General features: G+C 43.4%; 12 protein-coding genes and 4 long non-coding RNA genes across 62 annotated transcripts; 7 read left to right on the top strand and 9 right to left on the bottom strand.

The window, feature by feature from the left end:
* Positions 1-28,065: 28,065 nt before the first annotated feature.
* Positions 28,066-35,914, top strand: LOC309353473. The gene is made up of 3 exons (XR_014161888.1): positions 28,066-28,558; positions 32,888-32,982; positions 35,593-35,914. It is a non-coding gene; the product is annotated as an uncharacterized lncRNA (long non-coding RNA).
* A 28,455-nt stretch (positions 35,915-64,369) lies between these two features.
* Positions 64,370-182,656, bottom strand: GPR158 (G protein-coupled receptor 158). The gene is made up of 11 exons (XM_081931523.1): positions 181,509-182,656; positions 165,685-165,790; positions 122,443-122,545; positions 115,749-115,966; positions 105,947-106,015; positions 98,088-98,197; positions 85,449-85,687; positions 71,162-71,300; positions 68,926-69,031; positions 67,914-68,060; positions 64,370-67,133 (listed from the first exon to the last, which is right to left on the bottom strand). The coding sequence occupies exons 1-11, from the start codon at positions 182,390-182,392 to the stop codon at positions 65,706-65,708; spliced, it is 3,549 nt and encodes a 1,182-aa protein (XP_081787649.1). The 5' UTR covers positions 182,393-182,656; the 3' UTR covers positions 64,370-65,705.
* Positions 182,657-213,215: 30,559 nt separating this feature from the next.
* On the bottom strand, positions 213,216-221,327 carry THNSL1 (threonine synthase like 1). 4 transcript variants are annotated; one of them, XM_081882843.1, is made up of 3 exons: positions 221,209-221,327; positions 216,458-216,602; positions 213,216-215,579 (listed from the first exon to the last, which is right to left on the bottom strand). In XM_081882843.1, exon 3 carries the CDS (start codon positions 215,534-215,536, stop codon positions 213,323-213,325), a length of 2,214 nt encoding a protein of 737 aa, XP_081738969.1. In that variant the 5' UTR covers positions 215,537-215,579; positions 216,458-216,602; positions 221,209-221,327; the 3' UTR covers positions 213,216-213,322. The 4 variants fall into 4 exon arrangements, with proteins under 4 accessions (XP_081738969.1, XP_081738971.1, XP_081738972.1 ...); XM_081882845.1 differs by lacking the exon at positions 221,209-221,327 and adding an exon at positions 218,311-218,742; XM_081882846.1 differs by lacking the exon at positions 221,209-221,327 and adding an exon at positions 218,373-218,742.
* Positions 221,328-221,409: 82 nt separating this feature from the next.
* ENKUR (enkurin, TRPC channel interacting protein) lies at positions 221,410-230,516 on the top strand. Its single transcript, XM_081882847.1, has 6 exons — positions 221,410-221,567; positions 223,084-223,232; positions 224,705-224,850; positions 227,024-227,247; positions 228,774-228,920; positions 230,138-230,516. The coding sequence occupies exons 2-6, from the start codon at positions 223,156-223,158 to the stop codon at positions 230,309-230,311; spliced, it is 768 nt and encodes a 255-aa protein (XP_081738973.1). The 5' UTR covers positions 221,410-221,567; positions 223,084-223,155; the 3' UTR covers positions 230,312-230,516.
* A 5,424-nt stretch (positions 230,517-235,940) lies between these two features.
* On the top strand, positions 235,941-288,351 carry PRTFDC1 (phosphoribosyl transferase domain containing 1). Of its 2 annotated transcripts, none has more exons than XM_081882730.1 (9): positions 235,941-236,069; positions 240,681-240,787; positions 246,440-246,623; positions 266,921-266,986; positions 279,650-279,667; positions 280,495-280,577; positions 281,433-281,479; positions 282,417-282,493; positions 288,156-288,351. In XM_081882730.1, the coding sequence occupies exons 1-9, from the start codon at positions 236,004-236,006 to the stop codon at positions 288,210-288,212; spliced, it is 705 nt and encodes a 234-aa protein (XP_081738856.1). In that variant the 5' UTR covers positions 235,941-236,003; the 3' UTR covers positions 288,213-288,351. The 2 variants fall into 2 exon arrangements, with proteins under 2 accessions (XP_081738856.1, XP_081738855.1); XM_081882729.1 differs by lacking the exon at positions 288,156-288,351 and adding an exon at positions 283,478-283,669.
* Positions 288,352-316,278: 27,927 nt separating this feature from the next.
* Positions 316,279-422,612, top strand: ARHGAP21 (Rho GTPase activating protein 21). 6 transcript variants are annotated; one of them, XM_081931411.1, is made up of 25 exons: positions 316,279-316,843; positions 364,507-364,689; positions 366,473-366,497; positions 379,019-379,111; positions 379,859-379,937; positions 381,595-381,649; positions 389,596-389,625; positions 391,104-393,063; positions 403,102-403,257; positions 403,364-403,463; positions 403,565-403,601; positions 404,854-404,979; positions 406,164-406,448; positions 409,198-409,262; positions 409,349-409,497; positions 410,850-410,983; positions 411,130-411,285; positions 411,373-411,451; positions 414,539-414,612; positions 414,702-414,791; positions 416,183-416,308; positions 416,500-416,541; positions 416,923-417,028; positions 418,898-418,929; positions 420,001-422,612. In XM_081931411.1, exons 1-25 carry the CDS (start codon positions 316,763-316,765, stop codon positions 421,720-421,722), a joined length of 5,985 nt encoding a protein of 1,994 aa, XP_081787537.1. In that variant the 5' UTR covers positions 316,279-316,762; the 3' UTR covers positions 421,723-422,612. The 6 variants fall into 6 exon arrangements, with proteins under 6 accessions (XP_081787537.1, XP_081787538.1, XP_081787539.1 ...); XM_081931413.1 differs by having other exon boundaries at positions 316,280-316,573; XM_081931410.1 differs by lacking the exon at positions 316,279-316,843 and adding an exon at positions 343,216-343,331.
* Positions 375,054-385,592, bottom strand: LOC309353393. Of its 3 annotated transcripts, XR_014161791.1 has the most exons (5): positions 385,477-385,592; positions 379,336-379,470; positions 377,424-377,586; positions 376,489-376,569; positions 375,054-375,154 (listed from the first exon to the last, which is right to left on the bottom strand). It is a non-coding gene; the product is annotated as an uncharacterized lncRNA (long non-coding RNA). The 3 variants fall into 3 exon arrangements; XR_014161789.1 differs by lacking the exon at positions 379,336-379,470 and having other exon boundaries at positions 385,426-385,592; XR_014161790.1 differs by lacking the exons at positions 376,489-376,569; positions 379,336-379,470 and having other exon boundaries at positions 385,426-385,592.
* Positions 422,613-427,377: 4,765 nt separating the features above from the next.
* KIAA1217 lies at positions 427,378-786,148 on the bottom strand. Of its 25 annotated transcripts, none has more exons than XM_081931416.1 (22): positions 786,049-786,148; positions 762,783-762,905; positions 600,965-601,242; positions 528,139-528,219; positions 516,885-517,077; positions 503,848-504,046; positions 501,552-501,645; positions 464,296-465,110; positions 458,615-458,719; positions 457,759-457,808; positions 454,251-454,414; positions 448,611-448,786; positions 441,882-442,012; positions 441,525-441,672; positions 439,501-439,990; positions 439,027-439,207; positions 438,057-438,208; positions 437,267-437,407; positions 435,769-435,888; positions 430,435-431,982; positions 429,796-429,921; positions 427,386-429,066 (listed from the first exon to the last, which is right to left on the bottom strand). In XM_081931416.1, exons 1-22 carry the CDS (start codon positions 786,122-786,124, stop codon positions 428,542-428,544), a joined length of 5,916 nt encoding a protein of 1,971 aa, XP_081787542.1. In that variant the 5' UTR covers positions 786,125-786,148; the 3' UTR covers positions 427,386-428,541. The 25 variants fall into 25 exon arrangements, 23 of the variants coding, with proteins under 23 accessions (XP_081787556.1, XP_081787563.1, XP_081787555.1 ...); XM_081931434.1 differs by lacking the exon at positions 786,049-786,148 and adding an exon at positions 769,752-769,915; XM_081931433.1 differs by lacking the exon at positions 458,615-458,719.
* On the top strand, positions 509,972-521,253 carry LOC309353487. The gene is made up of 3 exons (XR_014161901.1): positions 509,972-510,067; positions 520,201-520,339; positions 521,196-521,253. It is a non-coding gene; the product is annotated as an uncharacterized lncRNA (long non-coding RNA).
* Positions 786,149-793,926: 7,778 nt separating the features above from the next.
* Positions 793,927-797,528, bottom strand: LOC309353490. The gene is made up of 2 exons (XR_014161904.1): positions 797,418-797,528; positions 793,927-794,028 (listed from the first exon to the last, which is right to left on the bottom strand). It is a non-coding gene; the product is annotated as an uncharacterized lncRNA (long non-coding RNA).
* A 45,668-nt stretch (positions 797,529-843,196) lies between these two features.
* On the bottom strand, positions 843,197-845,743 carry OTUD1 (OTU deubiquitinase 1). Its single transcript, XM_081882575.1, has one exon. The coding sequence runs from the start codon at positions 845,632-845,634 to the stop codon at positions 844,285-844,287; it is 1,350 nt and encodes a 449-aa protein (XP_081738701.1). The 5' UTR covers positions 845,635-845,743; the 3' UTR covers positions 843,197-844,284.
* A 16,486-nt stretch (positions 845,744-862,229) lies between these two features.
* On the top strand, positions 862,230-910,640 carry LOC309353195 (uncharacterized protein C10orf67 homolog, mitochondrial). The gene is made up of 16 exons (XM_081882460.1): positions 862,230-862,484; positions 865,303-865,423; positions 866,558-866,701; positions 868,097-868,171; positions 869,053-869,202; positions 878,878-879,019; positions 880,852-880,910; positions 882,608-882,679; positions 886,167-886,238; positions 893,918-894,070; positions 895,059-895,138; positions 895,251-895,316; positions 897,015-897,099; positions 897,556-897,639; positions 900,126-900,231; positions 910,286-910,640. Exons 1-16 carry the CDS (start codon positions 862,315-862,317, stop codon positions 910,348-910,350), a joined length of 1,644 nt encoding a protein of 547 aa, XP_081738586.1. The 5' UTR covers positions 862,230-862,314; the 3' UTR covers positions 910,351-910,640.
* A 13,513-nt stretch (positions 910,641-924,153) lies between these two features.
* Positions 924,154-926,453, bottom strand: PTF1A (pancreas associated transcription factor 1a; the record flags this gene model as incomplete). Its single annotated transcript, XM_081882835.1, has 2 exons — positions 924,154-924,543; positions 925,778-926,453. The coding sequence occupies 2 exons, from the start codon at positions 926,451-926,453 to the stop codon at positions 924,341-924,343; spliced, it is 879 nt and encodes a 292-aa protein (XP_081738961.1). The 3' UTR covers positions 924,154-924,340.
* Positions 926,454-935,648: 9,195 nt separating this feature from the next.
* On the top strand, positions 935,649-1,126,130 carry PIP4K2A (phosphatidylinositol-5-phosphate 4-kinase type 2 alpha). Of its 3 annotated transcripts, XM_081882620.1 has the most exons (12): positions 935,649-936,208; positions 937,178-937,530; positions 962,075-962,244; positions 1,078,577-1,078,674; positions 1,080,678-1,080,774; positions 1,093,856-1,094,008; positions 1,113,288-1,113,434; positions 1,115,206-1,115,244; positions 1,117,499-1,117,612; positions 1,120,365-1,120,605; positions 1,121,569-1,121,672; positions 1,122,777-1,126,130. In XM_081882620.1, exons 4-12 carry the CDS (start codon positions 1,078,610-1,078,612, stop codon positions 1,122,855-1,122,857), a joined length of 1,041 nt encoding a protein of 346 aa, XP_081738746.1. In that variant the 5' UTR covers positions 935,649-936,208; positions 937,178-937,530; positions 962,075-962,244; positions 1,078,577-1,078,609; the 3' UTR covers positions 1,122,858-1,126,130. The 3 variants fall into 3 exon arrangements, with proteins under 3 accessions (XP_081738746.1, XP_081738745.1, XP_081738744.1); XM_081882619.1 differs by lacking the exons at positions 935,649-936,208; positions 937,178-937,530 and adding an exon at positions 958,519-958,917; XM_081882618.1 differs by lacking the exons at positions 935,649-936,208; positions 937,178-937,530; positions 962,075-962,244 and adding an exon at positions 1,058,748-1,059,186.
* Positions 946,787-958,507, bottom strand: MSRB2 (methionine sulfoxide reductase B2). The gene is made up of 5 exons (XM_081882747.1): positions 958,137-958,507; positions 954,415-954,527; positions 953,400-953,476; positions 949,689-949,836; positions 946,787-948,477 (listed from the first exon to the last, which is right to left on the bottom strand). Exons 1-5 carry the CDS (start codon positions 958,264-958,266, stop codon positions 948,370-948,372), a joined length of 576 nt encoding a protein of 191 aa, XP_081738873.1. The 5' UTR covers positions 958,267-958,507; the 3' UTR covers positions 946,787-948,369.
* ARMC3 (armadillo repeat containing 3) lies at positions 966,536-1,027,790 on the bottom strand. Of its 10 annotated transcripts, XM_081931624.1 has the most exons (22): positions 1,027,566-1,027,788; positions 1,026,160-1,026,360; positions 1,021,537-1,021,625; positions 1,019,446-1,019,494; positions 1,018,708-1,018,745; positions 1,010,392-1,010,509; positions 1,007,425-1,007,550; positions 1,005,968-1,006,036; positions 1,005,558-1,005,733; positions 1,003,461-1,003,655; positions 1,001,904-1,002,087; positions 996,600-996,752; positions 996,376-996,481; positions 978,811-979,060; positions 978,100-978,236; positions 977,224-977,392; positions 976,500-976,600; positions 974,862-974,978; positions 973,013-973,096; positions 970,059-970,259; positions 969,042-969,204; positions 966,536-967,391 (listed from the first exon to the last, which is right to left on the bottom strand). In XM_081931624.1, the coding sequence occupies exons 6-22, from the start codon at positions 1,010,459-1,010,461 to the stop codon at positions 967,182-967,184; spliced, it is 2,511 nt and encodes an 836-aa protein (XP_081787750.1). In that variant the 5' UTR covers positions 1,010,462-1,010,509; positions 1,018,708-1,018,745; positions 1,019,446-1,019,494; positions 1,021,537-1,021,625; positions 1,026,160-1,026,360; positions 1,027,566-1,027,788; the 3' UTR covers positions 966,536-967,181. The 10 variants fall into 10 exon arrangements, with proteins under 10 accessions (XP_081787750.1, XP_081787755.1, XP_081787749.1 ...); XM_081931629.1 differs by lacking the exon at positions 1,018,708-1,018,745 and having other exon boundaries at positions 1,005,558-1,005,730; positions 1,027,566-1,027,789; XM_081931623.1 differs by lacking the exon at positions 1,018,708-1,018,745.
* Positions 1,126,131-1,126,340: the final 210 nt, after the last annotated feature.

Raw genomic sequence — 1,126,340 nt, 5'->3', positions numbered from 1 at the left:
GCTGCTGCTGCTGTCTGCAGCCGGGCTAAAGAAGGATGCCCATATATTTTGATAACCCGAAGCAGAAAGCCAGGACTCTGGGAAGGGGCTCTGCAGGCTGAAACCCTAAGCAAACAATTTCTTCATATCCTACCTTCACTCTGGAAAGCTGCAGACGGCGCACACCTGCATGCCATGGTTTGTCCTCCCAACAAACCCTGAGGAAGGTTAGCTTGAGAGACGGCCACTGCCCCAGGGTCACCCACTGTGCTTCAGGGCAATACAGGGATTCTAACTCTGATCTTCTTAGTCAGGTATTCTAACCACTACACACTGAGTGGCCTAGGAAACAGAGAAGGGGCGAGGAATATTTTTGGCCCGGCCCAGCCACACCCCACATTCTTGGGCCAACTTTGAGAGGTGGTAGGTGGGGGGGGTCACTCACCTGATGTCACTATAGGTGAGTGATCCTGCCCACCTGTCAAAGTTGACCCACAGAGGTGGGGGAAAGTGTCTGCTTCAGTGGCGTAGTGTGGGTTGTCAGCACCCGGGGCAAGGCAAGTAATTTGCGCCCCCTACCCGTGGATTTGCACCCCCTAACCCATGGATTTGCGCCCCCTAACCCCCAGATGTTGCGCCCGGTGCGGCCGGCCCCCCTGCACCCGCCCACGCTACGCCACTGGTCTGCTTCACTGGCACAAGGAAAGGGCTGGCAAAGCCGTGCCCAGGAGAACTGAACCCCGCCCATCAGCTGATGTCACCCAGTGATGACAGCTGTTCGACAGGTCAGTGTGGTTTGGGGAAAATGGCCTCTGGGCCAAATTGGACTCTCTGGCAGGCCAATTGGTCCCTCAGATCATACCATAGAGTAGGTTCCCATTAACTCACTTTACAGACATTACACCAGTGCTGAAAAACCCGCGCTCGCTGCCTATTAGCTACTCAGTCAAGTTCAAGGTTTTGTTGTTGACATTTAAAGCCCTTAAACAAATTGGGAGCGGCACACCTAGAAGATATATCTGCTGGCATATTTTCCATGGTACAGACCAAGCTGATGATTGATATCTTCTGATGAGACCCTGCTGGGGTCATTTCAACAGCACCCATCCTCTGGAATGCTCTCTCTCAGATAATTCATGAGAGGGAGACAGTGGGGATTTCCAGACATCTCTTAAAAACTTACATGTTTACCCAGGTTTTGCTAGATTCTGGCTCCTAATTTTTTAAAATTTTCTGTTCTGTACACTTTCAGTTTTATGTGATGTATAGTTCACTTTTGTTTTTAGGAAATGTTATTGAAATATTGTCACACTGTTATTGATTTTATTTATTTAGAAATGTTTGGAAACCAGTTCATTTTTTAAAAAACCTAAGCTGTAGTACAAAAACAGTATAAGTTATTTTCAATAAAAACACAGGTAAAATCTGCAAAAACTTAAAAGCAAATGTACACAATTAAATAAGTGGGCTTACTGAAATAAATGTTTTCAGCGAACATAACATGCAAGATATTTGGGGCACCTGTTTTATATTTAAAAGGAAGGGAACTTTATGTAAACTGCTGAGAGGAATTATCATTGTTATTAATATTATAAGCTAGGAAGCTAATTTTGACAGGTGGGTTATTCCACCCACCTGTCAAAATTAGCTAAAGGGGTAGGGAAATAGCAACCAAGCAGGACTGAACTCCCTCCCCCCCCACACACATCAGCTGATGTGCAAGAGGTTTAATCCTGCTTTCAGCAGGGCAGCCACATCTTTGCTTGCCTCACACCTGATGTCAGGTGTGCAGCTGGTGAGTGAGTTTTGCATCATGGGTCAAATGTGGTCTGCAGGCAGGCCAGAGCTTTCCCACCCCTGTACTAAATGGTATACATTTTTAGCAAATAAAAGCATGATGCCACCTCCTCTGTTTTTAACTCTACCTGCAGATTAGTCACAGGTGTTCTAGTTGAGTGACAAATAAATTATGTACATGGAAGACAACTAATAAATAAATTCTGCCTTCTGTAAAGTTGTTAAAAATACAGGAGCCCTCTCCTCTTTTGCATTTGGCCTGCTATAGCAGTCTCTACTCTTGAAAAAACATCAAGCAAGAGTAGAATTCAACTTATGGATCTGGATCTGCCAAAATCTTAACCACAGATGACCGAAGAAACACTTGTGTGGTCTGTATAAACCCATTTTAAAAGGCAGCATGTTAATAGGACACATAGTCTTTCGTATCTAGGGCATGCCGCTCAACTCCTTCCAAAATGGAGCTATTCTTCAGCACCCAACAGAAGACAGGCTTACTGAACGGCTGGTGAATAGTTGCCCTCAAGTCTTTCTGCGCAGAAATGCATTGAATTAAAATGGACCAGACAACTAGTAAGACCACCTAGGGGTGGTCAGGTTTTGTTTTGTGTTTTGTTTTGAAGGAGCACATGCACGTTTCAGAATCTCGTGAAATATTTTTCTGTGGATTTCCCTCTTCTCTGGGGTTATTAAAGGTGCAGTAGCCCCCTGTTGCCTTTTTCACCAGGCCACTCTAGATAGTGAGAAACAGAGGAATTCAGCCCCGAGGAGAAATAAAAATGGCTGTCAGTCCAGAACAAGCATGAACTCTTGTGTTTAACGCTGGATGTTGGTTTCAGCTTGCTTCGAAGATCAACAAACCGAGGAACATAATTAGGAGGGAGAGTGTGTATGATGCCTGAGTATTGCTGTCCGATGTGCTCCACATACCAAAATAGGCTGCCCTGAGCACCTAAATGGATTTCCCTCTGACAGCAGACTAAGAGGTGGTTCCTATGGAAACTTGGCTCTAAACCATAGACGCCTTAACGGGTCACACAAGCTACAACTGGAAACTAACAGGAAACTATGCTGACTTTGCAGTGCAGGTGTCTCACGTTCCCTGAAAGTTTGGAAACATTACTTTAGGGCGCTTTTGTGTGGAAGAACAGACAGACAATTTTGACAGCTGAATTTCTTTTTGTCATGGCAGGTGTTGAAAGGCAGAGGTGTTCCTGCATGCAAGTGAAAAAGCTAGCAACGTATAAGTTCTGTTCACGCTAACAATTATAGTGGACTCACTTCCGGGTCGGCGCCATCGCCGAATGGCGGGCTCCCTCCGAGCTCTGGAGGGAGCCTGCTCGGCAGGGGCTGGGTCCTACCGCACCGGCGATGCGGGGACCCTTAAAAACCACGGCCACGGAGGCCGTGGACATGGAGACTCGGCTGGCACCGTCAGCGCCCTCTCGATTCGTGAAGGAGCCTTTTTAAAGGCTACGGATCGGGTGCCGGGGAGGAGCGTGGTGCTTTGAGTCCTCTGCTATCCCTGCCGAGCGCAGCCGCATGCCATCCGGCGGAGAGCGCTGACTTCTTCTATTGAAAATTTGGACCCAAAAGAAGAACCCGTGAGTAATTGGAATATGGACTAAAAAGAGGGATAAATTTTTAGAATTTGGAGCGAACGGGGGAGGTGGAAAAAAGGAAGTCAGCCCCCCCCCGAATTGTAGAAGAGCCAAAACAAAGGACTGGATAACTAAGATCGAGAAGAACCTTATCTTGCCGAACTAGCAACTTCGCGAGGGAAATTTATAAGATTGAGCTGGAGGAGAAAAGTGGAATTTGTATTAAAAAGTAACCCCCCCGGAATCCCTGGAGCGATTCGTGAAAATGCCTGGAGAAGAACAACGGAGGTTTTGACAGCTGTCAAAGAGCTGTCAAAACGGAAGAATGAAATTGAGACTTTGTTATGAGGACTTTGCCGGCTACATTTGTTATAAATTGGAGATAAATTGTTTCAAATAAGGATTTATAAGTTATTTGGACTGGCGGATGTGATCTGGAAGGGAACTTTGTTATTGTAATCCACCTAGAGGAGCTGAGGGACATTGCATGTGTTTTCGACGGGAAACTTGAACAGTTGGATAGAACTTTTAATCTCCTGGGAAACTGCAGAAATGGAACATTATTTTGTCTACAGAGGCCTACACTTTACTGGAAACAATGGATTAATCTGTTGAAAAATGAAAGGAACATGATGTAATGTTTTGCTCCTGAATAACAAGCCTCTGTAGAGACACTAGAAGCCTTTGGAAAAAGAACATTTCTGTGAGGGAACAGGGAAGTAAAAAGGAGGAGAGTGATTGACAAGAACAAGGAAACAACAAGAACTGGACAGAATGTGGGAACATTTGGGATATCCAGATTTGACAAGCTTATGGATATAAAATTGGAGTTTATACTCCTGGATATAAAAATCTGGATAGAAGAAATGGGCCCCCTTTGATAGACACCTTCTATGATTGGACATCTGTAATTTTAAAAATGCCAGAAGTTTAATATATGCCATTTTAAAAAAAAAAAAGACCGGTAAAGAACCAGAGGGATGTGGGTTTAGTGAAAGGTGGGTTCATCAGGAAGATACTAGAAGTGGAGGGATAGGGGGAACGCAACAGGGAAAGAGGGGAGGGAAATTTGGAATCCAAAGGTTGTAAAATTATTGTTTGTTTTTATTCTATTTTCATCTGTATTATATCTGAAAGGGGGGAACTCGTGGAAGGGAATAGGTCGACCTTAGGGGATGGAAATTTGGATAAATTGAGTTATTGATGATGAGTGTATTTTGGGAATAAGAATTTGTTGAATATCATTGCTTTTTTGGAAGATTTGGAACACAAGAGGGGGTGGGGAGGGGAAGTCCTGGATATTGGAAAAAGTTTATGAATTGGATTTTATTTGTTTTAATTTGGAAAACCTTAATAAAAATTATTTAAAAAAAAAAACAATTATAGTGGACTCAATTATGATTAACTGCACAATGGAGTAGGTTTCCATGTTGCCATCCTGCCATCTCACAAATCCGATGCTTTTAGCTGCCAGTCTATAGGTTCATCCATAAATATTCCTAGGTCTTTCACTAATCTCTAGGGGATGTTCCAAAGATAGCCATCTGGAGATTTGGATTTGTCATCTTTTCTATCCAATTAGGGAGAGCAGCAAACAGTGGCACAAACAACTTTATATTTTCTGGAGGATGCTAGGCCTAAAAGGATAACTGTGACAAGAGAGTAAAAGTTTTGTCGGCTCTGCCAGCTTGTTTTGCTAACCAGTCCTTTCATAGCTCATTCCTAAGGTTGCCAGATCCAGGCACTGAGAGTGCAACTTTAAGATACAGATGAGGAATCTTTTTCAATCCAAGGGCCAAATTTCCTCATCAAACTTCTAGACATCCCATGCCATTGGTGAACGGGAGTCCCCCCCTGACAGGGCCTTTTCTGTAGTGGCTCCTCTTAACCCAGGCATTTGGTGGCTTTTCCTGGCAACCCAAACATCACTGGGTACAATAATGTTTACATCTTTAACTGCTTTTAATTACATTTGTTTTTAGAACATCTTAACTGCTCTAGAATGTTTTTGCTTCTTAAAATTTGTGTATCTGTTTACCACAGTGGGATCCTAGGGGTGGAAAGTTAGTATATAAATTAAACAACAAAAATGATTTCCTACCCAACTTTTAAGGCTGCAGGACTCCTATTCTTTTTTGCATCTGTTCATCCTAAATGGAACAAGTTTAAGTGGAGAGGAAAGAATCTTCTGTACTCTGGAAACAAAATAACAGTTTAGAAAATTGGAATCCTCAAGATTTCCTTAATGCAGTACTTTAGCAGCAATGGGCTTGATGCAAAGTCTTGTTCTGTTTGTATCAATGCATCTTGGGAAACTGGAAGTAAACTAATGGATGACTGTTTCTTAAAACATTTATTAGTGTAATGGCAAAGTGGGTGCTGTATCATGGTGCCCTTTTGGTTTCAGAGGGTAACCTTTTAAAAGAAAAGAAAGCAAGTAGCTTCCCAATACATTAGTGTTAGTAATTTCTCTGACATTTTGCTGTTGAAAGGTGATGTGTGCTTGTTTGTTTGTCAGACTAGCAACAGGGATATACATGGAGCTTAACAGAGCATCAGTAGAACCCAAACCTTTCCCCCTCCCAAAACTGAACACACGGAAGGCAATGGATGGAGAGTATGAAGATGGAGGTGAAGCTAAGTGGCCCATCAGATATTGATGGACTCCAACTCCCATCAGCCCCAGGCAGCATGACCAGTGATCCAGAATGATGGGGATTGTAGTCCAAAAAATGTCTGGAGGGCCACAGGTTCCCTATCCCTGTGCATAAGCCATTTCCTATTTCAAACAAAATCCCACTTACTTAAAAGCATGTCAAGGAGAAATAACTCTTCGGTTGCAGGCATGACTAATGAGCTTTGATTACAGTACTAATACGTCTGCTTAATTAGTTGAAGTGAGGCATATGTACACTTGTACCATCTTGTGCATTGTTTGTGGATCAGAAGCCACAGTGTTTTTGCATTTCTTGGGCCTAGCCTTGGTCCATGCGAACACAGGAGAAAACTTCTATTCACGGCAAAAAGGTCCTCCCCTATAAATGCACATTTATTTCATGGGGGAAACATAATATGGAAGGCCCTGGCAGAAGCAGGATCACAGGGTGGGGCAGAGCCACTAGACTAGCTTGCCAGCTGGTGGGTCACAATTGCTTAGATAGAGAAGGAGGGGGCAAGGCAACAGGGAGGTTTTTGTGGTGCCAATTCAGGCAGCTGAAGTGCCGGATTGGTTCAGTTCATGCGTTGACACTGTAGCATGTAGCTGTTTCTCTAAGCGACCTTAGGAATACCAGATCTGTGCTCTTGTAGGGATTGAAGGCCTCCCATATCATGATAAAAGTTAAGGGACCCCTGACCATTAGGTCCAGTTGTGACCGACTCTGGGGTTGCGGCGCTCATCTCGCTTTATTGGCCAAGGAAGCCGGCGTACAGCATGACTAAGCCGCTTCTGATGAACCTGAGCAGCACACGGAAATGCCGTTTACCTTCCTGCCGGAGCGGTACCTATTTATCTACTTACACTTTGACATGCTTTCGAACTGCTAGGTTGGCAGGAGCAGGGACCGAGCAATGGGAGTTCACCCCATCACAGGGATTCGAACCGCCAACCTTCTGATTGGTTTAACCGACAGCGCCACCCGCGTCCCTTCATATCATGATAAAGGTAAAGGTAAAGGTACCCCTGCCCGTATGGGCCAGTCTTGACAGACTCTGGGGTTGTGCGCCCATCTCACTTAAGAGGCCAGGGGCCAGCGCTGTCCGGAGACACTTCCGGGTCACGTGGCCAGCGTGACAAAGCTGCATCTGGCGAACCAGAGCCGCACACGGAAACGCCGTTTACCTTCCCGCTGGTAAGCGGTCCCTATTTATCTACTTGCACCCAGAGGTGCTTTCGAACTGCTAGGTTGGCAGGCGCTGGGACCGAGCAGCGGGAGCGCACCCCGCCGCAGGGATTCGAACCGCCAACCTTTTGATCGGCAAGTCCTAGGTGCTGAGGCTTTAACCCACAGCGCCACCTGCGTCCCATATCATGATACACCATCATAATAAGAGCATTCATATTTCTATATTCTTTGTATTTATTCCCTCCATTTCTTCCCCACCTTCCGGTACACCTCTAACCAATCTATAAAACAATCATATTTTATTCAAACAGTTAAGGGGAACAAAACAAATAAATGCCTAAAAACCAATTAAGGAAGAAGTATACTGAAAGCACCACTGAAATGATTTAGGTTTCAACTGGGCCTATATTACAGTCGTACCTTGGATCTCGAATGACTTTCAAGACAAACGTTTTGGGTCCTGAACGTCGCAAACCCAGAAGTGATTGTTCTGGTTTGCGAACGTTCTTTGGAACCCAAACGTCTGCGGCTTCCAATTAGCTGCAGGAGCTTCCTGCAGCCCATCGGAAGCCACACCTTGGTTTCTGAACCATTTTGGAAGTCGAACGGACTTCCGGAACAGATTCCGTTTAACTTCCAATGTAGCACTGTCATTCTCCTCAGAATTTGTCAGACTACAACTCCCATCATCCTCAGGCAATGTGCCCAATGCTCAAGGATGATAGGAGTTGCTAAAGGTTCTGGAAGGCTTAGGTTCCACATGCCTGAATTCAGTAATTTTGGACTCTGGACTTAATGGTGGGGCCCTTTAGATAGCAATGAGTATCATATCACTTACTTCAAAAAGTATTAAGCCATCTTTGTTGCAACAAACAGCCCTTTTGTCAGGGCCCCTGGACATCTGTCCCTAGAGTCCTATCCTTCCCCACAAAGTCCCTTTCTCTCCCCCTGCTCTGCCTTGCCCACCTACTGAATGGGCATCTGATAGTAGGACAAGAGGCAAAGGCCCCAGGAGTGGGATTTTAGAACTTATTCTAAAGACAGACAGCTAAGCAATTGCCTGCCACTATCATGGAGGCAGTGAGAGATTTTACTTTCTTGGGCTCCATGATCACTGCAGATGGTGACAGCAGCCACAAAATTAAAAGACACCTGCTTCTTGGGAGAAAAGCAATGACAAACCTAGACAGCATCTTAAAAAGCAGAGACATCACCTTGCCGACAAAGGTCCGTATAGTAGAAGCTATGGTTTTCCCAGTAGTGATGTATGGAACTGAGAGCTGGACCATAAAGAAGGCTGATCAGCGAATAATTGATGCTTTTGAATTATGGTGCTGGAGGAGACTCTTGAGAGTCCATGGACTGCAAGAAGATCAAACCTCTCCATTTTTAAGGAAATCAGCCCTGAGTGCTCATTGGAAGGACAGATCCTGAAGCTGAGGCTCCAATACTTTGGCCACCTCATGAGAAGAGAAGACCCTGATGTTGGGAAAGATGGAGGGCACAAGGAGAAAGGGACAACAGAGGACGAGATGGTTGGATAGCGTTCTCGAAGCTACTAGCATGAGTTTGACCAAACTGCGGGAGGCAGTGGAAGACAGGAGTGCCTGGCGTGCTCTGGTCCATGGGGTCACGAAGAGCCGGACACGACTAAACGACTAAACAAAAACAATCTTCTATCTGGTCAAGAGGATTAGGGCAGAAATGTGTTTTGCACCTACTGTGCAAGAGAGAGCCATTTGCCAGTTAATTTGTGAGGTATTAATAGGGACATGATAACATGTCTTGGATTCCTTTCTTTTAATTTATGGAACAATGGTTGCCGAGGGAGTCTAAAAATAACTTCACCAGCATGCAGGCTGATATTTTAAAAATCCACAGAGCTTCCACTGCCTAGATAAACTGCCATGAAGAATTGCTTCTGAGCACCAAAGTAAAGGTAACACAAACTTTCCAGCAGGCACGGGGGCGGGGGAAAAGATTCCCAGGAGTGGGATTTCAGAGATTTTTAACGTCGCTGTTCATATCTGCCGTTCACTCTAAACTGCCACATTTTGAGTCATTTTCACACTTTCCGCAAATTCCAGCCCTCTTGGTCCATTGCTATAAAAAAGTGCAACTTCACTTTCACAATAGTTATCCTAAAACAACACAAAGCTGCAACAGAAGGAGAGATGGGGAGCAGGGTCATTCCATCTGCTCTGCTGAGATTCAGTGACCAGCCCGTTGGCCTCCTCCCTCAACGGTTACCTGGCAACAACCTGAGCCATTGCACTAGTTTACAACAGAGGGAGAGATGGGACGCTGCTCCATTGGCTCTCCTGAGAAAGACGAGATTCCACTGGTTCTTGGGCCTTGTCCAAACTTCCACTTGTCCCATGCCTAGAAAATACAGGTCCAAGCAGTTTTCTGCTTGCCCCATGCTGTCTAGGCACAGGTCGAGGGATCTTCCCTTTGCCATGCTACGCTCCCATGGAAAACCCACTCTTTAGCACAAAATTGGAACAAATGGCAATCCGTGAAAAACCTGATTGACATTGGTTCTGATTCAGCTCTAAGCCACAGGTTTCCCCAGGGAAAAGCGGTGGGGAAACCAGAAGTATGGATGAGCCCTTATCTCTCTGAACTGTTTCTGGTTCAGCTGGTCAATATTAGAACAACTATTCAACTTCAAGGCTGCCTGAGGTTTTTTTTTGGGGGGTGGGAGTTTTTTTCTGTTCCCCCCTTGTTTTATTTGTGTTTTCTTTTTCAAATTGTAAGCTAAAGAGCAGGGTAGAAATGCTATAAATAAACATACAATGGGATCAAAGTGACAAGCTGAAAAGCCTTTGTTCTGCCATGGTCTCTGGCACCACACCAGAGACATACATTTATTTATCTATCAGTCAGTCAGTCAATCAATCAATCAATCAATCAAGTTAGTATACCACCCTTTATCTGACTACAGGGTGGTTCGCAACATAAAAATACAAAATGAATATATGTCCTGTGGTGCTCGAGAGAGAGAATCTTATACCCCCCCCCATAAGGAATTAGGCTCAGTAGTTCCAAGAAGGATGTACACACTTTGCTTATTTATGGGAGGAGTGGGAAACCTCCAATGCGCAGATCAACCTCGACTCACCAGGGAGTGTAAGTTGGCCCATGAGACCATTTCCCCACTCGGGACATAAGCTAATGGATGGAAGGGTGAGGTTAAATCCTGCATTGGCTGTGACCACCTGTTCCCAACAAAGAACAGGGGAGTGCAGCCAAATTGAGCAGGATTCCATGCAGACCCCTTCCTGATACAGGAAGGAGTTTGCATTGAAATCCCTTGCTAAAATGGAAGTGAAACACTTTATTTTAGTGGGGGATTCCATTGCAAAGCCCTTCATACAGAGTGGGTGGCAGAAATCACTTCATTTTTGCAAGGTGCTTTGAAGGCCAGCCTTTGGGACTTCAAAGCTCTTTGTGCCTGGCTCCATTGGGATGTCAAGTGATTGGTGAGCAACACCACCCACCTATCAAATTTGGTCCCTGAGGCCAATCCTGATAAGGACCTGCCCTACAGAGCCAAAAAATGGTTCCCTCCTCACCCCTGACTTATGGGAAGACATTGACCCGAATGACTTCAAAGAGCTTTTTGTAACTTGATGTTGAACTTCCTGTGCCTATTGTAGCATCATTAATAATAAGTGTAGGAACAGGTAACACACTGGCAAGTCTTTGTATGCCATGGCTAACACTTGGGAACTTCTCAGTTTCACAGTAATAAATAAGTCAAGCATTCCTTATTCATGAAGATGGAAAGGTCACATTTCTATTCCCGCTGTGTAACTAAAACAAATGCAGCTCACCGGACTTGCAAATCCAGGCAAACTCCTGACTTGCTCAGTGCACCATCTAGTGAGAATCCCATCTCAGGTCTTCTTACATGCTCTGGGTTAGTGATGACAGAGATCAAGACCCAGTAGCAGTTTGAAGGAGAGAGAGGGAGGGTGGGCACATACAGATTGCAAATCAACAACAACGAAAACAAAACCAAGAGAGGATAAAAGAAAGCCCAGGTTTTCAAAGAAAAATTTAAACATGCATATTTGTTCATATGTATAGATGCAAATTTAGAAACTCTGGGGTTGTGGCACTCATCTCACTTTATTGGCCAAGGGAGCCGGCGTACAGCTTCCAGGTCATGTGGCCAGCATGACTAAGCCGCTTCTGGCGAACCAGAGCAGCGCATGGAAATGCTGTTTACCTTCCTGCCGCAGTGGTACCTATTTATCTACTTGCACTTTGACATGCTTTTGAACTGCTAGGTGGGCAGGAGCAGGGACCATGCAACAGGAGCTCACCCTGTCGTGGGGATTAAAACCGCCGACCTTCTGATTGGCAAGTCCTAGGCTCTGTGGTTTAACCCACAGTGCCACCCACGTCCCAAATTTAGAAATGTACTAAAATTTAAATAGAAATACAAAACATCTCACCGTAGTAGGGAAGGTCACTGTGTGCCTGGCTCTTCTCTGCCAGTGGTTCATGGGCCTGAACTTAGACAGTATAGCCCTCCAAACAGAGGATGTTTGGAACTGAAAGCCAGTCCTGAACCTTCGCCATCTACAGCAGGAGGCTTCAGGGTGAAAGGAAGGTGTTGCTTTTCTCTTCCCCTCTCTTAAATCCCGCCCCCAATATGGCTCTCTGAAAAGAGGCATTCTTCTTATGGGATAGGGGCATAGACTGCAACATTTTGTTGAAGTCTCCCCCTCTGTGTTTCCTTTCTAATAATATTTGAGCCTCTATATTTGCATTGGAAGTAGAGTCCATGAGCCTACATCAAAGAAGATGCAGATACTTCCATTCCCATGGGGGAAAAAATGCAGAGGGTATGTTTTAAGAACCGTGTTAAAATATTTACCCCTTTCTTGCATCATATTTCTACCCTCATAATCGAAAGGACTAAAGCAAGAAATAAGTAAGACAGATATCATGTTTTCTGGTAGTAATACAACCAGTTAAGGAAATTGTTTCCCTGAGTTCTTTCCCTTTTATCATCAGGGACAGTCAATATGGTGCCAACTAGGTGTTGACGCTCCAGTATACCTGAAGAAGCGTCTCCACCCCCATCGTTCTGCCCGGACACTGAGGTCCAGTGCCGAGGGCCTTCTGGTGGTTCCCTCACTGTGAGAAGCAAAGTTACAGGGAACCAGGCAGAGGGCCTTCTCGGTGGTGGCATCTGCCCTGTGGAATGCCCTCCCATCAGATGTCAAAGAAATAAACAACCATATGACATTTAGAAGACATCTGAGGGCAGCCCTAATATTTAGCAGGAAGCCGCCCAGAGTGGCTGGGGAAACCCAGCCAGATTTGCGGGGTATATAAAATATATTATTATGATTATGATTATTATTATTATTATTAAGCTCCCATCAGTCCATGCCAGCATGGCCAATGGTCAGGAATTATAGGGTTGTAGTAGTAGTATTAATAATTTATTTGTACCCCACCATCTGAATGGGTTGCCCCAGCCCACGCTTCCTCAGCCCTCCAGATGTTTTTGGCCTACAATTTCCATGATCCCTAACTAGCAGGACCAGTGATCAGGGATGATGGGAATTGTAGTCTCAAAACATCTGGAGGGCCAAGGTTGAGGAAGCCTGCCCCAGCCACTCTGGGCAGCTTCCAGCATATATATAAAACCAACATGATAGATTAGATAGAGATAGATAGATGATAGATGATGATAGATAGATAGATAGATAGATAGATAGATAGATAGATAGATAGATAGATAGATAGATAGATGATATAGATAGATAGATGATATAGATAGATGATAGATAGATAGATGATAGATAGATAGATAGATAGATAGATAGATAGATAGATATAGATAGATAGATAGATAGATGATAGATAGATAGATGATAGATAGATAGATGATAGATAGATATAGATAGATGATAGATAGATGATAGATAGATAGATAGATAGATAGATAGATGATATAGATAGATGATAGATATAGATAGAATAGATAGATAGATGATAGATAGATAGATGATAGATAGATAGATAGATAGATAGATGATAGATAGATAGATGATAGATAGATAGATGATAGATAGATATAGATAGATGATAGATAGATGATAGATAGATAAAGATAGATAGATGATAGATAGATGATATAGTTGAAAAACAACTGGAAGGCAGCACATTGGCTACCACTGATACACATGACTTTGGGGTGAAGTCACACATAAAATATTGGCCCTTTTTGAGTGTGTGGAACTCTTCAGAGTGATACCCATCTGAAATGGTTAAAAATGCCCATTTCCTGACATACACACCAGCAAAAAACAGCTGCACCTGGAAACTGAGCAAGATTGGACTAGATGATTCTATGCCTGCACATTTATGCACACCTGGGTTGTGCCTGCCTGTACAGAGGCAGTACCACATGGGAAGAAATCAAACTGAATTTAGCACAAGCCACCCCATTCTTAGCCAAAGCTCACTGAAGCTAATGTTCATTTGTACTGATTGGTTCTTGTCCCTCAGGCCCAATAGAATCACTGCGCTTTGTCACATGAGGGTGAATGACATCGCTGATGAATGGTCCATAGCATACCAGCCATTTAAAGAGCTATTGTTGCATTAATACCCGAGGGATTTCTGCATGTGTGGCAGATCATGATTGTTAAGAGGTGGACGCGGGGGGGTTTCCCCCCCCCCATAAATCTCGGAGACATTCAAGGGTAAGAACTTATCACATGGTAAGTGCTTCTACCCATGACTGCTAAAACTAAAAATCATGCCGTGTGTGTGATATAAAATCTACACTCGTCACCTTCCTATCCATTAACTGCCTGGCAGAAGTCGTTCTTACGTTTTTCAACTAATACTTGCAAGTTTAAAAATTCAAAGCAATTTAGTGATTTGCAAATGTAAAGATTTGGGACATTTATAACAAGAATACAGAGCAAGTCTTGGGGTTTTTTTTTTGTTTACCCTGAACAGGAAAAATAATTTAAAAAAGAGTTTTTGTTGTTGTGAGATGTAAAATGCCTTTGTGAATATTCAGTGTGGGGAAGCAGGTAAACAAATCCTCGCATTTCAGGAAGCTTATGCAGTATGTGCTACTAATTGGAACTATAATTGTCACTTTCTCTTTTGGAAAAATGCAGACTGTTGTGTGCTTTCAACATGCAGAATCGCAAGCAAAGTCTATGCCATTCTTGTTATTGGTATTCCAGCACTTGTGCTCTTGGTATGTCTGTTTAATTTCTTGCTCCACTGATTTACAAATGGTAGAAGTAGCAGGGGATCATCACAGTGCTAGGCTGAGAGAAAGACCCTAATCTCTTAACAGCTAGCAGGCAGAAGGCCAGAGAGCACTGTTATCTGAAACAGCAGAGTGACAATTGAAAACACAGATGATGGGCGATAATGGGAAATCTGGAAAGCTAGAGGAAAACGGCAGGTTATTGGTGCTTAAATGATTCGCATCATTCTTTGCAGAGGGAAAGCTTTATATTTGGATTAGGGCAGTTGGGGGAAATTATCACACAGGAAGCCTGAAATCTTGATCAGGGAAGGTTCCTAGCCCAACCAAACCCACAGAACAGGAGACACAATGAATCTTGCAAGTAAAATGGTTCAGATATTAAATAGCTGAGAATAATGCATACACAACTCAAGCTATGCACAGCTCCAGGTCCCAGTTGGAGGATTTCAAAAGAAACAGGGAGTAAGCTCCATTGAATTCAACAGGACTTACTTCTGAGTAGGCATGGTTAGGATTGTGTCTTTTAAGACACCTCCTTTGGGTGACAAGGATTCCTTTCTGGTCTATGGCTTGCATCAAGCCTTTATTGGCAGCCATCATCCATAACCAACATTGTTAAATGAATACATAAGAAGCCTAACAGTAAGTAACTGAAACCTTTCCCACAAAGAAATAGGTCAGGGAGGATGTCAAAATATTTTTCGATAAGAGTGCAATATCTCTGTTTTGTTAGACTGTAATATACAGTCATACCTCAGGTTAAAGTTGCTTCAGGTTGAGCGCTTTTGCGTTGTGCTCCGCGGCAACCCGGAAGTAACGGAACACATTACTTCTGGGTTTCGCCGCTCGCGCATGTGCAGACGGTCAAAATGACATCACGTGCATGCGCGGAAGCGGCGAATCGCAACCCATGCACGCACAGACGCGAGTTGCATTTGCTTCTGGATGCGAACGGGGCTCCAGAACAGATCCCATTCGTATCCAGAGGTACCACTATACTATCTCTCTATTACTACTGGAAGAAGTCGATGGTGGCATCTTGCTGCCATGAGGCAAAGATTGTGAATAAGTAGCACCTGCCACCTGTAAAGAATGCAGAGAAGTAGAGCAGAGCAGAACAACACAGCATGCCAGCCAGTTCTTTTAAAAACCCTCATATTAAGTAGGGTTGCTGAGTTAGGAACCTCCCAGACCCTGAGGTGTTGAGCCAAAACCTGATACCTAGAGGCAGTCCCTGGTGATGTCATGGGGCAGGCTCTGGAGATGGAAGTTCATTGGGAGGAGGGTAGCCCCGTCCCCACACCCTGAGTTTCTATGCTATAATTTCGAGCTGGCTCCTGCCAGACTGAAGCTTGCAAGCTCCCTGAAAAGTATCCAAGTGTGCAGCAATCAAAGGTAAAGAAATCTAGTGAAGAAGATGACTGTGCCAGAGCTGATGCGATTCATGTGAATTATGAATTTTGGTGTCTAACCTCAACCACCAGTTGCCCCAGGAGTTCAGAACCGAAGGGAAGCACACTTTGGCCTGCACCACTGGCCAGGGTACCAAAAGACGCTGGGAAGCTGCACCTCCTGTCTCCCAGGAAGATCATCTGCACCTCCTGTCTCCCAGGAAGATCATCAGTGCTCTGCTGAAACTGCCAGTTACTTGGGACCGCAAAGCTGAAGATCCACACTCTGGCTTTTGCCACCAGTCAGGTGACCTCATGTCACTGGGAGGCTGCTTCCTCCTGCCTTCCAAGGAGAACATCACAACCAGGTGACCTGGGCCCATCCATTGACTACTGAAAGAGCAGCTGCTCCTGTGCTTGCTTTCCTCTTTCCTCTTCCCTCCTGGTTCATTTTTCTTTTGTACTGTGTCATATAAGTACAGTGCTTAGCAAATCCTTAGGTGCTTTTGAAAGTTTTAAATAAAATTGAAAATCCCAAATACAATAACCATCATCATCACCATCTCAATGTAAGATGAGTTCAGTTTTACTGTCCATAATAATTTTGGCCCAGTAGGGGGCAATCCTGCCAAAGGGCTTAGTTGTAAATGCACCATTCACTGAGATCTCTCCCCCTGCAAAGTCCTCTGAAAAATGCATTTCTGAAACCAACAGAACAGCTTGTGGGTTTATAAGTGCAGACCTTCATTCAGGAGGCTGAAGAACTGGACTAAACCAGGAAAGGTTCCTCCTTTCAGGACTCTGGAGCTCAGACAGGTCTCTAGCTACTGTAGAGAGATTGCGGCCATACTCCTGCCATCTCTAACCATCATTAAGGCTGGCTTTGAGCTCACAACTCACTGACTCTGCTAAGTTTGAGAAGCAGTGACAACAGCTTGTGGGAAGAGAGTTGCGAGTTAAGAAGATGGAAGAAGAACTGCCTGGTAAGAGTATCTAAGTCTTTTGCTTACCTCAGCAAATCTCACCAAGCTTTTCCTGCCGCAAGCATTTTTTGCCACTCAGGGGAAGGAATGTAGCTCAGAGGGAGAGCCCCTGTTTTGGTCCAAGGTTAAGTCCCCAGCATCTCTGGATAGGGCTGGGAAAAACTCTCTCAAACCTTGGAGAGCTGCTTCCGGTCAGTGTAGATGGACCAGCTAGATGGACCAGTGATCTGAATCGGCATAAAGTCCCTAAACTTTATATCTGGAAACAAAAACAATCGCTTACTCCAACGGAAAGAAATGACCCGCTTCTGAAGTCTCCACTGCACAAATTGTTCTGTACTTTCAGATGACCAGTCGTAATGATCTATTTTGTCTTCTTAGGATTCCCTGGAGCAGCTAACAATAATAACCAGATATAGACCAGTTGGGGTAACTAAATTATACACAAGCAGACATCATTTATTTTGTCTTCAATCACAGGCAGCCTACACCTAAAGACTTCAAAAAGAGCTAAAATAATTCCATAGCAGTGGCAGGCTGAAGACTTGTGACTGGCAGACCTACTAGTATCCCAAAGTCCCCCAGCTAAAGCCAGGTGCCAAAGAGTCATTGGGTTTATAGTACTGTAGTGCCAGATGCAAAATTGAGACTCAGGAGGCAGAGTTGATGACCTGTTGCATCCCATGAACCATGTACTGAGATAACCTACATATATGAGTGCAAATCTAAGTCTGAACAACTAAAGACCAGAGATTCTAAAATAGCATAATTAGATCTGGCAGAGGTCCAAATTTGATCTATGAGACCATTTTCTCCACCTGTCACACACACACACACACACACACACACGCAAACACACCCAACATGTGAAATCATGAGTAGGGCAGGTAAAAACATGACTGCAAAGGAACAAATGGGAGCTTGAAGCACATTTCTAGTTTTCCCTTGGCTGATTGGCACTGATAGCAAGCCCTTTGCAGGTGTGGTTTGGATTTAAACCACACCTGCAAATAGACATTTCTGCTCAGACTAGGTTTGCTGGTCTGTGGAGGAAAAAATGTTCAGAGGTCCAAACTGCTTGCAAATGGACAAAGCAAGGCTCTGTGTCAGAGCTGACAGCTAACTCCTTTGAAGTCACATGACAGCTTTGTGGCCCCACCCACCTGCCAAAGCAGCACATGGGGGCTGGGGAAGGTCAGGATCCAGTCTTTCCACCTGTAAAGGTTCCCTTCCCCTGTTCTAAAACAAACCTCTAAAACTAGTCAGCAGGGCTTCATAGAAACCTAGTCAAAAAGCAGCCATCCTTGTATTTTAAAGGTGAAGATCACCAAGGGTGCCAGATAATTGTTGAGAACAAAGCTAGGCATGGCAGAGATATTTCCCCCCTCGCAATATTATTTGCTGTTACAGTGGTACCTCAGGTTACATACGCTTCAGGTTACAGACTCCGCTAACCCAGAAATAATGCTTCAGGTTAAGAACTTTGCTTCAGGATGAGAACAGATATCATGCTCCGGCGGTGCAGCGGCAGCAGGAGGCCACATTAGCTAAAGTGGTGCTTCAGGTTAAGAACAGTTTCAGGTTAAGTAAGGACCTCCGGAATGAATTAAGTACTTAACCCGAGGTACCACTGTATTAAACTACTGAGATACAGGAAGCTTTGCTAACCTACTACAAATCACTCATAGATCTATGAAAAGATGCAAAGCTATTGTTTCTATTGAAAATGTTTCAAATTGGAATTAAAAGAGCACTGTATAGCATGAACAGCAACAGCAAAAGATTTTAGCCATACCTACAGCCTGTGGAAAAGCTTACACGTCTCCTCGACAGCAGATCAGAAATATTCGAAAGTGAATATTATTACGGCAGCCAAGCTACTTTAGCTAAGAATGGTTGCATTGTTTTGGCCAGCCAAACACGGGATTTAACACAGGTTTTCAAGATTTATGGTTTGATTCTTTGCATTTAATAGGGTTCTTTGATTTATTTCAAGGCGTTTGTATCCTACTTTGCTTTTCTACCTAGTAAGATTTAAGTTTTGGGCTTCTGGATAACTGTAATAACTTAAAATGTCATCGTTATTTTGTATTGCAACATGCTGCTAGGCTGTATCTGACATGCTGCTATATAAAACCTTGTAACTAACTAACATCTTCCTGGATGTCATGACTTCCCCTTATCCCCTCCCAATATGAAACCAGTAGGGTAAAAACTATGAATTGGTCTTACTGGGCAAGTAGACAGAAGGCAGGGCAAACAGACTGTTTGATGTGGCAGATTATTATTATTTGCCTCTATTTTTTTTTAAATTAGCATACTGACAATGTTGAATGAACCTAAATGACACTTCCCATGGTTCAAGGGCCAATTTGAACCCCTGCTGTATGTTCTCCCACCAAGAGAGGCTAAGAGGGTAAGGGGCATGGGACATGACCTTTTCTGTGGCTGCACCATCTCATTAGGGAAGTTAGAGTGGCTTCATCTTTGTTTTCAGACAGGCCTTTAAAATATTGTTTGTTCTGCATAACTTTTGAGGGAGTTTAAATGTAATTAATTCTGCTACACACACACACACACACACACACACACAAACAAACAAACAAACACACAAACACTCACATACACACACTGATCAGTCTTGATCTTGCTCAGTTTGTTATGATCTTGTCTTCAAGTTAACAGTCTTTAAATTGCTGGGGGGCGGCGGCGTTTGAAGGCTGAAAGGTGACTCATAAAAAACTGTATTTATAAATACATGCTTGCTGAGCTACAAGGGTCTCAGATTTCCCTCCAGTGAATAAAGTTCCTGATTTCTTCACAGAAGAATACAACAGTTATTACAGGCAGACAGCTTCACAGACTCTCCTGAACTTTCATTTTTTATTCTCTGTCTTCTTCTGAGATCTTTGACACAATGCTTTTCTGCAGCCATCTTTGACCTTCTGCATCCATTTCTGAATGACTGTACAATTTGCCTCTAACAGTCTGACACATGTATAAGATTTTTCCCTAGTGAACAAATAAAGTGCAATTTAGAATGGGGGAAGAATATATATATATATAATTTTCTTCCTGCACTGCAATAGGTTAGGCCATGGGTCATATAACCTCTTGACGCTACATGCAGAATCGTGAACTGTTAGGGCAGCCAAGAGTCATTCCCAGACTCACATTTGGACAATCCCACTCCTGACTCACGATCGGACCAGTCTTGAGGCTATCGTTAAACACCAGCAAACTAATAGCTTAGATGGACAAGGACATTTTATACAAAATTGGTTTTTCATTTAAGCCACAGGCTTTGAAACAGTTCTTGCCAAATGAAAAGGGCGGTGGAGGGAGATTTTTCAGCCTGCCACACACTCCTTTTGCCTTTATTTCTGAAGTCAAAGCGGGCAGAAATAAAAGAAACAGCTTGTTCTTTCTTGGTCATGCTATGACCCCGGATGTCATTGACTAGGTGTGGCATGAAGGCGTCTAACTTTAATAGTTAGACTCAAAATGTCAAATGGTCCATATAGCACAGAAGAATGTCCTCTGTAAAGGAGGATGACCTGGTGACCTTCCTGTAGGTAGAGGGTCTTGGGGCTATTAGATCAGACTACTCATTCCAAGTTAGATCAAACTAATTTGCTAGCTGCACATACAAAGTTGGTAGTGATGGTCAGATGGAGAGGCATTGGTGACCTAAGCTGGCTTTGCTCTCTGCAAAAGTGGATGTTGCTCTGTCAGTGGTCTCGCTTGTTTGTCTTAACAGCAAAGCTGCCCTTGGGTGAGCTTTACCTTGCCACTCATTGGCTAATAAATGCACCATATAATACAACTCAAGTCTGTGCAAATGTCCTCAAGGAGGTAAAACAATAACAACACTCACTACTATTCATTGGCTAGTTGCGAGTGCTGTTTCATCCTGGTCACTGTCTCTTCGAGCTCCTGCCGACGGGACGGAGATACAGGACGATGAAGACAAAAACGAGCCGTCTTAAGAACAGCTTCTTCTCCAGAGCGATCTTGGCCCTGAATGGGAAGCCTGGACTTTGAAAGTCATCTAATCTTCCTTGCTGTATTATACTATTGTTTTAATTAGTGTTTTTATAGTTGTTTTGATTTTGTGTGGAGTGCCCTACCTGGGTGGATGGAGCAGCCAAGTAATTTCATTGTCCCTGAGAGGGGGCAATGACAATAAAGATATTATTATTATATTATTATTATTATTAAGGCAAGACTTTCTCTTCCTGGTCTGCAGATGTTTTTGACTACAACTTTCATAATCCCATTTCTAGAAAATTATTATTTTAGGGAAGCTTTTAATGTTTAACTGACCACTGTATTTTAATATTTTGTTGGAAGCTGCCCAGAGTGGCTTGGGAAACCCAGCCAGATGGGTGGGGTATAAATAAAGTATTATTATTATTATTATTATTATTATTATTATTATTATTATTAACAGAGGAAAATAATTAAGGAAGAGAGAATAATAACAGTAGCAGCAGCAATTTGATAATACTAACAGTGGACTACTGTCAATTCACATTGTAGATACAGTGCCCACCAGTGCACAAATATTAAATAAAACATGTAACTTAATATAAGCCCCCGCCCCAGATATACAAATTGATATCCACACAAAATGGATGCTCATATGAAATATGTTTGAGTGCAGCCAGGGCAGTGAGGTCCTCAGACCACAGTGTAACAGACAGTGGATATTTATCCTTCCAGGCTGAAGGTAGAAGTCCCTGAGCCTCTATAATGGCTCTCAAAATCCACTTTGGTTGTCTATTCATTAATCACCCTGCTGCTTCCATAATCCATAATTCCATAATATGTGAAGGGCACCAGGTTGGGAAACGCTGCTTTATTGCAACTTGCCTGCCCCTTCCATTTAACCCTGATAATTATAACCAGAAATCAACTTCACGCTCATGGGAATAGAGCAACAAGACAGAACCTCAAAGAATGAACAAATAGCAAAGCCTAAAAAAAGGGGGGGGCTGGGAAAATATGTTGATGTCAATGAAATAAACCCAGAAGATGCCCGACTTTGACAAGCTTTATCACACCAGACAGTGTGCATCATATAATATGAAAATAATGGGGAAATAAAACAGTCAAACACAAGTCTCCGTGAATCATTTATCAATGATAAGAGACCAAAAATTGCAAGATAAATCTGAAAGACCACAATAATGATTTAGTACTTCTTTATCAATGTCACCCTGGGCGTATCATAAAAAATAAAATAAATGTCGCAAGTATAAAAATTGAGTTTGGATGTCATGAAATGTGGACGGTGTGGACTGGGAGTAGCCCTGGTGCCAGAAATGAAGTGGGGGCTGTTTTAAGCAGCAGGGATATCCCTAGATAAGTGTGTTGCAGATATTAATATCATGCAGCCTGAAGCAACTGGATGCATAAAAACGGACTCCTCTTGGAATAAAACATTGTCCAGACCCATAAGTATTAATCAAAGCTTTACTAGGCAGAACTTCTTGAAAAACAGGTAGAAAACAATCAAAGATACACCCAAATAATTCCATAAGACAGATGCCTGTCCAAGGCATAACATACTGTAGCTTATAATTAGAGCTGACAAACAGAGCGCTCTCTCTCTCTCTCTCTCTCTCTCTCTCTCTCACACACACACACACACACACACACACAGTGTCCATTAGCCTGCATTTCAGCCCAAGGCTGTTGAGCACCTTGGAGTGAGTCATATACACAACTTTGTCCAATCTAGCTCTCCTCTAGCATTCCCTTGCACCTTCTAGTGCGCTTTAGTGCTCTCTAGCTCTCTCTGTTATATGCTGTGGCTTCAAGAGACCTAGAAACAGTGGTGAAATGTTTATTAGAAATGTGCATCACGAAGTTCTCAGCTTTCAAGATTACTAACTAAATACCACATAATGCACCATTTTGCTCTGTCTTTGAAGCAAGCCTACCTTGAATGAGATCCTATGAGCGTTTGTGGGATTACAGTGCGCTAGATCACCATCTGCCGAAGAATTGATGCTTTTGAATTATGGTGCTGGAGGAGACTCTTGAGAGTCCCATGGACTGCAAGAAGATGAAACCTCTCAATTCTTAAGGAAATCAGCCCTGAGTGCTCACTGGAAGGACAGATTGTGAAGCTGAGGGTCCAATACTTTGGCCACCTCATGAGAAGAGAAGACTCCCTGGAAAAGACCCTGATGTTGGGAAAGATGGAGGGCACAAGGAGAAGGGGACGACAGAGGACGAGATGGTTGGACAGTGTTCTCGAAGCTTCCAGCATGAGTTTGATTAAACTGCGGGAGGCAGTGGAAGACAGGAGTGCCTGGTGTGCTCTGGTCCATGGGGTCACGAAGAGTCGGACACGACTAAACGACTAAACAACAACAACAAGATCACCATCTCCTGAAATTTACATAAATATTTACAGGGACGCGGACTTATAAAAAATATTGGGGGGGCCCGGGAAAGCTCATGAATAATAAATAAGCTCATGAATATGCAAATAAAGTGGCGCCGCCTCCTCGTGAGCGAATAGGGGAGAGCGTGCTGCGCCTATTAATCAGCTCCAAAGGAAATTGGGTGGAGCTTTTGCTCGGGAGGGAGGGCAGGAGGCATGCAGCCCGCCCCTCCCTGTGCATTTTGGGCTGGGGGAGGGGCGGCGATGGCGCTCTGCTGGAGGGGCGCCGGAGATTATTGGGGGGGCGGAGCCCCCCCAAACGAATTTTTGAGGGGGCTCGGGCCCCCTCAAGCCCCATGGAGTCGGCGCCTATGAATATTTAGCTACACACACACACATACGCACACACTGCAGGATGGGGTGCAAAGAAGGCTAGACCACAAAGAAATTATGAAACCAAATCTGTAGCAAACTAGGAGGGGCTCAAAGCGCATGAAAGCTGAACGAACAGGCACGCTCTATCAAATTACATCTCTAGTGCTGAATCATTAGAATCCATTGCCCTTTCATGGTAATCAATGCTATCCAGACTGATGCCAAGGCATTGCTGCCCTCTAGCCTTTTATGAACATTATAAGCAAGCCACGTTTGTTGAATGGCATTGAAAGTATCCCAATTAACGAAACTGGCCAGTTGGTTTTCCTCTTTCTCCCCCCCACCCCACCCCCGGGCATGGCTAATGCAACTGTAACTGCCAAACATTTCATGCCTATTGGTTTTGTACAAAATTAGCACTGTAGGTTTTAATTGTGGTTTTGGACGTTTCATGCCTGTTGATTTTACCAGCAATCAAGCCTATGCAATTTAATGTAACTCGTTACTAAGCATGGCAATAATCCTACGCGTTTTTCTTTAATGGAGTTCCGGCAGCTTCCCCTTTCAAAGGCTGCTCCCAGACTGATTGACTGGCAGACAGCTTCCTACATGGAAGTCATTTTGCCAGATTTACTTCTCGGCCAACTGTATGCTACTGTGTCGCACCAGCTAAGCATGACGTGGCCGGCTGTGCCCTTGGAAGGAAAGTGAGGGTGAATGATCTAGATTCTAGAAGAACGTGGAGAGCCCTTCAACTAGCTGACATCGTTCAGCATCTGAAGGAAAAGGAGGGATATTTTTTAAAAACAGAATAGGCCCTCAAAATGACAGGCTGTTCATTTTAACATGTCGCAGGCCAGAAGGCTCCCTGAGGTTCATCAGGCAATCTTTTCAAAACCCTGCTACTTTACAATAATTTATAATAAAAAATAAATTATTATTTATACCCCGCCCATCTGGCTGGGTTTCCCCAGCCAGTCTGGGCGGCTCCCAACAGAATATTAAGAACACGATAAAACATCAAACATTAAAAACTTCCCTAAACAGGGCTGCCTTCAGATTTCTTCTAAATGTCAGGTAGTTGTTTATTTCCTTGAAATCTGATGGGAGGGCATTCCACAGGGCAGGTGCCACTACCGAGAAGGTCCTCTGCCTGGTTCCCTGTAGCTTCACTTCTCACAGTGAGGGAACCGCCAGAAGGCCATCAGCTCTGGATCTCAGTGTCTAGGCTGAACGATGGGGGTGGAGACGCTCCTTCAGGTATACTGGGCCAAGGCCATTTAGGGCTTTAAAGGTCAGCATCAACACTTGTGCTCGGATTGTGCTTGGAAACGTACTGGGAGCCAATGTGGGACTTTCAGGACCAGTGTTATATGGCTTATTGGCAGAAACATTTTAATTTGTACTGCACTTACACTTTATTACAATTGGAATAATTGTTCTCTGTAGCTTTATTACAATGGACATCCCTCCTCTTCGATCCAAGCCTCTAAAATTAAATGGAATATTAAGCAGTAACACCACTGTCCTATGCCTGTTTACACATAAGGAAGCCCCAGTCCACTGCATTTTATGGGGTTTACCTCCTAGAAAGTGTACTCAGGATTGTGTCCCAGTGGCGTAGCGTGGTTTGCTATGGCCCAAGGTGGGTGGGCGCCTGGGGTGGGGGCAAAGTACAGAGGGTGAACCGAGCCCACCAGCCCAGCCCTCAACACTGTTGGAGTAGCCCACTGCCACCAGACCCAAGCGGGGCCACACTGTGCCACCTGCCTACTCACCTGTGCAGGCAGGAACCTGGCCGGCCAGCACAGTCCCTGGGTTATACCAGTCTCCCAAAGAGGCTCGAGGCTGGCAGGGCGGCATGAGAAAGATGCAACAGCCATGCACCCTTTGATCCTAGCCTTGAAGGCATATCACAGCCTTGCAAACTATTTCTGGGTTAGCAGAGTCTGTAACCTGAAGCGTACGTAACCTGAAGCGTATGTAACCCGAGGTACCATTGTAGTGGTATATAATTTGTTGAAATAAATAAAGGAAATAAATATGTCCAAAATGGGACTATTCAGTCTGCCTCCCAAGTTCTTACACTTATGTCTGAATTATCTCTTATTATAGCTGTTCCATAAAGGGAAGGCATGTCTTTACTTTAGAAATGCTTTGTCTCTAATATTTAGAAACCTCCATGTTTGATTCTGCGCTGTTCCAAGGCTAGAACTTGGCTCATTTCAGCCAAGAAATTGCAGCCATGATTTAGGACACCAGTCTGTTGCCATGGCAATCATTGTGTCATTACGGTTTTAGTGGAACAGACCCTCTGCAGGTAATAAAAATGAAGAAAATGGGCTGGGAAATAGAAATGCCTTGCTTTCGAATGATAAGTGATCATGAAGGAAAAATGACAAGAAAAAGCCATGGGAAAATGCATAGGATCTGATGGGAAAACACGACAAAGGAATTCGTGCTTCATAAAACAGATTAGTGCTTTTAGCCAGATTAGCAGCATTTGGTTTCTGTTTCCAACACTCCAAGTTAGGCTATACTGTAAAATTCTGTCAAAAGGCAACTAATTGTGAATCAGGAAGATGAGGATTCACAATATTATCCAGAATGGCCAATAAATGAGTATTGGGCTTGGGTGAGTTGGCAAAGTTAGCATGCTTAATTAGAGGAAAAATCATTGTCAACATTTATTCAGGACTGGAAATTTCTTATGCACTTTTTGCATGAAAGAGAAAACAAACTTGTAACATTGGAATTTGGTTGGATTTTAATGACTGAATAGCTGTAGAGCAGAGAATTGGAAGTCTTTTTATCATTCTTTATCTTTCTTTAATCTCTTATCTCGCCTTTTCTTTTGCTTTCTCTATCTTTCGGTCTCTCTTTTTCTGTTCTTTGTTCTTTTTTAGATCAAGTAGCTGTTTTATTTCAGTTTATTATAAAAATATACTTTGTAATGGGTATGGACTATTGTATATTTTTGAATAGGTATCAATAAATGAATTTCTAAAGAAGAATGGGCAATAAATAAGGATGCAAAGGTGCCTTTGGCTTGCCCCCCTAAATCACTCTCCCCCATACCTAGTGCCCAGCTGATGTTGCTGTGGACTACAGCTCCTGCCATCCTTTACCATTGACCAGGCAGCATGGGGGCTGATGGAATCAAAGTTCTGGAGGGTACCAGAGTGGAGAAAGCTGCCCGTTTTTTTTAATGAAGGAATTCTCAGTGACAAAATTAAGGGAGTGGTGTATCATTGCATCATATAGCAAATCTTAAGCAAATCAACCTGTGTGTGATGAGTAAAACAAGGTGTTTGTGGTTTTAAAAATTGTTTGAAAGGAAGTGCAGACCTTTTATACAATTTGAGAATGCAAGATGCAAGACATTCCCAATCTCATAAATTTCTGGTTGCTTTTTTGATTTTCTTGAGGCTTTTCAATATGTGTTAAATGTATTTTTCTTTACATACGCAACCTACCAGAGAAATTTTACTAATTGTATTGAACCCCTTTTGCCTTCCTGAGTTAACTTCTCATATATCTCACCAAGCAAGGAAAGCCTAAATTCACTTTTCGTTTTACTTTAGGTGATTCTCTATGATTCTGTGTTTCTGTAGTAATCCTACAGATGGCTGTCATGCTATACAGCTGGAGACAAATTCCTAGGGAAGGAAGGATCAAGGTAACTCAACCTGTTATCCCCTCTTCCTCCTTTACTGCCTTTTTTCAGCAGAGTGCCTACAGCAGGAACAACAGCCCACTTGGTGCTGACCAGATTTGTAAAAACAAAAAAAAAATCCTTCCAGTAGCACCTTAAAGACCAACTAAGTCAGTTCTTGGTATGAGCTTTCGTGTCTGAAGAAGTGTGCATGCACACGAAAGCTCATACCAAGAACTAACTTAGTTGGTCTTTAAGGTGCTACTGAAAGGAATTTTTTTTGTTTTGACTATGGCAGACCAACACGGCTACCTATCTGTAACCAGATTTGTAAACTGCAACTTCCATAATCCCTGGCTATGTCTTGTGACATGGAGTCTGTCACAAGGAGGAGGAGAATGAAATGCCCCCATTTGTTAGCAGAAGCAACCTTGCGCTTCAAAGCCAAGTCTATGTTGATGCTGCCTTGTAAAATGAACATCAGCCTTTTGTGTGTGTGTGTGTGTGTGTGTGTGTGTGTTGTTGTTGTTCTCAGATTACTGAAACGGATTTTTACAATTTCCCTCAAACGGATATGAAGGAACGAGTCAACATCTGTAGAATGACGTGTGTCTGTACGAAATAAATAATATATGTCAAAATCCTTAAAAGGCTGCTCCTATCAGAACTGGCACCCTGTTTCCCTGGGAGACAGCTCAACCATTTATCTAAATTATCTTGGTAATATGACAGAGTGATTGCTCACTAATGGCCAGTAACAGTTTTCTTTGTCATTTTCCTAGTCATTACCTCCTCTGAATGAACTCCCGAATAAGCTTCTGAGGCATCGTGACTGGAATATCAAGTGAGACTATTCCGATTCAAACCGCTGTACCTAGATAACTGGCCTTTCCTCTCTCACACCATTTTCATTTATGAAAAATAATACTCTTCTATTACAGAGCCCGATGAGTTTAGGAGATATTTTACTCTTAAACAGATTAGAAGCAATATTTATTTTTCACAGCTGCCTTCTGTTTTGCTGCCGACACATAATACACAGTAGCTCCGCTCTCCGCGGCTGTTGACGGTATTTATTGGGGTTTCTCTGCCTAGATGGCTGCAATTTTTTCCTTTTGTTTGGTTTGGATGTTTAAGTCCATTTGCCCTTTTTGCCGGCTGTGGAGAATTGCTGATTACACAAGGCCGCCTGAATCTAATTTTCCCTGCTGAGTGTTTGAAAAACCTTTAGCTGAAAGCTGACACGTGGGCAGCCTCCAACTTCTCAAAAGGTTAGTGATCTTCCAGATCTTCAGATCTGGCACATATTTTCCAAGGTTTATTTATATTGATTGATTTGACATATTTATAGGCCATCTTTCTGGCTTTCAAATCCTCTCAGGGTGGTTTCCAATATGTCAACAGTGGCAAAAAATGTAGCAACAAAGCTATTTGGGTCTCATTTTATGATTTCAAGACTTGGAAGTGCCCCCACATTTGTTGATTTTTAAAGGTGCAACTATATTTCATATCTGAATAATAACTTTGGCCCAAATTACCTTAAGGACTGTTTGATCTCTTCTGCTGCACCTCATAATCTGGAGCTGACAGTAACATTAAAGCACTTTTGTTCATCTGCAAATATGGAAACTGACACACAGTTCATTCTGTGTAGGGGAATTTGAAGTGAACTCTGGATAAGAAGCGGATTAACCATTCAGAAGGGGTCCTAGTCTATTGCACACTTAACTTCTTGATTAATCCTACTCTGACACCATGGACCTCAAGTTTAATATTGCAACGATCCAGTTCTCATATCGTGCCTGTTTTGTGTGCCTCAGTCTTTCAGAGAGAGAGAGAGAGAGAGAGAGAGAGAGAGAGATGCTTTCATCTTGGCATAGTGCATAGTTCTGGAAAAGTTCTGGTTTGTTGTTGCCTGTCTCTTCTGCTCAAAGTAAAACTTTAGTTAAAAGTGTGGAGGAGAATAGCTCATGGTTAGGGTTGTGCACCAACCACAACATTCAGCTTGGACCCCACAGTTAGCTGTTCTGGAAAATAGCCTGTTTTGGCCTGAAGAGCTGTGGAAGCTGCCTGATACAGCTCACATCGGAATCTCAATTCATAAAAAAATGAAGTTTTGCACTTTCAGCAAGTTCTATTATGGAGAAATTAAAAATAGCTATACTGTTTGTTGTTTTGGACAGATTTTGATTAAATCCTTCTGACTGGATACAGCCTGCTAAATTAAGTACAAATGTGTGTGCTGGGCATCTTGGAAGTTTTATTTTTATTTTTTTAAATGAAACAGCTGTACTGTTGTTTGTGCGGGTTTGGGGTTGTTGTTTTTTGTGCAGAATTGGATGAAATTTGCAGGCTTGTTAGCTCTGAGCCTCCATGATGGGGGCTTGGGGCTTGGCAGGGTTGGCAAGCAAGGGGCTGCAACCCCTAGCATTTAAAATTGTTGTAAACCTGCCCTGATGGGACACAGGTGGCGCTGTGGGTTAAAGCCTCAGCGCCTAGGACTTGCTGATTGAAAGGTCGGCGGTTCGAATCCCTGCTGCGGGGTGCGCTCCCGCTGCTCGGTCCCAGCGCCTGCCAACCTAGCAGTTCGAAAGCACCTCCGGGTGCAAGTAGATAAATAGGGACCGCTTACCAGCGGGAAGGTAAACGGCGTTTCCGTGTGCAGCTCTGGCTCACCAGAGCAGCGATGTCACACTGGCCATGTGACCCGGAAGTGTCTCCGGACAGCGCTGGCCCCTGGCCTCTTAAGTGAGATGGGCGCACAACCCCAGAGTCTGTCAAGACTGGCCCGTACGGGCAGGGGTACCTTTACCTTTACCTTAAACCTGCCCTGGGACCTTAGGATGAAGGGTGGAAGATAATTTCTTTAAAATGTTAATACTACTACTAATAAGTACTATTCACCTTATTTCTATGATTTTAAGTTTTTTTAAATCTATTTTTAAATATTGTGTTTAATGTTGCAACTCAACTTGGGACCTTGGGGTGAAGGACAGGCAATTAATTACTAATAATATGGGGTAGGACGGGAATGCTCACCTGACCTTTGGCCACCAACATTGCCACGTTTACAGGGAGGGGGGGAGTGGTGGCAGGGAGGTCAGTGTAGGGCAGCTGCATTGGCAGAGTCAGTCCAGTGTGCCTGCCAATGCACTTACACCATGCTGACCTCACCTCTCTCCTCTGCTTCCTTATAAGTGCAATGTCTTCGGTGACAGGACATCAAGTATGTGCCGCAGCGCCCCACATGGACCACTACTGGTGTTGTCTACAGGGACTGATGGAGACTCTCTAGAGTTTTAGTCAAGAATCTCACCCAGCCTTCCTGGAGATGCTAGGGATATAACTTGGGACCTTCTGTCTGCAAGGCAGGTGTTCTACAACTGAGCTATGGCCCTTCTGAACAGTGAACTGCCTACCAGCTTCTCCAGTTCCTCGTGCCATGTTTATAGGGTCAGTTATTCAATGATGAATAACTAGGGCAAGCAGGGTGTTCCCTTTCTTTTGGTTCTCGGAACTGCCTGCTACTGAAGTTATTTAAGGAGCCCCTCACAGCGACTGCCATCTGGATTGTAGCCACATTCCCTGTTGATCTGGGACTAATTCATCTTCCTGAGAGTGTTGTATTAAGGGAGAGCAACTGCTACCGCTGCCAAGTCTTGAGGAAAGTGACTACTCGCTCCCCTTTGTTAAAAAAAGCCTAATTTGCAAGTAAAACAAGTTTTAAAATGACACCGGCCTGCCAAAAGAGCGACAGCAGAGCCATAGATAAGTATCTCATCAGTGCTGTAGGCTGCTTGACCTGAGTTCAAACATTTCAGAGGAAAACATAAACATCGCCACAAATGGGCAATAAATATGTCACCAGGCCCTGCTAAAAACCAGCGACAAGGCCCCATTGCTGATAAAGGTTTCCCTCTGTCCCTCCCAAATATATGACATTTGGCCTTTTCAGTGCATGTGAAGATAAAAGGAGAGCTATGTCTAGCTGAGTTTTGGAGAGAGAGAGGAGGAACACAGAAATATGAGTATCTGATAGGACGGTTGACCCCGGCCAGCGACTCCAATCTCTGGAAATTTAACAGCATGCATTAAATGTTGTGTAGGTGGCCATAGAGGAGCTCCTTTTGTGCAAGCTGTTCACCATGTCGTTTCAGCCAGTCAAATGGAGAATGAGCACACCAGTTGAATGCAGCAAATGGACTGGCAAAATGGCTGCATTTCACTGTGTTCCTATAGAGACTTGCATGGGGTGGGGGTGGGGAGAAGAGTGTCCTAGTGAATGGACTTTTAAAAGAAGCCATTGACTAACATGGCCCTTGGCACCAGATACACACACACAGAGAGAGAGAGAGAGACACAGTGCTTTTGGGGGTAAAAAAATAGGGTGCTAGTACTCATCAATAATCTATTTCATCATTAATCTGTTGATAAAAGTGCTGTGGGGGCCAGCACAAAACGGCTGCCATGTTGTTTTGTTGGCATCCGTCTGTCTCAGGAGACAATGGAGGAGTGCTCCTTGGGGGTGAAGTCAAACAGTTGGCAGGTTGTTGCAGGCAGCGCCTGCTGTGGCTGTAGAGGCCAATATGGGAGAGACATGTTTTCTTGCAGCTGGGGCAGATGAAGGCGTTTGGTTGTGCTGCTGCAGATGTACCATGGCGTTTCTTCTCTCTGCGCTCCTCCTCCTCTGGTTACCGCCAGCAAAAAAAAAAAAAGATGTTGGTACTCTGTATGGGTGAGCATTGTCACATAAAAGCCATCTATCTATATAAGGGTGCCAACTTAGATTGGGGGGGGCCAAGTATGCCCTGCCCTGCATAATTGATCATATGAGGTGGTGCATGGACAATTTGAATGGCAATGCCCATCAACTTGCCCACCCCAATGTTTTATGGGGGGGAGGTTGAAGACCTCTTGCCCCCTAAGAGTTGGTTTCTATCTATCATCTATATCTATCTATCTACCTACCTATCTATCATCTATCTATATCTATATCTATCATCTATCTATATCTATCTATCTATCTATCTATCTATCTATCTATCTATCTATCTATCTATCATCTATCTATCTATCTATCTATCATCTATATCTATCTATCTATCTATCTATCTATCTATCTATCTATCTATCTATCTATCTATCTATCTATCTATCTATCTCTATCATCTATCTATCTATCATCTATCTATCTCTATCATCTATCTATCTATCTATCTATCTATCTATCTATCTATCTATCTATCTATCTATCTATCTATCATCTATCTATCTATATCTATCTATCTATCTATCTATCTATCTATCTATCTATCTATCATCTATCTATCTATATCTATCTATCTATCTATCATCTATCTATCTATCTATCATCTATCTATCTAATCTATCTATCTACCTACCTATCTACCAACCTACCTACCTATCTATCTATCTATCTATCTATCTATCTATCTATCTGTCTATCTATCTATCTTCCACAAATTTGCCCTCTCCAACCTATATCTGAGAAATATCATCAACTGCCATCCAAAGCATTGCTAGCAAAATTAAACTACAATATCATTACTAATTAGTATTTTTCTTGTGCTACATTGTAGGAAACAGTCCAGAATTCCACAGCCAAGCCTATTTGAATTCAGAGGGCATATGATTTACAGAGGCATCTTAATCCCTCTGTAAGCATCAAAGAATGGTAAGAAAGAAACAGAATGCCTTTGACTATGCTTGACAGAAATAATGTGACCATCAGTCAGAGACAGACATTTTTAGGATGATGTATTTGCATAACATGCAATGTTACATCCTGGGCTGTGTCAGCTAATGCCTGTAAACATATCACAGTTCCTCACTATTGGTGGGGGCGGGGGGGGGCTCCTTTTGGTGTCGTTGCAAGAATTAATCACAAATTCAGACTGCCATATCCAGTCTCTTTTTGTTTTGTTTTGATTTGATTTAAGGAAAATTCTACAAATGTTTACTGCTGAGGGCTGTAACCTTCCAGTGCAGTCCTATACTCAGAAATAAGCCCTACTGAATCCAGTGGGGCTTACACCAAGGTAAATAAGCATAGAATCGAATCCTTATTCACTTGCAAATCCTAAACAAATTTGTTCCTGTCTTTTGGGCAGTGGGAGGAGTGCATTTCAGACTTCCACTTCCATTGGCTGACTACCAGTTCAGTCGTACGCGGTGCATGAGCTTCTAGGTTAATAACACACCACCTTCCCTTCAGCTCCAGTTGCCTAATCAGCCTGAAAATGGAGTCCTTGAATAACCTGAGGCAATGCTCACAAAGGCCCATTGTTCCTGTCAGCAGCCATGGCAGTTTCTTAAAGCAAACAAAATTCCAGGATGAAAGCACCAATGTCACATGGAAGCCGAGCCTTCTAATTACAGATGTGTGTGGGCCTGCTCAGCCCTGAGTGCTCACTGGAAGGTCCTGAAGCTGACCAACCCTGAAGCTGAGGCTCCAATACTTTGGCCACCTCATGAGAAGAGAAGACTCCCTGGTAAAGACCCTGATGTTGGGAAAGATAGAGGGCACAAGGAGAAGGGGACGAGAGAGGACGAGATGGTTGGACAGTGTTCTCGAAGCTACCAGCATGAGTTTGACCAAACTGTGGGAGGCAGTGGAAGACAGGAGTGCCTGGCGTGCTCTGGTCCATGGGGTCACGAAGAGTCAGACATAACTAAACAACAACAAGTGGGCCTGCTCAGTCTACACAGCAGTGACAGAAAATAATACTCAACACATGTTCAGAGTCACTCTTTGCTGTAACTTCACATGATAAAAATCCCATTCAGAATAAATTCTGATCTTACTCAAAGGATTTCTAATGGACTTCCTGTGCGGTAACCAGCATAGAAGGGTTAATGCCATAGAGTAAGCTGTCCTGCCAGGCTTAGCCAGGTCACTCCCCTTCACCTTGGGAGGAAGGTAATCAAGCCTATTGTTGTACTTCAGTCTGTCTGAAGAAGCTTAACCTGTGAGGTCTGAGCTGGTTGCCCCACGTTCAGACCACATTTCTCTAACAAACTTTGCTTTGCTTCCATTGGGCTGGGCTGATTTACAAGAGAAGATATCAGTGTGGAGAGAGGAGTTATTCTAGCTTGTACTTCAAGAGGCAGAGGGCTGCTGCTTTCCATAGGGTTGTTTTGCTCCCCTTTTACCCCTCTGCTTTCCACTAACTCTTCTGTTTCATTAGACTTGGCTTCCAGCCATTTTGAACATGTAATCAGAAAGAAATGCTCAGAGACCCACAGAATTGTAGAGTTGGAATGGACTCTGAGGATCATCTAACCCAACCCCCTGCAATGCAGGAATCTCAGCTTAAGCATCCATGACAAATGTGGCCATCCAATCTCTCCTTAAAAACCTCCAAGGAAGGGGAGTCCATCACCTTCCAAGGGAGTCCATTTCACTGTCAAACAGCTCTTACTGTCAGAAAATTCTTCCTGATGTTTAGCTGGAATCTCCTTTATTGTAACTGGAATCTATTGGTTCAGGTTCTACCCTCCAGAGCAGGAGAAAACTTGTTCCATCTTCCATGTGACAGCCCTTTAGATATTTGAAGATGGCTATCATATCTCCTCTCAGTCTGCCCTCAATCTGTCTCAGAGCCAGGGGATTAGTGGTCAGACAAAGATGAGTCATCTGAGGGAGAAGAGGGAGCAGACTGAGAGAAGGAGATGTTGGAAGCTGAAGAGGCAACAGGGTTTAGTGAGCAGGAGGAGGCTGTGACAGAGAGCAGTTTGGAGGCAGGAGAGGAGGGGGGCCAGGGGCCAGAGATGAGGCAGGTTGCTGAATAATCCAGGAAGTCTCCTCCTGCTGCTGCAACCAGCTCTCCTCCCCTGTGGTCTCCCAAAACACTCAGAGAAATGAAAAGGTTGGAGCAACGAGAGATAAGGCAATGGAGTCATAGACTGCTGATAAAGGAATTGGAGGAGGAGCCTTAGAGTGTGGTTGGAAGGCAGGGACTTTCAGTATGGAAAGACCTACTGGGAATAATTTCTGCGATCACTAGGCCTGCACTGTTTTGTTTCTTTGAATAATAACTTCACTTCACTGACACCAGTGCTTTTTATTGCTGGCCTATTCCTGACATCTGCTAAGATCATCTTGAATCCCAATTCTGTCTTCAGTGGCATGGGCTACCCCTCCCGGGTTGGTGTCATCTGCAAGTCTGATGAGTGTTCCCTCAGTTCCTTCAACCAAGTGGTTTATAAAGATGTTGGACAGCAACAGGCCCAGGACAGAATCCTGTGGCACCCCATTTGTCTTTTTTTTTTTTCTTTCTCCCAGAGTGATGATGAACCATTAGTGAACATTCTTTGGGTTTGGTCAGTCAACCAGCTACAAATCAACCTAACAATTACCTGAATTTTATCTTTACTGCTAAGGACAATGCACGACTGTAAGTAAAGTGTATTTTAAACTTACCTCACTGTGTAGTCTGTTTCTCTGAAGGACGGGTAACGGAGGCCAACTGCCTCAAGCAGCTGGAATGGAATGGAGAAGAAGGCTTAGAAGCCTATTCCTATGCATCACTAAATCTGCCTGATGGGGTTTAAACTCTGTTACTGGGGCTGCTCATGTGCAGGCCCTGTGTTTTTAAAAACAGGCACCAGCCATTTTTCTTTTGTTTGCTAACCCACACAAGTGTGTCTGTGGAGGATTAAATATAATTAATATAGTCTCTTACCAGTACCCATCAATGTTAACATTCCCTTTTAAACCAAAAATGTTGCAAAAATGTCTTCCCTTCACAAAATATACCCAGCACAATAAATAGAATCCTCTCCCAAAAATAAATGACGTTGGCTGTGTCATCTATGTACTTCTGTATTTATTTTTCATTTACTGTACTTTCTTATCACCACAATCTTCTGCTTCAGCATATTTTTTTTCCTCAGCAGAGGGGGAAAAAATCAATGTCAGAATCATTACCTCAACCGTCAGATGATGAAAGAAACCCTGTTCCAAGACAATTTTAAAAACCAATAGACCCAAGGAGTCTTCTAAGAAGATATTGTTGTTTTTTGAACTATGAAGTACAGTTTGTCTTGCTGTCTAATTCACCATACTAATTGCATTTGACCTTGAAATGTGGGTCCTGGTCATTATTATATTTCTCAAGGACTATGAGAGACATCAGAGCTGTTGTGATGTCAGCCAGTATTTACTAATTGTCAGTGGTACCATTTGGGATACTGGTGATTTAAACAAATAATGATAATGATAGTCAATCCAAATCAGTGAGAGCTCCATCAGTAGAGCATGAGACTCTTAATCTCAGGATCAGAGGTTTGAGCCCCACGTTGGGCAAACAATTCCTGCATTGCAAAGGGTTGGACTGGATGACCCTTGGGGTCCCACCCAATTCTACAATTCTATGATTCAATCCCTGGCAGCTAAGGAATCCCTGACAGATGGCCATCCAACCTCTGTTTAAGGAGAGTTCACCACCTTCCCAAGTAGTCTTCTTCCATTGTCGAACAGTTCTTACCACCAGAACATTATGTTTAACAGTATGCTTGGCTTCCATTACCGGTTGCCCAAGGGCTACAGAGCAGAATGGAAGCACGCTCTGCTTCTGCCACCAGCCAGGGCACCATGAGTAACTAGAAGGTCACATCTATGGCCTCCCATAATGACATCATCAAAAGGAGGAGGGAATGAGCAGCATGGATCCATTCACTGGCCAGAGGAGGAGGAATTCTGTGGAGCTTGCTCCCTCATCCACCAGAAGGAGCATTCTCTGCCAAGTCAGGTCCTTCAGACTGCAGAACCAAAAGGAAACACAGTGCTCTGGCCCCATCTATCTGCCAAGTGATTAAGGGCTGTTGGTCTTTGTGTGTACATATAAGCATGACTTTTGAGTATTCCCCCTGCTCCCGGCCTGCCAGTATTATCGCTATCTCTTGTAATCTGCCCTGAGAACTGGCCATTTGAAAGGTGGAGTGCAAGTCTTCAAAATAAATAAATGTTTAATTGCAACAACTAGTTTCATTTTTTGAAACACCCGTTTCCTATCCTAAAAACCCATTTGACGCAGCAGTGTGTTTATTTGTACTCAGGTGCATGTTTGACATGCTCAGTAAGGAAAGCAGACCATGTCAATTTGGAAAGTGGAATGGCAGATGTGGCTTAATCATTCAGACGATTCCCTTACAGCTGCAGCTGCTGCTGATGTTGTTTCTCTCTCTCATCAAATTTTAAATCCGATGCCAAATAAAATGTTTCCAAGACTCAACCATTAGGCTATAGGGGAGCACTGGAGTTTCCTGCCTATGAGATTGCTATGAAGTTGTAGGCCTGAGGCCCTTCTAATTCCCAGAAATAATAAAAATAATAACAATAGCAATAGCAACAACAACAACAACAACAACAACAACAACAACAACAACAACAACAAATTTATTATTTATACCCCGCCTATCTGGCTGGGTTTCCCCAGCCACTCTGGGTGGCTTCCAACAGAATATTAAAATACAATAGTCTATTAAACATTAAAAGCTTCCCTAAACAGGGCTGCCTTCAGATGTCTTCTAAAAGTCTGGTAGTTGTTTATCTCTTTGACATCTGATGGGAGGACGTTCCACAGGTCGGGCGCCACTACTGAGAAGGCCCTCTGTCTGGTTCCCTGTAACTTGGCTTCTCGCAGCGAGGGAACCACCAGAAGGCCCTCAGCACTGAACCTTGGTGTCCGTGTTGAACGATGGGGGTGGAGATGCTCCTTCAGGTATACTGGACTGAGGCCGTTTAGGGCTTTAAAGGTCCAAGAAGGATCCAATTGCTAGAATAACCAGACAAATTTATTGGCAAATCTGTGTGAAGTTGGGAGTTAGGAGGAGCAGAGATCAGCTGTGATTCTTCTTTCACCATCCAGGATACACTTAAAGCACCACTGGATGTCACTGTTGCACCATTCCTTGGAACCTGCTGTGTCAGGCTGCCAAGCACACAACCTGCTTTCTAGCTAAAGACCTAATTCTAGGCTTGCCACCTCCCCATTCTGCTGTGACTGTGCACTGACAACTCTTCATTAGTGGCTGGTGTTTTTTTCCACACACCTCATTTGGGTATCTTTCCATTAGCTATCAGATAAAAGAGTGCCAAGGGATAGGGGCAGAATTTGATTCAGCTCCCATTTTAAAGGCTAACTTAACTATCAAGAAGAGAATGGGCTGAGATTTATTTTTTTTCAGAAGGACAAGTAGTCATCATTTTAATCGTCCACCCATTTATTTACTTATCTGCCCACAATATATATTTATTTACATCTTTATATCCGTATAAAAGTTCACGTTATTTTTTTTATAACTGTGTTGTACTTTGGTTTACATATGTATCCCACATATATTTCACATATCAAACACATAGATTAACATTTGTCGTGTAAAGTATGCTGCATAATGAATATTCGTAAATAAAATAAAACAAAACAAAAACTAATCGGCACTATTTTGCTTCTAAACCCTCTCTTCTTTGCATTTCCAATCTCATTATGAAGACAAAATCTGCTCCACTGCAACCTAAATAAGACCGGGGGGCACTGCAGCTGCCTTTCCCCTCGTATTTTATTTATTTTCTTTGAATCTTTTGTGCAATGAGTCATCATCGCCTCCCTTGTCCCCCCCCCAAGGGTTTTCTTTTTAGCATCTCACTTTTTCTTTTAAAAATTGCTGCGCAATTAATTCTTCGGTTTCCGTACGAAACCAACAGGTGTAGAATGACTGACACGCCTCTGATAGGCTCCATCTGGTTGCAGCTGATAACGTAGCCCTAGAGGATGCTGGGTAATATCTCTGCACGCTTAAAAGGCAGTGGCCTAATCTATTTGCAAGGGGTGGAGGGAAGAAAGAAAAGAAAAGCGAGCCTGAGCTGAACAGCAGGGCAGAGACAACGCTTGTATAGGCACAGCAGGGGAGCTTTTAGAAAACCTCCTTTGAATGATGAGTCACTAAATATGTAGTCTTTTCTTTTTTTACTTCTTGGAAAAATAAAGGAGGATTGAAGAGGGAGCTATTCACTGAACATGACTATGTTCTTAATGCATACAGTAGACTAATGACAGCTCCCCCAACCCCCAGCCAGTATATTTTCTATACCAGCCTTGGCCAACCTGGTGCCCTCTAGTCGTCATTGGACACGGCTGGTGTTGGCTGGGACTGATGAGAGTTATATAGTTCAACATCTGGAGGGCACCAACTTGGCAAAGGCTGTGTATGCAGTTTAATTCCTTGTCCCTAGAAAGGAAAATCCTAGCATTGGTAGTAGGGTGCCTCAGCATGGTAGCACAGCCTGGATAGCTCAGTTGGCTAGAGTGTGGTGCTGATAATGCCAAGGTTGCAGGTTCAAACCCCGTATGGGGCAGCTACATATCCCCACATGGCAGGACTTTGGCCTAGATGATCCTCAGCTTGATGATTCTATGAAAATACAGGTATTTATTTATTTTATTTAATCCACTTTCTTCCCAAAGGAACCCAGGTCTGCAAACAGATGGATCAGGTTCCAAACATCTGAACATAACTAGAATGATGGATCTTATTTGATTCCCTCTGTATAACTAACAGGAGTGGCTCTGGTTATGTCCTCAGCCCATTTTGCTGCTTTGTTTATGCCAGTGTTCCCAAAGTAGTAGTAGTAGTAGTAGTAGTAATAATAATAATAATAATAATAATAATAATAATAATAATAATTTATACCCTGCCCATCTGTCTGGGATTCCCCAGTCACTCTGGGTGGCTCCCAACAGAATATTAAAAATACAATAAAACATCAAACATTAAAAACTTCCCTAAACAGGGCTGCCTTCAGATTTCTTCCAAAAGTCAGATAGTTGTTTATTTCCTTAACATCTGGTGGGAGGGTGTTCCAAAGGGAAGGGCAGGCGCCACCACTGAGAAGACCCTCTACCTGGTTCCCTGTAACGTCACTTCTTGCAGTGAGGGAACCACCAGAAGGTCCTCGGAGATGGACCCTCGGTGTCCAGGCTGAAACTGTGATATGTGTACCCGTAGGGGTATGTGAATGGGTTTCACAGAAGAATTTATTGATTTCTATAATTCAAAAATAGACATTTCTTGCATTCTTCTTTGTATTTTGAAGGAAGGAACAATCGCTAGCAAAACATGCAGCAAAAAGTTGAAGCTCCAGCCAGCCATTCAACCCCATAAATAAAACGAACCCCTTCTTTCCAAGAGAAGTTTTGTTTTCGTTTTGCTGCTCATCTGTTTTTTGGCTTTCCATTCAGGCACAGCGCCATCTTCTGGAAAGATGAATAAATCAATCTGCAGTTAAGAAAAGCATTTCCTCAAGCCCTTCATCTCCTTTGCTCTTTGGGAAACAAGGCAAATGGTGACTGAGCAGAGAAAGCGGCATCTCATTATTTTATTCATTATATCTGAACATCGCGTTTTGCCTAACGTCTCAAAGAGACTTACAAAATACTAAACTACAGAAGAAGTAAAATCCACAGCGCAGAACAACAACAACAATTTATTATTTATACCCCACCCATCTGGCTGGGCTTCTCCAGCCACTCTGGGCAGCTTCCAAAAAAATACTAAAATAACGTAATACATCAAACATTAAAAGCTTCCCTAATAAAAGAATAATACAAGTGTTTATCCATCAGAAATAAAGCGTATAGTGATACCTCTGGTTACAAACATCTCAGGTTACAAAGACTTTGGGTTACAGACTCCTCTAACCTGGAAGTAGTACCTCGGGTTAAGAACTTTACCTCAGGATGAGAACAGAAATCGCGCGGCAGCAGCAGGAGGCCCCATTAGCTAAAGTGGTGCTTCAGGTTAAGAACAGTTTCAGGTTAAGAATGGACCTCCAGAACGAATTAAGTTCGCAACCAGAGGTACCACTGTATTTCATTTCTGCAGACTACTGCAAAAATGGACCATTGCTGAAAGATGGAGATCCCTGGATATGAACTTGACAAAAAACTTGAGTGAAAAGGTTTGGCAGTCTGCCCTCATGGAGAAAGTAGCATGGCAATTTAGAAACAGAAGAACTCGACATGCATCTAAGGAGTGTGGGGTTTTTTAAAATAATAATAATGATAATGATAATGATAATAATAATAATAATAATAATAATAATAATAATAATAATAATAATTTATTTGTACCCCACCCATCTCTGGGCGGCTTCCACAGAGACCAAAAATACACTAAAATGTCACACACTAAAAACTTCCCTGAACAGGGCTGCCTTAAGATGTCTTCTGAATGTCAGGTAGTTGTTTATTGCTTTGACATCTGGTGGGAGGGCGTTCCACAGGGCGGGTGCTACTACCGAGAAGCCCCTCTGCCTGGTTCCCTGTAGCTTTGCTTCTCGCAATGAGGGAACTGCCAGAAGGCCCTCGGCGCTGGACCTCAGCGTCCGGGCAGAACGATGGGGGTGGAGACACTCCTTCAGGTATGAAACATGGTTTATTTTTACACAATATGCAGTGGCTCTTGAACATGAATTTCACCCTTCTTTGACCACCTCCTAACAACACTCAGCATCCTTAGCAAACTACAATTCCCAGGATTCATCGGGGGAAGCCAGGACTGTTGAACGTGGTCTAAGAGTACTTTAACTGCATGTTGCAGATGTGGCCTTGGTGATTACGTACTTGTAAAGTGTCAGCCATGTTTAACAACCACTTTCAGCTCAAGACTTGCTAATTTAAACTTCACTAATTGTCCTCACGATTTTGGCATCGCCTTGTCCTCGTGTGCTATCTTTGAACAAAGTGCGTGCCTTATCTTTGTAATTAACCATTCAGCATAGCAACAAATCGTCTATTAGATGTGAGTCATTCAGTTGGTAAATCAAGCGCCATGTCTCCGAAACAAAATTGATTTCCTCCTGACCTCAAGTCAATGACAATAAAAAGAGGTACACAGCTATACTTAAATTTTCCCTGTTGTAATTTGCAGGTGCCTTCTGGGCCCATAATTGGAGGCTGTGGTTTTGGAAGGGAAGAATAAAACACTTAATCCAGTTTGCTGTTATTATTTTCCATCCTGTGGCAACCTGCATTTAAGGTTAGGGCATATAAATAAACAAGAAGAGGGTATGGGTTTAACAGTTAGAGGAGACTTTCCTAGAAATTGTAAAGTTCAAGCAGATTTGACCTTTATAAAGATGAGAGACGGGTGGGGGGGGGTTTTTGGGGGGGGGGTTTGAGATTTAAAAAATGGAATATAGGGGATGGGGGGACTTGACACTGAATAAATGAATGACGCTCTCTTCTAGGGATGGGGCAGAAAATTGATTACATTTGCATTAAGAAATTATCTAATTCACACTCCTCAAACAAATATGTGAACTGAAACACAGGTATCATCTCAAATTTGCACTTTCCTGAATTTTGCAATGCCGTTCTCCAACCAATGTGTACAGGGATATATTTATTAGGGGTAAGTTTGCATTAAAAATATTATTATTATTATTATTATTATTATTATTATTATTATTATTACTATTCCCATCTTCTTTCTTCTTCTTCTTTCTCCTTTCTGAGATTGAGGATAAAGTTTTTGTCCATTATTGGGTACCATTTTGAATCAAGATGGCAGACTAAACCTTTCAAAACTACACTGATTCAGAACCTCTTAAGATGCCACCACCAACATTCACATTTCATGGGGAGACTCCAGTCTGAAATTTCTGAGTTAGAGTCAAAATTGCTGATAAATCCTATGGATTTAACCAGGACTATAGGTTTGTTTCTCACTATGCATATTAGATTGATAATGAGCAGCTTGAAAGACAGTAATGTCATAGTGACTGATGTTGTGAATTGGTCATTATGTTCCTGGCTTATATACATTTGGGCTCTGCATGGAAAAATTGCTCTTGCATTTCATGACTTTCTACTTACAACTCCCACCCCCTTTTTTTACATCGGTCTACCCATATCTCTGTGGATTGAGGATAATACTATGCATATGACAAGGTAGGTTCTAGTCGAAGAAATCATATTCCACAATAAAATGGCTATAAAGCAGCCAAATGGCTGTTCTTATAATAAAAGAGAATCTTAATAAAATTTATTTTTTCTGGCCAACAGCTATTCCTGTCTACAAGGGGGCGGGGAGGATGTAAAATTCTCACTTGGAGTGAATTTCTTTATTAACTGCTGCCATTTAATCATTTTTAAAGTTATCCCAAGATCCCAATATTCATCAAGAAATGCATTAAGACTGTTTAACATTCAAATGAGACATCTGCTACCTCTCAGATTTTGTTCAAAGTATGCCAATAATTGCCTAATATTTGCATCTCAGAGGGACTGAAATATATACAAATAAAAAAGAGTAAAATATGCATTATGAGTCAAGTCAATCATATTTACTTTACACTTGCTATACAGACTTTTTCAATACTTCTGCTGCTTTTCAACACATCCCAAATGAATGGGGATTATCAGAATTCAGTATTTTAAGATATTGGAGAGGGAGGAAATTCCACTGATTTCTTCTTCTTCTTTGGCAATCCCTCAAAGCCAAGTAAAATTGTCTTCCATGAACAGTCTTAACAGCGTGTCCGTAAATGATTGTGGAGGCCAATTCTGGATCCACACGTCCTTCCACAGTGGGGACATAGGTTTCTGGATGGGAGTTGATCATGCTGAGGGCTTGCCCAACATTCCTTCCTCTTAGCATGTCCCCGTTTCCCAGGGACAGTCCCCAGATTTGCAAATAAGTCCCCGGACAAATTCCATCCCCAGAATATCCCCGGATTTCATCTAATGTCCCCGGGAAACACAGCAGCAGCAGTCTCAGCAGCCCAGAACAGTTGGCTCTGGCTGGCTTCAGGAGCTGCTCAGAAGTCCCCGTATGATGGTGGTGCGGGGGCTCTAAGATGCAGCTTCTGGGCTGCCTCCGCCTTCCCTGACCCCAGCAACTAAGCTGTGAAGGGAGGCTTCATGCTGCCTATCGGAGCAGCATCCCAACTCCTACTTGCGTGCAAGCAGGAGCGGGGCGGGGATCTCTCAGCTGTGAAGGGAGGCTTCACGCTGCCTATCAGAGCTTGTGTGCAAGCAGGAGGGGGCAGGGATCTCTCAGTTAAGCAACAGGAAGCCTCCCTTCCCAGCTGAGGGATCCCCGCCCCCTCCTGCTTGCACACAATAGGAATAGGATTGGGGCTGCTCCGATGGGAAGGGAGGCATCGCGCTGCCCGAGCCTCGCTGCCACTGCTGCTCTTGGCCCTCCGCCTTCCATGCCTGACCCACTGCACACCGCTTCCCCACCACCACCACCACCGAAGAACCAACAACTCAGGGGCTGCCTAGGCTAATGGAGAAAGGAGATAGAAGCCTCAGAGGAAAAGGAAACGTGGTGGTTGAGGTCAAGGCGGTGGCCGCCCCTCTGCCACCGCCATCGCTGCAGCATCAACATCCCGAACGTGTAGTAATTAATTAATTAACTAACTAACCCCTGGATGCATTGGGAAAAATCTGGTAACCTTATCTTAGCATGGTTCTCCCTTTTGTCCTGAGTTTGAACGTCTTCAAAGTCCATGACACTTTTGGTAAGGGCTGTTCTCCAACTGGAGCGCTCGCAGGCCAGTATTTGCCAATTATGTGTGTTCATACTACATTTTTTGTAGCTTCCAGCATCTCTGTAACACTCTCGCTTTACAGTGCAATTCTATACCTGTAGACTGAGATGTAAGCCACCTCCATATGTACTCACTTACCTGGGAGTAAGGCCCTTTAATGTGATTATGACAATGACTTGTGAGGGTAATATGGGGATAAAATGAGGATAGCCTGCATTAGTGTTCCAGCTGCAATGCTTCTAAAATGCAGCATTGACATTAGAGGAAGGAAAATACAACCCAGTTTGATCAAGGCCTGGGTCCAGACCCACCTGTTTAAAAATAATTTGGTGTGCAACTCCCTTGGCACTCTAGGGAGACTAAGGAAAGAATTTGTTTTTATGACATAGCTATTAACAGTAAGGTGTTCTGCTCCAGACAACTCCCCATGTGGGGTTCAAGCTTAAACAGGTTTATTATGGGGTTGCCTTAAGCCTTGGCCCAGAAGCTTCAGCTAGCGCAGAATGCTGTGGCTAGACTGGGGGCAGGAACAGACTCTTGCCAGCCCATGACAGTGGTGTTAAAACTGAGAGTGGAGAGTCAAGGGGAAATGGGAACTTTTCCTTCATGCATGCAGAAGTATGGTGCACTGTGACATCAGAGCAACTCAGCCAATGGCAACAAATCAGCAAAAGGCATCAGAGCAATCCAGCAGTCACTGCTTGATGTTTCACCACCCTCAGCACTGCTGCTAAATCATTCAGGACACGGAAATACAAATGATACATTTCCACAGCCACCCTTTAAGCCTCCCTAAAAGTACAACAAACACAGCAGCTCTGCTTTGAATCATAGCACGGATCTGGACGCCTTTAGAAAGTCCAATTTTCTTTGCGAACAGAGGAGCTGAGAAAGCAAGGACACACAATCCCAGCCGCTAAGAATCCTGGCAGGAAGCAATCTTTTTTCTGCTGGGGTATTTTCTCTCTCTTCTATATTTGTTTCTTATTGCTTACTCAGCCAGCCAGACATCATCAAATATAAGTAGCATCAGACTTGTTCGTTGGGCTTCAAGTTGACCAGGTATAACAAAGTTGGCTAGATGTTGGCTAATGAATGCCGTAATATTTTTTGCTAGGGAGAACTGTAGCCCTGAAGTGATAGGGTGGAATTCAGATGTGGCTGCAGGCTTCCATTGCAAACAATAGAGTTGTAACCATGGATTTAAATGTGCAGTATCAGATTTCCCTATTCAGAATAAATTGGTCACATATATGCTGGATTTGGAGCAGTAAACAAAAATAGCACAGGGGTCCTTTATTCATCAGTTCTGCCAGCAAAATCTAACACTCTAGAGGGGAAGGAGTTGCATGTAGACACTGGTGGGTTTTCTTAGACAACAGGAAAACGGGGCAGGCCTGATAGTCACTGACTGAAGGCTATTGGGCAGCTGCTGGCCCTTAATAATAATAATAATAATAATAATAATAATAATAATAATTTATTTATTATTTATACCCCGCCCATCTGGCTGGGTTTCCCCAGCCACTCTGGGCAGCTTCCAACAAAACACTAAAATACAATAACCTATTAAACATTAAAAGCTTCCCTAAACAGGGCTGCCTTCAGATGTCTTCTAAAAGTTTGGTAGTTATTTTTCTCTTTGACATCTGGTGGGAGGGCGTTCCACAGGGCGGGTGCCACTACCGAGAAGGCCCTCTGTCTGGTTCCCTGTAATTTAGCTTCTCGTAGTGAGGGAACTGCCAGAAGGCCCTCAGCTCTGGACCTCAGTGTCCGGGCAGAACGATGGGGGTGGAGACGCTCCTTCAGGTATACTGAACCGAGGCCGTTTAGGGCTTTAAAGGTTAGCACCAACACTTTGAATTGTGCTCGGAAACGTACTGGGAGCCAATTTAGGTCTTTCAAGACCGGTGTTATATGGTCTCGGCGGCAGCTCCCAGTCACCAGTCTAGCTGCCGCATTCCGGATTAGTTGTAGTTTCCGAGTCACCTTCAAAGGTAGCCCCACAAAGAGCGCATTGCAGTAGTCCAAGCGAGAGCTAACCAGAGCATGAACCACTCTGGTGAGACAGTCTGCAGGCAGGTAGGGTCTCAGCCTATGTACCAGATGGAGCTGGTAAACAGCTGCCCTAGACACAGAATTGACCTGTGCCTCCATGGACAGCTGTGAGTCCAGAAGAACTCCCAGACTGCGCATCTGGTCCTTCAGGGGCACAGTTACCCTATTCAGGACCAGGGAGTCCTCCACACCTGCCCGCCTCCTGTCCCCCAAAAACAGTACTTCTGTCTTGTCAACCTCAATCTGTTAGCCGCCATCCATCCTCCAACCGCCTCCAGACACTCACACAGGACCTTCACCGCCTTCACTGGTTCCGATTTGAAATAGAGGTAGAGCTGGGTATCATCCGCATACTGATGAACACCCAGCCCAAACCCCCTGATGATCTCTCCCAGTGGCTGCGTGTAGATGTTGAAAAGCATGGGGGAGAGGACAGAACCCTGAGGCACCCCACAAGTGAGAGCCCAGTGGTCTGAACACTCATCCACCCCATCACCACTTTCTGAACAGGGCCCAGGAGGAAGCAGCGGAACCACTGTATAACAGTGCCGCCAGCTCCCAGCCCCTCTAGACGGTCCAGAAGGATGTTATGGTCGATGGTGTCTAAAGCTGCTGAGAGATCCAGCAGAACTAGGAAACAGCTCTCACCTTTGTTCCTAGCCCGCCGGAGATCATCGACCAGTGCGACCAAGGCAGTTTCAGTCCCATGATGAGGCCTGAATCCCGACTGGAAGGGATCCAAATGGTCCGCTTCTTCCAGGCGTGCCTGGAGTTGTTCAGCAACCACTCACTCAATCACCTCAAATGAGGATGTCCACCTCGCCACCATACCTGTTGTCTGAATTCTCCCTTTATCCCATGCAAAAGATTTTGCTCCCTCTCTACAAATTACATATGGTTTTAGACATCTTTATGCTTTCGTTGCACAAGGAATGGCACCCATGCTGTCTGTGCCTATTTTAATCTTTCCCACTTGGGAAGAAGAGGATTGCAGTAGCAACAAAACTAGTTCAAGCAGTTTCTTTTCTTAAGCAATTCAAGATCATTATTATTTTTTAAGTGGCATTTAGGGATGAAATGGACAAGCCTTGAAGGTGTTTGCAGACCAATCTCTGTTGGATGGTGCAAAGTGGCTGAAACTCAGGCTTACAAAAACAGGACACCCCCCCCCTTCAACAAGCTTCTATGCCAGGAACAGCTAACCTGTGGTTCTCCAGATGCTGCTGGCCATGCTGGAGTTCAGCAACATCTGGAGGACACAGTATTGGCTGCCTCTGTGCATTACATTTGTTCACTCTCAAGACAGGGCTTTTCCATAGCAGCATTAAGGAGGGGCATTTCCCTATTGCTCTTCGGGTGCCATCATTGGCACACAGCAGCTGGATAAGCAGGAAACTTACAAGAGATTGCCATCTTGTGGATGGCATGTGGCAGATCACAGCTGGCAATACAGCAGTGCTTAAGGAATTGATATGGAAACCCATGATAACTGGTAGCTTCAGGTCTGTTGGATGAAATATTGAGGGTGGTAAGGAAAGTCAGCAGTGGAAATGCATGGTGCAAAAAAGACCCTCTCTTCCTTAAACCTCACTGGGCGATCTTACGTTTGAGTAGCAGAAGAGATGATTCAGATGGGAATCCCTATCCATCTCCACACTACACACAATTTTATAAGCCTCTACCAGGTGCCCTAGCCACTCTTTTAAACTTCTAAACTAAAAGTCATGGCATGTTTCAAATTGTAAATCTGCAGGCAGGACCTGTGTGCTTCAGTGCACATTCAGTGTCCATTGGTTTGGGTCCTGGCCTCTGGAGGAAAAAAAGCAGGAGAAAACAGGCTTGCTCCATCTTCCATGTAACAGGCCTTTAGATATTTAAAGATGGCTCTTTATCTTCTCTCAGTCTCCTCTTTTCCAGGCTAAACCTATTGGGCTCCTTCAACCATTCCTCATAAGGCTTGGTTTCCAGACACTTGATCATCTTGGTTACCCTCCTCTGGTACCCTGAACTGAACACAGTACTCCATGTGTGTTCTGACCAAGGAAGAACAAGTTTGACTATGACGTCTCTTGATCAAGACATTCTACTACTGTTGATGCAGCCTAGAATAACATTAGCATTTTGTTGTTGCTGCTGCATCACACTGTTGACTCGTGTTAAGCTTGTGGTCTACTAAGACCCCGAGGTCCTTTTCACATGAGCTACTATCTTCTATTTCTTCTATTTCTGCAGCTAGTTCTTCCGGACTAAGTGCAGAACCTGACATTTGTCCCTACTGAAATTCATTTTGTTAGTTTTGTCTGTTAAGGTCATCTTGAATCCCGATTCTGTCTTCTGTGGCATTGGGTATCCCTCCCAGTTTGGTGCCATCTGCAAATTGGATGGGCGTCCCCTCAATGCCTGTTGCTCTGGTTGACAAATGTGTGGCCATCAGCAGTTGATTTCACAGCACTGGAGCAGGCTGCATTGCATTACCTGACTGTGTTATCCTCTGGCATCTCCAGGGAGGCATGTAAAAGACTTGAAAACCAGAACACCTGCCGCCAGTCAATGTTGCACAATTACCTAACTTGGTATGGCACAGCTTCCTTGGTTCCTATACAAACTGTCCCATTGCCCACCCCATTCTTTTCTGGGTTTTAGCTCATATTTCAGGATGCCACCTTGCATAACTTCCTTGTCCATTCAAGGTTAAAAATCACCCGCACTAACTATCAAGATTTTTTTAAAAAAGCACTTCCTCCCTCTTTTGCACAGTTCCCCCCTTTGAACACTGGGGGGCGCAGTAGTACCAGATTTGAACCAACATTTGTTAAAGCAGAATCAAAAACCAATGATGTAATTTTCTCCACTCTCTATATTTCCATTACAAGGAGTGTTTTGCTTTTCCTTGCAGACAACAGTTATATCTATTTATAACCGTCTTGTTTCTAAGCAGCAAAACACCTATTCTGGTTACCTGCTGAAACAAGCCATGTGAAATAAACATATTATTATTATTATTATTATTATTATTATTATTATTATTATTATTATTATGCCACCCATCTGACGAGGTTGCCCCAGCCATTCAGGGTGGCTCCCAACAAAAAATAGTAGAAGCACAATGCAATATGGGGTGTGGGTACAACAACAAAAAATACAGAGTAGAAGCCAATTTTCTTCCAGATATACTGGCAACCTTTTTGTCTGATCCCATCTTAGAAATGTATTTATATCTTTGTCACGCCCTGTTTGCCTTCATTTCCTCTTAACATTTTCTTTGCATTTGAATACTAGCAGTGCAAACTGCTCGTGTCAGCTCAGAAGTGAGACCCATTGAGCTCAATGGGGCTCACTTCCCAGTAAGCGGGTAGAGGATTTCAGCTTGTGTGCCAGGAGCTGCCCTGTCCTCCTAGCAGGGAAACTGTTTCCACCTCTGCCCCTGGATCTGATCTGGGGAGGAAGAGGGCTTCTGGGGAGATGCCTTTATTAAAACCCAGAAAACCAGAACCGTCACCGAACACGGCTGCAACTGGAAGACCTTATGCCTGCTCTTTCTTTCCCCTCCTCCCTCCCATTCATTTTTCCTCACGTGCCTTCTGAGCTGGAACGCAGAGCCCATCTAAGAACTGGTTTTTGCAAGCCGTTCTGAGTGTTTTGGGGGCTACAAAGCAGGATATTGATGCTGTAAACAAACAGGCAAAACTCAGATGTTGTCATTATCTTAGTTCACAGATTTGGGGGGAGATGCTTTCGAGAGTGACTCCTCTTTGCCCCCAGCTAGAGCCAAGACCATCACAGACCAAGGAGGACAACAACTGGATTAAATTCCTTCCTGTGAGGATTCTGGTAAGAACCATCCAACCAGTTGCTAAAGAATGGTGTGGTCAGCACAATTTTATCCTCCTGATGGAGACATTTTTATCTGTTTGGATCCTGGCTTTGGTATACTTTCAGCATCCTCAGGCAGTTGCCCGGGATGCGGGTGGCACTGTGGTCTAAACCACTGAGCCTCTTCGGCTTGCCGATCAGAGGGTCGGTGGTTCAGATTCCCGTGACGAGGTGAGCTCCCTTTGCTCTGTCCCAGCTTCTGCCAACCTGGCAGTTCGAAAGCACACCAGTGCAAGTAGATAAATGGGTACTGCTGTGGCAGGAAGGTAAACAGTGTTTCTGTGCGCTCTGACTTCCGTCATACTGTTCCATTGCACCAGAAGTGGTTTAGTCCTGCTGGCCACATGACCCGGAAAGCTGTCTGTGGACAAATGCCAGCTTCCTCATCCTGAAAGTGAGATGAGCGCCGCAACCCCATAGTCGCCTTTGACTGGACTTAACCATCCAGGAGTCCTTTACCTTTTTACCTTGAGAGGGTTCACCGCCACCTGCCCTGAGATGCCTTTGGTTCTCTTTTTTCGTCTTTCTGGCTATCAGTGCTCCAATCAATGCTGGACATGCATTGTAGGAAATTAAAACAGCCATTGCCACCATGATTTTTTTGACTCAGCTTTAACAAGGGCCGATTGCAGAAACCGAATGACATCAAGAAGTGGGGAGGAGAACAAATCAACTCTTGTATGTTCTGCTTTGACACTGTACCTTGCAATTTGTACAATTACACACCAGGTGGCACTCTCCCTCTCTCCCACTTCTTAACGCTCCCTCCCTCCCGCCTGCATTTATAGATCTCCTTTCCTTTCACCCAGGTTTTTAATGTTTTAAATTCTTAATACTATATAGTTGGTGTCCACATCTTTCATGCTGTTGGATAATGTCCTCTATTCTAGGGCCTGTAGCGCAGTGCTAAGGTAAAGGTAAACGGACCCCTGACCATTAGGTCCAGGCATGACCGACTCTGGGGTTGCGGAGCTCATCTCGCTTTATTGGCCGAGGGAGCCGGCGTACAGCTTCTGGGTCATGTGGCCAGCATGACTAAGCCACTTCTGGCAAACCAGAGCAGCACACAGAAACGCCGTTTACCTTCCCGCCGGAGCAGTACCTATTTATCTACTTGCACTTTGACATGCTTTCAAACTGCTAGGTGGGCAGGAGCAGGGACCGAGCAACGGAAGCTCACCCCGTTGTGGGGATTCGAACTGCCAACCTTCTGATCAACAAGTCCTAGGCTCTGTGGTTTTAGACCACAACGCCACCCGTAGCACAGTGCTAGGGTGGCCCAAAACACACGAAACATCATATAATCAGAATAGTTTTCCGTAATGGAATAGCATACACTTCTTTTCATATTCCATTAACCTTCTTTATACTTCTGTTGCCTTTCCCAACCCCGCTGTTGATTGTAAGTGCATTGAGGGCAGAGACCTATATGGGTTGTAGTTGTTGTTTTTACTTATACACTATTGGCGCTGGTGCTTTTTTGTGTCTGCTTAATTGGAGAAAGGATCAACAAGAGACCCAAAATGACTGTGGTCAATATTCTGACACACACACCCTTTTTTGCTGTGCTGCTAAATGTGAGCAGTTTTAGCTGTCCAAGGGGCACAGCTGCCTGCCTCTGATAGAGCAGGAGGCCAAAAAGGCTAGACGGAAATGTTGTGAAGACATTTCCTGAAATTTCAGATTGAGAGAGACAGCTGAGAGCACAGCTCGGGGACTCTGAAGCTGGTGCTGTCAGGAAGGAGAAAAGGAGAAAAAGAGAAAGAGAAAAAGAGAGAGAGAGGGCGCATAAGACGAAAAGTAGAAGACAAGTGTTTGTCACTGAGTGAAGGCCAGCTTTAAAACAGATCTGGGGATGCTCTGGCCTTCCAGATGATGCTGAACTGTTGTTGCTGTTGTTGTTGTTTACACACACACACACACACACACACACACACACACACACACTCCACCTTCTCCCCACACAGGGACTCAACTCCCATCATCCCTGGTGATTGGCTATGCTTGCTGAGGCTGATGGGAGCTGTAGTTCAGTAACATCTGGAGGGCCCAAGATTTTCTCATACCTGCCTTAGAATAGCAGCACAATCCTATAACAAAGGGGTGAGGAGCCTTTTTCAGACCAAGGGTCATGTTCCCTGGTGGGGAATCTTCGGGGGGGGGGTTATATGCCAGTGAGGGGTGGGGTCAGAGGTAAAAGAGGCAAAAAGCCAATGGATGTACAGTAGACTACCAGGCAATGAGTGGTTTTTAAAACCAAGAAGCAAAGCACAACACCCTTACACAGCACCCCAGGCACCACTTCTTATCTTCAGTGCCTTTGAGTCAAATAACATGTCTGTGAGCGCACGTGGGAAGCGCACGTGGGAAGTAGAATGCTCTCCCCAGGGAAGTTCGCCTGGCGCCTTCATTATACACCTTTAGGCGCCAGGCAAAAATGTTCCTTTTCAACCGGGCCTTTGGTTGATCTGATTTACATCCTATGCCCTTTTAAAATGTGTTTTTTGGGGGAAGGGGCTATTGGGTTGTTATTATTGTTTTTAATGTATTTTGTGGTTTTTATCTTGATTTTATTCTGTGAGGAGCCCTGCGACCCCCGGGTATAGGGTGGTATATACCGTATTTTTCGCTCTATAAGACGCACCAGACCACAAGACGCACCTAGTTTTTGGAGGAGGAACGAGGGATCGCTGCGCAGTGAAAGCAGCAATCCCTCTTGCTGTTCTGGCTTCTGGGATAGCTGTGCAGCCTGCATTTGCTCCATAAGACACACACACTTTTCCCCTTACTTTTTAGGAGGGAGAAAGTGAGTCTTATAGATACGGTAATTTCTAACAAGAAGAAGAAGTAAACTATGAGTTTCACTCCTGCCAGAGGCAGTGATGGCCACCAACTTAGATGGCTTTACAAGAAGATAAGACAAATTCATGGACGAGGCTGCTTTCAGGGACCGATAGCCATACTCTGCCTCCACAGTCCAGAGGCCACAATGCTTCTGCATAGCAGTCACTGGAAACCACTGGAGAGCAGTCACAAGGAGAGTAGAGAGCAATTGTGCTCAAGGCCCACTTGTGGGCTTCCCACAGGTATCTGGTTAGCCACTGTGAGAACAGGATGCTGGGCTAGGAGGGCCAAGGGCCATTGGCCATTGACCCTTCCTATAGTTGGAAGGTCATCTAGAAACAAGAAACTTTGCTCCAACGTTGGCCTGAACCCCTCAACCCTGAGAGTAAGAATCTTGCGTTCTGCCAACTAAGCTATCCCTCTTCTCATGCAAAACCGTATTTAGAAAGGTGTTTTAGTTCAAGATGATGGGACTGGTTGTTTAAGAGGACTGAAAATGTAACATCTAGGGGCCCCGGACAATTCTTTCTCTCCCCACCATCCATCAGAAATAGCAGAAGCTATTTTGGGGTTTGATGTGTGATCGAGGAGGTGTGCATGTATATGTCTTCGCTGGAACCCCAAATTCCTTTCAATTGGTCTGCTAACACGTTTCCAGATTTCATCAGCAAATAAATACACAGTGGGACACACTTGCAGATGCAAAGCAACAGAGAGAAAACCCTTATTGCATTAACCAAACACAGCATACTTTGTGGGGTTGCTGTCACTTTATAAAGCCGCTGGGAATCTGAATGCAATGGCAGTTCCTTACATTTTGATTATTTTACAGTGACCCACAGAAAGCTTGGCATGCTAGCAAGCAGCACAAACCCATTTTTACACTTTTGCTTTATTTTTAGCACCAGGAGAATGAATTTAACTGTCTTCTGCATAATTAATGGCCAGTCTTTTCATGTTCTGGAGAATTTACAGTGGATTCCCGCTCTCCTTAACTCTGTTCTGGGGGAGGGGGCAGAATCTGCAGTCTTGCATAGAGGGTTTGTCTTATAAACATCAAATTGGAAACTGGAGACAAGCAGACGTTGACCTATTTGGTATCATATGGTACAAAGTGTAATGGATTGACAGCTTTCATTTTAGATGATATTAGATATGATGAAGTGATACTTCACCAGAAATATTAGGGCTCCCGTATGTCAAAGGCAGAATTGAAATCAGGGGGGGATTTCCAGAAGGAAGATGACACTTTATCCAACAACTTTCGGGGTGTCCTTTACTTTTTGAAATATGGCAACCCTAGCAAATAGCCTTTCCCACCCAACACAGCATTCCAAGTAGCAGGAAAGTTCTTCAATGCAATGTCCATACTTGTTTGGCTCCAAAGATACTGTGAGTCCAGTTCCACACATGAAATCCAGAACCATGTAAGAACTTAAAAACCAGTTGAATCAGGCCAAAGGCCCATCTAGTCCAGCATTCTTCTATCTCTTAATGGCCAACCAGATGCCCACAACACACCACACTGGAGAAAGCGGGGGAGATGATTTCTCCTTCCTGCAGAGGGCACGTGATTGAAGGAAATGAGGTGTGTCTGTCTGCCAGTCATTCCCCAGCTTTATAAAACAGAGTTATTGGCTAACAAACCATAGTTCATTAAAGCAGAAACATTACCTCCCAACTGTTGCCAGCCAGATGGGGGCTTAAGATTGTAAACAGGTCATTGAGAGATCACAAACAGTTTGTCAGCAACAGTTTTTGTTGTTTGTCGGCAACAGTTTTTGTCGTTGTTTGCCTTATTGGATTTCCCCAAGGAAGAGTTAAGCAGGATTAAATTGGGGAGGGGAAAAGATATATGGGCTATTTGATAATAACTATCTTGTGTGTATGTTGCAAAAACCAACCTTGCAGGCATAGGAGCACTGGTTCCAAAACAAACACCTGGAAGCACCCACATTTTCACTCACCCAGTCACAATTCAGATCCAGATATATGGTAGCCTGAAGCATCCTCTAGTGCTCAATGCATCGTAATGTGCTTTATTCTGATCCAGAATGCAGGGGCCAGATTGTTAAGTATTCAGTGGTCTGTGTCTGCCTGAGTTTGAGCCTGGACTAAGGATTCTGAGCTCCTGTGTTCTGATTCGATACATGATATCCAATCACAAAACATTTCAGGATTTGGGCCTCTGCCATTGGCCCTTAAACTCTGAGTCATGATTCACAGCCAAGGCCTTCAGAAATATATATAAGCAGTTGCTTTGTCCTTGTTGTTCGGTTCTGTTAGTTCAATAAAGGTTCTTGCTGTTATCACTGTGTCTTTCCTCATGGGAACCCACCTACACGTCACAGACTGCTCACAGCAACAGGCTTCTGGTAACACATTACACCCCTGTTGAGAGAGCTGCAGTGGTTGCCAGTTAGTTGCCATGCCAGGTTCAAGTTTCTTGTGTTCATTCACAAAGCCCTGGAGAACCTGGACTCAAAATGGACCACCTGATTCCTTATGCTCCACTTTGATCACTGAAATCATCTGGTGGGGCACTTCTGATACCTCCCAATGCCCCTGGGGTTTGGTTGGCCTTAACTAGAGACCCACCCCTATGGACCTCCCTCTACTGGAAGCTAAGCAGAAGTCATCCCTGCCTACTTTTAGACATCTTTTGAAAACTCTGCTATTCAGAAAGACTTTTGAAACGTGAGGTTCCCCCCTCAAACCCCCCCCCCCCAGATTTTATGTTTTTACTGGTGCTTTCACTGGTATTTTTATCCCCGCTACTATAACTTTCCATTTTGTATAGCACCTTGCTGTCTCTTTATGAAATGTATGGCCTATAAATATGTAAATAAATAAGAAATAAGAACCAGATGGGGCAGCAAGTGGAATACAGGGGACAGCAGTATATACCAGGCCAGCTTGCAGCAAATGGAAAAAGAATTCCACTCACAAGCAATCACACTTTTCTTTCCAATTACAGAACACTGATTTCCACCATTAGGAGATAGTTTCTTATATAATTGCTATTTGCCCAGCTGGGGTGTGTGACTGTTTTTTTCTTCTTCTAAAGCATTTTTTTAAAAAAGAATAGGGGGGAAAGAGGAACAGGGTCTGGCAATGTTTGGCTTGCATTCGGCTCCTTTTCATTTCCAGCAGGAATGAAAGATGCTAAAATTAAACAGTCGCAACACTTTCATTCACAAACCCTGCAGGGCCAAATACCCAAAGATATCCCAATGACATTTGCGTGGTATTTGAAGGATTCTGGATGAGGGAAGGGCATTATGTAATCAGTGAGCTACAAAAGCACACAAAGGAAACCACAGTGTTCTTTTTGGGAAACAAATGTTTTACAACAGGCAGGGGTTTTTTGTGTGCCTTGTCCAATTTCGACAAGCAAAGGATATTTTGCAAAGGAAAACCTCTCCATTCTTTGGTAATGACTGAAAGATTGCTGTTATTGGCAAATATTGTTGTCAGTATTTTGTGGGAGGGATTCGAGAACATTCCAGGAAATTTAGGTTGGCTGAATTAAAGTTAATGAAAGTACTATTGAGTGCTTCTAGGTTACCTGTTCATTAAGCATTCATTCTGATTTGTTTGCAAGGAGATTAGATGTTGATTGTTTAATGAGTATTTATTCAGATTTGCTCACAGGTCAGATGACTTTGTGTCAATGCAAGTGTTAATGCCTGCATTTGTACCCTCACTTTCCTTATCACAAAAAGTCCAATCTTTTGGGAAAGAGGCTTTGCTGCACAAGACTTTTCAATCAGCTATAATTGGGCAACCTGAATTTGCCAGTATGTGACTGAACCCCACCCGAAAACAGCAACAGTCTGGAAGCACTCTCTGTCGCTCTAGAGAAATTGAGTGTTTGCTGTTGGGAAAGTGACAGGGAAAGTGCGCTGAAAAGTATGGAATGAATAAACAACTGGTGAGAAGATGTATAAACATCTCGCAAGCAAGACTGGTTAAACGTTGTTTTACAACCTTCCTGCAAACAAATCAGAACAAATGCTTAATAAGGTCTAGATATAATCAAACCTGTGTGTAAGGGTATCAGGGGGTTGCTCAAGAGCAATCAGGCAAATGCCTCCCTGGTCGGCTATAAAGCCTTGTTATTGGTGCCAAAAAAACCTTCACCATGCAGAGCGCCACTATTCCGTGGCTCCCTCATTCAATGGCAGAATCTGAGAGTGGGCAGTCCTTAAACCTTCCCCAGCAGAGTAGTTTCTTGATGCCCAGTCTGCGCTTCCCCTCGATGCGTGGAAGCCTACTGCGCAAGGAGGGCGTGGGTAACGGAGGACCTCTCTCCTCCCTGCTTTGCCCAGGCAAGGTGTCCTGGCACCGCCTTGCCTCCCCCGAGCCCTGCAGCTCCTCTCCGCTGGAGGCGTGGTTACTCTCCTCCGCTGAAGAGGTGCGTGTTCCAACGATCTTTGGGGGCTCTCTGTAATCCATCAGGCTTTCCCCCTCTCGCCCCTGAGCCAATGGCAGTTCCCTGACACTGTGCTTAGGCTTTGTTCAAGCAAAACAGGGTAAATGTTCAATAAAAAGGTCATCTAAAGGAGCTCAATGTGTACAATCTCTAAGGTGCAGTAGCATAATATTGTATTACCATACCATACAGGTAACAGCTCATCTAGGGAGGACACCCATGCACCACCAAAAAACAACAAATGCACCCCACAATCCCTCAGGAAAGAAAGAACTAGGACAAGAGCCCCATAACAGTTCAAGCTTCAGGGGCCCCAAAATGTAGGTCTGCCACTGGGAGGTGGGAGAGGTTTTTTTTTTAGAAGTTCAGTTGTTCACCTACAGAAAGCAACTCCTTTCATAATGGCAACACAAAAAGGCTATCACATTTTTTTCATATAAATGTGTTTTATTGCAGAGAAGTTATATTATTTACATGCTGCGATACATTACAACATAAATCTATCAAACAGTTCATGGTGGATGCTGTTGGTTGCCAGATAATTTTTTTCCCCCTTAAAGAACCACAGACTAAAGTGAACAGACGTACAGCTTCATTTATTCTACAACTCTGGTTAGTAGCTAAAATGTTCAAAGTCAAAAGGCAGTGTTTTCTCAGGCCTACCTGTCATCATATGCATGCAATAACCTAAGGAGTGCAGCAAATATAAAATCATTATCTGTTTTTTTCAGATCCATAATGCCACCAAAGCTGACAATGGGTAAATAACTTTTTAAAAATATTTTTAAAGCATGTACTTCTTGCATAAAATATACAGGTCTAATATGGTTTGGTATAAATCTATTACTTTTTTTTTATAAACCATGTCTTCAAAACAAAGGAGAGATGCAGCCTGCTCATGCATTTTGAAAAAGACAACGTAGCAAATGTTTGTGAGCATAAGCAAATTATGACCTGCCTTCTACACAGATCTGCTAAAAACACTGTGACTCTAGGGTTGCACTTCTCTTGGCAGAGGGACATCAATGGAACTCCAGAATAAGGACGAGCTAATAGATGCTGGTGGAGAAGAATGTATGAAACATGGAACATCAATTAGGCTAACTCGGGTTTGTCAGGATATAGCAATGCTTCTAACAGGTTCATAATGTTGTACAATATTAATAAGTCCAGTAACGTTTGGTTTTTCCTTTGTTCTCTAAGGTGCTGAAGAAACAAGTACTAACAGTTGCATCACAAATGTTCATAACCGCATGAGCGTGGGAAAGAGTACTTCAATTTACAAACGGATCTGAGTTTCTAAACAGGCTTACAGTACAGTACACGGCTTGAGTGAGCCTATGAAACATTTTGTTTAAAGTGACACAAGGAACATTCAAGGTGTCAGGAAACAAACACACATGTCAAGGCCTAAGCCTTGGCTACTGTGAATGAGCGTGCCTGGACTCATCTTAGTGTAGCTAGACCAAGCTGAAACCGCTGAAAAGTTTGCCCGATTTCATTTCAAGGGGTTAAATGCCAATATGCTGAGCTTCCTGCAGACATCTAAAGTTAGTTGGTGGTTTCAGAATGGTTCCCTATCTTCAGTTCCAAGCACAGAAATTATATGAATTTTGGCAGACCTTTGGACAAAAAACTGTTCCCACAAAGAATGTCATTTCCCCCAAATTATCTGGAAGCAGGCTCCACGTCTATGTATCTTTTTGAATCGCCATCCTTCATTGACAGGTCAGGAGACTGGGCTAAGATTGGATTTCAGGCTTTGAATCAACCTCTGAATAACTGGTTGAATCCAAGTGAAGTTAGCAATTAACAGTGCAACCCTATATATGTATTCTCAGAAGCAGGCCACACTTGAATACGCTAGGACTTACTCGCAGTCTTGAAGAGGGCCTGCATCAAGATTCTTTTTTCCCTCTGGAGTTGCCAATGTGTGTTTTTACTTTTGTGCCACCAGAAAAAGCAAACCTGATGTAATCGTGCACAGATTAGAGTTGCTAGACCCCCAGGGCTAAGTTGGACTCTCCTGGTTTGCCTACTTGCCACCCCCAAGGTGGAGGGTTTAAATATTCAGGTGAGCAAAAACACCTTTAATTAGTTTTTTAAAGATGACAGGAAAGGAAATTAAATGCATATAGGCTGGCAACTGCAGCATAAACACTGGCTGTTGACAAGAGCAGTTCACAACAATCATAGGAACAACCCTCTTTAGCTAAGGTTTGAGCTAGTGACCCAACTCATTTGTTAGGTTTCATTTTTTTATTATTTGAGTGACTGAAGTAAATACTTAACCCATCATGCTTAATGATATCACTGGGGGCTGCTTTGAGCCCTGAAATCTTAGGGTCTGGGATCTCCTGACCTGGCAACACTAGCAGATACAGATGAGCCAAGCATTGTGTGTGTGTGATTATTATTTTTTCCTACGGAGGAGAAACACATGTATACATTACATGGCCCTAAAGAAACCTTGATACAATTATAGATATATAATCAAGGTATTTTCACCCACCCACTTTGCAGCTTTTTATCAGCGCACACTTGCAATGGCCCCAAGAACTTTTGCTGTTTGAGGCAGCAAACACACAGAGAGAGACACATGCAAACACACACACACACACACACACACACACGGTCAAAGTGTATCCAAGGCTGGCCAAACTTTTGTGGCACCTGAGGCAGAAAATCCCACAAGTGCCTCTCCTGCTTCCTGGCAGTAAAACAATAAATTACATAGCCAACCATTTGCTGCTGTTCCACGACACCCCAAATCAGCCACCTGAGGCAACAGCCTCACTCTTTCTAATGATAGGGCCAGCCCTGAAAGCACCGTGTGAACATTGGTAATGGAAAGGAGCGGGATGGGTAGGGGAAAGAAACCGAAATAAAGGTTGCCAAAGTTGAAGCAAAACTGCTCATCCTCCAATCCTAGAATTTGAGAAATTATCCTAGTTAAACCAGGACTCGGGAGAATTTGAACACAAGATTCAATGAGCAGAAGAGCACCAAGGGAATGGAATGGAGGAAGTCCTCTCCTTTAAAGGGACAAAGAGAATGGTGTTCGATATTATGTGCCTCTTGCTTTTTACCACCATGCCTAGCCTGTTTCAGTGCACCCAAAGGGGCAGGTCAGCAAAAGGTCTTGCAGGAAGAGGTTGTGAACTCTCAAATGGCTTTTCACAATAGGTCCCACACTGAGAAAGTGCCTCTTTGCCTTCCATGGTGGAGAGGGTCTCTGCTTTCCATTACCAAGCTGAAAAAGGGAACAAAAGAACCATTTCCCTTCCTCCCCAACCCCCCCCCCATCGTTCTGCTTAAGTTCTCTACTAAAGAAAGCCATTTTGTGATAATTAAAGGCATACACGTACATACATGTAAGGGCATATCCGAGTTTGAAGCTTAGATTGAGTATTATGGGGTGGAGAAGGATAATGCCAACCTGTACAACTTTATTTTCTTTCTTTGTCCCCACACCTTCCCTATACCAGTAAGTTACACCAGAGCTTTCCTCTTTCTCAGTCTGAATCTTTCTTAGGGGAGTCGAAATTCTTTACTTCTACAGCTTTAACTTTTCTGAATGATTAAATATTTTTATACAATATATTGTAAATATATTATATCTATTTTCTGGATTTAAGAAAAATACATTTGTTTTTGCTTTTTAGAAAACGGTTCCTGACAGACTTTGGAAAGACAAAATATACAGACTTCTGAAGGCAGCTCAATTGCATCCCCATTGTTGTTAAATTCTCCCCCCCCCCCCCGGCCCAACATTTCCTTCTTCAGATACGTGCTGTGGTCCAATGGGCTGCCTTAGGCTCCCAATGGGATCCTTGGCTGCTGTCCCACATAAAAACCTGCCAAGGATTTGAATATAGATGGGGAGGGCAGTTCCAGGTGTTTTCCTCCTTTGATGTACCTTGGCAGTAAAAGACATTAACTACACTGGGAGTGGGAAGCCTGTGGTCCTCCAGATGTTGGACTCCAATGTCCATTGTCTCTGATCCCCAGCCATCCTGATGGGAGTTGGAGTCCAGCAAATTCAGGAGGAACAAAGGTTCCCCACCCCAGCACTACATGCAGATAAAGCATCCTAACCACCTCCACCACCCCCCGATGTGGATGCAGATCACTTGTGGCTGGTTGCCTATCCTGTCTGACACCGTCCCCATCATCCTTACATAGTGCAGAAGAAGATACTGCATATAGCCTTACATAGTACAGAGCTCATCTCAGTGAGATGAATTGTCTTCATATGCTATCTGGGATTCTAAAGTGGTGTGCCCACCACTGTAGTCAGAAGATTCAATATGGTGGGAGTTAGGAGTCGCCACCATGTCTTCATGCATGCATGAAGTTATCCAGGCCAGAATGGGGTCTCCATTCATTTCAATAAAGGGGGTTGATCTGCGTTCACATGCCTTTATATGAAAGACAGCTTCATTTAAAGGGGATATATTGAGACCTCTGTGCATGCAAGAGATCCATGTGTTCATTTGAGAACATACATGGTGCACACACCAGGAGGCAGGCACCCAATAAATTAAACTCATGGGGCATTTTGGTACCTAGGTGGAGATGTAGACTATAACCTAGGGCTATATTTAAGAGGCTGAACTGCTACTGTTTAGTCTTCAGCCTCTGTGTTATCCAAAATTCCATGACATCCTTAACAAAGATTTATTCATTTTTGCCCATCAAAGACACCATTGGCTTCAGCTGGGGCTGTTATAGACGCAGCCTTAAGCAATTGTCCATATCTTGGCTGGACTAGTGCATAGTTCATCCTTGGGATCCCTTGAAACTAGGTTCAAATTTTTGCTCAGCTAGAAATGAATGATAGCTTTAGGTGAATGACTATCTCTCAACCATCACTGGTAGAAGGGAGATTAAAAAGTGCTTGCTTAAAAAAATAATAATTATGCACTGCTCTTCATCCAAAGCTCAGAGTGTCCTACAAGTGGTTATCTCCCATCCAGGTAGCTTCCATGACCAGACCTGTTTAGCTTCAGCAGTAGAACTGCATCATATGCTTTCAGATCACACTCTCAGCTTACAAAAATGCCACCAACTTCACCTGGTGTACTGAAGATGAATGAGATACGGCTTAAAAGCCAGCATTGGCTAGTGCATAGATTTCTCTCTCTATATATATATATATCAATATTTGGTATGTTATGAGAAGGGTAGCCATCTCTTGACTCAGATATCGCGGTGGTTGCTTCAACTGCTCCAAGTTAGACATCAACTCAAATAGACAAGATGAGAGACTCAGAGTTGACCATCATTACTCTTGGTCACTTTCCACCCCTTCCTCATAATGACGCAATATGTGATGCATGACACTGTGAATTGCTTCATTCCTGGCTCACATCACTGAGTCTTGGATATACGGGGCTGGGCAGTGTCCAAGAGCCACAATGTCATGTGCAATGCAAGGAATCTTGCAAGGAAGTAGCAGCAAAGTGATGGGGAGTGGTGGCAGCACTGCTGCCTGAGCTGTCTTTTCTTGGGCAGAAAGCTCTTTAATGAAAGCCCAGCATTATATTTCCCACATCCCATCAAAGAGAGCTAATAGTTAGGACACATTGTCCTGATAGGTGAGGAATTCCCTCATGCTGGGTGGGGCCAGTGGCAGCTGAGAGCCCAATTCCATCCAGAGAGAAACAGGTCCCGCCCCCTTGCTACAGACAGTGATTAGGAGCAGGGACTTGCATACATCTCAGTGCTCAGCCCTCCACTCAACTAATTCCCCTACATGCTCTAGTCTAAGGCAAAATTGGAGTCCTGCTTGCATCAGGAGCAAAAGACAAGGAACTGGACCATTGCACTGTTGGGGTGGAGGTACCCTTCCCAAATGCTGTTTTACTGAGCTGGAGTCACTAAAGCAACCATCGCGGTCTCCAGGACAGGAGCTGGCAACCGTGGTCAGTAGGTGGGTGGGTCACGGAGAGAAATTATATCATAACCTAATTTGGAAAAAGTGCTATAGAACAAAAACACCTTGCAGATTAAGGCTGCAATCCATAATCTGCACATTTACCTAGAAAGTAAGCCCCACTGAACTCAGCATTGCTTATTTCTGAGTAAACATGCATAGGATCTGGCTGTACAAGTGCTTTGCAAGAGATTAACAAATGGGGGCTAACTGTTTTCTTTGTCCTGTCATTCACTTAATAGGTGCAGGGCAGGAAGGTTCCTCACTTTCTGATTCTCTCAAGTTTAACAGTATGATGAACAAGGCCTTTCAAACCTAATTCCTCTCCTGAAACATGAATTCAGACAGCAGAAGACATATTCTACATTTCCCCGTTTTCTTTCAACTGGCTCAATGTGAAGTACAGAGCAAGATACCAATGAAGAATTATTAAAGTAGTGTTTCTGGAATGATAAATAACATTTTGCCAGTTTCCTAAGAAACATTGTCCTCAGATTTATTTTTAAACAGTGCTTGCTTTCTAAGCGCTACAGAAACAATAAATATCATTACGATTATTTACCAAGCTGTGCAACTCCCTAAGGTGACGGCTTCCGCTAGTAAAGATCATCAACGGACAAGTGCAAGAGACGGAACGTACCTCGTATAAAAACCCTGAATCGTACAGCATCAAATCATAATCGGAAATAACAGAGAGAAACAACAAGCCCACAATATAAACCACAACCAAATAAAAAAAAGAGAGAACAGCCAAATAAAATCCCCAGTGTGTTTTCTTACAGCTTCAACGAGCCTGTGGGAGCTTTGCCGTAAGTCCTAGAAATCAACCAATTTCTAGAGCAAGTTTTGCTTTCAAAATTGCACACATTCGATTTTACCTGCAGATTGCATAAATGTGTTGTGTCACATAATCATATCAAAGTTATTTGCAAACATTATACAAACTGGAATGCTTAAATATGAGACACAGAGTACATACATTTATAAGAAAAATGAGAGCAATCATATAAAAATATAATTGGGGAGGGGGATGCGTTAAGTTAGCAGTGCTATCAAGGGCAGAGATAAGGAGGGGGTTGGGTTCCAACTCTGCAATTCTATGATCCCATGAAAGTGAAAAGTCATGGTTTTCTTTGTTTCGTTTTCGTTTCTGGAGTTGCTCCCACAGCACACAATTTTTATCTCTGCATCCATTTGCTTCGAGTCTCGGTGGTATCCTACATCTGATCCGAGGCCTTTCAGAACAACTCCATTAGATTTTATGACGTTTAATGAATTTGTAACCCACGTTATGCCACCACAGGGCCTTTAGGAATAATTACATTTGATCTTCATTACTTTGATGACGCTTACTTACCAACCCCACACATTATTACCAAAAAAAATAAATTATTTCTAAAGGCATGTTTTCGCTCATTTGGAATGTAAACTCTTTTTGGGGGGACAGGGAAGGGCCACAGTTCCTCATATTCTGGATCGCACTGATAACCCCGTTGGCACTCAACAATAAACAAACAAACAAGAGACAATTCACTTTGCCTAGTTCCTACGTATTCAAGGTGCTCGTCGCCTGCTTAAGTGATGCTCCTTTCGAATTTCCAGATCCTCGGGGCCTTTCCCCCCTCCCTCTTTTCAGCCCTTTCTCATTCAGGTGTTCGCTTCTCTTCCCAACAGTCTAAGAAGCCCTCTTTATTTCGTTTTATTCGAGCTTAAACTGGTAGCGTTCGATAAAGCTATACTTTTCTCCCCTTTGGGTAACTCTGGCGCCTCGTACTCCCAAGGGCAGATTTCCATACGCGACCTTAAAGGTTGCTGTGAGTTACTAGCTGCCGGCTTGGCAGAATCAGAGGGAAGCGCATTCCCCACTGGAGAGGAGGAGGCATTTTTTGCCTGGCCTCCCAGTTTATTGGTATCCATGGTTTGTGCTGTTGTCTTTTGGAGCAGTTCCTTGGGCTCTCCAGCAGAAACGCTGGGGGCACACTGTTTATTAGCATTCTCGCCCTTTATCCCGGGAACATCCCGCTGAGCCTTCATACTCGGCAGTTGTTCTTCTTGGGTCTCCCAAGGGCACACTTCACATCTATCTGTGCTCTTTTGATTGGGGAGCTGATTGCCTTCCGCAGTCTTGTGGGGCGTTTTGCCCTTGGCCTGGGAAGAGGCTTGCTTCTCTGATTCAGAGGAAGCAATGGAGACGTGCTTTTGAGCTTTAGAATCAGAAAGCCCAGACCCCGGGCTCTGGTCATAGATTTCCCAAGGGCAAACCTCTCCTATGTCAACTTTGCCCTTTGGCAGGGTCTTATCTGCTACTGCTGCCGCCTCAGGGTTCCCAGCTGCCTGAGTGGACTTTTGTTGCTTCATTATCCCAGATTTATGGGTCTTCTTCGCCTCGTCTGAATGGGCAGAGTTTTTCCGGTGCGAATCCTTATGCTCGCTTTTATCGGCGCCCGAGTGCTTCTTGCTCCCCTCTTTGCCCTTCTGTTGAGACTTGTGCGACTTCCCGCCCTCTTCGCTTTGCATCTTCCCGGCCAGCCCCAACGTTTTCTCCTTGGCACTGGCAATAACACTGAGCGATTTCTGCAACACTGACGTTCTGGGGTGAAGGGGTTTCTTATCTGCGCTTAAATTGTGAGCGCTCACGGATTTGCACACCAAAGGGACGTTTTCAGTGGACGTTGCTTCAGTTTTGTCTGCGGTCTTTTTCCCCGGGGCAGAATCCAGCAAGGAATTCTCAGTAGCTGTGATGACCTCCACGCTTTCTGTTGTTAAGCTGTTAGGCTCTGCGGCTGGCTCCCGGACGTGGTCGTAAGTGCTGTGAGACTTCTTCAACGAGAAGACTCGGTTCCTCAAGGATTCTTCCTTCGGTTTGATGTGTCCCCCAGAATCCAGTGGGTTCTTCTTTGTCGCAGGAGTATTCTTCGAAACCCCATGCTCCAGAAAGTCCTTTTCCTCCCGGGAGCACTGCCTGGTGACTGTCTCAGGGATCTCCGTAATTCTTCGCATGATTGAACGACCCAAACCCTTTTTGGAGCACCTCTTCTTCTGGAGGTGTGGGTTGTTGGTGATCATCTTTTTCCTCTTATAAATCTCCAGCTGAGCATACAGCTTCTTCAATTCATCCTGTAAATCAGACAACAATACTAGTCAGGAAGGTATATATTGAGTCAAAATAAATGTAGTGTAGCTTTTCTTAACCTGAAGGGCCTAGGGATCAGATATCTGGGTCTTGGTTCCCTATCCCTGCAATAGAAGGAAACACATGGACCAACATGGACCAGGTGTACATTTCCCTGAGTTGAAACCTGATGAAGTAGCTGAGCTTGCATGAAGATCCAATCAGACTGGGTCAAATTCAGCAAATCGTCTGCTGTCAGACAGCATAAAAAGGAGGACTGAATCCAGCCCTCTATTCTCAACTCCTTCTTCCTCAACAGATGATCAGCAGAATTGAAGGAGGCCGGGGGGGGGGGAAGGGTACAGAGCCCTTTCCCCACTTGCACAAAGAGTTCCAACTGGACTGAGTTATACATGCAGAAGACAACCAAAGAGCAGCACAAAATGGCCATCATTTCAGTTATATTTCAATGAGTTTAACATACGACAATATGAGAAACCCAGGTGAGAGTAACCTGAAGTCATTGGAAGAATTGGAAGAATCTATTTGGGCAAGAAACTAAGTTGTCCTTGTATTGGATTCTTCAGTCTAAACAGTCTGCAGTAACCCTCCAGCAATCAGAGAGGCTACTTATGTCAGACTGAATTTACCATGCCAAAGATTTTATTAGGACTGAGCAGGCCATCATTTTCATCATTTATTTATTTCATCTTATTACTGAAGATTTCCCACCTGGCTTTTAAAAAAACACCCACAGAGAGAAAATTCACAAGGTTGGCATGTACCCTAATATCGTCCGGATCCAAGCTATGCTCGCTCCAAGCTGAATTGATACTGCTGTTCAGGTAAGATCCAGATCTTCCCATGTCCAGTTCATCTTCATAAGCCTCAGTAGCTATGTCATCTCTTGGGTTATTGCTTGAACGGGAAAACTGAAAACATACGTGAGATGTTAAATTGAATGCCCTGGTCAATATAACAAGTAAGATCAAAGAACATGCCCTTGTTCTTTAGTTCGACATTCCTGGATACTACAACTGGCTCTTCCATTGTGGCTGTCATGCACGCCTCCCCCTGAATATTCAACCTTTTTTTGCTGTTCTTTTAAAGTATGTGCATAGCCTTCATATGTGCATAGAAACCTTTGCCCTGCTAGCTTCATATAGAACAGGGTTGGGGAACCTGTGGTCCTCCAGCTGTTGCTGGACTCTAGTTTCTATTATCCCTGCTCATCATCCCCCCAACATCATCCCTGGCTGGGACTGATGAGGAGTTGGAGTCCACCAGCATTTGAAGGACCACTGGTTCACCATCCCTGGTATGGAAAGATACTTACCGGGAGCAACTGCATGATACTTTGCAGTTCTAGAGAGAACTATATCTTTAGGTGTCTCCTCAAAACATGAGATTTCTCAGGCTATTTCCTAATTCAACAAACAACAGTTCCCACCAAGTTATATTGATCTATCAGAGGGCTAAGATGCATGTTAGGCAGAAGAACTGTGATGAGAACTCCTGATGTTTCTAAAGCTGCCTTGAGGTATCCAAATTAGGTCAGGGCAGTGGCACTGAGGGGGTGCCTCTCTCTTACACCCAGCCATGGAGCTCAGAGCAGCAATTTAGATTGTGGAAACAGGAGAGAGGACAGGTCGACATTACAATCTAATTTGGAACCCTCTGCAAAATCTAAAAAAACAAGCAAACCCCAAACGTGAAGAGACCCAGTAAGAGATCTCCTGCACAACTGTGCATTTGTTCCTGAGCTCTGACATGGGGAAAAGAGTAGAGAAAGAATACCTTTGGGATCAGAAGTAACCCAACGGTGACTGTCACAGTCAAGTGTGTGTGCGCAAAGAACAACATCAGCATCCAATCAGACTGAAGTCTTGAGGCAAGACTGAACCTAAAAATAGAATCCACAGGGTTGGCAAATGCATCTTCCTCCATTTTCCTCCCCTCACATTAAATGCTAGATCCTTAATATTCCTGACGACTCTTACAGAGCAAAAACCTGAATATAACAATGCACTCTGTGATTGAATATGGCATTGTTGCCTGTCTCTCCCTCAGCACACATCCTCTGATCCACAGCCTCCTTGTGTGCACATCAGAGCACCAATGCGCATGCAGGGTTCATGCACACGAGCCCCATTGTATGTGGAAAGCCACCCCAATGTTCCATTTGCAATAAAGTGAAAACTTGCAGGGATGGCTCTAAGTGGGAGGATTCTTGACAAAGCACACTGTGGTGGAATCCCTCTGGCATTGGTGGGGCTACCATTGGAGGACCGCAGCACTACTAATACCCTCTTGCAGTGGGTGGATGTGAACTACCCACTCACCTATCCATTGTTCATTTCCTTACATAATTATATCCTGCCCTATATTATGGGACCCACAGGGGGTGTACATGTGGCTGCCAGATAGTCATCCATCCAGGGTGCTAGCCAGCTTCACCAAAGTGGTGCTCTCATATGCCTTCAGACCATGCACTGGAATCTAGAGTCCCTTGTGGGGCATTGTGGGCAATTTAAAATGGTGGTGGCCTCCTACCTGCCTGCTACTGCTTTGTAAGCCAGAGCCTTGGAGATCTGTGACTGGAGCATCGTAGAGGGTGCAGAGCACCTGACATCGATGCCAGAGGGTGCTGGTCATTATGACACATGTCTTGGTCACATAGCCAGACCAAATTATTGCAAAGCATTCTTCAAGGGCACTTCCCTTGAAGAGTAAGCAGAAGCTGCAGCTGGAGCAAAAAGCACCAGGCAAAATACTTAACAGGCACTTATCTTTTGGATCATATCACACTAATCCAATTTCAATTGCCCTGGCTTCCATTTTGTTTCTGAGTCCAGTTTATAATCACTTAAATGGCTTGGGACCAGGATTGCTGGAAGAAAACTGCTTCCTCCATCACCACCACCACCACCACCAGCATTATTTAAATTTCTGTACCACCCTTCCCCTGAAGATCATGGGGTGGTTTACAATATACAAACACAAAAATACGTACCATAATAACAAACGAAACCAATAGCCCTCTACACACAGTCTGAAAGGCTATAAAACCTGCCCATCAAATCTTGGGAGGCCTTAATCTGTGTCCTGACACCAACAGAGGTATGGCTGATGGGGAGGCGGGCCAGTGCCTTCTCGGTGGTGCCCCCCCCCCCCAGTTATGGAACTCTTCCTGAGGAAGGTCAGCCTGAAGCAGGTAGGTAAGATGCTTTTGAAATTATTATTCTGCTAGGCTTTTGACCGATTTCAATTCTGCCTCTGTAGGGATTTTGTAAGGCTGCATGACTACTTCCCTGGTTTCTTTTCAACGTTGATGGCTAGGCTTAGATTTCTATGCATGATTTCAAATGGGGCTAACAGCAAGAGGAGACTGGTCCATTAGGGCAGATGGGGCACTGCCCTGCCACCCTCAGTCTGCTCTCAGTCAACTGCCTCCCGCTACCCGTCTACCTTAAAGGGAGTGGCACTTGCTGTTCCCTTCCTCCTCTTTAGTCTCAGTTTTGCCTTTGCAGAACTCAGCAGGAGAATGAGGACAAAGCTATAAAGAGTTGGCTCTACCTATCACCGGCTCTAGCGCCACCTACTGTTGGCCTCCCAGGATTCTGCCCTACCAATCCCAAAGGGGACAATGGTAGCTAGACATTTTCATGTCCCACTGCCTGCTGCCTGATAGTTTTCTTGGTTATTTTAAACCCTGGATTTTAAGGGTCATTTTAAAGCTTCTTGAATTAAGATTTATATAGTTGTGCACAGTTTTGGGAAATAATAAATGCATAAAATGCTATTGAGAGACCATTTCTTTTGATGCATGTACTGAAAACCCTGCCTGCCTAATTAATAGATAGGAAGCTCATCTCTTCAGCCATCTAAGAGAATGTCTTTAAAGAATTCTGTGCTTTGCAGGAGGAACACTTTCATTTGGGGGCTTTCTGATGTGCATCTTAGCCTGATGACCCATTTCAAATTGTGCCATGTTGGAAGTAAACAGTTAAGAACCAAGCTACAGCTCACTTGCCTAATTGCATGGAATATAGCAGAGATAATGAGCTCAATGTGAACCGCAACAGCCAAATAACGTGGCTCGTGAAACGCCGAGGGCACGGTCCGCACTGCATAGCAGAGATAAACGCCCCACAAGAGGAATAAAAATTCAGCTGCAAGAGAAACAACGTAAGAAACACATTAGTATTTATACATTAAAAATGAGAGAGCAAACTTGAAATTATCAGTTCGGATCTTGGTGTGAATATATACAGTCGTACCTCGGGTTAAGTACTTAATTCGTTCCAGAGGTCCGTTCTTAACCTGAAGCACCACTTTAGCTAATGGGGCCTACTGCTGCTGCTGTGCCGCTGGAGCCCGATTTCTGTTCTTATCCTGAAGCAAAGTTCTTAACCTGAAGCACTATTTCTGGGTTAGCGGAGTGTGTAACCTGAAGCGTATGTAACCTGAAGGGTATGTAACCTGAGGTACCACTGTATACAAATTCAACGACTGGAATTTATGCATTTGCCAATATGCTTTCAGATAACAGAATGGTAGATACATCACCTAATGTCCCCGCAAGCCTGCATGTGTTAGCTCCCCCATCCAATGGAATCAATGTACACTACTGTATCTGTTTTGTAAATAAGGCCGGAAAAGTTGCTCATCTCCAATGAGCTCAAGATGGTGCACATGGATCTCTCCTCCACCCCATCTCAAATAATAATAATAATAATAATAATAATAATAATATATTATTTATACCCCGCCCATCTGGCTGAGTTTCCCCAGCCACTCTGGGCGGCTCCCAATCAGTGTTAAAAACAGTACAGCATTACATATTAAAAACTTCCCTGAACAGGGCTGCCTTAAGATGTCTTCTGAATGTCAGGTAATTCTTTATCTTTATGTGTATGTAGAAAAGGGTCCCTCTGCAATGAATTTCTTCTAACCCATGGTGCCCAGTTGAGTTGTTAACTATCAGGCTGATCTATTCATTTCATTTAATATTCATTCATATATTTTTACTTTTCTGCTTTAAAAGCAACAGCTAACAATTAAAAACAATCACCAACGGAGAGCGAGAGAGAAGTTTAAAAAGGAAACGACACCGGTGAAACTATAATGATTTATTAAATACATTTAAAACAAGACTGAAACCCTAACAAAATAGCTACTCATGGTAAAGACCCATTTATCAGTCAGAACAAAAAGGTCTTCAATTATTTCCAGAAAGTGCAAATATTGGGTGCCTGCTGTACCTCGACCCAGAGAGCAGGGGCAGCCGCACTAAGAGGCCTACTCTGAGTTATTACAGAGTGGGCTTCTAAGAGAAACTCTCCTGTAGACTGCAACTATCTACTGGTAAGAAGCATACTTAGACTTCATCCCAACAGGTGTATTCTGATATGAGCTTTCATAAGCAATTCTATCACATCCATTTCATGGGTTAGTAAAGTTATTCTCCAGGGAGAAGGCAAAGGGTGTTTTTCTGTTGGCAGCTATTTTTCATTACAAATCTGTTAGCATAAAAGCGCAGTTTCCCTGGCATTGGCCATATCTTAGGTGAGCAAGCTGGTGACCTAAATATGTAGCATTTTGGAAGGAATTGGGCTTGTTGGCAGCAAGCAGTCCTTGAAGTCTAAAAGCTCCAGGCTGGAATTCCCCGAAGAATCCTTTCAAGCTGTGACCCCAAATATACTTTGCAGTCTGATCCTTTGACTCACTGGTTCAGCAAATGAAAGTGTAGCACAAACACGGCCTGCCAGCACATCACCACAGCATGAGTCCCTGCACTGCTGACTGACCCCAGCCAACCCAGATGTTGACCCAGAACAGCAACACTTGCTGATGCCAACATTAGACGCAGGTGCACAAAATCATTACTTCACACACAAACACAACAGATGGAGAAGTGCAGGGTGATTAATCTGGAAAAGACTGAGTTAATGCACCATCTTCAAGGGCTTTTTTGCCCATCGTGCAGTCAGCCTACCTATGCAGGATCTGACAAAACATGGAGATGTGTTAAAAGACTAGCACAGCTGATAAGCAGATATTTTTGCAAACACTTCTTTATGTACATTGGCCTGGGGCAAGGATGAGTAGTGGCATCTGATCAGTGCTATTTTTATGGGGAAATAGGTGCCAGAACTCACCAAGAACTACTTCTCCCTTGTTCTCTTAGAATGGCAATGGCGCCCATCTGAGAGGTGAGCTCTGGCTGGGGGAAAATAGCCCTGCATCTAATGGATCTTGCCCCAGTCAGAATTTTGCTAACGGTTTCTTGTTATCGCTGAGAGAAAAAAATACTTGCATCTTCTCCTCCTGTTCACAGATCAGAAACTTTACAGTTTACAATATCATCACATTCCCCTCCTCACAATATGGAACTATCTATACGTTAGCTTACCTGAGCTCCATTATCTTAACGTCTGCAATCACATCTGATGTTAAATTAACTTGGGCCCAATTGTGGGAGGAAGGGAACATTTTCAGACCCCCCCCCCCAAGTGTCCCTATTTTCTAGGGACAGACCTGGATTTACAGAAGCCATCCCTGTTTCTGATTTGATCCCAGAATGTCCTGCTTTTCCTTAGGATGTCCCTGTTTTCATTGGAGAAATGTTGGAGGGTATGGAGTTAAGCGACCCCCCGAGCCAAGGAGATAAGTAAATCTTTAGAAGACATCTGAAGGCAGCCCTGTATAGGGAAGTTTTTAATGTTTACTGTTGTATTATGTTTTTATATATATTGAGAGCGACCCAGAGTGGCTGAGGCACCCCAGTCAGATGGGTGGGGTATAAATTTTGTGGTTGTTGTTGTTGAATAAAAGGTAAAGGTAAAGGTACCCCTGCCCGTACGGTCCAGTCTTGACAGACTCTGGGGTTGTGCGCCCATCTCACTTAAGAGGCCAGGGGCCAGCGCTGTCCGGAGACACTTCCGGGTCACGTGGCCAGCGTGACATCGCTGCTCTGGCGAGCCAGAGCCGCACACGGAAACACCGTTTACCTTCCCGCTGGTAAGCGGTCCCTATTTATCTACTTGCACCCGGAGGTGCTTTCGAACTGCTAGGTTGGCAGGCGCTGGGACCGAGCAGCGGGAGCGCACCCCGCAGCAGGGATTCGAACTGCCAACCTTTCGATCGGCAAGTCCTAGGCGCTGAGGCTTTAACCCACAGCGCCACCTGCGTCCCGTTGTTGTTGAATAGGATATCTCTATTTTTATTGGGAAAGTGTTGGAGGGTATGCACTTTGCTAGGGTTCTAGGGAACTGGGGGGGGGCAGGAGCCCAGGCTGCAAGCTAATTACTATGAGGGGGGCAATGTATCTATGAGAAAGAGTCATAATTCAGTGGTAGAGCACGTGCTTTGTATTCAGAATGTCCCAGTCCTAATCCCTGGCAGTTCCATGTAGGGTTAGGAGATGCCCTGGCTAAAAACCTGGAGAGACACTGATTGGTTGGTAAAAGGCTGCTTCCTATATCTATCCCTTAAACTACACAGAGTGTATAGATCTTTCTCCTAAGATCTCCTAAGTGTTGGAACAGATCAAGCAGCATTCCGGCTCAGCCCCTTCTTTTGGAGAGAGAGTGCTTGTACAAAAAACCCTGGAGTTTGCAGGAGAGAGAAAGGCACACAACTGCACGTGGCATGCTCTCTCCAGAGTTCCCTGAGTCCTGTGGGCATTTCTTGTGCCACACAGGAGCACATAGGAGGGAAGGTCAAGCCCCATAACAATCATCGGCACCAAGTGTTCAGGGAACCAATGCTGTTGATGGGATTTACAGCTCCATCACAAATGTAGATACTCCCTCTAATTTTGTGTTCTGCTGTTCCCCAACCCCCACATAACAGCCATGTTGTGAAGTGCCATGCCCCCATGGCAGCCATTTTGTGACTGGTGCTGACAGCACTTTCTCAAAATTCAAAATGGGCCTGCTAACCCTAGATCCCAGGGGCAAGAAACAGGGTCTAAAGTGCCTCTGTCACCGTTAGGAATTCATATACATACATTAGTCAGGCTATAAAGGCCAATCACAGATCTGTAGAGTTGGAAGGGAGCACACCATACAATGCAGGAATCTTTCACTCAATATGAAATATAAGGAGCAAAAGCAAATATGCCTAAAGGCTAAAGGACACTAATCAATTTTCTTGTTTTTTGAAACAGGTGAATTGGGGCCACGCGGTGTGGAAATTGAGCCCATGCTACAAATTTGTTCTGGAGCCAGAGAAATAATACTTGGGAATTCAACCTGTTAGTGGGTGGAAGACTTGCTAAATTTTGATTTCCTGCATAACAAATTTTAGCTTGTCACACACGGAGTCTGTTGTCAAAAACTGTTACATGGCAGAACAGACAAGATACTGGCAGCATTTAAGTTTCAGCCTCATGAATAATCTCTCCAAAAGGTTAAGATGAGGATGTTGAGTTCAGCATTTTGTTTTCATCAGTATGCAAAATAAGAATCTGGTTTGATAGTGAAGAAATGTTTGTCTGTCCTGAACCACAGGAGAGTTTGTGTGCTGTTTTAATCATTAGGTTCCCCAAGACAATATATGTGGCAAATATTATGTCACTGAATTTGTTTTTCCACTTGTTCTTCTCTTTTTATTTCCTCCCTTTTTATTTCACCCTCTTTCTGCCTTTCTTCATGTCTCTCATAGCAGATGTCCAGGCCTCCTATGTGACGCCCACACCACACTTTGAGAACAACGACTTCAGGGCAATCTTGCAGTAAAAACAGCCAAACAAAAAATATAACCATTTTTTATTTAAAAAACGGAGCCTACCCCTCATGTTCTCTCCTCTTTATATGCAAATCACACTGGAGAAAATACCAGTATCTCCTCTCTGTGTTCTAGGAGGTAGGGCTTGTACTAGCATGTGGAAAAATGAAAACTTCTGTTGTAAACATGCCTCTATTCAAGAACCCTCGGGAAAATTAAGCTTTTGTTTTCTCTGGTACAGTGGTAGCTGACCTGTGACCCTCCAGATGTGGGTGGACTACAGTTCCCAGCATCCCCAACCATTGGCCATGTTCAATATCATGTGTAGGGCCACAGATTGCCCCCCCCCCCCAGGGACAAATCCCTTAATAAGGCAATCAATCCTTAGAAATGGCAGGGTCTGTGAGATATTTTCCTCTCTTTCTTTCTTTCTGTCTTTCTGTCTTTCTGTCTTGTCTTTGATTTGTTAACTGTCCTTCATCAGTTAAGATTGGGGGGCATTATTCAACAATATAGTTAAAACAACAAATTCAATAAACCTATTAAAAACCCTAATCAATACTTCAATGATAACCCGACCATCAACTTCATGCAACCAAACCAGAACCTTTCTGAATATGCACAGGCTCTTGTCTATTTCCTTGCTTTACTCTTTCCTTTGTGCCACTAGCTCTAAATTTAACATAACTATTTTACATAAATTAAACAATTAGTTGTTGCAGCCCGAGGTTGCAAGACAAAACATCTGCAGGAGTTCGGCTTAACAACACTTCCTCCTTCATATCTCTCTCTGAATCCCATTTCTTCAGTAAAATTGAGCTGCAGAATTATCGACTTCCTGCAACCTACAAATGTTTTCCTTCTTCAAAGACCACCCACAAAAAAACTTGTTCGTCTTAATATTTGTTCTGCCAGTGGAAGTGACAGTGTTACATGTGAACTGGCTGGGTTCACATGTAAAGTTCAACAACCGTTTAGTGTTGCATGCTTGAATTGCAGGCTCATGTGCTTCTCCTATGCCCTCTCCTCCTCTAGTGCAGCCACAAACAAGAAACTGGAAACTTCTTGTTTCTTGCTATATCCAAACCTGAAATCTGTTTTGCTTCTTACATGCCCCCACCCCTGGTTCTGCTTAATATCTGTTCTGTGTCTACCACTATTCCAATCTGCCACTGTTCAGCCTCTGTATTGGCTACGTTCAAATGTAATGCTAAACCATAGTTCAATATGATATACGCAAACAGCACTCATGTGGCTTCTTCCATGTCCTCTACTCCTCTCAAATGGCTGACTGGAGGATATTTGGAACTTCTGAGTTCCTTGTTATGTCATTAGTGAGACAACTGTAGTTGATTATCTTGCTAGTTACACCAAACCATAGGTAACGCTATCCACAATACCCAGCTCAAGCATAACAAGAAGAAGAAGAAGAAGAGGAGTTTGGATTTGATATCCCGCTTTATCACTACCCTAAGGAGTCTCAAAGTGGCTAACATCCTCCTTTCCCTTCCTCCCCCACAGCAAACACTCTGTGAGGTGAGTGAGGCTAAGAGACTTCAGAGAAGTGTGAGTGTGACTAGCCCAAGGTCACCCAGCAGCTGCATGTGGAGGAGTGGGGAATCGAACCCGGTTCACCAGATTACGAGTCCACCACTCTAACCACTACACCACACTGGCTCTCCAACCACAGCTGGTTGAAAACAGAGGTAAAAGATCCTTGTGCCTGTACTGGAGGAGATGGGAGTCTGAGGAGCACAAGAATGTTATCTTCACATAACAATAAACTATAGTTTAGCATTATGTGTGAACTGAGCTATTCTGTACAAGCCATCTACTAATTCGGTCTAAATAAATGTTAAATAGTGGCTGTTTAACCTTCATTGTCACAACGTTGTAGAATCTCCACAAACGTGCCAGTCAGCAAATGTTGCTGAAACCACAGTCTGAAACTGAACTGTGTTTCAGCATATTTGTAAAATTCTGACCCCACAACAGTAAATCTATGCCAAATATATTAATATTTGTAATCACAAAGTTTTTGAGATAGCCCTTAGTGCCATGATCCCATGCTCTATGCTTATACAGTGGAACTCAGGTAAGGTTTATAACAGTTTATAGTTCAAAGGTAGAGATGTTTTAGCTGAAGGAAACCAATTAGCATTACATCTTGAATCCTACAAAAATGGAATTATTTCGCAATGCAAGGAAGATTACGATAATACATCTCCCAGCTACGCCTAACATTAAAATTATTTAATTAGCAATAACAAATATATCATTCGGCTTGGAAAACAATTTATTACCCAAAGCACCAATTACACAGTTTAAATGTATCATGCAGAATTGTGCTGGAGGGTTGGGGGGGGGGGGGAATCAGGTTCATATAATTAACTCTAGACTAATGCCACAATTGGCATAGAGGAATCTGCAGATGTTACCAAAATTTACTGCACTTTTAAATGTGGGAGCTGCATTCCGCAATTCTGATTACACAATAAGAACATGGGCATTTAAAGATAACAGTTATCCTGATGAAACTAGAAAGCAGTATGTTTAAAGATCAATGGGGAAGAATCTTTTGCATGCTAATGCCACAATATTTACAAACACTCCTTCCAAATACATTTTGGCACTAATACAAAAGAGCTTGTGTTTGCCCAGTGGAACGTTTGACTTTTCCTTCCACCTTTGAACAACTGGCCCCTGTGCCAAAATTTCAAATAGCTTCTGAAACAGCCATTGCTTGCAAAAGCAGTTTTCCATGAAGTATGTGACTCAGTGGGAATTAAAAAAAGGGGAAAAAAACTAATTAGGCTCCTGGAAGTTTCACAAGTTTATGGAACCCAACTAATATGTCCCAAATATTCCAGTTGCCTATGCTGCCACTTTTTAAAAAATGAAGTCATTGTTCTCCCAATGCTACTCTTCCATGACCAATGTATCTGAAAACAGGATATGGACAGATCTGACACAGGATACAGTTTCTATGGCAATATACGCTGCTGGCTGCCAGAAAACTGTGTGTGAAAACTTTGCCCCTCCACATGATGCTGAACTACAAGTCCCATCATCCCTGGACACTGTCCATGCTTGCCAGGACTGGTTTATTCTGTGACATCTGGAGGGCCAAAGGTTCTACACACCTGGAGCAGGGGTGGGGTAGAAATTTGGTTTTCTTTGTATTTTAATATAAACCTACGTAATTTTCAATTTCCCAAATGATATGCAAAAGGAAATGCTGCTATTGTTCGGAATGTGCACTTTTCCAAACGTTGAGCAGTTACTGTTCTTCTACCAAATTTCATGTACAGAAATGTGTGTGTGGATAAAAATGCACATATTAGCGAAAATAACATTAGGGGAAAAGAACACTTTGAAAAAATGTGTGTATCTGGGAAAATTGCACACAAAAATGTGTCTATATTAGGATAGTTTTTCACTAAAGACTTAAAAGGGGGGAGCAAACTGATGCAGAAATGAAGAGAATTGAACTTAAGATTGGAACAATGGAAATGAAATGGAGAGATTTGTCCATCCCTACCCCTGAAAAGGGACACGGGTGGCGCTGTGGGTAAAACCTCAGTGCCTAGGACTTGCTGATCGTAAGGTCGGCGGTTCGAATCCCCGCGGCGGGGTGAGCTCCAGTCGCTCGGTCCCAGCTCCTGCCCACCTAGCAGTTCGAAAGCACCCCTAAGTGCAAGTAGATAAATAGGTACCGCTTTATAGCGGGAAGGTAAACGGCGTTTCCGTGTGTGGCACTGGTGCTGGCTCGCCAGTTGCAGCTTCGTCACGCTGGCCACGTGACCCGGAAGTGTCTTCAGACGGCGCCGGCTCCCGGCCTCTTGAGCGAGATGAGCGCGCAACCCTAGAGTCGGTCACGACTGGCCCGTACGGGCAGGGGTACCTTTACCTTTACCTTTTACCCCTGAAAACAATGAATTTGGTTGTGTATGAAGTGGTCTATGCAGGGAGCACACAGAAATCCAAGTCCTATAAGGAGTGTGCCCCTGGCCCTATACAGGTTGACTGGACCCTTGAATCAGCTGGGGAGGTCCTGAACCCTGTTCTGCTGATGGATGTTGCCTATTGTGTGGTGAAATGGGGTCATGACGTGGTACCCAGATTGTGGAACCCCCCCCCCCCACAAGGCATGGATACATTACTGGGCTTCGAGTGCCAGGTAAAAACTCACCTCTTAACTCAGACATTTGGATGTTCAAGGTCTTTGTGCAAGTCTTATCAATGCAAACTTATAAATGCGTGACAGTTTTCCTTCTAAAATTTCGCCAGCTGTTGTATTGCTCTTAGTTTATTTCTATTGTGTCGCTGTTTGGTCACGGTAATGCTCTCAGTTTAAAATATCATTTAAGGAATGATATTTAAGGAATGGGGGAATCTTAAATAACATAAAATATGCTTCAATGCTTGTAGCATCTCTTTTCCATTTACTCACCCACAAACCCACCTTACAAGCTAGAACATGAACAACGCAAAGGTGCTGTGTGTGCGTGTGTGTTGGCTCTGCAGTCAGAAAATTCCGAAAAGCAGCAGGTCACTTTGTATGAACCACCATTCGAAGCATGCCGCACAAATGTCGCCATCAGGAGATGGGAAGCTTGCAGAAGCATAGCCAAGCTTTGCTTCCGATGCAATTAATCATAGCTGCAACCTTTGGGTAACAATGCAAACTGCAAGGCAGGAAATGAAGGTTTCCGCTTGTCTCTTGCAAAAAGAAAAAAGGATGACCTTATGAAGGAAAGTGCATGTAAAAGCAAGAGAGGCGTCAGGCAGGCAAGCTGCCAGAATGGGGAAGATACACTTTGCAGCGAGAAACAACAGAATCATTCCAACCTAGAATTATAGAATCATAGAGTTGGAAGAGACCACAAGGGCCATCGAATCCAACCCCCTGCCAAGCAGGAAACACCATCAGAGCACTCCTGACATATAGTTGTCAAGCCTCTGCTTAAAGACCTCCAAAGAAGGAGACTCCACCACACTCCTTGGCAGCAAATTCCACTGTCAAACAGCTCTTACTGTCAGGAAGTTCTTCCTAATGTTTAGGTGGAATCTTCTTTCTTGTAGTTTGGATCCATTGCTCCATGTCCGCTTCTCTGGAGCAGCAGAAAACAACCTTTCTCCCTCCTCTATGTGACATCCTTTTATATATTTGAACATGGCTATCATATCACCCCTTAACCTCCTCTTCTCCAGGCTAAACATGCCCAGCTCCCTTAGCCGTTCCTCATAAGGCATGGTTTCCAGGCCTTTGACCATTTTGGTTGCCCTCCTCTGGACACGTTCCAGTTTGTCAGTGTCCTTCTTGGACTGTGGTGCCCAGAACTGGACACAGTACTCCAGGTGAGGTCTGACCAGAGCAGAATACAGTGGCACTATTACTTCCCTTGATCTAGAGGCTATACTCCTATTGATGCAACCTCTCATGGTGTAAGCTCCTGCTAATACAAGGGTAGCTAAAGCAGTGCTCTACAGATGTTGCCACAACTCCCGCCATCCTTGAACACTGGCCATGCTGGTTGGGTACCCTGTACCTTTAATAGTTGCATAGCTGTAGGGCTCCTGTACCTTTAACAGTGCTACAAGGCACTGTCTCAGTATTATGATCCAATTGCCAAATGAGAAAACGGGGTGTATCTGCTGAAACTCCCTGTTTTCTTTTCAGTCTGGTCATTCTGTTTGGATTCCCCAGGGCGTGATGATTCCCTACATTACACATTGAAGCCAGATCTCCAATCCCAGGTCAATGTTTAAGCGGTCCTGTCTTTTAAAGCACCTTTTGGCAGCACTCCAAGCACTGGCCTGAAAAGGAGGCTGATAGGGAAGAAAACAGTGCTGATTCTGGGCAGAGATAAATGAATAGATGGGGAGGAGAATGGGACATAGCCATGGCAGAAGCTCCTCCTCCTTGAGAGTTTCTGGGGCTTTCAGAAGGCAGAGAGAGGTTAGGGCCGGGGAAGAAATTCGTTGCCTCTTGCTTTTTAATGAGAAGCTATCTGATGTACACTTCTTGAACCAAAGTGAACCCGAAATTCACCTTTACTGAGTGAACGACTTGGGGCCATGGACTGTGGGGGAGGAATCTGCTTCAGTTAGCATTCAAAGCTGAAGCTATCAAATTCACACTTTCTGAAACCAAACAGCAGCTTGAAATTCACCCTTTTCTGATTTTTCTAATGCAGCTCTCCAGTCAAATAATGTGCACAAAAATGCATTTATGAGGTGAAAGTGCCTGAAAATGCAAATATTAGTTTAAAATTTAAAAATGCATTATGTTTGGGATAATTGTAAGCAAAAGTGTGCATTTTAGTCAAAACGCCATAAAAATGTGTATATTGGGAGAAATTTAACCTGAACTGCTGATGAATTATCTAGAGTGTGGTTCTTTTTTTGGGGGGGGATGCAAATTGTTCATGATATGTGGAGAACTGAATTGAAGATACGGAAGAAAATGAGAGAACCAAAACAGAGATTTGCCCATCCTACACTTGACAAAGTCTTGTCCTCTGGAATCTTTGCAAATATATAAATTTAAAAGATTAATTGTCTTAGATATTCACATAAATGCTTGTTTAGGATACCAGAGGACTGCTACAACAACATATTTATTGGAACAGGGTGTGAAATTCAGTAGCTAAGCAAATTGTATTACATTAGCTCTGGCCTGGCTGAGATTCTTCCTGCCCGGTCAGGCAGATAAGTATTTTGGCTTCCAATATGAAGTTGAACATTAAACTGTAATTAAATTGGCATAAATGGATGTATTTAACATCTCTCTCCTTCCCCACAATTTCTACTTCGGCTGTATGTGTCATGGAAAGCCCAACTCCTTCTTACACCAGTATGCATAAACACACACTTAAAAACACCATCCTAGAATCTCTTGCTGGGCATTTCTACAGTAAGGAACACAATTAAATGTTCAGTTTGAGCACAGATTTGGAAGACATATTAGTCTAAGGAGGAGGAATTGGCTCATGGGACATACGAAATCTGTGAATCATAAATGTTGGTTCCTTTATAAATCATCAACAACATGCACATTAAAAAAAAATACATCGTGTAAGCTACTGCTTTTATCTCTGTTACAATCTTATTATTATTTTATGGCTATTATTTATTAAATTTATTACCAGCCCTTCACAATCTGCTCCCACAGTGGGTTACAGCAATATAAAATTGAGTATTAGGAACAGTTGAAAGCAAATTACAGTCAAAGGATAAAGGTGGGTCCTGAAGACATATATCGCAGCAGTTGCAGCCCAGGGGAAAGATGCGTGTCTTCAGCATTCAACAAAAATGAAATAATAAAGGTGCCATTTAACACGCACACCAAATCTCACAGCTGTTTTCCAGAGCTGCCTTTCCAAATGACTTTATATTTCAGCTTGGCTTTTTAAAGCAGTTTGGTTTTCTGCCACTCACAGAGATTGCGTCAATCTAATTATGAAGTTCACCAGTTTATTGATTAACTGGCCAAACTGAAATTCAGCATGGCGGAATGGCAATGCAAACTGCCCATTATCACTCCTTCCTTCCCTTTCTGCCATTCTTAGATACATTCTTTGGATATTTAAACTGAAATTTACGTATCTGTAGGTTCCTTTGAGACTTTTTCCTTTTTTGGTAGAAAGTGATGAATGACTGCAATCAGTAGCACCCTTACTACTCATAATAATTTGCGGTGCAATTTTGCAGATCCTAAGTGTGTGCTTTATTTAGTTATTTAATTCATTTCACAATATTTTACATATGGCAGAACTGTAAAGAAATCCTCCAAGCGGTTGGCAAAGGTGTCAACACACAGAAAGGGGGTGTGGGGAGGAGAAAGGTGAAACCCGACCCTTTCCGCGGCGTTACCTCGCTGTGTTTAAGATGCCTGCAATTGCTGCGTGTTTAGAATTTGGGGATTTGCCATTGCTTTTCATTTCAAAATTCGTGCAGCCTTATAGGCATCCTTATACTCCAGAGGACCACCTTCTCTCCATCAACAGGCTGCCTCCAAAAGAAGTCTCTCTGCTGAAGGAAGGAATGTAGGAGGCTGCCTTATAATAAATCAGACCATTGGTCCATCTAGCTCAGTACTGTTTATACAGCGGTACCTCGGGTTACATACGCTTCAGGTTACAGACTCCGCTAACCCAGAAATAGTGCTTCAGGTTAAGAACTTTGCTTCAGGATGAGAACAGAAATCGAGCAGTGGCGGCGAGGCAGCAGCAGAAGGCCCCATTAGCTAAAGTGGTGCTTCAGGTTAAGAATGATTTCAGGTTAAGAAGGGACCTCCGGAACTAATTAAGTAGTTAACCAGAGGTACCACTGTACTGACCAAAAGAAGCTCTCCAGAGTTTCAGGCAGGGGACATTCCTAGCCTTCCTGTGAGATGCCCAGGATTGAACCTGGAACCTTCTGAGGGTGAGGCAGATGCTCTACCACTGAGCTAAAGCCCTTCCCTCAAATATTCAGTGGGGGTCCTTCCCTCATCTCCTGACTGAAGCCTTTGCTGGACCAAAGAGCCTTCTGTCAACAAGGGATGCTGACATGAGATGCAATCAAATAAGAACACCGCCTTTAGCTTGCTAACTCTAGACCCACCCATCCTGCAGGAACAATCCTGATGACCTTCTTCCCCTCAATGGATCCTTGCAGCAGTTGAAAGGCTAACCCAGGCTGCAACTGGACTCAGGCATGCCCCAGTGGTGGTAGGGAACAGAACTCAGCTGGATCCTGCTAATTAATCAGAGATGCATTTTCAGTTGACTCTCAAGCCAGTAATTGGATAATTGCACCAATTAATTGATTAATGCTTTCGGCTCTACTACTAAGCCACTGGAGCAAACCCTAAATTTACATGGCAATTACAGAACATATGTAATGTTTGCAAAACATGCTGAGCGGGGAGAGGCTGGAACTGCAGAGTTACAACTCAGGTCACCTTTATTCCAGTCAGTTGACCCCAATGCCAGATTGCACTGCTAATTAAATCTAACACATAGCCTGCCTAGAGAGCTCGTTTCTGAATTGTTAGCTGAAACTTTTCAGTAGTTTTCTGTTTGAAAGCTGACTTCAAGCCTTTTTGCAGCTATTAACTGAGCCATAGGTCTGGAAAACTGGCTATTTGCTCCATTCCACTGCTTGAGCTGACATCTGGTAGCCAATAGACCATAGGGTGTTTTTTTTTTTAAAAAAATAAAAAATTACAAATTGTTGTATACTCAGTGTCAGGGACTGGCTGGACACTGAGGAGTGAGCATTGGGAAAAGGTGGGGTTGGAAGAAAGGATCTGGAAGAGCCTGGAAAAGCCAGGAGATGAGAGACAAAGACAGAGAAACTGTAGGATTGGAGAGTGAAGAACAAATGCAGGAGGAATTTGTTTTAATTTGCTGAACAGCTTCTATGGACGTAGTACTGTTATTGTTTGCAGTGTATTGCTTTTGTAACTGATATATTTAAATTGTCAGGTTGTGACGTGATTTTATCATTATGCTTTTTATAAGGAAAGGTGTGTTATAAATGTCTTAATCAAGCAAAATAATGACCAAAGCAGAACAACAGCAGCAAAGGCAACTTACCAATAGCCATCATATAATCCCACCGGTCTATCAGGCACATGCTGAAAATCAGGTGATCTGAGGTTTGTCCTTGGCCAACGAGAGAAATGTTTCGCTCCAGGTTTTGGCAGACGGCAGCAGTCCAGCCTATTAGGAACCAAAGCACCACCAGGAATATCACAGCCAGCATCTTCATCACGCGCCCGCCTGTCATGTATGGCATTCGCTGAACAGTCCGTGACAGGAACACTTTCAAAACCCTGTGCAATCAAATAGACACAACATCACAATACAATCGCCGGCTCAGATTCAAGGTGCTTGCCATAATTTACAAGGCACTTGGCAACTTGGGTCCAGAACAGCTTAAGGATCACCCGATCCCTTATACCCCTGCCCGATCACTGAGATCTTCATGTGCCGTACCATCAAGCTATGTTGGACTCCAGAGCTTTGATGAACTCCATGCTCATCACCAAGGCAAGGTCAATAGTTTGGGACAATGGGAGCTGTGATCCATTAATCTCTGGAGGGCCACAGATTAGCCACTCCTGCTACGCAGCTTCCTTAAAAAAATGTCTTCTTCTTATTTTTAAAAATATTGCAATAATAATAATAATATTATAATTTTTTTTATTTATACCCCACCCATCTGGGCTGTGATGCCCCAGCCACTCTGGATGGCCTCCAACACATATAAAAACATAATAAAACATCAAACATTAATAGCAACAATCTGATCCAATATTTAAAAAGTCACAATAGCTTTAAAATAAATGATTTGTATCAAATAAAGCCATTTTCAATAATCCATTAAAATCTAATAGTAATCAGTAAAATTAAACACCTGCAAACAAATAAATTACAATAAAGAATTACTAATCTAATCAGTAAAAAAATAACAGCAGCTCACAATACATAAAATACCACAAAACATACAAAACCATGTAAAAGGATCAAATTGAGAAACAAGGACATAGAGGTCCAACTTATAAAATGATATATATATATTTTAATTGCCCTGAACTCCTCTCTTCCCAGCAGCTTCTGCTGGCAAGCAGCAATGTGCACCAAGTCAAGCACAATGAAATCAAGGCAGCCAAAGAAATGTATTTCAAGCCACCATTCTAGTGAACTGGCTCTTTAAATTAAAGAGCCTTCCCCGCTTCTCAGTACTTAAGAGGGCTAGGGCTGGCTCTACCATTAGGCAGGGTGAGGTGAACGCTTCAGGCGGTAGACTCTGAGGGTCAGGGAGAGAACAGAACTCTGTGTGCCTGCTCTAGACTCCCTAAGCCAGTCTGCTGCCCTCAAATGTTGTGGAAGACACTGTCCATTTGCCAGTGATGAATAGTCAACTCCTGTTTTTTAGGACATGGGTTTGGAGTGTGTGTAAACCGTTTTGTCTGTTGCCTCAGGCGGCAAAATGTCTTGGACCTGCCCTGCCAATAGCACATAAATGTGTGTTTGGGGAAGAGCAGAGCGCTGCATGATTGGTAAAAACCCCAGTTACCCCACCATAGCACTGAATTATTTCTGCTACCTACATGCACCAGAGAAAACAAACATACCATAAAAGCCAAGGGCATCTTTACAGAATTCTGTATCTCTAAAGTGTGCAGTATGTAAGGATCAAATAAATATCAGTTACACCAATTATTTTTAGAACACCGGGGTGTCCTGTTTCTTACCCATGTCATCAACAAAAGAGCCTGGGAGAATTGAGATAAAAATCTAGCGAACCGCTGAGCCGGAAGAAAAGTCGCACCTACTATTTACAACAATGTAAATTATTCACTCCCACAAATTTCCCCCCCTCCCCTGCCGCAATACATTCTGCATTTTGTGGACTACATGGAACTGGCGGAAATGACTGGCAGAATCCGAGACCAGGGAGAAGAGTCGGTAGAAGAAGACTGGAAGAAATTTAAAGACTATTTATAGAAACACTGTAAAATTAAGGAATGTTAGAGGGATATTGGAATGAAGCTATGTGGTTTTAGCAATAATGTTATTAAGGGGTATGTAAAAATGGATTGTTAACAGGTGAAAATGTAAAGTTACAATATATTAAGATAAAATATTAAGATAAAAGCAAAAAGGGTAAGGACTTGCTGAAACAACTATAGAACTAGAATACAAAAAAGGGAGGTGTGAGGAAGTCAGGGAAATAAGCAAATGAAAGACAAGACATGGAAAGACTGATTAATTTTTAATTGTTTTCTCTTTTATTTTTTATTTTTCATTTTTCTTTATTTTGTATCCTTTGCTTTTTTCTTCTCTTTTTTTCCTCATTTTTTCTTTCTCATTTTTGTAACCTTTTTGAAACTTTAATAAATATTATTTTAAAAAAATACATTCTGCATTTTGGATCTTTCTTCTGGCTTTTGGATGTTGTCATCATCGCTACCCCCTTATATAACCCTGACCTTACTGCTTACTTGTTTCTATGGTGGGCAGGAGGTGAGCCCCATGCGATCTGGGAAGCTAGGCAGGGCTGCGTCTGACTGGTACCTGAATAAGCAGACAGACGGTGAAGTCTGAGTGCTGCAAGCAAGGCTTGACACCTTTCCATTCCAGCCAGGTGGTGGGGCAGGAAAAGGAAACTGCCAGGAGAGTAAGGCTTTGAATGGCTCCTAGCCCCAATGGATGTCATAACTATAACTTTAAGAACTGGTACCAGAGCTTGCTTTCCCCCTCCTCTATCCCCATCTCTTTTTCTTTCTGTGCCACATCTTTTAGATTCTCTTTTTTCAGTCTTAACTTCATAATGAAAATTCACCAGCATTTCAGTGCAAATTTCTCCAAATATACACTTTTTTGTGCGTGCAATCTTGCCCAGCGGAAACAATTTTGCAAAGCAAAATCTTCCCTAACACACCTTTTTCTCTGTTATTTACACACACACAATGTGCACACTTTAATATATGTGTTTTTTTAAACACATTACTTGACTAGAGAACTTCTTTGCAAAATTCGGAGAAGTTCAAAGGATGGTTGTATTTTGGTTCGCACCTTGTTTTGGAAGGTGCGGGTTGGGTACATTCACCTTTATATGGGAACTAAGTCATATTTCTCCCCCATCACTAGAAAGGGCCGTGGCAGCTTGGCAGTGCATTCCCTTCTCCTCCCTGTTATTTGTCTCCCTTCCCAGTGGGGCTTGTTCGCGTGCTGCTTAGCTGTGCTTGGCAGTCTGAAGGAGGAGAGAGAGAGAAAGATGGCTCAGGAAAGAGGGGAACAGATTGGCCAGGGCAGTGTTTTCCCTTCTCCTCCTCCTCCTTTTCTGCTGTTACTTGGCTTCCTAACAGGCTGTGCTCACACACTGCTCTGACTGGGGGCCTTGGCTTGCAGTCAGAGAGAAAATGATGAACTGCACCAGCCTGAACTTTGGGCGAGTCAAGGAAAGAGCAGAGGAGTTGAAAATTACACAGCCCAAATCAATTTGCTCCCTTGCCCAGCTAGGCCCAAAAATCTCCAGTGCCAACAGCAGGATTTATTTTATTTTATTTATCTTATTTATTTATATGTGTTCGTTGTTGTTGGCATCTGTCTGCGTTGAGAGAGTTCACTTCCGGGGAATGAAGTCAAACCGCTGTGTTAATCAATCAATCAGTTTATTACAGTCATAGACCAGCAGTCAGAGAATAGAATATTAAGTGGATAAAAAAAACAACCTGATAATTAAAACAGATAAAAACTAAAAACAAATAAAAACATTCAGTTAAAACAACTGTAAGAGTGTAAGAACTAGAAGACTCGCAGTTAAAACAACTGTAAGAGGCTGCAGAGTAGAAGCCTCTGAAATAGAGGACACTCACAGTATTAGAAACTGATGTGCAAATATGGTTAAAACAGACAATTAAAACAATGTACAACAATAAATTTAGACACACTGTGCAACAATAAACTATCCCAGGGAGTTGACTCAGAGTCACCTATGGAACCGGGTTTGGGGATTTTTGGTGCTGTGTTGTCTAAACCACTGAGCCTAGGGCTTGCCGAACGGAAGGTCGGCGGTTCAAATCCCTGCGATGGGGTGAGCTCCCATTGCTCAGTCCCAGCTCCTGTCAACCTAGCAGTTCGAAAGCACATCAAAGTGCAAATAGATAAATAGGTACCGCTCCGGCGGGAAAGTAAACGGCGTTTCCGTGCACTGCTCTGGTTTCGCCAGAAGCGACTTAAGTCATGCTGGCCACATGACCCAGAAAAACTGCAGACAAATGCCGGCTCCCTTGGCCAGTAAAGCGAGATCATAGAATCATAGAATCATATAGTTGGAAGAGACCACAAGGGCCATCGAGTCCAACCCCCTGCCAAGCAGGAAACACCATCAGAGCACTCCTGACATATGGTTGTCAAGCCTCTGCTTAAAGACCTCCAAAGAAGGAGACTCCACCACACTCCTTGGCAGCAAATTCCACTGTCGAACAGCTCTTACTGTCAGGAATTTCTTCCTGATGTTTAGGTGGAATCTTCTTTCTTGTAGTTTGGATCCATTGCCCCATGTCTGCTTCTCTGGAGCAGCAGAAAACAACCTTTCTCCCTCCTCTATGTGACATCCTTTTATATATTTGAACATGGCTATCATATCACCCCTTAACCTCCTCTTCTCCAGGCTAAACATGCCCAGCTCCCTTAGCCGTTCCTCATAAGGCATCGTTTCCAGGCCTTTGACCATTTTGGTTGGCCTCCTCTGGACACCTTCCAGTTTGTCAGTGTCCTTCTTGAGATGAGCACCGTAACCCCACAGCATTCGCGACTGGACTTAACTGTCAGGGGTCCTTTACCTTTACCTTACTGATGGATGATGCACTGCAGGTGGCAGGATAAGAACCTAAGAAGGTGGCTAAACTTGTGGCCCTACAGTGCCCACCAGCTCCAGCCAGCATGACCAATGGTCAGAGATGACAGGGGTTGTAGCTCAGCAACATCTGGAGGAAAACTGGTTAGTCCCCACTGCTTTAGGTATATGCCTCTTTTCTACCACCTGATTGTGAACCTGTCTGCCTGTCCGCCCAGGGTTTTTTAAGAGAGCTGGACAGACTTGCTAAGTGTCATTTGCTTTCCATAGTTCCAAGTGTGCTCCAAGACCAGCTGACGCTGATTTGCAACCCATCTACACAGCAGATGGGGCTGACGGGAGAGCCAGCACATTTTTATTCTTTGCCAGATTAGGTAACGTCCCTTGCTTTGTATAAATGTGCTGGACAGGAAGCCAAAGCTCTCACGCATATGTGCCCTGAGGGAATCTATAGAAAACTGTTTTCTTGGCTAGGAAAAACAAAGTCTCAGGAACCAAAGTGACAATGAAATGATGCCAAAAAGAATGATTATTTGAAGCTGAACAACTATGCATGTAAGCAAATGTGGGTATATGTGCATCAAATGCAAAACTACAAATTACAGTTATAAACTCTGCAAGCTATAGCAGCTATACAAAAAACAAAGAAGTCTTCCAGACAATACAAATAATAACTGATGATATCTCCAGGATTAGATCTAGCTTCATGCTTCATCAGAATCAAATGGAAGAATTATTTGGGGGAGGGGGCAGCCATTAATCCCTGCCACCCATCAATTATTCAACATACACTATCTGAATTGTTTGCAAAACAACATTATAAGGCTTATTAGGTGGATACGGAGGTGCTGCTGTTGCTAAGGGCACTTGGCATCTTCCCTGCTGCGGAGATTCACTCTCTTCCAACAGGAGCATCTTACAGCAATAAACGTAGGTCCAGGAACACAGTAAATGATGCACTGTGCCTTTAACAGTTGTGTGTCTGGCACAAATTAAACAGGGTAAGCCTTTTCTAGTATGGAAACACTATCATAGGGAAAGCTTCACCTGTGGACATTCCGTCTGTCAGACATCTTATTACTTGTGTGTGGCCCCCTTATTTGCTTTCGGACCCCATATTTTAGCACAGCAGCTTGTAACATTAAGAATGCTGATTTATTTTATTTTTATATTTGCTAAGGACAAACTTCTTAACAAACTAAAATCTCCATTTGGAGGAACTTGAACTTAACTAGTTAATTCTGTAAAAGGACATACTGAAATTAGTTCCATTTTGGACAGGATAGACTAGAACTAGAACATGTTGCTTTTAAAAATGAGCTTGTCAGGCACTGCCTGTGGCCCCCAGAAAGTTGTCTAATGAGCAATGTGGCCCTTGGGATGTTATGGGGCTGTGACAGAGCTGAACTCAGCAGGGCCTTCAAAACAATCGCAGACAAAGTCCACCCGGACAGGAGCTTGTGCAGGTCACATCTTGTGGGATGCCTTCAAAGTGTACATCTAAATATTAAGACACCCTACATTACAGATGGGTCGCTGTCTTTGTCACAGTGTTCTTCTTAAACAATTATAAAATCCTTCATATTGTATTGGTGCTGGGGCAAGCTAATTATTTGCTTCTAAAAAGCACTGAGAGATCACTATCTCACCCATCAGCCATTTGCCTACTTTTTCCCTTATCAAAGTTTTCCAGAACAAGGAGTACAAAAGATTTCAAGGTCAATATTTATCAGGAAGCTTGCACATGAAAATAGATCTGAGTCATGGTCTCTAGTAATCCTCTCCTGCACAATGCATTCAAAACTTCCTTTAAAACCACCGGGTCCAAATTGGAGTCAACTGTTTCAGCTGAATTTGCACCTCTTATAACAAAACCTTGTGGAACCAAGCAACCTGCCAGTTCAGACTAGGCTTGAGAGAACAAAGCTATTAGATGTGGCACTGTTCAAAATTCAGGCAGTGCTTGCTCCCTAGATAACTTCTTTTGCTGTTTAAAAACCAACAGGAGTTTCATGACAAATTTTTTCACATGCAGGAAATATATTTTTATACTGACTCTCTTTTAAAAAACAAAAACACAGATATGTTTTAAAAATGTATCAGAGCCGAAAAATAAAATTCACCTTCTTAGCTGTGCATGTTTAGTCAGTAGTATAGTTGTGCATAGCGAAGGCTCCTAATAATCTCCAAAACTAATAAACGATTTAGAAAAAGGGATCGTGAACCTTTTTGAACAAAGTGGGCACATCTTGAATTTTGAGAAAATGTTGTGGGCACCCAACACAAAAGGCTGCTGGGGGGTACCATGCATGCAACACAAAATAAATTTAAAAATATTTCCTATTTTTGTTCTTATTGGCTGCCAATTTATTCACTTTTTCTGCTTTGATATGGAAGGGTTTTCTCTAGTAAATGAAAGCCATTGCTTCAAGAAAGTCCCCCCCCCCAATCCTCTCTGATTTAGTAGGCACTTTGAGAAGTCGTCGGGACGCGGGTGGCGCTGTGGGTAAAACCTCAGTGCCTAGGACTTGCCGATCGTATGGTCGGTGGTTCGAATCCCCGCGGCGGGGTGAGCTCCCATCTTTCTGTCCCAGCTCCTGCCCACCTAGCAGTTCGAAAGCACCCCTAAGTGCAAGTAAATAAATAGGTACCGCTTTATAGCGGGAAGGTAAACGGCGTTTCCGTGTGCTGCGCTGGTGCTGGCTCGCCAGAGCAGCTCTGTCACGCTGGCCACATGAACCGGAAGTGTCTTCGGACAGTGCTGGCTCCCGGCCACTTAAGTGAGATGAGCGCACAACCCTAGAGTCGGACACGACTGGCCCGTACGGGCAGGGGTACCTTCGAGAAGTCATGCTGGAAGAATACTAACAGTGCCATTTAATATGACACTATGCAATTCTTCTAGTGGGTTTTCCAAGTAAATTAATTAGATAATATCCACTTATTACTAAAGCCAAGCTTTTCACCACAAAAAGACCAATGGGCTTTCATGAGCCTGGTGAAAAGTTGGTCTCAATATAACAACAAAGCTAACTTCTATGCATGTCCTGTTGCATGAAAAGTCTTGTAAGACATTTTGGAACACTGCAATCCTGCGGCACGTTTACACCGAAGCGGTCCAAGTATGTTCAGTGAGACTTACTGCTGAGAAAGACTGGCAGCTAAAGGAATATTCCTATGGGATGGAGATGGAAATGACCCATTTCTTTCAAAAAGGCAAAAAACAAAGGTAAATTGATAGGAAAATAATATGTACTGCCAACCTCTGAAAAGCTATGGCAGAAGGAAAGATTCTTTCTGCTCTGATTAAGCTCACTTTGGCAAGAGGCTCTGCAAGCAAAAAGGTACCCAGCTGTGGAGTTGCTCCTGCATGAGACCAGACTTTACCTCTGCATATATTATGCATGCTATTGATTATTGTCACTTAAACAGATCGATTAACTTCAAGCTCTAGTGGAGATGAGTTCCTTTAATTATACTCTGTGCTTCAAATAGAAGTGCATATCCTTTTTCTATTGGATAAGGGAGATTTACAATTTCCCGAATACTACCCTCGTTCACCTTTTTTATTCCAAAGGGAGAGGCTTCATTTCAAAAAGTGTATATGTAAGTTTCTGAACTTAAGCAGGAATAAACAGATGCACAAATATAGGATTTTTTAAGGGGAGGGGCATCTGACTTGACAGCAGTACAAGCAGAAAGGATCTAGGGGTCTTGATAGACCGCAAGCTTTAATAGAAGACAACAGTGTGATGCAGCAGCAAAAAAAGCCATAGCATTAGCTTCAAATATCTAAAGCATGGATAGGCAAACTAAGGTCTGGGGGCTGGATCCGGCCCAATCACCTTCTAAATCCAGCCCATGGACAGTCCGGGAATCAGCGTGTTTTTACATGAGTAGAATGTGTCCTTTTATTTTAAAATGCATCTCTGGGTTATTTGTGGGGCCAGTGGCGGAGCTTCATGCTCCAGCACCGGGGGCGGAGAGCAGGCGGGGGCGGGGTGCACCGCCCGCAGGGGCAGGGAGTGCGTCCTGGGGGCAGGGCGCCCAGTGGGGGGGCAGCCGCAATGGTGCCGTGGGGATCATGCTGCCGGGGGCAGTGGGCTCCCCCCGCACTCCTCTTCCTCTGCCAGTGTGTGGGGCCTGGTGTTTTTACATCTCTGGCTTATTTGTGAGGCAGAGGAATCGTTCATTCCCCCCCCCCCAAAAAAAATATAGTCCGGCCTCAATAAGGTCTGAGGGACAGTGGACCGGCCCCCTTCTGAAAAAGTTTGCTGACCCCTGAAAAGAGCTGTCACATGGAACACAGAGCAAACTTGTTTTCCACTGCTTCTAAGGGCTAAGACCCAAACCACTGGATTCAAATTACAAGAAAGGAGATTCTGACTAAACATCAGGAAGAACTTTATTTCCATGAACTTCCTTATCTTCACTTATCTAGCTGTGCAATCCTACAGATATCTACTCAAAAGTAGCTCCCTAGCATTTACATCTAAGTTTGTGCATTACAGGACTGCAGCCTTAGGAGCCAAGCCCATCAAAGAGACAACAAAAATACAACTCGCCTGTGTGTTGCTATGATCTGTAAACAAGTAAAACAATCAACAGACTAGAAGTTATTGGCAGGGCACATGTTTTGCATCAGTGAAGCCCTCAGGTTGTTCCTGAGAATCTCCAGGTAAAAAAGGAGCAGGGTTGAAGAAAATCTCTCCTGAGAGATTGAACAGCTGCTGCAGCTTCCAGTCAGAATCAACAACCCTGAGCTAAATGGACGAGTGCCCTGAATTCCACAGTAGATGTGACTGGCCTTTGGCTGTTCATCTTGAGTTTCGCATCCATTCTGGATCAAGACCATGATGTGGGTGGAGACAAGCATTTAATCCTTTGACTCCACCATGATCTTGATCTGGACAGACAAACACACACTGGGCAGGCAGCAGCTGCTGTTTGCCCCAAGGGGATCATTGTCATTAGCACTAATAGCAAACAGTGGCTGTGGTGGATCCTGGGACAAATAGGTGGTACAGGGGGCCCTGATGCAGATCAGGATTGCACCAGGGGAAAGGGGTTACATTTCCCCTCCCCACATGCTATGGAATCAAGTTGCTCCCTTGCCCAACCGCAATTTAAGAATAGCAGCAACAAAAGAGGACGCACGCGCGCACACACAAATCATGCAAAGTCCAATCAGGTCCTCAATGTCTGGCCCCAATCCAGCATCAAGCCACTTCATATGTCTGCCCAAAGCAGAGCTCCGTTGTCATTTCCCAGGCTCCCACAAAAAGCCTCCAAGCCTTCAGCTGCTGCTTCTGTAGCATAACCAGTGACCTCAAGCTGTGCAGTGATACATCCCATTAACACTTCTGTAAACCGTTTAGTCTTGCTTTGAAGCCTGATGTAAGCCTGGCAGCTCTCTTTGCTTGGAATGCTACAAGTGATATAGCAGCAAAGATCATAGCGTGGCAAGTATAGGCATTACTACCAAAGTAAACATAATTTGTGTAGTTCTGTTTTCAAATGCACAAATGGAACGAGAGGGCAACAGTACAACTCCAAGCTGCGCACAAATAATCCACAGTGGAAATGATGGGATTTATTTATTTTTTTACACAGTGTGGTTTGGGCACGGGGTCAAGCTGCAGCTAAGGATGGATGAAGCTGCCCGTTTCAATGCCTCTTGGTTTATTATTTCTCCAGTCTTAAATTCAGTTCTCCCCATTCCCACATCAGTTTGCAATTAAAAGAAGTATTCAGGAAAATCCGGACTGAAAGAACATACTGAAATACTATCAAAATAAGACAGGGACACTGTTTGTGAGTTGCTCCTCTGTCCAGAAGTGTGGGATATATCCTGTTTTGGATAGGATTATTCTCCCCATGAAGGAGCAGGTGCCCAGCCTACAGACGCTGTTGGAGACAACACTGCCATTGAAGGCACAAGCGCTCTCGGCGGCACAAGGTGCCTTCTGCTAGATAGCTACAGTTGGTAGCTCAAAGATGGTAGCACTTTCTGGACAGGGGTAGCCTGGCTTTGGCTGTCTATGCTCTAGTAACCTGTAGTTTGGACTACTGCAATGTGTTGTAATAACATCAGAGGAGCCCTGCTGGATCCACCTCAAGGACCACCTCTTTCCATATGAACCTGAGGTCATCTTCTGAGGCCTCCTCCATGAGAGGAGGGTGGCAACATGAGAATGGGCCTTTTCTGCAGTGGCTCCCTGTTTGTGGAATACTCTCCCAGGAATGTTTGCCTGGCACCTTCATTATACACTTTTAGGTGCCAGGCAAAAGCATTCCTCTTTAACCAGGCCGTTGGCTGATTGACATCCAATGCCCTTTTAAAATGTTTGTGAGGGTATTGGGTTGGTTTTTCTTTTTCTTATGATTGTGTATTTTGTGCTTTTATATTGCGCTTTTATCTTGTGAACCACTCTGAGCCCTGCGGGTATAGGGCGGTATACAAATTTAGTAAATAAAATAAATCTGGCCAATCGCCCATCCAGTCCAGCATCATGTTCTCACAGTGGCCAACCAGATGTCTCTGCTAGAAGGACCTGAGTACAACAATATTTGCCCTACCTCTGATTCTCAGCCACTGGCTCTCAGGGACATCTGGCCGCCTACAGTGGAGGAAGAGCACAACCATCATGGCTGGTAGCCATTGGCAGATATATTCTCCATGAATTTGCCCCTGCCTTAGAGGGCAAATTTTCCAGCTGTGGGGAGAGGGCTGTTACATCTCCCTGCAGCTGGAAGATTCAAAACCAAGGCTGGCCCCATTCCACAACACAGAAAGGTAAGCGGTATTCCAAAAGCCCATAGAAGAGGCCAGCTTTTGTGAAACATTCAAATGAGATTGACATGGTTATGCTCAAATGGGACCTTGATAGCATCATCATCATTATTATTATTGCCTTATTAGGCAACCATTTCTAGATAAAGCTTTAATCGCCGATCACATCTTACCAGGGAATTTATTGACAGCAGCCAGGTGGATTAATGCAAAGTTGACTCCCAGTGGATTAGGCACTGTTACTGCTCCTGAAATTTCCACATCACTGCAGAACGTACAGTATTAAAGGATTTCCTCCAAGGGCAACTTTTCCAATAGTTTCGTCCAGTGTATAATTAAATATCTCTCATAAACAAACATTCTTGTGGAGCAATTCAGTTCCTGCCCAAGATGGATCAAACTGCAGGCACAGGCAAACTCGGCCCTTCAGATGTTTTGGGACTACAACTCCCATCATCCCTGACCACATCCTGTTAGCTAGGGATGATGGGAGTTGTAGTCCCAAAACATCTGGAGGGCCGAGTTTGCCTATGTCTGGATCAAAGGATCCACGGTTACATCAAAAGCACTGCTGCCTGCAGCAGCCAGATGAGGAGGGGGAGGCATTATTTTTTACACAGTTGTTTCTCCTGCACCATTCCAGGGCAGTACAAAGGAGAAACCCAAGGATTAGACCCCTACTCAGGAGATCTGAAGGGCTTCGGAACCTGTGGATATAAAACCTCCAGCATCCCCACCCAATCCCAAAATGCCCCCTAAATGCTTTATGAGTTTCTGCTGGTGGGAAAACTGGTGACAGCAAGCTGGAGTTTCTCTTAGGGCAGAGTCCACCGCAGCCAAAGCACTCCCCTCCATCGCTAAGATTGTGCTATTGGTTTCTAGACTACTGGGGAAATTAAGCATAGGCTTCCGAAGGCAGATGAAAACTTTGAAGTCTGTTTTCCATGCCCCCCCCCAAAAAATATAAAAATCACAGATCATCACTGCAATCTCCTCTGTACATGCGCGCGCGCACACACGCAAAACGAAATTACACTTCACCCAGAAACAAGAATGATAACATATGTAGTACCTGTGCAGCTTGAGTGTAGCAGTTCCGTAAACAGTAGTAAATCCCAAAAGGCGAACCCATCGTAGGAGAACACAGCGAAATGTGCTTGGCTCAAAGTACAAAATGATAACCTATAAAGCAAAACAAAAGACATACAGAAGATATGTAGCAACTTCAGGTGAATCACATAAGCCCTTCCTGGTTCATAAACAGAACGAGGGTTGGACACTGGGAGCTGCACTTTTTCCAGTGTTCCTGAGTGATTTCTGAGTTTGCTGCTTACTTATCTTTCGCAGCCTAAATTGAAGGAGTGTAAAGAGCAGTCTAGCCCATTCAGTTGCAGCTGACTATACGGTAACATTTAATGAAGAAATAAAAGCCCACTATTTATAACGTGAAATAAGCACCCATGCTGATGTGTAGATAATAGCAATAAACAAACTTGCTGCCAGAGTGGTTCAATTAAGTGGTATGTGCCTGCTTAACTAAAAATGAATGTTTTAATAAAGTGTCTTGAAGGAAAAGTTATAGCATAGCATCTCCCCTCCTTGATAATTTTTAATCATCGCTTTTTGGCTTTCAGACTACACATCACTTTCCTTTCATTTCCCCTACGGAGCATGATGCTGCGCTGTTAGTGAATTTGCCTCTGAATGGAACAATAAAGAACAAAAGCTCTTAGTACAAAGAGTCTTACTTGGGATTTTTGATTTGCTTAGGCCGGAAGCTCTCCAGCAAGGTGGCAAGGTGAAGGAAAAGTCAGGACTCCTGCACCTTTCAAAGCTGCAGAGATGAATTTCAGCACGTGCAGCTTGTCATGCAATTACGCCTGCCAAAATCCCCTGTTCTGTACAACTGCAGAAGGTTCAGGAGTCCTGTCCTCTTTTTCACCTGGTCATTCTACTTCGCCAGGAGCACCCGAATCCAAGCTTTGGAGCTTCTCAGATTTCTCAGATCTGACTGCTTAACCACAGCCAAGCATGACTCTCTTTCCTTTTGCTGGGGAAAGCCTGCTGCAGCCATGTGTTAAGAGGCCCCACCAGGGATCTGTACAGACCCAGCTAACAACTCTGTTAAGTTACCAATGTCTCAGCGGAGGCTGAATTCAGTAAGGAAGGGTTTGAGAGACAATGCAAGGCAGAGCAATGCAAGACAGGCAAGGCAGAGGGAAAGCTTCTCAAGTTGTTGGCATCTGTCTGTCTTGAGGGATAACAGAGCGTGCCTCCAGGGGTAACTCAAACCAATGAGCTAGCAGAACCAAAGTGACTTCCTCGGGGCGCAAGCCGGAGCAGTAAGTATGGAGGCCCTGACAAGACCCTTGGCCTCACTGATGTCACCCAGAGTAAAGCAGAGCAATGTGTTTGGAACCAGCTTAGCTTCAGAAGGAGGCATAAAAGGCCATCTAACCATTTTAGGGTCTCCGCTCCAGATTTGTGTAGGGTTTACTCCTCAAACAAGCCAATAACTTGGGCTGAAAGAACCAATCAACCAAACCAGAACTCAGCTTGCATAAGTGTGCTGGATACAGCTCCCATCATCCCTGACCATTGCCCATGCTGGCTAGGAAAGACGGGAGTTGGAGTACAGCAACACCTGGAGAACCACAGGTTCCCCACACCTGAGCTGCACTCACCTCTTCATACTCAAGAGTTGTATTTTTCTAACAAAGGTATTTCACTTTTTAAAAAAATTAAAACCGGTGTCCATATTTTGATGGACTAGCTCAGGCTTCCTCAAACTCGGCCCTCCAGATGATTTTGGCCAATAATAATAATAATAATAATTTATTTATACCCCGCCCATCTGGCTGAGTTTCCCCAGCCACTCTGGGCGGCTCCCAATCAAGTGTTAAAAACAGTACAGCGTTACATATTAAAAACTTCCCTGAACAGGGCTGCCTTAAGATGTCTTCTGAATGTCAGGTAATTGTTTATCTCTTTGACATCTGATGGGAGAGCGTTCCACAGGGCGGGCGCCACTACCGAGAAGGCCCTCTGTCTGGTTCCCTGTAGCCTCACTTCTCACAATGAGGGAACCGCCAGAAGGCCCTCAGTGCTGGATCTCAGTGTCCAGGCTGAACGATGGGGGTGGAGACGCTCCTTCAGGTATACAGGACCGAGGCCGTTTAGGGCTTTAAAGGTCAGCACCAACACTTTGAATCGTGCTCAGAAACATACTGGGAGCCGATGCAGATCTCTCAGAACCGGTGTTATGTGGTCCGGCGGCAGCTCCCAGTCACCAGTCTAGCTGCCGCATTCTGGATTAATTGCAGTTTCCGGGTCACCTTCAAAGGTAGCCCCACGTAGAGCGCGTTGCAGTAGTCCAAGCATGAGATAACTAGAGCATGCACCACTCTGGCGAGACAGTTCGCGGGCAGGTAGGGTCTTAGCCTGCGTACCAGGTGGAGCTGGTAGACAGCTGCCCTGGACACAGATTTGACCTGTGCCTCCATGGACAGCTGTGAGTCCAAAATGACTCCCAGGCTGTGCACCTGGTCCTTCAGGGGCACGTTACCGCATTCAAGACCAGGGAATCCCCCACACCCACCCGCCTCCTGTCCCCCAAAAACAGTACTTCTGTCTTGTCAGGATTCAACCTCAATCTGTTAGCCGCCATCTATCCTCCAACCACCTCCAGGCACTCACACAGGACCTTCACCGCCTTCACTGGTTCTGATTTAAAGGAGAGGTAGAGCTGGGTGTCATCTGCATACTGATGAACACCCAGTCCAAACCCCCTGATGATCTCTCCCAGTGGCTTCATATAGGTATTAAAAAGCATGGGGGAGAGGACGAAACCCTGAGGCACCCCACAAGTGAGAGCCCAGGGGTCTGAACACTCATCCCCCACCACCACTTTCTGGACACGGCCCAGGAGAAAGGAGCGGAACCACTGTATAACAGTGCCCCAGCTCCCAGCCCCTCTAGACGGTCCAGAAGGATGTTATGGTCGATGGTGTCAAAGGCCGCTGAGAGATCCAGCAGAACTAGGAAACAGCTCTCACCTTTGTCCCTAGCCCGCCGGAGATAATCAACCAGCGCGACCAAGGCAGTTTCAGTCCCATGGTGAGGGACTGATCCTTAGCTAGCATGATCCTTAGCTAGCAGAGCCAGTGGTCATTGATGATGGGAACTGTAGTCTCAAAACATCTGGAGGCCAAGTTTGAGGAAGCCTGGGCTAGCTATATTGGTCCTGACCAATAGATCACTCTAGCAGTAGCTGTTTTATGGGCCAAAGTAGATTATACATTCCAAGTATGATTGTATTATGTAAAAGTAAGAGTTAAAGATGTAGAGCAAGGTTTATTTATTTTTTAGAATGCAAGACTAGGACCTGGGAGAGCAGGATTCAAATCCCCATATAGCCCATCAACTGATGGACTATATGCAACTGGCGGAGATGACTGGCAGAATCCGAGACCTGGGAGAAGAAAGGATTGAAGAAGATTGGAAGAAATTCAAGATTTACCTGCAGAAACATTGTGATTTAGTGGAATGTTAAGAAGGATGCTTGGTTATAAATAATTGGCCATCATTAAAATAGATTAAGAATTGATATTTAAGCATGTGGTCATAGATTTGGAAATAAGATGATAATTTGCTTGACAAAAATTATTAAAGATGCAAATGGGAGCGGGAGGCGTGAGGAAGCTTAAGAATATTATGAAACTTTGTTAAAACAAAGCAATAATGTTCATTATTATTGTATTTTCTTATTAAAAAACCTTAATAAATATTTATATTAAAAAAAAAAAATCCCCATATAGCCTCCTGGGTGAGTTTGGGGCAGACACTGCCTCTCTCAGCCTGACCCACCGCACAGGGATAAAATGTGACAAGGAAAAATTGTGAATGCCACAACTTGAGCTCTTTGAAGACAAGGTGGGATATAAATGTAAGCAGAATTTGTTTTCTGGGGGTTTTTATTGTGGGGGGATTGGAAGGTTGTCTATACAAGTGGATATAACAAGTATATAACATATCAAGGGGATAGATGAATCAACACAGCTACAATATGCCAAAAGGAGAATAACAATAAGCACTTCCAATTTAGTCTCTCTACAACAGGCATAGGCAAACTCCGGCCCTTCAGATTTTTGAGACTACAATTCTCATTATTCCTGACCACTGGTCCTGCTAGCTAGGGATGATGGGAATTGTAGTTCCAAAACATCTGGAGGGCCGGAGTTTGCCTATGCCTGCTCTACAATAAGAGAGTTGGATAACGTTAAGACATTTTCTGGTGTTCAAATAAGCTTCTAGTTACTTCAGATGTATAAAGTTAATTACAGGAGAATAAACTGTGGGAGGGGAGGGGAAATCAAAGTGTGCAACTCTAATTACTTTTCTAGCTGTTCTGTGGAGCAGGTATTAAAGGGAAACGGGTGTTCTTAAATGTCATCCCTCAGCTAATAAGTATCATAATAATTAATGGCTCTCTGAGCAAAGTTGCTTAAGGTCAGTTCTTTTAAATTCTAAATAAAGCCACTAAATGAAATTTTCAAAAGCATCCTGGTGACATGCCAAGTGGCATTCGCTTTAATTAGGGCCAATGTGCTTTATGTTCTCCACACACTCATCCTAAACAAGTGACGAGGAAGGAAGTCTCATAGACTTGGGATAGCTAAGTGCTGTGGGTTCTAGTCCCACATTGGGCAAAAAGATTCCTGCATTGATGGAGGCTGGGCTGGGTGGCCCTTACAACTTTACAATTCTATGTTTCTATTACTTCAGTGGAATTTCCTTCCATGTGCTTGAACAGCAATGCACACAAGAAACTAGTTCCATTCAGGGATGGATGGATGGATGCAATGAACAAGTAAAGTTGAAGTCAATTTTAATCTGTAAATTTAGCTTATAATGTATATTTTTAAATGTCGCTTTTATTCGTGTTTCAATTTTATTTTTCTACTTTGATTTTTACTGACACTTACAATGTATATTTTTTACATTCTCTGTAAAGCACTTGGAGGTTTTTGTTTACAATCAAGTGCCATGTGAATTTTGTTAAATGCAATGAAATGTGCTGTTTTGTTTTATTAAAAGAAGTAATGCAGCCCTAGGAGATGAGTCCTGAAACCCAAGAGGGCTTATTGCACTAAAATGTTTATCCGTGGGGCTTTGGTTCACTTTTGGAAAGACCAGATAAGAAGCTTTATTGGCCGTGTGTGCATGCAGTATGCAAAATGGAGAGTCCCCATTCACACATATATACAGCAGGGGTGGGGAACCTGTTGACCTTCCAGGTGTTGCTGGACTACAGCTCCTGATATCCCAGATTATTTGCCATGCTGGATTGAGCCAATGGAAGCTGGAGTTGAACAACATCTGGAAGGCCACAGTTCCCACCCCAATATACTCATGTACAGCTTGCACACACATAGGCCCCATCTACACTATACATTCCAAGCAGCATCATAACAATGCAAGCTCTCATGGCTCTGCCCCCCCCCACCAAGTATATTTTGTTATGGGTGCTGAGAGTTGTTAGGGGACCCCATTCCTCTCACAGAGCTACCCCTTCCCAAGTGGTTTAACAAAGAATCCCTCTTCCAAACAAGCGGAGGGGTCCTCACCCCTGCCTTGCAGGAACAGTAATTGAGGGAGGAGGGAAGGCAGAAGGAAGTTTGCACAGTGTCCCCAAGGAGACTTCAATGATGAGAAGCATCCTAAGCCTCTTAGACTAGGAGCCATAGACCTCCACCCCCCAAGATCTCTCTGAAGGAAAGACAAGGCTTTGGGGGCTCTGAGAGAACTCCTGAGTTGGGTGCTCTCATCTGGGGGAGATTTCAGAACAAGAACCATAACACGGGGCAATAGTGTGCTCTGTTTCCAGTCATCTTAACAGAGCTATGGTATTAGGAGAGTACAGGGGGTTACTTTTGGAATTTTGGTTTCCTTTCTTTTTTTAGCAAAAAACAACAACACAACAGACTTCACAGGGATGCATTGGGCACTAGAAGTGGTAGTTATTATGCAAACTGAAACAACTGGCAACAGACGGGCGGAGAGAAAAAGCATCAAAAGATAATAAAGGGGTGACAGAAACTAAATACAAGAAGCTTTTCATCTAGGCCTCATTATTGGCTTTATACACAAAGCTCCACAAGCTGCGGCATAAATCTTGGATGGCAAGATCAAATGTTTATTTCAATCAAGGAGATGAAAACAGAGTTATCTAACAGAAAAGTGTCGCCTCAGCATGTTTCCACATGAACAAACTCGAGAAGAACTGTACAACTATCCTTAGTTTTCCTTCTTCCCATACTTTTCCTAACATATATACTGTGAGTGGCCTGGGTCAAACATAAACGAAACCATGGCTTAGTGTTATGTAAGAACCATGCACAGCAGTTTAACTATAGTTACAGCTTTGTCTACAGCCAGCAAACCAAGATCTGAAGCCATGGTTTGTTGTTTGCTTACAAACCTTGATTTGTTTTAACTATTGCTTGGCATTACATGTGAATCCAGTACCTTCTCCTTAACCATGGTTACTCTGAACACCTTAGCCAAGACATTCCACAGACTACAAAGGCACAAGGCAAGAGCAGTTGGAAAAAAGAAACCAAACTTTGTAGAAACCGTGGTTTGCTTGATTACTGTGGATGGTTTACTCATGGTTTGTTAAACAAACTATGTGTCTTTATTCCTCTTCCTGTTTTTCTATGCCACTTTTCTCATCTCAGAAATGTAAGAGGCTAGAAATAGGCGAAGGTATTTAGCATCTTTCCTTTACATGTTCTATAATGGCCATCTGTTCCCTAAGGTAGGTGTTCTAAACAAAACAAATCAGTGTCTTTCTTTTTTTGTATTGTTCCACAGTGTACCCACGTACAACAAAAATAGCAGTATGTTTTCTGAAAAACCCAGTGTCTATATATGTTGCTTGATTCCGGATTGGGGAGGGGGGAATTGAGTCAATTTCCCTGTTTTATAACAAATGCCAGAAGGGCAACAGATTATTTGGGTTTCCCTTCTATATACAAGACATATTGAAAGAACAGTAGACAGATTTTGTAGCTTAGTTTAGGCATCAATAGCTTTGTTTAAAGGGGAGGGGAGAGAGGAGGTGCATAAAGTCCGCAAGCTATTTTTCACAACCTGTTGGCTAATAAATAAGACTGGGAGCCACGGAAGCGCAGTATTTTCCTAAGTGTGCCCCTGTGTTGCTTTCCTTTGATATAGCTCTGCTGTGATCCAGCTCCTGTTTATGAGGTGCTGCTGGTGTACAATGGTTCTGGGTACATCGTGTAACACCCTTAAGTTAAAAAGAAGAAAAGGAAATGGTTGTGGCGACTCCACAATTCTTCAGAGGATGGCGTAGGGCAGGCTGTTGCAGCGTAAATTGCTACTGTGAGCAGCCCACGTATAAGAGATTTTAGGAATGTGTAAAGGGGAGGCAGTGGTGCCATGAGAGAAGGACTTCGGACTCTACTTAGCAGGAATGAGCTGCAGCGGACCCCAAACTTGGCAGGGCTATCTTATCATACTTTAAAGTGGGTGGAGTAAATAAGCACTACCATCTAAAGCAGGAATGGGAAACCTGCGGCCTTCCAGGTGCATTGGGCTGCAAATCCCATCTTCCCTGGCCGTTGGGCTGATGGGAACTGGAGTCCAACAGTACCTGGAGGATCACAGGTTCCTCAGCCCTGGTCTAAAGATCTCTGCCTAACCTCCAATGAGACTTTTTAAGTCCAGAGTCTCAAATTACCTAAGCGCACCTCTAAGATGAGGGCCCTTCAGGCAATGATCGTTCATGTGAGGACAGGGATGTGTGAAGATGCTCATCTGAGAAACATCGAAGGGAAGCACTGCATCTGATGCACAGCTCACGGCCTCGTCTTTTATACTCCTTAAGAACAAAACAGTGTAACTCACCGGGAAGTAAAGAAGCAGTGACCCAAACAGGATAGTCTCCAAGAGAACGAGACCAGATGCCTTAATGCTCTAGAAACGAAAACAAACAGGTACAAGAAATTAGACTGACACAGCCATTGCATTATTCGTTTCACATTATCTTTAAAATATTTATAGCAGAAACATTAAGAGGCTTGCAGATGAAATGTCATATTGGTGGGTTATAATCAAGATGAATAAATGTTACCGATTTTAGCACAAGACAGAGAAGACTGACCACCTAACAACCAGATTGGTAAATTAATTAACCCAAACACAGAATACCGGTGTTTAAACTGCTTTCAATACCTGTTAATATGTTTGCTTGTAAGCAGGTTCCCCTCATCAGGATTTACTTCCTAGCAAATAAGGTTGCAACATTAGCTCTATTGATATCAATATAATACAAGTCAGTGTAAACTGAAGCAGTCCATTTTAAATAGTTTAGTACAGATGCTTGGAGGCATAATCACATCCATTTCTCCTATATGATTTAAACAGATGGCAAATGTTCACATGGGCTGGGCATTTTCTGTAGCTTCACTTTCCTAGAGGGAAACACCATTTCCCTCACCCCAAACTGTTTTTTTTTTACTGGTTGATTGAATTTATATCCCACCCTTTCTCCCCCACCCCCACCCCCAGCCAGCAAGCACACCCACAATAATAAACACACACACACACACAAATTATAAAACAGCTACAGTTAAAAATATTATTTCATCCAGTGATCTCAGGATTGCCAGGAACATATTCTTCAGCCACCAAACATCTGACGTTTCAAATTTCTCCTGAAAGCTAATAATGTTGGAGACAGATGCACCTCACTGGAGAGGGCTTTGTGACATATAAATGAACCTAACCAGACTCTTAGATCATTATCTGAACTTAAAGGGGAATTTACTGTAATTATGATATATACATATCGAGGCTGAGAGATGGATACCAAAAATGACTGTAATGTACATGATATATGATTTTAGAGCTATTCTAATCAGTTGTGTATGTTTGCTTTTTACAGTCAGCTCTGCTACTGCTATCAAGTAAGTCCAAGGGCTTCTTGAGACAAGGCCCAGTATCAGGTAGAAGCAGTCCACCACAGCTGAAAATCTAGGGAACTGAAACCCTTTCCAAGGGGGAAAGCCTTACTTTTTTAAATGCCCCCAAACTCTCTTCTGGGGAGCAAAACTGCTTGCTGCTTTACGGTGGCCTGATTATCTCTTTGGCACTGCCTTTAATATTTCAACTATTTTGGCTTGCAGAATCAGAGTACATGCAATTCATGGCTACTGGCATTTTGGAATGTACATAATATTCAGAAGGTAAATTGGAAGGCTATTCGTTCCCATTGCTTCTTTTCTCTTGCCTCTTCTCCTATACCACCAGGGCCATCAGAACAGCCTTCAGCAATGCATAAAGCAGTGGTCAAGGGAAAAGAGAACCTGGAGGAGTTTAGGCATTCCCCAATGAGTAATACACTCTTGCTGCCATTCAATCATTTCTGCTGGGACCATTCAACTGCTCATTATGCTAGGAGGGAATCTGTTGTTCCTCCACCCTAGAGAATCATTAAATATCTCTTTGCCAAAATGATGCAGCTGTCTTTGGGCATTGCCGTTTCCCACAGGCCGACAAACCAGGCAGCTTCTTTGGCATAATGAAGGTTGTCATCAAATGTCAAAACATTTCCATGCTGCCCTCTGCAGTGGCTACACTTTGGCTAGCAAACTGGCATTAATGACTGCACATGTAGTGTACATATAGGAAAATGACCAGGGAAACACCAGCATAATTTCCTTTAACAGCTCAAGCTAATGTGCCAGAGCACCAGATATCAAAATCCTGCTCTAGGAACTTTCAGTTGGTGTAGAATATTAATTTCTACAATGGATGATGGTCGGCTGATAGATGAATCTAAACGCATCCTAAGCAGTAGTGCCTGGTGATGGTTATGCAATGGCTGTGTGCCTCCCAAAAGTCACTGTGATGTTTGTAAAGATGGAACAGAAGGAGGAGGAAGGAGAGAGAGGTATGAAAGTGTCCTGCTCAGTAGCAGATCGTATGGTGAGGGAGCGGTACTCCTGACCTCCCAACAGCTGAGTCAGCTGCTGCTTATCAGGAAAGAGATGGGAAAAGTGGAAGAGCGGTCAGCACAGTGCAAGCACACCAGCCAAGCCAATATGGCATTCCTGCCAGTGCCTTTGCACTCTGCTGACCTCCCTGCCTCCTCACTCCATCACAGCAGCAACTCAACTGCGGGGAGGCCAAGTGAGCACCACTGTCCCACCACACCATCAGCTACTGGACCTTCTTTTATAAACTCTAGCTTGCCTGTATGGTTAGTGTTTAATGCCTATCCATGGACTGTTCATGCATACACAGGGGGAATAAGCTATTTAAGACCCAGTGATAAGTGTATTCTTTTGGAAGTACATTACATTGATTTCAGTACAAGTGAATATCTTTAAGACTGCAGTCTATGTAGAACAGATATAGCACTATAGAAGGTGCTGGCAGAGGCTCTTTGGCTGTCACTCTTTGGGGATGGAGGAGGATTTCATTTAGTCCACATTTTTTAATGAACCAGCCTAATTCGCACACACACCCCAGGGATGGATCATAATGCATGGATCATAACATAATTATTCTTTGGATTGCACACTTCCCTGAATTTCGGAGTCCTCGACTAAAAAGAATAATAATAAAAATGCAAAAATGCAAATTTTAGAATAAAGTATTTTTTAGAAATATGCAAGATAATATATGCAATGATATAAGTGTTGTGTGACAAAATAGGCATTTAAATGCATGTTAAAATATGAATTTCCATATGGATCACAGAATATGGCAAACATAAGACAGAACAGACTTACGAATGAGCACATGTGAAATAGATGCAGAATGGAAATAGAATAATCCTACCATTCCTACTCAATCGATAAGAGAAAATATCAAGCACAAAAATGCCAATATTTCAGCATTTACATTCCTGAGTTTTGACTTGTCTCAGATTAAAGGAAATGTGGTGGCAGTTCTCCGTACATTACCCTTCGGGATCTTGAAACTCTCCCTTTTTTCTTTTCCAACTGGATGCATCCCATTTTGAGTGGGCCTTGGGGGTGTGGCAGAACACTAAAATGGCTGTCAGACACAAGAAGAGCTTTAAGAGGCAGGACCACAAAATGGCGCAGGCGAGCCTCTCCATCAGTGAAAAGAATGGCACCTGTCACCCACCAGGATGCTCACTCACAGAGCAAAAACATCTCTTCTGTTCAGAACAGAAGGGTGGGTGGGTGACCGGTCCCAAATGAAATATGGGCATGCTTAAGGGGATGTGCCAGTACAAATAGGGAGTGGGCAGGAAGAGCAAACCATCTTTCATACAATGTGGATTTTTAAAAGGAGACCTTTCACAAGTGCTCAGAGGCATGGACAACATGTTGATGACCCACTTACATGACTGGGGCAGTTATGCATTTAAATAAATGAAGGCCATCTTTAATGATGCACTCAATATAGTCACTTCACCACAATGCAAAAGGAAATGCTTTCATACAAAACACAAGACATACAATAGCAAGAAGAGAAAAAGGACTATGTGCAACACAGAGAGGATGAGGCACAACTGCACAAAGGTCCAATTGCCCAAGTTTAAGAGTTGGTGACAATATGTGCTCATGCCTCTCTCCTGCAGTATGTATTTTTGTAGGCAGTTGCCTTTTTGGGTGCATGTTGCACATAAAAAAAATGCACGCACCACCCTCGAGCTGGCATGCTCTGGGGGGAGATTATTACACAACCTAAAGAAGGGTAAAACTATAAAATAACAATCAAGATAAAGCAAGCATAGCAATGCAGCAAAATTCAGCAATGGAAACCAGCAGAGAGCAATAAAATCATCAGAGTAAAAACCAGCCGACTGATTTGCTGGAGGGAAGTAGAAAAAGAGGGAGGAGAAGGAGAAGGAGAAGAAAGACAGGCAAGCCTCACTGGGAAAGGCATTTCAGAAAAAGAATTCCATACAGGTAGAATAAGGGTGGGTGAGGTTTTTCGATTGAGGGCCATATTGACCCATTGGCAACTCTCTGGGGGCCACATGGTAAAGTAGGTGTGGCGGATGTGGAAAAGTAGGTGTGACCAAGATGGGAACATGGACATGGTAGAATCAGTAAATGAACATTTCCCAAGTGAATCTCCCTCTCCCACCCACTCAATTCATTTAATTAACTTTTCCCTCCTTTCTCCCAAAGTCATTCCTTTTGTCTTCCAACCAACTGCATTCCATCTTCCCTCTCTGCCACCAAACCAAACCAACACACCATTTGCACACCCATGCTTTTATTATGAAGCAATAAAGTGTTGCTGCTGGCTACTCTGCTTGTCCCATTTTGATGCACGTGGGCAGCACTTGGGACAGATTGCCGGTGACTGATGAGTCTTTAGCCACTGACAGCATTGCAAGCAGCTACTGAGCGGGGCTATTAATAGGACTACAATAAATTAACTCTCTAGGACTGCTATAACAACAAGGAATCAAAAACAAGGAAAGACTGGGCTGTTTGGGGAGCTGCAGAAGTGGAACATGGCTGATTTAAACTGGAAAGTGCTTGGATAAGCTCTGAGGATGTTTTTTTAAAAAAACATGAAAAGGGACAGGGGAAATAGGGATCTTTATTTAATTTATTTGCATTGTTTTAAGCCTTCGGTTTTGCTGCAGTTAAATGCCAGGGGGTCCACGCAGGTTGCAATAAACTTTTGAGGGCCATGTATGGTCCATAGGCTATGGACTGCCCACCCATGAGCCAAAGGAAAACTCCCATGTATTCTCTTTGAAGGTGTAAACTGAGCCTTCAAAATCAACTTCAAGCATTTGGAGTGTGCATACTCAGGAGTAACAACTTTGCTAGAATTTCTACCACACACACAGAGAGAGAGAGAGAACTCTGGGAGCCTTGTAGTGCTTTTGCAATTCCTCGTAGATATATAAGGCTCTGCAAGCTCATTTTTCTTTTTAATTGGGAAAGTATGCTTCATTATCTCCAAGCCATATATTTGTCAAAAATGCTTATGCCAAAGGCCAGCTAGACTGTGGATACCACTTTAAAACTGAGGGGTGTGTGTGTGTGTGTGTGTGTGTATGTTTGTGTTTGTTTGTTTGTGTGTGTGTGTGTGTGTGTTTTCCTTGAAAAGGCAGAAGAGGAAGGAAAGAAGAAGTCATCAATCACAAATGAATCGCATCCAGGAGGAAAGAGTATTAGTGTTTCCCAAGCAATTCTTCAGTTCACCCACCTCCTGATCTTTTTCTCTAACACAAGAAATGTAAATCTGTCAAGGTATGTTATGATGAAGATAAGTTGCTCTGTGTCTTCTGGTATAGAGACTCTGTTCCGCACCATATACATGATCCTTCGAAGGCTTGAGGTCTAAAAATACAACACTGCAGGCTGATACGGAAGGAATCCTGCAGCCAAGGTGGCAGAGTACATATTCTTTAAGATCCGCCTTCCCAAATGGGTGCATTCCAGATGTTTCAGCATGGCCAACAGCCAGGAGTTGTAGCCCCAAACACCTGGAGGGCATTAGGTTGTGGAAAGCTGCTTAAAACCGTCCTCTAACTAGGGTTTGCTAATGCAGATGTGGAATTCTCTGTTTCCTTTGTGTTTGCTCACTGGTCAGACATCCCTCCATGCAGACGCTGGCGGTATTTGCTGACACCAGATTTTGTTGCTGCTGTTAACCAACAACCTGTGGATTGTATGTAATTAAATCGTTTAAATGACGTAGTTCTGTGGAGTGTTTTGTGTTTTGTGTTTTGTCTTCAACCAGAACCTTCGGTGGAGGAACACAGAATTGTAGAGTTGGGAGGGAACTTAGTGGTTAAGAGTGGTGGACTCGTAATCTGGGGAACCGGGTTCGCGTCTCCACTCCTCCACATGCAGCTGCTGGGTGACCTTGGGCCAGTCACACTTCTCTGAAGTCTCTCAGCCTCACTCACCTCACAGAGTGTTTGTTGTGGGGGAGGAAGGGAAAGGAGAATGTGAGCCGCTTTGAGACTCCTTAGGGTAGTGATAAAGCAGGATTTTAACTACTACTACTCTTCTTCTTCTTCTTCTTCTTCTTCTTCTTCTTCTTCTTCTTGTCCAACCCCCTGCAATGCAGGAATCATTTGCCCAATGTGGGGCTTGAACCCAGAACCTTGAGATTAAGAGTCCCATGCTCTACTGACTGGGCTATCCAGGAGCTGTCCAATGTGCTTAATCTAGTTATGAAGGAAGAAAACGTAAATATGAAGAAAGCAGCTTTTAGACATAGAGACCGCAAGGACCTTCCACTGCGCTATGAAAGGTGCTCAGGGACGAAGGGTCCCTGAGAATTCAACAGAATCCTCTCCCTACCCAGTGCACAGATACATAGGTGTGACTCCCACAATGCCATCCAGCCTCGAATGCAAGTCGCTTATCCTTCAGACGCAAGCAACACAAAGAAGGCTCGAGCAAGATCAGTGGCTTCCAGACCTTTTCAGGCCTTTGCCCCCTTGGTTCCATAAACTCATCCCCAGCGCCCCCTACCCTACCATGTAAAAACCATTATTCAGAATAGTGGTTTGCACAACCCACTAAGGAAGACAACAACACAATTCAAACCGGTAACAATTCATTGCACATTTATTCAAAAGCCAAATAAAACTATTTTGTTTAATTAATTCAACAAAAGGGTTGAATTTGATGCAGTGATACCAGGTTTTCTAAGTTGGATGGTCATTCACTGTAACTCCAGTGCCCCCTACTTTGCCTCTTAAGTAATCCCTTTGCCCCACTTTGGGGACCTCTGGACTAGTTGGGGGATATGGGAGTTACATGCAGCCTCTCCTATAGTTGCTGTGTGCCTCTGGGCTTTGTGTGAGCATAGGTGTAGAAGCAAGGTTCTCCTGCACTTACGGGAATTGTCTTTGCCTGGGTGCCACATCCACAGATATCTGGCTTGCGGCTGGCCCTGTTCTGTGGAACAGCATTCCTATAGAGGTGCCAGCTATCGGCACCTTCCAGAAACAACTGAAGACTTTTTTTTTGTTCTGTCAAGCTTTCCAAGCTAGATGAATAGGTCTCTGCCACAGAGGCCTCCGCTGAATAGTTTGCTAAATTCATTTGCCACTATTATTTGTGCTGTTTTATAACTCCTTTTAGCTATTTTTTATGATATTATGTACATCACCTTGAAAGAGAGATGCAGAAGGTGATTGAGAATATAATAACCATAACCCCCGTCTCAAAGTTACCAGTGCGTGCACCGCCACAAGACAATTACCTTATTGACATATCAGGATCATTTAAAATGTCAACTGACACTCATCTCATTTGTGTATGCTTATGTATATATACATAATACAACAGAATATTACGTATGTTCACAGACATGCATATTCATTGATCAAAGGCCAACGCAAAGCTATGTTCCCTGAATTAAAAGCGTTCTGCCTTTGTTTTTCCACTGAACACTTGGGAGGCTAATTTCCATTCATGATGCATGTCTCCTTAACAGTATCGGTTATTTAAGACAGCCATTAAAAGCCTATGATATTACCATAATGAAGCAAAACTTTAGAGAGTTAGAACAGAGCTCTTCAGATAAGTTACCACCAGGCTGTTAAACAGATGCCTTTTCTCTGTAATGGGATTACAGGACTGATGTACAGGCAACTCTCTCTGTAACATAAATCACAATTGTAGCAAACACATGTCTCATGATCACGGCAAACACAAAGGATTTGCCATGGAAAGAAATAAATAAAGCGGGGGGGTGGAAACAAAGCAGGGAGGCAGCAAAATTGTTGAAGCCAGTTCTGAGGTTTCCTGCCAGGCATTTAATTGGGGGAACTGACAGGAAGTTATCCAATACAGAATCTGTTAGATAGATGCAGTTGCTTCTGCAATGATTGCTTAGGAAAGCTAAATAGAAATGCCTGTCTATTTATAGAAAGAGGTGATTGCAGCTATTAATTTGAGCAGTAGGATTCAAGTATTTTATGTGCATTTGATTTCGCTGGTTTCTGAGTAAACTGGAAGGCTATTTTAAGGCTGAATCGTTCTGCACAGAGCTGTCACAGCATTTTCTTCTTTATTAGAGATTTTCTTGGTTTACAAAAGTACATGCCTTGTCTCTTCTTTCAGCTTGTACAGTCTTTCTTACAAATCAGTTACATTTGTTGTGAGACATTAGTGTTGAGTACAGTAGAAGGTTGGGGGAGAGGAAGGGTGGAGTGGTGAGGCTTATATTACTTTTATATAGTGTACGTGTGTGGTTTCGTGTCAGCGTCAACTGAGTAGGTTCTCTTTCTATTAGTTTATTACATCTCCTTGGTAGTGAGAGGTATTGGGGGGCCAGGGTGTGGCTGGTTGTCTGTGGTTGACTGCAGTGGAGTTTGTTTGCATTTGTTGAGGGCTTGTTGGGTCAGGTAAGCCAGACTGATCTGTATGATGTCGGCCGATTCTTGTTGCTGTGCTGTTAGGCTGCGTATGTGATAAATGGAAGCCATACTGGGGTGAAGGCGTCTTTTTCTATTTGTCCCCATGTCCGTTTCAGTTTATTGGTTAGTGGTACCTCAGGTTACAGGCGCTTCAGGTTACAGACTCCACTAACCCAGAAATAGTACCTCGGGCTAAGAACTTTGCTTCAGGATGAGAACAGAAATCATGCGGCGGCAGCGGGATGCCCCATTAGCTAAAGTGGTACCTCAGGTTAAGAACAGCTTCAGGTTAAGAACAGACCTCTAGAACAAATTAAGTTCTTAACCCGAGGTACCACTGTAAGGCTGTTTCCCATACTATTTGATACCACTGGTCCATGTTTATTCCTGACAGGTCTCTCCAATGTCTGGCTAGGAGGCTTCTGACTGCTGAGAGCAGGTGGGTTATAAGCTCTGTATAATGTGAATGGTCATTATGATCTTGGAAGATGCTCAGTAGGGCCAGTTCTGAGGTGACTTCTAATACCTGTGTAGTTATTTTTGCATATTTTATTTATTTATTTCAAGAAGTCTGAGGCTGCAATCCAAATCCTTCAAAGTCAATGGCTGGGGAAGCGGGTAGGAGGAAGACACACAGAGCAGGTTCGGATGGCCTTTAGAGGACTGTGATTGCTAGTTTGGGCGGCTCCACTGTGCCATAGACCTCAAGCAGGTAGTAGGGGTTCAAATCCACCCAGTTAGGGTCATAGTGACATGCCTAACACAGTCCTTCCTGCAACTAGCTTGGAAGTCAGCACTTTGCAGATCTGGGCAATTAACTTCTGACTAGAGATGGACCAGGGTTGGATAGACCAGCCTGTTTCCATTTTGTGTCATTTTCACATACACCCAATCATAGGTCCATTCCATTCAGTGGGGAGGGAGTTGCATGAAAAACCCCCACACATATAAATTGTACTAATTCCATATGCATTCTATATGCATTCTTCCTCTAAAATAAGCATGTTTGTAGGCTTTTCAGTTTCCCCCTAAAACACAAACTTTGTGAACATTTTTGAACCAGAACCGCATTGCAAAATCCAACCAAGTGCATAACCCAATCAATAGCTACAATCTGATTGGCATCTAAGTCCAGGAATGAAAAATTAGGTTGGTTTGCTTCAAAACGTGGACCAAATGAATTTCTCCTATGCCTTTACACCAGAGCCTTCGATTTTGACTGTGACAAATTTGGGTCACTCCCTTATGGGCAAAGCACACTTACGACACGTAAGAAAACAGGCAGGAAGATTAGAAGGAGGGAAATGTTTCCAAGTTTACCTTTGCTTTGCGAAACCGGTAGACCACCAGCATGCTTATGAAGTCCAGCAGCATACAGAGAGTTTGGAATGAGATGATAGCAAGCCGTAAATACTTGTCCTCCTGTGCATAGCAGGGAGTATCATCTGTGCAGTAAGAACATCCTTCCCTGCAGGGTAAGCAGCTGTAGATTTTCTCAGACATCTCGCCTCCAGAAAAATGGCTCTCTGCAACCTTTCCTAAAAGTATCAGATATAGGGAGGGCAGGAGAGAGAGAGAGATAAAATGGGGGTATTTGGAGGGGCCATTTGCTTGCCTTCCCAGTGACCCATGTTCCACCCTCCCATTTTTCTTAACCATATAAAGCTTTGAGACAAAGCTTTGGAGGTAGTAGCAGAAGACCATCCTACTCTCGAGTAGGACCCTGGCAGAGACACATGCCTGACTGGCATGTTCCCTCCCTCCTGGTCGATCGTTTGGGAGCTTCAAAAGCTTTCTTCTGCCCGAACATCACAGTGACCAATGCCAACAGACATCGGCACACTTAGGGATCTGCAGAGTCTTTGCAGCTTGCGTAACGGACCTCAGCAACTCAGCATTTTGGCTAATCTATTTTATTTACTTATAAACACACACGGAGCACTGCAACATGGCTCCTTCTCTCTCTAGCATCAGACAGCAAAGAGAGAGAACAGAGGACAATAGTCCGACTTCACGGAACACAGTAACACAAACATCCTGTCTCTGTCACTTCCCACTCTGTGGAGTCAAAACATACACCGTCATGTGGTAGACAACAATCCCATGACTGCAATCACGGAGCAGGAATTCTAACATCAGATACCTGTGGGAAACCGACAAGAAATGCCCAAGCACAAGAGGGCTATCCTACCTTGTGGTTTGCAGCAACTTATATTCAGAAGCATGCTGCTTTCAACAGTGGAGGAAGAGCATAGCCTTCCTGTCTAGTAGCCATTGATAGCCATATCCTCCATGAATTTGTCTCAGCATTTCTCAAAGTATGAGGTCCCAAGGCTCATTATGGAAATGTGCCAGCCCAGTTTGTGTGTGCCTGCCTAGACTGGCTGTCAGGGCTGGAGTCAGAGGCAGGTCAGCACAAAGAAGCAGAGTTAGCTGTCAGTGACTGTTAGCTCTTTATTTGAGAAAATGACATACAAACTCAGCTACACTTCCCAGTAACTCTTGCCCCTATAGAGAAGTTGCCCAGACTAAAGGGGCTTTCCAACCTTTAGTGTATTTTTGGTCTTTGTTGTAAGCCGCCCAGACTGGCTGGGGAAACCCAGCCGGGTGGGCGGGTTACAAATAATAAATTAATTGTTGTTGTTGTTGTTGTTGTTGTTGTTGTTGTTGTTCTGAGGCTCCCTCTCTTCTGGATGTCTCCCAAGCAGTCTCAAACTGCATCTGTCCACCTCTGGTCTCTGTTCTGCTCTCCCCACTATCCTGCATGTTCTTGGAGACAAAGGGGGAGCTTGTCACAGCAGGAGAGGTGGACTCCCTGGATTCTTCAGCAGCCTCTTGACACACACACACACACACACACACACACACACACACACACGGCTTCAGCCTCAAAGTCTGAACTGCTCCCTGTCACAGGGTCCTCCTGCTCACTAAACCCTGTCCCTCCAGTATCCAGTACCTCCTCCCAATCTTTCCCTTCTGGCATCTCATCGGTGTCCCACCATAATCCCTGGGCTCAGGGCCTTCCTCCTCTGGGATTTCCCTTGGGGGTTCCACGGCTGGCACCTTCCACCACTCCTGGCACTGGCCAACTACAGGCTGGATTAGCATGATCACTGGCTTTAAGATTGCGATTTCCTAAATATTTGCCCTTCGCTTCCAATTCCTCACTCCTGTAGGAAATGCCTGACCCTACTGCCTACCTTCTGATGTCCATCTAGGCTGCGAGTGTCCTTTCAAGACCCTGATTAAATTGGGCAGCGAGTTCCCTCTGCAGGCCTTGGCCTTGAACAGGACCATTTTCCTCTCCCTGCCCTCAGCTGGAGTCAGTTCTCCTACTGAGCCTTCTCTGGTCCTTCAAAAAGGAATGAACTGGGCTGTTTTTCTGGTGTTTGCATTAGGAGCAGAACCCCAAATGGAAATCCATCTGCCCTGCTATCTCAGCAACCCACTTCAGCCTCCCAGTTCTGTCTTGACCTACAACTGTGCAGCCTCACCGAAAGCAGAAGGATGGCAAAGTTTTCAGTGGGAAAAGCATCTGGCCGGCAAAATCTTGATTATTAATGATGGTGAGCAAGCAAGAACACAGCTTGACTTTCAGGTTCCTTGCTGGGTTTGCAGAGCTGGCAGTTTAGATAAACAATCTTTTTAAAACTAATGTGCTGAGGAAATTTCACAGAGCATCAGAGGCTGCTCAAACAAAAAAATCTCCACAAATTTCGCTCAGGCAACATTGCCTTCTAAAGTAGAAATGAAAAATGTGTGCATATATAAAGGTAACAGCACTTCTGGCCCCCTCTAACCCAGTTTTTTCCACTGAATCGCTGCTCCCCATCTAGGGAGCAACCGTATAACTGTAGTAATTAAGCAAAATTCTGCTCAGTTAGCAGATAGCTAAGGTAAAACATGACCCACAGAGGCTGCAATCCAAAACATGCTTACCAGGCAGGAAGTCCTATTGAAACAGTGGTGCTGACATCTGAGATACACACACTTATAAATGGACCTTATTTAATTTATTCATTTATTTGAAATGCAACAAGGCAGTGTATAATATTAAAAAAACAGAATACTACGATGGCATAATTTTTTTAAAAAAAAAACCACTAATAAAGACTGGTTGGTAAAATAATTATAAAATCATATTCCATATTCCAAAGGCCTGTCAATGAAATACAGCTTTTAAAAGATGTCCATAAGAAGGCAGGGCCTGCCACACTCAAGACCTGGTCCCTAATAAAGGCTGGCCAAACCTTCACCAAAACTGCCCCATCAGAAGATCTCAGTGATTGAGGTGGAGCATAAGGAATCACGAAGTCCTTGCAGTACTTTGGGCCCAAGTTGTTAAGACAAATTAATCCTGCGCAAGCTTCTGCATTGCTCCGAGCTTAATACATTTTGCCCTTATTTTGAATCTATAGTCCCGCCATCCCTCCTCACAGCTGCGTTTTCTTGCTCCAGGAACATTTTACATTCTAATACTTCTGTCCAGAGTCATCTCTCTCTTCTTGTCAGACTTCAGCCAAAAAGAAAAAAGAAAACCCTCCCCAAAAGCTATGCAAACAGACCTCCAGGTCATGCTGTTTCTTTTGCAGCAACCATCAGCCTCCACCAGTTCCTCATCGTGCATTCATTTCCACAAAATCACCTCTTGGATTCCCAGAGTAACAGCCCTTTTTATGTTGCAGTGGAGGCGACAGGCTACATTTTACATTTTGAATTAGTAGCTTTTCTTTCATCGTTTGACAACCTTCACCACTCTTGACACTAGCTGTCTCGCCCTTTGGTTTTGATAAGACACATATATTCCGTCTGGCAGGCTGAGAGTCACATCAAACAGCTACATCTCCAAGGATGAAGGGAATTTCTGGATGTGTCACATTATGCCAAAGAGGGTTTTGCTATTTAAAAAAAAAGTCCTCAAATTTACTTGCACGTAAGTACTATTTAATCAATAGTATTTTGCTTAATTTAATTTTTTGTTTTTGGTGTGTGGGCCATTTGTTTTCAGGTGAGAAAACCCTGAAAGGTTTTTTTTAGAAAAATTCATTATTTGTTTACTAAATTTATATGCCAGCCCTCCTTCAAAGAGTGGCAAATATGTCAATATGTACTAAAACAGTAAAATTTAAACTTCAAAAAGAGTTAAGAACTCCTGAAAGGAACCACCTACCCTCAAACTAATAATATTAGGGTTGCCAGGCATTGGACTTTCAGGCATCAAATGCCTAGGTAAATGGTTTGCACCAGACCTTTAAATCTAGTAAAGGTAAAGGTAAAGGGACCCTTGACCATTAGGTCCAGTCGTGATCGACTCTGGGGTTGCGGCACTCATCTCGCTTTATTGGCCAAGGGAATTGGCATACAGCTTCCAGGTCATGTGGCCAGCATGACTAAGCCGCTTCTGGCGAACCAGAGCAGCGCACGGAAACGCCGTTTACCTTCCTGCTGGAGTGGTACCTATTTATCTACTTGCACTCTGACGTGCTTTCGAACTGCTAGGTTGGCAGGAGCAGGGACCGAGCAACGGGAGCTCACTCCATTACGGGGATTCGAACCGCCAACCTTCTGATTGGCAAGTCCTAGGCTCTGTGGTTTAACCCACAGCGCCACCCGCGTCCCTTTTAAATCTAGTAGCAAATGCTAATAAAGTTTATATCTATCTAAATCAAAGGAACCTCTAGTAAGCTAGAGCCATGATACGGAATGCCATGTGTGAGAGAAAGCCTATGTGAATGACTGGCAATGCCATTTCCCCCTTGCCTGTAGGCTGGAACTACATATTACATTTATAAACATGGGGTCCCAAGCAGGTAATACAAACGTGGAAATGGAGGAAGCATTTGCAGCAGAGAACCGGAAGGAAGGAACACCTCCTGCGCCTATTGATTCTTCCCTGGGTTTACTTCTGTTCCTGGAGCCCAGCTGGGTAACACAGAAAACATGGGATGGCTCAGAACCCCATGTCTTCATTGTAACATATGGTTCTGCCTTTAATCATTGCAAGAGAATAGCAGTCATTGTGATACCTTCTGTCCATGGCAAAAAAGTCAATGGGGAAAGAACTGCATGTTGTCAGCTCTCTCAAAGTAATGTAGTTTCCCCTTCATCTTGCCATTTTTCCAGCTGCAAGAGTCAGGGGTCTGCACAGAAACTCAGAAATAGCAGAAAGCACTAGAAGCACAGGAAATGTCTTTGAGCATTCATTAACAGATGATCATCAATCTCCTCCACCAGACTGCCCAAACTCAATGCTGTTCACTTACCTACGGACTGACTCTACCCTAGCTAGTGGAACTGTAGCTAGACTAACCCATCAACATCTCCCTGCTAGAGGTCACTATGGTCTGCGCTAACTATGGCATGCCAAGATTTCAAAAACTGGGTTCCAGGTCTGGGAATCCTGAGATAACCCGCACCAAAATTTTTCAGAGATTTACCACACTAGATCACATGGTAGACTTGAGCAGCCTTTCGATGTATAAAGCAGGCTTCCTCAACCTCGGCCCTCCAGATGTTTTGAGACTACAATTGCCAGCATCCCTGACCACTGGTCCTGCTAGCTTGGGATCATGGGAGTTATAGGCCAAAAACCTCTGGAGGGCCGAGGTTGAGGAAGCCTGGTACAAAGGAAGGATAAAAACTGAACCCTGCATACCCCTCAAGACATAATTCTAACCCAACTTTTGTGATCATCAAAAATATTTGGCTAAGACACAGCAAGGACAGAATGATGCTCTTGTACATTGGTCTGTGGGGCTAGAATTCCTTATCCCCAAACTTCCTTAGAAGCCAGAATTTCCTTTGATGTCCACAAGTCTGATTTATGTTAAATGCAATAGGTAAAGGTAAAGGTACCCCTGCCCGTACGGGCCAGTCTTGACAGACTCTGGGGTTGTGCGCCCATCTCACTTAAGAAGCCAGGGGCCAGCGCTGTCCGGAGACACTTCCGGGTCACGTGGCCAGCGTGACATCGCTGCTCTGGCGAGCCAGAGCCACACATGGAAACGCCGTTTACCTTCCCGCTGGTAAGCGGTCCCTATTTATCTACTTGCACCTGGAGGTGCTTTCGAACTGCTAGGTTGGCAGGCGCTGGGACCGAGCAGCGGGAGCGCACCCCGCTGCAGGGATTCGAACCGCCGACCTTTCGATCGGCAAGTCCTAGGCGCTGAGGCTTTAACCCACAGCGCCACCTGCGTCCCGATAGTTAAATGCAATAGCGGGAGGTAATTGGCTGATCAAATTAAACTAATCATTGTACTAGCCATGATGGCTATGTTCTGCTTCCACTATTGGAGGCGATATGCTTCTGACTACCAGTTGCTGGAAACCACATGTGAACAGAATGCTGTTGCACTCAGGTCCTGTCTGCTGGCTTCCCAGGGACATGTGGTTGGCCACTGTGAGAATAGGATAGTGGACTTGATGAGCCTCTGGCATGATACAGCAGGGTTCCTCTTATGTACTAGAAATGGGGAGTATAAACACCCTCTTCCAGGAAATGATGCAAAGTGAGAAGGGCTTAAACCGAATGCAGAGCCAAAAAAAAACCTCAATTGCCCAGAGCCTCCATTTGTTGCCTCCTGAAGTTCTGTACACTGGGAAAACCAGCAGCTGGTTTATACAGATGTATAATAGGACAATGAAATTTCAAAAGGGAAATCAGCAAAACTAAAGCGCTTATAAATGGGAACGCAACACACTTCTGCTCTAATGCTGATACCACAAATTGCTGTTGCCCAGCAGCAAAGGGGTTTTAAAGGAGGGGTGGGAATTATATTTATTTACAAATCAAATACACTTAAAAGTAGGTATGTTTTACAGGATTCTCCAGAGTATCACAGATGACAAACCACAGGGCTAAAATTCCTTAAGTGATTATATAATCCCTCCGTTGCAGGCCATTGGGAATATACTGTATAGCCCTGACAAGGATAAAAAGGAACCCTGCATTATTAATACGCTCTCTCTCTCTCTCCCCATCTCTCTTTCAAACCAAAGCAAAGGCACTTACTGTGAAAGCCGTTCATTGAAAACATTTTGGGACGATAGAATCCAGCCTTACAAATGCACTTGTAGGCTCCGAGTACAAATCCATGGCCCTTCACTGGCACACACTGGAAGGAAAGAAGGAGAAAGGGAGAAGATGAAAGAGGTGCCCACTCACTTGCCCAGAGATGTTGAACATCTTCACCTTGAGCCTGACAATACAGCAGGGGGCTTTCCTTTACACAAAGCAAAACAGGGTTTTTTCTTTGTTTTTTAAGGCTCAAACAACAATTGTAATTTGTTTTAACTGTTTTTCATTCTGAATTTTAAAGTATTGCAACCCAAGCTGGAACCTGCTAGTGAACGATAAGATACCGTATTTTTCACTCTATAAGACGCACCAGACCACAAGACGCACCTAGTTTTTGGAGGAGGAAAACAAGAATAAAAATATTCTGAATCTCAGAAGCCAGAACAGCAAGAGGGATCGCTGTGCAGTGAAAGCAGCAATCCCTCTTGCTGTTCTGGCTTCTGAGATAGCTGCGCAGCCTGCATTCGCTCCATAGGACGCACACACATTTCCTCTTACTTTTTAGGAGGGAAAAAGTGAGTCTTATAGAGCAAAAAATACGGCAATTAATGTAGCTGTGGCAGTGATCGTAGCAGTGACAAAAATAGCAGCTATCCAGCAGTGGGACTGAATGCCTTGGGCTCGCCTTCACTGGAGGTATTCAAAGCAGAAGCTGGACAGTCAGGGGGGAGATTGTAAATCCCTGCACTGAGGGAAGTGGAGGCGACCTCCAAACATCCCTTCCAACTCCCATGTTCTGTGATTCTAGGCCAGGGCATCTTCACTGCACGAATACTTTGTATTAACATGGCACAGCTGAACTGCCTCAAAACAACAACATATGTAGGCTGGCATAAAAATGAAATTATTGAAAGTAAAAAACCAGGCTATTCCCGTCATTTAGATTTATCAGTATTAGCAGACCAATGTTACAATAAGCATCACAGCAGGCTCTAATTAGCATGCAGGCCATGAATATTTAACTGGAACAACATATCTATGCATATATATCTACTTGTGAAGTCACAGCCACCTGTGGATAATAGCTTTATGACACTTTCTGTGGTCGCAGAGACAAAAATGAGGTAGCGAATCCCAGCACAGAAAATGGAGATTTGCAGTAAAATGTTGAGTTGGACAACCGATCTCCAGTTTCAGATAAACATGACCAAAAGGGAGCAATCTGAGGGCAGTCTAACTTTATACGTAATGGTAAAATGAAACAATATAATGGGATAACCCACATTCACTGGTGTTCCACATTGATAAGTGATATACAACATCATCATCATCAATGAATTGCTTCCCATGCTGCACCTCAAAATGATTTACAGTGGGGAAAAAGCATCTACAAAACAGTTACATACACAGTATTGGTCCGAATATAAACCGCACCCGAATATAAGCCGCACCTTAAAATTGAAGGGGGGGGGAGAAAAAAAGGAAAAATATCCGAATCTAAGCCACTCCCTCCCTTGCTGCTCCTGGCTGCAGGGGGGGGGGGAGCCGTGCTGCGTTGCCGGCAGCCTTTCCCCTTCCTTGCTCTCTCCCTTCCCGGCCTTGGGGGAGAGGAAGGGGGACTATGCATGTGGTGGGCACCGCTTTGCAGCGCTCCTGGCACTGTTTGCCCCATGCTCCTGGCTGCATACCGCAAGGTTGTGAATATAAGCCACACTTTAACTTTCCACAGTCGGAATTTGGGGGGAAAGTGAGGCTTACATTCAGGCCAATATGGTATTAAAAAGGTCAAAGAATTGCATATATTAAAAACACACAGAGAGACTAATTAAAACAGCCACAGCACATACATGAAATAAACTCAAATCCAATATAGACACCACTGTGATAAAGATCCCCCTTTGGGAGGCTTGTTGAAAGAGGAATGCATTTAGCAATTGATGGAAAGGTGATATACGATGGGAGGGAGCTCCAAAGGTACATCATTGTCCCTACTCTCTCCTTATTTTGCATTTTGAAGATATTTTAAGGTTGATTTTTAAACATTTAGTTAGTTTGAGCTGTGAGAATTATTAGTTTCTGTTATCACTGTGCAGCTGTGTGGAGTCACAGGACTCTGTTTACATTCCAGGCCTTCCAGACTGTTGGCAGTCTCACGGGAAAGGAGACGGGATGTATCCTCCCCAAGTTTTCTACCAAAGCCGGAGCAAACTTTAAAGCTGTCAAAAGTAACCTTACAGTAACTCTTCCTCCTCCCCAAAACCCCCTCCCAATTTCACAGCATATGCATAAATACTTATCCAAGCCTATTGGAAAAGCGATGAGGCATTTGCTGTGAGTAGATGGTATAACAAAATATGCAATTGCCACTTGCTGATAAACTCACTCAACAATGCAGACTCACCAGGGATGCAATCAAACATGACACCATTCTGGACTAGCGGATACCTTTTATTTCATTCCAGCCAAAATTTTCAAATCCTAGAAGCAATTTTGCATCTGTTGTGTGACTATAATGCTAGTCAGAAATTTTACTGAGCTCTGAACATAGTGCAATTGTAGATGGATGAATTGTGTCCTATATTCTTGTATAAAATAAGAATCAAAATGGCCTCTAGGAAATTGTGAAGTGCACATCCTCTATAGTATACACCAAGGAGAGATGGGCTGATGTGCTTTGGGTGAAAAAGCAATATATAGATACCCTATATACCATTTAGAAGTAGCCAGGGTTTTTTCCCTCCTCATTTATTTATTTACATTTATATATACTACCCATGTGAGCATCATAGGGTGGCCTTCTACAGAACCACAAAAATACATAACACAATAACAAACACAACACACAGCCAGCCACCACTTTTCCATGTATGTTTTGAAGCAAATATTTTTCATTATCATAAACCAGTGCGTATCATATCATAAACCAGGGCTCTTCACCTGTTCCCTATTCCCGAGCCTGCTCTTCTCTGGTTCCACTTGCGACCTGGCACTTGCGCCCATTCCTAGAACCTGACTGATCCTTCCCTGAGGGCAGTTTTCTTTCCCCCTTTTCGAGGAGAGAGAGAGGAGACCTGGGGTTCCTTCGCAGCCTTCACCTGCCACGGCTGCGCTGGGCCTCAAATCTCTTTAACTCCAGGCGGATTGGCTCACCTCCAGGCTGCGCGCTGGAAACACGGGACTGCCATGCTCTAGACCACGAAGCAGAGATGCCTTCAAGGGCCCAATAGCAATGAGGCAGGCTCTTAATCAAAAAGCTTGCTGCTGTGTTGTTGGGTTGGTCTAAACACGTTGCAGTTTCACAGCTTAAGGATCTCAGGCTGCCCAGATTTCACACATACACCCTATCAAGTCACCTCCTTATAAAAGAAAGGTCACACATGAAGACAAGCCTACAGATAGATTGTTGGTGGTTCAGCTTGGTTAACTTTAATCAATGTGATTCATCACTGCAAAGAGAGAAGAAAATGAATAATGGAATGCCAGGCATTCTGGGCAGGCTATTTTGTATTGTTAAAATTAATCAGCTTTCTGGCTACATATTCAAAGTACATACATGAGCTTGAAGGAAACAAATTATCAACTCATGGACCAATGATTAGTGATTAAATTATTTGGGGCAAGAAGCCTGACAATGCCGTCTATGCATCCAGTGCTTCAAAAATCATATTTCCCTATTAACCTCAGCTGCAAGATTCTTCGACTGACATATTCAATTTAAAGCTCAGTTAAAAAGTTAAGGGGCATCCATCCAAACAGCCAGAGTAAGCCTGCCAATTGCAACTTAACATCAGTAGTTTTCATGCAAACACATCTACTGTGCTAGTTTCAGCCTCCCCAACTGCCTGGGCTACCTCAGGAATATAAATTGAATCTATCCAGAGAGGCAGCCTTGCTAATCCATTTCAGAAACAGTGAAGAATCTTATGACACCTTAAAAGCTAAGAGACAGCAGTGTCCTGGACCACAGCAGGAGTTAGAACTCAAATAACACCAGCGCCCCTACAGGCAGTTCCTCCTTAGACTGAACAACCTGGAGAATGAAGTTCCATCATGCAAGACACCAATTGCTCACCAATACCTGCTCATTGGTGCAGATGACATACCAGGCAGGAAGAAAAGGAAAAGCACCCAATTTCTGGGCTATGGGTCAGAGGGCTTTCCTTTTAATGATATTCATTCCTCAGCAATGGTGGGTGGAGCATAGGAAGGATGGTCAAGGCCTGGGAGAAGAGGAATTAATTAGAGCAGGGGTCTGCAAGGTTTACCTCGCCTGGGCCAGTTCAATCCAGCAGAGATCCCTCTGTGGGCCAGATCATGTGTGTGCATGAGCGCGCATGATTTCTGGCGTTGGCATCTGCGCAGAGACGATTTCCGGCGTCGCGGACGTGAGTTCCTGTGCTACGCAGGTTTAGTGCAACAGACGGGGACTCACTGAGCGGGCAGCTCAGTTTGGGGGCGGCTCGTGGGCTGGTTAAATGACCCCCGTGGGCCACTTGTGGCCCATGGCCTTAGGTTGACGACCCCTGAATTAGAGCAACCTTCAACCAGTGGATGACCTCCAGTGTTTTCAATTGCAACAGCCAGCAGCAGGCACAGCAAATGCACCCAGTGATCTGTCCATGGTACTGAAAGTCTTGTCTCTGGCCTTCTTGACCATAGACACCTACCCATCTCTGCTTGCAGATACAAACTGAGTTCCTCATTTTCTCAAATTTTCATTACTATCCCAGAGAGTGCTGGCTGGACCCCTCTGCCTTCCAGGTCATCCACTTGAGCTCCACTGGCTCAAAACAGACAAGTGGAGAAAACAAAAACAAGCCCATGAAATAACAGCAAGTCTGTAACATTTCTGCACAGAACCCAAGGTAGAGGTAACAAGAGAATGATCCATTCATAACAGCAGTCACTGTGGTAGCCCTGACTTATTGGCTGTGCGGTCCTAATTTAACATATGTGATGGGAAAGAAACCCAGAGTCACAACCCAGAGTCACAATTAAGTAAGAACTAAGCAGAAGCAAATCTATTGCTAAATTCTAATTCAGCAATTTCATATTATAGCTTCCTTTTGAAGCCTTTTCGTTGAAATATGTTGGCTTTGAAGTCAGCAGCAGTATGTCCTGATTTATGGATGCTGGCACTTTTTATGACAGATTTGCGTCCATTTATTCTCTTACAGAGCTATTACTGGATCCAGTGTTATCAGCTATTTGTAATTAAATAAACCCCTGCTCATTCTCTAAAGTGGTATATGTCATCCCTTGCCAGCAATGCCCTTTTGCAGCCTGCACAAGGGAAGCAGGTCGGTCTCCACACATGAGTATAAATGGACACAAACTGGGAATCGAAAATGACAACATTCTCATACACAAAACAGTGCCATCATCAGGAATTACAACAAATACAGTCAGTAAAATGATCTAAGGAAGAGGCAGAATTGCATTGGTTCAAACTTAATCATTTCAATCCTGCCACTGCATCTCTAAATAATGAGGAGTTGTTCTGAAAGCCTCCTTCTAGATTAACAGCACTTTAAATGCATAATCATGTAATCATGTAGTTCAAGTGAGTTTCAACTTGGAACACACACACAAAAGAAATCCTGAATAAAAATCAATACAGTAAGGTTTTCTTCCCTTACTTCTAACTTACATCAGATAAATAGCATCATTCTCAAAGCTAAATACAATGTAAGGCAAAATATAGGCATAGAAACTGTCGCAGGTGTGCAGCTGCTATGGCTGGACCAGAATGGGCCTGGAAACCTGCCTCAGTTGTGTTCAGTGGAGAAGGAGGAGGTGGAATGCAGGAATATGAATGTGAAGGTGGCCAGCGGAACAGGAATGGATGTGTATGGAACAAGGGATCAAATGATATGCTGGGAAGTTAACAACAGATTAAAACAATACAGCAAGAACTGAATGCAAAGCAAATTAGCCAGTTGAAATCAGATGCAGAAAAGCATTTTTTTCCCCATTAAAAGACCAAGCAAATAAAGTAGCATTTGTCTGGTGCCTAAATTTAAGTAGCTGCTGGGCAAACATGCTTCAGGAAGTTGTTCTGTAGCTGGGGGAGGGCATCATAAAAGGGCACTGTCCTTGGGTCACCAAACCTCTGAAGGCAGAGTAGCCTTGTGCCTTGCTTTACAGAATTCAATCCTCTACTGGAAGGGCCCCAGCCTGCATGGTCCAAGTCTGATTTTAAGGTAAAGAACAATAAGAAGGAAGAGAGGACGAGGTCTTGCGGTAGCCCATCCACAGCACCTAGGCAGTGAGCCATGGTTTGGCTAAGTACAGCGGTACCTCAGGTTACAGCTGCTTCAGCTTACAGACTCTGCTAACCCAGAAATTGTACCTCGGGTTAAGAACTTTGCTTCAGGATGAGAACAGAAATTGTGTGGCAGTGGCACAGTGGCAGTGGGAGGCTCCATTAGGTAAAGTGGTACCTCAGGTTAAGAACAGTTTCAGGTTAAGAACGGACCTCCAGAACGAATTAAGTTCTTAACCCGAGGTACCACTGTATTGTGTGCTTATGAGGGCAGAAATTACAGGTGGCCTTTTAAAAGACAAGTCTGAAGGCACATGAGAATAGTCATTCTGGTGGGAGAGAAGAGCAAGCAGAGACGAAACACTCCATACATTTTTCTGTTCCAAGAATTCTTGCTTCCTCACAATAACCTAGAAACCTAGTTTCCCCTATTATAAATGCTGATTTATTTTAGCCGTGCTACATAGCTTTGGCATTTGATATGCAGGCCTATTTTCTATGTCACCACAATAAAAAGCAGCCACAGGGGAGTTGGGCTGTGTGGACCAGCTTATCTAAGTTGGCTACCCCTCCAGGAAATGGTTGTTAGAGTCAACAAATGACAGTCCCTATTCCCATGGCCCTTATGCTAAGGATGTGTTTAGATTTAAGGAGGATAAGGAACCCAGGGGGGAAGATTCTGACATCTCTCACAAAACTCTAATTCTGTCCCTCTTTAAATAGCATTGGCTGCCAGTGGCTGGATCCATGCAAGGCTAGCTGGAGTGGGCAGCAGGGCTAGCTCCAGGTAGGGGTGTTCTCTGGTGGACCCTCTCTTAAGAGAGGGCTCCTTAATGTTGGAAGAAGCCCCAGCTTTGATGAGCTTACCTGGTAAGAGCAACAATGGGAAACAGCTGTGTTCCGATTGGAACAAGCTGAGCCTGGAGACAACCATTTAAATTTCCCACAATGCTCCAGGGAACAGTGCTTTGAAACACGCCTGGTTGTGAACTAGAGCCAGGTATCAAAAGCATGTCACCCCGTTGCTAGCACACCTGCACTGTTTTTTATTGGGAGATTTTTTTATTGCTTTAATTCTTGGAGAGGTTAATTACTTTTTAATTACTTTCTGTTAGCTTCCATCTGTTTATCCTCTTCATATCTACAATAATGCTGGAGAATGCTGATATCTAGATTTATTTATTTTTTAAATTTCACAGCTTGGAATTACATTTGTCCACTTCACCTTGAGGTTAACCACTTCACCTCTAAGATAAGAAAATTTCCTGAATGCCTGAAAACCATATATGAACAGAATCTAGGGTCTTACATTTTGAATTTAGCTCACTGGAGAGAGAGAGAGAGAGAGAGAGAGAGAGAGAGAGAGAGAGAGAGAGAGAGAGAGAGATCTAGAAGAGCTTCCACACTGAATGATCAAGTTGTGAACTGAACATAAATCATTATTCTACCCTTGAGTTAGCTAAACACTAGAGCAATGATTTTCAAACTTTCAGCCATCTGTGTTATTTTGCGGAGATTTGAGCCTTGGAATGGACACACTCCAGTGAAGTTTCTACCAGGCAGCCCAAACCAGAAATCAGGAACATAGCTCTTCACGCAAAGATGCATCTTGATGCAAAGTTCTTGACCCAATAGGAAACTGAAGCAAGCTGAACCCTTATGAAGGCAAGCAAAGCCTGTTCTGCATTAGGTTCCACCTCCTTGAAGGAAGTGCCTATATCCTTGTTTGATTCTGTATCCTTCTGTGAGGTATAAGATGGGATAACTATCTATCTCATAGCTCTCTATATTTTGCTGGATTATCCCTGGACATTGCCCATCCTGGCTGGGGATGAAAGTCAACAACAGCTGGAGAGCCACAGGTTGACCATTCATGGTCTAAAGATGGAGGAATTGCTGAGGACTCACCCTTTGAATCTGAGGGTAGTGGTAGGGGGCTTGGGGGGCACAGAAGAAGGTACTCTGGGGGGGGCGTATAGCCTGAATCTTATCCTCTTCTTTCTCAAAGCACTATGTGATCTGAAGGTCAGTGCCTATGCACTGTCAATAGCACTTCCATGTGGATTGATTTGTGTGCTAAAAAATACTAACATGTTGCAGGGAATTCTGGGGTATACTTTAAGCTGGAACCTAGAGTTCTTGCAAGTTGCCATCCATTCTTCTTCAGTATTTCCTTTGTCCTGTGAAATTTGAGACTGGACCCTAGAACATAGGCATCACTACTCTGCAGCAGCAAATTGCAAAAAATATATATCAGTAACTCAGGCCAATCTGCTTATTAAGGACATTTGTGTCTGCTCTGTCCCAGCTCCCCTTCTTGTTTCTCTCACCCCTAGGAATACAGTATGAAAACCACTGGTCTAGGCAGAGTAAAATATAAGCTAGGCTATATTGTAGCTATCCAAAAAAGTGATTCACAATCTTTTTATAATAAGCTAAAGTACACATTATCCACCTGTGCCTGGGCCGTGTGTGAACAACCTCCACTTGGATTATTCCCAACGGTTCAAAAGAAGGAACATCTCTCCCATTCTTTAAATAGGAACCAACAATACTAGTGATTTATTATTTTGATTCCAGCTCAGCTCTGGACTTTGGGGATGTCATTAACTCAGGGATCAGACAAAAACTCCTTTAAAACCATGAATCCCTTGTGGTGATAGCAACAGAACTTACCTGCTTTTTTATTCTCTGTGATGAAAACAAGCTACCATCTCCTCTAGCTACCTATCAAAAAGATGCTTCAATTCACTCATCACCTAGTGCCATTCTGTTCTATCTTAAGTGTCTTCACTTTGAATTTGATTGTGTGCTGCAGCCATTGCGAGGTGGAACCCATTCAGATGAAGAAACCCACTCCAGCTAAAGACTAGGAGGAGTCTACAGCACCCAAAGGCATTCTGAAGAGCCCTGTATCATGGATGCTTCACCTGCCACAAATATGCGTATTTTCTGGGAAATGATTTATAATGAATTGAAAAAAAAATGTTGAAAATAACTTTTGTTAAGAAACCAGAAGCTTTTATTTTAGGAATACTGGGAGAAGAGGTGCCAAAAGGCCAGAAAAAAACTATTCATGTATGCAACCACAGCTGCTTGAATGATATATGCCCAAAATTGGAAAGAGAAACTGGCTCCAAAAAAAAGAGACAATTGGCAATTAAAACCGATGGAATATGCAGAGATGGCGAAACTCACTGGAAGTTTAAAAGATCAAAACGAGAGCCATTTTTTACTAGAATGGGGGAAATTATTGAATACATGAAAACAAATTGTAAACAATTAAACACGTTAGCAGGATTGACATAAACACGAGCAGTAAGGAATTAAAAGGCCACCCATATGCCCATGGGAATCCCACAAGCGTAATCTGTGGGCAAACAGTGCTTTCTTGTGATTCCCACCAACAGATAACCAGCATACTGGCTCTGACAGTGGAGGCAGAACCTAGCCATCATGGCTTGCAGTCGTTGATAGTCCACTTTTCCATGAATTTGTGTAATCCAATTTTAACGCCATCAAAGATGGTAGTCGTCACTGCCTCCTGTGTGAGCGATTCCATCGCTCCTGAACTGTATGAAGAAGTACTTTCTTTTGTCTGTCCTAGATCTTCTATCATTCAGAGAGTTTACAACGTTCAGATGCATTGCCACGTGCTTCATAATAGATTTATTCCTTCCCTCAAGGAAGATACTCAAAAGGATTTCTAAGGTTCAACCAGGAAACCACCTCACAAGGGGATAAGTGATGCATTCGCAAACCTCTTGATAAAATCTACAGTAGGAGAACAGATGAGAGAATGTTTCAAACTCTAAAGTGGTTCCAAGCACAGCACCTCTCCCTAAGGGAGCTCTGACAAATCTCCCATCCAGGATATTAGAATCTGCTGGATTCTGCTTTGGGGGGCATTATATATATAGCACTTCTCAATCCCTCATTGTTGTCCCTCTGTCAGTTCCTAGTTTGTCAGCTTTAATCATTAATCATTAATTCCACTGAGGCTGAGATTTTGTACTGCTTTATATTTTGTACTTTGCTTTGTTTATTTAACTAAATGCATATACTGATTGATTGTAAGAAAACCTCTTACAAAACAGAAGTTTAATGGTGAGCTGTCTCTAATAATCATTTGATTGATTGATTGATTGATTGATTGACTCATTGTTGTAGCCTGTCCTGGGAACACAGCTGATGCAAGGTAGGCCAGAAATGGAAAAAATAAAATAAAAATAAATTGTATGGGGAAAGCTCCCATTGGCACCAAAGGGAGCTTCTTCCCCCCACCCCTGGCAAGGCTAATTATAGCACAGGATCACAGCTGGAGAAGGAAAGATTAAACCTGCCATCCCTATATATGCTGCAGTCCTGATTAAAATAGCACACACACATACACAGAATGCTTAGTATTCCCAGTTGATGGACTGCAACCCCAAACTCACAGGCCATTAAATAGGTTAATTGCAGTAGATGCCAGTTCATCTCCATAGACAAATTCAGGTCTCTTGGAATGCAAACAGTGCAGGCTGCTTGGCAAAAGTAAAACCCATATCCAAAATAATGTATGTTTCTACACTTAACATATAGATCTGTTCTCAATCCCCATGTCTTCAACTCACAGATCCAAACGCATTGCATTCAGAGAAGAAAAACTGCCCACTAATGCATTATTTTTACTATAAGCACGAACACTGCTCTCTGGAGGCTGGAGTTGGAAAGTTTAGCTCCTTGGAAAGTCTCGGCAGCATTTCTGAACTCTGTGCAAAGTGCTATTAGGGCTTGTTCAAATATTAATCATGCCAACATTTGACGGAGAGGGTGCCATTAGTGAATCATGATTTTCTGCCAAAAGGAGACTAAAACAGTATTAAGCACAGCAAAAAAAAATTAAAAGTTACTTTGGAATGAAAAGATCCTAGATATATGGTGCTTTAATTAATCTACCTCTCTCTACCCTAAGCTCTCAGAGAGCAAATAGTAACCTGTAATACCCATTCACAGCAGGGAAATATTCCCTCTATTTCCAATGTTCAGGGTGAGAGGGCCATTGCAGCAACAATGGCTAGAAGCACCCATGCACAACAGGGAGTTATCAATAGGCTCAAGGAAACTCCAAGGTTTGCGGAAGTAAAAGAAAATCTTTAGGGGGAAAACCCCCTAAGGGGACACTCTCAAACTAGCCTGATAATGAGAAGCCATTGACTACTTAGGAACTGTTGGAGGAGAGTGGCTAGTATCCTGAACAGTAGAAATCTATACTACCATGTTTAAAGACTTATCTCATCAGTGAGAAGTTCCATGTCAGCACCTTTGCCTGTTTGACTTCCATGGGATGAGAAATTACTAGAGACTAAAGACATTGCTGTAATATCTGGGCTTATTTCCAGCTATCCAAAGATGAAATTATTTAATTTCTATCCCTTTTTTCCCCCTCAAAGGACTCCTCACAACAACCCTGTGAGGTAGGTTAGGTTGAGAGGCAATGACTGGCCCAAGGTCAGTGAGTTTCATGGCAGAGTGGGGATCTGAACCCAATTCTCCCAGGTCTACCACTATATCACACTGTAGCGGTTTATCCAACCGCACAAAACTCATATATTTTTGCAGACACACACACACACACACACACACACAAAGATGAGGTCCATGGGGGACTTGTTTCTCATAGTTCAAGGTCAAATTCCAACCACAAACGGGCGCTTAGGGGGAAGGGGACAAAGTAGGGCCAGGGAGTGGGTGATGCCTTGGAAGAATCCAAATGGCCAGACAGAGAGGGCTGGAAGTCTTCATTTGGCCCCCAGACCTGAATTAAGAAAAACTGAATATGGATTCCACTCTTATTTGGTGTGTCCTTCCACCACCCACCCCCGCTGAAAGGTTTCCACTGAAGTCATCAAGAAATGCATCCTCTGCTAGGACATCTAGGCCATTATTCCTGGCATTGATAGCAACAGTGATCAAAAGCTGGCATGGCTCATCAAAAATAGCTCCTGTGCTTCATTGCTCTCCTTCGGCATTCAATAATCATAAATCCCAACTTCCCCTTTTGAAATCCTTACCAGGCTGCTGATACAGAAAGCTCCATTTATCAGGTAATAAGGTGAAATCACTCCATGAGAGAAAGCGGAGGGGGGGAAGGGGGGGAGGGGGAGAGCCAGTCTGACTGTGCTGTATTTCATTCAACGCCCCCCTTGGTGAGCAGAATCCATAGCCAGGGTGGAGCTGACAACTGGAATTGTTGCTTTGTGTAACACTTTATTATCCATTTGCTCAGGCAAAGCTGTAGAAAAGAGTTAAAAGGCCACAGAGGACATTATATATACAGTGGTACCTCAGGTTAAGTACTTAATTTGTTCCAGAGGTCCGTTCTTAACCTGAAGCACCACTTTAGCTAATGGGGCCTCCTGCTGCTGCTGCGCCGCTGGAGCCCAATTTCTGTTCTTATCCTGAAGCAAAGTTCTTAACCTGAAGCACTATTTCTGGGTTAGTGGAGTCTGTAACCTAAAGCGTATGTAACCTGAAGCGTATGTAACCCGAGGTACCACTGTGTGTGTGTGTGTGTGTGTGTGTGTGTGTGTATATTCCAAAGAAATGCAGTGAAGGACCTCAAGCAGCCATGAATCAAGAGGGATGCGGTGACCTGGAAACTACAACTAACCCAGAATGCAGCAGCTAGACTGGGAGTGGCCGCCAAGACCATATAACACTGGTCTTGAAAGACCTTCATTGGCTTCCAGTATGTTTCCAAGCACAATTCAAAGTGTTGGTGCTGACTTTTAATGCCCAAAACAACGTCAGTCCACTATACCTGAAGAAGCGTCTTCACCCCCCATCGTTCAGCCCGGACACTGACATAGAACTTTCAGAAGAAGCTGAGGGTTTCAATGACTGTTATTTTCCATTCAAATTGTGAGCAAGGGACAAGGTTGCCCCGCTATTTCCTTCAAAACATGCAAAGAAATATATCAGGTAAAAAGAGAGATCACAGAATCATAGAATTGTAGACCTGGAAGGGATCGTGAGGGTCATCTAGTCCAACCTTCTGCAATGCAGGAATTTTTTGCCCAATGTGGGCAATCTTTTGCTCAAACTCATGACACTGAGATTACGAGTCTCAGGCTCTGTCTACTGAGCTATCCCAGAAATAGCTCAACCTTCTTAAGCCTTCCCTGGGTAAATTTTTCTGCCAGGCAATAAATAATAGCGTAGTGCTGGAAACACTCTTGCTCTCCAGAAATGATGAACTATTTGGATGACTTAGGCAGTGGGCCATCCAAGTAATAACAAACTGATACCAGAAGATTAAGTCCCCTCTCTACAAAAAGCAGAACAGGAGTGGCAGGGAGCACATCAGCTCCAAGAAACATATGAGGTGGTTGATTTGCTGCTCCTACAGCTCTGTTTTAACAACAGTTTTAAACTGGAAGAATTCACAAGTGTGGAAGTAGTTCCTTTGTCTCATGGGGAGTCCTTTATCCAAGGTATCCAGTGAAAATAGTGGGAGTAGTGACAGCTGCTGGTTGTCTCCAAGTTGGCAGTATTGATACTGAATTTCACCACCAGGTCAATCAAGAGGGGGGAAAGAAGGCATGGCTGATTTCTAATACAAGTAAATGGGGCAAGCATATAAATGAGGGCATTTGGACCACCCTGGTTCCAACTGGGTTTTACCTACACAACTTTCCCTAGGTTGTGCCTTTCCCTAGGTTGGGTCTACCACCTACTAGCCATATCAGTCATTATCTAATAAAAGTTAAGGAAACCCACAGAGTATTTTCCTTTTGAGATCTCATGCGCACTGAATTACATGCGGAAGAGAACCACAATTCCTCCTGATCTTCCTTTTCACATAAATGAGCCTCCAAGAGGCAAACTGAGACCTAAGTCATGCATTATAAAAGGGATGCAGAACCTTTTCCAGCTGGAGGGCTACATTCCCTTCTAGGAAATCTTCCAAGGGCCATGTGCTAGTGGGTGGGGTCAAAGGCAAAAGTGGGTGGAGCAACAAATATGAAATTTTATGACTAGTAGCCTTTTTCTCCATGAATCTGTATAATCTTTTTTTGAAAAGCATCCAAGTTCGTGACCGACACTGCCTCCTGTGAGAATGTATCCTATAGTTGAACATATATGTTGACATATGTGTAACATATATTTATTTCTTGCTTTTCTACCCAAGAGTTCAATGTTGCTTATGTTTTCCTCCTCTTCCCAAGAACTACACTATCCACAAACCATATACCAGGCCTGTTCTTGCCAATAGAAGAGTGTTGAACTGGGAGCATTCCAATCACCACTGGGTGACCTTGGGCCTGTCACTGTCTCTCAGCCTAACCTACATCACAAGGTTATTATGAGGACAGACCAAGCAGAGGAAGAACCACATGCTCCTTGGAGCAAGCTAAAAATTGAACAAATACAGGACTGCCTGTGTTACTCAAACTGTGGTTCTGCTCTGAATCTGTCTCAGATAATCTGCATTTGATAAGCCCAGAGATCTTGCTTCTTCACCCACACCTGCCCCCCACGGTCCCCTCCCCTAGAGGATCAAGCTAACTGCCTTGTCACTCACTCGTGGATCACCATCTCCTTCCCTCTTATTAGCTATTTCAGTTGCTCTTCCTACAACTATATGGCTCAGAACATTTTCTCAATCTACTGGAGATAAAGCAGTAAGAGATAGCAGGGCAATCTTATTGCCCAAAAAACTTGGGACTGACTCATCTCCATGAAAAGCAAGCTGCGTGAATCACACAGTCAGCGTGATGACTCAGAAGCAGAGCAAAGAGGTATCTGGCTGGAAATATAAAGGGTTGTGGGGTGTTTTTTTTTAAAGTGCCCTACTGACAGCCAAGGATACTGATTTAAAGAGGGGGTTTTCCACTTCTTAAAAAAGAAGACGACGACGACAATGGTTAAATAAATAAATAAACACGGAGATGTGGTTTGGGCTTTAACAGGGCAGAAGAAAAGCCCGATTAAACTGTGACTCACTGCACATCGCCCCTTAGTGGCCCAATTTGCTGGATTCAACGGAGCTAGCCCTCCTTTTGTTCTCTCATAAGTGAAATCACGGTGGGTTATTTTTATTCTAAAAGCTTGACTGTACAAGTGTAATGAACAGCCCGTGGCTGTTCATTATCTGCAGCCATCGCTGATGGAAAGAAAGAACAAAAGCAATTCCAGGTTGCTATTTCTGAGTGCACAGAGCTCGCCTGCCCTACCGTTAGACAAATGGGACACTTGGTCTGAGTGACAATCCTGGAGCTGAAGTCTGAGAGGGGGTACCTGTGGTGACAGCAGTAGAAGGGGTGGCAAGGATGTCATCTCTCAGCCTTATGTGGTGCAAAAGCAAAGGAGAGAGTGTGTGTCCACGGAAGAGACCCATCTCAACCTCCCCTCCTGCACAACGCTACCTCACTGCCAAGTCTTCACGGCTGCCTCCAGACTGTTGCTATTTTGTGGGAGGGGTTCAAGATGCTCTTCAGGCAAAACTGTAAAGGGCTGTAAAATTGCATATGCAAAAGGGAGGGAAGAGAAGCGGGAGCCCCCCGCCCCCCCGACTGTCACTGTTTTGCAGCAGGGATTCAAATTCATACTACATATTTAGGTCTGCACAATAAAACCAGTGGTGCAGGAAAACCACTTTTTATTTGTTGTTTTAAATAACAAAGAGGGAGGGAGAGAAAAACTGAGAAAGATAAAGGAAGTGTGACAGATGGGGGAACAGTGCTTTGGGGGGTTGGTTGGTCCTGAAGTACCATCACATTTTTTTCAGATGTTAAAAGTGTGGCACTGTGAGGGAACTCACTTTTTTAAAATACCGACTATTCGAAGTTTGGAAAGCAATGGGGAAATGCATTGAAAAGAGTGAGAGGCATCTGAACATTCTGTGGTCAATAGCTGAGATTCCAGAATTGCAAGGGGTTAGACTAGAGTCCCTTCCAACTCTGTGGTTCTTCAGCTTTTTATTGGGAATTTCCCCCAATAAACACATTTTTGTATGCAGATTACACATTTTTGCAAGCAATTTCTACTAATATAGCACTGCATTTTTTGGTATGTTATTTTCCTTATCATGCTCCTTTTGATATACACTTTCTCCTAATATATACATTTTTGTAAGTATTGTTTTGCTGGAGAACTGCACCACAAAATTCTTAAGTGTGAATTTTGAAGGACCGCTGTGTTTTGGTTCTCATATTGTTTCCTGGAAGTGAGAATTTGATAGATTTGAGCTGTATCAAATTTCTCCCCAGCCCTATCCAAACTCCATGGCCCCAAGTAGCTCACTCAGCAAAGATGAATCTGCTAAGCTTTTTTTTTTTAAAAAAAACACAACTGTGTTTGGAAGCAAACTGCCAAATTACACCACTAAGCTGTATCAGAAACACATAGCATTCAAAGATCAAGCACAGGGGGTGTATTCTGCATAAGAGCCACTGCCATCTGGCATGGACACATACACACACTAGGGATATAACCTATGTTTGCATCCCGGTTTCTCTAGCATTGCTTTTACACCAGGATTCGGTTGTGTGACAAGCCATTCTGCAAACTTCATCAGCTGCAGTGCATGGCATTGCCATGCCTGCGAATGAACTTTATTTCAAAATTCTAGCTGATACAATATGTAGTGTTATCTAGCTTCTAATTATGCATCTATTTATAGCCTACTCAATAAGAGGATAAAGCTAAGCCCCTTCTGGTCAGCTCTGGTTGTTGACCAAGTGGGAGACAGAAATGCCATGGCACACATCAGTAGAGCTGCCCCTAGTTTTCTAACCAAATACAGCGATTCAAGTTGAGGAAAGGGCACAAGAATTGGCTTCATACCAAATCAGACCATTGGTACACCCCACCCAGTAGATCTCTAGGATCTCGGAGAAGGGTATTTCCCAGCCCTACCTGAAGAGGATGAGGACTGAAACCGTGACAGTCTGAACACACTAAAGCCCAGCGATGATTGAAGTTGCAGTCCAACAGCATATGGAGGACGACACCTTCGCTGTCTCCACTTTAAACCATAGAACTCATGCATCAGATTGTGAAGGGCATTATCAACAGCTTCCCCGTTACTGAAGAAACACCTACTATCTACTGTTGGAAAACTGCCGAAATATACAACTCAGATGAAGCTTGGGGAAATTCTCAGAATTTGTTTTGTGTGTGCGTTTCAAACTGAGCGATGATATACTTCCATTTTTATTATTGTTAATATAAGGTTACCAGACGCCTTCATTTCCCAGGGACAGTCCCTGGATTTACAAATCAGTCCAATGACAAAATCCATCTATTTAGTAGGAAGTTGAAAAGTCTCCTTGGATTCACTGAAAAAAATCTGGTAATCTTATGTTAATATTATACTGGGGGAGGGGAAATCCCAAATACAGATTTTGTGCTTTGAGCTCTCCCGGCTCTGTCAATCCAAGAGAGGGAATGGGCTCAAGAGTTGCTCTGGGAACAAAATATGCTGAGAGTCTTCCTCCTAGATGGGGAATCTCCAGGTGTTTCTGGACTACAACTCTCATCTGCCCTGCCATCTGCTGGCTAGGCCTGATGGGAGTTATTGTTCAACAGCAGGGGAGGGGGGGGCACAGGTTCACTATCCATATCCTTGATAAATCCAATGAACGTGCGAAAGGAGTCAATGGAAAACTCATGCACAAAGAGAACTACATGGACAGTTCTTCTCATCTCTTCTGAGCTTCCAAAAATAATTGGAAATGATGATAAGTTGTGCAGTTGTTTCCAGATTTGGGAAGGTTCACTGGACTTTTTTTCTAGAGCTGCAGCTAAATGCGCTGGCTCCTCTCCACTTCATCCAAGCATGCTTGTGCCTCAGCTTAGGACACCATTAGAAATTGAGGGTGATGGCATCTGGTGTGGGCTTGGTGCATTCTCAACCTTCTAGAAGAAGGGAGTACTCACGTCTATTTTTCCCTTGGCAACCACAGTGTCAATGGCCAGGCTTTGCTAGGTCAAAGACTGGTGTACTGATAACATCATTGGCCAACTTTATCATAGAATCACAGAATTGTAGAGTCGGAAGGGACCCCAATAGTCATCTAAGTCCAAACCCCTGCAATGCAGGAGTCTAAAATAAAGCATCCGTGAAAGATGGCCACCCAACCTCTGCGTAAAAACCTCCAAGGAAGGAGAGTCCACAACCTCCCAAGGGAGTCCATTCCACTGTCAAACAACTCTAACCGTCAGAAAGTTTTTCCTGGTGTTTAGTTTGAACCTCCTTTCTTGAAACCTGAAGCCATTGGTTTGAGCAGGAGAAAACAAGCTTGTTCTGTCTTCCATGTGACAGCTCTTGAGATATCTGAAGGTGGCTATCATAGCCGTAATGGGAGAGGCCAGTTCTGGTCAGCAAATATTACAAGATCTTACAACGGCTTCTCCACATAATCCATCACGCCCAAAATATTTTCAGACTGCGTGTTGGAGTTTATCCTCCCCCTCTGTTAATTTCATGGACCAGCGTGATCCTGTTTGCTGTTCAACCATCCAATACAGTCCCAAGATTACAAATGAGCAGCAGATCAAAACAGCAATGCTGAAAGCTTTAAAAAGCCTCTGACTCATTTATCTGGGGAAAAATGTGTCCCCCCCCCAACATGCTATTTTTGAAGTATAATATTTCTGAGTTAAGTCACACGCAACAATAAAAGTGTCATAACAGCCTGGGTCTACTTGGGATGGAATATCATTATGGGTGGTATCCCAATCAGCACTTCTATGACACAGAAGCCTGGGAGGGTTAGGCAATCGTTTTCCTTCAATCCAAAATCAGTTCCGGGATGTGTGTGTGTAAGTGAGCTACAGAATGTGGGCTCCTGGTCGTCAACCAGATTGGCCAATCTAGTCCCAGGCAATGGGTCAGAGCACACACACTGATTAACACCCAACTCCAAGGTCTCACCTTTAGGAAAGGAGAAGAACATGCTGTTATTGCTACTACCTTTTGGTTGGGGAGACCAAATATGTGTAACTTTCCAGCTGGCAGAGCTGATGGATTAACCTAGATAGAAGAGCAAACTGGGCACCACAGTCATAATCACAAACATGCTTCTGTTGCTGTTGAATCTTGATTCAAAGTGGCCGAAGTGCCCTACCAAGAGCAAGCTAGTTGACTTCCATGGAATGAATTCTATGGATTTATATCAAAGCATTTTTCCATCTCTGCCATATTAAGCAGTTGGTCCCTTACCTTTCGCGCCCTGATCTGGCCACAGTGATCCATGCAACAGTCACCTCCAAGCTTGATTATTGTAACTCACTCTACACAGGGCTGCCCTTGAAGCTGACCCAGAAACTCCAGTGGGTGCAGAATGCCACGGCGAGGCTCCTTACAGGGTCCTTGCCACGGGATCACATTCATCCAGTGCTTTACCAACTACACTGGCTCCCAGTGGAGCCAGGTCAGGTTTAAGGTGCTGGTTTTGAACTTTAAAGCCCTATGTGGCCTAGGACCCACGTAACTATGGGACCGCCTCTCCAGTATGCCCAACAAAGGAACTTACGGTCCACAAATGACAACACTTTGGAGGTCCCAAGTCGCAAGGTGGTTAGATTGGTCTCAACTAGGGCCAGGACCTTTTCAGTACTGGCCCCGACTTGGTGGAACGCTCTGTCACAAGAGACTAGGGCCCTGCGGGACTTGACATCTTTCCGCAGGGCCTGCAAGACAGAGCTGTTCCGCCTGGCCTTTGGTTTGGACTCAATCTGACCCTTATGTTTCTCTCCCCTTATGGTTTTGAACTATGGGCTACTATTAAAATAAGGCTGCATTTCAAATTGTATTTTAACCCATATTTTAAATTGGTGTGTTTCCCCCCCCCCCCATTATGTTTTATTGTGATTTTACTGGTGTTAGCCACCCTGAGCCCGACAGGCAGGGTATAAATAAAAATTTATTGTTATTATTATTATTGGTGCATAATACATTTTGGCTTCTGGCAATCATTGGGAGGGTCAAGAAGATATGGAGACCACTGGAGACCATGGAAATCTTATTCAGCAACTCCTCTTCTTGTGAAGAGAAAGGCTGGGGATTTGTGTCCCAAGTTTAACCCACAGCATCTCCCATTGAAAAGAATGAGGTAGCAAGTGATGTGAAAGACCCTCTACCTAAGACCCTGGAGTGTCACTGCCAGCAAGGCTAGGATATAACCTTCTAGAAGGTTTAGAAAAATATAAAATAAAACATAAACATCATCAGTTAAAAACAAGCATATAAAAGCATTCAAAAGATGAATCAAAATCAACAATAGCTAAAAAGAGATAAAACACACGTTAACTTTTACATGTCTAGATATGCTTTCCCTAAACAAAAATGTTCTAAGCATGTGCTGAAAAGAATACAGAAAAGGCACCTGCCTGGTGTCAATAGGCTGCTAGTTCCCAAGTGTAGGTGCTGCCATACTAAAATATCAACTTCTTACACAAGAGGATGTCCACTCCTGAGGGGACACAGTGATTGGTTGAGTATGCAGGGGATGACAGAATCTTTCAGGTGTCCTGGTCCCAAGGTGTTTAAAGTTTAGATTCCCAATAAATGCTGCACCCCACTTTCCATATTCTGCGGAATCGGAGAATATCCACAGCCCTGCTTGGTGGTCCCCATCATCGGAACAACGGAGAGTAGGGAAGCAATCTATTGACCATTTGGAGCTGGTAAACCCATTGACCGCAGTAATAGTGCAGCAATGTGAGCGAGCACTGAATTGCCCCTCCCCTCCCCCCTCCAAAATATTTCTGGACTAAGTGGCTTCCATTGATCTTATATGAACTTCCCCCACATGCCTCCATCTACCAAACTTAATTAGCATAGCAACAGTAATTCAAGCTGGAAATCATTTCCCAGCAGGAAAAACAAAAACAAGCAGACAGAGGGAAGAAACAGAACAGAAATTAGAGAGTGTTTAGACAGAAACAGGCTAAAAATAGTAATTATCACATTCCTGGTATATAATTGAATCATTTTCATGGGAAACATGCCACATTCTTTGGGTAGAAATGAGGTTTTTTTTTCCTTGTTCATAGCTATAGCTCATTAAGGGTGATGGGTTGCCATGGATACAGAGAGAACTATGGTCTGCTGCACAAGGCAAAAAACTGGGTATGATGGGCCACAAGGGTTGCTGTACTAGTGCAACACCCAAAGTCATCATGTTGCATGAGTGCAGCGACTCAGGATGGGACGACTGCATTGTATGAGGCCCTGCAAGGGTTAGATGTGGGTGGATAAGGAGATGGCGAGAAGGCGATCCTATCTAAATCAACAGGACTAGAAATCATCATTGTACAGTGAGAAACACAAATTCACTCAAAATTAATTCACTCAAAACACAGCCACCAAATTGCAAAATCCTGTCGCCTTTTCGGAGCACAAACAGGAGCATAAACTGCCGTGCTAGACAGATCACTGCAAATGAATTGAAACATTTTGCGGGAACTTGCTCTGAGTTGAGGAAAGAGGTAAGGCAAATCTCATTCAAGGAAAGCTCCTTGGCCACCTCACTGAAATCCTTAAGTAATCCCAGACTCTGCTGTCTGCGGTGCAGAAGAACTGAGGTGAATTTGATAGCAGAGTTGCATTGGTTTGAGACTGCATGAGTATGAGGGGTTGGGATAAATGCCTGCTGGGCCGTTTCTAGCCATAGAGTCTGAAAGGCTAAAACGTTTTATAAATAATCTATACGTACAACATTAGTAGGATGGCTGCCCTTCAGATTTGGATAAGAGAAATCGTCCTTTCAGATTGCTATGTTATCATGAGCCAAACTGAGGGGAGGGGTGGAAGTGTTCCAAGAATGACTCAACATTTTATGATCAATCACTCTTTATTTCTGTTTATTGGAAAGGGTAATTGGTTTTACTGCAAAGATCCCAGAAATATGATCCTTCATATTGTAATCTTGCACATTTATAGCCCGCCTTTTTCTCCAAGGAGCTCAAGGTGGAATACACCCCCATTTCATCTACAACAACCCTGTGAGGTAGGCTAGACTGAGAGGCAGTGATTGGCCAGAGGCCACCCAGTGAACTTCATGGCCAAGGGCTCGGGGTCGAACCCTGGTCTCCCTGGTCCTAGTTGGAAGCAGCATCCTGAGTCAATGATTTGCCTATGGAAAGCCCAGCTAGCATGACCTGAGTGCAACTGCAGTCTCTCCTTTCTGTGGTTTCTGGCAACTGGAATTCAGAAACATTGTGCCTCCAGCAGTGGAGGTCAAGCATAGTCGTCAAGGTTAGGAGCCACTGATGGCCTTATCCCTCCATGAATTCATCTAAACCTCTTTTAAAGCCATCCAAGTCGGGGGCCATGGGCACCACTATGTCTTGTGGGAATGAAGTGCACAGTTTAACTACGCTCTGCATGAATAAATACTTTCTTTTCTCTGTTCTTAATATTCCAATGTTGAGCTTAATGGGATGTCCCAGGGTTCTGGTGTTATGAACGACAACTGTCCTCCACTCACTTTCTCCAGACTGTGGATAATTTTATACAGAAAAGGAGACTGACAGCTTTGCCACTAATTATTAAGGGGCATCTGCAGACATTTTGGCCTCATTAACCTTTTCCTGTCCAAACCTTCCAAACATATAACGATACAAACACAACCTTCCAAACATAAAACAATATATACACAATATGTAGGTTGGCTGCAAACAGAACTTGCTCCCAGTGGGAGGGGGAAAGCAGTTGTGTGGATAGAACCTCACCCAAGCTATTTTACAGGGTCAACACCTGCATTTCATTCTTTTCCCTTCCTCCCCATTTAGAATTTTTTCCCAATCCTTAACTGCATTCATTGCTACTTAATTTTATTCCCCAGATCTGTGCATCCTATATTGCTTCTCCTCTCAGAACAAGTTGACTCTACAGCTTTAACAGGAAGTTCAGCTGCCACTAAAGGAAGCAGATGTGATTCCAATAGAAACTGTTGAGCAAGATGCTGTTATTTTTGTATATTCCTTTTGAAGAGCAGAGTGGTTTTAAAGTGGCATTGCATTGTCCCAGGCACTGTCTGCATAGAGAATGAAGGCAGCAAGCATATGAAGTAAGTGAAGCAGGCAACAGGCATTTAGGGGGAAAATAATAATTCAATTCTCACACGACTCTTTTCTTCTGCATAAATTACATTGAAAATTCCAGCATAATTTAATACAAATATATGAAACCTCTGTTCATAAGGAATAGCCCTTTGAAAGGGAGGGGAGGGACACTTAGAAATTGCATAAGCCCAAGTCAAAGAATGCAGAAAAAGAGCAGGGAGCTGTCCACAATTCATGGTTCTGAAGTCAGTCTCGATCAAATAACTTGTTAACTTGGCTGACGCAGAAGGACTCTAGAATCCAAGTCCAGGTATGAGATAGTTGGAGAAGTCTACAGTCAGGATGCTAAATCTCCAAACAATTGTGATGAATGGGAAATGCAGGTGCCTTCCTTACACTCATAAGTGTACACCCATCATTCCTTACACTCACTGAAGAATGGGTGTTGGCAAGTGATCTGTGTATTGTCATTGGTCAGTACAACAAATTTTGATTGTTTCCATTTACCAAATGAGTTTCAAAATTATGTTGACTAAAGAACACATTCCAATTGTCTATATCTCCCCTCCAAGCCACTTTACATATTTTAAAATAAAACATAGCAACGTTATTCTGTTCCTCTTTGGGTGTTGCAGTTGGTCATGTCTATAACTATATTGCTCATATAGCTATTGCAGCCAAAAAAAAAACTTTCAGTATGGCTCTTCTGCTTAGACTTGTTATAGGTAGGGAAGTTGATGGTTTTAGGAACATTCTATGAAGTCAGACCAGTTGGTCTATCTAGCTCAATGCTGTCAACACGGACTGGCAGCAGCTTTCCAGGATTTCAGTTGAAATTTTTCCTGGCCCTAACTGGAGATGCTGGGGGTTAAACTTGGAACCTCCTGCATGCAAATCATATGTTCTACCTCTGAGCTATGGCCCTTTTCTAGATGTTGAGTTGAACCTGCCAGATCAGGCTAATGGCTCATCTAGTCCAGCATCACAGTGATCAACAAGGTGCCTACACAGGTACTGATAGCAGCAAGGTGGCGAGAGCATGCAATGCTATTGCTGTAGCAGCTCCGCTGTCTATTTCCAAGCCCAATTAAAAAGTGCTGGTTTTAACCTTTAACGTCTTAAATTGTTTGGGTCCAAGTTATTTGGAGGATTGCCTGCATTCACATCAACCTGTCCACACGTTAAGACTGACAGCAGAGACTCTTCACACTTGTCCATCTTTATGAGCAGCGCAATTGCCAAGCAGGAGGGAGAGTCCATTCTCCATGGAGGTCCCACAACTCTGGGCTTCCTTACCAGACAACCTCCATAAAACAACCACACCACACTATTTCTGGTGGCCTATCCATGATGTAGCATGTATACTGTCACTGTGCTCCCCTTGGAGCTGATGGACTGCTGAAGTTAAGTTTTACTGAAGGCCGGGGATTTATGAATCATTGCCACCTTTACTGTCTGTTTTATGATTATTTATTTCACTGTGTTGATATTGTTCTATTTGTATTTAATGCACTATCTTGTTAGCCACCCTGAATGGTCTGACTCATATCTGCATCCTATTAGGTGCTTTAAAATAAATGAATAAATTGGAAATTACAGAGAAATAGCATCACCAAGGGAATCTGGCTTCATTTACTCAGGTCATCTCCAGGACTAAACTAAATCCCTAGACAAATGTTTGCACCTGTTTCTACCCCTAAAAAGAGGATCACAAACCATCCATTACATACACTTTTTGAATTTTTCCATTAGTTGTCAAAGAGAGATGGATGATTTAAGGCCAATGGAAAGTCAAGGAAGGTTATGTGTCTCCTCATACCCATATTAAAATAGTGTCATTTGTCTTAATTTTAATAGAGGCATTAGGTTCCATGGTATCTTTTTCTTTAGAGTCATGTAGGAGAAGAACATTATTGGACTGGAGAGGGGAAGTGTTAGCAGCGATCTCCCATGTACCTTGTTTCTGTAGAAGTACGTAACCAGCTGTGCAACCTATACAATGCAACACACAAAAGAAGTTGTGCATGATTCAAAACAGTTAGCTATTCCATAGAACAAGGATTGGGAGCCTGTGGCCCTCCAGGTTTTGTTGGGCTCCAACTCCCATCAGTCCCAGCCAGGGGCCAAAGATGATGGAAGCTGTAGTTTAGAAGCATCTGAAGGATGACAATAACTCAATTCATTCAACAGAATATTGCTTAACCATTTGAGCCTATGCATGCTTACTGAAAGCTAAAGCCCCATGAGTTAAATGGGGCATGTGTGGATAAGAATTGCAGTCTAAAATAAACTGCACACTTCACACAAATCTTTAAAAGGAACAAGCCTCAGTTTGAAGACTTTACAACCTAAATATCTATAAGATACAGTAAGAGGAGGGGTGGGGAAGAAGGAATAGGAAATAAGAATTTGCAAAATATGTAACTTATAAAGCATGGGAATTTTGGGGAAAGAGAAACCAAGTCATTGGGAGATGGAGGATTGGGTCTAAACCAAGGAGTTTTAGTTCGATGGACTAAAACTCCCATGAGCACCCATCAGCAAATAGTCGGGGATGATAGGAACTATAGTTCCACAACTTCTGGAGGGCCAAGATTCCCCATCCCTGGTCAAAATCAAGAAGGGTTGCTCTTAAGTGAAAATCAAATCAGGGAGCCACCCATAATCTCCAAGGCATATTAAAAATAAATAAATGCTTGAGCCAGGTTGATTGCCTCACTGGTGAATCAGATTTGTTAGGACACTTCCTCAATGGATAGAAACCTGCCAAGCACACACACACACACACAGTCCAAGGATGGGGAATATTGTCAAAGAAGCAAGAAAGAGCTGAGGAAGGCAGAAGGGAAAAGAGAAGCCTAGTCACCAGGAGAAGCAAGAGAGGAGGGGAAGAGGAGAGTGAAAGCAAGCAAATACAAGTAAACAGAGCAGAGAGATGAGCTTGTAATTGGGCACACCCTAGAGACCCTTATACTTCAAGGAAGTTTCCACTTTGCTGTTCTAAAGCAGCACTGCACCTGGTACAAACCACAATTTTGTATGAGCACATAAAACTGCTAGCACAGCTCACTCGCTCCCTTTAAGGCCATCCAGTTATGAGCAATAAGCTGGCAAGCTGAAAAGTGCTTGGTCTTTAATTTCACCTCCTGCTGTGTATTGGCCTTGTATCCCACATGTGGGACCCACAACCAAGCATGGAGCGCTTCTCTGCAAGAGTTCCAGCATCTCCATTACACACACACACACACACACACAATTTATTCACTCGGTCTTTTAGCCTTCGCCCTCTCCAGTGTATTTTTCTTTTTAAAATTAGGTGGTATTTCTCTCTCTCTCAACACACACACACACACACACACACATATACAGCCATGCACATAAAGCTGAATGCACACAAGTTCAATGTGTTTAAGCTGCAGGCTTATTGTATAGGATTGTGTTTTTAGTTGTGTTCCTTCATTGCAATGGGTCCACCCCAAATGAAACTTAGCTGAATACTGCCCAATACTTCTGCCAACCTTGGGATTTCCTTGAGCCGGTCCAAATCTGCCTTTCCTGTGCGGATGGCGCCATTTGGGTTACATAAGAACCAGCATTCAGAAAAATCAAGTTCACGAAATATATATAACTCTTCTTTTGAAAGCTCAAAGCCGTTTACTCTTGCTCATTTTTCCATTTGCATAGCTTCAAAAATAATTCATAATTGGGTGCTCCGAGATTATCTTCTGATCCGGTGTAACCTGGCAGCCTGAATTAATTTTATTACTTAAATATACCAAGTACTGCTCTCAATTTTCCCAGCAGATGAGGCTGATCCATGGAAATACCTAGATGCCACATGCTAAGGAAATAATAGCACATTTTGAAAATACGGTTGATGTAACAAGCGGAGGATTAAAAAAGAAAGAAGAAGAAGAACACATTGTCAAGCACTTGCAGCAGTGGGAATTCTGACAAATAAGGGGAATTGATGGATCTTATTATTGGACACATTTTTTTCCTTGTAGTTAATATTCTGAGAGAGAGAGAGAGAGAGAGAGAGAGAGAGGGGGAGAAATAAATAGGTATTTTCTTTTCCTCAGACTATACAAAGCTGTGTTTCAAAAGGTTAGAATCTATACCTTCGCATAAACTCATTTGACCTCCACTATCTGGACCGCATCCATAAAGCCACTTTATAAAAATGTGCTGCTTGCACAGTACAATAAATTGAACAAAGAGCTCAGGAGGACAGGATCAATGAAAGTGATAAAGGAAGATTGATCTGCTGAATGGGAAGCCTATTAGCCATTGTTGAGAAAGATGAGCACATCCCATTTGTCTCTTCCTCCAAAATTTAAATTACAGCATTACCGAGGGGGCCTTCTAACGATGGCACCACCAAGGGCCTTGAGGTTCGGCGTGATGACAGCTACACATTCTGACACAGAACCCGGCTTCCCCTCCGTGGGGCTAAGTGAGCAGGAGAGAAATGTCATAAAGGGAACCGGCTGAATACACACGAATAAGCGCTGGTGAAATTGCAAAGCAAAACCCCTAAGGGTAGAAACACATTTATGGAAAAGAACTGAGAGCCGACTCATATATAAATAACCATTTTATGGGCTGGTTTTTACAATGAAATCGAAGTTGATACCAATTGACTTGGGGAAGGGGCAGGGGAGATGAAGATAGTGGCATCACAAGGGCGACCTATGGCGGAAACCTTTTGGGAGTCCCACCTAAAAATGAAGCAAAGTCTAGGCACATACTATTGTATTTGCTCCATTATTATTCCTGGCCTGCTTTTTCCTTGTCAACTTTTGAAATTCAGATGGTAGGGGCAGGGGCAGAATTAGGCTTTATTTCACCCAGGTCAAAGACTCAGTTTGGCACACACTTCCCCACATACATTTGCATACACACACACACACACACACACACACAGGCTGAGAGCTTCAATGGCACCCTTCTGGAGTCTTCACTGGGAGCAAAACACCTGGCTAGGCCCCCACCCCCATAGCTACAGCTCTGCTTAGAGCAGTCTATCCTTTGCTTCTGCTCTTTTAAAGTACCTTGTGTGCACAGTCCATAGTCCACTTGTGTGAACTGATGATGCTCAACTCTGAGCTATCCTCACCAATGTTAATGAATATGCATTGGTGCTGAGCTATTCCCCTTTGAAATGTAAAATGTGCAAATTTTGGTTGCATCTGTGTGCAATAAACAATATCCCAATTTTAAAGACTTGTGTGGGCATATGTTACTGGGTAATTCTGCCAAGACAGATTATTTATTTATTATTATTAATTGAATTTCTAGACTGCCCTATACCTGCAGGTCTCAGGGCAGTTCACGGGATAAAACTGGAATACAAAACCATTTTGCCACTGTCTAAGGCCAAACGTGGGACTCAAACCCACAGCCCTGAGATTAAGAGTCTCATGCTCTACCAACTGAGCTATCTTGATCCATGAATCTGTCTAATCCTCTTTTAAAGCCATCCAAAATGGTGGCCATCGCTATTTCTTATAGGAGCACATTCCATATTTTAACTATGCACCATGTGAAGAAATACTTTCTTTTCTCTGTCCAGAAACTTCCAACATTCAACATTCAATGAAAGTCTCTTGTGCAGGAGCCTAGATCCTCACTGTTCAACCTTTGTGACTGTGCTAATTTGGCATCAACATGTGGCTAGTCCATCAGGAGATGCCAGTTCTCACAACACCCATTAGCGACTCCATGCACTCTTTATTGGGTTGCAAGCCCAAGAGTAGCTTTATATACTGCTCCCTTTCAGCAGGTGCACTGGAGCTATGAAAAGTATGAACTAGGCCATATTGTTAATTGTTTATTATTTTTAAAGAGTGGTGGTGGCGGCTGAAGAGCTGTAGCTAAGCAACCCACTTTTCCTTTATGTTGAAAAACGTATTTTGCAAAGCTCCACTTTTCACTGAGAGCTTTGACAACCCTGTGTCTTTCTTTATATATAACTATATATAGGTGGCCTAAACACCACCAAGTTGCTCTCCTATATGGGCTTTTCCTATAAAGAACAATGATGCAAATCTTCTTCATTTGAGAAGCTTTCAGCAATTGATAAAATGCACCTGTTTTTAGTTTTTTAAAAAAGGAGTTCTCTTACGTTTTTAAAGAGACAGTCATGGACTGAAACATAGCTTTTTGTTGTTGTTTTTTAAGAAAGCTAAATGGCTATCATGGGATTGCCATCATCATTCAGTGCCAAGTACAGTCCTGTTCACTGCATTAAAACTGCGCACATCTCCAGGCACCTGGTGCTTTCTCAACAAATGAACATTTCTCGAGGAAAAACCTATCGGTTTTGCCAACCCTGGTGTAAAAAGCCAGAACGAAACAAGCCAAGACAAAAAGACATTTGATAAATGAAATTGTTGCAACCCACACAGAGACAGAGAATTGACACTGAGAAACATTTTAGAAATTAGAGCCTTGAGATAGTGAAGTGTTTATTTTCACAAGGAAGCCAAAGCATTTTACTTATTTCATTTATTTCATAAAATGCATATATACCGCTTGAGAAAGAAAGAAAGAAAGAAAGAAAGAAAGAAAGAAAGAAAGAAAGAAAGAAAGAAAGAAAGAAAGTTCAAAGTGGTTTATGGGGATGATTGATTGAACCTCCTCCTTCTCAAAATCCCCTGTGCATTTGCCCTGAACACCTGAAGAAGAATTTGGGGGGGACCTCTGAGGTTCTGATTTCTCAGTAACTCCCAACCTTAGTGTCAGGGACTGGCAGGGCTCTGGCAACTGGGGGGGGGGCAGAGGCTGACCCAGGAGAGGGGGCCAGCAATTTATAGGGTTTAGTGCCACCTGCAAGGCAGGAGAAGGGAAGGGTCTTAGCAGTCAGAGGCAGAGGAGGGGGCACAAGAAATGTTGGAAGTGGGGAAAGAAGCTGTTCAGGCAAGGGGCAGGCCAGTCAAATCTCCCCCCCATCCCCTGCCCTGCTGTCTCCTAGAACCAGGAGGCGACAATAAAGCAAAGTGGTCCCACGCTCTGTTCTAGGCAAACAGCCCTGCAAACGCCAAATGGCAACCCAAACAAGCCCAGAGAATGTCAACGGTGGAAGGCTCTCGTTTCCACAGTATTTTTCACAAGTGTCTCTAACACATCCCACTGGCTTTTGCAGCAATGTTATTTATAAAATGAGGGGTTTTTATCATTACTGTTTATTTGTACACCTCTTTTCGACTCCAAGGGGTCCCCGAGCGAACAGCATATTACATTTTTAAAAAACCAGACACAAACAAGAAAAACAAATCAAAACAAGACAATAAAATCACTGCTTCCAGACAGTTTCTCTATGTCTACTTTTTTTACATCTTTGTCTCATTTCCTAAGCACTCGGAAAGACTCCTTCTGGGGGACAGACTACAGAACTCTAAAGGGACTACTAAAGACTTCCAAAGAACAAGCCATGTCAGCAACAGCCGTTATTAGGACGCAAAATATGTGCCGTCACAGTGTGCTATTGCGCATCACTCTGCCCCTTCTTCCAGGATTTATTGCAAATATTTTTATGCTGCTCTTCATAACTCCCAGGGTGGCTTACAGCAGAACGATAGACACATAAACATGAAACCAGAAGGATAACCACAACTGGGCCATAGAGAGCGAAAAGGAAGAGCAGTTTTAAGAAGCCAAGCATCACATTCAGCAGAAAGGATACAGAGGCAGCACATGACACAGCTATCCAGGCAAATTTAAAATAAATAAATAAATCTTCAGCTGGTTTCAAAATGTCATCAAGTTCAATACCTGATAAGCCTCCCTGTGGAGAGTATTTGGTAGGTAGAGAGGCACGGACAAGCCTTACACCAAGTTAGACCACTGACCATCTAGTATTTCCTACACTGACCGGCAGCGGCTCTCCAGGGTTTCAGGCACGGAATCTTTCCCAGGTCCACCTGGAGATGCTGGGAACTGAGCCTGGGACCTTCTGCATGCAAAAGCCATGTGATTCTATGATTCCATCTTTGATTCTACGTGTAGCTGACTTTAGCATCCACCAAGCGCCTATCCTACCTAGAGGAAATGTCCTCCGTCAAAGGGAGGTGTCTACTAGTAGCATAGAACAATGTGTGTCCCATTTCTTCCCCAGCATCGCCTAACTACCTCCTGGCAATCAAAGAAAGCGACTCATTGTTAGCAAATTCTGGATGGCTTTACTAAAGCTATCAGCAAGCCTCCTGTTTGCCAGCCTCCAAATCTATGTGAACTGTTAGTGGGAGCTGCACCATCTATCCGCGAGCCTGGATCTCATCCTTATAATTCCAGATGTCTGTCTGTCTGTCTGTCTGTCTGTCTCATGCAGACAGCTACCTTCAAGAGCACCAGGGCTGAAAGCACATTACATCTAACAGGACACACACCCCTTGCTCACTCTCTCCAACCCCCTTTCTCTCTCTATTTCTCTCTCAACACGCCCTTTCGTATCTTCCCCCTTCCTTGTCATCTACATGAACTCAAGCTAAGCAACACAAACTGCCCCTCCCACTGGATTAGAATTTACTTTTTTAGCATATCTAATGATCAACCCTGTAGCTTACAAAAGACACACACAACTACCTCCTTTCCTATACTGTTTGTACGAATGGAGGAAATCTTCCTGGAGACTGAACTCGTCCTTTTTTCCTTTCCTTTTCCAAATTGGCTTAATGCAGACCTACTCAAGACACCTACTCAAGACACCTGAGATCATTTCCATGTAGCACTTCTTGGGGGGTAAAGCGAATTGCTGGCCAAGTGTATGACTGCATAGGAAAAGGGACAGAACAGGAGCATCGTTTGACAGTGTGCAATTATGCGCCCAATATAGAAGAATAGTTCTGCTACGGAGAGGTGGTACTCACAATTCATATCCTAAGATCAGGTTGTATGCCACTACAACTCTTCTTTTTAAGGCATGTGGTATGGAAAAAATAGTATTTTGATAGTATAGCTAGAGATCAAACCCTATATTGCTTGCAGAGAATCTCCCAGGAGACTCAACTTACTTTCTTTCTTTTCTCTCTCTAATGACATCTCGCATAAAATTCTGATATTACAGTTTGAGATGAAACACTGGCAATAAGTCAGCACCATCAGAAGTTAAGAGTAAAAGGATTGCATTAATACACACACACACACACACACACACACACACACACAGGCCAAAAGCAACAAAATATTCATTTGGCTAGCCTTTGTATTTCTTCTGCTTCCCAAGGGTTGGTGGCATTTCAAGATGGATATTGCACTCCTGGGACCTAATTTAAGCTGTCAGGTTTCCTAAGAGAACTCATTTTTCTTACTATCCTATTACTCATAATGACGTAGGCATCAGGTGCATGAATTCTTCTTAGCCCTTAGAGGGTGTATTGCCACATCATACATTTTGTTCAACTTGAGACTCGCCCATAGTAGAAGATGTTCATCCATTTGTGTGCAAAAAGGGAATGTCACAGCTTTTTAATATACAGAATTTCACTGCCCAAATTAAGAAAGAACAGAAGGTGGCGCGCAGTTCTATTTATTTATTTCACGTCACAACACCTATATTTTCCACCTGCATTCTTGTGCTCTCACAAATAACTTAAGGCTCAAACTTTAATGAGTCACTATCACACTTGCTAAGTATAGCTTATCATCTGGGGTGCTTCGCCAACAACCTGAGACAAAGAGCCATGCGCAATTCAAAACGGTGCAATGAGACAATTAAAAAGGACAGATCCAAACTGCTCTTTAAGATTGGACACAGTGGGCTGGAGATGTGGTGTAGTGGTTAGAGTGTCGGACTAGGACCTGGAAGACCAGGGTTCAAATCCCCATTCTGCCATGAAGCTCACTGGGCAGCCTTGGGCCAGTCACTACCTTACAGCCTATCTCACAGTGTGGTTGTGGACAGCTCATTGGAGAAAAAGGAGGGTTAGAAATTGAATAAATATACTATTGTTAGCTAGACAGCATCTTAAAAAGTAGAGACATCACCTTGCCAACAAAGGTCCGTATAGTAAAAGCTATGGTTTTCCCAGTAGTGATGTATGGAAGTGGAAGCTGGACCATAAAGAAGGCTGATCGCCGAAGAATTGATGCTTTTGAATTATGGTGCTGGAGGAAACTCTTGAGAGAGCCATGGACTGCAAGAAGATCAAACGTATCCATTCTTAAGGAAATCAGCCCTGAGTGCTCACTGGAAGGACAGATCCTGAAGCTGAGGCTTCAATACTTTGGCCACCTCATGAGAAGAGAAGACTCCCCGGAAAAGACCCTGATGTTGGGAAAGATGGAGGGCACAAGGAGAAGGGGATGACAGAGGACGAGATGGTTGGATAGTGTTCTCAAAGCTACCAGCATGTGTTTGACCAAACTGCGGGAGGCAGTGGAAGACAGAAGTGCCTGGCGTGCTCTGGTCCATGGGGTCACGAAGAGTCAGACACGACTAAAGGACTAAGCAACAACAACTATTGTTAGGCGGAATCCATTTGGTGCATTGACAGAAGAGCTTTGAATCCAGTAGCTATCTCAAGCAAAACTAACAGAAGGGAGCCATTTTATTTTATTTTTTGCCAATTTGCTATTCCCTCTGGAGTCTCCTGTCACCCCCTGCATGCCGCCTTCTAATCTATCATTATCATTTCGGCAATTTATATAAAGCTTAAGGTCTGTGACATACAGAAGCTCAGTACAAGGAAGATAAAAATTAATTTAAACTATAAAAATCAGAATTCAGCTAAAGCCCCTACTGAAATCATAAAAGGTAAAGGTACCCCTGCCCGTACGGGCCAGTCTTGACTGACTCTGGGGTTGTGCGCCCATCTCACTTAAGAGGCCAGGGGCAAGCGCTGTCCGGAGACACTTCCGGGTCACGTGGCCAGCGTGACATCGCTGCTCTGGCGAGCCAGAGCCGCACACGGAAACGGCGTTTACCTTCCCGTTGGTAAGCGGTCCCTATTTATCTACTTGCACCCGGAGGTGCTTTCGAACTGCTAGGTTGGCAGGCGCTGGGACCGAGCAGCGGGAGCGCACCCCGCCGCAGGGATTCGAACCGCCGACCTTTCGATCAGCAAGTCCTAGGTGCTGAGGCTTTAACCCACAGCGCCACCTGCGTCCCTTTTTACTGAAATCATAACAAAACCCAAAAAAGAAAAAGAAAAAGTCTTGAGCAGGTGCTAGAAGTTCAACTATGAGGGAGCCCATCTGACCTCAACTGAAAGGAAACTCCATAAAATTTGGCCCACAATACTGAATGCTCAGCTTATGGTAGATACAAGCCACACATTCAAACCATAGGGAGCCACTAACAATGACTTTGTACCCATTAATTGGCTGGAAAACAGCACAGCAAAATGCAGAGACGTGAATTTTGAAGGACAGGTGTGTTTCAGCTTGCGTATTGTTTCAAAAGTGCCACCTACCGAGGTTCATCTTTAAATGCAAGCTGAATCTATTAGATGAATATGAGTATAGGGAAATGTTTATACGGAGCTTTAGGACTTGAGCCGAGACCTCCCTGATCTGAGCCCAGAACTCCATTCGTTGCAGTACACCAGCTCTCAGAGCCAAATCAGGTGTGAAACCATTTATTCTCAACTGTTGGGTGTGTGATTGCGTGGGTTCATGCGTGCTTCTGTTTAAGTAAATCTGCTGAGGTAGCCCCAGTTTGGTCAGGGACCTGGTGAAGATACAGAGGTTTAACCCTTTGCCTCCCACTGTGGTCCCAATCCAGATCTGTATCGTTGTCCCCCACCCCAGTTCTTTGTGTCTGCTATTTGCACGGGAAGGAAAGCTCCCATTGGCACCAATGGCAGCTTTCCTTCTGGCACAAATAACAGGTAGAATCCCCTAATGGGGGGTCCCACTGGGGTCACAATCCAGATCATGTACACTGTATCTGCTATTAGTGCTGGGAAATAGGCTTCTGCAGGTGCAAATGGGAGTTTGCCTTCCAGTGCAAATAGCAGGTGTGGTGGGCAAAAGATGTAACACTCCTTTCTGCCCTACCTCATCAAAGTCCAAGTTTAGATCAGCCCCCCCCATGCTTGCTATTTGCATATTTAAAAATCATCCACGCACTTGCTAATTGTGTGAATTGCTCCATGTCTAGCTTGGCACTTGGACTGAGAGTTGTGCATGGTTTGAAAGGGTCCTGTCACTACTGCTCATCAATTCCTGTGGATGAGCCAAACTTCAAATGTTTTGCAAGAAATAACTTGTCTCTACTTAATCCCTCCATGCCATTTGGTAAATCTCTACCGTACCTTTAAAGTAATCATTCCTTCTAAATGCAAAAAAAAAAAGCCCTAATGTACACTGTTCTTCTTGTGTGAAATGCTCCATCCCTCTTTATCAGTCGAGCTGCCCTTCTCTCTTCAGCATGCAGTACATTCTCCAGAGCTGCAACACACAAAATCTTCCCGTCACCATGACCTACTTATTCTCGCTTTGCTCTTTCTGAAAAGAGTGTAAATAGAAACCTGGCCCCTTGGCACCCTCGATCTGCCTTTCATAAGGCAGTCCCAAATGTGAGCAGAATACTGGCTACACCACCATTCATTAAGCAAGCTAAATGTCAAATCCTTGCTGTTTCCAGTACGTTTTTCATGCCATTATTCCTATTTACTCGTGTCCTTTCATTTTAGAAAGCTGGTAGCTGCCCAGGCTTAAGCAATGTCAAGTTTCTGTTAAGCAGTTAAAAGGAGCCTGCTCCAACCTGCTGCCCTCCAGATGCTTTGGACTACAATTCCCATCACCCCCCCCCCCAAGTCATTCGAGTCCAAAACATGTGGAGAGCACCACCAGGCCAATGAAAACTGTGGGGAACCTTGGGCCTTCCAGATGTTGCTGAACTACAACAATCATCAGCCCCAGCAACCATGACCACTGGCAAGGGATGATGGGAGTTGTAGTTCAGCAGCTTCTGAAGGGCCAAAGCTTCCTCACACCTGGTTAAAGGCTACTTCCAGGTGAAACATCCATTCCTAAGGTACCAATGCAAGATTCCTATTGAGAGTTCCTCTAGAATTTGCAGCAACCCAGTTCCTAAATAATGGAAGAAAGGAAGCACTACTTTGTTGTTGTTTTTCTTAATTCCATTTATATACCACCATTTATCCAAAGACCCCAGGGCGGTGTACAACATTAAGAACATAGTCTATGCAGCATAATAATAAAAACATAATACAAGGCATAATAGCAAAATAATCATAATAACTGCATTTTAACTACTGGAAAAGAGGAGAGTGAGAGGAGATATGATAGCCATCTTCAGATATCTCAAGGGCTGTCGTACGGAAGATGGAACAAGCTTGTTTTCTCCTCTTGTGGAGGGTAGGACTTAAACCAATGGCTTCAAGTTACAAGAAAGGAGATTCCAGCTAAACACCAGGAAAAACTTTTTGAGAGAGTTGTTTGACAGTGGAACGGACTCCTTTTGGAGGTGGAGGACTCTCCTTCCTTGGAGGCTTTGAAGCAGAGGTTGGATGGCCATCTGTCATGGATGCTTTAACTGAGATTTCTGTATTGCAGGCGTTTGAACTAGATGACCATTTGGGTCCCTTCCAAATCTACAATTCTGCGATTCTATTATTCTACTGTAGGTGGACCCTTTGAGGGCTAAACACTTTGAGCTCACAACCTTAAGATAAAGGCAGAAGAAAAGGTGAGAGAGGGTGGGAAATGTTCTGGATCCAGCCTCACCAATGAAGCAAGAATTCTCTGTTTTGTTTTATTTTTAATTCCGAGCCCCTCTCATCGTTAACCCAATCTGTAAGAGGGAGTTGCCTAGATCTCCTCCTCCAATAGAAGCAATAGGGAGCCTGTGACACACACACACATACACCTGGAGGCTGCTAAGCTTCAACTCCCATCAGCTCCAGACAGCAGGGCTGATGCTCAGGGATAAACGTGAGCTGTAGTCCATCATCATCTGGAGGGCTACAGCCCCAGCCCCAAGTGGCTGCTCTTTACTTTGAAAACCATTCATGCCATGGCAAATTGCTTGAGTGGTGCCATGCCTGGTTTGGCTGCAAGAGAAGTTAAACTGATCCTTATTCCCCAAGTTCCCCCACCCAGCAGTGCAAACTGACCTGGGTCCCAGCTTTTGCTATGCTTCAGATAGATCCTACCTCATTAAAGTAACAGTAAAGGGACCCCTGACCATTAGGTCCAGTCGTGGCCGACTCTGGGGTTGTGGCGCTCATCTGGTTTTATTGGCCGAGGGAGCTGGTGTACAGCTTCCAGGTCATGTAGCCAGCATGACTAAGCCGCTTCTGGCGAACCAGAGCAGCGCACGGAAACGCCGTTTACCTTCCCGCCAGACCGGTACCTATTTATCTACTTGCACTTTGACGTGCTTTCAAACTGCTAGGTGGGCAGGAGCAGGGACAAGTAACGGGAGCTCACCCCGTCGCGGGGATTCGAACTGCCGACTTTCTGATCGGCAAGTCCTAGGCTCTGTGGTTTAACCCACAGCGCCACCCGCATCCCTTCCTACCTCATTAAAGGTGTTTTAATCTGTTTTACAACATCCACTGGTCACACCATTCAAGTATGCAAAAAAGCACCTTTTTTTAAAAAAAAATGGCAACTGCAGTCTAGCTTGGCCTGGAGAAATAAACAAAGCTGAGTTCTAGTTTTAAGGGTGAAATGCTCAGGAACTGCAGACATCCTTATGCATCATTCATGATCTCCTGCTTTCTTACATCCTGTCATGCTTTCCATCATGCTCCTGAGATCTAAAAACAACTCAAGCAGCAGACCTGCACTGGAATTTATTCTGCATGCAAAACAATTAAGAGCCAACAGCAGATTCACTCTTCAGATGCTCCCGAATGGAATTCCAGGCACAAATCTAAATGTCAGCTCCAGGAAAGGGATTTCATTTTGGCATCGCATTTTTAAAGTTCACCACCTCTTATCTTTTCCCCTGGCAAAGGCATCCCCTGACAGAGGCCAACTCTAGGGAAATGAGAAATTCAAAAGAAACCCTTTTCTGCAGCTCGTGAAAGGGATTGACTATTCTATGGTCTTTTAAATATATTTGTGGGGGGAGGGGAGTTATTGGTTTGTTTTCATTTTATTGTGTATTTTGTGTTCCCATTTTGTATTTTTATGTCGTGACCCAACCTGTGATATTTGGATAAAGGTATACAAATTTAATAACAAATAAAAATTAATAATAATAATATTTTCACAGTGTCATTGCAAACTCCCTGCTTCCAAGCATTGAGAATGCCCTTGGGAATGGCAACAATCCAAGTACGGAGGAAAAGCTTGGAAGGACTTAGTAAGACTCACAAGCTCCAACTGCCTGATTCCCCTCAACTGTATACAAATCACGCCTCCCGTACCCCCCTAAAAAACGTATTTAAGGAGACCACTATAAAATGTATTGGGTCTGGAGGGCCCTGGCCCCCCACCACAAAGCTGAGTACTAGACAATGTCACCTAGATTCTGACCGGTGTAAATCACCAGAGACTTATGGAATTTTTTTGCAATATTCACTATATTTACAAATACAATGGAACCTTGGGTTACATACGCTTCAGGTTACACACTCCGCTAACCCAGAAATAGTGCTTCAGGTTAAGAACTTTGCTTCAGGATGATAACAGAAATCGTGCTCTGGCGGCGCGGTGGCAGCAGCGGGAGGCCCCATTAGCTAAAGTGGTGCTTCAGGTTAAGAACAGTTTCAGGTTAAGTACAGACCTCCGGAACGAATTAAGTACTTAACCCGAGGTACCACTGTATGCAGGATGAGAAGGGCAAACGGTGGCCATGACCAGGATGACAGGGTTGATTTGTTTCTGCTATAATTAATTGTGTTTCTTATGTTCTCCATCACTCAGGCTGTATGCGGAAGATAATTACAGCTATTTATAGCGTTCAGATCGTTCACAAGTAACAGGCTTTTGCTTAGTTGTTGTTTTTCTTAAAACCAAAATAGGAGGCAGGATCTTGGAAGTCTCTGAAAGATGCTGATCCTTACGTGAACCCAACTCCTTCATGTGCAGCTAGCCAAAGCAAAGAGTTACAACAAATGGTTGATAAGTGACTGATCAGGGTCAAAGAGCATAGGAAGCTGCCTTATACTGAGTTGGCTTGATAGCAGGGGATTGACTACACTGGGAGAATCTCCCCAGGATTTCAGGAAGGGTCCCTCCCGGCCCTACCTGGAGATGCTAGGGATTGAACCTGGGACCTTCTGGTGCAAAGCAGATGCTAAGGACCTTCCCCACAGAATTTGCCTTGCTGTTCTTTCGTCATTCTGCTACGTTATGGACACCTGCCTCCTGGTCTTTCTTTTCTACAGCTGAAATACCGAATTTTTGCTCCATAAGACGCACCTGACCATAAGACGCACGTAGTTTTTAGAGGAGGGAAGGGGGGAAGCCCCATTTTTTTGAGGATCAGCTCAAAGTTGTGCAGCTTCTTTTGCAAAGGGGAAAAATCCTGTTTTTATGGGGTTCAACTCACAGTTCTACAGTTTCAAGACAGATAATCTAATCAGCCAGTCACATGTCACTGGGGAAACAAACAGTCTGAGTCTGGAGAACATTCAACAATGGAGGCCTGGGCAAGGGGGTGGGACTGGAAAGGGAGCCAGTGATTGACCACACATTTGCTCCATAAGACGCACAGACATTTCCCCTTACTTTTTAGGAGGAAAAAAGTTCATCTTATGGAGCGAAAAATATGGTACTCTCAGTGGCGGCTGATCCATTTGAGCAAATGAGGCACTGCCCTCAGCCAGCCCTCACTTTCCTGCCTTCTTACTTAACAGCAAGTTCAGAGCGTGGCCCTGGCTGTCAGCTTCATCCTCATCACTCTCTGTGTTGCCATTGTAGAACCTGGTAGGGAGGAGGATGGGGACAACCCTAGAATTTGTTGGCTCTGCCTGTCACTGGCTCTAGCGCCACCTACTGTCGATCTCCCTGTCTTCCACCCTACCAGTCCAAATAGGCTGAATACCACTGAATATGCTACACTCCTGCTTAGGAGGGGAGTACTCTTGAACACAATGTCTACTTCCAAGTAAGCAGAATCAGGCCACACACTACAAGCATACTTCTGAAAACCAGTCAGACACCCAAAGTCGTAACTTAAATACATGCCTCCTACATTCAAGGTCCAACCCAGGCACATGGTTAGAATCCCGCAGATCAGGAGGAGTCAACAAGGTACCACCCCAGATGTTGTCTAAATACATCTCCCAGCAGCCTACGCCTGGTAGTAAATGGTCAGGGATGATGGAGGTTGCAGTCCATCAACATCTGGAGGTACCATGTTGGCCCCAGGGGAGAAAATCTCATTGAATGAGGGTTTAGTTCTGATCCAATATGCATATAATCATGCTATTAAATGCACTGCTACCAGGAGCTAAACCATGGTTTGTCTCAGCATTACATGCAAATCTGAGCTCATGGTTTGTCTCCCCCAACAAACCACGACCAGTAAGCCAAGAACAAACCTCGATTACGAGGTTTGCTTAAAACAACACAAGCCTGGGTTCACACATAACACTAAGCCAAATCATGACTTAGCTCCTGATAGAGCATCAGCAAGAGTATGCGAGGAGCAAAGTACAGTGGTGCCTCGCAAGACGAAATTAATTCGTTCCACGAGTTTTTTCTTCTTGCGAGTTTTTCTTCTTGCGAAGCACGGTTTCCCATAGGAATGCATTGAAAATCAATTAATGCGTTCCTAGGGAAACCGCCTTCAGACCAGGTCCGGGGACAGTCTGTCCCCCGACCTCTTCTGAAGGCTGGGTGGGGGGGACAAGGGCTTTTCTTCCCACCGCCAGCCTTCAGTAGGCTGTTCTGAAGGCTGGGGGTAGGAAGAAAAGCCCTTCTCCCCCCCACCGGACTTCAAAAGAGCTGCGGGAAGTCCGGAGGGGGTCCAAGGGATTCCCTCACTGCCGCCTGCGTTTAAAAGGACTCTGGGGAAAGCAGCGAAGCGCGCTGCTTTCCCCGAGCGCTTCTAAAGGTGGGCGGCGGTGAGGGAATCCCTTGGACCCCCGCCGGACTTCCCGAAGCTCTTTTGAAGTCCGGCGAGGGTCCAAGGGATTCCCCCCCCAGCCGCCCGCGTTTAAAAGCACTCCGGGGAAAGCAACAAAGCGCGCCGCGCTTTGCTGCTTTCCCCGAGCGCTTCTAAAGGTGGGCGGCGGTGAGGGAATCCCTTGGACCCCCGCCGGACTTCCCGAAGCTCTTTTGAAGTCCGGCAAGGGTCCAAGGGATTCCCCCCCCCCAGCCGCCCGCGTTTAAAAGCACTCCGGGGAAAGCAACAAAGCGCGCCGCGCTTTGCTGCTTTCCCCGAGCGCTTCTAAAGGTGGGCGTTGGGGAGGGAATCCCTTGGACCCCCCGGACTTCCCGCAGCTCTTTTGAAGTCCGGCGAGGGTCCTAGGGATTCCCCCCCCCCAGCCGCCCGCGTTTAAAAGCACTCCGGGGAAAGCAACAAAGCGCGCCGCGCTTTGCTGCTTTCCCCGGAGTGCTTTTAAAGGCGGGGGCTGGGAGGGAATCCCAAGGACCCCCGCCGGACTTCCCGCAGCTCTTTTGAAGTCCGGCGAGGGTCCAAGGGATTCCCCCCCCCAGCCGCCCGCGTTTAAAAGCACTCCGGGGAAAGCAACAAAGCGCGCCGCGCTTTGCTGCTTTCCCTGAGCGCTTCTAAAGGTGGGCGGTGGGGAGGGAATCCCTTGGACCCCCCGGACTTCCCGCAGCTCTTTTGAAGTCCGGCGAGGGTCCTAGGGATTCCCCCCCCCCAGCCGCCCGCGTTTAAAAGCACTCCGGGGAAAGCAACAAAGCGCGCCGCGCTTTGCTGCTTTCCCCGGAGTGCTTTTAAAGGCGGGGGCTGGGAGGGAATCCCAAGGACCCCCGCCGGACTTCCCGATGCTCGGGGAAAGCAGCGCGCTTCGCTGCTTTCCCCAGAGTGCTTTTAAACGCCGGCGGCGGTGACCATGCCCCGCCTCGTCCCCGCCGCCCGGCATCGGGGCATGGTCCCGATGGCGGGGGCGGGGGGAGGCGTTCCCGTCCGCCCCCCGGCATCGGGGCATGGTCCCGATGGCGGGCGGCGGGGGGAGGCGTTCCCGCCCGCCCCCGGCATCGGGGCATGGTCCCGATGGCGGGCGGCGGGGGGAGGCGTTCCCGCCCGCCGCCCGGCATTGGGGCATCGTTCCGAAGCCCGGCGGCGGCGGGAGGAGCTGTCCCCGCCCCGCCGCCAGCCTTCGGAGGAGGTCCGAGGACAGCGGGGAAGACGCGCTGCGCTTCCCCGCTGTCCCGGAGATTTCCCTATGGGCTGTCGTCTTGCGAAGCAAGCCCATAGGGAAATTCGTTTTGCGAAGCGCCTCCAAAACGGAAAACCCTTTCGTCTAGCGGGTTTTCCGTCTTGCGAGGCGTTCGTCTTGCGAGGTACCACTGTAGCCACAATTTTCCCAATGTGTACCAGTGCACTTGCTTGTTCTCACTAAGCCGTAGTTTGGCTTAGCGTTACATTCAAACCAAGCTATTATTTTCCTACGCATGTTGTTGGGGGTTTTTCATGTGCATTTCCTTGTATGTTTAGCACTGAAATAAAGGACCACAAGTCTGGCTGTACATGAATCGTGTGGGTGGGTGTGCATGCACATATATTTGTGCCCATGCATTTAAAAGTGATTACTAGACATAAGCCCCAAATAGAAACTTCAGCCCATTTATTACAAGAGCCTTCTATGGCTTGGATGAAGGAACAGCAGTTGCCAACCACAAAGTTACCTTGTTCTACAGTTCGCAGCCATTGAAAGCTTGTACGGTCCATCGTGTGGGAAGCTTATTCCCATTTAAAAAGCAGGAAAATAAGGTTAAGTCTTGCAATGTGGAAATCAAAGCGAAACATGGTAGAATACATCATTCATTGAGATTAAGGTACGTTTCCTTACCTCGGAGCTATTTAAGTGGCATGTGTGAGTTCCTGAAAACCAGCCCTCATTTGAACATTGGTCAATGTCCACTTTTTGTAAGTTTATGTCCACTTTCACAACACCCCTGGAAGAAGAATAAGAAATGCCATTAATTCACATAGATTCAACACAACATTTTCCTTTCACTGTTAAAAATGGTGGGAATGTAGTGCTGAATCTTAATTGTATTTATGAAAAGCTATGGTTATTTGATTTGATGTACTGTATTTCTAGGATACTAACAAACAGTAAATAACAGCAGAACATCATAAATACAGCATAAATCATATAAGATAATTAACAAAGCATGAATAAAACAACTGCAATCTATAAAACACTAGTAACAAAACAGCAATCAGAAAATAAGCTAAACAAGACATTTACAGCATGGGTCATATAATATGATTAACAAATCAATATAGCATTTCTATAAAGCGATGTTAACAACATTAACAAAATAGCACCTAAAAAGAAATTCAGCTAAGCACTGTTAAATCCATACACACCAATCATCTCACTAAGTTGGTTCTGATAACGAGTGCCAAACTCGCTCTGGTTATTAGTACCATGAGTAAAAAGGATACCTTTTTAGTGGGCTGTTACACATTGGTGGATAGCTGCAAATGCTTTATGTTTTGTGCAATTCTTCATTTCAAAAGCTTGTGTACTCCTACCCATCCCACAGATGTTGGCCCAGTCTAACCTATTCAGTCTCTCCATTACAGTCTGAAAACAACATCACAACAAGCTCCCAGTCGACTCTTAAGCCTTCTCTGAATCATCATCAGCTCATGTGTTGCTCGACATGAGATGTTAAGCTGGAAGAGAGCCATTCGTTTTGTTTCCTCCGTTGTCAATAGCTGCCAGTATCACATAAAGAATTGCATCAAGCAGATTTCACAATTTTCACAGTACTCTAATAGGAGTTGTATTCAGCTAAGATCTCCTCTGAACAGACCCATTGAAATCAATGGACTTTGGTTAGTCATAGAATCATAGAACTGTAGAGTTGGAAGGGACCACGGGGGTGATCTGGTACAACCCCCTGCAATGTAGGAATCTTTTGCCCAATGTTGGGCTCAAACCCACAACCCTGAGATTACGAATCTCATGCTTTACCAACTGAGCTGTCCACAGGACTCCTCGTACCCATTGATTTCAGTGGGCCTACCTACTCTGCGTATGACAAACACTGGATGCAATCCAATATTAGTCAATTAGATTTATGAGCCATTTGTGGAATTGGCTCCCTTTGCAGAATGTTCTTGATTGAATCGGAAGGCTTAGAATTACTTAACCAACTACAGGTACAGAGCCTAAGAGTCCTGCTTGACCTGCTTTTCAATAAACAGGTTTGCTGTGGGGGCCAGAAGTGCTTTTTATCTTCTGTGTCTATTGTGTAGACTCATCCCTTCTTCAATAGAGAGGATTTTTCAGTGCTGACTCATGCTTTCATAACTCCCTGCTCAATACAGGGCTGCCCTTGAATACAACTCAGATACTTCCGGCATCTGAATTTTGGACCAATGTTTTCGGAGAAATATTTTTAAAAATGTTAAATGTCCCATCCAAGCGTCCCCGCAGGTTGCCCTTTTGAACTTGTGGGATGATCCAACAGCAATTTTACCAAACTAAGGAACTTTTGACATGGATGCTGGCTGCAACGAGAATTTCTTTGGCCCAGAAATGGAGGACACTACAGGGCTTAAACATAACATAACATAACCCACAAATTACACATTTCTAAGATCAGGAAGACCAGGGACATTTTCATGCAGTTAGGTAGAATTTCATTTGTGAACTGCCCTGAGATGAAGGGGAGGGGAGGTTATTTGTGGGGGGGGGTTTTGTTTTATTAAATATTTTATGTCCTGGTTTTGTATATATTTTTTTCCTGTTGTGAACCTGGGATCTTTGGGTGAAGGGTGATATACAAATTTAATAAATAAAAATATCAAGAATGATTTGAGGCTTCTCATGGTAAGAAACGTTTGGTAATATCTGCAGTTCAAGTTGCGACTGTGAAGGCACAGGACCAGGAGCCAAGAAATGATGGCAAATCTGAGGAACAGGTGTGGAGAATTTCAGCTGCTCCAGGTGACTCCTGAAAGTGGGCCACTAAACCCCCGGCTCAATGCTGGAAATCCATCAGTAGAGCATTGCTGGCAGGTGGCTGAAAACCTCCAGTAAGGAAGGGCCGGGCACCCCTCTAGGTCAGGGATAGCCAACATGGGGCTCTCCAACCGGGCTACAACTCTCACCATACCTGACTATTGGCCATTTTTGCTGAGGCTGATGGGAACTATAGTACAACATCAACTGGAACAGCACCATGTTGGCTACCCCTGCTCTAGGTAATTGACTCCATTGTCGAATTAGTAATAGCATATTTCTCCTATTCTCCTGTATATGAAGCCGATTTAATCAATCCCTAGCCTTCTGAAGGAACAGAGTAAGGCTGTCTACACACTCCCATTTACTCTACATCTAGTGCTCTCCCCACCACTGGGTTGGGAAGCCGTGTGCACGTGACAACAACCCCAATCCACATCCACCCTGTTGTTTCTTGTGAAATACTGCATTCTGATGCACCAAACCAGTTTTGATCCCAATCGAGACCTGCTCATTGGCTGAATACATCCCTGCTTCCTGGTGTGGACATACAGCAGGCAGCTTAAGATACACAGAAAACCGTGCTGATCTGTACAACCATGTACAAACACAGTTTTGAAACGCAGCCAAAAGAAAAGAACAACCTTACTGCGTTTTAAGCCAGTAACGCATACACGGCCAAAAAAGCCTGTTCACGTATTTGAAGATTACTTCCTTCAGTGTATTTAAAGGGGGTGGGAATTGAGGAGCTTAAATTAGAGAGGGAGGATCAGGAACAAGGTAGAGAGACAGTAGCATCAGAAACAAACAGAGGGGTACCACTTTAGTACATGAAGGAGGCTGGGTATTCAACAGAATATTGGATGTAAAACACAGTGGGCAGAAGTAGCCAAAGGAGGTGAAATAGGAAAATATTTAGTGGCGGATGCAGTTTGCCCAGGATGGGTAGTGGATTTATTTGAGTTTATATTGAGATTTTTACCTTGCACTGTTATTCTTTTTTTACTTTTCAGAGAAGAAATAATAATAATAATGCATCACAGCTTATCTTGAAACCTCCATGACCAAATAGAATTAAAAACCTAAAAATGAATTATCTATTAACCTACTAAGCAGGCGCCGTATTAACTGTGCTGTCCAGATGTTTGATCAGGACATAAGACGTTAAATGCACGATAAGTACAATTTGGCTTGTCAGCAGCATTAGATCAGCCTGATATTCACTGAGACTGGCAGTGGCGCTTTTCAGAATTCGGTATTCAAAACGAACCAACGAAGGTAATTGAAGACCATCTGACATTCGTATAGCACATTTTGCCCACAGAAAGCTAGCTCCCCAATGTCTATCATCATCATTGTTTTTATTATTTACAATGCTAGCATGAAGTACTACAAACTTAGTAGTTTGAAAGCCCATCAACAGATATGTTGCAGCTATGCACACTGATCACAGAATCGTAGAATTCTGAGTTGAAAGGGACCACAAGGGTCATGCAGTCCAACCCCCTGCAATGCACATATCTTTTGCCCAACGTGGGGCTTGAACCCCTGGCCTTAAGATTAAGAGTCTGGGGCTCTACCAGCTGAGCTATCCCAGGCTGAGAATAAACTATAGCATGTTCAAGTGTCTAGAGCAATTCAAATTCATTAAACCAGAGCAATCCATACAAGAGGACAGAAAGACAAGCCTGTTATTACAAACCCCGTGTTGCAGGGCAGGTTGCATCATTTGGGAAAAAGGTGAGACAGAGGAGCAGGTGCTAAATGAAACACAGGGGGAAGGACCATAGCTCAAGGAAGGAGCAGCCCCCTTAGAGACAGAAGGTCCCAAGTTCAATCCCTGGAATCTCCAGGTAGGGGTGGGAGAGACATCTGCCTAAAACCCTGGAAAGACACTGCCAGTCAGTGTAGGAAATATTGAGCAAAATATACCTATGGTCTGATACAGCATAAGGCAGTTCCCTTTGTTCCTTCAGCGGTTGTTAAAACCTGGAGGTTAATTTTAAGTGGTGTGGGATTCAAAGACTCCCAAACTCTGGTCCATGGGCCACTAGTGGTCTGCAAGCTTCATTCATGTGGTCCGCAGCATGTGCACATTAAATGTTCGTTCTGATTTCTAATTATATTATATTGCTTTATTTCCTTTTTTGCTCCTTATATTGTATTTTATTGCATTGCAATCTAAAATCTGTAGCATGCAACTTGCAACGCTATGGAATACAATATAAGAAATAAAAGAAGCAATAAAAATACAATTAAAAATAGTTTAGCATGTAGCACAGCGCATCACAATTGCTACAACAGGCAGAACAATCATTAAGAGGTCCACCGAGACCCTCAGCAATTTTCAAGTCATCTGTGAGGGAAAATAAGTTTGGGAACCACTGACCTATTGTATTATTAGTTATTTTTTTATATTACATTATTTATATATGACATACATCTCCTCCACATTTTATACTCACAACAACCCCATGAGGCATACCTTTCAACATTTCTCCGATGAAAATAGGGACGTCCTAAGGAAAAGAGGGACATTCTGGGATTAAATCAGAAACCGGGACAGCTTCTGTAAATCCAGGACTGTTCTTGGAAAATAGCAACACTTGGAAGGTCTGCATGAGGTAGTTTAAGCTGAGAGTGAGCGATTGGCTCAAGGTAACCCAGTGAGCTTTGTGGCTGAAGTGGGGATTTGAACCCTGGCCTTCCAGGTCCTAGTCCAGCACTCTAACCACTACACCAGCCCGGGGACTATGCCACACTGATGGTTGGAGAGCATGAAACACTTGCAGAATGCAAAAATCTCTCAGTGGAAATTCATCTTTCTCCTTGCTGTAGATTCCATCTAGAACAGCTAGATTCAGCTAGAAGCACAACAGCAGTAATTGGCTGCTTGGCAATACAATAAGGTTGCTCAGCAGAGCTAGGAAGATTGTGTTACCTCCAATTACGGCTGTTGTGTATGGCCGCCATGCTAATCTTGTGCACATTTGAGCTTTGCACAGATATGTCATAAAGGCTAGAGTGCTTACATTTCATTTGGCCTCGCTATTCACACTGTCTCTCTCTCTTTATCCATGTGCCTGTATGTATATATGTCAACCCACTGAGACAAACACTTCATGCATCCAGGTCTAAACCACGAAAGCTCCTGCCAGAATTAATCTATTTGTCCTTAAGAGGATTTCTTGCTGTGTTTGCTGCAAAAGACTCACACAGCTAACCCCTCTACAACCATGACAGGGGAGGAAGTCTATAAATGTCAGGAGTCGCTCTTTGATTGAAAAGGCACTCAAAGGGAAGTTGGGGCCCTCCTCTCACAGCACCCAGTGCTGCAAGTTTACTAACACTTTACTAGGAAGAAATCTCGCTGGAGCCAATGAGACCTACTTTTAGGTATCCACGGTTAGAATTAGGCCACCTAAACTCAATGGAGCATGCCTCCAGGGGTGAAGTCAAACCGCTGTGATAGCAGCACCAAGGTGGCCTCCTTGGGGTGCAAACCTGGGCAGTGTGTATGGGGGTCCTGGGCTGCCCAGACAACAAAAAACCCCTCTCAGCCTCACTGATGTGGTCAAAAGGAAAGGAAAGCAATACATTTGGCACCAGCTTGGTTGTACGAGTTGCCAGAAAGAGGCATACATGGCGCCATCCAACCATCTTAGGATCAGAGTTTTCCTTGTCCCTCACTTCCATGCCATCCAACTACAGTGGTAACTCAGGTTACAGACTCTTCAGGTTACAGACTCCACTAACTCAGAAATAGTACCTTGTGTTGAGAACTTTGCTTCAGGATGAGAACAGAAATTGCGCAGCAGCAGCGCGGCGGCAACAGGAAGCCCCATTAGCTAAAGTGGTACCTCAGGTTAAGTACAGTTTCAGGTTAAGAATGGACCCCCAGAACGAATTAAGTTCTTAACCCAAGGTACCACCGTATTTCCAATGTAAAACTGGGACACATGTCTTCCAGGGTGTGCTCCTGGGCGAGACACATAGCCAGCCTCGCTCTTGCCAAGCCCCCCCCCCCCAGCACTTTCTCGGGGCGAGAGCACACAAGATCACAGCACCAAAAATGGCCACCGAGATATTGCACAAAGAAACAGGATGTCCTGTTTTTCACAGGGCATCTGGAAGGTATGCACTTCCTTCTACCACAGCATGAGAAGAAATTCTTTTAAGGGCCTGTTAAAAACATTTTTTTGTTTAGGCAAGCCTACTGACATATGCAGAATGCTGGCATGTACTTTAATCTGGTTTTGGGTTTGTTTTTGCTTATTAGTTTTATTTATTTATTTATGGGTGTTTTAAACAGTTGTTTTGGATGCCATAAGAAATCTGAAACATTTGTTTTATTGTATCGCAGAAACGAAGATCCTCTTAGGAGTATGGTGCAAGATGAAGGAAAACTATGATTTAATTCAGAGGTATAGCATACTGCAGCGCAGAAGAACATAAGCAGAAAAATTCCATACCCACGCCATGTAAATTATGACACACAACTTTCTCTCTACCAATAAGAAGCAGGGATTTCTCCTGTCCCAAGTAAAGTGGTTGTGTGCTTCAGAAACAGCCCTGTATGTGCAAATCAGTGGTTTAGTAAAGACTGGGGACTTGCTGGGCTGAGATGTGGACAACTAGGGTTCAAATCCCCATTCAGCCACTGTGTGACCTTGGACCAGCCATACACACTCTCTTACAACCTAAGCTACCTCACAGGGTTGTTTTGTGGATAAAACGAGAGGGGAGAGAACCAAACACACCACCTCAAATTCATTGCAGGAAAGGTGGGATCTAAATATTAAGCATTTGAGAAAGAAAGAAAAGACTTGGGAATGCATGTGTGAACGCATGCTCTAAGTCAACGCCAGTGCAGAAATCCGAACTCCAATCGGCAAATGTTTTCCCATGCAACGCACTATGATCTGGTCCACGTCTGCATGAAGACTAGATCAAGTCACATTATGGATGGGATAGCTCAGTCGGTAGAGACTATTAATCTCAGGATTTTGGGTTTCAGCCCCATGTTAGGGCAAAATATCCATCCACTGCAGGGGGTGGGAATAGATGACACTTGTGGTCCCTTCCACCTCTACAGTTCTATGATTCTATGTAATCCCCTCCCTATGGTTCATCTTTCATAAATGCGGGCAGCTTTCTCTCCCAGAACTGAGCAGATGTACTACTACCATATTTTTTCCCCTCCGGCGTGCATTTTGAAGAGGACAGCAGCCTTCACTAAAAATAAATTTAATCAGAAAACTGGGCACAGCAATGTGGGCATATGAATTAGATCCACCTGCAAAGGGAAATCCCTCTGGACCATTTGGAGCAGTTTGCAAGAGTCAGATCTGAAATCTATCTTGTCAATGAGATTATGGCAGTTTCTAATGCGCCTTCAGATATATGGCATAGATCACGGCATATCTGGGGAGTTCCCGGTAATTTAATCAAAAGAGCTCGTTAAATAGTCTTTTCTCGCTTCAATTACTGCTTGGCTGAATTCTGCCAGCAGAGGAAACACAGCACAGGATGAAGCTTTCTATATGCAAAAACGTAATGTTTAGAAGGAAGGGAGGACAGAGAGGGAGTCTGATTCTCCCCACCTCCGCACCAAAAAACAACCCCCCTGAATCATTGCAGGAGCTGACCATTAGGTCCAGTCGTGCCCAACTCTGGGTTTGCAGCGCTCATCTCGCTTTATTGGCCGAGGGAGCCGGCATACAACTTCCGGGTCATGTGGCCACCATGACTAAGCCACTTCTGGCGAACCAGAGCAGCGCATAGAAACACCATTTACCTTCCTGCCGGAGCAGTACCTATTTATCTACTTGTACTCTGACGTGCTTTCGAACTGCTAGGTTGGCAGAAGCAGGGACCAAGCAATGGGAGCTCACCCTGTCGCGGGGATTCGAACCGCCGACCTTCTGACCAGCAAGTCCTAGGCTCTGTGGTTTAACCCACAGCACCACATGGCAGGACAGAATTCCCAACAAATATGTGCTCTCCCAGCCCTGTCTCAGCAATATCTATGCTGGATTGGTTGTGGCCAAAGAATGGAAGATGGCAGGATCCCCAAGGACGTGGTCGAAAGGGAGTGGGCTTCAGGCACCAGGCCCGTTGGCAGACCAACTCTGTGCTACAAAGATGTCTGCAAACGTTACATGAAGGCTAACAACATCCCACATTGCCATGTGGGAATCCCTTGCGCACAACCGCAGCGCATGTAGACAGGCAGTCAAGTCCATATCAGCGACCAGAGGAGGAATGACCACTGGGAGGAGAGCGGAGAGGGGGGAAATGCCATGGTGCATCTGCAGCAGCACAACTGGATGCCCTCATCTGCCCCAGCTGCAATAAAACCTGTCTCTCCCACATCGGTCTCTACAGCCACAGCAGGAGCTGCAAACTGCCAACAGCTTGACTTCACCCCCAAAGGCGCGTTCCTCCATGGCTTCCCAAGATAGACAGGTACCAACACCAGCTCCTGTGAGCTCTAGCAACTAATGCACTCGCTGCCTGAACATTACAAACAGAGGGAATTAAACATCCTTCCCCTATTCAGAGATGGTGAGCACACTTATTCTCACTTACCTGGGAATGTGCCCCACTGAACTTAAAGGAGTTGCTTCTGAACAGACATGCATAGGATTGCAAGTATTAATTTGCAGAGATCAGAAGCGGGGGTGAGGAACAAATGTTCAAAACTGGTTTGAGGAACCGTTGGCTCTCCAGATGTTGCAGAACTACAACTCCCACCAGCCCCCAGCAAGCACAGGCAAAGGTATGGTGGGAGTTATAGTTCAGCAACAGTTGGAGGACCAAAGGTTCCCCACACCCAGTTGAAAACAAGGCATTCTCAAAAAGCAATAAATAAATAAATCTAGGGATAAAGGAGAGACAGTGATTTACCAAGGGCTGGTTCTAGAAAATAGGAACATTTGAAGAATATGAAATAAATACAATCCATTTCCTAAATGGGAAGAATGCCTGTCCTTTAAAAAAAAAAATCTGTGTAGCACATTTTGCTTTGAGTGTTGCAGCCCCAAGATAAGCTGGAAAGGATATCAAATGTTGAAGGCTTGTCTGGTGAGAAAATGTACTGAAAGGTTATTTCTCTCATTCCAAGCGGTGAAATGGGAAGGAGCAGGCAAACCAGAACATTAATATGTCCCTAACAGATGGCTCACAAGAGGCATTTTGCTGGGGGAAGACTCAGTGCAGCATTTTAAGGAGAGAAAGATGAATATTTCATCCTTTTACTCTTAAGGGACTCAACAAGAGGAGTTTGGAATTTTTAAAAGCCTCATTATCACTCAATGACACAGAGAAAGGGAAATTTAAAAGCCTATTTTGAGAGGCATGTGTGGTGATTAATCGTAATGATATAATGACACAGGTATAATTTTTCCCACTTTTTTTTAACATTTCAGATTGTGAATGGATTTAAATGAAAATTATGTTTCAGTTGTATGATTTGCTAACACACACATGGAAAAGGTGCTTAGAACAAGAATTTCGTGATTTTGCTGTTTTGTGTTGCTTTGATCCATTCATTGTACCTTAGTTGCATGTTTCTTTTGTACTAGGAAGTGCTGTTTTTATTTGTTAATTCTTTGCTATTGTAGAAAGCCACCTTGAGCTCAGCTTGGTTGCTGGAAAAGCAGTTTAGAAATATTATATTTAATCAAATCAAGTACAGCCAAACATCATTCTCCAGGCAGTTCTGTCCCTCCAGTCACTAAACAGGCAACCAGATAAGTGGTTCAACTCTCCAATAAAGCATGCAGGTATTGCCTCAACTAGAAATATGGGTGTGTATTCAACTAAGTCCTAATCAAAAATAAGTTAACCCTGCCCATTAGCTTCATTGGGTCTACTCTGAGAAGGACTGGCATGGAATACTGCCCATGAACTCCATAGGTGTGAGGAGATAATATTAGGCTGTGGATTGGAGAACTCCTAGTGCTTCTTGGCCTTCCTGTACGTGAGGCAGCAACTAAATAAAATTTATTTAGAAAACGATTTATATTCCACTGTATCACAGAAAGCAGTTGAAAACAGAAAACAAAACAAAAGCATACCAAGTAAAAAACAAAGACGAGTAAACCATGGTGGAGGCGTTTAAAAGTTGGCACAGAAAACGCCTACTGAACCTCTATTGGGGGAGAGTTCCACAGGACTGGGCCTATGACACTAAAGGCTCACGTAAACTCCATGTTTTTCCTTACACAAATGTTCATGCTTTTTTTAAAAAAACCACACCTTGTTTAAAATTTCATAGAGCCACTGAAGTCAAATGAATTAGCTTCTGGGAAGCTGGGATCTGACAATATTCTAGCCTTGCAAAGCCACCCGGGGAGGGCTGCGTGAAAACAGCGTTAGAAACTTTGGTATATAAGCTAGGCGCCAAATCTTGAATCTAGCTTGCGGTCACCACAACGGAATGTCTATTCGCTAGGGGGTTGGACTAAATGACCCTCACAGGGCCTTCCAACGCAACAATTCGGCAATTATTATCTCAGCTACATTGCTTGCCTATAGCTTGCTCTTACAATTTACTTGCCCCAGTGCAAGAAGGAGGAACACACGTAGTTGCAACTGGACCCACGCCAGTAGCAAGATGCACCTGCCCCCTGGCTAATTTTGAGCAGGACGTCATGGACCCTCCGATCCAGCCTCACCCTCAAGGAGCTGGGATCGAACAGTGCATGGTTGTTGCGTCCTTCTCATGCTGCCCTCCCTGAGCTCCTTTGCAAAGACTCTGATCAGATCCCAACCTTGCAAAGTGCTGCAGGGCTGGCTCTGGGAGGGCGGCATGAGCAACACCTTCCCCCCAAAAAGGGATCTAGTCCATTACAAGGCCCAGGTTCATAGAAAGAAGAAGAGTTTGGATTTGATATCCCGCTACCCAAAGGAGTCTCAAAGTGGCTAACATTCTCCTTTCCCTTCCCTCCCCCATAACAAACACTCTGTGAGGTAAGTGGGGCTGAGAGACTTCAGAGAAGCGGGACTAGCCCAAGGTCACCCAGCAGCTGCATTTGGAGGAACGGAGACGCGAACCCGGTTCCCCAGATTACGAATCTGCCGCTCTTAACCACTGCACCACACTGGCTCTCATAGAAAATGAAGTCTATAACATGGTATGAAAATATTCAGCACAGATGTGATGTGATAAGGCGAACCTAAGAAGGGCCTTGCTGAATCAGACCAATGGCTTACTTAGTCCAGCATCCTGTTTTCCACAACAGCAAACCGTATGCTTATGGAATATCTAAAAGTAGGGCATGAAGGCAACAACCTTCTCCTGATGTTCCCCAGCAACTGGCATTCAGTGGCCTGGTGTCTCGGGTCCTGGAGGCAGCACATAGCTTCCATAGAGAGCCTTTTTCCTCCACGAATTTGTCTAATCCCTTTTTACAGCCATCTAAGTTGGTGGTTGTGAATGGAGGTGGAAAAGATCTACTGAATGCCAACTTTCCCATGAGGCAAAAACCGACTTAAACCTATGACTTGTTGGGATGTTCCATTCCACCTTAAGGAACAGGCATGATTGTTGTGTGTCACATGCCTGTTTACACTCTAGCACAGCTTGCTGGGAACTTCCGTTTGTGCATAGCTTTTGCTTATGCTGTTTGCTTTGGACACGAAGGAGATCAGACATGTTTCCTTTTGTCCTGATGTACGCTGAATAAACTGCTTGTAAATATGCTCACACAGCCTCTCCTGCTACTTCTGTTGCACAGCGTTTACTCCGCTGAGTAGCGTGCCCTAGCTTCTGAAGCTCGGGTCGCAGATTCATGCTGCACCAAGAACTGGAGTTTGCTTGGAGCCAGCTGGGGTCCGGCCAATTGCCCCCGTTTTCTTGGCTGAATGCCAAAATGACTATCCCTCCAGTACACCTGAGTGGGATAAATGCAAGAGGGGAAACGGCTGCAGGACTTGACATCTTTCCGCAGGGCCTGCAAGACAGAGCTGTTCTGCCTGGCCTTTGGTTTGGACTCAGTCTGACCCTTATGTTTCCCTCCCCTTATGGTTGTGATCTATGGGCTATTATTAAAATGAGGCTGAATTTTAAATTGTACAGTGGTACCTCGGGTTAAGTACTTAATTCATTCCGGAGGTCCGTTCTTAACCTGAAACTGTTCTTAACCTGAAGCACCACTTTAGCTAATGGGGCCTCCTGCTGCTGCCGCGCCACCGATTTCTGTTCTTATCCTGAAGCAAAGTTCTTAACCTGAAGCACTATTTCTGAGTTAGCAGAGTCTGTAACCTGAAGCGTATGTAACCTGAAGCGTATGTAACCCGAGGTACCACTGTATTTTAAACCTGTATTTTTAATTGTTTTCCCCCCTATTATGTTTTTATTGTAATTTTACTGGTGTTAGCCGCCCTGAGCCCGGCTCTGGCCAGGGAGGGCGGGGTATAAATAAAAAAATATTTATTATTTATATTTACTGGCAGTAGGTACAGAAAGTGTCATGGTACTATTGGAGCTACCTAATCTTTGCAGGTTTGTGGAAGATATATGTTAAATACGTGTGCAATGACCAGCGTTAGTCTTTGTAGGTAGGAAAGTATAGTTTAACTGCTACCATGATGACCTCTACTGGACATTTTATGTGGTAAGTATCACCTGTAACAGAGACCTGGGCCCTTTTCTGTCCAGGGCTAGGCTGGATGGCATCTGATAATATCATTAAATTCTGCAACAGTGTCGCCCCATTGACCAGGAGCAATTTTCTTACAAGTTAGTTTTAACTTTACATAATGAAACATGATGCTTCACAGCACAGAGAGAAGCTAACATGAACTGCAACAGTGCATGCTCCAAGCAGAGTATTCTTGTGTGAATAAAGTTTGCACTTATTGGAAGAGATTTTAAAGAGCTGCAGCCAGTTTCTTGGAAACCTATTCCTTTGTTACCATTGAGACTGACCCAGTTGACTTCTGATTGTCTGGAAAAACTCAAGCGAACACCCCTCCACTCACACACACACACACCCCCCTCTCTCTCTCTCTCTCTCTCTCACACACACACACACACACACACACACAAAATCAGCTTTACAGCTGGGCTTATTTCCTTTCTAATCCAACTGGGAAGCTCAGAGGTTGGTCAAGTACTCTGGCAATCCCAGATTCCCACCAGCCAATTGCATAACCAGACAGGAACCTCAGTGGAATAAGCCAAGGGAGTCCCTAGTTTACTTGGGGAGTCAACCAAAAGGGCATTTAGTAGCTAGAGGGAGATGTGGGTTAACCCAGATTAGAAGGAGACAGGCAAGGAGCAGCCTCAATGGACAAGGGGGAAAGGCTAGCACATTGTTTGAAGTGTTGGAACCATACCTCTCTAGAGAGTCCAATGGCCTGCCAGTAAAGTCAAAGATATAGTCACCAGTCGTATTTATTCATTTTCAAAAGGTCGCTTTACAAAAGGAATTCCACAACACTACTACCAAAGGCAGACAGAAAACCAAGGGTGGATTCCCAGGGTGGCTATGATACCGTACAACCAAAGTTTGCCAGCAGCACTTAATAAAAAAATATAATTCTTAGGACATCCATCAGGAAGTGCTTGATCTTGTAATGTGCTTCTACATATATATATATATATATATATATATATATATATATATATATTTAAATGACAATTCAATCTAACAATGCACAGCAATTTGAAAAGTCCACCTTCAGCCTTTTTTAAAAAAAATAGTATTTGTTTCAATAGTTCTCAGAGTAAAAATGCAGGAAACCATCGTTTGAATTGGCCTTGAGTTGCACTCTGTGTGTGTGTGTGTGTGTGTGTGTGTGTGTGTGTGTGTGTGTGTGTTAATGCTGCCAACAATAAATTATTTAAGCAAATCTTTCTCTGTTATGTTCTCTGGGCTTACAAGCTTCTTCTCAAATCAGAAGTGGCAGAAAGCAGGAATCAATTAGTATACTTCCTCCCCCCAAAAAATCAACCCAGACACCTGCTTTGGCAACCAAAGGAAACTGCACACATTTTCTCAAAGTAACCGTTACTTGGCTCAACCAGACACTGTGCAACTGAAACACTCATCTAGCAGGAGAGCCTGAAAAGCACTGGACCAACAAGCAGACAGAAATGTGGATGAAGGAACAAGGAATGGACCCGAAACAGATGGAGAATCAGGATTGCCAGATCCCAGCTCAAGCACAAACAAAAGGATAACACTTGTAGTCCAAATTCTCCCATTCATATGCCAAGAGCAGCAAGTTACTTCCCATAGCTGAACTGTCTCAGCAGTCTGAGGCTTTGGAATATGTTGAATAGTACATTTTCCTGCAAAAAAATCTTGAGAACTGAAGTTTCTTTAAGGGTGCTTAGGAACTACAGCTCTCTGAAGGGTAAACTACCTGTGAAGGACCCCCAGGATTCTTTGGGGAGGGGGGATGTGCTTCAAATGTATGATGTGCACACATTCCTCAGGCTGGAAAAGTCTATCATTAGCACTGCTGTGTACATAAGGATAACTGTGCATGATCTGTAACTATTAGAGCTGAATCCATCATTCGCCGCTCTGCCTCCGGTTCTATTGCTCTACTGCTATAATGTGGTAGGTACAAGAAACTATTTTTATTATGCACATACACACTAATGCTGAAAGAGATCTGCAACTGTTAAGACACACACACCCAGATTAAGTAAGGTGACCCTATTTAATAGGGTCCAATCCTGCAGAAGTTAGCCCCAAAGGAGGCTGAAATTCCAAACACACTTAATAGATGCATCTGCCACTCAACACAGCAGGGCTGGCTTTCGAATAAACCTGTGCAGGTTTGCACTGTCTGCCCCATTGAAACCAGTCATGTAAACTAGTTCAGATTAATTTTAAAAATCCATTGCTTTTGATCATAGTTAGGCATAACTTACTTTAGCTGGAACAAAGTCACGGTGTTCTGTTGATCCTAGCAACAGTACCAAACTACCAACTTTGCAGTCTCACTGGAGCTGGAAGTTTTCACAAGGGGCAATCCATCTCATCAGGAATGTGATTCCCTCACACACACACCCCCACACACACTTTAGCTCTCAAGTCAAATGGCTAAAGGAAACCTTTTCACAGAATTCTGCCTCCTTTTAGAGGAGGCATGCTAATCTCAGCCCAGATGGTTTTGAAAAAGAAAAAAGAAAAAGCCCTTCTCATAAGGGTTTCCTTCTTGCAGCTGCTGCTTTATATTAAGGTGCTGGTGCTATGAAATTGGAAATAAGGGTGTCTGAACACAGAAGGACTTACTTCTAAATAAATATACATAGGACTGGGCTGCAAACAGATGTTCCTATGGCCCTACTCATGCTTCAAATATCTTTCTCTCTTTTAAATAAAAATAAAACATCTCTAACTTCCCTATCAGGTTGGAGAACAGCATTCCAGTTTTATAGGATGCAAAACAAAAACAAAAAGCTGCAATCTCATGCAAACTTACATGGGAGGAAACCCCACTGAATTCAGTGTGGAGACTAACTTCTCAGGCTGTGCTGAAGTTAAAGGGCTTAACTAATATTATTGGGAAGTGTGTGCAAGGAGCTAGAGGGATTCCAATGTTCTATGCAAGTATATTCTCACTCGCCACTCACAAAGCTTTGGCTTCTTAAAAGCAAAGAATCCCTTGTTCACATTTTGCTATAAAAAAGAATCAAGAGACTCGTCAAACTTCAGATCTCCTACCTGAATTCAGGAAGAAGGTTTGGCTGAAGCCCATAAAAAGCTGCAGAGAGGGTGACCAGCCAGGCCGGCTTGTAATTCCCATTCTCACACTCCAGGTAGGGAGAGGACCATTTGATGTGGCTCCTCTCGGAGGCCACCGGGTGCCCATCCCTCCTCTTCAGGCTGCCCTCCAAAGCCTTGGCACCGGGAGGACTCAAGCCCTTGCGGTGCTGGTGGGGCCTCCCCTTGCGCTTCCAGGCGTGGAACCACTCGGTCTCGCTGGAGGCGTTGGCCAGGTGGTGAGCCCCGGAAGACAAGTCCTGCAGGAGGATGTGGCTGTCCTGCCGGATGGCCTGGAGGAAGACCTGCGGGGCGGAGGACCAGGGCTCCAGGTTGAAGGTGATGGCCGCCCGGGAGATGTTGGGGTCCCCTTCCAGCAGGCTCTTGATGAGGATCTGGTACCACTCCAGGTCCTCCTGCAAGTTCTGCTCGCGGCTCCGGTTGCTCTGCAGGATGGTGTTGAGGAAGTTGGTGGCGTGCAGGAGCGTGTCGAGGGCGCCGTGCAGCGACGGGGGCGAGGCGGCCAGGCGGGACTTCCCGGCCCAGGGGGGAGCCAGCTCGTACCTCCCGGAGCAGTTGGCGTGCCGCAGCTCCCGAGGGTCGCCCGTGTGGAGGAACGAGGCCACCTTGGCGGGCACCTCCGGGGGCAGCCTCTGGGCCAGGACGGGGCTCTTCTCCGGGGAAGCGCTCCAGGGAGGAGCCGCCGCGCTCTTGGGGTAAACCGCCTGCTTCTCTCTGGCCGCTCTCCCTTTGCCCGGCGCCGCCTGCCCCGGGCTGCCCTCGGCGGCCGAGCCCAGGTGAGCCGAGAGCAGGAGCGCGAGGAGGAGACGCCAAGGCAGCCCCATGTCCTCCGAGCGCGGGGTGGGATGCTGTGCAGAACCCGAGTCACCTGTAGCCACGCCGCTCCTCGCCCGGGAATGGCGCAGGCTGCCCGCCTCTCGCCCAGGTTGCCTCCCTCCCGGCTCCGGGGAGATGCTATAGTTAGCCTGCTTACGTCTGCCTTCTTCCCCCGTCCGCCGCTGGCAGCGCTGGCAGGCAGGCAGGCAGGGCGGGATCCGGGCAGCGCTGCCTACGAGGCGGCGGCGTCCTCCTCCTCCAGGTGCGGCCGCCGCGGCGCCTCCATCGCGCGCTCGGTCCGCGCGGCTGCCATCCCCGCCCGAGGCGCCCGGCGAGCGGGAGGCGGGGCGAGGGAGAGACGCGCAGCAGGGAGGGGCCGCGAGATGCTTCCCCTCCGGCAGGCGCCCGCCGACTGGGGCGCTCGGCTTCCCCGGCTCCGCAGCAGCAGCCCCGCCTGCCAGCCTGAAGGAGGCGGCTGCGCTCTCCCGACTGCTGCGCCCACGGCCAGCCCCCTTTGGGATGCGGCCCTGCTCATAGGTGCGCTCAGGACGCCTTCGCAGCTCCGGGTGGCCGCGGCGCGCGTCAATCACCAGGTTGCCGGGCGGTGGGCAGGGCGCCGGCGGGGAGGTGGGGGGGGGGTGCAGAGCGCGGGCGCTCCCCGGGAGAGGCGGGCCCGCCGGGCGCCTGCAGAGGCCGCCTTTGCAAGGACCCTCCGCCGCCTCCTCGGGTCGGGCCCAGCGGCGGGGAGGGAGGCAGCCCCGATGGGCTGGGATGCATTGCTTATCCTTGCACTTGTTTAAAGGTGGTAAGAGAGGCCTGGAGGGCAGGGCTGGGTGTGAATGCCTGCCCCGAAAGGAGATTAGGTTCGGTATCTTTATATATACTGTATATATATTTAATGGTATTAATGAATGGATTAATAACGGAACTAGGCGGAGATGATCGGAGATCAGGGAAATGGAGACACCTACTGGCTGAAGTTTTTAAAACTTCGCTCGGAAAGATATTAAAAGCTGAGCGGGAGGCGGGAAGACAGGAATAGCAGATGAGCAAATGTGTTCAGCACCGGGGAAGAACCCTAGGTTGTCCTGGCTTTTCGTTGGGATGCATGGAAATGTGGGTGTGCTTGTGTGTAAGTGCATGGGAGATTTCCACATCACAGTAGAAATATCCCTGGGCGAGCAGCAGATTCAGTGGAAATCCACTTCACAAAGCTTCACAAGGTTTGAAGCAAATTTGCAGTCTTTTTGTTAAACTCTGAAGCCCATAGCAATTATATCTATCTATCTATCTATCTATCTATCTATCTATCTATCTATCTATCTATCTCTACATCTCTTCATAGAATAAATATTTGATGTCTCCGTAATGATTGTGGTTATTCATTATAATCCTTATTATGTGTTTTGGCCTCGATCCAAGGTGCAGTTATGCATACTTTTATGTCCCATTGTTGATGATGGAAATAAAACAACCAAACAGTGTTCAGTTATAGCCTTTGTTTGATAACATGTGTGTGATGCTATGTAGATCATAGGGGGGCAGTGATCTTGGTCTGGCTCATTGAGACCAATACACATTTTTCCATGGATGGCACCTAGAAAAAATGGACTAGCATTTGTTTAATTGGCTGGTAAATATAACTGTGCTAATAATGCAGTATAAGCCAAAGAGTCATATTGTGGCTAAGCGACAGTGAGTGTGAGTGAAATTCCTTGCCGCTACTACAATCACCGTCTCTGTCTAGTCTCTGTCTACTCGGCTGATCTGCTCTCTAATGGCGCAATGCCTCTTGGCCGTGCAGATTCTTAATGGGCCTTCTGCTGCTATTGGCTTACTTGCTCTGACATCATAAAGTGACTTGCCAGTCATGACTAGAGACAACTAAAAGCGCTTCCAGACTGTCTCCATTTTCAGGTGGGATTCCATCACACACAAGTAAACTCAGGTTACAAATTCAGGTTAATGGGGGAGAATTTGCACAACCAACTCGCTTCCCTCAAACGATCAGACTTTTTGTGTTAAGGAAAGTGACCAGAAAATGCACTGAAACATTTGTGATAACACTTGCTTTGACTCACTGTTGTCTAACCTCTCCACAATTAATTTGGAATGAATGCTTAGGAAACAGGTTTTCTGGAAGCAACCTTGAGTGCTCAGGCAAGCTTTCCAGATATTTCCCTGAACCAAGTCCCTGAGTAACCCACATAAAACTGAACCCAATTTACCATGTCACTACTCGGTGTGCTTTAGAAAAAGCAGCTCATTTCCATGCAAACATTGGACTGTTATTCCATATGCAGCCTGCAGAGAGCAAAAGTGGAAGGACACTGCCTTAATTACTTACCATCTAAATTAGCATCTTCTACTTCTTCCATATCGGGACGCAGGTGGCGCTGTGGGTTAAAGCCTCAGTGCCTAGGACTAGCCGATCGAAAGGTCGGCGGTTCGAATCCCTGTGGCGGGGTGCGCTCCCGCTGCTCGGTCCCAGCGCCTGCCAACCTAGCAGTTCGAAAGCACCTCCGGGTGCAAGTAGATAAATAGGGACCGCTTACCAGCGGGAAGGTAAACGGCGTTTCCGTGTGCGGCTCTGGCTCGCCAGAGCAGCGATGTCACGCTGGCCACGTGACCCGGAAGTGTCTCCGGACAGCGCTGGCCCCTGGCCTCTTAAGTGAGATGGGCGCACAACCCCAGAGTCTGTCAAGACTGGCCCGTACGGGCAGGGGTACCTTTACCTTTACCTTTACTTCTTCCATAATGGCATCTAACTGATACATTATCAGTGTCGAAATAATCGTTAACTCTATACTGGGGAATAGCAACAAATGATACTTCCATGAAGGGAAAAGAAAACCCAGCAATGTAACATTTTTGGTACTCTCTATTTGCAATGGTATCCTGAAAAGCACAGGAACGTTTCCAGTTATCCTCTCCATTGCTAGATCAGACTAAAGGCCCTTCTAGTCCAGCATCCTATTCTCATGATGGTGAAACAGGTCCCCTGGGAAGTCCGCAAGCAGAACATAAGCACACCAGCACTGAAAATTCAATTTATTGTCCTTCCTATGAAATTCTCAAAATCAGAAATTCTTGTGAATTGGATGCTGGTGTCAACAAAAGTGAAAGCGAATGAGTTTGTTTAGCTACTCAATAGGAGTAGCAAAATGTACAAATTCACCAATATTTATACTAGATGCTCCCCATTTGCACCCATTGTGGCAACTTGCTGTGGTGAGTTCTACAGTTTAACTCTGCACTGTGGGGAGGTGTCTTTCCTTTTGTCTGAGCCGGATTCTGCCCCCCCCCCCACCTTTCTGCTTCAAGGGATGAACAAAATCTATCCAGCAACCACCAAGCCTCTTGGGCTTGCTGAATGTAAGCTTGGCAGTTCAAATCCATGTGATGGGGTGAGCTCCCAGTGCTCTGTCCCAGCTTCTGCCAACCTAGCAGTTTGAAAGCATGCCAGTGCAAGTAGATAAATAGGTACCGCTGCAGTGGGAAGGTAAACAGCATTTCTGTGTTCTCTGGCTTCCGTTGCGCCAGAAGCTGTTTAGTCATGCTTGAAAGCTGTCTGTGGCCAAACGCCAGCTCCCTCGGCCTGAAAGTAAGATGAGCGCCACAACCCCATAGTCAAATTCAACTGGACTTAACCATCCAGAAGTCCTTTACCTTTACCTTTTTACCTTTACCATCATCACAAAGGGAACATCCACCTAAAGCAAGAAACCAGACAAAAATAGTCATGACGCTAACTGATGTGTTAATTTCTTCTACTGAACTAGGTGACTCAAACAATTGGTCAACACTAATCTTTCACTGATTCTTTAACATTCACTATCATCCCAAATGAGATGTTTTTCATTCCCAACCTAAGATGACTCAAAGGACAACAGCTATGGGCTCCAGCACATTTCATTTTTATTAAGCAGTAAAGAACGAAAGAACTTCCTTGTGGGGGGGGAAGGGAAGGATCAACTTAAGGGAATAATATATCCCCTCTGTAATAGAACACATAGCAAATAAGGTTTTCAAAGGCACGCATGCACGAAGGACAAAGAAGAGAGGATCAAGCTCTGCTATTACGTAACTGCCATTCATCATCAGGACTTCTATGAAAGATGAATGCTTACCTTCACAAGACAGTCAGCACATGCTAGTGGACCAGAAAATAGCAGATGCTAGACATTGCTTAATGCAGTAAAAGATAGAAAATCGGCTGGTGGTTAAGCAAGTTGGAGGCAGTAATGTTTCTGAATAGAAACCACAGAAGGGGAGAGTACTTGTGGGTCCCTGCTTGTGGGTTTTCCACAGGCATCTGGCTGGCTGCTGTGAGAACAGGATGAAGAACTACATGGGCCATTGGCCTGACCCAGCAGGGTCTTCTTATCTCCTTATGTCTGCATCCGGCTTCACCACCAGCCAATGTTTTGTTCCTGCCCCCTTTGCTTTAAGAGCTCAGGAGGACCTGAAAATGCGTGTGCCATTTTGTAGCATTTGGGTTGTAGAGAAAAGCAAAGGTGGAGGCTCCATCTTGTTTTTAGGAACCCAGAGGTGCACCTCTGTGAAGGAGCCCAAATAGCATGTTGGGTGGCCCTGCGACAAATGCTTAACTGCTGTGCTATGTGAACTGACAAACGGTGCTTATTTATGCCTCTTCCCCGGCCACCCTCAGAAAATAAGGAACTAAGAGCCCTGAGCTCAAGTAACACTGGGAGCCCAGAGGTCTTCTGGTTGGGAAAGACTAGTAATAGCTCCGTTGGTAGAGCATGAGGCTCTTAATCTCAGGGGCATGGGCCTGGGCCTCATGTTGGGTGAAAGGTCCCTGCATTACAGGGCGTTGGACTGGATAGCCCTCATGGTCCCTTCCAAATGTGCAATTCTCTTCTCACTTTCCTTGTGAAGACCGAAGAGCTGCTTGAGTGCTTAGCAAACCCTCTGGTGCAAGCCATAGACTCATAGAATCATAGAATCATAGAGTTGGAAGAGACCACAGGGGCCATCGAGTCCAACCCCCTGCCAAGCAGGAAACACCATCAGAGCACTCCTGACATATGGTTGTCAAGCCTCTGCTTAAAGACCTCCAAAGAAGGAGACTCCGCCACACTCCTTGGCAGCAAATTCCACTGTTGAACTGCTCTTACTGTCAGGAAGTTCTTCCTAATGTTTAGGTGGAATCTTCTTTCTTGTAGTTTGGATCCATTGCTCCGTGTCCGCTTCTCTGGAGCAGCAGAAAACAACCTTTCTCCCTCCTCTATGTGACATCCTTTTATATATTTGAACATGGCTATCATATCACCCCTTAACCTCCTCTTCTCCAGGCTAAACATGCCCAGCTCCCTTAGCCGTTCCTCATAAGGCATCGTTTCCAGGCCTTTGACCATTTTGGTTGCCCTCCTCTGGACACCTTCCAGTTTGTCAGTGTCCTTCTTGAACTGTGGTACCCAGAACTGGACACAATTCACCAGGTGAGGTCTGACCAGAGCAGAATACAGTGGCACTATTACTTCCCTAGATCTAGATGCTATACTCCTATTGATGCAGCCCAGAATTACATTGGCTTTTTTAGCTGCCGCGTCACACTGTTGGCTCATGTCAAGCCCTACCCACTGAAATTACAAAAAGTAGATTGCTTTAGAATTATAATGCTTTTGAATTCTGGTGCTGGAGAGTCCTTGAGTCTTGAGAGTCCCATGGATTGCAAGAAGAACAAACCTCTCCATTCTTAAGGAAATCAGCCCTGAGTGCTCACTGGAAGGACAGATCCTGAAGCTGAGGCTCCAATGCTTTGGTCACCTCATGAGAAGAGAAGACTCCCTGGAAAAGACCCTGATATTGGGAAAGATGGAGGGCACAAGGAGAAGGGGACGACAGAGGACGAGATGGTTGGACAATGTTCTCGAAGCTACCAGCATGAGTTTGACCAAACTGCGGGAGGCAGTGGAAAACAGGAGTGCCTGGTGTGCTCTGGTCCATGGGGTCACGAAGAGTCGGATACGACTAAATGACTAAACAACAGATTCGCCCTTCTTGTTTGAAATCGCTCCTAGAAGAGGATGTTTGCCGGCCACGCTAGCAGTTGGGATCTTGTTGATGCTTCCAGTTTGTTGATGCCAAAGAGACCAGAAGCAGCAACTGGAGCCTCTTTGCGCCACCTGCTGGTTGGTATACAAATTTGTTGCTGGCTGGCTAGCAGCCGTCGGCTGAAGTCTTTGCCAAAGATGTGCAGACGTGTGGTATTTTCCCTGTTGAATATATTTTGGTGGGATATCTCAATATGCTTTTGTTGGATGGGGGTATTTTGTCAGCAGTTGTTTGTTTTGCAGGGATGTTTCGCCTGCCTTTTTGTGGTTCTCTTGGAAGGGCTGTCTGTCCCAGATGTTGTTTAGGAGATGGGTTTCTGCAGCACCCATAAGTAGCTGCTCCCTCTTCCTACCGACACTGAAAGCATTGGATTCAATTTCCACCCCTCATTATAGCCCATCCTGCATTCAAACACTAGACTAGGATGCATCCGCACAGTGCAAAAAAACAGCAGATGGACAAACTGACTGACTGTACACAGAGGGGAAGAGATGTGTTGCTTAGGTTGCCGGTTTCAAAACCCTCGTAAAATATGCTTCCAGAAAAAAACATGCTGTTGATGATCTGAAAAAGTTGCAGATGTGAAACTCAAGAAATGAAGTTACAAAGAACAGAAGGGGAGTGGAGAAGATGACAGTGCACTTATTTAAGGCAATTAAACTTAATTGAGGGAGAAATGGCCATTTCAAAATACCTTTTTATTTTTATTTTTTTCCCCAAGCGCAGTTTTATTTTGAGCGACTAAGAAGTGGGGTGGGGCTGGGGGGAAATAGCAACTGTCTCTAGATAACAGCATCTGCCTTCCTATATCCAGCCCATTTTAACTACCTGGTAAGTAACAGAAGCTAATGATTATACACCTTGAAGACGGCAGTGATGCTTTTCTGCCAGATGCAGCAAATTAAACTGTTTCTCTGAGATGTTGTGCTTTGGATTTGTCTCTTCCCTGTCACCGTTCTCTCCTTTTCAAACAGCAGCTAAATTTGTGAACTGCTAATTAAAGAAAGGGGCCTTCTCTCTCTCTCTCTCTCTCTCTCTCTCTCTCTCCACACACACACACACACACACACACACACACACACATATAAGGGAGTTGAAAGGAAGCAGCATCAAAGAACTCTCTCGCTGCAGCTCATAAAGGGAAGAAGCAAAAATGTGGAGACACTCAAGAGAGAGAGAAAGAGCAAGGAATTCTGTTTCACAACATTCCCCCAGAACAGAACCCATATGAGGGCCAGGAAATATGTCAGAAGTCAGCACTGTAGAACCTGAGCTCGTGTGATCAAGGCAGATCCTTCTGAGGACGGGTGACCAAAATATATAAATGAATTCACATCTTTCCTTTCCATTAAAATAGCAATAAAAGTAACTGAGCATTCAGGTGCCACCCTTAGTAGCCTTTTCAGCATGCAAGCATGTATCCAACTAAGCCCTACTCGGAGTAGACCACCTGGCATGAATGCAGCTAAGTTAGTCATGTTCATTCATTTCAGTGGGTCCACGCTGAGTCTGCCATTGGATACAACGTAAACTGCTTTACTGTCAGATCTGCACAGAAGTCCTAGGAAGGAAGAGCGTGAGCATCTATTGGATTCTCCATATATGCACAGCTGGAGCTCCTGCATAATAGAGCTTCCCATGCAGTCTGTTAGAGAGTGAAATTCTCCTATACACACACACACACACACACACACACACGGCAGTCTTCTCCACCGAATGGGAGAGGCATCCCAAACAACCCAGAGAGCCAGCAAGGTGTAGTGTATAGAGTGCTGGACCTGGAAGGTGGCGGTTCAAATCCCCATTCAGTCATAAAGCTCACTGGCTGGCCTAGTCACGTTCTCTCAGCCTAACCTACCTCACAGGGTTGTTGAAGTGATAAAACGGGGATGGGACAGAACTAGGTAAAGACAGTCCTGTGTAAATCCACCACTAATGCATTATGATTATGTCAATGACATGTTGCAGAATACTCCCCACCCACCCAAAAAAAGAACCCCCCGCCACCAGTGCTGGGAACTGCCATTTACCCCTCACAGAGCTACAATTCCCAAACTTGGATTCTTTTGAAGAAGCCATGTGCTTTAAATGTACATGGGTGACACCAACGATCCTGTTTGATTTATTCAAACCAATAAAATGAAACTTCTGAAACCAGAACAAACAGAGATCACAGATTCTATTCAGTGATTTCACACTATCATTAATCAGTCCCTTCACTGCAAAAAGATAACAGGGATTCTGCGTGGCTTCTTCCTACAGCATGGCAATGTACTGGAATAGTCCATTATGGTTACCAAATTTTGTTCCAGGACTTCAGCCATAAAATTCTAAGAGGCCTCCAGTGACTCTCCCAAACACATGGCTCCCTGGCCACAGGCTGCACAGCTCTCCAGCAGTACTACAAGAGCTAAGCCATAAGTAACCTCACCCTTCTGTGATTTCAGAGCAAAATAATCCAATGGCAGGAGGGGAAGTGAGGCAGGCAAAGAGGCGAAGGAGAGCAGGACCATCTAGAAGGGTTTGGCTGCTCCAGGCTCCAAGCTGGTGTGTTATATTGCGAGCATGTTCTGCAACATGTTATTGACATACTAATGGGGCATTCATGGTAGATTTATTCTGCTTTAGTTTGTTCTGCAGTGCTTCCCCACTGCTACTACATCATTGCTCTCTAGAGGGGCTACCATGCAACAGGCTAAAAATATACTAGAACATTTGTCATATAAAAGGTCACCGTGTCTATGCGCTGACTGGAAACGAAGATGAATGGCTGCCCCAAATTTTTGCAGGTGCAAAGGGTATTGCAAGCAGGATCATACTTAAATGCCCCAACAGCACCATGAGCACAAATCATCACAAAAATGCAATAAGAAGGATGTCTGGAGGGGCCCAAACAGCCCATCAAAGGAATCGTCTTTTGGCATACCTTCAGCATATTAGAATTTAATATTTTTGTGCATTTTTTTTTCTTACTTGCAACATTTTTTTAAAAAAAATATCTCAGCTGCTTCTCAGCCTTATTGCCATTTTCCACCAGGATAAATTTCCACTTCAGATGGAGATTATTACTTCATAAAAGAGGCTGCCAAGTTTAATTTTCATAATCATCGCATTATTTTATTAACTGCTAGGAGGGTTATTTGCTCTTCATAGGAAGCTAAGGAAAGAAAAATTGCCTTCTCTCTCCCTTCTCCCTCTTGAATATGTACCTAAAGAGGTGTTACTCTTTAGGTTAGTAACAACTAACTGTCAAGAAAATGATATCAGGTTCTTCAGTTAAAAGCATACCTGGTTCAGCAGCAGAGCACATTTTGTACACCTATTTTCCCCTGGTTTATTCCTGGATCCATTTCTCCTATTGGCAACTTTTCCCCTCTTGAATATCACACACTCTGATAACATAATGAAAATGCTTGTTCCCCATACCTTATCCATGGGTGTACCCAGGATTTATGTTAGGGTGGCAGGACTCTTGGGGGGGCAGAACCGAGCTATCTGTGATGCAATTGGCCAGTTAATTAAGTATTCTTCTTTATTTACTAGATTTGGGGGGCAGTTTCCCCCTGCACCCCCCCTGGCTACACCCATGCCTTATCTAAACCCTGCTTTAGATTATCAGGAACAAGGTGCAGTGAGCCTTGGGCCTGCATGCTCCCTTTCCTCTGTGGTGCACCTGAGGAGAGTGGAGGCCTCTGCATTTGCATTCCAGCAAACCACAGTTCTGCATTACTGATGAACTCAGGACACTGCGGTTTGTTCTAACCAAAGTCTTTGAACAAACTGCAGTTCAATTGCAGCCTTCCCCCATTATTCTCTGCCCCCTTTATGGTGACACCTATGGCAGCTCTTTTCAGTGCCAGAAGCAACTCTCAACATCAGTGGAACTGTTAGGGGAAGATTGGCGAAGAAGACTGGAGTTGCCCGCTCAACTGAGTGAGCAGGAAGTCCCGCCTCCCAAGGCAGACACTGTCTTACGTACTTCAACAGCCCTGGAGGAAGAGCACACAGGAATGGAGAATCGGGATCTCCATTGTTAGGAGAGTAGCCAGGCCACTGCTCTATGCCCATACACCCCACTGTCCCCTGACACAAGTGGTCCTCATTCCTCCATCTCTGGGCCAATTTGAGTGGCTGGCAGGGAACTGGGAACAAGTTGGGTGGCAAGGAAAGGGTGTGGTGAATCACAAGCTACGCAAGCCTCGCATGCCGCATGGAATCAGCAATAGCTTCCTATGTAGGGGGATTTTTTGCAATCATTCCACTTCCAGTTTGGCTAGGTCACCATGGCTACAATGCACTCTGAGAGTTAAGGTACAAAATCACAACATTACGAAAATTCAGAGGGGAGGGAGGGTTCATACATACTCACTTAACTGGGGTATGACAACTTTTTTTCCTGGAAAAGCAACTTGTCCTTTAACGCCTGCCTATCAGGCAGAAATTCAGCGGGCGAAGTTTTCCTCATCCTGTTGGCAAAAGGTTCAGCATCTGAATTTCTTCGTATCTTAAGCTTCTGTGAAAAGGATGCCTGCCAGAAGGCAAAAGTGGAAAGATTCCTCCCAAGCAGATTATATTAATAACATGGAGGATCAGAATAGCAAAACTGGATTTCCCACACAGCGTCCCATATCATTCTTATACCCTTTCATTACTTTCTGTCATTAATTACACCACCGTAATCAAAGTAATATCAAGCAGCCAATTGGAAGAAGAAGTAGATGAGCTCAATTTCATACTCTGGGCTCACATTCTCTTTCTTCCATTTATCTTCATTAGCAGCAGCAGCAGCATCTCACTGGAGTTTTCAGAAATGAAAGATTATGCATTTTTAAAAGGGGGGAGGTTAAAAATTTCTCTCTGGGAAGGGAAGAAAGAAAATAGGAGAATTGCATAGCAGTCACAGAGAATAATGCCCAGGGTGTGAAAAGATCAGGTTTGTGAATAGATAAAGGTAAAGGACCCCTACAGGGTTAAGTCCAGTCAAAGGCGACTATGGGGTTGCGGTGCTCATCTCGCTTTCAGGCCAAGGGAGATGGCATTTCTACACAGACAGCTTTCCGGATCATGTGGCCAGCATGACTAAACTGCTTCTGGCGCAACGGAACACCGTGACAGAAACCAGAGCACACGGAAACACCATTTCCCTTCCTGCCACAGCAGTACCTATTTATCTACTTGCACTGTTGTGCTCTCGAACTGCTAGGTTGGCAGGAGCTGCGACAGAGCAATGGGAGCTCACCCCGCCATGGGGATTCGAACCGCCGACCTTCTGATCGAGAAGCCCAAGAGGCTCAGTGGTTTAGACCACAGCGCCACGAGCGTCCCTTGGTTTGTGAATTTCAGCAACCGGGGTACCCTTTCCTGCGTTCCATGAATAGTGGAATTGCTGTTAAGCCAGTTTCTTAGCCTCATCTTGACATAGTCACATGATACTGTTCAGACATTGCTAGACTACAGCTCCCAACATGTCAGGAAGACCAGAGATACTCACCTGGCTACCCTATGTAGCCACGCTAGCTAAGTTAGCTAGCATGTTCATTATAAGGCCAAAAAGATCCCACCCTGATCTCTTTAAGGTGACACATTCAAATAACAGATTTGGCAATCAAAAATAAAATATTCGTCTTTCCTTCCAGCCCCTCAATCAGCTTCCAGTTCGCCAGCTATCCCTTCCTGAATCAGATAGTTTGGCATTGATTTTTTTGTAGACAGTGGCACTTAATTGGATTCATTATAGCAGCGCTGGCCCGTGCTTAGCATCGCCATTGGTACAGAACATACATGCATTTCCCCATTCTCATTTTCAACAAGATGTCAGTCAGCCACCTACGAGTTTGGCAGAGAGAATTCCACTGGCAAAGAGAAGATATTCCCTCCCGCCGCGCTGCTGTCATATCCTTGACAAACCTTATTGTATCAGGCAGATGGCTTATCTTTCTGTCAAGCAGCTCTTTTGTCATTAGAGTGGGAAATCTCCCTTGTAATGCATTTGCATGTAGAAGAAGATGCTTTGCAGGAGAACCTCAGAGTTATAAATAACGTTGGAAATTGAACTTCTCATCTAATAGATGATTGCCTCACTGAATGTCCCTCCTTTGCCCACACTCCAAATTCACGGCACCCCTGTGGCTTGTTTTTAGACACCAACACTGACACACACAAACACATGTATACAAATATTTATCTATTTCTTCTTTATTAGGGTGGATAATTGTGCATCACCCCAAAGAGGGGGCCAAAGTTGATACCAATTTGCACAACTGGGCAGCCCTTCAGCAAGAGGACTGCCTTCTGTAAAGGTGGACAAATGGCCACCCTATTCCTTCCAGAGGCCTTCCCATATTTTTCCCCCATTCATTTATTTCATTTCATAAAATTTATACACCATTTTGATTGTTTAAAATACACACACATCCCAAAGTGGTTGCAAAATACCTAGACTTTCTCTGCAAAAAGAAGAAGGCAAACACGATAAATAAATATAATACTCAAAGCAAACCAGAACAGATGCGCGAGTAGAAGATTATACAAAAGTGTTTTGTTATACAAAAGGGGATGTTTGAAAAGAGGCAGTTGAGGGGTCAGGATTGTAGAAGCAGCTAGTTTCTTTCTTTCTTTCTTTGAATAGCCTCTGCCTCTTTGCAGAGAAGCTACAGTACTTCATCCTTGCAACTTGGAGACTTCGTTGATCATGAAGCTCTGAGGCTCTCTAGAGAGCAGTAATTGACATCTGCACAAGCAGTGTGGCTGATGAGCCTGTGATTTCATCCCAAGGTGCTGTGGAGACTTTGTACTTCGCGACAAGTACCTCTGCGATAAAAGCCAAGAGGGCTCTGTTTTCAGCCTCCTAATGGAACAAAAACTGTGGCAGGAGAGAGGGGGAGAAGGCTGTAAGATCCTGTCAAATTACTGCCAGAGCAAAAGCTGGCTGTCATTTCCCAAACAATGTTGCTTTATTAGTTGTACACTCTCATAGGGTACATGACGTGGTGCAGGCACAAGATGGACAGACTGGCAGGAATTCTGTTCCTTTGGGCAGGCAAAATCCTGCCATGTGATCCCCAGGGCACCTTTGTTTGCTAATTGGTGGAGGGGATGGAAGAGAACTGAGAGGAAATTGGTAGACAAATACTTAACATTAGCTGCTGGGGATTTATATGTACAAAACACTGAAGTTGTAAGCTATCCAGGGTTCTGAGACCAGTAGACAGCATGGCAGACCAGGACCCAAGAAACCGGGTTCAAAGGGGGCAGCTGATTTCACTCTGGAGTCTGTTTCTGCCACCGCAATGGTTGGGAGTCAGATAATATGGGTCTGTGTAGACATATTTGTCACTCTGGCTGGATTCCAATCCTTTGCTAGCTCTCCTATGGACTGTATGGGCTTTAGAATGGGATTGCGTGGCAGGTGGCAAGAGCTTTGACAATTCAGTGCGAAATAACTGTTAAACAAAATTAATATTTATTCATCACAATTTCAGGCATATCAAAAGGAACATAAAATAGGGGTGAATGCAGATTCTGGTTCCTATATTTTAAAAATGCAGAGTCATGTTTATCTGGATTAGAGAGCAGAAAGGTAACTCGGCCACTTAGGGGGAATGCAGGGAAGCTGGCTAGTCTGTGGCAATGAACGAACACCCACTGCATCAAGCAGACTTTTATCATGTTAAAAGGACAAGAAGAAGAAGAGGAGAAGAGGAGGTTAAGGGGTGATATGATAGCCATGTTCAAATATATAAAAGGATGTCACATAGAGGAGGGAGAAAGGTTGTTTTCTGCTGCTCCAGAGAAGCGGACACGGAACAATGGATCCAAACTACAAGAAAGAACATTAGGAAGAACTTCCTGACAGTAAGAGCTGTTCGACAGTGGAATTTGCTGCCAAGGAGTGTGGTGGAGTCTCCTTCTTTGGAGGTCTTTAAGCAGAGGCTTGACAACCATATGTCAGGAGTGCTCTGATGGTGTTTCCTGCTTGGCAGGGGGTTGGACTCAATGGCCCTTGTGGTCTCTTCCAACTCTATGATTCTATGATTCTATGACAAAACTGACTCCAGATACTTTGATATTTGGTCTAAATACACTAAATACTTAGGTCCTCCCAAGCAGTAGAAATTAAAAGCAGTATTTTGTTAACATAGCCAGCCATCTGCTCTCAATCCAGGTGATTCTGGAGGCAAATGCAGCTTGTGTTCAAAGGGAAGGCAAAGAATCTTTTCAAAACAAATTCAGGGACGACCTATGTAAACTGCATGCTCAAGAAAGGTTGCAAAAATTAGTTTTAAGAACCCATTTGAGACATTTACCTTCTTTGATTTTTTAGCAGCTCTCCTCTGAGACTATGCAGGAAGGAACAAAATGTGATTTCGCCCTTTTTTGGACTGAGGTATTCTGATTCACCTTGAATGAACATTTAGCAAAATCCAGATAAGCTTGTGATTATTATTTTATGTTACCAATTATTCTATTTTTGCCACAAAAAAGCAAAAATTAAGCCTTGGCAGAACTAGCGTTATATTTTTTTAGACTGGTCTCTGCTGAAGCTAACCAGAGCAAAAAAAAATCAGCAGAGATTTGGTCACCCCCATGCTTTACAGTTCAGAGAAACCAAATGGAGATGGTGAGTTTTTAAACAGGCATCAATAAATGCTCTTCAGACGTGTGGTGGCTGTACAGTAAAATGTCAAAGATTCCATCCCATCGTGCCAATGGTTGTTTTCAAATGTCGGAGGTAAAGCTCATTCATCTGCTCTAAGGGCCAGCAAGCAGCAAGGACTCAACATCCTGGATTCAGTGGCAAAGAGGGCCATTCTCTTTTCTTTTAATAGCTGCTGAAAGCACCAGCCACAGGTATCTTTATTTTTATAGATGGTAGGGTGGGTGGTGGGGACGGAATGAAGACACTGTGAAAAAGAAGACTATGGAGAAATGCGGATTTGCTGTGCAGAGTCTTCAAAAGAAAGCAGCAGGAGATGTTTCTCTCTGCATGCAGCCTCTCTTTCTCTCTCTCCACACCCCCCCTTCAAAACCTCTTCTCTGGAGCCAGGCAGAAAGAATACAATGAGAAACCCGACATAAAGGACTCCAAAGAGAACAGATTCACAAATAACAACAATAGGGCTTTGCTCCAAATGCTTTTCTCTGGAAAGACTGTCATTTATTGATCCGGGGAATTTGCAAACCCACAGGCAGCTGGGCCCTGAAATGTTGCTTTTTCACCTGGTGAAGCAAACTGTGTCGAAGGTATTGTTGGGCTATCCATGGAACGTATGCAATGTTATTGGCTCAACAGCTCCTCACCTTCTTTGTCTGGCTGTTTTTAGGAGGAAGGTCTGAGATAACACTTTTCTAAGACATGGGAGGTTGATACATGAAGATGAAGGGGTGTTGCCCAACCAACCAGGCCTATGTATGGGAGGCAGGCGGGTACACTTGCCCTGGGCCTCAGAGAGCTAAACTGGCCAGGGGGCCCCGCCAGGGACTGGCTGCTTTGTTTGAGTTTATAACTTTATTCTAACAAGACTTCCGCCCTGGGCTTCAGGCAAGCTCTGCATGGGCCTGCCACCAGTCTTGCCCTGACCTCAGCTAGTCCCCACTTGTCTACCTGCTTGCCTGCTTTCAACCCGTCCAGGGGGTGGCGCTGTTGGTCAGCTTTTTAAGGGCTGCCATATTCCAAAAAGTAAAAACCAAGGCACCCCAAAAGTGGTTGAGCTCTTTTTAGGAAGAACTCCCCCCCCCAAAAAAAATGAGCTTTTTAAAGGAAAACCCCAAAGTCAATTCGACCTTTGAAATCCTGGTAATCTCCGGGAAAATCCTGATGTATGGCAGCCCCATAAGCGTAGACAATGTGATTGGTCAATTAGTTAAGTATTTATACAGTGGTACCTTGAGTTACAAATGCCTCAGGTTACAAACGCTTCAGGTTACAAATTCCGCTAACCTGGAAGAGTTACCTTGAGTTGAGAACTTTGTCCCAGGATGAGAACGGAAATCGTGTGCCGGCGGCGCAGCGGCAGCAAGAGGCCCCATTAGCGAAAGCACGCCTCGAGTTAAGAACGGTTTCAGGTTAAGAACGGATTTCTGGAACGAATTAAGTTCGTAACTAGAGGTACCACTGTATTGTCTTATTTGATCAGGGAGGGGGCAGCTGCCCTCTATGCCCCCCCCCCCGGCCCTAGCTTTTTCCACCTCCTATGGCTGCGTGCACATCATACATTTAAAGCACATTCCCCCTGCCACCCCATGAATCCTGGAAACTGTAGTTTACCCCTCACAGAGTTACAAGTCTCAGCACCCACAACAAACTGCAGTTCCCAGGTTTCTTGGGGTGGTGCGTGTGTGCTCTAAATGTTTGGTTAAAAAAAAAAAAGACCTACTCTTGGGCTTCCCTGCCTTCTGTCCCACCAGTTCCAGAGGGCCCCAGACACCGCTGGTGTCGGATTAGTTCCCTGATTGACATGTCCCTGCGCATACATGTTGGTGGGCTGCAGGCATTTGGTTGTGTGGGGAGATTCTGTGCATTTGCATGCCAAAGAGGGGCCATTGCTAGGTGGTGCAGAGTGCAGGCAAAGCACACAGAAGGTCCCAAATTCAATCCTTGGCCTTTCCAGTGATTAAAGGATCAGAGAGAAGGTAGAGGGAGGACTGCTGCCTTAGACCCTGGAGCTCTGCTGCCCATCAGAGAAGACATTGCTGGGCTGGACAGACCAAAGGTTTGACTTGGTATAAGGTAATTTCATTAAGAGATGGTTTGATGGCTTGTGAGGCAGAAGAAGGGGAGGACAAAGTTCAAACGTTTGACAGACACTGCTCTATACGCCTGTGAATCCTGCAGTTGCATGTTCAGACAAGTGCACTGACTGAAAGACAAAGGAGGGAATGAGCTAAAGTTGAGCTCAACCTCTTCCAAGCTGGTCGCCATGTATTTACTTTTGCAAAAGTGATATCCTATAACACACCATTTTGCTTTACAATGTTTTAATTGGACCGTGATGGAAAAATGTTGCAGCAATAGGTAACAATATGTGGCCCTGTGTTAAATTTACAATTGTGTGTTTTTACGCTTTTATTTTATTTTAATTTGTAAGGTTTTATTCTTTAATTTTGAAAAATCACATAGAATGTGAATCATCCTCATCATTGCAGTAGTTTATTCTGGAGGGTATCAGAATCAATTTCAGGAAGGAGTTACAATTGCAACATCAGCCTCAGTTGGTAGAATGTGTCCCAAGCAACTGAAGTTATCTGGGTTTCAGAGACAAGTTTAGATCGGTGAAGACCCCTGTTAAGTGCGTAATAACACCCTCCAGCTGACTCTATTAGCCTTTCTCCTTTCTCTTCCGGTGTGTGGATGATTTTGTCTCGTGGAATGTGATCCCGAACAACTTGGAGGATTAACCTTCGTTTTGCTCACATGCTGAAGAGCCCCCTCAATTCACTCAAGGACATTCTTTAAATTCCTTTCCTGCAGCACATTGTTTGAAAAGCCATAAATAGCAGCTCTTCAAACACAATGCTGAAAGCTGAAACTAATAACAAAAAAGGAGGAAAGGAAGAAACCACACAATTTCAGTCTAAAGCACTGATTGTATGCTGTTGTTTTAAAAAAGGACCAAATTCCTCTGGCTTGTCCAAGGCCACCTAGTGTGCTTGGTAGATGAGCAGGGTCCTGAAACACATTTTGCCTCATTTTGCTTCTAGCCCCAGTAGCATCCTGGCTCAAAATGCACGCACCAGTTTTGAAACAGATTCACAGAAAGTGTGGGGTGCAGGAGGACTAGTGTAGAATGCTAGGGCATCTGTGTTTCTTGGAAACCCCATCTCTCTTACTACAGATGGGGGGATTTGAGGCATGGATGTTCACAATGACATCCTCCATAGATAGATAGATAGATAGATAGATAGATAGATAGATAGATAGATAGATAGATAGATAGATGATATATAGATCTGATGTGGAAATGTAGAATACCAACTGGAAAAAATGAGAAAAATGAGACCCACAAATGTCTTCTCTAGTGTCTCCCCTCCCCACTGAAATTAGACTGGAAATAAGCATCCTTTCATAGCCAATAGAACATGTTATGGTGCCTGTGTGATGCCCACAAGAGTGTCTGTTTTGCACATATGCTTACATGGACTATTATTATTATTATTATTATTATTATTATTATTATTATTATTATTTTATACCCCGCCCATCTGGCTGGGTTTCCCCAGCCACTCTGGGCAGCTTAGAACAGAATATTAAAATACAATAGTCTAGTAAACATTAAAAGCTTCCCTAAACAGGGCTGCCTTCAGATGTCTTCTAAAAGTCTGGTAGTTGTTTTTCTCTTTGACATCTGGTGGGAGGGCATTCCACTGGGTGGGTGCCACTACCAAGAAGGCCCTCTGCCTGGTTCCCTGTAACTTGGCTTCTCACAGCAAGGGAACTGCCAGAAGGCCCTCAGCGCTGGACCTCAGCGTCCGGGCAGAATGATGGGGGTGGAGACGCTTCTTCAGGTATACTAGACCGAGGCCATTTCGGGCTTTAAAGGATAGCATCAACACTTTGAATTGTGCTCAGAAATGTACTAGGAGCCAGTGTAGGTCTTTCAAGACCGGTGTTATGTGGTCTCGGCGGCCGCTCCCAGTCACCAGTCTAGCTGCCACATTCTGGATTAGTTGTATTTTCCAGGTCACATTCAAAGGTAGCCCCACATAGAGCGCATTGCAGTAGTCCAAGCGGGAGATAACTAGAGCATGCACCACTCTGGACTATCCCTGAGTCCTTGTGGATAGGTTGATTTGCCAGCCTCAATAAATAACTAAACCTCAATTGCACTTTTCCCTTCTTTTCTCCCTAATTGGTAGTGAAAGTCAGCGAGCTGCTTTCCCATGGGAAAGCTAAAGGATTAACTATAACTCGCATGTACCAGCATACTTGTACTTATTAAAAAGGCATATTTACAGTGTGGGTGGCCGGATGAGGGGGTTGTGAATTGTAACATTTGCAATAACATGGTAGAAAGCAAAAGGAGAGGTTTGCTTTAGCAGTCTTTTTGCTTAGAAAACAAAACCCTAAATTCTTTTTCAAACTAAAGTTACAGCCTGGAAACAAAGAAGAGCTTCCCTCACTGTAGTGGATGGTTTCCGACAAGGCAAAATCATGTCAGTCTTGCAATTAAAGCTGAACTGCATCTGCTCTCTTTAGGCAAGCAGAATAGGAACTGGGACACTGTCAAAAGCCACTCTGAAGGGACAGATAAGGTGGGGGAGATTTTTATCCAAGAGAAAAAAGAGGACACTGGAAGGGTTTATCTTAAAATGGTTGATGGGGAGAGAAAAAAAGAGAGAGCAAGCTGCTTTTCCCGGATATTAATAAGCTCATTTTCAGGTTCCTCCCCCGCCCCAAAGCTACACACTTCAAAGGTTTAGGGAATGGGAGATTTTCCTCCCAGCAAAGTATTAATCTCAATTAATTTAACTGTAACGAAGATTAATGAGCCAAAGAAGGAAACCAAGGTAGATACAATCTGCAGGGGCATTTCTTACTGGTCAGCATGGGGAAGAGGTTTGAAACTGGGAAGCATCACAGAGGAATTGGGGCAATGGCTTCCAAACCAGTATCCATGTGTGGCAAAGGGGGCTCCTGTTTAAACAAATCACATCAAAACAGTAGACAGGGCTTGGCCATGAGATATGGAGAGCCCAGACTGTCACTATTTTGTGGGAGGGGTTCAAATGTACACCAAAAATTAAAGTTTACACAATCAAAGTGGATTGAAGTGCTCTGTCACCCTAGCAGAACAAACCACTTTTTGTGGTTACAGAAGCAATAGGTAAAGTCATTGAAAAGTGTGGGGTGAACCAATGGTCAATAAGAAAATGTGCAAACATCTCACAAGGAAATCAGGATGAATGCTCAATGTTTTATAACCACCCTATAAAAAATCAGAACCCATGCTCGATAAAGGCCAGACATCGTCCAACCACTGTTTTAAGTTTTGGGTGAGGAAATCAGGATGAATGCTAAATAAACAGGTCATCTTGAGGAACCCGTGGCATTCCTCATTAAAGGAAGATCCCTCTCACACCAGGTATTATTTATAATTCAGGAAGGAGGAGTTGGAACTCACAAAACTGACCCCCCAAAAATACTCCCTCTGATTTTCAAGGCTTAGGTCCTAGGGGATAGCTGTAGCCAATATCAGGAACGGGTAGTGCTGTGGTCTAAACCACAGAGCCTCTTGGGCTTGCTGATCGGAAGGTTGGTGGTTTGAATCCGTGCAACGGGGTGAGCTCCCATTGCTCTGTCCCAGTTCCAGCCAAACTAGCAGTTCAAAAGCATACAAGTGCAAGTAGATAAATAGGTACCACTGTGGCTGGAAAGTAAACGGTGTTTCCGTGTGCTCTGGCATTTGTCACGGTGTCCCACTGCACCAGAAGCGGTTACGTCATGTTGGCCACAATACCTGGAAAGCTGTCTGTGGACGAATGCTGGCTCCCTCGGCCTGAAAGTGAGATGAGTGCTATACCCCGTAGTCGCCTTTGACTGGACTTAACCATTCAGGGGTCCTTTATCTTTACCTTACCTGTAGTCAATAACCAAAAGGAGGTAGATGAAGTGAAGTAAACTGAATGTGGTAGAGAAGGCAGCAGATGGTCTCATACACATTAGGCAATGTAAGACATTCTCTATGAGTAGATTCCTATGGTTGGAGTCCAATGATCCATTCATATGGTGGTGAGCATATGAATGACTGAATATAACAAGCACTCAGGTTGAAAAATAAGTCCTGGAAGCACCATGGTGTTTTTATTAAATGTGAAGGATCACAGCAAACAGAACGCTGAAACTGGCACGTTTTGCCCAATATGCAGCAGCAGTCATGGCTTTTCCATTTAATGGTACGTTCAACAGGGAGCTGAAGACAATCGAACCTCTCAGAGAAGTGTGCCTCTATGATACACATTATAAAGTAGATGTTTGCCATATTCACAGTCCAATTTTTGAAATATCTTAGTGGTTGAAGCAGCCCAGAGCTTCATGGGAAATGAATGGACCTCAGTACTAGGGAAACACAGCTTTGCCTCCTCCTTCAGAATAATGACCGTAAGGACGACTGTGGAATCGAGCAACCAAGGCATTCTCTTGCTAAATAATATTGTAGTGACAACCAACACAACTTGTATGGCTTTAATAAAAGAAGATTAGACAAATTCATGGAGGGGAAAGCCATCAGTGGCTACTAGCCACGATGTCTCTGTTCTACCTCCACTGTCAGAGGCAATATAGTCCTGAAGACCAGCTTCTGGGAATCACAAGTGTACAGCTGGGGAACTGAGGCTGACTGGTAGCTGTTATCTCACTCATGGCTCTCATTAGGTAAAGGTAAAGGGACCCCTGACCATTAGGTCCAGTCGTGGCCGACTCTGGGGTTGCAGCGCTCATCTCGCTTTATTGGCCGAGGGAGCTGGCATACAGCTTCCGGGTCATGTGGCCAACATAACTAAGCCGCTTTTGGCGAACCACAGCAGCGCACGGAAACGCCGTTTACCTTCCTGCTGGAGCAGTACCTGTTTATCTACTTGCACTTTGACGTGCTCTTGAACTGCCAGGTTGGCAGGAGCAGGGACTGAGCAACGGGAGCTCACCCCGTCGCGGGGATTCGAACCGCCGACCTTCTGATCGGCAGGTCATAGGCTCTGTGGTTTAACCCACAGCACCACCCGCGTCCCATAGCTCTCATTACATGCCCTCAATTATTCTCATTACATGGACTCCTTCTCTTCAAATAAGGCATCTCCTCTTTTCCAGTCTTTCTAAGTTCATATAGGCATTTTTTCCTTATTATTTTATTTTTTTTCTATTCTGACTTTCCTCCCAAAAGGAGCCCAAGACGGTAAACAACAAAACAGCAAGACAATGAGATTTTAAAACATTTAAGCCCTTTTTTTTTACAGACCTGTTTACAAGAACACTTGAAACTATTTTAAGCAATCAAAATCACTCCGGCAGGAGGGGAGAACATCGTGCTGACAATAAGGCTGCTTGTGTTCAGGAGGCATTTTGAACTGATATCCTCCTGTAAAGGAATATGATCCATCCTTTGAAAGAAAATATTATCCATCTCCATTAGCATGAAACAGAGTCAAAGCAATGTAATATCCAAAGGGACTTGAGACTGTTCCCTCAAGGAGATCATGTAAACACAAGAGAGCAAATGAACAAAACAGCCATTAGGCATGAGAGTGCTCAGTCACCTTTTTGTACATATATATATGTGCAATATAATATCATTTCTGAGCAAACGACTCAGACACTTCCTCCTGGGAAACATTATACCCTCAACAGAAGAGCCACAGGCAGCTGACAGATGGCTACAGGGGAATGACATAATGCCTGGAAAACGCAGGATGAGAGAGACACGATGGGGGAACCAAGTTGCTGATATTTTGACGCAAAGAATGTGAACGGAATCATGGCTGGCCTACAGGAGTCCACAGAGACCGAAACATTTCAGAGGCAAGTGTGTGCCTGTGCTTGCGTCTTCAGATTTCCCAAAGGAACAGAAGACGACTCCGTTAGGTGGTGATGAACAGGCAGGTACAGCCGCTGACAATCCACATTCTATTCCTTTTAGTATTAGGAAACTGTAGCAAAGGCATCTTCAAGAGGAGCCTCCTGACCAACCAGAGGACCTATATTCTTGCTGGCCTCCCTCAATTCAGAAAAGGAGCCTGCATGGTGGAGCTCCCAGCAGATGCGTTGCTGCCGCTTACTGGGAGAGGAAGGGCAAAGCAGTGGTCAAGTCAGCAAGTGCAAGCACACTAGCACAGCCAATTTAACATTCCTGTCGGTGGGTCTGCACAGGGCTGTTCTCCCTCCCACCGCACCCTTCCCAGTAATAATAATAATAATAATAATAATAATATAATTTTATTATTTGTACCCTACCCATTTCACTGGGTAGCCCTAGCCACTCTGGGTGGTTTCCAGCAAATATAAAGGCCTAATAAAACATCAAACATTAAAAACTTCCCCATACAAGACTGCCTTCAGGTGCCTTCTAAAAGTTGTATAGTTATTTGTCTCCTTGACATCTGATGGGAGAGCGTTCCACAGGGTGGTCTCCACTACCAAGAAGGTTCTCTGCCTGGTTCCCTGTAGTTTCACTTGCCTCCGCAGTCTTCAGGAGCCTAAAGCTGAAGAATTGCATGAGGTTCTCTGGGAGGTGGGGTTTACTGAACTATGGTCTATATAAGGATTCAGTTGGACCTAGACACTAGCAGAGTTAACACCTCGCAGAGCCATCGTAGTAGGACCATGTGATAGAGGCACCAAAAGGACACCCTTTGGATTCCACTGTTTTTTATACAGTTCTCTCTTTTCTTGACCGTCCAGGTTAGGGTGTTAAGGATTCCATTCATACTCCAATAATAGACAAGATCTTTGCTGCTTACATGCTGCTTTGTGATTAGAACCGCCGCCGCACAGAACAGCCATGCAGGTCATCACCCTGTGGCTCCTCTGCTGCACTCATAAATCAAGTCACAACTGCTCTGTGACGAAAATACATACATTGTTTGCCACCTCTCCACACTTTAATCCACGCTCAAGGCGGCTAACAACAGGGAAGGAGTCCCCGCCTTGTGGCAGTGGCGGCAGAAGGTGGAGGAGCCACCCAGCATTAAAGCCATGCTGCTGCCGCCACATTCCTGGCTCCTTTGACCTGGTGCGACATCCGGACATCGTCTCACGGGCAACATCATAACATCACATGCATGATGGTTCCCTCTCACTTTGTTCACAAGTTGGCGCCTCTGAGCCACAGCGAGCAATCATCTGGCCGAGTGTGAGGTGCAAACCAGGACAGAGTAGAGACTTAAGAAAGCACAGCATTTCAGCTATGGAGGGAATTATAACGACATGTCACCAAAGAGCTGGAAAGATTAATTTCGTTATGAAGCTGTTGAATGTCATTTAACTTACCCTACTATATTGTTGTTGTTTGTTTAAAAGGTCCATATCTCTCACTTACACAGCAGGCTGATCGTTTTCCATTATATTTTAACTGGCTTCTTTCATATATATATATGTGTGTGTGTGTGTGTGTGTATTTATATTTATATTTCTAAGAAACCCCAGCAAATTTATCACAAGCCAGGAGCCTGTGTGCCATATGGTGCTCATTCCGAGATAATGAAATACCTGCTAAAACACATAATGGCTCTCTTTTGTCAGTGAATGCAAATCCTTTTTGTTATTCATGGGTCTGCTTTCCAATATTTCCCAGGCTGATACTACCAGAGTATGGCTGCTCTGCCCTCCCCCCCAAGTTGGCAGTGCTCCTCTCCACCAGTGGAGGCCAGCAGAGAGACAGCTACATGCCATTCAACAGCCCTTGCCCCCTCGGACACTGCCCCACTTGCATGGGGGAACGGGGGGGGCGGGTTTAGGACTGCACTGTCAGTCTTCATTGTATACATATTGCTCTGGTTACTGTGTAATATTAAAAACACATTCCCCCAAAATGCTCTAAAGATAAACAATGTTTTAGCAATTTAACTTTTAGTATATCCAATAATGGTCTTCACATCTTTTGGGGAGTCACGCTACCCTCCACTTAAACTGTATTCAAGGTACCAGAAGAAAACTTCAATTATTTATTTATTATACCTTTCCTCACCTTCCCCACAATTGACAAATCAGGTGTTCTTAACCAGGGATCCATGTGTGGGCTTTATGGAATCTGTGATCTGGGTAAGGTTGTTTTTAACAATGCAACAAAATAAACTGCATGCATAATTGTGTGTATATATCTTGGTGTACATTTTTTCTGGGGAGGAGGTCCATAGCTTTCACCACACTCTTAAAGAGGTAGACGACCCCCCCCCCAGAAAAAGTTTAAGAATCACTGCCATAGATCCATTTCCTATGTAATCACTTATAAGCTATTGCCAAAAGCAAAACAAATTTGAATAAAATGATCACCTCATCGTTCATATGTTTTGCAAGTTGTACTTATAATGATGTGTGCATGCCCCGGTGTGTGTGTGTCCAGTTGTTAAGAGAATCCTCTAGGACTGTGTTGTTAGGCCACGGTGTTTGCAGTCTCCAGGGCACAATAAACAAGTCTTTGCAACCCTGAGCTGCTTTACATTAAGCGCAGCTGAGATCTGACAGCCAGACAGGAGGCATTCCTGTGACAACTGATATGCCATGTAAACTATTGCAAGCCTCTTCCCAAGGAAAGTCAGCACAGTCAGTCTTCCGGTGGTTGGTTATGGTTTCCACAATCAGAAAAGAAAGAGAAATGTTTTGTAATATACAATGAAACTTTAGTACCCTCTTAATCCTTTCACTTCTCACAGTATCATCACATGCAAACCAAACGTTTTTGAGTGTTGGGCCCAGACCAGGAGCAAGTCTGGTGAGAAGTAAGTTTACATATCATTGGAAAGGCATATTCAAGCAAATGTCTTTCTTTCCATATCTGCAAACACAGAGTTATTTATTGTGCAGCTCCCCAATGCATTTGTGAGATGCTGCATCTATTGCTTTGTAACTACAGGAAGTACAAATTAAAGCCACAATCCTCAAAAAGTGCCAGGAACTGAGCTCTCGCCAGTTTGGAAAAGGTTGGCTTTTGGCTGAGCATTCAATGCAGCAGGGGGGGGGGTCGTCCCCACCCCCATTTATTTCCCCAAGTAGGAAAAGCTTGTGGGGACGCGGGTGGCGCTGTGGGTTAAAGCCTCAGCGCCTAGGACTTGCCGATCGAAAGGTCGGCGGTTCGAATCCCCGCGGCGGGGTGCGCTCCCGTTGCTCGGTCCCAGCGCCTGCCAACCTAGCAGTTCGAAAGCACCTCCGGGTGCAAGTAGATAAATAGGGACCGCTTACCAGCGGGAAGGTAAACGGCGTTTCCATGTGCGGCTCTGGCTCGCCAGAGCAGCGATGTCACGCTGGCCACGTGACCCGGAAGTGTCTCCGGACAGCGCTGGCCCCTGGCCTCTTAAGTGAGATGGGCGCACAACCCCAGAGTCTGTCAAGACTGGCCCGTACGGGCAGGGGTACCTTTACCTTTACCTTTTAGGAAAAGCTATGTCATAGGGTGATAGACAATATTAGTCATACTCAAGAATAGACCAACTGAAATCAACAGAGTATCTTAAGTCCATTGATTTCTGTGCCATTGGCCCACTCTAAGTATGAGTTAATTGGATATCACTCCTATGTTAAAACCAAAACAAATTGGAGGGGAAAGCATGCTGAAAATTCAGTAATGTTCTGCCCATCACGAAACTGTACTCCTGGGGGATTCATTTATTTGTCCTTTTGATTCTGTATTCTTAAACCACACACACCATTTTGAAAACCTTTTTAAAAATTCATTAAGGAACCCTGGAACATCTTTGAAGTGTTTAGACTGTAGCACCACAAATATTTATTTTATTACAGTTAAATCCCCATTTCTCCCCATTATGGAGCCCAAAATGAACATACAGTTTGCAGGCAATCATCCATTCAGGCACTGAGCAGACCCCAAATCTTAGCTCCAACAAGGTGGTAGCCTTAGTGCCCTTCAGACCACACACCCTGGCACCACGGGAGTTTTGGGACCAGCTGTTTAATGGGAATTCGTGCCGATACGTTTGCATAACTTGCTTAGAGGTTACATGACATCACCTGTTTATTGAGCATCTCCCCCTAATACATTTCACATACATGTCACCCTAACCACTCCCTCTCAAGGTGGTTGCTTTGCCAATGCACACAGGTAATGCCATAGTAAGAGGCCTTCATACCATAGTAAGAGGCAAAGATCGTCCCACCTTCCTGTGAGGAATTGCTTTTCCTGCCTACAAGCTGAAATATGGGTAGTTCATGTTATGCCAGTTAAGCGAGCCAAAAGATAAAATAAAAACCCACTCTCCCAAATCCTAGTCTACACACAATTAACCTGAAAGGAACTTAATGCATTAACCCCAAAGCTCCTATTAATTTCCATTTTTTAAAGTTTATTATTCTAACTCTTCGAATTAATATGGCACTAAATTTACCCTACAAAGGATGGTTTTACATTCCTTTGTAGGAGGAGCAGACTAGAGTGAATTAAAAATGGTTCTGCTAAAATGACTTTATGATAATACGTGACAGTGAAAGATTTGAGCGTATTACCCAGACAGCTGCTCTGCAAACAGAAAAAAATACCAAGGTGGTTTCAATGACACTCCAAACATTTAAGTTATGAGAATGCTTTTTCCCCCTGTTTAACCATCTCTCCACTGAGAAAAGAAGTGTGCATAGATATAGATATATACATACACATACAAAATCAACTTAAACTAAACATATAACTGCTGTTTCTAAGAACGGGGGGGGGGGGGAATAAATGTGAAGTGGTATAGAAAACATTTTAAGGAGAGAAGGGAAGCCATGTGGGAATTGAAAGAAATGAAAATGCCAACCCATAGCTATAACCAACGGACTTCAGAGGCAAGGAATGAGGCTTCACATAGACGTTAGACTCAAAGGAAGTGAGGCCCAATTGCCAGCATACAAGCAAGAACTTTTCCATGCTGTTACCTAGTATGAGCATTAAAACTTTACTGCTGTATCCAATGTTGCTCCTAGTCAGATCAGACCCAGTGAAGATAACAGACATGACTGACCTAGACCCATTAATTTCAATAGACCCAGTGGCGTAGCGTGGGTTGTCAGCACCCGGGCCAAGGCAAGTAATTTGCGCCCCCTAACCCATGGATTTGTGCCCCCTAACCCTAACCCCCAGATGTTGCACCCGGTCCCCCCCGCACCCCCCACGCTACGCCACTGAATAGACCTCACCCACACTATACATTTAAAATAACATCATACTACTAAATAGTTTTGGCTTCCCCCAAAGAATCATGAGAACCATAGTTTGCTAAGAGTGCAAAGAGTTGTTAGGACGCTCCCATTTGCTTCACAGAGCTCCATTTCCCAGAATGGCTTAACAATCAATCCCTGTTCCCAGGGAACCCTGGGAACTGTAGTTCTGTGAGGGGAATAGGGGTACCCTAACAACGCTCAGCACCCATAACAAGCTACAGTTCCCAAGATTCTTTGGGGAAAGCCATGACTATTTGAAGTGTTATGATACTGCTTCAAACCTATAGCAGATACAACCCCCAGTTCTTTAAAGGTAAAGGGACCCTTGACCATGAGGTCCAGTCGTGGCTGACTCTGGGGTTGTGGTGCTCATCTTGCTTTATTGGCCGAGGGAGCCGGCGTACAGCTTCCGGGTCATGTGGCCAGCATGACTAAGCCGCTTCTGGCGAACCAGAGCAGCGCACGGAAACGCTGTTTGCCTTCCCGCTGGAGCGGTACCTAGTTATCTATTTGCACTTTTGATGTGCTTCCGAACTGCTAGGTTGGCAGGAGCTGGGACCAAGCAACGGGAGCTCATCCCATCGTGGGGATTCAAACCGCCGACCTTCTGATCGGCAAGCCCTAGGCTCTGTGGTTTAACCCACAGCGCCACCCGAGTCCAGTTCTTTAGTAGCAACCAATTGCTTCCCCTCTTTTCCCCCCTCTGGCTGGACTTAATCAACTATTTATGTACCAAATGCTTCATGTCTGTTGACTGATTAACAAGGCAAAGAGAGGAATAGACTGAGCAATAGACGAGAATCTCCCTACTGTATTTACAATCCATCTACCAAACCCCGATTGAAATAGTTCTCTAGCAAGTTTTAAAATCCCTCCCTATCTCTTTAGATGCCACTAATCGCCGAAAGCGATCCTAACAGCTTAAAAGGCCTACATTTTGAGCTCGGGTGATCCAAGGAGATCAGAGCTCTGCGGCTCCATGTATGTGTCAGCACATCCGTCACTCCTGCTGCCACCTTGGCACTGGGAAGCTGGCAGGGAGATTGGAACTGACAGGCCTCCTGCTCTCTCAAGCAAGAGCAAAAAAAACCTCATCCATTTCCTTGCTCCCTGGACTCCTAAGAGCAGGCACAGCCCAAGCAGACAGGGCAGGGGAGGAGCATAATATGCTACCCATGCTTATCTGAATAAAGCAAAGCATGACGGCTGCTTAGGTGGCTTCTTCTTGCATCGCAATATTTTCTAACATTTCACTAAGACCGCAGCGGCAATGCAGACATTTGGAAGAGACTGTCTCCCCCAGGCAGCTGCTCCGATGTGTGTGCCCATGGTGTAATGCAGAGGGGAACACAAGGGAATGCTGCTTTAGGACTTTGTTCAGAGCAAAAGAAATGGCATCGTCTGTAGGAGCACCGCACAATTGGATGAGGCGATAATGAGGCCTTCAAGCTCATTTCATAACACGGAGGAAGTTAGAGAATGAGGACAGCTAACTATTCTATGGTTGTCAGCTGATGCTAAATTGGGTATTATGCTATGTTGTGGGCAGCCCGCGGAAGCGGTAGTCATGGCAGAGGTCGGGCACCCATGGGCACCCACTGAAAAAATGTTGTGGATGCCCGGGTCGCTGGGAGATGGCACCAGTGACTCAGACCCCACTATAATGGCATAACACCCCATCTATGAGAGACCTTCCTCTGTTTTGAGGAAGAGCTTGTCAGTGTTAAAGCTGGCCCAAAGGATTTTGCCCAACAATATTTTATGTGTGTGGTGCTCCTCTGCATCTCTTTTTCCAACCTTTTAAGGAACTGGGATGAATTCCCCCACCCCACCGCCGTTTTATAAATTTTTAACTATTATGGATAACTCAAAGAGTCCCTTGATGCAAGTCCAAACTTTGAAATGTTATTAGTAGGCTTGCCATACGTCAGGAGAATTCCTGACATGTCCTGGTTTCCAGTTGTAAAAATTGTGTAGGGGGTAATTTTGCCAAATTGGCAAAATGTCAGGGAAAAACCTGGATGTAATGTATGGCAATGTGATGTAAAAAGCAGGGAAAACACTATTTTGGGGGGAGGTTTCCCCATAAAAGCTAAACAACTTTGAAATATGGCAACTCTATTATTAGTAAACTATTGTTAGCAAACTGTTAAGGATGCCATCTTGTGGCTAACGGCTAAATAGTGTTGCATAAAGTAGGTCCCCAAAACTATTTGTTATTCCTTCCCGGGCCAACCAGAAACATCTGATGAAGGGCTGTAGCTCAGTGGTAAAGGGACCCCTGACCATTAGATCCAGTCGTGACCGACTCTGGGGTTGCGGCGCTCATCTCACTTTACTGGCCGAGGGAGCCGGGATACAGCTTCCGGGTCATGTGGCCAGCAGGACTAAACCGCTTCTGGCGAACAAGAGCAGCGCACGGAAATGCCGTTTACCTTCCCACCAGAGCGGTACCTACTTATCTGCTTGAACTTTAACATGCTTTCAAACATCTCATTTGCATGCAGAAGGTCGCAGGTTCTTCTTCTTCCTCTCATTAGCTCAGTCAGTATAGCATGAGACTCTTAATCCCAGGGTCATGGTTCAAGCCCCACGTTGGGTGAAAGATTCCTGCATTGCAAGGACCCTCGTGACCCCTTCCAACCCTACGATTCTACGGCAGGGAGAAACCCAGGAGAATTGCTGCAGGACCGTGTGGGCAGTACTGAGCATCCAAAACAGGACTTCCCTGGGAACCATATGCTAACCTTGTCTATTTCTCTTCCAAACAATGATCTCACCTTTGGGAATATGACATTATTATTTTTCAACAATGCATGTTTTGTTTCTTACACTGCATTCAGTGCTCATGCATGTAAATATCTGGCAGTATATAGTCACTAAAAGGCAGCTACTGTGTTTACTAAGCATTTATTAAAACATGCTTTTGGGTGAATGTGTGAGGAGGAGGAGGGGAAATATTCAAAGCGCCATAGGAGGCAAATGTCAAATAAGCCTACAGTTAGAAAACCTTCATGAAGTGTTTTTGTATTAAGGATTCAACGTGTTCCATGAGGACGTTCACGTCAGCAGCACAGACCTGGTACTGCTGCTTCTCGTTCTTTTTCAGAGTCTCTAATAGGCCCCTGTGGACCGGAGGCAAAGGGTTATAAGAGTTTAACAAGTGAAGCTGACTTAATGGAGTCTGCTTGATTTCTCCAATCCTCAATGCCTGTAGGACAGCAGGTGCAAATTTGGAATAATGAGCCGTAGAAGAAATGATCACCGGGCAAGTTTTATCTTGCAGTCGATCGGCAACCACCTTTGCGAGAGCTGTGTGCGTGTCTAAAATGTAGCCTGTGGTATCGAACACAGAGCGAATGGCACCCAGGCAGTCGTCCTCAGAGCACCAATCAGCCACCAAATCCTGCTGAAGCCTGTCCAGGAAGTGCTCCTGCAACTGGAAGCAGTGCTGATTCTCCAGACTGCTAAACAGTTGCGTCACCAGCTGCCCGTCCCCATTAGCAATCAAGTGCAGATGTCGTTCAAGGTTGGAAGACTTCAAAATGTCCACTGCCGGTGACAGACTTTGCATTAATCGCCTCTCCTTTATATTGTACAGGCCTGTTTTTATGAATTCCGTCAAGACGTTGTTTTGATTGGAAGCACAGATGCATTTCCGTATAGGGATCCCCATCATTTGCGCATACTTAGCGGCTAGTATGTTGCCAAAGTTGCCTGTGGGAATACAGACATCGACAGGGTTCCCAAAGGAAATGATGCCTTGCTCAACAAGGTCAAGGTAGGCAGAGGCATGATAGACCACCTGGGGAAGCAAGCGAGCCCAGTTTATAGAATTTGCTGCACTTAACGCTGTCCCGTATTCCACAGTGAGAAAGCCAGTAAAATCTGAATCGGTAAACATCTGCTTGATGGCAGACTGGCAAAAATCAAAGTCTGATCTGACACCTATTACTTTTGTGTTTGCTTCCTGGTAGCCCACCATCTGTGATTTCTGAATCTGGCTAACTCCATCCTGGGGAAAGAGGGTGACCATGGCAATCCTTTGTTTATCCGTCTCCTTAAGCCGACTAAAACCATCTAGGACGGCACTTCCTGTGTCGCCAGAAGTAGCTACCAAGATCAGATAGTTACAGCTTTGGGGGATGCAATAGGCAAACAGGTGGGGCATCAACTGCAACGCCAAATCCTTAAAGGAAGCCGTTGGTCCATGAAACAGCTCCAGAAGAAACTGATTGCCTGCCAGGTGCCTAACGGGGGCAATTTTAGAACAGGTAAAATTTTGTCCATAGGCAGCCTGAACTATTTCCCATAACTTGGAAGCAGGCACATCAGCAGGATGTATGCACCTTTCCAGTATAACCTGAGCTCTTTCAGCATAGCTTGCCCCTAGTAGATGTTGCCATTCTCCTGCAGTGAATGTTGGAAGCCCCATCTCAGGAACAAAAAGCCCACCGTCAGGCGCCAGTCCCTTAACAAGAACATCGCTGAAATATTTCACAGAGCCTTTAGGCTCAACCTTCTTATTGCATCTTAGACTCCTGGTGGAAATGAAGCCATCTGAGTCTTGGTACCGCTTCACCGCATGAAGCACTTTCTCTGCAACGGCGTCGGCAGTAATTCCGTTCTCACAAAGCACACGGACATCATACCACTTCTTATAAAACTGCTTCCGAAACTGGAGGATGTCTCTCAGTGAGGTTCCCGGCCCCTGCCCCACAATACGGTCTACTTTCATCAACTGCAACCGATCCATGATGCTTTGTGTCGGTACGTCCAGATAGACCACAACTCCATTTTTCTTCACGTGCTCCATGCTGGCAGCATTCATTGGGTTGGAGCCAGTAAGGGAAACGACACTTCCGGATGCTGAAAGATTTAACAAGGCTTTTCCTTCCTCTTCTAAAAATTGCTCGTTGCCAACATCCTTCAATTTTTCTGCCACACTCATGTTCCAGGTTGTTTCAAGGACATCGTCGTCAACATCTATGAAGCAGGAGCCTAGTTTCTGCCCTACTATTTTCCCCACTGTCGTTTTACCGGCACCAGGGGGTCCCATCAGGACAATATTCTTGTCCCCGACAAGAGAATGCCTAGACATCCATGGTGTCTGTGCAAGGGCAAAGCTTCTTGAAAAAATCAACTTTAAATACACATCAGAAACCATGATGCGACTCATTAGCTTTAGATGCCGATTCCAGACCACTTGAAACATCTTCTTCTTTTCTCTAGGGCCAATTTCACAAGGAAAGGAAACGCTTTAAAAGAAGAGGAGGGGAAAATCCAGTGAGCCAGAAATACTTTAAACCTTAGCCACTTGACATTTAAAATAATTACTAGAATGTGAAGACACTTCTGACTGCTCCATTCCCATCTTAGGGAGCACATTTTGGGGGTTTTTTTAACAGCTCACCCATTCTGTGACCTGATCATGACAAATAAATGGGTGAGGATTTTATAGAATTCCACCTTCTGTGAAATCTGTGCAGAGGGAAAAGGTTTTCCCTTTAAAGTATGCATGTTTGTTGTGAAATTTCTACTCTGAAAAGAAGCCACATGCTTAAAAAAATAAGCCTCTGTGCTTTCCTGCATAAAATCCTTACACTTAGTTCATTTTCTGTGCGTAGGATAGCTTAACTGTTTCCTTGGCTAAGAGCCACAGAACCACCTCTAACACCACAGAGCTACAATGAATACTCAATAGAGGCACTGACTGTAGGCAGGTAATGTTCTCAGAATCAATAAAAAATCCTCAATGGAGCTCCCGAAACTAGCTGCTAGAAACACCAGTATGTACTCCATTTCTTAGACATATTGTACCACCCCTGCCCTCCCCTTGCCTTTATTTGCACATGTAAGGAAATATTTGGGGCACATTAACACTAACTACCAGAGGATGGCAAACCTGTAGAAGGTGACAGCTGATTACAATGAATACTTTAACTTTTTATTTAAAACGCACAAACAAAAGCACCCATGAGTGCAATTCAACTCCCACTGGAATGTCAAGACTTCCCCAGTCATTTAAATGGAGCCAGAGTGCACTTTATGCATTCATATAAAATCCTTTCTTAGCATCCAAATATGTTTTCTTCCTTTGAAACCAACCAACCAATCGTTTTGTTACATAACTTACGGTTGCAAGAGTAGCTCACTTCTGTCCCGTTATCGTCTGAGCAGGCATTGCTAAAAAATAATAACAAGCCCCACCAAATGGCATCTGTGCCGTGCTCCTGTGCAGCAACCACGTACGGCTTTCTTTCCTTGTTTTAACCCTCAGTCTAGATGGAGCAGAATAAAAGAGAAAGATCAGAGTGAAGCAAATGCCGCACAAGCAATTGCTCTCCAGAGGCAACAGAAGAACAACCACCGGGCAAAGAGGACTCTCTCCAGCCCCAGAACATGAACACGTTGCCAAGAGTAGATTCATTTTGTTTGCTCAGGGAAATCAACAGCGACGTCAACACGTACCGCAAAACAAACAGTGCACACACTTCAAGTCAGGAGGCTAGGAAAACCTCGTATGCTTTGCCTTTTCAAAATTAAAACAAATTGGCCCTGAAAACATTATAATCCTGCATTCTGTTATTGCTAGTTGCTTAGCTCTTGCAAGTAAAATATTTTTGGTGAAAGCACAGATTAATGTAGCCTTGCTCATCTGGTACCTTCCAGATGCTTTGGGAAACTCCCATCATCCCTAATCATTGGCCTTGTTGGCTGGGGCTGATGGGAGTTGGGGCTCAACATCTGGAGCAGGACAAGTTTCCCACCTGTTTTGACAAACAAAGCTTCCTTCACTTGCTGAGCTACTTTAATAGTGTCTGACGAACCATTCTCTTTTTTTTTAAAAAAAAAGATATTTATTGGGATTTTCCATCTTAATACATTAAAAAATCAAAAAAGAAAAAACCAAAAAAGTTAAAAACACATAAAGTTTACAATCCTTATTTTCAATAACATATTTCCCTGACTTCCCCACACCTCCCCTTCTTGTATTCCAATTCTGACGAACCATTCTCATTCACCATCTCATACTGTTCATTTTTGCCCCTTGGCATCTTTTGACATGTTTATTCCATAATAAGAAGTACAGTGGTACCTCGGTTTACGAACTTAATCCGTTCTGGAAGTCCATTTTTACACCAAAACCATTATTAAACCGAGGCTCGCTTTCCCTAATGAGGCCTTCCGCCACTGGTGTCCTTCCACCATTCAGATTCCGTTCTTAGACCGAGGTAAAGTTCTCAAACCAAGACACTCTTTCTGGTTTTGTGGAGTTTGTAAACCAAATCGTTCTTTAACCAGACTGTTCTTAAACCGAGGTACCACTGTATGCAGCCTGTAAGACAAGAGGGCATAAATGTCCTGAAGGGACTCCCCCATTCTAGTCAGAGCACAGGGGCAGGGATATCTGTGGTCCTCCAGAGGTTGTTGGACTACAACTATCACTTGCAGCCAGCAGCGCCAATGGTTAAGGAGTTGTAGGCCAACAGCATCTGCAGGGGTGGAAGTCTGCTCTGTCACAGTGTTATAGTCAACTAGCATGACAAACAGAGAAGTACAACATTCACACAGGAACAGTTTTCCATACTCCATGCTCCCACTTTTTCTGTGCTATTCAAGTCTTCTGGGGCTTGGAGCAGGAACCTTCTCCCCAACTCTATTCCATCATCCAGCTAAAGCTTTTTAAAAAAATAAAATTAAAAATTCAGGTGCATTTCCTGCTGGATAACTAATTGCAGTGAGTCCCAGGCTATGCTTTGAAGGCAAATGAAACAATTTGCTGAAGCTAAGCAGGGCTGGGCTGGTCACTACTTGGATGAAAGAAAGGTGGGGTATAAAGGCATAAAAACATATTTTTAAATTACATTTCCGTGGTGACCTTTACATAGACATTTAAAATTTGTGGTGATTTTGTTTGTTCTACTGCATTACTAGAATACCTCCAATGCGCTTTAACTGTAACTTTATTCTTTTTAAGTTGCTTACTTTCTTTTATTTAGAAAATTTAGCTGATGTATACAAATGAATGCAGGTCACAGAGCTTATACTTCTCCAGCAGCAGCTTGTCTCTCTACAGAAATATGCGCTGATTACTTTGGGAAACCTAGATTTACATGCGACAAACAGATGAAAGGTGGTGACTGGGCCAGAAATCAGCAGAGTACTTCGGCGTTGTGGGGCCGTGACTGTAATTGTGCCAGTGCAAATATTTAACTCACAGTTCTTTGCCCTTCCCTGGCTGAAAAACATGGCTGCAATTCACCATCTATGTAGAACACTGGCCTTCTGGGACATGGCTGGTTTTCTGAACTACTGTACACTAAAAGTATTATATTTTATACAGTTATTGTCACACACCCAATGTGGCCCCGCTGAAAGAGATCCAGGCTGAAATTTGATGAATACTAACATGGGCATAGCCAGGATTTGGAGGAGCAAGCCTTTTGTTGGGGGGGGCAACCTCAGTTTGCTATGTACTTTTATTGATTGGGGGGCAGCTGCTCCCCCTTGGCTACGCCCATGAATACTAATGTAGGTACACATAAAGCTCCCATAAAGGCATTGCTACCCCTCTTCCAGAAAGCAATGAATTGAATAATATTTCTACAGCTCTGATTCCAAAACATTCAAATCTATCCCAAAGATTTGCCCTTAAATTACCATAGATCTGAGTGATGTCCCCTTGGAAACCCCAAACTGTTTTTCCCCATTACATTCATTGAAACAAAACTGTTGAAGCAAAACTGTTGTTATCTGTCTCAGGTCAGACATAGGCCCTCCTAATTAAACTGGCAAATAACATCCAAAAATAAGATTGCCATGAGCAATTCAATACATATTTCAGCCATGCAGCATAGATTACAATAACTATAATGCAACATGGAGGCAGTAAGTTGGCATTTCTAATACTTCTTTGTGCCATTAGGTAAAGGTAAAGAGGACCCCTGACCATTAGGTCCAGTCGTGGCCGACTCTGGGGTTGTGGCGCTCATCTCGCTTTATTGGCCGAGGGAGCCGGCGTACAGCTTCTGGGTCGTGTGGCCAGCAGGACTAAGCTGCTTCTGGCAAACCAGAGCAGTGCACGGAAAGGCTGTTTACCCCCCCACTGGAGCGGTACCTATTTATCTACTTGCACTTTGACATGCTTTCAAACTGCTAGGTTGGCAGGAGCAGGGACCAAGCTCACCCCGTTGTGGGGATTCGAACCGCCGACCTTCTGATCAGCAAATCCTAGGCTTTGTGGTTTAACCCACAGCACCACCCGCATCCCATCTTTGTGCCATTAGCACAATATAAAAGAGAAAATAGAATTTGTGGATAAGCTTAAATAGCACTTGTTTATGATTTTTTTAAAAAAAATCCAGTGATTTGAGAATTGCCTTGCAATTCTCTTCCTCTTCTTGTGCAGGCATCAGTTACTACATTAAACAATCAGAATGCAATTGCAAAGCATTTTCTATAATTTGCACCTAGCAATGACCCCCAATTCAAAGCAGAAATCTTAGAATCCTTCTAAGGCTAAGAACAGGAGTATGGCAAGAATGAAGTGAAGGGTCAATGTATTCATTCTAATGTGATCATAACCAATATGAATTGTCTTAGTTATCACTGCTTCTCATCCAGCAGTGGCCAGCTTTCTTCCATAGGCAACATGTGTGAAACTTCTCAAATGTTGTTTTAGTTATTATTACATTTACATCCCACACTTCTGCAAAGGACATCAAGGAGCGTAAGAAGAGTCTGCTGGATCAGACCAACGACCTAGTCCAATACAGTGGTACCTCGGGTTAAGTACTTAATTCGTTCCGGAGGTCCGTACTTAACCTGAAACTGTTCTTAACCTGAAGCACCACTTTAGCTAATGGGGCCTCCTGCTGCTGCCACGCCACCGGAGCACGATTTCTGTTCTCATCCTGAAGCAAAGTTCTTAACCTGAAGCACTATTTCTGGGTTAGCAGAGTCTGTAGCCTGAAGTGTATGTAACCTGAAGCGTATGTAAGCAGAGGTACCACTGTACAGTATTCTCATACTGATCAACCAGATACCTAGGGGAAGCCTACAAGCAGAATTCGAGCACAAATGGTATTCAGAGGCCTATTGTCTCCAACATCCCCAGCACCAAATATTAAAAGTGTGGCACTTACTTCAAGAACTGCATACCAGATCCTTTTTGATTCTTAAAAAAAAAAAAAGCACTGGGATCTGCCTAGCTCTGCTGAACAAATTTATTGTATTGCCAATTTACTGGGCTACAATTGTAAATGCATTCATGTATACATCTGAGTTCTGCGTAAGAAAGCCACGGGTTGCGCCTCTTGCACTTTACTGCTTTGGGGTTCTGCTGCTTCCCCCCTCCTTTCTCCCCATGTGTGCAACTGTCAGCCTACTCGCGTGGTGCATCTGACGCCGGCGGGCCCACCAGACCTCATGCATGCCACAATTTTAACACCCTTTAAACTTCATTCAGCGACCCGTGACTTTTCTCTCTGCTGAGACAGAAACAAAGCAACGAAGAGTACCCCTTCTCCTTCAAGATATGGGGCGGGCCCCCAGTCTCGTCAGTGGGGGGGGGGGAGGGAGGCTCCTGCTCCAACGCACCGCCTCGAGCAGGATGGGGACCGAGTCTCTCCCTTCAGGGCAACCAGAGAGCGACCCACCCGTTCCCCCCATTCCCTGCCAAGGCTGCCAAGAGCAGAGGGGAGGCTGCTCCTCGTGAGCAGGGAAAGGATCCATGCACGCAGCATGGCTTCGAAAAGGAAGGAAGGAATCCGTTTCAAGGCACGCAAAAAAAAAATTAAATTAAAAGCCCTGCCCTCCCATAAAGCGCCTCTCCTCCATTGCTCAACCCAGCCCCTCTGTCTAACCACATGCAGGCCGACCTACCTGCTACTACGCGTGCGCGAACTCCCACGCCGGCGGCGTCCTCCTTACTATCTCTGTGCTGTATCTCTACGGCGGCGTCCTCCCTCCCTCCCTGCCCCCGCTGCGCCTGCGCGCCATTCCTTTCCTCTCCGGACTCCCCCCCCCCCGGCTTCGCTCATTGTTCACGGCACAGTCCCGGAAATGGCGTCACAAAGCCACTCTCCCGTTCCATACACACACACACACACAAACACGCGGGCGCGTTGCTAAGCGGTGGTTTCCAAGGGCGACCAAACAGTGCCGCTGGTTCTAATCCGCGGCAGCCGAGGAGGCTTCGAACGGGAGCGGAAAAGGGCTCGGAGGAGAGAAAGGAGAGCGGGGTAAGGCGAAGAGAGGGAGGCGGGGAAGGAATGGGAAGGGCGGGCAGGGAGCAGGGAAAGCAAGAGGGACTCTGAGCGGGTGCAGACGGCGCGCGTGGGAAGGCGAGGCAGGCAGGTCGTTCGCCCTGGACTCCTTGCGTGTTGGTAAATTGATACACCGCCTTCTCTCATAAGGAGCTCAGAGCGCTGCACGTGTTTCTCTCACACACTTTTTTTGGTGTCCAAATCTCACATTTTTAACTTCACAACAGCCTTGCGAGGTAGGTCAACTTGAGAGAGTGGCTGGCCCGAAGTCACCCAGTGAGCTTCTTGGCGAAGTGGGGTTTTGTAGTCCAACAACATCTAAAAGGCTAAGATATCATCATCATCATCATCATCATCATCCATAGCTGTCAACTTTCAGATTTGAAAATAAGGGATCAGCAGCCTTGAAAATAAGGGATCAGCAGCCTCACCTGTCCCGATGGACAGTCTATGGAATATCTAACAATCCAAGGTAGCATTGGGAAGCAGCGCTGGAATAAGGGAATTTCCTGCAAAAAAAAGGGAATGTTGACAGCTATGTCATCATCTCATCTCTGCACTATTCTTCTGCCTGTTCAGATAAGCAGCAGTAGCAGCAGCTCCCCAAAGTCTCACCTTTCCCAGCTCTGTCACCTTGACAGCCTTTTAACTGGAGGTTTTTTTTAAACCCAGACCCTGAACGAAAAGCATTTGTGTATTTTTGGGAACCATGACCCGTAATAAAAAACAATTGTATGCGCTTTGGCATTGCATTATAGCATTTCTAGAGCCTATTTCGATAGCTGCTTTTATCTTGTGCACGTATGACAGCTGACGTGTGGCAAAGCACATCGCCCGATCACTTGGCAGGATGGTGTTAAAATTATCCAAGCTACCGCAGGGTGAGGTTTAACATGACTCTGGGGAAGTCATACATGGGTTTCCTCAGCCAAGTGCAGAAGTACAATAAGACCTTCCTCACCCACTTGGCAGGACAATTCAGGTGTTAGGTTGTAGAGACTCGGCATGTGATGTTGTTACTTGGAAAAATGAGTGAGAAACCTGTGGTGCTGCAGATGTGGTTGGACGATTCTCTACGGCCCTGATTACTGGTCGTGCTGGTGGGGGCTGTCCCAACAACTTCTGGCCCAGGGTCAACTCTGTGCAGACCTAGAGAGGAGGCTGGGAGTGATAATGTGAGCGATGTTAGGGCAAACCGTGGAACTGGGATGGTTGAAATGTTGAGGTCAAAGAGTAGTGGTGACCAGCCAAAGAGGAATGTGCAAACGAGAAGAATATAGAGTGTAAAAGAAGGAAGGGAAGGGAAAGCAGTATGTGCCTGGGGGACGGGATGCGCGGAGAATAACCGAAAGGAGAGGTGGAATGGTGTTTATGAGACAAAATGTGACAGAGAGTTCACTTTTAAAAAGGTTTTTTTCTTAATTTAAAAAAATATATTCAAAAGTTACAATACAGTTACAATACATTTTCAATCAATGTATCCCCTCCACAGACACAGATATTTTAAGACAGTTCACTTTAGAAGTCTGGCAATTTAAATTATCTGCAGACTATCACTGTGAAGATGGCAGCAATGTGCATGGAGGAGAGCATTTACAACCTTCTACCTTACAATCTGGATAAGACTTGCAAGGCACCTAGGTATGTGGGTAAGGACACTTGGGACTCATTCTGACAAACCTTTTATACTTGTCAATCAGTGATGTACCTGTTCCTATGGAAAAATGTTACAATAATTTCTCTGTTAAAATGAATTTTGTGTCTCCTATCGTACTACAGCCTTGGAAGTGAGAGGGGACCTTTGGGTTCACTCACATGGCAGTTTATTCTGTTTTCACGACAGAATACTTCTGGAACTATAGTGGAATATAGTGCAAGTTTATTATTCATTTCTATGTTATTTACTTCCAGAAAAAAACTGTTAGCAAATAATATGGAAATGAGTGTGAAACTTGCATTATATTCCACTATAGTTTCACTGTAAACCACTATAGTTCTGGAAGTGACTTTTACATTGTGTGAAAGCTCAAATATAATTTTGAGATTTTGCCTTTTTCTTTTTTGCTTCCTAGTATTTAATGCCGTTCTCCTTTCTTTTCCATCTTTTTAATTTTTCAAGATATGCTTCGTATCTTCTCACAGCATAGTAGTGTGGCTGATATATAAGGGAATTGCTGCAAATTGCAGTCAAAGAGAACACTCCCCAGCTCTGCCTTATGTGGTTAGGATTTTTATTGCGTGAACCACTAATGGCAGAATTATACAATGGACGCGTCTTTTTGAATATACGGCAATCAATAACTGAAATTTAATTTCACAAGCTCAGGCAAATGTTATGCCTTTCTCATTCATGTGACCCAAACCACTTGAAGTCACGGCAGACCAAGAGAGAAATTCAATATAATCACTATAAAGTGATAAAATAAATGAGAAACAGTGTTTTCAAACCCAGTAAAGAGAATCACTTTGGAACAGCAATTCCCTATTTTTGCTGACTTTTATTCCACTGTTGATTTAACTCTGGATAGGTGTGCAGTGTATAATACCAAGCTATGGCTTAATGGGACCATGTGAAGGTGTCACAGTCACTTATTTCCTCCCCAGTCTTTATTACTCCCACACTATGCTCAACTAAGCCCAGCTTTAACTTCACATGTCACCTGAACCTGGGCTTGTAGTAATAAACTCTCCTTAGCTGTGATTCCTGCATTGTGGGGAGTTGGACCAGGTGACACTTGGGGTTCCTTCCAGTTGTACAATTCTATGATTCCTTGCTACAGCCAAGAACAAACTTTGCACAGGAGTTGGGAAGACTGGGGCAGAGCAATGTGACTACAACCTCCTCTCAAGGCTGCCCATTTGCATGGTCCTGGTGAGTCATAGTTTGGCTTACTGTGTCATGTGAACCAGGTCAATGGGTGTTGCTGATTTCAGGCACAAATGAGATCAGAACAATATTATATCTTTTCAAATAGTTCATTTTTTACTTTGATAGACTACAGTCATTAAGGGACAGTGCTCAAGAAGACAGTGGTCTGGGGGTGGGGTGGGGAATAGCCTGTAGCTTCTCTTTCAGTTCTAATTATTGTGTGTATATTTTCTCTTCACTAAAGATATGTATCGACATTGAAAACGTATGTAAAAAATACAATACAGCAAAGTAAAGCACCGTGGAAAACCATAGGACCACCAAAAGTCCAGGTGCCAAATCCAAAAGACTTCCTTCAGAAACATTCAAAGGAACCAAAGTTACCACAGAGTAGGTTTCATTAATTTGTATATGTATACCATTTGTATGTCTCTTTTGCCAGTGCATAGAATCATAGAATCATAGTCCCAGCTCCCTGCAGTGCAGGAATCTAAACAAAAGCATCCATGACAAATGGCCATCCAATGCCTGCTTAAAAACCTCCAATGAAGGAGCGTCCACAACCTCCCAAAGGAGACCGCTCCACTGCTGAACAGCTCTTACTGTCAGAAAGTTCTTCCTGATGTTTAGCTGTAATCTCCTTTCTTGTAACTTGAAGCTATTGGTTCAAGTTCTACCTTCCAAACCAGGAGAAAACAAGCTTGTTCCATCTTCCACGTGACAGCCCTTAAGATATTTGAAGGTGGCTATCATATTTCCTCTCAGTCTCCTCTTTTCCAGGCTAAACATACCCAGTACCTTCAGCCTCTCCTCATATGGCTTGGTACAAAGCAAAAGAACAAATCATGTAAAAATATCTGTAAATGCAAGATAAAAACTGAGCAGCCAAACAAAACCTCCAAGAACAGAAATCAGCCATTCCAATTCATTCTCAGAAGAAATCTCCAAACCTGGTGAGAAAGGATGTGTGATATTAACTTCCTTTCTCACCAGGAAGTTTCCACCAATAGGCAAAAGTATTCAGTTGTAGAGTGAGATCATCCCACAGACTTGGGGCCACTGCTATAAAAGCCCTACTTCTAGCAGCAGATATAAGGATTGCCTGCAGAGATGGTAACTGCTGAATGCAGGGAGCAGGGAGCTGATATAACGAAAGCCTACCAAACCTAAGCCTAGATATTTACCGTATTTCATTTTTATCTCATCCTTTATCTGAGGAGCGCTCAGCATTGTTCTCCCCCCCCCCAGATTTTATTCTAATAGCTACCCCAGAAGATATAAAGACTTACCCTAAGTCAGTACCATTGCTAAGTAGTTATTTGTATCCCAGTCTCCCTAAGCCTAGTGTAATATTCTGACTATACCACATTGATGAGTATCCCAGGCCACAGAAAATATCACTACAATTTTACCCAGGTTAACATCCAGTAATATCTTCTGTATTCTCTTGGACACATGGGCAATTCTGTTCTAGTGATTTTAAGGACCATATGTTAGTTGGCTGGTTGTTTAGTTTTTGCCTCTGATCTGGATGTGCAAGGCTAGACACCAAGGCTTTTGTTAATTGTGCCAAGTCTGCATATTTTAAGCAAGACTTAAGTTGGCCAATCCACACCATGCTTGGGAAAGCTCAGCTATTTAATAGAGATCTCCACTGAAGTCCCCTTATAGTGCTTAAAATGGAAGTGTTTGCTTATAAATGTATATATTGTCAGAAAGAGTGGTTATAGAATGTGACATTTTGTTTTCACAAATGAATTTTGGGAATTGTGACAAATCCAGGAGCATTACAGTTGGACCCCAAGTAATCAGGAGCCTCAGTGTTACTGACTCCAAATGTTTTTCTAATATTATTATTTGTCAGATAGCTACTACAAAAAAAGTTTCAGTGTGACATTTAATATGAAAAATAGGGTTGGGGGGGGGACCCAAAAAATTAACAAGAACAAGAAACACTTAAAATGTTCATAGACTAATTATAAAAGCAGCAGACAAGAACTCACCTCCCTCCATCTACACACGACACAAAAAAATGTATGAAACTTTTCAAAATAATGAGTGTGGGTATTTTCCTGAAGCACAATATAGTTTGGTTATTTAATGTACATTTAGTTAGCTTTTTAGGCCTTTATGGCAATATGTCATCAAGCTGTTTTGTTTCTTTCCGCAGCTATTTTGAAATGTATCTTTTGCCCTTCACTGGGATGTCTTGGCAATGGCTTAAATATTGTTGATCTTGATAGTTTACAGCAGTTACTTTATTCATTTATCATCCAGGACATGACAAGTCCCTCTCTACCCAGTCCTTTGTGAGCTGTCACCTCTCCCTTCTTACACATCACTTCTTATACTTGCTGCTCCCCAAAATAATCCTCCTTATGATGCAAAGTTTCATAAGGAAACGAGCTGTCTAGGGCTGGAAGATCAGAATCCGGAAAATTGAGGGCAAGGGTGAATGTTGAATTAAAGGCATAGACTTAGCAGAATCCTGTGCCACGTAGATGAACATTTTAAAAAATGTAATTCATTTTGTGGCTTTTTATTTTATTTTTTTAAAAAACAGGAAATAAACATCAAGGAGGTAAGAAAGCGAAACCAGGTGTGCCTAAATTGTCAGATCACCCACTCATGGGAATTCAGAGTTCAAAGAATTTCATAAGCACAAATGCAGCTAATGTCATCATGGGAGTGCCTAAGAAACCTCTACCAGCTTGTGTTGACCGGCGACAAGGCGACAAATACGTCCTTGAAACTTCAGGACTTGTTCCAAAATATCTCAAGAAAAAGGTATGCCTTATCAAAATGATGTGGTGCATTTACTAAGAGTGAAATCCTATACATGCCTCCTTAGAAATAAGTCCTGTTGAGTTAAATGGGGCTTACTCCCAGACAACAACAACCCATTTGCCTTGTGGGAATCCCTTGTGGATGACCGCAGTGCTTGGAGACGGGCAGTCAAGTCGTGTATCCATAGCAGTGACCAAAAGAGAAAAGACTGCCTGAAGAAGCACAGAGAGAAGAAACGCCGTGGTACATCTGCAGCAGCACAACTGGACGCCTTCATCTGCAACAAGACCTGTCTCTCCCACATTGTTCTCTACAGCTACAGCAGGTGCTGCAACCTTTCAACAGCTTGACCTCACCCCAAAGGCGCACTCCTCCATTGTCTCCCAAGGCAGACAGGTGCCAATACCAACTCCCAAGCATAGGACTGCAACATAGGGCTCACTTATTTGCAATACTGAGTGAGCCAGATGAGCCATTGGTGTGATCCAGAAGGCTCCTCTTATGTTCTTAGGGCACGGGCAAAATTTTTAGAAACCAGAAGTGCCTGACCCTGAATATCTTTGTTGGGAATCTTAGTATTTTTAGCCAAAGTGAAGTAGTGGACATTAATGAGAAGTAGGGATATTTTTGAGTATTTTATAAAAGGTGTTAGATGTTTAATATCATAACTGAAGTCACATGTATTTAAAAGCAACAACAGATCAACTGGAGAATCCCATCCATCTGCAGATCAGTCCCTTTGCCCACAAGGGTACCAGCTACATCCCCCTTCTGCATGCTTTATTATTCATAGGAAATGGAATAATTTTTCTGCTAAGGCTGCAATCCGGTATCTACTTACCTGGGAATTAGCAGCATTGAATTATGTGGGGCTTACGTCTGAGTTGGTATGTATAGGAGGACTGCACTGTGAATCTATAGTTCTGAAGTCTAAAGGTCCCTAGCCAACATTTCCATAAATTTTATAGGCTCAGTGTGTGTTTCTCCATTATTTTTGTATTTATTGTCTAGAGGTTTTTTGGTACTTTTGCAAAACCTCATGCCAGTTGATATGTCCCACTTGCATGTAGATGCTGCTGTTGGCTACATAAGGATTCATACCCAAATGAATGAGTGCACTACAGTGGTACCTTGGGTTAAGTACTTAATTCATTCCGGAGGTCCGTACTTAACCTGAAACTATTCTTAACATGAAGCACCACTTTAGCTAATGAGGCCTCCTGCTGCCGCCGCACCACCGGAGCCCGATTTCTGTTCTTATCCTGAAGCAAAGTTCTTAACCTGAAGCACTATTTCTGGGTTAGCAGAGTCTGTAACCTGAAGCGTATGTAACCTGAAGCGTATGTAACCCGAGGTACCACTGGTATTAGTATATGCTAGGATTAATTAGGAAAAGTTCTAAAGTAGTCTTTTTCTTTCTTAAAAAAAAGAAAAGCAAAAATAGTTATATTACATAAGGGTCTTTGTTGTTGATGACGACAACAACAAAAATATATGAATATCTGGAAGGTGCATTTTTCTTGTAGGATTACGGCATTACTCCGAAATATGTAACTAAGCGAAATGAAGAAGTAAAGAGAGCTCAGGAAGAATATGATGCCTATGTCAAGGAAACTCTCAGACAAAAAGCCATGAAACGGCTCTCTGATGAAGACAGGGACAGTCTTCTTGAGGTATGTGGGTTGACTTGAATTAGACAGACTGAGGCATAAAAGATACATTTGTACAGGCACGAATGGGAAAGGCTTTATGAATAGCATTGCAACTAAGAAGGGTAGATTTTCACTAGATGGAGCTCTAGAATAGTTATCTGCAGGATTGAGCAAGTTGGATGGGACAGAAATGTTTACAAAGTCTTTTCTGGAAGCTAGATTCCATATCATCACACACTTCATTGCATCAGCAGTAGTGGACCACTGTGGAGCCCAACTGCAGTTAAAGGCATGTCAAAAGGTTTTGTCCCACTTTAAAGAATAATCAGTAGCCAACATCTTCAGTTTTTTTCGGTACGTTACAGTGTGCAGAAAATACAGTTGTGCAAGCCAATCTGTGCATGTTTAATATGAAGTAAATCCCATGGTGTTCAGTGCACCTCACTCCCAGGAAAATGTATATAGGACTACACTTGAAGTGTGAGCCTATAAATGTTTACTCAGAGGAAAGCCTTACTGAGTTCAGTGGAGCTTAGCTTACACTCAGCTGAGTATAGCAGCCTTTCTCAAACTTGTGACCTCCAGCTGTTTCTGGAGTCTCAACAATCATGGCCAGTGGATAGGGATAATACGAGATGTCCAAAACATCTGGAGGTCTCCAAGTTGGAGTATAGGATTGCAGTCCTACATATATATGTGTCTACTCAGAAGAAAATTGCATGGAGATCAATGGGGCTTATTCCAGTGTAAGTATGCATTGCAGGGTGGTGAACTGCTGCCCTGCAGGCTAAACCATTAAGCAATTGTTATTTTTTTGCCCCTCCAACATTACCAATGTACCAATTTTTGCCTGCATCAGTAGCAGAATCTGCATCAAGTAACAACACAGCATTGGGCTGGGCAGAGAGATAAGCCCAGCCTCTTAATGGGAAGGGAAGCACCAACTTCCCCACTCTTCAGATCAATAGCCTGAAGAGGCGGAGGGGGCACAATTCCCCCACCCCTCTGTGATGCTAAATTGGGCAGCAAGGTCCCTAGTATGTGTCTTCTAGCCATATATGTATCTGCATGTGTATGTGTGCTCTGATGTATGTACCTGTATGCGTGTATATATGGTGTGTGAATGCATGTATGAATATAGGGTGGCTTCCCAGAGGGCTTGTATAAGATTGCAGCCTTGTTGTGTTACTGTATAATGCTGCCGTATACTAATTCGTCTCTTTGCATACCCCAAATAGGGTCTCAAGAAGAATTGGGAAGACGTGCACCACCAATTCCAAAGCCTTTCCGTTGAAATAGACACACTACCAAAGAAACTTCACAAAGAAAGGCTGGAAGCAGAGATGAAACAGCTGGAACATGACATTCAGACAATTGAGAAACACAAAATTATTTATATTGCAAACAAATGATCAGGGCATCCTTGTGGGGGGGGGGGAATCCTCTGAGATGAAAACAAATATTGCTTTCACTGTAGAAGCACAAAATACCCATATAGTCATCTGTAGGTTAATACTTAGGTTTTGACAAGTTAGGCAGAACTTTAGCTATATATTATTTTTGAAAGTTTTAAAATATCTATTTTTTTCCAAATAAATATATCTATTTATTTATTTCCTGATTGTTCAGTGACCTATACTTTATTTTTAAAAAAACACCCCGAAAGTTTCATTGTTCATGTAACATGAGGTACAGCAATAATTCAAATAAGATGATAAATTAAGAGAGTATGGGAAATATATGTATAATAAAGAGTTGCTAACCAAAGCTCCGAGTTCCTTCTATTTATGGTTTGGATTCTACATTACCCAACAGCCAGGAAACAGTGTAATCTTCCTTTAAAGGTGAAAATAGGGGCAGTAAATGGAATGTGATGCTCACCAAAGCAGCTCTATAAATCCAAAGCACTTGATGTTTAAGGCATGCTCAAAGAACAGGTATATTCCAGGATTAAAGTATTACAAGATTTAGTGAACAAGACAAAGTTAGACCCATTGCAGCTCCTACATCTTGCCAAATTGTCTAGCTTTACAGCACTTCCAAACCACATTTGCATTTAAGGTCATGGGAATGTGAGCAAGCTTTGTCATCACAAGTCCAAAACATTAAGATTTTTTGTGGGTTACAACTGAGGCATGAACTCTGCTTCACACATTAACTGCACTGTATACAACGCAAATGGCTGTGCGTTTTCCAGACTTGCAGAGCATTCTAAATTTCCCTTCTGCCAGGGTTGGATTGAATTACGGTATCCTTCCACTCAGCTCTGCCTTCTGAACCAGCCTCCCAGTGGCTTCTCTGAATGTGTGGACGAGTGGAAAGCCTGCTTGTGGTAAGGGCTAGCAGAAAGCCCCCAAACAGTGAGGGGCTGAGACAGTCTGGGATCCATTGCATCCCAAGCTAATCCCACTGCCATCATGTAACAGCATCAATCCTGATCAGATCCAGTTGCTGAGAGAGCCTGGAGCTGGAGCAGCAATTGGGCTCAGTCCTCTCCCACCATCCACTGCAACTACCATGAGCAGCTGGGCTGTGGAAATGACAGCTGTTCCACCCCCCTGCGAAGCCCTGCCAATGGTGTTTGGATTGTGTCCTAAATCACATACAGGACATCCTCCTCACCAAACTTCACAGAAAGTCCCTGGAATTGCAAATAATCCTGTTAATTGCCTGGTTCATATACACCAGCAGGGTAGTTTAACAAATCACACAACTTGTACCGCAAATGATTAAGCAAACCATGGTTTATTTCTCAAAAGGTTCCCCCCCCCAGCTGTTTTGGTCTCCTGCTTTTGTCTCTTAGTGAGCTCCTGGTGTGGGGTGGTCAAACAAACCACGGTTAAAGAAGCAATACAGCATAATGTCAAGCTATACTTAAAACAAGTGAAGATTTGTAATCCTGGCTTCAGATCATGGTGTTGGCAGTAAAACCATAGGTAAGCTGCTGGGCAGGGCTCAGGCATAGCGCTAAGCCATGGTTCAACAAACCATAGTTATGCCATAGTTTAGTGTTGCATGTGTCTCAGCAGCTTGGGACAAGGCAGATTGTTCCTACTTTCACTTCAGGGTGGGAATTGGGCAGTGAATAAGAGTCAATGCCTTGTTAAATAATTCTCTGTCATTTATCAGAATACTGTAATGGATTTTAAAAAAGTAATTTGATATAGGTCAATTCATCCCACGGGCTGTTTGTATCCTTAAAGGTAAAGGGTAAAGGGACCCCTGACCATTAGGTCCAGTTGTGACCGACTCTGGGGTTGCGGCACTCATCTCGCTTTTGGCCGAGGGAGCCGGCGTACAGCTCATGTGGCCAGCATGACTAAGCCGTTTACCTTCCGGCCGGAGCGGTACGTATTTATCTACTTGTACTTTGACGTGCTTTCGAACTGCTAAGTTGGCAGGAGCAGGGACCGAGCAACGTGAGCTCACCCCGTCGCGGGGATTCGAAACGCCAACCTTCTGATCAGTAAGTCCTAGGCTCTGTGGTTTAACCCACAGCACCACCTGCGTCCCATTTATACTTCACCAAAAATCCAACCTGAATAAAAATGACTTGCAGTGCTACTGCCGAAAGATGCATAGAATACATTCAGCTATAACACTGACCATTAACCAAGGCTAGGCAAATTAATTTGTGCATGAGCTATGTGCCATTGTATTTAGCCCACACACTCCCACCTTTCTCTCAGTGAGGAAGCAAACAATGAAAAGCCTGGCTTAGTGTTACATCCAAAGCAAATTGTGATTGGCGAGCTTGTCCTAGTCTTCACTGCCATGGTTTGTGAGCAACCACAAGCTGCTGGTTCGGAAATAATGCTAGGACAGCTGCTCTATGGTCTGTTTCCCCCTCATTCTGCACCCAAGTGTCAATGGCGCTCCTCTTTCCCTCTTCTTACGCTGCCAGTGTTGTGCCCTGCCAGTCTTTGAACGCCGCAATGGAACAGGATGCTCTTTGCTACTTGATGCACATGGAAGCATCTATCAAGTCAACATATGGAACGGACATATCTCTTTCCATTTAAAACAGATGTGTACTTTTCATAAAGGTCATCAGCATGGCTGATTACCGGGGGTGGGGGGAATTGCTGTAATGAAAAACATTCAAGCTACAGACACATGGAAAACATTCTTATTCAATTCTCTCTCTCTCCAGGAAGTTTGACAAAATACATTTAGAGAATCCTAGGAATGTTGTTCTATCTTTATGTATATGTAAAAGAACTGCCAGTGATGGGATTGGCAGCGTTTTTCAATTGGCTCGTGTGCCCTTGCCAGTATAGCAAAAGGAACAAAGGTGAATAAACACAATTGAGATTTCATTAGAATTCTTTCTTTCATTAGAATACTAAGAAGAAATGTCAAGTTGTTTTTATAGGACAATCTGTTCTCATTGCTGTTTGGTGTATCTTGACATGCACCAATTATGAACATATGAAGCTGCCTGAGATCCTTGTTCTCTCTAACCTGTGTCAGTCTCCCAATATTTCAGGCCCAAAGCTACCTGAGCTCTTTAGAATCTGGGACCTTCTACATGTAATCTATGGCCCAGTTTGTATGTCACAGTAAACCATAATTTAGTAGTGCATAATCTCAGTGTTAATGGTGTGTTGGGTAGCAGCAAAGGGGATATTTCACCCCCACAAACCACATTCTGTTGTGAAGATTTGATCTTGGCTTACTGATTGTGGTTTCTATGGGTGAAATAAACTGTGGCCCCTGGTTCAGACATAATACTCACCCAGGCATAATGATTTGTTTCCTCCTTATGCTAGCAGGGAGGAGCTAGAGCAGCCGTATTGGTTTGTTCACAGTAAACCACTATTATATATTGGCATGATGTGTTAAGGGACACGGGTGGCGCTGTGGGTTAAACCACAGAGCCTAGGGCTTGGTTGACGGTTCGAATCCCAGCAAAGGTGTGAGCTCCCGTTGCTCGGTCCCTGCTCCTGCCAACCTAGCTGTTCGAAAGCAGGCAGTGCAAGTAGATAAATAGGTACCGCTCCGGCGGGAAGATAAACAGAGTTTCCGTGAGCTGCTCTGGTTCGCCAGAAGCAGTTTAGTCATGCTGGCCACATGACCCGGAAGCTGTACGCCCACTCCCTTGGCCAGTAAAGCGAGATGAGTGCCGCAACCCCAGAGTCATCCGCTAATGGTCAGGGGTCCCTTTAACTTTTACCTATGATGTGTTAACTGAGCCAATGGCAGACCTTATTCACTCTGAAAGGGTAAACCTGGGGTCAAGGGCCAAGCTACATGTTACATTCAATGCACAACTATTGTTTGTTTCAAAATTGCCATGGGCAGCACACAGGGAAAGGCTTAATTCCTTTCCCTTGGCTTTAGTTCTTCCATCCCAAAACACTGTTTGCTTTTAACCGATAAGCAGAAAGTGGTGTAATGCTAAAATTAAAACCAGTGTGGTGCAGTGGTTAGGGCATCTGGGAAGCCCAGGTTCAAATGCCCACCCAGCCAATAAAATCAATGGGTGATCGAGGGCAAATCACTGCCTCTCAGGAAGATCTGGTCACTAGGCTTTTAGGAAGCAGCTAATTTCCATCCCAGCTGTTATGTATAAAAAAGTTGTAACATTAAGAATTTGTTTGTTTTCGTCTTTTCTCCCCAAACCTCTCTCTCATTCCCAGTTTTGCGTCCCATCTTTTCAGATTGTAAACCTGAGGGCAGCAGATGTGCTGTTTTCATTTATCAGTAAGCCACTCCAGAAGCCTTTCTGGCTGAAGAGTGGAGTATAAATGCTTCAAATAAATAAATACTACCACATTTGATTTGGCATAAGCGTCTGCGGACAAGAGATTATTTCATCAAGTGCATGGAAGGCTGTCTTCAGTTGCCATCAGTACATTATGTAGGTGATGAAGTGGTCGTTGGTCCATGGAGGTTTATCCTACAATATATGCTAGCCTTTAGGGTACCACGGGGTCTCTCCCACTCCCTCCCTGGTTTATGTTTTACAACTCATCTGAAATCTATGGGCTGGATACAGACAAAGGCAGCAACCTGGGAGAAAGTGCTGTTAAACCCAATGAGTTCTAAGCAGACATTAATATTATTACTTGAACTAAGGGGTCACAAAGAGTTGGACATGACTAAACGACTAAACAACAACAACAACAAGGTCCCAATATATTTATTGGGACAAATTAGTCATGACTTAAGTCCCACCAATGTCAGTGGGAACTATCTGCACACACAATTCTGCGTCTGCTCAGAAGCCCCATTAAGTACAATAAAACTTATTCCTGTTAAATCAGCCTGGATCCAACCTCATATGTTTAAGATTGCAGACTCAGAGACACCTTTAAGTCCCAGTAAAATCAATGCCCAATAAGAATGCATCTAAGAGGTTATGCACTGTGATAAGCCACTGTTCAAGGACAAATTCCAGACAGGCAAAAACACTCAGGGCTGGGCTGCTGAGATGTGTGGCTGAGGTGTAGCCAGCTGAGAGGGATTTGGAGGGCCACATGGGCATAACTAGGTTAACGTGTAAGAGTATCATATTACGTACTCATTTCCTTACATTTATACCCCACTTTTCTTCCTTTCAACCTAGAATCAAGGCAGCGGTCTCCCAGGCTTTAGGCTTCCTAAGACCCAGGTTCAAATGCTGCGCTCCCACAGAGAAGTCCCTCCTCTCTCAGCCTACTACCCTAACGCGAAGATTTTACCCTAATGTAGCAAATATTAAGCGGAGAGGGAGCCACTATATCCTTGACGGAGAGGCTCCTTAACAGGCTCGAGCGCGGGCATTAGGGGAAAAAAAGGTTCCGGGGCTGAATCCGGGGACAGGCAGCTCTTTTGGTCCGTCGAGGTAAAAGCAAGCGCTGCCCAAAGGCAGGTGGTTTGAGAGACATCATCCCCTCTCTGCGCCAGCTGGACGAAACCCCCCTAAGGGCGGGTGGGGATGTTTGGGCGCAGTTCTGCAGAAGCCACGACGGCGCGGGCCACGTCTAGCAGAGGCTGCGGAGGCTCAACCTCTCGCGGCAGCGGCCGGAGGCTCCTTTTCTTTCCCGAGCGAGGCGCCGCCTCTTTTCCCTCCCCCTCCTCCTCCGTCTCTCAAGGATCTCGCCAGCCTCCTTTCGGAAGATGGCCGGGCTAAACAGCAAGACCCACGCAGCGGAGGCGCCGAGAAGCAGCGGCCGAGGGGTCGTGGTAAATGCAAAAAATAAAAATAAAAATCCCTTCTCCCCCTCCTCTGCTCCCGCATCCTAAACTTTGCTGCCTTCCTTCTGCAGCTAAAGCATCCGCTTCCGTCAGCTAACCCCTTTCCCTCCCTTTCATCTATCCAATCCCTGCCCTTTATGGCGGTTCTTCCCCCCTCCTGTTATGAAACGCTCCCCGCCCGCCCCCCAAAAAGAATATTTGAATTGCAAGCGGGTTAGTCATTCATTGCACTCGATGGGGCTCGCTCCCTGTCTGCTGTGCTGAGCCCGCTTATCTGGGAGAATACCGCCCCCCTCCTTGAACCCAGTTAGGGTTTACATCCGAGTCAACGTGCATAGATAGGAACTGGGCTGCGCGAGTATGCATTCCGGTACATTGAAATATGATGCATGTTGTTTACCACTGTTTTCCATTGGGATTTCCCCAGGGTAAGTATGTGTAGGAAAGCAGCCTTATTGCTAGCACACACACACAAATATTTTGGATGCGATTTCGTTGGGGCTTCTGATACGTGTTTTGCTTAGAGGAGAGTTGTTCCCTCTAGATTAATTGTCACGTTAAGAGTGTGAAATGCCGCAGCTGCAACTTCGTAATTTCATCTAAATAGCCTTGGCTTTGTACTGGGGTAGAAATCCATTCAGTGCAGCCACCGCCACCCAAAAAACAGCAACGTGTCGTCCTAGCACAGCAAGTAAAGCTTCTGTGGGAGAAAAGCACAACAATACTCTTAATTTTCCTCACTAGGTGCTGTATATGAAAATGTGCATTTTTGTGCGTAGCAATCCCTAACTGCAGCCATCAGAATGTATTACCTCACCTGCAGCCATAATTACGGCATGGGGGGGGGGAGGTTTTGGTATTGCTTAGCCTCCCGGATTAGCAGGTTCACAACAGGTGTGCTTGAAAGAATGTTAAGATACAGCTAGGCAATCTTAAGGTGTGCATTCTTATCAAACATTAACTGTTTTCTATTCCTATGCACTCTTAAGGGTGCAGGTAACAAGTACAGCTGTCTTCTGAATAAATAAATCGTAAAGCCCAGTCCTAGGCATGTTTACTCTGAAGTAAAAGTGTTACTTTGGATGATGTTTCTTACTCCCAAGCACATATGCATAGGATTTTACTGTTACTCATGTCTCCAGTTTACTGGTCATTAAGAGCTTAAGACAGTCTTGACCCCAAGCACCCACCTGGCAGACCTAGACAAAAAGGAGTTGCATGTACGTGAGGGACTGTGCCCTTCTTCTGCACCTGGTATAGATACCAATTATTATAGGAAAACAAAAATAGGCCTTTGTTCTGATCCAGCAAGCCTGCTCTTACATGCTTTCTCTGCCTTTCTCTGAAGGGCTTCCCTTGAACCCCTGTCTCCTGTGTTTGCCTTGTCTTAGATTGACAGAAGTAAAAACAAAAAAAAAATTCCTTCCAGTAGCACCTTAAAGAACAACTAAGTTAGTTCTTGGTATGAGCTTTCGTGTGCATGCACACTTCTTCAGATATTTCTTGGTATCTGAAGAAGTGTGCATGCACACGAAAGCTCATACCAAGAAATAACTTAGTTGGTCTTTAAGGTGCTACTGGAAGGAATTTTTTTTGTTTTTACTATGGCAGACCAACACGGCTACCTATCTGTAATTGACAGAAGTGTTTGGGTCACAGAAGGAGGAAGCAAACCTCTGCTTTGGCAGTATTATATACATGCTCACAGCATTTTATGACACTTCTGTTCATTTCCTTAAACCAGGGCTAGCCAGTGTTGTTCCTTCCAGATGTTATTAGACTGGAGCTCCCAGCAGACCTCATCATATGCTGTGGTGGCTGGAGCTAATGAGTTTGGAAGCCTGGCAACATCTGGAGGGCACCATGTTGGCTACCCTTGCTTTAAACTGTCCGAGAGTCCTGGGGTTTGGGCACATATAGCAAAGTTCTTACGGTACTTGATACAGAATGGAAGATTTGTGTTAGGGGAATGAGGTGTATTTCCCCACAAGAGCTGCCTAGAGTGCAAGGATATGTTTCTCCTTTCCACATGTCTTGGCACATTGTAGAAAACTCTGTTATGGCGAATATGTTACCATTCCAAAAAAAAAGAATACAGTGGGTACCTCAAGTTACAGATGCTTCAGGTTACATACGCTACAGGTTACAGACTCTGCTAACCCAGAAATAGTACCTCAGATTAAGAACTTTGCTTCAGGATGAGAACAGAAATCGTGCTCCAGCGGCGCGGCAGCAGCAGGAGGCCCTGTTAGCTAAAGTGGTGCTTCAGGTTAAGAACAGTTTCAGGTTAAGAATGGACCTCCGGAACGAATTAAGTACTTAACCCGAGGTACCACTGTAATGTTTGTGTTTTTTTTACTGCATTTCATTTACCAGACAAATGTCAATCTTTTATTTATGCATTGTACAAAATGCAATAAAAACAGTTTTAAACAATATAGAAAATAGCAGCAAAGTAAAACACACACACACACACACACACACACACACAAAGAACAAATAGACACCTGTGGCAAAGATCCTTTCATCCTGCTGGGAAGGCTTGTCAGAACAAAAAAGTATTCACTTGTTTCCGGAAAGGGCAGAATGTGGGACGCCCTGTCACATTTGGGCAAGAATGCTGTTTGCACAGAACATGGGCAGCCACACTAAAAGCTCTCCTGTGAGTTGCTGCAGACTGGGCTTCTGAGATCTTTGGAACATGTGGAAAGAAGAAGCTTTCCTACAAGGAAAGAGCCTTAATGAAGTCGCAGCATTTCCTACTAAGTTCTTGTTCTATGGGTGTAGCCTCACGTACTTTTGATGCAGACCTCCTGTGCTCTCTTCGCCAGCACATATATTCTAAAACTGGAACGATACAGAGAAGAGGAATGCAGAACTACCATGCAAATTTCTACATGAATTGAGTTTGTTGCTGTGTCGCTTGTATGCTAATAATCTCTTGCAGAAGGTTTCTAGTCTAGATTTTTGACTTGCTCACTCTAAAACGAGGACGAGCAATAAGGGACTAACCCATAGACTTTTGCAGGGTTGTTTTCCGCAGTCATGCAGTTACGGACAAAATGACATTTTAACTTTGAACTTTTGCCCAGATGAACCGTGAAATGATCCTTTCCAGTATCCTCTTGTGAAAGCTGTCCAAGGGAAACTCAGCCAAGGCTGGATGTTCCAGCACTAGTTCAGAATGCATTCAGAACAGAGCACATACTGATGCTTGGAGGCCAGAAGTAGTCTTCCCTGTTCTTGCTGGAATACTAAAAAGGCCCAAGAAGCACCATGTGATCCCCATGTGATCTTCTGGTTCACTCGCTACCATCTGTCTGAGGTGAAGAAGAATGTTTGAGCGAGCCAAAGGCCCTCTTCCAAGCACAACCCAAGTAGATTCCTGCAGAGAGATAGATTGTCGCTGCATGCCCAAAGACTAATTTGCTAGGACTTGAAGCCAGAGAGAACTTTTCACTCTCGTTTTTTTTTTAGAAGAGGGGTTGCAGAAACAACAAAGAGTTTTATGGTTCCGTCAAGACCAAACACGTTTGCTATGGCATAATTTTTTGTGGGCTACAGCCCATTTCAAGAGGTGAATCAGGTTGCATCTGATGGGAGAGGGCTATCGTCCACAAAAGCTTAAGCCGTAAGAAATGTGTTTAGCCCTGAGAATGCCACAAAACGCCACTATTTATTGCTGTCTCTTTTGTTCTAGGTTAACCCACTTAGATCATTTCTTAGAAACAAGGCTTCCTATTAAAACAAGGCAGAGGAACCTCCCCCCCCAAACCCAGCAATATGCTGGCAGTAGGTTGGAGGAGGGACAGGGATGAGCAAGGCCACACCCTTTCTCCTCGTTCACTCCCTGCCCACCCCACACTTCAAATCTTCTTTGTTCTCTTTGCCCAGCAAACCAACAGGAGAGCAGCAAATTAGTCTTGCCGGAAATGTGAATCAATTGCTTGCATAAAAAAAAGGTAAAGGGACCCCTGACAGTTAAGTCTAGTCACAGACGACTCTGGGGTTGTGGCGCTCATCTCACTTTACAGGCTGAGGGAGCCAGCGTTTGTCTGCAGACAGTTTTTCTGGGTCATGTGGCCAGCATGACTAAGCCACTTCTGGCGCAACAGAACACTGAAAACAGAGCAGCGCACGGAAATGCCGTTTACCTTCCCGCTGGAGCAGTACCTATTTATCTACTTGCACTTTTTGGGATGCTTTTGAACTGCTAGGTTGGCAGGAGCTGGGACTGAGCAACAGGAGCTCACCCTGTTGCGGGGATTCAAACCGCTGACCTTCTGATCGGCAAGCCCAAGAGGCTCAGTGGTTTAGAACACAGCGCCACCCGCGTCCCTAATCACTTGCATAGGGGTTCCATTAGTTTCAGCGTTTTTCGTTTCTCCCCGCTTTCTGGGCTCCCCCCCCCCCAACATGAAATTAAGATGATGGCTGCAAGTTCCCCACCTCTGTGCTGAAGGATCAAGCCATGCTAAGGTTTACATGACTCTGCTTCTGCTAAACCGATTGCCAAGTGGTGTTTAAACACAGATGATGCAATCAATTTGTAGTGCACACAAAATTAGGTTTCTAATGAACATTTTATCTCTTTTACAGATTTCAGATGATTGGCCTGGGTATAGTTTGGAACTGTTTACATATCCACAACACTACTATGGAGATCTTGACTATGTGCTCATACCACATGGGATCATTGTGGACAGGTGAGGGTCTGAGAGTATGACGTTTATGAAAGCTACATGTCCAGTCCCTCCCAAGGTGGGAACATAACGCTTGCTAAAATATTTACACCCCAATTTAAGTTGTAATGCTTATTGTAACAGGAAGCCTAAAAGCTCGCTCTCTTCCTAGCCTGGGACCAGGAATAAGTTCCCATCTCTCTCTCAGCTGGACTATGCTGTTATCAGCTCTGCTTTCCCCTCTGACCTTGAGGCAAGGTCTGCAAGATTCAGGACAAACAAAGAGAAATACCTTTTCACACCGGATGTAGTTAAATTGTGGAATTCTCTCCCACAAGAGATTGTGGTGGCCAGCATCTTGGGTGGCTTTAAAAGAGGACTGGACGAATTCACAGAGGGTGGGGCCATCCATGGCTGCTAGCCACAACGGCTGTGTTCCACAGTCAAGGAATTGTTGTTGTTTAATCGTGTCCGACTCTTCGTTACCCCATGCACCAGAGCACGCCAGGCACTCCTGTCTTCCACTGCCTCCCGCAGTTTGGTCAGACTCATGCTGGTAGAACACTTCAAGAACACTGTCCAACCATCTCGTCCTCTGTCGTCCCCTTCTCCTTGTGCCCTCCATCTTTCCCAACATCAGGGTCTTTTCCAGGGAGTCTTCTCTTCTCATGAGGTGGCCAAAGTATTGGAGCCTCAGCTTCAGGATCTGTCCTTCCAGTGAGCACTCAGGGCTGATTTCCTTAAGAATGGAGAGGTTTGATCTTCTTGCAGTCCATGGGACTCTCAAGAGTCTCCTTCAGCACCATAATTCAAAAGCATCAATTCTTCGGTGATCAGCCTTCTTTATGGTCCAGCTCTCACTTCCATACATCACTACTAGGAAAACCATAGCTTTTACTTTACGGACCTTTGTTGGCAAGGTGATGTCTCTGCTTTTTTAGGGTGCTGTCTAGACAGTCAAGGAAGCACACTCCTAAATACCAGTTGCTGGAAGTTGCAGGTGGGGAGAGGACATCTGATTAGCCACTGTGAGAACAGAGTGCTAGACTAGATGGGCCTTGGGCCTGATCCAGCATGCTCTTCTTTATGTTGTTATGAGTATGAAGATGAGGGAGCATCCAACCCCACACCTGCCCCTAAGGGAGCAGTGCCTTCTTGCTTTCCTCCAATTCCCCCTCAGCGTGAATGAGCAGCGTGAAATGAAAGACATCTAGGTATGGTGCAGTCGCAAATGCACATCGCCCCCTGGCAGCTAATTTTAAGAGGATTTATTAAAAACCAGGCTTAAGGGAGCCAAAAGGAGAAAGCAGAAGGGCGTATGGAATACGCTGAAGAAACATTCCATGTTTGTGTAACCCAATGCAACTATTTACAAACAAGCTTCTGGTCTCCTCATGAGTAGTATCATGGCTGGTCAGGAGGACAGTGAGAGACAACGGACTAAGGCCAACATTCAAACATTGCCAGATTTTGCCTGCGAGATGACAGGCTTCCTTCAGCTTGTGTATCGTGGGCTTGGCCAGAGTTACCTGGTCTGCCAGCTGCTAGGAAATGGAAGCTGAGCGACCTGGAAGTGTTTAAACAGACAGGCTGGGGGTAGGCCACAACTGCACCATGGTTACCGCAGTTACTGGTATGTAAGCTCAGTTGAAATTGGGGAGATGTGTTTCCACATAACTATTTAGGGTGGAGATGCTGAATACCCATTCAAGAAGGTGGACTCAGTGACACATTTATGCAGCTCTGGTAAAGACAGGGTACTTTCCTGGTATTGCATGGATGGGTACAGATTTTTAAGTCTTGGTTCTTTGATTATACATCTTGTTTTATTTATATACTACTTAATGCCAAAAGTAGGCTCCCAAGCTTTTCTCCTTTCCTGTGCTCAATAATTACAAGTTGTGACTTGTTTAAACTAGATACCTGTAACCAGTGCTTTTTTTCTAGAAAAATAGGTGCTGGTACTCACCATGATGTTGTTACAGTAAGTGTCACATTTTTTAACCAAAAGAGAGAAAGGTGCTGGTACTATGTACCCTTGAGTACCCCTTGAGAAAAAAAATCTAACCCTTCTTAATGAGACGGTTGCTATTCTGCATTAAGCTAACATTCAGGTGTTATGGCTATTTTTATGTGGCCTGTGCTAACCATGGTTGGAGCTTCCAGATGTACAACAGGCAAACAGTGGTGCCTCGCAAGACGAAATTAATTCGTTCCGCAAGTCTCTTCGTCTTGCGAGTTTTTCGTCTTGCGATGCACGGTTTTCCATAGGAATGCATTGAAAATCAATTAATGCGTTCCTATGGAAACCGCCTTCCCCCGACCTCTTCTGGCGGGCGGCATTTTAAAATCGCCCGGGACAGCGGAGGACTTCTCCGCTGTCCGGGGCGATTTAAAAGCCCCTGGGAAGGCAGGCAGGGGGGACAAAGACTTTTGCCCCCCCCCCCCCCGCCTGCCTTCAGAAAAGGTCCAGGACAGGCGCGGACCTCTCCGCAAGCAGCGCGCTCCTTGCGGAGAGTTGCAAGCGCGCCCAGGCTTTCCCGCCCCGCCGCCGGGCTTCGGGACATGGTTCCGATGCCAGGCGGCAGGGGGAGGCTTTTTCGCCCCGTCGCCCGGCATCGGGACATGGTTCCGATGCCGGGCGGCGGGGGGAGGCTTTCTCGCCCCGTCGCCCGGCATCGGGACGATGCCCCGAAGCCGGGCGGCGGGGGGAGGCTTTCCCGCCCCGCCGCCAGGCTTCGGGACATGGTTCCGATGCCAGGCGGCGGGGGGAGGCTTTCTCGCCCCGTCGCCCGGCATCGGGACATGGTTCCGATGCCAGGCGGCGGGGGGAGGCTTTCCCGCCCCGCCGCCGGGCTTCGGGACATGGTTCCGATGCCGGGCGGCGGGGGGAGGCTTTCTCGCCCCGTCGCCCGGCATCGGGACGATGCCCCGAAGCCGGGCGGCGGGGGGAGGCGTTCCTGCCCGGCCGCCCGGCATCGGGACGATGCCCCGAAGCCAGGCGGCGGGGGGAGGCTTTCCCGCCCCGCCGCCGGGCTTCGGGACATGGTTCCGATGCCAGGCGGCGGGGGGAGGCTTTCTCGCCCCGTCGCCCGGCATCGGGACATGGTTCCGATGCCAGGCGGCGGGGGGAGGCTTTCCCGCCCCGCCGCCCGGCATCGGGATATGGTTCCGATGCCGGGCGGCGGGGGGAGGCTTTCTCGCCCCGTCGCCCGGCATCGGGACGATGCCCCGAAGCCGGGCGGCGGGGGGAGGCGTTCCTGCCCGGCCGCCCGGCATCGGGACGATGCCCCGAAGCCGGGCGGCGGGGAGAGGCTTTCCCGCCCCGCCGCCGGGCTTCGGGACATGGTTCCGATGCCAGGCGGCGGGGGGAGGCTTCAAAAGCCGTCCGGGGGCTTTTAAATCGCCCCGGACAGTCCCGGGGCGATTTAAAAGCCCCCGGTTAGGCAGGCAGGGGGGGCAAAGACTTTTGCCCCCCGCCCGCCTTGGGAAGAGGTCCAGGACCTCTTCCCAAGGCGGGCGGGGGGGCAAAAGTCTTTGCCCCCCCTGCCTGCCTTCAAAAGCCGTCCGGGATAGCGGGAAGCGCTTCCCTGCTATCCCGGACCGCTTTTAAAATGCTGGCGGTGGGGAGCAAAGCCTTTCGCCCCCGCTGGCCTTCCTGGACCTCTTCTGAAGTCCGGAGGGGGGGAAAAGGCTTTGCTCCCCACCGCCAGCATTTAAAAAAAGGTCCCCGAGATTTCCCTATGGGCTTTCGTCTTGCGATGCAAGCCCATAGGGAAAATCGTCTAGCGAAGCGTCGCAAAACCCGAAAAACCCTTTCGTCTTGCGGGTTTTTCGTCTTGCGAGGCATTCGTCTTGCGGGGCACCACTGAACTATGGTTTAGAGTGGCTTGCCCACTTTCATTTTTCATCCTTTCAGCACTCAGCTTGATAAGTTCTTAAGTTCTTAACTGAGAAAGTTGGTTTAGGGGACAGAATGTAGGACTAGGGACCGGAAGACATTCAGCCATTCAGTACACTGAATGACACATCACCAGTCACTGTCTCTAAGCTGGATTGTTGTGAGGATAAAATGTTGGGGTGCAGTGGGGGCATATATGCTGCCTTGAGCTCCTTGGAGGAAATGTGGCATACAAAATAAATAAATAAATTTATATAATTTAATCTGTATTTTCTTCTTTGTCCAAGGAAGAACAGCAATTATACCCATGCAACAGCCCTGTGAAGTAGGCTGTTCAGAGAGACTATTATATTCCAAAGGCATATAGCTGAGTTTTATAGCTGAATATGGATTTGTACCTGCATTTTCCGCTTCCATACCCAACACTCTAGCCAGCTACCTTTAAATATAAATACGAGCTTTAATGAGAAGCTCTGGCAAATTATATCTTTGTTATTCGTAGCTGGGGATTGTTAACTGCTAAGCTGTCACCTAGAATAAAGTTTAAATACTTAATTTCCGGGATGTTTTGAATGCTAAAGCTGAAATAGCTTCAGGGCTAGAATGTCACTGGAAATCATTCAAGGTGCACATTGTAGTCCTCAGAATAGCAAAAGGGTTAGGAAAATGAGGAGATCTTAAAAGACAATTCAGCACCTCCTTCTGCATAAAAATAACAGCAACCAGAGGTCACTAATCCCCTTACTGGGTAATCAACATATTTTAAATGCCTGAATTAGCAGGTGTGGAAAAAGAACTTCAACTGTGAGTGAGCAATTGTAATTTCCGCAGCAAAAAAAATAATTAACAAGCTGCCAAGAAATCGCCACACACCCTCCATGAAATGACTGCCTGTGTGGGAAATATGTGTGAGCATTCTACTGAGTTCTGGATTTTTTGGATGAGGAAACTGGAAGGATAGCCTTCACCTGGGTTATGTCTACCTGGACCTTCAGATCCTCTGTAGAGACCCTCCTCTATGTGCTGAGTGGGGTTTGCAACTAGAGAGAAGGACGTATTTGTGGTGCCACCCCTATCATGAAATAGTTACCCCAGAGAGGCTCACCTGATGTCATCCCTATGTTCTCCTTTTGGTGCCCAAGTGCAGACCTCTTCATTCACCCAGGTCTTTTTGAAGCAACTTGCGTTTAAAGAGAGTGTTGTAAACCTGGTCTTCCAGTAGTTGGGTTGAGTTGGGTTCTATTTTCTATTCCGAACTGGTTGGTTTCGAAGGAAAGTGTTGTGCTACATTCTATGGTTTCCAGTATATTTCAATTATTTTAATTTTAATTATTTTCTCTCTGTGTGTGTTTATTCTGTTGCTTATGCAGCAGTAAATAAAATAAGTACAGAAGTTCCAAGGAACTTTGTGGCTAGGCTTTCTGGCTATTTTGCTTGTCCTGCACATATGGAACCTGGCTTTCTTCTTACATGTGCCTTGATATGCTGTTAATATTTGTGCATAAAAATGAGTTATGTGTGACCAGTTGCACCAGAATTTGGGTGGCGATGCTCATTTGCATACAGATGTAGTCTATCTGCACCAAATTACTTTAAATGGGATGCACATTCAGACGCCCATCTCCACCCACATTCTGGTGCAACTTATCCTGAAGTTGAATCCTGAAGTTGAAATGAGACCTTGAACTTTGCTGTTTTTGTATTGCACCATAGAATGTACCTGCATTGAAAAATCCCAAGTCTTACCATATATTTATCCTTAATTTTTGCTTTAGGACAGAATGTTTGGCCAAAGATATCATGCAAGACATTGGATACAATGACATTGTAGTTCTCTGTGTACTTAAAGGTGGCTACAAATTCTGTGCTGACCTTGTGGAGCATATTAAGAATCTCAGTAGAAATTCAGAAAGGTTCATCTCCATGAAAGTTGACTTTGTCAGACTGAAAAGTTACCTGGTAAGTAACAATTTTGCTTACTTAAAGAAAAAGGGGGGGGACCCTCGTGGGTTGAATGTAGTCTGATTACAGTTTGTATACATGGATTTTAATTTTTTTTTTAAGGCAGAGTGGCTGGGGAAACTCAGCCAGATGGGCGGGGTATAAATAATAAATTATTATTATTATTATTATTATCAAAGTCCAACCTTCCCAGTTTTTGCTGTTGCAGGCTTCAATGAATAAACTGATGTAATGTAACGAATTAACTTTTCTCCTTTCGTGAACAGAACAGGAATTTGGGAGATGACACACTCAACTTGAGATCTGGTTGATTTTTTAAGGATCCTAAATGATTTACTCCATTACAGCTTTATTGCATCCGTTGTTCCTTCTCGCTCAGTGAAACTGAACCGGTCAACACAAAGTTCTATTTTTAATAATAATAATAATAATAATAATAATAATAATAATAATAATAATATATGTATACCCTAGCCACTCTGGGCGGCTTCCAACAAAACATTAGAATACAATAGTGTGTCAAACATTAAAAGCTTCCCTAAACAGGGCTGCCTTCAGATGTCTTCTACAAGTCTGGTAGTTGTTTTTCTCTTTGACATCTGGTGGGAGGGCATTCCACAAGGCAGGTGCCACTACTGAGAAGGCCCTCTGTCTGGTTCCCTGTAACTTGGCTTCTCACACTCAGGGAACTGCCAGAAGGCCCTCGGCGCTGGACCTCAGTGTCTGGGCAGAATGATGGGGGGGGAGATGCTCCTTCAGGTATACTGGACCGAGGTCATTTAGGGTTTTAAAGGTCACCACCAACACTTTGAATTGTGCTCGGAAATGTACTGGGAGCCAATGTTTAAGCCTATTTAAGATCACAGCATAGATGTGCCTTAGGTTTGAAGCAAGACTCAAGCCAGAATCCAAAGAAAGTCCCAGGTGGTGGAGGTGGGACTGAGATCTGGCACTTCTTTCTCTTACACAGCACCATCCACACATTCAGTAGCAAATGGCTAAGGAACAGGGAGGGGTCTATAAAGCAGTTTGTGATATGACATGTTGTTCCACAGATGTTTGGAGAAACAATGCGAACAATTCTACCGTGTTAGCACAAGCCCCTTGGGCAAACCGGAGCAGCACTTTTGGATCTTTGCCATTTTTTACAGCGAGCTATTTGTTTTTGTCGTGAATCCTTATAATAGAAGGAACAGGAAGGTAGAAGCATCCCACCCACAGGGCTGGCCCCAGACCAAATGCAGGGAACATCCCCACCAGCCCCCTCTCTGTCTTCAGGTTTTTGGATGTCTTGATTTTTATTGGATTCATAGTCCATTTCATGACTTGGCACAATTTGCAATCATGCAATTTGCATCCACAGTTCTTGTGGATCAGGAACTACAGTAGTTAAGTTAGCAGGGAGCAAAGAGTAGGATGGAGCTCAGAAAATGAAGTGTTTCCTCCCTTCCCCCAAGGATCTGTATTCATCATCATCATCATCAAACCTTTACAGTGGTACCTCGGGTTACATACGCTTCAGGTTACATACACTTCAGGTTACAGACTCCGCTAACCCAGAAATATTACCTCGGGTTAAGAACTTTGCTTCAGGATGAGAACAGAAATCGTGCTCCGGCAGCGTGGCAGCAGCAGGAATCCCCATTAGCTAAAGTGGTGCTTCAGGTTAAGAACAGTTTCAGGTTAAGAATGGACCTCCGGAACGAATTAAGTACGTAACCAGAGGTACCACTGTATTGGCATCACATACAAACATTCAGAATAAATAGGCCAGTGCGATCTTGTCACAATTTCAACAGTACAGTGGTACCTCGGGTTAAATACTTAATTCGTTCCGGAGGTCCGTTCTTAACCTGAAGCACCACTTTAGCTAATGGGGCCTCCTGCTGCCATCGCTCCGCCGGAGCCCGATTTCTGTTCTTATCCTGAAGCAAAGTTCTTAACCTGAAGCACTATTTCTAGGTTAGCGGAGTGTGTAACCTGAAGCGTATGTAACCCGAGGTACCACTGTACAGTCATTTGCCAAAGGGAAGAAGAGGTGAGCAAGATCTGTATTCGGACCTGCACTTTTTAAGCAGTGATGTGAACAAGTTTGCTGACGATACTAAGTTGTTCAGGGTTGTTCATGAGGTGTTAACTGGCAGCGATTGACTAGGAGTAAGACTTTGGAGCTGTAGCAAATAGGTCAGTGGAGATGTCAGTGCACCATGCAGTAGCTGTAAAAAAAGGGCAGATTCTATGCTGAGGGATCATATTGAAAGGAACTGAGAATAAAATTCCTGACATCATTAATGCTGTTATGGGGTGCAGCCACATTTGGAGTGCTGTGTACCATTCTGGCTGCCTCACCTCATAAAAAGAGAAATGGGAAAGTTGGGAAAGGTTCAGAAGAGGGTAACCCAAATGATCAAGAGGATGGAGCAAGTCCTCTAGGAGGAAAGGTTGCGGCATTTGGACCTTTTTTAGTTTAGGGGAAAGGCAAATAAGGGGTGACATGATAGAAGAGCGTAAAATTACGCACGATGGAGAGAAAGTGGCTGGAGAAAATTTGTTCTCTCTCTCATAACATTGGAACGCGTGGACACCCAATGGAAGCTGAATGTCGAGAGAACAGGCAAAAAAAAAAGTACTTTTACTCACCCAGTGCATAGTTAAACTATGGGATTCGCTCCTACAGGAGATATTAACAGAATATTAAAAACACGATAAAACATCAGATATTAAAAGCTTCCCTAAACAGGGCTGCCTTCAGATGTCTTCTACAAGTCAGATAGTTGTTTATTTCCTTGACATCTGATGGGAGGGCGTTCCACAGGGCGGGTGCCACCACCAAGAAGGCCCTGTGCCTGGTTCCCTGCAACCTCACTTCTCTCAGTGAGGGAACCGCCAGAAGACCCTCGGCGCTGGACCTCAGTGTCTGGGTTGAATGATGGGGGTGGAGACTCTCCTTCAGGTATACTGGGCTGATGCCATTTAGGGTTTTAAAGGTCAGCACCAACACTTTGAATTGTGTTCAGAAACGTACTGGGAGCCAATGTAGGTCTTTCAGTTCACATCTAACGCCAAGCCAAACCATGGCTAAGTGTGAAGGAGGAACTTGCTGTCAAAATCATGTCCGTTCCTCCCCTGGTGCTGCTGCACTGCAGAGTGCTATATCACAGTTTGGCTTAGTGTTGCATTCAAAATCCAGGCTCATGGTTTGTATGGTTAAGGAGACAACTGGTTAACTAAATAGCTGGAGATAGATTCTTCCCCTCGTCTCCTCAGGAGTCACCTGGGTCACCTCATAAATCCAGCCCTGTACCCCAACACTGGGCACCCCAGGAATCCATCCCATTCTGCTGCCAACCCCAGGGTGGTGGAGGGCTGTGTTCAGTTTCTACACCAATGTTTGTATGGACACATTTATGATCAACCAGAACCAATGCTGGTATCAGCCTGGTTATGAATATCCCTTTCAGTTGCTTTTCATTATTTTTCTGTGTGGGATCAAACCTCCTTGCTTTCCTTGCTCTGTTTTTCCATTGCATTTTAATATCTCAGTTTTATTTTTATCTAATTCGCTTTCCGTGGCCAGATAGTGGTTTTCCTTGAACGCATTTACTCCCCAACCCCGCCATTCTCTTCCAGCTTCCCCCTTACTAACCATTTCCTGTTTCTCTCTCTCTTTCTCTCTCTCTCTTTTCCTTAAGGGAGTCCTGCTGCTTTCTGTTCCCTTTCCATGCAGCTGTGCGCTCTTCTGTCTCCAACTGTTTGTCTCGGAGAGCCATGTCCAAGTCTTGTAAACACTGGTGGGATTCTGATGTCTTTTCTTGCTCCACGTTCAGCATTCATGGCTAACAGGTTAGTTCATCGTAGACAATGGTAAATGGAAGCGGGGTGGGGGAGATAATCTGGATTTAACTGCTTAGGAAATACGCTACAAAGTTTTAGTGCAGCCCCCCCCCCGCCTTCTTTTTTCTTCCTGTGTGCAAGGAGAGGTTTTTTGGCAACTGCCAACGCTTGCTACCTTACCAACACAGCCTGACAGAAAGCCTTGGCTGCAACCCACAGCAAGCAAACACATCAGAACAACGCAACTCGGCCAGGCTTTCTCCTGCTTTCTCAATACCGGACACAAAGGCAAGCGCTGGACAGTTTCAAAAGCCGTGCAGGGGGGCAGGCGGTTTGAATATAATGTCTTTGTGCGCATGCAAATGGAGTCTTTTTGGATGGCAGGTAACGCCTGAGCCAATGGAGGTTCCATCTGCCTTCACAAGTATATAAAAATTCCAGCTAGAGCCAAAACTGCTCATGGATGGTGGTTGTTTTTGCAAAGGATTTCAGTTGAAAAACACCCCCTCCCAAAGCCCATAACCCTTGAAAAGATTTTCAGCACTCCTTTTTTTTTAGGTTCATTTGTGAAACCCTCCACTTTCTCCGCCTATTTTTTTTAATTGATTTTTGAAAATATGATCAGATGAACCATATATTCTCCTGCCTTTCTTCACCCCCACCTTTCAGTGAGAAGACGAGGGAAGGGGGCGATCATTATATGTATCTATTTGACCTAGCTCTGTATTGTGATGCTATGGCTCCGGTGCCAGGCTTGTATTGTTTTTATCTCAAGTGCCTTCACTTGCCCTCAGCGACATCTTTATATAGCTCAATCTGATTGGTTACGTAGATTGTGACATTTTCCTCATTCAATGTGTGATCCCTGATGGGCTAGAATCGCCCGGGAACGAGGAAGAACCACAGAATATACGATATAAAGGTTTTGAGAGAAAATGTCTACACAACTAGTACTGCAAGTGAAAACTAGAAATCAAAACTGGGAAATACTCACTGCAGTTCCATCCTCACGCATCAACGTGGATTTCTCGCTCATTTATACTCAGGCACTTGGTGAAACCAGGGCTTTCTTTGCAACTTCCAGTCAGCTGCAACTTCCTCGCAAGCGCCATTGAATTGAATGGGAGTTTGCACAAGAACTCACTACAGCTATTGTGCAGCTCCCGTTTGGCAGCTAACCCCAATGGCTATGTTCTGCCTCCACTGTAATATAATAATAATAATAATAATAATAATAATAATAATAATAATAATAATAATGTTTATACATACATACCGGTACATACCTGTGGCTGCCCAGATGTTGTTGGACTACAACTCCTATCATCCCTGACCATTTGCTATCCTGGCTGGGGCTGATGGGAGTTAGAGTTTAAGAAGATCTGGAGGGCTACAGGTCCCTCATTGTTACATATTTAAAAAAAATATTAGAGAAGCCCTCATCTAAAAGTTGCTAAATGTGACTGGTATTTTAAATAAATTTTCACTGTACAGTGGTACCTCAGATTACATACGCTTCAGGTTACATACGCTTCAGGTTACACACTCCACTAACCCAGAAATAGTGCTTCAGGTTAAGAACTTTGCTTCAGGATAAGAACAGAAATCGTGCTCCGGTGGCGGGGCGGCAGCAGGAGGCCCCATTAGCTAAAGTGGTGCTTCAGGTTAAGAACGGACCTCCGGAACGAATTAAGTACTTAACTCGAGGTACCACTGTATTTCTACAGAAGGGATGCAGGCAATTTGAAAAAAAAAGTTATATGGTCTCCTAGAAGAATATTTTTAGTAGTGACTGTTGAATATGTGTTTCAGCTTTGAAAATGGCATTTTCAACTTCTGTTATCAATAAAGTAACTCTTTGTTCATTCCTGTGTTTATAGGAAATCTTCAAAAGAAAGTTGTTTTGCTGATGTCTAAATCATGTGGTAGAGAGTGTAGGAGATATGTGGTTTGAGCTAGCTTGCTTAATCCTTTGAAACTCATCACAATTATTTATGGTATCCAGAACATAACTAATTTTTAAAATGTGACCTCCCTACTGAATAACAACCAAGATACACAATGGGTGCATTGATACGTGCACACAACCAAATACATTGATATTATATGTTTGGGTTTTTTCCTGCATTCCATTATTTGCAATTTATTTTACAGTTTTCCATTCTCGGTGGTATGTTGTCTCAGACAGAAGGATCCATGCCTGAAAACACTTGAGAAAAACATACAACAATACGGGCTTTGTGCTTGAACCTTTTAGGGAGTCTGATTACACTCATCTAATAGTTCAGGTTTTAGTAAACTGAGATCGGGGTAGCCAAGGTCGTGGTTTCCAGATGTGGCTGGACTGCAGCACCCGTCATCCATGAGCATTGGCTGATGGGAGTTGCAGTTTGACAACATCTGGAGGGCACCATGTTGGCTCTCCCTGCTGTAGACTTATAAGACACTCGGCCATTTTTAAAGTTCGAATAAATTTGTGGGCTACACTAGAACTCTGCAGATCAAGTTTTCTTTTTCAAAAGTGATGAGCTCAAGTCAATATATGTAATCCTGCCCTTCCTCTGAGCTCCCTCTCTGGCTCTCAGTCACCAAACCTACAAAGGTCCTTTGTCTCCACACTTCTTGCCAATGGTACACAGCCCTCCTGTCCCTTGGTCTTGCCTGTGTTGTGTCTACCCTCCCCCACCACCAGTCCCCATGCTCCACTTTCCCCATTTCCAACTCTTTCTTTAATACGCTTCTCTGTTCTGTTTGGAATTCCCTTTTTGTTATTCACTTCTCACCCTGCTTACCACCCTTTGGCCCTTATTTTGGCCGCTCTGGCTCTAGGGTCCTTGTCCACCCAGCATCCCCACCTACTTTGGAATAAATATTTATAGGCTCAGGCTGCTGGGGTTTGTTGCTGTGCTTGGTTTTGGTTGTTGGTTATTGTTGTTTTTGTACTTTTGGCATTATGAGGAATCAGATGCTGCAGCTATGAATGAAGTAATGACTTCCTACCAGGAGACCATCCATTGTGGTTTCCTGGCACGGAAGCACAATCCAAGGGGACACTTGATTACTGCTAGATGTTCCACTGCTAATTTAGACGAGTTTCAGTGTTTCATTTATAATGGGGGTAAGTGTGTGCTCTTTTCAGGCTGAAGGACGTTTCCCAAGCGAAATAACCACACTAAAAGCAGATCGGCAGCAAATTTTCTAAAATGCAGCCTGTGGAAACTTCACTTAATTCATGGCCAGTAGGAAAAAGAAAAACTTAAAAGGCTTGCTAACCTTTAGTGGCATTCAGTCAGTATGCTCAGTGCATTTTGCCAGTTATCTATACCTAATTGGCATGGAAAATGGAACTCATGACTCTCCTTGTAGGAAAACGCACACATGGGTGTGTGTTTTTTTCACCCTGCTCTGTGGGTTACAGGAGAATCTCCACTATTTCAGTTGGTTAAATGCTTTTCCTTGGAAGAAGCCGAGGTCAAGCATTCTGTTCCCTGTGCTTTCATATCTGCGGTCAAAGTGGTGATTTGTATTGTCTTCATTCACAGTATGCGGTCGTGGATTAATTACATATTGGCGCCTGCCTGGTGGAGTGAATTCCCATCACCCCTGAAGCCAATGTTTGCACTAATTTAAGATGAGTTTTTTTAAAATGGGTGGGAGGGCCAAGTATAAGAAGCCAGTTAGCACAGAATTTGGCCCTGCAGTACAAGCCTTGGCAAGGGGTTCTTGGCAAGGAATCCTTCCTTTTCTCAGTTTTGGTAGGAGCTGCTTCAGCATTAGTAAGAAGAGCCAAACAAGACTATTATTATAACATATTGGGAATTTTTGAATTGGGCAAAATTACTGTTAGTGATGGGGAAGAACTGAGGGGTGCCCTGCGGTTTGAGGGAAAGGCATGGATTTGATCTTTTTTTTAGTGGAGGGGAGGATGGCGAGCAAACTGCACTTGTTATTCATGTGTGTGGTTTTTTTTCTTTTCTTTTTAACCACTGCTTGCAACCTTGGTTTGTTGGGTGTGCTTAAACCACAGTTTTCTAGTTTGGGTGCTATGGCAAACTGTGGTTTAACAAATCAGGAAATCTTCAGTGAAGTCAGGTCCATGGGATAAACACAAGCACTTGTTCATTCCTGATCATGCCTTGTTGGGCTGGGAATGTGATGTTTAAACCATTGGCACAGGTGCTTTTGGAGGCAAGCTCCCTTGGGAGGAAGAGAAAGGCAGACAAGCTCACTTAGGTCTTCAGCCAGTGAATCTACATCCACAGGTGGATCAGGAATATACGCCAAGTGGTTCTTGTCCAAGTTGTTACTGCCATGTTGGATTTCAGCTACAGCTGGCTAGACCAAAATACGCAATGGGCATGGTTTTCTAATTAGACTCTCAGTTTATCAATTTCCACAAGTGCTGCAATATGGCAGGAGAAAGGCATGAGCCATTCTAAGCCCATAATTCTGTATTTCGGGCTGTGTGTATTACGTATTAGGCAAAGAGCATTCAGCATTCTGAGATTCTTAGTTTTCCATTTTAAAACATGACGTTACTAAGCCTGAGGTAACCCAACATGATGCTCTTCTGAAGTTGTTGGAATACAAGTCCCATCATCCCTGACCATTACCCGTGTTGGCTAGGGCTGATGGAAGTTGGAGTCCCAACAACATCTGGTGTGCACTAATGTTTGCATAACCCCACACTAAGCTGCAAAAGTGTGCTTGAATGTTTGTGGGAGTGTTCCTACAGGTTTCATTGGAGAGTGAGAATTCAGCATAAAGTCCCTCCCCCATCTTAGAAGAATCAGAATAAATATGCTTAATACCTTTCAGTGTATATGTAGACCAGGCCTTCATTCTAGTACCCTTTCAAATGGGGTGGTTGGCTCACAGGCCATAGGATCCCGTTTTTCTTTATAGTTTGTTCCCATGGTACAAGTTCCTTTTGCCACCCTGTGGGAGGATGAGCAGGATATACATTCAAACAATAAGAATAAAGTCCCCTTGGTGTAGATGCTCTAATTTTAACACGCGTAACCCTGCCTATAGCCTATAGCTATCTCACTGAAGGAATAGCAGCAATCCCTTTGGGAATGCAAGACCCAGAGGACATTTCAGAGGATCCCAATATGTTCATTCAGCCGTAAATATTAACTAGTGAAAGTGTTGCTTGGGAATTCTAAGAAGGAGGAGGGAAAAAATCAAGGTAGTTCTGAAACCAGTGGTTTAAATCACTGCAGTTTTAGAAGGTTCAAGCTGCCGTCTTGATTCAAAATGGCATCCACTTGTATCCAAATATAGTCAGATACCTGCTTCTTGATCTCAGCATCCATCATGCAAATGAATTAGGACAATGGGCCAATCTAGTCCAGCATTCTGCTCTCGGAGTGGCCAACCAGAGGCCTTTGGGAAACCTGCAAGCAGGACCTGAAAACAAGGGTATTCTCCCCTCCTGTCGTTTCCAGCAACTGGTATATCTTAAGGATCCAAATGCTCAGAGAACAGACTAAGAAAAGAAACAGTTTTCCAAAGTATATAGTGGTTGTTTGTTTGGTTTTGTTCCTATATGAATGACAATGCTTAGAGAGCATTTCCTTTCATTTAGCTCTGGAAAAGGAACATTGTTAATTGGAGCAAGCCCAGAAGCATTATAATTTCTCCCAAGGAATTTTATGACATCCTCTGCTGGCATCTCTCAGGCCTTGTTATTTAAAATAGATCAGATGGGGACCCCGCCTTGCAAGGCATAAGCCAGAAAGAGCCTATTCAGTCTAGTTCAAGAATGTGGCAATAGCAAGGAGGCATATTTCAGCACGACATATCCAATTCCATGTTATTTCATGTGCCTCATCCATAAGTGGTTCTTGTGATTAAACACTGAGCTAGTTTGAGTTGGGATAGCAGAGCCTTCAGATGTCCAGGAGCTGAAAGAGACCTTGAACAGTGTGGTCGGAAGGCAGAGAGCCTCATGCTTTCAGAGAACAAATGCACTTTGTAGTATTCATGTCTGCATCTGCTGACTGTCCCCATGGTTCTGGTTCCATTATTTTGGAGTTTAGGTCTCCTCTCCAGTCCATGGCCCATTCTTCACAAACCTAGATCTCAAGCATTACTTGCTCCTTGAACCCAGGGTATGGGTTGCAACTGACCCAGGGTATGGTCTGAAGCTAAGCAGATGTGGGTCTGGCCAACACCTTGATGGGGTATCATCTGGGAACCACATAAACACTGCTTTGGGTTGTAGGGCAGGATATAAATGTAAAATTGCTAACTTGCAGTATCAGCTTGTTCTTGGTACCAACATTTTAAACTTTTTATTGAAAAGATGCTATTACATATTTATTGATTCAGTGGGTATGTGGATGATGCATGGCCTATATGATGGTGATGCACCTCCTCCACCTGTCCAGTTGACCTGTGGTAAACTAGACGGTCTTTCTGCTCAGGTATCTTAATTGCTGTCCACCACCATTTGTCATTCCCCTGAGACAGTTTATGCCAGGATTAGATTCAGTACCTGACCCCACTTCAATCCTCGAATGGTTCCAGTTCCTGAATTCCCCAAGTAGGATGTTTGTTTATTTCCAAACTCACCCAAGGCTCATTCATATCTGTATATTTATAAGTGGTGATAATTAAATGCCTTATTCAGGGGCAGCAGGCCACTGAATACCAGTTTCTGTGTTAGAAAGCTTTTCCTGCAGGCCCTGTTTTTGTGGACTTCCTAGAGACACCTGCTTGGCTCCTGTTAGAAGCTTGATCCAACAGAGCTGTTCTTACGATTTCTAAAAGAATTACTGTATTTATAAGCAACCTTAGAGTTAGCATTTTCAGTAACCAAAAAAAAATAAAAAAATTTTTTTGCCTTGCATCTTATGTGACATTAGCAATACAGTTCTCTACATTTCTCCTCAGAAGCTGCAGTCATTTACATGCTTACCTGGGATTAAGCCTCACTGGTCTCATTGGGACTTATTTTTGAGTAAATATGCATAGAATTGCACTGTAAAATGTAGGTTTGTGTCTCTGCAAAGGGGCTTTGAGGTCAAGCTGAAAGTGGTGATACTGTTGGTGGGTGGGTATGACAGAATATAACTGTGTGCTTACTTTGTTTTTCCACTAGCTCCCCCCCCCCAAGAAGTTATTTGTGGGATTAAAATAACCCCCATCTGTTGTCTGCAGTATATGAATTTCCAGAAAGGGGAAGCCATGAACTTAATGATTTCAGTCTTCCGGCAAAATAATTTCAAGTATGCTAATGTTCGCAGAGTGTGAATTTTAAACAATATATATTCATTTTCATTAGTACACAATTCTCCTACTATTCTCTACAGATGCTTCTGTTCCTATGTGGGGGGGGAGGAGCATATTCACAACAGGAACTATGGTACCTTCTGCTTTCTGCTGTGACAGAAGTATTCCCTGCTCATAAAAAAAAGTGATGCCTTGACAATCACCCAGATTTGCATGTTTGTTAATGGATGTTTATCCTGGAGGGAAACCTGCTATCCATTTGCCCTAGGAGGCAAATGGTCTGTATCTGAATATTTTGCCCTATCCTGTAGGTTGGGGTTGAGGAACGTTGAGCCCGCAGACTAAATGTGGCCCTCCGAGCCTCTCTGTACGGCCCTCAGAACTCTTCCCAGGTCATGCTCCCAAGGCCATGCCTGTCACCAGCCTTGCTCTGCACCTTCTTCCAATTGCATGGAGTGCGTCCTTGAACTGCGATCGTACCTCTTGCTTGCTAGGCCAGACAGTGACATGAGTCTGGTGACACCCCCACCTCTGCTGTGTAGCCCAAAGAAGATCGCACTTGGGCTGAAGAAGTTTCTCCAACCCTGTGGCACTCCAGCTGTTGCTGAGTTGCCATTGCCTCTGACCACTGGCCATGTTGGCAGGGCTGATGGGAGTCAGAGTCCAACAACTTCTGAAGGGCCACAGGTTTCCTACTCCTGCCTTAGGCACTCCTTGTGCTAAATAATAATAATAATAATAATAATAATAATAATAATAATAATAATAATAATTTTATTATTTATACCCTGCCCATCTGGCTGGGTTTCCCCAGCCACTCTGGGCAGCTTCCAACAGAATATTAAAATACAACAACCTATTAAACATTAAAAGCTTCCCTAAACAGGGCTGCCTTCAGATGTCTTCTACAAGTCTAGTAGTAGTTTTTCTCTTTGATATCTGGTGGGAGGGCGTTCCACAGGGCGGGTGCCACTACCGAGAAGGCCCTCCACCTGGTTCCCTGTAACTTGGCTTCTTACAGCGAGGGAACCACCAGAAGGCCCTCGGCACTGGACCTCTGTGTTACTGTCCAACCTCTTATGCTGTCGCGAACATCATTTTGTACAAACCTCCCAGACCTAACAGAAGAAAAAATAACTGATCTGGCCAACCCATATCAATAGAGCTGTCATCAAGTGGAAAGGCATGTTCAGCTGCAAATTAAGAAGCAGGGGGGGCTCTCTCTCAATCCCCCCCCATTCGAGACAGATGTTTTTATTCGTAGACATCTGAGAAAACTGTACTTTTCAGGGAGTTTGGATTTATCAGATGTGCATGGTTCACGGCACAGGGTTACTGAGCTGCTCTAGCTGGCAGATAATCCTGCTCATCCTCCTTTTCATTCATGTAATTAAATTTGGAGGTTAAATCTTCCCTGCTAGTGGTGGAACAGCATTTTAAAAACTGTCTTTCTTCTGTCTCCTTCCCCACTCCGGCTGAAACTGCTCACGCAGTGACGCCATTGGGTGGAAGGTTAATCTACAGCAGAGTGGAGAAACACAATATATCACATTGTTTCTGTGCTCTGAAAGAACTCATCATTAGAAAACATCTCACTTTGTTGCGGTTGCACTGGCCCAGTCGCCTTGTGCAGCCTTACGGCCGGCCATCTGCAAGCGCCATTCAGCTGTAGTCACCCAGAATCAAGGATGGAAATAATTTCTGCTTGCGATTGAAAAGCCGCACAAGACCAGCCAGGCCTTCCTTCTGCAAATCTGCTATTAACACTCTTCCCATCTATGCATAGCTGGGCAGTAAGTTGGATTGCCACTGGCATGAGCATTTTGATAAGAGTGCAGTATTAGCCAATAGAGTAGACTGGCACCAACAGTACTGTTATTGTTGTTGTTGTTACTACTACTACTGTTAGATTTAATGAATCACATTTTTTTGCTGTGACTTACACCGCAAAAATAAAAATCAGATATAAAGGACAGGATACAAAAACAGGGTCACCCTAACCTATAATTTGGCTATTTCAAGGCTGAGCAGAACCAAGTGTGCATAGTTATTTGTGCTCTCCCTGCTCTGGGGTCCACCCCCATTTGATAAACTAGCCCTTATGACAGTTGTTTGTAACACTTGCCAATAAAAAGGAGAAGCTTCACATCTTTAGCGGAGGGGGGCTTTTACTGAAAAGAAACTTCTAGCTGTATCATAGCTTGTATTTCCCCTCCATGCATTGAGTGCATTATGCACTTTGAAACATTCAGTTTAAAGACCCACACTTGCAGTCCCCCCCCCTTAGACAATCTTCTGTGCTTAACCAGAACAATTAAAAAAATCAAATCACTTAGCTATTGATAACTTTGGAGGCTATCATGAAATCAGCAACACAAACCAAATTGAAATGCACCCTGCTGCTTGATTCCTTTATTTATTTCAAGTGTTGAAGAACAGATAAGGCCATCAAAATGTCACAGCTCAGACAAAACAGCTCTGGAGTTCTGTTAAAATTAGGATGCCACCAGGGCATTCTGGGAGCTGCACTTTCATTGTTGTGTTCTCAGTCGTCCAACAAAAAAATTCCAGGGGAAAAAGGGCTGCATCCTTTACGAACGCCTATTAATCATGGCACATTGTCCATTACGCCAGATCTTTTCTTGGGGTCCGGTTCAAGGGAAAGAGATTTCCTGTTTGAAGCCTGATGAGTATACAAATTCCATTTTCATGAAATGTTTCATCCGGAATTTGCTGTAAATGCTTCCCAACATGCTAAAAATAAAGGAAGGTGTGTACACGCTTAGGGACACTTAAGACTTTTCTGCAAGGAGCAACCAAAAGTCTGGGCACATTGTTGTCATTCTTCCAGCATTGACTGGAGGCTAATATGTGAGTCACAACTAGTGGCGCTGGAGAAATTCATTCGGCCCATGCTTTTAAGCAAACTAGCCTTAACACATGCTCTCCAGCAGAATACAGTCGTACCTTGGAAGTCAAACGGAATCTGTTCCAGAAGTCCGTTTGACTTCCAAAATGTTCGGAAACCAAAGCGCAGCTTCTCATTGGCTGCATGAAGCTCTTGCAGCCAATCGGAAGCCGCAGAAGCACCGTCTGATGTTTGGGTTCCAAAGAATGTTCGCAAACTGGAACAGTCACTTCCCAGGTTTGTGGCGTTTGGGAGCCAAAACATCCGAGTACCAAGGCGTTCAGGGTCCAAGGTACAACTTTATGTGGAGTGGACACAGTTATCCTTTGGATTGTGCAAAGAAGCTTTTAATACAATTAAAAACAAAAAAAAAACAACCCTAGGTTTAAAAAATATAATTAAAGACAAGAGCAAAATAGGATCACAACAACAGTAACTTAGCCTGAACCAATTTTTAATGGTGAAAATGTTAAAAGGCTTTTCAGCTTGCCTTTTAAAGGGAGGGGAGCAATCAAATCTCTTTAGGGAGAGAGTTCCATGACATGGGTGCAGCAGCTGATAAGGCCCTGCCCCATGTCCCATCCAGCCACAACTCTGAAGGCAAGAAGGCATGGATGCAAGAAGGCAGTGCTGAATACAAGGTTCACAAGGTTCTAATTTAGGCCTTGTCCAAGAGTATCTGACAGCTTCTGTGCTTTGGACTGATTGTGATGCAATGAAGATGAATAAAACCTGGTCTATAAAAATCTATATTGTTGACACATCCCAAACCTGATGTACCGGTACTTTAAAAAAAAACAACAACACACTTTTTTGCACTTTCTAGGAGCACCATATCAATAGGTTTCTTCTGAGGGAGGAAGGGGGTGAGTATAACAGCTCGGATGATAGGCAACTAGGGATGTAGTAAAGGGCCCATCCATAGTTTTAACGAGGCGGAGTGCTGGAAATTTATTGCAGCCGCATTTGTGCCATTATTAAGTTAGCCTTTGTTCTGCCAGAACAGTTTTTAAAAGATTCCATTTTCTGCTCAGCTACTGCAAGCCGGCAGATGTGTGCTGCTTTGTGCAACTTTCACATCGGCAGCCCTGTTTGTGGGACTCCTCTCTTTCCTGAGACCACCCAATTCATTGCACATGTAGCTTCAGATGGATTCAAGATCCCTCTGGCCTCCAGAAAAGAAAAGGAAGACTGTAATAATAGACTAACCCACCCAGTTCAAAAGACATGATCTAATACTGGAAGAATTGGCAACCTAAAAGTCGCTGCTGTTATGGAAGCTTTGAGAAGGTGGCTCAAGAAACGTATTATGCTGGGATTTTCTCTCTACGGCACTTAAAGGAGCATATACAGAAAGCTTTAAACAGTGCTTTTTGGGTTTGTTCTTCGAAATTCCATTTATCTGGGATGTTTATAAAGTACAGGATAAGGGGATAAGGCTGCAATCCAGCTTCTGGTGATGTTTCTCATGATTGCAGCTGGAGAGGCAATGCATTTATCCCTGCCACAGGTCTCTGCCATGGATGCATTCCTGCAGAATACAGTCATAACTTAGAAGTCGAACAGAATCCATTCCGGAAGTCCGTTCGACTTCCAAAACCTTCGGGAACCAACACGTGGCTTCTGATTGGCTGTAGGAAGCTTCTGCAACCAATCGGAAGCCATGGAATCCCCACCGGATGTTCTGCTTCCAAAAATAATTCACAAACTGGAACAGTCACTTCTGGGTTTGCGATGTTCGGGAGCCAAAACATTCTACTAGCAAGGCGTTCGACTTCCAAATTACAACTGTGAGGCCTCAGCTAAGTTCACAGACAGGGTGCAGTTGGGGATCCCAGGCAGGCAGGCTTAAGGTTCAGAGGCAGAGGGTGTGGTCTATGATGAATCAGGCTGTAGAGCACGAAGGCATGGAAAATCAGAGGGATGGAGCAAGTCCACTTAGCATCATCTGCCAAGGACCAACTGAGCACATGACTTGGGATATTGCTGTTTTATTAAGTCTTGTAGCGTCTTGATTGGTTTGAAGGGTCAATGGACAGTATCCATGTGGGTATTGAAATCTAGAGGATATAACTGAGCCACAGAGTTTAATTTGCTGATGAACCAGAGTGTTGATGATATAGATGATAAGGCACAGGAGACTTGCTGCTGGAAACTTGAATTCAAGCTCACTACATTTTCCCAGCCAGCTTGCTGTGGTGGCTACATTTGCATGATGAAATGTCAGTTGAGTAAGCCAAGACATGCATGAGCTTCACAGCCACTTTGTTTTTGTAAGCCACGAAGCTACGGAAGCTGCCTGGAGGCGGTTGGAGGTTGGATGGCGGCTAACAGATTGAGGTTGAATCCTGACAAGACAGAAGTACTGTTTTGGGGGGACAGGAGGCGGGCAGGTGTGGAGGATTCCCTGGTCCTGAATGGGGTAACTATGCCCCTGAAGGACCAGGTGCGCAGCCTGGGAGTCATTTTGGACTCACAGCTGTCCATGGAGGCGCAGGTTAACTCTGTGTCCAGGGCAGCTGTCTACCAGCTCCACCTGGTACGCAGGCTAAGACCCTACCTCCCCGCGGACTGTCTCGCCAGAGTGGTGCATGCTCTAGTTATCTCACGCTTGGACTACTGCAACGCACTCTACGTGGGGCTACCTTTGAAGGTGACCCCGAAACTGCAATTAATCCAGAATGCGGCAGCTAGACTGGTGACTGGGAGTGGCTGCCGGGACCACATAACACCGGTTCTGAGAGATCTGCACTGGCTCCTAGTACGTTTCCGAGCACGATTCAAAGTGTTGGTGCTGACCTTTAAAGCCCTAAACGGCCTCGGTCCTGTATACCTGAAGAAGCGTCTCCACCCCCATCGTTCTGCCCGGACACTGAGATCCAGCGCCGAGGGCCTTCTGGCGGTTCCCTCATTGCGAGAAGTGAGGCTACAGGGAACCAGACAGAGGGCCTTCTTGGTAGTGGCGCCCGCCCTGTGGAACGCCCTCCCATCAGATGTCAAAGAGATAAAGAATTACCTGACATTCAGAAGACATCTTAAGGCAGCCCTGTTCAGGGAAGTTTTTAATATGTAATGCTGTACTGTTTTTAACACTGATTGGGAGCCGCCCAGAGTGGCTGGGGAAACTCAGCCAGATGGGTGGGGTATAAATAATAAATTATTATTATTATTATTATTATTACGGGTAACCATAGCTTCCTATGAAGTTTGAATCAGGAAACCAAGGTTAACAGATAAAATATGGCTTCCAGATCCTGGCTTCTTGGGAAGCTATTTACCCTAGTTGCCAGTTCACACATAACGGGAAGCTGAAGTAGCTTAAGCTTCCTGGTTCGTATACTTGCTTGTGCAAAGGGAGCATGTAGGTTCTGTGTATCACAGTTTATAAGCCAGGATTTGATGGTGCAAATGCATCCACCGTCTTCAGAGGGAAGCCTGAAGTCACCCACGGCGCCTTCAGATATTCCTGAGTTCTGGCAACGTCAGAGAGCATAGATGAAGGTTTGCTCAGATAAAGATTAAGGTGTTCTTGATGCCTTTCCCACCTCTCCATCGCCTGGGTTCCACTCATCTTCATAGGCCAGCCATTGTTAGATGTCTGCCCTCTATAAAGTTTTCAGAACAGATTTAACAGATGTTTCCTGATGGCAATTTCTTCAATTTGTCACAGGGAGCTGTGATGAATTGTGGAGCAAAATACTGTGAAGTGGCTTGAAAGCAGTACATAATGATTCAAGGCAATATGTTGAATTTAACTGGAATACAAAATTGGTGATAAGAACTGCTTTATTTCAATATTGTCTTTAAAGTTCTGAAAAAGCATGGGAATGAACCATCTAGATCAGAGGGAAGCCAGCGCGGTGCTCTCCCAATCAGTGTTGGACTATTGTTCATGCTGATGGGAGCTGGAGTCCAGGGACATCAGGGAGGCAGTAAATTGAATCTCCTTCGCTGATACCATTAGAAGACAGTTGTGAGTCCAAGTTGACCTTTAAATATGATGGAATAAAATCCCAATTTTAGGTTGCTAAACTTTTTATTTTTTGTATTTTTAGCCCTCCAAGGCAGTTTACATAATACAATATAAAATGCATTTGAAATCACCAAACAACATCCATACAGTGCCTGGAAGATGAAAATGCGGTTCATTTAACTATCACTGGTGATAAGATGACTTAACTTTATTGTATCCGTGTAATCTGTCCAAGGGCTTTTTAGTTTCTACTGAGATTGTTTTATTTTTGTTTATATATTTAATAAATTTTGTTTGTATTTGTTGCATCAGTAACAATAAAAATGTGGGAGGCTCGGCAAAAGTTTTTTTGAATCTGAGTTAAAGCACAAGCAGAAATAGTTCAAAAACATAGCATAAGACAACTGTAAATGAAATTAGCAGTTTCAAATTTAAAACATTTAAGGGGAAACCAATTTGGAACACTTTAAGGTATGCTTAAAGCTTTGCTTAGAAGAGGCGTGGTTCAGTTCACTGAGGAGGGAATTCTTTAACTAGCGGGTCACCACTGAAAAGAGGGGGGGAAATATTAATATAGAGAGTGGAATTCAGTGTTGCTACTTTTGATCCAGTAGAGGTGCCCACTAACATGTGAGAAAGGGAGACATTCCCCAATCCCACCCCCAATTCTTGCTGCAGCCCTCTCAGCTCTATGAAAATCTGCTCCAGAGGGTTGGGGGCTTCAGGGGAGAACATGGAAGGTAGGGTGGGGGCTTCAGGAGAGAGAGGGAATTGCAGAAAACTACCTCTTTCTCTTATTCATACACCTCCACTGGATTATAAGACAAGCAGAACAGCAACATTGGATTTCACCCATGGAAATCACACAAGAAAAGAGTATCAAGCAGCGCTGATGGACTTAAGGATGATATGCAACAACATATTAAAGCTACTCATATAATGTCACTTATGAAAGGCAGCTAATGCAATACACAGGCATTTGCTTTGATTTCATTTGCACATCTGTTCCTTCCATTGTGGCGAAATATTCTTCTGCTTTGGCAGGAATTGCAAATATGGTCACAAGAATTACATAGCAGTTTCCCCAGTAGCTGCCAGTTCGCAGCTATACAATCCTTAACTTCTCTTATTGGATAGTATAATCCTGCGCTTTGAAAGACTCTTGGATTCACTTTTGCAGTTCTTTGCCAGCACCTGAGTTCTTGCCGCAGCCAAGAGTGTTAAAATGCAAAGGAAGTATACTTCAAAGTCTTTGAAAGGGATTTTATCATTTTATTTTTTTAAAGTAAACAAAAGACCCTTTGCTTGTTTGTTTATTGCAACTATTAATTACTCTGTAGGTCTAGAAGACTCTTGTTTCCAAAACAGATGTCTTATTGGTGGTTTTACCTGGACACACACACACACACACACACACACTTTTCCTAGTTTGGAAATGTTAGAGAAAAGACATCTTTTTCTGCAGCTGTAGGGTGTTCTGTTTTCCTCACTCTTATTAATTTCAGTTATAGACCTCTGTTCAATAAAACTTATAGGGTAGTTTACATAATACAGTAATCAATAGTCCAATAGGAACCTGAAAACTCCCCCCCCCCAAAAAAAGTTTCCCTGAGATTAGACCATCCACTACAGTCATAGTATTTAGGTGCCTCCTTTAAATATATATATATATATTGCCAGGCATTTGGTGATTAATTGCACACTGCTACTGAGAGTATATTGCTGGTATGGATTTATTGTAACCTTTATTTCTATTTCATGGTTTTGTATATTTATCTGGTCTTAAGGATAGTTGTTGGGATGCAGGTGGCGCTGTGGGTTAATTCACAGAGCCTAGGACTTCCCAATCAGAAGGTCGCGGTTCGAATCCCTGCGACGGGGTGAGCTCCCGTTGCTCGGTCCTTGCTCCTGCCAACCTAGCAGTTTGAAAGCACATCAAAGTGCAAGTAGATAAATATGTACTGCTCCGGCAGGAAGGTAAACGGCGTTTCCGTGAGCTGCTCTGGTTCACCAGAAGTGGCTTAGTCATGCTGGCCACATGACCTGGAAGCTGTAGGCCGGCTCCCTCGGCCAATAAAGCGAGATGAGCGCCGCAACCCCAGAGTCAGCTGCGATTGGACCCAATGGTCAGGGGTCCCTTTACCTTTAAGGATATTTGTTAGTTGCCCTGAGTGATATATAATAACAGACAATAAATGAATCAGTTCTATAGAAATAGGTTTCACTGAGATTGTTCTGTGGGCCCTTTTTGGGTACTAGCTCACAGTCAACACATAAGGGATGAAGATATTTGTCAAAGTTAAGAGTGCAAGTAAAATGTGATCTACTTTTATTTTTCAGAATGACCAGTCTATGCAAGATACACAGATCATAGGGGGAGATGACTTCTCAAAGCTGGCTGGAAAGGTTTGTAAGATTTTTAAATAAAACGAGGCCATTATGACACCCGGATCGGACTAATACCGAGATTCAAAGATAACATGATTAGGGCAATAACAAAACCTAGAGAGAAGCAAAAGAAGGAAGATGCTAATAATTACCTTCTCCGAGAAAGTCAGGGCAAAGAGAAACATTCACCTTGGTTTCAGCATGACCAAGGGTGCAGAATCGCAGCTGGGTCCACAACTACTATCAGAGCTAAATACATACTCTTTAGTAACTGGATATTATTGACAGTGAACATGTGAGCTACTGATAAATATCCCGAAAAGGATTCTAGCCCCGCATCCTGGAGGAAAAGAAATTGTCCACACAAAATAGTAAATTGTCATTTGCACTACATGCCTGAAGTGGACTTGCACAGCCAGGTGGAAAAATTTGGTAACGTTTAGTTTTGCTTTCAGAGAATCCTGGCTCGTCATCGCATACTAACCAGAGATAACAGCTTACCACAAGATCTCATGACCTTCTACACAAGCCAGTTCCAAGCCATGGGTTATGGGGTTTGTGATCAACCACAATCTCTGGTTTGTATATCACAGCAAGCCAGGATTCTGCAGAAGCGAAACTGAAGTGCTAACCCAGGGTTGGCTAGTCTGTGGCCCTCCAGATACTGTTGGACTGCACCTCCCATGATTCCTGACAGCTGGCTTTGCAGGTTGGTGATGATGGGAGTTGAAGTCCAACAAAATCTGGAGGACTACAGGTTCCTCACCTGCCACACAGTGTTCACAGCTCAGTCTAAGTGTCTAAGTGCCATTGCATTCTGTAGTGCTCACACCCAGGTAAGTTGGAGCATTCTTCCCTGCCACCCCAACAGACCTTCCTGCACGTGTTAAATAATTATGTGCCTTGCTTCAACATAAGCCAGCATGAACATTGTCATAAACTGTCACTAGATAACTGAGAAGCTGCTTTTGAAAAGTAAATGTTTGATTCAACGCATGCAGTCAGTCTGCATAAAGGCCATTTCAGCCAGTTCTTTCAAGTACTGTACTTATGTCCACTTAATTTAATTTAAACAGCAGCCATTTTTCTTTCTTTCTTTGCTTTTCTCAAGCTGGCAAAATAGCTGCTTCTAGCAAAGGGGCAGCTAGAAATATTGTTTTGCCTAGATATAATCCTGTGTTTCAGAGGGCCAAAAAAAAGACAATACTGTATGTGAAATGCATGATTGCATTTAATATGCCTAGAGCCCCCCCCCCCCCCCCGCGCCTTCTATTAGCTATAATAGCCACAGAGTGGTATGAGCAGGATTCAGACTGCAGGACGGGAGGTTAACCCTTTCCAACCATCCTGCAGTCATGCTATTCTCCCCATGAGTAAATCTACCATCAATTGCAGCTTTTCACCCAGCACAAATGGCAACATGGGATGGGTCATTTTTAGGAGACTACAGCATAGAAGCGAAGGGTTAAACCCCCCCCCCCCAAAAAAATACATCATCATCAATATCCTGCTCCTGCTCTCCCACAGCTTCTGTTTTCAAAGGCGAAGGCAAATTGAATGCAATTGTCTTGTTTTGGCACTGAATATTTTAATAGCACCTTGGTTTTGACAATGGTAAATCTTGGGATTTGTCAATGATTTGAATCTTTTTATGTGCTGGAAGGCTGATAAGCAATTTATTTTCATTTACCCCCAATCTGCATGCACATACTGATGTTTAAAAAAAGGGAAAATAAAATATTTTTGTTCAAGGACAAGACTCTTTTAATCCAGGCCTTGTTATACGCTGAATCACTTGAGGAGGAAGGATGACTTTATTTGATTAGGCAGATGGTCTGTGTGGGAAAGTGATCAAAACGGCAAGCCTCAGGATGAATTTGGGCAGGAAACCACTAAAATTAATTTACACTGCAAGTGAAATTACTCTTGTGTTAATAGTAGGACTGGTAACTGATTAAAGACTTTTAGTTAATTAATCACCTGGCTTTTAACAGATTAATCAATTACATTTTAATAAATTGTCCTATTACCAAAATCTCAGTGTCTTTTTCTCTTATTGAAGGAACTGCGTGATAACTTCATGATTTATTTAACAAAAGCTATCTACCATCCATTGTCGCCAGTACTGTCTAAAATAGCAAAATGCAACTCAAACTGATTTTCTTTTATATGTTGCCGGGTGGTATAAGAAATGGTTTGTGAGAATTATTGCGCATCTGTATTATGTCAGTTGTTACATGATTAGTATGTTAGTACCAGAACCAGTGTTTAGGTTTGCAGTGTTGAGTGTTAAAAGAGGCAAGCCTTCCTGGATCTAAAAGAGGGAATTTCAGCAGCTGTAGCTTGTTATGCAATCTACACCCGCAGCAATTCTCTCCATTTGGCCCAGGGGTGGCTAACCTGTGGTCTCCAGATGTTGATGGATTCCCATCATCCTCAGCCAGTGTAGCCAGTAGTCAAGGATTGACATTTGGAGGGCCACAAGTGAACCACCACCCCCTCCCCCATTTTATAAACCTGCTTCATATTTTCATTAGCAGTGCTGGCGAACAGAGCATAGGTTGCAATTTCTTGCAAGGCTGAATTAGCAGGTTCTCACCAGTCCCCCATCACATCTGCCTACCAGTCTTACTAAGGACATTACGTGTGTTCCTTACAAAGATTATGTAAATGTACCAGGTTTATTATAAATATCCTCGTTGTTCAACATTAAGCAACCTTTGAAAATCTGTCACAAACAGAACGCGGTTCATAAACTCGACGTGTTTATTTTCATCCTTGCTTACAGATGACTTGAATAATGCCAGCTGACAGGATTAGATAAAGCTTTATATCCTTTTTCAGAAAACCTTTCCCTTTTTCCCCATTTTCTAAAAAGAGGCTTTAAGCCAACTTCTGAGATATATTAAGGAATCAAAAGCTGCATGGAGCTAAATATTAACTACCTGTATGGTGTTTTGTGCCTGAAAGGTTAATTTTGAAGATCTACTTGCTACAAAAAAAAGAACCCTGCTGGGTTTTGTTGTCAGCAGTTAGCAAGAAAGCTTCGGTGTCAACAAGACTTCAAAAGTATACTGCCAGTGTGTGGAGAAAGAGACCCCCTGGGGCATTCCTAGTGTGCCAGCCAAATGCCCTTGAAAACAGTGGATATACAAATACGAAAGAGAGGGATGGACTGCAGTTCCCATGGTCCCTGACCACTGACCATGCTGGGTGGCGTTGATTGAAGTTGGAGTCTGACAACATCCAAAAGGCCACAGGTTCACCTATAACTGCCTGCCCAAGCTGGGGGTCAAACTACAGTTAGGTTAGTAGTGTGTTTCAGCTACCACACTTAGGAGATTGCACATTTTTTAACAAAAGCATCCCCTGGGATCTGCTTTAGTTATTTCCTCCCATGCCATTTACTTGCATTAAATTGTCTCCCCAACGCTGTTATTTGTCCCTGAAGGTGTTATTTGCTGAGTCAGCCTCCCAACCCCTTTGTGGCTATATTTGATGAAGGAAAAACATGTCCTGTGTAGAGCACAGTCATAGAAACACACTTTTTATGTGTGTAAAACTACTTGACATGTAGATTTAGCATTACTAAAGTCTCAGCAAGAAATAGTCTCAGCAAGAGTGGCGGTGGGAAAGCTGTGGCCTTCCAGATGTTGCTAAACTACAACTCCCATCATCCATGACTGCTGGCCATGCTGGCTGGGACTGATGGGAATTGGGAGTCCAGCACCCTGTGAACCTTAGGGCAGCCACAGGGATTTTTTGGCCCTCCAGCAATTTCTGGCCCTCTAGAAATAGTTGGACTCTTAATTCACAACCCTAGCCAGGGATTGGTTAGGGATTAGATTTGGAACCCAACAACATCTGGAAGGCCACAGGTTCCCCACCCCTGCCTTAGAACTGCAACTTGCAAAGCTTTTAGCTTGAGCTCCTGGCCTCCTGTGCCAGATCTGCAGCCATCATTTATATACAATACCCCCTCCAAAGGTTAGTCAATGACTCAAGCTATCCTGGATCCTAGTTCCTCCCAGCCAGTTCCTGACCAGATAGCCAGTTATCTGCTTTCCCAATATTTGATATGAACCCAGGGATTCAGACTCCTTTTGAGAATGCCACTTAGGGAGTGTGAACCTTTAAACTACGAAAACCACCTATACATTTTAGTTGTCTGGAGTGAGCCAGCAGTAAATCACACTGTGCAAGCTGGAGTTAACTCTTCATTAGCAGAATCAGGAGTGTCAGGCCTAATGAGCCCAGCAACTCATCTCTGGTAGGTCTTGCTCGCATGAAGCAGTTGCTGAGACTGAAGGTCTTCACCTCCCTGCAGCTGCCTAAGTGCTGCTCCTCACCAGCAATCTATTGCTTTTTTCCAAGCAACCAGAGACTGCGTCTCCATGTCACCAACCTCTCCTCTGCCCTTTTCATGCCTCTTCTGATTCTGGGAGACAAGCAGGGAGGGGAGCTTGTTGCAGTAGGAGAGGGAGACACCCGTGACTCTTCACCAACCTGACTCATCTCTGCCTCTTGGCCTCTCTCCTCCCACCCTCCTGCTTCAGCTTCTGATGCTGATTCTGGACTGCTCTCTGCCACAGACTCTGCCAGCTCACTGAGCCCTGTTCCCTCCTCATCTTCTGACACCTCCTCTTCCCACTCTTCTCCCTCTGACCACTCATTGTTCTCCCACCACTCCTCCCCGGGATCTGAGCCTGCTTCCCTTGGTGGTTGCCCAGCTGGTTCCTCCTACCATTCCTCTGTGTCCAACCAGTCCATGACAATAGTGCCTGCAAACATGGTTCTTATTTGGGGAGAAAAGAGCCCAGTCTGTGCCCAAACAAAGAGCACGAGAAGGACACCATTAGGCATGTCAGATTTTAGGAAGGGTCTGTAAAAAAATAAATAAATAAAGTTGGCAGCTTCATCTGGCTGCTCTGATTGCAGGGAATCTGTTTCCTGACGGAATTCCTTCCACCTCTCGAAAGCCCACCTTGCCTGGCTCTCTTCTTGTCATGCAGCTGACAACTACCTGCCTACCTTCAGCAGATATAATTAGCATTGTTACATTTTCTGCAGCAAATGAGATGACTCAACACCTTCTGAAGCAGAACCAAAAAAAGAAAAAAAGAAAGGGATGCTACTGGGGAAAGGGAGAATCAATTTGAGGCATAGCCAGCAGGACCCACATGTATCATCTTTCATCATGGAGCATCTGCCTTCTGTTCATCATTAGCAGCATGAAGGTTACTGGTCTTATTGGAGCTGTCACAATGGAGCTGGATGTTCTGATTCAGATTTCTTTTCTCTATCTCTTTTTTAATCCTTCTTACCAATCTAGGCTGCACAGACATATGTTCTTGAATTAGGAGATAAATATAGGGATGGTGTGTGTGTGGGGGGGGGGGTTCCTTGCAAATTGAACTCTGCCATACCTAAGAGAGTGGCATGGGGGGGACCCTTAACCAGATATTTACTACACACCATTAAAGCAGCACTAGCAGGACCCTTAGCTCACAGTTGTAGAACATACAGAATACATGAGTGCTGTTCTTTGTGTGAAGGGTTGTGGCTTAGCAGCCAAGCATGGCCAAGTCCTCGGGTTCAATCCTGGCATTGCCGGGTAGAACTGCGAGAGTACCCAGTGTGAAATTATTGAGAGCCGCTGCCAATCGATGCAGACAGTACTGATCTGCATGGACCCAATGGCCTGACTCTGTATAAGGCATCTTCCAATGTTCCTTTGTTTACTTAGAAGTCGCCTGTATTCAACGGAGCTTACTCTTTGATATGCGTCTGCAGGATTGCAGCCTCACAGTGCAACCTTAGCCACGTCTACTCTGAAGTAACTCCCATTGAGTCCAATAGGGCTTGCCCCAGGCAAATGGGTGTATAGTACTGTGCAGCAAATCTCCCGTTCTTTTATATTTATTTGAAACCGTTATCTCCCATCTGTGCTCGCTCAAGGCAGCTCAAAGCTCACACCATAAATTAGCAAGCTGAAAACATCAAAACGCTAAGACAACAGTAAAAAAACAAAACACTAGCAGCAGCAAAGATTGTTTAAAAAGAAAAAAAGCAGATGCACATAAAAACTAATATACTGTATTTTTCGCCCTATAGGATGCACTTTCCCCCCTCCAAAAATGAAGGGGAAATGTGTGTGCGTCCTATGGGGCGAATGCACAGGATTTCGCTGAAGCCTGGAGAGCGAGAGGCGTCGGTGCGCACCAACCCCTCTCGCTCTCCAGGCTTCAGGAAGCTATCCGCAAGCCTTGCGAGCCCAGCGGGAGTTCCTGCGGGCTCGCAAGACTTGCGGGCAGCAGCCTGCAGCCCGAAACACGGGGCGCACTCCGGAGGGCGCCCCGTGCTTCGCGCAGGTGTCCGCAGGCCTTGCAAGCCCGGCGGGAGTTGCCGCCAGGCTCGCAAGGCTTGTGGATAGCAGCCTGTTCTGGGGTTGGGGGAAGCTCGGGCTTCCCCCACCCCAGCCCTGCGGCTGGGGGGGGGATATATATTTTTTATTCATTTCCCCCCCAAAAAACGAGGGGCGTCCGATGGGCCGTTGCGCCCTATAGGGCAAAAAATACAGTACCTTACAAACCAAAAGGAAGCTTTTACTAGCTTTTGGAAGCCATTTAAGGAGAGAGCAAAGCACACCTACTTGGGGAGAGAGGTCAGCAGCCTAGGAGCGGCCACAGAAAAGGACCTGTCACTGCTCCCGATGAAGTGTATTTCAGGGGGGTGCTGGGATACAAAAGAGGGCCTCTGAAGATGATCTCAGAAAAAGGGTAGAATTGTAGGGGAGTTGAAGTCAGGCCTTCAGATATCCCAGTCCCAAAAGATATTCAGTTGCCTCTCAGGTGAAGCCCAAGACATTCTGCCACCCGAGGCCAAAGGCAAGGTGACCATCCACACATACAGGGAAGCCAAAGAAACAGGCAGCTGAATTTTAGTTCAATATTGGTGACGGGACAGATCCACCACTGCACCTGCTAGCTTGCGGGGAAAGGCCAGGCCAGCTCTCGGAATCTGCCACCTGAAGCAATTGCCCCATTCTGCCTAAGGGTAGGATGAGGTAGGGAACCCTCCAGATGTTATTGGACTGCAACTCCCAGCAGCCCAGCCAGCATTGTCAAGGATGGCAGGAATTGGGGTCCAGCCACATCTGTAGGACCTGCAGGCGATGCAGAGTAGCTCTTTGTTCCAATGCTCCACCTACTATTAGGAACTCCCCACCCCACTAAAACCTTTTCAGAACAGCAATTTATGAAGATACGATCAAGTGAATTCTTCTGATTTATATAACTAGCCATATCTGATGTGAGTTTTGCTGTGTGTTTGACTGTATCATCCCACTCTGTTGATTCATCTGCTGACTCATTTTCGTTTATTAGTAGAACTGCGGTGCTAGGATGAGCTGTGAGTGAGGAGGTGGCATGGCTTGCACCTGGTGCCTTGATTCTGTAATTAAAAAAAACCAGCCACCTCCCAACACAACATGGTGCACAGATTTTTGGAAAATGAACATGGAATTATCTGAATGGCTCCGGAATGATTAAACAAAATGCATGGCTTAAACATGAGCAGCAAAAATAAAATGCAGGGGCAAGACAAGAAACAGTAAAGACACCCCACACAATTGTAAATGAAATCCATTTGGCAAAAACAATTTTGGTTGTATTCAGTAAGCTGGTTGTATTGCTCATTACCAGACTCATAGTTCCAAAGCTTTATTTTGAGCCTGGTTTTTGGTACACGGCTGATTACACAAAAGCTATCAAATCTCAAACGTTATCCAGCTATTCACTGCCCTTTTATCTGTGTTCAGTTTCAGACTATTCTGCTGATGTTCACTGATAAGGTGCTGCTGCATGAAACCTTATTGGTGATACGCTTTCAGTGTTATTAAAGTCAATATAATGAAGATTTAGGTGTACGTTGCAGCTTAAATATTATATTGATAACCTCCACAACCATTTCCCCAAAACATACTGCTGTCACATCACAGATTAATTTATGTATATAAAATTGGCTTTGAGAGCCTATGGTTGAACATGTTTACTTTTGTACATGTTATGATCAATCCTGACTTAAGTTAGTCACACTTGGCTCCTACTGAAGTTTGCAGATAGATTTCATTTGGAAAAGTGCAACTAACTTCGGCTGGAGCAAAGCCAGTATATTTTTCCATGGTGCCACATACCACTCTTGATTACTTTATAAACATATATATATTAATCTTATTGAAAGTATATCCTCCATTAAATGGTTATGGCTGAACTGCCTGATCCCTGGCCTCAGTTTGGATGTCGGGACCTGCAACAACTCCAGTTCCATTTCCTTGATATTGTATTATGAATAAGTCAGTTCTGCTCCTTCAGTGTCCTTACAGAAAGGGAAATGTTCTCATTTTGCTAGCCCCTAGCTTCAACATCACAGCCTTCTTGGATATATCTTATAGCCTCAATGACATAGCCTTCTCAGATATAGGTGGGACTGCCACTTTTTGCCCACCAGCACCCTGTACATTTAACAGTTTAATGGTAGATAAAAATTCAATGGGTGCATCTTTTCCGAGGGTAGAGATGCCACAGTAGAAAAGAGATTTCTGTCTATTGTGCAAATTTTGAATGCTTTTTTTGGGGGGGGGGGAGTTGCAACCAGTTACATTTAACAGGCACAAATCTAGCACAAGTAGATTTGCTGTTCATGAAGCAGTATTAGAGTAACACCCCCTAGGTAAATGCAAAACCAGATTTGTGAGAGTCAGAGCCTGGCACAATTAACACCATATAATGATTAACACAGAGATGGTTGGTGTTCACTCTTCATGATTACAAAGCCTGGTCTCCTCAAGGGTTGGTTTGCAGCTACTAAGAAGGCCCTTTCTCGAGTTCCCACCAAACATGCATCAGAAGTTGTTGGGACAGAGAAAAGGGCCTCTGCAGAATAATTCAATTTGCACTGCCCTGACCTCTCTGGTGCCTCGCCCTTCTCTTCCTCCTGGTAAGCATCAGGGATCCACTTTCTGGAGAACCAGCGGTACAACTGCCCGTTCCCCACAAGCTTTTGCTTCTCAACATCCAAGAAGGCTTGTATGGAAGAAGGCAGTCCTTCATGTTACAAGTTGCAGCCAGAGGCTTTACCTTGCACTTCTTGTTCTTGCTGTAACAAACCATGGTTTGTTGTTATGTCTGAATCAGACCATCTTCCTGTGCTCCAGCAAGGAACTGCTTGTAAGTTTGGCCAAGAGCAGGACCTTCCAGCCTCCTTTTTCAAGGATTTTTGGCATTTGGAGCCCAAGGAGTTTCAACAAGTGGTGCCTAAGCCTGGCATCAGGGTGGAGTTGAGAAGAGGACTTTGGATATAATTCTTTCACCAAAGGCAACAGCAGCGATCTGCTGTAAAACTTGTTAAGGCAGGCGAGTTAAGATTGTGTAACTTTACAGCGTGGACGCGCCATGTTATTAAATTTATTAGAGGACTACCGAAATAGAGTTCTAGTTTATCAACATGGCAGAAGAATTATCACCAGCTGCACATGAGCCTGTCATTGGCTGCAGGTTGATTTCCTGTGGAAAGAAGCTTGAAACGAATAGAAAATATATGTCTGGCCATCTGGAAGACAGAAAACCACTTCTGAAGTATTCACTGCTATGTATTAATGTCTCTACCCTTGTGGTCCTTTCCAACTCTACAATTTTATGTTTCTCTTTAGAAATATTTCATTAGCTAATCCTACCCCATTTGCTAATATTGCAGTATTATTATCTCATGGCTTGAGTATTTGCAGCTAATTACAGGTCACATTTCACCGTGTAAGTCACATCAGTAGCATGTAAACAGGTTTGGAAGGTAATGATCTAATTCAGATGATCCTATCTCAGTTTAACGAGCCAAGATACTGAATTGAATAAACTTGTACGTATGATCACAGACCCTTCTGCCTTTCCTGGGATGCTGCAGTTAAACCAGGGAGTTGTTAGCCATAGTTTCCCATTTTATCCAAGACAGGATTATCAGGTTTAAAACAAACTAGGATCTAAATAACATCAGAATGAACATCTGGTTTGTTGTGGAGCTGGAAACCATATTGTCTTGCTTGAGATGAAGCTGTAGTTAATTGAAGACTTCCATATGGCATGATAGATAAGATGATGATCCACCAAAATAACCCTTGGGCTGATGGTTCTTGGCTGTTAGCGATGGAAAGTTGGACTGTGCCATTCCAAGGTCACAATTTACTTTAACTGATGCCATACACTGCAAGTGTGTGCTGGTTTCATTGGGACTGTTCATGATGTGAGGTCCTCCTTTTCAGGGATGTCTCATACTACGTGGCCTTGAGAAGCTTAGGGGCTTGCACCATTTGAAGAATGCATTGACGAGCCATTCTTAAACCCCCACCAGTAATATTGAGATGGTATTGCTGGCTTACGTTATAGGGCTGTTGAATTTGAGATATAGAGTGGGTCAAGCAGGGGTGGGTAACCTGGAGCCTCCAGATGTTGGGCACCAACTCCCATCAGCCAGCAGAGCCAGTGGTCAGGGGCAGTTGAGGTTGTCATCCCAACATCTGGAGAGCCACAGAATTAAAACAGGAAGGATTTAGAAAACTGCAAACATTGGGATGAAGATGGTTCACCTAAGAATTTGCAATAGCAAAGACTTAACTTTCCCCACTCATCCAAGGCAGTTCAATAAAAGTAATGCATTTAAATATTTATTCAATATTGTTTAAGTAGTATTTGGGAGATCTCAAGTACACAGTAAGGTTCTGAAGCTAGTTGCTTGGAGACATTCTAGCAAGACTAATACAAGCCTATTGTCAATCAGAGTACATCAGGATCTTGAGGATTTTGTATAGTCTCTTTTCAGTTGCCCAGTTCTCATATCAAATAAGAAACAAAATTCTTCCCCAGCTGCTGTCAAGTAAGGAAATAGTGGCCAGACCTTCAAAAGATAGATTTTTTGGGGGGTTAGCAAACAGATGTCAAGAATATTACTCTGCTCAGCAACTTATGCCTTAGCATTATCTAAATCTCGTAATGCTATTTTGAGTTGGCTTGCCTCTTGTCCATTGTAAAACACTTGCAAGATAACAGGTTCCGTTATTAATTGTTCAATGTATTGTATTTTTGCATTCCTGCTATGGCCTTTGGCAAATAGGGAAATAAAACTGAACTGTTGTAGATGAGGCATTTCCTTTAAGAGAGGTTAGGTGTGCAAAGATAGATCAGAAGTCCAGGCATACATACATACATACATACATACATAATTTTATTTGTATGCAACCTTTCCATAGTTCAAGCTTGCTTACAACAAGAAAAAACGTACATCATTACAAGCATAACAAAAGTAGTATTAAGCAATAAATGATACCTCAAAAAGTTCACAACCAAATTGAACAATTTCCACATAAATCATAATAAGATTAAAATAAAGGTATCAAAAAAATAATATCAATAACAGCACCTCCTCCCCCAATCCTCTAAACAATCCCTCAACCCAAGAGTCTGTTCAGCAGTCTCAGCTTCTGCAGCTGGAGTCAGTCAGGGCCCCACCCTCCTAAGCCAGATGGGAAAAGCATGCAAGGCCGGGAGCAGGTCTTCCAGGACTCACTGCCAAGATTGCATGAGAGAGGGGCTGAGAAGATGGAAGAGGCAAATGGAGACTCAACATAACAGCAGGTTCAGCAATACTTGTGTTCTGGCATCCTGAAAATTATGGAGAACTTTCCGAGGGAAGTGAAAGATCTCAGGTGGACCTCATTGGGAAAGGCCCGTCAGTCCAAAAATACAACATGCAAGAACCTGGTAGCTTACATTGGAGCAGGAACGTAGACAGAGTCTAGAAGAATTTGGCGGTTCAGGGAACAGAGCCCTGCCTAGAAGCTGTGTATCTTCCTGCTGGCAGAGATGATGGACCTGTGGCCCTCCTGATGCTGTTGAACTCCAGTTCCCATCGGCCCCAGTCAGCATGGCCAACGGCCAGGAAGGATGGGAGTTGGAGTCCAACAATATCTGGTTGGCCACATGTTTCTCACCACCTGCCAATCCCTGTAAATATAACACACACACACACACACACACACACACACACACACAAAGTTGCCAGGCCATCGTTCTTAATGCTTGCCAGTTGGAGGACCTATGTATGAAACAGTTATACTGAACTGAGCTATTGGTCTACCTAGCCCTATGTGTTGGCTGCTCTTTCATGACACAGCTCTAAGCAGTGGCGCTTTCCCAGCCATGTTCTTTCTTAGCTGGAGAGGCCAGGGGTTGGGCCTTCAAAGTTCTGCATACAGAGTGTGTGTGCTGTGCTGGTGGGAATGAAACTATTTCCGTTTTCTTCCCTCTCTCCTTCCCTGGTATGGTAGGAGACCAAGTCACCTCTCACTGCAAGAAAGAAAGAATTGGGTCAGAGCTGCAGGTATAGGGCAAAAGCAGGGAGAGTCCCCTTGCTGTCTGCCAGGGACAGAGACTCTCCTTGCTCCCAGTACTTGGTTGGTTGGCTTAGCCGGGGCCACCTTGCAGCTCTCCATCATCAGATCTCCCTTTTCCACCTCATCCTGGAGAAGACCCAGAGAACATGGACTCCCGTTCTGCTAGTGGTTTGCTGTCGATTCACTTTGTTCTCCTGCCTAACCAAATTTCTTTTTCTCCCCCTTGTTTGTTTGTGTTTCAGAACGTATTAATTGTGGAGGTAAGTTCATCTATTTGGATTGGCTAAAATGGGTGGTGGGCCTTTTGAGTACAGTATGTCTTGTAATACTTAATGTATGTAGGTGCAGATATACAAAGAATCCCGTGAAGTCAACAAAAACCTTGCTAGTGCTTTTCGAAAGCCGTTTAGCTAAAGGCTGTGACACCTTTTATTTTGGACTATGAAAAAGACCCAAAAGAGGCTAATTCTTCCCCTCCTCCTCCCAGAAATTAAAATAATAAAATGGTGTTGATGTTGCAGAACTTTCCAGCTATTAGCTAACCAGGTCAGTTTCAAGGCTCTTGTGTTAATATACGAAGCCCTGAACAACTTGGGTCCAGGATGCCTTAAGGCTCACACAAGCCCTTATATCCCAGCTTGATCGCTGAGATCATTCGGAGGAAGACTTTAAGTTGTCCCCCATCTTACAAAGGCTCAGCTGGTTTAAACTTCCTTCCTTCTTACTGCACTTTCAACTTCCTGTGGAAATTATTTTGCATTGTCTTTAATGGTGTTTTATTGTACTTGCACATATTGTTGTGTACCACTGTGATATTTTATATGAGTAGACAGCATATAAATACTTTTATAAATAAATAAATGCCCCAACTCCACACACACACACACACACACACACTGGCCTCCTTTTCCCTTTCGTGCTCCTGTGGTGCAATGGGTCTGTGCGTCTGGCTGTTAACCAGAAGGATGGTGGTTCAAGCCCACTCAGGGACTGTGGGCAGGATTCCTTCATTTGCAGGGGGTTAGACTAGATGACTCTTGGGGGTCCCTTCCAACTCTACAGCTCTATGCTTCTATGCTTTGCAAAGGATATCATTGGAACCGGAAGAACGATGAGAGCTCTCCTCAGCAAAATTGAAAAATGCAAGCCCAAGATGGTCAAGGTGGCAAGGTAAGTGTAGTATTTGGGAGGGACCACATCTCAATGGGTGGAGCAGCCTTCGATAGTGTGATGCCCTCCAGATGTTTTGGACTACTAGTCCCATCAGCCTACAGCCAGCACAGTCAATGGTCGGGAATGATGGGAATGGTAGTCCAACAACATGTAGAGGCTACTGTGCAGGCTACTGCTCAGAAGCTTGTCTCTTTCTCTATGGGAGGATGGCAGAGGCAGCTGAGTCAGCTGATAAGGGAAAGAGAAAGGAAATCCTTTTGGGTTTGCCCTTGATGAGTCTTCAGACATCTCCGATGGAGGGGAAGTGCACTCATTTACTCTTCTGCTGAAATTGGGGTGAGGTGGGGAGTTTGCCAAGCTAAACAGACCTCACCAGCCGTGCATGGTTACCCATCAGAGGCTCAATGTATCTCTGGTTTTTGCTACCTGTCTTTGGAGTGTCAAAACGGGGAATGGGGTTGGTTCTCAAGCAAGGACCATAATCAAAATAGTGGATAATATTGAGCTTGATGTACAATTATCTGACCAGGGAGGCCATAATATATGGCTGTTGGGCTGTGGATCAGCTGAACGTTAGGACATGGTACCCTCCAGATGTTGTTAGACTACAACTCCCATCATCCTTGTCCATTGGCCAAGCTGACTATGGCTGTTGGGAGTTGGTGTCCAACAACATTTAGAGGGGCACCAGGCTTAGCAGGTTGCAAGTTGTACAGGCTTTTAGGAAATGAGAGATGGGGACAGAAGAATACATCCAACCAAGCCAAAATGTTCAGGAGTTATGTGAACAAACCCAGCTTTTTAAAATGTTTACAATAAAAAAACACATTTTTGTTATTTATTTAATGATAGTTTGCTGGTGAAAAGAACATCTCAGCCTAATGGATACAGACCGGACTGTAAGTGCTCTCCTGTGGATTTTCTTTGCTTCCTGATTGTGAAGTAGCTAAAATGTTCCATTGTTCCTGTTTTCATTAAATAGGCAAGACGTAATACACCCGGTCCTTGGGGTGTTGTTCAAAAGTGATGCTAGGAATAGCCTCTAAACAATGGAAGTGCCACCTTGATCAGAACTATCAATTGGGGGGGGCAGCTTCCCCTCCACTATCCCTATTTCATTATAGACATGTATGAGAGACGTCGTGGGAAATGACCACCTTTTAAAACCGATTTCAGAGTTGTGCCACTGTCAAGAATCACAAGCTTGACCTTGCAACCTTCACAATGCTTCTGTTTCCAAGAGTGTTTGGGGTTAAATTGTGGCACTTTAACACCAGCTTCAGATAAGTTTAAAAGTTGCCCAGTAGGTGTTCCTTGCAACACCCTGCATTTTATTCTGAGATCTGAGATCTTATAATGAAGGACAGTATATAAATCTCATTTTTAACAAATGCCCTTAGCATGTCCGTTGGCCAAGATACAACACACTGTGGCTTCAAAGTCGTACATTGTCCAACTGTATTCCAGCAGCAGACAACTGCTGATTGTTCCTTGAAGCTGTCAGAAAAATCATTTGGGAGTTAACTTCCCTGGGGACATATCTCTGTTTGGGTAAGAGCTGTAGTTAGCAAGCTCTATATTTCTCCCCCCCCCCTCAATATTAGCTAACAGGATTCCTTTTAGACAGAATTGTGGTCCTTTATATGGCCTAATTGGGTACATCTAGACAGCTCTGCTTCAGCTTCAGTAAAGTGTTCCCATCTCAGAGCCTCAAACTCACAGACACTGAGATTTGGCTCTTGTATACAATTTCCAGGTCAGTGAACTATTATATAAAGGAAGTGTCAGAGTTTGTATTTTTAACAATACAGACATTTTGCCCTCTCTCTTTTCCAGATTATGGATTTGAAATTCCAAATTTATTTGTGGTGGGCTATGCTTTAGACTACAATGAGTACTTCAGAGATCTAAATGTAAGTGTCTCCCACTCTTTGCCTCCTGAAAAAAACACACACTTTTATAAACTATGACTTTGAAACCCAGCCAGTCTAGAACTGGGTTTCCTCTTCTGTGGCTAACAGTAAAAAAAATGTACCCTACTTCTGCAGCGCATGGTATTTTTAAATCCTTATCCTGCCTGCCTTCATGTACAATGGTTTGCTTCCTGAATAATGCTAAACCATAGCTTAGCTGCGGGAAGCCTTGGGCTCATGCTCTGCTCTCCACGCAGCTCTGAGGAGAATGGAAATATCCGTTACATAAGATAAACACCTTTTCCAGCACTCATACTTGCAGCGTTATTTCTGTCAGTGGGAGAATGTGATTTATTTCTGTCACTCGACACAGCACACTGGAGCGATCAGAGTGCAGACTGTGGCTCCTCCATAATAATAATAATAATAATAATAATAATAATAATAATAATAATTTATTATTTGTACCCCGCCCATCTGGCTGGGTTTCCCCAGCCACTCTGGGCGGCTTCCAACAGAAATGAAAAATACACTAAAATGTCACATATTAAAAACTTCCCTGAACAGGGCTGCCTTCAGATGTCTTCTGAATGTCAGGTAGTTGTCCATCGCCTTGACATCCGGTGGGAGGGCATTCCACAGGGCGGGTGCCACCACCGAGAAGGCCCTCTGCCTGGTTCCCTGCAACTTGGCCTCTCGCAGGGAGGGAACCGCCAGAAGGCCCTCGGAGCTGGACCTCAGTGTCCGGGCAGAACGATGGGGGAGGAGACGCTCCTTCAGATATACTGGACCGAGGCCATTTAGGGCTTTAAAGGTCAGCACCAACACTTTGAATTGTGCTCGGAAACGTACTGGGAGCCAATGTAGGTCTTTCAAGACCGGTGTTATATGGTCTCGGCGGCCGCTCCCAGTCACCAGTCTAGCTGCCGCATAAACGCTGTTGGTTGACTTTGTGGGTTGTGATGTTAAAACTTTTCGTTTCAGCACATATGTGTTATCAATAACCATGGCAAAGCCAAATACAGAGTCTAAGGAATAACCGGCTGGTCTGAACTGGAAAACTGACAGTCCCCTTGAAGCATCTCCTGAAGAACAATTGAACTGACATCCGTCCCATTCAGCCTGGACTAAAAAGTGGCCCCTTCTTTCTAAGGGGGGCAAAGAGACTTTGCTGCAGTCAGCCACCCTCATCTCCTTTGTAGCAGAACTTGGACAAGGCAAAGACCGAGAAGTCATGATCTCTCTCTATATATATAATTTAGTGTTATAAGTTAGCAACTAATTAGTTAATTCATTATAATTAGTTATGACTATAATTAGTTACTATGAGATAGTAAGTGAGATGGCATTTATTTGTTGGCTTGCTTATCCCTTACCTTGCTCCAATCTTCTTTGTGAAGATAGTGAGGGCAGCTGCGCTATTCACAAAGCCATTCTGCAAGGATCCGTAGCTTTGTGCCTCCCAATGGTGCATCTTGTTGCTTCCAGTTCTTCTGAGCCCTTCTTTTAAAGCTTTCTTGAAGAAGCTCAGTGTACATCAGAGGTGGGGAACTGCAGGCCCTGGGACCAGTCGTAGCCCCAGACACCTTTGTCGGCTCCTTGGAACTTTCTGCAAGCAACACCCTCTTTCCGCAGTTCACCCCCCTCACTAGCTCTTAGAATCATAGAATTATAGAGTTGGAAGGTACCCCGAGGGTCATCTAGTCCCACCCCATGCAACACAGGAATCTCAACACGTGGTCTCCCATCCAGTTTGGAGCCATGCCTGACCCTGCTTAGCTTTGCAAATGTATTAGCAGTTCTTTGCACGCAAGTGTTTTCGCCTGCCTGGAATGTGCCCTTGAACTCTGATAATGCTTCATTTTTGCCTGGATGGAAAACAAGGGGGGAGTGTGAGTATGGATAAAGAACTAGTCTGCTCTACAGAGGTAAAATGCACATTGTTGCTCCGTTCAGTTTGGCTTCTGGCTCCACCCATCACAAGCATGTGGCCCTTGGAAGGTTCCCCAAAAAGGGAATAAGGCCCCTAGTAGGCTGGAAAATGTTCCCCATTATCCTCACAAGAACCTTGTGAAGTAGCTTAGGCTGAGGGAGAATGTACTAGCCTCAGACTCACCCAGCGAACTTTGAGGCTGAGTGGGGATTTGAACCCTGGTCTCCTAGGTCCTAGGACAACACTCTAACCACTATGCCACACTGGCTTTCAGGGGGCTTACAGTGGCACGCAAAAGTGCAGACTATATAATAATCATGCTCTAAATTAATCTGTCTGTTCATCATGGCCACACTCAGTTGCCCTGGGCAAACCTTTAAAAGGTAGCTTGGCTCATTTCCTGTATCTTGAGTTTTGTTGTCAGTAAGGTTCTGTTTTGCGGGATAACAAGATTCTTGAATCATACATCACATTCAAGAAACATCAAATATACATTATGTTAACGGTGTGCTGGTTCTCCCAGGAGTACACATTGATTGATCCCTGATCAGTTGACATCCCCAAAGCTGGTGTTGCCAGTGGAGCAAGAACTAATGTAAATGGTTTTCCTCTACTTCCATTAATCCCCACAGTGACCCTGTGAGGTAGACTAGGCTGAACAATATAGACTACCCCTAAGTCACCTAGGACTAGGGCGATATCTGGTTTTCAACATCATGATATATCACCAGCAAAACATTGCAATATATCGATATATCACAATGTCTGAAATAAGAAATAAGGATCAAGTTGTGTAGAGTCACTCATATGTGATTCATTGTTCTAGGGCTACAGTCCTAAGCACAAATTGCTAGGGAGTAAATTTCATTGCACATGGAAGGACTTATTTTTTTGAGTAAGCATGCTTTAAGCCATTTGTATTTCGTAGGAAGGTAACTGGTTTTAATTCATATCTAGTCCCACACTGCAGAGTCACCAAGGTATGTGAATCTATAAAGTCCCCAGTGGGTCGGTTTCAGTAAATGTATTTATGGGTGTGTTTCTGATGAGCCTTTGTTACCCATCCATCCAAAATCATATGGAGCTCCAGTATAATAACATTGAATCTTAATGAATCTTTGCGAGACACTTTTGATTTGACCTTTCAAGGGGAGATGATGGTGTGTCATGAATGCATGGATGTACTCAACTGTGTTTAATACACTGAATTTTAATTGGAACCAAACAATAGCAGCCAAGCTTGGGTTCCCAAACGGCATCCTTTGTGTACAACATAGGAAAGTCATAGATTAGACAAAAAAACCAAGACCCACTATGAGTGCACATTTCCATAACCGAAACTAATCATGTACAAAGGGTTGCTTAGATGGCGTATATTCTTTCTCAAATGTTTTTTCTCTCTCTTAATTATCCTATTTTTTCACAAGCAATTAACCTATCTATGAATATGAATATGGGGGTGTTGATACAGGGGTGGGGAAACAGTCTTTTCGGAAGATAGGAAACATTTCATGTCGCAAAACTCAAATCCATATTAAAAGCATCTTCAGCTTTCCGGGCTTTTGAGGTTTCCCATTTCCTTTGCCATCATCTGCAAAATATATTTTTCTCATTTACCTGTTGCACTCATTGGAAGAAGGCCATTATGTGCTATATACAAACTGCTCTCAATAACTTCCTAAAGGAAGCCAGTGCAAAAATATAAAAATTGAATGCAAGCAGCTTTGTTCAGAACAGCATGGGGCCTATTGTTGTTAGACTGCAGTTTCCTTTACAGTAATAAACAGTAAGGGCGCTTTGCTATATTAGAGATTGCTTTCAATTTCCCATCGCCTCTTCTTCAGCACAGATTTGCACACCCCACAGAAGCCTTTACAATGTACACAAGTGCTTTGGGGAAAACCAATGTAAACATTTCCTGTGTACCTCTGCTGTGGCCTGTACATTTTTCCTAGCTGAATAAAATGAACTGAAGTAACTACGGGATTTCCACCATTGTGTAATTAATTGCTCTCACTGCCCCATGTTTATGCATATGCAGATGGGGAGGGGGAGGTTGAGGATAGATTTTTCTGCATGTTTCTTTTGTGAGAGAAAACAATCTCCACTCAGCTATCTGTCGAAGACAGGCATCCCCAAACTCGGCCCTCCAGCTGTTTTTGGGACTACAACTCCCATCATCCCTACCTAACATGACCAGTGGTCAGGGATGATGGGAATTGTAGTCCCAAAACAACTGGAGGGCTGAATTTGGTGATGCCTAGTCTAAGAGAGCAATCCTAAACTCCCTAGAAGGAGTGGCATTGGGTTCACTGGATCCTACAGATCTCCCTCACATAGGAGAAGCATGTAAGTTCAGGCCAATGGTCCAGCAAGTCCAGCTTCCTATTCTCACAGATACCCAGATGCCTATGGGAAACCTGCAAGCAGGACACGAGCACAAGAGCCCTCTCCCCTCTTGGGATTCCTGCAACTGGTATTCAAGAAGCATTCCTGCCTCCAACTGTGGAGGCAGAGGATAACCATCATAGCCAGTAAGCATGGATAGCCATCTCCTCCATGAATGAGCAGAGGGAGATCTCTGTGCAAAGGAGGAATGTCAGGAATGCCCTGGTGTGGTGGCAGCAAGCTCCACTGCTGTTCTGCAGGTAGAAGTATGGCCCATGATGGAACCTGAAATGGTGTGCTCCAAGGGCACGTTGGGGAAGAAGAAGAAGAAGAAGAAGAAGAAGAGTTTGGATTTGATATCCCGCCTTTCACTCCCTTTAAGGAGTCTCAAAGCGGCTAACATTCTCCTTTCCCTTCCTCCCCCACAACAAACACTCTGTGAGGTGAGTGGGGCTGAGAGACTTCACAGAAGTGTGACTGGCCCAAGGTCACCCAGCAGCTGCATGTGGAGGAGCGGAGACGCGAACCCGGTTCCCCAGATTAGGAGTCTACCGCTCTTAACCACTACACCACACTGGAAGGCGATGACTCACAGAAATCTACGCATCCTTGTTCCCCTGACCAACTGCAAAAGCTACCCCAGCCCTGGAGCTGGCATAGTTTATTTCCCCCCTGTAGCATTTAGTGAGAGGGACCTGTTTTTGAAAACCTGACTGCAGCAAGAAAAAGGAATAAATGCTACTCACCTCGCAGGGTGGCAGTTTCTTCACCATGCAGAAACCCTCAGGTTTTAAAAATAATTCAAATTTATTTTACCACAAAATTTTAAAAAATTGCATTATTGGTTCCTAAAAGCCTAAGAAAAGTGATGTTTTTGCCTGGCAGCTAAATGATGGTACAGATAATACTGATTCAGGAATCTATCTTTGCTTTGTTTGTATATATATATTTATTTTCTTCTTTGCATTTTAGTCTGATGTACTGCATACAATTATTTTAATGGTTGTTTTAGAAATTATGGGGGGAAATAAAGTGAAGTGGGGGAGATCACAACTGTTTATACATTTTATTCCTAGTCCCCGTGAAATCTTTGAGTCGCTTGTATCCAGTGACCTACCAAATGCTGTCATCATCAGAGCCAAGTGATCTTTTTCAATCATGGTCACATCTCTTGACTCATGAACTAGTCGGAGGGTGTTTATTCTTCCAATCAATTTAACAACATCTGGCAGATTATATAAGGCGAGAGGATGTTCTTTATAAACCGTCATGGACAACATGTTTCTCTGTTTTTTGCAGCCATCCAGTTTTCTCTGATTTCCCTCTCTTGCTCTCTAATAGCTGACATCCTTCCACACCCTGCCCCCAAAGATAAAAGCAGGATTGTTGCATCTATGAAAGTGACATCAGCATTTTGGAGTGCTCCCTTTCGACAATTAATTCAACTCATTCATCCTTCAGTTGGCTGGATCCCAAAGCTATCCGGGAGAAAATTACGGAGGATGACAAAACAAACACTATCCAAAACAGCTATATTTTTAACCAGTTTAAGGGCTATAAGGGAAACTTCAATCTACAAAGCAGTCCAGATCTATTGTTGTATGTTGTGTCCTAAGTATCCTTTCCCCATGATTCTGCCTTGTAATTCTGATTAAAAAAAAATACTTTGTTTGGTGTCTTTCATAAACGAGGATAACATGCTCCTCAACATGCAACAGGCTTGCATGCAAATCATGCACATGATGGAATCTTCTGGGGTGAAGGGTGCTCTAAAAAGAAAAATAGTAAATAAATAAATAACTGCAAACACAATAGGATACATGCAGCTTTTGCAATAAGAACATATAGGCACCGCAAGTCTTGCATAAATACACACTGGTGACTCGTGTCCACAATGCTGAGAGATGCACAGCTCCGCGTGCACATGCATGTTGCCAACCCAGACAGCATGCATGATGAAAACATGCATGGCAAAAGCAATTAAGTTCTGCTCCTCTCCATGCCATCAACGCTGCCTAACATAGGCATTTGGCCAGCACAGTCTGCTGTCAGTGCTACTGTTATCACTACATTGGCACGGTGTAAAGTTTCTGTTCCTGCACCACACAGGCCTTTTGCCTGCATCCCCATCACAGCCAGGAACTGTAACTCAACCACAGGATTGCTCTGCTAGTGAACCTTATTCATGGGTCTGCCGCAGCTCTGAAGGCAGAGTAGGGAACTCCATGATGGCAGGTGCCCCACAGAAGGGAGAACATGAATGAGAAACTTGGCAAATGGAAGCACTTCCCTTTGGCTATGCTGTTTCCTTTCTTGATTCCTCCTCCTCCTCGGCTGTTACATCCTAGTACGGGGGTGTTTGCAGCCGAAGGAAAGTAACACCAATTGGAGTCTTGGAAGGAGCCTCCCCACCCCGACACACAAATGCTCTTGTACCAGTTCCCACTGTGCGAATAACAAGGCAGAAGAGCACATACGGCATGTGTGAAGAAGATGAAACTCTGAATTCAAGCCACTGCTGTTATTAGAGCACTGCAAGGTACTCTGGGGAAATTGCATCATTTTTCTTTGGTGTGCAAACGGTAGCATGCAATTTATTAATTATTATTATTACCATCGTTGTTATCAACAAGAACATCAATAGCAGCAGCAGAAATTACTGTAGCCAGCATTAATAATAGTAGTAGCGGTAATAATAATAATAATAATAATAATAATAATAATAATAATAATAAGGCTTTAAAATGGGGTTAGACAAATCCATGGAGATGACTACCAACGGCTGCGAGTCATGATGGCTATATGTTGCATCCAGTGTCAAAGCAAGGATACCTCTGAATGTCAGTTGTGGGGCTCATGAGTGGGTGAGTGCTGTTGCACTCCTACCCTGCCTGTGAGCTTCTGATAGGCATCTGTCAGAGCAGGATGCTTGATAGGCCTTTGCTCTGATTCATCAGGGCTTCCTAGGTTCTTATGTTCCCCAAAGGGCTCTAGCATAAAAGCAACCTCAGTGACCTTGGACCAGTCAGTATCTAACTATCTAGTCCAGAGCTGTTATAAGAATAAAAAAGGGGCAATCATTTAGGAGGAGAAAATTGGTCTAAGAGGAGGATGCCTTGGAGTCTGATGAGTGGACAACCCTTACTGGTAATGGCAGCATAGGAGGGGGACTGGTGGCTGTTAGTCCCTCCCTGCCAAGTTATCTTCCCTGACATCTGCACCACACACTTAAAAGCACACAACTTTCCCCAAAGAATCCAGTGAACATAGGAAGCTGCCTTAAGTCAGGTGATTGGTTCATCCAGCACAGTACTGTCTACACCAGGCTTTCTCAACCTGTGGGTCCCCAGATGTTGTTGAACTACAACTCCCATCACCCCTAGCTAGCAAGGCCAGAGCTCAGGGATGATGGGAGTTGTAGTCCAACAACATCTGGGGACCCACAGGTTGAGGACCGCTGGTCTACACTGATAGGCCAAGGATGTCCAGGATTCCAGACGGGGTTCTCTCCCTGCCCTCCTTGGAGATGCCAGGATTGAAAATTGGAACCTTTTGCACGCCAAGCCGATGCTTTGCCACTGAGCTACAGCCTTTCCCTGAACTCTATGGGAACTGTAGTTTGTTAAGGGTGCTGGTAGATTTAGCTTTGTGGGGGGGACAGGACATTCCCAGGTAGTCACCATGTGCTTTAAATGTGCATTGGGTGTGCTATCGAATGTGTGGTGTGGATCCACCCTTACACAGTTATCAGCTCTCTTACCTACTTTACAGACTGAAAGAAGCAGAGAAAGCAGATGGAAATTTAATTTTCATTATTTTAAAAGAGGCTTCTGGTTTGTGTCCAGCTTGATCAGAGTGGAAAGGCTTGCTGGCATGCTGAGCGCTCAGCAAGGGACTCTTTGTACCCACCAGCGTGCCCAAACGCTTTGTTCCCAAAGCTGAGACAACAGATCTGCTATGAAATAGAGCCTTCGGTTGGAAAGCCTTCCCTGGCTATTGGACACGCAGATGAGCCATGCTATCAGCATCAAGCACATGTCTTGATCCAGTAGCCCAGTGCATTCTTGACATGAGAGGGAATGGCTTCTTGACCTAAGCAGAGTCCACTTGGGACATCCAAGCACAGAATATTAGCCCAATCCTAATATAACGGACACCTGGCTCCACATCCAAAAAGGAGACGAGCCAAAGTCTCAAATTGGTGGGTGTTTACTTCTATTTATGTAAACGGAACCAGAAGTAAGAACATGTTTCCTGCACAGAAAGGGAGAAGGAAGTCCGGATACATTTGTGGAGCTGCCGCCGCAAAATAGCCCAAGCTGTCTCTCTCCAGAGAGATGCAGAAATATTCAATGAGTTCACTCTCTGGCACTGCCTAGACTCCCGTGGCGGCTCTCCAACCTTGTCCTGAGGCAAGGTGAAGTCACTCTTTCTGGCAGGGAGTTTTATGGCCAGAAAACTCCGGTCAAAGTTTGTCCCAAAGATGTTGCCTCGTAACCATAGCTCAGTGTTATGCAGAATGTCCCAGGTTCAAAACCTGATATTTCCAGGTAGGGCCAGGACTGTCCCCTGCCTGAAACCCTGGAAAGCTGCTGCCAGTCAGTGAAAGCTATACTGAGATATCTGGGACAATGGTCTATCTCAGAATAAGGCAGCTGCCTATGGACCTGTCCCCAGGGGTGGGTGTCAGGTGTGCATGCAGGAACCAGGCCCTGTGACCAATAGGACTTTGCAGGACTGGGGCCTTCCTAAGTTTGTTCTGAAGAGGCAAGGTGTGGCCTCACAGGTGAGGCCAATTGGTGGTAACTCACAGCACCTGGTGGCAAGAGCTGGGAAGGGATATAAGGTCAGCATTTCCCTTCGGCTCTTTGCCACAGCAACACGCTTCCTGTCTTTAGCTTCTCGCTTCATGATCTTTGAACCTTGGCTTCTTGATCCTTGGATCCTTGACTTCGTGACTCCTTGCTTCCTGACCCTCGGACCCTTGGCTTCTTGACTCCCGGCTCTCTGACCCTCAGACTCTTGGCTTCCTGATTCCTGGCTTCTGGACCCCCGTTCGTGCTCCCACCCCGCCATCTTGCCCCTGGTCTTGATGTCCCCTGCCAGAACCTCGATCACCCGTGAACCGGACCATGGCAGTGGTGGGTGGCAGCAGCAGTGTCAGAGAGAGAAGGGTTTCCTAGCAAATGCAATCTTTCCAGATAGGAGAACAAGCAGACCTAGGAGAAATATAGTGTGGGATGATCACAGACGCACTTTCAACTTCAGGGCCACTACTGCAAGGATTCTGTTTCTTTGTTGATTTAAAGCCGCAAGAGCATATGCTAATCTATCACTAAAAAGGCACTGACTGCAAATATCTCCAAAACAGTGTTGGTCTGGAGCAGCTTTTTCTTGGTGACAATTGCCATATTGGGCAAATAAAAGCCGCTCTGGAAAACGAGCCACTCTAGGATCCGTGCGCAGTGCCATCTGCAAGGTATTCTCTCTAAACCTTGCAAGCTGTTACCAGAGAAATTGGCAGCCAGCGAGGCCGGCATGCCACATGAGTAGGCAAGAGGGTAAAGGCAGCTGAATTAAGGCATCTCTTCAAGCACGAACAACAATATTAGTCTGCTTGGTATTTCTACGCTATCTTTCATCCAAATTGATTTCATGGTGGTTTACAACAAGATCAAAGAACAAGCACAAAGTAAAAATGGAACACGCTAGGGGTCTTGCTTACCAAACACAGTGTGTTCCCTGGAAATTGTTCCGTCAGGCAAGCGTTCACATAAAGAGTCTAGGATTTTCATTGATTTCTATGGGGACATTTTCAATCCGGGATTTTTCTGATCTATCACCCCACTTTTTCAATGGTTTCTTCCTGAAACAGTGACAGCCAACTAGCCAAGGAGAGACAAAGGAAAAACCTGATTTGTCTGATGTCTCCTGCTCTGTGATTTGTCCAATCTCTCCTGCCCTCTGATTCTTCTGATCTTGCTTCCTCCCTCCTTGCCTGGTTTCTGCCCCCAAATGGCTGCCACCAACCGGCGAAGCACAAACAAACAAGAATTAAAGAGGTAAGTGAAACGCAGGCTGTTCAGACACCTGTAGAATGTATAGTGAGGTTTGGGCATAATTCTTTGTTTGGATAAGTGAATTTTCACATAACAAGCAGGTAGATATCAGGACCTGCATGTACTCGCCAATTATGAACCCCCACACCTCCTATAGTGAACTCTAAATACATAAGGCAGTTCCTGCATAGCCCTTGGGAAGCTCTCATATTTGTATATTTTGTATTTTGTATTATGAAGCAAATATGAAGCTCTCATATTTGTGTATTTTGTATCTCGGGTTCCACAGTAACATGATGACTCTATAATCAACTTTTGAGAAATGCAGGGACTCTTGGGTCTTCATACAACTAACCCCCACTTTATGTGTCATGATCACATAATAAACATTTTCCCTTCTGCTGGTAGAAATTAACTATTTTATGAATGTAGCATTCCAGGTTAGATTAGAAAAATGCATGCCCATGCAAAATATTGAGGAAGCACTGATAATGCACTGGTCTGAGGCACAGCCTAGGCTATGAATCCATCTTCCTCTACTTCAGGAAGGACGGGGGAAAGTTCATGGCCATGGCTTCCCATAATCTACCATCTAAGAGTCCACCAGGTTGATAGAAAACCTGCTAATGCAGGGAAGGGCAACCTGATATTGTTGGTCTCCAACTCCCATCATCCTGACCGGTGGTCACTGGTTCCTCATCCCTGGTCTAATCCTTTTTGAAGAAAGGTGGTACATACGGCAAATTTGAGGTTGGAATGAGTATATACAGTACTGTGAGTTCCCTTTAACATACATTTCTTTCTCTGATTTTCAGTAAAGAGATAGGAAGTTAAAAAGTTATCCCAGAAAATGCACCCTCCCTCTCTCATATTATATGGGTGCGCCACATGTGAAAATCGTGGAAAGTGTAAATTGGGAACTGCTGGGATAGTTCTATCTAGAAGGGAAAATAAACCAAATGTGGATTGAAGAAATGAAAGAGTTTCACAATAGTGAAAGGATGGTCTTTAAACCCAGAGATTGGCTGGGGGATTATGAAGGCATCTGGGGGCAATTTATAGAAGATTATGTACATGACACATAGTGGCACAGTGACAGGAGAATGGAAGGCGAGGGAAATAACCCCTGGTGCTTTCACAATCCCTGGCTGAGCCCCTTCTGTCCTCTGTGCACTCACATGCTTCAGATCCATTCTACTACCATCCCTTCCCGAACAGAATCAGCCTTGGCATTTGCACCTCTGATCAGTCTACAGCTGATGGCCAGCAAAGAACGTCTGTTACGGAGCCTGAGAGGATAATGAAAACTCTGCCTCAGATGATAAGATTCTGACCTGTTCAAATTCACACAAACAAGCCATGCTCTGTCAGCAAGGGCCAAGTGCATGTGAAACCTGACAGGGCTATCTTTTATCTTCCTCAGATACTGACATTTATAATTTGATATTTATAAACTGATTAAAACTCATGTGGAAGATTTCTTCACCCAAGGCCCCATCTGCACACTTTTATATGTTTAAATCAGCATCACACCACTTGAAACAGCCATGGCTTCCCTGCAAAGAATACTGCGAACTGTAGTCTGTTCAGGATCCTGCGTGTTGTGAGGGCTCCCCCTCACAGAGTTACGATTACCAGAGTGGTGCAACAATTAATACCTCTTTCTAGGGAACTCTGGTAATTGTGGTTCTGAGAGGGGGGTTGGGGGGAGGCTCTTAGCAACTCTCAGCCCCCTTAATAAACTCCCAGGATTATTTAGGGAAAGCCATGACTGTTTAAAAGTGGTATGATGATGCTTTAGATTTATAGTGCAGATAGGGCCTAGGTGAAAGGTACAGGAAACAGCATCCAATTGCGGGAGTACTCAGGAAGCAACTACAGGGGAGGGCTCAAATAGTGGGACAGCTGCCCAGATATCCTCTATAATCACTCTGGAGGTGGCAAGTGGTGACATTTGCCCATTTAAGTGGGCCTGGAATTAAAGACTGAACAATCGTAAGATTTCCCCTTTCCCATTAGTGGCTCAGACTAGGAAATATTTCCAGACAAAGGACCCAGCTATCCTATATGATTGTCCCCCCCCCCCTGTGTCACTTCTTCACGTAAATGGTAAGAATGATAAATAAACACCAAAGCTGGCAGGTTTTTATGAAGAGCAAGTGAATGGAGGAGCTATAAAGGAGAGAGACAGGAATGGTCGAGGATACAGTACCAGGAGGATTCAGCAGAAATAATGAGCTGAATATGGACAAAGGAAAAATGTGTTGGGAGGCCAAATATCTGGAAGAAAGAAAGAAAAAATCCTGACAGTGAGGACTACTAGACTGTGAACTAATTTCCCGAGGGAAATAGTGGGGGATCCATAGCCCGAGTCATTTCAACTGGATGAGACAAAGAATGGGAGAATTAAGAAAGTGGAGGGCAGTTTTGAAGTGATTGGACCTGGGGAGGTCATGGCGGGGGAGCGAGCAGGGAGCATGCGAGCTCGACTGCTTGATGATGTAAAAGCTCCTTTCAGTCGCAATTTCCTTTATTCTGAAATGAAATAATATGCCTCATTCAAGGGCCAGTTGAGAACGGGCTGCCAAACCTGCAGCTGCAAAAGTGCTCATCCCTCCAGGGACAGGTTGAAATGCTAATCTGATGCTTACTGATCAAGCCCCAGTATTGTGTGTTCTGCAATAGGGTCTTCTGCTTCACACTGATTGATAGCAGCCTCAGTGGAAATAAATGCAAACCTGCTCCAGAAATCAGGAGATTGTCCCGTGTTTTCAAAGCATGCTGTGGAGCCCAGCAGGTGAGTCTGGAATTAGGAGAAGGAAGGAGCTGGGACCTTCCTAGACACCCACGACACCTCCCCCAAAATTGCAATTGTCAAGTGCCAGAAAATAAATGAATTAGGAAATTGCCCCTCTTGCTTAGTCTAGGACAGCTATGAGGCAGTCATGCCATAGTGGAAGTTTGTGTGATATATTATATAAGATTTGGCTGCCTAGCATTGAGAAGAAAGAAACCAGCAAGTCTAGGATTTTAATGAAGCAGCATACAGCATTGAGTGAAAATGTCATCTTGGGGCCCAACAACATAGGAGAACTGCAGGGCCGGGCTTCTAAATGTGAGAAAGCATGAATCACCTGGAAAATGGTTGCTGGATAATGTAAAATAAGCAGCAGCAACTACAAGGCATGTGGGAAGTCAATTCCTCCCTCTGCCTGTCACTTTACCCTGTGCTTTTGTCCTCAACCACCCCCTCCCACATGTTTTTCTTCCAGCTCTGCTCACTTTTGGTATCTGTTAAGTTCTTCTTTAATATAAGGCAGGGTTACTCACTTTTGTAGGCTCAGAAGAAGAGGCCATTTATCCTCAAATAGGTTAACTTACAACTGTATTGGAAAGTGAATGTAGCCATAATAACAAGCTAAAGCGTGGAGTCCTCGCTCTAACCGATAATAACTGGAGACAAAGCTTAACTTAGCCGCCCAGAGTGGCTGGAGAAGCCCAGTCAGATGGGTGGGGTATAAATAATAAATTATTATTATTAAATTATTATTATTACTCTACCATGACCCATTAATATAGTATTAGAGCCTGGCTGAGGAGAAATTGCATTGAGTGACAGACTGCAAAGGGAAGTATGGCAAAGGAGGTAACAATGGGATAAGGGATCATCATCCCCAAGAATGGCCCTACTGTTAGGCAGAGTGAAGTGACTGCCTCATGCGGCAAGTGCTGGAACAGATAAGAGCAAGCAGTACTGAAGTAAGATTCAACTGCAGATCCCAGCAGCATTTCAGTCAGTGGCATATACAAGTCAACAGTGTTTTCCACAGTCAAGTGATGAATATGTATGTGCACATTGCCCCATAATAAAATGTCAGGCTACACAGGTGCAACATTAGGTGCTGTTTGTTGTCTCTGACATAGGGCCAGTTCCATCATAATGCCTAATCATGATCTGCAAAGGCCAACCACAGTTTGTCATGATATCCAGATTGATAAACCATGGTTTGCAATCAGGCACCAAACCCGGATCTGAAACTATGGATTAAAACTGGTCTTGAGTTGTTTGGGTGCGCATGTTTCGCCAACCTAGATTTAATATGTGGAAAGGGAAGCCGTTATCTGACCACCATGCCAGGTGCGCAGGGCCTCATTTACTAAGCTAGGATCAGATTGTGGAAGAAGCGAAGGAATGAAAAGGAATAATAGGAGCCCTTTATGTTTTGTCTCAAGACTCAAGCTGGCAGTCAGCAGCAACTGCCTTCTGTTCCTTGTGTGGTATTGGTTTACCTTATCTTGGCACTCTGGCCTGAATGCTGCCTTCCTTGCAGAAAGAGCTTCTTTTTTTAAAGGGAGAAACCGCTTTGGACACTGTCAAAGTAGTGTCCACCCTAAAGCAAAAAATTGTTTCTGAATTGTTCAACAGATCTGCTCTACTAGTTTTTAGATGTTCCTGTTTTTCAGTGTTAGAGGAGAGTGCAAAATATGGTCTGAAGCTCAACATCAAAAAAACTAAGATCACGGCCACTGGTCCCATCACATCCTGGCAAAAAGAAGGGGAAGGAATGGAGGCAATGAGAGATTTTGCCTTCTTGGGCTCCATGATCACTGCAGATCATGATTACAGCAGTCATGAAATTAAAAGACGCCTGCTTCTTGGAAGAAAAGCAATGACAAACCTAGAAAGCATCTTAAAAAGCAGAGACATTACCTTGCCGACAAATATCTGTAAAGTTAAAGCTATGGTTTTCCCAGTAGTGATGTATGGAAGTGAGAGCTGGATCATAAAGAAGGCTGATCGCCAAAGAATTGATGCTTTTGAATTATGGTGCTGGAAGAGACTCTTGAGAGTCCCATGGACTGCAAGAAGATCAAACCTATCCATTCTTAAGAAAATCAGCCCTGAGTGCTCACTGGAAGGACAGATCGTGAAGCTGAGGCTCCAATACTTTGGCCACCTCATGAGAAGAAATGACTCAGTGGAAAATACCCTGATGTTGGGAAAGATTGAGGGCACAAGGAGAAGGGGACGACAGAGGACGAGATGGTTGGACAATGTTCTCGAAACTACCAACATGAATGTGACGAAACTGCGGGAAGCAGTGGAAGACAGGAGTGCCTGGCGTGCTCTGGCCCATGGGGTCACAAAGAGTCAGACACGACTAAATGACTAAACAACTAAACAACAACAAGCATTACTTTTACTACTTGGTTTGGTGTAGTGGTTAAGAGCAGTAGTCTTGTAATCTGGGAAACCGGGTTCGCGTCTCCGCTCCTCCACCTGCAGCTGCTGGGTGACCTTGGGCCAGTCACACTTCTTGAAGTCTCTCAGCCCCACTCACCTCACAGAGTGTTTGTTGTGGGGGAGGAAGGGAAAGGAGATTGTTAGCCGCTTTGAGACTCCTTAAAGGGAGTGAAAGGCGGGATATCAAATCCAAACTCTTCTTCTTCTTCTTCTTGTTGCTCTGATCTCTTTTGGGAGGAAGGGCATGGTGTAAATTCAAGTAACACTTGAATTTGAATGCAGAAGTTCCTAGGGTCAATCCCCAGCATCTCCAGGTGAGACCAGGAGAGAACCTTGCCTGAAACCTTGAAGAGCTGGGCAAGCCAAAGCAGACAAGTGCTGAGCTACATGGACCAGTGGTCTGACTTAGTATATGTCCATACCTGTGCTGTTCATCTTCATGTCAGCATTTTGCAGACTATGGTTTGTTACACCGCTGCCCTCCTCCTGAATTTTTGCCTCAAGTTGTTCCTTCCTAGTGGCCTCTGTTCTGCTTTTGGTGCTCCTGCAGTCCAGTTTCAAGGCCTCTGAAATATTCACATTGCAAAACCTCTGTCGCATTAAAATCAACAATCAGCTGGAAGTCATCCTTCTTTCATTATATTTGGCAATCGAATCTGGAGCGTCTAAAAAGGCCTCCACCCTGCAGCTGTATCTCATCAGTGATCCTGCTTAAATGCAAGGAGTTGGCCGGGACAGCAAATGTTCCCCAACTGCAACCTGTTTCCAAGTGACATCTCAGAAGCACTTTTAGAAACAACTTTCTGTGTCGCTCCGCAGCAGGGGTGTCTGGAAAATGTGCTGCTTTGATTCTGAAGTACATCTGATGTGCTTCCCCAGCTGATTAAATGGACTGGGTCATGCACACATGTGATTCTCGAGTCGCAACACACTACTGTGTTACTGAGTTTCAACATTTGCATGTAAGAATCATCACAGAGCAAACACAACACAGGCAGAACATTTCCATAGGCTCACATACACAGCTGAGTTCATGTATTTAACTTTGCACATTGTTCACTGCCATTATAGTGGCACAGAAGTACTTTTATAAATAAATGAAAGAGCTAGGTAAAGGTAAAGGGACCCCTGACCATTAGGTCCAGTTGTGACCGACTCTGGGGTTGTGGCGCTCATCTCGCTTTATTGGCCGAGGGAGCTGGCATACAGCTTCCGGGTCATGTGGCCAGCATGACTAAGCTGCTTAGGCGAACCAGAGCAGTGCACGGAAACACCATTTACCTTCCTGCCAGAGCAGTACCTATTTATTTGTGCTTTCAAACTGCTAGGTTGGCAGGAGCAGGGACCGAGCAACGGGAGCTCACCCCGTCACGGGGATTCGAACTGCTCACCTTCTGATCAGCAAGTCCTACGCTCTGTGGTTTAACCCACAGCGCCACCCGCGTCCCTAATGAAAGAGCTATGTCAGCATAAAACCTGGTATTTGTAGTCTTCTCCCATTGGCTCTAATGGGAGAGAACAAGGAAGGAGATAGCTCCTCCAGCTCCACTTTTTGTGTGTGTTTGGCCCCCTTCCCTTCCTGAATTCTAGGTGGCTTGCTGCTGCAGAGCAATTGCCAGCAGACCAGAGGCATAGCTCTGTGCCCGCACATCCCCAGCCACAAGATTGTTCTGCAAGCAATCAAGTAATATATGTATTTGTGCGGGGTGGCATGAACTGAGCACTGAATAAATAATCGACTTTCATAACACCTCAGACAGTGCTTTTCAAGGACGTCGGCTCACACATTCAATTATGAATCATCAAGTGTAGGATAATCAGTTAAGAAGAAGAAAAAAGTGTGAATATGCACTTGTGAGCCAAGCCTGATGATTATGTCACCGAGTAATGAGAAACCGAACAGTGTATAATCCCTGCTCTGGGATAAATATTAAGGGTAGGAGAGAAATACCATACATACTATTTGTGGGGAGGGTTTAAATCAACCTCCATCTCAATGTGGAACAACGGTGAATGTACAAAGCGTTCCTTGCCATTTGTTAATGAAGGTGAAACTGAGTAGGAATATCAAGCAGGCATTAATTGGCACAATGTCAATGTTGCTAATTAACCTCAACAAAGGAATGACTCAGTATGTATGTCAGTTTATCATATAATGTTCATTACAACACATGCAGACGTGCAAGACTCAGTACTTCCTTTTGTCTGAATCGTCCACCATTCAGCTTCATTGAGTTACAGCTTCAAGCATTACGTATATGTGTCTTGCACCATGCAGCAGATACATGTACAGTGGTCCCTTGATTCTCAAATGCCTTGGTACTCAAACAACTTGGAACCCAAACACTGCAAACCGGTTTGCGAACTTTTTTCAGAAGCCAAACGTGATCCGTTTTGAATGTTACGCTTCCGATTTGAGTGCCACACTTTCGTTTTGAGTGTTACACTGAGGTCTTTTTGTTTTTGCTGTTTATTTTGCGTTTTTGTTTTTGCGACTCTCTTTTTTTATGACTGTGTGGAACCCAGTTCAGCTACTGATTGTACATTGTTTATTACTTTTATTTTATGGATCAATGGCCTTGTCAAACAGTAAAGTTCATGTTAAATTGCTGTTTTAGAGGTTGTTTTTAAAAGTCTGGAAAATATTAATCCATTTTGCATTACTTTCTATGGGAAAGCGTGCCTTGGTTTTGGAACAGACTTCCGGAATGGATTAGTTTTGAGAACCAAGGTGCCATTATACACCTTTGTCGTGTCCCTTTAAACAAAAAGCACCTTAAGAAGACAAAATGGAAGTGGCAGATACTGTGATTGTAATGTGAGAGTGCCCTTGTGACACTTATAGAAGAATCACAGCGCCCTGGAAGAAGCAGAAGCAGTAGAAGGAGATACTAGGTGAAATCCGCATAACGTGACAATTCTGGTTTTTGGTTCTGTGGGGCTCTGGGGCAAACTGTCCTTAGTGAACTCTGCTTTTTCTCGCTGTTTTTACAACAGCCAATTCACTTGCCTTCTCCTTGAGCACATTTATCACAGCTGCCCAGAGGGGAGGTAAAAAGGTAAAGGACCTCTGACAGTTAAGTCCAGTTGCAAGCAACTCCGGGGTTGCAGCGCTCATCTCGCTTTACTGGCCGAGGGAGCTGACGTTTGTCTGCAGACAGTTTTTCTGGGTCATGTGTCCAGCATGACTAAGCCACTTCTGGAGAAACCAGAGCAGCGCATGGAAATGCTGTTTTTTTTTAAAAAAAATATTTTTTTTATTAAAGTTTCCACAAATTTATAACATTCCAACACAACACAATAACCAACAAATGAAAAAATAAAAAAATAAAAAAGACATTATAAAAAATACAAACATAAAACACATATAAATTCAAATTTTTCTTTCTTATAACTTACTTTCCCGACTTCCTCATACCTCCTTCTGTATTCTAATTTCTGATTAATTTGTCAGCAAATCCTTCCCTTACTTTTAACTTAATTTTAATATTATTTATTTTCTTTAAATTATCCCTTGCCGCTATTAACTCCTTATTTTATAATCCAGAGTCATTCTACCATTCATTAATTTTACAGTGTTTCTTTAGATATTCTTTAAATTTTTTCCAATCCTCTTCCGCCGTATCTCTTCCCTGGTCTCGGATTCTGCTCGTCATCTCTGCCAGTCCCATATAGTCTATCACCTTCATCTGCCATTCTTCCACGGTGGGTAGATCTTGCGTCTTCCAGTACTTTGCGATGAGTATTCTTGCTGCTGTTGTGGCATACATAAAAAATGTTCTATACTTCTTTGGCACCAATTGGCCAACTATGCCCAGGAGAAAATGCTGTTTACCTTCCTGCCGGAGCGGTACCTATTTATCTACTTGCACTTTGACATGCTTTTGAACTGCTAGGTTGGCAGGAGCAGGGACTGAGCAACAGGAGCTCACCCCATCACGGGGATCGAACCACCGACTTTCCGATTGGCAAGCCCAGTGGTTTAGACCACAGCGCCACCTGCGTTCTGGGAAAGGACAAGCCAATTGGAGGAAAATGGCCCCCTCTCCACTCTTGCCACTGCCACTGCCCACTTGTTTAGGCTGAAGCCGTGAACAGGAAAGGACAGTGAGGAAGAGGAGGAGCTCCAGGTATTGGCCCTGGTCACTGAGGGATAAGGGGTAGGGTGCATGCATTGGTAGTGTGCTCTTTTCTGGTAGAAGCAAATGCTCAATTTAAAGCTGACCTCAAATGCCAGCACCCTGCCTTGCAAGTGTGGATTCATATTCACAAGAAGTAATTGCGAGGCGTTGCCATAGGAAACAAGTGCCTTTAATAAGAAAAGTGTAGGCAGTTGTAGACTTTGGCAGGCTAGAGCGAGTAGGAGGCCGTTTGGCTTTCTGGAATACACAATCATATTTGGTCAATAAGGGATGATAATGCGTTTCTTCACCCCCTGGGCCCCTGCCAAGGGACTTCATGCTTCCGCAAAGATGGAAAGATCCTTTGGTTCCCCATCTTGCTCATCCCCATTTTGCCTTTTCAAACCTCCTGCATCCGATGGTATTAAACAGGCACAGAATCCCAAGAGAATTAGTGTGGCGGCTGCAATTATCTCCATTGCATAATTAAAAGCATTGCTGTCCTTGATCACAGGCCACTATGACCCAGAAACAGGGAAGAATATGGTGGCCCTGGTTGCATTGTCTTGGCGGCAGCCTGGATGGCGGACTGGGTGGCAGGAGAAGTTGGGTGGCTAAGATAAATGACAGGGTTTGGTAAGGAGTGAGGAGGAATGCTTGCTACCCTTCAGCCCAGCCTGGGTCTCCATTTTCCTTATCCTTTCACTTGCCTGGAAGAAACTGTTCACAAAGATAAGCTGAGCCACTTTTATGGAAAGCCCTCTTCTTTCAATTTGGGCTAAAGGTCTTTCTCACCCATGTGTGCATGTGGGGAGACAACAGAAAGGAATCAAAACAGCGATCAAAACTGCCCCTGGTTCAGGGATGATACAAAGTAGAAAATCTACAAGTAGGACCTGATGCAAAGGCCATGTTTGCACCATAAAAATTGCCCTAGTTGCCATACGTTTGGGTTTTCCTGGGCATTTTGCCAATTCCCGGGGAAACCTGGATGTATGGCAGCCCTACATTGAAAGCACTAATAATAGCACTTTAAATAGCGACATCTTCCTCCAACGAATTCTGGAAACTGACATTTGTTAAGTGCGTTGAAAATTTCTTGGGAGACACCTGTTTCCTTCCAAAAAGCAACAATTATCAGAGTGATTTAGCAGTCAATTCCGCTTCCCAGGCAACTCTGAGAATTGGAGCTCTGCAACTGGCTGGGTATATCGCTAGTTAAAGGTATTGTCTATCATAATTTCACTAGTATATCTACAAGTGACTGACTGAAACTGCTAAGAAAATGAAGCAAACTTCCTATGACAAATGAGCCGGTTGCTTGTGGACGTAATGTGCTTTCCTGCTCTTGAGCTGTGCCAATGCGACTGGGGGAAGAATGAGAGAAAGAGGGGGGAACGAGAGAGAGAAAAGGAGGAGGCAAAATGTGTGTGTGTTTGTGTGTGCACATGAGGGATCAATGATATGCAGGCATGTGCATAGGCGCCGACTCCATGGGGCTTGAGGGGGCCCGAGCCCCCTCAAAAATTCGTTTGGGGGGGCTCCGCCCCCCCAATAATCTCCGGCGCCCCTCCAGCAGAGCGCCATCGCCGCCCCTCCCCCAGCCCAAAATGCACAGGGAGGGGCGGGCTGCATGCCTCCTGCCCTCCCTCCCGAGCAAAAGCTCCACCCAATTTCCTTTGGAGCTGATTAATAGGCGCAGCACGCTCTCCCCTATTCGCTCACGAGGAGGCGGCGCCACTTTATTTGCATATTCATGAGCTTATTTATTATTCATGAGCTTTCCCAGGCCCCCCCAATATTTTTTATAAGTCCGCGTCCCTGGGCATGTGCATGTGTGAATGGAAGGATGGGGGTATGTGAGAAAGGGGAGAACAATTAGATGAATGGGGTGCCTGCTTGTGTATGTCTGAGTAAATGGTTGGATGGTGTGTGTGATTAAAAGAGAAAGCATGTGGGGTGGTTCTGGCCCCTCCTACCATCTGCTCCAACCCATGCCCCTCCTGAACATGTGACCCTCTACAGATCACCGCCAAGAGAATGCAGCCCCATAGCGGGGGAATATTCCCTATCCCTGAGACAGATGAAGTGACTCAGTTTAATAAAATCCTTAAAATAAAATAAAAAAGGGGATTCCATCGTAAGACAGTTACTACAAATCAACTGGCTTTAAACAGCAAGTAGTTGAATTGTGACTGCAGCGGAGGCCAGAGAAAGGGAAAGTATTACTTACAGCTACCCAGGCTTCACGAACAAACAGGCCTCTGATGCTTCAGGGGGGAAAAGAGAACATTGATTGTCAGCACAACATCATTAATCATGATGCTAAATTGCCTTATTGTGGAATATAGTATATCGGAAGCAGCTGTCAGAGGAGCACATCCAAATGCTCCTGATGCACTTATATTGATTTTCAGCGTATTGTCTGTTCCAAATGTAAGATGTAATTAGATAACTGCTGGGTGAAATCCTGGCTGCATTTAAGTCACTGGGAGATTTGTAATCGATTGGCCCGAGATTCTACTCATAGATATCAGTAACTTTCAGCCACAGCCTCATTGACACTAGTCTTGTTGAATAAATGCTTGCCCACTCATATCCTATGCATGCAAGTTAGCCTTATACTGTGCTCAGTGGGCTTCCTCTCAGGTAAGCATGCATAGGATTGTGGCTTTTACCCTTCTTTTGCCTCCTGTGAAGATTAAGTTGTATTTTGTTTTTTTAATAAGGCTGACAGCTGAAGGAAGGAGGAATTAAGAGCAAAGGGATCTTGAGTATATGTTTACTCAGAGCCCAACAAATAGGAGCTCTGTGAGCCCTGGAAAATTTGCTCCCTGCCTTGTAGGCCTTTCCCCATCTGACTTGATCTAATTGTGTTTTATGTGGACATTGTTTAATTTGGTTGTGTATTTTTGACGTTTATTGTTTATGACTACTTTTGTTACAGGATGCGGGTGGCACTGTGGTCTAAACCACAGAGCCTAGGGCTTGCCGATCAGAAGGTTGGCGGTTCGAATCCCTGCAACAGGGTGAGCTCCCGTTGTTTGGTCCCAGCTCCTGCCCACCTAGCAGTTCGAAAGCACATCAAAGTGCAAGTAGATAAATAAGCTCCAGCGGGAAGGTAAACGGTGTTTCCATGTACTGCTCTGGTTTGCCATAAGCGGCTTAGTAATGTTGGCCACATGACCCGGAAGCTGTCTGTGGACAAACGCCGGCCCCCTCGGCCAGTAAAACCAGATGAGCGCCACAACCCCAGAGTCGTCCGTGACTGGACTTAACAGTCAGGGGTCTCTTTACGTTTGTTACGTTGCAATTCTGCAATTTTTTTCATTCTGTAAGCTGCATTGAGCATGGTTTGAACTATGGAAAGGCAGCATACAAATAACAGGTATGTAAGATAGGAAGAAGCTGCTTATATTGAGCCAAGCCATTGATCCATCTAGCTTGGGGTTGCCTGCACAGGCTGGCAGCAGCTCCCCAGGGTTTCAAACAGAGGACATTTCCACTCCTGACTGAAGATGCTGGGGACTGAACCTGGGACCTCTGATGTTGTCTCACTGAGCTGTGTTCGTTCCATCCTGAGGCTCCGTGCCATCGCTCTGATTGGGAAAGGGAAAGCGGCCGAGCAGCTGGATGCTAAGAAGCTGAGCAGGGAAAGGTCCCAGGCAGGCAGAGAGCCAAAGGAGGAACCTGAGAGGGCGCGTGAAGGAAACACAGAACTAAGAAAACAAGAGGCCTAAAAGAAGGGGCTGATGGGAAAGCCTCTGCAGAGCAGCCTGGGCAGGGACCAAGCGGGCTGGAGAAGCTCGGAGGGCTGGATATTGCGTTTGAAAAGAGCCAAGGTTCAACAAAGCTGCACAAGCAATGGCAGTGGGGAAGGCTAAAATCCTCTGCTCACTTACATGGGAGCATGTATCACTGAATTTAATGGGGCTTCTGAGTAGCCATGCAGAGAACTGCACTCTTATGGGTGGAATTTAACTAGCCAAATATTTGGTTGCATGTTGTTGTTTTTAAAGTCTTTTCCAAATGCGAAGATGCTATGTTTTTCTTCTATTTACTTCTAGATAATTTTATTTATTTCATTGCTATTTATTTAGATATTTATATTCTGCCTTCAACAAATTGGCAGGGACGCACTGTCGAAAATAAATACGGCTTGTATAAACTTTTTTTGTAACTGTGCATTAGCACACTTTTTATATACGTATCTTCCCTGGTCCCACCCCCCTTTTTCTAAAAAAGAAAATAAAGAAAAAAGCTGCCATGCTGAATGAAATGTATCACAAATGATAGCTAGCAACACTAATATTTACTTATTTGCTAATTATTTATCAAGATTTCTGTGCTGTTTATGATCTCACTCCAGAGAGGAAGTGGTGACTGCCAAAATAATTCAAAGGAAATCAAAATTAATCCCTTCTGGTCCTGCAGATGGCAGAGTACAATATGAAGTTACCGTAACTTTCTGTGTTAGCAAACAAAAAAGGAATGCAGAGGTGAACAAAGTAGAGGTTATAATAACCCCAATCATTTATAAAACATTAATGAGAGAATTTCCTACTTTCATTTTCAAGAAAAGTGAAATTTCTAGCCATCATGGTGAAATATAACTTGAAATATAACAAAAATAAGCTCAGAAGAAAATATGTGGCTCTACAAGTGCTGACAATTACAAATCTGTTTTGTCAATAGCCATAATCTTTAAAGTGCATGGATTTTTTGATTTTTTGTTTAGCCTTGTGTACATCATGCAAAAACAATGTGAAAATACACCTTGGGCAAGTAGGGCCAACTGACTACCTGCCATATGCATGTACATCAAAAGATACAATTTTAGTTGCCGTATAACAGCAATGTGCACTTATCAAAACTGTACCTTGTAAAAAACATCCATAAACTATGTCTTCCAGATTAACATGGTCATCTGTGTCATCACTGTTGTTCTCAATAAGTTGTCACGACTGAGGAGGACAAAGAAGAATGGCTAATATAAAAACCCACAATAACAAAACTATGCATTGTGAGTTTAATGCAGCTGAGCACAATATAAATAAGAGACTTCCAGGTATCTTTCTTGCTGATACAGAGAAGGGAGAGGAAGGGCCAGCACAGAGGTGTTCACAACTTGGAAAGCATCTGATGAAACAAACACATAAGATCGCTTTCGTTAACACCAAAGGAGGGTCAGCACTCCAACAGCAATAGCAACTAGCCCATCATATGGGACAGAAATAATTATTGTCTCCTAATTTGGATAATTCCAGGTTGTAGAACACAGCGGGCATATTATGAGAGCCAGTTTCTAGTACCACCGTCTACATCTGGCACGGAGAACCTATGACCCTCCAAAGGTTGTTAGACTCCAGCCCCAGCAAGCATGGCCGGTAGTCAGAGAGGGTGAGAGTTGTAGCCCAGTGACATCTGGGGGTCTGAAGGTTCCTCTGTTGCTGTTCTGTATGTCGTGGTTTTGGAACCCTGGTCTGTTACTGAGCGGTTTCCTGATGTCTCAGAGACCTCGTCCGTTTTATCACTGGACACACTGGTGAGAGTCTGCTGTATAAGATAAGTGCACCATAGTTCACTTTATTGATTTCAAATCGTTTGTGCCTTGTTCTTCCTCCATAAGGAGATCAGAGCAACGTGCAATAAAGTGAACAGTAAAGCAGTATAAAACAGCAGACAAAACTTGCATCAGCCAAAATACTGAGGAGCGCTCAAAAATGTTAACTGTCTTCCTAAATGCAGACATTGGAGGAGCCATGAAGGGCTGGCATCTAGTCCCAGTAATCATAAGCAGCAAGGCCTTGGTGATGATGATAATAATAATAATAATAATAATAATAATAATAATAATAATAATAATAAACATTTTATTAGACAGCACAGGAATTTTAGACACACTACCCAAATATGAAATTTTGAAAAAAATTGAAAATTTGACAAATATGAAAATTTCAAATAATAATGACCCCAACTCTAAAATAACATGGTGCACAAACACTTTTTTACGTATGTCCCATTGATAGCAACAAGTAGGATTGCCAGTGTTTTTACTGCCAGGCTATTAACATATAATACCAACTTTGCACTCAGAGACAACACGGTGTTTACAATTTAACAGTCTAAGAGAGGGGCAGGTGGTGGTGGCTGAACCATTTTCAGCCTAGGGGCCACATTACCTTGCAGACAAACTTCTGGAGGGCTGGGGCAAAGGCAAAAGTGGCTATAGCTAGAGGCAAAAGTAGGTAGAGCAACAGATGCAACTTTTACAGTGGTGCCCCGCAAGACCAATGCATCGCAAAACGAAAAACGCGCAAGACAAAAGGGTTTTTCGGTTTTTGCGTCGCTTCGCAAGACGAATTTCCCTATGGGCTTGCTTCGCAAGACGAAAACGTCTTGCGAGTTGTTCGCTTTTTTCCTAAAGCCGCTTGAAGAGGCGCAGTTGCGACAGACTGTGCTTCGCAAGGCGAAAAACATCGCAAGACGAAAAGACTTGCGGAACGAATTAATTTCGTCTTGTGAGGCACCACTGTACTACCTTAGTGGAAGAGGCTGCCTTCCAGCCATGCCGAAGTAAGAGATTTGTTTCTGCACACTTCTACCTGCACCTTTCATCTGACAAGCAGGAGACGTTACTACCAATGATACTGATCTTCAGCTGCTGGGACCACTGTTGCATTTACAACTGACTTAGGCTGGGTCAGAACAGCAGCATCCTTATGTTGTTATTATTTTGAAGTGGGTCCCTAAGTGCTTCTCTTTTCGGTGGGGTTTATTCCCTCATAAGCATGTTCAGAACTGCAGCCTTAAGCTGCTTTAAAGAATGCTGAGCACTATTAGGTGTCAATAATTCATCAGCGCTGCCAACATCTGAATGTGCCTTGTTTCAGCAGGCAGGGAGTTGTGCTGAAAACATTATATTAACTCGCCTTTTAGTTCACTGGTGTCACTTGAGAGGCCTAGTCATTGTGTGATTGCTGATTGCACTTCTGGTGCGCAGCTTGCGGCTTTTTAATTCAAAGCCTGTAGCATATTGACATAGAACTGGTGCAGAGTGGTAATTAATCATTAATATATTCCTTGTATGAATACCACACATTATGCCTGGTTCTTTAATCTGTGCCACTTAAAAACACACATTTAATCTTTGTACATTGCAATCTGCATAGCCAAACAATGCTGGTGCAAGGATGGCAAGCCCAACATGAAGGCCCATTTCTGTTCATTAAATACACTAATCCACACAGCTGGGCACTTTATTCTTCGACAGACAGATGAGTCACTCAGACATGCTGAACAATGTTTGCTGCTGCCTCACTCTCAACCTGCAAAATATCCATCAGGGTGGAGGACCTCTCACACTCTGGATGTGGTTGGGCTGTAACAACTGGAAAACAGGTTCCCTATCTCTGTTCCCCATAAGTTGCACACATGCCAAAGATTTAAAACCTGTGACTCCCCACCCCGCCCAAAGAATAGTTTTTTAAATAATAATTTATTATTTCTACCCTGCCCATCTGGCTGGGTTTCCCCAGCCACTCTGGGTGGCTTTCAACAGAACATTAAAAACAGAATAAAACTTCAAACATTTAAAAACTTCCCCAAACAGGGCTGCCTTCAGATGTCTTCTAAAAGTCAGATAGTTGTTTATTCTCTTGACATCTGATGGGAGGGCGTTCCACAGGCTGGGCACCACTACCAAGAAGGCCCTCTGCCTGTTAAGGGTGCTGGAAATTGCCGTCCTGTGATGGGTAAACTACAGTTCCCGGGATTCAATGTGGGGGAAACATATGGTGTGTACATAGTCTTATATGACTCAACTTAGAAGCTGAGCAAAAACTTAGAGTTAAGGACATTGCTGTTAACAATGTAAACTTGATCAGGAGGTGAGAGCAGAAAGAATGGCCAGAATGGAACCAGTAAGTTTACACCATCCTTTTTTAAAAAAAAATACATGATCAGTAGATGCTGCTGCAGTAACTTCTCCTACCTGCAGGCAAAGGTTGCCTCTGTTGAATTTCTGTCTGTCACACAGCAGAACTTCTGCAACAGGAACTTGGGGAGAAATGTAAATTGGAATAGGTTGCTTATGCTGGAGGCTTCCTACAAACTCGAAAGGGGCAATCAGTAGTCAGTGCAATTTGGTGTATGATTTAATAGGCTCAGGGTCCAGATGCAATCAAATCATAGCTGAAAGCTATAAATAAGCAGGATGCTGGAGGAAATCGTTAGCAACAGGTTCATTTTCAATAGACTATATTTTCATCTGAATGTGATTTTCTAGAAGGGACATGCTCTAAGGCTTTTTACCTGGCCACTCTGAAGTAAATATGGAGTTCGTGAAATTTGCTGATGTTAATGACTAGCCCCTCGTACCTCTGGAGATAGGATTTGGCTTCTCAAAGCAGGGGTGATCAAATATAACATATGTTAATGTCCCTATGAAAACTTCAGAATCAGAAACAGGGATGTTGACAAAGCACTACTTCTGTATGTGTGAATGTATCCATGTTGAGCCAAGGGTCCCTAAAGGTAAAGGTACCCCTGCCCGTACGGGCCAGTCTTGACAGACTCTGGGGTTGTGCGCCCATCTCACTTAAGAGGCCAGGGGCCAGCGCTGTCCGGAGACACTTCCGGGTCACGTGGCCAGCGTGACATCGCTGCTCTGGCGAGCCAGAGCTGCACACGGAAACGCTGTTTACCTTCCCGCTGGTAAGCGGTCCCTATTTATCTACTTGCACCGGGAGGTGCTTTCGAACTACAGGCTTTTTGCTTAACTCTGTACTGACTATAACACTGGTCTTCAACTGGTGGATTGGGACCCACAAATCAGCCATGCCCTACTCTTAGGTGAGTGCCACGGCTAAGTTGTTTGTTGTCATTGTTTTTTAACGGTTTTTTGTTTTTTTTACAAGAAGAAAAATGGAAATAATTATTGCCAGGGTTAGTGAAAGGACCCAGGATTATTCAATTACAAGCTCTGCTTTCCAAAGTATTTCTATAACTGGTTTCCTTTTGCAACAGTTTACCTTGGAAGAAGAAAGATGGACAGTGGCAGGGCAAAATCAAGCAGGTTGGACGTTGCAAGGCTGAACTGAAATGGGCTCTAGCTTCAAAAAGACTATAGGGCTGTTTGGCAGATGGTAGCATTTCTTAGAATGTCTCATGAGTCCTGAACACAAATATGAATGCTAGATGGCTGGAGAGGGTTGCTTTGCTTTGCTTCTGTTGTTGCCTTAATCAGAAGTGGTTTGCAGTATCCCAGGGGGCAGTTCTGGTGGTGAATCCCTGCAGCAAAATGTTGAGGAATTACCTGTTCCTATTTGTCTGGTGCCTCTCTCAGATAATGCTGGACTGCAATTCCCATCAGTCCCATCAGCTAGCGTGACCTCTGGGTCAGGATTGGAATCTGACAACACCTGGAGGGTCATGGGTTAGCCATCTCTGGTCTAGGGGAATTGTGGGCTGCTTCCTTCTGGCAAGGATGCTGGGGAGCTAGAGCTGCAAAAGCTAGGCTTGTTTTCTGTTTGCAAGAAACCAATGAACAGAGACCTCCAAGCCTCATTAATGAGAGGGATATCAGATTTACCTGAAAATTGCAGGTGCCTGAGGCGAAAGGGAAGAATCTCTTGAGGAATGTGGCACCTGCGTTCTTCCAAAATACTTTTCTGAGGTGAATTGGCTTACGTTGCTGCTGTGAAAGAGAGAAAGGAGTGTGCGTGGAAAAAGTGGTTTAATTTAATCCCTTCCTTTTGCCTGAGGATTTGGAAGTTGTTGTAGGATTCCGGATTGATAATTGGGCAACAGATAGAAGGGAAAGACCTTTGGGGGCTACAGACAGAGAATGTGTAGGTCTTATGTTGCTTTGTATAGCCAAACTCTGACAGGATCAGGAATTCAAGGCCAGGGAGGAAGAGGTGAGGCTTAAATTCACTACTGTAGAAGAACCGTGTGATCCTGAGCAGTTACTAGGGGGATAAGTGCCCCAGGAACAGCTTCGACTAGATGGCTGAACCAGGCGAGGGTAGCTGATGGATCCTAAACCCTCTGAGTTAGAGACTTCCCTTGCATGCAATGACAGGCTCCGGCAGACTGAGTGGGCGAGACCCATAGTAGTTCCAACGGCCAAGAAGGCAGTTTCTGCATGTGCTGTAGAGGGAAATTATGGGGCAGATGGGGCTCATCAACCTGGGAAGGTAGCTCTTCTAGGAGAAGAAAAACTCTGATCCTAAGCCTCCACTGCTTTGTGGGATATCTTCAGAAGAAAAGGCTACACAGATCTGGAACGGAATACCTAAGACGGTTTGATGGCGCCTTGTACACCTCTTTCTGGCAACCCCTGTAGCTAAGCTGGTGGCAAACGTATTTCTCTGTTTTCCTTTGGGCCATATCAGCGAGGCTGAGGGGCAGGGGTCTTGTCATCTTGGCAGCCCAGGACCTCCATACATGCTGCCTGGGCTTGCTACCCAGAGAGGCACTTCAGTGCTGCTAAAAGAGTGGTTTGACTTCACCTCCAGAAGTGCACTCCATTGTCTCTTGAGGCAGACAGATGCCAGCAATTAATCTATTGCAGCAAAAAGGCATGCTAAATCTATGGTGTTGCAAACTTTTGTGGGCTAGTCCATCATATGTATCCTCTATGCATGGGCCTTGAACATGGGTGGGGAATCTCTGGCCTGCCAGGCTGTTTTCCCCAAACCATGTCCACATGCCCTCCACCAGACCTCACTTCCTTGGAAGGATGTCTATATTCAAAGTAAATCATCCCTGCTCCCCCACCCCCCCACCCCAACAGCCAGGGCTTGCCAGCAGGCAAAAGATAGTCTGACAATTCCATTGGAGGTGAAACATAAGCAAAATAAGCAGTGACCATTCATAATACCAGTAATTGGTGACCACAATATCTTATAATAGCTGAGTAAATGTAAACACTTGTAGTAAGACAGGAAACCATTGTCTGTACTCGGGCCCAAAATAATAGCTTATTTAGTTACTAGTTCCATTACAACTATTTCATGCTGGAATCTATTTTGAATTTCCTCTGAATAGCAATTTCCAGGTCAGCAGCAGAGTATGTAGACTGAAATGTTCCTCTACTGGTTCCTGGATGCTGACACCCTTTCTGATATCAGCTCCCTAACCTAACAGGTTTTTGTCCTTACATCTAACCTCGCCTTGAACAATTTTATTTTCTTGTACACATGTGTGTGGAGGAGGAGGATAACACTCCATACATCTGATGAAGGGGACCACAAAAGCTTGTGCTGAAAGGCTCCTTTTGCTGATCTCCGCAGTCCTTCTACATCTGAAAAGGGGTTGGAAAGATCGTGGAAGTCCACACATGTATCAACTATGCACAGTGCTGTGTGTAGAGTTCTGGCCTCCTGTGACACATATACCCATCCAATTTTCATCATATGAAATGGTGGAAGTCTTCCCTCTGGTCCACTTTACCCCATGACCTCCATAATCAGAATTGCATGGACTGGCCTTGAGACAGGGTGGCTACTTAACATCCCGTCCCCCATATTGGGACACTGATTTTCATTTTTTTTAATTGCCTGCAGACTTAGATACACATGTATGTACTTATATATGCACATTTAGAAATTATTTTTTTCTAATTAAAATAGAAATACATCTCCCCAAAGTAGGCCGGACTGTGGCCAGGAGACGTGTGTGCCTGCTCAGTTTTGCTCCTAGGTGCTGTTGGACTTGAAGGCCCCATCCTCCCTTTTCTTTCTTAGGGATCTTTTTCTTTAAACATGGTCTTTAAGACTTGGCCTGGGTGGGCAGCCTTTCAAACAAAGGGCCATCCTCTGTCAAATAAAGACACACACCTTCTCCACCTTGAGAGTACAGCGGTACCTCGGTTTACGAACTTAATCTGTTCCTGAAGTCCGTTCTTAAACTGAGGAGTGCTTTCCCTAATGAGGCCTCTCGCCGCCGGTGCCCTTCCACCGTTCAGATTCCGTTCTTAGACCGAGGTAAAGTTCGCAAACCGGGACACTACTTCCGGTTTTGCGGTGTTTGTAAACCGAATCTTTCGTAAACAGGACTGTTCTTAAACCGAGGTACTATTGTACAGTGGTATCTCGGGTTACATATGCTTCAGGTTACAGACTCCACTAACCCAGAAATAGTACCTTGGGTTAAGAACTTTGCTTCAGAATGAGAACAGAAATAGTGCAGCGGCAGCAGGAGGCCCCATTAGCTAAAGTGGTGCTTCAGGTTAAGAACAGACCTCCGGAAGGAATTAAGTACTTAACCGGAGGTACCACTGTATATGAAAGCACCTCAGGAGCTTGTTCAAGTGAAGCTGGTGTGCACATGGTCTGGAGTCATTAATCCAAAGCAAAAAAATAAAATAAACATCTATACACTTGGCCCCGGGGGAATTGTGCAGATTTTCCGAGTGTCAAGATGCAAGGAGGGTCTGGCCTTATACAGCCTCTGGAGAAATTTGTTTTTGTAGCCGGGAGTGAGGAGGGAACCCAGAGGCGAGGCTGCTGTGCCAATAATGTCCTGTGCCAGCCGTTTGCCTGCGGGGACTTTGGGCGGCAACCGCGTCCCAGTGGACCATCCCTGCTGTTTTCCTAGCGCGGAGGCGCAGGAACTGCGTGCAGAGGCTGCAAGTGGAGAGAGGAGAGCAGGAACTTCGCTCTTCCTCCGCTGTGTGGTGGTGCCTAGCCAAGCTCGGGTTGGGAGGGGAGAGAGTCCTATTGGTTAGTTTAATTCCGGGGAGTTTGCACAAGCCGCGCCTGGGCTGTCTCGGCCTGGAAACAGATTGACTAGAGACCATGCGTGGTGTGCAGCAAACAATGGGAGGGTGTGTGCTTGCGGCTTTGCTTTATTATTATTATTATATATAAAAAAACTTCCAGCATTCCCCCCTCCCGCATCCCAGGAAGGCCAACGGCTTGGGAAACTCAGGCATTGTGCTGGCAGAAGGCAGCAAAACCGTCCTCTCTGCTCTTTCCCCGCACCCAAAAGCAGCATGAAGGGAACACAGCGCCCAGCTGGCAGCCAGACATGGGTGCAGCTGGCACCACCGCGATTGCCTGAGGCGGTGGGACACTGTAATAGAGTCCTTTAAAAAAAAGTGCATTGGGGCGAGGGGAGGGGGGTGTTCTTCATTCTTCCTCACGGAAAATAAACCAATTTGCTAGCGTCGTAGGTGTCTTAGAACGACCAGCGCCAGCTTTTCCAACGATTGTAGAGGTGTGTGGACAACCTCCAGAAGCGCGCGCTTTGCTTCCGTTTGAAAAAAAAAGGATATTATTAGGCGCTGCGATGCCGCCAGAGCTGGTTCTGGAGAGCGAGGGCTTATTCCAGGATACGATTTCCTAGGAAGATGTCTGCATTCAAAATAAATGGTCCCTGTTTCAACCCTGCAACGCCAGGCGCGCCCTCCGCCGAAAAGCAGCCCCAAAGGAACAGTTCTAGAAAGTAAAAGCACGCGCGGCATGTGGGAAGCAAGCCTGGGAAGGGAGAGAGCAGCTTGCACCGGGAGGAAAGACAGGTTTTCTTCTTCGCACCTCGATTTGTCCTGGAAAGCCCAAATGCCTGGGCTCTTTTCCTCCTTGGCGCCTCAGGTTGCTGGCTGGGCTCGACCGACTCAAATGCCTGCAAATCGTATGCACACAAGGCAGACTTCCGTGTCACATGCATCGTAGGATCGGGCAGAAAAAAAGTTCTGCAATTCCCGAGGCTTGTTTATAAGCGATCATCCGGTCCCCTTGACAGCATCCACTGGATCCTGTTTTCTCTCTCGGTGGCTGGAAGGAAAAACCGCCGCTGTAGGGAGGGGACAGGGATCTTTCGCCCGCCCCGCTTCGTTTTCCCGGCCAACTTTCTCCCTCTCTTCACTTTTCCTGTGTGTGTGTGTGTCTATACCGAGGAGGCGGAGGCGGCCAGCGCTTCCCTTCTCCTCCGCCCTCTCCTCCCTTGTGTCTGGGGCTTTGGATAGGAGGAAGAGGAAGATGACGAGCCAGTGCAATTAGCCTAACAAGGGGCGGGTGGCGGCGGCGGCAGCAGCAGCAGGAGGCGCGGCGGCGGCGGCGGCGGCTTTTTCCCGGGCCACTGACACATCTTCCTCTTCTCCTTGCCGGGGCGATGAAGGGGGACTTTTCGGAGTTAAGCTGGAAAAGTCCGGCGGGATCTTCTCCCCCCGCCTCCCTCGCAGCTCCTTGAAAAGTGGGAGGAATCCCTTTCCTCCCTCCCCAAAGACCCCACCGTGGAGACGGGGCTTGGCTGGGATCTGTGTACACATTCCTCTTTTTTTGTTGCCGTTCCCCCACCAAGAGGCGGATATATCTATACTTCTATATGGTTGGTGTTTTTTTTTGCTCGTCTTAAAAGGGAGAGGCTTTGCTCTCTTCGGTGCATGTGGAAACTGTTCCCCGCTCTTTTCTCCGCGCTCCCCATAGTTATTTTTTAAATTTTATTCTGATGCGTCGTCCCCCCTCCAATGTGGACTCCGGCGGATCTGTGCTTCCTTTGTAATTGGGAAATGAAATAATGGCGACCCGTCGGGCAGCGGGGCCACCCGGGGGAGATGGAGACACCCAGCCGCCCGAAGTCGCCAGGAGCTGCAGCCAGGTAGGCAGGGGGCGAAGAAGGAGAAGCCGGGGGGGGGGGGGAAGCAAGGGCGGGTCCCGAGTCCGGCCCGAGCGGCGTTGGCTGGGTCGGGGGGCGGCGGAGGGAGAGGCGAGAGGGGGCGAGCGAGTGAGCGAGCGCTGCTCCCGTGTTTATGAGCTGGAGCAGCCAGCCAGGGGCGGTAGCCGCCGCGCGCGGGGAATGGCTTGGATTGGAGCGGCTTTAATGGCCGCCCCATCCCTGTTGCCTGCCTGCCGCCCTCCCTCTTCCCTTCCTGCCCGCCCGTCCCGGAGTTGCCGGGAGTTGGACGCTAGGAGTTGGCGGCCGCCCCCGACCTTCGAGCGAAGGAAGGGAGCGAAGGGAAGGGAAGAGGGGGGAGCAGGGAAGGGGGCGGGAAAAAGAGAAAGTTTGGAGCTGCCGCCTCTCCCCCCTTCCCGCACAATGTTTAGGGTGGGATTTGTTCCCGCGTCTTCCATCGCCCCCAACCTGGCCGTGGTGTGAAGAGAAAGAAGCCCTCTTTTCTTCCTTTCTCTTCCTCTCCCCCCCCCACAGCCCGTCCCCATTTACGACTTTGGGGAGTCTCCCTCGCCGCACCTCACTGAAAAGACTCTTGTTTTCCATAGAGAGCCAATTGCTCGAGATCTTTGCTGTCTTTTGAAAAATCCCTTTGGAAACAACAGCCCTTAATCTTTCCCTACTTCTCCCCCCCCTTCCCTTTGTCCCATTGATCTGAGGGGGGGGGGAGAGGGCGGCGCAGTCTTCGTGTGTATGCATATATGTGTGTGTGTATTTTAAGACCCTGAATGACACTCTTCCATTTCCCCCTCCTGGTGTGTGTGTGTACATATTTCGCTTTTACAGGCCAGCTCCAGCAGATTCCAGTGTGTAGGGTGTTCCTCATCTCTGCTCCTCTGTCCAGAGTTGTTCCTGGGATATTCTTATGTGCATCTTTAATTTGGAAAGTTGTATATTTTTAATTCCTTAACGGTGGCACTGCACGTTTGAGACTAATAGCGTGTCCTTAGAAAGGCCCCTGTTTCAACCCTTCATCCCAGGCTCCATATTAATAGTACTAATAGCATTAAATCTCCGCCAGCGCTGTGTTTGTTCTGCACTACACATCAAAGGTGACTCCTCTTATTCAAATTTTTATGAGGGTTTCCGATGGACTGAGGCATGCTGGAGTATCGTGCTGTGTCTGTGTTTATATGGAGCATATGGTATGTGAAAGTTTCATGCCCCATGCGTGTAAGTCCTTGTGAGGTGGAAGTGTCCTCTGTGTCATTTTCTTATGTTATATATACCCTTGCTTAATATATAAGTGAATTGTAGCTGCATTGTTGTCAATACCCTTTTTGAGAAATGGAATTTGACACTTTTTAAAAATAGTGTTTATTTAAGAGGGGAGCCTTTAATCTACTGTTCTGTCCTTGGCTTACCCGAGTGCTTTGATATAACAGTGCCACGTGGTATTGTAAGATCAATCCTCTGTTAAGTGTGCCTTCTAATATATCTGTACAGCTGGATAAGTTCTGAGTAGAAAAACGTGGTGGAGAACTGTAACAGGTTATTGTTTGTGGCTTAGCATTGGGTGATCTTTGCAAATGATAGCAAGAGATAGATTCTACCCCTCTCCCCTAATCGTTTGTGTGTGTGTGTGTGTGTGAGAGAGAGAGAGAGAGAGAGAGAACACATTAAAGCAGAGCAGTGAATGAAGAGAAACAGCTACGATTGATAATTATTTCTCAGTAGTTCGTGCACTGTATAGAAGATGTGGCATCCTGGGCTCTCTGAGACCATTCCTATAATCTGCCTATCATTAGCATGGTAAACCATAATGAATCCCTTCGAGTTGAGGCATATAAAATAGGTAAGATGATACCTTTTCATTGAACTAGCTCCTGTTTATGAGTGTATACAAGCGGTACAGTTCATAGAGACACTTTAGGTTGTTGAGAGCAGTATGGCTGTCTTTCCACCCTGGCAGAGTTTCTATAGCCTAAATAAAGATTGCATTTCATTAACAAAAACAGCATTTCCTGTTCTGTGTACCTCATTCTATGGCACCAATAGAGCAGTACATCTTTCTGCCAAACTCAGTTGGAGCTGGACCCTCACAGTGGAGCTGGCTATTTAGTTGGTTCTTCAAAATGAGCAATTCCAAGGTGGACTTACTGGACTTTTTTATTTTCATATTGGGGGGGGGTATCAATTTTAATGCAGCTTTCTTTAGCAGTACCTTGGTTTAAAACTGGAATCGCTTACTGTAGGGTGGGTTTAACCGGAGAACACTGGGAATGGTGTATAGTTTTCAACAGATATGGAGACTTCTTTCAGTGTTTTTATGGTCAAGTTTAACATGGTGTTTGAATTGATCTTTGAAGTCATATTTTATGGCATAGGTGACAGCACAGTTTTTGGAACACAGTTTGGATGAATGAACCTTAGCACCTCTGTACGCTGAACAGTCATGACATTTACAGAGTAGGCATACAATATACTTCTGTTGAATTGCAACTCTACTGGAATATTTTCTTATTTAAGTAAAATTTAATCATGCTTTCTGGTGGCCAGACATAGGCTTGCACACTCCTCCTTCCCTTCCCCCTTCTCTTTGGGGTTAATGCTAACTATGGTTAAGCATTGTGTCTGAACCTCCATAAATCTGGTTACTGTTAAGCATAGTTTGAAACTAGCTTCTAATTCTTGTTTCAGTCCCTTAATTTAGAGGTCAACTGCTTTTGCTGGTTCTGTCATGTAATAACTGAACCACTGGTAATACTAACCGAAATAGGAAGAGTGGAAAATTTCTGGCGAAGGATGGCTGTGAGCCAAAGGGGGGTGCTCCTGATTGCCCCGCCATGGTTTGGTGATTAGGCATCATGATGCGTGAACTAGTCCAGCGCTGACAATAATACATTTTGGCAAATACTATAGTTTGTTGCTGTTGCATCTTAGAGTTTCTTGTCAGATATGAGAACAGAAGACAGGTATATTGTGTGCATCTGCTTTTCACTATATGCCACTCTCGAGTTTATATGCACTTGTCCATGTTCCTCTCTGTGCAGGGCAAGGGATCTTCTCTTCATTTTGTTTCATCCCACAGTGAGTGGGAGAAAGGAAAAGGGACCAAGTCTGAGGTCTTCTGAAATCTCTTCTAACAAATTTCCCAGGAACAGTGAATCAGACCAGGGCTTGACAGACTTAATAAAAGTGGGAGTCTGAATACACTGTCCTGCTTTGCAGGGCATGCTAAGCCAAACCAATTTAAGCAAGACCATGCACACACGCAGACTCCTAGAGAGGAGCTTGCCGCCACTTCGACTATCCCCGTTCTGTTTAGCCGTTGTGCTGTGCCAAGCCACAATTTGCTTGAGTGTGTGTTGTCCAAACTGGGACACATGATTAAACTCAACCCTCACTAAGCATGAGCTGTAGCTAAGGACTTAGTTTTGCATGCACGGTGTCCACAAGGGCCAAGAAGGAGCAGAGTGACTACAAGTTCCTCTGAGAGGCCATACATTGTGTGGTCTCACTAAGGCAAGGTTTGGCTTAGTGTGTAGTGCAAACCAGCTCACTCTCTCCTCATGGGTGCCTTTCACATGTTCCTCTTGAGCATGTATTTGTCTGGCATGGTGTGTGTTTTTTTCTGGATAGCTGAGGAGAATTCTGGGATGTCCTCACATTTTATCATTGGATGTTATATTTGCATGTGTATGAATCAGATGTGAAAACAATCTAGAACAACTTCAGAACAGTCCCACATACTGTGCAATGTTTTGGCGTTATATAATGCAATTCCATTCACAATGTGGTAATCTCTAACATACTATGGAGCAACAGATGGAGTTTCATTTATGAATATAATTAGCCATGCAGTCGAAAGTATATGGATAACTACTATAATGTATGTGTTATACTTGTCTTTACACTCAGTTTCATGGCTTTATTGCTGGTGATGTGATGACAGGAGACGTTAATAGTCTTTAAAAATGGATGCTGTGGCTCATTCAAACTCAGGAGGTGTTTACATTAAATTCTTAATTACAGGAGGACTAATTAGTACTGAAACTATTCATGTACCAACTTCAGCACCATTTCATTTCTGTGTAGCTCACTATTCATGCAGACCTAATTGGTCTTGGTTTTCCATTCCCTCCCATCCCAAACACCACTGAGTGATGGAGAGTTAATCCATATCTCTTCCTCCACAATACAGCTGAGATAAAATTCTAGCCATATACCTGCACCTTGGCTGGTGGAATTGATTAGTTCTCTTACTGCTGGGCTTTTTTTGGGGGGGGAGGACTTCTTTAAGAACTGCTGTTGGATAGTGTAGAATGTTTTTGCAAAGGTTGACTGATTCACATGGCTACTTTTGTGGTGGTGGTGTGGTGCTAACACGTCATGTGATAAAAATCACAAGTTGTCTGGACCTTAGGAATGCACATTGTTGGTTTTTAAATACACATCCTCTGAAACTAGGAACAGCTTCTGTTTCAGTGTATCTGAAGAAGTGTGCATGCACACGAAAGCTCATACCAAGAACTAACTTAGTTGGTCTTTAAGGTGCTACTGGAAGGATTTTTTTTATTTTGTTCTGAAACTAGGAGTTTGCAAATGCAAATTGATTCTTTGCAGGTTTATTCAGAAGCAAGTCCCATTGACTTCAGTGGGATGTATTCATGAGTTAATGCATGTAGGACTGCAAGCTTTCATCCAGGGCTAGTGTCTTTGTTTGAATGCACCCTCTAACATTTTTCAGAAAATAATGATAGGCAAGTCTTGTTTTCTGTTTACCTGCCTGCCTTGTATGAAGAATGGGATGAAGATGGGTTGGAACTCAACAACAGAAGTTTCCAGTCATTGTCTGAAACTTCCTGTAACATGTTGGTAATTAGTTGCTCCTGGGGGTGATCATCTATAATGGTAGATTGTGTGGCTGTAACGGTATTGAGTTCAGCTGCATTTCAGGCATTGTGGTCCAACTTGGACAATTGTGTTGGATCACTCATGTGCTTCCTCCTCCCCATTCCTCTTCTCCTTTGGCTGCGAAGAGCAGATCAGAAGCACCCACTTCTAAACTAATCTGTTTCTCTGGGTTCATATGTAACGGGGTGCTCTAGGACACGGGTGGCATTGTGATCTAAACCACAGAGCTATTCGGGCTTGCTGGTCAGAAGGTCGGCAGTTCGAATCCACACAACGGAGCGAGCTCCCGTTGCTCTGTCCCAGCTCCTGCCAACCTAGCAGTTCGAAAGCACACCAGTGCAAGTAGATATATAGGTGTGGCGGGAAGGTAAACGGCATTTCTGTGCACTCTGGTTTCTGTCACAGTGTTCCTTTGTGCCATAAGCGGTTAAGTCCTGCTGGCCACATGACCCAGAAAACTCTCTGTGGACAAACTCTGGCTCCCTTAGCCTGAAAGTGAGATGAGTACCGCAACCCCATATTCGCCTTTGACTGGACTTAACCGTCCAGGGTTCCTTTACCTTTTTACCTTCTAGTTAGTTTAGAAGTGGAAGCAAAAGTTTTCAGGCTCCTTGAGGCCACCACAGAGGAGGGAGAGGGAAAGGAGGTGGCAGGAAGATGAAAGCTTGATCCTTGGATATGCTATGCTAAATATTAGTTCAGTGTTAGATTCAAAAAGGCCTAGTCCTGTGATAAATGGCTCTTTCTTGGTTTCATTTTCCTAGTTGCAAAATTAGACAGTGTACTTTGTACATATTCAGTAATATGCTAGTACTGTAGGATCTTACATTAAAATATATAATACTAATACAATATCTAAAATTAGGTAGTTTTTATGCATGCAAGCGGTTTACGTAGACAGGTGTGTCCAAGGACTGTCACAATGACTATCAGGAGAAAAGTAGCTTGTCGTGAAAGGGCTTCATAACACTTATGTGACACTGAAATAGCACCTTGGCAATGGGGGAAGGACCACTGAGCTTTCTATATGTTTACCTCTCCTCAATCTTCCCCACAGAGTCGACACTAATCTAGTAAATGGAATTGCTATGTCACTTCAGGTCAGCCTGCTACATGGGGGGGGGGGGACCCTTAGTGTTTTGGACACTGACAAGGATTTCCTTTGAGAATGGAGAATCTGTGTTGCCAGCTAAGTCTTCATTTGCATTTAAATGCTGTACTGCTGTAATATTAGTGCATTTATTTGTATGTTTCTGTATAGCAACTATGTGGAAATTAAATGGTGCTTTGGCAAAAGATGCCAGTTTTAAAAACTGCTAGCATTACTTTCGCAAAAAAAAGTGACAAACGCCATCTTTATCAGTTTCTTTTTAAAAATAAATATTTTATTTACAAAGAATAATATAGAAAAATGCAAGTATAAATTGCCACTTCCTATAAAAAACCCTCAAGAATAAACAAAATACTTAAGTAACTAAACCAGTGTTAAAACTTTGATTTTTTCCTGTTTACTTTGTCCTTTCCTATTAAAAAAAAAGAAAGATAAATGGATGTTATCACTTGACTAGAATTCCCCTCCGGAATATGTTTTCATGCAGTTTGGATTATTCATAAACTTTGTGTGCCATGATTTTCTCATGCTCTTCTCCAAAGCTGACAATTTATTCTGTGTTTACCTTTTCAATAGTGATATTTTGCACTTAGAAGAAGCTGTAGCAAATTATGTACACAAATGCAGCTACTCTAAAATTACAGTTTTAAATGTTTGTTGCTGTGAAGAGTTTGCTTACTTGGACATTTTCCTAAGTAGTCACTGAAAGTATAAGCTAGAAATAGGAGAGAATATGCATAACACTCCAAAGGATTTATGCTGCATATATCATGGGGACAGGGGACCCTTTGGTCCTCAGATGTTACCACTCTCCAGCATGCATCAGCCTCAGCCCTTCAAGGTCCATGATTGAGGATAATGGGAAATGTAGTCCAGCAGCATTTGTAGGACCACATCCTTGACTTAGAATGCTGTATACAAAACTGACTTCTTTCCTAATGTCAGCAAAGGTCTTGACTTGCTAAGTACACTGAGCAAATACCTCTGGGACTTCATATCAAACCATCAATTTCAGCTAGAATATTTTCTTTTGAGCTGATTTAACCCCAGCGAAGCCAGTGGAACTAAACAAACTGAAATCCTGGCAGGATTTGAGGTAAAGCAGCAATGCTATCAGGACATTTTAGTGATAATAAGTGGTTTAATACCTTCTTCTCTTCCCTACCCCTTATGTTACTCTGTGCTCACTTTGTTTCTTGATCACGCTGGGAAACACTTGATACTAATTAAAACTACAAGCTGTTTTAGACTCTATGAAACAGAGCAACATAAAAAAAAACAATTATGTATTGGCCAATGACCTTCATCTATCATGAAAATTGCTAGCAATTTTGTACATTCAACAAAAGCCTTGTATAGTTCTGTTCTAAGCGCAATTACGTCTTGAGCACTTCAGGGATAGAACCATCTCCCAACTCTTGCAGAAATGTTTCTCTGCTTAAAAACAGTCTACTAAGGAGATTCTCTTATATATTTCAATGGATGAATGGCTATTCTGACTCTAGCTATTGTTAGTGTTGGAACACCCGGAGGTTATCAGGACCACACCCGTATCATATCAGGCTGTGAAGAGGCCCTTTCACCTTCAACATAAAGAGTAACGTGATGACTCAAATGTATTTGCACTAGAATAGATAAAATACAGTACCCACGAGTAAGCAAGAGGCTTACTCAAGATGTGCACTTTCGTTCCTTGAGTTGGATCATACGTCCAACCTTAGTATAGTCTAAGGTTAGTTTTGCATGCCTTTATTCCGAATGGGCCTAATCATAGGCTCAATCATGGACTCAGTCCTATTTGTTTAATAACTTCCTACCCAATGAATTGGGACGTGGGTGGCGCTGTGGGTTAAACCACAGAGCCTAGGACTTGCTGATCAGAAGGTTGGCGGTTCGAATCCCCGTGACGGGGTGAGCTCCTTTTGCTCGGTCCCTGCTCCTGCCAACCTAGCAGTTCAAAAGCACGTCAAAGTGCAAGTAGATAAATAGGTAACGCTCCGGCGGAAAGGTAAATGGCGTTTCCGTGCGCTGCTCTGGTTCGCCAGAAGCGGCTTAGTCATGCTGGCCACATGACCCGGAAGCTGTACGCCGGTTCCCTTGGCCAATAAAGCGAGATGAGCACCGCAACCCCAGAGTCGATCACGACTGGACCTAATGGTCAGGGGTCCCTTTACCTTACCCAATGAATTATGTAGGGGCAATGTTGAACAATTTTGCAATTAAAACTCCCAGTCCAGTACAGAATAGAATATCATCTTCTAGAGGCCAGGTAGTGTCAGAAGTATTGCACAGACACACCTTGTTAAATGCCATGTCTTAAATTGCTGGTCTTTCACAAGTAGACTGTGAATGAAATGGCAGAATTAGCCCTAGCAGCTATTGTATAGATAGGAGATTTAAACTTTCCAGAGTGACTGTGTCCGTTTTCCTTGACGCTGTAGGCAGTGGTGGAGCTTCCTTGCTCATACCATTGACTTCAGTTTCATGGAGGAATCATTCTGTTATCATAGTCATTCTTTTCTCCCTGCTAGGGAACATTCAATTTGCAGTAGATGCAAGAGGCAAATCCAGTACTGCGGTGAGTAAACCACTTTGGACAGTAAGTCCTGCACAGTATCTGAATCTTGCTAGCTGTCCCAAGTTTACATCCATTAATATAATAATATTGCTTATGATTTCTTTATTCTGTTTTCCCAGCCACTGTTGCTTGTGACGGTAAATGATATTCCAGTTCCAACTACAAGTACTCGAGGAACTATGCCTCTAGAACCTAAACCAAATAATATTTTCATTTGTGGTTAAAACATTACCTGTGTGATCTTACCGTTGGTTTGAAAAGGAGGAATTGTGCAATGACTTTAAATAGTTTCAGTAATAAGTCTTCCAAAAACCAAGTAAAAGTCTTGGCTCTACTTCTAAACTAGCCTTGCATTGTACATTCCTCACTTGGATTTGCTGAAAGAGGGCTGTACCCCTGTGGTGCTGATTATATTTCTGGATTGCAGGTTTCAAGTAGATCTTGGCAATTTAAAGTCTGTGCCTGTTTACTCAGAAGTAAGTCCTACTGGGTTTAGTGGGACATATTCTCAAGGCAATGCACATAGGAGTGCAGCCCTAGTGCATGCTCATTTATTTAAGACCTTATGAAAGGTGGTTGATATGCAAGAGAATGGCAAAGGGTCTTAGTTTAGTTTGTACTTCCAGTCAGATGGAGTCTTTGAGTGGTGCATTTACTCCTTGATAATTTTTGCATTGTTTTGGTCAAGGGGTTATACGGTAATATAAGTCTGTACACATTTTGATATTAAAGGACAGTTCACTAGCATAATTAGTTAAGTATTGCCTAATGTATATATCAAGCTCTTCTGGAACCTGATTTGTGGGATGTTGGCATGCTGTTTGAAGTAATATATCCTCCTTCCTATATTTTAAAGAGAAGCTGTGATGCACCCACTGATAAAATCATCTTTAGACATCGTTAGATGAGCTAGCCAGCTTTAGGGCTGTTTTTGAATCTTCCACTGTCTTAGAGAAGGAAGTTGAACATATGGTGGTCGAGTAACTCCACTTCTGGATAACACTTTTCTAGAACCCATTTCCGTCAGGCCCTGGTAGATCTGCATCTGGAAGCTGATGGAGAAAATTCTTCATCCTGATAATTTGGATTTCTTAACTATGCAAATTGATTCAACCCCCACCTTGAACATCTAAGAGAACCAATGGGTCTGGCTCTTGAGTAGTTCTCTTGGCATGTACTCCAGCAGGCCTTCACTGACGGATAGTTTGGACCATTGGGGATTGATTGTATTCTGCAAGGTGTGTGTGTGTGTGTATGCATGTGTGTGTGTGTGTATCTATATCTATATATCACCAGGGCTGTTTAGCATCAGTCTGAAGCTGCTGGGACAGAAGATCTGGACTGGAGCCTTGTTGTAGGGTGTTTTCACTGTACTAGTGACTCTCACCTCTACATTGTGTTATCAAAGCATTCAGGGACATTCTCTGTTCTGAATTATTGTCTCATGACTGTGCTTGATAGGCTGAAATCAAACAAGCTGAAATAGAGTCTGCAGAAGACGGAGGTAATTGCAGTGTTCACCCCAAATTCCGACTGTGAAAAGTTAAATATAAGCCACACTTTTTTCGAAATTCCGACTGTGAAAAGTTAAAGTGCGGCTTAAACCTTACAAAAATTGGCTTTTACGATAGCACTCCCATCCTGTCCCGCCTGCACCTTATATTTGGGCCAATACGGTGATAAAAAAATGTCCAAGGACCATAGCTCTTTGTTAATTGACTAGCTTGACAGGTGCTAGGAATGAAATTGTCACTTGTTAAACAGGCTGGATTCAGACCTTGGGTTGTATCCAGCTAAATAATTATGTATGTGGAACAACTACCAGGAGCGCAATAGATTTCTCCCTTCCTATGTGGCACCCCCCCCCCCATATGCTCTGGGGTTTGCCACAATTTTTCTGGAGCAGTTTCAGGGTCAGTGTGGGAAGAGGAGAGGGAGAGGAAGTTTTGTTGTGCTCTTGGAAGTTGTTCATGTGAACAGTCTTGGGGGTCTCCATCGCATGTGTTTCAGAAAATTTGGATTGACTCTCTGTTCTGGAAGTTAACTTCCTGTGTCAGAAAGAAATGAATTACAAAAATGTTCCATATGCTGGTGGCACTCACCATAGCCTCCATTCTATGACAGCTATGGTACTTTCTGCTTTGCCAACAGCAGAGAGTTAATCAGAATTCCTGATCTGGTTCCAGAGCTCCTGTAGCTGATCCTCTCTTGGGTATGTTAGCATGCAGATAGCTTGTTGTTGCATTTATTGCTGCTGTAATTTTGTGCTTTTTTACATTTTGCCTGTATTTCCCTCCTTCGTACATACATTCAAGATTTGATTTAAATTTGTGTAGTGCTCAGGAAAATGCTTTTGCATTAACTTTCGTGTGGACATGCTAATGCTTAGATGGAAGTTATCTGCAGTAAAGTGTGTTTGTCCAACATCTCAGCTAAATGCGGCAAGTAGATATTGTATTGTCTGTCTGTCTGTCTGTCTGTCTGTTTGTTTGTTTGTTTGTTTATTTGCAAGATTTTTATCCAGCTCTTCATCCAATCTCCATAGTAGTTTACAATGATTAACAGAACAATAATGTTAAAAACATAATAGAACTGAAAATGGCAGCGACCAAAACGTGACACTGAGCAGTTGTTAATTCCCAAAGGACACAGCTGAAACAGCAGAGTTTTTACTTGTTTGCAGAAAGTACGGAAGAAACTGTTCAAATTTTCCTAGGGAGTCTTATTAATTTGGGGGCAGCTTCAAAAGAGGTTGGGTATACCTGGTTGGGAGTTAACAGGTGAGCTGTAGAAATTCACATGGTGTACTGTAACCTGAATTTATGAACAGAGACGTAAGAAAAATTGGTTGGCTGGCATTTACTGTTTTATACAGAGACTGAGTGATACACTGTGGACTGTATCCAGCAAAGTAGTTCCATTAGGACAAGGATTCCCATTTGCACAGCAGCACTTTTGTTTGGTCTCCTCTCCCCACACACCTGTGCACACTCTGTCCAAGGGCTTGGTGGAACTCCCAGAACAGATAGGAGGAATGTGTGGAGAGAGGAAAGGGAGGAAGAATTCTGTTGCACAGACAAGAATTCGTATGCTCATGGAATTACTTCATTGGATACTGCCTCCTGACTATATTTCTAGAATCTTTCTGTGATGGGTATCTGCACGTGGGAAGACGAACAAATGCGAATATAGAATTGGGAGTCAAGATTCTGCCAGCACACTTCTGTATGCAAAACATTGACTCCCAATTCCACATTTGCATTAAAGGATTGCACTCCAAAGGACTGCTGCTCCTGCCTGTGTGTGTGTGTGTGTATATATATATATATATATATATATATATATATATACCGTATTTTTCGCTCAATAAGACGCACCACACCATAAGACGCACATAGTTTTTGGAGAAGGAAAACAAGAAAAAAAATATTCTGAATCCCAGAAGCCAGAACAGCAAGAGGGATCGCTGCGCAGTGAAAGCAGCGATCCCGCTTGCTGTTCTGGCTTCTAGGATAGCTGTGCAGCCTGCATTCGCTCCATAAGACGCACACACATTTCCCCTTACTTTTTAGGAGTGAAAAAGTGAGTCTTATAGAGCAAAAAATACGGTATATCCTACAAAAATAGGTGTGAGTAGGTGGTAGTGGCATGAAACATGTTTTAAGCAAGTAATTTCTGCCATCAGAATGTATGGTTTAAAATGAGCAGCAGATTCAGGAGAGGACATTGCTCCATAACATGTAGCCTGATGTTTGCAGCCTAAGTTTTAAATAAATCCCAGCAAGGAAAAGTAGTGATTGGGATCCAGGTTTACTTAGTTACCCATTCGTTTCCCATTGAAATGAATGTGAAAATCCAGCCATCGTTATGTCAAGTCCCACGGAGTTCAATGGAATTCAGCTTAATCTGGATCCAAACCAGTATTGACAGGTAGTGGAGTAGCACTGTCCTTGTCTGGAAACTTGTGTTTGTATGGTAGGTTTGGACACAGGTTTTGCCGGCTGCAATTCTGAAGAAAACAAGTGCTAGCCACTATTATGCAGAAATTGTACAGTATTGCTGTTTGAAATGTAAATATTTTGGAGTTCAGAAAAGCTTGTTTAAGTGTGGACAGGCCTTGAAGCTGCACATTGGCAGAGTGATGACACTGTCTAGATTTTCATTACTCTTTGTGCAAAGGTAATGTATGTACTTCTGTTTCTACAGTACTGTACTAGATACCTTTTGCAGTCCTGCTGCACTATTGTTTGAGTGCAGCATCTCATATAAAGAAACAACTAAGGAGTTAGGAAAGCATATTGTGGTGGTAGATTCTCCTGAATTCCAGCAAAAGTACATATAGACCCTATATTTTGTGTCCCTTTGGTGTAGTGGTTAGAGTCTTGTACTATAAGACCTGGAAGACAATGAAGATGAATAGGTGACATAGGGCCAGTCACTGTCTCTCAGCTTAACCTTCCTCACAGGGTTGCTGTGAGGATAACATGAGGAGAAAGAGAACCATGTATGTCACCTTGAGCTCCTTGGAAAAAAGGCGGAAGATAAATGTAATAAATAGATAACTTTTACCCCTTTAAAATGTGGTGTTTTCAAATGCAGATATCATAAGCTCCTGTGAAAGTAGAAAGGCGAGGAAAATAATATTATCAAATGTTGTTTTCCTTCTGATCAAGGGCATGTTACCCGTTCTAGTAAACTAGGGATGAGAAATCTCTGCTTTGTTGGGCTCCAACTCCCATCAGCCACAGCCATGCTCAGTGCTGATGGGGATTAGAGTCCAACAGCTGGAGGGACACAGGTTCTCCACCCCTGTTTTAAATAATATATAATTCAGGAGAAGGGTATTGATTGCTGACCTCAATGTGTGGCCTGGCTAGTATGGAAGGCAGTGCTTCTTCAAATACTTGGGCTCCAAGCCATTTAGGGCTTTAAAGGCGAGCAGAAGCACTTTGAATTGGGTCCAGAAGTGAAAGAGACAGCTTGTGATTCCTAGGCACTTTGCCAGTCAAAACTCCAGATACTCGCATTCTGTACAGAAGTTTCCAAACCATTTTCAAAGGCAGATCTGTTTACAATACATTGCAATAATCCAAATGGGATGTTATCATTGCATGGGTAACCATGGCTAGGTTATCTCTGCCCAGGAGAGGCTGCAGTTGGTATAAAGCTTAAGTGATGCTGATCTGCATAATTAGCCACTTACCTTTCTTTGTTCAAGACTTTAAGCAAATGCTGTGAAATACACGTCCTTTTAACAAACCTACTAATCTTCATATATTTGTAACCTGTTTCTAATACTGGTGGCAAATTGCAGAAATAAACTGTGGGGGAGTTTATTACATTGTGTACACTTCATTAATAGGAGGCTAAAACCACTGCTCAGGAAAAGTATCCTGAAGTGTTGCTACCTTGATGTTGCTTGCATTATTTGGTAAAAGGCAAAACAAAGGCTAACCATTAAGTTTGGCGTTTTTTATCTTTACCTAAAGAATAGAAAAAGAATGAGTAAAAGGTCTACAAGTATTGAATAATAGAATCATAGAGTTGGAAGGGACCATGAGGGTCATCTCGTCCAACCCTTGCAGTGCAAGAATCTTTTGTCCATGGGCTCAAAACCACAACCCTGAGATTAAGAGTCTCATGTTCTATCAACTGAACTATATTGTATGGGATGCAGGTGGCACTGTGGTTTAAACCATTGAGCCTCTTGTGCTTGCTGATCAGAAGGTCGGCGGTTCGAATCCCCGTGACGGGGTGAGCTCCCTTTGCTCTGTCCCAGCTCCTGCCAACCTAGCAGTTCAAAACCATGCCAGTGCAAGTAGGTAAATAGGTACCACTGCGATGGGAAGGTAAACTGTGTTTCCGTGTGCTCTGGTTTCCGTCACAGTGTTCTATTGCACCAGAAGCAGTTTAGTCATGCTGGTCCAGAAAGCTGTCTGTGGACAAATGCCGGCTCCTTCGGCCTGAAAGTGAGATGAGCGCCACAACCCCATAGTCGCCTTTGACTGGACTTAACCGTTGAGGGGCCCTTTACCCTTTTACCTTTACCTATTGTATTACCTTGAAGATTCAACACTTTGTTGCATGCCAATTTGATAGTGGATTTCTTCCTCTTATTTACCTCCCCGCTTTGCAGGATCTCTTTGAAAAACTCAATTTGCTTTACAGAAGAGATGTTGAGGAAGGTCATGCTCCCACAATTAGTGCAGTCAGTTTCACTGGGATGACAGTGGCTGCTTCCTCGGTTCTCAAATCTTCATTGGCTTTTGTAAATAGGCTTCCTTAGTTGCTGTGGTAATAGGAACCCCTCCCTTTCTTTAATTTCAGGACCTCAAGTGGATTTTTAGTAGCCTTCGTAACCTAGGGTAGCAGACAGCAGCAGGAGTTAATTCTAGAAGGTCCAAACTTCTGAGGAGAAATTAATCCCCATAGGTTCTTCATTAGATCATGTTTTTTTTTATAGAAGGATCTTTGGGGCTTAGGTAAAGGTAAAGGGACCCCTGACCATTAGGTCCAGTCGTGGCCGACTCTGGGGTTGCGACGCTCATCTCGCTTTATTGGCCGAGGGAGCTGGCGTACAGTTGCTGGCGTACAGTTTCTGGGGTCATGTGGCCAGCATGACTAAGCAGCTTCTGGCGAACCAGAGCAGCGCACGGAAACGCCGTTTACCTTTCCGCCGGAGCGGTACCTATTTATCTACTTGCACTTTGATGAGCTTTCGAACTGCTAGGTTGGCAGGAGCAGGGACCGAGCAATGGGAGCTCACCCCTTTGCGGTGATTCGAACTGCTGACCTTCTGATCAGCAAGTCCTAGGCTCTGTGGTTTAACCTATAGCACCACCCACGTCCTTTGGGGCTTATGGAAGACCAAATATAATTCCCATTATGCATTCTTTCAAAACTAAAGCTGTTTCTCCTCCAAAATCTAAACAAAGAGCCTCTTTGGCGGAATGAAGCAAGATTCCTATGAAGTGTAAACAAGTCAGTAAGAAAAAGATGCCAAGCAAGGACTAGGGTGAATAAATGCAGAGTTTTGGCTAGCATGTACCTTTGGGTTCAGTGAGGCTATGATGGAAATCAAGGTGGGCAGCTCTAGCTAAGCTTGCATAGCTAAGCTTGTCCCCAGATGCACTGCCTGAGGAATATGATTTGATGTTTGCTGAAAGCTTCTACTCGCATTTAAAGAAGCAGCAATACCAAGTGGGAATATAAAAACAGGATCTAGAAAAGCACATTGCTCAGCTATAGCTGCTGCAAGTTATAAACCCCTCTGTAAGGAATAAAACCCCAATGTTTTTTCTCCACTAGCAGAAATTTAGCCTCTTCCTCCCCACTTTCAGCTATTTGCATACTAAAATTCGCAGGATGGAAGCCATAATTTATACATAATTGGATGCAAGTTTGGGGGCAGTTTTATGTTACAAGATTCCTAAAAGGAAAGCCTACCCCAACCTTGCAAATAAGCCCAGAAATGTTTCTAGCCCATTAAATGTTTGTGAAATCATTGCAATTGAGAAAGCAGTGTTCTCGGTACGTGCACTTGCTACATGTAGCTATAGGCAGATGAGTCATGTAGAAAATTCATTAAGTTTCGGACTCAGAGGCAAGAAATTTACCTGGTTCATGTCACTGAGTCACAAACTTTCTACAGTTGCAGACTTCCAAGCACCTTTTAATCAGTGCCGTGGCTACAGGGGAGCTAGCCAGGTTTTTTTGCCCCGGGCAAAGCCTCCAGAGGGGTGCCATTAAAGCTCCCAGCCTGTGTGTGTCTGTGTGTACACAAATGCATGTGTGGGGTACCAAACTGGGTCTCTGACCTGGGTGAAAGAAAGCCTAGTTTTGCCCTTGCTTTAACAGAAATTAAGGGAAAGTATGTGTGTATTTTGTGTTTCTCCATAGTGCAGTGTGTGTGTGTGTGTGTGTGTGTGTGTGTGTGAGAGTATATGGAGGGAGGGAAGCTTGGGTGTACAAAAAACAAGATACCCCCAAATGCTATGATTAGAGAAGTCTGAAGAACACATTTTTGGTTCTATAAAACTTGGCTCTTGGGCGCAGATCATGATGAGACATAATGCTGGGTTGTGGGATTTTCCCCTTCATACACTTTTAAACTGCTTCCTGTTGGGCAGGGGAATAAATTCCAGTGACAGCCAAGGTCTTAAATTTGCTTTCAAAATGCAAGCTATATTTCCTACTCATTGAACTGAGATGTTTGTCACAAAACACATATCTTAAATTACTCTAGCCGCATTTGAAGTCAAAAAACATTGGGCAGGTGATTAGAGGAGAAAGGGTTGTAAAGAGTTTCAAAAGTTCACTTCTGACATATGATTAGTGGCTTGAATTCCAGTGTCTTTCTTTTAAAAAAATATGTGAATGGTAGAAAATACGCATGCAAAGGATTTAAAAACTGGTTGTCTAAAAACTGCAGCAGACTTTACCTCTTTCCCTCAAGCTCTTGTTGCCTTGTCTGAGAGGCAAAGATTTGCAGCTTACTCGGTGGTAAGACCTCTGGACCTCACTGGGGCTTACCTCCTAGTAAGAATGTAGCCTTATTCATGAAAAAGTCTTGGGGGAAAAGAGATTCCTAAACACTTTTGGGTTGTCAAGTCCAGACCCTCCTACACTGTTAAGGATTGTATAAATGCAGAGTTTATCAAGATGTGGCTTTTCCAATCAGTGGACCATTCATGTAAAACTTAACACTAAACTAGAGCTCTGGTTTGTTTCCTCTCCGCTGCGTGATTTTAGCAACAGGGACCAGCATGTTTGCTCATTCAAGGTAAGCCATCCTTTGGTTTACTGTGATGTGTGAACCAGACAGGTGAGGATATTTGATGAACACCAATGGGTGTTCTATAATGGCTCTATCCAGTTTTAAAGAGAAGTAGTGCATTGGTAGTTGGCTTTATTGAAACAAGGTAGACTTCCTACTCTATCTGCATATATGTATATGTGTGCTTCTTATGAAACATCCCAAAGCAATTTAAGATTAAAAAACAGTGTTCAAGTCTAATACAGACCAGCATATGTAAAATAAGTGAGATGTTAGTATTCTATTTAATAAAATAAAAATACCCAGAAATTGAAATAAAAAGATGTGAGATTAAAACAGTGCATAAAGTACTTTTTTTTTTGCAGTAAGTTAAGCAAAAACTGCAGTAAAAAAAAAAATCACACACCAGTCACGGGAATAATGATTTTAACTAGTAATTTGCTGGAAAGCTTGGTTGGAACAGCAAGGCCCTTTCCAGTTATCAATAACACATGAGAACATTCCTTTCCCCTGAAATCTTTTGTTACGTTCCTTTAGTCCCTTTATCCTGCTGCAATTAATCCTTAAGTAAGTGCCATTGAAAAATAATACTACTTCTTCTCCTCCTTTTACACCCCCCTTTGTTCTGGCTGGTGTGATGGACATTCCCTTGCCCACAAGGACTTACAATGTTTGCCCTTTTGTATTTTGTAAAGTGTCGTGCATCATCATCCTCATAATATTCAGGCAGGCCTCCTTAGGCAATGCTGTCTTTAGCTGTGAGACCACCGTAAGGAAGGCCTTGCTGGGGGCACTTGCAGGTTAAACTTTGCATAGGTCTGGGATCCTCAGCAAAGCCTATAACTAGATTTGTTATACAGTCGTACCTTGGAAGTAAAGCGGAATCCGTTCCGGAAGTCCGCTTGACTTCCAAAACGTTCGAAAACCAAATCCCGGCTTCTGATTGGCTGCAGGAATAATGCTTGCAAACTGGAACAATCACTTCCGGGTTTGCAGCGTTTGGGAGCTGTAATGTCCGAGTTCCAGGGTGTTCGGGGCCCAAGGTACAACTGTAGTCACTTAAAGAACAACAACTCTCAATACCAGAAATATAGATGCTCCTCTGAACGGAGTGTTCGCATTTGGAACCAATTAAAGCCATATAGACCATAGTTCTAATTGCCAAGTCTGAATAAAATAAAGCAGTTGAGATTCACTTACCTTTGAATTCCAGGCTTTGTCAATGTTACCTACCCTCTGTGGGCTTCTGTAATGCTTTGTTCCTGTAGGCTTCAACTGATCCCTTACTGCTTTCAACCTACTTCCCTGCCACAACCAGCTCCCTCCTCCCGCAAGTTCCACAGCTGCAAATAGGTGAATCATTTCACATATGGAATGCACATAGTTTTAAAAGGTCTCTGAAACAAAGCTAGTCAGCTTTGATGTTGGGGCATTCTGAAGATGGGAGGGCAGGGAGAAGAAGAGAGGGAAGCTTCCTGCTCAAACAGTGGCAAAGCAATTGGGTAAGTTAATTGACATGATTGCCATCAATTTGCGGACAAGTCAACTGATGTCTCTTTCAATAAAAGGCTCCTGCAGGCTCCCTTCAGATCTTTCCCTCTCATGCTTTGTAGATTATGTATTGCAGTTCATTGTTTGGGTCCTTCCCTCCCCCCCCCCCCCCGCCACTCCATGCTTATTATCTGCTGGATTTCTTGCCATGTTTTTGTAGATTGGACTGTAATGTTCGCATTCCCTAGGTAGCACAAACAAAGACACCAGGGAGCTTATGTTTACTTCGGAGCTTAGCTGCTTAATGCCAAGCTTGCTAAGGACTAGAAACTGAACCAAAGATGGATTGGAAAAGTAGTTTTTCATAATATTAGGAGAGAGAATCCAGTTCAGTCCTATCTTTCTTTAACCTAGTAGTCTTTGCGATGCTTTGCTTTAGCGGTGTTAGACCTGCGTTCAAGATTTAATACGAGCTGCGGGATATTAATAGTTGTTGGTTCACACATTGACTTTAGAACGTTTTGTAGTACAGTGGTACCTCGGGTTACATACACTTCAGGTTACATATGCTTCAGGTTACACACTCCACTAAGCCAGAAATAGTCAGGTTAAGAACTTTGCTTCAGGATAAGAACAGAAACCAGGCTCCGGCGGCGTGGCGGCAGCAGGAGGCCCCATTAGCTAAAGTGGTGCTTCAGGTTAAGAACAGTTTCAGGTTAAGAATGGACCTCCAGAACGAATTAACCCGAGGTACCACTGTATGCAGGTGGCGCTGTGGGTTAAAACCTCAGCGCCTAGGACTTGCCGATCGAAAGGTCGGCGGTTCGAATCCCTGCGGCGGGGTGCGCTCCCGCTGCTCGGTCCCAGCGTCTGCCAACCTAGCAGTTCGAAAGCACCTCCGGGTGCAAGTAGATAAATAGGGACCGCTTACTGGCGGGAAGGTAAATGGTGTTTCCGTGTGCGGCTCTGGCTCGCCAGAGCAGCGATGTCACGCTGGCCATGTGACCCGGAAGTGTCTTCGGACAGCGCTGCCCCCCGGCCTCTTAAGTGAGATGGGCGCACAACCCCAGAGTCTGTCAAGACTGGCCCGCATGGGCAGGGGTACCTTTACCTTTACCTTTTACCACTGTATGCCATTAAGAAAGCATTTGTCCATTGCTTCCTTCCCTTTGAGTCTCTTCCTTAAAAACTCATGTTTTCTACATGGCCTCTTGCTTATGCTATCTACCGTATCTCTATCACTCTATCTTACAGGATTTCTTTTACCTACCCTTCACCATAAATTCCCAGAGAGGGTTAGAAAAATATAAAAACACAACGTTAAAATGCATTGAACTGGAGATTGTGGTTTACACCAAGTATGCTTAGTTTAAGCCAGTCACCTTCATAAATCATGGTTTTATGTGGACTTGTTTTGAAACACCAGAATTACTAAAAAACAAAAAACCTCATGGTCATTAATTCCAATGCAACAACAAACTGAGTTTAAGGGAAACTGAGAATAAAGATTGCTACAACTTGTCTACCTAGCTGTGCATGAAGAGTGTTGTGGGAGGAGCTCATTAACCTAAGGGTTCGCCAGGTGTGTTCAACTCATGCAAACTGTCCCAAACCTTGGATTGCTGGGTCCAGGGACTAGTTAGTGATCTCGGACACAAGAGTCTATGTTATTTATTCTGTATATTGTCAGGATCATCAGTGGAGGTCTGTATGGGTAAACTTTTATCTGAACATTATAATGTGCTTAGTTCTTAAATAATGAATATTTATGGCTGCTGACCAAACAACACGGATACCTACTTTTCATATCATTGATTTGTCCAGTAAATTCCAGCTCTTGTTTGTGGAAATTCTGGACACTTAAAGCTTGATCCTAGGTATCTTTACTTTAAGCCAGCAACTTAAGTGGGTGTTACTTTCTGGGGATTGGGTCTAAAGCCAAAATTGTGTATAGTCAAAACCTACTGGATTAAATGGCGGGTGGTATTGCCAAAGTAATTTCCCCCAGATCCCTACCCCTTTTCTGCTCCTTTAATATATATTTTTTGCCACACGCTTAAAGCTGAATGAGCACAAATTAAATGTGCGTAAGTTGTGGGCAAGCATAGAAATTTCAGCATCATTCAAGTAACTGATCATGTTAAATTAAGATTCTTGAATATGTACATTACCAAACAAATCTGTTTCTTGTCTCTAAACTGGATGTGACTAATGGGTGTTATACTTCAAACATATGAGGTCACGAGTTTGACGTAGGCTACTCTTAACAAACTAATTCTGCAGTGCAAATGGCGCACAGGCTACGGGACTAAAAGTTTCAGAAATGCTTTATTTAGCTACAGAATAATATACTTTAGTTATTACTTAGAATAGGATTGTATTCAACTAAGTTCTATTTAGAAAAGACAAGTTGAAATTATAGACCTAACCTAGTCACATCTATTAATTTCCATGGGTTGACTAACATTGAATACAATGCCTACAATTCAAAATGGGAAACTTTATTTTAAACTGATCCACTGTGACTCCTGTAAAGAAGGATAATCCTAGTGCCACCGTTGCTCGTGTTTGTGGCTTGTTGCTAAAGTTGGAAAAGACTTGCTGGAAAAGTTTCCCTATAGCAAATATAATGTGTAATGAAATGCCAGTAATGTTCAAGACCAGCTTCTCTTTGTTCAGAAGGTAAACACCAAAATCACGAAGTCCTTATCAGGCTCCAGTGCAGAACAATCCAAATAGAGAATATAAAACACAACCCCAGTGTTTTTTAACAAGGCAGTGCCTTTTTGATCTCTCCCTGGTGGTAGAATGGCTCGAGGAGGATGTCCTGCATTCCTGGGAGTCTTGTGTGCCTGTAAAATTCAATTAGTAGTGAGAGCTCAAATCTACTGATTTTTAGAGCTGTTTGCATCAGTGGTATCTGTTATTTTACAGATTATGCATACTTTGAATTAATAGTTTGTAGCTGCAGTTGCCACATTTACATTCTTGGTTTGATGGCAGTATCTGGCATTTTATACAATAAATGTAGTTCTTGGATCTTTTTCAAGGACATCACTGGAAAAGGGTTGAATATACTATATAGTCTTTGGTTTTCAAGACCATCAAGCACTTCTTAACGCTCTCTCCCCATTGTTGTCCTTCTCAGAAAGGTATATTTTTTCTTATGTGCTGTGAAAATAGAAGAACACTCATACATTCTTGCCAAGCCTTCCTTTTGCATATGCAAGGTAGTATTTTCTCTAAAGAAGGATCCCTATGTAAGAACATAACGTGGCAAATGTTAAACCAGTATTCAAAATTAATATGTATTTCCCCCCCCCAATAAGGCACTCTAGTCACCTTCTGGTATCTATTAAAAATATTTCTTTCATAATTCACATTATTATTATTATTATTATTATTATTATTATTATTATTTTAATTCTAACTACTTTCTGTCTACCTGCCGCTGTGTAAACACATGCCCTTTAAATATGTACACGTTATTCTTATTTTGCAAGTCTTTGCAAAACGGAATAGTTTCAAAAGCACCCCCTGGGGGATCTTTTAGGTTGGAACTGGCATCCATGGTGACAGCTTTAAGCAGAGACAAGCAGTCTGTTGTGCAGACCGTTATCCCATAGTGTCTCTTGGTGTTGACAGTTGGGGCACTTGTGGGTGTCACAGCCAACACTCTCGTGTGAAAGCTGTGCCGAAGATGGTTTACTAATCCCAGCACAATTGCCAAGGCGAAAGAAGCACTGTTGCCAGCATCTGTCAATGAAACCTACACCATAAGGTGAATATTCAGATTGCCACACTTGTTCATTCATTTCTTACACATGTATTCTGCCTTTACTCCAAAGTGGCTTAGGGTTCTCAGTGAGTTTAGAATGTGACAGACATGCCTCATTTCAGAAGGCTCTTTCAGATCTCCTTTTGTCTGTTAACATAACCGAATATTCAATATCCTGAGATTTTAAAAAAAAACACCGTTGTTCACTGGTCATTCACAAACACTTCTTTCAATTTTTCCTTTTGGTTAATATGGTTCATTTCTCCAGTTGCTTTATGAGTTTCAGTTATTCAGTCTGTTTTGTTTCTGGGTGCTGGTGAAGATCAGATGAAACCAGTACGCTCTTCTAGCAAAACCTGACTTCATTAGAGCATCCAGAGGTCTTAAGTTTAAACGGAGTTGATCTGTTACACTGAGGATAGTGTTGCAGGCTGTGCTATAGATAACTGGTAGAGATAGCTTGTGGTAACATTTGCATTTTGTTTGAGGCTGGAGTAGTTAGCACAGTAAACATTGCAAAAGGACTCAGCAGAAAGACATTGGCCAGAAGTGCAGAGGCGTAAATGTCTCAGTCAATGAGACAAGGCAGTTCTAATTTCCCATCAACTGTCTCTACAAAGTCCGGGTCCAAGATAATAGCATGGCAAGGGACAATCAGACAATTCAGAAACAATCCTGGAAGTAGTGTCCCGTGTACTTAGGAAGGTCTAAGCAGCTTGGCTTTCCCTGGGTTTTTAAATTTTGGAATGCAGTCTCATCATCATGTGAAAGCACGACAACCACAGATAATAGTTTTACATTGTCCAGTTTACCAAATTTGCTTTGCAAAGTGATAAGGCCCTGACATTTTCAGTCTGCATTCTTTGACCTCCAACTCATGTATGTTTATCTTAAAATTTTATACTACACCCCAATGTTATTATTATTTTCTTTAAATATTGTGAAGCAGTTGAAAACAATAAAAAAACTTAGCAAACAGTAAGAGCAGCTTAACAGTAAAAATCACAGCAGCCAAATAAAAGTTGGCTCAACCATTCTAGAATGCCTCTAGTGCTGAAAAGACACACGAGTTAGATACCAGGTGAACCTCATCAAAGAGAGCTTTCCTGAGGAATGACCTTAAATGCATGGTCAGGTTTGCATGGGAGGAGGTAACGCGTGATTTAGTAATGTGTGAAGATCATTGGTACAGTGGTGCCAATAAGTGCAACAAAACAACAAGATCTCACATTGCAGAGCTTTGGTGGTAGCGTGGGGAGTGGGCTTCAATTTGCATCTTCAAAATGGTCCTCTTTGTTTCATGGAACCTTTATTGACAGTGAAAATTGTGGGGTTGGTGGCTCCCCTTGCAGTTTGGCCCTTAGAGCCAATAATTCTCCAGAATCGTTATGATGGTCCAACTGCATATAGTACTCTTCTGAATATGGATCCAGCAATCATCTCCTCCCTAGCACAGCCGTCTAGCATGTACCACACCCCTGGCACACTCCACAACTGGATTTTTACAATTAGCATGAGAGAGTGATTCATGTTTAAAAAGTATGTCACCAACCTGAAAAGTTTGGAAAACTCTATAAGTGGCCCATAATGGCACTTGTATCTGGTCGCACAGATTGTTGCTTACAGTACTGTAAAGTTCACAAGTGGTAGTGGCACTGGAAGACATTTGCCTGTTTCCCTTTCTATTCATTGGCAGGCAGTAATGTAAAAACTGTTTACTCTGCGTTTCTGTAGAAGAAAATTACCTAGAAAGAGTTTGGCAGGCATATAAGAGCATTCGCTCTCTTTTCCCCTCCCCTCTAGTTTCTGCAGTGTGGCAGTGACCTTGGTATGAAATGACTGATGTGCTGTTTCTGTGTGAGCATGGGTTTCCTGTTCCTAAAGGAAAAGGCAATTCTCTGTTCTTTGCAGTCAATAACAAATATGATTATATATTTGTAGGTAGGCCCTACCCCACCCCAATTTGTCTGCCAGGAAATCAAGCTAAAGCAACTCCAAATTAATATTGGGTAGTATTGGCCTGTAGTGTGCAGAAACCTTGGCTAGAGTTTGTTGCCCTCCACTAAGGCCAGGGGTCAGCAAGCTTTTCCAGCCGTGGGCCGGTCCACCATCCCTCAGACCATGTGGGGTGCCGGACTATATTTTTTTTGGGGGGGAATGAATGAATTCCTGTGCCCCACAAATAACCCAGATATGCATTTTAAATAAAAGCACACATTCTACTCATGTAAAAACACGCTCACTCCCGGACCATCCGCAGGCCAGATTTAGAAGGCGGTTGGGCCGGATCCGGTTTAGGTTGCCTACCCCTGACTAAGGCTGTGAGTCAACAAAAAGCTATTTTAAAAACATCTCTTCGGAGTTCTCTGTTCCCCTCCCCCCCCCCCCGCAATGGCCAATAATTGTACTTGCTTTAACAAAAGCGTCTTATCGTTTTTAAAGAATTAAATAGGACATATTCTCTTTTTAATTGGTTATTTTTTGTAGCATTGGATTTGTCCCACATACCACGTTAAAATTATTTTTAAAACTACATGGAAAGAGGAGGAGGGATTTCATTGTACATAAGGCTTCTATCCTAATGGTGAAAATGGTCCTGGGCGCTCAGATAGGTTCCCCATTTGTGCTTTGGCATATTTATTTCTGTGTCTTATGATGGTTTAACCATACCCAGAACCAATACTACCGGTGCTGATAAGTTCTGCTGGACCTCGTTATAGAGTCAAAATGCCATGACTTGTATTTCCCAGGTCAGATCATATTTATTCCTAACTTTGTGGTCGTGAAGGGAAACCAGAATAGGCAGGCAACAAGTCCAGTGTTGGCTTTACGGTTCTCGAGGCATTATTCATTACTAGATAACCAGAACTGTCTTTCCTATAAGATCCTTGAGGAAAATCACATGTTTTCAGTTTATGTAGGTATTTTTTTTTGAGGGGGGGGGAAATTGCACTGAAACATGGTCCCAGTTGAACTTCCCTTTAGTCTTTCTCTTGCCTCATCCACAATGTCTTTCCCTTCTCACATTTTCTCTCTTGCAGTTTTCACTTTCATACTATTAGTGACTGGGAAGAGTAACATTATGATAACCCTTCAAAAGGTTCATCTCTCCTTCTGTATATGCCGTCTAACTGGAGGTTTTTGCATGGGTGTTTGCAGAACTACTGGGGATATAATAATAATAATAATAATAATAATAATAATAATAATAATAATAATAATAATAGCATTTACATAGTGCTTTCGACTGGAGTGTTGTTTTGAGTCCCAATAGTTTGAGAATTCAGAATTTACGAAAGCAGCCTACAGTTGATTTGATTTAAAATACACAGCATGATCTTAGGTGGTGTTTGTTTGAGATTGCCTCACTTGAGTTGAATGGAATTTTATATCCAAGTTAAGTTTGCATGAAATTGCAGCTTTAACATTGCATTGCGTTCTGATGTAATTTCCTTAATTTGCAGCAAAGAACACAGGGAGTAGCACGCTGTATGGAATACATGCTGTAGCAAATGATCCTAAAATATTCAGGGATTTCCCATTCTCCCTTTCCCAATTTGGCACCACCTACCTGCATTTTTAAGCGCTCTCTGCAGTCAGCTGTCTTGCTGACTAGGCAAGATGCGGGAGGGAGAGAAAGGTCCTCTTTCCTGAATCTCTTCACTGCATAGCTCACAGATCTAGTACTACACGGGCAAAAGCTGAGTCAGAGAAGAGATGCAGTCTGCGCTATAGGCTTTCATGGCCCAGTTCAGGCTTTTAGACTGCATGATCAACCACAACTGGAGCTTGATATGTAACCTGTATTGCGCTTGGAGTGGTCAGGTTTGTCCATTATATTTAGTTGTTTATGAAGAGGGGGGAAATACTGTGCAAAAGGCACAAACGAAACCCCTTGTCCCTTTTCCCCCTCCCCCTTCCATCTCCTATGCTGTATAATATGCCATAATATTTAGTGAAGGACAGTCAGCTGTGTCCTATGTAAAAGGGTTGCTTTACTGCTGTAGTTAACTTAGTTTAACTGCTGAATTGGTTACTGGGAACTGCTTTTGCAAAGAATTAACAGGACAGATTGCAGTAAAGGATACAGCAAAGTGAGAGGCAGTTCAGTTCAAGAAGGGATTAGAGATGCTGAAGGAATAGACTGATTTAAAAGCATGCATTTGCATAGAACTATAGTTGTTACATAGCTGTCTTTCAGGGATATATATTAACATTATTCAGGAATAGATATCAACATTATTATATATTCCTTTTTGTACAGGGAAAGACTTTAATCATACAGATGTTTGGGTATAGGAGTTTGACATTGCTTAGAAAGTAAATAACCTAAAATGTAATGTGTTTTCAGACTAGTTTTTAACATAAGCAAGGTAAACTTGTTTATGTGAGTTCGAGGTAGTAGCTGGAACTAGCACAATTTTGGTTTCAAGAACACTGCAGTTTTCCCTATTTTTAGGCTCTGAAATTCTGTATTGGGAAACTTGACTTTGCTTCTGTCTTAGAATAAAGGACAAATTACTGGAAGGAAGAACTCTGCATCTTAAAGGGGGAGACAGGACCCTGAGAAAGGACATGGAAGGGCTGAAAGTCATGAAAGGAAGAAGGAGTGTTATGTGCTGGGAATAGGGGTGTGTGTGTGTGTGTGTGTGAATGAGAGAGAGAGAGAGGGATGATGGGTGGGAATTGCAGTTATCTGTCCCATGTGAAGTAGTATGAGAGTAGGTGGAATCAGGTGTTCCAGGTTGATCCTGGCAAGGTTGGCAGTGTGCCCTAAAGAGTGGCTCCCTTTATCCTAGCTAGGAACTGAATTATGTGCTTCTGGGGACTGGAGTACGGTATTACCAACTTTAGTGAAGATTTACTTACTTATACCAAAAGAAAAGTCCTTGAAGCATGTATTGTTTTCTGTTTTTTTTCTTAAAAATTATAATCATCATCATCACCTGCCCCTCCTCTCCAAACCCTTTCCAATTGTTCAACAGTGGGGAGTAGGAAGGACTGATTCTTCAGCCCCAACATTTCCCCCTTTACTCAACTTCCAGGATAACCACTCTGCCCTTGGTTTTACACATCTTGGGTTAGCAATGTACCCCATGGACACAGTGTCAGCCTTGAGGGCTTCCTGTGGTGTCCACAAAGCATCTGAGGTCCCTACTCCTGCCATCATGAAGTGGAGAAGGTGACTTTTCTTTTTCCTGCTCTTGAAAAATATGCGGAAATGAAGTGGGAGGTGCTGCTCTCTCCCACTTCCTGTTTCAGTTTTTATGGGTTTTCAAGGCTCAGATTGGAACTTGAGCATCTGTACATAAACTGGAGTGACAGAGAGGGCAGAAGGGAAAGAAGGGGAGGGGAGGAGAGAATAGAGGACAAAGTGGGGTGCAAGAGAAAGGAGAGAGAAAGAGAATGGAGCCCGGGGAGAAGGTGTGTGTGTACGCATGTGTATTAGTTGGATCCAGTAAAGCAGATCCTCCTGAAATGGCACAATCTTTTCACCGGATCCTTCTACCCCATCTACCATCAGCTAGTGGATCACATATCTATGTTGACCCCATTGATCTGGTTCAAGAACTCGAATCTGAGACATGGATATTTATGGAGCCTCATAATTTTTAAAAGGGATACTTGCAAAAGCACCATCAAATCATAAGTCATCTCTGCATCCACAGAGGTATTCTGTGATTTGTAGCTGGTTTTGCTGGAACAAGGATCTGTATCATGGATCAATATTTATTTGGCAAGCATGGAATCTTCTTACTATACAGCCTACCAATGTAAGCTTTAGCATGATGGTGGGTTTGGCTGTGTAGAAGCATGCAAGTTCAAAAGGATCAGATTTAGTTCAACTGGATCTGACTTAGTAATGACCTAGTAAACACAGGACCTAAGTATGTGTGTGGATGTGTATACTTTCTGTCTGTGGGGTGGGAGGGGAGTGACCCTGGGGTGGCTCTCTCAAAATTCCAGATGTACTTATGAGCTCAAAGAGTTTGGTGACCCCAGCTGCCATTTTAGAAATAATGGAAAGGACTCTTCTTGCTAGTGTATTTGGGGGGCTAAGCAAGTGGGCGTTCTTATTTCAGTGTGGCCATCGCAACTTAAGCATCCTTTGCATTCGCTGTGAGATTCCCTTGAAGTTGGAGTGGGTGGGGAACAGTAGCTACTCAAGGCGGGCCCAACCAAGTCATCCCAGCCACAGCTTGCTTTGACAAGCTTCAGTGGCAAGACCTTCAGTAGCTTGACTTGTTTGTGCAAGGAACAATTCCTCCTTGCCCATGGCAAGTAATCAGAGTCATCAGAAGGACTTTAGAAGAGCTATGCTGAATCACACCAAAAGTCTGCCTGGACCAGTATACTGCTTCCCACTGTGGCCAGCCAGAAGCTTTCAGGAAGCCTGTAAAGGAAGGCATGAAGGAAACAACTTTTCTTTGCTTGTTTTCTTTGCATCAGATGCTATGCAGAAGATACCTCCTTTGAACACAGAGGTCCCATTTTAGCTTTCATGATGGTATCCAAGCATGAATTGAGTGCTGCACTTCTCATTTTTAAAACTAAGCGGTTTTTTGCAACTAATATATTGGACTAGATCCTTATATTACAGTAGTTGGTTGACTTACGGTAGTTAGTTGGACTTGGTTTCCATTGAAATTAGAACTTCTACCATTGATTCCCATGGGTCCTAAGCTCAATTAACCTAGAGGCTACAATTCTATATCAGGTATACCCAGTGCTATTTTTCTAGAAGAAGAGGTGCTGGAACTCACCACGAACGCCTCCGATGTTCTCTTATAATGGCAATGGCGCCCACTTGAGAAGTCCTGGAATTGAGTTCTGGCAGGTTCCCGCTGAAAAACAGCCTTGGGTATACCTACATTCCTAGGAATAACTTTCGGGTAGAGGATTTTACTGCTAGTCTAGATCCACAACATGTTTACTAGGTCATTACTAATTTTTTCTAAGGTGGTATAAATTAGGTCTCTTTGAGGCTTGTAAATATTCACATCAAACAATTATCTGGCTGATAATGAGGTGTTGGTGGGGAGAGGTCCAATAGCTGAGTGTAAAAAAGGAAAGTGCCTTTTAAAATTTAGAACAAAGTGCTGATTTTCCTTTCTTTTTGTCTTTTAAGGAGGACAGTTCAGCTAAGCTTTTAGACACTTGAGTTTTCTTAGACAGCAGACTTCCTGTAATGAATGAAGGGGAACTTCATTCTACAGTTCATGTCTTTGAGCCCGCCACAAAGTAGTTTATGTTCAAGCAGAAATGGAATGTGAGTGCTGAAAGGTCCAGTGCTGATCTTTGTATGTATGAAATGTGTAATCCTAGTTCAAACCAGCCATGGAAAATAGGGCCTCTAGGAATTTCAGATGTGACAGTCTTCTGGGTTTCTCTGTTTACTTGAGTCTTCCTTCAGTTCTCAGTCCTTTGGGTCACTTATGGAAAGCATTCACCTGCATAATAAATGCACCACCAGGAGTGGGAGAGACCAGCAATCCACACGCCCAAGAGGGAAGGGCGGACCTGGGTCATATGGTTAAATGAAACGTCTTGGGTGGATCTTGGCATGTATAAACTCTGGGGCTGTGGTTTATATGACTGGGCAAGCGGTAGAGGTAAACATAAAAAAATCCAGTCATATAGGTGTGACTTCATAAAAGACTCAAATCGAGATTACATTGCAGTCCAAGTCATCATACAGCATATTTTCTAAAGAGATTTCTGCACAATAAGCTGGAGGTGATAAATCCTTCATGAAGTTAAAGAGCACTGTAATATAGGTGTTCCTTGTTTTTATTGTGTGTGTCTTTTGGGTTGCTGCTTCACTGTTTTGGTTCTATCCGTGGTTTTGTTTCTTACATTTTATATCCCACACCCTTCCTCTAAAGAAGTTCAGGATGGTGTAGGCTACATAGGGATTATTCTCACTTTGAAGAGGCCAACTCAGAAGTAGTTGTTGTTTAGTCGTTTAGTTGTGTCCGACTCTTCGTGACCCCATGGACCAGAGCACGCCAGGCACTCCTGTCTCCACTGCCTTCCGCAGTTTGGTCAAACTCATGCTGGTAGCTTTGAGAACACTGTCCAACCATCTCGTCCTCTGTCGTCCCCTTCTCTTTGTGCCCTCCATCTTTCCCAACATCAGGGTCTTTTCCAGGGAGTCTTCTCTTTCCATGAGGTGGCCGAAGTATTGGAGCCTCAGCTTCAGGATCTGTCCTTCCAGTGAGCACTCGGAGCTGATTTCCTTAATAATGGATAGGTTTGATCTTCTCGCAGTCCATGGGACTCTCAAGAGTCTCCTCCAGCACCATAATTCAAAAGCATCAATTCTTCGGCGATCAGCCTTCCTTTATGGTCCAGCTCTCACTTCCATACATCACTACTGGGAAAACCATAGCTTTAATTATACAGACCTTTGTCGGCAAGGTGATGTCTCTTTTTAAGATGCTGTCTAGGTTTGTCATTTCTTTTCTCCCAAGAAGCAGGCGTCTTTTAATTTTGTGACTGCTGTCACCATCTGCAGTGATCAGAAGTAGGGTTAGAGGTAATTAGTGGCCCAGAGTCACCTAGCGGTCGTCAGTGGTGATAATTATTGATTTTAATTTAATATTAATTTAATTTAATTCAAAGTGAAGTTCCTGGTTCTCTTTCCATCGTTTCACCTTCACTACAATCCTGCAAGGTTGGTTAGTGTCATACGTAGGGACTTGTCCAATATCATCCAGTGAGAACTTCATAGGTTAGTGGGAAATTTGAATCTGGGCCCCCTCAGCTCCATCTTACACTCTAGACAAAACACTTTGCTGAACTAGGGTCTCGGTTGAATTACGGCAGGACAGCTTTCTCTTTTCTCTTTTGACTTGGATCCAGTTCATGCATTAACTGAGGGCTGGAACCCTCCTTACCTGATGAAGTGAGCCAGCCCTCCTCCCTTCCACCATTCAGATAACATCTTTTGTAAACCAGGTAATCCATGCAATCTAACTCTGACAGAAAAGAATCACATGAACTGAATCCTATGATCAGCCTACTGGCCTTAGAAGTTGAGAATAAATAAGTTGTGGAGTGAGGATGTTCTTAAACCTTCATGTAAAAATGGAAGGTCAAAGGCATATTTATATTGAAGGCCATTGCTGTTCCTCCACCAAACTCCAGTTTTTATTGGAAGGCAATTTCAATGTTGAAATACTATGATTTCTGTACTTTTTAACCCTCTGTTTCAGGGTGTGCCATTTTGTATACATGGTTTACTCAGATTTTTAGTGCTGCATTTTAAATCACCAGTGTTTTATTTATAGTAATGAACATCTGGCTCCTGGCCCCTGTATATTTTGTAGTAGTCATAGTGACAGAGGAACAGGACTTAGGACCTTGGAATGTGAAATACATCTGTGCTCCAGTACCATCTTATTTCTTGGCCTTAGTAGGCACTTGCCTCAGACTTTGAAACTTTAGCAGCAGTAAGAGCTAGAAACCGGATCTTCAAAGAGTTGTTGGGTTGTGGGTTTTTTGGGGGGTGGTATCCTTTCACAATTCCACATGCACTCTTTAAGGCATTCATATTTGCTTGATGCTGGGTAAAGTTCTGGTGTAGGCACTTGATTGCTGCTGAGGCCAACGCATTGCTGCCTATCCTGCCTGGTCCCTGCCGCTTCTGCTCCCTGTAGCACTGCAGCTGCCAGGCAAACACCCACCCCTAACATGGATGTCTGGTGGCACCAACACTGTTGGAATGGAAGCTGAGTGGTCCCAGGTAGCTCCACCTGATAGAACACCTGGTCCACTGTGGACCAGCCTGTATGTTAAGATCAGCCAGGGAGGCTGTCTTGGTGGTGGTGACTTTCACTGAGGTGGACTGGCAGCAAGGGCTTTCTTGGTGGTGGCACCCTAGCTTTGGAACTTCCTGCCCTCAGATACAATTGGTGCCAATGCTTATGAATTTCTAGCTCAAGTTAAACACCTGTTTCCAGTTTTTTTGAGGGGGGAAGTTTGAACGGGGGTGATGGTGGCAGAGCGGTGGACTCACATGAGAAGATGAAATGAGCATGCAGGATCAGGCCAATGACCCATTTATTCCAACATCCAGTTCTCACAGTGACCAGCCAGTTCTCCCTCAATTTCCCCCCCTGGGCCTTCACATTTCTAATGAGCCAAAATTGAAGCATTATTAGGTTGCAGTTTGTTTTGAACTTTCTTATGTTGTTACTTAGAAGTAAGTGTGCTCTGCTTATAGATCACTTAGTTCCCTAGAATCGCAGTAAATGGACATTGCTAGGTATCTGTCTCTTTATGTGTATGCGTGAGCTCACACACAAACATAATTTAAAAGGCTTTTAAGATACTAGATTTTACTTGTGGTATGTGGAGATGTGACAGTGTGGCCCCATGGACAGTATTTGGACTTTTCTTCCATAGCCTGATAATTCACGAAATCTCAGAATGACTTTTAGCAACTTCCATTCTCTGAGCCACATTTCCATATCTATGTAAAAATAAATAAATCCATATAATACTTTGCAAATGTGGGAATATGGAACATAAATTATGTACCACACATTGCAAATATGTTGAATAATAAAGATAAGCTTCATGCCCTGAAATTGTTCTTTTTATTGATTGTTTTATTTGTTACAAACAACTCAGTTTCAATTTAAGAACAACTCAGCTACAATATCACTTCAGCATTGTTGTATATATTGTGCATGATAAATATTTCTTATTTTTTATTTAGTGGTTTTGTCCTGAAATGTTCCATCATATCTACATATTTTATTGGAGCCTGGTTCTGGTTGGCAATTCAGCAAGGCCTGCAGCCCAAAATTTCACTGTTAGAGAATTAGGTGGGAGTCATTCTCTTAAGAGCAAGTACCATTGCTAGCTGAAGAAGCTGGTAGCAGATTGTTGTTGTTCTTAAGTGGGGAAAAATGGCAATGGCAGTTGCTTTATACGTATCTGTTTGTCTTACACTGCTGAGAAGCACAAACAGTAGGGTGGTTGGAATGTGGCCAAAAGTGCTCATATTATAGAATAAATTATTGATCTCATCCATCTGGCAAGTACTGTCAACTTCTTTTAACAATCAATATATTTATTAGGATTTCCATTAGACAGGTATTAAACTGACCCCTCTCTCCCTCTTTGTTTTTAATGCTTCTTTCCACTAGTGGAGAGTCTTCAACATGCATAGTTATGCAGATTAGCATATTCAAACGATATGCTGGAGGACATTGCAGCTGCCTTTAAAACCTGAAGATACAAGTTTCATACCACCAGTATAGATCTTCTCTTGTCCTCTGTCACTTTTTCCTTCTGCAATTCTTTGGAAGTGCTTTTTCACTGTGGCGCCTCAGTTTGTCATGTTAGTTAACATTTTTTTGCACTGTGCATGTGGTAACCATGCAAACAAACTAGCCTCCAGTCAAAAACGCTTCTTGGGTTGGGGCCCACAAACATCCTGGACACGGTTTCTTTGTCATCACAGGAGTGTTAACTCCAACACTCAGCCTTATGTATTATTTTCCATCTTGGATGTCCAGATAGTTTTCATTCTGAAGTTTTTTTTCCAGGCCAGGTCTCTGGCTTTTTATCCTTTCCATGGCCAAATCGACCCTTTCTAGATATTTCCGTGACCCTTTTAATAAGCTGACACAAGTTTTTAATGTCCAGCTTTACTATACCAGCGCAGTAGTTTTACTTGTTTAAACAGCCATCACATCATGAACTTGATACCAGGGAGTCAGAGGTACCAAACTATGTTTACAGTCGCTAAGCCTCCCAGTTTACCCGTACCATATTTCTCAACTGCAAAATGGCCGCATCCCCTTTTTCAGACCCCAAAATTGGTCCCAGAGCATTCCCTGCATAATAGTCACAGGGGTAATTCTGAGGTGAGCTGTGGGTTGGTGTGGGGGGCTCCTGAGGCGGCAAGGGCCAGAGTCTGGGCCTCATTGGCTTAGTCCTGAGCTGAGGTAACTGGAGAGGCGAGGTGAGACGAAGAAAGGCCCAGGTTGCTGCTGCTTGTTGTCGCTGCTGCCGCTCGACTTAAGCTCCCTTAGGGCACCCCAGCCAAGAAGGGGAATTGGTAGGCAAGTGACCTCCCCTGCCTCCTGTCCGCAACTCTTTCCTCCACTTCTGTCCCATAATTCACCGCATAGTGGTTGCACACCCCTTTTTGGAAAGGAAAATAATGCGACCCTTGCGTGTTGAAATAAGGTAAGTGTGCATTGCAAGTGCATTATGCTGGATAAAGTAATTTTGTGGAGTAATTCTGAACTTGTATCTGTAATTTGAGTATTTCCTTTTCTAGTGTGTTACCTGTAGGTTAGCATTATTTGGACAGACTGACAAGGTTGGTGTTCATGAAGGACATCACTGTGTCTTAAAAGAAGTTTCAAAAAACAGCCACTTAAAAGCCTCCCCATGGAGGTGTTATTAGGTGGTGACATCCACCCAACTTTTCTGGAGCTCCGTCCATGTTCAGGACCTGAATGTAGGATCCTACACATAAGCCTGTTTTGGAAGTATTTCAGTCTTCATATGATACTTCCATGTGTTAGCACTGTCACTGTGTCATTTACAAGTCTCTGTGTGAACACAGAACATTATGTCGCAAACAGGCTGGAGTCTGCCAATTTGGGACTGTACAAATTTGAAAGAAATTGTGAGTGGGCAAAAGTGGACTAAGTGAGATATAGAAAGCTACAAACATCTGTCATCAGTAGACCTGCCACCTTTTTCCATTTCAGGGTAGTTTATTATGGGGCTAGATAGGCAAAGAGAGTTTAATTTCTAGCTAATATTTTAGTATTAGGCAAGGAGGCAGAGGCCCTGTGCCTCCTTTAGAGCTGTCACCTGCTATTAAATTGGGGTGGGGGGAGAAGTCCCTCTGGGGGGCAGCTCCTCACTTCACCCCAATTGTCAAAGGTGGGAGGCACAGGGGTTTTCTGTTACAGAACTTCAGAGCTGTTTTGAGATGTCAGTGGCTCAACATCTGAGATGAAAGTAGCTCAACATTACAGGCCAGATGCGTTAGGCGCCTTTGAATGTCCAGATTGTGGGTGACTTATGCCCTGATTCAGATTGCTCATTTCATTTAAAGCAGATAACATTGAATGATTGCTGTGCAGTCTTACAGGGGACTCCCTTTTGAAGTCACCAGTTCAGAAGCTCCTTCAATCGGTCCAGAATGTGACTGCCAGAATGCTTACTGGATCTGGTAGAGCGAAGCACATAACTGATACTAAATCATCTGCATCGGTTCCCAGTTTGTGTTTGTACACGTATACCCTGCTCTGTATACAAAGAGCAGTATTGTGTCCATTGTTGTACAGTATTTCATTTCTAGTAGCAGGGATTCTTTTACATATTTAAATTAGTCTTCCATTTCAATTAGTTTTCACTCTGTGTTTTTTGTTTTAACCTGCAAATATACATCTTGCACCTTATTAAAAGAAAAGATAAACTGAGAAAGGATCATTTTTGATAGTTGCCAATACAGGAACTATTTTACTCCTTAATATTACTATATAACACATTGGAATTAGCTTTAATTGCATTTTATTGTCTCTGGCAAACAGGAGTTGTACTCCATTGCTTCAACCTAAAGGCCTTTATTTCACTTTCTAATAAGGATTTCTTAAGAGAGCTTTTCCTTTGAATGTGCTAGACTCCCCCTTCCAAGCTTTGACAGCATTAAAGGGTCTGCCAGCAGAGTGACAGATGCTCAGATCTAAAGGGTCTTCTACTGGACTTGGCACTTTTGAGGCTGCAATGAATGGTGGTCTGGAGGGTTTATGGCTGCTTGCTGAAGTGGCATGTAGCTGAACTGAATTGCCTGGGGGGGGGGGGAAAGTGGGCCTCCAGATATTAAAAAATAAATAAATACTATTTCCCGGAAGGTACCTTATTGGCCTGAATATAAGCCTCTCTCCCCCCCCCCCCCAATTCCAACCGTGAAATGTTAAAGTGCGGCTTATATTCGTGACCTTACGGTATGCAGCCAGGAGCACAGGGCAAACAACACCCAGGAGCATGGCAAAGTGGTGCCATGGAGCGAGGAAGGGGAAAGGCTGCTGGCAAAGCAGCGCCGCCCTCCCCCCGCCCAGTATGCAGCCAGGAGCAGCAAGGAATGGAGCGGCTTATATTTGGTTTTTTCCCCCCTTTTTTATGCCCCCCCCAAATTTTAAAGGTGCGGCTTATATTTAGATGCGGCTTATATTCGGGCCATTACGGTATTTAAGGGATAGTGGTGCTCTATAAAAATGATGGTTCTTTCTTTATAAAATGTATTCATTTATGAAAAATACCAAGGTGATGTGAGTGCAGTGTATCTTTAAGCAGAAACAACGGCAATTTCTGCTTTTAAAAAATTTCCCCTAGATGACACATAACAATATTATAGATGTATAACTTCATGTTCCAAATAATGAAGATGTAAAATAATAGAATAGACAGTTGAAATTAATAGGGGAAAGGAGAGAATGAGAAAAAAAATTGCTTCTATGAATATCACAAAGGGAGCAGGGACAACATTGCTGCTTCAGGTTTTTCAGGATGAGGTCCCTGGAAAGGCGGGAAACTGACATTTCCTTTGTTATAATAGGACGTAACATACAGTAGCGGAGCACTTCATGATGTAAGCCTCTATTCATTGTGTTATCCATGTGCAAGGGATAAGGTAACAGGGGCAGCATGACTGTGTCCCCAGCTTTCCAGTGCTTCCCCCTGACAGCTGTGCATTGTGCATGGTTGTCTACAGCAATACAGTGGTACCTCCGGTTGCGGACAGGATCCGTCCTGGAGCTCTGGTCGGATCCCAAGGTTTCCGCAACCAAAGGGACCGCCTCTGCGCATGTGTGCGCCGTGGTAGAGCGCTTCTGCGCATGTGCGCATGGCGAAACACTTCCGGGTTTGCCGCTTTCACAACCCGAAGTTTATGTTACCCGAGGGTAACATAATCCGAGGTGCTACTGTACATGTGTGGACTTAGATGCAATCTAGAACCCTGGTTGCATAGGGTTCCGATATCCCTTACAGTTCTACGTGCGTAGACTTTCCTTCCAACTTGCACACCCAAGCAAATGTGGAGGGTTGGGGCTAGTATCACAGACTCACTTCTGGGGCTGTGGCACTAATGGGTTGATGGACAGGCATGTGTGCATCACATGAAAGGGGTTAATATTGGTAATATTAACACACGAAATTATAATTATAAAGGTTTTTTTTTCCTCCATGATTATGTACGTGCTCAGATGCAGTCAAATGGCTCTGGTGGTATCTGACTCTGTGTACAGTATTTACCACGCGGAATACGTCAGGATTATTTTTAACAGTGCCTATCAGCTTATGTTTATGAGTGTATTCAACAAAGTATGCCACAGTAATGCCATTCAGAGGTTGCATGCAGACATTTCATGCAGAGGTTGTGTTCAGAGGTCGCATGCATGTCAAGCAGAATTTATTTACAGTGGGAGCACCCTGTGGTTGTAAATAACTCTTAAGATCTCATCAATTGTTATTGGCAGTATATGTCTATAATGGTCACCACTGGAATCTGTATACAACTCATTAACCTGGAGGTTTATTCACCTGTCAAGTAACATTCCAAAGCTACAAATGCATGTTTAAATATGTGTGCTCAATACTTTATTTATACTGTACACTGCTTGATTGTAAGAAACCTCAAAGCGGTTTACAAAAGATAAAACAGTAAAATCAAGAAAAATCCGCAACCATAGTTTTAAAGCATTCCAAAATTAAAATACTAAAACAGGTTAAAATAAATAAATAAATAAATAAAGTAAAGTAAAATAGCCTCAACTTTCTAAGCAACTGGGTGGGCTTGTCTAAACAAGAATGCTTTTAGCAGGCGCCAAAATGAGCACAGCGAAGTTGCCTGCTTGATTTCAATTGGCAGGGAGTTCCAAAGTGCCACACTAAATGACTGAGTTCTTACAAATGTTGAGCGGGTCTGATGTGGCACGTACTACTTCTTAAAATCATGTTGGTTTGGCTTTTCTAAAGCATCCCTCATACTGTTGTGCACTATTCAAAATATATTTGAATGGTTTTGCACATTTCTTGCAGGTGTTCTTTTTAAAACCATTGAGCAGCAGTAATGCCTGTTTGTTGACGGCCTTTACAGAGGTATTCTCATACCCTTCAGTTTTTGTAGGAGGCGGGAAGCATTCTTAACACAAAATCTTTGCCATTGAAAGTTTAATTGCCATGACAGTGACCACTAGGGGTTACTTAGGCTCATTAGGGAACATTTTAGTTAGGGTTTCTTTTTGAGTCCCTGTGTCTTTAAATGGGAGGGAAAGATGTGAATAGCAGTTCTGTACACTTTGGCATATTTTCCATTGCAGTTCAAGGTGCATCCTGCCAAGTGCAAATACCTGAGAGGTTTGGAAGCTTGCCATATTCCGTTCTAATTTCTCTTCTACTTCCTCCTCCAGCCCTGTATGTCCCAAGCTAGACAGAAGAGTCCAGACTGCATCTATGTCCGGGTAGATTCCCAGGTTTTGTTATCAAAATGCCGGGGGCTGTTTTTCACTCTGATTCTTAGCTTCAGCATGCAACCAAGTTGCCTTAGTTAGGTCACTCCATGTTCCTAGGTTTCACAGCCAGCCTTGGACTACTTTATTAGAACCATTCTCTTCTCCCCCTTGAGCTGCAGATGGAGTTCCCATGAATTCTACTGCAGCCTTGATGGAGCCCTGCAGCTGTGTGGAACTATTTTTCACACGGAGTGCAGTGCATAGAGTAAATAGTTTCGCAGGCAACTGAGGAAGCCAGAGTGGTCAGCAAATTCTGGCGGCTAAAGGAAACGGCAGGAAAATATAGTGCATGCAACTTTCCCAGGGATTCGTGGACTCTTACCTTTGTACTCCAGATTGCATTCCAGACACGTTAACAGCCAGAATTTCTACAACACACTTCCCCCTTATTTCCACCCAGGTATACAACAGGCATTATTTCAGTTCAATAATACATTCCAGGCAGGTGAAAGTACTAGAGGAGAGCATGGAGCAGGGCCAATGAGAGGCATGGCCTCAGTAAAGCCACATTACGTCTGTGGGTTTGACCTCTCCGTTCCTGGCCTATATTGTTTGGAAGCTGAACAACCCTTGGTGCAGTGAGCATCCAAAAGATATATTTCCTTATTAGACCTGGGTCTGGAGCTGATCAAACCCTGGGTTGAGTCTAGGGGAGTAGCTAATGTAGTACCTGCCAGATAGGGACGCGGGTGGCTCTGTGGTCTAAACCACTGAGCCTCTTGGGCTTGCTGATCGAAAGGTCAGCAGATCGAATCCTCATGACGGAGTGAGCTCCCGTTGCTCTGTCCCAGCTCCTGCCAACTTAGCAGTTCAAAAGCATGCCAGTGCAAGTAGATAAATAGGTACCACTGCAGCGGAAAGGTAAACAGCATTTTCGTGCACTCTGGTTTCCGTCACGGTGTTCCGTTGCACCAGAAGCGGTTTAGTTATGCTGGCCACATGACTCAGAAAACTGTTTGTGGACAAACGCCGGCTCCCTTGGCCTGAAAGCGAGATGAGTGTTGCAACTACATAGTTGCCTTTGACTGGACTTAACCGTCCAGGGATCATTTACCTTTACAGTGGTGCCTGGCAAGACAAAATTAATCCGTTCCGTGAGGCTCTTCGTCTAGCGGTTTTTTCGTCTTGCGAAGCAAGCCCATTGACAGCTTAGCGGATTAGCGCTACAGCTGTCAAGCGGCTTCCAGCAATCAGCTGTTAAGCGGCTTATCAGCGGAACAGCTGATAAGCGGCTTAGCGGCTTAAGAAAAGGGCGAAAAAAGCGAAAAAAACCCGCAGGGGGATGCAAGATTTTTTTCGTCTTGCGAAGCAACCCCATAGGGGAATTCGTTTTGCGAAGCGCCTCCAAAACGGAAAACCCTTTCGTCTAGCGGGTTTTTCGTCTTGCGAGGCGTTCGTCTTGCGGGGCACCACTGTACCTTTTTATTTACCTTCCAGATGCCGACAGATCACAACTCCCATCTGCTGTGGTCTTGCAGGCTGGGGCCGATGGGAGTTTTATGGTCTGACAGCATCTGGAGGACACCATGTTGGTGTTCCCTGGCCTGGAAACACCGTTGACTTGGCTGGAAAAGTTAGCTACACAACTAGTAGTCCTGCCACTTCTGACACCAAGAAAAGCGGCAGGTGTCATCTCGAGTAATTATTGTTTGTTCTACATCTACTGACTATTACTTTGAGTGGGTTTCAATGTAAAAAAAAAAGTATGCTCACAGCAATCCACTAGAATTTAACCCAAGTAAGTTTGCTTTGAGTGCCTGGCCAGCCAAATGTTAACTCTGCATGTTTAGAATATCATTTAACATTCTGAGCCAGAGAAGAAAAAAACACTCAATTCAAAATACATCCAGGCAAATCCATTTCCTGAATCAGGTTATTGCAGATTGCAAAATAATCGCTTATGAGGGCATAAGTAGTAGAAGCATGAGTTGCTTGCGCTCCCCCCTTGCTTCTGTGTAACACACAAATTACCTGTGACAGAGAATTCCTTTGGTTTTAAAATTAATGTGAGGCATGCTTTATAAAATAAATATATTTTTCCAGAGTTGTTTTATTGTGCAGCTGTGTTGCTTGTCCCAGGAGTAAGGCAAATGAAGCTTCACTCTGATGGGAGAGCACCTTTCTGAAATGACACATTGATTCATGAATAGCTTTGACATGGTTATCGTTCTTCTTCAGTTCACAAGCAAGAGCGTGCAGAAACTCTGTTCCCAGCAAGTCATTCTTGTCTGTACAAATCAGAATCTTCTTGTGTGTACTCTTCCTCCCTCCTCCCTCCCGTCCTCCTGCTCCTCCTCCCCCATTGCATTTTATAGCATTATGGTATGAACTGGGCTACTTTCCTTTTCCCCAAGAAGTTCTGGTGGAAGAGATCATGGAGCAGATAAACCGCTGTGAAAACAGCTTTGCTGACCTGATGTTCTATAGCACCGGATCTTATTCTGATCACAGGACTGGGTGAAGATTCCTCTTTGGATGTTGTCCAGAGGATAAACTCTTTTTGGTTTGTTCGGTGGTTGATGTTCTTGTTTTGCAATGGCCATCCTGTTGTCGTTACGGCTGGTCTCTTCCACACCACTGATGGCAGTTCACGCTCAGGCAGTGTGGGACGAATCCCAATGGGTATGGAGCAATTGTTTAACTTTTATATGTTGTGTCCTTGCGTGGGAGGCAGCATGATAAGCTTAAGTGTCAGTTTGGCACTTCTGTGAGTAGCAGCAGTTCACACAGAAATGTAATACAATTGGTCTAAAGCTTTGCCAGTCAGTTAAATTACCTATTTGTAAAACCAAAGTTTTCAGTTCTGTAAGGGAATACATTGTAAGTAATGCATGTACATTTTGATATCAGATTTCAGCATCAGGAGTTGAGCTTTTAATGATCAGAGGTACTGCATCCTATATCTTCTAGCTGATCGTGTTCAGATTAAAAGAGGTGTAAATTAAATGGGTCGCTGCAGAGGCTTTTAAAAAGAAGTTGGTAAAATCAACCATGCGAGCCATGTGATTGTTTAGCTTTCAAAACTGGAATTTTACACTTCGATGTTGATTAACTCACAGGTTTTGATGAAAATAAAGGGCCAGTTCTCATTTTACTTCTTGTACTCAGGTTTCCATAACTGTGATTTTATCTAACGGGGAACCTTTTGGCTGAATGGTGTTATTACAAATGTAGCAAGTAAAAATAAGTAAAATTACCGGGAAGCCAAATTCATATGATCAGTGTTTAAATGAGAAGTCTGCTTTCGTGTTTTTCTTTTCAGTGTCTGTCCCTTTAAAATACACATAGGCAGATGTCAATTGGAACCTACTTATGTGTATTTTAAAGGGGCACATGTAAAATGTTTGTTTGTGTATATACACACACACAAACACATCATACAAGAGCTTTGGTTGTGACTTACTAGGTGCAGTTTTGCACTGAGCCCAGTTTATATATAATTTAGCACTACTACTTTTCATCTTGTTGCATATGAAATAATAATAAACAATGAACAAGGTCATCTGTTGAAATACCTGCAAGAAATGTTCTTTTGCAACAAAACAAATTTGGAATGGTTGCCCCGATTTCTTTAAGAACAATACTGTATCAAATTGTAAATACACTTGGGTCCTGCTATCGACCCACACACTATATGAATTCACTTATATAAAGGTAAATAACTATGCCCAAACATTGCTATACACTCTGTGGATTCAGATAGCCAGATATCTGGAGTTTGCGTAATGCCTTAATTCCTTGCTTGTTTGTGCTCTACTGGTTGGCGGCAGATATTTTGGGGCAGAAACTATGCATGGAGGTAGGTAGGGAACAAGATTGGACAAATCAGTTTTTCTTTTGCTTCTCTTTTGCTGTTTGGCTGCACCAATTTCTGGAAAGAAACCATTGAAAAAGTGGGGAGATAGATTGGGAAAATCCCAGATTAGAAATATTCCCATAGGAATCAATGGAAATTGCGGACTCGTTATGCAAACACTTGCCTAATGAATGATTTCCAGGAAGCACTTGTTTGGTAAGCGGGACCTGTGTGTACAGTGTTGAAAGTAACAGTTTGAGAATTGTCTGGTACATCGGTTGAAATACCCTCTTCTCCAAAGGAAAGGAGGTCAGGTGTTGGGCCTTCTCATTGTCAGGTGTGGGGAACCTATGTGCTTTTGGTCCATAGCCAGTAATTGTACCCTGATAGAAGTAGAAGTAGAACATTTTCAGAATAACTAGGGTTTAGAAATATGAGTGCTTGAGAACTGCAGTTTTACTGTATTTGCAGAGTGTTCAGGGTATTCAAGCCCTAATCTGCTATTTTAAAGGGAGTGCCCATTTGGACTTGGTAAAATTCCAGGTGATTTCAGTTGTTGTTGGATTGAGTCCACAGTCTGCAGAATTTTTGCATTCAGCTGCTCTCAGATTCAGCCTCAGGTTAATTGTAAAGTGAGTGTGATCATTCATGCCACTTGAGCAAAGTTGTTCATGTGGAAACCTTTATTCTAAATGGGCTGTTTCCTTTTTGCTTACTGATATAAATAGTTTCTGAACTCTGGCTATATTGTGTATTGGGGTTGACCCTGGATAATCCAAAACTAAATTTTATAGTGAGATTTTGCCATCTAAACTTTATTCATCAAACTGCAGCTCTGTTTTATATAGCATCTGAGGACTACTTCACACTCAGCTCTTTTTTCCTATACAGTAATATTTGTGCAGGGAAAGAAGACATGTTGCAGTATAATGTGTGAAGTATATGATGTTCAGGTGATGCACGCAGTGGCTTCTAATCAACTGTATTCATGGCAAAATAAATACTTGTTCCATGTGGCACACACTGTATTCATTCATAGTATATTTTGAATCCGCCTTTCTAGGTCAAGTGAACTTTTCAGAAGGGTTAGCCTGAAGGTTTCAGAAGCTGATGAAGGGTTTTGAGCAGGAACTGATTTAATACACTCAGATTCTTGAGATAACCTGGTCCTATTAGGGGGCTGGCTTAAAGCAGGCATGTCCAACTCACAAGAGACTGCGATCTACTCCTAGTATAATGAAACTGGCAGTGATCTACCCATTGTCATTGGAGGGAGGAGGAGCGTGCATGGGATGGGTGGATTGCCCAGAGTTCTTGAGCTTTTTGGGGGGAGGATTGCACAGTTGTTTAGCTTTCCCCCATAACCTTTTGTACATGGTAAGGATCCCTGAATCTACCAGGATCAGCCGGGAATCTGCCGGTAGATCATGATCTACTGGTTGGACACCCCTGGCTTAAAGGCTGAAAGTTCACAGTACTTGCTTCTGAATTTGCATATCATAGGAGGTTTTTTAATGGGTGTATGCTCTTAGTATTGATGTAAAAAAGACATGACAGTGGTTTGGGAAATTGCTGGTTGATGTTCATTTTGTTAATGATTATGCTAAGTTTGTTACTGATTATGATGAAGATATAAAATCAAGGGGAAAGCACTGACTGATAGCTGCCTTCTAAATTCTATATGCTAGGCTGGCAGCATTTTATAAAATGTGGATTAGGAAATAAAATTCTTCACACTAGCTGTGCTTTGGTTCTTCACAAAGCTGCGCTTTGGTTTCTGAACATTTTCGAAGTTGAACGGACTTCCGGAATGGATTCCGTTTGACTTCCAAGGTACGACTGTATACTGGGCCGCTGAGGTCCACCATTTGGAAGCAGGTGCAAAATAGTAGCCAGGGAGGGGTAGGGGAAGGAATGTACCTTTAGAATTAATGAACAAAATGCCTCCGAACTCATGCTGAGTCCTCAGATTTGTTTTTAGTACCAGAGCTGAGCTCATGGTCCTGTTTCACCCCCTTCCAAGATTCCTTCAACTTTAATCTAATTCAGAATTTAGGAGCCCTTTTGTGGCTGCTATCAAATAATAGTGTAGCTCCTTGCTTCAAATCACTAAGCTCTTTCAGTAAAGACCTGCCTTATCTTCTGCCTGTCCCTAGCATAACTAACTAAATGGTGCTGTAAGATGTGGTGATATCTCTCTGATAGTACTAAAAAAATATATGGATTAGATAGCTTTGAGGAAGGCTGTGGCAGTTATTAGCCGTGACTGCAGTGGAACCCCCATGTTAATTCCCTCCCATCAGCTGTAATGGCTACCATCAACTTGGGTGTCTTTAAAAGTTCAGACAGATGAATGCAACCAATCAAGATGGCAATGCAGATGATAATGCAATCAATGGTTTTGTTGTTCTTTAGTCATTTAGTCGTGTCCGACTCTTCGTGACCCCATGGACCAGAGCACACCAGGCACTCCTGTCTTTCACTGCCTCCTGCAGTTTGGTCAGACTCATGCTGGTAGCTTTGAGAACACCATCCAACCATCTCGTCCTCTTGTCGTCCCCTTCTCCTTCCCAACATCAGGGTCTTCTCTTCTCATGAGGTGGCCAAAGTATTGGAGCCTCAGCTTCATGATCTGTCCTTCCAGTGAGCACTCAGGGCTGATTTCCTTAAGAATGGATAGGTTTGATCTTCTTGCAGTCCATGGGACTCTCAAGAGTCTCCTCCAGCACCATAATTCAAAAGCATCAATTCTTCAGCGATCAGCCTTCTTGATGGTCCAGCTCTTACTTCCATACATCACTACTGGGAAAACCATAGGTTTAAATTTACAGATTTTTGTCAGCAAGATGATGTCTCTCCTTTTTAGGATGCTGTCTAGGTTTGTCATTGCTTTTCTCCCAAGAAGCAGGCGTCTTTTAATTTCGTGGCTGCTGTCACCATCTGCAGTGATCATGGAGCCCAAGAAAGTAAAATCTCTCACTGCCTCTATTTCTTCCCCTTCTATTTGTCAGGAGGTGATGGGACCAGTGGCCATGATCTTAGATTTTTTGATGTTGAGCTTCAGACCATATTTTGCGCTCTCCTCTTTCACCCTCATTAAAAGGTTCTTTAATTCCTCCTCGCTTTCTGCCATCAAGGTTGTGTCATCTGCATATCTGAGGTTGTTGATATTTCTTCCCACAGTCTTAATTCCGGCTTGGGATTCATCCAGCCCAGCCTTTCGCATGATGAATTCTGCATGTAAGTTAATAAGCAGGGAGACAATATACAGCCTTGTCGTACTCCTTTCCCAATCAATGGTTACTAGCCACAATGCCTATCTTCTCTGAATACCAGTAGCTGGGAATTTCATGTGAGGAGATCAGAGCACTGTTGTATTCAGGCTCTGCTGGTGGGCTTCTCATAGGCATCTAGTTGGCCACTGTGATGGCAGGATGGAATTCCTATGTTGTTATGCCACTGAATTCCATATGCTACTGAAAACAGTAGAGAAATGGCCTGCTTGTGCTCTTCCTGAAGATACTGGATTAGCTACTGTTGGAAACAATACGTTAGCTTGAAACTGGCTCTGATCTTATAGGATTGCTCTTTGGCCCGTTCATATATTTTTTTATGGAAGTACTGAAATGTATGATAAATTCTGACAAGAAGTTGCAGTGACGAGCCAAAATTAGAAGTGGGAAATTTCCCTAGGAATAAACTCAGTACAGAGACCAACCAGCTCAGTGTCATTTTCAATAAATAACAAATGGTTAATCTCACAAATCCGGATGAAATTACTTTCCCCACCACCTTAATTCTGTTTTGCTGCTTTAAATAATTTTTTTTTAAAAAAAATAGTATTCTTATTTAGGGTTCTGCTTTCTATTTGTATTTTTGTATCGTTTCCAGTGACAGAATGTGTTGTTTGTGAGTCACTTGGTGAATAGGCCTTTCATTGCATCTTTGCCAGATTCCTGAAGGGAAGGGAGTTGGCAGGAGAGGAAAAAGCAAAAGAGAGGTTACAAGGTAAAAAGTAAAAATAAAAATCTGGTGGAGCAGCTGCCCTTCAAATGACCGTTGATTGCAGAGCAGAACATATGAATCTTAAGTGTGGAGACAGAATGGTCTTCTGTGCAATATATATATATACATTTGGTGATACAAATTTTTGACAAGAAATTCCAAAAGTAGTGTAAAGAGCTTTCTCCCTGGAGGATGGTGATCCATCGGATGGGTTATACTGCCATCTAGCTCCAGGAAGCAACCCAGAGCCTTGCTTGTTTTGATGTCTGAACCTAAGCTTGTGGCTTGTTTCTTTCTTGAAAGGTTTGTTCTTGACTTGCTGCTTGTAGTTTATTCCGCGGACATCCACAACAAGCCAAACACTGGCTTGTTTCTGCTGGTGGGGCAGCAGCAGCAGGACCCAGAGAGAGAACTCTTCAGCGGTGTGTCCCAGCACACAATGAGTTCACATTGAACCATACTTTCAAACAACAGCAAATGTGATTTTAACGTGTTGTGCAAACTGGGCCAGAGAGGTGAAAATCTGCAAGCTTCTTTTGCAGAAACCAGTCTTTGCAAATGAATTTACTTCCAATAACATGGTGAAAAAAGCATGTAACTTGAAAAGTCAGAGGTTGAACTTCCAATTCTTTTTCCTTATTATTAGGTGTCCAAAAATAAAGATGGAAAAGAACAAAGTGAAGCTGTATCCCTGTCAGAGGATGAAGAAACGTTTTCCTGGCCTGGTCCCAAAACGGTAGTTTTGCAAAGAACATCACAGGGTTTTGGCTTCACCTTAAGACATTTCATTGTTTACCCCCCAGAGTCTGCTGTTCAGTTTACATTTAAGGTGAGTAAAATGAATATTCAACAAGTAACTCATTGGTTATAGTGATACATGTGAACTGTAATGAAAATATTTTTTCCAATACAGTACTGCAAAATAGTAGCCTTATAGATATCTAGCCATCCATTTCAGTTTAGCAGTGGATCCACACTAAACCTCCTTTTCATTTTCATTTTTGCTTGTTGCAACCTAAGTTCTATTTAATGCTGTGGGTCTTGTATCTGAGTAAACATGCATAGGTTAGAGCAGTTGGGTTGTTGTTTTGTGAAGAGTTGAATTCTCTCGCCAACTAGAGTTTTAAGTTCCCTTTCCATTGGACTAATTTGTGGTGCTGTTGCATTTATTTCTACCCCTGCTTCACCAGAAGGTTCCGGGTGGGGGGTGGGTTATAGCAAAAATACAGCATTAAAACAAATTACAGTTACGATGGGTCCTAAAAATATTTATGTTAAGTAAGACCAAGGTAAAAAGGTGCGTCTTCAGCATATGACAAAAGCTGTACAATGAATGTGCCTGGCACATCTCTGTGGGGACAGAATTCCACAACATAGGGACTGCCACAGAGAATACATCTCCTCTCAAACCTCTTGAGGGTGGTGGAACTACCAAGAGCTTGCAGATCTTAACACCCAAGAGGGTCTGTAGGTAAGGAGGTGGTCTTTTAGACATTTGGGACATAAACCATTTAGGGCTTTAAGCACTAGCATGAGCACCTCAGATTAGGCTCAGAAATGAACTGGCAACCAGGGGGTGTTTATTATGGGAACCTCAGCCAGTAATCTTGTAACTGCATTTTGGACCAGTTGATGTTTCTGAGTCATCTTCAAGGGTAGCCCCACATCGAGCGCATTGCAGTAATCCAAGCTGGATGTTACCAGAGCATGGATTATAGAGGCCAGATCATCTCTGTCCAAAAGGGGCTGCAACTGGCAAACCAGTCAGAGCTGGAAAAAGACACTCCTAGCTACTGAGGCAGCTTGAGCCTTCTGTGAGTCGCTTTGGTAGTTTATGGTTTGCTGAAAGTTCACATACTTTAAAATAGTATACCAAACCTCCCAAATGACAAGCAGATTCATGCAACCATTACGCAGATCATCATCATTTAGCACCCATTTGAAAGTACTAAGTAAACTGATAGCAATGGTAGAAAATGTGAATGGAGGAAAACCTGTTCTGGAGCGTAAATTTTACATGCCAAAGGTCACAGGTTTAATTTCTGGTATCTCAACATGAGGCTGGCAAAGTCTTTGGAACTAAATGGACCAAGGTTCTGACTAATGAGGTTCTGAATAAAGATTGTGTGCAAAATTAAGTTCATATTGCACGAGGAATGCTTTATCTATAAACTACGATAAGACGCATGTCATTGTATTTGGGAAGCGTTCTAAAAAGCATGTTTGGCACCTGGATGAACACATCATAAACCAAGTAAATACATTTAAATATCTGGGACTAATGATTGTGAAGCAGCTTCCTTTGCTCCTTCTTAACATTTCTACAAATAGAGAACTTCAGCATGAAGGACTGCAATAAAAAGCTATATTTAGAATAGCTTTCTCTTAACTTACTTTTATCTGCTAGTTGTCTCATTATTAAACATTGATTTGATGGCTACTCATTTGGAAGGCTTGTCTGGTTTTTCAAAATTTGGGCAATTAGGTGCTCCCTTAGCAGCTGTAGAACAGTTCTGAAATAAATAGTTTTGAAAAGCCTGGATGCAAATGTTTTGAAGAGCTCTTTCTGCTTTAATACAAGGACTTTGAATTTTTATGATTTTCTTTTGCAGGATGAAGAGAATGGAAATAAAACGGGTACGTTTTCTCTTTGATTCTTTTATGTTGTAATCAAATAGTCTAAAATCCATAATTCCTGATATAGTTGTACCTTGGAAGTTGAACAGAATACGTTCCGGAAGTCGGTTCAACTTCCAAAACGTTCAGAAACCAAGGTGCGGCTTCCGATTGGTTTCCGATTGCGCAGGTGCACCGGAAACAATACCAGATGTTGCGCCGGATGTTCGGCTTCCAAAAAAAGTTCGGAAACCAGAACACTCACTTCCGGTTTTCAATCGTTTGGGAGCCAGAACGTTCAACTCCCAAGGCGTTTGGGAGCTGAGGTTACGACTGTATAACCAATGAAACAAGCCTGTTATTTAATTAATGAACATTTTACCAAATGTGTCTTAAATATTGGGTGTACTAATTTAGTGATGTATTTTACATGAAATTTGTAGTTTCGCTTTTCCATGCCAGTTGCACAGGAAGGCAGAATTATATGAATATGTAAACAAGTATATTGTAAAATATAACTACATCTACTACTGAATTTAGTGGTTCTTTACCTTTCAGCAGGTACAAAAATTGTAGCACAGACAAGGTACGGCTTTCTATCTACACCCTGGCATGTAACATCCCCAAACCCCTTAAACTTAAAAAAAAATTAAAAGGGGAAAAATTGCTTCATGAATGAACAAGCTGATTCTCCTCAAAGGTCATATAATCTTGGGGACAATTACGTTCCTGTTGAAAAGAGGTAAATGAGGTGGCTTTCAAATATCTTCCTGGATAATGCTAATTTATTTATATGCCAACCATAAAATGGTGTGTGAAAGTAGGATTTGGCATAACCTTTCTCTGAATAATGCTTGAGATCCCTACATGGGTCTTCAGGGAAAATTAAATTTCCTAGGTTCCCTGGCACTATGGCAGCATTCCTTGGAGAGCAAGGGGAGTTCTTTGCGTTGGATTACAGTCAGTGCTGAGAAAAAAATATGTTGTCATATTGCTAGCCTCGGGCTGATTGCAAGAATTATGAGTTGTGGAGATTTGTATTTAAAACCATAAAATAACAACCTTTAGAAACGTCATTAGGCAGGATTGGATAGCCTGGGGTAAGAAAAATAGGAGGTGACGTGGGAGATAGAGAGTTGTCGATAGAGAGTTGTCGGGGGGGGGGTGGGGACCTTTGTGAAATGCATACTGTGCTCTTGTTACCTGGCGGAAATGCCATTGTCCCATAAAGACCCTGGATATTAGGAGTTTTGAAAAAATAATAGCAACATTTTAGCTTTGTCCATACGTTTGTAGGAGTTGGGAATATTTAACTTTCATATGCTGGTATTACCTCGGTGGACTCTGAGGTACATAAGAGCATGGAAATATTGGCAGGTGAATGTGAAGTAAGCCTGTGTACTCTGGGGATTAAGAATAATTCAGCCAGATGAGAGTGGAGGAAATAAATGTTAGGATGAATCACATTTCAACTATTGGTAGAATTACCTTTAAAATGAGAAAGCGGAACAAAGGAACGTGAGAAGTATAAAGTGGAAATCCATGCCCAGCCACAAAGACGACATTAACTCTTATGGAAGCTAGGTGGACGAACATTGAATGGGCCAAAGAATCTTGTGATTTGGGATGTGTAGACTTAGGGAATTAAGTGAAGGTCAATAAAAGTAGTGTTTGTTTGATTACATTGTGTTGGATCCAGATTTAGTCACACCTACAGTAGACCCATCGGAACAAAAGTTTGCCATGATTTTTATGGTCTAGTCCAGGCACGTCCAACTCCCAAGAGACTGTGATCTACACCCAGTATTAAAAAAAACCTGGCAGTGATCTACCCGTTGTCATTGAGGATTGTTAGAGCTTTTTTGGGGGAGAGCAGAGTTGTTGAGTTTTTTGGGGGGGAGGAGAGGTGTTGAGCTTTTTTAAAGGGGAAATAATATCCCTGGTCTATTCCAGGCATGACTAAGTCTGAATCCAATCAATTTTTTTTTTAAAAAAAGCCCACAGCTTTTTCCAAAGAAGCAATATTAATTCTCAGGAGACAGCCATATACTTTGATTAATATTTCTGTTGCAGCCATTTCCAATGCCAGACAGTTTAAACCGAAGAGTAGCATGTCTTTAGAGCAGCAGGACATGCTGTGGGAGAAACAGGGGACAAATGCCCAGCTACATACACCGTTTCCCCTGAATACACGGCAGTGATAACTTTTGGGGTTGTGACCCATGTCCTAAATACGTTTTTGTGCTGTCTGGCCTTTGCAGCTCTTTATTCTTAAAAAAAATAATTAAAAAAGCTTATTCATTTTTAAATGTTTTGTTTTACCAGTGTTCACTGTCTTTAAATTTTATACTACAGTATATAAATGTTGTTGTCTCGAATACTTTATATACAGTATATGTAGATCACCTATTTCTATATTAAGACAATTAACAACTCCTAAACGAAGGATAGTGCAGTGGTACCTCTACTTACGTTCACCTCTGGTTACTTATCCTTCGGGATACGTGCGTGGCAAACCCGGAATTATTTTTCTGGGTTTTGCCACATGAACAGAAGCGCTAAACCACGCCATGTGCATTCTCAGAAGCAGCACCTCCGGATACACACACCTCGGGATCCCACTTGAGCTCCGGAAAGGATCCTGTGCGCAACCGGAGGTATCCCTGTATTTATTATTTCCATATTAACACAAAATAAATACTATCCTTCGTTTTGGAGTTGTCAATTATAGAAGCATGGACATCTCAAGAAACCCTTTTAAGGTGGAAGAACAGATTGGCGTAGCTCAGAAAGTAGAAAAGGCCTTTTATCTGAGCACCATAAATAGCTATTTTGTGATGCGGAAGTAGCTAGCCGGGTGCTAATGATCAGTGTGTGCCATTCTTGAATAGCTTAGCTAAGAGGGCAAGCAATTCACATATCAAACTAATTTGCATTTATTCCTGCAGTGCCTTTCATACATTATAGGTGTTAGTGTACAGAGTTAGTGTGAATAATATATGAGCCATAGTGGATAGGATCGCAGAGCTTTCTTATCTGTGAAACTGCTGGTATGGTTCTGTTTAAATTATATGCAAAGGAGCCATCTAGTGCCAACCTCTTTAATGCAAATCTAAGCTGAAATTCTTTAATAAAAGTTGAGGCTGTACAGCAGTTTTGACAATGACTGGAGCTATACTGGGTTGGATCTGGAGCAAGCTAGCTGCTTTTCATTCCCATTGAAATCTGTGGGACTTAAGTTAAATGGGTTCCTTAAATCTGATCCTTATATTATTCCAATGGGAGACAGTCAGCTGATCAAAGTAAGTATTGAATATATACCGTATTTTTCGCCCTATAGGACGAACTTTTTCCCCTCCAAAAATGAAGGGGAAATGTGAGTGCGTCCTATGGGGCGAATGCAGGCTTTCGCTGAAGCCTGGAGAGCGAGAGGGGTCGGTGCGCATTGACCCCTCTCGCTCTCCAGGCTTCAGGAGAGCCCCACCGCCAGCCCCAGAAGCTCGGGGGACAGCGGGGAGGCGGAACGCCGCCATCCCGCTGTCTCCCAACGTCCTTTGGAGGCTGGCAGAGGGGAGAAGCCTGCCTCTCCCCCCCCCCACCAGCCCCACAAGCTCGGGGGACAGCGGGAAGGCGCTGCACGCCATCCCGCTGTCTCCCGACATCCTTTGGAGGCTGGCAGCGGGGAGAAGCCTGCCTCTCCCCCCCGCCAGCCCCGCAAGCTCGGGGACAGCGGGGAGGCACAACGCGCCCAGGCTTAGCTTCAGCCGTGGGAGCCCGGCACTGGGCTCCCACGGCTTGCGGAGAGCTGCTTGGGGGCTGGGGGGGGGAGTAATTCCCCCCCTCTATCCCCCCCCCCCCGAAATTAGGTGCGTCCTATGGTCTGGTGCGTCCCATAGGGCGAAAAATACAGTACTTTCTCCTTTCCATTTTGGCAAGTTATTCATTTGTCCAAAGGTCAAAGTACAGGTTTTGAGAAGCACACACTTAAAAGTGCATGCTTACAATTAACAACCAGAGGAACCTCTGTTACAATTTCCCCCATATAAAATATACCCTTGTATTTGTCTCCAAAGTGCTGTTTGTTGCATCAAATCACCCAGTGTTGTTGGTTTTGATCCATGACAGGGCCTTTTCAGTGGCAGTTCCCCATTTGTGGAATGCCCTCTGTGGTGAGGTCTGTCTGTATTCCTTATCATTGACTTTAAGATAAATTTAGAAACATTCCTGTTTATGCAGGCATTTGATGGCTGAAGAACACTGTTCTTCAATCCTTCAGCAATCCTGAGAACATTGTTTTAACAATGTTTTAACTGTTTTTAGATTGGGTTTTAACTGTTTTAGAATGCTTAAAAAATTATTCCTGTGCTGGCCGTCCTGGGCTCCTTTGGGAGGAAGGGCAGAATGTAAATTGAACAAACAAACAATAAAGAGCAGTCTTGACAGCTGATTTTCAGTGGGAAAATGCCATCGGATTCAGATCAGAGACCCTACTACAGTCTCTGCTTATGAAAGAAAGAGAGCTGCTTATTGTAAGCACATAGTTTGACCCTAACAATGCTTTGACACATTGCAGCCAGCCACTTGGGTGCAGATAATCACCCTAATGTACTAGGAATGTGGGTGGCACTGTGCTCTAAAGCACAGAGCCTGGGGCTTGCCGATCAGAAGGTCGGCAGTTTGAATCCCCGTGACGGAGTGAGCTCCTGCTGCTTGGTCCCTGCTCCTGCCAACCTAGCAGTTCAAAAGCACGTCAAAGTCCAAGTAGATAAATAGGTACCACTCCGGCGGGAAGGTAAACGGCGTTTCCGTGGGCTGCTCTGGTTCGCCAGAAGCGGCTTAGTCATGCTGGCCACATGACCTGGAAGCTGTATGCCGGCTCCCTCGGCCAATAAAGAGAGATGAGCACCACAACCCCAGAGTCGTCCGCGACTGGACCTAACGGTCAGGGGTCCCTTTACCTTTACTAGGGAGATACAGAGATTGCATAAATAACCTTCTCTCCTTACCCCTCCTCCCCCTCCCATGTGTAGGTCTTGACTTTCCTGGGTGTGGGGTGGGATTGTGAAAACGGTCTGATTGCATACTCTTCAATTTAATGTTTCAATTGATGAAGCTGTTGGCATAGAAAATTCAGTTTCTCTGGAGATGTACCAGTTGACTCCCAAGTGTGTGCATGTCCACCATCAGCCTTAACATGATCATAACGTGTCAGTCGAAGAGCCGATCTAGTCCAGTATTGTGTTTCCCACAATGGCCCATGATAGACTTAGGGAAAGTCGACAAGCACAACAGCCCTTACCTGCTGTTGCTCCCCAGTGACTGGTATTTTAGAGGTGTGCTGCTCATTGATTGAGGAAGTAGTATGCAGCCACTGTGCCATGAGTCCCGCAGCACTATCAGGATCAGGCTCGGGTTTGCAGCTCCTGATCCAGGAATAGGAGGAGGAGGAGGTAGAAGCAGGAGGGGCGCTGATTTGTGGGAACTGAAGTTGGGGGAGGGGGGGCTTTCCCCATTGCGTCTCGACTTCAGCTGCCTCTTACGGTTGAAGAGGGATCCTCTTCTGGTCACTTTCTCCATGTATAATTTTTACAGGGGGGGACTACGTCAGCCATTTTGCTGCCCATGTCCCCAATCTGGAGGTACCCTTTCGAAACTCTTTGCAATCCTTTTCTTTACCATGTCCTGAATAATTGATGCCACCAGCAAACCAGGCCGCGTCACGGACAAGTTATTTTTATTAGAACCACAGAATTGGAAGGGACCTCGGGGAGCATCTAGTCCAGCCCTCTGCAGTGCAGAAATATGCAGCTTTCCCATACGAGGATTGAACCTGCAACCCTGGCGTGATCATCGCCACCATTCTCTAACCAGCTGAGCTAATCAGGCTTAAAAGCACTGTACCCAATACAGACTTATTTGTCTTGGGTTCCTCTTTTTATTGGTCCCCATCCATTCAGTTATCGATTCTAGACATTCCCTCACCTTTCCCGAATCAGAGGTAAAAGAGGTTATTAAGTTGGCCTCTGCTGCTCTGTGGCTAAAGGGCACAATGCTGGACAAAGAGATCCTTGGCTCTAGTGCCGCCATTTCAGGGCATTTTGTAAAACTGGCTTTGTCCACATAGCATTGCTTTCCTGTAATAATTTTAATCTTTACCTGCTTTCCTGTAATAATTTCACTGCTGTGTTGATCCGAAACCTCTCACAGTTAACGTCAGTCGGAAGATTTTATCTGATGGTCCTGATGTCACTGTCTTGGCAGTTGTTTTATTGAAAGAAATTTAATAATGTGGAATAAGTATTTTGAAGGCATTAGTTCTGATATTTAATTTCCTGCCTGTCTGCAAAGAAGCAGTCGCTGCTTAAGGCGGGTCAGTTTTTCTTTTCTTTTCTTAAATGTATGTATGTCAGAACAACTATAGTAACAATTTAATATGACTGGTGGGAAAGCACACATGTGGTAAGGAAACACAGCTAGAGGCTTTGATGATCTATTTCATTTTAGTTGTTGCAGTAATGTACAAATGCAGCTCTCCTGAATTCAAGCTGTGCCTGGAATAACTGAGGGCTGCGCTTACCCTGAATGACATTTAAGTCAATGGGGAAGCAAATACTTATGTATATATTTTTGTTAAAAAAGAAAAAACCTTCCTCAAAGATTTAACATATCACAAAATTGTACAAGGTATATGATAATGGTTTCATTCCATTTCAAATTATTATCCGTTAATTTTTAGTACATTATTTTAAAAATGCTTTTCTGGGATTGTTGTAAACTTTGTAGCTAGGTATTAAGTTGCATAGGTTAGATGAAGCATCCTCTTTTATGATATTAAGGAGTGAATCAATTGTGGGGTTTTTTGTCTAAAATTTAAGAAGGCAGATCCATTAGATCACACATTTTAATCATAATGAAGGCTAATAACAATGTGTTAAAATAAACTTCTATTCAAATCCTCAGAGATGGATACATTTCATTTATTTATGATGAACTGAGTTATAGTTTTGCTCTAGTCTTAACAGATAAATGGTTCGTGTACAAGTTACTGTGGCTTAATCATTTTGAGAACCTAAGAAATACATAGTTTTTCCACTTAAGCAGAAGAGATTCATCTTACCTAGTAGTGTGTTAACTGTAGATAATCCCCGCAAGATATTTTTGGCACTTATCGCTCAGTGTTCTGATACTCTTGTTCCTTCCAATTTGCCTTCTGATTTTTGTGTGGCGGTATCCATAGCAACTACCATCATTTCAATTTCCTCTTTTCCCCTCTATTGGTGAACACTACTCATGCCATGTGAACTGCTAAGTCTCATCTTTGCTGCTGCTCTAGTCAATCTGTGGTTTTTTTTTACAGAATACATTGGAGCTGCTCCATTTTCTTGAAGAGCAAACCATTAAATTAACTGTCTAATTGCAATTTTTTTCCTGCACAAGGAAGCACCTGGGTATACCATATTGTAGATGCCCTAGAGTTTGTATGAAAGGTTGTACATGCTATTTTTTTTATTCTGTCCAGACTAGGATTAAGTTTCTTTTATGTCCACTTACTAATCTTTAGCTGGTGTAACAGTGTATATTTCCAGTAAATCCATAGGCTGAATGCCTATTTATTTCAGATATACCAGACGGGAGGAGCTTCGGCTAGTATCATGTCATATGAAAGGCAGAAGCTGCTCTCCTCTGGCATATTCTGCTCATTTTCTTCCTTTAGAATTTCCCCCCCTAAAGTCGTTGTTCCAGAAATACTTGAAGGGAATACTTAAAGAGAGACAGACAGACAGACATCATATCATTGATATGCATTACCATTTCAAAAATTAACACTATAAAAGTACAATATATGTTGGAAATCAAGCCTTTATTGGGAGATACTGGCAACTCTCCCAGGCACCCGGCTTGGTCTCCTGTTGACCTCCCTGGCTGCATTCCCCAGCAAGATCCAGGCTAGGTCACGATAGGCGATTCTTCCCAAACGTGGGAAGAACACCCCCCCTCCCTCCTGCTCCCCCGGCAGGGAAAAGGAGATAGACAGAAATGTATTTACATGCCATTATTTCTGTCTTTGCAGCATTACAGTAAACATGTCTGTACTCTTCAAACTCCAGTAGTCAAGTGACAAAAACATCCTGTACTTCCTGTACAAGAGCAAGAGGAAGAGCTCATATTACACTCTGAGCTAATTCCGGTGCATTGCCCTGTGAATTGACTGTCCCTCTGTTTCCCACGGAACAGTCCCAACATTCCATCATGTGATGTTTTCAAGCTAGCAGTTTGCAGCTGCATTGCATCCATATCATAACAATATAGACATGTTTAACGAAGGGGTGTTTCTGGCATCACATACGGGGCCTTCTCACCTGACAGATTTGGGGGTATCTATCAGTTCGAAAGCACGTCAAAGTGGAAGTAAATAAATAGGTACCACTCCGGTGGGAAGGTAAACGGCGTTTCCGTGTGCTGCTCTGATTAGAGCAGCGGCTTAGTCATGCTGGCCACATGACCCGGCCAATAAAGCGAGATGAACGCCGTAACCCTAGAGTCGGTCGCGACTGGACCAAATGGTCAGGGGTTCCTTTGAACACATTGGAAGGCATACACACACCCGAGAGGCCCACTGTGGATCTTCCAGGGACCCCCAGACGACCACTTCCATCTTGCTATTGCTGCTTATTCACCTGCAAGCGATGACAAGAGCAACGTGAGAAGGCGCATCGGTTTCCACTCTTCTAGCTCTCTTGATGGTTCTGCATTTGCAGCAAATTAGTGTATGGCACAATATGACCCAGCAGCTGTGGTACCTTCCCTCTGGGTAGCTATGTGGCTTTTTTTCAAGAGACGGGAAGACAAGCAAACAGGCAACAGTAACGTCAAGTAAGAGGTCCAACTGAAAACATGTTTTCCAGTGCCCCCCAAATCTGGAACTGACACAGGTTGCTATAACTCTTAACTTGATGCACGTGGGGCTTTTTGACTTGTTTATATACCATACCCTGCAAATATTTGTTTATTTCTTTATGGAATGTCTAAACCACCCTGCATCAAAATAGATTCCAGGGTGGTGTGCAATTAGTTGAAAACAAATATCATAATGTGGAGTTTCAGAAATGTCATCACTGACTCCCTTCCTTTGCAGTAAAAGTCTTTCATGTTGAGGTCTTTCTAAACAGTCTGGAATCATTTTCATTTTCTGCATGCTTTCCACCCTATTACTTCATAGCTATAATTACACATGCAAACACACAAACACAAACACACAGAGGGAGGGAGGGAGGGAGAGAGATCTGTTGAATAAAGTACCAAATCAGTGTCATTCAAGGACTGGGACCAGGGATGCGCTCCTGTTTTCTCTCCCTGTTTCTTTTTTCATAAATAACAGTTAAGCTGTTAGATGTAAGCTTTGTGAAATACTGGCCCCCGGCTTTCTAGATTGAAGGACATAACAATTGCTGGAAGTCAGTAGACCCAGTAGAGCAGATACTCCTTCATCAAACATTTGGCAGAAAAGTTATTCTTGTTGATGCTTCTCTCTTTCAGTAATGGTAACTAATCAGGGAGATTTCTGCTGCCTCAGTTGCATTAATGACTTCCTTTCAGTGCTGGTGCTACCTGTGCAGAGTGAAGCTTCTTGTCTCAGGCAGCAGACACGGGGGACAGTGGCGGCAGCTCCTCAGCTATTCCTCCGGAGCCCCCTGGCCATACCCTTCTGTTGCAAAGCTGCATGTGCCATGGTGCTTGCCTGCCTTCTCCATAACCAACCTACAGTTCTCAAGTGTAGTGGAGAACCCTACCCCTTGCTTGAATTATGTGTTTGCTTTATAAATAAAAGTGGATCTTTATTTTAATGAAGTCCACTGAAAAAGGAAATTTTCAGAATGTTAAGCCAACACGGTCTTATTAACTGAGTGTTATTGCATGGCTCTTCAGGAAAAGAGGTCATTATTTCAAACCTTTGTAGATGCTCCTACGTATCTTGCATAAGCTTGGTTGTAAATAAACAAGTCTGAATTACCGATATTTAAACTTCTCCAGATCCTTCTCTTGAGTTAATTCCTCTAGTTACATTGTTCTTCCTTGTTCTGCTCTTCATATCCTGTGCTCAAAAACAACATCCAGAAACGAAACATTGATGTTCACAACAACAGAAAATCCCTTTTAACAAGCAGTTGTTAAACTCTTATCTTTGCTAGTTGCGTACTTCACCACCTGAGATGATCTTCATAGTTTCCCACTGGTACATCACTACTTAGAACAGGGTGTGGAGAAAGTGGATACACATAAGTTTTATAACTCAGCTCGTAATTCTTTAATTTGGAGTCATCTTATGAAATTGATTGACGTAGTTAGGACTGGTAGGAGAAAGCGCTTCATGCAAGACATAATTGAGTTATTTGATTGACTGCCCATGTTATGATGGGTGTTGACTAGCTTAGGTGGCTTTTGAAGTGATTAGACAAATTCCTGAGGATAACTCAGTCACAATAATGATTAGCCATGATCTCAGGCTCAGAGACCATTTGCCACTGAATGCCGGGGCCTTCATTCTGTTTCTAAGCTTCCCAGAAGCAACTGGTGGACTGTTGTAGAGAGCAGGATAGTCTGATCTAGCTGGACTCTTACTTTCTTAAATCATATTCACTTGGGTCAGCTTCCCCAGACTACATGGATACTGTGACTTTTTATTTACTCGTATTTCTCCCATAGAACACCTCAAAAGATCTACCTTGCCATTCCATTCTGTTGTTCTATTGTGCATTGTTCTTTCTTAGCGGTTTTGGTTGGTGTGGTTTTTTTAAGTGCAAGGAAGATAAACAGCAGGATTTGATATAATTTTGGAATTCATCTTGCTGTTCAGCAGGTTCCATCAGAAAATGTTAACCTTTTCATAGAAAATATGAATAAATAAACTCAGCCTGGTGTACTTCAGTAATATTAAATAATACTTACCATTTCTTTAGCACTTTCATAGTGTTCAAAGCATTTCTCATGTGTCAGGAAAATTTACAACAGCACTGAAAAACAGGCCAGTAGCATCATCTCCATGCTGTAGATGAGGAGTTGGGTGGAAAGGCAGCATAGTGAGTTTGAGGCAAAGGACTCAGCTATACAGCTGCAAAGAAAACGTTTTAAATGTGTTGTAAAGTGCAGTATACAAATGTGGCATTAGATGGCGACAGTGAGCTATGCCAAATTCAACGTATTTTTCAAAACATTTTTTGGGTGGCCACTGTAGCAACAGGAACAGATGGACCTTTGGCCTGATCCAACAGGACTCTTCTTACAGTCTTATGGACACTTTTCCACATTGGCCCTGTGGGCTTTAATGTGCAAAGAGTTTGAACCTCTTCAAATTAGTTTTGCCAAAAATATTACATATAAACATCATAATGTAATTGGCTCTTGATTCCATTGGCTCTTGAGTCTGCAAAGTTTTGGCAGTTTTCGGAATATTGGCTATTATGTTTGCAATTATGATTTGACTATGTATACAGTGGTGCCTCACAAGACGAAATTAATTCGTTCCTCAAGTTTTTTCGTCTTGCGAGTTTTTCGTCTTGTGAAGCACAGTTTCCCATAGGAATGCATTGAAAATCAATCAATGCGTTCCTATGGAAACCGCCTTCAGACCAGGTCCGGGGACAGTCTGTCCCCCGACCTCTTCTGAAGGCTGGGGGGGGGGAACAAGGGCTTTTCTTCCCACCCCCAGCATTTTAAAAAACCCTGGGACAGCTTTTGAAGGCAGGTGGGGGGGAGCAAAGACTTTCGCCCCCCGCCGGCCTTCAGAAGAGGCCTGCCTTCCCGGGGGCTTTAAAATCGGCCCGGGGGTTTTTTAAATGCTGGCAGGCGGCAGCGAAGGCTGGCGGGCAGCGAAGGCTGGCGGGGGGCAAAAGTCTTTGCTCCCCCCCCCGCCTGCCTTCAAAAGCCATCCGGGATAGTGGGAAGCGCTTCCCTGCTATCCCGGACTGCTTTTAAAATGCTGGCGGTGGGGAGCAAAGTCTTTCGGCCCCCGCGAAGCAAGCCCATAGGGAAATTCGTTTTGCGAAGCGCCTCCAAAACGGAAAACCCTTTCGTCTTGCGGGTTTTTCGTCTTGCGAGGCGTTCGTCTTGCGGGGCACCACTGTAGTCACAAGATCCCATTAGAATAGATGAGGTATGAATGGCGATGAAAGATAGTACACACAATACAGTTGTGAAAAATAAAGTTTCTTGTGCTACAGCTATTTCCAGAGCTACTTTTCTAGAAAAAGAGGTGCCCAAACTCACCTCCCCCCTCTCTTATAATGGCAGTAGCACCCTCCTGAGTTCTGGCTAGAAAAAAAAAGCCCTAACTCTATGAATGGTTTTTACAAAGACGGCTCAAATATTTTCCATGTATCTGTAAAACATGTCATGTTCTCTTGCTTTAAACAGAGCAGATGCTAATTCTCTGATTGTCAGATGAATTAAAATTATTTGAATTATATTATTTAATATAAAGAAGAATGAGGTATAATTAATCTTTCCAATCTCTAGTAATGACTGTCTTTGTAATTTTCTTTTAGGGAAGCCACGAAACAGATTGGAGCCGATGGACACCATATTTGTTAAGCAGGTTAAAGAAGGAGGGCCTGCTTTTGAAGCGGGATTATGCACAGGTAACCGTTACCTTACCTATCCATATCTGATTGGCTGGGCTGGTGTGATGTCATGTCATGAGTGTTCCAGCTTCCAAGGTAGTTGTCAGGGTGTGTCTTTATGTAAGGAAACAAAATTTTAAATTAGTTGGGAGTTTCAACCCATTCAGCTCTTACTGAAAGGTTTGGGATTCGGTTGTCATTATGGAAGGAAGATGTTATGTGCTGGATCCAAACCTGATTACCTGTGGGTGGGACTCCATCCGTGGGATGCTCTGCTGAAGGCAGTAGGATGGTGTGATTTTTGCTGATCCTCTCTGCAGTCCCCTGTAAGGTTGCTCCAGAGCACCAGGGGCCAGTGTGGGAGGTGACACTGTGGTCTGTAGGGGGAATAGGAAATCAATAAGAATCACTCCTCCCGTGGGAACCTCTGCTGAATCTCAGCCCCTTCCAAAGATAAGTTTGGCTCCAACCTGTAGGGTTTAGAAAGTCATAAATGGTTCACATAGAAAGAGATGGAAAGAGTGTCATTTGTTTGTGCTTTCCCTGCTCCTCTTATAACATGTGAAGTAGGGCTTATGAATGCATGAAGTTCCTAATTAAACTTGTGGATTTCATTCTTGGGGATTATTTGTAAGTCACACATCTGAAATATTTCTGCTTTGTTTTTCTTTGTAATACTTGAACGGGTTCTCAGCTTCCGTTAATGAAGAAAACAGTGGCCTGGATATATCTCCTTTTTTTCCTGTGTATTTTTTTTCTCTGCAGGTGACAGAATTATAAAAGTGAATGGGGAAAGTGTTATAGGGAAGACATATTCTCAAGTAATTGCTTTAATTCAAAACACGTAAGTATGGGTGCCTGTAATCTGCATAATTTTAAATTCCATGTAGTTTGTTTTGAGAAAGGTGATTGGTGTGCGGTTTGTCTGTTTTTACCAAGATAATCAGAATGATAGAATGAGTAAATCCAGTTCAACTCATTCTGCAGTGCAGGACTGGCCAGCCCTTGACACATCCAGCAGGGCCCTTCCATCAGCTGCACAAGGACTGAGGTGATCTCTGATGATTTTCCATCCCCTTGTAGCTCCTGCACCCCCAAAACTTAAGTGGCACATTGTGGGAGGTGGCACAGAAACTGCATGGAAGAGGGAGACTCTCAGAAGTTCACCACAATCCGTGTTCTACTGACCAAAGCTTCCTGGTATCAAACACCTTCCATCGGCAGAGGGACACCAATTGGATACAACCCACTGAAAGTGTAGGGATGTGCTGTGGATAATGTCATTGTGAAGTTTTTTTTATACTTTTGACACCTAGCCAACTTTGACTGAGCAGCAGATGTAAAAGTAAAAGCAAGTTATGTGTTTGATCAGTGCTCTACATAGCAATTAATTCATAGGGCTACACCTCATATTATGTTCAATGTTTCATATCCATTCTGTGGGTGACATTTCATATGACCATACTGCAGGAAGATAAAGCTTGTTAAGAAAATGGCTTATAAAATTTCCATAAAGGCTTGACGTTTGTTGGTATTATTCCATGAGCAGTTTAGAATGTTTAACAATTATTTAGGAAAAGTTATTTTATTAGCAGCTTTTTGATGGCGATGGGAAATTGGATCTAATACCGTATTTGTTTCTGAGAATGTTTTGCTGATAAATATCTGTACCTGACATACACAGGGGCTGTGTCTGAAAATCACACTAAACCAGTGAGATGAGAACAAGCTGCAGCAAGCCTTGGGCTTGTACGCTTCCCCGTAACCACTGATGAAGAGCAGTTTGGAGGTTTTTGCTTCCGTTTTCTGTTAACCACAGTTTATCATGAATCTGGACAAACTATGGATTACAAAACATGCCAACTTCAAACCATGGATTATGAAAATAGCTTGTTTAACTGGAACCTTAGTTGACGTTAACCATATTTTGGATTCAGATGGCACACTAAACTGCGGTTAACCAAAATTGGAAGCAAAAGTTCCCAGTTTCCTCCTTGCAGCCATACCAGCAACATCTGGAGGACCAATGTTAGCTCCTTGCCCCATATGTAAAAAATAATCTACATGGATAATCAGTCTCCATGTAGGATAAAAGGGTCCGTATTGTTAAGGGTGCAAGTGTATATTCTCATAGTGAGTACATGGATAAGACAGGCTCTGTGCATATCAGCTACTTGGATCTGTGTGCTTTTGATTCTAAAAACACCTGTACCGCACATTATAAGTGGCAACCAGCGTATTTTTTTCTGCATAGAAAATTTTAATTTTCTTAAAGGGAAGCAGTCATGAATTTGAGGCATGATTTGAAGGAGAATAACAATCCATGGGAGTAAAGAGGAAAATGAGCATTATATTCAGTGCTGGTTGTTGAGAAAGAGTGACTACTGAGATAATCAATGCAACTTTTTATATGTTAGCCAGCAATTAAATTTCCTATCAATTGCTTAGTGCAGTATTTTATTTTTTATTAATACACCAATATGTTTCCTCCTCTCTCACAGTGACAGCATGCTAGAACTTAGTGTGATGCCAAAAGATGAAGACATCCTTCAGCTGGTAAGTTATACTTCTGAAAGAGAAACTAAAGTAAGATGGCCGTGAGCACCCCAGAAAACTTTTGGCTCTTTAACCAGGCTCTTGAGCAAACTGAATTGCTGAATAATGCTACTACTATAGTTGTAATGTCCACTTCTTCTTTTCTTAATTTGTTGTTTCATTAGTTCTAGAAACACACAGGGTAAAGAATAAGCATACAGTCGTACATTGGTTCTTGAACAGAATCTGTTCCGGAAGTCCGTTCAATTTCCGAAAACATTCGAAAACCAAGGCACGGCTTCCAATTGGCTGCAGGAGCTTCCTGCACTTGATTGGAAGCCGTGGAAGCAGCGTTGTATCTTCAGGTTCCAAAGAATGTTTGCAAACTGGAACACTTACTTCCGGGTTTGCGGCATTCAGGAGACAAAACGTACGAGTACCAAGGCGTTCGACAACCAAGGTACAACTGTATATGAAATGGAAATGCTTGAATGCTTGAAGGAACATATACAACGAACCACTGAAATGCAGTACATGTCAACGAATAAAATCTAAAGCCACGCTCTGATCTGAGTTGAAGGTGGAAATACCTGTGATGATAATCTTCAGCAAAAATGGGTGCACAAAGTTCAGTAGTGAATGAGCTGTTATTCAAGCAATAAATTGAAACTCATTTTAAAAGTTGGACTGAAGGAACCCATTCAGGTCCCTCTTTACTCTGTAAAAAACATAATTTTGTTTTTGTTTTGTTTTGTTTTGTTTTCTGTCAGGTAAGCATCCACTTGGAACTTAGATACAAGTTCCATTGCTTTCACTGGGACTTTGTTACAAGTAAGGACCAATTGTCATTCTCTTAATGGAGAATGTGTGCATTCAACCCCACCTCTCTCTGATTGGCTTCAATTTTTCAGGAGTTCATACAAGCAGAGGTACATAGAGACCTCTTCCTTCATTGCATGTTCCTATCAAGGAGAGAGCTAATTGCAGCCACTCTTCCTTGCCTTTGCAGCAGCATGAATTCATTTTGGGTTAAAGTGCTAGCTCTATTTGTGCTAGCTCTATTTCTTGTTAATTCGAACTAAAATTATTATCGCCTTTTCACTGAAGCAGGACTTCAATATACTGTGTTAACTGGTTTCAACCACAGAGAACAAGTGCAATGGGGAGGGGGAGAGAAATGAGATTACCTTGGCTCTTAAATTAGGAGAAGGCATCATATGCATTAAATTTGAATGCTTTAAATGTTGACCCAAAGAGCTAGAACTGGACCAAATTATAGGCAGTAAACATCAGGTTTTACTGCAGAAATGTTTGGTTTGTGTATTAAATTTCTTATATAACCTTTTTCTAAAACAAGACTCTTACAACAGGTTCAGATATACCATATTTTCCCATGTATAAGACAACCCCTATTTTTGGGGACTCCAAATTAAGAAAACACCCCTCAGCACTACTCGTGTATAAGACGAGCCCCAATTTTAAACCCAATTTTTGGGTTTAAAAAAAAACAACCCTAGTCTTATACACGGAAAAATACGGTACTTTGAAATTAAAGACAAAAGCAATACAACAAAGGAAATAAAGGTTACCTCATAATGCAAGAGGACTCTTATCCAAATATAGGATAGATGTTGGGACATTTTAAGTGGACTTTTTTCATAGCGTAGCATTTCAAGCATAAAATCTTGCAGAAAGTCTGTTTTAACAGAACACATGAAACATTTACAGTAAACCCAAACTGAGCATTTAAAAGGGAGGAGAGGGGCTAATAACGCTTCTCCTTAATTATCAAACTGCAAGTAAATGGCCTGTATAGGGCCCAGCCATACAGTTAGACAGCTGCCAGGAAAAACCGCAGTAGTTCTTTTCCTTGTTAAGGCATCCGTTACTCAGAAGCAATCCCTCCTCTTTATTAAATGCTAGTGAAAATGGATGTTAATATGATTTAGTTGAGGCTCTTATTGTGTGTCTCGTGTACATCTGGTAACATGCATTTCCCTTTATACGCTTTAATAGCTCTACACTTAGGCTTGCTACCCGAAGTGTAAATCAATCCTCAAAGTGAATCTATATTTTATCTGTAATAATGGGGATGATTTATTTATTTATAGAACTATTACATTTTGTTTAGTAACTTTGTTAGATGCCTCTTCTAAACGAGGCTCAAGGTGTCCTACAGCCCACTGTAGAAAAGAATGTGGAAGAACTCTGGGTATATTTTAAGACATGGTGGTGAAATAGAGAGCAAGGTGTACATGTACAAAAATATTTAATAGACAGGAAAGAAATTATACATTTTAAACTGTTTTAAAAAGTTAATAACCATTCAGGTTTGTTGAAGAACACTTGTTGCCTGCAAAACTGATAGATGCTTTCACATCACCTTGCTGAAAGTGATATTGTTTTGATTTAAGGTTTCATTTCAGCAAATTAAAGGCACATCTTAGCATTTGTGGTTTTAAAATAAAGTGCTGAAAACATGACCCTAAGGGCCATTTCCAATATACAGTGGCACCAGTCTGGTCTCTTTGAGTAACATAGGTATTCTTGTGGGGATTTTCAAAACCAATGGAAATTACTCTACTTTTAAAGATGACTCTGCTCAGCTTTTATGTGTCTTACCAAGACTAAAGTCATTCTGAAAACAGTAGAAAAACTGTGTCTTATCTTTTGCTGAAATAAACTGTTGCAACAAAATGAAGAAAGGGGAAACTGTTTGTTTAATGCATTCTTCTATGTCACTGTCATTACTCTTTTATTGACTTTAAAGAATATGAATTGGAAGGAAAGGATTTCCCCCTTGCTAGACACATTATGGTTGTGCCCATTATTAAATGAATGGATGCTCATTTCTCAATTAGGTTACTTGGTTTTCCTAGATCGCAGAGGAACATCTATGCTACATTCCTATTCCTTTAAAATATATATTGCAGACTGTGCTGGAAGAGAATTGTACCTTTGGCAGATAATAGGCGTTCTGGGTTGAGAGACCAATTCATATGTTAAAGGTGTGGCATTTCTGCCAATTCACTGATTGCTTTGGGGAAGAATACTCCATCATTCCATGAATTCATTCTGTATTCACATGTAATGCTAAATCATGGTTTAAATCGAAGACAAGCTGCAACAATCCTCAAGCTCATAATCCTCCAGACGCCACTTCCTCTTCTCCTGTGTGACCAAGAGAGACCAAAAACTTCTATTTTTAACTAACCACAGTTCAGTGTTGTGTTTTAATTATAACCTGTGGTTAATCTTAGCTTTTTTTTTACAGTTATAATTTGAAGTTGCCTTGTTTCAGTAAGCTGTAGTTGGCACTAACCGAAGTTTGTCTGAGTTCAGACATCACAACAAGCAAGCTATAGTTAGTTAGGGTTGCCATATCTTGAAGAGAAAAAAAGAAAGAAAGGACGGCCCAAGCCTCTTTCCTCACTCCCGAAAAACCTCAGACATTTCCTTTAAAATTTAAAAATCCCCCCGGATGGGCATGTTGGCCCCCCCTAAAAGAGGAATTTCTGGAATTTCCCAGACATATGGTAATGCTATAGTTAGTCCAAAGCTCCACAGAGGGAGAGGGGAAAGCACATGAGCCAGAGACATGTCGTCTAAACACTCATGGTTTAATTAGTGTTATGTGCAAACAAGACTATAGTAAGAAATAGTTCCCTAGAAGACGATCTCCCTAGCTCTTATGCCCTTCCGAAGCTCTCTGTGCAAGCTTTGGATCATTTAAAGTGGATGGCATGTATTAATCAAGAGGTTTTCATTTATAAAGTCTTAGCACAGGATCACAGTACCTCAAGGACTGCCTCTCCGAAATGAGCCAAACCAGACCTTGCAATAATAACCTGTTGAATCTCTTCATCCAGATTAGGTGGTCTTCTCACCTCCATCTTGTCTGGATTTCATTTTAGTTTGTTCACCTTCGTTTGTACCGAACTGCCTGCAGACACTTGTGCAAGATTTCCACTGCTTCCTTGAAATAAGCAGATGGAAATGTGAGATAGAGTTGTGTGTCATCTGCCTGCAGATGTCAGTAACCCAAATCTCTGGATGATTCCTCATCCGCCAGCAGTTTCCTGTTGTTGTTTTTCAAATGGGGAATAGAATAGAACCTTGGGGCAACTGTATAAACCAAAGCTCAAAAGCCAGGAAAAAACCTGAGTCTCTCCCAATCTAGCAAGACATCTCAGAAGAAAACCATAGTTAATGGTACTGTAAGCCGCTGAGAGGTCCACAAGAATCAATAGGGTCTCAATCTCCTTATCCATTCCCCAGTGTAAATAATCCACCAGGGCGATCTTGTGTGGAGACAGAATACTTTTCGAGAAGAGATTCCGATTAACTTCCAGGCATCTCTTGAAGACCCTTTATACTAGCTGGCCTATTCAGTTTAATTTTTCTGTGGATTAGGCAGTAATTTTAATGATTGTTTTGTATATTTTTCGTGGTGCTTTTATGTTTTGTTTCATTTGTATACATTGTTGCATACGGCTTTGGTGTTTTACATGAGATGGGGGTATATCAATGCTTTTATAAATAAATAAAAGCCAGATTAGAAACAAACCTATATCATCTGTTTCCTCCGGCGCTCCTTAAGGCCATTTACTACTCTATCATCCTACTAAAACAATTAAATTAAATTAAAATGATGCATTGGGTACTGTGTGATAACTATCAAGGATGGTTGGAAGTGCAAATTTGATTTCTTCAGTAAAGGCCTTCGAACTGCCTTTTTTTTTGAGACAGTATGAACTTGTCCTTCCCATCGGTAAAGCATTCACTACTTATGAGGTTCGGGGTGGCAAGTCCATTACTGCCAGTCAAGAAGGGCAAGGATCCTGAGAGCAAGCAGTAGGCCTCAAACCTTCAGATTGCACAAATGGAAAGGCCTACTAGGTCTATAACCCATGTACAATATTTCTTTCCGTTACCAGTGTTTGGAGGCTGGGTGCCTTGTAAGGGACACACCCTACATGGGTTTCCCCCACCAGTTACTTTGATTTTTATTTATTTATTCCCTAGTTACTTTGAGGCCTTTCCCCTCTGAGGGTGCGGCCTCCTCAGTTGTGTGTGTTTTAATTGGATCTTGGCTAGAAGCTTAATTTCCGCAGCTTGTTGCTATGGGGACATGCTGCCACAACTGCTCTTAGAAATCTCCAGGTTTTCTTCTATCAGGCCTGCTCAGAATTTCCTAGCGTCCATTACAATAAACCAAAGCAGTTGTGACAGTGAATGGCTGTGTGTCTGTTTGTGGATAGGCTTGCGGCCTTCTGTGGTCTGTGAGGATACTTTTGGTCTAAACAGTTATGGGACCATCTACGTTTTTTGTGCTTTGATTTGTGAAGTCATGCTGAATAACTTCAGTAGCATATTAGTGTCCATGAAAACCTCATGGCATATTGGGGCAGTGCGTCTGGCTGTAATCTAGAAGGTTGGTGGTTCGAGCCCACCCAAGGGTGGCTGTGGGCAGGATTCCTTCATTGCAGGGGGTTGGACTAGATGACTAGATGGGGTCTCTTCCAGCTCTACAGTTCTACATATCATTTGGCAGGTCCAGAAGTTAGGACGTAGCTGGTTGATTTAAAGGTGCATAAGGCCCGTATCTTTTTACAGCCTCTGTGGCATGATGTGCTTCCCTTGTGCTCCAGATATGAAAATAAATACAGTATTTTTCGCCCTATAGGACGCACTTTCCCCCCTCCAAAAATGAAGGGGAAATGTGTGTGCGTCCTATGGGGCGAATGCAGGCTTTCGCTGAAGCCTGGAGAGCGAGAGGGGTTGGTGTGCACCGACCCCTCTCGCTCTCCAGGCTTCAGGAGAGCCGCAGCGCCAGCCCCACAAGGTCGGGGGACAGCGGGGAGGCGGAACGCCGCCATCCCGCTGTCTCCCGATGTGGTTTGGAGGCTGACGGCGGGGAGACGCGTGCTTCTCCCTGCCGCCAGCCCCGCAAGCTCCGGGGATAGCGGGGAGGCGCAGCGCATCTTCCCGCTGTCCCCGGACCTGGTCTGCAGGCGGGCAGCAGGGAGAAGAGCGCTTCTCCCCGCTGCTGGCCCCACAAGTACCTGGGGGGGGGATAATTTTTTTTCTTTACTTCCCCCCCAAAAAACTTGGTGCGTCCTATGGGCCGGTGCGTCCTATGGGGCGAAAAATACGGTAAATCACAGGTTAGCCTATAGGCACTAGTGACATCGGAGGGAGGCAGTACCAGTGGAATGGAGATGTGTAGAATAAGTAAAGGGACACATTTAATCCCCCCCTTTTATTTGTTTTAAATTACCATACATGTGTGGTAAGAGGGTAAGCCCACCTCCAGCCTGACCAGCATGAAGCCAGCAGGGCTTTTGCTCTGACAAAGGGGGTTCCTTCCCCAGTGATGTATTCTGAGTGTGGTTGCTCATGCTGCTGCCTCTCATTCCTGTTTTTAAATATAAATTCCTGTTTTAAATAATTAGAAGCATAAGAAAAGCAGCGGCAGGTCAGGTCCTTTCCTGAGCCACCTCACTTAGAATGTCTCATTCTGAGGAGTGAATCCCTTCCACAGTGAGGAAGCATAGGCATGCTGCCACATTGGCAGCAAAACATATCAAAAGTGAGGGGGAGAGAAGAAGAGAGGAGGGCAGGAAGCGGCTTTCCCAGGAGGTACTATGCCTTGCACCGGCTTTGGGAAGACTTTACCCTGTGCACCACAGAGGTGGGAAACCTAAAGCTCTCCCAAGATTGCTGGACTACAGAATCCCCTCAGTCCATGCTGGCTGAGGAGGCTGATGGGAATTGTAGTCCACAGGCTCCCCACCCATGCTGTATATGGTATCCTTGTGGATTTATTTTATATTAAACAGCTTTGAATTTGAAATTGTAAATGGAATATTTCTTTTTTTAAAAAAAATGCTCTTCATTGACTTTAAAAATAATGAAAATATATGCTAAAAGAATTATCTAGAAGAACTATGCTATATTCTGATATATTTTTGAATTTTCTTTCCCTTCATTAATACAAAACTGGTTCATTTCCTATAATTTATCATTTTAGTCATTCCCAGATTATATATATATATTCAGGCAGAGCTAATGTGGTGCATTTTTTGTGGTTTTTAAGTAGGGTATCTTGCAAACCTGCAGATTTGGGCTGAGTATATATGCTTAAATTGGACTAGGGAGGCAGTATTGGCATATTTCAGAGTGTGAGCGGATGTGTTGTTTCCTTAGACTGTACCACAGCTTGCTTTTTCATGCGTCTATGTCTGCTTTCCTATTTTCCCCTCCTAATCTGAAAAGTACACGAATGCAGAGTCCCCATTTTCCGTCATGAGAGAGCATGCAAAAATCAGACAGCTGTATTAGCATGCACCTTGCAATTGGAAGCACAGCCTGTCTCTGAAGAAACGCCAAAGATATACAAAATGAAAACGATCACATGGGGAGGCTGTTTTTCTCTGAGGATTATTCTGAAATCATCCTTCTAATGTCAGACGTAGAGTATGAAAGCAGCTGCAGTCAGCTGACAGCTTGTGGTTCTGTTCCGATGCATGTGGGGAAGGGGTGCATGGATTTTAAATGCATAATGAAACCCTTGTTTCGTCATCTGGAAGCAGGGATGGTAGCAGCTCAGGGGAGATGAAAGACCGTTATGTTGCTCTAGTAGAAGGGACGCCTTGTAGCACAACCAGAGGGCTCCGTTTGCAGCAGAAAAGATGCACTGAAGCAACACAGCACAACTGTCTTTTCTTTTTCTGGAAGGCTAGGGAATAAATGCAAGAAGCAGGTAAAAGCCTGAGACAGACATGCTCACAAGGAGGCTGAAGTTATTGTTTATGCTCCACTGCCCTTTACCTCTATTGGTATCTTCCAGAGAAATCGGTGTAGATGTATTTTTAGCTTGCTGTGTATCCCGCTTCAACATGACCACATAATTCTGTCTTTACACCCATAAGCAGCTTTTACTATGTTTTCCTGTTTTCTGCCAGCTGCAGTTTTCAAAGGATGTCACAGCACTGGTAAGAAATGTACTGTAGCCATTTCTCTGATTTTTGTAAGGCATGTGTTTCTTGGTAGATCTGCAAGATGCTGGACTGTTAAAGCCTGCAAGTTGCTGAAAGCGAGCTAGATCTGCTGGTTAGCTGAATCTCAGTTGTAATATTGATTCTGTTACCTTTTAATGTGTGCCTGTGTTTCTGTTAGTTACTTGGTTTATTTCTTGCCAGTTTGCTTTTAATATTTTGTTTGCACTTAACTAATGCTGCCAGTGATATTTATTGCAGCCGTGTGTTTTAAGTACCTCGCCCTTCTCATCCTCAGCACTTTGCTCTTAGTCTAATGTTTATGGCTGCATTTGGGCTTTTTACAACCTGTCTAATGCTAAGGCAGGGCATGTTGATTTGGCTGAATGGAGCATGTTATGATTTAAGCAGGAAACGCTGTAATATGATACCACACCTAAGCTGTGTTAAAAAAAAATGTTTGGGAAAGATTTGTGCATTGGCAAGCTGTGTGCTGTCAGCTCTTTTGATTTCATATTGCCACTAAAGGAAGTGATGGCAAAGTCTAAAATAATAGCATTTGTATGTTCCGGAGGCAGATCTTGCATCGTTAGTTGTATGATGGTTTCAGAAATGTCTTGATGCAAGGGAAACATGCAATATGTAAAGCAAATGGTTTCCTTAGGCGTCGGGTTCTTAAAAGGTAAGGTGGAAATTGTGAAACACCTAAAGAATATATGGCTTGTGATAGTCTGCATTCCACTCTAAGGAAGTGCTTATAAATAGCTGCCTGAGCATGTATGTTGGTGGTGTATTTGGGTTAAAAAATGGCACTGCTGTGAGTAGTATGGAATTCATGGAATAAGTAACATGTAAGATTATTTGGAAGGAGGGTGGGCGTTGGCTGCCAACAAAGACATTGCCACTGTCTACTCCCATTAGATATAGTAATTGTACCTTTTAGAAAAGCAATCAGTATTGAATGCAATAGTATTTACATAGGCTACATGTTTTCTCTATGTGGCAAAGAGCTGCACGTTTTCTGAGGCTAACAGAATTCCTTATTTAACCTGTCGATTGCTGCATAATTTTAGCTTCCAGCATAAAAAAAGATCAAAAGGAGGAATTTGTGAAGCTGGGTTTGAGGATGTGTATGAACAGAAATACTTGGTTTGGGTTTATGCTTACAAATCTCTGTGTTCCCTTAATCAGCTGCCATTAGTTGCTGGGATTTGCTGTTTGACTTATATAAAACATGCTTAATACTTTGTGGAGACTTTCCATTGTATATTTTCATACCCAGGGAGTAATAACGAAGGCATTTGACACTTCTTGTTCTTTGAACAGATACCTGTAGCAAAGAGCTGTTTCATATGAGAAGTCCTTGCCCTTCAAGGGATTTAGCTGTCTACTGGATTCATCTCCCTGTAACATGGTGATGATTTCACATTCACATTTTTAGTAATTTCATTTCTTTTTGAATCCTCTTTGTATAGGCATATTCCCAAGATGCCTACCTGAAAGGCAATGAAGCTTACAGTGGTAATGCCCGCAACATACCTGAACCACCACCAATATGTTATCCTCGGTTAGCATCTCCACCTTCTGTCAAGGCACAAGATACTGAGAAAGCACCTCCTGACTCTTCACTTGGTAAGCAGCCAGCTAGTAGACCTGTACGGACATCAGCACAACCAGAAAAGGCCTACAGAATGGAAATACAAGTGCCTCCATCCCCAACAGATATTGCAAAATCTAACACAGCTGTCTGTGTTTGCAACAACGAGACTGTAAGAACTGTTGTTGTGCCTTCCGAGAAGGCTGTAGACTTGTCATCCTGTAGAATAAATCATACTGGTCCATCACACCGGATAGAGGAAGTAAGATATGGTCTTAAGGAACAAACCACTATAAAAACAAAAGCGCGAACCACATCACCACCTTCTCCAATGCCCACTGCCATTGTACTTCCTCAGACGCCACTCACAAGGCCAGTAGATCCCAATGGAATAGCTAGCAAGTCTGGAAGCTATGGAGGGCATCCAGAAGGGATCTCAAATACTAGATCTCCTACTCAAAGTGCAGGTTCTCCCTCTGTCACTACCAATCACTACACTTCTCCAAATGCCCACCAAACCATAGACTGGAAAAATTACAAAACCTACAAAGAGTACATTGATAATAGACGTTTGCACATGTATGGCTGCAGAACCATACAGGAAAGGTTAGATAGTTTAAGAGCAGCATCTCAGAACACAACAGATTATAATCAAGTGGTACCAAATCGCAGTGTTTCACAGGTACGACGCAGAAGCACCTCTCATGATAGGGTCCCACAGTCCATTCAGATACGGCAAAGGAGTGTGTCCCAGGAAAGACTTGAAGATCCTATATTGTTGAAGGAGTGGCCAAGGAGTGCCTCTCAAGATGCTCTAACCTCACCATCTATCAGCCCCCGGAATCACAGGACACAGTCTTGGGACTATTTAGGAAAGCAGGGCGAAACATTAGAAAATTTTCACACTGAGAATCTTGTTGCAGATTCAAACAGAGACAGAAAAAAGACTAACAAGTGGACTGGCTTTACTGAGCAAGATGATCGGCGAGGTATTTATGAGAGACCCCGGCAGCATGCATTTCACTTGTCTCTCCGAGGCTCAAATTTTTCTGTGGCTCCGGGTGCTTATGGCTCAGATGGTAGACGAATAAACAGCAGAGCCTTAGGGTCAACCCCACAGTTCCAGAAGGCTCCACCTGATGTAAAATCACAGCAGCCTGCCAGAGATTTGCCAACCTCTGGTGGAACTTCAAAGCCTACAACCGTTTTTCAGGAAAGATCATCTCACTCAATAGCTAGAAGCACAAGAAGCAACTCATTGAAGACTTCTGTACCCTATGCAGCAAAACCGTCGCTTTCCCTTAATCAGAGCCTGGATAGTGTTACTACCGCAGACCAAAGAGAACTAAACCATGTGTACAACAGTGGTTTGTTGAATCAACAATCAAGGATACAAGCAAAAAGTGTGCCAGGTCACAAAACGGAAATAGACACGAGTACTCTATCCCCTACTACCTGTTTAGCTTCTGCCAAATTTGTCCCACAGATGAGTGAGCATTTAACTACCTCTGTTAACTTGGATGTCTCTATTAGACAGAAGGTTCAAGAGTTTGAAAAGGAAAATATAAAAGAATCCGAGAGCCATCCAAGGGATGTTGTAGATGAGGATACAGAAGCAGTTGTCTTGCGAGAAAAGTCTCCTTCTGGCCATCAGACACCACAGCCTTTGCGGCATCAGTCCTACATCTTAGCGGTAAATGATCAAGAGCCAGCCCCGGAGACTACTTGTTGGTTGCCCAATGATGCACGTCGAGAGGTCCATATAAAAATAATAGAAGAAAGGAAAGCTTCCAGTGCCAGCACACCTGGTGATTCCTTGGCATGCATTCCATTCATAGGTGAGCTAAACCATTGGTTTTCATCTCTTTGCTTCTAATACATGGCTTTGGATCTGCTACTTGGTTTTATTATTATATATATTTTAAATTATTATGCATCATTCTGGTTAATTTATTTGAGTTTCATAATTTTTGCAGGTATAATCTAGAAAATACAATGTTCAGCTCCAGTATTTCTAGGCCCGTTTCACAGGTACATGTGTGGGAGCTGTTTTCCTGTAATGTTTTCCAGTGTGACTACAGTGTATGTATGATTATTGCAACTACTTGACTGGGGAAAGATTTTCTCCTGATTAGCACTGCCCCTCCTAGGGATGTGAGCAACCTGTGCTATTAGACCTTTTCCTGGTTCTGGTATCCACAGACACATCACAGTTGTATGCAGAAATTCCATGGGGAAACTGCTCCCATGCAACTTGGTGTAAGTGATGGGGTCTTAATCCCACTGATGTTAACAGAACATAAACATGCTTAACTTTCTGTGTTGCATCTAATATGTATTTACCTATAAAAACAGTAGCAGGCATTTTTGTGACATGATAAATGCTTAAGAAGTTAATATTTAATTTAAAAAGTTTTGCTATACACCCTCACTGCTACAAGTGATTTTAAAGGTTTATTCTGCAATAATGTGAATGAATCTGTATTGCCATGTGTGGCTCTTACTTATTTAGCTCAGTCATTGCCGTCAATCTTTTGCAAAGCTTTGTAAAACAGAAACAATTGAATTTGTATATGTGCACATATCTTTAAAACCCTAGAGTAAATATATAAGGTAATTTGTAAGGAGAAAAAGCAGAAATGGGAAAGCCAGACAGTATATTAAGAACATAGAGGTCAAGAAGATATTGAAGAATTGTGGTGTGGGAGTAGTGTGCTTGTCGGTTTGCAGCCTTGGAAGCAAGGAAAAGAAGATTGTGCTTGTTATGTAATAAAAGAGGCCCCCATGGAGGAACTGGCAAGTGAAGGTCATAGCAATATGCTGAATAAATTTGAAAGTGGGATTGGTAGGGGTGGGGGTGAAGTACAAGTTGTTGTTGTTGTTACGCACTTGATGTACTGTTAACATTAATCAGGCTTTCAGATACTTACATATGTGCTTTCTGAGGCTGTGGTTGTGACAGTTATACTTTAACTCAAGTTGTAAGTTGGTTTTCTGAGAATATCTCAATGCACAGGTGTGCTGCAGCATAGGTGCACAGAGAGCTGACAGTAGCTGCTGATACATGTGAAGGTCAGTTAAGTCATGACATTGCTGGAGAGATTAAGAAGAGCAAAGTAGATGGCAATAATTTATATTAGGGCTGCAGTATTGAATCTATTGATTGGTTAACCTTTCAGTTGTTTAAACAGCTGCCCTAATTAACATTCTTATTCTATTTAATGCAGATGTTTGTAAAACAACAGATGCTAATTAGCCTTAAGAGGCATCCCCCCTTCTTTCACATACAAAGCAGGGAATGCCTCTTCTAAGATAATGTCTTATATGATATTCATGCATTGTCTAATAATGCAGTAAGTATACTTATGGCTTCAGAATTATTGGTTTTCCTCACATACATATTTATGAACATTTTTGGGGGTTGATAAAAAACTAAGACCTAAGTCAGTTGATTTCAGTAGGTCTGCCTATGACTTAACACTGGTTATAACCCATTTTATAAATTAATAGTAAAATATTTTAAACTTTACTTTAATCACAGTGCAATACCAGGGCAAGGTATAATAGTATAAATTAAAACCAGTCGTCAAACCAGTCGTAAAGTGAAACCAACTACCCTACCCAACAAAGGCCTGGTAAAAATAGATGGGTTTTCAATTTAATCAATTAATCCATAAATTAATTCACTTAAACTCACATTGCTAATTGACTAACAGTTCTTTAATTGGTTGACAGACATAATTCATATGCTGTTCTTCCGCTGAAGTTCATGGGAGCAATTTTGTCTAAAATACTCAAGTTTCATTGTCAGGTTTTAGTTGCCGCACAGCACCCATGTCCAGCAAGCAGCAGTGAGGGAAATTGTGCAATTTCCCAAATAGACTTAGAAAGCCTGTATAATGTTTTGGACCTCCTTGTGGTATATTAATGGCACGAAAGAGGGAACAACCTATCAAAATGGCAAGACCTTCCTAGCCTGCATTACACAGAGGTCATTCTTTCTTGTGGTAGGTGAATAGGTAAGTGGACATTTTCAGATCAGACATAATTTATTTGTTTTTACTGGGAAGGCTTGCCCCATGAACCTTCTAGATATTTTTGGACTCCAGATTGCATTGGCCCAACCAGCATGACCCAATGGTCAGGGACGATGGGAGTTGTGGTCCAGCAGTATATGAGGGTGACATGTTAGCCATCCCTGCTTAAGACTGTAGGAGAGGTTATACTGAAAACAGTAGATGGCTGGAATAGCAGTGTGCAGGCATTCAGCTGCTAGATGGCCAGTTCCACCCAGTGCATGCTTTCCCCTCAGAGGCAGTAGCCTCTGACTAACATCTATCCCCTCCTCACCAGGTGCACCTTATGTCAGCATTATTAATTTCTGCAAAATCTTAGATATGCAAAGAATTAAATATACAGTAAGGACACAGTACTACATGTCACTGCTGACCTGATTCCTACTACTAACCCAAACCCTTTTAAGACCTTGCTGTGATGTATTTTATTTCTAGGAGGCCTTAATGGTTTTTTTTTAAAAAAAACCTATTTAAAGAATTTTAATAGTTTTCTATAAGTGCTAGTTTAACTTGGCCTATTTAGTTTGGTTTGGATCCAGGGAGCTACTTAGATGTGCTAAGCCCTTAGACATCCTCAATGGGATTTTAAAACAAGTTTTCCTTTGAAAAGTAGTTCCCATGCCATAAACTGCTTTTGAGCTTTAGTTGTGATGTGTTTTGTGGCACTGGGGGTAGAGGTGGGCAGGCATATAAATTTAAGAAAGAGAAGCCCAAAGACTCAGGAGTGCATGGAATAAGGAATATGGTTCATTGAATCACAGTCACTTAGTATATAATTGAGACTATCACCTAATTAGGGACGTGGGTGGCACTGTGGGTTAAACCACAGAGCCTAGGACTTGCCAATCAGAAGGTCGGCGGTTCGAATCCCCGCAACGGGTTGAGCTCCCGTTGCTTGGTCCCTGCTCCTGCCAACCTAGCAATTTGAAAGCATGTCAAAGTGCAAGTAGATAAATAGGTCCCACTATGACGGGAAGGTAAACGGCGTTTCCGTGCGCTGCTCTGGTTCGCCAGAAGCAGCTTAGTCGTGCTGCCCACATGACCCAGAAGCTGTCTGCGGACAAACACCGGCTCCCTCGGCCAATAAAGCGGGATGAGTGCCGCAACCCCAGAGTTGGCCACGACTGGACCTAATGGTCAGGGGTCCCTTTACCTTTGTTGTTGTTTAGTCATTTAATCGTGTCCGACTCTTTGTGACCCCATGGACCAGAGCACGCCAGACCCTTCTATCTTCCACTGCCTCCCGCAGTTTGGTCAAACCTTTACCTTTACTATCACCTAATTAAATAAATCATAGTTGTTTTAATTGATTATTATTTTTATTAAATTTACATACCACCTTTAATCCAAATATGACAGGGTGATATACACAAGAATACATAGCATAATAACAAGCAAAACAATAATGCCCCATCTACATATGTATGTACATGAGAAAAAGCAATAGTTCTAAAGAGAAAAAAGTTTATTTTCTTTGTTGTCAGGTGATGCATGAATGGTCACTTCCCATTCTCTCAGATAGAGGAGAAAGTGTAGAAGATGGTGCTTGCCACCTGCAGTTTTCATAAGATAAGCACCATTAAAGAATCTCATTTAAAACATCTGCTGACCCAAATATTTTAATTGATTCATTTGGCCAATGGATTGACTAAATGTTGTAGCCAAACTAATAAGAATATGAATAGCAGCTTCTGCATGTACAAAACAAATTGCAAAAATGAACTCAGTAGTGGTTACAGTGCAACAAACAAATTTTGATTGATTAAAAAGTTACAAAATTAGTCCTGATAAATTTCTCAGCACATTTAATTGAAAAAGGTAAAAATCTTTCAGAATTACAGATTCTGTACTGAAAGTGAGAAAAGGTCTGTTGCCTAAGCCCACATTCATGGCAGATGTGATAATTTGATTCAGGCATTCTGTCATTGCATCTCAGCTCAGCTTTTTAACCACTGTACTGCTGTTAGTGTGTGTGTGTGTGTGTGTGTGTGTGTGTGTGTGTGTGTGTGTGTGTCTGTCTGTCTGTCTTACTTACTAGGGATTTCTGAAAAGATGTCAACAACATATTTAAATGGCTAGTAAGCCAAAAGACAAACCATAGTTTTACCACAAAGTTTGTGGCCTCTTAAGGGGGAAAATGCAATCCCTGTAGCTGAGAGGTAAAATAGGAAATAAGGACTGAAAGATTTAATGTTCTCTTCAAGAGGACCGCTAGTCTAACTAGTACAGTGGTACCTCGGGTTAAGTACTTAATTCGTTCCGGAGGTCCCTTCTTAACCTGAAACTGTTCTTAACCTGAAGCACCACTTTAGCTAATGGGGCCTCTTGCTGCCGCTGCACCGCCGCTGCGCGATTTCTGTTCTCATCCTGAAGCAAAGTTCTTAACCCGAGGTACTATTTCTGGGTTAGCGGAGTCTGTAACTTGAAGCGTATGTAACCTGAAGCGTATGTAACCCAAGGTACCACTGTATGCCCTTTGGAAAGGTGGCAGCAGCTTGGCATTGTGGTTTCATTGTACAAATGTGAATCTCTTTTACTTCCAATTAGTAATATCACTGCAGATCCAAATTGGGGAATCAACTTGACTCCTTTATGAGGCAAACTGCAAACTTCATTTAGATTTTGGGTTTGGCTCGTAATGGATTAAACAAATGTTAAAGAGTTCTGTTGGCAGCACCATTCTCTTTTCTTTCCCTAAAAATCTAGTGGCTAGTTGTAGGCACTCCCATCAGATCCTCACAACATCCTTGGTGCCGGGATTCATGGGGAGAAGTAGTTCCCATGGATTTTTAAAATATTCCAAGAACAGCTGCAGTAAAAATTCCTGATATCATATAGCATCTTTGGGAAGCAAGGTTTTGAAATTTGGGTGGCTGAAGTTTTTAGCCCAGAAGAAACCCCAAAGTGGCTTTGGGGTGAGAGATCAGCAGGGGTTGCTCATTCCCCTCCCTATAAGTCCAAATCCAACTGGAACTCTAGAGTGCCTTAAACAACTGGAACTCTAGAGTGCCTTAGAATCAGGTGGTAAACACAGCTTGCCCCTGCCATACGAGACATGTCTCCATGATGTCGTCAGCGCTGAAGGGTCTGAAGATGCAAATTTGCCACGCACCCATTGCAAGTGAAGAAGTACTGAGGAGTATTGACGCCACGTGCTAATAGACACAGTTTATGAAACAATACATTTCAATAAAACCATTCCAATAACCCATAAACCAGTGGTGTAGCGTGGGTTGTCAGCACCCGGGGCAAGGCAAGTAATTTGCGCCCCCTAACCCGTGGATTTGCGCCCCCTAACCCCCAGATGTTGCGCCCGGTGCGGCCGGCCCCCCCTGCACCCCCCACGCTACGCCACTGCCATAAACAAACCTAGTAGAAAAGTAACAAAAGCTTCAGCCGCAAGAACATTCCATCCAATAGGCCATCAACCAGCTTGCCATAATCTGTCAAATGCCTGGTATGTTGATTTTTAATGGAATTGGCTTGTGCCCAAGATTCTTCTCTCCTCCTTTTTAATATGATGAAAATAGTACTTGAATGAGTTTTAGTTGGCTACCATTTTTAGTCTTTTCAGCTGCTTAGCTCCTGCTAAAATTAGCTCCTGCTAATTTTAAATCAATTGTTTGTTTCTAATATCAGTAACAACTTTTTGATACATTTGCTTCTTGCGTTTTCAGCAAGAATATTTCCAAATACAATATGATCCTGCTATATTAAAAAGGGTTCAATAATAATAAAACAAATGTTCAAAGTTTGTGTGTAAACTAATTCCCATGAATCATTCACATTTCTGCGATGTTTAATAATGAATATAAGGTTGCATTTCTGAACATACTTACTTTGGAGTAACTCCCGTTCAGCTCAGCTAAACTGACTTCCAAGTAAACAGGTATTGATTGGGCCTGTTATTGTTGGCTGTTCGCTTCCATCTGTCTCGGGTGACAACGGAGTGTCCCTCTGGTGTGAGATAAAAAACATCTCCTATTGCTGAACCAGGTTTCATTCATTTCTCTATATTAAATTCCTCCTGAATGAACTGTAAGATGCCAGTGGTATTGTGAGACTTTGTGGTTGATTGTAACACTGAATCACAGTTGTCCATGCATTGGTAACCTCAAGGTTGGATTAATGCAGTGTGCTCTTTGTGGGGCTACCCTTGAGGCTGCATCTAATACTGAGTATGATGGACAGGCTGCCTATGGTAGCAGACAGTCATCAGCATATAACACATGATTTGCCGGCTTTGCATTGCCTGCCTGCTATTGGGCCATGTTACAGGTTTTGATACTAACATATAAGACCCTATACAGCTTGAGACCAAGTTACTTGAGAGACTGCCATACCCCTTACAGTGGTATGATCTTATGGCCATTTCTTACATTACCTCTGACTGATGCTTTCACCTTGGGAGGTTTTTAAGCAGAGGATGGTCATCTGTCATGTATGATTTAGTTGAGATTCCTGCATTGCTGGGGGTTGGACTAGAATTCGGTGTTTCCCAACCTTGTGCCTCTAGCTGTTTTTGAACTACAACTCCCATCATCCCTGACTAGCAAGACCAGTGGCAAGGGATGATGGGAATTGTAGTCCAAAAACAGCTGGAGGCACAAGGTTGGGAAACACTGGACTAGATGACCCTTGGGATCCCTTCAAACTCTACTATTCCATGATTCTGTATTCAAAGGTTGTAGCAATGTCTTCATGTTCAAAATTATATAGTCTAGGCTCATAGGGCTCAAAAATTCTGACGCCCCCTCCCCTTTCAAATTCAGGATTCTGTGCCATATTGCAAACTGCTTTGAAAACTCCTTAAAGTGACATGAATGGTTTGTCAATACTGTATGAATGGCTGCTATTCATGAACCTGCAGATCAAAGGCCCTTGGGTGTTCAGAACTAGTTACACAGTTCTTTGGATCCTGGCCATAATGTTGAACTCTAAAACACATATCTGGCAGGAAGTTCACATTGGCATTTGGTGCTCTACACAGAGTTGAGGCTTAGCTATGAATGGATGTTAAACTGAAGGCAGTAGTATGAAAGATTACTACTCCACAATATATGAAAGTTTGTTTTTGATGTTTGTGTCTTTGCTTTGTTGATATCGCTGCAGACTGTCTGAAATAGCTGTTTGCTGCTGTGTATGATGTAGCTTAATGGCATATTACTCAAGTACCAAAGCGAAATTGATTCTGGCATCCTATTTTACTGCATTAAGATACATCAAGCAAAATTTAGTGTGATTCAATTAGAAGACTATGCCTAGGCAAATTTGTCATTTTTACTATTAGGCAGTTTTGAGGATTCCATGAAAATAACAGAAGCATACTTATCTTTCTAAACTGTATTCTGATTTCAATTCCTCTATTGTGACTTGACATCCTTCACACTACCTTACAGACTGGCCACAGTGAAGCTCTTTGCAGGAGTCGTGCTATGTACATCCTGAACAAATGGGCAGTGTTTTCTGTCAAGATTGTGCATATCAGCTGACTGCACCATATGCTGTCCTGCCTGACAGTGCAAATGGATGATTTTGTGAACACTGTTAATCTTTTCCTTCCTATTAAAAAGTAGAGGGGAGAGGTTGTATGTGTGTGATTTTACAATTGTCTGACTAGTAACAGCATGTAAAAAAATGCACTGAAGTTGTTTATAGGAAGTTGGCTCAGTGTAAAATGAATGCTTGATATTTTAATAGCATGACATTTATTCAAGCTTGATATAACCGCTCCAAATTCTTCAGGGATTCACAAGCTCTTTTTTGTAGGATAAATGTCATGTACAGTACTCTGGGAAATCATGTTGTTTCTTAGACACACATTACCTTAATTCTTGGGTACGAGAGGAAATGGTTTTTACTCTGGTTGGAGTTTGAGGCACCCAAACAACTGCAAATACAGCTCTTTCAAATGCTTTTTTTTTTAAAGAGCAGCTAATGAGGAGAATGTGTTTACTTGGATAATAATAAAATTATTATTATTATCAGATGTCAAGGAAATAAACAACTATTTTAACTTTTGGAAGACATGTGAAGGCAGCCCTGTATAGGGAAGTTAATAATTTATGTCTACTTGTGTTTTTAATACTTTGTTGGGAGCCGCTCAGAGTGGCTGGGACAACAAGATAGGCAGATTATTATTATTATTATTATTATTATTATTATTATTATTATTATCATCATCATCATCATCAGTAGAAGTAGAAGTAGGAGTAGTATGGATGTATGCTACAATGCATTTTGTTTTCAAGACCTGCTTTTAAGAATTATTCAGAAATAAAATCATTGTTAATAAGTGACAGTTGTATGAATGCCAGCTAATTATTTAGCTTCTTTTAAAGTGTCTAGTTTTCTAATCATTAGGAAGAATATTCATATTTAGCTGTGAAGTGTTTATGTGTGTTTAGTCTGGATTGTCACGCCTTGCTCCCATCTATAAGCTCTTGCTGCAATGTCTCAGTGTTTTAAAGGGGGAGATGTCAGAGAATTAGCTAAGTCCTTCTATTCTTGAAAATGTTGTCATTATTATTTTGAAGAAGTCTGTGTGCTTGTATGTGCATGTACTACCAAACTTGGATGCTACAGGCACTGCCTCCTTAAAGCAGAGCCATCAATTACGCTTTGAAAACACAATGCAGTACGTGCTGATGTGTTCATTCAAAGAAAAGAATAAACCTCTGTTTGTGAAGGCTTGCATATTTCAATGGGCCTTTCAGAAGCACAGCATATTAAAATGCATAGCACCTAGAATCAATACATATTAATGATCAGAGTGCAACATGCTCATGCTCTGGATTGCTGTACAGTTTTGTCCTGTACATTGAAAGTTTAAGAAAACAGCTTATTCTGTTATTTTTAGAATTTCATAGATCAGGCTTAATATTATCTTCTAGAAGACGTGCCTGGTCTGCATCTTTGCAAATCTGGGAATCTCAAGATCTTTAGGCTTTCTTGACTGTTGCAGGATGACTCTTGTGGCACTAGAAACTACGAGGTGCTGGATATGTACAGATTGTGATAACTTATATCAGCAATTACTGGAAGTGATAATTGGTATGTAGCAGTAGCAACTTTTGACATACTAGAACTTGCACTGTGAATCTGAACTGATTATTTTAACAGGATCATTGGGTGTGCTTGTGCTAGTGCATATGTGCTAGTGGCATAGGCTTTCTGTGAAAATAACAAAAATTTCCCTTCTTTGCCTGGTGATTAATTATAATGTGTGTTTTGATTATTTATGCGTAACTTTCAAGTAGTTTGTTTTGCTTATTTCCAGCTTATTTTAATTGAAGTCTCACTTAAATGACAGCAGTCAGACACTTGATAGATTTTTTTAAAAAAGATTTGTTTTATTGACAAATGTATATGTAGTTAGATTTATATACAATCTTGTGAAAAATGTATTTTATGAAGAAAGTGAACACTGCAATAGTACATTTTTTGTTCAGTTTAACATTTCTTCTTTTTTTCCAGCTGTGTTGTAAATGTAACAATCTTATCTTTGCTTTTCATTCAATTATCTCATTAATAATGTGAATTAGATTGTATGTATTCTTTAATTAATTTGTTTTTCTTCACATGAATTTTTTCCCCCTCTTCAAAAGTGCAGCAAACTATTTTTAATCATTTTTCTCCTATCTCTCCTGGAATGGCATTGGAATGTCTGTGCCACAGAGGTGTTGTGTTGGTGTGTCTAGTAAGGGCACAGGGGCACCATACCACACCTAATTATCCCAGGTTGGGCCAATTAATTGACACTTTTTAAGGTTTAGTAATTCGCTGTGTATTGCCTTGTAGATGAGCCAGCTAGTCCCAGTACTGACCATGATATCGCCCACATTCCGGCTTCTGCTGTTATTTCAGCATCTGCCTCACGCGCTCCCACCATTGCTACAGTTCCTCCTAGCCCTACCTCTCTTGTCCCTTTTCGGCGCCAACTATCCCATGACCATGGTAAGTCACAGCTGTCAAGGCTTCTTTAGCTAATCCATTGATGAAATGTGGTGGTTGTATTTATTTGTTTTTTAAATAAATGGGTACGCATTTGTTTCGACTGCAGAATCAATCAGGACTAGTGTTCTGGATGGTCAGTTCCCTGCAAAAAGTGAAAGGTCCAAATCTTATGATGAAGGACTGGATGACTATCGAGAAGGAAAAATGTAAGTACTGAATGAAAATATCTAAGTGCGTCTGTGAATATATGCTATATCCAAGTGTGCATTCAGATATGTTGACACTAATATCTACTCTCCATCTATAGGTCCATAAAGCATGTATCTAGCTTAAAGGGAATTAAGGTCAGTAACTCTTTATTCAAGATAATTGTTATCAGCTGTGAACATTGTTATCAGCTGTGAAAATAAGAGTACCCAGTGATGGTGGTGCATGTTTAAACATTATGGTGAACAAAAGTATGTGAGCATATAGGCTTTATTAATGGAATTGCTTTACTACATTGAATTTTTGGATACTGATACCTTGCAGAGACCTTCTATTGGGGGCAGAGCCAATGCATCACATGCATAAAGTATCCAGGTTTCATCACTGTTATTGCAAGTTATAAGGATCAGGTGGTAGTTGATGGAAAACTCTTTTGTCTTCCTGTAATTCTGGAGTGCTGTAGACAATACTGTACCAGATGAATAAATATTCTGACCTAAGTTTAAAGCAATTTCCCATGTTCCTATATATCTGGATGATATGTTGTGCAATGACACAGTATCCAAATCATGTGCGCAGCCAGCTTAAGCACTGCAGCCACCTATATGTATGATACAAGTGAGCTAGGATTGGTCTAGGGTAGCGCATGGGTAGGCAAACTAAGGCCTGTGGGCCAGATCAGGCCCAATTGCCTTCTGGATCCGGCCCGCGAACAGTCGATCCAGGAATCGTCACGTGGATCACCAGCGAGCAGGTTCTTTCCCTCTCCTTCACACGGTGGTGGTGCTGCCACCTTCTCCCTCCCTCCTCCTGGCTTCTCCCCGCCCTGCCTAGAGGAGGAAGGGGGTTGGGCTTTGTTGGTGCCAGCAGTAGCAGCGCTCGAGCGGCTGCCATTTTAAGCAGCCTCTCTCCGGAGCCCTTTCGTGCGCCACTCATCACCCCGCCGTCGCCGCCAGCCCCTGCCGCTCGCAAGACGCAGGTAAGCAGCAACCGGGGCTCGTGGTGCTCTTGCATCACACCCCCCAAAAAAATATAGTCCGGCCCCCCCCACAAGGTCTGAGGGACAGTGGACTGGCCACCTGCTGAATAAGTTTGCTGACCCCTGTTCTAGGGACACAGTGGGGCTTTTCAGTGACTGGTTATGCTTTGCCCCCATCTGTCCCTCTTGAAGATAGGCAAAATGGGGGCATGCAGAGACTAGCAGCAACAAGCTGCTGAATAATTGTACTGTGCAGCTGATGTTAGCTACCTGTCCCTGCTTTCTCCTTGTATCCACCTTCATGCCCCCCAAAATAAAGAAGAGGTATTGTATATTAGTGAGCACGGAGGTGGTTGATCATACCATGTTTCTTTAATTACAAAGTTGATTCAGTATGGTGTTTTCTTTAGGCCCCAGGCAGCCAAACATCTTCAGAAAACTCAGGGTCCAGAAAAGCTTCATCTTCAGAGGTCATCGGTGATGTCTCCAAGGAAGGATGCCTTCATTTTCGACAGCTAGGCACAGAGAAGGGAAAGGTACTGCTTCCTCCTAACATACAGCTAATAGTAAATACAAATTGTGTAGCTCATTATTTAGATGCCTTCTTGTCCGTATGGTTTTTTTTTACTAGAAACTACTCATGTGTTTGCAGGTTTTTCATTGCAAGCTGAGAGGGCTAGATACTTGTTTGCTTTTCTTTCAACAGCTCTTGAAACATTCCCAGCAGCTATCAGGATGTATTTGAGACTGTATTTCCAAATATGATTGAAGCATGCAGACTTGATACACTTGCAGCAGTGTTCTGTTTCTCTGGCAATTAGAGTGAACCTAGGGAACATTAATGAAATTAGGGGAATCCTTTTGCATGTCAGGTTCTCTATGCTCCATAGTAAGAACAAATTGCTGATTCTCCAGGCTGCCAGCAGTCCTGAATTAGCCAGAAAGAGTTTAAGCCCAGAAATGAAATGTATGGAAGTGGTGTCAGTAAAAGTACTGCTTGTATATTTTGCACTCCTTCATACGTCTGCAAGGAAACTGCCATGTTTGGCTGGGGAAGTATTTAAGCAGCAGCCAATCAGTCCATCTGTCAGAAAATAGTGTTGTTGCATAAATGTCTACTTATTTATTTTTGCACATTTTACAGTATTCTGTACGACAGGGGTACTCAAACTTTGGTCTGTGGACCACCAGTGGCCTGTGAGTTTCATTCAGGTGGTCCACCACATGTCAACTTTAAATATCCATATTGATTTTTATACATATTTTAATGGTTTTTAAATTCTTATACTATATTTTATTGTATTACCTTAAAGTTCTATGACATTTGAATTGCAGCCCAATAAAATACAGTATAAGAAATAAAAGAACCATTAAAAATACGATTAAAATCATACAGCACCTCGCACAGCCCATTACAATTTCTAAAGGGGCAGAAAAATCATTAAGTGGTTTGCCAAGACCCTCAGCAATTTTCAAGTGGTCGGGGGGTAGGAAGTTTGGGAATCACTGCTGTATAACATCAGTCATTTGTTTCAGAATAGCTTTTCAAAAGTTAATGCCTAGGAGGCTAGTCAGAGGTTGCTGCTTCTTCTCTTCTCTCTCCTACTGTTGAATTTGGATCTAAAGTTCTTCAGACTAAAGACTCGTCGTTGTTTTCTGTAAAGCATCTTGTCTGTCCATTTTACTGTATTCAATAATAATGCTGGTTCATATTTTCCAGAGAGTTAGTGGGAGCATCCGGCCGTGGAAGCAGATGCATGTGGTCCTGAAAGGTTGCTCTTTATTCTTGTACAAGGATAAAAAAGATCAAACTCTGTCCTCTGAGGAGGTGCAGCCCATCAGCATCAATGCTTGTTTGATAGACATTTCGTACAGCGATACAAAAAGGAAGCATGTATTTCGACTCACCACGTCAGATTGCGAATACCTATTTCAAGCTGAAGACAGAGATGACATGTTAGCATGGATTAAGGCTATACAAGAAAATGGCAACTTAAATGATGAGGTGGTGTGCTTGTTAAGTCTTTATTTCTCCCCTCTGATGTCTGTTATATACTTAGTCAAAGGGCACACAACTAGTCCCAATGAGTATGGTGACATTCTAGTGAACTGAAAGAAGCTGGTGTTTGCTGAAGTATAATTAAAGTTTGACGGCATGCATAGGTTTCTTCATCTTAATGCTATGCACTTTCTCTTTCAATGATGGGCAGTAGCCCAACTGTTTTGCATGTAGCTGAATTGAATATATTATTATTTATTTCTTTTTAGATTTGTATACCGCCTTTCATCTGAATATCCCAGGGTGGTTGACAAATACAACTGCATTATGAAAAGCAGCTTAACTAGTTTTATTAGTGGTTAGTAGGTAGACTAACAATGATTATTATTTTAATAATCATTGTTAGTCTACTATTATTTTAATCCCCTATGGAGAACAGTCCTGTTATTTAAATAATTATGTGTTAACACACTGTAAACTCAGTATAAAAATACCAAGGGGAAAAAATTGAATCAGTCAGTAAGAGAAATAGGGATGGAGATCTGTGTCCATCTGGATGTTTGTTGGGCTACATCATTGGCATTGCTGTCTGTTGACAATGCTTTCTGGAGCTGATGGAGTCCATTGACATATGGAACACCACATGTTCCTTGTCCTTGACTTACAGATAAGCACCAGGGTCAGAGGCTTAATTAGAATATTTTGAAAGAGCAAGTAGAGAAAACTATTGAACTTTCTTTTTTAACTACTACTGAAAATTTGCATGTTATTCAAGTAAGATAACTGTCTTAAGGAAAAAGTTCTGTGCACATTTATCAGGAAGTAAACACAATGAGACTTACTTTTGAGTGAAAGTGCATAGAGTTGTGCTGTGTGGTTCCTAACTCGGCTGAGAAGCTCTGGGTAACTTTGGGCCAGTCAACACCTCTCAGCCTACCTTGCCTCACAAAGTTGTTGTGAGGATAATATGGAGAGTGTATGATGTATTCCTCCACCTTGAAATCCTTTGAGGGAAGGTGGGATATAAATAAATAAGCTGTAGTAAACTGTTTTGTTTGCCCTCTTTAACAACAACATCATTTGCCAAGGGCAGTGGTTAAAATTATTTAACTTCTTTAGGCTGGTTAAAAAGTAGGCTCAGTTACTTTTACTGAAGCTTAGCTAATTGTTAATTAAAACTGCTTTTTCGGTTGTACTTAAACTGCTTTTACAGTGCAAGTCTATGAATATCTACTCAGAAGTAAGTCCCACTGAATTCAGTGATACTTACTCCAAGATATGTATGTATAGATTGCAGTTTTTTATGAATTTTTGCTAATTAGTGCTTTTCCTTCCTGTTCTTATTAATCATTTTCGGTGTATGTAACTTTTAATGGTGAATGATTAAATCATAGATGGTCTGAATTTCCATTTAATGATGTAATGTTCCATATGAAGTACTCTGTTGCTATGAAACCCAAATTTAATTGGCTATCGCCCACACCTTCTGCACATCTGAAAATCCCATCCAATACTGAGATTTAAATATTTTAAAATTGTAGCAGGGATCAGGGTGCAGAGTCCTAACATAACTTCTCTCGGACTTTGTACATTTACCTGTAAGTAATTCCCATTAAACTTAACCAGGCTTTACTTCTGAGTAGACTTGTATAGGATTGCACTGTTGTGCACCCATTACTCATGGACATTGAGGCTACTTCTGACACTCAGTTGTTAATAGCAGCCAGGAAGAATGTCTGGTAAAAGTAGACCTCATTGAATGTGAATCTGCAGATAATGTGTTTGATGTGGAGTAGATTTATAAGAATAGTGCGCTTAAGATACACACACACACACACACACACACACACACACACACACACGTGTGGGCAGATGTAAATATGAATAGTTGGAGATCTTTTACACAGGTATTAGTCATAGTTCCGAGCTGCTCTGTTTCTTGGAATACTATGATTGTTCCCGGAGAGGATTTGTCATAAGAGCATGACAAGAAGGTGTTGCTGTTTTCCACAGCTGTTGCAATGCCTGTGTAGATTGGTAGGCAGATAAGTGTGCAGTTAGTTGTGATTTTTAAGAACCATTAGTCACATGAAGTTAATTGAAGATAAATGCAGTTCAGGATAAGGGTATACTGTTTACAAATTTTTGTCCTCAGTTCTTTGGCTTGTAAAATTATTTCTACCTTCTTTCAGATGTTTTCAACTATGTCTGCAATTCAGCGTGTAATAGCAATGCATGCTCAAGGCAGGGGTAGCCAAGCTGGTGCCCTCCATGTTGTGGACTGCAATTCCCATTGGCAATGCTAGCTGGGGTGATAGGCATTATGGTTCACAGCATCTGGTGGGCACCCTGGTTTGAGACGCACAGCATCTTATACACTGAATTCTGCCCTTCCTGTGTCTCCCCTGCTCGCTTTTCTTTTTCCTTTTTTAAAGTGTTACACATATCAACTATATATGCATGACCAAATCCTGGCTAAAGCCAGAATTCAGAAGTCAGGTTTAAACCATGGTTATCTATCATAGTTTCTTTGGAAGCCAATAACTGTAGTTTCTGAGTCTGGATGTAGCTGAGCTTCCTGGTGTGTTTCCTTGCTTGCAAGAAGTGTGTGGATACATGAAGCTTGCACATATCTGAGCTTATAGTTATACGTACTACTTTGTCTTTCTTATGGTTTACTGTCTCCTGAATATGGCTAGATAATCTCAGTTATTTAAAGCATGGTCTGAACAATATTTCTCAATTCATTTTACAGAATGCAGGGGTCACAAGCGGGGACCTAATTAGGGGGAGAATTAAAGAATACAACACAATGATGAGGTAAGCAGCCATGTTGCAGTCTAGTAGCTCATTTGATCTGAAACATTGGCCCTTTGCTTATGAATAATATAATTTTATTTTTTCAGTGCTTCGAGCGGCAAAACAGAGCCATCTCCCAAAACACCTCGTCAGACCCTGAGTATAAGGCAGACACTTCTTGGTTCTAAAACTGAGCAAAGAACTCAGAGTCCTCATTCTCCCAAGGAAGAATCGGAAAGGAAATGCCTTGCTAAAGGTTAGTGTATATCAATACCATTACTAGTTTCAGCTCTTCCAGATTTACACCAGAAGAAAGGATGGTAGCACATAGGAAATGACTTTTAGTCATTGGGCGCTTGTAGGAGTTTCATGGACTCTTAAAACATGAGTATCCAAAGCACTCCCTCCATATAGCCAATAATAAGGAAGCCCCTCCTGTGATGCAAACTTTTCTTGCTCACCAGTAATAGGGAATCTTGGTTAGGTAAACAACCTGAGGGGCTGGATAGCACAGTACAAAAAAACCATGCATGTTTATTTTCAGGAATCTTTGAGTTTCACAAATGGTTTAGAATTACTGGTTTCAGTCTTCTTAAAAATATACTTTATTGTGTACCCCTTCACCCTCAATAGTGTGTTATATTTTATTTTTCTCAGTTACTTTCTTTGTTGGGGGATTTGGGTTTTGCTATAGAATAATGAAGAAGCTTTAGCACTCTTGTTGTTGAAAAAAAAAGCTTTGTTATTCATCGCAGTCAAGTATTGTTGCAGACCTTGTTAAGAGAAGACTTTGCTGCCATTATGATTTTTAAAATTAACCGCTCCCTTTCCTCATTTACATAAAATGTAATATGTCAGTGCTCAAGTGCAGAGTATGTATGTGAGTTCTGGCAGTGAAAGTATTGAATAAATTTTACAATAATAAGATCAATTACCCTTAATTACTATTGAAGGTTTTCTGCATTGCTTCAAATCAGCAGGTAAAGTTTTTAAAATTGGTGAGCATATGTAACCAGCATGGATCAAAGCTGTTTTTCTACATTTGCCTCATGCAACTTTAGATAGTAACCATTAAAATGTATTCAACAAAACTAGACCATTCCAAAGTGTAGGCATGCTTTTACACAAGGACCATGACATCACCAAAGATGGCCAGAAGTATTCATTTGCTTTAGTCCAAGGTCATTTTCCCCCTAATCTTTTTCACAAAGATTTTCTCAAGTAATTGTGTTTGATGGTATAATGTATTTAACTGGTTGGTGAAGTAATGGAAGCTTTTTCTGAATATTTTTTAGGGAGGGCTACTTACAAATGAATTTCTTGATGTGTTGGAAACTTGCTTCTTGTTATTAATTGGGAAATGTTGGGAGGTGGTTTGGAAGCCAGAAGTGGCTTGTCAATAAGAAAATACAAGTAACACATTAATGATAATGTTTATGGTGGTTGCTGGATCGGTGTAGGTTTCCTGTGTATATGGTCTTACTGCTTATTCTGATAGTTTTACCAAGAAAGAACTTATTTGGAGTCATCTTCAATTAGATCATGGAATGTTTTTTTTAAATTAAAAAAAACTGTTTTCTGTGTTGCTTTTGTTTCTTTACGAAAAAGGTGAGACGAGCCCACCAAAAGGTACATGGCGAAACATTCCCAGCATCATGAGAAAAACCTTTGAGAAGAAGCCATCTGCTGCTGGGACTTTTGGGGTCAGGCTAGATGACTGTCCCCCTGCTCAGAGCAACAAGGTCTGAGTTAAAAACCACGCATTTACATTTTGCTTTGAAAATGTGTCTTCACAAAACATTATGGGGAAGAAGTAGTAAATCTCAATCTCTCTCTCTCTCTCTCTCTCTCTCTCTCTCTCTCTCTCTCTCTCTCTCTGATTTTTCAGTATATTCCACTAATAGTTGATATATGCTGCAAACTTGTTGAAGAAAGAGGCCTTGAGTATACCGGTATTTATAGGGTTCCTGGGAATAATGCTGCCATCTCAAGCATGCAAGAGGAGCTCAACAAAGGGATGACTGACATCGACGTTCAAGATGATGTGAGTGATGCCATATGTATTTCTGCCTCTATAAAGTTTTCTGTTAACTATAGGCTAACAAGAATGCTCTTGTTTCTCAATTCTTAGAAATGGAGAGACTTGAATGTCATAAGTAGTTTACTGAAATCCTTCTTCAGAAAACTTCCAGAACCCCTCTTCACTAATGGTGAGTTTTCTCTTCCAATCAAAATGGCCTTTTTAAAATAAAAGCCGTGTTGTAAATTCCTTATGGTAGATTAAACCAAATAACTGTTGTGATAATTTCTAAAGAGTGTCTAGTTTACTCCCAGTCCTTCTGCCTGTTACACTACTGAATATATAGTCTTGTTGCTTGATGAACTATTTTTCTTCCTTCCTTTTCCACTTATCCCAAGGCATGAATTCAGTCATTAAACATTGCTCTCATTCATTTCAGTGTTCCTTAACCCCAACCACCTTCATTTACCAGTTTCTAGAAGGGATTTAAGACAGGGAATGGGACCAATAACTCAGCTTTGGATACAGAAGGTCCCGGGGTCAATCCTGACACCTGCAGCAAAAAGGAGCAGGTAGAAGGCGATGGGAAAGTCTTTCCTCTGCCTGAGAATCCTGAAGAGCTGCTGCCAGACAGAGTAGACAGTGCTGAGTTAGATGGAACTGTGGTATAAGGTAGCTGTCTTTGGACTGGCTGCACAAATTGTGGCCCAACTCCACCAGTCGTATATTGTAGGGTGTCAGGTGTTTGGCTTTATAAGCAGGAGCTTTCGTGAAGCCCCTGTGAGCTGCCATTCATGGTTGTTGAGTTGTATTTGGGTGGGCTGGTCACAAGGAGTCATGCAGGCCTACTTGTAGGCAGGTCACAAGTTGTTGCTCACAAATAACGTGCTCAGAACTTGTTGCTGTTTCTGCAGTTGTTGCCTTTTAGAAGCCTCCTGTGCCTTTTGAGAGCAGCTTGAGATAGAAATTGAGCCAAGGCTTCACCACCTGCAGTTTGTGTGTGCCAGGTTCCACGAAAAAGGTGGTTAAAGTAGCTGTTAAAGGTGGAGTTATAGAGCTCTTGGACGTTATGGTTTATATTAGATAATTAGATCCATTTCAGTCCAGTTTCAGTCCTGGTTTTGGGACAGAGACGGCTCTGGTTGTCCTAACAGATGATCTCCGTAGACAACTGGATCGAGGCGGGTCAGGACTGCTGATCCTTTTAGATTTGTCAGCAGCCTTTGACATGGTCGATCATGATCTTCTGGACCACCACCTCGCAGACGTGGGGATACAGGGCATAGCCCGTAACTGGTTGTGCTCTTTTAACTCTGGTCGGGGACAGAGGGTGGCACTAGGGAGGGAAATGTCGTCGCGCCACTTCTTGGTGTGTGGAGTGCCGCAGGGCGCAATTCTCTCCCCGATGCTTTTTAACATCTTTATGCGCCCCCTTGCCCAGATTATCCGGAGCTTTGGGCTGGGCTGTCACCAATATGCTGATGACACTCAGCTCTATCTGCTGATGGATGGCCACGCCGACTCGGCCCCGAACATACTGACCAGATGCTTGGAAGCTGTGGCTGGATAGTTTCGTGGGAGCCGATTGAAACTAAATCCTTCGAAGACAGAGGTCCTATGGCTAGGTCGGGATGGCATGGGGATGAGGGACCAACTCCCTTCTCTTGCGGGGGCCCAATTAGTGCCATTGCCTTCCGTTAAGAGTTTGGGTGTAATCCTTGACGCCTCCCTTTCCATGGAGGCACAAGTTACAGCAACAGCCAAGGCGACATTTTTCCACCTTCGCCGCATCAAGCAGTTGGTCCCTTACCTTTCCTGCCCCGACCTGGCCACAGTGATCCATGCGACGGTCATCTCCAGGCTTGACTACTGTCATTCGCTCTATGCGGGGCTGCCCTTGAAGCTGTCCCAGAAACTCCAGCGGGTACAGAATGCTGCAGCGAGGCTCCTCACGGGGTCTCTGCCATGGGAGCATATTCACCCAGTGCTTTTCAAGCTGCACTGGCTCCTGGTGGAGTACAGGGTCAGATTTAAGGTGCTGCTTTTGACCTTTAAAGCCCTTCACGGCCTAGGACCCTCATACCTACGGGACCGCCTCTCCTGGTATGCCCCACGGAGAGCCTCAAGGTCCATAAATAACAACACCCTAGTGGTCCCAGGCCCTAAGGAAGTTAGATTGGCTTCAACCAGAGCCAGGGCCTTTTCAACTCTGGCTCCAGCCTGGTGGAACGCTCTGCCTCATGAGACCAGGGCCCTGCAGGATCTGATTTCTTTCCGCAGGGACTGTAAAACAGAGTAGTTCTGCCTGGCCTTTGGCTTGGAGCCAATTTGATTCCCTCTCTCCCTCTCTTTCTTTTTTCTTTTCCTTCTCCTCCTGCGGTGAGGCTACATTTTAATATTTTAATGTTCCATTATTTTAATGTTGTATTTTATTTTTGTTTTTAAGTTGTAATCATTCATCTTGTTTTTATTATTGCTTGTAAGCCGCTCTGAGCCCGGCCTTGGCTGGGGAGGGCGGGGTATAAAAAAAATATTATTATTATTATTGTTGTTGTATTAATATATAGTCTTTTGCAAAAAAAATGTGCATGTTTGAGAAAAATCTAAATTTGAGTTGCTAGTTGCCTGACCTTGGTCAATGAATCACTTAAGTAAAATCTATATTTTGATTTCAGTTTGGGAAACTCTTGTATTTTACTTTTTTCAAAAAGAAAGAGGGGAGATTGAAATCAACAAATGCTGGAATAAGTTTGGACTTGGTTGTTTAAGAACAACCCCCCCTATACAAATCTTTCCTTATTTGAAAGTGGATAGTTGCAATACAATTAACCAGTAGTATCTAGATGATCTGAAATTTATCCTAACATTGTCAGATGTAGTTTTATTCAGTCAGACTCTGTACATTCATTATGGTTTTGTCCAAATGGAATAGTTTCAGATAAAGTACAAATGAATGACAGGGTATAATTTTAAGCCTCACTTAATCACTGTTTGATAGAAGTGAGGTGTGATTTTTTTACAATTAAAATTCACATCATGTTATTAGAACCTCTTATGGAGTTAATTTATAGCCTATATAATATGTTTTTGTTGAATTTCTAGTAGACAGGATACAGGGACTCAGGCAGGCTGAATCATCTGCTTGCTTTATGATGAATTTATAATGTGTATTCCACTCCTTTGCTTAAGTCATGTTGCATTCCTTTTCTTTTCCTAATAAAAAATCTGTTAGATTGTATATGATGTCCTGCAATAAAATAAAATTTTCTCTCTTCAGACAAATATGCAGATTTCATAGATGCCAATAGAAAAGTAGATCCTGTGGAACGACTAAAAACACTAAAAAGGCTGGTATGCTGATTTTATATACTCACTTAGGCAAATTATTTGTGGTTATGTATGAATTTTTTAAAGCTGTGTGATATAATCATGTGTTTCAGATCCGTGATTTACCTGAACACCATTATGAAACACTCAAATTTCTCTCTGCACATTTGAAAACGGTGGCAGAAAACTCGGAGAAGAACAAGGTAGCTGGATTATGTGTTCAGAGGGTTTATATTCAGGATTATTGGGTTTCAGGGGTTTTGTTTTGTTTATCAAGTCATAATGACAGCACTCTGGTTTTCATGATATTCAACATAGTCCAGACCATTTGGGCCCTCGCTTCTTTTTGAACCTGTTTTCAATTTTTCCACTTGGCGAGTTTTAAGCCATGGTGTGAGTGTGGAGAAAACCTGTGAAAAGCAGCTGAAGAAGCATAAAGGGACTTTGAAAAACTCATGAGCTGCTGTAAAATAGTGGCCAGCCCAACTCTTAGTGAGCTGCTTTCCAGTTGAAGTTTGGGGGAGAAGAAGGCAATTCCAAGCCTGAGATGAGGGGGGTGGGGAAGTGTTGTGTTGAACCAGAGATGTTTTGCTTTCTTTCTCCAAAGTGGTGAACTCAGGTCCACAGCAGTGTTTCTTTCCCTCCAGCTAAACTGCATCTAGAGCTAATGGGCAGAGGATGGATGGGAAGCCCCCAGGTGGAGTTGTTGCTGCATGGTGTGCTGGCTAGGAAACCCCTAGGAATGAGCAGAGGGCTGCAAGATTAAGACCTTTTCCAGGAGAAATGTACCTTTTAGATTCAGTCGGGAGCAGCTACAACTCACTGGTTAGCTTGCGGAACAGAAGCTGCCTAGGAATGTTGTGTGTGCAGCATTGGCTTAGAGCCTCAGAACTTCTTAGGGGAGCAACGCTGAGCTCTGCATCTTTTGCTTGGGAGGCCGCTGAGAAGGAAGGGTAGGAATTATTTGCTAACATTTGCGGTTCTTCACATCCTGAAGAATCATAGAATTGTGGAGTTTCAAGAGACCCCGAGGGGTCATCTAGCTCAACCCCCTGCAATACAGGAATCTCAACTCAAGGTGGCCACCCAACCTCTGCTTACACCCAGTATGATTAGAAAATGGTGTGCTAAATGGAGCCATGTTTTGGACACTTCTCAGCATTGGGTTTGGAGGGCGGGAGGTTGCCAAGGGTTGCTATGCCATTCTTTCATCTGCAGAGTGAACAGCTAGAAATCACTAGTAAAATCTGCCTTTTTGTCAGAAAAAAAACATAAACGGGGCCCTGCTGGATTAAACAAAGTATTTGCCTATCCCAGCATCCTTTTCCCCACAGTGACTCACCAGACCAGATGCCTTTGGGAAGCCGACAGCAATGCATGCAGTAGCGCTCTCCTGCTCAGGTTTCCCAGGAACTCTTCTATAGAGGCACATTGCTTCTTATACTGGAGATAATACCATGCCTATTAGCCATCAATAGCCCTATCCTCTATAAATTCATCTAAAGTCAGTCTTTGCTTTTATAGAGGATGTGAAAGTATGGAACTGCATTCCCTTCTGCAAACGAGTAAATCACATTTGTTTCCTTATTGTCAGATGGAACCAAGAAACCTGGCGATCGTATTTGGTCCAACTCTTGTGAGATCATCTGAAGACAACATGACACACATGGTTACCCATATGCCAGATCAATACAAAATTGTAGAAACACTTATCCAAAAAGTAAGTGAGTTTATTTTGCTGTCCCAGGAAAAATTATGCAGGCAGAGCTGCTCGCTTTAGCTAGACTGGGTTTGATTCTGATTCTTCTTTTTTGATCTGCTCAATCCTCCTTTTCTTGTATTTCGGCGTTGTCCACATTTTCGTGATTTCACTTTTGTGGGATTTTTCACTTCTTTTATTTTAAATTGTAGCATGACTGGTTTTTCGCAGAAGATGATGCTGAAGAGCCCCTTGTAAGTACTGAGCCTTAACTATTTGGATTCTGCCTCTCTTAATTTAGGCCCAACAGTAAAGTATCTCTGCAACGAGCACAGACTCTCCATATGTGTGAAACTTGCTCATCACAAGCAACTTTCTACCCCTCTACTACCGTGCAGTAATGAAAATAGCAGATAATGTGCCACTGACTGTGAAGTTGTCTCAAATAGAATAGTTCCCCCTCTCCATTTCCCTCTGTTTTGGGGGCGTGCCCCCTTAAAGTTTTACGGAAATGTTAGATTTATTGAGGAATTGGTTCTTAGGTGAATAATTGCAGTTTACTAAATACTGTTGAATCGTGATGAAGCCTCTAACTTTGACACAATGATGAAGAGATCTTTGTTTATTAACTGTAGACAGCAGTTCAGGAGGAAAACACAGTAGAATCTCAGCCAGTGCCAAACATAGATCATTTACTCACCAACATTGGAAGGACGGGAGTATCTCCTGGAGACGTATCAGGTAACTCTTGCCTGGACAGTGTTAGTCTGTAGGCTAGAAAACTCTCTTCTAATGATTTGTTATAATCTTCTATTTCCTTTTATTTGCTAATCACTTGATTCCCCCCCCCCCAAACTAAATGATTGAAAGTGTTTTGTTTAAAGGAGAACAATGGTTAGGCATGTTGCATGCATGTTCTATGTTCGGGATGCATTCTTGGACAACCGAATTGTAATTCTTAGACCATGAGAACTATGCATGCTCACGATTGTGTCATTAACCATGGTTTTTCGTGTAATTCTTACCACGAGGTGAACAGGATTCCTGCTAGTGTGTAAGTGGTCGATGGTATGGCAGAAAGCTTTAGCTTTCACGTTCTGTTCAAATTGCACTGATTTGCAAAGTCAGGAAGGCTTAAAGTTCATTTTGTTTGAAAACTAACCACAATTTTTCCCTAAGTATTTTGTAATAGGGTATGTTTCATATTTTGCTAAACAAGTTGCTTCTATTTAATGACTGCCACCTTATTATTCTGCTAAGTACTACTACTGTTGCAAAACTTTTACTCTCTTGGTGACATTTTCCCACACTGCCACCATAACTGTTTCACTAACCAAGCATGTTGTTGATCACAAATGTTATCCCTTTGTTTCTAGTTTGTGTTTTAGTCCGTAGAAGACTTTTTTCAGCATTTTATTGAAACAGTCCCTCTATCCTGATGTTGAAACAGGAGAAGTGGGAGGAGTCTATCACACGGTGATGTCACTAGTGGACTCTGTGATGTCACTTATGGACAGCTGGAACTGTAGGAAGAAGGAGGACTGTTGCCCACATTGTAGCTGCCTTGTCTGCAGAAACCCCCGTTTCTTGTAAATGCACAAAGAATTAGTTGATCTGTACTGTAAATTTTTTTCTTTTAAAGAGTATTTGAACAGATCAGTGCTACTTTTTAAAAGTGTTTCTGCTGTTTCTTGTTATTTCTGAAGCAGACCCTGAGGAGAAATAGCATGGTATGGTCCACCAGTCTTTCTAGTCATTAGCCATGTGTCAGAAGGGGCATGGCATGGGGCTCAGCTCATTAATTCTGAGGTTGGGGTGGGGACCCCCTGAGAGTTTGGAGAATGGCAAAGTCAAACATCGTTTGGTCACTGTGCTAGCCCCTCCTTATCCCCTTTATAGCTGTTTAACCTCTGTCCTCGTTTTCTGCCAGACAGTAAAATTATGGTGTCCATTTTTCCATTTCATAATAGCGCTTCTTTTTTGAGACGAGTACAAAACTGATAGCTGTGGAAATCTAGCTAGCGACAATTTGAAATTTCCTTAATGTGTAGCTCAGAGGAGCACCTGAAAATGAAACTGGGGCATCTTCACATGTAAACCCCAGTGCAAACAGTTTGGCAGCATACAAACATGACTTGCCAAAAATAACATTTGAGAATTGTTTCAGAAGGTAGCCAAAGGCTCTTGAAAAAAAAATAAAAAATAAAATTGTGCATGTTATTTACAGGAGCGTACAGAGTACAATCCTGAAAAGGTCTCTCAGCTGCGGTTTTGCAGGGCTGTGTATTAGGACATTGAATAAATATTAGTATTTCTGTTCTGCTTTATTTAGAAGAACTTGGCTCCTTTGCCATTTCTGTCATTTGAGCTGATTCTGCCTACAACTCACGGCATCCTTTCATGGCGGTGGCTTTCTGTGGTGCAGCTTGCATCTTTGTGAGCTCTTCTTATCCACTTTGTTCTGATTATTTATTTATTTTGTTACTTGTTTGCTCTCACATTTTGTTCTGTGCTTGTCTTCTTTCATATGTCCAGCATTGTCTATAGAGTGAGATCAAGCTCTGTGCGGTGATGACTAAAGTGCTCTCTTTTGACTTTCTCTCTCAACAGATTCAGCTACTAGTGACTCTGCAAAATCTAAGGTAAATCATTGCACTTTTAAATTTTCTTCTAGCTAAATATTTATCTGCTGTGTTACTTGCATACAGATGTGGGGAAGTCGACCAATGCCACACTCCTGGTATTTTACTGCTATTCAGTGGAATCCTAACAATGTCTATTCAGACGCAAGTCTGATTAAATTCAGTGGGTCTTTCTCCCAGGTGAGTAGGGTGAAGATTTGCAGTTATAATCTTCTAAAGGTCAAATCCACAAAAGGATTGAAAGTCTTTCATTGTAAATATAGATTATATTGCAAAAGGCACCGGCAGCACCACTGGTGCAAGAAGAATAGTATAATAAACGGAGCACTATACTGTACTGAAATTAAAGGGTGTTGAGTACATTCAGGAAACTGTATGTAATATAGTTAATGATAAGGTCTCTGCCATGGGTGTCCATTTTCTGTTTTTTTAAATATTATCATTATTATTATTTTGTTTTTCATGTGTTTTTAGCATATTTTGTACATCACCCTGAACTATATATGGAAGGATAATAATAAATAACGACAGTAATAATAAAATATTTTGAAATTGCAGTCGTGAAATAGCATTAGAAGATAGTGTTACTGTTTGGATATTGCATACATAATATCTTGACTTTCAAAATACATTTTAATGATCATCTTTATCTATTCTGACAACTTTTGGGGAGGGAAATATCATCAACTGAGCAGATCCTAGTTGAACTCAGTAGGAGAAGGCTCTTCGGCCCACACTTCCTTCCTTCTGATATTCTTCCTTATGTTCTCTCTGGGTAGTTTATTCCTAAGACAAAGGGAGCCATTTCAGACCAGGTGACTGTAGATCTGTGCTTATTATGTAATTGGTGAATTTATTAAAGAAGTCATCTGACCCATTCCCATTCAGTGACAATGGTCGAGCTTTCTCACCTTACCCATTTAAAGTAAGAGTCCAAAAATGCTTCTTTAGGTGACACACATTTTAAATGTAAGTTTTTATTGTGTCAAACAAAACATGGGTTTCTGTTTTCTAACCTCTGACAACAATTATGATGGTATTATGTTTTGTTTACTTGTCTGCCCCATATAGGGTTCTTGGGGATCTGGAAAGGATCAGTATAGCAGAGAACTGCTTAAGTCCTCCATCTTTGCAGCAGCCAGTCGCAAGCGGAAAAAAACAAAAGAGAAACCGCAACCCAGCAGCTCCGAAGATGAGTTAGATAATGTGTTTTTCAAGAGGGAGCAAGGGGAGCACTTTTGCGGCAGCTCGGCAAAAGATAACCCACCTAAAGAGGAACCGGAGAAGGAAATGGCAGGGAGAAACGCGAGAACGGTAGCTCCAAAGGAAAAAGAGAGCAGTGTTAAGAAGCCTTCTGTGGCAGCCAAGGGGGAGGCTGCGTTGCCAAGGAAAGAGTGTGGGCCCTCGGAAGACCCTACAACACCTTACCACCAAAATTACATGAGATCGCCAAATCTCAGCTTCCGGCTAAGTACCCAGAGAGATTGTGCAAAACCACCTGTTTGTCAAGCCTCTTCTCAACTGGAAGAAACCGTCTCTGACTCAGGCACGATGCTTAGCACTTCTTCACAGGCTTCTCTGCACAGATTCTCCTGCAAAAAGTTGGCCAACCCTAGTGAGTTTTTAGCAGCTGATGTTAGCTCCATCACTTCTGATTACTCCACAACTTCATCTACCACGTACCTAGCTGGTTTGGATTCCACCATGCTAAGCCCCGAGGTGCAGTCCGTTGCGGAGAGTAAAGGAGAGGAGGCTGACGATGAGAGAAGTGAGCTGATCAGTGAAGGTCGCCCTGTGGAATCGGATAGCGAGAGCGACTTCCCCGTTTTTGCCACGAGCTCTGCAGTGGAAAGGCTGTTCAGGGGGAAGGCGCAAGACGTGGCAAAGGGCAGCCGGAGGAACTCTGAAGAAAGCGAAGTCAGTTGCACAGAGGGAAGTTCAACGCCCAAGCTGGACAACCGCAGACTGTTTAGCTCACACAAACTTATCGAATGTGATACGCTATCCCGGAAGAAATCAGCCCGGCACAAGACGGACAGTGAAGGCTCCGGAGATGCCACGTGTGAGAAGGAATCGCCGGCGGTGTCCAAAATGTTTGACATCATGAAGAAAGGAAAGTCAACCAGCAGCTTAGCTGCGTCGGCTAGAAGTGAGCCTGAAAAGCAGGAGCCCACATGGAGACTCAAGATCACAGACAGGTTAAAACTGCGGCTCAAGTCGTCCGCAGATGATATGTTTGGAGTAGGCAGTCAGAAATCGAACTCTGCAGAGACCGCCAAGAGAAAGAACATCAGGCGAAGGCACACTTTGGGAGGCCAGAGAGATTTTGCTGAAATAAGTGTTCTGAATTCTTGGAAAGTCCAAGAGAAAAATCCCAACAGGGAGAAAGATGCTTCAGCCGTGAACCGGCTGAAGCCCAAATGCCCAGCACAGGACCTCTCCATTTCAGACTGGCTTGCACGAGAGCGTCTACGCACTAGCACAACCGACCTTAGCGTGGGGGAAAGCGGAGAGCCCAAGCGGGAGAACACTAGCAGAGTAGCAGATTCATCAAAGACAGACCTCTCTTCGTCTGCAGAGATGTGGGCAGAGGAAGGTGACTCTTCTTCTAGCAGTAGTTTGACTCTGGTTCCTCGAACACCAGTGTCAGGATCGCTGCAGCCACTAGACCATGTTAATGGAGAAAGCTACCAGAATATGAACAAAAGCAACTTCAGCCCAGCAGTTGATGCCCACCCTCATAAATTATCTGGGACCCAGGTGGTTAGATCTCGATTCTACCAGTATCTTTGAAATGGAGAGAGAAATTCAGATGTCCACTACAGCAATTCAATTAGCAGCTTCTCTTTTAACACTTTCCCAGTTTTTCTGTATGTGTTTATTTCCCCCTGTATGATGTTACTTTGCAGCTCTCAAAGCAGGTTTGTTTCATCCATATGCGCTGTGGAAAAGGTCTTTATGGTGCATTAATACAGCCACAATACTATTGGGTGGGAGGGTAGAGTCTAAAATATATATAAATAAATAAATATATATAAATATATAAAAATAAATTTATTTTAAATAAAAGTATATTTGATTGCTGCATACACATGTGGAACAAAGCATCTAATGCAACATGTTATGTAATGTGTACATGTTTTTTATGACTGACAACTGGCATTAGTATGCAGGAAGAAAATGTTCTTTTGGCTTTAGTCACTAACAAGTGCCTCATCAAAAAAAAAGTTCATTTGGTTTGTTAGGGTGCCATAATAATTGTTAAATTAGAGAATGTTAATATAAACAACAAATGAATACATTTTACTGGTAAGAAGTTTCATGACATTTTACAAATTTTAACACAGGTGGGTACAGAGCTTCCATTCCTTAGGCATTCCAGTTGGATTTCTGAGTTTTATATTCCAGTTTTAATACAGTTTTTGAGTTTTATGTGACTTGAATTTTTAATCTTTCTGTAAAATAAGTAACTTAAATGTATATACTCCATCTGTATCTTTTCCTCAGATACCAGATTTGATATAAATGTTGTAACATAGGCGTGTAGATAGTGGATCCTGGATGGAACTGGTTTCTTTTATTGAGAATATAATTCTGCATGAAGACTTTAATGAATCCAAATCTGTATCATGCCTGTGTGCATACCCGCTTAAAACACTGGAAATAAAATTGTTTTGATGGTTCTTTGCATGGACTGACTTTCCTTAAAGGGGGAAGAATGAAAAATGTCAAGTTCATATCATCTAGGTTCACTGACTATACCCACCCAGTATGAGAAAATGAAAAGTGTTGCCAAAAAGGTCCATGATGTAGGAAATGGTTATTAAAATAACAGATGAATGCTTTGAACAGGGCTTGTTTGTGAATTTTATTTAGGGATGGGGCTGATGGTTTAACATGGATTAATTGTTTTGCAGCCCACTCTTATTGTCATATTGTTCTTGCAAACAGAAGCCTCTACTGAGAATCGCTTTGGATATATCAAAGACCTTGTGCAGGTTTAATGAGCGTCTGTTTTGTTTTGTTGGGATTGTAAGGACTTCCAAGCTCTGCCGCATGTTACTTTGGGGATTTTGGGTGAGGTATGCCCTACTGTGAGGGTGGATGGTGTTGGAGGAGATAATGTCAAAAGTGCCACAGGGCAGGTGGAATCAGGGCAGGTTCCCATGTTGAAATGATAAACATGTTTGCAAGACAGAGGATGGTGTTTCTTGCAGTCTTATGGTCTGGGGTCTCGAGTCTTAAAGGCCTTACCATAGATTCTCTTCTGTGGCTCTGAACTGAGGTGTTAGTCTCAAACTTTGAGGCATCTCAGACCCCCCTCCCCAAGTCACTAATCAGGTAACAGGGGTATAGCATGGTGAACATTTATTCTGGATTAATTAACACAGCACAAAGGCTGTAAGATATGAAAGTAAACCCCTTGGTCACCTCACTGTTCAAACCTCCATGGAAATTTCAGTTCCATTAGTAGGAAGCCATTGCAAGGACATTTTTCTTCACCGCACTTCCTCCAGTACAGAGTACTGCAAGAAAATAAGGACTGGTTCACGTATGCATTCAGTTTTCACCTTGAGGTTGCTGTGGTGTAAAAAATGCCAACTTGCATGAGCAGCAACTTGACATAAATTCGTTGCTACATGCTATAAGGCTGTATTTTCAAGCATCCATGATAAACACTGTGCTATTAGTTTTCAGGGACAGGATCCCGATTCATTCAAGAGCTGTGGAGTGGATGAGGTGGTTATTTATGTATGTATATGTATGTAGAAATTTATACCTTCAGAGCAGCTGGTTGACAGAAGATGGGGACACTCATGGACAAGTGCCACAAGTGTTTTTGGCAGCTGCAGACCAACACCATTGTGTTGCATATTGGGGCCAATTCACACAATGATAGCAGGGTGCTTCGTTTCTATGTAAGCTGATGGAACTTGTGGAAAAGAGCTAATAGAAGTAGTTTCAGTAGCCTGCAGTTCAACACATTTTAGAGCTGTTTGCAATGAGTCATAATGTGCGCCCATACAACTTTGATCTACGGGCTGTGCTCTCCTGACTGTACCATGACCGATTGAAATGTGCTAGGCCAGGGTTTAAAAGAGTTTGTTCCCATTTTGTGGATTGAGTTCCCTATGGAGATCAGTCAGGTACTGATGATGAGGTGCTTTCATAGACAGTTAAAAGACCTTTCTGCTTACCTTGGTGTTTGCTGACTGTATGCAGTTCTCTTTTGGTTCTTGAAGCTGTAGTTGTTGAAATTATGACTCTCTTGATATTTGGAATGCTGGTTTTAATGATTTTATGTATATTGTGAGTTGCATTGCGATTCATAAATGTATAAGTGGAAAGCAGTATATAAATAAGCTTCTTTGTACAAACTTGCTTGTATTCAGATTGGAGTGAGGGTGTGGGATGTGGAGAGAAACAGTCCACTGTACCCCTAAGAGTTTTGTTAATGAACCCTCATTTTAATTTCGTTACAAAGTGATACAGCTTCAGACTTTTATCTCTGATGCTTTATACACCATGTCCCACCCAAAGTCCCACTTTATCATACAGTTGAGCAGATAGAAAGGCTTCTTTTTGTCTTTGATTCTTCTGTCTCTTTGTTCCCTGTGTTCCATCCTTTGTCAAGTCCTCTTGCGTCCACCATTTCAACACTGCAAAAATATGGCCTTTATTCTCTGCCCCTTTGGTGGAAACCCTGGTTTGAGTCTGTTGCCTCTTGCAACCTTTTCCACCTCGGAACGGCCCATGTCTCTCTTATCCAAACCACTGCTTCCAAAATGAATTGCCCCCCTTTTCCTTTGATCACGAGACTGGCTTCCTGTCTGCTCCTAGAACCAATTCAAGCACTTAGTTCTTCCGTTTGATGTCTTCCATGGTCGCTTCCCTGTCCCTGCCCTCTTCTCCATTTGCCATAGAGGACTATGGTCCACTATAGGCACAAGCATCCCTGCCTGTAAAGCCTTCATTCTTACCACCTTCCTCCACTATCTGAAAAGATATTGCTTCCTCTACCCTTTTGGCCTTTAGTGCACAATGCTAGTTGTCTCCCTTGTTAAGAGGCCTCACTGGCCTTTTGTGTCGCTGGTCTCATGCTGTAGAAGACACTCTTGAGGATTCGGCACGCAGCATTACCTTCAGGCTTCTCTTGAAGAGCAATTTATGCCAATAGGCCTATGCAGTTGTCTAAGGTGTTCTTGATTGCTCAGCCATTTTAATGATTCTTTTGTGGTGTTTTAAATCATGTCTTATGTTTTGCTGTGTACATGTTATTTTGTGCCACCCTGATACTTTATGATATGGCAGCATATATACTTTACAGTATTTCAAACCACTCAACGTCTGCCGTCTCCGTGTAAGCCTTTGGAACACCCCCTGCCCCAGATCTCATGCCCTACTGTCACTGAGTATATGTGACGGAAACACATAGTTTGCCTCTTCATGCCTCTCATGTGCCAAATTTAAGATTGTCAGGTTCTTAAGGGATAAGCCCTCTTAGATTGTAAAGTGTCACACATGCTGATGGCAATTGTTATTAACAATATACCCTGAAATCTGAAAATTCAGGTGCTTATCAGAAGTTTGTATTGGTATTTGCTGTGGCGTTTGGATTTATGCCTACTTTACCCAGAACCCAGCATTTCCAGGTTCACCAAGATTGGTCAAAAGATGGGACACCAGCAATCAGTGCTTTTTTAAAAAAAGAGGCACTGGCATTCTTAAAAATGAAGAGTAAGCCTGAATGTCACCACCATTGCTGGGGGGGGGGGCTCTGCCCCTCTCTTAAATCAGAGTTCTCCGAGTTATCCCTGCTCTAGGCCTTCAGCAAATGCGTAAAATGTTTTGTTCAAGGGAGATTTTTGCCCAAGGCTGCTTGATTTGTGGGTTGATTGTGCTGTTGTGCTGGCTCTGCTGGCAGAAACATAATTTTGTTTTGTAGCTTTGTGTGTGGACTTTTTAAATGATGCTGAGAGCTGCCTCAAGCATTTGAAGAGGGTAGATATAAATAATGTTAGTAACACTCTGGAGCAATGAGTGGTTGTAATGCTGAACAACTGGTAATGGTGGAAGTTTCCTAAACTTCTTCCCCCAAATGGTATATGAACTGCCTACTATTCCCCTTTCCATTTTTCTGGTAGCCTTTGTCTACAAGGAGTAATATCAGCTAGTTGGAGATGGGGCTCTCAGAACCTTAAAAAAAAAAAGGAACTTTCACATGCTGCATCAGCACCTAAGAATCCATCTTCCAAGTGAGCAGAAACTTTTCCTGTAAACTGAAACTGTTTTTCAATCTTACTTTATTCCTATATAGATAATAGATATGGATATTTATTTATTTATGCATGCAGGGGCAAATGTGGCCCATCCACTGGGTGGACTGATATGCAAGAACTTTATGTTTGTGACTTGCTCGTATCAGAGTGTTGTTTTACTTGCTTATGCAGTATGCAGTTGCTAGAGGTGTGTGCTACAAGTATCAACTATATAATTTGGAAAATTTGTTTTTTCACTATATATTTGGACACTTCTTAAGATATTGTAATCAGATTTTGCATGATGGTTCCTGAGATCAAGGAGAAGGTTTTCTTTTATGTCTCAAAGTCAGCTGGCTGCCATTTTGGATTCAGATGGGAGACCGTCCCTTTGAAAACTGCACTAATTTAAAAACTACTGGCTCCTTGAAATTCCTGAACAAGGTCACGTAAGAGGCTTCTGTTCACTTACATTTTTGCAGATTGCAGTATTGGGCCAGCACGATAATCTGCCGCACGTTATTATAAAACAAGCAAGACAAGCAGGATGTTGCCTCTATGTTAGTGGCAGCCACCAGTTGGGGATTCTAGGTTGTGGTCAAGCTGCACATGATGTAAAAAATTTAAGCTAATAAGGGAAAATACTGTGGTGTGTGTGTAACACAAAAAATTTGAGACAGGAAGCTGCATTGGACTTTAGCTTCCCATCATGATTTCCTGCAGCAAAATGGCCACTTGTAGACAAGACAAGCTGCCCTGCTGGATCAAGCCATTGGCCCATCTAGTCCAGCATCCTATTCCACCCTCCAACCAGAGGCCTATGGGAAACCCACAGGTAAGACCTGAGTGGAACAACACTCCCCACATGTGATTCACAGCAGCAGGCATTCAATGGCATCCTGCCACAGGCAGTGTATAGCCTAGTAGCCATTTACGCACTGTCCTCTGTGCATGGCTGGTGCTGGCCCTACCATTAGGCGGGTTGAGACAGCTGCCACTGACAAAACGTAACCTGCACATGTAAAACTAGTGCATTTTGGTCAATGCATGAAGTTGCTCACCTTCGTATGTATTTATAGCAAACAGCAGACACAAACCACCATGACTTGAAAGTGCTTATGCCCTTTTCATTCAGTGGGCTAGTATGAAAACTATGAAATAATTGATTAGTGACAAAATCATACCACAACATAAGCATGCAGCCCTTTATTTTTGCAAAGGATTTTTTTTTTTTTGCTTCTGTATATTATAGAGTTGTACAAATAAGATATTTACAAAAAGAACCACTCGCCTTGCCACACAGGTTGCTTTTTGAAACCCATCCCTGCCCACCCACCCCACCCCCCCTTAGCAACTCCCAATTGTCCCTCACTGACCTTTTCCCAAAGTGTACTTGAGAACCATGCATAAAATGGACCTTTGGTGTCGAAAACTACTCTTGTCTGTGCCCAGCCGCATACTGTACTTATATTTTATATTTATATATTTATATTTATATATTTATATATATTATAATATGTACAGAGGTTTTTCCATTATACAGAACAGTACAGAAGTATACACTTTTAAAAAATAATCCACATGGTAGTACTACATGATTTACCCAGGTCTCAGTAAAATGAAAAATGAAGGAAGCAAAAGGGAATCAGCAAATGCCTAAATGTAAAAACAATTTTTTTCCTTGGCATCGCAAATTATTATTAAATATAATCTGAATGGCAGTGCAATAGGTAAAGTTGCCTCCTACCACGTCAGTCTCAGTCTTAACTCTTGTCGCTTGTGCAGAGGAAGGTGTTCAGCATAACTATCAAAATGTACGTTATAGTAGTATCAAATGTTTTGGCAAAAAAGATTTCTGAAAGTAACCATGAAGGGTTTTTTTGTTTTTTGACAAAAATAGAAATCTGTAACAAATTTGGATAACACTAAAATAAAAGAAAAATATCTTAGTTTCAGTTTTATAATTTTGCATCATCACACGATGTTTAGTTCTCATACTTAAAAATAGCTTTATACAAAATAACTCGCTTTAATACACTTTATTTTCATGCTCGATCCATTTCTGTGCACTCATACTTCTAGTTTCATTCATACTCCCATTGTACTTTTTGTAACAGTTTCTGGCTGAAGGGAACCCAACCACCCCCACCCTTGCCCTCCCCCCTCTGGCATTTTGACAGCAGCGAATGCATACAAAACTACTTTTTGTCTCTCACTTGTAATAACCCAGTATTTAGCACAAGTTTCACATTTCAGCCTGAAACTCTACAGTACGCGCTCCTCAGCTGCAATACCAGTGGGCAATGTCGACATCAGCAACTGAGAAGATTTTGTCTGCAACTTGCACTGGCTTTTAAGTTGATTCCTTGGTGACGGAGGAAGATTGGGCGGGTTTGCTGACACTTCCGTTCTGGGACTTGTAGCTGGTGAAGCTGGGTGTGTGGATCGAGCGGATGCTCTTCGAACCTTGACTCAGTGATGGGGGAGAGGAGGAGGAGGAGGAGGAGGGAGAGGAGAAGGAGGACGAGGAAAAGGGAGCTGGAGGAAGAGGGGGTGGCCGGCCATTTTGAGTCTGTATTGAGAATGAAAGAGGATGGTGACCTTTACCTGTGTGAGCGGGACTCTGGAACTTCAAGGAGCCATTGGAGACAGAGGGGATTAGGGAAGCGGAATGAGGAGGGCGACCTGTTGGAGGACTGAGAGGGTTAGAAGAAGGGGCAGAGGCTTTAGTAGGGGGGCTCAGAAGGTTAGTGCTATCACCACTAGAAACAGAGCTACTTTTCCCAGAGGTGGAAGGAAAGGCTGGGATTTTTGAAGCAGACAGGTTAGGGGAAGTGGCCTTACAGTCCCCACCAGCTCTCTTAGCACTTCCATTAGCCTGTAAATAAATAAAGATGGTGGGAGACAATTTAAGTCAACATACACAATAAACAAAAAAAAGGAGCTGTATGGGAAAATAGGCTTGCAGAAAGGAAGAATGGATACAGAGTCTCTGAAGCTGGCACTAAATCTTGTACCTATGGGCTGGACCTGGGAGGCCTCCCTCCCTCCTTCCTTCCCACCACCCCTCCCTCAGCTACGGGACAGAAGATGGACAGAGTGGGGGAGAAGTTAACAGGAGAAGAGGGTGGGAAAAGGAGGGCGCCACAAAAACTGGGCTGTTCACCACATTGGCCATGCTTGTAGGGTTGTTAGGTGAGGGTGGAAACGTTTTGGTGGGTGGTTAATAGGCTCTCACTGCGGTCTGTTAAACAGGGAGTTAGTATCGACAGTGTCATCTGAAATGCTTCAAACGGCATCTGTTCCCGTCGCTGACATTTAGGAAACTGCAGCCGAGTACTGGAACAAAACTCAAAAAAGCAGGAGATGGTTTACTGCAGACATGCGCAAGCATGAGGGAGGGAGGGAGAGAGAGAGACAATGCTACCATTAAATATTTTCATGCCCCCCCCCCCAATTCCCTGGATTTCCAATTCCAGATTTCAGCGGGAAGACAAAAGTCCATTATTTGGTATCATCCAAGTCGGTCACTTGACTTACACATTTACCAAACACACACAATCCGCTTTCAAGTCCAACCCAAGCTTTGGGTTTAGGGTAAAACTACCTGTCTGTACTGGCGTTGATCCTGTAGCTTGTGCGGTTTGCTTGTTTTGTCTGTGTTGCTTTGCTGTCTACTTTTTGCGGCTGCAGGGATTGGCATCCTGCTGGTCTGTGAAGTGCTGGTTGAACCCTGTGAGGAAGGTTGGGGTGCCAAGGGGAAGGGGAGAGAGATAAGGGAAAGGTGGGATGAGCATCAGTGCATGGGCAAGGCGGAGGCTCACACACCATGGCCAAAGCTGCTTTAAGTGAGAAGGCAAAGCCCCCAAGACATGCACGGGAAGCACCAAAAGGATCCACACCACAAGGCACACCACTGGTGTTAATTCCAGGAATCAAAAATGGAGGTCAAAGGCTCAACTACAGATCAACCTACGATTAACTGGCAGTCCCAGGTATTTTGATTCGCCCACAGCTGACCAAGCTTCCTTTGATTGCCCATCACCAATCAGCAGGAGAGATTTTATTTTATTTAAAATAAAACCACACACAAATCTATTAGCTGTTAGACACCTAATGGATGCACCAAACAAGCCACCCGAAAGGAAGCAAACCAATCAGAAGACACCTCTTGCTTAATGGTGATTATTACGGCAGATTTTGTTTTAGAAAGCAGCTGGAGTTGTGATTTCTCATACTAAAGTACCTTACGTGAAGTTGACGGTATTGAGGAAGGGGGTTCAACATCAGCAATAGTCTCTTCCAGCGCTAGGGATTCTTTTGGTGAGAAAAAGCCCGGGACAGAAGTTCCCTCCGATCGGGCTGGAGCTTCAGAAACTGATTTTGGGCTCATCTCACTAATAGTGCTCTCCAGTTGCTTAATAGTCTGCTCCAGGCTGTCCAGAGTCCTGTACGTGTTCTTTCTAATTTCTTCAGTCCTAGAATTCTGTACAGTTAGGTTTGGCTCCTCCTTCCCTGAAGCGTCATCGGGCCGACTGCTCGGGATTTCAAACCTTTTTGCCTCTTTGTGCTGTTTCACAGTGCCGTCTTCCTCCTCCTCTTCATACACAACCACTTGCAAAGTTTTCTTGCCGGTTTTAGTCCCTGTGCGGATTGCCTGCGTAAGAGCAGCCAGCTGCTTTTTAGGGAATTTAAACTTGAATTTCTTCTTTGTATCGGGAGTGTCCAGCTTTGACTCTGGATGTGGCGCATAAATGTAAGGAGGCTTCCTGAAATCCATCTCATCTGTTTCCTGCCCTTCAAGGAGTTTGGCTTGAGTTGCTGAATTAGACAGATAGCGTTGTCTGAAGTCTTGCTCAAATCTGCCGCTTGTTGCGTCATCAGCCCCATGACTCCTATGACTGTCTGCACTGGTAACTCCTATGTTACGGGCACCACGTGTCTCAGGTTCTTGGTCTTCTTCCTCCTCCTCTTCTTCCTCTATCTTCTCTTCTGTCATCATTTTTTCCAGCTCTTCATCACATTCCTCAAATATCGTTGAAAGTCTTTTATAAGCTGATCGGATGTCCATTGGCTCATCAAAAATAATGATTACCGGTTTTTTGTCCATGCAGACCACGGGCTCTTCACTTTCACGGTTCTCTAGCGTCCCTTGTTGGGATGTTGCTTCCTTTCTGGAATCAATGTTCACAGTCTGCACATCTTCTCCCTGCCTGTTGACTATATCGTGGACCTCTCCACTGGACAGAAACTGGACTGCCGTTTTGGTAATCATGAAAGCAATGTTCTCCGATGGTGGGCTTTCATCACTTGGAGAGCTAGTTGGCGACTCTACCTCATCCATACTATTTAAGGTAACATTTCTAGGTGCCTTATGCCTCAGCACAACTTGATTATAGGCCCCAGCAGACATTTCTTGTTCCTCTGGAGACTTAGAAGAAGCCTCCTGAGTGTATGAGTCTGTTTGACTGACAGGAGGTGCCCCTGCACCACTGAGAGGCTCATTCTGGGGCAAACCATGACCAGTCTCTCTAAGTGCAACATTGGTTGACCTTTGTCTTCCAGTTTCAACTGCGGGACACTGTGCTTCTTCAGGCCCCGCCTTCCTTTCATTGTCTAACACAATGGAGCAGTTTGTTTTCAGCTTAAGAGAATTTGTTTGTGCATACTCCTTATTCTCCAAAAGCAAATCTTTGCTGAAGGCAGAGTTTTCAGCAATGCTGGGAGCATCCGAGACCATCTCTTCTGTCTGGTGCTTGGGATGGTCACTATCTTTTGTTGCCTCCCCATACACCTAGGGGGAAGAGTTGCATTACTTAGTTACTGAGGGATACAACTTTTTTTTTTAAGGCTGGGACTATTTCCCCCCAATTATTTAGCACATCATCAGATAAAGTACAGATAATGTGAACGGGCCACTTTCTACATCAATGCAGAGCCATTTCCATGGTCTTCAGCGGATTTTTGCACCTCTTCCAGGGGTTTACTCCAAATCTGGTAGAACTTTGTATTACACACAAAACTATGCAGGCAGACAACACAGGTTCTAGAATGAGTCCTTTAAGCAACCCCTCCATAGACTTTACATCCTGTACAACATTTGTGCCATCTTGATAATATTCCTCCCTTTCAACGATTGTTTTGTATGAAACAGAAATCTTTCATTTAGGCTGTTGGACTAAACTTTGTTAGGAAACAATGACCACACCATTAGGACTAGAATGCTGACTGCTAACACTGAAGCCAGTTCTCCAAGCTGGCGAGCTCAGAAAGGCCTCTTCCTCTGATATAACCATTACATTTGATTAGCGGGTGGGGTTTTTGTTTTTCTCCAGCTGGAGGGCTGCATTCTCCAGTGAGCAACCTTTCAGGGGTCACATCTAAGTGGAATGTGGGGCAACGGAAGTGACTCTCTTATCTTGGTACAGTAGGTTATGGTCCAGCCACACAAAAGCCAGAGGTTTTTATGTGCACACATGGGCATGGTTAGAGTTCAAGGACACATGTCAGCCAGGCAGAAGAATTGGAGGAGGCTGTGGAGCAGGGGCAAAGAGGGGCATGGCCTAGGGAGAGCCCCTAGGGCAAGGCAGAGAGGCCCAGCAAGGCATCCCTATGGTAAATAGATTTCAGAGCTTGTTTATTTAGAAGAGCTACATTTTTCTTTGTAACCCAAGAGGCTCTCAAGAGTGGCTTGCAAAGAAGTCTTGCAAAACAATCACATTCAAACCTGGTATTAGATTAGATCGTGGCAAGAATATTGCTGGTGGCGTTTCCTACCCCTCATCCTCAGTCTCTCCTGATGTTGACCTTAGTACTGAATGTCGCAACTGATACAAAAGTGGATTTTTATGTGCACAGTCAATACCTTGTTTTATAGGAATGGAGAAAAGCAAGAGGTCAAAATACCGGGTGTGGTTGAAGAGGCAGCACCCTGGGAAAAGAAGCAGCAGCTCCCACTGCAAGGTACAACGGTGTCTGTTTCTGCTGAAAATGGATTAAGTAGGTCTGCTGGCACACAGCCTATGCATTTTGGCAGCAGGAACTGCTGCAAGGGCCCTTTTCCCCTGCGCACACACACACACCCTGGCTAGCTCCAGCATCTACTTGCAACACTACAACGGTCCTCAGCACTCGTGTGTATTGAGGTGGATTTATGACTCCTGGTTTGCAAAAACGATTCCAAAAGTGACTGGCTGCGGGGAAGATCAGGACATCTTGCCTTTGCATTTCAAATGCATTCCTGCTAGTTCAGTAAAAAAGGGCTCCCAACTTGTTACTCTGACCAGCAGGGCTACAAAAGGATGTGCAACGATGGGATACAGAGTCAAAAGAGTAAGTCTGGAAACGGCTGCTTCCCTTGGTAGACTACAGTTTTAGCCTGTTCGTAACAGAAACAACTTCAAGCAAAATTGTTGCTGGACCACAACGAAAAAGGTATAGTCACATAATTTGAGAATATAGGATTGTCCATCCACATTAGATAACAATCCTAGTCCATTGGCAGCATCTGCTGCAGGTTTTGGAGTGCTCTTGGGCAAGGCAGCCTCCAGGCTCTGCCCCCCAATAAGTAAGTGTAGCAGATCCATGGGGCTCTCTTCAGGAGGCCCCCAGCAAATCCTCAACCTTGCTGGGCCTCCATGTCCCAGCCCTGTCCATTGATACACCAACTGTATCAATCTCCAGAATCAGAATTACTATGCTGTTAAAGCCATCACAAGGGCAGGTTAACTACTTGTTTTTCAACACAGGTGTCTTGATTTTAAAAACACAGCACAGTACAAGAGTCTGGAAGACAACTATCATTGTACAAGAGGCAACTTAAAACTTGCTCCCACCCCATGCATATGTAGTTTGTTAGCACATCAAGGAAACCATAACCCCTCCTAAGGATCCAGGAGAAAAGGTGAAAAAGGTTTCATGCAAACCAAGCAGAAGTCAAAAAGAGCCAAAGATGTAGGTGGCATTACATGGACAATTGGCATGAAGTGTTTCATGTGTTGTCGGGAATATTCTGGCTTCTAGGGTCAAAAGGCTATTCAGTATTATTATTTAAAGCTAGCAAAGCGCTACATGCTGTTCAGGGCACATGAGAGAGATGGCTCACTGCGTGTTTCATCTCACCAGTTGCAGGAAATCGGGAAGCCAACATCGAATGCTGCCTTGAGTATGCCAAGTTAGAGGTGTTGAGTATACATATACAAAGCTACCCTGCAGCATAGCTCAGTCAGTAGAGCATGAGACTCTTAATCTCAGGGTTGCAGGTTCAAACTACACTTTGGGCCAAAGGTACTCTATGGTCTGTATTGTGTTTATCTTTGCTAGGGAAGGAAAATATGGCCTTGTTCCCTGGAACAGGGAGTTGAACCATGGAGTTACATTTTTATTCCGGTGCAGCATCTTAATTCCACCTGATTCTACTTCAGTTATAGCTGAACAAAATTCCTAAGCGGGTATTAATACCACCCCAAAAGTCCCCTAACTATGAATGCAAAAATTAGAAAGGAATCTGCTTTGTGTAACAATTTGCCTGGAGCTTTAGAGCTATTGCGTTGAAAGTAATATTGAAACTTGCAATTGCTTTCCCCAGTTGATGTTATCATATGCATTCTAGCTACTGCTCCTCTTATTATAAAGCAAACTTTCAAAGCAATACTGTGTTTACTCAGGAACTGTCCCACTGTGGTCAATGCAGCTTACTCTCCGGTAAGTGTACGTAGGGTTGCAGTTTGTCACTGGTCTGCAGCAAAATGGGCACTACTTTATTTCAATTTTCTTAGCTTAGTATTCTCAGAGCCAAATTCAAACACTGTGTCTTACAGACACTCAGATCACTACAGTGGAACCTTGAGTTGCGGACGTAATCTGTCCTGGAGGCACGCCCACAACGCAAAGCGTTCGCATCCAGAAGCGCCGCGTCTGTGCATGCGCGGGACGCGATTTAGCAGCGAAACCTGGAAGTAACCATTCCAGTACTTCCGGGCTTGCCGCGGGACACAACTTGAAAAGATGTAACCTGAAGCAGACGCAACATGAGGTATGACTGTATGTTTGAACACTGTATCCTTTCTTTGGTCTCAAGAAGAGAACCTTAGGTGATGTCTGTGTTGGAATGGTTAAAATTTATTTCAGATTTACATTAGAATTTTGTTTGCACAGTTGGTTGGTTTTGGGGATTGATACCTGTTTTCTATTCTGCTACAGATTTGTTAGCCACCTTGAGTTCCCCCGGAAAATTAGGTGTGATAGAAAATTTAAAAATAAAAATGCCTAAGCTTCAGATCTTAAGAGCATTTGTACCCCTCTGTACAACAGAGGTAATCCTAAGATCTGTGTTGAGTCGCTTAAACATTTCCTCATTCACCACATAGTAATTCTGTTTTCCTAAAGGCTAGTAGCATCTTGAGAACCTTGGTGCTAAGACGGGTCACAAATCTAGATACATGAAAACACAGCCAACACAGCACAAAGAGAGAGAGAGAAAGAGAGAGAGTAAACAATGCACAAGGCACAGGGTTAGTTTGGAAGCAAGGGAAGAAGGTGAGGCCAAGAGGATGTGGCAGAACTCAAATGCCACTGTTACCTTCTTCTCCTTGGGATGTATTAAGGCCACAGGCCTTGCATCTTTTGTGTGAGTGTCATTTCTGGACTGTTCAACATGACTGTTTGAGTTTACATCCATGTAAGAGCACTTCTGGAAAGCCTAGAGAGTTAAAACATGGCATGTTATCGGAAGACCTTTTCCAACCGAGAGCCAAGTCACTTCCTGGAGCCATTCCAGTCAAGAGTTTGCTTGCTTACTTTTTTCCTCTGAGCTTCTTCAGGACAAACTCTGATCAAACAAGGCCGTATTATGTCTAGGCTGAAAAGCTAAGGGTTAGTTCCTACTGGCCAGCTGTGAAACCCTGTCTCAAAATGATAGCACAGCAATACTATATGAACTGGCTGATGAAACTACATGCCTCATGTCATGTGGGTTTATTTAAAACAAACCTTTAACCTGACAGTCATGGCACAGCTATTGTTACCCGGAGATCTTTATGTGGCATACAAAGTTATAAATTCAATAATGGTTTCTCTCTCTTCCAGTCCAACTAATTGTTCAAAATGTTACAGGCTGCAAAAAAGTTACTGAAAGAGAATCAAGCTCCACACTCCACTCCCCCAGCTTTGTTTTAGAGCTGGAATCTATAGCTGCTAGTTCTTTATAACATGAATTCTACACCTTTTGACTAAGAGCAAGTTGTGACCAACGGTAAAAAATAAAAGCGTCCCCGAACATTATTACCTCATTAGTTTGCCACAGCAAGGAGGGTCTGCCATCACAGTGAGCCCCATGAGAAGATTTGTTGAAGCTTGATAACCATCTATGTGTTCACCTCCTTATTGGAATCACTGACAGATGTGAGAGCCAGTGGAGATATTATTTTAATATAACAAATAGTTTTGTCTTCCACAGACTCTGGCACGAAGAGTGCCCCCAAAGTGCACGTCAAATATGCGGTCAATACCAATCGCATAGTAAGCAACACAATCTAGCCCAAGTCAGTCACAGCTCTCAAGAGCAACCGAACAGGACTTGATTGTGACTGACAGTTGTTAGATTGCGCCCCTAGACTTCAGCAATGTCACAGAAAAACCATTCCTATGTTACAATGAACGAGCAGGCTAGATAATCCTTGGGCAAGTTCTGAATACTTTCTTGCTGACAATAGGATCCGGAGCTCAAACCACTGGAATCTAACTCTGATCTTTGGCCTGTTTATGGCCACAAATATTCAAATCCTCCTTCAGATCCAGTTTTTCCTGACCTGAAACAAGTTGTACCTGTATATGAAATGGATGTGTGCACCAGAAAGGCATAGAAATAAGCTTTCCCCCTCTTATCCCATTTACTTACACCTGAGACCATATCTTGATACAGGCTGCAGCAATGAGCAGCAATGTGTATTTCCTGAAGGAGCTCCCTTGCCCATTCACTTAAGTGGGACTTAATTCCCTTGGAATTGTGCTCTGAGTCCAAAGACCAGAAGCGAATGCTATCCAAGGTACATCTCTCTGCAGGTCCAGCCTCATCATACCTGTAATTCTGCCATTATTCTGTCTCCGTCCTCCTCCTCCTCCTCCTTTGCAGGTGGAATTGTGCCCAGGGGTTGAGGAGAAGCATGGTCTTCCTTAGGGACTTTTGGCTGTGCTCCTTGAGCAGCATCTTCACTGCTTTCCTAAGTAGTATAACAAACAATTTAAAAAAAACTAATATTTAAGCAATTCAACCATTATCGTGACACCAACAAAATGAAATGCTCCCCTCTATTACATTTTCTTTAGTTTTCTGAATGGGAAGCATCATCGCATCCCATCCTCCAGAAGAAATTCAACGCCAATTATCACATTTAGATTTGGCAGCCTAAGACCATGCCATGCTATGTGAAGGAAAGATTTTAATGTATCTCCTTGGGCGGCTGGGGGAGATAATGAAACAAACAGATGGATAAAGCAAGCAGAGAAGAGCTCACTAGAAAGGTTTCTATGGACCTGTTCTCATCGATTTTATCAATCTGTGTTAAATATTTGGCTTCTTCAAGATTATTTTCAAATTCTTGAACATGCATAGAATGAATGCAGCTTCTAATCTGCCTCACGTTATTATAAATAAGAATACAGGGAGGATGATTCCCATGAAGGCAGGGCTGGGCAGAGCCTACTGTATGAAATGCATTTCCTGAGAGACTTCCTTCGATGCCCGTTTGGGTCACAAACCACCCCACACCCCACCCCATTGGCAACTTAAGTAAGAAGGACATTGTCTTGCCCAGAAGCTCTTCCTGTTCTGGGTATCTAATTTTGCTTCAATTGCCTCAATCACCAAACCTTGACCAAAGTGCTGTCTTTCCTGGCCACGTAACTGACTTCTCCCAGTCTTGTGCTTAGTCCAGATCCTATCAGATAACTGCGACGTGGAGGCGGAGGAGGTGGAGACTTCACTGGCTTTTCGGTCTCCTGCTCTGGGTTAGGAGCCTCTTCTGAAAATTCAAGTTGCAGTGGTTTTAAAAACATGGCTTACCACCCTAAAGTTAACCAACATGGTATTTCACTTATGTTTGATGGGAGAGATTTAACGTGCTGCTCAAGTTTCCAATTAAGCATGTGTTTAATGCTCAGCGTAGAAACCCTGTTGAACAGAACATTGATCAATGGGGCCGGAAAGTGCCAGATCCTTGGTTGCACTGTGCCCAAAATTGCTTTGTAAGGTATTGCTTTATATCAGCCAAGTCCAACAGGTAGATCTACTGGTAGATCACTGAACATCTGTGGTAGATTACTTGCTCCCCTAAAAAAGGACCTGAACCCCCAAAAACAGGGCTTTCAAAAAAAAGCAAAAAAAAAAAAAGCTCAACAACTTAGACCTGAACCCCCCAAAAGGAGGTAGATCACTGCCCATTCTTAACTCTGTGAGTAGATCGCAGCCTCTTGGGGGTTGGCCACCCCTGCTTACAGGGTAGAGGCTGCTTATAAGGACACAGGAAGGAATGAGTTGGGCCATTGTGTCCATCTAGCTCATTATCAACTACACTGGCAGGCAGAGACACTCCAGAGTTCCATGCAGATCCTCTTTCCCAGCCCTACCTGAAGATGCCAGGAGCTTTTCTGCATGCAGGTGCCCTACCACTGAGTTATGCACCTTCCACTTATCAGCAAGTAGGGCCTACATTCCCACCAATATGTTTTCTCTAAGACTTGGAGCTCGGAATTCAATAGTTACTGTTTTCTTTCACATTTAAGAGAGAGTCCAACATCGAAGCTCCACCCATCTATCTTATTGTGATGCACTAAGCCTTACCAGAGACTTCTATTTTTTCTGCTGCGTCAGCTTTCGGCGAACCTGTGGCTTGTGGAGGCATCTCAAGGTTGGGGATTGATTTCATGATATTGGCTTGTGCTTCTTCGAGGAGTTTTTCAAATTCTTTTCCGTTGTAGTGATCGAGGTTCTGCCTTTTCTCTTCCCATTTCTTCTCTGCTTTCTAAGAAGAAACACACACACAGAGAGAGGGGAATTTTTTGAAATCAGTTTGGGCTTCACTCTGTATTTAAAATTTTTATTTATAAACTTTTAGATGAATCAGATACGCAGAGGTGCTCCGAGTTCTGCCAGCCATCTTTGCAAAATGACATTTATTAATGTCAGGCCAAGTTTGGCACTCGAGAAACAGGACACCTATAGCATCCAAAAAGACAGCCCAGAGTTCTTCTGCCTCGTTCTTAGATGGCCAACAGCACCCGAAACCCTCCCTACCATAACATGCACCATGTGTACCTCAATTGACAGAGCTCTGTTCCTGGTACTGGCGCTGTGAAGTTCCTCGATAAAAAGGCTTTGCATGGTGGAGCCATTAACTTGGGGCGACTGAGGTGTCTGCGTTTGCTGGGTGGTCGCTGTCACTGCGGCTGCAGCAGACTCTGGCATGGCAGGCATCAGGTGGCATGATGCGGATGAACCTGCCGAGGGGCTGTTTGCCACGGGAGAATTTGGGGCATTGCTGACCAGTGTTGTTGAATGCTGAGACTGATGCATGACCACTGGGGAGCTTTGTGCATGGTGGACGGTCATGCCTGAGACAGGGATCACCTCTGACCTGACAGACAGTTCGGCTGAGGGGTCGCCAACCTTTTGCTTTGGGGAAGCAGGGCTCTTTGCAGCGTCGTCCTGTTTTTTCAGAACTTCTGCCGCTGTCGCTTTCTCCATGGCATTGTACTGGGCGGCCTGTGAGGGATCCACACCTTTCAGCAGCCCATCAGTAACATGCCTACAAGAGGAAGACAGTCACACTGTGAAGTATATACATAGCTAGCACTTTCTTGTTTCTCTAGTAAAGAAAGGGCTCCCTCTAGTGATTTTCCGTATGAAAGTGACACTGCTTTTATAATAGGGGTGGAGAATCTCATTCTTCGGGCTCAAATGCGGCCTTCTGTCTGGCCTTCAGAACTCTCCCCAGTCTATACCCTTCACTAGTCCAGCCTTGCACACATTTTTGCCTACCTGAGAAGTAGGCTTGAACTCTGATGATGTCTTGCTTTTCTGGCTAGAGAGCAGCATGTTAAGTGTGTGCAGAATCAAATCTTCTGTAAAAGTAAAGGGACCCCTGACTTTTAAGCCAAGTCGCGGACGACTCTGGGGTTGCGGCACTCATCTCGCTTTACTGGCCGAGGGAGCCGGCATTTGTCTGCATACAGCTTCCGGGTCATGTGGCCAGCATGACTAAGCCGCTTCTGGCGAAACCAGAGCAGCGCACGGAAATGTCGTTTACCTTCCCGCTGGAGCCGTACCTATTTATCTACTTGCACTTTGATGTGCTTTCAAACTGCTAGGTTGGCAGGAGCAGGGATTGAGCAACAGGAGCTCACCCCGTCACAGGGATTCGAACCGCCGACCTTCTGATCAGCAAGCCCTAGGCTCTGTGGTTTAGACCACAGCGCCAAAGGTAAAATTCACATTTGGCGCCATGCTCGTTTATATCTCTAGCACTGCTCACTACTGGCAGGAAGCTCTCAGAAGTTGTCAAATAAGGAATACAGCCGCCGGACTGAAAAGGGTTTCTCATTGTTGTGTTGACAGGGCATAAAAGCTAAGCATAATATATCCCTTCTCACACATGGGAGCCAGCTGTGTGAAAGCCAGCAGGGCTGCTTGAGCTGTGGGGCAGGCAGATAATTTTTAGACTCTGGACTTAACTATCTTCTAGGGGTAATTCTTCAAATGTGGCAATGCAAGACTGCTGTATTTGTTGGGCCCTGGGAGTGAGGCCCTAGACCTCTGCCACGAAGTCCAGTCCTGATGGCACCTCCACCACTGAGCACTCTTATTGGTCCACAGGCACCTGTTGTGTAGGTTGGTGCCAAACCCTGACATCAGGCCCATCTCACACACCTACAGTGCAAGAAGCCTAACCATATCTACTCAGAAGTGAGTCCTATTGAATTCGATGGGAACTACTAGGGTAAGGAGGACTGGGAGGCTGAGAATCTTCATCTGAACTCTTTGGGCTGTAGAACAAAAAGGAAGAAGGATAAGAGAAAACCCTGTCCTTTTCTGATTGATTGATTGATTGATTGATTGATTGATTCACTCACTCACTCACTCACTCACTCACTCACTCACTCACACACACACCATTCTGTTCCATTCATGAATCACTTCCTGTGAAACATGAAAACATAAACAATAGAAACATAGGTATATAAAACAATTATATAATTTGTAATGGCATCAGGCCAATGACCTGTCCAGAATAATGTAAAAAAAGAGAAGAAATAAATAAACAGAAGCATAAAACATATCACCTCCGGAGGGTGGTGAGGGTATCTGTCATGCTGCGAACTCTCTTCAGTAGGATGTCTAGTTTATGAGGTTCCTCCTTTAAAAACCTCACAGCTTCCACCTCGATGCGGAGAATGGCCCGCATTTTATTCTGCAGTGTTGGAAATTCACCTGCAAAAACAAGAGTCATAAAGCATTTTTAAGACAGAGAGGAAGACCAGCATTGGCCTAATTATCACCCCCCCACACCCCAAAATAAAAACTGGGGGAGGCGGAGGTGGAGAAAATCTCCAAATGGACTATTTAAGCGACCCCGAGATCTACGGATGAAGAGTAGTTTTACAAATTTAATAAATAAAATAATAAAGCAAGGAAGTCACCTTTGAGGGTGGCGACAGCCTCTCCAACCTGCCGTAGAAGAAAAGCCCCATCTTCAACGTCTTTCAGTGTAACAATCCTATTGGCTGTAAGAGATTCCTTCTTCAGATCTTCAACAAAACTTTCCAGCTCACTGGAAAAGCGAGAACAAGAATTGAACCCTGACTTTGTTTGTGGACAGGCAACACTAGGGACAAAATCCATTCTCAGCACCTGGGATACCGTCCTAATTTTTGTATACTGTATTGGCCCAAATATAAGCCGCACCTGCAAATAAGCCACACCTTTAAAATTCAAGGGGGGAAAGAAAAAAAGACAATACCCAAATATAAGCTGCTCCCTTAAAATTGGGTTACAGTTTGAAAATTGCTGCATTTGGTATAATTGTAACTCCGAGCCAATTTAAGGCTTTGATCTTGCAAGCCTGCAAAAGTTACTGTACAATTGCTAAAATCGCAAATCTCTATACAATGGCTACAATTCTGCAGGCACTCACACCCATAAATGACAAATGAACAATTTCAAGCTCGCAAATCAGAAAACATTTTTTGGTTCTGTTTTACCATATGTCTGTTTCAGCAGTGATATCTTAAAAGCTAACTTTTGTACTGTCATGAATTTAAGCCGCACTTTAACTTTTCACGGTCGGAATATGGGGGAAAAGTGTGGCTTATATTCAGGCCAATACGGTATGTGGCAGCAGTGAAGCTCTTTACATTAATAATGATGGAGCTCATAGGGCTGATGTGAATATACAATTGCAAATCTCTGCTAAAGTACATTTTCCAAAAACAATAAATCACATTTCTTTTATTAACATATATGAAACATACCAAATGAGACAGCCCAAAGCCCCCAAAATATATATGGGCTATTCTTCTAGCTTTATGCTATTTTTGCTTTGATTAAGTCTTTGACAGTATAAACAATTCCAATAATGAATATATCTATATGATTTATATTCCACAGTGCAGTCGTAAACATACATATTTGCTCAGAACTAAGCCCCACTATGCTCAATGGGATTGACTCCAAGGCAGGATTGCAGCATATGATTATTTTCCTCAAGATTATCCAGCTGTGTGAATAGACTACAGTGTGTTAAATCTATATTATCACTAAAGCTGTAGGGCTTTTAGAGGCAGAAATATGTATTTTAAACTACTCTTAAACTACATATTAAATGGTCAGAGCAGCCCATTGCCTGCTAAAGACGATTTTCTATAATCAACAATTAAAACAGAAATATTGTAGTAAAATGGCCAAGGCTGCAATGCCTTTGACAACCTGGTGCCTTCTAGATGCCGTTGGACTACAACTCCCATCAGCCCCAGCCAGCATGAGCAATGGGGAAGGACGATGGCAGCAACATCTGGAGGGGCACCAGGTTGGAAAGGGCTGCTGTCACACTCACCAGAGAACTCAGAGGGATTAACTTCAGAGGAGGCATGCATAGGATTGTGCTGTAAATAATTCCTCTTAACGCAAGTGAACACAACTGTTATGAGGAACAGGAACAGCATGTTTAAGAAAAGTATGTCAAAAGATGACAGATTTGCTCAACACACCTGTCTGGGCTACAGGGAAATTCATTTATCAGCAATTCTAGCTAAAACTAGATGTGAGGATTCATTAATATATTAGCTAAAAATAAGAGAATTTTATTCACATCCATGGAAGCTGCTACAGGCAGCTAACCACTGTAAATAAGATACTCATGTGTCACTTAGCAGTGTAGCATAGGATTAGGCTCCATGATGCAAGAAACTGAAATGTCCAAAATTTGTAATCACAAGTAAGGAGAACTTGCAATCTTTTCAGAGTCCCCACTTAAACATGCTGAACAAAACATGACACCCCAAAAAACCACAATGGAAATCTTCAGAAATGTAACATCTGCCCCAGTACAATTCTAAACTACGGAATTACAGTTGTACCTTGGAAGTCGAACAGAATCCATTCCGGAAGTCCATTCAACTTCCAAAATGTTCGAAAACCAAAGTGCGGCTTCTAATTGGCTGCAGGAAGCTCCTGCAGCCAATCAGAAGCCGCTGAAGCTGCATCGGATATTCGCAAACCAGAACACTCACTTCCGGGTGAGCGGTGTTCAGGAGGCAAAACATTCAAGAACTAAGTTGTTCAAAAACCAATGTACAGACTAAGAACATCCGGTGAAGAAAATACATCAAATCTGAAAGCAATTTGAATGTTTCAAAAATCTGATTTGTTGCCTTTTTTTCGATTGAAATGAAGAGTGTGTGTGTGTGTGTGTGTGTGTGTGTGTATTCCAGCATCCACAGAAACCTAGCAGCCGATCTGCCTGGTCACTAGAATGTGGGTAAGAAAAACACAACCAACCACGAAAAGGAAACAAGGATCTTTAAAATGTCTCAAAAAAAGTCACTAGGGGGCAGCAAGTGAGCAATACTTGCCAATGTCCCAGGGAAAGAAATTCAGTGCAATGTATACGCTTCTTTTGCAGGGCAGAACTACACATTACACATATCAGCTCAATTAATGCCCAACAGCTGTTTATCAGAGAGAAAAACAGCTTTGGGAAAGGAATTTGGAGCAGAGAAGCAGCAGCGCCAGTGTTTCTCCTGCTTCACTTTCTCTCCGCTGCATTTTCCTTCAAAGCATTGCAAATGATCTGAAGACACCCAAAGCCACCACCTTCCTAAAGATAAGCAGGTCTAAGGCTTGCCAGTGCCTGGATGGGAATCACTGGTACCTCACCTTAGCGTTCCTTTTATGTAAAAGACAGACAGACAGACAGACAGACAGACAGACAGACAGACAGACAGACAAGGAATACATCTTTCCAACTCTCTCTATACAAATCTATCTGTCTGTGTTGCAACTGTAAGTTGATCAAGCTGCAAAACTACTTTGGGGATGGGAGAGAAGGAGAGGTTATGCCAGCCCATCTACCAGCTCATGAGCACTCTGCACAGCCAGCTGTTGCGGCAAATTTACAGGACTTTGAGGACTCTCTGAGAGGAATAGGCATGTCGGCCAAGAAAATGATGAGTGATGCTTTGCCACTCAAATAATGTGTGCTTGTATTGCCGCCTAAGCTGATTTAATCCTATCAGAAGTCAAAGGAGCGTAATCAGCTTAAATACAAGCATTTCGGTTTAATTTCAGTGATTCGTTTAAGATACGCACGAATACAATTGCTACAAGCAAGCCTTTGGTTCACAAGGGGGGTCTCCAAAACAAATTAAAAATGCTTTATATTATTTTAAAGAAAAGATGTGCGAAAATTTCACACGCTGTGGCAGTAAAATACTGTAAAACTAGAACACCCCAGAGCTAAAACCTATAGAAAATGTTTTAACACAGGCACACACAGCACTCTTGTGAACACTTCTTGGAGCAAAAATATATGGATGCAGAGGAGTATGTGATAGTTGGAGTAGCCAGTCAAATACAAGAAGCAAGGATGAAGTCACTTAACACTTTTCCATTTGCACTGTTCCTGCCCAACTACTATGTTGTTTCATTGTGGGAATCGCCAGCTATATTACTATTGCTTAACATATATTTAGTGCCTGTGGTATTTTAGGGTCTCTATTGAACACAGATGTTCTTGCACAAAAAAGAAGGATGAGGTCAGAGTTGAGAGTGGGAGAAAGAGAAAAGATGCGTAGAGGAAGATTAAGGCTCAGAAGAGGTGCAACTATGGCAATGCAAGAATACTTCACCTTTTAATTTCAAAGTGGGCAAATGAGTAACACACATGAGACATTAGATATGTACCAGGACACTTCAAGCAACCAGAGGCCATGACCTGTGCTTGCAAGCTAAGAGATCCTTGTGCACAGGAACCAATATAATTGCAAATGTTGATGATTCTTTTGTGTGGGGTAGTTGTAGCTCAGGGTTCCCAGGTGTTGGTGGACTACAACTTCCATCATCCACAGTCAGCATAGCCAGTGGTCAAGGATGATGGGGGTTGTAGTCCACCAACATCTGGGGACATGAGGTTGAAGAACACTATAGCTTAGTAAGATTTTAAAATCATTCAAAATAGCCTGAACTGTCTTTAACTGATTCAGATAATGGCAAGACACCTGTGGACACCAGAATCACATGCCTTCAAAGAAGGTGGCAGGATCCTGTGCTATCCCTGGAAATGGCAAAAATGACACAATTTCTAAAGCACCAGGATTCAAAATGTCAGATAGAAGCTGATAATAAAATCACCCTTGAAAACAGAGCAGCCATTCTGCAGATGCAGCATTCTGTAAATTGTGAGGAGTAATAAAAACAATTAATTTGCTAATGAGTAACTAACAAAATGTACACTGAAGAATTATTTGGACAGGGGATTGATTTTGCTGCAGTTTAATCAGCAAGGTTATCCGTCACCTTCACAGAAAGGTAGTTTAAGCTGATGGCCAAGTCAATAGCAAGAAATCAATTCAAGTATATCAAGAAATGTCTTGTTGTAAACTCTTGGGCTGCTGTCCAAAGCTCACTTAATCAGGGAGTTCGTCCCATTGAAAACAAAACCTGTTTAGTTTTGTTGAGATTTTGTTTGTTTTTATTTTATAAACACAAATACAGAATGAATTTGGTGGTTTTGTTATGTTGCTTTGGCTTGAAGGACTTTGTCATGCAGAGCCTAGTTAAACTACGGAACTCACTCCCTCAGGAAGCAGTGATGGCCCTCAACTGAGATGGCTTCGAAAGAGGATTAGACAAATTTGTGGAGGAGAAGGATTTCAATAGCTACTAGGCCTTGTTGTCTACACTCTACCTCCACAAGCTGGAAGCAGCAATGGTTCTCAATAAGCTCTTTCTAGTGGCTGGAAACTGCAGGATGGAAGAGGGCTGAGGGTTTCCCACCAGCATCAGGCTGACTGCTGTGAGAACAGAACACAGGACAAAGATGGACCACTAGCCTCACCCAACAGGCTCTTCTAATGTTTCCTTCCTTCCTTCCTTCCTTCCTTCCTTCCTTCCTTCCTTCCTTCCTTCCTTCCTTCCTTCCTTCCTTCGCTATTGCAATTGTGCTTCATGTTCACTGTGAGTGGCAACTTGCCCAAGGCTGGACTTCAGAGATGAGAATGTATCTTTGCCTCGGGTTTCCCCACCTCCAAACCTGTGCTCTAACCACTACACCTCTCCCCTCCACCCCCAATCCATCTCCTATTAAAGGCTGCAAATCACGCAGGCTGGTGGTCTGCATGCATCCACCAGTCTAAATCAGTCAAGCCAAAATCAACTGGGAAACCGCTTAAGAGCTACACACATTGAACAAGAGCCCACGCATGTGAAAGTATTTTTTACTTGAGCATTAAATATAAACCCTGATCCTAACCCTTGGGAAATCTGTATGGCTGTAAGCCATGGCAATGTGTGGTATTCAGTCCCAAGGAACTGTGAGTAAGACTTCAGCCTGAGTTAAAAATACATGTTTGATTCTTATATATTTTGTGTATATAGAATAACTCCATGCATCTCTCTGTCCAATACATTTTGTTTAAGAAGACTTTCCTAAAATGTTATAAAATGTTAATTGCACATGTATAAGAATGGGTTTTATTGGGGTTTTTTAAAAAAAGTTTTTTTTTTTTGTATTTCCCCTTATTTTTATATTGTTCTTATACAGAGGCAGAAAACAGCTATTGTAATTAGTATTGGAATTGGGAAGCAGGTGGTGCTGTGGGTTAAACCATAGAGCCTAGGACTTGTCGATCACAAGGTCTGCGGTTCGAATCCCCGCGATGGGGTGTGCTCCCGTTTCTCGGTCACTGCTCCTGCCAACCTAGCAGTTCAAAATCACGTTAAAGTGCAAGTAAATAAATAGGTACTACTCCGGCAGGAAGGGAAACGGTGTTTCCGTGTGCTGCTCTGGTTCGCCAGAAGCAGCTTAGTCATGCTGGCCACATGACCCGGAAGCTGTATGCTGGCTCCCTCGGCCAATAAAGCGAGATGAGCGCCGCAACCCCAGAGTTGGCCACGCCTGGACTTAATGGTCAGGGGTTCCTTTTTAACCATTGGTTGCCTTCTCCTCCATGAATTTGTCCAATCTCTTTTTGAAGACATCTAAGTTGGTGGCCATCATTAACAAGGTGCTGCATCCCTTTTACATGTCCTGTATCCTTCCAACATTCTACTTCACTGGATGTCCAAGAATTCTAGGGCTGGGAGGGAGAAAAACTTTCCGCCTTCCACTTTCCCAGTGCTGTAAAGGTAAAGGGACCCCTGACATTAGGTCCAGTCGTGACTCTGGGGTTGCTGCACTCATCTCGCTTTATTGGCAGAGGGAGCCGGAGTACAGCTTCCGGGTCATGTGGCCAGCATGACTAAGCCACTTCTGGCGAACCAGAGCAGCGCATGGAAACGCCATTTACCTTCCCGCCAGAGTGGTACCTATTTATCTACTTGCACTTTGACGTGCTTTTGAACTACTAGGTTGGCAGGAGCAGGGACCGAGCAATGGGAGCTCACCCCGTAGCAGGGATTCAAACCGCCGACCTTCTGATCGGCAAGTCCTAGGCTCTGTGGTTTAACCCACAGCACCACCCATGTCCCCTCAGTGCTATACATAGGCTTATAAACTTCCATCATGTCACCTCCTACTTGGCTTTTCTCTGAACTAAGAAGTCCCAAGTGCTGCATCCTTTCCGCATAAGGGAGCAGCACTGGATGGCATTTCACATGCATCTTCTCTGAACAACCCCACCTCAAAAGACGAGGGACAAGTCCCTTTCACCTACCATAAGCTCTTCACAATTTTCTCCTCTTCATGTAGGTATTTCTGCCTTTCGTGCTCCACCAGGTGGCGCTGCCGCTGCGCAGGATCTTCCAGCCTCTTTGCTCTTTCCATCACCTTGCCGTTGATTTCCAGCTCCGCTTTCTTCACCATGGCCCTTAGCGCCTCCTGGTTGTGCAGCTGTTACACAAAAGAAATCAACTTCAATTTTCCCTGCCTGACTAACGTCCCTAGGATCTGAATGCATCATATTGCTCAGAATTTGGGTTTGGATAAACAATCCTGCAGCTGAATGCACTTTCCTCTCTCTCCCGTTTTTTAAAACGAAAACAATAAAAATCTTCTCTCTCCGATTTCACACACAAATAAATGTTATTTCAAGGAGAAGGTAGAAGCTGAAGGGGTGGGGGAAAGTACAAACTGTTGGCTTATGCACCATGCACCTGACTTCGTGTTCAGTTCCATCAGAACTTCAGCACGATTTCACATGGGTCTGGAGCCTTTAATGTGGGCTCTTTAATATGGCATTGTCTGGCACAACTACAAACCACCAGCAACGATTCCACTGCCCTTTGCAATCCAGCAACACTGAGCAGCTGCTCTTCCAGAAGACGGCATAAACAGATCGTTCTGTTCTAGTGACTCTTCTTCTCAAATGGTTTCATCACAACACAGAAAAGTGCATGACAAAACCCGGCTGTTGCCTTTCAATTCAAAATACTCTAGATAGGGAGAAAGGTTGGAGGTTGGGGCAGGTTGGGAAGAAAACACAGAGAAGCTGGCAGGAGCAATGTCATCTCCGCCTGCAGCTGCAGCAGCATCAAGCCAGCCTGCTGGAACACCCACCGAGTCCAGCCAACGGTGCCTTAAGGGGTAGGAATTTAGGGCTGATATCCAAGGCCCTCTCAGCAGAATGTGGAGGGGGAGGTCCAAACACAACAGCGCTGGTTTAACCCAAGGTAAAGTAAGTAGTGGGGACACGGGTGGCGCTGTGGGTTAAACCACAGAGCCTAGGACTTGCCGATCAGAAGGTCGGCGGTTCAAATCCCTGCGACGGGGTGAGCTCCCATTGCTCGGTCCCTGCTCCTGCCAACCTAGCAGTTTGAAAGCACATCAAAGTGCAATTAGATAAATAGGTACCGCTCTGGCGGGAAGATAAACGGCGTTTCCGTGTGCTGCTCTGGTTCGCCAGAAGCGGCTTAGTCATGCTGGCCACATGACCCGGAAGCTGTACACCGGCTCCCTCGGCCAATAAAGCGAGATGAGTGCCGTAACCCCGGAGTCAGTCATGACTGGACCTAATGGTCAGGGGTCCCTTTACCTTTTAAAGTACGTAGTAAAGGCTGCATTTGGTCCCTGGGCCTAATGTTCCCCACTCCTGGCCTAAAACAACCCAACTGCACCACTGTGTCCAGTATCCTGATTCCCACAAGGCCTAAACCACATTCCTCCAGGAAGTTGAGAAGCACAAGATAAACAGACTGTCCACACTGCTGTTCCCTAGAAAATGGTGCACCCAAACATGGGGTTCCTTCTAGCCATCCAAACTTGTTTGCTACCCTTTGATAGATTGGTCCTCTATTAATCTGCCTCGTTTCCTTTCAAGGCTCTCTTAACTAGTGGCCCTCTCTGTATCCTGTTGCAGCAAGCTCCATAGCCAATTCACCAACAAAATTTGTTCACAAAGGGATGTATAATTTACAGGCGGAAACCCAAACAGAGACGCAAGGGGGTCTGTGGAGGCCTTCACAGCACACTCTTTCCTTTCTCTGGAAGTCGATGTCATAGAGCTACAGATAAGACTCAAGGGCTGGCCGATAGTGAAGATGTCAACCCACAGAAAGGAGCCCTTTTTGCTGATCTGCAGAAAATTTCAATTAGCCTTTGTGTGCGAAGAAACACTTCCTTTCTCCTGTCCCGAATCTACTGCCAATCAATTGCACGGGGTGACCTTGAGGTCTAGCATTACAAGAGGGAGAGGGGTGGGGGAAAGCACCTTTTACCTGCTTTCAGCAAAGTGTTCGGAGGGTGGCTACATGCAGGAACCCTGCAGCCTCATCAACCGTTTAATTGAAATTGGGCACTGGGACTGAGCTCCAAAACCTGGTGCCCTTGTGTGCATGCAGGTGACAGGTGCCACTTGAAGCTGGCACACTAAATGCTAAATGACACCGGTGCCACTGCTTTTTATCCAAAACATTCTAGCAGCAGGACATACTACTGGATTTTACACGCAGCCATGATGTCAACTGGCCCAGTGGCCAAATTAAAGGGGGCAGGCTGCCCCTGTGGTTTTCCTGGTTGGTTAAATAAGTCAAGCCTAGGCCAGGCACATGGGACTTGGGGACGCTTTCCAGCCAAAGGGCAATCAGTTGGGGGCAGAAATATGCCCGTGATGAGTGGAGCCAAAGACTAATATCTTTGAGGCAACAGATGTACAAAAGCAAAAGTCACAACAGGATATATTCCGGCCATGTGGAAAATCAGGAGTTCCCCCCCCACACACACCTCCCCATTTGGCAAGAACAGGTGTCTTCACAATGATGCGGCGGTTAGATTCTGGGCCCCTGCATGCATAAGTGGGGAGCACCCTCTAAAAACCCTCTAAATGTATATTACCCCCTGCTCTCCAGCGCTCTCTCCCACCCGCTCTCCCCACACATCTTTTCAACTAGAGTTGAAGCTCTGGGGCCGGCTGGAGGATGCGTGGGAAATTGACTGTGGCTGCTGCACTACCCTGTGTGTCAGCTGTTAGGCAGGGAGGCTGAGCAGCCTAAAGAAAACCCCACTGCGCTTCAGGTCTCTTTGGGGCTTCTTCTGCCCTCACTGACGCCCTCTTCAGGCTCTGAGGAGGATCTCCTCATGAACCACAAGGACTCTCCAGCACTCTCCCACCATTTCCTGGTATGATTCTATTTATTTCCCACCATGTGTGCAAGTTGAACACTCATATGGGGATGCCCGTATTACAGTTCAAGGGCAAACAAGCTATGTAGCACTCTTGGTTGAAAGGAACTGTAGAGCCTTCACGCTGGTGCACTTAAAAGCTCTCCCTGGATGAAAGATGCATAAACACCCCTACCAGGAGCGCAAGTGTTCCTGTGACTCTGGAAAGGTCGAGTTGCTGACCCATGACCTCCTACGCTGCTCCTTTTTATCCTGACTTGCATAAAACATTTGCTGAACCCTTTTTATCAAATCTGCCAGGACAATGCGGTAGAGATTCTGCAAAGCCCATTGTCAGTTAGGCCAGTGTTACTAAGCAAGCCTACAGCCTGACCACAAAACTGGTAAGAATTTGCCAGAGGACTTCAGTCTGCATATCAGAAATTTCGACCTGTAGGCAGCAGGTCAGAGAGTGTGGCTGAAGTATTGCTACTAGGGGGTTTCATTCAGTCTGAATTTTAAAGTCAACTGCACTGATTCACATTTTCTGGACTACCACGTGAATTGGAATGCAGTTCCCATTTGGTTTTTGCACTTTTCCATAATTTGCAATATGCAATATGTTCCTTGGCTCAAAGAAGTGTACCAAAATGCTCATATACAATGCACGTTTTATGGGGGGAAATGCACAAGAAATGCACACCCGGCCTGCGTTGCATCAGAGCTGCTGATAGAATGTTTCTGCCATTGTAAATGAGCTCCGAAAAAGCTTTAAGATCAAGAGTGCAAGTCTGACTTGCATGAGATTCCACATGCCTGAATGACTGCTTTCATTTTTCATTACAACCCACATAAAGTGCTTATTGCTTTTTGGGGTGGGGGAGGTCTCAGTGGATATCAAGTGTGGTTTTTATTTTACTTTTCGGTTTACAGAACTTAAGATGTGACTTGCAAGGACGATCACAGCTTAGTGCCAAGTGAATGAGCTGTGTATGCCACAGGTCTCACGTTCCATCCCTGGCAACTCTAGCCAAGAAGCATCTCTGGTCCAACTCAGGATAAGGGATCTTTAAATGTTATAAATCTGAAAACTAAACTGGCAAAGAGAGCACCTTCAGTGCTGGTAAGGCACCCACCCACCCACCCTTTAGTACCAATTTAAAAACAAAGAGCTGGTTTTTAAATCTGTATGAAATTTCGGTTGCACACCTATCCACATCTCTTACGCCCACACAAAATGATTTGGTTATTTATTTATTGTAGGATTACTAGAGGCTGGATTTATCTGGACGCTCCTATTTCTCTTCTGCACACAGTCGAAGGCATGGCCACATTGCCGAACATCAGTTTATAAATTAAAAGTGACTTCCCAAATAGGATTTGCTGTTCTAAGCCTTGAATTTTTCATATGATTGAATTATCTAATTACTCTGCTTTCGTGGCCAGGCGCATGATTTCATGCTCCTTTTTTTTTTTTTTGCCTTTTATATAACAATGCAAAGTGAGTGCATTGCTAATCCAGTTCATTGTACTTCTTGGGGAGTTGCATATACCACCGATCAGTCAACAAATTGGCTGGGGAAAGGCAGTGGCTCTGTTCTTGCACCTATTGTTATGGGTTTGTAGGGGGCAAGGATCCCCTAAAATGCCTAGGTACCGGCTTCTCCCCATAGGTTCTGAAATTAGTAAATATGGGGGGTTTGAAGCCAAGTGTGACTTGCTAGACATACACCTGCCGTTTCAGAGGGGGAAATTACAGCCACTAGAGTAGAGGGAGCAGTATTGCTATCTAAGGCCTCTTCCTACAGAATTCCCCATCAGATGCATGGGCTGGAAACCCAAAGTTCTACTCTTGGCCCTGCAGGGTCCAAACAATACCATTCTGACGACAAAACAATTAAGAGACACAACTCCAGATTATCTCAGCAGCTATCTAGGCTCAACAGTATACAGACGCACTTCTTTAAAAATAGCTAGAAAACGATGAACTGGATCCAACTGATGGCTCATCCGCATGCATGATGTGGCAGCACCCTGGCAACTATTAGGCAATAAATAGTTTCCCCATGAGCAGATGGCAGAGAGGCAGAATTAAGTCGGGTCATCCTTCCAAGATTAATCCTCCCATCTCCACACAACAACAATAATATGTGGGATGGGTGGGGTAGGTTTTAAATCAACCTCCCTGTCAGATATATATCCATATCAGTGCTGGGTGACCTGTGGTCCTTCAGTTGTTGCTAGACTTTGCTTCCCATCAGCCCCAGCCAGCAAGGGTCAAAGGTCAGGGTCATGGGAGTCGGGGTCCAACAACATCTAGAGGGCCACATTTCATACGTTTAATATATCAACAAAACATTTCAGACAAACTGGACTCAGAATAACAAAAGCTGATTTGGCACATAAACACTCAATCCCATGGCCTTTGTTCTTCTGCTACTTCCTTTCCTCTGTAACCGAAGTCTCTAAGTTGAAACATAGAGTGTAGAAGATATTAACGAGTGCACAATCTTATCAGGAAACCAGCTTCCAGGGGACATCCATGTTAGTGCGTTGCAGCAAAAAAAACTACATCAGGTCTTGCAGCACCTTGGAAACTATCAAATTTATTGTACCGCCATAAATTTCACAGAGACTAATGCCACAATAAATCTGATAGTCCTTAAAGTGTCACAACAAGACACTCTGTTGCTTTAAAAGGGGGAAGTGTCCATCGCAGGCACATCTCCTCCTCCAAGCAAAAAAGGCCCAGTAATACCTGTAGTTGCCGCATCTGGTGCAGCTGGAGACGGAGATCCGACACGTTGCGTTTCATGTCAAAGAGGCTGACTTGCATGGCTGTGGAGCCGACCGGCATGACGCTGGCAGGGGCAGCTTCGATAGCTAGTAACGAGTTCTTCCCACTGGAGACATGAGCGGATCCTGAACATAAACAGCAGCAAACTGATTAATTAAGAGTGAAGCTTCAGTCACCTTTTCTCTCCTCTTCCTATCATAAAATGTTAAGGCTCCTATGGATCACTTAATTCATTCAACAATGCAAATGCAAGATCACAGATTGTTCCTATCATGTCCTAGGCTGCCTCCCCTTTAACTCAGTAGTCGACTGATAGGATGGTAAAGATAGGTGGTGTTAATAACTGAAGAAATAAGAGGAATCATCAAGTGATAACTGCTGTTTACTGTGTTCAAAATGAGTTGCTGAACAAGGCATGTGTTTTCCCTTATCCTTGTATATCTGACCGAACCTATCCACAGCACTCAAACTCACTCATGTATCCATATAATTTTGTTTTCTACAAGCAGGTAGACAAACCTTGGTTACAGAAAGAGTTAGAAAGAGTTAAACCACAGGCCCAGGCTCAGATGACAGGCTAAGCCAAATCACAGCTTAGCTTAATGTAGAGCAGCAGCAAAACAACCAGTGATATCCTTTTTGGGAGCCCACATAATTGCACATTTAAGCCACAGCATCGTGGTTGGGCTTACTGTTATGTGCAAACCTGGCCTCTTCCTCCAATGTAAACCATGGTTTTACTGTACACCTGAGATCTTAATTAGGGTTAAGGCAAGGAATATGGAGTGGAGCCTGCAAGCATCTTCACACTTCTCAAATACAGTGGTACCTCGGGTTACATACGCTTCAGGTTACAGACTCTGCTAACCCAGAAATAGTGCTTCAGGTTAAGAACTTTGCTTCAGGATGAGAACAGAAATGGTGCTCTGGCGGTGCGGCAGCAACGGGAGGCCCCATTAGCTAAAGTGGTGCTTCAGGTTAAGAACAGTTTCAGGTTAAGTACGGATCTCCGGAACGAATTAAGTACCGTATTTTTTGCTCTGTAAGACTCACTTTTCCCCTCCTAAAAAGTAAGGGGAAATGTGTGTGCGTCTTATGGAGCAAATGCAGGCTGCGCAGCTATCCTAGAAGCCAGAACAACAAGAGGGACTGCTGCTGTCACTGCGCAGCGATCCCTCTTACTGTTCTGGCTTCTGAGATTCAGAATATTTTTTTTCTTGTTTTCCTCCTCCAAAAACTAGGTGCGTCTTGTGGTCTGGTGCGCCTTATAGAGTGAAAAATATGGTACTTAACCCGAGGTACCACTGAACATGAATTCAATGCAAGCAAGGAGGGGGAAGAAGAAACAGGGCTAATATGTCTTAAATCTGCTGAACTGAAAAGTGGCACACCTAGTTATCAACAGCTCCTCATCTTCAAAGCTCCATTTCCTCCTGTTCCTCTCCCATCGTCAGATATGATCTAGAATTGTCTACTGCATGTGGGCAGCTACAATGGGATAACCTTTAACTTGGTTGCAACAGATTCCCTTTCTGACTGGTTAAGTCATGCCTCCATTTTGCAATCTAGGCATGAGGCTTAGCCATGCCCTTCAGTAATAATAATAATAATAAACCCTAAACATAGCATGGAATGGTGATAAACAGATTTATTATTTACTGCCTCATGCTGCAGTTGCCTTGAAATTTTAACATCAATGAGATCACATATGGGCTTGATACCAGCGCACAAAATCCTCGTGTTGCCTGCCTGTCGCTCAGCTGATGAGCTTCTGGAGGAGTTTCCCGTCCAGAAAGGGGAAAGGAGGGCAGGGAAAGACATCCCCGCCTGTTGCTCTGTGGCTAGTCACACGTTGCCAGCTGGCATTTGACCTAGACTGTGTTTTTTTCCAAGGGTATAAAAAGAATTAGCATCATCTTCCCAGGAGAGAAATAAAAATGGCAGATGCGCATTCCTTCACTGCCTACCACACCCATCTACCCATCTGTGCCTTCCTCCAAAAACATTTCAGCAGCGCTGAATTTGGAGAAGGGGGAAAAAAGTACTGCATGAGCACAGGGCTGGATACATATCAATCCCAGCAGCAAAGTGTAGAACATGCACCGTAGAACACGACACTTTCACATGACCCCAAAGTCAAGCCCATTCTTCTCATGCTCAAGACGGTAGCTGGGGAGAGGGGGAGTTTTCTCCAGGAAACACAATCCAGTTCCAAGTCTACAGCTACTGAGCTCGTCTCTTCTTTGCACATTTAAACTTCTGCAACTGCCTTTCTTGAGAGGGCCCCACCCCAGGACAAAGAACAGGACGCCATAAAAAAGCAGAAACACGTTTTCTGAAGCATTCCAAGGAATTCCGGCCTTCTGCAGAGTTCTGGAAAAGCAGTCCCATGAACCATAACAAAACAATGAAACAGAAGTCCTGGAAGGCTGCAGGCTTCCTGTTTATTGTTAAGACAGGTTCATGTGCTACACCTTTTCCCCTACAAGGGTATGACTGCACCACTCGTTTTCTACAAGATCCGTCCTGAAAACAGCACAAAGAAGAGCTGGTGTGGTGGTTCTGCAACTCATCCCAAGCTCTATCATTGATTACTGTGAACAAAAACAGGAAAAGGGGAGCACTAAACAGGGATAAAGTTAGCATCTCATTAAAAAAAAAAGATACAGATCTTCCCATGATTCATACAGCCAAATGTTGTGTGATGCCGATGTCCTTCTTCCAGGCCACAGTTCACGAGCCTTTGTTAATGGAAATCTGCATTTTTTGTTTGAAGCTGAAGGCTGAATTTGTACAAATATTGTATACCCTTTCATCCATCCTCCACAGACTCTGCTAATTTTTCATGTGGAGCTTTGAAAGTGCTGCTGATATGCAGTCCTGAGTCACTGCCCATCAGCTGGTAGGTGGTGGCTTCCTGTAGGGATTGGCTGCAGTGATGGAGCTCCTATGGGAAACTCAGTCGTGCGGCCAATGGAACTGCATCTCTACCTCCCTAGTACCAGATCTCATATACAACAAGTGGGTGTGGTTTGGGGGGAAACGGCCTCACAGGCTAAACAGAGAACTGTGTTAGCTTGAATCTCACCAGTTCTGCATCCTGATTCAGAAATATACAAGCAGGGTCTATTGGAAGCAAGCAGACTCCTTAAAAACAGCCAAGGGACAGCGAATCATGTTTCAAATTCTGAAGAACACCAGCACCCCAAGCTCTGGCAAAAAACCCCAATTCTCTTCTTTCTCCAAATCCAAGCTGCAAAAACACTTTCCAATGTAGAACTCCAGGCTAAATACAGCACCATCCTTGTTAGCAAAAGTGTATTCTAGCTGCCCCTCTGGTCCCTTTGCTTGGACTCGCATGGATACTACACCTTAAAGGCTGGAGCAAACAAGGAACATTCAAGCCCTTTTGTTAATTGCCTGCCCTCCCTTCAAGCAAAAGGCGCTTTCATAACACAAAGTGTCTTACCTGGCTTCTCAGCGCTGCTTTTACTAGTCACAGTTTTCACCATCTTCTCACTAAATGAAACAAAAAAATGGGGAAATAATTATGCAAGCCCGGTTGTTGACAGCAAACCAACTATCAATAAATCAGCTAGCAAGAATTTTGATTCTAATGACAACCTGAATTATTTGGAATACAGAATGGACCTTTATTGTTAAAAACTGGTAGGGTCTAGGATTGTTCATTTAATATACAGCTTTAAACACCCAGAGGAGCACTATGAGTTGTCCCCCGAGCCGCCAAATACTGATTTGGGCATATAGTGCCACCAATCCCAAGCATGGAACCCCTGACCTCTGCAACAGAGGTTCTGCAGGCATCCTTACTGTGCACCATCAGATGTGTCTTGAAGACTTTTAAGCTGACAGACCTACTCAGTTTTTTACTTATTATTTTTTTATATGAGCCATTTTTACAATTTTGTGTTGTTTTGTGGTATTTTATGTCACACACCGCCTTGATATTTTATGCCACTAGGCGGTTAATAAATACTTTGGTCGATGATTGAAAACAAAACAGGGATAAATCTCCAAATACATTTATTCACTTGACTGATTATAATGCCAAGAAGAAGAATGTCTCGAAACGTGTTGTGCATTTTATACTCCTTGCTTAAACTCAACTTTTAAGCCATTTTTTTTTTTAAATTAAAGCTGAAAAATAAAAATCCTGACCCAAAAGATGTCAATGGCAAGCATTCCCCACAGCATCCTCCATGGGGTGCAAGATTCTCCCCTAAGAGTGCCTGGGCTTTTTGCCCCCTGTGGTGATCAATGAAATAATTACAGGGAAACAGATTTAATGAATTCTTTTGTTTTACCTAGAAGCCTCTTTGCTATTACTTGTATTTGGCCCTTTTAAAAGCGCAGACTGAACAAGACCAGTTAAACTGGCAATCTGTTTCTCCATTGCTTGCATCCTCTCTCTGTAAGACAAGAGAATCGTTTGTTAAAGCCAAATGTATTTAACTTTCAAGACTTGATTTCTTTTCTAGCTGAACGAGGACCACAAGATTAGAAAGGAAGACACCATGGAATTTGCTCAGTGCCTCCTGGCCATTAATTCTCATGTACCTTGTGTGAGAGGAAGACCAAACCACCACATCCTTTGTCAAAGTGCTGTACGGACTAAAACCAACATTCATTACAACAGTCACAGCTGCCCCTTATGATCTCTCTCTCTGCCTTTTATGATCTGAGCTAACTTCTCAGTTTCCCCACTACATTCTGATCATCCTTTCTCTAGGCTACTGTAGCCTTTTTCTTAACAGGTCTTCTCTCCCTCCTGCTGCGTCTCTCTGCCCCCTCTCTCTGGAAGAACCGGAATCTTCTTCCTTGCACTGTGTTCTTTGCAAGCGTCTGTACTGCCTGCCTGAGTTTCTCCACCACCGACTACAAACTTCAGCTCTTTTAGAAAGTTCCTCGCCTTTTTACTTGTGGGCTGTGCTTCTTCTCTCAAACTCCTGTAACTCTCAACCTCCACTCCATAAGTAAACTCCTCTGGTTTGGGCTTCCTCAGTCCCTTTGTGCTACTCCTTTCAACATGCAATGGCATCCTCTATCCTCGGCACTGTGTCAGGATTGTCCTTCAGCAGGATCCAGTCCTTCAGCATGCTTGAGGGGCCAGCCCTGCTCCATGGACCAAAGGTTCTCCACCCATGCACTAAACAAACAAACCAAGTTATCTTAACACCAAAGATCCATAGCAGATCAGGCCATTTCCTAACACCTATAATGACGCGGGTGGCGCTGTGAGTTAAACCACTGAGCCTAGGACTTGCCGATCGGAAGGTTGGCAGTTCGAATCCCCGTGACAGGGTGAGCTCCTGTTGCTCAGTCCCTGCTCCTGCCAACCTAGCAGTTCGAAAGCATGCCAGTGCAAGTAGATAAATAGGTACCACTCCGGTGGGAAGGTAAATGGTGTTTCCGTGAGCTGCTCTGGCTCGACAGAAGCGGCTTAGTCATGCTGGCCACATGACCCGGAAGCTGTACGCCGGCTCCCTTGGCCAATAAAGCGAGATGAGCGCCGCAACCCCAGAGTCGGTCACGATTGGACCTAATGGTCAGGGGTCCCTTTATAATGGCATCTGGATCAGCTCTGTTTGCCGGTCCAAATTAGAAGCATCCCCCCCGCCCGGCCCATCTCTAAACCGCCTTAGTATTGCCTGACTTTCTTTTCAACTTAATAGCAGCCAATTCTTGTTCCTTCTGCAGGTTTCCCATGAAAACCACTTATTGAATGACCCAGACCTCCTCTTGTCTTCACCTCATTCGCCACCTGACTCTTTCTTATGGCACATTTGCTATCAGTCTCTGAACTCTCCCCTCTTTGGTCATTATTTTAGTTCCATTTAAAGTCGAAGACATTATCTGCTCTGTCACCAAATGGATCAAGATTTGTTTTTAACATTAATCCCCTTTGACAGATGCTTTTGAGCAAGTCCTACGAGGAAAAGTGATCCTTCCAAGTAGATGGGCAACTTGTACAATTGTGGATCTATTTATAGCGTGGGCTTATTCCATGGCTTAAGGTAGAAAGATTTACTGTGCAGCAGAATTGGTTATTTCAAAACCAAGCATCATATTAGGCATCTTATGTAGGCAGGCTTTCCACACACACCCCATAGCTCAGTAGCAGAGCATCAGTTTTGCCTGCAGAAGATCACAGGTTCAATACCCATCATCTTCAGGTAGAGATGGAGGAGACACCTGCCTGAAAAACCCGGAGAGCTGTTGCTAGTCCATATGGACCACACTGAGCTGCATGGACCACTGGCCTGACTCAGGATAAGGCAACTTTCCATAAGTTTCTATCCAACCCTTTTGTTTTTATCTCCTGCACTTGTCTGTTTTATTAGATTGTTTTGGATTTTTTAAAAATTGTATTTTATTTTTTGTTTCTAATTGTTTTCAGCTGCCTTGGGTGGCGTGTAGTCATCTCAAGGGCAGGGCATATGTTTTAAAAACATATGTAAATACATAAATTAAATACGTCGAACCAAGCATTGAAATTATGCTGCTTTTGAAAATAGGAATAAAAGCAGGAAGGAACGGTTCAAGCAGTAGCTACAGTGGGAACTTAATACGCAAAGTGAATGGGACTCATTTATTTCCTTCTGGGAGAGCACAGAAATAACCTAATCACAGACTTATATGTGGATTAGAAAACAGTTAACCTTTGGATTGCACACTTCCCTGGATTTTGTGGCTCAAAAATACAAAATAAAATGTGTCTGTTTACATCTGAAATATGTACAAAATGCATATTATAGGGGAAAGCATACAACAAAAAAGCCCCTTTTGTGTGCAGTGTGAGCCAAGTCAATTTAATGATCATGACCTACAAGACCCACCTTAGCTGGGGTTCCCTTTGAAGGCTCCTTTCAGGTTAGCATGCAAGATCCACCTAGCTGAGAAGTGAGATTCTCTGAGGGCTAGGAGCAGTCTCTTCTCTGGAATGCCTTTGCAAAACAGGACCACCTTAATCCACATTTTCAGGAAAGGGGTGTGAATCTTACTGCCTTGCTTCTGCTCAGGCCAAACCAGCAGGAATCATTGTAAAGAGCAGTATGGAAGTCACACCGGTAGCATGACTGCTTTGCAAGGAAGCCTGAAGTTGGCAAGGGTGGTACAGAACAGCCAAAATAGCAAACCTGCACCCTTCCCCAAGGAGGTTTCTTCTCCCAGCTGTGAATTGCACACACTCATCAAGCTGCACAGTGACCTAGCAAAGCAGAAGGAGTCTTGCACACTTTCCAGATTTTCTGGGCAGAGTTGTTATTCTGTTCCAAGACTATCTTCCTTCTCTGACTGTCCAAAATAAAGTCAAAAAGAAGCACAATGGATACAAGCCTGTGTGCATCTGGAGTCCAATAACAGAGTACTGTGATACTTCCTTTTGTACTGGCAGATCTCTCTTCTTATTGTTCAATTGAAGCTCTGTGTGAAACAAGCCTTGTCCTGTCTTACAACTAGCCTGAGGTCATTCAGAACAGGGCATTAGTACACGTTCCTAAATTGATCTCTACCTCTCACTCTGAAATTATCTGAGCACTGCTTATACGTTTTTTCCCTCTCCCAGAGGCACCTTTTTTTACTTTCACATCGAAGAGTTGACACATCATCATCATCATCATCATCATGCCTGGTGCAGGCATAAACCAGAATGCCAGTCATAAAAATCTTCCATTCAAGTTCATCTGCTTCATTAGTCTACGTGTGCATTAAATATAGACAGATGATGTATCTTAGGGTGAGCAACTTGGAGGAGTAGCACTCTCACACATATATTATTAAGGAAGAGTTCCAATTATCTTATACTATAATGAAAACTAAATTGAAGCTCTCTCAGAAAAAGAGAGAGAAAGAGCGAGAGAGAGCAGACACATAGCTTGGGGGTGGAGGACCACGTTTTGCAAGCTGAAGATCATGCTAAAGATGGAGCATAATTTTGGAACTGGGGAGGGCAGTCCTAAATGAATTCCTCCAGTTCTGAAAAGCTGAAGCTATTACAAGCAGAGCCAAACTCTCCCCTGAACCTCAGCTCAACTTGTAATTAAACCTTTGGGTTCACATCTTCTCCATTCCCCTACTCCTTCACACTTAGGAAAGGGTCAAATAAATAGCTCCCACCTTCTCTCTTTAGAACTAACCACAGTTCCCCGTGACATCCAAACTCAGGGAACTGTGGTTTGTTCTAACTATAGCTAGTTAACTAAACCAAGCCCTGAGTACAGACCTCTTCTTAGCTTCACTTGAAATAACTATTGTCTTCTAGAACCAGGTAAAGACCACCACCAAGGGATAAATCATGCAAGGAAGGCATCTGCCTGCCAGATTGAACGGCTAGCCTGGAAATCTGTGGCTAAGTCAGAATTAGCTCACTAGTTTGGGACCGCTTTGCATATGCTATTTTAAACTGCTACAAACCAAATTGCTTTTATGGTTTTAAAGTTAAGACTTCAGAGGCATGGTAAACATTTCCGAGGTTAGACAACAGACTAATCTGTGGAAATGGTTTTTCGCTTTCCGAAGAAGCTTCTTAAATGGCCCCATAGCCGCAGAAAGTTCTTTTTCTAAAAAGAAAAAAAAGCAGGAAGGTGGCTGCATAATTTTACTAATGTGCTCAATATTGCATCTGAACCACAGGCTTTTTAAATATATATATATATATATTCAGAAGCACCATTATGAAAATGGCCTATTTATCACTGTCAATTTCACAAGAATAAGCCACTCTTGGTCCTAAAGTGAGCATTTAGGGGGCTTACTTAAAGGCTGTGAAGCAGCTTACAAAGTAATAGCATATTCGACGTCTGGGACCTGTGGGGGGAGGAATTTGTGGTTAGGAATGAGGCACGGCTGGACAAGTGACTGTTGCTGGAGACACAAGCTGTTATGATGGCTGTTTCTAGATTAAATGCATGACGTGTTTACAGCTCAAAAACAATTATCTCTACCTCATATAATCATTACCGGCACAATAAATTCTTATTCATGATGTAAGAAATCTGGAATTAGCTACTAGGCAAGGAAAGTGGCACTCACCCTGATGGTCAAACTGGGAGCAATGCAGATCCCTACTGCCTGCCACCAGGGCTACTGGTCAGAGGGCAGGACCTGCTGGTTTTATCAAGTTTGTACCCTATTAGCATAACTCACTTGATTCATGAGAATCGAGTGAGAAACACCATGGATCACACCATTAAGATAAAATAAATTTTTATATGTACAGCTTGTTCTCGTTCGTTCTCTCTCTCTCTCTCTCTCTCTCTCTCTCTCTCTCTCTCTCTCTCTCTCTCTCTCTCTCTTCCTTCCTTTTATTTATTTGCTTTTAGCACTAAGAAAGGCACAAGCTTGTGCACAATAAACAACATATTATTTACTTAACAAGATAATAGGATGGATCCAGACTTAGTCATACTTAGTTCCCATGTTTAGGGAAGTTTTTAATGTTTGAAGTTTTATTCTGTTTAATATTTTGATGGGAGCTGCCCAGAGTGGCTGGGGAAACCCAGCCAGATGGGTGGGATATAAATAAAGTAGTAGTGGTAGTAGTGGTAGTAGTGAACCCATCGAAATCTATGGCACTTCAGTTAATCATCAATAACTTCAGTCCCACTGACTTCAGTGGGTCTATTCTAAGTCAGAATCCAACCCGGCAAACAGGGTTACAAGAATATCTCCTCTATATCACATAGCTATATGTAAGCACGTCAAGGACAAAGGACGCATAGAGTTGAAAAACTGCCAAGGGTCCCCTACAAAGCCTAGAAGTCGACAAGATGCATCCATTGAAAGCACCCCTATAGTTTGTCAATAGGCAGGATGAGAGAATATGGGCCACAGGTGAAGGGCTCCCATTTCTCATTTGGGTCCTTTGAAGCTGCCACACAAGACTAAGAGGCCACAGTGACGAAGGACACGGGAGAGACTCAAATCTTACCTGTCACATGACACACACTCATCCAGACAAAAGCCATATCATCTTGTTCTGCCTTACCTGGTCTCATTCTCTTTGGGTATCACTGCTGATCCATAGCCAAAAGCTTTCTTGTCAGGTACCGACGGGACTACCTCAGCCATGCCCGGTAAGCCCATGACATTTCTTGGTTTTGCTTCTACAAACACAGGTGTCCCTGGGTCTTTCTTAAGGGACTGGCGACCTGGAGATGACCTCTCAAGGTGAATGGTGTGAGGAGACACTTGGGAGTTGTGATGGGCGTGAATGTCTACCATCCGAACATCAGCTACTCTGTGAGGGGAGGCAGGAGGAGTTTTGGAGCCCAGAGTCGGCAAGTGGCTGTCGGGGTACTTCCTTGATTTTTGCCGGTACAGCGACTGCTCCATGATCTCAGGCTGCATAGGAGGGTTACAGTAAGTACTTGAAGACCTCATGGTGCTACGATGGTAAGCAATGATGTGGTCAGGAACGTCAAGAGGATGTCCCGCATGTGAACCTGCGATGCTCATCCTGCCCTCGTGGTACAAGTAAGGGTCAGCATACAGCCCCTCGTTCCGAAAAAGAGTAAGAGTTTTGCTACCCATGTCCTCGTCGGGCTTCACATCCCTTCTTTCCAAAATGGCGCTGGGGCTCGGTGAGATGGATCTCGAGGCTGGCATGTTTGAGAGCCTGTCCCTGGGAATGGTGGCATTGCCAGGGCCGCCGACTGGCCTGGCAGTGCCATAGGGGATCCTGGATGGGGAGGGAGGCATGGAGTAGGGCACTGGCGTAGCCGGTGGAGAGATTGGCAGTGCATGAGGGGGATGCGCAGTGGATCCTGGCCGAGAAGAATTGGGGAAGATTTCTCTCTGCATCTGTAACACAAAGAAATCCACTTAAGAGGCACACTTCTGGGTTATCCTAGGCAAGGATGCAGTCACACAAAATTAAAAATCAAATTTTGAAAGTGAAAATCCTTACCTATACTTTATCTAACTCTAGAGGTATAGGTAGAATAACATACAATATTCAACAATACTAAAGAGCCTTCCCCTCATTATTTGTATATACACATACTAATTCATCATTATTTCCAGTGCTTTTTTCCCCAGCCGGAGTGTGGTTCTGGTACTTCTCAGGTGGGCACCATTGCGGGCCAGCGACTTACTGTAACAACTTCATCGTGAGTTCCGGAACTTATTATTCTTGGGGCGGGGGGAGCGAAATGATTATATCAACATTATTCTGATTTCAGATAACCATTTTGGTGTGTTCTACCTAAGCAAAATGCACACATGAAGCAACTTTTGGCACCATCTGTTACAGTTTTGAGAGACAAGACGTATGAACAAGTGGGGGTAGAAAGAGGGGGAGGAATTTGTGCTCCTCCTTTGCAATGTAGAAAAATGAATCTAAAGGTGAATCCCAGATATGACATCATAAAATGATATACGTTTGGAACAAGGCTTCGTATGAAAAGGCCAATTAAGTTGGGGGTGACCTGCATCTAGACATGTGTTCAAAATCTTTGCCCATTAAACCTTCCCAGCCAGATAAACAGCAGCCAGACACACCCCATGTGGTTACGTTGAAGGTTATATAGGTAGAATGGCACTTCTTTATGGGGTGTAAAAGTGGACACTGACTACCCTACAGACTGGTACAACAGCCACCACCTAAATAAGATGTATAGTTTGCACATCCTGGAAACATAGTGCTCCACTGAATATATCCGATATGAGCTTCAAAGCATCTGCACAATTACATTGAGCTCAAATGCCTCTGACAGCCACGGAACTTAGGAGGTGCCACATGTTGGATGGTGACCTTAACTAGGAAAAACCATCTTTCCACAATTTAAGCACAGGCAGAGGATGTTACCCACTGAGTAGCCATCACAAGGTGCTCTGCATTGCTACCAAAACAAAGGGCTGAGTTCTCTCCCTTCCCCACCTACGAGTTTATTTTTCATTGTTTTGTCAATTCCCAAGCCAGGATATACATAACACCGGCTCCTATTACACCCATCTCCACAGCTGGGAGTTTGCAGAGGCCTCTTTTTTGTGACCAGAGGTCAAAGAGAGGGTTTGTATCCTTAGGCACCAGAAGAAGGGGAAGGCAAGTAGCCAAGCAACTTCAAAAAGTAAGTAGGAAAATAAGGCGTGGCAGGAGGTGCAGGAGATAAAAAAAAGTAGAAAAGCAAAACAAATCAGTCTACCAAGACACACACACACACACAAGTCTATAACTTAGGGTCTTTTCACACATTATGTAATGTAAGCCTTTGGTTTCCCACTGAAAGTACAAATTGTCTTATGTGCTTTCCCCTCTCCAGCTCTTTTCTGGCCCAACCATAAGGAGAACGGAAGCTTTCATTTCTATTTTCAATTAACCACAGTTTAGTGTGTCTTCCAAACCCTAACACTGTTAATGTTACGCATAGTTTAAACAACCTAACTTCACAGCACAATGGTTTGAAGTTGCATTGTTTCAAGCAAACTGTAGTTAAGATTAACCCCCGTTTGTCATGTACAGATGACACAATAAGCTGCAGCTTATTTATTCCTTCTAAACTAGAAAGAAAGGATTCTGAACTCTTCCTCACTGCTGTGTCACAGGAAGAAGGCGCATGGCTCACTGGCTCATTTTTGCCATTATAAACTATGGTTTAGAGTGGTCTGAATCTGACCACTCTATGTGCTGCTTCATGGGTGCATGGGGTGGTGTATAGGGTGTTAGAAAGCGAGGAGGAGGAGTACCTCTGGTGGGGTACACACCATGCTCCTTTGGGGTAGTTTATCCACCTTTGGTTCCCACTCTGCATTCAGCTTTCACCTGCAGCTTCTAGAAGCTGTCAGCATGCGACAGTGGCTGGCCACATCCTGGGAACAGCTTTGACTGGCTGAATAAACCAGGTGAGGGTAACCATAGGTCTCAAACCCTTGGTGAGTTGGAGACTTCCCCTGCATGCGAAGACAGGCTCCAGTGGATTGTGCCAACAGATGATCTACCACTGAGCTACAACAGAACATGGCTGCTCCCTGATTCACCCAAGACAACATGAGTGAAGAGACTTCTGGGAAGACACTGGCAAGCAGTGCACCTGATATGAAGTTATGGCTGATCCCAGCTTCCCAGTCTAAGAAACAAGCAGAGGAGTATGTGGGTGTTTCCGACCGCTTCCCATGAAGAAGTGTTTATCGCCTAAGAATTTCATCTTGCGTGAAATGGCGCTAGCCAGATGACCAGCAAATCTGCAGCCCAATCACATTCAGAGGGCACTTCCTTTTACGCACTTCTAACTGTGTATGTCATGTAGCTCTTCCTGTTGAACCTCTTTGGGCATTTAGTACAAGTGGCCTCCCTATTTATATTCTATATGATACACACATGCATGCACGCATGCACGCGCACACACACAGGCATTTTATTAACAGTAGCTTGCATTTTAATTTTATTATTCCATTGCTTTTTAAAAACAGTGTATGCCTGCATCCCTAACCAACTCCTACATCTGCCTATTTGGGTCAGGTGCTGCTCTTACATACATTCCTTAACACAAATAAATTGAGTGCCCCTGCTGCACTGAATATCCCACCAGGAAAGCAAATCACCACAATTTATCATCATATTGAAACAACTTCATTTCATTCCAAAATTCAAGTAATCTGTAAATTGCAAGACACAGAAGAGCACCCCACCTCTCTATTGCCTTAAAAAGGCAGCAGTACATTCTTTTTTATTATCTCCCAAGTCCACAAAAGGAACTCTCGCCTGCAAATATTCCCCTCAGACACAAATCTTTTAAACCACGCTTAGTTATTATCTCACAAATCCTTCCGTTATTAGATGCTGATAAACCAATATTAAAAGAAAAAAGCATGCAGGCAATATTTCAAGCCAAATACTGATGTTTGCCACTCCAAAGTTTCTTCCTTTCCAAATAATAAAAGCCACTTACATTAATTTAATTAGCTCTACTGGTAGAGCAATGAGATGGTTAGTCTGCATTCCACATGCTACCACTCTTTTTTTTGCTTTCCAAATTTTAAAGATTCAGTGTAGAATGAGATTTTTAAAATATGTATATAATATATCCTTCTCGGAAAAGGTTCTTGTGTGTTAAGAAAGCTCTTCAGTCTCGCGGCTCACAGGCAGCGTGGGCCATTCTTGCTCTACTTGATTCTTTAAACAACATTGCTTCAATAGGCTAAAGTACTTTTCCACATGACAAACCTTCAGTTTCTCCTCCCTCTAGAAATTAGTCACTAAATACCCTCCCTTGTCATGTCATCGAGTCACAAACTGTGCAACATACCAGATTGCGCATGAGCCAGTGAATTAAGCACACGTATTAAAATGCACAGATGATACAAACTTGGAAGAGTCTATTCTTTCCAAGGAGAGGAAGCAGGGAACAACCACAAGACTTTGTTTTGGAAAGAAAAGAGAAGAAAAGTGAGGGGTGGGGTGGAGAGAAAAACCAATGGGAAATATCCCTGTAATTGACTGCAGAAAAAGGACAAGATCTTAAACTGCTTATGTTTTAACAAGGACAAGATGCTGGAAGCGTGAACCAAAAGCCCACAGCCTGTTTATCAGAACAACTTAAAAACCACACACATTATGCAGAGCCTGGTTCACTTGCAACCAAATGGATAAAATGGGAGGCTGTCTTCAGCTGCACCTGGGCAACCCAGGAGCCTGTCTACTAATTAACTAGTTACCTTTGCTACTTTGCCAAGTTGGACTTTGGGCAGCCGTCATAAATCAACTCCGTTGCTATCCGCAGAACATTACAAATGCAATTAAGTTGGGCTGGAGGGGAAGTAAAATAAAAATGCAGGCGTAAAGCATTTGTTTAGAACAAAAGCTGGGTTAGCTGCTTCTTACATGTGGAAACCGATAAAGGTGAAAGTGCTTGCACTAGGTATACGTACACAGAGAAACACTTAATCATAACCCACCTGCAGAACTTATCGCCGCAAGAACTGCACATTTAGTGTAAATGCACTGAATGTTAGATGATGAGGTGAATTTGCACTCCTGAACAGAGAGCAGCACTATGGAGGATGGGCTTATCTCTGGTAAACAGTCACTGAGACACAAATAGCAAAACCTCTTGTTTTCAAGGCTCCCATATGCAGATTGCCAGATGTTGGGAATTAGCAACAGGAGGGCTATCACAACTGTGCCCTGCTTTTGAACCTCCCAGAGGCAGCTGGCCGGTCAGTGTTAACAGCCAAAATGCTGACTTCAATGAACTGGTGGTCCAACCTCAGCATAGTAATTATTACATCTTCATTGGCTCGTTGAAGCATTGTTGGCAATTTCATTAGAGGCAGCAAGTTTACATTAGTAACACATTACACCAGTTTGATTCTCCATGCGTTGTTCATTTAAAATGATACTGCCTGCTATTTTAGAATGGGAGGTTATTCTCCTATTTCCATCACAGACCTACAATTCCCAGGCTGGTTTAGCAATCAATCCCTTTTCCCAATGAATTCCGGGAATTATAGCTTTGTGAGGAGAATAGGGGTGTCTCCTAACAATTCTCAGCACCTTTTAGAAACTATAGTTCCCATGTTTCTTTGGGGGAAACCATGACTGTTTAAAGTGGGTACTATAAGCATTCTTTTCCATCTCTTGAGCTACATTATCCTTGTGGCTAGGTTTCTAACAATTATCACCACTCAACGATTTCCACCTGCTTGACTCATGCATGCGCCCTTTCTGCCACTTCAGTTCCAGCCTGAGGTCACTGGGCCACAGGAGCCAAGCCAAACAGCAGCGATCCCAGCAAAGCTGAAACCCAAACCAAGTTGGAAAACACTGGCCCTGCCTGTTTTATAAGCTTGTTACCAATAACACACACAGCTTAAGTTTGCACACACAGAGCTGTTTACACAAATACACACACAGGGCTATGTCACAATAAGGGACCCGTTTCTTCATTGCTTTTCATCAGGACGATCCTGAATAACATACCAGAAGATGAGGCAAGCTTCACTGCAGGAGGGAAGCCGCTGTTCGAATTTTACAGCTGCATGAGCACTGTATGGGAGCGAGAGTTAAGTGGCTCAGTCAAGGTGAATAAGCATAATGCCCTACAGCTCATTAGGGACCAGAATTTGTGCTAAGTTAGATGCACACTGGTGAAGTGGTGGAGGTGGGCATGCCAAGGCCAATACATGGGGTGGGGTGGGCTGTCCAGCCAAGCCGCTTCTTTTCCATGGGTGTGAATTGAGTATGGTCTGATTTAGAATGAAATAATCCCACTTCTTTCCCTCCTTCACACACTGAGCGCCAAGACCACTCTGGGTCTATGAGCTTGTGACCTGCAGGAACTGCAAAGAAGACAGTCTGTGCACCGTCACCCAGCTCTTGCCGAAGCAAGAAGACCAGGGAGACCTATAAGACCAGCAAGCAAACCCTTGTACACCAACAGATCAGATGGAACTCTCTGACCCATAAATAGACTAATAGGTCATGCATGCTCATTGGCTTGAGCAATGCAATGAGCTTGAGCAATGAGAAAATCTTCTCAGACCCCTTTGGTGCTGGGCATAGCTAGTCTTCACTGTCAGACCTATAGCTGATGAGTATGACAGAAAGGTCAGTGGTAGAGCACCTTTGGTGCTGGGCATAGCTAGTCTTCACTGTCAGACCTACAGCTGATGAGTATGACAGAAAGGTCAGTGGTAGAGCACCTGTTTTGCATGCAAGAGGTCTCAGGTTCAACCTCTGGCATCTCCACGTAGGGCTGAGAATGTCTCCTGACTAACCCTGCAGAGCTGAGAAAGATGGACCAATGGTTTCGTTCAAGGCAGCTTCCAGTGCTGCTCCTAAGCTTCTAAATAGTATTGTTATGAATTAGTGGGCAATTCCTGGATTTAAGTAAGTGTTAGAATTCAACCAGTGCTTGGAGTATTAATATAGGCTGCTAGATGCTGGACTTTGCATGTTAAAATACAGGTCAAACCAGCTTCCCATGTCTAGTAATCACCTGGGGAGACGGGCCATTAAAAGAGGACAAAGGAAGCAAAACACAGAGCAAAGACTCTGTGCCGGCCAGCAAATTGGGGGGGGGGAGCACCCCTCCCCAAGCTCTGAGATTGGTAGTCAGAAAACAATGCCAGAGTTTTTGTCGGGAGGAAGTTTTAGGATTATCAGTTGGCTGTGATGTGATTGAGTGGAAAAAGGACTCCATCTGTTAAGTAGCAGCAAGTTGAGAAGTGGGTGGTCAGGATACAATGTAGACAGACAGTTTGAATCCAAGGCTGCAGGAATGAGAGAAACAGAACCATCTTGGAGTGTAATGCTTTGAACCCCTTTGTGGGAGGCTCAGGTTGTACATATGTGTAAATAAGCCGTACATCATAAAGACACCACAGTCTCCACTGTGGCTCATTTGCAAAGAAAATGTAGACCCTGGGTAAGCGATTGTAACTCCCTGCCATCTTGCCCTGCTGTGGAGATTGGGGGTGGCGTATATCAGTATTCTGTACTGAATAAGCCTTGGTCATTGTTTAAGCAGCAGACACACCAGTGTTGCTTCCCTCCCCTATGCCCAAATGCACAGTTTAGGTACACTCAAACACACACAGTCTGCAAGTATTCTGAGTAGCCTCATGTTCCAGGAGGAGAATGGCTGAAGGGTCAAGAGCCCAGTCCCAAAATATCAGCATGTATGGTGCCGTCTCCATGGAAACTGGACTGTGGATGTCACTAGCCTCCTTCACTGTGCTTTTGCCCTAGCATAACAGAGGGGCCAGGCCAGGCCAGATCAGATTCTTTGTGCAAACATATGCAGGTCAAGCTTTAGCGTGCCAGTACACAGATCTTAACATGAAAAACATAAGGGAAAGCAAGAATCCCGATGCTTAATCATGTACGCTGTATATGCAATACGGTGAAAGAATAGGCCTCAGGCATGAATGCACATATTCCAATTGAATGCATGGAGCCTTAAATATGAACCAGGGCTACGTGTACAAATTAAGCAAGCTAACCATGACTCACCTTGTAATTGTTCTAAGCTTCTACAGAGAACTCTTGGCAAAATTAGGGGACTTTCCAGACTACAAAGCTGAGAAAGGGTGCCAAGACCAGGAAAATACCCTGTTGGTTTCCATCCTTCTCAAAACGTATCTTGGCAAGGGTTGGGAGTAAGATTGTTAGTAGGAGACAAGATGAAAAGACAATGGCAGTACAATTTGGAGCATAATTTGCTCCAAATAATCCTCTTCTTTTTTGTGTGCCTGGTGGCCACCATTTCCAAACTGGCCAACATGCCCCAGAATGGCACTTTGTCTGAGACACTGTCAAGGTTGCAAAATGGTGATCAGGTTGCCAACAGAGCTGCTGCAGCAGAAAAATAATAAAATATATTTTTTAATGTGGGCAGCGGGGAACATGGGAGAAGGAAGCTGAACTACTGCCACTGCTAACGGTGAGCCACATCCCTGCAAATCTGTTGGAAGACATTTTCTGCCACCCCTAGAGAAAGTCAGTGGAATCCTCCCTCCTCCCCACTATTTATTCGCCTATAAATGGGTGGGGAATTCAATTGAACGTTTGCACGCCACTCTAGAAACAAGGCAGGCTAGCTCCCAGTGCATCGAGGCCAATGGAGGGAGAAAGAGATTGAGAGAGAGAGAGAGCGCTCTTCAAGGCCGGCACTCAGAAATGTTTCGTATCATTTATAGAACTAAACTTGCTTTATTGTTTTTCTTCTTTTAAAAAAATATTTTGATACAGCAGTATAAATAATGCATGAGCTGATGACTGGCTGTAATTCAATCTCACGGTTCTGATAATACATACAAACCACTCAAGCGTCACCCACCATTTTAATTACTTTATCGGGAGCCCTCAAGCTCTGTCTATCTTGCCCTGCAATATCCTGAATTTAATTAATTCCTATTAACTAGTTTTGAATGCTCTAATACTGAAACCAGGTCTTCTCCCTCTTTGCCTTCCGGCTTGACACACATAGTCCAAAGTGGGAGGACAGGGCACCATTCTGGATGGCTCTCAAGGCCTCGGGGCCTGTGAGGAATAGGCCAGTCAGGGAATAACATTAAGTCCACAGAAATGAGATTCAACCCTGAGCGCTTCGTATTTGCTGGCTTGTTCTAATTCTCCCTTCTCTGCAAATATCTCCATTAATTTCCTGGATGCACCACAGACTTCAAACTCACTTGTTTCCGCTTCCACTAGCCTGTGAAGAGGGGGAGGGAGAAGGGTTCGCAGCACAAGGGAAGTAATGGAGGGTTGTTGAGGAAGGAGAAATGACAGGGGTGGAGGCTTTAATCTTCTGTTTCTTGGACATATGAAGAGGCTGATAAGAGGAGTTTGGATTTGATATCCCGCTTTATCACTACCCGAAGGAGTCTCAAAGCAGCTAACATTCTCCTTTCCCTTCCTCCCCCACAACAAACACTCTGTGAGGTGAGTGGGGCTGAGAGACTTCAGAGAAGTGTGACTGGCCCAAGGTCACCCAGCAGCTGCATGTGGAGGAGCGGGGAAGCGAACCCAGTTCCCCAGATTACGAGTCTATCGCTCTTAACCACTACACCACACTGGCTCTCATGGTCTCAGCAACTTTGGCCAACCATGACCTATCGCAGAGCTTGGGTATTTTAAAGTGCTAAAAGCCCCAAGGACTGTGTGCCAATAGGGGAAAACAAACAGAAATATGTCATGGGCAATTGGCACCATGGTTATGGCATCAGTTACTTTTAGAGCATGGGTTGCAACCGTAAAGAACAGGCAGATTTTGAAATTGCACAGGGGTTTCCTTGTTGTCGAATTAAACTTGTCCGAGTGAGGACTTTAGGAAACAAGGCGAGGATGGCTTTTAAAATCCCAGTACTTTTCCACAAGCTCAGAAGTATGAAACAGAGGTACCACACATGTGTGAGAGATACACAGAAATGGAAGCATGGTGGTTCTTTAGTGTGACAGCAGGACTAGGCTGTTCCTTTTCTCCACCTTCATGACATCATTTTGTGCTCCACACACAGCACTGCATTGTTAAAGAATGGGCCACGCAGTTCAGTGCTGCCCCCGTGGAATATTGCTATAACCATTCATCCAGGATGGACATGGCACAGGATGCAGCATGCAACAAGAAGACGCTGAATCACGTGGTTCATTTTCATGGATGCGATGCTGCCCATCTGGAGCTTAGCCCATGCAAAAGTAGGTTTTGGCAACCCAATTGCTTACTGCACATTAATTAAGCACCTAAACCATTAGATGTTCTTCTATTTTTATTTTAAAGCAAGCCCTATCCTTGGGCTCAGAATCTAATCAACGGAGCTCAAAATTTGATACCTGCAAAAGGGGGGCGGGAGAGCAAATAAGGTGCTCTATTATGTTCTGGGTTCAGTTAATAATAAAGTTTTCTTCTTCCTGCACTCATGAATATGTATCTTAAACAGCACCAAGAGTCACTAGGGTGGAGTGGAGGGTGATTTATGATTTAAGGAGCAATAAAATTCCTCTAGAGGGCCTGGGAGGTCCATTATCATATATGTGTGCATAGATAGATGATAGATAGATAGATGTGTGTGTGTGTGTGTGTGTGAGTGAGAGAGAGAGAGAGAGAGAGAGAGAGAAAGAGAGAGAGAGATTTCTTAAGTTTACAAAAATACATGTGTTGTCTCTTTTTCAAGTCTCTGTTTTCTACAGATCAGTTTCATTTGTTGTGAGACATTAGTGTTACATACAGTGTTAGGTTAGGAAGAAAAAAGGGGGAAAGAGGGGGAGGGGGAAATGGTAAGTGGGGTGGGGGCGGGTGGTTATGCTTCTAACTAAGCAAGCATTAGAAATCACCCCATAACTGACCCTACTAAACATCTTCCAAGATAATAATGCCCACTCACACCATAAAAAGCTCATAACCCACCTACTCTCAGCAGGCAGACACATCATAGCCAGATACTGGAAAGACCATTCAGGAGTAAACATGGACCAATGGTATCAAATAGTATGGGAAAATGCCTTATTAGAAAACTAACCAACAAACTGAAACTGACACAGGGACAAATAGAAGAGGTCGCCTTCACCCTTTTATCACATACACATCCCAACAAGACAGCAACAAGAATCTGCCGACAGCATATGAATAAATCTGGCTAGCCTGATCCAAAAATACACGCGCACGCACGCACGCACACACACACACACACACTCCGCTCACACACAAAAACTAATCTCCCGGGGGGGGGGGGCAATTCTGCAAGTACAGGGGTGCCAGACAATTCAGAACATATTTTTTTATACTTTTAATGAGCCAGGTAAATAAATTATCAGCAAATATAATACCAAATTCAAACCCTTTTTTTAAAAAAGAAAACTATGGCATTGTTTTAGCTAAGCAAATTGTGTCATAGTGTCCAAGTGTTCTGTCACTATGACAAACTTATCCAGAACAAAGAACATGGCAAATATTCTGAGACACAAAATCTATGTGCCCAATTGTGGAGAGAGAGGAAACATTTGAAGGCCCAACCAGTCACAATCAGGGATTGTGTGGTTTTTGGGAGTATAGAGCGTGCATTAGCTTGTTTACATGAGAACATTTCGAGATAATAGATCCTAAACTCACTTCATTCTCAGCTTTGTTTACATGACCCAGAGGCCAACATGACTGAGTTGAAAGCCAGGAGATGAATTCTGAGTCACCTTGTTATTCATCTCCAGACAAGGAAGTCTGCTTACAGCAGCAAGTATGTTATTCCTTGAGGTGGAACCCCTATTTCTATAGAAAAGACGCAGGGCAGAGCAACATATGACACATTATCCCTGCTGGCAGAGCCTGGTGGAAAGCAACAAAACAGAGCATTTAAAAGGGGCAGGCACAGGCAGGGTTGTATCGGCTTGGAATCCACTGGATCCCAAGCTGCTCTCACAGCCAGCACCAGCCGGCATTGAGCCTGATCCTCCCACATTTCACTGCTTCCTTTGTCTATGGCTGGGCTATGCCGTATGGCAGCAGCAAGGGAAGGGGATTCCTTTCTAAAACTGTTTATACAAGCATGCCATTTCTGCTAAATGGTTTTAAAAACACAAAAACAAACCTGGCATTAGTGAGAGAACATTTTGCATTTTTTTTAAAAAAAGAGATAAGTAAGAACAGTTGCAACCACCCACGGGGTGCCAATTGGCACCTGAACTCTGCTTCTTGAGGCACAACCGATACTGGGAGAGGAGTATAAATGTTTAAATTTACCAATGGCTTGAATAATCACACGTAATGAAACTTGACAATTCCTACTGGGAGTGCCCGTGGGGAGATGAAGGGATGTTGTTGTGGAGATGATTGTGCTCCTGTAAGGAAGCCTTTAAGGCAGAACAATGGTTTTCTTAAACGTTGACTCTCAGCACAGCGGGAGGAGAAGCCCACCTGGTCAGCACATGTGTGTGGAACAGGAACCTCTCCCGACTGGGGATGTTGAAACAGATGTTCTACATGCACTTGTGGCTAAGTAAATGTGCAACTGCTAATCCAGCTGATTATTGACTGGAAAACCTCGACGGTTCTAAAGTACTTAGATTCAGCCTCTCTGACGTTCATCTGCCTGTGTGCATCAAGGCACAGAGGGAACAATAAGCGCCTACTGTTTGCTAATCTTTTTATGTCTTAGGAGCAATCCGGATGCTTCTGCAGCACCATAGGTCCTGCTTCCCTGGTGCTACTCCTCATGCAATTTGAAGGTTAAGGAACAACACGTGTGACGGGTGGGGGAGAATGTCGCTCCTTATCAAGATAAGGGATAGAGAAATCAGTGTATTTTACAGTCTATGCCACCTCCTCACGTCCTCACTCAAACATCTCTTACAACCCGTTTAATTTGCGGTGGCTTTAAAACTGCACAAGAAGTTGCATTTAAAATATAAATGCATTTTTTTTTAAATACCTGGAGCCAAGAATTCTGGTGGAACCTTCCCAAAAGTGTAAACGTCACTAGATAACCCAATACAGCACAAATCATAACCATGTCTACTCCGAAGTCAGTCCTAGGGCAGTGCTTTCAGGGTTAAAAACGAGGCGCTGGTGCTCATTATCTTGATAAAAGTGAAATGGGTGTCAGCACAAAATGGCTGTCATGGCCAGTGAACAAAAGAAGAGGTGATAGCACTTAGTACTGCCACAAAGAGAAATCACTCTGCTAGGTAAGTGGGGTTAGGACTGCAGCCTAAATTCAACCCCTTGCTTTGTATAGGAAGATCAAATCAGGCCAGTTCACACCCGAATTCCTGAAGATTGAGTTCCTTAGATGTTGCTTCCCACCTATGTACTTCCATCCTCTCTGTATTGCAGGATGGGAAGAATGAATCAAAGCTGAAGCAGATCTCAGCCTGCAGTAGGAATTAATACACTGGCCTTTATAGCCAATATTCTGCATGTTTGCTCAGAGGCAAGTCTCACCATGTCCAGTGGGGTTTCCTCCCTAGTAAGAATATATAAGATTACACTCTTAACTAGGGTTGCCAGGTCAGGAGCATCTCAGACCCTGAGATTTCAGGGTCCAAACCTGGGACTTAAGGGTGGCTGCTGGTGGTGTCATGGGGTTAGGCGCTGGAGATGGTTCAGGAGAAGGGAGTAGAGGAAGGCAGAGCTGCCGCCACCCTGGCCAACCAATTGTCTATGCTATCACTTGCAGCCAGATCCTGCTGGGCTGAAGCTTGCAAGCTTCATGCACAGCATTCTTAATAATAATAACAAAGATTAAAGGCACTCTCATCCACCTAGTGAATCAAGCCTTCCACCTGATGCTTGGAGGGGGCCAGGCAAACTCTATTTCTTACTATGCACCACTCCAGCAATTCAATTTCCACTAACCTCAACTATTTTTATTAGAAATACTTATAAACTCATCTTTCCACTGATTAAGCCAACAAAATTATTAAAGCCATTAAAACCATGCATTAACTAAAAATCCTAAATTTAAACAAAAAGATGGACGGAACATGTCATTTATTTCACACTCATTCATGTCCTTAAACCACCGGCGTCCACCTCCTAAGCCTACCTTTCTAGTTGGGAACAGTATGTTCAAGGTAGAGTTTCCAAGAGATATTCCAGAATGAGACAGAGAAAGGGCATCTGAAGCCTTTGCAACGGTTGGTAAGCACATAATTTGTAAATGGATGTGAACTTTTATAGCCCACTGATTCTGCAGCTCGGCTACAGCTGAAACAGTCCACTGGCATGGCTGAAGTGGCATCTTACGCAAGACAAATCCATCTGGCTCAGCTGCCTGCCAGCTGCAATCCCATAATGACTACTTACCCGAAACACATCAGGAATGTAAGCCTGAGCCAAAGTAGATGGCCTTGTGGTGGCCAAAAGGACGGTAGGCAAACATGTCATCCTGCAACCATGATGCCAGCACTCTCAACCTTCTCCCAGCCCCCAAAAATTCTGTGCAGCACATGGGTTTCATTGAGCAACACAGCAGCACAGCCAGTGAAAGGTTTGAAGGGCATGAATCATGTAGGCCTGGACTGCATTCAAAAATAGCTATACCCAGACAGTGCCCAGTGTGACTGAGATCCAGCGTGGTGCAGTGGTTAGAGTGCTGGACTGGGACCATTAGAGACCAAGGTTCAAATCCCCACTTGGCCATGAAGCTTGCCAGGTAACCTTGGGCCACTGTCTCTCAGGGTTGCTTGTGAGAATAAAATGGAGAGGGAGGAGAACCGTGTATGCCACCTTGAGCTCCTTGGAGGAAAAGTGGGATATAAATATAATAATAAATAAATAGTCCACCATGATGCTGCTGGCATGTTTTGTTGGTGTATGGCTTACTATCCACAGTGAGCCGAAGCCTCTCAGATTCAGCCTCTTAACTGCAAAGCTCCACCTTGTCCAGTTCCAGGCCCCCTGTAGGCAAGTCTCCCTTCAGTAGAAGTACGGACTTGGCAAAGAACTCTTAATTTCTGGCTCCGCCTAAACTCAAATCCCCCTGGTTTACTATCCCTAGTACTTCAAGACTCCCATAAAAGTGCCTGGCTTAAAACTGTCTATCAAAAACTTCACTCTTGTGGCCTATCCCCACAACACCTACTCACTATGGGCCCTACTAAAGCAAACAGTCTAACTGGTCAACATCGAAAAGATATCGAGCATCAGAACAACCTGGCCACTATAAGGAAATTCTGCCCTTGGTATGTTCATTTTCCACCTCTCCATTTTGATTCTCTGGCCCCCATATCTGCACAAACTTATTATCCCAAAATACAGACGTGCTTTTACACTTGCAAGACTGGATGTTTTGCCATCTGCAGTACTTGAGGGTCGATTCCAAAAGATCCCACCTGAGAAACGTCTTTGCCGCTGTGGAGATGGTAGCACCAAAACAGCGGCACACGTCCTCCTGTTTTGTACTCTCTACAAAGACCTGGGGAACGAGATCATAACCCCACTCATACTAACCATCCCAGAACGCTCAACTACCGCCACATGTCCTTTCTTCTATCGGATCAAAATGAGCAGATAACAGCAAAGGCTGCTAGGTTCATAGCAGGGGCAATAAGAATAAGGGCCACTAACTGACGGCTGATTCAGGACTTTAATTTGTGCTCTTATATCAAATTTCCTTTTCTGCGTATACTGTAATGTTTTACTGTTGCTATGGCCATTGGCTAATGCGAATAAAGCTTTATCTTATCTTATCTTATTATCTTATCTTATCTTATCTATCCAGGCCCCCTGTTTGAAGGTGGACATTAACAAACTGGAAGAGATGGCAAGATGGCTGCGTGGTCTGGAAGTCCTAAGAGCAATGACCTTAAAGAGCTGGATTATGTTTAGTCTGGTTCAGAGAAGATGAGACATGATAACCACCTGCTAATATCTGTAGGGTGGTCACTCAGAAAACGGGGCAGACTTGCAAATGCTAAGAACTCTTCTGCGTTGGAAGAGGCTGCCTCAGGAGTTGAAGGCCTGTAAGTGGGATGCTGTAGATCAGACTTTGCCAAGTCAGTGCCTTCCAGATGTTGCTCCCACAAGTCCTAGCCAGCATGGCCAGTAGTCAAGGATCATGGGAGCTGGAATCCAAAGGAGAGGGGGAAGGCAGCTGTAGAGGCAACCTGCACTGAGCAGGGAGATATCCAAGGTGCCTTTTAACTCTACAGCTCTATGATGCAGGAATGCAAAAGCAGCTCACTCCCAGAGGTTGCTGCTGTGATTCATCATCCACACTCTGCCCAGAGCATGACCCTTTCTGAGATGAAACCACACCATCCTAAGCCCTTTCAACTCACAGAGGAGGCACCTCCCTATTCCATCTACTTCTGAGACAGAGTCAACCACTTCTGAAACTCCTTTATTACATCCATGCTGAATCAATCAGTGCACAATGATCATTGGTTCAGGATGTGACTGTAAACAAGGCTCTCCCGCCCCCTTCCGTGCGTACAGCTGTTAAGCAACCAGATTGATATTCCTTTGGGCAAAAGCTGTACTTAAATTTGTGCCTCAGTTACTGAAAGTTTGGAGCTTCTTTCTGCACCACGAGAGCTGAATGTTTTGCCACTCTCTCTGGTCAAAACAAATTACCCCAAGCAAAAACCACTGTGAGCATCTTAAAAAGCAGAGACATCACCTTGCCAACAAAGGTCCGTATAGTAAAAGCTATGGTTTTCCCAGTAGTGATGTATGGACGTGAAAGCTGGACCATAAAGAAGGCTGATCACCGAAGAATTGATGCTTTTGAATTATGGTGCTGGAAGAGACTCTTGAAAGTCCCATGGACTGCAAGAAGATCAAACCTATCCATTCTTAAGGAAATCAGCTCTGAGTGCTCACTGGAAGGACAGATTGTGAAGCTGAGGCTCCAGTACTTTGGCCACCTCATGAGAAGAGAAGACTCCCTGGAAAAGACCCTGATGTTGGGAAAGATGAAGGGCACAAGGAGAAGGGGACGACAGAGATGGTTGGATAGTGTTCTTGAAGCTACCAGCATGAGTTTGACCAAACTGTGGGAGGCAGTGGAAGACAGGAGTGCCTGGCATGCTCTGGTCCATGGGGTCACAAAGAGTCGGACACGACTAAACAACTAAACAACAACAACAAAAGCACTGTGTGATTCCCTGCTTCATATACCTGGGATTATGATTCACAGCTTTATGATCTACAGTGAACTCATTTCTTGCCCCAATGAAGGAGTTCATGATAGGATGTGTGTTGTCTTTGCACCTTATACTTTGCGTCAAAAGGTGTCTTTCTAATTAACCATTCCAACTTCCATTTTAGCACATAATCACCACCACCGGTATTATTTTAACAATGTATATGTCACTTAATCACAATTGTCTCTAAGCGAAGTACAAGAAACTCAATACAAAACCATTCTTTAACAAATATTTCTTCTCCTAATCAAATCTGTTTCATTGGACTTTTAAAGAATCATTAATATCCCACATTTTCCCAGAGGAGTTCAAGGCAGCTAATAGGCTTCTTACCCCCCATTTCATTCTCACAACAACCCTGTGAGATAGTTTAGCCTTACTTAGCCCTAGCTGAGTGAGGAACTGAACCCAGGACTCACCCGTCCTAGTGCAAGACTGTCTGTCTCCAGGTCTGAGGGGCCAAAATGACCCCCCCAGTGGGCCCCCTTCAGGGCACCGCAGTATCAGCATCCTAACCACCAGCTGTGTCTAGCTCCCCCTCCAGCTAAGGATTTCACACAATGTCCCAGAACTATACTAGGTCAGGGGCATCATGAGAAATTTAAATGCTGGAGGTTTGAATGGGTGCTGCTCCAAATGGTGGACCAGTAAGTGGGAGAAATTTGATTCAGTTTGCATTTTACTGTGAGGTTCCTTCATCTGTACACTTCATGAAACCATACGTCAGCCGAAACACAGCCATGGCTCAAAATTCTCACTTTCTCTCAGTTTTGTGACGCAGTTCTCCAAACCAAATAAAAATGTGTACATTAGGGGGAAGCATTGATAAAGTTGCATATATTAGTTAGTGAAAATTACATTCAATATTGCATTATATGAGGGATATATGCTTGCAAGGATGGGCACATCTGGAGAAATTCACACTATCATTGCAAACTGATGCGGAATGGGGGCAAACTGAACCCGAGACTGGAAAAGTGAGAAAAGGACAGAGACCAAAATGGACGGGGCAACTGATAGTAACGGGCCATGGTAATGGGAATGCCAGATGATGACTCCAGCCCTGACTCCAACCCCTGCACAACACTGGCTCCCTTGTATATAATTTTATTACATTGCACAAAGACTCCAAGCACCAACTAAGGCGGCAGAAGGGGTGCTTCTCTGAACACCGAACCCTTGAGTTGGGACACAGTGCCATAAACTGCAGTGCTGAACTTCACATCACAGGAATTCCTCCTCCTTTCTCTCATTTCCAGGCACAGTGAATCGGAACAGAAACATACCATGTTTTACCCCCATCCGATTCTCATAATTTGTTTTTGTTACATTTATATAGCCAACCCATAAAACTCTTCTCTTCCCCACCCCCCCCTGCCTGTATTATGAATTTGGGGAGTGTTTAAAAGTTTGCATTTTTGTCCGTCGCTGCTCATCCCCACCCACATCCCGTCCCTTCCTTTATTTTTCCATTCTTTCACTATCACTTGCCGAAGATTTGCTTTCAGTGAAAACAGCTTCTTTGGCATGCTAAAGGCAGCCTCTGTTTGTGGTGCAGGAAGCTTCAGCTGCCTTTAGTTTCAGCTGTACCGAAAGCAAAAAAGAACACAGTTTGGGGGTTGTTGTTTTTAAACATGACCCATGAATGAGATACAGGGAATTTTGCATTTTTTTTAAATAATAAAAAAGCCACACACACCACGGTAATTATCCATAGATGAGAGCAATTAACATAAAAGAGTTGTTGTTGTTCCTTCTTGTCATATTTAATACAAGCTTGCACGCTATCTCACTGGTGCCAGCCTGCATAATTCCACCCCTGGATGGCCAAGCAAGCATCAGGGTTGGGCCACCCTTACACACATTCGTTTTGCATCGATTTGTACTATTTTCATAGAGTGCTTCTAGTCCCTCCACTAGCATAATGTGAAGGGACAAGACGGGGAGAAGGTTATAAACAACACTCCTCCATCTATGCTTGCACAACATTAACATAAGAAAGTTAATAAAACTTTCCCAAAATAGTTCAGAAGGCAGTGGAGGAGTAACGAAACAGCTGCTTGCTCAACCACAGTGAATCAGAGCATTGGTGTGAATGTCTACTGCACACACACATAAGGTCACCTCCCGACTGTCAGTATTTTGTGGGAAGGATTAAAGCACATACCAGAAACTTAGATTTGCACAACTTAAGTGGAACAAAGCATTCTGTCACCCTAGCACAACAAATCCACTTCAGCAACACACAGAGTTTTAGGATAATGACCGGCAAACATATTGAATAGTGTGGGATGAGCAGATTATTGACAGGAAGTCATATAAATGCCGCACAACTTAATCAGGATGACTGCTCATTGTTGTACAAACACAGACACAGTTTAGCCTCCAGAGGAGTTTTGTGCAAGCAAATCAGGATGAACGCCCAACCAACAAGCCATTAGGAGGAATCCACAGATACACACACACGCTGAGGAAAATAGTGCATCTCAATTTTCTTCTTTAAAAAACCCCACAGTTGTATAATTACATTTCTGGATTGCCAATATCCACATTCATCTCATCTGCATAATGTAAGCCCATTCTGCCCACAAGCCATTAGTCACTTTGGAATAAGCATTTCAAAACTGTTACTTGGTTTTTTAATGCCTGAAAGGTGGAGACCCCTTGGAGAGAGCTACCAATTACCGCTGCACTCAGGCACCCATTTATTTGTTTGTTCGGTTTGCGCAGATGCTTTTAGTCACAGGGCAAAAACAGATGGCCACTTTCTATGTGTGGCTGCTGCATGGAAGTATCCCCATTGGAGACACCTCTATGTGGGGAGCTGGTTGCCTGTTGGTGGCTGTGGCGGCAGACTACTGTATTTTTCTCTCTATAAGACGCACCAGACCATAAGGCGCACCTAGTTTTTGGAGGAGGAAAACAAGAAAAAAAAAATTCTGAATCCCAGAAGCCAGAACAGCAAGAGGGATCTGGCTTCTGGGATAGCCTCTTGCTGTTCTGGCTTCTGAGATTGCTGTGCGAAGCCTCTTCAGGGCAGCAGGATGAAGGCTCCCCCTGCCCCGAAGAGGCTGTGCACGCCTAAGGCAGAAGCCAGGACAGCAAGCGGGGCTCCGTTCCTCCTCCTGCTTTGCAGTTGAGGTGCTTCGCTGAAGGGGCGCTGCACAGCTCTCCCTCTCCGCGCAGCACCATTCGCTCCATAAGACGCACTCACACTTCCCCTTAATTTTTAGGAGGAAAAAAGTGCGTCTTATGGAGCAAAAAATATGGTAATCCTTGTCTTATAACATTGCTGAAGCCTACAGAGAATCAACTTGCTACGTTGCTACAGCTGCATTCTACAATATTTTTCAATGGTGACCATGTAGGATTTAACATTTAATCTAAAACATGCACAGACAACTCTGACCGTCTATCTACCCATCCAAATAGCTCCTTCCAAGCAGCTCAGGGCAGCACACATCATTTAACCTTCTGGCAACCCTGTGAGGTTGGTTAGGCTAGCACAATACCTGAACCCCACATCTCATTTGTTTTCTAAGATCCTCATTCCATTTGCTTTGTCCTTCTCTGGTGCATTTATTCCTCTGTCACTACCAGACTTCCAAGCCAAACAGCAACAGCCAGCATCAGTATGAGAACATCCTTGGTGGGTAATTACTACCCTCTTGAGCAGGGCCAGTAAGTGATGCTCCTGAACAATAAAAAATACTGAATACGCACAATACTTGGATGGTCAGTGTATGACCCCATAGTCTCAAGTATGCTCTGGTGCTCTCAGGTCCTGCTTGCAGGTTTCTCACTGGCATCTGGTCGGCCACAGTGAGAACAGAGTGCTGGACTAGATGGGCCATCCAGCAGGCTCTTTCTTACATCCTTAAAGTATGCACAATTTATGTAAATTTGTACCAAAGTTCCTTGGTGTCTGGCAACACCTTTGCTTTCTTCCCCTATGTATTTTGTCTCCTCTCTTCAGATTGTTAAGCCCATTACTATTATTATTTAGTGCCTAGCCATTTTCGTTCCTTTAATGCCATTTTTATTGTGCCACGGTGTAATATAAACCACTGAGCCTCTTGGGATTGCCGATCAGAAGGTCAGCGGTTCGAATCCCTGCAACAGGGTGAGCTCCCATTGCTGTCCCAGCTCCTGCCAACCTAGCAGTTCGAAAGCATGCCAGTGAAAGTAGATAAATAGGTACCACTGCGGCAGGAAGGTAAACTGTGTTTCCGCTCTGTTTTCTGTCATGCAGTTCCATTGCGCCAGAAGAAATTAAGTCATGCTGGCCACATGACCCAGAAAGCTGTCTATGGACAAACACCAGCTCTCTTGGCCTGAAAGCGAGATGAACACCGCAACCCCATTGTCACCTTTGACTGGACTTAACCATCCAGGGGTCCTTTACCTTGACTTTTTTACCTATAAATGTATGTATGGAACAGCCAGATCCCTTTCTTAATAGGTTTATACATTATCATTGCCCTCAGCAGTAAACTTTATTATTATTATGTCAGATAAAGCCCTTGATAAAAATTTGACATACCTTGTTTTATATCTCATAATATTAATGGAATTGCCTGGAATAATAATAAAAAGTCTAGTCTTCTAGGTAATACATTTATTTTAATGGCGGCAATATGCCCCAACTAGGAAGCAAGATTTAGCTTTTTCCCATGACTTTATGTCCTCCTTCACTGCACAAAACACTGGCAAATAATTCAGCTGCAATTTTTTCACATATCCGAGGTCTTTGAAGGGGTATTAAGTGGCACGATACCTTAAAAGTTATTGTTTAAACTACAATCATTATATATACATATAATTCCAGTTGTGTGCAAATGTATATATTATCTCTATTTGGGGTCCAATGCTATAACCACAACAGTTTTACAATGATCCCCCAAATGGCATTGACAAAAGGTTTAACATAAATCGGAAATGAAAGTGGGGAGACAGCAAGCCTGCTTTGTCCTCTTTGCCAAAAGAAATTTATCTTACAGTACAGCATCATAAACTACCATGGCTTCTTTAAGATATGAACAACTCAGATTCAGGGAAGGATCACAGCTTGGCTCACAGGTCCAATCCCTGGTCTCTCCAGGTAGGGCTTCCCTGCCTTAAATCCTGGAGAGCTGCTTGCCAATCAGTGCAGACAACACTGAACCAGATGGACCAATGGTCTGACTTGGCAGAAGACGGTTCCCACGTTTCTTTAGGGAATTAAGCATTCTAATGAATGTTCCAGCCCAATTCCACTCTCATTAATGCCAGCTTCTCTGCAACAAGCACAACAGAACACCTTGTTTTGCCAGTCTTAAAACAACTGCACTGGCTTCTGGTCTTCAGACGAACGCCATTCAGGCTTTGACCCTTACAGCCCTTTGCAGAGGACCATAGGAAGGAATACAGGAATCTGCCTTATATACAAAGTCTAGCTGAGCTCTGTCAACACCAAAGGGCCATGACTCTCTGGGGTCTATCACAGCCCTACCTAGAGATGGAGAAGACTGAACCTGAGGCCTTCTTCACACTAATCATGTTCTCTACCACTGAGCTATGCCCCTTTCCTGAACGTATCTCAAGCATCGTTTGCTCCCACATGAAGTTCTTCCTTAGAGGTATTTCTAAAAAAAATCCTCTGTTAGTGGTGCAACAGGAAATGGGAGATTTTTCAGTGGTGACACCCTGTTTTTGAAATGCTCTACCAAAGTGGCTTTGCATGCTACTGAATTCGTTAACTTTTTGCCACCAGGTACCTACTTATTTGCCCAGGCTTTTTACAGCGGCTTGGTCCTTGCATTTATTTATTTATTTTATTATTATATATGGCATTGGTAGTTTTGCTGCATGTTTGTTTGTTTGTTTTTAAATTTCTCCTGGATTTGTTCTGGGAACCCTTTAGGCTTGAAAAAAGAAGAAACCCTTCAGGGTTGAAAAGTGGAATTCCACCCCGAGGGCTTTACAGCTGCCCCCATCAGCTCTGGTTTTCAAAAGGGCCTTTGAAGAACCATTTGCTTCAAGTGGCTTTTAGCAGAGGTTCTTTCATTTGTTCTGAGGGCTTGCCTTGGCTTACTGGATGGCTACAGTTATTTTTCTGCTGGATTTTACATTGTGTTCTTAATGCTTTAATTAATTTTAAGGATTGCTTGGCTGGGCTTTTTTTTTGAGATTTTGTTAACTACTGTTTTCATTCACGGCCTTCTATCAAAATTATGTTTTATAGTTTTATGTAAGGTGCCTAGGGAAGGCCCTAGACGGCAGCCTACGAATACTGACAGGAATAAGAAGTATTATTATCGCCTGCTCCTCACCCGAAGGTCCCGGGGTGAGTTAGAACATTAAAACACAGCACAGTGGTACCTTGGGTTTAAGAACAGCTTATTTTATGAACCACGTGGATTAAGAATGCTGCAAACATGGAAGTAGGTGTTTTGGTTTGTGAACTTTGCCTTGGAATAAGAACATGTTTTGCTTCCTGTTGAGTGTGTTCCATTTGTAAATCGAGTCCCCCGCTGCTATGGGAAAGCACACCTTGGTTTAAGAACACTTTGGTTTAAGAACGGATTTCCAGAACGGATTAAGTTCGTAAACCAAGGTACCACTGTATTAAAAACAGCTTACATACAACTCCCAAAATAAAGTGAGCCCTAAAAAGATACAACTCAAGTGCCCAAAGCCAGGGTAAAGACGTCTGTTTTCAGAAGCACCTCTGGAATTCTCTGAAAACTGTATGGTGCAGGTGTTTTAGATGCACCTCTGTGGGGAAAGAGTTCTGATACTTATTGGCTGCCACAGAGAAATGCCCTCTCCCCGAGTGCCATCTCCAAACCTCTGAGAACTGCCTGGTAGGCCCTCTCTGCTGATCTCGGCACTCAAGGGGGTTTGTAGGGAAGGAGGAAGGTTGTTTCAGATATTCAGGGCCTAAGTCGTTCAGGGCTTCAAACACCAACATGAGCTCCTTGATTTGGGCCCAGAAACAAACCACCAACCAGGACAGCTGTTTTAAGGCAGGGGTTATATGAGACCTAAATGGAACCGCAGTCAGTAATCTGGCCTCTGCATTTCAGACAAACTGAGGTTTGCGAGTTGTCTTCAAGGGCAGCACCACACAGAGCGCATTGCAATAATCCAATATAAAGGTTATGAGAGTACAGTGGCCAAGTCAGCTCTGTCCAAAAAAGGTCACAGCCGGCAAAGTAGCTGGAAAAAGGTACTCCTTGCCACTGCTTCCCGTGAGAGTGTCAAATCCAGGAGAACCCCTAAACTGTGAGCCTGCTCCTTCCAGGGAGCACAACACCTGTCCAAGGCAGGCCACCTCCCCACTTCCAGGACATGAGAACCCAAGACACATAACACCCCTGCTGTCTCTTCAGGATTCAGTTTTTTGGGGCTCTATTCCAACCCATCACTGCCTCCAAGCACTGGTCTTAACACCTCAACTGCCTCTCCTGATTCAGATGGAACAGAGAGACAGAGGTGGATGCCATCTGCATATGGAAGACACCTTACTCCTAATCCAGGCTTCCTCAAACTCAGCCCTCCAGATGTTTTTGGACTACAACTCCCATGATCCCTAGCTAGCAGGACCAGTGGTCAGGGATGATAGGAACTGTGGTCTCAAAACATCTGGAGAGCCGAGGTTAAGGAAGCCTGTCCTAATCTCTCAATGACAGCTCCCAGAGGCTTCATACAGATGGCAAATAGCATGGGGGACAAGATGGGACCCTATGGGACACCACAGAACAGTAGCCTCCCATGAGTACTTTCTGGGAATGGCTCTGGAGGTAGGTGCGAAACCACTGAAGTATTGTGCTCCTCAAACCCACCCTGAGATGGCTCTGAAGGATGCCATGGCCAACAGTATCAAAAGCTGATGGGAGATCAAGGGGAGAAAGCAGGGTTGTGTTACACCCCCCCCCCATCTCTCTCCTGATAAATGTTATCAGAAAAGGCAACCAAGGCAGTTTCAGCTCCATGACCATACCTGAAGCCAGACTGGAACAATAAAAAAAGTTACCATAAAAACAGAAATTCATAAATAACAGGGTTCTTATGGGCCAGGAAAAGCCTGGGCTAAAAATGTGCATGTTGGAATTTGTTGTTTTTATTCTGTAATTATTATTGTTTTTTGAACATTTTACTGCTTTTGAGCTGCCTGCACTGTTTGTGAACATAATATTGACATGTTGTACAAACAAGGTTAAGGAGGTTGGAAAATACTTTTTTTAATCTTTTCTAACTTTGAGTTTGAGGGAAAATAACCTTGCTATCTTTCTATGAATCCAGATGTTTCCATCCTTAAGGGCTTGATTAAAGACAGCAGGAAGAGGTGTTATAAAACATTCAGAGATGAATTTTAAGACTTTGCAGTGAAGCCAACTCTGCGAAGTGTTTTACAGTTCTTCAGACCTTCAAGAGCGAGTTCAAGCTCATTAGCCTTCAGCATTTCTCTATCTTCATAAAGGAGTCTAGAGAAATGTATCTGTATTCAGTAATTTCCATATCCAATAAGCTATTTTCATTATAACGAGTTTCAGGCTCTATGATTTTATGAAATGCTACCACTATCCCCAAATCTCATAGGAACAGTTTCCAAAATATGCAGTTATGTACAAGATCAACATTTTTTCTTCAGCACAACAGAGGCTGCAATATCCATTTTCCAATTTCTTTTTCTTTTTTAGAAAAAAGAATGAAAGAAAATGCATTAGTAACTGATCTTGCAAGTCAAAACAAATTCAGGCCTGTCTGGCTCTCCTATGTACTAATTCAGCATCTTTGGAGTTTGTTGTGCTTCCATATTTGCAATTCTTTGTCCTCTGCCAAAGCCAAATAAAACTATAAAACAGCTTCAGATTAAAACAAGAACAACGAGAAACATAACCTTTTCAGTATGAAATGGCATTGTCAAGCAACCTAATTTTTAAAAATATGTTTTCTATTATAAGACTATGGAACAGGTTAGCATGAAACTAATACAAAAGAAAAGCAAGAGAATGCACAAATCATCCTTTGCCATTTGTACAAGATTACACCTGTAAGCAGATGTTGTATTGAAAATAAGAACACTGGACTTCAGGGGGAATAAATATATTACATACCTATTTCCCCCCATTGCTTGCTCTCCAGCTCACTAAAGGAAAATAAACATATTGTGGCTTATCGCCTTTCCCCACCATGACTCGATCCACATATAGCAAGATACAAATATATTTGCAAATCTTATGACACTGGGTTCTTAAGCATTGACAAATATTCATACACTGTAGAATTGGTAGGCTGCTACAGGCTCTGGTATTCCTACTTAGGCTGGAAAAAGCTGTTATATTTTATCTAGTTCCTTTGATTAGTGGAATTATATAAGTTGGGACCATGCATGCACATACACCACACTTTTAGAGCACATGACTTTTTCCAAAGAATCCTGGGAACTGCACTTTACCTCCACAGTACTGCAATGCATGGCACTCTTAAGCTATAGTTCCCATAATTCTTTGGGGGTAAAGTCATGTGCTTTAAATGAGGTTTAAATGGTGTGTACACATCCAGCTGAGGGATAAAGCATATGCACTATATGACAAAATTTCCATGTTCAATCTCTAGGTGGTGTGTGTGTGTTTTTTAAAGATGGAGTCTGAGTGGCAGGACACCTCTGCCTGAGGCAAGAGAGCCATTGTCAGTTCAAATGCACAGTAATGGGTTACTCTGACAGGATATAGGGCAGCTTCCTACTTCTACAGTGATATAGGCTACTAAAGGTAAAGGTAAAGGGGATCCCTGACCATTAGGTCCAGTCGTGACCAACTCTGGGGTTGCGGTGCTCATCTCGCTTTACTGGCCGAGGGAGCCGGCATACAGCTTCTGGGTCATGTGGCCAGCATGACTAAGCCGCTTCTGGCAAACCAGAGCAGCGCACGGAAATGCCGTTTACCTTCCCGCTGGAGTGGTACCTATTTATCTACTTGCACTTTGACGTGCTTTCGAACTGCTAGGTTGGCAGGAGATATAGGCTACTAGCGTGCAACAATTTTAAAGCTAGGGTGGTAAATATGCATAGACCAATTCATGGCTGGACTGAGTCTCATAACTTGACCAGATAGCTTCCCTGGAGAGGGGGGAAACAAAGCTGAGGAATGCAAATAGTGAGGTGTTTGCCTTGGACCCTTTCATAGCCTTAACACCCAACTGCAATTTCCCTCAAACTTTCCCACAGAGTGCAGAGATGCAGGATAGCTCCTCTTCATCAGGGCCAGAAACATCTCCCCCAGTCTATTGTGCTGTGACACACTGCTTCAAGTCTGGCTGTGCAGAAGGGTGTGCTGCAGCCTCAAACCCTTCAGTGCAGCATGGCAGGGTATGTGCATGTGTTAAAACATGAATCTGAGCAGTATTGCCCTACCAAACAAAAGGAAATGTCCCCTGACCAATCCTCACCGAGGGCTGGCCCTACCACAAGGCAGCGTGAGGTGGCTGCTTCAGGCGGCAGATGTTGGGGTGTGGGTCAGTCTGTGGCGGTGAGGTGTTGAAGAGAGGATTGTGCGCCCCACAGCCTGCCCCATACCCCCTAAGCCAACACGCTGTCCTCGGGTGCAATGAAAAATGTTGTCCTGTTGTTAGCGTTGAAGTAAAATTCAACTACCTGTCCAGTCAGCTTCACTATGCATGGAGCAGGAGAGGATGCCATCTTGGCCTTTGTGTCAGACAGCAAAATGCTTTGACAGGAATAATGAGTGCAGAGTTATCCGATAGCAAGTTATCAAGCGCTACAGAAAAGGTCTGAATAAAGGCACGAGTTTTGAGAAAGGAAATGCTAGTGGCCAAAGAGCAGGAGTAAGTAGCAACTGCCAAGGCCACAGAGGCCTGAACAACAAACAGGTCATTGGAGTGGTTGCCTTGCCTGTAAGCAACATGAAATACAGAGCCAAGGAGAAAAGCATTCTGGGAAGGGTATGAATCCAACATTTTTTTCTTGAACCAAGAACAGTATTGTCCCTTTAATTAGAAGTTTGAGAACCGCTGTTTTTTTTACTTTCTGGGACATGGTGAAATGCTGCCCTAGGCTTCATTATGCCAAAATGTAATGAAATACGCAGAACGTTCTATAGCAGCAACCACAATGGCAATGTTAGCCTACAAACCTGAGGAAAATATGTCTAAATTGGGGCCTTTTTACAGTGTGTGTGGGAAGGGGGAAGTGCCCCAAATCACTCTCTGAAAGAAATTCTAGAGAGAGCCCAACTGGCAGTAATTGAAAAGGGAAATGGAGTCTGTGTGAGACAAACAATCTATGGCTCTAATTGCCAAGATGAGTTGCTGCAGGGGTCACCCGTGTGTCACCCTTGAGAAGCACATAGAGCTGTTGAAATAAGTCTTTCCCACTTCCTCTTTCAGTTTCAGGTGCTTTTCAAGGTTCTGATTAATTCACCGGAACCCAACTTTTAACCCAGATCAACGGGAAAAGTGAAGTGTGTGCCTGCGCACTTTCTCTTTTGCCATATTTGTGGTGGTGGTGGGGACGGGGAGCAGATCTGAGGCAGGGGGAGAGGGAGAAAGATAAGTGACCAGAGGGTGGCACTCATGAAACTTGCTCAAAACTCCAAAAAAGGTGGCTGACCTCTGGCTTACTTACAGCACATGGGGAAAGATACCTTCCACATTGCTACAAGAACTGGCATGGGTATTCTACAGTGAAAGGACCCCACGTGCTATGTCCTCCCGGCTAGTGCAGTCATGGTGGTGCAGCAGCCACAATTTGGAGGAAGTGTTTGCAGCGACCTCATCAATGGTGCAGTGCCAAATTTTGAACTGGAGGTGTTCGTGATGGCAGGCCCCATAGCCACACACCAAGAAGCGTCCAAAAATGCAGGCGGTTGTGTTGACCCATTATTACATATGCACAGATACAAACACCCTCCAAAGAGCAGCAGTACCTAATACCACCCAGTTTGTGAGCATCAAGCTGAGTGTAACCCTCTGCATAGATTCATGAGTGCAAGCTTTGCTGCTCTCGGTGGTGCTTCCTTCTGACTGCATGCTCTCAGCTTCAGCTTGGAAGGCACGTTGGTCTTTCACAAAAAAAGATGTTCAGCCAGCTGGAAGGCAGCCGTCAGCTTTTAATTAGAAACGCAAACGGTCTTGAAAAGAAGGTTTTCCATTTAAACCATTAAAACATGAAGTAGGAACCCCATCAAATAAAAAAATAGAGGGGGGGGGATATCCAGCTTCTGCTACCCCCTTTCCCCTGTGCTAACCTGTCACAAACAAAACTGAAAATCTCATTCTCGTTCACTTGGACTGAAGATGGTCCAATAGTTATGAGGTGCTCTTGTAGATGATGCCATTACTCCTGCTTCAAAAAAGGCCTGGAACTGAACACCCCAACCCAACGCTATACCACTGGATCCTGAGGTAGAAAGGGGGACATGCAGAATGGCTTTCCAATTATTAGGTAGCATTTGCACTTCCCTCCCACCCCCCATGCCTCAGTCACCACAACATACATTCACTGTCTTTCACATTTTAGAAACCCTTTCACCTTTACTAGTGATCCACAGATGCCTCACTGAAGTTGCTACATCCCAGGTGAAATAAAGGCATCCACCACCACACCCAATCAACATCCAGACCATACTTCATGGCTGTTTTGGTTTTAAACAGCTAATTCTTTAAGGCCTGGCTTCCTTTTGCCTGGAGAGGTAGCAGCAAATTAACAACTCATTTGTTACTTATTAGCCCACTCTCCTCGCAGAATCAGACCCAATATGTCAGAGACCACGTTTAAAAGCTCAGGGAGGCACCTGGGTCTGAACAAATTCAGAGCACAGTGGAAACCGAGTAATATATTCTGGAAGTCGACAAAAGCCAAGCGAGCATATTTCATTCCTCCCGTTATGCGTCACACAAAATTATAGTTTTGCTTTCTCAAGATTATGCCAGCCCATAACCTCCCTTTAAAAAATAAATAAACCATTTAGCCCCACATGAATTTTGCATCTGTCTCTACAGCCGTGGCTTACCTTTCATGCTCCAGAAACGCTCACTTTTCTAGTAGGAGTCTTTGAGGTAGTGTAACGCTTGTGTCTAATGCTGCCCTTCAGGTCTCCCAAAAAACTGAACTGACATGCTCCCGTTTGCCGAGAGAAGTTTCAGCAGGGGAAAAAATGAGGAGGTCTGAAGGAGGAGCTGCCGCCTCATTCAAACGATTTCACGGCCATTTGGAAGCTTTTGCTTTCACTGCACAAAAGTTAAATCTGAGCATAGGCGGCGTTTTCCTGCCCTGTTCCGGAAATCAGGATAACCAAAACCAATGCTGAGCTAACGAGAAATGCTTCTTCCATGTGTTCTGCTTGGCAGACACCACAAGCCATGGCAAGGAAACACGTGATGTTTATAAATACAATATGGCTTGTGTTGTCATAACCTCTCAATGACAAAGCACTAGAAAGAAGCAGACAGCGATGCTGCGGGAAGGATGAGGTTTGGTATCCTGCGGACAGTCGATATCGAGCCGACGTGCAGGCACATCTCTCCCCTAAAGTAAACAGAGTCCCACGCCAAGTAGCAGGAGCAGAGAAGCACCATATGGGACCTTTTAAACCAATTCGAAGGAGCCTCAGCCATACCAGACTTTTAAAAATACTAATTGCTTAAATATCTGCTTTCCGCGCCAGATAACGGGTCCAGTGTTGCAACTCTAAAACAAACGACTTGTTTGGGGGATTGCTGGCAGTTCTGCAATCCTGATCTAGGACATTTGCCTGACTTCTTCTCTTTCCTCCTTCAAAAGAAAAGAAAAGGGGGTGGGGAGGGTGGAAAGGAAGCACTTTTTCATCTTGCTTTTCCGGCTTGATTTATTGAATATAAGAACATATGAGCTGTGCTGGATGTGGCCAAAGGTCCATCTAGCCCACCATCCTGTTCTCACATTGGCCAACCGGATGCCTGTAGGAAGGACACCCTCTGCCCCTTCTGCAATTTCCAGCAAGTGGAATTCAGAAACATTCAGTGGAGGGAGAACGTAGCCAATGTGGCTAGGAGCCACTGACAGCCTTATCCTCCACAAATTTGTCTAAGCCTCTTTAAAGACATTCAAGAAAGAGGGTGGCCATCGCTCTATCTTCAGGGAGCGGATTCCACAGGTTAACTATGCTCTGTGTGAAGTTCTCTCTTTTGTGCGCTCCGAGACCTCCATCACTCTGCTTTATTGGATGTCTCGGAGTTCTAGCATTATGAGAGTGGGAGAAAACTCATACCCTTCTATCATATCCTCAGCTGCTGGCCTCACCCCCAACCCCCCCCCCAAAAAGCCTCCAAATATTACAACCGATCTATATAGATGTGATACTGACTGAAATGAGCACGAGGGACAGGGCAGTCCTGCTCACTGCAAAAAGAGCCCTTGGAGCACATCCTCTGAGCCCAATTCTCCCTTGATCCTTTGAGCCCCAGGATGAAGAGATGAAAAAGGTAAGCCAGCCCTTACACTTACCAGGCCTGGACATGTGTGTGTGTGTGTGTGTGTGTTTGTGTTTGTGTGGAATTGACACACTGCCCCATTTTCTCAGGGATGCTCTCCAGTGCCAAGGCTACATAAACACCAGCAGCTTAAAGCACAGTGAAGACATCCACACACCCCACAATTCTGCATTTCAAGTCAAATTTGCCCATTGTTGCACACACCTGAAAGGGTGTACAACAAACATTTTATGTTTGGTTTCCTCATGCCTGCAACTGTCCCGTCCCCCAGCTCCCCTCCTATTGAAGGAACTGCTTTCTGAGCACAAGCAATGGCTAACGTGAATGTACACACCTCAGCTTAACAGAGAAGTGAATGTGCCTCGCATCTTCAGATCTGATGGAAGCTAGTTTGGAAGGGAAATGCATCAAAGGGCAGCATCTCACAAGAAACAACAAGATAGTTATGGATTGTAGCTAACCTCCACGTGTACGTGGCTTCAAACACCAGCAGTTGGGAGCACACTGTAGCCTGAGCTATGGCATACACAACCCAAGACAGCAGCCTGATTGCACCCCACCATTTTGTGGGGCCAGAGGGATTCGTTTCTGTATGTTCAGCAGTCTTTTGCCATTAACAGAAATTTAGTCATTTGCCATTAGCAGAAACTGAAGTCATCCATCTGTTTGGGCCCTTAGGATGTCCAAACACAAGCACTCCACTTTGCAAATGTAGGAAACATACCCAACTGCTTTAAATAGGCTGTTAATATATTCTTACTAGCCATGAAGCTTCATGGTGGGCAGGCACAAAACCAGACAAGAAGAAAAATGGTCAGGGCACTATATAATTTTGCTTATCAGTGATATAATATAAACCCCACCCTCCAAAAAAAAATGCAGAACAAATATACTCACAAAGTTTCAAGCAATAAATGACATCTGCGCAATCTCTGGTTTTGACCTAATTTTAATTCTCCCCCTCTCTCCGTCTCTCAATTCAGTGGAGCTGGTCTCATGCTCTCATTTCATTCAGTCCTACAACTGTCATCAGAAACGTGGAGGGAAAAGATCTGCAGCATTTCAGGGAGCTTCTTGAAAGTCTTTATTTAGTTATGACTTTCTCACATTTAATAAAAGTTAAATTAAAATACGTGTTTAACGTAGTTCTGCTCACGACATACACTGGCTACAATAAGCTCCAGAAAAATTAAAACAGCAGGAGGGGCGCAGTTTACGCTCCTGAATGTCTTTGGCGGTCCTGTGGATTCTGCACATCTAGTTTAAATTTGATGCATTTTTCACTGCAATCATACGACACAGTTTCACGGCTCATCAAATTTGCAGCTCAGTTCACTGATGCTCCAAAGCCTCTCGTGCCACCGTTTCTCCCCTATTTATCATTTCTATAGCATACTCATGTTAAAGTGTAACATGCCTTTGCATCTATCCTCTAAACAACCCAGTGAGATAGGCCACTATTATTCCTGTTCGTAGATGGCTACCAGAACTGAGACTTGCCCAAGGCCACAGAAACAGTCACTGGCAGAGTTGGGGCACGTAGTCTTGAACAATCCTTCTACAAAGAGTGATTCCTCAGGAATGTAACCCAGATTATTCAGGGGAAAGTATGTACCAGCCATTAGATGAAATTACGGATTGCTTAAAATTGGGTTTGAGAAGAACGTCATTTATTGGAAAAACGGCTTTCAAAAATGTGAAAATTGCTTAAAATTTTGGTGAAATATTGGAAGTTCTGGCCACTAGGGGGACACCTTCACCAGAAAGTTTAACCGTGGGTGGTAGTGGGGAGGGGGAGTAATATGTAAAAGTTACCAAGTGGTGGGTTTTCTCTGTACAGGGGTACCTCGGGCTACAAACACCTCAGGTTACAATCACTTCGGGTTACAGATTCTGCTAACCCAGAAGTAGTACCTCGGGTTAAGAACTTTACCTTAGGATGAGAACAGAAATCGCGTGGCGGCAGTGGAAGGCCCCATTAGCTAAAGTGGTACCTCAGGTTAAGAACGGTTTCAGGTTAAGAACGGACCTCCGGAATGAATTAAGTTCATAACCAGAGGTACCACTGCAAACAACTGCATGATCACTTCTTACAATTCTGGTGATGGAACTGGAACTTTACCTAATGACAGAATTAGTGCTGGTGGCAGGATATTTTGTGCTGTAGGCAAGGCTAACTACTTGCACCCCAAATACAGATAGCATGTGTGTGTGTGTGTATGTGTGCACAAGATATAACAAAAAACCTAATCTGAATAGAACTGTGTCTCTTTTGACGTCTGTGCCCTAGACAGCTGCCTAAGTTGGCCTAATGACAGCAGACTCCTTGGCTAGAAGTCATTGTTTTTGCAAATACGTGAGTGAATAGAGAATTTAAGCTGCGCAAAACAGGAAGGTAAGGCATCAATCTACTACATGTGGCAGGTAACAGTTTTTCATCAGAAAATAGATACAATCCCATTTCCAGTGAAAGAAAGGGTTCAGTCTGGCTCTTTAACAGTCCGCACCTGAACTTTAGACACAGTGGCACTTTTTATTACTTTACTCTTCCTGAAAGAAACTGTGTACGCAGTGAGGAAGTGGAATGAATTAATATATTGACACTCCCTTCCCCCAAAACAGCAAGGGTAATAACATTTTCCAGAAGGAAAAAAAATGCTTCCTTAGATTTAAGAAAGGGATATGTATGTCTGAGGAACAGAAGCTATATAAGAGATAACCCTTAAATCCAGCTGCCCCTTCTGAAAAGGAGTAAATTGGAAAATGGGAAGATGAAAAGGAGAAGGTGGACAAGGACGGACCTCCATGGAAAGGCTTCGATCGTGTGTTTGGCATTTCTTGCCTCTGAAGTGGTTTTACCCTCTATGATCAATACCCGACGCCTGGAAAGGATGGCCGATCCTCCCGGATACAAGTGTTGCTTGGGTTAAAAAGTAATTAAAGCAGTTGCCCTCCAAGGCAGCAAACATTCTTTCCTTGCAATCTGTTCTGCTGGAGCAGTTCTAAACCAACAGCACCCTGGGCTGGGCTGCCATTTGAAGGGAAAAGGAAGCTGAACTTGATGGTGGAGAGCAAATCATCCACGCCCAACGGTCGTCCCTAATAATGTACTCAACTTTATTCAACAGCATATTATCAATGGCATAAAAATGCAGCCCATCCTTCTGTCACACTGGGTCAAGCTAACTATATATATATATATGAATGAGAAATCTTATTACAACTGGAGAAGCATTAAGAGTTCCAGCTTCTGAGGGCGGAAGGACAGTCTCGCCTGTTAATAGATGTTGGACCTACAAAGAAGTCTTTGCTTTGTGCACATAAAACTCCCACTTGTTCCATTACAAGTACAGTCAAAGGAAGGGGAAGCAGGGAAAGATCCCTCACCCAGCTTGCCTTTCACTATCCTGCTAATGTTTTCTCCATGCTGCTTCAACGATCCCTCCCCTCCTTCTCTTCCCTCCCCATTTTTTATGAGCTAAATGTAACAAAAGCAGGTAACTGGGCGCTTCTTCCATGAGGTCTCTGTCCCATCCTGCTAGGTTTTTAGAGGCACTTACCTGAAAGAACCGTTCCTTGAATGTGAACGCCATTCTGTCCATCTCCCCAATGGCTGCCCAAGTTCTGACTCTGCTTAGCTCGTGAAAGCTAATAACATCACAGCTCCAAGCGAGCTGGCTGCAGATCAGGAAATGAATTTTCTTGGCAGAGGTGCACATTTTAACATGCCACCTGCCGTGTGACATACCTCCACAGAGTCACTGGAGAGCCGGGCAGAAGCAGAGAGAGAAACCGTTTCACAGAAAGCAACACCTCGCTGCCCAGCGTATATATATAGAAATTACCAGCCCCTGCTACGTTAATAACTCCAGCAAGGCTCTAATGCACTCAGACTCCAAATGCAAAGCACCGAAGTGGGCGTGCAAGAAAACTCTGAAACAGATGCACGGTTATAAAGGCCGTATTTTTACAGGTGGTTTTCACAACGTTTGACATCCGCTTCAAAGTCCTATATGACTTACTAAAAAACCAAGCGGCCCACATGGTAATAACACATTCCTTGGCCCGATACACTTAATGCATTTTATCCAGAGGAACATACATCAAAGAATATTTTCCTTAAGGAAAGATTTCACCTGAACAACAACAAAAAAAGACACTTAACAGGGTTTCTCACGGGCAGCAAAAGCTTGCCGCCATTTTAAAACGGCTATTTTGTGCCAGCGGCCATTTATTACTTCTTTTGGAATGCAGTGACTATGAAGGTGTGGGCTTAAATAGATCCCAGACAAAAACTAACTAGTTGCACCTGAATCCTGTCCCACATGCTGAAGAGATCCCACATGCAAATCGATCATCTTCAGCACAGGGACGGGGAAGGTTTTCCAGACTGTGGGCTGCAATCACTCACAGGAGAGCTCCTTGGGCCTGCATGCCATTGGTGCAAAGGACCAAAGGTAAATACTGGCGTAGCCAGAGGCAAACACAGGCTAAGAAACAGATGTGACTCTTATCTTTGTACATTAGGCCACATTCTCCGAATGCAGAACCCAGAAGTTTATAAACACAGAGGGAGAGATCTCTCCATCCAGGAAGGCAAGAGGCATCACCACAGTCCACGGTCTCATTCCAGCCTGGCAAAACCACTTGAGGTGAAGGAACAGGGAGGATCCATGGCCTAGGGAGAGGGGTTGTAGCCTAGGCAAAATTCAAGGGCTAACAGAGAATTTGGCCCCAGATCCTGTCGTTCCCTACCTCTGCTTTAATATTTCACAGCTGGCCAGGGAGAGCAGCCACTAGCTACATCAATTTAAATTACACAAAGCACCAATAAATATTTGGGACTGTGTCTCATCCACATCAATATTGACAAGCGGAAGTGTTAGACTTATAATGAAAACCTTGATGAGCTCAACAGGGCTTGTTCCTGAAGCGACTACATAAGACTGTGAGGTTTTTGTTTTGGCATAAGTTGCACTTGTGCCTAACGCTCCCAACTTAAACCAATGTGAGAGCAAGGATGTAAAGATTATGGGACACCAATCAGAAGAGGATACAATCCAAAGCATATCTATACAGAAGTAAGTCCTACTGAATTCTCTAAGGCTTATTCCTTATTCAATAAGGCTTATTTCTGGGTTAGGAGTGTAGCTGTAGTCAGCAACACTTTGCCTCCTAGAAGGCAGTCTGAAAGTATCTTAAGATTCAAATAAACTGTCTTGGTTTGGTTAACCAGCTGATGGCAGATCCCTTTCCCTTTCAAAGTATGATTCCTCACCACCAGGACTAAACAGTTACCTCCTGGAGTAGACACTGGTGGGAACCCTGATTAGCACTTCACAGAGGTTTCTCCTAACCTCTGTTATGTTAGATTGTATTATGAGATCCTGAATTAAGCAAGAACCTTGGTGAGCACCAATAGCAGTTACTACCGAAGGAGAAGGTTGAGGACTCCCCATCATTTACTAACCAGTAAGCAAACAACAGAATTGGTATCTGCACTAGGAATATCGATCAGCCCTTGAAAGGAGCCAATGTGGCAGATTTTCAAGCGTTATTTAACAGTAGACATTTTTTTTGGGGGGGGGGAGGATTAAAAGATAAGTGCAGGCATGTGTGCTACCCCATGCAGGTTTTTATCATACAAAAAGAGACAATTAGAGAACAACAAGAAAAAAAACACTACTTACCCTTACATCTCCATTTACAGCTCTGGGCATGTGATTGAAAGCATGTGCAGGATCTTTGTTGTAAACTTTAAGGAAAGATCTGTCTTGAATGTTCCTAGAATTGAGAACAAAACAAAGTAACTAAGAATCAACAATAAAGAGAGTTGAAATAACATTAGTTTACCCAGTTTGCTGTCCCTAGCCCTAACAATTCAGATATCACCATGGTAGGAACCAACCAATGAAAAACTCTCTACAACAGACAGACATCTCAGCTCTTACTTATCCCTTGGGAGGCGTAATTCTTTCAGAATAAATACACACCCTTTCAAATTAAGATATTTTTCAGTTTAATTAAAGCTCCTGGGTGCAGGGACTTGTGAAAGCAAAGCCCATTTTACATTTCAATTAAGTTCAGTTGTTCTTCACCAACAATGAACTCAGATTTCCCCTCCTTTTTGTAATAAACAGACCAAAATAAAACATCATTTTTAAAAAAAAGAAAACAGAAGAATACTTGCACATATTCAATCTCCCATGACCCAAATCCTATGCCTGATAAGTCCTATGAATTCAGGAGGACTTACTTCTGAGTATACGTATCTGGAATCTAGCTGCAAATCATTTCTAAACATATTAACCAATATCAGCTCTGTCAATTTTGACTAAAAATGGGCAAAAGGCAATAGGGAGCTTCCATTTCAAAATTAGTTTTAGAAAGTTTAAAGATAAGTTTACAGTTAACAAAGCTATAACATTGATGCAACAATTTAAAAAGCCAGTTGTATTCCAGTCAGCTTCAAAACCTACCTTACGAACAGTTTATGGGTTAAAGACCTGAAACAATCCCTGCATTTTTCCTCCTTCAGGAATAATCGGCCACAAAGACTGCAATCTAAACACACTTATGTCCTCTTAAAACGACGCTGCCTTTCATTAAACACCCGTGATCTCTGGAGAATTTGCACATAAGACTGAATTCCTTTGCTCCAGGTGCAGCTACAAGTTTAGTGGGCTGATCTTAATCACCGGGATTATCGGGGGTGGGGGTGGTGGGGAGAACACATGGTGAAGGATTTTTGGACAGGTCTCATTTCTTTTAAAGTCACACTGCAGTTGGTAATTGCCTTGAATCTGTAACTAGTCAGAACTTGCAGCATTTGCTGCTGTTGACTTCAAGCAGCCTGTCAGGAAAAGCAGAGTGCTGAAGAGACAGATCTGCCCTAGCAGTTAAGAAGCATAGGGTTAATTAGACATTAAGCATGACTAAGAGTTAGCGCTGAAGGGGAACCACAGCAAAATGCCCACAGACATCCCTCAACGTCCTGTAGCTCAGGATGCACACACACACACCCCTTAAAGCACACTCAAAACAGTTCCTTTCCCTCAAAGAATTCTGGGCACTGTAGTTCACTCCTCACAGATTTACAATTCCCAGCAATGCTAGCAAATGACAGTGTCCAGAATTCTTTGAGGGGGGAAATGTGCTTTGAAGGTGCTTTAAAGGTGTAGTGTGTGCAACAGTCTCGGGGCACAAAGGATAGTTCACACATCCACAACACTATTAGCCACTTTTCAAGGATGGATCTACGCTCGGAGCATCTTAAGACAATATTCTGATTCAGACACAACAGGAAAAGCGAGCCGCTCATATACATATTCCTCTTCCTATACCGTATTTTTCGCTCTATAAGACACACTTTTCCCCTCCTAAAAAGTAAGGGGAAATGTGTGTGCATCTTATGGAGCGAATGCAGGCTCCATGGCTTCGCCTTGCTTTCGCTGAAGCCAGGAGAGCAAGAGGGATCGGTGCACACCGATCCCTCTTGCTCTCCTGGTTTCAGTTCACTGGAGAGGTGCTGTGCAGCTTTCCCTCTCTGCGCAGCACCCCTTCAGCAAAGCTTCACTGAAGGGGCGCTGTGCAGAGAGGGGGAGAATATTTTTTTCCTTGTTCTCCCCCTCTAAAACTAGGTGTGTCTTAAGGTCGGGTGCATCTTATTGAAAGAAAAATACGGTAATTTAAAACAGAGACAAGAACCTGTGCCATTCTGACTGCTTTTAGACTGCACTCCAGCCATCTCCTGTCAGCATGGCTAGTGATATAGAAAACTAAAGCTGCTTTCTACCTTGGGAGTTTTCCCATTCCTCTTGCAGGAAAGATGTGAAAAGTTGTGCTTGGATAACAGGAGGATTTAGAGAGACAAAAAAATGTGAAGTCCTCCTTTCTGATCTGTAACCCTTTTACACTGTACCATGTCTTAACAACCCAACCTAACCAAAGCAACATTATTATTGTTGTTATTACTTACTTACTTACCTTACATCACTTAATTCATAATAGATATTCCTGCTCTCATCCTTGATGTATATTGCCACACTGGGGGACTCCAGCATTTTCATTGTCAGCTGCTGGGGGAAGGCACTTACAAAAAGGGCACGGATTGTATCTGTGCTCGTGATCTCATTGGGCATCCTTAGCTGTTTAGTTTCATCTCCGTACTGAAGGTACAAAACACCTATGAGGACAAAAAAACAACAAGAACATCTTGGTTGACATGAATGAAGTAGGAATATCAAGCTTCATTCTGGATACGAGTTAAAGAGGCCTGTTTGCACAAAGGGCTCGTGATACATATATCAACTCTCTAATTCAGTATTGGAAAAGGAGTATAATTCTCTGCGGCTATTGATTATATGCTCTCAAGAAGTACAGATGCTGCAAGGAAGGTTTTTATTATTATTATTACTATTATTATAGTGTTCTTCAGCCAGGGCCATTTCAGTCTTGCATCTGAAAGGATACTTTTTCAGGTGGCTCAATATCTGCCGCAAACCATGATGTCTGGCAAAGAGAGTTTAAAAACCTGCAGAAAGTTTCACCTTGCAGGTTCAACATAAATATCTTAGTTTTGTCATTCTGTCCCTCTCGTGATGTGAGACTAGCATGATGTCTGGGTTCTTCAGTGATGCTTGTTTGCATATGCCTTGGGCAACTCGGAAGAAACATATTCTAAATGTGCTTTTAGAATATGGAGGAAGGTTTTGCTGGTAACTAGGATGGGCTCTGGTGGAAACTGTCCCTCTCCTCACTTAAAAAAGCACAGCCGTGGGTATTTGCGACAGCAACAGAAATGGGAAACTGATTTTTGAGGTTTCCGTATTGCTTTTTAAATGTTCTCGCCATTTTGCAAGGCCACAAAGGTTCCAGTTGGCCAAGCCTTATTCTCCCAACTGAGCGTTTGAAACTGCTTGGAGACTGGGATGCGGGGTTGGAAGACTCGAGCATGAGCTGATGAAAACATTACTTCTCATTTGGTTTGGTTTATTAATTTATTAAAGTCTTCCTACTTGATCTCAGGATAAGATACATATTTCAACATTTCAGTCGCATATGCAACTTGATAAAGCAATACATGAACTTGCTTGCCTTGATGAACAATAGATTGTGTAGAAACTAGCCTACTATACTTAGCTAAAAATGTACATTTGCTGCTTCTCTTAATTTTGCAGCTGGCCTCACACACCACTGGCTTGTCGCCCTCAGAAGGTTTACAGAAAGGAATGCAGAAAAAGGCTTCCCATTCCTGTAATATGGGAACATAGGAAGCTGCCTGATACTGAGTCAGAACATTAGTCAGTGGAGGGTCACCTCTGTCTACACTGACTGGCAGACGTTCACCAGGGTCTCAGGCAGAGATCATACCCAGGATGGAATCTCGGACCTTCTGCATTCAAATCATGCATTCCACCACTAAAGTTATTATCTGCACTAAAGATGAGATCTGCATCGATCCACATATCCCTCTGCACATTTCCCCAATGACTTGTAACTGATTGTGTGTGTGTGTGTTTGTAACTTGACAATATTGCATCTGAATCCCCTCTCACCCCCTACAAGCCAATGAACATGGGATTAGGATGGTGAAGCACTAACACCATCACACCACATGCTTTTCAATCATACACTATCCAAGAGGTTCTTTCCACAAGTCCCATCAAAGACAGAGCAAGACACCATCTCTGCTGCAGACAAATATTAGTATCAAACAGGCACATTTGGGAGAAAGTACACACTGAATTGAAGAAGATATTAAAGTACACGTTCATAAAGAAACCAGAAATCTTTCTTCTAGGGATATTAGGACAAGAGATAAAAAAGGAAGATCGCAGATTGGTATACTATGCGGTTACGGCAGCAAGGGTAGTATTAGCCCAGAAGTGGAAACTACGGGAAACCCCAACGGTGGAGGAGTGGAGATCTAAGTTGTCGGATTACGCAGAGTTGGATAGATTAACAGGAAAAGTTAGATACATAAGAGACCAAGTGTTCACCAAAGATTGGGAAAAGTATGTAGATTATCTGGAATGTATTAGCGAAGGGCAAATAACGCTAAAGGGATTTAGAGACGCACTGTGAAAGACTAAGAGTTATTGTGCAAAGCAAATAGGAATTAGGAATCGGTATAATGACAATATAAGTAATGAAACGTGTAATTTTATTTATTGCTTCGAATGATTTATGGACAGGCTGAAGGAAGTCCCGTAAGAGACGACTATGTTATATGGATGATATGGAAATGATAATTGCTGTTTATTATTTTTAATTTTTTTCTTCTGTGTATTTTTTTTTTTTTTGTATTTGTGTGTTACCTTGTGTTCTTTTTGGAAATAACTAATAAAAAAGAATGAGAGAAAAAAAACCAAACAGGCACATTCAAAGCACTCTTTTTGCCGCCTGCTTAAAACAATTTTGTTTAGGCACACCTATCCAGACACATTTTAATCTTTTTTACCGTTGGTAGGTTGGTTTTTTTTATATAAAAAACAACATTTCATTAAATGTTTTAAGTATTTTCAACTGATTTTATTGATAATTTTAATTTTCTTGTAAACCACTTAAGAGGCTTTTCTACAATCTGCAATGAAGCAGGAAATAAATTTTGTATATCTGGATAGACAAAGATAACACAGCACCCTTTATCCAGGAATGAATTCTTCAGAGACAAGCAGAGACTTTCAATAACAATTAACACTTCTTGTAATGTGAGATAAGTTCGTTGGTGTACTGTCTCGGTTATTATTGCCATCCTCAGCACTAGCTTTTCCAGCTTTTCAAGGCATCCTTTCAGAGCTTCTCTTAAGGTCACCTTCATGATCTTTGTGGTATTTCTAGCCTGAGGCCTTAAGCATTATTTTCCATTAATTATTCTCACCTAGTTATACACACACTTCACACTTTTAAAAAGAAAGGGGGCTGCAATATTTCTGCCTGCACATAATCTTTCAGCGCGATCTGCTGCATAAAAAAAAAGACAATAGCTAACCCAAAGTTCCTGGTACACCTTTTCTTTTTCTTTTCTGCTCTGGATTAAAAAAACAACAACCTGTATGGTTTTGCTCACCTGGATAATGAAATTAAGTGCCGGGCTTAAAGCCAAGTAATCAGCCTATAAAAGTGACTAGGACTTAGACTGAGAAAGCAAACAAGGAGAAGAGTGAAACAACTAAATCCTATGCAGAATTAGTCAAAAGCAAGCTCCACTGTGTGCAAAGGAATAAGCAACAGAGCTTATTCTCCAGAATAGGTGCGAAGACTGCAATGCAAACCTTTTGGCATGTCTCTTGGGCTCTTGGTATTCACTGCTGTGTATTGATGGCAAGGAGACCTGGGACATTTTATTTCCAAGGCACCTGGTATCTACAGTATAGACTTGGGCATCCAAGAGAACTACATTACCTAGGCTCCATGGAACCCAAGACACAACGTGGCAGCACTCTAGCTGCCAGTCAAAGAAAGAAGCAGCTGGTGCAGAGCTCAGGGCAGCTGAGCAGTGGCACAAAACCAACCCAATAGGGATTATGATGATTCAGCATCTAGCCAATGCTTTTCCCAATCTTACAAGCCAGCAGCCAGGGTCACAACTGGTCTGGAGAATGGTAAGAGGCTCATGAAGTTGGTCTACATAGGAAATTGCACCAGATGGGATCAAATATGGATTATTGATCTCGTGACTACTTGGTCTATGAGCAGCAACAAAACTGCTAGCACATTTGCAAAGCAGGGTTCGATAGGTTTCAAATTGGATGGGGGACTGTGTGTTGAGTGAGAGTCCTGCATTGTTGACCCTCCAAGTCCCTTCCAAGTCTACAACTCTATGATTATAGGATGAGTTTGGAGATACCTGCTGGGGCTTCCTCAATCTCTTTGGGGATAGACAGCGTGTGCAGGACCTCTGATTACCTGCGGAAGGGCTGTAGCTCAATGGCAGACCACATGCTCTGCATGCAAAAGGCCGCAGGTTCAATCGTTCATATCTCCAGATAAAGCTCAGAAGGACCTTTGCCAGAAAAACCTGGAGAGCTGCTGCCGGTCAGTGTTGATAGTTCTGACCTAGATGGTCCAAGGATCTCACTCCATATAAGGCAGCTTCCTATTTGGAGGAAAGCTAATGGAGAACCTAGAACACATTTCCCTTCTTTTTTCTCTTCCCCTCTGCCCATTCTTTTTCACTCCACTCCTTTCACCTATTTAGTTCACTGTGCCAGGTGAAGCTGTGTCATCCTGAAGTTGCACCTGTGGGGAATCAGAAACACCCTTGAAGGGGACCCACAGTTTTATGGGAAAGGGTTGGATGGGTTGGGGAAAGAAAAGGCTGAAGTTATGACGGGCCAGATATTTTGGAATTCAAGCTCTATTTTTCACTTTGCTATATTTCCATTTTGTAGAAAACAGCGAATTCCCTCCCAAAAAGGAGACATAACATGAGCACCTGCTGCAAATGACAGATGAAAGAGTTGCATGAATTTACATTACATTTTTATACTGGCCTATAAAACGTAAGAAGCCAGGGAGGCTATCGAATCATGTTTTTGGAGATTAGCACGGCTTGTGTGGTGTATGTTTGCTGAGGTAGCCATGCTAAACAGCATTTTGGCTCTCTCTGTTGCCTTCTTTCAGGTGCATTCTCAAGATATCTGCTTACACACAAAGGAAGAGCAGATTAAAGGAAGGGACAAATGTGATTACACAGCTTTATTTGGGACGGTGTGTGTTTCAGCTTCCCCTGGGTACACATTCCAGAAAAAGACACAAGCACGATCAATGAAGCATAAACCTTAAAAAGAAAAAAAGGGAAAAAACCCAGCAGGCAGCAACATACTTGCTGATTAAGTTCGAAGAGGGAGTATTTTTGTCCTGCTAAATGTTTATGCAAAGATAAGGAATATTCCTTTTAAAATCCTATTCAGCAGTACAAGGAGGAAAACAAGGGAAATGTGGCCACCTTTGGGCTATTTAGTTTCCTGGGAGCCTTTTGTTTCAAATCTGGAACTGAAGTGAATTGTTTGGGGCTGGGTTGGTTTTTTTTTTTGTTTTCTTGAAGTCTTGCCAGTCAGGTTTTAATGTACAGTATTTAACCAGAACAGCAAATATTTGCACTCATTTTCTACATGCATCAAGAAATCAAGGGAAAGCACAAGGACAAAACAGAGGTATGGGCAAGGGAAGCTTCATGAAGACTTGTTCAATCTGCAGGAAATTACACCTGACAACAATTCAAGTGAATGAGAAGTGTGTAAGAGCATGGATGGTCTCAGGAGGATTGGTCAAAAGTGACACAGGCTGGGAAGTGATTGGGAAACCTAACATTGATTGGAGTCTACTACAGACCACCAAACCAACAAGAGGATGTACTAAAGTAACTTGCTGATGTACTCCAAGTCAGAACCTCTGTCTATCTTCTTTGAGGAATCCTGGCAAATGGGCAAAGTGCTGGAAAGAGCCATATTTAAAGAGTGTGCATCGACTGTTCCTCATCAAACCTGAATGAAGTTTCAAGTCATGTGCCACAGGGTCCTATCCTGGCCCTGGCACGCTAACATTTTTATCAATGACTTGGGTTATCAAGTTTGCGTATGATTTCTCGGAAGGCAGGAATAAAATGGAATGTAAAACTAGGCTGGGAATAATGATGTGAAGCCAGCAGAGACAAATGTTCTTCATTTGGGGAGCGGGATCCCCAACTAACCTGCTACTGCCAAAAAGGTTTTGGGTGGTATCCAACATGCTTCTTCTGTTAGTGTAAAGATTAATGCTTATGTGATGCAACACCCCCCCCAACTCCCTCCCCCCAAATCTGCTCTGGAGAATTGGAGGAATCCCTAGAACATATTTTTTCAGGGGGTGGGGATTGTAAATCCTTGTACTAACATAACAAGTTGCTTCGTACAGTCATACCTTGGAATGGAATCTGTTCCGGAAGTCCGTTCGACTTCCAAAACATTCGGAAACCCAAACACATCTTCTGATTGGCTGCCGGAAGCTCCTGCAGCCAACTGGAAGCCGTCGGACATTCGGGTTCCAAAGAACATTCGCAAACCAGAACACTCACTTCTGGGTTTGTGGCGTTTGGGAGCCAAAACGGTGTTTGGGATCCAAGGTACGACTGTACTACATTGGATGCAAGCCCTTATTACCATTCACCAGCCTCTGAAGAAGGAAGTACCTGGAGCAGGACATCCAATACAGATTCTATACAGTAAGTAGATTCATCCCTAAGCTGGTGAGCCTTTGGCTATCCAGGATTCCAAGCTATATAGAGTTTTACGGTCAAAAGCAAAGGCCTTAGCTGTATACAGAAAAACAACAACCAATGGGTGTTTTCCAGACAGGAAGTACCAATCAATCATTAATGGGGCTGCCATATTCTGAACTTTACAAATTATTTGTTCTAAAGTTGATTTTGACACACAGTATTGCAGCTCGATGAAAAGGTGGAAATGCCGCAGAAAAGCATCACTCAAGAAGCATTAATGTTTAACGAGGCAATTTAAGAGTATGATGGCATGTTGTTTGTGGCTGTGAAATGGTGTGAAACCTACAGTCTTTGAACCCGTATGCAGCTAATAAATCACTGTCTATTATTTAAACACCCCTTAATTACAACTTCTGACTCCGTATCACTTGGAAGAAGTGGGGCCACTGATCAAATGTATACACTGTGTAGCTACACTGGTGCTTTATCAAATGCTACATGGACATATTTAGGGAAGGAATTCTTTATCTCCAAATTATCAGCTGGTTGTTTATACAATATAGAAAATGTCATTCAGAGTGAGGAATCCCTCTCGACTAATCAAATATAGCTATCTCCCTAATCTCAGCGCAGATAATTTTCTTCTAATATGCAAAGAACTACAGAATAGAGGGATGAAATTTCAGACATCTTCTAACAGCAGGCATGTCTCACTTGTCGCTTTTGAGTGCAAACCTGTTCACATACAATCAGTGGGAGTTCATCCATACCCTCCCAAAGAGAAGGTGATTGCACACGAAAGCTTATACCCAAGAACAAACTTAGTTGGGCTCTAAGGTGCTACTGGAATTTTTTTAAAAAAAATAATATATTTCGACTGTCAGACCAACATGGCTACCTACCTGAATCCTCCCAAAGAGAATCTCCCTTTGACAGCTATTGTGAGACAGTTATTAGATTGGAACAAGTTGGGGGCCTATGAGGAATGGCAGAGAGAGAGAGGGAAACGCTAAGGCTAGATTAGTAGCTTCCTACTTACTTAACCCTGAACCTCAGTTGCCAAACAGTTTAGTGCAAATGTCCCATAAGCATTGACTTTTGAGGTTTGGTGAATGGGGCATTGGTCATATAAAGGGTTAGACATCACCTTGCCAACAAAGGTCCGTATAGTAAAAGCTATGGTTTTCCCAGTAGTGATGTATGGAAGTGAGAGCTGGACCATAAAGAAGGCTGATCGCCGAAGAATTTATGCTTTTGAATTATGGTGCTGGAGGAGACTCTTGAGAGTCCCATGGACTGCAAGAAGATCAAACCGCTCCATTCTTAAGGAAATCAGCTCTGAGTGCTCACTGGACAGATCCTGAAGCTGAGGCTGCAATACTTTGGCCACCTCATGAGAAGAGAAGACTCCCTGGAAAAGACCCTGATGTTGGGAAAGATGGAGGGCACAAGGAGAAGGGGACGACAGAGGACGAGATGATTGGACAGTGTTCTCAAAGCTACCAGCATGAGTTTGACCAAACTGCAGGATGCAGTGGAAGACAGAAGTGCCTGGCATGCTCTGGTCCATGGGGTCACGAAGAGTCGGACACGACAAAACGACTAAACAACAACAAACAACATAGATAAACTGCACATTTATATACTTGGATCTCACTCACTGGGAGATATCTGCTTCTCTTTCCTACAGTATATGGGCCCTCCTTCAGTTTGGGAAGGAAAATTGACTGATCCCAATGTGCATTGCATTATAATTATGATGGAATGAAGAAAAGAAACCGTAGGAAAGTAGGATCAGACCTATCTCAGGGATGGGGAACTTGTGGCCCTCGATGTGTTTCTGGGCTCCAGCTCCCAGCAGCCCAGCCATTATAGCTGATGTGAGTGCAGCACAGCAACACCTGGAGGATGGCAGACTCCCCATGGATTGCCTATCTAGTCCATTATCCTGTTTCTGTTAGCGGCCAATCAGATACAGTGGTACCTCGGGTTAAGTACTTAATTCGTTCCGGAGGTCCATACTTAACCTGAAACTGTTCTTAACCTGAAGCACCACTTTAGCTAATGGGGCCTCCTGCTGCTGCCGCGCCGCCGGAGCACGATTTCTGTTCTCAACCTGAAGCAAAGTTCTTAACCTGAAGCACTATTTCTGGGTTAGCGGAGTCTGTAACCTGAAGCGTATGTAACCTGACGTACCACTGTACCTATGAGAAGCCACAAGCAGGACATGAACACAATAGCTCTCTTCTGCTGTTCCCCAATGATTGATGGTAAGGGCATATTCATTCTGATCCTGGAGACAAGATACAGCCATCCTTAGCCATTGGCAATATTATCTTCCATGAATTTGTCTAATTCCTTTTTTTTAAAAAAAAAACCCTGCACTGGTAGTCACAATCACATTTTGTCTTAGCAAATAGCAGAGTTTAACTATGTGCAAGAAGAAGGTTCATGGGCCTGTCCTTCATCTTCTCCTACTCAGAATCATCACTGGATGATTCTAGAATTACGTAGAGAGACAGAGAAAAGCTTGTCTCTTTGCCTTTCATAAGCTGCTGCAAATGAATTGTGGGTTTCTACAACCTATGTACCAACAAACATTCCACAAAAGTGAGCACACGTGCATTTACTCCTTCAGAAAAGCACCTCTTCGATCCCCCAAGAAACCTAAAAACTCATGTATAAATGTTAAAACTTTTCCAACGAATGAAAAGAACTTTTGATTTTACTTGGTCACAAATAAGTGCGTTGGTAGAGCCTGAATAATATAGCATTGCCTGTCAGTTGTGCCCCACCAAAAAGGAAATGGGGTAGGAATAATGGGGTAGGAATGGGGTAGGAATGGGGTAGGAATAATGAGACAGGGAATAAACACAAAGTAAGTAGATGTTGAGACAACTTCCCTTGCCCCACATTGTCCAGGATGCTTCTCCAACCTTCTGGAGTAGCTTTTTTTGGGGGGGGGGGTGAGGGAGAACAAATGACGGCAGGCAATGCTGGGAGAAATAAATAATCAAGACAAGGAAGCTTCCTTCACATGAACTTAATCATAACTAACTTAACTTAGGGTCTAAGCCAAAGTAATCATAACTGCCCCCCAAGTACACACACCAGGCTTCCCATTCTTGCCTCTGTACAAGTTCTGCAAGGGCACTGAGCCATTTTCTTTGAGGTATGAGTCTCCTGCTGTTGTCTTCGGTGGGGGAGAGAGACATGCACATGGCCATTCTCTTCTCCACCAAGATTTATGAGTGAAGTCGATTAAAAACATGCAGAATGGAAAAGGGGGGAAGCAGATGTTGGTGGGATTTGTGAATTCCTTAGGGATCCCACATATCATATACGATATGACAAACAACAATAACCCCGACAGAATATCATAATGTAGGTCTTTGTTGTTGTTGTTTAGTCGTTTAGTCATGTCCAACTCTTTGTGACTCCATGGACCAGAGCACGCCAGGCACTCCTGTCTTCCACTGCCTCCCGCAGTTTGGTCAGACTCATGTTTGTAGCTTCGCGAACACTATCCAACCATCTCGTCCTCTGTCGTCCCCTTCTCCTTGTGCCCTCCATCTTTCCCAACATCAGGGTCTTTTCCAGGGAGTTTTCTCTTCTCATGAGGTGGCCAAAGTATTGGAGCCTCAGCTTCAGGATCTGTCCTTCCAATGAGCACTCAGGGCTGATTTCCTTAAGAATGGATACGTATGATCTTCTTGCAGTCCATGGGACTCTCAAGAGACTCCTCCAGCACCATAATTCAAAAGCATCATAATTCAAAAGCATGGTTTATTTATTCTGTTAAATAAATAAATAGGTCTTTACATCATAGCATTTGAGCTCACAGTGAGTGGCTTGTCTGGGGGTTTTTTTCGTGCTTAGGGAGGAAATGTATCCTAAATGAGGACTCAGAAGAGAAGGAATACTGGTATGGGCATCAGAATATAAACAGGAGGTGCCTCCTATAGCAACTTCCACCAATCTGGTACCCTATAGATGATTTGTACTACAATTCCCATCAGCCATAGTCATGGTCATAATGGCATGTTCTACATTTTTCATTACAAAAATAGCATAACGTTGGTTCTCTCGTTACAGATTTTTGGGGAACCCTTCTATGTGGAGAATTTCCAAAAAGTACCTGCTGCTTTAACTAAGGCAGGCTACAGTTCCTGCAGATTAACACAATCAGCTCCCACATCCCATAATATATATATATATATGGCAAGACCACCTTTTAATCATTCTGAGTCTCTGTTGGTATAGAGAAACCAGCTAAAACCGCCTTTCGTTTATACTTCTTTGTACTTTTTTTTTTAGCTGATTATGTATCAGATATCAAAGCACTCTTGATAAAAATGGCCTGGGATTGTTAACAGAATAAATAAACCACTACGTTCAGTTTATGAACAGCCCTCATGATTTATGACCCCGCTGCCGTTCTGCTTTATGCTGCTCTGCAGTCTGGGAGATGGGATCCTGCAGAAAAGAAGCTTCTTTATGGCAATAACCCTTTGCCTTCCTCAACCATCTGCATTCATTGCCTTATATAGCAACAGCTTGCCTGTCATATGGCAGTATTTCCTGAGAAAGATCGCCTTCCACTTGTGCAGCTAGGGGTGGAGGAGAAATGTTGGTTTGGTTCACATTTAAAGGCAAATCCATCTAATCAACACTTTCGGGGGTGGGGGGAGGATACACCAATTGAAACACAGTCATCCTTCCTCACTGAATTTTGCGATGCAACTTTCCAGCTAAGTAATGCATGCAAAAATGCATATACTAGGGCAAAGCGTGCCTAAAAGTGTGTGTGTTAGTAAAAAATAATATACAATCCGGCATTGGAAAATTACTTTGCAGAAATGCGCATATTAGGCAAAATTGCACACAAAAGTGTGTCAGGATAAATTTGCACTAAAATGCTGATATATATATAATGGCAAGCTGATGTGGAAATGTGGAGATCTGGACTTAAGTTCAGCAAAATGAGAAACCAAAACTGAAAGATCTACCTATTCCTATGTGCAACTAACCGGTAACAGAAATTCACTAATCTGCTCCAAGCCCATTCAATGTGTGGCAAGAACGGCTACTGTGAAAAGCAGTGTGTATGGAAATATTAGTGGGTAGCAGGCAAGTATCCCTCCAAGTGAGTTCTGGTCCCCACTGAGGAACTGGGACTAGGAAGAACTCTACATTCACACAGACCTGAACAGCTAAGGTAAATGTAAAGGGACCCCTGACCATTAGGTCCAGTTGTGACCGACTCTGGGGTTGCGGCGCTCATGTTGCTTTATTGGCCGAGGGAGCTGGCGTACAGCTTCTGGGTCATGTGGCCAGCATGACTAAGCCGCTTCTGGCGAACCAGAGGCAGCACACAGAAATGCCGTTTACCTTCCCGCCGGAGTGGTACCTATTTATCTACTTGCACTTTTACGTGCTTTTGAACTGCTAGGTTGACAGAAGCAACGGGAGCTCACCCTGTCGTGGGGATTCGAACCACTGATCGGCAAGTCCTAGGCTCTGTGGTTTAACACACAGCACCACCGCAAACAGGTAGAATTATACAAATATACTTTTGGTCTATAAGCCAATGGTGGGGATATGCTTTGTATGCAGATGAGCCCCAGTTTAATTCCTCAGATCTCAAGTTGAATAGCTGGGTAAGGTTGAGTGAGTTGCCTCAGAACCTGACCAGTCAAAGCAGACAATACTGGGGTAGATGGACCAGTTATGGATTGACTCCAATAAAAAGCAGTGTTGTATCTCAGTATGAAGGAATGCAAGGCATAGACAACAGAGGACTGGTAACAAAGCCCAAAGAGGACACCTGGCATTTTGCCCCCACCTGCGCAGCTCCACACTGCCACCATGTGGCGACTCATCCGCATGTCAGTTCCAGGAGAAAAAAGATAGAGTAGCCTTTCTAGGGGAGAAACCTTGATAACAGAATTGTAAGTTGGAAGGGACCCAAAGGATCGCCTGGTCCAACCCCCTGGAATGCAGGAATCTTGCCCACAGCTCTACCCTGGGTGGACTCGAACCACTAACCTTCTGGTTAACAGCCACACACTGACCCATTGTGCCACCTGGGCTGGATACAGCCTGGGGGAGTTATTTGTGACCCACAATGGCTTTGCAACCTTTACTCATTCATCTATGAGGCTGACCATAATAATTCCCATCCGAGGCTGAGAGACAAACACTGGATCAAGATCACTCAGTAAAACCAAATCCAGCCAATTATCTAAACGAGGAGTAGTAGAGGTTATATCATCCAGATGACAAGTTTCATCATTCCTGACCATTGACGAAGCTGACGGCAGCTGATATGAAGTGGAGCCCAACAACATCTGGAGTGTACTAGATTAAGAAGGCTGTCTTAGATTATTTTACGGGAGCCTGTACAAATCTTGAGATTGCATACTCTCCCTTTCCTTCATTTGTTCATGAGAAGAAGCTTCCCTTTCCGCTTTACAACACAGCCCGGTTCCCAATCATTTACAAACTCAAGGAACTGTAGCTTATTCAAATCAGAGTTAGATAACAAATATATCAAAGTGCAGTTTGATCCAGGTTTGCTGTGACTACTTGGAGGTAGAACAAGCCACAGTTCTCTGAGTTCATACACAATGGGGGACCATGGTCTCAGCCCGCTAAGTAAAAGTCAAGTGCTTCCTTTCCTCTCATTTGTGTTTTTCACCATGTTTTTTTTCACTCTGAAAGACATTTGTGGAGTAAAATAAACAGGGAGAACATACAGTATTAGATGCATAACAAAACCTGGCATTAGTTCGGCAGTAGAATGTGGGCAACGCCTTACCAAGTGATCTTTCCTTTGTCTGGTTTGTTGACCTCACCACTGGAAGACTTGCTCGTGTACGGCTTCCTCTTGAGAAAGGAGAAGGAGATTCTCCTTCAGACATGATTTCCAGGGAGTCAGCAGATGCCTCTGATAATTCGGCCTGATCTCCCAAATTGGGCTGTGGGCTTTGAGATAGCTTTGGGCTCCTTGTCTGTGAAATTAAATAAATAAATAAATCATTAAAAGAAAGCAAACACTTTTGTTGGTAACTTCGAGATCCCTGCCTAAAGGACAGCAGGGATTTCTCCCCCTCCCTCTCATACAAGAAGATAAAATATCACTTGAGCTGCTGAATGCAGAATGATACAAGGCCTTGTTTGCTCAAGGTGACTTCCATGTATGTTATTTACAAGAGATTGTCCCAGGGTATTCCATTAAGATTTTTATTGCGGTACGTCCAACTGCACAAAATTCATATCTAACAAGTACCTGAGGCTAAGACAGTATGGGTTAGATAGATGGCAATTTCATTCCCTGCTGTTCTGACAATTGCTAGCATTGTCTGTAACAGTAACAGCATGTAAGCATGCAGATATGTACACAACATAATGCACAGGCAATGAATGAAAGGCTTTGTGCCACCAAGCGTCCTTAAGTCTCTTTCAGTATCGCTGTGCTAGTTGTGTGAAGAGGCATTACTCAGCTAAGAGGACAGGGGACAAATTTATACTCTCTCTACTTTGACCTTCCACTCTTAAGTCTTCTGTATTACTACGTTTTTTAAAACCCTGCCCTTCACTCAAAGTGTTCATGCCAATGACAGAAGTCATATTTCTTTCAAGCAACAGTGTGCCATTTGGGCTCTGCCAAGGATAGAAAGTAGATTGGCTGTTCACTACATCTCCAATTTTTCTTCTTCTTCCTCTGCTTCCTCCTTTCTTCTTTTTCTTTTTTGATGTGTTAAGCGAAAGAAACACCCCTTGCAAAAATATTTGGTCACTTGATATGATAATGTTTTGCTTCCAACCCACCTACAATCTCCCATGTGAAAATACACAAAGGTTCCACCACTTCAAACCTCGAATACACATACAGAAAGGCTGGCACAGAGAAACTTTGGTCCAGCACTGATTTATTCCCTCAAAATAAAAAATATTCAGATTAAAATCTGATCCGGAAAAGAATTCCCAGGTTCTCTACTCACCATCCAACCACTCTCTAAAACCCCCACATTCTCTTCCTCTCAATCTTAGCAGTCATAAGAGAAAGACATAGTTCTGTCTTTCCCCCCCATTTACCCAGCATGCTGTATTATAATCACATCAGGTTGAGGGGAATCAGTGCATGTTGCTGCTACCACCCTTCCACTTGCTTTAAGGCAGGTGTAGGAAACCTGTGGCTCTCCAGATGTTGTTGGACTCTGACTCCAATCATCCCCAACCATTGGCCATGTGGCTGGAGATGATGGATCAACATCTGGATGGCCACAGGTTAGCCATTCCTGTTTAGGTGTTATAGTCAAACCAGCCCAGAGAGCAGAGGTTGGGAACCAGTGACTACAATGCCCATCATCCCTCACCACTGTCTATTCTGGCTGAGACTGATGGGAGTTGGAGTTAATGTTCCACAGGTTCCACCTGGAGAAGACACTTTAGGAATCAGAGAAGACCAGTCAGGAGGAGGAGTCTGTTTTCCTAGTTCAGATTAGCTGGGCAGATGATGATAATGATGATGATTTCCATGCATTACTAAATTAACCCAAGGTTGATTGGGGCAAGTTTACCCATCTCTACTCTCCTATCAGTCTTTAGAAGAATTTTCTTTGTAGACCTGGGGAAAGCGTATTGTGTGCTGGGCCCGGGCATGTTGAGAGCTGGCAGAAGGGGCTTTGGCAATGTGCAGAGCTGTCAGGAACTCCGCAGCCGTGCAAGAATTTTAGGGCTGGGCAAAAGGCTTCAGTGGAGTTTCACAGCAAGATTCAAAGGCCTGTTCTTGGCTATAGTCATAGCTAAATTCCAACCATGCAGCGTTTAAGAGGATTTGTTGCCCTTAACTTTTTCATACCCCAGAATAACTACAGATCTGGAAGTTCCTGAGAGATAACTGCTCGCAAGTTGAAATATAAAAGGGAGTGGGCTTCCCTATGTGGCACTCTTAGAAATCTGTTATGAAAGGAGGAGCTGTGGCATAAGAGCTTTCAGAGCTGCAAACAACTGCAGAATTATGGGCTGAAAGCCTGAACAATATGCTCAAAGCTGCGTCTGCATTGGCTATTTGTACTGAGCCCATCCAGGCTACCCTAAATCACTTCTGAGCCTGTGCCGTTCCCCCAACCATTTATCTTGCAGATGGGCTGGAAACCCCCATGTTTTAGCGGAACTCTAAGGAACTGTTGTGGGCACCGCCCAACTCACAGAAGAAGCACTGGTGATTCTGAGACATCACCAGCACCACCAAACAAGCAAAACATCTACATCTTCCTCCCAAAACAAATACAGACCAAAAAAAAAAAAGGCTGGAGAGACCCCCAAACCAGGCAACCCTTTCCCAACCAACTCCCCCCAAAACACCTTGCTCAATTTGAAATAAAACCTAGAGATGCAGAGTCTTAAGTCACTATGGTGCCGACAGCTGTCACATTAGCAACTCAAGCACTGAGAAAACATAAGCAGCCCAGTCCAAGCCACTTCAGACACCTAGAACCTTGTGTCCCGTGGTTCTTACTTTTTCTTGGGGGCTTAGCCCCATTTCTGGTTTAATACTGAGCTGCCCATTGACGGTTCTTATACTGACATGCCCTTGTCCTCGATTCCTGATTCCCATATTCTCGTGCGCACTGCCCAAAACACTGGATTCAATCCCAGTTCTTATTTTAATTTAAAACCCTGACAACGGCAATGTTCTATATTTAGAAGGTTGGAAAATGCTGTTCAGATCAAAGCTGGATTCAAAAACAAAGAGCCATATTGCTGACATCTGGCCTTTTCTTTTTGGTGGATATTTATTTTTTGAGTAGGGAGAGGTGATCTTGCTGCAGAAATGACACAGATCATGGCATACTCCCTTGATGACCTTGGCTGAAGGAGCAACTGTAGCTTTTTTATTAGGTTTTCATTAGGTTGCTGCGGAACTTCAACCTCTCTCCACTCCCTCTGTTTCCAACTTGTCCAGTCACACACAAAATATAATAACTCTGAAATACCTAACGAGAAATCCAAAGCCTCAGGAGCTTTGTGCTTACAAAAGGTTTGCATTAATATATTAGGTATTACCCAGCGTCCTGTAGTGACATGATTATGAATCAGTATTCCCCCCCCCCCTTCTCTCTCTCCAGGAATTACAGCTAACATTTTTCATCTTAAGAGAATGGAGGCATGCTTTGAAGTGCCTCCGTGACGTCGTTTGCGTCTAAGCTACAAGGTTGTAAACACCCCCATGTGGGCACATGGACGTTAATACCCAAGAACTGACAAGTGAGTGACCTAAAAAAACAAAGATGGATTTAAGAAGGCAATAATTCTTTCCTTCAGTCACCTGAAATGTGGCTGGTGGTTGTAGGCCATGACTGCAACAGCAGGTTAAAAAAAAAAGGTAAAGGACCCCTGGACAGTTAAGTCCAGTCAAAGGCAACTATGGGGTGCGGCATTCATCTTGCTTCAGGCCAAGGGAGCCGGCGTTTGTCAACAGACAGTTTTCTGGGTCATGTGGCCAGCAGGACTAAACTGCTACTGGTGCAACGGAACACCGTGACAGGTGTCAGAGTGCATAAAAACGCTGCTTTATCTTCCTACCACAATGATACCTATTTATCTACTTGCACTGGCATGCTTTTGAACTGGATACAGGTGGTGCTGTGGCCTCTTGAGCTTGCCGAACAGAAGGTCGGCGGTTCAAAGCCGTGCGACGGTGGTGAGCTCCCACTGCTCGGTCCCAGCTTCTGTTGACTGCAACAGCACCCAGGACTGGTGTATCATATTATTTCCAAAGTCAGTCATCAGATATGGGAGACCTCTGATCTGATCTCCAGCTTCCCTCCATTCCCCACTTTTGAAGCAGTTCTGGTGTTGAATGAATAATGCTGTGATCAGGGAACAAGATAAGGGCTAACCCCGCCCCCTGCATCGTTTTCCCAATCTAAGTCTCTCCTTAACTTTCAGTGAGCTCATTAGTGAAGCTATGATTAGCCCTGGGTTGGGAAATATATCTTTGGATGCAATGCCAGTCCACTTACCCATGGAATTCAGTAGTAGTATTCTGCGTAGACATAGAACAGCCCAGTAAAATCTATCTATAAGCATGATATGGATACCTGTTTTTTTTCTGCTGCAGGGCTGAATGAATACCAGCATGGGAGCAAGCAATTTAGATAAGGAAGATAGCTCTAGGGGGGAAGGCATAAAATAAAAATCATATTCCTTAGTGCATCTACTCCTGTCTGAATTTTATTCCTCACATGGTTGCTTTTAAAACTAAAACTAAAAATAAGAGACTAGATCATGGATCCCCTGGAACGTTAGACACTTGGAAATGCCTAAGAACAAAACTAATGTGAGGATCTCTATAGTCAGTTTTCTGCCAAATTTCCTAATTGTCTCTCAGTTGAAATTCATGAGGTGAAACAGAATTCCTCCAGAATTTTCAGGCAAACACATCTATAAGTATTTGATGTTTTAGAATTAATTATTTGGCAATGTCTCCCCCCCCCTTCACGGTTTAGCTGTTCTTACAACAAGCTGGATGTTAGGTAGTATCTGGCCATTTTGCTAGCATCCACTGGGTACAATTAGGTTCTACCTTTTGAGTAAAATTGTATCAGATTCCCTTCTGGATTCCTGTCAGCTTCATAACGGCTAGCAAACCACACTGGGCAGCATTGTTCATTCAACTGCTAAGCAGCTTACCATGCATTAATTGAGAAAGACGCCACTCATGAATTTATATCTGCTTTGCAGACATGGAACCTTAGGCCAAATTACATGTTTCATTCTGGCTTAGAACTGGCTGTATGTTCTTCCTGTGTGCCTTCTCCAGAGTGACCCTAGGAGCCAATCCTCAGTGGCCGGCTCTCCTCCTTTCACTCTGATTGGCTCCAAGAAGCACAAACGATGGGAAGGCTTATCAGTGACTAAAAAGCTCCTCTTTCATACTGACTAGGCAGCTCTAGGACACTAGAGACAGGGACTCTGAATTTTTGACTTGATGCCCCCCCCCCACAACCCTAGACCATTATACCTCTGCTCCTGGGACCTTCTCCTTGGCAGGAAGAACATGTGCACCATACTTTTCCCATTAAGGATGCTGGTCTGCAGTGGTAAAAAACACTTTCCTAGGAGCTGTAAGCACCCACAGCCACCCCTCTTGTGTTATCATGTCCTCCCCAAAGGTAAGTTTCTACACCTTATGGCAAGGATGAGGTGGAGAGGCAGAGAAGGCCGCCATGAAGTGATGCTTCTTAAGTGCCATCACTTTGAAAGGCTTTCCCAAACTTGGGTCTCCAGCAGTTGTTGGACTACAACTCCCATCATCCATAACTAGGAGGACCAGTGGTCAGGAGAGCACTGACTTAGAATGTGTCTTTACACAAGCAAAATCTCAGTTCTGTAAGGGTGAGCATGAGGGCATTCATGCCTCCTTAATACAAGTGTTGTATAAAATACTATATCAATCCATACAGACACACCCATGGGGGAGGGGACTTGTTTCCTGATACTGAGTAATACATCAATTTCTTTTGAAAATTTTGCAAAAGGGGGTTGGAAAGAGAGGATAAGCAACTCAAGGGTTACTTATAATATACACTATAATGAGATATTTAAGACGAAGTCTCTAGGACGTTGACTGAATTATGGTATGATTTTTAATAATGTTGGCCATTCATCTTCTTTCATTCCCTTCCTTCTATTTTGTCACTCTCATAACTTCTTGTCTGATGTATTGCTCATTTATATTATATTATATATTACGCCATTCCTGGTGGCACAGACTGCATTTTGGAATGTGTATATACAATTTTATGCCAGTGGAAATATACTTTTTTATTGCTAATATGTATATCATCCAGATCACAAGAAGTAATGGAATTGCTCTATTCTACTTCGGCCAGATCTCACTGAGAGCACGAAGTCTGCTTTGGGCACCATAATTTCAGAAGGACAGGCAAACTGGGAAGATTTGTTGTTGTTCTTCATTGTTGTTAGTGTTAGTTGCTTTGGGTCACTATGTGAGAAAAGTGACTAACAAATATGATGATAATAATAATAATAATAATAATAATAATAATAATAATAATAATGATAATGATAATATACATGCACAGAGGGACACAGTGAAACCCACAGGGGTCTTTGCAATGTAGAAGTCCTTCTTCCACATACAGCATCTATTATAGTTAAAATGTTTTCCTTAGTTCTGCTTTCAGAAAGAAAGTCAATACCACATGCATAGGAGACTAACTTCTTTCTATGAAGAAAAAAAATTCTCTCTCTGTACATACACACACTCTCACTACCCTCACAACAATCTTGAGCATTTTCACCTGTGAAAACAGAAATGGATTCAAGGCTGCAGAAAGAAAATCCAAACACTCAGCAGCTGGGTGTATTATAACTCATTTTTTCTTGTGTATTATGATTTCATTATTGAGAGATGGAGGTGGGGGGTGGGGGAAGAGAAGCCAATATTGTGAAGTATTCAATGGACATCGGTTTTAGAGGGGGGTGGGGTGAGGAGATACCATTCCACAGAAAATACTCAGTCGACTGTGCTAATGAAGGCTGAAGAAAGGCAGAGAGGGGATTGTGCAATGGAATGCGAAACACAGAAGGAATCATTCTGCTGTTACATTGCAAGCTGCTGAGTTAGGCCACTGGCATATCTAGCTCAGTATCATCCACACTAGACAGGCAGTGGCTCTCCAGAGTTTCAGCGAGGACTTGCTCCCAGTCCTACCTGAAGATGCCAGAGACTGAGCCTGCTGATCTCTGCCAACAATTCTCAGACCACCTATGTATCCCAACATGGAAACCAGAGACAGAGGTTATACGCTTCTTATTACACGGGAGAGACCAGGAGCTCACCAAGACAGTACCCAATTTCCTCTATTTTATTTTGTGCCGCCGAAGTACGCTACAGGACCCTGCCCTTGCGGGAGTCCCACAGAGGTGAAATAGATTGCTCACCTCTTCTTCCCTTTGACAAATGACTGTACTGTTGAAATGGCGACGAGGTCGCATTGGCCTATTTATTCTGAATGTTTGTAAGTGATGCCAATAAAGGTTTGATGACGATGATGATGGCTGAGCCTGAGACCTTTTTTTGTGTATGCAAAATAATAATAATAATAATAATAATAATAATAATAATAATAATAATAATAAATGCAGCAGCCCTTTCCATAGATCAGTAAGGTTTGCTACCTCCAGTTTGCTCATTTGGCTGATGTAGAAGCAATCCCCATCATAGTGATTTAAATGTACGGTGTGAAAGTAGCCAGAAAGAGAGAGGGAGAAATCTGCTACTTGTAGAAACAGGACCAAGACTGCAATCCTTACTCCAAGACAGCCCCACTGTATGCAACAGGATTTTGCTTGCTTCTGAGTGTTCCAAGGCGTTCAGATAACTCTTACAGAATGGTTAATAAGTACTGGTTTGCTTTCATATTGTTTAAACTTTATTGTATTGATAAAGGGCATGCCTGCATTTTTGTGTTCCTCTCCCATTCACCACTACCTTCTTTGCCTGAAATCAAATATTTGCTTTTTCAGGAATTTGAAGGTCTGTGGACTATTAATAAACTTGAACTGAACTGTGTCTCTCCAAGGTTTCCGGAAGGGTTCTGTCCCAGTGATTGAACTTGGAACCTTCTGCATGCAGATCACATTCTCTGCCTGCCATCGAGCTATGGCCTTTCAGAGTGAAAATAAATTCAAATTAATTTGGTTTTTTTATGTTAAGTTGATTTCGTTATGTGCTCCACTTTGACATTTGTTGTTTTTTAAATGCAGCAGTATGGAAATTTATATGTAAAGCAAAGATAAAACTACATGGATTCTGTTTTTGCAGTTAACATAGTGTTGAGAGTTGAGACTGTCTGTTAGTTCGGAAGACAAAAGGGAGAGTTGAGAGATATGAGTTAGAATCTGGGTGCAACAGTGGCAGGATGGAAAGGCAGAGAGAGTGCCAGGCCTGATTTCTGCTAGAATCCAAGGCTGTGGCTATGGGAGAAGCAAGACCCTCTTTTGGTGTTGATGCTGTGAGCCCCTCCATCGAAGGCTCAGGTTGTAGATGTGTGTAAATAAACCTTATATCATAAAGACACCACAGTCTCTGCTGTGCCTCGTTTCCAAAGGGAAATGTGAGCCCTAGATAAGCACCTGGAACCCCCGGAATCTTGCACTGCTCAAAGATAGGAGTAGTGTGCAACAATATGCTTATTAATCTGCTCTTCATGCAAAAATCTAATTAGGCTGCAAACAGTTTCCACAATTCTTCTATTGTATTTTTTATTATGGACATAGAAGCAATCAGCTACAGCATGGGAGCTTTGAGGTTACAGTGGAGGAGTCTCCATCTTTTTGGATTGTCAAGAGTTGGCAAGTTTCTCTAACTCTGATATTCCAACAGAATTTCCCCCTAAATAATCAGCTTGCGTAGAATTGCAGCTAAAATCCCATTAAAAGCCATGGGGCTTAAATTAGTCTTAAATTAGTATAGTGGTACCTCAGGTGAAGGACTTAATTCGTTCTGGAGGTCCGTTCTTAACCTGAAACTGTTCTTAACCTGAGGTACCACTTTAGCTAATGGGGTCTCCCGCTGCCGCCGCATCGCCAGAACACGATTTTATTCTCATCCTGAAGCAAAGTTCTTAACCCAAGGTACTATTTCTGGGTTACCGGAGTCTGTAACCTGAAGCGTCTATAACCTGAGGTACCACTGTAATAGCATAACTTGCCCTGCTGGTTTTAATGGGCCATGCAGTGTGATCCTATGAATGTATATTCAGGGGCAAGCCCCACCCTTATTAGTGGGGTTCACTCTCAAGTTAGTATTCAGCAGATTGCAGCTTGAGTGATTTTAGCTGGATCAGTGACTATGTGGTTTGCAGTCTTAGGGAAGGAATTTTTTTTTAAAAATGAAATCTGCAGAATTTCCAAGCAACCTTGACTACTTCCCTCTAATGTTGATCATCCGCATTGTTTCCTGCTGATATGATCAGCCAAAAATATGCTCTCTTCCAAGGACTGTAAAGAAATTAACATGAAATATGTAGGTCAGTTGTTCCTGCTCCCTTTTTTAATTGTGTAGAAGCTTCCTAAGATGGTTCACATTTTCAGCTGCTAGTAAAAATTAACTCCATTCTTCTGAGGAGACTAAAAGGAAAAGGATGTTTGTACCAGTCTAATAGATCTAGTTTGGATTTATTTTTTGCCCCCAACCAAATTCACTGACTTGTTGAGATGTCACAAGGTGCCTGCTATAGGATTGTGTGCATCACCACACTGTTCATCACCACACACCATCACCATTCCTTCCCTTTTCAAGCTTACTGTGGGATCTTAATCAGGCAAATGTTGGTTATTGGTAACTATTCTTGGTGACCATAATTTGCCTCAATGTCCACACTGGGCATACTGTTGTTATTGCAAACTATAGTTTACCTCCCACAATCGGAATAAGGGACTATGGTTGGAAGTGGGCTTCTGATTCCAAGGCTGACTACAGTTACCGATCAGCACACGTTGCCTGATTCAGAAGTCGCTGCAAATTATGGTTTCTGAGAACAAGGCAGTGGAGGAGATAATTGAAATGTGTGAGGGAAGTAGAAAGGGGGAGGCATATAAGCCTGCAGTATTTCCCCTAAGCCTATTTTATGATCTGGCCATGACATGGAAACTGGGCCTTTAAAAAGATGAGGGGGTCCCAGATGCACCAGCCTTGCCTGAAGCACAATATGAGGAGGAATAGTACAATAACTGAAGAAGTGGAACCTCAAATGTTTCACTACAAACTGAACTACTGAGAGACAAAACAGTTTTGGTGGGCAATTGCCTGTCAGCTCCAGAAAGGTACATAAACCTGAGCTTTATCTTCCAGAGGATAGCTCTTAACAAAACAATTTCACTGTAAGGTGTCCCAGGGCCCTCACATTCTTGTACCTGACAGAAGCCTTTTTAGTTTTTCAAAGCTTGTCAGGTCCATCAGGAATACTGTTTGTTCCCCATTCTCCAAACTATTGTTACATCTTGCAACAGGTTTAAGCTAGAAGTCATGTCCCCCGTTATTACTGCCACAGTCCTTATTATTAGAGCTGTCTCCATTTCATGTAGGGGCAGGAGGATTCTGCCAGCCACTGGCATTTTGTAATGCTGAAATGAAAATAAAATAAAACTTAATATACTGGTTCAAGCCCAAAATATCCCCAATAACTTCCTGAAGTCACAGTAACAAGAAAAACAGAATAAATAGATGCTAAAAGACATTATTACGTGAGCCTTGAGACAATTTGTTCTGATCCAAGGAGCAAATTACACTCCCATTGTCTCTTGAACACAAATATCCAATGGGCATCTGAAATGAATGCAAGGGGAAAGAAGAATGTGTTTGTGACATTTCTATACAAAAGCTAATGGGTGTAGTAGAGCTACTCAAGTACAGACCTTTCCTTGAAAAATTATAATTGCTTACTGTGACATATAAGATTTTTCTAATTGAAGTGCTGTTATAGAATTTGAAAAACACAGGGAGACAAAAATGCCTTTTAGGCACAGAGGAAACCTATGTATGAAAGAAGCTGTAAAGACCTTACTATATAAATGCAAAAGCTTTAGGCAACTTTCCTGCATAGCAACAAACGAGCGCAGGCCGATACATATGACACAAGAGAATATATGAAATTGCTACATTTGAAACAGGAAATACAATAAAAATATAGTCCCAGTGCAATATGATCGTGTTACTAGAAATTATGTGGTTCTCAAAAGGCTGAGGAGCTGATCCGTCTTCTCCATGCCTCTTCTGATATGCTTTTGATATGCGGAGACTTTGTCATACAGAAATTCGTCACTTCAGAACTAATGTTAGAAATCGGTGTCCATGCATTTTGCTACCCAATCCACATCTGGGCAGGAAAACAGGACATGCAGGGCCAGATTTAACCAGGGACAATTTCACTCTTTGGGATGGCAAGCTTCACACAGTGTGTGGAAGGTAAAACAAAAAAACAGCAAGTTCAATCCAAGGCAGAATGCAGAAAAAAGAAAAGTGAAGTACTAACTCTCTGAGAGGATTCAATTTTCATCAAGTACCTTTGAATGTCAAGTTCTGAATGGAGGGAGACCAACATGCACTGCAAAGCCTGTGAATCAGAAGAGAGAGAGAGAGAGGAAAAAGAAGGGGGGAGGGAGAAGAGAAAAAAATTAAAATAAACAAAACAAAAAGATGGAGTACAAACATAAAATGGAAATGTACAGCAGTAAAACAGCAGCGGACTGGAAAAGAATAGGACTGAACAAAGCATAAAGAGTATGAAGAAAAGAATTAAATAGCAGGCAGTACTGGAAGGTTTCAAGTTGGGAATTGTAGCTGCTTGCACACTTATCCTTATTGTCATTATTATTATTACAACAATTTATTAACCCACTGTCTCAAGACGATTTATGTGTAAAATAATTAAAACACAATTTAAAAACACAAATGCAACAAATACGTTGAAAACAAGACTCGAATCCTAACAAGAGGACACTCATGGTAAAGACCCATTTATCAGTCTGGGAAAGCCTGTCAGGAAAACGAAAAGGAAAGACTTCTTCAGTTGTTTCCAGAAAGTGCAGGCCATGGGCATCTATCGCAACTCAACAGCAATGCTATTCCACAGAACAGGGGCGATCACACTGAAAGCCCTGCTTCACGAAGAGTGGGCTTCTGAAATCTTTGGGACTTGCAGGAAAAAGTCCCCAACATTATACATCTACGTGATGTATAATGGATAAGGTATCTTAAAGAACATACATCTGAATATCCTTCACCTTTTCTCTCCAGCATTCCTGCCAGGCTCCATACTGAAACTTCTCAACATTTTATCCCCTGTCATCCAGCTTCCTTTCCCCCTACCTCCCCAATTTGCTCATTAAATTTGGCAAGGGGGATTCATTCAGTAAGGAGTTAATAATGGCAGGAACTGGACCCATTAAAGAAAAAAAAGCACAAGAAAGGCTTGCTGCTTAATGAGCAGTAATCCAGCTTCCGTTGATACAGAAACAGTTCAGCATTATAAATGTAAAGGGACCCCTGATCATTAGGTCCAGTTGTGACCAACTCTGGGGTTGCGGCGCTCATCTCGCTTTACTGGCCGAGGGAGCCGGCGTACAGCTTCCGGGTCATGTGGCCAGCATGACTAAGCCGCTTCTGGCAAACCAGAGCAGCGCATGGAAACGCCGTTTACCTTCCCGCCAGAGCAGTACCTATTTATCTACTTGCACTTAGACGTGCTTTTGAACTGCTAGGTTGGCAGGAGCAGGGACCGAGCCATGGGAGCCCACCCCGTTGCGGGGATTCGAACCGCCGACCTTCTTATCAGCAAGTCCTAGGCTCTGTGGTTTAACCCACAGCGCCACCCATGTCCCTTTAGTTCAGCATTATACAGGTACACATATTCTATCAGCTTTGGATAGTCACGATGTGTAAACACACACAGGAAGCAAAAGTGAGGCATTTCAAAAGAGCAGCCCCCTGGTCTCGCCCCTCCAAAACAGTTTCACTGAAGTGGCTCAACCCACTACAGGAACATGTGTCCCACATCACATTCCAGGTACGGAAGCTGAGTGGATCAGAGATCAATCCAGTCCTGGCAATGGGTCTGTGCAGAGGGAGCGGGCAGGCTCACATAGGGCATGCAAGGCAGGTTGCGTGGAACACAGAGCTCAGTGCAATGCCTTGCAGCTGATCTCTGCCCTTCAGTATGTGCTGCCTGAGGTGGTCACTTCACGCCGCCTAATGGTAGGAAAAGGACTATTGCACAGGGAACTGGATGGCCACCTTGTGAACAGGATGCTGGACTTAGCTGGATCTTTGCTCTGATCCAACCAACAGCAAGGTCTTTTTAGAGATGGTTTATTGCATGGTATTAAGAGTCTAGCACTCAACATCACAGAGCAATCCCATGCATGCGTACTCAGAAGTAAATTCCACTGGGTTCAATGGAACTCAATTCCAGGCAAGTGTGTTTAGGAATGCAGCCTAAGGCTATTAACCAGTTTGTACTTGGTTAGGCAAACTGATTTCCCCAAATTTACCAGCAAACCAATAAATTATATTTAAATAAATCTGCATATTACCTAATACTCAAAATAGGTGCATTTCTGAGGTGTAAGATACTACTGTATTCGATTTTATAGTAATAAGTGCAGTAACCCAACAGAATATAAACAGCCCCTCTAGTGTAACTCTGACCCACAGAATAAAGCTTTCATTGACTAATCCAGTTATTAAACCAGTTCAAGCTTGCAGTCCTAATAATAATAATAATATTAAGCACCTAATTCCCAGATGCATTACAGAGAAAATCATAATGTTGATTGCCATCCAAGAATTAAGAGATGGAAGTGAGACCTAATGAAAACAATGGCAGGATCTAAATATGCAGATACCGGTATTTAACTAGGAAGGACCTGGACTCTGAAAGGGCTTAGGAAGGAAATTGGATCAAAGGCATATTTCCTGCAGATGAGGATTTTATTGGACTATGTTGCGGGGGGGGGGGGGGCAGGGAAGAGAGATTTCCTGATAGAGCTTGCTTTGGGTGCGGAAACTTTGAGGAATGGCAATTCTGCTGAAACATGGGGGTCAGAGCTAAATTCAGCAGCTGCATATTAAAAGCCACACAACCATTTCAGCCATCACATCACATTGAGGCTGGAAGCCTAGATGAAGAGCAGGCATCGAATGAGACAAGCATTTGGCAGTTGCAATCAAGTGGAAAGAAGCGAAGAAGAATATTTGCAAATAAGCACAGAGATAGCAGCCAAGTCTCATAGGCCTGGCGTGTCAATAGTAAGAACAAAGCGGAAGGAAATTTGGGGAAACATTTAAATGCACACTCCTAAGGCTACATATTTCCAAAAGCTATTCATGACCTGGCTTCTGCATCTCTCGAAGTACACACATGCTTGAGTTCCAGCTTCCTAATATAAAATGCTGGTTAGCAACAACAATGCTGGGGGGGGGGGAGGACCCCTTTTACCACCTACATATGGGGTTTTTTTGGGATCTTTCATCAAGCTGTTTGAAGGACATGTTTGGAAAATTACTCTTGCAGCTCCAAAGATTTGCCAATCATTTTCTGTCCCCACCCCTTCATTATTAAGAAGACAGAGATATGCAAAAACAATGGTTTCTTGCTTTTCCCACCCACTATCGGTACTTTTTGTTGATTCTCTCCCCAAAATCATTGTCCTTCTCTTTCCTGATATTGCTGGGGAAATTATTCCATTGCTCATAAGCCGATTATGACTTACTGGAAATAAGAAACACACAGAGATAAGCTGTAAAGAAATGAAGATCGCTATTTAATAGGGATAATATATTGAAAATGAGGTATGGGGTGGAAAAGAATAAAAGCTGTTTTCAAAATTCAGCAATGTCCCTTGCATTTGGATCTGTTATTTCCCTCCTAGCTTTACTTTCTTAAACTGACCTGGTTAATCAAAAGATACACCAGTTCTGTAAGTAACACTCTAAAGCACACAATGGCAATTTTGAGTGTTAGCTGAAATTGGGGGATATCTAAGTTCTCCCAAAAAAGGTTGCTCTGTTGTTAGACCTCACTGCAACCTTCCCATGTGTCAGCTAAATGAAAATGAAAGGTTTTTTCCCCCAAGTTCAAAGTCAGAACATCCAATTAAACCCAAGAAAAATGCTTCAGATGGTAACTCAAATGACTTACACAGGGAAGAAAGTTTTTATCTATCTTATAGAATCACAGAGTTGGAAGGGACTCTGAGGATCATCTAGTCCAACCAGAGGCAGAGCTAGCTGCTCTGGCACCCGGAGTGGCACACATGCCCCAGGGGTGGGAGCCGTGGGGCAGGGAGAGCATCCCAAGGGGCAAGCCGCCCATAGGGGGTGGTGCAAGCCACCCATGGCAGGCTGCTTCCTGGGCGAGGGAGGGACCCACAACACTTTGCCAGCAGCCTTCCTCCCTTCACTGAGGTCCAGCGCCGAGGGCCTTCTGTGGGTTCCCTCGCTGCAAGAAGCCAAGTTACAGGGGACCAGGCAGAGAGCCTTCTCGGTAGTGGCACCCACCCTGTGGAACGCCCTCCCACCAGAGGTCAAAGAGAAAAATAGCTACCAAACTTTTAGAAGACATCTGAAGGCAGCCCTGTTTAGGGAAGCTTTTAATGTTTATTAGGTTATTGTATTTTAGTGTTTTGTTGGAAGCCGCCCAGAGTGGCTGGCCAGATGGGTGGGGTATAAATAATAAATTATTATTATTATTATTATTATTATTAGGCACACAAAAAGACTAGTTAGTATGTTCAGACCCTTTGCAAGGGAGAGGGAGAGGACATGCTAAATACACACACACAGTGAGAGAGATACACTCTTAAGCCTGAGCTTTCTCTGGCACTATTTAAGAATCAAAGTTGACAGCACATTGCAAGCTTGATAGCATAGCAAAACCTCTACTGTAGCCCGTGGGGGTGGGGGAGCCCAGCTATTTGGTACCAAATCATCCAAATGACAAGGTTTATATATCTACCTTATTATTAAAAAAGGCTTTCATGGCATTCCTCTCTTCTTCCAATAAGTACCTGTCATCCGCTCATCAGTTCCAACAGTGACACGCGAGTTAACAAATGGCTTTGTTCAGCACACACCAGTATATACTTGCCTAGACTATATAAGAGTCAGACAGGAATTTGCTCATACACCCTGGCTAGCTATCTCTGAGAAATTAGTCAATCTTTTTTAGCTGAAGAAAAAGCTTCATCACACAAGATCCTGATTAGTCAAGGAGGCTATGTGGTATACGAGAAATGAACCCAGATTTCCTCAGTCCAAGTCCAGTTTGCCACACTGGTTTAGCAATTCCCACTAGCTTCTGACAGAGAAGAGACAAAGGCCAAGTCTGAAGGCTGTCCTATCTTGCCATCCACAAATAGATTCGATTTTACATGAATTTGCCAAGGCTGGGCTGCGGGCAGCAGTCTGTGCTGCAGTTGGAATCAGGAGCTGTCGACAAAGCCTAAGGGTCAGGAGAACCAAAGGCCAGCCAAAGGATACAGGACCACAGGGTAAGGCCTTTGTTGCTCAAGCAAGGCTTAACTTGGACAGGAAACTACTGAGTAAACATGCACAGCCTGGATCCAACCCACTGAAATGCACAGTGGTACCTCTGGTTACATACTTAATTCGTTCCGGAGGTCCGTTCTTAACCTGAAACTGTGCTTAACCTGAAGCACCACTTTAGCTAATGGGGCCTCCTGCTGCTGCCGCGCCGCTGTGCGATTTCTGTTCTCATCCTGAAGCAAACTTCTTAACCTGAGGTACTATTTCTGGGTTAGCGGAGTCTGTAACCTGAAGCGCCTGTAACCTGAAGCGTATGTAACCCGAGGTACCACTGTATTTGGGGTAGATACGTTAGGGGCGCAGATTAGGAAAGTTCTGAACAGCAAACAAATTCTATCAAGCCCCAGCTAGTTTACAAGAAATATCTGTTCACGTGCATCTCATTTAGCCGAAATACATGCATGCTTCTGGCTCTACTGGGCTTAGAAAGCCGGGATGTAGGAGTAGACTTGGATTCGAGGAGCTGATGACATAATTGTTCAGCAGCCAAGTCTGGGTTTTAAAAGCTAAAAGAATCTGCAGCATATGAAATCATTTTCAACTTACAAAGCTTCCAAGTCCTGTGCCAGTCTGCTTTGCTTTAAATATGGGGTACCAAAGAACCCACAAGTTCTTACACTTGAAAATATTACTTCTAACGATACCCAATTCTTCCACTTCTTTGTTGTCTCTTATTTTATCTCCCTTTCACCTTCAGAATGGAAATAAGCCTGAATCCAAGTGTTTGTTAGCATAAGAGACCACATTTCTGAAATCCCCTATTCCTGGTTACTGCCATATACACTCACGGCATCATTCTGGAACAGAGGTGGGGAACCTGCAGCTCTCTAGGTATTGCTGGACTACAAACCCTATAGTCCCTGACTGCCTGGGGCTGACAGGAGCCCAGCAACCCCGGAGGGCACCAGGTTCCTCATTCCTGATCTGGAATAAATAGTTCTCAGTGGTGTTTACTGCCAGGCAAGACTCTAGAACTGCAGCCCCACGGTCAAACCAGATGATGTGTCCACACACTGTATCTGTACCATTAAGTGCAGGCTTTATAAAAAACACAATCTGCCAAAAGGAAGAGGGCAGCCAGGGTGTGTGTGTGTGCGCGCACAAGGGAGGTAGGGGGTAGTATTAACCCTTTGCCCTCATTATGGCCCCAATTTAGGGCTCGCCCGCACTTCTGCTTGGCCCATGCCTAGAAAGCATGGGTCTGAGTGGTTTTCTGCTTACCTCTCAGCTTCTAGGCAAGCATCCTCAGGGAGAGATTGTTCCAAATCTGGGGCACCACCACCAAAAAGGCCCTCTCCAAAAATTGTTATTAGCCAAGCCTCTTATGGCAGAGGTGCCTCGGGAAGGGTCTCTGACGATGAATACAATTGCTGGGCAGGCTCCCATGGCAGCAGGCATTCCTTCAGATACCCGAGTCCAAAGTCACACAGATTACAATAGCTACTTTGCAAAAAGCACCACATTCCTGCAAGTACCAAATAGTGTGCCAAGATTTGTGACATCCGAGCAACAAGAGGATTGCTTCGGGGAAGATGTGCAGACTGCAGGGGCAACAGCGGGAAACAAACACGCATTTATTGTGCAAAGTGCTGACTAGGCAGCAAAACTACTGAATCCATGAGAAAACAGTGGGGTGAGAACGGAAGCAATTGTCCCTTTGGTTCATAATGCAGAACGGCTAGCATTCCTTCAGTCCTGATTCCTTGACCCAAATTTCTGAGGAACTTTTGTTGCATAACAACGCAAATGCATTATAGCCATTCCTTCATGTTTCACAAGAACTGCTTAGCTTTTGTCTCGGTCTGTTCCACTTGCCTCGGGTGGAAATTCTATACCTTAACAGAAGCTGCTACAAAATGTATAAATCCGGAGCTTCCCTCTCCGCACCCTTGTGTCCTGGAATGCATGTCTCTTGTTACTTAAGTCAAAGGAAAGAAACTGATGTTGTCAGCTCTCATCAAGACAGATGGTTTCCCCAGGATATCCGGGCTGAGTATTCCTACTCTAGTTATGCCTAGAGTAGAGAGATATGTGGAGGACTTAAGAAGAGCCTGCTGAATCAGTCCAATGGTCCATTGAGTCCAGAGTCCTGTTCTGGCAACCTACAAGCAGGACCCGGGCCCAAGAGCCCTCTCCCACCCTGTGGTTTCCTTCAACTGGTACTCAGATGCATTGCTGCCAACAACAACAATAATTACCGTATTTGTCGCCCCATAGGATGCACTTTCCCCCCTCCAAAAATGAAGGGGAAATGTGTGTGCGTCCTATGGGGGCGAATGCAGGCTTCGCACAGATCTCCGGGCTCCCGGCTTGCGGAGAGTTGCCTGCAATCCGAAGGCTGGGCGAGCTGAGCTCAGTGCGCCCAGACTTCGCGCGGCTCTCCGCAAGGCGCGGGAGCCTGACACCGGGCTCTCACGGCTTCCGGAGAGTTGCCTGTTCTGGGGGCTGGGGTCGGAGGAAGCTCGGGCTTCCCCCGCCCCAGCCCTGCACCTGGGGGGTAATAATTTCCCCCCCTTTATTTCCCCCCCAAAAAACTAGGTGCGCCTTATGGGACGGTGCGTCCTATAGGGCAAAAAATACGGTATTCATTCCCCCCCCTGCCCATCTGGCTGAGTTTCCCCAGCCACTCTGGGCAGCTTCCAACAAATATTAAAAATGCATTAAAATGTCACACATAAAAAACTTCCCTAAACAGGGCTGCCTTCAGATGTCTTCTAAATGTCAGGTAGTTGTTTATCTCTTTGACATCTGATGGGAGGACGTTCTGAGAAAGCCCTCTGCCTGGTTCCCTGTAGCTTTGCTTCTTGCAGTGAGGGAACCTCCAGAAGGCCCTTGGCACTGGATCTCAGTGTCCGGGCAGAGCGATGGGGAGTGGAGACGCTCCTTCAGGTATACTGGACCAAGGCTGTTTAGGGCTTTAAAGGTCAGTACCAACACTTTGGATTGTTCTCGGAAGCGTACTGGGAGCCAATGTAGGTCTTTCAAGACCGGTGTTATGTGGTCTCGGCAGCCGCTCCCAGTCACTAGTCTAGCTGCCACATTCTGGATTAGTTGTAGTTTCCAGGTCACCTTCAAAGGTAGCCCCACGTAGAGCGCATTGCAGTAGTCCAAGTGGGAAATAACTAGAGCATGCACTACTCTGGTGAGACAGTCCGTGGGCAGGTAGGGTCTCAGCCTGCATACCAGATGGAGTTGGTAGACAGCTGTCCTGGATACAGAACTGCGCTACTACTGCTAGGCCAGTACAGCAATCACCATATCACACACATCTTCAGTCTAGGAAGGGACATCTGGAAACCACACAGCCAGGAAGTAAAACAAAAACAAAAACCGGCACACAAAAATGGCAAGCATGCTCACAGCATCCCTGGAACCACTCCCAGTGGAACCAGTAAATGACTGTGTCAGCACTGACCCCCACCACATTGCTTACACATGGAGGGAGCCAATGAATTCATGACAATGGGTACATGTCCTAGTACCCTCACCACACCGTGGACGACGGGGGTGGGAAGACTACATAGCCTTGGTGCAGGTTCTTCCTCCAGACATCCAACTGGAGCAATGCTCAGGAAGGGACCATAGAACCATACTGGAACAAAATGTATTTTCTTGGCTCAGCCACTGGAAAAAAATATGTGCGCTGTTAAGATACATTTATTTATTCTTTAGAGGAAACTGGGTTGTTGGTTTTTCTCTCTCTCCAAGCAGTTGTAATATATATTTTATTTAGAAATAGGAGCTTGAGAGAGAGAGAGAAAGAAATTCAGAGAGCACACCAGGTTTAGCCTCCAGGGAAATTCTTTCACAGTAGTCTTAGGCAATAAATAATCTCTCTTTGTGTTAAAACAACACTCACTGAAGTTCAGAACTGGAGCATCTGCACTCTGGAATGCTCCCCAGGGTCCGCCGTAGAGAGCAAAATGCTGAGGTTTGCTAGGATTATTACAGGGGAGTTTCCCATTTATAATAAGTTGCTGCAGCTTAGGAATCTTCTACCTGGGAGCAATCATTATTAGAGGTTAAAGCCTCGAAAACCCCGTGGTGTTTGTAAAGCAGAGGCCTAATGATCCAAGCCTTGTATGATGTTTGTATAGGGACTTGGGATTCCCACTGGATGTCTGACACTATATAAATATAAAGTGATTATCACTATGTCTATAGCCATGAATCCTTCTTGGCAGTCATAAAAAGTGAATAATGCCTCCCCACAAGGCATCACAAGACTGGGCAATTGAAACGGGCCCGGGGACAGACTAACTATGCCGTTCCAACACAACCCTTCTGCATTTTGATCTCCCTGGGAAGTGGTGTCCTGAGCAGAATGGGAACAATGATTGATCACATTTTAAATTCAAGTTAATGGAGGGCAGAGCTATCAATGACTATCATTAGCCACTAAACAGCACAAAGTGGCTGAATGTAAGATACTAGGACTGAAGATGATGGGATGGTCACCTCTGCTGGTGTTAACTGAGAATACCCTTCATTTGTCTGATGAACGAGGCTCAAGACGAGAGATGGGGCCTTCTCCAACTGGTGCTGGACTCCAGTTCCCATCACCGCTGACCATTGGCCATGCTAGCTGCGTCAAATGGGAACTGGAGTACAACATCCAGATAACGACAGGTTAGCCACCCCTGTGCTAAACCACCGTTTAGTGCTATGTTAAAACCAGTCCACAGAGTAGGGATGAGAAACATGTGGCCTCTCAAAATGTGGCTGGATTACAACTCCCATAAACACTAACCACTGGGCATGCTGGCCAGGAATGATGGGAGTTGGAGTCCAGCAACATCTGGAGAGCACCAGGCCCACAAAAGCTTCTGAAACAATTAATCTGTTAGACTTTAGGATGCTGCTAGACCTTCCTGTTTTTGATTCACTTGAGTTCCTCATCACATGGTTGCACAGACCTTTCCCACAACCATATCCACCAGATTCCATAAAGCAGTTTTCGTGACAATTTTGAGCCAAAGGAGGGGGTCTCCAACTGCCTTTGTTGTTTCCCCAGGGAGCCAGGACTGTGATCCTGTTTGTCTTTGCCAGCAATCCAACACAGCACCTGTTTTTTAAAAAACCCACAACAACAACACTAAGCCACACTTAAAATTCACTTTTTAAGGCTAGAACTAAAGCAGGATTCCCCAAAGACCAAGAAACCGAATTTGAACTCAAATTCAATCCACAACCCAAATCCCACATGCTCCTGTGTGGGCAAGTACACCCATCACACACAGCTTTGGCTCCTAATCTTTGTTTTCATTCTCTCTTGCAGACAAACTGGAATTTGTTCTGCAAGTACACAGACTGAGAATTTGTGCTCACTTTAGAAAAAGAAAACCCAGAACACAGACCCCAGACATCCTGTAACTCTGGCTGGTTTGGGTGCTGTCAGAGAAGCAGCAAAAACAAAAACGGGGTATGTGGGAGGCACTCAATATAAGATTTAGAAAAAAACAAATAGCTAATAAGGAAGGCCTTTAATTGTGTGAGCAATCAAGGGACTGTGAAAGGCACAGATCCAGTTATACCAGTTTCCTTGGTTCAAGGGCAGGGAAATTTTGACCTATAGGCTGGTTCTACCAAGGAACTTGCCTGGATCAGAGCAGAGGCAGTTTAGCCTTCTCTCCATTAGAAATTTGGCAGACGGCATGGAACCCAACCAACTGCGGCTGCAGAAAGCTCTGAAAGGCCACATTCACACGATACATTTTAAGCACTACGCTACCACTTTAAGAAGGCATGGCTTCCGCCAAAGAATTCTGGGCACTGTGGTTTGTTAAGGGTGCTGAGAGTTTTAAGGAGGCTCCTGTTCTCACAGAGCTGCGATTCTCAGGGTGCTTCACAATTAATGCCTGGAGAATAAAGGTATCCTTAACAACTCTTGGCACCCTTCACAAACTACAGCTCCCAGAATTCTTTGGGGGAAGGCATGACTGTTTAAAGTGATAGCTGTTATCGTGCTTTAATGGTACGATGTGACTGTGGCCAAAGTCAGAAGAAGCCGAGAACAGCATTTGGCACTAGCAGAGACCATGCACATGCTTGTCACTTTTTCTTCCTCATAAGACACCAAGGAAGGAAAGCTGAAGACAGAGGTGGTCCTTGGAAGGTTTCCAAACAGGGAATGTGATCGTTGGGCTGAAAGGGGCTCTCCATCAATGGGTTAAAAGCATGAATTTTATTTTTAAAAAACTATGAGCAGGTGGGGTAAATCCTAGCTATTTTCCCCAGAATAAATAAGTTAAACCTTATTTTCTGAAGCATATTTCTGAGGGCATATTTTTAATGGGTGGTCCTACTGTTTTGTGATTCCCATTGTGAATTATATTGTCAGTGTAATATTCTTCCCAGTGTATTATTTTGTTTTAAATTGTATGTATTCTCTGCTCTGGGACGTTTGGGTATGATGTGAGTGGAGTGGGAAGTACAAGAGCTACAAATAAATAAATCTGGTATGAAGGTGTTCATCTGCAGAGTTGAGAATTTTGAAAGCCCAGCAGCCTGGAACCAAGAAATCTCAAGGAACACTCTTCCCTTTTAAACCCCCCGCCCACCCCACAAAGAAAGGCCTGCCATCGAAACCCTTAAAGTTCTATCTCACATAGAGCCCAGATAGGTCTCCATGGAAACAAGGTTGTGTGTTTCGTTTCCTGGTTAGCACCTAGGAGCTTTGCAACTCCCTTCCAGCAGACATTCCTTCGGCTTCCCCTTTTCATGGCATTCTGAAAAGCAGGAAATCTAGAGATATAAGAGACCCTGCCGGTTTGCTCTGAAATTTAATTGGGCTTTTCAAGTGTTCTGGTTAAGAATGCCTCAAGGGTTTTCAGGCACTTAAACATAGGAACATATTGGGGAGAAACATATTGGGGAAATAACGTATATCAATCCATCCATCCATCCATCAATCATTTCATTTCATTTTTTTTATATGCTGCCTTTCCAGACCCTCCAAGTGTCCCTATTTTCCATGGTCAGGCCTGGATTTACAGAAGCCATTTCAGTTTCTGATTTGAGCCTGGAATGCCCAGTTTTTCCTTAGGACGTCCCTATTTTCATCAGAGAAATGTTGGAGGGTATGAAGTTATGCAACCCTCAAGCCAAGGGGATAAGCAACTATACAACCTTTAGAAGACATGTGAAGGCAGTCCTGTATAGGCAAGGTATTTTTAAAATGTTTAATGTTAATGTTTATGTTATGAGTGGCTGAGACAACTCAGTAAGATGGGCAGGGTATAATAATAATAATAATAATAACAACAACAACAACAACAACAACAACAACAACAACAACAATAATAGTAATAGAATAGGACATTCCTATTGCCGTTGGAAAAATGTTGGAGTTAAAATCATACAAAGAAAAGTAGTCACAGACAATAAAGAAAACATCAAAAAGTACACAACCAAATAGAACAATTTCCACATAAACTGTAAGATCCAAAATAAAGATACAAAAAATTAACAGCAACAAACCCCCCCCCAAACAAAAGCTCCAGCCCAAGATTATATAGAGACCATTATACTGCATTTTAGACAAGAATATTTTCTTTTTTTCTGGGGGTACGCAGACCCCTAGCCATTTTGTGAATTAAGTTTGGCCTCATTGAGGGGCAGTACTTCAATATGAATAGGAAAATGAGAGTACCCGTAAAAAACTTTTTAGAAAAAAAGCACTGCCTAGGCCTATTTCTAATGCCAGGGATCTTGAATGAAAAGTGTGCATTCACTGCATTCTGCAGCCATGCATTTATTAATTTCCTTATTTCTATGATAAAATTAATCCCTCTCTTTCCCTGCTTGTTGCAGTCACACCCCAGCTTGCCCCCGTCAAGGGCCTTACACTGAGGAAAAAGAAAGGATTTTCTTCTAGACAGGGAAGCCTTGTGAGGCCTCTCTTCAGATGTAAATATAAATAATGCACGGAGTTGCCTGGTTCACATGTCACAATAAACCACGGTATAGCTTACTATGACTAAGTGAACCTGCTGGGTGCTGCAGAGAAGCTCACATTTACTTTGCCCCTCCCTGAGTATTTAAAAGTCAGTGCAGGGCAGTAGATAAGCCAAGGTTTGTGTTAGGGTATCGTCCGAACCAAAAATCATGGTGAACGCCTCTCCTTAATTTCAATCCGTAGCTGTAGCTTATCCTGCTGTTACAGATAGTAGCAGAAAGACCTCAACCACAATCCTGAGTTTGGATGGCATGCTAAGTCAAGCTTTGGTGTAGCTGACACACTATGCTCACCTAAATAGTCTGGAGAGGAGCAAAAAAGCTGTGATCTACTCCTTGGGAGCTCAGATTAAATGTGCAGGGAGCCCTGCACATTAAACCATCGTTTGGATCCCTGTGACATGTGAATGCAGCCCATATAAATTCCTGACAGGGATCTTGGGTTTTTTTAGGTGTGGTGTGGGGGAGCCCTGGCTTGGTATGGATCTCATTTGGAGACCGGTGCTGCCTGCTGCTATAATAATAATCATAATAATCATAACAACAACAACATATTGTATTTAAAGTGCATTACATTTCTTGTTATCCAGGATTATTCAGCTGAACTTGGATGGGCTAAAGTGGCTTCTGAATCACAACCTCAGCCATGAACAACGCTGAAAATTTCGCTTCTGAGGAATACACTCTTAATTTAATTTGTATTAGTTCCAGCACTGGGCACAACGACACAATTTCAGAAGGCTCTCTCTCTCACTCACTCACTCTCCCCAAACAGATTGCTAAAGATGAATCTGAAGTTATTTTTAGTTTGCTTTTCTAATCACTGAGGAATTTTGCCTTCAGGTAAGCAAGGCTCAAAGCACATTTTGCTTTCAAGTGAGCCAGAAGACATCTTTGTGCTACCAGAACATGGCTTGTCACAGATTGTTGAAAGAGTATTTCACATGGGCTGCTAATTTGAAAGGAGGCTTGCTAATATTACGAAGTCATTCCATCTAGTTAATCAAGCCTGTGTGTGTGTGTGTGTGTGTGTGTGTGTGTGTGTGTGTGTTTGCACGGAGCAGTTAAGGGTTCAGCGGAACAAAAGCAGTGCAGAAAACTGACATCTCTCTTTGTGCCTTTTGAGATACCTGATAAATAAATAAAGTCAAGTTTAAAATGGATGGATCATATTTGCCTACAAATTAGAGGCTGCTTTGAATTTCTGAAAGCTTTTACCTAAATTATACCCATTCAGGATGGCTAGGTTTTGTGCTGCGAAACACTAACTATAATTGCATTGTGGCAGTTCTGCTATAGGGCATGCTGGGAGTCATATGCCTGTACAATTAATCTCCTTTTCAGCTGGGATTTTTTACAAAGACAAAGCTGCAGATACTCTCCATCTTAAGCCACAGCCTTTGGTGTCTCTCACGTAAGGTAATGCCTACTAAATGGTAGCAATGTCAGAGTCTAAGAGGCACTGGGGTCAAGAGTGAGTTGGAAAGATAGACCAAGATGTGCAAGGTGCGAAGTTCCATAAACAGCCACCAATGATCAGGGAGCGAGAGGTAAATATAGAGTTACTCAAGACTGGCAGAATGTCAAGTCCCATCAACAGCGGTTTGGGCAAAGTATCTGAAACGCAGCCCAGCAGGATACCCTAACACGATAAGTTACTCAGGCTGAGGAAAGCCCACAGCTCAGAGCCTGTCATTACAGTAGGGGTGGAGAAGCTTTTATTCAGCCTGAGGGCCAAATTCTGTTCTGTCCAAAAGTCACAAGTCAGACACTGTTGGATTACAGTTCCTGCCACCTCCTACCACTGGCCATGCTGGCTGAGGATGATGGCAGCCTGAGCCCAATGAAAGTTGGAGGGTCAAAGGTCCCCCAATCCTGCTGCGAGATTTTGTTCACAAAATCACAAATCACGAAGAATTATGCCTATGGTGTGTGTGTTGGAGTGAATGCAGTCTCACCCCGTTATATTTGTGATCTCTTTTGCAGCAAGTAGGAGCTGTCAGTGTTTGGGAAGTCACGAGGGGGATGGGCACGGTGTATGGATGGAATGATTTCGCCATCTCCTCTGGAATAATAGGCAATGCAAATATGTAAGTGTGTGCAACTGGCCCATAAAGCCAGATCTCAAAGCAGCCATTTCTTTTGCACAAGGGGGGAAAAGTCATCCTATATTTGGCTGGTGAAACTGACAACAGGAAGAAGAGTAAGAAGAAAATGATGAAGAATAACATGCTGCAAAAATGCAAGCAGAGTTTGTCTTCTCCCTGTGTCAAAATGAGAATGTTTACAAGTTCCTTAGCATTCTTAAGTGGTACTGCTCCCACATTATCAATGCCGCACCCACTAAGCCGACATCTGCCTATTTTTACGGGCAGCATTTAGGACCCCATTTATAGCATGAAAACAGTGGACCTACTTCATTCTTGGGTGGGGAAGCCGAGAAGATCCATTATAATTTGGGAAATGCTCAAAACAGGACAAGGTCATTTCTGTCACCTCTCCAGGTCAACACTGGCCATTAAACAAGCATCAAAACCCCAGTAATGCCATGTAACATTATGCAACATGGTGCATTTGATATCATTTCAACATGCCATTTTCTGGTTACTAAAAAAGGCACACAAGACTCTTTCTGGTATTCATAGCAAGCATTAAAGAGGCAATACTGTTCCAAGTGGCTTTGGAACAAAAGCAAAGCCCTTTCCATTTGCAAGTGCTGGAAAAGTCTACTGCCAGAACAAAAGCTTTTGAAACTTGAACAGTTTCTTCTTTGCTTTGCTTGTATTCATTTATTGCATTATTAAAAATAAAGCCATAGGAATGCACTCTACAAAGCAAGCATTTTCCTTAAAGGCAAAAAAAGAAAGTACAGATTAATTCTCTGCTGTTATTCTGATATAACACTCAAGCTGCAATTTCATACTTTGAAACACTGCAAACAAACAAACTCCAAAACATCCCTGTTGAGCAGGATTTGAACTTAGAAAGTGTGGCTTCAAAGTCCAAAAAAGCCACAATATGCCCCTAGATGAAGTTATTCAATATCTGTAAAATGGGAATAATATTGGGTTGGATCAGCAATCCTGCAGACTCTTAACCTAAGAGAAAGTCTCACTGAACTGAGTATATAGGGTTGGGTTGTAAACCCATGCAGTAAGCCAGCTGCGATAAGTTCCCACTGTAAATGTTTGGACTTCAGAATTCATGAATGACTTGTCACAATGATTTCAGTGGGACCTCATTGCAAATATAGCAGCCTGGATCCAACCTGATCTTGTATTCTGATTATAGTAAATGAGATGAGCGCATTAGCGCTGGATAAGAAACTTCTTTTTCATGTTAAAAAAGAAGATTCAGGAGAAGGCATTACAGGATTAGTACAGGGTAGAGACCCCACTGAGATAGAACTCCTTGGCTCCTAAGGGGGAAAGATATTTTCAAACACATGCCCTACTTGGGGTTGGAAGGTCACAGCCTTCAGGTGTTATACTACACCTGTTCACACCTGCATGTCTTGGTCCTCTATCAAAGATCATGCTAATTCTTCATCAGCAAATAAATTGTTCCTAAAGGTACCTCAAATGGCCATGGATCAGCAATTACTTAAAAGCTTACTACAAAGAATTATCATTTAAACAGTTCATTATCCTGGAAGAACTGTTCTGTCTGCTGCCTGTCTGCTGCTGTGCTCAGAGTACCCTATTGCTACGTTCAGAGCACCTATCATCACATTTGTAGGATATTGACTGTGGAAAGGCATTTTACCTCCATCTCAGTGATCTTTGATAGTGACTCACTACCCTACATTCCTGTTCTTGGAACATTTATTTAATTCCTATTATTTGTAACTCCATGCACATATTATATGTCTTCAGTTTATGAATTTTGAAACAATATAATGTTATAAATATTTTGTCAGTATATTATCAGCTGACGTGTTGCTTGTTGTTGTTCAGAGCTTTCTATTTTGCAACACAGGGGATTTTCTTTGTTGTATGTCTTGGTCCTCTGGCAGGACTTCTGTTTGAACATACACACATACTGTATGCATGCTTTCCTGACCATAACAAGAGAATGCCCCTCTGCCACAGTTCTGCTCCAGACTGTTCTGTTCGACGCTTGAAACTCTCCCCCAGCCGCAACCTTCACTGGACATGATTCACACCCCAAGTAGTTCTGTCTGCCTGCAGTGTCACTCTGATAATGCCCCTTGGCAACCTGGATAAAAGAGAAAGAGGAGTGTGTAGAATGTACTCAGCTGTACAAAGGGAGTGGGATATATTAACTGCCCAGCTCACTTTTGCCTCTGGCCCACTCACTGCTAGCATATGGCTTCAAAAGGTTGTCCAGAAGAAAATGTGGTCCTCCGGCAGAGAAAGGTTTCCCACTCCTGCTCTAGTCCTTAGTAAAACTAAGCTAAAATATGTGCAATGCATGTAATCTCACATTTTTCTCCTGCCTCCATTCCCCCCACCATTATATACATAAGAACATCAAGGCCGAAACCCAGAGATACATGCATGGATTTGCAAAGGAGTGGCCAAAGGTTCCCTTCTTATGATCCTTGGGAGAGCACTCCAGAGAGCACCTGACCTGTTGCTGGAAGGGGACTCTGAAAAGCTATTGTGTACGCAAAGTATACCACACGCAGCCCTTGGGAGGCAGGCCACAGACCTATGGCAAGCAATGTTCTCATGTTTTGTTTTTGTCACCAGTTTCCATCCATAATGCTGCCTTAGAACAGCTCTTTGGAGATTTGTGAAAGCAAGTCCAGATTTCAGCAGATCTGCACTACTGCTTTATTTAAGGCATATTGTTGTCTGTTAACAAGAAACCAATTTCATGCTTCCCAGGTTTATTGACTACTGCAGTACCCTAAACGACCGCAGGCAGGGACTCTCCTTGTTGAAGAACTAGCAAACTATTCCACCTGGTCCATGTAGCCAGCAGCACAATTTGTAAAATTAAAAAAGAGGAAGAAGAAAACAACAACAATATTGACAAAAACACTTGAAACTTTTGATGCAATTCTATCCTGATATGGTTTTATCTATGTTTAACTAGAGAAGTAAAACCAAGTTCAAATTGTAACTCAAGGCACTGACTTGTTTTTCTAAACCACCCTCCTGCAACCTCCAGATGTTTTGGACTACAATGCCAATCAGCCTGATCAGCTGTACTCCAAAACGCATGTAGGGCACCAGGATGGGGAAGGCTGCTTTAGGAATTGTGAATGAATAAGATAGCCAGTGGCACTTTCCACCTCTGAACGATGCGATTAAAATCAATCCCAGCTGCTAGATTTCAATCCTTAATTATATATCAGCAATGGAAGAGAAAGCAATCAGCAGTTGCGGCTACACTGTAATATCTATATTCTGCACTTGATTTATGGTTTCCAGCCAACACTTTTCCTCTTGAAAACTGTAGAGCAAATTTATTCTTCCTGTACTGTTGTCTATGCGAAACACTGGTTCCATCACACTTTGATACTGCAAAAGTTATTCTTTATCTGTTGGATTTATACGCTTCAGGTGAGTTATTTTTCCTCTTTGAAAATGGAAAGGAACCAGAGAAGTGTGGTGGCAATTTAAAAGAGTTTGAAAGCCAAAAACACATTATTGGTCCCATCAGCATGTCCTGACTCATCTCCTACATTTGGAAGCTCAACCCATGTTAGCAGTAATACAGGTCAACAAAGAGTTTCAAAAATAGTAAGGGTGAGGAAATTAAGGGTACATCTCCTCTTTCTTGTCATTTCATTGTGCATCATGTTATTGTGCAGTTTGGGGTGTAAATATAGACATTAAGAGGAGGCGGGAAGTCCCAAAGTGCAAACAGAACTGAACTGCTTAAAAATGCAAACTTTTTTTTGCATTTCTGTATTAGAACAGTGGAAATTCTGTGACAAATCTGTGAAAGCTCATTCGCACCTGAAAGTCGCAACTTGATGCTCCGATAGGGATGTTAGAGGAGCTTTATTTCTGTAAATTCTTATGTCAACAGACCCGAGGCACGCCTCCGGACAAATGTGTGGATCAGAATACCATTATCTTTTGCATTTCAAACGTTTGCGAATTCTATGTTTAAAATGTGTATTTCAGTATAAGCTACACTTAGAAGTGCATATAAAGGTAAAGGTTAAGGACCCCTGACAGTTAAGTCCAGTCGCGAACAATTCTGGGGTTGCGGTGCTCATCTTGCTTTACTGGCCGAGGGAGCTGATGTTTGTCTGCAGACAGTTTTTATGGGTCATGTGGCCAGCATGACTAAGCCGCTTCTGGCGAAACCAGAGCAGCGCACAGAAACGCCGTTTACCTTCCCACCGGAGCGGTACCTATTTATCTACTTGCACCTTGACATGCTTTCAAACTGCTAGGTTGGCAGGAGCTGGGACAGAGCAAAGGGAGCTCACCCCGTCATGGGGATTCAAACCACCGACCTTCCGATTGGCAAGCCCTAGGCTCTGTGGTTTAGACCACAGCGCCACCCGCGTCCCTAAATGCATATACAGATATGTAAACATGCACTGTGATTAAATGCTTATTTAAATTTGAAATCTCATCCAGCTTTAAAAAAAAACACAGTACACACACATGAGAAATTGACATGGAGCAAAAACAGACTGATTCACTCACCTCTCTGCTGCAGTCAATGAGTAATGGACATTTGTTTGTGAATGAGCTATTGCAGATTTAGCACAGGCAAACTGTTCTCTTTTAAAAGACTGATATCCTGTCTTTTAATCGAATGATCCTCAAGGCAGTTTAAAATAGATTGCAGTAAAAAAAAAAAAACCTCCAAGGTTTTTATCGTCAGAGTTCAGCTTTACGAAGAACAGGAAAGATCCTATTCTGATATATGTGTTCAGCTGCAGACATCACAACTGAAGAATTATACTGATAAGGATGTCACTCCCCGATGGACCTGCCTGGTTGTTGTCTACTGAGGTCCTTCAGAAGCAGGGTGAGTGCCAAGCAGCCAGGTCTTGACCATGGTGCCATGTTTCACCTTTCCAAAGCATTTGTTCCTTCTCCATTAACTTTTATTGGTTTACTGGTAAATACGCCCTGCCCATCAACAGAGTTACCAGTAAGCCAACAAAACCGAGTAAGCACATTTATAATACATATTTTTTTAGGTGTGACGTGCACAGCGTTTTGCAAACCCAAGTACTTAGCAGTATCCGATGGCCTCTGCTGTACATCTGGTTTCAGATTTTATTACAATTGCTGGTGTTTTAAAATGCTTTATTGCATTTGTTTTAAGTATCTGCTTGGACTCTTGGGAAACAATTTTTTTTCTAATTAAAATGAATAAAAGAAGCATTTCAACAAACCCATATACGAGAATGACAAACAGAACTATGCCAGAGATTGGGGATCGGTCACCAGGCGGCATATAAGCCATTCAGCTAAGGTTCTACGCAGGACAAAACTTCAGATGGGGTTCAGTTCAGCAGAACTTCCTAAGAACATAAGAAATAACCCATCCAGTCCAGAATCCTGTTCCCACAGTGGACAACTGGATCTCACAAGCAGGACCCGGGCGCAACAGGATTCTCTCCACTTGCAATTCCTAGTAGTAGTAGTAATATTTACACCCGTTAGTTGTTGTTTTAACAAAAGTAAGTTACAAAATAGTACAAAGGTTAAAACCAGTATGAAACCAAAGCAGAAAGAAAACCTAAGAACGTATAAAAGGAAGTTCTAACACATCTCACCCACTGAAAGAGGCCACCACCCCTCCAAATTAAGGGCCAAAAGCCTGGGTTAAAATAAATATTTTTGTCTGGCACCTAACGGCAGATAGTGATGGTGCCTGGTGTTTCTGGGGAGAGCATTCTATGAGCAAGGAGCCACCACTAAAAAGGCCCGTTATTGTATCAGTACCCTCTGCACTTCCTTAAGAGAGGACACAAGAAAAAGAGCTTCAGTTGCCAAATGCAGAGTCTGGGTTGGTTTATAATAGTAATAATCAACCAGACATCTATTGGAGATGTTTTATATACAGGATATATAACAGAACTTAAGAGTAGAAGTTAAATACGATCAGCCATTATTGGGCCCTTTGCCATGGTTCTTTGTATCTGGGTATGTTTGATGTATTTGTGTTGTCGTGTACTTGCCACATTAAAGGAAACCACTTCATAGCCTCAGAAAGTATATAAGTACATCAACAGCGCAAAGCAAGGCTCTATCTCAAATCCACGTCAAGTGGTTGCTTAACACACCACACTGTGCCCTTTTGCAATGCAGAAGAAATTACAATACGGGCAGGACCTGGAGTCCGCTAAAAGAGAAAATGTAAAGTAAGTGAAAACACATAAATAACTCACCCATTTGGAATTCTGCTTTTAAAAATGTTGAATGGCATCAGACGCAACCAAGCTAAACTGCCTATAAAATGTATAAATGAGGCTCTCTTCTCTACCAGAGCTCACAAAGAAGCCTTAAAACCTCAACAAAGAAAAACCATTCCTGCTTCTGGTCTTGGAATTTCAGACGCAAGATTTTAACCCATCTTATTCCTCACGATTGTGGTTGGAAAATATTGCACTTCCCCCTCTCAAATTTACTTTCTATTTCTTGGCAAAAACATTTAGCCAGCACTGAAGATGCCCTTATATGAGGAGATGCTGTGCTACCATATATTTTAGAGCAGAAGAAGGCATTAGTTTGATGTCAAAACATGGCCAAATCATAGTTTAGTACAATGAGAACAAGCCACATAAAGAGCCTCCGGCTCTTCTGCTGTCCTCTCTCCTCTGGCACGGTTGTGGAGCAGAGACTAGATGCCTTTGTTTCTGATTTCAGTTGATCACTTCCAAGCCTAAATTGTGGTTAATCTTAACTACAGTTTTCTGAAACAAGCTGTCTCCATAACTGATGGTAAGAAGCTGGATTGTTTCAGTGCTTGAAGAATTAGATTCCTAAAAATTCCAGTGTAACCTGCCCAGGTCCTCGCTGCCCAGACTAATGTATAGATTAGAATGTACCTATCCTTTATCGTTACAAAACATTCATTTTCCAATTTCCCCCCTCCCTGTTGACTAGTCTCAGCTTCCATTTCTGGTTTATTACATCAAATGATACATTCTGTTGTTTGTATATAATATAATACTATGTTATCATACTGTTACGAGAAAAGAAAATCAATAAAAAAATATTTTTTTTAAAAAAAGAAGAAAATAATGTACTGTATTTTTTGCTCTATAAGACTCACTTTTCCCCTCCTAAAAAGTAAGGGGAGATGTGTGCGCGTCTTATGGAGCAAATGCAGGCTGCGCAGCTATCCCAGAAGCCAAAACAGCAAGAGGGATTGCTGCTTTCACTGCACAGCAATCCCTCTTTCTGTTCTGGCTTCTGAGATTCAGAATTTTTTTTCTCTTGTTTTCCTCCTCCAAAAACTAGGTGCGTCTTGTGGTCTGGTGCATCTTATAGAAGGAAAAATACGGAACTTATGCTTTAGATTTCACATTTCCGCCCCTCCCCCCTTGCAACATACATAACTCTCAGCTCAAAAAAAACAACAACCCCAAATCAAACGCATACAGTCACTGTCTCTGAATACAGAGGTTTCACTTAACCATCAGTGCTACCAGCTATCAATAAGCCTGTTCGCCATTAATTTGCCTTATACCTTTGTTAGAGCCATCCTGTTGCATCCAAGATGCTGCATGCTCGCTTTTTTACCTGAGCATATGCAGCAAAAGACAATTCTCAGTTTACATCTCCAGGTTAAGAGAAGAGGGATCTGCTGAGAGTGCCTTGGTCAAGGGCCCCGGAAATCCAAGAGTAAGCACTGCTTCGTAGTGACAGTCAAAGTACAGGATGTCTCTCTCCCGCCCTTTAAACTTATTTCATTGATTTTTAACAAAACATAAAAATCAAATTGTATGGGATATCTCTTCAAGTTCCTTTGGTTCAGACCCATAGATGTACATGCAGAAGGTCCCAGATTCAGCCCCTAGAAGTTGCAGGGAGGGGCAGGTAAAACTCTTGTCTGAAGGCCTGCAGAGCCTCTGATAGTCCATGTAGACTGGGGATGGAGAATTTGTGGCTTTCCAGGGGAATCTGTGACCCTTCCAGCCAGCATGGCCAATGGGCAAGGATGATGTGATTAGGTATCCAAGAAGATCTGGAGAGCTACTATTTGCCCATCCCCTGATTAGCAGTGCTAAGCTACATGGGACAATAGTTGGCGCGTGCCTGCAACCTGAGACTTCTCCTGTACGGAAGTCACTGCTGCTGCTCTTCGCATATCAAGTTCTAGGAGACAGCAGGGCACTGGAAGGTCTACTAACCTGTCTCTCACCAGAATAGCCTCTTTTTCTTCTACCTTCCACCTTCTTGACTCTTCCTCCTCCTGCTGCCCTTGGTCTTGCCTTGTGGGTGGCGCCAAACCCCATACATCAATGGTCCCCTCTCTTGGGTCATCCCCCTTAGTCCTCTGCCTCTGCCTCTGCCCCAGACAGCCCTGCCTGTCCCTGACAATAAGGCAGCTTCCTATGCTCAAGGTTTTAAGGAGGTACAAGCACTGAATGAAGGCACACGCACACCCGTTCACAACTCACAGTCGGACACAAACACAACCAAGTTACCTGGCAACTATAAAATGCCAGGTCCTCATGAAAAATTAATGCAATATATTAAATTTTGCATTATAGAGAAACAGTGTTTCCAGAAGAGGCTTAAAATATTTCCCTCATTAAATTATTGTAATAGTTCCTAATAAATCTGTTCAAAGTCATTAGGATACAAAACTGCACAGATCCATGCATTATGTATTTATTCTATGGCACTGATTCAATTAAACCTCAATGTGTTCTTAGCTGAAAGGGCTACATATGGAGAGCAGATTAAGCGAGGTGGAATTATTTGGATAAGCTGAAGTTCTAATTAACAAACATACATTCAGTGGGAAAGATTGAATATATATTTTGTCTTTCAGTGAATCCGCAGGCATTTTTAGTTTTTTTTTAAAAAAAATAAAATAACCACATATACATTACTGGGCACTGAACCAAATTCGCAATGGGTAAATCTCCATAAATAGCTATATTATACGAATGCCTTCCAAGGCACTCTGTTTATAATAACTTATAGTTCTAGCCATTTCTAGACTACACAGTGCTTGTGGACTAACATACTTGGCAAATTTTGGCTTCAGACATGTAAAGTAAACACATTCAGAGGATACTTTACTATGATAGTTACTAAAAATAAAAAAGGCCACACAGTAAGTGGTTCTACTCTGTAAGACCAAGCACAGAAGGCGCCTTAATAGCTACTCTATTAATAAGCAGTCGAAATGCAAAGTGAGCCTAGGAGAGGTAAACATGAGAGGGGAAACCAGAATGCCAGAATTGCAGAGTTTGCATATCATCTACTCTTCCATGCACTATCTTGATTGGCTTGTGTTCCATGCAAAAATGACTTTTTTAGGGTGGGGGGGTGGGGGCTTCTTCAGCATGCTCCCTGTTGGTCTCACTTAACCCACACCTTAAGACAGTGTTTCTCAAATTCAGGTATCGCGCTGCTGTTGGACTACAACTCCCATCATCCCTGACCACTGCTAAGCTAAGTATGATGGGAGTTATAGTGCAGCAACATCTGGAGACCTGAGTTTGAGGAAACAGTGCCTTAAGGCAATATCATTAATAGAAATTAGCTTAAAGGGCTTAAATCTATATGCAATCCCATTAGCAGGAGGAATCTCGGAAGCTGCCTTTTATTAAGTCAACCTATTTGTCCACCATCTAGTTCCATGTTATTGTTTTTTTCTAACTCTCCACGGTCCTCCGGGTTATTAGGCAGGTTCCCCTCCCCTGCATCTCCTCTTCCTTGATCCTTTTAACTGGTAATGCCAAAGATTGAACCTGAGGCCTTGTCCTTACAGGGCATATCTTCGACGCACTGAGCTATGATCCCATTCCCAAGCCACACCCACATGAACCATGGATCATGTTGCATTAAGTTACTGCAGTGGGGAAATGTGAGCCAAAACGAGAGAACACATTCCTTCTACAAGAAACCGAATTATATCAACTGTGCAAATTGGAGGGGTGGGGGGTTCTAAGAAGGGATAAAATGAAAACCATGAATGGATTTGGAAATATGTGTATATTATACAGGTACACTTGCATGAAGGAAGTTCCCCAACAAGTGTAAACTTTTATTTCTTTCATGTGTTTATGAAATAATACCAAGGCAGTCTCTCAATTGTTTACAAAAAAAGGTTATAATTCAAAAACATACATACCTCTACAATACAAAATATTGTATTGTAGAGATATGTAGAGGTCCCCACCCCCAAAAAACCCAGCAGCACTTTTTGAATACAACCTAAAAGTCAGGTTGGGCAAACTCAAGATTTCACACTGCATAATGCAAAAAACCACGACGGTTGCTAGGTCCCTGCTCCTGGCCGTTCGAAAGCACGTCAAACTGCAAGTAGATAAATAGGTACCGCTCCAGCGGGAAGGTAAACAACGTTTCTGTGCGCTGCTCTGGTTCGCTCAGTCATGCTGGCCACATGATCTAGAAGCTGTACTCCAGCTCCCTCGGCCAATAAAGCGAGATGAGCGCCACAACCCCAGAGTCGGCCATGACTAGACCTAATGGTCAGGGGTCCCTTTACCTTTACCTAATGCAAAAAATGTGGAAGATCACTTTGTCTCTGTGTTTTCCCCATTACAGTGGTACCTCGGGTTAAGAACTTAATTCGTTCCGGAAGTCCATTCTTAACCTGAAACTGTTCTTAACCTGAAGCACCACTTTAGCTATTGGGGCCTCCCACTGCCGCCGGAGCACGATTTCTGTTCTCATCCTGAAGCAAAGTTCTTAACCTGAGGTACTATTTCTGGGTTAGCGGAGTCTGTAACCTGAAGCATCTGTAACCTGAAGCATACGTAACCCGAGGTACCACTGTAGATGACATTGGTAATTTACTGAGCAATCATTTGTATTTGCTTGCAGGGATTTGTTATCACTTTCCAAGTGCACTTTCCAAGGCAATTCCCGGTCGCTTCCTTTATCACACAAAGCCAGATCTTTTAGTGAAAGAGCATTTGTTGCACAAAAGCGCCAAAACAACTTTAATTCCACATTTTTAACGTGCAGGTATGTGACAGAATCCCTCACCCCAAAGAGAGACAGTTTGGAAGCACCATGAGCTTATTACTGCCTCCAGCGACATATCTCAAGATATATTTAGGTCTACTAGTCGTACGACTGCTGTAGAATATCTCCATCTTAAAACTAATAAACTTTGGCTGCTCAGGTTACAAGGGAAGGACCCATCCTGGCAGCAGCTCAACATTCAGTTTAAAGAGAGCGTAGCGTACCCATACATACCCTGTTTAATTGGCCAGTTGGTGTCCTTTGTTTTCAATTTAATGAGTCCTTCTCAGCACAGTTTACCCTGCGACTGCCATAATGAGAGCATTCAGTCTCAAAGCCTCCCACACTTTATTACGCTGCCAAGCACAGAATTGTTTTAAGCCAAATGCATCAACATTTATAAAGAAACACAAATATTGTATTCATTTTTTATCATCCCCGGCAGCCAAGGGTGCTGTCACCATCTACATAACAGACAGCCAATAATCCAGCCGCACAAGACACCCTGAAGTTAGTATGTCTGTTCTGCGAAGCAAAATCTGCAAAATCCCAGTGTAATAGCTTGCCTGCTTGAAATCCTGAGGGGAGGCAATAGAGGATAATAGCAAACCTTAAACAGCACTTTTAATGCCGTTCTGTTCAGGGTAGACTCCGTGTCACACTCCAGATTCTCTCTGGGAATGGCAGTGGCCCACAGAAACGGCCGTCGGTTGTCCCGTTTAGCGGCTTGTGAGCAGAAACCTGTCACAATGAATGTTTCCTCCGGATGTGTAATTACAAAAGGGATGCCTTTGAGCAGGTGGGAATCCCTCCTGAGCTAGCTTCCTTTCAGAATTTGCATCCAGGTTTTTGTTTTTAAGGGGAAGGGGGTGGGGAACCACTCCTGGAAATTCAGTTCAGAAAATTCAAGTGCCTTCCAAGTGTTCAGACACAATCTGAAAACCATGTCTTTGGGAGATAGCAGGGGAGTGTACGTCTACACCAGTCACATGGGTGATCCTGGCCAATCAGGTATTGCATAGTGAATGGGTGATCCTAGCCAACACTCTAAAAACCAATCAGAGGAGGCTATATGTTGGTGTGGAAATGAGCAAGCCAAGTCCATTCAGAGTAACGTCAGCGGGCGGAATTCACATAACCAGCCCCATCAGTGGAATCCTTGTGCAAGGACTTCTGATTGCACAACAAGGCTCCCCCCCACTTTCCTTCCCTTGCACATCCCCTGTCCCTCTGAAATTGGCTTGGGAGGGTCAGAAGAACCCCCAAAATGGCACAGGAGGTGAGGGGAGAAGTATCATTCCAGCTTGCACAGATAAAGCAACTGGAAGAGTGTAATGTTGAATTCCACACAATACTTCCTTAATAGGCCACCTCTTTTTCTTTGCTTCTTTGTTCTTTTATTTTCATTTTAGATTAGTTTGATTAGTTTGCTTTTTATCAGATTGCATATTGAAAATTTTCAGTGAGTTCTTCCTGGGCTCTGGTATGCTCCTAATACGCTTCTCTTTCTTCCTAACTCCTGGCTTGCTCCTTGCTCCTGCCTCTAGTGTTGTCTGTCATTTCGTTCTGACTTACCCTCCAGTCCTCCTGACTACTTTGTGCAAAGCCTCTGGTGCCCAGCCTTGGCAGCTGGCCAGCATTACTCTGCATGAATGATCTCCTGATATCAGGTATTGTATGTTAATCTGGCAGGGCAGTATTTGAATATATACAATCTTCGAATGTGGGCAACATAGGTTGAAGTACTTAATTAGCAACCATAATATCACAGAATAGAATGGTGTTACTGTTGTGGGTGTTTTTAATTTTAGTCCCGTTCTTTTGCTAAGAGTCCATAATAAAGCATCACATATGTCTTCCTGAATCATCTTGCTAATCACCAAAGGGATTTGCCTGGCACATTCACTACAAAGTAGCAATGCCACTGAATGTATGAAGTCAAAAGCCAGCTTTGCTGTCAGATACATCAAGAAAGCTACAAAGAAAATCTGCCTTGATACCTGCCAGATAATCTTGCTTATATGAAATGCTTTGAATGAGAGGGCCAACAGCAACATTTACATGACAGAGCTTTTCTTAAGATTTCCAAATATACGTTTGCAACGACAAAACGGATCCCAAATGATCAAAGGGAACTAATTACAGAAGAAAAACTGTTTACATCTAAACTTTCCTCCCAACTATTAATAGTACAAGACGTCCCATTGGATTGCTTTAAACGAAAGCAGATATTTGAAATACACACACACACTCATCACAACCCTTCCTGCTGTATTAGGGCATGGAAAAGGAAGAAATTAGTTTCTGGAGACACTGCAGTGGACCCATTGGAAAAACCCATATCATGGGCATGGGGAACAAGAGCCGCCCCCAATGTTGTTGAGACTCCCATTAGCCTCAATTAATATAGCCAATGACTGGGAATGTTAGGTTCCCCATCCTTGCCTTAGCAATGAAAACAATGGAGTACAGTGGTATCTTGGAAGTCAAGCGGAATCCGTTCTGGAAGTCCATTCAACTTCCAAAACATTCAGAAACCAAGGTGCGGCTTCTGACTGGCTGCAGGAAGCTCCTGCAGTCAATCGGAAGCCACATCGGATGTTTGGGTTCCAAAGAACGTCTGCAAACCGGAACACGCACTTCTGGGCTTGCAGCGTTTGGGAGCCAAAACGTTTGACTTGAAAGGAGTTTTTGAACCAAGGTACGACTGTACTGAATTGAAGCAGCAAAAGACAAAGGACAAATCTACACAAATTCTTTGCTGGGGTACAGATGTGTGCACCCAGTTCCCACAAGGTGCATTACCCCCTGGAATTCTATACAGAAGGCCAGAGAACCTATCATATAAAAAATGGGCAGCTTGTTCCATACAGAAAGGGTTATGCAATGCAAAGTTCTCTACCTCCCTTTTGAGGAAGCATTTCCTGTACTTTCAGTTTTGTGTGAAAGCACCCTATTTGACACAAGAGATATTCTCATGCAGCCGTTGCTCTTGTATCCTGCCAATGGAAGCGCAGGGTGGCTCACATTAAAAGGGATCAGTTCAAATGTCAGTAAACTCCCAACCATCATCTCCAAATATAAAAGAGACAAACCAGAAACAAGGGGGAGTCAGCAGAATTTGTAAAAGAATCTGGGCGGATCTCTAAAAATTTCCAAGGAAGCATTTAAAAAGCAACAGCGAGAGAATGCCGGAGAAAACTGGCTTGATCAGGTCTGGCTTTGTGGCATCTTTCCATTTATTATTTGCCTTTCACCCTTAGGGGGTTAAATCAGACAAGAGCAAACTTGAAAGGTTCTTCTCCCAAGAGAAAAATATCACCCAACTTTCCTCTTCCAACATGTGCACGCCAAACCCATTATTAAAAACCCCATTGATCCCTGCCGTGTGGCAGTGACTCCTTCCATTAGAGACATGTGCTGTGTCAGTTCAAGACTTCTTGACTGTTTTTATTACACAAAGCACTAAAATTCTACAGCTATAACAGATTCAGTTTGTGCCAACCTGTTGCAACTACACAGCATTTGCTACTTAAGAACACCAAAAGCTGCAGAAATAGATCCTCATTTGCCCTGCCCTGAAATAACAAAAATGTCAATTGCTGCTGCTACTGAAAAGAAGCTGTTGTAATACATTTGTAAAAAAAACAACAACAGTCCTATCAGCCACTGGCTCTTGTCTCCTCTTCTTAGTGCAAGAATCACTTCACACATTTAAGTTTGTGGGATTACACCTAAGATGTTTAAAGAACTCAATTGTACAGGCTAGTCATTGCAATCCTCTTGTATGACTGTAAGTAGGGAAGAGGTATTGCTCTCTGGTTTGTACCCAAGAAGAGCCTTCAAGTGTCCCAACTAAGCACATGAAAAGGCTTGAAAATGTATCTTGGGGCAGGGAGATGTGGCAGAAGTAGTAGCAGGCACTCTTAGATCCCAGGCACATATTATTTTGGGAATGGAACTACAGATCCCAAAATCCCTGGGGGGGCAGGGGAGAGAGATTCTCCTTCTCTGTTGACTTTGGCGAACCCTACTCAAGGACCCCTAATTTCCATTAGGGTGGGGGAAGAGGTAGATGAGGGGCTTTGACCAGAATCAGAGTAGGAATAGCTGGATTTGTACTAATATTAACCAACACTTCAGATCCTAGTCAAGCAAAACCTGTTGTATAAACTGGTTACGGTTGGGGTCAGGAAACAGTTGGGGCCAGATAATTTCTTTTACCCAATAAAGCCATTGGTTGGTTGGTTGGTTGGCATCCATCTGTCTGCCTTGGGAGTTAATGGAAGAGTGTGCCTTAGGAGCTGAGGTTTAAATGGCGTAAAGAAAGTGCCCTTTTGAATAGCATTTGGGGAGGGGGTATCACAGTGAGACAGGATGAAATATACAGCCGGCTGAATTCCAAATTACTGTGCATACTTCACCCTACAGCAGGATTTTGATTGACTTTTAAAAAAATGTTTTTAATGTTTTGATTAATATTTGGTGTTCTAACATTTTAACTATATGTTATTTGAATTTTGTCTGAACTGCCCAGGAGACTTTGTTGATGGGCTGGTCAACAAATGTTCTAAGCAGACAAACAAAAATAAACACAGAAGCTTTGTGTTCAGGTATATTGCTTAGGCCATTAGCTCCTATTTTAAAACCCACATGCTTCCAAGCAATAATTACCAGTTGTTTGTTATTTCAAGTCCCAAACATTAAGGTGTCTATTTATGGATTCCGAAAATAGCTCCTCTTTTGACTGTCATTAACAGAAATGGATCCATGGAGTAAACTGTGACCTTAATGCTTATTAAGTGCAAAAGATCAATTATTCTCATCACCATCAATCTTTTTAAAGGAAAATTCTATATAAAAACCCTAGTAAATATTATTTTTAATAGACAGTTTTGCATGGAAGTGTGGTATTTTACGACTGCGCGTAAGCAGAGATTGACGCAGAAGCCAAGTAACATGCCACCACTGATCATTTATAAAATGCTTTTAATTTGCAAAGTGTCTTAATCTCTTTAATGCACTTAGATAAATTGAGAAGCAGGACTGCTTCACCCGTCAGCAATATGGAGCCATCATTAAGGTGGTGTGCTGAAGGTCTGTAAACAATGTGCATATCCAGTCTTACAGCAAAGAGAAAATCCTAGATGCATTAAAAGGCATGGAAATAAGAAAAAACTATTCATTCAGGGCTTGCACCAGATTTTCCAGGACCCTTGGTGAGTCCCACAGGGGGGTCATGTTGCCCTGATATGGGAGGGGGGCTTATCTTCATGGTGTCTGAGGTATGTAACACCCTGTGTGTTTTCTGTTGCTGCCATTTTGCAGGCACAGCAGTAGCAAAAACAAGAGTCTGGCTAGAAAGCACTGCTGCTTGCACCTGCCATTTTAATTTACCCACAATGCCTCTGGACATAGCATCACTGCAGACCAATATCCTAGGAGTGTGGGAATTAAAATAGTGGGTGCCAGCCACTGCAAGCTGGAGAATAGAAAGCCAGTTGGAGCTGGCCCTGGGTGGCTGCAATTGGCACTTTTGATGCATATACCCAAATTACAGTTCATATTAAAGATTCCGTACACTGTGGGATGAAAGCACATCAACTCAGGGCTTTGGTCCCATGGCCCTCATTGTGTATGTTTAGGAGTTATATGTAAGCCAGCACAGGCAGTTTCACAAACCCCAAAACTCTCCAGAACAAACAGGCAATGATCCCACAGTTTTACAAATGATCTATATTGTACATTTTAAACATTTTAACACTCCTGCAAGTAGCTCACTTGGCACCTGTGGCTTTCAAAGACTATTTGATTACACGGGAAGCCTGAATTTATTAGCAAGTAATTTTTATTGACTTGCAGGCATCTGTTTTCAGGGACTCAATAGAGTCATGCTAATAAGACCATCACAAACATACACGGGTTCAGAATTGTACATTGATTCCTTCCAAGGCTTAAGACCAAAGCAGACATAAGGTTCGTTATGTGAATGCAGGTATCATACAATTAACATTAAGTTAAAGGTAAAGGGACCCCTGACTGTTAGGTCCAGTTGCGGACGATTCCGGGGTTGTGGCGCTCATCTCGCTTTACTGGCCAAGGGAGCCGGCGTACAGCTTCCGGGTCATGTGGCCAGCATGAGAGAAACCAAAGAAGCACACGGAAATGCCGTTTACCTTCCCACTGGAGCGGTACCTATTTATCTACTTGCACTTGATGTGCTTCCAAACTGCTAGGTAGGAAGGATCAGGGACTGAGCAACTGGAGCACACCCCATCGCGGGGATTCGAACCGCCCTAGGCTCTGTGCTTTAGACCACAACGCCACCCGTGAATTACACGGATGCAATTAGCAGATTACAAGGGGTCAAAAATGGATGTACCGTGCCATATTAGAAGCAAAAAACAACAACCTTGTTTTAATGAATTGGAAGAGCTGCAAAAAGATTCCATTGAGCACATGGATTGACAATATGGACAGACTAGCTACATACGAACAAATTGCATATAGACACAAATTAAGAATTGAAAAATATGAAGAAATCTGGAAGGAATACTTAAGCGATAAAGCGGACAGTGGTGGGAAGTAGGGGGAGGAGAGGTGGGGAAATATTGTTAAAAAGGTGTAGTTATAGTGGTACCTCAGGTTACATACGCTTCAGGTTACAGACTCCACTAACCCAGAAATAGTACCTTGGGTTAAGAACTTTGCTTCAGGATGAGAACAGAAATTGCGGAGCGGCAGCAGGAGGCCTCATTAGCTAAAGTGGTGCTTCAGGTTAAGAACAGTTTCAGGTTAAGAACGGACCTCTGGAATGAATTAAGTACTTAACCCGAGGTACCACTGTATAGGTATATCAGTACTCAAATCTGAAGTGTTAAATTGTGTTGTTGTGTTATTGTGGTTTTTGTTGTTGCTGCTTGTATTGAAAAAATGATTACATAATTTTTAAAAAACCCACAAATGCAATTAGCAGCGTTGGGGAAGCCTGAGCAGCCCTGGGACCCTCCAGTTTAGCTGTCTCTCTCTCTTCTCCACCACAGTTCCAACAAAATCAAGACCCCTGGAATCCACTTTTTGCATGTCAAGGGAAGTCTCAATTAGGGATGAGCCAGAGCAGTGGCAGAGCGTGGGTTGTCAGCACCCGGGGCAAGGCAAGTAATTTGCACCCCCTAACCCGTGGATTTGCGCCCCCTAACCCGTGGATTTGCACCCCCTAATCCTAACCCCCAGATGTTGCGCCAGGTGCGGCCGGCCCCCCCTGCACCCCCCACGCTACGCCACTGAGCCAGAGTGGTCATGGGGAAAAGGCAGGGTGAGCCAGGGGAGATATCAGCAATGGGCCCTTCCCTGGTGCTGCCTCCAGTGACACTGATGGCAGCATCCCTTGAACAGCAAACCAGAACTCCTGAGACCTTGGTAGGGATACTGAGAGCGCTTGCCCAAGCTTCAGCTAGCTATTTACAGAACACAAAACATGCACATTAAATTGCATTCATGCAATTTATGTCTGCATTAATTAAAAGGGAGACTGGGGATTGCCAAATGAGTTTTTCTTTCAAGGCATCTAAAGTTGTGCAACAGGAAGTTCTGCAACACAAAGTGTTTCTCTCCCCTTTATACATACACGCACGCGAAGGAAAGTGGGTAATATCCAGGCTGCCATTCAAGAACATACACATGCACACACATGTTTGATTCTTATTATGTTGGATGCTTTCAGCTGCCATTATCTGTGATTCAAGTGCTACGAGAGAAAGAAAGAGAGACTAACCATACAATCCTAGGCCTGCTCAGAAGTAGGCCTAACTGAAGTTCAATGGGACATTCATAAATGGGCATAGGATTGCAGCCTAGATATAACTTCTGGGTCTATAAGGAGTAAGAGATAAAACAAACATGTAGAATTGGAGACTTTTCAGTTTCCTGATGGGGGGGGGAAGCATAAGGAACACACTTTTAAAAAATACTGTCTTGGTCAGCATTTCAGAGGATTTTCAAATCTAATTGTCAAACATGAATAATGGCTGAAGAGAGGAACAATTGTCATATCTGCCCTAAATCATATGTGTGTGAAGTAACAAGAAGTGAGTCCCCCTACAAGCACACAGGTACACTTGACTTTACAGCATTCTGGCCAATGTACACAGCCTATCCAGACTTATGCCCTTCTTCCCCTGTGTTCCATTGATAGAGACAGCAGGACTTAAATACCAGGGTTTAAGATACCAGTTTGATTTTCCATTTGTAAAGAAATGTAGACCGTGGGATGGTGAAAATGTACACAATCATTAGCAACTAAGCAAACGTTCAGAAGTGACCTATTAATCAATTATCTAGATAATGGCAAAAGTAGCCTCATGAGCCTCATTAGACACAGCCAAAAACGGTTAGCAAGTTGCATTTTAATTAATTTAAATGCAAGCCTCGGTCACAGTGGATACATGGGGGAACACAATATTTTTATCGTTAGCATCAGAAAGAGAAACAAATGAACAAATGAAAATGTTTCAAAATGTGTGCACTGTAAGTTTGTAATTTGAGCCACAATGGTGGGGTGTAAACCTTGGGAAAGGGGCGGACTGCATTAACTGAGGTCAACTCCCAACTCAAAATCCTGGGCAAGTCAGTAAAACTGAATATTTCAAACATTAAAATGTTCAACTATACATTTTTCAGCACATCTCAGAAGAGCGCCATTGCCATTGTAAGAGAACAAGGGAGGCATTCGTGATGAGTTCTGGCACCTCTTTTTCTAGAAAACTAGCACTGCAGCTATGAACATAGTTTTCAAACTTAGCCAATGCTTAGGGCATACCCTGCAAGCATCCCAGAAAAACCAAGACATCCCATTTTTTCCTTGGAGAGCACAATGGTCATTTTGGGCACTGTGATCTCACATGATTGTTCACCATGATCTTGCCCTGAAAAAGGTGTGGCACCCGGAAACATACATTTTCGGGTTGCTGTGAGAGCACAGCCCTCTCCCAAAAAAACATGTCTTTTGGGCTCTGTGATCTTGTGCAAGAGCATGGCCAAGAAGATGTGCATACCAGTTTTGAGACTCAACACATTGGAAGGTATGATAGGGCCACCATGTGTCCTTTTCTGCAGTCCTCTGTTGAAAGCCTCTTACAGGACAGTCCTGCTTGAAGGCATATTCTATTTGAAAGGCTGTCTGAGTCCAGTTTAAAAGCTAAAGAACTTAGCACCCAGACAGGCAATGGAGCGAGAACAGGTCACACTAACTTTTCGAGTATGAGGAGATGCATTTGTTTAAATTACAGCAATTATCTCTAAAGTTGCATCCGTGCATATAAATCAGTGCATGTAAATTTTATGCAAATTTGTGTTCCCTTCTAGAACAATGCAAAAAAATCACACCCAATGTAAATTACCTTCTGGGCCTGCCAGAAGCTTGTTAAACACCCAGAGGCCAGTTGTGAAAGGCAAGGGGGAAGCATACTCACTAGGGATGGACAGATGAATATATTTCCAGCACATCTGCATTTCACATGTGATTTATTCATTAGTTAGCTCTATCTCATTTCCGCATTGCTCTGCAATTACGTACTTACATTGGCACTTAGGACCCTCCTATCTGTCAGTCACCTGAGAACACACAACACCAGGGGCATCATATGATGCCTGGCGCTTCCCAAGCAAAAGCTGCAAAGAAGAACCAGAAGCACACTTAGACCCTCCATGGCATAATGCCACTTTAGACAGTCATGGCTTCCCCCAAAGGATCTCAGGAGCAGTAGTTTGTTAAGGGCACTGAGAGTTGGAAAGGTCCCTGAGGATCATCTAGTCCAACCCCTTGCAAAGCAGGAATATGCAACCATCCCATACGGGGATCAAACCTGCAACCATTATATCAACAACACACTCTAACCAACTGAGCTGTCCTGGCTGACCCTTATTCCCACCCACAGAGTTACCATTCTCAAGAGTGGTTTTGCAATCAATCCCTCTTCACAGGGCAGTCTGGGAATCCAAGCTCTGTGTAGGATAATAGGGGGCCTCCTAACAGTTCTCACCACTACAGCTCCCAGAATTCTTTGGGGGAAGCCACGACTGTTTAAAAGGGCCATTATAAAATGTATAGTGTGAATGCAACCTTAGAGGGCATGCCTGGTTATTCCTTTGCAACCGCAGCTCTAACTTTCCTGCAGCTGCTAGTATATGTTGCCAGATGTAGGAAAGGTGGGCATAATTTGCCTCAAATGGCCTCATGGGTCAAATCCACTGGCATGATGGAGGCCTTCCCCACCAGTGAAAGGGCAGACTGTCCACAGCAGAATAAAACTGGTATAGCATACAGCAGGCAGAAAAGAGCCTTCAGCAATATTCAGTGGTGGCAGGAGGCTGTACACAGTGAGCCTCAGTACAGTCATACCTTGGGATAAATATGCTTCAGGATAAGTATTTTCAGATTGCACTCCGCAGTGACCCAGAAGTAACAGAGCGCGTTACTTCCGGATTTTGCCACTCGTGCATGCACAGACGGTCAAAATTACATCACGCGCATGCGCGGAAGAGGCGAAACGCGACCCACGCACACACAGACATGCTGTCACGTATTACATTCTATTCAGGATGCGAATGGGGCTCCAGAACGGATCCCGTTCGCATCCCGAGGTACCACTGTATAAGAAAATGAATGTCAGATATGCACCTCTCTTTACACTGAATATGCATTCATAGGAATCTGGGATTGTATCTAGCATTATATGCATGTACCCACAAAATCTGCTCCTGAGATTCAAAGGACACTTCAGAGAAGATTTCTGAACAATGCAGGAGGCTGTAAGGGGCAAGGAGAGGAAGGTGAAAGCTGCTATCTGTTTGCACAATCTTGGAGTCCACCCTGGTCTTCCATGGACCATCTCAGCCCAGAGAGGAGCTCTTTGTCCATGGAATCCTTCAGTGCCTGGGGTAGGCAGAAGTAAGTCGCAACCAATTTGTGATGTGTATATCACCCAGAGGCTTTAAGCTTGCTACAGAGGGAACTTGTCTTATAGCATACTTCTGGACAGATGCCAAGATCTCTACCGTGGGAACTCACAAACAGAATCTAATCCTGTAGAGAGCATTACATATTTTGTAGAGTCAAACCATAAACGTTTGTTTCTTGGCCCTGCGGTATGAAACGCAAGGGGGAGGGATGCTCTGCCAGGCTTGCAGCCACCCCACAAGAATTCTGATACCAAGGATAAGCGCAGCGCAAATGCCTAGGCATGAATGCACACAGTATTTTAAAGCAACAACACCCACATGAGAGTTTTTCACAGCAGGCATTCAGTGTCATGAGACCAAGGACACCCAGGAGCACTATTCCAGCTCCAACACATTGCTTTCCCGCCCACCTACCTTTCTGTCTTCATCAGATAATTCCTATTTGCAACACGCAGCCTCAACTCTCAAGGGTATGAGGCTTTTCTGGGAATGGAGCATTCCGGGATGGTCCCACGATTCTGGCAGCTACTTCAAAGGAAGAAGAATAGGCGCGATCTCGCACAGGGCATGGGGGAGACGTCTGCCACCAGGCCAAAAAGCCTTTCTTTCAAAAGTGAAGGTTTTAGCACTGGGCAAGTTTTAACAACACACTTCTTCAATCGTGTGTGAGCTTTGGGAGGATGAAGAATGCAAGATAAACTAGATCAGTATATCCAGCCCACTGACGTGCAATGGCTGAATTGTTGATGCTTCTTCAGGAGGAACCCTGAACAGCCCCCCAAATAGTGTGCTCCTTTCCTTGACTTGCACTCTCACCCACTAGAACTTTAAGGAATATATGATGACATGGTTAGCATTATCTAGGAGCTGTTACTGTTCTTACCCATCTGCTTAATGAAGACGTTTGCTTCCAAGGACTGGACTAGAGCCATTGCCAAACCAAATCTGATTATATGTTAATATCAATTAAATTTATTAGCCATCATATGCCTACACATCTGAGCAATGTACAATAAGTAGTGAAAAAACATCAGATACAGCAAAACACTACTGCTAAACCAAAACCAAACTACGACAAACCAATTAATCTTGGTGAAATGCATGAGCTTTGGTTGATTAGATCAATTCACGAATCCCAATTTGTATAAATCTTAATAGACATGATTCTGAATAAATGAATAAAAAAGGGGGAAATTATTTATGTATCAGGTTGCCTGGAAAGCTGCCCTACTTATTTTTTGAGAGGCACACACCCAAAGAAATCTGTAGGCTCGCAAGCCTAATGTGTACCTTCTGACACAATATGGAGAACTGAACTTAAAACTGGAAAAATGTGAAACTGCTTGAAGCCCCACCCCCTGACAGCTGTGGGCCCCCCAACCTGACCTGCCATGAACCAGGGTTGTCTCAACCCAACCTGAGTGGCACCCAGATCCCTCCAACCTGGCTCACTTTGCTCCAGGAGTCAGCTGAGTTCAGTTTGATTAAATCAATGAAACACTCCAGCCCTACCAATGGCACATCCAGACATTAAACTGGCATTTATTGCATTTATTGGTTTTGCCGCATGCTGCTTCGAGGTCCTCTTTAGGCCTTAAAAAAAGGCCAACAAACATTAATATATGGTTAAACAAACAAATATGTCAGTAATTTGCTGGTGGAGGACATCCTTGAGCAGAAATCGGCTTTTGACTAGGGGGAATGCGCAGCCTCCAATTGGAAAAAAAAGCAGTTTGGAGGTAGGAAAGATGAATTCTGAGCCTCAACAAGATTCCAGGCTACTACATATACCCCCGATCTGCCAAAAGGAACATCCTGCATGTAGCTTCCCCAGAACAAATTATTGTTCTGGGTGATTATTTTGAATACATTGCTGCACTAGAGGATTGAGCCAGTGCAAATTGGGGTCCACTAAACAAAGGCATGAGAATACCTTCTTTACTGAGGTTGATCTGCATTTTATAGCCACCATAAGGAAGCTGCTTTAAAATGAACCATATGGCATTAGTTGCCATTTGGTAGGCTGCTAATAGGAAGGAGCTTTGAATACTAATGCATGGAGCCACCCACTGACTGGATCTTTCCCCACATTGGGTCCCTTACCTGACTCTAAAGGGCTCCTGACTACAGCTCCCATGAAGAATAGCCTTTCCAATAGCAGCCAACACAGGACAACCGGAATAAGGGCTGGGCCGGAGAGTGGAGACAAGGCCATGGCTTTCTATACATGCAAACTCCCCTCTATTTATGCACATTCAAATATGTGCACAACTATGCACATGTGCATTGTGCCAAACCCTGAATTGACCCAAAAACATCACAAAAGGGGTGGAACGGGGTGTTTGCAGGATTTTTCAATGGTGTTTCAAATCTATGCGAGTTCACTGAGAACATAACCCTTCTGTAAATGGTGTGTGTGTGTGTGTGTGCGTGCTGTACAAAAAACCTTTCCCTTTGTAACATGGTGGTGGTGGGAATCTGGAGAGTCCTAAAGACTAGCTACAGTAGGTGCTGATGGTTCTCAGCAATCAAATTACAGGACTCAGCTATAAATAAAATGTTCCAAGTGTGCTTTAAGCGCAATATACAATGTGACGAGATGGCGAGCCTTATGGAAAATTCAATGCATTTTTTTTTTTAAAAAAAAGCATTTTCGGAAAGGTTTTTATATGTGTGCAGATTCCACACACATATATGGAATCTCCACTGATAATTCTCCACTGTGGGGCTGTACGTAAATCATCCCAAGTCTTTGGTACAGAACCAGGTAATGCATCTTGGTGCTTAAGGTTTACAAAGTGCAGGCCATCAAGATGAAGTGGCCATAAAGGGATCGTGTTAGTTTGCAAGTGCTGCCATAAGTCTCAGGGGGCTGCCGTTTGAAAGCTTGTTATTTATGTCATGTTAGAAACAAGCCGGTGATGTATAGGATTAGTGATGAGTGTAGCCCTTACTCTGCTGTTTGACATGAATGCATTTTTTTTATGACTACATAAATGGCTTTTCCTGCTTTAATAAATCTTTACCCCCAAAAAACCCCCTACGCACAACGAAGGTTGTTGCATTTGTGACAACACCTATTTTCAACCCCGAGAAGGCAGATCCAGGAAGACTTTCATAGACTCCCGTAACTGAGATCTTGGGGAAAAACAAGCACACAATGAAAAGATAAATGAGTAGGCTATGGATCCTCCTTCTCCCATACCTAAGGTTGAAGGAGCATATCCTGGGATAGTGGTTAGACTAAGCATCTGCCTAGGACCAAGGAGATCCCTACTCAGCCAAGGAGTTCACTGGCTCCTCTTGGTGTAATTGTTATCACTGCTTTTCATATGTCTAAACCCACATTATAGCAGGGAGGAGAAGCAATGAGCCTCCACATGTTGTTGCTAGGAATGGTCAGTGCTGATGGGAATCATAGTCCATCAACATCTGGAGAGCTAAAGACTCTCCCATCCCTCCTTTATGTGGAGGTTCTATGCTTGGAAAGGGTCCCATACAGCATTTAGAAATAATAATAATAATAATAATAATAATAATAATAATAATAATAATAATAATAATAATAATAGATTTATTATTCATACCCCGTCCATCTGGCTGGATTTTCCCAGCCACTCTGGGCGGCTTCCAACAAAACACTAAAATACAATAACCTATTAAACATTAAAAGCTTCCCTAAACAGGGCTGCCTTCAGATGTCTTCTAAAAGTTTGGTAGTTATTTTTCTCTTTGACAAATGTAGCATCAATAGAAGTGCCATGGTTAGATCACTTTCTGGTGCAACTAGACTCCTCCACAACCCTTCCCCTCCGCAAGGAGGTGAGACGGATTCAGATGGTTGCCACCTGCCCGCAGACTGTCTCGCCAGAGTGCTATATGTTCTGGTTATCTCCCACTTGAATTACTGGGGTGTGCTCTGTGTGGGGCTACCTTTGAAGGTGACTAGGAAACTACAACTAATCCAAAATGCAGCAGCTAGACTGGTGACTAGGAGTGGTCGCCGGGACCAGTCCTAAAGGATCTTCACTGGTTCCCAGTACGTTTCCGAGCATAATACAAAGTGTTGGTTTTCACCTTTAAAGCCCTAAACAACCTCGGCCTAGTATACCTGAAGGAGTGTCTCCACCTCCATCATTCAGGCCACACAATGAGGTCCACTTCCGAGGGTCTTCTGGCGGTTCCTTCACTACGAGAAGTCAAGTTACAGGGAACCAGGCAGAGGGCCTTCTCGGCAGTGGCACCCTCCCTGTGGAACGCCCTCCCATCAGATGTCAGGGAGATAAAGAATTGCACAAATTTTAGAAAACATCTGAAGGCAGCCCTGTTCAGGGAAGTTTTTCATGTCTGACATTTTATTATTATTTTTCTATTTTGCAGGAAGCTGCCCACAGTGGCTGGGGAAACCCAGCCAGAAGGGGCAGGGGTATAAACAATAAAATTGTTATTCTTAGGCATGTCTGTGCTTGTCTCTCCCTACTGAGAAGGGTGTGGAAGTTCTGCACATATGAGGAAGGCTAGCCCAGCTTAATCTTCCCTTCACCTCACCCTATGCCACTGCTTGCCCATCAGGAATAGTGGCTGATGGTGAAGGCTGGCCTCCCTCACTAGCTGCCGTCACTGAATGGCAAGTGAAAGGTAGCAAGGAAGAGAGTAAGGAAGTCTCCCTACCCATGCCATTCTGTTTCCTAATTATTACTATTTTTAAAGAATCTGTAAGCTTGGCACATCCCCAAGCAGAAATCAAAGCCTTCACCATCATTCACAGAGGCCCACAGGCTCCCTCACTACCTCCCATCAAAGATTAAGAGATATACTCTACTTATTAGCTGGAACAGACCTGCCCTCTGCTCTGATAAATCTATCTGATGATGTGTGATACCTGCACTCGTCATCCCTCTTGGCACAGAGCCCTGACTTGCCTCTGTGTTGTGCTTTGCATCATTTTTTATTCCAATTCTGTAGTGTCTATTTTAGAGCTCGGTTGCAGGAAATGCAATAAAACACTGGCATCAGCGTAACCACAGAAATGTGTGCATCACCCTTTAGAAATGTTTGCTCATCTCATCTACATCTCTTTAACTTTCCTTTTACATCCATGCATTCTACACGTACAAATTCATCCTCTGCAGTCATAAAAGGACTTACAAAGATAATTTGTGCACAGATTAATTAGCTCTACTCATAAACAACATTATTATTATTATTATAACTTGCTGGTTTAGCACTCCATTAATTTGATTTGCTACTATACACATTGATTTGATTTGCAACTTATTTACACATTTCATCTCATCTGCCCTTATAACAATCTTGCAAGATGTATCCTCTCAATACCCATTTTACAGATTGGTAACTTACAGATCAAGCCTGTGCATCTGTACTCAGAAGTAAGTCCCACTGAGGGCAACAAACTAAGATTTGAGCCAAGGAGTGATTGGTTCATATGTGCTTGTCCTTTGGGGGTGTTAGGGACCTAATTGCCTATAGTACTCAGGCATGGATTTAAGTTATTTATTCAAACACTCCATAGGATCTATCCTATGTCTATATTCTATATTCCATGTCTATATTCATTCAGTGCAATCATAACCTTCAACTGCCGGATTTTATTTAACAATGGCAATTCCTTCTTTTGAGCAACGGACAGAGACTTAGGCCTAGCTCTCATTGAGATAGTAAACCTGTATAGTGTCCATTCATTACTTTATACTGTTTTGGCAGCTCTCAGGTCTGAATGCTTCTCCAGAAAATATATATATAACCCCCACATGCAGAACAGTAGCATGTCAACGGAGAAAGCTAGGCAAGAATTTTTTTGCTAGTCATTTAGGGTTTTTTTCTATGTGCAGGGTGTTGTTGTTGTCATCTGGGAAAACTTTCAATCATGCAAATTCCCAGCTACAATCTAGAGTGGAACACCCTGTATAAAGATACCATCTCAGTGAGAACAAGACCTTTGGTGCTTAGAAAGTGCAGTTGCTACAGTGCACTGTATTGCCCCGGGATGCATGTAGAGGACTGTATGTGTACATTGGATTCTGCATTACATTCTACTTTCAAATGCATCACAGGCAGAAGATTAAGCTTCTCCCTGGCATGCCACCTTTGCAATAGGAGTTTTTCATATGGAAACGTATTCATTAGAACATAAATGTAAGGTCCAACAAATTCCTCAATTGCCTCGCTGGCAATTTCATTCCCCACAAGATGGAAGAAGCAACAAGGGCATCATCTATCTTGGACATGGTTCTCAACAGCAGAAAGCAGTTTATGTGCAAAGAAACTCCATGGGGCTGCATTAATGAAAGGCCTATCGTTCCAGAACTGCTCCTGTGTTTCCCTCTCTCTCTCTCTTTCTGAGGTAATTCCTGCAGCGTTAAACGAGACTGTTCCTAATTAAGGATACTTAAGGATCGCAGCCTGCGATATATGTGTGTGTGTGTGTGTGAATATTGTTGCGTTCAGTATTTTTTTAATAAAAGTAATTATTCGCAGTTTTCATAAAGTGTGTTCACAAGCCTCTCTCTGGGCCCTGTTAAAATACAGAAGCATGGTTAGACTCCCATCAACACCAATCAAGGCAAACGGAAACCACTCTTAACTATAAAGAGCTTGCCTTCTGATTGCAAACAGCTGTTTACTAATAAACAGCCACATAAGCAGTCCCTGAAGAGAAGGCTGCAAGGGAGAAATGACATTTAACCACCAGGAGGAAAGAAAAGGGTAACTAAAGGCTTTGTGGAACTGAAACATGAGGTTTTCCTGGCACTGTTCCCAGCTCCTATTTAATTTTATGTCCTGTGTCAAGTTTTATGTACCCTCCTGTTTGAGTTACCCAAACCATATTTTGTTTCCTTGTTCAACTTGTTTTCAAACTACTGTCGCAGCCCTCTCGCTATATAAAAACAGACAAGTCATGACACAGTGTTTTATCACTTCTGCTTACAATCAGACTTGCGAAGGCTCTCCGTTTGTTTGTTTGTTTGTTTGTTTACCTGTTCGTACGTATGATAATTTATCCAACAGGTCATCAGGAACAGCATGGCTTAGGAATGCACCAGCCACTCGCTGCAGTCCTGGCATGACCTTGAATCATATTACCGCTTGACAGACAAGGGTGACGAGTGCTATCGCTTTACTTGCCCTTCCTTGCACAATAAAAACTGTGACATGCTAACAAATGAAATATAATGAAAATCAGTATGCATTCGAATAATGTTATAGAATTTTATTTTTAATGTTAGAATAGCCACCTTTAGGCATAATACTTATACATAAAGGAAACATATGGAGGTGAATTTTCTCCACGCCACATTGCTGCTCCCATTGGCCTCCAATGTGGAGGGCAAGCTCTGGAGGTGGGGAGCCTCATGAACTTGCAGAGCCTCCTCAGACATTTTAGAACCCTGCTTTTCCAGAACTCCAAAACAGAGACTCCACATGTATGTACACAAGGCTCCCTACTTCAGAGGTTTGCGCTCCAATGTGAGGAGAGCAAAGGGAACAGCGATGGAAGATGCACAGCTACCGTGATTGTCCCTGCTGCCCTTACTCCACTAAGAAATAGCACCTGAAAGGGGGCAATGTCTTCATTAATTTAAAATTTAACACACCCATGGTGTGGGTGTATTACGTTTTATTAACAGTGCACTGTATGATAAAGGTAAAGGGACCCCTGACCATTAGGTCAAGTCGTGGCTGACTCTGGGGTTGTGGCGCTCATCTCGCTTTATTGGCCGAGGGAGCCGGCGTACAGCTTCCAGGTCATGTGGCCAGCATGACTAAGCCGCTTCTAGCAAACCAGAGCAGCGCACGGAAATGCTGTTTACCTTCCCGCCGGAGTGGTACCTATTTATCTACTTGCACTTTGACATGCTTTCAAACTGCTAAGTGGGCAGGAGCAGGGATCAAGCAACGGGAGCTCACCCCGTCATGGGGATTCGAACCGCCGACCTTCTGATCAGCAAGCCCTAGGCTCTGTGGTTTAACCCACAGCACCACCCGCGTTCCTAACTGTGCAGTGTACTCTATGCTAAATTATTGTTCCATAGTGTGGAGATTTGTGCCAAGGGAAGGGGAGCTAGTACATACACAGCTAGAGGCCTCTGCTTTCTTAAATGTCAGCAATTCTCAGCTTTATTAGTGGGTAAAAATTTAACCAGAGGAGGAGAAAGAAGTATGGTCCCGCCAAAGGAAGAATGATCACACCTAGGTGGCAGAGCACATGCCTAGCATACTAGAAAGCTTCAGGCTTAGACAAATACCATGAGCTGGTTGAAGACAGCTCTCTGTGTGCCTCCTGTGTCCCATGGGGATGTCACAATTTTGAGATGCTGTCCTGCTCACAATGCTGCATTCATGGATTCCACTGGCTTCCATAGTAGCTCTACACCTGTGACCTCTCAAAGGTTAGCAACTCAGCATACTAGCCCTAAACATATCAGCTGCAACTCACTGAATGGCTACAGTTGTGGTGCATTTGTGAAACAGTTTTGTGAAGGAAGAAAGATCTCCCCCTTCAATGACTGGCAGCGATGCTTGGCTCTGCACTGAACAGTGCACTTCTCCAATATAGTAGGGTGTTCTATTCGGAAATTAATGGGCGATACTCAAAACTATGTTTCAATCAGAGCAGGCCTCCTTTAATGGTCATGTTCATTCATTTCAAAGGGTCTACTTTTGGTTTATTACCACTCATAGTATCCCATCCCCTGGATCTTAAAGTACAGCCATGCAATTATTTTGAAACACCCTTGTTTGCAAACAAGGTGCACCTCAGTGAGATCCCCTCCTAATCTACAAGACAGACGAAAAGGCAGTATGACCTTTCCGGTTACTCACTACTTTTTCATTGCTACATGCTAAGCACAGCTGTCAACTTTTCCCTTTTCTTGCGAGGAATCCTATTCGGAATAAGGGAATTTCCCTTTTAAAAAGGGGAAAGTTGCCAGCTATGATGCTAACTTATCCCCCCCCCAATAATATTTATTGAATTTCATACAAACATATTACTTCAATAAAACAAAATAAGAAAAATAATAGTAAAACAAAAAAGAAAAAAGTGAAATAATACAAACCTAACAAATAATAACCAAGAATACGACCACATACACAAATACAATGAAAATTAATTAGTTAAACTTCCAACTTCATACACATATTACTTGACTTCCCCATACTCTTCCATCTGAATTTCCTTGTAACTGAATGTAGCAGTTTTCCAATATCATTATTCAAATTTTTTTCCAATTATGATCAAATTTATTAACTTTTCTCATTGTTCTATTTTTCATTTGTTTATTTAATCCTAATTTAATCCTAGGCCTATTTAGTTCTTTCAAGTAATTACTAATCTTTGATGCTAACTCACATCTCCTTGGGCTGTATGAGTAGAGCACCTCTGCTATTTCCCATCCCTTTCCTCCAGCCCAGCCTTTCTCAACCTTGGGCCCCTAGATGATGTGGCCCTACAAACCCCATCATTCCTAGCGAGCGTGGTCAGTGAGCTGCTATAGCCATTCTCATCCCAGAATGCCTAATCAGCAGACCATTGATCTAAAACCTATTCGGTCTTCAAGCATTCCCTCCATGAAATGCCTTGATTGTTAATATAAACTTCCCTTGCAAATTTAGATTCTTTCATACCGGGTTCTTCTGACATTATAAGCAAAGAGAGAGAGAGAGGAGACTTGTCTCTTGTTGACTGTAACAGTAGAATTAATTCTGTGGTTGCTGCATTACGGTTATCGTTGGAATTTTGGCTCCTTTTCAGTGAATTAAGCAACCAGTGGGTATGATTCAATTGTTGCAGAAAGAATCAGCTACTGATTAATGGTTCAGAATGAAGGCAGGAAGGCACTTCCTAGGGAACCTGAACACTAGGTTAATCATCCCAGGCTCAGGGCAGGAGGGCACAGAACTGCAGAGAGGCAAATGGACCAGGCAATTAGCCCTGTTTGACTAGGACAATCAAGCAGGGTATAACAGCTTACCTGTAACCAGGAGCTGCAAGGCAAGGCTGTGAGCTATGGGTGCCATTATGAGCACAATGTAATTGAAAAGTCACTGAAATGAAGGTTTAAACTGTGGGTGGACTCATCTGGGGCCCATGTACTGTCAAACCATCCTTGCAGGAACCGAACCTGTAATTTCAAGCTATTTTCGGATAAAATAATAAATAATGCATTAAGGGCAGAGATGATGAAAAAATGATGGGTAGTTTCAACAGGAGAAACCTATAATTTTGAGCAGTGAAATGATTTTTGGCATGCTCCTGGTTATCCACTTTATATGGGTTCGTTTGTTTTGTTTTTTCAAAACTGGTTGTGCTAGTTTCACACTTTGCTGCTTGCCTTACACAATAGCTTTTGAAATCTACTTCAGTTGTGTATTTGTCTATCCATAAAAAAGAAAGAAAGAAAGAAAAAGTATTCCTGTATGTAAAAATGTAACACAGACACTCGTATCTCTGCTCAGGATTCAGGCTGGATTCTCAGGTCCGAAAGTTATCATATGGAATGTTCAACATAAGCATCACTTAGGGAAGCAGAAAATAGATTTTGCCGAAGGAAGAACTATACTGGTGTATCTGACATTTTACACAAACTTTGCTAAAGGAAGGATTTGTCATTATCTTCTACCATTTAGACCAGTGGTGGCCAAACTTGGCCCTCCAGCTGTTTTGGAACTACAATTCCCATCATCCCTGACCACTGGTCCTGTTAGCTGGGGATGATGGGAGCTGTAGTCCAAAAATAGCTGGAGGGCCAAGTTTGGCCACCACTGATTTAGACCAAGTCGCAGTTATGATGCTAGTTATGATGGATATGCACCAGATATTAGAGGAATGTGCCAGTATTAGAGGTAGAATGCCTCTGAATACCAGCTACTGGTGAACATGGACTGGGAATGCTATTGTGCTCCCAGAGGTATCTGATTGCCACTGTAAGAACAGATTGCTGGAATTGGTAGACCTTTGGTCTGATCTACCAAGGCTCTTTTTATGTTCTTGTGTTCTTAGCAGTACAGAGGAACTGAAGAGAAAATATTTTGGCCCCATTAAACAAATAAATGCTGAACCAAACAGAAGATGCTGGGCTCTGCATTCCATGGCGTTATTTTTAAGAATACAGTGGTACCTCGGGTTACAGACGCTTCAGGTTACAGACTTCGCTAACCCAGAAATAGTACCTCAGGTTAAGAACTTTGCTTCAGGATGAGAACAGAAATCGTGCTCCAGCGGTGCGGCGGCAGTGGGAGGCCCCATTAGCTAAAATGGTACCTTAGGTTAAGAACAGTTTCAGGTTAAGAACGGATCTCCAGAACGAATTAAGTTCTTAACCTGAGGTACCATTTTAGCTAATGGGGCCTCCCACTGCCGCCATAAATAACAACACCCTAGTGGTCCCAGGCCCTAAAGAAGTTAGATTGGCTTCAACCAGAGCCAGGGCCTTTTCAACTCTGGCTCCGGCCTGGTGGAACGCTTTGCCTCATGAGACCAGGGTCCTGAAGGATCTGATTTCTTTCCGCAGGGCCTGTAAGACAGAGTTGTTCCGCCTGGCCTTTGGCTTGGAGCCAATTTGATTCCCTCCCTCCCTCTCTCTCTCCCCCCCCCCTCTTTTCCTTCTCCTCCTGCGATGAGGCTACATTTTAATATTTTAATGTTCCATTATTTTAATGTTGTATTTTATTTTTGTTTTTAAGTTGTAATCATTCATCTTGTTTTTATTATTGCTTGTAAGCCGCTCTGAGCCCGGCCTTGGCTGGGGAGGGCGGGGTATAAATAAAAAAATTATTATTATTATTATTATTATTACCACTGTATTTACTTCAGTTATTTAACGGCATAAAACAAAGGAGTGTCAAAATGTAAATAGTATTGTGGGGGGAGGGGATACACAGTTCAACCTACAGTTCAAGAGATGCTTAGTCGTATAGACCATAGGACATACATAGAATATATACTTTACTCATTTTCCACCCCACTCTTCTATTTTATAGCCAAACCTGCTTACAAAATTTTCTAAAGCACATATATTTTGTTAGCTATTAAACGCATCTTAAGACAAATGAACGGGACACAGGTGGCGCTGTGGGTTAAAGCCTCAGCGCCTAGGACTTGCTGATCGAAAGGTCGGCGGTTCGAATCCCTGCTGCGGGGTGTGCTCCCGCTGCTCGGTCCCAGCGCCTGCCAACCTAGCAGTTCGAAAGCACCTCCGGGTGCAAGTAGATAAATAGGGACCGCTTACTAGCGGGAAGGTAAACGGCGTTTCCGTGTGCAGCTCTGGCTCGCCAGAGCAGCGATGTCACACTGGCCACGTGACCCGGAAGTGTCTCCGGACAGCGCTGGCCCCTGGCCTCTTAAGTGAGATGGGCGCACAACCCCAGAGTCTGTCAAGACTGGCCCGTACGGGCAGGGGTACCTTTACCTTTACCTTTAAGACAAATGAACACACAACTTAAAACTTCAACAATTAGATTAAAGCCTATATAGCAGCCACAGAATAACATGGCACCAGAAAGCAAGGCCTGCTTAAATAAGTTGGTTTTCATTGTCTGAACGCAGGCCCTAGGGTGCCTTGAATGATGGTCTGTGTGCCTCAGGCAACACTGGCCTCTGTCCTTCCTTCCTTTCCCCCACCCTCCTCTGATGCCCTCGCATGTCTGCCTCCCAAAGGCTTGCACAGCTGTTTATTGCAATAGCCCTGGCTATAAGCTCCACAGGCAAATGGTACCTCTGGGAGACACCTCTCTTTAGGGCAGAGGGGGCAGTTCAGATACCAGGGATGTCAGCAGCAGCTGCCTAGAAGACTCCCAAGGAGAGGGTAGAGGAGAGGAGGAGGCTGAGGGAACACTCCACAAGGGAGAGTGTTCGGGAAAGGGTGAGAGGCTGCCAGCTCTGCAGGCAAGGGGTGACACAACTGGGCTCCTGAGCCCCACAGGAGTGCCACAGAAAGAATGCAGTTGGTCAAGGGAACCATGGATTCAAAAAGGTTGAAAACCTCTGCCCTAGGGGGTTTCCCTTCTAGGTTAATCAGATCGAGAAAGCAAATGGCCATCACTTAAGAAGACTGTTTATCTAGTAGTTACAACTGTGGTGTTTTCTTTTTAAAGTATTCCTTCACCCTGGGGAAAAATTACAAACTCCAACTACAAACTGAAACCAAAGGAATGAGGGTTGAAAGCCATAATAATTTGTCAGACGAAGGGCTCATTCAGACTTCCTTTTGGGCTGCATTTATAGGCACAGGTCTGGGCTGTAAAGCTCTGTCCTTGAGCAGGGTTTGTGTGTGTGTGTCCTGGCACTTTCCCCAGGAAACCTGCATTTCACTGCGGAATTGGAGCACACTGCAACCAGGTTTTCCATTGGTTGCAATTAGCTCTGATTCAGTAGTAAAACACAAGTTCTGACATGGAGCTTTAAAGTACAGACCTGTATCTGGAAAGTGCAGTATAAAAGGAAGTCTGGATGAAGGAAGCCAAGCATGTTAGTCCCTTCCCAATCAATGCATGCAGACATGCGTTCGTTTACTGTAAGGCGAACAGACTGTCACGCAGCTTCCTTTCTAAGAACCTCATATAGTAGTGGAAACAAACATATCTAGATGTGGATAGTACACAGGTTGACCACTCTTAAAAACACAGAGACACACAAAGACACATAAGAACTTCTTAGGCTGGAGAAAGGGAACCTTTTGATCCAGCCCCCTATGTCCATACATCTCACAAACCTCCCAACATGCCACTGTAATCATCATGGCATATTGCAGGTCCAGAAATTGCTCCAGGTGTCTCAGTGTGACTGTCACACTTAAAATTACTTCAGAGTTGTGTGACTTCTTCTAATCACCAGTATGAGAAGCAGAGTTCATGTCAGGAGCAAGTTAACAGAGGATCTTCTTGGAACTATTTCTTCCATTCTCAAAATTCAAGGTGCGATCAGTTGATTTTATTCCTTGCTTGCTTCCTATTTGTAAATAGGTCTTGACTGAACCAGGAAATTGTAAACACCACAATACCCTACTGTCACACATTAAAGTTGCATCTATTCAATATACACACACCTCTGTTTAAAAGAAAATTAGGTCACAATATTAAATGAGGATTAAGACTTGTCACATACACATATATTACACATCTAATTTGCACTGGTACCCATTAGTATTTAGAAAAGGTGAATCTGAATACTATTGTTCCTCTTGCTGCTTATTGTTCCTAATTGATGAGTTATTACACAAGGACAGCCCATCCCAGCTCACTTCTCAATTCCTGGACTGAACTAGAATGTTTCCCTTTTCCCTTGCCATCTTCTTCCCAAACGTTCCTAACTGGGGGGGGGGGGGAGCCTCAATAGTTCACATTGTTTATCACATCTCAAATTAAGATTTATCAAAACCGTATTGAAATTTGAAATTCCTCTCCTCTCCCCACTAACTTAGGATGAAATGCTGCAGATCTGATACATATTTGTAGGACAGGTTGTAAGACAAGAAAAGAATAAATTGTCACATGATATCAGATTATTATTATTATTTTTTAAATGAAGTTGTTAAAAGGAAGGGATGGAAATCCTAGTCTGGACTATGGCTTGGATACTAAGATACAATTTGAATTCCCATGTTGCAATGAGTTTTAAAGAAGCTGTGTTTGTTGCCTTAAACAGAACTCATTGAACTTCTCTTGCCTGACACCAAAATGCAAACTTTTTTGGGGGGTGACCTTTTATTATTCATACGAGAACTTGGCAGGTCGCACCTGAAAGCAAAGGAAGAAAAGAGTGTGTGCATTTAATCACTCTATTATGTGGACAAAGTGTGATGCTTTCTGCGAAAAGAGAAAGATAATGTATAATGCAGGTGAGGGATTCACATTACCTAAAAGTAGTATCACCTCTGACAGACCTGAAAGCAAAACCTAAACTTCCATCTTCTGATAAAAACACTAAAAAGTAAGGACATGTTGCTTAGCACTCAAACACCTTCCATATTTCTTTAATCCTCAGCAACTCATTGAAGTATAAAGTTTATATAACTACAGTATCAACAGAGAACTAGGGAAAGTAACTTGTCCACAGCTACCTAATGAATCTGGAATCCAGTGTCTTCAACACATTTTCCTTTTACATGAATCACAGCAGACATCCCTCTTTCCTTTCAAAAGACCATTCCTCATTATGCCAATTAAAAAGGGATTTCTAAAGAGACACCGTCCCCTGCAATATTTCATCATTACAATAAATTATATAAGGAATTCAACATTTGTTTCCTTCATTAGTAGTTGTTCTTCAGCATAGCTGAAGACTTTTCATCTTAATTGGTTAGCTACGAGGCGTTTCCTAAATTTTATTCTGGGTGCTAAAAGCACTGCAATCACATTTCCAGTAAAGCCTATCTACTGGGCTGGATTAATCTAAAAGTAGGGTAATTATACCTTTATTAGGAATAACAAATAGGCAACAAAGTCATGAGGAAGTTTTTTTGAGCTCTCCACAATTCTTCCTCAGACTGGAAATTAAAACAAAAGTAAGTGGTGGATAGAAAAAGGCAGATATGGTCTAAAAAACCCCAAATACGTACCAGTCTTAAGATGGAACAAAGGAGGACTTGTGCAGAAATAATTAGATTAGCCCCCACTAGGTGCTATGTAGATTTCGAACTGAGCCAAGAGCTACAGTGAAAAAGAAGGAATACCCTTTTATGAAGATTAGATGGGCTATCCAGCAAATGAATAGATGGTAGCCCTATCGGCAGCTACTATTACAACGGTAGCTACGACTGCAACCTCTGTGTTCAGATGCAGCAGTATTCAGAAACCCATACCACAGATGCCCATACCACCATTGGTTCACCTAGTACTGGCAACACTGACTGGCAACAGCTTTCAGGCAGGCAGGGACCCTATCCCAGCCCTACCGAGAAATGGCAGGGATTGAACCCAGAATCCTTTGCAATGTCAAGGCTGTCCTCTACGTCTGAGCTGCAGCCTCAATTTCTGACAACTCCATGTAGAGCTGTGAAATAACTCCAGCCTAAAACCCTAGGCAGCCACTGGCAGTCAGCGTCGACAATAATAGGTAGACCAGTGTTCGGACTCAGTATTCTTTTGTTTCTGTGCTGACGAATGGCAGAGAGTGGCTACTGCTGTCTGGCCTAGCTTATGAACCACTACTGAGGACAGAATGATTGAGATTGATGATGTTAGGTGCCAACCAGGCAATTCTTTTATGCTCACATACGCTGGGGACAATATGTACCAATGGCCAGAACACCCTTTGGGGGCTTGAAAGACATGTCCTGGATAACTCACACAAACTCTGCTTCAGACCCATCTATACAGTAGGCATAATAATAATCCACCCTGATGAATGGCTGGCTGGCTGGATCAACGGAATCTTGTAAAGAATTGTGGCCCAGTAAACAAACTATATATATTATTCACTATTGTTTATGGGAACCCTATCCACTCCATTGTAGAAGGCTTGCGTAGAATCAAGACTGAACACGCTGAAATTTAAAATGAAAGCACTTCCATCTGATCTGAACCACTGCTTCTCTAACTTACTATGTGTGGACCCTACAGCAATAGGGGGGGGGGGAAAGGACTCCAGCAATGCTCAAACTCTCTTCTTTCTTATTATTTTATATACTTAAGACCTGAGACTTTTTACTGAAAACCAGCTGTAAGGCTAAGCTTGCATTCATACCAAATCCTAACATCACACTCCACCTGTTTTTTTTTTGGGGGGGGGAAGGGACAAGAGAAAGCAAAACATGCTTGCAGATCAACAGAGGACTGTTAGAATCATCACAACAGAAGCAACAAATGGGAAACATCTCAGTAATCTCCATAACTTAAAAGTACATGCTCTATACTACGCAGTCGATTCCACGATGCACCATGTTCAAGAGAAGCCTACAGTCTACTAGTAACATTACAGCTCATTAAAAGTATACAGTAACTTAATTAAGATTTTAATGAGGGCATTTAATATAATTTTTTAAGAAATGCATTTGGTTTTGGAACACAAAGGGATTTGATGTTCAGTGTTGAGAGAGCGTATTAAATCAGAACTCTCACACGCCTTACGTAAAAACTAGGTAGTATTTTCGATGCTTAATCTTCGAAAGAAGATTTGATAAAACATCCACAGATCTAAAACGCTGTCTCAAACATTAGTAAGAACATTCCCCTTTCCAGTCACGTATGTTTGAAGGATTTAACTTTTCCTGCATAATCAGTGTACAACACCGGGAACCTACACAGCAAAGCCACAGTTTGGAAGCAAAAACTTCTCCTGTACCTGGTTAATTTTGTACACACCACAGGAACAGCAGAGAGATGAGAAGCTCCTTTTCCTTCGTGGACCTTTTGGCAGAGAACTAGAAGAGTGACCAACATCCAATTCCATATTCTTGGTGTCAGCAATTTCTCAAACCTTTGAGGAAACCACCTCAGCGCGGCATCCTAGATCTCCAAAGATATCCCTTGCACCAGGTACATATGATATGCGCATTGAGACGGAGCTGTGAGCAAACGTTCTGGCACATTGGGGTGTAGATATGATTCACAAATAGAAAATACCGGTTTTTCATGGCTTGGCTTGCATAGCAGTCTTTGGGTGTGGCTGAAGTGAAATGAATGCAGGTGTACGCATTGAACTCTGAGAAAGAAAAGCTGCCTCTAATCACAAGGAGGACTCCTTCCTCACCTTGGTAAAAAAAATTAAAATCCTCCAAAACAAGCAAACCCTGCTTGCGTGGTTGGGCACCTCTGAAAAATGGGAAGTTAATAAGAAAGGCTTTTGTGCTGGCCGATAGGGACAAAAAGGGATGCATCTCACAAGGAACATATGTCAATTTGTACCCGCTTCTCTTTTTTGATAGGACATGGCCCAGAAACAGATTATGAAAGACTGAATTGGAATAACTGTTAAGGTTGGCATTCCCCTCTGGGGCATTCCCAATGAACTGAACACTTATACATAGAAGGTGTGATGATGTTACAACTGTTATGCTTGGTTCTGGCTTCCTTTGGACGAGAAAAGGACCACACAGGAGGTACTATATTCAACCCCCAACATCTCCAGGTTTGGGCTGGGAAAGACTCCCTGTTCTGAAACCATGATGTGTTGCTGCCAGAAAGTGGAGAAAAATCTGAGCTAGCTGGACTGTTGTCATATCTGATTCAGCATAAGGTCGCTTCCTATGTTCCAATAGAGAAACAGAGACTTCTGGGGTTGTATTCAGTAAGTGCCCTTCCATGCACACAAGGGCTTTTCATCTAGAGAAAGGCTAGCAGAAGCGGAGGAGGAAGAGATTTTCAATGCTCACGGGTCCCCAACCCTCTAGAACAATTTTTCAGGGGCTGCTGGAGTCTGGGGGGGGGAGGGAGGGGGGAATCAGCAAAGATTGGCTCCCCTCCTCTTCCATTATAGGATGCCTCTGTCAGAGCAAGAGCACCAATTGGATTCCAGCCATTAATGATCTGGGTTGTATCTGATGCTAGTCCTACTTAGAATAAATAAGTGTGATCAGATCCATGCACGCAAATTTATTACATGACAGAGAGGAACCATGCAAGCAATTTGTGCATCATTCAGTTGTGAAATGGGCAACAGCCATCTGTTGCCTCGTTCTGGATTCCTTGCATCAAGCCTCCAATTTGACTAGATGGTTTTCAAGGCTGCTTCCAACTCTGATTTGGAAGATACTCCAAAGATCATCTAGTCCATCAAAGCACAACAAGAGCCCTGCTGGATTTGGCCAATGGCTCATCTAGTCCAGCACTGTGTCTCACAATGGATGACCAGATGGGCACAGAAGACATGAAAGCAGGATCTGAGCACAACAGGATTCTCCCAACTTGTGATTCCCAGCAGCTGAGCTTCAGAGGCATCATGCCTCCCTACCAGCCATTGTGGCCGGTACCATGTTTCTGCCCCACGGTAGCGCCAACTACCCTTCAGTTTCCCACAGATCTAGTCATGCAACTGAGATCACAAAATGTCTGAAGCAGGGATCAGGTGCAGTGTCTCTAAGAGGTGCCAACAGAGCAATAGCTGATAACGTAAGCAGCTGATAACTGCTCTTCAGCCTCTAATTGACTTCAGCGGGACTATATCAGTGTCAACAGTTTGTGAAATTGTCCCTTGGGGCATAACAATGGTTTTTATATCCATTAAAACGCCTTCATCTCAGTAAGATGCATCAGCTTCTTTAAAATCCTCACTGAAAGGAAAGCCTATGAAGAAGAATATAGGGTTAGTGTAAGATTAACTGGGTTGCTGCCCGGTCCTTTGCTGGGCAGAGGAAGCGATTTATTATTTCGATCTCAGTCTTCTGCAGACAAAGTCAGAAATTTACAACAAAATAAACAAAGCTGCATTCCTAGAATATAATAGAAAACAACAAATCACATTAAAGCGACCAATTCAAATATAGTATATAAAAGCAGCTTTAAAAAGAGGCTGAGGCAGTAATGTTATTAATCAGACATTGCCTTGGTTCACACAGCACACTAACTCAGCCATTGCCAACCTGGTGCTCTCTAGATGTTTTAGACCATGGGTTGCCAAACTAAGGCCTGGGGGCAGGATCCAGCCCAATTGCCTTCTGGATACGGCCCGCGGACGGTCAGGGAATCGCTGCGTGGATCGCCATTACCCCCTCTTCCACACACACACCGCGGCGCCGCCTCCTCCCTCCCTCCTCCAGGCTTCTCCCTGCCATGCCTAGAGGAGGTAGGGGGCTGGGCTTTATTGAGCCGAGCGCCATTTTAAGCAGCCCCTCTCCAGAGCCAGCCCTTTCGTGCCGCTCATCGTCCTGCTGCCGCTGCCAGCCCCTGCCAATCGCAAGGCACAGGTAAGCAGCCACCAGGGCTCGTCCACTGCTGTGGAGAGGGGAGGGGAGAGTCGGGGGGTTTCTTTTCAAAATATAGTCCAGCCCCCCACAAGGTCTGAGGGAAAGTGGACCGGCTCCCTGCACAGATGCCAAAAATCACAGGTGTGCATGCAATCCGGCCCAGCCCAGGCAAGATAAACCTTGCTGCCCCCTGCTCTAACATATCAGGAATGCAGAAGCAGCAGCAAAGCACACAGCAATGGTGGTGGAAGAAGAGAGATGTGAAGTAATGCAAATGGTGTTCTAGCACGCCCCAACCATATGACAATTAAGTCCAGGTTCTAAAAATACCTAGTTGCAACCATTGTGCTATCACATTGCAGCAAAGCATCTTTGGTTTGTTCACTACACATGCCCTGTTTTTCAATATTACCGAAGGGGTTTTAACCACTGGACCCATATTACCAAACTGAGCTCAGTGAGAGCTTTTCTCTTATGCTCCGCTGCAGAAGCAGGCAATTTGTACAGCATGATACAAACATAATAGGAGTCAAAGATTGGCAGCCGATTTGCATATTCTGTTTGCACATCATTAACATAATTTACATGAACAAGTTGGCCTTGAAGTCCCATCTCAACAGCTGCAAAAAATGAAGAACCAGTCCCATGATATCAATTTGCTTTCTGGTAGCTGAGCCTTTCAAAAGACTCCCAGAGGGATAGGTTAGTCTGTGGCAGCACGAATAACAAAGCATCTTGTGGCACCGCAAAACACTAAGAGATTTATTTTGACATCCCCTGCAGTGAGCTATAGTTGACTTTGTCAGGTGTATGCATTCTGGTGGTGCTGTCAGTCTCCTCGTCAGAATCCTAAGGGCTAGAAACTCACTTTCAAGGAAGTGAAAGCTGTGCTTTTTCCTGGAACCCAACAGACTGCTAACAGGCAACCCTGGGCTTATATTCCCCTGCAAGGCTAAATAAATCAACAGTGTCATATTGAAGCAGCCTCAAAATCCTTTAATTCTGATTTGTCTACTAGTTATGTTTAAAGATCCAAACATTGGGGAGCCTGGCAATTCAAGTCAGGACCATAACACTGGCACAGCCTCCCCCTGGCTCTGCAAGTGTGGACAAATAGACAGGTAAATTGCAGGCACACCTGCTAGCATACAACGTATTGCCAGCATTGTTGCAACTAATAAGGCAGCTGCAACAGCTCTCACCCTGAGAACAAGGAACCGCAGGCTCATCGCTGCTCAACAAAAGGCATCTGGGACTCCTCTCCCCACCATACATAGAGAAATCACGATCAATGCATGATAGCTTAGATAAGCAGTCGTTCAACTTGAGGTATGGCACAGCATTTGCTAGGGGGACCAGGGCAGCACCCCATAGTGCTTCACAACTCAGAAGGGTTGTGAATAGGTCCCTTTGCAAGTACAACAGCTCCCTAAGGCAAAATAATGTGATGAAATAAATCGGCAGGTGGCAGGTGATGCAAGTTGGACACCAATTTCCTACTGCAGGAGTGGCTAGCCTGCAGCATGTGGGTCCTATCCAGTTAAAAAAGAAAAGTTAGAAATTGGATCAGCAGTGCTAGAACTACTGCAATAAACTCCATATCTGAGTGCAGCTTAAATCTCTCCAATGCTCAGAGCTGGGATTCGAGATAGCAGGAGATGTATCTTTGTAAAGGGCCACATAATGTTAATTCCACATTTGCAAGGAACTGAATGTACTTTCTGGAACTCCTGGCCCATTAATATTATACAGGAACCTTCTGTGGTCTTAACCACTGAGCCTAGGGCTTGCCGATCAGAAGGGTGAGCTCCCGTTGCTCGGTCCCAGCCCCTGCCAACCTAGCAGTTTGAAAGCACGTCAAAGTGCAAGTAGATAAATAGGTACCACTCCGGCGGGAAGGTAAACAGTGTTTCTGTGAGCTGCTCTGGTTCACCAGAAGTGGCTTTGTCATGCTGGCCTCATGACCCGGAAAAAACTGTCTGCGGACAAACGTTGGCTCCCTCGGCCAATAAAAAGAGATGAGCGCCGCAACCCCAGGGTCATCCGCAACTGGACTTTACTGTCAGGGGTCCTTTACCTTTTTTACCTTTTTTACATATCACGGTAATATGTAATTGCATTGTGTATATTTGCTTTAAAGCTGCTGGCTTTATTTCTATTTTGATCAATTTTATGTCAACCTCTTTTTAACGTTTGTTTCTAATGGGTTTTTGTTGTTGATTATTATGCACTATATAAATCTTTTTAAATATTCATAACCCATCAGAATGGTTGCAATAATGTCATTTGCTTCATCTGAAAGTTCCCCACCCCCCATGATGTACTGAACAATGTTGAATTGCAGGCACAACTTGAAGTCCTATAAAACAACCACAGTCACATCACTAAATGTAGTTTTGTTGACAGCCTTTTCTATATTAGAGGGCAGATGTGCTTCCTGGCCCTAGGAGACAGGCATCTCAACCCCAATCAACAGCTGTTAACACATGTTGCCTTTTTATTTGTTTCTTTGGGAAAAAAAAGACCACGGCAAGCAACATTTGGGGGGGGGGCAACAGCTAGGGAAGCTCTTTAAAAATTATTTAGTGTGACAGAAACCCCGTCAGAAAAGAATCCACAGCAACAGCATAAAGGACACAGACTCGCATTAAGCAGCTGTGTGTTATTTAAAGATTCTTTCAAAAGAGCAGTAATGGGGGTATTTGCTCAAATATGCAGAGATATTTCTAACATGCATTTTAAAGCTGTACAGTGAGTTGCAATTGTCAAATAACTGCATTTATACCCCACTATATCACAATCAGATGTTTAAGGGTTTTTTATGTTAAAAATACAGCTTTTTTCAACGCAGAAGCTAAGGCACATCTTTCCTTTTCTTATTGTATTACCAGCTCAGCACTGCTGAAATAAGTCAGTTAATGACATTAACATAGCTATTTATGTAACCCCTTTTTTAAAAGCAATGCTTATTCTAACTCATTGTAATCAGAGTCAAATATTTGTTCCTTCTGTGAGTAATTTATTACTAATTACAACAGATGGGTAGATGACATTAGCAGGCACTAAAAATAGCACTGCTCTAAAATAAATAAAGTTGAAGGGTAATGTTTGCAAACCTCTGTGAGAATTTAATGTGGGCTTACAAGTTGCTAGATCCAGCATATAGCTGTGAGGTGGAATCTGGCTTCTGACCAGACAGTCTCCCCACGCCTAGAAGTTCACTGTGAGGGCCAGTCCAAGACCTTCTGCCACCTGACGCAAAATACGAAACAGTGCCTTCCATGCACAGAAGCTAAGTGGGCTCTAACAAGTTGAATCTTACCCACAGTGCTAAGATTACCATCAGTGAGGTGCTGCCACTACATCCAAGCTGTCAACTTACTTTGCCTAATAATAGGACCGGCCCTCCTCATTGCAGGGTTTTTAAAACCCTGACCTCACCATGTAACAGTTTCCATTTCCCTTCCAATGGAAAAGAAAGCAAGAGTAGGCCCAAAGTGTCCGGAGGGCCACAGAACATAAGGGTGGTATGAAGGTCAGAGTGTTGGACTGGAACCAGAGTTCAAATCCCCTCTCGACTACAAAGTTCAGTGGGTGATCTTGACCCAGTCATTATTATCTCCCTGCCCACCAGGGCTGTTGAAAAGGGGAGCCATGCATGCCACCCTGAGCTTCTTAGAGAATGGATGGGATAAAAAAAAAATCTGTCTAGGTTACTAGTTCAGCTGTCTTTGAAAATAATACACAGTGGTACCTCGGGTTAAGAACTTAATTTGTTCTGGATGTCTGTTCTTAACCTGAAATTGTTCTTAACCTGAAGCACCACTTTAGCTAATGGGGCCTCCTGCTGCTGCTGTGCCGCTGCTGCATGATTTCTGTTTTCATCCTGAAGCAAAGTTCTTAACCCGAGGTAATATTTCTGGGTTAGCGGAGTCTGTAACCTGAAGCGTAAGTAACCCAAGGTACCACTGTATTCGTATAATAAGCCAAAATATGTTCAAGCCTCATTCTGCCACACAGAGCCACTTTCTTCTTCCCTTTGCACAAATGAGCAAACAAACCAGGACAGTTAACTACAGTCTCCCATTCTGTCCACACTGGGAAGCTATGGTGAATGATTTCAAATCAAGTCAGGATATGAAGCCAATTTTAAACCAGGGCTTGCTCTGAAGCAGTTCAGTTGTAATGGGACATGAAGTTAACTTGAGGACTTCCAGGTTCATTTGCCAGCTTACACAATGAGGTTGCATTCAGGGGGATGAAGCGTAATCACATAAAGCCAAGATATGATCTTCAGAACACACCCAATGAACAGCTAGAGTTACAAACAATTAAATGGGCCTGCCTGTGTATTAGCTATGCATGATGACAAAAGCACACATCCCCTTTGTAGGCAAAATGGTTTGCTCAAAAACGGACGTATCCGTAGCTACTAAGACACAATGTGACAGTAGGTTTCCAACCTCTAGGTAGGAGGAAGCAGGGCTAAAGTGGGGTGGTTTGGTTTGGTTTGGTTTTTTTACAAATTACTGGTGAATTGGATTGTGAATTAAGAGGAATGAACCAAAGAAAGACCACACACAAATTGTAAACAGCGTCTCTCTCCCAAGTGCAAATAAATGGAGGCACATCAAAGAACACAGCCCCTTGTTGTTTGATGCACCCAGATGCAAAATGCCCTAGTCATGGATTTTGCTAAATTGGTGCAATTTCAGGAGGAAGTGTAGGCTGAGGATATAGGAGCCAAGAGGATCTACACTACAAAACAGGGCTGCGCTCACAGGCAATGACGGCAGGGTCTTCTTCCCCCATCTGTTGTGCTGTTTCAGCAAATGCATTCACCAAAGACAAAAGAAACAGAAAACGCTTTCAGCTAGAGATTTGCCTGTGTTATTTACTTTTGATCCCCTAAACAGATCTCTGCAAAGGGGGTTTAAACCTCAAGGATTAAAATTAGATGGAACTAACTGACCAGGTGTGTCCGGCTCAGCCAGCTTTTGTTCAGAAAGGCACATGCATTAAAAGTGCCTCAATACACTCACTGGTCAGAGAATTACACACAACTCTGTTTTCATTGGGCATTATCAACGTAAAGACATCACCCATTACTGAAATTCCCCATTCTAAGCCCAGGGGAAGTGCTGCCTGCACCAACTGGGTTAAACAAACATGCTGCGTGTGAGGTTCAGGGAGAGCAAATGATTTTCTGCTGCCACAGTATCTTTGCAGGTGCAGAAGTGATTACTTAGGAGGGACAGCCTGCTTCAAGGAACAAAATCTTATTTATGGGCTTCTCTCCTTTTAAAGGTTCCTATTAACAAAGATTACAGGCCTGCCCACCCTGTATTTGAGATCAAAGCTTGCTTCAATATCTGTTTTTCAGATGGGCATGTTCCGAGGTCACTTTCTGCTGTCCTTGCCTGGGACTCTTGGAAGTCAGTGTTTAACCCGCCCTGCCCCAAGGAACCTTGTCCATGTGCCTTTCTGTGGCTCATTCTACCATCAGTTCACAAACAATACCAATGATGCCTAGAACATGCTCCTGTGATGCCTACACACTGTAGGGGAAACTAGTTATAGTGGGCAAGCTTACCTTCTGAAAAGCTCATTTCCAAATGTCTTCTTGTAAAACAAACAAACAAACAAACAAACCTTCTGAGGAAACTACTGAATGTTCTGAAAACACAGGTAGTTGCTCTACACCAGGTCAGACTATTACTCCATCTAGTCCTGTACTATCAGTGGCTCTACATAGTCTCTGGAAGAGGTCTTCTAACCTGAGAGAGACCAGGCCTTGAACCTTCTGTATGAAAAGCATGTGCTCAACCTACTATGGTACCTCCTCCAAACCAATGAACCTGGGACCTTCTACATTTGAAGCATGTGTTCTACCATACAGATATGGCACCCCCCCAAAAAAAACCCACACATGGCACGTAGCATGAAGGCAGGGTTAAAGGAACCTGTGGTCCTCCAGATGCTGTTGGCTCATGATCAGGAATGATGGGGATTGTAGCCCAACAACATTTAAAGCAGCCTTTCCCAATCTTGGAGGCCAATTTCCATCTCCCCCAGACAGCATGGCCAACGGTCAAGGATAGTGGAAGCTGTAGTCCAGCAACATCTGGAGACCCAAAGCTGGTAAAGCCTGATACAGTGGTACCTTCGGGGAAGTACTTAATTCGTTCTGGAGGTCCGTTCTTAACCTGAAGAACCACTTTAACTAATGGGGCCTTCTGCTGCTGCTGCGCCGCCGGAGCACGATTTCTGTTCTTATCCTGAAGCAAAGTTCTTAACCTGAAGCACTATTTCTGGGTTAGTGAAGTGTGTAACCTGAAGCGTATGTAACCTGAAGCGTATGTAACCCGGGGTACCACTGTATAAGAGAGCCACAGGTTCCTCACCTATGTTTTCAGAGTAAAAAAGGAATAAGGTTTATAGTGAACATTGCATCAGTATGGCTCTCTGAAAACACTCCACAGCAAGTGTCAGCTTGTTTTGGTAGTCACCACCCCCCGCCAAAAAAAAACTGAACACCAAGAGTCATAAAAAAGGGTGTCTTGCATCTCTGATCAGGCAGAAGAGGACAAAACACAGATTGAGAGCAAATTCAATACTAGGTTTGGTGAGACCAAGAAGCAGACTAGAATGTGGTGGACAGAACCCCATGACAACTGCAGTGTTTTTGAAGGACCGTGACCCCAATGAAAACACACCCAACCTGCTGAAGATTGGCTGGTTGGTGCAAAAGCAGAACAAATGAGCTACATCCATTTTCCTTTGCACTTTTTTGAACTTGAATCCCTTTCTCCTTGGTATTAAAACATGCCCAGATAAGCTCTTGGCAGTGACTCCATGGTTTCTCAGTCCAGGACTTGTAGATGACTTGTCTCAGACAATGTTGCAAGGAAACAAATACAGAGGAGTAGCTGCTGCTATCAGAAGCAACTGAACAAAGCCCAGTCAAGGATTGCAACATGGCCAGGTAAAGTCTTACACACAGATATGAGTGAATGACAAGAGGCTGTTCTGAAAAAGTTCATTTCGGATGCCTCCCCTTCAGAAAGCAGCTAGCTCCGGAGAACTTTAACAGACTCTGGGGCAGTGCAAGGGTCTGTTCAAGAAAGAGGCCATGCCGCCTGGCATGCAGATGTGACTGTATATGTCTAAAGAGGCTCTTTGGACTGATTGCTCATGGTTCTAAAATGGCAAAGCAACCATTCAGAGAGAAAGAACACACAGCACTGTTTCATAAATAAAAAATCAAAGCAGTGAACTGCCTTCACCTTGATAAGGAAATGAGCTTGGCAAACTGAACCAATCCTTTATATCCCTGCCTGATCACTGGTGCCTTGGGGGGGAGTCACTGTTAGTGGTCCTCCGTGGTTCAGATGCATGGCTCTTCTATCCACCAGGAACTGTTTAGTATTGTGTTTTATGGAACTCCCAGTTGAGGTCAGATAGGTCACTTCCCTACTGAACTTCCAGCACCTACTGAAGACATTTCTTTTATTATTCCAACAGGCATTCCAGCTGAAGTCTGATTTTATCATTTTAATTTATTGTTATTCTTAGCATTTATTTGTAAACAGCTTAGAGACTATTATACATAAGTGGTATATAAATTATTTAAATAAAAACAACAAATTACTTTAAAAAACAGAAAACAGTTGACAACTGCAGACCTAATTCTAGGTGGCATGAAAGCTAGAGCAAGACTAGGAAAACAGAAGGAAGCCCAGTTCTTAGTGGCCCCATTCACTTGATTTTGATGGTGCTGAACAAATGGGTCCTGACCTGCAGATTGGTTAGGGAGCCGGCCCTTGCATTAGGCAAAGTGAGGCAACTGACTCAGCTAGCAGGTGCACTTGGGAAGTGCTTCGTCTGGGGACAAATGTACGACTTCAAGACCTGAACTGCACTTCCAGCCATTCCACTGGAACATGAAATGCCTTTTTCTGTGCATAGAAATGTGCTCCATCCCTAAAGGTTCCCTACAATGCCACTATCCGCAGTGGAATGATAGGTACTCGCTAGTTAAATATGCATCAATTCAGAACACACAAGATATTCTTGCTGCAATCAAACGCCATTTTCCTACATATGGTTACCAGCCACAAATTTATTCACATAATATTAACATTGACTCGTTTTTCTTCATATCCCCCCTTCTAGTCTTCCACTTCATCAACCACAATCAGCATAATTAATGCAAATACGCTGGTTTATTTGACACATTGTTCAATATGACATATTTCAATATTAAACACATAACGATTCAGATCCTTTTCCACACACACACACACACACACACACACACACAAAGCAGGCTTGAAATTAAGTCTATAAATTCCCATTAATAACTAATAGTGGCAATTTATCCATGACTGTCAAGTCAAATAGATCTGCAATGCACTAGACAAAAAAAATGGGGTTTAAAAAGAGCTTAAAATAAATTTTCATTTGTTTCCAATTATTTTGTTAGTGTTTTGCACTGCTAAATTTACTTCTGTTCATATATATATAAAGAAATGAACAGCAAATGATGAGAGCTCTTTATACATCTCAGGGTTTTGTATGGTTTGGGCTGGAAGCATCGAAACTTGTTTTGAACATTCCCCAGGTATTCTGCCATGCCTCCTCCATCCTTCATTTACATTTCACAGGTGTCTAAATTGAATCGGTGGCTTTACTTCTTCTTCGATGGGAAAGAATTCATTGTGCTCTTCCCCTCCAAACATTTTTAGTCATATAATGGAACTTGTTGCACCCATTCCAAAGTTGCCCTTCCACAAAATAATGCTATAATAATGAAAAGGACCTCTGCAGTTTGCATTTTGAAAGGCTGTTTTATAATAAACCCCCCCCCCAAAAAAAAAAACTTGTGATATTAAGTTTGATTCTTAACAGTGAAAGCAGAAACAATTAGTAAGAAAGGTTCTACCAATAGAACAAATCCATTTTCATTTTCTGGTTTCTCCTCTCTAATACCACACTCGTATTAAGCATGAGTCACCTAACTTCCTCCTTATTTCACAGCATTCAAAAATCTGCTGATCATTCAAATCAAGAGCTGGGGTGGGGAAAGGAGGGAGGGAGGGAGAGAGAGAGAGAGAGAGAGAGAGAGAGTACATCATACCAGAAAACCCCGTTTATTGATTCAGCTCTACTCTCAAGAAAAGAACACAGCCAAGTAGATTTCAATCGTATTATAGTCGTCGCAAAGCGAAGGAGGACATTTTTGTTTACCTAATTGCAGGATTCTGGAGGCAGGCCAGGAAATACGCTTGAGAACAGCTCCCAAGATTTGAGTAGTCACCCAAATCTTTAGTTCCGAACAAACTCCCTTACAATCCCAGGCAGGTAAAACGCCTCCCATGTGTCTCCACTGCAATTTATTTAGCCCCCCTTTCACCCCCCTCGCCAAGTGAAACTTTCTCATTTGCATAAAAGCAACTTCCAGCCTATGGGACTTTGAACGGCTACATGTACCCTTAGCTGCCTTAACATGCTTTCCCAAGCATGACATCACAGATCTCCATGGTTACTTAAACCCCACCTGCCTACACAGTAGAGCTAACCTGTCAGATTGAGGCCGCACAATGCAATTGAACTGTTTCCTTCCAAGTAAATGTTTAACAGTCTACTCCTTGGCATGGTGCTGATCTACTACAAAGTAGGTTTATTAAAAAAAATATAGAACACATGTTTATTTGGCTTTTGATGGTGAACAAACTGTGGGAGTATAGGACGGGTCTTTTCTAATAACTGTGGAGCAACAAAATGTGACCTGCCCAACAGTGCAAAAAGAAACAACCCGCAAGGGTGCACACACCCGAAAAACTGTTGTGTTGAAGACCCAGGCCTTGTGAGGTTTTGCTAATACAGTTTCTGCAGGTTCATTGTTTCCCTTTGAAACAATTCTCTTTTCTTTTTTTAAACAGAACCCATAATGCCCTTTGGGCAGCACAACCTGTAAAACTGGTTTCTCCTGGAGACTTTCTTTCTCTTCTCTCCCCCCCCCCCATTTTATTTGGCAGGAATTCAGCTATTTTTTAACAGCCTTCCACCGCTGCTGCGTGCATTATTTGAATCTCACAGCAGATTCCTCCTCCTCTGCCTCAGCTGCTTTTCCTAATGCACTAACCCCTCGCTAACCGCCATTGCTCTCGAAGGACAGAGAACAACGAGAAAGAGCGGTGCAACTCTGTGGACCTACCTGCAATGCAGGGAACTTGGCACACCACGTTCAGAAGCTGCCCCTCCAAAACTTCGGAGACCTTTAGGAATCACACACACACACCACCTTTTCTTTATGTCTCTCCTCCTTCTTTTCAGTAAACGGCGGGTCTCATTTGCGAGTCATTCCGGGCTTCCCTGGTCAAAGCATGCTGAAAGTTTCATTTTCCATCAAAGGTGCGGGGGGTGGGGGGTGGAGTGGAGTGGGGAGAGACGCACAACACCTTCCTCCACTCCGGTCCGCCACCAGCTTCTGGAGTTGTGACAAGCTTCCTACTATTCCTTTCAGAAAGATCTGAGAAGTTCTGCCTTAGTTTCCGGGGGAATTGTTTTGCAATAAGAGCCACACCTGTCAGAGTGCATTGTCTGTATCATAACAGTGCCTGGGGGTTGATGTTTAGATAAAGGTTCTTCCACTGGGTGCCGACATGCCTATTAGAAGCACTTTTCTGCTTTATGCTAGGTGGATATCTAGATGGTCATATGGGGAGCTTCCCTGCATGCAGCAAGGTTTACGGGGATCCCTTCTCAAAGGCAGCAAGACACACCCCCTCCACCTGACTACTCACAAAAACATAGAGGATCTCTTCTGATGCAAACTGATGAGCTGACAGTGGAGGAAGTCCCAGTGACCACAGAGAAAGTCATTTGTGTGCTTATGGGTTCTTTGGATGCTGTCCAAAACCCATTAGGCAGCAAAGCATTCATAAGGTGGAAGAGAAGTTGAAAAACATCGACAGATCATTTCTGTCATTCTACCTGGCTGCTTCCCAGCAGTAAAACAATAGATGTGATTGTGTCCCAATAGAAGGAGAAAGGGGTGGCTTCCCGGACGCTGAGCTCCTTGCGGGGGCCACCCACACAAAGGCAGCAAAGTACACAGATGGGATGGATAAAGCATACAACTGAGTCATTGGGAACACCATGTTAGGATAAAGCTGATGTCTGGCTGTGGTTATGTTTGGGCTGTCTGCAAACTCATGTTCTCCTCATTTTCATTAATTGAGGGGGGGAAATTATTTCTTTAATTAATTCCTACATTGCCACATTGTAGACATTTTTGTACACCTCATTTGGTTGGACATCTTTGGAAAAAGTGAGTGCCGTATTTTTCGCTCCATAAGACGCACCTGACCATAAGACGCACCTAGTTTTTAGAGGGGGAATGCAAGAAAAAAAAATTCTTTAAAGGGAGCGCTGAGCAGAACCTGTATGCATCCCAGGCTCTGCTCAGTGCTCCCTTTCACGAGCCGCATGGAGCGTGTGCGTGGCGCTTGCAGGCTTTTCCCCCGAGGAGGGAGAAGCCCCCAAGAGCCGCACACACGCTCCATGCGGCTCTTGGGGGCTTTTCCAGGAGGTGGGGGAAGGGACTGAGGGGCTATCCCAGAAGCTAGAACAGCAAGAGGGAGCGCTGCGCAGTGATCCCTCTTGCTGTTCTGGCTTCTGAGATAGCTGCGCAGCCTGCATACGCTCCATAAGACGCACACACTTTCCCCCTTACTTTTTAGGAGGGAAAAACTGCGTCTTATAGAGAGAAAAGTACGGTATTTTGAAGGGTAGATGCATTTCGATTCAGGACATATGAATTGGGGCATTTCACAATAAAATGCAAACTGAACTAATTCCTCTCCCATCACTACTCTGGGGCATTGCGGGAAATTAAAATGGCAGCCCTCAATGACCTTTGCAGTGCTGTTACCTGTTACTAGCTATCACCACTACCATGTAAACCACCCAGGGTCTACCAATAGAGGGAAGGAGAAGTCTCAGACTGGCCTCCACAGACTTGGAGCCAATTCTCTTATTAGGTCCTCTTTGTTTTTGAGCCTCCACCCATGCAGAAGCTTATGGGGCAGCCAGCCTTTCCTGCAATCCTGTGGTACTTTAACCTTTGAAGAAGGGCAGACCACACATACACCCATTACCAATTAGCTAGGGATTGTCTGTCACAGGTCTTTACGACTGATGAAGAAGCAGACTTCGCTAATTGTATGACAGGTTTCCATGAAATAGTTTTAAGATGAACAGCTTGTTGTGTATGCTATCTTTAAACCCATCTCTACTTTGATCATGAACCTGGCGAGGGAATGATTCTAGACAAAGGCAACATGTTCTCACCCTCTGAGGAATGATGTTGCTTTAAAGGTTATGCACTTCTTATCATACCCGATTCATTTATAAAATGTATAAATAGGAGATATTCCTTTGACGCATGCATGTTTTACTCAGAAGTAAGTCCCACTGAATTCAACAGAGCAGCACAATCTTAACCATATCTACTCAGACGTAGGTCCTGCTGAATTCAACCTCGCTTACTCCTGAGAAAACGTCGCTCCCTTAGGATTGCAGTCTTAATAAATTAGCAAGTATGGCACATTTTAAACAAGCAGCAAATGCAGTTACTGCATTCCTTCTGTAATTTATTGGCTTCGGAGGGAGATCAAGTTGCAAAATGTGTAGGGTTGTCTCTGCAACAGTCTATTCAAACTTGGCTTGCAAGTATCTTCGCCAGTGGAACAAAATATTTACATGACTCAGGAAAGATCTAATCTCACATCTCTTTTTTTTAAAAAAAAAGAAAGCAATTTGTGCATTATCTTTAACTACCACCCTGCTTTCTCCACACAGATACTCTAGTTCATTACAAAGATAACAAGCACAATCAATGAAGCAGTCAGGGAAGAGCTTCAAGATTTCAAAGTCAGAGGGGGAAAGAGGGGAGGCGCAAGCAGTACTCAGAGATTTATAGCACTTGGCAGGAAATCAGAGCTCTGAGAGCAGCTCCAACATCTTATGAGCTGCTGCGGGAAACACCAGTGTTGTACCAGAGTTTCCTGCAGCACAACACGTACATGCGTACATCACACTAGAGAACAGAGATAACTTTAAAGCACCAGGGTATGTGTATCTGGGGAATGCAGAACAAGAAAGCCCAACGTGAGAACATGCGAGTGTACAAAGTGTGCTATTATGAAGTTGACGGTGATTAAAATTTATTAGTCGCGTCTTTTGCAAAAGTAATTCGCATGAAAACAAGGCGGAGAAAAATCTAAAACTCAATTCATATTTTTTCAAAGGCAGGACTAAAACTTCCCACCCACAGATAAAAGCCAAAAGCCTGGCAGAAAATAAATCTTTTTGGCCGGTGCAAAAGAAACACAGACAGAAACTGGCACATTAACCCCTCCCAAGCTGGCTTAAATGCAAATAGCTTTTGCTGTGACCCCAACATTTCTTCTCATCCACCCTTTATTAGGTTGCTCCTGTTCTGCCCATTTGTGTTTTAGCTTTGTTTTAAATGTTGGTCGTAATGTCTCTTTGTGTAAACTATATTAGGTGCGTTTAGTTTTGAATGTGAACAGAAACAGCTTCTTTATGGCCATTTTCACCAGAAACAGAGCATCTGGGTTTTGCATTTTCTTAGTCTATAATTTAAGTTGTGTCATTCAGGAAAATGGCTCTTTGATTAGATAGTAGCTATTTTCAAATTTTGTCTTCCACTTCCTCTCCATCAGTAACATCACTGACAAGTGACACATTCCAGACACAGAGGAATTGTCAAAGTCAGCTGTGGATGTTTCATTTGACTTTGCATGCTTTTGAAAGGGTGGGGTAGGAAAATTTGAAGACTTTGTAATGACATAATGTGGGCTGGCCAAGGATCTCAGTACTAAATTTAATTGCAAACCGGACATTTCCACATTCCAGTCCCCACCATGGGCTGCTTAGCCACAGCCAGTAAAAACCCACACAAATTAACAGTAGGGCTGCTAGTTTTAATTATCACAACAGTCATCTTAAGCTTTCGTCGATCAATTTATGGGGGGGCAACCTAACAGAACAATCCAAACTATAAGAAGCCAAGTATAATTTATACTGGTGTAACTTACCCCTGTTCTAAACTCCTTTCAGCTAAGCTAACCCAAGCCTGGCAGAGAGAAACCAAGCTTTTAAAACATAATTCGACTTGCACCACCCTTTTTGTCAATGTAACTTTAGCTAGGTAATATGATCAAGAAGAAAGGAATTTGGAACAAGGGTAAGTCTCCTTCTGCTCTGTCCTACCTCTGGCATGCCTCATTAAGGCAGCACCCCTGAAAAAGTTCTGAGAATTTTGCCCTTTCTGAAAAGTCACTGAATATTCCCCCATATGCCCATTTCAGCAAGGTACAAATTTGTCTTGAAAACCCAGAGTCGAATATTAAGCCCAACTTTGGTTCCAGCCCTTAGCTCCAGCTCCCAGCTTGTCCCTGGCTCCTGCATCCCTCTCGACAGCTGCCTATGGCTTAGCTCTGACAAAGAAGCAGGTTGTGCTTTCATGCCATGTCCTATAACGGCTGAAAAGCAATTGTGTTTAGTCGAGCAAAACTGGTGCCTCAGAACCTGTTAAAATACTTCTGTCACAGCAGGTTGACAAAGGCTCAGATTCAAAGCTCACAACCAACTCATGGATTGCATCCAACCGGTTTTACTCAGAGCAGACCCACCGAAATGAATGAACCAAAGTAATTAATTTCAATGAGTCTACTCTAAGCAAAAGTTAGTTGAATATGACCCTATGATTTGGAACCCAAACCCTGTGCTGAGCTTACAAATCGTAAGGCACATCATGTTTTAGAGAAGGGGAAGCCAACATGATGGCCTTCAGATGTTATGGGCTGCAACTGCAGTCATTCCAGCATGGCAAATGGTCTGGGATGATGGGAGTTGTAGTTTATTATCCATGTTAGCTACCTATGGCTTATAAATACCTTTCTGTTCATCACTCCTTCCTTGAGAAGCAGAGGTGGAGCAATAGCCTTATAATGATTATTTGTCAGTTCAAGTATCACACACCCTTTCATGGTTTGTAAGATCACTTTCAACAACATCCAGAGAGCACCACACTGGCTAAATCCTAAAGAATTTCAGCCAATAGAAAACACACAATCAGGTGGGCCATGTGTTGGCAGTGGAGCAACTCTTGCTACACTATACCATTTCAGACTGCAGAAGCGGCAGGACTGAATATCTGGGTGCTTAGTATTTATAAACCCTAAACCAGGCATAGGCAAACTTGGCCCTCCAGACGTTTTTGGGCTACAACTCCCATGATCCCTAGCTAGCAGGACCAGTGGTCAGGGTTGGTGGGAATTGTAGTCCCAAAACATCTGCAGGGCCACGTTTGCCTATGCCTGCCCTAAACATTACAAAAAAGCAAAGAAACAAACCATTTAAACATGTCAGGGAAAAGGCTAGATTAGAATACTTTTCCCTGACAGGTTAAGTTTTCTACGTGCATGGTCCCTCATACAAAAAACTTCCTGCAGACAAACTCTCTCCTGCTTTCACTCTGAAATGGAACTGCACTGTATGATTTTCTAAGACCCAGCCATTCCTGTATTTTATCAGTCTGATCTGGCAGCTTTTTACATGTACACAAGCTCCATATTGATTCCTTGCAAGAATAAGGGCTCCCCCACTGTCTTCACTATCAGCAGGAGCTCCATGAATTCATTCCCATTCAGCAGCAAAGCCCACTTGCACAGGAATTCCATGCGTGAATAAATAGCCACAGGGGTTTTAGCATCAGAACCAAAGCCACATATGTAAACATTTGCTTTGTCTTCCATACCTGATCTCTCAGTCTTTCTTGGTGCCCCATGATCGCAGTGGCATGGTGGGGATATTTCTGCTTCAGGTGCTCTAGAAAAGCTTCTCTCTTCTTGTCCATATCTGATGCCTGCATTCCCAGAATTTCTCTGGAACTTCGAGGGCCACCTACGGTGTGTCTGCGAGGAATGTTGCGGCCTGCCTTTGCAGAAGCCTGGCTGTTTCCAGAAGCAACAAGTTCCTTAGGCCACAGGTATTCTGCATCGTCTAACGAGGTTGCATGCAAATTGCTTTTCTGGTCTGCAAATCAAAAAGGTGAGATACGATCAAAACAGAATCTCAGCAGTCATGCCTACAGAAGAAGAACAAGGAAGTTTATTTTTCGGTGTGGATGTACATGGTTTTTTTTAAAAAAAAAATAGCATAGAAGCATATGGTTCTGCTCTCTTTAATGAGGAGAGATGCTATTAGGCTTAACTAAGACAACCACTAAAATAGTAGTTTGCATAAGCTATACAAAACAATGTGAAATGCTGGATGGAAAACGGATCAATAAGCAAGCCATGTCCTTGCTATGCAGTTCTCCGTACTGAAATAGCGAGGGGGAATGAATGGTAGATCTCTTTCTTCCTTAAGCTTTAAAATCTTTTAAGACGTTAAAAAAAATCATCGCAACACTCCAGTACTTTTTAATGGGACTGTAATGAGGCTTCCTTTGGTGATCGCAAATGATAAAATTATTTTCGTACAGTAGAGTTTGAATACTTAATCTTTTTCCAGTGTGTTTTCAAAATGTTCCGAAACTTCTGTGAAATAAGAAGAAAAAAGTACTTCTCTTTTCTTTGCTCCCTGCTCCCCCCCCCCCCCCAGTTTTCAGAGCATAGCCATGGTTTTAAATTTCATGGATCTCGCTTGGATTTTATGCCTCTCCGAGACAGCAGACTGGAAAATATAGTGTCACTTTTTCAATAAACCATTCTTTTGAGAAATGAAATAAAAGCAAGTCTATGCAATGGGGGGGGGGAGAATAACTGGATGCTTGGGGCGGGGGGGGCGGGGAGTCAGATAACTCTTACAACTTTAAAATCTACTTTTGAGGCCTGCCTATAACTGGTTGCTTTGTGGAACGAACACAGGCATAGCATGGATCTTACAGCTAACTTATCTGCAGGTAACCGAATAATACAAACCCCCCTCAGGGCCCAAAAGAAAAATGCAGGTTGAAGGTATGTTATCTAATACCTAATAGGGGAGGGGGAGGGAAATAGGCTAGTGGAGAGCAAAATGAGAAACATAACCACTAAAAATGCTTTCCAAGTCTATCTGTAACCTTACCTGCTATTAACAGACAGTCATGGCTCTCCCAAAAATTAATAATTATTTTTTGCAGTCTGATCTTGAGCAAGCTGACTCAAGACTTCGATGGGGACTGCAGGCATTGGTGTTAAAATGCAAATCCAAATGAGCTCAATTAGATTTAAGCAAACTAACTGAGCATCCAACTGTTGTTTTGCTGCACTATCCTACCCATGTGTTCCCCAACCCCAAAATTAAGTGCCATTGGCTTCAATGGGATATTCTTTCAAATAAGTCCTGTTCATAGGCTTCTTTTTGGCATTTATTCATTTGAATTTATATCCCACCTTTCCCCCCAGAGCTCAAGGTGGTGTACATGGTTCTCCCAGCTCCCATGTCATCTTCACAACAACCCCTGCAAGGGAAATTAGGCTGAGAGAGGGCGACTGGTTCAAGGTAACCCAGCAAGCTTCATGGCTGAGTTACAGAGTTGGACACTGCTTGTTGGCTAATGTGAGAGCAGAATGCTGGGCCAGTTGAGGCTTTGGTCGGATCCAGAAGGGCTCTTCTTATGTTCTTGTAAGTATGCTTAGGATGGGAATCATGCAGCCTGATTCTCCGCATATCTGGAAGCAAGTCTCACTACCATCTGAATGCACATCAAATAGCTTAACAGCTACATCCACCACCATACTTAACATTTACATAGTACTTTCAATATGCCACGCAATCTTTACAACAACCCATTAAGATAAGTTGGCACTATCATCCCCTATATTGTAGGTGCAGGGGCTGAAGCTGAGAGAGCGTGTGTGTCTTGCCTAAAGGCTACCTAATGAGTTCAAGGCAGAGGAGAGATTAGCAACAGAGACTGTCTGATTTATCTCCCAGGCTCTTACAGGTGACACCAGCACTTCTTTCAAATGATTCGCCTGCGCATCCTGCTATTATAGAAGCTGTTTTCTCTTTATTAACACCACTTCCATAATGTCCCCCTGTGAAATATTTTCCTTTGCTTTTGCCATATTTGGCAGTTTTAGCACACTCCTTGACTCCTCCAGCCAATATTTAAATCAGTTGACAAATCTACAGGGCAGTTTCCTGCACTAGCGGCAGAGAACTTGTAGAGTTCAACTGTGTCAGTTATTCCTTCATATCCCATAACGCTCCTGCTTTTGACCTCAAAGCACATGATTTCACTGAGGGCACCTCCCCCCCCCAACCAATATAAACCATCTTGGGCTCCACACTCAGCAAGGGAGTCCTGGGTAGTAGAAGAGTCCCTGCTGGAGGCTGCCTGGTAGATGCTGACCTATGGCATGGAATGCCCACCCCAGTGAAATGTGCCAGTCTCCTTCACTAACACTCAGAAAAAAATTAAAAGCATTCCTGCTCAATCAGAGACTTAGTGGCTGGAAGATACTGGTCCTGCCAACCTGGAAATAAAATAATAATAATAATAATAATAATAATAATAATAATAATAATAATAATAATAATATATTATTCACACCCTGCCCATCTGGCTGGGTTTCCCCAGCCACTCTGAGCGGCTTCCAACAAAACACTAAAATACAATAACCTATTAAACATTAAAAGCTTCCCTAAACAGGGCTGCCTTCAAATGTCTTCTAAAAGTTTGGTAGTTATTTTTCTCTTTGACACCTGGTGGGAGAGCGTTCCACAGGGCGGGTGCCACTACCGAGAAGGCCCTCTGCCTGGTTCCCTGTAACTTGGCTTCTCGCAGCGAGGGAACCGCCAGAAGGCCCTCGGCGCTGGACCTCAGGAAATCATTAGCTGTGACGAACGATATGTGCCTTTTCATACGTTCTTATTTATTTATTTAATAAATTGCATTGTTTTGCTCCTTTGTTGTTTGCTACCTGGGGCTCCTTTGGGAGGAAGGACTCAACAGAAATATAATAAACAAACAGACCCATGATAATAACTAAGATGCCAGCTCCCTCTTTGTCCTGCAGGCCTCCATCAACCTTCCACACTGCTCTGGATAATTCCCCAACCCACTGGAGCAGAGTTTTAGGAGCCTCAGAGGGCTATGGAGGGCTCCCCTCCTTTTCTGCTAGCAAAGGAGTCCACTGGCTCAAAAGTGCTTCTGGGAATAGAGGGGTACCAACGAATTCAACCCTAGGTGTTTTATTTCTCAATCGGCTCAAAGACGAGATTCAAGGGCAGAGAGATTTGGATCTGCTAAACACTTTAAAAGCCAGTCAGCATTCCTGAGCACTTTATATTAAATTGTTATATAGTTAGGGGGGTTTAGAGTACAGCCGCTGCCACACATGCTGAGGGGCTGTTGGAGGATGAAATATTTTCCATGTGTAACATAATTACAAAAACATCCAATCTCAATAATTTGAGGACAATCCTTTCTGAAAAGTCAAGGGAGGGGGAGAATTCTACCATAGCATGCTGCTAAGATAAGAGTCCCAGGCTGCAGTGCTCCTGAAGAATGCCAAGCTCCATGCTAGATCACCAAAGAAAAAAAGCTTAAAGTTCATGCTTTAATGTGGTGCATCTTAAATGTGGGGATTTTTTTTCTTCTTTGTCTGCTGGGCTTACGGTGACAAATCAAAAGGCTTGTTGGCTCGCTGGCACTGCAGTCGTTCAAGTATCTAGTTCACCTTTCCTCGTTTTAAGCCAATGACATGTTATGCCAACAAGTTCATTATGGAAACTTCCTGGGGGTTCCAACAGCAGGGGTTGGAAACCTCCAGATTGTGGGCCTAATTAAGCAGCACCCTCTAATTTGGCCCTTGAAGTCATTTCCTCCAATCCACGTCTACTTGCCCCATCCCTGACGTCAGGTAAAAGCATGGTTGTTACCTCTTTGAAGTCCGTTTGCAAGCGGTTTGTGCCGAAAGTGTGCCTAAAATGGACTTCAAAAGTGAGCCCCTTTTAAGCTGCTGCCTGATGTCACAATGGTGTGTGCCCTGTCCGCGCCTCAACGTTGGCCCACGCAAGATGGGGAAAGGAAGGATCCAGCTGACTAGCTGTATCCAATTTTCCACTCCTGATCTAAAGTGTCACATTGAATGCTCACACTGACAGCTAATTCCGTGGCTTTTGTCTGCGCAGCAACTCAGAAACACCTAATCAAAATCTACAAAGGCTGCTTCAGACTTGACCTTTCCTCTGCACAGTTAATGTCTCTATACGGGGGAGAAATCCCTTTGGATTTTCCCTTCCTTGGCCTGGTTAGGCATCTCCTTAATCATCTGACTCAGGTGAAGCTGTGTTAAATCAATGCCTGGTGACATTAATGCACTGGTGGCCCCAGTGTGGCCTGTTCCCACAAACCATGTCCACCAGCCCCACACCCAATATCATACGCATTGAAATAGACTTGGAGTCCTGTAGTGATTTCATGCTCTTTATTGCAGCTTGTAAAACAGTGATTGAATTGCTCCCCAAGCCTCAGGCTTTTATATACAGTCATACCTTGGGTTACAGACACTTCAGGTTGTGTTTTTTGGGGTTACGGACCACCGAAACCCGGAAGTACCGGAATAGGTTACTTCCGGGTTTCAGCGGTCATGCATGCGCAGAAGCACTGAATCACAACCCGCACGTGCTCCTCAGGTGCGGGTTGTAAACGCTGTGGGTTGCGAACATGCATCCCACATGGTTCACATTCGCAACCCAAGCGTCCACTGTACATTATTTACACAATGAGTCCCATCTGATTGGCTGGTTCTGCTTCCCTCCTGGAGCCTGATTGGTCTTTTCCTGCAGGCCAATCAGTTGTTGCATTCTACAATCCTACCAGCCTAATAGGCTGATTAACTTCTTCCTGGAGCCTGATTGGTCTTCACCTACAAGCCAATCAGTTGTTGCATTCTAGGATCCTACTTGCCTATTGTTCTAGGATCCAAAGTTAGTACGTAACACGCATGCAGTGCTATTTTTCTAGAAAAAGAGGTGCCAGAACTCACCATGAACACCTCCCTTGTTCTCTTAGAATAGCAACGGTGCCCACCTGAGAGGTGCTGGAACTGAGTATCCCGCTGTAAAAAAAAAGCCCTGCATGCATGACAGATGGCCACCCAACCTCTGCTTAAAAACCTCCTAGGAAAGAGAGTCCACAACCTCTTATGGGAGTCTGTTGCATTGTCAAACAGTCAGAACGTTATTCCTGATGTTTAGTAATGCCAGGATCAGTGTTATATGCTCAAACTATCTTGCCCTGGTGAACAACCTTGCCACCAAATTCTGTGCCAGCTGAAAAGTTTCTGAACCATCTTCAGAGGCAGCTCCACATATAACACATTGCAGCAATCTAACCTAGAGGTTCTCAGAGGCGGCAGAAGTTGGGCTATCCCTTTCCAGACAGGGGCGCAGCTGGACCACCAGCTGAAGTTGATGGAAGGCACTTGGCGCCATCAAGTAGGAATTTCATATACAGTACAGCTTCCAAGACTATAGATGCTCCCTGTTATTACACTGCAGCCTATTTGACATTCCACTGCACCAAGTTTAGTTCGTTCCCAGGCTCAGGAATGTTTGGGTTTAAGCATATGTTTGTTTACTACACATCCACGAAACGGAGTAGAAGTTGTGAAACTGCCTTTACGAAGCTTACAATGTGATCTCTTTATTTTGCTTTGAGCAGTTGGAAACTCTTTCCATCCCACACATAAAAATAACAGTTGTTCTCTCAGAAAATGTAAAAACAACAGTAAGCAATCAATCAAGCTGAATCTACTTGGCTAAGAATGGCAGTGAGAATGCGAGGACTTCCCACAATATGTGCCTAAATATTCCACGGTTTTAGCTCTGGAAAGTGTTGCATTATATACATGAAACTCCTCGCTTTGTTACTGAAGATATTCAGTGAAGAGTCAGCTAAAGATACTGTAAATAAATCTGCATAGAACAGAAGGAGAGAACTGGGTCTGGCCCTGTGGGACTGCCCTGCCCACCTACCATAATATCTTTATTTAAACAATTTATTTACCGCTTTACAACAGTCTCTAAGCAGTTTACAATTCAAAAAGCAAAAGAACTTCTATTAAAATGCCTGCTGGGGTAACAAAATATTCAGTAGGCAGAGGAAATTCAGTAGGGACGGGACCTGTCTGAGCTCAACTGGAAAGGTGTTCCATAAAATTGAGAAATATTCTTTTATTTGTGTCCCTGCTCTAAGCACGTACTTAGTCTGTCTACTGGGTAACCCAGCATTGAGCATTTGGATGAAATCAAAGCACTGTGGCAAAAGGAACCAAGCTATGCAGGCAACGACGACCAGCAGCACTTCCAAAGTGCTGTGCCTTTTTGCAAGTGCCGGCAACCTGTTTTTGGTAAGGAGCCACGCCTTCACCTGCCCCACGCTTGATGTCATGTATGATGCAAAGGCGTGGGGCAGGTGGGTGTTGCTTGCTCAAAACAGCCTCCCGGGCCAAACGGCACCCAATGAGGCCCACAGACCAGAGGTTCCCAGTTGCTGGCATACAGTCCAAATCAAATATGTTAGGCTGACTTGAGGCATTATAAATGATCTGACTTACTACCTCTACTGGAAACACGAGGGAGAAGGGCCAGGTATATAAGGGGCATATTTCGCACTCACAGTGGGTCTGCAGAATTGGCAATCACCAGTGTGTGTCACTGTCACCCAGCTTTGCCCAAAGCAGGAAATTGCAAGGAGGCCAGTCACAACAAGGAGGGCTCTTTACACCAATAGGCCAGAGAAAGTTAATTTATTATATTTATATATCACATCACACAGCCAGAGCATAGTTCAATGTCGCCCATTGTAAAGGCACCTGGGTTAGTCTTGAACACAGCTCTGGTCAACTATTAGAGCAGCCTCCAACACCCCCCTTTTTTTTTTGACCCAGGACGCACCTTTAACCCAAACATGAATTTTGGGAGACCATTTCTTATTTGTTTTAGCCATATATTTCCATGGTGGCAGAGTGGCTGTTGCAACCCACCACAGATCTGGCTGTGACCTGGGAGTTAGCCCCCTGACCCACCACAGTGGAAGACCAACACGCCAGAGTTTGCTCAGTTTTGCTACTCCTTCAGGAGACTAGCCCAAATTTCCATTACTAATTGCATTCTATTATTTGTATTGATGCTCCATCACTTTTAGGCTACCAGTGACAGAAAGTGGTACACAAAAGCTGTAATATAAATGAATGAATGAATAAACAAACCATTTCTGGTCTGTCTTCACTGTCAAGTCATCGGGGCTTAGCTCTGATAATAACAAGTCACAAACACACACACACTTTCTACAAACACTTCAGATTCAAATTAGGAATATCTTGCTCCCCAATCCAAAATGTTTGTTCTTATAAAGCATGTAGTTTGCACCACATCCAAGACAAAACAGAGTGAAACTGGTATGCAGGACACCAAATCTGCCCTGACATGAAAGCTGTGTCCATAATTTCTGGCTGCATTCCAAGACACACTCATGTGTTTCCCATGGAATAGCACTAAACTCTGAGCGGTTTGCTGAGTTTCAAAACTTGAGCTCAAAAATGAAATCCTCACTTGAACTAAATGAGGAGGAAGCTTACTCTTCATGCATTGTTGGAGAACATAATATTAGAAGGGTGGCCTCCCTTGACTGTGGGGGACAACACCCTCCTTTTTCATAGATTGCTTTGTGTTTCGTAAAATGTTTGCATCAAAACCAAAACCAAAAAGGAAAAAAACCAACCTCTGAACCCTTATGCTCTTCGCTTTCTTTCTGCTAGAAAAGTATTTCCCAAGAGAAAGTCAGATGTAAGAAACAGACAAAAAACAGTCAGCCGCAGCATAATATATAAAGTATCTGCTCCATATAATCTGTCATGAAGATATAAAAAGCAGCAATGAGGGACAGGCTGACTGCAACTCCATCTACGCATGATTCTGTTACTCACCCTTCATCTGTCTGCTGTCTCTCGGACAAGCCAGGAGCGGCTCAGGTTTCTGGCTCTCAGCTTCCTCCATTGTCCCTGCCTACTTTCAAAACTGCACAAGCTTTTGATTCAAAAGCCAAAAAACATGCAGCTTAGAAAACTACCAAGGGGGAAAAAAACCCAGCAGCCTCCCCCCACCCCCAGTAAAGGAAAATCTATCCTCCTCCTTGACAGTACAAAGTTCCTTTCAAAAGCGAACTACATTCCAGGAGGGCAAGGAGAGCCTGCGTGAAACAGTCAGAAAGTTTTCAGCAGACTAGTGGGCAGTACTTTCAAAAGCGGCTGTCGGCTTCAGCGGCTGTTGCCGAAATAGCCCCCTGAGCTTCTCTCTCTCTCTTTCTCCTCTCTCTCAGTGAGGCCCCCAACAGGTGATGGGTTTGCCTGAGGGTGAGATTCTAACCTAGTTCTTTTCCACCCAATGCCATGAAGCTGCTCTTCCACCAGGCAGCGTTACTGATAGTGATTACAAGCCCTGGGAGGACAGTAATTCTAGCCTACAGAAATCCTGAGTTCTGAGTCAAAGCTCTTTCCAGACAATATCTGTATGCAAATAAGTAGCTCAGGTTTCTCAGCCACGTTTATTTAATTATTTGATTAAAAGGCTCTTGGACCTTTTTTTTTTAAAGAAAAAAGGCAAAATCACCTCTCAAAGCTGTTTACAACCATGCATGAATACAAGCCTTTAAAATCCAACAGTAAAACCAGTAATATAATTAATTTATTATTATTATTATTATTATTATTATTATTATTATTATTATTATTACTGTTGCTAAGTCCTTCCCAGGAACATACAAGATAGCATGCCAGCAAAATAACCCATCTAACTCTAAAGAACAGTATCTAGTAACCTGAATTAGCCCCACAAAGGTGACGATGAAAATATGGGTCTTTAAAGGCCCATTTAAAGCTGGCAAAGGAAAAAGCCTCACCTGGCTTTACTTGGAATTGGATTGCATAATTGTGGGGCCACCACTGAAAAGGTCCACTGATCTAATGGTTTTTAAAGGTAGACATTTTAACAAGGTCTCTGAAATGGGTTCAGACAGTTCTTAAGGCAGGGCTGAGAAAACATTGACCCTCAAAATGTCGCTAGACTACAGCTCTCATCATCCCTACCCACTGGCTGTGCTAGCTGGGGTTCATGGGAATTGGAGTCCAACAACAGCTGGAGCTCCATATCACTGATGGCTTTAAGTCATAACCAGCATTCTGAATTGCTCCCACTTTGCTCCTCTCTGGCAGAAGAAGCCAGAAAAACTAGGAAGGGGATAAATTAGCATTACAACTGAACTCAGGATCATTGCTTGTTTCACCTTAGCAAACCATGTTCAGCAAGCCAACAGCAAAACATGGTTTAAGGCTAGCTAGCAATTGTGGTTTGCTGGGTAAAATAAAGCATGAGCCATTGTTTAGATATAAAGGAAAACTATTCCTTTCCTGGTTTATTCACAGTATCTGTTCTTGCCAGGGGAAGCACAAAGCAGGAGCTATGGCTTACTGGGTCCTCACAAACGGGTCGATGCCCAGAGATAAGCTCACACTCGCTTTGCTCTTTCCTGGCCTTTTAGCACAGTGCAGCCCAGCAGCTAAATTTAGCGTGTTGTTAGAAACCAGGATCGTGGTTGAGATCGCTTCTTCTTTCACCGTGATCTGTCTTATGATTTGTCTTATGGTTACAGGTCATGGTTAAGGAGGACTGGCCTTAACTGCAGTTCCCAGCTGGAATGGCACATTAAGCTAAATCTTGGCTTTGCTGCTGTGCTGTGCACTCCCAGTAATCCATAGTATGGTTTTCCTATGACATGAAAATGATGCTAATATGGCTTAGTAAGTCAAGAACTTTGGCAAATCCCACCTTACTTTTAGGGTTGCTTGCCACATGACCAGTTAAGAAACGCTCTGTCCTTCCCCTATGCATTTAACAGCAGCTTGCTATACAGAAAATCTACTGGTGAAAATGCCCATTGCATGGAGACAACTAATAAGCATTACTGTCCACTAATCGGGTCACACTGCAGTAAGAGAGACACAGAAACAGGTGCTAATAAAAATGTTGGCAACTCTACTACAGTTGAGTAAATCAAACTTGCAGGATGAAATGTGTAGATTTGCTGTGAAATGGAAGTTTTGCCCCAAATGTCAAGGAAATCGACAAGAACTGGGTTGACTGGTATGTTGAACCTGGAAGGCCTGCAAACGCCATCTTGGTACTTAAGGTAACCTCAAGACTAATTGGTGGTTGCTGCAAGGATGAGCTCAATAAGTTTATTCACACTTGCTTTGATGTATGCTAATTGGCTTGCTTTAATGTTGTGCTTATCTGTAGGTTTGGGAAACTTGGTTCTTGGCCTAGGCAGGGGAGTTAGCCGGGAGACTTGGATACCTGCCCCCTGTGCCTTCATCGGCAGGTGGACTGACAGGAGGTTCTTGCCAAACTGACATATGCTGTCTTTTGTATACACAATGAATGATTGCTTTCCTGACGAAGACAACCTCTCATTGCTGCAGTGTCTGACCTGCGTATGTAACAGCAGTGGGGTTTTTATAGGCTGCGTTGTACATTTGCCCCTTTCTTTAGCAAAGCACTAGGAACTGGCCATTCCCGCATTTTTGACATCCTTCTTTGGTATCCATGCATCAAACCACTCGCACAGGCCTACTCAAAGGTACATTGGCACCTGTTGAGCAAAAAGTATTGCAAAGCTGCTCAGGAGACAGGGGCGGAGGAAACTTAGGGGGGTGACAAAATGCTGGGCAGCACTCACTGCAGGGCGTGCAGCCCGCTTGAGCCACATGTCTCTCCTGGGAGAGACGTGGTGGCTTAGGTGCTCGCAGGCTCTGTGCTGCCCAAACGGTCTGCCCACTGCCTGCCCCCCAGCTGTAGGGCGGCTGAGTGCGAGGAGGCAGGCAGACTCTGGAGGCCCCGCAATGTGCCCCACCCCTATGGGAGGCTCACCCGCCCTTGCCCCACCCCTGGGTGCGCTGCCCCAGACACCTAAGCAGCTTTCTCCACTACTATGAGGAGAGAGTTCTTGGTTGTTGTACAGCGTTTCTATAAATATTAACATTCCCCAGAATCATGTTCCATTATACAGTGGTACCTCGGGTTACATACGCTTCAGGTTACAGACTCCACTAACCCAGAAATAGTACCTCGGGTTAAGAACTTTGCTTCAGGATGAGAACAGAAATTGTGCTCCGGCGGCGCAGCAGCAGCAGGAGGCCCCATTAGCTAAAGTGGTGCTTCAGGTTAAGAACAGTTTCAGGTTAAGAATGGACCTCCGGAACAAATTAAATACTTAACCTGAGGTACCACTGTATTTTAAAAAAGCCTTACCCAACCAATGACTCAGTCATGGGAGTTGGAGTCCAAAAACATCTGGAGGGGCATGGGTTGGAAAAGGCTCTTTTATGATGGACACTTTCAAAGTCAAACATATTATGTAACTCTTTCAAGTGCCCATTTGTCTGTGGAATATTATCACCTGTTCAAACCGCTAAGCAGTAGAAAACACAGGGTGCCCATTTCTAAGTTACGTGGGTACATTTTGCACAGCTGCGCCCCACAAAGACCTTTTACAGGTGCTTCCACCCACCACTTCAAAACCAACGCCAGAAGGAAGAGTATCTCTTGGAACGTCTCCTTGTTTGTGCGTTCTTAAGGAATGGGAGCCTCGTGCAGGAAAAGCATCTGGCAAATCCCAAGCAGAATTAAATTAAGATTCATAATTGCAGCCTTTGTGAAATCTGTAAAAGAAGACGCTAAAAAGCATGTCAACCAATAAGCTTGGAGAAAATTAGCTAGGCTGAGATAGAATTGGAAACTAAAATAGACAAAAATAGATAAATGAGTGCACTCCTGCTACAATCTTGGCAGGCTTGCCGGATCATAAACCAGAGAAAGAAAGAGTTTTGGCGACAGAGCGATTCTGTGCATCTCCACTGAGGAGCTAAGTCGCCTGTCCAGTGGAGCTGATTCCCAGGTAAATGTGCATGGAACTGCAATGAGGGGAAGGGGGTCCGGGGCAATCCAGAATTGCAGCGAAAAAAATATTAACTGAATAATATCTGAGCAACTTGGCACAGTAGTACTGCTGCCCTCCTCTACTTTTCAAGTTTGAAAGGGGTCTTTGACTTCCACCTGTTCTGAAGCGACAGTTATGGGAAAGTTCTCAGCTCAGAAGCAGCTCAGCAATGATGAGTACCATCAGAGAATGTCCATTCAAAAGACTGGCTTTTTCCAAAAAATAATTTATTTGTACGTTTCAGAAGAAGAAGAAGAGTTTGGATTTGATATCCCGCTTTATCGCTACCCGAAGTAGTCTCAAAGCGGCTAACATTCTCCTTTCCCTTCCTCCCCCACAACAAACACTCTGTGAGGTGAGTGGGGCTTTGAGACTTCAGACTAGACTTCAGACTAGTGTGACTAGCCCAAGGTCACCCAGCAGCTGCATGTGGAGGAGCGGGGAAGCGAACCCGGTTCCCCGGATTATGAGACTACCGCTCTTAACCACTACACCACACTGGCTCTTTAGCACACGAACACTTCCTTTCTGGAATGTGAAACACTTTCTCACATTGCTGCTTGAGAACTCTGGAGTGTGGATGGGGGACAGGACACACACCATCAAATGCTCCCTATTCTTCCTGGTATGTTGTCCCACCCCATGATCGGCCACTGCTCCATGTTTACTAAGAATAAAAAGTCCATTTCATCAATCAACCACAGTTTCACCAGGAGTTAAGAGGTTAAAGTAATCAACTTCTGAACACCCGCCAACAGGAACTGCAGGCTTTGAGCACCTAGCCTGATTAATTCAGACCACACAGGCACAATATTGGCACCTAAACTTGTAATAATCTCAATTTTCATTCCAAACAAGAGGAAGAATTTCAGGGTTAGGGAGCTCTGCTGAGAATACTCCTGGGCATGGTGGGCTGGTAAACTCTTATTCAAAGCTAATGGGAATGCGTGTGGGGGCAAACTGCTATAGTTCTACGAAAGCAGAGAAGCAGAAGGCACCTGGCAGGAGTCCATATTGAACAATGGCGAAGTACAGCTGGAAAAGGATGAGCTAAAGCAGCAACAACAAAAAGTGTTGCAACTGTAGGTAGTTGACTTGAGTTGCCAAATAGTAAAGCTTTGGAATCATCCTTTCCTGCTAGAAGAAGGTAGAAGAATTATGGAGGGTCACCACACACATTACATAGCAGCAAACCATTTTTTTGTTCTTTGCTACTAAGTGTACGCTCGAGCAGAGTGCTTTAACCAATCCTGAGACAAATTATGCCCATATGGAAGACACACCATGTTTTTGGCCACATTCACATGCAGCACTACTCCAAATTGTGGCTTAGCATGAATGTGCGAACCTGCTGGCTCCTGGGAAGAATGCAGGGAGGTTTGTTCTTGGCTACAGATTATAGCTAAGGAGGAGAGAGCTTAAATATTAAGCCCAATTTGGGACGACATGCTCAGCCAAACCTTGGCTTTGCTGTTGTGCCATAATGAGCTAAAAAGACCAAGGAGAATGAAGTGAGAGTGAGCGCCTATCGGGGAGCCAGAATGTTTGCGTGGTCCTAGTAAGTCATACTTTGGCTTACCATTATATGCGAACCATGCCTATGTTACATTCATATTCTACATTTTAGGTATTCACTTAATGCAGCTAAAATACCTAATATAGGAAGAGAAGCCCCATGATATCAAAGACAAGGTGCAGGAGCAAGATAAGTTTCGTTGCATAACACGTTAATTTAATTTCCAGAGAAGCAGCCAGGCTAATCTGTTGCAGCAAAACAAAGGGAGAGTTTTGTGGCACCTTAAAAAACCAGCAAATTTATTATGGTATAAGTCAGTGTTGGTGACCCAGTGACCCTCCAAACGCTGTTGGACTGCAACTCCCATCATCCCTGATCATTGGCCATGCTTGCTAGGGTGGACTAGGGTTTGAGTCCAACAACATCTGGAGGGCCACAGGTTCCCTACCCTTGGTACAGTGGTACCTCGGGTTACATACGCTTCAGGTTACATACACTTCAGGTTACAGACTCCGCTAACCCAGAAATAGTACCTCAGGTTAAGAACTTTTCTTCAGGATGAGAACAGAAATCGAGCGGTGGTGGCGCAGCAACAATGGGAAGCCCCATTAGCTAAAGTGGTGCTTCAGGTTAAGAACAGTTTCAGGTTAAGAATGGACCCCCAGAACAAATTAAGTTCTTAACCCGAGGTACCACTGTATATGTTTTCAGAATCTACTTCGCCAGATGCATGAAATGTTATGCTTGCCTTATGCTATAATAAATGTTGTTAGATTTTAAGGTTCCACAAAACACTCCTGATTCTTTTTAACCTTCATTTAAAGAATCCTGAAGAATCAGTAAAAGTTTTGGCCTCTTTTCCTTTCCTTTTTTCTTTTGCATAGGACACACTCTGAAATCAAAGGTAAATGGAACAAGTCAACAAGAGCAAAAAAGAAATACCGGCCCTACCATTAGGCAGAGTGAAGCAGCCATCTTAGGTGGCAGCTGCTAGGATGATGGGGAGAGCAGTGCCCTATGGCATGCCCTGAGCCGCCTGAGCCAGCCTGCTTTCTCCCTCAGGTGTGGTGGGAGGGCATTATTCTGTTTCCCAGTGTTGAAGTAATATTCAACTGCCGGTCGAGTCAGCCTAAAGGGGCACGTGTGTGTTACCTTGTCCTTTGTCTCATGCATGTCTTGGGTTGGCCCTGGCAGCGATGAGAAAAATCTGCTCCTTCCCCAGATTTGGTGAAGCACCCTGAAGTCTAGTCTGCAGGGCTCCTCTGTGGTGATGGTGCATTGACAAGTGCTTTTCATGCTCTTCTGATTTTCTGTGTAAGTGCCAAACTAAGAGAGAGGAGAGCTAGCATCTCAACAGGCAGACCCTGAACTTCTGGCAATTTTTCACTTTGAGTTCTACTCCCATTGTCTGAATCCTGTGGTCTTGGAAGGACAAAATAATTTGCTCTCTTTCATTGAGGCGACTTCTCTTGTTCTCCTTGATGCCAGCAAGAGTCATCTGACTGAGTCATAAGAGATGTAACATAATCCTGTTCTCCTCTCTCGCTTCCACCCCTCCATCTCTGGCCTCTCTTCAGCTTTCCAGAGATTGTCTCACAAGAAACACCTTCCTCCTTTGTTGCATGATGAGAGGCAGAGAGCACAATTTAATTATTTTTTTTTAAAAAAAAACTTTGGGAAGGAGAAAGTAAAAGAAAATATCTAATCATGTAGCTGATCTTTTGGACTAGAAGGGCACTGGGGGGGGTGATCCTGCTCCAATTATATTAAAATAACAGAATTTGAGATATAATAGTTAGCAGCAATTATTTCCTATATATTAAAAATAATGTCCTGTGGCTTTTTTCCGGGGGTGGAGCAAAGGGATGCACTTCCAGTGCTCCTATATTTCTCCCATGCATTTTCTCCCCTTCCAAAAGATGTGTTGTGTCTACCTGTTTTCTTCCAATGAACCCTTGACGCAAACACCTGTTATTTCCCATTCTTCATCCTTTCTTGTATGTGGTAAGTCTGGAATCCTTATCATGCAAATGTGTAATAATGACTCATCATCAGGCAGTCCACTGCTGGGCATCATGACAACTGAGAAACCAGACAAAGAACCTTACTACACATCCAGGCCGTGCTATCGCCATTGGGTAAGGTGACATAGATGACCAGGCTACTCCTGGCTACTTCGGTTTATTTGGGTGCACCATCTGTGTGTGCAAATAAGCACTTTGAGTAGCTGGAACCAGCTGTGGGTAAGATGCTCCAGCAAAACAGAGATATTTAGGAGAAGAGATTTGCATTTCGCTATACCTGACTCGGAGCATCTACTTGCGTTTTCCTCTTTAACAGCTTCCAGTGTTCCCGTTTTGAAATCTGTCTTTCTCCAGTTGTGTAGGGCAAATAGAACAGTCTAACCCTAGGATGTGCATATATCAAGTGCATTTTAGATATCATAAAAATCAGCTCCTCGTTTATAGCAAAGACCTGAAAGTATTTTCACAGTCTAGCATCTGAAACTGGGAACAGCTGCATTTCCACTGGCAGAATGCTACCCGCAGAGCTTTGGTGAAACAAAACAATTCCTAGGCATCACAGGCAAGTCTGCTGATGGGTTGGTTTTCATTTCTGACTCACTTCTAACACTTATGAACTCATGACAGCCCCAAGCCAGCAAAGCAATGGATTTCATCGTTATGTCTGATTGCTTAATTTAACCACTTACTTACTCGCTCACTCAGTCAGTCTCAAGATCTCATACATACAACCTGTTATGTGTACACATATTATAGATGACAAAATGACTGGCAGAAGTGACAACTGGACCTTTTTAGTTTTTTTAAAAATAGGTTAGTAAGAAAGAGGGTGCTAGAGGTTTAGAAAGTAAATAGAGAGAAGCTTCTTTCCTCTCATAACGTGGGGTTATCCAATAAAGTTGAAAGCTGGGAAAGGCAACATCAATGAAATGAAGTACAGTCGCACCTTGGTTCTCGAATTTAATCTGTTCCAGGAGTCCATTCAATTCTCTAAAACGGTTCAAAAACCAAGGCATGACTTCCGGTTGGCTGCAGGCAATCGGAAGCCGCGGAAGACATTCGGCTTCCAAAAAACGTTTGCAAACCGGAACACACACTTCTGAGTTTGCGACGTTCAAGAGCCGATTTGACAACTAAGGTGTTCGACTACCAAGGTACGACTGTATTTCTTCACACACAGTGCATAGTGGAACTATGGGATCACATAGGTGTGGTGAAGGCCAAGACCACGTGCATATCTTTAAAGGGGAAAATAGACAAATAAATTATTATTTTATTTTATTTTATTACATTTTATATGCTGCCTTTCCTCAAGGTGATATACACAGTTTTCTGTTCCCCATTCCCCTGTGAAGTAAGTCACTGGCCCAAGGTCAGCCAGTGAACTTTGTGGCCGAATGGGGATTCAAACCCTGGTCTCTCAGCTCAGATTCCAACACTCTATCCTTTACAATACACTGGGTGGTGATGAGTAATGCTATTGATGACGAATAGCCATAATGGCGACATACGATCTCCAGTATTGAAGGCTGCAGGTCTGTCTCTACATACAAGTTGCTGGAGAGCAAATACTGTGGGCGGCTGCTGCCTGTCCTGTTTGAGGACTTCCCATAGGCATCTGGTTGGCCATTATGGAAAACAGGACGCTGGACTAGACAGGCATTTGGTATTCTCCAATGAGGCTCTTCTTATATTAGCTGCTGCATTAGATGCAAATTCCGACAGTCAAAGTGCTCACATGTCATTAGTGTGGCACAGTATTTGTTTCAACAGGAAGTTTTGCTACTACCTGTTTATAAGGAAGGATGGGTAGATAAAATATTAAACTTTCTGGACTCCATCTCCCATCAACCTCACTCAGCATGGCCACTGGTCAGGGATGATGGGAGTTGTAGTCCAGCAACATCTGGAGGAGCAGATTCCCCATCCCAGATTTGAAGGATTGTTTACTTTGGTATGAGCATGCCCAGTAATTTAGATCTTCTTTTGACTCAACCCACAGGGTGATGATCTTAACAGGCATCATTGCTTCTCAAATGGAAATAACAGCTCGATTTAGACATCTCATTTAACTACTGGATGGTGCGCGATTTGAACGGAGAACTCCTTGATGGTGACCAGTTGCCAAACCAGAATCAGAAACCGTTGTTTGGTTTGCAAGCTATGGTTCATGCTAACAATGGTTAGGAATGATACCTGCACTGAGAAATCATAATTAGAGTTGTGTTTTCATCCCTGGGTGCTACCGCGCCACAGAAACATGTAGAACAAGCAATTCTGTCTGCATAATAGCTAAGGTTCTGAATGATGGTTTGTGCAAATCATGGTTTGGTGTGATATCTGAATTGAAACAGTAAGTAGAAAACACATCTCAGTTGTTGTTTTTTTCTGTTGAAAAAAATAACCTCCTTATTTATGTTTGAAATTTGGCACAAGCTTTCCAAAAGGTTAGAGTGAGAGGTGAATGTGAACTTTCTGCCCTCTCTGACATCAAAGCAGAAAAATGTCACCAGTGTATAAATTCTGGACTTTTGACTAATCAATTTTCAACACACATCATATAGTATTACTTCGTTTCTTCGGTTCCACTCAAAAGAATTGCGTGCAGAATTCCTTGAGAAAATGAAAGCAGAAAATACACAGGCACTTTGTCAGAAACAGCAGCTGATAAAAGCAATGCGACAGCAACTGTGATCTTGCAGCCAAGACTTGGCCTGTTTTGACATATCTTGGTATTCCTTTGTCTGATAGCTTAAAATAAATGGACAAGCACTGTGGTTGATCATCAGTCAAGAAGTGAAATAAGCCTGGGATTCCAGAGCAGAACACTTCATTTCTGGGACCAAAAGAAAAAAAGCAATTCCTTGCGTCATTGTAATTAAATCTGTTATTATCAACATTAAAACCAAATGGGCTGTTCTAATTACGGTAGGTTATTTGCTAGTTTTGTTGTTTTTAAATCACCTTTAATGGTATCTACAATTAATGATCAAGTAGGGCAAGCATTTTGATAGGAACTATAAAGGTGGCAATTAATTAATGCAATTTTATTATCAATGGTGGTCGATAGCTGATATAAATGAAGACAAATAAAACTAGGAATCTTGGTATTACCACCCATGTTAAAAGAGCTTCCACAGTTAACACTAGAAAAATACCTTTACAGTGGTACCTCGGGTTACATACGCTTCAGGTTACAGACGCTTCAGGTTACAGACTCCGCTAACCCAGAAATAGTACCTTGGGTTAAGAACTTTTCTTCAGGATGAGAACAGAAATTGTGCTCTGGCAGCACGTCAGCAGCGGGAGGCCCCATTTGCTAAAGTGGTGCTTCAGGTTAAGAACAGTTTCAGGTTAAGAACAGACCTCCGGAATGAATTAAGTTCTTAACCCGAGGTACCACTGAATTAGCACTAACTAAAATGTTAAAAGCAGTGATGTTTTAGTTGGTCTAATACTTTTTCATTTCCCCCCTAACACATCAGCATAGCTACCTGCAACTTACGTGCATTTTGGAGACTACTGCTAAATTGTCTCAGTGTTGTTAACATTGTTGATAAATGTGCCATGATTAGGCCATCCATAGTAAGACAATAGCATAGTTTACACTGTAGTTTTCTGGACAACCAAGTCCTGGAATTATAAGAGCTAGGCTGTTTGTACATGGCTGTACATCTAAAGCACACTTAAAAGCACATTTCCCCCTCAAAAGAATCCTGGGAACTGTAATCCACCCCTCGCAGAGCTACAATTGCCAGCTCCCTTAATAAACTCCAGTTCCCATGATTCTTTTGGGGGGGTGGGGGGTTGCTTTAAATGTGTGGTGTATATACAGTCGTACTCTCATTAATTAAGCCCTTTTTCACATTGCAGTTGACACATTTGGAATTCAGCGAAAGCAACTTAAATGCTCTTTAAATTGTACCAGGTTAATTTGATTGCCCAGCAGCCTTAATATATACTAGAATATATGAACTAGCAAGACATGTTTACATCAAACAGAAGGATAGCTTCTGTGACTGTAGAACTCCCCGTCATAGGATGTGGCAGTGGCCTGGCCTACACAGGCAGCAGCAGAATGAGATGCCAGACTCCTGAGATGTTAGACCGGAATAGCCCATCCAGACTGCAGGTGGGGTGTGCACAAACATTTTTGAACGCCCCTCATTTTTTCCTTCAAACTCCCAGCATGTAACAAAGCAGCACATTATTCTGTTCATTTAACCAATTTGGTGTGCTAGATTTCTGCTTGCATTTAGTGCCGATCATGGGCCAGCAGGTGGCTGAGAACGTTTTACAACTACACGGGCCAAAGCTATGCTAAGTTTTGCTTTTGCCAGACATGAGCGTAATCATTGCACAGTGTAGGGATTTGGTGGGGGTGGGGAGTGACCTTTTGCTGCATAGCACATCTTTTTACTCTTGGCAACTAAAGAAAGCAGAAAGCTGAAGCCAATGAAAAAAAAGCTCTTCCCAGGTGGGAAACAAGTATGGAGGAGGCTGCTCAGGCTAGGACCTCCAGCATTTACCCGTTGCTTCAACTATCGGCTAAAAAACCTCAGATGCAGGAATGGAAATTTGTTTTAAAATCCAACCAGTGGCGCAATTCTTTCCTATGGTATTCACATTTTGAAGCACTGGGCAGCCAATCTTTCTTCAGAGGACCATGGGCAGATCTGCAAACTAGAGAGAAATTGTTGTGGGCAGAGTGTGTGCAGGCACTGTGATATGTTGGGGGAGGGAGTACAGGTGTGCGCAAGTGAATGTGGCCACATCCACTTCTTGGACACGGCCACTGTTGACATGAGACCACCAGAAGGGTTTGCAACAAGACAATGGAGGCCTTGGGTATGCATATATGCCATTGATTTAGATCAGGATCTCAGAATGTTCTAGGGCAGGCATGGCCAAACTTGGCCCTCCATCTGGAGGGCCAAGTTTGGCCATGCCTGCTCTAGGGTCAGCAGCCCCAGGACTTACAGTAGGCAGAAAGGGGATTCTGGAAGGAAGCCCATAAGTTTGCATGTAGGGAACAGCCAAATAAACCTTGTTATCTACTAAGCATCGTTTGAGTCCAGGTTCTTCCTTCTAAGAGTTCCAGTCCTCTGAGTACATCAATCACTTGGGTGAAGCAATCCAGAGGACACCATAATGGAAATAAGTAACGACTATGAATTTTTCAGAGGAAAACACAGTTGCAGACTATGTCCTTCAAGTTAGTGAAGCAGTCAAATTCCTGTCTGGAAAGTCAAACTGGCTTCTGTTTGGGAAGCATTGTTTCTCATTCCTCAGCCTGCATGAACTCCACCTACTCAAAGAATACGGCATTGTTGACCTTCCACCCACTTGTAAACACACAGACTTCATGATTTCTCCCACACTCCATACCTTTTGGTAAACTTCCAAAAGTAAAAAAAGAATGACTCTTTGATCCTTCCCACACTGTGCTGATGCCATAATTAAACTGTCTGATTAGGGAGAAAGCAACCACAGCTTACAATGGATGTACTCATATCCTGTTCAAATTTACATCGCCTCTTGCTTTTCAATCATGGACTTGTACCTGTTTTAACCAAACAGTCTTGGCTCTTAGGACAATGCTGGTCCTTGGAATTCACTCTGTTCTGCTCCTATCCAGTACTAACACGCAGACTCTGTCATCTCTACAGGGCTTTTATTGTGCAGGCTGCGTCACAATCCTTCTATACCCTTCACAGGAACATTGACAGCTAACATGATAAGAAGTACGTTGTGGTGGTTAGTGTTAAGGCGATATATCATCAGCTAAACATCACAATATACTGGTATATCACAATGTCTTAAATAAGGATGGAGCTATGTAGAGGCATTGGCTGGCTTCGCGGTTTTCTCCACATTGTGATTTTCACATAGCACACTCTCTCACACATCATGATTCACAATATATTGCCAGGTCAAAAACAATGCAACTGATATAGACTTCAAACTGGTTTTGGACGATATATCAATATATCGCCCGGCCCTAGTTAGTGTGTCAAGCTGGAACTAGGGAGACACAGGTTCAAATCCCAATTCAGCTTGGAAACCAAATGGGTCAATCTTGGGTCAGTCACTATATCTCCACCTAACCTCCTTCATAGGACTGTTGAGTGGAATAAAATGGGGCAGGGGGCCTTAAGCTTCTTGGAAGAAAGGTGGGATACAAATAAAACCAAGAATAGTATTTGTGCTTTGCAGAGCTACAGGTTCCCTAACATAAAAATTATTTAAGGGCTGAAAGAAAGCCTTCTAGCTGTCTTCCGTGTTACAAAGAAACAGGCATATAAGTCACTTGTCGTTTTGTAGTCTCTCCTTCTGCGTGATACCCAAATCATCTATATGGGTTGCCACTGAGCTCCCACGCATGGCCTTTGGAAGGAGTTACAATGCACATCTGCTTCCATCGGATGTAAAGTGTGTGCTCCATTAACAAGCAAGTGGGAAAGATATATTGAACCCCCAGGCATTACTGTAGGGTGCAGAGGTTTAAATGGAAGTAGAAATGAAATGGTCAAGAAGTTTGAAAAATCAGACTTTGAAATCATTCCCTACCCTGCTATGGTTTAAATGCATTCAGAAGTGTTCATCTATTAAACATGGTATTCTCCCTTTCACCCCATGTGTAACACAGAGAAGTGCCATAAAACTATTTAAATCCCATCATTCTATAGCACCTGAAGCAGAACATCCCACTGAGCAGGGAAAATGAAAGTATTTTTAGACTCCTCTCTATAAACAGTGAGGATACCCTGAATATAGATGTATCTATTTAACAGCACCTATTCTGCAAGTGCATGACACTACAGTAGGCACAAGCAATAAAACAGATACACCAATTTGTCTAGAGAAGATGCCCATTTCCCAGTGAAAAATTATATTATAGCTAAACCAAGATACAGAATGGTAGGTCTTGTTTCTTGATGAATTGTCGTTCATAAATTCAATCCTGGATAAATCCCATTCTGTAATGCTAGCAGGAGCCAGCATCAGAAGACCCAAGGAGCTATAAAGTTACAAACCCCTGGCCATTACATACTCATTATCTTAGAGGATGCTTTTCAGACACTTCCCGTTCAAAACCCACAAAGTCAGAAGGACAATACAGTCCAGCTTTTTGTGGCCTACTTGCAGGTGTTTGATGGGTGCTATACAACTACGGAAATGGAGGTATAATGTGACTCTTAATAGCACTTCTTAATCGTTGCATTGAGGGAAACCCAGATGCAATCCAACTAGAGAGTTGCAAAATTGTTTAGTAAATTAATGCAGCTAATTGCTGACTTCTCTGTAGAATTAATAGTAATAATAATAATAATAATAATAATAATAATAATAATAATAAGTTATTTATATCCCCAGCCACTCTGGGCAGCTTCCAACACAATATTAATAATAATATTAAAATACAGTAATGCCTCAAACATTAAAAGCTTCCCTAAACAGGGCTGCCTTCAGATGTCATCTAAAAGTTTGGTAGTTGTTGTTCTCTTTGACATCTGGTGGGAGGGCGTTCCACAGGGAGGGCGCCACTACTGAGAAGGCCCTCTGCCTGGTTCCCTGTAACGGCTTCTCACAGTGAGGGAACCACCAGAAGCCCCTCTGTGAAAGTCTCTGTGGATTGCTCAGAGCCAATTATATTGGCCCGAATACAAGCCGCACTTTTCCTCCAAATTCTGACAGCGAGAAGTTAAAGTGCGGCTCATATACATGATCTTCCCTTTCCCCCAATGGCTCTGGGGAGGCTTGGGGGCAGCGGGCAGGATGCGTGCCATTGCCCTCAGCTCCCAAGCTGCACCGCTCTGCCGGCGCCCCCCCCCCAAGAGCAGTCCGAGAACGCGGGGCAACGGTGTGCAGCCTGTTTACCACTCCCAAGCCTCCCCAGAGCCTTCGTGGGAAAGGGAAGGCCACTAGCAAAGAAGCGGCTCCCCCCCCCCAAGAACAGCTCAGGAGGGTGGGACAATGGCACGTAGCCCACCCGCTTCTCCCAAGCCTCCCCCGAGCCGCTGGAAAGAAGGTGGAAGGGGGAAGGCTGCCAGCAAAGCAGTGCAGCTCCCCCCCCCCCCCACCAAGGAAGCAGTCTGTGTATTGCCTTTTTTTCTTTTCCCTCCTTCAATTTTAAAGGTGTGGCTTATTTGAAGGTGCGTCTTGTATTCGGGCCAATACGGTATTTTGCACTTGAGTTTAAGGGCTCATTCTGATACATGGTGGTCATATGAAGTGATTGATCCTACTAGCACATTACAAGGAAATGTTAAAAGGGTAGATTAGACAATTTACTGGGGTAATAAGGTGTGCAGCATCCATTTAAGATCCAGCTCATGTCAATACGACAGGAAAAGTTATTTGCCACTATCACTTTTTAGAATAGCTTTTCCACATTTATGTGTGAGTGGAATATCTATGACAAGCCAAAGGTTCATTGGGATGGAGTCAAATATTCCATTGTTGCAAATGAGTGTATTTTCAGCCCCTTTGTAGGCCTTGGCAGTGCAAACTTCCCATAGATTTTTACTTAGGTTCAGACCAATTTCCACTTAATCTCAGAGGTGTTGTCAGGAGCGATAAAAATCAGGCTGCTTCGCACATGATGTGATGAGAAAATATGAATTAATTTAGGAGGAGGTGGCAGCTCAATAAACCAGAGTCATAAATGCAACTTCTTTTATGCAGTTTAAGAATTCTTTGCTCCTAATCTATTCTCTTTAAAGTATGCAGTATATGGGGATTGAAATTCAAGGTTTAGAGAGCTTGACATTCATTTTCTTATCTTCTCTCCTGACTCCTTCGCCTGCTAAGCATTATGCTGCTGCTTCAACTTAGGATCCAAATTTAAGTATATTTACTCAGAAGAAAGTTCTACTTATTTCAGTGGGAGTTACTTCCTAGTAAGCATTCCCTGGCTTGCAGCTTCTGCTCAGCTAGTGGCACTTTTAAGGTTTTATTTATGTATCACTGTGTTTAAAACAAACATAACCTCTTCAATTAATTGTTTCAAATTATCATCATGATCATTTTTATTTGATTTCCTAGGCGCATTCTAGCAACAATCTCAAGGCAACATGCAATATTAAGGCAAACAGTATTGAACATGTACACCAATATTAAGAACTGAAACACAGCCAAGTTTAATGAAATCAGAGTAACGAAATGAAAGGCTTTAGAAAATTGCAAATACCACTTACAATAAATTTCTGGTAAAAAGTCATTTACTTTCCCCTTAATTTCAATAGCTTTGCCACGGCTTTCAGAAAGTCACAAATTTCCCCGCAAAAGCCCTTGGAGCCACGGCTCCTCCCCCGCCACTTCCAAAGGAGCTGAAAGTGACATTTAAATACTGGCTAGTGATCCCAGAAAGCAGAATGTCTCCTTTCTCAAAGGGCCATTTGCACACTGCAGGTGAACAGATGCATGTTAGGCCAAAATGTCATTGTCAACAAAAGCTAATAAATACAGAAGAAGAGCCACAGTGTGAAACAGGTCATCAAGCATGCAAGCAGCAAAACCCTTAATGCTGTTTTGCCTCTCTTTGGAACAAGCTGCTCAATGAGGGAAACCAAAGGAAAAATAGCAGACATACACTTCTCTCCTCATTTTGTGTGCCAAACTTAAATATCCTAATTTCATTATATGAGAAGACAGGAGACCTGAGGCAATCCCAATGGGGAAATCCACATGGGGAGGGAGAGAGGGAGCCCAACAGCTCTGTGCTCAGTACATTACAGTGGTACCTTGCTTGTTGAACTTAATCTGTTCCAGGAGTCCATTCGACTCCTGGAACCGTTCAAAAACCAAGGCGTGGCTTCCGATTGCCTGTTCAAGAACCAAGGTACCACTGTACCTGCTCTGCATGCATGCATGCATGCATGTTTGTTTCTTTAATTAACAGAGTAACCAAATTTATAGACCACCTTGTCCTTTGTTACAAGGTCCCAAGGTTGCTTACAACATGCTATCTAAAAACACAGTACAAAGGAAACAAACCCATGCCAATAAGATAAAATCCAGTGTGAAACCATTGCAAGAGAAATGTCAGCAAGTCAAACAGGCTGGTGTGAGGTCTCAAGTTTGAAATACTGCAACTAAATTTCTCCAAGTGCCAGAGATAACAAGTGTGTTTTAATCAGGCACCAGAAGCTTAATAACGGTGTAGCCGTTGACATCTCCAGGGGGATTGAATTCCATAGGCAGGGTGCTACTTCATAGAAGTCCATGTCTTGCATCACTGCACAGCGAGCCATGCCCACCAATGGGTCAGTGACCCCACCAATCTCAGAGCCCAGACTGACTTATATAGGAAAAGGTGCCCAAACTAGTACCTGGGTGTCAAAAACCTATCAAATACAGTGGTACCTTGGGTTACATGCGCTTCAGGTTACAGACGCTTCAGGTTACAGACGCCGCTAACCCAGAAATAGTACCTCGGGTTAAGAAATCATGCGGCAGCAGCGTGGTGACAGTGGGAGGCCCCATTAGCTAAAGTGGTACCTCAAGTTAAGAATAATTTCAGGTTAAGAATGGACCTCCAGAACGAATTAAGTTCTTAACCTGAGGTACCACTGTATTTGCAGTGGGTCTCTAGTCTTTGCAAGCCTATAGACAAAGCCGAATAACTAAGTGAAAGGATGCTCTGGGAAAGTGTCACATTGCATGATGGCTTACACTTTCTCTCTGAACCCCTCACCCCCACCCATACACACCCAAGGTATTGTACATGTATCATTTTCAGCATGAGCACATTAAAAAAAGGGGGGGTTTAAACCTCTCCCATATTTAATGCTACACATAAGAGTTCCTCCACGCCCAGAATTCCTAACCCACTCCTGGCCTTCTTTCCCAAATAATCCATAAAGCTGTTTGTGTACATCTGGAGAGTATTCAAGGTAACAGAATGAGCCCTTCATTTGACACCCACACAAAGTAAAGAAGTTTCGCCACCCACTCTTATTGGAAGAATATTTTGATTGGCTTGATCAAAACAGGCTTACTCAAAATCTTCTTGTCTTTTCAAACAACCAGAGACACCGGTTGCCATGTTACTGGGTTTTTAATAAGGCAGCAGGTGGGAAAGAATGCACATAAAACAATGTGTATTGCTTGCCTTGACAAAACCTTTGTCTTGGTACAACAGAAGATTTAAAAGAAATAAAAGTTTAAAACTTTTCCACAAAGAGGTGTTACAGGATATGTGAACGGCAAAATCTGTCTTCTAGACAAGAACCCACAGAAATAGGGAAAACACTTTATGTAATCAGGCACCCCTAAAATATACATTGGGGTTTGTTTTTTTAATGAAATCAACTTAAGCTAGAGACCCAAGTGTCTTGCAAAATATGGGCTCACCAACCATTATAGATGGTCTAGGAAAGTGCCTTCAATATTTCATCCCACAGGTCCTGTTTATAAAGCCAGTTATCTCGAGATAACACCTTAACTTTGTTCAGGCTTTGATTTGTTTTCACACTCAGTAGGTCATCTGAAGGTTGAAGTGAGATGAAAGCCAGGAAAAGTAACTGCAGATAGCTATATATTGTATCAGGATGAGACTCCACTGGAATCGCAGGACACGATCCCAGCAAAGTTCAGCACTTTAAGTCTCACTGATTTAAGCAAGAGGAAGATAAGCACATGATTTCCCATTTAATATCAATGCATGCACTTAAGGTCTCTCCCACTGAAATCAAAAGAGCTCAGATGGACTGCACTTTGTGTGAGTCATGTCCACAGAAAAGTCACAAAGAAAGAGGTGCCCTGTGTAGAGAACTGAACTGGGAATAACTGATGCATGGAAGGTAGGGTAGGATCATGCCCCATGGCCCTATCCCTAACTACCATGTGTTCATCAAAGAGTTACAAGCTTGGTGGATCAGGGGGAATGCTGTGGGTGTAGCATATCTTGAGTTCAGTGAGGCTTTCCACAAAGTTCCCCATGATATCCATGTGGAGAAACTGGTAAAATGTAGGTTAGACTATGTTACTGCTAGGTGGATCTGTAACTGGTTCACTGACCAAACTCAGTGTGCTCACTAACAGTTTCTTCTGAAAGCAGCCCTGTTTAGGGAAGCTTTTAATGTTTGATGTATTACGGCATTTTAATATTTTGTTGGAAGCCACCCAGTGTGGCTGGGGAAGCCCAGCCAGATGGGCGGGGTATAAATAATAAATTATTATTATTATTATTATTCTTGTCATCCTGGAAAAAAGTGACAAATGGGGTGCCACAAGGTTATGTCCTGATTCAACATTTTTATATGTTCAATATGTAACTTGGATGAAGGACTAGAAGGGATGCTTATTAAACCTGCAGATGACATTAAACTAGGAGGGGTAGCTAATACAGGCATACCTTGCTTTATTTCTCTCTGCATATATTGCTCTTTACAAGGAAGAAGCGGCAGGCTACTTTAAGGCACTTCTTTTGCAAAAGAAAGTAACCCCCCCCCCATGACCTAGCCTGCATAATCCCAACTTTTTAAACTATTAGTCAACTGCTATCTGCATTAAAACGTCCTCCAGTGTTCCTAATCACATGCTAATGAAAGTAGGGGAAAATCAGCTGAACAAAGACACTTCTCTTTTAGCCCATGTAATAACAAACAAACACAACCCTCATTTGTTTCAACAGGAAGGCTTTAGTGTTCTGTTTTGTTATTTTGTTTTGGGAAATACTTTCCCAGAATTCAAAGACGCCAACAGACATTCCAGCTGCAAAGGTAGAGCTTTACACAACTTAATTACCCTCCATTTTCCTTGCGGGCTACAGAGAAAAATGTGCTCAGAAGAGCATCAACCTGCAGTACCCCAGTAATTCAGCATTATGTTTAATGAAATGATTTATGAACCTGTCTGCTACTGCCCTCTGTTGGACTGATGCCTGCTCTCCTTCAATGTCTGACAGGGACTGGGAGTAGATCCTAACTTCCCAACCTTCAGACTACATAAGAAATTCCCTTTACTCTCTTTGTTAACCAAGCTGTCTCATGGCATTTTAAGTTAAGTCCCCGCTCCAATCTGTTGTATCCCCTGACTGGGTTACTTAGTGTAACAGCCGACTCCCAGAATTTCGGTCACATAAGGCTAGATACTCTCTCAAAAGCAGCAAGGAAGAGGGACCACTCCAGCTTTAAAGTAGGGAAGTTCAGGGACACAGCAAGCAGTGACAGGCAGTATCCCGTGGGCACAACAGTGTCTATCCTTGTAAAAAGGACTCTGCTAGCTTGCCTCAGTGAGTTGACATTTTATATTGAACATGCAGTCCAAAAAACCCCCAAGGGTGTGGGGGTAGAAGTAATAAAACTGCAAAAGTAATAAAAACCAAAAAGGTAACAAACTGCATCTTCTTCATTCGATTTTATTTTTTAATAAATAAGACCTTTCCCTGCTTGTATATTCAAAAAGTCTTCATGAACTTCCCTCTAAAGGTCAACAAGCTCTAGTTTCATTTCAGCAGTAAGGACTCATAGAGATTGCCTGATATCCAACTCAGCTGCTGCTGTGGAGAACTGGGGGAGAGGAAGGAGACAATCCCCTCAGGGATTAAGGCTTGACCTAATGCAGGTCTTTCAAAAAAGCTAGCCACCATCTTTATTTTTGTCAGCAGAAACCCAGAGTATGGTCCCTTAAACCTCAGGCAGGGCCTATACTGGTATTCATGGTAGCCGTCAAGCTCAGCTACAACTCAAACCTAACCAGGCCCAAAGCACTGAGACATGAAAACAACAGCATAAAGTATGCAAACTACTGGCTCTTCCATTGACATGTAAGGAAGGGGTGGAAAGAGGCGAAGAAAAAGCAGGAAGAAATGGGGGCATCTGGACATGGGTGGCAAGAGGTTTTCAATCATAAGACACAATGGGCTTGACAAGCTATTTGTACATATGTAGATGTAATAAAAAGTTCCAATAACTGGCAAGTACAGGGTTCAAATGGGAAAAATTGTTCATATATGTCATAACAGTCCACCCAACAGCTGCAAAATCCTCAGATTCTGAGTTTCCACTTAAAACTTTCAAGCAGTGGGTGAGCTTTTCCAGAATAACAATGTGTAATATTTTCTTAAGCCAACTGTCCACTGTGACATTCAAGACATTGTTGCAATTCTTAGCAGTTTCAAGTTAGGCAGTCACCCACGAGTAAATAGCCAGAGACTTCAACACAAAAGGTTGGTCCCTTTAAAAACAGACAGCAAACACAAGGCAAGGTCCACATGTGCAATCTTACAAAAAAATAACGTTAATTTCAGAAAATACTGCAGACCACAAGGGATGAGCTGCTGGGAAGGACCACCAAAGATACTCGTATGTCCCTATGGGGCCACAATTCTGCAAGCAAAGCCTGTTGCCTGTTTCCTGAATGTGTGCCATTTTGACTGGACTGTAAAACCACCTGGGGATGGATTTCATAGAATTCTCCCCGACAGTAGCTGATGAAGAGGGGGAACTGTTTGTAGCCCAATCCTGTTTGTTCTCACAGTGTCCAACCAGATGCCTAGGGGACGTCTGCAAGGAAGACCTGAGTACAACAACATTGATCCTACTTGGGATTCCCAGCAACTGGAATTCAGGGGCCTCTGATAGCGGAAGTTGAACATGACTATTATGGGTAGACGCCAGTGCTCTGAACCATATCTGGATCCTGCCAAATCATAGGGGACATGGCCATAAAGGGTTAGGCAGGTGCCTACACCAAACTGAGTCACCTTCTCACTACTCAGGCTGCAAGGCTTAGAAACTTTAAGGGAAAGGGAAGCATTATCGCATATACTTTGTATGTGTTTTTGCCCTTGAATTGATATTGCACACATATCATTCATTTTAAAGTCCTGTTGGTATATCCTGTCCAAGCTGAGGAGGTAACCTAAGTGTTTGCATTCAGTGCCTTCCTTTGTTAGTTACTGTGGTTCTGTGCTGGCTGACATTGAAAACATACAACATAAGAGCTGGTAATGCAAGAGCAATTTTGATTGGCAATGAGTTTGTCCTCTTGTAGTTCTTCATTGCTCCATGTTCCTTTCCCATCTTTCTTCATTTGCTTCTGAGATATGTGGCTACATATCCGTCCTAGTGACACACAACAGAAGCTGCCTACAGAATGACAAAAAAGATCCATGGAATGTATGGCTGATATGCAGGAAAGCCTTCAATCTGGCAAAGTCTTCATACAAATTAGGTAAAAGAATGTAGAAAACAGATGCTCCTCCACAGAAGCAGCCAAGAACTTCTAATATCCTGACAACTTGTTAATCAACAAACATATGGTACCACTTTAGCAAAACAAACCATCCGGACCACTCTGTTTACACGGTCTTTTCCTATAAAAGTATTTTCCAGACTTAGCCATGGACGGGGAATAAAATTACAGTTATTTTTCATCCGCATATTAATGTAAACTACTCATTAACTACAAATCAAATAGAGCCCAATACATCAGCAGTTCAGAATTTTAGGCAGTAACAAGGGGCAAAGGAGAGAGACAGACAAATTTAGCAAAATTACTCCATAATAAATGGTTCATGACGGCGGTCATCTTCTATAAATTCTCTCTTTAATTGGGATTTCTACAAGGCATAAATGAAACGGACAAAAACAGAATTCTTTCCATCTGGGAAAATCCTATGAATCTTTAAAAACACAAAATAGTTGTGGCACCTGAAGGCACAAAGGGGAGCTGGTTGTGTCATACCAATCAAAGCACTCAGAGCACTAAGTGGCAGGAATCTATTCTTATATGGATGAAAAATCAGTGAAAACAGACAACAAAGTGGCTTGTTATGAATTTCAGTACTATCATCTATTTTTTCGAGCAAAGTTCCACCATATTATAGCCAGAAAAGGTAGATCTAGCTGGGCAAAATATTTGACATAGGGTACATGATTTGTTAATTTCAAATAGTGATTCCTAAATACCAGTGTCAGTACTAATGTGTTTGTGATCTCCGGAAGACCCCAGAAACAGCATCTGGAAAGACCAAGACCAGCAGCAAATATATGATTGCAGGGGCCAGTCTTCCTCCTTAACTTTTAAACATTTAGGTTCAGCTGGGAGGGAAGAGAAGTGAAAGCAGTTAAGCTAGGAGACATATGAGCAGCACCAGACCCCAAAATAGGAGGAGTGTCCAAAGATGGGGCAGGAAGCAAAAGTCACAAGCATGAAGCTACAAGAGAATTATGATGCTGTCCAAGTTAATAGAGGAAGGAAATCAGGATGAGAACAAACTCACACTGTGGTTTCAGATCCTAGTTTCATGCCCCCAAGTAAACTATTGTTGGTTGCCCAAACTAGGTTTGCATGTAGAAACCAACTATAGTTAAGCAAAACAAACCATGTGTTTGTGTTCCTTCTGAACCAATCCAATGAGTCAGATGCAACCAATTATGCCAAGGGCTAAATACTAGGCCAGGGACGCAGGTGGTGCTGTGGTCTAAACCACAGAGCCTAGGGCTTGCCATTTGGAAGGTTGGCAGTTCAAATCCCTGCAAAGGGGCGAGCACCTGTTGTTCGGTCCCAGCTCCTACTCATCTAGCAGTTTGAAAGCACGTCAAGTGCAAGTAAATAAATAGGTACCACTCAGGCGGCAAGGTAAATGACGTTTCCATGCACTGCTCTGGTTTGCCAGAAGCAGCTTAGTCCTGCTGGCCACATGACCCAGAAGCTGTCTGCAGACAAATGCCGGCTCCCTCGGCCTATAGAGCGAGACGAGCGAGAAACCCCAGAGCCGTCTGTGACTGGACCTAACGGTCAGGGGTACCTTTACCTTTAAATAATAGGCCAATGACAAGCTTCTAGAACTGGCCACTGGTAAGGATCTCCAGGCCTACTCATGAGGCAGCTCATCTGAAAGGACAGAGCCTTTGATAGGGTAGAGTTTGAAGCTGACTGTCCTGATAGTATTGGCCAGGGGCACATTTGCATTTTTACGAGCTATGTGGACAAGCCTGAATTGAGCTCAGGTAAAGTATTTGGATGGCCCGTTCTCCCACTCCAATCTCCTTGCGCTGCACAGCTAGGAGGAACAGTTTGGAATAGAACGGTTTAGTTCTCCTTTTACCGAACGGCAATTTCGTATTACATTCAAACCAAGAATTCTGGTTAAAAACAAACTCTGGTTACTTTACAAACCAACTTCATGATTTAAGTGGCTTGTTATGAACAGAAATGAAATGATCAGTCTATTTCCAATCCATGTCAGTTTTCACATGGTTTCTTCATTAAGTCCATTCAGTCTCATTTATGCATCAATATGAAATGCTAAAATGTTATGTTTGCATTATTTCTGAATGTTTGTTCCCCAAATACATAATATCAGTACACATTTCCATGCGCAAGATAATCTCAAATAAAGCAAAGAGCTCTTGTTGGACAAGGTTATTTATTAAAATAAGGGCACAAAAGGCTATTGATGCATCTTCTAAACATGTACCAGGGCTTATTCTGCATCCCATCCCGACTACTTATCATTTTGCCTCCCCAAAACATCTCCCCAGAATGCAAAAGGCTCTTTTGAACAGCCTCCAGTGCATTCTTAATGAAAAGTGTTCTGTCCTTTCCTGCTTAGAACTCTTAAGGCAGCTCACAACATGTTTAGAGCACACGATGTAATCTTAAACAAACAAAAAACCCTCAAGACCCGAATGCCCGAACAGCCAAATTTATATCCATATGGTAGGCAATGCTACCTCATTAAGTTTCAGATTAAAGATCATTCTTGTGAAATTCAGTCAGTGGGGGAAAATAATATATTGATTTCTTTGGATAAAAAAAATATAAATTTAGGTCCTAAAACAGCACATATTATGCTCTCAAATGTCCTTGCAATGCTGACATCTATGTATGCCATCCATCTGTTAGGATTTGCATGGCCTTGAAAGGTAGCCCCAGCTTGAGTCCAGCTCTGTGGGAAACAGAAAGTAGTTTCTGAGAGAGTTGAAGGAAGTACAGTGGTACCTCGCAAGACGAAATTAATTCGTTCTGCGAGTTTCTTCGTCTTGCGGATTTTTCGTCTTGCGAAGCACGGATGCACCCTGGTATTAACGGTTTTAAGAAAAAGGAAACAAACTCGCAAGACGTTTCGTCTTGCGAAGCAAGCCCATAGGGAAAATCGTCTTGCGAAGCAACTCAAAAAACGAAAAACTCTTTTGTCTTGCGAATTTTTCGTCTTCTGAGGCATTCGTCTTGCGAGGTACCACTGTATGGTAGTATTGTGCACAGCGTAGGCCAAACTTTTTTCTCTGGGCCACACTTTTATAATAAAAATTTGCTCATGCCACACCGAATTTTTTTTACTGATGAGAAATACGTTGGAAAACAAAAAGAAAAAACTCCTAGCAGAGCTTGATTTATAACATAGAACACAACTACTCTATAATATGATCATGGAACATCCAGAAAGTATAAATCATTGCAGCTACATAAGAACATGAATCATTCCCAAAATAAAAGAGCCTTCTCCTGCACTCTGTTTGAATGGCGATTCTGGATCTCAACTAGGATTATCCTCTGCTTTTGGTCTCATTTTGAAAAGTATTTATCCGTATTCCGAAAATAAAAAACAGTATTTTGATACTACACTACACTGAAATGTTTAAGTGTTTGTCTTTGAACCTTGTTGTAAAGATCATTGGCATTATGTCTCTGAATCACTTAGTTTAATTATGATCTGCTAAGATAAACAAAACCTATGCTTCACAAGGCCTTTATCTGAGTTACCACAACCTTGAGAGTGTGTGCCATTCATGCTCCTGTAACAGACCTATGAACAGAACCATTTGACTTGCTAAAGCACCCAAAAAGAATTCAAAAAATTTGAGACGGTGGTGACGATCACAATGTTCAGACTAGCAAGACTGCCAGTTGCCTTTCATCCTGGTTTCTAGATAATGAAACACATTCCAATTGTCTGAGGCAGTTGCATAGTGAGCCTGGTGTGATATCTGATGTTCTGTGCTAGGGTTAACACACAATAATCTCTCACTGGCAGATCACTGAATGCTGTATTTGCCATTTCCTTTCTTCCAGAAATACATAAATATATACATAGAGAGAGAATATAGCCTAAAGCTACATACTAAGACCTCATTTTTATTTAAAAGTATGTTGATACTTTTCAATATACAGAGTTTTAGACTACTTTATGTCCTACCCCATCCCTGATCTACAATCATTTACTAGAGATTATGTCTGTAAACACTTTACAAGGGAATAGACGACATTAGACACAGGGGGCTTACTTCTGTATAAACAGACTTAGAATGCTGTAAGACTGACAATCAAAATACGCTGGCAAATCTGGAACATAAAATATACACACAAGGTTGAGGTATAACTGGCCCAAAAAAGAAAAAGAATAAAGAAGAAAATGGAATAGCAGGAAAGTAGATGTAGAGGCAGGGAAAGTAATTTATGCCAGACTAAGAATAGCACAAAGATGCAGGAAGGCCACTGAAATTGCTCACCTGTGTAAGACAGTTCTAAAGGTAAAGGACCCCCGGATGGTTAAATCCAGTCAAAGGCAACTATGGGGTTGCAGAGCTCATCTCACTTTCAGGCCAAAGGAGCTGGCGTTTGTCCACAGACAGCTTTCTAGGCCATGTGGCCAGCATGACTAAACCGCTTCTGGCACAACAGAACACCGTGATGGAAACCAGAGCACATGGAAATGCCGTTTACCTTCCTTGCCACAGCAGTACCTATTTATCTACTTGCACTGGCATGCTTTCAAACTGCTAGGTTGGCAGGAGCTGGGACAGAGCAGCGGGAGCTCACCCCATCGTGGGGATTCGAACCGCCGACCTTCTGTTCGGCAAGCCCAAGAGGATCAGTGGTTTAGACCACAGTGCCACCCACATCTAAACAACATCCAACTCACCAAGATCTAAATAAATATGGTGCCTAAGGCAGAACATACAAATGGTGCCCCCCATGTGACAAAGCACAATAATGCAGAAGACTTTCCAGACTTATGTCTGAACGTTCAAGAAAAGGGCATTCATAATTGGCTGGTGGCTTCCTGGTTTATGTATGCTACACGCTCCTGACTCGAGAAGGTATGTTACTCCTTATACTCCTTTATACTTTACAGGTGATTCTAAAATTCTCCCCTCATCTGAATTCCTCAGCAGATGTTGTGCGTTCTGAATTACTTGGTCTTCTTTCCAAAGTAAAAACCAATGTATTAGAATTTTTCCATTGTCCTGCTGCTTTAATTCCAAAGTTTTCTACAGGAGCACCATGCCCATATCATTTGTCAAAACCTTAGCTTAGGGAATTAGATGTGGACCTTGGAATGGGTACAACCATTTTCCATGCAGCTGTTTCTTGAAACCAGGATTTGGGATGACAGCAGTGCGGGAATGGATCAGTAACTTTTAATTCTAGTTTCGATTTTATGGCTGGTACATCTGAAAAATCAAGCAGAACTGTCTATGCATGGAAACCACTGCCTCGGCTGTGCAATAAAGGGCCAGGCACCCATCAATCAGTAATCAATCCAAATGCCTTGCCCTGCAGCTTAAGATTGATCTATCCCAATAAGTAAGCATAGGGTGGTGACCCTGAAGTACAACTGCAAAGAAACTCTTTTGCATTGTAAGCCATTAGTGTGTAAACACTCATCACACAAATCCCCCTAAATTCACTACACTGCATTTTCATTACTCAATGCAGCATCTGAGGTCTTTCTCTGTATGTCCCCTGAAAGAGACAATTGGAAGATGGCAATGAGAGAACAGGAATTTTCTGTGGCAGCCACACAGTTTCAGAATGCCCTTCCTTGGGAGGTTCACCTGGTACCAACTTTGTAATCCTTCCAGCATTAAACAATTTATTTATTTTTAATTCTCCTAGATATTTGGCTCCCTGGAAAAGACCCTGATGCTGGGAAAGATTGAGGGCACAAGGAGAAGGGGATGACAGAGGACGAGATGGTTGGACAGTGTTCTCGAAGTTCCCAACATGAGTTTGACCAAACTGCAGGAGGCAGTGGAAGACAGGAGTGCCTGGCATGCTCTGGTCCAAGGGGTCATGAAGAGTCGGACATGACTAAACAACAACAACAAAGATATTTGGACATTGGTAATGGTCAGGGTTTGCTCATTTATTTTTGGTGTTTATCCCTACATTGCTGGGATGGTTATTTTTATGCCCCTGGGCGGATTTTGTGGATGGATGCTTTTAGGATAGTTGTTTTGTTTTAATGGATTTTGTTGTAAATTTTATGCCGTCCCTGTAAATTGCTTCAGAACTCCCTTTTGAGAGAAGCAATGCATAATTAGAATAAATCTAATCTAATCTATTGAATCACCAATGCAAACAGCTCTTCCTATGAATTTTGCAGCGGCAGCAAAAAACACACTCAGGGCCTAGTTAGCATCTCCATAATTGGGTGGGCTGGAGAGAGGATGGACAGGGGGCTTGAGAAGGACACTCAACCATAGTTTAGTATTACTTCTCAAACAGGCCATACGGAAGGTGGAAAGGGGCTTTAGTTTAGACAAGAGAGAGAGCAGAACAAGGGAATATAAGGTCCATGGGTCACAGCTCTTATTAGGGTCCCTAGAAACTTGAGAAGCATAGGCAGAGAATAGCTAAGTGCAAACCACATGAAGAAATGGAGAGCTATAAAGAAGAAGAAACTTGGAAGCAAATGAAGTACAGGAAACCCCAGAAAGCACAGCTCTGTAATCAGCATGACATTAGAGATATTTTCCACTCCACTGGGAAGGGCAGGAAGGAATATTGAAAAGACTCTCCCCACTCCCCACCAAATATTTGGCAAAGTAAAATAAGAAAGTCATTAAAAAGCAAGGATATAAAACTGATCTGCCTTTGGGGAGAAATGGAAGAAAGAGCAGCAACCAGCAGGATAAAAGGTGGCAACCTGCCACATAATTAATAATAAATACTACCACCAAATGCATGCAATACATAAACATTTTATTAACGTATTGAGGTCTTGAGTTCTGATAAGCATGACCGGGTTTTACTATAACAATTACACTTAAAACAACTCACAACGGCTCCCTTTCTTGATGATTATGATTATGTCACACACAAAAGCAACTCCTCAAGTTTATTTCTATACTGGGAAGCTGATGTTCCCTTTAACACTATTTAAATGTTGTTGCTTTTTTAAAAAAAACGCATTTGGCCTTATATTACACTTGAATGTAACATAAAGAAAAGCACAAACATTGTAACTCAACTGGACAGAGCAGAGCTCTTTATCCATTATCTAGACACAATAAAATTCCCCCCACCCACCCAATGCTTCAACCCAACATTTCCCTCTCCAATGTTCCTCCTGAAATGGACTGCCAGGTCTATTTCACAAGGTGAAGAGGACTGCATTAAGTGATTGACACAAGCAACGTCATTCAACAAACACTTCAAGGGCTGCCACATAGAAAAGAGCAAAGACTTCTTCTCTTATGCCTCAGGGGTAGGGATGAGTGAATATGTCCATTTTGGTTTTTCATTTTTCCAATCTTGCGTTTGGTTTGCCACATCAGTTTCCTTTTCCTTTTTAGGAGTCCCCATAAAATTCACCAGTGTTTCAGTGCGAATTTCATGCATTTTATTGCATCTTTGCATTCGACTGCACTCAGTAGAACTTGATTCGGAGTACGTATACACTGTTAGTCCAAGCTAACTTGAAAATTGTTTCTATCAAAACGAGATGCCTACTCACAATATCAAAACCATGGCATTCTGAAACACTATGTAGCATGACAGCCTGTATTACGTTCAGAAATAAACAATTTATTCCTAAATCTCTTTCTAGTGGCATCCTCACTAGATAGTTTCAAATGATAAGAAGATAAAAAGTGTAGACTACTTCCAACAGGGTAATGGTACACCCAATAATCAAACATTTAAGTGTAGCTAGGGATGCAGGTGGCACTGTGGGTTAAACCACAGAGCCTAGGACTTGCCGATCAGAAGGTCGGCGGTTTGAATCCCCGCAACGGGGTGAGCTCCCGTTGTTCGGTCCCAGCTCCTGTCAACCTAGCAGTTTGAAAGCACATCAAAGTGCAAGTAGATAAATAGGTACCACTCCAGCGGGAAGGTAAACAGCGTTTCTGTGCGCTGCTCTAGTTCGCCAGAAGTAGCTGTACGCCGGCTCCCTTGGCCAATAAAGCAAGATGAGTGCCGCAACCCCAGAGTTGGCCACAACTGGACCTTATGGTCAGGGGTCCCTTTGCCTTTAATGTAGTATTTTAAAGATACATTCTGATAGATTGTGGATTTACACATGTGTACTTTATCTTTTTCCCTTGTGAAAATGTGCACCCAACTGGTAATGTAAATAATTTATCCTGGATATAAACGCATGGGCAAGACCTTAAAGGGGCAACCAGAAGACAGAAAATGGGGGGCGGGGGCCAGGAAGCAGAGAAGAAAAACAGTTAGCAGTGAAGGGACAATGCCATTAAGTATCTAAAAATAGAGGGGGCTGTAGGAAGTTCCTTTGGGGAGGGGGATGGATCTCCCATTGTCCTAAGATCCTGGTGTAGCCAGTTAAGATGCAGAAGGAGTTACAATCTTTAACACACCATTTCCTTCCTACTGTTCCTTAAAGCAATGAAACTGATTAAACATCCTGCCACACACTACAAGCCCTTCCATAGCATTTGTTCCTTTTAAAACTGAGCAAGGTCATTCACATGTTGAATTGCTGCTCTCTGCATGAATATGCCAAGATTGCAGCCCTGAATCAATAGCATTGCACGTGGGGATGTTGAAGCCAGCTGTGAAATCATAAAAAAAAACTTAGCATACGTCAGCTACACATTTATATTACAAATATTTGCACCTACTGAAAAATGTTTTTATTTCTAATTTTAGGTCACTGCATCCCCATTAGAGTAGCTGCGTGCTCATTTAAGACCTAATCATGTTCTTTTCTGCTTTACAATGAAGTGTGTTGGTTGGATTTTCATCACACACTGAATAGCAGTGATTTACACCAGGGTCTGCTGTTTCTACTCTCAGCCCCTCCTTTCCCACGTGGTAATTGCCACTACCATCTCCTTGGCAATAACAGGGTTTGGAAGTTCCTGCCCCACTTCATCATGGGACAGTGCTGTGAGGAGGAAATATCATTTCATTTTCAACTGAGCATGGTTTGTTGTTATGTGTGGACCTGGAATTGTGGCTGATCTTAACTATGGCTTAGGAAAACAGGCCAACGCCAGAACCCACAATCTGAAGTTTGTCCTGGTTTGAACACAATGACAAAAAGCAGCTACGTGGAAATGGAAACCAAAACTTCTGCCCTTCTCCTCACAGCTATACTGGAATTGCAGGGGAGGGGCACAGTTGTGAGTCCAAGGCTTGTTGATGAAATGTTAAACCCCAGTTAAGTGTCACATCTGAACAGAGACAACATCAACATGGGGAGGGACAGAAGAAACTGCCTTATGCGGAGTCAGATCATTGGTCCCTCTAACTCAGTACAGTGGTACCTCGGGTTAAGTACTTAATTCGTTCCGGAGGTCCGTTCTTAACCTGAAACTGTTCTTAACCTGAAGCACCACTTTAGCTAATGGGGCCTCCCACTGCTGCCGCCGCGCCGCCGGAGCATCATTTCTGTTCTCACCCTGAAGCAAAGTTCCTAACCCAAGGTACAATTTCTGGGTTAGCAGAGTCTGTAACCTGAAGCGTATGTAACCTGAAGCGTATGTAACCCGAGGTACCACTGTACTGTTGACACTGACTGGCACTGGCTCTCCAGGTTTTCAGACAGACCTCTTCCCAGTCATGCCAGGAGATGCCAAGGTTTTAACCTGGACTTTCTGCATGCAAAGTATGTACTGAAGCAGTGAGCTACAGCCCATCCCCACAGCCATGGTCATGAGTTACAGATGTACTTATTGTAACCATAATGCATGCTAACTATGAACCAGGTTTTGCAAACCCAGGCCACGATGAGATCTCTGGTGAGTATTAACATCTCAAACTGGACCAAGGAGTGCAATAACCTGTGCCAGAGAACATCAGTCACACTAAATAGAAGCACCAAGGCCGCAAGGCCGCCATTAGCTTTCTTTTGCCTTCTCATCATAATTTAGATCACTAGTCCTAACCTTCAACACCTTATAAAAAAGAAAGCAAATGGACCTTGATCATTTAGGTACTTGCCCCTATTAACATGAAAGGAAAGAATAACTATTTCCCCCCAGCACTTTGAATCCAGTAAAAAAATTACATTTATTTACTACTTTTTTTTTACAAAATCTACGTCAAGGATTTTAACTGAAAAGCTTAAAAATACACAGCAAGATCCAAAGCACTGAAAATGCAACTTCCTGTGAGCACCCACTTTACTTTCTGAGCTGACAGTCCTCTAGTCACACCTATTTATGACCAGTTAGGTAACTCACTGGAAGAATGCCATTCATAAGAGTTTGCCAAGGAAAACGGGCAAAAATGGTTTTGAAACTGGGAATCTTCCAACAGCCACAAGCTATCAGATCAATGGACTTTAGTTTACAAGGTGCTAATGGAGATACATTACTGGACACTATTGAATTAATAATTAGGATAAATAAATAACTCTAGAGTTAGCATAATTTATGGGGCTGACTGGTTTGTGCTGGTAGCGTGAATGTCTGTTGTAAACAAACTGAAGACATAAATTGAGGTTTCAGGAGCGCAGTCACATGAACCTCCGCAAGGATTCTCAAATCTCTTTTGAGTTTTTAATATTGTACAAAATGAAGTTACACACCTTCTGGGCTCCACAAATATTCAATTCATAGCTTTATTTGCTCTGGTGTTTGCCTCCTGTCTACCCCGTATAACAAACAATATATCCACCTGAATTTCCGGAGGGATGTGATAAGACTAAGAGTCTATATTGGAAAGGGAGTGGGAAATGTGCAGGAACTAACACCAAAAGCTGGATATACACAGCACACCCCAATTTTTGTCTCATCAAACCACATAAGCATGGTGTACACTTACTAAACACAATTATATAGTTATATATAACACAGCATTTAAGTTGATTCACTCATTAAGTGCAAATATGCCCATTTCATTATGTGACATTACTTGGAGTAGAGCCTCAAGTTTGGGAAACTCTGGACTAGAGGAAAAGTAGACTTTGGTCACAATCCAGAAAGGCAGCAATGAACAGCGCACCCTGTGGTGAGGCCTGTCATTAGTGACACAAGTTCACCTGAGGGTTTTCCCTGGATTCTGTGATTTGCAGCTTTGCTTCCCAAGTGGTTGAAGCCTGCAACCCTTTTTCTCTGAAAGGGATAATCAATTTTGCTTTGGTAATACTGAGGAGTGACTTCAGTGGGCAGGCCAGAAATAGGAAGAAGAAGAAGAAGCAGCCAATATTTTCAGCACAAAGTCACTGCTATGAACTGTAGTAAAACATTTCTTTCTTGCTGAAAAGGTCAATACATGGCACTGCTCAGGGTAGTCCATGCATGACACAGTTCAGCTAAAATTGATTAGTGTAATTTTATGAAAGAAACGTTCAATTATTATTGCACTGTATTTGGAGACTTTGACCCTGATTTATCCCAGAGTTGAAGCCCTGATAATCTATGTGCTAAGTTCATCCTGGTGGATAATAGAAAATTCTGCTCCATTTCCTCTGGGACTTCATGCTCATTAGTCACAGCATACCAATTAAAAGCTTTGTTAGAAAACCAGAGGAATGCGACACAGCACATGTACAGACCAGGAAGCTGCTTTCACATCCAGCACGGATGAGTGGCTTTGTATGGGACGCCAAGAATCACATTAGTAGGTCGTGTGCATCAGTGTGCAAGATCAACAAAAGAAGTGAATGATTTTTTTTTTCCAGTCAGCACAACTCTTTTAAATTCTGACCGCTATCAAGTAAAAGATCTTGCATTTCTCTCCAACAGTAATTTTAAAGTGAAAAAAGAGATAGGGATAATATATACATTCACACATGCAAACAAACTGCAACTTTAAAATGACCTCCCGAGAAACAAACATTTCTGATTGTCCAACAGCTACCCCAGCTGACAAAGGTGAAGTTGGGGTTAATGCCACAACATACTGCTTATGAGCTAAAACAACAACTATTTTGCACTGGATTATTGGCATTATAAGCCACTGTTAAGTGTTCCTGACAGTAATTCTTAATTAAGAAAATAATAGGATTCCGCGTCTGTGCTCTGATCGTGAAGCCAACTGACTCCATCTCAATCCAAAAACACCCAATGCGACTCAACAGACTTGCAATTTATTTAATGCAATGGGTTCTTATTAGAGATAAATTGCCCAGCCGCTATCGTAGCATGAATATTCATATATACATATACTGTAGATATATGTTTATGTCCAAGGATTCTCTTAGCATTCTTTCAGCATTTCTCAACTGTTAACCTGTTGCTTCCAAAAAGATTTCATTACTGCTTCCAATTCCCAGATTGCGCTAGTGCTGCCACAAAACTTAACTGCAAGCAATAATGCCCACCTTTCAACTTAAATATTCATTTCTGCAAATCAAGTGCAGTATAATGGCAATGCTTTGGCACATATTCTGCATTACTGAAATATTATTCTCTAACATATTCCACTTGTGACATATATAATAACAAATCATGAAAATTGTCTTGTGGTGAATGCATGGAGAAATTGTGCACAGGAGGGTAAACTGTTGCTGCAGGGCTTAAACAGAAGGGAAAGCAACAGTTTAATGGGCTAGAGATCAGAAATGTGGGTGGAATTTTTTCCCAGGGCTTTGTTTTTCTGTGGAAAATTATGTTTCATAAGTTCAACTGGTAACAATGAATGGATGCCAATCGCAAATCAGTATTAGGCAAGGTTGGCAGTTTAGAAGTTTTAGCTTTGGTGAAAATAAGCATGCTAAATTACTCACTCCAATTTTACCAATACAAATTGAAACTTTTCCAGTTCAATTTAAAAGCAACAACAAACCACATCACTCTTAGAGATGCTGGTGAACTTCACTGAACTCAGATTTGGAAGGAAACTTGAGGGCAAGTGTGTGGAACCTTTGACCCTTCAGATTTTGCTGAACCAGATTTTGATCATCCCTGGCCATTGGCTCTGTTTGCTAGGGCTGATGACAGCTGAATTTGAGCAACATCTGGAGGACCAAAGAGTCTCAACATCTGCTTCAGCATCCTTCTCCCCTCAGCCTTCCTCCCACCCCTGCAAGCCATTCTACCAAACCTCCTATCCATTGCCTGTTGTGCTAGTTAACAAACAGCATACTGAGTTATCAGGGACTATAGGAGAGGCAGGACTCCTGCTCTTCTTTCTCTTCCTCACACACATACCTTCAAGGTAAGGAAAGAGAGTATTCTTGATGGGCTGGTGGGAGGCGGCAACATTTCCCCAAATACACAGATTGGCTTGGGAATTTTCGCCAAGTTTTTCTGGGGGTTTTTTTCTTCTGGGAGCTGCAGGAAATTGACAAGCCAGTCCAAAGAGAACTGAGTCCTAATATTCCGTTGTCGATGGTTAAGCTGCCTGTAGGGTAGGCCATAGCTGTGGGAAGTTGTACCCAAACCTAGACCTGGAAAATGTGTTAATTGAGAGCCAGAGTGGTGTAGTGATTAGTGTCAGACTAGTAGCTAGGAGGGGACGCGGGTGGCGCTGTGGGTTAAACCAGAGAGCCTAGGACTTGCCGATGAGAAGGTTGGCAGTTCGAATCCCCGCAACCAGGTGAGCTCCCGTTGCTCGGTCCCTGCTCCTGCCAACCTAGCAGTTCGAAAGGACATCAAAGTGCAAGTAGATAAATAGGTACCACTCCGGCAGGAAGGTAAACAGCGTTTCCATGCACTGCTCTGGTTCACCAGAAGTGGCTTAATCGTGCTGGCCACATGACTCGGAAGCTGTACACCGGCACCCTTGGCCAATAAAGCGAGATGAGCACCGCAACCCCAGAGTCGGCCATGACTGGACCTAATGGTCAGGGGTCCCTTTACCCTTTACTGTACACAAGTACAATAAATATCCTAACATATCTCTCTCCGGGGCTTCAGAATAATAATAATAATTTATTTATACCCCACCCATCTGGCTGGGTTTCCCCAGCCACTCTGGGCAGCTTCCAACAAAACACTAAAATACAATAACCTATTCAACATTAAAAGCCTGAAAATTTGGGCTGGAAGAGTTAAGATAATGGAGCCTCAAAAGCAGGAAGTGGAAAATGTTGCTCTGCTGACCAGGCAATGCCTCCATGCACCCAACCTGGCCACAGTTCAGAAACATTACAGTGCCTGCACACCTCATTCCTGCCTGCACCCAGAGATGACTCTGAGACTTCACCACACAGCTCCAGCTAGCACACTTGCCCAGGAGTAGCTGAAAGTTGTGGCGCCTTCCAGTCGTTGAGGACTACTACTATAATATCCTTGACCACTCACTGGCCACACTGACTGGGACCAGGGCTTTGTTTCACCCAGTTCATGGCAGTATACTCTACCGCCACCTCTTTCTCCTCCCTGCATTGAAGAACCTGCCCTGCATATGCTTTCCTAGGCAGCAAACAAAGCCTGCGTGCTGAGTTTACTGCCTGGGAAATAGATCCCGCCCGCTTGCTGAATTAGCGAATCACAAGTAAGCATAGGGGCAGGCCTCCAGGGGGCATGCAATCCATGGCTTGCTCTGCAGCCACTTTCCATCTGAACTGCTGGATCATTTTTTCCCCTCGTGGTGTGTTGATTCTGGTTTTACAGGGGCAGCAAGGCGCGTGGCTCCCAGCGCTGTTTCTCTTGCACCATCCCTCCTGAATCCTGCCTAGCTTTTGTGGGCTGTTCTGAATTCCAGCTCCAATCAGTGGGCATGTGGGCTGGGGATGGTGTGCATTGCAGTCCAAAAAAACTAGAGAACACCAGGTTGGGGAAAGCTGTTCTAGCGAGAATGCATAAAATAAAAATAGCAGCCAAAGAGCAGAAACTTATGCGCAGCTCCTGCATGTACATGCTACCCAGTTCACTTCAATGCTGGGGTGTCTCCACCTATGCAAGCATGCTCAGAGATGTCCTGCAGACTGAAGTTAATGTAAAAGGCATTCCATGCAGAAGTATGGATTACACATCTTTTAGCTTCAGCAGGGCACAATTGGTGAGAAATTCCTCATTAATATCTCTCAATCCTCCAGTTCATCCTGTGAGTTCAAGCAAACACTGAACAGAGCTTTCCAAAGTTACGTTATTTGCCCTTGGAAAAGAGCCATAAGACCCAAAACGCATCAGAGATTTTATAGAAGCAGGAAGAATATCTTCAGGCTTGACTGAACAGTGTGGATTAGTAATAAAGGCTACATTTCCTCATATTTGTGTACCACAGCTGTTTTCTACAGACAGGGCTTATGTGCCTTGGCTCAGCTAAACCTTATCATGGGAGCTATAGCTTCTGCCTGCAAATCAGTGCCCCCACCAGAATAGAAGGCTGTCTGGCCCAATATACATCCTTATTATGTGCCGTTTCACCTTTCCAATTTTTCACCTTTTTCAAAGCTTTCTTACTAAAAGACTCCTTCTATTCGGTAAGCACAAAGGACTCAAATCATTTTTATTTTTTTACATTGGTCTACAATGCATATGTAAAACCGACATTGATATGGGTGTGTGTTTCATCTCAGTTCCCTTTGACATTCTGTCCTTTGTTAACAACAGTCGCAGGTTGCAGAAACCACATGAGAAAAAAAGCTAAAGGGCCTTTTGATTATTTTGGCAATTTTGCTCGGAAAAGGCTTAAACCAAGGGAACACCACCACCCAAGAAATTGCTGGACAACACTTCCCACCAGACCAAGGCAGAATGTGAAAGGGACTGGGATGATGTGAGTTTGAGTCCAGCAACATCTGAAAAATGCCATGTTGGCTACCACTAGCCTAAAGATGCCATAAACTGAGCCAATTACATGCTGAGGTGTTAAGGAATTTTCCCTGCACTGCAAAGCAAATTCTGGCTCTTATCAGTACAGTAGGAATGTTGCCTTTGGTTAGCGACATTGGCTGGGACCAATGGAACCTTCCCCTTCCAGCGCAAAGGGCACTTTCAGGGTGGGGGTGTCCAATGTCTGACAGTATAGGGGGTAATGGGTTAAACTCCACGTACTCCATGGTTTCAGTCCAGCTGCCCACCTCCAGTTGCTATTGTTAAAGAGGAAACAGATACCTTCTATACATGACTGAATGTAATATCATGTCTGTTTGGACCCTGACAGAAGGGACAACTGCCCTGGAAATACTGAGGGAGGGATTGTTTCATTGCTTTGGGGATAGGCTGCCCTCTTTAAAATTAGAGCAGTAGGAAGTGCTCTGCTTGGGGTTAGGGGGCAATGATTTGCTACTAGGTCAGTGTCCTTTTCAGGTCTATGCCCTGGCCTTGGCAGGAATCTATTCCTGAAGGCATTCATATGAAATCATACTCGGCAACTTCCTTTCATTGCCAAGTCATTAATTTTTTTTTAAAAATCAAGGTAACCATAATTATAAGCTCTAAAAACTACATGCTTTATGTAAGAGTGCATATTTTCTTAATTTTCAGTTGTCATCCGTCCAGCTGCCCACCCAAATCACACCTACCTTTCTCGCATACCCTTGTAAGTAGATAGTCTTATTGAAACAGCCTTTCATTATTTTAGTGGCACACCAAGTGCTGAAGTGAATACTTTATTAGATTAAAACAATCAATGTATGATTTATTTTGGTGTGTTCATCAGAGGCAGTAACTTTTCAGTATTTCAGGATTGTACCCACCCATAGGAAAACTGGATTCCATCATCACTTTCGGGAGACTTTACTGTCTCAAAAATACAGGTGTGAATCAGCACTCAACTGGTTCCATGGCTCATTTCAGCCAAAACTTTAACATCATCAGTGCTGGAGCTGGGTGTGTATGCAACATATACTGTTTTAAAACCTCATTTTTGTGAGCCCCTTATTTGAAACTGTATATAAAAGTATGAAAATGGTTTTCTTGCATCCTCTTTTTTCTTTTTCTTTACTCTTTCCAGTTCTGAGAAAGAAACTACAGGCAAACAAAACAAAACATAGTAATACAAGTACCATGTTCAATGCATTACATTCAAAGACTGTGCTTTCTAATGTTTCAAACCATTTGCGGGATAATTGTTTTGACTTATTTCACACATTAAGCAAAATGCCACAAATTGGTTTTTCATTTTTTCATGATATTTGAACCTGTGGGCTTTAGCACCTCAAAGCAATATGCCACCATCTTAATTATTAAAATGTGACTGTTTGTATACGTATTTGTAAGCAGGAAATGGTAATTAAGAATTGAAATATAGTTACGGGTAACAAACCAAAACTTTAATTAAAGTCGTATTGCAGAAAGGGAACAAAACTTTCACAGAGTGCATAAAACACTTTTTCTGCATGCAAAAACCCTAGCCACGTAATTTTGTGCCAAAGTAAAAACTGTGTATTTTAAAAACTTACTTACAATTTTGTTGTTAAAGTAAGCCAGATTTTTTTGTTCCCGTTAAAATAAGCCAGAATTAGCAGAGTAATGTAAAGCATCCAGTAACAGCCTTGCTCTGCTCCTTGGGGATGTAGAGGAATCGTTTCAACATCTTCAAGAGTTTCCTTTTCCAGCATACCAAAAATGTAGCCACACTTACTCTTTTTAAAGGGCCCTCGAGTGTTGATTGTTAAGATTTCTTCTCTTCAGTATTATATGGCTGAATATTCACTCCAGTCGAATCACCGTGCTCCTTTTATCGGCAGTGACGTTTATCATCACCCTGCTTAGGTTATGTTACTGCTACATGCAGATCTTTGAATCAGAATGAGACAGTTCTCTTAAGTTGTTGTGCGTTAAAGGAAAACATGTGGAGGATTTCCTGCTGAGAGTTCCCAGCAGAGGCACAAATTCAAGGGTGTGTGGAAACTACTTGTCAAAGCTTTCTCTTCATTTGCATCAACAGTATGGATCTGAGCAATGAAAGGATTGCTGCTTCTTCTTCAAGATAGCCCTCTAATACATCTCCCATTCCCCTAAGCAACCCTCAGCTCATAGGAGCAACTCAACAACCCAGCGGAGCTGACAGGACTCCTTTGCCTTCTGTTACCAAGTAGTGGAACGCTGTTTCTGGAATACCACTGCAGACCAAGAGAAACTAATACATAGGTGAAGATACGAATGCCAAAACAACTAGTGTCTCAGCTGACCTAGCCTCTTCTCTCTTAATCCACTTCAGGTCAGTCACACGCATGAAACCAGCATCTGGAAAATTATTTATTGAAATAAGTGTATTATGGGTAAGCGCCACAATACATTTCTGCTTCCTGGCTCAACATTTTTTATTTGGTAAACTAAAGATACCAGTTGCTTTGGCATCAAGGAGCATTTTAGAAAATGAAAGTAACTTTCATCCACCAGGACTAGTTTTGCAGATGAAATAATGGCGGGGTTTTAGTATAAATCACATTTTCTGTGATTTACTTTTTGTTATGTGCATATTCTGCCTATGCTAGATGCTCAAGGAACTTCAGAATAAAGCTATTATTATAAACATTGCAAAGGGCACAACACAGGCCCAATATTAAAATGCACACAGCAGATACACCCACTCTATCTCTGTCCTTCACAAATTTATTCGCAAGGTCTGAACGTTCATTGAATATTCTTAGAAACTTCAGCTGTACACACGTAGAAGCCCCCTTCAGATCCTCCTGCTCAACACAGGAAGGCTGGGAATGGAATGGGCATACCTGGTATGCCTGCCTCTTTTTCATCCCCAGTTTGATATTTACACATTATTTCTGAATGCCTGAAGAGGGCTAGAATGTTCTCCCCCAGCCCCTGCCATATATCACGGTCTGGATCAAGCTTGACTATAAAGTTTCAAGTGTGAAGGACCTATCCATTCTTAAGGAAATCAGCCCTGAGTGCTCACTGGAAGGACAGATCCTGAAGCTGAGACTCCAATACTTTGGCCACCTCATGAGAAAAGAAGACTCCCTGGAAAAGACCCTGATGTTGGGAAAGATGGAGGGCACAAGGAGAAGGGGACAACAGAGGAAGAGATGGTTGGATAGTGTTCTCGAAGCTACCAGCATGAGTTTGACCAAACTGTGGGAGGCAGTGGAAGACAGGAGTGCCTGGCATGCTCTGGTCCATGGGGTCATGAAGTGTCGGACATGACTAAACAACAACAACAGTGAAGGACTGTTCTGTGAGAAGGTAAAAATCTTCCCGGTTCCTGCTGTTGGAAGGAATCACATCTAGAAAGAGGAATATGCTATCTTAGATCCTGAATGTAAAAACCTTCCATCAAGGATTTCCCCGTATCTACAGTGTATTAATAATCTCTTCATTTTATGTCTTGTAACAACCTAATATTTTTCACAGGAGTCCTGAAGCCAAATAATTATGTGAGAAAGTCAGACCACATTTCATTATTAAACAGTGAGATTGGAGTCCTTGGGATTTGAAAAGAGGGAAATGGGGGAGAGCTCAGGCCGCCAAAAGCCCAAGCAACACAAACACAAATAAACAGCACCTAAAATTTATTGCTTCTTACATGTTCAGCAGAAGCCATTTCCAGGGCAAGGGGAAGATGGAGAGGATATCTGTCATATAATCCAAAGGTTTAATATTATGGAAAATGCTTTCCTTCCTCATGTATCTGAGATATAGAGTGGCCAATTTTAAATGTATATATAACAAGGCAGTGAACAGAGGCAGAAGCGGAGGAAAGTACAGAATGAATAAGAGAAGGACTCAGAAAAAAAATTCTAAATCCATTTTTAGGAGGAGTGAGAAAGGGGGACCCTGACCCTGTTGATTCTCTTTGATGTCTCAGCAGCTTCCAACAACATCAACCTTAGTGGTCTTCTGTCTCAGCTGAGTATCTGGGGACACTGTAATGTGGTGGTCCCCCCTCTGCTTCAGTGGTCAACTCCAGAAAGTGATTATTGAGGAGCACTGCTTAGCTGCATGGGTTCTCCAGCATGGAGACCCCCAAGAGTCAGATCTGCCCCCCACATTGCTTAACCTACATATGAAAATGTTGAGGGGCGGGGTCATACGGAGTTTTGGAGTGCATTGTCATCAGTATGCTGATGACAGGCGGCTCTATTTCTCCTTTTCATTTTCTGCAGGTGAGGCAGTAGATGTGCTGGATTGTGATCATGGACAGCTTGAGAGGCAAAACAAACACACAAAAAACCACCTGAGACTTAATCCAGACAAAATAGAGATGCTGCTAGTGGGTGGTCCCTCTGTTGAGCTGAGTGGTGTGAAGCCTGCTCTAGATGGGGTCACACTCCCTCTGAAGGAGCAAGTTCATAGCTTGGGGGTTTTCCTGGCTTCTTTACTATCACTTAATACACAGGTGGCATTGAGGGCAGAGAGTGCCTTGAAGCAGTTTAGCCTGTTGGTCAGGGGCAGAATTATTGGCATACACTGTATTAGGGCACGGTGCAGCTGAGGGCCCTCCCCAAGTTATTAGCATGTATATTGTTAACTGAAAGGATAACTTTGAAACATGAACATGAACAACTGCCGCTGTTGAATTCTAGTATTTTAGTTTGTTGTGCTGTTTCCACTAGAAGTGTCAGAGTCTCCGCCTCCCCATCTGTCCCAAGGATCCAATCAGGAGGGCCCTCACAGGACGACTGAGAGGCTACCCACCCTGTCTTTAAAGGTAAAGGTAAAGGGACCCATGACTGTTAGGTCCAGTTGCGGACGACTCTGGGGTTGCGGCGTTCATCTCGGTTTATTGGCCGAGGGAGCCGGCGTACAGCTTCCGGGTCATGTGGCCAGCATGACTAAGCCGCTTCTGGCGAACCAGAGCAGCGAACGGAAATGCCGTTTACCTTCCCGCCGGAGCGGTACCTATTTATCTACTTGCACTTTGACGTGCTTTGGAATTGCTAGGTTGGCAGGAGCAGGGACCGAGCAACGGGAGCTCACCCGATCACGGGGATTTGAACCACCGACCTTCTGATCGGCAAGCCCTAGGCTCTGTGGTTTAACCCACAGCACCACCCTGTCTTTATCCAGTTGCAAATAACTTCAAGGCAGGTCTATTGCTTAATTTAGGTCAAAAACCCTAATTAAACATACAGCTTCCTCCCCTCCTCACTGACAGCAGCGGATCAAATTCTGCAGGGGCTTCTCTGCACCACACAGGCTCAGTGCCTCTGCTCAACAGGTGTTCAGTGTTATGGCTGCTGCTTTGTAAGAGATCCAGTATCGTGTAGCACTTAAGAGTGTTTGACTAAGATGTGAGAGACCAAGGTTCAACTCTTTACACAGACACAAAGCTTGCTGGGTGACTTTGGCCCAGTCACTCACTCTCAGACTAATATACTTCACAGGGTTGTTTGGAGGATAGGAATGGCTAGAGAGGTAAGTATGCCACCCTGGAACCTCCAATCTTTCCGTAGTGGACCCCAGGTCTCCTGCTCCTTCCTACCATTCTCATAAACCTAAGAGAGTTTTATTTTTTACTTTTCTTATAGGGGAACTGGGTGCACTCAGGGGTGCCAACTTGAATAAAATATTGGGGGGTTAAGCCCTGTGCTGTGCAATCAATCACATGACACAGTGCACACACCATTTGAAGGGCAATGCACTTTAACTTTGGGGGGGGGGACAGCCCCCTCAAATATTTCATGGGGAAGGCAAAGGGATCTTGGCCCCTAGGAGTTGACTCCTATGAGTGCAATGCAGTGCAATGCTGGTAAAATTGCAGCCAACAATCACCTTAATTTCTTAATTTCTAAGAGGGGGTGCGCGCGCACGCAGAGAGAGAGAGAGAGAGAGAGAGAGAGAGAGAGAGAGATAAGGAAATTTTATGCAACTTTTTTGTCATGGCCCTGCATTCTGAGCCCTTTAATGACCCAGCAATGTCCCTTATTTAAGCCATTTTGTTTAGTGCTCTCACATCTTAGTAGGATTTTAAAAGTAGTTCACAGAAACAAACAAACACACTCTTGCAGAACCAAAGCGAGAATGCAAAATACTGCTTAGGGTGCAAGCTAGATTGAAAAGTCGCTTCTAACAGAACCCTTTCATTCTCATTTCAGCTATGAATTGCTGCCATCAAAGTGGGGGGCTGGAGGTTTGTATTATGTAGGACAGCTCTAAATCTAGATGTTGTTTTTCAAATCATGTCATAAAAATAATCAGCCCAGCTACTCATACCAATCATTTCAAAAAATAAAATAAAATAAAATAAATTATACAGGAAGCTATTCTCGTGCTTTCCATTTCCATTCACTATACTAATAGGACAGCATTAAAGTTTATGTGGCCCATAAGTTGCTCAAAAATACATTTTGCTCCAGATAGCTACCATAAAAGTAATTACTGTTATAAACATACAGTAGTCTCGCATTTGGCAAGCATCCGGATTTTATGTGAAAATTATCAGAATGCCAGATGCAGGTTGGTGGTGAGGGGGAAGGCTTCTGACTGTAAGGGGGGGGGGATCAACATCTTCATCTGAAGACTTTTGGTAATTATTCCTCCCATAATATTGCTTGCTTTTCCAAGTGGCTTTACAATTATGCATCTCAAACTATCTTCACCAACAGATAAGGATTGGTGAATTGGCTGCCATTTTTGGTTTCTCTCAGTTTCTCTTATTTTCTATCTTAAGTTCCTTTCTTCCCAATTCGACATCAGTTTACACTTTTTATATTTAAAGAAAAGTTCCTAACAGACACGTTTTTCTATGCAATTTTGCCTAATTACACTTTTTGTTTTCAAAACCACAGTCCCTAAAATGATGCATTTTTGTATATATTTTTGGCCAATATCTGCATTGTATGCACATTTTACGCTAACATATGCATTTTTGTACATACTATGGAGGGGGAGACTACATTGCAAAATTCGGGGAAACACAAATTTCATAGAAGCCTGTGCTTCGGTTCACGTTTCAGAAAGTGCGAGTTAGGTAGCTTTGCCTTTAAATGAGAATTGAATCATATTCCTACCTCATCCCTACCAGCTGGGAGGGGCAGGAAGGAGAAAAGAAAGGATTGGTAATATATCTTTATCTTAGCAATGCTCAGAATACACAACTTTCTGCAGGTGTGGTTCTGAAAGGTAATAAGTCATTCTTGACTAGACTTCCAAAAATGTCATTCTTGACTAGACTTCCAAAAATGTGAGGTGAAAGTCTGCTTGGTTGATCTTGCAAGAATGAAGCAAGTTTACAAGCATACAAAAGGGGAAATATAAACCTCTCCAGTGCTCTGACTGAATGAGAAATCTGGAGAGAATAACAATAATACATTTTGGAATGTCAAGTAGAGCATAGGGACACTTTAACCAGCAGTTTATGTATAATCTAAAACATTCTGCTTTAGTAGCCAAATGCACACTAGCATGAACAAATTCAAGTTTATTCTTGCAAGAGGAGGAGGAGGAGGAGGAAGAAGAGGGGAAGGCGAAAGGAGAATAGTCAGACCTCAGTCATTGGATGTTTGCCTGGTTTTCACTCTTGGAACCCATCAGAGCACTTGAGACAGCTGTTAGGAAATGGGACATATTATTCTAAAATGCTTGATTTGGAGCTGCCCTTGAAGGCAGTCCAGAAATGTCTGATGGTGCAGAATGCTGAAGCCCAGCTGTTAACAGATACAAATTGAAATATTCACATTCTACCTACTCTTTGTGACACTTGTTGCTACCAGTCTGCTCCCGAGCTTAACCCAATGTACTGGTTTTGATCTCACACAGTGCAATTCTGTATGTAGCTACTTATAAGTAAGTCCTGCAGAGTTCAATGGGGCCTACTCCCAGGTAAGCAGGTATAGGGTTGCATCATGAAGTAGTGGTGCATATCCTGATTAAGACTAGGTTCAACCATCCCTGAACACTGGCCATTCCGGCTGGAAATTAGGGGAACTGCAGTCCAACAACAAGTGGGGAACTAAGGTTGGGGAAGGGTAATGTCTCCTCCCATATGACCTCCACATTTCTGAGACCCTACAACAGATGAGCTAAAAACACCTCAGATCGTGAAGCTGAGACTCTAATACTTTGGCCACCTCATGAAAAGAGAAGACTCCCTGGAAAAGACCCTGATGTTGGGAAAGATTGAGGGCACAAGGAGAAGGGGACAACAGAGGACGAGATGGTTGGATAATGTTCTTGAAGCTACCAGCATGAGTTTGACCAAACTGCGGGAGGCAGTGGAAGACAGGAGTGCCTGGCGTGCTCTGGTCCATGGGGTCACGAAGAGTCAGACACGACTAAACGACAACAACATGTGGGGGCTAATTTATGTGGGCCATTCCTGTTGGAATGCCCTCCTGTAGGATTCCTCTCTGAGGGGTTTCCTCTCTGTCATCCTTTCAGAAGTGGGTTATAATCCATACTTCCTGCTGCTCTTTTTTGCACACTGAGTCTGCTAACATGCCTTTCCTACTTTGATGGTCGGTTATTTCTGTTTTCATTGTTGTTCAGATACCAGTATGAAAAGCATACAAAAGATAAAATAAGCACTCAAGGTTGTTTGGCTGCAGCTCAGCCCTACATTCTTTGCAAAAACCTTTTATGTACCAAAGTGAGGGTTCCAGAAGGAGCCCGTAGGGTTTCATGTATTTTATTCCAGTTTCCTCTGTTTCATAATTGGGGTGGCAGTCATCAAACTCCCATGAGTCATGGCCTCTGATGGATGCCGTTTGTTTATTTATTACCCACAAGACTCATTGTGATCAAGAGTATTTTAAACTACTACACCCAATGCATCCTGCTTGGCTGAGAGTTGCCCCTGAAGACAATCCAGAAATATTATACTACTGCGGGTTCTGGAGCTCTGTAAGTAAAAAATCAATGGCACCTACCAACAAATAGAAATGTGATTGCACTTTCTGGTCAGTGCATCACACAATCCAGCCTTGTTCATGCCCCACCTCCAGGATACCGCCTAATTTTATATACTGTGAACAGGGTGAGGGAGCATTCTGATTCCGCATTACACACTGCAGAGGGGCTGGTTTCATAAGGTGCTTTTGATACAACATATTTTTGGGTTGTAGTGTTCTTCTCCCTCATTAGGACACATGGGTACACAGGAACCTGACAATTCCCAGAGGACAGTCTTCTTTAGACTGTGCCATATGTTGAGCTGAGGCAGCAATTTTTTACCTAGCACACCAGTTAAAGTGAATTGCCCTCATTGTTAATATCAAGGCTGCTTGGTTTCTCTTTGTGCATACTTTTTTTATATAAAATCATTTTCCCCTGAAAATTTTTGTGTTGGGAAACAGAACAAACCATAGGACACAAACCAGTGTTACAAAACAATGGTACAGGAATGATACGGGATAGACAGTAAAACACAGAGGTGGATAATAGGCGAGTGAGATAATTGAAGGAAATCTAGTGCTAGTTTTCTAGAAAAAGAGGTGCCAGAACTACAATGAAAGCCTCCCTCTTTCTCATATAATGGGCACCCACCTGAGAGGTGCCAGAACTGAGTTCTGGTGAGTTGCCCCTGAAAAAAAGGCCTGAGGAAATCCACAGGAGTATAAAGCTAAAGGCCAAAAATGCTTTGGAATTATTGAGACTCTTGAAGAAGAACCCCATCCTGCTATCAAGTTACATATACAAGAAAAGGGTATCAGGTAACTGTATTTATTTATTTATTTATTTACATTTAACTCCTCTAGCCAGTCTAATACCCTCAAATCACTTTCCCCACCATAAGCAAAGTTCAAACTCTATTCCATCAGGCCTGGAACGTAAAGTCTATGTGAAGTCTCCCATGTTCCATAATCTCTATATGAGCAGCCATAAGTGAAAAAAAGGGGGGGCAAGTCCTTGTACACAACATTTTGGACTGTATTAGGAAAATTGACAATAAAGCTAACTTGGGACTTTTGGAATACTTTGTTGCACAATGGCAGAGATTTCCTGGAACAATCTCATCCAGAACACTTGTACAACTGGACACTCCCACCACATGTGGAGGGATCCCCCCCAATTCCCCACTGCTTCTTCAGTAGACATAGACATGGAGCTAAGAATTTAAACAATATGGAAACCACCCCATTCAGATTACTAGAAGACTTCACACACAGTTGATCAAAAAAGGTAAGAGATCTCAATTCCCTCACCTTTCAAAGGTAAGCTTTACAGGACAATTGGATTTGATACAATGGAAACCAAGTGGTTCATACATAACTCGATTTTTGCCTGGGTACGTCCAGTTCCTGTGCCCAGCCTTTGTCAAACAGAGCACAAACATGATAAACACTCTTTGCAGCCCAATGAGCATTTGTCTGGATATTGAATTCTTCATAAAAGAGAGGTTGGCAAAGGAAAGCTGTTAGTGGGGATTCAGATAGAGCTAAGAAATGTGGCCATGTTTTCCACACATTCATCTTGGTCAACAACAAAGAATTAGTAATATGACCCCTTTTTTTTTTTTCATTTTTCAACTTCAAAAAAGGAAGCGCTCTGTTATACTGGGGATTGTCAACTTCATTGTCATTATGCACTACGGGAATTAATCGCTTGATTTGAAAGGACGCATAACAGCATGGTAAATTTGGGACCCAGCAGGTTACCCAGATCTGCAATTTAAGCTGATATATATTATTGATACTCTTAACATTAAAGGAGAAAGAGAGAGCGAACCTTTAACATTTAAAAAGATTTGTTGATAATTATTTTAACTGTCTGACTGCAGCCATCCAACAAAATTTTACTAAAATCCTCCTCTGGTCCACTAGCTACAAAATATTTTAAACTGCCTTATGTTTTAAGTCATAAAATATCAAAGCATGTCCCTCGTGTCCGTTTTTCAGACATAAACCATAAGCATAACTCTGCAAATGCGTCCCAGGAGTAAAATGTCTCATGTTTAAAGCAGAAATCATGTTTACTTCTAGAATATACAAGCTTTAACCTGTCCATGGCTTTATAAGAAAAATAAATTACAACACCCTGTATCATAAAGTTTCAGTAACAAAATTTAGGACAAGAATATATTAATAAAATTGAACACAGTAGCAATAAAAGTGGATTAGGTTTGAATGCTGTTGCATGATGGTTTTGCTCGTTACAGGATTATCTTTACATAATGCCCTAGAAGCAAAAGCACTACTTGGTAAACCAAAATATTCTGTCCCTTACTCTTTTATAGAAACATTGGGGCATGATCCAGAATTCCAGCCAAACATATAGCACTGTCCTGTGTGTGTCTCAAATCCTATTTCAAGCCCCAGGCGCAATGGAGTGTAACAACTATTTCCTGGTCACAAATCCTTTCTGGGGAAGGAGATTGAGAGAACATAAGAATAGACTGCTGGATCAGGCCAATGGCCCATCTAGTCCAGCATCCTGTTCTCACAGCGGCCAACCAGATGCCCATGAGAAACTTGCAAGCAGGGCCTCAGTACAAGATCACTGTCCCCTTTTACAATTTCCAGCAACTGGTATTTTACAATTTCCAGCAACTGGTATTCAGGAACATTATTGCTTCCAACTGCGGAGACAGAGCACAGCCATGACAGCTAGGAGCCACTGAGAGCCCTCTCCTGGAATTTTTCTAGTCCTCCATTAAGGCATCTAGGTTGGTAGCCATCACTGCCTCCTGTGGGAGTAAGTTTAACTATGGGCTGCATGAAAAAGCACTTTCTTTTATCTGTACTGAATTGTCCAACATTCAGCTTCATTGATGCCTGGGCCCCGTCAATATTCCACGGCAACATGCGCATGCAGTGTGCACACACTGTGTGCCGTACTTGTGTCTTGTGGCATGCGCGTGACGCATGGGCATGTTGTTTGTGTGATGTGTGCACATTGCATGGCGCCGGCCCCCTCAATCGTGGAGGAAAGCCGGCACACCTGTGTGGGTGTGTACCTCAATGGAGCATCCTACTTCCTTTCTGCCCCTCGGGACCACCACTTCGCTTCCGCCTCTTTGTTCACCTCCACCTTAAACTTAGCTTCTGCTTTACCAGTGGGCTACTAGTGGGGCTGGGCATGACCCAATGAGCTCACTGTTTTGTGAAAGTCTGGTGTAATGAGAAACTTGCATCCCCAAAATAAAAAATGGCACAGCTAAACAAAAACCTGTGCCCGTGCTCCCAGTGGGGCATGGAAACACTAACTGAGGTAAGTGAGCTAAGAACATGGATGTGTACTACCTGCAAAGTATACAGCCACCCATGGATGTGGATAGCAGCAACATTGCTGCTGCTTCAACTATTGGTGTAGCATGCAGGTATGGAAACTGAAAAGTGATGTGTACCAAAGTGTTGGGCAGGGGGAATGTAATCTTGGATTTATTTATTTTTAAAGTAGCTTTCTAAGTTCCTATCTTTCTTCCTCCCCTCCCCTAACTGCCCATTCCTTCCTCCAGGGTCCTGCTCCTGGGAAATCTGGATCCAATCCATGATGCCGGCTTCCAAAACTCCACCTGTGTTTATTAAGGCCTCCAACACAAACACATCTTATTTGACACAATTTACAACGTGCCTTTTTGTAAAAAGATCACACGAGTCACGTTGGTTACTGAATGCATGCATACATAGGGCCAAATTATATGATAGGTTAAATGTGTGAAAGCATCAAACCTATCTGGTGGTGTTTAATGGAAGCTACCAGGCATGCATATGTCACAATTGGAACTGTGTTATACAGGGAAGAGAGGGTTCAGTCCTTCCTACTCATACTGTTGTGGACGTGATAAAAAACTGCTCTCTAAATGCTGTTATTTGATTCTGGAGAAAAGGTGCCACTGCAGTCAGTAGCATGTTTAATCACACATTTAATGGGACATATAATTTGGCCCTTATTAAGCTGGGCAGTGGTATCTCCTTGCACAGCAAAGCAACTTCTTTTGCTTCACATATAATTATTTCAACACATTGGTGGCAATCCTGTACTATAAGCAGCAGTAGACAAACTAGAATCCCTACACGCATGCCTGACTTTTCAGCACTTAATTGCTGCATGCTCAGCTCAGTAAACCAGAGCCAAAACCAAAAGCATGAGGGTGTCTATGTGTGTGTGCATTCACATGTATTCCAGAGAGACACTTGACTTTCAGCACACTTACCAAAACCATGGGCAGTCTAGGACCTGTTCATACCCTCAGCTTAGTTTCCATCTGATGTATTTAGCAAATATAGAACACACACATCTGTGTTGGAATGTACAAGTAATTCCATTACAGCGTAATGTAACCTATGGTATAAAAATCTTTAAATCACACCAGCTTGAATCTACTTCCTATGCATTATTCCAGTTCACTTCCAAGTATCAGGAACATTTCATAGATACAGAGATCAGCGTTCGAAACTCCCATTGTTCTAGGTGCCTTAAAACTGCACACTTCTCCGTTCTGAAGCTTTAATCCACGCTCCTTGCCCAACATGTTCTTCTGTGTCACAACTATATTTTGAAATACATGGACATGAGCAATAATCCTTACCAGTTATCAAATAGAAGAGGCAGCTTCTAGGACTTCTTGAACTTCTAGGGCTTGGTTTTTTTAAATGCTACAGTGTTGTACTGGGATCACAGGAAGTTTTTGTGCAGATGTGCCCCAAATTGTGCAAAAGCTTCAGCCCCAGTTGGGGACATCCAGAGAACATTTAAGGGTTGAACTAAACCCAGCATTAAAACTCTGCTCCAGTGTACACAGAGGGGGAATCAGAAATTCTATGCTCTAGCCAGGGTTGCCTAGAAACAAACAAACACCATGCCAGTTTTACTACTTTTAAGCTTTTAAGAGTTTTCTCCATCTTGAAGCCTCTAGCCCAACAAGAAACAGCTGTCTATGTGCTTCTAATGAATGTGGGGACTCTTGATGGCAACAGGTTCAGCAGGAAAGCATTGGGTGGGTAGAAGGCTATTGTTTCAGGTCAGCATTAAACCTACGATCTGAGGCCATTTTACATTTAGCTCCATGATACTGTCACTTACATCTAGGTGAGACCAGCATCTCAACCCATTTTGCATGCAAACCACCATCTTTAAAACTCCAGCACAGCCACTGATCACTTATCCTTCTAGGAAGGACACTGTGACATCGCTATCAGAGACTTGGGACTCAGCTATGCAGAGATTTTCACAGTGTTTGTGTGCAGATTTCACCTGAGTGCCCACTCATAACTATGGACATGCAAAACCTGCTACAGTCACATGTGCCCTTGGTGCTCAGTGCATAGTGGTATGTCACTGACCTCATCAACGTGGCTCTCCAACTTCCAGGTCACTGTAACCAAGAACCATATAGCAATCCTGTGCATGTTTATTTAGAAATATCCCCCCCCCCCAATATATTTCATATATGGCTCCTGACACTAAGCACAACAGGCATTTTCTAACTTTCTTCCCAAAGTAATTTTCTCAAATGCTTTGCCTTATGTGTACACACATGTGCAATGTTATGCAATGCATAACAGGAATCAATTCATGCTCTAAAAAACAAACACAGTACTCTGAATGCCAAAAGCACACACACAAACACACACACACCATTTGACTTTTAGCCACTGGGTGTGTGTGTTTTCTTTTTTCTTTCTACAGGAGCTTTAAGAGCAAATTTAAAACACCAGTCTGTACTAGCCATTGCTGTTCATCACAGAATATTATGTAGCACTAAAAACACTTGAGCTGCAACAGGTAGAAGCATGCCTCAGGAGCTTCATAAAAGTCATGTTCCCTAAAAGCATCACTTAATATTCTGTAAAACTCCGCACTGGGGAAAGGCCTGCAACTTTCTGATCATAAGGCAACATTTCAGGAGCTGCAAGAGGAGGCAATTTTTTAAGGCATTGTCTGAGCAGCTTTTTAAAAAAAAAATGGTAGAAAACACAACACAGATAAGAAAGGGGGGAACCGCAGTAAATTTCAACATTACTTTCTATCCCACAGTCAAATTACAAGTCCGCCTGGTGGGCAGATGGAGAGATGGATGGGTACTGCTACTAATGAGTATTTATTTTTACCTTGCTATTTCTCAAAACAAAGATTTTTAGCCTCTTTCTCATCTTCAAAGGGAATTGTCCATGTCAGCTGCCAAATATGCACATTTCGCTACAAGCAAGATCAGACATTTTAAGCTCCCCCCAAAAAGCAGTGTTTTGCCATTTGCTTCTCTGCCTGTCTTTTATGTGTCCCAGAAAGCCTTTGGTACAAACACACTGTCCATCTCACTAGGCAATATAAAGTGTCATCACCTCCCTTCTTCTTAATAACAAAAATCATGCAACAGGCAAGCCAGGGGGCGGGGGCGGGCGGGTACCACTGTTGAAAAACATCCTGTCCAGATTAGTAACAAAACCTATAAGCTTTTGATGTTCCGTGTGTGTGTGTGTGTGTGTGTGTGCATAAAGTGAACCTCTACAGTTTCAAGTTACAAAGTCTGTGATTTAACTGCTTGTAATGGACAGGGAAATTGGCTGCCATTTATGAAAGGAAAGGGTTCCTTTCCACCCCCATCCCCAGGTCACTAAAAGATGAGGGGGAAATCATTTAGGAGACGGATGCTCTTATTTCATAACGCCCTGCAAATCCAGCCTTAGGATTCATAATACAACTGAAGTCTCCACTTCCCACTGGTTATAAATTGCAGGGGGGAAACGCTGCCTATCACACTACAGTTTCTCAAGTATCTCGTTCAGGAGATCAGGAGATGTGTAAGAGTATTCATTATTCCACTACTTCGCCAAGCGTCTTTGCTCATTCCCTGCAGGTCTGCACCTTTCAAAATGCTTCTGTCTGTGGTATTTCTTTTCAGAGCTGGTTTGCTGGATTCGGAAGCTACAATTTTGCTCCACTGTGCAGAATGAGACAGTCCAGCAGAGAACGCCATGTACTTATTACCTTCCATCCTTTCCACATTATTTCACAATTTCACATCCCATTTTCAGCATCCGTTTATTCATAACCCATGAAGTTGTACAATGTGTAAGTTAAGAGTTCATTAAAAAATAAATAAAGCTGTGAAGAGTGATACATGCATTACTAACCCTTGTGGATCATTAACTTTTTCAGCCTGCAAGTCTTGGTTTAAACCACAGACAAAATACCTTTGCTATTACAAGATCTTATTAAGCACAGTTAGTGCACTGCCAACACAACATCAATCTTTTATCTCCCCGGTTTTCTTTACACTGTAATTGTGGCTGCACTATTAAAGGTAGTTTGCTTCGTTCCAAAAAACTCTAATCTGCCGGGCTCTTCATTTAAGAGAGAAAAACAGAGCTTTACCTTTCAGAACTGCAGCCCTCCGCAAAAGAAGTCTTTCTGTGGTTTGCACCTGCTGCTGTTGCTGCTGCTTAATCAGGTTCCCTTCACTGCCAGCTCTCAAAATCTTTTCACCTAAACTAATTTCCCTCATTTTGCCACTAAAGTCTTCTTTCCTAGACAAAGGCAGTCTAGATGCTGCGTTAGTAGACAGCGGTCTGGCTAAGCGAGAAGGTTTGGACATCGTGAATATGCAGGGATGTTACCTGATGATACACAGGGCAAGTATGCACAGAGCAAAACAAAAAAGCAATCCAAAATCTTTCTTCCTTTTTCAGCAGACTTCACCACTGTGAAGAATCTGTGCCGTGCAGCTGCATTTAAACTGCAGTGCCTCCTGATGGAACATGCTCTAAATAAAAGTCGCTGGGTGGCAGAGAGTAAGATTTACCAGACCTGTGGAATGTAAATGCATGTTGCGATACAAAAACAGACAACTGTTCTTCACTGGTGGAATTTCAAACCAATAGTGAGAAACAGATGCTCTGCCAGCAACAGTTACGTGGGGGGAGCATCTTCTGGCATGTAAAGACTTGCCGCTGGGCAGACATACAGTGCAATAAGGCTGCCTCACCTAGCAAGGTAAAATAGTGGAAATCACAATCCAGATGTGCAGTTTACATCTGAGCAAAGGGATCATTGTCACTACATTCAATATCCAGATGTCCATTTCAAACAAATGCATTCCTACTTTAGCGTTTTACCTTATCATGCTCCTAAAAGTTGGTTGCCCTGTTCTCTGGCATTTTCCTGGAGCCTGTAACATTTGCTCGATTCTACAGCTAAGCACGGGATGCGGGTGGCACTGTGGGTTAAACCACAGAGCCTAGGACTTGCCAATCAGAAGGTTGGTGGTTCGAATCCCTGCAGCGCGGTGAGCTCCCGTTGCTCAGTCCCTGCTCCTGCCAACCTAGCAGTTTGAAAGCACGTCAAGTGCAAGTAGATAAATAGGTACCACTCTGGCGGGAAGGTAAATGGCGTTTCCATGCGCTGCTCTGGTTTGCCAGAAGCAGCTTAGTCATGCTGGCCACATGACCCAGAAGCTGTATGCCGGCTCCCTCAGCCAATAAAGCGAGATGAGCGCTGCAACCCCAGAGTCGGCCACGACTGGACCTAATGGTCAGGGGTCCTTACCTTACAGCTAAGCACAATATTTGCTCTAAAGGAATGAAGCCATGAGGTCGTTAAAAAACCCCCAGCAGGCATTGGAATTGATAATAGATTTCATCCTGGCACAGCCCCACCTTTATAACTTGATCTTGTTCCTATAGTTTAAGGATAAAAAGAGCTAACCTTGGCATATGCAGGAGACAAGCAATCCGTTTAGCTCAGTATCTTGAGTGACAATAGCTCACTAGGTTTCATGCAATGAGATCTCTCAACCTTGTTATCTGAGATCCTTTTATATGGAGATTCAAAATATTGTTTGATGATGTAGCTAACTTGTAAATGGAAGAATTGCCATACTATATCAAAGGAAGGCCAAGGTAGTCTAAGAGCCAGCTTCCAACAATAGCTAGTCAGATGTCTCTGCAAACTCCCAAATAAGCATTCCCTTTTTGTCATCCCCAGGACCTGCTGTTCAGAGGTGTCCTACAAACACTGCGGTTCATGGGCACAGCTGGGGGGCAGCTGCCCCCCTAAACAAACAAAAATAGATAAAAATACATAGCTAACTGAGGTTCCGCTCCCCCTAACAAAAATGTTGGATGCACCCATGCTGGGGTTCCATTCAGCTGTGATGGCTACTGCGAGACGGATGAGAATATCCTCTGTTCATCAGCATGGCAAAGGTGATGGAACAGAAGAATGACAACTCTGGAAAAGCCATAAGAGGAGATTCTGCAATGGCAGTAGTTTTGATCCACATGCTAGGACAACCAGAGGCAGCCCGTCCCGTTCCTCCCATCTCTCAGAGGAGAATCTCCCCCCCCCTGACTTAACTGTGGTTCACGAATGATAACCACAGTTACCACAAATAAGGTTCCTGCTTAAATGTAAGAGGAAACCCTGGTTAAGGCTGGCAGGGGAAACGAAAGCCTGGAGAGGGGAATAGGGGTGCAAACCCATGGCTTCAAATATTCTATTGCTTAAAATTGCTGCTTCTTTTTGCTTTCCTTTGATGCTGATCCGCCACTACGGGTCACAGGTTCAGATAAATGTTTTAGGCTAGGGCTTCCCAAACAGTTGTCTGGGAGTTTCATTTGGGTGGTCCTCAATGCGTTTGTGAAGAGCAACAAAATTCAAATTGCAATGCAATAAAAATGCAATTAAAAATCGTACAGCATCTAGCACAGCACATTGCAAGTGTGTCAACAAGCAGAGAACCCATTAACTGGTCTGCCAAGACCCTCAAATTTTTCAAGTGGTACATGCAGGGGGGAAAACTGTGAATCACTGGTTTAGCCTATTGTAAACTCCACCACTGACGTCAATATGAAAGGAGTGGAATTATTCAGACTCATTGACAGTGGCAAAGTACTAGTCACAGAGTCATAGAACTGTAGTTCTAGGGGACACCAAAGGCCATCTACTCCAACCCACTGCAATGCAGTCACTCAAGGTATGGTCTTGCTGAAGCTAAGCAAGTCTGGGTTTCACCTAGGAGCCATATATCCACACCCTTGATTTCCATGACAGAAAAAAGGCAGGCTATACATATAGGAAAATTAAATCAAAAAATAAATTATCCACAGGCCGTTCAGTCCCATTAATTGCAGGATTCAGGTTTGGAACCCCCCCCCAAAAAAAAACCCCAACCACGTACTATGATCCTCCCTAGGTGGCTTTTGGAAAGCCTCCAGCTTTCAGCACAACCTACCTTACAGGGTTGTTGTGAGAGTAAAATGCTACTATGCACTCCTTCAAAAAGGGAGGATACAAGGTATAAGAACTAAAAGGATAAAGTCTTCTTTTGTCACAAGTGCCAAATGTGGAAAATCAGGATTAAACAGAACGCTTTTATTAGGTTCAACTGTTTACTTTCCAATAATGTTTATTAAATACTCCCGATGTGTTTTCACAGACTTCTTTTCTGTTGTTCTCCTCAAATAAAGGGTATATTAAGTCGGATGCTCAGTTCTGACTGACAGCATAAATGGCAGTGTTTTGATTGGGAAAAAATATTTAAGTCAGCCAAGTGCAGAACTCTATTGAGATTAATATTAGTTATCGCATACTTTCTGAAAATTCATGAGTCAATAAACGTGTTTTTCCAGTCTGAGAAAGCAACTCTCCCTGTTGCCACCGTAAACATTTGCATAACTGAAATCTGAAGTATTAGGCTGAAGGCTGACCTAATAATTTAAAAAGGAGTTCAAAATACTGTGGATTTGCTATGAGCTCTCATTTTGTACTAATGCCTGTCTTGAGCAGGCCAACAAATGGAATGCTGCTATGTCGGTCCTCTGCCCCATTTTGCCTGGCTGCTCCTAGGAGACAAACAGATGGGGCAGCAGGCAGATAGAGTATTACAGAATCACAGAGTTGGAGGATGCCCTGAGGATCATCTAGTCCAGCCCCCCGCAAGGCAGGAATATACAGGGATCGAACCAGGAGCCTTGGTATTATGAGAAGCAAAGCATCCTACAACCAAAAGCCCAGGTCAGGGAAATGTTCAGGCAACCAGCTATAGGGCACTTTGTTTCCTAACCAGAAGAGGCAGCTACAAAAATAGCAGCAACCAAGCAGGCAAGTATTGGACTACAACTCCTGATCACTGGCCATGCTGGCTATGGGGTCAAGGGAGTTGTGGTCCCAAACATCTGAAGGGCACCAGGAACTGGTCTAGACACAAGATGTTGCGATCGTCACTAGCGCAGATGGCTTTCAAAAGAATTAAGATACGTTCAAGACGGGGAGGAAATACTAGCCATAATAGCTAAATGGAGTACCCATCATTAGTAGGTTAGCAGATGTTGTGGATAGAGGATGACTTGTTTGTGAGATTCTTGGGCCATCTAGTTGTAAGAACCCAAGTGCTAGACTAGAAGGGCGTTTGGTCTGACCAAGTAACACAATTCTTATTCTCTTCCTGATTTGATGTGTTCTCTCTGACTCGCAGTTTACTGAATAGTCATAATGCCAAGTTGTCTCTAGGGTTAGAGGTGATCTCACTGCAGTGCTAAACCAGAAGGCCCAATATGACCATGTTCCAAACTATTACTTTAATTGCTGTTCCACCAGAAACAAGAAGCCTCTGATGGGCTGAGCAGTATTTCTAAAACCTGAAATAGCCAGGCCTTTTGTGAATCTTTAAAATATATTTGCCATCTTTTTCACCCACAAGGAGAGGTGCCAACTATTCCTGTGCTGCCTGGGGCTACCAAACAAATTGGCCATGGAGGCTGACTCCACGGGATGTTGTAGCCCAAGACAGGGAGAGGGCATCAGACTGGCAAAGGCGGCTGTGCAAGGAGGTCATCACACAAATGCAACCCCCAGCTTCCTTCTTTCTGAAATACGAACCTAGTATATTCTCTCTCTCTCTCTCTCTCTCTCTCACACACACACACACACACACAGAACCTTTTGGAACTTAAAATAGTTAAAGCTCTATTTCAAGCTGTCGAACTTGGCAGAATCTGCTGTATGGCTCCATCCTCTCATTAATGGGTCAAAAAGGCCAAGGGCAGCTGACAAGTCAGTTTCTGGACCCTGTAGTGGCTGGGGTTTGTGTTGTTGTTTTTCATTCACTGCTTCCCAAGCCTTGTCTCATTTTGTGATTAATTTCCCTTAGGAGATTAATGTTCCTCCCTGGCCCTGCCATACACATTCTGCTCCTGACTTCTTTACCACCACAGGTCTCTCCCCGCCGCCACCCCCCGAGCATCAGTCCCCCTTTCATCCGCTTTCGAGATTTCTAAAGCCATGATATTCTTTCCACAACTACACACAGACACACACACACACACGTCTGTCTGTCTGTCTGCCTGTCTGTGTGTCCCCAGACTCCACTAAACCTCCGAGTTCTAACCGTGCTTGTTATGAAGTAAACATCATATTGATGTAGCATCCCATGAAGCAGCAAAATACTTCAGTTTGTCAGCTCCCTAAGAAGTATTATGGGAAGCCTCAGCTGCTTTAGGTCAGTGAACAAGTTCTGGCAGCGCTTTATTTTGAAGAACAAAATTGGAATTGTGGATGACAGCGGGGGAACCTCAGCAATGCAACCATTTCTATCCAGTAACCAAATGCATGAAAACAAGTAATATTTTTTTTAAAAAAAATACATTGTACCTTTTCATAAACCACAACCTTTTCCTTCCAAAGTTCTTTTTCTAGGAAAGGGAATAAGGGAATAGGCTACTCCTGAAACATGACAGTATGGATTTTCTACAAATAGGGTAATGGAGGTCATTAGATAATTTTATTTCTCTACTGCATTTTATCACAGTTTAGGATGGTATGAATGTTCTTTCTTTCCACCCACTCCAGCCTCACAAGATTCGAGGAACAGCCATGGCTCACTGGTAAAGAGTCCTATGTGCACTTTGTTACATTGTGCCTGACAACACCCAATCTGGAAAGATCTGAGGTGCTGTCTGATGAGACGTTACTGGTCCCCGTGGTCAGTACAGTGGTACCTTGGATGTTGAACTTAATCCATCGTTGGACTCCCAGAACCATTCAAAAACTAAGGTGCGGTTTCTGATCGGCTGCAGGAGCTTCCTGCACTCAGTCAGAAGCTGAGGAAGCCACGTCAGACGTTCAGCTTCCAAAAAACGTTCGCAAACTGGAACACCTACTTCCGGGTTCGCGGCTGATTTGTTTGACAGCTAAGCTGTTTGCGAACAAGGGTACCACTGTACTAGGCTTCAAAGTGTTTTGAGTGAGAGGGCAAGTCCTCCAAGCCATGTCAAAAGTAAGCTTTAAGAAATCACAGGTGAAGAAGCATTGTTCCTACTGAAAATCACTGGGTGCTGCAAAGGCTTATCATCTCTCATGACCCCCCCAACCGAAAAAAGATGTCATCTTTTCACAGAACTGAATAGTCAACCAGATGGCATATCGTTTTACTATACATACATTCAGAAGAGAAGAAATGAATTTCAGATGCAAATCACGTGTGTGTGTGTGTGTGTGTGTGTGTGTGTGTAATGCATGGGGCGGGCGTAATTCTTCCAGGAAGGTACATTTTCTGCCAGCTGAAGCATGTAAAACTATGGACAAACTAATTTTGCAGCTGCTGAAGCTTTCGTTTGACTACACGTATGGCGTTGAATGGGCTGCCTATTATACATAATAATATACAAGATATTATCATACTCCCACGCATTACAGCCTGGAGGGAAAATAAACTTCCCAACCACAAGACACCCTACAGAACAGCCATTATACCATCTTGCCACAATGATGACATTCCTATTTTTAGCAGACGAACTCTCAAAATGAATGCAATATTATTATTTTTTATTTCACAATATGTATTGTTAGGAAACCTCTAAGCTGTTTATGCAGCCTGATTCTAAGTTTACTCCCTTTGTGTTCAATAAGGCTTATTCCATGTAACCCAGCACAGGTTTACAGCTATAAGTCAATATACAAACAGCAGGATCCAAGCGGACTTTAGGTCAGTTTTCCACAAATAGCACAACCACCATGTTCTGTAGCAAACTACTTCCGAAACTGAGAAGAGAGTTCAAAAATGTATTTGGAATGTGGCCAAAAGGCAACTAGCTTTTCAAAGTGGTGGGGAGCCAATGGCTACTGGGCTACTTGGCTTTTGCCAGAGTAGCTCATTGCAGCTAGGTCCTGTTAAACCTATTATGCTTTGGAAATATAATTAAGTCAGCAAAATCACTTACTTTTTAATTTTTTGTTTATTTAATCAGGAGCATATAATTCAGTAATACAAAGAAAAAACAATAGCACTGGAAGAAGAAAGAAAAAATCAAGAAAAAATTATACAAATTGGGGTCATTTCATTCAAAATCACTGGGGGGGGGACTAATTTACTATTATTGATGCTGGAAATGGGGGGGGGGATTACACGAGTGGAATGTATGTTTTCTTTTCCCCATTCTGCATTCTTGTGATCAATGTAGGACCAGAATTTGTACATTTCTTCCTGCAGCCCAGGATTTATTTTGGCAAAGTTAACTTAAGAACTCATGGTTGTTCTACATTTTGTGTGCAGTTCACTCCCTGCCTAGTCTGCCACTAGGTGTCAGCGTACTTTGAATTGAAGGGTTGGAAAGGGAGAAGAAGGAAGTGAAAAAACTCCCAGTTAAAGCTAACAGACAAAGGTATATAAACTATTTTTTTCTGAAGTCTACCTCAGGTCCCGTCTGGGAGGGGGTGTTAATAGCTCTCTGCTTGCCCCCCAGCTAGGAGAATGAATATAATTTCCATTGCTTCAGATGTGCGGTTTACTCAAGAGTGTAAAACTTCCTGGGTTAAGCCATGGTAGGGCTTTTCTTCCTTTTCCTCCACGTAAATGTACCCTGGTTGGATCATGGCAGCTTTACAGCCAGATGCTTTGTAGCCTTCCAGGTGCCTCCATATCTAGAAAGTGAGGCTATTCTAGTGAACACTTGACTGGGAATAGAAAACAGAAGGCAATCCCAGTTGGAATTAATGGGAACCTGTGCTTAACATAACAGCAGTGGAGGGGTTGTGAGTATACTATACTGTGAGTTCAGTCCCCTTGGGGGTTGTAATATCTCTCCTCACCCCAGCCCCCAGGTATGAGCACATATAGGCTTTCCACTGCTGCAGATGCATATGCCCAGATTCCTTGCAGTCTACCTGGGGAGTAAGACTTCTTGGGTTCAGCCATGATAGGGATTTTCTTCCTTCCTTTACTCTCATGTCAAAATTTCTGCATTGGGGTTGTACCGCTACCGCTTTCGGTCAATTGTCTGAGCAGAATCACCAATATCCATTTGTGGAACTTCACACCCAGGTAGATGTGCCCTGGTAGGAGTGTGGCAACTTTATAGTCCAATCTTCCCCAGGTTCCTGGATAAGACTTTATTTGTAGGTATATGTGTGTTTAGGAATGCTGTGAGTTTTGCTTTAGAGCATGGGTAGGCAAACTAAGGCCCAGGGGTCGGATCTAGCCCAATCGCCTTCTAAATCCACCCTGTGGACGGTCTGGGAATCAGCATGTTTTTACATGAGTAGAATGTGTGCTTTTATTTAAAATGCATCTCTGGGTTATTTGTGGGGCATAGGAATTCCCCCCAAAAAATACAGTCTGGCCCCTCACAAGGTCTGAGGGACAGTGGACTGGCCCCGGGCTGAAAAAGTTTGCTGACCCCTGCTTTAGAGTGAATACTATAGGATTATTACAGCTTCTTCAGCCAAATCTCTAAGAACACATTTTTTAAAAAGAAAAAGAAAAATTAGTAATCCCTGCAAGTAATCTTCCAGTCATGACTTGCTGAGAAATCCTACACTAACTGTGCAATTCTGAACATGTATATTTAGAAGTAAAGCCCACTATGTCCAAAAGGACTGTTAGGTAACATTCCAAATCTATACACACTTACACACATTGTACTCCACGGGATTAACATATGAGTAAACCTATAAAGCGAGATGAGCACCGCAACCTCAGAGTCATTCGCAACTGGACTTAACTGTCAGGGGTCCTTTACCTTTAAACCTATTTTGTAGGTTACAATAAAAGATTGTAAAGGAAATGAGGATACATGGGGAAAAGGAAGAAGAGGCTTAAAGAGTCTTCTCTATGATGTTAGAGAGACTTCTCTATGATCTTGGTCTATGTCATCAACAATGAGAAACATATGCACCACCTAGTGGACAAATTGAGAAACACGGCAGAAATTTTTAATGAATAAAAAAAAATTCTGTCTTCAAAGGTTCTGTTCTCAAAATAAACTAAGCCATCAGAAACCATGCAAATGTGCTTATGTTTAATAAACTAATTTATTTTGCACACTTCATCCTGAACCCAGCATTTGTATTACTTATTTTAAAAAATATTTTAAAAATTTAATTGGAAAATTAATAAATGCTAAATAAATAAATAAATACTATAAGTAGCAGTGGCCAGAAGTGTAAAATTCTATCTCAAATGCTATACAATGGCTGGCATAATGTAACCTAAGTCCAGGTACCATGAAGTCTTGGGAGGAAAAACATGGTGGTAGGAGCACAGACATTAAAGAACTAGCAGGCCCTCAAAACACTGCCATCTAGTGTTGGAGAAAGATAAGATTTACAACATCTCCTTCTCAATTTGGACCTGCTATGGGAAAAAGAGTAATGGGATATTTCCCGACAGCTGCATCCACAAGAACTTTGAGTAGGGAGCAGAAGCCATGGGCACGATTCCTTCATGTATCAAATATTATATGATAGCCCAAGAGACCTGAAAAGTTTGCATGAAAGTAATGTAAAAGCACAAACTGCAGTAGAAGTTTGCAACTCACAGCAAGCCACAGTATGGTTTACCACGAATGCGCAGTGCACTGATGTAAGCTACTCAATTATGTCTCCTTTATTTGGAAGGACTGCCTTTACATTGTATATAAACCAACACTCGTGGTTTATTTCTTTCCAAACAAACCATGAAGTTTGTTCTTCACTTACCCAAGGTTTATTCTTGACCTCACCCATGGTTTGGGAGAAACAAACTATGGACATTGGTTTGCACTTAACACTAAGCCAGCCACTCTGTGATTTATTCCCTGGCCCAGCAAAGGAGGAGCACACTGCTTGTTCACTTAGTTTAATTCAGGCTATGGCTTACTGTGGCATGAAAACAAGGCCCTAGTGCCAATTGGATGCATGTATCGCAGAAAACCAGGAATGGATCACTGAGCCACTGATACCTGCTAGCTTCATTCTTAAAGTGTGGTTTGAAGAGTGAACTCTGAAGTCCCTTGTGTCGATGTACTCCAGCTACAAACTCAGTAGGAAGTAGAAAGCAAGCCCCCATTCCAACATAAGGGTAATACTGACCCTTAGTTCAGACTATCATATCCTGGCAAGACATAAACAAGTCTTTGGCCAGTGCAAGCAGCTCCTTTGCTCCTCGACTTGCAGCGTGAGCAAGCAATATACTACCCCTGGGATTAAAGGCAGCATGCCTCTGAATTCCAGTTGCTGTGGATCATGAGCAGAAGATTTGCCCATGTCCGTTTCCTAAAGGCACCAAATGGGTCACTGTAAGAAAGAGAATACAGTGGTACCTCGGTTTAAGAACAGCCCTGTTTACGAACTATTCGGTTTACGAACTTCGCAAAACCAGTAGTAGTGTCCCGGTTTTCAAACTTTACCTCGGTCTAAGAGCGGAAGCTGAATGGTGGAAGGGCACCGGCAGCAGGAGGCCTCATTAGGGAAAGTGCACCTCAGTTTAAGAATGGTTTCGGTTTAGAACAGACTTCTGGAATGGATTAAGTTCGTAAACCTAGGTACCACTGTACTAAACTACTGCTGCTGTAGCTGATGAAGAGACAGAAAGATTCCCCAAAATACAATCAGCAGGAAGGTTTCCCTCCTTCTCCAATAACCGGGATTAAGTGAATTTGCCTGGTAAGCAGCCTGTCTAAAAAGTTAATGGTCTGCCAAAATCTTATTAATCAAATGTAGCAGTGCCTGAACAGTTAGGGCTGCTCCAGTTAATGGGATGTAAAATGCCTTCTTTCTTTCTTTCTTTTTTAAAAAATTAAATTAAATGCATTAACTTTGCGAAGCTTGGTTACTTCGCAGAATCTTGATTTCAAATACAGCAGGCAGAATGATGGTGTCAAGGAAAGCGTGTTTAAATTTATATGCTTACTTTTTCTTCTATGCGCTATAATCTTTAGAACAATCCTGTGAGGTAGGCAAGTGTGAGAGCTTAGTTAGCATTCAAACCCGAGTCGCCCCACTCTCAGTCCAACCATCCTAGTCACTACAGTGCATGGATCCTCCAGATTTGCCACATGAATATTAAAAGATAACATTTTAAAAAGGGAGAGAGTACAAATTTGTCAAAAGGGATTCATTAACAAGCATGTTTAATCCTACAGTTTTAGAAGGGTCAAAGTGTCCCATACACACACACACACACACACACTGCAACTCAGAAATAAATACCATTGAGTTCAATATGGCTTTGCAACTTCAACAACTTTTCAATTCAGCCTGTTTTACAAATTAATCCTAGGGATATAATTGCAACTGTTAACAACACCCACATACTCAAGGTAGCTGAAGGGGAAGGAAAGCATATTTTAAAAACCAGAACAATAAAAATAACCCATGGTGACCCATAGTAACTTTGAAACCACAGCCAAAAGTACAGCAGAGAGGCAGCAGAAGATACCACAAATTTATTTCAGTGTACCACACTCCTGAATGCCCCCTGGAACAAGGAAGTTTTCACATGGTTCCAAAAAGCAAGGAACCAAGGAATCTTCATAAGGAATGAAGTTACAGGACCTGGGTACAATGCCCCCAAAGGCACTCTCATATCACATATCTGCTCCTAAGCACACACTAAGGGTGTGCAGAGCAAGGTCTCATGCAAAGACCTAAGAAGGAAGAGTCCCTGGACATTTCCCAGTCTCAGGTAAAAGGTGGGGGGCGGGGTTCAGTTCACTTTGCATTCAAAAGGCAAACATTCCAAATGCACACTTTTAGAAACAATACACAAAATTAAACATAGCCATTGCAAAATTCAGAGCACTGCAAATTTCAGTCAATAATTATGTACAAAAACGCCCATACTTGGATAGTGTGCATATGAGTGCATATGTTAGTGAAAGCAACATACAAAAACATTATACTAGGAAAAATTACATACAAAAAATGTGTATCAGAAGAGAAATTTGCGCTGAAATGTCAATGAATTCTTCATGAGGACTCGTTTAGCTTTGCTTCAATCACAAATGGATGTGAAAATGTGTAGAACCCAATTTAATGAGAAAATGAAACAGACACATTCATCTATCCCTGGTCCCGGGTCAGGTTAGTGTCATTTATGTAACCAATTGCATAGTCTCAATCACTGATAACCTCGTCACCTAACACTTTTGTACTCTGGTCAGATGAATGAAAACAGAATACGCAGGCATAACAGCTGTGAAAGGCTCACATTTGTTTTATTTCCTATCTGCTTCTTCAAGCAAGAACTGGATCATTTCCTACACTCACGGCCTCCAACTGGATCAAGGCATAAACACTGAATTGAAAGGAAGTTCAGAGTTCAGGATCTTGTTTTGAGTGTCAGAACTGAACTGAGCACACACAAAACCCACTCCTTGCTATTTCCTCTTCGCTCCTTGTACCACCCCACAAGCTTTCTTCATTTCCAGAAGAGTCATAATGTTACTGCCATTATGAAACAAATGGGAGTCAGGGATCCTGGCTGATCACTCAGAGATCTACAAGCACATCCCAACCCACCTTCTTCCCAACCCCATTTCAAAAGCACAGATCAGCTAAGACAAAAAACACCCATCTTTATAACTACGTAACATGGCACACAAGTGAATTGGGCTCTTTGTCGTCTGTTCAGAACCAAACAAGGCTAGGGAATGGAAGCATCTAAAAATAGACACACAGACGTGATGTAAGAAAAAATAAATGTTAAGTTTCCCAAGATGGACTTTTAGTGTGGTTGAAGTTTCCCATAGTTCGTTCCCTCACCTTATTGTTAATGACAGTTCCTTAATTTAACCCAAAAGATTTGGCAAGAGTTCTAACATGGAACCACTGAGACAGGCAGTCATGTGAACTAACAGGCAGTTTCATACAAAAATAATGTGACTTGGCAATACTTTGCAACAACTAGGAAAGGTTTTGTTTGGTTTTTTTAACAAAAGGAGAGTGCAAAGGTGCTTTCATGATTCACAAGCACTGAAAAGGAGCTCAGCCTTACATGGAGGCTCCCAAGGCAGAGTGGTGTGAAAAGGCAATTAATATATGGGTGATAAGCAGATGCTTACCATCATGATGCAAGGCAGGGGTCGCTACAATAGCTTAAAGGAAAATTTGCACATTTAGAGTGTGAGCATGCCTTGGAAAGGAAGGAAGGAAGGAAGGAAGGAAGGAAGGAAGGAAGGAAGGAAGGAAGGAAGGAAGGAAGGAAGGAAGGAGAGTGCTGAGTAAGCATGTAAGTTAGAGAGCAATATCACATAGGGACGAGCTTCTATTATTATTATTATTATTATTATTAATTTTAATTTCATAAAATGTATACACCGCTTGATTGTAAAAAAGCAAAACAAAGCTCTCAAAATGGTTCGCCTCTCTTTCAAGGATCTCAAAGAAGCATTCCAACACCATTTTGTCATCACAACAACCCTCTGGGATAGGTTAAGTCAAAAGGTATAGAACGGGTGTCTTATGGCTAAACAAGGATTTGAACGGGGATATCCACATTTCAATAAAACAGCACTAGAGCATCTTTTGTATTACTCCCCACAGCACTAGAGCATGTTTGCATTCTGCATGCACAGTCATGTATTTCTAGCACCAAGCAGAGAGACATGGCTGCTCAAATCCAGACCTGCCCAAAGACAACGGAGCTCCCACTGCTCAGCAGTCCAACCCATGCCCTTGCTTTGCTCCCAGCTGGAGGGATGGCCTCCATTATGAGATAAACCTCCTTCTGCAGAGAAAGTAAGAATTCACAATTGCCCGTTCCAATTTTTTTGCAGCACACGTCCACACATTCAACTCCAACACAGCACTCCCATCGAAAGGACCGGCCGGAGACCCCAAACCTGCTTTGCTTCAGCAGCCTGACCAGGTTCCCCAAGAACATTTTCAATTCACCCCAACAATTTGACATGGGCTTGCTGTGGTCAATCAAAGGCTCATATAGTTTTCTGATATTTCTTCAAAGCTCCATACTGGATGCATCTCTCTTGCCTACTCAATTTGACTGTCTACATTTATGATCACATTTGTGCTGCTTCAGCTATTTTATTACACATCACATTTTACTGTGTTCAGCAAACTGAAAACCCACATTAAAATACAAAAAGAAGAAGTGCTCTGTTTTCCATCAGTGGATCTGAAGACTATGCTCCTAAGAAATAGTGTGTGGTTTGGAATCAGAACACTGTAGGGTCAGAAGGAGTCCAATGGCCACCAAGTGTCTACCGCTGTAGTAGAACACAATAATGATCAAAAGGACACCCAGCTAAGCAAAATGGGCACAGGGGCCAGCATGGAGCACATGCTAGAGATATACCTGTGATCGATGGAACGCACTCCCACAGGAGGCAGTGATGGACACCAACTTGGATGGCTTTAAAAAAGAAGACTGGAGAAATTCATGGAGGGTAAATCTGTAAGTGGCTACAAGCCATGATGGCTATGCTCTGCATCCACAAACAGAGGCAGTAATGCTTCTGAAAAACAGTTGCTGAAAACCACAGGAGGAGAAAGTGCTCTTATGCTCAGGTCTTGCTTGAAGGTTTTCCACAAGCATCTGGCTGGTTACTGTGAGAACAGAATGCTGGGCAAGATTCACTGGCCTGATCCAGCAAGCTCTTCTTTTGTTCTTATAGCTGCATGATTACAGTTGTGGTATCTCAACTGGTCTTCCATAATATTGGTAAGGTAAAGGTAAAGGGACCCCGGACCATTAGGTCCAGTCGCGGAAGACTCTGGGGTTGCAGCGCTCATCTCGCTTTATTGGCCGAGGGAGCTGGCATACAGCTTCTGGGTCATGTGGCCAGCATGACTAAGCCGCTTCTGGCGAACCAGAGCAGCGCACGGAAACGCCGTTTACCTTCCCGCTGGAGCGGTACCTATTTATCTACTTGCACTTTGACATGCTTTCGAACTGCTAGGTTGGCAGGAGCAGGGAACGAGCAACAGGAGCTCACCCCGTTGCGGGGATTCGAACTGCCAACCTTCTGATCAGCAAGTCTTAGGCTCTGTGGTTTAACCCACAGCGCCCCCCGTGTCCCTTAAAACACATCTCCTTCGAGCCGGAAACGAACCAGCGAGCTAAGGATATTGGTAACTCACCTGTATTTACTGCCCACATTTAGGGATATAGAAAGTCGCTTTAACCTGAGCCAGACAACTGGTCCGTCTACCTTAGTACCTCTATCAGGACTCCATCAGCCCTGTCTGGAGATGCTGGGGACTGAATCTTGGGTCATCTGCAGCCAAAGTTGGCAACTATGACCCTTCCTCAATGATTCTATGTGGCCTATGAAGGTTAACCAGCAGCAGCCTATATAGGACATGATGTGTTGGACCAGTCACCAATCATTATTAACATGGACAAGGAAACATCCAGGTACTCTTTGCTTCAGGCAAAGGAGCTCTTGGAGGATAATGCTTTATCGATTATTAATTGACTGGGGAGAGCCCTTCACTTTTATGCAACTTTCCAACCAGCACCAAAGCACACCCATCCTGAGTCAAGTACCTGACTATTCAGAAAAGCACATATTATGGTCTTCCCATTTGTTCACTTGGGAATCCTCCCTTCAGCTGTTACCCTGGGTTTTGTTGTCCAATACTATGCTTGGTCTTCGACTCCTGAACTCGGTGTTCCTCATAGCTTGAACTGGATTTTTAATCTATTTTTTGCAGAACTGTTGTGCTTTGATTTGCACTTAACTTGCATGAAGATGAATAAGCATTATCAGACTTTTAATAAAAAGTCTGACAGTGCACTGATGGCATTTGAACCACTCAGCAAATGTGTCTTCTTACTGACTAATTATAATGGTTGTTTGAATGTGCTAGTTAAACTAATTTGTGTCGCTTAAACTGCATCTTCAGAACTTAAAAGGAGCTTCCACTATGAGAGCATTGCCACTTATGGTTGATTAAAGGCATGTACAAGAGTCATTTATTAATTGGCAAGAAAACCAATTTCGGCTACATTTGCTCCATCACCATTAGGATTAAGATAGCAGATCAATATATTTTGTTTTACCCACCCATTCCTATTTACAATTCAGCATTTTGGCAACACGGAAAATTTTTCAGCTGCTTAATTAAAACTGGCTCACTTAAGAGAAAGTTAATTAAAAGAGATATGTTTTATTGTTATATATTTATTTATACCCCACCTTCTTCCCTGACAGGGATTCACGGCAACTTACAGATGAAATAAAAACAGCTAAAAACATGGGGATGGGGTTAAAAAACCCAATTAAACATCAAGAGAAATATAGCTATAGACAGATAGATAATCTATTAAAAACATACAGAGAATCACAACAAAAACAGCACGGCACCAGTATCCTCATTAAAAGCAGTCAGTTCCCAAAAGCCTGTTGAAACAAGGTCTTCCCCTGTCGGTGGAAGGACAACAAGGAAGGAACCAGTCCAACTTCTCTAGGGAGGGAGTTCCAAAGTCTGGGAGCATTGGTGAATCTTTGCTAAGTGCTTTGTTTGTCTGTGCCACAGCTCTTAAGCTATTATGCTGCAGCTTTTGCTATTGTGTTACGAGAACAGTAGAAATTATTTGAGACACTCCAATTCTAAACTAGGTCCTACCTATTTGTTACCAGAACACAAACAAACAAACAAACAAACAAACTGTAAGGAAGATCTAGAGCAGGGGCGGTTAACCTTTGGCCCTCCAGATGTTGTTGAACTCTAAGTCTCATCAGCCCCAACCAGCAGAGCTGATGGTTATGGATAATGGAAGCTATAGTCCAACAAGTACGGGAGGGCTACCTCTGCTATACACAATTTACATGGCAGTTGGTGACCTAAAAAAGAATCATTGAACATGAAATCCATGAGGGTCCCTGAAAGGGTTGAAAATATTGTCAACACACTCAGCAAGAAACATCTGGCATCTCTGGCCTCCACAAGCAGTTCACACAACCAGAGAAATGGCTGGGGAGTGAATCCATGATCCATACATGATTGCATAGCCCTACCATTAGGCAGAGTGAGGCAGCTGCCTCAAGTGGCAGATTCTTTGGGGCAGGCCAACAGCATCCTCCATTCCCTCTGAGAGCTCTAAGCAAGTTTGGTGCTCCCAGATGTGATGTAGATGCTTCCCTGTCTCCAGAACTAAAGTAAGATTCTTAACCATGTAGAGCAAAGCAAATGGCAGGAATCATGTGTGAAATAAATTGGATTTTCGGAGCAGGTCGCTCCCCTTTTAGAACACAAATCCAAGAGTCAATTGCTAAAATGAATGCATGGTTGTTTTCATTTTAATATGTGGAATGTTAGCTTTACCCCCAGCTATTGATATGAAACCAATAAAGAATTTTGGCCAGTTGTGTTTTGGTTTTTTTTAGAGAGGAGAATCTTCCAACAAATATATTGCCTGCCTTAGGCATCAAAAGTTTAAAATTTAAAGGGAAACTACTACTTCAGACCCTAGTGTTTCACTTTATCAGATCTGTCTCTGATAAAATCATTTTGGCCTATTAGCTGATATTATTGTTCAATGAAAAATAGCATTGTGTTGTTGTTTTTTCTACTATCCAGCTTCTGGGTGAGAATTCATGTATTCTATAATTGCACCTTGTGGCAATCCTTACTGGGGAATGACTCCTGCTGATTTCAACAGGGTCTGCTCACGAACCAGCAAGCACATAATTACAGTCTAGTACAGAGTTGCACTTTCCCCCTGTGGGGATGTACATTAATAGATGGGGAAGGGTGGGAACTAAAGACAGATGGAAACAGAAACCATAACCTGAATTTGGATCCTGATATTAGGAAGGAGTCCCTTAACCCAAGTGTTCCTCATTTAGGGAGTCATGTCTATAATACAGGCAATCCCCAATTTGCACAGGGGATGCATTTTGGGTCATCGCACGCAATGGCAGAGCACATATAAGCTCTCCCCCTTTTCCTGCCACTTCTGGATTCTTTGAACACAAAACAGGGGTTGCCTGTACATACTTCATCTGGTGTGACTGTCAATCCCTCCCTGCTGCTCCAGAGTATTCTAAGATAATGAGCCTGCTCAGGGGAATTCCCAGTATGTTTCCAAGGATAATTCAAAATGTTGGTGCTGGCCTTTAAAGCCCAAACGGCCTCAGCCCAGTATACCTGAGGTCCAGCTCCAAGGGCCTTCTGGCGGTTCCTTCACTGCGAGAAGTGAGGTTGCAGGAAACCAGGCAGAGGGCCTTCTCAATAATGGCGCCCAGCCTGTGGAATGCGCTCCCATCAGATTTCAAGGAAATAAACAACTATCCAACTTTTAGAAGACATCTGAAGGCAGCCCTGTTTAGGGAAGCTTGTAATGTTTGAAGTTTTTTTCTGTTTTTAGTGTTCTGTTGGGAGCCGCCTAGAGTGGCTGGGGAAACCCAGCCAGATGGGCGGGGTATAAATAATAAAATTATTATTAATAATTATTATTATTATTATTTAGCTGAGATGTGCTAACGAAGGTTCTCGGCACCACTTCCAAAGTACAATTCTCAGGTTGCTTTGGGTGGAAAGTCATTACAATAAAGCCTGTCTGAAATCATGTTGTCCAACCCCTCATATGCCTTAGGCACTCCTTTTCAGAAGTCATCCCACAGCAGGACCTCAGAAATGGACCTACTCCCCGCTCTTTCCCTCAGCTATGTAATTTGGAAAATCCTTAGCAGGGTCCAGGCCATGTGATTCAAAGCAGCAGGGCTTCTTTGGTGGACTGAAAAAGTGCATCCATTCTGTGAAACAGGACTATAGTATACTGGAGCCTTGGCTTTCTGTATACTTGGCTTAATGCAAAATGTGAACCCTTCTGCACTTCCTTTAATTCATCTTCATCCCATGTGCCGTTCTCCTTCAACTACCGCCGTCCCACACTTTCTTCTCCCTACATCTGAAGATTCCTTATGCAGTCGATGTAGCTCTCCTATTTGGATTTTCAAACCATGTATTGTCCACACTGCAGGGTCTCTCCAGTATTTCAGACAGGGAGAGGGTGTTCTCAGCCATACCTGGAAATGCTGGGGATTGAAACAGAGAACTCTGGCATGCAAAGCAGATGCTCCACAGCTAAGCGACCTAAGAAATAAACAGGAACTTAATGGTGCCTCCAGAATGACCTACATTGTCTCAAACATGTCCAAGGTTGGACTGAGCACTAGGAATCTGTCGCAGGGACTGCTTCTTGCTGTTGTTAACATCTGATTTCAATCATATTGAAAACTGAAAGTGCAGACAGTATCATCAATCTTATGAACCACCATTTCCTTATGACTTAAAATTAAAGATACATACCTGAGCTGACCGCCAATTAATTGGCTCATGACATTACACAATGAACAGGGAGTAGTTAAATAAATAGGTAATGCACAGTTTGAGCAAAGCTGCTAAATACAACACTGAGTTCATTCATACATCTAGGTAAGGTGGGGTAGGATCAGTTCAAAGGAATTTGATCCCTCCTCCCTTTTCTTCCAACCGCATGATAGACCACAGCTTTCAATCCTAGAAAAGCCTTTGGGAAATATGTACCTTGCATTCGGTGCAAGTTAAAAAGTTAATTAATTCTTTCATGGTGCTTTTAAAGCAGAAGGCACCAAACTTGATCTCACAATGCACCAAGCATTTCTGAAGATCAACAAGCACTCAACAGAATCAAGCTCCTAAGCAGCATTTTGAAGTACAGTGGTACCTTGGGTTAAGTACTTAATTCGTTCTGGAGGTCCATTCTTAACCTGAAACTGTTTTTAACCTGAAGCACCACTTTAGCTAATGAGGCCTGCTGCTGCCGCCGTGCCACCAGAGCACAATTACTGTTCTCATCCTGAAGCAAAATTCTTAACCCGAGGCAATATTTCTGGGTTAGCGGAGTCTGTAACCTGAAGCGTATGTAACCTGAAGCATATGTAACCCGAGGTACCACTGTATCGCATTTACCATGCAGCAAAAAAATAAAATAAAATCTGCAATTCTTGTGGTATTGCACATTTACTGTTAAAATATCTTTTAGGGGCGGATTCCCCGCCCCTTTCTTTTTCTTAAAAGCATCCTCAAGCAAACACAAATGGTTGCAAGTTTTTCAGTGCTATATGGAACTGCTGTGATAAATGGTCTGGTGCATGTTCAGATCTCTGTTTGTTACATTCCAAGGCAAAAGCCTCTAAACATATGGCAGACACAAATGGTATGGACTCCAGTGTTACCAGGTTTTTGGATTTTTTATAAAACACAGACACACAGAGAGAGACTTCTGGGGCGGGGTTTGAGAAGGGCCCAAGAGCAAATTACAAGATGGCACCCCATCATTCTGTGTGCAAAAAAATAGTGCTGCCAGCTGAATCTTATTTTAGCACTGGCAATGGGATAGGATTGCCCCTCAGGGGGCAAAGGGCAGGCTGCATGATTCACCCAGCTCTGTTTGCCACCACTTCCTGCCAACTGCAGAGGCTGCCTCACTGTGCCTGCTAGTCCAATTCAGGGAGCCGGAAGAATATACAGAGATCCAAGCAGCAAGAACAGTGAGAACGATATGAACACAGGGAACCAGGCAGAGGGCCTTCTCGGTAGTGGCACCCGCCCTGTGGAATGCCCTCCCACCAGATGTCAAAGAGAAAAACAACTACCAGACTTTTAGAAGACATCTGAAGGCAGCCATGTTTAGGGAAGCTTTTAATGTTTAATAGACTATTGTATTTTAATATTCTATAGGAAGCCACCCAGAGTGGCTGGGGAAACCCAGCCAGAGGGGCGGGGTATAAATAAAAATTATTATTATTATTATTATTATTATTATTATTATTATTATTATTAAACACACCCTAGAATCCCAACACTGATCTGGCCTTCACATTAAACTGTTTCTGATGTTATACAGGGTTAAACTGAAGCAGCAGGTACTGCCCCTGACCCAGATAAATCCAGTTGGCTGTATTCAAGACTGTGTTATACCCAAAGATTCACCTAACGAATCCCATCAATGCAAAGACTTCTGCTTGCACCATGGGGCTTTCCCTCCCCACCCCACCCCACCCCCGCTGAAACTGGCTCATTACAGGGACAGCCCCCTGATGTGTGCTAGGACAGTTCTGTCTGGCAAGCCAATACACATGTGAGATGGAAGATTTGCACAACCTTTTATGTGTATACTCAGAGGTAAGGTCCCCTGAGCAAAGTGAAACTTATTCCCAGGTAAGTGCCTATAGGACCACAGCCTTAAGACATACCAAATGTTTGTTTTCCCTCAGACACCTTAATAATTCTTTTAAAAACTTTCAGCTACTGTGAGTGTGACGAGGAACATAAAACCTTCAAACTGCTTTTGAAGACACCTAGTGTGGGAATCAGGAGGCATTTGCTTATTTGCAATTCAAGTTCTTCTTTAAGACTCCTGGGGCAAAGACATTCATCATGTTTTTGAGCACATCTGTTTCTTGCTAATACGAGTATTCAATGGATCTCCGAGCAGACCCATTGAAACCAGCAGACTTAAGCCCCTTGATTTTGGTTGTTCTACTCTGAGTGTGATACGGTGGGACATTACCGGGAGAAAGGTGCATATTGACTTTCATAAATGGAAACCAGTACAGCTGCTGCCTGCAGTGCAAATTTGATTGTTTCCCCTTGAACGAAACAGAATCTTTTTCCTCCCAAAGATGCAGTGTTGCCATTTTCCATTACATGAAACAACGGTCTCTTGCAAAATAAATAAATAAATAAAACTGCACCAGTATGCATGCTTAAGGGCTTGTTCATGTCTTGTGACAGTCTTGGCTTGCGGACATGGTCATCAGAACAAAAATAATGGCCTGGGTAGCCTCAGCCACAGTAATTTCTGCAACTGTGGTACTGGTTACTGGTTCATTTCCGGGCCCAATTCAAGGGGCTCATGTTAATGTTTAAAGTCCTAAACTATCAAGACTGCCTCCTTCCCTACAGACCCTCTTGGGTGCAGTGGGGGCCCTCAAGGTAGTTTCTCCTCCCATGGAGGCTCATGGGATGGGGGCGAAGTGAGCCCAGGAGAGGGCTTTCTCTGTGACAGCCTCTAACCTTTGACATTCCCCCTTGCCTACAGAAGTACATCATTATACAGCTTCCGGAGAATGCTGAAGAAACGCCTCTTTAGCCTAGCTTTGGGCACTTGAGGTGTGTGTGTATATATATATATATATATATATATATATATATATATATATATACATACATACATACACACACACACATACATTTAGGACCTGCCTTATTTTTGTGATTGTCAATTGTTTTAAACTTTTTTTCAATAGCACCTTAGGGCAGGCATGGCCAAAGTTGGCCCTCCAGCTGTTTTGGGACTACAATTCCCATCCACCCTGACCACAGGTCCTGTTAGCTGGGAATGATGGGAGTTGTAGCCCCCAAAAAGCTGGAGGACCAAGTTTGGCCATGCCAGCCTTAGGGCAAAGGGTGGGTAATAAATAATAAAAGAAGGAAATAATCAAGGAAGCAGCCAATAATGGTACAGAGTCACAGCTGCAATCTATCGACAACACACGTTGCATTTTCCCACTTGGGCATATTCTTTGGGGAGGTCAGGATTCCTCCTTGGACATGCAAGAAATACACTGTACAGCTTCCGGGCTGCAATCCAGGATGTGATTACAATCCAAACTGGGGCGCCACACCACATTCCTAGTGCTATTTGCCCTTCAGGCCACTTCAGTTTTTCATAACATGTAGTTTGGCCCTACAAGCCACAGCCAGCCCTACTGTTAGGCAGAGTGAGGCAGCACAGGCCAGGGGGAAGCCACAGCTGTGTGGGCTGTGTGGCCTAACCCTGCTCTCCTCAGGAGGACACTGCCTTGTCCCCCCTGGCACTAGTGTTGAAATAAGATTAAAAGTGCCATAACAATCAATTTCTGTAAATGGGATGCGGGAACATCTTTTTATATTTTGTTTCAGGCAGCAAAATGTTTCGGGCTGGCCTTGCCTAAAGCTGCAATCCAATGTTCAGTTTTAACACCCTGAGGCTGACATTCATCAGCCCCTTCTCTACAGAAGAACTTAAATGGGTATTTTTGGGAAGACAATTCTTCTCTAGGAGTCATTCTAAGTTTGTTGTTGTTGCTGCAATTTATAAACTACTCATAAAACACATGCTACCTTCCCAAAGAAAAATACAAACTGCACTGGGATTAAAAGGGGAAAACCCCCACTTCTCCCTCTTTTCATAAAGAAAGGATTTAAGGGCCATTGTGCCACACTTTTTCAACTGGAGGATATATTGGTTTGAATCCATGAGAAGCAGAGAAAGGAAAAGAGTGCTGGGGGGCAGCATCTACAAATAATAAACCCAAGTATGTTGGAATGCTCCTAGAACAGGGATCGCGGATCTTCATTGCCCTTTTCATGAATATGAAATGACCCTCTTCTTTCTTCTGAGCCTCTTACAGAAGCTGCTGTTTGTGGGGGCTGAAAAAGCAATTCCATCACCCTATTTTCCAACTTGGCTTGGGAGGAAGACCTGTGGTGCTCCAAATGTTGTCAGACTCCACAACACCAGTCAACCATAGCCAGTACTTCCAAGGGTGATGGAAGTTGCAGTCTTAGCATAAAAGAAATTATAGGATACCAAGTTCCTCACCCCGCTCTAAGATATGAGATGCTGCCATATAGTGAATCCCACTGCAGACAGTATAGAATCATAAGAGTTGGAAGGGACCATAGATAGCTAAAGCATCCATGACAGACGGGCATCTGTGGCGTTCGTACGGAGTCCCCGGTCGTCTCATGGACTATTGACCCACTAATCTGCTGCCACCAACCAGGTCCTCCCTGGTAAAATCACTTCAGCCTCTGTCAGGTTCTCAATTAATAAAGAAGAGTGTATTTTATTTCAGACACAAACAAACTTTTCCGGCATTCCAAACATTGTTACTCTTTACTTAGTCTTATTTCTCTCTCTCTCTCTCTCTCTTCTACCTCCCCTCACTCAAGAACCCACTGCCCTCTATTTACAACTGCCTGCCAATTGCTTCTCCAACTGCCTTTCCCAACCAGCCAACCCACTAAAACCAACCAACTACCCACCAACAACTCAAACAAACCTCAGGCTAAGCCCTTATACACATGTAGGCTCCACCTCCAGCTTTCCTGTTGGTCTACATTTTTAACCCTTTATTTTCCTCCTGTACAGACAGGCTCTAAATGAATGGGCAAATGCCACACCATCCAACCTCTGCTTAGAAACCTCCAAGTAAGGAGAGTCCAGAACCTCCCGAGAGAGACTGTTTCACTGTCGAACAGCTCTTGGTGTCAGAAAGTTTAGTTGGAATCTACTTTCTTGTAATTTGAAGCCATTGGTTTGAGTCCTACCTTCTAGAGCAGGAGAAAACAAGCTTGTTCCCTCTTCCACATGACAGCCCTTAAAATATTTGAAGATGGCTATCATATCTCCTCTTAGTCTTCTCTTTTCCAGGCTAAACATACCTAGCTCTCCTTCAAACGCTCCTCGTAAGGCTTGGTTTCCAGACCCTTGATAATATTGGTTGCCTGCCTCTGCACACTGAAAAGGACAGCTACCCATGGTTCATTCTGGGACAATCTGTTAAGGCAGAGAGTAGAAGACACCTAATTCAAGCCACCAACTCTAAACTATTCATAATGTTTGACTATATTATTTAGACTGTATGTGCATGGAATGTTTCTTGGGGGGTGTATGTGGGGATTGCTTGTTATATATATTTTCAGTAACTGAAAAATGAAGTTTAAAAAAAGGTTTAAAACAAAGAAACACCCATTTATAAAAAAAAATGAACAGGGGTCTCTAAATCATTGGCATTGTGAGAAGAAGAAGGCAGGCAACTACCATATCTTAGCCCACTTCTCCACTGCTGGACACCTGTGGTGATCTAAGAGAAAATATTTCCCCACCATGCTTTTATTTTTCAAAGCAATCAGCACCTATAAAGAGCAGTTCCACATAGAATTCCCCTTCAATCCACTAGCAGCATACCTAGGTTGTGATCTGATAGATACAAGCTATTCCAGAATAATGAATGTAACGCCAAGGCAGATTTCTCCAACCTAGTTGGAGAATGGGAGTTGTAATCCAAAACATCTGGATGGCAGCAAGTTCCCCAAAAGCTGCCCTAGGCTCCATTATGAAAACCTGCATTTAGACATAGTTTTCTTGAGGGACTGGTAGTCTTGGTTAGTTCTGAATAATTTCTTTATGTCCATCAGAATCTTAATGGGGTATGAACTATACAAGATGAGCACAATAAATAATACTGGCTTCCTATTTTTGACTCAAGAGGTTCAAGCCATGATACATATTATCAGAAAATAATTTTAAAAATCACAGTAAAGTACAGTGGTACCTTGGGTTAAGTGCCTAATTCTTTCTGGAGGTCCGTTCTTAACCTGAAACGGTTCTTAACCTGAAGCACCACTTTAGCTAATGGGGCCTCCTGCTGCTGCTGCGCCGCCGGAGGACAATTTCTGTTCTCATCCTGAAGCAAAGTTCTTAACCTGAAGCACTATTTCTGGGTTAGCGGAGTGTGTAACCTGAAGTGTATGTAACCTGAAGCATATGTAACTTGAGGTACTACTGTACACATGTTATACATATATTTCAACACCCTACTGCTGAAGTGGTTTTAAACCCTTCTCTCACTTGAGAAGACAAGACACTATTTGCCTTTGTTGACCACAAAGTTTCCTTTCCAACACAAAGTCAAACAGATGCCTGGGTGAGTCACAAAATTCAATGCAAATCCCAGGAAGAAAAAACAACCTGTACGGGAAATAGACAAAGATTAATGCCAGGAAGTGAGGGACAAAACATGTAATGAAATCAAAAGCAATCAAGGGTGCAAGTCTAGACATATGACAAGATGAGCTTCCGATAAAACATGGCAGAGCTAGTTGACTCGACTCCCATTTCCCAGACAAAGGATTGCTTCACACATTAAGAATGTAAGAAGAACCTACAGGATTAAGCCAATGGCCCACTTAGTCCAGTACAGTGGTACCTCGGGCTACATACGCTTCAGGTTACATACGCTTCAGGTTACAGACTCCGCTAACCCAGAAATAGTGCTTCAGGTTAAGAACTTTGCTTCAGGATGAGAACAGAAAACGTGCTTTGGCGGCGCAGCAGCAGCAGGAGGCCCCATTAGCTAAAGTGGTGCTTCAGGTTAAGAACAGTTTCAGGTTAAGTACGGACCTCCGGAACGAATTAAGTACCTGAGGTACCACTGTATCCTGTTCTCACAGTGGCCAACCAGCATTCTCCCCTGCTATGGCTTCCAGCAACTGATATTCAGAAGCATTACTCCATCCAAGGAAGCAAAGCATATTTATTTTGCCTCACACCCAGTACTAGCCTTAACCTCCTTGAATTTGTTGATAAGGCTGATGCAACGACTCAGGACATTGGAATACTTCAGTTACTTTCCCTTAGTACAATAGGGTCCGGTCCATGTTTTGTAACCCTGAACTTATGCAAGCCATTCCCTCTAACCCTTAGCACTTTCTGGAGGAAGCCTCTACCAATGCCTTGCAGCGAGGGATGAATGTGAACCAGGACCCAACAGAAGCCTGAAGAAGCCTGGGAGAAGTTAAAATAATCTGCAATGTGATGACAGTACCAGAGATATAGTCGTACCTCGTGTTGTGTCCGCTTCATGTTGCGTCTTTTCGCGTTACGTCCCGCGGCAACCCGGAAGTACCGGAATGGGTTACTTCTGGATTTCGCCACTCGCACCTGCGCAGAAACGCTAAATCGTGCAGAAGCGCCGAATCGCATTGTGCACCTGTGCAGACACAGCTCTTTGAGCTGCGAGCATTTCACATTATGGACGGGCCTCCGGAACGGATCTCATCCGTAACACGAGGTACCACCGTAAAGCGAGCTAGGGTTTTTTTTTTTAAAAAAAGTCATGACCTAAGTTGTGTAGTATAGCAATATAAGTATACACACATTTTAAAACTTGCTGCTAGCAAAATATGAAGCTGCCCAGCACATTCAAATACATTTTTAATGGGGCAAATTTAATATTTACATTTTAATTTCTTTCTATTTACTATTTAGTTTTTAGGGGGGGGTTGTTGTTTATTTAACCAGTAGCAGCCTGAAGAACAAGGAGCAATTGGAAACATCTGTGGTTATTCAAAGCACAGGTAAACTGAGCAGAGACAAGGGGGAGAAGCAAATCATTTCTAAAATGAAATCTCAAAAAGCATTTATGTATGAAATTTAAATCCTGCGATTCGTTGTAAACACCACCAGCATGGGCTACAATAAACATATGTAGATCAAATAAATACAAGATTAAGTAAAATACACAATCGGGTTTCTTTTTATAAAATAAAAAAGTTGTCTCCATATGACTATAATTCAATGCAAGCTAATTCCCCTTACACAAAGGTTTTCAATCTTTTTGAGTCCATGGCTCCCTTGACCAACTACAATCTTTCTGCTGCACCCCTGTGGGGAGCAGAAGAGAAGTTACATCATCTCTTGCCTGCAGAGCTGGCAGCCACTCACCTCTTTTCAAACACCTTCCCTTGTGGAGTATTCCCTCAGCCTCCTCTCTGCTCCACTCTCCTTGCAGCCCCTGCTCTCTATCTAAGCTGCCCCCCAAAGAGAGGTGCCGCCTCACACTGCCCCTCAGGGGGCTGGGAAGCACCCCCTGGCCAACCCCAGAGGCATGATTTGCCTGGGGAGCTTGTACCTAGGCCTGATGTCACAAACAGCTGTCCATGCCTTATGGAGGCACAGACGCAAGAGGCACACTGGTTGAAAACACTGCCCTAACAAATTGCAAGAACTTTCTAATCCGTCTTCCATCAGGTAGAAACCTCAAGAAGATACCATACCTGTCAGAGAGCATCAAAGGACAATAGATCAGTTGCACTACTTGTTCCTCTGTTCGCTCAAAAAACCACACAATTTTAGAAGAGTAAATGGCAAGACTCCCTGCCCAAGTGCTACTTCTTAGGCTGCATAGAGACACATCAAACTGAAACCGGAAGAGGCAATTTTGTTGCTCTATTAAAACATGTAGTTTTCCCACTATGATGCAAGTTTTTTTGTTTTGTTTTTTTAACTGGTTCTGCAGGCTTGAGTTAGACTGGATGGTGCCTACTGGCTAACGTGTGTGTGTTACAAACCTACTTTCCCCAGTTCCCAGAACAGCTTTGCAACACTCCAAAAATATTTGCAGCAGTGTTTGTGTGTGTGTTTATTTTAAATAGGATTAGGATAAACAAATAAATGCATAAACTACAGGTAGTAGTTTGAAATTTATATTTTTCAAAAACCACAGGTAAGCCTGACTGAAGCATGGAAAGAGCGACAGGACTAGCAGATGAATCACATCTGATACACTGGTACATGCACCTATGATGCAAATTGTGAAAGCATGCAGAGGTCAGGCACACAATGCGCAAAAAAAGCCTGTTGGGATGCATCCTTTTACATTACATCTGTCATCACCCACAGTTTCCACCATATTTCGCTATGCAATAATGTTCAGGTTCATTGTTCAAATGGGCAGAATGAAGCTCTTCTCTTCCCTTAACAAGCAGAGGAATCAAATGACTGTCGCAGTCACTAGTCGGGGACAGCCTACCTTGTTGATTTATAGCACAGAGAATTGCTGAAAAGAGGTTAAGAACAGCACTAATATAAAATCACACAGCTGAGTCCAGTAGTAATTCCAGGTAATCTTAGTGTCATGAATGACACATCCACTGGTTTAAACAGCCTCTATAATAAGGATTTAAGAAACTCTAGTTTTCTGTATGCTCCTCCAAAGCTAAAAATATACCATGCATGCGCACACTATATAGTTATAAAACTATCAAACTATATTCAGGCAGTATCATTCTTCTATATTGTTCTTGGCACTTTCCTCCCTTCTTAATGAAAGCCAGCTAGCAAAATAAGGTCAATTCTCTCTCGAGATTTCCCAGTATCAAAAAAAACCAGAGACTATTGCATTTATACACAAAACTGCCAATTTCAAATTTGGCAGACAACAAACAATCTTTTTTTTTTTTAGGAAAAAAAAACCTCCTTTTGATCACAGGAAACTGCCTTGTGTCAGACCATTGGGTCCATCTGCTCCAATACTGTCTATTGCATCCTACAGTGACAATCCAAACTTTTGGATAAGGAACCTTCCTAGGCTTACCTAGGAGATACAAGGAGTTGAACCTAGAACTTTTTGCATGAAAAACATGTGCTCGGCAGTCCAAGCATCTTCTGGAGATGTTGCAAGATCTTTATTGTTATTATTATTTGGGTGACAATTTAATAGCCAGGGATAAGTAAAGGTCATATTAACAGCGCCATTAAATATTTGAGACTCGTGATGTCCTTCCACTTCCCCCCTGAACATCCTGCCACTACTCACTTTTGCCTATCGGAGTTCCAGAACCATGGCTACATCAAAAACATGGGGCTGTAAAATGTCACTAGAAAATTTGGAAGGGTAAAATTCTGGGGGAACTGGCAGGAGGACAACTTCCCCAAGGGATTAAACCTCACCTGCCCATTTTATCTCTGCTACAAATCACCTCCTTCCAAGGAAGCTTTAGCGTTAACATTATACATAGCTAATGCGATGCTGGAAAAGCTTTGGTCCTCCAGATGTTACTGGACTACAACTTCTAGCATCCCTAGCTTTTGGCTGCATTGACTGGGGCTAATGGGAACTGGAGTCCAACACATCTCAGTGCTGAAGATTCCGCAGCCCTGTATAATGCATCCTTTGGCCTTATGAATAGGGAAAGGTACAGATCTAAAAGAATCACTAGATACAGTGAAGAATATGCAGTCATGTACAAATGGCTATTTATGTTTTAGGGCTAAGCAAATAAAAGGAGAGGGGATGAACACCACGCATGATTTTATCAATGACAAAAGGTGATTGGGGAGGACTGTTTGAAAGAGCACAAAAGTGTTCTTCTGCCGGGGAAGCATTTCCCTAAATGGCTTTCAATAGCCCACAGTGGCTCCATCACGTTCACTATGTGATCACTGATCAACTAGGATCAACTGAAAGCACTGCTTTCATGTTAAACTAGCTTTGTTTGCTCTTAGTTTCAGTAGCACATAGCCAAATCCAATTGTCCACACTGTGTCCTGATATCATCACGTACCCTACAAGATCCTGATTGGCTAGAATCATTTTAGGGAGGAGAAAGCAGCCCTAATGAGAAGGGAAAGCAACACCTAGAGAGGATACATGGCAGCAAAGAGAATCCAAAATAGCCTTTTAATAGTATTTTTCTTCCTAATTTTGGCTGAAAACATAATGAAAATGGCCATAACACACATTAAGGGTTGAAATTTACATCTGGCTACCACCATAAATGCTCTGATATCATAATTATTAGGTTAGGGCTGCCAAAAGTCTCAAAGATATACAACTTTAAACACACACACCCTAGTACGGTATAGAAATTACAGTTTTATGAGTTTCTGCTGAGGTCTGTAGTGACCCATAAAAATCTCTCCCTTCAACATATTTGAAGGCATTTCAAAGATTGGCCTCTTATGAAAATTCCTTATTCTCCAACGGTCCACTTAAGTCCTGTACATTCTAACAGACTGCAGTTTTACTACAGGACTATTAAATATGTATTACTAAAAGTATTTTAGCTACTTAAATGTAGATTCAAAAGTCAGCTTTTACTTCCCCCATACCCATACCCAGATGACCTTTGCCATCTTTCTTCTAACTTTGAGTAATTTTAATCCTTATGTAGAAGTGTCCACTGTTTACTATCCATTATATCAGCAAGGTCATTGCTCTGGGTAGTGGCAGCCCATTCCAGGGGGGGGGGGGACCAGAAGCAAAATCTCACACTATCCTCTCTTTACAAAGCAGCCTCAGCCACAATACGGCTCCAGTGGCTGCTCCCAGACTTTGTGTGCAAATGGTCATTTCCAGCATTCCACACAACCAATGAGATCCACAAACATTAATTTGAGGGCGGGGGAAAGTTTGGGGAATATATTGATTTTTTTTACTTACTATATTCATCAAAGAAGTTCAAGTCTCCTCCCCCATACGTTTAATCAGAAATGCCAAAGGCTGAACGTGGAACTTCCTGCATGCAAATAAATAATGTATTCTTCCTCTGAGCTAGGTTGAAAGGTATTTTAATTCTGTATTAAACACCTTTTTCCCTAGGAATCACACACCCTTAGGCACAGGGTTGTGAATAATTCAAAATTATTCTATTGTGGCAAGATGATTCTGCATTGAATTTGTCTCCTTCATACCTTGTTTTTCTTCAAAATTTCCATAGGAGCAAAGATTCTTCTTTGCTGGTCATAATGATGCATCACCTTTTGAATTAGCAGATGTTTCCCTCCTTTATCATTTTCTCTTCAGTTCATTATTTATTCCATTTTAATCTGCACTGTTCTGCATTTGCCATCTGTTACAGACCAGGCCCTTAAGACATCTACATCACTTTGAATCTTACATTCTCCTATAGTTCACTTTCTTAAAAATGGATTGTTCCAAGGCAAACTATTCTGAAACGGTCAACCCAAGAAGACTAGTTACAGAAACGGAGAGCCAATGGGATCCCTGGAGACTATTTTTGAGAATACGTTAATCATGCCCATTAATTCCAATGGGGCTACCCTGAGTAGAACTAACATTGCCTTCTATAGGTTGTATCCCAAATTGGGCTAGATGGCGATACAGCTTGACTTCATATAAGGCAACTTAGTATGTTTCAAGTCCTGTCAAAATCAGTGGGAGTTATCCCCTTGAAATTTCAGAGACTGAAACTCTGCTCCTCAATAAAATCTCCAAGGTTGCTTCCACTTTCATGTGATATAGAAAAGCACTAGACAGATCATGCCACAGCTTTATTACCTGGAAAATGAGGCACAAAAATGCATCACCTCCTACCTAACACAGGGGTTGAAGAACTCTTTCTGCCCATGGAGCCCATTCTCACATGGGCAGCCTTCCAGGAGCCAACGATGGGTTGGATGTGAAGCCAATGGGAGCAGAGCTATCTAAGAAGAGTAGGCTACACTCCAGCCCTGCAAATGCCAGAGACTTCTACCCCCTCCATTTTCTATCCAGGAAAGCAAAAGTTCAAGGACAAATTCCAGCCAAGCAACAGGATATGGAGAAGAGCCAGTGAGGGCTTTGAACTAGAGTGTCCCAAGGGCCAGATAAGTCTTTGGCTAATTAGCCTATCTATGACCTTTTAAACTGGGGGGAGGGTTATTGTTTTGGTTTGTTATTATGGTGTGCATTTCTGTGTTTTTATATTGTAAACAGCCCTGTGATCTTCGGATGAAGAGTGGTATAGAAATGTAATAGATAATGATGATAATGATGACAATAATAATAATAAGGTCTGGAGAACCACATTCAGCTTGTGGGCTGGAGGTCCGTTCCCCAAACCTAATAAGCTGAGCATATAGATTGCACATATGAATAAAAAGAAATAAAACTTTTTAGAACTCTGCAATTCAGAGCAAAATCACATCTGTGCAGCCAAATGGCATATTTCCCTTCCAACTCATCAAAAGAATTTTTTTTTTTTGCGTCTAATCACAGCAAACCAAGAATTTTATCTCCTTATCTCTAGACTTAACTTCTCAATTTCTTGAGAAGATGTGGTTTAAAATCCAAGTATATTTCATGCTGCAGAACCTTAATTGAAAACACCTCGATAAACAAAAAGGAAAGTATGATTTAAATAAACTATAAACCACCCACTTTCTGCAATGCATTATGAGAGGTGAACTATATCATTGCAGATGAGCATTCAAAAAATCATATTATCTGAAAAATTAATGTATTTTAAATTATGCTTTATGGCAGGGGTCATATCCACACAGTGCCACCCAGATCCCATAAGCCCTAGCTAGCATGGCCAATAATAAGAGTTGTGTTCCACATTGGCTATTCACACTTGGAACATTCAAAAGGGGCAACAAAAATAAATGTCAACAGTCAAAAATAGACTTGCTAAGCAAAATGCATTAATCCATTTATTTAGCTTTATTAATATGTATAACTCTGATTCTGCAGATCGCCATAGTTTACACAGAGCTTTAAAAGCATATATATAATCTAAATGGAAACATAAGCAAGTTGCAATCAGATTCAATGAAAATATAGTATTAAACACAATATTTTCATTGAATCTGATTGCAACTTGCTTATGTTTCCATTTAAATTATACATAAGATCCTACTCTGCACTGTTTGTTAGAACAGTCCGGGTTACATGATGTATGCAATTAACAGCAGCAATCGAAAGCCAGGGGTAGCCAATGTTGCAAAATTCAATTGTATGCTACAACTAATCATTGGCCATACTGATTGGGGCTCGTGGGAGTTGAACTCCAAAACATCTGGGGACACACCAAGATGGCTACACCTTATTTAAAGTAATAATATTAAATAATAAATTATTATTTATACCCCGCCCATCTGGCTGGGTTTCCCCAGCCACTCTGAGCGGCTTCCAACAAAAGACTAAAAATACATTAAAACATCCGTCATTAAAAACTTCCCTAAACAGGGCTGCTGTCAGATGTCTTCTAAATGTCAGGTAGTTGTTTATTTCTTTGACATCTGATGGGAGGGCGTTCCACAGGGTGTGCGTCACTACTGAGAAGGCCCTCTGCCGGGTCCCCTGTAACCTCACTTCTCGCAGTGAGGGATGGAGACTCTCCTTCAGGTATACTGGGCTGAGGCCATTTAGGGCTTTAAAGGTCAGCACCAACACTTTGAATTGTGCTCGGAAACGTACTGGGAGCCAATGTAGGTCTTTCAAGACCAGTGTTATGTGGTCTCAGCGGCCGCTCCCAGTCACCAGTCTAGCTGCTGCATTCTGGATTAGTTGTAGTTTCTGGGTCACCTTCAAAGGTAGCCTCATGTAGAGCGCATTGCAGTAGTCCAAGTGGGAGATAACCAGAGCATGCACCACTCTGGCAAGACAGTCCGTGGGCAGGTAGGGTCTCAGCCTGCATACCAGATGGAGCTGCCCTGGACACAGAATTGACCAGGGCCTCCAAAATGACTCCCTTTTGGCTAATCCAAAGAATTAGACCTACCACTGGGAATATTTACTGCTGCCCTTTGATTAGCAGGTTCCTGTGTCACCTCGGAATGGACTTTTGAAAATCTCCATTACATACACTCACAAGGCAATCCGATACATGGCAGACATTTAGGTCCCACTGAGATCAATGGGGTTTACTCCCAGATGAGGGGGTATAAGTCCCATTGCTGCCATTAGTTTAGCAAGAAAGCACTGTGTCCATGCCAGTATCAAGCTAGCTTTTGCATCTTTGCATGACTTCGCCCATGCAATTCAATAGCATAAGAATTTCTGCGAGTTCTGCTTTCCTACTGCAATAGGTAGGCAATTATTACATATACATTTCTACAGACACGAGAATAGAAAAAAATGTAATTCTTTTTTTCCTATATTTAATTGACCAGATTTAGCTACCTTCATGCAAATACCTGCTCTAATTCTTTTTTTTAAAAAAAATTGCCTGCAGACATCATTATTCTTATTTACCTAAAGGCATACTGAGTGTTTAGCTCTAAAGGAGAATATTGTGCCCTTGCAAGTTGCTTTGACTTTTGAAATTTGTCATTTCTGTGACATAATCCATGTTAGCCCCTCAGCCACTTGTCAACATGCCTATCATTTAATAAAACCTGTAAAAAAAGAAACACAACACACACACACCCTTAGAATAGAACAGCCTGCTCCAAGTGCATAATGTTGCTTTTGCTATTCATTTGCTTTTGTGGTTTTCCTTCATTCATTCTTATTAGCATCATGCTTACTCTTAAAGAAATAATCATTCTAATGTCAAAGAAAAATCTGGACCTACATTACTGGCATTTTAAAAATAAAATACTCCATTCGAAGAGAAAGGGAAGGTAATATAAACAAGAAGCATTCCAATTGTAAAGAGGGAGTGAAATGGGCAAAAACATAAAGCAAAATGGCATTATCTGAAAGGTTAACTTATATGTCCGAGCTTTAGGGGTGAAGATAAATGCTGCGTACACACCATACATTTAAAGCACATTGCTTCCTCCAAAGAATCATGGTAGTTTGTTAAGGGTGCTGGAAACTGTAGCTCTGTGGGGGTTAAAGTATAGTTCCCAGGATTATTTAGGGAAAGCAATGTGCTTTAAATGTATGGTTGTGTAAGCATGCAAAGTCTCTGGGCAGTGTCTGCCTTGCCAAAATGTGCTTGGTCTAGGTCTAGTGTGTGCCAGCATCTCATTTATTTGAGAAAATGTAGCACACACTCATTTTCACTCCCTCTGCCCACCATGAAATGATTGTGTGCCAAAGCCCCTCATCATATTTTAGTTTGGATTTGATATCCCGCTTTATCACTACCTGAAGGAGTCTCAAAGCGGCTCACATTCTCCTTTCCCTTCCTCTCCCACAACAAACACTCTGTGAGGTGAGTGAGGCTGAGAGACTTCAGAGAAGCGTGACTGGCCCAAGGTCACCCAGCAGCTGCAAGTGGAGGAGTGGAGATGCGAACCCGGTTCCCCAGATTACGAGTCCACCACTCTTAACCACTACACCACACTGGCTATCAATATGCAAGTTTCAGTCCAACTAAGGCTTTCAGTATCATGTTTCCACCCCACAATTTTGCTTATTTGCTTATTTAGTTGCATCTGTATGCTGCTCTTCTTCAAAGGAGCTTGTGGTAGTGTATCTAGTCTCCCTGTACCCAATTTTATCCTCACAAGAAAATTGTGAGGTAGGGTTAATAAAAAATCAGATATTATTTACATGTCTGAAAGTAGCAAGAGAGAAAGAGAGAGAGATCATTTCCTGGGGTGGCATACACAACCAGTTTATGAGAAGATTAACAGTGGTCTTCAGATCTGTGGGATTAGGACAAGTTACCTTCTTCCTTCTGTGCCCTCATCCATCATCTCCCAGAAAAACGTTCCTGTCTTAACCAGGCAGCTCTCCTAGAAAGGAATATCCCCCATTGAAACTAAATAATTTTTATGACATGCAAAGCACAAAGCATATGGTATACATTATATTAACACTAGTCCTTGTCTAGCTAGGCTAGGTCCAGATGTTAATCTGGAGTTGACCTCAAATTGACATGCAGACTTTACAGTAATAGATTTGATCCAGCTGTTTGGTTTACAGGATTCTGCCTCTTGCGCTGTGCTGTACACAACACAGTGGCACCAACCAGCCTATTTACTGCACACCCTACCAAGTCAGATTACAGTTATTAGTCATGGCTGGATAAAATATCACTTTCAAAGAAAAACAATAACAGCAAAGGAAGACAATATTGACTTCTGGAAGTTTAATACCCAGAAGTCAGCCAGCCAAACCTACGTGTCGGAAATGAAATAAGACACATATGCAAGTGCCTTCAGCAAAAGAAACTCATGTGCACGTGTGCAAATATTAAGAACCATGTTTTAGGAAGTGTACATTTTAAAAATGAAATTCTAAATGGTCCTAACTTGAAGAAGGCAAAAGAGAAAGCACAAAAAGAAAAAATAAAGGGCAGGAGCTTTGCTCTGACAGCATGAATGCCTCTAGTTATGTTTAAATTATTTAAAACAGTATTAAAAAGTGGGGGGAACTGCAGTAAATCTTCTCAACTCTTACTTTGGAATAGGCATGCATGGATTCAAGCACACAGATCCAAGTCCCATGGATTCAAGCACACAGATCCAAGTCCCACAATAAAGTTCAAAGTAAGCACACAGATCCTATTCCTTTCCCAATGGAGAAGATGAAGGAGCATGGTGTCTTCAGTATGCTGATGCTACCCAGCTCTGTTTCTCTGTTACATCCAAAACAAGTAGGACCTGGACAGATGCCTGGATGCAGCTGTGGGCTGGATGAGGGACAATAAGCTGAATCCTAAGAAGATGAAGGTACTGTGAGTGGGTGGTTCATGGGTCCAAGACTTGGGTTTATCTCTTCTGTGGCGCAATGGGTCGGTGCATCTGGCTGTTAACCAGAAGGCTGGTGGTTCAAGCCTACCCATAGATGTGTGTAGGCAGAATTCCTGCATTGCAGATGGTTATACTTGGATGACCCTCAGGATCCCTTCCAACTCTAGAATTCTATGATTCTACCTGCTCTGGGTGGGGTTGCACTTCCTCTTAAGGAAGAGGTACACAAGTTTGGGGAGTGCTCCTTAATCCACCATTGTCACTGAAGGAGTGAACATTTTTTGCTTAGCCACAATCACTATGTATTGGTAACCTTAGAAATTTGGATTACTGCAGCACCCCCTCCCCCTATGTGGGGCTGCTCTTTAAGGTGGTTCAGAAGTTGTAGCTGGTGCAAAACATAACAGCTGGATTACCAAGTAGGGCACCTCATTGCACACCTAACACCTGCCATGAAGGAACTGCCTGGGCTGCCAATTTGCTCTCAAGCCAAGTTCCCAGCTAGGGAGGCATCATCTACTTTTTTTAGACCTCACAATTGTGGGTGTGCCTCAGCAGTGGTTTGACCATGTGACTGTTTATTACAGGGTGAAATTACAGCCCACTCTTCATCTGTATTGATAATGGGGGGGCATAATAAACTGGTGCATAAACTGGACTTCTTCCAACACAAAGACTACATTCCCTTGTAGGGAACATGGCAGGGGCTGCATGCCAGTGCTGGGTAGGTCAGTGACACAGGCAAGCGAAGCAACAAATATGGCTCTTAGCATTGCAGTATGGGCTCCATTCCAGCTGTGCAAAAGCCAGAGGTTTCTATGCTCCCTTCCCATCTTGCAATCCACTTGAGCAAGAAGCATCATTGTTCAAGGAAGCTTTCCAACCAGGCAAAAGTACCGTATTTTTTGCTCTATAAGACTCACTTTTTCCCTCCTAAAAAGTAAGGGGAAATGTGTGTGCATCTTATGTAGCGAATGCAGGCTGCTCAGCTATCCCAGAAGCCAGAACAGCAAGAGGGATTGCTGCTTTCACTGCGCAGCAATCCCTCTTGCTGTTCTGGCTTCTGAGATTCAATTTTTTTCCCATGTTTTCCTCCTCCAAAAACTAGGTGCGTCTTGTGGTCTGCTGCATCTTATAGAGCCAAAAATATGGTACTTGAGACTGCAGAGCTAGGCTGACGAGGGGTGTGGTGCTGGGAGCATCCTGAGGAATAGACCGAGTGACCGGGGATGTGTGCATTTGGCCCGCAGAGTAGAGGTTCCCTATCCCTGTTCCCCATAGGAAGTGTGCTTGGCTAGGACTGTCACAGATGGAGCCTCTTATATTTCTATGATTCCAGCTGGGAGGGCATTGCATAAGACTGGTGCCACTGGTGAAAAGGCCCACCTCTGTATTACTATAAGCTGATTATTATCAGGCCATAGCAAGGGAATCAGGGCACTGCATATGCTTTAATAATAAAACTTGCATTTCAATTAATGTACTATAAGCATGAAAAGTGCTTTTTAAAGAAATAATAAAAAAATCCTAACCACAATTTAAGTAATTTTGAAATTTTCATACTAAATTTAGCACTGCCTCTTGGACAAAACAGGGAGGTAGATATATTCCATTCTTTTTCTCTTTGATGTTGAGTTTGGTGTCTGCAGGCAGGAAGCAGTACATGAAAAATCTTCATGGCTCCCTTCCTTTGTGCTGGAGGGCAGAGAGGGTTTGTTAATTTGTTCGTTTTCTCTGTGTGTGGGTGTTTTAGCAGGAAGGCAAATTACATTCCCACCAACAATTTAATTTGCTTTCCATAGCTCACCCCCCAAACAGTAAAGCATAATGGGGGAAGACTCATACCAAATAAATGTTTCTGAAGTTTAAGACTCTCTCTCTCTCTCTCTCTCTCTCTCTCTCTCTGTGTGTGTGTGTGTGTCCTTTTTTTCCATACTAGCATTAATTCAGATCATTACCCTCTGCTTGTCCAAATGTCCAAACCAGGAAACTACTTTGTACAAACCAAGATTGCAAACCATAATTGTTTGTTGGATTTGAACCAACCCATTGGGCAACTCTCGGCCTCAACACTCCTGCAATATGGGGATAATTCTACTACGTCAATTTTACAGGTTTGTTATTTAGCTTACTGAAAGTTCAAAATGTGCTGCAGTTACCGGGGGGCGGGGGAGGGAGAAATAGCTTTCATTTTTTTCATGAAATGCACCCAGATTTTACTGAGTCTCCCTCTGGAACATCAGCCAGTTAAGAATGGCCCATTACCATGACTGTATTCACGTAAAATCTTGTATAGTCCAGATTGTGGCCAGCTGGTTTTGCACCTGGTTTTACCACCTGCCATATAAGAAATTGCAGCTTTTCAGTGCAATTTCAAAGGTGGCTTTTTGAATCTAAAAGAGGTGTGCAGGAACTCTGACTATGTATCCCATAGGTCTTCAGACCCCAGGGATTCTCCTTCCTTCAGAAACCGCCTGGGTGAGCACTTTACTCAACCGAGTTCAAAGTCTTTCTCATCCTCAGAGCCCTTCAGAGACTTGTGCATTTGTCTGGAATCCCCATTAATCCCTCTTTCGTCAGGTGTGCAAGTTAACCCTTTCTCACCTTGACTCAGAAACTCTGCCTTTTTTGTCCTGCCACCCACACCGTATCCTAAGTCATTGTGGCAAGGCTTGCCCACAGCCCAACTCTTTACTCTTTTCAGTTTCTGCTACTCCTTCCCTGTCCTTATCCCCTCCTTGTTTGGAGCCCCTTCTAAAGTTGATGCCCGCCCTGCCATTCTCCTCTGTCTGATTGAGTTTCTCCTCTAGCGGTGCCACCCTGTGTGGTTTATCTCTGCAGCTGGCACACACTGTGAGTGAGGAGCTGCTGCACCAGCTGTCCCTGACAGGGGGTGTAGCAGCTTTATATGATATGCCTTGTTGTGGCCAGTGAACTGCCATACACAAGACTTTGCACCAATTTCATGGGAATCAGTACTCCATTTGCAAGGGCACCGAACCAAGAGGGAGGAGAGCAGAATAGTTTGGAAACAGGATGTTCGAAAGTTCAGCTTTCCATGCCTTAACTTGCCTGAATTCCTCATCAGAAGCCACACCATGCATCCTGGAGCTACAGATGAAAAGAGTGCAATACGGGGCCTAACTCTGTAGAGAGGCTTCCCCCTCTTATGGCCATTAGATTAGCAGCAAAAAAAATTTCGTTCTGCCAGACATTTAAATAAGAGTTCTCTCTCCTGTTTGATAATGCTTTTCTGGTTCTGTTTCAAGGTTCTCTCTTTATGCTTGTTCTGTTTATATACATTTTTGTTAAAGGACCAAATGGTGAGGTACACATTATTTCGTAAATAAATAAAACTGTGTGATGTGGACTAATTTCTTAAGTAAAACACTTAAATACCTGCAGCAGGGATAAGGAACCTATAGCTTTTGTCAGACTCCAACTCCCATCAGCCCCAGCCAGCATGGCCAAGAGTCAGGCATGATGAGCATTGTAATCCAACATATGGAGAACCACAGGTCCATCCCTGACCTACAAGGTCTTTTATGGAGTGCCAATAGCTCAGTAGTGAGCTCCAACTTCTCATCAGTTTGGGAACATCTCCAATTCTGTAAGCATCTTGGCTAACACACTCCCCCCCAATACGATGCATCCAAACACAATGAAGCAATCCAAATATTTTGAAGAGAAGACCTAAGGTTACAATAAAGTCTTCTGTGTTTCTATCTACTCATTAAAGTAAGTCCGTAGGAATTCAAAAAGCAATGTATCCTCAAAAGACCTGTTGGGAAACCCAAGAACATCCACTTTGCATTTTTATTAAGTGTCTAAAATGCTCTAAGTTACTGTAGGTATCTGACGGATGTATTACCATAAAGAAGATTGATTGCTCAAATTCTTTAAGGTAGCCATTCATTTGTGATGACTTCACAAAACATGACATGGACACTTTCACTACCATTTTGGAATGAGTGTTCTTTGAACGTACAAGCCTTAGAAGAATGAGATACTCAGTGTTCGAAACTCCCGTTGTTCAAAGCGTATTTTGCAACAGGGAATTTCATTGACATGAGCAGTTTCTGAGCTCTGCACCTAAGATTTCCAATTAAAACTGCAGAGTGGAAGGAAAGGAGGACTCTTTTCTGCCTCCCCACTTCCAGCTGCTCTCTGAAGACTGGAGAAGAGACCCTCTTAAGAATATTAGGGGGGGTGGGCAGGGGAAGGACTAGACCATGTGAAAAATGAATATAATATTGTAGCGGCAGTTCATTCATTTTCAGCTTTGCATTCTTGTTATAAAAAAGCGCGCCTAGACATTCCGTTGTTGCGCCCATAACCTAGGTTTAAGGTGCCATTTAGCTCCTAGCTTTTATATCTCAGTTTCTAACACTGGTGACACTACCATAACACTCCCTTGTGAATTAGACACCAGTGTTTGCAAGACAAAGTTGGGAAATTGAAGGAAACACCACAGCTTTTATTGCAACTTTACATTAAACCAAAAAGTTACCAGCTACTAATTTTCACTCTGAGTAATCACTTGCATGGGTTCTTAAGCAACAGAGGTTACATTTTATTCACACTCTAAATGTTGAGATAGTTCGTGCTATTTAGACGTCTCCTTTATTTAACTACCACAAAATAACCTTCTAGCACCAACAATGTTCTTTTGCCATAACAAGAATAGCCCTTCTCTGCTTTGACCTCTTATCACAGGCTATAAACAATGTTGCTTCCACAAACTGGTTTTCCTCATAATAAGCTAACTTTTCCACTGTGTAAAACTCAGAAAAATAACCACTTCAGAATGTCAGCCAACAAACTTTTCATCATATGTTACTCATGCCCCAAACAATACAGTCTTTCAACAGAAGAGAACCACATTAAAAGAACGGCGCATCAAAGGATTTGGTCAGTGTGCTTCATCTTTTTTAAAGAAAGTGAACTTATATTAAGGAAAACAGATTCTCTTTTAAAACAAATGTACCTTTAAAAAAAACCTAACAATCGAAGTTGAGAAACACTTCTTTACTTCTTTGCATGTATGATACAAGCTCTCTATTAGAAAATATCCAATTATACACTTTAAAAACTGATGCCTGGGGTTGCTCATTTTCCTCTCCCCCCACCCCGTCCTTCTTGCCTTTTGTGCCATGGCTTTTAGACTGCAATACTTGCAAAAGGATAAAACTGTTTTAAACGAAACAAATTGAAATCCATAGCTCCAAACAGGCCACACAATCATAGCTTAACAATGAGGGACCCCTGGCAGCTTCGTGGCTGGTGATCCCTGAACTAGTCCATGATTAAGATAAATAAGAAAAAGGATAGCAAAATAAGTCTGGAGAGGGGAAGAGGACTTAGTGTGTGCTCCTGAGCTTAGCTCTCAATTCGCAAATGGTGTTTTTGCAAGGAACCAGCGTTATATCTTTACTGGATCAGCTATGGGAACACCCCAAGTGAGTGAAAGGTTTGGGTGTAAACTAAGCCAAACTACAGTTTAGTGCAGGGCAGACATAGGCAAACTCCGGCCCTCCAGATGTTTGGGACTACAATTCCCATCACCCCTAGCTAACAGAACCAGTGGTCATGGATGATGGGAATTATAGTCCCTAACATCTGGAAGGCCGGAGTTTGCCTATGCCTGGTTTAGTGCAAATGCACAGGCTCCCCAGAAGATCACGACTGCTTTGATTATCTGTTGTTCCTGCTGCTGCAAGGCAATGCATGGCTTGGTGTGTTGTGCGAACTTGGGCTTGTCTCACTACAGACAAACTATGAGCTGTAGCCAAAGTCTGATGACTTACTGCACGTAGTCTGTCTGGAGGAGACAAACCACAAGCGAGGGTTTGGATAAGTCAAACCACAGCTTGACACACAGAAGTGTTGTAACTGAAGGACCTAGGAAAGAAGCAAGCGAGATCTCCTCACACCAAGTCATTGTTTGACAGTGTGTTATGTGTTATGTGTGAACTGAGCAACTGAAAGACTGATTTTTAATTTTTTTTTAAGGATTCAATTACATGAACAAAGCTACACACTGGGGGGGAGAAAACATACTTTTAATGCTCCATATTCTGAAGCTGCCAGCATTTGGCAATCAAAATGTTACATTTGCCGGATCCTCTCAGCCCCACTCAATCCTACAAATTGCTGAGGGAAGAAACTGGCTCTGATCCTGGAAAGTGATTTTGCCTTTGCTTGGGTAAGCACCTCAAGCTGAAGCCCAAATTTATATTCATAGAACAACTGTCCTTTGAAATTAAACTATTTGCTGACACCTCCTGCAAAGAAAGGGCCAGAGTCACAGCAGTTAGTGCAAAACAGAATAACTGATGACCACAGGAAAGTTGCGGGGGGGGAGGGGAGCGGGGAGCGCTAAAGACAACTCATTTTCATTCAGAGCCTCTTTTGAAAGTCCATCACATTTGACAGATGACACAGACCAAAGCGCAAGCAAATAGTGAATAGTAGCTTTTAGTCCAAAACACAACATTTCTGGTTCATGCTTACCCAAATAAATGGAAGCAATATTATTATAGATACAGATTTACAGCACGTTTCTGCAGCAACAGGTCATCACAACAAGGTCTTTTATCTATTTTAGCCACACAAAATTCAGATAAAACAGTATTCCCCCTGCCTATGATAAAGAACTATTGACCTATTAGTATTTTTCCAAGTGGAAATTTAGTTATTTATAGGCAAACACAGGGCTGGGGGCTCTTTAAAACATGTATCTGGGGCTGTGTGTGCACCACTGTCTGCTGTGTATTCCCTTATGTGGCTGCTGTGCATATACCCCAATTATGTGAGCAGGAAGGAGAGAAGTTGCGATTCTAGGCCATTACTCCTGCTCCCTTCATCAAATACATGGCCATTAGTGGTTTGGGCAGAGGCAAGAAGGAAGAGGCTCAATTTGCTTCCATCTTGGGGTGAAGTGGATGCTGGACTGAAACTCTGTCAGATATACAAAGTCAAATAACCTGACATATTGCGCTTTTCAGTTTTAAGAAGGAAATCCAGACACATTAGATGGTATCCAACATTTAGATAAATTAAAAGTAATGGACATGACTAATTTCCAGTGGATCTGCTCTGAGTATAACTGAGTTGAATACAACCCATATACTATATGCATAGCTACAAATGTGATAGAAGCAAAGCAGAGGAGGAAAACCCTTTTCGTTGCTAGCTTGAGAACACCTGCTTGCTGTTGTTCTTTCTCCTCTTCATTTCGATCGACTGCCTGCTCCTAAAAAGCCTAAGACTTTTAAAGGATTGGGCTCCTCAGGTTCCTCCACTGCCGCTTCCAGAATTCAGTGGCTTTGAAACACCCACTTCTGCTATCACATAAAGCTGCACAAAACACAGTGCTAATTTGAGCATCTTTTTAGATATCCTTTTAGGTAGCTCCGCCACCCTAAGAAGTGTCAAAGGCACTTCCCAGCCAAAGGGATGCACACATACTTTATTGTCAAAGATAACACAGTCGCTTTTACAGCTCTGGATAGCTACACACACCAAATCTAGCGTCTAAGAAACTATTCCCAGGTCTGCGCTTTATTGAGGGGACCACTCTTCTTCAACCAGATTGGGTACCTTCCTCTAATGGGCTGCACGCACACAGCAGGAAGCTATGCCTTCATGGAAGCTTCCTCTGCTCATCCCTCTTCAATCCCCTCTTGGTTCTAGGAGACCGTGATACAGGAGCACCTAGCCCTTCACTTGCCTGACCTACCTCTTCCTCTTCTTCCAACCCATCCTGTGCTCTACCCTCCAGCACTGAAGCTTACTCAGCCCCTGACTCCTGACTGGTATGTTGTTGTTTAGTCATGTTGTTTAGTCATGTCCAACTCTTTGTGACCCCATGGACCAGAGCATGCCAGGCACTCCTGCCTTCCACTGCCTCCCACAGTTTGGTCAAACTCATGCTGGTAGCTTCGAGAACACTGTCCAACCATCTCGTCCTCTGTTGTCCCCTTCTCCTTGTGCCCTCCATGTTTCCCAACATCAGGGTCTTTCCCAGGGAGTCTTCTCTTCTCATGAGGTGGCCAAAGTATTGGACCCTCAGCTTCACAATCTGTCCTTCCAGTGAGCACTCAGGGCTGATTTCCTTAAGAATGGAGAGGTTTGATCTTCTTGCAGTCCATGGGACTCTCAAGAGTCTCCTCCAGCACCATAATTCAAAAGCATCAATTCTTCGGCGATCGGCCTTCTTTATGGTCTAGCTCCCACTTCCATACATCACTACTGGGAAAACCATAGCTTTAACTATACGGACCTTTGTTGGCAAGGTGATGACTCTGCTTTTTAAGATGCTGACTGGTACAGTTCCCCACAAATCACTGGCCCCCTCTCCCAAGTCAGACTCCATCACCCCTTCCTCCGGTGTGCACACATGTCAGCATCCTGCCAGTCCTGACAAGAAGTGAAAGTAATGGCATCCCAGGAGAGGACGTCCTCTGTGGAAGCCCCTAGAGCTCGCTCTCTACAGAGGAGCATCTAGCACCTTTGTTGCATAGCTATCACTGAATGCTGAAGAGGAAATTTTGTTTCGTAGGACCCACCTCTTTTGCTGAATTTACACAGTTCTGTTATGCCTAGAACTGCATTATCTGTTTTGATAATTGTACCTTATATTATTATAACTCTCCCTGAGACCTTATGGCAAAAGGCAGGTAAGAAGTATTATAAATGAAATTTGAGGGCTTTTCACAATCAAGCTGTGTATAAATTTTATGAAATAAATAAATACATATGAATAAGCAACATTTATGCAGATCCATATCCTCTTGTCTTCTTTTCTCTCTGATGTCTGATGCTCCCTGTTACGCAATTTGTAGAGCCCTGGCTGTAGAAGACACTGTGGTCTTTTGGGTATTTTTATCATTTTAATACATATTTTACGCTATCCCTTCACTCAGCCTCAGTGTACACACAAACCCTTCTTCTGCAGTCTGGAGATAAAAAATACTGACTTGCCTAACCAGACTGTTGTGAGCAATGCAACAAGACAAATATGTGCAAATAGCTCTGTGCACTCTAAGCACAATATAAATGCTAATTAGTATGATTATTAGATCACCCTGGGCTTCAAAAGCATTCAGCTGCTTTGAAAATCGAAACCACAGGTAATCCATTTACTCAAAGCCACTAGATGTTAGATGCAGCAATGATTGTGATAAATGAGTCGTCAGCTGTCTTATACACAGCTGAGCAAAATACACCTGCTTATTCCTTTTGGAATAAAGAATATTAAAAGAGGTGCCAAGCAGAAAGCTGGACACACTGCAGACAGATGTTAGACATGAAAGTCTTAGCATTTTCACTAAGTATTGATTGAAAAAAGCAAAGATACTTAAGAGGTCAGCCACAGCTGGCTTATGTTAGAGTTTAAGCATGGAGTATACTCTTCTCTGCTCCTCTTGATTATTATTTAGATTTCTTACCAACTTATCTCCAGCCAGAGTAGATTACAGCAGTAGTAGAAGAGGAAGCATACAATCTATGAAACAAATATCAACTGGGTTTGCCTTTCTTAATAATTTCTGCCACTTGCATATAGGATGGGAAATTTCAGGAAGCCATTTTTACTGAGCTTGAAATTTAGTACATTCGAGTTTTCCTACAGAAAGTAATTTTTATTTTATAACTCCAGACCCCTACATTTCTTCTGCTATTCAATAAAATAATTTGCCCCTGCAAGTAACCCTTTGTCTTAGGTAGCTTACATCTACATCTGACTCCTATGCATGTTTATTTATTTTAAATCCCATTATACTCAATAGGTTTACTCTCAGGTAAGTGCACACAGGAATGCAGATTTATTTCACGCATGTTTTTCAGATATTTTCCCACTGTGTTGGCTCTCATGGCAGCTCACAATAATAAACATTTTTTAAAAAAAAAATAAAGCAAATTAGGGAACACACGAACAGTGAGGTCCCCAATGAGCAGCACAAATATAAATAGAAAGAAAGCAGGCAATAAAACAAGCAGATCAGCCCACTACCACTTACAGTGAAGCAGGGAAATCAATACAAATGAATGAAACCAAGTAAAAACATCACCTGCAGAAGAACAAGCGGAATAAGAAATCTTACAGCTCCAACAGCAACTTGGAAAGAAAAGCCTTCAGGGGCTGCCAAAAACTTGACATGAGTGAATGGAGAAACACAACAGAAAACTCACAGTCCTACCAATGTAATCACACGAAATACATGGGAAGCAGTGCAACATCCACTGGAGAACTCAGCAAGCATGGGCTTAGGCATTTCTGAAAATTTATTGGACTCAGGTCAATTCAAGGCTGAGTGTGACATAACAACAGATTGTATCCAATGTTAGTCATATCCAGAGTATGACCATTCATGATAATGTACAGTATTACTATTACTGCAGTGGTACCTCGGGTTACATACGCTTCAGGTTACATACGCTTCAGGTTACAGACTCCGCTAACCCAAAATAGTGCTTCAGGTTAAGAACTTTGCTTCAGTATGAGAACAGAAATTGTGCTCCAGCGGCGCAGCAGCAGCAGGAGGCCCCATTAGCTAAAGTGGTGCTTCAGGTTAAGAACAGTTTCAGGTTAAGTACGGGCCTTCGGAACGAATTAAGTACTTAACCTGAGGTACCACTGTATTACTATTATTCCTATCCCTATGCCTATTATTATATTCCACCTTTTTCCTTGACAAGGACTCAAGACGGTTTACAGATAAAACAGAAACAACCAAAACCATGGAGAGAAAAACTCATTATTAAAAAAAAGTTAATATAATTAAAACTCTTTCTTTCTTTCTCTCTCTCTCTCTCTATATATATACGAGAGAGCTCTATTAAAACATACAGATCACTACAATAAAAACTTCACTGCACCAAGCTTGCTGCTTGGAAGGTTGGCAGTTAGAATCCACGTGATGGGGTGAGCTCCTGTTGCTCTGTTCCAACTTCTACCAACCAAGCAGTTCGAAAGCATACCAGTGCAAGTAGATAAATAGGTACTGCTGCAGCAGGAAGGTAAACAGCGTTTCCGTGCACTCTGGCTTCCATCATGGTGTTCCATTGAACCAGAAGTGGTTTAGTCATGCTGGCCACATGACCCAGAAAGCTGTCTGTGGACTAACGCCAGCTCCCTTGACCTGAAAGTGAGATGAGTGTCGCACCCCATAGTTGCCTTTGACTGGACTTAACCACCCAGGGGTCATTTACCTTTACCCTCGTATTATCTAGAAAATTAATACAAGGAAAGACTGCAGTTTCCAAAACATTCCCTTCTGTTGAGCACTTAAGTTGTAAGACTTTTCTTGACATAGACAGAAGCTGAACTCAAGAAATGCTGAACATCTCTATAAGAAACCATCTGTCTGATATCAAGTCTGCCAAAAATGACAGAACTGCACTAGCAACATAGCTGGGAGCATAAATGCCATTTTACAAAGTAAAAGTTTTCCCCACAAAATATTTATTTGGGGCTTCTGCCTTCACTACTTTTAAGCATGGGTTGACAATCCACATGTGGGATGGCATTCCCAGCTATCTCTATTCCCCTATCTATTCAGGTAACAAGAGTACAAGACCCAATAACATCACTTCAACATTAGCTTCACATCTTCTAAGAAGATGCATGCTACCACCTGCCAACTATACACTTCTGCTTTCTATACAGTGGTACCTTGAGTTACAAACACCTCAGGTTACAAACGCTTCAGGTTACAAACTCTGCTAACCTGGAAGAGTTACCTCGAGTTGAGAACTTTGCCCCAGGATGAGAACGGAAATCATGTGCCGGCAGCACAGCGGCAGCAAGAGGCCCCATTAGCAAAAGCACGCCTCTAGTTAAGAACAGTTTCAGGTTAAGAACGGACCTCTGGAAAGAATTAAGTTCGTAACTAGAGGTACCACTGTATATGATACAGAGGTCAGTCTCTCCACTGAGGATAAAACTCTTAGCTCTGGTTTAGGCATTAGCTGGAGTGGCATGGTTCTGGTGCCAGTCTGCTAGTCTCAAAGTCCAAGTGTCAGCACTTTGCTTCGCAGCAATAGCAAGATTTTCCCCCCATCTCATTTATTTAGAATAATTCTATACCACTTTTCAACCACCAAATTGGCAAAGAGCTTTACATAGCAATATAGAATCAAAACATTTCTAGCACATCTTAATTCTGAAATATCCCCTCTACAGTTCCATGTTTACTTTTCCTTGGGTCTGGCAGGCTTCACTGTGCAGACAGCAAGAGCAGCTCCTGAATTTCAGGACTCCCAATCGAGCCTGGTGGTGGGTTAAGAGTGATGTTAAAAGCCCTTCCCCCCAGTCCTCTTGCAGGTATTGTTGCCCTACTGGGTCCCCACAGCAACCAAAAAGAAATGGCTCCTCTCCCCCACACCCTAGAAGTGTGCTACTAAGCACAAGTCCTAGGAAACACACTTCCAAAGAGGACCAGGGTTTCTCACCTGAGCGAATGGTATCAACAGTTCCTGGTTCTCAGACCTCTTAGTAGAGGAAGCATGGGGGAAACCAACAGTGATGTAAAAAGCTGACTGCATGCATGTTGACACATGGGGCAAGGCACTGCTAGCATGACATATAATTACGTGACCTAGCCTAATCACGCAGTTAAAATATTGTCATTGCTAAAATGGCACAATCAGAGAGACAACATAGAAACTGGATCTGAGTGTTAATAAAACCTGCCCTTGGCATGATGGAATGTGGAACTGGGATTAGCAAGTAGTGATGACAGCTATAAAATCACATCAGGATTATGCAGGTTGCTGAATATAATGTGGTCTTACTTTACCTAGAAGTGAAACAGTTTGCCTGCGGAAAAAATTGTTTTCCGTGGATGTCAGTCCCTTAGATCTCAGACACCATCCAAAAGATTTATACCACATAGATAGAAGTGTGCTCTTCAGAAGAGTTAGGCAAGCATGCTGTTTGTTGGTCCTGAAATCCCAATTACAAGCAAAGGGATTCAAAGCTACAATAAAGCAACTGATCCTATGCTTAGAAATGGAACTGATGAGCATCTCATGCCATAAAATATAAGCAACCATTTCTTGCTTGCCCTGAGGAATGTACAGAAGGCTGGCACTGGCAGACTGTGCATGAATTTATCATTAAACAAATGCCAGTAAAACAGCACAATGCTCAGGAGTTCAGGACTCCCTCCTGCCACAGGCCAGTCCACTCATTATGCTCTTCATCTCAAAAAACAAAGAAACAAACAAAGCACAACAACAACCCTGAAGTAAATCAAACAAAGCAATACAATAAAAACAATGGAAGCACAAATATAAATTTGAAAAGCAGTGCAGTATATCTGGGAGAGACTTAATATCAGGTAAGAAGAGTACTTAAGACTATTAAGAAAGCCAAAGTTAACATACTGCTGAGAGGGGGTCCTGTGTGTCTGTATTTGTTGTCTATAAGGTAAAACAAAACAGCATAGAATTTTTCAGGGTCCTCAAAGCCTTTGACAACATGTAATTTATGATGGGGGGCATTCAGCTAATGCTAAACCACGTATTTTTATAGCAAAGAAAATTTCACAAGTCCTGTAAGGTTTTCCATTTGGGGGCAGTTGAGGTTCTGGCAGCCACCAGCATCCATGTCACATCCTGTTTACAACTTCTACTACTACTTCTTCTTCCTCTTCCTCTTCCTCTTCCTCTTGCTCTTCCTCTCCTCCTCCTCTCTCAGACCTCAAGATGAGAGGTCATCTTAAATGACCTTAGGAGCAAGTAGGGTTGCCTTGTTCTACTATAAAAACTTTATTATTTTCTTGCCTACACATGTGTGTGTTTGCAAAAAGCAAAGTCTGCTCTGTAAACAAGATTCACTAAATGTTGCTCATTCTGCATACTGAAAGGTTTCAACAGGTGGTTGACCCGGTTATTCCAATTATTATTTTGATTTGCCAAGTGTTTGCTCCACTTCTGCTGTTGAGTATTTACTAGCAAGCACTCATTTTTTAGCTGTTGTTATTATTGCCTTATACTGTTGCTGTTTTAGAAGATTGCACACTGTCATGGAAACCCACCAGGGCCAAAAGGTGGTGGAAACGTATCTTAACAAATAAATAAACCTCTTGCTGTGTGTTCAACCATAAAGCCACTGAAGATTTGCTACATTATGTCAAATCATGCATACGTTTTCCAAAGGCAGGTTCTTCCTCGTGTTCATTTTGCAAAGTGCAAGAAGTACCATGAAGGAAAAAATGTGGTAAGAATCTCAACAAGAATGCATTCTTACATTCCAGTATTTTAGAACAAACTTTGTCTAGCATTATCCAACTAGTTTTCTGTAACCTCAAATGAGTTTTGACAGCGACCAGTTTGTTTGTTTGTTTGCTTTTTGCTTTTAAAAAAAACACTATTTGGTTTTGAAATAGGAATCTTGTGTTACGCCCAGTCTTACAATGGCTTGATGCCAGTAAGTAAACACACACATTTAAAATTCACACCCACCCTGTCTGCCAATATTTACTGGGAATAGCTCAGCATGAGTATTTATACCAGTGGAACATATTTATTTCACCTAAAAAAATAAATGTCCCCATATGCTCTACCAGATCCACGAAAAGCTATTTCCAGGAGACAGGACTGGGGGAACATACAAGTTAAAAGCAACATTACTTTGCATAGCCCATCTGGAATGCCATTGCATTCCTTGACATATTTCCAGATGGGCTGGCAGCAAGCAACAGTATAAGTCAAGTATATATAATCTTAAAGACAAAGAGGGAGGGAAATAATACCAAGGAATATGCTCAATAAACAGACACCCATAAATTCAGCAGTAAGAGATCCCAACCTTCTGGTGAGCAAGGCACCCAGAACCATACCAATTCCTACCTCAGAGGTCTCATTTTCACTGCAGTTTCCAAGGATTATTTTCTGAGCAGTGGAAAGGCATTCCTTCTGTTTGTTGCTGCCTCCACATGTTGCAGAAATGAGAGAAGACCCTGCTTGTTTCCCCCAAGCCCTCTGAGCCTCCTACAGGTTGCCAGGGGGTAGAGAGAGCCTGGCGGCAGCCATCAATTAATCTGCCTAGTAAACCAAGACAACATTCGTGGGGCCCTATCTGTGATGTTTTTAAAAATCTATGTTGTAAGGCAGGCACAAGAAATGTAAGTGAAATGTTCGTGCAGAACTACATAGGCACATGTGCAATGCTGTTGCCTTTGCTACAGGGTCTGGGTTCAGGTGTCACTCCAAACCCCATCCTACCCCAAATGAGACTGAGCCTTGATGTGCACTCTTCTTCCTATCCCTGCTCTTCTTAGGATGAGCAACTGATTTGCTTGGAAAAGGTCTCCGACTCAATCTCAGGTGTTTCCAGGCGGGGCTAGGAAAGTGTCCTGCCTACAAGACACTGAAGAGCCACGTCCAGTCAACATAGTGAGCTAGATGAACCAATAGTATATAAGGCACTTTACTGTATTCTTATTATTACAATTTGTTAGCTAGAGATCTAAGGGTGGGTAACAACCATTAAAGCACAACATAAGCATGGCATTAAAGGTAAAGGTAAAGGGACCCCTGACCATTAGGTCCAGTCATGACCGGCTCTGGGGTTGCAGCGCTCATCTCGCTTTATTGGCCGAGGGAGCCGGAGTACAGCTTCCAGGTCATGTGGCCAGCATGACTAAGCCGCTTCTGGCGAACCAGAGCAGCGCACAGAAACGCCGTTTACCTTCCCGCCGGAGTGGTACCTATTTATCTACTTGCACTTTGACGTGCTTTCGAACTGCTAGGTTGGCAGGAGCTGGGGATGAGCAACGGGAGCTCACCCTGTCGCGGGGATTCAAACCGCCGACCTTCTGATCGGCAAGTCCTAGGCTCTGTGGTTTAAACCACAGTGCCACCTGCGTCCCATAAGCACGGCGTTACACAATATTAAAATTACAAAAATAAGGTGGATCCTAAAAATATACATCTCAGGAGTCAAAAGTCAGGGTGAACAATTTGGAAAAACTTAATAAAATATTAATTATAAAAAAAGTCAGGGTGAACAGGTGCGTCTTCAGCATTCTCTGAAAAGCTGTATAATGAAGATGCCTCTGCGGGGAGGGTGTTCCACAACTTAGGGACAGTCAAGGGGGAATGCCTTCTCTTGGACCAACCCCTTCTCAACTTCTGAGGGTGGTGGAACAACCAAGAGGGGGCCCTCTGCCAGTCTTATCACCCAAGAGGGTCTGTCTCATCACCCTTTATATTAATAGTTTAGAACTGCATTACCTTGTAATACCTTTAATAAACTTCAGCACGCACGCAATCACACACAAATTTGTAATGGCCTGGCAAGCAACACAGTGGTATTGCCTTGAAGCCTTGCCAAGAATGAAGCCATTTAAAAATTTCGCCCGGCCATCTAAGAATCATAGCAGGGCCTCCAGCTATTTGGAGACGCTGGCAGAAACAGCTCCATTGTGCCCCAGGTTAGTTGGATTTGGAAGGAGGGCTGGGCAGCTGTGGCTTTGAAATTAGAAACTCAAACCACACTTGGCCCTGCACACTTGCATGTTCCCCACCGCAACCTGTAAGTGTGCAAGTAAAATAGGTCATGGTAAAAGGTTCCAATACTCTCCCTTTCAAAAGAATATGATCCTCCAAAGGCTACAATTAACTTTCCAAAGCACATAGGTAGACAATAAACCCACAGGTTTGTTTTTTCTATCATGAACAGCTCACTATTAAACTGTACCAGAATATGTGTTACTTTTTCTTTTGCTACAGAGTCCTTGAGGAATGCCTATTACGAATTTCATTTTCATATTTTAAAGTTGCTTTCTATATATCTATTTTATCTGAGAGAGGAGCTATAAACTATCTGTTGCATGTTACGCTCCATCACCCTGAATAATGTTCTCCCTCCAGAATACAAGACGACAACCAATAACTCTTTATTTCAGAAATCTAAAGACAGACCGGTCTAGTACTTTCGTGCTTGTTACGTTGGACACTACGTGAGACATCTGAAGTGCAGTCCTGTGGTCCCAAAAAGAGCATCTGTTTCACATACAACTACTCCAAGGTTCAATTCATGGCTCTGGGAAGAAGTGATAGGGGAAAATCTCTGCCTGAGACCCTAGAGAGGCACTCCTAGTCAGACCAGGCAGAAGAAAGATGGAGCTACACTGGTAGGCCTCTAGATCAGTGTTTCCCAACCTTGTGCCTCCAGATGTTTTTGGCCTACAACTCCCATCATCCCTAGCTAGCAAGACCAGTGGTCAGGGATGATGGGAATTGTAGTTCAAAAACAGCTGGAGGCCCAAGGTTGGGAAACACTGCTCTAGATGATATGTAGCAGATCACCATGGATGTTTGACTCCCCTCCCCCCCAAAAAATGGCTCCCAAAATGATAACAGCTTTGGGGGAATACATGAGTAGACTTTTTGTGTGAAAGGATTACAAGCTCAGTTCCGGTACTAAAAAGTCCTGAGCTAAGTCAATCAATCAATCAATCAAAACTTTATTAGCAAAGCCAACAGGCCACAGCTATGCAAGAATTAAAAATAAAGTAAGAATAAAAGGAAGATAAGAACAAGCAGAAGGAGGTCCGTCAGATGAACAAGTCTGTCACTCAGATGGTGGCCCTCAATTTCACAGCTCTCTCGATGTACCTCGCGACCTTCTCTGTTATCTGACTATCCGTATCAGATAAGAGAAAAAACAGTGTAATGTCTTGTGAACGGCCGGGGTTGGAGAGAATGAGTGGAGTAATAATCTCATTCCTTAGGTCTTTGTAAAGGGGGCAGGATAGGAGGACATGGGACACTGTTTCCGTGTTACCATCTCCACATGGGCAGAGTCGTTTTTCAAATGGAGTCTTTTGGTAACGACCTTCGAGTACGGCAGAAGGAAGAACATCCCATCTAGCCAATGTAAAGGCACGTCTGTATTTTGGGATAGTTAATTTAAACAAATATGAAGCTGGAAAGTCAAAATGGGAAGGGGGAAAGTAGGTATACCATGGGCACAGTTTCTTTAAGATAGTCAGGTTGTTTTGCCGTTCAATGTCTTTCAGGCGCTGGCCTATTAGACTCTTTGCTTTAATGAGGCCCATTGATAGTAGGGACTGCGAATGCAGACCGCATGTAAGGAGTTTTTGATGCACAGTTTTGAACCACTTGCTTTTGTGAGGGTCTTGCATTACTAGAGGCAGTAGACCGGGTGGATTTAGATTAAGACGAAGCCAATAGTTGAGTGTTCTTTGCCAGGTCTGAGTTTCTACAGATGGAAGGCAGGCCTCGAGTCGTAAAGCTGCGTTTGGAACACAGGAGGGGACGCCGAATATCTGCCTTAGGAATTTAGACTGAACAGTTTCAAGACTGGAGCAGTGGTTCCCCGTCCAGATTTGTGCCCCATACAGTAACTGCGCCAGAGGTTTTGCTTGAAAAACTTCAAAGGCTGCTGGGATGTATCTGCCCCCCTTCGTGTAAAAGAAGCGGGACAGCATCTTAATACTTTGAGCTGCTTTTTCTTTGGCATATTTTTGATGGACATCCCAGGACCCGGTCGACTGGAAAACGATACCCAGATATTTGAAGGCTTTAACCTGTTCAATTGTCTGGTTATCCATCCTCCAGCTGTACTGTCTGCATTTCCTTGCAAAAACCATGATTTTGGTTTTCTGATAGTTTATTGCCAGTTGCTCTCTCCTACAGTATGCTGAAAATTCACCTATGAGCCTATTTAAGCCTATTCTTGTTCGAGATAGGAGTATCGCATCATCAGCATACAAAAGCACTGATATTGATTTGTCAGCCTGTTTGGGGGCATGGAAGTCCGGAGATGACAAACAGTTAACCATATCATTGATGTAAAAGTTGAATAGAACTGGGGCCAGGATGCAACCTTGCTTGACCCCCTTGCTGACAGGAACTGGTCCTATAAGATGGCCATTTAACGAAGTTCTTACATACAGCACCGTGTCTTTATATAAACAGCTGATCAGAAATAATAGTCTTTTGTCTATACTTGATGTGCTCAATTTATCCCAGAGTCTTGCACGTGGAATTGAATCGAAAGCAGCCTTTAGATCGATAAAGGCTGCGTATAGCACCCCACGGGATTTTTTGGCATATTTGTCAATTAAATAGGCTAGGGTGAAGCAATGGTCTATGGTGGATCTGCCTTGCCTGAAACCCGCTTGCTCTTCCGCTAGAATAGCTTCAGTTTCCAGCCAGCTAGTTAGCTTAATATAAAGATGTTTGGCATATAGTTTGCTGGGTATAGGCAGAAGGCTGATTGGTCTATAACTCGCCGGGTCTGGCATAGGTCCTTTTTTATAGATTGGAATAACTATTGCCTCTGTCCAACCATCTGGGAGTAAACCCGTTGAGTCAATCCAAGAAAATAGAGACGCCAGCAGGGGGGCCCACCAGCCAATGTTGGACTTCAGAAGTTCGGCAGGGATGTAATCATTCCCTGGGGCCTTATTGTTCTTTAATTGTGCGATTAAGTTCTCAACTTCCTTTACAGTTACTGGTGGCCAATGCGGTAGGTCCTCCAATTGGATGCATAGTTTGTAATGTTGGGCTTCCTGGTCATAGAACAAAGATTGAAAATGGCGCAACCACTCCATTGATTCCACTGTACAGATGGAATTAGTGCGCTCCTGGTCCAGTAGACCAGATATGGTTCGCCAAAAGCAAGTAGTATCTTTCTCGTGCGATGCCTTAACCAAGCTTTGCCATGCGGCTCGTTCAGCTTCCAATTTCTTTCTCCTTAATAATTGTTTGTAAGACCGTCTCAGATAAATATAGGCATTAAGTAGGATGGCAGTCCCTGATTTCCTATATCTCTGGTAGGCTGTTCTCGTTTGTCTCCTTGTTTGCCTGCACTCCAGGTCAAACCAGCTAGCTCCGTCCTTTGCCCTCTTTGTAGCGGAGCTATGTATCACTGTTGTTAAATGGGATTTCAATCTTTCCAAAAGTGATTTAAAGCGTTCCATAATCGCATCTACTGAATTGCCTGTCACAATAGCGGAGCGAATAAGCTTTAACTCCGCTGACTGAAGGAGGAGGGTTAGATTTTCATTCAATATTGGGGACCATTTGAGTCTTTTGGGAGCAAGTATACCCAAATTTACAGAAGGTATATATTGTGGCTCGGCAATAGAATAGTCAAAAGGCCGACCTGCAAGCTCTAAAATTAGAGGTAGGTGGTCACTCAGAGTATTGTGGCCCACTTGGAACTTCCTTACAAAACTGTGGGCAAATCTTGAGATTAGAATATAATCTATAACGCTTCCCCCTGCCTTGGAAAAATGGGTATATTCCCCGGGGCGATCCCCCTCTATGTTGCCGTTTAATATCAGCAGTTCCCTTCGTCTGGCAGCCTGCACTAAGCAGAGACCTGAAGAATTACTTCTGCTATCTTTGGACAGTCGTGTCGCACCAATATCCGTCTGTTCTTCAGGGTCCATAAATAGGTTGAAGTGAGTGTATAGACTGTTGTCATCTGTTCCTATACGAGCGTTAAAGTCTCCACACACAATAGTCAGGGCAGACGGGTAAGTAGATTCAAGAGGTTCTAAAAACGCCTCTAGTTCAGCCCATGTAGCCTTGACAACGGGGTTTTTTTGGCCTGGGGGAATATAGACATTGACCAGCAAAAGAGTAGTTCTCTTGAAGCTAAGTAGAGCGGCTGTTGCTAAAGAATTGCAGCTGGGTAGGGCTGTTAAAGAATGCGCCAGCTCTGTGGAAATGAAGCAAGCTAGGCCGCCACTAGATCTGCCGCCCTTTAGAGATGGAGAGGCAGGCAGGTAGTGGCAGTTATACCCATTGAGAAATATAGGGTCATTCTGCCATGTCTCCTGAAAGAAGATGATGTCAAATTGCTTAAGGTAGCACAAAAATTGTTGGTTATTTTTCTTAGCGTGCCAACCCGCGATATTCCAAGACAGCACTTTTAGGCCCCGGGCCCTTCGGGGAGCTGGATCTATGTCACCACCACGTCCAGCAATTCTTTGGTGTCTAAAAAAACACACCCATTGGCTCTTTTCGAGGATGACTGCTTGGAGAGAGTGTAGTGATCCTCTCTTCTTGGTGATTTGGGGCTAGATTTTGGAGTTGGGGGGGAAGCTAATTCATTCGGAGACAGTTTAAGATAGCTGTGCCAGGAGCTTTGAGATTTCACACATTGATTTGGTTTTACTTTATTGTACATCACAGGGGGCTCAGATTGTAATTCCACGTCTACACATTTAAAGGTGCCTCCCACTGTCTTCTTATCCACTAGACATTTGGGAGATATGGGCTGCACATAAGGGACCTTCATTGTCTCACCTTGGTCATCCTTTTTTACTAGTCTGCTTCGAAGTAAATCAAGTCTTTTCAGGATCTCAGTTTGAGCTGGAGAATGCAGTGACCAGAAACGCTTTATCAGCGAGAGTTCTTCCTCCCAAACGGAGTCCTCACTATCACACGTGAGAGGCCAGACACCAGTTGGATGTGGAGCTTCCTTTTTTTCATTTGGTACTGTTTGATGGAGATGATCCTGCTGGAACTTATGCTTTCTATTTTGATGGTTTTGGTGGTTGGTTTTTTCCCTTTTGTGAACTTCCATTCCTATGCCCTTGGGCCCCATCAGAGAGGTTAAAGGTGCTCTATTTTCAAATGTTCTTAATAGGACTATTCTTTCTTTTTTGAATAGGTTTTTAGCTCTAAACATAAAACTGGCCAGATTATGATCTTAAAAAGTAATCAATGCTCGTACCGAGCAATCATCTTGATGTAGATACTCTATAGCGGCTATGTCAGTTGCTTTTACTACCCCCGGTAAAATGCCACTTATAATGGACAAAAAATGGTCTATACGGTCCGACCCTGCATAAAATCTAGGCGGTTTAGGGTAATTAGCTAAGTCCTGAGCTAAGTCCTGTCTCTTCAGTTCTAAGTGTCTGTCAGCTCCTGTTTCTAAGTCATTGTTGTGCACTTAGATTCATGGTTCTTCCTCTGTCTGAGGAAAATGGCCAAATTGGACTTTCTAGTCATGGGTAGACAAACTAAGGCCCGGGGGCCGGATCCGGCCCAATCGCCTTCTAAATCCAGCCCGCGGATGGTCCAGGAATCAATGTGTTTTTACATGAGTAGAATGTGTCCTTTTATTTAAAATGCATCTCTGGGTTATTTGTGGGGCATAGGAATTCATTCTCCCCCCTTCCCCCCCCCAAAAATATAGTCCAGCCCCCCACAAGGTCTGAGGGACAGTGGACCAGCACCCTGCTGAAAAAGTTAGCTGACCCCTGCTTTAGTGGGCCAAGCTTAGTTTGCAGACTGGAGGTTCCCAAGCCCTGCTTTTTAAGTTTAAACCAGCAATTTGAATTGAGCTCAGAAATAAATAGGCAACCTGTGCAGCTGGCGAAGAATTTGTGCCATATGCTTGAACCTCCAGGTCTGTCAATAATCTGGGCACTCAATGTAATAATATGGGCACTACCTCATGTCTGAATCATCTCCAAAGGCAGCCAAACATATAATGCATTGCAGTAGTCCAATGTGTAGTGGTAACGGGAGCATAGATCACTGAAGCCCAGTTATCTCCATCAAAGAGGGCCAGAGCTATGCCAACAGCTGGAGCTAGTAGAAAGCACTCGGCACTACAAAGGCTCCTTGTGTCTCGATGGACAGGAATGGATCCAACAGCACCCAAAACTGCACACTTGATCAAAACAAGTGAAATGCCAAATTGAACTAATTATTGTGCTACTATCACCTCGATTCCAGTTTCTTGCAGCAGAAATCATGCTTAATATCTACTGGCATAAAAATGACTGCAGGGATATATTTGTTGCTATGATTCTGCCCTCAAGCTTGCTCAAAGTGTCTGCAAATGCACTTGGCTGATTCATAATCTAGCTGGTCATTATTACTAAAAGCACACCTAACCCTGATTTGTGCTTCCTCTGCTGCACTCTAGTGAGCAAACTAGACGCTTAAAAAATTAGGATTTTTATACTTTTTAAAAAACTTCAGCTAGAGGCTTATACATCCTTTAAAAAAAAAACACCACAACCACCAACCTTTAAATCCACAGTACATTATAAAAACCTTCTTAGCACTCTAACCTTGCTGCTAGATCTAAATGGCTAGTAGTTAAATCTCTTTCAATAATAGAAGAATTTGAAGCGCTACAATATAATCAAAATGGATTAAAGGCACAGCAGTATTGGTGAGAGCACTGAAGCAGGAGAAGGAGAAGCCTGAATGGCTTAACCTTCTTCCCTGCCTTTGCTATAATGTGTGCAGAAGGACTTTCTTGTCCACCATGAGTCCCACATTCCCTATCGCAGGAGATTCAGGTTGGGAGAGCAGTGGAGGTGGGGCAGAAGGTACCATTTTTATGGAACAGGTAAAATCTAATGTGAGCACCTTGGATTGGGCCCAGGAACAAACTGGCAACCAGTGAAGCTGTTCTGAAATGGAGGTTATATGAAATCTAAACAGAAACCCAGTAAGTAATCTGGACACTACATTTTGGACCAATTGAAGTTTCCCATTCATCTACGTAGGACAGCCCTACGTAGAGTACATTGCAATAATCCAATCTGGAAGTTACAAGAGCATGGAGTACAGCAGCAAGGTCATTCTTGTCCAAAATGGGCCACGGCTAGTGAACTAGCCAGAGCGTATTTTCTCTCCAAATATGCCTTTTAAAGTGCATTAAATTTATGAAGCTCTGATTTCGCAAGTCTAGCGCAGGAGTGGGGAATCTTTGGCCCTCTAGATAGTGCAAAGCCATACCAGCACCGTCAAGTGGATCTTGCCATTTCCTTTGCTTCTTTTTTTAATAATATTTGCTCCTCACACTTCAGCCAAAATGGCTCTCAGAGTAGTTTTCATGGTTTTCATCCAATCAATTGAAACAGGAATGTCACTGTCTGCACACCAAAAGACATGGCACAAAAAGGTGGGGGGAGAACATGGAAAGAAGAGGGGGACAGGGAAACCAGGATCTGGTTCTTTAATATTTTAATAAATGACCAGCTGGAATGGAAGCAGTTCAGAGGCAGGAGGTGCCAGATGGAGATGGACTTTCAGCAGAGCTGATGGAATGAGCCCTGCTTCCCTTCTTTTCCTCCAACACAGCCTGCTGGAATGGCTAACCCCAGGTGCTCCCTAAAACTATCTCCTGCCTCCAACATTAACAGATACCTGTATTTTAGGCTCTCAGTAAAGCCACCCAAGAGTAGCAGTATGCTCCTGGGACGGGGTTACACAGGAAGGGTTCTCACTATTCATTTCAATGGGGAGCAAAGCTCTGTGCTGGTGGTGGACGTCCTGGCTCAGAAATGAAGGTGGGGTAGCTCATGCAGAGCTACGGATGAGCACTGGAGGCTTGCAGACCTTTGCATCTCATCTCAATGCTTTGATTTCTAAAGCAAAATTTAATTCCACCCTGTTTGTGAGAAATATGCATTTTTTTTTAATGTCCAGGACACGTTCTGAGATGCAGCGCTAGTGCACTCTGCAGAGCTGCCCATGGTTGCATTTTTGCTGCAAAGATTAGACAGATGGTTAAAATGCAGCTAATGCCTGCCAGATTCCCTCATCTGGATAATATCATCACCAGCTCATTAGAATCCTTGTTCTGTCTCAGATCTCCCATAACTCATTTTCATCTCCATACACATCTCCCTAATATAGTTAATAATGCAAAATATAAACACAACATCAGGGTTCATGTGGAACATAATCATGACTTCTAACTAAACATACCATTAGAAAAACGGATGAGACCACGCTAATGATTGGGGGGGGGACATCATCCATTTTAGATATGTACTCAGCTTCTGTCAGATAAATGTTTGCTTTGTGCAGGAAATGGCTAGAGGGGCGTTAGCTTTGTCACATCTTTTTTATGTTAAGGATTTACTTTTTTAAAAAGAGCAAACAATAACAGAGAAGCTTTGTGATGGGTTATCTTCACATACCAAGTTACCTTATGCACATGCAACAGGTGCAGAGTGAGGCCAAACAGCCATAAAATTCAAGGTATACATGCCCTAACTCAGGCAGGATGGCTTTAAAAGAGAATTAGGCAAATACATGGACAGGGCTATCAATGGCTATAAACCACATTGGCTTTGTTCTACCTCGACTGCAGTGCTGTACAGCAGCTATATGAAAGAAAGAACTTCTGCCTGCAGGGCTACAATCCATAGTACGTTTAGGAAACAGCTTTAGGGACTCTTCCTGCCACCTAGGATCTCAGTGACGGACTGAAGAACATGCAAAGGAAAAACAAGTGACTAATCAAGGCAGAACTCAGACTTTCTCTTTGCAAACCGCTTGAACATTGCTTTAGGTCTTAGCAGACCGCTTAATACATTTGATTGTCTTTGAAACCAACGCCTTTCAGCTTATGAAAGTTCACGTGTCCTAGGCCCAGTCTACTGAGAAGGGCCCCTTTAACTGGGAGATGGTCGGGGGGCAATTAGTAGACTAAACCAGCACTGTATTGTGAAAATCACAGGCCCCGAGACATAACCTTTTTAACTTGTTTAATAATCTGGCCCCTGTCAAAAATAGGTTCAATCTCTACCGTCGGGGAAAATAAAACAAATTCAAGGTCGACTACTGATATGCCCAACTATTTCCACAAGTTTCTGTAGACCCTTTCAATGAAGCTAATAAACCCCAAGTGGCTTGAGTAGGAAAAGGAATTTGAGGAGTTTTGCTTATTGCATCACAATAAAACCATTCATGATCACATGCACAAACTCAGAGAAAACAGACCACACCCTGCTGACCACACCTATAATGTTGACACATTCTGCATTCGAACGGTCTACCCATATAAAGCTTTATAAGGCAATTGCAAACTCCAGGGGCAGTCAGGGCTCCCTAGTTATAGGAAAAAGCCATATATACACAAATATCATTTACACAGCAGTAAATGGGACGTGGGTGGCGCTGTGGTTTAAACCACAGAGCCTAGGACTTGCTGATCAGAAGGTTGGCAGTTCAAATACCCGTGGCAGGGTGAGCTCCCGTTACTCGGTCCCTGCTCCTGCCAACCTAGCAGTTCGAAAGCATGTCAAAGTGCAAGTAGATAAATAGGTACCACTCCAGTTTCCGTGCGCTGCTCTGGTTCTCCCAAAGCAGCTTAGGCCACATGACCCGGAAGCTGTACGCCGGATCCCTCGGCCAGTAAAGCGAGATGAGCACCGCAACCCCAGAGTCGGTCACAACTGGACCTAATGGTCAGGGGTCCCTTTACCTTTACCTTACTGTGTTTAAATATTTTTAATTTATTTTATTTTTAAAATTATGTCAGGGGCTGAGGCCGGCACCCATGGTCCTGCTCCTCTTACACACATGCCAGGACTAAATGACGACACAAGTCAAACAATAAAATTCTGAACAAAACACTTAATTTCAGTGCTGAGGAAAGGGTTCAGAAGTTACAAGTTCACTAGCCCTAGTAGGAACAGGATAGACACAACACACACACATTCTTTTCCTATACGCACAATGTATAGGATCAGGCACATATCATCAACACAGTGCCCACAGATGCTGCTGTGCTCAGTGGTTATTGGCATCTGTCTTTCTTGAGAGGCAATGGAGTGCACCTCCGGGGGTGAAGTCAGACTGTTGCATTGTTGTTGTTTAGTCGTTTAGTCGTGTCCGATTCTTCGTGACCCCATGGACCAGAGCACGCCAGGCACTTCTGTCTTCCACTGCCTCCCGCAGTTTGGTCAGACTCATGTTTGTAGCTTCAAAGACACTATCCGACCATCTCGTCCTCTGTCGTCCCCTTCTTCTTGTGCCCTCCATCTTTCCCAACATCAGGGTCTTTCCCAGGGAGTCTTCTCTTCTCATGAGGTGGCCAAAGTATTGGAGCCTCAGCTTCACAATCTGTCCTTCCAGTGAGCACTCAGGGCTGATTTCCTTAAGAATGGAGAGGTTTGATCTTCTTGCAGTCCATGGGACTCTCAAGAGTCTCCTCCAGCACCATAATTCAAAAGCATCAATTCTTCGGCGATCAGCCTTCTTTATGGTCCAGCTCTCACTTCCATACATCACTACTGGGAAACCATAGCTTTTACTATACGGACCTTTGTTGGCAAGGATATGTCTCTACTTTTTAAGATGCTGTCTAGGTTTGTCATTGCTTTCCTCCCAAGAAGCAGGTGTCTCTTAATTTCGTGGCTGCTGTCACCATCTGCAGTGATCATGGAGCCCAAGAAAGTAAAATCTCTCACTGCCTCCATTTCTTCTCCTTCTATTTGCCAGGAGGTAATGGGACCAGTGGCTTCAGACCATATTTTGCGCTCTCCTCTTTCACCCTCAATAAAAGGTTCTTTAATTCCTCCTCACTTTCTGCCATCAAGGTTGTGTCATCTGCATATCTGAGGTTGTTGATATTTCTTCCAGCAATCTTAGTTCCAGCTAGGGATTTATCCAGCCCAGCCTTTCGCATGATGAATTCTGCATATAAGTTAAATAAGCAGGGAGACAAAATACAGCCTTGTCGTACTCCTTTCCCAATTTTGAACCTATCAGTTGTTCCATATCCAGTTCTAACTGTAGCTTCTTGTCCCACATAGAGATTTCTCAGGAGACAGATGAGGTGATCAGGCACTCCCATTTCTTTAAGAACTTGCCATAGTTTGTGGTCAACACAGTCGAAGGCTTTTGCATAGTCAATGAAGCAGAAGTAGATGTCTTTCTGGAACTCTCTAGCTTTCTCCATAATCCAGCACATGTTTGCAATTTGGTCTCTGGTTCCTCTGCCTCTTCTAAATCCAGCTTGCACTTCTGGGAGTTCTCAGTCCACATACTGCTTGAGCCTTCCTTGTAGAATTTTAAGCATAACCTTGCTAGCGTGTGAAATGAGTCCAATTGTGCGGTAGTTGGAGCATTCTTTAGCACTGCCCTTCTTTGGGATTGGGATGTAGACTGATCTTCTCCAATCCTCTGGCCACTGCTGAGTTTTCCAAACTTGCTGGCATATTGAGTGTAGCACCTTAACAGCATCATCTTTTAAAATTTTAAATAGTTCAGCTGGAATACCATCACTTCCGCTGGCCTTGTTATTTGCAGTGCTTTCTAAGGCCCATTTGACTTCACTCTCCAGGATGTCTGGCTCAAGGTCAGCAACTCCACTACCTGGGGCGTACGAGACATCCATATCTTTCTGGTATAATTCCTCTGTGTATTCTTGCCACCTCTTCTTGATGTCTTCTGCTTCTGTTAGGTCCTTACCACTTTTGTCCTTTATTATGGTAATCTTTGAACGAAATGTTCCTTTCATATCTCCAATTTTCTTGAACAGATCTCTGGTTCTTCCCATTCTGTTGTTTTCCTCTATTTCTTTGCATTCCTCGTTTAAGAAGGCCTTCTTATCTCTCCTTGCTATTTTTTGGAAATCTGCATTCAATTTCCTGTATCTTTCTCTATCTCCCTCGCATTTTGCTTGCCTTCTCTCCCCTGCTATTTGTAAGGCCTCATTGGACAGCCGCTTTGCTTTCTTACATTTCCTTTTCATTGGGATTGTTTTCGTTGCTGCCTCCTGTATAATGTTGCGAGCCTCCATCCATAGTTCTTCAGGCACTCTGTCCAGCAAATCTAAATCCTTAAACCTGTTCCTCACTTCCACTGTGTATTCATAAGGGATTTGATTTAGATTGTATCTTACCGGCCCAGTGGTTTTTCCTACTTTCTTCAGTTTAAGCTTGAATTTTGCTATAAGAAGCTGATGATCTGAGCCACAGTCAGCTCCAGGTCTTGTTTTTGCTGACTGTATTGAGCTTCTCCATCTTTGGCTGCAGAGAAATCATCAATCTGATTTCGATGCTGCCCATCTGGTGATGTCCACGTGTAGAGTCGTTTCTTGTGTTGTTGGAAAAGCATGTTTGTGATGACCAGCTTGTTCTCTTGACAGAACTCTATTAGCCTTTGCCCTGCTTCATTTTGCTCTCCAAGGCCAAACTTGCCAGTTGTTCCTTTTATCTTTTGATTCCTTACCCCTATAATGAGAAGAACATCCTTCTTTGGTGTCACTTCTATAAGGTGTTGTAAGTCTTCATAGAATTGGTCAATTTCAGTTTCTTCAGCACCAGTAGTTGGTGCATAAACTTGGATTACTGTTATGTTAAAAGGTCTGCCTTGGATTCGTATCGAGATCATTCTATCATTTTTGAGACTGCATCCCAGTACTGCTTTCGCCACTCTTTTGTTGACTATGAGGACCACTCCATTTCTTTTGCGGGTTTCTTGCCCACAGTAGTAGATATGATGGTCATCCGAACTGAATTCGCCCATTCCCATCCATTTTAATTCACTGATACCCAGGATGTCAATATATATTCTTGCCATCTCATTTTTGACCACATCCAACTTACCCAGGTTCATGGTTCTTACATTCCAGGTTCCTATGCAATATTTTTCTTTACAGCATTGGACTTTCCTTTTGCTTCCCCTTCATGAAGGGATATTTCCCCTTCATGGATCACTGCCTTGCCATGGCGAAGGGGCTTGAAGAACTCAGAGAAGCTATGAACTATGCCAAGCAGGGCACCCAAGATGAACAGGTCATGGTGGAGAGTTTTGACCAAATGTGATCCACCTGGAGGAGGAACCAGCAAGCCACTCCAGTATCCCCGCCAAGAAAACTCCATGGACAAAGGCAACAGACTGTTGCATTAGCAGCACTGAAATGACCTCCCGATGTGAAAAAGTTCTCAGTAAATATCCAGTCAAAAAACCACACTGCATAAGAGAACGTTCTTCCTGCTCAGTTCCTTTCTGCATTGTCTCAGTCTCTCCTCCATGCCCCCAAAGCAGCCATTTTGAATTATGCCACACCACCACAGCAGCCATTTTGTGACTGACACCCACAACACTTTCTCTCACAATTCAAAATTGGCCCAGAAGTTTGTGATCCCTGGTCCAGTGCATAGAGAAGTCATAGTCTAGTCACTTCAACTTGTTCCCTGTTGCATGGGGTAGGCCACAAAATGTTCTGCAGCTCATCTCACAGTTTGGGAAAGTTCTCTATTCCTTTGCAAAGCTCTAATTTCTGTAACCAGGTTTATGTAGCAAGCAACAGTTCAGAAATGCTTTGCTGCATGAAACACTTTAAAGCAACCTGCCTGTGGTGACTCACAACTACTAGCCTCTGTTATTGTGTAATGGGTTTGTGGTACTTCAGGATATGCTGTAAAACAGATAAAATCTGCTGCCTGGCATTTAAAAGGAAACCACCATCTAATTTTCTCCGACCAGCATTGTGACATTTCAAAAGACAGAGACACCTCTGCACATTATGAAAAGGAGCTGTAACATAATGGGAAATGCACTTAGGATTAATACTTCAAATGCCACGAGCCGATTGCTGGCACTGCAGTCCTGGATGGCTGTTTTCATCATGCCATTTCAGGGACATCATTATGGTACAAACAAGTGAGGAATCAAATGTTTCCACAGTTCTGCAAAGTTAAATGTACACTTCTACATTCTGGGAGACCTTGTAGGCAAAGTGCCGTGCAAGATTGATCTTTCCTATTCATTTTTAACGGCCCCCTTGTGACATTCATTATCATTTATCTCAAGAGGGAAAAAAAAAATTCAGTAAAGTTTGTAAAAAAGGTAGAAAGAAATGCACAAGCGAGAAATACTAGTAGTAGTAGTAACATAACCAAACATTTGGGGTCGAAGTGCAATTTGAACCCAAATGTGTCAGTACCCTGAGTGACTACCAACAGACATGGCAGCTTCACTCTAGCTCTGGGTGGATAGGTTCACCCAGCTATGTCAGGGTTTTCCTACAATGGGTCTCCAGAAGTTGTTGCACTTCAGCTCCCATCAGCCCCAGCCAACTTACCTTGGAGAACACTGAGGGAACCACCCTGGGATCTTCGGATGAAGGGTGATACAGTGGTACCTCTGGTTACGCACGCTTTGGGTTACGAACTCCACTAATCTGGAAGCAGCTGCTCCTGGTTGCAAACTTTGCCCCTGGGATGCGAAGAGAAATCGCACGCAGTGGGAGGCGCCATTAGCGAAAGTGCACCACAGGATAAGAATGGTTTCCGGTTACGAATGGTCCTCCGGAACAGATCAGTTTGTAACTAGAGGTACCACTGTATATAAATTTAGTATACAGTGGTACCTTGGAAGTCAAACGGAATCTGTTCTGGAAGTCTGTTCAATTTCCAAAATGTTCGGAAACCAAGGCGTGGCTTCCAATTGGCTGCAGGAGCTTCCTGCAGCCAATCGGAAGCTGTGGAAGCCATGTTGGACGTCTGGGTTCCAAAGAACATTCGCAAACTGGAACACTCACTTCTGGGTTTGTGGCGTTCGGAAACCTAAAAGTTCGACACGCAAGGCATTCGCAAACCAAGGTATGACTGTAGTATTATTATTATTATTATTATTATTATTATTATTATTATTATTATTATTTAGTGTTCATGCATACATCACAATATGTCCAAGGTGCTTATGCCAAAGCCACTAGATCAGGTCCATTATTTTAAGTGAATATCCACTTTCTGTTGCCCATCTGAGGTTTATGGAAGTGCAAGCAACTTCTAACATCGATATGCATCCTAAGTATTACATCAAAGGTGAAAGTGTGAGCACTTGTGGCACAAAGTCAGTCAAGCACAGATACCGTCCTCAGCACATGAAAGTAAATGTGACTTTTATGCCCTATTTGTTCTCAAATGGAATTGTGTTAAGTCTTGCTAGTTTGGGGGAAATTAAGCATTTCAATGCAAGCCTCCAGGCATGCATAACCTTGCAAGAAATATTGCCATGACCAGGGATGCTCAGCCGTCCAGTCATGCCCTTATCCACAATACTTCATGCAGTTCCCATGCTCCACCCATTTTTCTATTCTCACCTCAAGTCAGTCAGCATCCCATGACCACTGAGCTCACTGGGCTGTGTTAGGGAAAAGGTCCCCTTATGTCCTTCCCCCACCAAACCATTTCTTAGAGCTTCTGAATACCTTTGGCTACCCAAAGCCTGCTGATTCCTCCTTGCGTGAGGATGGTGCTATTTTGACTACATAAGGATTCACACTTAGCCACTGAACTTCAGAAAGATGGGCAGTGTGTGTGTATCTAGCTATCTATACACACATACATAACTATATATAAAGGGTAAAGGGACCCCTGACCATTAGGTCCAGTCGTGGCTGACTCTGGGGTTGCGGCGCTCATCTCGCTTTATTGGCCGAGGAAGCCGATGTACAGCTTCCGGGTCATGTGGCCAGCATGACTAAGCCGCTTCTAGCAAACCGGAGCAGCGCACGGAAACGCCGTTTACCTTCCCGACGGAGTGGTACCTATTTATCTACTTGCACTTTGACGTGCTTTCGAACCACTAGGTTGACAGGAGCAGGGACTGAGAAACGGGAGCTCACCCCGTTGCGGGGATTCGAACTGCCGACCTTCTGATTGGCAAGTCCTAGGCTCTGTGTTTTAACCCACAGCGCCACCCGTGTCCCATAACTATATATAGAAGACCATTAAAAAAAATGGGATAAGGATGAAAGAAAATATGCATCAGGAAAGGTCCATAACAAAACTTACTGTTAGTGAACAGAACTAAGCAAACTACCAGGAAAAAAACCCCCATCTGAGTACAAATTAGAATCAAGAATGGAAAGCCATGTAACAATTTAATGAAGATCACTCATCTATAGAGTATAGAGAAAGAGCTGGTTACACACAAATAGAATTTAGAAACCTGCTGTTATCTTTCTACAGGCAGCTTACTCCTAGCCAATTTCCTTCCTAATCTGCAGTTAATTAGTCAGCACCATCAAGTTATTAAAAAAACATTTCTCTAGGAAATAATCATTTCATATGCATGACGCATCCGTTTTTATTACGGTGTCTTTAAAATTTAGACTATTAAGAAATAGACAAGTTTATTTACTTTTTCAAAATAACGAAATTGCATGGTTTTAGGGACATTTTCATTAGAGTTAAGAATATATATAAAAAAACCTCCCGCTATAATGACAATATTGCCTACAGCAATGCTTAATCTTCATTCGGTTTTTGTTCAGGCGGAAAATTGACATTTGAATGGTCTGTTTTTTTTAAAGCAATGTACACTTGCTAGGAATTGTTGGTTGGTTGGGGTTTGGTGGGGGAAACACTTCTTCAGCTCCTTAACAGGTACCTTCGGAAACTGTTTAGAAATCTGTTTAAAGTGATTAACTTTATGTGTAAGTTAAATATTTGCACAGCAATTCCATACTAGTCAAAAAGAAGGCCAAGAAGTACTGCTTCGCAAGCACCCACTTTGTTGACCCACGTTATTTCTTACTATAAAGTTAAAATAAGACTGTGGAGGAAGAGATGAGGGATCACTTATGGTCAAAGAGCAGAAACTAAAAGAGTGAATCCAACTACAAAGAGGAACTTGCTCAGTTCCGTAGTCTCTCCAAGAAAAGCCAAAATGCTGCCCTCCATTTGTTGTTGGACTACAACTTCCATCAGACCCAGCTAGCATGGCCAACAGTCAGGAATGATGGCAGATGTAGTCCTGTATAACCATAGGTTGTCCATCCCCGTGGCTGATTCTAGCATAGAAGGTATTGATCGGCAAGGCTGCCATGGTTTCTGATCTGAGGGTTAAGGACTTCTGAGAAGACTGTCAGAACTAAGTACAGAATTAGTGTACAGCACCTTTAAAACAGATTCCCTATGGAATTCTGCAAGAGAGCAAATTCACACATCCTTTGCAAACTGCTATCTTTCCTGCCCTTTGCCTTTTCCACATCTATCTCGCTGAGAAGGGAGAACATCCCAAGTAGTCAAAATGTTTCTAACCTTTATGAAAGGGTATGAGACAGGCAAGCAGATTTGGTGGTGAGTATTCACAGGCAAAGCTGCAACAGGAGGAAGATTCAGCACACTAGTATTTCATTTAAGTAAATTACTTTTTACACTTTGATGAATTACAGCAAGTTCTAAATTAACTGCAACATCAAAGTTCATTATATTCTCTGTATGCCTTTATTTTCTGAAAATCGGTGAGTGTGGATTATTTTATTCTGTTAAATTTTAGATAGCAGAAACAAAAAAAAACTTATTAAGAATGCTCTTGTACATAGACAAATACTTTGTGTATCAGAACATTTCACACAGAGAATGCAATGCTGATATCCTGACCTGGACGTACAGTCTGACCAGAGATAAGATCCATCACTTAATTCAGAAGCCCATGGCTGCAATCCTACCTGTACACACTTACCTGCTCACAAGCCCCATGTAAATCCAGCAGTACTTAGTGCTGAATAAAGACCACACTGAACTGAGCTGTGAAACTACAAAGCTATGCAGAGATTAACAGAGCACAATAACTTATTTCCAGCTTTTCACTCACTAAATTTATTATCTCAAGTATAAATTCAAATGCAGGGATTAATTTCCTTTGAATAAATATTTTAATTTAGTTAAAGCACTGGAAACGTATTAACATGTTTGCACTCTGCCCGCTACTAATAATCCCATAACTTCTGCTTATAAAATACATTCTTAACTTCTGCTATAAATCAATATACACCATAACTCTTCTGTTATCCTAGGTAATTCATTCCATATGCTAAGCTACCATACAAAAATGTTTCTCCCCAAAGGTAATCATGTACTGCTTGCCTTCCTTGAAGCTATTAAGCATCCATGTTTTACACATAAATACACACACACACAGAGAGAAAGTCTATTATCTTCACATTTTATTTACCTCTTGGTTTAGTCCAGAACGTTTTCTGGAAGACACATAAACAGAACCGCTCTACAAAATACAAAAGTGGATTGCAGGAAATCTCTTAGTACTGACTTTAGAAATTAATATGCCACTACAACTTCTCAGCCAAACCTCACAAAGCAGTTTACATTTAAAAAAAGAACATTATTCTCTAACTGGACACCCAACTCTAAATTCCACCAGCCCCCTTCTGCGAGATGAATGCTCAGGGGTGGTGGGAATTTTGGTACAAGACATTTGGATGGCATGATGCTGGAGAAGACTATATTAAAACAATAAGCAGCAATTTAAAACTATATACAGTAATAAGACTGGCCACCAGGGAAAAAGCTTTTTGAAAGCTAGAGCCCACCTACCCTCAGGGCAAGATGGTTCCTGAATACACACCAAACTTCACATCCCCAAATAATGTATTTCTAAAGAGTCTGTAATAAAACCCTCTTTCTTTTAGAAAAGAAAAGAAATTACATTATGCACAAGAATGGCTTTGTTGTATTTTTAAAAGCCATGTAACCTTCATAATCATGCAGTGAAACTCCTTGCAACTGAAGAAATAATAGCCACAAGAGCCTGTGGTTTATTTTATAGCAAACCAATGGCAGGAAAACCAGAATAAAATATAAATGTTGATTTTCCTCTGGTTTCCAAACGTTCCATTTTAAACATGCTTCACAGACATTCGTGGATGAAGTAACTTTTTTAAAAAAAAAAACTTGCCTAAAACCGTCTGCCTAGTTAAAATTTCCAAATAATTGCCTCAAGAATAAATAGATGTGCCGCAGTGAAGAGAAAACGTTATGTTACTGTGTTGAAGGCTTGTCACTAGCCACTTGGCTGGTCTCCACATACACAACATATGCTGTTTTCAGACAAGGGAACTTATCCTGAATGCTCCTTCACATAAGCAACTCACTGCAAGAAGAAAACTAGCACATCAGTGCCAAGGGCTACATGTTAGAAGCTTTCTAGGCCAGCTTTCTGTTTGCACGGAGCTTTGTTACATAGAGAAAAGTTAAAAAACAAACAAACAAACAAACAAACAAGTGAATACATTTATATCCCCCCCCTTGATTCTGTTATGATTCCAAGGTGGTGTACAACTATTTCTGCCTGGGTACAAATAATAGAACCTACCAGGACAGACTTTGCTCGTGTGCTCAAGACATCGATTCCATAAAACATATTTTGTTGCACTGTGCAAAATATGAGCAAGCCAGGGCTGAACTGAAACTACCCTTTGCTGGTACCTTTCCCGGGAAAATCAGAGGCTCACTATGTCAGGTTCCTATTGGAAGACCGGACAAATGCTAGAACATTAGCAGTGGCAAAGTTTTTATCGGTGGTTGCAAGAACCAATGATCCCTATATTCTGAACAAAATGCTTGTTTAACCTGGCGGTAAGGCTGTATGAATTGTGTATTGCTTTGTAACGATTTGTTGGGTCTCTGGACCGTAATGAAGATGGATGATGATGAATAATAGAACCATCAATAAACCACCTGAAATTTACAAGGTAAAATACCTGTGTAAATGAAAGTACTTCTGCTTGGCACCAAAGAGATTACAGTGGTATCTCAGGTTACAGACGCTTCAGGTTACAGACTTCGCTAACCCAGAAATAGTACCTCGGGTTAAGAACATTGCTTCAGGTTGAGAACAGAAATCGCACAGCGGCAGCAGGAGGCCCCATTAGCTAAAGTGGTACCTTTGGTTAAGAACAATTTCAGGTTAAGAACGGACCTCCAGAACAAATTAAGTTCTTAACCTGAGGTACCACTGTACATGTATTTAGTATTATGTGCTGCTGAAGCGAGCATGAGGTTACACTGCCAAATGTCTTTTGGGAAGGCATTTGATAACTACAGTTCCCAGCAATCTTAAACTATGGTTCCCAGGTTTCTTTGTGGGGCGAGGTGCACTTTAAATGTACAGTGCTTAAACAGCCTTAATTTAATAGGATTTCCTCCCGAGTAAGCGGGGTCAGGGATGCAACATCCTCCCAGTATCAGAGGTGGTATTTACCCTGAAAGACAAAACTCTTCAAAATATGGCAAGAGGGAGCATTTGCACCTACCTGTACAGCTAGCCTAAATACTGTTTACTGAAGTCATACTAATTTCAAAACAGACGTGCTTCTGCTTCAGAATGCAGCATTAGGCAAGAAACCAGACACTGGTATGTAATATTTTTGCTGTCAGCCACAGTAAATGAAACCGTAATTTAATCCAGCTTTATCAAAAAGTAACAGACTCGAATAAGTTTTTAAAAAGCCCAACATTGCTAGAATTATGCTCGGTTTAAGCACGCTTTGCCAAGATTTCTGTTTTGAGACAAATTAAAGTAAATTCTTCTGCTGTGCCTATGTTTGGTCAAGTATAACTGTCTCAGGACTTTCACTTTAATGCATTCTCCTAAGAAAATTCACAGCAAATTAAAAGGAATCACAAGAACATGAAGTACACATTGGCTATAAATATAGCTCTGTGCCGTTTTGTGCTGCAGTTTAATTGGTATTGTTTTAAAAATCTTCTCTTGCCCATAAATGCCCCCCCTAAAGTAACACTTTTTTTTAAAGCAGAAAGAGAGATGTTCTTAATTATTTGGCTTCCTAAATATTCTCCAGCATGGCCTATTAAAAATAATTTGAATGATGCAACAGCCATATGCAAATGAAATAAACTGCTGCAGGTACATGCCTTGCATTTAATCACCTGCCTCGTCACCATCGACAATTGGTTGGGACACACTTTGGGGTCTCAGCCTAATCCAATGTGGGTTGCAACAGCAGCAGGACCACCATGCAAATACATGGTAAAACAAAAAGAGAAAAAGAAATGGGTCCCCATACGTATGTTTGCATTAAAGGCAGGTCTGATAAAGTTGAAAACTAGTTTCAAAGGTGACATAGTGAAGGTAAAGGGACCCCTGACCATTAGGTCCAGTCGTGGACGACTCTGGGGTTGCAGTGCTCATCTTGCTTTATTGGCCGAGGGAGCTGGCGTACAGCTTCCGGGTCATGTGGCCAGCATGACTAAGCCGCTTCTGGAGAACCAGAGCAGCGCACGGAAACACTGTTTACCTTCCCGCTGGAGTGGTACCTATTTATCTACTTGCACTTTTGACGTGCTTTCGAACTGCTAGGTTGGCAGGAGCTGGGACCGAGCAATGGGAGCTCACCCCGTCACGGGAATTTGAACTGCCGACCTTCTGATTGGCAAGCCCTAGGCTCTGTGGTTTAACCCACAGCGCCACCCCATAGGTGACATGGAATTAGATGAAAAATAAATAGGCCACCAGCTACCATAGAGCACTTGGGGGTGGAGTGCTGCCTCCCTCCCTTCCTCCAGCAGCTCCCCTGGGTCTTCCTGCGGCACACGGAGGAGGAAACCTTTCTTCCTCGACACCCAGCACTGAAATCAAGAAAAAGAGATGTGGGACTCTGACCGCTCCCCTGCGGAAGCCCCCTGCATTGCTATGCTAGGCATGGAGAAGAGGAAGATACATCCTCTGGGCTCAGCATAGAGGTCACATTCACAGAATGCATTTAAAGCACTGTGATACCACTTTAAACAGTAATGGCTCCCCCCCCAAGGAATCATGGGAGCTGTAGTTTTGTTAAAGGTGCTGAGAGTTAGGAGGTCAGAGAGCTACAGTTCCCAGAGTAGTTTGACAAGTCAATCCCTCATCACAGAGAACTCTGGGAAAAGGGGTCTATCACAATGATCAGCCCCTTAACAAAATACAGCTCCTAGGACTCTTTTGGGGGAAGCCATGACTAGGGGAAGTATCATAGTGCTTTAAGTGTATGGTGTGAATGTGGATGACTTTGCTAGCCTGCTTTTTACTCACTAGAAGAGCAGGTAGATGAGGAACAGAACACTTTTTCTGCAACACTCTCATGAGTAACAAGCAGAGAGATAAAACAACAACAACAGGCAGGTTTAGTAACTTTTGAGGGCTTATTTATAAGGTCAGCATACACACATTTACTTATTTAAGTGTTCAGAGTTATGCATCTGGTCTCTCTACACGTGGTCTCTAAGGCAACTCCAGAGCATAAACAACTCAAGGAACCACCTGCCATCCCAGTCAGAAATGCCCAGTGAGACTGGCTCTATTCCCTCAATTCAGCTCAGACCTGGAGTTGCACCTGACGGGTTAACAAATATTTGACCTAGCCACAATAGTAGCCGCCAGCACTGTCATCACAGCAATTCTCATTTGAACCCCCACCCAACTTCAAGCAGTGGTAGAAACTCTAGAGCAATTATATGAAAGGGAATGAGACCTTTCAGTAAGCTTACCATGTAAAAGGCAAAACACCATCATAAGGACAGGTAGAAGGGGAAGAAGAAGCAGAGGTCAAATAGAACTTGAAAACCTATCAAGCAACTACAAGAGAGAGGTTATGGAGGTCTGGAGGGAGAGTTCCAGAAAAAGAGGAAAGGAAGGACAAAGGAAAAAGAAAACTGTAGCAGAGCTGAAGATCAAGAGGAGAGGGAGCCAAAGAGTAAGGAAATCTAAAGTTGTCTTCATCTGGGGACTTCATATTGCAAACAAAAATTTAAAAAACTGATTAGATGGGGAAGAAATACAGACTGGAATTTTGATGCCGACAATGTCATGTAGACACTGCAAAGAAATTTACATGCATACAGAGCACATCTCCTACAAACAAATGCCTATCTAGAAGCAACTTAAACTGGATTTGATAACAAAAACAGAAGCCAGTAAAGGAAGGGAAAACATGGAAAAACGGAATAAGCAACAGAGTTAAGAATGAAGCGAACCAGGGAACTGTTGGAGGGGGAGAAGCTTATTCTTTCCCAACTTGATTAGTATTAACAGAATAAATACTAGTGAATAAATCATATCACACCCACACCATATGTTTAAAGCCCCCAAAGAATCCTGAGAACCATCGTTTGTTAAAGATGCTGGGAACTGGAGCTCTGTGAGGGATAAACTACAGCTCCCAGGATTCTTTGGGGGAAAGTAATGTGTTTTAAATGCACTTCAGATGTATGGTGTGGGCATAGGCGCCGACTCCATGGGGCTTGAGGGGGCCCGAGCCCCCTCAAAAATTCGTTTGGGGGGGCTCCGCCCCCCCAATAATCTCCGGCGCCCCTCCAGCAGAGCGCCATCGCCGCCCCTCCCCCAGCCCAAAATGCACAGGGAGGGGCGGGCTGCATGCCTCCTGCCCTCCCTCCCGAGCAAAAGCTCCACCCAATTTCCTTTGGAGCTGATTAATAGGCGCAGCACGCTCTCCCCTATTCGCTCACGAGGAGGCGGCGCCACTTTATTTGCATATTCATGAGCTTATTTATTATTCATGAGCTTTCCCGGGGCCCCCCAATATTTTTTATAAGTCCGCGTCCCTGGGTGTGGGTGTGACCTATCTGTTAAAACAATGCAACAAAGACAATCAAGAGAATGCGTGAGAAAAAGTCTTATTGGGAGGGTCCCCCATGTTTGTGAGTAGGTAGAGAGAAATTTTTCAATAAAATATTATATGTGCATCTACCATAGTATATTTGCAGGAGGACGGAAGACAGTGAATGTTAGCAACATAACAACAACAATTGCAGTGCACATAACTTGCTATAAGAATTAATAGTTGTTGGTGTAAATATTGAAGACTCAGAAATTCCCCGTTCCCCAACAAAGCTTACTGTTACAAGTTAAGAAGGGCCGATTCCTAGCAGGGAATTTTATTTCACCAGGCAAACGGTGTTATTGCAGACCAGGTTATGGAAGGTTGTTGCAGCATGTTTAAGAAATCTATTTACATCTTTGTTTCTCCTGCAGAGAAAGGAGAAAAGTAGTGAGATAGGTGCTACATCAATCACATGGTGCAACGAGACCTTAAACCAAATCACTAGGTATGAAGCAAGATGTTCACATAAAACAAAAAACTAGACAAAAAATAAAAATGCAAAAACATATCTTTATGTGTAGTTAATTGTGCTCATTCATCATGACCTCCAAACAATTTGCTTTTGCAGAGTCAGTTATCCAACAAGTAATCTAATATGAACAAGCCTCACGGCATCACTTCCTGCATCTATAAATAGGTTTACCTAGTAAAGCAATAAATGTTTTAACCTTAGTTGGTGCTCCTGTTCAGACTGAGCAGCTTCAGAATGGAAAGACAGAAGCTGGAACAATTGGACTGATGATGGAATGTTTGACTTCTTGTCACCAGCAATTCAGTAAACTACATTGGGCACCAGTGAACTGTCCACAGTGGATGCTATTGCTTTCAAAGTTATCCATCCTTGAAACAAATAGCAAAATACATTTTCGGCACATTGGGCTAAGAAACTCTTAGTTCTACAGTATTCAGGAAGGAGGGCTCTTTATGTTTTATTAAAAACATTTTTAATAAAAAACAAAACTATAATATGCAGGGTCCAAAGAGTAAGATGCTCTATTGTATGTGTCCTTAATCCTCCTGCTGCACATGGACTAATTGTGCAACTAACTTGATTTTTTATGATTATTTGAATTTATTTATTGCAGTCCGCCTGTTTCTTCAAGAAACTACAGGTGGTATACATGGTTCTTCTCCCCCTCCCCTTAATTATGCTCCACAACAACCTTGTGAGGTAGGTAAGGCTGAGAGGTGGTGACTGGTCGAGGTCACCCAGTGAGGTTTATGGCTGAGTGGGGATTTGAACCTTGGTCTCCCAGGTCCTAGTCTGACATTCTAACCACTACATCCCACTGGTTTGTAATGGCCAACTGTTGAATGCATTAAGATAATACTTCATTCCATTACTCACTCATAACCTCCAGAGACTCCTCTGCATCCAGTGAAGCAAAGCATCATCTATTAGGTTTTACAAGAAGCATGCCAGGAGGGGGGGAAACAAAGATGCCTATGCATGGTTAAGACGATAGAAGTCACATGGATGACACAAGTGTAACCATGTGACTTTTTATAACATGACCGTGCAGGACAAAAGCAACGAAGGACAACCTTCTGACAGCACCCATGCCAGTTCAGTTAATTCATGGAGGATAAGGGTGCTGCTAATGGCTACTTGCCACAATGGCTATGTTCTGTCTCCACCGTTTGAGGCAGTAATGCTTCTGAGTACCAGTTGATGGAAACCATAGGAGGGTAGAGGGCTCTTGCGCTCGGGAGTTTCCCACCCGTTATCTCAGTAGCCAACATGAGACCAGGATGTTGGACTATGAAATATACTCAGAGTTGATAGTGGATTTCATGCTCTTTATTCAGCTTATAGTGGTGAGGAGGAATGAATGCTTCCCCAAAGTATCTGCTTTATATACATTATTTATACAATGGGCTGCACGTGATTGGCTAATTCCAGAATTCTCCTGTATGCCAATCAGGTTGTAGATGCACTTCCATCTGGAGCTGGAATCTCCTGCAGACCAATCATACTGCTGCATTGTTCTAGGACCAATCAAACTGCTGCATTCTGAATCCTATTGTTCTAGCACCAATCAGACTGCTGCATTTTGGATCCTATTCAACTCAGTACATAACAGACTAGAAGGGCCATTGGTAGATAGGAGAGAGCAAAAATGTATTTCAAAATGGACTTCTTAGCTCTGAAAAGTACCATTTCTCCCTCTGGCATGGTGCCATGGTTAGAGAAGGGAGAGAGAAGAAAAAGGAGTCCTCCTTTTTTGTTTCCCAGACCTCTCTCTAAGTCCTTCTAACCATGGTGCCATGCCAGAGGGAGAAATGATGTTTTTACTTTAGAAAAGTAAGTAAGTACCCAATCTGGGAAGAAGGTGGTGGGTCAGTAAAACTCCATTGCCATGGCAGGAGAACAAGCACCACGTCTAAGCTCTGGAATGGGCACAAAACACAAAGGTGGCATTCAGACAGTTGCTTACAAAAAGACTGGGTATTAATTGCCAGCCAGGAGATTTAGCTACTACAGCCATGCTCAAGACTAAAAACACATCCAAATATCACCATTCACATCCTGCCAGCCCTCCATGTCTACAACATGTGCTAGAGAATATTGCCAATGACCTGCGTCCTCCCCTCTGTCCTTCCTTTCTGGCCTACATTCAATTTCAACAATCCAGGGCATTCTTGCTTAAATGTCAACCAAGCTAACAAAACTGCTGGCACTCTCTCATAACCTAATTATCAACTTGGAAAACAAATGAGAAAAGGAGAGTGCAATCTCCTTTCATGACAGCACATAGTGAGGACACTGTTGTGCGGAACTGAACAGTTGAATAATCGACCATTTCGGTTACCCCAAAATTTAGCAGCAAGGAAAGTTTCAGTTTGAAGCTTTCCAGCATAGCATTTTATGAACATTAATAGCTGCTCTAATGGATGGGTCAAAGGCTCATCCTGTCCTCGCAGTAGCCAACCAGTTGCTTATGAAATATCCACAAGCAGGACACTAACACAAGTGTCATCTTTTCAAAAGTCATTAAAAAAAATGAAATTGGCATTAGTAAGTCTGCCTATGACCCTGATGTAACACTATAGGAAACCTACATAACTTGGTGTTCTGCAGCGTTGTACTTATTAACAAGCCCTCATCCTAAACACATGCATGCTGGTACAACAGGACAAATCATACATGCATTTCCATCACTTAAAGACTTGCAAGAATTCAGCCAGAATTAAGTAGCTTGAAAGGAGGAGCACCATCTCTAGCTGTGTTCACACGCTAGAACTTCAATGGCTGCTCTGACTCTCTTACACAGTCCCCATCAGCCAACAGAACTGCCTTCTTAACTGGCAGGTGTCCTGTGCATGGTTTCCTGCAGAAGCTTTTACTGAAAATTATCAAAAACTCAGCAGAGTCACAGAAGGAAGATGCACACAAGGAAGATAGGCTGAGAATCTGCAGAAGCGCACAACCATAACAAGAATGTTATTATGGTGCAAGCAAGATACACTGGCCATGTGCACATGAAATGTTAGTCTATAAAATGAAGTTTCATAAGTTGCACTGTGCAAGAACTGTCTGCTCCCACTTTGCTTCTCCATTCATGTGAGTAGGCGCACAAAACCACAAAGGATTTAGTTTACTGTGACATCTGAACCCTAAACCGTGACTTCTTGTTGGTCTAGCAGTCATAAGTTGCTAGGACAAAACAAACCACAATCACAGGTTCAGACACCATGCTACACTAAAAACTTTATAAACTGGTATACTGTGCATCCCGCTCACAATTTTGCTTACTAAATCATAATTGATAGCTTAACGTCAGATGCAAGCACAGCCTTGGAAAATCTGAGGAAAACAGGGTAAGCTGTGGTACACATACAGCCCATCTGATTCTGCAGTACAAAACATACCAGGGCTGTAAATTATTCACATTTATGTTCCATGAGGCTGACTGGGGTAACTATAGAATCAGTGCAGCTTTGTTTCACTGGGTTGATATTGACTTTTCCCCATAGATGCTCTTTGCACCTGCAGATATGCTGGGGTTTCACTAAGTTACACTTGATGAAGAGAGAGAGGGGGTAACTGAAAGCACTCTCTTCCGATGGCTTAAGGAAGCCTTTGCTCAGAAAGGTTCTTCTAATGAAGGAGCTCTAAACTCTTCGGATATTAATTATTTATACATAACTTTTTCAAACTAATTTTCAAAAGCTGCTTATGTTAAGAGAGAGAGAGATTATAGCAATAAAACAATACTGTTGTTCTTCCTAAACTAATTGCACGCCATTCCCCGTGATCAGGGTCTGTGCATCAAGCAGAGCTTTTAGCCTCCTCCATGATCTTCCCACTCCTTAAACCAATTATCTTTGATATCTGCATTAGCAATTAAACAGAAGAAAGGACTTCATGCATCCCTGAAGGTGGTTGCGGATGCCTGTGGCTCTGAGGGTCATCTGCATAGAAACCCTATCTGGGACCAAGGCTGCCTTAGGAACCGTCTTATTGCTGAAACAGCTGCCCGTATGAGATAGTCTGCAAATTCAGATAGGATGATTTTTTAAATCCCAGGATTCCAGTTCCCTATAGTTGCATCTGCAATGACTCTTTATACAGGAAAATCGAGTTTACTGACAATACCAATAATATGACAATTAGAAATAGGTAAGAAAAGTTTCTTCTTTGTCTAAATGAATACACTATGTAAGATTTAAGGCAATGATGGGGAAACTGAGGCCCTCCAGATGTTACTGGCCTAAGACTTTCAATCATCCCTGACTATTGCACTTGCAAAGTTGAGGCTGATGGGAGTTTCAGTTTCATAACATCTGGAAGCCACAGTTCCTTCATCCCCAATTTAAAGCGAGGGACAGCAAGGCAAATTCCTAATCAGATTGATTTCTTTTATGGAGTATAGCAAGGAACACAGGTTGCTGCCCAAATTAAATTATGACTTTAGAACATTGTGAAATCTTGAACTGAAGATGCCTGTCGATGAATGCAGAATTCTGTTGGATGATTTTTCATCTGATTACAAATATTTTAAAAATTATTTCTATTTGGGGGAGGTATTAGGGTTTTGTTTTTTAAATAATTATGGTTACCGAAGGCTGCATTTGCAGTTAGTTTCCTGGAATTCTAATCACAACACAGTAAAATACAACACATGAGAAATAAAAGCAGTAAGGAAAACGCAATTCAAAAACCATACAGCATCTAGCACAGTGCATTGCAATTGCTACAACAGTTAGAAAAATCCTTAAGTGATCTAGCAAGACCCTCAGCAATTCCCAAGTCGTTGCAGGGGGGAGGGGGGGAGTTTGGGAAGCACTGTTCCAGCCTACAAAACTTATAAATATCTACACTGTAAGGGGGAAGAGATGACCTCAGTGTGTCAATACCACAGGCCTCCTTTAGGTGTCAGTGCGCCACAACAGGATATAGAAGCAAACTATGCATTACTTGAATGCCTCAGAACATTTCAATTTGCTTAAATTAGGTTTAGACTGTGTTATCACCACAATACATCTTAAGTCAAACGTTATCCAGCTTCTTTTAATTTAAGAAGAATGTAAGCCTCGACTGCACGCCGGTGAACTTTGCTTCTTACAAAGAACACATGAAATATGATTCAGGGGGCAAATGGAATCCTGTATCAATGCCCTACCCAGAGTAGATGGACAGAAATTAATGGACTGAAGTTAGTTGTGTCCAATAATTTCATTGTGTCTACAAACCAAGTCAGATACTTCGAAGAGTATCATTTTAGAGTATCATCCAGTATATGATTCTTTAAGATGCTTCAGAAGTACGATTGAGGGGTACAGGGACCAGTGACAATGGAGCAATGCCCATGACTCACATAGTTAAGGAACGTACTTTACCACCACCGCATCTTATTTATAATCGTGGTAGCACAAATGTTAACCATAATTAATACCGAGCCATGTTGGCTCTAGGATTCTTAGCTGGTTAGGAATCCTGGCTAGGAGCGAACTGAGATTGGCACTGACTATGGTTCATTTATATGCAGCCATGGTTAACCCTGGTTGAGGCCACTGGCAGCAAGCAGGGGAAATTTATGTGCAAACAGATAAACAACCCCACAGCCCTCTTCTGTAAAAGGCAGTCGGTATTACGACTGCGGTGGCCCACTGACGCAGTCACGAAAACAAGCACACACTGAAACATGTTGAGGCTCAGTTTCAGAATTCCCATGCCAATATCTGTTCCAAATATTTTAGCTATTATGTCACACTCACTTAAGCTGTGCTTTTTTGGGGGGGGACGCGTATCCCTAAACATGTTATGAATCTAAGTTTGGCCTCATTGAGGGGCAGTATTTCAATGTGAGTAGGAAAATGAGTGTAGCCCTAAATTCTTTTTAGAAAAAAGCACTGCACTTAAGTATAGCTGAAACACTGTAAGGGGCAAAGCATGTCCATTAAGTAACTGGCTGTAGTTAAGCAAGCACGACTTTCAAGAAGAAACAGATTCCTAATTGGAAATATGAAGTATCATATAATATAGGCACACAACTGTGTTTTCCTTATACCAACCAGTGTTCCCTACAAGATATTCATTAAAACACAGATTCTTCCATATAGCTAGAAACAACTTCTGTTTTTATGCCTCATAAAGAGTGTACATGTGTATTTCGGGAGCAGTTGGAAAAAAGTAAGCTTTTATTGTCTTGAAAACACCATCCAAAACTAGATTTATAGCTCAATCCCACCATAACATTGTTGGCAACAAGGCATAGTCCTATTTTTGGCCAAATCTAGGGTGCTACATTTCTTTCTTGATCTATGAAAACACAAATGAAAACAAAATGCTGTTGTTTAAATAATAATAATGATGATGATGATGATGATGATGATGATGATGTGTCAGTTTTCAAGAACACATCGCTAAACTTTATGCTACAGTAAACAGCCAGTCCATGGTAGATAATGAAAAAGCCATAGCCAGGAAAATTTAGTGTTCAATTTATCATCTTGTCAAGCAATTATGGATTTAACATTCATTTCACCAAAATGTGTTTTCTACATTCGCAGACATTGTAGAACTTGGCTTGTGGTCAGGAGAAGGAAAGTGTGATAAGTAAACAATTACACGGCATAGCTACTGCCAAAGAAAGAGCGACTAACTAGGGAGAAGGACTGTGCCATATCGTTGAATACCAGTGTGGAAGTAATATCAGGAGAAGTGCTTCAACAAGGCAATATACTAGTGGAGAAAAGGTGGCCACTTTACAACTTCCCAGGGGGTACAGATACTCTTCAGATAATTTGCAGGCACAGTGTCTACAGCTTTGCTGCTAATTATGCAGAGCCCGCTAACAAGATAGGAGAAACCACCCCACAGCTAGACAATCAAAGATCCAGTGGCAAAGTGAACAAAAAACATAAACAAAGAACTGGAAAGCACTTCTTTCTTTTAGAAAAAAAGAGGGGAAATAATTTTTGTTTTTATTTTCTGCTGGTGTTTATGTTGTTGGTTCCCCCTAAATAGCTTTCCTCCCTATTAGAAAAGGAAGGGTTTTATTTATTTAAAGGAGACTACAGTGGTACCTCGGGTTAAGTACTTAATTCATTCCAGAGGTCTGTACTTAACCTGAAACTGTTCTTAACCTGAAGCACCACTTTAGCTAATGGGGCCTCCTGCTGCCGCTGCGCCACTAGAGCATGATTTCTGTTCTCATCATGAAGCAAAGTTCTTAATCTGAAGCAATATTTCTGGGTTAGCGGAGTCTGTAACCTGAAGCGTATGTAACCTGAAGCGTATGTAACCCGAGGTACCACTGTATCTTTTTGCTTGCTTGCCCTCCCTTTGATTAAAAGGGAGAGATCGGTGGGATGCGTGCCATTGGGAGGGCCTTCTGTGGGGGGGGGGGAATGTAGGGGAGAAGATTTAGCTGGCTGCCTTATGCTGAAATGAGAGGCTGGGTACCATGTGAGAATGATGGGGAGGGTGCTTTTCAGGAAACAGTGCAAGGAAATGTGTGTATACTCACAAGCAAGCCCTACTGAATTCAAAGAGGCTTACTCCCAGGAAAGTAGAAATAAGTGGGGCTTATGCGTGCATAGATTCCACTTAGACCTGTGAGTGGGGAAGCAGATGCAACTTGACTAGTAAATCACTTAAACTACTCTTAAATTAGTTGAAAATCTATTAAATATATTATATGGAACTTCATTTAATATTTTTTAAAAATCTACTACTTCCTTACATTTTAAGGCCCTCCACCGCCTTGGGGAGCCTCGTCAATGCCCTCTGCAGCAGGGAAGCCCAGTGCACCCTCCACGCCATGGAGAAGCATGGTGGGACCCTCTGCCACTGAGGGGAGGCACAAGACCCTCTGCTGCTGCAAAGTGCGGCGCAACCTCTGCCACCGTGGGAGCCCCAGCAAGGCCCTCTGCCGCCACAGATATCATGATGTGTCAAGATATTGTGATATTTAGCTGGTGATATATCATGATGTTGAAAACCAGATATCGCCAGCCCTACTAGAGAGTGGCGCAGAGGATGCACAATTCATTTCCTCTTTTTAAAAAGACTGTCTAAATAAAGATATGAGCGGTACTTTCTGGAAGTAGGGAGGAGGGCATCTACTATTACTCACTGTAATGAAGTGAGGAATGATTGCTAAGGCCCACTTCACATGTTGTAGGCGGCTGCTAACATTTTGCATACACATGCAGTGGCGGCTGCTAGCATTTTGACTTGGTAGGATTACAGTTTTTAACATTGCTGTTTTCATCACAATAAGACTTGTTCAGCACTTATATAAGAAAGTGTGGTATTGCACATGTGGAGTGCTCCTATTCAGAATTTCAGCCAGGCCCTCTTCCAGGATATGCCATTCCAAAGCCCCTCCCCTTGTTTTCTACTTTCTGCCTAACCCATGAGGCTGTTTGGGGTTTTCCCTCCCTCAGAACTTTTCCTTAACTTTATTTTTTATCTCTCTAATCTATGGGGTACCCATAAAGCTACCAATACATCCTTCTTATGTGCAGACAGTGCTGTCACTTGTAGATTGCATATACACACAGTCCCCGCTTATGGAAATCGTTCCATTAGGCAAGTGTTCACATAACGAGTCCATGATTTCCATTATTTCCTATGGAAATATTTCTAATTTGGTATTTGTCCAATCTCTTCCCCCACCCCAAGTATACTAACTGATCGCAAAACATCTGACCTGGGGTTTATACACAGTGTTAGATCAGAGCCAGGAGGTAGGGATGACAAACAGAAAAGTATTCTCCTAGTGGGCAACACTGTAAGTCACCCTTAGACACAACTGCTGTGACTTTATAATCTGTCAATGAGATCCATTTCCTTAATACAATACATTCTTTTTTAAAATAAAAAAACCCCTATAAAACTGAAGCAAGCAATCTGCCCATTCTGAGACATTGCAAGAGATTTAATTGCTACGCACACAAGCATGTGTATGAACGAATTACTTAAAAAATATAAAGCCAACCTAATCTAGAGAGGTATATCTAGGTTTATCTGCTTATTGGAGTGCATAGAAAGTGTACCTGACAATTGAAAGTAATGCTATTCAACCACCCTTATGAGTTTGAATAGTTAGTCCCAGATGAACATTGTGGATTATATGTTAATTCAATCAGCTGTTTTAAATAATCCTGGACCACATTTCTTCAAAAACCCAGTTTAGTTACAGAAGAATTATTTTTCAAGGCAGAGAAGATTCTTAGAAGTAGCTGTCATTATGCCTCAATCCTGACTTGGATAGACTAGCCTCTTAGAGAACAGTTTCCCTGAACTCATTCCATCCCTGGCTTGGCTGCCAAGACAACTGACAAGGATCCTAATTATTTTCAATTGCATTAAGTCTTAGTCACGCAACCGTCCACTAATATCATGAGCCAATGCCCACATCTCATTCTAAATAGCTTGCTGAACTGGATGATGGCTTTCATCCACTGTCAGTCTTCTGCAAGAAACTAAAGAGCTTTCCATTCCATTATCAGCATCAGTATCTACCTCTTCCCATCTCCACCAACCCTTACATTCATGTCAAGTGAGCAGAATCTGGTACACTTCACAAAAAAATATTTATTGGTTTAAAAACCTGAAGCCACCACTCAGCCATCAGGAAAAGCACAAGCCAACAAGCCAACTCTACTGAATTCTAGAAGACAACCTTCAGTTGACTATATGCTATCTTCTTCTTTGGCGACCACTCGTAGCCGAGCGAGATTGTCTTCCATGAACACGGTCTTAACAATGAGTCTGTAAGTGACAGAGGAGGCCAATTCTGGATCCACACATCTTTCCCCAGTGGGGACACAGGTTTCTGGGTGGGAGTTGACATCCTTCACTTGATAAGACAGGGTAACAAGTAAACTCAATCTAGCAAAAGAAGCTTTCTGCAACACAGTCATACAGCCAGCTATCTATGAGCGCCCATGTGGTGAGAAGTCAGCACATGGTTAAACTATGGAACTTGTTCCCACAGAAGGCGGCGATGGCCAGCAAATTGGATGGCTTTAAAATAAGATTAGACAAATTCATTGAGGACAAGGCTATCAAGGGCTACTAGCCACAGTGGCTATGTTCAACCTCCACTGCCAGAGGTGGTATGCCTCTGTATACCAGTTGTTGGGAACCAAAAGTGGGCAGAGTGCTGCTGTGCTTGTGTCCTGCTTGTATGCATCCCACGGGCATCTGACTGGTCGCTGTGAGGACAGGATGCTGGACCAGACACGCCTTTGACCTGGTTCAGCAGGGCTCTTCTTATGTTCTTAAGTCCCTCAGACTGACCAGGTTGTATGATTTGCTAGCAACTTACAATAAGACACTAGGTGGTTATTATTTTTAAGTGACACTGGAACTGAGGAAATAAGAATGGTTGTCCTTTTTTTTTACATTTTTTACCATTTTATTTTAGAATAAAATAAACGAGCATTTATTTGAAACCAAATCCCAGATTCAAATCCAAACTTCCATAGCCTACACCACCGCTGATTTCTGGATGCAGTTTTTCCCCTGCCCCAGATTGTATTTGTGCAAAAATCACACACATTGAGGATGAAGGGCATTTCCTTCTATTGATGCCAAAACTCAGTCTAAGTTAGCTTGTTGTGCAAGTGTTGGGTCTACCCTTTAGGACAAGGGAATGTTGTGACACATAGGAGCTATCCACATTTCACAAAGAATAGAATATGAATGCAGGTGTTCAATTAAATCCATAATATTTATATCCAGTACAGTGGTACCTCGGGTTAAGTACTTAATTCGTTCCGGAGGTCTGTTCTTAACCTGAAACTGTTCTTAACCTGAAGCACCACTTTAGCTAATGGGGCCTCCCGCTGCCGCCACGCCACTACTGCACGATTTCTGTTCTCATCCTGAAGCAAAGTTCTTAACCTGCGGTACTATTTCTGGGTTAGCGGAGTCTGTAACCTGAAGCATATGTAACCTGAAGAGTATATAACCAGAGGTACCACTGTATTGGTTTTGCTCTTGCCCCATACTTCACACTAGGCCTACGCATAAACTAGGCCTCACTTGTACATTGTAAGACCATACCAAATTTTTAAATTGCCTTTACTTGAAATAAGGAATATACAAGTGGATCCACAATGCTGAAAAGAGCAAGTTGCATGCAGAGGGCCTCTGCTAACCTTAAACGAGCCTAAAAGACAGACAGATGGGATACCTTAACTCCCTAACATTGGTTAAAGTCACAGAATGTTGGTGCTGACCTTTAAAGCCCTAAACGGCCTCGGACCAGTATACCTGAAGGAGCATCTCCACCCCCATCGTTCAGCCCGGACACTGAGGTCCAGCTCCAAGGGCCTTCTGGCGGTATCTCACTGCGAGAAGTGAGGTTACAGGGAACCAGGCAGAGGGCCTTCTGGTTGTGGTGCCCGTCCTGTGGAATGCCCTCTCATCAGATGTCAAAGAAATAAACAACTATCGGACTTTTAGAAGACATCTGAAGGCAGCCCTGTTTAGGGAAGCTTTTAATATTTGAAGAATTATTGTATTTTAATATTTTGCTGTAAGCCACCCAGAATGGCAGGGGAAACCTAGCCAGATGGACAGGGTATAAATTTATTATCATTATTATTATTATTATTATTATTATTTAGAATAATAGAATTGTAGAGTTGGAAGGGATTCTGAGTCATATAGAATCTCAACTAAAGTGCTTACACTCTCACCACTGTGTATATGACTGTAGCCAGTCCTTGTTTTAAGTATGGGAGTGAAATACATGTTATGCTCTCTCTAAGCATCTCCAATATAAAATATTATCCATTAGTCATGGAATTCAGGAACATCTAGATGACAGCTCTGAAGGTTTGCAGGACTCATGAATGCTCATTCTTCCCTTTCCAACCTATTTTAGTGGCAACAGACTCACTCCATACAGCGATGGCAGAATGGCTTCTCCCACAGCCCACTGTAGTCACTGAAGTCTCCTAATTTACACCTATGAAAAGCATGGAGTGTGTCCCCCCAAAGGGGTCAGTCTTTCTTGGGAAAGTAAAGTAACATGGACACCTAACCAGCAGAAACTGGAAAGAAACCAATGCTTCATTTTGTGACTTTGAACAAGTTGAGCAGACGACCTTCACTTACTCTCATTGTGGACTGAATAGAAAACAGCAAAATGCATGCAAAGGGACATCATTTTCCCTTGTACCAGTCCCATCAGCAGCCTAATTCTTCCCAAAGCAGGAAACATTGTTAAGTGCAAATAGTGCCATACATTAACCTGTTGCTACGCAACACCAGGGCTTGTATATTTCTTATGGGGAGCTGGAGAAAATTGGACTCTTGATCCTGAGTGACTACTATTACCCCTTTATATCTCCACTGTATGATTTGAATTAAAACTTGCTGAAGAGCAGGAGAGGTTATAGGCTTATTGGCAGCCTGGTTTTAGAATCTGGGCACTGCTCCAATGTAATTCCTCTGTTTAATATTTAATTTGTTTCTGAACATGACCTATCCTTTAATTTGAAGAGAAACCATCCAAATCTTTCACCAGCCTAAATAAGAATCATTTCACTCCAGAATTGCTCTCACAATATTAGCCATATCTTGCAGATAAATTACATTTTATGGTTATAGATGTTAGCATACACAACAGAGACGTGACAGAGAGAATTAGAATTAAGTGCAGAAGATGTGACGTCCAGAATAGGATAGAACATAACATCTCATTATAATGAAGAAAAATACTCTTATTCTGCAAGGACAAGCAACAGCTTTTATAGTTGGAATTAGCAGATAAAGGCAAGGCAATAATCTCAACAAACATCTGTACTCAACGTGTGGGGAAACCTTCCTCACCACTTTGCAGGATAATAGAACTCATCAGGCTTTAAAGCAAGGCAAAGGGACCTTTTTAAGGCCAGGGGCCACATTCCCATCTGGACAACCTTCTGAGGGCCACATGCCACTCAGAGGCAAAAACCAGGCAAACACACTCAAAGACGGTATGAGTGTGGGCACTGGTGGTGGGTGTAAACTGGACAGAACCCCAAGGGCTACATGGGGCATGGAGGTCCACATTTGGCCTCTGTGACTGAGGTCCCCCCCCCCCGTTGCCTTAAAGTATATGAGATGGGGAGTTCACCCTAGAGTTTAGTTGGAATCTTCTTTCTTGTAACTTAAATCCATTGGTTTGGGTCTTACCCACGAACAGGAGAAAACAAGCTTGTTCATTTCCCACGTGACAGCCCTTTAGATAATTGAAGAAGGCTATCATGTATCTTCCCAGACTCCTCTTTTCCAGGCTAAACATACCCAAGCCCCTCAACCATACCTGATTTCCAGACCCCTGATCATCTTGGTCACCCTTCTCTGCACACGTTCCAGCTTGTCAATATCCCTTTTAAATTGTGGTGTCCAGAACTGGACACAGGACTCCAAGTATGGTTTGACCAAGGCAGAATAGAACAGTACTGTTGCTTCTCTTCATATATCCCACCTTCTTCTCTGTGGAGCTGAAGGTAGTGTACATTGTTCTCTCCCTCGTTTAAGCCCCACAACAACCTTGTGAGGTAGGTTAAGCTTAGAGGCAGTGACTGACCCCAGGTCACCCCGTGAGCTTCATGCAAGTGGTGATTTGAGCCCTGGTCTCCAAGGTCCTAGTCCAATACTTTAACCAGTACACCACACTGGCTGCAAGAAAAATAAGGCAGACCACTCCCAGCAAGCAAACACACAAGCTTCAGATTTGCATGGCTAATTAACTTCAGCTTTCACTTTGCACCAGTTTTGGTTATTCCATTTGCAAAGGACAACTCCATGGACTAGCCTTGTACTGAGCCCAATTAAACTGGGATTGTTCTGGGCAACAGCAAGTTAAAAATATTCTACAAATGCATCAAGCAACCAGAAATCATGCCTAATGGTTCTGAAGTCAGACAAACATTCTCAAGTATTTCCTGGAGTCAAATTTTTGAACCAAACGGTTCAGGGAGAGAGTTTACTGAATAAGTAAAGGTGATTTATTACCTTGATTCAATGCCCTTTTAAAATATTAACCTATGTATTTATTTTTAATGTAACAGAATGCTGAAAAGGAAAAAACTTGATTTTGGCGCTGCTTTCATTACCTTGCAATAAACACAGACTTCCCAAATAGGACATAGTCCAGCAAGCACTTCATAAAAAGGTGATGTACATTTCTAATATTGTTTAGACTAATTGAACTGAATGTGGACTCTTTCAAGGGCAGCAATAAATATCCTTCTATATGCTTTTTAAAATCATTTCTACTTACTTGCAGACTATTAACTAAGGGATCTTGATAGTTCAGCAGCCCCTGACTTAGCTGTAATTTCAGTCCCTGACTTAGCTATGTAGTTTACTCCCATGCCTTATTTATCACTGGTCTATAGCTTGCTTTGTTTACATGCCTCACATTAATTTTATTTTCTGCACCGCAGATTTTGTTGTCTGCTTATATATTAATTTTTTGTTACCATCCACTTTTATACTGTGCTATATAGGTACGGGGTGTAAAAAATAGTTTACAAATAATGAAGTTTTTTAAATGAAACAGGAGTCCAATTCAGGGAAGATGTTGTCTTTTCATATTGAAACAAGAGCATAGGAATGGACTACCTTTCCAAATGGTTTTCTGTATCAGCCCCTAAACAGTCATTTCCTCCGACAATGAAGTTTGGTATCAAGAGCCTATTGATATGGAAGCAAAGAAGGATCATCCAAATAATTTCTACATTCTTGTAGGACTCCTTAATTATATGGGTGGGCAAAATAAAATCTGCGACCACCAAAACAACCTCGCAAAGATGTGCAGTATGTACAGAAGGGGGTGGAAACAGACTGACTTGCTCAAACCCTGAAGAGCTTACAGTAGCTGTTCTGGAAAATTGTGAGAATTTGGGTGGAGGTTTTTTTAAAAAAATCCACTAAAACTGCTTCAAGAAGAAGAAAAATGTTTTTCTTCTGCACTCTACGAAACTAAACCACCACCCAGCTATATACAGTAGCAATAAAAGTATTCCAAACATGAACCTTCTAGCAGAGCTAAGAATCCAGATGTTGGACATCCAGATGTTGCTGGCCTACAACACCCACATCCTTGACAACTGGCCATGCTGGCTGATTGATATTTGAATCCAAGAACATCTGGAGGGCCAGTGATTCCCCACCCTGCTGTAATGCTATATAGCACAGCACAGGCATGTCTCAAAAGGGGGGGGTGAGAAAAGGGGGTCCTTCCCCAATACTAAACCATCTTTTCCCAAAATGTTTGAACATGGCTCTGGTTAGGATTCTTCCTTTTAACTGCAGCATAAGGTTTGAAGGAAGCAAAAGCTTACTAAATCAGTTTCATTGGACCATTTAGGCTTATTCACATGTTACCCTGAACCCATGTACAAGCTGTCTCTACCCATGTGCATGTGTCTGTGTGAAAGACTGTACACCGGCTTTGAACAACTACTGGGTGCCCAAATTGTTTGCCCACTGAGCGTTACATGTGAATAACTGTGCAAGTTTACAGCTTAACTATTTGTGTACACAGGTTGTACACTCATTGAATGTCATGTGTGAACATCTCTTTTGTTGATTCAATACTAAGAAGGAATTGGGGGTTTTTTACATGTACCAAAAGGGTGGTATTAAATATTCTAAGAGCTTCCGAATCAATGAAATTGTATTTCAAAGGCATATCAAGCAACTGCTTCCATGAAATTTAATACACCAGCACCGTATGCTACAATTTAATTTTCCTAGACTTCCTAGTTTTTATGTATTTATTTTGTTTCCATCCAGCATCTCTCTCCAAAACCGTTTGTTTGTTTTTTATTTGGCGATGCTTTCATCATGGTACCAGGGAAGGCAAAATCCTGAGCAATACAAGAGATTGTCACTATAACTGTTAGGGATTAGGAAAATTAAATCTGACAGTCTCAAAACAGTTTTCTTTGTTTAATATCTTAGAACTTTGCTCCTGTGTCCAGGATGACAACTTGAGTTAGCACAGATGAAGGAAGAGGTCTCTTTCCCCCATCCCAAAATAGATTTATTTAAACTTCTTTAAACTGCCAGAGGCTGGGAATAGGAGGATAGAAAGCAATAAAGCAATCATTGACTGCCTCAAAGTGTCTAGAAGTTTGTTAGCTGATGGAGGACTGTTTGCCACAGAGTGACGGCTGCTAACTGATTGATGAAAAACTACAACCACAGGAAGAAATGGGCACCACCCAGGTATAAAGGAAGATATTTTTTCTCCTGTCCCTAAAAACAACAAGAAGGGGAGGGGAGGAATTAACCTTTTCATTTGGGTTGACAGATGGCTTCTCAAATAATATATATCTCAATTTAGTACCTTTTTTATTCATAGATATAATTTTTAACCTGCCTTTCATCAAGGAAATCCCAAGGCAATCTACACATGTAGATTAAAAGAAACAAACAAATACAATGGTATCTTGCTTCTCAAACAGCTTGGCTCCCAAACAAATTGGCCCCCAAACACCACAAACCCAGAAGTAAGTGGTTTGCGAACATTTTTTGGAAGCTGAACGTCCGTTTCAGCTGTCAACATTGTTTGCGGAGCCAATCAGCCAATCAGAAGCCACGCCCTGGTTTGTGACTGTTTTGGAAGTCGAATGGACTTCCAGAATGGATTGTGTTTGGGAACCAAGGTACCACTGTAAAAACATTAGTATATCAAGTGAAGAGTCAGAGCCCGGGCGCCAATAGGACATCAACACAGAATCCAGGAAACAGTCCCCAAAGCCTCCACAGCAGATGAACTGGGACTGCCACAAATAATCCCCCATACTTGGAACAAACAGGCTGAACTAAAAAAAACTTGAACACCTCTCACAAGCTGTGGGGGAAGGAAGTGATCCTGTGACCCAAGCATAACAAGGGGGGAATGGTACCGGACAGTGGAGCACAACAATGGAGCACAGATGGAAGACCTGATGAAGGCAACTGCAGCGACTAGTACAAACATAAGAACTGAGATGAAAGAGGAAGCCTAGAAAGGAAGCAAACGATGCCAAGAATTTCCCCATTGATACCCATACAGGGCTACCCGGAATTTCACACAAAAGATAAGACAAATAAACGAAACATCATTTCTCCAGAATAATCAGAGATTATTATAAACACATCCAATTCATTCCAAGAGGGATGTGGAGAAACCAATTCCAAATTATTGGACTCACCACTTCGCTTATGAGGTACCAGGTTGATACTTTTATCAGACAGCACTGCATCAAAGATCAAGGAACCAGAGATTTAACCTTCACTTTGAAAGATTATTGATGGAAATAATGTGGTATTCTCCAGGTGTTTTGGACTATGACTTTTGTCAGCCCTTGCCACCATGGCCAGTATCCATCAGCAATAGAATTTTTCTGGAACATTCTATATGGCTTGTTTGCACACTCAACCAGCATTGCTTCAGCAAGTTTGTGATCAAAGAAGAAGCAAGATGGAATACAGCAAGAATTTCACCCCTGTGTGCTAGAGCCTATTTAAGGAACGTTTAGCCGCTGTACTTCATTCACTATGAATTCTTTGTATACCCAAGTGTCAATTTCAATGAAGTTACTGTTTCAATGAAATGGGGAGGTAGAGGGCAATGAGGAGGAAACCCAAATAGCATAGTGTTCACATTGTTTTGATGGACTAGCTGTTTTCATTTCTCATTTTCAGAGGAAAACTGCACACAGATGCACCCACTATTCAGCATTTTTGTTAGATTTCCTCTTGTCACTGATTCTGTCTATAATGCTAAAACAGAATTAAGGGTTTATGTTTAGTTTATGGACCCATACACTCCCCTCTCTCCTTCCAGTCTGGCAGTCAAGATGACCGGAATTGGCCACTTCCATTCTCAGCTATGTTTGAATTGGGAAGTAAGGCTGGTGTTAACCATAGTTTATTTTAACAAGTCAAGATTCTGGACTACGATTTGATGTCAGCCTGTTTCAATAAGCCACACTTTGTCAAGGTTCAGTAATATCAAGAAACCATGAATAGTTGGGGGGGACCCAAATGCTTTCAATCTTCTCCATGTGGCTGCACCAGAGGAGGAGAAGGGAGCACACAAGCTTGATCTCTGTAGATGTAAAACTAAACTATGGTTTACCATTATATGGTCTTTGCTGTCTGCCTAGAGTAGCCTAAGTAACAGCTTTTTTAATCTTGTAGAAAGATGCTTCAACTATCATTCAGTAACCTGAATGAGTTGGTCAGTAAAGATATGCTTGACAGTATGGTTCCAAGAGCAAAATTTAGGCAGAAATGTCAAGAACACAGAACTGCTGAGACAAAAAAGCAAAATAGGTAGTGTCAGATGGCAGGGGTGGTTGCTCTTGTACAGGTTTTATTTGGTGCAAAAAACTATTTACAGTGCAGAACCCCAAAGTTCATGTCTGCCTCAATCGCTAGCAGAATCCGGGAGTGGCTTTTTCCGGTTTTGTCCCCAACATAAGAACTTTGTCACCCCCAGCCTTTTTCTTCCTTCTTTGCGCTTTAACTCTCTGCGCAAGGTGGGCAACAGAAGAGGCGTGCTTCCCTCCTGGCCAGCTTGACCAGGAGTGGTGCTGGGGCTCCCGGAAGCACCCCCTGATCCCTCTCCCTCTTCCTCACTGGAGGTGAGGCTTTCCCCACCGCAGGAAGAGGAACTGCTTTGCAAGAACTTTTGGAGGATCCCTGGATCCTAAAGGCCCCTCTACCTCCCTTCCCTGTTCCGATGGCAGTTCCCTGACATCCAGCATGATGCAAAACAAGAGATCCTAAAATTCCTTGAAAGTTACAAGAGCACTGTGGTGGTATATCATCACCACTCTCTTGTCTCTTGGAAGCAGTTAAAGAATAGAGGACAATGCTTTTCCTCCTCATTTGTCCATTACTCTAGGGCCCATAATTATTTAGGCACAAAATAAAGGTAAAGGTAAAGGTACCCCTGACCATTAGGTCCAGTCGTGACCGACTCTGGGATTGTGCGCTCATCTCACTCTATAGGCCGAGGGACCCAGCATTTGTCCACAGACAGCTTCCGGGTCATGTGGCCAGCATGACTAAGCCGCTTCTGGCGAACCAGAGCAGCGCACGGAAACGCCGTTTACCTTCCCGCTGGAGCGCTACCTATTTATCTACTTGCACTTTGATGTGCTTTTGAACTGCTAGGTTGGCAGGAGGCACAAGATACTGGATCCATTTATCTGGGCATGTAGTTGCATGATGAACATTGCAGATGGCTAGAGGAGGGGGCTAAGTATGCGCATCCCACACACAGCACCATTCAGCCTGACCTGCAATCTTAAGATGGCAAAATGCAGCTCAGTATATGTCATGGCAAGCTTAAGTCTCTTCCTCGCTTTCCTTCAGATAAAGGACGTGCACGAAGACAGAATATTTCATTCTACAACAATCACGACAACTGGCTACTAGTTAGGAGCCAGTTCTAATTTGAATCTGTTTACTAACCAAATATCTAAAAATTGCTCACTTCTTCTTCTCTTTGTTACAGAAACTGTCCACCTACGCCTACATTTCATTTCCTGTTCTTTAGTAAATTACCAGCTGATCCCAGAACAGCTAAAACATTCAGATTCCAGATCATGTGAAACCTACGTAATTAGGCTTTTCTTTCCTTGCATCTTAGGGAAGCTACCTTACACTAAGTCAGACCGCTGGTTCACGTAGCTCAGGAATAATTGGCAGTGGCCCTCTAAGGTTTCAAAAAGGAGGATTTTTTTCCAGCCTTAACTGGAGATTCCAGGGATTGAATTTAGGACCATCTGCATGCAAATTCTAAGTTCTACCACTGAGCTGTGGAACTTCCCCTGGCACAACACACAGAGGCTGAGGGGCAGAAAGCTATGCAATGGCAGGGGCAGGGGCAGAAGCACGGCCCTGCCAGCTCTCCAATGCATGAAGCCCATTCACGTGGACAACACATGAAGGGTTATTATTATATGCTTCCTTTTCCCCTAACAGGGACTCAAGGCACCTTACAGATAAAAGAACAGCTAAAAACAAAGGGGTGGAAACAAAGAATTAAAAAAAAAATTAATATGGAAGGCACTTTAAATATATATAAAGATTCATTTAAAACATACAGATGTTTAGAATAAAAATAGCTCGGCACCAGCTTTTTGTCAAAAGCTTTTGAGTCCCAAGTATATAACCAACATACATGTTTACTGGCAGTCTCAAGCAATTCTGAAAACATTATTATAGAGGACTTCCTCTTTGCAGAGTAATGTCAATTCGTTCTCAAAAATGCTTGCTCTTCTCATGTTTAACAATTCTAAAATTGAAGCAATACTTTCTACCAATTTACCAAAGACTGTTCAGGCCAACAGGCTTGTAATTTCCTACATTGTTCCAATTTTTTTTTCCGTCGGCATTACAGTGCTTACCTTCCAATTGTCTGGTATGGAGGGCTATTTTAGTCAGAAGCTTTAAAAAGTAAAATTCCTTTTTTCTACTTAGTTTCTCAAAAGACTCTGTTTGAGACTCACTCTGACAGTGAAGAAAACATGGCACAGTATCCTTGGCCTGCACTGATCTTAAGCCAGGGAAGGCCTAGCTGCTCACATCCAATCTAAGACGTCAGTTTTGCATTGTCACAATTGACCAGTCTGCACCTTTCGGAAGCTCAGTCTTTTCGGGACACATCTTGCGCTTCTGATTTAGCACTACATCACCAAACAGCAAGTACAAAAGATGCAACACAGCATCAGCAGAGACCTTATAGTCCTGTCAAGACTCCAACAAAATGATACCAATGCAACTGGAACTCCTACCTGCCTGAAGAGATAAAAGGTAAATGGTAAAGGACCCCTGACAGTTAAGTCCGGTCGCAGACGACTCTGGGGTTGCAGCACTCATCTCGCTTCACAGGCCGAGGGAGCCGGCGTTTGTCTGCAGACAGTTTTTCCGGGTCATGTGGCTAGCATGACTAAGCCACTTCTGGCGCAATGGAACACCAAAATCAGGACAGCACACGGAAACGCCATTTACCTTCCCACCAGAGTGGTACCTATTTATCTACTTGCACTTTTTGGGCGTGCTTTCAAACTGCTAGGTTGGCAGGAGCTGGGACCAAGCAACGGGAGCTCACCCCGCCGCAGGGATTCGAACCACCGACCTTCTGATCGGCAAGCCCAAGAGGCTCAGTGGTTTAGACCACAGCGCCACCCACATCTCACCTAAAGAGGTAGAAAGCCCCAAACACTTTGTATTCATTGTGTCTATTCCAGCCAAGATCCACTTTTCCATAACAGTCCAAATGAAGATCACTAGCCTTCCAAAAGATTTGGTTAATTTTATTTTTCATACACATGGCACATGTTCACACTTACCTAACTTCCCATAAGGGAACTCTGCACTCCACCCAGGTTGCCTGGTAACTCTGACATCAAGACATGATGCATGATGGGGCATTGCAAGAGAGTAGCATCGTGCTAGCTGTGATTTTGGGAGACCTAAAACAGGGGAAAGTGAGATTGCAGTCAATGTGTATAATGGTTCTTTTGTAATAGGTCATTCCAATTACAGTTGTCAGATTGTTCCATTTCAAAAATTATGCAAGTGACCTATAAGAAAGCCAAGTTCTTGCATTACATACAAAACAAGGGGCACATGTTTTCTCACTTGCATGGGGGGTGGGCTGTAAAATCAAAATACCACTCAATTTAAACCACCAGAATCACCTCGAAATTAAAAAGTAGACATAGAACCAAAAAAACAAAAAAATCACTTGAAACTATAGTTAGAAACTATTCAGGTTTCTTGCCAAAGCATCAATTAAAATCACAGTATTCCACCACTTAGGGTACTGTAGGAGAAAAATATGGTGTAATTACTGAGAGCATCAGCAGAATTAGGATATTATTTCACATCCAAATTTCCAGATCCTATTCTTCTTAATACACTTCTTAGCTAGTTTAGCTTTCAATTCAACAACAGGAAATAGGTGCTGCAAACACATGGAGGTGATAATCGGTTATTATATTTCAGCGAGCTTTCTTGTTATAGCATTGGATTACATGGAAAAACCTGTCTCATTAAACTGTCAAGATGTAGTTACTGACTAGAGCTAGAAACTGAAATAATACTTCTTCTATAGAGACACAGATGAATAAAGCATGGTTTGTAAGGATCATCAACAAGCTTCAAAGTAAATGTGATGGTTATATGTTCACATTTAAAATAATATATATGGAAGTATTTATTACCCTCTGGAACAGAACAAACCAAGATAGTAAAATTCAACAACATCTCTCTACACAACAAACAATAAATTTTGAACACACACAAGAAGCATTCTGTGAATGTGCGTATTGACAAAGCTGAATGATCAAGCTGGTCTCCTGGTCATTCACAGCCTCACTCAAGAGAAAAAAGTGAAAGTACGAAGTCAACATTTTAGGGATTGTTTACAGAAGAATGGGAAATCTGAGGCCCTCCAGATGTTGTTGAACTCCAAATCCCATCAGCTCAAGCCAGCATTGGTCAAGGGTCAGGGAAGATGGGAACTGTTGTCTAACAATATCTGGAGAATAGGTTCCTCACCTCTTGCCTAAACTGTACTTCTCCACTTGAAAAATTATAGGTTATAATTATAGAGCACCTTACACTATAAGTATTTTGAGGCAGATGCCAATCAATATTAGAGGGCATCTCTTAATATATTGACTTCCAGTATTTTTACCACTGTGTCCTCTCCATATCATGGAGCCACTGAAGTTAGTCAATCACAGACCATTTTATTTGGGGGGGGGGGGGACAGAAAACAAGACCAATACAGATCACATATAAAAATATCGCATATGCAAAAATATCTAAACTAGATGGTAACCCCTGGATATGTTTGTTTAAAGAATAAAAGCTCTAGCACTTTTTAAACAATATTGTTTATGATTTTAAAACACGGAAGAGACATCATTGTGGCAGAAGCATCACATCCTTTTAGAGTTCATTTGGATTCAGTGAAGCCACTGAGGAGAAGAAAAATAAGGCGGCTGCGTTTGCACATAAGAAGGTAAGCCAAGAACCTTGGCTTAGTAAACCATACCAAGTAAGAGCTGCATGCTCATGCATGCAGTCTAACTGCTTATGCTTCATCCCACCACCTTGACACAAGCAGGTAAACCACACAGGAAGGGGACTCATGGCATTTAACAAGCTAATACTCACACACCAACGATAAACCTTGTTTCAAGGCTGCTTGTGATCCTAGCTTGTTATAAAGAAAAAAACAGACAAACAAACGATAACCTCTGGTCTAGATGCATCACCAAGCTACTGGCTGCCTGGGTTTGTTTATCCACTCGCATAAAGGAGAAAGCAGGTCGAGCTATGTGAATGGTGTGCTTTATGAACCCAGGGTTCTTGGCTTATCATTACCTGCTAATGCAACCATAAAGTGATATTAACCAAATGTGATTTTGGAAACTTACAGATGCTTGCAGGGAGTAGAAAGGAATGGAGAGAAAAGTGCCCGAGTCAAAGGGGAACTGAAGATTAAAAGATAAATTGATCTGAGGCTCTATAGGCAGCGTTACATGATGGATAATGGGCAAAGGGCCATGTTTAAAAGTGCTTGACATAAAGTTAACATAAAAAGGAAGTCGTACTACATTCCCCATGTCAGCAGCATTCCTTTCCAGTAGTTAGCACATTAAAACTGAAAAAGATTATCCGTAGTCCTTGTGAAATGCACATTCCTTACAGGTGGACATTTATATCAGTTTCCTCCCCAAGGTGAAAGGTTATCTGTGGTCATATTAGCAAACAGCTGCTTATGATCTGAGTTGTATACTACTCTTGGAAAGGCAAAAATCTCCTGATGCATGCTAAATGAAACCATGTGCCCTTGATGTTCTGCTTCCAGTATGTCAAAAGTTCAAAGAATGAATATACTTAGCTTTTACACACACACACACACACACACACACACAGAGAGAGAGAGGGGGGGGCAACTAGTGCAGCCCATCGGTATCACTGATTAATCTGGCAAAGTGAAAACACAACATTTGAGATTCTGCTAGAACACTAACCCGGCACATTTCTATTCCTAATACTCCTCATTTTAGATACAAGGTTTGCGCAAGAACAATGAACTTGGTTTGAACTTTAAAGCAGGATATTATGCATTTAATTAAGCGTATCCAACTTTTAAGATGGATACATTGGGATTTATGAAGACCGTTAATCTCAAAATGCAGAAGATGAGAAATGGCAAAGCAATATTTTGCAGCCTCCAAGGAATTCTCAGTTACCCGGACATAGATAACGTACAACGCAGAGGAAATTCTCTGAGTTGCAGAGTCTCTTCAGATTTTCTCAGCCATTGAAGCCTCCTCTCTTGCTGCTCCTTTGCAATGTCTAAAACAGCTCTCAGAATTTTCCATGTCTCTTTGAGATAAGAGCTCCAAGAATACATATATGAGCTGGCTTTTACCAAGTCACACCATTGGTCTACCTACTGGGAGCAGGGTCTACAATGACTGCATTCACATGTAATAACTTATCAGCCCACGTCTTTCCTCCCATTGCAGGAGTAGCTAAACGAACTAGGAAGGAACTAGATCAGATTATGCTATGTCTGCATTCAGTCATGTTTAAGAGATCAGGAGCAAGACTGCAGGATTGCACCTGGTTAAGGTTACATCCACACAACACATTTAGGGCACTCTTATAACACCTTAACAGTCATGACTCTACACACACACATACACACAAAGAATTCTGTCAAATCTAGCTTGTTAAGGATGCTGAGAGTAGATCCTCAGAAAGCTACAATTCCAAACACCCTTAAACTACAGTTCCCATGAGTCTTTGCCTTGGCAGTCATAATGGATTTATCTATGGTGCAGGTGTAGCTAAGGACATGCCCCTCCATTGCATACTGGTTCTGTAATAGCTATTCCCTTTCATTACAGTGGTACCTCGGGATGCAAACAGGATCTGTTCCGGAGCCCTGTTCTCATCCTGAACGCAACATAAGTCACGACGGCGCATCTACGCGGGTCGCATTTTGCCGCTTTCACGCATGCACATAATGTAATTTTGAGCGTCTGTGCATGCGTGAGTGGCAAAACCCGGAAGTAACGCGCTCCATTACTTCCGGGTTGCCGCAGACCGCAACTCGGAAGCGCTCAACCCGAAGCACATTCAACTCGAGGTATGACTGTATTTTAAATGCTACCTCCCTTGCATTCCTCAATGTATCCCTTCAATAATCATCATCATAGTCAAGAGGAGGAGGGTTTTAAAAGCCCACAACTCATCTTCATCAAGTAATTAATTTTTTATCTTTCCTGCTTGTTTATAGAAATTAAGTTGCTGCAAAAGTTTTAAAACAACCTTATGATCTACTTTTCCATTCTGATGAGATATGCATCAAATATTTCATTCAGGATTATTCCTACTTAATATAGAAGTTATCAAAACCAATGAGGGAGAAAAAGATAAAATGCAGCTGTGCTTTAATATTTTACAGCATCACACTTGTACATCTGATATACGCTCAATCAAGCTTAACCTTATTTAATGCCCTTGACAAATATCCCCTCAGAATTTTTAAGTACATCAGGCAAACACATAAAATATTGACGGAAAAACTTCCCACCACCAACCCAAAGGGGGCAGGGAGAGATTGATTGATGGATTGATTGAGATTTGGTCCAAAAATGTTGCCAGCAATGTTTTTATAGGCTTTATTTGTGCTCGTAGACAGCGGCAGAACTCACCCCAGTAATCTTTAAAATTGCTTTGCATGTGGAAAAGAGCACTGATCCTACAGCATTGGGCAATAAACACAAGCAGGAAAGCTACATGTTTACTAATAAAAGCCAAACTTTGCATCTTGAGTAGAATGTCATGATAAATATACACAAAGGAGTGTTTTTATCATGGGCTAGGAGTTGGGCTACGAGTGGGTTAGGCTGGGTTAGGAGTTACACCCAGCTATCATCATTAACCACATTTATATCCAACGCTTCCCTCTCTACAGGGCCCCCGGTGGCATTCATGGTTCTGCTTTGTAGATGGAGTGATAGGGACTAGCCAAGGTCAACCAGTTTCATTAATGCTGCAGATTTTAGTCTGGGCTCCACTGGCTGTAATCTAACACTCTTAAGAACTACAGTACTCTGATTCTCCTCTGCCTGAGCTCTAGGGAAAGGGAATGGTTTGTTGGTTTGTTTGACATCTTCCACACACATATCCAAAGGTGATGTACAAATTGCTATTTAGAAAGCAGCTAAGACAGCATAGTGCTGACACTAGAGTCTTGGGGGTGTAATAGGAGGAAGATTTGGGGCAGTGCAATAAAAGTCATTAGGAATTCCTTAATCAACTCCACTGGATGCAGGAGTGGGGAACTTGCGGCCCTTCAGAGGTGGCTGGACCAGAACTCCCTTAATCCCTGGCCATTGGGCATGTTGGCTGAGGATGATGGGAGTTGTAGTTCAGCAACATCTGGAGGGCCACAGGTCCCTCCCCCACAGTAGACCCAACCTTATCGTCAAGGCTTCAGTCCCATCCATACTTACCTGGGAGTAGGTCTAATTTGAACTCCCTGGGCCTTGCTTTTGAATAGACATGTGCTCCAAGTAACTTCTAGGTGACCACTGAAACCAGCACATACAAGTGCAAGAACTATGAAGTAGCAGCAACATCCCAAATGCTACCTTTAGGGTGCATTTCTACATCTCTTACTAAACATCAGGAAGAACCTTCTGGCAGAAAGAGCTTTTTGACAATGGAACAGAGCTGGTGGGCTCTCCTTCCCTGGAAGTTTTTAAGCAGAGGTTGGATGGCCATCTGCCATGTATGATCTAGTTGGGATTCCTGAATTGCAGGGGGTTGGACTAGATGACACTAGGGGTCCCTTACACATCTATGATTCTATTATTCCATCTCAGGAAGAACAGGTGTTTTTTGTAATAATAATACTAATAAAACTAAAAGTGACAAAACGCTTGAGGTTTTGTCCTGGAAGGCACCTAGAAGGCAGCAACAACAGACAAAGCAACTGGAAAAGGCTAAGACATAACCATGAGGCTGATTTGCCCCAAACCCATTGTTAGGATGTATACTAGCACCAATATGTATGGGGGTTTGTATTTTGCAGCAAAAGGTGACATTTCAGAAAGCATTCAGTAAAATGTTAGCTAAAAAACAGTGCTCAGATCAGTTTTTGCCAAAGAATCAGGTCGCCTTCCCTGCTTTTGGCAAAGGATTTGCCAAGGAACCCATTTTCTGGGTTCCTCATGTTGCTGCAGACTGCAGCAGCTACTTATAAGAGGCAATCAGAAGGCACTTTCCTGTAAGATGCAAAGGGCAATCCCCACCCACATCTCCTGGCAAGGGCTTTGCCGAAAAGAAGAATTCTCAATATTGCAGCAAAAGGTGCAAAATTGCTCAGCAGTTTCCTTTCACCACTCACAGTGCAATCCTAACCATGTCTACTCAGAAGTCAGTCCTACTGTATTCAAATGGGGGTTTACTCCCAGGTAAGTGAGGTTAGGATTCCAACCTTAGCCAATTTCTCTTGCTACAAAAGCCCAGTTAAGATGTATAATCTGTTCTCTTAAGAGCTGAAGGATATCACAGAGCTAGTTTTAAGCATTACTATAAATAAAGCTTAGCTGAATCATGTGAAAAATAAATAAATCCATGTTTGCTCTTTCTGTAAGCCAGCCTAGAAATTCTGAATCGAAGGGTGATATAAAAACTTTATAAAAGTTCAACTGAGACCTATCTTCATATTCCTTCCCTTTCATATGCAACTTAGCCCTCTTGCCAGACACTCCCAGAAGACAGGGAGGAAACAGGATTGGCATGCAACTGACCACCTATTATTACATGAATTATTGTCAGATATGTCACGCTGCTCAGGGAATTGGCTTGCCATGGATTTAACACAATTGCCTTTAAAAACCATACACTTTTCATTAGCTATTAAGTTTTATTTATTTTCAGTTTAAACAGAAACAAAGCAAATTGTAACGGACCCTGGTGGTCGAGGGTAAAAACCAAGCAGAAGAACTATGAGTAACTTACTGAATACTTATAGAAACTTTACCTAACTTTGTTAAATCATAATAGCAAGATTGGGTACAGAGCTTCTCTACCTCACTCCTAGGCTTAGTTATTAGCCTCAGCAGGTCTGTAGCATCTTGTGGCGTGAAGTAACACTATGTGAATTAATACCAAGCACATCGTAAGCTCCAAACTCTAATATAGTATGATTTTTGGCCCTTAGAGTTTCACCTGCTTAAGCACCACAGAGTTTTGAAAATGACTCAAACAACTCTTACCTCCTCTGACAGCAGCCTCACACTCTTTACCTTGGCAGCTCACACTGTCCTGTGACTCTCAACACACACTTCTGGGGGGATCTCTCTGCTTTCTGCATCTCCAAAGAAATCTGCCAGACTCCAACCATGGAAGAGGACGCCAAGAGGACGTTAAGAAACAAGCATGCATTTGCAAAATTAAGCCTCTGTAGAAAAAAACAAACACAGAACTATATACATAGATTGCCATATATGGCTGTGACCTTTGCTCAGTGAAAAATACCACAACTGAGTACAGAGTATTTGAAACAGTGCTATTTGTCAATATCCCTTACATAGGGTAACAGTGACAACATTCAGAAGCCACGCTAGACCTTGGGCTTGTACGACCCCTCTCCTTCTCCAGTGTGATCCTAAACAGAGGGTTCCACTTTCAACTGACCACAGTTTAGCATGACATCCAAGAGCAAACATCTGGTTAATGTTAACTACGATTTGTTTAAACAAGACAGATTTATAACCAAGGGTTTGAAGTTGACTTGATTAAAACCAACCATAGTTCACATTGTCGGATTCAGACGATACAAGTTTAGTTAAGTAAAAAAAATGAAATTTCTGTCCAAAGACACCACAAGCTGTAACCAAAGGGTGGTTGTTGGCTTATTAAAATAGCTTGTTAGGGGAAACAAAGCACAAGCCAGGATTCAGACATAACGCTACGCAAAAACCATGCCTTAGCTCACAGCAACGCAGTAGCACGAGAAGCAGGGTAGCACCTTAAATTTTAGCCCTGTGCAGAAGCTCTATGTGTTGTTAAGATCAACTGCGCTTTACAGTGACTTGTGAACTAGTCCAGTGTCATTAAGGACAAAGCTATCTATGGCGACTAGCCATGACGGCTATGTCCTCCTGCCACTGCTGGAAGCCATATGCCTCTGTGTACCAGTTGTTGGAATCAAGTGAAGAGTGTGCTGCTGCATTTAGGCCCAGCTTGCAGTGTTCCCATAAGCATCTGGTTGGTCACTATGAGAAGAGGGTGGTGTACTAGATTAAACCCTGGTCCAATCCAGTAGGGCTCTTCTTATGTTCTTATCGACAAATCCCACCCACCCTGGATTGTAGTCCAATAATGCTGGGAACCCAAGGTCAGGGGAAAGTGGTTTTTAGCATGATACGTGAAGCAGGCCAGTGAAAGCATTGCAGGCCCTTCACCATACCCATGTCTTCCCTAATTTTCTCACCCTGACTTTTAAGTGTCACCAGAAATCCCCAGGTAATTAGCAAATGTGAGACTTACAATGCAACACAGATCCCTTTTGACCTTTCCCATTCACAACAATCCTACTAAATTTTGTCTGCTTAAGGACATTACTCATCTCAACTTCTTTTAAAAACCTAAAAGTGATTCAAACAAATGTTCTTCAGTGACACACAAATGTCTATTTTTGACTCCATTTTGATCAATCATCGTAGCTGGGAACTTAAGTGCAGTTTTAAAGATGTAGGGCTATTTAATCATAGACCTGCAGAGTTGTAAGGAATCTAGTCCAATACCCTGCAATGCAGGAATCACAGCTTATGGTTGGTTGGGTGCCAAGAGGCACTAGTGGAAGAAGTTCTGGCAGTAAACTGCAGCACAAGAGCAAGAAGAAATTTCTATGTGACATTGTGCAAGAAAGTGGGTTGTATCCAACTAAGTTCTGGTCAAAGTAGACACATTAAAACGAATGGATCTAAGTTAACCAAGTGAAGTAGGTTAGGCTGAGAGGCAGTGATTGGCCCAAGATCACCCAGTGAGCTTCCTGGCTAAGTGAGGATTTGAAACCTGGTTTCTTAGGTCCTAGTCTGACATTCTAACCACAACACCAAACTGACTCGTGTAAGAACTAAGCACACTTTCAACTCAGTTCTGTGTTAATAAATATTGTGTGCCAAGAAGGAAGAAAACAAAAGTTTAGGTGTTAAAATTTATGTGCAGCAAGCTATCACATAAAGTACAAGGGCAGTTTAATTGCCTTCATTGAGATTAGCTGCTGCTGTACTATGCAATAGCTATTTCTCAAAAGGTAATAATACAACAAAGTTGAAAAGCATTTTTCTCTCCTAAGGATTTGCCAAGTAAAAAGCAGTTTGTCTGGAAAGATCAAACGCATGCTGCACATTGAAAGCACTACCTTCCAGACAGCTATATCACAACTTCTGGTAGTTGGGCCTCCTAAATAGTTTTTCTCTAATTGGCAAGTGAAGTGAAGCAAACCAAGGGAAAAGTCAGAGTGATTGCATCACAACAGAAGCATAAATGCAAGAACTGCAAAGTAGTTTATGCTGTTGTATCCATGAGCCTTTAAAAAGTAAGGTCTATGGCTTTTTGTACCTTCTATTTCAGTCCAATAACTCAAGTGTTTCTTCAGGCAAGTGTTCTACTTTGTGCAGGATGCTGTCAAAAGCTTTTACGCCATTCAAGTAGCTACTGAATTCACTCTCTGATACATCTTACAATGCACGTAGAAGCTTCTTACATCTAGACGCTCTATACCATAACAGTATTTCCTAAAGCAATTAATAAATGCCCCGGTATTAATAAAGACCCATTCTTACCATCCTTCACTTTAGTCCTAAATTATGCAACAGCCCTGCCATTTGCACAGTACAACTCCAAAGAGTTTTATTTGTAGTCACTCAACTTGCTTCAATACAGAGTTTCTACTATTTCCAGAACTAGCTATTAACTAAAGATACCCAAGATGGGTTATTTGCTCTGAACAAGAAGCATGCTCCTTCTTCCCATGGAGCCCCAAAGTTTATGAGAACTGCTTGAGCATGTCAAGTGACACGTTTCAGCTTTGTCAGAATGAGAGAGGGGAGTTATTTAGGTACAAGGAGAAGAGGCTCATTAATAGGGGTTGTCAACACAGCGTCCTCCAGATGTTATTTAACTTATTAGTCACAACCAGTATAGCCAATGATCAGGGATGATGGGGGCTGTAGTTTAACAAACATCTGGATTAGACTATTACCCAAGGCTTTTGATACATTTCAGGCTCTAAACCCCCATCCATTAGATGGAGGTAAATTACTCTGCTACCTAGAGATCTAATGTCATTAAGACAGATGAGAGAAGAGGCAAGTTACGTCACATTGGGCTGTTGAAGACACAGCACTACTCTCCTTTTAACTTTGGTAAAAGAATCCAGGGATGGCTTGCCACTGTTTCCCCTCTACTTGCAAAACTGTTCCTCTCTCAGAGGGAAAGTCCATCTATTTGCCATCCTCTCTCGAATAGCAAATGACAAATGACAAACCTAGACAGCATCTTAAAACGTAGAGACCTCGCCTTGCCAACAAAGGTCAGTATAGTAAAAGCTATGGTTTTCCCAGTAGTGATGTATAGAAGTGAAAGCTGGACCGTAAAGAAGGCTGATCGCCGAAGAATTGATGCTTTTGAATTATGGTGCTGGAGGAGACTCTTGAGAGTCCCATGGACTGCAAGAAGATGAAACATCTCCATTCTTAAGGAATTCAGCCCTGAGTGCTCACTGGAAGGACAGATCATGAAGCTGAGGCTCCAATACTTTGGCCACCTCATGAGAAGAGAAGACTCCCTGGAAAAGACCCTGATGCTGGGAAAGATGGAGGGCACAAGGAGAAGGGGACGACAGAGGACGAGATGGTTGAATAGTGTTCGCGAAGCTACCAGCATGAGTTTGACCAAACTGTGGGAGGCAGTGGAAGACAGGAGTGCATGGCGTGCTCTGGTTCATGGGGTAAGAAGAGTCAGACACGACTAAACGACTAAACAACAACAACTCGAACGGCATTAATGAAAACATTGAAACTAAATGTTAATCCAAGTCTCCCATTTTAAACAGGTTCAGAAACCCACTTTTATCCCCAGTTCAGTTACTGGTTATAGCCCCTACACACACACACACACACACACACACACACTCTCTCATTCAATTGATAACATGTCCCCCAAATAAATCATTATGCAGAAGGACTTCATCTGTCCTGCAACTACCAGAAACCATTTTCATTGACTGCCTCCTTACTTATATGTACACAGAGAGAAACCATTTTTCTCCCATCCCAATCTGTTGAGACCTTTAATAGTTTTATAATGGTGATTTATAATTATAAATCTCTTGTGCCCTGTTCTTAATATTATTTTTGGATGATTAAATGAGCATGCCTCAGTTGCTTTATGGTTACAGCCAGATGTTTTGGACTATGATTCCCTTCAGCACCAGCAAGCAGAGGCATGCTGGCTGGGGCTCATAGGAGTTGTGGTCCAAAACTTCTGGGAGACACCAGGTTGGAGAAGGTTTAGTCATCAATGGGATGGTGCTCCAGTTCCTTGCTATTTCAGCTGTACTTTTCTATTACTTATCCACAGATCCACAGCCTCATTTAAGAGACGGGCACAACAGATACAAAGTGGTATTAAAATTGCCTGCTGTTTCCACCCTCTTCAATATAATTCCGGACACCATTTCGTCTCTCCCCACCCACCCCCAGCTCGACTGCAACACGTTTTTCCCAAAATTCTCTCTAAATCCCATGGTAAAGGTAAAGGTAAAGGAGCTCTGGATGGTTAAGTCCAGTCAAAGTCGACTATGGGGTTACGGCACTCATCTCGCTTCCAGGCCAACAGAGCTGGTGTTTGTCCACAGACAGCTTTCCAGGTCATGTGGTCAGCATGACTAAACCGCTACTGGTGCAATGGAACACCGTGATGGAAACCAGAGTGCACGGAAACACTGTTTATCTTCCCACCGGAGCAGTACCTATTTATCTACTTGCACTGGCGTGATTTCAAACTGCTAGGTTGGCAGGAGCTGGGACAGAGCAACAGGAGCTCACTCCGCTGCGGGGATTCGAACCGCCGAGCTTCTGATCAGCAAGCCCAAGAGGCTCAGTGGTTTAGACCCATGGTAGTTCTGGGTCATCATCACAACCAATTTAAAGCATGCATGCATGCATCCATGAAAGTTAATAATTTTTGTCCCAATGTGTTATCAGAACGACGTAAAGGAACAAGCAGTTTTCTAATGCTGCCTGCATCTCTTTGAAATGGTTACGTTTAAGAAGATGTGCATTCTAGTATCAGTTCCCTGAGCCAGAGAGTATTTCATGTCAATAGACCAAAAAACAACAACATTCTTTCTCTCCATTCTGTAGCCATTTGGCAGCGAACAGTGAAGCAAATAAAGCGCCTCTATGGCAGATTCTTAGGGATGAGCATCTACAATATAAAACACTCCCCTTTAACTAGTACACTTGGCAACATGTGCCAAAACCTTCATAGTATTGTATAAAACAGAATACTTGGAGAAAATCATTGTTTCATGGCACTGGGTCAGACTTCTTCAGATTTCCACAGCATCCTTATAAACTAACTCTTCAGCAGGAAGAACACTGTACAAATTGCAAGTCTACAAAACAATTAAATCCACTTTTCTCATTTAACAGTACATAACTTCTTCCTTCGATTTATCAATCCACTTCTCTCTCTCTCTCTCTCTCTCTCTCTCTGATCCTCTATTGTTACATCCAGATTGATGCCATTTCTTGTTATGTTCATCTTCTGAGCCATTTAATCCTTAGGGACCATGCTGTGAAGAGACAAAAGCCCCACGGGAGCCCCTCCTGGGCAAAGGCTACAGCCGGAAGGAGAGGCAGAGAAGCTCAGAAGATAGGCCCTGAGCAAGAGAGAAAAACTGGAAGGGCCAGAGGGCTGCTTATTGGAAATATAGCTTCCAGAAGAAGGTTAATGGAGCAGGGGTGGGGAATATTCCAGCCCAAGGGGCCACATTCTTTACTGAGCAACCTTTCAGGGGCCACAAAGCCAACAGTGGGCAGAGCCAAGGATGTGATTCTTTGTACACTAGCAACCATGCGAAAGTCATGAGATTCCTACAAATACACAGCTCAAGCCTACCACAGTTCAAGAGCACATTTCATAAAATAAAAGCATGTGAAGAGGGAATAAAACAGGACCACTAATGGGTGTTCCCTGGGGGAAGCGTGGTATGATGACATTCCCAAGGGCCAGACAGAAAGGTGCAGAGGGCCACATTCAGCCTAGACCTGAGGTTCTTCACTCCTGTAGGCAGGCTTGGAGAGTCTGAAATGGGGTGAGAGCGTGATTGACCAGAGGTCAAGAGCAGAATCAGAAAACGAAAGTACGACAAAATAATTATTGGTTCTGAATTCCACTGTCAGCTCCAATGTGGCTCAGAGAGTCTGTCAACTTGCTGATGGTGAATACGGTTTTACTTGGGTGGACATCTTTTGCGTGCTGGGGTCCTGAGCCTACTATTACTACGCCTCCTGCTTCACACATTCTTGTGTGATATTGAACTGTCCCTTCTCGCATCTAGAGGTGACCTTAGCAACTCGACAGATGACAAGCACGCTACTTGACAGTCAAGAGGGAGTTCACAAAATCCCGACATCATCACAAACAGCCTTGGCAGTTTCTCCTAACACCTCACAATGCCACATTTGACGCAGACATCTTTTCCTGCCACTTTGTCCTGAAGTTACAGCCACAATCCTAACAGGACAAATATTTCAATTAAACGCCATCAACAATAGCAGAAATACATATGGGATTTTCAGCCGAGTAACATACAGCAAGGGCATATGTACTCTTTAGTCACAAATACTTCCTACCAGAGAGAAAATGTCCATGTAACACCGTGTGTGTGTGTGTGTGTGTGTGTGTGACAGGTCTCCTAAAACACAGCAGCCAAGTGCGATTTTTTTCATCTTCAAATGACTCCATCTCATTTCAAAAGCAGTCTGTAGAAAAGGCAGTCAATTAGAAGTAAAGCAAATTAGAAGAACAATTTAGTACACACATCTGCAAAGATAAAAGGAGAGTATTTTCTTTTGTAGGCACTACAATGTTAAGACATACCACAGTAGACTGTTTCTGATAATATGACAGCTAATTTCTTCTAAATAGTCGGTTAAAAATTAGATAATTTAAAAAATACAGCTATTCCAGCGGTTCTTAAAGGGTGTGGCATGCCATAGTGGTGTGGAAGGAGAGAATGGCAAGCGTGACAGGAATATTCAAGGCAAATCAAAGAAACATTTGAACAATTCAGTGTAGTATATTACAATATCAAAATATACTTTTATTTGCAGAATATAGACAGATAGATATTCGAAAAGAGAGCAAGAGCATCAAGTTATACTGAGAACAATCCTAGCTGAGATCCAGAATAGTTGACTGAAAAGAGTGCTGGAGAATAGCATTGGCTATTCTTCTGCAGTTCTCCATGACACATTGTTGTGAACAGCGATTATCAACTGACAAATATGAAAGATCAGAAAAGAGAAAGGCTTCTTTGTGTTGATGAGAAGATGAGAGTTTGTTGGTCTCAAACCAGACCTGATATAAATGAGATTGCCCAGCAAAAGGAAACTCACACACCTCAGTGAGTTTATATACATACTTAAGGTACATATGCAAGAAACTCATTTATAATTATATTTGGGGAATGATTCATGTTCCTATGTAGCTGCATTGTTTTATCCTTTCTGGATGTTCCAGGATCATATTATAAAGCAGTTGTGTTCTGTGTTATAAACCGAGCACTGCTAGGAGTTGCTTCCTTCTGCCAATGAATGTCTTATCAATTAAAAATTCAGTGTGGCATGAGCAAATTTTTATTCTGAAAGTGTGGCCCAGGGGGGAAAAGTTTGAGAACCACTTAGCTACCCTAATGCCTCATTTTTGTTGTAGCAGAAGCTTTAGGAGTTAGGAGAATGCCTTGATCTCTGTTTTACACTAAGAATTGAAATATACTCATCTTGAGCGTGCAATTATATAACTGTTCCACGGACTACGAGTGATGAACTGTCAAGAGGTGACCTTGGAGCAGGATTAAGTGTTTCACTTCATGTTTGCTTTACCAAATATGGTTTGGGGTGGGGGGAGGCGGTGTTTTGAGACCAAATGCACCATTACCACAGAATTGCATATTAGACATTCTATGGTAAAAATGAAACTAAAGGAAGAAAATGTATTAATATGTTGTCACAAAGAATTAGGAAGTTAGGCATTAATCAGTCACAGGAAACACAAATAAATTTTATCTTTGGTTAAACGCAGACCCCGAAGTTGCTTGCCGAAAGGGCAGCGGTACAAATTGACCTCTGTTTCACCTGCCTAGCAGCCTGCAGCGAGTCTTGCCCCTGTGACCATTTCACAGTGAAGTTCCTATGAGGAGCCTGGCAGAGGAGTATAACAGGTGCTCATGAATTCTGAGATGAAGTAGGGTGCCTTGGAGGGCTCTTGGGCAACAGTACAAAGCGGCAAGAGTTGAACCAGGATCTTCTGAAGTGCTTTGTTATGCTTTAGCAATCCTAACATTTTTTAAAAGAAAAAATGTGTTGACAAGTATCTACTGAAATAAACAAAAAAATTAACCTCTCTAAGTTTGCCATACAATGCCAAGGAGAGAGGATGGATGAAATGAGAGCAAGCCCCAGAATGAGGAGAGGGCAAAGGGCCAAGCTTGTAATCAAAGGGAATGGTTTTCCCTGGAAAACAATCCCTTTTTATTTCTTCCCACCTACAAATCAACTTTTAAAAAGTTCCTAGCACAAATGCCCCTGGAGCTATTTGCCTGTAATTCAGCAGGTTTCTCGCCAGGGCACCCCTTTCATGCTTGCAATTTGCAGAACAATTGTCCACAAAACACGAGGAACAGATTCGTTTATTCCTTTTCCCACACACACATATCCTCAGACTGCAATTGCTGCCTTTGCAGGAAAAATGCTGTAGTCATCCTTCTAAAACTTGGCAGGGTTGGCAACCTTAGGGTTGCAAATTTCATCGAAGTCTGACCCAAAATTAAAAAGCTATATTTTTTTTTTTCAAAAAAGAAGAAATTTTTAAGGCTGCCCAGCACAAAAACACCTGGACATATTTGCATCTGGGTTTGGCAGGCTTTACACATTTTGGAAGAGTTTGTATATCTGCACATTTCACCTTCTTCTGTTAAAAGGAAATGAAGTTATAGTCATTCTTTTACTTCCTGATAGTCAATGGGGGAGAAATGGAGAAGACTTGAACTAATTTCCCAGCCCATATGACACTCAACAATGGGGGGGTTGCTTTATATGGTACCAAATTAGGGTACAAATCAGATCTGTGGCCATTGCATACCTCTAGATAACTTCATCTGTTTGTTACGATTTCCAGTATACAACCTCCAATTTGCATTAAACTGACCACTATGTTCACTGGCCTGGGTGATGATGGTTGCTATCAAAAAAGGGGATCCACTGCAGCACATGATCTACATGCCCATGCTAGTTGTCTGTAAAAATTTATAAGTCAAATTGTTTAAGTGATTGAAATTTATTTCTTAAAAAAAATATATCAATCCCACGCTTCTCATAACTGTCAGTCCCAAGGTGGGTTGCAGTGTTGCATCCTGCATGTTCTTAATAAATCTACTTCTTTAATTAAACATAGTCAATCGTATTCCAATCTTACTTCCTCTTACCTCTTGCCTTGGGCTTCTCCCTTGAGGGAGTTGGGTGGGTACAGACACTGAGCTGCCAGATTGGTCACTTGACACACTCATCAAATCTTTCCCCACCAGGTTCTCCAAAGAATCCTGTCAATTCAGTAATTCAATCTTTTGGAAATACTTTTAAGGCAGTGGCTATGGTGGGGCAACCAAAAACCAATTCACTTTGTTTTAGGTCACATTTTGGGAACCTTTGGCCCTCCAGAGGTTGCTGGACTACAATTCCCATCAGTCCAAGCAAGCATGGCCAGTGGCCAGGGATGATGGGAATTGTAGTTCAACAACATCAGCAGGACTAAGGGCTCCCCATACTTGCCTTTGTAGATGGAAGTTCCATTTAGCTATTCTGGATCATAGCAGTGGAGATGTACTCTTTCATTCAGGGCTGGTGCCAGGCTGGAGGAGGTAGAGGCAAAATCCAACTTGGTAGGATTTCCAGTGGCAATATTAGGCAGCGACTGTACAGTCTGCAGCAGGTGGCTGCAAGCAGCCCACCATTTAAACTGTCAAAAAGCAGTCTGGGAAAGACAAACAGGCTAAGCATGGCAACTCAGAGCAGGGGTTAAGCACCTGTGGGGCCTTCAGCAGCTGCCAAAGGATGTACGGTTTTGACAGTAGGCCTGCCTTCGTGATTTTCTCCCCCAACCCATTCAAAAGCTGTCTAACACAGCAGCCATCACCACATTATTAGTTTGTCCATTCTTACTTCTATAAACATCCACTGTGTTTACCCTTTTAGCGAAACCTTTGGGCTACATGCAATGAGATTAGTTCCTTTATAAAAACGAGAAAGAGAGAGAGAGACTTGTTTAGAAACACATGAGTGAGGGAAGCTTTGGATTGTTCAGAAATGCAGCCTTTGGGACAGAGAAGTACTTTCAATTAGGAAAAGTGAACACGCACTGAAGCGAAGACCACAAACACTTGATCAGAGAGGGCTGTCAGGTCTCCCCCTTCCTACACCTGAAAAGGGTTGGGATTATGGGAAGCAGCACCCAATAAACTGCAAGGAGTTGTGGTTACAAAGCTGTGGAAGACCTGGCGTATTTGTATACATGAGCATTTGGATGTATCCACAAGATCTTGACCTAAGAACACCACCCCTCTGCACCATCATTTTTAAAAAGCCGAATTACTCATTACAGTGGTACCTCAGGTTAAGAACTTAATTCGTTCCGGAGGTCTGTTCTTAACATGAAACTGTTCTTAACCTGAAGCACCACTTTAGTTAATGAGGCCTCCTGCCGCCGCTGCGTGATTTCTGTTCTCATCCTGAAGCAAAGTTCTTAACCCGAGGTAATATTTCTGGGTTAGCGGAGTCTGTAATCTGAAGCATATGTAACCTGAAGTGTATGTAACCAGAGGTACCACTGTATTATTACTTTTAAATCAAATGTCCCTGCCATTTGAAATGTGGCAGGTAGCTGCAGAAGGAAAGACCTGCTCAGTGGTGGCACCCTGACTGAAGAATGTCCTCCATGGGGAGATTTGCCTAGTGCCTACCTTGATGTTGTTTCAAAGCCAAACAAAGGATTTTATTATCTCAGGTTTCTTAAATCTCTTTACATTGCTTTTATGCCACTTTGCATTGGATTTTTCATTTTAGTTCCACCCACTCCTTTCCTTACATTGCCCTTTAATGATGGTTTTTTAATGTTCTAGCTTTTGATGTTACCTTATTGTCATTTTGACTTTTTGTAAGTCGCCCAGAGAACAAGTAGAAGCAGTGGGGTGTATAAAACAAAGACAGGGCAACTCCCTATTTGTGCAGGGGTTGCGTTTTGGGTCATGGTGTGTGTCAGTGGTCACATGTAAGGGGGTGCCCTTCCAGGTCTGAAAACAACGCACATGTCCGTGGTCGCACATCAACTGGGCCCTTGCCAAATGGTTGCTGCCTGTGAATAGAATGCCCGTCACAAGTGAGGTGCAAAGCCCAACAAACCTGAAACTAAGTGGATATTTAAAGAATAAGAAGTTCTGCTGATAGAAAACTGTATTGTCACAGTTGCTGGGGGGCTATCCTATGTTAAACCGATTTCCAGCTAACCTTCCAGGATGGTTGGCTTATATTCCTGCCATTCTGTGTAGGGTACCTCGGGGCACAGTCATTCAGGGGAGTGTTCTGCTAACAAGGGTAGTGCTGAATTTAGCGACAGAGAGAAATAGAGCACTGAGTTCAGCTGAATATGGCTGAAATAGGGGAACAAGAAGTAAGGGTAGCCATTCTAGCCCATTAAAAAGAAGAAAAATCCATTTTAGAGCGATATCTTTACTAGGCCAATAAAAATGCGACAAAAGTTCCTACGGCTTCACCATCAGTCAACTTATTCCCTATCTCCACTCCAAGAATTAGTATGCCATATAGCATGGACAGGCAAACTAAGGCCCGGGGGCCAGATCCGGCCCAATTGCCTTCTAAATCCGGCCCACGGACGACCCAGGAACCAGCATGTTTTTACATTAGTAGAATGTGTCTTTTTATTTAAAATGCATATCTGGGTTATTTGTGGGGCCTGCCTGGTGTTTTAACATGAGTAGTATGTGTGCTTTTATTTAATAATAATAATAATAATTAATATTTATTTATTTATTTATTTATTTATTTCTGGCTGAGCTTCCCCAGCCACTTTAAAATGCATATCTGGGTTATTTGTGGGGCATAGGATTTCGTTCATTATTATTTTTTTCAAAATATAGTCCGGCCCCCCACAAGGTCTGAGGGACAGTGGACTGGCCCCCTGCTGAATATGCTGACCCCAGCCATATAGCCTAATAAAGCACTCTGGAGAACTTGAAAGCTTGGTGACATTTTGGTAGGCCTAAGAAAAGCAGAGTAGTAACAGTTGTGCTGCCTTGCTTCACACAGCTGTTGTATATTGGCAAACTGACAGATTTCTGACAGGAAGTCCCTCCCAGCCCTGCCTAGAAATGCCAGGAATTGAACCTGGGAACCTGCTCTACCACTGAGCTACAGCCCTTCGTTATTATACAGCTGCTGATAAATAAATGAAGTAGGTGAGCCAACATGAACATAACAATCCCTCAGCCCACACTCCACAGTCTGAATCCCACCCACTTTCCTGTTTGGTCTGCCACCCGCCTCTTGGCAGAAATGCTCCTTCGTTCTGCAGTTTATCAAGCATGGGGCTGCCTTTGAACATAAATAGTTCAAAATACAACATACGCATTACTGACTAGGAGCAGAAAAAATGGAAGGCATCAAGTCAGTTTTTTAGAAGAAGACCTTGGTTCATTTCTGGGTACAATCTGAAAGGGTGGTAACAGGGCCTTTTTGTTCATGGCCTCACAGCTATGGGATGCAACACAGTTAAAACAGGTTCTTTTTCTTGAGGTTTGTAAATAGGTTTAAATATTCAATTTTTTACTATGGCTTTTATCAGTTAAGAGTTAGATCATTCTGATTTTAGCATGATTATATTAAGCTGGGAATTATCTAGCACTGGTACAGTTACTGTTTTGTTTTACTTTATTATAAGGTTTTGTTGTATTTTGAAAATAGAAAGCAGTTCAGTTTTTTGTTTGTTTCAGTTCACACATATAGTAAAGCCCTGTACAATCTATAAATACTTTCTTACATATAAGCAAGCCCAAACCCTTATTTAATGGACAGCCATACACAAAATGAGCATTTGAATAAGAATATTTTAAAATGCAAGCTGTGTTATGTTGGGTGATGTAAAAAGTGTATGAGATCAATTTGAAAAGTAAATTAAGAAGCTCAAGCTCCCTTAGATTTCCAGACCCTGATCAAGCAAGCCCATTTCACCTCCCCCTGCCAAAAACACTCCCAACAGACTCCACTGCTACCCTCTACAGAAGCCTTTCTCAAGCCTGGGTCCCTATATGCTCTTGAACTGAAACTCCCATCATCCCTGACCACTGACCATGCTAGCTAGGAATCATAGGAGTTGTAGTCCAACAACATCTAGGGACCCAGGGCTGAGAAAGGCTGCTTGACAGAGTATTCACCAATATTTCTAATCTGAAGGAAATAATTCTAGAACACGGAGACCCCCCTTTCCTGATAAGCCATGCGAAGTTGTCAATGTTATTATTCTAAGAGCAATGATTCCAATAATATCCAATACGACATTCTTAACAAAGACCTTTTGGGGTCAAAGCTACATGAAGCATTTGTGTCTACACTCTTCTGTATTAGTGTTGTCAAATTCCAGCTCCAAGGATTTTATCCTACTCTACGTAGGTTTCTAAATGTGGTGGCAAGAATGCACATATGCACAGACTAGGAAAACACACAGGTGTGTCACAGCAGTGTGCGTTTTGCATGCAAATTGTAACCACATACCATCGGGCAGTTCTACATTTTCCTTTTTTTAAAAGCCCTGCTTTGCAATCTGCCTCAGAGGCTCTTTTCTGTGTTCCCCAGTCTTCAAGACATTAGGTAGGTGGTAGCCAGAAATAGGGTCTGCATTATGGCTTTGTAACTCTCTCCCTGGGGAAGTTTGCCTGACCCTGCATTTGTTATCTTTTTAGCACCTGATGACGCCTGGAAAAAATAAGGAAAGGCTCATCACCTCTGTGATTTTAATCTCTGCTTTTATGGCTGAAGCAGTGACTGCGTTCTGCAAATGTTATCATTTTTGTGTATTGTAGTGAAGAGGAGAAACTTTCCTTTTGAGAGTTTATTTTTATGTTAACCTCCCCTAGGATACAAGTCAATGATTGCAAAATACCTAGTATGCTAGAAAGTACTACATATAAAAGGTATATATAGTCATACAGACATGGATCTCCTCCCAAATTTACCTAAGGAAACACTGATCTCCATTCTGTGAGGTGGCAGCAGCAGCAGCAGCAAACTCCTCATGCATCTTATAATAAGAAGGGTAATTTTGCACAATAAAGTATTTATGATTACAGAGCCTTCCAACCGTGGTGTACAGATGCAAACAATCTCTCAAGGGTAGCTACTATTTATTAGAGGCTAAAAAGGGGTCTCAAATTATAGGCAAGAAGTCATTGGAGTATAAAAAAGCAACCCAATTAAAAGGACACAGTATTATTTCACTATTCTTAGCATGCCTTTTCCCCATTTTCAGGTAACAGCCTGAACCAATCCTGTGCCCAGCGATTAGCCTGCTCGAGTTAATTAAAACAGTGTTAATCTCAAAAGGTACCTAAATTACCTCTCCTTCCCAAAAGGCTGCCTAGAACCAAAGGTTATAATTCCCATCATTCAGGCAACTGCTCCCCTGCATCAGACAAGGAACAAATCCAGAAGATTATCTGCCAATGCAAACTGCTGCTGTAGCAGGTCCTTCTGCAGAGCTCAGCATATATCCACGGGGCAAGAAGCAGCAGCATTTAACTCGCTGCAGTCGGAGCCAGCCACCAACTACAGAGCACAAGCGGTGAAGTTTGCCTAGGAGAAAGAAGTTTGGGCAACTTAATCCAAATCCCTTGCCCAAGGGCAACGCGAGCCAAACGCACAGCGGAATAAGCATTGAAGCGAAGGACTTGGTCCCAGGGAAAGATTATATATACATACACATACAAATAATGCATTTAGAATCCAAAGTCCAAGGTTGCCAGAACCCTGCTTGAAGCAGAAGACTGCATCCCAGAGAGAAGGTGCATGTTCTATAGGTCTACTGGCTAGGAAGAATGCTCCAAGGTCACCACTGGCTCCCAAATTAGCCTCCTTGCAGATGATGGATGGGTGCAGAGGTGAAGAGGAAAGATCGGGAGAAAAAAGGAAACAGTGAACGATCCCAAGGTAATATCAGCAAAATCAGCATCACACTAGATGGCCACAACCATATCATGGATGAACAGGGATGAGCAATGGAAATGCAGAGGTGCAATAACCAAATCTGAAACCCAGTTGACTCCTGGGTGGCAGGACCCACACATACCGCATTCTCCAACCCTTAGAATTCTGCCTTTCCAAAGTGCTAGTAAAGTTTGCCATGCCAAAAAAAAAAAAAGTGTCTTTGAACAGAACAGAAACAGTCTCCCAGTCCTCACCACACAGTTAATATGTCAAAGTCTCTTGTTATCCCACAACCAAGAATGCTCTCACAAGGGGTTGGCTGGTTTGGGGAGATCAAGGAAAGTGGCACAAACGAGTGACCAGTCCCCTTAATCCCCACCCCACCTCCATTTGTGTGGGTATCACCCACTGAACCACACACAACTCCATCCTACTGCACATTTAAATGGAAGCAAATCCCAGTGTGTTCCATGGGATGTACTCCCACTTTTAAGTGCACAGAAGACTACAGCCTCAAAGTCTCCTTAACAGGACTTGGAAGAGTCTCCCTCCTCCTCCGAGAAATCCCCTTCCACACCCACGGGTGACATGTTCCCCACGCCCCCTTTAGCCAGTCTTCCCCAAAGCTCAGGGGACATGGAAACACAAGACGGCTTCTCATTATCCATAGGCGCAAGTGAAGTCCTTCCTCCAGCCGTCGAAACGAAAGACAAGAGAGCCTGGAGCCATTCTTAGCCACGCAGGAAGGTTGCGAGACGCGGGCTCAGTTCCGCAGCTGGTACTAACCGGGGCACCATTTACAGGCTAGAGGAAAGGGATCTATTTCTAAGGCGCGGGAAAGGTGAAGCAATAAAGAGAAGCGCGCCTCTGAGCATGTGCAAACTGCCGCCGAGTCATCCTAACCCAGAAACTATGAGGAGAGCAGATTATCTCACAGCAAACCATACGGCCTCCCCCACCCCACCTCACCCCCGGCTGCGAAGGCTAAACTTTCGGGGAGACTTACTTGCGCGCTTGAGGCTGCCTGTCCTTCCCGCTCCGTCGAGGTCTCTGGCGAGCGGGGAGCCCCTCGGCGAAGACATGCCTGGCCGGCCGGTGCCTCCCCTAAGGCGGGCGCCTCCTGGGCACGGGCGCAGCGCAGCAGCTGCCCTGCAGCGGCAGAAGGAGAAACGCCGCCGGGCTCGGCTGCGGGTGCGGGTTTCACGCGCCTCAGCTGCCCCACCAGGACGCAGCAGCAGCAGAGGCAGGAGGAAGCAGAGGAGGCGGCGGCGGCTGTGTCCTTCCCTCCCCGCCAACGACTTTCAATTCACCTGCAAGCAGCCGCGCGGGCTGGAGCAGCGGCGCAGAGCTCTGCTGATAGGAGGCGCCTCAGCCCCCTCGCCTCAGCTCGGCCGGCCGGCAGGGGCGGAGCCGCACGCGCGCCAGAAGCCCCAGCGGCGCCTCCCTTTCGCCTTCGGAGCGCGCCCTCTGCTCAGGCCGCCGCTGCGCAGCTCTCCTCGGGATTGCAGGCATTGCGTCACCTCCATCCCCGCGCCAACCCCCCACCCCTTTCCGAGGGCGAGAGAGCGGCCCCGGGGGAAGGCGGGCCGGCGCCCAATCCCCACGCCTGGTGGCCCGGGAGCCGGCCTCTCTGGGAGGAAGGGGTCTTCTGGCTCCAAGTTCAGAGGAAGGGAGCTCAGCCGGCTGGTAATGGTGGAGGGCATTCGTAGCGAGGGAGTGGCCCGCCGGATGGAGCCTTGACCTCCTGACCTCCTTGCTGGACTTACAACACCCATCGGCCCCTGGTCACGCTGGCAAGGGGCTGTGGCGAGTTGTACTCGTAAAAAAGGGCTAGAAGGTACAATGTTGGAGATGGGATCCATCTAGTCTAGCGTCCTTATTCCTAGAGATGCTTCAGAACATCCTGCGATGGAAGAAGGTTGCATGTTCAGTCTCCTCATCTCCAACTAAGGTTGGGAGAGACCCAAGAACATAAGAAGAGCCTCCTTGGATTAGGCCAATTGGCCCATGTAGGCCTGTTTTCACAGTGGCCAGCCAGTGGGAAACTTGCAAGCAGGATTCGAGCACAAGAGCACTCCCTGCTCCTGTGGCTTCCAGCAACTGCACTGCTGCCCTTCAATTGTAGAACCAGAGGAGAGCCTTCATGACTAGTAACCCATCTCCTCCATGAACCCATCTCCTCCATGAATTTGTTTAATTCTCCTTTAATGCCATCTAGGTTGGTTACCACTGCTTCCTCCTGAGTTTATGCACTGACTGAAGGACTGCCTTTTATCAGTCTTGAATCTCCCAGCATCCCACATCGTTGGATGTCCACGATCCTTCTTGAAATCCCAGAAGAGCAGCTGCCAGTTAGTGTGGGCAATACTGAGCTGACTGTACCAATTACTTGATTCGGTATAAGGCAGTTTCCTATGTTCCACTGACCAGGCTTTCTGCTGGTGATCAGCATGAAAAGGTCTCCTGGTTGTTGAGCCCAGTAAACAACTACAATTTAGAATATTTTACAAGAGGCAGAAACTTTTTGGACAGAGCAGGGATTTGGTTCCCAGGTTGAATCATAGCCAGACATCCTTCAGTCACTAGTCCACCAAATCCAGTTGCTTTTATTGGCTGTTCAGGGCTTATTCGCTCTTCCCCTTGTCCCTCTGCTTCTGGTGGGGAAAACTGTGTTTTCTCCAGATTGAAGTTTGTTTTAGACCCAGACCCAGTGGCCATCAAATGCACTCCTTCAGAGCATGCCATAAAAGTGGAGTGTGGCAAAGGTGGCTGGGGCAAGGGAACCCACGTTTTGGGGGGGGGGTTGGTATTGCTTACTACATAGTATTTTTTCATGTTGTGAACTGATTTGAGTTTTATTTGAAGAAAAGTTCATCTAAATCTGGTGGGTGGGGATAACACTGGTTACAATACTGGTTACAATACAGGCGTGTGTTCAGCTGCAAATAAACTGCAGGGATTAACTGTTGCAGAAACTGAAGAGGGGCTTTGCTTCTGACTGCATTGTGCTCCCACACTTCAGTTCCCAAGTTTGGAACTCCAGCGCATTTAATTCTAAGAGGATTTATAAACTTGGGGAATCTCATGTCACAGAGAGCTGCCTTATCTCAGGTCAGACTGCCCACCTAGCCCAGTGTTGTCTACCCCAAGGACCACATTACCACATGGGGCAGCTTTCCAGAGGCCCCATACCAAGGAGCAGGCAGGGCCAGATGCAAAAGCGAGCAGGACTTCCGGGATAGCGCGATCCGGTAATGGCGGATTCCCTCCGAGCTCCGGAGGGAATCGGCTCCGCAGAGGACGGGTCTTGCCGTGCCGGCGACACGGGGACCCTCAAAAACCGCAGGCGCTGAAGCCTGCGGACTTGGTGACTCGGTGGGCACCTTAAACGCCCTCCCCGACCCGCGAAGAGCCTTTTTAAAGGCTGCGGAGTGGACTGGGGTGCGGCGCGGTGCTGAGAGTCCATCGCTACCTCGGCGGAGCGAAGCCGCGAGCCATGGCCGGAGAGCGCTGTCTTCCTTCCTGAAATTTGGACTGAAACAAAGAACCCGTGAGTAAAATGAAAATTCGACACTAAAATTTTACCTTTGATTGGAGTACGACCGGGGGATGTGCTAAAAGGAAGTCCACACTCCCCCCCCCCACAAAAAGATTCAAGCAAGGAGAGGAGCACTAAGGTGGAAAGACTTTTGTGTTTAGAAAAACAACTTGCACGAAATGGATTAAAAGTTATTGTGCTGGAGAGGAAAGAGGAATATTAGAAGCTTTTGTGTAATCCCCCCCCCCCCATTCTGGACCCGGGAGTGTCCTGCGTGTGAGCCTGAGAAAAAAAAAAGAGAAAGTTTGACAGCTGTCAAAAGAGCTGTTAAACGGACGATTAGAGGCTGGAACTGTGATATTTAGAAATTTCTCTTTGGATTAAAGGTGACATATTGTATCTGAACTGATTGGAAACAAAGTATTTTGAACAACAAAGTAACGAATTGCTGGAAAAGAACTATTAGACCGGCAATCCCCCTGGAGGGAACAAAGGATACTGCAATGGCTGCAGAAGGAAAATTATGGGCAGAGATAGAAAGGATGTTTTTTCTCGTGGGAACTTTACAAGAGCAGACTGCAGATATGAGCAAACAACTTGTGACCTTGAATCTGAAATTGAGCAACTCTGCTGACGATACAAAGTTGGAAAAAACCTGGCAGCCGGAAAAGAAGAGACAGCTTTGGAAATGGGGGGAAAAGAAGAAGAAGAAGAAGGAGAGGATGTTCAGATGGAAAGCACCAACCAAAAGTCTGCAGCTTTAGGAAACAAAGGAACTGAAGAAGAGGACCAGTGGACCGTAAATCTGCAAAAGGAGAGAAGGACAAAGGAAGAAGCCCCTGGAATATCTGGAATACTGGAATACAAAAAAACAAATAAACATGATTGGGACTTCTTCCTCAAGTTCGAATATGGAAGACTGGCAGATCCATGGCAGCAATTGCTATTGACTGATTCGGTGGAAGGAAAGAACAAGCATGATTGGGACCTTTTCTTTAAGATTGAACATGGGAGATTGGCAGATCCTTGGCAGCAATTGCTACTGACTTTGGTGGAAGGAAAGAAGATGGAACTTGGGACACAACTCCTTCGAGAACTGAAGGCCAATAAGCAACAAAACAGATGGAGAAAGACTAACTGGGGCTTGAGAGCCTCGGATGTGAGAAATCCGGGCTGAAACTGTTCTTTTAGAATAGTGATATGGGAAGGGACAGAAACCGGGCCAGGGAGGGAGGGGGAGAGTAGAATAGTAAAAATTTATGATTTTTGTTCTTTTTAATTTTGATATGGATTGTTTAATAAAAAGGGAGGATTTCGTGGGAGAGAGGGTAGGACGACCTTAGAGAAAGGAGCTAATGTGTAAAAATAGGATAAGTAAACTTGAGCCCAACAAGAGATGTTAAATATTAAGAACAGAGGACAAAAATATAATAGAGAGAAGAGGAAATAACTTGCTGAATTAACTATTGAAATTGGAATGGGGGAAGGAGAGATGTGGGGAAGTCAAGGAAAGAGGGTAATGAACATTATATATGTTTTGTTTTGTGTTTTGTGTTTGTGTGTGTGTATGTCTATAAAATGTGAAAACTCAATAAAAAATATTTTAAAAAAAAAAACAGATGCAAAAGCGAGCAGAACAGTGTGTGAGACTCTTCAGTTTATGCTCACATCCAGCATGCAAAAACCAAAGTGGCCATTCCACATGGACAAACAAACACACCAGATCCTCCTTCCAGGCAGGCAAGAGGCATTCTCACAGTTCAAGGACTGGGAGAAAACACTCAAGGAAGGGGTCGCCTGGGGAGAGTCCTATGGGCTAAGCAGACAGACCAGGGAGAGGCATATTTGGCCCCAGCGGCTGAAGTTTGCCATCCCTGGTCTACCCCAAAAGGCAGTTGCTTTGCTGCACAGGTCTTCCTCATCACCTGCCACCTGGTCCTTTTAACTGGAGATGTCAGGAATGGGCATGGGACCTTCTGTATGCCAAGCACCTGTCCTCCCACAAAGATAGGGTCAGTCCTCTAAAGTCTGTTTCCATTTGTTCCACTGCTGCCTCTTTTTATGTGCTGGTAGTCATTCTGCTCTCCACTTGGGGTAGATGCTGAGGCTGCCCTTCCTTCAGTCGGGGAAAGACAAGCTGTCAGTTGCATCTGTCAGTTACAAGTAGGGGAGTTGTTTTCTGCAATCACATACAAAGGCTTCTTGGTCTTTCTCTTCTTCAAGCAAGACTCTGGCTGGTTTTAGTGGCAGCTGCTTCTTAGGTATAAATGCTCGAAAATACCCTGTCTCGCTCGTCACTCAGACATTGCCGACATGTAGAAATTAGTGCCTTATATGCTGCTTGAAGAAAATTAAACCTATAATGAGCAATTGTCTGAAGTCATTTCTGCTGAGATGCTTCAAACAGTGTGTGCAAGGAAGAGCTATGTGGGCAGTCGCAGAGGCCTTTGTTCCACACGCTACATCTAAAAGTGGAAGGAAGCAGATGTCAAACAGTAAAACGTTATCACAGAGTTCTATAATGATGGTGGGGATGTTGAAAAGAGGCACTACCGTTAGCAGGCACCAGGCTCACTCTCTCCAAAGGTTTTCACATTCTCAGGTGAGTCACCACCACAGGGGGGCAGCACAAGGCAACGCAGGCTGAGCAACAAGACCAGACTGCCCACGAGCCTTTCGCTGTCTATGCCTAATTTAGCCTGCTATTTAAGGGAAGATCCTTCGTGCCCAACACTTCAGCTTGCATCTTTCAAGGGGCCTTTCCCATATTATAACTTGAGAAATACAGTATATGGCATGAAATGGCACGTTTGCAAACACATGTTATCATATATGCAGGGCCTGCATCAGCGTTGCGGGATACTAGCCGCAGCCCTGCACTGTCAACCCCCAGAGTCTCCAAGCTCTGCTCCCCCTCTTCCTCGTTGCTGTGCTGTTACTGCCTGTTCAACTGAAGGAGCATCTCCACCCCCATCATTCTGCCTAGACACTGAGGTCCAGTGCCGAGGGCCTTCTGGCAGTTCCCTCACTGCAAGAAGCCATGTTACAGGGAACCAGGCAGAGGGCCTTCTCGGTAGTGGCACCCGCCCTGTGGAACGCCCTCCCACCAGATGTCAAAGAGAAAAACAACTACCAGACTTTTAGAAGACATCTGACTGCAGGCAGACAGCCCTGTTTAGGGAAGCTTTTAATGTTTAACAGACCACTGTATTTTAATACTTTGTTGGAAGCTGCCCAGAGTTGCTGGGGAAGCCCAGCCAGATGGGCGGGGTATAAATTATTATTATTATTATTATTATTATTCAACTATCCCCCTCTGAGCATGCAAGCAGGAACGAGAGAGAGAGAGAGAAGCACCTTTCACCTGCCTTGCCTTCTTCCTCAAGCGCAGAGAGAGGGCGCAAGGGAAGGAACAATAGATATATCTCTGAGAAAGAGGTGGGTTCACTCAGTTTAGGGGCACACTCAAGGAATCTTGCCTGCCCCCCGCTAGAAACAAACTACCCTGGAACCTACATCAGGGAATTGTTAATGGCTGCAGCCCCCTGGAAATCTCCACTGCATGCCCAGTGGCAAATCTTCATTTGGTTCTGCATAGTATGAAACAGCATCTACACAAATGAAATATGTAGGCTTCCAAGGAAATGGGCTTATACTAAGCCAGGCCATTAGTCCATCTAGCTCAGTACTTTCTGCACTGACTGGCAGCAGCCCTCCAGGATTTCAGACAGCGGTTTCTCCCAGCCACTCCTGGAAATGGCTGGGGATGGAACCTGGAACCTTCTGCATGCAAAGCATGTGTTCTACCCACTAAGGTGCAGGCTTTTCCATCTATCTTTGTCCTTTTCCAAAGGGGTTCCTTCTTTTTAGAACAACTGGACTCTTCCAGGCAATAGTAGTAATAAAAAAAGGTAAAGGTAAAAGGCTCAGCCAGGGAATTGGTGGTGGGACAACAATGCACGGTTAGAGAGAGAAGAGGGAGCAGACTGGGAAAAGAAGGTGTTGAGACTCCTAATGCTAGCCAGCTGTGATTTCTCCCCTTTCCTGTCATGCCTACCAATATTTCCTGTTGGGATTGGACCAGAAGACACTTCCCTGTTGCCATGACAATGTGGCCACATTGCCCTCCCTGCCACCAGCTACACTGATTTCATTCACTGATTGTTGCCCTGGTGAGAGGAGCTGCCACAGTTCACACACCAGGCATTCCAAAGTGAGCAGCCACTGGGCCACATGTTGGGAGCTGGACCTCCAGGCCCCAGATCAGGCCTGGGCAAGGACTAATCTGCTGATTACAGTTACGCATATATATTAATTCCAGAAGTGTCATCACGGTCAACAATTGCACTGATATACATTGAGAATTTAATTAGCAGTACAACAATCGGCTCTTATTTATGCTGCATACTCCACTGCAAATTGAGGCAATGAATTGTCCTTAAAGCACAAACTTGATATATTTGCTAAGCAGGTGAGATGCCTTTAGAGAGGCCACAAATAATGAGTGTTGTTGATTGTTCCACCCCACCCTCCAACAAACTGCTTTGGATTTTTGGTTTCCATCAGGCTATGGCAAAAGGAGAGATGGGAAGCAAGGCTCTGCTGAGAAACTAGCGCCATTGGCTCCCCCAGCTCAACTCCATCAGGCTGCAACAGAGGGAGACATGGGAGGTAAGGCCACTCTGACAGCTCCACTGGGAGAACAACTCATTTTAGCTCCACCTCTCTCTGAATTCTCAGCTGATGAGAAAAAATTCAGCTTTAAGAGCTGGTACTTGTGTTTGCCTTTTCCTCCCTCCTCCTTCCTCATCCTATTTTCCTTTTGTGACATTGTCTTTAAAATGCTAAATCTGAGGACAAGGGCTTTACTGTTCTTGGTGGTGGTGGTACTTAAGTATAAGCTGCTCAGGGAGATTTTTGGCTGAAAGACAGGGTAAAAATTCTTTTAAATACATAAATGTGGGGCAGATGTACACTGCTTAATTTCTTTTGAAATGTTAAGTTGTATGTAAATCCTTTTTGAATTAATTAAATATTAATGTACTTAAATTATCAATATCACCATCTTTATCAATATTAATTTGAATTTGATGAACCAAAGAAATACCATCTATGAGGTATTTAAAATTGTCTTTTGTTAGGCCATTAAGTTGCATTTCAGAATCTAGAATTACTGGAAAAAACTAAATAGCAGTGCTGTGCTAACTTTACCTGGTGATATGGGTGCCCTCTATCAAATTCTGAGCATGATCCAGGCAAAGTTATGCACATCTAACAGCCATTCCTAAAGAGATTTACTTGGAAGTAAGTGAAGGGGAACAAAACACCGAGAAGAAAGAGGCTGCAGGTGCTGAAGAATATTTATTCCGAGAATCCGGGGCTTTTTCCATTTGGAGCTGCTGCTCTTCCTTAGGGGCAATTTCTACATAATCCAGCTGAAAGATGCATCTGTTTGCGAAGATTAAAACAAAGTAAGGCAATTAAAGCTATCCCTTGGCTGGATGGCCCTGGATCACAGAGAAACAGCCCCAGAGAAGAGGGATAGCTCAAAACACATGCCGTACTGAATTACCATAATAAATATTTTACATTTTACTTCTCACCCATCCCTTTATTTTTATCTTGTAAGTAAATCTCATAGGAGTCAGCATGTCTTCCATCTATGCTTTAGGATTCCCTGTCCTGGCCCCATTCATTTCAATGGCAGAAAGCTAAGCAGGTGTTCCAGTGCAAGGATGGAGCAACCTGGTGCTGTCTAGATGTTGTTGGGATCCAGTTTCCATCAATCCCAGCCAGAATGGCCAACAGTCAAGGATGATGGACCAACAAGGTCTGGAGGGCTACAAGTCCAACATCCCTGCTTCACTCAGGCCTGGGCTTAAGCCTTGCACGGACTCATCTTGCATCAATTTCCTTCCCTGTCTGAGTGTATGAGTGATCTAGTGCCTCCAATGGTTGTAAGGGCATGCATAACCCATATAGCCAATAAAAAGTGCAATATAAATGATGCCTAATAATGGGGTGCCTGTATTTTATGGACAAGAAGATGCTGCTACCCAAGAAAAGGAAGCCAGGTGTTACGGAGGCTGGGGAAGCATTGGCCCTCCAGACAGTGCTGGACTACAACTTCCACCATCCCTGACCATTGACCAAGCTAGAGTCAATGGAGGTGACTCTGGGGCTAGGCTATGTTTGCTTTAACTAGGAGCGACTTTGGAGGTTGTCATTGCAAAGCAGTTCTTGACTGAGCATACATGACAAGCTTGCTTTGTCTTTTTATTATTATTTTTAAATCAAACCTATTTCCATCAGTCTGTGTCAACATAAACTCTTTGGTGCTTGCAGGACATTCCTAAGAGAACCACTTTTCAAAAGCATAGCTAAATAACGGATTCTACGCTAAAATATGCAAAACCCAACCTTAGAAAATGCAGCAAAGGTACACAATGACTTTGGAAGGCTGCAGTGTTGTTCTGCTTTTTACCCTTCCTTCAGAAACGAGCGTGTGTTGCAGCCATGCCATGTTCTTTGGAAATGGCAGTCAGAAACAATAGTGATTTCTTCTGCAGTCAAGAAATGATTCTGCGCAATGATTTATTCTCAGCCAACTGAATTGATTAAAATATAGCATTGCACTGCTGCAGAACTGCTTAGCAAAGGCACCATTCCCAGAAACCACCATGGCAATTGCAGCAATGCAGAGCCACTGCAACACAGTAAAAAATCCTAGGTTGGAGGGAGCAGGGAGGAGGACTCCAGCTGTGAGCAAGGATTTTCTAGAATAATGCAGTTAGGGTTCAGGGTCAGAACACACACACACACACACACACACACACGGAGTAGTTTCTGGTGTCCCCCCCCTCCTGCACTAAAATTCCTTCACACAATGCCTATAGCAAAAATCAAACGCCCTATATTTTGATAGAACATGCAAGGAAAATTGATGGTATGTTTCCCTCCTTTTAAATAAAATCCTTTCATTATAGATACTGCCAGCCAACAGCAGATATAAAGCATGGGAAACCCAATACTATGGTCCAGTTAAGAGGGACACCTCCACTACACTGGAATGTTTTTTAGTAGAACTAGTTGGGATTTTATGCTCCCCCAGCAGCAATGTATACAAACACAATCACATCCGGTGTGGGGTGGTAATGGGAAAAGTTTGCATAGCAATAACAACAGTGAATCCCACAGAGTCCCTGGCACGTTTGTGGCAGCCTGCCAACCATTTTACTTATTTGCCTACAAATAAGCCTGTTTGGGGGGCATGGACACATTTGTGCTCAATCCCAGCGACATTAAAATACTGGATTTCTCCATTGATTTATAAGTGCATTTCTGCATCGATTTATAACATCTGCCACTCAGGGCATTCAAAAACAGCTTCTCGGTGTGAACCAGAAAACAACCCATCCAGACCATTAAATAGTTCTCTCTATCTCATTCTCCCTCTCACCTGATTGTCACATCCCCTCTTCTCACTCAGTCATAATTTTATGACATTTGGGTCCTGATTGGGGTGTGGGGTTTGGAGGGGGGCTATTGATTCCTAGGGTCACTCTGAAGAAGGCACTTGGTTCCGTTCCAAGAGAACACTGTGCAAGTTCTGTTATGTACAAGGAAACTTCAAGGAAAGAGAACCTCAGTCACTCTGAACGAAGATATTGGAGCACTCCAAATCATTTGCCCCGGTACATGCACAGAAAATAGATCTTGCTGAAAAGCTGATGCATATTTTCTTTCATCCTTCTCCCATTTTTTTAATGGTCATCTATATATAGTTATGTATGTGTGTGTAGATAGCTAGATACACACACACACACACACACACACACACACACACACACTGTCCATCTTTCTGAAGTTCAGTGGCTAAGTGTGAATCCTTATGTAGTCAAAATAGCACCATCCTGATGCAATGAGGAATCATCAGGCTTTGGGCAGCCAAAGGTTTTCAGAAGCTCTAAGAAATGGTTTGGTGGGGGAAGGACATAAGGGGACCTGTTCCCTAACACAGCAATGAGCTCAGTGGTCATGGGAAGCTGACTGACTTGAGGTGAGAATAGAAAAATGGGTGGAGCATGGGAACTGCATGAAGTATTGTGGATAAGGGCATGACTGGACGGCTGAGTGGAGCAGGGAACATGAGCATCCCTGGTCATGGCAATATTTCTTGCAAGGTTATGCATGCCTGCGGGCTTGCATTGAAATGCTTAATTTTCCCCAAACTAGCAAGACTTAACACAATTCCATTTGAGAACTAATAGGGCATAAAAGTCACATTTACTTTCATGTGCTGAGGGCGGTATCTGTGCTTGACTGACTTTGTGCCACAAGTGCTCACACTTTCACCTTTGATGTAATACAGTGGTACCTCGGGTTACATACGCTTCAGGTTACATGCACTTCAGGTTACAGACTCCGCTAACCCAGAAATAGTGCTTCAGATTAAGAACTTTGCTTCAGGATGAGAACAGAAATCGTGCTCCGGCGGCGCGGCAGCAGCAAGAGGCCCCATTAGCTAAAATGGTGCTTCAGGTTAAGAACAGTTTCAGGTTAAGAACAGACCTCCAGAACGAATTAAGTTCTTAACCCGAAGTACCACTGTACTGTATAATTATAAGATTTATTATAATCTTGGAAAGGGGTGTGGCTGTAAAGGGACTCTGTACTTCTGAATTTGCCACTGCCTTGCTTCCAAGACACCTGCTGGGCATTTACCCGTCACAGCATGGTATCAATCTACTTCTCTAGCCTCCAATTCACTGCAATAACAATGCAGGGAAGACCATCAGTAATCATGGGGGTTGCAACAGGAAGACAACTGGAATTACCTGTAAGGCTTCTGAGGAACCAATTGTGATTTATCTGCTAGGCAGATTCTGTCCTTCCCACTTTGTTATCAGCCTTGGTTATACATTGTTTGTGCAAAGTGTCCCCTATGCCTCCTCTTCAGTTCACTCATGATATTATGCCAAGCCTGAATTTCGACTGACAAGTGAGCACTGATGGAGAAGAAACCATATCTTTAGGTTGGGAAAGGGTAGATATTGGATTCAGTTCACATTTAAAGGGGAACCTACCTCAATGGCACTTTCATAAACAATGCACAAACTGAAACGCAGCAATCCTTCGAAATCCACTTGTCTTATGAATTTTGCAATGCAGTTCTCCAGCCAAGCAATGTGTAGAAAGATGGGTTTAGTAAGGTAAAATGTACCTTAAAATGCACATATTGCTGAAAATTACAGACTAAAATGCATTCTGATAGGGGAAACTGCTTTGCAAAAATGAATGTATCAGGCAAAATTGCATTCAAAAATGAGTGTATTAGAATATATTCCCTGATGAATTTTCATGAGGACTTAAAAAAACACACAATAAAAATCTATGAGGAGAAGTGAACTTGAAATTGGGGGGAAATGATAAACTGAGAGAGACTGAATTTGACAGACTCCCCCATACCTATCTCCGGGGGGGGGGGATTTTTGAGACAGCCTTCTAAAGCAGGCTTCCTCAAACTTGGCCCTCCAGATGTTTTTGGCCTACAACTCCAATGATCCCTAGCTAGCAGGACCAGTGGTCAGGAATGATGGGAATTGTAGTCTCAAAACATCTGTAGGGCCGTGTTTGAGGAAGCCTGTTCTAAAGCCATGGCTTGTTTTATATAGACATTTCTGCATAATCTATATGGTGCCGCCACTGCAAAGGTACGGGGTACCTCTGTTGCTTTGTAATATTGCTGCTGACTTGCCCATTCTCCTAAAGCTAGCATTCTCATTTTCTATAATTGTGAAAACAAGAAAGTATCAAGAAAAACAAGTGGAAGCAGCTCAGTGCTGCTTCTGCAGGAAACGCCGTTTTCACCTTTAAGGAAACCAATCCCTTGTATAAAGTGCCAAGTCAGCAGATCTCAAAATGGAAATGCATTCTCCACAAAAATGGGACCAGCATCGTTCCAATAGCAAATGCTTCTTATCTCTTGCTTTGCCAGAATCTGGAGGCTGCCTTTTATGCGTAACTGCTATTGTAGCTGATGGATATGATCTTGTGCTGAAAAAAAATAAATGAGGGGAATTGTTCCGTAAACGCTGCTGCTTATTTTTTTGTGATAGCCAGATAATTCTTTTTATGGCAGTATTTCTAACAGATCCATACAAAATATCTATAGCTGGAGACAATGTAATGGTATATGTGTAATTTGTGTTACCATCAAGATATTGAAATGCATATTTATCAGCTAGGCTGTTACAATTACTGAAACACACCAGAAGTGTGAAAAATGTATGATTTATCAATATTGATAGCATCTTTGTCCTACTGTTAGGAGGTTCTAGGATCTGTGGAAAGCTGCCCCCATGTGGTAAGCCACTGAACTGCGGCTGGCAGCTTCTCAGTGCCTTCAGGTCCTGCACAAAGCACCCACAGGCTGGCCATTGGGTCCTCTTGTACAGGACGAGGTATAAGCGGGAATCCTCTTGCAGCTGAGAAACAAGATCCTCCAGAACTCTACCCTGTCCCTATATTGGTGGGTCACTTTCTTCACACAATTACATGGAAAAGAATGACTGGGGGATGCTTCTAACACGTGTAATGTCCTATGAACTTTTCTGCACTCAGGGAAGATTAGAGTCCTTAACAGTGTATTGGTTATTACTTGCCAGAGGTCATCTTGAGGGCTTAGTTGAATTTTTTCATACAGTAAATAGGCAAGAGAAGCAGAAAGCCTCTTAATTCTTTTTTTCTGATTCACCTTTAATATTTTTAGTTCAGAAAACTTTCCACCAATACAAAATTGGCTCTGAACGAGGCACGCTTACTTACTGCAAGGATTTTAATCCTAGCAAAGTCCTTTATTTTAAAACACCGCGATGCAAGAAGCCATAGTTGCAGGACTTCTTTCTGCTTCAGGTCTCTTGAAGAAATTAGTTACTCTGTCCAGGATGGACTTGGGCAGCCCCAAAGGTTGCTTGCCTTTCGTGATAAGCAATAAACAGCACAGCACAGCCTTGTGACAACTCCATCTTCTAAGCTGTATATTCACAGCACACGCAAGTTATTAACTCAAGCTGCCAAGGTTGACTGCTTTCCACTTCAGGAGCAGACACTGCTTTGCCCCCCACCCACCCTGCTTGCCTCTCTTCTGGCAAGTCAACGGAAAGAAATGGAGAGTGCATGTTTGAAGGTTTTAACAAAAGCCGTTTAAATCACTGCTTGCCTTTCCCATATATGAAAAAATGAATTGGGGTTGGGGTTGGGAATCTACATTGACGGACGGAGCTGTTCTGTCCTTGAGTTGCACCTACTGGATAGGATCATAGCTAATAATATAACACAATCCTATTCAAGTGTACAGAGTTCCATTGAGTTCAAGGAGGTTTACTCCCAGGTAGGGATGGAAGAATCTGTTGGGCTCTGTCTGTTTCTCATTTTTCCAATCTTAAGTTCAGTTCTTCACATTTCTGTGTCAGTGTGTGTGTGTGTGTGTGTGTAAAGGACTCGTGAAATATAATAAGCATTTTAGTGCAATTTTCTCCTAGTATACATTTTTGCTGATACACAATTTTCCTGATATATTCTGTTAGGCCATTTTCACTAATAGATGAATTTATAGGGACACTTTTCCTTAGCATATGAATTTTTGCACACATTACTGCAAAATACACAGATGTGTGAATCTTAAAGAATGGCTGTGTTTCATTTAATATATTATTTCGGGAAGTGTGAATTTCGTAGATTCACCTTAAAATGGGAACTAACAAATTTCTCTCCCAAGCCCTGCTTCCAGGCATGTGGATATGGGATTTCCACCCATATCCTCTTGTGCTGGTGGAATATGGTACAGAAATAGAATATAAAACTTAATGCACATGTTTTTAAAAAGTGTTTACCTAAGGCATAAAAGCCAACAACTATTAAAAACTGCAGCATTATTTATTTCAACTGGAAAATCAAGCACGTGCTTAAACCTCTTCATTTCAAATCAATCTGACCTAACAGCACCTAACTTTAATTGACCCATGCTTGTGATATTGATAAAATAGTAACCGAAGTCTATCTTGCAACCCAGCCCTCACTATGTTTACTTGGTTATTTCAATGGGAGATTCTCCTTAGTATGCATGCTACGGTTGCAGCTAAAGGGGCTCATGTATTAGAGCTCTATAAGCAAGATATCTCAGTGACTCTCCTAAACATTCACCATCTCCCTTTGCCATGAGTATTACAGTGGTACCTCGGGTTACAGACGCTTCAGGTTACAGACACTTCAGGTTACAGACTCCACTAACCCAGAAATAGTACCTTTGCTTCAGGATGAGAACAGAAATCGTGCAGCGGCAGCAGGAGGCCCTATTAGCTAAAGTGGTACCTCAGGTTAAGAACAGTTTCAGGTTAAGAACAGACCTCTGGAACGAATTAAGGTCTTAACCCGAGGTACCACTGTACAAGATTAAGTTATGTTCCTGTCTTACTAACAGAAGAAGTGAAGCACAAAAAGTTATAGTGTGGTAGGTCAGAGTACAGAGAAGCTGCAGTTGCTCTATAATTAACATTTCAAGAAGATGCATGTTCAGTACAAGCCTGATTTTGTTCCTCCTGAAATTGGCCTGACAAGGACACATCCACTGCAGAACTTATAGCTGGATCTGGTGGAGTCAGAGCAAACTTTTGCAGAAATTTGATGCAGACCAAGGTTGCAAAGACTGAAGGACGTATCGCAGGATTCATGAAAGGAAAAGATGCATCTCCAGAGTCCCCCAGAGCGGAGCTGAAACAAATTTGCTCCCACAAATCCTGCTCAATATTCTCTTGCCCAAATTTACAGCACCACAACAGAGCATTCTGTAGTGAGCATGCTCCGTGTAACAGCTTTGGCATGTGTTAAACATTTGTGTTACTTGGACCAGATGTGAGCCAATGAAGGGTGCGAATCCTGTAATGTGCAGTGTTTGATCATATAACTAGATGTGACATCTTGAATATGAAATTTGTGCAGTTGCTGTCTCCCAGGACCATGGGGATTATAGTCTAGAGAGTCCCAATTGACTAGGCACATGCTATACTCAGCCTTGTCTGACTTCTGCATTTGGTTGATCACTGCAGCTGAATACAGATTGAAGAACTGATGGCAGAATGGCATGACTTTATACATTACTACTAAAGGGTGAAATTTTGCAAGCACTGAGCGTAAGAATAGTCATCTCAACACAGGTTAGAAGCAGAACACAAAAGAAAAACATATGCTAGCATATCTTTGCATTTTCTCCTTAATCTTTTCCATATATACAAAAAACAACCACCATCCTCTAAATATTTGATGTCTCTGTTAGATACCCAATGACATTAATATTTGATCTCCAATACTTGATAAATTAAAATATTTAATTTTTGAATATCACTTTCTACCTTCAGAGTATCACAGTAGGTACAAATGTCCTCTAATTGTACGTATAATCCAGCTTCTTCATCTTCCAATCAAGCTGTCTCTCTTTTCATATCTATGTCACACTTTCAACAGCAATGCCGGCTATTAAAAGTCTGCACATGGCACAGGATTTTGTGGCATGTTTCACAGGGTACACCCAGTTCACAGGGGACCATGTTGGCCGATGTAGTTGCGCATTGTGGACTAAGTGGCATTATGGGCTAGAAAAACCCAACATTCCCCTGAGAGTGTGCATTGCAGAGGAAAATCAGCAGATGGCAGATTTGTCTTTTAGCTATTGAGGAATTCCCAATAACCTTCCACAGAATATTGTTATTACTGCTTGTATATCATATTTTGCAGTATCTGGTGGTTGACATGTAACATGATAGTTAACATGATAGTTAAGCTCTTGAAAGTTAACATGAAATGGTATTTAGTATCTGACAGCATTTGATTGATACCATATCGTTGTCGTACCTTTATGAGAGTCATCTTTGAAGTCTACCAGGATCAATAGGATCAATGAGTACTAGCAAACACTTGCATGTTAAGGCACAAAAATTCACAGGCAGAATGTGAATTTGAAGTTTGTTTAGAAAAGTTTCATTTGAAATATAGACAGGCATATGAATATTTGAGAATGTCTGATTAGTTTAGTTGCACTGCTTTTCTTTTTGGTATGGATTGTTTTGATTTGCATTTTTAATTCTTGTAAACCACCTTATGAACAATTTTCAGCCAAAAGACATTCTATAAATATTGCAAAAACAAAATTCATGCCTGCATATTATAGCAAAGGAAAAAACAAATACTTATTTTTTTGCAGGGGGGTGATGGGCACATTCAGAGAGCGGTTGGTTTATTCCATCTGGTAAAGAGATGAGAGGACCTCAGAGTTAATGGTACAGGGTGGCTTCATGAGAGACTTGAACAACCCCGGAGCCTGACAAACTACTTGAAGCATAAGAAGCACAGTTTAAAGCTATTAATCCTGACACTACTACAGGACAACAGTGATTGAGGCAAATTCCTTTGTCTAGTCCAATAAGAACAAATGTGTAGAACAAACTGTCCTCATTATTTCAGAGGGAGGAGATCTATTTGTGGCTGCTGAGATGTAGGATGGATTCTGCTTTTGTCTTTTGCAGATGTTGTTAGGCAAGCAGCAGATATTAGACACCAGTTTGTTATGAAATAGAGGAATGTATTGCAGGTTATCAGTGTTCTCAAGACTTGGGGGGAAAGTAAATCTCAGACTAAACCTAAGATTCACAAAACTCCCTGATGGACACAGCAAGGGCTAAGCCATGATATGGGATGTGGAAGATCTTTTAAAGACTGCGAATAATGTAGGATGATGGGGACCAATGCTACAATTTTAAGATCAACTATGCAGTTCCATAGGGTCACGGGTGGCGCTGTGGTCTAAACCACAGAGCCTAGGGGTGGCCGATCAGAAGGTCAGTTGTTCGAATCCCCACGACGGGGTGAGCTCCCATTGCTCGGTCTCTGCTCCTGCCAACCTAGCAGTTCGAAAGCACGTCAAAGTGCAAGTAGATAAATAGGTACCGCTCCGGCAGGAAGGTAAATGGCGTTTCCGTGCATTGCTCTGGTTTTGCCAGAGGCGGCTTAGTCATGCTGGCCAAATGAACCGGAAAAACTGTCTGCAGACAAAGGGTTGGCTCCCTCAGCCATTAAAGTGAGATGAGCGTCGCAACCCCAGAGTCGTTCGCAATTGGATTTAACTGTCAGGGGTCCTTTACCTTTTTATGCAGTTTCATAGTGTCATTGCTGTTGCTGTAAAATGCATGAACATTGTTTCTGGGGCCAACACTGCAAATGATTATGCTGTGGTTTTTGAAGCATGGGGTGATCACAAATGTTGACCTACACAACACACAGAGCTAATTGTAGCATCATGGATGGCAGATTAGATCAGAGAAACAACATGAGCTGGCAGACAAATTCATGCAGAATAAGGATATCATTGGCTGTTTGTTATGAGGGCTATAGACTAAGATCAGATCTCCAACAGTTTGACTTTACATACACTCCCATCCATTGTCTCTCAAAACAGATGGATGCCAACACACACATAGGTCAACAAAAGAGGTTTAAAGACTGTCTCAAGGCAAATCTTAAAAAATGTAGTATAAACACTGACAACTGGGAAACACTGGCCTGCGAGTGCTCCAGTTGGAGAACAGCCTTTACCCAAGGTGTCATGGGCTTTGAAGACACTCGAATTCAGGACACAAGGGAGAAGCGTGCTAAGAGGAAGGCACGCCTGGCAAATCCACACTGTGATCAACTCCCGCCCGGAAACCAATGTCCCCACTGTGGAAGGATATGTGGATCCAGAATTAGTCTCCACAGTCACTTACGGACTCATTGTTAAAACCGTGTTTATGGAAGACAATCTTACTCAGCTACGAGTGATTGCCAAAGAAGAAGAAGAGGAGGTGAATCAAGTTGCTTTGGTCTGACCCTACAGGGTAACAGATTAAATACCCCTTTCCTCACTGCTGCTGCTCTGATAAAATTCAGAGATCCATGACCCTATTTCAAAGCTGTTTAAATGACAACAACACCAGGAGATCCAGTTAAAAATTCCCACATTTTGTATGAATCGGCCTTTCATTTCAAGCAAGCAGAACAAGTCGTATTCTGAAGTGCCTTATAGAAAGTTGCCCATGGATGAAAACAAACAGTAATCCCCATTTTCCAGATGGCTCAATTTGATTTCGTCTGACTCGGAATCTAACCATCAGTCCCTTTGAAGTAACTGATCTAAAACTAATAGAAAGTAAATGGTAGAGCTGCGTCTCCATGAACCAAAACAGGCAAATAAAGTTGACAATTTGCCGTGCGTTGCTTATATATTATTTATAAAGATATTCAATGGTTAAGATACGGTGGCAAGTTAGTTGTTTGCTGTTTTCCATAAATCTAATTAGGTTTTGACAGATTCATCCGTTTCCACTGGAATTCTTTCCGGTGAATTGAAATTGGTTCCTGCTGGGGTTTGGCGTCGTCCTAACTGATCATATGCCTGTTTAATCCACTCATGGGATATTTAACAAATTGTTCACTATTTCAATGTGCAGTGAAGTGTAGCTGTAACTATTCTTTCTCTCCATCATGCCAACACAACAGCTTCCCTTGTGATTTATTTCGTGGAATAAATCTGAGGAGTTTTCAAAAACAACCCTACATCATCCTCTCCACCCAGTATGTAATAAGGTCAAAGACATTTTCAGGTTTGTAGGACGAGAAAATCAGAGGCTTTGCTTTTGATTTATGGAGAATGCTGTGTGTGTTACTTACTGGAGACAATGAGCTGCTGCAGAGACAGGCATATGTCATGAGATAATTGTGTGATAATTCATTCTTGTTGTCCAAACTGAGCACAGAATTGGCTTGGGGGGGGGGGACGACGACAAAAAACAGACACATTTACCCAAAGTTTGATGAATGAAGATCAATTCACAGGTCACGCCGTAAAACCTGACGTTTCGTTAAGATTTTGTGGTTTGGGCTAATAATATCTAAACTGTATGATTATAGCTTATAGATGACTGTAATAGAATTGGGGTGTGTGGACAGATGCTGATTTCATGAAGACATCTCCATAGGTTCAGAACTGGTATCTCTAGGAGGCCATCGCTGGCTGCATCATTTCACAACTGATGGTCTGTTGCCTCAAACCAAGGCTGGCAGCTTGAGCAACTGGTATTTCATGGCAAGCTCTGCTCTCTCTGTCTCTTTCAGTAGCAGATGGAGAACCATATAAAATGGTCCTGCATTTGCCATACACCTAGCGGCTCGCTAAGCCCACCATGTGAGACTTGCTTCCAATTAATTTTATAGCCATGAACTTGAGTAAGTCACACACTGCATGCATTGTCCATTGTGCTTTTGATTGTTTGTCACCAGAACATGTTCAGTCCTTACTGGACTGTTAGCTTGTTTTGTTGGGGGAGGTTGCCCACTTACTTTCCCCCCTCATGTTCCTTTGTACTTCTGCACACCTTGGGTTTCCTCTGAGGCTGCTGGTATCCTCTTTTATGTATGTGGTGCCATCTTAGTTACAGAGGCATTAGCACTCACCCTGTGAAGTTGGGAAATAGAGGGAGGTATCTATATGGGGTGTCCAGCACTTGTGAATTCTGCTAGAGCCAAACAGAAGTAATGCAAGAAGATAGCAAGCAATATTCTGAACTGGTGCAGGCTCAGGACCTCTGGAGGTGGGGAGAGAGAGAGAGAGAGAGAGAGAGAGAGAGAGAGAGAGAGAGAGAGAGAGAGAGAGAGACGTGGCTTGTAGGGGAATCTAGGGCTTGTAGCTTAGAAAGGTATTTATACCAGCCTATGTGACATGCCTTCTCAAAAGCTAAAATTCCCATAGTCTCTTGGTTCCTGGGGATATTTCCTTTGCATGTCCTGTAGCTTCCTGCTGATGTTCTGCAGCTTTTCATACCACAAAAACTTTGGGGTTCATTTGTTTGTCCTGCTTTCACTGTGTTATAGTGCAAGATTGCCCCTCCCGCAGGCAAAAATGCTTTAACATTGGGGAAGAGCTGCAGAACAACTGATAGAGCAGAATGATGTGTGGACGATCCAGTATAAATCCACCACGAACGCACCTGCAACCATTGCACCTGTCTGGACCCAACTCACTTTCGTAATCTGAGAGAATCTAACAGGTAATTGTTAGAACATTTAGAGGTCTGCGTTTACAGATCAAAACTAAGTTTAATATTTAAACTACTTCGATACAGAGGTAGGAAAACGAGGCCAAGGGTTTGGAAGCCACCTGCAACTTGGTGCTGTGTCCTGCAGTGGACCATTCATTTGCTGGTAGAAGAATTGGCACATAATGTTTTTATATAAGGTCACATTTCTTTTCTGATTTCAGCGTGCATCCCTCCTCTTGAGGCAGCCCAGACAGGGGTTTTGTTTAATTAAAGGGAGCATTTGACATGCTAATGAACATTTGATTGAGCTCAAGACATTTTTACAATTCTGACATTTCTGTTTCACCAGCAGAGAGTCAATCAGGGAGCTGACCTCTTCCAATGCCCTACCATTTGAAAGAAGCAGGCACGGAGAGAGCAGTATTAATGCGCTTAGAAATGGCAACGGTAATTGTTTCGGGTGGTAGAAGGATGAAGAGGAGCCGAGGGATGAGTAAATATCCACAGGGAGTGTAATGTCCCTGACAATGTTTTAAGGAGAGTTGACTTTGTGGCATAAATGACAAAATGCTGCTTTATTCATTCATATGGTAGCACAGCGAAGGCTATTAATTGATACAGGAGCATAAGGAACTAGAATGCAAGGACTCTTCTTCTCCTTGACATATAACCTTAAAAAAAGACAAGAAAATCTACTTCAATTTTCAGAAGCGCTTCGCATATCAATCCTGGATGTCATTTAAAACTATCATAGTCTTACCCTCCTTGAATTTGCCTAATCTCCTATTAAAGCCAACTAAATTGGTGGCCATCACTATGTTTTGTGATACTAAACTCTATAGCTTAACTATGTGCTCCGTGAATAAGTACTTCCTCTTGATTGTTCTGCATCTGACTCCCACATTCTGCTTCCTTGGATGAACCCACTGGGTTTCGGTATTATGAGAGAGGGAGGGAAATGCCTTTCTAGGCATACTCTCCACACCAAGAAAAAAATTGTGCACTTCTCATGTCCTCTGGCCATTGCCTGCCTTCTTTCTGAATTAAAATGCCCAAATTCTTATGGCTCTCTTTGATTTCCGACTTAGAGAAGGCAATGGAAATTAAAGGGCATTGATTTCTGCATGTTTACATCTCTCCAGACACATGCTAATGATTGATGCAAGGACACTTTCATGTGAAGAGCACACAGACACACCCACACCCCTTTCTAGCTGGTTGTTTGTAAGTGACTGTTATGTTCCGAATGTCCATACTTTGATGTCTTTTAGGCATTCAAGATGGTCCTGTTCTTGCCTAATTTCACTATATGGCTGCAATGAATCTCTGTAATCTCCACTGCTGCCAGTGACTAAGTGGGGAGCTCTATCCAATGCAAGTGTAGTGTTTGGAGCATCAAAATGGGTCCACTACTGTACTTGCACCACACGAGTCTCCCCGCTGCCTTGTGTCTCCCCCAGGGGCGAAGGAAGGGGGGTGATGGGGCAGTCCGCCCCAGGTGTATTCACTGACGGGGTGACATTCGGTGCACCGCCTGCAACTTCCAAGCCTATCCTGAGCCCCCAGGGGAAGGTGCGGAGCTGCACTGCCTTGGCGGAGCCTTCCCCAATTCCCCCTTTGTTTTGACAGCTCGGGGGAGGCTTGGGAGTTGCGGGTGGGCAGCGCGCCGTTGCCCCCCCTACTCCCGGGCTGCTTCCTGGGGAAGAAGCCTCCCCCAAGCTGTCAAAAGGAAGGGGGAAGGGAGGAAGGCTGCTTGCAAAGCGGCACAGCTCCCTCTCTCCCCTGCCCAGGAAGCAGCCCACCATGGGCAGCTCGCTCCACACCCATGGGCATCTTGTCTCCTGGGACACTTGCCACAGGTGGCACCCCCCTTGGATGCTCACTGTGGGCAGCGCCCCCCAGGACTCTGCCCCCCCCCAGGATCCTGGTCCTGCCCCCCTGGCCTCGCCTCCCCGGGTACACAGCTCCGCCTCTGCCTCCCCCTCTCTTTCTCGGAAACCAGCAGTGATACATGGTGTTGGGAAACCATGTGAGCAGCACCAGCCTGCCTGCACTGCTCCGCTGGCTTCTACTGTCACAGACTACCTTCAAAAGGGGAGGAACCAGGAGCAGGACCTCCAACATTGACCTCAGTACACAGGCAACTTCATGCAGGAGAAGGAAGAGGGACCCGAAACAGCCTAATGTGGACTGAGCATGCTCAGTGGGCATGGATGTTAAGGAATGCAGTTAACAGGTTTAATTCTCCGTGAGCCAGCAGAGATGACTGATTCCTCACAATGCACCTGCAGATATTTTGTGACTCTCTTGTCTGTGTTACTGGGCAGATCCGGCAAGTAACTTTGTGTGTCAGGCTACAACATACTGTGTGGGTCACGGTAGGAGATTGCAGGAATTGTTTAAAGCTATCTGTTGGAACTGTGGATTTGAGAGAAGACTTTTTTGAAGAGATCGCCTGAGGAATAAATTGGAAAATTGCCAGACTTTAGAACTCAGAGAGCTCTGTCAGTTGCAGCACTTTGAAGCAACTGAACTTAGGACTTGGCTATGAACTTTAACACAGCAAGGACCTTTTAGCAAAGAACCCTCTCTGGGCTCAGAGAGAGAAGACTCCTTGTAACATAAATAGTGTGTATATGTATAATGGTGCATGCTGGGGTTGGCCTAATAAAGACAACTCCACCAAATGGCTGAGTTTAATCATTTGAATGAGCTTCCAAGAAACATACAGCCAACGTCCCAACATGGAATACCAACTGATTGTAGTATGGGAGGGATAGTAAACCCAAGGGATTGAAATGGATTAACCTGGGAGAGGATATGGCTGGCTGAAATCTTGAAGAGGAGCACTTCACATTACAACATTTTGTTGCATGCCCTATTTGTCCTCTGCAAACACACAGGGTTTCCTCAGCAGGGGAACTGGTGTTCCTAAGGTGCCTTGAAGACACAAAGCTTGCAAATCACCTAACTGGGAGATGGATGGAGATTTAAACATAAATAAAATGAAAGCCTGATGTTTAGTTAACAGATACATTAACAGGAAAAGAGATTCCAACTGGAGTGAGCCATCAGCCATTAGTTGCCTAAAGTACTTATTAAAACAAACACTGGCAATAGGTTATGGCTAATTAAGCATCAAGGACCACATTCAGCATTAATGAGCCTTTCAACTGTATCTGTGCCTTTTATATAAGGCTTCCACCTGCATACTATTGACAATGCTATTTCATTCTAGCTTTCCAATGCTGTGTAGTATACATAAATATTCCATTTATTTACATGTAAATTGCCCCTCTTTCCTGTGAAAACTGGTATTGGGGCTTGTACTGTATTGTGTTTAGGATTGTAGCCTAAGAGGTTTAGTTCTCATTTTGCAATTTCAGTCTCATATCTAAATTGTTAGGGAAAAGCTTTAAAAATACGCTTTATCATAGATCAAATATTTATTATAACCGATAATGCAAATGCACCTTGAGGTTCAACACAATACTTGAACAACCCTATGCATGTCTACTTAGAAGTTAGTCACATAAGTGTATATCAGACTGCAGTAAAAAAAAAAAAAAGAGTGCTCAGGAGTGCTAATAATAATCTCTATTTTTTCATATACTGTAGCTGTAGCCAGCATACAGGGTTGCCATATGTCCTCTTTTTCCAGGGCATGTCCTCTTTTTCATGGGTATCTAAAACGAGAGTCGTCAAAGCGATCCATAGTTAAAAGGAGAAGTTGGCAAATGTGTCCTCTTTTTTGCTCCTCAAAATATGGCAACCCCGGAGGACTTTAGCAAGAGTAATAATGCCATTATCCAAATCTATGGTGTGATAACATTTGGAATGCTGTATACAGTTCTGGTTGTCTCACCTCAAAAAGGATGTTGTAGAGTTGGAAAAGGTTAAGAAAAAGGCAATGAAAATGATCGAGGGGATGCAAGGATTCCCCTGTGAAAAAGAGTTACAACATTTGTGACTTTTTAGTTTAGAGCAGGCATAGGCAAGCTCAACCCTCCAGCTGTTTTGGGACTACAACTCCCATGATCCCTAGCTAACAGGACCAGTGGTCAGGGATGATGGGAATTGTAGTCCCAAAACATCTGGAGGGCCGAGTTTGCCTATGCCTGCTTTAGAGAAAAAGCAAGTAAGAGTGACATGATATAAATTTATAGAATTATGCTTGGCATGGAGGAAGTGGATAGAGAAAAGTCTGTCCTTCCCATAACAAGTTGAAAGATTCGTGATAGATAAAGGGACTTCTTCACACACCGCATAGTTGAACTATAGGACTCACTCCCACAGGAGGCAGAGGTGGCTTTAAAAGAGGATTAGACAAATTCATGAAGGAGAAGGCTCTTGATGACTACTAACCATGTTGACTATGCTCTGCCTCTGCAGTTGGAGGCAATAATGCTTCTGAATCCTAGTTGCTTGAAACCACAGGAAGGGAGAGGGCTCTTGAGTTCGAATCCTGATTGCGGGTGTTCCAGAGGGATCTGATTCGCCACTGTGAGAGCAGGATGTTGGAATGGACCATTTGCCTGATCCAGCAAGCTCATCTTAGCGTATTAAGAGTAACAATGCTGCCTTTGATTAGATACCTCACTTGCATATAATATATTTTGTAAGTTATGTACAGTGGTACCTCAGGTTAAGTACTTAATTCGTTCCAGAGGTCCGTTCTTAACCTGAAACTGTTCTTAACCTGAAGCACCACTTTAGCTAATGGGGCCTCTTGCTGCTGCCGCGTCGCCAGGGCCCGATTTCTGTTCTTATCCTGAAGCAAAGTTCTTAACCTGAAGCAATATTTCTGGATTAGCGGAGTGTGTAACCTGAAGTGTATGTAACCTGAAGCGTATGTAACCTGAAGCGTATGTAACCCGAGGTACCACTGTATTTTATAAACACACACACACATATGTATATATATATATATATATAAGCAGGTGACTGATAGGAGTAGTGACGGGACTTTTAAACTGTTTATCTATGATTTGTAGAATGTACGCATTTTGTCTTTCATCATCGTGCATAGATGTGTATTTAAGCCCTGGGTCTGATTGCCTTGTTCACTGAGATTATGCTAATCAGAGCGCTATAGCAAATTAGGCCAATACAAGTATGTGAACATCAATATGCAGCACTGTTCAAAACAAATATTTCGCTATCAAATGTATTATTATTCTCTTTAAAATATCTGTTCAATTCCAAAGGTGAGTTAGGTAAATTTGACCAAATAAGGCCCACAGGGTTCCTAATTAAATTCAATAGAAATTAATACTCCTGAGCAAAATCCATTTGCTTGGAATGCAAATCTGTTTCCTGCGATTCCTACACAGTCCGGCCTTTCTCTTTTTTTAGCCAGAATTCATCGGAACTCAGTTCTGGCACCTCTTGAGTGGGCGTCATTGCCTTTATAAGAGAACAAGGGAGGCATTCATGTTGAGTTCCGGCACCTCTTTTTCTAGAAAAACAGCACAGTACCCAGGGCTGTTTCTACAGTATAACACAATAAATAACCATAAATAATTATAAAAATAAATAAATAAAATCAATCCCCATCACTTTCCACAAGAGTAGTATTGAAATAGCTGTGTGTAGCAATTGTATACTGCATTAACACACTTTCCTTCCTTATTAATTGTTTTCTATTTTGTAATATATGCAAACCTTTATTTTTAGCCCTTAACTGTTATTTGTGTCCAGCCCTGTTATTCGTGAAAAGGGCAACATTCCTATGCTATAGCGCAGTGCCTGTAGGCCAAAGGTTTTAGAAACCCTGCTTCAGTCCGTTTTATATGCATGTGCACTTGTGTGTGCATGTGCGCACATGTGTGAGTGACCATGGTCCTGTGTTAACAGGAGGACCGGCACCAGCAGCCAGCCAGGCTAAGCACCTTCTTTGTCCTAGTTCCCGGTTTATGGAATGTCCCCCTTATGAGGTGCATCAGTCTCCGTTATAAACTTTTAGGAGGAATTTTAAAACATTCTCGTTTACCCTGTCATTTGATAGCTGAAAAGCCTGCCCCTGGCAACCCTGAGATTATTAGTTTTGAGAGCAGATTATTGCTTTCAGAGTTTCTAAACTGCTTTTTAATTGCTTTTAATTTTTTAAAGCAATTTTAATTGCATTGTTTTGGTGTTGACATGGTTGCTGCCCTGGGCTCCTTTGGAGCAAGAGCAGGATATAAATGTAATAATAAATGATTGATGAAGCTAAAGTAAGGATAAATGATAAATTAAAGATGGAGACTGAAGTGCACCACTGAGGAAAGGGGTCCCCCCGGGGGGGGGGGGAGGTTCCACTCCCTTTCTTCAGATCCAAGCAATGCTTAATTGGGAGGTGCTAAGTACCTGAACCTCTTCATGGATCACTGCCTTGTCGTGGCGAAGGGGCTGGAATAACTCCAAGAAGTTCTGAGCTACGCTGTGCAGGGCCACCCAAGGCGGACAGGTCATAGCCGAGAGTTTAGACTAAATGTGATCCACCTGGAGAAGGAACTGGCAACCCACTCCAGTATTTTTGCCATGAAAACTCCATGGACATTAAAAAGGAGAAGCTTTGAGGAGAAATTTCCAAGGCATGCTCTGGTTCATGGGGTGACGGAGAGTCGGACATGACTAAGGCGACGAAACAACAACAAAGTACCTGAAACCACAGCTTCTAAGGTCCACAAGGCTGAATGCACAAAAGAGCCATGAAAACAGCAGAACACAAAGCAAAGGTAACTTCACTCTCTATATGACTAGTTTATTGATGTCTTCAAGCGATTCCTAACTAAACCAAGAGCTCCAAATTCTTCATGTACTGTATATCTTGGTATCACAATTACCAAGTGTGTTGCTCTGAGCAAAGCATCTCTCCATTTTAAATATAACATTTAAAATGAAAGTGTATTCAGTAGCAGTCACTTTTCTTCCTGTATGCCACATCTCAAGAAGATGCATCTTTTAATAAGTCTTTCAGTTTCACATAATATTTTCTGGCTTTTAGCGACTAAAATCTTAAGTTTACTCTTTCTTTCTTTCTTTCTTTTTCTGTAGCAGCTAAAGCAATTTCTGCACCGCCTCCACTAATTACTGCCAAGGAGATTAGCTGCATTAGTTTTGCATGTAATTATTTGCTAATCAAAATGATTAGCACATTTTGCTAATCAATCACTCGAACCACACTACAGCTTAACAGAATGGAAGGGAGGGAGATCAACAACATATCCAGAATTCCTGGAGTCCACAGTGGAAGCAAAATTCATATAAAGTACTTCAACTGGAGATGAAATCACCAGTGCCATCAGCGCCTCTGCTCTTTGGCCAGGAGCAAATAGTGACAGCAATAGCATTGTGTTGGTTAATGCGTTCCAATTCCATTTTTGATTAGTGGGTGTATCTACGATCAGTAGAAATATCTGGTTGGTTGTAAAGGGGAAAGCTGGAATGCCACATTTATTTTGTATAGGAAGACAGAGGAATACAGGTAAAGCAGTGGTTCTGAACCTTTTCATGGTCACAGACCCTATTGAGAATCTAATGAAAGCTATGGGCCCCCTCCCCAGAAAAAAAAGCATTTGAACACATATGCACACAGTTTTGCATAGTGTCGCACACCAAGTGGTGCAAGATTCCAGGGGTTCTAGGCCCTTACCCACGGTTTGTGTTTCCTTTTTGGGAAGGAAGCACAGAAAAGACTGTGGTGTCTTTAGTATATATGGTTTATTTACACATATATCCAACCCGAGCCTTCGATGGAGGGGTTCACAGCATCAACAACTCAAGAGGGCCTTGCTTCTTCCATAGCTGCAGCCTTGGATTCAAACAGACATTAAACATTGCTCTCTGACATTGCTCTCCCTCCCTCTCTCCAACTTGCTGCTTTCCTTCTAGGTCACATGTGGGGAGGCGAACCGGAAGGTAAAGTTCTTTTGTGCACTTGCAAACTTCACGGTTGTCCCATGTCTGATGATGTCTCCCTCTGGTGCCTGAGTGGTGCCTTTTTGGCTACTCCTGCACACAGGGAACTGTGATTGCTATTAGTACCATATTTCATATTCTATGCATTTTTTAAGAGGCATGAGAAAGGTATGGGAAAGCAAAAAGGAGAACATAATATTTCCCAAGCAAAATCATGTTAGCCACAAACTGAGTATATATGTCTTGTTTTTTAAAGTTTATATAAAATTATATGCATTGGCATTCACATGTACAGTGGTACCTCGGGTTAAGTCCTTAACCCGAGAGATCTGTACTTAACCTGAAACTGTTCTTAACCTGAAGCACCACTTTAGCTAATGGGCCTCCTGCTGCTGCCGCACCGCCAGAGCACAATTTCTATTCTCATCCTGAAGCAAAGTTCTTAACCTGAAGCAGTATTTCTGGGTTAGTGGAGGCTGTAACTTGAAGCGTATGTAACCTGAGGTAGCACTGTATTTATTTATATGGGTTAAAACTAAATTATTCCACATAATGCATTCACTGACACCTTAAATTAATTAAAGGGGCGATTCTTAGCCATTTCCCTTTTACGTAGCATAAGAAATGCGAATGAAGTATTTCAAACACCAATAAAGTGCTAGTTATGTGAGGTAATTGTAAAGATTACAGGTGCCCACTTTACATACATACAATTAACATTTACTTCAAAGGAAATCCCGGCACTTTTATCTCCCAGCAAATTGGCAGTGAGTAGATAAGAAGGAGACTCCTGTGCTATTATCAAATTAATAAGCATTGCAAACTAGGCATATCAAGAAATGGCATGTTTTGCTAAATGCATACATTAACTTCTGCTGGTGACCTGCATGTTTAATAACTCAATTGTGAATAATTATTAGCTGCACTAGATGCTTGGCTGTATCATAGTATTAGCAGTTTAGAATTTACAACTAGCAACTGGCAAAAAACTTTGCCGAGGTCCTCAATGAGATTAAGATATGCGCACATACTCCCCTCTCCCTAATGTTTTGTTATGGTTAGTGACCACACAGAGAAATTAGAAGCTCAGACTTCTAAGTAGCTCAGACTAAGAAACCAGACATGAATCAACAGCTTGATATTATCAGGTAAAACCCTATTGGACAATTGTTCTATAAGTTCCTTGCTGAGCATGTAGCTGTAATACCCACTCTGACCACTAGAAGTGGTAGTGCTATTGTGCAGCTAAAACAAACCAAAGGCTCGTTTTTCCAATAAGGTGGCACAGAGTATATGGGCTGGCTGGCTGCAGAGGAGTTGTGGGAGACATCACCTGGAAAACTCCCAAGGGAAAAAGACTCATATCCAGGGGATTGGTGGTGGAACAAGGACGAGGGGTCAGAGGCTGAAGAGGCAACAGGGTTTAGTGAGCAGTAAGGGGCTGGGGCAGACAGCAGTCCAGAATCAGAGGCAGAAGAAAAGAGGGGTCAAGAGGCAGAGCAGAGGCAGACTGCAGAAGAATCCAGGGAGTCTCCCCCTCCTGCTGCAACCAGCTCCCCTTCCCCTGGTCTCCCAGAACATGCAGAGAAGGGAAGAGGGCAAAACAACGAGAGACAAGATGACAGAGCCTTAGGCTGCTGGCAAAGCAACCAAGAGAGGAGCCTTAGAGTGCGGTGGGAAGGCAGGGACCTTCAGTCCTTGCAACTTCCCCATTGGGGCAAGACCTACTGGAAAGAGTTGCTGTGATCACTAGATCTGCACTGTTTTGGTTTCCTTGAATAAAGAGTTAACTTCATTAACACCAGTGGGGTTTTTTGTTGCTGACCTTCTCCTGACTCTGGCTCCTGACAGGCAGCTGGGTCCTCTTTCTTTTATCTCCACTCGTAGGTTGAGACCTCTGTTGCATTCCATCTTTTCTGCTCTCTCAACTTTATCATGGACTCACGTAAAATTTGGATTGGACCTCAAGGCTCTCTTACTCCATGCCCCTGCTGATGTAGAAAACAAAGCATCACTCCCATCACATCTTGCTGTGATTCCTGGTAACCCAGTTAGAACATGTTTGAATCCCTTGCCTTCTCTTACAATACTGTTTCTGCCTGTTGCGTCCATATACATTTGTATTAATGAGGGTCAAATTGCTACAAATTCCTGCCACTTGCCTTTTCCGCACCTCCCATTCCATACATATGCACATGTCATATAATATGTTATAGAAATAGCTACAGTCTCAACACCCCAGTCTTCCTGTATCTCCATCACTGCCCACATCAGCTGGAACATCCCACTTTGTACTAAAGCAAGCACTAAAAATTAGATTTGTGCTGGTTTAGAGGTAAAACAACTTCAGCTGCCGTTGCAAGCCGTTCAGTTTTTGTTTTGCAGAGCACAGTAGGCTTCTATTGATGCAGGTTTTATGTTCATTTAATGAACACCATATGCCACAAAACCTCAGATTGAAATTGAAGAAGATTTTTATGCTAAGGGCTTGCAAACTTTTTATATTTATGAACCTCTAAAAAAAATAAGAAGTTCAGGCTCACACTCCATGTTTGCAGAAAACTTCTGCTCATTAAAGATTATCATAGAGAGTTATCACTGCAGGTTTTAAGTTACCGTCATTTATCATCTATAAAGCAATGTTGATTGGTAAGGGCTTCTTAAATCCTTATTTTGCTTTACGCACATATAAAACACCCTCTGGGGTAAGTCAATACTCCCATTTTATAGATAAAGGTGAGAGGGAATGACTTTGCCAAGGGTCCCAGTGCAGCCATGACAATGAAAAGACTGGAACCCATGTGGCAAGGCATAGGGACCTGTGAATCTGGTGGGCTACTGAATGGACCTCCTCAGTAGAATCAGGTGGCCACAGACCTCATAATCAACAGCCAGCTATAAACAACATCCTGGCTCTGGGATTGTAGCACTGGAGAACCTACATATGCCACCCCCCAAGAGACAAAGAAAGATAAATGATTGCTGGCTAATGTGCCTTATGCATACTACTGGTCTGATCCAGACTTAGTCATACAAAAAGTTCATCCACGCTGTTGTTTAATGTGGATTGTAAGTTCCCTGTACCTCCATTAATTCTCCATTGTCCATTTGACATTCTCCTCTAAATCACAACCTTCCCACCCTTTCCCCCCTTCTCAATCTGGATTATTTCCTATCAGAGATACTTCCAAAAAGGGGAGAGTATGAGAAAATCCAGACCAAGGGAGGGGAAAGGGTGGGAAGGCAGCGACTTGGAGGAGAACACTGTTATGTACTGAAGTTCTGTTGTCCATCGATCCCATCCTCGTCGCCAGTGTTAAGTTGTGTGTGAACATATCAGACGAGACAGCAATTCTTCAAACAGCTCTTGTTTATTCACAGGCCAGAACAGAACTTTCGTACATAACAAACACCATGTGAACAATGGAGAATTAATGGAGGTACAGAAAGCTTATCACCCACGTTAAACAACAGTATATCTGAGCCCTTGGGGTACACCCAGTGACTGTCTTGATTGCAATGTGTCTACTCCAAATATGACTTAAGTCTTGATCCAACACTGTATTTAATAGCACTGGGCAATGTATTAATGTGTACCAGCAAATCTCAGAAAATATTCCAAATATACAGGGCAGGTGCTACTCTATGATCAAGAGCAATAATAATAATAATGGGTTACCATGAATAGCATTAGATGAAGTCATCTCGAGGTTAATTGAATAAGTTATTTTCATACAGAGAACCGCAGGTGGTTCTGCAAAACAGAAAGAGGAAGTTCATTATATATCAGTTTTTTACGTTTCAAAATAAACATTTTACAAACTTTAAAATATCCAATGACTTCCCTTTTTCTCCTTCCATGGTTCATATTACATATAATACATTCCTGCATATTTTACTCTAACCATTCAAATCAATTTTCCACTTTTATATTAATCAAATATTGTTTACTCTGTTGAGTTTATCTTAACACTGCCAGCGTTTTCAGCTGCATACAATTATTTCTCATATATTCAATAAATATTTTCCACTGTTCTTTAAATATACATTCTTATTGCTTTCTTATTCTGTGTGTTAAGCCTGCAAGTGCTGCATACTCTAACATCTTAAGTTGCCAATCCTCTTTACATGGGACCTTGTTCACTTTCCATTTTTGGGCTAACAGAACACGGGCTGCTGTTGTTGAATACATAAATAAACTTTTCTGACCCCTGGGGATTTCTGACTGTGTTAGTCCCAACAAAAAAGACTCTGGTTGTTGCTTTTTTTGGAAGGTAAATTTAAACATTTTTTTCAACTTATTATAAATCATTTCCCAATATTCTTTTACCTTTCTACATATCCACCACATATGAAAGAAGTTCCTCCCATTTCATTACATTTCCAACACGTATCTGATTCTGCTTTATACATCTTAACTAACCTACTCAGAGTTAAATACCATCCATGAATCATTTTCAAATAGTTCTCTTTCAGAAAATAACACGTGGTAAATTTCAAGTCACTTTTTCAGAGTTTCTTCCAGAGGTTTATGTATATATTGTGTCCTGTATCTATTGCCCAGTGTGTCATTGATGCTTTAACTGTTATTTTGTAACAGTTATTTTCCACATTGTGAGCTTTGGTCCAAAACTCCATTTTTATTTTTATTTTGTCTACCATAAGCATGTCACATATCTGGTGGTATTGTAACCAGTTCGTAACTTGGCTCCTTAAGTTCTTCATAGGTTCCAGTCTGGGTTCGCACCCTGCAAAGTCCAGCAATTCCCTGTAAGTCACCCATTGTCTGTCCATATTAACTCTCTTAATTGTAATTGCTTCGATGGGGGATAACCATAAAGGTGTTTTTTATTTCTAGCAGATTTTTATATTTCTCCCAAACTCTATCCAAATTCTTCCTGAGAATGTGGTTCATAAAACTCTGATAAATTTTTGCTTTCCCATACCAAAGACATGAATGCCAGCCAAATTTTAAGTCATGGCCTTCCAAATCTAAAATGTCTGCACTGTCCAATACAATCCATTCCTTTAACCAACACAAACAAGCTGCCTGCAATTGCAGGTCTGGCAGGGCAAAGCCTCTTCCTTTTGTATCTATCAACATTTTAAATTTAATTATTGGCTTTCCCCCTGCCAGATAAATTTAGAAATATATTCTTTCCATTCTTTGAAGTAGTTTGCATTATTTACAATCGGAACAGAAAGAGGAAGCTCTTAAAACTGGATCTTGTTGTGCATCTCAAGCTACAGACCTTCTTGGAGGTGATACAGAGCAGCAGCCGCTGCTGAATGATTAGACAGTGAAGGTTAAAAAGGACCATAAAAGATAATTGCTGAAGCCCAGCCAAGCAGTGATTAAGACAAAAGTATGGAGTTCAGCCAAGCTGGAGAGCAGATAAGGGTGACTCCTGGTCAGGATTTTGCCATTGTTGTGGTACAGAGATAATGGAGTCAGATGGTCCCGGAACTGCCACTTTGAAAGTTAAGAGATTCTGCTTAGAGGGAAGGAGATACCCTTGAGAGGTATTGCAAAAGACAACTTCAGCACAGGCCTGCACAACTTGTCACCCAGCAAGCAAAATGCAGCCCACCAACTCAGTGTACATATGTCTATACTAAATCTGTTTTTGAAACCTTCCTAGGATGGCAAAAACACATCAGCTCTCATGTACTTGCAGGCTGAAATTAATGGCTGATGAACTCTGCTTGGCTTGGTAGGTCTTGACTTGTGATACCCTCACAGGGAGTCAGTAGCTCAGGACTGATTAATGTCACTGTTTTTCTTTCCACTGAGAGCTTTATAATGTAATTCAACATTATGAGTGGCTCAGAGTGTCCTCTGAACATAACCTACAGCGGTCCACCTTGCTTTTTGAAATGCCCAGCTCATGCTGGCCTGTGACTCAACTATGCATTTATCCATGGACAAGTCTCTATTTGCATCCCCCAGCTATCATTTGCTGACTTGAAAAGTTCACCGTAATGTAGGGAAATCTTCATTTCCCACCGCCACTAGGTGGAAATGTTGAGTCATGTTTTGACAGATAACCTGGGAAAACCTTCAAGTGGTCATTTCCCTTAATCTGAACTGCTCTCCATTTATGCACATAATCTAATTTGGCTCCGAAAAGATGCTGCTGTTTGACGACTTCCAATGAACAAATACAGCAGCTAGCTACCTGGGACTACCAGTTATGCAGAACATCAGTTCACTTGTCCTTGAACAATGCTGCCTCCCAGTCTGTTCCCACGTGCAAATTAAAGTGCTGGTGCCACGGATGGCCCCATACACTTTCTACCCAAGGTTAACGACAAAATGGCATCCCTCTCTCAATTCCATGTACCAAAGCCAACCTGACTGACAACTGAATCTTTCTTCAACATAGGTGATGAGGTAACGTCTTCCACTGCACCTGAGCACAGCAGGCTCATTTAGGGACTCAGGCCAGGTAATGTAATGCAGATAGTTCTGCCCTCCCAACTGACACACATACACATACGCCTTGGGATCATACTGGGCTGGGTTGCTGCTCAACCCAAAAATCCAAAAAGCCGTAGAAGCTTTCCTGAACGATGCATTCTTCACCAGAGTCTCCCTTCTAGATCCATCCATCCTGTCTGATATGAGCTATGTGATGATCAGAGGGAGGGCCTTTTTTGGTCAAGGCCCCCAGTTTATAGAAAGTCCTCTCCATACAGTATTAGATTTGTGACTGCGTTTTGCTAAGTATATTTTCTCCATTGATCATTTTTTGAAATAATGCATAGGAGGTAGCCACATTTTAGTTTCCTGCTTATGCCGTAGGCTGCAGAGTAAGCCCGGCTGAACTGTGTAGACCTTATTTCTGAATAGACATGCATAGGAATATACTGTTTGCTATACTTTCCACAGGGGTCCAGCACACCACCTAGCCTTCCCTTATCAATGGTGGAGGGGAAATGCCAAGAAATTGATGCACAGCCTTACCCACCACCTCCCTCTCCCCTGGCAACATAGGCCACATTCACACCAGACATTTAAACTACAGTGACTCCATTTAAACACTCATGGCTTCCCCCAAAGAATGCTGGGAGCCATAGTTTGTTAAGGGTGCTGAGAGATGTTAAGAGACCCTTATTCCCCTCCCAGAGCTACAATTCCCAAAATTCCCTATAAAGCAGGACGCCACTCTGGGAATTGTTGCTCTGGAAAGGGAATAAGGTCTCCTAACAACTTTCAGCACCCCTAACATAGGAGCCAACTCCTAGAGGCCAAGGTCCCTTCAGCTCCCCCCAAAAATTTTTTGAGGAGGCCAGGGCCCCCAAAGTTGGTGGGTATAGCCATTCAAATGGTGTGTGTGCCATGTCATGTGATTGATTATGGGGGGTGGGGCTTACCTGTGCCCCCTCCCCACCAATGTTTCATTCAAGTTGGCTCCCCTGACCCCTAATGAACTGCACAGTTCCCAGAACTCTTTGGGGGAATCTATGAGTGTATCAAATGGTATCAAAGTGCTTTAAATGCAGAGCTTTTTTCTGGGGGTACGCAGGGGTACGCATACCCCTAAACAGTTTGTGAATCTTTGTACTTTTGTCCATTTACTGTATTTATTTTTCCCAATTGGAACTATAAAATGATGATTTTCTTGATTCAAAATAAGAGCACCCCTAAAGATTTTTTAAAGAAAAAAAGCACTGTTTAAATGTATGGTGACTTCTACATTCTTTGAGCAAGTAAATGTTAATTGTTCTTTTCCCACCTCTGAAGAATGACTCAACCTACCAAGATCCCTCACATGAACCACTGTGGAATGAGTGGCTGGACCCAGCATTATGCAGTATAATTGCATGAAGCATATTTTTTAAAAACCCTGCACCTTGTTTAATCCATTCACATTACCGTTAGGTGGCACAAAATCAAATGTACAAAAAGTGTTATTGCAACCCAAATCAAGTTAAATATTTTGATAAATTTGTACAGAGTCGTATTTGATGTGTGTTTTCCACATTTGTTGTTTAATATTATTACGTACTGTCAACTCCCTGGAACATTTCATTCTAACTGATGGCTTCTTTAAGACAGATCTTAGATATGCAGAGGGCCTTGGATATTACAAATGCCTAGGTGATTTGTTTTGCTTTTATGAAAGAAATATAATTATTGCTATCCAGGAGAAATAACCAGTGGACAACAAATGGAACTTTGATTTCACCCGAACAGAACAGTCAGAGCCCGTGTTATATTTCAGCTTGCTTTAGCAAATAATTTTTGCAGGTAACACTGCCCCCACCCCAGAGCAGCTAAATTTATTTATGACTATCACCCATTTATAGCTTCAGATCTAACTTTCCATTAGAGCAGGAACTGATCTTGCACAACAACAGACCCATCTTTACCTAAGCTTACTGACAGACTATATTCCTTGGGAGATGCCTACAGTCAATCACAGTAATTACCCCTCTGTGGGAAAATGATTGCTTGTACATGAGAGCATGAGCAAAGTTCTTATTGTTACAGGGTGATTTCATAGCTAGAAGCATCCTTGGAGCATGAACAGCTCGTGCTGTCCTATATGATTGGCTAACGTGGCATGGCCTGATGCTCGCATGGTCTAGTGCGAAGGTTCTTATCTGCTTGCTAGAACAAATTGCTTGGCTTGTACTTTGTATCTTTCTGATTTCACACAATAAAAGCTGTGCTGCATGAGCCCTAGGAGCAGCCATATTTCGGAACCTATTATGGTGTGAGACTGATTTTTCTTTGGATGCCGAGCTGCAACTCGACAATTGGTGCCCCGTGTGACTGCCTTCGGACTTCACGTTGTTTTTCATTATTCAGCACTCACCAACACGTCGTTCATCCACGTAGTGGATCCCTGGTGAGTGCTCCCGTGTGATTTCTTTCGGACTTCATGCTGTTTTACAACGTTCAGCCTCACCTCGCCCGGCAGGGCTGCAGACGCGTCGTTCATCCACGTAGTGGATCCCCGGTGAGAGCTCCCGTGTGAATGTGATTCTGGACTACGTTACGGACTTATCAGCACTTATCTCCGCCCGGACAGGGCAAAAGGCGCCTCCCTCATCCTCCTAAGGATCCCTCCGGTAAGTGCTCCCTGCTCTTTTTGCAACTCTTGCAATCATGGGAAAGTCTCTCTCTGCACCACAGAAAAAAATTTTTAAAGACCTTAAATTCCTTTTGGCCAGTAACAACCTTGCTGTTCAGAAAGCTGACCTTAAGTCCCTTATAATAGCCCTGGACACTCACTGTCCCTGGTTCCCCCAGGACGGAAATTGGGAGTTAGACGATTGGAAAAAAATTGGACACTTCTTTCAAAATCATCCTCAGATTGATGTCAAGGTTTTGCATGCCTGGTGTAACGTCTACAAAGCTATGTCGTGCTTAACTCCTTCAAACATTCTTCTGGCTGCCGCAACAGCTTCTTCGCCCGCCCTCCCAGCTCCCGCTTTGCCTGCCTCAAACCTACCTCCTAAACCGCCGGACATTTTCCCTTCGGCTCCTCCTGTCACTCCCCTGCATTCTTCAAATTCTGCAGCACCCCCCGCTCTTCCACCTCCTCCGCCCAAGGCATCTGGCACCGCTTCCACCCCACTTCAAGAATCTCTTCGCGCCGCTGCTCCGTTGCTAGCTTTTGATTCTACAACTCCTAATCTTTTTCCTGTGATTGCTCCTGCCCCCCCGGGGGGAGGCCCAGCCCGGCACGAACAGTTTGATTTGAGATTCATAAAGGAACTGTATTCTTCTGTCAAGGACAATGGCCCTGCACCCCCAGCCCCCATCATGCTGAACCAAACTGATGTTCTTGATGGGCTAACGGGAGGAGGCAATTTTTTTACTGTTGCCCAACAGCTAACTCTCGATCCTCAATATTGGGAGGCCACTACGGCTGCTGCTCAGGAGGCCTTGGCTTCTGTCCCTGATGACAAAACTGAGCGCGATGGCCGATGGGGGAGCGTTAGACAAGGTCCTACAGAGCCCTATGGACAATTTGTCGATCGCTTGTATAACACCCTTAAACGGCAAGTTCAGGACGTAGCAGCCCAGGAAGTGATAGTACGCCAGCTTGCGTTTGATAATGCAAATGAGGACTGTAAGCAAGCGCTGCGCCCTTTGATGACAACGCCAAATATAGCCATTGCAGATGTGCTTAAAGCCTGCCAGTCAGTGGGGACTGAGACGTATAAAGCTCGCCTGCTAGCCACGGCTCTGTCCTCCACCGTGTCCCAGAATCCTGCAAAGGATAAAACCTGCTTTGGATGTGGCAAAGTGGACCATTTTCGTGCGCAGTGCAGATCTACCGCACAGCGATGTCACTCCAGCACAAAGTGCCCCATCTTTGATACAGGCCAGGACTTGTCAATTTTCTGAAGCACATCTTAGATCACATATTGGTCACCCTGGTTATTTGGCAACAGGAATTTTACGCCTGCTGAACTTCATTTCTGGAAGGAAGAAATATTGCAGCGTCCTTTAGTGTCATACAGGTTGCTTCCAGATCCACGGTGGAAGGGTCCAACTTCTTTGATTTCTTGCGTTCGACCTTGGCGCTCTTCTGTTGCCTCGTCTTCGCCCAAGGAGACACCAGCACCTTGAAACCGTATTTTACGCTGTTTGCCGGTGATGACCTCTCACCTGACCTCAACCCACATTGCAGTTGGAGACATCGCCATCTTGATGTGCCCTGGATAACGTCACCTTCCACAGCTGTTCCAGTGTTTCCTGGCACGTTGAAAGGCCATCTTCAACCCTATCGCGTTGGCCCCCCTTCCCCCTGGGAAGCCACCGTTTCTACCACTTATCGTTACAGTTTTGCCGCCTCTTGTCTGGGAAATGAACCTGGCTTTGAAGGATGCCCTCGTCAGACCGGCATCGCTTGGGTTTTGCCCCCCAATAGCGACCATCCCATCTGTGTCACCACGTTTCGTTGGGTTTGGATTTTTGGCTCCGCAATGCACGGAGCAGTACATGAGGCCTATTTACAGCAAATGGGCTCCTGTATCTGCAGAAATGGCTGTGTGGCTTCTCCTGGTTTGTGGTTTTTACATGCCAATAATCGAGCCACGAAATATCACGCAGGTTGCTCGGAAACAGCTATTGGAATAATTTACCATTCTCACCCTTATTGCCCCCCCGAGCAACCAATATGGCATCGTCCTGAGTGGCCCCACAATTCCACTTCACACGGATGGAGCCTCTCCGTGAACTTTGTAAAACACCGCTTTCGTCGTGCTGCTTTTTTGCAGAAGGCCAGGAGGCCTGAACTTTATCATCAGATTTGGACTAACAATACTTACGTTAGAGACATTAATCATTTTGCTTCTATGCTTAACCTTTCTGATTGTTGGATGTGTATGCATATCCCTCCTCAATCAAAAAGATCTGGCATTCTATTACATGGTATTCCTATAAATGCTTCATATAAGATTAGCAATAATATGAAGGACAATCGCATAAGTTTACCTCCTGTATTTCTATCGCTTGTAGAATTAGCTCCTTATTGTTTTCATTTTAATCACAATAGCAAAAAATTTTTAGGTCATTATCCATATTGTAATTGGACACATGAATACATTAATGGATCTTCTTGTTTTCTTAATGTTACAACCATGAGTGGCAGACCAAAGGTTTTAATTAATAATGTCACAACTTACATGACCTATGAACAACAAGCTGCGTGTAGAGACTTTTATGTTTGGTTCGACTGGATGAGAAAGAGCAGCAGAACTACATGTTTGCTTCAATCTGATTTATGGTTATTTTGTGGCACACGTGCCTACAAAGAAATCCCCTCTGCCTTTTCTGGTACCTGCACGTTAGGTATAGTAGTACCCTTGGTATATAAAATAGATAAGCTCCCAGCGGTCCGTTTGCGTAACAAAAGGGAAGTACTATCACCTATTTCTCAATATACAGGGACGGCCATCTCTAGGTCCCTTCTGCCTTCTTTAGGTGCAGCCATGAATTACCGTGATTTGCATAAATTGGCAAACTGGACAGAAAATTTGTTTAATTCCACCATTTTGGCTTTAAAAATGATTAACAAAGAAATATCAGAAATAAGAAATGTAGTTCTTCAACATCATTATGCTTTAGATGTGATCCTTGCTTCTAAAGGTGGAATTTGTGCCTTAATTCATTCTCATTGCTGCATGTATATAACTGATCAATCGACCAATATCTCTGCTACTATTGATCATATGGAACAAATGATAGCCCATAATCCTTTGAATCCACCTGAAGGTTTTGATCCATGGGAGTGGTTGTCTTCTTGGTTACCTAATGGATTATGGTTAAGAAAAATATTATTGATTGTAATTGCATGTATTGCTGGCTTCATTATGGTGTGTTGTTGCATTCAATGCATACCCTCTTTGATTTCCCAATGCACTAGGATCCATGAATATCTATCTATCTATCTATCTATCTATCTATCTATCTATCATCTATCTATCATCATCTTCTTCCAACAATCTCAAGGTGATTCTGCCCGTCCCCATTTCATTCTCACTACAACCCTGTGTGGTAGGTTAGGTTCTGAGATTCCAGCCTTCTCTGATACAGGGAATGAACCTGTTGAAGACCTACACACATTTCTAAGGGAGTGAAGGCATTGAATTCAGTAAGACTTCCTTCCAAATAAACATGGATAGTGTTAAGCTGAAAGCCTTGCAGTGCCGGTGCACCATAAGGGTTTACCTGTGTCAACGTTTCTTTGCACAAATCAACATATGTCTATTACATCTTTCCCCCGCATATTGAGGTTGCCTTGTTGCTGTGCTAGATACTGCACTACACTGTTAGACCACCACTGATGTATTGAATTTGGTGGGGCGAGAACAATGCAGGATGTTGTGAGTGAGGAATATGAAAATACAAAGCCAGCTGTTAAATAAAAGACAGAACGGAGGAGAGAGAGAGAGAAATGGAATGAGGGGAGGAAAAGGATATGAAATAGAATGATCAAATCTGATTTGCTCATTTTCTTTTGGCCACATGAGGCTATATTCACTCAAAGAGAACAAGTATTTGATTATCTCCAGTATATTCCTTTAGTGCCACCTTCAGGTTTTTTTGGTCTTCTCCTGCTACAGTTCTTCTGATTCTCTGAATAAGGGCTTGTGCCAGGAGCAGGAAACCTTTTTCAGCCAGAGGGCTGCATTCCCTTCCAGGCAACCTGTGGTTTTTTTTGGGGGGGCAGGGTGGAGAACGACATGCACTGGTGGTAGGTGGGGTTAGAAGCAACAGTGGGTGGAGTAAATGATTCCGCATGAAAATAGGGACATTCTATTCCCTCTAGAATAGAATGCCCCTATTTTAACAAGGAATGTTGGAGGGTATTTTAATTAGTATTCTAATTTTACCTTTGTGCAGTAGGCTTTTTTCTACACACACAAATCCAGGCAAGCAAAAGGCATTACCAGAGTTCAGAGACACATTCTGGTAAGCAAAAACATTCAAGAAAGTAGCAAAGCAGGTTTAGTGAAGGGCCCACTGCCAAAATGCTCACAGGGGGTTGGGCAGATCAGGATCTGGCCCACTGGCCAGATTTTGTACTTCATCCCTGTCTCATTCTAATAATCCACCTATAACTTCTAATACACTTTATCCTTTACAGTACTACTTCTTCATGCATAGAACAAACATCTCTTTAAATATATGTTACTCCCACATGTACTTCATTTGTTGATCTTATCTGAATTTACCTGAACTCTCCCCCATTTTACTATAAAGATGGCTCTGGGAATTCCTGACCCATGGAAAAAACAGAGGCACGGACACAAACATTTTTCTCAATTCCAGCTACTTTTTAAAAATCTGCACCAACACTTTGCCTAATGGCAATGTAAACGAACAACAGAGTGAAGTTAGTGCTATGGGTAAAAGTAGTGAGAGGGGGAACCCACACTTTTGCTCAACAAAATCTATGCAGGAGAAGAACAGATCAAGACAACTAGTTACATAATGTTGTTCTATATCATTAAGAGGAGGCAGAAGAATGAATGTCCTGCTTTGATTGACTTTGTTAACTAAGTGTTGGGCTCAAGGTTTTCTTTAATTTTGCCTCTCTCTGGTGGAGAGGAGAACTGCCCATGTAATCTGTGCACCAACGCAAGAGATTAAACAGAAAGCCACAACACTTCCTTGCTTGAGTGTCAGAACCAGTTCTTACATAACAGCCATTGCTCGCCCAAGAAAGGAATGTTAAGCATTTGATGAAGCAAAGCCTGTTGAGATTTGTAAATAAGACATGTGTGCCAAAGCCTCATGCAGGAAAAATACTAGAATAGGCAGGTGATCAAGAATAGGAACACAATGTACAAGAATATCTACTTTATCTACTTTGCTTTTGCTATGTTTTGTTTTGGTTTTTTGATGTCCTCTAATCTGGATTAATGAGGGTATGCACAGGAAGGAGATAGCTGGCTGGTGAAAGACCCTGAGAGACTTCAGAGAAGTGTGACTAGCCCAAGGTCACCCAGCAGCTGCATGTGGAGGAGCGGAGACACGAACCCGGTTCCCCAGATTACGAGACTACCGCTCTTAACCACTACACCACACTGGCAAGGAAGGGATGATCTCCCAGGGTGGGGAGAAGAAAGAGACACTCCCAGGTGAGAGCTTCTGTGTGAGGCAAGGGTTAAGATCTACCTTTAAAAGAGAGATTTGCATTTTGTTTCCCACCTTTTCTCTTTTCCTTTCCCTTTTAAAAAAAAAATGGTTTTTTATTGTATTCTACAATGAAAAGTTTCAATGAAGAAGAGGAGGAGGAGGAGGAGGAGCAGCAGCAGCAGCACAATGTTAATGTTTTACTGCAATTCTGGAAGAACATTCTTCATGTACCCAAACATGACTTTGCCTGCCAATCATATTTCACACACAGCCTTAGAGAAACAGCTTACACACCCTCACATTCCATTCACAACAGGAGGCTAAAGAACAGAATCCTGGCGCGATGTGTTACTGCAACCTTGACTGCAAGCTGATGAAAGGTGAAAGTGGAGTTACTAATCAACCAAATCCTGTGAAGCAAGTTACACTTGTACAAAAGGTGGCAGGGGGAGGATGGTGCACAATAACAAATCCCCAACTGACGTCAGCCCAACCTCTAGAGATCATCAGATCAGTGGGTATGTTCCCCAGACAAGATGCTCCACTGATCTTCACTGCTGTTGCTCCTCACTGCTGTAATTGCATCTTTTTCCCTCTGAGAGGCAGCCCGTCTTCAGCTCTGTCCAAATCTATTTCAGAGTAGATTTGGGGGCTTGCAGGAGACTGCAGGGGGAAGAGGGGACAGTAAAGTCCCAGTGTCCAAGTAGAAGTCTATTCCATTCACACCACCAGATTTCATCCAATATAAAATACCTTTCTAAAAAAACTTAAACCTCTTAGTCCTGAAAAAAAGGTTATGGCTCCCCAAATGATAATGTGAACGCGTTCCAACCATTGAATATCTCAATCTGCAAGTGTTGTTTTTGAGAATTTGCCATGAAGAAAACCATATGGCAACATTTGAAAAAAAAAAATCAAATTTTTCGCTCTATAAGACGCACCAGACCACAAGACGCACCTAGTTTTTGGAGGAGGAAAACAAGAAAAAAAATATTCTGAATCTCAGAAGCCAGAACAGCAAGAGGGATCGATACGCAGTGAAAGCAGCAATCCATCTTGCTGTTCTGGCTTTTGGGATAGCTGCGCAGCCTGCATTCGCTCCATAAGATGCACACACATTTCCCCTTACTTTTTAGGAGGGGAAAAGTGAGTCTTCCAGAGCAATAAATACGGTATTTTGTCTATGGAGGTCTTTTGTCAATTGCCTTTATCTTCTTAAGGCAAATCTTAGAATCAGCTTTACGATGCACAGACATACACAGCTATGAGTAATTAGTCTCATTAAAGCTCTCTTTGTCTCCTGCAAAATTCCTCAGATGTTTTGCCTGAACAGGAATCTTCAAATTCACTTAAAATGTTTGTGCTTTAGGCAAAAACTGACGGGGGTGGCAACTCTACAAAGGATGGAGGCAGTTTTCTTTTGTCAGCAATGTCTTCCTCAGTACGAATTTGGACTTCACTGACACTGCTCTAGTTTTGCCACAGAATGTTTTGTATGAAGAGAATAGTCAAAATGGCCAGTGTGGTAAAGTGACTACCAGGCGGACATACTAGGATTGGGGAGAAGTGGATTTTGATTCTGAGTTGGTCATGATGAATGGTGGGTGACACACATGGGTTGGTAGACCATGAGGCCCTTAATCTCAAAGTCATGGGTTTGAGCCCCACAATGGGCAAACAGATTCCAGCATTGCAGGGGGTTGAACTAAATGACCCTCGTGGTCCCTTCCAATTCTATGAGATACCAGTGTGGCACACTTTGAAGTATGTTTACTCAAAAGTAAGTCCCACTGAGGTAAATGAAGCTCAGTCTCTAGAAATGTACATAGGATTACAGGCAGATAATCACTTCCTCTCAGTCAATTTTACCTCATAGAATTGCTGCAAGGGTAAAATGGGAAGAGGGGAGACACCAACTATGGCACCTTGAAGGATAAAAAAGTAATGAATAAAAGAGAGTGTGTGTGGTTGTTTTAGACCACCATTAATGGGAACATTTTGTTGCAGGAATCCTGCTGAAATGAATGGAAGCAGTTTGAGAGCACAGTAGTGTTTTAACTATAAATGCTTTTGCATTGTTCCAGTTAATTTCAAAGAGACTCATGCAACAGAACTTTCTAGTGAACTATGCACTCAGTGCTTATTTATAAAGTATTTAGTTTTGTGTGGAGAATTATATGCGGTGCTGCTTTAAGAACATTAGCAACAACAGCTGGGGAAGGTAGCCCACCTTAAGCAGCCAATTTGGGAATACAGTATCATTAAAAAGGACAACAAATTGCCTGTTATTGTATTTTAACTATCGCACGAGGCAGCATTCAGATTTTCTGCCAAAGTCACCAATATGACTTGAGCCATTTCTGCTGTCAATTTAAAACAAAGACTTCAGATATTGATTTAAATATTAGGAGCGCTGCTGCATACTATAATCCAACAGTAAAAGGCACTGTGTAAAGTATTGCCATTCTTACTTCAAATTTACTTCTGTTTTCCCGTTATCTGGCATTCCCTCCAGGCTAGAGACCTTCAGATGAAAGGTTAACAGTGACATTTATGGCTACTCATTTTGTTTAGATGAATATGTAACTGCATAAAAACAGAACTGTCTAATTTCTCTATCCACTGAATAGAACAACTGTCCCCCACCATATCTCTTCTATAAGGGAAAAACACATGTTTTATCAATGCCATTCCTAGATGTGATGATAATGAGTTAGATAACCTTTAAGCAGATGTCTTGAAAGAAGTGCACAGCACATTATGCAAGTGGGTGAACTTACCAATACTGGATTAATACCATGCATATAATAGTTCCTTTCTCGGCACTGCTGATGATTAGAAGACTGTTTTGTATGCAGCAACCACTCTTGAAGTACGTAAAATGTGATTTTTAGTTCCATCTTCCATCATGAGAACAATGGTTTGAAATTGAAAGCCACATGAAGTTCAGGTCTGGGCTTTTTCTGAAAATAAAATAAAAGCTTGTTTGTTTCTCTCCTTGGAAGTCAATTATAGAGCTTTTTAAAGATCTAGGTTAGAACTAGATCTAGCAAATTTATGTTACAGTAAGTAAAACATGAGGACAAAATTCTTGATTGTAAGAGGAATTGAACGATAGAATTAACTATGTAAAGGGGTGGTGGGCTTCCCCTTGCCAGAGGTCTTCAAACAAAGGCAAGATAGCCAACTCAAGGGCCATTAAAGAAATATTATACCACTTTAAGCAGTCATGGCTTCCCCAAATAATTCTGGGAAGTGTAGTTAAGGGTGCTGAGATTTGTTAAGAGACTCCCTATTCTCCTCACAGAGCTACGATTTTCAGAGCAGTTTAACAATCAATCCTTTTTCACAAGGAACTGAGGGAAATAATGTGCTGCAAATGTGCTTTAAAGGGTATATACACAGCTAGAGAATTCAAATTGAAAGGGGAAGAGCTCCCAAGCAGTTTTGGGTTATCTCAGGATCAAATATCAGACACTTGAAGGGCATTTATTGTAAGATGTTTAAAAGCATCTCATAATGATAGCAATACAAGGCGAACAGCACCTTTTCTTTTCTTTTTGTTTTAAGCAAAGGAGTTTGTGCCTGGGGCCTGCACAAACCTGCAGGCCCAATAAATAGGTCTGTTTCAGTTGTTTACAACAATAGTAATTACACTAAAGACGAGAGTGTCAAAACCGGTGAGCTGGCAAATAACAGCACATCACATAGGGTCAAACTGTGTGTGGGAAGGGAAAAATGACACACACACACTGTTAAAAGCTAGACATATGAATTTCCCATACAGTTTTGATCTGATGTCTGTCAGCTCTTTGAGTAGGATAGGCCAGACATGGGGAGCAGTTCCCACCATCCCTGGCTATTGGTCATGGTTGCTGAGGATGATGGGAGTTGGAGTCTAACTAATATCTAGAGGGCCACACATCCCCCATCCTTGAGACAGACAAATGACTACTGAGGGTTGCTACTGGATGTCCTTTATATTGGGCTGAAAATAAGAAAATGAATGAGCACTATCTGATAATAAGAGGTGAGGCTCAGGGTAAAGCTCTCAGCACTATAAAGTTAATCTGCAAAGCCAGAGCATCCATCACAGTGTGGTTCAAAGCTAGCCCAAGGCATACTGAGGTAGAAAATTCAAATGACTCTTCTGCACTTTTGCACATTGTAAAAATATATTTATACTGAATAACTTACAGTCTGCCTCTCTTGAATGATTCCCCCTCCTCCCCAAAAAATATAACCTAATACGGCCTGAAGCAGCCCCCTCACTTTATCTAACGGCATCAACCTCAGTTTGGGAGTCCAGCATAAAAATAAAGGGCAGCAAGTTGTCAGTTATTTATACAGAGAGAGACATTATTGTGTGCGAGATCATAGTTGCCAGTGAAATAAACAGTGAGGCAGAGGCTTCAGCCTCAAGGAGAGCTTACTCTGAAAACTCCTATCTCCCTTTGAAAATTAGTCTCCTTTTGATCACCCAGACTAAGAAAAGGAAATGACAGTTATTCTTTCAAGTTAGATAAACTAGCTCTATGTGATTTTTATGAAGATGTCCCACTACTCTCCAAAGAGAAAAGCTTCTGTTAAGAAGATAAAGGAAGACACTCACTTTTGTGGAAACACAGTCATACCTGGCTTGCTAGAACATCAACTGCCGTTTTGTTATTTCAGTTCTAATGAACGGCTTCATTACAGAACCACATTTTAATTGGTAAATATTTTCTTGTCAAGAATAGGGCCAGCATACCTTTGTTGTGCATGGTTACTACTATAGTTGCAAGTCCAGGCAACTACTCTGGGTTAGGACTAGGTGGATGGGGTCATAAATATTCACCAGAGATTTTAATGGGATTGATGTTTTTTGTGATGGGCAAAAAGAAGATGGCCCAACCCTTGTGGCTCATTCTCCCTTCCAACCTCAGTTGCGAGAGAGTTAAATCACCCCAGACCTTTGTCCTCTCCTCTCCCACTCTCTGAGGGTGACTGGAGAGGTAATCCTTGCTTGCTGGTGCCTGACCTCCTGGTCAACAAGACCTGACAGGCTTGACAGGACTCCACCCACTGACGCCTCCAGGCAATGGAGGAAGTGTCCTCATCACCATGGCAAGGGAGATGCTCACCTCCCTGCCACCTTGTTCCCATCTAGCCTTATCTGTGGTTCTGCTGAGGCAACAACTAGGACACTATTGGGGCCATTGGCCCAGCCCCTCTAGAGTGGCAGAGGACTCCATCCCAGGTAGCAGGCAGGGAGCATTGTTTAGGGGAAGAGATAATAGCTCAGTGGTAGAGCACATACCTTGCACGCAAAATTTCCAAGAGTCAAGTCATTGGCACCTCCATTTTAAAATATCAGGCTGCAGGTGATGGGAAGACTTTTCTCTGCTGAGGCACTGGAGAGCTGCTGCCTATAAGTGGAGACCATACTGGGCTATATGGACAAAGGTGTAAGGCTGCAATCCTATCCCCACTTTCCTAGGAGTAGGATTGCAATATAAAGCACCTCCATATGTTACTCTGGCTGAATCTTGACACAGCCAAGAGGGCGTTCAGTTAAACACATTGTAAACTTCAGACAAGGAAGTTCCATTGGTGAAAAATGGAACTCCACAGCGTCATCTGGTGTCATGGTGTTATAACGCATATGAAGCACTTTATCTTTACACATGTAGCTGAGTCGTCTGACAGAGGAGCCCCAGTGTCTTTCAGTTTCTATTTGTCTACATATCTACAATGGTGAGGAGAAAGGAAAGGAAGAAGGAAGTGTTATAAATACTGCAAACCACCCTGAGCCAATATGGTATATAATAAATTCAATCAAATGATTAAATTCCTTGTGTTGATGTTATTCTTTTCAAGTTGCATATGGACTTGCACACCGAAAGTAAATTGAAGGCACAGACTCTTGCCAGATGCATGGAAGGAGGAGAGGATCCAGAGGAATTTGTATTGAGTCATGTTTGGTGGCAGGTTATAGCAGGATTAATGGCTATTCCAGCAACAGCAGGAAGAATGGGATTTACAGGCCTTCTTTTCCCTGTTGGTAATTCAATGACAGCAATGGGCAGCCTAACATTAGATGAGGAGCCTATGTTTTAACTTGGGACATTCTTTGATTTTTGAACACCTGATACTGTCCTATCTCGGCATTTCGCTCTTACATGGTAGAACACTTGGGGGTTTTTGGCAGTGGACCTGCTTTTTCATTCACATTTATGGTTAAAAAACATCACCTGACTCCACCTCCAAATTATGTAAGATTTTACATAATTTTTACATCACTTTATAGGGCTTGGTTCAGCTAAACATCCTGATGACATGGCTCATCACGTTATCTGTGATACTTTATGCAGAGCTGTAAAGAAATCAGCTGATTCTGTAATACGGCAAAATGATGTTTTTGTTATAGTTAGAAGCTTATGAAACTTGGTCCCCACCATTTCAAAATCTCAGTTGTCTTAACTTTCCATGGTTACAAAGTCTCAGAGATTTCAGAGAGGTCTACTTCCAAGTAAGCATGCATAAGATCACAGTCTCAAGGTGCAATTCTTTGTACACATGAGAATAAATGTTGCTGGGCTCAGTGCTCTTTGGGGCAAGAGGAGCTATTTTAATCAGGAATGCAGCATGGGGAGAAATGATTAAATCCCCCTCCCCATGGTCCCAGTCTTGATTTCCCAGACACAGCTGCAATTTAAATGTGGAAATGCTAGTAGCGATCAAATAATTAACATCCAGTTGAGCCGTAAGAGGCGGGGAAAGTGCAATACCCCATCACAGTAAGTGTGAACTCAAAGACACATAGCCAAATTCTGGATTTTGGTGTGGCAGACATGTTTTCATTGTTTTCATGTCCCCTTTATGTGTAAATGCCCAAACCAAACAATGCTACTCAGTAATCTTTGGCCAATTTGAAATATTTGGCTCAAACATTTCAGTAGCTGAGAAACCTTAAAATGCTCACTCAGGAAATGTAGCTGCTCTATTTAATTAATTAGTAAATGACTAGAATATCAAGCAGATCAATAATTTTATTGCAATTTGTGCATTTATCAATAGTTCCTGATGAGAACTCCAGCAATAAAATGGTTAAACTTTCCCATCCACCTCAATTATTCAGGTCCTACAACTCCCATGGGAAAAGACAACACTAAGCAAACAGTGTATATCCTTAAAGTTCTTGCTCATCAATTTATATCACTACAATGAGCTCAAGACATAACATTTCCCCTTCATGGAGTCAATAATTAATGATCCCTCGACTCCAGAGTGCTGTGGTTTTAACCCCAGATTACTCAGTCAAGAAAGACAGAAACTGCAGCTATTTACAAAAGTGGCATACCTTCCTCTGACAGACATGCTTACAGTGTATCACAAAACCACCTCAAAGCATGAGATGAAACATTGCACAGAGGGGTCAAATCTATGCCATATTCATGATGAATAGTTGTGCAAAATGTCACAGAGGTGTAAATCTGAATTTGAAAATGTTGCCTATGCTTTGGAGGGATGCATATATTAATGTCATTTATTGGTTGTGTTGGAACATTCATTCATTCATTCATTCATTCACTTACTTAATGGATTTATGTACCACCTTTCTGCCATGGCACCCAAGGTGGTTTGCAATTTCAAAACACTAAAACAAATACATTATCTAGAAGGCTGACAGTACTCTCATGCCAGCTGGGAGCGGGTAGTGCAGTGGTGTAAACCACTGAGCCTCTTGGGCTTGCTGATCAGAAGGTCAGCAGTTCAAATTTGTGTGACGGAGTGAGCTCCCGTTGCTCTGTCCCAGCTTCTGCCAACCTAGAAGTTCGAAAGCACGCCAGTGCAAGTAGATAAATAGGTACCACTGCAGCAGGAAAGTAACAGCATTTCCATGTGCTCTGGCTTTGGTCATGGTGTCCTATTGCACCAGAAGCTGTTTAGTCATGCTGGCCACATGACCTGGAAAGACTACACCCAACAGTCACCTTTGACAGGACTTAACCATCCATGGGTCATTTATCTTTACCCTTTTTTACTCCCATGCCAGCTGGCGGCGCTTCTGCCTTCCCTGAGGGCATGCTGGTCTTAAGCAGCCTGAAGGAAGGGTAGGGCAGGGGCTGTCCCAACTGTTCTTTAAGACCATTGATGTTTCTGTGAAGAGCTGATGGTCTGTGTACTGACACTGGTCAATAGGAAGTCCTATGAACAGCATTTCGCAGTTCCCTATGTGCTGTCTGACAAGCAATTTCCACAGAACGTGTGAGCCTTGCAAATCACAGCACAGGAAGTTATTGTGATGTAAGGTCTAGCGCCGAGGAAGTTCCCTCTCTGGGAGAAGCGAAGTTACAGGGAACCAGGCAGAGGGCCTTCTCGGTAGTGGCACCTGCCCTGTGGAACACCCTCCCACCAGATGTCAAAGGAAGAAACAACTACCAGACTTTTAGAAGACATCTGAAGGCAGCCCTGTTTAGGGAAGCTTTTAATATCTGAAGGACTATTGTATTTTAATATTTTGTTGGAAGCTGCCTAGCGTGGCTGGGGAAACCCAGCCAGATGGGTGGGGTATAAAGAATAAATCATCATCATTTAAGATAGTCAATATTACATTATTCCTAGGAAAGTGAGCTACTGAAAGCCATGACTAGCTTCTGATAAAGATACTGATCGTATTGCTTATTCACATTGAGCATATGGGAGAGCATCTTCCACATTTCCACATGGTTGTATGAATGCTAACATAGTCTGCAGCTGCAGGAGGGGACTTTAGATACACAACTGTCTACATTGTGAAGGTGGCAAAAAAAAGGTTTACTCAGGCACTTCCAAGAACAAGAAGCATGCAATGAGGCATTAGCCAGGGTTATGGAATGCCATTCAGTCAGATAATTGAACATTTAATACAATGTGGCCATGGAATCAGATGGAATGTCAGACCAGCCTACTTTATAATGCTGGGCCCTTAGCCTTTCTCTTTCCAGCCAGCTTAGGAAGGGAAGCCCATCTTGTATAAGATATGATGGAGAAGATAAGAGTTAAATACATGTTTGCAACACACATCTCACATCTGATTGTAGCAGAATGCCTTCAAAACGACATAGTGAGCACCTGTTTCGACATCAGTGTTGAATATGTGCATGGTGGGAGAAGAGTTTGTGCTCAAAAACATGCTTAGAAGTGAAATATTAGCAAGAGTTGTGGATACTCCAGAAGTAACAGTGATAAATGGTTGTGTTATATTATGGACTCTCCATTGGCCTTCAGAGGGAGCAGTTGCTGGGGAAAGAGTCGAGTGTGTAAAAGTATAGAATGTGTAATTTGCAAGCTTGTGCGCAATAGTTTCTGTTTTTAACCCTTTTTAAATTTTGCAACTATAACAGAAAAGTAAGATGTAAAACCATTGCTTGCTGATTTAACAGTAAGGCTATTCTATCCGTTCTATCTTAAACATATAGATTAACATAAGCAATTCATATGCCCAATTGGCATCTATACAACATTGATAATTATAAGCCATGAGTTCAAATGTGGAAAGGGCAGTGAGATATTCAGATCAGTGAGAAGTCAGTGGTGGGCATTTGTCCTTCCAGCCTTGCAATATAGATCTTTTTGCCACAGCTTTTTATGTCCATCTGTTAGCCCCACCCACCTGCACCACAGGAATGTAATTTAAGAGTGTGGTTCATATTAAGACTGCAGGTATCAAGTCTATGCCAGCATCAATATACCTCAAACTTTCGGAACAGGTTCTGTTACAATAGAATGAGTTGTGTAAACAAATATTGAGAACAAAAAGCAAACGGTTCAGAATAATATGTTCAGAATTTGTACGGTATGTCAAGGAAAAAAGCATTGAAGATATGCTTGTGAAAACTGGAACTTCAGATTAGCCAACTCGGGTCCAATGCAGTACTTTATCTCAAGAGTGAGACCTTAAAACCACACACAATGAAGCAGACATTATTACGTTAGAGCAAGTGATATATGGTACTACTGTGTGTCACCACAAACATATCCGGGTGATTTCAGATGGGTGGTGTTTTTATTTGCTAATATACTACCACTGGAAGTTTAATATGTCAGGGAAAGGAACTATGGAAGCAGCAGGCAATGGGAAACAATTCTGTGACATAGGTCAAACTGCAGAAAAATTAAAGATAAGTCTGTGAGTGGTCCATGCTGTAGCTGGCTGGGGCACCGTGACACAAGGATCCAAAAGGAGTTATGATTCAGAAGTTGAAACAAAAGTCCAGACTTCAAAGTGTGGAAATGGGTGGACTAAGTTTGTAAGATATTCTCATTGAGGATACAACATTGGCTATGAAGTGCTATGGCCACATTCATGGATGGGAAACCTTTTCTTTAGCCCAAAGTCTGAATTCTCTCCTGGGCAGCCTTCCTAGAACTACATGGCAGTAGTGGGCAGTGCAAGTGGAAAGTGAGAGAAACAAATGCAAATTTCATTTTTGTTCAGTATTTTATCTTTGTACAACCTCCCCATGTTTCTACAGTGCCCATGATGCAGTGCCCATTTTTCCTTTCTCATACCTATTCCAGCCTTTCTGTCAAATCTCTCCTATTCCTCCCATCCCCTTTCCCCTGACCACATCCTAGGTTTCTTGTGCATTCCTACGAATGCTGATCAGAATAACTCTTATAACAGTTTTTCACTTTCCTAAATTCATACTAGTATCAACACACTGTTTATTGAATATTTTAGTATATACCAGTAAGCTAATTCCCTTTTGATATAACAACATTGACTTCTGACTTATCTCTGTGTTCTGTGTTAACTGTTGGGAGTGTCAAATTCTGGTCTCAGTGCCAAAAGATCCCTAGAATTAAGTGTCGGGATTACATGAGGAAATTGCAGAGTGGCACGTAGACTGCACATTTAACAATACATCCAGCTCCAAAGCAGTATTAGTGTTAACTGCATTCTACACAGCCTTACCATATCAACCGGTGTAAATGTTCTACAGTTAAAACTCTCTTGTACATTTCTGTGCCACGGCTAGGAAAATCATGGGTTGGATCCAAACTAAAGTTGACTTAGATTAGACCCATTTAAATTAATGGGCCTAAGTTACAATGCAATTCTAACCATGACTACCTGAAAGCAAAATAATAAATAGGAACAAAAACAGAAGACCTATTAAATGGAGCTAAGATTCAAGCCCATGTCGTCCATTCATTTCAATGGGTCTGTGCAGTATATAAACTAACTTTGGCTAGAACTCCATGACAGTTGCTCTAATGAGCACACACTTGCAGCAGAATACCCTTTATCTGGGGTGAAGATGAAATTGCTTATCTGCACTACTTTGACATTCTCAAGTTGAAAGGTGAATTCCCTTTATGTCCTAGTTGTTTATTATGAATTCTAACTACTGTTGTTGACTGAATTGGTTTTTTTAATCTGAAGGATCTAAAAATAAATACCACCACTTGCATAAGCATTTACCAAAACATTGCAGCCAAATATTTCAAACTGCCGATTCTGGCACCTACACACCTATAAAACCATGCTTGGCACACCAAAATTCCAGGTTGGCCTCTTCAGCACCCAGACTAAACATGAATGGAGAGATACAAGTAAAAACAACATGCATGTTTTGCAAGCTTTCATTTCATTATCTGGAAAGACCCTAAGGAACTTGCAGTTGATGAAGTTCCTGAAACAAGCTAGAACAGGTTACTTGGAACTTCCAAAGCTTTTCACCGATGGGGAGGGATGGGACTGGAAAGGCTGTTTGTTCAGTTCTCCAAGTGAGCCAACAGGATGGCTGTGTTTGTTGCAAAGTATGTTCCCGCCTTGACCTACTTCCGACATAATATATACCTGGCTCTGCAGTTGGAATTTTCTCATTAATCAGTGAATAGCATGACATCTGCCCAACGGAAAAACCTTGCAATAATGTGCAGGTAAAAAAAAAGATTGTAGTTCCATTGTCTCTTTCTTTTACGAGAATGACACTAAAATCCCCCTCTATAATTTCAGCATACAAAACAAAGCATTCCCATGCACATGTGCACATATCAACACCAGCTGAACTAGAAAAATGTCTGTTTGGTGATATGCATAGCATTGCATGAAAACATCAGTTACCATATTTGCTTCTCCATTCATTCAAAGGGTCTCTAGTGCCTAAGCAGATGGAAGAGACAGTGGCTACTTACTACAGCTGTGTGCTTCAAGAATACATCGTCCGTACCACTGTCACAAAATATTTCAAGAGCAAGTCTTACTAAACTGGATGAGACCAGCTTGGAGTAAAGCAGACTAAGACCAGACTGCATCCAATTAATTAGTGTTGCCCCAGCTGTGCTGCCTAAGGTTATCTGTCACATTCTGCTTACAGAAGAGCCAGTATGTGGGGAAACTGGAAGCTACCACTTCAGAAAAAAGCAAGTTCATCTGATGGTTAGCATTTTTACACCAGGCTTTCACACTGGTTCATGTCACTTTAAAGCAGTTAATGGTGATTCAAAGGTAAGCACACACTTGGGTTGAAAACCAAGGGTGTTTTGCTTTTCTCCTGCCACAAGCCATGGTTTGGCTTAGCATTAAATCCAGGTTCATGGTTTGTCTAAGGAAACCACATACTGTAACCAAGGTCTTTCATGGCAGAAATAAACCACAAACTTGAGTTCAGATGTTGCTGCTAAGCCAAACTATGGCCTGGCTCCCAACAGCATGACAGGAACAGCAGACAAGCAAAGCATGTTCACCTTTAAATCATGGTTAAATTTTATGACTCAAAGTGACATGCCAATGCTTCCAGCGTATGAATATTTGATTTGAAAAAGGACTACCACATAGTTAAAAGAAATCTTGATTTAACTGTGTGAGTATTAACCAATGAAGCCTGCATATAGCTTTGAAGGTGGGAGGGAAGCATGTTCGAAGGTTGTATTTAATTTTCTCGAAGTAATCATTGCCTTAATTTATTAGTGATGGATGCCATTTTCAAAGAATCGGAACATTTTAAGGAAGCATAGGGGAAATATGACAAATACCTTAATCAACTAGCCAAAATGATTCAGGACAACCAGAGTACTTATTCTTGTGCCGCTCATTAATTAATGGAATGGTAATGCCCTCTCTGACACAGATAATGTTGAAGAAGGGCTAAACAAATGCATGGAGGAAAGTTGTAAGTCAGCCTTCTAAGTAAGCCCACAAAAGCTACTGGCTTGCTAAAAGATTTGCAGCCTGCATTTCCATGCTGTCAACAGAGGAGGGAAAGCTTTCGTTGGTATAGAAACATAGGCAGGCCTCTAAACAATGCTCTGTTCTGCCTCTACACCTAGCAGAGAACCGTAACTGACAGTTACAAGCAGGATGAAGCTTTCTGACCATTTCCTGCCACCCCTCAGAGGGCTAGTACAAAACATTTATTAACGTTTGTCAATTTACATACAATACTAATATATGACCAAGTATTAACATTTCAATTAATACTCTTAAAATGGGGCTCAGAAAAAAAAGGTACCAGCTCAGAGGCACAAGGGAATGAAAGCCCCAGAAGAAAAATTTCCTGGTGACATCTCCTGACCACATTTAAGCAAATGCTCACAAAAGATCAGCTCATGAGCTTTACCAATGAAATGTTATAAATCTAAAATTTGTTAAAGGAGTTGTAGCCAGAAAATTTGTAAAGGTGGGAGTTCTTCCAAATTATAAAACCACTGCCAGCTCTCAATGCTTGAAGTTGGACAATTATCCTACAAATTAACTACTAATTCTAGCTTCTCCCTCTCCCTCTTCCATCTACCATGGCACCATAATGACCGTAAGTAAAGGATGATCTTGCTTCCAAACTTTTTGGGAAGCAAGCTTAGTGGCAAGGGAGACATTCTTCACAGAGAGGAAAGGGCTTTCTTATCCTCTTGGGCAGCCCAGCCACCAATCCAAATTTTGAAAGGGCACACATTTTTACTCCACCCCACCCTGATTTGCAAATGTTACTCACTGACATAAATCCAAATGTAAATCCAAGCAAAACTATACATTTATTCCAGAATAGCTAAGAATATTCCTATTATACAAATACAGTATAAATTCAAGTCACACAATAAAAAAGTACAAACTCCATTACTGAATAAATATATCTAGCTATTTCATTTTAATTGGAAATTAAAGAGGGTAGCTTTTACCTTGAAAACCTTGAATGTTTGACCCAGCAAACCATACATACAAACTTAGTATAAATACATTTTTACATAATACCAGAGTAAACCCATTATTAATGATGAGAAAACGTCTAAAGAACAGAATGTGATAAAATAAACCTGCTGGTGCACTGTCAGAAGGCAGGCAGCAAGCATGTAAATTCATTAAAAGAACAAGACCACAAATCAAGGCCATTCTTATGGAGCGATTTAACCATGTCTTAACATTCTAAACCAGATAATACTAAAAAGAAAAAAGATGGCACTAACCAGGCAATAAAATGAAAAGCCAGCTTACACTAGTCAACAACTGAACGCAGAAGAGTCATAATTGCTCTCTGTATCATTCTTGACAAAGCCTTGTTCCAATTGTCTGAAGAAATCCTGCTCTGCAGAGTGGTCAATTCACTTTAAAACTTGCGACTTAAAAGTTAACTGCATGTTGTTGTTTTAGGCAGCTGAATGTTCTTTGCTTTCATTTAATGAGGAAGAGTGGGAAGTCAGTGAACTAACACCCCCCCCCCCATTGTTAGGATGTATGTAGGTTTCAAAATGCAGCATAAAACTACTGTTAAACCATAAGCCATATTAGCACAGAAACCCTAACAAACCTCTTACTAACTTATTTTTGGCGATAAGTCAGAGGTAACAGGTTAAAAAATGTTGTGCAAAAAGGAAAAAAAACCAACCCTTATAGAAAAGAAAGAGTGTACTGGAAATAGAACAAACATATACAAAAGAACAGAATGGTAAATAACCAAGATCTGAAGGTATATACACAAAGCACTCATTGCAAATCTCAGTCTAGGTTTGTTCCCCTTCACGTTCTTGCTCAGCTTAGGGCACGAATGCTGGATGGAGAACGATAAGGCACCAGGACAGCAGGCAACTGATGCTGTGCCCATCTCAGGAGCAGGCATTCTGCTCAATGTACATCTTTGACAGAGATACGGCCATGGATTTGGCCAGCTCCTCGTCCCTCCTGCGCTGCACCTGAGTCTGCCGGCACCATTCCTCATACTCCGGATTGGGGCACTGGCGATCGAGCACAGCATCGTAATGCCCGTTGCTAAGCCAGCTCAGCCAGATGCTGCGCCGGCTGGGGTCCTCGGGCCCCAGGTAGTGGACCATGGTGGAGACGGTGGGGCTCTCGGGCCGACCGCCGGTGGTGAGGTGGATGTTGACATTCAGCATCTGTCCCATGGCCAGCAACTCCGGGTAGCCGGCCCAGGCGCCGTCCTGGGCGGCGTTGATGAGGAACTCGCCCACATCGCCCTCGATGATGGGGCTGAAGTGGTCCAGGTGGTCGGCGATGTAGTGCACCGTCTGCTCTCGGAGCTCGCCGTGCAGCCGCTGGTCCCCGTTGACGGCCTTGCAGACGGCGCGGTACAAGCAGTTGCCGTCGGGGATGATGTGGAAGCGGAAGCGGTCCTTGTGCCGAAGGTACTTGTCCTGCTTCTCCACCTCGGCCAGGTAAAGCGCCAGCTTCTCGCAGCGCTCCGTCGGGCGCACCTGGTAGGGGCTCTCCTCCTCGGCGGCAGCCTCCAGCTCGGCCTCCCGCCGGCAACCGCCATGCTCCAAGACCCCGGCGGCGGCGGAGGGCGCCTGGCAGGCGGGACGGGCCTCAACGGCGACGCCCGGGTAGCCACTGGCGGCGGCGGCAGCAGCAGCAGCCGCCGCCGCCGCCTGCATGGCCTGGCAATGCTCGCTGAAGCGGAGGCCGTGGTTGCTGGGCTCCTGCTGCAAGCCGGGCTGGGCGGCGGCGGCAACAGACGCGCTGGCATCGCCCCCGCCGCCGGTTTCCAGCAGCAGCCACTGGTGGGCGTGCGCCGCGGCCGCCGCCGGGCCCAGCTCGGCCGCCACGACGACGGGCTCCGGGCGCGGCACCAGCCGGATGGGCACGACCCTTTCCAACGGCCTGCGGCGGATCATCTGCGCGCCGGGGCTGTAGCACTGCTGCGCCGGCTGGTGCTGCGCCGGCTTCCTCTGCCCGGGCCCCGCCGGGGGCAGCAGCTCCAGGCAAGAGAAGGCGGGCATGGCGGCAGCTGCTCCCGCTCCGACGACGGCGCTCGAAGTCACTCCTCCTCCGCCTCCTCCAACCGAGTCGCTCTCGACTCCCACCGGACCTTGTCCCGAGGGCTCCGGCGAAGGCGAGACTTTGAAGACGACGCCCGTCGGCCCGCTCGCTGCGCTGCTCGCCGCTGCTGTGGCTGCGGTCGCCGGGTAGTGAGTGACGATGGTGCTGTAGAGCTGCATCCTCGGCCCTTTATAGGCGGCGGCGGCCGTAACAGCAGCCCGGGGAAGGCCGCAGGGGCCGGGCCAGGGAGCGACCACGGGGCCCGCCGCCGCCGCCGCCCCTCCTCCTCCTCGCAGGAAGCCAGAAAGGATGAGGCGCCAGAGTAAAAATAAACACGGGCATCACCCTCCTGTCGTCACCGGCCTGCAACTGCTGCCCCTCTGCCCTTGCTCCTCACAGAGGCCGCGACGGAGCCCCAAGGCAGCCGCCCCCACTCCCTTCCCCCTCAGGCCGCGACGGAGCGGGAATTCCTTCTGCGCCACAGCTCCGGGCGGGTTCCCTCCTCCTCTCTCTCTCTCCTAGGCCTAAAGCCTCCTGGAAGGTACTAGAGGCCTTGTCGCTCACTCGCGCGGGGGGGAGGGGGGAGGAGGCCGGGCCTTGTTTACTTCCCTCCCTTCAGCACGTTGGAAGACACACGTCGTCAAGGCGCGAGCGAGGGGGCGTGGCTTGGCGCTGCGCTCTATGGCTCCGCCGCTGCGACGCCGTGGGACGACAATTTGAAAAATGAAAATAAAGCCTTTTGCGCATGCGTGACTGTCTTAACCTCTGCTTGGGTCAGTCAGTCTGTCAGCGACGTTACCCCGTGGACGTGGTTCAGTGCGTACCTAGCTGTACTCAAATGTTAGGAGTCTCATTGAGTAATAAAGATCTTTATTAGGAATTGGTGGTACCCGTTGGTGCAAGCGTGGCTTATATTTGAAATGCATAAGCATTTCACGTTTCATATTTTAAAAATAAGTGAATTAAATAGCATCGCGGTCTATTTAAGACAGTGGCTCTTAATTAACATTCAGTCAATGCATATTCAGTGCACATGGCTCATCCACACACAACTACAGTGCCCATCACCCTTAATAAAATACAACCCCCAGGATTCTTTGGTGGGAGCAATGTGCATGAAACGTTCTTTAAATGTATGGTTTTGGATCGTCCCTCAGTTTTATCGTGGGATGGTTACTCCTTATCCATGCATTTTTTTCCACAGCATCTGCATGACGTTGGCATCAAAATGCCAGCTCGTATTCCCTGCCGGATTTATCATTTCTGTTAAAAATAAGTTAAGCTAAAAAAGAAAACACCTGCTCTAATTACTTGTTTGCAATATTTGAACAACCCATCAATAATACAGTAGTACCTCGGGTTAAGTACTTAATTCGTTCCGGAGGTCGGTTCTTAACTTGAGACTGTTCTTAACTTGAAGCACCACTTTAGCTAATGGGGCCTTCCGCTGCCGCCATGCCACCGGAGCATGATTTCTGTTCTCATCCTGAAGCAAAGTTCTTAACCTGAAGCACTATTTCTGGGTTAGTGGAGTCTGTAACCTGAAGCGTATGTAACCCGAGGTACCACTGTATTAAGCATCTGTTTGGAAGCACCGTGAAATTACTTAACAGCTCCACTGACTGAAATTTAATACAGCAGTGAGCAAGCTTTTGAATTTGGGCATGATATCAAAGCCCCAAAGTCTTCAGATTGGTAGTAGTCAGGTAAAATGAATCACTACACAAACTTGCTTCTAAGCCAGCAGTCACCAGTCTTTTTGGACCAGTGGGTATATCTCAGAGGTCCTCTGAGTGCCAGTCACAAAATGGCAGCCATGGGGGGGGCATAACATACCGTAACACATAATGAGACAGTACAGTCATGGTGAAACTTTCCCCACAGTTGTATTTCCATACTACAGAAGACTTTACCTGTTGAATTTCTGCCTGCTGTTAAAGGCACAGGAACCTTCTTTTCCCACAATGCCAACCCTAACCTTTAGCTCATGGATAGGCAAACTAATGCCCGGGGGCTGGATCTGGCCCAATCGCCTTCTCAATCCAGCATGCAGACGGTCCGGGAATCAGCATGTTTTTACATGAGTAGAATGTGCCCTTTTATTTAAAATGAATCTCTGGGTTATTTGTGAGGCATAGGAATTCATTCATATATATTCTTTTCAATATATAGTCTGGCCCCCCACAAGGTCTGAGGGACAGTGGACTGGCCCCTGCTGAAAAAGTTTGCTGACCCCTGCTGTAGCTCTTATACAACAGGAGGCATGCCCAAGCCTCTGTGGTTTTTACATGGAGGAGAGATTATGTAACAGCCAGCCATACTTACGAGAAAGCAGGGAAAAGAGAAAGGGCGTGCCTCTCTCCAGTTCAGATTTTAGCTCCACCCATTACTGTTCTGACATTTCCCACCCCTACTCTTGAGGTCCCCAGCCTCAGATGAATGTCCCTCCCAGCCCTGCCATTAAAAGAAATTCATGGGGAAAAGGGCATCTTAATCCATTTATGAATTAATAGCCAATGATTCTTAGGGTTACATGTAGCACCCAGTATTATAGTACTTATCAGCACAATAAGCCTACAAAGGGTGCCTTGACAGACTGGTCACCAAGCTCTGTCCTTGAAGAACCATTCCTTAAGTGACAACAACAGTGGAATGATATTGATGTGAATATTTAAGTTTCCGTTCTAGTGATTCATAGTTACCTTAACTGCCTCTGTGGTGTTCATGAATCAAGTTACAGCTTTTAACACACCAATATATTAATAGACATTTACCTAAATCACTTGTGATCTGAAACAGGTGCCATGTAGAGTGCAACCCGATTCTGATCTGACATAAACTAGTTGACCAATTATTTTTTGTTCACAGAAAGAGCGGGCGCAAACATTTTAATCCCTTTAACTGCTGAATTAGAACCAGATATTGACATAAAGTCATCTTCCTTGAAAGACAAGTCATGCATTACTGAGGGAGAGACATAAGGATTAAATATTATATATATATTATTTTATATAATTTCATTATATGATAAAATTATATATATTCAAAATTAAGATTTTAAAATTATATTCATTTTACTGTTTACAATGGTTTTCCCATGCCATCTCACAAATCTTCCGTTGTCCTAGAATGCAGCTGAATCAGAACAACACATAATAGATCAGAATTCTGAAATGCAGAATTTCTCTTCCATTTTTACAGAGCAAACCTATGCATATTTATTCAGTACTGAGACCCACCGCATTCAATGAGACTCCCATTGCATGTGAGCATGCACAGGATTGCACCCTAAATCCCTGATTTATGCAACAAGATCCCCAGTCTTTATACACCCACTGAACAACCAAATGTCTATTGAGTAACCGGATTTGGAATTATGGATGTGGGAGGTAATTCTACAATTATTAACAACCCTGAAGTTGCTTTTGTTAAAAAAAGAAGTTCAGCCTCCTATCACTAAAATGATCTTAAGACTGGATGTTCAAGTTGCTGCTGTACTGGGACAAAGGCAAAGAGAAAGGAGATCAGGCTCTAGTGGTAGGTAGTTTGGTGATTTGCAGATGATCAGCAAGGTTTTCTTACTTCCAGTAATTTTCCAACAGCAAGTAAAACTGAATGAAGAAGAAAAAAATCTCTGCTGTTGCTCACCTTGTGCTAATAGCTTATCTCTTAGCAGGAGCAGCCAACACCCTTCAGATGTTTCTGGACTATAAATCCCATTATCTCTGGCCACTGGCCATGCTCCCTCTGGTTGATGGGAGTTGTAGTGCCACAATGGTTACAGCTGCGGCCATACTTGTAAAATAAGACTATTAATTTGAACAGATCTTAGTGCAACTCTTCTGACCACATTGTGACTTTTGCTTTGGATCACGAGTAACTCAAGATTCACATTTGTATTTGTACAGCTTAAGGGGCACAGTAGGTAATTGATGCCACTCCCCTCCTTACCTACTGTTCCATATTCCTTAGCTTTCTGAACCTGGTGGTCCTAACGAAAGGAAACAGAGCAGAATTCGCAAGTCTGGAGGCTGCCCACCTCTAACCCAGGAGGAACCAAAGATGCTAAGCATTTGTTGCCATCTTAAAGCCTTCACTTTGGTAAGGAGATGTCAACTGACAGTGCACAGTGACAGGCAGTGCTGACTACCCTGACCCTGGTTTCACTCTTCCAGGTTACCTTCTTCTCTAGCACTTCAGTCTTTCAGTGCTCTGATCCCAGTGGCCTGAGAGAGGGGGAGGTACTGGGAAATGGGGAGGGGCTGCAGCTCAATGGCAGAGCATCTGCTTTGCATGCAGGTTCAGTCTCTGGGAGAGACCCCTCTCTGAAATCCTGGTGCCAGTCATTGAAGACCATGTTGAACTAGCTGTACCTATGACCTGACTCGGTATAAGGTAAGCTCCTGTGTTTAAAGCAGGGGAATGAAGGGTATATATGTCACTTGCTATGTCCAGCGGCCCTCCATTTCTATCACACATCAGATGTCACAAATAGAAACACAGGAGCATGAGAATCAAATATAAATGATTATTTCACAGGTCTACTGTGAGGCTGAATGGCAAGGCTGTAATTCACTCCACTTAGAGGTGTTATATAACTGGCTAACAGCAAATATTTCATAAGTTAAATTCTACCTTTGAGTAGAAGTTAAATTACTTAACATAATTCTCAATTTCAAAAGGAATAATTTAGTCACCTGCGCTGCAGTTGAGGACATTCTAGTTCTAATACATCAGGAGGAATTTCATGAGCTTTGGAGCCAAGTTCTTTGGTTACATTTCTTTGAGCAAAGGCAAGAGGGTGAATCAAAGGAAGAGTGTGGAATTTGTAATGCTTTAAAAATTTCCACTCTTTAAAGCTTCTGTATAATCTTTTAAAACTGGAAAACATTAACACATTTGTCACATTTAAGGAATTCAAAGTAGTACTTGATGTGACTTCATTGAAAGCATACGGTGACATTATGTTCCCCCTTGAATATCTATCTGAATGATTCAGTGTAAAAGTGATCCTCGACATTCCACTGTCTCTTAGCAACTGTCCTGACAGAGCTGACAGACTTGGCATCTCTAGGAAAGCGATACTTTCAGAATGAGCGTCAATGACATCAAAGTACCTCACTCAAACTGAAGGCAACATTGGCTTTTTTTTTTTAAGCGGCATACGCATGCTACTTTTTTTACATGTTAAAAATAGGAAATGCACAACAGTAATTATTTGGGGTTTTTCACACCTTGTGTAACTACAAGAAAAAAAAAAGAGTATGCATTTCCTCCCCAGAGGACAGCGCATACACCTAAACTCACAAACTTACCATACTTTGAGTATTTCACAAGCATGAAAACAGGAATCATAATAATAGAATCAGAGACTCATAGAACCTGAAAGGTACCATGAGGGTCATCTAGTCCAACCCTTACAATGCAGGAATCTTTCACCCAGCATGGAGCTCGAAACCACAACCCTGATATTAAATGTCTCATGCTCTACCAACTGAGCTATCTATGGTTAGGAGTTTCAATTTACCTTACTGTTTGGGGGCTCCTTAGAATATTCCAGCACCCCCTGCATTTCTGCTCCAATCTCTAACTGCTAGACAGTAGACTAGATCAGTGTTTTTCAACCACTGTTCCGCGGCACACTAGTGTGCTGCGAGATGTTGCCTGGTGTGCCGTGGGGAAAATTGAAAAATCCGAAAGATTTTAAAATAAAGTATTTTATAATTTTTCATATTTCTGTTTACTTACTATTTCATAATAAAGTAATTATAAAATACTTTCTTTGTCTTTATTTGATTCCTATTCAAGAGAATTACTTTATATATGGTCAATATAGGCACAGAGTTAAATTTTTTAACATTTTCTAATGGTGGTGTGCCTCGTGATTTTTTTCATTAAACAAGTGTGCCTTTGCCCAAAAAAGGTTGAAAAACACTGGACTAGATTATCCAATGAACAGGTTCCTTGGTAAAGGATGGAGTACGAGAGTCTGTTAGGGTGGTCAGGTGCAGAAGAGGACAGAGGTCTTACACCTTTCCACAGCTGTGCAGAGGGGATTTAAGCATGTGTATCTTGGGCTGGGGCATAGCTGTCAACATTTCCCTTTTTTAAGGGAAATTCCCTTATTCTGAATAGGATTCCTTGCTAGAAAAGGGAAAAGTTGACAGCTATGGACTGGGGGTTCAAAGTGCTGAACAATGCTGACCTGGATTCAGACCCTGTTGACTTCCCTTACACTCAAACGGGGTGTGAAGAAGGCCAAAAAAAGCGAGTGACCTTAAAATGGAATCTCCTGTTTTTGTACAAATGCAGTACAGTGGTACCTCGGGTTACAGACGCTTCAGGTTACAGACTCTGCTAACCCAGAAATAGTACCCCAGAAATAGTAAGAACTTTGCTTCAGGATGAGAACAGAAATCACACAGCAGCGGTGCAGCAGCAGCAGCAGGAGGCCCCATTAGCTAAAGTGGGGCTTCAGGTTAAGAACAGTTTCAGGTTAAGAACTGACCTCCAGAACAAATTAAGTTCTTAACCCGAGGTACAGTACCACTGTACAATCATCGTTGGTTGCATTGCCAGGTCTCCATAGATCCTGTGCTCACTTGCTGTCTCTTGTATGGATGCGCAAGGGAAATTTGGGGGCCTGCATACTGTTATGTTGACTGTCAAGGGTCTTCAAAGCCACCATCTGGACAGGCCAACTAGGTATCTGAATGAATCTGCTGGATCAAAGAATTGCCTCAGAACAGACCAAAATATAAACACTCTATACAGAAGTTGCTGCTTTTACACAGTAGCCAAAGCATGTCAGAAATGTGAAGCTGGACATTTTAAATAAATTGTGTATGGTTCCGCAAGTCATTGAATTTATTTACATTTATTCTTATGGCTTTGCAATCCATAAGACCTATAGCCTTAAACATATAAAATCTCTGACCAACTCAGCCCATGCTGCAACGTAGCATTCATGAAGGGACGCAGTGACTGCCAGCAATGCCGTTGAAATGTCACTGCCTGTCAGCTCGCCAGACATTCTTTGTGACACTGCAACTATGCTATGCATATACTTAGAATCAGCATTCCTACAAATGATGTAAGTTACATACTCAGTGGTAAAATGCGTGTGTCAGTATTATGAACTGGTCTTTACGAGAAGATGTGCTTTTTATTTCTAAAGCACAAGTAAGTTAGACTGGGCTTCCAGTAACATTTAAGAGTAACGGGGCAAGGTTAGAAATGGGGTGAATTAAATAAATAAAACCACTTCTATCCTGCATTTCCTCAATAAGCCCAACATGGCTCACAGCACAAGTTTTTTTTTAAAAAAGAGCAACTTAACAATTTTAAAAACAATTTGGTATCAGAAATAAATAACTGGCTTCCTATCTCCCTGCCGTGGGACGCGGGTGGCGCTGTGGGTTAAACCACAGAGCCTAGGACTTGCCGATCAGAAGGTCGGCGGTTCGAATCCCCGCGATGGGGTGAGCTCCCGTTGCTCAGTCCCAACTCCTGCCAACCTAGCAGTTTGAAAGCACGTCAAAGTGCTAGTAGATAAATAGGTACCATTCCAGCGGAAAGGTAAACGGCGCTTCCGTGCGCTGCTCTGGTTTGCCAGAAGCAGCTTAGTCATGCTGGCCACATGACCTGGAAGCTGTATGCCGGCTCCCTCGGCCAATAAAGAGAGATGAGCGCCGCAACCCCAGAGTCAGTCATGACTGGACCTAATGGTCAGGGATCCCTTTACCTTTATCTCCCTGCCAGGGAGAAGGTTCAACTCCAATTACCAGGTGCCTGGGGACTGCGGGAGAAAGGGAAAAGGACACTCTGGTCCTGTCCATCAGCCAAAGGACCCTGAGCAAACATTTGTTACTGAAGCAAGAACAGCAGCCAGGGAAGATCAGCTAGATAAATAAGACCCACTTACAGCATATGGCTTCATTTTGGTCTCCTTTCTCTTCCTTTGTGTGTCTTTTCAAGTTTGCAGCTAGACTGACAACAGGGCCTGCCTCTCTTGCTTGATGTCAGCCACTTTTCGGAGTTAATGGTTGTCTGAAAAACGGGATAAAACAAGATAAAAATAAATAAATTCAATAAAGCAGCCATAAAAGAGGAAAACAACAGAGCGACAAAAGATAAAAAAGGCAGTAACCATTAGAGGGCTTGTCCACAGGCGCTGCTCACCCATCATCCATCCTGATTCCCTTGCACAAAGCCTAGGTGGGAGTCCAGTTTATATGGAACATTCACTCTTGAGCTGTTTACAGGGAGGCGGTATGACAATGAGCACTCATCCTGCATTGATCCTGCTTTGCTAGTAGGGTGTGTATTACACATCGTCCCATTAATCGCTCGATTGTCCCATACAGTTCAATGCATTTTCACATCCCTTTCCAAACCACAAACAAAAAGAAACCATTCGAAAAAAGTGGATGTGTTGCGCTAGAGCAAAGTATCACTTTAATTGTGCAAAGCTAAAATTCCAGTGTGCACTTGAATGCATTCTGCAAAACCACAACAATTCAAAATGCTTCCCAAAATAAGGAAGCAATTGTTCTACATCTTGCCATACACCTTTGTATCTTCTATAAACATGCATGAAAATATCCATGCTGCAGTCACTAGAAGGGCCACCGAAAATGCTGGATTTTGTGAAAAGCGATTTCTCTGATGTATGTCACCTGCCTCTCCACCCCACCCCTGCCATTTATGCAAAAAGTCTACTTCTCTGCTGCAGTCAGGGAAAGAAAGCATATTATGTGCGTAGGCGCAATCTCATGGTTCTGCTAATAAAGAAAATGTCTCCCACACTTCAAAGTTTAGTAATCATTGATTGCTGGGCACATTCCAAGGAGCATTTGGATTATACAGGAGGAAAACCACAACAGAGCAAACAACTCTGGCAAAACACTGGTATCCAATGACGTCAGCCACAATGCTGCGCTAACAGCTACTTTACTAAATATAAGACGGGCAAAGACTACAAGTGGAACATTTGCAAATAGTGAAGGAGGGAGCTATACTTTCCTTCACTCTGCCTGCTCCCTTGAAGAATCCTGACTTATGCCAACCCTATTCCTTTAGCAGTTGTTCTTTTTGTTTATCCAGCCTAATTTATATTGTAAATAAACAGCTTGGACAGAGATGTGTCATCTGTGTTCTGTAAATACCTTGCACAGTGTTGCAAGCAATTGAATGTTGAGCAGCAGTTACCATACCAGCAAGGAATGTTACATATTGTTTTGTGATATACCCACTTCCACAAAGAGCAGCAAGCTCCTGGGGCCACTGTATGTTGGTGGTTTGAGCCCAGCCAGGGATGGCTGTGGGCAGGATTCCCTCAGGATCCCCTGCAACTCTACAATTCTATGATTTAATGCTGATGCCTCTTTTTGGATATGGATGATGCTGTTCTGGCTACAAAAGGACTGGCATCCAAAGAATTGGGCTTCCTATTACGGTAGTATATATGATGATGATTATATCCAGGGCAGTTTAACCATATTTTATGTCTCCTAGGTAACAACAGGCAAAAATATGATTAACCATTATCAAATTTTAATTATTACATAATTAATGGAAACCATTATTTTTTATTTATGTATTTAAATTTCCTTGTTGCAAAATTGTACACACAAAATTGTATGGACTTAAATCATAAAACATGACGTGCCTAACAAAAAATGGGTCACTAGGGGAATAAACTACTCAACGTATTATTTTACAGTACATAATAATGAGATAATTACTGTAAACTGGTAAAATGAGTCATTCAGAAAATCAGCCTGGAAAACAGGAGGGTGATAGGCGTGAGCTAATGAGTGGTGCCTGCTTATCTATGCCATACTGCAATATATGCTGCAAGTATTTCTCATCTCTGTGTTGTTTCATTTGTATATTTAATAAAATCACACCATACAGTGTAAAAATTATATTTGTTTTTCTCTCCCCTTGCCACTTTCAGTTTTTGCAACAGCTTTTCCATTATGGCTGTTTGCCAGATTATATTATACCACTGATCAATATTCATCAAGTGGAAAACAATTCTAAATTATATTTAATTATGTAACCTTACAAACATGCTCCAGCACATCATCCATGTTGCCGCTTAAATATTCCAAAATCAATCACATATCCTTCTGAATTTTAATTTGAATACAATGAGGCTGCCATGTCCAACTTTTCTAAAAGTTTTTAAAAGTTCCTCTGATTTCAGTAGAAAAGCTGAACGCTGATTAAAACACCCCCATTCACACTTTGAAGACATTAGAGGACTGTGCTTTCCTGGGAGTCTGAGTCCCATCGATCTCAATGGGGCTTAGTTTTGAGAAGACACACACAGAACTTCAATGGCACAAAAACTTTTGGGAGAGGCTGTAATTCAGAGGTATCAGGCTGGGAAACATCACTGTCTGCAATGTGAGCACTATTGCCAATCAGATTAGGTAGCACAGAGCGAGATTAACCAGTGATCTGATTTATGATAAAGCAGTTTAATATCTCATAAATACTCTTCCATTAATGGGGGCAGGGAATGCTTTCATCCTTCTTAGAAACTAGGAATCGCTCTGTGTGGTGCTATAAATAAGTCCCAGGGATTCAATAAATGGTAAGTTATGACAAATAACAAGTGTTCTCCAAATTCCAGTTGCCTCTTGCTACAGTGGTACCTCGTGTTACATACGCTTCAGGTTACAGACTCCGCTAACCCAGAAATAGTACCTTGGGTTAGGAACTTTGCTTTAGGATGAGAACAGAAATCATGCTCCGGCGGCACAGTGGCAGCAGGAGGCCCCATTAGCTAAAGTGGTGCTTTAGGTTAAGTACAGTTTCAGGTTAAGATCAGACCTCCGGAATGAATTAAGTACTTAACCTGAGGTACCACTGTATTCCTGTGCCAACATTCCACTTTGAAATCTAGCTCAGCATCCTAATCTCCTGGTGGGCAACCAGATCTACTTGCGGGAAATCTGCAAGCAGGACATGAGCACCAGAGCACTTTCCCCTTTCACAGTTGCCAGCAACTGGAATTTAGAAGCTTTACTACCTCCGACTGTGGAGGCAGAGCGTAGCCATCATGACTAGTAGCGATTGAGAGCCTTATCCTCCATGAATTTGTCCAATCCTTCTTTTAAGGCCACCCAAGTCAGTGGCTCTGAATCATGTCACAGTTGGTGGAACATGAGGGTTGTGGGTTTGAGCAACACATTGGGCAAAAGATGCTTGCCTCGCAGGCAGTTGGAGTAGATGTCCCTCGTGGTCCCTTCCAATTCTACAATTCCACGATTCTATCCAACAACATATGGCTTCCCCTGTCCTAGTCTACTTGAGAGATGACCCCATTGAATGCAATGGGACATTTTTCTGAGTAGACATGTACTGTATTGGATTACACAGTAAGGCTGCAGTCCTGAACACAAGTACTTGGGGGCCAACCCCAGTGGATGCATTGGGACTTACTTTAAAGTAAACATCCCTAAACTGTTCTGTTAAACTATCTTCCTTTTGGGTAACATTTCTAATGCATAATTTGATCCATCAGTCAAGTAAATGGAAATAGTACAGTGAGGCCTCTAGCAAGCACATGTCCTAATAAGTGCTAGAAAAATATCCCTATAATGAGAATAATATTACTTTGAAGACATTCCACTCCACCAAGGATTAGACGGCACACCCACTCTCCTGGCCAGCAAATAGTTTTGAGGGTTGGGATGCTTTAATCATATAACACTTACATTGCTAAGTGATGTACATAGGTAAAAAAACAAACAAGACAAACTTATTTACATTCATGCATGGCATTTTAATGTAACTATATTTGTGTTTATCTGTCTGGGTGTCTATAGAAACCTTCTGTCCAACAATGAATAACTAAAGTCAGTAGCTGCTGGGAAATGGTTCGTTTCTGGTGTGAAATATGCTTCATAAATTTCACTGCAATCATTAATATTAATAGTTAGCACAATATTTCTCTGTGACTTGATCGCTATAACTGATTGCTATCACGGTGTGCTTATTGGGTGAGCTGGTAGCGTTCAAGTGTCATATTCCACCTTTCTCCATACATAAATTATTATGAAAGTATTATGCACTGCCTATGATCACTGGAACCCTCTCGCTGCCTCTTGCTTTGCATTACAGTGGGAGATATTGGAACCTGTTTCTTCTGCCAGAACTCATGGAAGTGCAAAGGGCAGGGTGGAAGAAAGGGATCTATTACAGGCTCAGAGTACAGTAATCCCACCCATACCTTTCTTTATGTTGTCATAAACTATTGTACAGGCTGCCTGGCTATAATGCTAGACCTTCTCCCTCTCTGCTCACAACCCCAAAATACAGAGCAAGTGGGTCCTGCAACAAAATGTTGTATTGCACCCCCAGACACTGACTGCTAGCTGGGCAGGTCCTCAGGGAGCAGGGAGTGTGGGCTGAATATGGCCACAACCTTTTTGGTTATAGTTATATCAAAGTTTGATGCAAAGATCCACTTATCAAACAGCCTGTCCACTGGAATATGCCGGAGCTAGCCTACCTGCTGGACCCACCAAGAGTTGGTTGCTGGACTATGGGTCCCACCAGTGTTGCCCAAAGATTGTGATTCCTGCTGGCCACCTGGGTATGGGGCAACCTGCCCAATCCCCTGAGGCATTCTGTTCCTACCTCCTCCAGACCACCTATAAGGATTCCTTCACTGTCTATGGATCCTGCCTAATGCCCACCCCACCAATGAGTCGTGACAGGTGCACACAAAAACCTCAACCAGTAAACATACCCTTGCTACAGGAAAGGCAGAAATGTTGGGGATAATTCAGACTAAAATTCCCAAGTGTCAAAAGAAGGTTATTTATGTATGCCACTACTGTGGCCCATGTTTTGTTGGCCCCAAAATGGAAAATGAGCGAGGTCCCAACTAAAGAAGAATGGCAACTTAAGCTGACAGAATATGTGCAGCTTGCAGATTTAACATATAGAATAAGAGAACAAGAAGAACATGTGTTTAGAGAAGATTGGAAAATGTTTATTGAATATATGGGGGAAAGTTGTATACACTTCAGAACGCTGGCAGCATTAAGATAAATTCAACAGTGTAAATAAGTTTTGATGGATGTAATAATGGAATACTGAATGGTTTAGTTCTTGTAAAAATATGCAGGGATTTATGATACGCAAAATGAAGCATGGAAAGAGAAGAAGGAAAGTCATTGATATTTTAAGGATGTTTAAATGAGTATTTTAAATTGTAAAACAAAATTATACAAAAAAAAGGAAAGGCAAAAATATAAACTGCAGTGTGAACAATATATATATATATATATATCCCAGCCACAAACTATCATCCAAGCAAGAACAGTTACAATGGAGAAAGGGTGGGTGGGGAAGAAGGCTTTGTCATGGCCACGCTGCCTTAAATAGCCTCGGCATAGATCAGAGAAAGCAAGTCTTCCCTCTGGACCGTGCCAAAGCCCTGCCCACTGCAACACAGCAGCCACTCTAGAAGAAGAAGAAGAAGAGGAGTTTGGATTTGATATCCCGCTTTATCACTACCCTAAGGAGTCTCAAAGCGGCTCACATTCTCCTTTCCCTTCCTCCCCCACAACAAACACTCTGTGAGGTGAGTGGGGCTGAGAGACTTCAGAGAAGTGTGACTAGCCCAAGGTCACCCAGCAGCTGCATGTGGAGGAGCGGAGACGCAAACCCGGTTCCCCAGATTACGAGACTACCGCTCTTAACCACTACACCACACTGGCTCTCACTGGCTCTCTCCCCCTTGGCAGCCTTGTGCCAGGCTGGTAGCACAACTCGGGCGCTCCGTGGAGTGGCAACAACTCAAGAACTGTTGCATGCTGTTGTTGAGGATTAAAGCTACTGCATCCTATTCATTTTTTCTCTCCTTACCCAACCCCATTCCACATGCAACTGCCAGTCAGCACTGTATGGTCACTGAGCATTCTCAATCCTTACTTGCCTCTTTGGGGAGTTCCCAGCCCCCTAGGGATTCCCCCCACCCATAAAGATGGTTTGTTTGCAAGGGGTTTCTCAAGTCTATGGGTACCTCTCTCCAAGTTTTGGCTACATGAGGAAATGCACTCACAGCCTGAACACTAGAAATGGCAGGAGCAATGCACAGTTATAGCACCTAGTCCTAGACCATGGGTAGGCAAACTAAGGCCTGGGGGCCGGATCTGGCCCAATCGCCTTCTAAATCTGGCCCGTAGACGGTCCGAGAATCAGCGTGTTTTTACATGAATAGAATGTGTCCTTTTATTTAAAATGCACATCTGGGTTGCTTGTGGGGCCTGCCTGGTGTTTTTACATGGGTAGAATGTGTGCATTTATTTATTTAAAATGCATCTCTGGGTTATTTGTGGGGCATAGGAATTCGTTTTTCAAAATATAGTCCGGCCCCCCCACAAGGTCTGAGGGACAGTGGACCGGCCCCCTGCTGAAAAAGTTTACTGACCCCTGTCCTAGACTCACCTACAAGGGTTGAATGCTTGTGCCAGCATGCTCTAGTATGGAGGATCTGGCAGCAAATCTATTACTCTCCTTTAAATACTAGGACCAGCATCCCCCATCCCCCCCGCGTTTCATAAAACTGAGACCTTTCCGAATAGAGATCTTTGCTGGTTTTCAAAAAGTGAACCTCTAAATCATGTTCACACCCACGCCAGAAATTATTGCAGATATTATAGCTTTTTTACCCATTCCATTAATCATGTACATTTGCATTGCTATAGTTACGTGCCTCTTTTGGAAGGAAGGACAGAACCATTTTGTACGTCACTTTTCCTCACAGGACACAATGAAAGATTAATAAAAGAAATGTAGAAAAAAAAAGACATTCAACACCAGTAAATACAGGAAGACACAATTATGTCATTAATTCTGTTTGCTGTATCTAAATTCAGACACTGCATGTAGACTCATCCCAAGCTATCTTTAAGGCAGAAAACTGTGTCATCAGAACGTTCCTTGAACAGTTAAAAATGGGTGGTTATTCAAGCTTACTGTAAGAAGGCCTTGTCTGATCTGCAAAAGATTTGCTGCAAGACTCCTGCTCTGGGTGCAACAGGTCTGTTCAAATCCCATGCAAACAATATAAAATAGGTGGTATTTGGGCGGGAAGGGCCTAAGTTTGGTGATAGAGCATCTACTTTGCATGCAGGAGGTCCCAAGCTCAGTTGTCTGTGCCTCACAAAGCAATGCTACCAAAGAATCACTTTACCACAGCAATGGAGGAACCTCAGACCTGGGTGCCAAATTCTGCCCTCTTAACATCTCTATCTGGCCCAGGTGACCCTGCACATGCGACACCCCCTTCTTCCCTAGCCACACCTTTCACTGGTCCTGTTTCACATTTTTCCTAGGTAATTTTGCTTGGTTGCAATGTGTCCTTGAGCTGTGGCAATGCCTCCTGCTTCCCTGGATGGAGGAATGTGCATTGCAGAGCTGGTTAACCCCCTGACATTTGGGTGGCTGCAAAGTAGCCTGCTGTACCGAGGTAGGAGTCACATGCATTGCTCTGCCTACTTTTGCCTCCAGCCTCACCCACCCTTGGCATCTAGACATAGAGGGTTGTCCACAAAAGAACAGAACCCGCCCTCTGCCCCCTGAATAACCCTACAAGGCTTCTGGCTGTCAGAAGAGACCATACTGGGTTTGAGGCCAACCAATAGCCTGACTCAATATAAAGTACCTTAATTCATAGTGTTTCTTCTGTCTTGTCAACCACAACCTCAGTCCTGTCTGTAAAAACAGAACAAAAATTGTACAGTGGTACCTCGGGTTAAGTACTTAATTCGTTCCGGAGGTCCGTTCTTAACCTGAAACTGTTCTTAACCTGAAGCACCACTTTAGCTAACGGTGTCTCCTGCTGCCGCCACACCGCCACAGCACGATTTCTGTTCTCATCCTGAAGCGAAGTTCTTAACCTGAGGTACTATTTCTGGGTTAGAAGAGTCTGTAAGCTGAAGCATATGTAACCCAAGGTACCACTGTACAGGCTTGAGTAGGCCCAGAAACTGTGTTCAGTACTGCAATAACATAAAAAGATTAAGAGGGTTTCTTTGAAAACGTGCAGAGTACACTCCCTCAATCAGATGGGAGGGTTTGAGGATATGACTCTCAACTTGCACAGACTCAGACCCAGGCAGCCAATATGGAGCCTGAGGGAAGCGGCCTCAAAACCTACCCTCCATTTTAGCCTTAGGCACAGGAGTGATGTTAGGCAAACTCTGCATCCGGGAGGGTAAGGTAAAGTTAAAGGACCTCTGTCCAGTTGAATTCAACTATGGGGTGTGGCACTCATCTCGCTTCAAAAAGAGGGAGCTGGCATTTGTCCACAGACAGCTTTCCGGGTCATGTGGCCAGCATGACTAAACCGCTTCTGGCGCAACGGAACACCGTGACAAGTGCCAGAGCGCACGGAAACACCATTTACCTTCTCACCCACTTCCCACCTGTTTATCTACTTGCACTGGTGTGCTTTCAAACTGCTAGGTTGGTAGAAGCTGGGACAGAGCAACGGGAGCTCACTCCATAGCGGGGATGCGAACTGCCGACCTTCTGATCGGCAAGCCCTAGGCTCTGTGGTTTCGACCACAGCGCCACCCGCTCCCTCCAATCTGAGAGGATGGGCAGAGGTGCCCCTGGGTGATTCTTCATGCCCATTCGTGGCTCCATGAATGGAGGGGGAAAGTAGGCAGAAGGGGAGGGAAAGAACTCTGCAGGAAATCATCATTCCTCCTTCCTAGAATGGAGAGCAGCAGCCCCTCCCTTTGAGTGCGCCCTGCTTGTCGCCATGGCACCCCCACCATTAGCTCCTGGCCAGCGTTGTTACTTGCTCTGAAAGAAGAGGAAAGATGGCCCAGTCCATATCTCTCCCCACCGTCCTCGTCCCTGAAGAAGAGGACATTGGTGCCACTGAGCGCGCACGGGCCCTGCAATCCACGCGGAGGCTGAGCATGTACCCCAACATCCTTGAGCTCCTGACACTGTATAACAGCTTTGATGAGTTGGAGCTGGACTACCGGTAACGCATCAGAGCTGCCTGCAGGGGGCGATGGGGGAAGCGAAGCAAAGGCATTCTTCCTCTCTTCTCCTTCCAATGAAGCTCTGTGGAGAATTCAAAAGCTTGTCTTTATATCTCACCGCCATTTTCTCCAAGTGGCTCAAGGAGGCGTGAAAATGATTCTCCCCCATTCTATCTTCAAAACAACCCTGTGGGGAAGGCTAGGCTGAGAAACTATGATTGGCCCCAAGTCAGTCAGCTTCATGGCTGACTGGGGGATTTGAAGTCAGGTCTCCTAGGTCCTAGTCCAGCAGTCTTACTGCCATACCACAATATAATACACCACATATAAGGCCCAATTGGGTCTGACTCTGGAGCAGATGCTGCTGGCTATTCATAGCTGCTAATTTGTGTTTTACTTTCTCAATTGTTTGTTTTACTTTTTAAAATATTGTTTTTATTTATTTATTAAAAATATATAATGCTTAATAAAAAACAAGTAATTTACATAAAAATAATAAAATTTCCTTAAAGCTAGATAAAAATTAAACAAAAGTATATATTCCAAAATGAAACTGAACAGTGTTCAAAAGAGAGAGTTAATATTTAAAGAGTCAGAGTCTAGGAAGTCTGGATAAATATAATTTATAAGAGACCTTTAAAGGTCATTACTGTCTTATCTCAAACTACCCGAGAGAGTGTGCATTCCAGAGGAGAGGTGCATAGCCTTATTCTGTGCTGTATATTCTATGTTTGTGAGCCACCGTGTGTTCCTCTTTTAAAGGAGGGGCAGAAAATAAAAACTAGATGATAAATAAATGGACTGTCTAGAATGAGGCAGCTTCCCATATATTTCTTCATTTGTTTTCCATTGAGTCTTGAAACCAGAGAATTGTCCTACCAGCTATCCCTCATTTAAGAATTAAATAGCACAATGTATTGCAAATCCCGTCATACTGAATGACTACATGGACACTCCAGATTTAATTGGCAACTCCATGCTTCCTTGCGCAATTCCAGAAGGTTGGCGGTTCGAATCCCCATGACAGGGTGAGCTCCCGTTGCTCAGTTCCAGCTCCTGCTCACCTAGCAGTTCGAAAGCACGTCAAAGTGCAAGTAGATAAATAGGTACCGCTCCGGCGGGAAGGTAAACGGCGTTTCCGTGCGCTGCTCTGGTTCACCAGAAGTGGCTTAGTCATGCTGGCCACATGACCCGGAAGCTGTACGCCAGCTCCCTTGGCCAATAAAGCAAGATGAGCGCCGCAACCCAGTCTGCCACGACTGGACCTAATGGTCAGGGGTCCCTTTACCTTTATGTCCCATTAATGTTGTGCACCAGAATTAGTTTCCTGGCATCTCCAGTTTATTCTCCAAGTGTAGAATGGTTTAAAACTTTCTGAACCAGCAAATGCCTCTATCATCCTTGCCATTAAAAATGGATGTTAAACTTTATCGCGTTGCTATTTAAAGAACTTGTAGATATGATGAGACTTACAAACAGGGAAGACTTGCATATTGCAGAAATGCGATCAGGGGAGTGGTTCTGAAAGATGTTAACGAAGAAGGCTATTTTTAAAAACCGAACTGGCATTTGTCCCCGTTTTGCATTAAGAGTTCCCCCTGCAAATGAGCCAAGTTTAGCCTGGGTGACGTACACATTGACTCAGTCTCATTCTACAGCTAAGAGACTAAGCAGCTGCCTTGACCACCTGTTCCCTGTTGCTGGAAAATCCAGTCATGCTTAGAATAGCAGCCACCTCCCAAAGATTTGTGTGTTGTCATTTCACCCACCTTGTTAATCTGGGCTTCCAAAACATTGCCACAGTGGAAGTCCTGGGAAGGAAGGAGGGGGACCCCTATACAGTAGTACCATTGAAGAGTGCACATGGCAGATGTAACCAAATGGTGATCCATCTGTGCTCCCCAGAGAAATAACATTTTGAAAATCTAAGCAGAGCTTAGCTTGGCCAGTGCCTTTTTGGGAGACTGCCTAGAATCTCCTATGCAAGCTGCTTTGAAAGCGGGTGTGGGATAAAAGTGAACCCAGTAACTGTATGAGTGATGGGATTTCCTTCTAGAATTATTCATTATTGGGGAACATATATATATAGACCCTCTTTGGGAGTGTCACTTTTTTGCTCCCCAAAATTTAGAGGGAAAACTCTGAAGCAGGGAGCTTTGTGGAGGATCCCCGCACAATTTAAGACCCTGATCTATGCTCTGCATTGTGCAGGCAGCTTCCACAAGTAAAGGTGAGGAGACTGCTGGATCAGGCCAATGGCCTATCTAGTGCCACATCCTGTTTTCACAACGGCCAACCAGATGTCTGTGGGAAGCCTGCAATCTGCATCTGAACATCAGAGAACTCCCCGCTTTTAGAGTTTCTCGCAACTGGTATTCAGAAGCATGTAGGTTGGTGGCCATCATTTCCTCCTGTGGTAGTGAGTTCCATAGGTTAACTATGCTTTGTGAAGAAGTAAATTGTTTTATCCTGAATCTTCCACCTTCAGGTTCATTGGATGTCCATGAGTTCTGGTGTTATGAGAGAGGAAGAAAAACTTTCCTGTATCTACTTCCTTGCTGCTGTGCAAAATTTTTATAGACTTCTGCTTCAGAAGTTCACCCTCCAGCTCATGAACAATAGGGAGCGGAATGGAGCTTCACATGCCTGTCCCCTCTCTTGCATTGCTTTTACACATGAGTAAAACACCTGAACGAAGCAATAACTTAAAAGCTTAATGGATAGTTTAGCAGATTATTGCTACTTTAAGCTGCACATTTGTTCGATATAATATATTTGCTGTTTCAACTAACTGTATTTCAACAAAAAATTCCATAGGCACACGATTTCAGATAACCTGAAAATAGGTTTTGGGATCTCAGATCATGCTACTCAAACAGATAAAAGTGAAATAGGAGATATAAAGGTCTTTATAGAAACGACAAGATCGTTATTACAGGTAAGCTGTTTTCTGCCCATCTCTCATGCAGAGCTTTGCTGGAATACATATGTGGCACTGTACCTGTTTACATGGCAGGCGGGTGGCACTGTGGTTTAAATCACTGTGCTGCTTGGACTTGCCAATCAGAAGGTCGGTGGTTCGAGGCCCCGCAACGAGGTGAGCTCCCGTTGCTCTGTCCCAGCTCCTGCCAACCTAGCAGTTCGAAAGCACACCAGTGCAAGTAGATTAATAGGTACTGCTCCGGCAGGGAAGGTAAACAGTGTTTTCGTGCGCTGCTCTGGCTTCGCCAAAAGCGGCTTAGTCATGCTGGCCACATGACCTGGAAAAACTGTCTGTGGAAGCGGACAAACGTCAGCTCCCTCGGGTTGTAAAGACAGATGAGCGCCGCAACCCCAAAGTCATTCGCAACTGGACTTAAGTGTCAGGGGTCCCTTTACCTTTACCTTTAGCTATTTACAAAGAGTAGCTAGTTCTTATTTTGTGCCAACAACAGCCATTTTTAACCATTCTAATTTAACATCTGCATTCATTCTTACTTCAGAAATCTTGGCTTTTTTCCCCATTCCTTTCATTGTCAAAGTCCTTATTGCCACTATTATCAACTGTAGATAGCATATGCAGGAGGAAAGTGAGATCAAACTGTTTATGAGGCATGTGTGTGCAAGCCATGGGGAAGCTAGGCTCATCCGTGTAATGCTAAGCTTTAAAACCCGTAATGCTGAGCTGTAGCTTAGCACAGGTGTAAGAAACCTCTGGTCTCCTCCAGATGTTGCAGGACTACAGTTCACATCATCCCTGACCGTCATCCATGCTGCCTGGGATTGATGGGAGTTGTAGTCCAACAATATCAGGGTGCCCCAGGCTCCCTATCCCTGGTTTTCGCTGCTCTGTCCAAACTAACCCACTGAAACAGGTATGCAATTATGGCAGGTGTCTGGGTATGGCTGTATTGGGTTAAGATGCCCCTTCCCAGGCCAACTTCATTGAGATCACACACAGACTGGCACAGACTGTGTGTGGTGCTGTTCATTTAGTGTGCTGAAACAGCTTGTCTGGTAGCTCCATTCTGTTCAACAGCCACATAATAAATCGTTTTGAATGAGCGTGCCATTAATCCTTTTTTATTTTCAGTTCACAGACAGGCTCTACAATGATTTTGCTATGTACCGAAAGATCCTTAAAGCGCAGTATGAGGAAAGAATACAGGAAGAGGCAACCAAGCTCTGGCTAGCCATAAATGACAGGCTAAAATACATTGATGACTTTTACAAGCAGGTACAGGGCAACTTTCCTCATTCCGCTTTAAGCATCCAAGTGCTGAAGTGTAAAGCCTCAAAGCGTAATCTGTGTGAAGGTTTTGTGTTTGTTTGCTATTTGGTTAAAGCAGTGTGAGTGTGTGTGTGTGTGTGTGTGTGTGTGTGAGAGAGAGAGAGAGAGAGAGAGAGAGAATGAATATATCATATGCTGGCAGTTAGCAGTGCAATACAGAAAGCACATTAAGTGGTTTACCCTGTAATTCCCTCGCTGTGCTATAAAGCACTATAGAACTCAGCCTAAGAACCAGCCCCAAACTGGAGCACTTTTTTGTTGTTGGCAGGGTGGTGAGAGAGAGATTGTTGAAAGGGTCTCCCTTACTTTTCCTTTCCTCTCTTTTTAAAACAAGTGATTATGTTTATATGTTTTTGTTTTTTTAAAAATCAGCCTTTCAGTTTGGGCATGTGTTACAGCAATTGTCAGCACAATCCGCTGTTCACTGCTTAATCAAAAATAAACATGAGCTGAGTTCCATAAGGCGTAGCCTCAGGTTAGTATCCGTAAGGTGGCTCTGCGCCATTATTCTGCAATGTTCCAATTGCATTCAGAACAGTGGGATATACACTACGGATATGATCCAGGGATTGATTGTGCTGAGCCCCAGCAGAGCCAGCACAGGCAGCTGAGCCCTGGAAAGCCCTGGGCATGGTCTGATATCTGCAGGGTTCATGTGCAGTCAATGCTGACACAGCAGGGGACCGGACAGAACTGCCGCCTGGTCCCTCCCTGACCAGAGAACAGGATGCTGTGGGCTTGTGGCTCCACCTAAAGGCAATCCATTGTAACTGCTTCTACTGTACCAGTCACAACCTTTCTCCATAACTTGTGTGCTTGGGTGTTGCAAGGGCTAAAGGTGTTGGAAGAGGCAAAAACACACTTGAGGATTGTACCTTTGCTCCAAAGAGCAAAGATAATGATGGAATTGTTTTCTTTCCTTCCTTCCTTCCACATTCTCTCCTTCCTTCTTGTTGCATTTCTGTCTCACCTTTTTCTCCAAGGAGCTCAAGGTGGTGTACACAGACCCCCCCCCCTTTTAAGCCCCACAATAACCCTGCAAGGTAGTTTAAGGCTGAGAGGTAGTGACTGGCCCAAGGTCACCCAGTGAGCTTCATGGCTGAGCAGGAATTTGAACCCTGATCTACCATGTCCTAGTCTGTGCCACTGTGCCACACTAGCTTGAATACGTCTTTTTTATTTTGAAATTTACAATAGGGCAGCTGCTTTTTTACAGGGACTAACCAAAACGTCCTAAGAAAGGCACTGCCCAACAGTGGACTTTGAAGCATTTCCTTACGGGCTTTGCCTTTTACCGTTTCGATAATCCGCAAAAAGTTAAATCTCGCCCTTCAATTACAGAAAGAGAAGAAAATGCGATATAGCTACCAGCAACAACTATGTGATGCACTTGCAATTCTCAAAACAAACTATACGGTGAGTTTTTGAATTATTGCTACTGTGTATATTTTATTTATCTGACACAGCGCAGGGTGCAGCACACCCTGGTTTGCTTGGTTAAGGAATTCAGAGTTGGAATGCCCCAGCTAAAAACCTGGCCCCATGAGCCAGGGCACAAAAAAGCAGGGTCTTAGGGTCAGGTGCAAATGTCATACAAGCAGATGTGGTATCCTTGTGCAGGCTTTGGGATTCACCCCTGCTCCCGGCTGAGCTGTTCGTAAATAGCAGAAACAGCTACTGGTACTGGAATGCAGGTGCTCCCCACCTATCCCTTTCACCCATCTGATCATAGCTGGTCATATAGTTGTAGAGTTGGACCAAATAGATAATCTAATCTGCAATGCAGGAATCTTTCGCCCCACCTGGGGCTCGAACCCACGACCCTGAGAGTCTCATGCTCTATCAACTGAACTATCCGTCCAGACACATCCCTCCCTTCCCCCACACCCTTCCTCTGTTACCCCTAACTACTGAAAGAAAGCAAGAAGTTAGCTTTTGTAGGTAGCTGGCATACACTGTGTGCCCAGGTAGATTATGGTGTCCATTCCCCTGTTCTCCTCCCAAAACTGCCATTCCCAAGCTCTCTGTGAAGAATCTGGGAATCGTAGCTCTGGGAGGGGAATTGTGGAACAGCCTACTGATAATGCTCAGCACCCTAAACTACAGCTCCCAGGATTCTTTGGGGGAAGCCATGGCTGTTTAAAGTGGCACCATAGCGCTCTAAACCTAGGGTGAGGATGTAGCCAAAGTCAGGCATGATTTAGTGTTACAAAAACCAATCCAGCTGTTGCTGCTGTGCCTTCTGACTGCGATCAAGTGCTTTGTGTCTCTCATTAATGCTCCTCTTTCCTTGGCAGAAATATTTCTTACTTGACCCATCCGAAGAAGGTGGAGAAACCGTACTTTCAAAGTTACAGATACTGAGGGGCAAGCTTGAGGAGCAGGCTGCCACAATTGAAAATTTGGAGGCAGAGGTAACAAGGCTTAAACAAATGTCCCCTGAAAAGGTAGGTAGTTTTCCAAAGCCTTTAGCACATGGATGTGGGCTTCCAAACACTGTTGTTATTGTTTGTTGCATTTATATCTCACCTTTTCCTCCAAGGAGGTCAAAGTGGCTTACCGGGTTTCCCCCTCCTCATTTAATCCCCACTGCAACCCCGTAAGGTAAATTAGACTTAATGGCCCCAAGTCACCCAGTGAGCTTCATGGCCAAGTGGGGATTTGAACCCTGGTCTCCCAGGTCCTTGTCATATCAGTCTGCCTCAGGACACCCATTCAGATCCCCATAGGAAGCTGCACTTAATGCAGAATGCTGCAGTACAATTGCTGACAGAAGTGAGGCCTTGTCAGTATACAACATTTGTGCTCAGAGATCTGCACTGGTTGATTTACTACCGAGCCAAGTCCAAGATGTTCTTCGTATATACAGCGGTACCTCAGGTTACATACGCTTCGGGTTACATACGCTTCAGGTTACAGACTCTGCTAACCCAGAAATAGTACCTCGGGTTAAGAACTTTGCTTCAGGATGAGAACAGAAATCGTGCAGAGATAGCAGGAGGCCCCATTAGCTAAAGTGTTGCTTCAGGTTAAGAACAGTTTCAGGTTAAGAACGGACCTCCGGAACAAATTAAGTACTTAACCCAAGGTACCACTGTAAAGCCCTTAACAACTTGGGACCAATTTACCCATGTGTGCCCACTCAACCACTGATGGGCAGAATTGGCACCACAACAGGGACCACATAATACCCGTTCCACATTTTTAAGGACTGTCATTTAGTGTGACAGTGTGGGAATGTTGTGGATAGTAGGAGAGGATATATTGATTCAATATTATCCTTCCTCACTCACGCTAGTGAGCTAGTAACAGAGCACATTCCCCTGCACAGTGCTGGAAGCAAGTTGATGGATTTGTTAGAATCGTTTGAATTGAGCAATCCAGTCTGGCTTGTTCCTGGTAAATTTCCCCTTTAGTTCCCTCTTAAAAACAAGGATGACACAACAGTCTTCTTTTAAAAGTAATGATAAAGTTTACTTACATTCAGTTCACAGTATTGTCCTGAAGGCAGGCTTTAATCTTGTAGTCATAGTTGCAGTTGTAGAGAAAAGAAGTCTGAGGTAGGCCTCACACTTTCTATCTTGCGGCTTCCATCCTCTGTAAGGATGAGCCATGTGTTGCTGGCTAAGAGCCGGCAGAGGAGTCTGAAAGGTGAAATGGGAAGAAGGCAAAAAAGAGTCAAAATAGGAAGATGGCTGCTTGACTGGCCCTTTTATAGGGTCTGCTAGGGCCCTGCCCATCTACCTGGTCACACACAGGGGAGGAGGCTCCAGAGCAGGTTTGAGAGGAAGTCCTACCTGTCCGGAGCAACATTCCCCTGCGTGTCCACTCTAGGAAACAGGAAATGTTGTATTTGACTGCTACAATGAATGATACATCCCACAGGCAGCACCCAGTGCTGGATTACCAAATAGGCAGAGTAGGCCTTGGTCTGTGGGCCCTACACCTTCTAGGGGCCCCACAACAATGGATCAAAATAATATTGATTTGATCTTGAAATAAAATTACAATCAAGCTTTCTTAGTTCAGTGTGAGGGGGGCCCTGAGATTTTTGACTGCCATGGAACTCCCAGCCTATTGAGAGCAATGCTCCGCTGAACTCCTTTCGGCACCTGCTAAAAACCTCTTTGTTGAGACTAGCCTACCCAGATGCTTAGAAAGTTAAGGTAATTTTAATCTTAGTATTTCAACTCTTGTATGTTTCAAGGTATGGTTGCAGGTTTTTCTTGATTTCATTGTTTTATCTTTTTGTAAACCGCTTTGAGGTTGTTGTGTTTTTAAAAAAGCAGTGTATAAATTGTATGAAATAAATATAATAAAAATAAATAGGAGTAGCTGTTAAACATTTTTAGTGTAGAAAGGCAAATGTATTTCCCTCTAGGACTGTGAGTTGCTACAGGGAGAGCATTGCATAGTCTGTTCTTATGTTATACTGATGATACTCCATTATGGAATGTCTTTGGACTGGGTTGTCTGCATGGTGGATTGGGTCTCAGTCCTGTTTCTAAACGATAGATGATTAAATAGCAAATGTACCCTAAATTCCATCAAAGAACTCCACAAGTCATACTGGGGTTTAAAGAGAAAGTTTTTAATCACTGTCTTATAACATACAGTTTTGCAGTGGGTAAATTACAGCATGAAGTTATCAACTCAGAAACTACTTAGGGTAATAAAGCTTTGAAGTCTCCAAAACGATGTACATTCATATTTCGCATCTATCTTCTAAGCCAGGCAAGGTTTACCTTTCCAGCACTGCAGAAGCAAGTCCCCGCGCTGTGCCAGTTTAGCTCAGCGCACAGGGACTCACCAAATGGGTGGCTCAGTTCAGGGACATCTCGTGGGCCTGTTAAACGACCCCCATGGGCTGCTTGTGGTCCATGGGCCTTAGGTTGCCGACCTCTGTTCTAAGCAAAAAAGAACTGTTGCTGTGGGCAGATGGTAGGGAGAGCCTCACCACAAAGCCTTCCTTCTGTGACAAATAGCTGCAGAATGCTGCAAAAAACCCTCCCTTTGCTCATTTTGATAGTGTCCTTGCTGCAGCAAGGCTAATTGTTTTATTTACAGTTCTTATTTATGACAGATGGTGGCGCTAGAGCTATAGATTCACCATGCAAAGCCCACAAAACTGAAGCTACAGCACAACTAGATTTTAGAGAACTGTCTCCTACAAACAGACCACATTTGATTGTAAAACATTTTTTTTTCAATCTGTGTAAATAATAGTTCACAAATAGTTGCTGTTGTTAATTATGATGGTGCTGGTGACAAGCATTGTTATCAGTATTATTATTATTATTATTATTATTATTATTATTATTATTGATATCCCCTTCATCTCCTCCCACCACTGCCCCCATATACTCTCACTCTGCAGCAGATGGGGGTGTGTGGAGCACTGCTGTAGAGAGGGGGATCAGTTTTGCTATATAGTGGAATCATAGAATTGTAGAGTTGGAAGGGACCACAAGGGTCATCCAGTCCTACCCCCTGCAACACAGGAATCTTTTGCCCAACGTGGGACTTGAACCCACAACCCTGAGATTAAGTGTCTCACGCTAGTAGTAGCAATAATAATCTATATGCTTCTTTTTAGCCCAAGGGCCCCCAAAGTAATATGCAGCGGAATTCAAGGCAGTAAGATAACAAGATAAAATTAATTTCAGTTATGATCCTTGTGGCTCACAGCACAGTGAGCTGTTGATACTTGAGTTCTGCCACAGCTAAGGAGCTAGCCTTTTAAGCCTCTTAAGTCCTGAAACAGTTCTTTAAAAGATCCTTTGAAACCGTGGATTTACTGTGTAACCACATAGAGTGGAACGATGTCTCAGGGGACTTTTGACTAATCGTTTCTTTGTACTCTGTGATGTTTATTAACACCCTCTGGCAGATCCTTAACTGGAGAAATCCTAGAGGGTTTGGGGAAGTATTTTGGGGAGTTAAATAAAACAAAAAGGAATCGTGTCAAGTCCAATGAAGCAACTAAGTAAGAACAGTTTTCTGAAACCCATGGCTTATACCGATGGTGGGGACTCACTTTAAATTGCCTGTTATGAGCCCATGTGCTTTTGGAGGGTTATATACCAATTTTAGCTTCAATAATTGATGCCGCTTCCTAATTAATTGTAATTATTTCTAAAGAAGAACAGCTGCAGATTAATATAATGGATGACTTCTCACATCTCTGCATTTTGGCCACTGATTCCCATAAACCTGAATGGTTGTCAAGTGCTTGATCACTGTGATCATCACCTACTCCTGTACTTACATGATCAAAAAAATTTTTCTTTGAGCTTTTTTATTTTGTGTAAATGCCCAGAGAATTTACACAAATGGATAGTATACAGTACCATCCAGAGATGGACAATATACAGATGATGGTGGTGGTGGCTGTGGCGATGATGATGGTGACTTTTTATTGTAAACTGTGTTTTATTATCTGTGCCCAGAGAACTTGGATAGCATACAGATGATGAAGATAAAAATATAACCTTGAAACAGTCCCTTTGATTTCAATAGGATTAACTCGACAGCAAAACTCTGTGTACAGCAATATATGTATATCCTACTTCACATCCCAGCCCTAAACATATTTTACTTGGAGTTAGTCCCATTTTGTTCAGTAGCACTTCCTTCTAAGCAAGTGTGTTTGTATTTTAACCTAACTTACTCAGATTCTCCTACAAATTATTCAACTTGTTCAGTTCTGGTTTGCAACCAGTTAAGTCAATGCAGCCACTTCACAACATGGGAGAGAACTGTAAACCATTCCATGGTCTGGGCTGATTATAATGACAACATATGCCAGACACAGCAGCATTCTGAGTCAGCGTTCGACACCCAGTTGTGTTCTGATAGAAACACCTTGTGGCTGAGGCAGCCATGTGAGTCGCCCTGGGAAATTATTTGAGAGGATGAGTAGGAATCCCCATATGTCATAAACTGGGCAGATGAAGAGGAATGGTGGAGACCACCTCCCCAGGGGCCTTCCAAAGAGGAGGAGGAGATAGTATAGATCTGGAGGGCACAGATCACACCCTAGGAGAAGAAGAGGGAAGAAGTTGGGAAATAATGGAATACGAGGAGCAGGAACCAAGTAGCGTAGAACAGGCAGAGCCTGAGCAGCAGCTGACTGACACACTGTCACTTGAGAGTACAGTGGTACCTCAGGTTACAGACGCTTCAGGTTACAGACTCTGCTAACCCAGAAATAGTACCTCGGGTTAAAAATATTGCTTCAGGATGAGAACAGAAATTGTGCAGCGGCAGCAGGAGGCCCCATTAGCTAAAGTGGTACCTCAGGTTAAGAACAGTTTCGGGTTAAGAACAGACCTCCAGAACAAATTAAGTTCTTAACCCAAGGTACCACTGTATCCCAGAACCTGTTCGTTCCCCAAAAACCAAGTTGAAAATAGCAGAGAAGAGGGCTCAAAGGTTGGTGGTACTTAACAGCCGCCGTAGGAGGTAGGAGGAGTCTGAGGAATAGGAAGTGCAGAGAAGAGGAGGTGGAGCTTCACTCGAGGCAACGTCAGATAATGAACGGTGTGGATGGAATTTTGCCCTGGTAATTCTAATAATAAAAAGGAACTGAAAAGCTCGATTTTCCCCGTCTCTCTGCTTTACTGGGCAGGCAGCCAGTAGCCACCCTGACACCAGGGATAGCAATAAAATTAATTGATTAATCAAATTAATCAAATAAACCAGACTCTTTGAAAAGTTGGTGCTGCACAGAGCACAAGTCCGAGTGCAAGGGACAGCCACCCACTTTCACCTGCACTTGAATCTGGAGGCCAGCCTCAGCTTGGTGGCAAAGTTGCACCGCTAGATTGTAAGCAAGCTTAATATTTTGTGATGGGGCTTTGCATAAGTATAGGGAAGTGGGGCCCTACCGCCGGGCCTGCCCCCAAAGTTGTGTCCCTTCTTCCAGCTCCAACCAGTTCCTTCTTGCATGGCTGATCTCTGGTGCATACCTTGGCTGCATGAAGGTTCCCATCTTACATGTGCGGCATGCATAGCCAGGGGTGGGGTGGGGGAGCTTCGTTGCCAGATGTGACCCGACTCATCCTTTGACGCATCTTGTGAACACTCCTGGTTGCACAGGGCTTCCGACTGCATAGAGGAACTCTCACAAGTACAGGTAGTAAACCATGCAGACCTTCCCTCAAGGCATAGAGGCCAGGGGTGATGGATCAGGGGGACAGGTAGGTCAGTGAGGTGGAGCTGGTGAACACCATCCGGCTTGCCTTTACTCCAATGGTGCCGACGGCTGCTGGCTCGCCCACCAGGAAATCAGATGCAGAGAAAGAGAGAGCTTTTCGGTTCTTTTATTTCTAGAGGATCTCAAGAAGACACAGGAAGAGCACCTTACTCTAAAGCCCATGTTCCTCATAGCAAAGCTCCACCCCCCTCTGGTCGTTAATTCCTATCAATCAGACTCCTCCTGCTGCTAACAGCAGGTACTGAGTGCAAACTTCCTTTGGACTCTCTGTTCAGTGATTCGCACAGAGCAGGGTCAGCAAACTTTTTCAGCAGGGGGCCGGTCCACTGTCCCTCAGACCTTGTGGGGGGAGCCAGACTATATTTTTTGGAGGGAGGAATGAACGAATTTCTATGCCCCACAAATAACCCAGAGATGCATTTTAAATAAAAGGACACATTCTACACATTCCAGGACTGTCCACGGGCCGGATTTAGAAGGTGATTGGGCCGGATCTGGCCCCCAGGCCTTAGTTTGCCTACCCATGGCATAAAACGTCTGCTTCTCGGAGAGGAAGAGGATCTGGTAAACTATCAGAGACAGTGTGTCACTTGGCTGCTGCACAGATTCTAACACGGTTGACTCGTGCCTCTGTTCAATGCTACCTTGCTCCTGTTTTTCATCACTCATTATTTCCCAACTTCCTTCTTCTGTGTGACCTGTCTCAAACCACAAGTCTAGGTCTATACTCTCTGCCCCTTCCTCCTCTCTGGAAGGTTCCAGGGTTCCTCCACCAGTCCTCCTCACCTGCCCAGTCCCTGGCAGATGGAGCCATTTCATGCAATACACACATGGAAGGGGCGGGCAGGAGGGAGGGAGACAGGCCAAAATCTGTGACTTGAGCACAGCCAGGCCTTTCCCTTCATACACAATGGATGCCGGTTGAATGCATGTTTTACCTGATCCAGCACAACAAGCAAACAGGGAGGTGGTTCTGCTCCACCAACTTAGGGCATCTGCAGCCAACCAACTGAAGTTCCCCCCTCCCCCCCAAGAGATCAAGCTGCTAGAATTTTATCTAGTGGAGAGAGGGTGGACAGTAGCAGTTTTAATGAAAAAGAGAGTTCTTCCTCCCCAAATCCTCAAGGGCTCGCAATCTAGCTAGCTAACATGAACACCAATCAGGCACAAAGGAGGACAAAGAAACAAAGGAGTTGGGACTTTTTAGTAGTGAAGAGTAAGTGAAGGGCCTCTGTGGATGCTCTCTGTATAATAGTGCAACAAACACACAGCTGTTGTACATCATTACTTTTTTTTAATGTCCTGAGATGGCAGAAGAAACCGAGAGCAGGGGGAAATACCAAGAAAATGTGCAGAAGGAATATGTTTCCCGGGGACAGAGTTGCTGTTGCATGTTGATCATTTTTTCCTAGCGTTCAAATACTTTGTTGCTGAAAAACACAGCTCTCCCACTGATCACCATTTAGTGCACCTCTTGCAATAATTTGCAAAGTTTGGTTCAGAGAGTTTGCCACAGATACTTGTCCTGTGGCTGGAATGTTCATTCCCCCTCTTCTGTTCTGAAGTAAACCTCTTCTGTTGATGGCAGAGGATGTTGTTGTTGCTGCTGCTGCTGCTGCTGTCATGAATTCAGATTATACAGGGCAGTTTTTAAAAATGCAGGTGATTTACTACATAGCTAAACATCACAACAATATTTTTTTAAGGTCCATTCTCAAAATGTATTGCAAAAATATTGCCAGCAGCTCAGAAACATCACTAATATATGAGCCCATAAGAACCAGCTCATCATATTTCAGCAAATTCCCTGGGAAAAGATGAAAGTCCTGGTGCTAAAGTAATATTAATGTTAGCATCTGGCAGGCCTTGCATGGGACAGCATTCCCTACATGAGGGACAACTGAAATGGCCTTCTCCATTGTTGCCACCTTCCAAAATTCCCATGTAAGAGGCCACCTGAAGAACATACTCAGGTGCCAATCTTAAGGTCCAGGAATATCCATGTCAAAAGATGCATTTCATCGAGTATTTGCGTCCCAAGTTTGAATATTGTTTAATAATATTTTAGCCTTATTTGAAGGATGGGATTGGCTTAGGCCCTCCTCTTTCTAACTCTCCCTCTCTCTTAGCTCTTCTTCATGTACCAATGCCAACTCGGTTTAATTCAACATGAAGTGAGGCAAGACATTTCAGAATATAATTATCTGAGAAAAACAATTGGGGAAAATTCACCTCTCCCTTCAGAAATATTCAGCAACATTTCTTCCCAACCACACCACAGTTTTTCTGCCCTAAATAGAACAGATGGGGGGCATTTCCCCTTAGCTCTGAACTGGGCTATGAATTGTACTTATAGCAAGCACAAAGGTTGGAAAACGATAGAAATTATTACATTTTAAAAATAGCACCCTTCTGTAAAGAAGCATCTCCTGTTTTGTCTCACAGCAACCCTGTGGGGTAGATTTGGCTGAGAGAGGGTGACTAAGTCTAAAGTCACCCAGAGGGGTTCATGACAGAGTAGATATTTGAACCCAGATCTCTGTGGTCCCAGCCCAGCACTCAAGGCACTTAGAATGGAGGGGGGCAGGCTTGGAAACCATCAAGATAAATCACATTTCGGTATAAATATGTTCCAGGCATTGTCTGCTAGTTTTCTTTCTTCTATATCTTCAGATGATCTTAAAAGGGGAAACCTGCTTTCAAAACTAATCAAAAATACATGTTTCCTTTAAATAATTACTAGCCATCCTGTTAACTAGCTTTGGGACTTTTTTCCGATAAGAATATCAGAAATCCACATGATGTTCTAGTGGCCATTGCAAAGTCGCGTTTCAACTTTCTTCTGAGAGCTTTTTTCCATCTTGTTGAAAAGAAATATGCGGCAGTAAAAATCTCGACAGCCATTTGACAATCTATGCAAATGTGTTAAATAGCTTTGAAGCAGACAAGAAGAAAGGGTGGCTCTCCCAATAAGCTTGGATGCATACGAAGTCCTTTCCATAATGAACGTGGCAAGATTTTAACAAAGGGCATGCATAATAAAAATGTAAATGAGTTTGCTTTACCAAAAGTATAACTTTAAAGTCTTTTGTTGCGTGCTGTCCTGGAACTTTCCTACAAGGTTATCACTGTTCGCATGGAGATTTAAACCAGAGTCTTCAATGGCATTTAAAAAAAAAAAAAGGAAACCCTTGGACGGCCTATGTGTGACGTGCATGCAAAGTTATCTTAATGTTCAGAATATGAATTGCCTCTGGGTGGCTCCGGCATGAAGCAGAAAAACCAACTGTGTTGGTATCAGGCTGCCTGATGGACTCCATGTGGCTCCCAGCCTGGAAATTTCACCGATTTGACGTCTGATGTGCTCCTCATGGCAATGGCAGTGCTGTCACTGAGAAACGGCACAAAAGCGACAAGCCCCCCCCCCCTTTCTCCTTAGCCGCGCACTTTGCAACCCCCTGGAGTTGCCTGCCCATGGCTTCTCTTGCCTGCCTAGTTACGGACAGCACTTCATAAGCACAGAGAGAAGTGTGGGTGGATAGGCCCCAGCTGCCTTCCTGGATGCAGGCCCCACAATAAATTGGCCTGAATGATGAGGGCAAACAAACAGTATGATATGCATTATTCCTGTCAGTAACGTGTCCCCATGTGTTACAGTCTTTGTATGTAGGGTTCCGCAGCCTTTCTTCCGGAAAGTTCTATTTAGTCCCCTTAGTTCCCCCTCCCATTCATATTATAACTAATATGACAGGATTCAGAAAAACGATATGATCGCTTGCATTGTATAATTACTGTGTGTGCCCCCACCCCCAGCCCGGCGGCATACTTACATGGTGTGTTTGTGGTGGTGTTTTTCCTCTTACGCCTCACGGTTTTGAGAACAGGCGGCTTCTTAATCTTTCAGGTCGTACATGATTTAATGATTGAAAAAGAGTTGCTTCAGCAAGCAAACTCGGAGTTGAAAGGAGAAAACGATATCCTGCTTGACAAGCTTAAACGCCTTCAAGAAGTTGTAAAACTCAAAGTGAAAGAAATGACTAATTTAGGTAAACTTTCCTTATAGAACAAGAAACTGATTTTATTTTATTTTATTGAAATTTTGTGGGAATTATTCGGAGCCTAAATTGAGCCAATAAGCATAGTGTGGTAATTATTGTTTTTTCCCCATTTTCTCTGTAATTTGAGGTGGTCTTGAACACTTTCAGAAGTAGTAGAAAGTAACCTTGTTTCAGTGTATGTTTTCCTTGTATTTACCAATGGGGGGGGGAGGGAGAGAAAGGTTTGTTATTTACACAAATGTTGAGACTTCTTATATTTACAGTTCCAAATGCTTATGTTGTACAATACTGTGAAAGAATTTTCTCCAAAGTTGTCATTTTAACAAATACCTATTCTTCTAATAAACCAATAGCTCATACCTGCTCCTATGTAGTACCCATATGACGATGAAGTGAAAGAAGAAATCCATTTTAGTGAGTGAGGTGTATAATAGACATTACAATACATCTCCTGCGGGGTGATATGCTATGTTTTGCTAGTTATTTCAAGGCAGAGCTGATGTCCCAGAGCCTTAATTAGTTATATGTTTTACCAATTCCTCTTTTAGAAAAGGCTTGAATTTATGACATCTTAAAATGTGTGCATATTTCTTTTTTATTTCATAAAATTTATATTCCGCTTGAGTATTTAAAAAACCCATCAGAATATAAATACGCAAGTGCTAACATGCTTTTTATTGTTGCATGCTGGAAATTCAGAAATGTCTGAGTATAGAAGGTGGTTTTTTTTTAACCTTTTCTATAAAAAATAAAATAAAATATATTGCCTTCTGGTCTTCTAGGGCAGGGGTCAACAACTTTTTCCAGCCGTGGGCCGGTCCACTGTCCCTCAGACCATGTGGTGGGCCAGACTATATTTTGAAAGGGAAAAAATGAACAAATTCCTACGCCCCACAAATAACCCAGAGATGCATTTTAAATAAAAGCACACATTCTACTCATGTGAAAACATGCTGATTCCTGGACCATCCGCGGGCCAGATTGAGAAGGTGACTGGGCCGCATCTAGCTTCCGGGCCTTAGGTTGCCTACCCCTGTTCTAGGGGCTCCCAATGCAGCTAGCATGCTTTACGGTGGTAAAGTGCATATATATATATATATGTAAAAACATCCATCCTAACAATACAAATGAAGTCATTACAACAGCGTTAATGGAATTAAGGGGGATAAAAGCATCAGTGCTGTTGGACAAGAATAAAGCATGAAGCCAGAATTATACTCAGTGCTTTTTTTTTCTTAAAAAATGTTTAGGGGTACTTTCATTTTGACTCAAGAAAATCACCATTTTATAGATCAAACTGAGACAGTAAATGGACAAAAGTACAAAGATTCACAAAATGTTTAGGGATATGCGTACCCTTGCATCTCCCCAGAAAAAAGCACTGATTATACTGATGTAATTTCATCACCTCACATTATGGTGTCTTCTCCCCACCCCCCACCCACAACGCTGCCCAATGCTCAGAACCTTGGTCTGAGCAATAAAGAACCACCTGCTAAAGCACTTTGTATTAGCTGTGACTAACAGCAAGGATGGGCAAGGCTAGTATTAATGAAAAGCAATGGGCGTTCAGACACACTTGGCTCTTGAACTTATTTCTCCCTCTCGCTTCTCTGGCCAGCCAGCTGAACAGCGGGGAGAAGGGCTGCGAATGTCAAGGGCAGTTGTGAAGGTCACCGGTCTGCCACTGCCTCCATCCACCCTGCATTCCAGTGGGCTCACAGACTGACCTGTAGTGCACAATATGAATCTCTTTAAATAGCCATGTAATTTCATGGTCTGCTTTATCCCACCACCCCTTTTTTTCCTGCTTCTTTCAGAGTCTGAAATAAAACATATGCAGGACAAAAGGCAAAACGATATCAAGACAATCGAGAAGGTACTGTATTCCTTTATTTATTTATTTTGTTGACAGTGATGGATTAACTCATAGAAAGATGCAAGAGCCTGGGAGTCATTCGCCCCCATATAGCCAAAAGGCTGTTCAAAGGCTGGCCATCCTCCTGCCCCAGCTTTTGAGCTATGTTTTATATTAGCCCCCTTATTGTTCGGAGATCAAACAAGCTGGTGTTCTTCCTTTTAAAAGATGCAGCTATTGAGGGGCTTGAACTGGGAAATCTCAGCGTCCCAAAGCTGGAAGTTACCTGGGTCAGGTGTGCAAGGGAACAAGCTTGTGAAATTTCAGTGCAGTACCTGCCGTTAGCAGAGACAGTGTGAAAAATGTGGATTTGACATGTCTAATATCATTCTGTCCAACAGCAAACTCAGGCTGCTGAGTGTCTGTTGTGAAAGTGAAATGGCTCCACCACAAAATAACAGGATGGTTTTTAAAAACTTCATAGGAATGCAGTTTGTAAATCAAATGAAAAATAATGTTTTAAAGTCCCTCAAAAGGCCTGACAAGCACCTGTGTAGTCTCAGAACTTACAAAACGTTGATACTAGCTGGGCCTACAGAGTGGGGAGAACACAGAGGGTAGGGAACCTTTTTGAGCCATAGGGCTGCATTCGCTTGTAGGGAACTTTGCGGAAGACAGAGATTTCCCCTTTCCCATGGGCTTCCTTTCGCTGCTGTACCAGTTACACTGGCTGCCTGACTATTTCCATTAGTAAACATGAAGGTTTACTAATCTTAGACAACACTTTGATTTTGGTGGGTCTACAAAAGCATGTTGAGTTATAAAGCCTTACGCAGCTCAGGAACTCAGTACCTTAAGGACTGCCTCTACCCATAATAACCAACCTGGACCCTGCTCTTGTCATCCAAGGCTCTTCTCTACGTCCCCTCTCCTTGAGAGGTTCAGAGGGTGGCAACACGAGAACGGGCCTGTTTTGTGATGGCCCCTCCATCTGTGGAATGGTCTCCCCAAAGAGGCCATCATTACATGTCTTCAGGCACCAGGCAAAAACATTCCTGTTACCCGGGCCTTTGGCCATCAAATAATCTATGGTCTGTTAACACTGTGTGGCGGGGGGACTGTTAGTATGACTATTTCATTATTATGCTGTCTATTATTATGCTTTGTTTTATGTTTTCATTATTATTCTCCATAAAATATGTTTTTAATGTTGTACACCGTCATGGGTTCTTTTGATAAATGGCAGTATATAAATCAAATATAAAATAAAATAAGCTCCACCCCCACCCCACGTCCTTCATTATTATTTGCGCTCATGGTGGTATATGTGATCCCACTTTCAATATTGTCTGCTCCTGCAGAAGTTTTGGGGATGGACATGCTGCTTAATTTCCTCTCAGTGCATGTCCCATAGATTCCTGCTGAAATCCTCTAACTTTTAAACCACAAATGTTACAAGGTGTTTTGTTTTGTCCTCATTTTTTTGTACTCCTCCAGATGGCTATAATGTGGTAACATTGGGGAAGCATCACAAAAAAAATAAAGCAGAATGATGACATGTGGATGATACAGTATGAATCCATCTCTAATGCGCTATTATTGAATACACCTGTGGCGGGGGATAGGGCGGGACACCAGTCTAGAGGAGCTCTTTGGATGCAGCTCACAGTGGTACCCTCTTATAATCTGAAACCTCACAGTCATGTTTTACATTTTAGCTTCAGAACGCTCAAGAAATCATAAAACTGGAACTTGACAGGGAGAAGCAGAGAGTTCTAGCTAAAGCTCTGGTAAGTTCATAGACAAAAATATCAAGCTACTAAACATCATGTTTGCTGGGTCTTGTTCAGATATTGCATTATAGCCCCTTGTGCATTTTTCCTCATCTTTCCCTTCCCAGTAAAATGGCTGGAAGGACTGAGCTGGTGTCCCAACGTGAAATGGAGAATTCATTCATAAATTTAGGTCAAGCTCCATTGTGACCTCTCAAGCTTATTGGCATTATTATTTAACAAAATGTGATTCCCTGCCTTCTCAGCCACCTTAAAAATGGGAGCAGAGATGGTGTGTGATCCTGAAGTTTAAAATTCCGTTCTGAATATGTACATGTTCCGTTCTGAATATGTACATGAGTATCAGATTACAATCCCTTAACTGTTTATTTTGCGTCTTTCTTCAGCTCTTGAAGACAAATCCAAGGGTGGCACTAGAGTTTGAACTTGGAAATTAGAATTCTACTCTATGCCAGATTTAATTACAGTATCCTAATCTTCAGTTGGCAAGGTGATGTACCTTGCCAACAAAGGTCTGTATAGTTAAAGCCATGGTTTTCCCAGTAGTGATGTATGGAAGTGAGAGCTGGACCATAAAGAAGGCTGATCGCTGAAGAATTGATGCTTTTGAATTATGGTGCTGGAGGAGACTCTTGAGAGTCCCATGGACTGCAAGAAGATCAAACGTATCCATTCTTCAGGAAATCAGCCCTGAGTGCTCACTGGAAGGACAGATCGTGAAGCTGAGGCTCCAATACTTTGGCCACCTCATGAGAAGAGAAGACTCCCTGGAAAAGACCCTGATGTTGGGGACGACAGAGGACGAGATGGTTAGACGGTGTTCTCGAAGCTACAAACATGAGTCTGACCAAACTGCGGGAGGCAGTGGAAGACAGGACTGCCTGGCGTGCTCTGGTCCATGGGTCACGAAGAGTCGGACATGACTAAACGACTAAACAACAACAATCTTCAGTTCAGAAAATCAAATTGTGACATATTCTGCATTTTTTATCTTCTCCTTTAAAATATGAGTGAGGGGTTCAAGTTGGTATTTAAATGTGAAATACATAATTACATTCATCATTAATGTACATATGGAGTCTCATTGTGATATCTGAGTGTCCAAGGGTATTCTATCCCAGTAGTCCCAGCCAGGGAACAAAGTTCTAGCCCAAATGGGGCTATGTAGTAGGCACAGAGTCCAGAGACACCACGTTACGTGTCAGTAGTACCAGTTCAGGATCCATGATCAAAGTCTGGACAAGCTAAGGCCAGGTTCCAGCAAAGCAAGGTCAGACAAAGTAGAGAAGAGACACAGCAAGCAAAGTCAAGCAACTGAGATGACAAGGTCCAAAAGTCAAATAAGTAAGGTAGGCAGCACCATGGATAGCTCCAAGTGGCTCCTAGGCTTAGGCAAGGCAGGCTTGAGCGTCGCTCCAGACACCAGTGAACCTAGACTGAGTTTTAAACAGGACTGCAGCTTCTTCTCAGCACCCAACTCTTTTAGAAGCCATTGACACCTGTGGCCTGGAGGGGAGGCCAGAGTTCTACTACGGCCTCTGGGGAGAGCTATGAAATCTCTTTCGGCCAAAGAGACAGTGTCATTGTGGACACCTCCAATGCTGAGGAGGCAAGACAATCAAAGGTTGGTTCAGAGGGCAAATCCTTTTCCTCATCTAAGATGAGGCCTCTGAATCCATGTCCTCTTCCCTCAAGGATGGGGAGTCATTGCCTCTGGGCATAGCAAAGGGAGAGATTGTGTTCCAATCTGTTTTATATCTAACCTGGTCCTCTGGAGAGCTATGGCGCCACCTGGGCAGGACGTAAGTGCAGAAGTTTGAGACCCCACTCAGCAGAATGCGCAGGAGGACCTCCACACCGAAAACTGGCTTGCTGCATTACCACATTTGGAAGTGAGCGATGTAACGCACGGTGCCATCTAAAGAGCCTAGAATTACCTAAATGAACTGCTGCTTGTAAATAGTTTGCACATAACACTTGGCCAAACCAGGGCTTAGCATGAATGAGCAATGTGCAGGTTGATCCAATGGAGCTGAATGTTGGAACAGTCAGGACAAACAAAAGAAAGAACTTATTTACATATTGCCTAGTTACACCATGGATTGTGCTCCCGTAAGAGGCAGTGACGGCCACCATCTTGGATGGCTTTATATGAGGTTTGTTTGTTTGTTTGTTTGTTTGTTATACCACCCTTCATCCAAAGATCTCTGAGATTATACGAACTGATAGGGGATATGGCTATGAATGATTACTATCCCTGACAAATGTGTTCTTCCTCCAGTGTCAGTGTGCTTCTGAATGCCAGTTGCTGGAGGGAAGAATTCTGTTGTGCTCAGCTCTCGCTTCCCATAGTTCTCTGGTTGGCTGCTTTGAGAAAAGGGTGCTGGACTAGATGGGTCTCCAGTCTGATTCAGCAGGCTCTTCTTATGTTCTTAGCCAGGTTCCCAGATCAAAGGTGGCATCCGATGTGCTCCTCCCCCAGTCCTGCTGCTGCCCTGCTACTGTGGTTTGGCTTAGCGTTATAGCTGAACCTGGACTCTGTTGACTGGACTCTGTTATTCTTGAGCACAAATCACCCCATTCATGAGATAAGCCAACAGGTGCAAGGTCAGCCAAGCCAGTTGCTATGACAATGGCCCAGTGCCAACTATATAAATGATTAAGGCATGTCACTCAGTGAGTCAAAGTCTGCATTACATCTTGAATTGCTGAAGCAACAGAATTTATATTGGTGTGTGTGTGTATCTGCATAGCCTACAAGCTGAATGTATATATCAACATCTGGAACTGTATTACTGAAGCCTTTTCTTCGGTAGCAGCAAACTATTTGGGACCTTAAGATGCCTCTGTGTGGTGACTGGAATTGGGTGACAACTTGTGGGTGTCTCACTCCAGCACAGTAGCGGCAGAACCTGGGGTGGAGTGTAGCAGCCACAATTTTCACTCCACAAACCTGCCTGCAGAGAGTGGGAACCCATTCAATGTGGTTCTCATTTAAAGGCAAACTTACCAAATTTTCACTTTTTAAAAACGGTAAGTGAATTGAAAAAGAGCTATCCTTCAAAATTCACACGTCTGAATATTGCTGTCCAGTTCTCTGGCCAAGTAATGTGTGCAAAAATTGCCTATACAAGGGTAAACTGTGCATGCAAATGCATATATTAGTGAAAATAACATACACAAATGCAGAGGAGATTGTTTTGCAAAATGTGTAAATTGGGAGAAATTGGACACAAGAATATGTATAGTAGGAGAAATTCACACAAGAATGTGGACTACTTTTCAGGCAGAATCTCTTTAAAAATTTGCAAACTGATGTAGAAATGTGGAGAAATGAACTTTTGATTGGAAGAATGAGAACCTGAAAGAAACCAAATTGGACATATTCGTCCATCGCCAAGCTTTCCATTCTAGTTCTTGAACTTTTATAAACAATTTATTCCCGCAACCATGTTGAATTTTCTTTTGTCTTTGTATTTTTAAGGAAGTGAAAGAAGCACAAGAAGCTGTAAAAATGGCAGAGGCCGCTGCTGCAGCCACTGCTGCTGTACCAAAGGTGATTTTTACTTTATTTGTTGTTTATATTCTTATTACCTAATGATATGGGATGTACCTGATATACATTGTATGGTATGCTTGACTTTTGGGCTGGGAGATGGAGGTGGAGAGAGGATTGGAATGGATATTGCCTAAAAGCACATGCCAGTCAGGCTGGAATCTTCGCACACACAAATAGAACACCCTGCAACCAACCATAATAATAATAATAATAATAATAATAATAATAATAATAATAAATTTTATTTATATCCCGCCCTCCACAGCCGAAGCCTGGGGAGGCTGATCTCTCGCTGTGCCAGAAAAAATAAAACACCTATCCACACGACACTGATTAAAACAGCTCCACTCATATACCATGTAAAGAATGAAAGTTTAAAGTCTCCCTCACCTCCTCCGCTTTCCGCCCTCCTATTTTTCTCTTTCTCTGTTTTCTCCTCTTTTTCTCCCTCAGCCCCACATTGCCTGCAACAAAAAATGTCTCAAAATGACTGTAAATGACATGTATGAAGGATTCTGTGATTTGAAAATAGAGACACTGAATGTGCTTTTGTTACTTATGGAAAATCTTACAATAAAATGTGTGTGTGTGTTGTGATAGAAGTTGTTGGAGAAAGCCTGCTCTCTGAGGGTTGCTCTTCTCCTCAGCCGCCTCCGCTGTTGCTGCTTTGCAAATGGCACCGCCCACAGCCTGCCTTGTGGCAATTCACTCGTGGCCCATTTCAGTCAAAGTCTTGGTTGCCTGCCTCAGTGGCAGCAATTCAACCTAACACGGTGGGACGCAGAGCTGCATAAGGGGCGGCCAGACAGCAGGGGCGCCTTCCCCGCAATGGCGGGCAAACTTGGAGAGAAGGGAAAGGAAGGGACAAAAAGGATGGAGACAGAGGGATCTTCCACACGAGGAAGGGGAAAGCGAGGCGAGTCTCCTTCTTCAGTTAATTGGTCTGCCTGGTGAATGCATTTCTCAGCAGGGATGAGGAGCCGAAGGACCCCAGTGTGCGCACTTCTTCTCTTGCCCTTGGTTCCCTCTGCAGATGAGACACGCTTGCCAGCCCAGAGCTAAAGACTTTTGAGGCACAAGACTCCCTGGAAGCCCCACCCTCTGAACTTGACAACCTCAATGTTGTTTATTAGGGTTGTTTATTAGGTGGCAAGGGAAAGGCGCTAGCACAAGTAACATTTCAACCATGTTTTTTCATGAATGGGAGGTGGCCCCGTTGTCCCTTACTGGTGTCATGCCCCCCCCCCTGCTGTGTCGCCACATCCTCCTTTCCTTGCAGTGAGACGCTCTGGGCAACGCCCAGTGCTTTCCCACATTCCTCTTCCTCCCTCTTTTCTCAGTGGGCAGCTGTGGTGGCAGCGCCCTTCCTCTCCCTCCCTCACAACTGGCAGAGGGGCAGGGCATGCACAAGTGTCTCTTTGTAGCCATGAGAAGGAGGAGGAGGCACCGCCCCCGCCCCAAAGGCCCGGCCTAGGCACAGTTTGCCTCCCTGTGACTTCAGCCTTGATGAGGGAGCCTGTTGTCAGGGCGTCTGGTTGTGTGCCCTCAGAAATTTGCGAGGCCTCACCACCACTATGCCACTGCTTTTAGATTTTTAAAGTGAGAGGTTCTTGCTTAATTGTTCATCTTCTCAAACTCTAGTGAGGTTTCCAAAGATAGTTTTGTACACAAGACATGTTTCTTTCAATTGACCTAGTATAAAACAAATATCTCCATGAGATCATGTGACTCAGAGCCTTATCTGTTGAGGTCTCTGTTCCCTGGATGTTCTCAGCAGTGCTTAACTTAAAAGGTGGGTGCAGTGGGTGCCTTTTAAATAACAAAATGTTACTTTTATATTCCTTCACAAAAGACAGGGTGAATTTAGAGCTGATAAACACTGACTAAAGGTTATTGTTACCTTACATCTTCCTCAAACTTCAAATAGTGGCACTCAGCAAGCCAAGTACTCAAAAGTTAACATCTAAATTCATTTATAAATCTCCCTGGCTCTTTGAAGCTGTATTGCCCGCAAAAGGTATTTGACTTCCTTTATTAATCAAACTGATATTTGGGGAAGTGTGACATTCAGTGGGAAAGCCGCACATGCTGAGATTAGCTGATTCTAAAAACTGTTCCAGAAGAAAGGACAGAAATATGACTAGTTAATTATAATGTGCAAATAGTTTCAAAATATCTGTAGTTTGTACTGATAAATATAAAATGCAGTGTGTTATCAAGCTTTCTGTTTGCTGTGCTTTAGGAGGCAAGCTAGTAACCCCATGCATCAGTGTCATTAATCCCTTAAAAACTATTCCCCAATAAATTAACCTGCAGGATCACCAGCTGATAAAGTATAAAGCCCACTGAAAGTAATATGGCTTAGGTGAGTCTTAACTCACTCACTGCATGGATTTCAGTAGGGCTTAAGCATCACTAACTTTCCCTGGATAGGGGCCAAAGGGTTAATTTGGGGGGGCAATCTACGTGATTAATATTTTTAGACCAACCAACAGAGCAAAGAGATGGTAGTGACAGCTGGAAACTTGAAAGTGTGTCTCATCCGTAACTAGGGGTGTAGGAAAGCAGAAATTTCTGTTCCAACATGTATTTGCCACAATTGGCAGTTTCCATTGGGATTATGGGAATTGTAGTTCAACAACACTGAGGGGGGCACCATGTTGGCTACCCCTGCAATAAGGAGAGTTTAAAAAGCGGAACATTGTGGCCAGGATCCGAAGGTCAGTAAGCTGAAGGGTTTATATTTCTCAAACAGCTCCACCATGCCACATGGCAAAGCTCATATTGTTAAGAAATGTTGATGTATATTTTATTACCTTATTATTTATTTTATTTATATTCCACCTTTATCTCCCAACCATGTCAAGGTGGTGTACATGGTTCTTCTCATTCGCCCCATTTCACCCCCTTACAACAACCCTGTTGAGGTGGTTTAAGCTAAGAGATGGTGACTGTCCTAAGGTCACCCAGTGAGCGTCACGGCTGAGTAGGGATTCGAACTCTGGTCTCTCAGGTCATAGTCCAACACTCTAACCATTACACCAAAACTGCTTAGAGTTTCTGATGTTTCAACGGTATATAAATCCTGGTAAATAAATCAATAAGAATAAATAGTAAACTAAAAAAAAAGTTTCTTATATGATATGAGAGAGGAGTTCAAGAGGGCTGCTGTTTAAAGGAACTGGGAATCAAAAAAGCCTACTGGGCATGACCAAACCATTTGGGTGCTCCTAAAATAGCTTTTTTGGATCCTAGCCATCCTGTTGGCATTTTTTTGTATTTATGCATGTATATATTATTACATATATCCCACCTTTTATATCCCCTAAGGAGCTCAAGGTGGAATACATGGTCCTCCTGCTCCTCAATTAAACGTCACTTGACCCTGGGAGGTAGATTAATCAGAGGGACAGTGACTGGCCCAAGGCCACCCAGTGAGGGACTTCCGGGTTGACGCGATCGGTTTAATGGCGGATTCCCTCCGAGCTCCGGAGGGAATCGGCTCCATCGAGGACGGGTCTTGCCGCGCCGGCGACGCGGGGGCCCTTAGAAACCACAGGTGCGGATACCTGTGGACCTGGTGACTCGGTGGGCACCTTAAGCGCCCTCCTTGACAGTCGAAGAGCCTTTTTAAAGGCTGCGGAGAAGGTCTGAGGAGTGGCGCGGTGCTGAGAGTAGACTGCTATCTCAGTGGAGCGAAGCCGCAAGCCATTGCCGGAGAGCGTCAACTTTCTTCCTGACATTCGGACTGAAACAAACACCCTTGTGAGTAAAACGAAATTTGGATTTTAAAAGAAATTAACTTCTTTAATTTGGCGAATGGGGGGGCTGTGTCAAAAGGAAGTCCGCACCCCCCCCCCTGCATGCACGATCTGAAGCAAGGAGCGAAAGCCTAAGATCGGATTAAAAAGATCTTCTTTTTGTCTTTTGGGACTGATAAAAGATTCCATCGATTTGTGAAAACAAGGGGTTTTTTTTGTCTTTTTAAGTTGTGCTGGAGGAAGAGGTGTATTTGGGAAAATTTTTGGGAACCCCCACCCGGGATCCGGGAGTGTTCCGCATTAGCCTAGCCTGAAAGAAAGGGAGTTTGACAGCTGTCATCTGAGCTGTCAAACAGCGGAATCAAGACAAGAACTGTATCTTTATATCTCTCTGATCCAAAGGTGTTACATTTAACCAGAAGTGGCTGGAAATTAAGTAACAACAAGTAATAATAAAGTAATAGACTGTTGGTAAAGGGGAAAAAATGGCAATCCCCCTAGGGGAAACCAGAGACATTACAATGGCTGCAGAAGGAAAATTACAAGCGGAAATAGAGAGAGCCCTTTTTCTCGTGGGAACTCTACAAGAGCAAGAGATAGCTATGGACAAACAGCTTACGGCTTTGATTTCAAAAATAAGCAACTCTGCTGATGGAACTGAGGATTTGACCTTGAAAGATTCTGCAGCTGAACTGGAAAAAGTTTCTTTGAAGTTGGAGGACAAGGAGTCTGGAGGGCAAAAAGTACAGGAACAGGACTTCATGCAGCAAGGGGACAGAGAAGTTTATTGGATTATGGATTTTGAAAAGAGAAAAGTAAAGGAGGAAGTTTTTGGACACTATAGATGGGAAGCTGAAATAAGGAAGAAATATAACTGGGACTTCCTCCTCTTTTCTGGCATTGGTGAACGTGATTTAAGGGAACATCTGGCAGAACCCCTGCAGCAAGTCTTTTCAACTAGGATTGATTGGAGAGAAGGCGAAGAGACTGCATTAGACATCCCTCGAGACTTGAAGATCAACAAGAAGGACTATCAACAAAACAGGCAGAGAGAGACTCAAATGGTGTTAGAGGCCTCAGATGTGAGGAATCCGGGTTAGGAGTTTTATAAGAGGGCAGATATCTAGGAAGGGACAGATATCCGGACAAGGAGGGAGGGGGAAAATAGAAAGTTTTAAAACTAGTTTATGATTTTTGGGTTTTATAATTTTGATTTATATTTTAATATGAAAATGGGGAAATTTATGGTATAAGAACCTCGATCGATCTTAGAAAAAGAATTTAAGGTATATAAGAAAATGGGATAAATAAGTTGGGCCTAATAAAGGGAATTAAGTTTAAATATAATAAGAAGAGGTTTAAGAAATGAAACAAGAACTTGCTGAATTAAGTTTGAAAATTGGGATGCATGGGTGGGGGTGGGGGGAAGTCAATGAAAGAGGGTTATGAAAGAATCTATTTGTGTTCTATTTTTTCTTTTCTTTTTTTCTTTTTTCTTTCTTCTTTTTCCTTTCTTTCTTCTTTCTTTTTTGCTTTGTATTAAAATTTGAAAATTCAATAAAAATTATATTAAAAAAAAAAAAAGGCCACCCAGTGAGAGCTTAATGGCAGAGTGGGGATTCAAACTCTGGTCTCCCTGGTCCTAGTGAGGGCCATCCCTGTGAGGTGGCCATGGCTGCTGATCTGGTGACTGCGTCCTGAGTGGGGTTGTCTATCCAGGGCCAGAAGTGAGAGCTGCAAGGAAAACTGGAGCAGAAGGTGTGAGTGGAAGTGAAAGGAAAGTGATAGCATTGATCAGATAATGCTGAGGGCAATGTCGCCTGAACAGTTTCAAAGTAAGAAATATATTATGAGGCCATAATAAAATTATGGGGCAGAACATTCCTTTATTAGATTACACCATCCTTATAAAGAATTTAATGGTTGACTTTCAATGCTTTAAATTATCATTAATAACTTGAAAAAGAGCACTAGCTTGTATCTAACATTAATCATACTCAAGAGTCGACCCATTCAAATCAGTCACCATAACTGACTTAGGTCCATTAATTTCAATGGGTTTACTCTAAAAGTTAGCTCAATACAACGTTTCACTATTACATGAATTCCATATTCTTGAATAATATAGACGCTGCAAGGAACCATTCCTTGTTGCAAGCATCACCTAGAAATAATTGGCACTACCTGCTGTTCCTGCTGTTGCACAGTAATGGGGCTAGCGGTGATTGGCCTGGTGTAACCTGCTTGTCGATTCCTACATCAGGGAACTGATTCCCCTCTGTCTAGAGCAGCCTTCGCCAGCCTGCTGCCCTCCAGATGTTTCAGCAGTTGGGAGCTGCAGTCCAAGACATCTGGACATCACCATGTTGGCAAAGGCTAGTCTGGAAGCACCTGAATGACGAACAGATTAGGATCCCTGGGCTGAAGCCCACTTCACGCGCACGCGTGGCAGCATGGCAGAAACTTCCCTATGGTTTGGTCTCACAAAGCTCAGGAGTGTGAAAATATCTCAACCATGTATGCAGAACTGACTGTGTGGGTCTTTATGCACTGCTGTGTACCAATTGTGAAGAGGAGGGAAATTTTTAACCCCAAAGAAATAATATATTAGTAACAGGAAATAGGATAAGGTATGGATTGCACTCAACTCTTTCGCTGTTATATCATGAAAAAAATATTGGTGTCAATCAGAACCTCAGAGTCCCCGCACCCCAGCATCCCTGCTTAATTTGCTGATTATGTCCATTGCTACTGTGGCCTTTATGTGAATAAGTCAGCAAATAGCACTATCTGGGTAATTTTGGCTGGTATTCAGAGGCATACTGGAAGGCATCCAACAAGGTTCATAAAGCAGCATGAGAGAAAATAGAATACAATTACTGTTAAGCACATATGCAGCTTGTTCAATATTTATCATCTAACACAGATTTGGCGAAGTCGCTTGAATTGTAGGCAGATACAGTGGAGGGCACCTGCAGCCATTTCAAAAGGTTTGCAAAGCCTTGTATTTGTATATATCTGAGTTGTGTTTGCGCAAGGAAATTTGCTCTTTTTTTTAACATGAAGATATTAAAAAAGCACAACAGGATTCCTGCGTTTCGCAGAAAGTTCAGTCACCTCTAATGAAAATCTTACTTTCCACTAACTACTGAAAACTCTATATTTCTATATTTAAGAAAAAGAAATGGGTTTGAAATATGATATAATAACCTCATTCACCTAAGGACCAGTTCTTAACCTACCTGAGAGTTTCTCACATCTTTATAATAACAAATTTTACTGTTTTGTTTAACTCAGAGCAATGCCCGCTATCCAAAAAAGGCTAGCCTAAGGATCTTGACAAATCAGAAATGGGCTGCTGTGTGCAAATAAATAGATCATATACCTCATGCAGTTCAAGTCCATATTTCCTTTACAATTCCAAGTTGTGTGTTTGATGGATGTTGTTAAAACTTTAAGGCAATGTCCATATAAATGCTATTTGTTGCTTTATTGATAAATTTCTGTATTTGTCTTTGTGTGCTTGCATACATTAGAATTCTTTTTATGTAAACTACTTAGAGATTCTGTATATTAAGTGGTGTAAAATACAATGCAATACCAAAACAAAATACAAATAGATGTGTTCTGTATTCTCCAGTAGCTTTCAGCACAACCCTATACATGTCAAGTCAGACAAGGCCAGCTGGGCTTCCTTTGGGAGGGCATTCCTGATTCTGAACATCACCATGGAAAAGGCCCTGCTGCTCATGTCTACCTGCCATACTCCCTGTTTGCAGAGCAGGAAGACAATGGATCTCAGTGGTGAGGGGGATCCCTCTGAGACAAGGTGTTCCTTGAAAATCTCCAAGTGTGATGTCCAAAGTGCGCAACAGTAACTCAGGTTTGTTTATCGCTGTTGTTATTTTTTCACAGGTGCCCTCAGTGCAAGAAGGAAAGCTAGCAAAGAAGGGAAGGAAAGGACTGAAAGGGAAAGTAGCAAAAGCTGCTGCTGTCTTCGCTGCCGTTGCCGCTGCCACTGCCACCAAAGAGGCCAGACAAGCTGCCACAAAAGAAGCAGAATTGTTGGTATGTTTTGGTGATAAGGTATTGCTTTATTACTCTGATCTAACGTAACTTGGGGGAATAGACACCAGGCCATATAAAGGTGAGAGTCGTGGTTTGTTTTTTTAATGACACTTCCAGCAGAAGGACACCTGCATCCTCACCTGATATTTTTCATCCGCCATGTGTCCAAAACAGCTGGGGTAACCCACACACCTCATCTCACTACCATCCTTAAGAAGAGCACCACATCTGGGTGCTTTCTCAAGAAGACAAGCATGCCTTTGCTGAGATTTTCACTGCCCGTGCTTTCCTTCTTCGACTTTCAGGACAGATAGACCAAGACATAGTGGTTGTGCCCATTCTAGCCCTTTACTCAGGGGTTGCAATCCTACGGCCAGTCAGTTTTTATGGAGAATCCAGATGATGATGATGTCAAATCTTTACAAAAGATTCTCTGCTATTTTGCTGCTTGGGAAACTTTGGCCTGCAGGCCTAATTTGGTCTGGCCCAAGTCCCAATTTGACATGTGATGCCCTTCCCCAAAAGCCATGCCCACCCATCCCACAGCAACAACCAAGAACTTAAAGTGAATTTCCGATTGTTCCTTTGCAAGCGGGCTCCCTGCAACCACTGATCCTTTGCAAGGCTCTCCCAAGTTGGCCGGATAAAGCAGTATAGATTCTAAGTGCTTCCTCTAGACAGAGCATTTTTCTTCCTGTGCAGAGGAACCCTCATGCTAAGTTTGGCGATGATATCTCGAGAGGTGGCTGACCCTATAGAGAAGAAATGGACAGGCAGACAAACCACTTTCCAAAATATATAGTATATTTGTCATTGCAAGATATTTTAGAATATATCGCTATAGAAAAATTGAGATTTAAGTCATTGATTGATTGATTGATTGATTGATTGAAAATTAATAGCAGTGGCCAACTATTATTGGTGTGTGGGTGTGTTTAGTATACATGGCAATCAATGCATGGCTCTCTTTTGTAATACACTTGTACAGGGAGATGAGAAAAAAGCCTTACAAGAAGAGATAAAGAGGCTCAGAAAATCTGAACGAGATGCCAAGCTGCGCGTAAAGAGGTATATGCACAGGAATTTGCTGTGTACACAAGGATTTGTCACATATATTATAAGATTTGTTAACTTCCACACTCACAAAACATACCAATGCTATTTTCGCCTCTCTGTTTAGACTTGAACAGGAGTTCAGTAAATCGAGTCAATCTTGGGAAATGAAGTTCGAAATTCTAAAGAAAAGGTATTCTTACATCCAAGATGATAAAAGTTCTGGAAACCAAGCCTTATGAGGAACAGTTGAGGGAGCTGGGCATGTTAAGCCTGGAGAAGAGAAGACTGAGAGGTGATAGGACAGCCATCTTCAAAACTGAAGGGCTGCCACATGGAAGGTGGAGCAAGCTTGTTTTCTGCTGCTCCAAAGGGTAGGACCTGAACCAATGGCTTCAAATTAGAAGAAAGGAGATTCCGAGTGAAGGTTAGAAAGAGCTTTCTGACACGAAGAGCTGTGTGACAGTGGAACAGATCCCCTTGGAAGGTGGTTGACTCTCCTTCATTGGAGTTCCTTAAAGAGAGATTGGATGGCCATCTGTCAGGGATTCTTTAGCCCTCGTTCCCAGATTGCAGGGGCTTGATCTAGGTGAGCCTTCAGCTCCCTTCTAACTACAATACTTTGATCCTATACCAGGATACCAAGTCAGCAAACGTTTTCAGCAGGGGGCCGTTCCACTGTCTCTCAGACCTTGTGGGGGGCTGGACTATATTTTGAAGGAAAAAAATGAATGAATTCCTATGCCCCACAAATAACACAGAGATGCATTTTACATAAAAGGACGCATTCTACTCATGTAAAAACACGCTGATTCCTGGACCGTCCGTGGGCCAGATTTAGAAGGCGATTGGGCCGGATCCGGCCTCCGGGCCTTAGTTTGCCTACCCATGTCCTATACAAACAACTGTGGGCACTCTCTACCCGCAGTTAAACATTTCCCAGATCCATTGATTTCAGTGGAAACATACTTTTGAATATGTCTGGATCAAAAGGTTAACATAAATTAATAATAATAATAATAATAATAATAATAATAATAATAATAATAATAATAAATAATTTACTATTTCTAGCCTGCCCATCTGGCTGGGTTTCCCCAGCCACTCTGGGCGGCTTCCAACAAAGATTAAAAATACATTATACAAATATATATTTTGGTTTGGATCCAGAACTATGTTAATTGAATTTAGCCCCACTGCAATTGATGGGAAATTAGTTACGATTTAATCTAAATCCCATTGGTTTCAATAGGAAGTAGGAGCAACTCGGTCTGGATCTGAACTTCTGCTGCTAATACTTATAGGTGCTAGAGAGAAACCATTAAGTGCCTATTGGTGCAACTAGTCATATACAGTGGTACCTCGGTTTACGAACTTAATCCATTCCGGAAATCCGTTCTTAGACCGAAACCGTTCTTAAACCAAGGCGTGCTTTCCCTAATGAGGCCTCCCGCCATCGGTACCCTTCCACCATTCGGATTCCGCTCTTAGACCGAGGTAAAGTTTGCAAACCAGGACACTACTTCTGTTTTTGCAGAGTTCGTAAACCGAATCGTTCATAAACAGGACTGTTCCTAAACCGAGGTACCACTATATAACCTTAATTCATGTAAATGAAGCTTCCACAAGAAGATAACGAAAACAGCTGTTGTACATCATCCGTATAGCATAATTGGCACTAGGAAGCGTCTGCTGATTAAAAGGAGTCAAAACTCCCGTTGAATACATAGAGGCTTCTGTAGCTCTTTGGGTCCCAGCTTTATCCTTGTTTGAAAATAAATGTTTTTGTTTTGTTTTTGGGGTTTTGTTTTTTGTTTGATTTTTTTCCTTTTTTGGGGAAACTGCCTTTAATTTAAGAAATACAATTTAAACATTCCCATTTATCTTCTAGCCTACATGCCATTAAGGACGAGATGTTTCTTAGACAATCATTGCGTCAATCAGCAAAATTTAGACGTCCTTCGCTGGCTGATAAGGTATGTTCAGATAAGCAGCCACTAAGGGCAGACACATTGTTAGGTACTTAAAAACTTGGGGCATGGGCAGAAATTTTGCATAAAATTTACATATGCTAATTCACGTGTTTAGATGCCTCTGGGAAATTAAGTTGACGGTTGGTTGAGGCCTCTCCTGTTGCCCTGTAAGGAACTTGTTTTTAAAAAAACAGTTAATGGAGGGAATCCCCTCTTTCAAACCTCTGGTGTTGGCAAGGGTGAGGAATATATATATATTTCTGTTAAGGACTGCATTTATTTGGGGGTGATCGGGGGAGGGTGGGGAATCAGATGCCAGTCGTGGGTAGGGCCAGAGCCATAAGTGCTCATGAAACCATGATTTCTGAACTGGGTTGGCAAACCATAACATTGAAAGTACTGTGATCAGCACTGACCATGGTTTATAAATAACAGAAATGTCTCCTATGCTCCTTCCAGACAGCTCCTCCTCTGCACATCCAGCACCCTACAGGCAAATTGGCTTCATTTACAAGCAGCTTGTATATGCAGTATGCTCCTCTGGTATGTAGTTTGATGTGTGCCTATAATATATGTTGCTTCGCTTCAGTGTCCTTCTCCTCACACCTGCCCACACATTCCAAACAGGTAAACTGGCCCTTTCAAAGGTGATACGGCTTTGGCAGCAGCCTGTACACAACCCCCCTTTGCTCCTGATCCAGCAAGGGATTCTGAACTTGGGCACATAACTTGAAAGATAATTTTATTAGTTGTGTATATATAAGATGGTGAACAAAACTACTGGTTCCTTTGGACAGTTTGTGTTCATCATAAGCATTGATAGATGCCTGCAGGCACACACAAATGAACACACACTGTCCTTTTTTATGTGAACAAAATATGTTGTTACTGAATCACATCGTTAGTCGAACTAGAGCTGCATATATACCAGACTTCCTCAACCTCGGCCCTCCAGATGTTTTTGGCCTACAACTCCCATGATCCCTAGCTAGCAGGACCAGTGGTCGGGGTGATGGGAATTGTAGTCTCGAAACATCTGGAGGGCCGAGGTTGAGGAAGCCTGATATACACTATATATTTAAAGTGTATTTAAAGCACACACACACAAGAATCCTGGAAACTAGTTTCTTAAAGGTGCTAAGAACTAAAGGCTAAATGATAGTTCCCAGGATTATCGAGGTGACAGAGTGCTTTAAATGTATGGGGGGTGTTAAGTATAGTTGTTTAGTTCACATTGAAATGGAGAATGCCTGTATGTATGAAAATTCCTTTGAAGCTAAGGTTGCCATATTTTGAAGAGCAAAAAAGAGGACACCCAAGAGAAAATGACTCCATGAAAATTAAAAGTCCAAGGGGGCGGGGTTTGGATGCAGAGGAGAGGTATCATATTAAAAAAGAAGGGAGGGAGTAAAAGAAGAAGGGAGGGAGCAGGAAGGAGGAAAGCGGGAGTGCAATCTGGAGGGAGCCGTTGCTTCAGTCCCGGGCCTCAGTTCACCTTGCTTCCTTCCCCTCCCCTCCCTTCCGCCAGGTCTGTGCCCAGCCTAGCCCCAGCCACCACTGCCATCTCACCAGCAGTCCCTCATTGCCCGGCAGATGCTACAGCAGAGGAGGGGACAGGGTGGGGGAAATGCTGGGAAGGAGGAGAGACAGAGAGAGGGGCAAGGCAGGCAATCCAGGCAAAGCAAGAGCCTCCTTGCCTCACATCACTCAGCAACCAGAGCACAAGAAAGTGAGGGGGAGGGGCAAACCAAACAAAAAAACCCCGAACATTTTGGCAAATTCTAAAAATCCACCCAGACACAATTTTTAAGCCTGAAAAAGAGGGCATCTCTGGGAAAATCCGGGCATATGGCAACCCTAATTGAAATGTACTGAAGCTCTCTGAGCTGTAACAGGTTGATTAACTATTGATGTTCTCTGATAGCTTACACGAGTGTTTAACCTTAGATCATGTGATTAAGGCATTCAATTGCAAATCTCCATTTTGGAAGGGAGTTGCCTTTGCCTTTTGTTCCCAGGCACAGTCAGAGAAACCTTGTGATAATGAAGCCTCTCCAGGAGCTGCATAGCCTTAGGCTGGATGCAGGCTAATGCAAGCTATGGGAGAGAGAGCTTTGATTTTTCCTCCGGTCATAATTATGTTATATACTTCAGAAGAAGAACCTATACTTAGATAAGCATATGTTTTATGGAATTATCTGGGTGTATCATTGATCGTTTTTGTACGTGTTTTGCAGAAGTTCTGGTTAGTAAAGCTTTGAATCATGGGCCTTCCAAAAGGGGGTCAGCTTTTATGCATCCAGTTGCTTCATGCTGCACAATATTAATATCTGCAATAACGTACATAGCCTTGCTTAGTACCACAGCACTGTCAGGTATCGAACAGAAGCATTTTCCATTCCATCATTCAAGCACCCACTAAGCTCCTTAAGTAGAGATACCCAGGTGTGAACCAGGGACCTTCCACTTGTAAAATGTGAGTGCTGCCCCCCAAGCTATGTGCTTATAGGAAACTGCCTTATTCTAGGTCAGCCGAACATTGTCTACTCTGACTGGCAGCAGCTATCCAGGCTCTCAGGCAGAGAAGGTCTTTCCCATCTCCTTATTCCTGGAGATGCCAAGGACTTTACCCAGAGCCTTGTGCCTCGGAAGCATTTCCTCTACCACTGAGCCAAGTCCCTTCCCATAATCAGGTTGTGTTTATAAAATTGCTGATACCAAACTCATTATTTTAATACAAATTTCTGCAATTTAGGAGGAGTCACTGCCTTTATAGTGTATAGGCAGGGTCTTTCTAGCGTGAGATTTCTCAGAATGTTCCTGTGTGCAGGAAAGTTATTTTTGTGTAAAGAATGGTATCACAATTCCTAACTATTCATACCTGCCATACTTCATGATGCTTAAGATGTCTAGATTTATGTTAGTTACCATCCTGGTCAACCAAAAGATGCAGTTTAATTAAAAGGTTCCTTTAATTTAACTGTGCAATGGCTTTTGAGTGACTTTAAAAATAAATATTCCATGTTCAGCCCAAGATAGGTTCTCAGGCAGATTCAGGTTCAAATGAAGATGAAGAAGGCGTGGATATTGAGAAAATCCCAGTTCTGATTAAAATTCCCAGCGCTTTTGAAGCTGGTAAGTAATGACATAATTATAGGTTGCAGAAACTGTTTATCTTCAGTTAAACATTACATTTTTTCTGTCTTCTCTCTTGCTATTAAAACTGGATTATAGTTGGGGAGAATGTGTCCAAAATTATATAAACAATGGAACCAATAAGCTTTATTCGTTTAAAACTTTTATCCTGCCCTTTCAAAATAGTACAGAAGGCTGTGTGCGAAAGCTAGTATCATAACCATGCCAGAACATGTTAAAATATATATAACAAAGCTACCATCCACATCTATGTGGGAGTAAGTACTGCTGAGATCTGTGCAGCTTGCTTCTGAGTAGACCTGCATATGATAGACCTGCATAAGACTAAAAGAAAGTGTTGGAAAAGATATGGAAACAAAGTCAGAAGATAAGATTCAGACAATAAGTAGGCACCAGAGACTGAGTCAGAAGAGTTCAGTTTAATTTTATTTCAGAAGTAGTTCAGCAACAAGTAGAGGACCAAAGGTTCCCAACTGCTGAGCTAACAGCTGGCAGGTCACATCACACGGGTTGTGTACCCATTGGCAGGCAACAAGCTAAAAGCCAGATTCTATAAACATAAGAAGAGCCTGTGGCCCATTTCGTCCAGCATCCTGGTCTTACGGTGGCTAACCAGATGCCTACAGGGAGTTTCAAGCCGGAACTGAGCACAATAGCACTCTTCCTCTCTTGCTGCTTCCAGCAACTGGTGTGAAGACGCACATTTCCTTTGCTGGGGTGTTACGGGTGGGGTAATAGCTCTGGTGAGGGACGTTTATGCTCCTTCCGCTAAACCAGGTGAGGGTAGCCAGTGGGTCTCAAACCCTCAGTGAGTTAGGGACTTCCCCTGCATGTAAAGACAGGCTCCAGCAGATTGAGCAGATGAGACTAATAGTGGGTCCAACCGTCCAGCAGGCGGTTTCTGCATGTGCTGTCAAGGGAAGTGAGGGACTTTTGGGGCTCATCAACCTGGGAAGGTAGCGCATCTAGAAAAAGGAAACTTCCTGCCTTGCAGGATTTCTTCGGAAGAAGAAAAGGCTAAGGAGTAAACCCTATAGAAATCTAGAGTGCTTATGTGGTGCCTTTCAGCAGCTCCCGCAGCCAAGCTGGTGCCAAGTGTATTGCTCTGCTTTCCCTTGGACCACATAAACAGGGCTAAGAGGAAGGTCTGGTCATCTGGGCAGCCCAGGACCTCCATACACACTGCCCCGGCTTGCACCCAGGGGAGGTCACTTTGCTGCTGCTAACACAGCAATTTGAGTTCACCCCCTCTAGGCACACTCCATTATCTCTTGAGACAGATGGATGCAAACAACTGCCTTTAAAGGTAAAGGGACCCCTGACCATTAGATCCGGTCATGGCTGAATCTGGGGTTGCAGCGCTCATCTCGCTTTACTGGCCGAGGGAGCTGGTGTACAGCTTCTGGGTCATGGGGCCAGCATGACTAAGCTGCTTCTGGTGAACCAGAGCAACACACTGAAACGCTGTTTACCTTCCCGCTGGAGCGGTACCTATTTATCTACTTGCATTTTGATGTGCTTTCAAACTGCAAGGTGGGCAGGAGCTGGGACCGAGCAACGGGAGCTCACCCATCACATTAGGAATATAGGAAACTATCTTACATCAGGCCATGTTATTTGTCCATCTGCCCAAATGTTGTCTGCTTACTGGCAATGGCTCTCTGGTGTCCTCAAGCTGAAGGCATTTCATATCACAAGCTGCTGGAATTGAACCTGAGACCTCTTGCTTGTGCTCTACCCCTGAACTGTGTCAGGGTAGCCATTGTAGTGCCTTCCAGATGTTGCGGGACTGCCATTCTCATCAGCTCCAGCCAGCATGGCCGGTGGTCAGGGAAGACGGGATTTATAGTCCAACACCATCTGAAGGATGCCATGTTATCTATCCCTGACCAATACACACTTACCTGAGAGTAAGCTTCTGTGTTCAGTGTGCTCACTCCCAAATAAATGTGTACACAGGATTGCAGACTTTGCTCCTTTTCTTCCTTCCTGGGCCTTTGCTCTATGTAATTGAGCAGTGTTAAAAATGGGATAGCATCTGAGCTCTTCATTGTGTGATAGAAACCTCAGTTTTGTTTTATGTACTCAAGGAGACTTTTCTCACAGTCTGGTAGAGAGGCACTATTTGCACTGTAATCTTTAGAGACAGTCTTAATGAGCAAGAAAGACACGAACCCCTAAGATAAAACCACTGAGGAACAGCGACTCTTTCCGTGGCTTGTCAGTAGGAGCGAGCTCAAACAGAAATATCTGATGCACAGAAGCAACTCCAGTTTTTTTCCTGATAGATTACACTGTTTGTTTCTATTTCAAATTACTTTGTCAGCGCAAGAAGAAAGGGTTAAGAGGAAGGTCACTCTTAACAGACAGTCACAGTGAGGGGAATGACAAGGAGTTTCTAATAAATTTGAAATCCATATCTCAGTCATTCTTGTAACCCCTTTGAAGTATAAAACTTAAAAGTATTAAATCATTCACATGGATTCCCAACTGATCTTCTCAAAGGAATGTTTTCAGCAGGTGTCAGTAAGGGGAGAAATGCAACACTGCTAGCTTGAGGGGGGCAAAATATATGATTTAACCAAAATTAGGCTATGACTTAAAGTTTTGATGATATCCATAAGAACAATTATTTTTATCTATTTAGAAAGATGTATAAACTGCTTAATTTAAAAAAAAACCTAAGAGGTATACATAAAACAATATGAAACTATAATCAATAAAACGAAGTTAAAGTTAGAAAATGTTAGAAACAAGTGTGCATAACTGAAGTATATGTCCATATAGCCTGTCTGAGGTAAATGAGTATTTAGCAGGCATCTTAAAAAAAAGCGAGGGTGGCAGCCTAATCGTAATAGACAAGGCATTCCAAAGCATAGCTGCTGCCACACTGAAAGGTTGACTCCTAGCAAATGTGGAACAGGTATTAAATGGCACTTGTAAAGCTGAACTTAGCTGCCTACTCAACCAGTTTGATCTGTGGAAGTACAAGGTATACTTATATATGGGACACCAAAAATAGCATTTGGCCAGAAAGAAATCTGTAAGCTGTAAGCTGTCAGGCCAACACTGCACCAAACAGAAGTTGATTAGCAGTGTTTGTGTTCCATAGAATTGAATGTAACCCCCCAAAATTCAAGCCAACTCCTATCTGAATAGTTCCAACACTGTGCTCTGTTTCTTGATCACACTGGGGTGTGGCGGAAGGTTGGAGTGAGACAGAATGATCCAACTCGTTCTGCATGATGACATATCATATCTATCTACATCTGCACAAACACATTGGCTCAATTCTCCAAGCGCTATCTTTTTGCTGTCAAAATGTCAACCAGCCACACACAAGCAGGAAGTATGAGTGGGCTTGGGGAACTCCAATATTTGCAGAATTATATATTTAAAAACTCCACAAATCTTTAGGGGGAAGTCCATATGTGGGGGGGGGGGGACACAACAGCCCAGTTCAGACAGAGCATGCTCATAATGCCAACTGCCTGTTGGCGGGAAAACAAAAAAACTGCATAGAGTGGAAGAATGGAATGAAGCATTCTGGGAAACTGTTCACAGGAAAGACTCTCCCCCCCCCACTGCAACATCATGTTGCAGTTCCCACTTGTCTTTTTCTATTGCTTATAGGAGCAACACCATGTATATAACTTGCTGTCTAACATCTTTTCTGTCTGAATTTTCAGTCATTAGTTTGTGTTAAGCTCATTGATATAAATGGACCGGATATGTAGGCAGTAGAGACTGGTCAGTCTGCCAGCCCCCACCTGTCTGTCTTCTTACTGGCATCCAGTCCAGGAGGCACCCCTGGCAGCCAGCTTCCTCTTCTTGTCCTTGGGGGACTCAGCAGAGAGGAGGATGGGAACAAACCTAAAATTAGTTGGCTCCACCTGTGATTGGCGCTTGCTCCACCTACCTTTGGCCTCCTTATCTTCTCCCCCCCCCTCGCAGTCCCAATGGGCAGCAGCCACCTCTGTATTTGGGGGGGGGCATGTATCAAAGTTGCACAGCCACCCTAACAACTCTGATTGTGGAGTGATTCTAGCAGGGATAGAATCTGAGCAGTGGATGTGTACTCTTAAAAGACTTGGCGAAAATTCCTGCTTTCCCCAGCAGCTCCTACCTCCTAATCCATTTGCCCGTGGTTTCCGTTCATCAACAATATCAGCTCCACATATTTTAAAAACAGGAAATGGAGAGAACAATTTTCTCTATTTAATCTGTGTCAAAATAAATCCTTAAATATTTGTCAAAGTTTTCTGAACACCTAAGAACAGTAATTACTAATAAGGCTGCTTAAAAAAAAATTTTTTTCATTCAATACTGTAACCAATTGCCTAGTAAAAATGAAATCAAAATCAAACATCATTTACTTGCTAAAGGCTCTAATGAAAGTAGTGGAACTTGGAGAAGGGCACATGTCACTCTGGACATGCCAGTACCATCGAGACTGAAAGACTGATAAAGCTTTGGCTTCTGGTTTTTCTTTCTGAATAGAGCTTATTTATTACATAAACTGATCTCTTTATCCCAGCACAGGAATGTCAGATCCTGGAGCTGCAGTGACAGTATCTTATTGAAACATTATAGTGATAACTTTATCAGCAGTGTGTGACACAGGGTGACTCCAGCCCACAACATGTGCCTTTGTCATAGGTGTCTACAAACATTTCAGATAAATTGTTTCTTTGGTCTGGAAAAAAAACATCCAATGTCCCTTTGGCTCTCTCCTCTGCATATCTCTTTAACTTTTTTTCTATCTATATATATATTTACAGCGATTTGAATTTGCTGAGAGATAAAAGCCAGGCTGAATGCCCAAAAAAAAACCAACCCCCAAAAACCCTCACACGTAACATTGCTAGTGACTCTTTAAATGGAATTTTTCATTCAGACTTTGACATTAAACTAGAAAAGCCTTTTGGCTGTGACCATACAAGCATAATAAATTGTGTATGTTTGCGATACTGAATGAATCTTGCCCATATGCTGCGCTGCAAGGCTACATGAATGAAGCATTTACCAAATCAGGCCCACCACATTAAACAGAAAAACAATCTTTATTCATGGTAACTTATCAGTTTCAATTAATCAACCTTAACAATGGAAATTCTGATGTGTTCAAGCAACTTGAAAGCAATAGGTCATCTCCAGGGCAGCCATGTTGTGTCTTTGTGCCTATGGCTTCAAACAAAGCAACATCTCCAATAAATGTCCACATACAATTCCATATTGGCAGCATAGCTACTTTTAAACATCTAAGCACACCTCGGGCTCTAATGTACTGGCTCTGCAGATATGCACTGAGTTTGCCTCGGGTTTTGCTGTTCCCAAATATAATTGTTTTCTAGTAATTTATTTTTTTTTTGGAGCTCTGTTAAGTTCAAACAAAGGAAAAGACATTTCCATTGGTTGACCATCCTTTCAGTTCCTCTGCTGCTATGTGAATAAGCATTGTGCAAACCATTCCAATGGTATTGAAAGGGGGTAACCATTGGTTTGATTTGGTTACACGGTTTCCTAAAGCGCTCCCTCCCACTGCCTTAGGGTCTGTGAAAGGTCCGTGACCTGTTTAGAACTGCCAAGTGAAATGTCATGTCGCCCCTCCCAAAGGGGAGTATCTGCATTCATTTGATCAGTATAAAAAATGATTGGGGATGGCGAGATCAGTGCTTTTGAATTGCAATTTATAGCAGTTTACAAAAATGCACATTGTTGGAAAAGAAAACATGGAAGTGTTTCTTTCTAAATTGCATTACCTGTGAAATGTCATTAGTCTTTTTAGGATATTTGCATCCAATTTTTACTATGAAAAACTCAAGAGAGGCTTGAAGCGAAGAAACAGGCTCCCCCCCCCTCCATTGTATTAACTCTTACTCCCCTTGTTCTTATTCTGTATTTAATTTTGGCATCCAAGTATCTGGAAACTAAAGTTTCACGCAAACTTCTTGTTTTATTGCTGCCTTCTTTATAATAGCATGTGGCGCTGAGTTCTCCATCATGACACGATGATCGCATCTTCCTACATAAGGTTTATGCAAAATCGTTGTTTAAATACATTTGGTGTATGTGTGTGTGTTACAACAGCATCTAGATTGATATTTTCTCTTTATTCAGTCCCCATACTCTGAGATCTACAGAGGAAGAAAGGTATATAAATTTAATAAATAATAATAATACTCTTCCCAACCCTCCTTTTTTTGTAAAAAGCTTTTCAAGATATTCAGGCAATTTGTAAAAAGTCATTTGTTGCACTGGAACAAATTGTTGTGACCAGTGTTTCATTTATAACTGGAGGCACAGCAGTTGAAATAGTTTGGAATCCCATTTTAGGCTGCCTCTGTGTGTGTGTGTGTGTGTGTGTGTGTGTGTGTGTGTGTGTGTGTGTACATTACACAGAATATCCATGTGGTTTATTCCCTATTTGGAAAAGATAGGTTATCTTAATACATACATAATTTAGTTGCGTGCACACACACACACATTATAAATTCTGCGTTATTTTCCTGAACCAGGATGGAGAGCTCACATTACAGATGTGCCAGAAGTAGGCAAGTTTCAGATGGGTTGGCTACAGCTAACTTCTGCCCTTTCCCTGCCCTACAATGAGAGAATTACTTGTTTCACCTCCCAGCAGAGACTGAGGCTGGTTATTTATAGGGATTCCCTCGGAGGCACCATAGGCACCTGCTTCCCAAACTCTGGAAGGTTCAAAGTAGGACAGCAGTATTTCATTAACTGGTGCATAGGTGACGTCACCTGATTAACCTCTAAGCCTCAATACGTCACTTTCCACACAAGCAGCAACATGTGGGTGAACAATGAGAGGTTTCCACAGCAGCTGGAATAAAAACTAACATGTAAATTAATGTGGCACGTGAAAGGACAGCATTGGCTCCTTTTCTACAGCGTTCCCCTCTGCCTGAGAATTTTCAGCTGGATCCACAATTGAGTTGCCACCTTTCTTTTTCCCTTTTTCTCTACTCTGAACAGCTGCATCGTGGCAGAAGTTCAACAAGTGTAACTTTATCTCAGCATGACGGGAAAGGCTGCACCCATTGAACTTCTGCCTTTTGTGCAAATCTCATCAAGGCAAAGGCTCTGCCAGGAAAATATAACTACCCTAATTTTACCACATTGTACAACAGGCTGTGCCTCTTGAAAAATCAGCTCCGCCTGTCTCCACTTTAAGGACAACTTTTCAAAATCCCCTCCCCTGTGCGAATGTTTGAACAGGTAAAAGAGCCCTCACTTCCACTCCCATCACAAATTAATTCCTTGTATGCAAGTCTCCCTTGCTTAAAACAGAATGTGTTTCCATATGTGTTTAGTGCTCAGGTTGACAGTTGGCACAATCCTATACATGTCTACTCAGAAGTAAGCCCCACAGACTTCACTGGGACTTACCTCCCAGGTAAGTGTGCATAGGATTGCAGCTTTAAAGAAAGTGTGTTTCAGGGTCTGTCTTCAGGTCTGCATAGGATAGTAGCCTTTGATTATGTGGATTATCTGTATTCCATTGGAAGCTGCCTTATACTGGGTTTAGGCCATTGGTCCATCTAGCTCGGTGTATTGTCTACCACGGCTGGCAGGGGCTCTCTAGGATTTCAGACTTGTTTCCCTCCCAGCCCTATCTGCAGAACCTGGGACCTTCTGCATGAAAATCATGTGCTCTACCACTGGTGCGCAACTACCACTAGCACTTAATACAACCCTTTATTGTTTTTGCTGCCAGGGGCTAAGGTGGCTAGCGACCTGGAAGCTGTAAGTGAGCAGTTAGAGGTGTGCAGCCCTTGCATGTGTTCATGCAAGTGAGTCTTGCCCCTTTAAAAGCCAATGGAGCATCTCCACGCCATCAAAATACTATACCATTTTGATGGCCCATTGATTCCAGCCTGTTTTGTGTGTTTTTAAAATGAACTTGAAGCACAATCAAAATGAGATAAGAGAAAAACACCAACAAAATATTCAAGAGAAGGACCTGAAGTCTCTCTGGTGTTCTGTCAGGTCTCCTCATGGCCCTGGCTTAAACATGGCAGGTAGTATAGAGTTGGGGTTGGGGTATACTAAACCACTCATTAAATCTTCCTGGTCTTAGCTCATGAGCAGGTGATGTTCTCTCTGGTGGCAGGTGGGGGAGCATCTGGTGGTGCGTGTATTGCTTTGACAGTCTGTTGTCAGAGGTTTTCAACCTTTTTGAGTCCATGGCTCCATTGACCCACTACACTCTTTCTGCGACACCCCTGTAGGGCTCAGGAGCCCAGTTATGTCACCCCTTGCCTGCAGAGCTGGCAGCCTCTTTCCCTTGTGGAGTGTTCCCTCAGCCTCCTCTCTTCTCCCCTTGGGAGTCCTCTGGGCAGCTGCTGCTGCCGCCCCTGGTCTCTGAACTACCCTTCCTCCTCACACTGACCCGAAGGGGCCTGGGACTTGTCTGTCCTTTCCCAGCAACCAGGGCTGGCAGGCAGGCTGGCTGAGCTCCCTCGCTTGCTTGTGCTTGCTTGCTTGTTTACTGAGGCTGCAACCAGCACCCCCTGACCAGCCCCAGAGTCACCATTTGCCTGCGGAGCTTATAGCCAGTGTTGCTGCAACAAACAGCTGTGCAAGCCTTTGGGAGGCAGAGATGCAAGAAGGCATCAGAAGAGTGAGCGAAAGAAAGAGGGGCAGAGGCCAGTGTTGTCCGCAGCACCCCTGGTTTATGTAGTAGGTGCTACTGTTTTTAAAAAAACAATAGTGTTTTGTGGCACACTAAAAGCTAATAGATTTGTGTGGGATTGTTGAGGGTGGCAGCAGGGACATAGGAAGGGGGGTGGTGGGAGTGGGCTGCCCCAGGTGCCCTCACTGAGCGGAGTGACATTTGGTGCGCCACCTGTCTGCCCATGACGCCCAAGCCTACCCTGAGCTGTCTGAGTAAGGGGGGAGCTGTGCTACTTTGCTGGTGGCATTTCCCCTTCCCCCTTCATTTTGACAGCTTTGGGGAGGCTTGGGAATCGCAGGCAGGCAGTGCACCAAATATCCAGCATGGGTGGCTTGCTCCTCACCCATGAGCGGCTTGCTCCATCCCTGGCTGCAGGGCGCATGCACCACTCCAGACACCCGAGCGGCTACCCCACGCCTGGGAGGGCACCCTCTGTGCCACGCCCCCCTCGGAAGCACGCCCACTCTGGGCAGCGTGGGCATATGCTCCACTTCTGGGTGGCAGGAGAGGATATATTGTTTATTAATATCCTTTCTAACTTGCCCCATATGGTTTACCCCATATGGAAGATAACATGGGGGACTGCTGTGGTAGCCAGCAGTACAGTCCAGGTGATGCAGGAAGCAGGCAGGATGAACAGGAAGGTCGAAAAGAGAGAAAGGTAGCAGCGTGACTTGGCCTTGTACCAGGTCTGGAAAGGTCACACCCACCTACTAGTCACATGCAAGGAAGGATGCTCCAGGCCAAGAGGAACAGGAAGTTTCAACTGGCTGGACCAAACATTCCCTTGCATGTCCACTCTAGCAAAACAAGGAATGTTGTATTTGACTGCTCCCAGTGGATTACATCCCACAATTTGTTGTGGTGGCAGAAGGTTGTGTAGACTTTATCAAATATGTGACATGCTCTGTTGTGGACCAGAGCCCACATCAACAGATGCATGAAGTAGTATCCTCTCCTTGAATCTGATGTAGACTCTGGTCCACACTAAAACTTATATGCAGTGTAATCGTACACGTGTCTATTCAGAAACAAATCCTGCTTTCCTCAGTGGTGCTTACCTCCTGGTAGGTGATGCAGTGGCTTGCAAACCTTACCCTTCAGGGTGCAGCAATCGTTTCTGCTGCAGACTGATTTGGTTTAGAAGGGCTCATCAGTCCAATGAACAAGGCCGTGGGAAGGCAATATGCCAAATGCTGTTTTCATCATAGTCTTCCAACAGTGGGAAATAGCTGTGTGTAACCCCTCCAAATTGACCTGTATGGAATACAGCGCTGCATTGAATTCCAAGGTGCAGTTTCAAGCTATCTGTGTCCTCTCTCTTCCTTTTCTCAGCTTCAGAGTCCGCGGATGAGGAAGAGTTTGAGCAATTGCCTTCACCCCATTCATCTATACGCTGATAGCTGGGGTAAGAGCCACCTGTGGGAAGAAAAGGCAAGAGAGAAAGCAAGAGTCCCCCTCAACATCTGGTCACATGCAGAGGATGTCCTGCACAGCTGCCCTGTCCAGTGAATGCTTTCAGTTCTCCTACCAATCCCACAGGAAACCATCTCTCCTGAGTAATGGATCCTGCCAAGCTGAATAGTTTCTACTGCACATACTTTGTGTGCAAGTTTGTCCAGAGAGTTGGCTTAGGGTTACTTTTTTCTGCCTTAAAGAACAAACAGCCTTAAATAAAGAGATAACTTAAGGCATATCTTTCTGAGCCTTTACATTACACTGCAACTGCTTTCAGTTAAAATGTAACTAGAAGTTGGTCCTTATATTCAGCTTGAAGGCTGCAAATCCAGTTTTTGCAAAGAGTAAAACCAAATCCCATATAATCGTTCTGCAATCATATTAGAATATGTTTTCTTTAATAAACTAGGATGGTGGGGTTTTCCCCCCAGAAAATAAAATAAATTTTCTCCCCTAGATTGTATGTTTAAGCATAATCCCAGGGCTGGGTCATTCACATTATTTTTTTTGCCACACAAATTCCTTCAATGAGGCCTGGCAACCAAATATGTGAAACAACTCAATTGAAAAGTGACTTGAAAATTCTCTCTGTGGTGTGACTGTCTTTGATGGCACATTCACACATCTAAAGAGCCATCACACACCAGATGAATGGCATGATTGCATGAACCAGGCCTTATCTTCATTCTCTTTCACGTGTGGACAAATCATCACGTATTTTGGGATTAGATTGCAGTCATACATCGGGTTACAGATTCTTCAGGTTTCATGTTTTTGGGTTGCGCACCGCACTGAACCCGGAAGTACTAATCGTGACCCGTGCGTGTGCAGATGCGGCGCTGCGGGTTGCAAACGTGCCTCCCACATGGATCACATTCGCAACCAGAGCGTCCACTGTAGTTAAAATCTTATGGAAATATTAGTAACCTTTTAATGGCAACCTGTTCAGAATCAAAGGTTTCTTTAATTATTACAAACATAGGAAACTACTTTACATAGACTCTGAACCAGAACATTAGCCTTTCAATCACATTGTTCACACACTGACTGGCAGCAGTTCTCTGGGTACTTAGGTAGAAGCCTTTCCCAGCTCAACCTGGAGGTACCAGGAATTCCATGTGCCCAGCCAGGAAGCTACCATCCTTATTTCTTCCTAATACCTCTTACTGTTTTTAGCCTTGTACATTGCTTTGGCAAATGCTGAAAGCATGTCTGGTTTTGTTTTGTTTTGACTTTATTTTGAAATAATAACATACACATGCCATTTTATCTTCACTCAAGTTGCATCAAGGCTTACGTAGCCAGGAATCTTCTTCCTAATGCAAATATATTTACCTTGAGCCTGTGAGGTTCATGTGGGAATGTTCAGGGTGGCAGGAGATGATATATTGTTTATTAATATCCTTCCTAACTTGCGTTAGCAAGTTCCTTTACTTAGCAGAGTTACATCCCCCTTTTTACATGCACAGCAGACAGCTGGTTGCAGGCTCGTGTGAGCCTCTCACTAATGTACAGTTCAGTCTGTCTCAGACTGAATTGTACGTTCCTGGTAAGTTCCCTTAAATCCCTCTTAAAGGAATAAAGACTCCACAATCTTATTCAAAGTCAATAAAATAAGTTTACTCACATCAGTTCACAGTTGGATTCCTGAAGGCAGACTTAGTTACAAATATGTACATGCGGATCTACCCTATATGGGGGAATAATCCCAGTGCTTCTGCTATCTGAGAGCTAGCAGAGCAGTCCTAGCTAAAAGCTGGTCAAAGGAAGAAGGAAGTCAAAAAGTGTGCTGCATGACTCGTTCTTTTTTTACCTGGACAGGTTAGGTCACGCCCATCTCCTATTACATGCAAAAGGAAGGATGTTCCAGCCAGGAGGAACAGGAAGTTTTGACTGGCTGGACCAAACATTCCCTCGCATGTCTTCTCTAGCATTACAAGGAACGTTGTAGTTTACTGCCTCTCATGGATCACATCCCGCAGTTCAGGTGAGTAAGGAGCTTTTTACTGCCCCTCAAACGCAACCAACCATCCTTCACACCCAAACGGAATGCCAACAAGAACCACCAGGTGATATGGGAGGTACTGCACTATTTTAAGAAGTGACTTCCTCCATCCCTTAAGCCAACCTTCTGAGAGCCAAACGGTGGGTACAGCCACAGGTAAAGGTGGTTAGAACAATGAATGTGATGCTTATTTTGCCTGGTAGTTGACATTCCACCCACATTAAAAGAGGCATCATGAGGGTTTAAGGACTTGTTCCAGCCAGGTAAAAGGCCTGCAACAGGGACGGTGATGAGTGTGGCTTGGGGAAAGGGGCGTGGTGCAGAGATAATCCCAAGAGCCCTATCAGAGGTGTCGAGAGGGCCCATTTGACCACCACTGACCTCAACCATCTACATTCAAATCCAGTTGCACAATGTTAACAACTTTCACCTTTTTGAATTGTTGGGACTCCAAGCTCCAAGTCCTCCACTGAGGACCCCCTAATAATGAACCCTGAGCCTGGATGGTGGTGAATTGATTGGAGACTCCCTTGTGGTTTGGTGGGGAGGGAAGTGCTTCTCCCCCACGCCCGACCCACACAATGGCCCCTCTGCAGCAGCCCTTGCCATTCTTCAGGCATCAGCTCCTTTTGCTGTGTGTGCCACAGGCGCCTCCAAAGGATTGTTGCCCTAGAAACTTGGTTTCAGCCTCCTGCTATATATCAACAAGCTTGTTTTAGCAGTCCCTTGGCTGAATTACAGTTACACAGTTTGGCGCTTCTTTCAAATTTCCTCCCATCACTTGGGCCAAAGAAAGGAATTTTTTTCCTCCTTTAGAAATGAATTGGCTTAATTAGTAAGTAGATTAATGGCAATGGCTGGTGAGTTGGTTTCCAGCAGAGTTTCACCAGAGAGGGTTAATCGGAGTCAGGGCTGGAATCTTTCCCAGAACTGGCTGCCAGCCATTTTTCCACCAACCAATCAACTCCAGAAAACAAACGCTTTAGTCGCAATACCTACCCGAGAAATAGAGCTGGTGGGGTTTTGCTTTGAGAGACATCAGCAGCAAAAGCTGCCCAAATAAGCGACTTTGCCTAATGTTATTCCAAGGGTAGGGGAAAGGGGGGGGGGACCCAGATCAAATGGGTTACAGTCTGAGAAATGGATAGCTAGAGGGCTGGACGCGGAAATGAACGCAAACCTCAGCTCGTTTGCTGCCTAGGGCAGGTCACTCTTTCTCCGCCGTCTTCCTCCTTTGTAAAATGTGGATAGGGATTGCATGCGATTGTGAGTACTGATAGCATCAAGAGTCCGAAGCCTTGAATTGTACTTAGGGCGTGCATAACCGCGTCCTTCTAAGTTAAAACCTCGTCCTTTGATAAGTCCCACCGACTTTAAGCGTAGGGCTGATTCACACATGCATGTACACGTCCTCAGCACCGTATGAATCAATGTGGATATTTGCGTGAACGCCCTCTGTTGGAAAGCATTGCGTTTGAAGCGGTGTCAGCTGATAAGAGCTATCTCTTAGGCGTGTTGCCTTTTGGCTGTTCCACACGTGCAAGTAATCCCCTGAAGTCATGTATACACTTGACCTTACTTTCAAGGCATCCCTATTTAGCCGATTTCCTCAAAAGAAGGCTTGGAAACTGCATCCAAAGTGTGAGAGTCTACAGATGGACGCAGCCACTCACCCACGCGATCCCTTTGCTCTAGGCTTTTAGCAAGGCTTTTGAGTTTCGCTGGTACTTGGTTAGAGAAATCAATATGTTGCATCCAGCTTACCTACGCTAAAAACAAATCACTCTGAGGAATGAACTATAAAATGAAGCTGGATCCTTCCTTGCTAAAAACCACACACCAAAATATGGATTCTTAAATTGGATTACATATTTCTATTTCCCCTAAATATGGAACAACCACCACAAAACTCCTTAAAATTGAAGAGTGCACAATGAGAATAGGCAACATTCACTCTTATTTTTCCCATACTGATAAAAATGCATTCATAATTTAACTGGCAGCTGCAAAAAAAAAAGTCTTGCAAAAAGAAAAAGAAAAAACCCTGCTGAGAAATGCATATAATAGGAAAAACAGGTCGCCTGGACAGCAGTGTAATTAATGCCAGAAAAGGCCAAGCCGGTTTCATAGATTCTCTTTTGAGGATATCAAGACGAGACCCAGTGAAAAATGACGCATGCTTTAGCATTTCAGAAAGCTGGCAACTGGCAGAGCTTCTCTTTCCTTCCCCCCTTCCCCACTCCTTTTTCTCCTCTTTAACTTTCTGCCTCCGAACAAAGGGGTCGGCAGAACTAGCTAGGTTGTAATGAGTTCTGTGTCCCTAGCCTATTAAGGGCATCATGGAAACATATTGTATCGAAATAGTTTGGAGGAGAATACTGGGGATGAAAGAGAATGGGTGCTTTGATCAGCTCCCTGGGGTCCTGAGTGCGCACAGACCGGCTTGCAAGGTCTTATTCAGCTCCAGCGAGACACACTTACAAGACCATTCAATGTGATTTGCATATCTGTAATTTATCACATTGGGTCCCCCGAACATTTTTTTTTTGCAAGGTAAATAAAAGTTGGGTTGAATAACAAATATCAATCATCTCAGAGAGAGGAGGGAGGGAGAGAGTGAGAAGGAACTGTCTGCGCAACCCACAGTAACGCTGAAGAAGTCTGCAAAGAGAGGCAAAGAAAACGTTTAGCCCAGCAAAGAGAAGTTCAAAGAGTCCGTTAGACAACAGGTTCAAGGCTAGTAAAAAAAATATGAAGCTTTTGGCAACAGTTGCCATCCAGCGCTGTCCTGCCACTAACAAAGCTTTTGGGAACCGAACTCGTAAAAAGAAATCGCCCCCAGGCACCTAGGAGGGAAGGCGATGCATGTGCCTTGCCCTGCAAAGCGAAAGATAAAAAGTTGGCACCTTGCCTTAAGGGAAGAAAGTGTCTTGGGACACTCAGAGAACGCCCTTCGCCTCTTTCCATCTTCCTTAATTTCAGACGTCCCCTGTTAACTGGTTGTAAACTTTTACTGGAGACCGAGAGGGGAGCATTTCTTTTTTTAATCGCTCTTCCCTCCCCTCCCACCCCCCAGCCCATAAGAGACATCAGTAAGAAAAGGCTTTTGGGGGGAAGAGGATGGGATGCCTCTCCAAAACAAGAGACAAGTTAACAGGCTGGCATTGTTCGGCGCTCTCACAAACTTCAGCGCAACAGCAAATAAGAATCTTCAACTTGACCTTGGAAAAGGGCTCCGCGCCTCCAGCTAATCTATCAAGCCAACCCAGTGACAATGATGTATTTCCAAGTATTGTCAGATCATGAAAAGATTGATAAATTCGCCGCTGCACACCCAGACGGAGCGCTCCTCTTTGCAAGAAGGAGGCACGCTGGAAAAAGTGCGCCTCCTCGACCGCAGGTCTTGGGGAGGGAAAGGGGCGAGGGGGGAGCAAGAGCCGAGAGGCGCTCAAGGGAAGAGAAACGAGCTCCCTTGAAAGCAGACCGGTCATATTTCTTGGAGGAGCACGAGAAAGCTGGAGACAATCCTTCTCATATTAAACGCAATATTTCTTGGCTTTGGCGAGGAACAAAAGTCATAGCAAGACGTCTTTGTGACTAATTCAGTCAAAGGGCCGGCTCTGGTTCCCCCTGCAGAAAGGTCACTGTCGTTGTGTATGGTCCACCAAGGGGGGGATTTCACAGGGAAAACGGAGCCAGCTGTCCCTGTCACACTCTCCGCACTGGGGGAGCCCACACTGTGCATGGTTGTTAACTTCATTCTACACACCTGCAAAATCTACCCATTTCCAAGACTTTTCAAGGGGCTTTTTTCTTCTTCTTTGGAACTCCCCTTTTTTTGCCTTCTCCACTTTTGACAACAACTATTCAAGTTTTTCTTGAAAGCGCTGGGAGGGAAGGAAGAAGGGGGGCGCTTTCTCAGCTTCGGGTGGGTGCCCATTGAGCGCCTAGCCAAAGGAGCTGCCTTCCCACAAAGCGAAGTTTGACAAAGTCCCAAATAACTTTGCACCGACGTGGAAACGGCCTGTTGCTAACGGAAGTGCCCTTTAGCCAAAGCGCGAGCTGCAAATCGCGAAGGCTGCTGCCCGGGCAGGCGCTCTCCCGCTTCCCCCCGCGCGCTCCTTGCACTCTTCGCCAGCGCCACAAACGGCATCACCTTTCACTCCCTTCTCCCTTCCTCGCTTCTGCACCTCAAAACAAGAAAAACACTCAGCAACCCTCCAGGGGCTTTTCAGATTCCGTCGGGGCTGAGAAAGGCTCAAGCTCCCCAGAAGCGATCGCTTTAATTGGAAAGGAATGTAATGGCCAGCCAGTGGGGCCACTCTCTTTCCCAACTTCGGTCTAGAGCAAAATGAGGAGCTTGGCGAGAGAAGGAGTCCTGGCGGGGTTTCCAGTCATGGGAAATGGAGGCTGCTTTGAGTGCCTCCCGCGACCAACCTCTTGCCCCCACACACTCCGGGCTCTTCCCCCGGCCGCCCGCATCCTTCCCGCGTCCCCATTTACCCTCCTCGAAAGCAACGCTTTCGGCATAGGCCTCGCTAGGCACTGGAGCGCCGTTGCGCCGAAGGCGACAAGAGCAACCCACCTGCCTTAAGGAGAGGGGGAAACGGCTCCCCAAAAGGCCATTCCCCAGAAAAGGGGGCGGAGGTGTGCCTTCGCCCGGGGCTGGCAAGCCCAGGCTGCCTCAGGGAGGCTTTGCGCGGGACAGCAGCTCGCTGGCAGCGTGACAGGCGTTCCGCGCAACAAGTTCCCTCCGAGCAGGTGCGCGGCAAGGGGAGGGGAAAGGAGCTGCCCGCGCGACGAGCGAATGAGCCGGGCGGTTCAGAGAACCCCAACGGGGCTCCGGGGTGCGGGCCGAGGTCAGGGACGAGGCACCCTTTGCCTGGGCGCCTCTGGCCCGCGAGACGAGCGGCCTGGAGGCAGGAGTGGGCGCGGAGCTGGCAGCGAGCGCCAGCGACACAGTTCCTGTCAGGGGTGCCCGGTTCTTCTCCCTCTGACAGGCGCTTGGAGGGCGGGTGGCGGGGCCGAGGCGACGCTCGCCCCTTCGCCTTCCCCCAGGGTGTCCGCAGCCACCAAGCCGCCTCCTGCTCGCGAGCCCGCGCCTCAGACCGCCTCGCCTTGCTGGGGGTCCCTCTTGGAGACCTCCATGCGCAACGAGGCCAGGGCAGGCGGACACCTCTTGTTGGAGGTCTCTTTGCCGTCTCCCGGGGCCTCGTGGGCAAAAGGAAGGGGGCTGGCTCTGCGGCAGGGGGTCCTCTGCTCTCCGGGGTGCCGCCAGCGGGCCTCTCGCCGGCTCCCCGGAGCCACAGGCACTGAGGGCAGAAGAGGGGCGCATGCGCGTCTCCAGCCGGGGACCCTCCCCAGGCGCTCGCTCCACAGTTTGGGGAAAGTTTGGCCAAGCTGCCCAGAAAGGCGCCTGGCCCTCGAGCGACGAACGTGAGGCGCCAGAGCGCTGGGCGGAGGCCTCCGGAGGCTCCCCGGCTCCTGCTGGGGGCGAAGTGGGGCCGGGGGGGCGCTCGGGGGGGTGAGGAGCGAGGCTTTTAGGAGGCCCACCGAGGCCCCTGCGCACCAATCTGGCGGCGCGCTCGGCTGAGGAGGCTGCTCTCTTGTGGAGCCGCGCGCGCCTCATTCGCCGCGCCAGCCACTCAGGCGCCCCCTCCCCCCGCCCCTTTGTTCGCCTTAAAAGTAATGCTGCGAATTAAAAGAAATGACAATGTTTTCCCCCTGCTCGCAAGTCCCGGAGAAGGGCCCTTGAGCTTGGCAAAAATCAGGCGAATCATTCAGCGTGCCACCCCGCACCTGTGATCTTGGCATTGAAAACCCCGCAGACCTATTCCCTATTAAACTTAATTATTCCCCCCAGGCACACAATGGTTGAAATGGAGCAGGTTGGAGTCTGTTTATTGGTCGTAAATGTTTTTCTGAAGATCTTCTGAATCTCATTGTTAGCTCGTTGTTTGAGTCTGCCCTCTTTCTTTCAGCCTAGAGTAGCCTTGGACTTTTCAATTTTCAATCGTAACATCTGCTTAATCGTACGGATCAAAATATGGAGACACAAAACATATGTAATGGTGGATTTGTTAAATCCTGGTAATGAGTTATTAACAAGGGAAAACAATAGGCCAGGATGGTGAGAGCCGTATGGTAACAGAGTCACTTTATGCAACGCCTGACGTTCCCCTTCTTGATAAATGGAACTAAGGTCTGAACGCCAGGTGATAGCAAGAAAATCAATGTCTTTAGAGGCCAGCACGGAGACTTTTTTTCTGTGTGAAAAATTAGGAGACATAAAATGTAATTGGCTGATCAAGGAGGGGGGAAAGTAGTGGTCTTAAGTTTAATTGCCCGTTGAAGGCTGAGCAAAGGCAGACAAAAAAAGGAAAAAAAGAAGCAAGACTCTGGGCCTGTTTGTTTGCTAGCATCTCAGCTCCCACTGCAAGTGCATCGTTGAAAATGTGTTTTATTATAACACATGCCATGCTTTACAGTTCCCATATTGTGTCAAGACAATGCTTAATGGTACATTAAAGACAAGCAAACCATGCCAACACGTCTTGGAGACATTGTAAGGGCCTCTCTCTCCCTTTGCTTGTTTTAGGCAGCTGCAGCTCAGCACCCAGAAAAACACAAAAAGAACAAGTTTGAAATACCAGGTGCATCCGAGGGAAACCCGACAGGGATTGATATGTTATAGCCCAGGACATGAACCTAGCAATAAAGATATCATTTCGATTGTCTGCGGCTTCCACGCCATGTAAAAGGCAAGAGGCGCCCGGGCAGCCTGTTCTCCTGGCAGCAAAGCTTTCTCCCTTCCCCAGCCTCCTTTCCTATCTCCCTCGGCCAAATCCGAACACCTGTTGGCCAGACCTCACATCCCGTCGTGGGAATCGCTGCCTCCTAAGGCTTCCAGATCTCGAAAATGCAATTTGTTGTGGAATGAGCGCGGGCCCATTCCCACAGGCCTTGGGGAGGGGGAGAAAGGGGGTGGGGGTGGAAAGAAAGAGATGGGGAGAGAGGGATAAAAAAGGGGGGGAGGAGGAGGAGAGGAGTGAGATTTACCAGGGACACTCAACTGGTGTTTGTTCATCCTGGCAGCTGGTCCTCGGTGCCACTGCAAAAGAGACCTTAATGAAAATGGGATGAGTTCATGCCTAGCCGAGGTTTCACACCCCATATATTATAGGGGCCTTAATCCTAATATTGGCGGATTAAAAGGCCTGGGAATCCCAAGGGAGCAGGTTCTCAAGTCTCCCTGCAACCCTGCCTTTGCTTGCAGGAGGAGAGACACTTCCTTTCCCATACCTTTTCCCCAAAGAGATTGATGCTTCGAGGTTTTTAATGGTCTCTCTGCGCCTGCTTTGTGTACGACGAAATGGCCTTTTCAGTGGGATTTAAGGGGCATCACGAATGCTGTTGGCCTCAAGGGCGAGGACAACTTGGCTGACAAGAAGCAGGAAAAGTTCAGGAGCTAACTTTTAAAAAAATGCTTGCAGCTTTTGTGCCTGCTTTGGGTATTTAGAAATAACAAAATAAATAAATAACCCGAGGCTGCGCCTTCGCACATTGGGGAGGGGAGGGGCGTGCAAAGGCCACCCTGAGGCTAGTCCCGGAGCAGTCTGGGTTTGGTCTGGGTTTTTCATAGGCAGCGACCAAGCAACATAATGACCAGCATCGTCTTCATAATTCCCATCACCAACCCCCCCTCCCCAATTTGGCTGGCAGGCAACTTTGAAAGGACTACAGTATTTCTAGTTGTAGATCAGGTATCGTGTGGCCAACCAGATCACAATAATCTTGCTGGAAAACCTGCAACTGGGTTATTTTGAAAGCTGGTTCGGTTTTCTTTCCACCCACCCTGCTTCAGCCACAATAAATAAATACTGCTTACTTCCGATCAGGCAGCTGAGCGGTGTGTGTGAGAGAGAGAGAGAGAGTGAATGCATAATTCATTTGAATACAAACCCACCAACCCAAAGGGAGGAGGCACATCTATGAATATTGTTATTGTTTGGGGGGGGCGAAGAGGGGAGGCTGATTTCAAAGGCTTGAATTGCTGTCAATCATGCGAGCCCACACGCTGGTTCCTTCCAGTGCCAAGCAGTATTTTCCACGCCCCCCCCCCACACCACCCACTGCTACGGCTCTTCCATAACTTGATAGTTTTCTGCTGCAACTTCCAAGCCAGTAGGGCTTGTGGTGGGAGTTGAGAGGGGTTTGGGGGGAGCAGACAGGGTCTGAAATTGAAGTTATGCAATGATAATAATTATAATAATAGCAAAATTGCTGCAACTGGGCTGAATGGATTTATGAGCGAATGCCCAAGAACCTGTCATCCTCTTTGAAGCCAGCCTTTTAAAGGGACTTGCCAAGTCAAGACGGGAGACTGACAAGATAGAGACCCTGGTGTTTTCCCCGCGCAGGCCGGCTCTTCCGCTTGATCTGCACCATACTAAAGGAGGGTGATGAGGCATTGAATGACAAAAACCACACACACAAGTGGCACGGCCGAAGAAAAGGTGCCCCTTAACAATGCGTGTAGTGTTTGAATTGTGCAGTGCCACAGCAGCACGTCCAATCGAGTACACAAACACACACACACACACACACACACACACACACGGCCAACGGGACCGGCCCTTCCCTAACTTAGATCCACGGCTATGCTGCAGTCCGACGACCATTTGACTTTCTAATGAGTGTAATGCGATTACATGCCTCCTGGAAGCGTTTGTGCCAAGGCGACTTTCTGTGTTTAATGAGGACCTAATACAGGGCAAAATCGAATTAGAACTTGGGCTGCTTGCCGCCCTCCTTCTCTCGCCCGCGCTGCATTTCTCCAGCTCGTCCTCGTTCTTTCCTCTTCTCCTTTTGCAGGGATTGCGAGATGGGGGGAGCAGACTGCGTGGGGGGGGGGCTTTCCCCCCATCTGATGTGGCCAAGTGGGGCTCGCGGGGGGTAATTGCTCTTGGAAGGGATCCACGAGGCCGGTCGGGCTGGCCTATCTAGGTTAATGCAATTAGGCGAGAGCCGGAGCGCAGGCCAGGCGATCATCTTGCTCCCCCTAACCCCAAGTTACCGGAGTGGCGGGGGGGGGGCGATTATCCACCGGGGACTCCGCGCGGTTCCCATCCGCTCGGCTGAGCAGCGCAGCCCCGGGCAGCTCGCAAAGGCTCCCGGCTCAAGCTGCAGGCCTGGGCTGGGCATCTGGGATCTTCTCCCCGGGGGGATCCATCCTGCCCACCCACCCGGCCCGCCAGGCCTCGCAAGCGGCGGGTACCACGGGAAAATCAGCACCTGCGGCCGGGGCAGCAGCAGCCCAGCGCGGCCAGAAGGCGCGCTCTCTCTCTCTCTCTCTCTCTCTCTCTCTCTCTCTCTCTCTCTCTCTCTCTCTCTCTCTCTCTCTCTCTCTCTCTCTCTCACACACACACACACACACACACACACACACACACACACACCAGGCACACATTAGCTCCCCCCGCACCAAGGTCCCACTCCTACAGGTGCAGAGAGGGGCCTGCCCTGGTCTAACATCTCCTGGGCTCCGATCCTCTTTCTTTTGTTTTATTTCTTCTCCAAGAAATAATAAAAACCTTTTAAGGTACTTTGAGGGCTGCCGCTCAACACAGGGCTTCTTGCCAAACAAGCCACTTCTTCCTGGCCAGGGCGACACCACCATTCCCCGTTTTCACAGAATCATAGAATGGCAGAGCTGGAAGGGGTCCCGAGGCTCATCTAGTCCAACCCCCTGCAATGCAGGAATCTCAGTTAAAGCAGCCGTCCAACCTCTGCTTAGAAACCTCCAAGGAAGGTCTGAGAACGTTTTGCCCCCTGAAGTTGCTTCTCCGGGCAAGAAGTTTGCATCGCATCTCTTCCTCCATCTCTGCATACGCTGCCCTGCTGCTTGGGGTAAAATGCTTATTTAGGGTTATTTCCCGTCGGTTGATGTTCATTGCTCTGAATCGTGTTTTCGGTATTTTAAGAGGCACACTAATCTCGCCTCCATCTGGCGTTAAATCACGTTTATCCCTATTTTATAGATGAAAAACTGAGGCTGAAAGGAAACTGTGCTGCTGCTGCTGCAAGGGTTGTTATTGCTAATAATGATGATGATGATGGGCTTAAATCAAAACTTCTTTTGAAAATTGGTGCATTTTAATTAATTAATCAAAGACGTGCATAGTACAGAATCTTAATGAAGGTATTCCTTAATTAACATGCCCTTTCAAAGGACAGTTAATTTTTAGAAGGAAATGATCCCCCACAAAAGGAATAATCTCTTGCAATAAGAACTTTTTTTATAAAAAAAGTTCAATACTCATCAGTATTGTGGGGGGGGGAAAGGATTTGAATGCATCCTCCCCATTGCAGCTGACACAGCTAGAAAGGTTCTGCAGCCTCTATGCTGTTCAAGAGGTCTGTGTCTTTCCTTGCTCTCAGTCTCATAGATCCATTGATGGGGAAGGGATTTGCAATACAGCCTCACTTATCTACAGATTCAAACCTTTGCCTTTATTATTAAGAACAGAAGTGGTGCTGATAATACCAAGGCTGCAAGTTCAACCCCCCTATGGGGCAACTGCATATTCCTGCATTGCAGGGGGTTGAACTAGATGATCCTCAGGGTCCCTTCTAACTCTATGATTCTATGATTCTAAGAAGAGCCACTGGATCTGGCCAGTGACCCATCCAGGCCAGAATCCTGTTCTCACAGCGGCCAACCTTACTCACCATACCCTGTTAGTGCTTTTTATCTCACTTCTTCCTAGTGCTATTTGTCCAAATAGCATCCAATATATAGAGGCCCCATCCGCACTATATATTTAAAGCAGTATCATGCCACTTTAAAAAGTCATAGAATCCTGGGAACTGTAGTTTGTTAAAGGTGCTGTGAGTTGATAGAAGATCCTCGTTCCCCATCATAGAGCTTTTTATACATATATACATCTATATTGATCCCAATAGATATTTCTCATCTCACCTGGCCAAGGCCGTTTATGAACTCATTTGAAATTAATGGTTCAGTAAAACTCATTAAAATTTATAACTAGGACTTTCTGCTGTCATAAGAAAACAAATCTATAGGAAAAAGTATCATGCTAGAGAATAAAAATGTAAGACTGAAACACTAAAATTAATGTTACCCATTCTCTCCATAGTCTGTATATGTCTCCAAACTTTTTTTGAGTTCAACATTCATTCAAGAGGGCTTTGTGTGTCAGAGGGAGAGCCAGACCCATGGAAATTTTGTAGGTGAAGCTTTTGCCAGGAAAGTTTGTAACACGAGTGTAATCCTATCCAGATGAGTCACTCTACTCTAGAATAAACTGGGATTAGGATTTTGCATCATAGATGTGGCCAGAAAACTACTCATAGTAAATGCAGGATAAGTCTCTTATTGCTAAATGCATAGGTACAGACCAATTCCCATCTCAAAGCAGCTTCTCTTGGGATCAAGGTAGTTTTGTCCAGTTTAAAGTTATAGCTGAACACTGATGCCCTCAGACACACATACACCACCCACTCATGCACACACCCCTCCAAATAAAATCACCTCCAGATTTAATCAAAGTTTATTAATAATAAAATATAACTGGCATATTCGACAAATCGTAATAAATTATGTTCACATTTTCTGGGGTGTATGTTTCTTTTTCCAACAAATAATTGTGCCCAAAAGGTGCTGGTGGATAAATCTCAAATTCATTGCATATTTTTAAATTAGCATAAATTATATAAATTATACATTCAAAAGGACAGTTCTATTCCTGTAACTCTAAACAGTAATAAATAGATAAATAAAAAAAAGTTGATTGCCATTAGAATACTTTTCTGTAAAGTACCTTTGAAAAATAAACGCCTTTAAAGTACAAATGTACAGTGGTAATAAAGATTATTGATATTTACAACCCAGTAACTTTCACATTTCATGCTACGAAGTCAAAGGGGGGTTCATTTTCTATGTTGTTTAGGGAAGGCTTGCTGTTTAATTTCCTAGGGTCTTCAGGGGTCCACACTTTAGCAGTCCTAATAATGTTTTGTTCCTTCAGCTGTTTCTCGTCAGTCCAGGAGAGAGAATGCCCAGCCAAAGGAGGAAGTCCATAATCTGGGTCGCTTGGAGAAGGAGATCCTGGAGAAAAAGAGAGGAAGAGGGGTGAATCACAATCGCAGTATTCTCACCGAATACAGGAAAGAATCAACACCTGCGCCAAAGCGCCCCGTCTTCTCTCTAGGCTATTATAGCGCAGGACAGCAGCAGGTGCTCTGGCTAACCTTGGCGTTCAACGCCTGTTGCACGCAGCGGCAACGCACACCGCCCTGCGGTTATCTATCTATCTATCTATCTATCTATCTATCTATCTATCTATCTATCTATCTATCTATCTATCTATCATCTAATATAGAGAGAACTCTTAATATCTGCATCCCAAGTCCACCCGGACTGCTCCTAGGTGCTTGGAGGAAAACACCGACTAGGAAGCGCATTCCTTTAGAGTGAGAAAGGGGTCAGGAGAAACTTTTAGCATAGCACGTAGGAGTCTTCAACCAGCCAGATTTCTAAATCTTTTCCTAACCACAATGAGGCTCCTTGCATTCGCGCAAAAGGCGCATATGCCAGTCTTACTCCGTAGGACTAGCCCTCCTGAAGCTAGGGCGCGCACATGAATCCGTGCGCTCGCTTGGCCGCGCGTGTGGTGACAGAGAGAGAGAGAGAGGAGAGAGAGAGAGAGAGAGAGAGAGAGAGAGAGAGAGAGAGAGAGAGAGAGAGAGAGAGAGAGAGAGAGAGTTGCCTAGTCGTGGCGGCGATTCCTTTCCAACCTCTAGCTGTCTAGACCTGAAGAGTTTGCGGGTGCGGACGAGAGGAGCGCACTTGAGAAACAGCGAGCGCCTGCTGTCTCCACGAGCGTGCGCTCCTTCCTCTTTATCTTTCCCGAACTGCTTGCATTTGCGTCTGTGTACAACAAATGTGCCTGGTACGTGCGGGTGAGAATTTCCACGCGCGCGTCTGCGGGTCTCCCCGCGTGTGAAAACGCCAACCCTAAAAGTCCGAGAGTGGGTATGTTTGCGTGCCAGGGTTGGCTCGTGCGCCCATGGGCGGGGGGGAACGTGTGGCAGAGTGTGAGAGGAGCTTAAGGTGGGGTTTTCAGGGCTGGGTGATGCCAGCGTGTACATGTCTTCCTGGGGGAGAAAGCGAGGCAAACACGAGCGCCGCGCTTGACCTAGACTGCGGGGGCGCCTGCGTCTTGAGGCGCGCGCCGGAGCGGCTTTCGAGAGAGCCGCCTTAGCGCAGGAAGCGCCTTCCTTCGCCGACCAGCGCGCGCGCCTCTCTCGGGTGCCGGTCGGAGGGCGGCGCGCGCACTTACTTGTCCCGCGGTGGCAGATGATGACCTTCTTGGGCTGGCAGGGGCTCTGGGTGCCGGCGCCGCGCAAGGGCAGGTCGGACTGGACCAGCTCGCTGAGGAAGTTGATGTAGCCGATGGCGAGGCGCAGCGTGTCCACCTTGGAGAGGCGCTTCTCGTAGGGCAGCGTGGGGATGTGCGAGCGCAGCCCCTCGAAGGCGTCGTTGATGGACTGCATCCGCCGCCGCTCGCGCACGTTGGCCGCCTGACGCAGCTGCTGCAGCTCGGCCTCGGAGCGCACCCGGCGCCGGCGCCTCGCCGCGGCCGCCGCGCTCAGCGCCTTCAGGCCCGCCCGGGGCGACGCCGCGCTGCCGCAGCACTCGGCCCCGAAGCTGCTCGACGACGGCGACGACGGCGGCGAGAAGGACGACGAGAAGCTGCCCGCCGCCCCCTCGCAGCAGAAGGCGCCCTCCGGCTGACCCCCGGGCCCGGCGCCAACGCAGGCCCCTCCGTCGCCGCCGGCGCGGTAGCAGGCCTGGAACTGAGGCGACAGGAAGTCCACGTCGGCCTCCAGCAGCTCGTCGCCTTCCAGGGGGTCGCGGGACGACTGGTCGGTGAAGAAGTCCTCGTCGTCGAAGTAAGGCGCTGAGGTAAAAGAGTCCAACCCCGCGGGGAAGTGCCCCAGCAACACCGCCTCCATGGCGGGACACTGTCCAGCAGGGAGCGGGACGAGGCCAGGCGCCGCCGCCGCCTCCTTCTCCTTCTCCTCAGCCCCCCGCCTCGGGCTCCTGCGGCGCCTCGACTTGCCGCGACTCCGGCCTCGGGCTTTCGCGCGCGCGTTCTCTCCCCAGAGGGAGGCTGCGGACATACACGAGCTGAGGGCTGGCACGCGAGGATTCTTATAACTACAACCGCAGGCGCGTGCCATTAACCAACAGCGACAGCCAATCGGAGCTCGGCCAGGCGGAGGTGGAGGGGGGCAGTGGAGGGACCCCGCGGTAAAGGAGGAGGAGGGGGTCGCGCACACCTAGACGGCTCCTGGACAGGAGGCGGGGCCGGCGGGGGAGGAGGCCGGCGCGCGCGCTCTCTCCTGCCACTCTCCAGTTAGCGCTGCCTGCTGCCCGTCGCCGTCTCTTTTGCGCAGCGGATGGTCCAATGGGGTGCTGGTTTGTGGGAGCTACAGGTGCACGTCCGCCGCGCCGCGGGGAAGGCCACGGGACTGGCAGGCAGCGCGGTGCCATTGTGCCTCTGCTGTTGGAGGGCCGCGAGGAAAACGCTCAGCAAAAAGCCAACGCACTTGGCTAGCCCACCTTCTTTGCCAATGAGCCCAACCAACGACGCCCCCTTGCCTCTCCGAAAGCAGGATCCTGCCCGTGGTGTCTTTATTAGCCGGTAGAAGCCAGACGACTTTGCGCCGCAAGCGCGCAAATGAACACCAGGAAACCTTTGGGAATGTCATTAACGTGGGCGCAGAACACCAGTCCCTTAAACCTAGACGCTGTGAACTCCGATCTGGAGCATTACACCAGGGGGGAAATCCTGACCATTCAGAGAATGGTTGGTTTTTTAAAAATCTCAATGTTGCTTTATTTGAATTAGTTTCTACTTAACCATGCGATCACACTCATAAGAAAAGGAGGTTAAGAAGGAGGCCTCCCCTTTCACTTACTTTGTGAAACTGGAAAGCCTCGCCCACTTTGCTGACTGTGAGTGTGGATCCACCAAGAGTGGTTACTGCGAGTCAGTAATCCGGGGTAAAAGATTACAGATGCCTGCGTTCGGGCTGCAAAGTAAGAGCAAGTGAAATTAGTGGGGAGTAGTGGAAGATGCGCAGGTGTCTACTCAGAAAGAACCCCATTGGGGCCAAGGGGATTTTCTACCCACCGTAAATCAAACAACAAACGAGAATAGAGGAATGAAGCCGGTGACCGAGAGTTAGGGCAGAGGGAGCGAGGAGTGAAACTGCGCAAGAAATGAGCTTTAGGTTGAGATATGGGGAACAGGGCATTTCCCAAGCAATGAGGCTGAGTTTCCAGGTCTATCGCCATAACTGCCTCCTCGATAATTTAATACAGAATGAATTTCTTCTGGCATACTGGTTTTGCACTGGCCTGCAATTTTGGACAATATCCAATTACTCAGCTGAAAACAGAGATCAAAGAACACGAGGCATACTTTTCAAAAAGAGTTTCCTCCCGTTATTGTTGTTTTACAAAATGTAAATATTTCACTATGTACACTCCATCACATCTCTCCATGCCTATTTATTTGTTTGTTTGCTAACCTATCTTTCTCCCAAAGGGAGCCCAGGGTGGAAAATAGCATTAGAAATGAGACAAACATTTAAAAACTATTTTAAACCTTTAAAAAAATGTTAATAACATGGGAAACATACACTCACACAGTTAATAGTTTCAAGGCTGCCAGAAACAGCATCTCCCAGCTGCCGCATGCCAGGGTGAACAGACACGTTTTAAAGTTATTAGTTAGCATAAGAAGAGTCCTGCTGGATCCTTAGTCCAGCATCCTGTTCTCACAACGGCCAACCAGAAGCCTAAAGGGAAAACCCCCAAGCAGGACTTGAGCGCAATAGCACTTTCCCTCTCTGCGGTTTGGAGCTACGGGTTTTGGGAAGCATTCTGTCTCGCACTCTGGAGGCAGATCACAGCCATCGTGACTAGTAGCCACCGAGAGCCTACCTACTCCGCCATGAATTTGTCTAATCTCTAGGCAAAGCGACAGGGAAGTTGTGGTCATCCGGATGCTTTGGACTCCAACTCCCATCATTCCTCATCATTTGCAATGGTGGACGGGGTGATGGGAGTTGGAGTCCAACAAAAAACATTGGAGGGCCACAGCTTGCCCATCCCTGCTCCAGGACAACTCGCACTCTTTGATTCTGCCCGCCCTCCAAACTCACCACGAGCACCAGGGAGGGCGTTTTCCAGCCCTTGCGCTCCTGTCCCTACTATGTAATAGCGGCTGCTATAGTATTGGGGTTGGTAGCAATCCGGGACTATCTACTGCGCTTGGCAAAGGATTTGATGGTGGTGGTGGCGGCGGCATGTCTTGACAACGAGGTAGTAGGAGAGTACTGAAGTGACTTTGTGCAAGCACCTCTGCACCCACCGCACGCACAGATCTATATAGTTCTCTACGCATTGGAGAGAGGCCAGTGAAGCTGAACCACGATTTTGTCTGCCCTTTAACAGGAACAACCGAAGCGTGGGTTGATTGGCTTGCATTGTGAGCGTTTTCATGACACCCGAAGTTAAGGACATCTTTCCCCTAATACATCAGACCAAATTACATCAGCTCCTTGTGATTGGGTGTTTATCGATTTTTAAACATATCGGATTTTTACTCTCCCCACCCTTTGTCATCTGCCTTCTACTCCTCTTAAATTCAAACCCTAAGTTGCAGCGATCGTTTCCTAGCTTCCCCGCCCCCCTCCCGGCTGATGAAAGAATTAGGGATTCTGAACCTGCCTGGCCAAAATGTCATCTTACGGAGCAATGTTTTCTGCCCTTAAAGCTGTGCAATGACTCCCACTCTAACCTTAAACACAGTTAACGCGGAAATAGAGAAGCACGCAGGTATCTGCGTACAGTTTCTCTTGTCGAAGAAGAAGTCCTTTCTCTTTCTCAGATTGGTAAAGAGCTACCTCGTGTCCTGAGAACCGTCGGGGCGATCGCTGTGCTGCGAGCGCTAGACAAATTGCGCCTGATAATATTAAGTCTGTTTTGGATTCTGAGTAATACTACACTGAGCCTTTTCCCCATTTTTGCTGAATTTTGTAGGACCTCCGAGTGTTGGTGTTTAGAATAGGGGGGTATTACCGCTGGAGGTAGATCGCGCGCGCGCGCGCACACACACACTTTACGGGAAGCGCCTTTTGCACAGTGCAGAAATACAGATAAGAGGCAGCGCTTCTCTCGGTCCATGCAGTGCAAAGCTAAGGGCAGAAGGGTAATGAATGACCAGACTTCAAAGCCTTTCACAAACCGCGATAACACGGGGAAAAATCTCCGGAGAATAGACCGGCACGGTAGCGAACAAAGGCTTAATTCTTGGAACGTCCTGGATTTTGCACTAATCCATTCGAAAAAGAGGAGAGGAAATAAAAAACATGGTAAGGGTGAAAGCGTTCGTGGATTGATCAGCGCTTTGAATCGATTCGTTCATTCATCACAGATTATCAGTGCGAACTGCAATTGGAGCTGCTCCCGTGGTTTATACGTTTAGTGAAGAATGCATGCTCGCCCTTCGATGGGGACAATCCTTTAAAGATTACTCACCAAGTCACAAGTTGCCTTCTGTCTCCACCCGCCCCCGGACTCCCGCAGTGTCTAGCTTGGCTTACTCTCTCCAGCTACCTACTTTGCATGTGTTACCTTGACCTTTTGGAACACTTACATTTAGTATGGCTAATTTGTATCAGGCTCTCAAACCAGCCTGGATACTTTCTCTGCACTAGAGGTAGTTGCCCTTAATCCCAGCAGTGGAGATAAATTTGTGGCTCCTCAGTGTGGTGATGGGTCTAACCACTGGATAACATGGAAAAAAAATATCACAAAGCATGTGCACAATGAAATGGACTGGGATCTTGGAGACCTGAGTTCATGCCCACTGCTGCTATTTGTGTGTTCCTGGGCAAGTGGTTTTTTCCAGATGCAGGTTCCCAACTTTAAAAGTAGAATGATAGCTAGTTGTCCCTGTGGTGGTGAGCCACTCTATAAAAATAGTCAAGCACGTTATAAATGAAATATGCTTATATACATGTTATAAATTGTAGCTTAAACACTTCCAGAATGCACACAACCCCCACATGCAATCCTGTTCCTCCTCTGTCTTTCTACCTAGCAGACAGTAAGGTTTGGAGTCAGGAATGGGGAACCTGTACAGATTTTATTGGACTACAACTCCCACAATCCCTGGCTATTGGCCATGCTAGTTGGGGCTGACAGCAGTTGGAATCCAGCAACCTCAGGAGGATCGCAGGTGTCTGGCCTCTTCAGCAGCCGCAGCATTTGTAGCTGGAATTAATCAGGGCCCTGCCCTCCCAGGCCACGTGGGGAAAGGCCTGCAAGGCAGGGAGCAGAATTCACAGTCAAGATGGAGTTAGAGAATACCAGAGAGCAGTGGCATAGCGTGGGGGGTGCGGGGGGGGTGCGGCCGCACCGGCCGCAACATCTGGGAGTTAGGGTTAGGGGGCGCAAATCCATACGTTAGGGGGCGCAAATTACTTGCCTTGCCCCAGGTGCTGACAACCCACGCTACGCCACTGCCAGAGAGAAATGGAAAATTATTCAATCCAGCTCCAAGTTGGAGCTGTCTACAGGAAGAACCCTTTAAATCTAGCCATGATTCCATTTCTGGCACTTCTTCACTGTGCTACAGGCCCTGGTAGACTCTAATGAAGAGGAGACATTGGTTACCTCTCATATCCCACAGCTCCAAATGATAGGCAGTGCAACCGTATCTCCATCTATTCAGAAGTAAACCCAATGGTGTTGAATGGAACTTATTCCTAATTAGGTGTGCAATCCTGTTGCAATCCTATGTACAATTGCATGTGAGTAAACTCAAATGAATTCAATGGGGCTTACTTCTTATCAAGTAATGTGTAGGATTGGGCTGCTTATGCCTAATCTTACACCTGGATTTGGGTCTCTCACTGTAGAGATTAGCCTACAGTCAAGATAGCATTTCCATCTAAAGAAAGAGTGGATAGATGATGCACACAGATCCACACATACTCAGCTCTGATACTGTATTATTATATTCAGGATAATGGGTTGTTCTTCTCCTGTTTGGCTCAATTTTGCCTGCAGCTGAATCAGTTTCATAAATAGTAGCAAAGTTACAGAAAGGGTGGGGTGCAGCACTTAGGTATTTAGCTATGTTATAAGTGACTCCATAATGTGCATCAGGTCATTCACTTTAAAATACAGTAAGCCAGCCCTGCTGCATTTGAAGGCCCCTCAATTTTGCAGTGTGGGATCCTAGACTTTTGCTCACTCTGAGCACCTCTGGGACAAGGACCAGTCCATGATATCTTGCTGCATTAATTAGAGTGTCCTGCCCTCCTTCAAGTACAGCCAAGTTATTTTGGCATCTGGGGCAGCAATTTCCCCAATTGCCTCTCCCCCTTTGTGGCACCAAAAAAGAACAATAACACACTAAATAACTAATCATTTTGCTTTCAGTGACACCCAAAACCAGCTGCCTCAATTTGTCTCTTGGTAGAGTGGGCCCTGACTGGGATAGAGGAAGAGAGTCTTGTGATAGCCAAAACAAAAAAAAATTCCTTCCAGTAGCACCTTAAAGACCAACTAAGTTAGTTCTTGGTATGAGCTTTCGTGTGCATGCACACTTCTTCAGATACACTGAAGAAGTGTGCATGCACACGAAAGCTCATACCAAGAACTAACCTAGTTGGTCTTTAAGGTGCTACTGGAAGGAATTTTGTTTTGTTTTGACTATGGCAGACCAACACGGCTACCTATCTGTAACTTGTGATAGCCAATCGGTGTTTTGCCACCATGCACCAGACTCTTTTCTCTGCAGTATAATTCTTTGTATCAAAGATGTCACATAACTGTTTCACAACCTACCCCAAGGCTTATACATTACATTGATTTAATATGTCTTCCCACCCTCCTTGCCAGGGTAAGGTATTTTAGGTTTGCCCTCAGAATGGATAATTTGGTACACAGGAACATAGGCAGTTTCCTTATGCTGAGTCAAACCATTGGTCTACCTAGCTCAGCACTGTCTACACTGACTGGCAGTTCTTCCTTCCCAGTTCTACTTGGACACACCAGGGAATCGAACCTGGGACCCTTTGCAAATGTAGCAGCTGCTCTAGTAGCTACCAAAGCCCTCCTAGAAGTGGAATCTATTGAACACAATCTATTGTCTTCAGTGTGACTTACTCCCAGATAAGTAGGTATGAAATTGTAGCCTAAATCTGAGGATAGGATCCTTGTTCGTGAACCCCGTTGTATGATTAAGGGAAGCTGCAACCATATACAGTGGTACTGTACTTCAGGTTAAGTACTTAATTCCTTCCGGAGGTCCGTACTTAACCTGAAACTGTTCTTAACCTGAAGCACCACTTTAGCTAATGGGGCCTCCTGCTGCTGCTGCACCACCGGAGCACGATTTCTGTTCTCATCCTGAAGCAAAGTTCTTAACCTGAAGCACTACTTCTGGGTTAGCGGAGTCTGTAACCTGAAGCATATGTAACCTGAGGTACCACTGTACTCTTGGGTTTAAGCCCCAATGATTTTATTAGGACATAGGAAATATATGCAATGTGCTATACGTATTACCTGAAAATAAAATCTATTGAACTCAGTGGGGCTTGTGAGTTGGCAGGTATACTATTGCATTCTCAGTAAATTCTTTCCAGACTAACAGCACAATCCTACACATCTGCTGAGAAGCAATTAGACTTCCTATGCACTTACCCTGGAATATATGCATTTGAATTCAATGGAACTTACTTTTGAGTAGACATGTATAGGATTGCATAGTAAGATATTTTGTGTTCAGTGCAACTCACCCTGTGTACTAGGACAATCAAGTAATGCTCTCTCTTTGAAAATATAAAAGAGGACAGTCATTGGAATCCTGCCTCTAGCACTGGAACTTGCTAGTAGGGCAAAGAGCAGAAGTAGACAACCCACCCAAATATGGAAGTCTTTACAGTAGCAAAGCTGAGGTAAATTTTAAATGGCACACTAGGTCTAGATCAGTAGGTGTGATTACCAAGGGTTGGACAGTGTATTATTTCCACCTATGCAAAGTGCTGTCATTAGGAGGCAAAGCAAAATATTCCTCTAGTAGTTCATTGGTGAGGAAATTGTGGCCCTCCTGATGTTGCTAAGCCTTAGGTCTTCAAAGCCGAATACAGAATGGAAAACCTGGGGAAATAAGTGATTCCTTAAAAAAAACACTTTATCTTTTAAGATCCATTATTTTTAATTATTTGTAATATTAATACAAAAATGCATATAGAAGGTTCAATATTGCTTTCCTTTCATACGCAAGATGAGGCCCTCTTCTAAGATTATGCATTTGCAATCTATACAGGTGCAAAATAAAGTATGCACTTTCTTTAGAAGTTCATGTTTGCTAGTCAATCAAGTAAAATGCATCAGATCAACAAATTAGCTGCAGTCCTATACCAAGTTACATGGGAGTAATTCCCATGTAACAAGGAAATGGGAACTTCAGATTAGACATGTGTACAGTATGAAATTTATGATCAGGTGTCAATAATAAAATGTCTAAGTAAGATTAAACATCTGGAAAGGGTCACAGTTTTAGGAAAGCATGAGTGTTCAGATTCCAGGTAATACAAGACAGACTACTGGCATCAGGGTCAGAAATTTGATTATCTCCTACATTTGAGGGATGACTTTGTAGTTACAATCTTCTACCTGTATGGGGTGGACCTACATCAATTAAGCTTTTATTTACATTGGAGGAAAATCTCAAAATGCTGCACAATGGGACTATGGAACAGTAGGTGACTCAACTTAATGAACCAGGGATAACTGTATACGTATTGTCCAGAAAAAAACAGGGCATGGTAGAGGTGTATACATTTATGCAATATTGTCAAGAAAGTGGATAGAGGGAGGTTCTATAATGCTGGAACATAGACTCATTCAGGAGATTTAGCAAAAAATCTGAGATAGAAAAAAAAGAAAGCATAAGAGCATGAGACAAGTCTTGCTGGATCATACTATAGGCCTATCCAGACTAGCATACTGTTTCCCAGAGGGACCTAACCTCTATGAGAAGCCCACAAGCAGGCTTGACTTTCCCAGAAACTGGTATTCAGTGTCATACTTCCTCCAATACAGGAGCTAATATACAGCGGTCATGATTAGTAGTCATTAATAGCCTTTTCCTCCATGAACTTGTGTAATCCCCTTTTAAAGCCATCCAAGGTCACCAGATTCCATAGTCTGCCAATGCAGAGTGTAAAGAACTACTTCCTTTGTCTGTCCCTGGATCATCCAACATTCAGCTTTATTGGATAACCCCAGGTTTCAGTATGATGAGATATATAGATATTCCTCCATCCACTTTCTCCAAGGCAGCATTTCTTAACTCAGTACACATTTTATAGAATTAACTGCACACTGCTTTTAAAGGAGATTAATGGAAGACAGATCAATCAGTTGCAGATACGATGACTAAATGTGGCCTTCAGACTCAAAAGGCACTCTGCCACTGAACACCAGTTGGTGGCAGAAAACTAGTTGGTGGGGGAAGTTCTTTTGCTTTCATTGCCATATCTACTTCTGAGCTTCCCAGAGGCATCTATGAACACAGGAAACTGCTTTATACTCAGACCATTGATCCATCTAGCTCAGTTTTGTCTACACTGACTGGCAGCAGTTCTTCAGGATGTCATACAGGAGTCTCTGCCAGACCTACCTGAAGATGCCAAGGACTGAACCTGGGACCTTCTGCAGATGCTCTACCACTGAGCTACAGATGGCCTCTGAATGCAAAAGGGCACTGTATACTAGATGATGGACTTTTGGTTTGACCCAGCAGGGGCTTTCTCATGGTCTTCTGATTCAGTGGGAGTAAGGCATACTGGTCCCCGTGGGACTTCTGTGTAGGCAGCTGTAGGCTAGCACTGTATTGCCAATTCTTTTCTTGATGGACTCACATAGGAAAAAAGGGCACAAACTGAACAGTGAACACCCTGCATGGCAACATTCACAAGCTCATTTGCTGTGTGAGCATCTGCTGTGAAGTCACACCTATTTTTCTCCATCCCCAGTAGGTGTGCCCTTATATATTTCTACATGCACAGACAGTTTCCACATTCTCCGCTGCCTCATACGCTTAAGGTGTTGGGAGAGGCCACTGAAATAGATACAGATATCAGGTCTGGTGCACCTACTGGAATCATATAAGCAGAATTGGTGAGAGGATATATTTATTTAGGCCCACAAGTAATCTAATAAGGCTTTGGAGTTCCACTGAGTTCTTTCTCAGATAAATCTGACTGGTCTTTCTCCTCTCTGTAGGGGGTGCTGGCAACCTCTCTGGGTGCCCTGACCCCCTTCTTGCCCCTGCTCCGACGCCTTGTAATCCTGGGGGCTGAGAGAAACGTGAGTCGCCGGGCTAAGCTGGCTTCCATGCTGTTTCCCCCCATGGTCGCAGCTTCCTCTGAAAACAGTCAATGGGGCAGGCCAGAGGCCCGTCCACAAAGCAGTATGGCGCCCCCAGCCCGGCGGCGCTAATGGGACAACAAGGCGGAGCGGCCTCTGAGGGAAGGAACACAAAAGTCCCTCGCGAATAAAAGCCCGCCACAAAAGGCGCCGAGGCGGCCACTTTGCGGGCGCACCTGCAAGCACGGGCCTAGCACGGCGCGGCGCGCCCTCGGCGAGGAGCTGGTACCTGAGCAGCCCTCGGCTGGTAAATGCGCCATAAAAGAGCCTCTTTTCAAGGCCTTTCAAGCTGGGGGTCGCCGTGTCTCCTCCTGCCCCCTCCCTCCCTTTCCCACCTCCCCAGGGCCAAGCTGCAGAGCAGGCCGCATCCATGGGAATCCCACCACTTGTGCGCCTGGAGACGAGGGAGGGACGGAGGGAGGCAGGGCCTTCCCCCCCCCCGCGCCCCGCTCTCTCCACGGAACCCTCGGAAGACTGTAACAAATGGGACGCCATCGATTTGTAGGCGCTGCTGAGGCAAATCAAATGACGGTGGGGGGGGGGGGGAGACGAAGAAGATGTGGGGCTACGGCTGAGGAGGGGCGAAGTGAGGTGGGGGCGGCGGGTGAAATCAACGGTTAGAATTGTCTCTCGCTCTGCCGGGCCTGCAGCAGTTCTACAATCTTCCCCTTGGTTTCTCTCTCTCTCTTCCAGCCTCAGGCTGTGCTGGCTCCTGTGAATGTGCAATGGAAAGTAACGTTTATGAGGGGATAAGATCCCTCTGAGCATGTGGCGAAACTTCGCTCTTGTTTTGGGGGGGGGGGGTCGGGGAAGCCTTCCGGTACAACATTTGCTATTCCACACGCCCCAAAACACGTCTGAAGCACGAAAGGGATCATTTTGAAGTGGGGTTTGGCCCCCCGAATCCGTTTGGGTGGGTGTTTCCCTCCCCGCGGGAAACTCTCTGAGCAGGTTCAGGTTGTGCTTCGTGTATGGGGCAATCTACTTTCAGAATTATTCACATTTTGGCGATTAATAGGGCAAAATGAAGTGCATTTCTTTTTCCCAACCTTCTTTGCGGGTTAATAAAGATTGAGAGAGAGAATTATTCGTTCTTTCATTAGTGTATTTATTGCTCTCGAAGGGGCGATGCCAGCAAAGCAGCTTAACGCAGGCGCACTGCTGCCGCCTATATATATACGTATATGGCTCATCAACTCTTTTTATTTCCTTGCAGCCACTGGAAGGGGAAATTTCCCGCTTTTAGGAGGCAACCGAAACTTTTTTTGTGCCGAACAATATCTAAGCCTTTCTCCAAGCCGAAGAACTTATTGTTGGGGGGTGGGGACGTCTTCTTGAAATATCACAGCGTGTCCAACGCGGATTTGCATCTACGTTTGATACTCAAGGCGGATCTCCTCCTCAAGTAGGCAGGAAGCACCATCCTGGATCGCTCGCCCTTCTCCAGCTAAGGCTGCAGATCTACCAGGTCGCTTTCGGATTCCTTCCTTCGGCAAACGGGACTGATCAAACCCCGGGGAGAAAGGCTGGGGAGATGCTCAGCAAGATCAACCGAGAGAGGGCTGCTCGGTAAGTTTGGCTTGTGATCCAACAGATCCTCATCTCTTCCTAAAGCAGGAGGCTCGATTCATATATATATATATTTAGAGGCGTTGATGATAACAACACACCACTACACCCAGGCGAGTTCATGGCGCTTGCAACAGGTTTCTTTCCGTCCCTGGGCTTCCAAGCCGCGCGCAGCGCGACACCTGTCGGCAGCTACGCGGCACTGCGCCCCTCACCTGAGCGCTATGGAAGATGGAGTGGCTTTTGAGCTGCTGAGTACCTCGTGGCTCTGGGGATGCGCGCGTGCTCGCGCTCGCCCCCATGAAGGATTTCCTCTGTTTGCCTCCCGCAGATTAATCAGCCGCGGCTCTCCCTATAAATCCCACTTCTCCTAAGAAATGAGCAGCGTCCAGGGGCCGGGGGTGGCGCTCTTCAAAAGCAGCACCTGCAAAGGCGGCGGGTTGCCAAGGGCTGCAGGGAGGAGGAGGGGCGGCGGCGGAGGATGCTCGTACCTGCGCGAGCTGCTTTCTCTCCGCTCTCGCTCGCTGCCCCCCGCCCGCCTCGCTCCCTCTCTCTCCCCCCCTCCCTGTCCAGCCGGCCTGGAGCTATTAACGCCTCCCTCGCCCCGCCCCTGCCGGAGCGCTTGGGAAAGCTTCGCAAAGCTGCAGACCGGGCTGGTCCATGGGAATCTGGCCACTTGTGCGCTCCGGAGCCGGGAGGGGGCTGTGCTTCCTTTACAAAAAGAGACACAATTAAGCAAAATGCTCAATGAACATTATAAATGATGGGCAATCGCTTCGCAGATTGCCTAGCAAATCAAATTATATATGGTCGCTCACGGGTGATTTCCAGGCCCTTTGCAAACCAAACAGGTATCTTTTTGTGCGTTTGTCCTCTTCATCTCTCTGCTCCCACCCCCACCCCCTCTGCCCCGATTTTCAAAACAGGCTCTTTAAAAAAGAAGACAAAAATCATCCCCAGACGTGTAAGTGGGCTTGAAAAGCGGGTCTTTAAGTACTCACATCTCCCCCCCCCCACGCACCCCCCCCAGCTCTCACCACCACCTTTGTTAGCTACTGGATTTCACACTAGCACAGGAGGTAGGGAAAGGAGAAAGGGGGAGCCAACACTTTTACAGTGTCCTCTTGTGAGTTTGACCAACAGTTGGCTTCGCAAACCCGTAGGCACCTGCTCACAAAGAGCAGAGGGGTCGCCTGGATTTCCATAAAGGATGGTGCTAAATTTGAGCACACAATAAAACGTGATGGCAGCTTTAAAAAAAAGCTTCAGTCAAAAAGACCTCGAGGATCAATGTCTACAAAATAATAAAAAGCTGTGCAGGGTGAGGAAAGCAGCTTGTGGAATTAAGGAGACAACAGGCTGCCCTGGGGCTTTGTTGGTAAGCAACCTGCGCTTTGAGCCCTGCACCCAGGCACCCAGACAAGAGGCTCAGAGAGTGCCCTAGGGCACAGAAAGTTGGGTACACAGAGAAGGGGGTCAGTCCTGAGTCCCAAACCCATGTTGTGGGGCTTGAGTCCCCCCCCCCACACACGGGAAAGCTGATGGGGAACTAATGCAGGTCCTTGGCATGGAAGAATAGCCTGGATATTGTAGAACTTCTTCACTGTATCATCACAATCAGTTTGTTAAGATTTCTGAAGGCCTCCCTCAAAACAAAATGGGTGTGTTATTGGCAGAATTCAAGAACTAGGGGCCGTCCACTGAACTTCAGAGGCAGCCTTTTTAAATCAAAGAGGTTCAGACCCTGTAACCATGCAATCCTAAATGCACTTCCTTGCAGGGCTGCATGTCTACTAAGAAGCACATCTAATTGAATTCAATGGGGCTTGGTCCCAGGCAAGGCATCTCAGAGACAGGGGCATACCTAGGGATTGGTTAGGTTGGCCCCCGCCAAGGGTGCAGGCCAGAGGTAAGGAGCCAAGTGGCAGAGCCAAACGCCCTCCGAACAAACAATAATAATGGGGAAGGGAAGTGCCTTGGCCCCTAGCAGCTGGCCCCTATGGGGCAGGCGTGGGGTGGGGGAGCAAAAGTTGAGCCTCTCTGCTCTGGCTTGGAGTGGCTAGGAGCCCGCTTGACTGATTTCTGGGCAGCAGCCCTCTAGGTGCCCCGCCTAAGCAAAAGGTGATGAAAAGCAAAGTTTTTGAGTTTCTAGGTCATGGTCTGTCCTGGCTTCAGAGGGACCAATACATCTCCTTCTAAGGGTGCAAGAGTGCCTAGATATGCCTCTGCTCAGAGGCCCAGGTAACTTCCAGCTTTTAACAGAGGCAAACGTATGCAATCTTTCTTAATATGGCGCCATGTGCAAGGCCAACATTTGGTGCCTCCAAATGGATCTTCTCAATTATGGATCTTCTACATTTTGCACCCCCTCCGATCAGTGCCCTGTGCTGAGGAACTGCCTGCAGTGACCTAAATCTGGTGCTGCTTTAAAGACCCCTGCCCATAATAAAAATTAAAATCCAGCAGTCAACACACTCAAAGTAAGGCAACCAAATTCAGCAACCAAAAGCTGCTTCCTTCAGACTTAGATCAAGAAATAAAAATGATCCACATGAGAGCAAGTCTGAGAACTTAACACAGATTGAATGGGATGAATTTGCACAGTGGAAACTCCTCTGATTCTCAGATATTTAGGCTGCAATCCTATCCCGACTTACCTGGGAGGAAAGTTCTATTAAATTCAACATAACTTGCTACTTTTACCCACAAAAAATATTTTTAAAGAATTTTCCAAAAATTACTTTTACAAAACAGTGAAGAAAAACTTATCTCCTCTTGGAGATCTGTTCCCTGTTCTTCCCTGTTGCTGTTTCCATATCTTTCGGTTTGCCATGTTTCTTCAGAGAACCAAGATCAAACCCATCTTGCAAAGCTACACAAAGATTTCCTAGGAACCCAGAAATAGCCAGCCTTTCTTTCTGCAATGCTTATGCTTGTGTGCGTTTACCAGCAGTGTGATCCATACAAAGTTGCCATTAGTTCAACATATGTTGAGTTTACTCAAAAACCAATAGCTTTCGAGGTGTGTGGAGCCAATCTTCAGCAGGAAACAGTAGCTGGCTACTAAGACAGAGAACTCAGTCCAAAGCTGTCTGCCTTTTGTAGGCAGCTGTAGGATTGCTGTGGTATCTGGCTTGTGGTACCCACAGGAACATGGCTGAGCACCTGAAGACTGATGCAAAGAATTGGCTTACTTTTTAAAACAATTTTTCCTGTCTCCCTTAAGCTTTATCACATATTTGTCAACTAAAGGACCTACTGCTTCTCTGGGTGGTTCTAAACACTGTATTTATATATTTTAAAATCTGTGTTCTGCCTTATTGTAAAGCCTCAAGGTGGGTAAAAACCAAGTTACTATTACTTACTAGTGTTTATTCTTGAAATCTCTTATTGGCTTTCCATACAATTAACTATTAGGGACTGCTGGTATTATTTGGGAATTCTAAGAAACCATCAGTAACCCTTTACTGTCAATCAGTGCAGTTTTGAAAGGTTCAGTCCACCATTTTGATTCAAAATGGCATCCAATGATATCCACCTGTGGACTAAAACCTGCTGCTTGATCTGAAGGACCATGGTAGCAATTTTTTTGTTAGAATACCTTAATAGTTGTCCTAATCAGTGCATTATTGAAAGACTGAGCTTGTTATTTAGTTTCAAAATGGTGTCCAAATATAGTCAGGAAACTGCTTATTGACCTTAGGGACCATTGTGCCAAATTTGGTTACAACGTATCTTAAGCAGCGTCTAAATCAATGCAGTTTTTTATTTCTTTAAAAAAGGTTCAGGTTGTGTACTTTTTGACGCTGTGTTTATTGTTTATGATTACTTTCGTTATGTTTGTACTTATGTATTTTTTTTGTACGTTGTAAGCAGCCTTGAGCACGGTCTTAACTTTGGAAAGGCGGCATACAAATGAAATTATTTATTTGTTTATTGTATTTGATATGCTGTGCCACATAACTTAGTAGTGACTGCAAGTAACATCAATTTAATAGCAGCTTATACCCTACCAATATGTGCAGCCAGGGGGTCCTGTGGCTGGCAGAATTAGCCAATGCCACCTGTCTCTGATTACTAGGATGAGTAACACTGTGGTTGGATTTAATGCTTATTTGTTCTCCTTTGTCCTCTATTGTTGTTGTTTGGGTGGGGCTGCACCTGTTCATTCGGGCGATGTGGCTTTGGTTGGGGCAAGCCTTCTGAGCTGGCATATGAAGCCTCTGGGAATGGGTGAGAATCCAGTGCCCTCTTTGTATGGTGCCAGCATTCATTTTGGATGCTGTGCAGATCTGTGCAGCTTGTGTCCTAATTTACTGTCCCTCTGCCGGTTATTTCTCACACTGGGTTTTCTTTTCCTCTTGGAACGATGCCATGGCTGCTTGGCGTCATTAGATCAGATGCTTGGCATGTTTCAGTCCACTTCAGAGTGAATAGCTGTCATTTGAAAAATCTGGTCTGCTCTTCATCAACAGACACATCCTAGGCTGATGGGCCACTTGCACAATTTTCTCTTCCTTTCAAACTACTTTCACTGTTTTAATAGTGAAATACTAAGCACACAAAAATATATATCAAATGGGATTTCCAAATTGATTGATATGCACTTTAGACAAGAAAGCTTGATTCAGGCTGGAACTGTTCCAAGGACTGGCATGGATTCAGATTTTTAAGTAGGGATTAGGGCAGGCCAATCAGATGTAGATCTGGTTTCAAACTGACTAGCTCAGTCATATGCCCTGATGTACATTAGCAGCATTAGGCTATCAGCTCTGTCCTCTAGCAGTAGCACTTAAAGCTGGTTCTACCGATCGCTCAGGAGTAGAAACACAGTATCTTTGACAGCAACAAATATTTTGTTCTTTGAATTTCAAATGTTGAAGCTGTGTAATATTTTTGGCAGGTATCGATCACATAAGCTTACACACCAAAGGAAAGCTGTCCCCTCTCAGCACTAATTATATGCACTACAACCCCTCTAATTAATGTATTTCACATTTGTAACACCTGAAATGGGTTATCTGAACACTCCCCCATTGATCATTATTGACCTTTGCAAAAGTTGGACAACTAGACTGCTGCATACTGATCATTTGCAAATTTTTGTATACCCTTTAGTGATGCACTACTAGCAGATTACCTTACTACTTTGTACTATTATGTCTTCATACACTTTGCACCTGTTTCTTCAGCCATTTGTAATATGTTCATTTATGATTGTATGATTCAGCCTTTTTAATTACTGTTATTTGCGCAGGCATTCTCTCTCATTGGAAACATCTAGACTGTTTTGGGGGGGGGAACTCTCCCCGGTGCCCCAACTAAATTGACTTCAGAGGGTCCCTCAACCCCAACCCCAACCCTAACCCAAGGATGCTACAAGGGAGAGGAAAACAATTCTGTTCTGTTGGCATAGAGTACCTCTCTTCAGCAGTCATCACTGGATCCCACCCATTATGTTTGGACAACTGTTTCTTGGAGAAGGGGCATGTCCATAGGTGGCTGGGGATGCTGCTGAGAATAGAAGCAGGGGTCTGAGATTACAAAGCAAGACCACCAGTGCTTGCAAAAACTTAAAACCAGCATTAGCTCACTTCCTCTATGCCAAAGAGCTCTGTACAACACAGAAACTTATCTGTCAAGCTGGAACCAGGAATGGCAATGATGACTTGCACCACTGCACTCAAACAGCACAAAAACTCCTATAGGGCTAAAATGGTTCTTTGGTGCCATCTTGTGTGTTAAAATGGAATGAATTGCAGCTCTCAGACTTGGTCTTATTGTTGAGCCTGGGAGAGCAGCTCAGCTCTTCTGTTGCACCCGAATTGTCAGGCTGAATCCTGGGAAGAGCTTGCTGGATTAGTTCAGATATGTCCAGCCTGATTTTTTAAATTGGGTGTTGTCCCAACTTGAGCCACATTCACGCCACACATTTGAAACACCTAATGATGCTGCTTTAAATTGCTATGGCTCAGTCTCACACTCGTCTCGTAACAGGAGATTGCTTTTAACACCTAAAGTCCTGGAAACAAAATGTTATTAATTATGCTGTTTCACGGGCTTCTGAAATAGATTTCATTATTCCTGTAGATGAAAAGAAGGATGTGTTCCACTCGTGGTGCTCCCTTCACAGTTGCTAGTTGGCTGGCTGTTTGCTGGCACCATCCCAAACCCAATGGAGGATATGCCACCTTTTGCTGGCATAATCCTTCTCTTTCAGCTGCTGGTATCAAGCCGGTACCAGTTGGCCAGACCAGGCAATATATACAAAATTGTACAATGAAAGCTTTCCTGTGAATAGACTGAAAAGGGCACTTACTTTGAAACCTGGGTAAATATTTCACCTAATTCAAAACATGGCACCTGTACAAAGCCCTCCTCTTTGCTGCCACCTCCCAAATCGCACAGGCCTCTGCCGCCTTTGGTTCTGTACTGTATGTTTCATGCAAATTGAGGATCTGAAGCCTATACCTTCTTTGAACCTGTAAACTAATTGCTCAAAAAATAATCAGGGTTGAGAGCCAGCTGCAGGCGAGTTCAGATGACAAAATAAATGCAGATACAAGGTTGATAGCAATTAGATTGCCACCTGCTACGCAGCTTTAATCTGCACCCCTGAAGTCCAATTGTTTGCAGAGGTTGGCAAAGGAACAAGGGGGGGGGAGAATGCTTCAAGTGCAGGAGGTATTAGGGTCTTATCCGAGGGACGGGAAACAGGATGGAACTCGTGCCAACTTTGCGCTCGGGTCCCTATGATGTCCTTTGAATCCCTTTTGAATTATTAATATTTTCTATAGCACTTTTAATTGCTTCAGCCCTGCTGCGGGGAGAGTCAATATTATTACCATTTTAAAGGTGGGTAACTGAGGCTATATACCTTTAAAACACATCAGAAGCACATTTCTGCTCTCAAGGAATTCTGGGTGCTGCAGTTTGCTGGGAAATGTAACTCTGAGGGGTGAACTACAGTGCCCAGAATTCTTTGAGAAAAAGCATGTGCTTTGAATCTACTACAAAGTGTGTACAAAGCCTTAGTGACATTTACTAGAGGTGGTACATAGGGACAAATGCAGGTGGCTTCCAGGGTGAAAAGAGATACATTATTCAGGGCAGAAATTGTACATTTTGGTGGTCTAATCTGGGTTCAGATTGGCATGGCAGCATCCCAGTGGGCCAAGGAATAAAACACAACCAGTGATGCAGACTTGGCAAATTCTAGTTTCCAAAATCCACAGCTGGCGCCAACCAAATTGTTACACTGAGAGCTAGTGTGGCATAATGGTTAGAGTGTTGGACTAGCCTAACCCAACTTCACAGGGCTGTTGTGAGGATGAAATGGCAAGGAAAACCATGTATACCACCTTGAGATTATTGGAAGACAAAGGCGGTATATAAATGTAATAAATAAATAGATAGTGTGGCAAGTTTTCAGCTTCTCCAGAACTTTTTATCAAGGATTTTACAGTGTGTGTGTGTGTGTCGTAGTCAGAGAGAGAGATAGATTCTTTCTCTCCAAAAAATAGGCTGCTGCAGCTTATCAACAGCTTGCAGCCACAATGGCTTTGTTTTACCTCCTCTACTTTCATAGACAGTAAGCCTCCAACACCAGTGCTGGGAACTAGTGGGGAGAGAGCTGCTGCAGCACCAGGTTCTGCCTGTGGGTTCCCAGCAGGCTGCTGGCTGACCATGAATTTGTCTGATCCTCTTTTAAAGCCATCCAAGTTAGTGGCCCTCGCTGCCTTTCGTGGCAGCAAATCCCATAGTTTTAACAATGCAACGTGTGAAGAAATACATTCCTTTGTCTGTCCTAGTCTTCCAACTTCCAGCTTCATTGGATGGTCTGGAGTTCTGGTACTCGTGAGAAAAGCTTCTTCCTAGCCACTTTCCCCATCTACAATTCTATACACTGCTATTGCATTTTTCCTTACTTACCCGTTTTTCTAAATTAAAAAGCCTGAAACGTAGCAACCTTTCCCATAAAGGCCTTGTTCCTAGCCCTTAAATCATTTTGATTTCCCTTTTCGGAACCTCCTTCAGCTCTGCAGTATTCCTTTTTATGTCATGTCTTATTTCTTCCCCAGCAACCTACAAAACCCTGAATAATAATAATAATAATAATAATAATAATAATAATAATAATATCTTTATTGTCATTGCCCCCTCTCAGGGACAACGAAATTACTTGACTGCTCCATAAAAACACTAATTAAAACAATACAGTATAGTACAGCAAGAAAGATTAGATGACTTTCAAAGTCCAGGCTTCCCATTCAGGGCCGAGATCGCTCTGGAGAAGAAGCTGTTCTTAAGACGGCTCGTTCTTGTCTTCATCGTCCTGTATCTCCGTCCCGACGGCAGGAGCTCGAAGAGACAGTGACCAGGATGCGATGGATCTTTTACTATGTCCAGTGCCTTCCTATGGCACCTTGTGGCATAAATCTGCTCTAAGGTGGAGAGTGGGCAGCCAAAAATGCTCTCTGCTGCCTTAACAACTCTGCACAACCCCATCCTGTCCTGGGTAGTACAGCTTCCATACCACACACATAAGCCATAAGTGAGCACGCTCTCAATGGCACAGTGATAGAAGGCAAGCAGCAGTTTCTGCGGAAGATGGTTTTTCCTTAGAATTCTCAAAAAGTACAGTCTCTGCTGCGCCTTCTTCACAAGCCCCCTTGTGTTGACAACTGGTGTTGTTTCTAAAGCTGCATCGCCTCAAGAGGCTCATGGCAACCAAAGATTCAAGCATAAGTGCAAAGGAACTTTTCCATGCCGACATCAGGATCTTATGAGAGCACCACCACCCAAGATTAAGCTGCAGGCCTAAATTCTGCAAAATTCCATTGCCGTATACAGTGGTACCTCAGGTTAACTACTTAATTTGTTCCAGAAGTCCGTTCTTAACCTGAAACTGTTCTTAACCTGAAGCACCACTTTAGCTAATGGGGCATCCTGCTGCGCCGCTGCTGCAAGATTTCTGTTCTCATCCTGAAGCAAATATCTTAACCCGAGGTACTATTTCTGGGTTAGCGGAGTCTGTAACCTGAAGTGTATGTAACCTGAAACGTATGTAACCCGAGGTACCACTGTATTCGGTTGGTGCTGCCCTACAGGAAGCAAAATCCTGGTGCTTGAACAAAAGACAGGGACGTAAGGGGAAGCTTCAGAGATGGTTATGTTGACTCCCTTGCATGCACACTGCACCACATCTGATCCTCCTTATGTTGTCTTTTAATAAGTGACTCGCATCAAGAATAAATTAAAACCACCGTGAACAAAACATTTTATTCCAGCATTTACAACAGGAAGCAGTAAACACTCCTTTTATGTTTTGCATTATTTCTTTTGAGGGAGGAGGGAATAATTTTATAAATAAAAATAATAATGAAGACATACTATTTTATGAATTGCAATGCATCCCAACCCCCATTAATAAAATCTAAAATGCAAACTAGTAGGAAATAAAAATTGTTCCCAAAATTGCCAGAGATCTACAAAGAAAAGGTGCAGCAGCATAATATGCCAGATGGAGAATTGCTGTTTTATATCAACATTTACATTTATATTTTTCAAAAAGTCCCCAGCATTCAGCAGAACAATGAAACAGCGGGGAAAATGGCTTGTAGCCTTTAATTTGAATTTTCCTAAGGTGAAGTCGTCAGAAGGCAGGTGCTAATAGTGTCACAGCTTCGTTGGTTTCAAATATTGTGCTTTCTAAATTCATCTCATGATTTGGGCCCCTACGCTTTTTAATTTTCACATTAATGATGTGGTTCCTCATTCCAGCAATTAGAAGCAGGAAGGTGTGTTGTCCGATGACAAAGTGCTACTTATGCTTTCCCACCTGGGTCTTAAAAATCTACTGGTGGCTTTTAGTTTGTGCTGTGAACAGGAAAGCCTCATAGTAAACTACTAAAATAATTGTTTCTGGAAAACGCAGCTCTAGAAATAAATGGAGTCTGCACCAACATGAATTAGAGCAAACTCACTCCTTCAGATGTCTTGGGAGTCCTCTTTAGCAAATCCTTGTCTTGGAAATGGCATACTGAGTCGGTTGCACCAATGTAACACAAAATGTGGCCTTTCTCTCCAACAATGAGCAATCATTTAAAAAATATATTTATAATTTAATTTACATTATACTTAAGAGGCATGTACAAGGCTTCTGTATTTCCTTTTTAGAAATTTGTGGATGTGATTTGCATGTACAGTGGAACATCGGAAATTGAATGTAATCCATTCTGGAAGGACATTCGAAACATTCAAATTCTGAGGCGTGGCTTCCGATTGGCTGACAGCTAGGCTTTTTGCAGATCGGAAGCTGCACCAGACATTCGGATTCCAAGGAATGTTCAAAAACTGGAACACTTCCGGGTTTTTGACGTTCGGGAGCTGAAACATTCAGGAATGGAGAGGTTCGAGAACCGAGGTTCCACTGTAATTGATTGCTTCACCTATTAACAACGAGGAAATCAACTATTTTTTAAATAAAAAATGCAGCATGTACATTAATTTGTATGTGTAGATATGCTGTCTGTGCTGGATTTAATGGAACTGCCTACATGCAGAAAAGCTCTGCATCCACATAAGCTGGGCACACAGGTCTCCAGACTAGCCTGGCTACCTTAGATGAGCCTATCCCATCACAGAATAAGAGCAGCACATCTCACATCAATGGTTTGGCGTCCCCCCACATGTATTCTCATTAATTACCATCACTATGTAATCACAAAATAGGCACAGGCACCTGGCTCCCGATACATTTTCAAAGTGGCCCTCTGCGGCAAAGGAGATCTGAGCATCAAAGTGGTATCAAATGCACAGGTTGTAAAGAGGAAAGTCTCACTGCTTGGAGCTTGGTTTAAATGTTAATGCAACACTGTTGATGCAGAACCTCTGCCCAGATGGCTCGGGACCATCGCCGAACACATGGCCCAGATGGGCATCGCACTGCAAGAGAATAACAGACTTAGTTGCAGTGCCAGTTCTTTAAATTAAAGCGTATCTACATAAATTAAACAGTCTGATTTCATAGCCAAAGGGGCCAATTAAGTCTGCAACTGCCATATAAGCAATACCTTCTGTGTTTAGAGCCAACTTCCGAAGCCCACTCATTTTAGTGTGCTCACGTTTGCATGCATGCAAATGCCCCAGGTGTAAAGCCTCTCCTGGGTAAGCTTTCTGTGGAAAAGATACCTTAGTGCTAATAAGATGGTTTTCTATGCCAAAAAACCCATTCTTATTGAGAATACCACTTTAAAATCAGTATTAATTAATAGTATTGGGGGGGGGGGAGAATGCCCTCATTCCAATCAGAATACAGTACCATTGTTAAATTTGTGAGTCAGTCAGGAAATCCACTGGGACTTCTGATGCAGATTCCATGAGTTTAATCACTCAAGGGGCAGATCTATATATTTTCCTTCAACTTTTGTAAGGTCAGCTTTCCCATCCACTCATACAACTGTCTCACATGTGCAGCCTGATCCTTTGCATATTTACTGAGAGGTAAATATTGTTGTATTTAACCGGGCTTATTCCCATTGGAAATGTGCACCAGAGTGCGGCAAAATCCTATGCATGTCAACTCGGAAGTAAGTCCTGCTCGATTTAATGAGACCATTAATGTTGTGTAGGATTGTGTTGTAGTGGTCTAAACCACTGAGCTTCTTGGGCTTGCCGATCAGAAGGTTGGCGGTTTGAATCCCCGCAACAGGGTAAGCTCCCATTGCTCGGTCCCAGCTCCTGCCAACCTAGCAGTTCGAAAGCACATCACGTGCAAATAGATAAATAGGTACCGCTCCAGTGGGAAGGTAAACGGCATTTCTGTGTGCTGCTCTGGTTTTGCCAGAAGCAGCTTAGTCATGATGGCCACATGACCTGGAAAAACTGTTTGCGGTCAAATGCTGGCTCCCTCGGCCTGTAAAGCGAGATGAGAGCTGCAACCCCAGAGTCGTCTGCGACTGGACTTAACTGTCAGGGGTCCTTTACCTTTATAGATTTGCCCCAGAAATTCATACATTAGGTCCACTACCTGGGGCTAATTTCATGATTCATGAAAGTGTATTTAGTTGTATTAATGCAGCTACACTTCGCTTTTTGTGACACATATAGAATAAGAGACTTGCATTTAAGGAATGCTTTCTTTAAGGTAGGTGTACCTGTTTGCAGATGACTTCTGTGCTGCTTGTTCCTAGTGAATTATCAGGACGTCTCAAGATATTAGTATTGCTTTCATCTGTGCCATGTGTCCCATATGCTTCTGAAAAGGATGGCCACCCTGTGCCAGAATCATATTTTGTTTCTGAGCTATAAAGGACAGCAAAGTTGCATATTAATGAAGGGTTGTAGTGCATGCACGCACACACATGCATGCACGCACGTGCACACACAGAGGATGAGATAGATAGATAATAGATAGATAGATAGAACTTCTGCCTCCCCACTTCCAGCTACTCTCTGAAGACTGAAGAAGAGACCCTCTTAATAATATTAGGGGGGGTGGGCATGTGGATGAAAATGCTGACAACCATAACTGCATTATTAAAAAGGCAATCTTGTATAACATATGAATATCCTTAAATGGAAGGCTAAAAAGATGAAGTTTTGCTTTTAAAAAGATGTTCAGTATGGAAATAATCAGGGCTGGATTTAGACACATCATAGAAGCATTTTTGTTGAAAGCATTGTAAATTTAAACAGGGAAAACAGGTAGAGAAAAACGGGACTCCACATCACCATCTGGTGGCACAATGTTATATCGCATATAAATCTAGCTGAGTCCCAGGATTATTTATAGCACATGTGTTGTTGTTTTTAATAAATAGATGAAGGAGGGAGAGCAATTCAACCAAAAACTAAGGACTTCTGTAGCCCATTGATTTCAGAGAAGACTTTAACCCTATGCTTGATTTCTCCATGAAAACCAGTGAACCACAGCATGAACTAAGCATAGTAACTCATAAGTAAGTACAACAGATTTCTATTGGGTGTATTTGTTAGCGAGTGAGTTTAGCACAACAGCCGTAAGCCTGTGCAGCTTTGACTGGACTGTGTCCAAAGTTTCTGAGGCTCCAATCCTGTACCCACTTGCATAGGAATAATCACCACTGAGCTCAGGAAGACTTACACATGAATATTCATGCTGTTGCCCACATATGCCTTTAAGGAACAGGACACATGAAAAGTTCAAAGAAACAAACAAAACATGTCTATGTCTTCCAATTAAACATAGACATTTACATTTTTAGCAACCATGGTTTAACAAAATAAAAACGTTTTGTATTCTTCATACTTTCAGAAATATGGATCTATCAAGAAACATTCAGGTGCGAAATTGTGTCCTGTTTCAATCAGACATATACATTTTAGTTGTAGCCTGATTAAGTAGGAACTTTGTAAAAATCTGTCTGATATGCCTAGTCCAGCCACACTTGCAAACTCTTGGATCAAGGTGTACAAACTAGGCAAAATCAGCACTGTTCTAAAACCAAAGAAAGAAAAGCAGAGAAAGTAGACACCCACGTGAAAAGAGTCTCTTTCACCATCTTCATTTATCAAAACACATTTATAAACTTCTTACTATTTAAAATTTTTATAAGTAGTGAGTGTATAATATGAAAGCAGACAATGCCATTACAGAGCCTAAAACCAACAAAACAGTAAAAAGCATATAAAAACAAATCTTCTAAGAAAGGCGGACCTGAAGTGAACTCTAGTTCAAAAAAAACACACCCTAGGCCACAGAAAATGTGTTAGTCTTTGAAAGTGCCACAAGAGGGACTCTTTGCTGTTTTTCCATCTTACAATGTAAACGCAGGGAAGTATGCCAGAGATCCACTTTGAACTACTGAAAGTGCAACAGCAGGGATCATTCAGTGTGCAATTTAAGGGTTAAACAGGGCTTGTGCACAAGAGTAGAGATTTCTTATGCAAAGGAAGTCAGGAGCAGTAATGTTTCTGAATGGCAGTTGCTGGAAACTGAGGGAGAGGAGAGTGTTGCTGCGCTCAGATCCTGCTTGTGGGTGTTCCGCATGGCATCTGGTCGGCCGCTATGAGAACAGGTTGCAGGACTAGATGGGCCACCGGCCTGATCCTGCAGGCTCTTCTTATGTAAAGCAGTGGGAACAGCTCATTGCTGCATGAGAACTACTACTGGATTGGGACCAGTGCAATTATACTCTCTCCATTGACTATGGCTTTTCAAACAGGTGTTTAAAATTGTCTTGTTCGCTGTGTCTTCTACATCAGGTCTACATTTTCTTACTGTAAAAAACAACCCCAACAACCTTGCCAATTTTCTGCCCTATTAAAATAGCTCCTCACCACAAATATCCCTGTGCGGTTTATTTATAAGTACGTCACTTAGTCTGCTAGAAACATGTTAGTAGCCACCAAAATGCTGCTGCTCAAAATTCTATTTGTTCTTTGAAGTAGTTCACCAGAGCATTTGTGGATAAATGGACATTCCCCAAACATATGTGTTAGATTAGCCCTTAATACACCATTCCTTCAACATATGTTGTTTACTTTGATCTGCATTTTAGCTGTCCCAAATGTAGTTGAGATGATTTTAAGAAGTATGACCTTTGCCTATAATTTTATGACTGGGCTGAGGTTTGATGTTCCATTAAAATTCTGTGATTTGCTATCTATAAAACCTGAGGCTTATGTTCCATGTATTCCTAATCCTTAGTGAATTCTTCATGGGAGAAAGCAGTGACCTACATACCCTGCAGAAACACTTTGCATGCTCAGAGATTAGGATGCTTCTCAAGGGGCAGCTCTTGCTTTTGCCTACAGTTCAGCAGTAAACACAATACAGCTAGGGAGGAGACTCCTTCCAATAATCTGAATGTGGGTCTTATTTCTACTTGCAGCAGGCTGCAAGAACAGGTAATAATATCCAGCAGCTCAGACCAGGCCCCCAAATACCTAAGCAGTCAGAGCCGATGGGAGATAGCAGTCTATTGTGCTTTCTACTGCTCCCTGCAGTCAAAAGGGAGAATTCTGCACTAGTTAAAGGTTCCAGACTAGAGGAAGCCAACCTGGGGGTGTCCAGATGTTGTGGACTACAACTTCCATCATCCGTGACTATTGCCTGTGCTAGTAGGGACTGTTTGACATTAGAGTCCAAGGCATTTGGAGAGCACCGCTTTAACTATCCTTGTTTGAAACAATTTCCAGGGTCTTATCCTACATAGTATGATTATTATTATTTACTAAATTTTAATTGCTTTCCACAAAAATAATCTCATGGATCTTACAAAGAACATACAAACGTATAAAAGAATTAGACAATACAACAATGTAAACAGTAAAAAAACAACACCCACCGGACAAAAAAAAGAGTGCCTGGTCACCACTGACACAAAAACCAATCAATAGATGTCCAATCAAAACTTAATCCGCTAATATTATGCAAAGTCAAATGCCTGGCAGTATAGGAAAGCTTTAGCCTGACACTAAAATATATTAATGCTAGTGCCAGGTGAGCCCTATGGGGAAGAGTATTCTGTAAGTGGGGAGATGACTGAAAAGGCTCTCTCCCTGAATGGACTAATAGCAGTGTTGGGGGAATTTTAACTGGTAATATTTTGCAGTGGGGAAAATTAACCTGTCCTCCTCCAGTGTCGCAGCCCTGAACTGAATCAGGGCCTCCTTACTGCACCCTTAGAGCTGGGCAGCCCAGGTTCAAATTCAGGCACAGCCGTGAAGCATAATGGGTGACTTTGGACCAGTTGCTCTCTCAGCCTACCGTACCCTCACTAGTTTGTTGTGAAGGGAAAGCATTATGTACCTGAGCTCCAGCGAGAGTCAGACATACACACACATGTAAATTTGAAAAAAGTATATTGCAATTAGACTCCTACCTGAACAGCACAGCATTGCAGCATATGCAGTGGTACATTCCAGGCTCTGTGTTAGTCAGATGGATTCCACTAAAAGGCTTCAAACATGCATTGTTAATATTCTAATTCTTAGCCATCTTTCCCACCCTCCACCTCCAAGTCAGCTTGCAAAACCAAACATCAAGCAGGCTCATATGTGGGAACTTCCAGTGTAACATGGATATTCAACCTGCATGTTCTTTGTCACCCTGAGAAGTTTCATTCCCACCTTTTACTCTCCTGGGGGTAACCAAACCAAGGAGCAGAATCTTACAGGTTCAGGTATGTGGTCATCACACATTTACAGCACCCAACATCACTCTTGTCTAAACAGACAGAATCTGTGCTCATCACTGCAATCAGTTTAGGATGGATAAAGAGAAGTAATTCTTCACGGAACTTTATAGGATTTCCTATAATGTTATATTGTGTTTTTAATATTTGGTTGGAAGCCGCCCAGAGTGGCTGGGGAAACCCAGCCAGATGGGCAGGGTATACTGTAAATAATAAATTATTATTATTATTACAATTATTATTCTTGCTACAATTTGTGATGATGCCTTTAAAAATGAACTTAGTCATGTAAGAAGAAGAGGTCTATCTATTTCATCTATTAGAGGTGGGGAACTTGCAGCCTGCAGGAAAAAATTAGGCCTGCCAGTCTGGCAAATTTGACTTGCATGGCTGTTTTCAGCCAGCCCTGCCCACCTGTCACTCATCTGATGTCCTAGGTCTAGGACATCAAGTACAGGAGAGGTAAAGCCCCAGCTGCCAATGAATCATCAGGAGTGCTCAAGTGGCAGCAGGGCTTGCAGGCAGCACTGTTTACATTTGCTGCCAAATGCAAGCCACCCTGGGATTGATTCTACTTGGGGGTTCCTGGTTGAGATCCTGAACAGAGCCAAAAGTCTGCCAAATTAAGGAACAGTTATGCAATGTATGTCTACGTTGAATATACATTTGACCTGCTTGGAAACTATTACAACTCTTGGCTTACCAGTTCAGTTCCTTTTTCCCTGGTGACATAAAACTGCTCAGGAGTCAACTTCTTTTGCCAGTCAGTAGTAACACTCGACTCATCGTATCTTGTCAAAGAACCCACATCTTTATCTAGAAAGGTGGAAGAACAAGAAATTCAACCAACAGGTATAAGCCACTGTGCGCAGAAGAAATTTCTATATGCCAGATTGCACCAGAAGGCGAACAGTAATTACATCCAGAGCCAAGAGAAGGCGATACATGGAGGCCTGCAATTACAGCTGACAAGTTGCTGAAATACAAGGTGCTTAGAACAGCTGCTGAGAGAGAAGTGTCACTCCACAGTGGTGGCATTTACTAGGAAATGGTCAAAGGCTCATATTCATGGAGGAGTTGTTTAATGGGGCCTTGAGAACAATAAAAAAGATATTGCATACAGTTAAAGGGGTGGGGGAATCTTTGTAAAGAAAATGGTTTCAAATAAACATCATATCACCCTTGACGAATTGACAGCTCTTCCATCTCCCAGAGGCCTCATCAATCCTGCAACACACAGGTTGCTTCTAAACCACCATTTCCCCTCCTCCTGGTGCACACAAATTTACTTGCAAGCTCGCAAACTGACCTGCATCTGTTGCAGAGCTTGGCTAGTGTGCCTGACTGGTCTAAGCATATTAAGCTGCCTGGCAAGTTGCACACCAGCAGTATTTGGCAAAGCTAAAAGCACAATTCTAACTTGCCAGGATGGTGTGTTGCACTGCCAGAAAGGGATCCAGTGTGATGGATAGCCCAGCTTAAACCTGGTGGATGGGAAGCTGCCTAGTGATGGCTAGTGTTTCAGGGCCAACAGATCACCAAAGCGGTAAAATCCTCAGACTATGATAGCGCATATATATATATATATATATATATATATATATATATATATATATATATATATGCTTTCGTAGATTTTCACGGGTACAGGAATGCAGGTTTTGGTGTCCTCGGGTGTCTTCCCGTGTAAAAGTTGGGGTGTCTAGGCGACGTTTCGACGAGGTCTCACTCGTCATCTTCAGGCTGGTGCTTTCGGCTTCTTGTTACTGGAACAGAGCAGGATCTCAGTGTTTGAGTTCCTATAAATACTGTTGAGGGGGTGTGGTGTATAGCCTCCAATGTTCTGGGCAGAGAGGAAGTTCCCAGGCTAGTGTGCCTTTTCTTCTTTTGTTCCTTAATTACTTGAGGGATATCTTGAGTGATTTCTTGAGTGATATCCTGAGTACCACTTAGGTGGGTCATTAGGTGTGGATTAGTTGCTAAAGTCTTTGTGTCTTGACCTCTTGAACTTTGTGAAGAGTTTTTCTGAGAAGATGGCTGTACTACACTTAGTTGTGCTCTGGCTTGGCTTCGTGTATAGGGGCGAGCTGTGGTTTTGTGGCCTGTGTCAGCCAGATCTGTGTAGGGATTGCAGGGGGGTGCAGCATCCGGAGGTGCCACCATGGTTTGGCTACTGGATGGTGTCTGTAATTTATCTGTGGAGATAAATTACAGACACCATCCAGTAGCCAAACCATCTCCGTAGCCAAGACTCTCATCTCCAGAACCAAACGCCTGGCTGACAAAGACCACTTGACAACTGAGTTACAGAATCTCTCAAATGTGTTAATTGCCAATGGATACCAGCAAAACAGAGTTACGAAGCTAATCCAAAAAGAAACACCCCCCAAAAACCAAGACACAGAAGAAAACAATGGCATGGCCCTCCTTCCTTATATCAAGGGCACTACAGATAAAATTAGCAAAATCCTCCATAAACACAATATCAAAACAGCCTTTTGCACCAACCAAAAAATAGCCAATATCCTCAGAAACCCCAAGGATAAAATCCAGTTGGAAAACCAAGGGGTCTATGAAATACCCTGCAAAGTCTGCCCAGCCACGTACATTGGACAAACAAACAGACGAATAAATGCACGTATCGCAGAACACAAGAATGCCGTCAAAAAAGAAGAAAAAACTTCCTCTCTTTTCCAACACATGAAAGAAACAGGACACGAAATTAATTTTGCAGATTCCAAATTGCTCTTTAACATGGAACATCACCACAAGAGAATAATCATGGAAGCCATCGAGATAGAGAAACACCCTCACAACATGAACAAGCGTGACGACACATCCCGCTTGCCAGACATCTGGAAATTAGCCCTCCCCACAAAAACTGACACCAGATCCAGAGGCACACAGAACGCCATCACCAATCAACCACACCAGACCCAAACCCAGACCCTCTCCACAGATAAATTACAGACACCATCCAGTAGCCAAACCATGGTGGCACCTCCGGATGCTGCACCCCCCTGCAATCCCTACACAGATCTGGCTGACACAGGCCACAAAACCACAGCTCGCCCCTATACACGAAGCCAAGCCAGAGCACAACTAAGTGTAGTACAGCCATCTTCTCAGAAAAACTCTTCACAAAGTTCAAGAGGTCAAGACACAAAGACTTTAGCAACTAATCCACACCTAATGACCCACCTAAGTGGTACTCAGGATATCACTCAAGAAATCACTCAAGATATCCCTCAAGTAATTAAGGAACAAAAGAAGAAAAGGCACACTAGCCTGGGAACTTCCTCTCTGCCCAGAACATTGGAGGCTATACACCACACCCCCTCAACAGTATTTATAGGAACTCAAACACTGAGATCCTGCTCTGTTCCAGTAACAAGAAGCCGAAAGCACCAGCCTGAAGATGACGAGTGAGACCTCGTCGAAACGTCGCCTAGACACCCCAACTTTTACACGGGAAGACACCCGAGGACACCAAAACCTGCATATATATATATATATATATATATATATATATATATATATATACACACACACACACACACACACACACACACACCATCTTGTTTGCCCTCATTAAAACACAGTGAAGTATATTACAGTTGCCTTCATTTTGCAAATGGAAAAACTGAGTCTGAAATATAGTTATTTGCCCAAGTGATTTAATGGGCAATTAAAAACAAGCTTGACACTCCATGGTCCACATCCAAATATTCAGGAATTGGTGCCCATTCTGGCTCTCCCAGAATGTGAAAGGACAAAACAAGGCCCATTCCAGGGACTGTATCAGTGAAACAATGCAATTGTGTGACTAAACAGAGGCCTGATCTACTCAAGCAGCAGAATGAGATGCTGGGGTGATTTGAACCACTCCCGGCTGCAAGTGACAAGTGAAGTACTGGGTCTGAGTGCTCCCATACTTAAGAATAATAATAATCTGTGCAAGTACATAAACGAACCAAAAACTTCTAATACACCAATGTAATATACCAGCTAGCCTCTCTGTGGCGCTAATTTTATACCTGTAAAAATTTAAAAAATGTGTTTTTTTAAAACACACTGGTATGACTTGTAGTCTCAAGTAGTATAGCCTATTTTACCACTTCAAGATGATACCACCCATTCCCACTTTGTTTTGCTCTGGGCACACGCTGTCCTTCCTTTGCACTGCAACTCGTCTCCCTAACGAATAAACCCGGGTAATTTGCTGTTGCTATAATTAAATCAACTCTTAAGTCATGCATAAAAAGCACCAGAGCAATCGCCTCGAGCTGCCTCCGAGCAGCAACCGAAGGAGCACCCCCCCCCAACTTTTGCGCCGCTCCCTCCCCGTGAGGCCGGAAAGCCCCGTAGGGAGACGCAACCCCCACCCCGCACCCCTCTGCCGCCCAGCCAGCTCCAAGCAACTACCGCCGGTGTCGGTGTGCGCAGCTCGGGGGCCAAGGCAGACGCCGCTCCGGGCTGCCCCCTGCGAAGCGCGCAGAAATAGCGGCGGCGCCTGCAGGGCGCGAAGTCTCCTGAGGACTCGAGCGGCAGCCATAGTAGCCTCTGAAGAGCCCAGAGCTGCGTGGCGCTGCTCCCGGGCTCCGCGCTTGGACTGAGGCCCCGCCCCGCCCTTTTGCCTCGCTCCGCGCGCGCGCGGCCTGGCGGCTTCTTGCTTCGCTCCCGGGCCCGAGAAAGGAGGATGCGCGCGAAAAGGCCCTCTCCTCCTTGAGGGAGGCAGGCGGGGCCGCCGCTCCAGAAGGCTGTTAACAAGCCGGGCGTAGACGACTGTCTGACAGGAATCCTCCTCAAAACGTTTCGCCGCCTAAGGTACAGGCAGCAAACGAGCGCCCTGCGTCAATGTGTTGTTTTGGCACCTGAGGAGGCAAATTCCTCCACAAATTCCTCCACAACTGCTTCTTCCCCCTCCTTGGCAGGAAAGCTACTACTACTACTGCAGTACTACTGTTGTAACATTAAATAATGAACCATTTGGATGACCTTTTGTGACACCCCAAATCATCCGCCTGAGGCAATGGTTTCACTCTAATGGTGGGGCCGGTCCCAATCTTCATACTCTTCCCAGCAACATGAAACGTATCAAGGCAAAGATGAGGATGAAGAGTAGAAGCAACACACTTCTTTCCTGACTCTGGTGGCACCAGAAAGAAAACTCCGGGGGCACAGAAGGGGGAAAGTATATTTCTAGGTGGGCAAGTTGTGTCCCATATGTTAAGATGTTAAGATAAAGGGGGGGGGGGGAGAGTTGATGACTGCAGTCCAGCAGTGTGTGTGTGAGACACTGCCCATGGTTCCTGACCCCAATTTAGTTTGAGGGTTTCATAGAATTGTAGAATTGGAAGGGATGTTGAGGACGATTTAGTCCAATCCCCTGCAAGGCAGGAATTTCAACTAGATCATACATGACATCTTCAACCTCAGCTTAAAAACCTCCAAGCAAGGAGAGTGCATCACCTCTCGTAGGAGTTCCAATGTCAGAAGGTTCCATTTCGTATACATGCCCTTCTTACACCTCAGCTCATCTGTAAGTTCTTTAGGCAGCCACACCGGTTTCTTTAAGTGCTTCCCACTTTTCTTGTTGGAAATGTCTGCCTTTGTGCCTTCAATATTTCAACTTAAAGACTCTCCCATCATAGCTGTCAACTTTCCCCTTTTCTTGTGAGGAATCCTATTCGGAATAAGGGAATTTCTCTTAAAAAAAAGGGAAACGTTGACAGCTATGACTCCCATCCATCTTGGACTCCATTCTGAGTTTTTCTGACCATGGGATTTCGCTCAGTAGTTCCTTAAGCTTTTTGAAATCAGCCTTCTTAAAGTCAAGAGTGCACATCCGACTACATTCAGCTTTCCTTTGCCTATCTGTAAAGAAACCCAAGAGGACATGTTCACTTCCTCCCAAGATTCCCTGTACTTTCACTTTGTTGATCAGTTCCTCCCTGTTGGTAAGGATCAGGTCTGAGAGAGAGATGCCTCCTGTCCTGTTGCTTCTACCTTTGACCTGCCCTCTTAATAACAAAACAACTAAATTTTATGGCTCTTTGGAAAGCAATAAAAATTTTGAAAGGTAGAGTTTGCATCGGTTCTTTGGACTTTAAATGCTTAAACACCATGTGCAGCTTTCCTTATCAAATGTGCAAACCCTACACAACTTTGATGAGGACAGGGGAGACAGGATATTCTGATCATGGATCCCTCCCATCACTGGTAACTTGGTTCTGAGATCATTTAATTAGAGATACCAGGTATTCAACATGCAACCCTTTGCATGCAAAACTTGTTTACCACTAGCCCATGAAGACCTCATCCCATAAATGCTATCAGCTATAAAAAATTTGCCCCCACCCAGCCAAAGCTCCATAACTGGCTTTCCAAAGATTTCAATATTTCAGATATTGACTTTCCAATCAAACTTTTTTTAGCAGACAGCCAATGCATATTACAAAGTATAATGGGAATCAATATTAATACTTACATTTTTTATAGAGAGGATAACTATATTTTAGATGAGAAGTGAATTATGAAGATAGCTATTGTCCTGACCAAATCTACATCTTCCCTTGGAGCAATTTAACCTATTTCTACTGCACCATTTGCACTTGACATAAATCACTTGCACACTAGGAGTAGGTGCTAAGTTCAGTGGAAGTTGAGGGCACTCAGGAGATCAAATTATAAGGCCCATCAATTGCCGTCTAATCTTGAGTCAAAGTTCATGAAAACTGCAGTGAAAGAGGCCCAGCACAAAGTTTAATTAATGATTAGATCAGTTCGCTTCAGCACTCAGAGGGAGCATGCTGTTAATTATATGGGTGTAATGACTTTACAGTATGTAGCAGGGGGTGGAATGAATCTATGCTCCACTTCCAGCAGTTACTGGAGAGACATTGATTCAACAAAACATGAAATGGAACATGGAACAAAAGTGACAGGTTTGATGCCAGCCAGCATTTTAGAAATATTGCCACATATGTGTAAGAAAATGGGATTGTCTATTAATGTTGACAAGGTCTTCTTATTCCAATAATAGCTGCATTGGATCAGAGTTTCTGTGTTTATAGATTAAAATCAAGTTCAAAAGTATAAATAGAGTAATAAAACACCTCAAAGCCAGTAACACAGAGAAGAATGCAATATACCAGTAGCTTTCAAGGGTCTCTTTGTGACTAATTAGCTAAGTTACCAGACAGCAGCAGCTAAAAACAACAAGGACCAGGGGGACTTCCCTTGGTAGGTTGTTCTAGATTAGGTGTAGCCAACATGGTGCCCTCCAGTTTTTGCTGGACAACAGCTTCAGTAAGCTCAACCAGCCTGACCTATAAGGATGATGGATGCTATTGTCTAGTAATATCTAGAAGGCATCACATTGGCTGCTCTAAATCAATAGTAATCAATCTTTTCATATTAAGAATCCAAGTCCAAATTTGCATTTGGAGATCCATTTTTTCATTTTGATATATTTGTAAGACTGTAGTATTGTTGCTGTGATTTACCTTAGGTCAGGCTGTGGCTTTCCTGTGAAGAAGCACCACTGAAATCAAATGGGCTTACCTCTGAGCAGACATGCCAAATATTTTACTGTTAACTGTGCTATAATGCAACCCAGATCACGGGGGGCGGGGGATCTGAAATTCCTATTAGGACAACATTATGTCAACCAAAATAATGTGCAAGCTTTCAACTTCTCTAGTTCTCTTCATCAAGCTAAATGATAAAGAGAGTGTGGAGAGGAGAAACGTTAGCTAATGGTGAAGCAACCAGGTTTGTATATGGTCATAGTCTCAAGATGGAATTTAGGAGGAGATAGCAGACATTCAAGTGAGGCAATATTAGGTGCTATGTAGATTTCACATTCACCTAGAGCTGCAGGGAAGAAACATACAATGATAGATTCCTCATATTTTAAAACATAATATCCAGTTGTTTCCATGGTCTATCTCAGTTTGTCTGAAGTATATTCTATCATCTTGCTAACTATTGGGGCTGGGGAGTGTTTTTTTCCAGGATTCTGTCTTCTGGACAGCAGCAGGAAAAACAGCATGTGTGTGGGTGGGTGTTTGAAAGAGTAGGTGGCAGCTAGTGAGAGTCCCCTCCATGTGGCGATTATATTTTTCTTGATTTAACCATATCTTGGCACAGCCTGGCTGGCAGGTTTGAAGGGCAACCTGGTCATCACACACATTTATGTCAGCAGATGCTGAGTTGCATCTTTTGTCCGGATGGGTGAGTCACACACAGAAAGGCATCACTCCCATTACAATCTATACTTTTAGGGGTTATGAACAAAGATTTCGAAGTTTGCAGTACATACTTTTTGATTTTCCTTCAATGTTACTTCTCTTTCCTAGGTATGCCAGCACCTTGCATATTCAGGCAGTTGCCTGGGGACCACAAATTTTATCAAGGATTTCTCTTTGAACCGAGTCTTCAGCTTGCTGAGATCTTACCCATCCTCTCTGCTGCTCTTCCAGAACTTTGGAGACTGGTAGGGCAAATGAAGCCAGGAGCTCAGAAGTGAGTAAGTGGTAAGCTTTTGCTGATCATTAAACAAGTCTCTTGAATTGTAGGTGGTGGTGAGGGGCAGAAACTGCCCTTGATTTCCCTGGAGACTCCCAGAAACGTATTGCCAGCCCATTATTACATTACTTTGTACAGAGGTTTTACATGTACAGAGGGCTTTACAGTTCATACCTTATATGTAAGAATTCCACTTCTGCAAATGCTTGTAGTAATTCATGGCACATAGGCATTATGTTTACAGGGAGGTAAGCTTCTCTCCCCCTGCTCTTCATCCTCTCTTTATGTTTGTACCAGTTACAAGACAGAACAGGAGACCAGTTTAAATAAAAGAAAATAAATCAGAGGATACAATACTGAGGGTGATCGCTGTGGAATATAGGAGAGAGAACCTGATATGTGATTGGCAAATGGGAAGTGGCTTCATGCCAGGTGGATGCGAGTTCAAAGAGATGAGTGCCAGTGGCAAAGCTGGGCCTGGATTAGAACATGACAGGAAACAGGTGTTAGGAATGAACTAGTCGAGAAGCACAGAGTACTTGCTGAGACCTCTGGTCAATTGGCTGGAAGCCATCTCCCTGCTCAGACATTTCCTGCTTCATGCTGAGCTACTCTGCCCACCAACAGAGGTACATGAAACCCCAGCTAACAATTGAAATGACAGAAATCCGCTTGTTTTCCATATAAATCCACTATAGGCAGGGCTGTGTAATCACAGTACGAAAGCACAGAAGAAACAGGTTTGGAGCACAGAATTCAGTATCTTAAGAATCACACTCTTACTCTTTCTAAAAAACAAAAATTAATATTCCAGTCCTTATATCTGTGAAGACAGAATGAAAATGTGCAGCCTTTCCCCCCCATTACCCCATATTGAAGGAGAGGTAGGAAGAGGCAGCTGAGTAGGATTCTCAATGGGCAGTGGAAGGGGGACAATTCATAGTTCTTTGCTGCTCTCTATGACTAGCCAAAACTAATTTATATATGTGCCTAGGATTATTCACATGTTTATGTTGTTCATCGTATTCAGCTTGGAGCAGAACTCTGAATATGTTGGTGTGTAATTTTGATTTGTTTTGTTAAGTGTGGTGAATACGAAGCGTAAGCTACAGAAAATCAGCAGGAAGCCTAACTATGTATGCAAGGACATTCTGAGGCCTTCACTCACATTTATACCTGACAAATCTTCTCAGGCACATTTATCTCAATAATGCATCTAGACGGCATTGGTTTTCTATATTTCCATTACCCAACTGGCTCTGTCTCTCTGTCTTCACACACACCCACACACCCTGTCATGGAAGTGCTGTCATTCCAGCATAAACCCTAACTTTATGTAGATTAGCACTATTTATTTATTTATTTATTTAAATTACATTTTTATTTACTTTTCATTCAGTTACACATTTTTAACTATCTTTACATAACATTCAAGTTATAACCATTTTCAGTATTGTATCTTTTCCTACCCCTGTGACTTCCCTCCACCACATTGCAGCTTCTTCTACTTACATTTATTTTTCCATTTTGTTGTGAATATTATTTTCATTTTTTCCCATAAAACGAGTGGCTTATCTATCCATATTTTAGCTTTGCAAAATTTAATATGTGTATTTATTTACTAAGTTAAACATCTCTAAAAACAAGTATCCACAGAAATTAAAAAGTGTTCATTTAATCAAAACCTTAAAAATGCCACCCACCCATCAACTATGCTGCTGTATGTGTGTCTTTGCCCCCCCCACCCCCGCTTGTCTGTTGATTTGTCCAATCTCTGTGCCAGGCTATTTTATAATCATCCTTCCTAGCCAAAACGTCTTGAGTAGCACAGATCTTGAACACCACAGTGGACAAAGAATCATTTGTCCACAGTGGCTTCCTGTAGGTTATTTTAGTGGATTTATCACCCTGAACTAAGCCCAGGCCATCTGTTACATCCTTTAATTACAAATGCAGAAAGAGGTAATTCACAAAGGCATCATAAAGAAAGTAAAATATAAATGATTTAAGGGCAAGCGTATGTTATGTTTCATGCACCAATCAGGCGTAAATGACTTTTAAAAAATCAAGATCTTCCTAACAGGGCAGGGATGGGAATGCACACCAAAGGAATGCTTTTCCTCAAATCACCCAGTCTTCTGGGGTGTCATCCATCCAAAAATGACATATCTGATTAATTAAAACATACACAAGATGATGTTGTTGCTGATTTATTAGTGGAGTTCAAGCTCTTTCATTAACGCAACGTTTTTTCTTTCCTCCTCCTGGGTCTTTTTCCCAAGAGGACAGATTGGGAAGGGGGAGAACAAAAATGCAAGGAGTATTTATGGCTCAAGCACACAGTGATATTTCAAAGCCCCATTTTCAAATCACTTTGAACTGACAATATTTGATCAAATAGAGATTGCAGTATTTTAGAAAGGATATGAGATTCCCATTTACATTTCAATATTTTTTTTCTCAGTTCTGTGGGTTGATTAAGACTCATATGAATATTTAATCCAACTGCTTGTCCTGACTCTCTCTTGAGATTCCATTATTGAGAACGCTGATACATCTGGAGAAGTTAAGCTTAGGGAGTAAACACTCATTTCATGAAGGGTGAATTTTATCATCGTGTCTAAGAGTGGGTTTGAAAAATCCTGGTTCCACAATTTGTCTTAGCCACAAGAGGATTGGGCAAGCCACTGTTCATTCATTACCTCTATTTCTTTCTTCTCCCCTCATAAGCGTTATATTTGTCCTGGCCACTTTTTAAGCAATACCCTGGGGATGTAAGTGCTTAAGTGTAAGCCAAGGATCTCCTCCTGCTCCTAAGATGTCACTCAGCAGGTCCAGTAAATGCCATCCCTTACAGCATGAGTGGGGTATTTGGTTTTCCATTATGAGGTCCCGTTGACTTACAGATAACCAGGGGCTACTTCTGAGCCAGAGCTTGTGGTGGGTGGAGGTTGTAGTACTGCAGGACTCTCTTTCTTTCCCTCCCTCCCTCCCTCCCTCCCTCCCTCCCTCTCCCTATGCCAGTCAATCTCTCTGTGTTGCATGAAATTAGGTTGCCCACCCCAGTACTACAGACTTCCCAAAGCCCAAGTCTAGGTGTCTTCCAGGGGAAGTAGGAGACCTCAGTGCACAGAATCATCCAGTGCACTAGCAGGTCCTCTGCACAAGTTTACTAGTGTTAGCCACTCTGAGACCTTGGCATGGGGCGGAATATAAATAAAATAAAATAAAGCAAGGAAAAAAATGATTGATTTGTTTTGTGCTATGTGGCTGGGTGAATATTATCCACAACAGCCAGTAGGGGTGGGTGAATCTCAACTTTGGTTTCTTGTTTTTCCACTCTTAAAGTTCACTTCTTCACATTTCCACACCAGTTTGTGAATTTTTAGAAAACAAGTCCTTATAAAAAATTCAGCAGCAGTGCAAATTTCTTCTGATCTACACATTTGCATACCATTTACCCAAAGACAACACATTTTTGTACGTTATTTTTACCAATATGCAACTTTATGCACACTTTACTTTTGTTCACGTTATGTTGCTAATTTCAAAGGATGGCTGTGTTTCAGTTCACACATTGTGTTAGAAAGTGCAAATTAGGTAGGTCCCCCTACAAATGTAAAATGAATCAAATATGTCCCCCCATCCCTAGAGCTAGTGACCAGAATCCAGGCAGTCAAACCAGTTGTTATGCCCATGGATCTACCCCATTCCAAGCTAAAGTTGGAGTTTCTGAACTGATAGTTCAGTGTGAACTATCTATTAGGCACTATTCACACTGTCCCTGCTTCAGGGTTATAAGCAGATTTAAGGGTGCTGCTGGATGCCAAGATACAGCCAAGCTTCATGTGTTGGGGCAGCCATGTTTATTTTATAAATTTGTCTGCCCCATTCACATATAAAATGGTATGAGTGTGGGTCTATTTTTTTAAATATGAAAAGAAGCACAGGGTAGGGGAGCTAAACCCTCCCCTCCTATACTTAACTGGGCTCTACCACCCCCCTGCCACAGTTAGCTAACTTGCATTATGGGAACTATGCTGGGATAAAAGTAAATCAAGCAGAAGAACACAGCTGACTAAAACGGATGTGTGGGGATAGTTTCACTTCTATGCCTTGCATGCTCCACAGGCTCTCCCTTCTACACATGAACAGGGAAGACCTGTGAACACTCACGGCTGCCCCATCACATCTAGTTTGGCCCTATGATTGTCTATTTATTTATTATACTTCAGTTTTATGTCATTATCGTTGATGAAAATGGAAAAATAAAAGAAGAAAGAGAAAAGAATAGTCTGTTGGATCATGCCAATGGCCCATCTTGTCCAGCATCCTGTTCTCACAGTGGCAAGCTAGATGCCTGTGGGAAACCAGGGAGTAGAACATGAGCACAAGAGCACCCTCCTCTCCCGTGGTTTCCAGAAACTACTACTCAGAAGCATTTCTGCCTCTGAATGTGGAGGTAAGAGTATAGTCATCATGGCTAGTAGCCACGGATAGCCTTCTCCCCCATGAATACATGGCAAAAATAAGATATCATACAGGGACTGCTGTGCTGCCCACATTCAAATGGAAAAGTGACAGCAAATGTCCTTGTAAGCTGCAAAATTTTAAAACGTAACCTATAAAGAATAAAGCCCCCACTTCAAATTTCTGGTATCTGCATTTTATTCCAAAAGACTAAAATAAATAAAATATGATGAAAATATAAGCAAAACTTCTACTGAAATTCTGTGCGCTCCCCAAATATTTTGCTAAGGCAGAATCTCCATGTAGTAAAACAAAAGACTCAGCTCGCCTATCTAGATTCATCAGTTCATGTAAAGGTGCTGCAGTTGGCACCCAGCCCATCTTTGAAAACGAGCCCTACAAACCTCTCTGTGTTAATTAGCTTTACGAACAAGCAGCTTTTGGTTTCAAAGAGCTCTGGAAATATAATTAAATACGTCCATAGCGATCTGCCTCTGGACTGCCTTCTTTCATTAGATTGCCTGGCTGGTACATGAGATCTACAATATATACTTGAGGAGGAAGCAGAAGTCCAGGTATTCCCAAGGGAGAATCATCAACCAATTTCACTTCATTCCATGCTCTGGTGTACTCTCCACGGACTAAGCTGCAGCTAACACCAATTCTGTCTGCTAGAACCTAAGGGAGGAAGTAACCAGATGAGAGATATATTTTACTTTATTTTTATTACATTGACATACTGCCTTTTGGTCAGTGCACTGAAAGGCTTACAGTTTAAAATAGTGCTTTACCATTTGAAAGACATGCTACAAAAGGGAAACTGTACATGGAGAGAAGAGGAAAATAAGTGAGAGGAAAATGATTGAGCAGAAAGATTGTACCATGCATTTTCCACCCTGAAGAGAAATCATTCAATATTGTGTTTGCCTGTGGGAGTTGCCATTTCACTGCCCAAGCACAAGACCATTAAGATTGCTGTTAGAGATAATTATCTCTTGTAAGAAAAAGTAGCCTTTTAAATATTTAATATTTATCTTGTGCTTTTCCTACGTGCTCAAAATACTTCACAGAAACTACCCTCACAATAACCCTCACAACAGTAGGTTTGTACTGTTTGTACTGTTATGTCCATGCTGCAAAGAGGGGTATAAAGGCAATAAATAGTATCTAGCTTATCAGTGAAATAATAATAATAATAATAATAATATACCATACAACCTTTCACCCAGGATCACAGGGCGGTTTACAGTATAAAAACACGGAAATATCTAACATAATTACAAACAAAACAATAACCTTCCACAGCCTAAAAGGCCATAGATTGTTTAATTAGCCAGAGGCCTGGCCAAAGAAAAATGTTTTTGTCTGGTGCCTAAAGATATATAATGAATGTGCCAGGTGAGCCTCCCTCGGGAAAGTATTCCACAAACAGGGAGCAACCACAGAAAAGGCCTGTTCTTTTGTTGCCACCCTCTGGACCTGTCTCAGAGGTGGCACATAAAGAAGGGCCTCAGATGATGATTGCAGGGTGCATCCAGGTCAGTTCATATGGGGAGAGGTGGTCCTTGAGGTATTGCAGTCCTGAGCAATTTAAGGCTTTATAGGTGAAAAGCAGCAATTTGAATTGGGCCCAGACAGAAACTAACTGACCGCAGCCAATGCGGTCGGGCCAAGATTGGCATTACAGTGGTACCTCTGGTTGCGAATGGGATCCGTTCCGGAGTCCCGTTCGCAACATGAAAAGCCTGCAACCTGAAGCACCATATCTGTGCAGGTGCGTGGCACGATTTGGCGCTTGTGCGCATGCGTGAAGCACAATTTAGCGCTTCTGCGCATGCGCGAGCAGCGAGACCCAGAAGTAACTCTTTCTGGTACTTCCGGGTCGCTGCGGGACACAACCTGAAAAAACGTAACATGAGGTATGACTGTATATGCTCAAACCTTTCCCCAGTGAGCAACCTGGCTGCTGAATTCTGAACTATCTTCAGAGGCAGCTCCACATATAACATATTGCAGTAATATATAGCTGAGATGATAACTCACAGCGCTGCACCAGTCATCAACATGGTCATTTGTATTATTTTGCTTTTAATACAGCAGTGTATTAACATCACTCACACTTGATGATTTTAAATGTTGCTTACAGAATAGGACTGTGTGTCTTTGCTTGATGAGAAATCAATACTAACCAAACACAAAATGACTTAAGTACACAAATAAATAAGGTTTGAATAACACTACAGCAAGGATATGTTGAAGTTGATATACATTAGCATATGCTGTGTGCTATTAAAATAAACTTGTATCTGGCTGTGTAATTGACTTTACCTTGAAAAGCAAGGCCCTATGGTAGAAGGTCCCTTTGTTGATCTTCCCAATAGGCACGACATTGCATTTCAGTTCATATTCAATTTCACTTATATGAAGTTCCCAGCTGAATTCATGCAATTTGTCAGTTTCAATTGGACCACCCATCTTTTCTGCAACAAACCTGTTTTAAAATCCAATAGTGACTTAAATTAACAATTGTCATAATATTTAATCAGGTTTAATACTAGCACTGTTTCTACAAAAGATCACTTTAAACCTTAAGTGGTGTTTAAATATGTTATATTTCATTATCCATCTCAATAACTTTCAAAGATGTACACATTCCCCTTCCAGTTCTTATCTGCTTTGCTGACTCTACATGATCTCTCAAGGCTTGTGAATAGGAGCTGATCTTTTTTGCTACAGCGCTTAGATCCTTTTAAATAATAAACAATAAGTATGAGGAAGAAAAAATCATCTACAGTACAGATATAAATAAGGGTATCTGTTCCCATATTAACCAGCTAGCTACCTCAGAACCTCTGGGAAGGTTCTTGCTCCACAAGATGTCACAACTGGAGATTAAGCTGGCACGACAAGGAGTTCAGTCTTACATGAGGTGATGCCTCAGTGTTGAAACTCCCTCAGCTGTGTCAATTTTGGGCTGTGTCAATTTCCAGGAAAACCATAAAAATACATTTGTATTTTCAACCTTTAAAACCCTTCCTGAATGTTGGAACTTTTTTTTTTTTTAAGCACCTTTGTATCGTTTAGGCTTTAAAAGACTATTTCTTTTATTATTTGTCAGTCCTATTTTACCTTTCAATTACATGAAATTGAAAGCTGTCTTAAGTCTGTTCTGCAAAGAATGTGTGACCAAAAGGACTCACAATACTGAGTAAACAGAGACAAACTCTCTGAAGGGTTGATAAAGGAAAGCAGGTCAAAATGGGGACTATATTCAGTAGATTTCTAAATCAATCCCTTAAAATATTTACTTTGAATTCACAGAAAAGACATTGTCCTGGTACTCACTGCGCAAGGGCTACAACCTGTTCTTTCGTGGTTGGTAGTGGGAGAATTGTTTTGGAAACCTCAGTAATGTAATCCACCAAGATGGAATCAACAGGGGGATACCATAAGGCCTTTAGAGGAACTTCTTCGACTATTTTAGGCATCACTGGCTCTGGTTCTTCTTCTTTGGGTTTTTCTTCTTCCTTTTTCCCTTTCCCTTTTCTTTTGCAAAAAGCACAGGGGTATTAGGAATGCTTCCCACATGCTCTGATTTCAGTTAAAGTAAACAGGTATGTCAGCTTAGAGAAAAGAAAGAGATATTCTCTCTCTACCCAAGGTGCTTTAATCACCATTAGATTAGAATGCCCTACCTCTTTCCTAGCCTTATATTCAAAAGGCCCCCGGGACGCAGCTGTGGTCTAAACCACAGAGCCTAGGGCTTGCCGATCAGAAGGTAGGCGGTTCGAATCCCCGCAACGGGGTGAGCTCCCATTGTTCGGTCCCAGCTCCTGCCAACCTAGCAGTTCGAAAGCACGTCAAAGTGCAAGTAGATAAATAGGTACCACTCCAGCGGGAAGGTAAACGGCCTTTCCGTGCGCTGCTGTGGTTTGCCAGAAGCGGCTTAGTCATGCTGGCCACATGACCCGGAAGCTGTATGCTGGCTCCCTCGGCCAATAAAGCGAGATGAGCGGCGCAACCCCAGAGTCGGCCACAACTGGACCTAACAGTCAGGGGTACCTTTACCTTTACCTTTACAAAGGCCCCCCACCACCGCCCTTTTCTGGAAAGGCATTCCACCACCACCACCACTGCAAAATGGCTAAGATTCTATGTTATTTTCTTGATTGGCCTTTTCCCATATGAACCTGTCTACTTTCTAAGTATAGATAGAGCCCTATTTTGCATCCTACTATTGATGGTACTAGGATGGCACTAGCACAGGGCAGCATCATGTCACCAGAGACAGCAAGACTGTGGAAATCCTTGTCACCTGAGGTTTGCATTACCTCCACAAAACAGGCTTTCCAGCATGCAGTTGCTGTTCGTATGTGATTAGATGCTAGGAGGATATCTTTATTATATATTATCCTTTCTTTCTCACATTTGTGAGTTCAGAAGAGTGCCTTCCCTTTGCAGCTTAAAAGGGAAGCTGAGATCAGCTAGTGTTAGCCTTTTTGTTTAAATAATCCAAGATGCTTTAAGGCAGACTTAAGACAATATTTTATTTCATCAGAGCTCTAGCCTTGATAGTTTATTTTTACTTGCTACTGTCTTTTTATATTTGATGGGCTGCTGTATTCGGTTTATTAATTTAATTTTACTGCTATGTATTTTTATGGGTTTTAAACAATTTGTTAGGTGCTTTGAAGGCCTATGGGCAGAAAAGGCATCTGTTAAAAATTAAAGAATTAAAGAGTCTGTTTGCAGAAACTAGCAAACATGAACCCACCAAATATGCAAGTAGTCCCAAGCCATCTTTAGAACAAGATGCGGAAAGATCTCTGTTAGCTGGGTGATAGGCGGATAGAGCCACTAACTGCAGTTCCTGGGATTAAAGGGACCCAGAAAAACTGCAACCAAATTAACAAAAATTGCTGCCAGCTGTTTCCATTTATCCTATGAGTCACATGTTTGTTATTCTGTGTGATCATGAGACAAGTGTGGCCAGGTATGGTTTTAACCATCTGCATATATTGTTGACAGATGAGTGGAAAATATGGGACCTCAATAATCGGGAGAAATACTGTGTGAATTACTCCTGTGATAGCTGTATTATCAGTATCATAATTCAAGGCAGCTGTTACACACTCTGTTCAGCCACTTTCATAAATTTCCGAAAGATCACACTGGGGACAAAATGTGTGCATCATGTCCATTGTAGAAGCAGCCTTCACATCTGACCCAGAATTTGACCAAAATTCATTTGTGATAGATACCCTGCCTGTTGGGAAATGCTAACATTTTGGAAATCCCAGAATATGAGGTTTTAACTGGTGAAGTCAGCTGCATAAGCGTAACTATAAAGGAGCTGAATTGGGTCCTGTATAGACACTGATGTTTTAAAAACAATACTTCCATGAATCCAAAGGCTTTCCTTTTAAAAAGCAGGAAACTTAAAAGGAAGCAAAAAACCCAAAGCAACCTAAAATAAAAAGAAATCAAACAGCAGTGGAACAACAACAAAATAATCAATAAAGCTGTTTTGCTGGATTGACACAAAGAAAGCTACTCTAAAGCCACCAAACACAAACATAGATCTGTTTCTCTGCACAGCCTGCATTCATCCTTCCTCCTAGATTTATGCTGCAACTCTAGACACGGTTACCTGATAGCAAGTCTCATTGACATTTTATTAATGTCAATGATGATGAGTGGTCATCAATAGGATTGCACTGTTAGTGTCTGAATCTTGCTAGTGAGCTTGGGGAGGATTACCTACTTCTAGCCAAAATGAGGACTCAGTCCTATATAAAGTTTGGGAATGCTCTGCTTTCTATGCAACTGTGATCCCCAGTAAAGGATACATCATGACCTCAAGTGCTAGGGACATAGATATCAAAGGCTTTTTATACAGTGCTGTTAGCCCACCCTGCCAGTCTAACATGTGCTAAAATCAACCAATATGGTATCTTAGAATAAAAACAAAATTAGTACTTATAGAATATGTATTTGGAAGAATCTGAAAGAACTGCCTGGATTTCTGAGTGGTTGTAGAAACTTGTTTTTATTATGTGTAATCATATATTTTACCCGTGCTTATCCCTTGGCTCCATTTCTCTCCCCTTCCCTTTGTCTTTTTTTTAGATTGGAAGCCCCTTGGGGTATAATCTTTATAAAGCACCATGTATATGAATGGTGCTATAGGATAACTAAATAGTAGTAGTAGTAGTAGTAGTAAAAGCAACAACAACAATAATTATAGTCTCAAGCTTCTACACTTAATAAGAATAAGCAGCTCTTAAGAATAAAAGTACCTCGATCCTTTCTCTCTACCACCTCCTTTACTGACTGAAGAAGACCGTCCTGGAGATTCTGGCTTCTCCTTCTCCTCGATTGAGCTATAGAAATTACAAAGTAATTTCCCATTTCTCCTTGACTTCTACAAGGCATAGGCATTCTTAGGGTGTTGTGCACACATTGCATAGAGGGCAGTGGCAGTGATGTTAAAAACCTCCAGGTTATCCTCAGACAAAGCCAAAGGCAAAATAAAAAGTATATGGTTCACTGTGGAACACTAACACTAATACTAACAAAGAGACTGAAAATGGAGAGTAGCGCCCACTGGTGGAGGAAGAGGGGGTGGGGGAGTGCACCACCACCCGCAGCGTGATCCTGGTGGGGTGCCATCGCAGCTGCCCCCTGCCTGCGCTGGGCGCTACGCCCCCACAGGCAGCGCACCACTCTCCAGGACGCGCACCACACCCCTGGGACGCACGGCAGCCACGCCCATGCCTGCTCACCGGGGGCAATCCGCCCCACCCCCACCCCCGTGCCGGAGCATGAAGCTCTGCCACTGGTAGCACCTTCATAAGGAATGCATTCAAGGTGGCCAGCTGCTAGTAAATTAGCATGCTGGTTAATAAAATGCTTCTTCCCTGTATTTAACCTTATCCCCCCCCTTTCTTAAATACCAAGCAAGGAAGCAAGCAAACAAGCAAATAAACAAAAACAGAAAAAGCATTAACTTATTACCAATTACAATAGCAGGATAAATACTTATTTACAATGAACTGGATCCAGACTAATTTAGTTGTACTTAGTTCCTACTGAAATCAATATAAAATGTTATTAATGATGAACAAGTTCATTGATTTAAATGGGAGCTATTACATTGATTTCTGTGCAAAACAGTGCAACATTATACATGTCTGCTCAGTAGTAAACTCCACTAAGTTCAATGGGATTTATTTCCAGGTAAGAGAGTATGGAACCTGTGGCCCTTCTAGGGTTGCTGACCTACAACTTCCATCATCCCTAACCGTTGACCATGCTTGCTAGGGCTGATGGGAGTCCATTGTTATCTAGAAAGCCACAGATCTGCCACCCCTGTTGTATAGGATTGTGAACTTAGATTGGATCCAACCCTATTAATTCACTGGACATTTTAAATCAAATATAAAAATTAGAAGACTGGCTTTTTACACCCGGAGAGAAGCATATAGTCAGTAGCAATCAAAACCAGATGTTACTGGCAATAAGGAACAGAGATAAAGTTTTTCATGCTTGAATGCAGATCTGCATTGGGGGAAATATACATGACTGTTGATGGCATTGTTATTTCACACTTCTTTCATTATAATGTATATTATTGTATATAAATCATGTTGTGCGGTTGTCTTAAGCGATTACATTAGATGTGGGAAATCAGAAGGACTATATCTGCGGAATCAAGAATTCATGAAGGGAACCACAGGGATTGTGAAATATTTATTGGGGGGTTGGATGTCATATATATTTTGTCCTTATTACATTTGGGTTGGTAGATCTCGCTTATACTGTTGCATGCAATTTATAAGGGTTTCCTCTGCTTAGCACAGATTTTGGATAAATGGTGTTTAAATGTTGTATGATTAGTTTCAGTCCTTTAAAACTGCAGACTGCCCTGCATGCCTTGGCAGGAAGGTGGTATATATATATACAATGATTGAATGAATTGAATGAATTTTCAAATTTTACTTCCTTGTTCTGGTTTCAAATGCTGACCAGGGAGATGCATATTTGGTTGGTCTAAACATACTCATTTTCACCTAGTTCAGAACAGTTTTCATCAAGTTTAGAATTACACCCAGAGGGAAACTGTGATTCCAAAGCTGAAATACATACCTAGCTCTTTCTCTACTAATTTTTCTGTTAGTACTACTGCTGGAGGTTGTAACTCGGCTGCTAAGAAAATCTTGTGGTGATTTTTCATCTGTTCCAACAGGAGGAGCTGTGAGTTCACTGGAACAATAAAGGATGCTATGCTGTTGTTGCACACCGTAATATCAGACAAATAAGTATTTTGCCCACATAACAGAATAAAATATAATCTGTACAAAAAAGTAGAAGTACGTATCACACAGGGAGCGAAGGAGCATGCCTGAAGACAGGGATGCCTACCCTTTTTCAATCAATGGGCCACACTCCTGCTGTAGATATGGCCAAAATGGCCAACAGCCACTCCTTTACACAGATGTGCATGTGCACACAAACCCTCGCCACATTTACAGCACATGTACAGACCACACACACATCGCAGGCAAGTATGCACACTACATTTAGACGGCCCCTTCAAAGGTGCCAATTCTAAGGAGCCCAGATCCTTTCAGCCTCCCCCAAAATATTTTGGGGAGCCCTGCCCCAAAAATTGACTATGCTGATCCTCCCCAGCCTGCTCCATCACCGTCATGTGAGAGCACATGTAAGACGCCTCCCTCTGTCCCAGGGCACCCTGCTTCTTCCCCACCCCTCTGCGTCCTCAGCCTAGAGCTAACACCCCACGAGCCCCCGCCATGGAGGGGACTTGGCTGCTGGCATCTGGACAGGGAGAGGAGATGTAACTGGTCATGAAAAATGAAGAAGTATTCCTTCCTGGGCTCTAAGCCCTATTTGCAACAGGTGCTATTACAAGAAGGCCCCGGAGCACAGGAAAGAGGGAGTGGTGCTGTGACAGAAGGAGAAGAAGCCTCTTTCAAAGTAAATCAAGTTTGAGGCACCCAATTTTTGGGTTGCTGAACAAATGTGGGGGTGTCACCTGGGGAACCCTCAAGAGAAGAGATTTTTTGTTTTGTTTTTAAAAGCAAAATTATTGGGGGTTACAAAAATACTCTTGGCAGTCAGCTCCAGCACACAGGCTAGCCAACCCCTATCCTAAGAATAGGTGGTGTGTCAGCAGGAAAAAGCCTGTTGAAGTACATGGGACTGGACTGAGGATGTGCGTAACCTTCAAAGAGGGATGCAACTAGAGGCATTCCTTTCTTGTCATGGTCTTTTAGACAGTACCCCTGCCATTCTATTCACTTTTTTCCTTTTTGGGTTGTGTGTTTTCTTTCTTATCTTTTCCACTTCTATGTATTCCTGTTCCTATTTTCAGTCTTTCCTTGGACGTTTTCTTTTGTTTGCAAGATGGCTTCAACTTAAACTGCAGGTGTTGAGAAAGTTGCTTTAAAAAACCCCAATGCACAGCAATGCTTTGACTAAAATGTGATGTGACAGCTTCCTAAATTCCTAGCATAATTAAAAGTGATAAAACCAAAATTATCCACAAATTGTAGATAGTTGGTAGCCTTCTGTGAGTGCAAAGGCTCTTGATTCAGATAGGTTTGCTAATGGAAGAGGAAGGAAGGGGATGTTTGCTGATTTCCCCTCCCTACAACCGCGTTGCCCCCCCCCCCCGTGAACATCTCCCAGAAATCTTTTTTGCAGGGTCCTCAATCTCATGTAACATGCAATACAGGTCAGAGTAGTGTTTAACAGACTCACAGTTCTGGTGTTTTAGAATTTACTAAGATTATAGCACGGCGATCATTAAGCTGCTGAGCACTGAGTTCCTCCAGTGACAGTAGTTTTACACCCGGTTTTACCTATGTAGGAAGATTAGAATGAAGCACAAGATGTAAGTCAACGTAGGTTTCAAGGAAACTCGACTGTCTTTAGGTGAGCCACCAAAACGGTTAATCTTGCCCAGCTGCTCAGAGCAGCAGAGGATTGGCTTGGGAGTGTGCGGACAGATGGGCTCCTAGCCACTCCAAGTCAAAGGGGGCCAACCTAAAAACCTCTAGGTACAACCCTGACTGGAGCAGGCATAGCAGACTTTAGGGATTGTAAGCTCTAATTTATATTTTAATAGAATCCTAAGGTCCACCAAGGTCAGAGCTAGAATGAGTATCAGTCCTGGAGTGGGTTTTTTTCAGCATACTGCCATGAATGGGCTGCCAACCAAGACTGACTGCCTCATGCACCCCCTCCCTACACCTTGTGCTGTCATTTGAGCTGCAATTGAAGCTGGGTAGTTGTCATTTTTTATGCCTCACTGCATTGCAACTTGCCAGCCCATCTGCTAATGAAAGTTGTTGGGTTGTTTCATGTATGTGAAGTCTTAGCTTGCAAAAGATCTGGGGCATTATTGATACACAGGGTTTATAAATAGAGCAAGAAGACGGACAATAGCCCTCTGAAGATTTTAACATACTTAAAGTAAACGTACCTGTCCAAAGTCATAGAACCCATCTGTTATTATGTTGCTGGATGTTAAAAAACCCATTTGGCTATATTTCTGTGGAAGGTTGTGATCAAGTATTTTATCCAAAGCTGCATCACTGAAGTTGTTTTTGCGCCCAATGGACAGGTTAATTTCTTCAAGGATATCTAAAGCACTGTTCCAGAAACACAAGTACACAATAAAAAGGGTTCTTTATACTCTAACCCATTAAAAAAAAAATCTTATTCTATTAGGATATAATGCCTATTAATATCTGATCTGATCTAGTCTGATCTGTTATGGCAAAGAGACTCATTCTGCAATTAGTTATGTCTGTTTTAATTCTCTGTATAGTAGAACTTTTCTAGTTCTCTGTATAGTAAGACCATTGTATAACAGTTACAGTGGTGCTAAACTGTGCCTGAATAAGCTGTGAAATCATTTATCTCAATCAGAATTTAAGAAATTAAAAATACATCTCTATGTACAATACTGAAATTCTCAGAGCAGCGATCCTTATGTAGTCAAAACAGCATTACCTGTACACATGGAGGCGGTTATCAGGAGGCTTGCAAAACTGCCAAGGTTTGTAGAAGTAAAAAAAGAATTCAGGAGAAAAAAACTTCTGTGGGTGTGAAAGAGGGGGGGATACGCAGGCAGAATGAAAAACCATTAAGACTGAGCATGTTCAGGCACATAATGCTGGTTGTTGGTAGGAGGGAAATGTAAACTAAGGGAAGAGACAATGTAATGGAGTATCCTGAAGAAAGGCATGGCCAGCTGACTAGAACCCTGAACAGGAGCATTACACACACTTGTAAATTCTTGATTACAAGTTTTGCAGTCACCATTAACAGTCACTCTGGGATTCCTACTACTTACCCTAGCCTGGTCATTGCAGCAGCGGTTGGATCATCAGCTGCACAAACCATAACAGCCCAACAGGCATTTCTTCGGACTTCATCATGTTTAGAATATAGGAGCTTAATAAGAGGGTCAAGCCCTCCTGAATTCCGTAACTAAAAAAGAAAAAAAGATATATTGCTTGCTTGCTTGTCAAAGGATACATTCAGTAGGAATATTGTCAGCACTTGGCAACACTCTAGGCTGAAAAATGAAGGTTATGTCTGCATTGTGTTTGCTTCTCGGAACAAACTGAAGCAGAATAAATCCACCACCAGTAGTGTATTAATTGTGTCAAGAGCATGCTGAAGAATACAATTGCAATAAAACACCAGTACCTGGTGAGGCTCCAGTGATATCCCTCAAATGAAGAAACCAGAGATTGAACATGGGATCTTCTGTATACAAAAGCACATGCTTCAATATGAAGCTATTACCCCACCTCTAGTTTGCTTCATTCATACCCCACCCCCAAACTTGCATAGTTCACCATGGTAAAATTTCCCTGCACAAATTTTATATACTGTAACAAAGACAGCACATACTTGGTTCCTAATTTTTATATAAGAACCACAAACTAGATCTTTTCTAGGAAGCATAATAAATGCACTGATTCAATAAAGCCGCACAAAGCAAAAGAGTTCCCCCATCACGATTTTCAAAGCAGATGCTGCATTGCATGTACCTCACCTCAGTCCTGGCATCAGCATCACAACCAACTGCAGCGACGGTAAGAGCTGCTCGGCTTTGCACTATGCTGTTGGTGGAATGCAGTGGTTCTACAATTGCCGTCATAATACCATGGCTCTGGATGCTGAGACGCAGAGGCTCCTGGGTGGCCAGGTTGGTGAGAACAGTAGCAGCACTTGCAACGACCCCATCTCTCTTAGAACTCAGAAGGTTGATCAGTGGCTCAATACCATCCGCTTCCGCCACTGCACTAGAACAGGGGATAAAAAGGGGGCATCCCCAAAGCTATTTTAATTTTTAAGATGAGATAAGAAAGCATCCTTAACGTTTCCCTTTATAAGCCGTATCAATTGCTTATGCTAACATTCAAAAACCAGCGCGGATGCTCATGTGTATTGAGGCCGAAACATTTACAGCACATACACACGTTTCCTTAGATGTCCAATCGAGCTCAAGTAAGTGTGCACAGGATGTGCCTTTTCCGTTTCTAATCCTACCCTTTCTTCAGCCAGAACTTACCTATCAGTAGTGCAATCTAAGCAGAGGAATTCTTTTTGCATGCATGCATATTATTATTTTTGTAAAGAACATAAGCCATATGCCCAACTGAGTATCATTTCATAGTCATTTTATAGTAGGCTCATCTGTTTGTTAAACAAAACTTGGCAGAAGTGTTAGCACAGGAAATATACAGATGGAAATCTCAGTTGTCCATGTGCTCTGCTATTTATATCCTTGCTGTTAAGCACCAACCTCTACAATGTTTACTCTGAATTAAGCCATAGAAAGTGTGCTTAGGACTACAGTCTTACAGGAGGGAAGGCCTGGTAATTTTTAATCAGAGGTAAGGATCGCTGAGCACAATGGATTGGAGCGATAGGGCACAATTCTATACTAAGCTTAAGGGAGCAATCCTATACTTCCTGGGTGGGTGGGTGGGTGGGTGGCTGAGCTGCCATAGGATGTTTCACTTTCTGTGGGTGAAGAGGGGAGGTTCACAGGCAGAGACCTCTGCAGTGCAACAGCTGTTACTCTATTGGCTGGTGGTGCTTCAGAGGCAGTAGGCCATAAACAGGGCATTCTGGGGATGGATCAGGGCAAGACTCAGATGTACTGAATTCAAAGCTCCCTTGTTCCTCTGACATGACCCTGAAAGGGGCAAAAAGCACACCAGCTCTGGATCTTATTTTCTCAATTGGGGGGAGGTATTAGAAGACCAAGTTGGTGTGTGTGGAAATTCCACCCTACAACTTCTGCCCTGGCCATTGTGAACCATCAGAGTTTAGGAAGTAGCAGTTTCTCCATTTTAGGTTTGCTCTGTTAATGAAATTTTAATCTTCATCCATCAAAGGAAAAAACAGTCACTGGTCCAAGGTAGCTATTCATATTCCCCCATTTCAAATCAAGTAAATTTGTTAAATTTACTTTAAACACTTTTATCTGACTCTTAACTCAAAGGAGTTCAGAATTTGATTTCCAAGCTTAGAGAGTCAGGCCCACTTAGCTTCAACAGCTGAATTACCCCACATGTCCTTCATTCAGACCAGTCCCTGAGAAACATGGTTCCAGCTAAAGAATCTCAAGCAGAAGAATGCACTGTGCATGCAATATGGTATGTGAGAATCTCTCCCTCCTGTCAACAGAAATGCCTCAATTATGAACAATTTAATATCTGTGCATACTTTCATAAATGCTTTTGATGGCATGTAATAGTAGTAACAACAACAACAACAACAACAACAACTTTATTATTTGTACCCTGCCCATTGGACTGGGTCACCCCAGCTACTCTAAAACATAATAAAACATCAAAAATTAAAAACTTCCCTATACAGGGTTGCCTTCAGATGTCTTCTAAAGGTTGCATAATTACTTATCTCCTTGTAAACATTTAGAAAATTATTTCCCTTTCATATTAAGCTCAGTGATTAAGTTTTGATAGCTAGCATTTTTATTCTACTATGTGATCATTTTATTCCAAGTTCATGATTAAATGCTTCATTTTACACCCTACAATAATTTATCTCCTGAATCACTGCCTACAGAATCCAAATGAATCTTGGGGGCAAGGATCAAATTTAACATGCTGCCACCATAATAGTATGAATCACTAAACACTAATATTTTATTCAGGGTATTCTGAAGGCCTAAGGCCAGGCTATAGAACAAAACATTTCTGGATTCTAGATCTGGTTAAAAGATCCTGATGTTTCTTCTAAAAAGGTACAACTGTATACCTTAACTAGGGAATAAGTCCCACTGAACACAGTGGGGTTTACTTGCAAGTAAATGTGCATTGGACTGCAATGTTAAATATTAATCCAAGTAATTAGGCAGTCTATGGAAAGATGGATACAATCTGTTGGAAATTCCCAAAGGACCAACACAGGAAATAAATTAAATGGGATTTAGAAGCAAATACAGTATTTAGCATAAAAATAAAAGAAAGCGACAAAACAGTGGCTTTAACCTTGTTCTATCTAGCACCACCCCCTTTCTGGATTGTAGGAAGAACAGGGATGAAAAATCTGTAGTCTAAGGTCCATTTCACAGTCAGTCTTAAGCTTTAGGCAAAACACCTGCCCTAGGGCATGGAAGTTTAAAAGAAGCAGAAAATATTGAAAAGTCTTCACAGATCCACACTTAACCCAACCAATGACAACAAATAAAAGACAAGTTCAGCTATACCTTAAATAAGAAAATACTTTCCTGAATAGAAATGGAGAAGAATTTCCACTTATAATGTGGACTCATTAGAAGTCTGTGAGTCATAGTGACTTTAGAAGGCATGGTTCTAAAAAGAACAAGTAGTCCATCTCAGATGAATTTTGACTATGTTGGCCAGCAGAGGCTTTCTAGGATATGGATATTTCCCAGTTCTATGTGAAGATGGCAGGTGTTGAACCTAAGACCTTTTGCATACAGAACATGTGCTCCACCACTCAATTACATCCTCTATTTTTAGGATGCCCATACTCATGCTGATGCAATGAGGACTCATATTTTAAAGATCCAAGGTCCTGATCCTGCATATTTGGAAATATGGATTAGGGTTAGGATATAAGACTGTTTCAATTTCACAACTATTTGGTAGTCCCACCTATAAGAATATGGTCCTATGGGAACATGAGATGTACCATAGTTGGGTCAGAATAGTGGGATCTTCTAGAAGCTTGATCTTCTAGAAGTCTTCTTCTAGCTTTAATGAAAATTAAAATTTAGTCATTTTGAACTTCCCAATCTTCAGAGTCCTACAAAATTAAAGGAGGGATTCTGTGCCCAGTGTTTTGAGCCAAAAGTATAACTTGGCATTCTTTTGTACAAAGACAATGAGCAAATAAGTCCCACAGCAGCTGGTATTTGGCTGCTGCTGATTAACGCCTTATACCGCTTTTAAATGTGTTTGTGGGAGGGGAGGGGTGGGGTGTTATTGGTTTGTGGGTTTTTTGTTCTTGTTTTTATCGTGTATTGTTTGTTTTTATATTTTTATGTTGTGCACTGCCCTGAGATCTACATATGAAGGGTGGTGTGCAAATTTTACTACTACTACTTCCAACTATATTACTTTGCTCTAACCGTAACAGATACCTACAACCTATTGTTGCTGTGAGAGACTAACATAGCTCATCCCTCTGGGATATTGGCGTACACATTGTGTTAAGTTCTGCAGGCTGTCACTAGGGGTCAGTGTTAAGTCACACATTACTACAACAGAGGCGAGCTAGTAGTTTATTCCAGACCTCAAGCACAGAAGGACAGTAAGTTTATGGGGAAAACATAACATTATATTAAAAAATCTCAAATTATCTTTTAAAAACAAGGTTCAGTAGAATATTCACAATTTAGATACCAACTCAACCAGAATGTTGTCTGCATCAGCATTATCTCTGTTTTATCTGATTCAACAAACCATATGCCACTTGTAGTCCTACTTGTGGGGGAAGAGTTTAATTTGCTGTTTGGTGGTTGCACTTGTCTGATGCTACTCATAAAGCATATCCTGAAATCTCCAATGATGTTTGAGGCATTTCTGATGAATGCAGAGTTTACATTTGCATTTTGGTACAAGGGGACAGCTTATGGCTGTGTGCTCAATAAATGCTGAAGGTCTGAAATGAAATTGATAGCCTGTAGCTAAGGCTGAAGGAGAAGAGTTTGTATTACACCATTGATACCATCCAGTCTAATGACTTGATGATTCTTACACCAACAGGAATATCTTGTAAGAAACTGTCACGAAAACTTCTTCTGGTATGTCTTTGTTCTTCTAATAAAGTGGCATTCCTGTAAGTCCTCTTCCATTCTACATGTGCAAACAGCATGGGATTCCCAATAATTATGGTGATGTGGCTATTCTAGCTGTTGCGTTCAAACAAAAGACAGTCCTCAGATCAATGGGACACCAAAAGATGACAGAATTTCATTTGTTTTGAAATAATTTCTGCTATGTTCGATCTGTGATAAACTGCTCATATAAACAGATATATCCAGAATTGTCTTTACTAAGCTCTTGGCAAATTAAAGTCAGCTTTCTGTGACTTTTCCAGTAATGATTTCTGATATGAAGTTTGGAATTTTAAGCCTGGAAAAACTAGGTAGGCTCCCATAAATGAGTTATGTGGGCATACTGAATGTTGCACATGGTTCAGCTTATCAATTTGTGTTTGCCACTGAGCATAGCAATACTAAATATTGTGAATACAAATACAGTGAATTCAACTTGGCACAACATATTGTTGCATGGAACCCCAATCTCCAAGCGGTGCGATATTCCACAGGTTTCAGGTGCTTATCTAGGATTTGTGTTTCCTTTTGAGATAAGGCACAGTTGCCATACGTCCAAAATTTCCTGGACATAGCCGGCATTCAGCCCTTGTAAACAGCGTCCAGGCGGAAATTGCTGAAATGTCTGCGAAAATCCAGATGTCTGGTAGCCCATGTCGTAGTGTTGTTTTTGGTGTTTGTCATTTAAAATAGCTCAAAAACCTCGGGTTCTTGCAATTTAGCCAAATTGTTTTTCTGGTATATGGTTTATTTACACAAAAGTACAACTTGAGGCTATGATGGAGAGATTCACAGAATTAACACCCCCAAAGCATCTTGTTTCTCCCATAGCTGCAGCCTTGGATCCAGACATTGCTCTTTGACTCTGCAGCTTGCTGCTTTACTTCTAGGTCACATCACTCCAAACTGTCAACACTAAACTCTAGCTTCATCCTTCTAACTAACCATGAGTGCAGACTCTAAAATTAATTAACTGTATAAACCACTAGCTCCCATCCCTGTGTCAAAATTTATATTATAAGTCATAGTAAGCAGGAAATTGACTTTTTGCTTATGAAAACTGTTAAGCTCCATATCTAAAATTGATACAAATAATACAACTTAAGAACTAATTCATGTCAGTTCATCCTTAATATTTATGTGACAGTCAGTGTTTTCTCAAAATATTTCAAAGAGAATTAAAACAAAAACAAAACCCTGACACAACAAACTAATGAAACAAAGTCATTTATTCTAGTATCCTCTGTGTAGTGAAGAGTGAACAGTGGTAACTTGTTACCAAGAATAATTAATATTTATGGCAGTAATTTAAATCCAGTATAATATTCGCCTAATCTTTCTTTTACAGAAGCTGTTTATGTTGGCAGGTTTTGGGAGCTTGTTAAAATATAAATAGCATTTAGAAGGCAACTACTTGCCTCATTTTACATTTAACAACTTGTATAATACATATATTGTGTATTAATAAATAACTTAACACATGGTTCAATCTCAATAAAAGTGGTACCAGTAGAACAGAATGACCAATAGATGGCAGTGATACTGTAAATTAATGTCCAGCCTATTAAATCAGTGGTTTGTTTTAATAGTGAACTGCTGGTACAGTTTTGATTATTTTATAACTGGATTGCTGGGAAATCAACCAGCACACACAAGTTTACTGAGGAGATGCTCATGGACTTTGCAGCAGTAACATGAGTGCCTCCTTGGGGTCAGATTTTCAGTCAAGCTTTTATCTGAAACCGAGATGGAAAACATGAGCCTAGCTCATGTTTTTCTACAGCCTAGCTCACATTTACCTTTTCCTTTCTTGGCTTTCTGAAAATCCACCTTTCATTTTGGAGGCTGAAATTTCTTTGAAAATGTGGTTCTGGACATTCAGTCTTATGCTTTCCTTTGCTTATGCTTGCTTTAGCTAATACATAGCACGCCATGATATGCTGCTATAACCAAAGGAGCAACCTATGGTAGGCAAGTAGGACTGTACAAGTCCTTTGCATCCTGTACCAAAAGCATTGTTCTATACACAAATCTGTGATACTTTAAACATGCTTGAAACAACAAATTAGGCATCCCTTAAAAACAACAACAACCTCACACAGATTAGTCAGGAGAGAATATAATCTTAGGATGAAGTGACTTCTTTCCCAACAGACAAATGTTTAAACTTGAAAACATTTTACCATCATTAATACATGGCTGTTTCCCTCAGGACAGGCAAAGCCTGGTTAGAGAGAGATGTTGTTAGCACACACTGGCCTGGTTCACACGCAACACGTAAGTCAAGGTGTGTTTAGTTTAACCAACAAACCAAGATCTTAAGCCAATTTTTGTTGCTGGCTTATGAAACTTGGCTTGTTATAACTATGGCTTTTTATTACAGGCAAACCCAGCATGGTTTGTTTGCTCACCCTGCGTCAGATGCCTGCCAAACAATGGCAAAAAGGTACCAAAAAAGACCACTATTAAGGTGAAGCAGGTCTCTCTGCCACTTTGTCCAATGAACCCGCTCCTAACTCTGCCTGGCAACAGGCTTCTTTCCCCATCCCACTTCTCCATTACACCCCATTCTTCACAAGGCAGACAGCTTCGTTTTGTAGCTGCTGTCCAATAGCAGAAAGTTTGAAATGACTACAACCCAGCACTCCCTACTAAATCTAAAGTGGGATGTACGCAGCAAACTGAAATGATCAGTACATAATGATACTCTAGTCTACCCTATTAACTTGTAGCAACCACACACACACACACACACACACACACACAGAACAGTTGTTGGGGATAAAAGTAAGCATTCACATAGGTAAAACTGGGAAGGTTAAGAAAGTTCAAACTCCTTATGGCATAGAAATCTAATTCTTGGAGGGGCACAAAAAACCTTTGCCCACAATTTGCAACTCATGGCTGCAGGGTAATTAGCACCTCCTGTGCAAACACCTGATTTGCAATCCTCATTGTGCCCTGAAGCCTCAGTTCTGTTTTCACAAACCCAGGAACAATATTCCCTGACTTTGGTGGACTGGAGTTGTTACTTGCATTCGGTATACGCTTATAAAGATGGGCTTGCCAGACTTCATAATAGGGGTTTTGAGATATTGCTTCCCATGTTATCCATTTTCTGGCATAATGCACAACCTAAATGATGGTTTGATCAACAGCAAAGACCCTACAGTATGGGCTGCAAATAGTTTTTAACACAGACTGGCTTCCTGACTGAGGAGCAATCACAAGATACCTAATACATGTAGTTGTTTGACTCTGAACAGATGGCCTCCCAGAGATTAAAGACTTAATTCTGGTCAGATGAGGAGGCTGTGGTGTGCATATATCTGTGGATCTCATCTCATGTACTCCCACATGAGAGGCACTCTCACACTGGTTTCAGAAATATTTTATTTTTACTTGGCTCTCTGTGGAGATGCACCAGTGAAGCTACCACTATATTATCACCCAGTGCAAGGAGAAAATTAATGCCTTCAAGATGTTCAAGGATGTCACTACTCACCACCCAAGGTGATGCCTTTTTATGAAAAACTGGCAACCATCCTTTTCAATAGAAAAGGTATGACTCTAGGCTACACTGTGAATAGTGGTATCAGTGTTCCCAACCAGTATCAGCTGAATAGACCCAAACCAACCAAAGAGTCTACATTTAAGCAAACCTCATCAGTCATGCTAGGAACACCTGGCCAGTAAAGGTGGATGCCTTCACCCTCTTCAGGAACAAGTGCCAACTCTGCCAAGGCCAATACTTTCAAGCACCCCCCACTTCCTTGGGCTGGCACAATCTCTTCAGGAATAATCTGTGCTTGCTTAGACCAGGGGTAGTCCCTGCATCCTCACCTCATCCTCATTTATAACATGTGCTGGCTGCTCTACAGCAGTGCTAAGTGAGCAGAAGCAGCTTGGAATGACCACCTGTAGGCATCAAGCAGCACAAGGTCATCCCAAAATCCTTCACCAACTCTTATGAGTCACTGATACCAATAACAGAAGTCCAGCCCTCATGACACCTCCACTCTCTTTGTGTACAAAGGCCACCAACACCCATCAAGGTAACAACAGTCCTCCAAAATTAAGGATTTACTGCTCCTCTTGTTTCCATCCAAGAGGAAGACCAGGTTGAGGAGGTGGTTACTGCAGTGGGTACAAATAACAGAGAGAATATTTATGTTCATCGGGAATGTGCAGAGAGGGACTTCCGGGTCGGCGCCATCGCCGAATGGCGGGCTCCCTCCGAGCTCCGGAGGGAGCCTGCTCGGCAGGGGCTGGGTCCTACCGCACCGGCGATGCGGGGACCCTTAAAAACCACGGCCACGGAGGCCGTGGACATGGAGACTCGGCTGGCACCGTCAGCGCCCTCTCGATTCGTGAAGGAGCCTTTTTAAAGGCTACGGATCGGGTGCCGGGGAGGAGCGTGGTGCTTTGAGTCCTCTGCTATCCCTGCCAAGCGCAGCCGCATGCCATCCGGCGGAGAACGCTGACTTCTTCTATTGAAAATTTGGACCCAAAAGAAGAACCCGTGAGTAATTGGAATATGGACTAAAAAGAGGGATAAATTTTTAGAATTTGGAGCGAACGGGGGAGGTGGAAAAAAGGAAGTCAGCCCCCCCCCAAATTGTAGAAGAGCCAAAACAAAGGACTGGATAACTAAGATCGAGAGGAACCTTATCTTGCCGAACTAGCAACTTCGCGAGGGAAATTTATAAGATTGAGCTGGAGGAGAAAAGTGGAATTCGTATTAAAAAGCAACCCCCCCGGAATCCCTGGAGCGATTCGTGAAAATGCCTGGAGAAGAATAACGGAGGTTTTGACAGCTGTCAAAGAGCTGTCAAAACGGAAGAATGAAATTGAGACTTTGTTATGAGGACTTTGCCGGTTACATTTGTTATAAATTGGAGATAAATTGTTTCAAATAAGGATTTATAAGTTATTTGGACTGGCGGATGTGATCTGGAAGGGAACTTTGTTATTGTAATCCACCTAGAGGAGCTGAGGGACATTGCATGTGTTTTCGACGGGAAACCTGAACAGTTGGATAGAACTTTTAATCTCCTGGGAAACTGCAGAAATGGAACATTATTTTGTCTACAGAGGCCTACACTTTACTGGAAACAATGGATTAATCTGTTGAAAAATGAAAGGAACATGATGTAATGTTTTGCTCCTGAATAACAAGCCTCTGTAGAGACACTAGAAGCCTTTGGAAAAAGAACATTTCTGTGAGGGAACAGGGAAGTAAAAAGGAGGAGAGTGATTGACAAGAACAAGGAAACAACAAGAACTGGACAGAACTGGAGCGGGAACATTTGGGATATCCAGATTTGACAAGCTTATGGATATAAAATTGGAGTTTATACTCCTGGATATAAAAATCTGGATAGAAGAAATGGGCCCCCTTTGATAGACTCCTTCTATGATTGGACATCTGTAATTTAAAAAAAAAAGACCGGTAAAGAACCAGAGGGATGTGGGTTTAGTGAAATGTGGGTTCATCAGGAAGACATTAGAAGTGGAGGGATAGGAGGAACGCAACAGGGAAAGAGGGGAGGGAAATTTGGAATCCAAAGGTTGTAAAATTATTGTTTGTTTTTATTCTATTTTCATCTGTATTATATTTGAAAGGGGGGAACTCGTGGAAGGGAATAGGTCGACCTTAGGGGATGGAAATTTGGATAAATTGAGTTATTGATGATGAGTGTATTTTGGGAATAAGAATTTGTTGAATATTATTGCTTTTTTGGAAGATTTGGAACACAAGAGGGGGTGGGGAGGGGAAGTCCTGGATATTGGAAAAAGTTTATGAATTGGATTTTATTTGTTTTAATTTGGAAAACCTTAATAAAATTATTTTTTTAAAAAAAAGGGAATGTGCAGAGAGAAGGCTGTACACTCCCTAAGAATAAGTGATTGTAGCTGCAGTGATGATGACCTGCATGGAGAAGACACAGAAATGAAGGAGAATTTGTTGACACCAAAGAAGTGCACTCTAGTGAAGGATAAAGAAGAAGCTACCTATGAGCTCCCATCACCACCATTTGTTTCTGTACTGCTATTACAGTGCTTTTTACGCCTTTGGAAGTGCAGCAGTGTACTATTAACTCCAGTTAGTGAATTCACAACCAGATAGCATGGGAGAAAGGAGACAACATGGAGAAGACATTGCTTCTTCTTAAAAGCAGGCTGAAAGTATCATATCCTGCATATGACCAGAAAAACTGCCCCAGCTCCCATTCCTCACTGCCATAACCAAACTGCTACTACATTACTGCCCCTTTCTGGTTTTTGAGGCACACTGCACATGGGCCAGTAAATAAAAACTTCACACATGTTTACAGCACGACCACATACCACAATAAGAATGACTAGATGGAAAAAGGTGACATGCCCAGGACCTCAATACTCTAGCAACTTGTTATCATTGAAGCCCAGCATCAAATCCTTCATCTTCCCCAAAGGGGATTCTAGAGAGCATCTACATCAGTCCACCCTCTTGAGGATTGGTTTTTACAGAACAGCATTGTACCAATCAACTTTACAATCGTTTTCCAACTTGAGAGCTAAGCAAAGCAATTCCAGCAGGCTTGGGCCCTAGAGGCCAATGATGTTGGTTTCTGCTTTCTTCTCTGTGCAGCGAAGTGCTTGTCACGAGACAGGTTGTTTACATTCCACAGAGTCTGTACTGTTGGAGGTTTTCTCACGGGAAAGGAGACTGGATATGACGTACACTGGTTTCCTGTTTTTCACTGTTCTTTGCAGTTTCAGTTTGTGATTCTCTCCGTGCTTTAGAGGAGAGATGACGCTTTCTCTGCTCCGGCAGAGGGAAAATGTTTTTCTGTAACTTACCAGCTTTGAACTGTAAATAAAGTAGTATAGAGCATGTTGGCTCATACTTCTCATCATTCCGCTGTGCACTGGACACTGTGAATCCCCAACATTTGGTTCCGGGCCCAGAAAAACGCAGTGTTTTGAGAATGGACTTCAGAAGTCGGGCTCCTGGCAAAGGAACAAAGGAGCAAGGAGACAAAGTGCCGGCAAAGCATCGGAACAGCGGCAGAGAGACGGAACGCACGGTATCTGCTCTGCGCGTCAAAATGATTGATGAAGGTATGTGCTACTGCTCCGGGCAGCCTGCCAGCTTCTAATTAATGGCTTTATGGCTGGACTTTGAACTTTTAATAGCCGGTTTTGCCGTGGCACAGGCAAAAGGCTAAAAATAAAGGATTTCCTATGCTGGGGGAAATCGAAAGTAACTTTTAGAAGTGCTGTTGTTTCACAGCAGCTGCAGATGTGACGCAGCATGAATTTAGGGCAGTAGAGAAAGCACTTGGGGACTTTCACTTTTGAGCTTGCTTTTGGAATGCAGTTTGAAGCAGCTGCAGATAAGCAAAGCAAATAAACAGAAGAGCGGCTCAGGCTCATAGGCAGAGGCTGTTTTGATTTTGCTTTTGGATTGAAGCAGCTGTACACAAACGCAGCATGTATAAAGCAGTCTGATCTAAAGCAGCATAGATGACGCAAGAGGCAAGTGGGGGATTTGATACCACTGATCAGCCAAATGCTCAACTCACAGTAGCTTGTGATACTGCCATGATTCAGAATGAAGCAGATCGGCGGGGTGCTGGCTGCATGGGAAATGGGGAGTCTTCACAGACGTCATCCCATAGTGCAGTGGAACCACCAGATGGCGCCAAAGCTTTGAAGGCAGTGAAATGCTACTCGTGTGGACGTCTAGGTCATATGAAGAGGGAATGCAGAAATCCCAGGGCCAAGACAGAGCAGCGCAGTGGAAGCTCATCGCGTGGAAAAGGCCAGAGCAAAGGCAAAGGTCCGGTGTCCAGGACAACGCAGCACAAGGCAATGGTCTCACGCTACGCTCCAAAGGTTACAAAGGTTGCAGAGGTTGCAGAGGTCCAGAAGACGTCTAGATCTTTCTTCGTTGTTGATTCAGCTGCAACGCATCACATGTGCAACGACAAGAGACTGTTCGTGTCTTTTACACCGCAGGAAGGTGCAATTCACCAGGCGGATGACCACACTATCCCCAGTAAAGGCTACGGAACTGTTGTTCTTCACAGTTTGGACTTATCGATACAGGATGTGCTTTATGTGCCGGATGCGAAACATAATCTGCTCAGCGTTGGACAGCTGATTGAGAAGAAGACTGACGTTTCCTTTAAGAACAATAGATGCATCATCACCAAGAAAAATGATTATCAATTGTATGCTGAATTTGTTGGTCGTTTGTTTGTTTTGTATTATGATGATGTTGTGCAGGATGACACTTGTTGCATTGCAGGTTCTAACAAAAGTTTGCATGCAGAATGTATTCACGATTTTCACAGGGAATTTGGTCATTTGCATTTTGAGGCAGTATCTAAAATGCCTGCCTTGGTTGAAGGTATGACTATTAAACCCTGCAGGTACCACATGAAGTGCAAGGCATGCGCAGCAAACAAGGTGAAAATGGCTGCAAAAGGTAAGGTGTCTAGTAGGCAAGCTACTGACCATACCAAATTATTCATGCTGATTTGGTTGGACCACTAGCGCCCTCTTTGGGTGGGAATAGGTACTTCATGGTTCTTATTGATGCATTTTCCAGGTATATTTTTGTGTACAATCTCAAGCAGAAATCAGAGGCTTTTCCTAGGTTCAAGGAATTCTGTGCTTGGTTGGGAAATGTGCATGGTAAGAAGATAAAGATTCTTTTCACTGACCGGGGGGGAGAATTCACTTCTCAGCAGTTTGAAGCTTTTCTGGCTGAGAAAGGAATTCAACACGATTTGTCTAGTCCTCGCTCGCCATGGCAGAATGGACTTGCGGAACGAGCAAATCAAACATTGCTTCAAGGGTTAAAGACCTTGCTGCATGATGCAAATCTTCCAGAGAGTTATTGGGCCGAAGCTCTCTCATGTTTCACTTACAGTTATAATCGCAGGTTATCTTCAGCGATTGGTTGTACCCCCTATGAGAAGATGTTTGGCAAGAAGCCATACATCAAACACATGAAAATTTTTGGTTCGGACATGTGGGTTCACTCACCACAAAACTCCAAGTTAGACAAGCGTGGATTGCATGGTATCTTTCTAGGTTATCAGAAAGGGTCTTACAGAATAATGATGACTGACTCTAAGGAAATTAAGCTCACAAGAAGTGTTGAGTACAATGCCAAGTGGGGGGAGAATGTGGGAATTTTCCAATGTTATCCTGATGACAGTGATGAGACTGAGGATAGTCAAAAGCAACCGCAACAACCCACACCCACTGATGAAGGTTCTGATTCTGAGTCTGAAACTGAATCAGGTGATTCAGAGGATTTCAAGAGTGCGAAAGCCTCTATGCGACCCTCTGAAAGCTCTGATCAAGAATTGGAGGAACCATTGTTCACAATAGGTCACTTTTCTCCTAAGAAGGAAGAGGAGAGTGTTGAAGACTTAAGGCTAATTCGCAGGTCACAGAGAGCCACAAAAGGCAGACCTCCAAAGAGATTTGCTGATGAGTTTGCTAAGATAGCAGTAACAGCTGTTAAAAGCTCCAAGAAGGTTTTTGAACCTTCAAGTTTCCAAGAAATCCAGGATTTGGATTCAAAGGAAGCTGAGCCATGGTTAAATGCCATGAAGGCTGAGCTTGATTCCTTGGAAAGGAACAAAACATGGGAACTAGTTCCAATAGTTCCAGGAATGAAATTGCTTGGAAGCAAATGGGTCTTCAAAGCGAAGACTGATCAAAATGGCAAGATAGTCAGACACAAAGCCAGATTGGTAGCCAGAGGATTTGCTCAGGTACCAGGTGAAGACTATCACGAGACCTACTCACCCACAGTGAGGTATGAGAGCATTAGGCTTATGCTCAAGCTAGCTGCAGAGGAAAATCTACACATTAGTCACCATGATGTGAATACAGCTTTTCTGTACGGATCTCTAGGTGAATCACTTTATATGCTTCCACCTGATGGCGTACAGGTAAAACAGGGATTTGTCTGTGCTCTGAAAAAGTCAATTTATGGTCTCAAACAAAGTGCACGGTGTTGGCACACAAAACTCACTGAAGTATTGTTTTCTCTAGGTTTTAAGCAAGGGAAATCTGATCCATGTGTATTTGTCAAAGAGGAGGGGCAAAAGAAACTGTATTGTTTGTTTTATGTTGATGATCTTTTATTCTTTTGGAAAGATGTCACAATGTACAATAACGCCCTAGCTCAACTGAAAGAGCACTTTGACATGAAAGATCTTGGTGAGGTAAACAACTACCTATCTCTGGAAATAGAGAGAGATCAAGATGGTAACATTCTAGTACACCAGTCACGGAAAATTGCTGATGTGTTAAGCAAACTAAACCTGATGGATGCTAACCCTGTGGACACACCGATGATAACAGGTTATCAGGTAGATGACACTGAAGAAGCATTTTCTGACACTACACTGTACAGAAGTGTGCTAGGCAAGCTAAACTTCATTGCCAGATGTTCAAGACCAGACATTGCTGTTAGCTGTAATTTGCTAAGCAGACAAGTCAACAATCCTACTGTTAAGGATTGGAAAGCTCTGAAACGCATAGCGCGGTATTTGAAAGGCACTATGCATTACAGACTGAGATTTAACAATCAGAAGTCTGGTGGTCTTGAGATATTTGCAGATGCAAGTTTTGGAAGTGACACTACAGACAGGAAAAGTACGTCTGGAGTTTGCTATAAGTACAATCAGGGTCTATTTGATTGGTCATGCAAGAAGCAAACAACAGTTAGCTTAAGTACTTGTGAAGCTGAACTGAATGCACTGTCTTATTCACTTAAAGATTGTGAATGGTTGTTACAATTGTGCAAAGACATGAAAATTCCTGTCAAATGTCCAATCCAGGTTTACCAGGACAACAAAGCATGTTTGGCTTTGCAGAATTCTGAAGGTTGTAAGCAAAGCACGAAGCACTTGCAATTGAAGGTGCAACATGCTAGGGAACGTATTCAGAAGGGACTCGTAACGGTGTCCTATATGCCAGGCAATGAAATTCCTGCTGATGTATTGTCCAAGATTGTATCAAGGGATCAACACTGTACTTATGTGCAGAAGTTGGGTTTGTACTGATATTGTACGAACACGCTGCCCAGAGATGTTCACAGAAAGGGGGAGGATGTTGGTTTCTGCTTTCTTCTCTGTGCAGCGAAGTGCTTGTCACGAGACAGGTTGTTTACATTCCACAGAGTCTGTACTGTTGGAGGTTTTCTCACGGGAAAGGAGACTGGATATGACGTACACTGGTTTCCTGTTTTTCACTGTTCTTTGCAGTTTCAGTTTGTGATTCTCTCCGTGCTTTAGAGGAGAGATGACGCTTTCTCTGCTCCGGCAGAGGGAAAATGTTTTTCTGTAACTTACCAGCTTTGAACTGTAAATAAAGTAGTATAGAGCATGTTGGCTCATACTTCTCATCATTCCGCTGTGCACTGGACACTGCTTATCCCCAACAAATACCTGGTTCTTTATATGTGAGCCTAGATACAATTGACATTAACTGAAGAGCCACAAGAAAGGAGTATCAGAGTCAATATCTACTGCATTTTTTCAGAAAACAGAAAAGTGGGTTGAATAATGACTACACATGATGAATGATGTTTCGTCTGGCAATGTTAAATTAATGTCAGTGGCTATTAGAGCCGAGTGAATAATTTGTGACATGAAATGTATCCGATGAATTATGTCTCTTTCTCTTCATGGAATATCTATGAGCCAATCACTTTCTCCATTTCATTCATTATTTGAGATACTCCAAGAAACCTTTTGCAAATTTCATTGCTTTAAGTCTTTTGACATTTGAACTACCTTGCTCATTTGTGATTGTTCATGTAAGGCACATATGGTTTTATTTCTGACTGAGTGAACACAGCCCTTATAATCTGGATACAGATGGAAATAAATGGAGGAGAAAAAATGTATATGTATGCGCATATGTGAGTATGTATGCCCACAACTGTTTTTTATGAAATTTCATGTTTAACTCAAGATGAACACACCTGAAACAAGTTCAGTTCATAAATCCTGATCAACTGTTGACTGGCGAGTGTAATCATTGCTGTTAGTTTCTCATAAAATTCTCCAAATGACCGTCTAAAATGCTGCTTTATAGGCACATTCAGTCAACCAAGGCAACAATCCACAATATTAGACTCTGTTTCCCCCTTCTTTTGTGGAGTAGCTTGCAATGAGGGATGGAAGAAGAGAAATAACTAGATCTAAAAGGACTACCAAGTGGAAAGTTAGTATTGAATTGAACTTAATTCCCTAACTTTGTTATACACGGTTATGTGTATATGTACCATATATTACACTGATCAACACCCTAGTATGAATCCAATAGCTTCAATAGAAACAGTCTGCACTGTCAACAAGATTCCTTAACAACAGAAGATGAACATCAATAGTATCTTCCCTCCTGCAGCAAAAAACTATTTAAGATAAAGTTAACCCATGCCAATGGTCTTCACCCTGTTTGGAGATCCCTGTGGCTTTTTAAAAGACATTCAAGTTCAATCACACATTTAATGCAACATATCCCATTTTGTTTTCTTATATTTATAGCCCACCTTCCTTCCATCATTGAATCCAAGGTGGCATACATGTGGTTCCCAGACAGTCACCTATCCTGGCACTGACTAGATGTGTACCTGCTAAGCTTCAGCAAAGTGATACCTTAGTATATATTCAAACCATATTGTGTAATTCCATGTAGACATAAATGTTTAGATCCAGACCTCTGTTTGATCCAGACCTCTGTATGTGTCATGCCTGTGCACAGGGATTTCCCCTTATCCCTCGTCACATGTTCACAGCTGCATGTGCTACATACCACACTTAGGTCATTTCAGGGAATGGGGACCTCACAATCTAGCCCACCAACTTTATTCAGCCAAAAAATGCTTCAATATTCACAGAAAGAGGAAATTCCTAAAGCACTGATCTTTAGGAGAGCTATAAAATGTTTCATGAACTCCGCCCTCCAATGTATTATTATTTTTAGCCTCGTTTTCTAAAAACTTCCCAAACATACATATTATTTCCAGGTTTCTTATAAAAACACCTAGCTGATTTCACACACTACACTGGATTCGCATATAAATAGTCAATAAAAATGAAAAATGAATGACAGTGGTCTATTCAGTGAATAGCACAGGAGCCAGGATGTAAAGCAAAATGGAAGTAACAGGACAATATGCCACCTAGAAATTTCACAGAGGTAAAATATACGTCCTGATAAATGTGTTCAACAATTCTTTATTCCTCTTGAGCTTACCTTGCATTGGCAGGGTGAGCTGTTGTCAGATTAACTAGAGCAGTAGCAGCAGCTTCCTTTACCTCTTCATTGTCGCTGCTTAGCAACTGAACTAGCTGGGGAATTCCTTTGGAAAAATAATAATAATTGTATGTATGCGGTCTCAAATTAGCCATGGCAAAACTGCAGATTGGTAAATATTTTCTTACGGATCATAAGTTCTACCTCCACCATAACCGATTTACCTAGAGTTCCAATGGTTTGTTTGCTAGCTAAATTCTCACACATAGCAGCGATTGCTTGAGAAGCAGCTATTTTAGTTCCATCATTATCGGTTCCCAAAAGGGTGACTAGACATTTTTCAACTTCTTGTTCATTCAGGATTTTTCTGTTTTCAGCTGCGCATAAAGAAGAAGAACAATAATAATAATAATCAGCAACATCAAATGTTAAATAGGAAGGGGAATGAAAGATCAAATTTTCATGCAGATTATGAAACTACTAGCAAATAGTAGCAAATGTTTGTTTCCATTCAGCACAACATCAAAACACAGTGTATTAAAGTGCACTTATAAAGTGTCACGCCCTTAAGCTGCATACAGAACCTCACACTAACTTGGTTAAGTTTGCTGAAATATGGGAGTTTTTAAAGCAGGTCAAAAAGATGCATTTCACTTACCAGCAATAAGCACTTGAGCTAATAACAACCAATTATATTCCCTTTAAAAACAGCAGCCCTGAATTTATGCAGAATCAGAACATGCATGCCCCGCTTCCTGGCAATATATCCTCACTAAGGAGGATATATGTACATGAAAATTAAAGAATGTACATGAAAATTAAAGAAGTCAATTTTTTTAGTGGAGATGCTGTATATCTGACAGTTGCTGTATAAATCAAATTAGTGCATGGACTAGCTACCATAGGATGGTAGTTTAAAAAGTGCATTCTGCCTTTTCACAGATTCATACACTCTTAATTCCTATCTAGACAACAGGAAGAAGGCTCTGAATGCTCCCTGTTTCATCACTAGAGACAAAACACTGGGGTGAATGCTCCACAGTTTGACATCATTGCAATGCACATGTGGGTTTCACAGTGAGGACAAGACCACAGATTCCCCCATTCAGGGCCAGCTTGCAAGGGCCAGAGTGAAATGATTACACTCTGAATGTTGCAGCATAACAGTTTGCCTTTCCAGTATAAAATGAAGGTTTTATTGAATGCTGCAGCTCTGCACAAGGCAAGGGGGAACAAGAAGTGGAAGTGTCCCCCTCACACACATAACATCATGCAGCTTATGAGAATTTATAGAACCTAACTTATTCTTTTACCTTGATAGGAGAAATATCCCCTGAATCTTAGGAGATTTATCTTATAACCCTCGCCTCGTTTGGTTAGCTTTCAACAGCCATACAAAATTAGTGCACTAAAGGGACAGACAAATATACTCCAATAAATATTATACTATGTGCCTCATAAAGCTGCCCAAAGCAAGAAAGCCCTTGTTGGCAGAGTTTTGTATATCTGAACTGCTCCCTTTCATGTTTATTCAAAGGAATACTTAAGCACTTACATAACCTTAAGCAGACAGCCAATCTGCTAAGTCCTATTGACAAGTAGCTAAAAGGATCAAGGCTTAGATTTAATTTTATACTTGTTCTATTTTGGAAACGGAGAAATGTCACCTAAAAGAGGTTTTATACCAAAAAAATGAACCTTTCCTTCAGCTTAAATATATTTACTTTATATAGTGTGTTTAATAATAAAAGTTAAGGAAGTTCAACAGATTATTAAGCAGTCTGGTTACTTTTTAAAAAGTCCAAAATGTACATATTTATATTTGATTAACTGTTCAGAACATTCATAGCAAAAGCTAGACTAGAAATAAAAGGCATTAGAAATCTAGCTGCTCCACTTTCTCAATTTTGCACCTTAAAAGGTGCACCCTTTCGTATGCGGTTTGGTGGAGGAGATGTTTGGTGTGTTTTTTTGCTTGTTTGCTTTTGTTTTACAGGATTCAATAGGTTCTGGGAGAATTCTCAACAAAAGCAGACACAAGTTTTGCCACATCGCTGACATGTAACTGCAAACACTCTAGAGATGGCATTAATTGGGATTACAAATTGGCTTGACACATAATGGACTTTGCCTCTGGCTTGATCCTTGCCAAACTTGTGTGTAATCCCTGGTAATGGTCTCTTGGGGGGGGGCGTGTCTCCATACTTCAATCATTTGTTTTTGATAAAGTGAATTCGATGTCCCTTAGTACCTGGAACAAAAGTGTTTATTATTCTGATTATTTCCTAAAAATCAGGTACAATCTTATTTTAATAATAATAATAATAATAAACCACACATTAGGTATAAAACATATTTAAATTCTGCATAAAGGGAAATAATGTTTGCTTTAATTGTTGAAAGAGAAAATGAAACCCATCAGAAAGACTAGAAATGCATTTCATATCCTATTACACTGGCAATGCAGCATTGGTTCTACTGATGTAGGTTACTAGAGAATAAGTCCCACTGAACATGGAGCATACATCAACATCAGTAGGAGTGGACTCCACCCCTCTTAATAATGGAATCCTGTTGGAAGGACAAATTAATACCTTCCAACATTTCATAAATGAAAGTAGGCATCTTCTCTAATACCCCAGTTTTCATACCAAAGACCAATGTCTGAGGGCTCTCATTGCCACCTTTGCATACTGCTGAAAGCTACACTTTATCTGTTGCTGTTCATTAACTGTGTAATACTTGCCCTCTGCTAGGGATGTGGGAGAAATTTGATTCAGTTCACATCTAAAGGCGAATCAACCTACTTTGCACTTTCCAAAACAATACAAAAACTGAAACATACCAATCCTTCTGCAGTTGTACTTCTCTGAGTTTTGTGTTGCAGTTCTCCAGCCAATGAATATGTTCAAAAATTCTATTGGTGTAATGTTTCCATAAAAACAATTTCACTGGTGAAAATAACCTTTAAAATGCTCTGTGCTAGGGGAACTATGTATATTTTTTGTATATACATATATAATACATGTATAATGAATATACAGATATGTATAGTGTATAGCAACTGTGAAAAGGGCAAATGTTATGCAAAGGATCAGGACAAAAGCTAACCAGAACAAAACTCCCAATGTCATAATTCTTTTATGTAAATCTACTGTGCAAAAACATGTGACATACTGTGTACAGTTCTGGGTGCAACAACTCAGTTGCACCCATGCTAGTTTGTTGCAGACTAGGCAAAACAAAAGTTTTATACTTAAGACTACATTTATTTCATTCATAAAGAAAAGCTGCAAGAAGTTACATAGAGTTATATCCAGAGATACAGTGTAATAGGTAGTTGTTTTTGACAGAAATCTATTACAGTAGCACCTCGGGTTAAGTACTTAATTCGTTCCGGAGGTCCGTACTTAACCTGAAACTGTTCTTAACCTGAAGCACCACTTTAGCTAATGGGGCCTCCTGTTGCCGCGCCACCGGAGCCCGATTTCTGTTCTTATCCTGATGCAAAGTTCTTAACCTGAAGCACTATTTCTGGGTTAGCGGAGTCTGTCACCTGAAGCATATGTAACCTGAAGCATATGTAACCTGAAGCATATGTAATCTGAGGTACCACTGTACAGCCTATTGTGCAGCTCCTCTTATTTTTTAACAATGTCTGTGGGGTACAGCAAAGCAAAAGAAGACCAAGGAAGAGAGGCAGGAAATATATTTTCTTTTCCAAATTAATTTGAGAGCAGGGATATAATTATATATTGAAAGTAGAGTCTAATAAATTGGGGGACTTACTGATTTATCTATTATCATATTATGTATTATCATAATTTGAATAATTATTATTCATGTTATTTATATCCTGATTCAGCTGTCAAGCAGCTTATGTGATAAAGAACATAAACAGGCTGCAACCTGTTTAAGAGTAAGTGCGGGTGGCGCTGTGGGTTAAACCACAGCGCCAAGGGCTTGCCGATCAGAAGATCGGCGGTTCGAATCCCCACGATGGGGTGAGCTCCCGTTGCTCAGTCCCTGTTATTTTCATAAAATGTATATATCTCTTGGTTATTATTTTTTTAAACCCTCAAAGTGGTTTACAAAAAGATAAAACAAGAAAAATTTACAGCTATACTTTAAAACATCTAAAAGTTAAATTACTTCAAGTTTCTAAGCATCTGAGTAGGCTTTAACCTGCCAAACTGGGAGACTATGGAAAAATACATAAAATATTAGAAAGCAATTATCTAGCAAGAAATAAGGGACTTTTCTGCGTTAGAAAATGTGTGAGACAAACGTACATAAATTAAAGTAATATTGCCAGAAATTCTAGAAGTAACTAATCACCCAGATACGGTGGAAACAAGAAGCATCTAAATCTGCCGCATTTTACGTCACCAGAACCCCTTGAGGGATTCAGAACAATAAGAGGTACATTATTATTTATATTACTACATTGTGTCGTATGGCACTGCAGTCCTTCGATTTCAGCTTTGCAAATCACTATACAGATGCTACTCTGAAACATAAACAGCACTGTCATGCTGAGTCCAAGCTATGAGCGTTCAGCCTGCTTGCTTCAAAATTCCATAATGAATTCAAAAGCAGCAAACTGTTTATATAAATAAATAATTACAGAATGAATAATTATAAAAAGTAAGATGAAGTGGCTAATCCACTGGGGACATTAATCTATATGTCATTTTGAAGGCTGCTATGCAAGAAAAGCGTCTGCTCCCTAGCAGCCCAAGAGGGGAAATTCTAAGAATATGAGATGGAATTATTCCTGAGATTGAAAAGTATTTGCCAAGTGGTGGGACGGGGGGATGGGACGACCCTTGAGATTACAGTTGTTTAATTAAATAAATAAAAACAGGACTGAGACAACAAATCATTTGTGAGGTATTTTCCGTACACACACGATGCATTTGATAGTGAATGGAGGGGTAAAATGTGACAGCAGTGCGGCATTTAATATTTCCATGAAAGATGTAGGGGGAATAGGCTATGAAACAAGGCTCAAAGGCCTGGTCTTGGCTATACTTGGCTGTAATTCTATACTAGTCTACTCAAAAGTAATGTGCATTTGAATAGACAAGCAGAACAGTTATACTGCAAGATGCAATCCTATACTGTACACACTTTCCTGGGAGTTAGCCCCACTGGGACTTCCAAGCTAATTTCCGTAGGATAAAGCTGCATATTGCACATACAAAAAAAGCATTATTCAGTTTATTATTATATACCTCATAATAAACAGAGATATAGTTGCTCCTAAGAAATAATCATAGTGGGTCAATGACAAAAGGGAGATGGAATGTGCCCACCCACCAGTCCTAAATAAAACTTTAAGCCAAGTAGCTGAACTAATTAGCAATATCTGTGTCAAATAATTACAGTTAGTGAGAACTAGAAGGAATCTTATTACAAGGCAGGACATCCCCCATCAACATGGTCCATGTTCAACCATAAAAATATATGCCACAAATATGCTCTAAGACTTTCATTAATAAATATGTATTTTAGAAATGACATACGGTCATAAGCTGCTTTAGCAATAGCCTTTGCCGCATTCTTCTGAAAATCGGTGAGAGTGGAAACTTCAGTGAAGGCAAGTAGTTTTCTGAGGCCCCCTGTCTCCTGAATCAATTGCATAGTATCCACATCCTCAAGACAATTTGCCACCACTCCGAGAGCTTCTACATGTAAATCATTAAATTCCTAAAAGTTAAACAGATACAAACATTAAATGTAAATAACTTTGAGGGTTGTTTTTTTTACAATCAAGTGGTATATAAATTCCATTAAATGAATAAAGAAATAGTTTGCAAAATGCCATGTGTTTAATGTAATGCCTGATTTATATTTTAGCACAAAATGTGTCAGTCATTGGAATTTTCTTTAAAAATAATTCTATATAAATACACTGCCCAACTGAACAAAATGCCTTGTTGCAATCTATTTAAAGTAAGCCCTAACACAAGCTTTTTGTCTGAGGCCTATTCATATGTGCCAAAGAATTTGCAGGAAAGGGGCCCCGCTGCACACAACCTGAGTGGGTGTGGAGGCATTCCTCGTGCAACAGGCATGCAGCACATGGTGGAAAGGGATTGAAAAAGCTGCTATCATCCTCTTTAGGACAATTAAAAGACAAGCAAAATTATTCAGTTGACACCAATAGAATCTGAATACTTCTCTGCAGAAATACTGACATTTTAAAATTTCCAATTGATATACAAGTAATTAAGCCTTGTGATTTCTCATTGAGACAAATAAATGATGTATATCTTATCACAGAAACGGAAGGTTCTTACAAACGCAACCCCTGGTTAGCATTGGTATACTTTGAAACTAAACATTATTCTAGACACCAAATCTTTAGTAACAACAAATAAAATACTAGTGCAATAAGTATTCAACACATGTAAGTTATTTGTCCTGATCCCTGCCCCTGGGGGATGCATCTGCCACGTCGGATTGCATGCACTGTGCTGGATAGTTGGTGGTTTTGGCTATATATTCAGCCAAATAAATGATTAACTCTGCCTTTGATGACAATGCCCAAAGCTAGTCATCTGTTTTGGACTGTTCACAACCACACATTCACTAGTAACGAGCACTGTCCATCCAGTCAATGGGGCTACCCTCTCTTTGGATTGAGGCCATTAAAAAATAGTTTACAGTTCCATGCAATTATTAAGAATGAAGTAAGGATTTTCAGTACATGTTTTGCGTGAAAGAAGTTGCATTTTATTTACCGTACAGATTGTTAAAGTTCATTTTAGAGTTGACCATATGTTTCTAGTAACGTTTAAATACTTAACTGAATAATCAATTACCCAGTAGATCCATCAGTTAAAAACAATTTGTTCTACTAAAAGTTTAACTAGCAAGATATTTAAATTAATAATATTATAAGATGATACGTACAATGGCACATGTATGCATTATCTAAGTCAAATAATGCTTTCCCCCCTCTATTACAACTGTGAGTTTATTCAGATTGAGTGACAATTAATGGCCTACAATTAATATGACTAACTGATTAAGATTTCTTCAAGCAAATGACAGCTCTATATTTAAGTAAAAGGTACCTTAGTTTCAAGTATCTTGAAAAGATGGTCTAGTCCTTGATGTTCTCTTAGCATAACTCTGGTTTCTCTATCAATGGAAATAGTACCTAAGGTTTTGAGAGCTAACAACTGAATAATTGGATAGTCAGACTTCAAAAGATCCAATAAAGGAGGAATCACATTTAGTTCACGAACTGCAGCACGACTCTGAAAATCCTGTAGTTAAGTACCAAACAGAAATGGTTAGATGGAAAAACACAGTAATGTATAATGTTGTGGTTTTGCAAGACGATTATCACAAATGCAATTAAATTATTTGTTATTTTGAAGCTGACAATTGTTAGGCTCCGAATATCACAAATTACGCATTACACAGAACAATACTCAGGAATCCTAGTTTGCAGGGCTTCGTTTCAGCCGGAACTCACTGGAACTCAGTTCCAGCACCTCTCATGCAGGTTCTGGCACCTCTCAGGTAGGTGCCATTGCCATTCTAAGAGAATGAGAATGGAGAGTTCTGGCACCTCTTTTTCTTGAAAAATAGCACTAGTTTGTATATAATTTAAAGCATATTGCTTTCACGCCACATTTCAAAGTACTTTTCAAGAAGAAACTGACCTTAAAAATTTATAGTGCATATGACTTTTACAAAAAGGATCACTCAAATTCAGTATGATAATTTTATCTGCGTGAGAAGGTCTTTGCACATTCACTGCTATTTTATTACTTCTTAAATAACTGAATATTAAAAACTTTCTTGCAAAATATTCCAACCTTTTCTAGTAATAAAACCTTCCAAAGAACGACTGCGTCCTAGGAAGTATAAAAATGGTATATAAAAAAAGAGTTTTAATTTTTTTTAAAAAAATAGCAGCTTATGCATGTTTCTGTGCAATTTCTATTATCAATCTAAGCAAGCACCAGGTGCAATTGTCCAGATATATCTTACAACAAAGACAGCTAGATAGCAAAAGAAGGGAAACAGCAAAATGTGATTCAGAATAAAGACATGCTCTGATGCCCTAGAAAAGATTGAGCTGTGAATTGAATTCATTACCGAGTTGATTCACTTATAGCCCGATCCACAACACAGTTAAATTTGAGTGCTTGAACTTAAGCCAATTTGGTACCACTGAAGTCAATGGAACTAAATCCGCTTAAATCCTCGTGTTTCAGCTTCACTGGATTGTGGATCAAGCAATTAGACTCTGAAAAGAACTCCCATACACAAATGCACCATTCTTTTGCTAACCAGCATATGGTGACATTAACACTTGATTGTGAAAGTAACCAATTACAATAACCTTCCTTTCCTTATGAAAAGAAGCTGTCAAAAGCATTTACCAAGAGTTAAGAAGATGTGCAAAATCATGGTGTGTTATGCAAGAATAAGCCAGAACCCATTTCTGATTCCCTCCCTCTCCCCCAAAGACAGACAATTTTCACAACCCTCTCTGGAAGGGTCAAACCATTTTTTCCACACAATGAAGAGACAATGGATTTTATGCACTCTAGTCTTAAAAAATGATTTCCTTTATATGCATGCAAATGCAGTGTGTTCCAATTCATCCTAAACACATTTAATTGGAAGCACATTCCACTGAAATCAATAGGACTTGCCATCAAGTAAATCAACCCAGAGCAAGAGAGATCCACAGAGTATTGTTCAGGGATCTCATCTCCTACCCCTCCTCACCCCCATGTCAATTACAAAAGGGTATTTAGGAGTGTAAAACTCCTGCAAACAGAACCTGGATCTCCATTAATAGTGACAGTATTAATCATCCCTTAGGCAGGGATGGAGAAGTGGATGTCAGACTCCTTTATACCTCTTCTGCCTAACATGTGATCAGCATTGCTAGAGATGAGGGTGTTGACCATCTAATGGGGGCACTTTAGAGGGAGTTCCCCAAGTTCAACACTAGGTAGACAGTGAATTCCTAGTTTATGGGATATGAGAAAGATGTATTGGAACGGGCAATTGGGAAAAACTGGTGTAAATTTTAAGATAACCATACGCCAACCAATAATTAACTTTGATGTACAAAATGAAGATAAGCATCACTTTATAATTAAACAATATATTCCTTCATACTTAAAACAATGAAAAATAATCACCTGTACCATGTTATAGATGCATTCAACACAATTCTTCTTAACATCAGGATCAGGACTTCCTAGCAGGCTGATAAGCGGCTCTAGTCCACCTTGTTCAAATATTTGCACTTTACTGTTGTATTCTGCTGCCATGTGTACCAGACAAAGGCTGGCAAACTCATGGGTGACTACATCTTCTATGGCATAACAATGAAATAGTGCAATTAGCCATTAACTAGCATAGTAAATACTCTCATTTGTTGATGGTTAGCAAAATGTCATTAGAAACTATATGTAAACAGAAGCTCTTAATCCAGTCTCATCTCATTTTGCTATACACTTTTAAAAGAAAAATCCAAACCACAGTCCTTCAAAAAATATTAAATGACAGAAGCAAACAAAAATATGCACAAAGGAGCACTACAAATTACCTTCCGGTGCCAGGCGAGCTATAAATGCACTTGTAACATCTAGCTGTCTTAATGATTTTTTCACATCATCTACAATGAAGCAAATGCAGATATGAAGCAATATATTTGGTCAATATATTGAAGGAATACAGTGTGCAATTAGAACTGGCGATGTAATCTTAATATTACAGTTGTATTAAGTTCTACTAGGTAGTAGAAAATATATGGCTGCTGTATGAGTAACATCAAAGGTAGAGTGTACTTTGCTGGGAGTTGACAGGGAAATATATTAGGGGAAATTAGAAAACCAAAAAGCAAGCCACTTCCAAAAGAGATCTTTATATCCTTTTGTGCCAAACAACATCAGATACACAATAACAGTCAATTGAAGAATGAAAGAAAATGACAAACACTCCCACTCACTACTTTTGGCAACAATTTTGCAAAAGCTTTCATTCTAAACCTCTTTAAAACAGTTTTGAAAGTGCTGATCAATTTATTTTCATATTTAAGAACAGTCATAGTCCTCCGTCCTCCCCCAGTAGGTTTGGGTACATTTATCAAAGTTATATTGAAATGCAATGTTCTAGTTTCGGTGATGATTTCAAAATGTTTGAAAGACACAAGCAGACCTGGACATATTTGAAACCAGCAGCCTCATACCCAGTGTTGTTCAGGAATTCTAAGAAACCAAGACGTGTGAGCAGACCATTTGAATGGCAATGCCCATCAACTTGGGGGGGGGCAGACCCCTCAAGCATTTAAGGGGGGCAAAGGGACCACGGCCCTTAGCAGTTGGCTCCTATGGTGCCACCTGACTTCCTAGGCCAGAATAAGTATGGGTTGTTGTGGACATGCTGTAGCTGAAATGGCTTGTAGTACCCTCCCCTGATCAGAACCCCTGGTCTGTAGGGTTTTTGTTTCAAGCCCCATAGTGTCTGATGTAGGATTACAAAAGCTTTGAAGCACACCTCTTTTAATAAAACAGTGTGTGTCATTATTTGAGGTCAGGTCTGTACAACTGGTGACATGTCAAGTCAAATGCAGAAGTCAAACATAGCCCATCATTTGCATATTTCAACCTACCAGGTGCTTGACAACCACGCCTGCATTTGCAGTCTCAGGCAGGAAACAAAAAATATTTATTGAGCCCCCGATGGGCTGCCATATTTGGCAGTGGTTGCAGTTGGATGGCTGAGTAACAAGCTGTTCAGTCCTCATCTATGCTGAATCTCCACCATCAAGTACTAGATTACTGTTCTCTGTATAGGCCCTTCTTCCTTGCCCGGAGACTTGGTGGATAGTGATGCTGCTTCCAGTATAGTTGTTGGGATTACTCCATCAGTGTGATGATATAGGAGCCCCAAGATTTCAGATTAATTATTCTACTGTCATTCTACTGGACTATTATGATTTCATCAGTTGCACTTAACTTATTTAATATTGCTAGCAAATATAATTGTGCATGATTCTCTTACTGTGAGAAGCCATCACCCCAACTACCATGGTGGCATTTCTGCGGACAATAGGGTCTTCATGTGTAACTAATTTAAATAAAGGTTCCAGGGCTCCAAGGTCAAGAAGAGTCAGCTTATTTTCTTCACCTAGAAAGCAAATAAGAACATAAGAGGAGCCTGCTGGGTCTGGCAGTTCAGCATCCTGATCTCACAGTAGCCAACCAGATGCCTATGGAAAGCCCATAAGCAGGACTTGAGCACATGAGCACTCTCTCCTGCTGTGGTTTACAGCAAATGGTACTCAGGTACTCAGGTACATACTGCCTCCAATTGTGGAGGCAGAGGATAGCTATTATGACTGGTAGCCTCTGATAATTTATACCCATGAAATGGTCCCTATTGTCAGTGGTCTTTACTGTCAACACAAGATGAATAATAATATTAACAAGTGGGACCTGCAGCAGTAGTGTTTCAACACAGAGTGCTGCTGATCACAATTCCAGCCACTATTCCCCCTCCCTCCCAGTTTTCACCACACGAGCCCCACCCAATCCATCTGAATAGTCAGTAGCATTCTGCAGCCAATCAGAATCCACAGTCCTGTTGTGGCTGTTTTGGGATCCCCCTTCCACAGGGTTTTTCTTTAAAATGTATTTCATACTTCAGCAAATTTTGGATCCCCGTAAGTCTTCTGATACTTTCTCCTGTCCCCCTTTTGTGAATGAATGGTGCCATTTTGGTTACCGTATTTTTTGCTCTATAAGACTCACTTTTTCCCTCCTAAAAAGTACGGGGAAATGTGTGTGCGTCTTATGGAGCGAATGCAGGCTGCGCAGCTATCCCAGAAGCCAGAACAGCAAGAGGGATTGCTGCTTTCACTGTGCAGTGATCCCTCTTGCTGTTCTGGCTTCTGAGATTCAGAATATTTTTTTTCTTGTTTTCCTCCTCCAAAAACTAGGTGTGTCTTGTGGTCTGGTGCGTTTTATAGAGCGAAAAATACGGTACATAAACAATGGCACCTACAGTCTGAACACCAGAAATAGCATAACATTCCATTAACAGGGATGGACAAATCAATCTATTTCCAGTCCATGCACTTTTTGCATGTGCTTACTCATAAATCTGCTCTATCTTGATTCAGTGGAGTAGCATGGGTTACAAGCGCCCAGGGCAGGAAAGTATTGCACCCCTTAAGGCAAGTGTTGTGCCTCCATGTGGCGCTACTGCTATAGACTGAACTGTGGAGCCTCAGTGGGACATTCGTGTGCACCTCTTTGGGCTCGGGCACTACCACCACCATGACACAAGTCTTGCCGTCCGCCCACCTTCCCCACCAGCAAGGGACACTGTGCAGTTGAGATATGCAAGAGTCCATCCTCTCCCAGCTCCTCCTCGGTGTGCTGCTCAGGTGAGGTGGGCAGGTGGGGTGGGGAGCGCTTCTGGACAGGGTAGCAGCTGGAGGCGTGCCCATAAATTTTTTTCTGCACCAGGGCAATTGCCCAGCAGCTGCCCCCCCATGCTCCACCTCTGATCCAGTTTCCCCATTAATCTGTGAATTTTTTTTAATCCTCACAAATTTGTATTTCAATACTACTTTAATACAAAGTCTTAAATGTATTTTTCTCTTAGAATGCATATTTCAAGATTCATTTTGATACATTTTTGAGCTGTGTTAGAACATTTAGGATGTCCAAAAGCAGGCAGATAACCCAAGTGCTGACTCTCTCATTAGCATGGGAGGTACAGATAAGTCAGTTCACATTAACGTGAATTCAAGTCAGAATTCACAAAGATCAAAATATTCAAATGCTTCTAATAATAGTACTGGAGTCCTAGAGCACAAGATCTTCACTATATCATTATAAAGCTTTATCCTCCCACTTCAGCTTTTCTATCTTAAATCAAAGGGACATGGGTAGATTCTGACACACCCATGTACATGTGTGATTCAACAACAACAAAAGGTAAAATATATGTTGTCTAATGCTGACTTTGCTTATGGCTGCTTTTGAAAGTGAAGTTGCTTTCTTCACCCCACACAGAAACTAATGGGAAGATATTCTAGCACCTCAAAAACAGGAACAATGCCTTTGATGTTACAGCTGATTCAAACAGGCTTTTACTGTTCTCTCTTGAGACTAAAACAACTCAGAATATATGTGGTGCATAACAAGAAAAAGTGTTGTGTTTAAAATCTTGCTGCAGCTGAAGAGCTAACACAGGAGGTAGAAAGCATCTCACTTGCAGGGTTTTGTCTCAGCCAATTTTAAAGAAATGATCCCTCACATCCCTTCTACAGTGGTACAATTCCATAAAACGTGTGTCAAAAGCAGATGTCTGGATCAGCTGTAAGTCTGATCTGCCTAAGAAATTCCCTCGTCTTCATCCTGCAGAGGCTGCTCATGAGTCATGACTAGAGATGGACAAAATCTCTCAGTTTTGTTTCACTCAGTTTCTTGTTTTTCCAATCACAATTTCAGTTCTCCACATTTCTACATCAGTTTATAATTTTAAAAAGGGGTTCATGAAAATTCACCTGCTTTTTTAGTGCAAATTTATTCTAATATGTACATTTTGTATGCATTTTTATATATAAATTTTGCAAGCAATTTCCCCTCATGTTTTCACTTAAATATTCATTTTCATCCACACTTTCTCATAATATACACATTTTTGTGCACATGTGGGTGAAGAACTGCATTTCAAAATGTAGTGTGAATTTTGAAGGGTAGCTCTACTTTGGTTCACATATTGGTTTTGCAATCCAAACTGAAGCAAATTTCTATCTCATTTCTAGCCATGGCTCAGCTAATCAAGAGAGGAACCATATCACTGCACTCTGGATAGTATCTTGCATATACTTGTGACTTAAGAAATATTATGTAGCAGCAGCAATAATTATTAATGAAAATCTTTTGGTATCAAGCAGATTGATTAATGAGAAGAAAGACAAGACATGTGGTAAGATTTGATAACTGAAACATTAACCTTTTGTTGCAAATTTATAGATAGCTTCACATGCTTTAGACAAAACTTCCTCTTCAGGAGAACTGAGCATCAGCACCACAGTTGCAGCTTTCTTGCTTTCAACTGATAAAGGATCAAACTAGAAAGCAACATTATAAGATTATCAGCAAATGTGAAACATACAGTTCTTCAAAGTCCATTCTGGAAACTTATCATTGATGATACATAAATTAAACACTGGATATAATCCGATATTTCAAATTAGAATAGAAAGTCAGGATAGGGTTACTAACTCAAAGGCTTCTTTCAGTGGCTTGCTTCTTAGTTGCTTGGTTAGCAAGTCAGCAATTTAGAAAAGAGCCAAAATCACAATGGGGTTTGCCTGCAAATACTTTGAGCAGAAACATGTTGTTTTTAATTGAATGAGAAACATCATTGGTCCAGTTCACATGCAACTGTAAACCTTAAGCCATGGCTTACAGTGAACAAGCAGAAGGATGGTGCTCATTTGGGCCCATCTCTCTTCTCCCTGTGCTATGCGGGAATAAACCAGAGCACTGACTTAGCATTATGCACAAATCAGCATTCATGGTTTGCTTCTATACAAGCAAATCAAATGTGGAAGCCAAGGTTTGTTTTTGCCTTGCCACTTGTGGTTTGTTTGGAGCATTCAAACCATCAAAGGAGCAGGTGTGTGGTTTTGGGGGTTTTTTAAGGCTTTCCCTGGAAAAGAGAGTGACATGTCAACTAATACATCAGAAACATACAAACTGAGTCAAAATTGTTTCCTCATCACTAATACAAGTTCCCTCTACAATAAAAATACTCCCCATTGTAATTTATACATACCGTAAATTCTGGCGTATAAGATGACTTTTTAACCCCGGAAAAGAGGTTAAAAAGTTGGGGGTCGTCTTATACGCCAGGTATCTGCCCCCTGATGCTGCTGCGGCGGCTCCGTTCCATGCCGGGAGAGAGCCACCCATTGCAGAGCCTGCCCAATGCTGCTTCGGAAGCAGCAGCAGGGGCAGCTGGCTCGGCTCTGTGCCGGGCGGCTTTCTCCCAGCACGGAGCTGCCCAGCGTATTAGGCAACTGGGCTTATAATACGAACCCCCAAATTGCAGCTGCCAATTTGGGGGGTCGTCTAATATGCCCAGTTGCCTAATACGCCAGAATCTATGGTAGTTCACCATTAGCAATACCCCCCAAAAAAACGTTCATAAGCATCAAAATCCTTTAGGGTTTTTGTTGCTACTGAAAAACAAAAAAGTTGGATTCTTCTCAAACCTGGAAGTCCCCAGCCTTCATTTTGCCAAGTCTCCAAACTAATGAGTTTTCTTGATTTTCTTGTTTTATTTTTTTGTAGACCACTTTGAGGGGTTTTTCCTTTGTTTTGCAATCAAGCAATGTATAAATTTTATTAAATGAATGAATGAATGGCTGCTAAGACAAGGCTACGAGAATTCCATTTTGTGACACTAAGCTGCATCATAGAAAGAGATATTTGAGGCATTCTTTTTGTTTCTTTAATTATCTGTAGCTATTCAGAACAGCCAGTAATAAAACATTTTCCTTTGTCATCAGAAAGCACATAACAAATTCTGTTTTGTAACATCACATTCCTAAAGATCCCAAACCACCTACTATAGAGAAGTTATACTGTATAAACAATTTTCCAAATTAATAAAACAATTTCAAAAGCACCAACAAGCATCAACCTCACCCAGCAAAGCATGCATTTTCACTGATAGTTCTTGGTTCTCTTTTGTCTTAGGGTCGAATAAAGTTCCATATTGATAACAATTAACTGTTGTGAGCTGATAAAACTCAAGTTACATTTCTATTAAGATCAAACAAAGCATCCAGCCATATTGCCTCTTAACAGGAAGTTGCAGAAGTTCCTCTTGCTGCTCTGCATCTAGTTTCCAGGCTAGGACAGTCTCCAGACCAACCACAAGTCACAAACAAAGAACAAACCTTGGTTGTGGCTTGGGCTAGTATGGAGAGAGTTAAACCATGAGCCCTGAATTGGACATCATGCTAAACCAAACCATGCCCTTATTTCAGTGTGTTGCAGCAACAAACAACTGGCAAGGAGCAAATTGGCCAGGATCTTCTCCCTGAGAGCCAGCACACTCATGTTTAGCTATGCTTTCCACCTCCCCAAAATTGGTTCCCCCAACTTCTAATTTTGTATCATGCTCTAGCCCTGGAGTGAGGAACCTTTTGCAGCTCAAAGACCACACTCCATTCCAAGGACTGCATACCAGCAGTGGGCATGACTAGAGGTAAAAATGGGCAGCACAATGGATGCAACTCTTACCTTTATACAAAAGTCTACATTCTAGCCATACAAACCGTAGACCATTCTACACACACACTCACACACATCACTCTGTCCTCCATCCAGGCAAACAAAAGACAATCTAACAGTTCCAATGACACATTTCAGCCTGGCAAAAGGACTCAAGGAAGAGTGCAGAGGAGGGCTGGCAAGGGATGTGACCTGTGAAGGTGGTGTGGTCTCAGAAGAGTCCTGAGGACTAGATAGAAAGGCCTGGAGGGCGTCATGTTTCCTAGTGAGTGAAAAGGACAGGATGTTGAAAACTGGCTATATAACGTATAAAATTTAGTGATCTTGAAAAGGAAAAAGCTGACAGTGTGGTGCTGAATGGGATACTGTGGGCTCTGGACAGACTTAAGGAGTACTTAGGTGAGATAACATTTATTGTTGATAGGCTATAATCACATATAAACAGGGTAGTGAAGAACCTACAGATATGAGCAAAGCGTGTGAACTCAATATAGCGTCCACAGATAATTTTCAACATGAATTACACTTTTGTCACTCCTGTGTTCTTGCTCAACCAGCTCTCAAGGCCCTACACAAAAGGGTTTGGAAAAGTATGAATGGAGATCATTGTAAACTGCTTAATGAAGAACTCTGTTCAATGTGCAGGTGCAGTCGAAAAGCAAACAGGTTACTAGGGATACAAAAGGGGCGAAAAAGAAAGGGAGTATAAAACCATACAATTCAAATGCATCTGGAATTTGTACACAATGCTGGTTATGTCAGCTCAGAAAGAATATTGTTAAATGGAAGTAAGGATATCAAGAGTGACAGCTTAGATTATTGAAAGTCTTCTGAAGAACTGCTATCTGAAGCTAAGTAACATTAGCTTCAACACCAGTATAGAAAATAATGTAATGACACCAATATATATGCAGGACAGAATCTATTATTTTTTCTTTTTTATGATACAAACAAAATGGAAATAAGCTATAAGTGGGGAAAGTAGCTAATTCATTTCCCTCACAGAATGCAACTGAACAGTTGCAGAAGCTTTTGCATCAGGATGCGTCAATGCCATGGAGACTCTTTGTCTTGGGGTCATGGGTTCAAGCCCCACAATGGACAAAAGATCCCTGCATTGCAAGGGGTTGGACTAGATGACCCTCGTGGTCCCTTCCAGCTCTACAATTCTGTGAATGAAATGAGCTGAATAACATTAAATGAAATCCACATCTGTATGGACTGTAGCAAGTACATTTTATCTTTAGTACATTTGTAGCTGCAACAGTGGCATGTAAGCAAATATTGGCCAGGTTCATAGGTAACACTAAACCAAGCTATGGCTTAGTATGAACAAGCAAGGATGCTGGTACACAAAGCAAAGACCTCAGCTGATTTGCTCCTCCTCCAGTCCTGCAACTGCACTATCCACAGTTTAACATTATGTGAACCTGGGCTCATCGTTTTCTTGCTCCAAACAAATCATGTTCTTGGCTTACCATTCACAGTTTGCCTGGAGCAAGACAAATCAGGTAACACTAAGCCAAACCATGCAGTGGTGGCGGCGGCAGAATTAGTGTAGGAGCAAAGGGCATGCAAGGCACTTCTTCATTCACTCTTAGCCTTGTTTTGGCTTAATGTTATGTGGGAATGAGTCCAAAGAATCAGTATTAAAATTTTAGAGGATCCTACATGTGAGCTACTCCACCCTTTCCCCCCCTTTTTTGCTATGTGAAAAGGTAAAGTACATCACAAAAAAAATATAATTCAAAGTCTTAATGTGTTAATATGGATGGGCCCTCAGTGCATAGAGCATATGCTTTCCATGCAAATGGTGACAGGTTCAATCCTTGGCACCTCCAGGCAAGACTGTGAAAGCCTCCTGTCTTTAATGCTGAAGAGCCTCTGCCAGTCACTACAGATAGTATTAACCAAGACCAATAGTCTTGACTTGGGGTAAAGCAGCTCCCTGTGCCTTACAAAGGTTTATAGAAAGCAGCAGAGTATATTACCAGATAGCTTTCTGGGTTCTTGATTCTTCTACAATCCATGAGACTCTGATTGCCGTTGAATGGCTGTATGAATCTTAGGATTCGGACACCTGCCCTTTTCTTCCTATTAAACTTCCAGCGCCCTATGGCCAATGGCTAAACCAAAGTGGAGCCTGTTATGAATTTACTATATGCATTGGCAGATCCATACTGGCCCTGTAAGGTGGAGCTGGGTCCTGTGGTGGCGGCCACTATTCACAACCACCAATTCTGCAAAGTCTCTTCCTCTTTCACAGCATTCCACACACAGCCAGCTACGCTAATTTCAACAGAAATTTTGCACATCTTCCCACACATGCCCCTTTAAACTAATAGAAGTTTTGTACAGCGTAAGTGCTTGGTGGATTGCTCTCATAATGTCAAATGGGAGATTTAAAAGATTTTCCATACATTATGAATAAAGCTGGTGAAATGTTGCAGCTCCCTTGTGGATCCAAAGCATTCTTTAGGCAACAGGAATGACTTAATTGTTTGATGCCAGGCAAGACTCCAAGAAGTTTTTGGCAACATCAGTTTGTTGTTCTGCTCACTGGAGAGCCAGCAAAGCACTCTCTCTAGAAAATAATCTGAGCAAAGCAATCTCTCTCTATACAGCTAAATGCATTCAAAGATAGTGACAGAATTTGGCCATAGATTGCATATTCTGCACTACTACCTATAGTGGATATTCTAGTCTATAGTGGATATTTTTAAATATATTTTAAAAATAGAATGGCCCTTCTTGTGCTGTCTTCACAAAGGTTTCTATCTCAAAGGCCAGCTCTCCATGATGTCCGACCGGTCAAAGCACTGTCATGATTCAGCCATCTGGAAGCGATGCAAAATGTTCATTTCCATTTCTGACCTTTCTCAAACAGAGAGAGCTCTGCTATGAAATCCAGCTGTTCTGACCCTATTTAATAGATTGCTTGAAACCAACATAGTTTGAGAAAGGGCAAATCCTTCTAAAAGCCTTTCATTCTTCAGTTTAAATCAAACATTTTGGAATGCTTTACATTCAAACAACATTAAGCACTTTTATCATGCTCAATTAAAACAGTATCTCGGATCTGGACCAACTATTTTTTGCCAAGCCTACACCATGTCAGGTCCTGTCTACATTGTGGGAACAATTTTAAGAACGTTAATATGGTTAGAAATGCCAGTCTTTCTAGTTCTTGGTTCAACAGTGCATCTAACAGACAGATACTATGCATGTGTGCTCAGCTGCAAAAGCCACTGCCCTCAGGGGTCCTTTATCTTTTTATGGGAGAAGAAGAATGTTTTTGCCTGGCACCTAGAAATATGTAACAAAAGCTCCAGGCAGGCATTCCTGGGGAGAGCATCTCACAAACAGAGAACCACCACAGAAAAGGCCCATTCTTGTGTTGCTGCCCTTTGGAACTCTTGTGGAGGCAGCCCATGAAAACGTGTCTCAGGTGATGATTAAAGAGTCCATAGTGGTTCATATGGGGAGAGGTGGTCCTTGATGTATTGCGGTCCTGACGTGTTTAAGGCTTTATAGGTCAAAACCAGCACTTTCAATTGGGCTGGGAAACTAATTGGCAGTCAGTGCTGTCGGGCCAGGATTGTCATTATATGCTCAAACCATCTTGTACTGATGAGCAACCTGGCCGCTGAATTCTGCACCAACTTCAGCTGGGTTGCCTATCCAGACCAAAATTGTTGAGCTTTTTTTGGCAAAGTTGTTGAGCTACCCTGTATTCTGGGTATAATGTGTTGCAGTTATTTAATGCAGAGGTTACCACAGATGACAGAAGTTAGGCTGGCCAAAAGTGACAGATGGCTCTCCACTCCACCAAGTGCATATGTGCTTGTGGTAGTCAAGCTAATAGAAATAATGACAATTCATAAAGCAGACACACAAATATGGGGCTACATGCAGATCACAACACTTATGGATAATCTAATTTAGCAAGGATTTCTATACTAGTAAAGGTAAAGAGACCCCTGACCATTAGGTCCAGTGGTGACCGACTCTGGGGTTGCGGCACTCATCTTGCTTTATTGGTCGAGGGAGCTAGCATACAGCTTCCGGGTCATGTAGCCAGCATGACTAAGCCGCTTCTGGCGAACCAGAGCAGCGCACAGAAATGCCGTTTACCTTCCTGTCGGAGCGATACCTATTTATCTACTTGCACTTTGACGTGCTTTCAAACTGCTAGGTTGCCAGGAGCTGGGACCAAGCAATGGGAGCTCACCCCGTCGCAGGGATTCGAACCACTGACCTTCTGATTGGCAAGTCCTAGGCTCTGTGATTTAACCCACAGCGCCACCCGTGTCCCACATGTCTATACTAGACTAAGAGAAATATAAACTTTCACACTGGACAGTCAACACAGGTTTGTTGGAATATTTTACAGAACATACCACCAAGCCTGTAAGGACTAAACATTATTAGGCTAGAAGAGACGACTTTCATTGTTCAGCATGATATGATAGCAACAAAATAATTTATGCCTACTACTTCCAAGGAAGATCAAAAAGAGTAACTTTAAAAATACAAGATACTGATGACCACTCCCATTATAAAGAGCTCATAACCCACCTACTCTCAGCAGCCAGAAGCATCATAGCCAGACACTGGAACGACCTGTCAGGAGTAAACACGGACCAATGGTATCAAATAGTATGGGAAACAGCCTTACTAGAAAAACTAACCAATAAACTGAAACTGACATAGGTACAACTAGAAGACGCCTTCACCCTGATATGGCTCCCCTTTATCACATACATTGCCTGATAAGACCTCAACAAGAATCCACCGACAGCATGCGAACCAATCTGGCTAACCTGATCCAAAAATCCACACACACACCCACACTCCCACACATAAACAAATCTCAACCAAGGACAACCAACCACACCCTAGGCCACCTCAACCTCTCTCACGACAAAGGAAATACAACAATTGAATAGTAAGAGAACCCATACAAGGGACACTGAACCCATACAAGGGACACAAAACCCCACACATACACTAAGTAGAAGAACAGAAGAATTATCACCCCACCCCACGCACCATCCTCCACCCCCCTCTTGCCCCTCTTTTCTTACCAACCTAATACTGCATGCAATACTAATGTCTCACAACAAATGAAACTAATTTGTAGAAAACACAACTAGAAAAAAGAGACAATGAACGTATTTTTGTAAACTAAGAAATCTTTAATAATAATAATATAAAAACATTCTTTGCTTCAACATTTTTTACTTTATGGGGGAAAGCAGAAATCCTCCTTATGAATGGTTTCATTGCAATAATTGCAACAGAGGTAAAATAATGTTGGGATAGTTCTTCTAAAATATTCTTGAAAACCATCTTTTCAAACATCTTTTAATTTGCATAACAAGTTTAGAAATATAAACTGCAGTTTATAGTCCTTATATTTTAACTACCCGTGAATTATTCTTCTTCCAGTTTTATGAAACCTGAGAACAGTTCAATCACTTGAAAAAGAAACAGGATACCTGAACCTAGTTTCCACAAAAGGAAAAAGCCAGGTGTCCTTTGTAAGTGAATGTACTCCTCTCCTTGACTGGAAAGCAGCATACAGTGGTGGGAAACAGACTAGATCACCCAATATGCTTTAGATTTGGGTGAAAGTGAAATAATCTACTCCCATACCAGGTCCCTTCCTTCTGCTGCTTCTACTGAGGTTAAAAATGGAGCAGAAAGATTTGCACAAGTTGTGAAGGAAACGGTCAGGTGGCAGAAAAGAGGTACCGTATATTGGGCTAAGCTAGCACCTCCAAACTTGTACAGCTTTCGGGAACAATTTTATACATGGTATTCCATAGAGAAGAAAATGAAGAATTTGTTCCCACCATATTTTAATGTTCTCAGTTTTGAGCACTGAGGACTATTCTAAAATTTCATGAGATGGTGGAAAGATGTGCTTCAGAACATTCATGGAACAGATCAATTGCTGGAGTCATATGTTTGAAAACTGAAGCAACCATTTCAATTAAGATAGTGGGATTTTACTTACATCTTGATCCTTAGCATAGCAGATGATGTCAGTGGAACCTGTTTTTTCATGTAATGACATTGATTAGTTGAGCCCTTTTATACACATGTGACTTCATGCAAGCTGTAAATGTTTTATTTATTTAAATGTATATCCTAACCTTCACTATGTAGACTTAAGGGGGGCTACTTACAGCCTGAAACAACAAATAAGCCACATTGTGCACAACAACTCCAAGGCTCTAATCCTAACCCCACTTCCCCAGGAATAAGCCCCGTGAGCCCAGGGGTGCTATCTTTAAGGGGTGCTATCTTTAAGGGGCCAAGCCCTTTTGCTCCCCCCCCCCCCATATTTTTTCATAGGGGGATACCTGCATACTGTTTTTTTCTAGACCAAGGACAAAGCTCACATATAATCAGACTTGAGATCCACCTTTACTCCACAGGTGGTAACCCAATGTCCATAGTCAAAACCCAGAGATTATACTGTATATTCCTTTCTTTTCCATTCTTCTTATTCCAAGTAGAAAAAGGCCTACCGTAATATAATATTTTTCAGAAAATAAATGTGATTGGTCCCTCTGTTTACAGACACAGTCAAACTGAAACAAAAATGTTATTTATCTTTATCTTTACAAGACATTTTTAGAGGCAGAAGGGGAAGTAAGTGGGAGTAAAGATTGAAGGAGGAGAGCAAACTTGAATGTTATAATTTTGAAACATTTTCATTTTTATAGTGAGGAGTGTTTTATAAACTTACCACATCCTTGGGAGGAGGCTCCACTTCCTTTTTAATTTTTTTACCCATTCTAAAAACAAACAAAAGAGCAGATGATGAACAGACAAGCAATGTTGAGTGGACACAGTTTACACAGGGTTTCGACCATAATTCAGTAGACTTCATGGAATGATTGTTACTGGAGTGAGGAATGATTCTTAGATTTACTTTATCTGCTGAATGCAAGCTGTTAGCAAAAGCCTTTTATCTCTTGGCCATCCTGATGTAATCCATGGCTCTAGGAGTTGCTAAAGCAGTAGCAGCTCAATTTCACTTGCTTCAAAAAGCTCTTATAATGCCACTCACTAGCTCTTAAGGATGCTTTCAAACTTCAGAAATAACCAGATTTTGGTTGTGATAAGTGAGACCATTTTCTGCACTTACTGGAGTTTAAAAAATTTGGCTTTATTTTCAGATGCATTTTAAGGCAGGCACATGTACATTTACAGAAGTTTGCTGGCAATTTTTGCATTCACAGAGCTGTATCATTTACACATACTAATGGTGCATTTGGCCAACACTAATCAAATCTGTTCATATGTGTTTAGTGGAAAAATAAAAAAGGGGGTGGGTATTTATAGCATAGCCCAAAGCAGATGAGGCCAGAATGCCAGCAATTATAATGTATATTTATATTAGATCTCAGCTAGAATATAAAGTACACAAAAATTCAATCAGAGGAAGAACCATGAACATGACATACAACTCTAGTTATAATTGGAATCTGTGGTTGCAATTTATGAGCTGACTTCACAATGTGTACTATTATGAAGTGTAACCACTAAAACTCAGCAGGAGGTCTGTCAATTCTCAGTACAATATACAAGTCAGCACAGCAATGACATAAAGACAGATGGGAGCTTAGGAAACAGAGTGACTGCTATAAAAAAAGGCTTCAATTGAAATCATTGGTTCTGCATAGGAATATACTTTCAGCTTTTCTCTACAACTAAGCTCAGCAGCGTGCCAAAAGTAGAAACGTATACAATGATAGCTTCTTGAAAAAAAAGTTTAGATTGATAAATGTAATCGCGATTAACTTCTGCAATCTTTGTGCATGGAACATTTTACAAGTGAGAGATGGGTTTCCCAACCCTGTGTTACAAGGCTGAAGGAGTGTGTTTGATTTTCCTCTGTTAATTCTCCTCTATAAAAGCTGTACATAAACACACACATGGTCATTTAAACACATACACACAGACTCCAAAACACAGAGCGTGTATAACTGCAGAGGAAACACTTGAAAGGAGGGCTTGTCAGTAGAACTTTGACAGGAGAGCACGGGACGAGTTAAACCCATCCGTTTGCCAATTCTCCCTTGCCATTGCCTTCTCCTTATCCCTACATTAATGTTAATGTTTCTGTTTGAGCAGCATACGTTTGCCAGGATAGTATGTAGCTTTGCCCAAACCAACACAGCTAATCCATATATATGCCTACGATATATACAGTAGATATATTCATTTAATACCTTCACTTTCTTTTCTGTGCAAATTAAAATATATAGGCTTCCCACAGAAAACTGATTACCATTTTTATTTGATTTTCTCTGTGATCCTAAGCCCTGGCTCAACCTGATAGCACCAACTTTGAGTTTGCCAACCCACTTAAATGTATCACATATATGTAGCTGAAAAGCATAATTCTGCCTATAAGGGGAGCGGGGGAAGGGAGAGCTTTGTACAGTTATATAAGAAGCACTTATTTAAATAAGGAATTGATTCTCTAGAGCTGTTGACCCTGTGCTCTCATTTACACCTGTGCTAACTGAAGATCTAACCTCATCATCTTGAACTGATAAGTGACGATATAACCTTATCATCTTGAACTTATGTGAGGTTTTGCTCTATACAAGGTATAACTACACAAGCTCAGTGGTAGGGCTGGAGAATCAAATTTTCACCTTGGGATTTCATTTAGTGTGTTTTGAGTTATATAATTTCCCTGCTTTGGTACATCTAAACTGCATCCCCACACCCCCTCTCCCAGTTCAATAACAACATAAAAATGCACTAAGATTTGCAGGAAAAATATTGCTATGAAGCAACTATTTGTTTTCAGGAACTTAAGTACCTTTTTTACCCCACCGCCTATAACCAGGATCCAAGTCAATTGTCTTCTTTTCCTTGCTAGTTCACTGGATTTGTTCTATCCTCTAAAACCTGAAGCAACACAGGACAAGAAATGCTTTCATTTATTGGCTACAAAAAAAATGGGCATGTTATAATTAAGTGGAATTATTTCTGTTAATCACACAAATGTACACAGATGTTGAAAAATTATGAACCAGGAGTACTTTCCCCCTCAGTTATGCAAATTCCCAGTTGATTAGCATCATGATTGTATTGCTGATTATTTAGTCATTGTGCAGGCTTCTGTCTTTAGCAGAAACTTCCTGCAACAAATATGACTACTTCTTGGCCTCATCCTTTTCCCAGCTGTGTTTACATGACCAAGGCGAATCATATTTAATGTGCAGCAACAGAATCTATCCCAAACCTAACTTCTGTACTACACACATATATTCCTAACTGAACGAAGAGGAATAGGAGGATAACAGTATCCTCTTTTAGTGGTATATATAAACAGTGGTAAAAGGCATTTCCGTGCGCTCTGGTTTCCGTCATGGTGTTCCGTTGCACCAGAAGCAGTTTAGTCCTGCTGGCCATATGACCTGGAAAGCTGTCTGTGGATAACATAGGTTTTAACAATGCTTATGTCCAGCAGGGTAAATTCACATCAGAGAGTTGTAGGGTAGGAGAAGGAGACAAAACAATGCCACAGTCCACTCTCCATTCTGTAAACATGATTAAGGCAGGGGCGGAGGAAGGGGTGCGGTAGGGGTGCCTTCGGTGTCACCACTGAGGAGTGCCGGGCAGCACTCACCGCGGGGCATGCAACGCGCCCGAGCCATGCGTCTCTCCTGGAAGAGACGCGGTGCCTTCGGTGCACGCAGGCTCCGCGCTGTCCATACGGTCCGCCCGCTGCCTCCCCCCCCCCCGCTGTAGGGCAGCTGAGTGGGGGGAGACAGGCAGACTCCAGAGGCCCCATAGTGCGCACCGCCCCAGTGCACACCTTGCCCATGGCCGCACCGCCCCAGGCGTCCGAGCGGCTTCCCCTGTCGCTGGATTATGGGAGTGAGAATATTAAGAATGCATTGGTATGTAGTCTTATATATTGTCTGGGTCTTTGGTTCATTAAAGGTAATCATGCATGACATGACATGACATGACATGAATGAGTAGCATGCTAGTACAGATAATGCATTTGCTCCCACTTTGCTCCTCCCTCTGTACAACCAGGTAAACAAACCAGAAATGAATATGACTGCTGAATCTGGGATTCTCATCAGTTGTTCTTGATCAAGACAAAATCATAAACCAATTTTCAACAGGGATTTGTTGTTGGTTTGCCAATTCTGGTTTGTTTAAGAGTAATAAACCAGATTCCCGGGATCAAAAACCACTCAAAACTTTCCACTTACATGTGCTCATGCAAAGGGAGGAATAAAGAGGGAATGAAGGGGATGCCTACACCAGCACAGTGCAGTGGTACCTCAGGTTAAGTACTTAATTCGTTCTGGAGGTCCGTACTTAACCTGAAACTGTCCTTAACCTGAATCACCACTTTAGCTAATGGGGCCTCCTGCTGCTGCTGCACCGCCGGAGCACGATTTCTGTTCTCATCCTGAAGCAAAGTTCTTAACCTGAAGCACTATTTCTGGGTTAGCGGAGCCTGTAACCTGAAGCATATGTAACCTGAAGCATATATAACCCGAGGTACTACTGTACGCATTTACATTGTGGATTATTAAGCCGTAACTCATGGCCTATCATTGTGTGCAAACACACACAGTCACTAGAAGATCCTATCCCTAGTTGAAAACTCCAAAACCGAGCCTTGTAAGCTATTTCAAAAAGCAAACATTTTCACTGTGTGATGCAGTACAAAATATAGTCATTACTTGTTCATGAAATAAAATTAATGGAGACAGATGACAACATTTGGCTCCATTAATTTAACTTTGTTTGGGATAAAATTTGTAAGGGTTCGTAAGGCAGAATACAGATTTCTAGTGGATGTGACACTAGTAAACCACAGGGATAACACAAGCTGTGACAAACAATCTGAATGGAAAAATGATGTGTGAGATTTCCGATGTCTTGCTGAGATGCACAGCAAAATCCTTCTTCCCAAGAGGGAAAGACTTTAAGAAAAAGCGCTTTAATATAAACCTAAAATAAATGGAACATGGCAGCTATTCAATCACTAGCTTTAAATTAACAGCAGGGCAATTTTATGAAAAAGATGAGAGGGGCTGTCTTAAAAGCAAATCATATTAAAGGGTCACATAAACTAAAGAGCTTCTTAAAGAAGTGTCACTGTAATTAGATTAAGCCCTGCTTTCCATCTCTAAACCCAAAAATATATGGATGTTCCAGTTGTGTTATTTAATTCATGTTTGCTGCAGAAAGATACCCATTTCAGGTGCCGTTGAAAAGCAGGGTAATGCAACCACTCACGTGTAACAGTTGGTCTAAACTCTAATAGATACTTGCTTGATTAAAATAAAAACTCACCCCCAGTGTTAGGTAACATGGAATTATATTTTGATGTTGTTAAATCAATAAATACATACAACTAGGAAGTGGCTGTTTTCACTCTTACTCCTTTCATCAAAGTGCAAGTACATTGCTTCAAATCTTTAACAAGCAAGCTTCCATCCTGGTTGCTACATTTATCATCACAACTCTTAGGACCCCTTTCTTAACACCAGTTAAGTGTATCTCCTGAAGAGTTAGAGGGGTATCAAAGTTGTCAAAGACACAAGAGGAGTAAATTAATCAAAAGATATCAAGCATGGAAGAATACTTGGACTTGTTATTAAGGCCCATCTAACTTCTGTCAATAACATTAACAGGGATTGGACCCAGACAGAACTCAGTCAGAGCACAGGGCAGCCACACTCCAGCTAAAATCTTTTCTGTGAAAGGAGTGCCTTGCAGATGACTATCAGAGTGCCAGGGTGTATAAGGAACAATGAAGCACAATGGATGAACAATAACTTTTTGGTCTGATTGGCAACTGCCTTGTCAATCCTAATTGATTAGGCATTAGCAACCACCTAATTAAGGGAAAGGGACGCAGGTAGCACTGTGGGTTAAACCACAGAGCCTAGGACTTGCTGATCAGAAGGTCGGCGGTTGGAATCCCCACGACAGGGTGAGCTCCCGTTGCTCAGTCCCTGCTCCTGCCAACCTAACAGTTCGAAAGCACGTCAAAGTGCAAGTAGATAAATAGGGACTGCTCCGGCGGGAAGATAAACGGTGTTTCCGTGCGCTGCTCTGGTTCGCCAGAAGCGGCTTAGTCATGCTAGACACATGACCCGGAAGCTGTCTGCAGTCAAACGCCAGCTCCCTTGGCCTATAGAGCGAGATGAGCGCACAACCCCAGAGTTGTCCGCAACTGGACCTAATGGTCAGGAGTACCTTTACCTTTAATTAAGATTATGAGAAGATTTCATCCCCTATTACAACTGCCCCTCCTTTTCCTTCCTCTGTTCATGTCCACTGTTGTATTTAGGTTTAAAGCTCTTTATGACTGAGATCTGGCTTCTTATACCTGGCACTTTACAGAGCAAAACATCAATGACACTATATAAGCACACACATGTATATATTTGATACTATTCGGACAGATGCAAGGAAAAGGAAGTTTCTGCTAACAAGGAAGGTTCTGGTAACCAAAGCAGTGGTAGTCTTTGTTTGCTCAGGCCTATGGCACAGCATATATTTTATATGTAAAAGATCCCATTTCAAGCCCTTCTAGTCTTGGGTTAAAATGATATCAGATTGCAGGATGGCAACATACTTTTCTGTGCCTTGGAAAGCCTCTACTAATCAGAGTAGGCAGTGTTGAGTTAGATGGAGCAATGGTCAATTTCAGCATAAATTTCAATGTTTAGTCTCTTTCTTCCTTCACCCCTTCAAGTTCAGTGCTTGACAACAGGTAGCTTAAAACAACTGTTCAAATAATTACCATATTTTTCGCCCTATAGAACGCACTGGCCCATAGAACGCACCTAGTTTTTTGGGGGGGGGGAATAAAGAAAAAAAATTATCCCCCCCCAGTCACGGCTTCAGCGCGCCCTGCGCTCCAGGCAGCAGGCTGCTACCCGCAGGGCTCCCTAGGCTGCGGATATCTGCCCGAAGCGCGGGGTGCACTGCTTCAGCGCACCCCGCGCTCCGGACAGCAGGCTGCTGTCCGCAGCCTAGGGAGCCCTGCGGGAACTCCCGCGGGCTCCCCAGCTTGCTGATAGCTACCTGAAGCCTGGAGAGCGAGAGGGGTCGGTGCGCACCGACCCCTCTCGCTCTCCAAGCTTCAGCGAAAGCCTGCATTCTCCCCATAGGACGCACACAGATTTCCCCTTCATTTTTGGAGGGGGAAAAGTGTGTCCTATAGGGCGAAAAATACGGTAATTAATGTTCATGAATAAAATCTGAGAGCTACTCCAACCGATGTGGCATCCCTACCGAAGCAGGCAGTCAGTCACTCCTGTGCCAGTCCACATTACTAATGCCTGCACTGCATCACTCTTATTTTCAAACCTGTCTTTCCTGCCCTGGACACCCTTTTCAAATGCAGGGGCAGCCTTGAGTGGCAAAGATGACAGCATGAAATTGTAACACAACTGACCTCAACTGATTTGTTAGGAACTGGAAAAATGTACACTTCAGAAATGAATTACTTTCTAAATCCTCTGAAATCCTCCTCTGTAAGTCGGTATATTCCTTGCTTCTTTCCTCATATAGTTTTGGCTAAGCTGCTCTTCATTAAAGCAAGGCTCATTATGCAGCTACAGTGGAGATGTTCCCAGAGAGACAGAACTATCCCTACCTACAATGTTGGCAGGGAGAATATTAGCTCTCAAATATGGAAAAGGGAATACATATATGATAATAAAGAGCAAAGCAAGTAAAGCACAAAATCCTCAGATGTGGCACAGTGAGCCTAGTGAAGTCAAGAAAAAACCCTAGTTGAGCTGCCCAAAGTATAATCAAAATTGATCAAAGCTCATGTGGTCCCACTCATTCTTCCCCAGTGGCAGGTTTTGGTTTTTGTTTTAAATGGGATTAGGGTCAAATGGGATGTGGAGATACAGGATCAAAGAAGTAGAGAAGCGGAACAGTCAATCCCTCTCACAGGGAACTCAGAACTGTAGCTCTGGGAAGGAAATAGGAGCCTCCAAACAACTGTCCGAATCCTTAACAACAGCTCCAAGAATTCTTTGTGGGAAGCCATGGCTGTTTAAAATGGTACCATAGTGCTTTAAATGTGTCCAAAATGTGGGGGAAAAACACCTCCCTGCTCATCTCTGTCCTGCCAGAACAAGCAGAGTTGCTGCTTCTATGTTCAGTTGCACTCATACTTCTTCTGTGAAACCATGGCTGGGATTGGGCTAAGCAGTTATTTGAAATATATTAAATAAAATCATAGAATTATGGAGTTGGAAGGTACCTCAATGGTCATCTAGTCCACCCCCTGCAATGCAAGAATCTGCAGGTGGCCCGTATGGGGATTGAACCTGCAACTTGTCATTAATGGCACCATGCTCTAACTAGCTGAGCTAACTGAAAATAGTCCATTCTAATTCTTCAGCTTTTATTTTTTTCTTGAATTCATGCTTTTACATTGCCTTATGATTTGTATGAGTGTGTGTGTGTGTGTGTGTGTTCCGCTTGGGTATTATTTTCATGTGAAGCGGTATATAAGTTCTGAAACAAACATAAAACATTTGAATACTTGCAAAAAGGAAACTTTTCTTTTAAAAAGCAATTTCTTTCTTTCTTTCTTCCTCCCTCCCCCTCCCCTTCTCTCACACAAGGGAAACGCCTTTTCTGGAAGCGTATGCACGTTGTTGTGACACGTGTGTGCGTGAATCTCTAAACGCAATGAATACCCCCATCCCGTTTAAAATCGATTTGCCTTATTCATATGCTTGCTTTTTTTTCTTTTACAAAATTAATAAAACAGTTGCCAGTAAAACCCAGAGGATTCATCAACATATGATCCAGTTACCCGGGAATAAACATTTTCCTTGCCTTAGACGGCTTCCCAGCCCAGCCTCGGCCCGGAAAGTCTCACCAGTTCAGCGAGATCTGTACACTACTGTTTACACGGGTAGCTGCGTTCCCAAGAACCCACAACGCCTGTCCCCTCGCTCTTTTCCTAACGCGTCCGGCTTCTCCCGTTGCTAGGTTACACCACCAGGCGAGAGACTTCAGCGCATGCGTAACAGGAGCTTCCCGGGCCCGTAAAGCACAGAGTATAGGCGGGAGGAAAGCAGAACCCGCTGTAGACTTGCTCAAGTAGACTAGCACACCACTTACAGATTCCGGGTTCGCTTTGAACGCCATCTTTATTTCCGCTGGGGCGGGACTAAAAGCTTCTCATAGAAAGCAATGAGAGGGGCAGGAATTTAACGTGCCTGTGATGGAGCAGTAGCGCCTTCTCTCCACCACCCCAACAAAACGTGGCAGCAATGACAATTCTAGTACCCTTTCCAACTCAGGTCTTACGTATGGATTTTTATTTTTATTTTAACTTTGAAACATTTAAAAGCACAACAATCTGCATTCAGGTTTTCAGATTAAGATTGCTTTTACGTGCGTAAATGAATGTATATGCATGGCTTTTAATTGCTACCCATTCTGGTATTTCTTTTTGGTTTTTGGTTTTGTTTTCCACCGAAGAGCGAGATAGAAGTGTTTCAAATAAATAAACTGAGCCCTGGATTTTCTCCTGGGACGTGTGACTTTAGTAGGCTGATCGTTTCTTTTATTTATACCCCTCCTTTTTCCCTGATAGGGACTTATATTTACAGCAACCGTAAATGTGTGTGTATGGGAGACTTTTGGTTGGAACTCTAAACCAATCTCATCCTCAGCCGTCTCAGAAAAATTGAATCGTAACTTTAAATAACTTACTGTATCTCTATGTAGTCACTGTGCTGCTTCTAATGCTGTTGATGACGACGACGACGACACATGCGCAGTTACTAGCAGGGATCGGGGTTTTTGAAAGCTCAGAAGGAGAAACCTCTGCTCCTCCTGTCCGCCTTATTTTCTTGGAAACCCTTTTCGTTATCTCACGCCTACGCCACATTACAGAGGTGGTGTACAAGAGACATATGATCCAGTGTTAGTTCCTAAAACACCCACATTCCCTCTGGTACAAAATAACGCAGTTCGCTTTCGGAAATACAGTAATTCACACACAAACACATACTGCATTTTAATTTGTATATATGCGTGTGTGCATTTTAACCGCACCTTCCATAACGTGTTCTTTCCTACGCTTAGTTACACAGCTGTGAGCTCAAGATTAAACTGTCCAATTACAAATACCATCATGGACAGCAATAATGTGGATGCACTGCAGAATATCACAGAGCAACGTGAGCAGATTAAATCCACCACTAAAGTAGAATACACCAAACCATAAACTTTATCCATATTCTATTTCCTCATATCTGGGATTAAAACATAATGTTTCCAGGTCCAAAGGCAACACCATACAATCTTCCATACAGACATGGGACTCAACATCTTTCTTTTGAGAATTTGAACACTGGGACTAAAGTCCCCTTCCACCATAACCACCTTCACTCCCTTTAGCTACTCTTCAGGAACATACTGGCCCACCTTCAAAAGTGGGAGTGAAAAGAACCACCATCATTCTCTGTAAAATAAAACCAGTGCTTTTTTCTTTAAAAAATGTTTAGGGATACTCTCATTTTGACCCGAGAAAGCCACCATTTTATTGTTCAAATCGGGGAAAATAAATACAGCAAATGGACAAAAGTACAAAGATTCAAAAAATGTTTAGGGGTATGCATACCTCTGCATCTCCCCAGAAAAAAAAGCACAGAATAAAACCTTAATAAGATTGTCCCCTGCCCCTTGTGGAGCTAATGAGACTTTGCCTTCACCACTCCATAAACACAACAGAAAGGTCAGAACACGATTAAAAACATTTGTGTTCTGCTCTTCCTCCAACTTGCTCAGACACTATATGTGGCAATTTTATCCCAATTTATTTACGACAATTTTGCAACATAGGAACATGCCATTCGTCCATCTAGGGTTGGGAACCTGTGGCCCTGCGTACATTTGCTGAACTACGGTGCCCATCATCCTGACCATTGGCCATACTGGCTGGGGCTGATGGGAGTTGGAGTCCAACAACACCTGGATACCCATAGTTCCTCATCCATTGTCTACATTGACTGGCAGCAGTTCTGCAGGGTTTCAAATGGGACATTTCCAGTCCTACCTGGAGATGCCAGATTGAACCTGGGACAGTCTGCATGCAAAGCAGATAACTATTACCAAGTGACAAACATTCCCCTATTAGCTGTTGTCCTTCTCCTTGTTCAAGGTAGGTTAGGATGTTTGTGCTACTGGCCCAAGATCACCCCATAAGCCTCTTAGCCCGAAACCAGATCTCCTTTGTTCAAGTCCAACAGAGGCAGCTTTAGGGGAGCACAACTGGTTCAATTGCACTGGGTGCAGAGCCTCAGGGGTGCCACAGAGGGCATCTCAGCTGTGATGTAGACTGGAAGGTGATGGGTGGGGGCTGAATTTTGGCGTCGCACAGGGTGCCACTGAAATTTGAGACTCCAAGGTCCGCCACTGAGTCCGACACCAGTGCTAACCATCAAACTGGGTGAAATCATCCCACCAGTTCACATGCTTATTGAGGCATTTTGTAACTGAAGTGCAGGAGGAATTGACGATTCTACTCATCTGAAAGGTGTGGTTACATCCAGGGTAATCATTTGTAGGAGCTAATTAGAAAACTGGAGTAATGTAGTCATTAGAATATGGTCTCAGGACATTGGAATATTGGTCTCTTTCTACAGTGGTACCTCGGGTTAAGAACTTAATTCGTTCTAGAGGCCCATTCTTAGCCTGAAACTGTTCTTAACCTGAGGTACCACTTTAGCTAATGGGGCCTCCCGTGCTGCCGCCACACGATTTCTGTTCTCATCCTGAAGCAAACTTCTTAACCCGAGGTACTATTTCTGGGTTAGTGGAGTCTGTAACCTGAAGCGTCTGTAACCTGAAGCGTCTGTAACCCGAGGTACCACTGTATTGGCAAGTGATATGCATACTCTGCACTGGGAATATTTGCTTCCATTCATGGTTTAATTGTGGACCTGTCACTCATCTCTATTTGTTCATTGTTGCCAATATAAACATTACTCTCATGGGACTATTAGCAAATTGGTATTTGGAATGAACTTTTTAGCCTTCTTTTATCAGAGAGCTTTGCTGTTCAAATTCCTCCTGTGAGAATCTCTTTCTCCACCTTTCTTTCAAATAAGTAAAATAACACATAGACACACATTGTTTTATGAAATAGTCAGCCAACCCCCCCCCCCTCCCACAAAGAATCTATTAGCTTTGTGAAAGAAAACATCCTGGTCCTCATCTCATTCTGCACTGACTATTCAGAACTTGAGTTTCATCGAATGCTATGAACAAATTAATAGCATTTGGCAGCGTGTACTGTGGCAAAGGTATTCACGGCATTTTTCTTTTCCAATGTCATGAACAGGTTGGAGGCAGAGGAATGGTGGGAGGAACCAGCTGGGGAACCACCAAGAGAAGAAGCCTCAGAGCCTGGGGAGTGGTGGTGGGACAACAATGAGGGGTTACAGGGAGAAAAGAGAGAAGACTGGGAAGAGGAGGTGTCAGAAGCTGAAGATGTAAGAGGGCTTAGTGAGCTGGTAGAGTGTGGCAGAGAGCAGTCCAGAAGTAGAAGCTGAAGCAGGAGGGGGGGGGGGAGGAGAGAGGCAGAGATGAATCAGGCTGATGAAAGAGTCATGAGAGTCTCCCTCGCCTGCTTCAACAAGCTCCCCTCAACCCTTCTCTCCCAGAACCAGAAGAGGCATGAAAAGGGCAGAGGAGAGATTAGCGATGTGCGAACACAGTCTCTGATTGTTTGGGAAGAAACCCTGGAGAAGAAGGGGCTTAGGTAGCTGCGGGGAGGGGGTACCTTCAGCCTCAACTACTGCTTCATGGAAGCTAGACCTACTAGAGATGAGTTGCTGGGCTCATTAGGCCTGACACTCCTGTGCAGAACGTGTTTTTGCTAATAATGAGTTAACTCCAACTTGCACAGTGTGATTTACTGCTGGCTAGCTGCTGACATCAAACAATATCCAGTACTAGCTTTACCAACAAGAGCACAACTATTTTTCCCACATATTTTATGTGCATACAGCACTACCACCATGCCCCTGGTTGCAAATCCATTATTTATTTCCAATATACCTGGTTTTAATCACATACACCAGTGGTGGGAAATCTTTTTCAGACCAAGGGCCACATTGCTTTCTGGGCATACTTCTGGCAGCCAAATTCCAGCAGAGGGCAGAGCCAGAGACTAGGTGGGAAAACGATTGGAAAATTTACCTTTATACATTGGACTAGTTTCTACACAGACTCATACACACATCTGTATTCAGGCAAGCAAGAGGCATTATCAGATTCCAGGCAGACAAAAAACACCCGTGGAGGGTGCAAAGGTGAGCAAGAGCAGAGAAGGTGTGGCTGAAGAGAAGGTGTAGTCTAAGGAGAGTCCTCACGACCAGCCAGAGAGGTCTGGACCCTAGAGCGGCACTTTTGGCCTCCGGTCCTGAGCTTCTGTGTCCCTGATTTATATCCTGCTCTTTCATCTAAACGATAATCAAAGCAACTGACAAAAACAATGTAAATTATAATATTAATAGAATAGAATAGAATAGAATAGAATAGAATAGAATATTTGGAACTTCCTGCCTGTTGATATCAAGCAGGCACAATCACTGTACTCTTTTTTGGTTCCTGCTGAAAACATTCTTGTTTAGACAAGTCTACCCAGATGCTTAGAAAGCTGAGGTAATTTGAATCTGTTTTAGCATTTTAACCTCTGTATGTTTTAAAGTATGGTTGTGATTTTTTAAATTGATTTTATTGTTTTATCTTTTTGTAAACCTCTTTGAGGTTCTTCACAATCAAGCAGTGTATAAATTTTATGAAATAAATCAATCAAAATAAGGTAACAAGTAGAGATAAATCCTCAGCGTTAAATCCTCATGCTGGGAGAAGTACTGGCAGAGTTCACTTTTTCTGAGCTGCTTCGCACTTTGAAAATGTCAAAAATCAAATTGCCACCCACCCAAGAGCATTAGGTGGGGTGATCACCAGATCAGTTTATAAAACTACGAGGGTGGCTTTCACTGGAAACATAGCAAAGGTTTTCCAGTTGAGATGAAATTGTTATGAAAATGTTTTCTGAAATATAATCATGTTTTTGTTTTGAGTATAAATAACTTTATTTTATTTACTATGCAGTCCATATTATAGGCAACAAATAAAGTAACACTGTATCTTCTTGGGTGACATAAATGTTACCATTTTCAAAAAGGTTTTTAGCATTCATATTGTGGTTTCTCCTTCAGTGATATTTAAAGCCAGTCTTTCTGTTTGTTTAAGCCTTTTGAAGTAATTTATTTTTGGAGTGTCTTCTTGGATCATCACTGTGTGCTGTTCAACGACACAGCAAACCAATATTTTAGCAGGAATTCCTGTTTTATGCAAGCATGGAATGTGACTAGAATGGTGACCCTACTAGAGCATGCTTGATAGTGTGAGGTCTTTAAAATTATTCTCAGAATGCCACTCACTGATTACTCTCTTTTTCGCAGGGGCCCTCTGGCACTAAGGCACCTAAGAACCAGTGGCCAACTCCACGGCTGCTTTTCCTTGCCCATTGAAGCACTTTGGCTCCTCTCCTTGGTTCCTTGTAGCTTTGCAATGACTAAATTTGGGGGTGCAGCCATAATTTTGTTTCTCCAGTGTCCCTGAGGCTGCATTTTCACTGTTGGTTTTGTTGTAAGCACTTTTGGCTTTATGTTGTTGTTGTTTAGTTGTTTAGTCGTGTCCGACTCTTCGTGACCCCATGGACCAGAGCACGCCAGGCACTCCTGTCTTCCACTGCCTCCCGCAGTTTGGTCAAACTCATGCTATTATATGCCTGTTGTCTTTGTCCATGGAGTTTTCTTGGCAGGGATACTGCCAAGTGTCCTGCCACTTCCTGCTCCAGGTGGATCACGTTTGGCCAAAACTCTCCACTATGACCTGTCCATCTTGGGTGGCCCTGCACGGCATAGCTCATAGCTTCTCTGAGTTATTCAAGCCCCTTTGCCACGACAAGGCAGTGATCCATGACCACTGCCTTGGTTTTATACATCCCCCCAACTCCTCTTTCCTTTTTCCACATCTCAGGATACATCCGCCCCGTCCCATCCCGCAATCCTCATAGTACAATGGTTTTCAACTGATGTGCCACAGTGCCCTGGGGAGCCTTGAATGATGGTGAAGGGAACAAAGAACAGGACCAATCTCTGTACCTCCTTCTTTCTCTCCCATCTCTTAATAGATACTGTAGATTAGATTGTGTAGATTAATAGAAGTAGCCACGTGTGGTGGAAGCGAGGGTTGTGTCATCTGCAAAGCGTGCCTGATGGGAAATGTAGTTCCTGAGCCCTGCCTCTACCTTGGAGGGGGCTGCACTGTCCGCAGACAGGCTAAAGGTGAGCCTCAGAAAGTGAGGGAGCCGTGGACTCAGAAAGGTTGTAAACCTAAGGTTTAACCAGCTTCCTCAACCTCAGCCCTCCAGATCCTTTGAGACTACAATTCCCATCATCCCTGACCACTGGTTCTGCTAGCTATGGATCATGGGAGTTGTAGGCCAAAAACATCTGGAGGGCAAGGTTGAGGAAGCCTGGTTTAGGAGTTGGTACTAGGTGCTGCAGGAGAAAGCAGATATTGGTTACTATTGCTTTGACACCCCCCCCCAAAAGGATCAAAGCCTCTCCCCTGAACTGAGGGGACCTTTCCTGAAACAGAAGGATTCCTTCCACTCACAGAAGAGTTAACTCTACACACAACCCAATGTGGAACTTTATTTTCTTGTTTTTGTGTGCAAAACAAAGCATGTAATTTAAAGTTACATATAATTGGTTAGAAGAAGCATTACCATGACTGCCAAAAATCCTGTCCCGATTTATCGAGCCTCCACTCATGTGAGACAAATCAAGTGTGAGTTTTCAGAAAGTTTGTAATCCATAATTATTTGGAACAGCATCTTTCATCTTCATCTTGCAAAGGCATTTAAAAGCAACATGGATTTGTTCATCAAAGCCCCACACATTTGAAAGATTTAAAGCTTCAGAAAAAATTGTGTACTTTCTGGTTCCTGAAATAATCTTTCCAAATGCACAGAAAGCACCCTGCTGAAGAAGACATTTTTCATTTCCTGAATGATCAGTACTGGCGTTATTATTTGCCAGATTGCATACTTGAAAGAAGACTTGCTCACATTACTTTTTCCAGAGGCATCAATCACTTTATGTTTATGATCAGCTATGAGTTATGAATATGATCTATTGGCATATTGTACAAAGATTTCCTCATTCACCTTGCTTGATATAATAACCCTGAAAGGATTGGTAATAAAGAACTTTTTTCCCTGATGACTTGTGTAAGAACAAACGTACAACTCGTCATCAAGATTATTACTTCACTGAAACAACCAATATCATTTTTCTTCCCACAAAAATATCCAGTTTTAAAGTTAACCCTTGTTTAACCATTGATTTAATTGTACCTTAAGTATAAGAGTCTCGAACACTAAGAATTACGTTGGGTTGTGATTCCATTGGAATAATAATAATAATAATTTATTATTTATACCCCGCCCATCTGGCTGGGCCTCCCCAGCCACTCTGGGCGGCTTCCATAAAAACCAAAAATACAGTAAAATCACACGTTAAAAACTTCCCTGAACAGGGCTGCCTTAAGATGTCTTCTGAATGTCAGGTAGTTGTTTATCGCTTTGACATCTGCTGGAAGGGCGTTCCACAGGGTGGGCGCCACTACCGAGAAGGCCCTCTGCCTGGTTCCCTGTAGCTTTGCTTCTCGCAATGAGGGAACCGCCAGAAGGCCCTCTGCGCTGGACCTCAGCGTCCGGGCAGAATGATGGGGGTGGAGACGCTCCTTCAGGTATACTGGACCGAGGCCGTTTAGGGCTTTAAAGGTCAGCACCAACACTTTGAATTGTGCTCGGAAACATACTGGGAGCCAATGTAGGTCCACTCAATGAGCTAGATGGCCTGACTCAGTACAGTGGTACCTCGGGTTAAGTACTTAATTTGTTCCGGTGGTCCATTCTTAACCTGAAACTGTTCTTAACCTGAAGCACCACTTTAGCTAATGGGGCCTCCTGCTGTTGCCGCACCGCCAGAGCACGATTTCTGTTCTCATCCTGAAGCAAAGTTCTTAACCCGAGGTACTATTTCTGGGTTAGTGGAGTCTGTAACCTGAAGCGTCTGTAACCTGAAGCGTCTGTAACCCGAGGTACCACTGTATAAGGCAGCTTCCTATTTTCTTACTCAGCAGGTGAGGCTTCAGTTAACAACACAAAAACAGCCGGCTGGATCAGGCCAATGGCCCATCTAGTCCAGTATCCTGCTCTCACTGTAGCCAACCAGCTGCTCATGAGCCATTCCAGGCAAGCTGATTTTTGGATGCTTTGGAGTCACATGGTAAAGTGTTTCTATGCAAGTGCACATTGTAACACACACACAATTGCTTCTGCAATATCATGTGACCATCTGCAAAGTGGATCCACTCTGTCCAAATCATAGGAAGCACATTGGAGACTTGGAAGCAATAACAAAAAAGGAGAGCTGCAGTAAAAAAGTTATACGCATTCAAGCAAAAAGGCACCAAATAGCATCTGGTCTAATGACAAAATTGTGCAGGGACTAACTATCCTTTGTGACTAACAAAAGAAGACTGCTAGCTCCCTGTTCCACAGCAAGAGGAGGAACCCCATTTAAGCTTTCTTCTTGCCAAGCAGCCAGGGGCCAGTGTCTCACAAATATGATAAAAACCATGCTTTACTGTACTAATGTATGTGTGATTTATGCTTCTTTTTGTAAGTGGAGCACATTACAAGCAGCTGAAGTAAACAAAGTGCTTGGCTTGTGTGCCGTTACGCCTTAATCTCCTTCTAAATTATATTGCTCATTTTTAAAATGTGCACTCATAAGCTCTAGAAAGTGTTGCTTATATGCATTTTTGCTGCTGATAATCAAGCTGATGTGTGTGCTTAAGAGAACCTTGGCTTAACCCTCTATATAATTTGCTATTATTGGAAGCCAGTTGAGATGATTACTAGGGTTTGTGTTTTTTTCCATCTAGATTGTGCCAGAATCCAAAAAACAGCAGGTAGTCATACACATTATGCTTTCCTTCTTCTATTTTGTGTGTGTTGTTACAAAAGCCTAATTGGATCAAGTATGGGTCATGCGTTGGATCTTTTATTTCTAAATATGTAAAATAACACCCCTCTTCATCTAAATGCCTGTCCTTGGTTTGTTGAGGCTATCTGTTCCATATTTCATAACTGGCTAGAATCACCTTTTTTGGAGAAGTAAAAGAATTGGGCAGGGGAGAGGGATGAGTAAGTATTAGTGCAGGGATGGGAAAGATGTGGCCCTACAGTTGTTTTTGGACTCCCATCTCTCATTACCCCCAAATAGCTTGGTCTGTAGTCAGGAAGGGATGCGGGTGGTGCTGTGGGTTAAACCACAGAGCCTAGGACTTGCCGATCAGAAGGTTGGGGGTTCGAATCCCCACAACAGGGTGAGCTCCCGTTGCTTGGTCCCTCTCCTACCAACCTAGCAGTTCGAAAGCCCGTCAGAGTGCAAGTAGATAAATAGGTACCGCTCCAGCGGGAAGGTAAACGGCGTTTCCGTGCACTGCTCTGGTTCGCCAGAAGCGGCTTAGTCATGCTGGCCACATGACCTGGAACCTGTACGCCAGCTCTCTCGGCCAATAAAGTGAGATGAGTGCCGCAACCCCAGAGTCGGTCACGACTGGACCTAATGGTCAGGGGCCCCTTTGCCTTTACTTATAGTCAGGAAGGATGGAGGCTATAAACCAGGTGTGGGGAACCTTTGGCTTTTGGATGTTGCTGAACTACAATCTCCGCCATCCCTGGCCATTGGCCATGCATGCAGGGGCTGATAGCAGTTGTAGTTCATCAACATCCAGGAGGCCAATGGTTCCCCCTACTGCTTTAGTCCATTGACATCTGGAAGGCCACAGGTTAGCATTTGCTGTCTTTAGAATATTTCAGAACATGACAGGTCTTTAAAAACAAATGTTCCTTCCTTCGGAATACCCCAGCTTTGTAGCTGAGCAGACCAGACAGTACCTCCCCAGAGGGACCCTTATTTTTGTAATTGTGATCTGGCAATCTTACTGTGCTCATTACTCTGCTCCTTAGACCAAATCCTCTCTCAGTGTAAATTAGAATAACTAGCTTTGATGGGAACTGCAGTCGTTTACATTGTCTAAGGAGATGGTCCTGTGAAAATGACTCTGCTTTTTTTGCCAGCAGGAATTCAACTCAGCCCTTGTTCAATTTTCTGCTTCAAGATAATGGAAAAAAATAGGTGGGGGGGGGCGGAGGGAAACCATGTACACCACCTTGAGCTCATGGGAGTAGAAGTGAGATATAAATGTAACAAATAAATAAAAATGAACAACAAACAACAGGTTCTAGCAATAAATCCCATACGTTAACTCAGGGTGTTGTCATTTCTGCAAGAGTATCTATGTAGGTAAATACAATTCTTATATTAAAAAAACAAAAACAAATAAGCCTCTCTCCAGCACACATATTTTGCTCACTTTTTTCCTGTGTAATTTGCAGTGCATACATCATAAGCAATATATTTCAGTGGTGGCTTTACATAGGTGACAATTATGGAAATGTGCTGATAAAATGCATCTTTTACAGCTGTAATTCTGTGTATTAGGAGCATTTAATGGAGGGGTAGAGGCAATGACCCAGTTCCTCAGCTTGCTTTCTGCTTCCAGTGGTGTGGTAGCAACATTTGTGTCATGCCACTTTGAGGTGCCTTGGTTCTTCCACCTCCTTCAGGCCAGACAGTAAAAGGCCCCACACTACCCAGAGGTCCTCTGCCAGACGACAAAATGTGGATGCAGTGGAAGCAATAAAGCTATCCTTCTTTGCTGCCTTCACTGCCACCAGGTAGGCTCAGTGTTCAATTGCACTCAACCAGAATTTTCCTCTGCTCACGTTTGAGCCACCCCTCAGCTTGTTTCCTTGCCCTAAGCTCTGGAGTATACCAAGGAGCCAAAGGGGTTCCACGAAGCAGAAGAACATGAGATATACTGTCACCATGTCATTCCCCTCCCATTGAGGTCAATAGAAGAGAAACTTCCTGTACTGCAATTCTGGAGCTGATGTACACCCGCCAATTGTCCTGATTTGACCGGGACATTGCTGACAAAAGCCGCAAGCAGTGAGGTCGCCTGGTGGGGCGGCATGATGGAGGCAGGGGATGCCCTAGAATTAGGTTAGAAGAAGTTGGAGGGTATGCTGCTGTAAAGGTGTGCCATGGATGGGGGTACGCTTGTGGCTTGAAGGCATAAGTATGCTTCTCCTCTATGTTCTTAGTTGCTGTGGCTGTCTCCCATGTCGTCCTCCGCCCCCGCTTTGCAATATGTGAACACTGCGTTTTGTCTCGGCTATATTAGTCTATCACTGTTCCCGTCCCACGTCCATGGGGAGCAGCGTCTTGCACACGTGCAGGAGAGGCACTTGCCACCCCTACACGCAGTTAGGCTCCCTGTTGGCAAAGGCTACAACTCTGTCCTTTGAAGCCACCTTTTGCCACCTGTGGAGATTGGCGGCAACAAAGAACCTTCTAGGTTTGTTGTTTGGGCCTTAAATGCATAATTAGAAGTGAATGTTCTTCTCTGTTTATCAATAATGCAGATTCAGCACAGCTCCTCCGCTGTTTGTGCAGCTATTATTATGCAGCACAATATGTTCACACTGACAACACAGCCCCGATTAATAATTTAGCCCTGATCTGGAGGAGTCTGTCACATTGAGCAACGGCTTTCGTCACCAAGTTTGTAGTTTGGCATTCACAGACAGGGCCAGATCAAGGCCTCTGTTAAACGTGCCGTAGGCTACATGCCCTGTAATGTAACAATGGGAGGAGATCCCATGTGAAGTGTGGACCTATGCCTCTCCTTGTGTTTGCTCAGTTCATTTAAAGTCAGCATGTAGCCATTCTTGGGACACAGTGGAGGCTGCTGGAACCTAGTGGGGCATCAAGGAGGTCCCATGCGGGGCACCTAGGTCTCTATCCTCCTCTCTTGTGACGAGGATGTAATACTAAATCAACCACTCTGTGGCTTGCTTCCCTGTTCAATTAAGAGAGGATTCTGATACAACTTACTCTCATGTGAGTGGACAGAGGATTGCAGGTGGCACTCATCATCCCGGGTGACATATAGTGAGCTTCATTGCTGAGCGAGGTTTTGAACCCAGGTCTCCCATGCCCTAACTGAACAGTCTTACCACTTAACCTGTACACAATGCAATCAAGTAGGGTTGCCAACTGATCAAAAGAATGGCCTAGCCTGCTCAGAAATCTACAGCTGTAAGCTGATTTATCTGTGCAGATAAGCATCAGCAGAGAGTCATGTCAACCCCTGTTAAAAACACAAAAGCAGGCCGGCTTGCTTCTCCCAATATGTTGGATGTTAACATTTACTGTTGAAGTAATTATGCTAGTGCTTATTTTTGGGCTTCCACCCACACACTCTTGCTCAAAAGTCTGCAAATAAGCTATATCCAGGCATGCTATTCCACTTACATCGAAGCACCCACAATATTGTTGGCCGGCTACTTGAAAGCTCTAATCCACTTTCCATATTTGTTTACCTGCATCTTTCATTCTTCTGACTGCACCTTATCTTTAAGAGTACAAATTAAAGCGTAACACAGATGTTTCCAGAAAGGGAGCCCTGTTGATATTCCACAATCTGACAGTGTACAGTTTTGGATGGATAATAAAGCATTGAACATCCATCCAGAACTTCAAAGAATACAGACCCAAGCATTCTAGCCAGAAATGTATTTCAGAGGCGTAACCATGTTAGCCTATTGTGCCAATAAGAACAAAGAGTCCTCAGGCACCCCTGGCCAAGGAAGGCACATGTCTGATAGTGAATTCTTTATTGACAAAAGCATGCACTTATAGCAATTCCAATGGTGCCCCAGATACACCCACATACTTCCTTCTGGCCTCTAGGCAGCTGTCCCAGGGCTGTGCCCTACAGAGCAGCTGCAGCAACAGTGGGGACTACACACCCCAACCAGCTTCTGTACCGTCGCTTGACAGGGTGCATGCACACAACTTGAGGCTTTTCCTGTGTTGAAGGCATCGCTGCTCTTCTGTCTTCAAGCCCCTCCTGTTTCTAGGAGGCAGCAGGGTGCGGGATGATGGGGATTCGTTGGCCTGTTCCTTGCCTGAACAGCCTCTTCCTCCAACATATCCTCCCTGCCCATCTCTGTCTCTGACAGCTCTGAGCATTCCTCTTCCCCCTGCCCAGGCTTCTGCCTCACGGGTGGCACCAAACCCCATATAACGCTGGCCTGGACCAATGCCACACATGTGTCAGACACTGGCAGCTTCATGGTGGCATGTATCTGGTAGTGTTACCGTCTTCAGCTAATTGTTTTGATTTTTTTTTTTTAGTGCTAATGTACAAACTCAACTGATACAAGTGTACCATGTTTGGGGAAGGGCTGCAGCTCAGTGGTTAGAGCATCTGCTTAGCATGCAGAAGGTCGCAGGTTCAATCCTTGGCATCTCCCAAGTTAGGCTAGGAGAGACTCTCAAACCCTAACAAGTCCCTGCCAGTCAGTGTAGACTATACAGTGGTACTTCGGGTTGCATATACTTCAGGTTACAGACTCCGGTAACCCAGAAATAGTGCTTCAGGTTAAGAACTTTGCTTCAGGATGAGAACAGAAATTGTGCTCCGGCGGCACAATGGCAGCAGGAGATCCCATTAGCTAAAATGGTGCTTCAGGTTAAGAACAGTTTCAGGTTAAGAACGGACCTCCGGAATGAATTAAGTACTTAACCAGAGGTACCACTGTACTGAACCTGATGGACTGATAGTCTGACTTGGTATAAGGCAGCTTCATTAGTACGATACAGAAAGTTTCTCCTGGTAGACACTGAATCAGTGTAGAGATTTTCTGCATCTTTCCTTACATGGATGGTGGCACCACCCAGGCTTGGTCTAATCTCTTAAGGAGACCATGTGTCCTACTATACAGAGAACAGTCCCTGGTTTGATGCCCTGGCTGGTCCAAGTCCCATTCCAGATAAAGTACCATAAGAAAGGAGGGCTTGAAGATGCCAATCAACAGTTAGCATCTAGACAGCAGACAATACAGGCAGGGAGGCCACTTGGTTGCCGTCTTCTTTGCTATGGCAAAATGCATCGTGTTTCTATTTAAATTACAGTTATGATTTCTAACTTTACATGTGCACATTTTTTGCAAATCTGTGCCTCCTTTTGTCCATGTTTTCGGTGATGCATTTCCTCTGCTCCCCTTTTTTGTGGGGAGGGGATGAGCCAGGAGTGGCCAAATTCCACTCTCCATGAGTAGCTGGGGAAGGGAATTTGGAGAGGTGAAATGGCAGAAAAGGAGTGAATTAACCACCACCATCTTGCATTTGTGTCTTGGGATGTGTACACACTGTACATTTAAAACCACATTAATAACCCATAGTCCCCAGAATTTTGGGGGGAAACTCATGTACATTTAAAGTATGTCTTTAAGATTTATAAATAAAAATTGTTGTTGTTGTTGTTGTTGTTGTTGTTCCCAGGGCTCAGTGGTGGGAGGTAGTACAGAGGAAGAATAGCCAGGACCCCCTGCCATGACATCACCTGGGGCTGCCCTTAGGTCTCAGGTTTGGGTCCTGAAATCTCAGGATGCTTCTGACCTGGCAGACCTACCTCTTACAAGCTATTTTTGTTTCCTGAGCCAAAGGACAAGATGCAACCCCTGCAATGTGCAGAAGGTGACCAGATGGGCCATCAAATCTTATTTCAAAAGTGGCAATGCAACAGCATTCCTCACCATGCCTCTTGGCACACACAACTGGCTCTCCTTACCTACCCACCCTCGGCATCTGCTGCCTGATATGGCCACATCACTTTACTTTACCTAACGGTAGGGCCATCCCCAACCTCACTTCAAATATTTCAGAGTCTGGATTGAATGCCAGACTAAAAAACATTTGCACTGGGCTGTGTAAAGTTCCCCTAGTGTTGTTATCTCAGAAGGACTATCATAGGACCAAAGGAAGCTGGAGCGGTGGCTTGTGGCCACCAGGACTAGTTGGGTAGAAAGGCAGGGAGATCAGCAGTAACTGGAGCCAAAGCAATTGACAGATGGAACCAGCCAATTCTAATTTTGTCCCCTGCTCCTCCCTGCTGAATTCTACAAGGGCAGCACTGAGACTACGGAGAAGAAGAAAGCTTACGGCCACTGCTGCCTTCTGTACTGGTTGTAAGGGGCAGACTAGTGGGGCAGTGACTTATTTGCCCTAATGAACCAACCACCATTGAGAAGCTGTCCTATGCCAGATCAGAGTATTTTGTCTATCTAGCTCAGTGTTATCTACGTTGGATAGCAGTGGTTCTCCAGAGTCTCAGGTGGAGATCATCCACCTCAATGACTACCTGATCTTTTAAACCGGAGGTGCCAAGAGGGATTGCACCTGCGACCTTCTATACACCACTGAGCTCCAACCCTCCTGGACACCATGTCACAGGAAGGAGAACATTTCTAGAGACTTCGATTGCATAAACCAGCCCTTTGCATGCATTTTGGCGTGTAAACGAATAGCTGAGGTGTACAGCACAATTTGGTCGCTTGGAATCGCTCAATATAAAATTAACTTCAGATGTGCTCGGATTTATCTGTTGCAGGAGGCAAATGCCAGGCCAAGTAGAAGATAAATTTGATATGCTTGCAATGCAAAGGCCATTTTGTGAGTAGAATTATAAACGTCCTTTTAGAGGTATTAACTCCCCCCGTGCTTACAAAAGGAAACCAAATATTTTTGCAGTTGGTCTGAGAAATGTTTGATCCAAAACTTATTTTTCACACTGGAATGTTTGAAGCATCCAACATATTTGGCCCATGATGAAAATGTCTGTCTCTGTTGCTCGGCTGCTGCTGTTTTTCTTCCTCTCTACATCATCTGCGCTGCGCACAAACAAGCGAGAGCCGTTCCATTCCACTCATTTTTCTTATGTTCTGTGCTGAGCAAAAGGAGAGTGTTTTCCTTTACATTCCCATTAGCTGCTGCAGCTAAAGACAATTAGGGGGAGCAAACGGAATAGATTAAGAGAAAATTAGCTTGGTTGCAACACTGTTGGAGCCTGTTGGCATAAAACTACATTGTGTTTGACAGTGGGGATGGTGATATTTTTACTGCACTGACACTTTTTGGTCTAAGACGTAAAATTATAACATAAACAGCTTTTTTGGAAGAAATAATTATAGGTAGTTACTCAGCTGCAGGATTGCAGGAAGCAATGATCATACCTTTAAATCAGGCATAGGCAAACTTGGCCCTCCAGATGTTTGGGACTACAACTCCCATCATCCCTAGCTAACAGGACCACTGGTCAGGGGTGATGGGAGTTGTAGTCCCCAAACATCTGGAGGGCCGAGTTTGCCTGTGCCTGTTCTAAATCCATTATGCTACATGGCAGGGTTGGCTAACCTGTGCCCCCCCCCCCGATGCTGCTGTACTACAGCTCCCATCATCCCTGTTGACCATGCTGGCTGGAGCTGATGGGATTTATAGTCCAACCACATCTGGAGGGACACTCCTACTCTTTTCCCAACATATGGAATACAAAGAATTGTAAGGCCAGATTTCATCTAATCTTCCCCATCCCTGGAATCCCTTACTTGTAAAATTAATCCTCATAACAAACATTGGAAACTTCCTTATCCCAGGTTAGACTGTTTCCTCATCTAGCCCAGTAGTGTCAACTCCGACAGGCAGCAGTAATCTAAGGCCCACCTGCACTATGCATTTAAAGCAATGGCGTTTCGCTTTAAACCATCATGACTTTTCCCAGAGGATCCTGGGAACTGCAGTCTATTTAAGGTGCTGTGAGGAAACCCCTGCTCCCCTCACAGAACTATAATTCCCAGAGTTCCCTGGGAAGAGGCATTGATTGGTAAACCACTCTAGGAATTGTAGCTTTGGGAGTCAATAGACCTCTAAGGCAGACAGCACTACCTCTAAGTTGGAATCAGATTTCTGAAGACAGAAACTGCACCCTAAGCTTCTTCACCTCCTCTACTGGAGTCAATCACTCCAGATGCAGGCAGATCCATTCCAGCCTTTTTATTCTGCCTCTCTCTCTCTCTCTCTCTCTCTCTCTCTCTCTCTCTCTCTCCACTTGACTGGGTCCATGTTTATTTGAAATGTCAGAGTGAGTCTGGGCACACCAAGCACATACCCTACACACATGTATGCTTGCTTTTAACATATACTGTAGTTGTCTCTGATATTTCCCCAGCCTTTGACAGACTGATCCCTGATGTCTCTGTGCAGCCCATTTGTTGAGTTCCTGATCAACTTTCAAGATAGTCAAAACCATTGTTAACAGGCTCATTCTGAACCATAGTTTTCAGCAGGTGGTGCCTCTTACTGAACACACACACATTATATCTCTGTATTTATTTAAAGGTACATTCTTCCATCTTATCAAATGGCACCTTATCAGCTGTATTCCATGGAGGCAAATTTAAGACTGCTGTATGTATGTAAAATATTTGTATAGCCTTTTGCCTCTGTTGGCTCTGCAAAGATAATGCAGAATACTTCCTCCTTATACATGAGTAACGGAAGTGTTTACACAGGCCAGGCCAGATATATGCAAAAGGAAGACAGGTAAGTTGATAAATTGACTAGAGGGTTGCACAGATGCAATTTAAGCCTTTCTTGTCTTGCACCAATGCATATAATATAATGAAATGAAAAGAGAATAAATAACCCTATCTCCATTGTGTAGATAGAAGGACAAATTTGTCTGAAGGGAGAAGAAGAAGAAAATGCAGAAGCCACTTTAATTAACAAAGGCGAAACATTTGCAATGTGTGTTTTGGCTTTATCTCAAAACAAGTATAGTCGTTTCTCAGAGTTTGCAAGAGGGTGTGAAACCAGCTGTTTCCTGTATGAGGCTTCCTCCAGTATAACCCATTCCTATGGAAGAGAAAAAGAAAGGATTCTCAGCGCTTTATCTTTATTTTACCCTAACAAGGCAGCTATTTGCTTTAGGCTGTGCAGTAGGGGAACAGGGGTGACCCTTAGACCAAAGGGCGCCACAGGCAAGGAGGCGTGTACTTGCACCCCATTTCATGATTTTGATGCAGTGTGCATGCATGATTTATCCCTGCCATGTAAGATGATAAATTTGCATACCTGGATCTATAAATCTGTACTTATTCATGCTATACGAACTGTTTGTATCTGCTTGTTTCAGCTACTGAGTGGACAGTTGAGGAGATGATCTGTAACAGATGCACCTCCCTCCCTGGTCCAGAAGTCTCCAAGCTTGCAGCCCCAGGGCACTTTGCTTGATTGCAGTGAATGAAGTATGGGCAAACTATTAAGATGTAGCCTGGCTGATTGCAGTATTTTTAGGCCGCTTTGCAGTGTTGCCCCTCCCAAGGCAACACACTGGAGTTTTAAAATGGCACTGGTGACAGAAAGCTGGGGGAGGGCTGATGTTCCCTGGCACTTAGCTGTGTTGCTTCTGCCTAACCTTTAGCTGTGATACTTATTTTCATTTCTCTGCGCAGTTCGTGTATGTATTTTTGTATTTATTGGCTGCCCTAAAATAATTCTAGTCACAATCTAACTAGTCACAATTTTAAAATCCAATAAAATGCAGCATATACAGGAACTATAGGATCAAAAAGAGAGAGACTAGTTTAAAAACAGAGAGCCGAGTGGCACAACTCTGCAGTCTTAAAATAAATTTAAAACAGGAACCAGTATTTTGCTCATACCTTTTTTGCATTATATTTGAAAGAGTGCCATTGAAAAGTGACAGAAAGGGGAAGGGGCAGTGCACCAAGGCTGGGATAGGCAACATCTTGCTACTTTTTTGTACCTCACCTGAAACCTTAAAGGTAAAGGTAAAGGGACCCCCTGGCCATTAGGTCGTCGTGACTGACTCGGGTTGCGGCACTCATCTCGCTTTATTGGCCGAGGGAGCCGGCATACAGCTTCCGGATCATGTGGCCAGCATAACTAAGCTGCTTCTGGCGAACCAGAGCAGCACAAGGAAACACCGTTTACCTTCCCGCCGGAGCGGTACCTATTTATCTACTTGCACTTTGATATGCTTTTGAACTGCTAGGTTGGCAGGAGCAGGGACTGAGCAACGGGAGCTCATCCCATTGCGGGGATTCGAACCGCTGACCTTCTGATTGGCAAGTCCTAGACACAGCACCACCCGCGTCCCTTTACCCGAAACCTTAGGTGATGACAAAATGCAGCCCTCCTAATAACACTGCTGAAAGCTTTTAACATGCAAGTTGTTATTGTTTTGGACTCTGTTTTGAACAACCAAAACGCTGCATTGATGCAAACACAGAATGATCCATAGCAGTAGAGAGAATCCCAACATAATGAATTGAAATTTGTAAAATGCTTTGATATTGGCACTGCAGGCATATTAAAAAATTAAAATATATGTTATTGTTTACTTCCTCGGGTGCATTCTTAGAATGGCATTATCAAATATCACACATCAGAATGGTTCTTTTTAACCACTGAGTCTAACTTTCCTACTTGTGTCTGAACAGCTGAACACAATGGAGATTCATGTGCCATAGCTAAGTGGATGTGTTCAAATAATTTGTAATGGTTGCACAACAATAATTGGGCAACAAAGATTTGTCTTTGTGGGTGTTTTTTGTCCATCTAATTCTACTGAATAAAAAGCTCTCTCTAAAATGTAACGGAATAACAAATTGACAGGCTGGAGCAGAATATTACACCACCATCTGTTGTTGGCATTGAGATTGTGGTAAACATCTCAAGTGCAATTCAGAGAGCTCAGCAACAACACACCTGGGATTAAAACTCAAGCTGTGTTTTCCGGCAGTTGGGTTTCATCCACAATCTATATATAGTCCACACTTTTCCAGCCTCCTAACAAAACTTAGCTGTAGTTATCTGCTGGCCAAATTAATTGCCAAATGATCACAAGCACTCCATGACCACAGTTGGGTAATACATTCATTAAGACCAACCAAAAAGTTTTTTAAAAATGGCAAACTTTCAAGTGTTCCAGAACTCTGCCAGGCAATCCCTCCCAGGTGCTGAGATATCAAGTTACACGCTTTGGATTCTGGGATGAAGTTGCAACAGCTGACACCATATTGGCGGGGGGGGGGAGGTGGGTGGGTGGGTGTGAATGGTTGGTTTGCAACTCGGTTCTGTCCTGTCCCATACCTGAAGCGGAAGACTTTTGTTTAATGTGTGTGGGACAGAGAACAGAGTAAAACAATACTCATGACAGCCTCCTTTTTTGGCAAAGCTAGGGGATTAATACTGGAAGGTTTGCCAGGTAGGAGTCATTTTGGAAGTCCAATAGTATAGCAGGAACACTCCATGTTCCTCTTCATATCTCAGTACCCAGAAAGGAGTTAGCCTTCAACTTCTGTCTTAAAACTCAATCTATAAACAAACCTTATGGCTGTAACATCTACCCTGCCATTTCCCACCCGGCGAGTTTTTTGCTTTTTAAAAATTTTCATCCTCCAGCCACTACCCCTACCTTGTGTATCATCTTGCCTAGCAAAGAATTAAAAAAAAACCTCAAAAGCTTGCTACATTTATTTCTTTATTACTAGATTTCTATCCCAGCTTTCCTCCAAAGAGCTCAAGGTGACAAACATGGTTCTCCACACACTCCATCCTACCCTCACAACAACCCTGTGAGGTAGTCTAGACTAAGAAATCGTGACCTGTCTGAGGTCACCACGTGAGCTTCCTAGCTGATGTGAGATTTGGTCTCTAGGGTCCGAGCCCGACATTTTGACCACTATGCCACAATGGCTCTTAATTTTAAATTGCTCAGCTGTAGACTTTGGAGGGCAGGAGGGGGTGTTATGGTGTTTTATATGACCTCCTGTGGTTCTCTTGATTGCAGTTATTGGCTTATCTAGGCTGTGCATACACACCTGTTTACTTTGCATCCTGCATGCTCCCACTGCTGTTTTGGGTAGCAATGTACACATGACATTAGCCACAATTCATATCTATACTGTATCTATCCTGTTCTTTCTTATGAAATACTGTTTTTGATGCATTTCCCCATAAACCAGCTTTGCTTCAAATTAAGAAAAAAGAACAACTGAGCTGCATTTTATGCTGGTAACAATGCGGGAGGCAGCAGTTATGAGTTACAAGTCTCTGTAGCCACAGCAGGCGCTGTGATTCTCCAGCAGTTTGACTTCACTCCTGAAGACGCACTCCATTGCCTCTTCAGACAGATTGATGTCAACAAATACATTCTATAGGAATAGCTCTTTAACTTCCTGGGAGCTCTTTAAAACATAGATGGGGAACCTGTGTCCCTCCAGGTGTTGCTGGTCTCTATAATTCTCATCAGCTCCAGTCAGCATAGCCAAAGGTCAGAGATGATGGAAGTTGTAGTCCAACAACATGGGGAGTGGGGCTCACATTCCCCTTCTCTAATTTAAGAACTTGTAGGTAAATGGATTTAGAATACAGCAGCTTGAACATTTTTCAATCTGACATTAAGTTATAAAACTTAATGCTTGGCCATCTTTATTTTACATTATTCTTCAGAATACCCAGGGGAAGTCTGGGAATCACTTTTTGATTCCCCAAAGATGGGAATCAGGTGTAGGCTTTTATTTTATTTTTTTAGATTACAAATGTGTTTCTTTTTAAACCAAACAGCTTGATCTTATACCTGTTTACTCCAAAGCAAGTCCCACAGAGTTCCAACTAACTCCCTAGCCAAACTAACCAACACACAATGGGTGTTATTTTCCTCATATGAGAATTAGTATTAAATTTTCCACATCCGAACAAACAGTGGTGATATTTTCACAGAAAATGGATTGTACACTGGAGACTACTGAGATCTTCCCAGTCTAATTAAGATATATTTGAAAATGAAAAGATAGGGCTTTTTGGACATAATTCTACAAACACTTACTCTCTAACAGTCTTGAGACCAGGCTAAATAACAGTAAGCAAAGGGCAGGAATGATTCCAAGCTACTATGGGCCACTCTTTAACTTATGCATTAACAAAAAGAAGCTAGCATTCAGCTTCCCATTCAGTTCTGGCACCTGAAGCTGATGTCTCTATGTCCATTGACTGATATGGAACTGATTCGCTGTAATGATTCTTTGGTTTGCAGTAGCATTGCCTTTCTGTGAATCACCAGCAACACAGCAGTGACTCAGGCCCTGTGCTATTATTGTCAGAGGGAGATTAATTAGCTGGAGAGGATCTGGGGTTGTCCCCAGTGCACAAGAAGGTTGGTGTGAAAATAGCAGCTATTATTTATTGGTGTGTGGAAAATCAAATGCCAATTCCCACATGAGGAGGAACATAAAGTATATCGGTGATAAAAATAAATCGAGTAGATGAATCTGACGGGGAGGTAGATTGGAAAGAATAGATTAAGAAACTTACAAGGGGTAAAGAAGAAAAGGCAGAATGGAAGATGAGTCTTAAAAGAAAAAGATAAGATATAAAATGGTAGGTGGAGAGAGAAAATAGAATAGTGATGATAGTGAGTCTTAATGAGGAAAAATTCTCAATGCCAGTTCTTGACTTGGGGTGAAAGGATTTGTCAATTTTGGCTCTCTTAGTTTCTCCTTTTTCCAGTTATAAATTCAGTTATCCACAGTTTGCAGCAATTTGATTTTTTTTTTAAAAAACACCCTAATGAAAATCCATCACCATTTAGTGCATATTTCCCTAATAAATACATTTTCAAATGCAGTTTTGACAAATGTACACATTCATGTAAGCAATTTCCTTAATATAATGCATTTGCATATGCTATTTTAACCAATACATTCATTTTTATGCAAACATTCCCCTACTATACACATTTTTTAAACATGGGTTGGTTGGTGAACTGCATAACAAATCTCAAATAAGTGCAAATTGCATGTTTGATTTGCATACTGTTTCAGAAAGTGCAGAAGTGATAGATTTGGCTTCAAATTGGACCTGAATTGAATTTCTGTCCCATACCTAGTCTTGACCATAGTTGAGGGTTGGGAAATGTTTTGTGGCCCTCCTGATGTCTTTGGACTCAGCCTCCATCAACCCCAGACAGAATGGCCAATGGTCAGGTGATGATGGGAGGACCACAAGTCCCTCATCACAGAAATAAATTGAGTAGTGTGTGTTTTTGTGTGTTGTGGAGGAACTTCAAAACATTTCCCAAACTATCAGAGGCAGAAGGTATTGGTTTGTATCAGGGCTTGCCTGGGAGCTAGCATGGGCAATGAGAGTGCTGAATATGTATTGGAGTGGGGGGACGATGACAATCTAGGTCCCCATCCCATCTGCATAGAGCCACGGACAGGCAGGGAGAATTGTACTGACTGCAAGAATTTATTCTAGTCTTACATGTTTTCAAGTAATATGTTTAGGATCAGGATGATAGATCCTAAGATGAGGTCAAGTGCACATGAGGCTTTGTGAAATTTCTCCCATAAGTCCCAAGCAGCACATTGTAAAAGGGAGAAGGATGGAAACATGGGTAGCCTTGTGACAAGAAGATAGCTATGAGTGTGTTCAAGACAAAAAAAAAAAAAAAAGTTTTTTCCCCAGTCAGATGTGTACATTACTGAAGGAGCACATCACCTTCAAACTTTAAGTTTAGTTTAGTTTTTAAAATGAGATATGTGCACAGGAGGCCCATGTTGTGGTTTGCATTGTTTATTTTTGTTTGCTTTAAAATAGGGCATGGCTGAGTGCTCTCATGCTGCGGTTGTATAGCAGAGGAGCACACAGTTTCTAAAAAAATCAAAACATGGAAATAATAACCTAAGATCTAGGAGGCACAGGTCCTAATTATATCACAAATAATATTCATCTGGTGCCTATGGTGATAACTTCCTCGATGCGGCGATTTTATTTGCTTGTTTAAACAATTTGTTTGCCACTTGGTTGCAAGTGTCTTTTAAATGGTGCACAAGAAATAAAATACCAAAAAGATAACAATCCCATTAGAATTATAAAAGAAGACTTCAGTTCAAATGCCTGCTGGAGCAATCAATCAATCAATCAATCAATCAATCAATAATAAAAAGCAATAAAAATAAGTAATCTTGGGAATGAGGATAGGAGCATTACTCCCCCCCCCCAAAGAAAAAACACAATACCAGAAGCACAGACTTGTAGTAAGAAATTATGCATAACAATTAGTTACCCATGCTGGTACCTATTTCAGATTTTAAATTGATTCTATTTGGCAGTTTTTAAATAGTTTTATATGTAGTTGACTTTTGTTAAAAAAATGATTTTATATATGCAATTGTTTAACTGTTTTATAAGTGTTTTTATACAAGTTTTTATTGTACTTTAAATCACTTTGAGATGCCTCAGAGCATTAATAACAAAAAATTAGAGACAGCATAGCCATTCATCACACACACACACACACACACACACACACATGCATGCACCCCCTGTTTAACCACTCTTAACCAGATTAGCCTTACAATGATGAAAACCAGCTACCCTAGCCTTTTAATTTAGAATAAGGAAAGAGGTCCTTACCAAATCCTGTTTTTTCCATCTGCCAAGGTGAGTTACTTGGATGCAGTAGTGTGGAGACACTTGACTATTTGATCAAGAGTTTGGGGACTGGCTTTACGAGATGATGCTAATGTGGGTATTTTTGTGAAGTGAGTCATTTGTTTTGGCTGATCCTTGCCTCTTTTGTGCTCACTGATTGTGTAACTCTGCATAGCAATTTCCTTGTCATACAGTAGGTGTGAAAGAAGGGAATGAAACACCCTCGGCCTTCCTCTTCTTATTATTATTTTCCATGCTGTGTATTCTGTCTCTCATTCCTTCCCATAGTTGCTGTGTCCTGTCAACTCTTATCTTGGCCTCGTTCCTCTGAGACATCACCAGCACCAGCATTATAAATTAAGATCATTATGTTATTAGAATTCTTACACTGCCTTTCATCTCAAAAAGAAATACCAAGTTCAGAAACAAATAAAAACCAACAGTAACATAGCAAGAATAGAGAGCCAACTGTGCATGGGTCTGTTTCTTCCTTGTATTTGTGTATTTCTGCAATGTATACTTTGCAGCTGCTAGGAGTGCATCATGGGCGTCACGTAACTTCCAACACTACAAATATGGCTTTCTGGCAATGGAATAATAATAATAATAATAATAATAATAATAATAATAATAATATAGTAATTTATTCTTTATACCCCGCCCGTCTGGCTGGGTTTCCCCAGCCACTCTGGGTGGCTTCCAGCAAAACACTAAAATACAATAACCTATTAAACATTAAAAGCTTCCCTAAACAGGGCTGCCTTAAGATGTCTTCTAAAAGTTTGGTAGTTATTTTTCTCTTTGACATCTGATGGGAGGGTGTTCCACAGGGTGGGTGCCACTACTGAGAAGGCCCTCTGCCTGGTTCCCTGTAACTTGGCTTCTCACAGCAAGGGAACTGCCAGAAGGCCCTCGGCGCTGGACCTCAGTGTCCAGGCAGAACGATGGAGGTGGAGACGCTCCTTCAGGTATACTGGAGTAATGGAGAAGGAACACCATTTGAATGGCAATGTCTATCAACTTCAGGGTGCTAGCCTCCTTAAATATGGGGGGGGGGGCAAGGACCTTGGCATCTAGAAGTTGGCTACTATGACAGCCAGCATCTATCAGAAACAGGAAGAATGTGATGCTTCCTGAGCTCAGTTCTCTGAGGCAGGTTGTACATCTTGAACAAAAAATGGTGAGTGGGCTTATTATGCAAATGCATACTTCTCTATGCCACCATATAATTCACAAGCCTTTTTTTGCAAGCAATTTGCATGCTTTATTTTCATGATATTACTTTCACAGGTGTCTTCAGACACAGATATTATGATTCACCAGTGTGAATTCTCACCTTTGTATTTAAAAAGTATTGTGAGAAACAACACTTAGCAAAGAGGAACAACTACTCCCGCAAAGTAGAGAAATTAATATGCTTGATTCCTAAAACAACAACAAAAATATCACTCCTTATTGTGGATCATTCACTACCAAAGGAAGGAGGGGACTGTCTAAATTAAAAATTTCTACCTCTCACCCTCTCTTTTTTTTAACCACTGGACAAAGAAGAAAGGCACCTGGAAAGAGTATTCTAGGGAAGTAAACACTGAGTGTGGGCATTCTTTATGCCCACATTCATGCCCACATTTCTCAATGGATCAGGGTAAAACTGCCACCTTCACATCTAAGCCCCACCGGCTGAATTCAGATACAACACTAAACTGTGGCTTAACCTTACAAGACCAAGCTTCAGTGAATCTTGAATGCGCATGTGTTCTCCAGCATGGCTGCAAGGAGGCGATTGGAACCTTTTGCTTCTGTTTTAGATAAACCACAGTTTTGAATGTTACCCTAAACTTATACTGTGGTTACTCTTAACTATGGTTAGTGAAAACAAGCCAGATTCATTACTCATGTTTTGAAGTTGGCTTGTTCGAGCTCACTATAATTAAGATTAGCCACAGTTTGGGGTTAGAACAACATGCTAATCTGTGGTTAATCTAAAACAGGAGTGGAAGCTTGCAATCTCCTTATCGCAGCCAAAATGGAGGCGGTGGTGGTGGAGGAGGTATGTGTGAGTCTGAGACTCACTGCAGCTTTCCCCCATAAAGATAAACCACATCTCCCAGAGTTCACATGTGTAAATGTGCCCATAGATGTGGGAGTAAGTCCTTTTTAACTTAATGGGGCATGTTTCTTGGTATATACATATATAGGGTAATGCCATCACTGTCACCTTCTCAGTGTCGTAGGTAGTGTGCATCGCTGTAGGACAAAAGACATCATAGAGCTGCCAGTTGCATTGACTCGGCAGTTTCTTCAGCAACAAAAATGTACTTCCTCTGCAGTTTGCAAACCCTGACAGCTGACCTATTACTAGCTTGCAGAGGAAGTGTTGGCAGCAACATCATCTGCAAATGTAGGAAGGGATGGGGTGGGGAAAACCACACAAGAAGTATGCACATGCAAAATAGCAGCAGGGGTTTCCAACACTGTACTTTTACTTGCTGCAGATGCAAGATCCTCATTTCAAAGAGAATTAGGCTCAAACATAATATTCTGCTGAAGAATATTCTTGGACACTGACCCATGCAATCCTATGCACACTGATCAGGCCCAAATCTCCTAGTTAGCTTCATCGCCAAACAGGGTTTCAGGCAGGGTGTGTCACATTCAAACTCAAACTTCTGCAAAGGTAGCACAATACTTTCTGAGCCTAAGATGGCACTGTAGAGGTACTAGCTTAAAAATAGCCATGTGCTGTCCTTATTCTCTGATTTGTAAACAAATTGGAGGAATTAAAAATGCTGCTTTAGTTTCCATAGACAGTAAAGCACACACATAGGGCTGTGCATGCTGTGCTAACTTAAAATGCGGCTAGGTCATTCTTTTTATCAATTTGGATTGAAGCTGGTTGAAGACGAAAAATGCATCAAAATGCAGCATTTCATCAGAAACAGCAGGATAGACATTGATTGTGGCTAATGGAATGTGTACATCGCTTCCCAAACCAGTAGTGGGAATGCACTGGATGTAGCATAAACAGGAGTGTGTACAAAGCCACACACCCACATCCTAACCATGTTTACTTGAAAGTATGTGCCACTGATTTCAATGGCATTTACTTCCTAGTAACATATAGGATATGCAGCCATAGCAGATTTCTAAAAGAAGGGAATTTGTAACAAGAAACAATAGTAACTAAAAACAGGCATGGCCTGGAATGCATTAGGTGTGGGAAGAACATCTCTGATGAACAATATAAAGATTCCTCAAGATGAAAAATGCTTTTCTGGCATAAGCCCCAAACTGAGAAGCTGGCGCTGCATTCTCAAGACAAAGAGCAAGAAAACTAGCACCAGCATCAGAGGCCAAGCAAAATCTGAGGCCGGGATGTGGGAGCTCATTTTTAACATGGGAAAGTGCAGTGACCTAGCCAAATAAGGAGTTCTTCAGGACGGAATGCAAAGGTGATGCAATGATGAAGACCCTAGCAAGTGTTACGGGTTTCTTATGCTTTTATCCAGTGGGAAGAGCCAAGCAACATGCAGCCATAACTGTGAACAACCCAGTTAAACAAAGGGCAGCCTCGTTTTGGGGTCCTTGAGTGCTCTTGTAGGTAACCAGTGCACTGATTCAGCCTGCTAGATGTTCACAGACCAAATTTAGTGACTCAGACCGGCATGCTGATTGGTATTTCTTCCCACAAGGACGTTGGCGTTGCTAAAAGCCAACCACAGTTGCTCCAAACCTGGGATAAAGTTTCTTCTATGAGGTGGTGCCTGTTTCAGTTCCTTATCTGGCACTACTGCTGCAGCAGGTGGAGCTTTCTCTATGCATGCTACTTTTTCCCCCTTTTTCAAATCTTGATCTAATGTTTCTGTTTGCTTCCTTATATGCTCTTATATGTTCAGTAACCTGAACGAGTGCAAAATGATCTCCACAATGGTTGAGGGCAAGTTTGGTTACATTATGTGCATTTACCTGCTGGTGTCATTGCTGAGCACTGGGGCCATCAGAGATGCAAGATACCCACACATTTCTCTCCATGCAAAGAAAAGTAGCTTGGGGCTAAGGTCAGCAGTTCATCTTCCTTCTGCACCCCATTCCTTGACTCCAGTGGGAGTGTCTTTACTTACAACACCGGTTTCACAGATGTAACAGATCACACCATCAACACAGGGTGAGGGCCAAAGAAATGTGACTCTCCTTGCCAGTCACAAGAAAAATCTCCTTTCTGAAGCTGCTCTTTGCATTTCAAAGGAAGCTCCCACTGGCATGAAGAGAAGCTTAAAGCAGGGATGGGGAACTTGTGGTCCTCCAGATGTTGTTGGACTCCAACTCCCATAAGCCCCAGCCAACATGGCTAGTAGTTGGGAATGGTGAGAGTTGTGATCCCAACAACATCACAGGTTAGCCATCACTGCCCTAAAATGCAGGCAGCATTTTCAAAGAGGTGAGATAAAGAGCTAATCTTCCTAGTGGTCTCTGGGCTCAAAAGACCTGTGCATTAATTGCATCCACATAATTAACCTCAGAAGTACCGTAGTTTGGCCCTGACTCAAGCCAGCATGAGACTTGAACTAAATAAATGTGGCCCTTTCCCCACTACACCCACCTTGCAAAATTTCCCCCTTGCATTGGGGGAATCCCACCAGTGCAGAGAGCATGCTAGCAGCACTTGTGTTGCAACTCTAATATAAATTCATTACAACAGTGTAGCATCTCATTCTGCTGGCGCAGTGAAATTTAGTATCAATGTTATCTTTGCTTTAGCCAACTCTTCTATTAGGCATAGCAGCTGCCTCAGGGAACTGATTTTGAGTGTCACGAGAGGGCAGTAAAGTGATAGTTATATAATTTATTATTATTGTATTTTTCTTGTCAAACATCTGTGAGATTTGTTGCATCAGATGCCAAAAAGAACTTGACTGGCCTTGGGTACATGGGAGGCAGGAGGCACCAGTTGCTTCTCTGCTTCTGGCAGCAAAGCCTCAAGGTCCAATTTTGTTCTATCCAGTGTGCAGAACAGGATAGGCTGTAATTCAAAAAGAAGAGCCTCCATTTCCATGCAATAAAAATAACTGTTATATGTTAAGGTTTCTCCAGGATAGGGTTAGATTGCAACTTAATATTTTTAAGGGCATTTTAATGAGATTTTTAATGTGCTCACATTACTTACATACGTACCCACCTGCCCTTCACTCGGATTTGCAAATCTGTCACCAGACAAATTCCGTCCCTGGAATGTCCCCCGATTTGCAAATCTGTCCCCAGGAAATGTGGCAGTGGCAGCCTCAGCGGCCCGGAGCCAGCCTAGTAGCGCAGTTGGCTCTGTCTGATTTCAGGAGCTGCTCGCTGTCATGGCGCCTGCAATTTTTCCTCATCGGAAGTCCACCATATGATGTTCCGGCGAAGAAAAATGGTGGGCGCCATAGCAGCGAGAAGCTCCTGAAGCCAGTCAGAGTCAACTGCGCTACCAGGCTGGCTCCGGGCTGCTGACTGCCGCTGCCGCCACCACTGCCGAAGGGGAACCGGGGATGTCCGGCGGTACAGATCTCCTGCCCCCTTCCCCCTTTGTTTTGACTGATTGGGGGAGGCTCGGAAGTTGTGGGTGGGTAGCCGTTGCCCAGGTTTTTAAAAACTCTGCGCATTTATGTTTCACAGGGTGTGAAAGAAGGGCTTTGCACCTTTATACAATATGCATGTGAGCTTGGGCCCAGGGTCTTTTGCCTCACCATCCCCACTACTGACTCCATTGCTACTCAGCTTAAAAAAAAAAAGGGGGGTCCCCAGATTCATTGAAAAAAATCTGGTAACCATATTATAACACAATATTGAAAACAGTTTTCAAACAACTTAAAATTTCATTTATCTAATCTACTTGATGTGATAATCGGGACGAGGAGCAGAAGACCATTTATCCGATCATTTCCCTGGACCCAGACCTATCTCCCATGAAAACAAAATCTCGAAATCAGTTTACAACAGCAAAACGTGTAGTCAGAACAATTTAAAAACCGGGAGAACCCACCAACCAACACCGGTTTTCCATTGCTCTTCAGGTGGGACTTTAACCAGTCACTGTCCCGCCACCTACAATCCAACCAACTTGTCTCAAGTTAGCAGAAGGACGCTCGGAACGAGGCGTCGGGCAAAAGGGGGGGAAAGAGTTGGTGAAAAAGGGGGAAAGGCTGCTTCACATTCAGCCGCCGCGCATGCCCAGAAGTGCCGCGCATGCTCCTTAGTAGGCATGAAGCCTTGGCTCGGCCGCAACCTCGCCTCACAACTCCGCCGCTGGGAGCGCGATGCCTCTGTGGGCGGGGCCAAAGGAGTGGGCTGGAGGCAGTGGCGGCGGCGGCCTCTCCCCCCCCGTAGGAGGGTAGAGGGCGTGGCCTGAGGAGGCGGAGGCGGCGCGCGGGGCCATTTCAGCGAGCGGCGGCGGCGCAGGCGGCCCGGCCAGGATGCACTTGGCAGCGTCTCGCGGCGGTAGCAGCAGCAGCAGCAGCAGCAGCTGCGGCACCAGCAGCAGCAGCGCCAGGGACGAGCCCGCCGCTTCCCTCCTGCCGCAACCGCGCTAGCGCCCGCCGCGCAGCCCCAGCCGCGCTCCGTCTCTCCTCCCGGCCCTGCCGGTCCCTGCTCCACCTCCTCCTGTGTCGGCGGCGGGAGCATCGCCGTCCCTCCTTCTCTGCCCTGCTCCTCTCGCGTCTGCTTCCTCGGCGTCTCCCATGGCGGCCCCGGGCAACATCGTGTCCGTTATGGCCAGCAAGACCAAGACCAAGAAGAAGCATTTCGTGGCCCAGAAAGTCAAGCTCTTCCGGGCCAGCGACCCGCTGCTCAGCGTCCTCATGTGGGGGGTGAACCACTCGGTAAGAGCCGGCGCTTCCTGGGGCGGGGGGTGGTTGCTTTGCTGGCCCGGCGGAGGCCCCTTCGTCTCCGCCGCAACCTCCGCCTCCTCCCTCCACCCCTCTCCTCCTCCTCCTGTCACTGCGGGGCCTCTCTCTGTGCCCCCTCGCTTCCCATACTCCGGATCAGTACCTTCCCCATAGCTCTATCTCCCTCCCCCTTCAGCAGTTCTGAAAGGGAGTACGTACTTGCAACCCCCCCCCCAACATATGCACACTTTCTCTTTTTAATCCACCCATCTCTCCCACCCCCTTTCTCTGTTTTATAGGGGATTCCTGCCAGTAGTTCCTAGTGAGGAAGGGGACTGGCTAGTGTAATTAGAAAGGGGAAAGATGAAATGTCTTCACCTGTGGGGTAGGCGATGTGCTTCTCTGCCTGTGGGGTAGGAATGTGCCCTTGGGCACTTGAGTTCAGAGGCGTCCTGCCCTTGGGGTGGCAAAAGCCATGGGTGTGCCGTACACCCTGCCGTATATTCTTTTCTCTTTGTGCACCTTTCTCTGTTGCATGCACACACAACCTTGTGTATAGGGCTATGGGCATCCCAGTACTTGGTAGCTGCTATCGCTATTTGCTGTGGCGACTAAATGGACCTCAAAGCAATACCGCTCTTATATTCACTGTGCTAGCTGATTGTACTTCTTGCCCTGAAATGGGCTTCGGGGTGGGAATCTGCTAAACAAACGCTACTCTTATTTAAGTGCATCTTGGGGATGGTTGACAGTTGGGCAGCGTTAGATTAATGGTCGGAGCTGTGTGTGTTTTGCCACTGGGCTAATGGCTTTGCTGCTGTCCAGGTTGGATGCATTTTGCTGAGTAGTGGTAAAAAAATATGTCAGGCTGCAGAAGTGCTGGGATCTGTTATACATGCACAGCAAACCATCTCCCCCCCAACCCCCCCCCGACATAATCAGTATTGTGTAGCTGGGAGGCAGGACGATTAATGATGTCTGAGATAAAACACTGCTACGGTAAGGAAGCTAGAGGCATGCTGCTGCCTTGGAGTACTGCAGTGTTCTGCTTCTCTGTTGGTAGCGGTGCTTCTACCTGTGCGGTGTTGATCTGATCAGATCAAGGAGAACAGAAATGTGAGACTTGGCTACTGGCTTTTGGCAGAGTTGTAGCATATCAGCTTGAATATTGGCAATGATAGGACCTTGTGACTTCAACCAAATATTATTCATGAGCAAGCTTTGAAAATAACTAGTTCTGATGGCTATGCATGTCTGGTTTCAATGTTGGCTGTTCTAGGATGTACTTTGTGGTAGGACTTAAGATGCTTGAAGCTTGGATTGCACTATGTATAAAAGGCTTTAAACAGGAAAAGGAGTGTTGACTTGTCAAGTAAAAAACATGTGTAATGTCTTACCTTGTTAGGGTTGTGTTCACCTGGTTAAAGAAGTGATACTTCAGTTATGCAAGTGTGTTCAGACGACGAGACCTGCAAGGTTTTCTGTTCAAGGTGCTGCTGCAAACTGCCCTTGAGCTTGGGGAAGGGGGGGAGAGCACAATCTGCGCTACGTTCTGTGAACTTCTGATATCTGCACTTTGCTGACTGTCCCTACTTTGCTTGGGCAGAAACCTTTGCTTTCTTGTTACTTGCAGTTACTGCAGTTATTTGAAACAAACTGACTGTGAATTTCTCCCACTGAACTTGTGTGCCTATATTGGCAGCTTTTACCAGAAGCTAAATCAGGCTGCCTTTTGATCTTCAAACCTAGCTACTTCCAAATCCTCTCTACTGCCTACACACTTCCCCTCTCTTTCTTGAAAAGTGCTTTGTTTTGCAAATACATTTGTCTTGTTGAGAATTGTTTTGCAACTGCATTGTTGTACATATATGGGAAATATCCACCACTGCACAGGCATCGCCCTTTGCACAAGTGCAGGTTTGTATGCAACTTTAAGATGTTAATGATAACTTGCATAGCTATTCACTCTGTTCTATTGCAGTGGTGCTATGCTGCATCTTGAGGTTAGGTTTGTGGTTTGGTGACTAATCATCCTTTTTATCCAGAAACAGCATAATACTATCTTTCTTGGGAAATGTATCTGTGTTAGGGGGAAGTTGGCTAACAAGTCTCCCGAAGCAGTGTTACTAGACTTATCATTTCTTAGACTTATTCTTGGCATCCAGATATATTGGAAGTTGTGCTAAACTGTGTAATGGCTCTCCGTCTTCATATTTCCCCAAACAGCAAGTGAAGATCATTTTAACTAGAGCTTTTCATCCAAGGAAGAGTGATTCTATGTGAAAACTTTGCCTTAAAATAGGAAAACCAAGCACAGCATCTGAGCATTGCATGTGGGTATATTTACACAAATGTGTCCAACTTCGGTCACTGTCCTAGGACTCATCACCCAAGAACCTCATTTGTACACAAGAAATAATTTCACACTTCTGAGCCACAGACCCTTGGTAGCAATCTAGGCTTGGGCTTGTGGAACTGTGAAAGTCATGCATCACCTGTGGCATCCGTCTTATGATAAATGAGAGAGATGGGTTGTTGACTCTTCAATTCTCTTTTAACCTCTGATTTGTTTACATCTTCAAGAGATGAAGGCAAGTTCAGGGGTTATCTCAGAATAATTGATAATGTAATCAGACTTGTTTTCTATTGATTGCGGTAGTAAATGCCATGGGTTGATGACTTTGACATTAAAATAATTGTAACAGATTTGTCTTGTAGGATGAGAAGCTGCAGGAGATGTTGAACTGTAACTTTTAGTGCAGAGTTTTCACCATGTTTTTTAACTTCAAGTCTTACAGTGGCAAAATAATTTTCCTAGATGCAGTACTTCTAAATACATAACTTAATAGACTACTTGGAACATGTGTTAACTTAGAAGCAGCCTGATCTGCTAAGAATGGGGCCATAGGGCTAGACCTGTAAAAGATAAGGTAAGTTAATTTGAAAAAGGAATTTAAAAGTCATTAATAAAGATTAGCAATCATTTGGTTGTCTCCCTCATAGCTTTAACTTCTTTTTAAACTCTACCAGACTGAGCAGCTTTTGTAAGATACTAATGTTGAAGTCATACTGAATACATTGAAACCACAAGTGTATAATTAAAGTGTGAAAAGTGTAAAACCTGAAGAAAAACCAGAGTATGTGTAGAATTAAAGAAATTGCAGAAACATGCTCTTAACTAAACTTGTAGAAGAAAAGAAAATACGGTTTTAAGTACTCTTATTTTGTAAGTGCATGTGTTGGAATGGCCGTTCTTTTAAATGACCAAAGCGTTATAGGCAATGCTGGAAAAATATATTTCAAATTCCTAAGCCAGTTTGAGCTTTATATATTTTTAGATGCCAACCTTGGGCAAATATGTTATGGCTCATCTCCCCACCCCTACAGATTCTATACCTTTTGTAGGCATTGTTAGATTCCTGCATCTTTGTCTAGTCCTGGGCATAAGGGAAAGTACCGTAAATGCTAGGAGTGGTAGGAATGCATTTACCATTTGTGTGTGTGGGCTTTGAATAGTACATAACTATGTTCTGTGTTTGTCTACAGCTTCCTTGGAACCTGTGCAGAGTATCTTGGGTGGAGAGGAGTCCTCTCACTCATCCCATTTGGCACAGAATATAGCTACTTGGAAAGTGGGTAGAGTAGAGTCTCTTCTGCCCTTGCTAAGAACTGATTGCAACATTTTTATAATCCCCACGATCCTGTTTCATATCACAGTGAACATCTGTGGAATTTCTTGTCTGGGAATGAAAAAGCTTTCTGTGAACAGTGTTTCAAACAAGCAGCTTTCCCCATGAGTAAGGACCATGTAATAGAAAACTCTTCTTTGCCTTCATTTTCAAAAACAAAAAACAGCAACTTCTTAAAAATATAGTGCTTTTGTTGCTAGTCAATTAGTTTTTGCCTTTTTTAATATATATATTTACTTACTAGCACTGGTATGATCACATTTTCATGCTATAATCTCTTGGGGGTAGAGCTAACTTTTCTGCTTAGAAATGCTTGACCAAATGGCTCAGAGCAAAACTAATTTGTAATTTACCCACACACACTCCCAACACTTGAGCAGTGAGTGCTTAAAATAAGCTTCTGAGCTTTCACCAGCAGCTACTACTAGCTCATGGAGCACCTAGCCTGATAGATATGCAGATCATGCAAGTGCAGATTGGCACAAGGCCAAAACAATATTGACTTTCCATTTTGAGTAAGAAGAAGAATTTCAGGGTAAGGATGCTTTCCTCAGAATACAGCTGGGCATTACAAGATAGATAATCTTTTGTTCCAAGCCCATTAATTTCAGATGCTGACAGCATCACTAATAGACTTTTATTTTTAGGAGACTATGAAAACAGCCTTGGCTTCAAACTTGAATATAAGAATGAAAAAAGTTAGAATTCATTTGTAACATAGTGTAGGTAGACCTAACTTTTAGGTTGGCTCTTTGCTTTGTTTTGAGGGTTTTATGTGGCCCCAGGTTTGTAATGCTGGAGAATGGGGTGGACCAGATTCCTGTTCTACCTCTCCCAGTAATGCTATGTCTTAAGCCCTTTTTAGGCCTCACTCTTGCCAGCCCCACCTGGGGGTGGGATGAAGAATGGAGCCATATGTAAAGTGAAATGTTATGTATAATAATTTATTATTTATATCCCGCCCATTTGGCTGAGTTTCCGTAACCACTCTGGGCGGCTTCCAACTGAATATTAAAAACAATACAGCATCACACATTAAAACATAGGGCCACCTTCAGTTGTCTTTTAAAAGTAAAATAGTTGTTTATTTCCTTGACATCTGCTGGGAGGCCGTTCCACAGGGCGGGCGCCACTACCGAGAAGGCCCTCTGCCTGGTTCCCTGTAACCTCACTTCTCGCACTGAGGGAACTGCCAGAAGGCTCTCGGCGCTGGACCTCAGTGTCCGGGCTGGATGATGGGGGTGGAGATGCTCCTTCAGGTATACAGGACCGAGGCCGTTTAGGGCTTTAGAGGTCAGCACCAACACTTTGAATTGTGCTTGGAAGCGTACTGGGAGCCAATGAGGATCTTTCAGGACCAGTGTTCTCGGCAGCCACTCCCAGTCACCAGTCTAGCTGCCGCATTCTGGATTAATTGCAGTTTCTGAGTCACCTTCAAAGGTAGCCCCACGTAGAGCGCATTGCAGTAGTCCAAGCAGGAGATAACTAGAGCATGCACCACTCTCAGCCTGCGTACCAGATGGAGCTGGTAAACAGCTGCCCTGGACACAGATTTAACCCGCACCTCCATGGACATGTGCTCCTTCAGGGGCAGTTACCCCATTCAGGATCAGGAAGTCCTCCATGTAATGCATAGACTGTCCCTGCTATTTGAGACCAAGGCTTTGGAGTACTTAGTGCAACTCTGGCACAATGTGACTTACCTGCTGCTTTCCCATAAAACCCCAATCAGCCTACCTGTTGACTAACTTTGGGTTTAGCCCTGAAAATGTGAGGAAATGCAAGCATCCTACAATCTTCAAAGTGCTCTGACTTAACTGAGTGAGAAAACTGTTCAAGGGGGTGGAACAGCTCCCCTGTGAGGAGAGGTGGCAGCATTTGGGCATTTTAGTTTAGAGGAAAGGCAATTAAGAAGTAGAGGTATATAAAATTATGCCTGGGGTGGAGAAAGTAGATAGGGGAAGGTTTTCCTCTCTCTCATAACATTAGAATTCATGGACATCCAATGAAGCTGGACATTGGAGGATGCAGAAGAGACAAAATAAAAATGCAGCACATAGTTAAACTTTGGAATTTGCTCCCACAGGAGGCAGTGATGGCCACCAACTTGGATAGCTTTACAAGAGGATTAGACAAATCCATGAAGGATTAGGCTATTGTTGGCTATTACCTACCCATAATGGCTATGCTCTGCCTCCATGGTTGAAAGTTATAAGCAAATTGCAGGAAACCACAGGAAGGGAGAAGGCCCTTGCACTCGGATCCTGCTACATGATGCAGCTGGGTGAGATGAGCCACTGGCCTGATCCAGAAGGCTCTTTTTACATTCTTAATGGGGGAAAATACGTCTTTCAGGCCAAACTGTAGGAAGATCTTCTCTCATGCTGTGCCATGTTGGCTAGATTACGGGGCTATAGATCTGATTTGCATTCTTCTCAATGGAAATCTGATGTGTAGAACTCTAGGACTGGCCTGTTCTGAATTTCTAAAAGCTATTGCAGTGACTGCCAATATCATAAAAGCTGGGCCATCCAAAACAGGATTGAAATCATTTGATGCATTATGTGGATACATTTAGTAATGCTAACTGTCAGTCATAATAGAACATTGAAGACACAGTTAAGATGTCAGGTAAGATATAATAAGTCAATGCATTCTACAATACCTGCCAATTTATTGCCCAATTCACTCAGTTTGCTGAGAGCTCCGAAAGGGAGCCCTTGAATTCCTTTTTGCTGCCTCTCTGAATAATTTGGTGTTTGCAAACTTGGATCACTTTGCTGCTCACCCTAAACTTGAGATACGAGTCAGCATTCATAGGATAAGAGAACAAGTCCTCCTATGGATTGATAAGTTTTTTCTGGAGCCTTTGAGAGCTTCTCTCAGAAGCTATTTGAACATTTAAGTATACAATGTCCACTGGCTCACACCTGTCCATATGCCTGACACACTCCCCACAAATGCTAAAATGTTCGTAAGAGAGGACTTGCCTTTGCAGAAGCCGTGTTTATTCTTTTTCGTTAAGACTAATTCTTGTGTAGTCTTGGCTATATCACAATTCATGTTATCTTTAACATATTCCCCAATCTACCCGAAACAGATATTAAGCAAATTGACCTGCACCTTCCTGGATTCTGGTCCCCTAATCTTTAAAAACTAGTGTCACATTTGCTGTTTTCCAGCCCTCTGGTACAAAGGCCAATCTTTGTTGAGTGGAAACCACCTGCTTGATTAAGATGGCTTGGCATTACATAAATGGGCTTCATGTTTGAGGGAAAGCTACAGCACTAAAGTTTATGCATTTTATACTTAGAGCAGATAACATGATGGAAAAAGTTGAAAGATTGCACTTTAAACATTTAACACAAACTATTCAAACCAGCAGTTGCTATAGTTACTGTGGTAGCATCTGCAAACCCATAGGACATCTTAAGTAGGCAGATCAGACTATCTCTCTCTTTCTAAAATGTGACTCATTTACAAGAACCAGATCCACTCTTCTTACTAAGTAAAGGAACTTGCAAGATGTTTGACCTTATAGGAGAATAACACAAATTCTTAAAATATTTGTGCATGGCAGTGATTCTTTAAATATAGAATGAGTCCAAATGGATACAGGGCATCTTGGAGGGATGGTAGTGCAAAGATAAGATCATGAGCCCTGTGGTGCCTGCCTTCCTACGTTGTCCAACTCCCTAAAAGATAAGAGAGGGTTGTCCATATTGGATCTCTGGGATAACTTACTTTCTATCTTCCAACCTGATAGAAAACAGCTGTTTGTTCTCTTCTAATGATGCTGCTCTGTATGGCTTTAGATAGTCTGATGCCTTGCTCTTCTTTTAGCGCAGGTGATAATGCCTCATGCCATATATGCTTGGCAGCTTTAGGATGTAGTTGCACCACTCTATTCAAGGTGTTCTGAACTTTCACCTGCAGAGCTGATGGTTAACTTGGCCCCGCTTCTGTGTGAATCTTTACTTTTTGCCCTCCCCAACCCAGTATTAGCAGACTTTGAAAAAACACTGAGCTGATGTCTAGTAACCCTGTTACTGTTGGAGGATGTTTTGTGAGGATTTTTCTTTGAATACCATATTTTTCCATGTACAGTGGTACCTCGGGTTACATACGCTTCAGGTTACAGACTCCGCTAACTCAGAAATAGTGCTTCAGCTTAAGAACTTTGCTTCAGGATGAGAACAGAAATCCTGCTACGGCGGCACGGCGGCAGCAGGAGTCCCCATTAGCTAAAGTGGTGCTTCAGGTTAAGAACAGTTTCAGGTTAAGAACGGACCTCCGGAACGAATTAAGTACTTAACCCGAGGTACCACTGTATAAGACACCCCCTTGTTTAAGACGACCCCCCTTTTTTTAACCTAAAATTAAGAAAGTAAGTTGTTTAGCTTTTTGGGGTGGGGTGGGGAGGTCACTTCTGCCAATTGCTCACCCGCCTGCCCACCACTGCTGATTGCACACCTCGCCGCAGCCAATTGTCTGCCAGTTTGCCACCACCCGTCCACTTGCCACAGCCACCAATCGCCAGCAGGCCATTAATCGCACGTTCCCCCTCTGCATTCACTATGAGTGTATAAGACGACACCCAATTTTTGCCTAATTTTTTTTTAGCAAAAAGCATAATCTTATACACGGAAAAATATGGTACTTCTCTTGGGGAAGCCAGTGTGAGGAAATGAAACACTGTATTAATTACACCAAAGCAGGCAGAGTTACTTAAGTTGCAAAACCCCAGCTGGGCATAGGGTTAGACAGTAAATCCTAACATAGTTGAAGGCATTGGCAAAAGGGAAGAAGAATCTTGCCGAAGGCTTTTAGTTTGTAAAACTCTAAAATACTGGAAACCTACTATGTAATTGCAACTTCATTGTTCAAACTGTGAGTTCTAGTGCTCATGCAGGCAAAGTGGCACTACCCAAGCAACAAGAGGGAGGTATTAGCAGTCTCGGGAACTTCAAAGTTTTCAGAAGTGCATCTTTAGAAAAGCCCTAAGGAGAATGTCCAGAATAGCCCAGTGCAGACTGAGCATGCTCAGTGAGCATAGAATGTTGACAAACTCCAGTGGGGGTGGGGGAGGATGGAATGCAGTGGTTGGAATTCTGAATGCCAGTGATGGACTGTGCAGAATTTGGTTGCAGATCTCACTTGTATCTGCTGAAATCCCATGGTCAAGAGATTGAATTCATGTATGTAAACCTTATTTTCTATTAAGGTTAGAATAGAATAGTTTGCACAACTGGAATTAAAATCAATGGGCATATAAGTGTGTGCTAGTTCCTGTAACTTCAGTTGTAAATAGAACCTGTTCAGGGTTTTGTGGTGTTTTCTGGAACTGTAAGTACAACCATCTCAGAAGCGGAATCTGTATAATTAGCCTCAGGCTGGCTTGATCTGAGCATTCTCTTGGTGGCACTCTTGATACTGTGTGGATACTCCTAAAATATGTTGATTACAAGTAAGACTTGACGTTTGACTTATATCGAGACGCAAGCTATAGATTTGCCAATATAAGCATGTAATGCACCTTTTGATGGCCAAAGAAAATCCAAAGACCATCCCGTCACTGTCAGGGACAGTGGCACCATTGACACACCACAGTAAACCTTTTGTTAGCTGTTTACTATGTGTGTGTCTAAAGGGGCTCTTTTGCTCCTCCCCACTCACATTGGGAAGGAAACAAAGCGTGACCCCTGGCTTAGCATTTCCACCCGAAATGAGGATTGGGCTTTGTTTTGTACCCAACAAACCATGAACTCTAGCCAATGTTTGCTCTTGGCTTACTGATCAGGGTTTGTTGGGTGCAAAACAATCCACTATCTCTGTTTTGGGTGTAAATGCTAAGTCCACAGATCATGTTTTGTTTCCTCCCAGCCTAAGCTGAGAGGGGCAAAGATTTTGCCCATGCATTGTAAGACATTGGTTTTCGAGGTACCATGAAGTGCATATGCAGCCATTAATTTGTGCATTTGTTATTGTTTAAGCTGAGCTGCAAGTTGTGTTTCTATGCTGATTTTATTATTGTAAATCTTGTATCACCATTGTTGAGTGTTGATGTTGGAACTGGTGCCAAAGCACATATAAAAAGGTTGTCTTTGTGTTGCCATAGAGCACATCACTCTGGAGTAAGTTAGCTTGGTATTAAAGCATATGGCAAGCCCCCCCCCCACTTAATTCATTTCTTTACAGTTAATACTTTTTGCACTTTATGATTTTCTTTCTGGTTAGAGGTATGCAGTCTTCCATTGCCCCCCACCCCTATTCCATCACTGAATCATCTGCTTTTTCTTGGCAAACCTTCTCAAGACTGTTTATGGTAGCGTCAGCAGCATAATTATTAGGGCTGATGGCTTGCTAGATAATATGCAGTCACTTCCCCAAAATGCTTTTCAGTTGAGCAGATTGAATGCAGGCAAGATGAAAGTACTCAGTATGCCTTTAAGTTACCGTATTTTTCGCTCTATAGGATGCACCGGACCATAGGACGCACCTTGTTTTAGTGGGGGAGAACAAGCAAAAAAAATTCTCCCCTTCTCTGCTCAGCGCCCCTTCAGCGAAGTGGCAGGAGAAACGGAGCCCCTTCCATTTCTCCTCCCACTTCGCTGAAGAGGCGCTGCGCAGCTCTCCCTCTCTGCTGAAGCCAGGAGTCTCTTGCTCTCCCAGCTTCAGCAAAAGGAGAGCAAAAGGAACCCGAAGACTTTGGAGCGCACCGTGAGGTCCCGCTGTGCTCCAAATGCTTCAGGGATAGCCACCTGAAGCCTTTGGAGCGCAGCGGGAGCGTGCACTGCACTCCAAAGGCTTCGGGTTCCTTTCGCTGAAGCCAGGATAGCCGTGAGGTCCCGCTGCGCTCCAAAGGCTTCAAGCGGCTATCCCTGAAGCATTTGGAGCACAGCGGGACCTCGCGCACCGACCTTCTCGCTCTCCAGGCTTCAGCGAAAGCAACGCGTAGCCTCCGGAGCGCGGAGGGAGCGCTCCCTCTGCACTTCGGAGGCTTCGCATTGCTATCGCTGAAGCCAAGGAGCCTGCATTTGCTCCATTGGACGCACACACATTTCCCCTTAATTTTTGAAGGGGAAAAGTGCGTCCTATAGAGCGAAAAATACAGTAATTGCGCTCTTGGAGACATGGGACCCCTTGTATGTTGGTTTACTGTTATAGCAATCAGCCCCCATGACTATGAGCTGGTTCATATGTAAAGCTAAGCCAAACCATGGCTTAGCATGAATGGGCGAGTTCCTGAGGAAACCCCAGTTTATTTCACTTCAGTGCAGCAATGGCAACACAGGAGGAACTAAGCAGCTACAATCTTCTCTTTGCCATAGTCTGGGTTAGCATTACAGGTGCCTTCTAGAAGACAATCCATTCCCCCTAAGATAAGATGACATCACTTGGATTCCAAATCAGAGTGGTCAAAATATGCAAAAACTGCTAAAAGCTACTATGCACCAAAATTCCAAGGTTAGAGCCAGGATACAATTCAGCAAAATAGGTTCTTAACTTCAAAAGTATTAACAGAGGTAGGATCTTACAGGTTGAAGAATCAAGCTTATTTTCCATCCCTTATATTCTACAATTTCGGCATAAATTTATCTTCCCAGAGTGGCTAAGTAGTAAGGCAGTAGGAATCTGAACTGAAAAATGGCTGTCATAATAGCTAATGCTGCTGATTTCTAGCACATGATTGAAGTAGATTCATTAGTATGTAAAATGCCATATGTACACATGCCTTAGCGATCATTAGTTATACAGTGGCACCTCGGGTTAAGTACTTAATTCGTTCCAGAGGTCCGTTCTTAACCTGAAACTGTTCTTAACCTGAAGTACCACTTTAGCTAATGGGGCCTCCTGCTGCCGCTGTGCCGCCGGAGCACGATTTCTGTTCTCATCCTGAATCAAAGTTCTTAACATGAAGCATTATTTCTGGGTTAGCGGGGTCTGTAACCTGAAGCGTATGTAACCTGAAGCGTATGTAATCTGAGGTACCACTGTATTTTTAAACTTGCGATTAATTCCCAACTTGCATGCATGCTTTATCTTATGTGGATGTGGTGGGGGGACGCAGGTGGCGCTGTGGTCTAAACCACTGAACCTCTTTGGCTTGCCAATCCAAAGGTCAGTGGTTCGAATCCGTGTGATGGGGTGAGCTCCTGTCGCTCTGTCCCAGCTTCTGCCAACCTAGAAGTTTGAAAGCATAATATTGTGAGTAGATAAATAGGTGGCGGGAAGCTAAACGGTGTTTCCGTGTGCTCTGGTTTCTGTCACGGTGTTCCGTTGCGCCAGAAGGGGTTTGGCCATGCTGGCCACATGACCCGGAAAAGCTGGCTGTGGATGAACGCTGGCTCCCTCAGCCTGAAAAGAAAGATGAGCGCCGCACCCCATAGTTGCCTTTGGCTGGACTTAACTGTCCAGGAGTCCTTACCTTTTACCTTTACCTATGTGGAAGTGATAGAAAATGCATGATGATTGAAATTGTTTTACTAGCAGTTAGAGCTGAACAGCACTGAGAAACCTACTGAATATAAACTCTCTCATTTTCATTTGGCAATGCTTTGTGCTCCAGTATACAGCGACAAGTTTAAGATCTGAAGCACTGAATCTTTTGATGAGAGCTACAGAGGAATGCATACTGCTATTGGTGCTTTCATCTGTTTTGTTGAGGGGAGAGGGGGAAGCTCTTATTTTTATTTATCCAAGTTTGGTATGATTTCTTTACTTATTCTGCATGTTCTCTATATGTTTTCCTAAACACATGGATGTTTGTTGCAATTGTTGCTACAAATCCTAAGCATATGCAAAGCTTTGGTTTCAGTTCAAATTCCAATATTAGTAATTGTTCTGCCTCCTCGGCCTCTCCAAGCAACATAATTGCCGGCAAACAACCTGTATTCGATTTATGCTTTCCTATTATGCCATTCTATCTGTCTTGTTTTCTGAGGTGTAGTTTCTTGGAGAGGTTTGAATCATGCTTGGCTCATTAGTTCACAGCTGTCAGCATTTGCTATTGCTAGCATTTAATTCAAGTGTACTTCAGGGGTCAAGAATATATAAAGACTGTTGAGCCACTCTGCCACACTGAGTTTCTGAAATCATAATTTTGAGAATCACCTTCACTTTTTCAACCTGAATGCTAAGTTAGGTGATGTACTTAAATGTGGAGTTCTGCAAGTATCCGTTTGCATTTTTATGGTCTAGAGATGGCAAACTTTCCAATGCTTATCTTAAAGAGGAAGATAAAATTAAGCAGTTTCCTTTGTGCACTGTTACGAAGATGACAAGGTTCTCCTCACTCAGTTGGATTCTACGGTACATGTTTCACTTTTGGTGTTCTCTTTATTCTAGCTTCTGTTGGAGAATTTGATTTTTGTCTGTCTGATTCTTGCCAAAAGGATGTGTATTGATTGCCATCCTTTTTATATAACCCTAAGAACTGCAAGTTGTATGTCTTGCTGATTGCGAAAAATTTGTCACCACAACAGACACCATGGAGTTGGCATGTTTACTTTATGGTCTTCTTCAATGAGTTCTGCAATGCTACAGCTATATGGGTTAAAGCCTAGTTGCACACAACTATACATTTGTTCTGTAGAGACTTTTATATGTTAAACAAGTCATGTGAACTGGCCTCTACCCAAGGCACTGGAAGCACAAATTACTGTGTGGATTCTTCACTTCGAATCTCTTTAATGAAGGGTGTGTCGTTGACAAAAAATGATGTTGCGCAGTTATTAACCAGCTGTCTTCAACAACTATGAGTGACTGGATGGCTGGAGTACTGTCACAGTGCTGGCAAATGGAGCAGTGCATACACGGATGCCATTCCTGCTATATATAGGTCTTCAGGGATTTCTCTGTGTACCCACCAGAAATCTTTCTGGACTGATCTGTGCTCACAACTGAGAAAGGGAGTATGGCTCCATAGTCAGTAATGTTGTTTAATGTAAGGGCATTGCGAGCATGAAAACACTGTACTCTCTACGATATATAATTGTTCTAAACTATTTTTAAATGTTCTGTGGATGACTACAGTTGGTATAGTTAGTGTCATCAGCACCAGCTGAAGTTTCTGAAAGGTCTTCAGAGGCAGCCTCACGTATAACATGTTGCAATGATCTAACCTTGAGGTTACCAGAACATAGGTGGCAGAAGTTAGGATATCTCTGTCCAGTTGGGCCACCAGCCAAAGCTGGTAGAAGGCACTCTGTGCCACCGAGGCCACCTGAACCTTAAGTAATGTCAGTTGATTGAGAAGTATCCCCAACCTGTGTATCAGCCCCTTCAGAGAGAGTGTAACTCTCAAGAGCAGGCAACCTCCCATCCATCTGGTATAGGGAACCACCCACTAACAGTGACTCAGTCTTAACTGGATTGAGTTTCAGTTTGTTGGCTCTTATCCAGTCAATTACCACTGCAAGGCAACTCACTTTCCAGCACATCCCCTGCCACACCTGAGGGCCCTATCCTCAGGAAAGGCTGTGGGGGTTGGAGGCTTGTTTGGAAGAGAGTTGGAGCTGTTGACTCCAATCTTTGACCTGACCAACTAGAAATTGTAGACCTTTGTTAGCTAGTATGAGCACTAGAGGCGAGATCTAGCAATAGATAAGTCTTGAAAGAATATATCTATTTAGGCTGAACTTCTAGACACATTTTTTGCTGGTTTAGTGGGATTTCCTGATTCCCTCCTCCATTTTTGCCAAGACTGGCAACAGTGGCTGTTTGTAATTGGCAATTTGTTGGGCCATTGATTACATAATACTATTCTACATAAAAGTATGGTACCTGGAATGCATAGTTATTTCTTTGATTTGGAAGACCTGGATTCATATCCCATGTCTACTGTGGACTTGGAGTGACCTTCCTGTGGTCAGTGAAGTAGTAATAAAACAAATGTATTGGAAGTAAAATAAGCTTCTTAAATATGAGTAGTCCAAACTTCAAAAGTTGCATCTTCTAGCTATGTATACTTCAGATGGTATTTGGATCAGTTCCATGAACTCTGAGTAGTAATAGCCTAGTTCTTTGATCTTAACAGCTGTTTGACAAAGGCTTGTCTTGTCAGTGGTGCAGAGTGACCTGATACTCAAATTAGACATGTCATGTAGGTCAAACAGGATTCATCATTACTTTGGCCTAACTGCATCATACTTCAGACTCAGCATTGTGTTTATTTAACTGACAAGAAGATAAAATATCAATCCAGAAAAACAATTTCGTTAAATTCTGTGCATGTTCTTTTTGCAGATTTTGTTTCTGCTGCTCTTTATGTCTTTTTCCCATTTCTGTTGAAGAAGAAGAAGAAGGAAAAAGCCAATAATTTTGCAGCTGCCACATCCTCAAGGCACTTAATTCAGATTAGTTGCACTGTATATGTTGGATTGCTTCTGAAATAAGTGGTTTGAGGATTGTAGTCTCTGCTACATTCCCCATGGCACAGACACCATCTGTTCCATTTGCTTCTTGTGGCGGCTTGAGCATAATACATGGATTGCAGCCTTTTTTTCTTATCTTGAGCTTCTAGGAAAGAATACATTTAGTTACTAGTCCTTGTTCATAGTATACTTTCTTCAACTTGTGAGTAAAAAATCATCTTGGTCTCCTAGTTAGAAAGAATGAAAGGTTTAAAAGAATGTTGACATTCTTGGTTGGAGATGGGACACCATGTAACCTCTTAGTTTCTAAGAGCACTTAAATAAACAACTTTTGTGTTTTTGCTCTTGCATGCTATGGCAGAACCCCAGTGGAACTGCTAATGTGATCCCTGGAGGATTAATAAACATCAAAGCAGGAAATGTTTACTAGATGCTTTAGAAGTATTGCATGTTGAAACTCTTGGTTAAAAGCACAATTGGTCAGTGATGAAGCCTTAGTTTACTGAATTGGAATGACTTAAAAAGTGGGATACTAATATACATACAGGGAATTTTTGAAAAGCCTTTTATCCGCGGGAATGGTGGCAGCAGTGGTTACTTGAGCAATATATTGTTATAAACTACGGTTATTGTCCATAGAACTGGGGGAAGTCCCATAGTCATAAGAGCTTCTCTCTGTGTTCTCGGCAAGGAATGGAGTCTGTGGTTCAACGCCAACCGCTGTGTGCTTGACAACAATTTCTAACTAGGTCTAGTACAAAACCATTGTAATGGCTATTTAGGTTATTTTCACCCTGTTTTGTAACTGAAAAAAAAAATCCTCAGGGTAGCTTATGAAACACAATATACACAACAGGGATCTGTGCTGCTTTCTTCTCCTGCAAACAGTGAGGGCAGGACCCAGGTGGGTAGTTTGTTCCAGGCAGGCTGACTGCCACTGTGGGAAGCTATAAACCATTGCTTTCCCTAAGCACCATCACCAGAGGCTGCTTCCTTCCTTCTCTCCACCTGCCCCCTCCCAGGATTCTAGTCCACAGAGACATTTCTGAACATTGGGGGGGGGTCTGAATGGAGACTGCACTGGATTGCGTCCAGTCTTGTAGCTCTCTCTAGCCATATTAACACAGCTTTGTTAATATACAGCCAAAGATAGCTAACCTGTGGCCCTAGATGGTGTTAGACTATAACTCCTATTACCCTGGCCCACTGACTGTGCTGGTTAAGGATGATGGGAGCTGGTGTCCCAATGGCATTCAGAGAGCCACAGGCTAACTGCTAATTTAGAATGACATTTACAAGCAGGAGTAAGCCGCAGCAAGCCTTGAACTTGTACCCTTCCGTTCTCCCTATCCTCCAGGAAGAGGCGTTTGGAAGCTTCAGTATTAGCCATGGTTAACATGAACCACCACAAGTGAACTTGTGGTTTGTCTGGAGTGAGATTCCACGAGGTCAGGTCTGGACACTAAAGCCAAACCCTGACTTAACTGCTGGCCGCATGGCGACAGCAGCAGAAACGAAGCAGATGTGATTTTTGCCCCAATCATGTTTCACTCTTGCTCGTTCACACTTCGCAGTGGTTTGAATTGTCCTGTGAAACTCAGCAGAATTTACTTCCAAGGTTTTGATCTTCTTCACAAATCATCTGTCAGTTTAAATTCTGTATTTTAGAGTTATACCCTACATTCACAATTGTATATGGGGTTGAAACACAGATAGCTAAGAGCGTATAAAAGATAATAGTTAAAAAGTAATTAAACTACAATAGAATTAAAACAATGTAAAAACAAATCTGTTGAAATGCAGGCAGTAAAAAAACCAGCACAGCACTATTAAAAGCCCTTTCCTTAAAAGCAGTCAATTCCCCAAAGCCTGCCAGAGCACGACAAATCTTCACTTGCTGGCAAAAGGACAACAAAAAGGAAGCCAGACTAGCCTCTCCATTAACGGAATTCCAAAGTCTGGGAGCAGCCACTGAGAAGGCCCTACCAAATGTGCCTAGAAGAGTGATGGGACTGAGAGAAGGGCCTCACCCAAAGATCTCAGGCCCTGTGCAGGTTCATAAGGGAGAATATGGTCTTTCAGATAGCCTGGGCCTAAGCCATATGGAAATGGAATTGCTGACCACCAGATGTAGCAGTGGCCAACCCATTAGATGGTGGATGGGAGAGATTGGTGGTAGAGGTGTGTGGAAACCTCTGGGTTGTAATGTCTCCTGAATGTAGCCTACTGTACAAAGTTAAGAATTGCATGTGTTGCTGTCCTCACTTTTGCCTCTGGCCTTGCCAACTTAATTGCCTCTGGGGACATCCACCACTGTCATGTGACACACACCCAACTGTTGCTTGTGCATGAATTTAAAATGTTCCCAACCCCTTGTATTGAAAAGCAAAGGCAGTGTGTGTGTGTGCGCGCGCGCATGTACACATGCGCTCTTCTTGGAACCAGACTGTGATTTGCTTGTTTTAAAAACGAGGAGTTACACTTCCCTATGAAGGACAGTCAGATTAACTATAGCTATTATAGATCTGTTCGTTGTCTTGCACGAACTGCTAGGCCTGCTCTGACTTACAACTTTGAGGTAGGAATAAGATTTCCTTTGCTCAATGTGCATTCGCTTAATACAAAGGGTTTAGGGCAACAATAGATGTTATAGTCTTCCCGTCCTAGAAGCTATCTTCTGAATTTTACAAAACAGGGTTTACTTAACATCTGGACATATGTTATCTAAACATGGAAAAACTTTCCAGACAGTATGCCCAAATTAGATCCTCAAACAGCTGGAGAGTGGTTGCATCTGGATGTCTGAAAAGATTTTAGATTGAAGTAAGAACACAGATTTAGCATTTTGGCACACTTCAGATAGCTTGGATTCTAAAAGGGATCCCAAAGCATGTGAACTGTAATTTTTTTTAATACAGTTCATAGAACTTATTTTGTACACTAATAGTTATTATGGTATGTTACAGTTCTTAATTTATCACACACACAAACATGCAGACTACATTCACCCTTTTCTGACTTATCAAGGTGCTTATCATCCTCAGATGCCGCTGTGGTTCTTGTGGGCAATGGAGACCTGAAAATGTTTACCAGATTGGTTAGTCTGGCCAGGGCTTTTGCACAAATGAAGTTGTCTTAGGCAGAGTTGGGCCACTTGCAAAGGTATTTCTCAGTCCTGCTACCTTGAGATCCTTTGAATTAAAAATCCTGGGCTTTTAGCACACAAAACAATTGCTTTGCCTCTGAACAAAGCATTCTTCCCTAACATACCAAAATTTACCATTATCATATTCAAAACCATTTCCTTAGGATATAGGAGGGTCCTATCCCTTATAAAAGTACTCTTTCTGGTTTGTAGCAACATAGTACACACTAACCATTGTTTTTCATGCAAATTGCACTTCAGCAGATAAGACAAAACCATCGTTCTACACTATGGCACAGAATGGTTCAGCTTTGTCTGGCTCCTCCCAGTCTTCAAAGCCAGGCACCAAAAACCTTGAAACAATAGAGTCTTCTTCAGTTTCTGTTGACCATCACTTTAATTGAAGATGTGATTTTGAGCAAGGCCTGAGAACAAAGGCTTCTCAAAGCTTGCCTCGCTGTGCCTGTCTCCATTGTGTTCAGTTCCAAGCTATCTGTATGCAGTTAGGCAAGCTTCTGTGCCATTCATACCTTCTGTAATCGAGTGAGTCTGCTGGGGGGGGGAAATGTCAGTTGTGTATGTGATGTAAAATGTCACTTTAGTAGTAAGCAGGAAAAGTTGGAGGTATGCTGAACAGACATAAAGGGATATGAAGAAAGCTTATTCAGAAAAGGGAAATCATTTTAAAGTTTCTTGGGGGGGGGGGAGTGCTAGATCTCCAAATTGGAGTTACAGAGCTGCAGGAATAACTCTGTTGTTAACAGTACCTCATTCTGTTTTTAAACACAACAGTTGTAAATTGCCCTGCTTATAAAATTGGTTCTACTGCTATGGATTTGGGAATAAAGGATCTCGTGGGTTAGGAATGTCAACTGGCTTACCATTTTATTTTAAGCATTAATATGCTGCTCGATCATTTGCATTCTAAGCTACATGCATAAAAACAATCCATAGACAATAAACAATTAATGTAAAACTACTTTAAAATGTGTGCTGCAAGCCTTAGTCACCCACCTGCACTTCAACAAGGAGGTTACCTGTCTAATCTGAGCTGGGAGACTTCATAGACTTCATAGACTTGGTCCCACCATTGAAACTATTTTGTTATATCCTGCTCTACTATTGGTTTTCCTCGACGAATCTGCTAATTCAAATTTTCTCCTCCCCTCACATAGATCAATGAACTGAGCCATGTTCAGATCCCTGTTATGTTGATGCCAGATGACTTCAAAGCATATTCCAAGATAAAAGTGGACAATCACCTTTTCAACAAGTAAGTGAAGCAGTTAGTTGTTTTTAGTTTGGTTTATAATATGGTTTATGTGATTCAGTCATTTGTAACAAGCTTAGACAGTATAGGCACGACCTACTGCATTTTTTGTCATATGGCATACAGTTTTCTGTAAGTATCTTATGTCGAACTGTGACTACAAACTTACTGGAACATCTGCATGTCAAAAAGTGGTATTTGTTAATGCAGGGATGGCCAACATGGTGCCCTCCAGATGTTGTCATCTTAACGCGCTGCAGAGGGTGATGGGACTGAAGCGATGGCCCATGGGAACTGCAGCCTCCTTGGCGAAGGCAGGAACATAATTGCTCTTTCAGTCCTGACGTGCTCTGCAGTGCATCAGAATAACAGAACAGAGGAGGGAGGAAAAGACCCTTTCTTGCTCCTTCACATCCTGCTTAAAGGAAGGCAATTCAAGAGTAGAGCAGGTTTGGGCCCATTTGCCTCTAGAGTTTTATAAGGCGAGGCTAGCATAGGTCTCTTCTGTAAGCAAATGGGCAACTGCAGCAGTAGCATAATGTGTGTCTGATGAAATGCCATCAGATGAGGAACTGCATCTTCTGTGAAGAACAGCCCCCATTACTGTGCAGTACACTAGACTTGTCTCACCAGGCATGAAGGCATGAATGTCTCTTTGCTAGGTCTGAGTCCTGCAAATGAGGTTGGTGCTCTGTCTGAAGTTGCAGGCTCACCGATGGATCCAGGTTCTGCCCCCAGGCTGAGAACCTGCTTAACCAGGGGAAGCTGATGCGGTCAGTGGAAATCCTTTCCCTTCCTGCATATCAGGGCCTGCCAACAGCTACTCATGCAGGCTTGCCTGGATTTAATCTTCAAGCAGTTTGCCTGTCACCAACCATGGTGAGGCACTGGTAAGCACTGGCACCTTAGGACCTTGGTTTCATTAAAGGGGCATGCAAGTCTAGCTAGATGAGCTTAAAGCTATCATAACACTCTAGATTTCCATATGAGCTTACCCGCTGGCCCTTCATGATTCCCTGCAGAGGTTGGAATGGGTGTTTTTGAGATACTAACAGAAACATCTCTGGCCTTTTGTGCCCCCAAATAGCAGAAGAATGCACTTTCATTTTGCAGGCGTTCATTAGGTGCATCCTCCTCATTTCCCTGTTATAACCGACAGTACTAGAAGCTGCCAAAAGAGTTAGTGCAGTAAACAGCATCCTAATCACTTAGACTACGGGTATTGAACTTGCAACCTTGGCATTATCAGCATCAAGCAGTAACCAACTGAGCTATCCATGTTGTTAAGCTTCTCTAGTTCTGCACTGCCTGCCAGCAGTTCTCCAGATTTTAAAGGAGTTTTTCCTTGTTCCACCAGGAGATACCAGTGATTGGATGTGGCACCACTTTTTTTTGGGGGGGGGTATGCAGAGCATGTGTTCTGCCACTGATCTATGAATTCCCCCCCCCCCCACTGCCACTGCAAGTTCAGTTTTTGGCAGCCTTCCTGATTCCTGGCAGCCTTCCTGATGTTTATGGAATACAACTTCCATGATCCCTGATTATTCTTCATGCTGGCTGGGGCTGATGGGAGTTGGGAGGGCACTGGATTAGTTGAGCTGGAAAAGGCCTTTTCTGGAGACTTTGGATTGCTTATCTCAATCTAAGTAGACAACATTAGGCTAGATGGACCAAATCCTGGGCACTGCTGTGCTAGGTGTGTGTTTTTTTTTAAATTGTACATGACACAGGCCTCACTTTATCTAGCTAGTTTGGACCTTCTAGGGGAATTCTTGGGCAAAATATAACACATTAAGTTCTTGAGCAAAATATGATGTTCGGTTCAGAGGTTTGTTACAGTTCTGTTTAATGCATTTTGATGTAAATTTACAGTGTTCTGTATTATAGTAACTGTTGCTGTTTTGGAAGGTACTTGGTCTTGTAGGGGAGAAAGCTTACTTCTGTAGGTTTATCTTTATAAATTCTTAGCAAGTTTCTCCCCCCCCCCCCAATATCTTCTGTTTCAGAGAAAATATGCCAAGCCATTTCAAATTCAAAGAATATTGTCCAATGGTTTTCCGTAATCTGCGAGAGAGGTTTGCAATTGATGATCAGGATTTTCAGGTAGGCTTTCTACCTTGATAAACAATATTGATGATTTCTAGCTTTACAGCCTGCAAGCAGGAGGGGGAAAGTCTAGGCAAAGACCTGAATTGGGATGGTAATTAAGTGCCCCTATTTCATGAATGTGCTCTATCACTGCCTGTGGTTGGGACTGCCTGATCCACACTTGATACTTGTACATTTAAATTGTGTTGCAGCTGCTATTCCTCCATCAGACCTCTTGCTTATCTTCCCTCCATGCCTGTGGTGATCAGCAGGCCTGACTTTGCCCCACGGCAGGAGGGATAACCTTAGGCAACAGCTGATGGAGGAATGAGGATGAAGACCTGAAGAGCAATATCTACAGTTTCTGTGCCTTGGTGTGTAACCTTAGCAAAACTTTATTAGAGAGATATAAGGAAAGTCCTAACGGCACAGTTTTATCGTCGGAAGTAGGTACACTGTGTTCATATCATCAGAAATTTTTGTTTTGTTCCACAAGCTTGTTTAGCATGGGCTTCCTCAGAAGTATTCTGAAATCCTATGTGGGTAACAAATGCTCCTTCCCTCATTGTGGAAATGATTTGCCTTGCTGACATATTTTTACACTTTTCAGTTTGTTTAACTTTCCTTCCATTTGTTTCCTCTCTGTCATTTAATATGGTCCGTGTACAAATACCTGCAGCGATAAAGACTCCAAGAGCTAGTAAAATAAAATGTATTTAGCTAAACTACAAGGTTAAGCTAAAAAACAAAAAAAACCCCTAATGTTTAATAAGTGCGATGAAGAATCTTACAATAAGCTCCTATATGGATCTGCTTGATTGCCGAGGTCATCTTTGGAGAACCTGCTCAGGGTGCCCGCTTTCTGGGGTGAAGGGGGTAGCAGCAAGAAGCAGGAAGGACCCACTTCTGACGCCTTGCCCCTGGAACCTCCCTCCCTCGGAACATCTGCCAGGCTCCCTCTTTATTTTTAGAGGACCATGGAAAACACTTTCCCCCTTAACATTCAAGAGGGTGTGGTCCTTACTGCTGTTTATGCTTCTGTGTCATATCCGTTGGTTTCTTGTGGGTGGTTGTTTTTTTACTGATAAGTCTTATGCTTATTAGATTGAGAAATCATTGTGGCTGAGACGCAGGATATCAATGTGTGGAGAAGGGGTGGCCATTTTGTGAGCTTTTGCCTGGGAGAGTTCCAAATCATATATCAGCAGCAAAACTTGTCAAGGTATTGACTCCCAAAGGCAGTGTGTCTAGACTCAGCAACAGTCTAGACTCAGTTATGAGAGAAGGCAGTAGCTGAGGAGTCTTTTCTCATGGTGGCAAAGCAGGTGATTTTGGGGAGCATAAGTGGGGGATCACTGGGTTACTTGAATCCTTTAACACTGACCAACTGCTGATATTACGATAAGGAACTTAACCATCATGTCTGCCATCAGTGATCCTGATGAGTCATCCTTAAAATAATGAAGGGGGTTGATATTTGATGTTTCTCCAATTGCCTAAGAGGTTGGGGTTTTAATTTAAAGTATTGCAAAAAGGGCCTTCAAGCTAAAGTTGCCCCGAGGCAACTTAGACCGAAGCGGGTGGGACTCATGTATTTAAATAATCTAAATAATTAATGTACATTTTGTCTTAAGAGCTAAGCAATAAGATGTTCCTACACCTTTTCCAACCAGTAGTTCATTACTAGCCCCTCCTGGTTCTATGCAATTGGCATTGCTTACACAGTGGTACCTCTGGTTACGAACTTAATTCGTTCCAGAGGTCCGTTCTTAACCTGAAACTGTTTTTAACCTGAGGTACCACTTTAGCTAACAAGGCTTCCTGCTGCCGCTGCTCCACCACCGCACGATTTCTGTTCTCATCCTGAGGTAAAGGTCCTAACCCGAGGTACTACTTCCAGGTTAGCGGAGTCTGTAGCCTGAAGTGTTAGTAGCCCGAGATACCACTGTATTAATAAGTAATGGCTGTTCCCCTCCTTTGTTGCAAGTTGCAGTATTAGGAATTTCTGGTTCCAAGTAACATTCAGAGAGGCATTCTCCTCAATAGGGAAAAGAACGTTTCATCTGAAAACATCGAGCTAAAATTTTAACAGCTGCAACTTAAATAGAAGCCTTTTCGTCTTGAGAAATGTGTTATTCAGCTAGAAGGGAAACACAAGCACACGCTTGCAACTTCTGCTTTGCACCTCCCCCTCCCCCCCCCGCTTCTGAAATTACCACTTCCTTTTGTTTCACAGTCAGCTGAAGTGCTCTGATAACCACTGCCATTCTGACACACAATATAGTATGGCTATAGTAGCATTGCAGATTGAAAAAGGGAGTGCTTGCCAAGGTGCATGCAAGTCAACTTGCTCCATTCTTTCTTTTTGAAGCACTGAATGTTAACTTTTTTTACATATTACAATATTTTGGGGTGGGGGGAGAGAAGCTGGATTTGTTTCTAGCCCAATGATGTGCACAGATGGCTTCTGTTAAGGCAGCCGAGATGGTTTACAGAGATAGGAAGTAAGATTGTTTGTCTAACCAGGATATATGTAGCTTCTTTTAACCAGAGCCAAGCTATTGGTCCAGCATTGGCCATTCTGACTGGTCCATAGAAAGCCAGGCCATTGGTCCATCTAGGTTAGTCTTTCCTTCAACCTTTTCAGACTCGGGCCCCACCTCTAACCCAAACATGCAATTGGTGACCCATTTCTCAATATTTTACCATATATTTGCATGGTGTGGTGCTCCTGTTGCATTGCAACCCACCTCGGATTCAGGCCATAACCCACTTGTGGGTCCCAACCCACTAGTTGAAACTAGTGGTCCATGCTGACTAGCAGTGACTCTCCAGTGGTTTAGCCACAAGGGATATTTCCAGCCCCATACTAAGATAACAGTCTTTAAACCTGTGTATCACTTCTCGGCCTTTGGGCTAAGATCAAGTGTAGTGTGTAGTTTAAACCTGCGACCTCCTTCTACATGTAAGGCTGATGGTCATACAACAGAGCTTTGGTGGCAAATGGATTTCTCTCTACACCCATAATTTATAGTAACTCTAATTTCAATTACTTGAAAAATATGGCTTGCAAATGCCAACCAGAATTCATTCTCAGCTATTATCGCTGTTATCGCTGAGCACTGTGCAAGAAGAACATGGGTAAAATGGCACACTTCCTGGTTTGTTTAATAGGGCATGTCGGTGTAATTAAAACAACTGTTCTCCCCAAATGTCTTTGCTTGGAATCTACAGTAGATGTCCTTGATAAATTGTTCCAGGGGCTAGACATAATGTGTTTGTAACATGAACTTTTCAAAATTAGGACTGCGTGTAAGTTGCGGCTGTTACACTCAGATCTGAAATCCATTTTATGGAACGCTTGCAAGCACTGAAGTTTCGGAATCGCTCCTGCACTTAAAGAAATGAATTGGTGTCTTATTTCCTAACCAGCAGTTCAAATTGTGTGAATTGTTGTGCTTAATCTCTGTATAAGAACAGGGGCATCTGGCTCCAGTTACTCTAAATAGTTTAAGCCCAAATTCACAAATGTCCCAAACTCACTCTCTCGTTTGAAATCAAGACGTTCTGGTCTCAGTGGTGTTTCTTCCAAGTCAGCATGCTTAGAATTGCTTCCTGAATAGTTTTTGAAGGTGCTGCAAAATGTTTTGTTTATTGAAAGTTTATATAACGGGAGAGGGCTAAATTGGTCTTGATTTTTAGAATGTGCTTGTTAATGTTCTTCACTCCAGTGAGAGACCTAATCAATAGCTGTCAGACCACTGCCAAAAGTAGGACAGTCATTAGCAGATGACTTTGACCTTTATCAGGCAAAAGGCTTACTGGGTTTAATCAGTTTGCTCACAAAGAAACAGCAAAACATCTGTTTGTTTTTTAAAAATCAGCTGCTTCACAAAACATATTGTGAGTTTCCTGTCTCAATTAAGATACCAGCAAAGGTTTCTCAGGGTATAAGAGGGTGAACGGCAGTTCTATTATTTTCATCTAGGGACCATATTTTTATCTCTTAAAATCAAGAGTTCACTTATATACTTGAAATAGTTTTGCACTCTCAGTGAACTTGTTCAGGGAGCAGAAATCTAAGATGGCCACCTTCTCCCCACATATTTGTAAGAGAAATGGAACAAACTGCTTATCTCTACCTTAATACTACCTTTGTGAAATCAGATACTTATATGATGTCCAGCATTTTTCATATTTCAAATACAGTGGTACCTCGCTTTACAAACACCTCAGGTTACAAACACTGTGGGTTATAGACTCGGCTAACCCGGAAGTAGTACCTCGGGTTAAGAACTTTACCTCAGGATGTGAACAGAAATCGTGAGCCAGCAGCAGCAGTGGCCCCATTAGCTAAAGTGGTACCTCAGATTAAGAACGGTTTCTGGTTAAGAACGGACCTCCAGAACGAATTATCGTATTTTTTGCTCTATAAGACTCACTTTTCCCCTCACTTTTCCCCTCCTAAAAAGTAAGGGGAAATGTGTGTGAGTCTTATGGAGCGAATGCAGGCTGCGCAGCTATCCCAGAAGCCAGAACAGCAAGAGGGATTGCTGCTTTGGCTGCGCAGCAATCCCTCTTGCTGTTCTGGCTTCTGGGATTCAGAATATTTTTTTTCTTGTTATCTGCCTCCAAAAACTAGGTGCGTCTTATGGTCTGGTGCGTCTTATAGAGCCAAAAATACCGTAAGTTCATAACCAGAGGTACCACTGTATGCAAGGCCATTTGATTTTCTATTTCAGAGTAGAGATCTTCCATTTTAGTACCAAACTTCCTGAGATGTTGTGCTTTGGGCTCTTAGTGTCTTTGATTAGAAAAGGCACTATGTGGGCTTTAAACAATTTTATTACAAAATGCCCATTGATGCGTTGCCATCCATGACATCTTCCATCCATTGTGTAGCCTGGGATAGTGCCCGCCAGCATCTCTGCTCTAGAGAACACCAAGCTCTGGTCTCCCTTCTGATGATAAACCCACAGTTCTATGATTCATGTTTTGTGCTCGTAGTATTCCTTGATAATCATATTTTCCGAGAGAAAGGTAGCAGCCCTTTGCATTATGGAAAACTTGTTTTAAGATTCCCTTTTGAGGACTTTTGTGCACTGAAGTTATTTAAAAGGGCCATTGTAAAGATGGCAGTGTAAGATCAGAGCATCTACCAAGAATTTTATCCCAGATTTTACCCGGATGCATCTCACCTCTTGTCAGATACAAGTCAAACCAGCAATTATTTGTAATTTAAAGACAGAATGATGTATCGTGTCATTTCTACTTAACCCTAACCTTTCTAAAAAAGTTTTTTTAAAAAAAAAAATATCCAGCTTTATCGTCCATTTCTTCACCTCTGAAGAAAAAGATTTCCTCTACTGCATTTTTTTCTAACTCCCTTTATAGGATCACTTTTGACATACTCAGTATGTAGATTAAATATATTGCGCGATTGCATAAATAATCTTTAGTCTTGTGAAAAGAGCAATTATAATTTAATGATATTAATATGCCAACGAGAGTATAAAATATTGGAGATTAGAGTGGGCTAATTAAATTGACCTTTAAATCCTTCCTACCCTCTTGGAGTCCGTTGCTAATCCCTAAACCCCCATAGTGCAGATAAACTTCAAAGGGAAATGAGGTGGCTTTTCCTCTGTCCCCACGCTGCTCCTGCTGCTTGAAATTTTCATTGAGAAATGTTAAGATAGCACATGTCACAGGACGGAAGGCATCTTATAATGCCTCTCTGAGTAACCAGCTTGTGCAGGGAAACGCTAAGACTTTCTACCAGCTGTGGGGCTTACGTAGTAAAGGATTCTCCCTGTTCCCCCCACCGCTCCCTCCCCACACTATAGGAAAATCGCTAATGTCAGAACTTCAGTTTTTGCTCAGCTCCCAAGCTATATTTCCATCCTGCTTCTTTTTCTGCTACTCTGCCTTCCCACCAGAGCGGTACCTATTTATCTACTTGCACTTTGATGTGCTTTTGAACTGCTAGGTTGGCAGGAGCAGGGACTGAGCAACGGGAGCTCACCCCGTCGTGGGGATTCGAACCGCCGACCTTCTGATTGGCAAGTCCTAGGCTCTGTGGTTTAACCCACAGCGCCACCCGCGTCCCTTTCTCTTTTGCATACCTCATGCCAAATCTTAACCCACCTGTCTCCCAGTGCCCAGCTTGCCTTCTCTGCCTCTGTTACTGTTGTTTCACTGGCCTCCTACCCTGGTGGTGATGACTGGCCAGCTGAATTATCTAGACCAGTTGGTGGGAACATTTTCCAGGCTGAGCTCCATGTTCCCTTCTGGATAACCTCCTGAGAGCCAGCCGCATGCCAATAGCAGCCAGAGCCAAAAGTGGGCTGTGCGGCAAATCTGAATTTTACTTTATACAATAGGCTAGTTTCTATACAGGTTCACCCACCTCTCTATCCTCCAAACAAACGAGGCATTATCAGAGTTCAAAAGCTCACTTCAGCCTGGCAAGAATCTTAGGGTGCAGATTAGGGCCATTGAGGGATGTGGAGGGCCGTTGAAGGACTGTAAGTGGCCTCCGGGCCTCAGTTTCACCACCCCTAATCTAGATGCATTTTAATCCGGCTTCAGGCCTCGGTATGGCACTGAAACAGCCATGGTTGTCCTGATTGGGACCTGTATTGGGAGAGAGATGTGGGGAATGTTTTCCCATTGATTTTTCGTAAGGAGGTAGCATTGCGGGGCTTCTGCATGGCCTCATGGCAGTTCTTTAGGGGTTCCACTTTGTCTCTAAATCACTGCTGAGGAGTCATCTGGGAATTCAGAGTGCAGTGCCACCCATATGCAGGTGCTTCCAAGCGCACCCTTTACTCAGTCTGAATCATGGGAAATTGTGCAATGGAATAGATGAGGGCTGAATCCGAATCTTGATAAGGCGGGTGTTGCAGGTAAGTAGTTCCTGAGTGTGCGAATTGAGTAGACAATATGTTCTGAATGGGGTAGGACTCCACATGAAGGAACAGGTGACATTCCTCTATTTCAAATGGTTGCCTGAAATCCAAGTAGCCTCAGTGACTGCATTCTCATGCCCACCTCTACCTGGTTTGCCAACTATTGATGTTCCTGGTCTGGGATTACCTGACATCAGTGATTCATGATCTAATAATTTCCTGGAGGACTATGTCACTCTACTACATCTTGCATCATCATCATCATCATCATCGTTGTTGTTGTTGTTATATTGAATTTGTTAGTCACTTTATCTTGCTTGGGACAACCCACAGTGCCTTACAACCAACCAAACTATCATTATATGTGGGATGAAATGGGGTTTTATGTCATCAATCCTTAAAGCACTACAATGCTGATATGAGATATTGAGCCCAATTCAAGGTGTTGGTATTAGCTTGCAAAGCCCTAAGTGTCTTCGGATCCAGTATCTAAAAGAGCACCTTGCAATTTTTACTGGCCTTGCAATCGGCATGGGAAAACCTGCTCCTGCTCACCCTGTAAGACATGGCCCATGGGATGGTGGCACGGAGCTGGGCCTTTTCTGTGGCAGCGCCCCAGTTCTTGGTTTTTCCCTCAGTGATTGGGCCTTTAACACAAAGCACATAGAACTGAACAGAACAATTGCCATCGCCTGCCGCACTAACCTTTCTGCTCTGTTGATTTTAAGACCGTAATTTTGCCTGGACTCTTAAGAGAGGAAGAGGCAGATACAAGAATATTACTAAATAATAATAATTAAAAACAAATAAAGATATTTTTTTAAAAAAACAAAACCTGTTGGAAAGAAGCTGTAAATTTCTTTGGAAAAAATAAGCTGGACCTTTTTGGCTTCATCAGGCATATAATGCATTGGATCTAACAAGTGCCTGTACTGCCTCTGGCATGGGACATCTGTTTTGGTTTGTTTGAAGTTGTAAGTGTTAAAGGTCAGTTTAAATTTCATGACCTTCAGCAAATGCTTTTGCTCGGCTGTTCTCAGTGCACATGGAAAATCTTTTTATTGACTTCGGCAAATACATCGTGACATTTTCAAGCAAAGGTTGCTAAGAAGGTTGCAGCCATTGGATAGATATAGTCGTGGGTTTGAAATCAGCTGGCATGTCTCTCAACTACATTCAATATCTGCAAGTAGTCGCCATTATGAGGGGGCAGGGTAGGTCTTGTCCCCTTAGCTTTTATGATGGCCCCACTACTTAATGAGTTAGTGCCAGAGATGGGTGCCAGGAGAAGGTGAGGAATACTCACATGGCTTCAGCGAAATTAACTCTTTATTCAAAGAGGCCAGGCAACTCTTCCCAGTAGAACTTGCCCCTATGAGGCAGTTGTGGAGGACTGAAGGTCTTCGCCTTCCCATAGCTCCCTATGTCTCCTCCCTTGGTTCCTTCTTAAGCAGTCTGATGCTCTGTCATCTTGCCTGCCTTTGCTCCACCCTTTACATACCTCTTTGGGCCCTGGGAGACCAGGTGGGAGGGGAGCTGGTTGCAGCAGGAGGGGGAGACTCCCTGGTTTCTTCAGCAGTCTGCTTTATCCCTGCCTCTTGCCCCCCTCCTCTCTACCTTCTGCCCCAATTCTGCACTGCTCACTGTCACAGTCTCTTCCTTCTCACTAAATTACCTCTTCTGCTTCTGACACACACACACACAGAAATTAGTAGTGAAAACCTGCAAAAGAGGATAGCCAAGTCTGAACCTTTAGTGTGGGTTGAACTTGGGCTGGTAATGCATTTGCAGGTGGGTGATGATGGTGATGTTCTCTTAGGAATCATAGAATTGTTGAGTTGGGAGGGATCCTGGGGGTCATCTAGTCCATCCCCCTACGATGCAGAAATCGCAACACGTGGTCCCACTATTCTAAGTCCCCCAACAAAGCTTGCCATCAATACCTTACATACTGTTTTTCTTAACCAGTTTTGGCCATTGTTCTTTTTTCCTGTCTCCATTTGGCATCGTATCTAAGACCAGTGACCTGTTCTGGAATCTACCCTCTCCCTTCTCTCCCCGCCCCCTTTAAAAGTTAATCCTGAGAAGAAATTCCCCTGTTCTAGACGATCTCTCAATTGCTCTGCCCAGCCTGGCCTTAGACCAGATGTGTCAGAATAGGGTTGCTTGTAGGCCCAACAGTCTTGGCAGATAGCAAAGGCCTTTCCTTTGAAAAGCTGAGACCCCAGAATTTTCAGAGCATGGCTTCCAATTTGACTTCAGATGAAAGTTCCTGCAATGGAACAAAATGCCCACCTATGGTTTCTTTGTTCTGGCTAAGATGTCCTTGGGCAGCAGGGGAAGGCATTTTCTACCTTAGAACTTGTGGAAATGGATTCTGAGATACTAGGCAATGCAAAGTCAGGAAAAGTATTGGCCATATAGATCTCATGTGGGAGAAGATCGGTCCCCCTCCCTCCAGATTTTGAAATGCCTTGTTTTTCTAGTGAAAATGCCTAGTGACCAATTTCTTTTAAAACTGCATTACTGTACCTTTATAGGTTGTGCAGAATTGCTGTCTTGTGATCTACTTTGCGGCTAATGAACCAACTTATTGAGACTTTTATAAGAAACGTTAAGTGGCCGTAACTGCCTAGAAAAGTTGAAGTGTCAACTTTGGGGTTCTTTCGAGAGGGGGGGTTCAGGTTGTTTAAGTGAAACTGATGGATAAAGCAAGGTATCAAGTTTTTTATGTTTTTAAAAAGGTGTTTGGCCACCAGATTGCTGCCACAATACGTTGTATCTTGTCTAGATGCTTTTTCCTGTGCCAATTTCAAGCCATCAGTTGGATATACTCAAGCCTTCAAATTTGTGGAATAATTTTTGTTTCCAAGGTGATGTTATGAAAGATGACATTTTGATCTGGATGTCAAAACCTTCATATATAGAAGACACAAATGGATTTTTGTAGTGGTTTGATGGACACCAGAATATTAGCTTCAGTATGAATTAGGAGAAAGAACTTATTAGATGTGTTGGTCAAAGTTGGCAAGATAAGAAGTATGTTTTATAGAAAACCCATGGGAAAATTCTCATGATATGACAGTTCACATCCCAAGTATGTTTAACTGATGGTCAGTTTAAGACATGAGTAAGCAAACTAAGGCCCGTGGACGGTCTGCGAATCAGTTTGTTTTTACATGAGTAGAGTGTCTGCTTTTATTTAAAATGCATCTTTGGGTTATTTGTGGGGCATAGGAATTCGTTCATCCCCCCCCAAAAATATATAGTACAGCCCTCCACAAGGACTGAGGGACAGTGGACTGGCCCCCTGCTGAAAAAGTTTGCTGAGCCCTGGTTTAAGAGTTTTGATGAGACACTTCATCTTCTTTTGATTTTTCTGTAGGGAATAATTTCATTTAGCTATAATTTGAGGACTAAAGCAGTCCCAAATGACATATTGAAATCAGCATGGGGGGGAAACATCATAATACATGTTTTTGTTGTTGTTTTTAAAAAAGAACTGGATTTCCAGGATTCCTGTGGTTAATACATCATGACTATTTGTGGAATTGCTAACATTATATACTCTGGTGATTGACTGTTCTGTGCTTTTTGGAATATGTTATTAAATGGTTCTGTATTATAGGCATTGATCTTTAGGCAAAAGATTGATTCCTAGTTTATTGATAGATCTAGAAAAATAGAGATTTGTGAGGGATGATAGGTATCTATGCCTAATTGGAAAGTGCTTCCATGGGGCCTGCATGTCTTTAATAATCAGCTGTCATCACCACTTCTGATCTCCCTGACTTTGAAACCAAAGAGCTGCAAGATTTCCTGAAAGTAAGGAAGTGGAGATTCTCAAGCCCCACAGGTCTCAGTTGTTCTGTTCTTGTTCTCTCCTTCCAAACCTGTAACATGGACCCAGGCTGGTTAGGCATATGGATGAGACAGATCTGGATCTGGATCAAAGTTAATCAACCAGAATCTTTCAATCCAGGATATTTTATTATTTGTTGTCCAAGGGTAAAGTAAGTGAGAAATAATAGGTCACCCCTGAAATAAATTAAACCGTATATTGTAACTCAATCCTACACTTGCTGTAGATCCTAGAATTAGTTGTACTAATTGGCAGATGAAAGCATAATAATACTAATTTATTATTTTTACCCCGCCCATCTGGCCAGGTCTTCCCAGCCACTCTGGGCGGCTCCCAGCAGAATATCACAAACACGATAAAATATCAAACATTGAAAACTTCCCTAAACAGGACTGCCTACAGATGCCTTCTAAAAGTCAGATAGTTCTTTATTTCTTTGACATCTGATGGGAGGGCGTTCCACCAGGCGGGTGCCACTACCAGGAAGGCCCTCTGCCTGGTTCCCTGTAACTTCGCTTCTCGCAGTGAGGGAACCGCCAGAAGGCCCTTGGAGCTGGACCTCAGTGTCTGGACTGAACAAAGGGGGTGGAGACGCGCCTTCTGGTATACTGAGTCGAGGCCGTTTAGGGCTTGAAAGGTGAGCAACGACACTTCGAATTGTGCTTGGAAATGTACTAAATGTCAGTGGTATAGTGGGTTTTCCCCCTGGAGCTTCCCCAGGCAAAAGCTAAGGCAAAAGCATGTTCATAATGAACCATTTCTGTATTGTCTTCAAGGGAGTGGGGGTGGGGACAGCAAGTGACCAATCAGCTAGGGTCCTAGGCTTCCTCTGGTGTCATAGGTACACAGGATGGTGATACTGAATATAAATAGTAGATAATTTTGCCAGCTAGCCACGTTTATCTTAGGTCACTGCTATCCTTGTATATATATACATGTGGTTCTTGCTGGTGGTGGTGATCGTTTTTGGGGTGGGGACTAGAACAATTTTCAGGCTTGTGGCTCTTGCTACTTATAAAATCTATAAGAGTGTTTGTTAGTGGCTCCTATAGTAAATTATTAGTTGATACTGATAGCCTCTTTGCTGTGCCTATCGATTATTTTTTATTGTTTCATGTTGCTTACTTAAGCCATTCCGACTTCTTCCTGGAATGCAGATTATTGCATATTTAATGATAACAGCACCAGTGAAGGGATCTACATGTAAATAAAGATTCAGTTTTTTAAAAACTGAGCCTACACTCTTGGCACCATGTTGTGATGGAATAAACCTCCTTTTTCAACACGTCCTCATTCTTTCAGAATGATGCTGCTTTGGACAAAGTGATGCATTGAGAAAATAAAATGCATTGCGCTGTGCTGCTGTTGTAATTCTTGCTCTTAAAATATACCAAGATGAGATACTTGCTGAGACTAGCACCATTTGACTAGCACAGTATTAAATTGCAAAGCTCGAACCTGTATTGTATTGTATTGAAAATGACTGTCTTGCAGAAAAACCAGCGCATTTGTTTATCCAATGCTTGCTTTTGTGCTTTTTAAAAAGCATATATTAAATTTCAGCTTGCATTATATATGACGAGAGGGGGAGATATCTGTTCATTGCCAGTAATGTAGCAGGCAGGTGGCAGTGGGTAAATTTCAGAAACGCTTAAACTTTTTTCATTCTAGCAACCGCAAGGATTGATTAAATAGTGTTGTCTTGGAAGAAAATTCGAGAAACAAATCTTGTTTGGATGCGGCAATGCAGAACAAAAGGCACTTCAGTTCACTTAACTCTTGGCATGTAGGTCATGACATTAGCTAGTGAATTTAAGCTGGAGTTGAGGCAAAAAGGCATTTTGTCAAGACTCTGCACTGCAAAATAAAGCCCCCCTGGGCAACTGTTTTCTGGAGTGGCACAAAAACAGTGTTTGTGTAGCTGGTATCTACCCTTAGAGCATTCTTCCCCTCTCCACCATCCCAGTATCATTCTGGAGCACCAGTTTGCTTTGCTACTTTTTTCCTGACAAACTGGCACGAAAGTAAACTTCTGGAGGTCTTCTATGGAAACATTTCTCTCCCCCGTCCCCCATCAGCAAAGTCCTTTCTGAACGTTCAGTGCAGTCCTGATTTAAATCTGCTGCTAGTAAACCACCTTTCCCAAGGGTTTTTTGTACCATAATAGTTCTGCTTTAAGGATATTACAGTACTGCTAAATTGATTCCCCACCTTAGCCTTTTCCCCAGGTGCCCATGTTTTGACAATGGTATGATCCAGCTAGACATCTTGCGTTTTAATTAACGTCTTGTTCTGATGCTTTCCTCCTTTTTTAACATGACAGAATTCTCTGACAAGAAGTTGTCCCCTTGCTAATGATTCCCAAGCACGGAGTGGCGCCCGATTTCACACCTCTTACGACAAAAGATACGTCATCAAAACCATAACAAGTGAAGATGTAGCAGAAATGCACAATATACTGAAGAAATATCACCAGGTAATTAATTTCTTGTTTCAAGGGGGTGGGCTTGTGAGGAAAAACACATTGATTGAAGTTTTTATAATGCAGGAAACAGAGGTTTTTAACTAGAGTTGGTTTGCCACTGTATTTTCAGTTGAATCAACACTTTGGTACATAAATTTTAAACATTATTAGTGGCAGAGACTAGCAGTTTGAAAGCACGTCAAAGTGCAAGTAGATAAACAGGTACTCCGGTGGGAAGGTAAACAGCGTTTCCGTGCGCTGCTCTGGTTTTGCCAGAAGCGGCTTAGTCATGCTGGCCACTGTTTGTAGACAAATGCCGGCTCCCTCGGCCAATAAAGCGAGATGAGCGCCGCAAACCCAGAGTCGTTCGCGACTGGACTTAACTGTCAGGGGCCCTTTACCTTTACCTTTGTTACATTAAAACAAACAACTCTAGACATTTTTGAAGTCTGCATCCCATCCTGAAATATCAGCCTGCTCAGGTCCTTTGAAAGCGTCCCATCTAGTTTTTCAGCACCAGAGGAAAACTTTAAGTGGTGGCACCAAGATTTTGGTGATGATGCCTCAATTATGGAATTCTCCCCCCGGAAGTACAGCTGGCACCAACATTGATAGCATTTTGGTGCCAGATTAACACTTGTCTGTTTGCCCAGTCATTTATGGGATGTTAACCAGCTGCTGCAATTGGTGTGTTGGAGTATTTCATTTATATTACAATCTGCTCTTATTTTGTTTGGGTTGTTTTAAATGTTAATTTAACCTACCTAGGAACCAAGTGATAGGGCTGGGTATAAAATGTTCTTAATAAAATCAGTAACGGTAGCTGGCTTGCTATAGTTGGGAAGATTCCCCTCATAATAGCATCAAAATTTATTTGCTTGAGTGTTTTGTCTTTCAACCTCCTCTGTCCAATTTTTTTCTGTGCCCACATGATACTTTAGCTTTCACCCTAATACCATGAATGGCAGTCAATATGGCTGCTGTCAACTCCTTACCCATATAAATTTGGTTAAGCAGTGCAGGCTAACGTTAGATCTAGCACTTACCCTAGAAGTTTTTAGGTGCCTGACTTTAACAAATGAAAACATCAAATTCAACATTACTATTCTAGTTAAAATGGATATATGTGTATCACATTACAATCAGAACAATTAAAAGTTGACAATTACAGAAATAGCGTCTGATATTAACTTGAAACAACTATTTGTGACCCAGTTGTTGATGTGTGAAATATACCTATTTTTGCCATAGTAGAGGCAAAATAATAGGAATCACTGTATATGTATCTATGGCATACTAATTTAGCAGCATATCTTGCAGGAACACATGTCAGGCAGCTAGAAGTGTGGCTGGTTCTCCGGAATGTGTGCATAGGATAAAGCAGACACATATTTGACTTTGCAGTTCCATGTAAATGAGTCCTTAGTGATCACAGCTACATCTGGATTAAACAACATGGCTTTAGATAAGATAGCATGACTTCAACCATTGTATTCCAAAAAGCAACTATATGTCAATCATTAGGGTCATATACAATGTATTAGCCATACAGGAAGCAGTGATTTTATTGCAATCTGAAATATATATGGAAGGAATACACATAAGGAATGCCTGTTTTTTAAGTACTTTTTGGCTTTATCTATCTATGTAAGGCATTTTTGCCCTCTTTTGAAGAAAAGGCTCCTAGAGCAGCTTACAGATCAATAAAAAGCACACTGGGTTTTGCCGTCAGGCTTGCAATCTAAAATACACGACACAAAAGAAGATAGGAATGGTGAGGGAGGAGGAAAAGCAAAAGTGCCAGTTCTTAAGGTTACATTTCTTATCAGTTCGCGTAGCCAGTTCAAGGGAGCCTGAGGACAGATGCCAGTCCATAACTGAGATGCAGTTGATTTATCCCAAACACATCATCCTGCCCTGGACTTGTTCTCCTAAAAACAAGTAAACCCCCACCTTCTGAAAGGCAAGACAGAGCAAATGTCAATCTCTTCATCAATGGCTAAGAAATAGGGCCAGAAGGTGTCTTAGTCATGTTTGGAAAGATGCTCCTCTCAGTTTCATTTTTTTGAATTGCCTCTAAAGGTGGCGACTGTCCCTTCTTTTGGGGGGGGGGTGTTTTGGGGAGTTCAGCAAAGCATAAACAGTGTTTATCGTGTCTTTCGTCTTTCCTTCCCTCAAATCTCTGCTTCAGTAAGCATTGCCCAACTGAGGAATAGGAAACACTTGAACATATTGAATGCGTTCTGTTTTTAGTTCCGTTTCAGGCATGCACAAGTTTACTAATAAATATGCTAAAGGGCACTATGCTTGCCTCGTAGATTTAATAGTCCCAGGAGTCCTGATAGCTGCATTAAAAGCCTATTTATGTTAAACAATCCACATTTTAAACTTAATTGCAGTGTATTTTTTATTTGAAAAAAACCTGTGGTTTATATCTGCAGACTAAAAATAAAACATAGTTCTAATCCATCTGCTGCTGCAGCCAACTTCAGTTGACTCTCTCCTCTTTTTCTTCTACCACGTGTCGTCCGTCCCCCGTCCCCCCCCCGCATCTGTTAATAACTTAGCAGCCTTTCCTTTCCATTGCATCCTTTTTTTTCTGTAGGACAGCTTCCTTTTTAGCTTGTTATACTTCATTCCTGACTACATGTAAGTGGTGCTGATTTCAGTTGAATTTTAAGGTGGAGTTGCCCCACATTCCTTTTTCAGCTTCATGCTAGTGTTTCCCTTCCACCACTTTCCCCTGCCCCAAAGTCAGCATGCATAGGAAACATGGCAGGACTTTGGGGTGTGTGTGTGTGTCTAAATTTACCGTTATTGTGTGACTATTCTTGATTCATTGGCTACTGGAATGGCAGAGGAGGGGCTTGCAACTATTTTTCTACGAACAGGTTTTGCTGGATTATCTTGCTTACAAGTGACCCAGTTCATTTCTCACGGAGCGAACTGCTACTCACTGTATGTTTTAACGTGGGTGGGCTGCATTCTTAGCATGTACGTCTCCTTTAAAAATATAGGGGAGTCTGTTTTCGTCTTGTTTCTTCCTGGTAAGATTTGGTCAGTTTTGTCTTTTGTCCTGGGTGTTGTGAAAACCCTTTTCTGCTGTTGGACCTAAATTGTAGTTGTTAAAAATGAGAATTTGAATCTTCTTTTTTTTAAATGTACATATATGCCTTCCTTACATATCAAGCTTTTAAACCGATGATTTAGGAGTCGTGAAATGTTTTACTGTGGTCTATGTCACCATTGTAGGGACGCAAGTGGCCCTGTAGGTTAAACCACAGAGCCTAGGACTTACCAATCAGAAGGTTGGCGGTTCAAATCCCCGCGACGGGGTGAGCTCCCGTTGCTCGGTCCTTGCTCCTGCCAACCTAGCAGTTCGAAAGCACATCAAAGTGCAAGTAGATAAATAGGTACCGCTCCGGGGGGAAGGTAAACGGCGTTTCGGTGTGCTGCTCTGTTTCGCCAGAAGCAGCTTAGTCATGCTGGCCACATGACCCAGAATCTGTACGCCAGCTCCCTCGGCCAGTAAAGTGAGATGAGCGCCGCAACCCCAGAGTCGGTCACAACTGGATCTAATGGTCAGGGGTCCCTTTACCTTTACCTATGTCACCATTGTAGCTACAGTAGAAGTACTGTAGTAGTGATCTAGCATGTATATATAGAAACAGCTTTGTAGATACAGTCAGGAAACCTAAGACTTGTATGGCCTCTGCTTGCACATTTACTTGAAGGTAAGTTCAGAGTGGAGCATTACCTAGTAAGCATGCATAACATTTTAGCCTTGACACCTTTAGCAGTTTCTGCGACTAAAGAACATTGACACAGCAGTGAAGTCCCAGAAAAAGATGTATGCAAATGGCTAAAAGTAATGGGGAAGTGGCATTAAATGCCACAGTTTCTTATTTGTTACCCTGGAAGAGATCTACACTCAGCCATGTAGCTCAGCTGGTGACTGTGGGCCAGTCACAGGACTGCTCATTTTTATTTATTCCATTTATAGGCTACCTTTATCTTTCAAGGATCACAAGGCGGTATAAATGGTTCTAATTCCCCCCCCCCCCATTTCATCCCCACAACATCCCTGTAAGGTGGGGCAGGCAGAGAGGTAGTAGTGATTGGTCCAAGGTCACCCAGTGAGATTTCATGGCTGAATTGGGATTTGAACCCTGTTCTCCCAAATCCTAGTCCAACATTCTAACCATCTAAAGACGTTATTCCCTCTTAACTCCTCACAAAACTCCTTCTGGCCTATAGGGTTGAGTGGTGTGCATTTTAGCTACTGCTCTAAAGTAATGTGCAAATGGACTTTAATCTTCTTTAAGGCAGGGTTAGGAAACCTGGGGCTCAGGTACCAATTGCAACCCTCCAGGCTGTGATCAGAGGCAGCAATCCTTCTGAATACCAATTGCAGGAAAGGGCTCTTGTGCTCAGTGTTATGTATTGAAGTGCTCACCCTGGCCACCAGGGGTATAGTGTATACAGTGGTACCTCGGGTTACATACGCTTCAGGTTACATACACTTCAGGTTGCACACTCCGCTAACCTAGAAATAGTGCTTCAGGTTAAGAACTTTGCTTCAGGATAAGAACAGAAATCGGGCTCCAGCGGCGCGGCAGCAGCAGGGGGCCCCCTTAGCTAAAGTGGTGCTTCAGGTTAAGAACAGTTTCAGGTTAAGTACAGACCTCCGGAACGAATTAAGTACTTAACCCGAGGTACCACTGTATAGTTTTCACTCAGGTCCACGTCAGTTAATTTAGGTGGGAAACCCTGGGGTGTTGTTACAATGTTGACAGCCGACTGCCTATAAAAGCAGGCCGGCTGAGCTGTTCAGTTCAGTTCCAGCTTACTATAAAGAACCACTTGGAGAGATCTGTGCATTTTCTTTGTCAACACACTACTTAATACTCAGGTCCTCCTTGAGGTTTATCCCATAGGCACCTGGTGAGCCAGTGTGTGAGAACAGGATGCTGGACTAGATAAGACCTTGGCCTGATCCAGAAGGGATCTTTTGATGTTCTTATGTTATATTCTCTGCCTTGGGAATTCTCCACAGGCCTTCCCTTGCACCCCAAGGTTTTCTGTTTGTTTGACTAGAATGCGTCCTTGAACTCTGCTAATGCCTCTTGCTTGGCTGGATGGAGACAGGGTGTGTGTAGAAACAGGCCTCTTTGTATAGAGGTGAAATATTTGTAACTCTACCCACTTTGGTCTGTGGCCAGTATTTCTATGTGGCCCTTGGGAGGTTGCCTAGAATGTAATGTGGACCTTGGGTTGAAAAGAGTTCCCCCACCTCTGGTTTAAGGTATTGACACTCTACCCTTCAACAGGGGTTGCAGTGGTGACGAGGATTGGGTGTTCAGCAACTCCCCACTCAAGCCTTACTTGTGTAGGGGCGTGGATGGGGTTGTTGCTTAGTTCCTGCTCATCCCATCAGCCAAGTTGGCTTCCAGAATTGCTGGGTTACAGCTTCTGATCTTGCTCTGTGTGCAATGGCTGAGCTGTGGGCAGCAGAACAGCTAGCAGACTTTTGTAATTAGTGTTGTGGCATAGCCAAGATTATTGAGATTTCTGTACCCCCTGGCTACAACCTGTAACATTGAATGAACCTGAACATTGAAAACATAATGATCTGCTTTTTCACACCTGACAGATCACTGTCTTGCCAAACGCATCTTCTCAGGGCTGATCTAGAAATAATTTAATGAGGCCCTCTATACACAAAGCTTAAACTGAGTAGGAGATGACTCTCTAAATTGGCTTCACAGCACAGAAACTCTCTTTTACCAGACATTTGGCATAAGCTGTAAAGGTAAAGGTACCCCTGCCCGTATGGGCCAGTCGTGTCCGACTCTAGGGTTGCGCGCTCATTTCGCTCTAGAGGCCGTGAGCCAGCGCCGTCCGAAGACACTTCCGGGTCACGTGGCCAGCGTGACGAAGCTGCTCTGGCGAGCCAGCACCAGCGCAGCACACAGAAACACCGTTTACCTTCCCGCTATAAAGCAGTACCTATTTATCTACTTGCACTTAAGAGTGCTTTCAAACTGCTAGGTGGGCAGGAGCTGGGACCAAACAACGGGAGCTCACCCTGCCGCGGGGATTCGAACCGCCAACCATACGACCGGCAAGTCCTAGGCACTGAGGTTTTACCCACAGCGCCACCCGCGTCCCTTTGGCATAAGCTGACCACCCTTTAAAACAATGCAAAACCATTCTGTTCAGGCTAGCTGGGATTAGAGAAGAATTTTTGTCTAGCACATCTGTATTTGAACTTTTACTTGTCAAAGCCTTGTCGTTAAATGCATAGTTCTCACCTTGAACATTTTTAGGGCAGGGTATTAATGAAGACTCATTCAGACTTGCATCTCTTTTTGTAAAATAGCTTTTATTTACACTGTGTGAAGCAGTGCAGCTTAAAAAATATATAGGCCCTTTAATCTCAAAGGAGAACGCATGTCTTTTTGTCAAAACGTATGCTGAAATGCTCTGGAGGAATTATCCTGGAATATATTGAAATGATCAAAGCACTGGCAAACCAAAGAACAAAGTCGGAAACAATTGCTGTTGCCAAGTAAGAGTTTCAGCAGCAGTGACAACTGCAGAACTCTTGATAGACATCTCTGTGCAAAGGAGATCAATGTAAAAATATGAAGGTTTAAATTATAAATACCTGATACAGTTGGCTTCTTTTTATTTCAAGAAGGTTCCCAGGGGCTACTCATATAGCAGATGATAATGATGGATTTCACTGCTGTGGAATGAGTTGTGGTTACTGATGATTTGGGGGGGGGGGGGACCTGTCGTCTTAGTTAGCTCCAGCTCCTTTAGAACCACCCACCAAACTGGCACTACTGATATCATGAAATGGCTCTTTTTATTATTATTCTTTCCACAATACACAATAACAGGGTTGTACTTGTCAGGGCGGGACACGGGTGGCACTGTGGGTTAAACCACAGAGCCTAGTACTTGCCAATCAGAAGATCGGCGGTTCGAATCCCCGCAATGGGGTGAGCTCCCGTTTCTCGGTCCCTGCTCCTGCCCACCTAGCAGTTTGAAAGCACGTCAAAGTGCAAGTAGATAAATAGGTACCGCTCCGGCGGGAAGGTAAACGGCATTTCTATGTGCTGCTCTGGTTCGCCAGAAACGGCTTAGTCATGCTGGCCACATGACCTGGAACCTGTACACCGGCTCCCTCGGCCAATAAAGCGAGATGAGCGCCGCAACCCCAGAGTCGGCCACGACTCGACCTAGTGGTCAGGGGTCCCTTTACCTTTACTTGTCAGGGCATCCCAGTATGCAGCCTGCTGCCATCTCTAAAGTTTGCAGACCTTTATCAAGCTCTGCAGCATTAAGGTATTGTGCTCCAGACCACAGAACCTCACTCGAAGTGCAAGGAATGTTTTGACACACTCCTGGTAATAATATTCACTTTCTTCATAAACAGTCTGTTAGAAAAACTGTAGAATAAACCATTGCTCATAGATCACATATGGACTTCCGCATTGTCACAGTGAGCTATATTCTGAAGAAGGTCCCTTATGGTGCCAGAATTGTGCCTTATATATGAGAGGAAGGAAGAAACTGATGGTAAAATGTTCTTCATTTCACTATGGAGAGTCAGGGATTTTATTTTTTCTTGTTGGCTTGGAACTTTGCAATTCTGTTCATGCTCTGGAGCTTGAACATGAGCCACTGCCTCTGGAATTTTACAGGGATAGGGCCTCCTGGATAAGTGAAATCAGCATAATTGATTTGTAGGAAGGATAAATCTTTTTGTGGGGGACATACACACATAGATGAGGGGACACACCCCTTCAAACATACATTCCTGAAGATACACTGGAACAGCCAAGTTGTGCTGAGGGAGGAATCCATAGCTCAGAAATCAGTTTGGTCACTAATAAGTCAAGGATATGGAGTCCATGGCTCTCCATTTGTTGGACTACAATTCCCATCACCCATGCCATTGCTTGCTGGGACTGATGGGAGTTGGAGTCCAATAACACCTGGATAGTCCTAGGTTCCCCATGCCTAATGGTGGCAGTAAGACAATAACCTGTCTGAAATCGCCCTCCCTGAGCAAATCTGAGTGTTAACAGTTGTTTTAGCAATGAGTTATTTCATGTAATTGTATGTGCAATCATGCAGGTTCATGTTTAAATTTGGAAGATGTATACTCCTTAAACGCTTAGTCGTTTACAGTGCTGAGCATCTTCAGAAAGTATAATTAGCTCAACACTGTGCATGTCTTACAAACCATGAATTTAAAAGCCTTCTACTTAGTATATGCCTAGCATGTAGTGAATGCCTAACTACACAATTGGAGCAACTGATAATTTATGCTATATCCCCCTTTCACTTAGCATAGATGTCTTCTTTGAAAAGGCATTTTCTCCAAATCACATTGTGTTTATTAGCAATTTGAGTGGAAAGAGTGCAATTGCATTTCTGTCTGTGTGTGTGTGTGTGTGAGAGAGAGAGAGAGAGAGAGCGCTCGCGAGAGAGAGAGAGACTGGAGCTCCTCTTACAAGATTTATTGTAAATGCAACACAAGAGTGCAGATAATTGCTGCCTTGATAATCCAGTGCTTTTTGTGTCTGTAACACAGCTATATTAATATTTTCATCAGGGTAGTGGCATGACTGGCAAAATAGTTTGGGGATCAAATACGGTAGTTGGTGAGGGGACTTACACTGTGCAGAAGCCTGATAATAGTACCATACAATAGTACCAAAAGACTGTGCACAATGGAATTGGGCAAAGACTACACACAATGGAATAAATTTGGTGAATGTAGAGAGAAGTGGCTCAGGTTTGTAATGCTAACTTTCAAAGGACAAGAGGCACATCTTATTAGTCTTAGTGACTAATAAGAGCTGTTGGATTTAGTTTTAATACTCAAGATAAATTTTAGTATACTGTCAGGGGTTCAGGAGCAGAGGGACAGGGAAGGGAGGAATTAGAGACCGAGGGAGAGGAATCCGAGGGAGAAGTCAGCGATGATAGCCGTCCGAGGTCTCTAAGTCTCTCCAGCGAATCAGAGGATTCACAGAAAGGGGCTCCCGTGATCAGAGCAAGGGGGTTGCCAAGGGGAACACCCCAGGAGGGAGGGGCCAGAGAGGGCTCAGAGAGCAGCAGCTGGAAATCGGGACCAGCTTCCCCACCGGAGAGCAGTAGGGGGGAGGAGCCCCAGGCATCGGGAGCAGGCAGCTCTCCGTCAGCGGAAGGACAGGAGTCAGGGTTAGCCACGCCTGCATCAGAGAGCGAGGAAACGGTCAAAAGGAAGGTCAGGGGCAGCGCGCGCGCGCCAAGTTCAAATGTACAAGAGGGTGGCGCCATAAGCAGCCCGGAGAGGGAGCCGGGTCCCAAAGCCCGCCGAAGAGAGGGGGAGGAGTCCGAGGGGTCCGCATCCGAAGCGTCCAGGAAGGAAGGCACCCAGGGGGGTAGTAGGACCCAGAGGCGGAAGGAGAAACGCAGAAGGTGGAGTAAGGCTAGAGTGTTGAACTGGTGTACAGGGGGCGGAGACTCAGATGAGGCTTTGCTGGTCTAGGGTCTAGACGTAGAGATGCACGCTAGGGTTTGAAAATGGGAACTAAACTTCAATAAAGACTTTGTACAGTTCCGCTGGCTAGCGTTGGTCTTCTGTGAGCTGGGACCTGGAGGCAGTCTCTGACAGTAAGCCTCATCTCAAATTTTCACCGGTTTTCTTCGCCTCAAGCATCGCTACGGGAGCGAGGCAGGGAGGGCAGAAGACTGGTGCCTTGCGAGCTCACAAAAGTCAGGCGAGATGACTACAGAACAGAAAATAGCTTCCCTGCAAGAAGCGGTGACACAACTCAGCGCTGAAATAATCGCATCCAGGAAGAGAGAGGAAGAAGCGGCGGCTGCCTGCAGAGATCTTCAAGCCCGGTTAGAGGGGCTTGCGAAGCAGGGGCTACCGGGACCCAGATCCGAGGGGATTGGGTTGGGGAAAAGAGGAGCCAGCATTGTATCTCATTTTGATGGGAATTTGCAGCAGTACCCCAATTTCCGAGCAGACGTGCTGTTTGCGCTGCAGCTGTTGGAGAGAGACTTTAGAGATGAGCAAGAGAAAGTGGGGTTCATCCTGTCCCATTTGCATGGGGACGCGAAAGCATGGCTGCGAAATCTGTGGAGGGACAAGGATCCAGCGCTCCAAAGCGCAGATGCATTCATTAAGGCGATGGATTCCTGTTTCTTATCAAACATAGACATTGATATTGCCAGAAAGGACATATTTGGGCTAAGACAAGGGAAAGCCAGCGTCAGGCAGTATCATTCCAGGTTTTTTGCATTGGTCAACGCGCTGAATTGGGATAAGGATTCTCCGCCAGTTAGAGACCTTTTTTTGGAGGGATTGAGCCCACAGATCAAAGATGAGATGGCACGGGGAGAGAGACCCACAACCACTCAGCAAGTGGTGGAAAGAGCGCTGTCGATTGGGGTGAGGCAGGAAGAACGGCCATGGAGCAAAGAAGAAGGACGTTGGGGACGCACACCAGGGAGGGTGCCCCCCCTCTTGTCTAGAGAGACAGCGCGTGCGCAGTCCACGCCTCCACAGGGAGGGGGCGAAGAGCAGATGGAGATTGGAGGTGCTAGGGCTCTCTCAGCTAATAGAGCCTTAACACCGGGAGCAGTAAAACCGAAGCTGCCTAGAAGGAACAGGAAGTGCTATATATGTGAGAGTGAGGAGCATCTGGCGAAAGAGTGTCCCCAGAGGCTCCGCAAGCAAACTGCAGCCTCAGTGACAGTATTGGAAACAACTCAGCAGAGAGAACCACAGCAGGGAAACGACGAAGTCTGGCTGGAATAGGAGGCACTGGGGCCCAGCCAGACAAGTCAGTGAAGAAGTCCCCGGAGATTTTGCAGCCCACAGACCCCCTCCCGCCCAAACCAGTGGTGCAGCTCACCGCATCGCTCCAGCTGCCCAATGGACTCACCTTAGAAGTGCCTATCACAATTGACTCTGGCAGTAATGCAGACTTTATAGGACTGGAGTTCATTCAACGACACAACATAGCTTTACTGCCAGCCACGCTGCCCCTGAAGGTTGTCACGGTGGATGGCAGGGAACTGCTAGGGGGGCAGGTGGTGCAGCAGACGCCGCCGATGGTGATGCAAATTGGGAATCACCGGGAGGTCATCAGCTTCAATGTCACCCAACTGTCAGACACGCCTGTAGTATTAGGCATGAGTTGGCTGCACAGGCACAGCCCAGCGTTGGCTTGGTACCAGCGCCAACTAACGTTTGGATCCTCCTACTGTGCAGAACACTGCATCATACCCAGCCCAGAGGAGGAAGAGGAGGACCCGCAGTTACAGTTGGGCACGCTGCAAGCAGTACCCCACAAGTATGCGGAGTTTTTGGAGGTTTTCTGCGAGAAGGAGGCGGACAAGCTACCTCCTCACAGACCCTATGATTGCAAGATTGACCTCCTGCCGGGGGCGACGCTGCCAACGGGGAAACTGTACTCCATGTCTGAGGATGAACTGCAGGAACTCAGGGAGTTCATAGATCACAATTTGCAGCGTGGGTTCATCCGGGAGTCGAAAGCGGTGGGAGGCAGTCCAGTATTCTTTGTGAAGAAGCGGGACACGCCCCAACGGAGGCTGGTGGTGGATTTCAGGATCTTAAACTCGAAAACCAAGCCCTCAGCTTTCCCCATGCCCAAGATAGACGACCTGCTCGCGACGGTGCGGAAAGGACGCGTTTTCACCAAGTTGGATCTACGTGGGGCGTACAACCTGATTCGCATGCGCGAGGGCGACGAGTGGAAGACGGCCATGTTCACGCCACTGGGCACCTACGAATACAGAGTTATGCCCTTCGGATTGCAAAATGGCTCTCACACTTTCCAAGCCTTTATGCATCATGTGCTGGCGGGGCTCCTTTACAAGAAGTGCGTATGCTTCCTGGACGACATCCTGATTTTTTCAGAATCGCGCGAGGCGCACGAGAGGGATGTCAGGGAAGTTCTGCAGAGACTGAAGGAGCACAGGCTGTACGCCAAGCTGGAGAAGTGCCAGTTCGACGTGACGGAGGTGGATTTCCTGGGCTACAAGCTGTCAGACAAGGGGCTCGCCATGGACAGCGCCAAGGTTAGCGCAGTTTTGGACTGGAAAAGCCCACGCAATCGGAAGGAAGTCCAGCGGTTTGTCGGCTTTGCCAACTTTTACCGCAAGTTCATCAAGGGATTTGCCATGCAGACAGCGGCCATCACCGACACGCTCAGCTCCAAGAAGAAGAAATTCATCTGGACGGAGCAAGCGGAGCAGTCCTTTCAGAGACTCAAGCGGCTCTTCGCGTCAGAGGAGCAGCTGCTGCATGTGAATCCCAGCAGACCCATGAGGGTGGAGACAGACGCCTCAGACAGAGCCGTGGGAGCTGTCCTGTTGCAACAAGACCAGCAGGGGGACTGGAGGCCGTGCGCCTTCTACTCGAGGAAGCTCAGCAAGTCGGAGCAGAATTATACCATCTGGGACAGGGAGTTGCTAGCCATCCATGCAGCGTTCAAGGCATGGCGGCACTTCCTTATCGGAGCCAGACACACAGTGCAGGTCCACACGGACCACAAGAATCTGGAGTACTGGCGCACGGCTAGGTTCCTCAACCAGCGACACATTAGATGGGCGGAGTTCTTCGCGGACTTCGACTTTAAGATAGAGTACATTCCGGGCGACAACAACGTGATGGCGGATGCTTTGTCCAGAAAGCCGCAATACCTGGAGGAGGCGGCACCGCCGGCGGCCAAGCACATTTTCGCACCGGAAGCGTGGGCATGCGCGTCGGCAACCGTGGACCTGGAGGCCGTCCGTCGAGCGCTGCGGGAAGACCCCTTCGCACAGGCCAGGATGGAGGAGGTGCACAGGGGCACAGCGAGGGCCGACGAGTTCCAGATACGCGATGGGTTGCTCCTCCACAAGGGAGCACTCTACGTGCCGGGAGACGACCTCCGCGCAAGGGTTCTGCAGCAGCTACACGACGCTCCCACAGCCGGGCACTTTGGCAAAGAAAAGACTGTCGAACTAGTAGCCAGAGACTTTTGGTGGCCCAAGATGCGGGGGGAAGTCGCGGATTACGTCGCGAGATGTGACACCTGCCAAAGGGCCAAGTCAGTTCACAAACCGCCGGCGGGATTGCTGGAACCGCTGCAAACACCGGCTGAACCGTGGGAGAGGGTGGCCCTGGACTTCGTCACGGATCTGCCCAGTTCGAGGGGAAAGACAGCAGTGCTAGTGGTGGTGGACATGTTTACTAAAATGGCACACTTCATTCCGTGTGCGAAGGTAGCCACGGCAGAGCAGACCGCCAAACTGTTCATTGACCACGTGTTCAAGGTTCACGGTCTGCCACGATCTATTCTCTCCGACCGGGGGCGACAGTTCATCTCGAACTTCTGGCAGAAGCTGATGGGCATTCTGAACGTCAAAGTCAATTTGGCGTCGGCGAGACACCCACAGACCAACGGACAAGCGGAGAGGGTCAACGCCATCATGCAGCAGTACCTGAGATGCTACGCCAATCAGCAGCCCACGACATGGGTGGACTACCTGCCACTCGCTGAGTTCGCTTACAACAATACGAAGCACGTGTCGACGGGGGTGACGCCGTTCTTTGCCAACAACGGGAGGCATCCCAGAACCTTCCCGAGTTTAGAGAGAGTGGGGGAGGGGGAGCCACAGGCAGCGGAAGCCTTAGCGTCGGAGTTGCAGGAAGTCCACGAACAGCTCAGGAGGCAGTTAGAACTCGCAAAACACGCATACAAAGTGCAGGCAGACAGACACAGAAGAGTTGGGGAAGACATACAGGTGGGAGACTGGGTCTGGTTAGCAGCGCAAGCAGTGCCGACCAGATCGTTAGCGAAGAAGAAGCTAGGACATAAGCAGCTAGGACCTTACCAAGTCCAGGCACAGGTCAATCCAGTGGCCTTCCGGTTAGCGCTTCCGGAGGGTTCCAGGATGCATCCGGTGTTCCATAGATCAGTGCTCACGCCCTACAAAGCACCTCATAGATTTCAGGAGCCAGACACAGCACCGGACCCGCCCAGAGAAGGGCCCAGACAGGGGGGGTCGCCAAGGAGGGGGCACATCAACGAGGTCACAGAGATTTTAGACTCGAGATGGGGGGAAGAAGGAGTAGAATATCTCCTAGCCAGAGAGGGTACCCCGGCCACTGCGAACAGCTGGGTTCCGGACTATGCTTTGGAGGAGCCTCTGCTCAAAGAGGAGTTTCATGCCCTCTTCCCACACAGGCCCATGCCAGCCGAGTATTTCGACGACTGGCTCTTCACAACCACTCTTTCGGCCAGCACATTCCAGGGGTTCGACTCGGACGAAGAACAGGCCCCAGTCCCGAGCTCCCGGGTGGGTTCGCCACCGGGGTCTGCCTCAGACAGCTCTTATTGGTGGGACGATCGACCAGAGGAGCAGTGGCGCAGGAAGTGGCTGAGTGGTCCTTGGCTGGGATCACCCGAAGAGGGGGAGGGGGGCGAGACGGACATGGACGTGTTGGGGGAAGACGTGGGGTTCGAGCACGGAGACAGAGAGATGGAAGCAGAGGAGAGAGATGTCGACGAGTACATGGGGGACGAACTGTATCCTGCACGCACCCCCGCTACGACGGAGCACCCAGTACCCACACCGGAAGGAGGGGAGGGGGGAAGGGGGGGCTTCGAGGGGGGGATGGATGTCAGGGGTTCAGGAGCAGAGGGACAGGGAAGGGAGGAATTAGAGACCGAGGGAGAGGAATCCGAGGGAGAAGTCAGCGATGATAGCCGTCCGAGGTCTCTAAGTCTCTCCAGCGAATCAGAGGATTCACAGAAAGGGGCTCCCGTGATCAGAGCAAGGGGGTTGCCAAGGGGAACACCCCAGGAGGGAGGGGCCAGAGAGGGCTCAGAGAGCAGCAGCTGGAAATCGGGACCAGCTTCCCCACCGGAGAGCAGTAGGGGGGAGGAGCCCCAGGCATCGGGAGCAGGCAGCTCTCCGTCAGCGGAAGGACAGGAGTCAGGGTTAGCCACGCCTGCATCAGAGAGCGAGGAAACGGTCAAAAGGAAGGTCAGGGGCAGCGCGCGCGCGCCAAGTTCAAATGTACAAGAGGGTGGCGCCATAAGCAGCCCGGAGAGGGAGCCGGGTCCCAAAGCCCGCCGAAGAGAGGGGGAGGAGTCCGAGGGGTCCGCATCCGAAGCGTCCAGGAAGGAAGGCACCCAGGGGGGTAGTAGGACCCAGAGGCGGAAGGAGAAACGCAGAAGGTGGAGTAAGGCTAGAGTGTTGAACTGGTGTACAGGGGGCGGAGACTCAGATGAGGCTTTGCTGGTCTAGGGTCTAGACGTAGAGATGCACGCTAGGGTTTGAAAATGGGAACTAAACTTCAATAAAGACTTTGTACAGTTCCGCTGGCTAGCGTTGGTCTTCTGTGAGCTGGGACCTGGAGGCAGTCTCTGACATATACGAATTCTGGAATTTACTGTGTTAAACAGAGACGGAATTACACATTGTCAGTACACTATGCAGGAGTCTTTGTCTGCTGGCATCTAAGAATGAGCAGTATGTGAGGCCTTTGTTTAATATGCTACAGTACACTCGCTGAATGTGTTTAGGAAAATTAGTGTTTTTTCTTTTCTTTTCTTTCTTCCCATAGGGCTCAATTTGTCTTTTATTTATAGATTTGTTTTTAAGTAGTTGAAAGCTTTAGACAGGTTTTTTTTAAAACAAAACAAAACGCTGAATTCTTGGAATGTATCAAACGAAGACTTGTTTGTGACTAGATTTCCAATTAATGTGTAGGCAAAACTGAAACTGCCAGTTAATGGGCACCAACAAAAATCCTGTAACCCTCTTTCTGAACAATTAATTTTGTTTGCCTACTTTCCAACAGAAATAGCAGGAATAAATAGGTTTTAAAGGGGGGAAAGGTAGGAAGCTTTAGATTAATTTATTAGGCTTTTGGATGGAAAACTCTTTTGCCCCTCACCACACCTTTTTGTGTGTTTACATTAATTTTTTTAATAGCCACTGACAATTCCCATTTCTCTGCATAACGTATCAGGAAAAAAGGCAAGAGCTCTAACTAGTATATATGAAAAAACCTGATACAGTCAAACCAAATGCCTCCGTTTTGGAACATTTTCGCTCCCGAACAGCGAAAACCCGGAAGTAAGTGTTCTGGTTTTCGAACGTTTTTCGGAATCTGAGAACATCCGACGCGGCTTCTGCTTGAGTGCAGGAAGTTCCTGCAGCCAATCAGAAGCTGTGCCTCGGCTGTTGAACATTTTGGAAGCCAAATGAGCTTCTGGAATGGATTATGTTCAACAACCGAGGTTTGACTGTAATGTAAAACCCTGGAGTGTGGGACACAGATGGTGCTGTGGGTTAAACCACAGAGCCTAGGACTTGCCAATCAGAAGGTCGGTGGTTCGAATCCCCATGACGGGGTGAGCTCCCATTGCTCAGCCCCTGCTCCTGCCAACCTAGCAGTTCAAAAGCACGTCAAAGTGCAAGTAGATAAATAGGTACAGCTCCAGCGGGAAGGTAAAAGGCGTTTCCGTGCGCTGCTTTGGTTTGCCAGAAGCAGCTTAGTCATGCTGGGTACATGACCCGGAAGCTGTATGCCGGCTCCCTCGGCCAATAAAGCGAGATGAGCGCCGCAACCCCAGAGTCAGCCATGACTGGACCTAATGGTCAGGGGTCCTTTTACCTTACTAAAACCCTGGAGAGCTCCTTCCAGTCAGTGTAGACAGTACTGAGCTAGGTGGACCAGTGGTCTGACTTGGTATAAGGCAGCTTCCTTGAGGTATGTGAGTTGTGAATAGTACACAATGTGCCATTTATCACTTCTTTCCCTGAGGGAGCAGGGTGCCTGTCAAGGATTAGATGTGCCAACAGGGTTTCCTTCCTCCTTATCTCCTCCAGCTGTGCGCCTGCTGTTTTCTTATCCTGCCAGCTGCCAGCATGCCAGCGTATTTAAACCTTAAATTAGAACACCTGCTTTATTCACCACTTTCCAGTCCAATGCCATCATTTATTTTAATATCTTTATTTACCTTCTAGCCTTTGCATGTTTGGTAGTGGGGTATTATCACTGATCCAAGGAGACTAGGGGTACTTACTTAAATTTAACAAATATACTTATGATTTATGAAATATTAATATAACGGTATGTTTACTTTCAGGTAAGTTCCATAATAAAGCTGGGTTTAATATCTGACACAAAATATTACTGTTACGGGTCTTACAGATATTTTAAATCAATGATACTTGAACGTTAGTGTTACTCATGGTTTAAAAAGATAGCAAAGTGTTTGCTCAAGTTCTTTTCCCTATACAGTAACCAGAGTCAAGTTATACTCCCTAAGCCCACCTCTGTTTAATTCTCAAACCTATTAAGAGAGCATTCCTTGTGTGAACTTAATTTGATAAATAGAAACTAAAATCATAGGTGGATGGAAAGCCATCTCTTTCATCAGTCTGGGAATATAGAATATATAGTCCTGCGAGGTAGCACAGTACAGCAAATATGGTTTGAAAAAGAAACACCTATATTGTAGAACATTCTTGTTTTTAAAAGATAGCATTAAAATGTATTTGTTTCATTTGCCCTATGTGGTTTTTTTCCTGGAAGAAAAGTCATGTTGAGTGAAATTCAAAATAGCTGCTATCTTTGGATATGAAGAAAAGGCTTATTTCACTCCACATTTATGTCACAAATGTAGTGTTTTATATGTCCCATGAGATTAACCCCCCAGTCTGTTTCTATACTATTATAGATGTTGCTAGCAACCTGAAAAGCTGTTTGATTACAGCTAAGAAGTGTCTCCAGACATGGTTAACTTTGTTCATTGTATTCTTCTAAATAAATTTCCATTTAATGTTGAAGTCACTAAACTAGGTATTTGAAGAACTGCAAAATATATATAATTGTGTAAGTTGTTAACTTTTGCACTTAAGAATTTGACTTATTCTGCTGTACAAAAAAGGAGTACTTTTTATTTTTATAAAAATCCTTTATGGCATTGTACTATGCAAGTAAAGTCAATACCATCCACCCTCCAATACCTGTATTCATGTTCTTGTATTCTCAATAGTAATACAAGTCTAGGTGTCTTCGGCTTGGGAGAGTTCGGACTTTGCACTAAACCATAGTTTAGTGTGATGAGAATGATTCTCAGGGAGCTTCAGGCTCATGAGCTTCCCTGCCCCTTGTCCACCAGTGTAGCCACAAGGATGTGTTAGAAGCTTTTGCTTCTGTTTTCCATTAGCTACAGTCTAGCATTCTATTTGCATCTAAACTATGGTTGACGTTAACAGTGGGTCTCTGGAAACAACAGGGGAAGAAGAAGCTCCAAGGTTTAGCATGGCTTCTAAATGTAAGCACTGAAATAAAGCAGAGAAAAAATTTGCAGAGTTAGGTAGGTAACTTCTATTTGGTATAAATGGAAGTAACTGCTGGGTCATAGGCATGGACTGAAATCCAGAGAGGAATGCATACAGAAAAAGAATATATCACTTGCTCCCTGACTTTCAGGAAGGTTGGGGAGATACTACTAGGAGGAGTTGATAAGCCCCTATGAACCTGCTGAACACTGAATATGGTGTTGCAGATCTAGGTCCTTTTCTGGTTCCTCATAAATGGTTGGGTGTAATTCTTCCTTCCATTAACTGAAATAACAGAAGTTTTAAACACGTCCTTTTCTTCTTTTTCAAAGAGCACAACCCAAAAAGTATTTTTGATGCATACTGTGTTTATATCTGCTAGCTGAACGGGGCATGATATCTATTTTGATAGCTCCCATATATCTGCAGGTGGCAGGCTCCAAGGCGGACATCCTTTTTTGTGAGGGAATGCTGAGATCTTAGAAGTGAAAGTACATAGTTTCTACCTGCTGGAAGTGAACTGTGTAATCATGAGGTGCAGATTTGAGGTGAGAACTAGTAAGAGAAGGGAATTGCTAGGTTATGTGAATTCTGACTGTTTGTGAGAGACGAGGATTAGCGAAACACCTTGAAGAGATTCCTAACTAAATGGGGGGGAAATGTTTGTGTTCACTTTTCATATCTGTGTGGAAGAGGCTTTTCAAATTCTGCAGCTACCCTATAGCATGGCCCACCAACAGTTAAAGAATGTGGGCGTTCTAGAATTATTTTTTCTAATTGTTTGCATTGTGGTATAACTTTTCTCATTAAATCTGTATGTCTGAATCTCTGTTACTTCTGTGTATCTCTGCAACAGATATCCAGTATGTGTCAAGTTCTAATATTAATTTTTTCCTCCTAGTTTATAGTGGAGTGTCATGGCAACACACTGCTTCCTCAGTTTTTGGGAATGTACCGGCTTACTGTTGACGGAGTCGAAGTATATATGATTGTTACAAGGAATGTATTCAGCCACCGTTTATCTGTTTATAGAAAATATGATTTAAAGGTGAGCACTGAGCAGCTTCTGTTATGAATATTGCAGTAGCTGCCTTGATAGTCCCCTCCCCCCTAAATGGTACAAAATTCTGTGGGTTCTTAGAGGCTATCAGTAGCAGTACACCAGAAAGTGTCTAGGAAACTCTTTCGTTAAGCTATTATTATTGAAATAGTTTGCGGCTTATCTAACGCCCAAACCTTTTATGGAAGTAAGATAACGTTGAGTTGTATTGTGTGCTGTAAAGGAAGTGGCTTAGCAGAAGTATGCTCGCTAAAAGTGGATAAGTGCTAATGGTTGCAGTGAAAACCATTTGAGGGGTAAAAAAATAAAAATAACTGAAGCAGCTCTCATGTCCTTAATGGATTCTGTAGACTGTTACAAATCAGTCTGCATGCAGATTTTTAAAAAAATAAATAAATTAATAGAACCATTTTAATGGAGTTAGGAAGAATGTGTTAAAAGTTGAGCTAATATTTGTAGATTAAAAAACCCTAGTAAGCAACTTCTATTTTCTGTTACCATGACCAAAATATTAGGCTGCAGTCCCACTTAGCAAGGGAGTAAGCCCCAATGTACTTAATGGGGTTTCTGAGTAGACAAATATAGGATTGCACTGTTGGTTTGTTTAAAGCTGTCAAACTGGCTCAGATTAGCTTATTCATATCCTGTCTTGTTTCCTTAGCAAGTAACGTGGCGAGCTGAAAAAAAATATGTTTCAATTGGAAACTGGCCTCTCAGGAAGACTGACTGACCTCCAGTGCACTTTATTTTAACCAGCTGATACGTGCCCTTTTAGCAAAAGAAACTGGCGTATACCTTCCCATATGATTTGCACCTTTGCATTTGCTTACAGACTGAAACGTAACTGTAGGGTGGCCTTGAGAGCTCAAAATCCAGAATGCAAACAACCTACATTCTGTTGGCTTAAATAGACGTGTTTGCTGGCCAAGCTTATTTTGAATGACAACATAATTCTTTCACCCCCTTTTGGCTGTAGCGTACCCAATGCCTTCTCCCTTACGTTAGTATAAATGGTTTTCTGGAGACAACAAAATTATGGCCTGTCAGTTCTGCTACCTGCCAAGAGTGGCATGCAGCAAACATCAGGCCTCCTCGGTTCCCAGAAATTCAATTATATGTACATTGTACACCAATTCAAAATTTTAAACTTGTCTCACTAGCTGCAAAAGTTGGTATTTGGCAGGGCTGATATGCTCGTCAATTGACAAGTCCAATCATAGATTCATAAAACTGCAGAGTTGGAAGGGACTTCAAGGGGGTCATCTATTGCAACCTCCTGCAATGCAGGAATCTCCACTACAGGATCCATGACAGGTGGCCATCCAAACTCTGCTTAAAAACCTCCAGTGAATGAGAGTCCACAACCTCCCAAGGGAGAACATTCCCCTGTCAAACAGCTCAAATCAAAGATGGTCAACCGCCTGTTACCTTTTTTTCATGGTGTCATCTGGCAAGAGGTTGCAATTGGGCGTTCTGTCCTCAAAGCTTCGGTCACTGTATCCTTGTTTTTAAAATTGCAGACTTTTCCAGATGGAAACACATCAGGGATAGGGGCCTCTGCTTAACCTTCTGCTATGCCAGAATGTTTTAATTGCTTTTGAATGTTGCATATACTGTAATCTGAGTGTGTGTAACTTTGCATCAGGGCTACAGTGAAAAACCTTGCTGTGAATCTGCTGGAGGACTTGTGCATAAAAGAACACTTATGCCCTTCAGTTTTATCCCCAGCAGCAATTTAAATACAGTATTTCTGTTTCAGGGGTCTACAGTTGCAAGAGAAGCCAGCGACAAGGAAAAGGTATGGCAAAGGTTATGTTTCCTTAAGTTGCCTAACTTCAGCTTTTATGAAAGGGGGAAACAGTGATAATCATGTACCATGATTCTGCCATCACTCTGCCTGTAAATAACAGATGCTGGTTTCAAAATAATTACAAACGTTTATTTATACAACAAGAAGCATAGGAAATCAGACAGCATACACACATTCTGAATTTCAAGCATTAAAAAAAGCATACAGTACTATTAAAATACATACAAGTACTGTTGAGTTAAAAGGATATCAGTAGTTATTTCCAGGCTACTGCTTGGAGAAGCAGATCTGATTGGTTACCAAGTTGCTTCTGGGCATAATTCAGAGTTTGGCCTCAAAGAAAAATGGTGGTTGGGTATTTCCATGCCATCCCCCTCTGCCACTGGTGTATTTTCTGCACCAGTGCATAGGTGCTAATGGGGAATTTTATGGCCGGAGTCAGTTGGTGCCCCAAAGTCTGGATTAGGGTTTCTGGCAGTGTGTGTAGACTCACATCACCAGGCTTGAAATGCTCATCTTACCTTGTACTGCCTTTTTCTCTTCTCCTTTGCCAATGCATCTTCACCTTCCTTTACTGCTTCCTCTGCCTTTGTGTTAAGGACCAATTTACACATATCCCTGTACAGAAGTGTGAAGAAATAAGCGTGTGCTGCCCTCTACCCAGTCACCCTTCCAGAAGTATTAGCTAAAAATACCTTGCACAAAAATGCTTTGTCTTTGTTACAGTGACCTGGTTCACATAAACATTGGCTACAGCTTGTGGTTCAGTGAGGAGAGCTTCACCACAAAGCCATTTTTGGCTGAAACACTAAGCCAAATCTAGGCTTAGCTCAGCGCAGTATGGGAATAAAAAAAGGGCTTAGGAGGAGCAAAGCAGTGAACCAGGCCACTGAAGCTTCACATTAACTTGTATGTGTGTCTTACATTGGCATACCTAGAGAGCAAGTTGGAAAGCATGCCCTTAACTTTTTGAATAACCTTGGGCATAGCACAGCTATTCAATCCAACATGCTTTAGCCAGCTATCTCTTAGGGCAGGGGTCAGCAAACTTCTTCCACTGTCCCTCAAATCTTGTGGGGGGTTGGACCATATTTTGAGAGAGAAAAAGAATGAATTTCTATGCCCCACAAATAACCCAGAGATGCATTTTAAATAAAAGGATGCATTCTACTCATGTAGAAACATGCTGATTCCCAAACCGCCCGCAGGCCAGATTTAGAAGGCGACTGGGCCGGATCCAGCCCCCAGGCCTTAGTTTGCCTACCCGTCTTAGGGCAGCAGTTCTCAACCTGTGGGTCCCCAGATGTTGTTGGACTACAACTCCCATCATCCCTGAGCTCTGGCCTTGCTAGCTAGGGGGTGGGAGTTGTAGTTCAACAACATCTGGGGACCCACAGGTTCTGAGATCAGGGGTGGAAGGAAATGTGGCTTCTCCCAGTGCTGTGTGTGGTAGCAGTGGTGAGGAAGCACATGATTCATGACACCTGCTCCTGATCTCCCTTTACCAGGGCGGGATTTAGGTTTGATGAGGCCCTAAGTTACTGAAGGTAATGGGGCTCTTTATATAGCAGGTGGGGCCCATTGCTTACATCATAGGAGCCTACACAACACAAAACACTGTTGCTGTATGTAGGTTTTATTTTATTTGTTTTTTTATCTTTTGGAAGTGTACATCCAGGTTTGTTTTTTCCTTTAAAGAGGGGGGCCCTAAGCTATAGCTTGTTTAGCTTATACGCAAATCTGGCACTGCCCTATACCATAGTTAATTGGGGAGCAGAGTATCAGAATTGGGCCCTTTGAATGTGCAGCATTTGTGGGGCGTTTTGATGAGGAGTGCAGCTGAGCCCCGCACCTATTTCTTGTGCTAGACTTCTGACAAAACAGATGTGTGTGCAACGACTCTTGACAAGGTGAAGGCTGGTCTTGCAGATGAGCAACGTGTTTCCTTTTTTACTGTAAATACTCTAAAACGGCTTAACTTAATCAAATCGGTCATAAAAGCAAACAAGGTCTCAATTAAATGGGAAAATACGATGCTCTGTTCCTTACATTTAGAATCATTGCTTGTGTGCACTGGAGCCGTAGCTCATTTGTGCCCCCTTGTGGCTATTCACATTTTGGATAGCTCTGAAATACTCCCCTGCGCTTTTGATCAGGAAATTCCTTGTTTTCATTGCTTGTTTCACTGGGCTCATTGTTTTGAAACGGTTTTTATGTGCTAGCTTTCTCTTGTCCGTTTTAGGCCAAAGAACTGCCGACATTCAAAGACAACGACTTCATCAACGATGGCCAGAAGATTTATATTGATGAAACAAACAAAAAGATGTTCCTTGAAAAGCTTAAAAAGGATGTTGAGGTAAGCGGTCACTTGCCTGGTCAGCTCTGAAGCTCACCACACTTAGCAAAAGCCAGAGTGCCTATTGTAGTCAGACCTCCTAGGCAGATTTACCCCACCAATTCAATATTGCAAAATGCTGCAAATAAATGTTATAGTGACCTGTAAATTATTTGTCTTCCTGATTGTAACTGGGATTTGCTGATGTTTTTTCATGAGAGCAATATGTTACGGAGGGCACCCAGTGTACCTGCCAGTACTTCTCATGGTACCCACAAAAGCTATCAATGAAAATTCCTGATACAGGTGCCTCCCCCCCCCCTTGATGGGGTGGCATGCCTGCACCATTTCGTGATTCTGTCTCTTTTTCTGCTCTCTTAGATGTGGCAGCCATTGCACGAAGGCCCCACAGCAGTCATTTTATGGTGTGCCATGACTCTGCAGCACCATTTCATGACTGGTGCTCGTGGCACTTTCTCAAAGTTCAAAATGCATCCACTGGGTCAAAAAGGTTGGAAACCCCTGAAATGAGGAGATAAAGGGGGATTAGAGCCATGGTCTATTTACAGGAGGAATGCTGAGGCTGGGGCAGGCTATTACTTCCCTCAAGCTGGTGGTGTAAACTAGCATCGGGGGGAAAAGCACAAATGTTGCTTTTAATATTCATGGCACTGCATCTTGAACTGTTAAAATGCTCCGTAAACACTTGATGTGCCTCTGAAATATGGGCAAAATTGCATTTTCTGCTATTTTAAGTATGACAGATTCTTGGAAGGTCAGTCATGTAATTGTGTTTGGAGTGGCTTCTATGGCGTTGATTAGAATTCATATTGAAGGATCATTAAATTGTGTATGTAGGCAATTATTGTGTAGTGGTTTGGCATGCCACGGTGATAATGGAAAACTAGAATTGAATCTTGGTTTTATCTTTCACATTCTTATTTTTTGGGGGGAGGGCATGCTAAGAGCAGCAACTATGCTCACAGAATACTTAAATTTACCCCAATATATTTAGTTGAATGTAATTCAGTTTCAAATCAGTTTTAATCTTTGATTTATGTTTATAGCAGGGACTCTCTGGATCACGGCTTTGTCTCCTTAGAGTCCAGTTTTTCTGGAAACTCTGCACTCTGCTTCTGAGTTTGCTTGATTATTCAGTATGGCTTTTCAGTTGCATGCAGCTGGGATGGGGCTAAGATGCTCAACAAGCCTTCATGGCAGCCATCTAATGTATATCAAATTATTGCACTGCTGCAGTCTTGTCTTTAAGACCGATCTTCAGGATCAAACTAGTTGCAACATGGCAAATTGAAAGGGAGGGTTGATTCAAATCAGGACAGTGGCAGGAGCAAAGGGTTAAAAGCCCCCTTCTGCATCCCCTCATCTTACCTATTAGTTTTGGGGTTTTTTAAAGTAAATCAAGCAATGCACATGAACACTAATAGGTGTCATCCACACTGACTGGCCAAATCTGTTTTCCTTGCAGCTAGCATTCTTTTATTGAAAGTTGTCATGTAACAAAGCATTTCTTAAAACAGCATAAATTTGGCTCTTCTGCCTTGCTTCACCAGTTCAATTTTGCCCCCACCCAGTTAATGTTCATGCACATGGTCCAGGTAGAATGTACTCTTGGAGCGGGATATACAGTGGTACCTTGGGTTAAGTACGTAATTCGTTTCGGAGGTCCGTTCTTAACCTGAAACTGTTCTTAACCTGAAGCACCACTTTAGCTAATGGGGCCTCCTGCTGCTGCCGCGCCGCCGGAGCCCGATTTCTGTTCTCATCCTGAAGCAAAATTCTTAACCCGAGGTACTGTTTCTGGGTTAGCGGAGTCTGTAACCTGAAGTGTCTGTAACCCGAGGTACCACTGTATAGGCTTTGAGTGCATGATCTAGTTGCAGGGTACAGATCATGTGTTCAGAGCCTTAGGCACACTAGGATGCAGTTTTACAGACTCCTGTACAGAAGCTGTGGTCACTGTATGGCATTCCTCTCCCTTGTGTACATACGCAAACAGTGGGATCATTGGACCTGGTGGGAAATGAAGCCATGTGTTTCACCGACATTTAGGTACAAATACATTAGTTCCATACTATTTTGCTTTTAAACAATGGTTAGTGAATTCTGCAAGTGTCAGACAAGGTGATTACAAGAAGTTTCCTACTAGATAATATCGAAGTCCTGTCAGCCAGAGCATTCAGGATCCCACAGAGACAAACCAATAGCCTACTGAATAGCCTACAAAGGGCTTCCCCACTGCTGTGACCCATCATACTGTTTCTGAATAGGGAGGTTCCATTTAGCCATCAACTGATGGATGGATTTTACCTGAGCTAGTGGCCATCCACACATTCATTCTGTCACTAAATTGTGTGTTGTGTGAAGAATTGTTTCCTTTCGTCTGTCCGGAATCTGCTGCCAGTCAATTTTATTGGCTGGTTTCCTAGTTCTAGCACTTTGTAAGAGATAGAAAGTTCTCTTAAGCAACGTTCTGCTCAACTTTTCAAAGCAAAAAATAAATCCTCAAATCCAAATTATAGCTAGGGAAACTGTCGTGTTTCTCCTTTCGTGCCATGCATAAAATATACCAGACTTGAAGAATCCCACTTGTTTTCCATTGAAGCTTCCTATTTTGGCTTTCACTCGAGAAAGCCTGTTGCAGTAGAAAATAACATTTGCTGCAGAAAAGTCACCTTTTCCCACCCCCACCCAACTGGATCTTGGGATTTTCTACCCCTTGGTAACTGACCTTATTTTATTGTTGCCTTCAAAGTTCCTTGCTCAGTTGAAACTCATGGACTACAGCTTGCTGGTTGGAATTCATGATGTTGAGAGAGCAGAACAGGAGGAGGTTGAATACGAAGAGAACGATGAAGAGGAAGGAGAAAGCGATGGGGCTCATCCTGTTGGAACGCCTCCAGATAGCCCAGGAAATACACTCAACAGCTTGCAGCCTTTAGCTCCAGGAGAATTCGATCCAACCATTGATGTTTATGGAATAAAATGCCATGAAAGTAAGTATATTTAGACATGGGAGATATTTCAATTCTTGCATCAGTCTCCAAGTCTCTAGAAGGAAAGAAAACTCCACCAAGGCCAAAAAGCATGATGCCCAATTATCAATTGCTCATCTATAGTAGGATTTTAAAAACTTTTTGGAGTGGGGTAAGGGATCTTCAATGCATGGCTCTGATTTTAACATGTCATTATTAGGTATTGTCTGAATACAGTAAAAGCAGTTCACTTATAAATGACTACAATACTGCATTAGCCAGCTATATGCTAAATGCTACAGAAAGATAGAGATTCTAAGCTGATGTCTTGAATAACTCCTTTTTGCTTTCATTTGAAAGTCTACTGACCGCATAGACATTGGACAGTTATTTACAATGGCAAATACCGGTACACCTTGCTTGACAAAAGAAACAGGTGATTGTTTTGGCATGTTCCAGAGATTCTCTGTTTAGATTTTTACATTGTGTTGTGGGCAGTATAACTACCAAAGCTAATAGAGAACAACAATTAAAATATTTTAAACAAGTTGAAATCTTACTACACACTTAAAATCCCCATCAAACAACCTGCAGCACTTACTACAGATAAAATTGCAAAGTGTGGGAGTGAGAATTACAATTACAATTCACTCATTCATTCAGTCATCAAAAAACTTGTAAACTGTAAGTTTTGGTGTGGAAGTTTTAATTCTGCAGTCACTTTTAATTGTGCCAGCTTGCAATTGCAGCTAAGTGCACCCACACTTTCCCCTCTCTCTCCACTGATTAGGGTTATCTATCTTTCTTACCCCTTAATTATCAAAGAGTGAAAAGATTTCTAGGACTCACATATGGTTTTTAAGACACTATTAAAGGGGCAAAGGTCTACCACCAGAATAACTTCCAACTTGCTTCTGCAGAGTTGTTTAATCTCTTGGCTACAAATATGTGCATTATTTTTAGTACTATGAATTATTTTCACAGATGCACCCAGGAAGGAGGTATACTTTATGGCAATCATTGATATTCTTACTCATTACGATGCAAAAAAGAAAGCTGCCCATGCTGCAAAAACCGTCAAACACGGCGTAAGTTTCATTGATATATATATTCCAACTTAGTCAGTTATGTTCACATAAGGGCTGGGCAATACCTGGTTTTCAACTTCGCAATATATCACCAGCTAAACACCGCAATATACTAAGATATCACAATGTCTGAAATAAGGATGGAGCTATGCAGAGGCTGGCTTCACGGTTTTTCCCACATTGTGATTTTTGCATAGCATGCTCTCTCTTTCACACACACATCATGATTTGTGATATATTGCCAGGTCAAAAATTATAAAACCAATATCATGATATGGACTTCAAAACCAGTTTTGGATCATATACCAAGATATCGCCCAGCCCTAGTTCAAAATTAGAGATTTTTAGACAAGTGGTCACGTTTTGAATTTTGAGTTTGTGCTGGAGGAGCCAGTCACACCTGCGACATTTCTCAGATAACACAAAATTAGAGATACAGCCACCCGCTGCCACCACCGCCCCTCGACAGCCTTATGCAAGTCAGTCATGACTTGCTGGTACTGATTGGGGAGATCACACAATATCAGTGGCGTAGCGTGGGTTGTCAGCACCCGGGGCAAGGCAAGTAATTTGCACCCCCTAACCTGTGGATTTGCGCCCCCTAACCCTAACCCCCAGATGTTGCGCCCGGTGCGGCCGGCCCCCCCTGCACCCCCCACGCTACGCCACTGCACAATATTGAGTTCACATAAACATACACTGCTGTTCAGGGGCGCCATTTTGAAGAAAATATTGGGGGGGGGGGCAGACAAGGATGGTGATATGGAAGGGAGGGTGGGAGGAAGAAGGGATGGCAGAAAAGAAACCTGAAAGTAAAAGGCAAAGCTCTGGACAAAGATAATTATGAATAAAGCTGGAAAAGAGTCAGAGAGGTAGGAGGTGCTTGGATGACTGGGTAGCACAACTTCAAGAGTCACCACTTGCAAGGCACTGGCACTCCCCCAGCATGCTCTGTTTTAGGGCAATATCTGGATTGTTACTTTTGCTGTCCTCCTCCTTAATACCATGGTTACCATAGTGTGCGTTTTGTGACATGGACATCATGAATGCATCTCCTGCCACAACAAGCCAGTTGTTCTCTTAAGCTGCCTCTTTCTTTTTCAGGCCGGTGCAGAGATTTCAACAGTGAATCCCGAACAGTATTCAAAGCGGTTCTTGGACTTTATTGCCAACATCTTGACGTAACCTAATGTTCCATTGGACAGATACAAGGTCTGGGAACAGCAGCAATTGCTACAAGTGTGTAAGGGATAAAAAGCTTCTTTTAAAAGGAACTCTCAAAGTGCTATCTTGCAGAAGGCAGCCCCCTTGTTTACATCTGCTGGCAAAGATGACTGACTGGGGTGAAATACTCGCTTTAACAGCTGCCTGATTTATGCCCAGCATAGTTCTAGCTATTTCTGATGCGTGTGTGCGTGCGTGTGAGTGTGTGCAGAAACAAATATAAATTAACTAATAATAACTAAAATAGATCAGCTTCTTAATCGGTGTGCATTGCAACAACACTCCGTGAATACTAGCTGAGCTGGAATGAATGGTTAGAGTTGGGTGGGGAGGAAGGCATTATATGCATGTTAAGTTCGACAATATTGGTGTCAAAACTAAACTGTGGATCAGTTTACGTTTTGAGCTGAGAGGTGCAAGACAGTATTTGGTGGCGATGATGACTATGACCTTACTGCAAATGTTACACTTAACTACCCTGCATGTTGGCACTCTTTGAAAATAGAAACATCATAAGCTCCTTATGCCGGAAGCTTTCCTGCTGGCACCTTTTTCATTTAATTAAATTGGCCCATTGCAACAGGAAATAAGTCTTCCAGCAATTCAGAAGTCTGGCTCTTGTTTTACCAAAATCTAATGTCATAATCATGCTGTGTGTTCTTTGCCAAGGGTAGACATATTTTGAGGGAGGTGGAGCAGGAACGTTAAGACTGTTTAATTGTCATGTTACATGAAGATTTTACACTGTATGTTTATCGTATAGGAGCTGAGTGTACTACAAAGGAAATCAATGATGCTTTTTTTGGAAGAAATTAATCATTTTGGGCAATAATAGCATTTTACACCACATGAACAAAGGAATAGGAAAGTCTGTTCACCTGTAACTGATCAAAACCGAGACATTTAAATGCTTACATTGTGCTGTTTTTAATATTTTATTAAAATATTCTTTTTTTAAGCCCTAAATTTTACTGTTTACATTAATAGGAAAACAGGGATGCTTTGAGTATGTCACAGTATGTGAATCTGAAGTTTACATGTAAAGTTATTTTGCAGTACAGATTAAGTAATTTCTTGAAGTATAATATGCAGTAATGTACCCAAGTGGATATTCAATTCACCTCCATGATAGAAAATATTTTTGCAGTCCATGGTGACAGGTTGTTTTGAGGTTATTTTATATGGCATTTTTATTACCTAATTAGCTCTGTTGCTCCAAACAATGCTGTGTTAACTGATTTGCCTAAAATTATGTTGTCGCCTATAACCTGCTTTGAAAAACCTCAGATCACTTGGGGGGGGGGGGAAGGTTCCAAACTTTGAGGACGACAGAATTAGATATGCTTAAAACTACTATTCTCTACTTAATACACTGTGCTAAAATTGTGCCTTTAAAAAATTATATGTTGAAACAGACATTCATGGGCAACTCAAAAAATAAACCACACTCTCTCTCCCACTCTGCAACGTAAAGCTTGTTCCACAAATTCCAGGTTGCCTTTTCCACTTACTTAATGCCAGTTCTGTTAAGCTTGCAGCTGAGCATAATAAATATGTATAGTTGGCTTCAGAGAACTCTGATAAAACATAAGCTGATCTTGCTCTCATGCAGCCAAAGGCAATATATCCTATTACACTGCACAATATTTCAACAGGGCTGTGATCATAGAATTAGAAGGGACTGCAAGTCCAACCCCCTGAAATGCAGGAATCTTTTGCCCAACATAGGGTTTAACACCCCAAACCCTGAGATTGAGTCTCATTGCTCTACCAACTGAGCTATCCCAGGCTGTGTTACCTTTTTAAAAAAATGTATCCAATTTGGTTTTATTTTCCCACCGAAGATAATGAATCTTAAAGAGTGATGGGATTCTCAGTTATTAAAAGCAATCACCTTCCCCCTTGCTTTTAACCCACAACATTCCTGGACGCTTTAAAAGGCCATGTTTCTATGCGAAAACAGATGGATGTTGAGATTTACACTGACCTTTTAAGACCCTCCATCCACAATAAGTTAACCCAAACTGCTGATCCTTTTTGGCAGTGGGTCTCTTGCAACTCTCCGTTTGTGGGGTGGGGGGAGGTCCATAGCTAAGTGTTGGAACACCCACTCTGCCTGCAAAAGGTCTTCAGTCCAATCCCTACCATCTTTGGGAGAGATGTCTGAAACCCTGGAGAGTGTCTGCCAGTCAGTGTAGACAGTACTGAGCTAGATGGACCAGTGGCCTGGCTCAAAATAAGGCAGCTTCCTATGGTGCATCTCATCGGTGTTGTTGTCTCCTTTCCCTCCTGCTGTTTGGGCATTCTTCCCAGCCAAGCTATTAGTGACTGCTAGGCAAAAGGCACAGCCCCACATGGCTTTCTCACCACCTGAGTTCTCCTTCCCCTTTGATATATTTATAATGTTAATGACCAACTCGTTACTGTAGTGGGGTAGGAGAGCTGAAAATAATGCCCATAAGCTTCCTAGAGCAAAATATATACATCAGGAGGCTTAGTTTGACCATAGCAGCTAGAGGGGTGTGAAAATCTGTATCCCGGGCTTTTTAGACTCGTCTACCCCCATGTACTATCTGATACCAAAGGGGCACATTGGTTGCCAGATGTGACCTATGTTGGCATTATTTTCAGCTCTCCTGCCCCACAACTGTGTTGCTCAATACAGATGGCGGTACCCCCTCTTTAAAAGTCAGCTGTTGCAAATCTGGATGGCAAATTTCTTTAGTAGTTTGTCCAACATCTTGGAACAGCTGTAGCTTCTGTCTTACTGAGGCGCATGATACTCATAACTGCATTCTCTCCAGTTTGGGATAGATTACAAAAACACTTTTCAGGTTGATGCAAGGAATGGTTGTCAAGTTGTTGACAAGGGGTAGGTCATGCACTTTCCACACACGTCCTACTACCCTTGAGAGACATTACTTTGAACAAATCTTTTTTGGGGTTCCATTTACTGTTTTGTGACGTAATAGCCTCTGAAATTCCCAGTCATTGCAAATGTACCCCCCAATGGGCGGCACACCATTGTAAGTTTATAGAGCTCCACCTAGCTGAAAAGTCTAGGGAAAATGCTTCACCAAATAAATGGCCATCTCTTTTCTCACCTGAATCTCTATTGGTACGATTGGATGTATTATATATACTGTATACTTGGGTGGACTGTCACAACAAATGCTACCACCAGTGACTTTTCAGGATTATAAATAAACTTAACTAATTTCTACTGTGCCGCTAGATGTGTCTCTTCACTTGTGCTATTATACACAATTCTCACCACCCCAACCCTGTGCTAGCAGGTTTCCCAGCAGATCTACCTTAATGACCTGCATTGCAATTTGCTGCCTTGTATCCTGTGCCTGAGTGTGCAGCTAGGGCAACAGAGGTACCTCACTAGTCCTAACAGCATGTTGCTTTTCTCCCTTTTCTCTCGGGTGCCACAAACAA

Source organism: Podarcis melisellensis (genome assembly GCF_964234715.1).
Source record: "Podarcis melisellensis genome assembly, chromosome: 12".
NCBI lineage: Eukaryota > Metazoa > Chordata > Lepidosauria > Squamata > Lacertidae > Podarcis > Podarcis melisellensis.
The sequence above is the reverse complement of the archived record's forward strand: the minus strand, read 5'-3'. Positions and strand labels throughout refer to the sequence as shown.

What these genes read in the sequence shown, in the direction of transcription:
- OTUD1 (XM_081882575.1), bottom strand. Translation starts at nt 845,634, where the DNA reads ATGCAGCTCTACAGCACCATCGTCACTCACTACCCGGCGACCGCAGCC.
- ARHGAP21 (XM_081931410.1), top strand. Translation starts at nt 343,248, where the DNA reads ATGGCCCAGTTCAGGCTTTTAGACTGCATGATCAACCACAACTGGAGC. An exon ending in CTAGCTTAAAGGGAATTAAG is followed by an intron (nt 403,602 to 404,853) that starts GTCAGTAACTCT and finishes TGTTTTCTTTAG; the next exon opens with GCCCCAGGCAGCCAAACATC. An exon ending in ACATCGACGTTCAAGATGAT is followed by an intron (nt 411,286 to 411,372) that starts GTGAGTGATGCC and finishes CTCAATTCTTAG; the next exon opens with AAATGGAGAGACTTGAATGT.
- PRTFDC1 (XM_081882730.1), top strand. Translation starts at nt 236,004, where the DNA reads ATGGCCGGGCTAAACAGCAAGACCCACGCAGCGGAGGCGCCGAGAAGC. An exon ending in TCAGACTGAAAAGTTACCTG is followed by an intron (nt 246,624 to 266,920) that starts GTAAGTAACAAT and finishes TTTATTTTTCAG; the next exon opens with AATGACCAGTCTATGCAAGA. An exon ending in TAATGGATACAGACCGGACT is followed by an intron (nt 281,480 to 282,416) that starts GTAAGTGCTCTC and finishes TCTCTTTTCCAG; the next exon opens with ATTATGGATTTGAAATTCCA.
- KIAA1217 (XM_081931416.1), bottom strand. Translation starts at nt 786,124, where the DNA reads ATGTCTTCGCCGAGGGGCTCCCCGCTCGCCAGAGACCTCGACGGAGCG. An exon ending in GACAAAGGAAAGATCACTTG is followed by an intron (nt 504,047 to 516,884) that starts GTAAGGCGTTGC and finishes TTGTCCTCATAG; the next exon opens with GTGTTTTGTACCTTCAGTAC. An exon ending in AAGACAGCACTTTGGTCAAG is followed by an intron (nt 437,408 to 438,056) that starts GTTTGGTGATTG and finishes TATACTACTTAG; the next exon opens with GAAAGCAGTGAAGATGCTGC.
- PIP4K2A (XM_081882618.1), top strand. Translation starts at nt 1,059,046, where the DNA reads ATGGCGGCCCCGGGCAACATCGTGTCCGTTATGGCCAGCAAGACCAAG. An exon ending in TGGAATAAAATGCCATGAAA is followed by an intron (nt 1,120,606 to 1,121,568) that starts GTAAGTATATTT and finishes TTATTTTCACAG; the next exon opens with ATGCACCCAGGAAGGAGGTA. An exon ending in CAAAAACCGTCAAACACGGC is followed by an intron (nt 1,121,673 to 1,122,776) that starts GTAAGTTTCATT and finishes TTTCTTTTTCAG; the next exon opens with GCCGGTGCAGAGATTTCAAC.
- GPR158 (XM_081931523.1), bottom strand. Translation starts at nt 182,392, where the DNA reads ATGGGGCTGCCTTGGCGTCTCCTCCTCGCGCTCCTGCTCTCGGCTCAC. An exon ending in AACCTTCTTCCTGAATTCAG is followed by an intron (nt 165,791 to 181,508) that starts GTAGGAGATCTG and finishes TTCTTCTTCCAG; the next exon opens with GGGTGTTGTGAAAGTGGACA. An exon ending in GCTATATTCCATGCAATTAG is followed by an intron (nt 69,032 to 71,161) that starts GCAAGTGAGCTG and finishes TTCTATTTTTAG; the next exon opens with GTTCAGTCTTGCCTCAAGAC.
- ENKUR (XM_081882847.1), top strand. Translation starts at nt 223,156, where the DNA reads ATGGCAGCAATGTGCATGGAGGAGAGCATTTACAACCTTCTACCTTAC. An exon ending in AAGACTTGCAAGGCACCTAG is followed by an intron (nt 223,233 to 224,704) that starts GTATGTGGGTAA and finishes TCTTCACTAAAG; the next exon opens with ATATGTATCGACATTGAAAA. An exon ending in CAAAATATCTCAAGAAAAAG is followed by an intron (nt 227,248 to 228,773) that starts GTATGCCTTATC and finishes TTTTTCTTGTAG; the next exon opens with GATTACGGCATTACTCCGAA.
- THNSL1 (XM_081882843.1), bottom strand. Translation starts at nt 215,536, where the DNA reads ATGTTTCAAGTGGTCTGGAATCGGCATCTAAAGCTAATGAGTCGCATC.
- ARMC3 (XM_081931628.1), bottom strand. Translation starts at nt 1,019,493, where the DNA reads ATGGGTAAAAAAATTAAAAAGGAAGTGGAGCCTCCTCCCAAGGATGTG. An exon ending in GCTCACCCTGCCAATGCAAG is followed by an intron (nt 979,061 to 996,375) that starts GTAAGCTCAAGA and finishes CCCCTGTTCTAG; the next exon opens with TGCAGTGGCGGAAGCGGATG. An exon ending in ATAGGGCCTTGCTTTTCAAG is followed by an intron (nt 967,392 to 969,041) that starts GTAAAGTCAATT and finishes TTCCTCCCTTAG; the next exon opens with GTTCTAGCAGACAGAATTGG.
- MSRB2 (XM_081882747.1), bottom strand. Translation starts at nt 958,266, where the DNA reads ATGGCTGCCGCTCGAGTCCTCAGGAGACTTCGCGCCCTGCAGGCGCCG. An exon ending in GGGAAAAAGGAACTGAACTG is followed by an intron (nt 953,477 to 954,414) that starts GTAAGCCAAGAG and finishes GCATGTTTGAAG; the next exon opens with CCTTTTAGTGGAATCCATCT. An exon ending in TGCAATGCTGTGCTGTTCAG is followed by an intron (nt 949,837 to 953,399) that starts GTAGGAGTCTAA and finishes TGTCCTTTATAG; the next exon opens with CTCAGAAACAAAATATGATT.
- LOC309353195 (XM_081882460.1), top strand. Translation starts at nt 862,315, where the DNA reads ATGGCCCAGTCCATATCTCTCCCCACCGTCCTCGTCCCTGAAGAAGAG. An exon ending in AACAAATGTCCCCTGAAAAG is followed by an intron (nt 869,203 to 878,877) that starts GTAGGTAGTTTT and finishes TTAATCTTTCAG; the next exon opens with GTCGTACATGATTTAATGAT. An exon ending in GAGTTCTAGCTAAAGCTCTG is followed by an intron (nt 882,680 to 886,166) that starts GTAAGTTCATAG and finishes TGTATTTTTAAG; the next exon opens with GAAGTGAAAGAAGCACAAGA.